Source organism: Delphinapterus leucas, chromosome 9, assembly GCF_059928025.1.
Source record: "Delphinapterus leucas isolate spDelLeu-1000000601 "Yukka" chromosome 9, BTC_Dleu_Yukka2, whole genome shotgun sequence".
Classification (NCBI taxonomy): Eukaryota; Metazoa; Chordata; class Mammalia; order Artiodactyla; family Monodontidae; genus Delphinapterus; species Delphinapterus leucas.
Genome location: NC_143137.1, coordinates 18,781,812 through 19,739,206, shown reverse-complemented (window position 1 = coordinate 19,739,206; position 957,395 = coordinate 18,781,812). Strand labels below are relative to the sequence as shown.

Here is a 957,395-nt window from a genome sequence, read left to right as displayed (position 1 = left end):
TATTTATTCCTACTCCCGAGCAAGAGTATCCAAGGGTGTTCTTCACCCTAAATGACTCTCTAAAATAAATAAATGAATGCCCTTATTTCCTGAGCACATCTATGACTCCGCAGCATCATTTCTGACCCTGTCTAATGTGTCAAGCCACTGAGCTGCTCTAGTTCTGGCCAGGGTGACCGAGGGCGATCTCCTCTGTGTGGGCAGTACCCACACTCATTCTCAGTGCTCCACTGGGGTCACCTCAGCACTTTACTGCATCCTCTGCATCCCCCGAACAGCAAGACAAACAAACAAGCCCATGTAAAAGAGCTCAAACTCTGAAGGCACTGGGCGGTTGCATACATTTTGACAGATTTGTGATAAGACAGAGGGGAGAGCTATATTACAGTTCACTCAGCAACATTTTATCAAGATCCTTCTAATTTCCCCTTAAGACCCAGGGGTTTGCCCTTCCCACTAAGCCGACTCTCAGCTACTTGGAGTTCAGCCTCACTGTCTCCTCACCTCCCTTTTTCCCATGGAAAAATTTAGAGCTTCTCTTATGTCCTTCCATTTTCATCCTCACAAAAGAACTTCCTTGGCATCCATCTTTCTTAGAAGAGGGGGGATTGAAAAATGTCATTTGGGGGGGACAAAAGGCACAAACTTCTAGTTTAAAATAAATAAGTCATGGGGATGTGATGTACAACACGGTGACTATAGTTGATGATACTGTGCCGCGTATTTGCCACTTGCTAAGAATAGATCTTGAAAGTTCTCATCACAAGAAAAAACAAAAGTTTTGTAACTGTGTAGGATGACAGATGTTAACTAGGCTTATGGCGATTATTTTGCAATATATACAAATAGCAAATCATTAGATTGTACACCTTAAACTAATATAATGTTATATACCTATTGTACCTCAGTAAGAAAAAAGGAAAAAGAGCCCAATAATAATTGGATAGTGGCATTAGACTTGTACCTAAGTTTTCTGACCTAAGTCAAATGCTATTTCTATTGAATTGTGCATTTTGTCTAAAACAACATTAAAATCTATTTGGGAAAAAAAAGAAAACGACATTTTTTCCTTTGTAACATTATGTGAAGGGGGTTGTTTAATGGGTGTTAAGTGCTGAGACATGGGTTACTTAGGCACTGAATGACACATGATTCAGCTCTGGTTAGGATCATGTTCTAGTGAGGACTTCCAGGTCCAGGGATAAGATACTGGCTGGGAATTCAGATACGTGAAGGAAGTCTCTTTACCCCTTTCCTCCTAGATAAAGTGGGGTTAATAACACCTTCCCTGCCTCCTCTGCAAGGTGGGATTCTACATGAGAAAGTGTGAGAGAGAATAATTAACAGACCCTGTGAAATTGCATCATCCTGGCTAGTATCTGGGATTCCCTTCCCACTCTCACAGCTTCTAGTGGTTTCTATCTGTAACTGTTGTCTCCTTTCCCCATAGTGGCCTAAGGAAAGCCAGATACAACCTCCAAACATCTGAGCTGCTGGAACTATTAGCACATCCACATCCATCTAGTGCGGTGCTTTCCTTATTACCCCTTTCTCCCTACCATTCTTATTACTAAGAGATACATTGCATTGAAACTAACAATCATTCCTTTTCTATTCCTGGTATTATTTCTCTTCACTGAGAGTGTATTTGCCAAGGTTTCTAAGGAAAACGCAAGGAATTATAGTCATAATTGTAAGACGAATTACATTCTAGTGGAACGGGGATGACTCTCAAGTTAAAAAAAATGGTAATAATGTATGAGATATCTTTTATTATTCTCAGCAAAAGTGTTTCTTAAAGGAGATTTCACCAAATAATTTTTCTATTAACTCGACACCCGGTTTAGCCACACAGGCACAAAAAAATGGCAAAGCAGAGGCGGGATTGAAAGTCTAATTAGATTTGGAGGATTTTGTTTCTCTTCCTCTTTTTCTCTCTCTGTTTTGCTCTGATTTATTGTGGTCATGGTGGGAAGGAGATGATCTTCCATCCGGGCATTTGTTGCCACTAAGAAAGAAAAAAACAAGAGTGGGTGGAACTTATCTTCGATGCCAAATGCTTTTGCAAAGCCTTTCAAAGGACATTGGTCTACTTGGTTTCATGTTCAGAAAATTCATCTCAAAAAAGTTCAAAGCTCTTAGCACTGCCTTGACAATATCCCTAAACCTCCTGGGCTTATGTCTGAGTTCTGACTTTCTGAAACCCCTTTCTTGTCTGTCTCTTTCATACATGACGGACCTGTTGATTCCACAGCATGACAGCACACGATTCCATCTGTCACGATGGCATGGTGCTCTTGCTGCAGGATGACATGCCAATAGCCACCAGTCCAGTGCCAGCCAAAGTGGCATTAGCAACAATGCCCTGCGTGACACAGTAAACTGTATACCATTCAGCAAGAAGGTCTTCCCAGGGAAGGCACAAGCTGCCGAATGAGGAACACATTTCTCACTATGGCAAGTCACGCGTGGCCCATTTCAGTGTAGACCCTGTCCCCTTGGTGATATTGGCTCTGTCTGCAGAGAGCTACTGTGATGGCAGCACCTCCATACTAACAGGGCACACCCTGCCACGGAGAACTAGCAATCACCGGAACGCCCGTAGGGTAACCAACTGTCCTGATGTGCCAGGGACTGAGGGGTTTCCTGGGATGCAGGACTTCAGTGCTAAAAACAAGTCTCAAGCCTACGGGGATGAGTTGGTCACCCTATCTGTGTCGGCATCACTGGCCCCACCAGGTAAATTCTTCCTGGTCCTGTCTGTGTCTCCATCCAACCTTGTCTCCATTTCCATTTTATAGTAGGCATCCTCTGAGATGGCTCCAGCGATCTCCACCTTCTGTTTCTCACGCTTTTGGTAATTCCCTCCCACTGAGCATGAGCTGGATGTATTCTCTCCCTTCTAATGAGAAGAGGGCAGAGGTGAAAGGATGTTACTCTTGAGGTTAATTTCAAAAAAAGACTGTGGCTTCCACCTTGGGTACTCCCTCCTCTCTTTCCTCCTCCTCCCTCGCTCTCAGCCCCCCCCCCCTTCCTCTCTCCCTCTGAAGATAACCAGCTGCCTGGTTTCCAGCAGCCCTACGGAGAAGCCCACTTGGCAAGGAATCCCTGTCTCTACCCCAGCCAGCAAGGGTCTAAGACCTGCCAACAGCCACCTGATTGAGTTTGGACACAGATCCTCCCTCTGCCCAGCCTTGAGCTAACTGCAGCCCCTGGTGACACCTTGCCTGTCACCTTGTGAGAGAGCCTCAGCTAAGCATGCTGGGGTTCCCAGCACACAAACACGGAGACAATGCATGTTTGTTTTTTAAGCCACTAAGTTTTGCGGTATCTTGTTACATGGAAATAGATAACTATTCAACTTTAAACTATGAGGGAGCCAGGTTGTTCAGAAACTCACTGGACTCAGAGTATCACACCATTTAGCATTTACAGGTAGGACCCGAGAGCTCAACCATTTGGACCAATGCATTAGGAAGGTGAAGAGTCTGAGCTCAAAGGAGGCCGGGGGACTTGTTAGGAAGCAAATAGAGACAGCTGGCCCAGGTCTTCTGATTCCCGCTCTGGTGCTGGTTCTGGTCAGTGGGGCCACCCAGCTCCTGCGACCTCTGATTTGGTTCACAAAAGGAGACTGCCCCTCCGAGATTTACAGGGAGAGACTTTATCTCCAGCTTTGTCACAGGGTTGATAGACTTAATAAAATCTTTTATACATGATCTAGAAACACTGCAGATTTTTCCTGGCTCTGACAATCAAGAAGCCTCTTATCCTCTTTAAATCAGATCTCTCCAGAGGGAATAAACTATCACCTCAATTTAATTCAGCAAGTATTCCTAGAGCACCTATACCATCATCTGTTCTAGAAGGGCTGGAACAGAGGAAGGAAGGATTGGAAAAAATATACGACATGATTATTATCCTCAAGGAGCATTTCTGGGTGGAAAGCATAATCATAGTCATAATAATATTTCACACTATGTTTATCTATATCTATGTTTATCTATAATGCATTATTTCTTTTATTTAAAAATATCTGAAAAATGGTGAAATGTTAACAGTTGTTAATTCTGAGTGGTGAGCACATCATTGTTATATTATTTTCTTTTTAAAAATAGACACTATGTTTTTAATAATATATGTTATCATGTATATTAAAACATACATTATATTTTTAAAATATATATATTATAATGTATATAAGTATACATTATATTTTCTGTATGTATTTTTTCAAATTAAAAGTATCTGATATTTAATGAGGATTTACTATCTCCAAGGCACTCTAACAAGCACTTTAACATAGGATTTCTCATTGAATCCTTCCACCAATCCTGGGAGGAAAGTACTGTTCTTACCTTGTCCCAGTTCAGAAAGGTTGAGTAATTTATGCAAAGTCACACAGCTGATTAATGTAATTAAAATTTAGTTCTGTCTTGTTCCAAAACCAGTGATCTCAATCACCAAGCTTAAATTCTTACCAACAAGAAGTATGTCTAGTTGGGGAAATAAGAGATACATGTGTAAAATAAGTTCAGACAACTTTAGTAAGCTGCCACACTAGGTATAACCGAAAGGGCACACACGAGGTATTGAGTTAACAGTCAGGAAAGTGAGAAATCAATACCAGCTAACCAAATAAGAGAAGGCTTCATGAAATAGATTCATTCATTCATTCAACTACTATTTCTTGAGCACCTGTTCTATGCCAAGCACAGGTGCTGGGGGATTAAATGTTGAACAAGACAAGCACTGATCCAGTGGCGTTCACACTTAGTGGGGAGGGGTAGACAATCAATAAATACACGAATAAGGTAATTTCAAATTAAGATAAATGCTATGGAAAAAATAAAATGGAATGAAAGAGTCACAGAAGCGTAGGCTTTTAGATTAATTGGTTTGGAAGACCCTGTTGATTAAAGTTTGAAATCAGTTTCCCTTTCTGCCTCATTCCTCTGAAATGGAGACCTTCATAGGACCAGGGGACCCAAAATTGTAACGGATGAGGCTTCTGGAGAGGGGACCAACATGTGAAGATTGACTATGTCAAGTTAGAGCACAAGATTCTTGTACACATATAATCTCATTTAGTGATATTTGGGTATGTTAGCACTAGGTAGGAATGGAATAGGAAGAACATGAGAGGAAGAGAAGTGAGAGAAAGAAAAGTATCCTGAGTCTGGGCAACAGACCAGATAAGGGAGGGCACAGGATACACATTGGGAGTTAGGGTATTTCAGACAGATAAAGGAGAATTGGGAACTTCTCTGGCGGTCCAGTGGTTAAGTCTCTGTGCTTCCACTGCAGGGAGCAGGGCACAGCATGGCCAAAAAAAAAAAATTGGTCTAATTAAAAATAAAGAAGGATAGAACTTTGAAAGTCAGGGTGTGGCCTTGGATTAAAAAAATGATAGCCAGAGTAGGTACTGCACAAGAGAATAAAATGGTGAAAGTGGGGGCTTCCCTGGCGCAGTGGTTGAGAGTCCGCCTGCTGATGAAGGGGACACGGGTTCGTGGAGCGGCTGGGCCCGTGAGCCATGGCTGCTGAGCCTGCGTGTCCGGAGCCTGTGCTCTGCAATGGGAGAGGCCACAACAGTGAGAGGCCAGCGTACCGCAAAAAAAAAAAAAAAAAAAGGATGAAAGTGGTATCTTAAGTGGCCTATCCTGGGTCACACAGGGTAGATAGCAGTGGGAGGCAAGAAAATCTTCCCGGAGACTGTAGTTCAGATAAGCCATACAGAATCCTCATCTAAGAAGGCAGGCATAGGGAATGGAGGGATGTCTCTGAGAGAACCTGCAGAAAGTTAACTGCCCAACGCCAAGGGGTAGGGCTGGGAGACCTTCGAAAGTAAGTGAGCTCTCAGTTGGAGGTGGCAGCATTACTTTTGCCCAACAATTCTGGAGGATGGGGTTGTTCTGGTCTGCTGATGCCTGAACAGATTGTGAAAATGATCTCTTCAACTTTTTGGTTTTGGACTTGAGATGGAAATTTTCTCTGAACTACTTACATGGGTAAGTGGGAGGATGACACGTAGGACTTGAGCTTCTGGGGGGCAAGAGAGCTGCTGCACAGATGGATGTCTTACAGAATACAGACTACAATCAACTCCAGCCTTTAGAAGATTTCCTTTCTCACAAAAATTTGTTTCACCCTTTGAGAAATAACAAAAGATCTTGGGCCATATGCTTCAAATATCACTAACGCTCCAGTACTTTCCAAAGATATTTAAACTCCTATTCCCTCTCCTATAATTAACACCCTACTCACCAACATATATAGGCTTTAATAAGATTCTGGGTTCCAAAAAGATTTGCCCAAGTTACCTCAAGGGAAGGGTGAAGAATTGTAAGGATTTGTAACAGGGTGTAAATGTGGGACTCTTCCTGTCTCAGAATTTTGGATCAGGCTCCCCAGCTTATGATTATAGGTGCAAAATACCTTTGCATTCTAAACTGCGGTGCTAGATCACTGACATAGGCCATGCAAAAAGGGGTGATAAAAAACATTTTGGCCGGCACTGGCGCGTCACCCATCTTCAGGCGATATAAGAGAAGGCAAATTTATTAAGGGGAATAGAGGTCAAGATTTGGGATATCTTTGGAAAGGGCCTTTGGCATGTTATTTACCCACTCTCCTCAACCCACCCCTTTTCCAACTGTGGTTGGTGCTCTGCCCCACCCCCTTGCCTTTACCGCTTCAGTGGGCACTGATCCCACCTCCTACTGCCTGCCCTGCGTTTCTTTGCCTGAGTGCTTTCTCTGGCTCTCACAACCCAGATAGGAAGTGTTGGAAATCAATACCTCCCCACCCTCAAACCCAGGGAGCAGCCTCCAACCAGTGACTGCTAGGAGTTGGTATTTAAGTACCCCAGCTCCCTTGCCCTTTGGGTAGAGTATGCTTCTGGAGAACCCAACATGCAACACTGTCCTATGTGATTTCAGTACTCAGAAATGCGTGGAGATTTCTTCTTTTTCCTAGCACATGGTCAGTTTTATAAATTTTCCATAGGCTCTTAAAAAGCATAATCATGCTAAATACTGTGTTGCTGGGTGCTATTAGGCAAAGTTTGTAAGTTAAATTGTTAACGGTTCTAGTCTTCCATATTTTTACTGTGATTTTTGTCAGCTTTTTAGTGAATTTTTGAGAGAGGTGGTTAAAATCTCCTGCTAAGATTGTGGATTTATCTATTTGTCTTTTTAGGTTTGTCCATTTTGCGTTATGTAATTTGAGACAATGGTATTAAATGTTTTTTAATTTAAATTGACTATCTTTTCGGCGACTGTAATTATATCATTAAGAAGTGATCATCTTTACCACCAACAAGGCTTTTTTTTTACTAAAAGTCTATTTTACCCATTATTCGTATGACTAAACCAGATTTATTTCAGTTCGTGTTTACCTGCTATAGTTTGGTGCATTAAAATAACATATCTATCACCCCCAAAAGTTTCCTTGTGCCCCTCTCCCTTCCCTTGACTCTCCCTGAATTCTCCTCAACCAGTTGCCAGGCAGCCACTGGTCTTTTTTCTGTCACTATTGTTTGCTTTTTCCAGAATTTTATGTACAGGCACACCTTGCTTTACTGCATTTCACTTTATTGCACTTTGCAGAGAGTACATTTTTTGCAAATGGAATGTTTGTGGCAACCCTGCGTTGAGCAAGTCTATCAGTGCCCTATTTCCAATAACATTTGCTCATTTCAAGTCTCTGTGTCATATTTTGGTAATTCTTACAATATTTCAAACTTTTTCAATGTTGTTATATTTGTTATGGTGATTTGTGATAAGTGATCTTTGATGTTACTATTGCTAAAAGATTATGCCTCCCTGATGGTTGACATTCTTTTAGCAATCAAGTATTTTCTTAATTAAAGTATATGAGTCACTTTTTAGACACAATGCTATTGCACACTTAATAGACTGTAGTATAGTATAAACGTAGCTTTTATATGCGCTGGGGAACCAAAAAGTTCATGACTCACTTTATTGTGATATTTGCTTGTTTGTTTCAGGTAGGAAATTGAATTTGATCCCTGTCATTCCATCTTGGCTGGAAGCAGATGTTTCATCCCTTAACTTTCTATACCTTATATATCTTTCTATATCTTATATCTTTCTATACCTTATCTATATCTTTCTACAGCTTCACATTTTAGATGTGCTTTTGTAAATATTTGGATCTTTTAAATCTAGCTTGAAAATCTTTGTGTTTTAACTAAAGCATTAGTCCATTTTTATTCAGCAATTACTGATTTATTTAGGTTTATATCTACCATCTCAGCTGTATACTGTTCCTCTCTATTCTATACTTATTCTTTTTTTTTTTTTTTTTTTTGCTGTACACGGGCCTCTCACTGTCGTGGCCTCTCCCGTTGTGGAGCACAGGCTCCGGACGCGCAGGCTCAGCGACCATGGCTCACGGGCCCCACCGCTCCGCGGCATGTGGGATCCTCCCGGACCGGGGCACGAACCCGTGTCCCCTGAATTGGCAGGCGGATTCCCAACCACTGTGCCACCAGGGAAGCCCTATACATATTCTTTTTTCCCATTTTGCTTTCTTTTAAATATGATACTTTTTATTTTTCTCACTTTTCCCCCTCTGGACTAGTTTGAAAATTTCTAGGATTTTCCACTTCATGAAAGTAAGTTTTATGAACCTGATAATAGTCAGCAAGATTCAGAATAAGGATAGCTCAGAATCCAGGTGTCATAATGAAATCACAACAGGCCTCTGAAAAGAGAATTTAAGGAATGAGAAGTATCCAGCATGGCTACTGAGTAAAAAATTAATTAATAAAGGGAGGGAAGATAGCTGAAAAAAAATAACTCGTTATTACAACAAAAGATTCTAGTGGAAGCAGTAAAATGGCAATTGCTACTATAGTTTTAATTATGTTTGCCTGCCTTATGGGGCCAAGCCAGCAAATGAATTTTTAAGAAAAGTATCCCAGAGATGATATAGGAGGTAGTGGTATGATAATCTAAGCTTTCTGCACCTTGCTCTTTCCCTAAATAAAAGGTCTATTCCTCAGGGAAATGATAATAATTATAATGACAGTAATGACAGCGTAGCTAACAGTTTTTGAGCACTTAAGTATGTAATGTGCAATGCAGCGTTACATGGCTTTCTCATTTAATCCTCCCAGTAATCCTTTGACACGGATCTGACTGTATAGGACTCTCCCTATATACCACTTCAAATCCTCTGAGCCTCACTTATCGGATAATCTAGCCAATGTTCAGTGACCAGTCCTGCACAGGGTCCAACCAGCTTCATACAGATGTACCTGGTGATATCTGCCCTCAGTCACATGCTTTCTGCCCTGGAGCCTCTCTTCCTACGCTCAGCATGGGTTGCTATGAGAAAGTCCCTGAATGTGTCATTGGGATGGATATTGTCAGAAGTTGGAAGAATCCCGTTGTTAGTTCTCTGACCTCTAGAATAAAAGCCTGCTATGATAGGAATGATAGGAAAGACAGTGTGGAAGCCCTTGTCACTGTCTTCCTCCCTCAGTTTTCTGGCTAAGACAGTAAAACAATCATAGATGTCAGAGGGAATTGTGAGATTAGTGCTACCATCAGAGGTTTAAAAGATGCAGGGGTAGCGGTTCCTGTAATATTCACATTCAGTTCATCTATCTGGATGTTGTAAAACAAAAAGGAAAACAGAAAATCCAAGATAGATCCTGGTGGATGACAGCCATAAACCTTAATCAGGCGGTAGCCTCAAATGGCGGCTGCTGCACCAGCTGTGGTTACCTTACTAAAGCAGATCAACCCAGCCCCTAATTCTTGATATGTGGCTATTGATCTGGCAAATGCCTTCTTCCCCATCCAGGTCAGTATGGCGGGGATCAGAATCCGTTTGGTTTTACGTGAGAGGGACAGAAGCGCATTCACTGCCTTGCCCTGGGGCTGTGCTAACTTTTCTAGTCTCTGCCCTAATAGAGTCTGCAAGGACTTGATTGTTCTGACATTCCCCCAGGACATTAGTACCATCATACTAAGGGGATCTGGTGAGAATGGGATGGCAAATGTCCCAGATGCCCTTGTAAGTGAGCCAGTGCATGGAGATAAATTCTACAAAGACTCAGGTTGAAGCACTACCAATGTAATTACTTACTAATGATTTTTAAAAATTTAAATTAAAAAAAATTTAAACTTTTATCATAGACAATTGCACACATATACAAAATTAATCAGAGTACTATAACAAATCACCAAGTATCCTTAACCTAACTTCAACAACTATCAACTCACTGACAATTTTTTTCATCTGTAACTTCATTCATTTTCCACCTCCCCTATTATTTTGAAACAAATCCCAGACATTATATACTTTCACTCATAAATATTCCAAATATACTTCTAAAAGACAAGACTTCTTTTGAACATAATTACAATATTATGTTCACATCTAAAAATACTTAGTAATTCCTTAATATCATGAAATATTCAGTCATTTTTCAAATTTCCAGTTGTTTCATAAATGTCACAAAAGAGTTTTAAGTTGGTTGTTTGAATAAAGATAAAAATAAAACCTATACATTGCAATTAGTTAATGTGTTTTTAAAGTCTCTTCTAATTTATCAGTTCCCCTTGCATCTGCCTGGTTTTTTCCCTTGTAATGTATTTGCTAAAGAAACTCAGTCATTTTTCCTGCAGGTTGAATTTTGTTAATGGCATCCCTGTGGTGTCTTTTGGCACGTTCCTCCTGGAATGTCCCTGGATATCCGTTCTGAGGTAGAGGACAAGTTTTTGTATCTTATACCTCCTATCATAAAAAAGGAGGCACAATGTTTCATGAACATTTTTGGATATTGGAAGCAGCATGCCCTGCACTTGAAAATACTATTCTGACCAATTTGTCAGGTGTCCAGAAAGGTTTTCACTTTCAAGTGGGATGGGGAGCACAAAAACAATTCAGCAACAAGTCTGGACTGTGGCGCAAATTGCCCTGTTGCTTGGGCCACATGACCAGCAGATTGAACAGTGCTAGGGAGATCCCTGGTGGGTAAGAGTGCTATGTGAAGGACTTCCCTGGTGGCACAGTGGTTAAGAATCTGCCTGTCAATGCAGGGGACACGGGTTTGAGCCCTGGTCCGGGAAGATCCCACAAGCTGCGGAGCAACTAAGCCCGTGCACCACAACTACTGAGCCTGCACTCTAGAGCCCACGAGCCACAACTACTGAGCCCGTGTGCTACAACTACTGAAGCCCGTGTGCCTAGAGCCTGTGCTCCGCAACAAGAGAAGCCACCGCAATGAGAAACCCGCGCACCGCAATGAAGAGTAGCCCGTGCTTGCTGCAACTAGAGATAGCCCGTGCGCAGAAACGAAGACCCAACACGGCCGAAAGTAAATATAAATAAATAAATTTTAAAAAGAAAAAAAAAGTATGCTATGTGAAGAGTGGGGCAAACCCTGACATGAGGATTATAGCAGGTTTCTGGAGCAAGACCATACCATCTGAATCAGAGAATCGCTCCCCTTTTTGGTAATAGTTCCTGGTGTGCTCTTGGGACCTCGTAGAGATCTAACATCCGGGATGCCAAATGGCTATGAAATCCAAACTAACCGTTCTAAGCTCACCACTACCAGAACCATCAAGTCATAAAGTCAGTTTGCATAATGAACAGTAGTACATTTGGGATCCTATCAGCAGGTTCGGAATGCACAAGCAAATTTCGTGATTAGTTAGCCTGGTTCCATTCTCCCCATGTTTCACCAGCATTTGTGCCTCGGCTCACACTGATGACTTCATGGATTGGGAGGAGGGTGTCCCTACATCCAAATAATAGAGGAAGAAAGAATTTGCATCACAGATGGGTTGGCACTATATGTCGGTGCTGGATTTTATCCCAAAGTGGATTTTTTAAGTACAGTGGTAAAGGGAAATTTTCTCTTTCTATGGAAAGAGAAGTAGCCTGAGGTATGGCCAAACACAGATTCCTGGGGAGTGGTGAAAGCTTTGGATGGTTGGTCAGGGACTTGAAAGGAATGAGACTGGAAGATATTAGACAGAGAAGTCTGGGGAAAAGACATGTGGATGGAGCTCTAGGGGTAAATAGAAAGTGTGTAGATCTTTGTGTCTCACACTGATGCCCAACAGAGAACATCCCTTGCAGAGGAGGCTTTCAACAGTCAGGTGGGTAGACAGGATGACTCACCCCATGGATGTCAGCCAGTCCCCTCCTAAGCCATTCCAGGGGTGGACAGTGAATCTAGAAACAGTAACCATGGTGGCAGGGATGGAGATTGTGTATGGGTCCCCTCCAACAAGGCTGAACATTAAATGTCCAATCTGCAAACAATGACCCTGAGCCCTTGATATGGCACCATTCCTCAAGGACTCCACCCAGACATATGGTGGCAGGTTGATTCTATCAGATCCTTCTACCCTAGAGGGAGTAGAAATTTGCCCTTAACAGAACTGACCCTTGCTCCATATAGGTGTTTGCCTTTCCAGCCCACAGTGCCTCCACTAGAGCCACTATTATCGATCTACAGAATGTTGAATCTATTAACATAATATACAGTACAACATTGCCTTAGTAGAAAAGGTGCTTTGTTATGGAAGACAGGTGAAACAATGGATACAGGACCACAGGATCCTCTGGTGTCTGACTATGTATCCCATTATTCAGAAGCAACCAGTCTAAAAGAATACTGTATTGAGGAGTGTCATCCCCAGTTAGGCTCCATCTCAGGGCTAACACCCTGTTGGTTTGTGACATTTTGCTCCAGGCTATAGTATACACATTGAGCCAAAAGAAGATACATGGAACTGTCTCCCCCATATCTAGACCACATGGTGGGGGGGGGGCTTCTGCCAGGGGATTCAGTCATTGAACTTGCACCTGATCGCTTTGGGATCCTCATGCTGAAGGACAAGGAGACTAAGAAAGGAACTATTATACTGGCAAGGGTGATGGACCCTGATTGCCACAAGGAGCTACTGCTATACAGCTCAAGTAGGGAAGACCAAGTCTGCAACCCCAGGGATTCAATGAGGGCATCTTAGTGATGATGAGTGAGGGTTGCAGTGATCACTGCCTGGCAAGGACAAGACAACCAAAGCTTAGACTGTTCAGAGATGAATATCTGAATCACCCCCCAACAAAGGAAGCGAAGGGGGTAGGAACCAATAGATAAATGTTTCCCATCCCTCGCTACTCCCCAGACAAGTGAATCTGAGTTGCACATCATACATTTCTTTTCAGGAAGTCTCGCAGAATCAAGTAGCTAGTTGCTTATCGCTGAGGCCCACTCAAACGTACATCCGCAATGGGCTCTCCCGCCTTTCCGTCTTCACTTACCCATTTGCCCCATCCTTTACTCTTGTTCTCTGCAATGACACTCCCCAGTAAAGTAGTTGCACACAGGCCTCTGTCTCAGGCTTTGTCTTCTGGGAACCCAGGCTGAGGCCGATACTATTGTTATTTCCATTTTACAGATGTCAGTTGATGAGCTGTCCATGGTTACACAACCACTGAGCGTGTACTGGGATTGAGCCCTAGCCTGCCTGACACCAAAGGCTGTGCTCTAAACCACTGCTATCCAGTAGAACTTTCTATAATCATGAAAATGTTCTCTAATTGCCCTATCCAATGTGATAGCCACTAGCCACACGTGACATTGAGACTTGATATGTAGTTAGCACAATTCAGGAACTGAATTTTTAATTTTATTTAATTTGAAGTTATTTAAAATTAGTCACACGCAGCTAGTGACTATCACGTTGGATGGTCCCTGATTATCCAAACCGAACAGCTCAGAAATCATTTTTCTCAACTGCCACCTAGGAAAGATTGAGGGTAAGTTATGAGGCACCACCGATTACATAGTCATAAAGCAATCTGCAAGCATAGTAGCTAAAACCAATAAAGGTGCATTTGATTACTCTTGCTGAGATCTAATTGCCAAAAAAGCCTCATGTCATAGGTTAGAAATTTATCTGACACATTCAGCACAAATTAGGAAGCAGACATTGTGCTAGGCAGCAGAGTGACAGTGGCAAATGAGAGAGATGTGATCCTTGCCCCTCTCGTGGATAAAATCAAGTGCAGGTATTGCAGAAATGTTATCACTTTTTTGCCTTCCCTCATCACCAAACAATCCATCTGTGTAGGATATCATTTTTCTCACCTACTTCCTTGATCTATGATACTTTCATTGTTGTGTTATCCTCCGACCCAACTTCTTCTGAAGCACTACGTGTGAAAGAAGCATGGGCCCTGGAGTCAGATATATCTGGATTTAAATCAAATTCACCTTTGAAAGAGTTGCCCTATCTTATGTAGTTACTTACCACTCTGAGACTTAGTTTTTCTCATCTGTAAAATGGGGTTGTAAGAATTCAACGAAGTCATATAGTCCCATAGAAATGTTACCTCTCTTTTCTAGATTCTGACCTTTAGGAATTTCCTGTCCTAGTTCTCTTTAAACATTTATAAGAACTTTTCACAAAACAGTCAGGAGGCTGTTGGCGGTGACAGGTGAGCTACAAAATAATAGAAACAATTTACAAAGGGAGATAAAGTTATAGTTCTGGTAACCACATAGCTTTTTCAAAAGGAAGAGAAAGTTTCAGACCCATAATCACATAGTCCTGCCACATTCACCATGGAAATGGGTTCAGGTTACTAACCAGAGGCATGTAAACACAAGATAATAAAAAATAAAGACAGGCTGCTGTCCTCCCCAGTACACATGAGGAATCTGCGGTGGGAGAATAGGGGAGGAGGCATGGTACAGAAGACACCAAGGATGAGGCCTTCATTGGTAAAGGTTTAATCTGGAGAATGTCATCACAATTGGACTTTGTCCTAAAGGCATGCTGGGTTCTCAGCTGCAGGACAAGATGAGAGGGAAGAAGCCACAAATAAGTAGGGCTGGGATTGAGGTGTTAACTTTTCTGTCTGAGTGGTCCTCAAGGGAGGGTAGCCAGTGGTCTTAGCCCCAGTGAGGAAGGAAGGAAGGAAGGAAGGAAGAATGGAAGGAAGGAAGGAAGGAAGGGAGGAAGGAAGGAAGAATGGAAGGAAGGAAGGGAATGAGGCAATTCCCAAGCCCAAAGGGCTAGAGCAAGTTCAGACTTAGTCTGGGATGGCATAAATAAGTGGGGGGTCTAGCCCACTGGGTGAGGCATGTCAGCAGAAGTTTCTATGATGCTGAGTTGCTTGAAGTATAAAAATGGCATTACCGAGATTCAGAAGAGTCCATACTCATCAAAGCTCAACACTAGGTAGGAGAGTGTCACAGGTACCAGATAGGATATCAAGGCCCCAGTCAAAAAGCCTAAGGTTCAGAGCATGGCTCTTGCCGCAGCAAAAACACTAGAGATCACAGCAAATAGTCAAGGTCATTTGGGCTTGACCCTGGTCCCTGATTAGCCTTTCTACTCTACCCTAACCCTGCCCATCCAATACTATGGAAATACTACTGTAAAGCCCACCATAATGTCTTCAAGGGAAAGGTCCATTTATTAATTAGCCCTTTTGTATCTGCAGTTTCAAATGCAATGCCTAGTCTAGAGTGGGTCCACAGGGTTCTCTACAGGGATATTATATAGGAACTTACCTACTGAACCCAAGATAGTCCAAGCAGATCAGGCCTATGGCTGGGCTCAGTTGCAACAATGTACTTGACTCTCTATTTACTCACGATTTGAAAGGTCATCATGGAAAACAGTAAGTCAGCCTCCAGACTTGATTTAATTTGGACCTTCTTCAACCATAACCATCCCACCTGGAGCTCTGTGAGACCAGAGCTTCATTCCCATCCCCAGGTCTCCTCATATAGACCAGGCTTCAAATGCTGGATTGAAGAACCGGGAAAAGATAGCCACAACCTAGGGGTGATAAGACTGTCTCTTTGTGCATCTGGTCATCCCATTTCATGAGCACCTGCTACATTGCTTCTGGAATCTGGGCTCCAGTCACTGAGCAGAAGGCTCTCAGAGCAGCTAGCTCAAGAACCTCAAGTGGCCCTGACTGTGATAGTCACAATGGGGGTGGTGCCCCAGCACTGCTCAACTCATAACTGAAATCTTGTTGAAGTTGCCCTTTGCTGCTTACTATACTCCAGGGTAGCTTTGAGTTCTACCAATCTGAATTCTGCAAGCACAGGTTCTTGAGAGACAACAAGGACATCTTACTCTGAATCAAGTCCTTCCCATGTAGAATCAACAGTTGAAGCTGTGTCTGGAATCCCGATGGCTTGTGGGCATCTCTTTGTTTCAGGCTTAGGGGCTGTGTAGCCACCAGCAATAAGATTTGAGCTTCCATCTCTCAGCTTATATTTTGCATCTTCCAGAGCCTGTTGAATGAGTGTAACAAGCTTCCCGCCAAAGCACTGTCTAGAGGGGCTAGAGGAAGTAGGGATTCTGAGACTGCTGGCTTCTCCTTCCTCATGTAATTTCTATTCTTCTCTGGGAATCATCAGTGTTTGTCTGAAGAGCCCTATGACGGATGCTGCGATATACTACCCAGATCCCCCAGTGAATGTGTTTTCCTAGTTTACTATTCTGTTTTGCTTTATTACAGTCTGGGCAGCCCAGGATTGGACTGTGCATGTTAGTTAGTCAGCCTGTCTAGAAGGAGTTCCAGTTATAATTCCAAATGTTGACCTCTTCACTGACTTTCATAAGACCACAAGAAAAGTCATTTACAATTTCTCTGTCTTAGGGCCTTTATCTATTAAGGAGAAAGAAGGATATCAAACTGACTTTTGTGATTGAGGAGAAACATATTTGTTAGGTTGTCAAATTCTCAAACATAGGGAGTATGAAAGAAATGCGAAGCAATTGACATGACACATGTTGCTTACTGCAAATTCCAAATACGGCAATGGTGGGAAAATTTTTTCTATGACAGATGGGTAACTGTGGGCTTAACTCTTGCCTTTGATTTATCTTGTCTTTAAGAACAGTGAGCTTTTCTGCCCTTCAGTGTTTAAAACAAGAGGGAAGTTTAAGAGATTGACTCCGGAGTTTGAGAGTTTCAACCTTAAAAAAGAAAATTCTTTCCCCAAACAGCAGAACCTCAGAGCTACTGCTCATAATTACCTTGGAGAAGGAAATGCCATTAGAGGTAAAGGGATGAACTGGCAAAGGAAGGGCAGCAAGGGACCCCAGGGGACCAGGGTTGTTTCGAGCCAGAGCTGGCCCAGGGAACGGATGTTTCTGGATTCCCTCTCCAGCCCCTCTGTCGTAGAACACGAGGTACTCACTTCCTGTATCTGCAAAATGGGATTGGTTACACTTGGTGCCTCTCTCAGCTGTTGTGAAAATGAATGGATCTAAGCGGAATAGATCTTTTCATAGCAGCTTCACCTAGACTGAACCAAGATGTGATAAGGGGTGAATTCCAGATGTTGACGATCCCCTTCTGCTATCATTTCTCTCTGTGCCTGCCTCTTCTTTGACAGCCCAGGGTATGGATGGCATCCTGAGATGCCTCACTGCTCTCTCCGTCTCTCCCTCTCCTCTCCTCCCCTCCCTGCTTATTTCTCCCTTTGATGAAAACTGCCTTCTACCAAGGTGAGATACTTTGCATATATTTAAGAGTAATAGGATATTTTTTTCTCCCCAGATATTGCACAAGTAGCAAACACAATCAAAGGTCAAGTGCTTGGAAATATGAAAAGTGTCTTTCCAATGGTCCCAGGAAAGCGAGACCCCTATAACGTGACGAGGTTTACCATCTGCCACCTAAACATAGTCTTTTTTTTTTTCCAAGAAACAAAGTGAGCTGGGGCTCAGGAAGGTCCCACAGCTTCTTTCTTTCTTTATTTTTTATTTCAAAGAAAAGTCCTGGTCAAAGGTTTGTCTGTTTGTCAGAGACAGGAACCTTCCTATAGTTTTTCATGGTTGCTTACAATTCCTTAGTGCTTGGAAGCTGGAAGCTTTGATCAACAAAGAGGTAAGAAAATGTCAGTGTATCCAGTGGGTAACAAGACACCTCATGGGGCCAAGAGAACCCATCTTCTCCACAGAGGCAGACTTCCCCCCGCTGGGAAGATAAATAGCTCACCAGGTCAGTCAGAAACTGATGGTTAATTGTATGTGTCAACCTGACTGGATCACAGGGTGCTGAGAAACTTGGCTAAACATCATTTCTGGGTGTGTCTGTGAGGGTATTTCTGGATAAAATTAGCATTTGAATCAATGGACTCAATAAAGCAGTTTGCCCTCCCAAACTCAGGTGGGCATCATTCAACCCACTGAGGGCCTGAAGAAGAGAAAAGAAGAGGAAGGAAGAATTTGACCCTCGCTGCCTGATTGCTTGAGCTGGGACATCGATCTTCTGCCTCCCGGCTCTCCAGGTTCTCAGGCCTTCAGGGCCAGGCTAAAATCTACACCACATGCTCCCTGGTTCTCAGGCCTCAGAGTAAGACTGAATTACACCATTGACCTCTTTGGGCCTCCAGCTCGCAGACAGCAGATCGTGGCGCTTCTCAGCCTCCATAACTGGATGAGCCACTTCCTTATAATAAATCTGTTCCTCTGTGTGTGTGTATCTCTGATTCTATTTCTATGGAGAACCTTGACTAATAGAGGGACCAAGACAGGTAGGCCCAGATGGAACCAAGGCCTTCCGACCCCCAGAGCTGTATAGCTTTCCAGCACATGTGGCACAGGCTCCTCCAGGAGCTGTGAGGCCAGCCAGGGGATCTGAGTAACCAGCAGCAAGAGATGTGAGTCCAGCTGAATGCATCATAGCCGAGGGCCAAAGCTTAATTCTACTCCTCTTCAGCTGCGTGGACATCTCTGCAGGAGATGTTCATGGTACGTGGTGCCCACATCTCCTCGGTCACTTGATTTCAGCACAGCCTTGGTAGACAGAGCCATGCGTGTTGCAGCACCCCACTCCAAGCACGTGGTCTATACCTTGCTGACCCAGGGCTTTCCACAAGATTCAGACACTCAGCAGCCATGAGTAGGTGCAGCCTGTTAGCGCAGAGGCGATGATGCAAGCTTAACCAGTAAAGGATCAGAGAGTAATCACCCCGCACCCCCATCCTATGGTGGGCGGGGCACTTCTGAGGCTTGTTCTGCACGGTTCCTCAGAGTGTTCCCAGAAGCACTGAGCCCCAGTTGCCCCCAGCAGTAACCAAAAATACCTTTTCCTCTTCTTCTCTATTTCACTCCCTCCATCTTCTCCCCCCTGTTTCTTGATATAATCTCCCAAATAAAGTCCTTAGACTCAAGTTCTTATCTCAGGCTCTGCTCTCAAAAAGCCCCCAAACCAAGTCAGTCCCCTTCCTTAATCCACTCACCAGCATCTCTCACTAGGTTGATGTCCTCTCACTTATTGTATTATTAATCACCACCAGCCAGCCCCAACTTCTCTTTATTTTAAACACTCTCTCATTGCTAAGTCAGCTCTTTGTAACAGCAATAACCCCTACTAAAGACCAATTCAATATCTTTGCTGTCCTGGAGTCGTAAAGGCACTACACCCTCTAGCACTTATCACATTGTGAGGTGGCTTCCTCTTACTTATCTGTGTCCCCTAGTCGTGGTTGGCAAACGTTTTCTTTAAAGGGTCAGATAATAAGTATTTCGGACTTCGCAAGCCATGAGGTCTCTGTCCCAAATACTCGACTCTGCTACGGTAGTGAGAAAGTAGCCACAGACAATATATAAATGTATGAGCAGGGCTATATCCAACAAAACTTTACTTGTGGACACTGAAATTTGCATTTCATGTCATTTCACACGTCATGAAACAGTCTTTTTTTTTCAACCGTTAAAAAAATGTAAAGACCAAGTTACCATATGACCCAGCAACCCAACTCCTGGGCATATATCAATAGCCGGAAAAGATGAAAACTCTAGTTCGAAAAGATACATGCACCCCAATGTTCATAGCAGCACTATTTACAATAGCCAAGACATGGAAACAACCTAAATGTCCATCAACAGATGAATGGATAAAGAGGATGTGGCATATCTATACAATGGAATATTACTCAGCCATAAAAAAAGAATGAAACAATGCCATTTTCAGCAACATGGATGGACCTAGAGATTATCATACCAAGTGAAGGAAGACAAAGATAAATATCACATGATATCGCTTGTATGTGAGATCTAAAAAAATGACACAGATGAACTTATTTATAAAACAGAAATATACTCACAAACAGAGAAACAAACTTATGGTTACCAAAGGGGAAGGAGATGTAAGAATAGATTAGGAGTATGGGATTAACAGATACACACTACTATATAAAAATAGATAAACAACAAGGATTTATTATATAGCACAGGGAACTATATTCAATATCTTGTAATAACCTATAAGAGAAAAGAATCTGAAAAAATATATATAACTGAATCACTTTGCTGAAACGAATCCAATATTGTAAATTAGCTATAGTTCAATTTTTTTAAATGTGAAGACCATTCTTAGTCCTTGGGCTGGACAAAAACAAGCAGGGGCAGACTTGGCTGACACTGCCCTAGATCCTAAGCTCCTAGGCTCCTTGAGAGAGGAAATGATTGTCCAAGCAGCCTCTCTGTATTTTACACAGTTCCTGACACATAGAATGTGCTCAGCACTTACCTACTGGGTAAATAAATCAATGGGGCAAATACCAGTCCTTACACTGCTTCCTAAAAGACATTCACTGGCTTAACCTCATGTCCCATCTGCCATGAAGTCTCCCAAAAGGCAAGATGTTCCCCTAACTTAATGCCCCTCAGGCTGTTAGGATGCTTTCCTTAGCACCAAAGGCTGTCTGAGAAGCACTTACATCATATGGGCTTGTATTAATTTCCAGCATCATGAAACCTCCTTCCCCAGTCTTGTTCCCCCCAAATTTCCCAGAACACTTTGGCCCAGTAAGCTGGTGAATTTGGGTGTTGAAAGCAGGAAGGGACATAGGTAACAGGTGTTTCTGCTGCTCTCGCCAGGAGACGTGGAAAATTTCAACCATGTCAAAAGCTTTGATATTGAAATGACACACAGACCAGGGGGAAATCATGATTCCAATCTGATCAAGCAACATTACCAGCCTGCTATCATATAAGCCCATTCCTTAAACGACTTCCCTCATGGATTTTATCCTCAGTCAGGATCACCACCTGTAGGCTCAGCCTAAAGGATTTATCACCTCCTGGCTCTGCACCTACAACAAGTGCCCACCGTCGATAATATCAGGAGGCTGATTTAACAAACTGAACTTTAATATGATTTTCCTAAGAAAGTTTATCATCCTCAGTTCCCCCCTGGCTTGTGGAAACCATCCCCACAGGAGATAATGAGATAAGAAGTCCCCAAACCATCCAGCCTTTGGACTCAGCACTGCCCTGATTCTTGGAGCTTGTGCGGCCACGCGGCCACATCCGAGAGTTCCCGGAGAAACGTGGTGAGGTCGGGAAGAGCCTGTTTTCCTAAAGGTGCCAAAGCCCCTGCAGTCTTCAGCCGGGGACCTGGGCTGACCCCAGGCAAATACGTGTTGTGAACAACAGCCCAGACCTCTGATCACCCCACCTGAATCTTCCTCTAATTGACATGTCCACATATAACACTCTTCCCCAAATCCAGGCCCTCTGCCACCCTCTCATCTATCAAAAGCTGCTCTCAGAAAGACCACGTGATGAGCTTATTCATACTGAAATACTGAGCTCCCTAGAATAATTATTTATAACTAATTATTTGTAGTCTGTCTCTTTCTACTGGAATATAAGCTCTAAGAGGTCAGTATGAGCTATGTCCCTGACTGAACAGGTGTTCAGTAAATCTTTCTTGAAAGAATTAATGAATATGTGGTGTGTAGTTGGCTGCACAAATGCTGTTTCACTGACCCCAAGAGAAGAAGAGGGGGCTGAGAGAGAACAGATATGCCTGCTGCTTTAAAAAGGGTCAGAGACTCCTAAGCCTACGTATAACCAAGTGATTATTTTGTAAACTGGTATGTTTGTAACAAATTTAATAGCTGTAAAGGGCTTAGAACAGTGCCTGGCTCATAGGAAACAATATGTGGGATTCTTCAGCAAACAAACATAAATAAAATGAAGAAAAAGCTGGCAAACCTTCCCCCATCGCTGAGAGAAACTAGAAAAGACAGCCTCTCCTAACATCCCCCATCACCTCTCTTTTTCAATTTTCACCCCCATTTCCCTCCTCTCTCTTACTCACACCAAATTCCCTTTTTTCCCTTCAATGTAAGGTTATTGCTACTGTTTGTTCTTACCAGGTTTCACAGGTCTGAGAATGTAGGGATGGGAAGTGTCCCAGGCCCCATACCCTTAGGGAGCAGTCCTTTTAAAAGCTCAGTAATCCATGATCACCTATATTATCCTTGTTGCATTATCCTTGGACTAAAGAAATACATCTCTGAAAGCGTAAATTTGGGGATAGCGAATGGGCCCAATTTGGCCCCTTCCCCCCTACTCCCAGGTCTCACTTAATATGTAAAAACCCCATTTTTAAAATGTAGTGAAAAACAGACCTGGGGGGGGTGGGCTGTCTCTTCAGTGTTGATTTCCTTTCCTAAAATGATGATTGCTGTTGTTGATGATAAAGTCATACAGGTGATGAAGATGATGAAGACAGCAGCTGTAATGCACTGCGCTGGCCATGGGCTCGTCATGGCAATGAATTCTTTTTTCATGAATTACCCTGTTTAACCCTAGTAAATAGTTATCATTTGTATCTCCCTGTTTCACAGACTTAGATGGTAGCTAACTTTCCCAAGGTCAAATAGCTGGTAACTGGCAAGGCCAGGTATTCCAACCCAGGTCTGTCCTTACTCATAAATACTCTGCATGAGGCACTATGCCACAGGCCATGCGTATATTACACCTAATTCTTGACATAATCCTGCTAGGGAGGTATTAGTGTTCCTCTTTTATAGCTGTGACAAATGAGGCTCAGAGGAGCTTAGTGACTTATGCAAAGTTACAGACAAAATGATGGAGCCAGTATTTGAACTGAGGATTCTCATGTGCTTTCAACATGCCAGCATTGTGGGTCATTTTTATTTTCTTCTTTAAATTTTAAAAATAGTTTTCAAATTTTTGAAAATAAGCATATATTACTTTTATTTTTATCTTTTTATAGTCTTATAATTACCATAGTAATGCATGAAGACATGCTTACTGTAAAAAATTAACACTATAGAAGTTATATTACTTTTTTTTTACATCTTTATTGGAGTATAATTGCTTTACAATGGTGTGTTAGTTTCTGCTTCATAACAAAATGAATCAGTTATACATATACATATGTTCCCATATCTCTTTCGTCTTGCGTCTCCCTCCCTCCCACCCTCCCTATCCCACCCCTCTAGGTGGTCACAAAGCACTGAGCTGATCTCCCTGTGCTATGCGGCTGCTTCCCGCTAGCTATCTATTTTACGTTTGGTAGTGTATATATGTCCATGCCACTCTCTCGCTTTGTCACAGCTTACCCTTCCCCCTCCCCATATCCTCAAGTCCATTCTCTAGTAGGTCTGTGTCTTTATTCCTGTCTTATCCCTAGGTTCTTCATGACATTTTATTTTTTTCTTAAATTCAAATAGAATAGGCGCTCACCAGCCCGAGCAGTTAGGGAGGGCTTCAGAGTGCTAGAGGATAAAGTTTCTCATGTTCTCATGCGGGTTACAGGCTGGTGGGGCTGCAGGGTGTCAGGGAGTGGGTCAAGCACATAAGGGAGTATTGCTGGTAATCAGGACCCTGAGGCCCATCAGTAGGATCAGGGCAGGACACAGGTGGCCCATTCAAGTGGGGAAATTGGGACGAATTTAATGAAGGGGCTACTTACAAAGATATGGGCAGCGTTAAAAGAAACCAGTAAGTGATGGTGAAATATCTGGATATCAATAGAGTCAGTTACCAGCCTAGCCCTGAAAGAGCAAGAGAGGAAATGGTTAGGGAAACATCGAGAGAGCTGTTGAGAGGCACACGCAACAGAGATCTGGCCTTAGATAGCACAGCACAGTCACCGCCAGCCCACAGCCAAACAGTAGGGCCACCGGGGGAATAAATGCCCCAGCACCTCACTCCTTCCACATTTTGATCTCCTGCCCATGACTTCCATTTGCAGAACCCAACAGAAGTCAGAGGGCAGGGGAGCCCAGTTGGTGCAATTCATAGTGGGCAACTTCTGGAGACATAGAGAGAGGGTGATGAGTGGATATGGAGAGGCAAAGAGTAAACCCACCCTCGCCCTGCCATCCTATCCAAAGGTAAAGGAGGGCAAAGCAGAGGGGCTGTAAGCTTCCCAGAGAGTGGAAGCGAAAGAAAAAAGGACCAGGATGGTAGCCCTGATGACCACAGAGCCTGTTCCTCCTAAATAATAGACTGTTTTTTAGCACCTTTTTGGAGTTAGAGAACAATGGAAAAGATAATACAGCGTTTCTGTATATCCTGCACCCAGTTTCCCTGTGATGAACACCTTAAATTACTGTGATTTGTCTGTTATGATTAATGGACCCGTATTGATACATAAATACTATTAACTAAGGTCCATAGTATTTTCAGATTTCCTTAGTTTTTCTCTAATGCCTTTTTCTGACCCGGAGTCCCATTCAGGGTATCACATTACATTCAGTCATCATGTTTCCTTAGGCTCATTATAGCCATGGCAGGTTCTCAGACTTTGTTTTTGATGACCTTGACATTTCTGAGGGCTTCTGGTCAGGTATTTTGTAGGATGTCACTCTACTGGAATTGGATGTTTTTCTCAGGATGAGACTGGGGTTATAGGTTATGGGGAGCAAAACCACAGAAGTAAGTACCATTTTTATCACATCATATCAAGAGTACATACTATCAACATGATTTATGACAATTATGATGAGCTTGATCACCTGGCTGAGGTAGTGTTTTTGTTAGTTTTCTACACTGTAAAGTTATTTTCCCCCCTTTCCGTACTGTTCTCTTTAGAAGGAAGTTACCATGTTTGACACCTAAAAATAGGGGAAGTATGTTCCCTTTCCTAGAAGGTGAAGTATCTACATAAATTATTTGGAACTCTTTTGCATGGGAGATTTCCCCTTTCCCACCCATTTATTTTATACAATCATGTATTATATCAGTATGAATCATGGATACTTATTTTCTACTTTGGGTTATAATCCAATACAGCTTTATCTATCTCGTTGCTCAAACTGTCCCAGCTTTGGCCATTGGGAGCTTTTCAGTTGAGTTTTGTTCCCCTTTGACACAGTTCCATGAATGTGTTCTGTTTTAGTTTGTGTGTGTGTGTGCATTTTCTTACTTTCTGGCACTATAAGATGCTCCAGGCTTATCTTGTGTATTTCCTGCTAAAAGAAAAACTATTTCCTCTACCCACAGAAAATTTCTGATGCCAAATGCTTAGGGTTTTCCATTATATTAAGCAATTCAGACACTCACTACCTGGAGTTAGCAAACACCCCACGGGGTTAATGGCTCAGTCCCACAAGACCGCCCCCCACTTCAGATGCCAGGCGTAAGCAGTGGGTCTCCAGGTCGTTGGTACTCCTGTCTGACTTGACTACAAATAGGAGGTTCCCACAACTCTCTTCTCGGTTCCATAATTTACCTTAATGGCTTTAGAACTCACAGAAACACTGTACTTACTTTACTAGTTTATCATAAAGGTTACAACTCAGGAACATCCAAAGGGGAGAGATGCACAGGGCCAGGTAGGAGGAAGAACTGTGGAACTTCGAGGCCCTCTCTGGGTACCAGCCTCCCAGCACCTCGATGTGTTCACCAACCTGGAAGCCCTCCAAACTCCGTGGTTTAGGGGTTTTATGAAGGTTCCATTACATAGGCATTATTGATTAAATCATTGGCCACTGGTGATTAACTCCATCTTTAGCCCCTCTTCCTTCTCTGGAAGGAGGGCGGAGGGCAGGTAGGGCTGAAAGTTCCAACTCACTAATCACATAGTTGGTTCCTCTGGCAACCTGCCCCCCATCCTCCAAGAATGACCTTGTGAGCATAAACTCAGGCACGGTCGAACGGGGCATATTATAAATAAGAAAAGAGGTCCCTCACTTCCCTGGTGGTCCAGTTGTACAGAACCCACCTTCCAATGCAGGGGACGCAGGTTCGATCCCTGGTCGGGGAACTAAGATCCCACATGCTGTGGGGCAACGAACTACTGAGCCTTCGTGCTCTGGAGCCTGAGTGCCACACCTAGAGAGAAGCCTATGCGCCACAACGAAGAGCCTGTGCGCCGCAACTAGGACTCAAAGCAGCTAAATCAATCAATTAATCAATCAATCTTTTAAAAAAAGAAAAAAAGGGCTTCCCTGGTGGTGCAGTGGTTGAGAGTCCGCCTGCCGATGCAGGGGACGTGGGTTCGTGCCCCGGTCCGGGAATGATCCCACATGCCGCGGAGCAGCTGGGCCCGTGAGCCATGGCCGCTAAGCCTGCGCATCCGGAGCCTGTGCTCCACAACGGGAGAGGCCACAACAGTGAGAGGCCCGTGTACCGCAAAAAAAATAAATAAATAAAAATAAAAATAAAAGAAAAGAGGTCCCTCTCACTCTATCTTTTAGGAAATTCCGAGAGTTTTAGGAGTTCTGTGCCAGGAATTGGGATGGAGACCAAATGTGGAGACCAAAGACTGTATTTCTTATTATGTTGGAGAAAACAGTGCCTATTTGCAGTGCCTTTCTTCTTTAGTTTTACAGACTCCACCAATCCCCAAAGTTACTCAGGTCAGCACCGTTTCTCCTGCCCCCTTCAGTGAGATTGTTTCATACATTTAGGTTCTCTTGCCATAATCTGCATTTCTTCCTGGGACCCTTCAACCCCCTAAATAGTTTTGGTTTTTTTTTAATTTACATACATGAAGCTTCACTCTTTGTACTATACAAAGTTCTATGGGTTTTGACAAATGCATAATGTCATGTATCTATTACAGGAGTTTATAGAATAATTTCACTGCCTTAAAAATCCCCTGTGCTTCATCTGTTGATCCCTCCCACCCCTCTTTCACCTGAGCTCCTGGAAACCACTGATCCTTTTACTGGCTGTATAGTTTAGCCTTTTCCAGAACTGTATAAAAACGAAATCATACGAGGTGTGGCCTTCTAGGCTGGCTCCTTTCACCTAGGAGCTTTAAGATCTTTTGTGCATTTTGGCAGCTCGATAGATTATTTCTTTTCCTCACTGAATACTACTCCAAACTATGGATGTACCACAGTTTATCCATTCACCTATGGAAGGACGTCTTAGTTCCTTCCAGTTTTTGACAATTATGAATAAAGCAGCTCTAAACATTTACGTGCAGGTTTTTTGTGAACGCACCTTTTCAAATCAAGTGGGTAAATACCCACGAGCACGATTCCTAGATTGTATGGAAAGACTATGATTAGCTTTTCAAGAAACTGCCAACTGTCTTCCAAAGTGACTGTATCACTTTGCATTCCCACCAGCAATGAATGAGGGTCCCTGTTGCTCTAAGCCTTCCCTTTTAGTTCAAACCATGTCCCACACAACGTGAAGAAAAACTCCTAGCCAGTCTCCACTGCTCTAGAAGGCAGGGTTTCAGTAAGAAGGGGTGTTGACTGGGGCACAAGTCCTCAGAATCCACCATACCATGGCTCTTGGGGCCACCAGTTCCCAAAGGGCACCTAGACAAGCAATATTTTTGCAGTATGAGGAAGTGATGATTCCCTGGATGAAATAAAAGAACATGTTGAGGACACTGAAGATGCTAGGAATTCCCACTGTACAGCCAAAGAGTAGTTCTATGAGATCCAAAAGGAGCTCCACTCACCAGACCCTCAAGATGCACATGTGTTACCTTGGGTCCAAAGATTTCCTCATGTACACTGCAGTCAGGACAAGTTTACCAGTAGGAGTCTTCGAAGTGAAAAGATGTGACATAGAGAAATTAAGAACTTGCCAGGTTTTTCATTTGCCAACACTTCACCACAACGATGCATGGAGCCTATGCTACAGGCCAGTCGCTGCGCTAGGTGCTACGTCCCAGAACTCCTAGTACAATGGAGGAGACTAACATGTCCACAGATCATCACAACTCAATGCGACACACAGAATAACAGAGGGACACACATTGATTTTGGACCTGACGACACAAGCCTGGTTAGTAAACAGGAACAAATGAAGGGGCAATTTCAACAACAGCTTCCGCATCCAAGGAACCAAGCCGGGCCACCTAAGGGGTCATCATTACTTTTTCAGGCTTATGCTAAATTACTGCAACTAGCTTTCTGTAGATGGATTTGAAAAAGGGGATGAATTCCTTTGTGTTTTTGAGGCTCTTGCCGAGGAAAAGATGGCAGGAGGTAAAGGAAGAAGCCCAGTGGTGGAGCAGCCCTGGGCAGAGAGAGGCAGAGACATTTATTACAGGAGCAGCTGCACCCCACATGCACCAGCTTCCAAAGCTTCCCTGTCATTTGGAGAGAAGACAGAGCACAATATAAGGACACAGTGGAATGCGAGCGATTGATGGGTCAACACGGCTGGCTGGGCTGGTGATTTTGTAACTACGAAGCAGATTTTTTAGACAGAATGGTTACCCCAACTGTGTAATTAAGAGGATCATTAAGGAGTGTTGCTAGGCTGTGCATCACCCTGGGGCTAGAGCTACCACATGGTTACAATAGAAAAATGCATTCAGGCCTCATCATAAGGCCATCGCTAATTAATTGAAACAAATATTTGTAATAATAATTTCTATATATGATATATTTGCAACAGTTGAATGCTAAGAGAATCTTAATAGAGGGGTTTGATCAGAGGTGACAATAAGAGAAAAACAGGTGTTAGGATCCAGGTTAGAGAAAAACCAATGGGCCAGTTGAAATTGGATGGCCTTGAGGTAGTTTTGGTGGAATCCAGCTCTGTAGCTAGGATTGGGACCTTATTTTGTCCAGCATATTTACCCCAGAGTGGGCCTGGGTAAATTAGAGGAGTTCCAGAAACAAATAGGAGTGATTCGAGTGAGAAAATACCACCTGGGGGGAAGGTGAAAAAAAAAAAAAGATGATTTAGCCTGGGTGGTAAATCTGCATAATATATGAATAAAGACTTTTAAAACTCTGAGAAGTTTTTAATTTTTTGCAAGGATGGAAATTCAGCATTTCCATTTCTTCTGAGCACAAAGAAGAAATAAGCCTCAACCACAGAATGGGGAATTTGAACTACACACAAATTTTTTTATGTTTTAGATTCTAAAACAGGAAGCTACACAGATACTTGATCTAATTCCTTCGAAGCCTTTAGAACTGCAGAGAGGCCACGAATCCCAGTAAGACCCCCTCCATGCTCTGCACAAATTTTCACTTTTCTTCATATTATTCTGAACATCTTCTTTGTTGGAAATCATTAAGCAGCCTTTGTTAGATGAAAGCACTACCTTGGAAAAAATATAGACCAAAGCATTAACAAAAGACCTGATCTCATGCATGGAAAGAGGGGTCAGTCTGTAGCTTAAAACTGAAGCCACTTAAGCCTTAGGTGTGCATTATATATCCTTTGGAGGTAGCTTCTAATCTTAGGATTCTAAAAATTAATGACCATTTGCCTTGTGTTTTCATTGCCTGTTACTATGCCCAAAATATAGTAGGTGCTCAGTAAATATTGTTAAGGGACCACATGCAATATAACTACTCAAGGCTCTTTTTATCAGGACATTTACGTGTTTAATAACCTCTCCAAGTGATTTTGAAAACCCCTGGCCTAGGACTAATGAATCTCAGCAACTGGCCTTGAGGTGATCTCTCTGAGAACAGCATCCTAGTACAGAATGCTAGTGATCAGACAGGGAGTCCGTTATCTGGGCAACCAGTTCAATCTGCGTCTACTCAGCTGGCCAGGTTGTCACAGCATAGTTAAAAAATGAGTAAGACCTTCTGAAATAACCCTACTTGTTCCCCGTGAGGCACAGTATCTCACTGGGTCGGGAGGTGTGGAGAAGTTCTGTGAGAGACGGGCACAGGCGTCGCTCTCAGAGCCTAATTACGAATCACTTTGTTGGGCAGCCCCTCCTCTCCTGGGAGGCAGGAAGGCTCACCGCTGGTGACAAGCAAAGGGGAGCCACACCCTTAGTGCCCCCAAAGCTGTGTTCCTCCAGGCATTATGCTGAGTGAAATAAGTCAGACAGAGAAAGACAAATACTGTATGATATCACTTATAAGTGGAATCTAAAAAATACAACAAACTAGTGAATACAACAAAAAAGAAGCAGACTCACAGATATAGAGAACTAACTAGTGGTTCCCAGTGGAGGGACGGGGAGAGGCAATATAAGGGGTGGGGAGTCAGAGGTACAAACTATTGGGTGTAGGATATGCTCAAGGCGGTATCGTACAACACAGGCCAATATTTTGTAATAACTATAAATGGGAAGTAAGCTTTAAAATTTGTATAAAATTTTTTTAAAATTTTTAATAAAATAAAAATATCACCATCAGGAAAAAAAAAGAGCTGAGCTCCTCCAGCTGCAATATGCAAAACCACAGGATAAATCAAATGCCTTTCTGGTTTGTCAATTGTATTCAATGGGTTTAAAATCATTTTTTCACATTAAAGCAAATGTGTGTGTTTATATTATAGAATGAAAAATTCACCTGAGCTTTTAAAAGAAAATGAGAGTCTTTAAAGAAATTTCTCCCTGATAAAGTTCTGGCAGAGGCTCCAGAATCCCAGGGATATGCATTTACCCTCCTCTAAGAATTGTTTATAGCAGCACTGTCCATAAAACTTTCTAGGATCATAGAAATGTTCTATACAGACAAGCGTGCTATTAGGCGCTTGAAATGTGGCTAGAGAGGCTGAGGGACTGATATTTTCTTGTATTCCGTCTTAATTTGTTTAATTGATTTAAATTTAAATAGCCACATGTGGCTAGCGGCTACTGCATTGAACAGGTTTAATGAAAAAGTTTACGTTTTATTCCCAACCTCTCCTGTGAAAAGTCTTTGGGAACTGAGGAAGACTTTAGGAAATGGACAGAGCACGAGGCCTCTGGAACATTTCCCCCTGTTGCTCAGCCCTCACTCCTCTCCTCTTGACCCTCCGCTCCCCAACCTCCTTCCCCAATCTGTACAACAGACTGAATGTATGAAAAGACCTGCTTCTGGGGAAAGCCGAGAATGGCGGAAAGTAAGTGTGAGGAAGTCTGGGAGCCCATCCTGGGTGTCTGGCGATCCGCTCAACGAGATCTTAGGAGCTCTGGGGTTAGTCATTTTTAAGCTCATGTCATCAAAGTAGAAACGGAGCCTTGGGGTGTGGACATATTTATTGTTCCAGTGACTCAGTGGATGAGGTGGAAGCAGCCCTCTCAGTCTATAGACACTGTGGGCTGCTTCCAGTAATGAACCTGGGCCCTTCTCAGAGGAAGGGGGTGGACTGGTCTTCACTGGCCAGCGAGGTCAGCAAGGTTGTTAAGATTTCAAAGCCAGACAATATTCTTGTAATTTGATCCCATGTATTGCATGATTTACAAATGTCCCTCTTATCTAGTAATTCCTGTGCTAGTAATTTATGCAAAGTAAATCATGGGGAAATGTTAATAACATTAAGTTAAGTGGAAAAAAGAAGGGCAAAAATTATATATATATTTATATACAATAATATATATCTGTTATACATTATATAATTATAGTACATAATAACATAATCATTATATAATTATATATAACAATATGTATTTTATATATACCAGCTCAAGAATTTTTTTTAATGCACCTGTATGTCTATAATAAAAATTGGGAGAAAATATACCAAAACATTAATAGTTGTTAGCTCTGAGCAGTAGGATTATGGATGATTTTCATTTTCTACTTTTCTATTTTTCTTTAATAGACATTACTTTCATAATTAAGAAAGCCAATTATTTCTAAACACCAACACCTCATTAATTAATCATGACTTGCTTTCAGCGAGAGCCCGCAAACTTCTCTTCACCGGGGTGAACTATACTGTCATGCTTTGGTCCTGCCCTCAGGAGGCGAGCGTTCTGAACAGCTTGTGATTTTAAACATCTCCTTCACTTGCCATGTAAGTTTTCCCTGAAGTGGGCCCTGCCTGGAACTAGGCATGTTCAAGAGGCAATGCCAACGGGCGAGACACAAGGGTAGCCCGACTGAGGAAGTCTTCCGGGCTGAGACTGGCTAGAGGTCCTCTCCAGTGACCAAGAACTGAGGCTTGCTCTGATAGCAAGGGGCTATTGTTAGAACGTGCGGCCCATTATTTAGGCACCTGGCAGAAAAAGCGGTACCTTTTTCTAATTTACAAAATGGAGACCTCTAGGCTAACAGTAGTCTGGTGTGCACACTTTGATATCAGTGACTTGATCACATTCAGAGTGAAATGTTGACCTGGCCAACACCTCAGAGGCTATCTGGGAAGTTGCCCTCACATGTTGTGGCAAAGGCCAAGATCTCCAGCGCGCCTAGTTTCTAACCACAGATGTGCAATCCCAGGCTCATCCCTTCCCTGAGGTGGCTTTAGGTTGAGGCTGATGGGCTTTGCTTTCTGAAAGCATTTGCTGATCGAACTGGGTAAAATGCAACTTCAAACTGGTTTCTACGGTGTTGAGAGAGTCCATTACCCACAGCGAGCCAGCTCCCTCCCAGCCCACTGACAGATGGAGGATTAGTGGAGAGCAGGGCTTTCTGTTGTGATGTGCTGCTCCCACTGAGAACACACTACTTGGCAGGCGGGACACGTAACATTGCACTATACATCACCCAGCTTGCCACATCCTGTTATGTTGCAACCCATCAGCCTAAGCCATGATGGAGGCAAACACAACCTGGGGTGACATGTAGCACTTTGTAATGCACTGTAGCATTTAAATCTACATCCGTCACGTTGCACACATTGGCTTGGACACTAGATGCTCGTTATTCAAAGGATGCAATCTAATGTGCGCAAAGTGCTGGCTGAGGGTATAAAATGCATCAAGGGAGAGCATCTGTGTCTCACTCCATCTGAGAGCCGAAGTTCATCCACTACACTGAATTATCAGTTCTCCACTGGAAACTCCACACCGCTGGGTCCTTATTAGAGAGGATCAGACAAAAGAAAATACTCCAAGCTTTTGGTAAGAGGATGGTGCCTACAATCTACTGTGGGATGGGTCATGCCCTGTGAGGAGATTTTCAAATATTTATGCTGACGAATAATTGGATGCAATGGATGCTGATATATATATTAATAGCAGGCAATTTAGAAAGCATAAGACTAGATTAACAGCTGTCACCTTGAACCAGAATAATGCTAAGTGCCTTAGTTGCAGTTTAAACTTAAGATCTTGTTCTCATTACTCTTCTAACCAATCGATTAATTACATGTGACTTTTCAGGAAAACTATGATGACGGATATTAACGAATGGACCACCTGGGTCCCTAAAGCCAATTCTTCATTATAAAGATTTGACACCAGAATTCTATCGTCTCTTCTTCCTCCAGTTGCTGCCTGAAAGACTGAGACTGGGTAGTCATGGAAACCCTATGCTCTCCAAACTCAACTCAAGAAACAGTATGGGAGCTTGGGAGGGAACATACAGACCTCAAAGACTGGGAAGCATTGGAGTATGGATCACACAGTCAGTTTCACAGCAGGATGGGAATCCTCACAGGTTCCTTGTAAGAAAGGAGTCATCACTGCCATTTCAGGAGGGCTTCAAGAAGCTGTCTTTTCTTTTTTTCATTCAACAAATATTCGTTGAGCTTTTACTGTGTGCCAGGTGTTGTGGATAGTGAATCGTGAACAAAATAGTCAGAAATTTTGTATTAGAGTGAGGAAGACAAACAGTGAACTAAGTAAATGAGTGAAACGCATAGTATGATTGAAAATAATAGGTGCTAAAGAGAAAATAATAAAGCAGAGAAAGGGCCGGGATTGGGAGGAATGAAAGTAGTTATACTTTAAAAAATTTTTCATTTTCGGGGCTCCCCTGGTGGCGCAGTGGTTGAGAGTCCGCCTGCCGATGCAGGGGACGCGGGTTCGTGCCCCGGTGTGGGAGGATCCCACATGCCGCGGAGCGGCTGGGCCCGTGAGCCATGGCCGCTGAGCCTGCGCGTCCGGAGCCTGTGCTCCACAACGGGAGAGGCCAAAACAGTGAGAGGCCCGCGTACCGCAAAAAAAAAAAAAAAAAATTCATTTTCTATTGGAGTAGAGTTAATTTACAATGCTGTGGCAGTTTCAGGTGCACAGCAAAGTGATTCAGTTATACATATGCATGTATATACATGTGTATCTATTCTTTTTCAAATTCTTTTCCCATTTAGGTTATTACAGAGTATCGAGCAGAGTTCCCTGTGCTCTGCAGTAGGTCCCTGTTGGTTATCCATTTTATATACAGCAGCGCGCACGTGTCAATCCCAAACTCCCAATCCATCCCTCCCCGCTTCACTTCCCCCACCCCGCCCCCTCTGGCAGCCATAAGTTCACTCCCCAAGTCCGTGAGTCCGTTTTTGTCCCGTAAATAAGTTCATTTGTATTATCTTCTTTCTAGATTCTGCACATAATGGACACCACACAATACCTGTCCCTCTCTGTCTGAGTCGCCCCACCCAGCACAGCAATCTCCAGGTCCATCAATGTTGCTGCAAATCGCATCACCTCATTCTTTTCAACGCATAGCTGCCTTTAGATTACAGATGCTTCCTACTATATCCTTTTTAAAAATTCCGTGCTCTGAGGTTTTCTTGGCCCAGTCAGAGAGGAAGGAAAGCACCTGTGAAGAGGGGTCAGAGCTATTTTTCTCAGTAGACATTTTTATTACGTAGCACTGGAACCCTCCAGTGGATAAGCAGCCTATCCAGTGAGTTACTGATAAGTAGCAGGCCCAGGGGCATGGCCATGTCAGGTAATCCTTTAGCTTTCATACCTCCATCAGTCTTCCCTTGACGTGACTAAATTCTTACCTTCCTGCCTTCTTCAAGACTATTTGGTTGGCAGTAAAAGAAACCCACTCAAACTAGCTCAATTAGAAAAAGTGCAGCTAGAACTTTCCAGAACGAGAACTAAAAACCCATCTGACTCAAAGCAGCTCCTCTTCCACCTCACTCAGTCCCTTTCTCTCTCTGGAGCCAGCTGGCCTCTCACCTTCACTTGCCTCACATAATTTCTCTCTCTCTTTACCGCCCTCTCCTCCATCTCTCTCCCCATCTCTGTCTTCTTGGTCTGTCTCTTTTACTCAGCTTTCTTTGCCTCGCCATGTGCACATGGACGAATACGGCTACCTTGGCCCATTTTTAACTCTCCTCAGTTCAAGTGGCTGTCTGAAAAAAGTACTAGCATTTTGTAGCTCCGATAATAATTCCCAGAAGTTTTAGGCTCTTGTTTGCTCTACTCCAGTCCAGTCAGTATTGTGCATTGATTGTCCACCTAATCCGTTCGGTATGACCTGGATGGCAGGACCATGCAGTACATCCATAGCTATCATCATCCATTCCTCGGACTATAGGAAGTTCTCAGGAGTGGGAACTGTGGGCTGGACGTGCACCTCAAAAAGCATCCTTGTCCCTTCTGTTTTCTAATCATATCCTCCATCTTCTCTTCTAACTAAAACTTCAAACCAATCATGGTATACTGAGAGAGAATAGGTTTGGGAGTCAGACAGACTTGGGTTCAAATACTGGCTCTCTAGTGACCAGCAATATGACCTTGGTTAAGAAACAAACTTCAATTTCTCCATAGAGGAAATAGTGTCTATCCCAAGAGGTGATTTCGAGGAACAATGACTTGTTTTGGAAAGAGTCACCTAAACACGGAATCTTCACTTTTTCACTTCTCATTCACTCTAAACACAGTAATTTCCGGCTTCTGCTTCTACTACTCCCTTGAAATTGTTTTCATTAAGGTCAACTATGACTTTCCTGTTGCTAATGTTCGTCTCTTAATATTTTTCATTTTCTTTTTAGAATTGGCACTGTTGACCATTCTCTCCTCTTTAAAAAAGTTCTTTCTATGGCTTCTATAGCAATATATTCTATGTTTTTACAAATCCATATTGGTTTCTTTAAAATTGTTTTAATGTATATAAATGAACAAAGAGAAATCAATCTTCTGTATCATCACCAAAAGTTAACTACTACTAACATGTTTCTCCTTTCTATTATTTTTCTCTTTATGAAAATCATTCCATTTTGTAAAAACTTACTTGTACATGATATAAATGAAATTAATATGGATATTTTAAAAGGATTAGAAATTTACAGATAATTCAAATCCCTTCACTTTGAAATTCTATTCAACCAAACACTTTGTGACCCACAGCACCTTTTAAAAATGCAAATATGAACTAGAAAAATAGAATTTAAAAAAATGAGCTCATACTATATAGATGCTACTTTAAAAAGAATTAAACCTAATTTTACTTTATTTTAGTAGATGTAAAACAGAATGGTTGAACTTCAAATAAATATTTCCTTCAGTACAATAGAAGTAATTGTCTAAAAGTTCCCTCCAAAGCTAAAAAGAGAATATGAAAAATATTAGGAGGTTAAAGTCATTACATTTTTCTATTTTAGACATCAGCACTCACAGTTTCTTCCAATGCTCTTCACCCACTTTTTGGTTTGTGTTAGCTGTGTTCCTATATTATCCACACTTGTAGCTTTCACTCTAATTTCTGTGCATAATTCCCATAGTTGTTTGGAATCCACTTTTGGTTCTAGATTTGACCCTATATTCCAATGTATTTAATACTCACTACACTTTTATCACAGAATGTCTGTTCCTGAGTTCTTTATTTTGATTTACCTCAATGTGAAATTGTTATCTGCAGTTTTTTCAGAAGTGCTCATGGGTCTGTATTCTTTGAATTATTTCATGTGTAGCTTTTTATTGATACTTGAAGGCTTCTTGGATAATGAAATGTTCACAGGTCACTTTCTGTTAGAACTCTGATGATGTTCCTCCTTTACTTTTCTTCTGGCATTGAAACCTCTTGTAGAAAAGTCTGGGGCCAGCCTTTTTTTTTTTTTCTTTTTTTTACTGTTCCTTACTGGATGCATGAGAAAAATCTCTATCTGTGTTCATATAATTTAACTAGGTTTGGTTAGTTAGCATTTAACTAGACTCTATCTTGAAGCAGTAGTCTGAGTGACTGAGATACTGCATATGAAGTGCTCAGCATAGAATCTAGTACAGGGCTAACCAACTATGGCCTACCAACTAAGGCTCATAGACCAAATTGACCTACAACCTATTTTTGTAAACAGGGTTTTATTGGAACACAGCCATGCCCATTCATTTTTGTCTATGGCTGCTTTCCTGCTATGACGGCAGACTTGAGTAGCTGTGATAGAGACCATATAGTCTGCAAACCTAAAATATTTACTACCTATCCCTTTACAGAAAATGTTTACCAATCCCTGACCTAGACATAATCTTTTCCCCCAATATACACACTCAGCCTCTCTCCTACAGAATCAGAAAATGTGGCCATTGAAAGAAACTTTACATGACACGTTCTAGTCTAACACCTTTTTTTTCTGCAAGAAAAGTTTCCATAAAATCTAGACATGTATCTCCAAAGAAGAGAAGTTCACCTCCATTCCATAATTTCCAAATTACTTGGCATTATCTTTCAAAGATGAATTGATATCTATGTCCAGAGACCCATCACTGAAGCAGAATGATGCTTCAATTTAAAACTACCTACATTCAGAAATTTACCATATTACCTTCATAGGATCAGACAGGCCATGCCCATTTGTAAATAACAAATTGATATCAACCACAGCATGAGGTCTAATGAAAGCGGGAAAAGAAGTAAAACGGCTCTGACTTGAGTAAAGCCCTCCCAAATTAAATAAGTCTATTTAAAGTGATTTTAAAATGGTCCAGATTTTAAAAGGGTTTTACTCTGATGACTTGGAAGTGCACTTGGCCAGGACTCATCTGGTCCTTCCTCTTAGAGAAAGGGCAGCTTTCTGCATAAGGAATACCTGTAGAGATCATTTCCGGCTCTGAACTGCCATCTACATTCACTATCTCTTATGTACCAATTTGTGGAGAGTGATAAGGGTGGTGAGATAGGGGAAAGGATTTATAGTCTGCTTTCTAAAGTCTCGGAATGTTGAGAATAGATATTTAGCATAGGGTGAGATAAGGAATCTCCATGCTTTATGTGTGTTTGTACAAGGAAGGTATTATCAAAATATCAGCCTTTTAGATATCTACTTGCCTGAGGTCAGTAAAAATTAGATGCAGAAATTTTATTTAACTCTGTTATCTACTCTTTGCAACTTGAAGTAGAGGTAGGCTGATTAACACAATATCTTTATATATAAAAGGCTGAAATACAGCTTATTTCTGTTTCCTCTCCCATGAGCAATGGGGTAAGCATCTATAAACCTGAGAAAGATTATGAGCTACACCTAAGAATCAACAGACCTAGGAAGTGTGGCCTTGGGCAAGTTTCTTAACCTGCTCTGCCCTGGTTTCTTAATCCTTAAGATGGAGAAATAATAACTAACCTTAATCAAGTACTTTGTGCTAGATATGATTCTAAATGCTTCCCATGAATTATCTCATTCAATTCTCACAACTCTTTAAGGTACATACTATTATCCCCTCTTGCATGAGGAAACTGAAGGAGAGAGAGGTTCAAGCCGTTAGTAAGTGGGATTTGAACTTGGCAGTCTGGCTCCAAAGAGTATTTTGCCTCCTATTAACAGGGAGATTGTTAAAAATATAGAAAGAGAAAACCTTCAAGTAAATTTCTTACTGCGTGCCTTGTATATAGTAAGCGTACAACAAATGGTAGTGATCTAAAATTATGATGGTGATTGTGGTGAAAAGAATAAAAAAACCAAAGTGATTTAGAAAAGGTGTGATTACAATCCCTGAAAAAGCTGCTGGCCCTAAGCAAACTATCCCCCTTACCAGAGAGAGGGCTTTCTTTACCTGAGCTTGGATCCCACTTGGGACAAAGATTGTTTCCTCCTGCCACGGTGCTGTTGGGATCCAAAGCTGCTGAGGTCATTATCGTGGTTCTGGCTTTTGATGACTGGGCTTGTGCTCAGCCTTTATCTTCAGCCAGTCTCAAAATCAGGGATGATCTTCACGTATTCATGATGGCTGCTGGGTAGAAATCAGGGATTATACCTTTTAGCTGTGGAAGGCTTGGGACTGGGACCCGCCTAGGCTATTGGGCATCAGTGAGAAAAATGGAAGTATCCCTCCTCCACAAGTCCAGCCCTGGGCTAATGCCTCTTCCATTGAAGGCTGATGGTGAAAGGGAGGCTTGGGAGAGAAACTGGAATCTGTGAGCTGAAGAAGGGGACGCAGGGAGGGCAGATAAAGAGAAGGGGTGCAATCCAGGTAGTCACAGTGAAAGGCATGGGCAGGAACTGAATCACAGGGAGATGAAAGTTGGGGCAGAGTCACATGGTGAACGAGATGAGCAGTGCATCTAAAGAGTAGGCAAAGACCAAAGGAAATGAAAGCAGGGACTCAAACAGTTATTTGTACACCCACGTTCACAGTAGCATTATTCACAATAGCCAACTTAAAATAGAATGTTATAACTATAAGATGTATTGTGTAAACTTCATGGTAACAAAGAAAAAACCTCTAGTAGATACAGAAAAGATAAAGAGAAAGGAATCAAAGCATACCACTATACAAAATTACAACAGCCAGGGGGCGGGAAACAATTCACATGTCCATTGACAAATGAACGGGTAAACAAAATATGGCCTATTCAAACAATTGTTACCGATCAAAGGGCTTGCTGCCCGACATGCATAGAAGCCAATACTACAGCACCGACTTTTGAGAAAAGAAAGAGCTTTATTACAAGGTCAACTACCAAGGACACAGGACTCAAATCTGTCTCCTTGATCCAGGGTTCGGGGTGAAATTTAAGGGATTAGGGGAATTTCAAACTTGGAAGCTGATTGGCTAGTCCTGAATGAGTCCACATAAGCTACTTGTGTTGCTGGAAGCCAGCTTTTCCGCATTGAACAACTTCTCGCTGCGTAAAGAGCTCTGGTGGCAACATTTCTATTTCTTAAATTCCATAGACTGAAGATTCTTGGTTCCAGGGTCACTCTGGAGACGTGGGTTCTCATCTTGCACGTGCACAGTGCTGTGTCTGTAAAATAACTAAGGTTTGATTAATCAACAACCTATTTAAGGAGACAAAACCAGTTGAAGCTGGTGCTGTTTCAATTTGATGAATCAACAACCTATTTAAGGAGGTAAAACCAGTTTAAGCTGGTCAATGTCTTACATGCTGTTTCACAGTGGAATATTATACAGCCTTTAAAAGGAATGAAAATTTGATATATGCTACAGCATGGGCAAAACTTGAAAATATTGTGCTAAATAAAAGAAACCAGACACAAGATACTGTATGATTCCACTTACACAGGTACCTAGAGTGGTCAAATTCATAGAGAGAAGTAGGCTGGTGTTTGTCAGGGGCTGGGGAAGGGGGAAATGCAGAATTACTGTCGAATGGGTGCAGAGTTTCAGTTTGTGAAGAAAAGTTCTGGAGATGGATGGTGGTGATGGCTGTACAACAATGTGAGCGTACTTCATGTCACTGAACACTTACAAATGATTAAAACGGTAAATTTTATGTTACATATACTTTACCATAGTAAAAATAATTTAATTAAAAAATAAATATCACAAATAGTGTGCAAATATCGATGCTGTGAATTACAGTAGTTGCCTTCTAATGCACATCTATTATATAGATTCATGCTTCTATTTAGTGGCGGTGACAGCTGGGGTGAAGAGGAGACTGGTTAAATGTGTATAATTTCCATTTCTGCCATTCTGAATCCATTGGTCAGAAATGAGGCCTATAATTTTTTTCCAGGTAGCTGTCACAAAATTTGGGCACTCCTGCCCTCCCGTCAATTTCTCTCCTGAAAGGCCCATGGTGCCGAAGGGCGGCCTGATGGAGGGTGTCATCACCAGGATTCCTGATGACTAGAGCTGACAAGAGTAGATCAACGGGAAAGTAGGTCAATGAAGGAGCCACTTGCCAGCTTCTGGAGACTTCATCTGAGGAGCAGAAGAGCAGGCAGTGCTGCCGGCTGTGATTCAGGGCACAAGCGCCTCCTTCTACACAGGGGTAAAGGTTGCTCATATCACGAGGTTGCAAAAAGCCCCCTAGAAGCCAAACAGCAAGACTCTCAGAGACTCTGGCAGGCTCCCCAGTGCTGGCAAATCAGGGTATCACAGGACTCTAGTCTCTCTACAATTAAACAGATAATTAAGAAGTAAGAACATGATTTTCCAACATAAATTGATAGGCGCTGCTTGGTAATGTTAGCATCAGGAATAAATTGAGCAGTAATCTGCAAAGGATGTTATTGCTATTATAAAAATAAAGATCTGTCTCCGCAACCAATCAATTCAGCAGATATATACCAACAATCAAATTGTTAAAAATGACTTCTATAAATTACCCAGTGTTCTGTCTAATGGTGCCAGAAGCAGCTGTGATACAATTTAGGGCTGATATAACCATACATCGAGAGTGCTTTTTCATTCTGATGTTTTTTGGTTCCCTTCTAAGCAGTGGCAGTCGAGCCCACAGCTTTGTTGAATGCCCCCATGTGAAACAAAGTGTATTTCACTCCATGGGTTACCAAAGTCATCTTGGCAGAAATACTCAGGAATATATGCATTTAATATGGGAAGAATAATTCAATTTTCTTTCTATTATTTCAGCTACAAGATTGCAATATCCTTAATTCTGCATTAAGCCTTCTGGCTTGCGAGGAAGTTGCAGTTCTTTATGAGCTGCCATTCCTCTTTCAAATTAGTATAGAAAGGACCCACAAAGGGATAGTTACAATCATATATTTTTCAGTCTTGTCTAACAGCCATTTCAACGAGATCAGAACAATTTAAGAGCTTTTCTTAATACCTGCAGCACTTGAAGACTCGTTACGTCCGGACTTTGATTGTTAATGCCTAATCACCAAACCACCCTGTGATTCGTCAGTGGTCTTTTTTTCCTTTGCATATTCACGTCAGCTGACAAAGCAGTTAAGTACTGGCTGAACTGAAAGCAATTTTCGCGGTTGGGAGCCCTGACACAACAGGCGTCCATCTTTAATATAATACTTCCAAACTTAGTTCTTCCATTGAAGTTTGTCTAGTAAGCTTAGATGGTGCCCAAGCTGAGACATGGTTGACTCCAGACACAATTAACAGTGAGAGCAAAAACAGCAACAGCAGCCACTGGTCTCCTACTGAGTGTTAAGTTCTTTTCTTGGAAAATGGGACACCAGGAGACATATCGACACAAATAAACATGGGCTCTGCCCTCAAATAATATCGTGAGGAAATGGCTAAAAAACGGAATGGTTTGGGAATAACTAAGGTCATACAAACTAGGGTGAGTCCCACGGAATAGGCCTGCTTTAGGAGAGAAAGTTACTAGTTCTCCCCAAGATGGAGGTAGACAAGCTCAACACAGGACATTATGGAGGGTAAAAAGGAGCCACATCCTTGTCCTGAGTTCAATGATCTAATGATCTAGTCGAGGAAGAAACTTAAAGTGATGGCTCATATAATAAGGTGAGAGAAATAGAGGAGTTCAAGGTCAGGGGACAGAGAGAATAGTTGAACAGGATTGCGGTTAGGGACAGGTTTGGAGAGGCATGAATGAGACATATTAAGTTTGACACAGAAATCATAGCCAGCAATCAACCCAAATCTGAGTCTGGAACTCAGGAGAAAAGTCAAGAATAAAGATAAAGATTCAGAAGACCTGTTTTGTGGGATACTAGTCAAGTAGACTGTAGAATGTCCTAGAAGTCCTGTTTTTGACCCTCAAGACTATTTAATTTCTTCCCCAACAAGTACTTATCCTACAACTCCCAGTGTACACTCTCCATCTTTGTATGGTCAGGCCACTCAAGATGGCTGTTCTCTTGCTCTCTGTACATCCCCAGCCGGATCAATACCTGCTTCACCTACACCCTATTCGCATGACTGACCTTCCTACATACGGGCCCCAGGCCCCAGCTGGTGATTGTTTTTATCAAAAGGGTGGTGAGGGGCGTGGCACTTTGCTGATTTCCCTGGTAACTAATGAGCCAACCTGAGGTCAATTACCCCTATTACTGGCAATTTCTCCACCCCCCAACCCTGGAGAGCGTGGACTGCTGTGATGTCCTGCATGCTACAGCAGCACATGGTGGGGTGTTGCTCCAGGACCTTGCTTCAGACAAATAACCCCACCCTCACTATCCACTAAATCATTTGTGTCTCTGTTGCTGACTCTGGGCTGCTTCTTTGGTCTTAAAGCTGGGCAAGGGACTTCCCTGGTGTTCCAATGGTAAAGAATCTGCCTTCCAATGCAGGGGATGTGGGTTCGATCCCTGGTCAGGGAACTAAGATTCCACATGCTGTGGGGCAACTAAGCCCACGCCACAACTACCGAGCTTGCAGGCCTCGACTAGAGAGAAGCCCGAGCGCCGCAATGAAAGATCCCGCATGCTGCAACTAAGACCCAACGCAGCCATAAAAAAAAAAAAAAGCTTGGCAAGTACAGGGCTTGCAGGCCTGCAGGGTGTAGCCCAACAATATTATATTCTAATTTTTTAATACAAAAATTTTGATAAGTCTTAATTGGTCTTTATACTAGAGATTTTCTGAATGTACATTCAGATTCTCTCTCCATCCTGCTCTGTGACCCAGAGGCTGACTTCTGTGGACTGCATCACCTTGCCCTCTGGCTGCTTAATGGTTGGGCCAGTGGAAGACCCAGAGAAACAATGTCAGGAGGAAAGTAAGACCGAGGTGTCTTTATGTCATGGATCTCTCTTTGGCCATGAGGAGTTGGCTGCCTCTCTCTGTGTAGTTACTTGCCTTAGGTTCTGATAACCACTCCCCCTTCTTGCTAGTCTGGCCTAGAGGTGGTGACAGTTTCTTGATGTTAGCCTGTGGGGTATAACACCATTCTTTGTCAGCTTCCCTAAATCATGCCTATGCTTTTGTAAATAGTGCCTCTATTAAGAATCATTAACTTTATCAGACTTTGTTAAACTCTTCCCAATTACCTAGTTTGAATGAACTACTTCCTGACACTACTCTGATAAGAGTCCTCTGCAAATATTGATTGGTTGACTGATTGGTTGATTGAAATTATCCAGTCTTGGTTCTGATATATCTTCCTTTAAAAATTTCTACAACATAGTAATGGCATTTGGGCTGATTTCTTTTCATGAAAGAAAATACTTAAGATACTTTTCCCCAAACTAAATATTCATCAATAAGAAAAATGGTTGAATAAATTATAGTCCATTTCTACATATGATACAGAAATAGAAAAAAATAAGACGGTCTTACAGATATGGACATGGAAGTATCTCCAAGACATATCAAGTGAAAAAAAATCAAGTGACAGAAAAATAGGCTCAGTATAACCCTACTTATGAAAACAATATTAAACAAAATAAAACTAAACATTTTATATGAACTCTTGGTCCTTCAAACTGTAGTCCCAAACTTCTCCTTTGCCTCATCACCTACTACATTTCTGCCTTAACCTCACACTTCAACTGCATTATACAGTAGCTAAGCTAGAGTAGGCATTCAATGCTTGTTGGATGAATGAATGAATTACAATGTTCAAAAGTGTCCTGCACTTTCTTCCCCACTTCTTTATTGATGTATAATTGACAAATAAAAATTGTACCTATTTAAGGTATATAACTTGATGTTTTTATTTTTATTTATTTTTTTGCGTTACGCGGACCTTTCACTGTTGTGGCCTCTCCCACTGCGGAGCACAGGCTCCGGACGCGCAGGCTCAGCGGCCATGGCTCACGGGCCCAGCCGCTTCGCGGCATGTGGGATCTTCCCGGACCGGGGCAAGAACCCGTATCCCCTGCATCGGCAGGCGGACTCTCAACCACTGCACCACCAGGGAAGCCTACAACTTGATGTTTTGATATGCCCATACTTCGTGAAATAATAGCTACAATTAAACTAATTAACATATCAATCACCTCACCATTTTGCTCTCTTCCCTTTCCTTTCCTTTTCTTTTTTTTTTTTGCGGGTGGTAAAAACACTTGAGATCTACCCTCTTAGCAAATTTCAAGTACATAATACGGTGTTGTTAACTATATGTGTCCTCTACTTTCAAAACTCCATCATAGTGTTTGTTCATACTGTTCCATCTGCTCAGAATGCTATTAACCCTTCCTTCACCTATTGTGATTAGATCAGTCCTCCAACACCCACTCCAAATGCTCCCTTATCTGTGAAGTCTTCCCAAACACCTCAAGCTAGAATTTCCTGTCCCTCTTCTGCCATTTGATAGCAATTTGAAACTTCATCTGAGCACTTAGGACATCTTGCTTTGTATTCAGATCCAGCTTGTCCACAAGATTCTAAGATCCTTGGGAGAGCTTTGGCAATTTTGTATTCCTAATAAATAGCCTAGCATCTCACACATAGTAGGCACACCATTGCTAATTGGTATATTGTTTTGAATGAAATCTAATTGATTGTTAGGGTTTAGCAGACCAGGTCTTGCTGCCTGTTGTAGATCATTAATTGAATGTCTCCCAAACAAAATAAATGGATGAATTTAATTATGAAATTGAGTGTCACCATATTTTAAATAATTTACTCTATAACTTCAGATTATTTATTTATTTATTTTTATAAATTTATTTATTGTGGGCTGTGTTGGGTCTTTGTTGCTACATTCAGGCTTTCTCTAGTTGTGGCGAGCAGGGGCTACTCTTCACTATGCTGTGTGGGCTTCTTATTGTGGTGGTTTGCCTTGTTGTGGACATGGGCTGCAGGCCTGCGAGCTCAGTAGTTGTGCCACACAGGTTCAGTAGTTATGGCAGGCAGGCTCTAGAGCACAGGCTCAGTAGTTGTGGCGCACGGGCTTAATTGCTCCACGGCACGTGGGACCTTCCTGGACCAGGAATTGAACCCATGTCCCCTGCATTGTCAGGCAGATTCTCAACCACTGTGCCACCAGGGAAGTCCTTCAGGTAATTTAAGTCTAAGATGAAAAGCAGATGGAGAGAGTGAGAGATTAAGTAGGACAAATTGTTTTTGCTGGATATCAAAGTCAACTCAGAGAAGCTAAGAGCCTCAAGCAAAGACCTGGCCTGGCCAGAATGGGAATAGGCAAGACAGTTGGCACATACTTGAGTAACCTCCTCTCCCTTCTCCCCAGGGGAAGGAGCAGATTTTCCTGTTCCCTTTAGCAGCAGTTACCCCCTGTGGATTTCCCAATGAAGCAGAAGCTGCCTCTGCACAGACCCCTAATCCACAGTTTGTAAGTAATTCTCAAATCTAATTCGTTAAAAACTCATTTATTTTCAACAACACCAGATTTCTGATTAATTCCCAGCACCATGGGTTATTTAATGCAGTGGGTTTCATTGTCATTTCTGATTTCCCAAAGTGCTTGATAGAAGCTATTGTGGCCTTAGTCTGTCAACGTATTGTTTCCTTGTCAAGTGACAACAAAAGAAACCCTTATTGATGAAATTGCTGGGTGTCTCTTAAATAAGGTAGAAATACAGTATGGCACTGGAGACCCACAGGTGTTAGGCATTCACTAGGGAAACTAAAAATCATGCTTAGAAACTTCACTGAAATGTAAGGCAGACGTCCCTGTCTATATCCCACCTAGAAAAGTCTGGCAGAATGTCTGGTTGTGTCTTCTCATCTAATTCTGAAGAAGACAGAGGTTTATTCCCATTTTGCCTTTTTATGAGGGTGATGAAATGCAGTGAAGTGGATTCAGAACCATAACTCACCTTTAAATGAAACCAGCCTTATCGTTTGCTTGTTTTTAAAAAATTTTTCAGAACATTAAAGACCCATTTAAATCTTTGAGGAGAGTAAACCTTAGAAGACAAGTCAGTAAGGCTCATACAAAACAAAACAAAAAATTTAAAAAGTAAGAGATGATGTCATGATGTTTGTGTTGGTAGCCTGCTGCACTCAACAGGAACCCTCTTTATCTACTCCCTTAACCCCTCCCCTGGACTGAGATTACTTCCCCACCATAGCTGCAGATACGAGCTAGGGATTGGGAATTAGGTATAAAAGTTGCCATATTTTCATTACTCCAGGAGGTGGGTCAGAAAATATCTTGCTGTGATTTATATCAAAGAATGTTCTTCCTATGTTTTCCTCTAAGAGCTTTATAGTGTCTGGTCTTACATTTAGGTCTTTAATCCATTTTGAGTTGATTTTTGTGTATGGTGTTAGGGAGTGTTCTAATTTAATTCTTTTGCATGTAGCTGTCCAGTTTTCCCAGCACCACTTATTGAAGAGACTGTCTTTTCTCCATTGTATATCCTTGCCTCCTTTGTCATAGATTAGGTGACCATAGGCACATGGGTTTATCTCTGGGCTTTCTATCCTGTTCCATTGATCTATATTTCTGTTTTTGTGTCAGTACCATAGTGTCTTGATTACTGTAGCTTTGTAGTATAGTCTGAAGTCAGGGAGCCTGACTCCTCCAGCTTGAAAAATGGTACAGATGAACCTATTTTCAGGGCAGGAACAGAGACGCAGATGTAGAGAACAGACGTGTGGACATGCAGGGGAAGGGGGTGGGATGAATTGGGAGATTGGGATTGACATATATATACTACCATGTGTAAACAGATAGCTAGTGGGAACCTGTTGTATAGCACAGGGAACTCAGCTCAGTGCTCTGTGGTGACCTAGATGTGTAGGATTGAGGGGGGGTGGGGGAGGTCCAAGAGGGAGGGGATATGGGGATATATGTATACGTATAGCTGATTCACTTCATTGTACAGCTGAAACTAACACAACACTGTAAAGCAAATATACCCCAATAAAAAAAAAGTTGCCATAAAATGTCAATAAAGGGGAAAGAAGCAGGTCTTCCACATACTGGCAAAGTGCTTTCACAATTTGGTGTACTCATTTTGCTACAATGTGGCAAATCTTTCGATATGCCTTACATTAGTGTCTTTATGATTTTATCTCTACATTTCTAGATAGACAAGGACCCTCACTGGCCATTAAATAGAAAATCCCATCCCCTCTCATTTCTCAGACATGAAGGTAGATAACTTCCTAGTCAGATCTTTCTCTTCTAAGCAGCACCTTCCACCACCCTAGGTGATGGCAGTCCAGAGATTTGGATTAGCTTCTGTGCCAAATTTTTCCCTTTAGCCTAGTGTCTAATAGCTGGGCTATTGCGCCATTTATGAAATGTTCCCTGTCAAAGAGATTCTATGCCACCTTGAACAGCTTAGAGGACACATACTGTGTAAAACTAAGAGCTAAGAAGGCAGAAGCCTGAAAAGAAAGCATAATGCAGGAAAAATCTCCCACCTCTCCATCACCTCTACTTGCCTTCCAAGAAGGCAAACTAGGGAATAATGGCACAGGATCCAGAGTTAAGATTCCACATCCCTGGGCCCTTTATTATATATGAATAAGCCCACTCATGTGCAAATTCTCATATATAAATATAACTCTCCTGACACTGACAGTAGACACCCTACTGGCTTTCTACTGTCAGAAAAGTGAGCTTTGAGATATTTTCTAAAGAGGGGTTTATAGTAATTTATCTACAAACATCTGTATGCAAGGACATGTATTTACTGAATGACTATATTTAGAATGAATGAGGTCTCAGTGCCCTTCACAAAATATATGGTTAAAATTGTGCCACCTCCATTTTTTCACTAAGATTGACTAAGATTAAAAAACTAATATATTAAGATGGTGAAGATATGGGAAAGGGACACTTTTATATAGTTTATATATAAATTGGTACAAACTGTATGGAGGGCAATTTGAGAATATCTATCAAAACGAAAATGTGCTATCAGAGATTTCCAATTTTAAGATGGCAGAACAAAGTTTTTTCTGCCCCCCCTTTTTCCTCAGCTATCACCCACAACCAACAAGGATGATGAGAAACAAAACACAAGCTCCATAGTCCATGAAATCAGGAAGTATTTATAACTTCAAACTATAATATATGAAAATGAATGAAGGAGTTTAAATGATGTAGCAGAGTGGAGGAAGCCTAGATAGTTGGTTAATGATAGGATTTTTAAGACACTTAATACCGGGACTTCCCTGGTGGTCCAGTGGGTAGGGCTCTGCACTCCCAATGCAGGGGACCTCAGTTCGATCCCTGGTGAGTGAACTAAATCCCACACGTATGCCACAGCTAAAGATCCTGCATGCCACAACTAAGACCTGGCACAGCCAAAATAAATAAATAAATAATTTTAAAAAGACACAATACTACAGAAAGTAGGAATGAGGGGAGGTGCTAAAATGGGGCAATTTATTAAAAGTCTATATAAGGAGCAGAGGGAACCCCTCAAAGCTTCATCCCATCCTGAACAGCCAGGTGACTATCTCTCACATACCCTGGATCAAGAAGAAATTGAAACAGAGTACCTTCAAATTCAGGGACACCAGCCCAGTTGAAGGTCTGGAATAGGCACTAGTCTAAAAAAGAAGTTAAACACACAGTGAAACCCTCACCTCCTACCCCACACTCAGCTGCTGGGACACTGGGAACCAGCCTTATTGCCATGGTCTCCTCCTTTCTCCACCACCTTCTACCCAAACAATGTAAATTGTAGAATTCTTCTCTGGAATATCTGAATGTCCCAGAAAATAATACCTAGAGATACAGATAGTGGTGAATTCCACCAATGAAAATCTAGCAGCTTACTATTCCACCAACCTACAACGAGGCTGGCAAGCTCAACTCTACAGATGGAATTTCCAAACATCTCTTTAATAGCTCCTTTTTAAATATAAACTGACAACCAAGGATCTCTTGACATTTGAAGAAATCCTCCAATATGAAAGACACTAAATAAAACACACACACACACACACACACACACACACACACGGGTTAAAAAAGGAAACCAAGGGCTTCCCTGGTGGTGCAATGGTTGAGAGTCCACCTGCCGATGCAGGGGACATGGATTCGTGCCCCGGTCTGGGAAGATCCCACATGCCGTGGAGTGGCTGGTCCCATGAGCCATGGCCACTGAGCCTGCGCGTCCGGAGCCTGTGCTCCACAATGGGAGAGGCCACAACAGTGAGAGGCCCATGTACCACAAAAAAAAAAAAAAAAGGAAACCAAGAAGAAATAGAGAGAAGTTAGGTAGCAAAAAATTATTTTCAAAAAATAAATATAACTGATAATATTAGAAACAGTGGAAATAATACATCCATGGGAGAAGAATAGGAACAATGAAAGAAATAATCAGAGAAAAGGAGGTCTTAAAATTGAAAATATTACAACAAAAATTTTTTAATTTTTTATATAAGAGGGTAGAAGAAAGAGTTTAGGAAATCTCTCAGAGAGTATAACAAAAAGAGAAGGTGATAAATATAGGAGAAACAATTAGAAATTAGAGGCTCAAACTAAGAGATCCAACATCTGGGTGTAACAGAAAGACAGAACAAAGAAAGTCATGGGGAGGGAATTATCAAAGAAATAATACAAGAAAATTGTAGGACATGAGTCTCCAGATTGAAAGAGCCCCAAAATATCACTACAAAAAATAAAAAAAAACCCACACCAAAGTATATCATTGTAAAATTTCAATACATCAGGAATAAAGAGACTAAGACTTTTAGAGATTTGTTTTTAAGTCACATACAAAAGATCAGGAATCAGAATGGCATTGGATTTCTTAACAGCATTGTTGGAAATTAGAAGATAATGGGAAAATGTCTTAAAAATTTGAAGGAAAATTATTTTCCACCTGTATCCAGCCAAACTATCAACTAAAAAATGTACTCCACAAAAAGGATTACAACAAGCATAAGAAAATATGGGAAGCAGGTGTTTGGGGATCCAGCACAAGAGAGAGATAAAGAGAATTCTTAGAATTAAAGCAGCAAGTCCAGGGAGCAACCAACCAGTCAAGACTGGAGCAAAAGAAGAGAAAGTTCCAGGAAAAAGAAGTAATTGATAGATCATCTGATGAGTATGTCAGCGTGGAAAATCGTATTGAGAGGTTGTTGGATGAAAAATTAGATATTTACAAAGAAAACAGGAAATGAAAAATATGAACCATTAACATCAGGGAAAAAAATGTCCAAGAAAGAAATGAATCATAGTACGGTAGGTGGTATAGTCATAATAATGGACTGTAAATACAAAAGTCAATTGAACGTTTAATTGTGATGTAACTATATTACAAGTCTGGATGGAGGGGAAAGAAAGTATGTAAGATACCTAAATCTTCTCCTAACATAATATGAAATCAATAGAAAATGTCAGAAAGGATAATTTAAACATTATTAGTATAAGAAAATGATTTAGAAATACGAAGGTTAAAACCAGAAGAAACAAACAAAAGGATTGAAAGTGGAGGAGTTGGCATGCAGGGCGTCAGGAAATGGTGGGGCAGGGGATTGTGGTTTTTAGTTATGTCGTTTAACACTAATTGATTTTAAAAAATTATCCACCTGTTATAATTTAATAAAAAGTAAATAATTATTTTAAAATAATAACTAGGTTGTATTAGGTGATCTTTAAAATTATACCTTGTTTTAAAAGGCACTTAATAAAAACTTCAAAGTAAAGAAACCACTTGGTGGAGAAAACTATGAAAATGGCATGTTAAAGGGCAAGGCAAAGACTTTTTTCTGCATGGGCTTTTTGTTTCTGCTCTTATGCTAATTCCATTGGCTTTAGAGTAGTAAAGAACAAGTTTGTATGTTTAGAACCTACCTCTGAACTTGGCCTGAGTTAATTTCCTGAAGACTACTATTCAGTAATAAAAGAGAACAAACTTCGGATACGTGCTACAACGTGGATAAATCTTAATGGAATTACGCTAAGGAAAAGAAGCCAGAACCACAAGTTTAGATCATGTATGATTCTATTTTATGCGATGTTCTGGAAAAGGTAAAACTGTGGGGACAGGAAACAGATCAGGGGTTCCCAGGAGCTGGAGGTAGAGTGTGCAGTTGACTAAAGGTGCTCAGGGAGATTTTTTTTTTAAACATCTTTATTGGAGTATAATTGCTTTACAATGGTGTGTTAGTTTCTGCTGTATAACAAAGTGAATCAGCTATATGTATACATATATCCCCATATCTCCTCCCTCTTGCATCTCCCTCCCACCCTCCCTATCCCACCCCACTAGGTGGACACAAAGCACCAAGCTGATCTTCAGGGAGATTTTGTTGAGGTGATGGAATAAGTCTATATCTTAATTGTGCTGGGGCTTGAACAACTGTATCCACTTGTCAAAACTCATAGAGGTGCATACTAACAAGGGTGAAATTTATTACATATACATTGTATCTCAATGTGAGATAGAGAGAGAGAGAAAATAAAGGATATGGACAATGGTTCCAAAATAGTTTTAGCTTCACATACTGTCAAATGAGACTAAAAATAATCCCACACCCTTGGGTCTCTCCTCACTGCACTGGGTAGGTCATTAAGGTCCCATAAGGTGTGAAGTTCAACATAATTCTCTCTCAGATGTACCAGTGGGGATAGAGAAAGCCAAAGTGTCACGCATATGTTAGTTTCATGATCAACGCAGTTTTTCTCAGAACTTTCTAAAAGCAGAATATTAAAAATTAAAAACATCTCTGTGGTAGACTGTTTGCAAAAATGGCCACAGTTACTCCTCTCCCTGAGTCCACATTACTTTGTAATGTGCCTTTTCAAATCCTTCCATCAAGAGGACTTGTCTACTTCTCCACCCCTTGAGTCTGGGCTGACCTTGTGAATTTCATTACCAATAGAATATAGCAGAGGTGACTTGTGCCAGTTCTGAGCGTGGGCCTCAAGAGGCCTTGTGGCCTTTCACTAGTTCTCTTACCCACTTACCATGTGAACAAGCCTGGGCTTGTTCCGGCCCAGTCACCATCATCACCCCAGGCAATAGCTTGCTAACCTCCTAACACGTGAGTGAGGCCATCCTAGACAAGTGAACCTCCAGATAATCTATTGGCTGACCAGACACATAAGCAATCCCAGTCAAGATCAGCCTCACCTGGCCCAGATGAGCTGAATCATCCAGCTGAACTACAGAATGAGGAACTATAACAAATGATTGTTGTTTTAAGTCGCTAAGCTTTGGGGTAGTTTGTTAGGCAGCAAACCTAACTGATACAATATTAAAAATACATATAATTTTCCACAGCAAGATCTTTTTTGACCCACCTCCTAGAGTAATGGAAATAAAAACAAAAATAAACAAATGGAACCTAATGAAACTTAAAAGCTTTTGCACAGCAAAGGAAACTATAAGCTAGACGAAAAGACAACCCTCAGAATGGGAGAAAATATTTGCAAATGAATCAATGGACAAAGGATTAATCTCCAAAATATATAAATAGCTCATGTAGCTCAATATTAAAAAACAAAGAAACAATCCAATCAAAAAATGGGCAGAAGACCTAAATAGACATTTCTCCAAAGAAGACATACAGATGGCCAAGAGGCACGTGACTAGCTGCTCAACATCACTAATTTTTAGAGAAATGCAAACCAAAACTACAATGAGGCATCACCTCACACCGGTTAAAATGGCCATCATCAGAAAATCTACAAACAACAAATGCTGGAGAGGTGTGGAGAAAAGGGGACCCTCTTGCACTGTTGGTGGGAATGTAAATTGATACAGCCACTATGGGGAACAGTATGGAGCTTCCTTAAAAACCTAAAAATAGAACTACCATATTACCCAGCAATCCCACTACTGGGCATATACCCTGAGAAAACCATAAGTCAAAAAGAGTCATGTACCACAATGTTCATCGCAGCTCTATTTACAATAGCCAGATCATGGAAGCAACCTAAGTGTCCATCTACAGATGAATGGATAAAGAAGATGTGGTACATATATACAATGGAATATTACTCAGCAATAAAAAGGAATGAAATTGGTTCATTTGTAGAGACATGGATGGACCTGGAGAGTGTCATACAGAGTGAAGTAAGTCAGAAAGAGAAAAATAAATATCATATACTAACTCATATATGTGGAATCTAGAAAAATGGTACAGATGAACCTGTTTGCAAGGCAGAAATAGAGACACAGATATAGAGAACAAACATATGGACACCAAGTGGGGGAAAGTGGGGTGGGGGTGGGACTGGTGGTGGGATGAATTGGGCAATTGGGATTAACATATATACACTAATATGTATAAAATTGATAAGTAATAAGAACTGCTGTATAAAAAAATAAATAGCATTTTAAAAAAAGAAATTAAAAAAATATATATATATAATTTTGTTTAAAAAAGGGAAAACAACACATTTAGGTGTCCTTGTAATACTGAAATGCTATCTTAGACTAAAAATGAGTCATTAGAAAACTGAAATAAATGACTTCTTAAATTTTTTAAAATAGCACTTTACACTTTAAAAAATCAATTTTACCTATAGGAGTTTATTCTCTAGGTATACTCACACTAGTGTGCATTAACACCATTAACCAAGTGAGCCCTTAGTAGTCTAAATAAAGTTTTATTAGAATATAGCCTCATCCATTCATTTGTATATTCTCTACGGCTGCTTTACAATGGCAGACTTGAATAATCTAGATAGAGATTGTGTGTATTCCAAAGCCTAAAATATTTATTATCTTGTCCTTTAAGGAAAAAATTTGCTAACCCCTGGTCCAGGCCAGTGGCTCTTGAACTTGAGTGTGCATCAGAATTACCTGAAGGACCTATTAAAATAGATTGCTTTGTCTACCCCAGAGTTTCTCATTCTGTAGGTTTGGATAGGACCTAAAAATATGCATTTTCAATTCTTTCTAATGATCCTGAAATTACTGTTTGCAGGCTAGTACGTATTCTTTGTCCTCTCTGAGCTGGTAATAGAAGATTCTCAATCCAAATGGCAGGGCAGCATGTGTAATGCAGCATTGCTCTGCGCACCATGTACTGAGCATTCTGCCCAGCACTGGGGTTGAGGTTGTAGCTTTCACTTTGTCTTATCACAAGCCATTTAATTCTCTCTCCAGGTATTTGGTATTACCTTTAAATGCACAAGCTACTTACTGGGTGAAAGGGAGAGCCATAGAACCTGGAAAAGAATAAGATCTGGGTTCCACTCTCCAGTCCACTGTGTCCTTGGATAAGCCAGTTTACCTTGCTGAAGCCCTGGAGTAATAAAATGCTCTTACCTACCTTACACGGCTATTGTGAGAATTAAATGGGAAATTCTATGCAAACGACTTCGTCAATGTTAACATTTCATAGACTAAAGTTATACTGTTATTGTGTATTATTGTTAGTAACTTATTGTATTATAACATTGCTATTATTGATAACCCTAGCAGTTTGAGGCAGATGTTACTATGAGCAGAGAAAAAGGCTTTGCCCAGAAAGAATTAATAAACATTAAATAAAACATTAATAAAATGCAACTCTGTTTAAAAGAAAGAACTTTCACGCAGCAAGTAGTTTCAGACATTATTCTTCATTCAAAGGTAAATGTTTGTCTTCATTCTTGGCAGAAAATAAAAGTGCACAGGACAGGCAAGCGGTATTGATAGATTCGACATGTCAGCCTGGAAGCCCAAGCAAACACTGCCTGTATCCCTGCCCAGAGCCTTTCCTCAGTCTTTGGGTTCCATTCCCATTGGAAGCCAGCCTCCAATGTCATGCCAGCCTCTGAGCACCTCCAGACGGTCCAGTGCCTTCTGCTGAATTGCTCCAGGAGGACCCAAGGCACTAAGAACACCTGCCCACACAGGAGAACCTCAAGGAACTACTGCCAGTCTGCTCCAAGCTACAAAGAGCCATTAGCTGATAATGACGCTTGGAACAGACACCAGTCGCTTTGGACATCAATGTGCTGCTGCGTGGCAACCCAGCACAGCTTATCAGAGTCCCCTGCAGCCACCCACCTCCCCAGAGGCACCTGAGCTAATGTTTGCTGGCTGGCTGGTCTTATGAATGTCTTTTCTCCAGCCTCACTGCCGTACTTCTTGGGGACCTTAGCCAGAGGTGGAGCCCTGCCTATCTGCTTCATGTTTGCTCTTTAGCTGTTATTTCAAGGGCAACTTAACTCACTGGCAGCCAAGCCCCAGGTTACCCATCAGGCTGGCATATGCTGCTGGAGTCCTGAGTCAAAGCACAGAGTTTGCTTTGCTATCCCTCGCCACACTGCCCAAGGTATAGATCTGCTTATTCCAATGTTTGTGGCCTCCCAGCAATTCCCTATGCCCAGCTCACACAGAAGATAGGCGATCCTCCTTGAGAGCTCTTGCCGAGAAATTCAAATCTCGACAGCACGTACTAAGGAGGCCCAGAGCTCACTGGGGCTATTAACTGCCTTGGGAAAACAGGTGTTATCTAGTCCACATGGAGGTGGAGCCTCCTGATCCAGCCTTTTTAGGAAGTTTTATGCCTCCGGAAGTGGGAATGCAGATGGATCCGCCCTTTGGAAGCGCTAACAAGATTGCTTCTGTGTTTGGGCTCGTCCTGACAAGGCCAGAAAGCTCAGTCGGGCTTCGATTCAACAGTGTGTGTTTCTCCCCTTGGAATGAGCGAGTGAGAGAGGTAAGTCCGGTCCCTGGTCTGCCACCAGCTTACTTTCGGTTCTCACATAAGTCACATAACCTCTCTGGGTCTTGGTTGCCTCTAAATCAAAGAAGGAAGAAGTTGCTTTATGATTTGTAAGGCTCCTTTGAGTGCCAAGGTTTTATGATTCTCTTGAATTCCAGGGATGCCATTCCTACCACCTCTGTATACACACCACACACACACACTCATAGAGAATGCAAACAATTTTTTAATACGAATCCAAGCAAAATGTAATAAGGAAAGTAAATTTGCTGTCAACATTTGCATAATATATTCTCAAGCCAAGCAGAAATGGCTTTTGGACTGTTTGCTGTTTTGAATTATCTGCACCACCGTACCCCTGCATTTGTGCAGATAATTGGGAGGTGGCTGTATGTGGGAAAAATACATGGTTGTCACACATGGGTCACATCACAGTAGTAGTTCTCAGAGTTTGGGTTAACGTGATTAACTCAGTTGGTGGGGCCCAAGGGAGAGCATGAGTCAGATCTCTGTAGTTTTATATAGAGAAAAATCTCTTTTCAGATGTCCCTAATTGAACCCCTAATCTTAAAAGGAACAAAGAGGGTAAAAAGTGCATGCATTCACTAAATTCTGAATCAGTAGACTCTTGCCTTCATGAGTTGTGGTTTGTGATCAGAGTAACTCCACAGGCAGGTAAGGTGATTTGTCATTTCACTGAGACATGAGTTTGGATCACCTGTGCTGGGTGACGATAACAGGAAGAAGGCCTACACCTGGTGGTTGCACCGACCCACCAAGCAAACGTTCAGCATCTCTGTCCTTCTCATAGGCAGCAACTTACTCATATGCTGTAAAAAGTGATTTTACTCTGACACTTCAATAAAGCGAAAAAGGCTATCAGCTTATCTGTGAAGATACGTAAAGAGAACAGGTGATTTGGAATGCAACTCGGAAGAAAGCCCAAGGCCTGTGCAAACGTTCCCATTCACTTGGATACAGAAATGTGAACAAGTCCTTGTGGAGAAGGTCTCGGGGGCCACTGAGGTAGAACCAAGAAGCTGTCTCAGGAGCTCAAAAGGGGAGGTTTTCGGACAAATACAACAAATTACTACTCTACAAAGCACGTAGTAAAGAAATGAAGCATGTTGCCCCTGAAGGTGATATAGGCTGAAAATAGAAATAGGTTCGAAAACTGCTTCGGATAAGTTCACTTATAAATCTACAACAGAGAGTTTCCTTTGTAATAGGAAAGCTGGGTGTACTTGACACTTGACAGAGAACAGCTGTGCACACCCACAAAGCATACTTTGACACTGCTGCTATCCTTCAGCCACTGAGTGGTAGGCAGTTACAAAAAATTTGATATGCATTATCTTATTTAATCCTCACAGGTATAGCATATTAAGTAGTATTATCCCCTTTTCAGAAAAACAAAAACTGAGCATTGTACAAACCTGGGTTGACTGTTCACACAATGTCTCCCCCATATGACCACGTATATATCATATCCCTCCCCCTCCCCCCATTGTCTACCGATACAGGGGTGCCCCTGACCCATCCTAAGCTGGGCCCATTACATCTTCTCTCCCAGAAACGTGAGATGTGAAGTAAGGGTGTACAGATATGGAGTGTGCCCATTAATGGCAGAAATTCAGTTAAAGAATATATCCTTGGAGAAATTGGACTGAGCTTCCATTGCTGACGGGAATGTAAAATGGTGCAGCAGCTGTGGAAAACAGTTTGGCGGTTCTTCCAAAAGTTAATCATAGAATTACCATATGATCTGGCAATTCTACTCCTAGGTCTATACCCAAAAGAAGTGAAAACAGGGACTCAAGACAGATACTTATGCATCAATGTTCTTTGCAGCCTTATTTATAGTACTAAAATAGTGGAAACAACCAAAAAGTCCATTTTACGGATAAGGAAACTGAGGCACAGAGAGGTCAGATATTCAGACCATGATCACATAGGTGAAAAATGGTGGAACCAGGATTTGAACTCAGACTGTCTGGTTCCAGAATCTGTGCTTTAAACCACTACACACCACTGTTAGAAGGGTCGTGCACGTTTCACTTCACCCAATCATCCCCATCACTCTCTACTGTCTGAGATCCAGTTCTGTTCTCATTTATGTCAACCTGTCAGGCTTCTGTAGACTTTTGAATTTGCAACCTTAGCATTACATATTTTGTGAGGGAAAGCCCAGCCTATAAATTCAGCATTTTCCCTATAACCTCCCAGGATACTTATCGCACAACCAAATTACTAAACCCTGGAACTCCAAGCAAAATAATTTCATACATTTATCCACGTGCAATAATTTTGCAATTTTTACCATCACTTTTTATAGTCAATTACCCACCATCCCCCAATTTCCTGTGGATTTTAAAAACACTGTTTCTTTTTGGTCAATAACTCAACAAATAGTTGTGTTGCTACGTGTTAAGGTCAGCACAGTTTGGCACGTTAAAAGCCCTCTAGGTGTAGAAGTTCAAAGACGCTGATAGAATGGGGCAAAGGGAAGCATTATGAGGCATGGGACCAGGCAGCAGAATCATGTGAGATGATATGGAGGAAAGCAGATGTACTCAGAAAAGAAAAAATTACCTGAGCAGAGGCAAGTTATCTAGAGAAACTTGAAAGCAGACAGCAAATGCTGGGCGGGGTGGGGGGTGGATATTTTCACTTGGTTTGAAAGCTCTGGGAGAAGGAAAAGAGGGGAAGCGGATGAGGAGTATACCACTTAGGTTGATAAGTAGCTGAGAAATTCATCTTCCGATTGGAATGGGAGGTAGGAGAAGTGGTTCCTGAAAAGGGCAGGAGAGGACCTTGTTACGTTTCCAGGAATGAACAGAAAAGGAAAAAGAAGAGAAAGGATAGATAGTGGACATTGATTGCTTGTGCATACCCCAAACTCCTTCCCCTTCTTCTGGTCACAACACCACTCCCAGTCTCTACAGTTCTGTGGGACTGACCACCCCGAGCAGGTCCAGAAATTTGTGTGTGACCCAAGCGTGGCCAGTCATTCTCCATTTGCTGATGACACTGATTAATTAGTTCAGTGACCGGTATGCAATGCGATCCTGGGATTTTCAATGGAATTATTGGGAAAGATAAGCTCTTGCAGATATTTCTAGCTATTAGTATAAGGAAGACAGACACTTGAAGCTGCTGGGAGCTCCCATGTGGAGAACATCTTCTTGAAAATGATGTTAATACGGATGAGAAAGAGGGAGAAAACTGAGTTCTAATGATTTGATGTCGTTCAAGCCCCTGGACCCAGCCATACCTGAAGGTCTGCACTTTTCCAGCATGAGAACCAGTAAGATCCTTTTGTGCTAAAGTCAGTTTGAGTTAGATGTCTGTCACTTGCAACAACTATCAAAATACCTTGGTTTCTTTCTTTATACTCAAATTATAATCCACAGCTAATCATCCAAGATGTGATAGAATATAAACCCTTAAAAATTAAGAGAGAGGAAGCAAGAGAAGGAGTCTTGGTTAGTGTAGACTAAAAGGAGGGAGAGATTGCATCTAAGGATATATACTCCAGAACTGGCAAGAGAAAGGTGTTGCTGGGAAAGAAAACCAGAAGCCCCTGTCTGAACCTCATGGGTTTGTGGAAGCAGGTTGGGTTGAATGAGCCCTGGTATTCACTCACTGCCCAGTTTGAATGTTCAGATCCCTACACTCTGGAGGACAGAGTCTGTATTATGTAGAAGATGTGGCTAAGAAAGAGCACTGGAGGGAGTAAAGGCTTTGGACATAAGACTTCGTGCTTCAGATGCAAGAGCTTTGCCTCTCTGGGGTATGGCAATATATGTTTCTGATGGTGTCATGCCAGCCATCTTCTGGGTTGGTGCTCCGGCCATTTAATCAATGATTTTTCTTAGAATTTCTTTTAATCTTCATCACTTCTCAAGGCCTTTCCCATTATTTCCTTCTTCCCACCTTCCCCTTCCTTTGGTCCAATGTCTTTATATTCTATTTTTACAGTTTTTTCACTCTTCTCTTCCTCAGGCGAGTTCAAAAGAGGAACTTGAGATTGTCATCATTCATTATTTTATATGTAATTGGGTTTTGATTAATATTTATGGAATGAGGTCACACCCTTCACTTAGAATTTCTGGCAGAGTGATGAAAGTGCATATAATTCTAACCCCTAAACTAAAATACTATGGACTAGGACCAATTACCTGTCAACATTATTTAACATATACATATATAAATTAGAAAGATAGGTTTCTCAAGTGTTATAGACAGCTTTAATTTAATCACCAAGAAGGGTCTTAAGTGAGCCCTGATTTCCACAGTTGTATCTTTTAATTTAAAACTATATATAGGGCTTCCCTGGGGGCGCAGTGGTTGAGAGTCCGCCTGCCGATGCGGGGGACACGGGTTTGAGCCCCGATCCGGGAGGATCCCACGTGTCGCGGAGCGGCTGGGCCCATGAGCCATGGCTGCTGAGCCTGCGCGTCCGGAGCCTGTGCTCCGCAACGGGAGAGGCCACAACAGTGAGAGGTCCATGTACCGCAAAAAAAACCCCCATATATATATATATATGTATTTTTTTTAAAGGTTGAGAATATGGGGTACTGTTGTTTTCTCATTTTGATCCAAGAGTTTCAGGAGAACACTTTTCTTAGTAGGTTTTATCTTTACCTAAGATAAGCCTTACTTACTCCCATTCCAGATGGCGCTAAGTATCATAACTGAAAGTAATATTGGGAGACTCCTCCCACAGTAATAAAATATTTATAGGATCCCCTTGATTTTTAGGTCTATGTCAGTGTAACTACTGACATGTCAAAAGTTTTTGTGAGCAATTAGATAGTTTTCCAACATACCTATATATATATATATATATATATATAAGTCTCTCTCTTCATTACCTTCCTAAAAATTCAGAGCTACACTTGAGTCATCATTCCTTTTTTCCATGTCCCACATCCATCCCTCATTTCTCAATTTCTTTCTCTCTCTCTCTTTCTCCCTTTATCTTTCAACGTTTATTGAAGGCCAATTGTGTCCCAGCATTGTCAACTCTGAAATGACACTAAAATGTCCCTTGCAGTTAAATTACAGCCATTTTTGTTCCCTATTATTTGACTTAATCCACTGAGGGAATAGTTTTTAATTTCATTGCTGGAATTTTCCTTAGCTTCTGATTTCCCCAGGGGATTGTGTTAAGCAAGCAAAAAAACAATTAGTCTTCTTTTTTCCTCCTAAGATCTCAGTGAGTTTGAAGGCTGATATACATCACTGAAGTTTGCTATTAACATTAAGTTAGTTAATTACGGCAAGTCAACATGCTGTGATGATGGAAGAGAAAAAGAATAGCCAGTCAGTCAAAGGAGCCTCTCAATGATTTTGCCTTAATCTGGGGATATTGAAATTGATGGGTCTGAGCTCATCAACCAACCCAATATAGCACCTAGCTCTTACTGAGAAATAGGATCTAGAGTTTTAAGGAAGTTAAAATTCAGAGGGTCTGGGGTGGGTTGCATCATGTCACACTTGAACAAAGGACTATTTCCATGTCCCACACTTGTCACCAGCACCAGGACAAACTTGGCCGTATTCTCTACACGGCATACTCTTCGTGCCTCATGTCTTTCCTGACTGTTCCATTGCTGACATCTTCAGCTTTGTCCCTGCAACTTGTGACTTGACCACCTGAATTACAAATGGCCCTGATGGGGTAGGCTCAATGTCCCAGCCTCTGTGTCCACCAGCAGGCTATAGCACCAGCCCAGTTATTCTGCTGCAAGCCAGGACCCTCGCCTGCAAGTGGAAAGCACCCACCGAGCTAGGTGACTGGGACCAAGTGGCAGAGCTTAGCCCCACCCTCACTTGATTTTTGCACTCTGGTGCTGCTTTGAATCATTAACGCTGAATATCAGCGAAGAGTTGGAAAACAGCTGTAGACGAAGTAGATGGAAAGCCACTCTCCTGTAGGCCTTGTTTGTCACCAATTCCCTTCTCCTTCCCTCTCCTTCTTCCTCCAGTTACTTAATCTTCTTTCACTTCATTTCATGCAAATGGGTGTATTCAGAGCTTCTTTAATTGCACCAGGAGTCCTGGACTGAAGTCAGGGCTGCTGCAAAGAGAGATTTATAACCCCACCCCGCCTGCAGGTCGGCACTGTGGCAGCTCCATAATGGTCATTCTCATATCAGAAAAGATTTTTTGAGTCTCTTTACCAACCTGCTCTAAGCATTCCCTCAGACTTGAAGCTTGTCTTTGTCTTCATCTGCACACACTTTGTCTCCTTAATAAAGAGTGCCAGCAGCCTGGAGCAGTTAATTTTTCCAACCTGACCTCTTCCAGTGATAGCTCCCTCTTAAAATTACCATGCATCATTTTCTCTGAATAAAACTGAATATTAAGGAAGAACACAGAGAGGCTTTAGACCAAACAGGATGACAGTATTTCATCCACAGAGACAGAGGGTGTTAAAATGCTCTATGGTGGTGCACTGAGAAAATTTCTTTCCGCTCACACCTCTGTGAAGCCCAGAGCTGTGTCTAACAGGCTTTTGGTGCCACGTTTAGCACACATTTACACTCTCACAGCTCCTATAAGGGGATCTAGTTTCAAAACAAAGTCTGCTTGGATTGACCACCTTATCAGTCTGAACCTATGAAATCTGATTTCTTTCCCAGCTGATAGAGATTCAGGTAAGGGTTATTTATGTAGAAATTTGGCAAATGTCTGACGAACACAAGTGATGCTTGTGTGGAGTCCTGTTTGCAAAAGATGGCAGTAAAAGGGTTATGTGAGCATTTCCCAGCCTTTTCTCCTAAGATGACCCTGTTTGAGGTTTTAGACAACAAGACAGTGCAGTGCCTGAGCCAGGAGTGAAATGGTGACACTGACTGTCTCACTGAGGGTTGAATGCTTCGGGAAGTAGAGCATTATTTGTATCAGTTGTATAACTGCTCCACAAACTCATGGTGACGGTGCAAAGATGTTCACAGTTCTTTTGCTTTCTCCATTATTATTTGCCCTACAGCAAAACTTTCCCTTAGGCTTATTGGCAGAAAGTCCAGGGTTTCACTCTTGAAGTTCACCCTGATATTTCGAATTATCGATAGACACTAAAGGCTTAATCCCTGGGGAGAGGGTGTTGGAGATGGTGGTGACAGCCCCCAGTAAGGGGCCAGCTTACCAGCACACGCTACAATCCTTGAGGTCCTCCCTCCCGCCTTTCCCCTGTGTTTCCCTTCTAGAGCTAACTTGCTTCTCTGTCAACTTCTCTGCCCCTTCTCAGAGACAACCCCTATACTAAGAAGGATTGCCCATGAGCAGCCTCGTCACCTTCCTCATGCCACAGGGGGTCCCCTCTTAAATATACAGGTGGTCTGCTCAAGTGAATCTTCCTTGATAAGCAAGAACAGTCTCCCCTGGAAAGGTTGTCATTTTAAGTACCACTGTCGATGAATACCGTATAATCTCTATTTTTTAGGTACACTAATCCCATCAGATCACTTACACATGGTCATTTCTTAGCTCCTGATGCAAATGTAGAACTGAAAACCTCCCCAAACTAACCCAAGTATCACAATCTTATGACAAAAGATAAGATGCTTCCTTTTTTGTTAAAACCCCGGATTGCCACACCACCGAGTCCCACTTGGCGGACCTCAGGAACCCCGCAGTTTCTCCTGGGAGGCCCCCTCAGTGCTCGCCTGCTGATGGCAGCCAGGAGACAGAGAAGTCATTTGCCCTGGAGGCCAGCCAACCAGCCAACAGCAATGGGGCCTGTTGAGTCTCCTGCTGGCCTGGAGTCTCCATCTCTGTTCCCTGCCATCAGGCCCAGTGGACTGCCAGGAGAGGCAGCCAGCCACATGACTGTCTGGGTCTCAGAGGGGCACAGCTCTTTGTGTCTGAAGCCATTTCACCATGGAGGTCTCAGGTGCTGGGAAGGCTGGGCGAGAAGTCCACGGGTTCTGCTCCAAACCAGCACTCTCCTCGGACAGCCAATCCACTCATGCTATGTCCAGCCACCAGCCCAGATTTCCTCTTCTTTTGTGGTATTCTCTCTCAGGGACCTAAATATTCTGCAGTCTAGCCCTAGGCTGGAGGACTATCTACCACACATGGCTTTATGTCTTTCATACTCAGAAGGAAGGGGATAGGGCCTAATATATTTTCCCCAAGTAGCTCTACCGCCTCTTGTTTCTGAATGCAAATAGAGGAGGATGAGGGTGGGGAATCACACCTCCATCTGGCAATGGCTCAACACCCGCACCTAATCCACCCCCCTGCACCACCCACAGTCAAGCTCCAATTCTGGCCAAGCCTAAAATGGTATTTTACATGATGACACATGAACACATGATGGTAACGATACACTTCACTTACACTGCCCGTTGTATTTTTTTCATATTGCTGCTGTAACAAATTACCCCAGACTTGGTGGCTTAAAACACCAACTTATTATCTTACAGTTCTGGAGGTCAGAAGTCCAAAATCAGCCTCTCTGAGCTAAGGTCAAGTTGTTGGCAGGGCTGGTTGCCCAGGAGGCTCTGAGGGGAGGATTATTTCCTTTTTCAGCTTCTAGAGGCTGCCTACACAGCTTAGCTCAAGACGCCTTCCTCAAATCACTCCACCCTCTTGCTTCTGTCAGCACATCTCCCACTGCTCGCTCTGATCTCCTGCCTCCAGAGCTCTTACAGAGGACACTTGAGACTATATCAGGCCCACACATGTAATACAAGACAATCTCCCATTCTCAAGATCCTTGACTTAATCCCATCTTCAAAGGCCCTTTTGCTATATAAGGTTACATATTCACAGCTTCCAGGAATTAAGACAATCTTTCGGGGTGCCCATTATTCAGGCTACCACACTCATTCTGCTTTTTTCAAGAACATTTTTAGATAAATTATCTCATGTAATGCTTAAGACATCCTTGAGAAGCAGGTTATTATTTCTATTTTACAAAAGAGGAAATTATACAGGCTGGGGCTGAACTGTCCAATATGGTAGCTACTGTTTTTCACATGGCTACTGAGCCCTTGAAATGCGGCCAGTTCAAAGTGAAACATGCTAATGGGGTAAAATTCACACTGGATCTTGATGACTTAGTACGGAAAGAAGAATGTAAAATATCTCATGGATAATTTTAAAACACTGATTATATGTTGAGATGATAATATCTTGGCTATACTGATGTAAGTCAATAAAATATCATTATTTAAACGAATTTCACCTGATTTTTTTTCGAACTTTTAAAACGTGACTACTAGAAAATTTTAAATTGCATATGTGACCAGCCTCCTATTTCTAATGGGCAGCACTTGGATAAGATCACATATTTAGTAAGTGGCCACGCTGTCTTCTAACACCTCTCCCGGTATCCTATGTCCTACATACCAGGAAAGAGTAGAAAAACGTAGGTTTTGGAGTCTTAAGAGACCTGGATTCAAATTCTGACCCTCTCACTTACAAGGAGTGATTACTCATGTTGCTGAGCTACAACTTGCAAATTTGAAAAAGAGGATAATAAGGCCCACGTGGCAGGATTGTTGTGAATAGTGAATGGACAACAAATGCAGAGGATTCAACATAGAAGCTGGAATACAGTTGGTGACAAATAGTTCCCATTCCTGTCTTGCTTTTCCTTTATTAATCAGTCTCCATAAGCAAATAATAACAATCTGAAAGATGATTAATTACAGGAAATTGTCACACATAAAACTTTTCTTATCCATATTAAACCAGGAAAATCTGCAATTTTTACAACAGATTTGACTCCAGGCACCTTTGGGATGATATCTTTATACAATGTCTGGATCTCCATAAGCAGATTAGTTTCCTCCATGGATGCAGAAGTAATAGGGCCTGTAGAAACCAATAATTTTTTTTAAGTTTTAATCCGAAAAAAGGATATAATAGATTATTGTTAATTATAGTCACCATGCTGTATATTAGATCCCCAGAGCTTAATCATCTTATAGCTGGAAGGTTGTACCCTTTGACCAACATCTCATTTTTCCCACCCCCTAGCAACCACCACTCTAGTCTCTCTTTCTTTTAATTCAGCTTTTTAAAGGTTCCACATATAAATGAGAACTTATAGTATTTGTCTTTCTCTGACATTTCATTTAGCATAATGCCTTCAAGGTCCATCCATGTTTTCACAAAAGGCAGGATTTCCTTCTATTCTATATATATTCTATTCAATATATTCTATTCTATTCTATATATATATTCTATTCTATATATATTCTATTCTCTATATATTCTATATATATACCACATTTTCTCTATCTATTCGCCCATTGATGAACACCTGAGTTGTTTCCATGGCTTGGCTATCGTGAATAATATTGCAATGAACACTATCTTTGAGATAGTGATTTCATTTCCTGCCCATGTATACCCAGAAGTGAAATTGCTGAATCATATGGCATCTCTATTTTTAATTTTCTGAGGAACATCCATACTGTTTTCCATAGTGGTTGCATCAATTTACATTCCCACCAATAGTACACAGGGTTCCCTTTTCTCCACAGCCTTGCCAACACTTTTTGTCTCTTGTCTTTTTGACAGTAGCCATTCTAACAGGTGTGAGGTGATATCTCCTTGCGGTTTTGATTTTCATTTCTCTGATGATTAGTTATGTTGAGCATCTTTTAATGTACCTGCTGGCCATTTGTTTGTCTTCTTTGGAAAAATGTCTATTCAAGTCCTTTGCCTCTTTTTTAATCATATCCTTTTCTTCTTTTGTATGAGTTTCTTATATATTTGGATACTGACCCCTTGTCAGGTAAATGGTTTGCAAGTATTTGCTCCCATTCCATAGGTTGCCTTTTTATTTTGCTGATTGTTTCTTTTGCTGTGCATAAGCTTTTTAGTTTGACAGGGTCCCATTTGTTTATTTTTGTTTTTGCTGCTTGCGCTTTTGGTGTCATATACATAAAATTGTTGCCAAGACCAGTGTCAAAGAGCTTTTTCCCGATGTTTTCTTCTAGAAGTTTTACAGTTTCAAGTCTTAGATTTAAGTCCATAATCCATTTTGAGTTAATTTTTGTGAGTGATGTAAGATAGGGGTCCAATTTCATTCTTCTGCATGTGGTTACCCAGGTTTCCCTGCACAAGTTACTAAAGAGACTATCCTTTCCCCCATTGAGCCTTCTTGGATCCCTTGTCGAATATTATTTGATTGTACCTGCATGGGTTTGTTTCTGGGATCTGAATTCTGTTCCATTGGTCTGTGTATCTATTTTTATGCCAGTATCATAAGTTTTTCGTTACTGTAGTTTTGTAGAAAAGTTTGAAATCAGGAGTTGTGATACCTCCAGCCTTATTCTTCTTTCTCAGGATTGCTTTGGCCACTGGAGGTCTTTTGTAGTTCCATACAAATTTTAGGACCTTTTTTTTTTTCTTTTTATGTGAACAATGACATTGGAATTTGGATAGGGATTGCATTGAATCTATAGATGGCTTTGGGAAGTATGGGCATTTTAACAGCAGGAATTCTGATCCATGAGCACAGGATATCTTTTCACTTATTTACGTCTTCAATTTCTTTCATGAATGTCTCATAGTTTTCAGTGTACAGATCTTTTACCTCTTTGGTTAAATTTATTCCTACGAATTTATTGTTTTTGATGCTGTTGTAAATGGGATTGTTGTATTTCTCTTTCAGATAGTTCGTTGTTAGTATATAGAAATACAACTGATTTTTGTATTCTGATTTTGTATCCTGCAACTTTACTGAATTTGCTTATTAGTTCTAACAGCTTTTTGGTGGATCTTTAGGGATTTCTGTATATAAGATCATATCATCTACAGAGAAAATTTTACTTCCTCCTTTCTGATTTGGATGCCTTTTACTTCTTTTTCTTGACTAATTGCTCTGCCTAGGACTTCTAGTACTATGTTGAATAGGAGTGGTGAGAGTGGGCACTCTTGTGTTGTTCCCAATCTTAGAAGGAAAGTTTTCAACCTTTCACCACTGAGTGTGATATTAGCTGTGGTTCGTCATATACGGTCTTTATTATGCTGAGGTACGTTCTTTCTATACCCAATTTCTTGAGAGTTTTTATCATAGAAGTATACTGAATTTTGTCAATTTCTTTCCCTATATCTATTCCCTACATAATTGAGATGATCATATGATTTTTTAAATAAATTTATTTTATTTTTGACTGCATTGGGTCTTCGTTGCTGCACACGGGCTTTTCTCTAGTTGCAGCAAGCAGGGGCTACTCTTTGTTGCAGTGCATGGGCTTCTCATTGCGGTGGCTTCTCTTGCTGTGGAGCACAGGCTCTAGGCACATGGGCTTCAGTAGTTGTGGTGCACAGGCTCAGCAGTTGTGGCTCGCAGGCTCAGTAGTTGTGGTGCACAGGCTTAGTTGCTCTGCAGCATGTGGGATCTTCCTAGACTAGGGCTCGAACCCATATCTCCTGAATTGGCAGGCAAATTCTTAACCACTGCGCCACCAGAGAAGCCCCAATTATATGATTTTTATCTTTTAATTTCTGAATGTAGTATACCACAGTTATTAATTTGTGGATGTTGAACCATCCTTTTTTTCTTGGTAAGTCTAAGTAAAAGTTTGTCTATTTTGTTTATCTTTTTAAAATACCAACTCTTAGTTTCATTGATCTTTTATTTGGGCTTAGTTTTTGTTCTTGGTTTTCTAGTTTTTGAGGTATAAAGTTAGGTTGTTTATTTGAGATCTTTTTTTTTAATTAATTTATTTTATTTTTATTTATTTTTGGCTGTGTTGAGTCATCGTTACTGCATGCGGGCTTTCTCTAGTTGTGGCGATTGGGGCTACTCTTCGTTGCGGTGCACAGGCTTCTCATTGAGGTGGCTTCTCTTGTTGCAGAGCACAGGCTCTAGGTGCACAGGCTTCAACAGTTGTGGCATGCAGGCTCAGTCGTTGTGGCTCATGGGCTCTAGACAGCAGGCTCAGTAGTTGTGATGCACGGGCTTTGTTGCTCTGTGGCATGTGGGATCTTCCCGGACCAGGGCTTGAACCTGTGTCCCCTGCATTGGCAGGTAGATTCTTAACCACTGCACCACCAGGGAAGCCCAAGAGATCTTTCTTTTTTTTTTTAATGTAGGTAATTATCTTTATAAACTTCCCTCTTGGAATTGCATTTGATGCAGCCCATAAATTTTTTATGTTGTGTTTTAATTTTTTTTTAAGATGTCATTTGATTTCCATTTTGGTTTCTTCTTTGACCCATTGGCTGTTCAGGAGTGTGTTGTTTAATTTCCACACATTTGTAAATTTTCCATTTTTCCTCTTGTTATTGATTTCTAGTTTTAATCCATTGTGATTGGAAGAGATACTTGATATGATTTCAATCGTCTTACATTTGCTAAGGCTTATTTTGTGACTTAATGTATGATCTATCCTGTAGAATGTTTCTTGAGTTCTTGAGAAAAATGTTTATTCTGCTGCTCTTGAATGTAATGTTCTGTATATGATTGTTAGGTCCATTTGGTCTAAGGTATAGTTCCAGTCCAATGGTTCCTTATTGATTTTCTATCTGGATGATCTATCCATTGTTGAAAATGGGGTATTAAAGTCCCCTTCTATTATTGTGTTGTTGTCTATTTCTCCCTTCAGATCTGTTAGTATTTGCTTAATATGTTTAGGTGCTGCAGTGTTGGGTTGCAGCAATGTAAAATATATTTACAATTGTTATATCCTCTTGATGAATTGACCCCTTTATCATTATATAATGACCTTCTGTGTCTCTTATAACCAATCTTGATTTACAGTCTCTTTTAAGACCTAGACATTTTGTGTTGCTGGGGGGTTTTGTTTGTTTGTTGTTTTGCTTGTTTGTTTATTTGAACCTGAGGTCCAGATGGTTATATTGATTATACTCCTTTGTTCATTGCACGCTGTCAACATTGGTTAGATTTGTTTTTCAAATCCTGGAACTCAAAGAAGTGTCTTTCATTACTATGTTCTTCTTCTTAGAACCTCCGTCCTGCCTGACTATTCATTGACTATAGGATAATCATATTCACAGAGAGCAAATAACTTTGTATAGAACAAAGGAACTCTTTATTCTCAAATGCTAAGTCATAGAATAAGGTACTTGAGTGAACTTTGACTCTAAAGGAAAATTTTTTGTGTGTGTTACAATATGGAAAACTATAATGCAGATTTCTTCTTGTTCTAACAACCATGCTGACATGTTGAATCTTTTGATTCTGATGACTTGTGGACTGAAATGAATAATGTAAATCTGATCCTCCTCTGTCTCACTTCAATAGCACCCTTAAGTGACTCTTGAAGAGCAGAAATGGGCGATCCAGTTCCTTCTTAGTAGCAACTATATAACTCCTTCCCATTCCCTGGAACTTATACCTATATATTATACAAGATGAGCTGGATGCATTCTCTCCTCCCATAGCAAACAGGAATAAAAGCATCCTTTTCTTTGGCAATGGCGTAATCTTGCTCTCTTTAGCAATCATCCTAAAGCAAATAATCCCATTGACTAACCACTATCAAAAAGAAAAGCCTAAAATTAATTGTGCCAATTTCAAAATAGTCACCATGGTTATAGGTACTCCAGTTTCCAGACTAAACAACTTTGTTATTTAATTTAGTTACCAGGAGATATTTTAGTTATCCAAAGCTGTTTCCTGAGAGAATTTTTGGCACTCTTTGCATGTACACCTGAATCATACCCAGGCTACAAATTGAAAGACCTGCTATCTAGGCAAGAATATAAATCAAGTGTCTTAGTTTAAATAAATCTTAGTTTTCATAATAAAACTTCAGCTTTGCCATCAGCACATCAGACACATACAGCACATGAATCTTCTATCCACAACGTGGACAATCTATGCTTTAGGTCTCAAGTTACCTGCCATTCATTGTCTGTTAATTACCCACCGCAGACAACTGATAATTAAAAAGAATTGTCTAAGAAGCATACCTTAAGTGGTATTCCTCTAGCTTAAATTCCCCTCTAGCCTAAGTTTTATCCTCATGCCAAGTCAAAAACTAACAAAGAACACTCCTATGATAAGCTTCTTTAAGCTACTTTTGAGAAAAACCTTAACAAATCCATGACTTAACATCCTCCCCCTGGTACTTATCAAGGATATACTGAGAATTTTCTGTGTAAAAATGTTCCTATATCTCAAATAAAATTGAAGATATTTAAATTCATCATATCAGTTGAATATCTCCATGGCAGATAAATTCATTTTAGAATTTGATTGGAGGAAAATCCTTTTAAGTTGGTATATTTAATTTAATAGGTAGTGAAGACTTCCTGTCATTATATTTCTTACCTCAGCTTCCAGGGAGCTCAGCACTATGTTTTGGGATCTACTGCAGTAGTTTTGCTTAGCCTAAGTTTTTATGACACAGCTGTAATCCACATATTGCTTGTTCTTATTCTTTTGCTATTGTTTAGTGGTTTTCTGGTATTTTAGTCTTTATTATAAATCACTTCAAATCCTTTGGGCAATAGATAAAATCAAAGTAATACGTAGATAAACTGTATAATTTTTATATCACCACTCTAGGAATTTGATAGAGTATAGTTAGAGGTAGAGAGAGAATGAACTGCCATAGAAAAAGAGAAGGCATAGATAGAAACAGAATAAAGGTAATTTTCTGCCCAAGAGGAAGAGCAGGACAAAATAACCTGATCTACAGAGCACACTTATTTTCTGAAATGGATTAGAATTTGCACCTACTCTGGATACCGAGCAGATCTCCTACTGCTGCTTTGGGCAAACGGTCAGTGACCTTTTAACAGAAAGAGAAAGATACCAGCTTGGTGACTGATTTTAATTTAAGAATAACTTAAAAAAATTAAGGCTATCTCTAGACATGATTTTTTATAATGGTCTATGTTTGTAGCTTCCTTGCTTGTTTAGGGGGATTTTTTCTTTTTTCTCTCCTCCTTTCGCTCTGTGGAGTATTCTTAGGCTTGTCATGTCTAAACACTCTTGAGACCACAGGCACAAATGTGTTCAGCAGAGACCCTGTCATCAGCCCATCAGTTCCCTGCCCTGTCTTCTGTGCCAAGCCCCCTACTTTCAGGCTTGTAATTCCCAGTTCAGAATGAATTGGCTGGGTGGTAAGTGTCTCTGGTGTCCCTTCCACCACTTCAGCTGTGGGGTTGAGCTGTTGCCAGTCCACAAACGGATATCAGGCTCAGCTGTTTCAGCCGAAGAGCTTGATCCTTTTTAAATAAAATATGTTGGGGTGAATAACATGACTCTCAGGTGCTCTGACAGGGAAGGGTCACACTAGCAAAGAAATATCAGACTACAGAGAGGAATTTGTATGGTAGCTCTAGACCTCACCAATTACAGAAAGGGATCTGAGACAAGTTTTGGAAAAAGGATTGCAATAAGATTAACACTTTTTTATTTTTTGCTAATGAGCCAAATGATTTTGTAGTATAATTGTAGTCATAATATTGTAGAACTGAAAAGATACACACATTAATCAATTTTAGGTTGTATTAATCGACAGTCTGTGAACGGCCTTTAAATCCAATGCAGAATTGTGTGGATGTGTACAAACGTTCGTTTTCCTGCAAAAAGGAGTCATATTTTCATCAAATTTCCAAAGAGGTCCACAATCAAAAAGAGGTTCAGAACCTCTCGCTGATCTGATCTAATGCCCTAATTTCATAGAATCCATCCAATCATAACTCCTCAAGTTGCTGTGCTAAAGCAGAGCTGCCAGGTGAGGGATTAGGAGAAATCAATCACAGGAAAGGAACTTCTCTAACAAGATTTCTGATAGTCCTATAGCTTGCAAGGCTAAAAACACCATAAAAGGACCAAAAAAAAAAAGGGGGCTGCACCATCTAGAACAGTAAATACACAGTTTTTCTGATCAGAATATTTCAGGCATGATATTTTCCACCATCATTTTATGTGTTTAGGAGTGTAATTCCTCCAGAGGTTCTGCATCACTTACAGTAGCAGAATCTGAACATAGAAGATGCTGATATCAGTTGACAACACATGTCTGGACTCTTGTGAATCTTCCTCTCACCAAGAACACGGGGGATGACTCAACACCCTGGTCAATCAGTTCCTTGATTCACACAATACCAATAAAAATCACCTCCACTTTTTCTCAGCCATCTGCTTCCAAGATCACATCCCTAGATCTTGTCATCACCTAGCATGTCTCTGTTTCTGAAAGCTTTCGTTTTATTTTATTTTAATTTTTAAGAGATTTTATATAATTTTTAAAGGTTACTCTCCATTTACAGTTATCAAAGTTATTACAAAATATTGGCTATATTCTCCATGTTGTACAATACATCCTTGAGTCTATCTTACACCCAATAGTTTGTACCTTCCACTCCCCAACCCCTATGTTGCCCCTTCTCCCCCCTCCCCACTGGTAACCACTAGTTTAATTCTCTATATCTGTGAGTCTGCTGCTTTTTTGTTAGATTCACTAGTTTGTTGTATTTTTTAGATTGCACATGTAAGTGATATGATACAGTATTTGTCTGAAAGCTTTCATTTTAAAGTTCTGCTCCTGGCAACTACTTTATTCACCCATTATTCCCTCTTTATCTGTTAGTTTACACTTTGACCACTCTACTTCACTGACCCTTCTATTTTCCCTCACACCCAGCACCTTTGTTCCCCTGCCTCCATTGCTTTATCTTTCCTCAACTCTCTTGTCTCTTTGTTTTCCAATTCAACCACCTGGCCAGCCAGCACTCCTTGACTGATCCAACTGTCTACCTTCTCTGTTTCTGTATTAGTCTGAGTCCTCCAGAGAATATAGGTCTGTATTCTATGTTCTATATTCTCCCTATATAGAATTATATATATATATATATTTCTATATATAATATATTTTCTATTCTATGTATAAAGAATTATATACAATTATATAGAGAGAGCATTTATATTATATAGAATTATGTATCTCATATTATATATAGAGAGAGACAGACAGACAGACAGAGAGACAGAGAGAGATAGACAGAGAGAGATTGAGATTTACTTAAGGAATTGGCCTCTTGCAATTATGGAAACTGAGAAGTCCAAGATCTATAGTTCCAAGCCAGAGATCAGGAGAGCCAATGGTGCAAGTTCCAGTCTGAGTCCAAGTTTAAAGGCAGGAGAAGACTGATATCCCAGCTTGAAGATAGTCAAGCAGAGAGAGAATTCTTTCTTACTAAGGCTTTTATTCTATTCAGGACTTCAATGAATTGGATGAGGCCCACCCATATAATTTTATTTTTTAAAGTGTTTCGACGGTTTCATTGGGTTATAATTGATATACAAGAAACTACACATATTTAAAGTGTACAGTTTGAAGAGTTTTACATGAAACTGTCACCACAATCAAGATAATAAACAAGGGCTTCCCTGGTGGCGCAGTGGTTGAGAGTCCGCCTACCGATGCAGGGGACACGGGTTCGTGTCCCGGTCCGGGAAGATCCCACATGCCACGGAGCGGCTGGGCCCGTGAGCCATGGCCGCTGAGCCTGCGCGTCTGGAGCCTGTGCTCTGCAACGGGAGAGGCCCCAACAGTGAGAGGCCCACGTACCGCAAAAAACAAAAAAAGATAATAAACAAATCCGTCACCTGCTAAGAGTTTCCTTGTATTCCTTTGTAATCCCTCCCTCCAGCTCCTCCTTCCACTCCCTGTCAATTGCCAGGCAACTACTGATCTGCCTTCTGTCTCTATAGATTCATTTGGATTTTGTAGAATTTTGAAGAAATAAAACCATATAGCATATACCCTTTTTTCTTGGCTTTTTTTCCATCATCATCGTAATTTTGAGATCCATCTCTGTTACTGCATGCATCAACAGTGAATTCCTTTTTGTTGCTGAGTAGTATTCCATTGTGTAGGCACAGTACAGTTTGTTCCATCACTCACCTGTTGAACATTTGGGTTTCCAGTTTGGGGTTATGACAAATAATTCTGCTATATACATTTGTGTACAAGTCTTTGTATAGACACATGTTTTCATTTTTCTTCAGTAAGTACCTAGAAGTCAATGTCTGGGTCATGTGGAAGGTGTATGCTTAATTTTTAAGAAACTGTCAAACTGTTTTCTAGAGTGTTTGTACCATTTTGCCTTCCCATCAGCAGTGTACATAGTGTGTGTAGTACCACTTACTCCACATCCTCTCCTACACTTGGTCTGATCAGTCTTTAATTTTAGACATTCTAGAGGGGTATACATCTCGTTGTAGTTTTGTTTTTTTTTGTTTGTTTGTTTTTTGCGGTACGAGGGCCTCTCACTGCTGTGGCCTCTCCCGTTGCAGAGCACAGGCTCCGGACGCGCAGGCTCAGCGGCCATGGCTCACGGGCCCAGCCGCTCCGCGGCATGTGGGGTACTCCTGGACCGGGGCATGAACCCGTGTCCCCTGGGTCGGCAGGTGGACTCTCAACCACTGCGCCACAAGGGAAGCCCCCTAACTTTGTTTTTGCATATAGTTGTCCAGTTATTACAGAATCATTTGTTGGAAAGACTATCTTAACTCCATTGAATTGCTTTTGTGCCTTTGCTGAAGATCAGTTGGCCACATATGTGTGCATCTATTTCTGGATTGTCTAATTTGTTCCATTGATCTATTGATCTATCTTTATGCAAATACCTCACTGTCTTGATTGCTGTATTTTATAATAAGTCTTGAAATCAGGTAATGTTAGTCCAAAATTGAACACATCCTCTCTTTTAACCTAGTCTTATTCTTTTATTCTTTATCTCAATGAACGGTGGTGCTATTCATTCATGCCAGAAACCAGAGCATCCTCTTGGGCTTCTCCTTCCTCCACTCCTGCATTTCATCAATTACCAGTACTTCTTTCCACTCGTACTGTGGCTAGTCTCAGCCACTATCATCTTTTCATTAAATATTCAATCTCAATCTTTCTCTGTGTGTGGCTCTCTCTCTCTAAGCTTTAAAGTTCATGAGGAGAGAAATCATGTCTGTCTTGTCACCATTGTATCCTAAACCCCCTGCATGGGACTCAATACAAGTAAATCAAATGAACAAATTGATTAGTTAACTTATCACCTGGAATTTTGCAACACAACGAACCAGTCTTTTAATGGGTTTCCTCCAGTCTTGGCCCAGCCAATCCATTCTCCACAATGTAGCTGGAGTAATTCTTATAAGCAAATGTGATAAAGTGCATTTCCTTGTAAACCTCTTCAGTGGCCCCTCATTCTCCTCGAGATAATTACCAAGTTCCTTAAATTGATTCACCTCCCTCTTTGACCTGGCCATACTTAGTTCTCTTGCCCCAGCTCTCCTCATGCCCACCCCTAACATTACGTTGCATGCTCTCTCTCAGCTTTTGATCTTAGTGCATGCTGTTTGCCCACTTGGACCAATGTTTTACCCTCCCTCTTTCCTCTTCCCTTCTATCAGGCTAATTACTAGCCATCCTCCATCCTTCATACTTAAGCTGTGATGTTATCCTTGAATCCAGCACACCAGGGATCAATTTTTTCCTATTTGCTCCCAGAGCACCACGTATTTCCACTTATCACAACATGTTATAGTTATCCATATACATAAGAGGCTCTGTGGGAGCAGATGTGACTATTTGTTGATCATGTATCTCCAGCACCTAGTATAGTACCTGGCACAAGGTGGGTGCTTAATAAATATTTGTTGAATAAATGTTGCATACCCTGACCTACATGATTTAAACTATGAGTGTGGTGTTATAAACAAGATTAATGTAGTTTCAAATGCATTGGTCTCTACTAACAGATTTAACACTCTTTTGAACAGTCCCACTTAACACCTTTAAGCAAGGTTTCAACTTGTTATATACGGAAGACTTGCAAAGAAATCAAAGTCTTAATCAGTGCTTCTCAAACTTTAGTGTGCAGAGAATCACTTGGAGAACTTGTTAGGAATTCCAGATTCCTGAATCCTATTCCAAGAGTTTCTGGTTCAATATATCTTGGAGTGGAACAAGGAATCTGTAATTTTAATAAGCATTGTATTAATCAAGGTAGCCTATCTGCCATAACAAATCACCTCCAAACCTCAGATGGTTAACACAATAACAGATCCATTTCTTGCTCATATCCCAATCCCAATGGATCAGCAGCCTTCCATTGCAGAGTTTCAGGAATCCAGACTTCTTTGTGGTTCTGTCATCTTCTGGAGATGTGGAATCCTCTGTGGAAAACCTTGTCTCCAGCCAAGAAATGAAGGAAGATTTAGAATGTGGTTTATACAGTACATGAGAGTTTTGAGAGTTTTTACAGGCTATCATAGCAGTGTCCATCATAAGTCCAGGGCTGAGGGGCTTCCCTGGTGGCGCAGTGGTTGAGAGTCTGCCTGCCGACGCAGGGGACACGGGTTCGTGTCCCAGTCTGGGAAGATTCCACATGCCGGGGAGCGGCTGGGCCCGTGAGCCATGGCCGCTGAGCCTGCGCGTCCGGAACCTGTGCTCCGCAACGGGAGAGGCCACAACAGTGAGAGGGCCGCGTACCACAAAAAAAAAAAAAAAAAAAAGTCCAGGGCTGAATTCAGTCAAGAGGTCACTCTAACTGTAAATTGGGAATGGGAATGTGGTCTCATAGTATATTTAGGTAGAATAGAAAAGACATGGATATTAGCACTGGCATTCCATCTCTGGTGCCCTTTGCTTCAAATGCACTAATCTCTGGGCAATAGTTGGCAAAAACTTAGGTATGTGGCAAAACTCAGTTCATTTCTTATGAATTCTAAACATGATCATTCATAGCATAGTTTGTATTCCCAAGAGTTGATTTTTTAATATCTTTGTGATTTCTCTTAAACCTTATTTTAAAGTCATATAATATGTCAGAGGGATCATGTCCATGGCTTTTCTGCCTTAGGGTGAAAAGTTATTTTTATAGCTTCTACCAGCTACTGGCTATTCATTAAAGAATCGTTTCAATGACTCCCCTTTCTCACAGCTTCGGTTGAAGCAGTTCCTTATAAGTTTCAGGTCTCTTCATCGATTATTTCCATGGAGCAGGAAAAGGAGGAGATTATGACCAGGTAAGGCATTTCAGCCCTCCAGGAAAAAACTCTTAGTAATCAATTCTATTTCTAGATCTCTCTTCACTTGAGTGCCATTACACTTTGCGTTTTATTTTTCTTTTATGTGAGAGCTCACTCCAGGTTACAACCATTTGATCAATATTTTATTTTGCACATAAATGATTTTCCTTAGTAACTTCTCAGCAACTTACAACTTTCAGAAACTACCTCCTTAAGTAAACTGCTTTCTGAGGAAGGTTACATAAGAAAGTAGTTTATAAAGATTGTATGTCGTGAAAGTCCTAATAAAAATTACTGTGAGCAAATATTTTTGTCTTCAGGATTTACATGTGGAATAGCATGTTAACACCAAAAATGTTAACTGCTAAAAGGAGATTTTAAGTTTTTTCATGACTCAAGGACTCCCAAAATTATTTGCATGATTTGGTGAGGGGCAGGGTAGGAAAGAAAATATTACTTCAGCTCTAAACATGTGGAGTCCATCTTCACCTTCATATTCTTCCTTATAGAAAGACAACTATAGACTAAGTCTAGGAGGTAATTATTCTAAGATGCCGAGGAGTCATTGAGGGGAAGAGAGTGGAGAAAATTGCAAAGCCTCTGGATGAGTTTCTCATCAACTCATTATGCTGTCACAGGTTCTCAAATTCCCCTTTTTAGTTTCTTTTTTCTTAAATTGGAGTATAGTTGATTTACAATGTTTCAGGTGTACAGCAAAGTGATTCAGTTTTATATATATATATATATATATATATATATATATGTATGTTCTTTTTCAGATTCTTTTCCCTTATAGGTTATTACAAGGTATTGAGTGTAGGTCCCTGTGCTATACAGTAGGTCCTTGTTGGTTATCTATTTTATATATAGTAGTATGTATCCCAAATTCCCAATTTATCCCTCCCTCCCTCAAATTCCCCTTTTTGTAATCTTGAGTAACTTGGACTCCATCTCCCCCCGCAACTCCCTGCCTCAGTTTTCCCACCTTATAAGCCAGAAGGTCCTGTACTAATTTACAAACTTGAGAATCATAGGTCAGAGGAATTGTACCAAATTTGAAAATCACTTTGAATTCTATTTTTAAAAATAGTGAAATGAAAGATTGATGAAAATATTGTTGGCAAAATGGGTTTCTGTCTCCATTTATTAAAAGAATCATTCTCCCTCTCAGACCTTTCTCAAACGGCCAGGGAGAAGGGTGGAGAAGAGGCTCAGCCTCCTTCTAGACAAGCAAATGTTAGTCTTCTAATGTAATCTAAAGTTCAGAGGATAAGCAGGTGGAACACATCTGGGACACAATGGCAGAGGCTCTGTACACATTTCCAGGAATGAAATTCCCTTAAGCCCTGGAGAGGGCAAAGAGCCTGGTGAACTGTGACCTTTCTCTCTCACTGCTGGACTATTCTTTCATTATTGTTCTAAACACTGCAGATGAAAGTTTTAATAATGTTTCAGGTTAATATCTCCCAGGCTGTACTCTTTGGGCCTGGGTGCCAGAGGGCTTAGTGTTCTGATCCTAGCTGTGTGGAGTGGCTTCTGGAGAGAGCTCAGTTAGGATGGTGGCAGTAACCCTGACCCAGGAGGTCCTACCCCCTCGTCTACTACTGAGATCCTGAGGGTTGGAGCTTACCTTCCTTCTGCTTCTGTTTTCTCACTGAAAACCTTGGATTGTGCTATCTGCACTATGGTTGTGCAAAAGGATGGCAAGGGGAGAACAGATTATTGAGTATCTTACAGGAAGAATTTCCCTATGACTTATATGCCCAGCCATTTATATCACTATACTTAGATTACTTTTATATCAATAAAGAAGATTAGAATTACTTTTTTTTTTTTCCGTACGCAGGACTCTCAGTGTTGTGGCCTCTCCCGTTGAGGAGCACAGGCTCTGTACACGCAGGCTCAGTGGCCATGGCTCACGGGCCCAGCACGAACCCATGTCCCCTGCATCGGCAGGCAGACTCTCAACCACTGTGCCACCAGGGAAGCCCTAGAATTACTTTTATATCAAATATAGAAAGAGGCTAATACTAATGCAGTATCTCATATTAACTTTAGGGCTTATTTAACTGTTGGTAATAAAAGTTCATTAGAATTAGCATAATTATAGCCTCTCTTAAAATCTGTTCAATTAGATTTTTTAAAAAATACACTTTAGACACTTTGTGGGGAGAGCCAAAAACAATACAAATTTATTGTAATTCAGTTCTGGAAGTCAGAAGTCCAAAATGGGGCTGGGCTAAAAAATCAAGTGTCAGCAAGGCTGCAATTTTTTCTGGAGGCTCTAGGGGAGAATCTATTTCCTGGTCTATTCTAGCTTCTAAAGGCTGCTGTATTTCTCTGCTCACAACCCCTTGCTCCATCTTCAAAGTCAGCAAGGATGGGTCAAGTCCTTCTGACAATGCCATTTCTCTTGTTCTTTTAACTCCCTCTTCCATTTTTAAAGCCCCTTGTGATTACATTGAGCCCACCCAGGAATCTATTTATCTTTTTTTTTTTTGCATTAAAAAATTTTAAATTATGGTAAAATATATACAACATAAGCTATTCCATCTTAACTATTTTTAAGTGTCTAGTTCAGTAGTGTTAAGTATATTCGCATTTTTGTGCATTTTCTTGTGTTAAAAAGGAAATTGAATTACCCCAAAATACAACTTGGATATACAGAAGACACTTCTAATAATTCTTGGCTTAAAAAGGAAATCAATGCCAAAATTACAAATTATTGAGAAATGAATGGCCACAACAGTCCTACGTATTAAAATCTGTGGGGTGTGGCCAAAGAAAGTTTATAGCTTTAAGTATATGTATTAGAAAATAAAAAAGATTAAAAATGAACTAAACACACCATTGTAAAGCAATTATACTCCAATAAAGATGTAAAATAAATAAATAAATGAACTAGTCATTCATCGCTAGGACATTTGAAAGAAACACAAAAGTAAAGGGGAAGTATTATAAAAATGAAAGCAGAAATTGATGAAGCAGAATATAAATATAGTAGACTTTATCAATATAAAAAATGAATTATTTTTTTAAAAAGTAAATAATTTTTTGGCAATTCTTATAAAGACAAATTGAGAAAAAATAAAAATAATAAACCTTAGAAAAAAGGAAGCAAATAAACTAAAGGTCCAGCATTTTTTTAAGTTATAAGAGATTATGTAAATTTTATGCCATTATGTTTGAAAATATAGATGAAATGGATAATTTCCCAGAAAAAAAAATAAATTTATATATTAACTTAAGGAGAAATAAGAGGTAGAAAACTGAACAATTCAGTAACTATAAAAGTAAGTGAATAGGTAATCAAAGACCTATCCTTTAAAAGGCTCAGTAGCAGACAATTTATAGACAAGTTCTACTAAACTTTTAAAGAACAGATAACTCTTTCTTTTTTTTTTTTTTTTTTTTGTGGTACGCGGGCCTCTCAGTGTTGTGGCCTCTCCTGTTGCGGAGCACAGGCTCCAGATGCGCAGGCTCAGCGGCCATGGCTCACGGGCCCAGCCGCTCCGCGGCATGTGGGATCTTCCCAGACCAGGGCACGAACCCGTGTCCCCTGCATCGGCTCAACCACTGCGCCACCAGGGAAGCCCAATAATTCTTATTTTAAAATTTATTTTATTGAAGTATAGTTGATTTACAATATTGCATTAATTTCTGCTGTGCAGTAAAGTGATTCAATTATATATACATTCTTTTTCATATTCTTTTCCATTATGGTTTATCACAGGATATTGAATATCGTTCCCTACGTTATACGGTAAAGCCTAGTTGTTTATCCATTCTGAATAATGGATCTGCTAATCCCAAACTCCCAATCAATCCTTCCCCCACCCCCATCCCCCTTGGCAACCACAAGTCTGTTCTATATGTCTGTGAGTCTGTTTCTGTTTCATAGATAAGTTCATTTGTGTCATATTTTAGATTCCACGTATAAGTGATATCATATGGTATTTGTCTTTCTCTTTCTGACTTACTTTATTTAGTATGATAATCCCTTGCTCCATCCATGTTGCTACAAATGGCATTATTTCATTCTTTTTTTTATGGCTGAGCAGTATTCCATTGTATATATATACCACATCTTCTTTATCCATTCATCTGTTGATGGACATTTAGGCTGCTTCCATGTCTTGGCTGTTGTGAACAGTGCTGCTGTGAACATAGGGATGCATGGATCTTTTTGAATTATAGTTTTGTCCAGATATATGCCCAGGAGTGGGATTGCTGGATCATGTGGCAGCTCTATTTTTAGTGTTTTGAGGAAACTCCATACTATTTTCCATAGTGACTGCACCAATTTACATTCCCACCAGCAATGTAGGAGGGGTCCCTTTTCTCCACATCCTCTCCAGCATTTGTTATATTGTAGATTTTTTAATGACGGCCACTCTGATCAGTGTGGGGTGGTACCTTATTGTAGTTTTGATTTGCATTTCTCTAAGAGTTAGTGATGTTGAGCATCTTTTCATATGCCTGTTGGCCATAAGGAAACATATAATTTTTATATAAATTAATCCAGGAATCCAGGACTAGAAAAAGATGGAAAGCATAGAACCAAAAAAAAAACCAACATATGGCTATAAATATAAGTAAATATCCTAAATAATGTAATAATGTATATACATTTAACCTTCACCATAGCCAACTATCATTTAATCCTATGAATATAAGGAAATTGTAATGTTGGAAAATCTTTTCATATAATTTCCAAATTAACAAATTGGGAAATTAACATTAATACATGCTTTAAAAATCTGCTCAAATTCAGTTCCTATTTCCGATTAACATTAAAAACTTTATGCTAAAATAGGAAAGGAAGAAAACACCCTTAACTTGATAACTGATATCTGCCATAAATTCAGAGCAAGCAATGGAACTTTGTGGGGGCTATTCCCACTGAATTCAGGATGAGAGAAAGGTGTCTACATTCACTCAGAATTCAACATTGTACTGGAACTTTGAGCCAGAAGACAAAGAAATAAGTCACAAATACTGAGGGAAAGTAACCAAACTGTCCTTATTTGTACCTTTATAAATTACTGTTTAACTAGAAATTTCAAGATAATTAATTAAAACTATTAGCGTTGATAAGAAAGTTCAGAAATTTGACAAGATTAGAAATCAGCATATAAAAACCATTTCCTATTTGCTCTTAAAATTCAGTAATAATGTGTAATAGAAATTTTAAAATTCCTCTCATAATAGCAATGAAAATTATAAAGTACTTAGAAGGTAATCTAATAATAAATGTGCACTATCTATAATGAAATAATAAAATAAGTTGAGAGACATGGTATGTTTCTAAATGGGGAGATTTGATATTATAAAGACACCTATTATCTGTCTATAAACTAAATACCATTCTACCTCAGATCAACAAAATACACGGTGAGACAGAGCAGTGAGCACGAATGGCCCATAGCTCCCTGCAATCATGTGAAGGAATCTTACAAGCATTATGTTGAGTTAAATAAGCTAGACACACAAGAGTGTATGTTAGATAATTCCATTTATATAAAGTAGAAAAACAGACAAAATGAATCTATGCTCTTCAAAGTGAAACCTTAAAGTGAGGATAGTGATGGGAGCAAGGTGCTTGATCTGGGCGCTGAGTCACAGGTTTGCATTCAGTTTTCAAAAATTCACTGAATAGAGCTTCCCTGGTGGCGCAGTGGTTGAGAGTCCGCCTGCCGATGCAGGGGACACGGGTTCGTGCCCCGGTCCGGGAAGATGCCACATGCCGCGGAGCAGCTGGGCCCGTGAGCCATGGCCGCTGAGCCTGCGTGTCCGGAGCCTGTGCTCCGCAACGGGAGAGGCCACAGCAGTGAGAGGCCCGCATACCAAAAAAAAAAAAAAAAAATTCACTGAATGGTACACTTCTGTGTAGTTTTCCATATGAATACTATACTAAATTTAGAAATTTTAAAATGAGGTAGTATTATTTGCCCATCAAATTAGTAAAAATTTAAAAGATTGATAATCTCCGACATTGATAAGGGTAAGAGTAATCAGTGTTTCCATACCATGAGGCTGAGAGAAAAATTTGGAAACAAAATTTGGTGGTAGCTTTCAAAAAGTTTAATTCTCATTTCCTTTGATCCAGAAATTCCAACTCTAGGTGAAACCTATAGAAGTAGTTACACATGTGCCTTACATTTGGGGGCCATTTTATGCAGTAAAATCACCAACACAAAGTACAAGAATGAGAAAAACATGGCGCTAGATAGACGGTGAAAAGGATACTTGTTTATAGTTTGAGAACTGAAGACAGAGGGTAGCCTTGTTAGACGTCACCTGGGAACATGTGCATTGGGTGACTCAAATATGCTCTGCATATTCATGAGTGACTGTGGAAGAGCCTTGAGTTTTGATTTGGGGGAATCAACAATACGTACACATACTTTAAAAAATGTCAAACAGTGCCAGAGACATTTATGACAAAATATACCACTTTCTTAGCCCATCCCAATCCATCTCCCTTCCACACCATCCCATGGTCACCTGGTTCCTTTCCCCAGAGGCAACCGATGTTACCTGTGTCTTGCATCTCCTTCTAGAAGTATTCTCTACATATACAATCACAAACACACTTTTACATAAAGTTTTCATAGTACTCTGAATCTTGCTTTTTTCACTTAACAATACATCTTGGAAATGCTTTCAGTATCAGTATGTATAGCGCTGCCTCTTTCTTTCTGATGTTTGAATAGTATTTCATTGTTTGGAATGCTATTGATTTAATTCTGTTGTCCTTTAGGGTGTCATCAACCATTTGCTGTTTCAAACAACATTATCAAAAATATCCTTGAATATGTGCAAATAAACAGTACAAGTTATTTTAAGCCCAATTTCTGGGTCATAAGGTATGTTCATTTTAAGTTATTAGAAACCTCCTTTTCTTCCCAACATAGTTACATGTAAAATCTGTTTTCAGTATAATGAGTATATAAATATTGTTCACTGCTGAGCCAATGGATGTGCCAAAATTACATTTATTTTCTTGTGCAAATTTTTGTTTTACCTGGAGTTAAAAATATACTCATTTTTCTTTTGCTTAATATTCTTTGAAGGTAGAGTTAAGCTTTCCTGTACAGAATCACAGAGAAATGGAAAATGTCACTGCAGAAAATTTTCTTCATAGTCAAACTTGTCAGGAAATGGATCCATTCCAATTTTTATTTCCTGGAAATATTCCTCTTGGTACCAGTTGGGACCCTCTCTGGTTTAATTTCTCCAGAAAATAAATCTCTTATCTCCTGCAGGAGTGGGTGAGAGTAACTATCCTGGATTTGAAGTAGAGGTAAGGACACACGTGTTGCTAAACAGCCTTCTCCACAATCTTCTTTTGTTTATCCCTTTGCCTTACCCCTGTTTCCAAAGAATCTGGTCCTCCCAATTCTTGAGTTTCCTAAGTTTTGCCAAATCATTTCTCATTCCTCATCCAATTTTCCATCTTCCTAGGGTGTGACATGGGGTTATACATGGCAAGAGGGAGTTCATGCTTCTGTTCTCTTCTCTCATTCTTGTTTTGGGGGTGATTTTGAAGAGGAGAAAAGAGGTATATTATTCAAGGTCCCGAGAGGAAACACATGGCATACTAAGCTGTATAATTTGGGGAATGTTCAATATATGGGCTATTTACAAAGGTATGAACTAGATGTGGGAACCCAGGGGGTACAGGAGTGCCAGAGGCTATAGCAAAGCTGTTGCCACCCTTTCTCCCAGCCTGAGAGGGAAAATAGAGGTTGCCGGGATGCAGAAGAGAGAGTTAAACATGCTAGCAAAGGCAAGTTCATGTGGCAGATGCACAGTGAGGCCAAACAAACCTAAATGTTGGAGTTTGGAGCAGAGAAAGGTTTATTATGGGGCAAAACAAGGAGACGGGGTGTTTGTACCCTCACTAACCCCAAACTCCCTGAAGGGTTTCAGCAAAGCATCTTTAAAGGTCAGGTGAGGCAAGTGGGTCACAGGGTATGTGACCAGTTCCTGCAGAATTCTCTGATTGGTTGATGGTGAGGTAACAGGGTGATTTCACAGGGGTTAGCATTATCAATCCTTAGGCTCCAGGAGGTCCGGGGACTATGTGCTCATGGTCATCAAGTAGTTAATATCTTCCATTTGGTGGGGGGTTTTCACATCTGTAAAACAACTCAGGAAATGTGCGTTACTGTTATCTGGGTACTTCAGAGAGCTAAACCAGAGGATATAGGGAAATGGCCTGCCCCCGGAAGGCCCCAGAGGACCCTGCTCAATTACAAAGGAAGCCATCTTGAAAGAGTAGCAGTGACCTTTGGTTGAGGTGACGCCATAAGGAAGCAACCAAAGGACCTCATCATCTTTCCTCCCTCTCATCTCCTGGGGGTGGAGGAAGGGTCCCCCCACCGGTGGAACTCAACCGGGAGCTGGAGGTCCAGGGAACCCACTGATGGCTCCATAGAGACCTATCAATCCCTTTGAGGCAGAAAGCAGGGTAGAAAGAGGAGAGGGGCTGGAGGGGCAAACAGAAGCTATTTGGCACAGGGGTAGGAATGTCTTCTGCAACTATTTTAAAACTGCAAGTTTGATCTCTTGGCTTTAAATGTTATCTTGTTTTTTGGCACCTAAATTGATGTTATTAGGCCTAAATTTATATCTCAAGCCAGATTTCTTTAAAATCTAGCTCCAGCTGCCTACTTAGCAGCTTTGCTTGTATGTCTAACTGACATCTCAAGCATAACATGTTAGAAACAAAATTTCTGATTTTTACCCCCAAACTTGTGCCTCTCCTGCCTTTCCAGAATGAGCACTGTCAGTCTCCTAGTTGTTCAAGCCAAAAAGCTGAGCCACCATTGACTTTTCTCGTTCCTTACAATACTGTTTGATTCAAAATATCTTGAATCACACCGTTTCTCTCATCTGCTGTCATCCCCCTAACCCGGGCCCCCACCATCTACTGCCCAGTTACTAATTTAAAATAGCTGCTAATTGGTTTCTATGTTTTAACTCTTTTTCTCCTGTGATTTATTATTCACACAGCGGCCGGAATAATCTTAACTAAAAGCATAAGCTACGTAACATTCCCACGTTGAAAATACTTTCCAGTGATTCAAGAGGAAATTCTTGGATGAAATTCTAACTGCTCATCATGTTTTATAGCCTTCAATCTGCCTCTTCAACTTATATGAATTCAAATGCAGACTCACATTTCATGCTATTTTTGAATTGACCCCTGAGAACCGCCCTCAAACAGGGACTGTGGGAGTTGGTACATAAATACTGGAGAAGAGCAGAATATCCACGCCAAAATATGACTGTGTGGGTTCAGGACAGGTCACTGCAAAATACGCTGCTTTGGTATATTGATTATTTTGAGCTGTAGGTACTTGAAAAGTGCAAATGCAGGGAGAAGTTTCTCTGAACTTCCCTTCTCTGCCTAAAAACAGATCCTCCAAAAGGAACTCAATTGTCATAAATCCCTAGGATTTTCATCAACCAGGGAAGATTGACTCATCACAGGAGAGGAAACTGGAAGTCAACAGCACATCCATACACATTTTGTCACAAACTATCACACCACATAGCCTTCTAAGGATCCATTCATCTTTCTAAAAATCATTTACCCTCCCCTTGCCCTATTTTGTTTGTTTGTTTGTTTGTTTTTGGCTGCTCCAGCATGTGGGATCTTAGCTCCCCAGCCAGGGATCAAACCTTCATCCCTTGCACTGGAAACACAGAATCTTAACCACTGGACCACCAGGGAAGTCCCCCTGTGCCTGTTAAGATAGTATTTTATTTTATTATTTTATTTTATTTTATTTTATTTATTTTATTTTTTGGCTGCGATGGGTCCTCGCTGCTGTGCGTGGGCTTTCTCTAGTTGCAACAAGCGGGCGCCGCTCTTCACTGCGGTGCATGGGCTCCTCATTGAGGTGGCCTCTCTTGTTGCGGAGCACGGGCTCCAGGCATGCAGGTTTCAGTAGTTGTGGCTCACGGGCTCTAGAGCGCAGGCTCAGCAGTTGTGGTGCACACGGGCTTAGTTGCTCCACGGCATGTGGGATCCTCCCGGACCAGGGCTCAAACCAGTGTCCCCTGCATCGGCAGGTGGATTCTTAACCACTGCGCCACCAGGGAAGCCCCTAAGATGGTATTTAAGCCCAGTTCTAAGCCACCTCGGAGAGTTAATCATTTTCCCCTGGGTGTCTCTCATGTATGTAGGAGGTTAACTTGTTCATTAAACAAGTTAATGAACTTGTTTGTTTTTCTCTTCCTCATCTGTGTTTTTATTACAGAGGTCTCAGCTAAGAACTCAGAATGGTAGAGGGAAAAATATTTTTTCTCCCCTACAATACCCCAGGTCCTTCAGCCCTGGGCTTGGATGATTCAGATGTGTGCTCTATACCATTTACCAGAGCTTCTTACAGGATTACACTTCAGTCACCCAAGTGGAAGTTAGCTTGATAATGCGTCCTTTATGGGCTGCCTTCCCGTTCCTGTCTCACCTCCCTGCTCCCTCAGGGAGTTTCCTGCTTCTCCAGAATAAACTAACTGCACTTGAATAGTTGTCTAAGGGACTGCTTCTGACAAAATTCAAAATTAAGGAAGTACTAAGGACAAATACTGAACTGAGGTTGTATTATATCTCATTCTCCTGCCCACCTGCCCTCCCAACCCTCCTCCCATAGTACTGATACTTTGGTATGATTCCTAAGATTGAAAATAAAATAGGTCTAGCCATCAAGTGTAGACATTGGACGAGTGGGGGTGGTGTAGGCAGACTGCTGGGCTCTCTAGAACATTTCTGTTTATATATATATATATATATATTTGTTTATATGTATATTTCTGTTTATATATATATTTCTGTATATATTTATTTCTGTATATATATATATATATATATATTTATCTCAACCTGGTGACAGATTGCAAGTCAGAGTAGGACATCTGGGTTCCATACACAGATGGATGGCCAAGTTCTGGAAGCTACAGCTCTGACTCTTCTTTCAGCCCACCTGATTTCTGTGCTCAGTGGACATTTGAACTAACTGGCCTTTATTGCTGGGCTGGTTGCATCCAGTTGTCCTCCGATTTTGCAGTTAAATTGATTAACCCATTCTTTCATTGGTCTTGAAATTTTCAGTTCTAATTTATCAGCAGTTATACAATGTAGGTTAATGCCTTGTTTTATTTGGGTTTAAAACATTTTAATCCATGTCAGGCTCAGTTAACACTGGCTAGTGATTTGATGATTCCATATTTAAAGACTAATGTCCAGACTTCGAAGGAATTAAGGAAAAGAAAGATAAAAGCAATCCAAAATATGAAAAGCTTGAATATCTGTCAAACTAAAGTTATTGTCTAACAAGTACAGGTTTCTGTTTCAGATGTTGAAAATTTTCTGAAAATGGATAGTGACGTGAAAATGGTTAAAGTGGTAAATTTTGTGTGGTGTATATTTTACCAAAGGAAAAAAAAACGCACAACTTTTAAGTTCCAATATCCTTATTTGTTATCAGAAAAAAATTGGAGATTCTTTAAAATGTTGTAAACTAGACCCAAAAGTCAGTAATGTAGAGACTGTTTAATATAGTTCTCTTACCTCCCACCCCAGCCTCCGTTCCCAGGAGCCCAGGCCAGTCTGTGGCACACAGCAGACCTTAAATAATCATTTATTAAGTTGAATTTTGAACGATTAAATTGATGATGAAACAAGCCTATATTCATTATCTAGTAGTGAATCAAGATTGAAACAGATCTGAGTTCATAGGGTAGAGTCATTTCTGATCATTATTGTCATTATCCTGACACTCTTCTGTGCAAGAGCCTTTCAGGATCCAGAAGACCATTCCCATTGTTTCTCGTTCCTCTGCTGTGCTTCTCTCCTTATTTCCTTAATCATTGGTTCAAATTCTTGCTCGCCTAATCTTAAATCACTCCTGTCAGTCTCAGTTTAGGGCACTGAAATGAGTTCAAGGTCAAAATTCAGATAGTCTGTCAACCCCCGTACGGAGTAGGAGCCTTGGGTCCTCACCATGTCATACTTGGTAAGTATCTGCTGAGGGACCAGCCCCTCACTTGATCCCACCTCCTACCTCCTCCATCTTGGTTTTTCTGCTTCTGCCTTGGTTTTTTAACCCCCATCTCATCCCAACTAATTTACAGCTAATCCTCCCTACCACATGCTCATGCCGATGGGTGCCCACCCCCATTACCTTGTAAACACAGCATGCATGGACAGTGCAGTGTGGTGGCGTACTCTAATCTGGGAAGTGTTGGGAAGCGTTTAACGGGGTTCTCCAGGCAAAACAAACAAACAAAGTAACATGCAAAGAAAGAACAACAGCCATTTGATTTTGTACCATTTGCTGATTTCTGTGGTATAATACTTCTACCATGGCCAATTTCAAACAGTCAGTGTGATGTCACTGAATGTGAGTGGGGAAGAAATACAGAGTAACATTGTATTTCCACCTGTGCTAGCCAGCCTCCAAGATAGTCCCCCTGGTATTCACTTCTAATGTTTATTCTCCTCCGGCATTGTTCCAGAGATGGTTTGTGTGACCAATAAAATATGGGAGAGGTGATGGTATATTACTCCCAAGATTAGGCTATAAAAGACACTGCAGGGCTTCCCTGGTGGCGCAGTGGTTGAGAGTCCGCCTGCCGATGCAGGGGACACGGGTTCGTGCCCTGTTCTGGGAGGATCCCACATGCCGCGGAGCGGCTGGGCCCGTGAGCCATGGCCGCTGAGCCTGCGTGTCCGGAGCCTGTGCTCCGCAACGGGAGAAGCCACAACAGTGAGAGGCCCGCGTACCGCAAAAAAAAAAAAAAAAAAAAAAAAAAGACACTGCAGCTTCTCTCCCTCCCTCCCTCCCTCTCTTCCTCTCCCTCTCCCTCTCCCTCTCCCTCTCCCTCTCCCTCTCCCTCTCCCTCTCCCTCTCCCTCTCCCTCTCCCTCTCCCTCCCCTCTCCCTCTCCCTCTCCCTCTCCCTCTCCCTCTCCCTCTCCCTCTCCCTCTCCCTCTCCCTCTCCCTCTCCCTCTCCCTCTCCCTCTCCCTCTCCCTCTCCCTCTCCCTCTCCCTCTCCCTCTCCCTCTCCCTCTCCCTCTCCCTCCCTCTCCCCCTCCGTTCCTCTCTCCCTCCGTCCCTCTCTCCCTCTCCCTCCCTCTCTCCCTCTCCCTCCCTCTCTCCCTCTCCCTCCCTCCCTCCCTCTCCCTCCCTCCCTCCCTCTCCCTCCCTCCCTCCCTCCCTCCCTCTCCCTCCCTCCCTCCCTCCCTCTCCCTCCCTCTCTCCCTTCCCCCCTCTCCCTTTCCCTCCCTCTCTCCCTTTCCTCCCTCTCTCCCTCCCTCCCTCTCTCCCTCCCTCCCCCCTCCTCCCTCCCCCTTTCTCCCTCTCCCTCTCTGTCTCTATCTCTATCTCATCACTCACTTTGAGGCTAGCTGCCATACTGTAAGTTGCCTGATTAAGAAGCTCATGTAGCAGGAACTGAGGCCTCCAGCCAATAGGCATGTGAGTTAACATTCTTGGAAGCAAATCCTCCAGCCCCAGTCAGGCCTTGAGATGGCTACAGCCCCAAAGGTTATCTTGGCTGTAGCCTCATGAAAAACCCTGAGCCAGAACTACCCAGCTAAGCTGCTCTCAGATTCCTAACTTAGAACCCTGGTAAGCTAATGTTTGGTATTTTACGCTGCTAAATTTTGGGGTAATTTGTTATTCAGCAATAGATAACTAACACACTGCCATACAGATAAAATAGATATAGACAACTTCAAGAGCATAGATAATGGTAAAATAATAGTACTAAAATAATTAGGAAGTGGTAAGTTTTGATATTTCCTACTTTTGTCTTTAACATAATTTATATCATTATAAATTTATATAATTAAAATTTTAATAATAGTTGTATTTAACAGATAGCATGAAAAAAACTCCTCCAAATTTAACAGTCAGCTCTCATGAGCCTATATGAGCAAACTCCAACATACTGACTTTCACCCAGTGGTTGCTAAAATTTTTGTTCTTGTTGCATATAGCTGTCAGTAACAATTCTTTGAGTTTACAATTGCAAAATATCAATAGTTTTACATTATATATATATACTGTTCTACTAATATGGCTATTAAATTATCAAGGGAAAAATACACAGTACTTAAAAATAGATTTTATTTCATTTATTTATGTTATAAAACTTTTTCAGGGAAACAAAATTTTTAAGCAAATGTGTCAGCTCTATTAGATTATCACTGTTTTCACCTGTAATGTGGCTGAGATAGAGCTCAAGCCAGGAGGAAGAAAAGCGTCAGCTCTGTCAATTTCTTGCTCTTCCTTTGTGCTTGCATTGTCAAAATTCAATTCAATTCATGGTCTCTCTGCAGGAATATTTTAAAGCTACTTCTTCATTTGGTGGACTAAAACTAAACCCCATAATCTGTAATACTATATTAGTGTATACATGCAAATTGCAATATTTCACAGTTCTATGAAACAGAGTGAATAAGAATGGGGGTCATTGTCAATCTCGACTGTGGAATCTCCACTCTTCCCAAGACCCTTGGCCTATGACTGGTGACAAATGGCTGAATGGACCGAGTGAGGGTGGCAGTGTCAATCCATATAATAAGTATTCTATGTCCTCTCTCCACCCCCTTTTAGAGACCTGTGGTCTAATCCTTTGCTGGCAACTAACACTGACGAATAGTGTTAAATGGCTTTGTGGGAACACCAACAAGGGTTCCTGAGAGGCATATCCCCTTTTGTAAGAGGTAGGGAATTGCTGTAACTTGGATTTACAAAACTGGATTGTATCCAAGGGATATAAGAACACAAACAGCTAGAAAACACTTAGCTATCTCTGTGGGGCAGAAAAGAAGAGACCACAGGAAGGATGTTTTGTTTTGTTTTTAATTAATTAATTTTATTTTTGGCTGCGTTGGGTCTTTGCTGCTGCACCGGGCTTTCTCTAGTTGCAGCGAGCGGGGGCTACTCTCTGTTGAGGTGTGCAGGCTTCTCATTGCGGTGGCTTCTCTGCTTGTGGAGAACAGGCTCTAGGCGCACGGGCTTCAGTAGTTGTGGCGCGTAGGCTTCAGTAGTTGTGGTTCATGGTCTCTAGAGTGCAGGCTCAGTAGCTGTGGCGCACGGGCTTAGTTGCTCCGCGGCATGTGAGATCTTCCCAGACTAGGGATCGAACCTGTGTCCCCTGCATTGGCAGGCCGTTTCTTAACCACTGTGCCACCAGGGAAACCCAAGAAGGATGTTTTAAAAACATAACATAACAAAACAAATCAAAACAAAAAAATCACAGTAGAGACCCAACACAGGTGATGGATATAACATCAGAGACCCAACACAGGTGATGCTTATTGAGAGCAAAAGTCCAAAAGAAGCGGGTAAGATAAGGAGAGAAGCTATAAGTGTGATTTCCAAGCATCTTTAGAGTCCCTAAAGTTTCCTTTTCTGGGAAAATTTAATAGAATAAAGCAGTCACCCATCCTCCTGCATAACATCTATAAATGTGTTATTTTCCCAAAAAAAGTCTTTAAAGATGATCATTCAAATGCATATTTTTCTGCATATTATAAAGTAATTTGTCACTTCCTTTGTGTTTTGATAGATGTTTCCTGGTGTTTAGCTCCAGAGCGTTTCCTTTCATACATCTGAAGCTTTAAAAAGAGACTGTTTCTCCTCCAACCATCACCTGCTCCCAATGGAGGGGCTTAACTCAAGAAATTGGAAGGTGCTAGTGTATTATGCCGGAGGTGGCACTTGACTCAGTTAAGTTTTTTATCACTGTTTATAACACCTTTAACTAGTTGTTGGGATCTGGGTGAAGGTGAAGAGAATACAATAACAATGTTTCTTTTGTAGAAATCAAAGCAGGTATTTGATGTGGTATTCCGAGAGGAAAAAATATATAATAAAAAAACCCCTATAATCATAGCCCTTAACATTTTCTAAAGTACTTTCATATCCTTTTCTCAGTGGAGCCTCCTTGCAGTTGTAAGTTGAGATTATTTTTATTTACAGTTGAAAAACCTGAGGTCAAGTGGCTTACTTAATTCACACAAAGCTTGTTTCTAAGGTAAATGTACACAGACACGGCAGGTCCCGTATACTATGGTACGTGGCAGAAAGAGGAAAGTAAAACAGATGATTTTTTCTTCTCTTTTGCTTCATATTTTCACTACTTCTCTACCCCCACTTGGTCCAGGTTGAGGTAAGTTGACAGTCCTCATTTACTTTCTACTTGTTTTGAGAAGACTCGAACAAAATTACACCTCAGGGCAGGGTAAGAAAACAGGGAGAAGACAGTTTTATTGGAGACATAAACCATGAGGTTGATTGCCAATATAAGAAAGAGAAGAGGTTAATTAGAAATATGGCAATAAAGCACAAAAGACATGAGGCAGTAAGGGAGATCAGGAAAGAAAACTCCAAATCTTTCAGACCACTATTTTATCGTTTCAAACCATCTTAGGGTAAAATGAACGGAGACCCTGTTTTACCATGTAAGACTGTGGAAACTGGATGAGCTACACTTCTTCTTTGAGACTGTTTCTCTCTCACACACACACACACACACACACACACACACACACTCCCTAATTCAGGTAGAATACAGGCTACCCAGTTAAATTTGGTTTTCAGATGAAACAATGAATCATTTTTTTAGTCTAAATATATTCCAAGCTACACATGGAATATACTTACACTTAAAAAATGTGCTGTTTATCTGCCATTCAGAGTTAATTGGATGTCCTGTATTTTTATTTGTTAAATCTGGCAATCTTAACCTAATTAAACTTCAGATCCACTTTCTACCACTGAATGTAGTCGGAGCAGAGGACATTGTCACTGTCCCCTGCTGGCCTATGTTGGAACAGTTATTTTCTTGTATTAGGACATGCATATTAGTTGCAAATAATTCTTAGTTTCTGTCTATAGTTTCTCAAAGCTCACACTTTACATGCCATTCTTACTCTGCCAATGCTGGGGAAAGTTTTTCAAGTAGACAGATCTTGGAATTTGTTCTCTCTCTTCCCAAATTCCAGAGATGCTCAATTCCTTCCACTACCACCAAAATAGTTTCCTTTGTCAAACCAGCAAACATCTCCAGTTAAATCACAAAGTGAGCCTCATGTCCACCTCCCTATGGACCATGTAGAATATCCCTACGAAGGCTTAATCATCAATGTCAAATGATTCTCTTTGGTATATCTTTTTTAAATTAATTTTTACTGGAGTATGGTTGCTTTACAATGTTGTGTTAGCCTTCACTGCACAACAAAATGAATCAGCCATACACATACAGATATCCCCTCCCTTTTGGACTTCCCTCCCATTTAGGTTACCACAATGCCTTAGGTAGAGTTCCCTGTGCTGTACATTATGCTCCCATCAGTTGTTTATTTTATACATAGTATCAATAATGTATATGTGTCAATCCCAGTCTCCCAATTCCTCCAACCCCACCCCTTTCTGCATTGGTATCCATACATTTGTTCTCTACATCTGTGTCTCTATTTCTGCTTTGCAAATAAGAACATCTGTACCATTTTTCTGGATTCCACATATATGCCTTATTATACAATATTTGCTTTTCTCTTTCTGACTTACTTCACTCTGTATGACACTCTCTAGGTCCATCCACTCTACAAATGACCCAATTTCATTCCTTTTTTATGGCTGAGTAATATTCCACTGTATGTATGTACCACAACTTCTTTAATCATTCCTTTGTCGATGGACATTTAGGTTGCTTCCATTTCCTGGCTATTGTAAATGGTTCTGCTGTGAACATTGGGGTGCATGTGTTTTTTGAATTGTGGTTTTCTCTGGGTATATGCCAAGTAGTGGGATTGCTGGGTCATATGGTAGTTCTATTTTTAGTTTTTTAAGGAACCTCCATACTGTTCTCCATAGTGGCTGTATCAATTTATATTCCCACCAACAGTGCAAGAGGGTTCCCTTTTCTCCACACCCTCTCCAGCATTTGTTGTTTGTAGATTTTTTGATGATGACCATTCTGACCGGTGTGAGTTGATACCTCATTGTACTTTTGATTTGCATTTCTCTAGTGATTAGTGATGTTGAGCATCTTTTCATGTGTTTGTTGGCCATCTGTATGTCTTTTTTGGAGAAATATCTATTTAGGTCTTCCACCCATTTTTGGATTGGGTTGTTTGTTTTCCTGATATGGAGCTGTATGAGCTGCTTGTATATTTTGGAGATTAATCCTTTGTCAGTTGCTTCCTTTGCAAATATTTTCTCCCATTCTGAGGGTTGTCTTTTCGTCTTGTTTATGGTTTCTTTTGCTGTGCAAAAGCTTTTAAATTTCATTAGGTCTCATTTGTTTATTTTTGTTTTAATTTTCATTACTCCAGGGGATCAGTCAAAAAAGATGTTTCTGTGATTTCTGTCAAAGAGTGTTCTGCCTATGTTTTCTTCTAAGAGTTTTATAGTGTCCAGTCTTAATTTAAATCTTTAATCCATTTTGTTTATTTTTGTGTATGGTATTATGGAGTGTTCTAATTTCATTCTTTTACATGTAGCTGTCAAGTTTTCCTAGCACCACTTATTGAAGAGGCTGTTTTTTCTCCATTGTATATTTTTGCCTCTTTCGTCATAGATTAGGTGACCATAGGTGTGTGGTTTTATCTCTTTCTTTTCTATCCTATTCCATTGATCTATATTTCTGTTTTTGTGCCAGTACCATACTGTCTTAATTACTGTAGCTTTGTCTCTTTGGTATATCTTGAAAATCCTTCTCTTTGGGTATAAGATCTATCACAAAATATTTGTAGAATATCCTTTCCAGGAGTTAATTTAAGACAAGTCATCTCAAATGGGTTGAATTCAAGTTTACCAAATGGCAGGGGCAAAGACTACACAATTCCTCAGATTACATCACTTGCAATTTTATTTGCAGTATCCATTTCTCCCGTTTTTTTTTAGGGAGAACTTATGAAATTGGACTGGCAGGGACAGTAAACCATTGCATACAAAGAATGTAGGAGAATACTCCTGTCTCTGCACCCAGCCATGAACATGACCCCATCTATGGCCCCCATATTCAAAGCAAAAAGAAAGTATGATTGCTCTGTGTGCCCTAGAGGGTTGCTATGATGCACAGGTAAAAAAAAATTTAGAGGTTTTTAATTGAAGTTGAATGTATTAAATTTTAATGAATTAAAATCTAAGACTAATCTGTAATTTTTTTTGAGGTGAAATTCACACAAAATTAACTATTTTAAAGTGAATGGGGGGACCCTCAAGATGGCGGAGGAGTAAGACATGGAAATCACCGTCCTCCCCACAAATACATCAGAAATACATCTACATGTGGAACAACTCCTACAGAGCACCTACTGAACGCTGGCAGAAGACCTCAGACTTCCCAAAAGGCAAGAAACTCCCCATGTACCTGGGTAGGGCAAAAGAAAAAAGGAAAAACAGAGACAAAAGAATAGGGATGGAACATGCCCTCTGGGAGGGAGCTGTGAAGGAGGAAAGTTTTCCACACACTAGGAAGTCCCTTCACTGGCAGAGACGGCGGGGGGTGGGGGATGGCTGGTGGGGAAGCTTCGGAGGCACGGAGGAGAGCGCAGCAACGGGTGCGGAGGGCAAAGCGGAGAGATTCCCACACAGAGGATAGGTGCCGTCCAGCACTCACCAGCCTGAGAGGCTTGTCTGCTCACCTGCTGGGACGGGTGTGGGCTGGGAGCTAAGGTTCAGGCTTCGGAGGTCAGATCCCAGGGAGAGGACTGGGGTTGGCTGGGTGAACACAGCCTGAGGGGGGCGAGTGTGCCACAGCTAGCTGAGAGGGAGTCCGGGAAAACGTCTGGACCTGCCTAAGAGGCAAGAGACCATTGTTTCAGGGTGCACGAGGAAACGGGATTCAGAGCACCGCCTAAACGAACTCCAGAGACCAGTGTGAGCCACAGCTATCAGCGTGGACACCAGAGATGGGCTTGAGATGCTAAGGCTGCTGCTACAGCCACCAAGAAGCCTGTGTGCCAGCACAGGTCACTATCCATACCTCCCCTCCCAGGAGCCTGTGCAGCCCGCCACTGCCAGGGTCCCGTGATCCAGGGACAACTTCCCTGGGAGAACACATGGCGCACCTCAGGCTGTTGCAACGTCACGCCGGCCTCTGCCACTGCAGGCTCGCCCCGCATTCCGTACCCCTCCCTCCCCCTGGCCTGAGTGAGCCAGAGCCCCCGAATCAGCTGCTCTTTTAACCACGTGCTGTCTGGATGGGGACAGACGCCCTCAGGCAACCTACCAGCAGAGGCGGGGCCCGATCCAAAGCTGAACCCCAGGAGTTGTGGGAACAAAGAAGAGAAAGGGAAATCTCTCCCAGCAGCCTCAGGAGCAGCGGATTAAATCTCCACAATCAACTTGATGTACCCTGCATCTCTGGAATACCTGAATAAACAATGAATCATCCCAAATTGAGGTGGCAGACTTAGGAGGCAATGATATATATATATTTTTTTTCATTTTCTCTTTTTATGAGTGTGTATGTGTATGCTTCCTTGTGTGATTTTGTCTGTATAGCTATGCTTTTACCATTTGTCCTAGGGTTCTGTCTGTCCAGTTTCTGTTTTTCTTTTTTGGGATAGTTTTTAGCACTTGTTGTAATTGGTGGATTTGTTATTTGATTTGGTTGCTCTCTTTTTTAAACTATTAATAATTATTTTTTATTTTCTGGGCTTCCCTGGTGGTGCAGTGGTTGTGTGTTATGTTATGTGTCTTGGCATGTTTCTCCTTTGATTTATCCCGTATGGGACTCTCTGTGCTTCCTGGACTTGATTAACTATTTCCTTTCCCATATTAGGGAAGTTTTCAACTATAATCTCTTCATATATTTTCTCAGTCCCTTTCTTTTTCTCTTCTTCTTCTGGGACCCCTATAATTCGAATGTTGGTGCATTTAATGTTGTCCCAGAGGTCTCTGAGACTGTCCTCAGTTCTTTTCATTCTTTTTTCTTTATTCTGCTCTGCAGTAGTTATTTCCACTATCTTATCTTCCAGGTCACTTATCCGTTCTTCTGCCTCAGCTATTCTGCTATTGATCTCTTCTAGAGTATTTTTAATTTCATTTATTGTGTTGTTCATCGTTGATTGTTTCCTCTTTAGTTCTTCTAGGTCCTTGTTAAATGTTTCTTGCATTTTGTCTATTCTATTTCCAAGATTTTAGATCATCTTTACTATCATTATTCTGAATTATTTTTCAGGTAGACTGCCTATTTCCTCTTCATGTGTTAGGTCTGGTGGGTTTTTATCTTGCTCCTTCATCTGCTGTGTGTTTTTCTGTCTTCTCATTTTGTTTATCTTACTGTGTTTGGGGTCTCCTTTTTGCAGGCTGCACGTTCGTAGTTCCCGTTGTTTTTGGTGTCTGTCCTCAGTGGCTAAAGTTGGTTCAGTGGGTTGTGTAGGCTTCCTGGTGGAGGGGACTAGTGCCTGTGTTCTGGTGGATGAGGCTGAATCTTGTCTTTCTGGTGGGCAGGTCCACATCTGGTGGTGTGTTTTGGGGTGTCTGTGGCCTTATTACGATTTTAGGCAGCCTCTCTGCTAATGGGTGGGGTTGTGTTCCTGTCTTGCTAGGTGTTTGGCATAGGGTGTCCAGCACTGTAGCTTGCTGGTCGTTGAGTGAAGCTGGGTGCTGGTGTTGAGATGGAGATCTCTGGGAGATTTTTGCTGTTTGATATTATGTGGAGCTGGGAGGTCTCTTGTGGACCACTGTCCTGAAGTTGGCTCTCCTACCTCAGAGGCACAGCACAGACTCCTGGCTGCAGCAGCAAGAGCCTTTCATCCACACGGCTCAGAATAAAAGGGAGAAAAAGAAGAAAGAAAGAAAGAGAAAGAAAGAAAGAAAGAAAGAAAGAAAATAAAGTTATTAAAATAAAAAATAATTATTAAGAAAACAAAATTTTTTTAAGTAAAAGAAAAAAAGGAAGCAAACTAAAAACGGACAGACAGAACCCTAGGACAAATGGTGAAAGCAAAGCTATACAGACAAAATCTCACACAGAAGCATACACATACACACTCACAAGAGGAAAAGGGGAAAAAATAATATATCATGCTCTCAAAGTCCACCTCTTCAATTTAGGATGATTCGTTGTCTATTCAGGTATTCCACCGATGCAGGGTACATCAAGTTCATTGTGGAGACTGAATCCGCTGCTCCTGAGGCTGCTGGGAGAGATTTCCCTTTCTCTTCTTTGTTTGCGCGGCTCCCGGGGCTCAGCTTTGGATTTGGCCCCGCCTCTGCGTGTAGGTCGCTGGAGGGCGTCTGTTCTTCGCTCAGACAGGACGGGGTTAAGGGAGCAGCTGATTCGGGGGCACTGGCTCACGCATGCTGGGGGGAGGGGGGGTACGGAGTGCGGGGTGAGCCTGCGGCGGCAGAGGCCAGCGTGACGTTGCATCAGCCTGAGGTGCGCCGTGCGTTCTCCCGGGGAAGTTGTCCCTGGATCCCGGGACCCTGGCAGTGGCGGGCTGCACAGGCTCCCAGGAGGGGAGGTGTGGAGAGTGACCTGGGCTTGCACACAGGCTTCTTGGTGGCGGCAGCAGCAGCCTTAGCGTCTCATGCCTGTCTCTGGAGTCCGCGCTGTTAGCCGCGGCTTGCACCCGTCCCTGGAGCTCATTTAAGCAGCGCTCTTAATCCCCTCTCCTCGAGCACCAGGAAACAAAGATGGAAGAAAAAATCTCTTGCCTCTTCGGCAGGTCCAGACTTTTTCCCGGACTCCCTCCCGGCTAGCCGTGGAGCACTAGGCCCCTTAAGGCTGTGTTCACGCCGCCAACCCCAGTACTCTCCCGGCGCTCCAACCGAAGCCCGAGCCTCAGCTCCCAGCCCCCGCCGGCCCCGGCGGTTGAGCAGACAAGCCTCTCGGGCTGGTGAGTGCTGGTCGGCACCGATCCTCTGTGCGGGAATCTCTCTGCTTTGCCCTCCGCACCCCTGTTGCTGCGCTCTCCTCCGCAGCTCCGAAACTTCTCCCTCCGGCACCCACAGTCTCCGCCGGCGAAGGGGCTCCTATTGTGTGGAAACCTTTTCTCCTTCACAGCTCCCTCCCACTGGTGCGGGTTCCATCCCTAGTCTTTTGTCTCTGTTTATTCTTTTTTCTTTTGCCTGACCCAGGTACGTGGGGGAGTTTCTTGCCTTTTGGGAGGTCTGAGGTCTTCTGCCAGCGTTCAGCGGGTGTTCTGTAGGAGTTGTTCCACGTGTAGATGTATTTCTGATGTATCTGTGGGGAGGAAGGTGATCTCTGCGTCTTACTCTTCCGCTATCTTCCCCCTCTCCTCCACAGAAGCAATCTAAATGCCCATCTACAGACGAAGGGATAAAGAAGTTGTGGTACATATATACAATTGAATATTACTCAGCCATAAAAAGGAATGAAATTGGGTCATTTGTACAGACGTGGATGTTCTAGAGACTGTCATACAGAGTGAAGTAAGTCAGAAAGAGAAGAAGAAATATCATATATTGACACATATTTGTGGAACCTAAAAAAATGGTACAGATGAACCAGTTTGCAAGGCAGAAATAGAGACACAGATGTAGAGAACAAACGTATGGACACCAAGGGGGCAAAGTGGCCGGGAAGGGGTGGTGGTGTGATGAACTGTGACATTGGTATTGACATATATACACAAATATGTATAAAATGGATAACTAATAAGGACCTGCTGTATAAAAAGGTAAATAAAATAAAATTAAAAAAAAAAGAAGTAACAACTGTCACTGCAGAAATACAAAGGATCATGAGAGATTACTACAAGCAAATTTATGCCAATACAATGGACAACCTGGGAGAAATGGACAAATTCTTAGTAAAGCACAACCTTCTGAGACTTAACCAGGAAGAAATAGAAAATATAAACAGACCATTCACGAGCACTGAAATTGAGACTGTGATTTAAAATCTTCCAACAAACAAAAGTCCAGGGCCAGATGGCTTCACAGGCGAATTCTATCAAACATTTAGAGAAGAGCTTACACCTATCCTTCTCACACTCTTCCGAAATATAGCAGAGGGAGGAACACTTCCCAACTCATTCTATGAGGCCACCATCACCCTGATACCAAAACCAGACAAAGACGTCACAAAGAAAGAAAACTATAGGCCAGTATCACTGATGAACACAGGTGCAAAACTCCTCAACAAAACACTAGCAAATAGAATCCAACAGCCCATTAAAAGGATCATACACCATGATCAAGTGGAGTTTATTCCAGGAATGCAAGGATTCTTCAATATACGCAAATCAAACAATGTGATACACCATATTAACAAATTGAAGGAGAAAAACCGTATGATCATCTAAAGAGATGCAGAAAACCTTTAGCCAAAATTCAGCATGGATTTATGATAAAAACCCTCCAGAAAGCAGGCATAGAGGGAACTTACCTCAACATAATAAAGGCCGTATGTGACAAACCCACAGCCAACATCATTCTCAATTGTGAAAAACTGAAACCATTTCCTCTAAGATCAGGAACAAGACAAGGTTGTCCACTCTCACCACTATTATTCAACATAGTTCTGGAAGTTTTAGCCACAGCCATCAGAGAAGAAAAAGAAATAAAAGGAATCCAAATTGGAAAAGAAGAAGTAAAGCTGTCACTGTTTGTAGATGACATGATACTATACATAGAGAATCCTAAAAATGCTACCACAAAACTATTAGAGCTAATCAATGAATTTGGTAAAGTAGCAGGATACAAAATTAATGCACAGAAATCTCTTGCATTTCTTTACCCTAATGATGAAAATCTGAAAGAGAAATTAAGGAAACACTCCCATTTACCATTGCAACAAAAAAATAAAATACCTAGGAATAAACCTACCTAAGGAGACAAAAGAGCTGTATGCAGAAAACTATAAAACACTGATGAAAGAAATTAAAGTTAATACAAACAGATGGTGAGATATACCATGTTCTTGGATTGGAAGACTCAACATTGTGAAAATTTCTATACTACCTAAAGCAATCTACAGATTCTATGCAATCCCTATCAAACTACCAAGGGCATTTTTCTCAGAACTAGAGCAAAAAATTGCACAATTTGTATGGAAACGCAAAAGACCCCGAATAGCCAAAGCAATCTTGAGAAAGAAAAATGGAGCTGGAGGAGTCAGGCTCCCTGACTTCAGATTATACTACGAAGCTACAGTAATCAAGACAGTATGGTACTGGCACAAAAACAAAAAGATAGATCAATGGAACAGGACAGAAAGCCCAGAGATAAACCCACACACATATGGTCACCTTATTTTTGATAAAGGAAGAAAGAATATACAATGCAGAAAAGACAGCCTCTTCAATAAGTGGTGCTGTGAAAACTGGACAGCTACATATAAAAGAATCAAATTAGAACACTCCCTAACACCATACACAAAAATAAACTCAAAATGGATTAAAGACCTAAATGTAAGGCCAGACACTATCAAACTCCTAGAGGAAAACATAGGCAGAACACTCTATGACATAAATCACAGCAAGGTTCTTTTTGACCCACCTCCTAGAGAAATGGAAATAAAAACAAAAATAAATGGGTCCTAATGAAACTTCAAATCTTTTGCACAGCAAAGGAAACCAGAAACAAGATGAAAAAACAATCCTCAGAGTGGGGAAAAGATTTGCAAATGAAGAAACTGACAAAGGATTAATCTCCAAAATTTACAAGCAGCTCATGCAGCTCAATATTAAAAAAACAAAGAACCCAATCCAAAAATGGGCAGAAGACCTGAATAGACATTTCTCCAAAGAAGAGATACAGATTGCCAACAAACACATGAAATGATGCTCAACATCACTAATCATTAGAGAAATGCAAATCAAAACTAAAATGAGGTATCACCTCACACCAGTCAGAATGGGCATCATCAAAAAATCTACAAACAATAAATGCTGGAGTGGGTGTGGAGAAAAAGGAACACTCTTGCACTGTTGGTGGGAGTGTAAATTGATACTATGGGGAACAGTATGGAGGTTCCTTAAAAAACTAAAAATAGAACTACCATACGACCCAGCAATCCCTCTACTGGGCATATACCCTGAGAAAACCATAATTCAAAAAGAGTCGTGTACCAAAATGTTCACTGCAGCACTGTTTACAACAGCCAGATCGTGGAAGCAACCTAAGTGTCCATTGACAGATGAATGGATAAAGAAGATGTGGCACATATATACAATGGAATATTACTCAGCCATAAAAAGGAATGAAATTGAGTTATTTGTAGTGAGGTGGATGGACCTAGAGTCTGTCATACAGAGTGAAGTAAATCAGAAAGAGAAAAATCAATACCGTATGCTAACACACATATATGGAATGTACAAAAAACAAAAAAGGTCATGAAGAACCTAGGGGCAGGACAGGAATAAAGACGCAGACATAGAGAATGGACTTGAGGACCCGGGGAAGGGGAAGGGTAAGCTGGGATAAAGTGAGAGAGTTGCATGGACATATATAAACTACCAAATGTAAAATAGATAGCTAGTGGGAAGCAGCCGCATAGCACAGGGAGATCAGCTCAGTGCTTTGTGTCCACCTAGAGGCGTGGGATAGGGCGGGTGGGAGGGAGACACAAGAGGGAGGAGATATGGGGATGTATGTATATGTATAGCTGATTCACTTTGTTATACAGCAGAAACTAACACAACATTGTAAATCAATTATACTCCAATAAAGATGTTAAAAATAAAGTGAGTAATTCAGTGGCATTTAGTACAATACACTCACAGTGTTGTGCAAACACAACTTCTATCTAGTTCCAAAAGATTGCCGTAACTCCAGGGTAAAACTTCTTACCGTTTAAGCCGTTTGTCCCTATTTCCCCCTCCTCCCAGACCCTGGAAACCACCAATTTTCTCTGTCTCTATGAATGTATCTATTCTGGACATTTCATATACATGGAGTCATACAATCTGTGACTTTTTGTTTCTGGCTTCTTTTACTCAGCATAATGTTTTTGAGGTTCATCCACACTGTAACATGTGTCAATAGTTCATTCGTTTTATGGCTGAATAATAATTTCCTTAAGTTTTTAAGTTCAGCTTATAAATTGTATTATTCTATTTCATAGAATTAGCAAATTTTGAACATTAACTTTTAAACTGATTAATATTTAGTCCATTTACCTAGTTAATCAGCATTCCTTTAAAATTTCAAATAGTACATATACTTAACATATTCAATTTTCTTTAATACTTTAATGAGCTTTTTTTTCAAATCTATTAGCCTTATTTAATTTTCTTCACTTCTTCAATACACAGTTAATTGGCAATGTTGTAGTACAAATAAGATTTTGATGCAAATCAGGTATCAAAATTAATTAAAGGAAAATTAAAACAGCAAGGAAAGTTAACCAGAATTGTGTGATATAACAATACCTAGAGTCCAGATGGGAGAACAATCTGGAGGAAAAAAAACTTACAGGTTACTTTTCGTACTCTTGCGTTTTCTACACAAATGAAAACAATCAAATGAATTATCTGTCAGGTTATTTGACATATTTTCTAGATTTCCCCCCTAAGATGACAGAATTAGATACAGAAATACTTATTGTAATGTTACCTAGCATAGAATCTCAATAAAAGTCAGCCTGACTTTCAGGTTATTGTTTCTATCAGGAAATGACAAAATCTGCCTTTACTATCACTTCCAAATGTCTTCCAAAAATGTATCACCAGGGTTATAAACTAAGAGACATATAAACCCATGAGACATCTCACATTATGGCACATCACGAATTTTAACCTGAAATACACGAATACATTTTCCGTGATTGCCCTTTGTATACTGATTTCATTTTGGACACACATACAGTAGGATTTCAGACCCTGAACAGGTATTTAGAAAACTGTGCTTATCACCTCTAAGAAATGCCACTAAAATAAAATGAACTTGCTCTTATTTCTGGCTTCAGTTTACGTTCACGTTTGCTTCTTCTGGTTGTGATTTATTACAAGTTTTTATTGAAAGGAGACAGAAGATTTAGAAGCTTTGGTGGTAGCTGTGAACTGAGCACTTATATGGAAACCGTCATCTGCCCCACGTACTTTAATAGGCACGGGAGATGGCGTCATCTGGTTCCCATGTAGGTCTATCGGGAACCAGATCAGTTGGCACATTGATCCTGGACTCTCCAGCCTTGAGTCTCTGTTGACAGACTGTTTTGCCTGAGGCACGTTAGTTTTACTCTCCAAAATCCTGAACGCCACACTCCAGAGGCCCTCCCTTCCACGTGCTGCCTCTCCCCTTCTGCCTTTAATGAGTTTTTTTAATTGAAGTATAACTCACATAGAGAAGAGTACACAACTCGTAAGTATGTAGCTGCATGAATTTTCACAAAATGAACACCCCCATATAGCTACCACCCAGATCAAGAAATAGAACATGACAAGCATTGCAGAAGCTCCCTCCTGCCCCTGTGCATTTTCCTGTGAAAGAATTACCTTTAAGTCCTGAATCTGTCTGATTTGCTGTGGAAGATGTGCTTAGCCGGCAAATGTTCTACCAATTATTTGCTAGTCACTTGTGTACTTTAATAACAAGGCCTGCATGGTGCAAAGGACAAGATTCAGAAAGAAGCTCCATGTTTATCTTGGGGCTTCTAGTATCCCTGGCGAGCCCTCAGAACCCCATCCCCAAGGGAACAGATTGTTCCCTTAGAACTGAGTGCACAGCACACATTGCCCTTTTGTGTGAAGGGATTAGAAATACAAGAGAATGACATTGTCTATCAATTATAGCTGAGTTTATGAAGATCAACTGCTAGTTACCGCATACAAATTTCTCACTGTTGTGTGGACAATGAATCCTTCTGTTACAAGCACTCATTAGGTATTGCCAGGGATAGACGAGGGACTCAGGGGACCTTAATGGCATTTTCTGTCAAGGGTTCCCATGCCCAGATCGAGTAAGTAGCACCCCGTAGGAAAGATGCTTTGAGAAGAATTACTTCTAGCTGAAATTGATCTTAGTAGCAGCAGGTAGATGAACTGAAAACCCAGAGCTAAGATAATTGGGGAAAGTAGTTAAGAGTCCAGGTGGGAAAATCAGCCTGGGGCCATACAGTAGGGGGCTTTTTTTTTTTTTGCGGTACGTGGGCCTCTCTCACTGTTGTGGCCTCTCCCGTTACGGAGCACAGGCTCCGGACGCGCAGGCTCAGCGGCCATGGCTCACGGGCCCAGCCACTCCGCGGCATGTGGGATCCTCCCAGACCGGGGCACGAACCCGTGTCCCCTGCATCGGCAGGCGGACTGTCAACCACTGCGCCACCAGGGAAGCCCCAGTAGAGGGTTTTGAAAGCCAGGGGAGGAATCTGTTGTTAGGCGATCAGGAATCACAGGGTTTTGAAGGGAGAGCTGTTCAGATGCTCTTCTTCCTCCTCCCCTTGGTCATGATTTTTATTTCTGTTTTCAGAGGGGGTTTCTGATGTGACATGTAGGACAGAGGAGTGATTTGTCACCCCTGTGGCTTATAGGGGGAGATGAATCTGTTCAGCGAGGCCCTTTATCAGCTCTCCAACCTCACCGTGGTGTTGGCTGCCTGTCCAGGCTCCGAAGGAGTTCAGGATGTGCCAGCCTCAAATATGCTGCTTTTGCACATCGATTATTCTGAGCTGAAGGCACTTGAGAAACAGCAAGTGCAGGAGGGGCTCTCTGACCCTTTCCACCTAAAAACAGGCCATGAAATTTCCTATAAGAAAGATGCCTTCCCTGTATCAGGAAGTAGAGATACATCCTCATCACCAGAGACTGGGAATTGCTTTTTTACCCAAAGAGTGGTGCTCCCTTGATACGATTGGCTGCAGAACCCTGGGAGGGTTTGTTAGAGTAAAAGTAGTTTATGATCCAAGGCAAGATAACAAAGCATTATTATCTGAGTACTCAGCACACGTTGCCCTTTCAGAACTACCACCTGTGGACTTCCTGCACAGAACAAAGCCCTCTGGGAATGAGCACTTAGGAGGAAAAATGGTCTATTATCATAATGGAGTATTCAATTACTTGCTCCGATGAGAGGTGGAGGAACTTCTAAATTCATTGTAGTAATTTAGAGTTTTTTGGGGAAAATAATTAAAAATGTAAACTATCTAGGTGCTGGGTAATGTGGATGATAGAGCGTGGTTATAAGGGGACTATGATACATTTTATTTATATAGTCTCTAGCTACAAAGAGTATATTAGGTATTTTGCGGTAGGCTCCGAAGCACAAAACAAACAAGATTAAAATCAGCAATAAACCAGATCAGGAGACGCTAGTGAAATTCAGCAATAAATTTGATGCAAAACCAATGGGATATGCCAAAGGCCTTCTAGGATTTGCTGCCGTCTGATGCTTGGGTTTTCTTATTTTAGTGATACAGAAGGATGTAGAAGGAGGGGTTGATGACTGTGAAGGAGAGGTCATCCAGGGCGCGCTTCCTATTGCAGAAAGAACAATTCTGATTTTGTGGGGAGAATAGAATTTTCATGGCCTACGGATATTTGTGAAAGCTGTGTGTGTGTGTGTGTGTGTGTGTGTGTGTGTGTACTTCCCCCAGTCACTCATTCCTGTGTGACTCACCCTTACACTCAGCAAATCCTTACTTTCTATGCAACTCCACCTTATTTATCTTTCTGGGTTTCCTACTTAAGATTTTTTCCTCTCTCTCACTCTCAATTTTGTTTCTCCCAGTCCCTTTCTCAGCTTCCAATCTTTCAAAACTCTTGGTGTTCCTCATGTTAATGTAACATAGCATCCTGAACAGAAATAAGACTGTTGAAATCGGATTCTGCAAAAGGGGTCGCTTAGCTTTTGTTTGCCTGACCAGGTTAGGGGAATAAAGACCTCGTGATAGGCGGTTCTTTGGGTCCATGTACCTAAATGTAATAATACCTTGAAAAAATTTCTTATCTTAGAATTTTATGGAAATGGCAGCAAAGATTTATTGAGAAAGACTGAATGCACTCTCTGTAAGGAAAATAGCTTATTTTTCTCTAGGCACTTTTATTAAACATATACTAAAGCATATCTTCTAACACCCTGGTAAAAAACCTTAACCAGTGCGTTGAAAGAAGATGGTTCAGGTCTCGTTTGTGCCGTCTTTCATGCATTCCATGTTGTTCTTGCGGCAAATGCAGATTCATTTGCCTGTCAAAGCATCACCGCTAAGGACTGAATCTTTTTTCACCTATTTTCTAGGGAAGATTTGCCGGCCATGTATTCTGCAAATTACTTGCTAGTTGCCTGCTCGACTTGTTAACAAGAACGGGTGCAGAGTGCTGCTGCATCTCTCATCCTGCTCAGAGTGCACTGCACCCTTGGTCTCTTGGCCTCTGTTTTTGCTTTGGTACAATTCATTTTCCCTGGATGGTGGCAATCGCAGAGCTGTTTCATCCCCCTTTGTTGAGAAGTATCATTTCTGCTTGGCAGCTCTGTTAAAAGAACCTGCTTTGGGCTTCCCTGGTGGCACAGTTGTTGAGAGCCTGCCTGCTGATGCACGGGACACGGGTTCGTGCCCCGATCCGGGAAGATCCCATATGCCGCAGAGCGGCTGGGCCCGTGGGCCATGGCCGCTGAGCCTGCGCGTCCGGAGCCTGTGCTCCGTAGCGGGAGAGGCCACAGCAGTGAGAGGCCTGCGTACCGAAAAACAAAAAAACAAAACAAAACAAAACAAAAGAACCTGCTTTGAGCCACACCATGGCCCTTTCTGGGTAACACCATTAAACATTCTCTTCCTCTGTGTACCATTGACTGACGGTGTTATTGTTTGAACACTCCATTTCTAAAATCATGTAGTGACATCAAATTGCAATCATGCGCTGCACCTGCATTATTTCCCAACTTGCTGGTGTGTTTCTACAAGGAGGGGCTACTTTCATATTTGTTTTGTTTTTCTCCATGTCTGGCTCATTGCTGTGTATGTATTAAATACCCAATAAATATGCTTTTTACACATACACCTTTCATATTTTTCCTCTCAATGTATTATTTTTAAAATGTTCAAACCTACAGAGAAGTTGGGAGAAAAGAACGAGAACCTGTATACCTAGACTTACGAGTTGCCTATATTTGGCCACATTTGCTTTATCTGTTTATATATATCTTATTTTCTAAACCATTTGTAAGTAAGCTGCAGAAATCATGATTTTTCACCCATAAATATTACAACACACATTTCCTAAAAATAAGGATATTTTCCTATATAATCCCAGTACTATCATGACACCTAAGAAAAGAGAATAATATACAGTCCATATTGAAAATCCTAGAACTGTCTCCAAAATGTCTTTTACAGTTATTGCTATTGCTTTTTGAAAATCTAGGATCCCACTGAGGTTCATAGATTGCATTTTGTTCTTCTATCCTAAAAGTCAGTTTGAATGGATGTGGAAGTTCAAAGTCATTCATTTACTGTTTCTGTCCCATCATTCTTTGTGGTGGAATCTGGAATAATTATTTCTACCTAGAAAGATCAAAGAGGGACTAGAGATAACCTTAGGATTTGAGCAGGGTTGATATTCTGCTGATAGGCAACAGCCTAATTACATGGGTGTTGATACTGAAATGTTATTTACTGCGGGTAAATAGCTGTTGCCTGAGCACCCCACTCCCACCCCATGTGCTCTCTTTCTCATACCTCTCACAGCCATCACTACAGGACCTGAAGACTTAATTCCTGGCACCACAGATGACCTCCAGGACCAAAGCTGAGTCGTCCATTCTAATGCGTCGGTACCTATGTCATATCATTCTTAACGTTTTAAATATCACCCCTGGATTAAAAGAATGAAAACCTTGAACAGACATATTCCAGATGACTCTGTGTCTATTTCCATTTTTCCCATCTGTTAAATGAGATCATGGCTAAAAAAATGATTTTAGAACTTCTGATATTTCATCAAGTCACTCAGTAGGTTTAGGATTAAACAGTTTTTACTATTTAAGGTGTTTACGTCATCCTCTTATTCATTCCCATAATTCTCTGCGTTTTGCCCTTCTTTGCACTCATACTCATCCCTCATATATAACAATTCTATTTACATTTCCTCAAAGAAGAGCACATTTTCTACATGATCACTGCAGCCAAAGAACCTAGCATTCAGTGCTCAGGTGAAAACCATATTTGTTAATTTCCACATGTTGGCACTGAATAGGTAGCAGGTGGTAATGATGGTTTTTAAAGGATTGTGTGCATATCTGAGCATTTATTTACTTAATATTTTTGAAATTAAGTGTGGAAATTTCACAAGCCTGTGTAGTTAAACAAATGTCACCTATTTTGCCTTGACTTAGTGCATACAAGTGTTTATAAAAGTGGTGCTTCTGAGCACTTATTACATCACCAAAGGATTTGATGAGATTTTGAGCAATCATTTAATTAAAAATTTTTAAGTTTTAGAGTGTGTAAAAGTGAAGGAACTGTGTGTAGGAACTCTGAAATAAATGTATCAGAATTGCCAGTGAAATATTAGGAGAGATTTTTGGAGTCTGAAATGGAACATGGATAGAAAATGCTGAAGAAAGAAGATGTTTGGAAACAAAATACCCTGGAATTTCTCGAATAGAGGCTAATAGTCAACAAGCTGTCAGCAGCATAGCAGAACAACGTGAGTACTGTGCAAGCAGGACGTTAGTGACAGAAGTAAAAAGTAAGTAAAAGCCAGAATATCAAATTATTTGTCTGTTCGAACAATGTATGTTATGTCAGGTAAAGTTCCTTGTAAGGATTTTTTTTAATTACTATTTTTTGAACAGATAATACATTTATATGGTTCAAATTTTTCAAAATACACCCCTACCCTCTAGCCACCCAGTTCCTTCATCAAGAGGCAACCAAGATTATCACATTATCAGCTTCTTGTGTTCTTATAAGGGTATATAATCCATATGTAAGCATAATCTATTCAGAATATATATAAATTCAATATATCTATTCACATTCAGAAAAGAGAACAATATATTTGACAGTACATTGTTGTCACCTTCAGAAAGGTTAGTAGAATAGCTCACAAAAATAAAATATAGATAGAATATAAAACAAAGTTACTATCTATGTAACTATGCCTAATCCAGAAAGAGAACATTACCAGTACCTCTCCCCTCCCCTCTTACCAAGAAGGTAATCACTATTTTGACTTATAACAGTATAGTATGTTTTGCCTGTTTTTGAACTTTATATAGATGATATTAAACCGTGTGCATTCTTGTGTGTCTGTCTTTTCTTATTCCACATCGTGTTTTTGAGATCCATTCACATTGTTGTGTGTAGCTGAAGCTGGCTTCTTTTTCGTTGCTCTAGAGTGTTCTCTTGTATGGCTGTGGCATTGTTTACGCATTCCACTGTTGTTGGGTGTTTTTCTGTAATGCTCACTTTGGGGATATTATGAATAATGCTGTTGTGAATATCTCTTACACATCTCTTGGTGCATATGTACTCATATATCTGTTGGGAAAAATATATGCATAAAACATAAATTAGTCTTAATGTGTTACCCTTCTCTCCATACACAAAATGATTTTTTTCGCAAGGGTTTTTTATGAAACAGGACTAATAGAGGCAAGTTAGTTTGGGAGAGCTAATCAAATTATACCATGTAGGTTGCTGTTTCTCACTTATCAGCTGAATCAATTCGGCTCGATCATCTCTGTTCAATAGATGTTTAATCCATACAGAATAATAATCCCGTCTGTGAATCAGGTTCCCATGTAATGCCTTCCAATCTCTGGGTATTAAAGGGCATTGTCATAACAAATAAAATGATCTCTGTGGATGGTTGAAGATCCTCTTAGAAGAGCTGAAGATGGTCATGCTGTTGTAGCAGCCAGAAGCCATTGCAAAGGGAAGTGTGATTTCAGGATGATTGAATTTCTTGAGACATTAATACAGGTGTCCCCTGTTCTTCGAAAGTTTGCTTTATACCCCTTTGCTTTTATCGAAGACCTACATTGGTACCTGTTTTCGGCATCTGAGAAATTCGAAGATGATTTTCACTTTGACAAAGAAGAAGTGAAAAGCAAAAATAGCGTTCTGCGTTCCTTCTGCAGCAAGCCCGTTACAGAGCCAGCACATACCCAGCGCAGGGAGAATGGTCCTGCCAAGTTCCTTCCCCGGGAATTACACTCAACATCTCAGCATGAAGCTGCCTTAGCTTTGAACTCTGTCTGTGTGCATCTGCTTTATCTAGATTTATTTTGTGCATCCCTTACCAAGATCAGTCTGAAGGTAATTGCTTCTTCCCTTGAGGCCATTTTAGCTTACAAAAGGTTTCGTAGGAACGCTCTAATTTTGGATAGTGGGGGAAACCTGTACTTGAAATCTTGGAATGGACAATGCCACTGTATAACTGATTGGTACAAGTTTGTTTTGTTTTGTTTTCTAAATCACTGATGAGCCAATTAAGGACAAAAATAAGCATCAAATAACTAATTAAATAAAAATTCAAATGCTTTGTTATTTTGGATATTTGTTTCATTCCACAATCAACATCTCTAAGCATTTTTACAGAACAAGCACATGGAGTTTTGTATTATCTACAGTTATATATGTGAAAAATATAAACAACACATTAGAGGTTTTTACTCCAGACAGTATGAAAATTTTCAGATATGAAATCATTTTGTTGATTGCTTTAATGTTCCTTCTGATTTTATATATTAAGATGAGATTATAATCTATAAATCTATCAAAAATGTTTCTGTTTTTGTTATTGTTCCCAAAAGGTAACTTCAGTTTGAATTAATTCAACTAAATGGTGAAGTCTTTTTAAAATTGCTAAAGGAAATACTGTGTGTAAATCACTTGTTATTAGTTTGATGACTGTGGTGACTTTTACCAGCCTCTCTGGTGTAATTTTCCTTAAAAATCAAGTATTTTTGGAAGATTCAGTCTCAGCCTCATTATATATTATGGTAGAGAGGATGCTTCAACAAATACTGAGCCACTGCTCTGTGGAAAAACTGAGTGTGTAAAAATGAATTTAACAGTGTTTTTGCACTCTCTTTTGCAAACAAGACTAAAGGAAACAAACACATTCTGCATAACTATCATCTTCTCTTGTCATAATTGCTACTAACCAAGAATTAAGGGATTTGTGTTGTGCACGTGTGCCATGCATCAGTGCTCAGGTGAGCTACTGACCTTGTAACCGAGAAGGACCCTACGAGGTCCTCCCAGAATAGACACCCACCCACGTCCCCTGCCTGCCTTTTGTCTGTAGAAAAACTTTAGTCAAAGAATAAATTTAATCAGAGAAATGAGAAAATATAGAAAAAAAGGAAAACAGTCAAGCAAGACAAAATAATAATACTTTAGCCATTAACCAAAGTCACGGACCTTTAGTTCTTCTTCAAGGACTATAGATAATATTCTGAGCCATGTCCTTTGAGCTGTTTTGCAGATACTGAAACCCTCACCAGGTGGGAGAAATTAACTGTGTGCTGCCCACGCGCACAGACCTCCAGACTGGTTGGAACCAGAAGGTTGATGATGTTGACGTCCAATTACCTCACCACTGACCAATCAGAAGAATGCCCCCGAGCTGATCACGCCCTGCTCCTTGAACAGTGTAAGAGTCCTCACTACCCGCTCCAGGGTGGGAGGTGCAGTCTTGAGGGCCTTAGCCCGCTGTGGCCCCGCCACTTGCCTGGCAAAGCAATACAGCTATTTCTTTTTTTTTTTTTTTTTTTTTGCGGTACGCGGGCCTCTCACTGCTGTGGCCTCTCCCGCCGCGGAGCACAGGCACCCGGACGGCAGACCCAGCGGCCATGGCTCACGGGCCCAGCCGCTCCGCGGCATGTGGGATCCTCCCGGACCGGGGCACGAACCCGCGTCCCCTGCACCGGCAGGCGGACTCCCAACCACTGCGTCACCAGGGAAGCCCCAGCTATTTCTTTTACTTCACCCAAAACTCTGTCTCGGAGATTTAAACCAGCACCAGTGTACCGAGGCTGAATTTCGACAACAAACTTTGGCCTTAAAAGGTAAGCAGAATTTTAACCAGGTGAATTGAAAAACATTTTTTCTTAAAAACAACCATATGCTGAGTGTCCTACAAACATATCTTATTATCTTTGAGTATCTCAACAAACCTGAAGCTAGGTAACCACATTTTAACAGGTGTGGTATCTAGGCTCAGAGACATTTTAGGTTGAGCAAAAGTAGGTAGGAAAAAGGGAAATATAAGAATACCTGGTGTGGGACTTCCCTGGTGATGCAGTGGTTAAGAATCCACCTGCCAGTGCAGGGGACACGGGTTTGATCCCTGGTCTGGGAAGATCCCACATGCCACAGAGCAGCTAAGCCCGCGAGCCACAACTGCTGAAGCCCGTGCACCTAGAGCCCGTGCTCCGCAAGAGTAGTAGCCCCTAATGGCTGCAACTAGAGAAAGCCCTCACGCAGCAGCGAAGACCCAATGCAGCCAAAAAAAGAATACCTGGAATATTTGGGACATGTCTAGAGAGTAGGGTATAATGGGGAGTGATCGATAAAGGAAGCTGGAAAGATAGCTTGGAGCTGGCTCTCTAGTAAACAATGTGAAAAACCATGCTTTGGGCAATGGCAGTCCTTGGAGATTTTTAAGGCAGGAGTAAAAGGATCAGATTCCTGCCTTTTTTGTTTGTTTATAGGAGAGATTTATTAGAAGAAATACTACAGCATATATAAACTACATAAAGTCTTAATTTCTACTCATACAATGGTATATTTGATATAATGCATAATAAAATTTTCTTTAATCCATAGTGCAAAGTTTGATCACTAAGTCATTAGTTGATAAGCAAACCTCACAGAACCGCTTCACGTCAGCAAAGGCCACAAACGCCATATACATACACGTGTATAGGTAGATATATTTTTGGGGTAAAATTTGTAATATTAAATTAACCATTTAAACGTGTACAGTTTGGTGCCATTTAATACATGCACATGGTATGCAACACTCTCTAGGTCCAGAACGTTCATCACCTCAAAAGGAAATCCTGTACCTGTAGCAGTCACGCCTCACGTTCCCTTCCTCCTGGCTCCCGACATCCACTAATCTATCTTCTCTCTCTTTGGATTTACCTCTTCTGGATACTTCATATAAAAGAAATCAGACATATGTGACCTTTTGTCTGGCTTCCTTCACTTAGCATAATGTTTTTGAGATTCATCCAGGTTGTAGAATCTATCAGTACTTCATTTCTTGTTATGGATGAATAATATTCCATTGTATGTGGATATACCACCTTTGGTTTATCCATCTGTCCACTGATGAACATTAAGGTTGTTTCCACTTTTTGGATATTGTGAATAGTACTGCTGTGAATATTTGTGTACAAGTTTTTATTTGAACACTTGCTTTCAATTCTTTGGCATAGGTACCTATGAGTAGAATTGCTGGATCATGTTGAATTTTATGTTTACATTTTGGAAGAACCACAAAACTGTTTTCCAAGCAGCTGCACTATTTTATATTCTCATAGGTAATGTACTAGGGTTCCATTTCCCCACAGACTTGCCAACACTTATTTTCTTTTTTCAAAAAGTTTTAAATCATGGCCATCCTAGTGGGTGTGAAGTGGTATCTCATGGTGGCTTCGATTTGCATTTCCTTAATGACTAATGGTGTTGAGCATCTTTTCACATGTGTGCTGGCCATTTGTACATCTCCTCTGGAGAAATGTGTATTCAGAAACTTTGTTTGTTAAAAACACTGGATTGTCTTTTTGTTGCTGAGTTGTAAAAGTTTTTTATATTTTCTGGATACTAAATTCTTATCAGATATATAGGATTTGCAAATATTTTTTTTCCCCTTCTGGAGGTTGTCTTTTCAGTCGAGAGATTTTTGAGCCATTTATTGAAACAGGAAACACAGAGGAAGAAGCCAATGAGGATAGAAAGGGGTAGGAGAAGTGGGTTCAGTTGGAGGCGTTGGTTGGAAATCTGGGTGGGGACACCCAGCCAAATGTATTTGGCTACACATGGTGCCTGGAACATCCTATGCATTTGGTGTTTGTTGATTGATGGAATCTGGGAGAGAAGCTGGGGACAGTTGCTGCTTTAGCTACAAGCCGTCAGGCTGTATTCCACAGAAACAAAGGACACTCCCCTTTCAACAAAGTTGTGCTTTATTGTTGAAAACACTATTTTTGGCCAACCTCCTAAAACAGTCAGAAACTCAAATGAACTTGAAGATTTGGCCACAATTCCCAGATCAGACAGCATAGGCTGAACCATGTTACCGAGAATACGGAAAACAAAATCAACCAGTGAGAGATACAGCCTATTGTAATTTACTTATAATATTTCCCTTCAAATAGAATACAATGTGTGTATATCTTAATCTAAGCTTATATTTATGTAAGATTTATTTGAACCAAAGTAATTGAAGAAGCTGATATAAAATTCAAATCCTGTATAAATAAAACAGTTCCTTTTTCCATGATGCATCATTGACTTTTAAAAAAATTAATTAATTGATTTTTGGCTGCATTGGGTCTTCGTTGCTGTGCACAGGCTTTTCTCTAGTTGTGGTGAGCAGGGACTACTTTTTGTTGTGGTGTGTGTGCTTCTCGTGATGCTCAACACAGGCTCTAGGTGCACGGGCTTTAGTAGTTGTGGCACATGGGCTCAGTAGTTGTGACTTTTGGGCTCTAGAGCGCAGGCTCAGTAGTTGTGGCGCACGGGCTTTGTTGCTCCGCAGCATGTGGGATCTTCCCGGACCAGGGCTCGAACCCGTGTCCCCTGCATTGGCAGGCGGATTCTTAACCACTGTGCCACCAGGGAAGTCCAGCATCATTGAATTTTGCCTTCAGTTTATAATCTGTGTGCTGTGCCTTGTTTTACTCAGCCATGCCTAAAGCAAATTTTTATATCTTGGGTGAGCAGGCAATGTTGATGGGGGCATGAATCCTTTTTAGAATTCTGCCCACATGGCTTATATTATGAGACACTCTTTTTAAAATCCCCTGGATCTGTGCTGGGTGTCCTGCAGACACCCAAGCCTGGCATTATTTTTTTTATGAATCTCAGGGAAGCCATCCTGCTGCTGAGCTAGCCTCACTCACACATTTCATTTATCCACAATAATAAGAATATCAATACCTTGGATTTATATAGAGCTTCTCATCCAAAGAGGTCAAAGCATTTTAATTTAATTGGCTGTTCCTGTGGCTTTAAGAGCCTCTGGGTATATTTACAAATGTAATAATAAGAAACAGTCTGCCCTGGTTTACAATATAATAGACAGCATAAAATAAGACCTGAACATACACTGCTTCTCACCCTCACTGCACAAACATATCCAATGCCTGGCTATGGGGTTCAGGGTCCTTTCTGAGCAGATCTCCGTGTGTCTCTTTACCCATAACTCCACTTTTTCTCCATGAGTTCTTTACTTTAGTCAGATTACTCCCTTATCATAGGATGCATGTTTTCACTTTGCTCCTTAACCTGTTATAGAAGGCCCTTCTCCTCCTCAGATGCTTTTTAAGTCTGTACTTTTTTTTTTTTTTTTTGGTCCAGCTGACTTATAACCCATCTATTCCATGAAGACTGACTGCTATAGCATCCTAGCCTTCCTTGCTTATTTCCCATTGAAAAATCTGAAGCATTTATGCTCTTATTCTTTGGTCATTGATGCTGTGGTTTATGGTCATTTCCTTTTCTTTTCTTTCCCTGTATAGCATGTCAGCCCCTCCACACAGAGCAGTCTATCATCAATGCGTTAGATGTTCATAAACCTTAGCTGGTTCCAAGTAGCCTGGTGAGTTTGGGAGTATGCGTTGAAGGCTGAAGGTTACAAACAAGCAGACCCACTATTCCTTCTCCTAATTGTATTTTCCCCATTGTTCACAGTTTAGTACAAGTTTGGAATTCGTTTAGAAGGTCATCTAGAAAAGAAGCAATGTGAAAGGCTATGGTTGTCACTTGAAGATGAAAGGTACAATGGTACAAAGATTTCCTGAGGTGGGATGTGAAGGAAGTGGAACAGAGAAGAGAAAACAATTTATTGAATGAAGGTTTAATTGGGGTGTGTTGATTTAATTATCATGTAATTGCATTTCCAGTGTGTAATTAAAGTAGCCCATCATTTTTGATGCTCATCCAATTCTTGCTTTTTAAAAACAAAGTTCTTTTAAAAATTTTCTGTTTATAAAAGCAACACCTATTCAGAGAAAATTTGGAAAACACAGTGAAGTGTTTAAAAAAAAAAAACACAACGAAAAATTACCTTTTGCTTGCTCCTCAAAACAACTTCATAATACCCAGAGATGTATTTTAAACAAAATTAGTACCATACTTTAGTAACGACAGCTGATACTTACAAAGTGCTGGTCATGTATACCTCACACAGTCTCACTATAACACTCTAAGGGAAGTAGTATCCTCATCTACTTTACAGATAAGAAAGCTGAGGCACGGGAAGATTACGAAACTTGCCTAAGGCAACCTAGCAAGCAAGCGGAGAGCTGGGATTGAATCTGGCCAGTCTACCGCATAACCTACATTCTTTATTTTCTTATTGTGGTAAAATACACAAAACATAGGAACGACCATTTTAACCATTTTAAAGCGTATCATTCAGTGACCTTTAATATTCACAAAATTGTACAACCATCACCATGATTAAGTTCCAGAACATTTTCATCATCTCCAAAGGAACCCTGTGTCTATAAAGCAGCCATTCTCCATCCCCACCTCACACCAAACCCTGGGAATCACTCATCTACGTTCTGTCTGTATGAATTCACCTAGTCCAGATATTTCGTGTACACAGAATCATAAGCTGCGTGGCCCTTTGTGTCTGGCTTCTTTCATTTAGTATAATGTTTTCAAGTTTCATTAATGATGTAGCATGCATCAGTATTTATTCCCGTTTATAGATGAATAATATTCCATTGGATGGATATGTCACATTTTGTTTATACCTTAGTCATATACCACATATTACACCACATTCATCTATTGATGGACATTTGAGTTTTTTCTGCCTTTTTGCTATTATGAACAGTGTTGCTATGAGTGTTTTTGTACGAGTATTTTTTTGAGCACCTGTTTTCAATTCTTTTTGATATATACCTATGAATGGAATTGCTGGGTCATATGGTAATTTTATGTTTAACTTTTTGAGGAACCACCAAACTGTTTTCCACAGCTGATGTATCATTTTACATTCCCACCAGCAAAGTTTGAAGGTTTTTTTAATCAACATTTTTTCCCCCATTTTTAAAAATTAAAGCCAAACTAGTAGGTGTAAAGTGGTATCTCACTGTGATTTTGATTTGCATTTCCCTGTTGTTAAGCATCTTTTCATGTGTTTGTTGGCCATTTGTATTGATATATCTTCTTTGGAGAAATGTCTGTTCACATCCGTTGCCTAGTTTTTAATTGGAGCTTTTGTCTTTTGCTTTTCAGTTGTAAGAATTCTTTCCATATGTTGGATATAAGACCCTTATCACATATATGATTTGCACATATTTTCTCACATTCTATGGGTTGTCTTTTAAAAATTTCTTCATAGTGTTCTTTGATGCACAAAAGTTTTAAATTTTGATGAATTCCAGCTTATCTGTTTTTCCTTTTGTTGCTGATGCTTTTGGTGTCATACATAAGAATCCACTGCCAAATCTAAGGTCATAAGGATTTACCCCCTATGTTTTCTTCTAAGACTTTTATCTCTTACATTTAGGTCTTTGATGCATTTTGAGTTAAATTTTATGTGTGGTTCAAGGTCTGAACGGGTGGTATCCTCCCCGCTCCCAAAATTCATATGTTGACTCCTAAACCTCAACGGTGATGATATTAGAAGGTGGGGGCTTTTGGAGGTGATTAGGGATTAGTGTTCTCATAAACGACACCTCACAGAGATCCCTAGCCTCTTCTACCATGTGAGGGCCCAACGAGAAGGTGCTGTCTAAGAACTAGGAAGAGGGCATTCCCTGTGAAACAACCATGATGACACCTTGATCTCAGACTTCCTAAGATTCAGAACTGTGAGAAATAAATTTCTGTTGTTTATAAGCTACTCAATCTGTGGATGGACTAAGACAGTGTCCAACTTCATTCTTTTGCAAGTGGATATCCAGCTTTTCTAGCATCATTTGTTGGAGAGACTATTCTTCTCCCATTGAATAATATTGGCACCCTTGTAGAAAGTCAGTTGATTATAGATGTATGGGTTTATTTCTGGACTTACAATTGTATTCCATTTATCTATGTGCTTATCTTTTTGCAAGTACCACACTTTTGATTAGCTTTTTGGTAAGTTCTGAAGTCAAGAAGTCTGTGTCCTCCAAACTTGCTATTTTTTTCAAGATGGTTTTGGCTCTGTGGGATTCCTTACAATACCATATAAATTTTAGGATCAGTTTTTCTAATTCTGCAAAAAGACCGTTGAAATTTTCATAAGGATTGCATTGCATCTGTAGATAGCTTTAGGGAGTATTGACATCTTAATGATATTAAGTCTTCCAGTCCATGAACACAGGATGACTTTCCATTTATTTAGGGCTTCTTTAATTTCTTTCAGCAAAGTTTTGTAGTTTTCAGTGTATAAGTCTTTCACCTCCTTGGTTAAACTTATTCCTAAATATTTTATCCTTTTTGATGCTATTGTAAATGGAATTGTTTTGTTAATTTCCTGTTTGGATGGTTTATTGCTAGTGTCTAAAAGCACTATTGATATTTTTGCCTTGCTATTGTGTCCTGCAACCTTGCTGAATTCATTTATTAGCTCTAATAGTTTTTAAAAATTTCTTTAGGATTTCCATATGTACAACCATGTTGTCTACAAATAGAGATGGTTTTACTTCTTCCTTTCTAATTTGAATGCCTTTCATTCTTTTTTTTTTTTTTTTTTGCCTAATTGTTCTGGCTAGAATTTCCAGATCTTTGTTGAGTACAAGTGGCAAAATGGACATCATTGTCTTGTACCTGATCATAGCTGGAAAGCTTTCAGTTTTTCACCATTGAGTATTAGCTGTGGGTTTTTAATAAACATCCTTTATCACATTGAATAAATTCCCTTCTATTTCTAGTTTTCTGAGTGTTTCATCATGAAAAGGTTGTTGGATTCTGTCAAAAGCTTTTTCTGTATCAACTGAGGTGATCATGTGTTTTTTTCCCTACTGCCTGCATCCTTAGCCACTAGGCCCAATTACCTCTCTCTCTCTCTCTCTCTCTCTCTCTATATATATATATATATATATATATAAGTTCTTTAATTTTATAGCCTGCTTTTTGCACTTACATCATTAACATCTTCTCTTCATTAAAACTCACTGAAACTGTGATTTCCAATGGCTATATGTTATATCTATCCTCTTGTGGACATTCCATAATTTATTTAATACTTCTGTTTTAAAATTTTCAGTATTTTTTCTGTATCCCTGTTTCTTTAGGATCAAAGTCCCTAGAACTGGAATTATTGGGTCAAAGGCAAGGAACACTAAAAGAAAAAAAAAATATTTCCAAGTTATTTAAAAAAAATCACTGTGAACCTCTACCAGCTTATATCTGCCTAATCAAAGCAGTGGACATTCTCTGTGCTTGCTATTTCGTAACTCCAGGACCTCTGAGTTTGCTTTCTATCCGTCTCTGAAGTTCTTTAATCTCTACCTCTACTAAGGAGATCACTCACTGCCTTCCCTCCTTTTCAATATTTAGTTTTCTTCTTGTTCCTCGATTTATGCATTTTCTATTCTTACTCTGATCGTTTTTTTTAGTTCATCTGCTGAATTAGTGACTAAGCCAGTAGAGTTGAATGCAGGACATATGAAAACTTAACAGTAAAAATATTAATAAAGCACAACTGTGCATCATTACCAACTATATTTTATTTAGCTTGGGAAGAAAAGGAATCTGCAATCTGGTCAGTGTTGCTTTTCGGTTTTTCTGTCTTTTCTTTATCAATATCCATTTGTGTGTTCCTGCTTGCATGTTTTTTAGGATTACCTGGAAATGTCAAAATAATCGAACTCACGCATTAAACGAATGTATAAACATTTAGTTTTAGAGAATACTAAAGAAAAGCATTTCTGTGTCTATTCATTTTCGCATTTTATTGGATTTTTCTTAACCACCTGTGTTTAAAGTAAAAACTTTGTATATAGACATCAAGCACCGACCCTACTTAAATACACACCCCACATACGCACTTTGGCAATGTCAGATAAATTTGATTTAAAAAGTAATAAAATTCTAAAAACAAGGTAACTGGGAAAAAACCCACGATCAGAATAAATATAAATGAAGACATTAGGAGATTTCACCAAGTCGCAACTAGATCAGTTTTTCTGCGCGCCCAGGAAACGCGGAAGAAAACTACAGTACCCAGAATGCTTAGAGCGCGCGTCGGCCCTCGAAACATGCTGCTTCAGTCCCGCCTCCTTCCTTTACCGATTGGATTATCCAGTTCCGTGACTCTGGACTTCTCTTCTCCCATTGGTGCACTCTCCAGAGGTCAATTACAGAGTTTACCCTCCGTTCCTTCTGGCTCAGCCGCTCTCCACCTTGTATCAAGATGGCGGCGGAAGGAGCTGGTGGGAAATACAGAAGCACAGTCAGCAAAAGCAAAGACCCCTCGGGGCTGCTCATCTCTGTGATCAGGTGAGGGAGGCAGGGTCAGGGGACGGGGGCAGCGGTTCGACCTCCGCTTTGGAAGGGAGAAGGGTTAGCTGGGTTCTACCCTGCTGACCCCTCCCTTCCCTCCTTGCCTCCCCTCAGCCCCTCCCAAGGGCCCCCACAGTTCTGCCTTTTTCTCTGGGGTTGGGCTAGAGGGAGGAGCCCGGCCTCGCAGTCTTTTCCTAAATTAGGGCCAGAGCTTCGCGTTAGGGTCCCAGGGCCCTAAAAGCACACTGTTTGGGACTTGGTAGAGAAAGCCAGGTGTGTTCACTTATTCATACATTTACTGATTGATTGCTTTCAGCACCGCTCATTGTGGAAGGCATCTTGTTCCCTGGGCTTCTGGGTGTCAGGCCCTGAAGTCCGGAGACTCCTGTCACGAGTTGCAGACTGTGTTCTCACACGTTGGACACCTCCAACCACCTGTGAATGGCCACAGCCTCAAATACAAGAGCCTGTAGTGAGCTGGTAGAAGGGCTGTGGGTTTGAAAGCACACATCCGTGTTTGATTTTTGTTCTGCCTTCCTATCCCGATTTAGTCTTTAAAAAACAAAACAAAACAAATTTCACGTTATCCTCTATGCATATCATTTTCCCAGACTATATATGGTGGGAGTAGGAGTGGTCGACCTTTTAGAGGCTCTTTTTTCTTTAAGTGAAATAAATTATAAGGGTGGAGAACCGTTTCAAACCTATTTCAATAAAATGAAAATAAAAAGAACGGAGGATGCGTATCTCTTGTTAGTAAATTGTTCTGACTCTGAAGTTGCTGCTTTGTCTGTCTGTTCAGTTTGTATTCTTTGTGTTACCCGTCTTACAACATTGTATTCATGATTACCTCCTCTTATCCTTAACCTCTACTTCAAATTCTCTCTCAAAGACTGTAGCTTTCCTGGTTGCTTTGGCAACAAGCCTCAAAAAGGAAAACCATTTTAGGCTCATGTTTATAAAATCTGAGCATCCCTGAAGATGTATCTGGTACGTGCCAGTTCTCTTCCGTGTTTCCTTGGACCTGTCATTTTGTCACAAAATAAATTACTTGTTAGTGATAGAGTCCACTGTCCTTTGAAAAGTTTGAATAGTTTAGCTTTATCTTTTTCTATCAACGAGCAGTTGTTTTTCCTTTTTGCATAGTGAATGTTAAAAATTCTCCTTCAATTCCGTTCTGATACGTAACAGGTGTCATTTCTATACTAAATTATGTATTAGCATAACACTATATTTTCATATTCATCCTATTAGCAATAAACAGCATTTATTGTTACAAGCATCTTTTAAATGGAAAAAAGACAATAGGTGGATAAGGGTTTGACCTGAGGACAGGGTAGGAGTATATATGGGGAATAACCAAATCTCATCACTATTTGCAGCCATGGTACCAAATAGTTAAATGATTAATTTGTTAGAGGGATAGTCCACTTTAAAACATTTAAAAGTCAAAATGATTTAAAGAAGTATAGTGTAATTGTAATGGAAGTGTTACATTTGGTGGATGGGTTATTTAAGTTCCTTGAGACTCATAAATGAAATTCTTAACCATTTATAAAATACTGAATAAAAATATTTCAGGAGGGTCAGCTGTTTCAAAGGGTGGACTATGGGGTTTTGCAGAAGAGGTTCTGTTGTGACGCCATGCTTTGATGAGGGGACACATGGTGTTTGGGACTGCGTCTTTTGGAGGCTGCTGCTAACCACAGCTTTTGGTTTTAAGTTTTGCCCCTGGCCCTTTAAAATGGAACTAATTGGGTGGACAGAGTCCTAATTACCTGCTGATGTACTATTTGGACACACAAGGTACCCACACAGCATTTTCCTACTTTTCTGTTGATTCACCCCCCGCCCCAACCTTTTGTTTGGTGTGAAGTTGGGGCAGGCAGCCCTTCTAAATAGGAAACAAGCAAGATGGCATTTTGGAGATGTTATTTTATTTTTGTGAGGTCTTGTCAGGTTTTTAATTGGGAAATGTGTCTACCACTTACTGTTAGGTGATTTACTTCCCAGTTACATGTGACTCTCTTCTCTTTATAAATTGGCCTTTAATAGCTGGTTTAATTTGGAAGACAAACTTGGGCTGTGACTTGAGGAGACCTCATTGAAACCTCGGAGCGGAGCTTTTGTCGACAGACTCTGCTCACAGATGTCAAGGAGGTTTGAAGGCAGTTAAAGGCTCACATTGTCATCAACTTTTATGTCGTCACAGAAGTTGGAGTTTCAAAAACTTGGTAAATCCTTTATGGTAGACACCTGTTAAATCTCCTTCCTCCTCAGAGTATTTTGGTCAGCCCTGTATTTAATTCAAAGTAAACTTTGATGAAGGAGTCCACGTTTTGATCAGAACTTTGAACAAACAGCTTTGAGGTCCATGCCACAGACTGTGGCAGGAAGGGAGTGTGGTCACTGTTCAGAGCAGAGTCCTCGGAGTCCTCGGAGTCGTTAGGGGATTAGTGTTGATGGAGAGGAGCACTAACTCCTCTCCATCTGAGCCTGTCTCATAATGGTTTTTAGGATTTCCAGCTTTGTACCCTGGGGAGTCTTGACTCTAGTGATGCAGTACTGTTTGAAAATTACTGTTGGTATATCTGGAAACTAAACACTTTCTGGAAGCCCTGGGGCATCTGGAAGCATATATGGATGTGAGGGGCAAAAGAATTCCCATTTTTCTGGCTAAACGCACAGAATTGATACCTTGGGAACCCATGTCTAAGTTTCTAACCTCGTGTAATTTTTAGCATTGAAATTTCTTAAAGGCTTTGAGGTATATAGTTTTAATTTGGGGTGATAACGATCAGGTTTTTTCCAAGCCATTTCTTATAGATAAATGTTGTCAGAATCTTCAGTGGGAGGTTCGGTATAGGTAGTAGAGCCTTACTGTATTATCCATGTAAAGTGACCTTGGACTCATTACTTAAAAACTCCTGTGTCTTAGTTTGTCATTTGTAAAATGGGATAATCATACAATGTGCTCTGGGTTTTCAAAAAATTAAATAAGAGTATGTAAAAGTGCCTCACAGTTCGGCACAGAGAAGGCACCCAAATGTTCATTTCCTCCTTTCCAGGAGCCCCAGCTTCTCTGGTTAGAAAGTTGATTTGAGTAAGTTTGCCAGATAGCAACCAGGATATAATTTTCCGTCAGAAATATCCTTGCTATGTTGACTAGAATGTTTGATGCCAGTTGACAGAATGTTCTCTTTGTAACTAAGAAACCTTGTATAGCTGACTTAAGATGGTAATTCTTTGATAATTTGAGACTCAGCTAAAGAAGCTAGATTTAAATATATCTATGCTTATGTGTGTATATGAAACATGTAAAATATGAACAGACATAAAATGTAAAACATTTATTAAAGATAAAAAGACTATAAACAAGCAAACCGAAGGGACCATGGTCTCTTTGCCTAGATAACCCCCGTTGCCATTAAAAAATTATATATGTGATTTTCTAAAATTATATGCATAATTTTTAAAAATTAGTTACATATTTAGAAAATTCAGATATTTCAAGAGGTACAAGATAAAAAGTAGACTTTCCCCCCGTTCGTCTCCCTCCTGAAACATACCCCTTTTAAGTGTCCTGAGGGAAATATATAAGACTGTATTTAAGTATGTGTGAATGTATAATCTTTAAACAAAATGATATATATTCTTTAATGTATTAATATCTAATATTGTTTATGAGTTTATATGCACTTAAGGAATATTCATAAAAATTATATATTCTATGTGCTTTAAACAAATGGGATCATACTATGTGCACTTTTGAACCTTTGTTCATTTGTTTTTCTTTATCTTGGAGATCTTTTCTAGCAGCACACGTTGATCTTATTCATTGTTTTTAGTGTCTAGGTAGTATTCTGTCACATGGATACACCATAGTCTATTTAATTGGTGGCCCGTACCCCCCCACTTTTTAACACATACTTTTGGTTTTATTTTTTGTTCTGTTAAAAATATGTTGCAATGAGCATTCTTTTACATTGGGCAGTATATCCATGGTGTAAGTCCATGGCAGTGGCAAGAGAATAGCTGATTTAGAGTATATGTGCATTTTGTGTTTTGACAGAGCCAAAATGTCCTCCAGAAAGACGGTAATTGACATCCCCACAAGTGGTGTATTAGAGTACCTGTTTTCCCGTGCTCTTGCCAGAAACCGAGTATTTTTGATGATTGTCTCTGTTAACTCTCCTCTACTGCATGATTAAGAGGGAAGTGTTTGCCCCACTGTCATTTAGACAGTGCTGTTGCATGTATGTGGATATATGTGATTTGAAAATATTTTTTCCTGGTCTGTGGCTTTTCTTCTTATTCTCTAGGCAGAGAATTCGTCTTGTCCAGAGCAGAAGTTTTTAATCTTAGTAAAATCCAGCTTATCACTTGTTTCTTTCACGGATGGTGTGTAGCTAAAAAGTCATTGCTGTACCCAAGGTCATCTCAATTTTCTCCTATGCTAACTTCTAGGTGTTTGATATTTAGGTCTCATACTCATTTTGAATTAATTTTTGTGAAGGCTGTAGGATCTCTGTCTAGATTGATTTCTATTTTGGTGACTGTCCAGTTCTCACACCATTTGTTGAAAAGATTATCTTTTCTCCATTGTTGGATATATGTGAGATCTTCACCAACATTCTATGCTTTTTGTTCTCTTTCTATGCACACTTGTCATTGTAACTTTTCCCATTTTCCTTTATAAAAATCGTATCACATAGACTTGTTAAAAAAAAGTCATCAAAGAGAAACATTGTCCAAAAATCCTGTTTCCCAAAATACTGTTTTTGTTTTTAAGGTTTTTGTGTGGATCCTGTCCCGGTACCTACAGGGCTTAACGGTTGTAATTATAACAAAGTTAACACTTTTTTTAGCATAACAAAAGAATATAAATATCTTTGTATGAATATTTTTAAAGTGGTAGAAAATTACAGAGAAGGAAATATAAATTACTCATATTCACCCAGAATTAACCATCGTTAATATAACTTTGCTTTCAGCTTTTAAAAATCATTGCATTATTATAAAAATAGTACATACTCATTATAAAGTATTCAAACAATGGAAATGCAGAAGAATGTGAAGATGAAAGTAAAAAATATTTTTCCAAACTTTATCCTCCATAAGTTACCATCATTGATATTATGTGAGCCTAATTTTAGATCTCTCTCTGTGTGTGTCTCTCTCTCTGTATGAGATGTTGGATGGATAGATAGAAATATTTTAAAAGATAAATATGGGATCTTACTCTGTGTGCTAAACTTAACACGATAACTTAATGTCGCCGTTTTTAAGGTATACATACATATAGTAAAGTGCACACATATTAAGTATATGGCTTAATGAATTTTTGCCTGTGTAACCATTACTCGTGTCAAGATAGAGAACACTTCCAGCATCGCTGTCAATTTTTTTCCAGTTCAGTTTTTTTGTAAGGATATCCTGTGGTTCCAACACCATTTGTTTAAATTTCACTGAATTTCTTTGGCACCTCTGTCAAAAATCAGGTGGCCAGTGTGGAGCTATCAATATTTCTTGACTCTCTAGTGTGTTCAATTCATCTGTTTATCTTAATGACAATTCTACACAGTCTTGATTACTGCTTTTATAAATCTTGGAGACAGTGTAAGTCTTCCAACTCTGTTCTACTTTTTCAAAGTTTTTTTGGCCATTCTAGGTCCTTTGCATTTCCATATCAACTTTAGAATTAGCTAATCAATTTCTAGAATAAAACCCGCTGGGATGTTGGTTGGGATTGCATTGAATGTCCTGATTAATATGGGATAATTGACGTCTTAACAATATGAGTTTTCCGATCCATGAACAGGGTATCTCTCTCCACTTAACTCCTCTCAGCAATTTTTTTGTAGATTTCAATGTGTAAGTCCACATATTGTTTGTCAGATTTACCTTTAAGTAGTTTAAGACACTTCAAGTTGTCCCACAGCTCACTGAACGCTGATGTTCTCCCCCTGCCCCCTTTTATTTTTTTGATTTTTTTTCTTGGTGGGTTTTTATTTTTTGGTATGGTTTCTGTTGCTGTGTGTTAAAGTTCACTAATTTTTTCTGCAGTTCCTAATCTGCTGTTAATTCCATGTAATGTAATTTTTATTAGATTGTGGTTTTGCTCTCTAAGAAGTTTGATTTGGGTATTTAAAAAATATCTTCAGTCTTTCCTAAAGCTTCTTGAACATATGGAATACAGGTGTTATAACTGTTTAAATGTTCTTTGCTAATTTTATCATCTGTTGTCATTTTGGGGTTAGTTTTGGTTGATTAATTCCCCCTCCCCCGCCCCCCACCCCTGTGTGCCTTGCCACTTTTTGGATGCTAGATTTTGTGAATTTTACCTTGTTGGGTACTGATATTGGATATCTTTGTTTTCCTATAAATATTCTTGAGCATTGTTCTGGGATGTGGTTGTTACTTGGAAACAGTGTGGCCCTTTAAGGTCCTGTTTTAAATTTTGCTAATTGGGAGCAGAGCAACATTAGTTTAGGGCCATTTTGTCTCAGTACTATGGCAAAATCCTTCTGAGTACTCCACCCAGTGCTCTGTGAGTGATGAGATTTTTCACTTTGGCTGTGTGTGATTTCAGATAATTGGTCTCGCAGTGCTTTCAGGTGCTTCTTTTTGTGGCCTTGAGTAGTTTTCTACCACGCGTGCTCAGGGGAAGACTCCAGGGAGCTCCTCCACAGATCGCCAGGGTGCTTTGGGTAGCTCTCTCCTCTCCGGGACTCTGCTCTGCAAATTCGAACAGCTTTCATGTCCAAGGTTTTGAAACCCGTTCTGTTTGTTGTTTCAGATGGGAGGGTAAATCTATTTCCTGTTATTTAATCCATTCCAGCAGTAGAAGTCTATCAGTGCTTCATATTTTAAAAAATATCTCAGGATATTAATCGTCATGGGTCAAATTTTGGGTTGCCTATGCTCAGAGAGGAAGAATAAGGTAACCAGATGTGCTACATGAAGTTGTGGCGCGAAGGTGAGCTAGGTATCTCAGCGCTGATGGTCTTTCTGATTTTGCAGTATTTTAGAGTATTTAATGAAACAGTTCATTTCGTATAGTACTTTTTCAGGAACTTTTCCTCCAGAACTCTTAGAAATGCCTAGGAACTAGTTTGCATCTGTTTTTATGTACTTATTTTAAAAAATGTAGTTCTTATTTATGCCTGTGATGGTATTGTTTATTGAGGTCTAGTGTGGCTGGTAAATGGGTTTTCTTTGGGTGACATAGTACTTAGACTCTTTCTGTTGGTTGTTGTTTTGTTTTTGTTTGCGTTGGGACGCTTGCAACCTGTGCTGGCCTTTTGCAGTTTGCAGTGGTGAGCTCTGCTTCTCTATTGTCTTTTTTTGTTTGTTTGTTTGTTTTTTGCGGTACGCGGGCCTCTCACTGCCGTGGCTTCTCCCGTTGCAGAGCACAGGCTCCGGACGCGCAGGACCAGCGGCCACGGCTCACGGGCCCAGCCGCTACACGGCATGTGGGATCCTCCCGGACCGGGACACGAACCCGTGTCCCCTGCATCGGCAGGCTGACTCTCAACCACTGCGCCACCAGGGAAGCCACCTATTGTCTTTATTTATTTATTTATGGCTGCGTTGGGTCTTCGTTGCTGTGCACGGGCTTCTCATTGCGGCGGCTTCTGTTGTTGCGGAGCACGGGCTCTAGGCGTGCGGGCTTCAGTAGCTGTGGCTCCAAGGCTCTAGGGCACAGACTCAGTAGTTGTGGTGCACGGGCTTAGTTGCTCTGCGGCATGTGGGATCTTCCCGGACCAGGGCTCAAACCCGTGTCTCCTGCATTGGCAGGCGGATTCTTTTTTTTTTTTTTTTTTTTTCGGACAGGCGGATTCTTAACCACTGCGCAACCGGGGAAGCCCTACCCTATTGTCTTATACTCTGCTGCTCCATACGTTTTTGTTAACTGCTTTCAAGCTATGAAATGAGTTATGACCTTGGTCTTCATGGTAGCCAGTCCTTTGTGGTTTTCACCTTGAAAAACACTGAGACTCACCATTTAACAGGAAGTTATAAGGGAGAATTCTCGTGTATCATTTGACATTGTAAGAAAAATAAGTATTTCAAGATCCTTAGAAACTTTTCTGACTTTCATTTATTCTTTTAAAAGTTTTTATAAAGCCTTTGCAAAAAATACCGTGGCACATAATTCAGGTGTTTTTCTGTTGGAAACTTGGTGCCTTATTGTGCTGAATATTACTGGAGACATTATTTTGTACTCAAAATGTCAGTTGAGAGCTTGTTAGAAATGCAGACTCTTAGGCGCCACCTGAACCACCTAACCTGAATCTGCTGTTTAACAAGAGTCTCAGGTGAGTCTAATAAATGTTAGTTTGAGTAGCCCTTAGGACATAATTTGGGAAAATACAAGAAACCAAGTAGCATTGTTAGCTTGTTTTTAGCTGAGATAATGGTATGGCCATTTTTCTTTTTAAAAAGTACTCTTCTTGCGCTTCCCTGGTGGCGCAGTGGTTGAGTCCGCCTGCCGATGCAGCGGGCACGGGTTCGTGCCCTGGTCTGGGAAGATTCTACATGCCGCCGAGTGGCTGGGCCTGTTAGCCATGGCTGCTGAGCCTGCATGTCCGGAGCCTGTGCTCTGCAACGGGAGAGGCCACAGCTGTGAGAGGCCCGTGTACCGCATTAAAAAAAAAAAAAAAAAAAGTACTCTTCTTAACAGATAAATACTGAAATACATACCAGTAAAAATTATATCACTTCTGGGATTTGCTGCAAAATAAGAAGAAGATTGGAGTCAGTGAGAGTATAGATGAAACAAGATGGGAATGTGTTGATAATTGTTGAAGCTGGGTTTATTCAATGAGTCTCTTAATTTTTGTGTTTGAAAATTACCATAAAAATTTCACATGTGTATGTATGTTTATAATATATGTATATGCTGGGGAGAGGGAAGGTGGTGGGAATGACAAGGTTCTGTAGGTTAATAAATTGCAGAAATGCTGCATAATATATTCCTCTTCTATCCACCCCGCTCCTACCCAGACAACCTCCCGCCCAGAGGTACCTTGTACATTAACATATTAAAGTCTCCTGAAAATGACTGTTGTTAGGAAACCTTCAATTTGTGTAACCCAGAATTTCCAAAATAGCCTATTACCACATAATGTCTATTAATATCTTATAAGACACTGTTTCTGAGGAACTCTCTAGAAACTCCTCATTAGGAAATAGCATACACGTTTAAAATGATCGAATGCTGTAATGCGTTGTAGTAACTAACATTCCCCAGGAGGTGAAAAATGAGATGACTGAAAACGGTGCTTTAAGGACATGGGGCTTAAAATGGGAGTGAAAGAGAGGTAGAGTTTGGTTCGGTAAGGGTGGGGGAGATTTTAAGTTGACTTTGTCAACCCTAGACTGTTGTATGCTTTTGGTAGAGGTGATTTTACTTAATTTTGGCAATGGCCTTCTCTGTTGGCTACAAGATTTATACTTTTGGTCGCCACAAGTGTTTTATATAACCGAGTTAATTGAAATATAGAAAAACTGCATGTGTCAGGTGTAGTAATTGGCCCTAAGCACTGTCTGAAGGAAGATGCCAGTGAAATTTTCAATTGACTTTAAAGCAAAAATTGTTTACTGTCACTTGATATTAAGTGAATCTCTTTGTAGTGAATTAGGGGATGTTATTTTTATGCATCAGAAAACTTTTTCAGAGGGACTTGTCATTATGAATCACTATCAATTGGGATGGGATTCGCTATCAATTGGGATGGGATTATCTTGTATTTTGTGGGATCTAATAAGACATAATTCAGAAACAAGCAATTGCAATGTCTAATTGAATGTAATAAAATCTGATTTAAAAGTGTAATGTAGATTTGGTTATGCTTTGAGTGAAGCCATATCTTATGTGATTATATAGTGATACACATCTATTTAATGTGTAATTTTTTTTTTTTTACAAAACTCAGAGTTATGAGTTTTTATAGTTCATTGGAAGCCTTTGTAGACTATTCTTCTTATACAAAGGGGTCTGCTTCATTTAATAGGCTTTGAAGACCACTTCTCAACTTGTTTGGTTAGGGTTCATAGTGTAGTAAACTCTTTTCCTCTTTTTCAGTTTGTACTTTCACACTACTCGGAACTGTATTTAGTGTCCCTCCTGACATAATAGGTATATTGTTACTGTCAGGCATTTCTTAGGATGGCTGTTACATATTTTCGAAGAAAAGAAAATCTGACTCACACTGAAATAATGGTTAAGTGGATCTAATAGTGTAACCTAATATCTTCTAGTTGAAAGCAGTTTGGAAAAGAAAATAGAATTCACGTTTTCAAGAATCATGTCAGCTCTAGACTCTTTTTTTCTTGTGTTGGGATCAATAACAAAAAGGAATACTATGTTCTAGAAAGATCAGTAAGTTAATTGTTCATTTTCGTCCTACTTGGAGTGAGGTTCAGAAACTAGTTAACCCTTGAATATTTGTTGAGAGTTTAAAAATACCCAGTTTGGGCCTTATGATAATATGTTAGAATATGTTGTAAAGATGACTCCTTCTGCTTTTTCCATTATGCAATTTAAAAAATTCATAAGAATTGTCCTAAAAAGAGAGAAGGTGGTACTGATTGAGGGATTCAGGTGCTTGATGAGTAAAAAGTGCAGGGGCTCAGTGACATCTAGTTTATCTGCTAAGGGGCCCACTTTGAGTACTTCCCAGAATGGGGATCACTGAGGAGGTTTGATTCTTACTGTAGATTTTGATCTATAGAGCTGTAGCTTCCTGGTAAGTGATTTCTGGATATGTGGAGCCTTGTAATTAGTGTCTCTAAGTTGCTTGAAGTGGTTTCCATTAATTGTTTAATCTTTATCATTCCTGGAGGAGAGGTCACTGGATGCTAACAAGGAATGCCCTTAGAAGACAATTAAGTGTATTAACTGTTTTCAGAAAGCCTGACTTAAGGCTGATTATTCTGCAGGTGTTATCAAAATTCAGGTGTATTATGTTAAATATTTCTTATAGCAGGTTAATTCGTTATCTGAGACTCTATCAGGCAGGTAACTCTTCTTGGGGAAGAATCTGTGTTGCTGTGGTTAAGGGGGGGATTACTGATAACATCTGCCTTGAGATTTTACCCAACCAGAATAACGCCTCCTGTGTTTTATAGGGTGGTGTATTAGTCTGCTCAGGCTGCCATAACAAAATGCCATAGACTGGGTGACTTAAACAACAGATTTTCTCACAGCTTTGGAGGCTAGAAGTCTAAGATCACGGTCTTGTACCGTCAGGGTTGGTGTCTGGTGAGGCCTCACTTCTTGGCTGGTAGATGGCCACCTTCTCGTGTTTCCTCAGATGGCCCTTCCTCTGAGTGTGTGGGGAGGGACAGGGCTCTCGTGTCTCTTCCTCTTTTTAGAAGGACACCAATTCCATCGCATTAACGCCCTGCCTGTATGACCTCACTTAATCTTTTTTTTTTTTTGCGGTACACGGGCCTCTCACTGTTGTGGCCTCTCCTGTTGCAGAGCACAGGCTCCGGACGCGCAGGCTCAGCGGCCATGGCTCACGGGCCCAGCCGCTCCACGGCATGTAGGATCTTCCCGGGCCAGGGCACGAACCTGTGTCCCCTGCATCGGCAGGCGGACTCTCAACCACTGCGCCACCAGGGAAGCCCCTCACTTAATCTTTATTACCTCTCTTCTAGGCCCTGCCTCCAAATACAGTCACGTTGGGGATTAGGGATTCAACATATGAATTTTGTGGTGGTAGGTGGTGTGTGTGTCACAATTCAGCCCATAACATATGGTACTCTGGGCACTCTTATTTGTTAAAATACCCTAAAATGCTTCCAGAGTGACAGTCTGGCAGTCTTGAGGCTCAGGCAAGAGCCCTGGTCAGGCTAATTTTTCACAACTGATTGTCAGTCTTACTACATGCTTTTCTGTCTTACAATGTTTAACAGTCCTCTATTAGCCCTCCAATACTGAATACTTGGACTGTGGACTCTCTTCAGAGAATTTCTGTCTGGTCAGCTTGAACTATCAAAAGGCTTGCTCAGAGGAGGTAGTTAATGAAACATGATTTGTTCCATTTAGTCCTTTAAATTCCCTAAATTCTATTCTTAGATTAAAATCATTGGAAAGCTTAATACTTTGGACTATATTCAGAGTCTTTGAAAATCTCTTAGGTCCGAGTTGTGTTTTAATGTTACGTTCTTGAAGGGACTTATAAGAAATGGCCATGTAAAATTTATTACTTTGTTTTTAGAAGGTTGTTGAGGACATTGGTCACTATATTGTGTAATGTCTTCTTGTTTTATTTTTATTTAAAAAAATTTTTATTTATTTTGGGCTGTGTTGGGTCTTCGTTGCTGCACGCAGGCTTTCTCCAGTTGCTGCACGTGGGGGCTACTCTTCGTTGTGGTGTGTGGGCTTCTCACTGCGGTGGCTTCTTGTTGTGGGGTGCAGGCTCTAGGCACACAGGCCTCAGTAGTTGTGGCTCTCAGGCTCTAGAGCTTAGGCTCAGTAGTTGTGGTGCACGGGCTTAGTTGCTCCGTGGCATGTGGGATCTTCCCGGACCAGGGCTCGAACCTGTGTCCCCTGCATTGGCAGGTGGATTCTTAACTGCTGTGCCACCAGGGAAGTCCATGTCTTCCTGTTTTAAGTGAAAGTTTTTTTTTGTTTTTAGAATTTAGTACTAGTTTAGAGTTTGCTTGCTTAGAGCAATTGGAATCTGTCTTTTTGAGAATGGGAATTATATATAATTGGCTAGGGTTTTCTTTTTGCATCGGCTACTAGGAACCCCAAAGTTAAATTGGCTCATTTCATACATGCTACGTTTGTCCGTATGACCTGTGTACCTGTGTTTTACATTTATATGGCATTGTTGTCCTGCTTATCTTCAACTAGTTCCTCTTTCTCATTTGTATTGTCCACATTCTTGTATATACAAACCATCTCAGATCTTTTTTGGAAAGAACTGAGATAGAATTGAAATGAAACTTGCAAGTAAATATTGTTACTCATTATTCACCATTAACTGTTGGTTGAAAGCTGCCATTCTTTTCTTTGGTGCTAACTCCCAGGTGACTTCAGAGAACACTTTGAGAGTAGAAGCCCGCAAAGCTGTCCTGATGTGGCTCCCGGCTTCCTCTCTGACCTCGTCTCCTATCATTGTCATCCTTCCTCCCTTCTCTAAAGCCACATTGACTTCTTGACCATTCCTTGTTCCTTGAACAGGCCAAACATGTCCTACTTCAGGGCCTGTGTGTCTTCTGTTGTCTCTGGGATCAGTTTACCCAGGTAGTGCCAGATGCAACCCCCCCCCCCACCCCGGCTTTCTAAAAAGCTCTGTTCAAATGGCATCTTGATCTGAGAAACCATTCCTGGCCTTCTTGTGTAAAAGAGTCTCCCTTCCCCCTACCCTGCCTTCGTTTTTCCATAGCTGCTCCGTCACTCTCCCGGCCTCCACGTGTTGTATGCCTGCTTTCCCCCACTAGACCAGGGTGTGAGCTTCATGAGGGAGGGATTGGTTTATATTCACAGCTGTGTCCCTAGCCACTTACAGCTATGCCTGCTAAGTTGTAGGTGTGTCATAACTATTTGTTCAATGACTAAATGGACTAAATAGGGTCAATGTAGCTATTGCTTGTCCTCTCCTATAGATTTTTGAACTGACATTTATTTGTGTGAGATAGTCTAGTTGCAGTTGTTCCTTAAGGCAGGTGACTACCCTCCATGACCTCTTCAGGTCCTGCATCTTGCTGCTGCTCATTATTTAGCTTTATCTAAGCTCTTAATATACCAGGCACCATAAGAATATAGAGAAAAGGTCTGATCTCAGTTTATAAATATCCTCAGGAATTTTCCACTGGGGGAGGCTTTAGGGGATTTGGGCTAACAATGTTGTGATTCACAAATGATTGATTTTGTTCCTCATAACGTGTCAGCCCACGCATTGAGGGCACCTTATATTTTACAGAGCACATTCACACACTTCTCCAATCCTCACGATAACCTGGTGAGGCAGGTTCTCTTACCTTGTCTGTTTGACAAGGAAAGAAACAGGCCCAGACATGTTAAGTGACTTGCCCAAGGTCAAAGAGCTTGAAAGTTGCAGACGCCTCATGTTTGACACTGGTCAGAAGCAAGACACTTCTGCTGTATTCCTAATGGTAGTATTCTAGATTTGTTTTTTTCATCGTATTCTGCCTTTGACTGGAGGTTATTGTTTCTCTTGAGTGATAGGTTACCTTTGGGTGACTAACCCTGTTTTCATAGGTGTGCTTTTTCTTTTATTTGATCTTGCTTTTGTCTTTTTTAAAGAGTAATATCGACCTGTGTGTACTTTCTCCTGTCTGGACTCCATTACTCTATTAAGTCCAAAGTGAAAGCAAAATTGTTCCATAGAAGGAGCCAGTTAACAGTGACTAGTTATTTTCCTTTCAAAACACTTGACCGGCTACACTGAAATACAGAAGCTGGTATCAAAAAGGAAACTGACAAATTTCATTTTAGACCTGCAGGTATTTCCCCTGGGTTTTTATGCTTGTTTATAGGGCTTTCTTGGAGCTGGTGGTTGTAAATTCACTAGAACCATTTAACGGTATGTGTTCCTACGAGGTGTTGTTAACAATAGCTTAGCATGGGTACCGTGGTCCTTTTAGTCCACTGGGTAAATAAATTCCTTCCTGGGATTAATTAGTCATGGTTAGTGATGTAATTCATCATGCAAATGCCAGAGCTGTCTTAGTGAAAAATTCTTAGTGATCCAGAGACGTCTGTGTCCAGCGTAACTGGAATCTACGCTTTTATGTTCATCCATGAACTTGACAATAGTTTGTAAAGCATAATGATTTTGAGATAGGAATGGAAAAAGCTCTAAAGAATGATTCAGTAACTTGAAGGCATCTTGGGATGGCAACTTCAAATAGTTTCTCCTCTGCTCCATGTCTTCTTTTAGCTCATGCTTTTTAAACCTTCTTGTCCAGATTCAAGACTGTTACTACTGAAAAAGCGGCCAAGTGCTCTGTTGACATCTCTAGCTGTTCACTCCTCTCTTGACATGTGGGCTGTAGTTTGATTAGGCTGCAGTCCTGCAGCTCAGGAGCTGAAGGCAGGAAAGGAGGTTTCACAGCATGTATGAGTGGAAAGGGCATGGGTTTTGGCGTCAAGTATACTTAGCTTTAATTTCATTTTTGATGTTAGCTGTGTGCAACTTTACCTCTCTGTTCCTTTGATTCTTGATCTGTAAAAAGGTGGTGATACTACCTCACCAGACCATTTTGAGAGTCACCTTAAACTATGTGTACAAAATAACTACTGCATTGTTTGGTGTATAATAGACACTCCGTAATTTATATCCTGTGCCTCACTTTTGATTTTCTTTTCCCAAAATGTGGGACACAGGAATGCATGTAAACTTGTGCATTTAGTTTTAAAATCTCCCAAGTAGAGGATGAGAGCTAGATTGTCTGTATTTACAGTCAAAGGGATCTTGGATCATTTTTGGACTCAACATTTACAAAAAAAATGCTGTGTAGTTTTAGGTTACATGATTAGAAATAGAATGCCTATATTATGGGATATAAAACCTCTTTCTGTTTGGATGGTCACACCACATTAGACGTATGTTGTGTCAGTTCTGAGTACCACATCTTGAGGCAGGATAGGGGAACCTTTTAAGAACCAGACTCTCCAGGCTTGAGGCCTGGCTCTGCTACTTAAAAGTTCAGTGCTTCAAACGCACAACTCAGTCTGCATTTGTAAGAAGAGGGGGGACAATGGCACCTACTCCACAGGTGTTGTCTGGAATAAATTATTATATATAAACCACTTAGATTAATGTAGTAAGTCCTATGTGAGTGTTACCCATTTTCAAGGGAACTTCAGAAGAAAGTTACAAGGCTGGTGGGCTGCCATGTTGTGGAAGAAACAGATGAGGAAATTGGAGGTGCTGAAGGTGAGAAAAAAACTATTGAGAGTCCTTTACCATTTAAAGAGAGACCTTATGAAAGAGGGAATAGACTTATTTTATGTTGCTGAAAAAGGTGGAACTAGGATCAATGGGTAGAAATTACAAAGAGGCTGATTTTGCTTTATGTTAATGAAAGACCTTGTAACAAGTAGAGCAGTTCAAAATTGCAGTGAATGGCTTATTGGGCCAGTGAGGTTTCCCTTGCACAGAGGCTAGAAGGCCTAGGAGAAGTTCCTGACTTGGCTGGCGGGGTGAGCTAGACGACAAACGTTCTCTTCTACCCTGCTCTCAGTTCAGGTCAAGTGACTTGCTTAAAGTAGGATAATCCTACACTGAATTTTGCTGCGTTTTGGTAGCGTGTGTGGGAACTTTCTCCCTAGAGTTAGTCTGCTTTTATGGTCTATCATTCATTCATTGTACAGATATTTATTGCGGGAGGCATTGTATTTCTGGTCTCACTTTGCAGAAAAGAAAACAGGTTGGAAATGAATCTTTGTTTATGGTCTACTATTGCTTGACACCATGCAGTCCCCGGAGGAACCCAGTGAATTAGGTTTCATTTTTGTAGGGAGACGATTCTCCTTGGGAAGGTTGTGTTTCTGAAGTTCTTGTGAGCAAAGTACGGGTGCCCTTTGTTTTAGACTGTCAAGGATGTTTGTTTGACATGTTTGGAAGATACAGATAACCTTTCCAGAGCAAAGGGCAGGCATGTTTACTGCCTTTAAGTAGGCATGTTTAAGCTCAGGGTTCCTCTCCAGCAACTCAGCATGTGTAGGCATCCATTTGGGCCCATCCTTCCAACGCCCATGGGACTTGGGGGCAGGGGGCCTGCTACAAATATGCTGATGCTCGTGTTACTTGCTGTGCTCTGACTAATAAAGTCCTGAGCTTCTGACCCACCCGGGAGTTTTGTGACTTCCCCCAACATCTGTGAAACTGCGGCAGGCTAACTTGTTAGCTTCTCAGTAGGATAAAATCTCAGACTTTGCATTTCTTGACAGTGTGGAGGAGTGAAGTGGGAGGTCAAATCTCATGCCTCTCCTATAAAAAGGGAGAGGGAGGGGACTTTCCTGGTGGTGCAGTGGTTAAGAATCCGCCTGCCAGTACAGGGGACACGGGTTCGAGCCCTGATCTGGGAAGATCCCACATGCTGCGGAGCAACTGAGCCCGTGCGCCACAACTACTGAGCCTGAGCTCTAGAGTCCTCGAGCCACAACTACTGAGCCCAAGTGCCACAACTACTGAGCCCGCGCCCGAGTGCCTAGAGCCCATGCTCTGCAGCAAGAGAAGCCACAGCAATGAGAAGCTGCACACTGCAACGAAGAGTAGCTCCTTCTTGCCACAACTAGAGAAAGCCGCGTGCAGCGACGAGAACCCAACACAGCCAAAAATAAATAATAAATAAATTTATAAAAAAAAAAAGGGAGAGGGAGGATAACCACAGGACCCACTCCAGTGGGCTGTTCTGAGGATTAAACATACTTTCTATAAAATGTGCAGCCTCTAGATATTAGTGGCTATTTTTGTGGCCTTCCTTTTCTCTAATTAAAAAAAAAACTTTAATGGTTTTGTCCTCTCAGAGTTCTCCTATGTAAGTATATTTGACTAAAGGCAAAATGTCATTCAGCCCAGTTTACATCAAGAGGATGAATTTCAAATGTGGGGCAAACATGGCACAGGCTGTTTCCTTACATAAATATTTTCTCTGAAAGTGAAAATAGGAGCTAAAACCCCCTATAGGCCCATCTTTCTCATCTTCATTTTAGTAACCCTTTCTGTTTTCTAAGTAATTTCTTATGCCATGGTAATGTGTTACAGTGACCACTGATGCCCGAGAAGGTGTCCTCTCTCTCAGCCTGACATCTTCCTTGATGGTAATTCTACTAGTTAATGTAAAGAATGTGAAATGCTTGGCATGTTTCCTTCCACAAACGGTGGTGGGGAGGAAATCATGCAAAGCGTCATAAAGATGGCAAAGTGATCCAGTGTAGCTTTGAAAAGTCTGTGGCCATTTGCTGTGAAAGGGGGGAAATAATAGTTCAATATCTGGGAACTCTTCCCTTTGGGACACTTGATAAATTGAAGGCATTTTTGGACTGTGCTTTACTTTAGATTAACAGCCTGGAAGGTTTCAGATTTAAAGAGCAAAGTTATATATCACAGAAACAACAGGATGATATACATAGCCACCCTGTAGCCAAATACTGCAAGTAGTATATTGGTAGCTCTCTCTTTGAAACCAAATTCCCCCTAAGTTCTCTACTCTGACTTACTTTATTAGTCGAATGCTTGTGTGGTATTTTCTACCTGAAAGTAAGCTTGGAGGTAGTCTGGTGTAGGCTTACCAGTTGACAGAGGAGGACACAGGATCTAGCATGGTAAAGCCTTCCTTCAAGTCTTGGGGTTTCCAGTGTGTTGCCTGGAGTGTTTCCTGTAGCCCTCACAGACTTCGCCTTTTCCTTCCTTCCATTTCTATCCCTCCTGCTCCCCATTTCATGCTGGGCCCCATCTCTTGACATCCCTAACACACTTGCAAACTTCTTTTTTGAGGTTAGATTGAAGTCAGAGACTGGCCTGCTGAATCGCTCTCTAAATTGGAAGATAAGTTTTATATATTATGTGACTCATGAATTAAGATCTTTCACTCTAAATGACATTTTGGAGAAGACTGTTGTACAGTGTTTTGCTTGCAAAAATCTGGAAGGGGATATGTGACTGATTCGCTGACAGACCATCTCTGAAAGCAGTTCTAATGATGGACTTATAATTGATTGCATCCATCATTGAGAGCCTAAACTACCCCCTCCCTAAATTAAAAAAGATAAATGAAATAAAGCATGCTGAATGTATAGCTGACAAATCTGAGGGAATTTAATGAAACTAAATTACCGCAGCCAACAGATAAGAGAAAAAGGTTTCTTTGTTACTGATTATAACACTAAATTAAAAAAAAATTATCCAAGAAGGATAAAAGAGGAAACAAGATCTGTGGTTCATGTATCAAACTAAGTTATTGAAAGATTTTTAATAAGTGTATCTATCTCATTCCCTGCTTATTGTTTATTCGTATCAATCTTGTTAGTGCTGTTGGAAGAATAGTAAATGCAGGAACTGCCTTGTAGTATAGCTGATATTGCTGTCTGTTGTAGTGGGTTTTAGAATGACTGTGACCTTATTTCCAGGCCGCTGGGGGGCTCTGTACTAAATTCATGTCATTTGAATGAGCTATTTGGAAGGCGGTTCCTCAGTGTAGAAGCAATTTTATAGTAAGTATGCTTTGGGTTATATATAAAAGAAGACCAAGCGAAAGCGACTTAAACAATGGATATTTATTATCTCCCCTAACAGGGAGTCCCTCGGTAAGGCAGCTGTGGGTTGGCTGCTTTAGTGGCCCAATGATGTAATGGCAGTAGCTTGGCATTTCTCTTGGCTTCCCCTTCCAGGATTATAGTATGGCTAATGTATGATTATCTTAGTTTTGTACGACAGTACCCGGTGTTGGGAAAAGGGACCTGCTTCCTGTTAACCTTCTTGCAAGAAAACTACTCCTAGGGGCTTCCCTGGTGGCACAGTGGTTAAGAATCGCCTGCCAATGCAGGGAACACAGGTTCGAGCCCTGCTCCGGGAAGATCCCACATGCCGTGGAGCACCTGGGCCTGTGTGCCACAACTACTGAGCCTGCGCTGTAGATAGAGCCCACGAGCCACAACTACTGAGCCCGCGAGCCACAACTACTGAGCCCGTGAGCCACAACTACTGAGCCTGCACGCCTAGAGCCCATGCTCTGCAACGAAGAGTAGCCCCCGCTTGCCGCAACTAGAGAAAGCTTGTTTGCTGCAACAAAGACCCAAAGTAGCCAAAAATAATAAATAAATAAATAAATAAAATATCATTTTATAAAAAGAAAAAGAAAACTACTCCTAGAAGTCCTTAGGTCTCATTGGCCAGACTTGTCACTGGTAAGGGGAATGCAAGTACTTGAATTCACTCCAACAAATCAAGACCTACCCAGGTTCTTGCAGAGCTCATGCTGCCTGTTACCTGATTATGCCAAGGGGAAAAGTGAAGAGAAAGACTCCTTGGATTGGCAACCAATAAATCCATTTAGATAGGCTGCTGGATTTTACTGTGCAGGCGGTTTCATATTTTCTCTTAGTAACTTGTTTCATTTCCTAGTTAGTGAGGTGAATGTGCTCTCATTGACTAACTCATCCTTCGTCTACTTTTGGGTTTTAAGTTTGCCTCAGCTTGATATATTCTGTCTTTACCAGGACCCTGTCTACCAGTGATGATGTTGAAGACAGAGAAAATGAGAAGGGGCGTCTTGAAGAAGCCTATGAGAAGTGTGATCGTGACCTGGATGAATTGATCGTGCAGCACTACACAGAATTGACGACAGCCATTCGCACATACCAGAGCATCACAGAGCGCATCACCAACTCCCGAAACAAAATAAAGCAGGTAAGCCTCCATCCTTCTAATATCTGGTGATTGTTGCATCTACCATTAGTCTAGGTGTTATAGCTTGGAGGTGCCCTGGTAGTGGTAACAGCCTTAACGAGTGATTCATACTGATGCTTTGCAGGAGTTTTGCAGGTTTCTGGAAAGCCAGAATGCAGAGCATCACAGAGGGCATCTGGACTTGCTTCTTTTCTCCCTTAAGTCTGATCCTTGGCTTCTGCCATTACTTTTCTTTTTTTAAAAATAAATTTATTTATTTATTTATTTTGGCTGCGTTGGGTCTTCCTTGCTGTGTGCAGGCTTTCTCTAGTTGCAGTCAGTGGGGCCTACTCTTTGTGGTGGTGCGCGGGCTTCTCATTGCGGTGGCTTTTCTTGTTGCAGAGCATGGACTAGGTGTGTGGGCTCAGTAGTTGTGGCACACGGGCTCAGTAGTTGTGGCTCGTGGGGTCTAGAGTGCCGGTTCAGTAGTTTTGGCACAGAGGCTTAGTTGCTCTGTGGCATGTGGGATCTTCCCGGACCAGGGATAGAACCCACGTCCCCTGTGTTGGCAGGTGGATTCTTAACCGCTGCTCTACCAGGGAAGTCCCTCTGCCATTACTTTTCATTGCAGTGTGAAATGGCACAGAGGAGATGGCCTCAACTTGGGGAAGCCTAAAAGGGGAGCTGTTTTAAGACTCTAGGGCCTTTTATTGTTAGAGGCTCTCGTTATAATGTATTAAATGTATTTATTGTGCTCATGTCACACATTGTGTGTGTGTATTGCTGTAGCAGTTGAAAATAAAAAAAATTTTTGGTTTTGAGTATGTCACCCCATTTGAAGTTGGTTGTGATTTCTCTGCAGTCATTGTACATTCTTGGTGGTTTTTGAGAAGAAAATCTAACTCACAAATTATTTAAATGTAAATACTTATGAATACTGAAGTTCTTGAATGTTATTCTTTAGTAGTGACAAGCATGCACTAATTTTTATTTTGTAATTGTCTTTCATATTTTGGAGCTGTTTTTCTTTCACTCTTTTTCTTTCTCCCTTCTCTCTTCCTCTCCTTCTTCCCTCTTCTTGGTTCCTTTCTTCTTCTTTTTTTTTTTATTGGGGTATAGTTGTATTACAATGTTGTTTTAGTTTCTACTGTACAGCGAAGTGGAGTTCCTTGTGCTATACAGCAGGTTCTTATTAGTTATCTATTTTATACTTATGGGTGTATATATGTCAATCCCAATCTCCCAGTTCATCCCACCACTACCTACCCATACCGCTTTCCCACCTTGGTGTCCATACATTTGTTCTCTACATCTGTGTCTCTATTTCTGGTTTGCAAGGCAGAAATTGGTTCCTTTCTTCTTTCCTTCCTTCCCTCCCTCCCTCCCCACTTCCTTCTGTGGTTGGTCTTTGAAAAACTTTTGGTTCCTGGGTGCCACATCTTTAGTTCTTAAAGGATAAAGTGGGTTCATAAGGGGTATTTTTAATATTTGGCCAAGGGATGAACTGATCAAATAAAGGTTATATACTGTCACATCATAGTTATGTGGTTCTTGGCTATGTATTTTGAGGGTCACTCCTTTAATACCTTGTATTACTGCTCTCTGATAAATAACAATTGGTCCCACTTACTGAGCACTGATTCCTTGCCAGGCAGATTATGTCTGTTCCCCACTCAACAAATTTAGGATTTGAACTCTGGTCTCCCTGCTCTGAGGTCCTTGATGCTGGTTTTCAGACATCTTTTAATGGAGTAGCCCCCCGTTTCTTTGTACATGAGATATTTTGCAGAACCCCAACATACCAGTTGCCTCTTGTTTGCTATTGGGCTGAGAGATGCAGAGCCTCATGCTGGCTCCCCTCCTTAGCGCTCAGCAGCTGACCTTCAAGCACCTCTGTGGCCAGAGGGCTGCATAGACCATTTGAAGTGCGCTGCCCTGTGCTATTTGATTGGTTCGGGAATTCTCTGGATGTACCTGCCCAGTGGTGGCTGTGCCTGTGGTCTCCTCACATGTTTTCTTCCCTGCCTTCTAGACCTTATGATTTGGTAATAGGTACCTAAATGATTCTTCTAAGAATGCTGTTATATGTGAGTTTCAGCCTTGAAGAGTACAGTTCCACAATCAGGTTCTTAACCTTTTTTGAAGCAATGTGGTGACCGCTTTACATTTTAAAATTAACTGGGCATTTTCAAAAGGAATTCTATAATTCTTAGCCTTTACAAGTGGTGAGTTCATCCTGTGGATTTATCGGTGAAACTAGGTAAAGCTATAGATCAGTAGCTCTAGATTTAAAGTGAACCGTAGTCCATTTTGACCCAATATACTAAGGTCAAGAGGGGTCAGAAAGTGAATCTGTAAAGCTGCTGACCTTCTGGCTTTGCCTCGGGTAATCACACAGTAAGCGTGAAGGACCTCTTGGTGTTGGTGTTTTCTAATGAGTGTGCTTGACTGGAAGGACTTTGTCCTAATCTCAAGGGAGGCACTGCTGTGGTCTCTGCCTTGACTCCCTATCACTCTGAGTCAATAGTATCTTTGCCCAAACAAAGAGTGTTTGCTGGTACTGAAAAGGAGAGTCTCATCTTGATTATTTCACGTTTGTTTTAGTAGCCAGTCTTTTCACTGTCCTCCTCATTTTCAAGTATGCTGGAGTTCTGAGCAAAAGGAAACAACAGAAAAATTTTTTTTATTGTATCAGACAGTTGTCAAGAAAGTAAATGTCACATAACTCAGTATTATGAACTAGCCTCAATATTGGCAAGAGAAAAATAAAGGGCTAAATGTCTTTTCAAGAAAGCCTTTGATAGTTGATACGTGGGAGAAGACAATTTTGGGGAAAAATGAAAGGGAATTTGTTTTTATTGTATAATTTGACAGTTTTGTACTGTGAAAGTCTGTTTCTTATCACCAAGGAAACACTGATGTTTCCTCACTAATCTTTGCCTGTCAGTTTTGGTTTTTAATTGCACTTTAGATTGTATACAGCATAAAGGTATGTATATTTTTAAAGTAAAAATGGGGATGATTCAGTAATCATTGGTTTACATTATTTCAGAGCCAAGCAAGATGTTGAGAATGTGTGAATCTGAGTTGACATTTTCTTTCTGCTCTCTGCCAAAAGAATGGAACGAGGATTCACTCAATAAATATTTGTTGAGTGCCAGCTATGTGCTGGTGGTGGTTTCGATACTGAAATATGTTTTAGATTTCCATGTAGTGGAAAATACCAGTCCCTGTCCTCATGGGGCTTACATGCTAGTGGGAAGACACAGGAAAACAAATAGATGATATTTAGCAACATTGATTTAGTCTCTATATTAAGTGTTTGTTTTGTGCTGAGCAGCGGTCTAGGTCCTGGGGTATAGAAGTGAGTAAAACAGACAAAAATTCCTGTCCTCGTGGAGTTTACATTCTAGTCAAGAAAGGCAGGCTATCAATTAGTAAGAGGGTATAACAGATGGTAAGAAACGCTGTGCTTAAAATAAAATTTAAAAAAGCTAGGAAGGAGAATAGGGAGTTGCTGTTTTGAACAGAGTGGTCAGGGAAGGCTTCACTGAGGTTATATTCAAGCCAACACTAGAAGAAGGTGAGGGAGAGTCCGGAAAAGCACCCCAGGAAGAAGGAATAGCAGGTACAGAAAGCTCCTCAAGCAAGAACATGATTGGAATTTGGGGGAGCAGCAAGGTTGGAGCTGGAGCACAGTGAGAAGTGGGGAGAGTGGCAGAGGGAGACGAGAGTGCTGGTGGGTGAGGTGTGGCAGAGTGGGTCAGGTCACGTGGGGTCTTGATCGCTGTAAGGACTTTGATTTTAACTCTGGGTGTGTGGAAATCACTGTAAGTTTTGAGCACAAGAGCGGCACGATGTGTCTAACATGTTAAAAGGGCCACTCTAGCTGCTATACTGAGAAGAGATTTTAGCGGGGGCCAAGGCAGATGAAGATGTTCACATTCATGCTTTGTTACCTTTTAAAGCTTGAGAACACGGAACTGTTTACATTTCCCATCTTGGCATTTCTTTCATTTATGGATTCTTGTTGGTAGAATCTCTGTCCTTGAGGATAATATGAGCTGACAGATAGATCTGACTCTTCTTTGATGCTCCAAACTTCTTTATATCAGGCAAGTCCACATGGAATTTTTTTGAGATTAAATGTGCAAATAAAATACCATGTATGATTGATCAGGTCACTTATGTGGATAAGTAAAATAGTTGGGCTGTCTTATTACTGTTGAGTACAAGTGAGATGTTACTGCATTAGAAAACCTCAGAATTTATAGGTTCTACCAGTGTCTGTCATAATGACTGTTATAGCAGCACCAGAATGGATGAATGTGAATGGATATGAGTTGGGAACTTGGGCCGTATGCTTGTTGGTAGTATTTGAATTTGAGTGTTTCTTCCATCCTGTATTAAGTAGATGAGATGATGCCAGATTTCTTTAAAGATACTAAGTATCCATCTAATGGTTATCATAGAAGCAGGTAAACTGAAGGGGAAACACAGATACTTGTCTCTGTTGTGATGTGCGCACAAACACTTTACATTTCGCCCCAGTTTCGGCTGTTCTGTTGGTGCTTGATCGAGCTCCTAACTCATTTTTCTTGCCTGTAATTGGAAATAACCATATGTGATTGTTCAAGTGAAGTTGTTAGGGCTTGATCATTGAGTAATGTAACATTCATTACTTAACATTTAACTAAAATAATTTTGTGACCTTTTTATATGAAAGTATATGTTGTGAGGTAGAATTAGAATGAAGAATAACCTTAATTGATATAAAAAAGTAAGTCACAGTAGGACAACATGGTTTTGGTAGGAAGTTATTTAAGCCCAGACATAAAATCCCAGCTGCTTGTATGAGAAAGGGAAAAAAGCCTAGAAATGGACATGCTAAACTGTGGGCAAGAATGAGATATCATCATTTAAAATCTAGGCAGTGGTGCGGATCATTAATGCGGTCACAAGAACTACAAGGCAGTCTTTTCATTAAGTTTAACTGTGTCTGTATTTGTGTTCTGTATCCAGACTCTGCAACTCAAAAGGATAGTATTGCCTTTGGAAAAGGTTGAGTGAAGCTTCTCAGAATTTAAGACCTTAAAATGGAAGCTGAAAACCTAAGGAGCAAAAAGCATGAGAAATAGAAGTTTGAGGGTAATTAAAAAATGATCTTTAGTTCTAAAGGGCTTTTAAACAGAGCACTGAGTGGTGTTTCTAAAGTTCATTTGTTCTAAGCACTTTCTATTAAGACTATGGGAAAAAATGGCTTGGACATGTGTTAGGAGGATACCCATGAAAATGCTTATATGTGGATTTGTTTTTACTACAAATAAGAGAAAATATGATACTCTATACTTTTAGAAGTAAGAATAACGTTGATTGTTTCATTAATTTTCATCCCTTGCTTCTGAGGAACTTTACAGGATATTTCTAGTCTACAGTATCAATGAGGTGCTTGCACATTTGTTGTATTTTATTACAGATAACATGCACACTCAAAGGCATTCCCCTCCTCCCCTAATACTTCATCCAAGTTCAATGCTTTTCTGATTTTATGACTTAAAAGTTAGGGCCTCCACCACCTCCCCTGTGCCTCCATCAGCATCCTCCTCTGTCACATGTCCCAACGTGTTGTTCAGAGGCCCCAGTTCATTTCCTCCTCTCTTGATCTTTCTCAAGGCAGGGTTGCAAAAATCTCTATCTCTGCTTTCTGTGTCATCTCACATATCCATTCACAATGACCTCTTGGGCCCTGTGTTCCTTATTTTCTCTTTTTCTAATAGTCTCTAATTAAAGTGATTTAGTTCTTGTTTATTGAAACTGAAATTCTTGTTTTAGGTAATTTGGAGCAAATGAAGTTACTAGAGTTCTAAGGAAGCAAAGGAAACTTGTGTTTGAGGAAGGATTTCTTTACTTGGGTTTTGATGTCATGATTTGAAAAGCTTGACTCTTCATGGATTTATTTAAGGAAGAAACAGAGTAACAGAATTTTTGAATCTTAACTATCCTGATTAAATTAGAATGGAATTAAAATGCTGTCACCACGTTTCTAAAAGAACAGGCCTTTGAGAAATAAACATTTAGGTGGAATATGGTACCTTTCTTACATTTACCTGCATTTATTCATTGATGGACATAGCCGTGTTTCTCCCCTCCCTGTTTCAAAAATCATATTTATTGAGCTAGCGTTTACATACAATAAAATGCATTAATTTTAGTTCAGTGAGTTTTGTCAGACGTATGTATCCTTGAATATGTTTCCATTGCCCCAGAGACTTCTCTCCTGCTTCTTTATAGGCCATACCCCCCACCCCATCTTGCCCCAAACAAATACTGATTTGAAATCTATCACCATACATTATTTTTACCTGTTACAGAGCTTCATAGCATGTATACTCCTGCGTCTGGCTTCTTTTGCTCAGCATAATCTTGAGGTTCTTCACATTTCTTCCCTTTTATTGCTGACTGGTATTCCCCGTGCCACCCCAAGTTTTAAAAGGACATTTCTTCGTAACTGACTTTCTGATCAAAAAGCTGAAGCCTCAGGGCAATTTAGTATTAAAAGTTCTTTTAGCTTCTTATGTCTGCAGCTCTGGCTAAACCGTTTAGGAAATGGTTTTGGTAATGTTCATTTTCCACACAGCCTGATGCCATTTCCCCCACCCCCAAACACACACACATTCTACCTTCCTTTTCATTTTTCCTCCATGTAGTATGTAAAAATGAGGAGTGAGCTGATTATACTGTATATATCCTAGTGTGAAATGCCATAATGGTCTTTTATTTCAATCAGAAGGGAGTTTGCCAAGCTTTGCTGACACCCTGTAAGTCTATCTCCCACTGTCTGCATCAAGAGCCTAGTTGGGTGTTGTATGACATAAAATTTATTTTTAACAGTTTCCATAGTAACCATTACACACATAGGGAAAAGCTGAGAAGTATAGAACCAAGGTGATATAAGTAGAATATCAGAAATTAGATTCTGAGAGATTTTAACTAAGATTTAACATAGAATGGATTTAATAGCTAGAGTTCTTAACCCAGGCACCAAGAACTCCTAGAGGATCTAGGAATGGCCTTGAGAACTGTGTTGAAAAAATCAAATAAAACCACAAATGCTGATAAAAACCAGCATTCCCCTACCTCATCCTACCACAGTACTAATTCCAACACTTTGGAGGTATGGACTTTTACTCTTTTAGTTTTTTTTTTCCAGATATTTGTATTTCTGTATTTCTAAGTAATATGCTTATACTACTTTTCTGGATTTTTCTATTTTAGACATTGTATATGAGCTTCCAGTTATGGCTCCTCCTTCACTCTTTCCCCCACCCCACCTCATCTTCTTCCCTCATCCTCTCTGTATAGTTGTGTCCTAGTTTTTGGTTAAATAGCTGGTGCGTATTTTATTATAACGACGTAAATATTTACATCTAAACCATCCAGCATACTACTTTTTTTTTTTAAACCCCACATTTGTTTGTTTATTTATTTTTGGCTGTGTTGGGTCTTCGTTTCTGTGTGAGGGCTTTCTCTAGTTGTGGCAAGCGGGGGCCACTCTTCATCACAGTGCGCGGGCCTCTCACTATCGCGGCCTCTTTTGTTGCGGAGCACAGGCTCCAGACGTGCAGGCTCAGTAGTTGTGGCTCATGGGCCTAGTTGCTCCGCGGCATGTGGGATCCTCCCAGATCAGGGCTCGAACCTGTGTCCCCTGCATTAGCAGGCAGATTCTCAACCACTGCGTCACCAGGGAAGCCCAGCAGCATACTATTTTTGCTTGTGCAATTTTGTTCTCGTTTTCCTTGTAGTTAATGATTGTAAAATCCCATTGCCTTTGTTCTGCATTGGTTTCCCCCTTTCCTGGATCCTCTGTTTCTCCTCTTGTTTTTCTCTTATATTGATGGAGTACATTCTTCGGTAGCTTGCTGAGATAATGGTGCATATGAGGTTTATTTTTTAAGAGCTTGCATGCCTGAAAATGTCTTTATTTTTTCCTCACGCTTGATTGATAGTTTTTCTGGGAAATAATTCTCTCTTAGGATTTTGAAGATACATTATTCCTTTGTCTTGTAGCTTTCAGTGTTGCTGTTGAGACGCATTCTGATTCACAGTCCTTTGTATGGCATTTTTTCCTCCTTTGAAAGCTTTTAAGATTGTCTCTATATCCTTATGTTCTTACGAGTCAGGATAATGTGCCCTGGGTCTTTTTTCACTTCATTGTCTCAAACACTCTGTGTGCTTTTTCAATCTGAAAGTTCGTGTCTTTTACTCTGGAACATTTTCTTCCATTTTATTATTATTTTTTCTCCACTTTGTCTCACTTTTCCTCCCCTGCAATTCTTATTTGGACCTCTCGGATCAACCACCCCATTTTCTTTTATCTCCTATTTTCCTTTCTTTGTTTTTTGTGTCTTACTCTTTGGAGATTTCAAGAGTCTCTTCTAACCTTTGTGTTGGATTTTTTTTCCTATCATATTTTTAATTTCCAAGAGCTGTTTTTCATTCTCTGAATTTTTTATAGCATCCTATTCTTGTTTCATTGATGTAATATCTTTTCCCCCAAGGGATATTAATTATAGCTTTTTAAAATTTCTTTTTCCTGCCTAGTTTCTGTTCCCCTACTCCCCTCAGCACTTTTTTCTTTGTTTTCATGCCTGTCTTTCCATATTACAGGCTTTACTTGACTGTGTGGTGATCCTTGGCTAACTGTTTGGATGGAGGAGGGAGGTATACTACAAAGCTGAGATGGAGCTCACAGCATGTCGTGGGGCTTGTCTAGTGATGATTGGGTAGGGACCCAGCAGTTTCCTTGGTTGTTTTTCCCAGGGGAAAGCCATAAGTTTCCTGTGTTGGGGATCAAAGTCAAGCTGAGTGTTATTGGAGCCAACCCAGGAAGGAGGCTGTGGGTCCAGGGAGGGCTGAGGACCTTACTTGTCGGTGGGTCCACTTTGACTTCATCCTCCTGTTTTCTGTCAAGTGCCTCACACCCTCCTCTCAGCTGTCTGGCATTTCCTGGTCCAGATTCTTTCTAGTTCAGTTTCTTCAGATTGTAAACCTCCTATTTGGCCGGTGCCGTGGCAGAGGGAATTACATGTCTGTGTGCTTTGATGAGGATGTTGGATGAGGGCTCAAAATACTTAGTTTCAACCCTGTACTCTTGCCTTCAGTATTCTGGGTGCCTCCTTTTCAGTGTTAGCAAACCCCACTTGATGCCAGCCATCTTCTTACCAGCTTCCAAGGGTTTCTAGCCATCCTTGCTGTTCCCTCCTCTCTGTTCTCTCTTTTCTTGGTATTTTATGCTAAAAAATAAATAGAATTATTTTGCTATCTCTTTGGGATTGATGGAAGGAGTAGAGGTGATTAGAACCTTCAACAGATTGTCAAAGGGGTCTATAATTCCCCAAAAAGCTAACAGTCATTCTTCTGTGCTAATCAAGACAGATTACAAAACCTGTTTATTCAGGGTTCTTTTTACATTGGACAGTTTGATAAAAAGTATGATTTAGATATTGTGCTAAAGTTGTAGGATTGGATTAGATGCTGTCTCAATATACCTTCTAATTTTAGCGTTCAATTCATATTTTCCATGTTTGCTGGAAAAATGTCAAAATTTAGTTTTACAGTCACCAAAAAGTAGCATCATGAGTCTGTGTACCACCACACCAAATGTTGTAAAAGAAGACAGATTTTTAATTGTTAAAAACATGGTAGACTTTCTAGGGTGATGGAAATGTCCTATATATTGACGAAGGTTTGGATTATTGCAGGTGTGTATGCATTTGCTAAAACTCATAAAGTGATACACTTTCATGCATAAATTTTACCTCAAACAGAAAACAAAACCAAAACTGTAAACAAACATGAAATTCTAATTTAAATAAAAATACATGTAAAGGAATGTCAAAAGTATATGAAAGTAGTTCTATGAATTGTGAAAGGTCATGATTCTTTTTATTTTTTCATGCTATAAAAATCAAATTTTTGGGCTTCCCTGGTGGCGCAGTGGTTGAGAGTCTGCCTGCAGGGGACACGGGTTCGTGCCCAGGTCCGGGAAGATCCCACATGCCGCGGAGCGGCTGGGCCCGTGCGCCATGGCCACTGAGCCTGCGCGTCCGGAGCCTGTGCTCTGCAACGGGAGAGGCCACAACAGTGAGAGGCCTGCATACTGCAAAAAAAAAAAAAAAAAAAAATCAAATTTTTAATTAGGGTAGAACATGAAAATACATTTATCATGTACATGGCGACTACCCTTCCCTGCTCCTCTTCTCCTCCTCCTGTGTTATCAAGCTGTGCCTAGGCTGGTCAGCAAACTGTGCAGATCTATGAGAATGCCTGCAACTGTCGTATTTAATACCTAAAATCAGACTACATGGAAACAATTCTTGGTATGTTTTAATTCCCTTTATTTCACGACTGTCTCTGGAAGCGTCTACTCTTTTCTGGAAACTGGGCTTACCTTCATTTTAGTCAGTTGAGACGAACGTCCATGTCCTTTGTTATCAACTTCAGCTAAAGTTCTAGACCTAGAAGGATGAACCAAGTGACCTATCATCTGAATAGGAAATATGCCAGGAAGAATGGGGAAGGAATAATAGCACGGACTCTCAAATCAGTCATTCCCTTCTAGATATATTAACTTTGGTGTGGAACTTCATATTTTCAGAGTATATGCTCTATATCCTGAGTAATTTTCTCATTTCTCAGGAGAGAAAATACAGAGAAGTGGAGACCTGAGCAAGTGAATCTGTGTCATAACCAGGATTAGAATTTCACAAGCAGATTAACCACAGCAGAATGAGTGGCAGTGATAACTAGGAACTGTTACTTATAGCAGTACTGGTGAAGAATACTAACCAAATTGTGGGTTTAGGCTGGAAAGACTTTGGACTGACCCAAGATTGAAACTGTTCTATTGTAGGTAAAAGAGAACCTGCTTTCGTGCAAGATGCTGTTGCACTGCAAACGAGATGAGCTTCGGAAATTGTGGATTGAAGGAATTGAACACAAGCATGTCCTGAACCTGCTGGATGAAATCGAGAATATCAAGCAAGTGCCTCAAAAGCTGGAACAGTGCATGGCCAGCAAGCACTATCTCAGTGCCACCGACATGCTGGTAAGAGCACAGCCTGCGCTCCTGGGCATTTCTGCTAAGATAGAGTGCTTCCTTCTGTTCTCTGAATTCTGTCCTTCATGAAGCACATGACAAACTGCCCTCTTGGGATCCACGAGCCCTTGCAGGTGAAGCCTGCCGGTTCTCTTCCTAATGTCAGTGTTTGCAATAGTAGGCGATTCTCTTCCTAATGTCAGTGTTTGCGTTGTCTGCCTTTGGAACAGCGGCAAGAAGTATAATGGTAAGAAACCAGTACTTAAGTCGTGTTGGAATGGTCATGAGAGGTGTTTGTTTTAGTTTCAGAGGAAGATAGTTAATGAATCCCATTTTGAAGAATGAAATCTGCATGAGAGAGAAGTTTAGGAGATTTATAAACTATGTTCCAAAAATTCTGTGAAGGACTATTTATATTAGGGCTTTGTTTTTTTCCTTTAAGTTGATAAGAAAGAAAATAATTTTGGGGGGAATAATTCTGGAATAACTTTGTCCAGCAGGAGTATTCCACAGCCTAGCCTTTAGCCTGTATCTTCATCCATTCTGCTACTTTGTAAAAAAAAAAAAAAAAAATTATTTATTTAATTAATTTATTTTTGGCTGTGTTGGGTCTTCGTTGCTGTGAGCAGGCTTTCTCTAGATATTCTCTGTTGCGGTGTGTGGGCTTCTCATTGCGGTGGTTTCTTTTGTTGCGGAGCATGGGCTCTAGGCATGCAGGCTTCAATAGTTGTAGCACGTGAGCTCAGTAGTTGTGGCTCGCGGGCTCTAGAGCGCAGGCTTAGTAGTTGTGGTGCACGGGCTTAGTTGCTCTGTGGCATGTGGGATCTTCCTGGACCAGGATTTGAACCCGTGTCCCCTGCGTTGGCAGGTGGATTCTTAACCCCTGTGCCATCAGGGAAGCCCATTTTGCTACTTTTTGAATTAGGAATGAAAATTCAGAGAAGGTTGCAGCTTGTGGTACATGTGGCTGAGCGTCAAGACAATGAATAAAAAAATAGGGCTTCCCTGGTGGTGCAGTGGTTGCGAGTCCGCCTGCCGATGCAGGAGATGCGGGTTCGTGCCCCGGTCCGGGAAGATCCCACATGCTGCAGAGCAGCTGGGCCCGTGAGCCATGGCTGCGGAGCCTGCGCGTCCGGGGCCTGTGCTCCGCAACGGGAGAGGCCACAACAGTGAGAGGCCCGCGTACCGCAAAAAAAAAAAAAAAAAAGAATACACATCTTGCTCCCTAAAAGCACTAACTTTCCTAGGCCCTGTGGCTATTAGCAAGGGCTGCTCATTCTACCTCCTCTTTCCACACAAACTTCCCTACTTCCTTCTCAAAGTTGTCTGGCGACTACGGAAACACTCAGGAGTAGATGGACTGTATTTGGATTTTCTTTTCACAGTAGGTGAAAGTCCCTTATCTTTGTTTCAACAAATTAGATTGGCTGTAGCACTGGGGGGGGGGAAAAAAAACACCGAGAGGAATTAGTGGGAGAAAAACAGGTTAAATCCTCTAAGTGGTTCTAATTCATTCAGACTTTCAAGAGGAATTTTGCTCTAAGTCCGTCATAAGAAGCTTTAAAGGAAATTTGGTAACCAGGAAATGAGATGTGCCGTGATATTCTCTCATATATTAAAACCAGGTAGTGTGATAGTGAATAGTCAGTTTCCACAGTGGAGGGAGATTAATAATGGTCTTTTCTTTGGAGTGGTAAAATAATTGGGTATTTTCAGTATCTTTATAATGTTATCTTCCTTAATGATGACTATACGGTGTCCAACAAAAAAATTAGGCACCTCTTTAGCTTTGCTGTTGGTTTATGTGTTAGGAAGGCATATATGTGCTAAATATTCAAGATTCAGCAATCAGAACAGATAAGCTTATATATATTTGTGTAGCATTTACACATCTATTTGAATCATGATTTTTTGTAGTGGGCCTGCTTTTAAGTAAGTGCCACATATTAAAAATAGGTTGTTAGGGCTTCCCTGGTGGCGCAGTGGTTGAGAGTCTGCCAGGGGACGCGGGTTCGTGCCCTGGTCCGGGAAGATGCCACATGCTGCAGAGCAGCTGGGCCCGTGAGCCATGGCTGCTGAGCATGCGCGTCCGGAGCCTGTGCTCCGCAATGGGATAGGCCACAGCTGTGAGAGGCCCGCATACTGCAAAAAAAAAAAAGGTTGTTAGAACTTATTTTGGTGTTAATTATGCTCATTTTAGGATTTCAGATTTTAGGATTAGCCTTTATTCCTTAAGGGCAAATTTATTTAAGAGCTAATTAATAATGAACACTGTCTTTTCTTTGTTTGTTTTGACTTAAGGACCTCATTAAATACTTCTTTAAATTCTTGGCTGTAAGTTATAGAAATTCAGCTCTAGCTAGCTTAGGTAAAAGAATTGCTGTACTCATGTAACCAGTCTGCTAAAAGAACAGGAGTATATGTGCAATGCCATCTGTATGTTTTTGCATGTTTTTTCATTGTTTTACTATAGACTTTCTTCCACATGTGGGCGGGGTTTGGGTGTGTGGGGAAAAGAAGGGTTGTGAGCTGTATTTTACATTTTTCCAGCTTTGCAGAGGAAAATAATCTTCTAATTCAAAAATGGGGGTCAGATCTAGTTTAGGCAGCTTGGGTACTGTGATTGTCAGTTCCAACTAAAACTATTTTGTTGGGGGAAGGGTGGTCCTGGGGAGTTGTGTGGGAAGGAAGGGTAGTCACCTCTAGAAAAGAGTAAGTGTGAGAGAGATATTTCCCAGAAGTTCCTCTTTTTCTGTTGTAGTTCTTTATGTACTCTGGATACTTATCCTTTGTCTTTTAGATGGATTGTGAATATCTTTTCCCAGTTGGTAGATATCTCTTTGTTTAGGGTGTCTTTTATTAAAAAGTTTTAAAATTTAATTCAATAATGTTTTTCATTCTTTATTTCCTTTTTTATGTGACTTATTTTGAGAAATTTTTTTATCCTACTGTCATAAAGAGAATCTTTTATATCATTGTCTTTAATCTATTTAAAATGTATTATCACATATGGTGTGAACTAGGGATCTAATTTTACCTTCTATATAGCCACTTGGCTCAGACCATTTATTGAATTCATTTCCTACCGATTTATAATTCCACCTTGGTCACATACCAAGTTTTCACATGTGCATGGGTCTGTTTCTGAGCTCTTTATGTTGTTCAGTTGGTCTTGTCTGTATCTGCACCAAAACCATGTTGTTTTAATTACTATAATTTTATAATATATCTTGATAGCAGGTGAAGACATTCCCTCACTTTGCTATTCAGAACTGTCTGTGCTATTCTTGGCCCTTTTCTCTTCCATATGAATTTTGGTATCAACTTGTCAAGTTCCATGCAAAGCGTGATGGTATTTTGATTAAATTTAGGAGAATTTCATCTTTGTAATATCAGGTCTTTCAGAAAAGGGTATCTCTCATTTATTGACGTCTTAATTTATGTGCTTTATAATAATGCTTAGTAATGTATTCCTTAGAGACAGTACATGTATTTTGTTAGTTTTACTTCTGGCTCTCAGCTCCTGGTTGCTTTTTAAAATAGTGGCTCTTTATTAATTATAATTTCTAGTTATTTGTTGCTGATGTATAGGGATGTGATAGATTTATTGTTTATGAATCGTAAATTTCCTTGAACCTAATCCTTATCCTGCTTGCTTGGAAAATGATGATTTATTCTTTAAGACTTGGCTCAAATTTCATCAAGTTTCTGAATGTCCCTGGTAATTAGATGCTTCTCTTTTTTTAAAAAAGAATTATTATATATTTTTATTGTGGCAAGAATACTTGACATGAGTAGATGCTTTTCTTTGTCTCCATAAGTTGTGTGTATTTCACTGAAATATAATTGCTTTTGTTCGTGTGGTAGGTCATTGAGGGCAGGGACTACATCTTACCTATTTTTGTCTACCCTGTACTTAGCATAATGTACTTCACATGGTCAGAGTTCACAGATGATTAGCCGAACGGGTAACTCTGTGGAAGACTTTGATATACCACTAAACAGAGAAAAGGAAAATTCCTCTCTAGGAGCTCTGGTCTAATTTTTTTCTCCTCTGGTTTGGGGTTTTTGTTAGGTTTTGTTTTTGTTTTTTTAATGGCAAGGTTCTCTAGTTTCTAACCGTTCCTTTCTGCAATATTTAAATGGACAACAAAAACAATAATTATAATAATAGCTAATATGTGTTGAGCCCTCACTGTGTGCTGGTACCATTTTAAGTATGTTACCTTTGTTAACACTTTGAATTCTCACAACAACCCTATGAGAGATAGGTTTCTGATGTCCTTCCCATTTTCCAGAGGAGGTAGTTGGTTTGGATGACCAGGGGGTTTAGCATATTCTAATATACAGTGAAGATTTCACGGAGGTAGGATTTAAGATGTGCTCAAAAGGTTGGAAATTTTCTTCAATTTGGTCTTTTGTATATGAGTAAATAGTAAGGTCTATAATTGCTCTTTGATTGGACTTCATATGAGAAAATAATCACATTTCCTTTCCCCATGGTTATGTGCTATTAGAAGTAAAATCTACTTAAGGCATCTCAAGGGTCCAAATGGAAATCTTTGCTAAAAGACATCAGAGGAGGACTTATCTGGTGGCGCAGTGGTTAAGAATCCGCCTGCCAATACAGGGGACACAGGTTCGATCCCTTGTCCAGGAAGATCCCACGTGCTGCGGAGTAACTAAGCCCATGTGCCACAACTACTGAGCCTGTGCTGTGGAGTCCGTGAGCCACAACTGTTGAAGCCCATGTGCCTGGAGCCTGTGCTCCGCAACAGGGGAAGCCACTGCATGAGAAGCCCACACACCTCAACGAAGGGTAGCCCCTACTCGCCCGCAAGTAGAGAAAGCCCATGCCCAGCAACAAAGACCCAAGGCAGCCAAAAATAAATAAATAAAGATAAATAAAAAAAAAAAAGAAAAAGTAATTTCCTTTAAAAGACATCAGAGGAAAGTGAAGACAGAACAATCTAGTCTTTCAAACCCCTCTGATTTGCTTAGATCTTTTTATCAAGAGATTTTGTCTTTCCTTTTTTTTTCTTGCCGTACGCGGGCCTCTCACTGCTGTGGCCTCTCCCGCTGCGGAGCACAGGCTCCGGACGTGCAGGCTCAGCGGCCATGGCCCACTGGCCCAGCCGCTCCGTGGTACGTGGGATCCTCCCGGACCGGGGCACAAACCCATGTCCCCTGCATCGGCAGGCGGACTCTCAACCACTGCGCCACCAGGGAAGCCCTGTCTTTCCATTTTTAAGGCAGGTGCAGGTGCCCAGTAATTTAATCCCTACTCAGGTTAATAAATTCAGAGTAAATAAATCAGTGGTGACCCATGGCTCTTGTCAGCTCCTGCAATTCCTATTTCACCATCAGCCTGGGCTGACAGCTATAGACTTGGCTTCTAGATGGGATAGTTATGTCTTTTGATAACTTGAGTATTGCATAAAATAAATTGTCATGACAGGGGATGTCTGCAAATAGGCATGGCCTTTTGTTTCCTCCTTCAAGGTAAACAGCTGCTGTTAGCCTATGAAAAGCTAAAAGTGATCCAACAAGAAGCCTGTATCCGTCATATTGAAATCAGAGGCTTGATTAATACTGTAGCCTGTAGCTTTGTGATATGTACGGTTTAAATTAGACCTCTGCAGTCATTGTGCTGGGTTGATGCAAGCGCATTAATGACATAATTTCTGGTTGCTGCATCACATTTCTGCAGTTTGTCCTTTGTATTCCACTCACATTAATTGAAGTAATTTTGCCAGTGAAGCGTGTTTCAAACCTCTGCATTTAAATTGAAATTTTAATTCCCTTATTGTCTTGAAAAGACTGCTGAAGATGCCTTGTTACAGGTTTCATTATCACTCAAAACACTCCAGCTGCTGGTTCTAATGTACAATGACTGATTAATTCTGGGAAGAATTATTAATGTAAGAACAGCTTCTTCCCAGTGGCATGAGCTAACCAGGAAGGTATTTCATGATAGTTGATATTTTTATGAACTATTTTTTTAAGGAGAATTTTGTGTGGAAGTCTGCATCAAACTGAAATTGCACAGATGAGCTTTGAAAACCACTTACACAAGTTCTGATTTATCAACCCATAGAAGTCAATTCATAATTGCATTCAATCAGTGGAAACCAAGCCAGTGTGAGTAGTTTTGAAGCACTTTAGCTGACAGTCACAAGGCTTGTGACTAAAATAAATTTTTCATTTCTAAGGCTTCCTGAGATTGTAGAGATTTTGAATGTCTCTTGATCATTTTGTCTTTAAAAAAAATTTATATGCCTTTTTTAAAAGAATCCATAGCTGTATAGTCAGATAAGGATTATTATGATAATTATAATAACAACATATATATGTTGGCTGCCTTCTTCCCAGAGGATCCCAGAGTGCTTTGCTGAAAGAATGGTATGGTGGAATTATTTCACTTACCCTATGAAGATGTGGCCACCTCTGGGGTGAGGAGAGTGAAACAGCTATTTAATTGCATAGTTTTTTAAGATCCTATAATAAAAATAGGTATATGTGTAATACTTTTAGTTCACAAGAGGCTTTGCAATTGTTGTACAACGTTCAAGGCTGCGAATGTCAGCGTGGGTCTTAGTGTGGGTCAGGTGGACCTGTGCTTGAATCCCAGCTTTGATCTTTACTAGCTGGATGACTTGGGGCTCCTTATTTAATTTGACTTTGCTGAAAGTTGGAGTTGAGGATAATTGTATGCCCCCAGAGTTGTTGAAGGGATTAAATGAAATATTGAGCTATGTATGTAAAGTACGCACAGTATACATAGTAAGACCTTAGAAATGTTATTTATAATTGATTATGTTTATTGATACTGTAAGAAAGGATGTAGTGATTGCTATCATGTTATACCGTCAAAAACCCGTCTGAGGTGGACTTGTTTTGAGCTGATAAGAGTTGAAGTAGGGCTGGCTAAGTTAGGCATTTTTGATTCCTTTTCTTCTTGCCCTGAATGAAAGACCACTCCACATTTTATATGGTCAAAGAATTCCTGCAGGCAGAGATAGGATTTTTCTCGGAAAACAAGTCTAGTCTGCTCTAACACAGGCACAGATGGATGATCAAGACCCCAGAGCTCTAGGCCATATTTTCGGGATTTGGCATGAACAAATTTCAGTTTCTGTGTCATCACCTCTTCAGCTTACATCAAGTATATGTTCGATGGGTACCCACTGACTGTCCAATTATGAGTGATGTAATTTGTTGGTAAACTATCCAAGACCAGTTTGTTGCAAAATCTAGTCTTAGGTGACTCTTGGGTATTGTAATCAGATATAAGCCAGTTCACTATAAGAGAGTGCTTATCAACAAATGTTGATTTTAGTATCAGAGTAGTTGATGTTCAGTCATTCTTTCTGTCATTGCTTAGATGGCAGGACCAGTGGACCAATGAGGTTGCTCCTGTTGGTGCCAGTAAAACTGTGTCATCAGCAAATAAACTAATGCCTCTTTTCTCAAATTATGGGCAGGCAAGGGGTGACCATGCATCCACTGATTCATGTATAAGAAAAAAGGGGCCAAAGTGCATATTCCTTTCATCTGGCTTGAAAGATTCTGAGATCTCACAGGGCTGATTTTTCCTACCCTGACTCTGGGAATGGTATTGAGGTGAAAGCACTGGGAATATCAGAGCCGAAACTCTAGTGAGCCTATTGGACCGAACTTGACAGTGGTTCAGTGACTGCAAAATGTTTCAGTATTCCATATAGATTTCCCTACATGATAAAAAAAAAATGTATCCGTGATCAATAATGAAACAGCCACCGTTAAAGCCCATCTGTTCCTAGTGTAGAGTACTGATCTGAAAGACTGATGCCAGTATTCTATACGAATAATTTGTCAGCAAAGAATTTGGCACATATTTTGATAGACGGACAAATGAATGTGACGATGCCATTGTTGATTACTTGTGTTGTTTCTATGTGGATCTGTGAAGGTGGCCTTAAACTTGAAGGAGCTTACGTGCTAGGAGGAAGGGACAGATGATGAAGAAATAAACAGCATCTCATATCATGATCAGTGCAACAGGAGTTCCAGGAATACGGGGGCTGGGAGTGGGGTAGTCTGGTGTGCTATTTTATTTTGTTTAATTTATTTATTTATTTTTTGCGGTACGCGGGCCTCTCACTGCTGTGGCCTCTCCCGTTGCGGAGCACAGGCTCCGGACGCGCAGGCTCAGCGGCCATGGCTCACGGGCCCAGCGGCTCCGCGGCATGTGGGATCTTCCTGGACCGGGGCACGAACCCGTGTCCCCTGCATCGGCAGGCGGGCTCTCAACCACTGCGCCACCAGGGAAGCCCATGGTGTGCTATTTTCTGGTCAGCCGTAGCTGCTTTCAGCTGCATTTGGGAACCCTGAATTCCCTCAAACACCTACATCTGATTTTCTTGGCAAAAAGATGAAGGAAAAGCTGAAGATAAAGTTAGTAAATGAGTAACCTTGGTTTTTGGATCCCAAATTAAGTAAGTAGCTTCAGTGTGGCAGCGTTATGTTTCTCCTAGAGAGTAAAAGTACAGGGCTTTGTAGTAACTATTTTTCTTGCCGCTCATTGCCCTTTTAATTTATGTTTGTTTTTGAAGGCTGGGGTTTTTAAAAGCCACACTGTTTGATAGGCACTGGCTTATTGTAATAGCTTTCCTTCTTTAGTTTTAGTTTGCTCTTTCTGTCTGCTCTTCATTTGCCTCTTATTTTAAAGCAAATAGAAATTGTTTTATTTCACTAAACCTCATAAGGTTCAGCAGTTTTCAGCTGGCTCACTTGGCTGTAGGGCAGTGGTTCCCAAACTCTGCACATTAGGGAATCCTTCAAGCATCCTAAAGCCCAGGTTGCAGCCTAGACGGATGACGTTGAAATCTCTGGGGGTGGGACGCTAGCTTCAGTAATTGTTGGCATTCTCCAAGGGATTCCAATGTTCAAACAGATTTGGAACCAGTGATGTGTAGGGTATAGCCTATGCTATGCAATAGACCAAAACTAATTGTCCTTGACTTCATTTAACACTTACATTTGAAACCAAATATTTGTGTAAGACAGACATCACATGGCAATATTGACCTTTATGTAGTAATGTTGTAGGTTGACTGAAGTTACTTTGTTGCTGTCCTCTAGTGCAGTTTTTGGATAGAGCTGATGAGTATTTGGCTCTTAGTCTGATTTTATAGCCTGATTATTTGGTCAATATGAGTTTTGTTGAATGGCTAAGTTAGATGCTCTCCAGGTTTGAGCTGACTTGGAACTCTTGAGAGCTGTCATCTTGGTGCTCTGATTTCTGTATCTTTACTGTGTGTTCTTATCTGACTTGCTGCTGGGATTGAATGGATTGAAATTGGGGCAATAAATTTATTTATTGACAAGCGGTGTCTAGGTACAGCATGGTATAGTAAAAACAAAATGGGTTGAAAAGCCAGACGTTCTTAATTCTAGCCCTGACCCAACAACCCACTAGTTCTGTGAGGTTAGACAGATGCATCACTTTCTCTGTTTTCCAGTATCCTCTTCTGTAGAGTGGATATACAGATAGTTACTCCGTGTACATTATAGAATGGTTGTGAGAATAAAAATGAAACTTCATACAGGTAAAGTGCTTTGGGAAACAGAAGGCAGTATAGAAATTTACAGTGGTGTAGGTAGCATGATAGTCATCACTGTCACACGGGGCCAGGTGAAAAGAAAGTGGTAGTCTGGGGCTTCTGATGTTGAGCAGCATTTCTCTCCTGGCTCTACCATCAATAATGCTTACATGTTGGAATCAGGTTAACCATAGGCACACATGCTTGCATTTACACACTTCAAGTCTGTAGGAGGAATGATCTCAGTCAAGAATAACACACAAGTCCTTTGCTGACATCGCCCTTCTTATGTCTGGTTTCAGCCTCACGTATGGATTTGCTCGAACAGGATTTTGACTGGTCAGTCTGTGGCCAGGTGGGGACCCTAATGTATGTGTAAGAATGGCAGCAGATGGCAGCGCCTGTTGTTGCTGGGAGCCCTCTCTCAACCTGGTGGTGGTCTGAGAATGCCCATCAGTAGTTTTTGCTTGGCTTTGACAAGACAGGGGGAGCTTGCTAAGGAAGTCTATTTTCTTTGAGATCCATCCCAATACTAATTACTTGTGGTTGCCTGGCTCTTAAAATGAAAAAAAGCTGTATTCCTCTCACATTCTTTTGTGGGATTTTAATAGTTCATGTTAGTAAAGAGCTGTAGAAGTGCTGAGAAGTGCTGAGCCCGCCCCCCGCCCCAACCACTGCTATAAAACCCTCAGCAAATCCTGCTGGGTTGGGACACATTGAAGGCAGGAGCCCATTGTGGCCCCCTTTGCCTGCCAAAGTCATAAAGCTATTCTTTTCTACTTCACCCCAAACTCTGTCTCTGAGATTCTGAGATTTGATTTGGCACCAGTGTACAGAGAGGCCTAGAGCTTTTGGTAACAATGGGAACTGAGAATTGAAGGCATCATAAAATTAGGAACAAAGAAGGATTTTTTCATGAGCTTCTCCATAAGCAATTACAGTTCTTATAAGGTATTAGGTATAGTCTAATTTCATCAGGAAAGTGATTGTGAACAGAGTTGTTAAGTCCATTTAGAACAAAATAATGCTCTTAAGTTGGCATTATGCATCAGAAACCCTAAATAACTTTGGACTTGGAATTCTACCTCTTGAATATTATGTTAAGGAAAGAATTAAGAATTTTACTTGTGAAGTGTTCAAAAATATGTATACAAGGATAATTATCACAGTAAGGTTTATGGAAGTAAAAAAATTAGCAGTTACCTAAGTATAGTGAGTTGGTTTAAGTCATTTATGGAATATTCATATTATGGACTAGCAAGAAAATACTAAAAATCATGTTTAGTGATGGGCAGATGGTCCCAAAATATTTCCATATGAAAAAAGCATATTGAAAAGTAACAGTATTTTTGTAAAAACTCTGTGTGGAAAATGATTGGAAGGAGTCAGTTTAAAATGTATTTTATCTGATCAGTAAAAATATGGATCTTTTTTTCCTTGTGATTTGTTTTTCAAGTTTTCTTGATTGCACATCTGTTACTTTTCTAATTTGAAAGAAAAAGGTTAAGAAAAACATTTTTGGGCCACACTTTTTAAAAAAAATATGTAAAATTGGCATGGGGCCTCAGTCTTAACAACTTTTAAAGACCCCTGAAAATAGAAAATTCTTACCTTTCACTTCTCGGATACTGTCATTCTGTGAGGCTTGTGCTAATGGGATGGCTATTTTAGAAGACCTGGTTGCCCATACTTTACAAGAGAAAAAAAAAAAGACTTGCTTTAATAAAATATGGGAATTAGATGTGGTAGAATGCCCTGATGTTTAAGCCAAAAATAAGGGAGAACCCTCAAAAAAGCTTAAGAATAGTTTAGTAGACTGGTATGCTTTTAGAACAAGTCAGTGGTTCATGGCAGTCATAGGATGAGATCTTTGATGAAGTTGGAAGGCACATTTGATCTCTTGAGTTTTGTTTTCTAAGATAGATTTGAAGATCCTTTACAGGAGAAATTCACAAGTAAAAGGCCTTTTCTTTGACAGCACTTGATTTTACAGTCACCCCTCCCTTCCTTCACTTATCAATAACTTCATCTCATTTGCTTTATCCTGTAATTCCATTATCTCCCAGGCAGTCTATTGCATTAAGCCTTTAGTACCTACTATCGCCTCATTTACATTGACACGTGCTTGACCTCAGCCCTTGTCCTCTCTTTGTTAATGCACCAACAAGCACTGATACCTCTCTGGAGCATTATCATTTGGCTGTTACCTCAACTACTAACAACCCTCCATTTGAGCTGATGAAGGTTTATTAAATAAGAACATGCAATAAGCCTGGCAGTAATGAAGGGAGAATGGAGGTGGCTAGCATCCTGTTCGTAGTGGTGAGAGCCTGCTGAGTCCGCATAATAGGTATTGGGCTTCCTGAGGGAGAATAAGGGGCACCTGAATGCGGCTGATCAATATTATGTTAGCAAACTGACTTATTCTAAGAATGGGCTTTTTTGATGGCCTGATTTGATCGTTGTTGATGGGCTACAAGCTGAGGAGTTAGGGGAAAAAAAGTGTTCTTGCTCCAGGCGCTCGGCCTTGCCCCATGCAGCTTTCTTGGGAAGTCTGTCTTAAGTACCAAACTGTCAATAGCCCTGAGGCCTTCAGTCAGAGGCCAAGCTGAACCCTAGGGAGCCAAAAACCTCTATCTTCTCCAGTGAAGCTGGGATCAGGGATTCTGTTTTTCCTCTAGACCCCTAGGACTCCCTGAAACCTCCACAGTAGCCTGAGCCCTTTATTCTCCCTTGTAAGTCCCATACTCTTTTCCTCCCTCCACCAACCACTTGTGCGTGCAGAGCAGTCTAAGCCGTCCTCTACTTAGGCCACATGTGGTGGCTCGTGTCATGCTATAAACACAAGTGAGCGGATGACATTTATCCTTAAGAAAGTTTTTAAGTGCTATTACCAAGTTTATATCTAACAGGTAGGAGTTTTGTGCACAAAATCCTTTGGGGTCACATGCTTGTGTTTTATATCCCATATAATATGATACTATATTCTGCAAGTAAAATTGTTGCTAGTTTCTCTATGCAGTTAAATACTTAGGACTCTATACGGGCCACAACATTCTATAAAGTACAGTGATTTCCTAGATGCATCAAAGCTTTCAGACTGGCTCCTTAAACTGTTAGATTGAAACAGCCGATATTTGATCATTTTTGACTCATGAAAACAGTAATTTTCGTATTTCAAACTAATACATGAAATCACGTTTTTTTTTTTGTTTTTTTAAACTTGCATTTGGTTTCTTTTACCAGTTTCTGTCTGATAAAGAATAAAATCTCTGCATTGGGAAATACGGTATAGCTAAACGGGAATGTTTGGTAAGTGAATGATTTGGGATTCTTGTGAGAAACATCCTCCCTGCTTGTTTTGAGATGGGTATGAATCATACTTGATTCAGAGCGAGGCTTCTTGGGCCCATCTGGGACCCCCTGAGCTTGAATGTGGAGAATTCTAGATGGAGTACTGTCTTGAGGACTAGAGCCTGAAGACACCAGAGTTTGCCTTCCCACAGTTCAGGGGCCCATGGCAGCAGGCTGGTGACCTGGGTGCTAAGTAAATCTCAGGTTCCAAGGCATGTTTCTTTTGTTGTTCATAGCCAAAGATTTTTGGTGTTCTTATTTCGTTGAGGGTGTTCAGACTTGTGTCTTTTTATATACTTATGGGAAGGGATGGTATCGATTCTCTAGAATAGCCTAATTTCATATCTTTCTATTATATCTGTAAGTTGGGCCAAGGCAACATTTTCAGGATGGTTATGTTGTCTTACTAGAAAAATGCTCCCTTAAGGGAGGTGTACTGACCTATTGAAAAGTGATAGAACATTTTGGAACCATGTAATTATCAGAGCCCTGAAGGAAATATTTGTTTTGGACTCAACAGTGGCAACACATTTGCTTTTTGTAGGGAACACTGTTGCCAAAATATTAGCCAGCAGATGGTTTAGTTATCAGGTTGGGTTTTTTTGCTTAAATTTGAAAGATTTTTTTGTTTGTTTTTTGGCTTGGACCTTAGTTCTATTTAGAAACAGTTACAGTTGTCATTCACCTTTGTGTATCTCACCTCCCCCAACCAAAAAAATAAAATAAAGATCAGTGGTTTCTTTTCTAGCGTTTTTTCAATGAAGCAGCTGTTGAGAATGGCTGACTTTGATGTTACTTAAAGACATTTCCATTGGTTCGTGTTAAAGCACAAAACTAGATCTTTTTACCTAATCAGCTTGAGTAAGACTGGTAGAAGACACTTAACTATGAAATGATTATTCCTAGTTTAAACTAAAATGAAAATGAGAAATAGACATTTGGGAAAGAAAATTTAAGGGCACTTGTAGTTTCTAATTACAAAGATTTCCTTTGTTGTAGGTTGATCTCTCAACTCAAGGCAAATTTCTTTCTTGAAAGCACCAGACGATTCTTGATTATGTACATTTTAACTGTACCTCTGACCTATTTTATTGAGTTAAGGAAATATTTTTCAGAACTTGTTTCCTAAATGGATAGGTTTTTAATAGTGAAGCATACTGTCCTGTTCGATATCATGTGTTAAAACATTTTGTAGATGTTTGCTTATCTTTGTAATCCTAAAAGAAATATTTGTTTTCAACTCAAACGGATTTCTATTGTCTGTATGAGCAGTTTCTAACTGTGGTGAGTTAGAACATTAACGTTCTGTCAGATAATAGTAGGTGTTCTGTGAAAAAATCCTTGTTGGTAGTATCTATCGCCCCTCCCTCCCCCTCTCCCCACGTGGATTTATGTTTGAAAATATGTGTAAGAAAACTTCCAAATACATCTGGTTGGCTCATTATGTAGTACTCTACCTTTAAGAAATGGTGTGGGGACTCCACTCTTGGAGGGCACACACAAAGTAGTGTGTGCATCGGGACCCAGGGGAAGGAGCAGTGACCCCATAGGAGACTGAACCAGACCTAACTGCTAGTGTTGGAGGGTCTCCTTCAGAGGCAGGGGGTGGCTGTGGCTCACTGTGGGGACAAGGACACTGGCAGCAGAAGTTCTGGGAAGTACACCTCGGTGTGAGCCCTGCCAGAGTCCGCCATTAGCCCCACCAAAGAGCCTGTAGCCTCCAGTGCTGGATTGCCTCAGTCCAAACAACCAACAGGGAGGGAACTCAGCCCTCCCCATCAGCAGACAAGCAGATTAAAGTTTTACTGAGCTTTGCCCACCAGAGCAACACCCAGCTCTACCCACCACCAGTCCCTCCCATCAGGAAGCTTGCATAAGCCTCTTAGATAGCCTCATCCACCAGAGGGCAGACAGCAGAAGGAAGTACTACAGTCCTGCAGCCTGTGGAAGGAAAACCACATTCACAGAAAGACAGACAAAATGAAAAGGCAGAGGGTTATGTACCAGGTGAAGGAACAAGATAAAACCCCAGAAAAACAACTAAATGAAGTGGAGATAGGCAACCTTCCAGAAAAAGAATTCAGCATAATGATAGTAAAGAAGATCTAGGACCTCAGAAAAAGAATGGAGGTAAAGATGGAGAAGATGAAAGAAATGTTTCACAAAGATCTAGAATTAAAGAACAAACAGAGACGAACAATACAATAACTAAAATGAAAATACACTAGAAGGAATCAATAGCAGAATAACTGAGGCAGAAGAACGGGTAAGTGACCTGGAAGACAGAATGGTGGCATTCACTGCCACAGAACAGAATAAAGAATGAAAAGAAATGAAGACGGCCTAAGAGGCCTCTGGGACAACATTGAACACAACAACCTTTGCATTATAGGGGTCCCAGAAGGAGAAGAGAGAGAGAAAGGACCTGAGAAAATATTTGAAGAGATTGTAGTCAAAAACTTCCCTAACATGGGAAAGGAAATAGCCACCCAAGTACAGGAAGCACAGCGAGTCCAATATAGGATAAACCCAAGGAGAAACATGCCAAGACACATAGTAATCAAATTGACAAAAATTATTGAAAGCAACAAGGGAAAAATGACAAATAACATACAAGGGAACTCCCATAAGGTTAACAGCTGATTTCTCAGCAGAAACTCTACAAGCCAGAAGGGAGTGGCACAATATACTTAAAGTGATGAAAGGGAAGAACCTACAACCAAGATTACCCAGCAAGGATCTCATTCAGATTCAATGGAGAAATCAAAAGCTTTAAGGAGGGCTTCCCTGGTGGCCCAGTGGTTGAGAGTCCGCCTGCCGATGCAGGGGACACAGGTTGGTGCCCTGGTCTGGGAGGATCCCACGTGCCGTGGAGCAGCTGGGCCCGTGGGCCATGGCTGCTGAGCCTGCGCGTCCGGAGCCTGTGCTCTGCAACGGGAGAGGCCACAAAAGTGAAAGGCCCACGTACTGCAAAAAAAAAAAAAAAAAAAAAAAGGCTTTAAGGACAAGCAAAAGGTAAGAGAATTCAGCACCACCAAACCAGCTCTACAACAAATGCTAAAGGAAATTCTCTAAGTGGGAAACACAAGAGAAGAAAAGGACCTACAAAAACAAACCCATAACAATTGAGAAAATGGTAATAGGAACATACATATTGATAATTACCTTGAACATGAATGGATTAAATGCTCCAACCAAAAGACACAGGCTTGCTGAATGGGTACAAACAAGACCCATGTATATATGCTGTCTACAAGAGACCCACTTCAGACCTAGGGATATGTACAGACTGAACGTGAGGGGATGGAAAAACATATTCCATGCAAATGGAAATCAAAAGAAAGCTGAAGTAGCAATACTTGTATCAGATAAAATAGAGAATGTTACAAGAGACGAGGAAGGACACTACATAATGAGCAAGGGATCAATCCAAGAAGAAGATATAACAATTATATATGCACCCAACATAGGAGCTCCTTAATACATAAGGCAACTGCTAACAGCTATAAAAGAGAAAATTGACAGCAACACAATACCAGTGGAGGACTTTAACACCTCACTTACACCAATGGACAGATCATCCAGACAGAAGATTAATAAGGACACACAAGCTTTAAATGACACAATAGACCAGATAGATTTAATTGATATTTATAAGACATTCCATCCCAAAACAGCAGATTACACTTTCCTCTCAAGTGTACATGAAACGTTTTCCAGGATAGATCATATCCTGGGTCACAAATTAAGCCTTGGTAAATTTAAGAAAATTGAAATCATATCAAGCATCTTTTCTGACCACAGTGCTATGAGATTAGAAATCAGTTACAGGGAAAACAAAACGTAAAACACACAAACACATGGAGCCTAAATAATACATTACTAAATAACCAAGAGATGACTGAAGAAATCAAAGAGGAAATAAAAAAATAACTAGAGACAAAGGACCATGAAAACACGACGATCCAAAACCTATGGGATGCAGCTAAAGCAGTTATAAGAGGGAAGTTTATAGCAATATAAGCCTACCTCAAGAAACAAGAAAAATCTCAAAAAAACTAACCTTACACCTAAAGGAGCTAGAGAAAGAGCAAACAAAACCCAAAGTTAGTAGAAGGAAAGAAATCCTAAAGGTAAGAGCAGAAATAAATGAAATAGAAACAGAGAAAACAATAGCAAAGATCAATAAAACTAAAAGCTGGTTCTTTGAGAATATAAACAAAATTGATAAACTATTAGCCAGACTCACCAAGAAAAGGAGGGTTAGGACTCAAATCAATAAAATCAGAAATGAAAAAGGAGAAGTTACAACAGACACTGAAGAAATACAAAGCATCCTAAGAGACTACTACAAGCAACTCTATGCCAATAAAATGGACAACCTGGAAGAAATGGACAAATTCTTAGAAAGGTAGAACCTTCCAAGACTGAACCAGGAAGAAATAGAAAATTTGAACAGACCAATCACAAGTAATGAAATTGAAACTGTGATTAAAAATCTTCCAACAAACGAAAGTCCAGGACCAGATGGCTTCACAGGTGAATTCTTTCAAACATTTACAGAAGACCTAACACCCATTCTTCTCAAACTCTTCAAAAATTGCAGAGGAAGGAACACTCCCAAACTCATTCTATGAGGCCACCATCACCCTGATACCAAAACCAGACAAAGATACTACAAAGAAAGAAAGAAAATTACAGACCAATATCACTGATGAATATAGATGTAAAAATTCTCAACAAAATACAGGCAAACAGAATCCAACAACACATTAAAAGGATCATACACCATTATCAAGGGGGATTTATCCCAGCGATGCACAGATTCTTCAACATATGCAAATCAATCAATGTGATACACCATATTAACAAATGGAAGAATAAAAACCATATGATCATCTTGATAGATGCAGAAAAAGCTTTTGACAAAATTCAATACCCATTTATGATAAAAACTCTCCAGAAAGTGGGCATAGAGGGAACCTACTTCAACATAGTAAAGGCCATATATGACAAACCCACAGCAAATATCATTCTTAATGGTGAAAAGCTGAAAGCATTTCTTCCAAGATCAGGAACAAAACAAGGATGTCCACTCTCACCACTCTTATTCAACATAGTTTTGGAAGTCCTGGCCACAGCAGTCAGAAGAAAAAGAAACAAAAGGAAAAGAAATAGGAAAAGAAGAAGTAAAACTGTCACTGTTTGCAGATGACATGATACTATACATAGAGAATCCTGAAGATGCCACCAGAAAAGTATTAAAGGTAATCAATGAATTTGGTAAAGTTGCAGGATACAAAATTAATGCACAGAAATGTCTTGCATTCCTATACACTAACAATGAAAGATAAGAAGAGAAATTAAGGAAAAAATCCCATTCACCATTGCAACAAAAAGAATAAAATATCTAGGAATAAACCTACGTAAGGAGGTAAAAGACCTGTACTCAGAAAACTCTAAGACACTGATGAAAGAAATCAAAGATGACACAAACAGATGGAGAGATGTAGCATGTTCTTGGATTGGAAGAATCAATATTGTGAAATGACTGTACCACTCAAAGCAATCTACAGATTCAGTGCAATCCCTATCAAATTACCAGTGGCATTTTTCACAGAACTAGAACAAAAAATTATAAAATTTCTGTGGAGACACAAATGACCCCGAATAGCCAAAGAAGTCTTGAGGGGGAAAAAAACAGAGCTGGAGGAATCAGACTCCCTGACTTCAGACTATACTGCAAAGCTACAGTAATCAAGACAGTATGGTACTGGCACAGAAACAGAAATATAGATCAATGGAACAGGATAGAAAGCCCAGAGATAAACCCATGCACTTATGGTCAGCTAGTCTATGACAAAGGAGGCAAGGATATACAATGGAGAAAGCACAGTCTCTTCAATAAGTGGTGGTGGGAAAACTTGACAGCTACATGTAAAAGAATGAAATTAGAACACTTCCTAACACCATACAGAAAAGTAAACTCAAAATGGATCAGAGACCTAAATGTAAGACTGGACACTATAAAACTCTTAGAGGAAAACAGGAAGAACACTCTTTGGCATAAGTCACAGCAAGATCTTGTTTGGTCCACCTCCTAGAGTAATGGGAATAAAACCAAAAATAAAGAAATGGGACCTAATGAAACTTAAAAGCTTTTGCAAAACAAAGGAAACTACAAACAAGACGAAAAGCAGACCCTCAAAATGGGAGAAAATATTTGCAAATGAATCAACAGAGAAAGGATTAATCTCCAAAATATATAAACAGCTCATACAGCTCAATATTAAAAAAAATCCCAATCAAAAAATGGGCAGAAGACCTAAATAGATGTTTCTCCAAGGAAGACAGATAGTTGGCCAAGAAGCACATGAAAAGCTGCTCAACATGACTAATTATTAGAGAAATGCAAATCAAAACAACAATGAGGTGTCACCTCACACCAGTTAGAATGGGCATCATCAGAAAATGTACAAACAACAAATGCTGGAGAGGGTATGGAGAAGAGGGAGCCCTATTGCACTGTTGGTGGGAATGTAAATTGATACAGCCACTATGGAGAAAATAGTATGGAGGTTCCTTAAAAAACTAAAAACAGAATTACCATATGACCTAGCAATCCCACTCCTGGGCATATACCCAGAGAAAACCATAATTCAAAAAGACACATGCATTCAGTGTTCAGTGCAGCGCTAACACAATGGAATATTACTCAGCCATAAAAAGGAACAAAATTGGGTTATTTGTGGAGACGTGGTTGGATTTAGAGGCTGTCATACAGGGTGAAGTAAGTCAGAACAAGAAAAACAAATATCATATTTTAACGTATATATGTGGAACCTAGAAAAATGGTACAGATGAACTGATTTGCAGGGCAGAAATAGAGACACAGATGTAGAGAACAAACGTATGGACACCAAGGGGGGAAGGTGGCAGGGGGTGTGGTGGTGGTGGATGAATTGGGAGTTTGGGAATGACATGTATACACTAATATGTATAAAATAGATAACTAGTTAGAATCTGCTGTATAAAAAAATAAAATAAAATTCAAAAATTCAAAAAAAAAGAAATGGTGTGGCATACCTGAGAATTCTAGAAGGTCACAGTAGAGATCATTTGACACATTAATTCATCATATTTCGATCTGTGAGTAGATGTATAGACAGCATTTTCCAGTGAACAGTTCCACTGTATGTTGTCTGATCTTTCATCTGCCTCATGTGCCGTGTCTTGTCCTGTAATTTTAATATTTATTTGTGATAGTATTCATTGTTGTATCTCACATTTCTGAAACCGATTTTGATTATTTCTCAAAGAATTAATCTGTTGCCGTCCACTTTAATCCAGCTGCATCTCTTGAATTCCTGTTGATGTTTCATCGGTGTGTTATTTAAAAAGTGCTCTGCAGTCATTAAATTTAGAAAACAGTGAAATAATTTACAAAATGACCACTTCCCATACATTAAAGAAAAAAATGGTGGTATTTTTATCAGTAATTATGCACATTTCTAACTGTAGCTGGATATTTAAGGATTTGTCCTCTATTAAAGGCTAAATGTTAGGAAATGCCTAGAAACCAGACCCCCCAGTACAACAGAATTAATCATCAGTCATGGTGGGATTGACCGCTGCCCCACCGAGTTTTCCTTATGTGTAAGCTTTATGGTACAAGCTACTTAAAACCACAGAAGATAAAGTTCAGGGTTTTAAACTGATGTTCCAGGGATGAAATATATGCATTGACATCTATTTTCTGCAAATTGTTTTGAGTACCACTAAGCAAGGTTAGAGTCAGGGAAGACAGTGGCCTTGCTTAGCTTTCATAATTACAGCTTTATAAATAGACTTTTAATTTGTGAAGGCCAGAAAATAAGGCACTGTATCTTCCTACAGAAATAGAGGCTATTTTCCTATTTGTGGTAAGGTTTTTAAATCTTTGAAGTTCTGAGACTACTCTTGATTGTATATATGGTAACTGTACTTGTATTTTCGGTCAAGAAAACATATTCAGAAAGTTTGTTTTCTACGTGATTAATAATAGTTCCATGATGGAAACAGCACTTTACTGAAAATGCTGCCTTAAAACATATTGGAAACACCCTCCGAGGTTTCTTTATCCACATGGTAAATAGGTTCTGTTAAAAATAATGTGAGGAGCCCTCAGTATGTGCCAGGCACGGGGTTGCTAAGTGCTTTACCTACATTTAAGAAAAATTAAGTGGCTTTGAAAGTTGACATCGTCATATAGTTTTGTAATTGGAACATGAGCTGTTTGGGTTAAAAATCTTCATGCAAATTCTTACAAACAAATTGAGTGTGGACGTGCAGTGGGTGGTTTTTAAGCTTAAATATCTCAGCTGGATTTAATTACCTTGAGGGATAAGGCTACATGATGGGCCAGTGGTTTACCAAATTATTTTTCATTTTCTGAATCTTGATGTCACTAAAGGTTAATGCATCCTCTTTTCTCTGCTAGAGACCTGAGTTAAAATCCATTTTAGAGCATACGTGTAAATGAATTTGTTGTTGTTTTTCCTCCTTGGGGACACTTTGGTCATTTTGTGAGGCAGCCTTTCCATTTGGAATTGCCCGCAGCTTGCACCAGGCAGGGGGGCTCTCATAGCAGGGGCGGTTGCGATTCAGCGTGAAAATGAACTGGCAGGCTTCAGAGGGCAGAGCTGGCCCAGGGCTTGTCACTCTTTCATTCCTCGATTCTGTCTTGGTTAACTTAAGGAAACTTATTTGTTGCTGACATTTCATTATAGCACATCACAAAACAAGTGATGTGTTTGTGGCTAAGCCATTGCATTTTCCTCCCCATCTCAGGCCGGTTTGTATTTGGCAGCTACAAAGCTTTCTGTGTTCACTGTCCACAGTCTCCTAAGTGACTGCATATACTGGGATAGATCTGTGATCAACATTTTTGATCACTGATCTTTCATGAGTTCTATTATCTATTGATTGTTTTTGTATAAATGCTTGATTTTTTTAAGTAGTATTATTAGTTATTGCCTTTATCTGTCCAGATGAGGAATATTTAGATGTATAATCAAAGCAGGGAATAGTCATTGCACATTAATTCCTTCAGGGAGCTTGGTAGGGCTCTTTTCCCTGAGTTCAGCTTGTAGTCAACTCTCCTCCATTACTATTGTTATGATTATTACTACTACTGCTACTATCATTATTATTATTAGTCTTTGTGTTTCTTTCTTCTTTTTTTCTCCCAAGGAATAGTACCTCTTCACTTTTTTTTTCTTTAAGAAAAATATGTAAGGTCTTTATACATAGAAAGACATAAATAAAATTTTATGTACATGGATAAATGGGATTATATAATACATACTGTCTTTTTTCCCCTTTGCAGTTCTCACTTTGGTTTCAAAGTGAACTATTCCAAATTCCCTGAGTCCCTCGTCTTGTCCATTTGTTGTAGGTATTCCTACACCATTTTTATTCATTCAATCCTTTTTGTCTTAAAATCTCCCAAATTGCGCCTTATGCCAAGAGAATCTCCCTTCTCATAGTTTATCTTCTGTTCACCTTTCAAATCCCGTTTCTGCTATCAGACTGAGTCAGTCCAAGGAGAGGTGATGACTGCTGTTGTCTGCTTGTAACATTCATGTAAAAATGCATTTTCCTCTGTGTGTATGTGAATATGAGAAAGAGCTAGAGATGACTGTAAATACACTTGTAGACTTAGACTTACCAAGCTCTGATTCATGATGGCCATGAGAATTATTAAAAAAATTGATAAAGTGTGCTTTTATTGAGTCTTAGTCATAAGAGGCTAAGTTTGACTAAAAGTTGATCTAAATCATTAGTATGTGGACGTCTTGTGAGGATATAAACATTATAATTATTTCAGTAGGAGGTCATTTTACTTGTGTCCATGGATAGGCAATGTGTGTAGGAATAAATAGTATGTACAGCTTTGCTGAGGTGCTTTAGATGCCTTCATGTTTACCATGATTGTTTTCTTCAGCATTCTCTGTCTCCAATGTTAAACCCTTCAAGAGCAGAACTAGGCCTATCCACATTACACTGAAAGTCTGAAGTATGCTGATAAAGTTCTCAAACTCTTCTGACAGTATCTTTTATTTTTATTTTTTAAAAATTGATTTATTTTTGGCTGCGTTGGGTCTTCGCTGCTGTGTGCGGGCTTTCTCTAGTTGCGGCGAGCTGGAGCTACTCTTCGTTACGGTGCGCGGGCTTCTCATTGCGGTGGCTTCTCTTGTTGCAGAGCACGGGCTCTAGGGCGCGTGCGGTTTAGTAGCTGTGGTGCGTGGGCTCAGTAGTTGTGGCTTGCGGCTCTAGAGCCCAGGCTTGGTAGTTGTGGCGCATGGGCTTAGTTGCTCCATGGCATGTGGGATCTTCCGGGACCAGGGATCAAACCCATGTCCGGTGCATTGGCAGGCGGATTCTTAACCACTGGACCACTGGGGAAGTCCCGACAGTATCTTTTAAAAGATAGTCTTTCTTATTTATAATATTACTAGACTATTTCATTGTCTTTATCTTTTTTTTTTTTTGCCGTTTTCAGGTGTCTGCCGTCGAGTCTTTGGAGGGTCCCCTGCTCCAGGTGGAAGGACTGAGTGACCTTAGGCTGGAGCTTCACAGCAAGAAGATGAACCTCCACTTAGTTCTCATAGACGAGCTGCATCGGCACCTGTACATCAAATCCACTAGCCGAGTTGTGCAGCAGAACAAGGAAAAAGGCAGGATGAGGTTGGTTAAAGAGGCTCTTTGCCACAGTGTCTTGTGGCCATGTAGGATTTTAAGGAATATTATTTGTTTCCCAGAATATTGTTATAGTTTATTTTACTTCTCTTTTTAACATACTGTCTCTGAAAATGTAAGATAGTTTTATGATACCAAATACTCCACGTTCTGGAGGCTGACATTCAAAGTTTGTTCATTCCCTCACTGCACATTTCTTGTGGTCCTTTTATGTAAAGATACATAAGAAACATTTACTGTGGGTCTGTAAGTGGATCAGAGAGACCTCTGGTATATCTCAGAAGGAAGAGAAAAGAAATCCTTAAATTGGATAGTGAAGTCCACCTAATTGAGAAATATAGGTGTATGAATATGAAGTTAAAAGACTCTTTGTTACTTAGGGCTGTGTTCAGCTTTGGACAGTCCTCTTTCTGGAGTAGTTTAGGGAAGGTTTAGAGAGAGCATTTTCTTTTTTTTTTTTTTATGCCTGGGCTCATTGTAGCACAGTCCTATGTTGAAGGGCCTGGGTGGACTCAGGACATTTATTAGGTTAGGAGAGACCTGGTAGGGAATAAGACCAGATGGTAAGACAGTAGAACGTTGGCGTTATTAACATGTATCAGATAGCTGTGCACATCATATGTCCTTCCAACATTCCTTTAAAATAGCCATAAGATTCTTCAGAGGGCAGTTGAGCACTATTTACTGTTGATACTTCTTCATCAGACTATAGATGAGAGGAGCACTGGAAGCAGTGCATGCTGGGAGTGAAGTCTATAAAATCCTATTCTGTTCAAACCAGAATTTCCAACTTTGTGTGTGATGCTTCAGTCTAGTCAGAGACCCTGACAGAGAAAGAAGTTTGCATCTCTTCTCTGCAGATGGGCACGAGAAAAACTTAGGCACACAAATTGAGCTAAGGGTTATGTACCTTAGACTTAACTTCAGCACTGCATCTGAATACAATCTTGTTGGAGAGTAAAGTGGTAGATGGGAGCTGTGGTAAGGAAATACCTTCCAGAGTGTCTGGTGGTAAATAGTAGATCTAAATAGATTTCTACCCGTGCAAGGATTAAAAACAAACAGAATAACTCCACTCCCTTATAAGCCCAAAGGAAAAATACTTATTTTCCCTTATGCTGTAGAATAAGCATTAGGGAAAAAGCATTAAGTTGAGGTCTCAAAGAAGAGCATTTATTTGAAGAAAAAGATTTATAAAGCAAAATAGCAAAAGTTTAGGAGACTTAAGCTCAAGTTTCTCAAAAGATGCAAGATGATGTAGTAGTTTAGAATTTTGCTAAAAATTATCACCCTTTCCCCTCCAGTTGAGTGGGAGGAGTGTATTTCCTTCTCTTTGATTTTTGGGCTCTTGCTTTTGCTGATTGTTAGCATGTAGCATGAGGGGCTTGAAATTCCCTTGTGCCAGGGAGCATGCCCTGTCATGCCTCTGCCATTGCCATGATGGTGCTGGTCCCAGGAGGAGGAGGAGAGACATGTGGAATCGAGCCATGTTCAGCTGAGCTGCCTAGCCTGAATCAGCCAGTCACAAAAATATGTGCTTATTGTTGAACATGACTGAGATTCTGTGGTTGTATGCAGCAAGCATATAGCTTCTATGAAATGATAATGGGGAGCTATATGAATGGGATTGGGAGAAATGCAAAAAGAACTAACTACAACAGGAACAAAATGTAAGGAAAAACCAAAATGATAATAGGGAAATTAAGTCTTTTTTAAAACATTAGAAGAATTAAATCAGTGATATGAGGGAAAACTTTTCTTATCGTGAAGAAGAAAAACGCAAGATGATAAAAGAAAGATAATGTGAAAGGTGGAGAATAGTGATCAAATGATTTTAGGCATTCCACAGAATGACACTAAAATGATAGTGTTATAGGTTGAATTGTGTCCCCTTAAAATTCATGCATTGAGGTCCTAACTCCCAGTACCTAACTGTGACTAAATTTGGAGATAGGGTCTTTCAATAGGTAAATAAGTTAAAATGAGGTCATTAGCATGGGCCCTAATTCAATATGACTGGTGTCCATATAAGAAGAGGAAATTTGGACACACACTTCCAAAGAGGGAAGACCATGTGAAGACACAGTGATAAGACGGCCGTCTGCAAACGTAGGAGAGAGGCCTCAGGAGAAACCAACTCTGCCAACAGCTTGAGCCTCCAGAACTGTGAAAAAAAAATTTCTGTTGTTTAAGCTACCCAGTCTGTGGTACTTTGTCATGGCAGCCCTAGCAAACTAATACAGACAGAAATAGTAGCAATAATTATAGTGTAAAGAAAGAAACTTAAACAGAAAAAAAGACCTTGGTCTGCAAATCAAAAGGATTCAAGGTAAACTTAGTGAAAAACTTACTCTTAGATATGATCATGAAGTTTTTTATGAATTTCAAAAACAAATACTGTAAGCACCAAGGAGAAAAAGTATGTTACCTGCCCTGACAGATATAGTTATTTGCCCACCAATATCCATTCTCTCCTTTTTTTTTTTTTTTTTTTGCTGTGTCGGGTCTTAGTTGTGGCAAGCGTGATCTTTGTTGAGGCAAGTGGGATCTTTCCTTGCAGTGTGGGTTCTTTGTTGCGGCACGCAGGCTTCTCTCTAGTTGTGGCATGTGGGTTTTCTGTTTCTAGTTTGCGGCACGCGGGCTCTCTTGTTGAGGTGCGTGAGCTCAGTAGCTGTGGTGCACGGGCTTAGTTGCCCTGCGGCATGTGGAATCTTAGTTCCCCAACCAGGGATGGGACCTGTGTCCCCTGCATTGGAAGGCGGATTCTTTACCACTGGACCACCAGGGAAGTCTCTCTCTTCCTTTTTTTTTTTTTTTTTTTTTTTGCGGTATGCAGGCTTCTCACTGCTGTGGCCTCCCCCATTGCAGAGCACAGGCTCCAGACACGCAGGCCCAGCAGCCATGGCCCACAGGCCCAGCCGCTCCGCGGCATGTGGGATCCTCCCGGACTGGGGCACGAACCCGCATCCCCTGCATCGGCAGGCGGACTCTCAACCACTGTGCCACCATGGAAGCCCTCTCTCCTCCATTTTTAATGACAACTGTTGTTTTGTTCGTGGTGGCCATATGTCCAGCTAAAAGGCTACATTTTCCATCCTCCTGTGTAGCTAAAGGTGATTCGTGAGACTTCTGCTTGCAAGCTCTTGAATCAGGACTCACAGGAAAATTATTTAAAGGTGCCATCTAAACTGGTATGGTCACTCTTTTACTCTTCGCTTGCCTTCCTTTACTTTCTGTCGAGGGCATGGATTGATGCCATCGTCTTGGACACTAGTGACCTTGAGGATGAAAGCCAAATCGTAAACTTTTTAATGACATGGGGGCCTCCATTATGGCTCTGAATGGGTTTGTATCTTTTATACGGGAAAAAGGAAGTCCTTTTGTTTTACTCAGGCCACGGCTATTTGGGTCTTCTGTTTTATACAGTTAAACTTAGTCCTGATAAACAGAAAGGAGTAAAAATCAGGTTCACTGGGATTTGCTGAACATGCAATGCAAGAAGACAGCAGAGCAAAGTCTACAAAGCGTTGAATGGGAAAGAATTGGGACCAAAGATTTCTATACCCAGCCAAATGGACATAGGCAACACAGAGACAAAACAGATATAAATTAACACAAAATGAAAAGCTAGTGTTCTTTTTCTGAGAAAAATACTCAAAAATGAACTATAAGATGCAAACCAAAATCAGCAACTTGAGAACAATAAAGTTGTAGGTGGTTTGAAACTGCTGCCAGGACTGACTGCACAGCATTAAATATGTAAATTTGTGTATAAACAACTGAAAAATAGTTTTGTAAGATCAAAAATATAAGCTGAAAACTATTTTTGAAAAAGAAGGTCTGTGTGGTTGAAGAATATAATAGTAAACAGGATTAGATAGCTAGTGGGAAGCAACTGCATAGCACAGGGAGATCAGCTCAGTGCTTTGTGACCACCTAGAGGGGTGGGATAGGGAGGGTGGGAGGGAGATGCAAGAGGGAAGAGATATTGGGATATATGTATATGTATAGCTGATTCACTTTGTTATAAAGCAGAAACTAACACACCATTGTAAAGCAATTATACTCCAATAAAGATGTTAAAAAAATAGTAAACAGGATTTATATCACCATATTAAGTTAGTAGAGACTGGGAAATTTGGATAAGCAGGAGATGCAAAGGAGTGCTGAATTCTTAAGATGTCAGAAGTTTTGGATTTTAATAATTAGAGAAAATGTTTAATTCATTTAATTTTGTGTTTATTAATCTAGATATGTATATTTAAAGGTTTTTATATTGAAAAGTCACTAGAGAAGACAGAATCAAATAGAACATATTTTTTATTACAAAGGATGATGTTTTAGCCAACATTCTTGATAGCAAATAGCAGAAATCAGTCCTGGTAATAAAACAAGGAAAGAAATTTAGTGGAAAGTTATCAAGTAGGTCACAGAATCTAAGGAAAGGAAGTCTGTATAATCAGGCTCTAAAACCCTGGAGGGACCAAGGGAGGTGCAGCAGCTGAGCTTACATCATAGACAAGCCATAGGAAGGGTCTGGTTGGGTTGCTGCATTATGCCTACAATTGCTGGATTTTTAACTCAAGTGAATGATCTCTAAATGTTGCTGCATCTTGCCTTTATTTCTTCAAGATTCAAAGTCTTGGCTGGAAGCATCCAATTCTTTGAGCTTGAGACATGTCAACTTGTATAGTAGGAAGAAGGGCCAGGCCCTCTTCCCTTTTTGCTTTGACCCAGACCATGGAGAGTGTCTCCAAATACAAAGACTGTTCCAATTGTTGGTATCCAAAAACAAACACAAAAACACAGATTTCTACTGAAGGAGAAAACAAAAGAAGTCACATGAAGGCACTTAAACATATAAAGTAGAACAGATATTTTTGAAGTAGAAGTGGGAAACTAGTAGAATTGATAAAAGAAGGATACATGCCTGCATGGAAAAAATAAAAACGGTTTTTGGAGGCTATGAAACAAAACCCGAATAAATGGGGAGACTTTCCATGTTCTTAGCTCATAAAGATGTTAAGTCCCAGTTAAATCTCAGTTGAGGTTTTTGGAACTGTCAAATCTGTAGTTCACATGGAAGAATAAATGTGTAAGGATTGTTTAAAAAAAAATTGAGAAGGGAGATTATAAGGGATTTCCTTATCTAATATTAAAGTATATTATAAAGCTACTTTAATCAAAACAGTACAGACATGCAAACACAAAATCAGATTGTTGGAAGGAAATAGAATTTAGAAACAGACCCCAGGATATATGAAACTTCAATATTTTTAAACAGTAGTTCAGTTCAGTGAAGCGAATGAAGGCTATTTAGTAATTCGTGTTGATACAATCAGCTGTGTGAAGAAAAGAAATTTAGCTGCCTACCTGTTATTATGTACAAAAAATTCTAACTTGGTTTAAAAAAAATCACATGATGCAACTTTATTAGCATTAGGAAAAAATAGGAGAATATGTATGTGGGAGGCTTTCTAGGTACATATCCTACAAAAATAGTACCATTTCATAAAAATACATGTAACAGGATGTTGACTGGAACATTTTGGGCAGAACGACAAAAATACACAAGCTCAATATTCAAGAGGACTATGGTTAAATGAATTATGGTGTATCCATGCTGTGTAATACTAGACATTAAAACAAATGAGAAAGATTTCTTAGTGCTGATAGGAAAAGATTTCCAAGGTGTATTCTTGGGTTCAAAAAAGCCAGGTGAAAAACAGCATGTATGTTATGAATCTATTTGTGTAAGAATTGAAAGAATATATACTTAAATATATATCCTTTATATATAGATGTAAAAATTTGTGTGTGTGTAAATGATTTCTTAGAAGGATAATGCTGAAAAACAATGACAAAAGGAATTACCTATGGGAAATGGAAATGGGGTGGCAGGGAATAGAAAAGAAGGACTTATTTCATACCCTCTGCACTGGGAATGTATTCACCAGGAGCATGTATTATTACTTTAATAATAATACTATTGATAATACATTTAAAAAAAATTATTTATTTTTGGCTGTGTTGCGTCTTCGTTTCTGTGCGAGAGCTTTCTCTAGTTGTGGCAAGCGGGGGCCACTCCTCATCGCGGTGCGCGGGCCTCACTGTCGTGGCCTCTCTTGTTGCGGAGCACAGGCTCCAGACGTGCAGGCTCAGTAATTGTGGCTCACGGGCCTAGTTGCTCCGCGGCATGTGGGATCCTCCCAGACCAGGGCTCGAACCTGCGTCCCCTGCATTAGCAGGCAGACTCCCAACCACTGCGCCACTAGGGAAGCCCTGATAATACTTTTGAAGATTACTTTTAATGAAATGGCAACATGTTTACTGTTAAAAGGAAAACCTAGGGTTTAATATTCTATACAGGGTGATCCAAAGAATGTTGAAAAGCATGTGTACATTTTTGTGTGTATGCATGAGTAGGTGTGTGTGTGTGTGTGTGTGTGTAGGGATGCACAGACTCCTGTCTGTTAAATGTTTTGAAAGACATTATACTATAATTATATTAGATTATTTTCATTTTCTTTATATTTTCAAAAAAACATTTAATACCTTTATAAGCAGATAAAATCAATAAAAAATTATTTTAAAAATGGTTAATCCTTTTACTTGTTGCATGCATCCTGGTTTAATACTTGATCACCCCATTGTATTTCTTGCTCCCTAACTAATTTTTTCTTTTTATGTATGTCTGTTTTCTTTTTGTTATCTTTCAGTGCTTCCCCCCACCCTCCTGCTTTGCTTAGGTTTTAGCTTCACCTTATTTTGTATTGCATGTCTTCACTCTTGGTTTATCATTTGAGACCATGACTGTTTTTGACTTTTCTACCCTCTGAATCATTATTCTTTCTGTACGTTGAGGCAGATCTTAGAACTATAGAGAATTACTGTGCCAGACATTCCTGATTCATTATTCTGTTACATTTTCTTAGGAAGGGCATATTATCTTTGACAGACACTTCTCAGCTGAGTTTGATTTGACAAACTATGAGCACTTGCTCTTTGACAGGTCCTGTGCCAGCTGTTGGGGTTATAGGGTGAATATATTAGTTATTAGATTTACAACTTAAAGTTCAACTCACCTCTGTTAAGTTTCAGTTTGACTAAAGTCAACCAAATGACCTGCTGCTGTGAATTTTGGGCAGAGTTGGACATATTTATTATTAAGTGAAGGAACAGAAATAAGTTATAATTAAAATGCAAATATTTAATAAGCTGTTAGCACTTCTAAACCTTCTTTAAAAAAAAAAAGACTTCATGGCTTGAAATACTGAAATCAGACACATTTTGAAGTAGATCCTTACTAGTTGGATGAGTGCTGAATGGTCAGAAAGTCCTAGGAGTTACGGTGGTAGGGGGTTGTTTTTGGTATGGTTAAATTTGCTTCATAGTTTTCCTGTCTGCCACTATGTGGTTATTAAATAGCAAACCACTCAATTACAAGATACAATTACTGATTTTGGGGGTCCTGTCTTATACTGGGAAGGATTTTATGTGCATCACCTGTCTTTTTCAACTCGGCTATGAATGATTCTGAAAGAATTTAAAATAAAAATTTGTAATCATAGATCTTTAAGAAGAAAAATAATTTCTATCAGTATTTCTTTGAAATAAAGCTGTTCAGAGGATTCATACTAATTAGAAACTCAAAGAACAATCTAATTTTTTTGTAGTAACATTGGTTTATACATTGTATCGAATATAAGTTTCACATGTGCAACATTATCTTTTGAATTCTGTATACACTACAGCCTACAGCGTGCTCACCACCAAAAATTTATTATCCATCACTCTTCAGTTGACCCACTTTACCTCTTCCACCCTCCTCCCGTTCCTCTTCCCCCTGGTAACCACTACTCTGTTCTCTGTATTAGTGCTATTTGTTTTGTTCTGGTTTGCTCATTTATTTTGTTTGTGTTTGGTTTTTATATTCCATACATGAGGGAAATGCTAGAGTTGTCTTTTTTTGTTTTATTTATTTCACTTATCCTAATGCCCTCAATGTCCATTCATGCTGTTGCAAATGAGGAAGATTTCATATTTTTTATGGCTGAGTAGTATTCCAGTGTGTGTGTATCACATCTTCTTTATCCATTTATCTGTTGTTGGGCACTGAGGTTGTTTCCGTATCTTGACCACTGTAAATAGTGCTGCTATGAACATAGGATGCACGTATCTTTTCGAATTAGTGTTTTTGTATTCTTCGGATAAATACTCAGAAGTGGAGTAGCTGGGTCATATGGTAATTCTAGTTTTAATTTTTCCAGGAATCTCCATACTTCTTTCTGTAGTGGTGCACCAATTTACATTCCCACTAACAGTGTATGAGGGTTCCCTTTTTTCCACATTTTCTCCAAATTTGTTATTTCTTTCCTTTTAAGAACAATCTAGTTTTGATTTTATTTTTTTGTTCTCAAAAATACTTCCTCTGAGAGATTCAAAACCCTTTGAAGGTATTAATTAATACTTCTCAACTTTATTTCTGATGTATGTATTTCTTTATTTCAACTTTTCTCTCTTCTGAAATGGAAACTAAGGTATGTGATATTCTATAGTAGCAGGTACCTTTCTGTTGAGTTTCACGTCTGAGGTAACTACATGAGTGGGTGTGCCCCCTGTCTCTTGAACTCTTAAGACTAAGTCCTTCCATAAAAGAACAAGAGAAAAACCAGAAGTCATTTCCAGAGTTACTTGCCTTTGGGTTAGTGTTCACAAAGGAGAAAACTGAAGCCCAAGGGAAAATTTTAGAAAGAGAAAAGAGTCTATGCAAATAGTTTTACAGTAAATTGACTTTCTAAGAGTTTATTGATGGAGTTTGAGGGCCCTTCTGGCTCTGATAATAAAGTCAGCAGGTTATGTTTTTTCAGAGTTAAAATGGCAAGCCATTTATCACCCTATATTTAACTGAAATACATGTTTAGGTTGAAACTGAGAAAATGATTGTAGGTTTTAATCTAAAGTGACTCATGTGCACATCTGTATTTATAGAAGTGTGTATTATACTTACAGATACACATAGCACTGTGCACACACATCTGTACTAACTGCTGCCTCATTTACAGCCTTGGCGGGCAGTATTCCAGCTATGTACCTGAATTTCCTGCTAATGGATACCTTCATTTATTAATGCTTTCAAAATAACTCCTCCACTTCTGTTATGGATATATTTATTAAATTTATCAAACCTTTTTTCTATCATGTAAAATTGAAATTAGCTTCTTCTTAATTATTCAGTAACAGCACTGTAAACATAGGTGGTTATCCTCTGTCTCTTTGGGCATGTGTATCCAGAGGCTGGGGAGATGTGTAGAGCTAGTTTTCCACCTGTGAGTAAAATGCAGGTAGAAGAAGGAGAGGTGGCTGAGGAGAAAAATGAGAATACAACAGTAGTCAGTATAGAAAAGATGAATGGGTAAATCTGAGCAAATTGATTTTATGATTAGACTACTGTAGCCAGTCAGTGGATTTGAAGGCTCTTTTGGGTTTTCTTAAGATAGTGTAGGCAAATAGGAACTTACAGCTTTATATTGGAGGAAGAGAGTCACTGGAGCTATGTCAGTTCAGATCCTGGGAAATGCTATTGCTGTTACTTTTATGTCTCATTCCTCACTTGAGGTTTCGCGTTAGTCTGCAAATGATTCCAACACTTGGAAATGCATGAAGTTGGGTATAGCTCATATCTTACTCATACTTGGATGCTCGGCGCTGAGCGAAGTGCCAAGCACATAACAGAGGCTGAGACTTGTTTGAGTTATGCTTCCCCCTTCCCTGTAATAAGTGAAAAGGGAGAAGCTAATGACTGCCATAGTTAACCTCCGGGCCTAGGACAGTGGCTGTAAACATTGTTAACGCTAGATAAAAATAACACCTTGAAAGATAATTTTGCCTTTTAACCTATTTTTCAAAGTTTTCTGAAACATGTTTTTTTTTAAATTAGCTTAGAAATATACATGTACCTTGCATGTGGAAGCTTCAAAGGAGTGGTGGGAGGGAGATGGGGATATATCACTGTAGGGGGTCAATGTTCAAACTTCCACACATTTTTTTCTCCCATTTGGGGGAAGGTTTCTTGAAGGTGTAGTCTTGTTCCTGCTTCCCTCTGTCTGCCCTCCCTTTACAGCCCACTTTGAGAATCACTTCCGTGGTAGCCACTCTTACTGGTGATGTTATTGGGACTGGAGGAGGTGAGAACTATGGCTTTGACCTGTCTATCCTTGGAACATGAGTTAGAGAAGCCTTTCTGTTAGAGATGCATTGTGATTAGATGATTCAGTTTCTTCAGGGTAGGGCACAGGTGTTATTTGCCTTGGCACTGCCTACATTCTTGGACTTAACAGATGCCTGTAAATGGGAATTATCTTGAAAATTTGTTTTTTATAGTCTTTGTGTCATTTAAAATTAATGTGTTTATTTTGGAGGCTCCAAAGTTAATTATTAAGATGAGTTGCTAGGCCTTTTTGGAAAAGGTGAAATGGGTAGTCAAATACTGAATTAACCTGTTTGTGAGTCCTTATATCATCTTTTATAAACCTGATTCTCAACTTGATGAAATTTATGAATCTTTTTTTAAAGGAAACTAAGTACAGTGAACTCCCAGTATATGTCAAAAAAAATAAAAGGTCCAGCTTGAAAGACACAAGCTAATCTAGGCTTAACTACTTAAACTTACATTCAGTTTTCATGATAAGGTGTTATTTGATCTTCCTTTGCTGATAAAATAATTTTAATATAGAAACAAAGGGGGTACTGAAGTGTGTGGCAGAATTTGGTTATAAGGTGGTCATCAGATGATCAGAATATACTTAAACTATTTTTTTAACCTAGTATTGTAATAAAAAGATAAAAATGTAAATATTGATATTTGGAATCCTTCAAATACATTTTTATTCCCCTGTCTGTGACCACCACTTTACTTGAAGTAGACTTGAGATATTTGAAGTCAGTATAAAGAGGGTTCATGACAAAAGGAAAGCAATAAAGGATGGGCATGTTTTTGGACTTAAGTTGATTTTGGAGAAATCGCTCAGTAACTACTGCTACTTTCCCCCTTCAGCTCCCTCGTGAAAGATGCTTCTCCTGTTCCTCTGCTTGATGTTACAAACGTTCCTACTCCTCGAAAATTCCTCGATACCTCTCAGTATTCTACTCCTGGAAGCTCAAGTGGTAAGTATTTAATTCTTCAGCCACTCAACTTCTTTTTGGTGGGCTGCGGTTCCTGGGCCCAGGCCTGGGGAAGCCTGCGCAGCCAGGGTTGGGAGGGCCTGAGGTTACTGCCTTGGAGCCTGTGATCAGCCCTTTGCTGCCCTCAGAGGGAAGAAGATAGAAGATGATTGGTTGGGCCTATTGCATTATCAGTTTTTAAAAAGTGGCAGCTGAAGCTGGCCTGTCTGCTGACTCCAGCTGTGTTTTGTTTGACCAGCACTGCTTGTTTTTAAGTTGAATTTGAATGCTTTATTATTATTATTTTTTATTTTATTTTTTTTTGCGGTACGCGGGCCTCTCACTGTTGTGGTCTCTCACGTTGTGGAGCACAGGCTCCGGACGCGCAGGCTCAGCGGCCATGGCTCACGGGCCTAGCCGCTCCGCGGTATGTGGGATCCTCTCGGACCTGGGCACGAACCCACGTCCCCTGCATTGGCAGGCGGACCCTCAACCACTGCGCCACCAGGGAAGCCCCCTGAATGCTTTTTGTTGGAGCGTATGCTTTTTGTTTTGATGTTTTGCTGTAACTTCTGTTGATCCTGTTAGCTTTTACCCAGCTGCTGCACATAGTATGTTCCTGGTCTGGTCCGTGAGAGCTTTTGAGTGTGTGACCCCTGCCCTATATCTTGATTCCTTATATCTTCCAGTGGCTTCTCCACGTCTACATGCGCCTGCATGCGTGTGTGTGCATGCGCGGACACACACAATGCGCTTTGGGGACATATCCACAAACTAATCTTGTTTATTCCTGCGCAACCTAATATTGTGTTGAATAAGACAAAGGAGAGCCATTTTTGCCTATATTTAAAGTTGGGGGAGGGAAGGTGTACTTTGAATATGGATGCAAAGATTTAAGGGAATTCTTCTGGAGTGGCTCAGACCTGCCAGCCCCATCAGAAGGTTCAGCTCAGCTGGATTCAGACCTTCTGGGGTCTGCAAACACCTGCCCTGTTTGTCGCAGCTTTGGGCTAGGGAGAAGGTGACTGGATGTTTTTTTGTGGGCTGTCCCACAGTTGCCTTTGTGTGACGGCTAAAGTTCTCAATGCCTTTTAAAGAAAATAGTAATATTGATTATCATTGGCTTTTCAGATAAAACTTAGCTCCTACTAGTTCTGTAGTCCTATAGACCTTGAAATGATGAAGAGGTAGAAAAATAATTTGGATTCAGTCAATGTGTTCTGTGCAACTAACTGAAAGTGTTTCTTTCGAGAGCCTAACAATATATTGTTGCTGGGGCATATTTAATTACTTTATAAAATATAAGTTAATTAAAATTTATGGTTATTTAGGCCCGGAATCTTGAAGAGTATTGCTTTTACTGTAGGAAAAGTATAGGAATTGCTTTATAATAAATTTTTCTACTAGTCTTAGTTAATGATTTTATTTTTCTAAAACCCAAACACTTACTTTTATTATGGCACTTTACAAAGGTTTGTGCTCAAGCTTCTTCCTGGAATTAACAGGTTTTGTTTTCTCCCCCTTTCTGTTGTAATATCGCTGTTCTTTGAATTTTGACACTGCTTTGAGCTGTTAGAGAGTGTGGAATTATGAAATAGAAAATGCATTAATACTTTTGATCTGTAGTTTACCTCTTTGTGGAAATTACCTCCCTTTTGTGGAAATTACCAATTGTTAGATCTTTGTGTTTTTATAATGTGAATTATTGCTTAGCCTGGTTATATCAATTTACATAAATGTTGCTGAGTCAATGGCCAAGTGAAATAAAAATTTTAATTGTTCATGAAGAGATGATGGGTCAGGCATTTTGCAAATGAAAAATATAAATACCAAAAAAGCTGAAGAAAATGCCAGTGATGGCAAATTTCAGTAGAAACTAATTTTGCAACATCTGTTATTTTTAATAAGACAGCTCTTCCTCTTTGCGCGCTTTTCCTGTCAGGCCCTGTAGATAGCCTTTATCACTGAGTGGAGTTCATAGTGACACTTTGACTTCAGCAGTCTGTGGGGATGACTCTGGAAGAACTGTGTGATAGATGAGTGGAGCTTGGGACCATTATGGAGATGGCTTGTAGATATGTGCACAAACCTTTCGTTTTAGAAAAGCTCATTTCCTTGACTTGTTTGGAAGACTGTCGATCTCTTGATTTTTCTGGGGGGTGATTGAAAAAGAAGGTAATTAAATTATTATTGATTAAAGTCAATAGTAGCAGTAGTTAAGATGTGTTTAGTACCTTCTAACAGTAGAAATAAGTGCTTTGCGTGAATTAACTCATTCAGTCCTTCAGCGATCTTATGAGAGAGGCACTATTAGCCCCATTTTACAGATAAGAAAACCAAGACTGAGGGTGGTTAATAATGGGTTTAAGTTGACACAGCTGACAAATAGTAGCTGGGTTCCAGAGTATGCTCAGTTTGTTTTCCTGAAAATAAGGTATTATGGGACTTCCCTGGTGTTACAGTGGTTAATACTCTGCCTTCTAGTGCAGGGAGAGCGGGTTCGATCCCTGGTCGGGGAGCTAAGATCCCACATGCCTCTTGGCCAAAAAACCAAAACATAAAACAGAAGCAATATTGTAACAAATTCAATGAAGACTTTAAAAATGGTCCACATCAAAAAAAAATCTTAAAAAAAAAAACACCAACCAAAAACTAGGTATTAGTTTTCTATTGCTGCCGCAACAAATGACACCATACATTGATCATCTTACGGTTGAAGTACGTAAGAAGTCCGACATGGGTCTCATTGGGCTAAAATGAAGGCTGTGGGCAGGGTTATGTTCCTACCAGAGGTTCTACAGGAGAATCCATTTCCTTGCCTTTTCCTGCTCCTAGAGGCTCTTGCTTTCCTTGACTTGTGGCTCCCTTCCTCCATCTTCAAAACCAGGGATGGTGGGTCACATCTTTCTCGGGTCACATCCTTCCCACCTCACATCTCTCTGACCCACTCTTCTGCTTCCTTCTTCCTCTCTTATGGGCCCATGTGATTAAATTGATTCCCACCTGGATAATTCAAGATCCTTTCCCCATCTCAAGGTCCTTAACCTTAATTTCATGTGCAATGTCTCCTTTGCCATGTAAAGCAGCATATTCACAGACTCTGGGTATTAGGACATGGCTATCTTTCAGGGACCATTAGTCTGCTTATCACACTCTGCACTACCTATCTTCTTGACTTAAGTTATTTTTAGGAGCCAGTGTATAAAAATTTGACTTTGTTGAAATTATGTGTGAAATCTTTGCAGTTCTAGTTTTTAGGACTGTATTAATCCGGGTCACATTATTAAAGGGGATTGTATAAATGAGGAAGATGTAAATTATCTAGAGAACTGCATAAACTGTATATTTACTAAGTAAATATAAAAGTGTGGGGTTGAAGAAATATACTGTAACAAAGGACAGAAATTTTGTCTTATTCTTAATAATGAACAGTAAGTCCCGGGAGTCTATTTGTGAAGTGCTCTGCAAGTCAGCCTAGAAAGTAATAGTCATTTTCAGCAGGGAATTTAACATAGGCTCTTAAAGCTCCTCTCTCATCTTGTGAAATAGTAGGATTGAGGGTGTAATCCATTAGAACTGACATTTTTATAGAGGAAGTTGCAACAGGGAATCCCTGGGTAGAATAGATCTCCCATCGGGGTGCCATAAATTAAAGTTACAGGTGATTCCTGAAAACTTTCAGATTATTATTAATTAAATGAGAATTTTGATGGCTTGTGAATGAGTCGTTTTTCAGATGTCTTATTTAGAGGTAGAGTTGTGAGTGACTTTTCTATGAGAGGTATTCTTTTTTTTAAAATTAATTTTATTTTATTTTTGGCTGCGTTGGGTCTTGATTGCTGCGCGGGGGCTTTCTCTAGTTGCAGCGAGTGGGGGCTACTCTTCATTGTGGTGCGTGGGCTTCTCATTGCGGTGGCTTCTCTTGTTGCGGAGCACGGGCTCTAGGCGCGCGGGCTTCAGTAGTTGTGGCTCGTGGGCCCTAGAGCGCAGGCTCAGTAGTTGTGGCACATGGGCTTAGTTGCTCCACGGCATGTGGGATCTTCCCGGACCAGGGCTCGAACCCATGTCCCCTGCATTGGCAGGTGGATTCTTAACCACTGGGCCACCAGGGAAGTCCCTGAGAGATGATCTTATCATAGTTTACATGTTATAGTTCGCAAGATACGTTACATCATTCAACTGATGCAGCAGTCCTACAAGGTAGTTGGGGCAGGTACTGTTGTCATTATCAGTGACAACACTGATATTGTCACTGTTAAGATTATTATATTTATATGACATATTTAAGTGTATTATCAGGTGTTTAAGTTATCCTAAAAGTTGTATGGAATTATATATGTCTATGCATCATTTAATTAAAAAATAAAACATTTACTTACAAAATGCAAAATCAAGGCACAGATTGGCAGAAGCAAGCAACGCATTAAGAGGAAAATGATTAGCATCCACTTAATTTTCTTACATAATAATGAAAAAAGCAATGGCATAATAAAGAACTGGGCAAATAATGTGCAATTCACAGAAGAGTCTATATACATGGAAAGATTGGCATTTATCTGACGGACGTTAAGTGTTCAGAATATATAAAGAATCCCTATAAATCAATGAAGCAAGCAAGTAGAAAAATAGGCAAAAATATGAACAGGCAGTTTGCATAAGAGGACACCTATGCTAGTAAATATATGAAAAACTGCTTATACTCCAGTTAATCAAGTCTTATTTTTAAAACTCATTTTACAAATGTGGAAACTGAATCCAGGGAGGTTGAGTGATTGGTCCAGGTTCAACCAAGATGGTAATTGTTGGAGGCTGGCCTCATGCTGTCCTCACTCTGAATATGTAAAAGATGTATTTTGCAAGCCTTTTTTTCTATTATTCTCATCAGTCACAGTATTTTGTAATATACAGGGAAACTAAAGTCTAATTTAGAAACAGTAATTCAACTATAACTTAGGTAGAAGGATGGGCGAAGTGTGGAGAAAAGCCAATAATTATAGTAAAATGTTGGTTTAAGCTTTTGGATTCCCATTATGTCTTTTTATTTGGCAAATTGCCTTTGGAACGTTTTGACTGAGCAATTACTCCCAAGATACACAGGCATTTCATTGTGGCTTCTTTATTCATTTTATTCACAGTCCTGCTGGGATTGCTGTGAATATAACTATAATGAAATTGGACTTCCTACTCCCTTCCTTTTTGGAACCAGCATAGGTTAAGCAATAAAATTTAAAGAGATCACAAATGAAATGGTTTTTTTCTTTTGCTGCTGTTTTCTTGATGTGTGTTTTATTTCATCAAACCTTGTTCTGAGACTTGATATTTATCTTAAGAATTTTGGGTCTGATATTTTAAAAATTCCCTTTACATGTGTTGGGAGCTATGAATCCTAACATAAAAGGAGATGAAGTTTCTCTTTTTGGAACTCAAATGTCTAGAATAGTGAAGATCTGATTCTCCAGAATCTTGACACCTTTTGAGTTACTTCTGTCCTCAGGACAGGACCTCCCTTGGTATTTTTTTCTTTAATTAATTAATTAATTTATTTATTTTTGGCTGCATTGGGTCTTTGTTACTGCGTGTGGGCTTTCTCTAGTTGCGGTGAGCGGGGGCTACTCTTTATTGTGGTGAGCGGGCTTCTCACTGCGGTGGCTTCTCTTGTTGTGGAGCATGGGCTCTAGGCATGCGGGCTTCAGTAGTTGTGGCAGGTGGGCTCAGTAGTTATGGCTCGTGGGCTCTAGAGCTCAGGCTCAGTAGATGTGGCGTATGGGCTTAGTTGCTCCGCGGCATGTGGGATCTTCCTGGACCAGGGCTCAAACCCGTGTCCCCTGCATTGGCAGGCAGATTCTTAACCACTGCACCACCAGGGAAGTCCCCTCCCTTACTATTTTAAATCAACTGTTTCTGAAGTATCCTTGCATTTGCTCTTATTAAATATCTTTGACTTCTATGATTGGTCAAAAGTAGAGTTGAGGAATATATACAAGGGAGACAAAATAGAACTAATAGTTCATATGTATCTAAGTATAAAAATGAAGCAAGACCAGAGTTTATTTTAAGAAAAATATTAATTTTTAATGTATAAAATGTATTTAATAATATAGTTTATAAATATGAATAAATATTGTATAACATATACACATATATAAATATATAGACCCAGAATTGCCAAAGTAAATCTGAGGAAAAAGAACAAAGCAGGAGGCATAACCCTCCCAGACTTCAGACAATACTACAAAGCTACAGTAATCAAAGCAGTGTGGTATTGGGACAAAAACAGACATATGGATCAATATATAGAAACAATATATATAGTCTGCATTTACACATGTACAGCCTATATACACATATACACACATATACACAGTAAAAGTATGAAAACAAACAGGAAAAAGATACAGAATATAAATACAAGTATACCTCAGAGGTAGTGTGGGTTTGGTTCCAGACCACCACAATGAAGTGAGTCACAGGAAGTTTTTGGTTCCCTGTGCATGCAAAAGTTATGTTTACACTATACTGTAGTCTATTAAGTATGCAGTAGCACTATGTCTAAAAAAACAATGTATATACATATCTTAATTTAAAAACATTTTATTGCTAAAAGATGCTAACCATCATCTTAGCCTTCAGTGAGTTGTAATCTTTTTACTGAAGTAAAATGGTGGAGGGTCTTGCCTTGGAGTTGATGGCTGCTGACTGATCATCAGGTGGTAGTTGCTGAAGGCTGGGAAGGCTGTGACAATTTCTTAAAATAAGACAGCAATGAAGTTTGCCCTATTGACTGACTCTTCCTTTCACTTGAACACTTAGAGGCCATTGTAGGGTTATTAATTGGCCTAATTTCAGTATTGTTGTGTCCCTGGATATAGGGAGGCCTGAGGAGAGGGGAACAGCCAGTCAGTGGAGCAGTCAGAACACACACAATATTTATCCATTAAGTTTTCCATCTTACTTGGCTGTGGTTTGTGGCATCCCAAAACAGTTACAGTAGTTACATCAGAGATCACTGATCACCATAACAAATATAATAATAATAATGACAAAGTTTAGACAAATCGTGAGAATTACCAAAATGTGACAGAATGAGCAAATGCTGTTGGAAAAATGATGCTGATAGACTTGCTTGACTCAAGCTTGCTGCAAACCTTCAATTTGTAAAAAATGCAGTATCTGCAAAGCACAATAAAATGAAGCACGATAAAACAAGGTGTGCCTGTATTCTGTATTTATTAAAATATTTATAATCAATATGTATTATAAAATACGAATATTACATTATTCATGCATCAGAGATCAATATAACCATCACCTATGTACTTCCCACTAGATTAATAAATCTTACTATTTTTCTATATTTGCTCCGGATTCTTTTTTAAAAAAATAGAACATTACACGTGTAATTGAAGCTCCCATGAATTCATGACTTCTTTCCCAATTCTTTCCTCTCCCTTCTACCCCAGAGGTTAGCTGCTATTTTGAAATTGTTCTGTATCTTTTTCCTGTATGTTTTCATACTTTTACTATGTGTATGTATGTATATGTGTACATATTTTGGGCATTTGTCAAATAGAAACAATGCATGTAGCTTATATATATTTATATTTATATATAAATTTTATGTTTACACATCCAAACTGTATTGTCCTTTGAATATTTTAAGGCTTATGTAAATTAATTTATTTACTTAATTTTAATTATATAATTGCTTAATTAACTTATAATTAATACAATATGTATCATTCTACTACTGGAGTGTTTCATTCAACATTGTATTTTTGGATTTTCTCATGTGCTATAACTTTAGCTTATTAATTTTACTACTGTCATAGTATTTTATTATATAACTAGATCATACTTTATTCATTCTGTTATAGATAGACAAGGTATAAGTTGTTTCTTGTTGCTCATTATTGGGAACCTTACAGCAATGAAGATTCTTGTACATATTTCTCTAGGACAGTTTCCCAACCCCTGGAATGGTTTATAGTATATCTAAGATAAACATTTCAGCCTTTGGAATAGCTAGTTGGGGCAGTCAGAATCTCTCGGCAAGTCCTTTCTAGCCACATGCAGCCACCTTCATATACCCTAGCTGTGCTATAAAAGTACTATTATTTTCTGTATGTGCCATGATGCCCAGGAGGTAGGGAAGCCTTGCTCTTAGGGTGCATATGTGTTTATGGATAGGAATGTTGTGCCTTTTAAAGTTTACTTGCAATTGATTTTTAAAGTAGTTATACCAATGTAGAATTCTCCGAGCAGTGCATGTTTCTCTGCCTCTTGCTGTTAAATTGGCTTTGTTAGACTTTAATTTTTACAAATTGATTTCTGTAAATGTGACAGGTTTTTTTTTTTAACATCTTTATCGGAGTATAATTGCTTTACAAAGTGAATCAGTTATACTATACATATCTTCCCATATCTCTTCCCTCTTGCGTCTCCCTCCCTCCCACCCTCCCTATGCCTCCCCTCTAGGTGGTCACAAACCACCGAGCTGATCTCCCTGTGCTATGAGGCTGCTTCCCACTAGCTATCTATTTTACGTTTGGTAGTGTATATATGTCCATGGCCCTCACTCACTTTGTCACAGCTTACCCTTCCCCCTCCCTGTATCCTCAAGTCCATTCTCTAGTAGGTCTGTGTCTTTATTCCTGTCTTACCCCTAGATCCTTCATGACATTTTTTTCTTAGATTCCATATATATGTGTTAGCATACGGTATTTGTCTTTCTCTTTCTGACTTACTTCACTCTGTATGACAGACTCTAGGTCCATACACCTCATTACAAATAGCTCAATTTCGTTTCTTTTTATGGCTGAGCAATATTCCATTATATATATGTGCCACATCTTCTTTATCCATTCATCCGATGATGGACACTTAGGTTGTTTCCATCTCCTGGCTATTGTAAATAGAGCTGCAGTGAACATTTTGGTACATGACTCCTTTTGAATTATGGTTTTCACGGGGTATATGCCCAGTAGTGGGATTGCTGTGTCATATGGTAGTTCTATTTGTAGTTTTTTAAGGAACCTCTGTACTGTTCTTCATAGTGGCTGTATCAATTCACATTCCCACCAGCAGTGCAAGAGTGTTCCCTTTCTCCACAACCTCTCCAGCATTTATTGTTTCTAGATTTTTTGATGATGGCCATTCTGACTGATGTGAGATGATATCTCATTGTCGTTTTGATTTGCATTTCTCTAATGATTAATGAAGTTGAGCATTCTTTCATGTGTTTGTTGGCAGTCTGTATATCTTCTTTGGAGAAATGTCTATTAAGGTCTTCTGCCCATTTTTGGATTCGGTAGTTTTTTTGTTATTGAGCTGCATGAGCTGCTTGTAAATTTTGGAGATTAATCCTTTGTCAGTTACTTCATTTGCAAATATTTTCTCCCATTCTGAGGGTTGTCTTTTGGTCTTGTTTATGGTTTCCTTTGCTGTGCAAAAGCTTTGAAGTTTCAGTAGGTCCCATTTGTTTATTTTTGTTTTTATTTCCATTTCTCTAGGAGGAGGGTCAAAAAGGATCTTGCTGTGATTTATGTCATAGAGTGTCCTGCCTATATTTTCCTCTAAGAGTTTGATACTTTCTGGCCTTACATTTAGGTCTTTAATCCATTTTGAGCTTATTTTTGTGTATGGTGTTAGGGAGTGTTCTAATCTCATTCTTTTACATGTACCTGTCCAGTTTTCCCAGCACCATTTATTGAAGAGGCTGTCCTTTCTCCACTGTACATTCCTGCCTTCTTTATCAAAGATAAGGTGACCATATGTGCATGGGTTTATCTCTGGGCTTTCTATCCTGTTCCATTGATCTGTTTTTCTGTTTTTCGGCCACTGCCATACTGTCTTGATTACTGTAGCTTTGTAGTATAGTCTGAAGTCAGGAAGCCTGATTCCTCCAGCTCCATTTTTCGTTCTCAAGATTGCTTTGGCTATTCGGGGTCTTTTGTGTTTCCATACAAATTGTGAAATTTTTTGTTGTAGTTCTGTGAAAAATGCCAGTGGTAGTTTCATAGGGATTGCATTAAATCTGTACATTGCTTTGGGTAGTAGAGTCATTTTCTCAATGTTGATTCTTCCAATCCAAGAACATTGTATATCTCTCCATCTATTTGTATCATCTTTAATTTCTTTCATCAGTGTCTTACAATTTTCTGCATACAGGTCTTTTGTCTCCTTAGGTAGGTTTATTCCTAGATATTTTATTCTTTTTGTTGCAATGTAAATGGGAGTGTTTTTTTGATTTCACTTTCAGATTTTTGATCATTAGTGTATAGGAATGCCAGAGATTTCTGTGCATTAATTTTGTATCCTGCTACTTTACCAAATTCATTGATTAGCTCTAGTAGTTTTCTGGTAGCATCTTTAGGATTCTCTATGTATAGTATCATGTCATGCAAACAGTGACAGCTTTACTTCTTCTTTTCCGATTTGGATTCCTTTTATTTCCTTTTCTTCTCTGATTGCTGTGGCTAAAACTTCCAAAACTATGTTGAATAAGAGTGGTGAGAGTGGGCAACCTTGTCTTGTTCCTGATCTTAGTGGAAATGCTTTCAGTTTTTCACCACTGAGGACGATGTTGGCTGTGGGTTTGTCATATATGGCCTTTATTATGTTGAGGAAAGTACCCTCTATGCCTACTTTCTGCAGGGTTTTTATCATAGATGGGTGTTGAATTTTGTTGAAAGCTTTCTCTGCATCTATTGAGATGATCATATGGTTTTTCTCCTTCAATTCGTTAATATGGTGTATCACGTTGATTGATTTTCGTATATTGAAGAATCCTTGCATTCCTGGAATAAACCCCACTTGATCATGGTGTATGATCCTTTTAACGTGCTGTTGGATTCTGTTTGCTAGTATTTTGTTGAGGATTTTTGCATCTATGTTCATCAGTGATATTGGAATGTAGTTTTCTTTCTTTGTGACATCCTTGTCTGGTTCTGGTATCAGGGTGATGGTGGCCTCGCAGAATGAGTTTGGGAGTGTTCCTTCCTCTACTATGTTTTGGAAGAGTTTGAGAAGGATAGGTGATAGCTCTTCTCTAAATGTTTGATAGAATTTGCCTGTGAAGCCATCTGGTCCTGGGCTTTTGTTTGTTGGAAGATTTTTAATCACAGTTTCAATTTCATTACTTGTGATTGGTCTGTTCATATTTTCTTTTTCATCCTGGTTCAGTCTCGGCAGGCTGTGCATTTCTAAGAATTTGTCCATTTCTTCCAGGTTGTCCATTTTATTGGCATGGAGTTGCTTGTAGTAATCTCTCATGATCTTTTGTATTTCTGCAGTGTCAGTTGTTACTTCTTTTTCATTTCTAATTCTATTGATTTGAGTCTTCTCCCTTTTTTTCTTGATGAGTCTGTCTAATGGTTTATCACTTTTGTTTATCTTCTCAAAGAACCAGCTTTTAGTGTTATTGATCTTTGCTATCGTTTCCTTCATTCCTTTTTCATTTATTTCTGATCTGATTTTTATGATTTCTTTCCTTCTGCTAACTTTGGGTTTTTTTGGTTCTTCTTTCTCTAATTGCTTGAGGTGCAAGGTTAGGTTGTTTATTCGAGATGTTTCCTGTTTCTTAAGGTAGAATTGTATTGCTATAAACTTCCCTCTTAGAACTGCTCTTGCTGTATCCCACAGGTTTTGGCTCGTCGTGCCTCCATTGTCATTTGTTTCTAGGTATTTTTTGATTTCTTCTTTGATTTCTTCAGTGATCACTTCGTTATTAAGTAGTGTATTGTTTAGCCTCCATGTGTTTGTATTTTTTACACATCTTTTCCTGTAATTGATATCTAGTCACATATCGTTGTGGCTGGAAAAGGTACTTGATGCAATTTCAATTTTCTTAAACTTACAAAGGCTTGATTTGTGACTCAAGATATGATCTATCCTGGAGAATGTTCCATGAGTACTTGAGAAAAATGTGTATTCTTTTGTTTTGGGGTGGAATGTTCTATAAATATCAATTAAGTCCATCTTGTTTAATGTATCATTTAAAGCTTGTGTTTCCTTATTTATTTTCATTTTGGATGATCTGTCCATTGGTGAAAGTGGGGTGTTAAAGTCCCCTATTATGAATGTGTTACTGTTGATTTCCCCTTTTATGGCTGTTAGTATTTGCCTTATGTATTGAGGTGCTCCTGTGTTGGGTGCATAAATATTTACAATTGTTATATCTTCTTCTTGGATTGATGCCTTGATCATCATGTAGTGTCCTTCTTTGTTTCTTGTAGTAGTCTTTATTTTAAAGTCTATTTTGTCTGATATGAGAATTGGTACTCCAGCTTTCTTTTGATTTCCATTTTCATGGAATATATTTTTCCATCCCCTTACTTTCAGTCTGTATGTGTCTCTAGGTTTGAAGTGGATCTCTTGTAGACAGCATATATATGGACTTGTTTTTGTCTCCATTCAGCCAATCTGTGTCTTTTGGTGGGAGCATTTAGTCCGTTTACATTTAAGGTAATTATTGATATGTATGTTCCTATTCCCATTTTCTTAATTGTTTTGGGTTCATTACTGTAGGTCTTTTCCTTCTCTTGTGTTTCTTGCCTAGAGAAGTTCCTTTAGCATTTGTTGTAAAGCTGGTTTGGTGGTGCTGAACTCTCTCAGCTTTTGCTTGTCTGTAAAGGTTTTAATTTCTCCATCAGATCTGAATGAGATCCTTGTTGGGTAGAGTAATCTTGGTTGCAGATTTTTCTCCTTCATCACTTTAAATATGTCCTGGCAGTCCCTTGTGGCTTGCAGAGTTTCTGCTGAAGGATCAGCTGTTAACCTTATGGGGATTCCCTTGTGTGTTATTTGTTGTTTTTCCCTTGCTGCTTTTAATATGTTTTCTTTGTATTTAATTTTTGACAGTTTGATTAATATGTGTCTTGGCATATTTCTCCTTGGATTTTTCCTGTATGGGACTGTCTGTGCTTCCTGGACTTGATTAACTATTTCCTTTCCCATATTAGGGAAGTTTTCAACTATAATCTCTTCAAATATTTTCTCAGTCCCTTTCTTTTTCTCTTCTTCTTCTGGAACCCCTATAATTCGAACGTTGGTGCGTTTAATGTTGTCCCAGAGGTCTCTGAGACTGTCCTCAGTTCTTTTCATTCTTTTTTCTTTATTCTGCTCTGCAGTAGTTATTTCCTCTTTTTTATCTTCCAGGTCACTTATCCGTTCTTCAGCCTCAGTTATTCTGCTATTGATCCCATCTACAGTATTTTTATTTTCATTTATTGTGTTGTTCATCGTTGCTTGTTTCATCTTTAGTTCTTCTAGGTCCTTGTTAAATGTTTCTTGCATTTTGTCTATTCTATTTCCACGATTTTGCATCATCTTTACTGTCATTACTCTGAATTCCTTTTCAGGTAGACTGCCTATTTCCTCTTCATTTGTTAGGTCTGGTGGGTTTTTATCTTGCTCCTTCGTCTGCTATGTGCTTTTCTATCTTCTCATTTTGCTTATCTTAATGTGTTTGGGATCTCCTTTTTGCTGGCTGCAGGTTCGTAGTTCCTGTTGTTTTTGGTGTCTGTCCCCAGTGGCTAAAGTTGGTTCAGTGCGTTGTGTAGGCCTCCTGGTGGAGGGGACTAGTGCCTGTGTTCTGGTGGATGAGGCTGGATCTTGTCTTTCTGGTGGGCAGGTCCACGTCTGATGGTTTGTTTTGGGGTGTCTGTTGACTAATTATGATTTTAGGCAGCCTCTCTGCTAATGGGTGGGGTTGTGTTCCTGTCTTGCTAGTTGTTTGGCATAGGGTGTCCAGCACTGTAGCTTGCTGATCCTTGAGTGAAGCTGGGTACTGGTGTTGAGATGGAGATCCTTGGGAGATTTTCGCCATTTGATATTATGTGGAGCTGGGAGGTCTCTTGTGGAACAGTGTCCTGAAGTTGTCTCTCCCATGTCAGAGGCACAGCACTGACTCCTGGCTGTAGCACTGAGAGCCTTTCATCCACATGGCTCAGAAGAAAAGGGAGAAAAAGTAGAAATAAAGGAAGAAAGAAAGAAAGAGGATAAAATAAAATTAAGTAAGATAAAATAAAGTTATTAAAATAAAAAATAATTATTAAGAAAAAAATTTTTTTAAAGAAAAAAACCAAATGAACGGATAGAACCCTAGGACAAATGGTGAAAGCAGAGCTGTACAGACAAAATCTCACACAGAAGCATACCACATACACACTCACAAAAAGAGGAAAAGGGGAAAAAATAATAAATCTTGCTCTCAAAGTCCACCTCCTCAATTTGGGACGATTCGTTGTCTATTCAGGTATTCCACAGGTGCAGGGTACATCAAGTTGATTGTGGAGCTTTAATCCGCTGCTTCTGAGGCTGCTGGGAGGGATTTCCCTTTCTCTTCTTTGTTCTCACAGCTCCCAGGGGCTCAGCTTTGGATTTGGCCCCGCCTGTGCGTGTAGGTCACCTGAGGGCGTCTGTTCTTTCCTCAGACAGGACGGGTGAAACGAGCAGCTGATTGGGGGACTCTGGCTCACTCAGGCCGGGGGGAGGGAGGGGTACGGAGTGCGGGGAGAGCCTGCTGCAGCAGAGGCCGACGTGACGTTGCACCAGCGTGAGGCGTGCCGTGCGTTCTCCCGGGGAAGTTGTCCCTGGATCACGGGACCCTGGCAGTGGCGGGCTGCACAGGCTCCCCAGAAGGGAGGTGTGGATAGTGACGTGTGCTTGCACAGAGGCTTCTTGGAGGCGGCAGCAGTAGCCTTTGCGTCTCATGCCCATCTCTGGGGTTCGCGCTCATAGCCGTGGCTCGCGCCTGTCTCTGGAGCTCCTTTAAGCAGAGCTCTTAATCCCCTCTCCTCTTGCGCAGCAGGGAAGAAAAAGCCTCTTGCCTCTTCGGCAGGTCCAGAATTGTTCCCAGACTCCCTCCTGGCTATCCGTGGTGCAGTAACCCCTTCAGGCTGTGTTCACGCTGCCATTCCTCTCGCTGCACTGAAGCCGGAGCCTCACCTCCCAGCCCCGCCCGCCCTGGTGGGTGAGCAGACAAGCCTTTCGGGCTGTTGAGTGCCGGTCGGCACCGATCCTCTGTGCAGGAATCTTTCCGCTTTGACCTGTGCACCCCTCTTTTCTGTGCTCTCCTCCATGGCCCTGAAACTTTCCCCCTCCGCCATCCACAGTCTCCACCGGCAAAGGGGCTTCCTTGTTTGTGAAAACCTTTCCTCCTTCGCAGCTCCCTCCCACTGGTGCAGGTCCCGTCACTATTCTTTTGTCTCTGTTTATTCTTTTTTCTTTTGCCCTACCCAGGTACGTGGGGGGAGTTTCTTGCCTTTTGGGAGGTCCGAGGTCTTCTGCCAGCGTTCAGTAGGTGTTCTGTAGGAGTTGTTCCACGTGTAGATGTATTTCTGGTGTATCTGTGGGGAGGAAGGTGATCTACCCGTCTTACTCTTCTGCCATCTTCCCCCTCTCACTCCCTAGTCATCTCTTGATTGGATGAAGTTTATTACCTAAAAAATTCCTCAAGAAGTGGTCATGGGTGCAGAGTTCCTTTATTTGAAAAGTTTTTTTTTTTTTCCCCTTTCCCTGTAGCCTTGTTACTGAAAGGACAACTTGGGGATATGAATTCTTTGGTTTACACTTTCAATTATTGAATTGTTTTTTAAAAAATGCTATTTTATTGTTTTTTTCCTTTGAGTGCTTTAGGAAAATTCTGATGCCTAATTTTTTTTTCCCCTGTAAGTTCCTTATTCTGTAGGCCTTAAGGATTTTTTAATCTTAGGAACTTAATAGTTTTAGTAGGATATGTCTTGGAGTTTTGATATTTTTTTTGCTGTTACTTTTCCAAGATACCCAATGAACTATTGTTTCATTTTGTACATTCCTTATTTTTCCTAAGTTTTCTTTGTTTACAATTTTAAGTGTTCTGTTGTTTGCTTTCCCTCTTTATCACTTATTTTTTCTTCACCTGTCTTCCATTTCTACTACCTTCTTTTTCATCTTTTCATTTCTTTTCTTTATCTCTGTTTTATCCTCTACTTTGGTTCCCTGCATTTCATTAGTATCCTTTATAAATTATTCATTTCAGTTTATTCTGCCATAGGTATTTTGTATTTTTTCTTCATATCTGAGGTAATTTTGTCTTTTTCTTCCATCTCTTTCCTGAGTTTGGTAAGTTTTCTTTTCACAGATTGCTTTTGATTGTCCACGTCTGTCATAATTTTTGACTCAAGGTGGCTTTTCATATCCCCAAATTCTTGTTTGAGTATATTAATTCCACCTGGAGTGTCATCTTCTAGTTTTCTTGTCCTTCATGTTTCTTCTATTGGATGAAATTCTCCTCTGTTGATGTGTGTTGGGTTTTTTTTTTTTGGTAGTACTCTCATGAGAATGTGTTCATTGTTTTTTCTGTTTATTTTTATGATATTGGGGTGTTTTGTAGGATTCCTAGCTCATTGGCTCCCTCCTCTGTCATTATAGCAAATTCCAGATACTTTAGCTGACTTTGTTTTGGCAGAGGGGGAAGCTTGTTTGTTCTCTGAATTTTGACTCTCCTGTTTCTCTTTTTGTTTCTTTCTCTCTTCATCATCCAATAGCCAAAGGGCATTTATCTCTTTCTTTTTGTCTTATTTCTGTCTCAGGGGCTGTGTATTTTCAAACACTGCTCTTTCGAATTGTGTCTGCTTTTAAGTCCCTATAGTCCATGCTGTGATCTGCTTGGATACTTCTTTAGTATTTTGAAACTTAGGGTGGAATTTGTCTTTCTAAAACTTTGGTGGTTTTAGATCAATCTTAGGCTCATCACTAACTCCCTTTTAATCTCTTCGTCATAGTTTTTCATAGTCTACTTTTGCTTATAACAAAGCCTTGTGGCAAAGCAGGGGTGGGGCAGGAGCATGAGATATTACTTCCTGGGATTAGGTGGGTTCTTTTTTCTTATTTTTATTTACAGTTATTTTGAATTTGGGGCAATTTCTGTCTTTAGGTTATCCTGAAGGCATAGTTTTTATGAGTTTTGTTTATTCTTCTTGTTGTTCTATGTTGGTTTTGGAGGAAATGTTGAGAAATGGGGATCTAAGCCACCACCCTTGTCTTCAGCAACCCTGGAGTTCCTAAAGCTAGAATTTTTAAAAATACATTTTTTTACTTTTGGGAATTTCTCTTGATGTCATATTATCTCATTAATAGGCACAATTCTATTGATAATGTTATCTACACTTTACAGATGAAGAAATTGAGGTCCAGCAAGATTTAATAACTTGAGAGACATCACACAACTAGAAAGTGGTAGACATGATAATTAAATCTAAAGTGATGCCAAGTTCTTGTTCTTTCTACATACTATCTCCCTGGGCAATTGAACTTACAAACTCATACATTAACAACTACCACAGTCTAATACATTTTAGGGAATATTAATATAAACTGTCAATTTATTTATCTGTTCCTTGTCTGTTATCCTGTGTCCCTGTTATATTTCTAGTAGCCTCTTCTCCATTGGCTGCTACTCCTTGACTTACAAAGGTGCATCCTCCTTGCTCTAGGTGATACAATGCACATTAAGTACTGTCCCAAGGAAAATTGACTCAATAGATGTTAGTTTTGTTTGTTTTTATCCTAATAGAGTATTCCACTCTACATTCTCCCCAATCAAACATGCGGTCATTTCCCCCTTAACCCAGTTTCACTACGGAAGGATCAGTGTACATTCATTGTGTTTTCAAAACTCACTGCAGTGTGAGGTTCCGTCCTGCTGAATTGAAACTATCCCTGTGCCGAGGCTGTAAAATCTCCTAGCTCAGTGTAAATGATCGTCCCACTGTAGCAGCTGGCAACAGCTTTTGGCGGTCTCCTTTCAGGAGTGGGGTGTAATTTAATCTGCACCTTAGGGGTGCTTAGTTGACATTTGAAGTACCCTAATCAGGAATGCATACTCTAGGGGTAGTTAGTTAACATTTGAAAGCCCCTAATCAAGATTCTATACTCCAGAGGCAACCAGTGCATCCAATACTGCTCTCTCAGTCTGCACCAGTGGGTGTGTTAATTAGAATAAAAGATGTTAGAGGTAATTTTTCATTGGTGAACTGAATGGTATTTAAGATAAGTAGTTGACCAAGTCCCTCCACTGGGATGTAAATGGAGGATAAGGATTTGATGAGGCCAGTAGCCTACCACGGTAGGTCTAGAGCTTGTTTGGCCCTGTGCTTGCAGCCTTTGGTGGAGGATTTTGTCAGCTCACCTGGCCAGTGGAGCATGTTAAGTCTCTATAACCCTACGTGGGCCAAATCCTGGTTGACTGCCTGCTTCTCCACCCAGAGCTCATTGCACACACACTCTGGCTCGACTTGTTTGCATTTCTTGTCCACAGACATGTTATTCTCAATTTTGAGCCCACTATTTCTTTTTAATTTAATTTATATTTTGTGTATAATTGTGTTTAGAGCAGATTGGATATCTCAAGTATGAATTTACAGTGCCATTTTGATCAGAAGCATAAGAATTATTTTTAAGTGGTAACTTTCTTATTTTCTACTTGAGAACACTGACAGTGTTCTGAGGCCAGGCTCCCATCTTTGGGGGCAGCATTTGTAGTTCTCTGGATATTTTGTGGTCTAATTAAGCTTGGTAATTTTTTGAAGGTTCTTTCTTATATTGAATTCTGTTCAATAGTGGCACATAGTTCTCCTCTTAAATAGGGGTAATGTTTTTGAACACAACATGCAAATTAAGTTCTATAGATTGAAATCATTTATATGAACTTTACATAATTTTTGTCCTGTGCATAGTGTAAGGAGTGACGTCTATAGGAGTTTATAGTAAACACTACTATTATCTCTTGTACTTTAATTGACATGTATAAATATAAATGATAAATGAAATAAAATAGCATATTTAATAAAACTTTAAGTGTATTACCAGGGCCCTTGTCTTCTGCAGTTGGATGAAATATGTGTATAGGCATGGCATGGGTTACTGGTCTTCTTACCAAACATACTGAGAAAAGAAAGCAGCCAGGGACTAGTCTAGATTGCTTTCCATATTCACTGGGAAACAAAAAAGTAGTTTTCTTTTATAAGATACTTAGCTGCATAAATGGATTATTCACCTTGCTTATCTGTTATTAAATGGGCTTTTATAATATTGGTATACATAATTAACTATAAGCCTTGGAACTAGAGATATCCAGAGTTAAACCCTAGTTAATGGAATCAGGGAATTACAGAGTTTGAAAAGACCTTAGATAGCATCTACTTAATCCTTGCATGACTACCAAAGTGTCCTCGTTAAACCCTCCTTCCATGATACCACATGGACATGATTTATATCCACTTAGGCTTATATGTCTGTACAGATATATACCGATCTGTCTGCCTTACCTGTCTGATCTTTCTGTTTATCTGTCTAGGACTATGTGTGTGTGTGTATAAAAGAAACAGTTGGGACCAATAGCATTTTAGTAGAAATAATTGGTTAAAGAACATCAGAGTCGTAACAGTGCTAAATGTTTACATTTAGCACTGTCCTGTCAGTGAAAATCTTCAAAACCAAGCTGAAGAAATCGTCACTTGATAAGGTCCTCAGCAAAAATAAAAAAGAGAATTGGGCGGGACTTCCCTGGTTGCGCAGTGGTTAAGAATCCGCCTGCCAATGCAGGGGACACAGGTTAGAGCCCTGGTATGAGAAGATCCTTCATGCCATAGAGCAACTAAGCCCATGTGCCACAACTAGTGAGCCTGCGCTCTAAAGCCTGCGTGCCACAGCTACTGAAGCCTGCGTGCCTAGGGCCTGTGCTCCGCAACAAGAGAAGCCACTACAATGAGAAGCCCATGCACTGCATCGAAGAGTAGTCCCCGCTCGCTGCAACTAGAGAAAGCCTGGGCGCAGCAAAGAAAACCCAACGCAGCAAAAATAAATAAACTTATTTAAAAAAATAAGAGAATTGGGAAAGGAAGTAAAGTATTTATAATTTTAAAGTGTTCTAAAACCAACACGTTGAGTACATAGTATAACAATAGAGATACATACAAGAGAATGATTTAGGGTTTATTAGTTTGGAAAGATGTATATTTTGTGCTAATGGTCGTGTGAGGCCTTACTGAACTTCCGCTAAATTATTTTTATACAAGGTTTTTTCCTTAAAGCACCAATAATTCTATCTGACCTCACAGGCTTTTTGTGGTTATCAGACTAGTCTTCATGTTTGATTATATTCTTCTTCTTTTTTTTTTTTGCGGTACACGGGCCTCTCACTGTTGTGGCCTCTCCTGTTGCGGAGCACAGGCTCCGGACGCGCAGGCTTAGTGGCCATGGCTCACGGGCCCAGCCGCTCCGTGGCATGTGGGATCTTCCTGGACCAGGGCACGAACCTGTGTCCCCTGCATCAGCAGGTGGACTCTCAACCACTGTGCCACCAGGGAAGCCCTCTTCTTTTTTTTTTTAACATCTTTATTGGAGTATAATTGCTTTACAGTGTTGTGTTAGTTTCTGCTGTATAACAGTAAATCACCTATACATATATCCCAATATCCCCTCCCACGCTCCCTATCCCACCCCTCTAGGTGGTGGTAAAGCACCTAGCTGATCGCCCTGTGCTATGTGGCTGCTTTCCACTAGCTATTGCTTTTACATTTGGTAGTGTATATATGTCAGTGCCACTCTCTCAGGTCGTCCCAGCTTACCTTTCCCCTTCCCCATGTCCTCAAGTCCATTCTCTGTGTCTGTGTCTTTATTCCTTTCCTGCCCCTAGGTTCTTCAGAAGCATTTTTTTTTAATTTTTTTTTTTTAGATTCAATGTATGTGTTAGCATACGGTATTTGTTTTTCCCTTTTTAACTTACTTCACTTTGTATGACAGACTCTAGGGCCATCCACCTCACTACAAATAACTCAATTTCATTTCTTTTTATGGCTGAGTAATATTCCATTGTATATATGTGACACATCTTCCTTATCCATTCATTTGTTGATGGATACTTAGGTTGTTTCCATGTCCTGGCTATTGTAAATAGAGCTGCAATGAACATTGTGATACATGACACTTTTTGAATTATGGTTTTCTAAGGGTATATGCCCAGTAGTAGGATTGCTGGGTCATATGGTAGTTCTATTTTTAGTTTTTAAGGAACCTCCATACTGTTCTCCATAGGGGCTGTATCAATTTTTATTCCCACCCACAGTGTATGAGAGTTCCCTTTTCTCCACACCCTCTCCAGCATTTATAGTTTGTAGATTTTTTTGATGATGGCCATTCAGTCTGGTGTGAGGTGATACCTCACTGTAGTTTTGATTTGCATTTCTCCAGGGATTAGTGATGTTGAGCATCCTTTTGTGTGTGTTGGCAATCTGTATATCTTCTTTGGAGAAATGTCTGTTTAGGTCCTCTGCCCATTTTTGGATTGGGTTCTTTGTTTTTTTGATATTGAGCTGCATGAGCTGCTTGTATGTTTTGGAGATTAATCCTTTGTCAGTTGCTTCATTTGCAGATATTTTCTCCCATTCTGACGGTTGTCTTTTCATCTTGTTTATAGTTTCCTTTGCTGTGCAAAAGCTTTTAAGTTTCATTAGGTCCCATTTGTTTATTTTTGTTTTTATTTCCATTTCTCTAGGAGGTGGGTCAAAAAGGATCTTGCGTTGATTTATGTCATAGAGTGTTCTGCCTATATTTTCCTCTAAGAGTTTGATAGTTTCTGGCCTTACATTTAGGTCTTTAATCCATTTTGAGTTTATTTTTGTGTATGGTGTTAGGTAGTGTTCTAATTTCATTCTTTTACATGTAGCTGTCCAGTTTTCCCAGCACCACTTATTAAAGGGGCTGTCTTTTCTCCATTGTATATTCTTGCCTCCTTTATCAAAGATAAGGTGACCATATGTGCGTGTGTTTATCTCTGGGTTTTCCATCCTGTTCTATTGATCGGTATTTCTTTTTTTTGTGCCAGTACCCCAGTGTCTTGATTACTGTAGCTTTGTAGTATAGTCTGAAGTCAGGGAGCCTCATTTCTTCAGGTCTGTTTTTCTTCCTCAAGATTGCTTTAGCTATTTGGTGTCTTTTGTGTTTCCATACAAATTGTGCAATTTTCTGTTCTAGTTTTGTGAAAAATGCCATTGGTAGTTTGATAGGGATTGCATTGAATCTGTAGATTGCTTTGGGTAGTATAGTCTTTTTCACAATGTTGATTCTTCCAATCCAGGAACATGGTATGTCTCTCTTTCTGTTTGTATCATCTTTAATTTCTTTCATCAGCGTCTTATAGTTTTCTGCATATAGGTCTGTTGTCTCCTTAGGTAGGTTTAGTCCTAGATATTTTATTCTTTTTGTTGCAGTGGTAAATGGGCATTTTCCCTTAATTTCTCTTTCAGATTTTTCATCATTAGTATATAGGAATGCAAGAGATTTCTGTGCATTAATTTTGTATCCTGCTATTTTACCACATCCATTGATTAGCTCTAGTAGTTTTCTGGTAGCATCTTTAGGATTCTCTGTGTATAGTATTATGTCATCTGTAAGCAGTGACAGTTTTACTTTTCTGATTTTGATTCCTTTTCTTTTTCTTCTCTGATTGCTGTGGCTGAAAGTTCCAAAACTATGTTGAATAACAGTGTTGAGAGTGGGAAACCTTGTCTTGTTCCTGATCTTAGTGGAAATGATTTCAGTTTTTCACCATTGAGGACGATGTTGGCTGTGGGTTTGTCATATATGGCCTTTAGTATGTTGAGGTAAGTTCTCTTTGTGCCTACTTCTGGAGGGTTTTTATCATAAATAGGTGTTGAATTTTGTCGAAAGGTTTTTCTGCATCTATTGAGATTATCATATGGTTTTTATCCTTCAGTTTGTTAATATTTTGTGTCACATTAATTGATTTGCATATATTGAAGAATCCTTGCATTCCTGGGATAAACACCACTTTATTATGGTGTATGATCCTTTTAATCTGCTCTTGGATTCTGTTTGCTAGTGTTTTGTGGAGGATTTTTGCATTTATGTTCATCAGTGATATTGGCCTGTAGTTTTCTTTCTTTGTGATATCTTCATCTGTTTTTGGTATCAGGGTGATGGTGGCCTTGCAGAATGAGTTTGGGAGTGTTCCTCCCTCTACTATGTTTTGGAAGAGTTTGAGAAGGATAGGTGTTAGCTCTTCTCTTAATGTTTGATAGAATTTGCCTGTGAAGCCATGTGGTACTGGGCTTTTGTTTGTTGGGAGATGTTTAATCACAGTTTCAATTTCAGTGCTTGTGACTTGTCTGTTTATATTTTCTAATTCCTCCTGGTTCAGTCTCAGAAGGTTGTGCTTTTCTAAGAATTTGTCCATTTCTTCCAGGTTGTCCATTTTACTGGCATAAATTTGCTTGCAGTAATCTCTCATGATCCTTTGTATTTCTGCAGTGTCAGTTGTTACTTCTCCTTTTTTATTTCAAATTCTGTTGATTTCAGTCTTCTCCCTTATTTTCTTGATGAGTCTGGCTAGTGGTTTATCAATTTTGTTTATCTTCTTAAATAACCCAGATTTTAGTTTTACTGATCTTTGCTGTCATTTCCTTCATTTCTTTTTCATTTATTTCTGATCTGATCCTTATGATTTTTTTTCCACCTGCTAACTTTGGGTTTCTTTTGTTCTTCTTTCTCTGATTGCTTTAGGTGTAAAGTTAGGTTGTTTATTTGAGGTGTTTCTTGTTTCTTGAGGTAGAACTGTATTGCTGTAAACTTCCCTCTTAGCACTCCTTTGCTGCATCCCATAGATATTGGGTCGTCGTGTTTTCATTGTCATTTGTTTCTAGTTATTTTCGATTTCCTCTTTGATTTCTTCAGTGATCTCTTGGTTATTTAGCAGTGTATTGCTTATCATCCATGTGTTTGTATTTTTTACAGTCTTTTTTTGAATTGAAAGAATTTATGTCTATTTTGCAATGAACAAAACTAGGTATTATACATACTTGAATAGACAGAAAAATATGACTTTCACAATATAAATAAATGCAGTGTTCCAGTAGGAAGTAAATACAATTCAGTAAAATGGCACTGTTTTAGAAATCAATCATAAGGAATAAACAGAGAGAAATGCAGACAAGTATGTGTATAAAGTAATGTTTGCTCTAACAAATATTAAACTAAATGTTCAACAGTGAGGAAATTGTTAAATATACTCTGAGATACTATGCACATCTTTAAAGTTACATTTGTTTTTTATCACATTTAAAAAAAATTCAAACAGAAAGTCACAAAAATTATAATCATCCTCATCAGTTCACTCAGTCCCATGTAATTAATTTTTTTCATCTTGATCTTTTGTTAGCACTTTTATGAATTCATCAGTTTTCCATTAGAGCTCTGAAAATGCTTATTCATTCAGTTCAGCCGTATAGTCAGTTATCAGAAACCTGTACTTGTCAGAGTCTTTTCCATGAATTCCTTGAAGATGAAACCCTTTTATAGGAACATTTTTGCAAAAGCATCAGAGTGCACCCAGAACTGTCTGTAAATGACAAAAGACTTAAAAATGACCACGGTTAAAGATTTGATGAAAGTTCATAATAATGCAATTGACAAGGAAATTTAGTTATTTCTGAGATATATGTTTAAAAGTAATAACTAGAATTATGACTTATAACATTATACCAGAACATATAAGATTTTTAGGAATTTCATGTAATGTCTGAAACATTTATATTAACATATTTCCATGCAAATAACCCAAAGAAATATAGTATTTGTTGTTTTTTAATTTTTACATTTTATTTATTTTCTTATACAGCATGTTCTTATTAGTCATCAATTTTATACACATCAGTGTGTACATGTCAATCCCAGTCGCCCAATTCAGCACACCACCATCCCCCCCCTCCCGTGGCTTTCCCTCCTTGGTGTCCATACATTTGTTCGCTACATCTGTGTCTCAACTTCTGCCCTGCAAACCGGTTCATCTGTACCATTTTTCTATGTTCCACATACATGCGTTAATATACGATATTTGTTTTTCTCTTTCTGACTTACTTCACTCTGTATGACAGTCTCTAGATCCATCCACGTCTCAACAAATGACTCAATTTCATTCCTTTTTATGGCTAATATTCCATTGTATATATATACCACAACTTCTTTATCCATTTGTCTGTCGATGGGCATTTAGGTTGCTTCCATGACCTGGCTGTTGTAAATAGTGCTGCAAAGAACATTGGGGTGCATGTGTCCTTTGAGTTATGATTTTCTCTGGGTATATGCCCCGTAGTGGGATTGCTGGATCATATGGTAATTATGTTTTTATTTTTTTAAGGAACCTCCATGCTGTTCTCCAGAGTGGCTGTATCAATTTTCATGCCCACCAACAGTGCAAGAGGTTTCCCTTTTCTCCACACCCTCTCCAGCATTTGTTGTTTGTAAATTTTCTGATGATGCCCATTCTAACTGGTGTGAGGTGGTCCTGTAATTGATATGTAGTCTCATAGTGTTGTGGTCGGAAAAGATAGTTGATACGATTTCAGTTTTCTTAAATTTACCAAGGCTTGATTTGTGACCCAAGGTATGATCTATCCTGGAGAATGTTCCATGAGTACTAGAGAAGAAAGTGTGTTCTGTTGTTTTTGGATGGAATGTCTTATAAATATCAATTAAGTCCATCTTGTTTAATGTGTCATTTAAAGCTTCTGTTTCCTTATTTATTTACGTTTTGGATGATCTGTGCATCGGTGAAACTGGGGTGTTAAAGTCCCCTGATATTATTGTGTTACTGTCGATTTCCCTTTTTATGGCTGTTAGCATTTGCCTCTTGTATTGAGGTGCTCCTATGTTGGGTGCATAAATATCTTGCAGTTGTTATATCTTCTTCTTGGATTGATGCCTTGATCATTATGTAGTGTCCTTCTTTGTTTCTTGTAGTAGTCTTTATTTTAAAGTCTGTTTTGTTTGATGTGAGAATTGCTACTCCAGCTTTCTTTTGATTTCCATTTGCGTGGAATATCTTTTTCCATCCCCTCACTTTCAGTCTCTCTGTGTCCCTAGGTCTGAAGTGGGTTTCTTATCGACAGCATATATACGGGTCTTGTTTCTGTATCCATTCAGCCAGTCTGTGTGTTTTGGTTGGAGCATTTAATCTACTGACACTTAAGGTAATTATAGATATGTATGTTCCTGTTACCGTTTTCTTAATTGTTTTGTGCTTGTTTTGTAGGTCTTTTCCTTCTCTTGTTTTTCCTGCCTAGAGCAGTTCCTTTAGCATTTGTTGTAAAGCTGGTTTGGTGGTGCTGAATTCTCTTAGCTTTTGCTTGTCTGTAAGGGTTTTAATTTCTCCATTGAATCTGAATGAGATCCTTGCTGGGTAGAGTAATCTTGGTTGTAGGTTTTTCTCTTTCATCACTTTAAATATATCTTGCCACTCCCTTCTGGCTTGCAGAGTTTCTGCTGAAAGAGCAGCTGTTAGCCTTATGGGGATTCCCTTGTATGTTATTTGTTGTTTTCCCTTGCCGCTTTTAATATTTTTTGTTTGTATTTAATTTTTGATAGTTTGATTAATATGTGTCTTGGTGTGTTTCTCCTTGGATTTATCCTGTATGGGGCTGTGTGCTTCCTGGACTTGATTGACTATTTCCTTTCACGTATTAGGGGAGTTTTCAACCATAATCCCTTCAAATATTTTCTCAGTCCTTTTCTTTTTCTTTTCTTCTTCTGGGACCCCTGTAATTCAAATATTGGTGTGTTTAAAATCCCAGAGGTCTCTGAGACTGTCCTCAATTCTTTTCATTCTTTTTTCTTTATTCTGCTCTGCGTTAGTTATTTCCACTATTTTATCTTCCAGGTCACTTACCCTTACTTCTACCTCAGTTATTCTCCTATTGATTCCTTCTAGAGAATTTTAAATTTAAGTTATTCTGTTGTTCATCATTGTTTGCTCTTTAGATCTTCTAAGTCCTTGTTAAACGGTTCTTGTATTTTCTCCATTCTAGTTACAAGATTTTGGATCGTTTTTACTGTCATTACTCTGAATTCTTATTAAGGTAGACTTCCTATTTCCTCTTTGTTTGGTCTGGTTGGCTTTTACCTTACTCCATCATCTGCTGTGTTTCTCTGTCTTCTCGTTTTGCTTAACTTACTGTGTTTGGGGTCTCCTTTTCGCAGGCTGCATGTTTGTATTTCCCACTTTTTGGTGTCTGCCCCCGTGGGTAACGTTGGTTTAGTGGGCTGTGTAGGATTCTTGGTGGAGGGGACTGGTGCCTGTGTTCTGGTGGATGAGGCTGGATCTTGTCTTTCTGGTGGGCAGGACTGCGTCAGGTGGTGTGTTTTGGGGTGTCTGTTAGTATGGTTTTAAGCAGCCTCTCTGCTAATGGGTGGGTTTGTGTTCCTGTCTTGCCAGTTGTTTGGCATGGGGTGTCCAGCACTGTAGCTTGCTGGTCGTTGAGTGGAGATGGATCTTATCATTGAGATAGAGATCTCTGGAAGAGCTCTCCCCTATTGATATTACATGGGGCCAGGAGGTCTCTGGTGGTCAAATGTCCTGAACTCGGCTCTCCCACCTCAGAGGCTGAGGCCTGACACCCCGCTGGAGCACAAGACCCTGTCAGCCACAGAGCTCTGAGGAAAAGGGAGAAAGAAAAGGAAAGATAGGAAAAAAATAAAATAAGTTATTAAAATAAAAGTAAAAAAATACTATTAAAATAAAAAAATTATAAAAATAGAGCAACGAAACCAATAAACAAACCCACCAATGATAACGAGTCCTAAATACTATACTAAGATAAACATAAAAATCAGAAACCAGTCAGTCACATACAGCAAACCCCAAGTCTACAGTTGCTCCTGAAGTCCACCGCCTCAGTTTTGCGATGATTCGTTGTCTATTCAGGTATTCCACAGATGCAGGACACATCAAGTTGATTGTGGAGATTTAATCCGCTGCTTCTGAGGCTGCTGGGAGAAATTTTCCTTTCTCTTCTTTGTTTGCACAGCTCCTGGGGCTCAGCTTTGGATTTGGCCCCGCCTATGTGTGTAGGTCGCCTGAGGGTGTCTCTTCCCCACCCAGTTAGGATGGGGTTAAAGGAGCGGCTGATTGGGGGGCTCTGGCTCACTCAGTCTGGGGGAGGGAGGGGTACGGAATGCGGGGTGAGCCTGTGGCGGCAGAGGCCAGTGTGACATTGCAGAGGCCTGAGGTGCGCCGTGTGTTCTCCTGGGTAGGTTGTCCCTGGATCCCGGGACCCTTGCAGTGGCGGGCTGCACAGGCTCCCAGGAGAGGAGGTGTGGAGAGTGATCTGTGTTTGCACGCAAGCTTTTTGGTGGCTGCGCAGCCTTAGCCTTTCATGCCCGTCTCTGGTGTGCACTCTGATATCTGTGGCTTGAGCCTGTCTCTGAAGTTCGTTTAGGTGGTACTCTGAATCCCCTCTCCTTGCCCATCCTGCAACAATGGTGTTTTGACTTGTAGGCACTTCCAGACTTTTTCCCAGGCTCCCTCCCGGTTAGCTGTGGTGCACTAGCCCCCATCAGGCTGTGTTCACGCAGCCGACCCCAGTCTTCTCCCTGGGATCTGAACTCTGAAGCCCGAGCCTCAGCTCTATATTATTTTTTAAATTGCCTTTTAATTTTCAGCTGGTGTAAGTGAAATAGATAATATAAATTAATTAATACTGGCTCTGTTCAGTGTTTATGCTCTAGGAGATTTTGGGAGACAAACAGATAAGGTTGTAAACAAATGTGCCATTTGGGGCTGTGACATTTTATTATTCATACCTTGCTTATTTGTTATTTTTAATAGGCTATCATGTTAGTGTGCATATAAGTAGCCATACGCCACTTAGTCTAGGGGCTTATTGATTTCAACTACATGTACCTCATTACCCAAGCACTCTTGCAGCAGGTGCCTGAGATGTTTAGGTGGCCCTCTGCATGTGTCCTGTCTGTGATTCATATGTGCTCTTGTGAAGATCACTTTTGTCCCAGCTAAATTTCTATTACCTTCTTGCCTGCTTAAAGCTCTGCTTATAGTTTTGTTTCATTTTCCCCCTCTGCCATGCTGAATTTAGATGGCTCCCTGGTTGCTAAGTACTTTGCTGCTGTTGAGGTTGGTTTTGCAGCATGGAGTGTTTCTGTGGCCTGAGGTGTCTACCTCTTCATGTGTGAAAGAAAACCAGTAACTAAAATGGCTGTTATTGGAATGTCACGTCTGGAAATATCGATGACTTTTTTCGACTTGCCTTCAGAATTGTCATGTCAGTTTAGAGGCTTTAAGCCTTCTTGGTTCTACACCCAGTTTGCTACTATTAAGATATTTAAAATTAAATATGGTATCATCAAATGCCCTCTACACTGTGAAGGAAACCATATGGATTTGGTCATTCTCTGTGTGCTTCTCTCTTGTGGGTTTCAGGGGTCTAGTGAGTTGAAGTAAGGCAGCAGAATTATGCATAAATCTGTAGAGGACTTATTCACTTAAGAACAAATTTGTGTAAGTAATTATATCATGGGTGTCATTAAATGAACATTAAATGTTCGTACTTAAGTGCATTTTATGAGTTGCGAGCAAAAAAAGAGATTGAGAATAGCCTACATGTCATCTGAAGTAGAGGTTTCAGAGATGTTATACAGTGGTTAGAAGGACTTATTCCATATACTGGGATATTTTCATTCTTCCTTAAATAAGTAGATTTCAAAACACTCCAGTGGTGTTAAACAACTTGGAGTGGTTTGTGTTGTATAGTTGAGCTTGAATCTAGTAAAGAATGTATATGTTCTTTCAGGATATCACATTTTAAAAACCTTTCAGTTGTTCAGAGGAGTGGAGGAGAGGGGAGGATGGGGACAACTTTGTTAGGGTCCATCTTTAGGCTGGTATTCACTTTTGCTTTTGTCTATCTTAATCCAGCCATTTGTAAAATGAGAGAATTATTTTTGGGCCAGAGGTTTTCAACCTGTAGTTCTTTTGGTAGTTGTGGAAACCCCTGAAGTCATATGAGAAGTTTTGTGTATATACATGTTAGCTCGAGGGAAAGGCCTGTGGTTTTCAGTAGGTGACAGAAGTCTCAGATCCCAGCCCTGCCCTCTCCCCAGCTCCTGCAGGGGTTAAGAACCACTGTTAGAAGCCAGATGGTTTGGACGAAAGCTGTAGTCTAAACGTCTGCAGAGACTTTCGACATATAAGACTACTCAGAAAACTTCCATGGTTTAGCAAGACCTGTCTTCAATAGATAATGATGCTTTGGTGGACATGTTTTTAAATAAAAACAGAATGTTGTTCTTTTGTATTTACGAGATACTCTTCATTACTCTTTTCCTCAGTCTTGTCTCACTTGTACCTATTATTTTTCCTTTCTTTTTCTTCATCTCTCTTATTGGTTGTAATTGTAACTTATTTACCTTTTCTTTTCCACATGTATGTATAATGTCTTTTTATCAAGCTACTTATCTCTAACTAATAAGTAGGAATTTTAGACTATGGTCTGGCTCTTTGGAATTCTCCTGCAGCACCAAGTATGGCATTTTATAAACAGTGAAGGTTAATAAATGTCACCAATGTTAATAAATGACTCACTGTAGAAATGGTAGTCTGTGGAAAAATTTCTGTGGAGATTTGCTTACTTTTAATTTCTTCTCTCTCTTATTAATTGATGGGTATTAATATGAGGAACGTAACTGTTTTTGTGTGTGTGTGTGTGATTCTTAGATAGTTACTGTGTAAGTATAATTTAATTTCAAATTTAATTGAAAAAGCTCTCTGATTCCTTTAAGGGAATAATTGCATTTTTTTAGACCCGTTCTGTTTTTTGATTTGCTGATAGAATCTGTGGCTATTTATTAATTTTTTTACAGTGAAGGAGATAAACCTTCAGGACATCAAGGAAGATTTGGAGTTGGATCCAGAGGAGAACAGCACCCTTTTTATGGGTATCCTCATCAAGGGGCTGGCCAAACTGAAGAAGATCCCAGAGACAGTTAAGGCGATCAAAGAACGCTTGGAGCGGGAGCTGAAGCAAATTGTGAAGAGGTCTACAACCCAGGTGGCTGACAGTGGTTACCAGAGGGGAGAGAACCTCACGGCTGAGAACCAACCAAGGTAGGTGGGGGTGTGGTTTGTGTGGGTTTTTTTTTTTTTTCTTGGTTGCGTTGGGTCTTCACTGCTGTGTGCAGGCATTCTCTAGTTTAGGCGAGCAGATGCTACTCTTTGTTGCAGTGCACGGGCTTCTCATTGCAGTGGCTTCTGTTGTTGCGGAGTGTGAGGTCTAGGCACGTGGGTTCAGTAGTTGCATCCCATGGGCCCTAGAGTGCACAGGCTTCAGTAGTTGTGGCGTGTGGGCTCAGTAGTTGTGGCACGTGGGCTCAGTAGTTGAGCCATGCTGGGCTCTAGGGCACATGGGCTTCAGTAGTTGTGGTGTGCAGGCTCAGTAGTTGTGGCGCACGGGTTTAGCTGCTCCACAGCATGTGGGATCTTCCCGGACCAGGGATGCAACCTATGTCCCCTGCATTGGCAGGCGGATTCTTAACCACTGTGCCACCAGGGAAGTCCCATGGTTTGTGGTTTTTTTTTTTTTTTTTTTTTTTTTTTTGAGGTACGCAGGCTTCTCACTGCTGTGGCCTCTCCCGTTGCGGAGCACAGGCTCCAGACGCGCAGGCTCAACGGCCATGGCTCACGGGGCCCAGCCGCTCCGCGGCATGTGGGATCTTCCCGGACCGGGGCACGAACCTGTGTCCCCTGCATCGGCAGGCGGACTCTCAACCACTGCGCCACCAGGGAAGCCCCGGTTTGTGGTTTTGATCATTGTATTTACTGTACCTTTTCTAGGGTGGGTGGGGTAAGTAAATATCTTAGGTTTATGTTGTTTCTTGAACTCTGTATACTATGGCCCATACAAACTCAGATTGGTGAAAACAGCTTGAAGAGGCATAGTTCAGCTGGTTTTTGAGGTAGTTGAGAAGTTTTAAAGCATGTTGTCCATACTCAAATGAAAGAATGTAGCAATTATTGAATATTTCTTAAGCACTTAACTATATTCAAGGCAACTTATGTATATTATTTAATTCTCACTATAACTTTTTGAGCTGATTACTTAGTATCCACATTTTATAGTTAAGGAAACTGGGGTTCAGAGATGAAGTAATTAGCTCAAGGTCACAGAACAAGTGGCTGGCCTTCCAGCTGAATGCAAGTCCATGGTATTTCCTCTGTCCCATGCTTTCTTCTTGAATGTGTAGTGATGTTTGCCAATAGGCAAATCAGTCTCAGGGATTCCTTTATGTACTTAAAACAACTAATAAGGTTTGGATTTCATAATTCTTCTTTCGTAAGGGGCAAACTGAAATTGTCCTCTGATCCTAACTCGGTCTTGACTGTGATACACTGGGAGCTCATGTCTGCCAAACCAGAGCTTAGGGCACTAGTGTAATGTCATCTGATGGTGGGAGAAGATATTTCAAATTGAGGCTTTCCTAGAAAATCCAAGATTCACTCTACGTGGATCTTCGTTCCCTCCTTCCCTTTCTCTGTTCTATTCCCCAGCCCTCCACGTACACCAGATATGGGCAAGGCAGGAATTTGTCGTTTGAAGGGAAAAGGCCAATGGAAACTACAATTTTATCTGAGAACAGAGGGCAAAGTAGGGCATTTCTTCTGAGTTGCTCAAATAATGTGTGTTCCTGGGAGGCGTGAGATAGTGTGTGTTCAACAGAGTTCATAATCTTGTTGATACGTCGTGAAGGAAATTCTGTTTGTACTTAGGACTTAAATTTTTTTTTTTTAAAGAAGATAAACAAATTTAAGGAGAAATAATAATAGCTTAGTATGGAGTTCCCCACTTTAAAATTTTGAAGAAAATAATGTATTCTGTTTACGTTTTCTATATTCTTTTGTTTTTCTAAATAATAGTGATCTTAATTATACTTTAGAAGTCTTCAAAAATTAATTCCCTTGTACACTTCATTTAGAAGTGCGATTGGTGAAGAAAACATTCTCCACCCCTCTTATGCCACAGAGTATTTCAAAGCACATGTTTTGAGGAGCATGGGTTTTGGAGCTGAGCAGACCTGACTTTGAATTTCAGCTCTGTAACTGAGGAAAACAGAACCTGTCTTACAGGGTTACTCGTGTTAGATGAGGTTATATGGTTAGAGCTTGGTAGAGCAGTGCCAGTAGGTACCATTACATGCATTTGTGCGTGTGTGTGAATACATAAGTTTATTTATTCTTGGTTCCTTTCTCAACTTTCATGTTCGTTGATCACTCATTGTGATCCAGAGAAGCTGGGAATGGTTCTGAATGGAACTGTGCTTTTCTTCTTTCTTTGCCTGGTGCCTGGATTTTTGTGTAGACCTTTTGCCTCCTTACTAATGAACACTCCAGAATTCTGATTTGCTGTTTGCCCAGTTGCTGCAAGCCCCAAGATGAGCACAGTGAACTTTCATAGGGAAATAGCATGATTATAGTGTATATTGGAAATAAAACGAAAAGGGCACGGGTCAGTAACTGTTCTGTAGTTCTCATTACAGTCCCCTTAGCAGCAGTGTGTCTTTCCTAGGATTTCGACCTCTTCCTCTTCCGTTCCTTCGGCACCTTCCAAAATTCACAAGTGGAAATTACAGCAACAGAAGTGGAAATTCGGCATACTGCCCCAGGAAATAATAAATGTTTCTCTGTGAAGAATGAGTCAGCAGGAGGGTATTTTTCCCTCTTTAAGTTTCGTTTTTTTGTCAGTATTTTAAAGGCCTTTGTAGGTAGGATATATTGGACACCTGCAAGTGAGCAAGCTATTTGTCTTGATTTCATGCCTATAACATGATCCCATTTTATAAAATGTACAAATATGAAATATTGGGCCAAAACTCCTTATTATTAGATAAAATAGTACAGAGTAAGCAAATATTTGGAACCACTCTTTTCAAAAATCAAAGATTAAATTCTTGGGTTGGTGTTCCAAATGGCTGATAATTTGGAGCTAGTCTATGGTAGCTGCGTGCCAACAAATGCTTTAAAACTCCTCAAGAATTAATTACCTGGGAAACTTCATTCAAAAGTGATTGCATTGTCGCTTCTAGAGGTTTAGAAGTTTAGAAAGGATATTGTCAGATTTTCCTTGAAGCTTGCATGATACCTTGTGTTAAACTGTACTGGGAGGTGTGAGTGACATTATTTTAGAGAGAAGTAAAGTCAGAATACTTTACATTATTATTAATATTATCTTTTACCATTCAAGAAATCTTACGTTAAAGGTGTAAGAGACTGTTTTCCTTAAAGGAAGTTGGAGCATAGGCAAAAACAACCATGAATCCTTCTTCCACAAAATGATTCTCTCCCTCACTACCCACCCCCCAATGAAATAACCTATTCCAAATCGTTAGCATATAAATGCTACTCTGAGGCTAGGCACCAGAATTGTAACTTTCCCTAAAAGTCTCATTGTTCAGCATCATCTTCTTAAATATATTCTGGTTGTGATGCATTGCAGGCCTGTTTTTTTTTTTTTTTTTTTTTTTTTTTTTTTGTGGTACGCGGGCCTCTCACTGTTGTGGCCTCTCCCATTGCGGAGCACAGGCTCCGGACGCGCAGCCCCAGCGGCCATGGCTCACGGTCCCAGCCGCTCCGCGGCATGCGGGATCCTCCCGGACCGGGGCACAAACCCGCGTCCTCTGCACTAGCAGGCGGACTCTCAACCACTGCGCCACCAGGGAAGCCCTGCAGGCCTGTTTTCATTTGTCTTTATGTAAAGAGAATTAATGTTGTGTGCTATTTTGCTAGAAAAGTAGTAGGAACCAGACTAGTGAACTCTGTTTTGCTTTCACTTCCTGCAGAGCCAGAATACTTTCACAGACAGTTTTCAAAAATCACTTTGGTCACCCACTTACTATTTTATTTTATTCTTGATCCCCCAACCTATCTATTGTCTATTTATATGAGAAATATTTTGTCTTCCTGTTCATTCATTATCTAGTGTCTATAAACCTCTGTTTACTATGAAAGGAAAATATTCAACTACTGTTGTTGCCAAGTTGATAAACATTAGGGTAACAAGGGCTTTTTAAATCTCCCAGAACCACCTGCTACCCATAATTTCCTCAGAAAGGCAGGCAATGTCTTCAATATCAGATGGCTTGTGTGGTCTGCAGCCTGTGCAGCTCATAACCAGTTTCTTCAACTCCTGCTGCCTAGCTATTGGTTCTTTCCCCAAATCTAGCTCATGAGCATTTTCATTTTTGTTCAGAAAAGCTGTAGGAAGTCCTTTACTATTTAGCAAATAAGAAAAGCGTGAAAAATACATGGAACAAAATCTTCTCAAAGGTGTGATACCTTGTTAAGAATATGTGAGAGAGAAGAATGTGGGAAAAGAGAGGGATTGGCATGTAACAGCTACTTGACTTACTTGAAAGTGGTCCTGGTTAAAAGTGAAAGCAGACTGGGGAGGTGCTGGAGGCCTGCTCCACTTTGGTAAGACTATTGATCTGAAGAGGGCAGAAAGGATTGAATGAATGGACAATGGCTGCCAGGGAGACCTTTTCCCTTTTTGGAAGGAGACCATTTTGTGATGTTCCTTGATCTCTATTATGAATGAGGGAAGATTAAGCGTCTGATATAAAAAGCAGAGAACATTGCATATTCTGTCCTCACTGTTATACTGAGGAAAAATTCATGGAAGAAACGGGAGAGAAATATGCTTTAATGCTAAAAGTAGTTGTGTTTGGATAGTAAGGTTATAGGCTCCCCCCCCTTTATTTTGCAACTGTTATAGTGAAAAATAAATTCATTATTTAAGAATTAATTTAAAGTATTACTCAAGTTATTTTAATCAGAAGAAATCATTACAAATGGAAATGCTGATTGGGGGTATTAGTGTGGAAAAACATAGTATGTGTTTGCAGATCAACTGGATCATGTTCATTAAGTTACTTTTTATGGTGTGTATGTGTGTGTGAATGTGTGTGTGTGTGTGCGTGCATGTTTGGTTATTTTCTGACTACTCCTAGAATGGAAGCATCAAGAGAAGAGAGAACTAGTTTGCCTTGTTCAGCACCATATATCCAGAATGTAGGCAGAGAGCCCACCAGACCCATAATAAATATATTTTGAATGAAAGAATGAATTCCACTTATATTGAATATCAGTCATGGACCAGGAACTGGGCTCAAATGCCACACAAATACGACATGATCCCTGTCCTTATGGAGTTTAAAGTCTAGAGGGGAAGAAAGGCATTAATAAGAGAACCTTTAGATAAGTGTATTATTACAAACTGTGATAAGTGCTGCAGAGGAAAAGCAAAATGTGCCATGAGAGCATATAACCATGGGGACCTAATCTGGTCTGGGTAGGTGGGCATTAGGGTGTGTCTTGTGTCTGGGGGGGGATGGTGTGTGTGTGGATTTTAAATAATAAAGTAAGGCAGCTTTTACTGTTGTTTTATACAAGTTGTAGTTATCAAGCTCCATTCATTTGATAGCACCTGTTAGTTATTCTTCTGGTTGTGCAGTTACCTTGATGATGACATATAAGATGTGAGAAGGAGAGCATCCGATTCTTGTTGTGCCATTTTCAGAGTTCTTTGCTGGTTGATTAGATTTTTGTGGTTTATTCGATTTTGATAATTATTGCCAAGTGTGTTTTTCTTAGAGATAATACCAAGTTTTAATGTCATCAGTAATGTTTGAGAGTTCCTGTAGTCTCTAGTAAACAGATTGTATTATCAGAATGTTTTTATCTTTGTCAGTCTGATCGGTGAAAAATGGTATTTCCAAGGTGGTTTTGATTTGTATTTTTTAGAGAAAATTTGAGGTTAAACTTCTTATTTGTGTAAAAAGTAATTCATTGTTATGATATCTATGTTATATATGGATGTATTACTTCAAAATAATCTGGGTTGAGGGTGAGTGTAGATATAGCTAAAACAAGATTAGTGATAAATGATACTTACTGAATCAGGGTGATAAGTACAGGATGGTTCATTATCCTATCCTAAAAGCCGACTTGTTTAAAAGTTGAAATTTTCAATAGTACAGTGGTCAAATAATGTTTTATTTCCTTACTGAAAAGTAGTGAACATCTATTTTTCCAGTATGTTTGTCTTTCTATTGATTTACAGGAACTTTTTATATATCAAGAAAATTAGTTCTTTGGGATTTATATTCTAATTTCGCTCCAGCTTCTTTCTCTTTTGACTTTATGATGTCTGATCATGTATACATTGTTTTTATTTTTATGAGGTTGTATTTATCAATGTTTTCTTTTAAAGTGTCTGGGTTTTGTGTCAGAACTTAGGTCTTCTTCACTCTTAGATTATAAATAAAATTTCCCAAACTTTCTTCTAGTCTTCATATTTTTGATCTGGAATCTGAAGGAGTGGCTATGCTACTTTTAAATAGTCATAACACTTATTACATTGTATTGTAATGGACTGTATACCCTTTTCGTTTCTGCCTCCTAAGTGTCTGTCATGTAATTGATTGTCAGTGTTAGATGAATACTTGCTGAATAATTCTAACATTGAATCATCCACTTTATAGTCATGTTTTTCTTCATAGTTGGTATTTGCCTCATTTCCTAAAACTCCCCACTCCCCCAGCCCCCGAATTCTCAGTCTCTGCAGGCTTTAGATTTGTAGAGATACATTGAATTACTGCTCTAAAAGTTAGGGCAATGTACTTTAAAAATTCAGAGTCCAGAACTTGAAATGAGGGCATACTGTTGTAATAGGCCAGTCATACAAAGTGGTTTTATCTATGAGACAGTCAAAAGGCTCGAGCCCCAAGTTTAGTTTTGTGGTACAAGTACAGTGTTTATGGAAAGAGAAATAAATATTTCTCGTGATTTTTTTATATCTGTGGCTAGAGTCAGGCATGTATTTCTTTTTCAAATAAGTAGCATTTCCTTTCATCTCTTCTTTCTCTATTAGTTACTCTTCACCTAAGTATCTGAAATGTAGGATTTGGTGGAATTGGTCATTTTATTTTACAGAAAAATCATTTAAGAGCAGCTTTGAAGCAAGGTCAAGCATTTGTCCTTGCGGCTTCTTGTAGCCATTCCCAAGCACTGCGTGTAGCACCTGGACATGCTTGGAATCAGGAAGGGCCTCGATGTAATTTAGATGAGTCGTTAATTTGAATCAAAGCAAGCGGGAAGCAAGTAAATTTAACTTCAGTGATTATGATTCCATTTGATTAAATCTCTACTTTTGATTACATGTATCAGTGAGAACATGCTCTAAATACACCCAACTATTAAATACTGAAGAGTATGAATAGGATGAACCAGGGACATATGGAAGAAATTCCACTATTCCTCAACTAGAATATAATCCCCTGCAGCTTTACTAAAGTATTTTTAGAACAAATGAAAGGAATTACTTCTTTACATATGGGGCTTATTACACCATTTGTTAACTAAAATATAGAGTTCATTACCATGGAAGGTAGTACTGGTCCCAAATCTACATACTTTCTTGTAAGACTTAAATTAATTGATGATAGCTTCTTTTTATTTTTTTTTTTAACATTTTATTTTATATTGGAGTATAGTTGATTAACAATGTTGTGTTAGTTTCAGGTGTACAACAAGGTGATTCAATTATACATGTACACCTATCTATTCTTTTTCAAATTCTTTTCCTAATTAGTTGTTACAGAATACTGAGCAGAGTTCCCTGTGCTATACAGTAGGTCCCTGTTGGTTATCCATTTTAAATATAGCAGTGTGTACATGTCAATCCCACACTCCCTAACTGCCCCCCCCCCCCACCTTCCCCCTGGTAATCTTAAGTTCCTTCTCTAAGTCTGGGACTCTGTTTCTGTTCTGTAAATAAGTTCATTTGTATCTTTTTTTTTTTTTTTTTTTTTTAGATTTCCCAGGTAAGCAATAGATGATAGCCTCTTAGCATATCAGGTGAATTAATAATGTGGGTAATGTTCGTAGCTCTTTGGTAAACGTGCAGTTGGACAGCTGTCTTTCTGATCCTTATGTTGTCCTTTGGTTATAGTCCCTGGAGAAAGGGAGCTTGGCTGAATGCGCTAGAGGTCTTACTCAGTGTTACATTTCTTAAATATTTATTTTATATTTGTCAGGGTAAAAAAAAAAATGCTTCTTATTTCTCTTGTTTTGCACGCTGTAGGAGGTTCATATTAGAGATGGGGCCAGTTAAGGAGATGACGGATAAAATCTACATTTTAGGTTATTGATAACGTTATTTAGGTGTCTGCCTTCGTGTTGCATCAAGGCCACTTCTTTATTTGGCAGATAGTAGGAGCTGCCTTAGATCTTTTCATTTTCTGTGTGCTTGTTGGTGTCATAATCCAAAGATACTCCACACTCAAACCGGCACTGAATCTTTCTCATAGCAAAAACACACAAACAAAAACTTGTGTCAGCTTTCCTCAGCTACCGCTGAGCCGCTCCGTCCTTCCGAGGAAGCTAAGGCTGCATTGGGGTGAGGCCCTCACTTCATCAGGCGACTAGCACCGTGCCCGGCAGCCCCTCCCTAGCGCTCGCCCGCACCATGGCCTCTGCCTTGGAGCTCGCTCGCATCTACTTGGCCCTCATCCTGCATGATGATGAGGTGACGGTCACGGAGGAAAAGATCAATGCCCTCATTAAAGCAGCCGGTGTAAATGTTGAGTCTTTTTGGCCAGGCTTGTTTGCAAAGGCTTTCGCCGGTGTCAGCATCCGGAGCCTCATCCTCGGTGCGAGGCAGGTGACCTGCCCCCTCCACCACTGCTGCCCCAGCTGAGGAGAAGAAGGTGGAAGCGAAGAAAGAAGAATCTGAAGAGTCTGACGATGACCTGGGCTTTGCTCTTTTTGACTAAACCTCTTTAGTAACACATTCAATAAAAAGCTGAGCTGTTTGCTGCTAAAAAAAAAAAAAGTGTGTCAAATGAAATTCTTCCCTTGGTGATGTTTAGCAGTGAGGTCAGATATGATTAGAGCACCTTTGTGTGTATCTTAGGCTGTACTTTATTTTTCTGGGCTCCTGTAGTTCCTGGCCCATATCATCATTATGTTCTCTAATCAGATTGGGCTGTAAGTTTCTAAGAGGGGGGTTAACTTTGTGTTTGCAGCCTGATTTAGGGCTGGGCACGTACTAACTGCCCAGGAAGTTTAATGAATGAATAACTAAGAAAAATGCAAAGAAGACAATTTTAAAATAAGAGGAAACGATTTTTATTTTTTAAAAAATCTCAGCACTACACAGAGTGGGGTCTAAGGACCAGCAATACCAATGTCACTTGAAAGTTAGAAATGCAAATTATCCCTGTGGGGAGGGGTAATTAAATTGGAATCCCTGAGTGCAGGGCCCACAGGAGTCTCTAGATGATTCTACACATGCTAAAATTTGAGAACACTCTTTGTAACATCACAGACATCACGGAGTTCTGTAGTTTTGTAGCATTTATGCTTCGCAAAGCAGTCTGCCATCTGGCATCTCACCTGAGTGAGCCTTACTGTTGGCCTCATCACAGGTAGGGGCGTTATTATTAATCCCAGATTTACCCAGGGAAGTGGGAAAGCTGCAATAATTTGACAGTTTCACAAAGCTGGTTGGTGGTGGAATTAAGAGGATAAGTTGTCTGTATCCTCCATGGAATTTTGCTTTCTGGCTTATGTAAAGATCACAGTCCTAACTCATTTCCTGGGCCTGATTTTGTTCTTCCTCAGGAGAAGGGCGGTATTTACGCTGACACATCCATTCCCGCACCCGTACGGTCTCCACCCCACACCCGGCTGTGATCAATGGCAGGCCTCTCAGCGATAGCTGGACATGTTAAGAAGTGTGATCAGCCGCCACAGAGTAAATGAGTCTTAATTGACTCACTTGAGAATCAGACTGATGACTTAGAGACACGTAAACAGTTCCCCTAGAAACCTTGTACGTTCTTGTACTAAGACCAGTATACAACTAAGTACTAAGAATATACACCTAAAATCATAACTTTTCTTCTTTGGGAAGTGGATTTGCGGATACATTTTCCAATGTTCCATTATGATGAAATATGATTTTTCAAATGGGTGAAAGGCTTTTCTTCCCCCTAGCTTTATTGAGATAATAACTGACATAACATTGTGTAGGTTTAAGGTGTACAGTGTGTTGATTTGATATACTTAAATATTGCAGAATGATGACTACCCTAGCATTGGCTAACACCTGCATCACATCACATAATTACCATTTCTTTTTTGTGGTGATAACTTTTAAGATGTACTGTCTTAGTAACTTTCAAGTATTATATAATACAGTATTAACTATAATCACTATGCTTTACCTTAGTTCCTCAGATCTTATTCATCTTATAACTTGAAGGTTGTACTCCTTGACCACCATCTCCCGTTTTCCATAGCCCCTGGCAGCCACCACTCTAGTCTCTGTTCCTTTGACTTTGGCTCTTTTAGGTTCCACATATGAGTGAGAACATATAGTATTTGTCTTTCTCTGTCTGACTTATTTCACTTAACCTAATGCCCTCAAGGTCCATTCATGTTGTCGCAAATGGCAGGATGTCCTTCTTTCTCATGGCTGAATAATAGTCCACAGTGTGTGTGTGTGTGTGTGTGTGTGTGTGTGTGTGTGTGTGTGTGTGTGTTTTGTGGCCATGCCACGCAGCATGCGGGATCCTAGTTCTGCGACCAGAGATCGAACCCCTGTTCCCTGCAGTGGAAACGTGGGGTTGTGCGTGTGTGTGCGTATGTTATCTATTCATTCATTGATGGACACTTAGGTTGTTTCTTTGTCTTCGCTCTTGTGAATAATGCTGCAGTAAACATGGGAGTGCAGATGTTTTTTGAGAGTCTGTTTTCACTTCTATTGGATATATGCCCGGAAGTGGGATTGCAGGATCATATGGTAGTTCTTTTAATTTTTTGAGGAACCTCCATACTGTTTTTCATAGTGGCTGCATCAATTTACATTCCCACCCAACAGTGTACAAGGGTTCCCTTCTCTCCATATCCTCCCCGACACTTGTTATCTCTTGTCTTTTTGATGATAGCCCTTCTATCAGGTGTGTGGTGATAGCTCCTTATGGTCTGATTTGCATTTCCCTGATGATTAGTGATGTTGAGCACCATTTTGTGTACCTTTTGGTCATTTGTTTGTCTTTGGGAAAATGTCTATTCAGTTTCTCTGCCCATTAATCGGATTGTGTTTTGTGTTGTTGTTTTTGAGTTGTGTGAGTTCTTTATACATTTGGGATATTAACTTTTTATCATATATATGGTTTGCAAATATTTCCTCCCATTCATAGGTTGCTTTTCATTCTGTTGATGGTGTCCTTTGCTGTGCAGAAGCTTTTAATTTGATGTGGTTCTCTACTTGTTTATCTTTGCTTTTGGTGTCAAATCCAAAGAGTCATTGCCAAGACTAATGTCAAGGCTCTTATTCCTGTGTTTTCATGTAAGAGTTATATGGTTTCAGTTCTAAGTTCAAGTCTTTAATTCATTTTGAGTTGATTTTTGTGTATGGTGTAAGAGAGTGTTCCAGTTTCATTCTTTTGCATATGACCATTCAGATCATCTTTTGTTGAGGAGACTGTCCTGGGAAAGGCTTTTGAAAGAATGATACTAATACTTTAATTCAAAGAAAAAGGGCCTGGGTTTATTTTCTAATTTCACTCCCTAATTTGCCACATGTTAGAACTAGAAGTTCATTCGAGGTCATCTACCAAGAATTCAGAAACTGAGCATGAGAGGCTGACTTGACAAGTGGGGAAGTGACACAGGAAGGCAATTACTAGAGCCAGGACTGGTTCTTTTTATTTTTACTGTGTTTCATTCTATATTGCTAATAGTTTTTTCCTATTCTTTTCATAGTGCAGATGGAGCATTAGTCAGCACTCCTCAAATAGTAACTGCTCTTTACATGAAGATTGTTATTAATAAAAGTGGTGAAACTAATCTCTATCCCTTAGAAGTAGGTATTAGATAACCTTGAAGATTAAATGGCATCTATGTCCTGTTTGAAATGAAAAATACTAGCTCAGCCAAGCTTATTATGAAAATGTGTATGTGAGATACAGGAGTGTAAAACAAAGACCATTTTGATATGAAATAATTGATGATCAGTTTCTTTTGATTTTTCATATAAAACCTTATAAGACCTAAGCTCAGAGTTCAGTATTTTCTTATCTTTTAGAACATAGAAGTAGGGAAATAAATATTCTGTGGTTAATGCCTTTGTCTGTCCCTGGGAAAACGCAGAAACCTGATATTAAGGTCTCAGCAGATAAGTAGTAGAACAGGACTGATTTTCTACCTTGTGTGTGTATCTTTACTTCGTGACCAAGCAAGGCAGCTTCTTGGCTGCTAACATGGATTTTCCAGCCAAATGACTAATTCAAGTTTCCCTGGATGTTAAATTTAGATACAGATAGTTGAATCTCACCTTAAATATTGAACATTTTTCACAGCTTGATGATATAGCTTTATACCACAGACATTTCTTGAGTTGTGCAACTGTGACTATTCCTTAACATTTTCTTCTCCGTAATTCTCTGCCTTTTTTCATGGTGGCACTCCAAGATGAGATACATAGGAGTAGTTGTGGGTAGGAAGTTAGTAGGCTATCTGGAAGAACAGGTAACATTTTGCTTGTATTTATAAGAAGCCTGTTTTTAAAACCTGCCAGGTAATTGGAAGTATGTTTAAAGAACAAATATTTGCTTCTTCTTGACTCTTTCATGTTTTTTTAATACAAAGTAGATTTTAACACAGTATTATTAAAGTTAGCTCTGAATGCATATATATCTTTCAGCTTGTAACTATATTTCTTTTCATTCTCATGTTTATGTTGATGAGGTTATCTTTCTGAGAGGAGAATTTTGTGTGAAATATTTTTGTTGTGGTCTTCTAATTTCCCTCCAGGAGATCACAGTCAGTAATACATATTTCCTTGCCACTTGTTATCTGTAATCCGGTCTCTATCTCCCCCATCTGCTGGAGCTCATTGTTTCATTCTTTTTTTGAACAAATACTCATTTATTGCCTGTCATATGCTTACTATTATGACAAATACTAGAATACTGTGATAAATCAGGCATAGTTCTTACTCTCATTGAATTTACAGTCTAGAGAAGGAGAGGCAAGGACTGGTGGAAAGGAGTCTCCTCTAAGGGTTGTTTTAAAAATCCAGGGAAGAGATGATAAGGCCTGCATTAGCAGAGTAACAGTGGCAATGGGCTAAAGTAGGCCCATGGTAGAGGTAGTAAAGGGGTAGAAATAAAAGAGGTTGGTAATAGATTGGATTTGAGGAAGAGGGGAGGGGAGGATGATTTTCTGGGGTAAGCGATACCGTTCACTGAGTTAGGTAAATGGATAAGTAGGTTTGGGTAGGAGAATGATGAGTTTTATTTAAGACGTGTTAGGTTTGATGTCTACAGCTCAGGAGAGCCGTCTGGACAGAAGATACGTTTGGGAGTCATTAGCGGGTGGATGATTGAAGACATAAGTGGTGGATGAGCTCACCCAGAGAGAGTATGAGGATTGAGAAGAGTTGACAGCATTTAAGGAACAGGCTGAGGAAGAGATTCTTGAGAAGGCGCAACCAGGGAGGTGGAAGGAGAGTGGGAGAGTATAGGGTTGGAGCCCGTGGAAGGCAGTGTTTCAAGGAGGAGTGAGTGGTCAGTAGAAACAAGCACTGCACCTCCTTGAATAAGGACTGAAGAGGTCTTATTTATTTATTTATTTAGAGGTATAGTTGATTTATAATGTTGTGTTAGTTTCAGGTGTACAGCAGAGTGATTCAGTTATACATGTGTATGTATCTATTCTTTTTCAGATTCTTCTCCCTTATAGGTTATTGTAAAATATTAAGTATAGTTCCCTGTGCTGTAGACTAGGTCCTTGTTGGTTATCTATTTTATATAGAGTAGTGTGTATATCTTAGATTGAGCAAAATGGTGATTTGAGACTTTTGCAGGAATTGTTTTAGTAGAGTACCAGGGGTAAACTGGTTGGCAGTGAGAAAATAGAGGCAGGATAGACTTCTGTTGATGCTCTTTCCAGCCTTGGTTTCTGTAGCATTTGATAGTACTGATAACTCTGGCCTCTTCTCTTAAATTACTTTTTTTCCTAACATCCTTTAAAAGAAACATTCTCCAAAATCGAGTCCTTTGGTCTCTCTTTATCTCTGAGCTTTTGTTCTCTTGTCTATAATGTGGGGATAAAAGTAGTACCTTCCTCATTGGGTTCTCCCGAGGATAAAGTGTGCACTTCACACAGCGCCTGGCCTGTTGTCATCATTGTGGCTGTGAAGACTTAGCTGTCTTTGTTGTGGTCATCGTCATCATCATTATCTCACTCTAGCCTCACCGTTTAAGGGCTCTCGTCCATCATGACAGCTTTAGCTGCTGGCCCCATGCAGAGGACCCCAGGCTGGTGGCTCTAGTCCTGGACTTCTCCGAATACTGCCACCCTAAATTGCTCATTCTTTTACTCATATGTACTCAGACACCCACAGCTTAACTGTTTCCTCCACTCTAGGCATTGGGCCATGTGTTGGGGGAGAGGTGTGGGTACATAACCACACATAAACAGGGACTGTGTTCTTATTCTCTGGCCCAGGAGGCCATGCATGTTGCTCTGTTGTCACTTCTCTCAGTCCATTGTGACCATCTGCTTATTTTTGAGGGATTATAGAATGAAAGGGGAATGAAGGAATTGGCTGTTATTCTGTGAATTAGACCTCTTTTAGTTAGCAGTGACAGAACCCACCTCCAACTAACAGAATTAAAGAGGGGTTCTATTGGGATGATACTAGTGTATCTTATGGAATACAAGCAGGACTTCACTAAGCTGGGGGAAGGACAGAGATGCAGCTGGGCCATGGGGACATCTGGAGTATCTCTTGTCCCCCCCCCCCCCGCCTTTTCCCCCTCTAGATGGTAACCGTTAAAGGAAGCAATTTACTGTTGTTTTGAGCTTGCTTTTTAGTATACTTTCACTTATATTATTGCATTTAATTCTCACAGTTTGTGATTAGGAAATTGTAATTGAGGAAATTTGTGTTTGAGGAGCCTGAGACTTGGAACAGTCCCATGATGTACTGAAAATCCCATGGCTATTCAGTAGACAGCTGGTACCAAGTCCAGCTTTCTAATGCCAGTCCTTGATACCGGCATTTATACCACATTGCCATCCCAGGATTGAAGTTTTCTTTCACTGACTGTGGTGTTGTATTGCATATTATTGCATACTGTTTTGTGACTCTGGAAATAACCTCTGTGTGTGTGTGTGCGCGCGCATTCGCACGCACAATTTTCTTTTGACTGGTAGAAATTGCAATTAACTGAAATTCTAATCTCTATGGTTCTTAGGCTTATTCCTGTCTGAGGCCTTTTTTTATTCAATTCAATTTAAGGAATCTCTAGTAATTTAATGATTCTGCCTGCTCTTTTGTCTTTTGGATCAGTGGTGAAAACCTTGATCCTAACAGGATTTAAGCAACTGAGCTAGTTGCAGTGTCATGTTTTACATCATCTTTTATTTAGTCGATATTTTGGTGGTGGAGTAGGGTCGGGAATGACTTTTTTCTTTTTTTAACATCTTTATTGGAGTATAATTGCTTTACAGTGGTGTGTTAGTTTCTGCTGTATAACAAAGTGAATCACCTATACATATACATACATCCCCATATCTCCTCCCTCTTGCGTCTCCCTCCCACCCGCCCTATCCTGCGCCTCTAGGTGGACACAAAGCACTGAGCTGATCTCCCTGTGCTATGCGGCTGCTTCCCACTAGCTTTCTGTTTGACATTTGGTAGTGTATATAAGTCCATGGCACTCTCTCACTTCGTCCCAGCTTACCCTCCCCCCTCCCCGTGTCCTCAATTTCAGGGGATGACTTTTGTGGGGCTCTGTGTGTGCAGGTCATCCTGAGTGTGTCTGCAGTGAAAGGCAAACACTTGTTTTCTCAATCTAGTGTCAGGTGGGCAGCCAGCGAGTGCATGTGAATATTAACAGCATATTTCAGTTTATTTCTGGTAGCTTTAAATTGGGCCAGACTACTGCATTTTATGTCTCGTTCATGTGAGTGATTCCTGGTCTCTCTTATTCTTGCTGCATTGGGAGAGAGTCACTTGCTTTTTCGTTTTCTTTTTTTAGGAGGGCATGTGTTGGTGAGGAATGGTCAGCCTTTGCAAAGTGTGTGATTGACTTGGATTCTTTCCCTTCTTAGCCATTCACTCCTTATCCTGCTGCTGACTTCAGCATCCAGTGCTCCCCTGAAATCCTTCTTGCCAAGGTCACTGGGACCTGTGAGTTGTACATTTCTGTCTTTACTTCAGCTGGCTGCCGTGTAGCCTTGGCTCTGTTGCTATTCTCTTCTCCACTGTGTTCTACAATTTTCCTTCCTGTCGTCGTTTTCCTGCCTTGCTACTTCCTGAACATCTCTTCACTGCTGCTATTTCGGGGAATGTTGGCTTGCTTGTCTTACTCTGCATATGATCCCTGAGTAATCTCATCCTCTCAAATATTTATCACTTTGTAAATTTCCAAAAATCAGTCTCTCTCCTGGGCTCCAGACTTACATATCCGAGGACCGGTATGTAACACCTTAAACTTAACATCTTCAGATCTAAACCCAACAGCTCTCCTTTTCAACAGTTTCTGTCTTCACTTCATTCTCATTCTCTCTCCCTCTCCCCACCCTCTCTTTCTCTTTCTCTCAGGAAGGGTAACCATTGTCTTCAGAGTTGCTCAAGCCAGAAATCCATACAAAAGGATCCTGAAACCTCCTCTCTCTTTAATACAGTACAATTACCTCAACTAATTCTGTCCATTTTCTAATGTGATCCATCCATCAGTTGTGTGAGGCTCCTGGAACAGGTATTAATTAATACTTTGGTTTTACAGATAGGAACACTTGAAGAAGTTGAGAGATTTTCTCATAATTACAGGGTTAGGAATTATCAATGTTGGGAAAGAATGTGCATCTTTTGTTTCTTTACCGGTTACTTATGTAAGAAGGAAAAACAAACAAAAAACAAGTGAACCAATAGAGAAAAACTAATGTCCTCCTGGTAGTAAGATTCTGAAGGAGTCAGTGTTCATAATACTTCACTTTTTGAGACATCAGTTTCCTTTTTTCGCTGTTCCATATGTTTTCACTTCACCACAGGGGAGGTGTTGGGCCCTCACTGGCCTGACTCAGAGCCACAGCTGATGATTTAAAAAACAAAAACAAAAACAAAAAACAGCTAAATTGAGATATAATTCACATACTACACAAATCACCCCTTGAAACACTGGTTTTTGGTGTATTCACAGGGTGTGCAACCATCACCGCTCTGTAGTTCCAGAACATTTTTGTCCCCCCTACAAAACAAACCCCATATGCTTTAGTGGGTAATTCCCACCTACCTAAGAACCACTAACATATTTTCCATCTGTGTAATTTGCCTATTCTGGATATTTCATATAAATAGAATCACACAAAGTCACAACGTAGTCTTCTGTGACTTTTTTCACTTTGCATAATGTTTTCAAGGTTCATGTTGTAATATGTATCAGTACTTCATCTCCTTTTATAGCCAAATAATATTCTATTGTATGAATATACCTCGGGTTTTTTGGGTCCATTTGTTAGTTGATGGACATTTGGATTATTTCCACTTTATGATTTTACTATTACTATTTTACTACTATTTTAATATTTTACTATTATGAATAATGCTGCTGTGAGCACTTGTGTACACATTTTTGTGCACATGTGTGTTTTTGTTTTTCTTGGGTATATACCTAGGAGTGGAATTGCTGGGTACGTATGGTAACTCTATGTTTAATGTTTTGAGGAACTGCCAAAGTGTTTTCCAAAGCAGTTGTACCATTTTTACATTCTCATTCTCACCAGTGCTGTATGAGAGTTCAAATTTCTCTACATCCTTACCAGTACTTTGTATTGTCTGTCTTTTTGATTATAACCATCCAAAAACTGGTATCTCCTGGTTTTGATTTGTATTTCTCTGATGGCTAAGATGTTGAGCATCTTCTGTTTGCCTACTGGTCATTCATATATCTTCTTTGGAGAAATGCATATTCAAATCCTTTGTCCATTTTAAAATTTGGTTGTCTTGTTACTAGTTGTAAGAAATCTTGAGGTATTCTAGATACAAATCAGGTAAATTATTTGCAAATGTTTTCTCCCATTTCTTGGGTTGCCTTTTCACTTTCTTGATGGCATCATTTGCAGCACAAAAATTTTAAGTTTTAATGTCAGAGCTGTGGGTTTTATTAGTATTGTCGAGACTGTGCTGTGGTGAGGCAGAGGAGAGCTTCCCTCTCTTTGAAATTGGTGGATGTTTCAAGGTAGGCAGAGCGGCAAATAGAGTGTCTTGATTTCCGGCCTGGCTCTTCTTGTTTTCTTCCCTCTGTAGCCTGTCTTATGGCTCTGATAGTCATACTACAACACATCTGTCTTGGTCTTGATCCTCCAGGTGTGGCCGAAGGTGGTCGTGTGTCGCATTTTATCCAGGGATTGCTATTTCCATACTGTTAAGATACCATGGATCTCATTTTACACCTCAGTTCCCTCTTAGGTCTCTTTTCTAAACAGAGCACTGCCCCTGGTTGCTGAGTTGCTCTTGTCCTTGAGTGGCAGCCAAGGTGTGTGTAGTCATGGAGTCTAGTGGCCCTGGAGATAACCAGACAGCAGCCCCTCCATTCAGAGGAGCCACTCCTCTTCCAGTGTTTTCTGCTTTATTGCTGGTTTGTAGGCCTGTACCCAGAACTTCATGCCATTGGGAAGTTGGATACCAGCATGCCTTACGCTTCTGAATGTCATGAATCGACATCATTTCAACAGAAACAGACGCACAAAGAAAACAAACTAGTGGTTACCAAAGGGGAAAGGGGAGGGGGAGGGATAAATTAGGAGGTTGGATTAACATGTACATACTGCTATACATAAAATAGGTAATCAACAGGGACCTACAGTATAGCACAGAGAACTCTCCTCAGTACTCTGTAATAACCTATCTGGGAAAAGAATCTGAAAAAGAATAGATATATGTATAACTAAATCACTTTACTGTACACTTGAGACTAACACAACATTGTAAATCAACTATACACCAATATAAAATAAAAATTAAAAAAAAATCATTCCAGAAATGTTTGGGTATAGCATAAGGTTACTACGTTTTAATTTTGTCAAGTAAGGACATTTGGCAATATAACTGCAGTCATGGGAGAAAATAACAGATTTTTCTTACCAAGAGAATACCAAAAATATCAAACAAATTTACCTTTGTGAAACGTGAATACATGGTCTTATTTTTCTGTCTACCACTGAAAAATACACTGTGGTCTGTGGATTGACATTTGGGAACCACAGGCTTTTACATACTCAGCATAAATCTTTATTTGAAAAGTAGAACCTTACTTTATCAGGTATTTTCTCTGTATGATGCCAGATACCAGTCTTACACAGATTATTTACCAACACTGAATTAACTATTTTAGTTAAGTTAGATACAACTTCCTGTACTTTGTACCTCTTTCTGCTGATTTTGAGTAGTTCTTATATAACACAGATGAAAGTGAAGAATTGTTTTAGGTAAATGTGAGTATAAATATGAATTTACCTTTAAAAGATTTTAAAAAATCATCATTCAAAGGTAGAATGGCTCCTATTTACAAATACGATGTGTAATTTCTGGATTATATATATATATTCTAGACTGGGAGGAATATGTATATTTTTATTGATTCTGTCTTGTCTAAATCAAAATGTCAGAGATATTAGGGTTTTATCATAAGATAATTATTGGCTGTCACATTGGCACATTAATTACAGTAATTGGGCAATAAAGAAGCCATAGGAATAGATATTATGCTATACGTTTTGATGAGATTGTAGTTACAGCCTCTTATTTATGGTAATAAAATCTTGTTAATCGACATTGCTGACAAGATGTTTTGCTTTCTTTTTCTACTTTCCAGGTTGGTTTATAAGTCTACTTAGGAACTATGAACTGAGAGCCACAGATTATACAATAAAGGTCACATTCCAAAATTGTACTCATTCGTGGTATACACATTAAATTCATTCAGCCAATATTTGCTGCTCACTGTTGTGAGTGCTCCTGCGTATACAGAGATGTATAAAGCAGTGCCTGCTCTAAAGGACTCATAATGGGGAAGGGAGGTAAAATGTCTATATATAAATAAATGTGACCCACATTGATTGAGTCACGTATGTGAGCCATATGTGTGATAAGTTCCTTAAAAGTGGAATAAAATACAACTTCAGAGGAGGAAAGGATGATTCCAAGTGTGAGTGATCAGTGATGCTGTTAGGCTCAGTGATGGGGGAATTACTTTGCATCCATGACATGAAGCTCTGAGCCATCTCTGAATATACATGTACACTGTAAAACTATAGAGAGAGGTAGGTGGCTCAGTGCTCTGACATGAAAATCAACTTTTGTTCTGGGGTCAGCTGCCTTGCAACCTCATTTTGTGTCCTTGAGTATATAAAATTCATGTAATAATATGTGTCCCATCTCTCAAGATGCAAAATGAGATAATGCGGAGGTCCAAGCTGCTCCCTGTGGTGAAAGTCAGATTTCTCGGCAGGTGTGTAGTTTTTTCAGGCAAGTTAGGCCATACATTTGAATGGGAGTAAGCGCAGCTTTCCATGACTAAAAGGATTAGTGTCCTTACCAAAGTGCCCAATTTATTGCTAGAGAATAGCACATTCTCTGTAACATTCGAACTGTTGTCTGAAAAATTGCCTGAATTCCTTAGAAAAACTGCCTATATAAAAGAGTATAGTGATCACTGAATTATGTTAAAAAGGAAACAAATGTTTACTGAGCTGCTACTGCTGGTTTAGGGACTTTAAAATTGTCTTTAAAATTTTTACACCATGTCCATTTTTTTAAATTGAAGTTTATTGATTTACAATATTATGTTAGTTTCAGGTGTGCAGCAAAGTGATTCAGTTATACATATATATTTTTCAGATTATTTTCCATTATAGGTTATTATAAGATATGGAATATAGTTCCCTGCACTGTATAGTAAATTCTATTGCTTACCTATTTTATGTATAGTAGTTTGCATTTGTTAGTCTCATACTCCGAATTTATCCTTCCCCCTTCCCTTCCGCCTTTGGTAACTATAAGTTTGTCTTCTACATCTGTGAGTCTGTTTCTGTTTTGTATATAGATTCATTTGTATTACTTTTTAGATCACACATATAAGTGATCATATAATACATTGTCTGTCTGACTTCACCATGTCCATTTTATAGCAGAGGAAACAGACACTTAGATAAATTTTCAAAAGTTACTTAGATCAGACAACTGTTTGAAATGAAATCTGTTGAAATTTAATGAGCTGTTTACATGGTAGTGTGCTACTTCACTTTAGTTTGATGTTTTTCTTGCAGGCCAGTGTCAATCATTTTGTGTTTGTTTGTATGTAAATGTTTATTTTTTTCACTAGGTTACTTCTAGAACTGCTGGAGTTGCTGTTTGACAAGTTTAATGCTGTAGCTGCTGCACACTCTGTGGTCCTGGGGTACCTGCAAGACACTGTTGTGACTCCACTGACTCAGCAGGAAGATGTCAAATTGTATGACATGGCAGACGTGTGGGTGAAGATCCAAGATGTTCTGCAGGTAAGATCCTTTTACAGAGGGTGCCATCTTGATTCAGAATAACAGGTAGGAACATAAAAAAATCAGCCACCTAAAATATTCTCTTAATCATAAACAGTGAGAATGTTGTGTTCCTATTTAAAGGTGATGCTTGCTGATGTTATGAACTTCTATAATTTTCAAAAGACCTTTTAAACAAACTTCTTTTGGCCAGGCTTTAAAATTAGGAGATTCTCAATACGTAGCAATCAAGGATCTAAACATATGTAGCTTAAGTTTATGACCATTTTCTTACAGTCAGCTCTTGCATATGTTGGGGTAAAAGACAGGTCAAGAGCTTATTTTAAGAGATGAAGATAAACCTGTAAGGTATAAATGTACCACTTTGATTGATCTGTTGAAGATCGGAGGAATGATATTACTGTTTGGTATGATGCTGCAGAGGGGGTATTTAGAAATTTTATTATGTTTTCTCTCCATGCGCCAGGAAAATATATTTGATACGGCCAGATGAAAATGAGAAATACGATTAAGAGTTAGCTGAAGCAAATTTGACATAGCTATATAGAAGTGACTTGGTTAGACAGTATCTACTAATAGGAAAAAAATTAAGTATATATAGGGAATTGAAAAATATAACTGTAGAAATGAAATTATTTGCATGGCAAATAGGATTCTTTGCAGGAAAAAAATAAATCATGTATGTAGATTGTAGTTATTTTTGAGAGTATAGGCATGCTCTTGGTGGATTGATTGATTCCTGATTATTCATTCATTAGACAGTTTTTGGGATACAGTCTGTGTGCTTTATTGATGGTTCAGTAGAAAGAATATAGGTTGCAACTATATTCCATGAGTTTGTTTTGCTGCTATGTCAATTACCACGTGCCCATAGTAGGTGCTTGATGAATATTTGTGTGTTGAATAAAATATCTTTATTGCTTGGAAACTGGTTATTTAAGATTTTATATCTTGGTTTGCTAATCTGTCATGGAAATATATGCTTTTCAGGTTACACGTTTATTTTAATGATGAAATAAGATAATAGATTTTAAAGCTATTTCAAAAATAGTTAGAATTAAGGACTTCTGGTTCTGTCCATGATGTGGTTACCTCCTACCATAAGTAACTTGAAAACTGGGTGGACTCAGGCGATCAGCATCATCAGTTGAGAGAAGAGAATACATGAGGTCACTTTCACATACATCCCAGCTTCTTCTCTGGGGACACTTTCAAACTATGACATAGGAAAGTGAACAAACATCATCAGGCTCTAAGTAGTAGATGAAGCAGAGTTCAGGGTTCAGGGGTGCGGAGGCAGCTGCAGTTTGTGGGTTAGGATACTGAAGGAGAGGAAATTGCAGAGAGAAGGAACCCCAGAAATATGAAAAGAGTAGTGTTGAGCCTTTGGTCAGATGTGAAGTTTCACCCACTCCAAGGCAGAATATAGCTACTGTGGGACTGTGAGCTGAATGGAAATTGCAGAAGTTGCCAAATGCTCAGAAACGTTGGAATTCAGACCAGCCAGTGTGGGGAGAACTTAGTGAACATCCTGTGCTTTCATATGTGGCCTCAGATGTTTTAGGAATTGGGCTGTTCTAGCCATAGTGTACGTGGTACTGTAATTTCATGTAACAAAGCCCCAAACCAAGTCTCTACAGTATTAGTCTGATCCACCTGTAAATAAAGTAATATAATCTAGTATCTCAATAATGAAGCATCTACGTTGTGCAGCATACGATTATCATACTTGCAAAAAAGCAGAAAAATGTGACTAATAACCAGAATTTTAAAAATTTGATGAAAATATCTGAAATGAAAAATTTACCAGATGGATTTAGCAACAGATTGCATGCTGTATAAGAAAGGATCAGAAAACTTGAAGAAAAATCAATCAAAACCAATCTAAACTAAAGTACAGGGAGAAAATAGACTGAAAAGAAAAATGAGCACAGCCATAATGTCCTGTGGGACAGTATCATGCTGTCTAACATTTGTGTGGTTGGAACTACAGAGGGAGAGCAGGGAGAGAGATTGGGGCAGTTAATTATTGGAAGAAACAGTGACCCAAAATTTCTAAATTTGTTGAAAAACATAAACCCACAGATCAAGAAGTTCAACAAATCCAAGGAAGTTTAACACAAAGAAAACTATATCTAGACACATTATCATAAGGTAGCTGAAAAGCAAAGAAAAAAATCTTAAATATTGCCAGAGGAAAAAGAGTGCATTGCCTACAGGGAACCAGTGATAAAGATGTTCACTAATGTCTCATCAGAAACAATACAAGCCAGAAATTGATGTATGTCATCTTGAAAGTGCTATAAAATACGAAAATTGTCAATCTAGAATTTTATATTCACTGAAAAAATCATTTGAAATGAAGGTGAAATAGTGACGTTTTCACATTAACTAAAGCTGAAAGAATTTGTTTTCACTGGCCCTGCACTTAAAGAAATGTTAAAGAAAGTTTTTCAGGCTAAAGGAAAACAATACCAGATAGTAACTCATCTACAGGAAAATATAAAGAAGTCCAGAAGTGGTAAATATGTGGGTAAAAATAAAATATATTTTTCTCATTTCTTAATTTTTGTTTAAAGCAAAACCAATAGTAATGTATGTGGGTTTTATAATATATTTTGAAGTAAAATGTATGACAATAATTGCACAAAAGATGGGAATAGGGTAAATGAAACTCTACTGCTGTAAGTTTCTTACATTATACATGAAGAGATACAATGTTTAAGGTAAACTGTGGTAAGTTAAGGATGCATATTATAATCCCTAGAGCAAACATTAAATTGTAAAATAGATGTATAGCTGAAAAGCCAGTAAAGGGCATAAAACTGAATAGTGAACAAATATTTGATTAATCCAAAAGAAAAAAGCAGGAAAGGAAGAAAAGAACAATGAAGAAAGAAAAGATAAAGTACAAAACAAAGATAGGATGAATAGAAAACAAATAGCAACATGTTAGACTTATACCGCCCATGTAAGTAATTACATTAAATGTAAATGGACTAGATACTTCAATTTAAAGGCAGAGTTTGTCAGATTGGTTTAAAAAAAGAAAAACCCAACCGTACTGTTTACAAGAGATATGTTTTATGTTGTTTTTTTGAAATTTTAAAATACCTTCAAACTTTTAGAAAGGTAAGAATAGTACAAAGGGTGCCCATATAACTCTTAATTCAAATTCAACTGCTGTTAGCATTTTGTCACTTTATCAATTGTTTTCTCTCTATATATATGTACTTGTGTGTGTTTTCTCTGTTATCTATTTTCTAGTTTTGTTGATTGACCCAGTAATGTTCTTTAGGGCAGTTTTTTTTTTTTTTTTTTTTTGCTCCTCCAGTAGAAAATCCAGTCTAGCATTAGATACTGTATCTGCTTTTCATGCCTCTTTAGTTTCCTTTAAGCTTGAACATTTCCATAGCTTTTCTTCAAGTTCCTCATTTTGGGCTTAAGAGATTTTAAACATAAAGATATAGACAGATTAAAAGTATATGAATGGAAAGAGATGTACCATGAAATACTAATAAAAATATTTGTGTTATGCAAATGTATTGGACAGTATTAGAATATAATATTATCAAATGGAATTATTTGTATCAGTACTTATGGCATTTAAAACCTGAATACGTTAAGCCCTAGGAAGTATGTTATAGACTATGTAATCCTGTTGTCACAAGGTTATAAAATGCTTTATGAATAAGTTTTTGATATCTGATATTTGAATAAGACTAATGTTTTAAGTTTAAAACAACTTTTGAATCTACTAGGATCCTATTTATAGGATTTATGAAGAATTAATTATGGTTATGAACAAAGTAAGATATGCCTTACTTAGCCCTACTTACTTTGGATTTGTCAAATGTATACAATTCCTACACTTCTGAAAACAAAACTCATTATCTCATATTAAAAATGTTTATAATAAACTAAGGAACTTTAAGTTCCATCAGACATTAACTTGAAATGAAAAAATGAAAGTATGTTTCTGGCTTATTAAATGAGATATACCTTTCACACATGTCATTTCAAAAGATGATTGGGGAGCCTATCTTCCATATTATGGAATGAGTTATTCATTTGTTTATTTAAAGAGCTTTATTGAGATTTAATGTACCTGCCACAAGGTTTACCTGTTTAAGGTATAGATTTCAGTGCTTTTTAGTATATTTATGGAGTTGTGCAACCATCACCATGATATGGTTTTATAAAATTTTCATCACCCTAAAAAGAAACCTTGTTCGTATCCATTAAATATTTATTTATTTGGTTGTGCCGGGTCCTAGTTGTGGCTCTCTGGCTCCTTAGTTGCGGCATGTGGGCCCCCTAGTTATGGCATGCTAACTCTTAGTTGTGGCATGCATGTGGGATCTAGTTCCCTGACCAGGGATCAAACCCGGTCCTCCTGCATTAGGAGCATGGAGTCTTATCCACCATGCCACCAGGGAAGTCCCTGTTTGTATCCATTAGAAATCACTTCCCATTCCCCACTCCCTTCACCCTTAAGATGTATTTAAGACACTAAAGAGGCATAAACTGTGTGTTAAATCTCTGAGTAACTTGTAGTCCCCAAATCATACACTTGGCAATACTGTTGCCATTTCATGTTAATGTGTACATATACTGTTGGTATAAGCTATTTGACAGATAAAGAACATAAAACTAAAACTGATCTAATAGTAACGTAGAAATAACATTTCATTTCATGTATTATGTTTACTTGTTTTGAGGTCAAGGTATGACAGTGTTCTTTGCTTTTTTCCTTTCTTTCTTTTCCTCTATTTTTCTCCTCCTCTTACTTTTCTACTTTTCTACTTTTCTGCCCCCAGTTTGTGTTTTCTTAGACATGTAGTGGAAGAGTGATATTAGTCATGACTTGAATTAATCTCTGGTTGATTGTTTCTTAGCTCTCTATTGTACTCATCTTTATTAATCCACAGATTCAAGAATAAAGCATTTTAAAGTAAGAGGTCATCTACATATTTTAAATGATTACTATTATGTAATAAAAATTGGGCTTCCCTGGTGGTGCAGTGGTTGAGAATCTGCCTGCTAATGCAGGGGACACGGGTTCGAGCCCTGGTCTGGGAAGATCCCACATGCCACGGAGCAACTAGGCCCGTGAGCCAGAACTACTGAGCCTGCGAGTCTGGAGCCTGTGCTCCACAACAAGAGAGGCTGCGACAGTGAGAGGCCTGCGCACCGTGATGAAGAGTAGTCCCCGCTTGCCACAACTAGAGAAAGCCCTTGCACAGAAACGAAGACCCAACACAGCCAAAAATAAAAATAAATAAATTTAAAAGAAGGCTCAACATTAAAAAAAAAAATTGTTATACAATTTTTAAATCGGTTTTAGTTTTCTGTATTTTCTAGTTCCTTAAAAAATTCTTTCAGGTTACAGATTACTTACAGATTTCTTACAGTGTAATATTAGGTTATATAGCCATTAATAAACTGGATATGCAGTGACACAGACACACAAATGGTCTAATGTTGCTAAATGTAAGAATGGTAGTTGGTACAGTGCGTCATACAGTCATCCTGAAACATGTTAAATGGACCAAAAAAGGTGTTCAGGATTGTTGAACAGCTGATCCTTGGAGGTTTTGCAGAGGTAGAGAAGATGCAAATGGCATTCTAGACAGCTGGAATGGCAAGTGAGATACTGGGAAGTGGCACAGAAGGAATGAATGGACAAGGATATTCACGGATAAGTAAGAAAAGAATGGTTTAGCTGTAACTGAGGGTTTATTTTGTGCACTAGAAGATAAGGTCAGATAGGTAGGTTTGGGTTCAGGTTGTGGAAGCCCTTAAGTGTCATCTAAGGGGATTGTGATTTGTCTTTAGGCTAATGGTTCCTGAAGCTGAGTATGCATTAGATTTACCTCTGGATTGATTCCTAGTCCCATCCTTGACCTTCTGATTAAGGATCACTGTGGATAAGGACTGGATTTTGTGGGTTTTTTTGTTGCTGTTGTTGTTTTTTGTTTTTTTTAGCTCCTAAGATGATTCTGATCATTTGTTTGGGATCCTGTAATTGGGAACTGTTGCTTTGGGTCAGTGGTTCTCAAAGTATGTTTCCTGGACCAGCAGCATTAGTGTTACCAAGGAGCATGTTAAAAAAATTTGTGTTCCTACTTCATAGTTACTGATTCAAAAACTCAAGGAGTGAGGCCATACAATCTGTATTTTAATAAGCCCTTCACGTGATTCGTATGCACGCTCAAGTTTGAGGACCCTTTTTTTAGGTGATACTGGGCCATTTTGGATTTGGATTGGCATGTGGTGAGATGAAGTAGGATTAATATGGTAGCACTGAAAAGGATTGGGGGTAGAGGCTGGAGACTAAGGCAAGGAAGCTAGTGTGTAGGCTAGTGGAGAGTCTGGGTTATATTACTTGAGATATTGTCTAACAGTAGAACAAATCACAGGCTTTCATGGAGCATGTTAGAGGAATACAAAGAAGAGGGAAGGATTTGTAAACCTTTAGGGAGTCTTTTGGAAAATCTATAAAACCACGTAGTCAACGTGTCATGCTGGTTTCCAGTATGACTGATATTTTAGTGATGTTTTAGTGTTAAGTTATTGGAGCCAACTATGTGCTAAGTATTTGGGAATAAAGCTGAACACAAGATAGAGAGCTCACTCTGGTGAAGTGAGAGGAGTGGGCAAGAGTGTGTGTTTTTACTTCAGTGTTAGCCAGCTGGCATGGGAAGTAGCACAGGAGAATATTTGCCAATGTGGAGGGCTTAGAAAAGAAGACTTTTGGTTTAAGTTTTCATGCAGAGGTTTATGCTTAGGGCCAATTTAGTTTTCTGATACTTGCTGGTGGAATGCTCTTTAGGTTAAAATCTTTTCTGGAGAACAGACATAGTTGAGAACAATAGACGCCTGCAGTTAGCATGTACCAGCATGTATGAAGGTGATGGGATCATATGCTGAATGGAGTTACAGGTGTTTAGACTTCGAATTTCAGTGTTTCTTTGAATCGAAAAAGTTTCTTGCTGAAAAATGGAAATGCTCTTTTGTTTACTAAATCTTGGAAAAGAAAATAATTTTTGATCATGTAGAGACTTCGGCAGCTTTTCTCCACTGGAACCTGGGCTGTCCCTGGCAGGCAGAATCCATCCTGTAGCTGGAAGGCTCATTTGTCTCGGCGTGTTTGTGTCTGGAGACAGCCATGTGTGGAGACACGGCTGTCGCTATCATAGTAACAGGGTGTCAGAGTTTTCTCCTGGTGTCATCCCTGTGACCACACACCATTGAACTCCCTTTTCAGTTTTACACACTCTTTAGAACTGTGATAATAGAAATACATGTTTTTGCCCTTCTGAGTAGCAACAGCACCTTCCGAAATGTCACCTACTTGGTGACATGCCTGTCATACCGTTGGCTGCACATTTTCAAGTGTGTTAAGACCGAGGTACACTAGAAACACAAAATACTCCATTTCTTGTGGGATTTAACATAACAGAGGAAATAAGAGGATCACTTTGAACACACCTATCTTTCAGGTGTTACGATTCTGAAAAAAAATCTCATTTTTTTATTCACATCTCTTTTCAAAGCCAAACTGCCCGTTTAGCCATTGTCGGCGTAAGTGTGTAACCCCGAGTGTGCTAAGTAGTATTCTACAGATGGAGGCTGTGGGTTGTAATTACACTGTTGAACCACTAACAGTGACACCACAAGTCACTTCACTTTTTAGTGCCCTGATCTCTCTTTCTGGAGCTTAACAGAGACAGAATGGAAAATCACTTTACTTGTGTTAACTGCCACTAAAATGTCTAAATAGTGATAAAATTAACCTCATGCAGAGAGAACTTGAAGTTTGCTGTCAGGTAAGAAAATCCACAAATCTTATTGGTACTGATCCATGACCTAGAGGAGTTTTTCAAGGAGACAGATGCAATTTCTATTTTGAATTCAGGTCTGAAACTAGGTTATTCTTAGCTTTTGTTTCATGTGATATTTTGGTTAGCTGAGGATTCCATTCCTCAAAGTAAAACTAGCTTTTTTTTTTTTGCTGTATTCTAGGCCAGATAACTTGTGCGATTATTCTTGCAGAAATAGTTTTTCTTCATTTCTCAACCTTTAACACTTTTTGATAGCCTCTGTTTGGGGTGGCATATTAAAGTCATGTTGTTGGCCAGGCCACTGAGTCTCCAGGAAGGTGCTTGCTCCTCGATTTTTTGTTCTGTCTGGTCAATGGATAGTATGCTGCCCAATGCATAGAATTAAGTGAACATGTGAAAGTTAAAGTAGAAATCTTCCTCTAAATTGAAGTCAGCTTCTGTAGCATCAGGACTCTCTGTAGGTTGTTTTATGTTCACTACTTAAAGCAGGAAATGATGGGCAGCCAAGGAGGTTCCTCTGGCTCCCCGTGCACATGTGGCAGTTGCGCAAGTCAGAGTGCTAGGGTGTCTGAGGCCCAGTGAAAGTTGTGGTGAATGTCATGGATATCTTAATACACTGGGCCAAACTTTAAAAAATAGTAGCTCGGTGGCTGATGCCCCAGAATTAGGTGGATTTGGTGGAAAGTCTGCTCTCCTTAAATTTCTAATTGCCCAGGAAGTATCTGCTTGGGTCTGATTGGGTCTTGGTCTAGAGGACCCAAGAGTAGAAATGACAGGGCTTCCTTACAGTCCACCACCTCCAAAGCTTTTCTCTTTGTCTGTTTTTTTAAAAATTATTTTATTTTATTTATTTTTGGCTGCATTGGGTCTTCGTTGCTGCGCGCAGGCTTTCTCTAGTTGTGGCGAGCAGGGGCTACTCTTTGTTGCGGTGCGCGGGCTTCTCATTGCGGTGGCTTCTCTTGTTGCGGAGCGCGGGCTCAGTAGTTGTGGCTCACGGGCTCTAGAGCACAGGCTCAGTAGTTGTGGTGCACGGGCTTAGTTGCTCCGCGGCATGTGGGATCTTCCCGGACCAGGGCTCCAACCCGTGTCCCTTGCATTGGCAGGAGGATTTTTAACCACTGTACCACCAGGGAAGTCCCTCTCTTAGTCTGATTTTTTCTGAGATCCTGGAGGGTGGACCACTGAAAGCCAAGGCAGATTTGTACTGCCCCTGGTGATTTAAACGGCCTTAGTCCTTAAGGAGGCTGTGTGCTTATCAAGGTTTGGTGCACCTGGGCCCAAGCAAGGGGGTTGCTAGTAACCAAGAGGCCATAATTAAGTGGTGATGATTAATGATAATAGGTGCGATAGTGTGAGGTACAGTATCAGTATATGATTTGAGTGAAATTAAAGCAACTGGCATTGCTTCACTGATACTGCTCTTGCCTACCTGAGAAGATTTTAGAGCAACAATGATGATATCTTCCTGAATTGATAATACTTTAAAAAAAAAAAATGTTCTTTCTCTTAAACCTATTCTGATTGTGGAAGTAATTTGAGAGTATGCCTAAATTCTTGAGTATAGTTATAGTTCTTTTGGTTTGATTGTCTGTTGCTGCATACCACATTACTCAAACTTCATGGCTTCTATTTGCTCTCAGTTTTATGAGTCAGAAATTCACTCAGGGCTCAGCAGGGTGGTGCTTCTACTTTACATGGCGTCAACTGAGAACATTCACTTGGCTACTTCAGCTAAAGGCTGGGCTGCGTTAGAAGCTTTCTCTCTCTCTCCGTAGGACCTCATAGCATGACAGTCTCAGGGTAGTTGGACGTCTTACATGAATGCTGGCTTCCAGTCCGGAGCAGTCAAAAAGGTAAAGGTGGAGGCTGATGATCCCTTAAGGCCCTGCCTTGTATATTACATGGTGTCACATCTGCCACGTTCTGTTGGTCAAAGTGGAGGGAAAATAGAGTCCATTCAGTGGGAAGAGTAGCAAGGAATTCTTGGCAATCTTTACTCCACCACAACATTGTAAGGTTTGTAAGTTTGCTTTTAGAATAATCCATCAGACACTGGCATTAGATTATTGTTGCTGGGTCTTTGTCACAAGATAAAGATCAAGATTTTATTCTTGCCTACTGATCTTTTTTTTTCTTATTTTAATTTATTTAAAAAAAATTTTTTGGCTGCGTTGGGTCTTCGTTGCCACGCGCGGGCTTTTTCTAGTTGTGGCTAGCAGGGGCTACTCTTTGTTGCAGTGTGCAGGCTTCTCATTGCGGTGGCTTCTCTTGTTGTGGAGCATGGGCTCTAGGTATGTGGGCTTCAGTAGTTGTGGCACATGGGCTCAGTCACTGTGGCTCACGGGCTCTAGAGTGCAGGCTCAGTAGTTGTGGCACACGGGCTTAGTTGCTCTGCAGCATGTGGGATCTTCCTGGACCAGGGCTCGAACCCGTGTCCCCTGCATTGGCAGGCGGATTCTCAGCCACTGCGCCACCAGGGAAGCCCCTTGCCTATTGATCTTAATTGGTTAGAGAATATTTAAATGATTATCAGGCTCAGCAAATCTTACCATTTCAATCATATTAAAACAAAGACCATTTACAATACATTTAGGAAAATACAGCTCTTTCATGGAGTTACTTGGTTCAAGTGAGTTTATGAAATTCTTAAGTAATTTCACTTATCTGTCACTTTAGACTCAAGCACTAAAATGATTTCTTGTATCTTATGAATCCCTTTGTCCTTTCTGTTTTTACCATTCATCATATTGTTCCCATTTTAGAGCTGGAGAAACTGAGATAAGAGTTTTAAATCATGGTTATAGCACCAAAGAGTCAAATATAGAACTCAGCTTGCCCTAGATTTCTTTCTTTTTTTTTAATTTATAAATTTATTTTATTTTATTATCATTATTTATTTATTTATTTATTTTAGGCTGCACTGGGTCTTTGTTGCTGCACGCGGGCTTTCTCTAGTTGTGGCAAGCAGGGGCTACTCTTCCTTGCAGTGCACAGGCTTCTTACTGCGGTGGCTTCTCTTGTTGCGGAGCATGGGCTCTAGGCACGCGGGCTTCAGTAATTGTGGCACGCAGGCTCAGTAGTTGTGGCTTGTGGACTCTAGAGCACAGACTCAGTAGTTGTGGCGCACGGGTTTAGTTGCTTCACAGCATGTGGGAATCTTCCTGGACCAGGGCTTGAACCCGTGTCCCCTGCATTGGCAGGCAGATTCTTAGCCACTGTGCCACCAGGGAAGTCCCCCTAGCTTTCTTTTTAAATGTTTAAGTCAGTGATTTACACGCCTACTTTGGCTTGGACTTTGACATCTTGACATTTCACTTGAGAATCTGTGATACTTTTAGGTGATTCATTTAGTTGAAATGATCTTAGTTCTCATAATTTTAAAATGAGGACTCTGTGTTGAGGAATATGTCTCACTAGGCATTTTACTAAGTGTATGTATATAAAGTAGTGTATTTACACCTATATATGTATACATATTTTCAAATTGTGAAAATTGAGGATTTCATTTTTCAAAGAATAGCAGTCACTGAATAGAGATTTGGGTTTTCCAGTTCTAAGATGCCAGATATTTTGTTAAATGCACTAAAATTGGTTTAAGCCTTTGCTTTACCCTATAGGGACAAGAAAATTATTTCATTTATGTTTTCGCAGTGGCTTCAGATTAGATCATCTGAATGCTCTGAATATTTTGGTAGTCACAGCTATTAGCTGTCACTGAGCCTTCCTTTCTTCCTCCCTTCCTCCCAGTCAGAATTACCTGTGGATCCCACATCTGAAAAGCCTCTTTCAGTAGGATTCCGACTGATTCTAATGCACAATCTGGTTAAGAGCTACAATGAGCAAGTATTACAGACTTGGTCATATTAAAACCAAGACTATTAGAAGACAGTCTTAAGGGTTGGGAGAAATTTACAAAAAGTGAGTTTAGTTTTATTTAGAAAGATGCATCGCTGTGGCATGTTTAGGAGGGAGTGTGTGTTCTATGACATATAGCAACCGATGATAGCATGTTGAAGTGCCATAAAGATGGGAAATGCTTTAATATATGCATACGTTAAAGGGAAAAGAAAAACCAAATGACTGTGCTGTAATTAGTCTCCATTTAGAGATTTTGATTCAACTTTATTTAGAGTTAGCAGCCCAAAGACAGCAAACATCGGTAATTCCTGTTTCTGACTTGAGTAGTTGAGAACATTGAAAAATACATTTTTTCATTCAAGAAGTTTTTGGACTGGAAACAGTTATATCAGAATCTTAATGATTGTCTTTTTATTAAGAAAAGAGTTGTTTTCTTTGTTCCTTGTCTCCCCACCCCTATTTATTACCTGTATGAGTTTTTCAGATTTATATTAGTGGAAATTCGTTGTTGTTTTTAACTAAGGAGAAAAGGTATTTCTTTTTTAAGCTGTATATGTAAAAGGAATTTATGAAATTATTTTAACCTTTTAGGGAGTTAAGACAAAAACATAACCAACAATAATACAGGGCTGTTTATGGTCCCAGGGATAAATTTCAGAGGAGATCATAGAAGAACAAGGTCAGAATGCGTTAAAGCATTTGAGTTCATGGACAAGAAGAGACTTGGCACACCCTAACATGGTTAGGGTTGAATATGTAATACACATAGTATTATAGAGAGCTGGGAAGAATGGAGGTTTTTTTGGTTAGCTTTTTTTTGGGGGGGAAGTGTTACCAAAATAAGATTGAATAATTTTGGGTGCCAGGGAGATCTTTGAATTAGAGATTGGGCTTGCCTCTTTTGGCTTTGGGCTGCCGTAACGGTTTTTTGTTTTTGCTTTTTATTTTATTACAGAAAATTTCAAACATGTTCAGAAATACATAGAAATGTATAATGAACCCCCATGCACCCATTGTCCAAATTCACTTTCTGATGTTACCAATTTATAGTACTATTGTCTCGTTTCTACCCCTGCCCATTTCCCTTTCCCTTATTTAAAAAAAAATCCTAGAGAGCCTATTGTTTCACCTATATTCCAATGTGAATCTCTGAAAGATAAGGTCTCCTTTTAAAAACCATGATCATACCTAAAAGCATAGTTTTCTTACTATGAAATATCCAGTCAGGGTTCACATTTCCAGTTGTCTCAAATGTCATAATTGTGTATTTTTTACAGTTTGTCTGAATCAGGATTCAAATAAGGTTTAAATACCTCAGTGTGTTTGGTAAGTTTCTTAAAACTATTTTAATGTGTAAGTTCCCCTGCATCTCATTTTTACCTCTTGAAATTTATTTACTGAAGAAGCCAGATCATTTGTCCTATAGTAATTTCCCACATTCTGGCTTTTGTTGATTGCTTCCCCATTGTGTCATTTGCTATTTATCGATGTCCCTAACTTAGGTCAAGAGGCTTAATCAGGTTTAAATTGTTTTGGGGAGGGCATGATTACTTCATAGATGATAGTAGCTGTTATGCTTTTTCAGTAGAAGAGTGAAATGATGAAAGTAATATGTTTAGGGTGTTTAATCTGGCAACCGCGTGCAGAATGAATTGGTGGAGAAGGAAGTGGATGGAGAGATACTGATTAGAAGTCAAGTTCAGTCAATACAGGAAGGAAGGGCTAGACTAGGGCAGGGGCAGTGAAAAGAAAGAGGACTGAGATTAGAGAGAGTTTGAAAGAAGAATGAATTTTCAGAACCTTTTACCGTTTACTAATAAATGGAGAGCCGTAAGTCAGGGTGAAGTTTTGAGCCTGCGTAGTTATTAGGATCAGGAAGATGGTGCTTTGTGCCTGTTAAATTTGAGGTATTGGCAGAATATCCCCGTAGAATTGTGTTACAGGCAACTAGAGATGGAGCACTGGAGGCTAGGGGAGAGGTTAGGGCAGGAGATAGAAATTTAGGGATCATCTATCTGCCTGAGGGTAATAGCTGAAGCTATACAAATGGACCAGCTCAGAAACTCATGAGTGTACAAGTGAAGCGAGGGCTACTTTCCTTCGGTAGTTCATCAATCTAATCAGCTCTCCATTGTTGCCACAAGCAACATATTTTATAGTCTCTAGAGACTGGAGCTTCTTACAGTGATGCCATGCTTTGCCTTTCTTTGCTTCTGCATCTTTCCATTATATGTGGGTGATATGGCAGCAAATTTGTGAGCAGGACCCAAGTGCTGTTCAGGTTAGGGATGGTGGCTTTCTGGAGTTGACCATTCCTTAGGGGATGTGGACAGACACCTTGGAGAGGGAATAAAAGCCTGTTTTAACAGATACGGAAGTGAGCCTCAAAGGAAGGGAAGAAGCAGAGCAAGCAGGGCAAGAATACACTGGGCCAGCCATTAGCAAAAGACCTTGGAGTTGAGGTGATTTGAGGTTTATTTCCCTCACAATCCCTGTATTAGCGTACCCCATGGCCAAATCATGACGGAGAACTTGTCCGTGATGGTGACACCAAGAGTTTCCTGATACGCTCTCCTGTTTCTTCTCTCATAGTCACTAGAACTCCAGGGAATGTGGTTAATGGGAAGCCACAGAAATTATATATAGCCATAAAAAAGTCTTTCCTAACTTAAAGGATCTTAAGAAACTGTTACTGAGAGATCTCTCTCAAACTGTTTAACAGCATCTCATTCACCACCTATGTTTTATGTACATTTTTAGATTACAGTTTTGCTGCCAAATCTATACCTGTAATACAATCAGGTGTTGATAAAACCTGGGCCCTTCGCAGGGGAATTTTCTTCAAAATTATTTTAAATTTTTTATCCTTAAGATTATATAGCAAATTTTCTAGCATTCAAAGGTGCAGATTTATTTATTCTTTTTAGTAGTTCTGGTCTTCCCAGAAGTATTTGTTGGTGTTGCCAAAGTGACACAGTAGTGAGTGGCATGAACCTTTTTTGATTAGCTACCTAAAAGCTTTGAAGGATTTAAAAAATACAAAGTGAGCAATGACAACAAAATTCACTGCTTCGATATGATTCCATCTAAGGAAAATGAGGGCTGCCGCCCAGTGAACTACAGCAGATGACGGATGCTCAGCACGCAGTAGCCAGTCTCACGGGGGTGATAAATGACAGCACATTAGGTATGTGTTAGCAGCATGATATGGCAATGAAAAAGGCCAGCACTATTTTTGGCTGTGCTGCATGAAACAGCATCTCCTCATGGAGCTGGGGCTGATCATCCCTGTCTCCCCTGTTCTGGTGAGGCAGCATCTGGGTTGCTGCCTTGAGTGTCAGGCACGTGTACACCAGAAAGAAAGACAAATGGGTGGGAATCCGAAGCCGAGCATCTGCAGTGATGAAGGACTCACGATGAGGCAAGTTTCAGTGCATTTTGGAGAACTGGCCTGTTGAGGAACAAGCACGGAAGCAAAGAGATGTTAACCTTTTCAGAGATAGGATGACACTGAAGAAATAGCGTCATTGTAAAGTGAGTCACTCAGAGTTATGACTCCTCAATAGTTGTCATTGGTTTAATACAGAGCACTTTTGGGGGGTTACTCAAGCATTTTCACAGAGGGCAGATCATCAAAAAGGGCTCCAAAGTAAAATTAACTACTTGTTTGTTGTCAACCGTGCTTTTATCAGGTGAACAATGAGTATGGCAGTGTCTGCTCTAGTGGGAAAAGGAATCCAAAAATCAAAATGGATGATGTAGGTCAGGTGCTTTTACGTGAGAATTCAAATGCAGGTGATAAACTTGGGGGGTGAGACTTTACGGTAGTTTAAAAAATTCAAATATGAAATAAAGGGATGGTTTACTTTCCACAATAGTAAGATGAGCACAGCAGAAAGAAATCAAGAAATACAGAATGTAAACTGAAATGTCAGGGAATATTTCTACAGTGAAGACCGTTGGGTCATAGAATAGTCCCTTAGGAAAGTGGGGTTGAATTTCATTGGCCATTTGATCCTGACAGAATTGAATGTGTATCAGTCGGGAAATAGAGTGAATATCCCCACAGGCATTTTTCTTTCTTTCTTCTCTGATTCTGGGCCCTGGTTGATGATCTATTCACCTGCTGTGATCAGAAAGAAATACCACCTCTTGTTTTTCTCCACCCAGGCACATTTTAGATGCTCTGCTGATTGACATAAGCTAAACTGGAGATTCATTGCCCTGAGGTTGACCCAGCAACAACCCAGCCTCATCTTACAGAATTACTCCCCTCTGTTTGGGATACAGCACCAGTAGGGTCAGTAGGGTCCCTTACCGAAGGCGGATACTTTTGATAGAGTGGGCTGCTGTGTGTGTGGATTAATATGGTGGTGGTCTTCAAAGACACCTAATAACCCGGTAGGGTTGCAAGGTGGCCTCCCTGGGGTGCTCTGGGAGTAGAAGAGCCGCAGGAGTGAATACCAGTCCTATCCTTCCTGTTCCTCCTAGGATTTTCATATAAGGAAAAAGGATATTCAGCAGGCTAGGTGACTGTGGACTCTTCCTTTGTCCTGTAAAAATGTGATAATTTCAAGATTTTGGATGACTAAGGGCTCCTGAAGAAAAGCTTGACTCCTTAAGGTAAGGTGGTGATGTATGTGCCAGTCTTCGTAGTAGCATCATTATATAATCAAAGAAGTAAATTGGAAATGCAAATTGAAATTTAGGTTTATTACAAATGGTCTGTGTTTCCCTGTATTAATTAGGTTGTTGGATGAGGTTTTTTTTTTTCCGTTGTCATTCAAATGCTTCCACAATTTGGACAAAGCCTATTTTTCTGTTTAGTTTACTCTCTTCCTTTAGAAATGCTGTGTCCTAATTAAATTAGTTTTTCTCTTTGTCCTCCAAATATGACACTGTCCTTTCTCACACTAGTACTTGTTGATACTGCACATCTTTCCCACTGTCTTTGCTGCCATCCCTGAATACCTTCTCTAATATACTCCAGTCTGCTCTATCTTATCTCCTCTGGAAGCATTCACTGAGCGTTTCTTTTCAAAAATTCACTGCTCTTCTTGTTTACTACTCATTCCACATGTCTCATAGTTATATTGGGTTGGCCAAAAAGTTCATTTGTGTTTTCCTGTACAGTCTCACAAAAAACCTGAATGAACTTTTTGGCCAACCCAATATATCTTTTCTCTTCTGAATCTGCATCTTTCCTTCTCAGTCAGATAAAAGTCCTCTGGAAGACCATTCCTACACGTCATTCAGTTTCTCACAGTGCTTTCCCACCTTCAGTTTTTAATTCCTTTTTCTCAGCTAGTCTCTAAGCCTTTTGAGAGAAGGGATGGGACTATTATTTATTAATTGGGGCCCCACCCCAGCCCCACCTCAGAATTTGACACTGCTTCTTATGTGCATTATGCAGCTAATTAGTATTTCTTGAATGAATGAGTAGTAGATACACCCAGTTACATATCCGTTGATGGGTTGATTTAGGATTCCATTTTAAATGCTTTGTAAATGTGATGAACTTTGTAGATTTAAAAGCCATGTAGCAAAGGGCTCATAAAACTTTGTTACGGTGACGATTTGAAAGACTGCTGCATTCCCAGGAGACCAGTCCATCCTCTCTTACACTGGATGGCAGTTAAATCATCCCCAGGGTTTCTGTTGGCTAGACAGATTAGCTTGGGGTTCCAAGTAAGGGGCATGAAATAATGTTGGCAAGAGAAACCGGTAATAATTGAGACTATCATGATTTTGTTACTAGATAACGATGCTCGCTCATGGGCATCATATTTATTGTGGGTGTGACAGCATTTTTGGAAGAATGGTGACAAATTTGATAGTAGGTTAAGCCAAAACTATCCAAAAACTGCCCTTAGTTCTTTGGAAGAAAAGATTTTACAGTTTGATTTTTCATTTTGGTTTTCTTATCCTTATTAAGAAGGTTTTCTTTCATATCTTGCTATAAGTGAACCACATTTGCTGTAAATTAACTCCACTTCTTTCAGTAATATCTTTTGTGTGTAATTACCTTCTTTGACTGTTAAGTCCTTCTTTAGAATCATTAAAGCTGCTATTATGGTATTCTTTCGAGTAAATGCTAGTTAATCAGAGCATGCATTTCACCTACGGACAGCTGCCAATGAGCAGCGTGGAGGTGTGTCCTCTGAGTGTAGTTTGTGAAGTGTTCTGTGGTCCTCTGGGAGAGGAGGTGCTATAGAAATGTAAGGTAAGGCTTTTATGATAACTCTGGGCTACTATACAGAAAGAACCATGCTAACTTCATTGATGATTCTTTTGCATAATCAAAGAATTAAGCAAAAAAGTCATATTAATTTTCAGCTCCATTAGAGATGCAAGCATCAAAAAAGATGTTTGCCAAGTGGGAAGGGACTAAATTGGTAGGAAAAGAAATTTTAATTTCAAGCTTCAAGAGAATGTTACAAATCTAGCATTAAAAAAGATCTGACCAAAGGTGACAGTGCCCTTTTTAAAGACCAGCAAAGTTACAAGAGGAAAAAAATGGAAAAAAGGAACTACAAGAATATGAAATTAAAATTGCCATAATTGAGTCAGTTTATGGTAGTAAAGTGCTTCTGAGAGACTCAATTTGAAGATGCCCAGCTAGTCTGTAGTAATTAGTATAATTTTGCCATGGTCACCAAGTCTTTATATTATTGTTGCTGGTCAAAGAGCAGTACTTTCACCTGTTTTTTTTTGTTTTTTTTTTTTTAAACCTGGTAGCAGTTGGAGATGATGAAAAATCCATTTACTTGTGGAAGGGTAAAGGTGAAATTGCTGAAGTGAAATAGGGATATTTAAAATGCTCACTTGAAAGAAAGCTTGCATTTTTAATATAAAATACTCGTATAATTTTCTTCTACCTACATATAAACACCCTTCCAGTATATGTGAAGAGGTGTTGTTCATCTCCTGGGGTCATTAATCAGAAGACTAGACAGATGGGAAAGCATATGCCATGAAGAGCCATGCCCTTTTCTTTAAAATAAAAACCTGAAAAATGCCATTGGTTGTTTGATAGGGATTGTATTGAGTCTGTGGATTGCTTCGGGTAGTATAGTCATTTTCACAATATTGATTCTTCCAATTGAAGAACATGGCATACCTCTCCGACTGTTTATGTCATCTTTGATTTCTTTGATCAGTGTTTTATAGTTTTCTGAGTACAAGTCTTTTGCCTCCTTAGGCAGGTTTATTCCTAGGTATTTTATTCTTTTTGTTGCAATGGTAAATGGGAGTGTTTCCTTAATTTCTCTTTCTGATTTTTCATTGTTGGTGTATAGGAATGCCAGAGATTTCTGTGCATTAATTTTGTATCCTGCAACCTTACCAAGTTCATTGATTAGTTCTGGTAGTTTTCTGGTGGCATCTTTAGGATTTTCTATGTATAGTATCATGTCAGCTGCAAACAGTGACAGTTTTACTTCTTCCTTTCCAGTTTGTATTCCTTTTATTTCTTTTTCTTCTCTGATTGCCGTGGCTAGGACTTCCAAAACTATGTTGAATAAGAGTGGTGAGAGTGGACTTTCTTGTCTTGTTCCTGATCTTAGTGGAAATGCTTTCAGTTTTTCACCATTGAGTATGATGCTTGCTGTGGGTTTGTCATATATGGCCTTTATTTTGTTGAGGTAGATTCCCTTTATGCCCACTTTCTGGAGAGTTTTTATCATAAATGGGTGTTGAATTTTGTCAAAAGCTTATTCTGCATCTGTTGCGATGATCATATGGTTTTTATTCCTTAATTTATTAATGTGGTCTATCACATTGATTGATTTGCGTATATTGAAGAATCCTTGCATCCCTGGGATAAATCCCACTTGATCATGATGTATGATCCTTTTAATGTGTTGTTGGATTCTGTTTGCTAGTATTTTCTTCAGGATTTATCCATCTATGTTCATCAGTGATATTGGTCTGTAATTTTCTTTTTTATGTGGTATCTTTTTCTGGTTTTGGTACCAGGGTGATGGTGACTTCATAGAATGAATTTGGGAGTTTCTCCCTCTGCAAGTTTTTGGAACAGTTTGAGAAGGATTTGTGTTAGCGCTTCTCTAAACGTTTGATAGAATTCGCCTGTGAAGCCATCTGGTCCTGGAATTTTGTTTGTTGGAAGATTTTTTTTTAAAACATCTTTATTGGGGTATAATTGCTTTACAATGGTGTGTTAGTTTCTGCTTTATAACAAAGTGAATCGGTTATACATATACATATGTTCCCATATCTCTTCCCTCTTGCGTCTCCCTCCCTCCCACTCTCCCTATCCCACCCCTCCAGGCTGTCACAAAGCACCGAGCTAATATCCCTGTGCCTTGCGGCTGCTTCCCCCTAGCTATCTACCTTACTACGTTTGTTAGTGTGTATATGTCCATGACTCTCTCTCGCCCTGTCACAGCTCACCCTTCCCCCTCCCCATATCCTCAAGTCCGTTCTCCAGTAGGTCTGCATCTTTATTCCTGTCTTACCCCTAGGTTCTTCATGACATTTTTTTCCCCCTTAAATTCCATATATATGTGTTAGCATACAGTATTTGTCTTTTTCTTTCTGACTTACTTCACTCTGTATGACAGACTCTAGGTCTATCCATCTCATAGCTCAATTTCGTTTCTTTTTAAGGCTGAGTAATATTCCATTGTATATATGTGCCACATCTTCTTTATCCATTCATCCGATGATGGGCGCTTAGGTTGTTTCCATCTCCGGGCTATTGTAAATAGAGCTGCAATGAACATTTTGGTACATGACTCTTTTTGAATTTTGGTTTTCTCAGGGTATATGCCCAGTAGTGGGATTGCTGGGTCATATGGTAATTCTATTTGTAGTTTTTTAAGGAACCTCCATACTGTTCTCCATAGTGGCTGAACCAATTCACATTCCCACCAGCAGTGCAAGAGTGTTCCCTTTTCTCCACACCCTCTCCAGCATTTATTGTTTCTAGATTTTTTGATGATGGCCATTCTGACTGGTGTGAGATGATATCTCATTGTCGTTTTGATTTGCATTTCTCTAATGATTAATGATGTTGAGCATTCTTTCATGTGTTTGTTGGCATTCTGTATATCTTCTTTGGAGAAATGTCTGTTTAGGTCTTCTGCCCAGTTTTGGATTGGGTTGTTTGTTTTTTTGTTATTGAGCTGCATGAGCTGCTTGTAAATTTTGGAGATTAATCCTTTGTCAGTTGCTTCATTTGCAAATATTTTCTCCCATTCTGAGGGTTGTCTTTTGGTCTTGTTTATGGTTTCCTTTGCTGTGCAAAAGCTTTGAAGTTTCATTAGGTCCCATTTGTTTATTGTTGTTTTTATTTCCATTACTCTAGGAGGTGGGTCAGAAAGGATCTTGCTGTGATTTATGTCATAGAGTGTTCTGCCTACGTTTTCCTCTAAGAGTTTGATAGTTTCTGGCCTTACATTTAGGTCTTTAATCCATTTTGAGCTTATTTTTGTGTATGGTGTTAGGGAGTGATCTAATCTCATACTTTTACATGTACCTGTCCAGTTTTCCCAGCACCATTTATTGAAGAGGCTGTCCTTTCTCCACTGTACATTCCTGCCACCTTTATCAGAGATAAGGTGTCCATATGTGCGTGGGTTTATCTCTGGGCTTTCTATCCTGTTCCATTGATCTATCTTTCTGTTTTTGTGCCAGTACCATACTGTCTTGATGACTGTAGCTTTGTAGTATAGTCTGAAGTCAGGGAGCCTGATTCCTCCAGCTCCTTTTTTCGTTCTCAAGATTGCTTTGGCTCTTCGGGGTCTTTTGTGTTTCCATACAAATTGCGAAATTTTTTGTTGTAGTTCTGTGAAAAATGCCAGTGGTAGTTTGATAGGGATTGCATTGAATCTATAGATTGCTTTGGGTAGTAGAGTCATTTTCACAATGTTGATTTTTCCAGTCCAAGAACATGGTATATCTCTCCATCTATTTGTATCATCTTTAATTTCTTTCATCAGTGTCTTATAATTTTCTGCATACAGGTCTTTTGTCTCCTTAGGTAGGTTTATTCCTAGATATTTTATTCTTTTTGTTGCAATGGTAAATGGGAGTGTTTTCTTGATTTCACTTTCAGATTTTTCATCATTAGTATATAGGAATGCCAGAGATTTCTGTGCATTAATTTTGTATCCTGCTACTTTACCAAATTCATTGATTAGCTCTAGTAGTTTTCTGGTAGCATCTTTAGGATTCTCTATGTATAGTATCATGTCATCTGCAAACAGTGACAGCTTTACTTCTTCTTTTCCGATTTGGATTCCTTTTATTTCCTTTTCTTCTCTGATTGCTGTGGCTAAAACTTCCAAAACTATGTTGAATAAGAGTGGTGAGAGTGGGCAACCTTGTCTTGTTCCTGATCTTAGTGGAAATGCTTTCAGTTTTTCACCATTGAGGTGTTGGAAGATTTTTAATTACAGTTTCAATTTCATTACTTGTGTTAGGTCTGTTTATATTTTCTAATTCTTTCTGGTTCAGTCTTGGAAAATTGTACCTTGCCAAGAATTTGTCCATTTCTTCATGGTTGTCCATTTTATTGGCATAGAGTTGTTTGTAGTAGTCTCTTATAATCCTTTGTATTTCTGTGGTGTCAGTTGTGATTTCTTCTTTTTCATTCCTAATTTTATTGATTTGCATCCTCCCTTTTTTTCTTGATGAGTCTGGCTAAAGTTTTATCAATTTTGTTTATCTTCTTAAAGAACCAGCTTTTAGTTTTATTGATCTTTGCTATTGTTTTCTTCTTTTCTATTTCATTTATTTCTGCTCTGATCTTTATGATTTCTTTCCTTCTACTGACTTCGGGTTTTCTTTGTTCTTCTTTCTCTAGTTTTTTTAAGTGTAGGGTTAGATTGTTTATTTGAGATTTTTCTTGTTTCTTGAGGTGAGATTGAATTGCTTTAAACTTCCCTCTTAGAACTCCTTTTGCTGCGTCCCATAGGTTTTGCATTGTCGTGTTTTCATTGTCATTTGTTTCTATGTTTTTAAAAATTTCTTCTTTGATTTCTTCAGTGATCTCTTGGTTATTTGGTATTGCACTGTTTAGCCTCCATGTATTTGTGTTTTTTACAGTTTTTTTCCTGTAGTTGATTTCCAGTCTCATAGTGTTGTGGTCAGAAAAGATGCTTTATACGATTTCGATATTCTTAAATTTTCCGAGACTTGATTTGTGACCCAAGATGTGATCTGTTCTAGAGAATGTTCCATGTGCACTTGAGAAGAAGGTGTATTCTGCCACTTTTGGGTGGAATGTTCTATAAATATCAGTTAAATATATCTGGTCTGTTGTGTCATTTAAAGCTTGTGTTTCCTTATTTATTTTCTATTTGGATGATCTGTCCATTGGTGTAAGTGAGGTGTTAAAGTCCCCTACTGTTACTGTGTTACTGTCGATTTCTCTTTTCATGGTTGTTAGCATTTGCCTTATGTATTGAGGTCCTCCTATGTTGGGTGCATAGACATGTATAATTGTTATATCTTCTTTTTGGATTGATCCTTTGATCATTATGTAGTGTCCCTTCTTATCTCTTGTAACAGTCTTTATTTTAAACGTCTATTTTATCTGATATGAGTATTGCTACTCCAGCTCTCTTTTGATTTCCATCCCCTTACTTTCAGTCTGTATGTTTCCCTAGGTCTGAAGTGGGTCTCTTGCAGACAGCATATACATGGGTCTTGTTTTTGATCCATTCATCCAGTCTTTGTCTTTTGGTTGGGGCATTTAATCCATTTACGTTCAAGGTTATTATCGATATGTATGTTCCTATTACCATTTTCTTAATTGTTTTGGGTTTGTTTTTGTGGGTCTTTTTCTTCTCTTGTGTTTCCTGCCTGGAGAAGTTTCTTTAGCATTTGTCGTAAAGCTGGTTTGGTGGTGCTGAATTCTCTTAGCTATTGCTTGTTTGAAAAGCTTTTGATTTCTCCATTGAATCTGAAAGAGATCCTTTCTGGTTAGAGTAATCTTGGTTGTAGGTTTTTCTCGTTCATCACTTTAAGTATATCTATCCTGCCACTCCCTTCTGGCCTGCGTAGTTTCTGCTGAAAAATCAGATGATAACCTTATGGGGATTCCTTTATAAGTTATTTTTTGTTTTTCCCTTGCTGCTTTTAATATTTTTTCTTTGAATTTAATTTTTGTTAGTTTGATTAATATGTGTCTTGGTGTGTTTTTCCAGGGGTTTATCCTGTATGGTACTCGCTATGTTTCCTGGACTTGAGTGACTGTTTCCTTTCACATGTTAGGGAAGTTTTTGACTACAGTCTCTTAAAATATTTTTTCAGACCCTCTCTTTTTCTCTTCTTCTTTTTTTTTTTTTCCCCAACCTTTCTCTATTCTTTTTTTTTTTTTAACAGCTTTATTGGAGTATAATTGCTTTACAATGGTGTGTTAGTTTCTGCTTTATAACAAAGTGGATCAGTTATACATATACATACTATCCCTTTCCTCTTGTGTCTCCCTCCCTCCCACCCTCCCTATCCCACCCCTCTAGGTGGTCACAAACCACCGAGCTATCTCCCTGTGCTATGTGGCTGCTTCCCACTAGCTATTTTACGTTTGGTACTGTATATATGTCCATGCCACTCTCTCACTTTGTCACAGCTTACCCTTTCCCCTCCCCATATCCTAAAGTCCGTTCTCTAGTAGGTCTGTGTCTTTATTCCCATCTTATGCCTAGGTTCTTCATGACCTTTTTTTTTTCTTAGATTCCATATATATGTGTTAGCATATGGTATTTGTTTTTCTCTTTCTGACTTACTTCACTCTGTATGACAGACTCTAGGTCCATCCACCTCACTACAAATAACTCAATTTCGTTTCTTTTTATAGCTGAGTAATATTCCATTGTATATATGTGCCACATCTTCTTTATCCATGCATCTGTTGATGGACAATTAGATTGCTTCCATGTCCTGGCTATTGTAAATAGAGCTGCAATGAACATTTTGGTACCTGACTCTTTCTGAATTACGGTTTTCTTAGGGTATATGCCCAGTGTGGGATTGGTGGGTCGTATGGTAATTCTATTTTTAGTTTTTTAATGAACCTCCGTACTGTTCTCCATCGTGGCTGTATCAATTTGCATTCCCACCAACAGTGTATGAAGGTTCCCTTTTCTCCACACCCTCTCCAGCATTTATTGTTTATAGATTTATTGAGATGGCCATTCAGACCGGTGTTAGATGATATCTCATTGTAGTTTTGATTTGCATTTCTGTAATAATTAATGATGTTGAGCATTCTTTCATGTGTTTTTTGGCAGTCTGTATATCTGTTAAGCTTATGGGGCTTCCCTTGTGTGTTATTTGTTGTTTTTCCCTTGCTGCTTTTAATATGTTTTCTTTGTATTTAATTTTTGATAGTTTGATTAATATGTCTTGGCGTGTTTCTTTTTAGATTTATCCTGTATGGGACTCTCTGTGCTTCCTGGACTTGATTAGCTATTTCCTTTCCCATATTAGGGAAGTTTTCAACTATAGTCTCTTCAAATATTTTCTCCCTTTCTTTTTCTCTTCTTCTGGGACCCCTATAATTTGAATGTTGGTGCGTTTAATGTCCCAGAGGTCTCTGAGACTGTCCTTAGTTCTTTTCATTCTTTTTTCTTTATTCTGCTCTGTAATAGTTATCTCTACTATTTTATCTTCCAGGTCACTTATCTGTTCTTCTGCCTTAATTATTCTGCTATTGATCCCATCTAGAGTATTTTTAATTTCATTTATTGTGTTGTTCATCATTGCTTGTTTCCTCTTTAGTTCTTCTAGGTCCTTGTTTAATGTTTCTAGCATTTTCTTTATTCTATTTCCATGATTTTGGATCATCTTTACTGTCATTATTCTGAATACTTTTTCAGGTAGACTGCCTATTTCCTCTTCATTTGTTAGGTGTGGTGGGTTTTTACCTTGGTCCTTCATCTGCTGTGTGTTTCTCTGTCTTCTCATTTTGCTTATCTTACTGTGTTTGTGGTCTCCTTTTTGCAGGCTGCAGGTTTGTAGTTCCCATTGTTTTTGGTGTCTGTCCCTAGTGGCTAAGGTTGGTTCAGTGGGTTGTGTAGGCTTCTTTGTGGAGGGGACTAGTGCCTGTGTTGTGGTGGATGAGGCTGGATCTTGTCTTTCTGGTGGGCACATCCACGTCTGGTGGTGTGTTTTGGGGTGTCTGTGGACTTATTATGATTTTAGGCAGCCTCTCTGCTAATAGATGGGGCTGTGTTCCTGTCTTGCTAGTTGTTTGGCATAGGGTGTCCAGCTCTGTAGCTTGCTGGTCGTTGAATGAAGCTGGGTGTTGGTGTTGAGATGGAGATCTCTGGGAGATTTTCACTGTTTGATATTACATGGAGCTCGGAGGTCTCCTGTGGACCAGTGTCCTGAAGTTGGCTCTCTCACCTGAGAGGCACAGCACTGACTCGTGGCTGGAGCACCAAGAGACTTTCATCCACACGGCTCAGAATAAAAGGAAGAAAAAATACAGAGACAGAAAGAAAGAGAATAAAATAAAATAAAGTTATTAAAATAAAAAATATTATGAGTAAAATTTTAAAAGGTAAATAAAAAAAAGATAAAAAGAATGGACGGACAGAATCCTAGGACAAATGGTGAAAGCAAAGCTATACAGACAAAATCTCACACAGACGTATACACACACAGACTCAGAAAAAGATGAAAAGGGGAAAAAATAATATATCTTACTCCCAAAGTCTGCCTCCTCAATTTGGGATGATTCGTTGTCTATTCAGGTATTCCACAGATGCAGGGTACAGCAAGTTGACTGTGGAGCTTTAATCCGCTGCTTCTGAGGCTGCTGGGAGAGATTTCCCTTTCTTTGTTCGCCTAGCTCCCGGGGTTCAGGTTTGGATTTGGCCATGCCTCTGTGTGTAGGTCGCCTGAGCGTGTCCGTTTTTCGCTCAGACAGGATGGGGTTAAAGGAGCTGCTGATTCGCGGGCTCTGGCTCACTCAGGCCGGGGGGAGGGAGGGGTACGGATGTGGGGTGAGCCTGTGGCGGCAGAGGCCGGCGTGAGGTTGCAGCAGCCTGATGTGCCCTGTGAATTCTCCTGGGGAAGTTGTCCCTGGATCACGAGACCCTGGCAGTGGCTGGCTGCACAGGCTCCTGGGAGGGGCGGTGTGGATAGTTACCTGTGTTTGCTCACAGGCTTCTTGGTGGCTGTAGCAGCAGCCTTAGCGTCTCATGCCCGTCTCTGGGGTCCGTGCTGATAACCGCGGCTCGCGCCCGTCTCTGAAGCTCCTTTAAGCAGCGCTCTTAAACCCCTCTCCTCACGCAGCAGGAAACAAAGAGGGAAGAATAAGTTTCTTGCCTCTTCCGCAGCTCCAGACCTTTTCCCGTACTCCCTCCCGGCTAACTGCGGTGCAGTAGCCCCCTTCAGGCTGTGTTCACGCCAACAGCCTCAGTCCTCTCCCTGCGATCCCACTGAAGCCTGAGCCTCAGCTCCCAGCCCCGCCTGCCCCGGCGGGTGAGCAGAGAATCCTCTCAGGCTGGTGAGTGCCGGTCGGCTCTGATTCTCCGTTCGGGAATCTGTCTGCTTTGCCCTCCGCACCCCTGTAGTCGGCTCCGAAGCTTTCCCCTCCACCACTCACAGTCTCCGCCCGTGAAGGGGCTTCCTAGTGTGTGGCAACCTTTCCTCCTTCACAGCTCCCTCCCACTGGTGCAGGTCCTGTCCCTATTCTTTTGTCTCTGTTTATTCTTTTTTCTTTTGCCCTACCCAGGTACGTGGGGAGTTTCTTGCCTTTTGGGAGGTCTGAGGTCTTCTGCCAGCATTCAGTAGGTGTTCTGTAGGAGCAGTTCCACGTGTAGATGTATTTCTGATGTATCTGGGGAGGAAGGTGATCTCCGCCTCTTACTCTTCCACCATCTTCCCGTGTGTCCTCTTTTTCTCTTCTTCTTCTGGGACCCCTGTAATTCTAATGTTGGTGCATTTAGTGTTGTACCAGAGATCTCTGAGATTGTCTTCAATTCTTTTCATTCTTTTGTGTTTTTTCTGCTTCTCGGCAGTTATTTCCACCATTTTGTCTTCCAGCTCACTTATTCGTTTTTCTGCCTCGTTTATTATGTTATTGATTCCTTGTAGTGTATTTTTCATTTCAGTTATTGTGTTGTTCATATCTGTTTGTTTGTTCTTTAGTTCTTCTAGGTCTTGTTAAACATTTCTTGTGTTTTCTCAATCAGTTCCTCTATTTTTGAGATTCTGGAGCATCTTTACTATCATTACTCTGAATTCTTTTTCAGGTAGGTTATGTATTTCCTCTTCATTTATTTGGTCTGTTAGGTTTTTACCTTGCTCCTACATCTGTGACATTTTTTGCTGTCTTTTTTTTTTTTAATTAGTGGGATTGTGTTCCTGTCTTACTGGTTGTCTGGCCTGAGGTTTCGAACATTGGAGTTTCTAAGTTGTTGGATATAGCTGGGTCTTGGTGCTGAGATGAGGACCTCCCTGAGACCTCACTCTGATGAATATTCCCTGGGGTCTGAGGTTCTTTTGTTAGTCCAGTGGTTTGGACTCAGTGTTCCCACTGCCGGAGCTTCAGCCCAACCCCCGGCTCATGAACCAAGATCCTGAAAGCTGTGTGGGGTGGCAAAAAAAACAAAGAAAAAGAGGAAAAAAAGAGAACAATAACAAAGTAAAAAACAAAATTAGAGTGGGAAACAAACAGATATGTTACAAAGAATAGAAAAATAAAACTATAGATGAATCAACAACCGGAAGGTACATCAGTACCACAGTAGTAAAAAACAGGAGGAGGGAAAAGAAAAAAAAAAAAAAAGAAAGAAGGAAAGAAAGGAAAAGTTGTGGGGAAGATCTTGGCTGTGGAGGGTCGGGCCTAAGCAAGGGTGAGGTTTGGGTGGTGTGAGCGGCCTATGTTTAGGATCCACAGGGATGGAAAAGGCCCTGGGCGCTGCGAGGGGTGGGGCTTAGGCTCAAGGAACAGAAGGGACCCAGGCGTGTCCCCTACCCCTGGTGTCAGTGGGCAGGGGACCTCAGGTGGGAGCCCAGCAGGCTTCAGGGCTCGAGTGGGCCTGCGAAACCCCTTCCTCTCCTCTCCTGGTCTTCCGGTCCTGGAGGCCCCCTCCTGCCTGCCTCTTCTGATCTCCCCGGCCTCCCTCCTATGCCCCCAGGACCAATGTGGTTCGGGAGAGGGGGGTCCTTGGAGGGCAGGGGACTGTCCTTCTAGCTCAGCAGGCTCCCCCCAACCACAGACTCTCTGGCCCAAGTGGGCCAGGCAGTCGCCCTCCGCTCCTCTCCCCCTCTTCCCTGAGGGTCTCTCCCGCTTGCCTCTCTTTGATATCCCCTGCCCCTGGGTCCGAGTGGGTGGGGCAGTTGCCCTCTGCTCCTCTCCTCCTCCGGACGGGCCCCTCCCCCCTGCCTCTCCTGGTTTCCCTGGCCTCCCTCCTATGCCCTCAAGGACCCACGCAGTCTGGAGGAGGTGGGGGCCTTCGAGGGCAGGGGATCGGCCTGGGAGCTCAGCAGGCTCCCCGTGCCTAGGTGGGTGGGGCAATTGCCCTCCGTTCCTCTCCTGCTCCCTCCGGATGGCTCCTCTTGTCTGCCTCTCCTGATCTCCCTGGCCTCCCTCTTATGTTCCCAGAACCCACGCGTACTGGATGGGGCTTTGGTGGGGGGGTACTGGCCTGGGAGTTCAGCAGGCTCCCTGGTCCATGTGGGCCAGGCAGTCTCCCCCCGCTCCTCTCCCCCTCTTCCCTGAGGGTCTCCCCCGCTTGCCTCTCTTGATATCCCCGGCCTCCGAGGCACCAATCCTGTCTGGCGTCCACTTCTCCTCCCACCCTGTACCCCTACGTCCTACCAGTTCCCTTGGGGGTTCCTCCCGTCACCTTGGGCATTAGGGTTCCCCAGCAGCGGCCGACAGGTGCCCTAGTTGTGGGGAGATGCTAACTTGGCATTTTCCCACACTGCCATCTTCACTTATCTTTCAATATTCATAATTCATCCTCTTTTACCTCTGAGCATTTGTACTTGCCGTTCCTCTAGTGTAGATACACCATTCTCTTCCCTCTAAACTATTTTCTCCATTAATAATGAAAAAGTGTATAAATTACAGTTGACATTTATTGAGCATTTACCACATGTTTATAGTTTATACACATTATCCCATTTAATCCCCACATTGATAATGCCATTATTATTCTTTCTCTCGAGGTGACAAAAGTGAGATTTAAAGAGGCTAAGTGACTTGCCCAGCCATTAAGTGGTGATGCAGAGATTTAAACTCAGCTTTGTCTAATCCCAGTTAAACACTTAACCACCATGATATATTGTCTCCATTGTTTTCAAAAATTATATAAACCTTTATGGCTTTGTCTCCTTCCCTTTATTATGGTATCTTGCCACGTATTAGGCTTAACATGCCTGTCGTAATCTGAAAAAAATATTTGTAGAGGCAGTTAGGCAGACCTTCCAGGCCAGAACTCCCACACATAAAGTCTTGGGAATCTTCTACAAGATGGATGGACCAGAATATCATAAGTACATATGGGCTATAACCTCCCAGGTTAAGTTTTATTTCACATAGGTCAAGCTATCTCCTCGCTTTAGTTCATAGTTAAGCTTGGGTGCCATTTTCAATCGACTCCAGTATAAGTGAAAGGATACGTGTGTGTACATGGTCCTATTAGGAAATAGGGTTATATCAGCATTTCCCTAGTATGGTTACAGACAGTTGCTTTTGATCCCGCATCTCAGTGACCTTGCACACTTGCATGTGAACCCTTTTCTTTATTTTACACTCACTCCGCATTTGCTTTATTTACATGTGTGCTTTAGTCACTATGTGGACTAAAACATAGTGGGGCCAGATCGTCATTTAATAACATTTCCTTTCCACGTATTCCGCAATAATGCTTTCTTTCTTGAAGCCAGTATTAAAAAGGGAGCTAAAAGCAAAACAAAGCTGAGTTTTTGTTGTCCTCTTCTGTTTATTTCCTCATGTTCCACCTTCTCAACTGAAGTCCTAGGGACCAAAGAGAACTGGATTCCCTTTAGTTCCTTTCAGTGTGAGCCTAACTTAGTGACTTTGCTTACATTTTCTCTGTATGGAATTATTTGCATGTATTTCAGAGGATGACCTGTGGCTTGATTAGTATCTCTAAGCTGATTAGAGAATGTAAAGCGGTATGTAAGTGCTTATTATTTTTAAATTACATTTGTAAGGGTAAAAATACAGATAACTCAACTGTCATTATCATCATCATTTAGAATTTGTAGACCATTTACATTTCCAAAGTGCTTTATTCATGTAATTAGCTGGTCCTCCTGGTATTTCTATAAATTATGAGGGTATTATCCTTTGAAATGTTGACATTTTTAGTTTATAGTTTTTATTTCAGCTGAGCTACGCCTTGTTAAAAGGGTAAAAGTGATTAATAGCTTTTAAACCACTAAAGGTAAGCATTCTTAAATACCCTTGGAGATAACTAGGTGCCTGGGACTACTGACATGGCTGCCAGACCAATATTTGAGAATGAATTTATTTCCTTTGTACAGATTATATATCTTAGGTTTTTCTCTTTTAACCTTCTTTCACCTTCTCCACCTGCTTATTTTGTATTTTTATAAATACAAGAATATACATGTCATAAGTGTATATTTTTCAGATGTTTTTACAAACTAGGCATACCCATGTAATCAACACTGAGGTCAAGAAATAAGACACTGTCAGGGACTCTGAAGCTCTCTCATTACTTGTTCATTTGGGGGCAAGATTCTGTCTTACAAGCTAGAGACATAAAGATCAGTATAGTTGGAATTTTGGGCACAGTGAGTTTTCATGCTGAGATGTTGCTTCAGTTATGAAACTCATCTTTATACGTTCCAGAAATTTCATCTCACCAGTTGAAAGTAGCGCTTAATATTCACAGAAAGATGCACAGCACGCGTGTGGTGCAGAGAAAATAAGCTCTTGGACATCCCAGGAGTGAAGTTGGGCCCTTTTAGAGGTGGGCTTAGAGCCGGACTGCTCCTGAGGATAGAGAGCTTGTACAGTAGAGTAGGAGTGAGTGAAGAGACGGAAAAAGCAGGAGGGTAGAGTGGCATATATTCCAAGCAGGGAAAATAGAGATATCTTGCGTGTGGCATTGCTGGTTACAGTGAGTCAGTATCCCCCTTTGTTTGCAGTAGATGATTCCTATAAGGGCGTAGTCATCGTTCAGAGAGGTGAGTAGGGGCCAGATTTTTGAGGATCTTGAATGTCAGCTAAGGATTCGTAGTAACGGACACTTACTGAATATCATTTATGTGTTAGGCATAATAGTGCTTTTATATGCATTTTGAGCATACATTCAAGACAGTTGTGGCTGCAGGGGCAGTGGTTAGTGGCACTAAAGACATGCGAGCAGCCTGGAGAAAAATGGGGAGACTGGAGGCAGGAGAAGCAGTTAGATGGCTGTTAGGGTTGATCAGACATGACATGATGAGACCTTGGAGTAGGCTTAGTCCTGCAATTTGTAAATCCAGCTACTTGAAGACCTTGGACCTAAAGAATAGAGACTTTAGATTTTCTTAGATACTTACCAATCACCTACTATAGCTACATCTCTTTACTAGGTTTGATGGGTTGCTCACTCTGCCCCTCTGCTCACTTGGCATTAGTTAAACTGGGGCAGCCCTTTAATAAATTTCTAATATTTGTATGTAATCTATTGTTGAGGAGTCACAGTACTGACTGGAGATTGAAGTTTAACAATGTTCTCTCCATTTTTTTCTTAGGAATTTTTGCTTTCCTTGTTTACAGCAGCATGTCAATGTCAGAGCACTGAGTCTAGTTCATGGTTTTTCACTTCATCATTTTAGCAACCAAAGCCAGATCTCTCTGAGGAAGTTCTCTTGACCTCTTTCTCCTAGTTTTAGTGCTTGTTGGCCATAACAACTATCTAAGGTTTGTCTCGGGCCCTCCTTTCTTTCCATCACCCGTCTTGTTCCTGTTTTGTGTTAACATGATGGGTTAATAAAACTAGATAATGAGAGGATGAGCATAGAGATAGATGGGGTATACAGATTGGTAGATTAGTGGGTATTCTGGAACATGAATTGTGTGCTAGGGGAATAAGAAAGAAGGAAGGAAGAACAGATGCAGGAATTGAAACATACATGAAAACAGGACAGAGAAAATGAAAAGTGTGAGACCTCGGCCTGGTGACTTGAGCTGTTTGTAGCCAGAGGTTCATGGCTGAAGTCAGGTTCTGAAACTCTTCACCAGGTTGTGCAGGGAGCAGTACAAGTTATAAAAATGTCTTTCAAGTTCTTTTAACCAACTGGAATTGTTGCCATGACTTTTCACACCACTCTAGGATGTGCCTAAGAATCCCAGTTAACACTGCTGTTTGTTTACGATATTGTTCCTTGATGCCAAGTGCACGTTTGATTATTGGGCAGTCTGAAGAGATGGAGCCTCTTCGTAGTGGCTTTTGTATTAATATTGATCCAAATATAGGGAAGTATCTGTTTTCTTCTCTGTCCATTCAGTCAGTTTTTTAACCTCTCAGTGATTTTAGCTACCGTAAAATTTGGTCTGTCATAGATGGACAGTGTTTTGTGTTCTTTAGTAATTAGAGGATAAATCATTGGTGCGAATCTTTTTAATTGAAGATTTTTTTTAATAACAAGGTATTAAATAGTGTATACAGTGATTTTTGCATGAATTTTTTTTTTTGGTCTAAATTTTGATGTAAGTTTAGCTTCTTCAACCTTTTAATCTATTCCTGAATACGTTATTGTTAATAGATGTGGTGTTTATTTTGGAACAGGAATATTAATTACCCCTTTTAAGGCAAATCACTATCCAAAACACAGTAACTGTGCCTCCACTGAGAGCTGTGGTTAACAGTTTCACCTGACAAAAGGGGGTGGGCAGAAAATTAGCTAATGAAATAGTTGTTCCAGACTAGCATATAATTAAGGACTTTGCATAGCCCTTTGGGAAACTAGAAAACTGGGGTTGAGTTATAAGAATGTAAATTATCTATTGTTCTTCCTAATACATGTGTAGTGGAAATGAATTTTTTCTCTGGAAAGTATTTAAAACAAGAAGAAATCATAATTATATTAGTTTTGCCTAAGTATTCTGGCCTACTGAATGCGGGAAATCCTGTAGTTACTTTTTTTTAACATCTTTTTTAAAAATAAATTTTATTTATTTATTTATATTTTGGCTGCATCGGGTCTTCGTTGCTGTGCACGGGCTTTCTCTAGTTGCAGCGAGCGGGGGCTACTCTTAATTGCGGTGCGCGGGCTTCTCATTGCGGTGGCTTCTCTTGTTGCAGAGCACAGGTTCTAGGTGCGTGGGCCTCAGTAGTTGTGGCTCGTGGGCTCTAGAGCATAAGCTCAGTAGTTGTGACACATGGGCTTAGTTGCTCCATCGCATGTGGGATCTTCCCGGACCAGGGCTCGAACCTGTGTGTCTTGCATTGGCAGGCAGATTCTTAACCACTGTGCCACCAGGGAAGTCCTTTTTTTAACATCTTTATTGGAGTATAATTGCTTTACAGTGGTGTGTTAGTTTCTGCTGTATAACAGAGTGAATCAGCTATATGGGTAGAAGACCTAAATAGACATTTCTCCAAAGAAGATATACAGATTGCCAACAAACACATGAAAGGATGTTCAACATCACTAATCATTAGAGAAATGCAAACCAAAACTACAATGAGGTATCACCTCATACCGGTCAGAATGGCCAGCATCAAAAAGTCTACAAGCAATAAATGCTGGAGAGGGTGTGGAGAAAAGGGAACTCTCTTGCACTGTTGGTGGGAATGTAAATTGATACAGCCACTATGGAGAACAGTATGGAGGTTCCTTATAAAACTAAAAATAGAACTACCATACAACCCAGCAATCCCGCATATACCCTGTAGTTACTTTCTGACTCGTGCTAATTGCCATTAAGTACCAGTGTGTACTGCTTTGTAAGCTGCAAAATGTGAAGGCTGTTCTTGAGTTACTCCTTCAGTTATGGGGGCAGCAAGGCTGATGTGTTTATTTTAGCTTTAGGGGGGTGAGTTGTGGACAGATCCCTAATTCAGTGCTTCTCAAGCTTTCATGCGTATAAATCACCTGCTGATCTTCTTTAAATGTAGACTTTTATTCAGTAGTTCTGTGGTGGGGCTAGATAATTTACATTTCTAACATGCTCTCGGGTGATGGCAGTGCTGTGTGGACCACACTTTTTGAGTGGCAAGACACTAATATTTCTTGAAAGAAAGGGAGAAATCTTTTTATTCATGGGAACCACATACATGTCATCCTTTAGCATTTCATATTGAGAGACTGGGAGCTGTTTAAAGTCTATAAAGAACTGTGGTCACTACTCCTGCCTCTTCAGTATCCTTTTCCTCTAATTCCTGTGATCCCACTGCATTTATGGAAGGACTGCTGGCTGGACATCACATTTGACCGAGAACTCAAGCTCTGAACTTCTCTGTGGGTTGTCCACATTAGTAGAAATGAATTTGGCCTATGGTAGTGACTGGCCATTATGGTGATGCCAACATTATTTATTGAGTCCTGTGTCTTTGCTTAACTCAGTGCTAGGTGCTAAGCCAGCTATGTTCTCCACCTTAGTGACTTCTGAATATTACCATTCCAGATGCTCCACATCTTTTAAAAACATCCTACATTGATCACTAAAGTTTAATAATTCCACCCGATTCACATCTCTGAAACCCTCTAATTTCTCTCTCACTGCAAGTCTACAGCTTTAGGTCAGAGTGGCATTTACTAGCCCCAGCACTGTACCATTCTGTAAACTGATCTTCTAGTCTGATTTACTCTCATTTTATGTTCCTTAATGTCCCAACTCTGAAGATTAAGTCCAGACTCCTTGGCATGGCTTATAAGGCCTTCCTTGCGTTTGGCCTTGGCAGCTTTTACATCTCGCTTGAGTTCTTTGATGGGGTCCTATTCTTTCCTGCCCCAAAACTTTTGCCCTTAACTTACCCTCTTGCCTAAGATACTTTTCCTCAGCTTTCCTTCCCTGGGTAACTATCGTTTATCTTTCATTTCTCAATTTTGATGTCAACCTTTCTGGGACCTCCAAAGAAGGATTACGTACCTCTGTTGTGGACTTCTCTAAAGCCCTGTGTACTTTCCTGTTCAGCTATATATTTTTGTTTCAATTTTTAAAAATTGTGGCAAAATACATATAATGTAAAATATATCATCTTAACCATTTTTAAGTGTACAATTCAGTGGTATTAAATACATTCAAAATATTGTGAAACCATTACCACCATCTATCTCAATAACCCTTGTAAAACTGAAACTCTGTACTCATTAAACAATAACTCCGTATTCCCCCCTCCCCACAGCCCTTGAAAACCATCATTCTGCTTTCTTTCTCTAATTCTGAATGCTCTAAGTACCTCATATAAGTGAAATCATATAGTATTTGTGATTGGTTTATTTCACTTAGCATAATGTATTCAAGGTTCATCCATGATGTAACATATATCAAAATTCCCTTCCTTTTTATGGCTTAATATTATTCCATTGTATGCATGTACTGCATTTTGCTTATCCATTCATCTGTCAGTGGACACTTGGATTGCTTCCATGTTTTCACTGTTGTGAATAATGCTGCTCTGAACATGAGTGTATAAATACCTCTTTGAGACCCTGCTTTTAATTCTTTTGAGTATATACCTAGAAGTGGAATTGCTGGCTCATACAGTAATTTCTATTTTTAAATTTTTGGCACAGTGGCTGTACCATTTTACATTCCCCTGGACAGTGTGTAAGAGTTCCAATGTCTCCACATCCTTGCCAACATTTGTTTTGTCCTCTGTGTGTGTTTGTGTGTGTGTGTGTGTGTTTGTGTATTAATAGTAGCCATCCTAACAAGTGTGAGGTGGTATATCATTTCCATTTCCCTAATGATCAGTGATGTTGAGCATCTCTTCATGTGCAATATTATTGACTATTTGTGTACCTTTTTTGGAGAAATAGCTATTCAAGTCCTTTGCCCATTTTTTAATCAGGTGGTTTGTTGTTTTGTCGTTGAGCTTTAGGAGTTCTCCATATATTCTGAATATTAATCCCTTACCAGATAGATGATTTGCAGATATTTTCTCCCTTTCCTTAGTTGCCTGTTTACTCCATTGATAATTGTTTTTTGACACACGTACTTTTCAAATTTTCATGAAGTCCAGTTTGCCTATTGCTGCCTGTGCTTTTGGTGTCATGTGCAAGAATGCTAAATTGCTAAATCCAATGTGGTAAAACTTTTGCCCTGTGTTTTCTTCTAAAAGGTTTATAGTTTTAGGTTTATACGTTTAGGTCTTTAATCTAGTTTTAATTAATTTTTGTATATGGTGTTAGGTAAGGGTTTAACTTCATTCTTTTGCTTGTGGATATCCAGTATTCCCAGTGTCATTAGTTGAAAAGATGCACAGCTGTATTCTTAGTGCCTGGAGCATAGAAATATTTATTGAATAAAAGACTGAGTGAAAAAGTCAGAAGTTAGCTATTGTATCTTTATTTTGTCTAAGGCAGAATTTACAATGTTTTTGAGTCTATGGAAACTTTGTTTATAAACATCATACAATGCTGATTTGGTAGTAAAGTTCTAATGAGGTATGTAGAACAAATGTCAAGAAAATTTATAATTTTATGTTAGTATATAGCCCGTGACCTGTATTAAACATGAAGGAAGAGGGAAAAGATCTGGAATAATAATCATAAGACCAATAACACATATTTGAGAAGGTATAGAGAGGTTGTGGAAAATGCAAAAAATAAAATTCTTTCTCCTTTTTGTGGTTTCTTTATTCAGAGCATGGTAAAATAATATAAGTATTACTAATAAATGTTAATATTACAATCTCCTGTTTTCTGAATGTGATTTTTGTTTGCCTTTTGGGACAAATGCACCACCCTAAGATGGTAATAGGATTATAAATTTTGAGCAAGCAAAAGAGAAATTGCATCCATCCATCTACCCACCAATCCATCCACCTCACCTTAGCAAATATTTGTGTGCCTGCTGTGGGCAAGACGCTGTGTTAGATGCTGAGGTTGTAGACAAGATACATATTAAAGAGAAAGATGCTGAGGTTGTAAGCGAGATACATATTATCTTAAAGACAAAACATGTCAGGACTTAGAAAAACATCTTGAAAGTGAGTCTGCTTTGGTGTTCTCAGTATAGGTAATACCTGAATAGTGATTTACTGCTTGCAAAGCGCTTTGCTGTGCGTTATCTCCTTTTATTCCCACATCACAGATGAAGAAACTGAAGCTGAGAGTCATGTACACAAAGTCCCATGGCTACCCAGGGGAAAAAGTGAACTTGACCCCAGGAGAGATTCTGATTCCAAATCCCATGCTGTTTTCTTGCATGATCTGTAATGCCTCCATGAGCTATGGTGCAAGTACCTCCACAGAACCCTAACAAGATCATGGTTTGAAAAATACTTTTTTTTTGTATTTATGGCACATGTTCCAATGCTTAGTAATTTTTGAGCATTGTGGACTAATATAACTAAATTTGTATCCATTATATTACCTGTTGGGTCTCTCTCTCTCTTTTTTTTGGCCACATTGTGCAGTATGTAGGATCCCGACCAGGGATTGAACCTGGGCCCCCTGCAGTGGAAGCATGGAGTCTTAACCATTGAACCGCCAGGGAAGTCCTGGGTCTCTCTTGCTTTAAAACATTAAAAGCATGGTTTTACCCTTAATATTTTCTAGGATTGTATTTTTAATTTAGTGGTAAAAAGAGGGTATGTATTTCTTGAAATTTCTTTTGATTCTTTTCGCCTCCTGTAGTTTCTTTGCTATATTGATAAAGTACAAAGGGTGAAGTTCTTATAGCTAGAAGGAGCTTCAGAGAAGGAAACCTATTATTAGAATTCTAGCATATAAATAAAATACAGTTTTCATAGTTCACTTTAAATTAGTTTTGTATCTGCTTGTAAAGAAAGTCTTCATTTAGGCAACAGCCATGGATCAATTGAGTTACCAGTTGATAAAAATGAATGTATCCATGGTTCCTTAACTGTCATATGCCATAGGAATGTAAAGTGGTATTATAATCTTGAACGTGGACACAGAGAGAGAGGGAACGGTCCACTGCTGCCAATATGCATGTCCCAGAGTGTGTGCAGTAACCCTCAAGTTCTTCATTAGGACAACTACTCTTGCCCTCACTCTGGGATTGTTTACCCTTGGATTTGACAAAGACTCTCTCCTAGACCAAACTTTAGTTCGGCTCTTCTGCCTCTCTTCTTGACTAGGCTTTGACCTCGGGCTTCTGTGTTTCTCTTTACTAAGTCCAGTTTTAGCAATAATCCTACCAAGTGAGTTGAGTAGGATGTTTGATTACTCTTAATAATTGATTTCTAAATGTATATTTGGTTTCATTTAATTTGTTTTCGTCTTCTCAGTAATTATGTAGTTATGATGTAGGTATTGGTAGTGATGATGGAGTTGGTGTGGTAATGGTAGAGGTGTTGATGGCGATGATGTAGGTGGTGGTGGTGTAGTGGTGGCATTCCTTACTTAAGGTTTCGTTTGTTCTAAGCTCTGTGATGATCTCATTTTACCTACATTTCAATGTTCTGTCCATGTTTTACTGCCTGGCTGACAAGTGGCAAGAATTGGGTTTGAACCTAAATCAGTCTGACACCAAAGTCTAAATAGTCTGCTGGAATGTTAGATTGCTTCCTATATTCTTTTCAGTCTACCATTTGTGAATTCTATATGTTTTCATAGAATGGTAACACTAGCCATGGGTTCTGGGACTGTGGGGCTAGGAGGAGGTGGTCAAACAGGTATCAAAGATCCTTCTTATTTTCCTTTGCATATTTTAATATTTAACACTTTATTTATAAGACCAAAAGCCCTTTCTGAAGCACCATACGTAGCCTGTGTTGGGACCGTCTTATGTAGACAGTTTTCTGTTGCTGGAGCTATTTTGAGTGACTGCATAAAAAGAAGTGTAATCAAAATCAGATAAACCTCCCGGTAGGTTAGTATATCGATAAATCATTGTCCTTCTTACTCACAGGCTGTGCCTCTGCATTGCTCATCAGGGATTGTACAATCAACCAGCAAATTTATAAGTGTTTAGCTAAAATACAATAACAGGACGATCAAGCTTTATTGCCACTTTATTGAGGTTTTGTTTTCCTGCTACAGAGCTACCATTTTGATGGCCTAAAAATACCAGCATTTTAGGAGTATGTGGTTTACTCTCACTTAGTTCATTCCCTGTGCAGAACCTGCCTGCTGCACACACGAGGGAGAGATGCATGTAACGCCTGTGCTCCGTGCTGCAGCTCAGCACAGTGCTTGCCCCGTCTTCTCAAAGCACTCATGTGGAGTGTCACCAGCTCTGAGAGGCAGAAGGTGCTGGAGGCTACATTTCTTTGTTTATGTTCAAAATGTTTCCAGAAATGTTTCCAGAGGAGTTGATTTGCTTTGGCTTTTCTGAGCGTTTCCACTATTACCTTTCGAGATCACTAGCTCAGAGTAGTGGGCGTGCTTTCTTCTATCCTCATCCTGACCCCTGGGCAACTTTTCTTACCGTGGAACATATCTATCACCAACTAGCCTTTTTCAGCCTTATTCATTTAGCAGGCTGCGGTCATTCATTTAATCCCTCCTTTCTTTTCTCTATGTTTTAATTACCCCAGGGATCTGGTATTCTGAAGAATGTTACTTTTGGCCAGCTTGATAAGTGTTGGAAATATGACTTGGCTCTTCATAGCTCTGGCTTAGTTAGCCTTACAGGGCTAGAGTGGGGAATTGAAGGAAAGAACTAGAAATTATTGGACCCCACTTGCTGCTAAACGTGATGTCAGTTAACATTTTAAAAGAATTTTGCCTTTTCCTGGTTCTGTATCGTTGTTAATTAATCTGTATGATTTTCTAAAGAGAACATTCAGAGTTATTTGCCTTGTTTTACAAATACAGACATAGAGACTAAGCATATAGATTTGCAGGGAGGTTCTTTTCGGGGCTAAGAAATGAAATGATATTTTACCTGGGCCTGCCTGCTTATCACCTTCTCATTTCTTCCTTACCTCCAGACAGCCTGTCCTGCCGACCCAGTACACAGTGAGTGTACTTTTTAAATGGCTTTATATCCATGAGCACCATACAGCTAGCCTGCAGGAATCATCATAATGTGTTGGGCATGTGTTTCAAGGTAGCTCATGCTCTTCTTATCAGGACTTATATCTTATCGGATATCAGAGGAGGCAGAGAAGAAAGCACTGTATTAAAGAAAAAAGCATTATATTAGGGAAATTACAGTTTTGCTTAGGGTTGTCAAAAACGCCTTAAGAGTGATGAATGTATGTCTGTACTTGTGTGAATTTCTTCTCTGCATGTGGCTCTATACGTGTTTCGCATTGTGCATATGTGGGGATCTGTGAACTGTCTTATTTTGTATTTTGTTTGGATAGGTACATCAAAAGTCCCCAAAAGGGAGGTTAGGTTTGACATAAATACACTACCATGTGTAAAATAGCTAGTGGGAACCTGCTGTATAGCACAGGGAGCTCAGCTCGGTGCTCTGTGATGACTTAGATGGGTGGGTTGGGCGGGGGGAGGTCCAAGAGGGAGGGGATATGTGTATACATATAGCTGATTCACTCCATTGTACAGCAGAAACTAACACAACATTGTAAAGCAATTATACTCCAATAAAAAAAAAAGTCCCCTAAAGATGGTACTAAAATTTATTGTTTGAAACCTACATTAGCGTCTGTAGCTCTAGATCATTTAAATTGTGCTGGGTCAACATCTCTCATCCTGTTTTACTAAAGTTTGGGACTGGTATTACATTGAATGGGGCTATGATCTTAAGAGGCTGAAGTTACAAATACTAGCTATCTTTGGGTCAGTTAACTTTGTTTTTTATTTTGGCTATAGATCATAAATTACTTATCTGTGTGAATAAGTTATGGTCAGCCATCTTAAAGATATCCATCTTTTATATCAAAAGGAACTTGGCAAATGAATGTGTGTATATTAGTGTAAACTTGTATCCTCTTTTATAAAAAACAGTTAAACTTCATGTCTTACATCTATAAAGTCATTTCTGGACACAAAGAAAAGGGCCTTAAATAGTTTATTAAGTATTAACCGAACATAAGGAAGTCAAAGCATCTTTCAGCCATCTATAGATTGTAGATCCTCATTGAATCACTTTACCTATTAAAGCACTGTCTTTAATAGTTTGTGATGTCATTAGAAATAAACTTGAGAATTCCTTAAAGATGATGCAAACAGATGGAGAGGTATACCATGTTCTTGGATTGGAAGAATCAGCATTGTGAAAATGACTCTACTACCCAAAGCAATCTACAGATTCAGTGCAGTCACTATCAAACTACCAATGCATTTTTCACAGAACTAGAACAAAAAATTTCACAATTTATATGGAAACACAAAAGACCCCGAATAGCCAAAGCATCTTGAGAACGAAAAATGGAGCTGGAGGAATCAGGCTCCCTGAATCAGACTATACTACAAAGCTACAGTAAGCAAGACAGTATGGTACTGGCACAAAAACAGAAAGATAGATCAATGGAACAGGATAGAAAACCCAGAGATAAACCCACGCATATATGGACACCTTACCTTTGATAAAGGAGGCAAGAATATACAGTGGAGAAAAGACAGCCTCTTCAATAAGTGGTGCTGGGAAAACTGGACAGGTACATGTAGAAGTATGAGATTAGAACACTCCCTAACACCATACACAAAAATAAACTCAAAATGGATTAAAGACCTAAATGTAAGACCAGACACTATAAAACTCTTAGAGGAAAATATAGGCAGAACACTCTATGACATAAATCACAGCAAGATCCTTTTTGACCCACCTCCTAGAGAAATGGAAATAAAAACAAAAACAAATGGGACCTACTGAAACTTCAAAGCTTTTGAACAGCAAAGGAAACCATAAACAAGACAAAAAGACAACCCTCAGAGTGGGAGAAAATATTTGCAAATGAAGCAGCTGACAAAGGGTTAATCTCCAAAATTTACAAGCAGCTCATGCAGCTTAATATCAAAAAAAACAAACAACCCAATCCAAAAATGGACAGAAGACCTAAATAGACATTTCTCTAAAGAAGATATACTGATTGCCAACAAACACATGAAAGGATGCTCAACATCACTAATCATTAGAGAAATGCAAACCAAAACTGTAATGAGGTATTATCTCACACCAGTCAGAATGGCCATCATCAGAAAATCTACAAAGAATAAATGCTGGAGAGGGTGTGGAGAAACAGGAACCCTCTTGCACTGTTGGTGGGAATGTAAACTGATACAGCCACTATGGAGAACAGTATGGAGGTTCCTTAAAAAACTAAAAATAGGACTACCATATGACCCAGCAATCCCACTACTGGGCATATACCCTAAGAAAACCATAATTCAAAAAGAGACATGTACCACAATGTTCACTGCAGCACTATTTACAATAGCCAGGACATGGAGGCAACCTAAGTGTCCATCGACAGATGAATGGATAAAGAAGATGTGGCACATATATACAATGGAATATTACTCAACCATAAAAAGAAACGAAATTGAGTTATTTGTAGTGAGGTGGATGGACCTAGAGCCTGTCATACAGAGTGAAATAAGTCAGAGAAAAACAAATACCCTATGTTAACACACATATATGGAATATAAAAAAAAATGGTTCTGATGAACCTAGTGGCAAGACACAAATAAAGACGCAGATGTAGAGAATGGACTTGAGGGCACAGGGAGGGGGAAGGGTAAGCTGGGCCGACATGAGAGAGTGGCACTGACATATATACACTACTAAATGTAAAATAGCTAGTGAGAAGCAGCCGCATAGCACAGGGAGATCACCTAGAGGGGTGGAATAGGGAGGGTAGGAGGGAGACTCAAGAGAGAGGGGTTATGGGGACATATGTATACGTATACGTATAGCTGATTCACGTTGTTGTACAGCAGAAACTAACACAACATTGTATAGCAATTATACTCCAATAAAGGTGTTATTAAAAAAAGAAATAAACTTGAGAATTTTTATTGTTACACAGAAATATTCTTATTTATGCATTTTAAAGACATTTTCCTTTTCCTGTGCTTTTCCTGACCTCTGCCAGTACATTTAGCACATCCTTACACGTGCAGAATTCTAAGTAGATGGTATCACAGATTGTGTATCTGTTGATTTAATGTTTTCAGGACTCAGCATCAGCAAGAGTGGAACAATTTCTTGGTCTTTACATTTCATTTAAACATGAATTGACATTCTCAAAGTCGTTTGAACAAAAATCCCAACATCAAATACTCCAGTGAAGGCACCTCTAGGTGAAAATTATTATCAGATTATGAGAGACTTATCTTCAAGGTCACAAAAGCATGCTGGCTTAGGAAAAGCTGTGTCCCAATGTGAAGTGGACCATGATAGTTTATTTGGAACTCATGCAGTGTTGTTTATACTGAAATACTTGATTGTGTGTTTTTACCTGCTGTCTTCGGCCTTCTAAAAGTCAAAGTAAATCATAATAACAAAACAGTTTTTTTCCTTCATGTTGAGTTGCAAGTTTTTTGTTCCTCTCTAATAGTGCAGTTTACTTCTAAGTATGGCCTTTGAAAGGAACAGGTAAGACCCCAAATCTTAAAGTGAATCATTAAATAATAATCACCTGTCTTTTACTGAGCTTGTTTGTAGGGTGTATTGTTTTTGAGGTTGTTACTTGGCTGCTGGTCAAAGTTAGTCCTGCTCTGCAGCAGGCAGTCTAATCATAAGCCTTGTAAGAGTTTCTGGGCTGTGCAGTATTTGTGATTTGTACTTGCTGAGTACTTCAGAATTCAGCTTTTTTTTGGCCAGCAGTCGGTGGGCCGGCATTAGTTAGCCGATAAAAACGTGGTGTGCTGCAGTGGGGCGTTTGGAGGATTAGACATATATTTTTTGGAATTTTTCTGGATATTTTAATATTTCCATCTTTGTTTGGGGGTAGTGTCTAATTCTTTTTCCATATTCAGGTACAAGGCTTTTTAGCATCTAAGGATAGCCCAATTCTGCAACCTCACAATTATATGTTAATCCCAAATCAACATGTAGAATCAAATACCCTCTTTTTTTTTTTTTAACATCTTTATTGGGGTATAATTGCTTTACAATGGTGTGTTAGTTTCTGCCCCATAACAAAGTGAATCAGTTATACATATACATATGTTCCCATATGTCTTCCCTCTTGCATCTCCCTCCCTCCCACCCTCCCTATCCCACCCCTCCGGGCTGCCACAAAGCACCGATCCAATATCCCTGTGCCATGCGGCTGCTGCCCACTAGCTATCTACTTTACTACGTTTGTTAGTGTGTATATGTCCATGACTCTCTCTCACCCTGTCACAGCTCACCCTTCCCCCTCCCCATATCCTCAAGTCCGTTCTCCAGTAGGTCTGCGTCTTTATTCCTGTCTTACCCCTAGGTTCTTCATGACATTTTTTTTTCTTAAATTCCATATATATGTGTTAGCATACGGTATTTGTCTTTTTCTTTCTGACTTACTTCACTCTGTATGACGGAATCTAGGTCTATCCATCTCATTACAAATAGCTCAATTTCGTTTCTTTTTAAGGCTGAGTAATATTCCATTGTATATATGTGCCACATCTTCTTTATCCATTCATCCGATGATGGGCGCTTAGGTTGTTTCCATCTCCGGGCTATTATAAATAGAGCTGCAATGAACATTTTGGTACATGACTCTTTTTGAATTTTGGTTTTCTCAGGGTATATGCCCAGTAGTGGGATTGCTGGGTCTTATGGTAATTCTATTTGTAGTTTTTTAAGGAACCTCCATACTGTTCTCCATAGTGGCTGAACCAATTCACATTCCCACCAGCAGTGCAAGAGTGTTCCCTTTTCTCCACACCCTCTCCAGCATTTATTGTTTCTAGATTTTTTGATGATGGCCATTCTGACTGGTGTGAGATGATATCTCATTGTCGTTTTGATTTGCATTTCTCTAATGATTAATGATGTTGAGCATTCTTTCATGTGTTTGTTGGCATTCTGTATATCTTCTTTGGAGAAATGTCTATTTAGGTCTTCTGCCCATTTTTGGATTGGGTTGTTTGTTTTTTTGTTATTGAGCTGCATGAGCTGCTTGTAAATTTTGGAGATTAATCCTTTGTCAGTTGCTTCATTTGCAAATATTTTCTCCCATTCTGAGGGTTGTCTTTTGGTCTTGTTTATGGTTTCCTTTGCTGTGCAAAAGCTTTGAAGTTTCATTAGGTCCCATTTGTTTATTGTTGTTTTTATTTCCATTACTCTAGGAGGTGGGTCAGAAAGGATCTTGCTGTGATTTATGTCATAGAGTGTTCTGCCTATATTTTCCTCTAAGAGTTTGATAGTGTCTGGCCTTACATTTAGGTCTTTAATCCATTTTGAGCTTATTTTTGTGTATGGTGTTAGGGAGTGATCTAATCTCATACTTTTACATGCACCTGTCCAGTTTTCCCAGCACCATTTATTGAAGAGGCTGTCCTTTCTCCACTGTACATTCCTGCCACCTTTATCAGAGATAAGGTGTCCATATGTGCGTGGGTTTATCTCTGGGCTTTCTATCCTGTTCCATTGATCTATCTTTCTGTTTTTGTGCCAGTACCATACTGTCTTGATTACTGTAGCTTTGTAGTATAGTCTGAAGTCAGGGAGCCTGATTCCTCCAGCTCCTTTTTTCGTTCTCAAGATTGCTTTGGCTATTCGGGGTCTTTTGTGTTTCCATACAAATTGCGAAATTTTTTGTTGTAGTTCTGTGAAAAATGCCAGTGGTAGTTTGATAGGGATTGCATTGAATCTATAGATTGCTTTGGGTAGTAGAGTCATTTTCACAATGTTGATTTTTCCAATCCAAGAACATGGTATATCTCTCCATCTGTTTGTATCATCTTTAATTTCTTTCATCAGTGTCTTATAATTTTCTGCATACAGGTCTTTTGTCTCCTTAGGTAGGTTTATTCCTAGATATTTTATTCTTTTTGTTGCAGTGGTAAATGGGAGTGTTTTCTTGATTTCACTTTCAGATTTTTCATCATTAGTATGTAGGAATGCCAGAGATTTCTGTGCATTAATTTTGTATCCTGCTACTTCACCAAATTCATTGATTAGCTCTAGTAGTTTTCTGGTAGCATCTTTAGGATTCTCTATGTATAGTATCATGTCATCTGCAAACAGTGACAGCTTTACTTCTTCTTTTCCGATTTGGATTCCTTTTATTTCCTTTTCTTCTCTGATTGCTGTGGCTAAAACTTCCAAAACTATGTTGAATAAGAGTGGTGAGAGTGGGCAACCTTGTCTTGTTCCTGATCTTAGTGGAAACGCTTTCAGTTTTTCACCATTGAGGATGATGTTTGCTGTGGGCTTGTCATATATGGCCTTTATTAGGTTGAGGAAAGTTCCCTCTATGCCTACTTTCTGCAGGGTTTTTATCATAAATGGGTGTTGAATTTTGTCGAAAGCTTTCTCTGCATCTATTGAGATGATCATATGGTTTTTCTCCTTCAATTTATTAATATGGTTTATCACATTGATAGATTTGCGTATATTGAAGAATCCTTGCATTCCTGGAATAAACCCCACTTGCTCATGGTGTATGATCCTTTTAATGTGCTGTTGGATTCTGTTTGCTAGTATTTTGTTGAGGATTTTTGCATCTATGTTCATCAGTGATATTGGCCTGTAGTTTTCTTTCTTTGTCACATCCTTGTCTGGTTTTGGTATCAAGGTGATGGTGGCCTTGTAGAAGGAATTTGGGAGTGTTCCTCCCTCTGCTATATTTGGGAAGAGTTTGAGAAGGATAGGTGATAGCTCTTCTCTAAATGTTTGATAGAATTCGCCTGTGAAGCCATCTTGTCCTGGGCTTTTGTTTGTTGGAAGATTTTTAATCACAGTTTCAATTTCAGTGCTTGTGATTGGTCTGTTCATATTTTCTATTTCTTCCTGATTCAGTCTTGGCAGGTTGTGCATTTCTAAGAATTTGTCCATTTCTTCCAGATTGTCCATTTTATTGGCATAGAGTTGCTTGTAGTAATCTCTCATGATCTTTTGTATTTCTGCAGTGTCACTTGTTACTTCTCCTTTTTCATTTCTAACTCTATTGATTTGAGTCTTCTCCCTTTTTTTCTTGATGAGTCTGGCTAGTGGTTTATCTATTTTGTTTATCTTCTCAAAGAACCAGCTTTTAGTTTTATTGATCTTTGTTATCATTTCCTTCATTTCTTTTTTATTTATTTCTGACCTGATTTTTATGATTTCTTTCCTTCTGCTAGCTTTGGGGTTTTTTTGGTTCTTCTTTCTCTAATTGCTTGAGGTGCAAGGTTAGGTTGTTTATTTGAGATGTTTCCTGCTTCTTAAGGTGGGCTTGTATTGCTATAAACTCCCCCCTTAGAACTGCTTTTGCTGCATCACATAGGTTTTGGGTCGTTGTGTCTCCATTGTCATTTGTTTCTAGGTATTTTTTTATTTCCTCTGTGATTTCTTCAGTGATCACTTCGTTATTAAGTAGTGTATTGTTTAGCCTCCATGTGTTTGTATTTTTTACAGATCTTTTCCTGTAATTGATATCTAGTCTCATGGCGTTGTGGTGAGAAAAGATACTTGATACAATTTCAGTTTTCGTAAATTTACCAAGGCTTGATTTGTGACCCAAGATATGATCTATCCTGGAGAATGTTCCATGGGCACTTGAGAAAAATGTGTATTCTGTTGTTTTTGGATGGAGTGTCCTATAAATATCAATTAAGTCCATCTTGTTTAATGTATCATTTAAAGCTTGTGTTTCCTTATTTATTTTCATTTTGGATGATCTGTCCATGGGTTAAAGTGGGGTGTTAAAGTCCTCTACTATGAATGTGTTACTGTCGATTTCCCCTTTTATGGCTGTTAGCATTTGCCTTATGTATTGAGGTGGTCCTATGTTGGGTGCATAAATATTTGCAATTGCTATACCTTCTTCTTGGATCGATCCCTTGATCATTATGTAGTGTCCTTCTTTGTCTCTTTTAATAGTCCTTATTTTAAAGTCTATTTTGTCCGATATGAGAATTGCTACTCCAGCTTTCTTTTGGTTTCCATTTGCATGGAATATCTTTTTCCATCCCCTTACTTTCAGTCTGTATGTGTCTCTAGGTCTGAAGTGGGTCTCTTGTAGACAGCATATATAAGGGTCTTGTTTTTGTATCCATTCAGCCAATCTGTGTCTTTTGGTGGGAGCATTTAGTCCATTTACATTTAAGGTAATTATCGATTTGTATGTTCCTATTCCCATTTTCTAAATTGTTTTGGGTTCGTTATTATAGGTCTTTTCCTTCACTTGTGTTTCTTGCCTAGAGAAGTTCCTTTAGCATTTGTTGTAAAGCTGGTTTGGTGGTGGTGAACTCTCTAAGCTTTTGCTTGTCTGTAACGGTTTTAATTTCTCCATCAAATCTGAATGAGATCCTTGCTGGGTAGAGTAGTCTTGGTTGCAGGTTTTTCTCCTTCATCACTTTCAGTATGCCCTGCCACTCCCTTCTGGCTTGTAGGGTTTCTCCTGAGAGATCAGCTGTTAACCTTATGGGGATTCCCTTGTGTGTTATTTGTTGTTTTTCCCTTGCTGCTTTTAATATGCTTTCTTTGTATTTAATTTTTGACAGTTTGATTAATATGTGTCTTGGCATATTTCTCCTTGTATTTATCCTGTATGGGACTCTCTGTGTTTCCTGGACTTGATTAACTATTTCCTTTCCCATATTAGGGAAGTGTTCAACTATAATCTCTTCAAATATTTTCTCAGTCCCTTTCTTTTTCTCTTCTTCTTCTGGAACCCCTATAATTTGAATGTTGGTGCATTTAATGTTGTCCCAGAGGTCTCTGAGACTGTCCTCAGTTGTTTTCATTCTTTTTTCTTTATTCTGCTCTGCAGTAGTTATTTCCACTATTTTATCTTCCAGGTCACTTATCCGTTCTTCTGCCTCAGTTATTCTGCTATTGATCCCATCTAGAGTACTTTTAATTTCATTTATTGTGTTGTTCATCGTTGCTTGTTTCATCTTTATTTCTTCTAGGTCTTTGTTAACTGTTTCTTGCATTTTGTCCATTCTGTTTCCAAGATTTCGGATCATCTTTACTATCATTATTCTGAATTCTTTTTCAGGTAAACTGCCTATTTCCTCTTCATTTGTTAGGTCTGGTGGGTTTTTATCTTGCTCCTTCATCTGCTGTGTGTTTTTCTGTCTTCTCATTTTGCTTATCTTACTGTGTTTGGGGTCTCCTTTTTGCCGGCTGCAGGTTCGTAGTACCCGCTGTTTTTGATGTCTGTCTCCAGTGACTAAGGTTGGTTCAGTGGGTCGTGTAGGCTTCCTGGTGGAGGGGACTAGTGCTTGTGTTGTGGTGGATGAGGCTGGATCTTGTGTCTCTAGTGGGCAGATTCACGTCTGGTGGTGTGTTTTGGGGTGTCTGTGGCCTTATTATGATTTTAGGCAGCCTCTCTGCTAATGGGTGGGGTTGTGTTCCTGTTTTGCTAGTTGTTTGGCATAGGTTGTCTAGCACTGTGGCTTGCTGGTCGTTGAGTGAAGCTGGGTGCTGGTGTTAAGATGGAGATCTCTGGGAGATTTTCGCCATTTAATATTATGTGGAGCTGGGAGGTCTCTTGTTGACCAGTGTCCTGAAGTTGGCTCTCCTACCTCAGAGGCAGAGCCCTGACTCCTGGCTGGAGCACCAAGAGCCTTTTATCCACACGGCTCAGAATAAAAGGGAGAAAAAGTAGAGAGAATTTGTAGAAGTATGAGGAAAGAAAGAAGGAAAGGAGGGAAGGAAGGAAGGAAGAGAGAAGCAAAGAAGGAGAGAAAGCAGAGAGGGAGGGATGGAGGGGGGAAGGAGGGAAAGAAGGAAAAAAGACAGAAAGAAAGAAGATACAGTCAAAATAAAATAAAGTATAATAAAGTTATTGAATTAAAAAATACTTATTTAGAAAAAATACGGGACGGATAGAACCTTAGGACAAATGTTGGAAGCAAAGCTATACAGAGAAAATCTTACACAGAAGCGTATACATACACCCTCACAAAAAGAGGTAAAGGGGGAAAAATCATAAATCTTGCTCTCAGAGACCACCTCCGTTATCTTTATGTTCTTTCAGAAACCCATTAACAGCACACTGGAATTTAAAATTAGTGTCGTCATCTGACACCTGATGCCCAATTGTACAAATTTTTAAATAAGGAATAGTTTCTGGTAAGTCCTCTGGCTTGTAATAGCGGCGAGTATTTGGTAAGTCAATAATCAGCCCAAGTTCTTCATTCTGTCCTTGGATTTTGTTAAGAGATCCAAGGGGGAGAAGCGTTCTTTTGGAGCAAGATTCTTTTCAAAACTCTTTTTTAAAGGAACTTTGAAAGCAATGAAACGAGTCCCAGGCATCCGCTGTTCAACTGGGAGATAGTGTTTCCACGTAGACCGGTGGCGGGCTCGGTCCCCAAGAGTGACTCCCCAAATACCCTTTTAATTAAAGCAGAGCCTGGTCATAAGCCTAATTTATATGTCAACAGCAACCATAAGATAAAAGAAGCAATTAAAGGGCATTTTTCTATAAACAGACTCGCAAATTGTGTTAAAATTAAAGGGGAGAGATAAATTTTGAGGGTTTCTTTTTTTACCCCATGACAATAAAATCCAGAAGTGGTTTACAGTCATTCTGCTGTCTTTCTCAAAACACTTGGTTGATGGGGAAGTACTAGGCAGGGACTCTGTCTCTTTCTTAGAGGTGCTGAAGGCATTATTGGTGCTCAGTTCATGTTTAATAACAACATTATTCAGGTTTGAAATGTGGCTGGCACACCAGGGTTAATGCCAGTGCTCTTAGGAGAAGGGTGATTGGCATTTTAATCAGTGCAAATGTTCAGAACCTTTGTCTGAATGACTATATTTCCAGCTCTTCAGATTTCCCTGCTCTGTGGTTCAGCATCAGTTCAGAGGGGAGAGCTCCATCTACTGAAGGCCTATTTCAGAATTATTCCTTCTGTTGAGTTCAGCTGTTTTCCTTTGGCACAGCTCATTGAATTTTCTTTGGACTTACAAGCTTCAATGGAGGTTATGCCGAAACTGGTAATTTGGCCTTTTCAAAACCAAATTCCTTGTCATTTTGCTTAGTGCTTACATCCAAAGGAGTTATCAGGGAGCATTCTTAATTCACTCTCTTTAATAGTTATGTTTTGTTGGGACCTAGATACGTGGTAAAACTGCCCTTAGGAAAATGTTGCCGTAGATAGTCTTTCTTTAGACATCCCGAGCTTGAATCTCCTTCCATACCCTCACATTGGCATGTTATGGATACTTTAGAAGTGACTTTGATGTCAGATTGAAGCTTGACTTTGTTTAGCCACTTTGGCTGGCTCTGGGATTTTGTACAAGTGACTTAATTTTTATAAACCCTGGTTTCCCCATTGGGACTTGTGGCCCATGCTTAATGAGCTTGGACTTTGTTGGAAGGGCAATGGAGCCTTTGAAAAGTTTTAAATAGGGGACTGTTCATAATTGTATTGTAGATCAGATCAGATATGTTGGTGCCCAGGTCTGTAGCTATCAGCCCCTTCAGAAGTCTGGGCCACATCACCCAAGATGCCTCATCTTGGGTTGGCTTACATCGACTGAGCAGTGAAAGAGTAGAAAGGCCAGGCCATCTCAGCCCAATTCTGGATGACGCTGAAGGGCCATCCTACCTCCATAGCTCCCCCCAGTGTCAGCTGATGCTCTTATTTGGCCTTTATTGTGGCTTGACATCTCCCTCTGCTCCATCTGGCTTCCATTACTTATCTGAAAGGAAGCTGTGGGTGTTGATCCCAAGAGTACTCCTTAATGAACGTTCCATACTCTAAACTGTGTCCCAGAGGATCTGTTTTCTGGGGATCCCAGTTTGGGAATTTGGAGGATAGAGATTAAATTTTAGAATTCGGATGTTTTCCTCTAGTTAGTAAGGGATCATTCAGATGATTTGAGCACAGAAGTAATAAGGTGAAAGCGTATTAGGATGTTTGATCTGGCTTCCACATGGGTCACACAGGGGAGAGTCTGGAGTAATAATTCTGAGAGATTGAATGAAGCCATAGTTAATAGGTACTAATGAAATCGGGGGAGAGAAATGGAGCTTTGCTGCTTACCAGCTGTGTGGCTTTGAGAAATTACTTAGTCTCTTTAAGCCTTAGATTTCTGCTTTGTAAAGTGAGGGAATTAATATAGATATCATGAAACTATTGATAGGATTAAATGAGTTAAAGACAGACACATATTTTGGTGCTTAGTAAGTGCTACTTCCTTTGAATAGATGTACTAATCACAGTCACTTCACTACTGTCATGTACACAGACACACTTACACACCCCTTCTTCTGCACACATAGTTGACTCTTGGCTAGAAACCTTTCAGCTTTGCCTTTCATGATCATCTTTGTGTGGTGGTCACGAGCTTCTCTTCTGTCGTGCTGCTTCCCTCTCACCTTCTACCCTTTATCCTCCTACAGTGCGTGCAACAGGCCAGAATATTTCATGTTTTTTATTCTTCTTTGCCTGTGTACGTGCTTTTTACTCTTGCTGATGTGCCCTGGTGGTGCTCTGGTCCACCTGTGAAACCTTCAGAGTCCCTGTGTGGATAACCTATTACTTAAAAACAATGATCGACTTCCTGGTCTGTATATTGTATACATTTCTGTTTCTCTGACTTATACTCTGTGGTAATTTTTTATTTTCTTAACCATTTTCATTGTGACCTTCTTGGACCCAGGGCCCATGTTGTATTTATGTTTTACCTCTCATCATGCATAATGGTGTGTATGGCACATCACGGGCACTCAATAAATGTTCATTGAAAGCAAGTTGAGGAAAGATTCTGTGTTGTGCCAACTGTTGTCAGATTCTCCTGAAGTTAAGGCAGCTTGGTTGTAGCCCTGAGAGGTTCCCAGAATCTGGGGATACTGCACAGTGCCGGGGTGCATGCGCAGATGCTCTGTGTTACATCACCACTTTCTTGGCAGGTTTAGAGATCTGCTTTGCAGGTCGATGACTTGCAGCCAAGGATGTTGGGTCAGTAGAATCCCTGATACCTTATCACCTATACTCTGTGGCTCCAAGATGTCTTGCCAGTGATGGTTTTCTTGTTCTAAGCAGCTGGAAATTGGAACAAGTCAGTTCACTCTCTGATGAGGAATGACTTTGGATTAGCTTTCTTTAAAAGTTCTCCTGTGACTTATCTTATCGTTCACAGATTTATAAGCTTATTCCCTGACAAACTTATACATTCTTTCTCACTGGTTTATTTGGGAGGAATAATTTTTCTACTATAATTGTAAAAATGAGTAAAATTGGTTTCAGTAATTATCGTAGTATTTATTAATTATCAACCTAATAGTATCCTGCAAGTTGACTACAGTATTTTGAGTCTAAATAATAGAGAAAGTAGATGCTAAAAGAACTCACTAGAAGTAGGAAAGTCAGAAAGAGAGGCTATATGGAAAATGTATTTATCTTAGGTTATTATTAAAACAACAATCAGCATCTAAGATGAAATGTCCAAAAGGCAGCAGTAGTTCAAGATGTAAGTCAGGAGAGGCAATATAAGTTTTACCCCCAGCTTTTTCTGGGGAAAATTTTCAAACATTGAAAACTACTGAAAAGAATAGTAAAATAAAAACTAATATACGAAAAAAAGAAACAAACTAATATACGCTTCACCTAGATTTGCCACTTCTAAACATTTCCCAGTATTTAATCTCTCTCTCTCTGTGATCGTATATATATTATATATCATATGTATACACACATCTGTTCAAAATTACAGAAATATTTGTGTGTATTTATAACACACATGACATAGCACACATTACACTTTACTCATAAATATATTAGCCTATATCTTCATACAATAAGAGCATTCTTTTACATAGCTTTAGTACCATTATCACAATTTAATATTGATACAATCATATTTAATATACAGTCCATATTCAAATTTCTCTAATTATCCAAAAATAGCGTTTGCTTTGCGCTCTAAAGAATAATTAGGGAGAAGCAAGAAGAACTACAATCCTGCAGCCTGTGGAACAAACACCACATTCACAGAAAGGTAGACAAGATGAAAAGGCAGGGGGTTATGTACCAGATGAAGGAACAAGATAAAACTCCCAGAAAAACAACTAAATGAAGTGGAGATAGGCAACCTTCCAGAAAAAGAATTCAGAATAATGATAGTGAAGATGATCCAGGACCTCAGAAAAAGAATGGAGGGAAAGATCAAGAGGATGCAAGAAATGTTTAGCAAAGACCTAGAAGAATTAAAGAACAAACAGAGATGAACAATACAATAACTGAAATGAAAACTACACTAGAAGGAATCAATAGCAGAATAACTGAGGCAGAAGAACAGTTAAGTGACCTGGAAGACAGAATGGTGGAATTCACTGCTGCTGAACAGAATAAAGAAAAAAGAATGAAAAGACATGAAGACAGCCTAAGAGACCTCTGGGACAACATTAAACACAACAACACTAGCATTATAAGAGTCCCAGAAGGAGAAGAGAGAGAGAAAAGACCTGAAAAAATATTTGAAGAGATTATAGTCGAAAACTTCCCTAACATGGGAAAAAAATTGCCACCCAAGTCCAGGAAGCGCAGTGAGTCCCATACATGATAAACCCAAGGAGAAACACGCCGAGACACATAGCAATCAAATTGGCAAAAATTAAAGACAAAGAAAGATTATTGAAAGCAGCAAGGGAAAAATGACAAATAACATACAAGGGAGCTCCCATAAGGTTAACAGCTGATTTCTCAGCAGAAACTCTACAAGCCAGAAGGGAGTGGCATGATATACTTAAAGTGATGAAAGGGAAGAACCTACAACCAAGATTACTCTACCAGGCAAGGATCTCATTCAGATTTGATGGAGACATCAAAAGCTTTACAGACAAGCAAAAGCTAAGAGAATTCAGCACCACCAAACCAGCTCTACAACAACTGCTAAAGGAACTTCTCTAAGTGGGAAACACAAGAGAAGAAAAGGACCTACAAAAACAAACCCAAAACAATTAACAATATGGTAATAGGAACATACATATCGATAATTACCTTAAACGTGAATGGATTAAATGCTCCAACCAAAAGACACAGGCTTGCTGAGTGGATACAAAAACAGGACCCATATATATGCTGTCTACAAGAGACCCACTTCAGACCTAGGGACACATACAGACTGAAAGTGAGGGGATGGAAAAAGATATTCCATGCAAATGGAAATCAAAAGAAAGCTGGAGTAGCAATACTCATATCAGATAAAATAGACTTTAAAATAAAGAATGTTACAAGAGACCAGGAAGGGCACTACATAATGATCAAGGGATCAATCCAAGAAGAAGATATAACAATTCTAAATATATATGCACCCAACATAGGAGCACCTCAATACATAAGGTAATTGCTAACAGCTCTAGAAGAGGAAATTGACAGTAACACAATAATAGTGGGGGACTTTAACACCTCACCTACACCAATGGACAGATCATCCAAAATGAAAATAAATAAGGAAAGAGAAGTTTTAAATGACACAGTAGACCAGATAGATTTAATTGATATTTATAGGACATTCCATCCAAAAACAGCAGATTACACTTTCTTCTCAAGTACACATGGAACATTCTCCAGGACAGATTACATCTTGGGTCACAAATCAAGCCTTAGTAAATTTAATAAAATTGAAATCATATCAAGCATCTTTTCTGACCACAGTGCTATGAGATTAGAAATGAATTACAGGGAAAAAACATAAAAAAGCACAAACACATGGAGGCTAAACCATACGTTACTCAATAACCAAGAGATCACTGAAGAAATCAAAGAGGAAATCAAAAAATACCTAGAGGCAAATGACAATGAAAACACAACAATCCAACACCTATGGGATGCAGCAACAGCAGTTCTAAGAGGCAAGTGTATAGCTATACAAGCCTACCTCAAGAAACAAGAAATATCTCAAATACAGAATCTAACCTTACACCTAAAGGAACTAGAGAAAGAAGAACAAACAAAACCCATAGTTAGCAGAAGGAAAGAAATCATAAAGATCAGAGCAGAAATAAATGAAAAAGAAACAAACCAATAGCAAAGATCAATAAAACTAAAAGCTGGTTCTTTGAGAAGATAAACAAAATTGATAAACCATTAGCCAGACTCATCAAGAAAAAGAGGGAGAGGACTCAAATCAATAAAATTAGAAATGAAAAAGGAGAAGTTACAGCAGACTCCGCAAGAATACAAAGCATACTAATAGACTACTACAAGCAACTGTATGCCAATAAATTGGACAACCTGAAAGAAATGGACAAGTTCTTAGAAAGGTATAACCTTCCAAGACTGAACCACGAAGAAATAGAAAATATGAACAGACCAATCACAAGTAATGAAATTGAAACTGTGATTAAAAATCTTCCAACAAACAAAAGGCCAGGACTAGATGGCTTCACAAGTGAATTCTATCAAACATTTAGAGAAGAGCTACAACCATCCTTCTGAAACTCTTCCAAAAAATTGCAGAGGAAGGGACACTCCCAAACTCATTCTGTAAGGCCACCATCACCCTGATACCAAAACCAGACAAAGATACTACAAAAAAAGAAAATTACAGACCAATATCACTGATGAATATAGAAGCAAAAATCCTCAACAAAATACTAGCAAACAGAATCCAACAACACATTAAAAGGATCATACACCATGATCAAGTGGGATTTATCCCAGGGATGCAAGGACTCTTCAATATATGCCAATCAATCAATGTTATACACCATATTAACAAACTGAAGAAGAACAACCATATGATCATGTCAGTAGATGCAAAAAAAGCTTTCCACAAAATTCAACACCCATTTATGATAAAAACTCTCCAGATAGTGGGCATAGAAGGAACTTACCTCAACATAATGAAGGCCATATGTGACAAACCAACAGCAAACATCATTCTCAATGGTGAAAAACTGAAAGCATTTCCTCTAAGGTCAGGAAGAAGACAAGGATATCCACTCTCACCACTATTATTCAACATAGTTTTGGAAGTCCTAGCCACGGCAATCAGAGAAGAAAAAGAAATAAAAGGAATACAAATTGGAAAAGAAGAAGTAAAACTGTCACTGTTTGCAGCTGACATGATACTATACATAGAGAATCCTAAAGATGCCACCGGAAAACTACTAGAGCTAATCAGTGAATTTGGTGAAGTTGCAGGATACAAAATTAATGTACAGAAATGTCTTGCATCCTGTATACTAATGATGAAAAATCTGAAAGAGAAACTAAGGAAACAGTCCCATTTACCATTGTCACAAAAAGAATAAAACATCTAGGAATAAACCTACCTAGGGAGCCGAAAGACCTGTATGCAGAAAACTATAAGACACTGATGAAAGAAATTAAAGATGATATAAATAGATGGAGAGATACATCATGTTCTTGGATTGGAAGGATCAAAATTGTGAAAATGACTATACTCCCCAAAGCAATCTACAGATTCAATGCAATCCCTATCAAATTACCAATGGCATTTTTTATGGAAGTAGAAAAAAAAAATCTTACAATTTGTATGGAGACACAAAAGACCCCAGATAGCCAAAGCAGTCTTGAGCGAAAAAAGAGCTGGAGGAATCAGACTCCCTGACTTCAGACTATACTACAGAGCTACAGTAATCAAGACAATATGGTACTGGCACAAAAACAAATATAGATCAGTGGAACAGGATAGAAAGCTCAGAGATAAACCCACGAACCTACGGTCAGCTAATCTATGACAAAGGAGGCAAGGATATACAATGGAGAAAAGACAGTCTCTTCAATAAGTGGTGCTGGGAAAACTGGACTGCTACATGTAAAAGAGTGAAATTAGAACACTCCCTAACTCCATACACAAAAATAAACTCAAAATGGATAAGAGACCTAAATGTAAGACCAGACACTGCAAAACTCTTAGAGGAAAACATAGGATGAACAGTGTTTGACATAAATCACAGCAAGGTATTTTTTGATCCACCTCCTAGAGTAATGGAAATAAAAATAAACAAATGGGACCTAATGAAGCTTCAAAGCTTTTGCACAACAAAGGAAACCATAAACAAGACTAAAAGACAACCTTCAGAATGGGAGGATATATTTGCAAACAAATCAACAGACAAAGGATTAATCTCCAAAATATATAAACAGCTCATGCAGCTCAATATTAAATAAACAAACAACCCAATCCAAAAATGGGCAGAAGACCTAAATAGACCTTTCTCCAAAGAAGACATACAGATGGCCAAGAAGCACATGAAAAGCTGCGCATCACTAATTATTAGAGAAATGCAAATCAAAACCACAATGAAGCATCACTTCACACCAGTTAGAACACGCATCATCAGAAAATCTACAAACAAAAAATGCTGGAGAGGGTGTGGAGAAAGGGGAATCCTCTTGCACTGGTGCTGAGAATGTTAATTGATACAGCCAGTATGGAGAACAGTACGGAGGTTCCTTAAAAAACTAAAAATAGAATTACCATATGATCCAGCAATCCCACTACTGGGTACATACCCGAGAAAACCATAATTCAAAAAGACACATGCACCCCAATGTTCATTGCAGCACTATTTACAATAGCCAGGTCATGGAAGCAGTCTAAATGCCCATCGACAGACGAATGGATAAAGAAGATGTGGTACATATATACAATGGAATATTACTCAGCCATAAAAAAGAACAAAATTGAGTCATTTGTTGAGACGTGGATGGATCTAGAGACTGTCATACAGAGTGAAGTAAGTCAGAAAGAGCAAAACAAATATCATATATTAACGCATATATGTGGAACTTAGAAAAATGGTACAGATGAACTGGTTTGCAGGGCAGAAATTGAGACACAGTTGTAGAGAACAAACGTATGGACACCAAGGGGGGAAGCGCCGGGGGTTGGGGGGGTGGTGTGATGAATTGGGTGATTGGGACTGACATATATACACTGATGTGTATAAAATTGATAACTAATAAGAACCTACTGTATAAAAAAATTCTAAAAATAAAATAATAATTTGTGACCCACCCAAGGGTTTTGTATTAAATTTTGTTTGTCATGCTAATCTAGAGTAGTCCTTTTACCTTTTTTGTTTTTACTGATATTTTGAGGAGTCCAATCCAGTTGTTTTGTTAGAATGCCCTGCATCCGGATTTGTCCAATTAATTCCTCCTGATGTGATTCAGTTTGGCAAATTTTGGTAAGAGTGCTCCATAGGAGGTGTTGTGTACTTTCCATTTTGTCACTGTAGGAAGTATATATTTCTTTATTCTGTTGTTGGTGATGCTGCATTTAATCACTTGATTAAAGTATTTCTTCCAACTCTATTTTTGGGCAGATCTCCTTTATAATTAATAAGCACTCTATAAAGTGGTACTTAGAGACTATTTGCTTATCTTCTTAACAGTCTGTTACCGAAACATTGTTGATTTTTGCCTGAATCAGTTATTACGTGAACTGTAAAATAGTGTCTATAAAATAGCTAGGTAATGTAGATTTGGAAGTAATGTATCAGTTACTGGTTAGCAGGGGTAAGGATGGATTTGATAGATGATAAAGGACTCTAGAGCAATTGGCTATCTATATGAAAAAACTAAAATTAAACACCCACCTCATGCTGTACAGAAAAATAAATGCCAAATGAGATATAAGTCTAAATGTGAAAAGCAAAACTCTAAAATTTTCATAGGGGAAACATACAATGCATATTTCCATGATATTGCGGTAGGGAAGAATTCCTTAAACAAGACGTAAAAATCACAAGCCCGGAAAGAAAAGACTGCCGTTTTGGAATACGTTAACATAAAAATCTTCACTAACAAAAGGCATTAAAAAGAAGATGAAAGGACAGACCATAGAATGGGAGTATATGTTTGCAACTCTTCTATGTGATGAAAGATAAGTATCCAGAGTTCAGCAGCAGTCATAGAAATCAAGAAAACGACGAACTGCTCAACAGAAAATGGGCAAAGGATGTGACTAGGCAATTCGCAGAGGAAGAAGACTGAATGGCCAATTAGGAAAGATGCTCAACCTTACTGATAATCAGGGAAATGAAAAGTAAAACCCTGGTGAGATTCCATTTTACACCTATTGATTGGCAAAACCTAATAAGCTTGTTAACACCAAATGCTGGCAAGGATGGGTAGAAACAGGAACTCTTGTATATGACTGCTGGGAACAAATTGCTGTTTTATTTTTAGTGATCAATCTGGAAATACCTGGTACAGCTGAAGATGTGCGTATTTCGCAACTCAGCCATTCTACTTTTAGGGTTCAGAAAGTTGTCATGTGTAAAACAAGGAGACGTACAAGGATATTCATTGTAGCAATACTTCAAATAGAAAAAAAAGTACAGGAGGTGATAAATGTAGTGTAATTTATCTCCCCATGCACCGGAGCAGTTAAGATAAACTAGTTGTACTAAATAAATATAGTACTAAGCGAATAAGTTTTAAGAGATTATAATATATATGTGTAATATAACTATTATAAGTGGATGTAATGTATGTAATATAATTGTAACCTAATATGTGTAAGCTATGTTTATATATATATTGATAAACCAGCCATATTAAGATACTAATGCACATATCATCCAATTCACCTATTTAAAGTTTACAGTTCAGTGGCTTTTAGTATATTCAGAGTTGTGCATCTATCACTACAATCAATTTTAGAACATTTTCATTACCCTTAAAAGAAATCCTTAGCTGCCAGCCCCCCCCCCCAACCAAATCTCCCATCTTCTCCAGTCCTAGGCAACATTAATCTACTTTCTGTCTTTATAGATTTGTCTGTTCTGGACATTTCATGTAAATGGAGTTGTATGGTGTGTGGCCCTTTGTGACTGGCTTCCTTCAGATAGAACATGTTTTCAAGGTTCATCCATGGTGTATGTATCAGTCCTTCGTTTCTTTTAATTGCCAAATACTATTCCATTGTATGGATATGTCGCATTTTATTCATTCATCTCTTGATGGGCGTTTGGATTATTTCCACTTTCTGGCTATTTTGAATGCTGCTATGAACATTGTGTACAAGTTTTTAAAGCATACAGAACGTTAGTATGTATTGTTTCTCAATACATATATGTATAATCAAAGTATAAAAAATGGGAAGAGATGGTAGAGTGGGCTTTAGCTGTATTTTTATCATTTTACCTCTTAAATAATGAAAAAAAAGAAAGACATGATACAAATAAGGCAAATATTAGCATTTGTTAAAGCATGGTAGATACATAGTTTTCTGTTACATTATCTTTATTTTTGTGTATGTGTGTATATATATATATATATATATATATATATATGTATAAAACCTGTATCTCTATATGTTTATATATACAGGCAACTATAGCAAAAGGATAGTTGATGTGGTGAGAGCAGAAAAGTCTTCTGAGGAAGAATAAGAAAATGGAAATCCCAGGAATGCTTTGGTTCATGCTTCCCTTTTGGTGAGATAGGAGAAACAGGAAATAAAGATTCGTCGAAACGGTATAAGTTGAAGAGTCATATATTAGTATAGATACCAAGTAAGGGTTGTCATCAATGTCAGATGTTGCCGAAAGGGAGGGAATGTGGTCTTGTTGTATAAAAACAACAAAACCTTTTATTTGGTAATCAGCTCACTAATATTCTTAGAGGATGGAGTTTTGACTTTAGAAGTGAGGTTCAAATTTAAATTGTAGGAGGGAAGCCAATATGTGGTATGTGAGATAGAGTAAAACACATTAAGAAGGTTGCCAGTGAATTGAAGGAGAGCAGTAAGGCAATAGCTTAAAAGGAAAGATGGATCAGAGAACTTTATTTAGCCTGTGCATCAAACTTGATACAGAACTTGACCATGATTCATGTGAACAGCTTGGAATTTCGAAGTGCCACTGCAGCAACACTGTTCTGATTTAGAAACTCGAGAGTGACTGCTACTTTATTCATATCTTCTCTCCTTTCTCCTTTGTTAAAAACATTATATTATTTGCATATATGGCTCTTTCTCTTTCTAGCTCTTAAGATCCTTTGGGTGAGGGAATAATGGGTTATTCATCTTTGTACCACTGCCAACCACAGTATTTTGCATATGGTAGATGCATGAATAATATACCTTAATTTTAAAAGGGACAACTTTATTCAGCATGGAGACACCTTATGGGAAAACCTTCAAAAAGATGGAATGGTTGAGGAAAGCGTGTACAAAGTGCATGCAAAGCACCTAACTCATGGTCCATGAATGTTAGTATTTCCTCATGGCCCCTCCTCTCCCGGATATTTGAGAGGAAAAAATTGAGGAAAATCAATCTGGAAGATTCTGAAAGGTTGGCAGCGTTCAGTTTTTAAAGAGGGAGGGATGGAGAGAGGGAGCAGAAGCCAGTGTTGGAGGGGAGGAGGAATGATGATAGCGCACGGTCAGTGCCCTCCGTGTGGTGAGCAGGGTCCTGCACTGATGGAGGCAGTGCTGTGGGCTATTAGAGAGGAAGAGCCTTGGGAACATCTTTGTATGAGTGAGGAAATAAAAGGCAGGTGACTAAATGCATCGTCTGGTCACACTGAGAGCTCACTTGAATTTAGACAGTATGAATGATGAGGTCTTTGCGGATGTGTGATTTTTATGCTTTGGAAGCTGAGACTGAAGAAAAGCATACACAGTGTGTAATATAAGGGAGGGGATTCACAGGGCTGCAAATGAAAGATTTGGTGGAGACAGAGTCATTTCCTTTTAAACGTTTGAACAGTTCCCATATAGATAAGTAATTCTTTTAATTCTATTTTATTAGAGGACTAAACTGAGGCTAAAGAGTTGATGTAAGATTCCTGCCCAGTAAAAGTGCTTACCGATAATAAGCCATCCAATATTGTAATACACTATTTTGGGAGAGAGGGAGTTTCCTGTCAGGGGAAGGATTCAGAGAGAGAGAGGGGGCAGGATGTGAAGATGGAAGGTCTGACTGCATGTCCGCTAAAAACCTTTTTAACACTGAAGGTGTTGAAAAGATTTTATGATCAAAAGGTTGGTGGGGTAAGAAGATCTGGTTTGTAGTTAAGAGCAGAAAAACATGTAGTGACCAGGAGGCCAAGCTAGACTGGATGTCCGTTGCAGCCAGAAAAGAGCCAAAGATCTAAGACAGTTGGGAAACATCCATGCCATAGTTGCAACATGTTTTCTGCCTCTTTATTTTTAACATTAACATCATGGTTTCAACAATTGTATCTCCCATTACTTGCAGTCATGCTCAACCAGCCTGTCTTACCAGTAGCAGTACCTTTGGGCTCCATGTGTTTTTACTGTCACTTAAAATTTCATTTTAGAGTGAATTAACTTCTTTGAAATAAAAACCAAGGAGTTTTAAATTTATTTGTGGATTGCACATGTGATACATGAATGTTTTAAATACATTTCCAGTTTTTGCCTGATTTTCTTTTTACTGGCATCAATCTAGAGGTGAATGTTTGATTTTGAGTGAAGCCTATACTATTACTAACTAAATTTTTCCCATTTTTATTACGAATTCTTGTTTCCTAACTTTCCTCACCCCCCTTTCATCTCCTCTTAGTAGTTTTATCAGTTTTACTCATCTCATGGACAGAATGTCATGAAACGTACCATGAAGTCCAGGACAAGGGACAACTAATTCACACAGAATTCATGTATTGGTTTCTTTCTTGGCTCAGTGTTTAACATTATATAAGCTGTAGGCTGTAATGTTGTAGGATCCCAAACTCAACACTGTTTTTTGATGTGGTACATTAGTGTCTAGAATGTTAGTATTGATTACTGTAGTTTCTCCTGCTTGATCTGAATGTGAAAGGAATGGAAAAGTATCTTGGAGCATAAGGTTGGCCAGTTAGCTCTTTTTGCTTGCTTTGTTTGTGTGTTGGTTTCTAGAGAACACTGAATAATCTGTCTCTTACTTTCATGTCATACTGCAAAGATACTATTGAATTAAAGTCAGTATTCTTGAAAAACGTGTTAGAAATTACGGAGAAGAATATCTAAAATGTACACAAGTTGGCGAAGCCCTGGTGAGAAAAAATGGGTCCATACATTGATTCTTTTGGGGTAAGGATGGAGGCTACAATCTTCAAGGAGCCACAGCAGAATCTTTGGTTAAAACTTTGCTAAATCCACTTCCTGAACTTCTGTTATAGCCATCACTCCTGGGATTCTATATTTTCTTTTATCCTTTGAATCACGATATGTACTCACTACCTAAAACTACTGTTAGGTTTACTATGATTATGGTTAGATATAAGGTAAATATACTCTGGGGCTGGGAGACTATTGTAATTGATTGCCTAGCTATTTTATAGCAAACTCTTAAGTAGGATATGGGATTAGATAAAGCCCTCATATGTGAGAAGCTTTTAGAATTTTAATTAAAAATGAAACAAGAATGAACACTTATGGGGAAGTACTGTAAGGATGATAGATATTTTCAGTGTTGAGAAAAGGTCATCCTTGACTATGTTTAGAAGTGATATTCAATATGGAAAGTGTTTCAATATAATCTTCCTGGTATGAGTGAATTCAAGGAGTGTTGGGCAGAAGAAGAGACAGAAGAGAATGCTGAATAACTCATTTCAAGTAGCAGGATGTCTAGGCAGAATTAAAGAAGGTAGAGTAGTGACTTCGAGAAAATTACAATGAGGTTTTAATTTGAGGGACATCAGAGGAATCATCTAGTGAACATTTTGGTGATTATGGAATAACAGTACAGGGACAGATGAGCTGATGTATGGTCAGTAGGACTGGGAAAATGCCAAGAGACAACAGGAAAGGAGGCTCATAGCATAGAACAGATAAAAGGCTTACTTACAGAGGCAAGTTTGAAATTCTCCAGTTCTTCAAGTTGGTATTCATCATTGAAAGAATTAGGTTTTATAGGTGAGATGGTCAAAAAGTACAATCTTCCGATTATAAAGTAAATAAGTCTTGGGATATAACGTACAGCATGGGGGTATATAGCTAATAATACTGTATTGTATATTTTAAAGTTGTTAAGAGAGTAGATCTTGAAAGTTCTCATCACAGACACAAAAATTGTAACTGTGTGGTGGTGGATGTTAACTACACATACTGTGGTGATCTTTTATATATACATATACATATATATATATATAGAGGGAGAGAGAGTCAGTCGTATTGTACACCTCAAACTAATATCAGTTATATATCAGTTAATTTTTTTTTTTAAAGTGAGTTCTAAGAACCAACAGTAAAGAAATTTACCACATTGTCTAAGGTGTTTTGATGTGAAGCAGATTTAAAAAGGAAACTGAACTCTGAATGACTGATACCAAGAAGGAAACAGTGGCATGATCAGACACAGCCAGTACTCAGGTGTTTATTGAGTACTGTCCTGGGAGCCTTGGTGAGCATGGTTGGTGTTTTAAGAATCTTGTAGTCCGATGGGGGCAAGAGCAACTTGAAAGGTCAACCCAAATGGAGGGCAGCATATGTTGGTGTCAGATGCGTACTACTGCTATTCAGAGTGGGGGATCTCAGGTCTCAGGCCCCAACCCAGACCGACTGTATTGGTTTTCTATGGCTGCCTTACAAATTACCACAGACTTAGTGATGTGAAGCAGCACACACATTTATTATCTGCCGGTTTCTGTGCGTCAGCAGTCCTGGCAGCTTAGCTGGCTACTCTGTCAGAGTGTCTTACCAGGCTGCAGCCAAGGGGTCGGCCAGAGCTGGGTTTACCTCAGAGGATCCATGGGAAAGAGGTTGCTTCCAGTCTTTTTTTTTTTTTAATTTTAGTGTCATCAAGTACTTTTCCTTTCCTCCCTCCCCTCCCCTCCCCTCCCCTCCCCCACCTCTCCCCCTCCCCTCCCCCTCCCCTCCCCTCCCCCTCCCCTCCCCTCCCCTCCCCTCCCCTCCCCCTCCCCTCCCCTCCCCTCCCCTCCCCTCCCCTCCCCTCCCCTCCCCTCCCCCTCCCCTCCCCTCCCCTCCCCTCCCCTCCCCCTCCCCTCCCCTCCCCTCCCCCTCCCCTCCCCCTCCCCTCCCCCTCCCCTCCCCTCCCCTCCCCTCCCCTCCCCTCCCCTCCCCTCCCCTCCCCTCCCCTCCCCTCCCCCTCCCCTCCCCTCCCCTCCCCCTCCCCTCCCCCTCCCCTCCCCTCCCCTCCCCCTCCCCTCCCCCTCCCCTCCCCTCCCCTCCCCCTCCCCTCCCCTCCCCTCCCCTCCCCTCCCCCTCCCCTCCCCTCCCCTCCCCTCCTCCCCTCCCCTCCCCTCCTCCCCTCCCCTCCTCCCCCTCCCCTCCCCTCCTCCCCCTCCCCTCCCCTCCTCCCCCTCCCCCTCCCCTCCTCCCCCTCCCCCTCCCCTCCTCCCCTCCCCCTCCCCTCCCCCTCCCCTCCCCCTCCCCCTCCTCCCCTCCCCTCCCCCTCCTCCCCCTCCTCCCCCTCCCCTCCCCCTCCCCCCTCCCCTCCCCCCCCTTAGAAGTGCAGGAGACACCTCTAAATTTATATGATAAATTCCTCTCTGTTTAAGATATTTTGAGTTGTTTTCTGTTACTTTCAGCTAGAGAGCTGAAATGAGAGCCCAATAAGTATGGTACTTAAACATTTTAAAAAAAATTCCTTAACTACTCCTTTTTCTCCCCTCATGTCTATATAGTTCATTTTCAAAGGCCAATTATATTCCTTAATTTATTGAATAGTCATTGAATATTTTTTTCAGGATACCTTAGATATGTGAGATGAAGAAATATGATCGTTGCCTTCAGTCAGTTTTTAATTTACTGATGGAGATGGACATGACCACCTATAATATTAGGCAGAAGTAAGAAATAAGTACTATGTGCAGCTTACATGAGGTGATCTTTACCTTTTGCTTGATAGCCTTACTTAAGGCCATTTTAAAAATTCATGTTTTTGGAAATAGCTGACTGAAGCTAAGGTCCTGACTCATGCTTCTGGACTTATCGTTTTTTGCCTGTGCCTCTGAGCCCTGTAAGCAGGCCAGGCAGTCGGGCCACGTATGCCTTTCTTTATTAAATAAAGTAGGTGGCAGGAATTACAATGATGTATGCAAAACTGAAAGCAAGTCAAAACAGAAGCTCAGCTCTGAGGTCAAAAACAAAAACAACTTGGTGAAGTTATTTGCTCTCCTGAGATAACTAAGTCACCCTTACCTGGGGTGATCTGAATATTTCCATATTTAAGGTTGGTCTTAGAGGTTCTGTGTTCTCTATAGTTTGCATTGTGTATAAAAGGGTGCTTATATAGTTTGTGTTATATACTAAAAAAAGATACTTAAGAACTCTGTGTTCCCTATAGCTTACATTATGTAATAAAAAGGGTACTTATACAGCTTGCATTGCATAATAAAGAGGTTACCCAATATAAGAGTTCTGTGTTGCCTATAGCTAGTATTGCATAATAAAATGGTGCTTAAATTAGATGGAAGCCAATGAAAGTATAGTTAAACTGCATTGGGCTGATTTTAGAACCGCATTTTCTTAACATGGAGGTTATATAGGTTGTATGTTTTACTGGCTTATGCAGCTCTTCAAAATGACATTCAACTTAGAGAAAGATGATTAAAGTGTTCATTGGTGGAAAGTCCCTTGGGGACTTAGGAGCAATTAAAAAAAACTAGGAATTTCATTCCTTATAATGATAGAAAAAAAATCTGTAGTTAGAAACAATTTTATAGAAATATGTGAAGCTTTATCTTACTAAAGAAATTGTGGGAAATGCTTACATTTTTCAAAGAAAAGGAACTAATTAGTCTTATTTTGAAAATATCATTAGGGAAAGTAATAGAACAAATGGAATAACCCAAGGAGGAGCTAAATAATTTTCTTTAAAGTGAGAATTCTTCTAGAGATTAATTCTAAAGTTGTTCTGGAGACTTCATAATACAGAGGAGTGGAACCACAGGTAAAAACTAATACTGGCTTAGATATTCTATCTTATCTTTTTTTCTTGTTTTAGGTAAGCCATCCGTAGTTTTCTTATAGCACTCTTTATCCTACCTTTACATCATTTTGCTCATTTTGAAATTGTGTATGTGCACACGTGCATGTGTGCACTCATACATGTGTGTACATGTGTACACATTTGCATACATTTGTCAGTTTCTTCTCTGCTCGATATTAAGTTCATTGAAAATGAGAACCATGTGGTTACCTTATTTTCACTATGTACCTTGTACCTAGCACCGTCCTTGGACATAGTAGGCACTTAGTCATTATTGAATGAATGGATATTTAATATTTATTTGCATAACCCTGCACTCTGCAAGTATTACTCATACAGAGATATGCCAGAAATATTATAAGTAACATCATTTTTTGGCTCTTAGAATATTGTATATTTGACGTAAGGTTTAGCACTATGAATATAGTCAGTCAATACTCCATAAAAAATGTGATCAACTTGACTCTTATTTCTTATCTTCTGTCAGAGAGAAGCTAACCTTAAAACAAGAAAAGAGAAGAATAAGGGAGGGATCAATAGGTGGGACATTTATCATCTTGAATCCATGACGTGGCAAATGACTACCAAAATTCTTGGGGAACGAAGCTTCTAGTAACTAGGTTGGCCAATGCACAGACAAGGTTAGGGGAGTTCTCACAGCTGCAAACTAAGTCAGTGGTGGCAGCAGTTCCGGTGTAGGAAGCCATGCTGTTTTTCCAAGGCCAGAGCTCAGGAGTGGGGCAACACACTGTCATGGTACCCTTTGCGGGAGGGGAACGTGCTCCACAGAGTCTAGTTATGGGTCTCTAGGGAGAAAGGCTTTGAAGATAGTGAGCTGAGCAGCCATGAAAGCTGCAGAGGATTGGGGGACATTGCTAGGGAGTTGCCCTTTCCCTGGAGGACAGGATTTAGTAGTTGGATTTAGTGTTGATTGTGCCCCTCCCCTGCCCCTTTCCCATACATGTATTTTCTGTTTCTCGTAACGCTTTTCACACAGAATATATCACTGGTCAACATGCCTGCCCGGATAGTAGAGTTGTTAACTGAATTCAACCTTGGTTAAATCCACGTATACTTTAAAGTTGGTGACATCATGCCCCAGTTGGGGGTTATGTCTGTAACCGCCACAGAAGCAGTTCTGTGCGTTACGCCTGCAGACGGCTCTGAATCTGTCAAGGAAAGAGCAAGATAAATATTTCCTTATAAATATAAAAGGAAGAGTTAAACTCTTATTGTTTAGAAACGAAGCTAATAAGCATATTACATTGTCTGAGGCACCAGAAGTAAGCAAATTAATTACATGCAAATAACTGTTGCTTATGAAGTGTGGGATAATAATAGTATCTGTTTGGATGTTTATGGTAAATTTATTTACATGGCTCAATTTTCTGCTACTTTTCCTGTGGAAAACGAAAAATACTTGGTTCCCTTTGCCTTTCTTTCAGAAATACTTTACAGAAATTGTGGAAACCGTTACTTTGACTTGCTATTATTGCCTTGCCAAAGGCAATTCTAAAGACAGCATTTGTGTACACATGGTGAAGAAAGAACTGTTAATTATTTCTGTTTCTTTCCTGTCTTAAACAAGTGGCTGCCATCGTCAGCTTCCTTATGTAGTATAGAGGTTCTCATTATTGAATTGAATTATTGCACTCATGTCATTCAGTCCAGATTGACTTTCATGAACATTTTTGATGTCAGCTTCTTGGTAAACTTCAGAAGTTTCCTCTCTTAAAGCAACACAGGGAACTGAGCAGTTCACATTGGCAGTGTGATCCATGGTGTGGGTCTCTGCCGTTTCTGCTAACGAGTGGTTGGGTTCGTTTTGAAAAGATGGCTCTAGACTCTGCCTAGTGTTCCACACACTCCAGAGAACTCCCTGCATCCCCCTGTGCCTCCCCGTGCTCCTGTCTGTGTGTGTTCCTTGAGGTACATCAGAGGTGATGAGGGGAGTTCTTTCATTCTTTCAAGATAATCAGTTCTTGTGGGTCATGAACTTGGATTGTGTATTGGATGCCTCATAAGCCAAGGAACATTTTGGTTGGGAAAAGGAGTAATTGTTTTTCTAGCCAACTTTCCAGGCTAGGCTTATCCGTGGAATGCCTCCCTCAATAGGATGAGTCTCCCCCCTACTATGTTACTATTTTGTTTACTCTCTGTATGCTAAGTCTCAGGCATTTTGCTCACCTCTATGCATTTTCATCAACAACCCTGACATTTTGACATAATTGGAAACTATTATCTTACAGCATGCAAAACATTGTGGTTAATGACCTGCTGTTCACAAAACAGGAAGTAGAGTGGCAATGGACTTTTGCTTTAATTTTTGCGGGAGAAGGAATTTTAACATCTAATCAAAAGTGAAAACAGCATTTTGTATCTGGGATTAGTTTGTGTCAGTTACTCTTCAACCTCATTTTGCCATCTAGTGGTTACATGTGGGTTAGGGTGCAGGAGAACATGGGGGTGGCGTAGGAAGGTTGAACCACTGAACTCTGGAAATTAGAATCTTGCCTTAGGGGACTCCCTTGGCCAGTCCTTTCCATCGATTGCCATGGTAGAGCTTAGGGTTCAAAAGGCTGGTGGCCAAATATTTTCTTACTGTGTTTCTGGTGTGTGAGGGGTGAGGGCAGTACACACATACACACCGTGGGGATCCACTGTTCGGCTTTTCTTCCTTTCAGATTGAGATTCCCGGGTAGAGAAATTATACTACCTTTAATAATCCTGATTAAAAGAAAGAGAAAAATCAGTTGGTAGATTTTGAGGAGAGAATCGATTTCCTTATTACAGAAAAGGATGAGAGACTTAACCACCTTGTGTTTGCAAATTATTTGCTTTCAGTCTGTGATGCTTTCAAGAGTTTGAGAAATAGGGTATTTAACTTCTCAACTTATGACTGATAGGATCTTGGTGAAAGTGCTTCAGCCTAATGGAAGTTTAAAATGCAGTACTCAGAATTGCTGGATCATACTTGACAGTGATTTGTATGTCTACGGATTATTAAACCTCAGCATAGAGAATGTCCTAATTTAAAAATTTCCAATTTTAATTCCTTGGTCTGATGTGAGGAGCAGCTATCCCTTCTGTAGTCTTGTGTAGTAGAATGTAAATTTCTCAACCGCAGGTGAGTTTCTGGTCAGGGCCAACCAAACTGAGCTTTAGGGAGTTTCTCCCTCTGGGACTTCTCAGAGAATTACTAGCGTGTCCTTCACCCTTGACTTTGTTCTTCATCGACATCTAAATGCCATTTGTTATTCCAAGCAGCCATAGCCTGTGCCACGAACTGGAGTACATACCTTGGGAAGAAGGAACTCAGAACAAATGGTGCTCACTGTGTGCTAATATTTTATATTTATTATGTAGGCACTCATACGGTTCTTCTAAAAATCCCTGAAGCTTCTGTATGTTTGCCTAAGTATGCATAAACTTAATGTTCAGAAATTTGCTGCTGTGGAAATTATAAATCAGGAAACTGATTTAATAGTTGTGGCTTTAAGACTTGTTTAACATAACTTCCAGGTTCCTTCAGCTACATTCTACATAAGTGTGTTTTCTTGTTACTCCACAGCCATCTTATTGGTGCTTGTTGTGTATATTTAGTTCTGAGTTGGGTTATACCAGGATTTAAAGTTAGTTTTGATAAACTTGCTTACAGTGAATATCTTCTTAATTTTTGTGTTTTCCTCCTCTTCACTAACCAAAAGTTACCTTATGAATGTTACAGAGATGTGTGTATCTGAGAACCCTGACTTGATATGAGTCAAAAGCTGATTAAGGGGGATGGTAGAACTAGTGATGCCTTGGAAAGTCTGAAGAGGCAGGGAAAGTATGAACCAAGACAGAGACGACTTGGGAATGGGGATTGCGGTAATTAATAATATGGATTAAGAAAAACAGTGATGAAGGAGAAAGAAAGAGTATATTGATTTAGTTGGTGCAAGGGTACTGGAACAATGGAGTCTTAGAATATTAGAGAAAGAATTGATAGAAACATGACTTTTCATGTCTTTTAATCTACTTTAACAGTGTTTTGGCCTTGGACCTAAAATAATGACCAAGTGTAAAATTTACTTTGAAATCATAATCTGAATATTTAAAATATTTCACTAAGTATTTTTAAAGCAAATCTTCTAATTTCTATTTCAATAAGCCATTTTCCAAGTTTTGCTAAGGTAAATGATTTTATTAGATATTAAGCCCAATGTTTTCCATAATTAAAAAAATTTTCCAGATTACAAAATTGAGATATATTTCACATCCCATACAATTCATCATTTTGAAGTGTAAATTCAGTAATTTTTAGTATACTCATAAGGTTGTGTATCTGTTATCGATACCTAATTTCAGAACATTGCTCATCATCCCCAAAGGGAACTTGGTCATTGGCAGTAACCCACCATTAGTAGTCATTCCCATTCTTCCTTCTCCTCAGCTTTTGTCTACTTTCCGTCTCTATGGATTCATCAGTTTTGGACATTTCATATAAATGGAGTGGTATAATATGTGATCTTTTGTGGCTGACTTCTCTCACTTAGTGTCGTGTTTACAAGGTTCATGCCTGTTATATCATGTATCAACACTTCATACCCTTTGATTGCCTAATAGTATCCCGTTGTATGGTCGTTTGGTTTTTCCGTTCATTGGTTGATGGACATCTAGGTTGTTTCCACTTTTTAGCTGTTATGAATAATGCTACTGTGAACATTCATGTACATGGTTTTGCATGAAGATATATTTACAATTTCAGTATACCTAGGACTGGAAGTTTTGGGTCATATGGCAAGTCTATTTTTAACTTTTTGAGGAACTGCCGAACTGTTTTCCAGTTGGCTGCACAATTTTATATTCCCAGTATATTGGTTATGTTATTTGAAATTAATTGACATACTGTTAAAAATAAGTTTATCGGGACTTCCCTGGGGGCATAGTGGTTAAGAATCCACCTGCCAATGCAGAGGACACGGGTTTGAGCCCTGGTCCGGGGAGATCCCACATGCCGTGGAGTAACTAAAGCCTGTGTGCCACAGCTACTGAGCCTGCTCTCTAGAGCCTGTGAGCCACAACTACTGAGCCCGCACACCTAGAGACCATGCACCGCAACAAGAGAAGCCACCACAATGAGAACTCACGCACCAAAACGAAGAGTAGCCCCCGCTCGCTGCAACTAGAGAAAGCCTGCGCACAGCAACGAAGACCCAACGCAGCCAAAAATAAATAAATAAATTTATTAAATAAAAAAAAAAAAGCTTATCTGTGCTTTGTTTCCTGCCCTTCTGCACATCATGTTTACTGGAATGAGTTATTACCTGAAGTTTTGAAAGGTAATAGAATTTTAGGGCTCGAGGGATTCTAATGGATTCATCTTCCCACTGAAATAGAAGGTCGCTGAGGTCAGGCATTTTGCTCACTGCTGTATCCACTCCTCTGAGGTCAGTGCTATAAAATACTAGGTGCTCAGTATATGTTTCTGAATGAATGAATCTTTTCAAATACCTCTGTGTTTTAATGAGAAAAATGGTGCTGAGAGAAGTCAGGTGACTTCCAAAAGGTCAGTCTTGACGGCAGAGCAATGGCTAGAATACTTTCCTAGCCAGTATCTTACCATCACAATTGTCTTGAATTCACAATTCTTCCTGAGTTTGCTGGTCCACTGCTGACCTGGTACAGCATTTTCTGACAGTTTTACAGCTTTGCTTTGGGGGTTTATTGACGTTTAGTGAGTGTTTTTTGTTCTTGTGAAGTCATTTACATAGGCCAGCATTCATAAAAGGAGAGAAACATTTAAATAACTGCATTTTACCTAGGGAAGATAAATTACAGTTGCCCATCAATAAATAGATAACTTTCTTAGCTGCCAGGATTATTAGATTGTGGAAGACAATAAATTTGTCCCCTCCCTTGTGAGTCACTTGCCTTAAAACTTCACAACTAATTATCTGGAAGTGAGACAAGTTACTGCAGATTTGCAATCTATTTACTAGTATTCCTTTCTTTCTTAATCACCCTTGTGGATGGAAGAATCCATTTTATCAGCCTTTCCTCCATACTCTGCTCTTCCAGAGTAATATACGTATAAATTAAGTGTAGCTTAGCGTACGTAAGCATAGATTAGCCTGTACTGGAGGCAATGCTCTTGGAGCCACATTTGCATGTTAAGTGGGATTGTGTGCCCTAATGGATAGGTTTATAGACTGGACCCATAATGAAGTCGAGAAACACTGTGCAAGGGCTGTAGGCTGTAGGTAGAAATCTAGGGCCTTTGAAGGCAAAAAATATATATTACACCTCCTTTGACAAAGCCTTTATTTTATAAGGCCTTATGGGAAACAGTTGGTTCAATTACTTTAGTTACAACTCATTCCAGGAAACAGAATATCAAGACATTATTTGAAGGTATTGAGATTAACCCCTTTTTGAAACTTTTCATCAGCTGATTGATACCTGGCATCAGGTTGAGTAGGTTATTATGAATTTTGGTCATATTTGTCTAAACCTGTGGGACATATCATAGGGAGGGTCGTAAGGCTATTAAGGGCCTGATTGTATTTCTGATCTACTACATCCCTGTACTATTCCGAGTTAAGGGTAAGAAAATATAAAAGAATTTTCCTTCTTGCTAAGGTAAGAAATAAAGGATTTTTTTTTTTTTGTATTAGCATGGGGTGGTAGGCAAAAAGACCCAGGCTTTTGTTTAGAAGATTTATATTCAAATTTTGGTTCTATGGCTAACTAGTTGTGCAATCTTTAAATCACAGAACTTCACCAAGGCTAACTTTACTCATTTGTAAAATGTGGATAATAATAATTCCTTACAACGTAGATTTGTATTTGTTGAGATACTCTGTGGAACACATAGTAGGCATTCAGTAGTTGTCCGTGGAATCTGAACCTGGGGTTCGTTGGATCACTTTAATAAAGTTTTGCTATATGCATACATAGGTGTACATATATACATACAGCACATGCATGCGCACCCTCCTACCCCAGCTGTCTCCACCCCACATCTTGTTTCCAGTAGGATTTAACTGGTTAGGTGGTTGACAAGTTAACTCTTAAATGTATGTGGATAATTGGAGCCTTTAAAAATTATCTTCTCGTGTTGTTTCCTGTAAAGACTTGTTCATAGCTGCTGTAAATCCATCAAGTGCTTTCCATTCTCTGCCAGTTTCTGTCAATACCACCACCACTACTTACGTTATCAAAATTGGAAATCTTTTTTGCCTTCTCTTTGCTTTGTGATTTTGCTGCCTAGCAGGCTATTTCCATGCAAAGTTAATACTGCATAAAAGGTAGTTGATGCTGATGTAAGGTGGACAGTTTATTAGTCAGCAGATTACTGAGGTGCTAATAAAGCTTTTAATCATGTCCATTTATACTCAGAAATACAATATAATCCCAATTTTAAAGTTTTTTTTTCATGTTTAATTTTTACTTTCTAATAGTCCTCTAAATGCTAAGCTTATAAAATAAGGTCTCTTTTACCTAGATGGTGTAAGTGACAACACCTTTGTATTCCATTAACAGCAGGATACCAGGTGTGGGTAAACAAAAAAAATGTCTAACGGCTTGAATCTGAGGATATGGTAGATTGGATTATTGTTCAGCAAATATTCATTCCCAGCCCGCTCCACCACCAAGCAGCCCTGCCTAGATCTATGAGAGCAATATGCTTCCTGCTATCGTTGATATTGGGGTTAGACATGTGGCTTACCATGGGCAGTGCAACGTTCACAGATATACCACTAGCAAAGGCTTGAACTGTGCTTGTGCATTTGGACTAGGTCTTTTGCTGAATCCCAGATAACCAGCATATATGTGAGCAAGCTTACTAAGTTTTGAGGTGGTTTGTTACTCAGTATTATTGTGGCAGTAGCTAACAGATACAAAGAGATGCTGATTTCTTTTAAAGATTTTCTTTGGGCACTGATTTGGGAGCCTTAACTTTCCCTGTAGAATCAGAACGCTTTATTGTTTGATTGTACCTATTTTAATGCCAGTTTTGTCTCTTCAGGATTAAAAGCTCAGTTAAAAGGAATGCTGACAATTCAGATCTGGAAGAAGGGCGCTGGTTGACCCTGGTTGTCTATGCAAACCTATCTATACTTGGAAGCTGTTTCTAGGAAAAGATAATGGCCAGTGGCTCCTTTCTTGTTGGTATTTCCTTAGTGGTTAAAAGGGCAGTGAATACACAAAGATAGTCTCTTTAATTATGGAAAGAACCTATTAAAATTCCATTTTGTCTTTAGAAGTAAACATATAAAGGAACCTGGAGGAGGCCTAACACCTCTTTAAAATAATGGTATTGGGCTAATTCTTTCACTGTGCCTCCAGGATCATTAGATGCCAATCCTACTGTGTAGGTTCATTTGCAAACAAAACTGATTTGAGAGGGCAGGCTATGTGCAGAAGACTTCCCTAAAGCAGAGTTTCAGACACCTGCCCATTGTTTAAACCCATTACCCTCAGCAGTACTTTTATTTATTTTCCCTCTACCTAGAAAAAAAATGGGGGGAAAAAGATTGTTTATTTCAAAGGGTATTGGAACTCATCCTTCAAAAGAGAACACTGAAAAAAAGAGAAAAAAAGGATATTGTGTAAAAAGCTCAGAAGGTTTTCAGAATTTCCCTTTCTTGCCTATTATAAACATGATCTTTCCCTTTGCTCTGAGCTCCCCCCTCTGGCATTCATGGTATATTTCTCTTTCTATTATTACAAACTTCAAAGCTCCCCCACCATGTCATTTTGCAAACCCTCTAGACTGTAAGTGATGGTTCCGGCTGCTTTTATTTCCTAGAGTTTGGCTGGGGTTGTGGATTAAGGAAGGCAGAGGAACTGCCTGGAACATTTATTAACTTTTAATTCAGTGAAGAAAAAACCGGAAACCCAATGCACCATTGATGTTGCTTCAAAGATGCTTTGAGCTTGTTTAACCATTTTTTAAGGCTTGTGTGCCAGGACTGAAATGAGGTGCCTTTTCACAGACCTCAGGATTCTGCTGTCATAATAGACAGATCCATATGGCTCTTTGTTTCTGCAATTAAAGCTTTATCCTTATTCTTTTTCTGCTTAAATGGCTATCTTTGTTCTGATGAAGACTGATTCCTTTATATTGTAAATAAACTCCTAACTACTGAATCGTATTTTCTTTAAAAAGAACATTGGTAATGCCCAAGTTATTTAGCACTGTTTAGGAATCTGATTTTCAGTGTAGCTTAATTTTTCAGAGAACAAAATCTCATCCCTTTAAAGCACCAAAGGTTGTATTTTAACTTTTTTTTTTTTTTTTTTTTGCGGTGCGCGGGCCTCTCACTGTTGTGGCCTCTCCCGTTGCGGAGCACAGGCTCCGGACGCGCAGGCTCAGCGGCCATGGCGCACGGGCCCAGCCGCTCCGCGGCATGTGGGATCTTCCCGGACCGGGGCACGATCCCGCGTCCCCTGCATCGGCAGGCGGACTCTCAACCACTGCGCCACCAGGGAAGCCCAACATTTTTAAGCAGAAAATTTTGTATAATACATTTCTCAGATTGGGTCTGTAGGGGAGGAAAAAGTTTTCCTTTCCTTTAGGGTCCCTGGCTGGGTCTGAACATTAAACTGATGGAGACAGATTAATAGGAGAAAAACATCCAAATTTGTTTAAAGTTGTTTTTATGCAATAAGGGAACCCTCATAAGGAAATGAAGACTCATAGACATGGCAAAACCTATTTGCTTTCTAATATTAGGTTGAACAAAGAGAGGCCATTATGGAAAAATGACTTAACTATGTGAGGAGGCCAAAGGAAGATAAGAATTTTTTTTTCCCTCGGCCGCGCTCCATGGCTTATGGGATCTTATAGCCCTGACCAGGGATCAAACCTAGGCCCCAGCAGTGAAAGTGCTGAGTCCTAACCACTGGACAGCCAGGGAATTCCCGATGTATTTTAACACGGTCTGTTTGTATAGAATCCCTTGCGTCTCAGCTTCTCGTCCTTCATGATAAGAATGCTACTTTGCTTCTGGTATAGAGAGGACATCTTTCATATAGGAATTTCATCTCTTTTAAGAAAAAGGAAGATCCAAGTGTTTTTCTTATATTTGCTGTTTTTTAAATGCCTTTGACTCAAAAGAAGTTAATATGCCAGAGTGGCATATTTTGCTGTGACGTGCTCTGAACTCCTTCAGTCCCTTTTGTTACAAAATCCTGAACACATTGGGACTTTTCTTGATGATTGAAGGCCATGATTTTGAACCTGGTTAAGTGATGCTTCGTTTGAACTCTGCAGACCTGCCCCTTGTTGACTCTGTTGTGGTGTGTCAGTGGTCACCTCATCGCCTTTGGAGTCAGGTGCGGTGTTGCCCCCACTTTGAATCAGACCCAGACTTCCATGTCTTTCTATCTCCTTGTCTGCTTTTCATGCCATGTGTCATTTTTTCCCTTGCTGTGTGGCTGTAGGTTATCATATCTAGCTGTTTATCGTGTCTCAGACAGGCTTCTCCTGCCTTCTGAGTTGCGCAACTACTGTGGTATAAACTGTAAAGGCAGGAAGCAAGGTGGTTAGAATTGTGTGTAGAATAAGTAAACAGCACTCTCTGGCATCAAGTGGCATCAAGTGGTTGAGTTCGTAACTTTGATTTTTGTAACATAGGTACATTTTGGCTGTGGATACGTCCCTTTTTCTTTCCTATTAAGTTCTCAGTGGTCTAGGTTGCCAGATAAATTAGGTATTATTAGGCTAACAATGGCATCACTTCACACTGGTCAGAATGGCCATCATCAAAAAATCTGCAAACAATAAATGCTGGAAAGGATGTGGTGAAAAAGGAACCCTCCTGTACTGTTGGTGGGAATGTAAATTGATACAACCACTATGGAGAACAGTATGGAGGCTCCTTAAAAAACTAAAAATAGAACTACCATATGACCCAATAATCCCACTACTGGATATATACCCTGAGAAAAGCATTCAAAAAGAGACGTGTACCCCTATGTTCATTGCAGCTCTATTTACAGTAGCCGACGTGGAAGCAACCTAAATGTCCATCGACAGATGAATGGATAAAGATGTGGCACATATATACAATGGAATATTACTCAGCCATAAAAAGAAACAAAATTGAATTATTTGTAGTGAGGTAGATGGACCTAGAGTCTGTCATACAGAGTGAGGTAAGTCAGAAAGAGAAAAATAAATACCGTATGCTGACACATATATATGGCATCTAAAAAAAAAAAAATGGTACTGATGAACCTAGTGGCAGGGCAGGAATAAAGACAAAGACGTAGAGAATGCACTTGGGGATCTGGGGTGGGGGGAGGGGAAGCTGGGGCGAAGTGAGAGTAGCATCGACATATACACACTACCAAATGTAAAATAGTTAGCTACTGGGAAGCAGCCGCATAGCACAGGGAGATCAGCTCAGTGCTTTGCAATGACCTAGAGGCATGGGATAGGGAGGCTCAAGAGGGAGGGGATATGGGAACATGTGTATGCATATGGCTGATTCACTTTGTTGTACAACAGAAACTAACACAGTATTGTGAAGCAATTGTACTCCAATAAAGATCTGTTAAAAAAAATGATACTTAAAACAGGTGATATATACACATACATGCCACATCTTCCTTATCCATTCATCCATTGATGGACAGTTAGGTTGCCACGTTATTCACAATAGCCAAGGTACGGAAACTATGTCTTAATTTGTTCTTGTTGATCTTTTATTCCTAAGGGTAGCATAAGTGTTTGAATTATCTTAAGCAGCGTGTTTTCATGTGTTGTTAAAAGGAGACAGTTTATTCTTGACACTTGTTTTAAGAGGATGGTGCTCTCATATCAGCTTGATTGTTTTTGAAATTTTTTTTTTTTTTTTTGCATCCAGACAAACTGGATATGAACTGGTCAAACCTAGAGTGGTCTGCGCCTTCCTTGTCCTTTTAACTCTCTCAACTGGCATGTCTGTACTTGCCCATCTATCCATCCTGAGTTTGGCCTTCTGATGAGAAGATCCCGAATTTGACTCTAACTGTCTTCTTTAGGCCAGCGCTACTGTTACGCATATAAATGATATTATTACCTTTGAGTCATTCTCCTTTACTCCTCATGTGGCATTAAGACTCATAAATGATGAAACACACTTTCCCCATAATCAAGACCAGTACCCTTTTCCTTTATCTCTTCTTTGTCTTTTTCTTCCCTGAGAGAAGGCAGTGTGGCCAATTAAAAAAATAAAAAGCCTAATATCATTCCAACCTTACGAGATAGTCTACTGGCCTAATCCTTCTTTACTAAGGCTGTAGAGGTCAGTTTTAGCAACCTGATAAGAAGACTAGGACTGACCTGTGAAGTAAACAGCCTTTGTATGTGAGTTCAGTGGCTTTCAGTTCTGTTTAATGTGTGTAGTTATTAACATGTACGACATGGAATGCACTATGCTGTACACAGAAAGCGACCCCACAATGAAGTCTCCCTCCCCTTTTAATTTAGCTTGTAGGAAATGCAGCAGGTAGTTCTTTTGGCTTATGTTTATAATTGAGATCTCTTCTTTTTAATTTAGTGTCAACCTCCTGAAAGCATATGCCTCTATGTAAATTTGCCTGTCTGCCCTGTCTGTAAATTGAAGATAAATTAATAAGTGGCTGGGGGTTGTGTTGGAATGTGTGTGTGAGGAGCTCCCATGAATCATTAAATTATATAATGATCATAATAAAGGTAGTTTTTAGGATTTCTGTTTATATTTGATTTCTCTTTAAACTTAGCATGTCCTCCAAATACATTAGAGGATTTCTTTTTAAAGAAAGTACTGAGAATGTTCGCTCAAATTTATGGTATCCGTTGTCCTTTTCTGGCTTTCATTTTGTGTTTCTCAAATCTACTATATTTATGTTACTAGAGTTTTTACGTTTTTATTCTGATTATGGTTGATGATTTAATTACCCACCAGATGTTCAAGTGTTTTACCTTTTGCTATTATATTATTTCATACGTGAGAGAAAAATGAGCTATAACCTTTCTCTGTGGTACAATTTTCTGCTCAGAAGAAATGGAAAAGTTTGGTAGCACTCACTTTCTAGCTCTTTGAATGTACGCATGTTCAACTATCTGGTGGTCACTTGCTGTTTGCTGCAAACTTGGTGCTAATGTTGGATAGTGATGAAGAGTGTCTCTGGCTTCAAGGAGCTGACAATCTGTATGCGAGAAAAGGTCACTGATTTTTTTTTTTTTTTTTAATGCAGCAGGTTCTTATTAGTCATCAGTTTTATACACATCAGTGTATACGTGTCAATCCCAATCACCCAATTCATCACACCAACACCCCTACCCCCCAGCGACTTTCCCCCCTCGGTGTCCATACGTTTGTTCTCTACATCAGTGTCTCTATTTCTGCCCTGCAAACTGGTGCCTCTGTACCATTTTTCTATATTCCACATATATGCGTTAATATACGATATTTGTTTTTCTCTTTCTGACTTCCTTCACTCTGCATGACAGTCTCTAGATCCATCCACGTCTCAACAAATGACTCAATTTCGTTCCTTTTTATGGCTGAGTAATATTCCATTGTATATATGTACCACATCTTCTTTATCCATTCATCTGTCGATGGGCATTTAGGTTGCTTCCATGACCTGGCTATTGTAAATAGTGCTGCAATGAACATTGGGGTGCGTGTGTCTTTATGAATTATGGTTTTCTCTAGGTATATGCCCAGTAGTGGAATTGCTGGATCATATGGTAATTCTATTTTTAGTTTTTTAAGGAACCTCCATAATGTTCTCCATAGTGACTGTATCAATTTACATTCCCACCAACAGTGCAAGAGGGTTTCCTTTTCTCCACACCCTCTCCAGCATTTGTTGTTTGTAGATTTTCTGATGATGCCCATTCTAACTGTTGTAAGGTGATACCTCATTGTAGTTTTGATTTGCATTTCTCTAATAATTAGTGATGTTGAACAGCTTTTCATGTGCCTCTTGGCCACCTGTATGTTTACTTTGGAGAAATGTCTATTTAGGTCTTCTGCCCGTTTTGGATTGGGTTGTTTGTTTCTTTAATATTTAGCTGCATGAGCTGTGTATATATTTTGGAGATTAATCCTTTGTCTGTTGATTCGTTTGCAAATATTTTCTCCCATTCTGAGGGCTGTCTTTTTGTCTTATTTATGGTTTCCTTTGCTTTGCAAAAGCTTTGATCAAAAAAATCTTGCTGTGATTTATGTTAAAGAGTGTTCTTCCTATGTATCCCTCGAAGAGTTTTATAGTGTCCAGTCTTACATTTAGGTCTCTAATCCATTTTGAGTTTTTTTGTGTGTGTATGGTGTTAGGGAGTGTTCTAATTTCATTGTTTTACCTGTTGCTGTCCAGTTTTCCCAGCACCACTTATTGAAGAGACTGTCTTTTCTCCATTGTATATCCTTGCCTCCTTTGTCATAGATTAGTTGACCATAGGTGCGTGGGTCTATCTCTGGGCTTTCTACCTTGTTCCATTGATCTGTGTTTCTCTTTTTCTGCCAGTACCATATTGTCTTGATTACTGCAGCTTTGTAGTACAGTCTGAAGTCAGGGAGTCTGATTCCTCCAGCTCTGTTTTTTTCCCTCAAGACTGCTATGGCTATTCGGGGTTTTTGTGTCTCCATACAAATTTTAAGATTTTTTGTTCTAGTTCCATAAAAAATGCCATTGGTAATTTGATAGGAATTGTATTGAATCTGTAGATTGCTTTGGGTAGTATAGTCATTTTCACAATATTGATTCTTCCGTTCCAAGAACATGGTATATTTCTCCATCTGTTGGTATCATCTTTAATTTCTTTCATCAGTGTCTTATAGTTTTCTGCATACAGGTGTTTTGTCTCCCTAGGTAGGTTTATTTCTAGGTATTTTATTCTTTTTGTTGCAGTGGTAAATGGGAGTGTTTCCTTAATTTCTGTTTCAGATTTTTCATCATTAATGTATAGGAATGCAAGAGATCTCTGTGCATTAATTTTGTATCCTGCAACTTTACTAAATTCATTAATTAGCTCTAGTAGTTTTCTGGTGGTATCTTTAGGATTCTCTGTGTATAGTATCGTCATCTGCAAAGAGTGACAGTTTTACTTCTTTTCCAGTTTGTATTCCTTTTATGTCTTTTTCTTCTCTGATTGCCATGGTTAGGACTTCCAAAACTATGTTGAATAATAGTGGCAAGAGTGCACATCCTTGTCTTGTTCCTGATCTTAGAGGAAATGCTTTCAGTTTTTCAACACTGAGAATGATGTTTGCTGTGGGTTTGTCATATATGGCCTTTATTACGTTGAGGTAGGTTCCTTCTCTGTCCACGTTCTGGAGAGTTTTTGTCATAAATGGGTTTTGTCGAAAGCTTTTTCTGTATCTATTGAGATGATCATATGGTTTTTATTCCTCAGTTTGTTAATACAGTGTATCACATTGATTGATTTGCGTATATTGAAGAATCCTTGCATCCCTGGGATAAATCCCACTTGATCATGGTGTTTGATCCTTTTAACGTGACGTTGGATTCTGTTTGCTAGTATTTTGTCGAGGATTTTTGCATCTATATTCATCAGTGATATTGGTCTGTAATTTTCTTTTTTTGTAGTGTCCTTGTCTAGTTTTGGTATCAAGGTGGTGGTGGCCTCATAGAATGAGTTGGGAGTGTTCCTTCCTCTGAAATTTTTTGGAAGAGTTTGAGAAGGATGGGTGTTAGCTCTTCTCTAAATGTTTGATAGAATTCACCTGTGAAGCCATCTGGTCCTGGACTTTCGCTTGTTGGAAGGTTTTTAATCACAGTTTGAATTTTATTACTTGTGATTGGTGTGTTCATATTTTCTGTTTCTTCCCTGTTCAGTCTTGGAAGGTTCTACCTTCCTAAGAATTTGTCCATTTCTTCCAGGTTGTCCATTTTATTGGCATAGAGTTGCTTTGTATTTCTGCAGTGTTTGTTATAACTTCTCCTTTTTCATTTCTAATTTTATTGATTTGAGTCCTCTCCCTCTTTTTCTTGATGAGTCTGGCTAATGGTTTATCAATTTTGTTTATCTGCTCAAAGAACCAGCTTTTAGTTTTATTGATCTTTGCTGTTGTTTTCTTTGTTTATATTTCATTTATTTCTGCTCTGATCTTGATGATTTCTTTCCTTCTGCTAACTTTGGGTTTTGTTTGTTCTTCTTTCTCTAGTTCCTTTAGGTGTAAGGTTAGGTTGTTTATTTGAGATGTTTCTTGTTTCTTGAGGTAGGCTTGTATAGCTGTAAACTTCCCTCTTAGAACTGCTTTTCCTGCATCCCATAGGTTTTGGATCATCGTGTTTTCATTGTCATTTGTCTCTAGGTATTTTTTGATTTCCTCTTTGATTTCTTCAGTGATCTCTTGGTTATTTAGTAATGTATTGTTTAGCCTCCATGTGTTTGTGTTTTTTACGTTTTTTCCCCTGTAATTCATTTTTAGTCTCATAGCATTGTGGTCTGAAAAGATACTTGATATGATTTCAATTTTCTTAAATTTACTGAGGCTTGATTTGTGACCCAAGATGTGGTCTATCCTGGAGAATGTTCTGTGCACGCTTGAGAAGAAAGTGTAATCTGCTGTTTTTGGATGGAATGTCTTATAAATATCAATTAAATCTATCTGGTCTATTGTGTCATTGAAAGCTTCTGTTTCCTTATTTATTTTCTGTTTGGATGATCTGTCTAAGTGAGGTGTTAAAGTCCCCCACTATTTGTTACTGTCAATTTCCTCTTTTAGAGCTGTTAGCAGTTTCATTATGTATTGAAGTGCTCCTATGTTGAGTGCATATATAATTGTTATGTCTTCTTCTTGGAATGATCCCTTGATCATTATATAGTGTCCTTCCTTGTCTCTTGTAACATTCTTTATTTTAAAGTCTATTTTATCTTATATAAGTATTGCTATTCCAGCTTTCTTTTGATTTCCATTTGCATGGAATATCTTTTTCTATCCTCTCACTTTCAGTCTGTATCTAGGTCTGCAGTGGGTCTCTTGTAGACAACATATAGATGGGTCTTGTTTTTGTATCCATTCAGCAAGCCTGTGTCTTTTGGTTGGAGTGTTTAATCCATTCGCGTTTAAGGTAATTATCAATATGTATGTTCCTATGACCATTTTGTTAATTGTTTTGGGTTTGTTTTTGTAGGTCCTTTTGTTCTCTTGTGTTTCCCACTTAGAGAAGTTCCTTTAGCAGTTGTTGTAGAGCTGGTTTGGTGGTGGTGAATTCTCTCAGCTTTTGCTTGTCTGTAAAGCTGTTGATTTCTCCATCGAATCTGAATGAGATCCTGGCCCGGTAGAGTAATCTTGGTTGTCCGTTCTTCCCTTTCATCACTTTAAGTATATCGTGCCACTCCCTTCTGGCTTGTAGTGTTTCTGCTGAGAAATCAGCTGTTAACCTTATGGGAGCTCCCTTGTATGTTATTTGTCATTTTTCCCTTGTTGCTTTCAATAATTTTTCTTTGTCTTTAATTTTTGCCAAATTGATTACTGTGTGTCTTGGCGTGTTTCTCCTTGGGTTTATCCTGTATCGGGCTCACTGCACTTCCTGGACTTGGGTGGCTATTTCCTTTCCCATGTTAGGGAAGTTTTCAACTATAATTTCTTCACATATTTTCTTGGGTCTTTTCTCTCTCTCTTCTCCTTCTGGGACCCCTATAACGCAAACGTTGTTGCATTTAATGTTGTCCCATTGGTCTCTTAGCCTGTCTTCATGTCTTTTCATTCTTTTTTCTTTATTCTGTTCAGCAGCAGTGAATTCCACCATTCTGTCTTCCAGGTCACTTATCCTTTCTTTTGTGTCAGTTATTCTGCTATTGATTCATTCTAGTGTAGTTTTCATTTCAGTTATTGTATTGTTCATCTCTGTTTGTTTGTTCTGTAATTCTTGTAGGCCTTTGTTAAAGATTTCTTGCATCTTCTCTATCTTTGCCTCCATACTTTTTCCAAGGTCCTGGATCATCTTTGCTATCATTATTCTGAATTCTTTTTCTGGAAGGTTTTGTATCTCCATTTAGTTGTTTTTCTGGGGTTTTATCATGTTCTTTTATCTGGTACATAGCCCTCTGCCTTTTCATCTTGTCTACCTTTCTGTGAATGTGGTTTTTGTTCCACAGGCTGCAGGATTGTATTTCTTCTTGCTTCTGCTGTCTGCCCTCTGCTGACGAGGCTATCTCAGTGGCTTGTGCAAGTTTCCTGATGGGAGGGACTGGTGGTGGGTAGAGCTGACTGTTTCTCTGGTGGACAGAGCTCGGTAAAACTTTAATCTGCTTGACTGCTGATGAGTGGGGCTGGGTTCCCTCCCTGTTGGTTGTTTGGCCTGAGCCAACCCAACACTGGAGTCTACCTTGGCTCTTTGATGGGGCTAATGACAGACTCTGGGAGGGCTCTCGCCAAGGTGTACTTCCCAGAACTTCTGCTGCCCGTGTTCTTGTCCCCATGGTGAGCCACAGCCACCCCCTGCCTCTGCAGGAGACCCTCCAACACTAGCAGGTAGGTCTGGTTCAGTTTTCCCTGGGGTCACTGCTCCTTCCCCTGGACCTCGATGCACACACTACTTTGTGTGTGCCTTCCAAGTGTGGAGTCTTTGTTTTCCCTAGTCCTGTCGAAGTCCTGTAATCAAATCCCACTAGCCTTCAAAGTCTGATTCTCTTGGAATTCCTCCTCCTGTTGCCAGACCCCCAGGTTGGGAAGCCTGATGTGGGGCTCAGAAACTTCACTCCAGTGGGTTGACTTCTGTGGTATAAGTGTCCTCCAGTCTGTGAGTTACCCATCCAGCAGTTATGGGATTTGATTTTAGTGTGATTGTGCCCCTCCTGCAGTCTCATTATGGCTTCTCCTTTGTCTTTGGATGTGGGGTATCATTTTTGGTGAGTTCCAGGGTCTTCCTTTCGATGATTGTCCAGAAACTAGCTGTGATTCTGGTGTTCTCACAAGAGGGAGTGAGAGCACGTCCTTCTACTCTGCCATCTTGGTTCAGGCCCTAAGGTCACTGATTTTACCACTCACTTTTTCTTTCTCTCTCTCTCTTTGTCTCTCTTTTCCTTTCCTTCCTTTCCTTCCTTCCTTCCTTCCTTTCCTTTCCTTCCTTCCTTCCTTCCTTCTTTCTTTTTTCTTCCTTCCTTCCTTTCTTTCTTTCTTTCTTTCTCTCTCTCTCTTTCTCTCTTTCTTTCTATTTATTTTCAGTTTTTTTTTTTTTTCATTCAGTAGTCAGGACTTCCTCTGGCCACAGCTGGGAAATGTTCTCTCTGATTTTTTTAAATTAATTTATTTATTTACTTATTTATCTTGTACTGTGTTGGGTCTTCATTTCTGTGGGAGGCCTTTCTCTAGTTGTGGCAAGCGGGGGCCACTCTTCATCGCAGTGCACAGGCCTCTCACTATCGCAGCCTCTCTTGTTGCGGAGCACAGGCTCCAGATGCGCAGGCTCAGTAGTTGTGGCTCATAGGCTTAGTTGCTCCGCGGCATGTGGATCCTTCCAGACCAGGGTTTGAACCCATGTCCCCTGCATTAGCAGGCAGACTCTCAACCACTGTGCCACCAGGGAAGCCCCCTATTTTCAGTTTTATTGACGTATAATTGAAAGACAGCACCGTGTAAGTGTAAGGTGTGCAGCTTAATGATTTCACTTACATACATTATGAAATTCTCACAGTAAATTGAGTGAACATCCATCATCTCATATAGATACAAAATTAAAGAAATAGAAAAAAATATTTTTCCTTGTGTTGATAACTCTTACGAGTTATACTCTCCTAACAACTTTCACGTATAACATAGAGCAGTGTTAATTATATTTATCATGTTGTACATTACATCCCTAGTACTTCTTTATCTTATATCGGGCAGTTTGTGCCTTTTGACCACCTTCATGCAATTCCCCCTCCCCCCAACCCCCTGCCTCTGGTAACCACAAATCTGATCCCTTTTTCTATGAGTTTGTTTTTGAAGTATAATTGACCTCCAAAACTATGTTAGTTCCTGTTACACAACATACTGATTTGATACTCCTATACATTTCAAAATGCTCACCAGGACAAGTCTAGTTCCAGTATGTCACCATACAAGATTTTACATGGTGACTGACTGTATTCCCCACAACTTTACATTTCATACCTGTGACTCATTTACCACTAACATTTTCCATAATGTCTCTTTGTAACCATTTTAAGATTGATAGATATTTCATTATCTAATTTTTCCCCCCTTCACATCTTCTGTTTCACCATTTTTCTGTGATATTTCCATAATGATTGTAAATGACTTCTCAAGTGTGTAAGTGAATTCCCTTAAGAGGCTTAGTTTCCCATCATCCGGGCCTACTGATTGGTATGAGTTCAGTTTTGTCAAGTGTTCCCCATCTGCTTTTTGTCAGTCGCTATTTCTGCAAAGTCTTCGTTCTCTTTAATTATACAAATATGTCTTCTTCATTTTTCTTGTCAAAGACAAATTAAAAAGAATCAGTTCAGTTTCTGAGCTAGTTTAGTCTTCAATAATTCCATACCCCTCTCGGTTTTTAGCAGCATTTTTCTTTTCCTCCTCTTTCCCCGCTTGATAATTTTAAAAGTTCGTCTTCTCATGTCTGGCTTATTTGAGTAGCATGAATGAATTTGCTACCTCCAACTCTCTTCCATAAGTTTTAGCTGACTGTAACAAGATACTTTTCACTTTTCCCCATAGTTAGTTCAGATCTGTCTTTGTCTGTAGATATTTGAAGAGTCATTTGTGAAACTACATAAGGTGTTTCTTGTTCATTATTGGTTTCCCCAATAGGAATTTTAATCCTATGTGTGTTAATTATTTAATTATCCGAATGATGCCTCATACGGTACTCCTGGCCTCATGCACACTGATGGAATTAATCCTTCATCCCAGGGCTCCTCAGAGTTCCTGATTCTTTAATGTTTGTACATTTATATTTAAATGGTTCTTACATAACTATCTTTCCCTTGTTTTTCCTCCCATCGCCCAAGTTCTGTCTCTTCTTTCTCTAAAGACCGATTTTCTTTAGATTTAAATTATTTTCTGTGATGTTTTCTCCTTTCTTTCCATTGCCTCCAGTGCAGGTCATTATTTTCTCTTACACTCTGGTTCTCAAACTTTAATGGACCTGAGGATCACCATGGATTGCTCCTTAAATGTCCAGATTCCTGGGGCCCCAACCCAGGAATTCTAATTCATCTAACCTGTGAAGAGCCTAGATATCTTCATTTTTAACAGGCATCCAGGAGGTTCTGATGGCATGGTCCTCTGACTACACTGCTGTGTACTACAGCTACCGCCTGCTAATTACCTTAAGTTCAACAGCCAGATTTTTCATCTCAGAACATTCTTCCAGAAATTAACTTATAAAATATCTACTACCTGCAAGGCACTGTGCTGGGCACTCAGAAGATCATAATAAGCAAAATGGACTTTGTCCTTGATCTTGCAATGCTTATAGTATATTGAATTGTTTTCTTCCTGTCTTCCTCATCTCAGAAACTTTCTTGATTTCCTCTTGTTTACATGTAACATTGAGTCAGTTTATCAATATTTTTTGCTAAGGGGCTTATAGAACACAAGAGCAATAACTGGGAATCAGGAGATTTGGATTCTAGGTTTATTTTTGCTTCTGACTGCGTGTGTGTGTCTTATGAAAGGAGGTGGGTTGGCTTAGCTCACTAATGTTCATTTCAGTCAATGTTTGAATCTGTTGTGCCCCTGTGCCTTTAAGTTCTTATAGTCAAGTTTAGAGGAAATGTACCCTGTTTCATCAGTTCTAATATGTCATCATGTATAAGACCCTTCTCAATTTGAGCAATGTTAAACTGTGAAATAATATGTATCATGCAACCAATGAGATACTGCTTATGCGTTTGTGTGTGTGTTTGTATTTATGAGGACAGTGATACTACATGAAACTACCTTCAAACTCCTGACACATGATTACCTGGGACCAAAAAAAAAAAAAAAGTATCACTGGCCTGACACTCATGGATGTGTCAGGACTTATTAAAAGACAAAGTCTGTAACACAAAAGAAGCAAAGATGCAGTGGGAGTCTATCAGTCTCTCAGCCCAGTTGACTTCTCTTGTGTTTCCCCTGGATTTGCCTCCCTATTGAGTTGTGGAGTGTGTTTAGAGATTTCTAACTATAAAGTAATCAGGGTGACTGTAACTCAGTGGTCAAGTCTTGCATCTATCACTCAGTTCAGACAGCACAGAGAAACCAAACTCAGGTTAACACAACGCTTCTAGCGAGTTACACTCTCTTTATGTTTTCCTTTTAATTAAATGTGTTCAGTTAAAAGCATTTTTAAAAGCACGTGTAGTGATCCAATAGAACAATCACTTACTGGCCACCCTGTCCCAGCCCCACAAACTTTAACTATTGCCGGGCTAGGGTCTTGTATAGGTCACATCAACTACCTTTTCGACTTTTCAAAAAATTATTGTAGTTCCTGGAAACTGCAAGGGCCATCTTATTTCTCTTCATGTTTTCACTGAGTCTTACTGTTCCTGGATGACATATTAACGGATACAGAGGAAAGTACTAGAATCAACTCTGTACTCTTATGAAGGCTCTCACTCTGTTGTTATTCTCACCTTTAACTCTACCCCTGGCTGCCCATTCAATTCCCTCTTCCTTTCAAGCACATTTAGCCTTAGCATTAACTCCTCATGCTACATTTGGTCATCAGTATGCATCACTTGACTGTGGAGATATTTTAGTACTACTGGGAGATTCTGGTTAAAATCTTCCATTTCAAAAGTTGTAACTGTAGCAGCTAGTGGTAACTGCCAAATAAATGAGATGGACTCCAGGTACCAGGGGAGTTAAAGGGAAGGAGAGATCACTGAGTCATTGGAAGATGCTTCAACCTAGAAGTGGTATTATGGATGAGTAAGCAAGTAAGATCTGGGAAGCGGTACCAGAGAAAGGTAGAGGCAGGAAAGTATGGGGAGTGTGTTGGGGAGGGACTGTACTGAATGGACTAGCACAGAGGCTGTGCATGTGTGAGACATGCATGTGAGGAAATCCTGTCCAGGTAGGTTGGGGCTGAATCATGGAGGGTCTAGAAATCCCAGCTAAAAATGTTCAGTTTTACATTTTATGGTGCAAGAGTTTTTAACATCTTAATGAGGCATTTATCACTCCCTGTAAGACCCCAGTCATTCTCTAAGGGATAGGGCTGGTGAATGGCACAGTGGGGCTCATTCTGACTAAAATCGTTAAGGCTTTGTGTGTGTGGTATGTGTGTCTGTGTAGGTATGTGCACGTATGCAAGCACAATACACATACTAATAGATATTCTTGAGATGGGAGGCCCTGAACAGCCTGGAGGAGAGTACAGCACTGCTGGCAGAGTTCTCCTTTTGTTAGTAATCTTGGAAAGCTGTGAAGTGAAATCCCAACTACCTGGTCTTCCAGATCTCTTAATTTCTAGTGATCACCCTGCTGACAAGTCTTGCCATAAGCAGTGGGAAGCATTGGAGATCTTTATTTTGGTTTTCTTTTTGTGTGTGTGTGTTTCAAATGTTGGAATTGATATTATGAAATTATTGTGTTAGAAAGGATGTGTGCTGGATGTAGTTTTCTGATGAGTTGGAGGGGATAGCTCAAGGCCAATTGAAAAGACCCTTTTGAAAGTCTAGTATGAGATGAGGAGGGACAGAATAAGGACAGTGAGAATAGAAAGAATGGAATACAGGGAGAATTTATCCACTTAGTAAACGTGTATTGAAATTTATTATACTTCAGAGTTTTAAAGTGGAAAAAGCTGGAATCTCTGCTTCCAACAGCCCTCACTAGTGGGCAGTCAGACATGTAAATTGTGATAACATGATGCGCTTAATGATAGAACGGTGCTGAAGTGCTGTGGAAACAGGGGGATTGCTCAGTCTAGTGGGGATGGGGAAGAGACTCAAGGGGAGCTTAAAAGGAGTGGTATTTGAGCTTATTTATAAGCTGAAGGAGAGAAGCTAGTAGAGAAGGAGGGGTTGGCTTATGATCGAGGAGACAGAAGAGCAAACTAAATCGAGTGAAATATGGAGGAGGTCGGGGTAAATGGATTTTGACTACAAGGAGAAGGCATCTGGGGGACTCGAAGATTGACCATAGAGGGAGGAAAGGAGTAAATTAAAGTTGACCGAGGAATCAGTTTTGTGTAACTGAAAGAATGGTGGTACTGTTTGTAATAAAGAGAAGATGGATTTGTTCTAAGCCCATTTGAGTCTGAGGTGCTGACAGTCCAATAGGAAGCTTGTAGTGAAGCTTGATAAGGCAGTGGAAGATAAGGGTGAGCACCATTGATCAGAGGAGGTGGATAATGGTAATTAATCTGTCATATCAAGTGCAATGTCTGTGGGAATGGGGGGCTTGTGAGAGGGCAGGTTGCTGTGAAAGGCATGGAGTGAGTTTTAAGTTCTTCCAGAGGTGATGCATTGTCCAGGATCCCAGGCATGGAATGATTGTGGAGGCTAGACCTGGTGCGGGAAATGTAAGTAGTGCTAGAAGCAGAAGGATGGCTTTCCAGGAAGTCCTAGCAGGAGAGGCCCAGTGCAAGGGGAAAGATGAACAGCAGACACACCGACCTCTTGGCAGACTCTCTCCTGTGTAGTGTAGAATGCGAGCTCATCGCTGGTTTCTTTACCAGAGAGCAGCGGGGTAGCCTTGGATGGAATCAGAACTCAGACCTGTAGGGATTCCCTGGTGGCGCAGTGGTTAAGAATCCACCTGCCAGTGCAGGAGCTGCCAATGCAGTGGACACGGGTTCAAGCCCTGGTCTGGGAAGATCCCACACGCCGCAGAGCAGCTAATAAGCCCGTGCACCACAACTACTGAGCCTGCGCTCTAGAGCCCGAGTGCCACAACTGCTGAGCCCGTGAGCCACAACTACTGAAGCTCCCGTGCCTAGAGCCCGTGCTCTGCAACAAGAGAAGCCACCGCAATGAGAAGCCTGTGCACTGCAACAAAGAGTAGCCCCCGCTCTCTGCAGCTAGAGAAAGTCTGCGCACAGCAATGAAGACCCAATGCAGCCAAAAATAAATAAGTTAAATAAATAAATTTATTTAAAAAAAAAAAGAAATGAGGCCTATAGGTAAGGACTTGGTCTGTGAAGTGCAGTTGCCCTAGAGTTTGTTGTCACTTCATTCCAGGGATGGAAACTCAAGTACTAAAAACTTGTCTGTGTCCCTTCCCATGGTCAAGCACCAGCGTGCAGAATTCAGCAGATACTCGGATGAGTGCTTCTCTTTGCTGCTCTTCAGATGCAGCTGCCTGCCTGTGGGCTTGCCCTCTGTTGGGGGATGTCCGTGGGTGGTAACAGTGACCTTTATGAAAAGTTTCCCTGTCTTGTTGGCTGTGATGACGGGCCAGAACCAAGCATAGTACCTAAGGGCCCTGGGGCTTCATCCCTGTCTCTCAAAATTGTATTCCCAGAAAGGTCAGCTGGAAAATGCCCCCTCAGAGTGGAAGGTGGTTAAGTGAGATGTTGTCTTCCGTGCACAGAAAGCAAACAAGAAACCCCTGCAATAAGGATGGTGCCCAGACAACAAAAGCTTGGGGTGGAGTGTTTCCCTTATGTTGGCCCTTGTGCCAGGACTGGTGACAAATGATAGACCACAGGAGCCGTGTGGTTCAGGGAATTTTGATCACGTTCTGTTCTCTTGATCCCAGGAGATTTGGGTGTACTGATATCCTGGCCAAAAAGGTATGCTGAGAACCAGGTCCACATCAGAGTGGGGTGTATTTCACTCACTAACTGTGGTTGGCCAAGTGTTCAAGCTGAACACTGTCTTCAGGGAGAGCTAAATTACAGAGTCAAACTGGCTGACCAAGGGACTTTTTACTCCGAAGGTGCAAGGATGATTCTGGATGAGAGCCAGTGTGATAGGCTCCAGGAGACCAGAAAAGGAAGGATCAGAGTAGAGAGTAGCAATTAGTCTGAATAAGTTTTTTGCACCAAAGTGAGTATCTTTATATAGGGGTACATGGGGGTCTCAGGTGTGAAAAAAAGAACTCTTTAAAAGAGCCTGACCATCTGTGAGTAGTTTATTCCTTTTTACTTACCTTCTTGAATCTTTCTCCTTCTATTTGCCTCTATTTAGGCATAGTTCGTTGGAGAGTCATATTTATTGAGGACTGACTTTACTCAGAAAATGTTTTAGTGTTGGGACCATGGCAGTGAACAACATAGCTGTTGGGACAGAGAAGAGTTCCTTCTTCCATGGAGCTTACATCCTAGAGGGGGGTTGGAGGCAGTAAACTCATATATACATAGGTACATACGAACGATGATTTCCTTCCTGATGTGTTCCTATGAAAAAGAAGCATTAAGGAAGGGACCAATGCTGTAGGGTGTGATTTGTTCTGGAGGTGTCTTCTTCAAGCTAGGGTGGTCAGCAAGCTCTCTTTGAAGAGATGGCATCTGAGTTCAGTCCTGAATGATGAGAAGGAGCCAGCCACATTGAGACTGGGGAAAGGGAGAGGAGAGTTAGGGCTTTATTGGGCCATATTGTTTGTGGTGCCTGTGAGACATGAGATACAGAGCTAGCAGGTGGGCATATGCTTCTGGGTGTTCAGGGAAGAGATCTGGGCTGAGAGATTGTATTTTAAAGTTATAGGACTGGGTGAGATCTGTTCACACTTTTGTGGGGCTCTTTTTAATCATGTATATTTGCCTAGAGATAAACTATGTGCATATAGAATTCTTATCTTAAATAGGACACTTTTTAAAAAAAAATTAGGCAGAACTTTGGGGGCATGAATATGATTTTGTATGTGCATATTTTTTTTCCATATTTCTGGATTATATGTATAGTGATTGCTAAGTTCCTTCTACCATGTACTTGATTCTAGGAGACAGCGTTTCTCAAAGTTTTCAACTTCTGACAAATTGAAATTTTTCTAAACTCATTACAGAATCTACTCAACTGTGCATATGCAGTCATAGGTTTCTGGTCTTCAGATTTATTAAGAGTTCCTGAAATCACTCTCTTAGTAAATATTATATTTGTAAAAGGATTGCTGAAACACGTGGAAAGTGCTTTACAGCTAACACACATCCGGCGTTCTGAAACTCCTTACAGTTGTGTAGAGTAAGGCTTTGGAATACAAGGTGACTTGTACAGGGCAACACAACTGAAAAATTTTAAGGGCAGCCATAGAATCCACGGCTTTAATGTCTGTGCCTGTGCTCCTTCTGCTACCTCAGTGGTTCTCAGCCTTGCCTGCACATTAGAATCATCTTAAGGAGTTAAAACAAAACAAAACCCACTATGCCCAGGCTCTGTACCGGAGGCCTGGACAGTGATTGTTTTTTAACACTACCCAGGTGATTCTACTATGAGGCTATCGTTGTGAGCCGCTGGCCTGTACCAACTGCCTTCCCAGGAGCTGTGTTGACATCAGATGTATTGTCTCTTTAACTCTAAGAGATTACTGAGTCAACCGGGACACTTTGTAGCGATATTGGTAAGGAAGGCCTCTCTTTTCTTTCCATTAAAGTCTCAGATAGAGCCCTTACTCTTACTCTAACTGTTTTCCGTCTCTGTGAGTTTGAAGGCATCACACATTCTGTTTCTTTGGCATCGGCATTCTCTCTGCAGGTACGTGAGACCAGTGAAGCTGGACCAACTCTTCTCTTCTCTCAGCCCAGTATAATCACAATCCAAGACTGTCAGTACAACTGTCTTCTCATTTAAAAGGGGACTTTGTCCAGATTTTAGGATTGAGAGATAGGCTTTTGTAATTTTTGCTCCATTCTTCGTGTTGTAAAATTCTCTCTGGTGATTTGTTTGTGTTTTGAATGGTTACTCCCAGCTTTTAAAGCAAGTTTGTCTGTGAAATGAAGATGGCTTCCTCTCTCATGTGCTCACTGTTAACTAGTGACTAGATGCCAGTTTCTTGCTTGACCAGATTAGTGCTACTAACCTGGTATTAACCTGGTCGCACCAGCCAGTATACTCACTGGGCCCTATACTCGCCGTCATAAATACAGAGATTGAGATTAAACATTTAGAAATTCTTCGTGATTGGGCAAAGTAATTTTATGTCTGTTGAATAATAAAAATAAAATTGGAGCTTAGGTTTTGTTCATATTTGTCTTTCTAAAATTTTACTCTTTCTGTGTTCTGAGAAAGTATCAAAACGGATCCATCCTCACAGATAATGTCAGAAGCCATGGACTAGATCTCTGAACCCAGCAGGAACTGAGAAGACTAAGGACCACCCCTACTTTTTTCACATGAATAGTGATAATATACTTGATTTGGGACTAATTTTGAGGATGTAGAGTGACAAACCGTCAAGTGGTAAACTTCAAGCTTTGGCAGTGGGAATCAGCCTGCAACTCAGCCTCAACTTATAAATTTCTAAACCTGTTTCTGACACTTTATTTGCCATCTGCCCTCCTTAGGCTGCAGTTACATTTCCATATGTTTATTTATCCCTTTGAAAACACAGAGACATTCTGGTAGGTTTAATGTTGGATTTTTAACCACGAGTCAAGTACTAAAGGGGAAAAATCATTTTCATTTTGCTTTGGTAGCTTATGTTTCCATTTTTAAGTGAGTCTGGCCAGGTCCACCCAGCATTTCATCATTTCTTGGGTTCAGATGTATTTTGACTCTGCACTATTATGTTCTAGAAGATATATCATTTTCTAAAGCATATTGAGGCTTGAAAACATCAGTGTTGATCCTTTTTCACTACACATTGTTTTAGGCAATCAAGGACTTTTGCTTGCTTTTCTCCCTACTAGGATATATAGATCTTACAGACGAGAAAGGAAGGTTGGTTCGCTCTCTGTGATTTCCGCAGAGTCCACCAGGACTCCCCTCTTTTCTCTTATACTATTATTTCCTTTTGTAAGAATAAGGCATGACCATTATAGAAAATTTGGGAAATTCATAAAAATAGAAGAAGGAAAGTTAACTTTTCCATGTTCCCAGCACCTAGAAATAACTGTTCTTACATTTTAGTGGACCTTCTTCTCCAAGTGTTTGCTTCATTAAAAATCACAAAATTGGCTTCCCTGGTGGTGCAGTGGTTAAGAATCCGCCTGCCAATGCAGGGGACGTGAGTTCAAGCCCTGGTCCAGGAAGATTGCACATGCCATGGATTGAGGTGATTCATCTACAAGCAACCACCAGCAACTAGGAAGTGGCAAGGAAGGATCCTCCTCCAGAACTTTCAGAAAGAGCATGGCCTACCAACACCTTGATTTCAAACTTCTGGCCTCCAGAACTGTGAGAGAATAATTACTGTTGTTTTAAGCCACCGTATTTGGGTAATTTGTTACTGCTACCCTAAGAAACTAATACACTCCCGAGAACAGTGGGGCCTTATTTTCTGAACTCTCACAGGTTATGTCTTCTGAGCTTTCTTAAATGTGAGAAAAAATTATTTTTGGCATGCACTTTTCCCTTAAAAATCTGTAGACATTGTTCCATAGTCTTCTCTGTCATGTAGTGTTGCAGAAGGTATAAAGCTATCCTGATTTTTGTTCTTTTTGTAAGTTCTTAGTTCTACCTATTTTTTATTTTTTATTTGCCTCACAAATTAGGTCTATCTAGAAAAAGGTCATTTCATTGCTCACCCTCCCCCAAATGTGGTAAACTCTTGTTTTACTCATGGTATTTTTTTCCCCCAAAACAAGAAAATATACTTCAGGGTGTGTGTGTGTGCATGTGTGTGTGAGTGTGCGTGTACACATATATCTTTTTAAAAAAATGTTTCTAAATTCATGGATTAAAACCTTGTTCTCAAATCTCCATATCATCTGTTCTCAACCTTTTCCACCTTTGTTGTTGTTTTCCCCTCTACATTTGGAAGTACTTCTCAAGTTTGTTTTTTATACCTCTGATTGTACTTGATGGAATATCACTGATTACCTTTGTCCTTTTATTATAGCTCTCTCTTCTGCTATGATGTTTTATTTTCTTTGTAGTTTTTCTCATCTTTCCTTTGTTTTTATTTTATCCTGGTGTCTTTTCAGCCTTTTTTCTCTTTAATGATTTCTTTTACTATTGCAAGAGGCCATGTGTTCTTCTTACATGCTACTTGAAGATGCCAGAATTTATTGAAACTTTCTTGTATCTAGTTTCTTGAACTGTATCTCTTCCTCACTTTTTCTTTTCCCTGTTTACTCATTCTCAAATGAGAGGAAGTTCCTCTAGACCCAATTTTTGCTGACTGTTCCAATATGAAGACTCTGCTTCTTAACCTATTACTAAAACATGTGGGTACTAATGAAATCATTTTCTGAGTTTTATTGCTAGAAGTCAATTTCATGTATATGTCTGCCAACTCAGTTCCTAGTTTTCATATAATGCAAATCTATTTCCTTGAGATGGAATCTTCATCCTCCATTACTACCTGACTCCCTGGTACATAGAAAATAGACACATCATAATAAACATAAATGCATCTTCCATGATTATTTGTGTCTTTATCTACAGCCTTTTACATAAGAAGATTCTATTTGTCAGAGCTCCATTGCCAGTCTTGTCCTACTTTGTAGCATATTGATGAATTTGAAGTGCTGTTTCCAGTGGATATCAGATAAGAAGGTGTCAGGTGGTAAGCAGGAGGGCTAGCTGCCTCTCAAGCCAGCATCTATGTAATAGTGAATGGTTGCCCAGTTTTGTTTGGTTTGGAGAGTACAGACAGTGGGAGAGTGGGAAAGGTTTTCTGTACCTGTTTCCACGTGAGCAGACTCAATTTCCTTCCATTGGTGCAGCAGTTACTATTAAGTTTAAACCAAAAAGGTGTAGGTTTTAATCCCTATTCCATCAACCTGTATTTAGTGGAAATTCTTTAAAGATTCTGGTAGTAGTTGTGTGTGTGTTCAGAGTTTTGGCATTGTGAGTTGTTTTTTGTCTTCTTTTGCACTCATAGGTATTTTAATGAGTATGTGGGAGAGATTGTGTGGGGTACTACTGGCCAAATACCATCTTTACATTTTAACTTGAAAGTCTGATGTTGGTTTGTCATTTCTACTTATAGATTTCCTGTTGAATTGTAACTTAGGGCAAGATCGTCTTTTAATCTTACTTTCTTCGGCTTTAAATGGGATTTTAAATGTCTATTTTAAACACAGATTAATATAACTATTAATTTAGGTAATTTACTAATATTTTATTTATTAATATAAGATATTTTTCTTGCATTCTTGACTAAATGAATTTTTCTTTCATTCATTTGATACACTAATAGTATTAAAAAATTTCACTTTTTCCCCCTATTTGTATATTTGTATATCTCCAAGCATATATTATTTAAAAACTTTGAGTCAGGCGAAGAGTTAAAGGGGTTTATTTATGGATTTGAGATGGTGGCTGCCCATCAGTGAACTGCCATGCTAAGGAGAGAATGTGAAATGGAGCACCAATTCCGACCTTTTTTGAGTAAGGTCTCCAGCATGCTGCTAGCTTACAGTGTGTTGATCAGTTAGACCTGCTCAGCCCATACCTGACTGCTATGGTGAAAAGAGGTCAATGATTTTGTGTCAAGAAGACAGCTGTATACTGGGATGACTCCAGAATGACCTGTTATCTTACTCTAACTTCTTAAGAATTTTTTTCAAATGTGATAAAAACACGTAACATAAAATTTACCACCTTAACCATTTTTAAGTGTACAACTCAGTAGTGTTAAGTATATTCACATTATTGTGTTGCTTTTAAACGTTTTTCTCCTACTACTGAGAAGACGTGAAGCCCTAATATTCAGTCCAGTGCACTGTGATTTGTTGAACAGCCCAGCTTTTCACATGAAAGAAACAGCTGAAGACAGAATAAAATGAAATAAAGAAGAAAAGCAGTGAGGAGGGAAGAGGGATAAAGCTTAGGTTAGAAATAGTCCCTATATGGGCTTCCCTGGTGGCACAGTGGTTGGGAGTCCGCCTACCAAGGCAGGGGACATGGGTTTGAGCCCTGGTCCAGGAAGATCCCACATGCTGCGGAGCAACTAAGCCTGTGCGCCACAACTACAGAGCCTGTGCTCTAGAGCCCGAGAGCTGCAACTACTGAGCCTGAGAGCCACAACTACTGAAGCCCACGCTCCTAGAGCTCGTGCTCCACAACGAGAGAAACCACCATAATGAGAGGCCCACACACCGCAAAGAAGAGTAGCCCCCGCTCGCAGCAACTAGAGAAAGCCTGCGCGCAGCAACAAAGACCCAACGCAGTCAAAAATAAATAAATTTAAAATTAAAAAAAAAAATAGTCCCTATAGCAGCAGTATTAGTGAATATTTCATTTCCTTTATCTAAAACATTAAGAAGTTTAAGATTAGGGAAAAAAGGAAAAGTACCTTAAATGTGTACATCTATTGTAAAACAACTTGTTGATAACTATTTTTAAAGACATAATTATTTTAGATATGTTAAAATGTGAGAAAATCTGTATTATAGAATCTAAGAAGTACAGGGAAGTGTTACGTATGGTGATGAGAAGCAGTACATGTTGTGTCTGAACGGAAAGCTGGTGACCAAAGAGGCAGAACAGTGGCACAGCCCAGGCGTAGAGAGGGGCCAAGAGTCATCTTGCCAACCTCAACCACCGCCTTCTTCATACTCCACCCAACCTTCAGCTTTCTGCCCATCACATATGTCCAGAGGAGCTAATGCTCATTGATTCTAGATAAGAGGGGGTTTTCCCCTATAAAATTTATTTTCAAGTGGGTTGCTTTGATTCCCCACCATTAAGGGCTGTTGACAGCAGCTGACAGTCTAACAAATGCAGACTGTGGAAACATGTTCTTAGCAATAATGACAGAATAGCCAACAAAACGTTACATATGTGAGGTGCTAACCTTTGTGTTTACTCTGAGCAAATGAGTGATATATGGACACTTTGAAATATATGTCAGTTTAAAATTCTGTCACGTGAGCTTAGTTCAATTCTCTAGTCCATTTTCTGTTTCTTTCTATGTGAAAAGTACCTTATAATGGCATCACTGATTGTTTATCAATTTCCTTTCCATTATGTAAACTCCATGTGTGTCTACCCTCTGTCAGCCTGTAAGTTTTATCATGACACATATACATGGAATGGATCTTTTCTGGGAGGAGAATAAACCATAAATATGAACGAGGCTTTAAAAGAGCCTAACATAAATCACTAAGAAAAATCTGTGGTAGGCTGTGAGAGTATAAAAATCACTGTGAATTATAAATAAGACAGGGTTATAGAAATCATTTTATATGAAAGCAGATATATTTCTTCTTACAATAGTACTCAATGATTTTAATAACATTGGTTGACCAGATTCGTTGTGGAATATAGTAGAAAGTTCCACAGTAAAAATTCTGGGTGATAATTGATAGCATGGAACACTGATGCTACTTATGCTATTGGAATTGCATTTACTTTATGTTGTTTTCAAGGTATTGTCAAAAGAAATCTTTCCCTTTTCTCTTTACATTTGCTCTTAGAAAATAACATATAGATTTGTAATCCTTTAAAAATCTGTATTGAAAATTTCAAGCTTGATATTTTCACTTAATTAAAAAGTTATTTATCTGAAATTAGTGATTAACTTTTGAGTTACTTATTAATGAAGCATTCAGAGAACCTCCTTAATTTTTTTCCTATTTAACAAAATTTTCTAAGGAAAATTTATCATAAACATATAAGTAATTTTTAAAACATGCTTTAAAGAGAATATTCTATATACTAAAAGCATCATCTCTTGGTAATTAGCTGTTTTAGCAAAGAGGGTATATTTTGCTTTAAGAAGTTTTCTTTACAGTATGTAATTCTTATACAGTTAAGCGTTGTATGTTAAATGCACAACTTTATTTTGAAAGCAGGATGATTTCCTTTCTACGTAAAAAGTGCTTTATTTGTGTCATTTGAATTGAGCAACCTCTGTAGATAATGCAGGAGATAAAGATAAAGTATAACACAATGTTTGTTCTTAGATTGCATCCTAGTTGAGATCAAACTAATGTTGTTATTATTTTTTTTTAAAGGAAACACACTCTCCTTATGACTTTTGAGTGGTTTGTTCTCCTATTTATTTATTTATTTATGGCTGTGTTGGGTCTTCGTTTCTGTGCGAGGGCTTTCTCTAGTTGCGGCAAGTGGGGGCCACTCTTCATCGCAGTGCGCGGGCCTCTCACTATCACAGCCTCTCTTGTTGCAGATCACAGGCTCCAGATGCGCAGGCTCAGCAGTTGTGTTGCTCTGCGGCATGTGGGATCTTCCCAGACCAGGGCTCTAACCCGTGTCCCCTGCATTGGCAGGCAGATTCTCAACCACTGCACCACCAGGGAAGCCCCTAATGTTACTTTTAACAGCACTGACATTTCAAGACAATATATGATTAAGTTCTAAATTGTGTGGTTCAGGCTGATTTTAAATGTCAATCTTAAAGAAAACTAGAGACAGGCTACTATTACTTTTTTAGCCTTGTTCACACATAACTGGACTGAAAACATTCTAAATATTCAGTTTCTAATAGATAAGGAGGTGTTTCCCTTAATTCATTTCTAAAAGGAAATTTCTTCTGTACTAAAACAACCCCTTGTTTTTATGTTTTGTATTACGTTTTTAATTATTTCTCCAAAACTACCTTTATTCCTTAAGAAGGTTTGCTTTGGTTTGTTTAGGCTGAAGGTTATGAAACACCAAACTCCTTCCCTGCTAAGAATAGAGCATATTTCTAAGGCGGCAATATGTGATTATTATTCAATAGAATTTTTATCTTGGCAACTTTCAGCTCATCTATGACAAAGCTTAGGAATACCACCATCTAGATTCATATCATTGATTTTTAGTTCAAGTATTGTTGACACATGAGACAAAATAATAAACTTTATTTCCTAAACTTGTTACCTGTAGAACCTTTTTATTATGGAGAGTTTTAGGTTTTTTTGAAAGCTCTTTCACAATTGATGATTCTGAAAATTCAAGTGGTAGATATATCTGTGAACCAGTACTGATAGATAAGGCTGAGCTGGTGACTGTCTGGACAGGAAAGTGCTGACTGCACCTTTAAAAATGCATGTATGGCAGGGAGAGCTTCAAGATGGTGGAAGAGTAAGACGTGGAGATCACCTTCCTCCCCACAAATACATCAGAAATACATCTACATGTGGAACAAGTCCTACAGAACACCTATTGAACGCTGGCAGAAGACCTCAGACCTCCCAAAAGGCAAGAAACTCCAGATGTACCTGGGTAGGGCAAAAGAAAAAAAAAACAGATACAAAAGAACAAGGACAGGACCTGCACCAGTGGGAGGGAGCTGTGAAGGAGGAAAGGTTTCCACACATGAGGAAGGCCCTTCACTGGTGGAGACTGGGGGTGGGTGGGTGGGAAGCATTGGAGCCATGGAGGAGAGCACAGAAACAGGGATGCGGAGGGCAAAGGAGAGAGATTACCACACAGAGGATCGGTGCTGACCAGCACTCACCAGCCCGAGAGGCTTGTCTGCTCACCGCCGGGGAGGGTGGGGCCAGGAGCTGAGGCTCAGGCTTCGGTCGGATCGCAGGGAGAGGACTGGCAGCGTGAACACAGCCTGAAAGGTTTAGTGCACCACGGCTAGCTGGGAGGGAGTCTGGGAAAAGGTCTGGAGCTCCTGAAGAGGCAAGAGACTTTTTCTTGCCTCTTTGTTTCCTGGTGCGCGAGGAGAGGGGATTCAGAGCGCTGCTTAAAGGAGCTCCAGAGATGGTTGCGTAAATCTTGGAAATATAATGGAGAAAATACAAAAAATGTTTAACAAGGACCTAGAAGAACTAAAGAGCAAACAAACAATGATGAACAACACAATAAATGCAATTAAAAATTCTCTGGAAGGAATCAATAGCAGAATAACTGAGGCGGAAGAACAGATAAGTGACTTGGAAGATAAAATAGTGGAAATAACTTTATTCTGCTACAGAGCAGAATAAAGAAAAAAGAATGAAAAGAATTGAGGACAGTCTCAGAGACCTCTGGGACAACATTAAATGCGCCAACATTCGAATTATAGGGGTCCCAGAAGAAGAAGAGAAAAAGAAAGGGACTGAGAAAATATATGAAGAGATTATAGTTGAAAACTTCCCTAATATGGGAAAGGAAATAGTTAATCAAGTCCAGGAAGCACAGAGAGTCCCATACAGGATAAATCCAAGGAGAAACACGCCAAGACACATATCAATCAAACTATCAAAAATTAAACACAAAAGAAACATATTAAAAGCAGCAAGGGAAAAACAACAAATAACATACAAGGGAACCCCCGTAAGGTTAACAGCTGATCTTTCAGCAGAAACTGCAAGCCAGAAGGGAGTGGTAGGACATATTTAAAGTGATGAAGGAGAAAAACCTGCAACAAAGATTACTCTACCCAGCAAGGATCTCATTCAGATTTGACAGAGAAATTAAAACCTTTACAGACAAGCAAAAGCTAAGAGAATTCAGCACCACCAAACCAGCTGTACAACAAATGCTAAAGGAAATTTCCTACGCAGGAAACTCAAGAGAAGGAAAAGACCTACAAAAACAAATACAAAACAATTAAGAAAATGGTAATAGGAATGTACATATCGATAATTACCTTAAATGTAAATGGATTAAATGCTCCAACCAGAAGACATTGATTGGCTGAATGGGTACAAAAACAAGACCCATATATATGCTGTCTACAAGAGACCCACTTCAGACCTAGGGACACATACAGACTGAAAGTGAGGGGATGGAAAAAGATATTCCATGCAAATGGAAATCAAAAGAAAACTGGAGTAGTAATTCTCATATCAGACAAAATGGACTTTAAAACAAAGACTATTACAAGAGACAAAGAAGGACCCTACATAATGATCAAGGGATCAATCCAAGAAGAAGCTATAACAATTGTAAATATTTATGCACCCAACATAGGAGCACCTCAATACATAAGGCAAAAACTAACAGCCATAAAAGGGGAAATTGACAGCACAATCATAGTAGGGGACTTTAACACCCCACTTTCATCAATGGAAAGATCATCCAAAATGAAAATAAATAAGGAAACACAAGCTTTAAAAGTTACATTAACAAGATGGACTTAATTGATATTTATAGGACATTCCATACAAAAACAACAGAATGCACATTTTTCTCAAGTGCTCATGGAACATCCTCCAGGATAGATCATATCTTGGGTCACAAATCAAGCCTTGGTAAATTTAAGAAAATTTACATTGTATCAAGTATCTATTCTGACCACAATGCTATAAGACTAGATATCAATTACAGGAAAAATTCTGTCAGAAATACAAACACATGGAGGCTAAACAACACACTACTTAATAACCAAGAGATCACTGAAGAAATCAAAGAGGAAATCAAAAAATACGTAGAAACAAATGGCAATGAAAACACAATTATCAAAAACCTATGGGATGCAGCAAAAGCAGTTCTAAAGGGAAGTTTATAGCAATACAATCCTACCTTAAGAAACAAGAAACATCTCAAATAAGCAACTTAACCTTACACCTAAAGCAATTAGAGAAAGAAGAACAAAAAAATCCCAAAGTTAGCAGAAGGAAAGAAATCATAAAGATCAGATCAGAAATAAATGAAAAAGAAATGAAGGAAATGATAGCAAAGATCAATAAAACTAAAAGCTGGTTCCTTGAGAAGGTAAACAAAATTGATAAACCATTAGCCAGACTTATTAAGAAAAAAAGGAAGAAGACTCAAATCAATAGAATTAGAAATGAAAAAGGAGAAATAACAACTGACACTGCAGAAATAAAAAAGATCATGAGAGATTACTACAAGCAACTGTATGGCAATAAAATGGACAACCTGGAAGAAATGCAAATTCTTAGAAATGCACAACCTTCTGAGACTGAACCACCAAGAAATAGAACATATGAACAGACCAATCACAAGCACTGAAATTGAAACTGTGATTAAAAATCTTCCAACAAACAAAAGCCCAGGACCAGATGGCTTCACAGGCAAATTCTATCAACCATTTAGAGCAACGCTAAGAGCTATCCTTCTCAAAGTCTTCCAAAATATAGCAGAGGGAGGAACACACCCAAACTCATTCTACGAGGCCACCATCACCCTGATACCAAAACCAGACAAAGATGTCACGAAGAAAGAAAACTACAGGCCAGTATCACTGATGAACATAGATGCAAAAATCCTCAACAAAATACTAGCAAACAGAATCCAGCAGCACATTAAGAGGATCATACACCATGATCAAGTGGGGTTTATCCCAGGGATGCAAGGATTATTCAATATACGCAAATCCATCAACGTGATGCACCATATTAACAAACTGAAGGAGAAAAACCATATGATCATCTCAGTAGATGCAGAGAAAGCTTTCGACAAAATTCAACACCCATTTATGATAAAAACCCTGCAGAAAGTAGGCATAGAGGGAACTTTCCTCAACCTAATAAAGGCCATATATGACAAGCCCACAGCAAACATCATCCTCAATGGTGAAAAACTGAAAGCGTTTCCACTAAGATCAGAAACAAGACAAGGTTGCCCACTCTCACCACTCTTATTCAACATAGTTTTGGAAGTTTTATCCACAGCAATCAGAGAAGAAAAGGAAATAAAAGGAATCCAAATCGGAAAAGAAGAAGTAAAGCTGTCACTGTTTGCAGATGACATGATACTATACATAGAGAATCCTAAAGATGCTACCAGAAAACTACTAGAGCTAATCAATGAATTTGGTAAAGTAGCAGGATACAAAATTAATGCACAGAAATCTCTGGCATTCCTATACACTAATGATGAAAAATCTTAAAGTGAAATTAACAAAACACTCCCATTTACCACTGCAACAAAAAGAGTAAAATATGTAGGAATAAACCTACCTAAGGAGACGAGAGACCTGTATGCAGAAAAGTATAAGACACTGATGAAAGAAATTAAAGATAATACAAATAGATGGAGAGGGATACCATGTTCTTGGATTGGAAGAATCAACATTTTGAAAGTGCCTCTACTCCCCAAAGCAATCTACAGATTCAGTGCAATCCCTATCAAACTACCACTGGCATTTTTCACAGAACTAGAACAAAAAATTTCACAATGTGTATGGAAACACAAAAGACCCCGAATAGCCAAAGCAATCTTGAGAAAGAAAAACGGAGCTGGAGGAATCAGGCTCCCTGACTTCAGACTATACTAAAAAGCTACAGTAATCAAGACAGTATGGTACTGGCACAGAAACAGAAATATAGATGAATGGAACCGGATAGAAAGCCCATAGATAAACCCACACACATATGGTCACCTTATCCTTGATAAAGGAGACAAGAATATACAGTGGAGGAAAGACAGTTTCTTCAGTAAGTGGTGCTGGGAAAACTGGACAGCTACATATAAAAGAATGAAATTAGAACACTCCTTAACACCATACACAAAAATAAACTCAAAATGGATTAAACACCTAAATTTAAGGCCAGACACCATCAAACTCTTAGGGGAAAACATAGGTAGAACCCTCTATAACATAAATTACAGCAAGACCCCTTTTGACCCACCTCCTAGAGAAATGGAAATAAAAACAAAAGTAAACAAATGAGACCTAATAAAATTTCAAAGCTTCTGCATAGCAAAGGAAACCATAAACAAGACGAAAAGACAGCCCTCAGAATGGGAGACAATGTTTGCAAATGAAGCAACTGACAAAGGATTTATCTCCAAAATTTACAAGCAGCTCATGCAGCACAGCATTAAAAAAACAAACAACCCAATCCAAAAATGGGCAGAAGACCTAAATAGACATTTCTCCAAAGAAGATATACAGATTGCCAAGAGACACATGAAAGAATGCTCAACATCATTAATCATTAGAGAAATGCAAATCAAACCTACAGTGTGATATCATCTCACACCGGTCAGAATGGTCATCATCAAAAAATCTACAAACAATAAATGCTGGAGAGGGTGTGGAGAAAAGGGAACCCTCTTGCACTGTTGGTGGGAATGTAAATTGATAAAGCCACTATGGAGAACATTATGGAGGTTCCTTAAAAATCTAAAAATAGAACTACCATATGACCCAGCAATCCCACTGCTGGGCATATACCCTGAGAAAACCATAGTTCAGAAAGAGTCATGTACCAAAATGTTCATTGCAGCTCTGTTTACAGTAGTCAGGACATGGAAGCAACCAAAGTGTCCATCAACAGATGAATGGATAAAGAAGGTGTGGCATATATATACAATGGAATATTACTCAGCCATAAAAAGGAACGAAACTGAGTTTTTTGTAGTGAGGTGGATGGACCTACAGACTGTCATACAGGGTGAAGTAAGTCAGAAAGAGAAAAACAAATAGCGTGTGCTAACTCATATATATGGAATCCTAAAAAAAAAAAAATGGTCATGAAGAACCTAGGGGAAAGATGGGAATAAAGTTGCAGACTTACTAGAGAATGGACTTGAAGTTATGGGGTGTTGGAAGGGTAAGCTGGGACAGAGAGCATGGCATGGACATATATACACTACGAAGCGGAAAATAGATAGGTAGTGGGAAGCAGCCGCAGAGCACAGGCAGATCAGCTTGGTGCTTTGTGCCCACTTAGAGGGGTGGGATAGGAAGGGTTGGAGGTAGGGAGATGCAAGAGGGAAGAGATATGGGGACATATGTATATGTATAACTGATTCACTTTGTTATAAAGCAGAAAGTAACACACCATTGTAAAGCAATTATACTCCAATAAAGATGTTAAATACTGCATGTATATATAATATGCATAATTGACACTCCATAGATTTATGAGTTTTACCTTACTGCTATTTTGACTTAAAAGTTGAATGATCGGGCTTCCCTGGTGGCGCAGTGATTGAGAGTCCACCTGCCGATGCAGGGGACACGGGTTCGTGCCCCGCTCCAGGTAGATCCCACATGCCGCGGAGCGGCTGGGCCCGTGAGCCATAGCCGCTGAGCCTGCGCATCCGGAGCCTGTGCTCTGCAAGGGGAGAGGCCACAACAGTGAGAAGCCCGCAGACTGCAAAAAAAAAAGTTGAATGATTTATTTATGGTCCTTGCGACATTTCAAGCAGCAAAAGTAACAGAATTTCAGGAAACATACGTGGTGCAGTTCTTGCCCTACCTGTCGTGTCCCAAATCATAACCTATATTATTTATTAATCTGAGAATTATTGATTATAATAGCTTCATTCTCTGAGAATGTAAATTATAAGAAATTAATTTTGTGAGCAGTCTGTTTCCTTCCATGTTGGGCTAAATCAGAATGTGTTTGGTTGCTGTGCTACAGGCTGTATTCAGTCTAGGTGTATTCTGCCTTTTTCCATGGAAGCTATTATTTAATGGGAAATATGTGTTTTTCAGTTGAAGGTAAATGCAAAGGAAATGAAAGCTACTGTATTTCAGCCTATAGGTGGTTATTAACAAGCTATTGTAACTGAATCCTAGAATCACCGTATTCATATGGGTCACCAGATTCCAGAGGGGTCAACATGCGGCTAGAACATGTTTAGATAATGGCTTCAAGGGTCCAGAAGAAGGAATAGCTGTACCAAGGGCAACAAAATAGTCACTAATTATTATATCTTCCCCACCTGGAAGTACATCACTCTCAGGAATGATAAGTTCTGTTGCCTTTATGGAGCACACCATCATCATTTACATTCATGTGATCATGTAATTGAACACCCTCAGGAGGGAGAGGAACTTCCGGTGGCGTTACTCTGGTAAATTGGGTAATAATAGCACACTAGTTTCTATTCAGTCTAATCAGTGTCTCTGATAAGAGAAAACTTAGGAGATATCATCAGTTGAGCTCCACGAGCTGCTCTGGATGGTGCAGATAATCTTGTACTTGAAGGTAGATAGATGTGCCTTCTCCAGTTCTCAGAGCTTACTGTTGGGCTGCAGCTGCTACCAGTATAGAATCAGGTATCAGAGCCCATGGTTGAAGAACATGATAGGTTGCTAGGTGATGTGGAGAAATGGGTCACTCCACATAGCCAGTGAGGTGACAAATGAAGGTACTTACATTAGTGCCTAGCACATAGAAGGCACTCATCAATACTATCTAATAAAGCAAATTATAGCAACAAGCCAGAGAATATGGAGAACAAAGATGAGTTGAGTCAGCAGCTGGAAGCTCTTCTGCTTTAGTGGTACGTTTTTTGAATATATACTTTGGTGTCATGTTTATAATATTTTAAAGGTTAATTTTATTTACAGAATTATTTGTGTAAGCCAACAGAGAAACTAAATGCTGTAGTTCAAAGGAATGGAAGACCATTGAGCAATGCTACGAACTCCTTTGGGGCATAAACTGTCTTGTGCATCTGTGTATGTACAGTGCCTTGCACTCAGAAATGTTTGTTGAATGAATAGAAATATCAGTGAAAAGTTGATGTTTGTGCTGGGCCTTGAGAGGTGGTTGAATTTGATGTAGCAGAGGGAAATGAGACGGGTTTTCAAATTAGTAGAATTCTATGAATAAAGGCATAGCTATTGGAATGAGCTTAACTGATTTTGTGAGACACTGGAGACGTCATTCTCATGAGTGGCCTGTGGTGGATATTGTGGTGGTAATGGTTGTATGGGGTTGTTTTAAAGACCAGTTCCTAGGAATTCTGTCTTTATTGATGCCCTGTTCTGATTATCTTGGGTAAAACTACTTTAGGAGAACAGGGTACTAATGAGGCCAGGCTTACGGTTTTCATCTTCATAAAAACATTAATTCAGTTGCTATTCATCGTGTGCGCATGTACACACGCACACGCACTCACATATGCACAGACCCAGTAAGACTCGGTGTATGCTTCCTTGGGGGAAATGAGACTTCTACTGAAATTCTCACAGACTAATGTCGTAACTCTTAATCAGGTGCCTTACTGTGGTCTGTTGGTGACAAAGGGGCACTAGCAAGAAGCAAGTGTGATAGCACACCTACCTTCCTGCAGCTTAGAGCTCCCCATATTGAGTGGTGTTATTTTTTCAATCAGATTGCTTTTTAAAAGTCTTACCCTAGGTGGATTGAGTCAAATGTAAAATTCTGAAAGTATCCCCTGGAAGAGGGAGCCTCTTCTAGTTCAAAGTTGGTGTATCCCATTGTTGTTCCAGCCCTCGAGAGGCAACTACAGATGCTGCTAAAAGGACCTCATAATTTAGCAGAAGTATTTTCCAAAATAGCCATTTAAAAATTCTTCTCTGCTTCCTCTTTTTTTTCACCTTAAATTGGCTAACCAGTATATTGTGTTACATTTTCACTTACGGATTTTTTTTAAAATGTATGAGTTTTGGTTTGTTCTTTAGAGAAAAGTAATCCTGGTACTACAATTATTAGAAATACTTCTGACAGCACTGGTAGCTGTAGCTCTGGTAGTAACACTAAGGACCCATGCTTTTTAAGTGTGTTGTAGGTACTTTGTATTGAGCAAACACTGAACTATTCTCAGATGCTTAGAAGGAATAAAAGAAGGGAAAGTTAGAAGTATAATCAGAGAGAAAAGCAGAAAAAGAGTTGGATTGCAGAAGGGATATTTTTCCTTGCCTAGATGTGAACCTAGATTAAAGAATAATTATTTTTACTGGCTAGGTCGTACACCACAAATGATTTACAGTTTTGAGTTCTGCAGAGGTTTTGTCTAGAGCACTGTGTAGCTTTATCTTAGTCATTATCGTCCTCAGCGGTGGTTGTACCCAGCTCCTCTTAAGCTGGAGAATCTGAGATTGAGTATTAAAGCTGGAATGAGGACCTGATCTGGGGTTTGGGATCTGCCATTTATCCTATCGCAGAATACAAACACTCACAAATTCAGTGAAGTGCACTCCAAAGACGTGGTTTTGCTTTCAACTGTGATGACACTATAATTGATCAAATATATTCTTTCAAAGAATCATAAATTCTTATTGGATTGTGAGGAGATGTCATGTTCATTTGTCAACCTGTCACTCCAGGGACACAGGTGCAGCAAATTTATGGAGGAAGCACCTCGTGTTTCTCCTGAGCCACATAAATATGAAGCCGTCTTGATTGAAAATGTGTGGCTTTCGATTACTCCTTATATGGAGAGCAATTAAGATCTCTCTGTAGAAGGCATTTCACTGTGATTCTCAGGTTTTCACACAACACAGGCAGAGATAAGGTCTGAGGGAACACCAGAGGAATTTTTGGAGACCTGCAGATGTTGTCTCAGAAAAGAATACTAAGACAGTTCTTCTCTGGCGGAGTGAATATTGCACGTTTTTAGTCAAGTGCATGATTAACTTTGACATTTGAAAATAGAACTTCATGTAAAAATAAGCATGGTACTTCTGCACGTTTAATTAAGATGTTTAGTTCCTGTCAAGACTGATCGTTTTGTTTTTTTTTTATTTCCCCTGTGAAGGACAATATATTCTAACTTCTGAAATTTCAGAAATCTGTACTTAACCTTTAATCGTCATTCCATTTACATGGAAATCTGATTAACAACTTTTAAAGTTCATGAGCTCTTGGTAAATGCGATTAAGACCTTTTTGGAGTTTGTTATTAAGAGCTGGCATTTACAGAAGACTAGGGCCTGGCTACTGTTGCTGTCTTCTCCATAGCTGGATGTCTTAAGCAATTAGCAGAGAACATGAGGTACATGAATTGTATTGTATTGCTTCTGAGTTAACGTGGTTGGTATTTAAATAGCACGCTGTCTTTTTCTTTCCTATGACTTGCTAAATGGTATGAGCTAGTTACCCAGTGGTAGAATAGGGCTAAGGATAAATTAGGTGGAGCTGTAGCAATTTGCATAACTAGGAGAGCTAGGCTCCTCCCTCCCTCTGATGTTCTGAAGTCATGTTTACAAACATTCATTCTCAGGTTGTAAGGAATCAGGTTAATTATCCTACCACATTGCATTTTTGTTTTGGAGTATATAGTTGTCTTACAATATTATGTTAGATTCAGGTGTACAACCTAGTAATTTGATATTTTTATGGATTATACTCTATGTAAAGTTATTATAAAATACTGGCTATATACCCTGTGCTGTACATTACATCCTTGTAAGTTACCTATTTTATACCTAGTAGTTTGTACCTCTTAATTCCGCTTACCCATTTTGCTCCTGCCCCTCATCCCCTCCCTTCTGGCAACCACCAGTCTGTTCTCTGTATCTGTGATTCTGTTTCTGTTTGTTATATTTACTCATTTGTTTTATATTTTAGATTCCACATATAAGTGAAAGCATAGAGTATATGCGTTTTTTTAAATTGCATTCTTCTCTGGGGGGTGGTAGTCTTTTTGAGAGTTAAAATTAAAAGATGTACACTTTGGAGAGAGAAATTTTTCAGGTATGCAACTTCTTTCTAAACTTTCAGGCGTTTCAGCTATTGAGATATTGCCCTTGGGTTGTGAGGACAGAAGGGAAGAGTAAATGTGTTGGAGCAGGTCAGTGTAGCATAATCACCAAATTGAGATGTGCTATGATGTATGGAAAATGGGAAGTAAATAGTTAAAACCCCAAAGGATCCTATTGAACCATATGCCGCCAATCCGGCAGGTTTTATTCACTTGCCTGTAGAATTGGGCTCTCTGATGGACGCATATAATGCATTTCATAGGTACTTTGTGCAGAACACTGCTTATTAGCATTTAGAGGAATGACAGGAGAAAATAATGAAAGTATCAGCAAAGGCAAATCTTTAAAATATATAGTATATAACAGTATTATTAAAGAATACTTGAATCTTTACATGTTTCCATACCAGGTAAAAATTTTATGAGCATATATTGCTTTTAAATAAAAGAGAAAAATAAAACAAAGTAGTATATGGGAAAAATAAATTTGAATAGAAAAATTGATCTGAAATAATTAAATTCGATGCCAGAAATATTGATGAAGTAGTTCTCCATTTTTGGACCCTAGAGTTTCTATGTTTACTATAAACTTACTTAAAACAGCAGTGCAGTTAATTGGTTACTCTTTTAAATTATAGGCTAACCTCAAATGTAGTAGGTAAATGAAATGGCTTAGTCCCATGTTTTGAATTAACATAAAATATTTCAGTAGAAATAGCATATAATAATCACAGGCCTCTTATGGATTTGGAAATTTGTTTTCTGGCCACAAAACTGATAAAACAGGATTACTTTTGTTTAACCAAACTGTCAACAGTTTGGTTTTTTTTAAATCAGTTTAGTATCTTACTTAAGGGAAATATATATATATATATAAAATTTCATCATTTTCAGATAGAAGAATTTTTCTTATTTTATAGATGGAATCTTTATTGTAGATACAAGAGTTAAGTATAGAAATGAGTGATATTAAGTTGCTCCTTCAGTTTTAAAGGATTTTAGTTAAGGTATTCCAGCGTGGCATGAATCTGTGGTAATACAGGGAAGTATTAGACAAAGTGCCTTCTCATTAAGTCATGTTGGGAGTTTGAGATAAGTAGAGGTAAAGTTAAATATCCAGCAGTATATGATTAATTGCCAAATCTGGGTAGTCAACTGTGAGTCCTGTAGGAATTTAGAGAGATGAGTTAAGATAGATTGGTCAGGGAAGGTTTTGTGTATTTGGTAGGAGCTGGCTCTTTAAGGAAGGCTAGACTTCAGGTTGAGTGGACAGATCATTCTAGGTAGGTATAACAGGCATGTATGCCAACAGTGAGTACCTTACTGAATTAACCATATACACAATTTGTACAGAGGGGTGTAAAATGTGATCAGATAGACAGAAGCCAGATTCTGAAGAGCCTTAGATGAATTCAGTTGAAATCTTTGTGGACTCCTTGAAGAAAGGAACTGCTTTGTCCTTGTGCTTTGTATTCTCAGTGCCTCTAAATCTCATTATCTCCCAGTCTTAACAATATTCCGTGCAAATCCTAAGGGAAATGTACTTAACATAGTTCCTGACACTCAGTAGGTACAAAATAAATGTTAATCCAGTCTGAATCTGCACTTGTTATTCCTAAATAATCCATTTTGAATGAACTATAAGCAAACATTGTTTTTTTGTAGGTGTGTCATTGCTCACAGATAAGAGATAACCAGTATGAAGGAGTCTCTAGTAACTGAACTACTAATTGAAAATTCTGGGTTGTAGCCACTTAATTGAATAAACTGTCTCCAGAGAGCAATTTGGGTCTTTTCCAAGATGCATTAACTCTTTCAGGTCATTAGGGTAGCACTTATCTCATTGGAGCAGAAATTTAATAAATGGTATTCCTGTGATGTGAGTAAATTAATGTACCTCAAAAAGCCTGAAGTTTCACCATGGGTGTTATAGTTCTACTCCAAGGAGCTTGTCTGTGAATGTAAAACATCAATAAGTAGCTGCCCTTTCAAACATCTTACTTTCAATTTAGGTAACCTACTAGGGAGCATCGACTTTGTTCAAGGCACTGTGCTAGATGTTAACAGAGGCACAAAGAAAAGGCATGGCTTGCACTGAGAGGCAGGAGAGAAGGCAAATAACCACAAGATAAAATCCTTGAGAGATACACACTACAGTGTGGGTTTTAATGAGAGAGAGAGATACCATAGTTAACAGTTAAGATAGATGGTAACCTACCAGAAGGTAGGGACCGTGGCTTGTTCACACAGTGTGCTTATTCATATTTATTCTCTCTGTTGGGAGTTTAGGAGATAAACAGAGGAGAAGTTAAATATATATACATACACACATATAATGGTAATGAGCTGGATCAATCAGAAGCTTTTTTTTTGTTTTTCCCCCACAATTTTCACACATGTGCCTTTTTTCCCCCCTGTGAGATACGAATTATTAATGTCTGGTGTTAATCTAAAATGAGTATGGTAAAGATGTGAAAACCAGGAAAAAAAACAGCATCTTTTGGAGATATGCTCCCTGATTGTCTGATAGTCTCAATTTGTCTGTCAGCCTACTGATGGAATATTGACCTTCAGGTAGTAAAGAGGATAAGAAAAGTCTGTTCTACCTGCCAGCACATGTTACACATTTATATCTGTTGTGAAAGTAGAGGCACCTAGCTGTTATCATAAGACTAAGGGTAAGTAGCATAGAAGACCACTGCGGGAGAAAAGAAGGTAGAGATAACACCATAAGAAGATAAAGCTTCCAAGGTGTAACACCACTGCTTCCTCGTGCATGGGGTTGGCATCTCCATTGGGGATGTGGGTTGTGATTAGTAACATCTGGATGGTGAACGTGTAATTTGTTAAAAATCAATCAAGTTAATACTTAAATTCACTTTTTTGAACTCATTCTCCCATGCTCGATTAATGATAGAGGTAGTTACAAGCAGGGGGAAAAAAGGATAAACTCAGACATGACAGAAACCCTTGGGACTTATTTATAGAACAGGAAATTATCTAGGTTAACTAAATGGTAATTATGTAAAAACAACTAAGAGGAAATAAGGCTGCAGAAGTCAGTTGGGTTGTGGAAGGTGCTGAATGACAGGAGGATATACAGGTTTATTTTGCTTGCAAGGACACGACTGAAGGATTTGGGCAGAATGATGACATCGAGCTCTGTGTTAGTGAGCGTAGTGGGTTGTGGGATAGATTGTCATGAGAGGTGTAAGGCGGGCTGAGCAGTCGGGAGACTGTTGTACTAACCTGTGTGAAGGATGAGGATCAGATTTAAAGACATGAGGGTAGGAATCAAAACATTTAAAAGAGGAAACGGGACATAAGATGTGTGGTATAATATAGGACTTGGCAGTTGATTTGGAGAACAAGCCTGAGAAGAAGAGTCAGCTAACTACAGATTGTGATCCTGGGAGATCAGAGAAATGACAGTGGTGTTAACAAAGAGGGAAACTAAGAGGACCTTTCTTTCTTCCTTCTTTCCGCCTCTTCGTCCTTTTGAAGAGAGGTGATAATAAAGAGTTCGCTTGGTCAGGATGTTTGTTGACCCCGTGCCCCGATCCTCTCAATATCTGTTGTGCTGTTTTCACTTTCTTGCTGTGATAAGACACTCTTGCAGGCAATGACAGTGCATCTCTGGCGCTTGGGAGAAAGTATGATGATAGAGGGAGATTTGGGAATCATCTGAAATGAAGATATAACTAAAATGGAAGAGAGCAAGAGTAACGAGTAAGGATATCGAACTTCAGATAGTTAAGAAGAAAAATGTGGTAGTCAATCTCAGGGAACTGAAAGAAAAAATTTCAAAAGTTTAGAGATGAATATTAACAGGAGCCTGAATTTGGTGATTGAGATCTTTACTGTAGAGAGAAGGGGAGGAGGAAAGAAGAAGGAGAAGAATGATATCAGTGAGAAGATGATGAGGATATAGAGATAATTTTATTTATTTATTTAATAACATTTATAAAGTGTTTGCTATGCCCCAGGTTATGTTCAAAGTGATTTACAGCATTAACTCATTTAATCCTGATGATAGTTCTGTGGGAGTAGGTAATATTATTCCTGTTTTAAAGATGAGGAACCAAGGTTCTCAGGCACAGAGAGGTAATATCTTAGTTACCTGGTTCCTGGGATGCATTTAAAAAAAAACAACAAATTTCTGAGCCTTATCCTCAGAGATAATAATAGCCTGTTATGAGCCAAGCATTTTATGTATGTTGTTTATTTTAGTTTTAATATTAATTCTGTGAAGTAGATTCTATTACCCATATTTCACAGTTGAGAGAGGTACAGTTTAGCAAGATTAAGTAACTTGCCAAGGTCACATTGCTAGTAAGTAGTAGAACTGGTTTTAAGCACAGACTTCTTGTGTTTCTGAATTGTCCTCTCAATTTGAAGTTCTAAGGTGGTGTGCATGAATCTTTATTTTAAAATAGTTCTCCAAGTGATTCCTATGTATAGACCAGTCTTTCTAGAATTTTAGCACAAACTAAGAAGGAAGAGGTGTATGTATTTTTTGGGAGGAGATAAAACACTGTGGTCAGAGAGGAGAATTCAGAATTAGAGACGTTGGAGATGGAGTATTTCCAACAGAGAAAGAATGTCAGAGAGTAATAGAGGTCATTGGGATTGAGGAGACTGAGAAAGACTGTGTAATGGTAAAAAGGAGTCATTAATATATTCTGATGAAACTTGTGAGTCATAGTACAGAGTAAAACTGTAACAGCAGCTAACATTTTTGTAATGGTGTAAGAAAACCATGGAGGTTGTGTCAACTTTGATGAGAAAAGGGGAGAAAGAGGCGTAAATATGTAGAATGAACTTTAAAATATGTTTTAGTGAAATGGGCAGAGAATGAAGCTGCAGTTAGGAATGTGCCTTTGGGCATTGAGACCACTTCTGTGTCTTCCCTTGGCGTGGTCTTGTTGTCTTCTATTTTCTATGGGTAAGCTATAAATAAAAAATCAGGAAAATACTGTGGGGTCCAAAATGCATGGAGGGAACCCAGAGAATTGAAATAAGTGGAAAATTCTACACTTAGAGTTGGAGATTTCAATACTCCTTTAAAATAATTAATGGAACAGCTGGACAGAAAACATACAAAACATGAGCTACACTATCAAGCACCATGACTTAAAGTGACATAGATGGTACACCCTACTTAACACCATCAGAATACAGATTCTTTCATGTCCGTCAAACATACTCCATGATAGATCATACACAAGACTATGAAGTTAAGTCTCAATACATTTAAAAGGATTGAAACCGCACAAAGTATGTTCTCCATACATAACAGAATTAGATAAACAACAGGAAGAAATGTTGGCACTTCTCAAATATTTAGAAGTAAAACAACAAACTTGTGAATACACCATGGGTGTAAGAAGAAAGACCTAAGATCAACAATCAAAGTTTCCACCCTAAGAGCTAGAAAAAGGAAGGGGAAAAAAAAATCAAACCCAAAGCAAGCAGAAGGAAAAAATGATAAAGATTAGAGAGAAACATCAAATAAAAATCAGAGGAACAATACAAAAAAGTAATGAAACTAAAAGTTGGTTCTTTGAAAAGATAAAAAATTGATAAATCTTTAGCTACACTTATAAATTAAAAAGGAGAGAAATCTCAAAAAATGCCGAAATCAGGAATGAAAGAGGAGACATCACTGTAGACCATATAGATGTTAAAAAGATTATAATGACTAACTTTATGCCAATGAGAGCACAGTTATGCCAGTTAGACCGCTTAGATGAAGTGGCCAAATTCCTAGAACGAAACAAAATACCAAAACTGGTTCAAGAAGGAATAGAAAATCTAAATTTTCCTGTAACAAATACAGGCATACCTCATTTTATTGCAGTTTGCTTGGTTGAGCTTTGCAGATACTGCATTTTTTAAAAATTGGAGGTTTGTGGCAACCCTGTGTTGAGTTAAGTCTATCAGTGCTGTATGTTCAACAGCATTATTTTTAAATTAGGGTCTGTACATTTTTCCAGACATAATGCTCTGGCACATGTCTAGTGTAAACATAGATTTTACATCACTGTGAAACCAAAAAAATTCATGTGACACGCTTTATTACGATACTCACTTTATTAGAATGGTCTGGAACCGAACCCACAATATCTTCAAATTATGCCTATAAATTAAATAATTTAAAAATGTCCTACACATACATAAGTACACAAATGTTTTATCAAACATTTGAAGAAGTAATAATATCAATCCTTTGCAAACTCTTTCAGAAAACAGAGATGAGAAACACTTTTCAACACATCTATGAGTCCATTATTACGCTGATAAAAATTCGAGATAACAGAGGAAACTATAGAGCAATGTCCTTCGTGAACATAGATGCAAAAATCTCAAACGAAATACTAGTAAATTGAATCCATCAACATGTGGATTCATATCACACATATGAATGTATGTGGTATGTGTTACATACCACAATTAAGTGGGATTTATTTTAAAAAATCAATGAATGTAATATACCACATTCATAGAATAAAGGAAAAACCTTCATAATTATCTCAATAGACACAGGAAAGCACTTGACCCCATTGATGGCTAAAAGAACAAAACAAGAGCAAAAACCTTCAGCAAACTAGAACTAGAAAGGAACTTTCTCCGTCTGATAAAAGTCTCTGTGAAAAACCTGCAGGTAACATCATAAGGGAACTTTCTGAAGTGTTAGAGGTGTTTCATAATGATTGTAGTGATGGTTGCACAGCTGTGTACATTTACTTAAAAGCTGTTCATCGGTATACGACATTAGGTGAATTTTATGGTATATAAATTGTACCTCAACAAAGCTGTTTTAAAAATATTATGGGATAAAATCAGATTACAAATATTCGAAGATATATGTCCTTCACAGTATCCTTCAGAGAACTTGTAGAAAAACAGTTAACAGTCCTAATGGAAGTTAATTACTGTATAAATCATGGAAATCTCATCAACATTGTTTCCCCTTTCACAATTATGTATTTGAGGGTATGCATGAATATTCATATGCTTCACAAGGGATTATATTCCAAACTAAATTTATTGTCCCTATCAAACTCATTTTTCCTGCATTCCTGATCATTGTTCTTGAACCACAGTGTTTTAGTCCCTCACATGTGCAATCTTTTAGCATTTTAAAATTTCTCTTCTTTTCTTCGTAGAATACCTGCTTAAGTTTTTTCATTTTTTCCTCTGCATCAACTCACAAATGTATCCCTAATTGTAAAATCTCATCACCACTACTTCAGTTTAAAATCCTTTTTTTTAAAATTTCAATTATCATGGTAGTTTTTTTTCTTGTCCCCCTCCCTTTATCTTATTACCTTAATCATTCATTTTCCCCCAAATCCCATTGCCTTCTAATCTATTATTGTATATGCCAGCAGATTAATTTACTTAGAGTGTGTTTATCAACATTTTATTTACCTATTGAAAGCTTTTTACTGCCCTCCTCATTCTGTACTTGACTTCAGTACCTGAGCCTGGTGTTAGAGGCCCTGAGAAGTTTGTGCATTTACCACCTTTCCAGGCTTACCTCTCAGACTTCATTTTTATGTTACCTGAACTATTTGCAGTTCACTGAAGACACCCGGAATTTCCCCAGCACTGTTTATTTATTCTGTTCTTTCTGCCATTTTTTTGGCCTTTTACACATTATAAGATTTTATTTATGTCCTATGATTTTTTTTTTTTTTTTCCTGTACTCGGGCCTCTCACTGCTGTGGCCTCTCCCGTTGCGGAGCACAGGCTCCAGACGCACAGGCTCAGCGGCCATGGCTCATGGGCCCAGCTGCTCCGCGGCATGTGGGATCTTCCCGGACCGGGGCACGAACCCGCGTCCCCTGCATCGGCAGGCGGACTCTCAACCACTGCTCCACCAGGGAAGCCCTGTCCTATGATCTTGAAACTCTTTTTTATTGTCCTACTTGGGATCAATCTTGTCCTTCTATAAATGCTCACAACAGTATCTTTGACCTGATGCTTCCCACTTTCTCCCATGTATTGTAGTCATTCATGTTTGTCTCTATAAGCACATTGAGGGAAGGATTGATGGATTGATTGATTTGGCTTTTAATTCACTTAAATTTTTAATTTATATATAGTAAAATTCACTTGTTTTAATATTAGGGAAGGATTTTTTTTTTTGGTCTTGTTTTTATATCCAGGATAATATCTTGCATATTTTACGTATTAAGTAAATATGTTTAATTTAAAATAAATGAAAACTTTCTTTTGAAAGCTATCTAAAACTGCGGTTTCTTTGTTAAAAGCTCTTCTGTTGGGGGGGTGGGGGGAGGTAAATGTGAGCTCTTTGAGACTCTGCTTGTCAGGGCTTTGACAGGGGACCAGGAATTACTTGTGTAGTCTTGAAATTTTTTCATCTGTTTTACTTTGAACACTAAGGAACTATTCACAAGACCAAACATAGTAGTTTTAATGATACAATTGCCATTGATAATGAGTATAATGAAGCAGGCAGCCATTCCATTTGCAGAATGACTGTTTATTTTTCTTTTGTTTTTCTTACTGCAGAATACTTTAGTCTTTATACAATGGGAAAATGAGACTGCTACTTTCAAAAGATAACGTCTTTTGTTTTTTCTTTGTCACTAATATTTCATCCATTAGCAACCTTACGGGGCAAATCTGATAGTTTGTAGTAATTTTAAATGGTGGTCCTAGTTTTAGAAAATATTGTTGCTTTGTTTCAGTGTTACTCCTTAATATTTTCTGGAGTCAAGGTGATAGTTTGAGGGGTATATTACCCTGATTTTGCCCCTCCTCCACCTCTGGATTTCTCTTTTCAAATTCTGGGGCTTCTGGTCTCCCTTTGCTAGGCCTTGCCTCCTGCATCCAGTGAGACTAGATTCTGCTCGGTTCTACTCTTGCTCCACGGGTGCTGGGAGGGGCTCTCTGGGAAGAATCCAGAGGAACTGTGTGCTTCCTCTCTTCTCTCAGGGGTCATAGCCACCAGTTTCTGCCGAATTTGGATCCTCTCCAGGGCCTTCAAATTCTTATTTTTTTAATATGTTTTTTCAGCTGTTCTAATTATCATCAGAATGAGGGATAGTCCAAGGAAGCTACTTTGCTGTTCCTTGGAGAAAAACTCCTGGGCATCTGTATTTTAAAAGAGCAAATTATTAAAAATTACAATATTTAGTGTAGGCACAGTCAAGATATTGCACAAGAAAGTTGAGCCTTACTTCATATTGGGAGCGCAAGGGGATTTTTTTTAACCTTAGAATTGCTCCCGTCATGAAGCAGTCTAGTTGTCAGATTCACCGTGGGGAGTGGGTGCGGGTATGGGGACACATACATAGTATGGCTTTGCTGTAAATCATCAAACATTTGAAGGTAGTTGTCGGGAGAATTGGTTTCCTAGTTGCAAAGATTGAAATCTGTGCAAACCACTACTCCCATTTTTACAAGATACAAGTGTTTTACAAAAATAGTATTTGTGATATAAATGTCACTGGATGCATATTAGTATATAATTGTTTATCCATAGATAGCTTAGTGAAGAAACAAAAACTCATGCAAGTTATCATAAGGAAAAAATAAGGAAAACATACTAAAGGCTATAAGGATATATTGTAGAACCCAAGGGTAGAAAATCTAAGACCTTATCAGCGACTGGATTTTGAGACCTTTGCACTATGGATAACTTAAGGTTGCAACCTTTGAATCTCTCTCCTGTGGGTCTCCTCTTTCTCTCTGGTCATCTGGTTCATTCTTTATTCTCTCTCTGCAGATTGGCTGTCTTTGATTTTTCATTCACATAGTAAAAGGTGGTTGCCCCAAAGTATTTACGTCTCCTCACTTACATTGATGAGCACAGACCATTTCCCACTAACACATTTCTGGGAAAGAGAATCTGATTGGCTAATTGAGGGTTGGCTGTTTCCCTGGTGAAGTAGGCTCTGACCTAGAGGGTGGGATCCCAGGCCTGGCTACCGAGGTCCATTGTGTGGTTGGGGAACCGCCCTTAGATGAGGCGAAGGTTTTGTAAGCTGGGAAGATACTAAAAAGGATCTACCACATTAAGTATCTAGAAGGATCTGGGTGTTTCAGTGAGTAGCTACTTGGATAAATGCAGAGGCTGAAGACAGGAGATGTGTTAATTCTAAGTCTGTAAATCCCACATTTATTTTTAGAAAATTCTATGTGTATAACCACAAGCAGCCATAGGCAATATGTTAAATAAAGAGGATTAAATGGTAAATGAGGGGTCCATTCAGAATGATATTACCAATGTTAGAGCATGTTATAAATCTCAAAATCTTGGCCCTGCTTTATGTATCATGGGATTACTGACTAACATCTCAGCAACGGCTAATCAGTCTTCTAGCAGAAGAGATGCCCAACCACCCCAATTTGTATGCTCTATTAAAGCATCATATTTCTTTGCTTCTACCACAGAACCATCTAACATACCAGATACTCAAAAAATACAGTGAATCATGATATCACTGGTGTATGTAGAGTTTTCAGGTGCTTTTCAACTGTGTTTTCATGTTTCTTGTCTTCAGTTTTATACATACCTTTTAAGTTAAACTTAAAACACAAACTATGACTTTTAATTTTTTGAACTCTTGATCAACAAGAAATAGCAATTCCTGGTACTTAAAAAGAGAAAGGAATGAATGAGATATGTAGGAATTTAGAGGCAGCAAGAACACACATGGGATTATCTTCTACAGATTTTCTGTGGGCATAATGTATTTGGTATTATATGTAATGCCCTTTGCCCCAGAATTCCAATCTTGGGTGATTTCCCCCAGGCAAAAGACAAGCTATATAGCTTATTTCTTTTCATAAAAATGGAAATTTGAACTCATCCGTGAGTGCTTAGGATATTTATGTACCATTTGGAAGATGCAGTACGTTATCCACAATGATGTAGAATCACCAAGAAATGATAATGGTTATATTTTAATACCAGGCATCTGGTGTTTGTGTCAAGACTTTGTAGTAGAAGATTTAGCGTAATTCAAACACATTTCAGGCATCTTAGAAGTAGGGGCTTATTCTTTGCGATATTAAAAAATGCACTTTTACCAACTTGAGTGTCAACATAAAACTTTACCTGTCTTAAAGCAGTATTTTTCAACTGGTGGTGAATGTTATTAGGAAAAAGAGGCAAACACAATGAAGGAAACAAACATCGCAAAGCCTGTGGTTAAAATTGCAGCTATCCCTTTTTTACTTTACTCACAGGGTAGATTTTTGTACTCTGGACTCTTTCTACTTTGGAGACTGTCTCTAACTTGCATATAATGATACATCAAGGCTTCTTATCACATGCTTTTTAAAATTCAGTGGTTCCCTATATTTTTTGATTCACTGATATGTTGCATGGCTCTGTGGTGGAAATGAAGAAATACAATGCTTTAAGGAATATAAAAAAATCCTCATGTTTATCAATGGTGAGGTGGCTTTTCATTAAATAATAGCTAAGAGTCTTAGGCAGTTTGGGATGAATAATTGTTTTTAATGATGTGTAAAGTGGATACTTGAGGAGCTCAGCTGACTTAGGGGACAGCTGACTTAGAGTGGCCTGGGAAAGGAGTGGTTGAAGAGGGAACACTGGAACTGTTTTTTGGAAGGGGCTGTTAGGAGTTAGGAGAGAGGGTAATCCAGGGGAGGCCTTCCAGCAGTGAGGGGGCCCCGGCATATTCAGGGGAGGGTTAACTGGGTGATCTTGATGGAGTGTTGGGTGCATGTTAGGGAGAATAAGGTGTGATTGGAGTATTGAGGTCAGATAGTTGTAGATGCTGAGGAGCCTTTTGATGGTAGCAGCAACTGTGTTTTTTATTTTGTTTGTTTCTTGTTTTTAATTTTTATTGGAGTGTAGTTGATTTACAGTGTTGTGTAACTTTTAGGTGTACAGTGAAGTGAAGCTGCTATACATTTACATATCAAGATATCCACTGTTTTTTAGATTCTTTTCCCATATAGGCCATTACACAGTGTAGAGTAGAGTTCCCTTATACAGTAGGTCCTTATTAGTTATCTATCATATCTATCCTTATTAGCTATCTATTTTATATATAGCAGTGTGTATATGCCAATCCCAATCTCCCAAGTTATCCTCCCCCGCTTACCCCCTAGTAACCATAAGTTTGTTTTCTACATCTGTAACTATTTTGTAGATAAATTCATTTGTACCCTTTTTTTGGAGCAGCTTTGTTTTAGGAAGATCATTCTGTTGAGGATGTAGGAGGGTCAGAAGAGTCAGAGATGGGAGGCAGATAACTAAATGAGGAAAACCGCGTGAGGTGAACTAAGGTGGTGGCTGTCAGAGTGGACCAGAATGGGCAAACTCATACAGTTGAGGTAGAGTGATTAATGAACTTGGACACTGACTCCTTTGTGGATACAAAGAATAAGGAAATGTATTAAAGACAGTTCTGAAGTTTTAAGCCTGGAGATCAGTGAGAATAAGAAAATACTAAAAAACAAAGTTGGTAGAAGGAATTACTGATTTTATGGGAAGATGATTTAGGTTTCAGAATTTAGGGTTGATTTTATCAGTGAAATAGGTGAATAGGTCAGGCATGCAGTCACAGATGTGGGACTGGAGCTTGGGAGACAAATGAGGGATAAAAACCACATCATGGTAAGAGATATGTGGAGGCTGCTTTTTAAAGTTTAGAACCTAAAGATAAAAAGGAAATAAGATTATAGATCGTGAGGACCAAAGCAAGATTTTTGTGGAGAGGGTAGAAATAGTACATTTGTGTAGATAGAAAGGGAGAAGCTGGTGAATAGAAATAGACTAAGAATCCTGAGAGCTGATAATTAAGGGGACTTCATTGATGTGGAGAAAAAGGAACAGTGACCGTAAAATACCTGGATTTAAGGATGCTGCTTAGTTAGGTCCTGGTCAGTCAATATTTTATTGTAAAAGGACAGTCATTGAATTTTAGGACAATAATTACCTCGACAGAATTACTTGGTGTAGTGTGTCTTCAAGCTTTGGTAGAAACATAATTCTGTCATATTGGTGTAATAACCACCATCTGAGTGAAACCAGGGCATTTGTAGACATCTTTCTGTGTTGAAATTTGAAAGATATCAACAATTTGAAATTCTTTTCTGATGCACTAGCCTTCTTTTGATCACAGATTCCTGCAAACTTTATTAGCGTCAGTGCCAAATCTACGAAATAATTGAGTCCATCACTGGAATTGTTACTAAAGTAGAGACCCAATTCAGTATTCTCCCTGACTATTGTGCAGTTTCGGTGATATAGTAACAGAGGTAGTACTTGTCATTATATTACTTCATCAGCTTGCTGAGTAATACTCCAGTGGCCTTGTAAATAAATTAAAAAACATTGACCAATCTCTTAACATGTTTTATGCTTTCCCCGTGAACTCTTTATTGTACAGAAAATGAAATAAAGTCCATTTACTGCCACCCATAGTCATTCTCATTGATAGTTTTTATGCTCTTAGTGAGAATGGAGTGTCATGGGGAAGAGAACAGACTGTGGAGTCAACTAAACCTGAGTTGAAATCCTGGCCTGCTATTGTGTAATTATAAGGCCTTAGGCTAGTCCCTCCCTCCCCCCTCCCCTTCCCCCTCCCTCCCCCCCCCCCCTTTGTCTTTGGAGTTTTTTTAAAGAGCATTTTAAGGTTCAAAGCAAAATTGAGGGGGAGAGTACAGGGATTTGCCATTAGCTCCTGCCTCCCCACATGCATATAGGCTAGTTTCTTCATACCACTAATTCTCAGTTTCTTCATCTCTAACTTACAATTAGTAATATCACTTCATAGATTTGAGGATTGAGTAAGGTCATGTTTTTAAAATGTCTGATATTTGATAAGTACCCAGTAATGTGTATGTGCTTATAATATAGACATAATGGGCTTTAAAACTTACTTGGAGCAATATATTCGCAGGTGTGCTTCATAGATGTTTTGATGATAATGCTTGATGTGGCCCTCACGTCTCTATTGAATGAATGAATGATTATATGCATATATGCAAGAATAATAGTTATATGGGACGCTGATTCTGAAAAGCTTTCACTTCAGTCATGGGTAGAATTGTTTGTCTACGTGTACTGTATACCACTTGGTTATCTTAAAATTTTAAATGTGGCAAGTGATTATAGAAATGAGTTGAGTTGATACACTTTAGTCCCGGGTTAGATAATCTTAGGAATCATGGTGATTTCTGTTCCAGATCTGCTATTTTCTTTCACAACAGTGGGAACTTTTTACACTTGTCTTAGAAATAGTACAACTGATTCTAGCCCAGGCCCCCAAACCGCTGAGGCTCTAAAGTGGATTGATTTTTATAAGCAGGACCTGCTGGCAGTAGTGATCAAAAAAGCTGTTGCCTTTGTTGCTTTGAAACTCTGAAGATGAGTAGTGGGCCCTAGAAATTCTTTGCAGGTCAGGACCACTTAGTCTGCTGTGGGCTACGTTAACCTGGTTGGCCGGTTTGTTAGCGTGCTGGTGCAGTTCCTTGTCTATAATCTGAGAACTGATTTTCCTGATAAGGTTTTGTGCTTTCAATGAGGTAAAATATCTAAATGGATTAGCCCCTTGCCTGCAATATAATAAGCCCCCAGTAAATGATGCGGCATCGCTGCTGCTGCTGTTGCAATTTGGAATAATGAGGATTAAGTTATGACTAAAGGAGTATATTGATGAACTCACCCAGCCCAGTGCCTGACACGTAGTAGACCCTCAATAAAAACGTTCCCTTTACCCCCATGTACAAATGCTCACTATACATTTTAGGAGATTTTCAGTTTTAGGAGTAGGTAGCAAATTTGCTGACTTTCTGGCTATAATGAATCTTCCCTTAGGTCTACAACTAGGAATATGAATAGCTAGGTTAGTATCCTGAAGGTCAGGGAGGTTTTAGAATTAGGTCTTCATGGTTTTAAAATTGCTTTTTCTTAATAGCACATCATAAATGTGTGTGTTAAGCTGTTTGTCTGCTTGTACAGATGCTGTTGACTGAGTACTTGGATATGAAAAATACTCGTGCAGCCTCTGAACCCTCAGCTCAACTAAGTTATGCCAGCACTGGGCGCGAGTGTGCAGCCTTTTTTGCCAAGAAGAAACCTCAAAGGCCCAAAAATTCTCTTTTCAAGTAAGTATCTCCCTGCTGGTAAGATAGGTGTCAAGATGTGTTAGATCCCAGAAGAACAGTTTTCTACTTTATTGGCAGCCATTACTTCACCCATTTAAAGTTGATTTGAAATAGCTGATAGGAAGTGACTACATATTCAACTTTGTGTACTTCCATTTTCTGTAAGGCAGGTGACTATTTTGGAATATGGTTACTGGACTATCTAGAACTTTTAATAAAAAAATTCTGGAATTTGTTTCTGGCGAGTCACATAAAATGAAGAGAAATGAAATTCTCCCCTTGTTTCTGGGGAATTTTATATGAAATGAAAGGAAATGAAATATTTCAGCCTTTGGAAAGCCCCAAGTGCCAAGAAACAACCTTTGTTAATAAAGTCACGCAAATCTCTCTAGCTAAGTAGTATTGGGTTTTACTTGATTTAGTAAAAGAACAATGTGGAAATTCTTTTTTTCAAATTACGATTAGCTACACTCACCTGGCCACATATCCTAAGTATATGTCACTTGGTAACAGCTAACAGTTAATATTATTATTAACATTGATAATAATAACGATAACAGCTACCATTGCTTGAGTGCTTACTATGTACCAGGCACTGTGGTAAATGAGTTTCTCAGAAGAATCTCAATCAAACATAATTTGATTCAGATTATACCAAATTTGGGCAGCAGGGTAGTGGTTAATGCCTGCTGAGTCCTTACTAAGTGCTAGCCAAGGCATAAAGCCATTTTCATGGATTGTCTCATGTATTTATTCATTCTAACAATCTGATGGGTGTGGGTTCTATTTTTCATCCTCTATTACACGTTAAAAAAAATTTGAGGCGCATGCGCAGAAACATATAATTCAGAAAAGAAGACAGACAAGTAAATAATTGGTGATAGTTCCATGTAGTAAAATGTATGAGATGAGCACATGGTATTAGTGGAGGTTAGGAAGGGACTTTCAATCAGGATCAGCTCTTAAGCTTCTCAGGAAACTTCACACTACCCTCCTTGGAGCAAAGCCAACTCTTCTACTGAGTTAACAGTGCCTCGGGAATCAAAGGCTACCAAACACTACCTATGCGGTATTGGGTATTGTTTATTCTCGTGGTCAATGACTTTCTCTCCTCAGCACTCGTCAGAGGGGATTATTGGATCACATACATGGCACAGAAAAAGCTCATTGGAAACCCCAATCTATTTGTCAGAATTACGCGTGATCTAAATGCAATGTGGTATCCTGGAACAGAAAAAGGGTATTAGTGGAAAATTTTGTGAAATCCAAATAAAGTCTGTAGTTTTGTGTCATACCAATGTTAATTACTTAGATGCGACAAAATGTACCACGATTATGTAAGACATTAACGTTAGGGAGAGATTTGGGTGAAAGGTACACAGGAACTCCCTGTACTATTTTGCATCTTTTCTATTAATGATTCCAAAATAAAATTTGTTTTTAAAATTTTTTTTTAAAAATCAGGGCACAAGAGGTTAAGGAAATTATGCAAATTCACACGGCTAGCAAGTGGTAGAAATAGGATTTAAATCTTGGCAGACCTATGTTCTTCTAAGGAATTAATAGATATTTAAGAACTTGTATCTGTACATCTAAGCATGTAAAGTGACTACAGAAGTATCATCCCAGTATTCTGAATTCCTTCTTTTTAAATAGTTGAAAGTCCTGTATCTTCTGTTGATGCACTTTTGAGATTTGTTTTCTGTCAAGGATTCATAGAGTTCTTCATCATTAAGGAAAGTTTCAACAGTTCATTTATCTTGTGGTCTAGAGGAGAGGAGATTTACTGTGCCCACACTGGAATGAAATCCATTGTTTATTGAATTCGTTCTCTTTTTTTTTTTTTAAACAGTTTTATTCAGAGGTTGGATGCAGTATCAGTTAAAAGGCTTTAGTCTGCAAGTAGCATGGAACCCCAAATGAATAGGTTAACCTATAGAAAGTCATTATCTCACACATAAGAATAAATATAGAGGATTATTTAATTCACCGGTACAGTATCATCAAGGACTCAGCCCTTTCCATTTCTCTGCATTCAGTCCCACTCCAATAAAAATGGTGGTGCCCAGGAAATAGTGTGTGATTCATCCTGAAAATCCCTTTTTTTTTTAATTAATAGGCTTTATTTTTATCCATTTTAGGTTTACAGAAAAATTAAGCTGACAGTACAGAGATTTCCCTTATGTCCCTTTACACCATAGTTTCTCCTCTTATTAACACCATAGTTTCTCCTCTTATTATTAATGTGTGGCATATTAGTTACAATTGATGAACCAATGTTGATACACCATTATTAAAGTCCATTGTTTACGTTAGGGTTCACTCTTTGTATAGTTCTGTGGGTTTGGAGAAGTGCACAATGTCATATATCCACCATCATAGTATCTTACAGGATAGTTTCACTGCCCTAAACATCCGGTTTTCCACTTATTCATTCCTCCTCCTTTTCCTCACCCGCTTTAAGTGACTGATCTTTTTTACTATCTCTATAGTTTGCCGTTTCCGGAATGTCTTAAAGTTAGAATCATACAGTACGTAGCTTTTTCAGACTGGCTTCTTTCACTTAGCAGTATGCACTTAAGGTTCATCCATGTCTTTCTGTGGCTTTTTGTGGCATCCTTTGTATCGCTAAGTAATACTAGTTTGTGGATGTACCACACTTGTTTTTCCATTCAGCTATTGAAAGACATCTTGATTGCTTCCAGCTTCTGGCAGTTATGAATAAAGCAGCGATAAACATTCACGTGCAGGTTTTTGTGTCAGTGTCAGTATTCGACTCATTTGGGTAAATACCCAGGAGCATGACTACTAGATCATATGGTAGGACTATGTTTAACTGTGTAAGACACTGCCATACTGTGTTCCAAAATGGCTATATCATTACAAATCCATTTTTATTAATGATTAATCATCCATCTATTAATATTTTTTGCCAGTCACAAAGCCGCTCTGCAAGTTTTTCTCAAGAAAACTAATAGGACCTGGGTCTAAGGCCCATTCCTAAACCAGTCACTGGCAAGGGGAAGTAGACCATGGTGATAGTCTTAAACCAGTCAGAGTTCATCTCCAGTGATAGGTCTGCAGCTGGAGAGGGAGCCCCCTCCCCTGAGCACCCTGCCTAGTGAGAGGGAGCAAGGACCCAGACGCCCAGATAGAATCGGGCCTGTGCCAGCGAACAAGACAGACAGTGGGAGGAAAGGTGTTTGATGGAGGCAACTAAGACTGCCTCAGATACTGCCTAAGTCCTACGGTTAGGCCTTTTCTTTCCCCTCTCCCCTCCCTTCCTCCCTCCGCCCCTTCCAGTCCTACCCACCCCTCTTCAAGCTCAGCTGACCGTTCTCAGTCTACGCCTATTGCAGAAAGCAGGTTTCGGGGTGTTTAGATTTCATGCTGTCAGCCCTCACCCCTAACTTGCAACCTCAGACCACGTAAACATTTTCAGACATTTAGCCAGTCCTGAAATTGCGGTGTTGGAAAACATAAGTTACTGGAAATGAATAAGCGAACTTAAGTAATCGTTACACGTTTGTTATTATTACATAGTAATAAAAGCTCGTCACCTGCACAGAATTAGGCCCCTCTTAGAAATGTGCCCACTTCTAGCCTCGGTTCCACCATTAATGAGCCGTGTGAGTCAGGGCAGTTCTCTTGTCTCAGTGGCCTCGGTGCCTTTGGCTGTAAAGTGGGGAGGTGAGACTAGTTAATCCCTCATGCCTCTTTTGCTGTAAAATTATATCCATCTGTGACTTGTTGCAAACGCAGAAAGGATTCCTGAGTAGTGAAAATGCCTCAGGTCATAAAGGATTCAGGTTTTGGCAAGCTGTCATCTGTTTCTGTCACACCTGTGAAGAACCTTATTACTCTCTTTAATTGTCCCTAGCCAAGGTTAATTAAGTGTGTTTAAGTTCTTTCTTATTGTATGTGGTGTGCCTCTCTGTTCTTTGCTCGAGTTTAGTTTTTCTCTTGCTGTTTCTGATCAGTAGCTGTCAGCGTGCTTTTTGGAGGTCAGTGGCTTCTCGTCAGCACTCGACTGGCAGGTGACACTTTTGAAGTACTGCACACTTTGCCTTTCTTCTGGCTGTTTGTGCCCTCTTAGTTCTTGGCAGGGTGCAGAGAAAAGATCAAGTAACTCAACTGTTTCCCTCAGACTGACATTCATCTTGGTATTCATCTTCCTTGTCAAAGAACCGATAAAGAAGGCACAATTAAGAAAATGTTGGTGCTCCTTCCTTGTGGCCAGAAACCTATCCCGTTATCACTGTTGCTCTTTCACTGTGTTGCTGTTTACCCCTTAGTGGCTGTAATTCTTAGAAGGATTTCTCCTGTCAGCCTGTTATCCCGACTTTGAAAATCTCAGGCTTGAAATGGAATTTCTTAGCACGTCAAAGGATTTACAGTTTGATGATACAGTCATAATTTTGCCTGGTTTTTTGTTGTTGTTGTTGTTGTTCTTCCTTGCCTGCAAGTTACTTTTAAGACTGTGATTTGTTGTTGTTGTTTTTTCTATTTTGTAGTCATTGTTTTAGCTTTTAAAGCCATGTTCTGTATCACGAACCCATCCCCCATGTTTCCAGCCTCTGAAGCAGTCCCTGGGGAGGTGTGAACAACAGTTTGTAGCTTGGTATTTTTGAAAGTATTTTATGTGGTAAAATACAACAACAACCAAAAAAACCAGGTAAAATTATGACTGTATCAAACCGTAAATCCTTTGATGTGGTAAGAAATTACATTTCAAACCTGAGATTTTCTGTCAGGATAACAGGCTGACAGGAGAAATCCTTCTAAGAATTACAGGTGGCCGCTAAGAATCCTGGCAGCCGTTTAGAAAGTATATTGTTTCTGAGGACTTTTAAGGAGAGACCATAGATGCCTTGTTTCTCTGGTGTAGTTATTTAACATCATTTCTCACAGCCCATTGGGCTAGTCCTCTCACTGGGGGAGTTAGAAAGGCCAGGGGTCAGCTCTGAGGAGCCCGTATTTCTGTGGTGGCAGCTGGCAGACACTGATGTCTTTTGAACTGCCTAGGAGCAAAATCAGAATGCCATTAGAGGATACGGCTGTTGCTGTGTGTGTAGGGATCCTGGCAAGGGATCTGGAGGCAAAAGAAAGTTGCAAGATCGAGTGTATCAGTTGAAATAGAGAAGGAGCAGAAGATCCAAATACTGTCATGGAGGAGCGTTTAGGCAGGAATATCATTCACAAATCAAGGTCTATGGCAGCCTGCCCTGGCCTGGAACAGCCAGAAGGTCTTGGTCGTGGAACACTAGGGGGCGTCACACGGGCTGGAGTAGAATACTGTCAACAGTTCAACAGTTCAACAGAATGTACAGAGCTGGACACCGCCTGTTTGGTTACTACCTAATCGTTTGTTTACGCTGCATTTCGTTGCAGGTTCGAATCATCCTCCCATGCCATCAGTATGAGTGCCTATTTGCGAGAACAGAGAAGGGAGCTGTACAGTCGGAGTGGAGAGCTTCAAGGTGGGTAATCGACCTTCTCCAGAAAAATTAGTTTTCTGGAGGAAGATCTGAAGTGTTTATAGCATGTGAATTTGAGGTCTGCATTCACAGGATTCTTTCAAGATAGCAAAGGTTGAAAGACCTGGAAATCTGTTTCTTCTTTCATTTCCCAGCATCAGCTGCCAAGCAGCTAAAACTATTACTGTGGCCACAGGATTTATAGACCTGTTAGTTCAAGTGGGAACTCAGTGTAAAAAGAAATGAGGGCAGTCCCTTTTTGCTTAAAGATGGCAGACATGATTCCAGTCACAGTCTAGGGGAAGGCCAGTCTTCTGTGGCTGCCGCTGTTATTTTAATTATTGTTTTCAGTACCTTCTGGAATATGGCAGGGGTACTTGAGATTTGGAAAAGTACAGGTGCAGCCTCTGTCGTTATTTAAAGGGAAGAAGGATGCCTTTAAACAGTACGTTCTGATCAACATCACTTTGATACACAGGATATTTGATGTCCATGTGTGGTTACTAAAATGTTGGAATCTGAAGAAGAAAATAATTAAAATAAATTATAAGTAAATTTATTTAAATTAAAAAATCACACTAATAACATTTTTTCCTGTGACCAAAAGGATGCTGATCATGGTAAATGCGATCAGTTAAGAAAGATTTGTGAAGATCTGCTAAGTGCGAGACATCCAAGCACTGGAAGGGATGGAAGTTGTTGAGTACATGGAAATAAAAGATAAAAACCTTAAGATCCAGTTATGAAAGTAAAGAATGAATATCAATAACAATATAAGGCAGTCAGTGGTAACAACTAAGTGGATGGTTTGGATAAAATTGCTAGAGGAGTTGAGAGGGGAGAGATTCTTTAAATTATTTTAGAACTATGGGCTTTCTCCGTGGGGGATGGAGAAGAACACTTTCACTGTCTTTGATGCATTGCAGGCACTTGGAATATTTTGTAGTGACTAGCCTACACAATTAAATATTTAGTTTTTAAGACTCATCATAATTCTACAACAGAATATCAGGAAGCAACTAGCCAGCCTTTCTAGAGTTAAAAGACTATTGCCTAGTCATTCCTACCTTCACCTTCATTATTAATCTATCAGTAAATACCTGTAAATTCTTCCAAAGACTCTGCTATGCTGTCTCATAGTTATATCACAGTAATAATTCCACAACGCAGACATAAAGTTACCAGAATTAAAAGCCTAGAAATACATTTGAGGATATAAGGAAAAGGAAATTAGATTACAAGCATTTTATTTAATAGTAAAGTATTGCTGTATGTTCTAGAAAACATGAAGTGTGTGTCTTGGAGTCTTGAAGTGGAGAAGTACAGAGAGCAGTTAGGTTTGGAACAAATGAAGGAGTGAGCCACTGTATGGTCCGCCAGATAAGGAGGGAAGGAGGAGGGTGACCTGGGCTTCTGCAGGTAACTACCTCCCAGCAGTATAGGGTGGACTGCAAGGCTTGGAAGGAAATGATAGTTTTGGAACACACATTCTTGTAGGACTGATCATACTTGAACTGACACTTAGGGGGTGTAGAAAATTACCTAGGTTTGGAGAGCTCTTCCATATCTCCGCCTTCCATCACAGTGTCCTACTTATTTTTTTTATTTATTTATTTTTGGTTTCCCAAAACCCCACAGGTTTTTTTGTTTTGTTTTTCACACACACACACACACACACACACACACACACACACACACACTGTATTTTATTTTTACAAGCGATAAATAGACTGCACAGTGTCCTACTTATAAATTCAGAATTGACCTAAGAAGTAGTTTAAGTTTACCTCCAAAATTTCTCTCCACCTGGCTTCTAGTATATGAAATTCCTTTAGTGAGGACACACAGAGCCTTTCTTCTTTTTTAGCTTGAATCCTGATCACTTCCTTTTTTATTAATTAAAAATTTTAATTTTTTAGAGCAGTTTTAGGTTCACAGAAGAACTGAGTGGAAAGTACAGAGAACAGCCCCGTCCCTACATACGCATACACAGCCTCCCCGACTTGCAGCAGACAGCCTGCACCGCAGTAAAGCTTTTCACTTGACACTTAGAGATGAAAAGGTAGATCACGTAACTAATGGGACAGCAGTGCAACTTGTCATTCACTCGTATTCAAGCATCGTTACTGAACGAGAATAAATGACAGATACCAGATTCTTCTTTTTTAGTAGACAGTGAGCACGGTGAGTGAGCACTTCGCACTTTGCTCTAGCTGTGCCCCATCCCCAACCCCACCCGTGGTCCATGACCTCTTGAGAGACAGACAGTACAGCCAATCAGTGAACAGTAGAGGGTTCTGGGCCCGTACTGCCTACGTTTAAAATCTAGCTCCCCGTTTCCTAGCTTCAGAAGCTCTGTGCCTCCTTATCTCTAAATGGGCGTATCTCTAAACAGTGCCTACCCCATGAGGTTGTTGTGAACGTTAGGTGAGTAAGCTATGAAAAGTGCTGAGAAAAGTACCTGACATGTAGTAAATGTTATGCCTTCCTCCTTCTCTCCAAATGTTGTTATCTCTAGTTTTGTCACTTCAGAGTTTTCGTATACATTCAGTTTGTCTCCTCGTTGGGCTAAACCCTGCTCAGCTTTCCAACTTCAGTTTGTCACTGTGATGAGCCCTCCCTGCTGGTGTCTCCTCTCGCTAACATACCCCCTCTAAAACAAAAAGCACAAAGCATACACTCTCTGTCTCTCTTTCCTTCTCTCTCTCTCTGGGCTGGTGGCCCCTGCTGTGTGCTCACATCTTTACTGTTCCCTTTCTCATATCCTTCTCCACACCGCATTGTGGATTTGCACAGAGCTGTAAGCTCCATGAGGGACATACCGTCTTATTCCCTGCGCTTAGTACAGTGCCTGGTATAGTAAATGTTCAGTAAATACTGATTGACTCACTGACAGAAGGAATGAGGACGGCAGAGGTCTAAAGTAGGACGGACAACTTATTAGTGAGAGGTTAGGAAAGGGACCCCAAAGGAGATGGGGCCACTGACAGCCATTATCAGCTTCATAGGTTTGCATTAGCTTTTAAGTTTAAGCCGAAGTAGAGCCTATATGTAGATACATTTTTGTTCTTTGCAGTTATACATGGCTTTATTAAATAGAAATGTTGCCCTTGAGCTGTCTGGCCTGGGACAACATTGCTGTACATAATTGAAAAACATTGAAAAATCCAACTGAGTTACAGAGGACTTTCATTCTGTGAGAATGGTTAATCGAAGAATCATCATAATCTGGGAACTTTACCATCCTTCAAAAAGCTAGTTGAAATATGGAACTTTCAAGCAACAGTCTATTGTACTTACCAGTGTTGAGCAAAATAGGAGCATTTATCTCTGGTTAGAGGGGAGAAAGTAGCTAGCAAACATATCATGTTCAGAATAATCATTAAAAATAATTGAGCTGAGCCGACACATCATGTGCTTGGTGAGAGGCTGTATCAGCTGACCAGTTTTTGTGCAATTTTGATGGAGTTTCATTCAGGAACCAAAGTTTCTCTGATGAATGCTTTTAATATTGCAGCAGGAAAAAAGGAGCTGGGGGGGAATCACATCTTTTTGCCATAAAAAACGGTCATTCTTTTTCAGTTATTCTATTAATCTGACTGGTCTGAGGACCACAGTGAGATCTGCATTTCACCTTATCCTGAAAAGGCATAGTTAAATAGTTCAGTCACATCATAAGAGACTGGCAGGAGATTTTTGTCTCTTCCCTTAGAGCCATGAAGCTGCAGGCTTCGCTTCCCAGTGGTTTGGTTCGTGAGGTCACCTCTTCCTTCTGTGGTAGGAGAGCAGTAAAGATAGACCATCAAAGTAACATTAAAAGGCTCACATCTGACAAAAGTTAAGCTCCTGTCAACATTTCTAATTCATCATGCAATTAAAAAATGTTCTACCTAACAACACACAAGGGGGAAAAAAGAATGAAAAAATGAGATTTCTTTGGTATCATCAACCCATCTCAGTTGGCTCTGACTGTCAGGGTACTACAGGTGGTTCATTACATTGTGTGCTGTGGGCAGCTGGGCTGAGGACGTTGGGGTGCTGTTCCCAAGAGTGCAGCGCAACAGCTGGAAGTCAGACTTGTTCATGTGTCTGCGTTAATCATGGATGACCTGTTATTCTGAGCCCCTCCACTGCTTCATTGTACTGCTCACACAGTCATGTGGTAGCTTAGAAAGGTACTCATTTTAAAGAACATTTAGCTTCAATATAGTGTCTGAGTTTTTTTTTTAATTTTGTTTATTTTTTTATACAGCAGGTTCTTATTACTTATCTGTTTTATACGTATTAGTGTATATATGTGAATCCCAATCCCCCAGTTCATCCCACCCCCGCTTTCCCCCCTTGGTGTCCATACATTTGTTCTCTACATCTGTGTCTCAGTTTCTACCCTGCAAACTGGTTCATCTGTACCATTTTTCTAGCTTCCACATATATGCATTAATATACGATATTTGTTTTTCTCTTTGTGACTCGCTTCACTCTGTATGACAGTCTCTAGATCCATCCATGGCTCTACAAATGACCCAATTTGTTCCTTTTTATGGCTGGGTAATATTCCATGGTATATATGTGCCAACATCTTCTTTATCCATTTGTCTGTCGATGGGCATTTAGGTTGCTTCCATGTCCTGGCTATTGTAAACAGTGCTTCAATGAACATTGGGGTGCATGTGTCTTTTTGAATTGTGGTTCTTTCTGGGTATATGCCCAGCAGTGGGATTGCTGGGTTATATGGTAATTCTGTTTTTAGTTTGCTAAGGAACCTCCATACTCTTCTCCATAGTGGCTGTATCAATTTACATTCCCACCAACAGCGCAAGAGGGTTCCCTTTTCTCCACACCCTCTCCAGCATTTGTTGTTTGTAGATTTTCTGTTGATGCCCATTCTAAGTGGTGTGAGATGAGACCTCATTGTAGTTTTGATTTGCATTTCTCTAATAATTAGTGATGTTGAGTAGCTTTTAATGTGCTTCTTGGCCTTCTGTATGTCTTCTATGGAGAAATGTCTATTTAGGTCTTCTGCCCATTTTTGGATTGGGTTGTTTGTTTTTTTAATATTGAGCTGCATGTAAATTTTGGAAATTAATCCTTCATCAGTTGCCTCATTTGCAGATATTTTCTCCCATTCTGAGGGTTGTCTTTTCGTCTTGTTTGTGCTTTCCTTTGCTTTGCAAAAGCTTTGAAGTTTCATTAGGTCCCATTTGTTTATTTTTGTTTTTATTTCCATTACTCTAGTAGAGGAAGTGGATCAACAAAGATCTTGCTGTGATTTATGTCAAAGAGTGTTCTTCCTATGTTTTCCTCGAAGAGTTTTATTTTGAGTTTATTTTTGTGTATAGTGTTAGAGAGCGTTCTAATTTCATTCTTTTACATGTAGCTGTCCAGTTTTCCCAGCACCACTTATTGAAGAGACTGTCTTTTCTCCATCGTATATCCTTGCCTCCTTTGTCATAGATTAGTTGACCATAGGTGCGTGGGTTTATCTCTGGGCTTTCTATCCTGTTCCATTGATCTATATTTCTGTTTTTGGGTCAGTACCATATTGTCTTGATTACTGTAGCTTTGTAGTATAGTCTGAAGTCAGGGAGTCTGATTCCTCCAGCTCCGTTTCTTTCCCTCAAGACTGCTGTGGCTATTCGGGGTCTTTTGTGTCTCCGTACAAATTTTAAGATTTTTGTTCTAGTTCTGTAAAAAATGCCACTGATACTTTGATAGGGATTGCATTGAATCTGTAGATTGCTTTGGGTAGTATAGTCATTTTCACAATATTGATTCTTCCAATCCGAGAACATGGTATATCTCTCCATCTGTTGGTATCATCTTTAATTTCTTTCATCAGTGTCTTAGTTTTCTGCATACAGGGCTTTTGTCTCCCTAGGTAGGTTTATTCCTAGGTATTTTATTCTTTTTGTTGCAGTGGTAAATAGGAATGTTTCCTTAATTTCTCTTTCAGATTTTTAATCATTAGTGTATGGGAATGCAAGATATTTCTGTGCATTAATTTTGTATCCTGCAACTTTACCAAATTTATTGATTAGCTCTACTGGTTTTCTGGTGGCATCTTTAGGATTCTCTATGTGTAGTATCATGTTATCTGCAAACAGTGACAGTTTTACTTTTTCTTTTCCTATTTGTATTCCTTTTATTTCTTTTTCTTCTCTGATTGCTGTGGCTAGGACTTCCAAAACTATGTTGAATAATAGTGACAAGAGTGGACATCCTTGTCTTGTTCCTGATCTTAGTGGAAATGTTTTCAGTTTTTTACCACTGAGAATGATGTTTGCTGTGGATTTGTCATATACGGTGTTCATTATGTTGAGGTAGGTTCCCTCTGTGCTGACTTTCTGGAGAGTTTTTGTCGTTAATGGGTGTTGAATTTTGTCAAAAGCTTTTTCTGCATCTTTTGAGATGATGATATGGATTTTCTTCTTCAATTTGTTAATATGGTGTATCACATTGATTGATTTGCGTATATTGAAGAATCCTTTCATCCCTGGGATAAATCCCACTTGATCATGGTGTATGATCCTGTTAATGTGCTGTTGGATTCTGTTTGCCTGTATTTTGTTGAGAATTTTTGCATCTATATTCATCAGTGACATTGGTCTGTAATTTTCTTTTTTTGTAGTATCTTTTTCTGGTTTTGGTAACAAGGTGATGGTGCCCTCATGGAATCAGTTTGGGAGTGTTCCTTCCTTTGAAATTTTTTGGGAGAGTTTGAGAAGGATGGGTGTTAGCTCTTCTCTAAATGTTTGATAGAATTCACCTGTGAAGCCATCTGGTCCTGGACTTTTGTTTGTTGGAAGATTTTTAATCACAGTGTCAATTTCATAACTTGTGATTGGTGTGTTCATATTTTCTATTTCTTCTTGGTTCAGTCTTGGATGGTTCTACCTTTCTAAGAATTTGTCCATTTCTTCCAGGTTGTCCATTTTATTGGCATAGAGTTGCTTGTAGTAGTCTCTTAGGATGCTTTGTATTTCTGTGTTGTCTGTTGTAACTTCTCTTTTTTCATTTCTAATTTTATTGATTTGAGTCCTCTCAGCTTTGTCTTGATGAGCCTGGCTAATGGTTTATCAATCTTATTTATCTTCTCAAAGAACCAGCTTTTAGTTTTATTGATCTTTGCTATTATTTACTTTGTTTCTATTTCATTTATTTCTGCTCTGATCTTCATGATTTCTTTCCTTCTAACTTCTAACTAGTTCCTTTAGGTGTAAGGTTAGATTGTTTATTTGAGATTTTTTTTGATTCTTGAGGTAGGCTTGTATAGCTGTAAACTTCCCTCTTAGAACTGCTTTTGCTGCATCCCATAGTTTTTGGATCAGCGTGCTTTCATTGTCATTTGACTCTAGGTATTTTTGATTGCCTCTTTGATTTCTTCAGTTATCTCTTGGTTATTTAATGTATTGTTTAGCCTCCAAGTTTTTGTGTTTTTTACATTGTTTTCCCTGTAATTGATTTCTAATCTCATAGTATTGTGGTCAGAAAAGATGCTTGATATTACTTCAGTTTTCTTAAATTTAGTGAGGCTTGATGTGACCCAAGATGTGATCTTTCTGCTGTTTTTGGATGGAATGTCCTATCAATATCAGTTAAATCTGTCTGGTGTATTGTGTCATTTAAAGCTTCTGTTTCCTTATTAATTTTCTGTTTGGATGATCTGTCCATTGGTGTAAGTGAGGTGTTAAAGTCCCCCACTATTACTGTGTTACTGTCGATTTCCTCTTTTAAGCTGTTAGCAGTTTCCTTATGTATTGAGGTGCTCCTGTGTTGGGTGCATATATATTTATAATTGTTATACCTTCTTTTGGATTTATCCCTTGATCATTACGTAGTGTCCTTCCTTGTCTCTTGTAACATTCTTTATTTTAAAGTCTATTTTATGTGATATGAGTATTGCTACTCCAGCTTTCTTTTGATTTCCATTTGCGTGGAATATCTTTTTCCATCCCCTCACTTTCAGTCTGTATGTGTCCCTAGGTCTGAAGTGGGTCTCTTGTAGACAGCATACATGTGGGTCCTGTTTTTGTATCCACTCAGCGAGCCTGTGTCTTTTGGTTGGAGCATTTAATCCATTCATGTTTAAGGTAATGATCGTTATGTATGTTCCTATTACCATATTGTTAATTGTTTTGGGTTTGTCTTTGTAGGTTCTTTTCTTCTCTTTTGTTTCCCACTTAGAGAAGTTCCTTTAGCAGTTGTTGTAGAGCTGGTTTGGTGGTGCTGAATTCTGTTAGCTTTTGCTTGTCTGTAAAGCTGTTGATGTCTCCATCAAATCTGAATGAGATCCTTGCTTGGTAGAGTAATCTTGGTTGTAGGTTCTTCCCTTTCATCACTTTAAGTATATCATGCCACTCCCTTCTGGCTTGTAGAGTTTCTGCTGAGAAATCAGCTGTTAACCTTATGGGAGTTCCCCTGTATGCTATTTGTCATTTTACCTTGTTGCTTTTAATAATTTTTCTTTGTCTTTAATTTTTGTCAAATTGGTTACTATGTGTCTTGGCGTGTTTCTGCTTGGGTTTATCCTCCCGGGGACTCTCTGCACCTCCTGGACTTGGGTGGCTATTTCCTTTCCTATGTTAGGGAAGTTTTCGACTATAATCTCTTCAAATGTTTTCTTGGGTCCTTTCTCTCTCTCTTCTCCTTCTGGGACCCTTATAATGTGAATGTTGGTGCGTTTAATGTTGTCCCAGAGGTCTCTTAGGCTGTCTTCATTTCTTTTTATTCTTTTTTCTTTATTCTGTTCCACGGCAATGAATTCCTTCTGTCTTCCAGGTCACTTATCCGTTCTTCTGCCTCAGTTATTCTGCTATTGATTCCTTCTAGTGTAGTTTTCATTTCAGTTATTATATGTTCATCTCTGTGTGTTTGTTCTTTAATTCTTCTAGGTCTTTGTTCAACATTTCTTGCATCTTCTCGATCTTTGCCTCCATTCTTTTTCTGAGGTCATATTCCGAGGATCATATTCACTATCAGTATTCTGAATTCTTTTTCTGGAAGGTTGCCTATCTCCACTTCATTTAGTTGTTTTTCTGGGGTTTTATCTTGTTCCTTCATTTGGTACATAGTCCTCTGCCTTTTCATTTTATGTATCTTTCTGCGAATGTCGTTTTCATTCCACAGGCTGCAGGATTGTAGTTCTTCTTGCTTCTCCTGTCTGCCCTCTGGTGGATGAGGTTATCTAAGAGGCTTGTGTAAGTGTCCTGGTGGGAGGGACTGGTGGTGGGTAGAGCTGACTGTTGCCCTTTTGGGCAGAGCTCAGTAAAATTTTAATCTGCTTGTCTGCTGATGGATGTGGCTTGGTTCCCTCCATGTTGGTTGTTTGGCCTGAAGCGGCCCAACACTTGAGCCCACCCAGGCTCTTTGGTGGGGCTAATGGCGGACTCTGGGAGGGCTCACGGCAAGGAGTACTTCCCAGAACTTCTGCTGCCAGTGACCTTGTCCTCATGGTGAGACAGAGCCACCCCCTGCCTCTGCAGGAGACCCTCCAACACTGGCAGGTAGGTCTGGTTCAGTTGCCTATGGAGTCACTGCTCCTTCCCCTAGGTCCTGATGTGCACAGTACGTTGCGTGTGCCCTCCAAGAGTGGAGTCTCTGTTTCCCCCAGTCCTGTCAAAGTCCTGCAGTCATATCCCGCTAGCCTCAGAATCTGGTTCTCTAGAAATTCCTCCTCCCATTGCCGGACCCCCAGGTCGGGAAGCCTGACGTGGGGCTCAGAACCTTCACTCCAGTGGGTGGACTTCTGTGGTACGTGTTCCCCTGTTTGTGAGTCCCCCACCCAGCAGTTATGGGATTTGATTTTATTGTGATTGTGCCCCTCCTAGAGTCTCATTGTGGCTTCTCCTTTGTCTTTGGGTGTGGGGTATCTTTTTTGGTCATTAGTTCCAGTGTCTTCCTGTCAATGATTGTTCAGCAGTTAGTTGTGATTCTGGTGCTGTCGCAAGAGGTAGTGGCAGTCTAGTGTCTGAGTTTTAATGTGTGGGTCTTCAGGAGAATAAGGTAACTGATGAACACATTGTCTCATGAGGGTTGAAAAAAAAAGTCAAAATAGTTACTGCTGCCCATGACCAAAACAGGGTCTCTGGTTAATCCCCTTTGCCTCGGTTTTCTCATTTGAAAAATAGAGCTGTTTCCAGTTCTGACTCTTTTAGGAGGGGATATCGTGACTGTAAAATTAGATATCAAAACTGTGGAAAAATTAGAATAGCTGTAATTGATTGAAATTAAAATGGTGCTTTAAAAAAAGTTTATCATTGTGGAATGAGGAGAGCTGCATCCCTCTCTTTATCTCTCATTTTCTCTTCCCATTCACTCTTAGTGTTTCTCTGGGTCACCTCACCTCAAGGTCACCGGTGACCTCCATCTTGGCAGATTCAGTGTTTGCTTTTCTGTGTTCATCTCACTTGCTCGTTCAGCAACTGTTTTCCTTTTCTCTTTCTCATGTTCTTTCTGAGTCTTCTCAAGGGCTCCTTGGAGTGTCTCATGGTTTGGTCCTGAAAGCTTTCCCGTGTTCCCTCTGTACACTCTCCCCTGATGATCTCAGCCAAAACCAAGCTTTGCTTGGGGCCAGGTGCAGATGACTTGCAGATCTAGGTCTCCTGCCCACATCTCATTATTGTTTCCCGATCTCTTCCAGCATCCTATCTCCCCTCCCCACATCTTATCATTCGTAACCTCAGCATGTTTTTGATTTTCCTCATAATACTTAAAAAAATATGTACATCTTGTCAACTTGTTAATATTCTACACAGAGTGCAAGCCTTACTAATGCGTTCCAGTGCCTAGGACGATACTTGGCTTGAATTAGGCATTTCGAAAATATATGATGAAGGAGGCCTCTTTCCTCCATATCTCCTTATTTGCATGTACAAGCCTACTTATTTGAGAAACGCTAGTGGGAGCTTTAATAAACAGACTAGGAGTTCTGTACTTTGTCTTTGCTCGGTTTTTAAAATATATTTATTTATTTTTTTTGTGGTACGCAGGCCTCCCACTGTTGTGGCCTCTCCCATTGTGGAGCACAGGCTCCGGACACGCAGGCTCAGCGGCCATGGCTCACGGGCCCAGCCGCTCCGCGGCATGTGGGATCTTCCCAGACCGGGGCACGAACCCGTGTCCCCTGCATCGGCAGGCAGACTCCCAACCAGTGCGCCACCAGGGAAGCCCTTTGCTCATTTTTAAAGGTGATCAAACTCACTAATAGGTAGAGTACATTAATTGTCACCAATCCAAGTAGAAATGTATACTCAGTTTTGATTACAGTTTCTTCTCTGTCTTGGGGCTACTTAGTACTTCTTTTTGTACTCAATCATATTACCTTTAAGAGTGTCATTTTTATTACCATTAGTTAAATGAGTGACATTTCCATGGCCCTGACATTGAAATAGCCTGTAAAGCTCCAACCACTTGAAATAGTCTGTAAAGCTACAACCACTTGAGAATTGACTTCTCTAAGAGGATTTGCTTTACAGAGTAAATATGGAAGTACTGACATCAGGGAAAACTGGGCTCTTATACTGACCTGACCTGAATTTTCTGAGTTTTTCTTTCTAATGGGTTGTTGGTAACTGGGGTTGTGAATACTTAATAGTATCGTATGTAATTAATCTGCTTGGAGGTGCCTTGCCTTAAGGTAAGGCAATATTTGAAATAGATTAAGCATGAGTTGATTATCCTTTTTACAGAAGGATTTATTATAGGAGGATTTAGTATAGGAGTCTCCTAAGTAGCAAGCTGTTCTATAATGGAGCATTTAAAGCAAGATTTCACTTATGCACACATTTTCAGGGACGTTTTGGCTGAAGTGAGGTACAGCAGTTTTACACACATACCACCCTTTTGTTCCACAGCATTATATATAAGAAGCACTTGTAAAGCTTTATATTCGTGAAATTTGATTAGAAAATTCTTTGTAGTCTTTAAAGTCTTGCTTAATGACTTTGTTAATAACTGAGTAACAATATGCAAGCGACATGGGGAAAAAAGTACTTTTTTTTTTGGTTAAAATTGCACATAATTATTTCAAAATAACCTCAATCTCTTACAGTTATCTCTTCTGTTTTAGGTTGTAAAATAGTGTATGAAAATTGATTCCCCCTCCTTTTGTATATTTATATTCTTGCTTTTTAAAAGACAGATCATAACTTATATGTAAGATATGTCTTAATACAAAATTATAATAAAATTTTTATAAGTGCTAATCTCTTTATCTTTTCCTAAGAAGTAGTAAGTAATAACTATACTTTCCTCAGGTCATGAGCAGACAAATGCGTTATTTCAAATCATGTAGGAAATAAAAGTGTTCCTATGCCACAATTGTTATTGAGCATACCAGCCCTTAGTCTTAATCTATGCCAGCTAGATGTTTATTTTATTTTAAAATGTTCTTTTGTGGATTTAGTTTATATAAAATGGATTTATTTTCTGAATAAGTCTCGTTCATAAAACATCCTTTCTACCCAGTGGACAAACCACTGGTAGCTGAACCATGTGGAAGGTCATGAGAAAATGGATCATTAGAGTGCAAAGGGGCCATCACAAAGCCTTATTTAGTAAAGTCTAAGAGCCTCACTCTTGAGGAATGACCCTTGGTCATTGTGCAGAACTAGTTGATGATATATCATCTTTTAAAAAACTTTTGTTCTATCCATTTATTCATTCATCCATACAGAGATAGGGGAGAAGAGGCCATGCTGCTAAATGAGATATATATTTGAGTTTTAAAAGTGGTACGTATGCATGTCTATCTATATTATACTTCAGTTAAAAGGTTTTCTTTAAACCAAAAGTATGAAAAAACACCAGAAACTTCTAACATGATGTAACAGAGAATTTTGAATGTTAGCTTCTCTTTATATTTTTCATCATGTGGTTCACATTAATTTTTTAACAATGTGAAGATGATAGCTTTGCTATTATTCCTTATTTTCTTAGACTTTCTCTAGGACCGTAAGAAGTTATATTTTGGCAACCCTAGTAGTTTATATGATGCAACTAATAATTCTGACTTGAGCTCTTTTAGAAGGTAGAGAAGACCACAAACATTTGTAGTATGTAGTGAGGAAAGTAATTATTAGAAGCTAGTGAGAATGCTACATAACAAATTTATCATTGTCCCAGTAAGACACAATTCACAAGGTAATTTTACATTTTCAAAATGAAGGTTGAGTCCTTCAGGAAGGCTAATAGTTAGAGATTACCTTATCTAAAGTGATCTATTACCAAAATTCAGAAGAAATTGATGTAAACAAGCACATAGTATGATGTCTAGAAAATGAAGAAATAGATTTTAATGGTAGAATGTGCCTTAGAACTCATAATCTAGTGCTTTTAAACTCATTTTTCAGTCATAGAACCCGTCTTCTGTTTAAGTCTTATTTCATAGCTCAAATGGTTTGACTAAGTGGGGTTGAGGGCTCAGAGCCCCACCTGCTTAGATGCCCACCCCACTTCCATTTGCTCCTTTCCCCTTCCTCTGTGTGGCACCAAGGCACCATTATAAAACTACAGACTCCCAGAAGCAGACTCCTACGCAACGGAAAACTTGATATCGGGAGAGAGATGACATTACAGATTTGTGGGGATAGGACAGACTAATCCATAATGGGTGTTAAGACAATTGATTATCTGTAAGGAAAAAAAGACATTAGATTTGAACCTCATATCATTTAGGAAAATAAATTTTTGATGGGTTAGAACTCAGATGTGAAAGGCAAAAACCTCTGGACAAGTATGCTCATAGCAGCATTGTTTGAATAACAGAAAACTGGAAACAACTCAAAGGCCATAGACAGGAAAAAGGAATTATAAATCAGTATAGCCATAATTCCACATGGCGGAATACTTTATAACAGCGAAAGTGAATGAACTCTGCTATACATTAGCTTGGTTGAGTCTCCGAAGCAATCATATAGGAATATATATAGTCTAGTTCCATCTACATGAAGATCAAAAGCAGTCAGAACTGAATAGTGTCTTCCTGAGGCGTATTTCCTCATATGATGAAAATATGAGAAAGGTAAGATGGGGGCATAAATACAAAACTCAGGAAAGGGATCTGCTCCGGAGAGGATGGAGGAGGATATGATCAAAGAGAGAAGCACATGGGGCTTGAAGGGGATAATGGTGGTGTTGTGTTTCTTCAGCTAAGTGATGGAAATGATATTGCTTGTTGTATTATTTTTAAAACCATACGAATGTCATAGATACTCATATATGTAATACATTTCATAAAAAGTAGAAATATAATCATTTTTAAAAGGGCCTCTAAGTGTCCAGAGACAAAACCATATATGTAGTGTAATGCCCCTGTTTAGAAGTCTAAACCAAATTTGGAGTTTTTTGTGACCGCTGGATCGGTTCTGGGGCCTGCAGCGTTCCACTGACACTCTGTGTCCCTGCCGAAGCTGTGCATGATTACTGAACTAGTCCTGTACCTTAAGGAGTTCATGAGAAGATAACCTCAGGGTCAGGAGGGCTCCCTCCCCACTGACCCACACCCTCCTCTCCCTCATCCTCCATCTGGGTGTCAGCACCTAGCATTAAGCGAGGTCAACAGCTATTCTACTTTTCTTTCCTGTATTTTCTAGGAATTCTGGTTGTTTATTGAATCGGTACAGATTTATCACATGTGTTCGTACTGGGCACTTCACTTGGCCTTTAGGATACAGTGATGAACAGAACCAAGTTTTGATTTTTGCCTTTGAAAGTCAAAAGAATAGAAAGGGACCATGAATGTGTCACATGAGCCTGGCACTTGTCTCCCAGCATTTGTTCTATATTAACAGAGCCCCTGATTTTTAGCCGGACACATGGCCACTCCAAAATATAAACATATATAAGCTTTCCTTGCAGCCAGCCATGGACACATAATTCTAACCAGTAGAATGTGAGTGAAAGTGATATGCATAACTTCAGGTCTTACATTTAAAGGGAAGGCTCTCCTTCTCTCCCAGCCCAGTACCTGTGTGCTGTGTGAAGATGTTCATACACACAGTGTGAATGAAGCATGGTGGGGAGTCATCTTAGAACGCGCAGGTGAGGCCGAACTGTAGGGATGGTAGAGCAATGGGATACAGGGAGCTTGGGTTTCTGGGACCGTGGAGTGTCACACTGTGATGACCAGAGCCACCATCCCATCCCAGACTTCTCTGTGAGAGAGGAAGAAACTGTCTTGTTCAAGTCACTTGTAGTTTGATTCTCTTATTACTTGCAGCCCTACTTATGTTCTAATTAATTCAGCATACAAGTAAGTGATCACAGCCCTGTGATATGTGCTATGATGGAGTTGTATATGTATGTAACTGAGATGTGTGTACAAGTTCTGGGAAAGGCAGGGAGGCTTTCATAAGTATTTAAGGTTTGAGCTGCTTATAAGGGATGAAAGGAAGCTTTCCAGATAAAGAAAGGAGGGATGGGCATTTCAGGCAGTGGGCATGGAGGGATAAATGCATGCAAGTGAGAGAGTATAGGCTTTTCTTGTTTCATAACATGAATTGGATGTAACTTTTTCTGTTAATTAAGGAAATCAGTTCATGTACACTGACCTCTACTGATTATAATTTGTTACTTTTGGGAACCAGAGATGACAGAAAGGACACCAAAGCTGTTGTGAATGGCTTTGGTCATTGTGCATCGTAACAGTTGAGAGATGAAGAATTGATAGGAACCAGTGGTGTATTGACAATGATAGGAATATAAAAGATGATTATACTAGAGCAAAAGCTACATATAATCATACACTGGATTTTCTGAGTGGTGTCCAAGCAGTATAGCCTTGCCACTTTATTATTAAAAATCCTATAGGAAAAATAACTGTTTTAAATGCAACTATGGTAGCAGTATCAAAATCAGGCCGTGCATGGTAGCTACAACGTGAGATATTGGCAGCGTCTGGACCAGCCCACCCTAATTCCAAAGTCCCTTGTTCAGCTTAGGCTGCAAATGGCAGCTTGCTTCTGTATGGAGATGGCAGAGTTCTGTGTGCTCACACTGGATTTCCAGCTTGTAATTGTGGTGTGGATGAAAATATGCATCAGGTTACTTTTGGCTTCACCACAGTTTTAAACTTGAAAATCCCGTATTACAGTAATTTATGATAGTCTGTATGAATGCTGCATGAATACTGTAATAGTCATAATATAGGATGTTCATTCCTAGAATTGTGATGACATCTACTGAACTGCAGCCAGTTCATTTGCATATTCATGCCCACTGAGCTCAAATTAAGTCCCTGTTTGTTTGCACATTAATGCCTGATTTCAGCACCAGTTAACTCGTTTACATATCCCTGTTTAGTTGGTTAGTGAGGTTCATATGTGGAGTATTGGTGCAGCTGTTCGTGCTTTGAGTAGCCAGGGGAGCTTTGTGGTTTAGTGGGAGGAGTACCTATTACTCATCTTGCTTTTACTAGGCAAGTCACTTTACCTTTCTGAGCCCCAGGTTACTCAGCTGGTGTAGTGAAAGTAGCGATACTTACCCTGCCTCTTTCTTAAGGTTCTTGTAATTGATGTATTGGAGTTGACAACATACAATCAACATTTCTAGGCCAACCATATTCTAGGCACTGCTCCTGGAACATTTACATATGGGAGAGTTCTAGGTCCCATGGAAGGCAAGACATGCAAACAGAGGCAGTTTTAATAAATGTTAGAAGTACCTTGGGGAGCATGGAGGAGAAAACACAACATTCCCGAGGGAGTCATAGAAGCTGTTACAAAGGAGGAATCATTATATTGAAATTGGAAAGATGAGTTAACCATACTGACCAGGGGAAGGGCACTCACTGCAAGTAGGGAGAGGATGTAAAACACACAGCTGTGTGAAAGCTTCAGGGAACTAACTGTAGGTATTGCCTTGTGGGAATATTGGACCCAGTCAAGGGAGATGGGTGGGCACATCTCAAAGGACCTGGTATAACAGCAAGAAGGCATGGTTTCTGTCCTGTGAATGTTAAGGAATCCTCTAAGGATTTAAAGCAGGAGAGTAACATAATCAAATCTGTATTTTAGTAATAGTATTCTGGTGCCTTGCGGAGGAGAATCAATGCAGTGAGGTTGGAGACAAGAAGGCAAATTGTATTGTTGTTTCAGGTGAAAGCTTATAGAAGAGTATGCCAGCTTCTTTTTTTTTTTTTTTTTGCGCGGTACGCGGGCCTCTCACTGTTGTGGCCTCTCCCGTTGTGGAGCACAGGCTCCGGACGCGCAGGCTCAGCGGCCATGGCTCATGGGCCCAGCCGCTCCGGTGCATGTGGGATCCTCCCCGACCAGGGCACGAACTCGTGTCCCCTGCATCGGCAGGCGGACTCTCAACCACTGCACCACCAGGGAAGCCCATATGCCAGCTTTTTAGGAGGGTAATAGCAGTGAAGATGGAGAGGTGGGAATAGATCCAAAAGCTAATTTCGAGGTAGAGTCAGTTGGACACGATGACTCATTCTGTGTGGAGATTGAGCAAGAGATAGGCTTGGTTCCCAGTTTTCCAGTCTGGTGACTTGGGTAGATCATGATGTTATTTGTTTTAAGATAGGAAATACAAGAAGAGAAGTAGTTTTTATGGAGTGTTAGCGCTGAAGATAGCTTTTTAAAGTATATATTTTCATGTTTCTCTTCTAGTTTTGTTTAGATCTATATAATCTAACATTAGCTAAACTAACTAATTGAATTAATCTATTATCAACTCCCTCATGATTAAGGCATTCCGCAATGTTCGATTACGCATTACCATTCCCCTTCCTAAGTGCAGAGTATTGGAGTTAGTTTTTTCCCCTCCCTCCTCCTCTTTCTATTTTTAAATTGCAAATACTGCTTTCTCCTTTCTAGGATTTGACTGATCTGTTAACTTTAGTGCCCTAATAAGTCTCTGAAGAATATGAATTCTTTAATTTTTATTTCTAGGTATCTCCTGTATTTTTATTATTATTAAAATCAAGCTACCATCCGTCTTTCGTAATAACTTGCCTTTTGATTTTGTACAAGTCACTTTACCAGTTTTCTCAATTGTAAAGAGAAGCTCAGTGTTCTCTCTGACTCTCATTCTGCCCAAAGCTCTAGATTCTTGAGTCTCAGCCAATCAGTCACTCTCTGTTCTGGGTCTGAGGACTACTTAGTACTTCAGAGTGTGATCTCTGCAGCCAGGTTTCCTATCTGGGTGACTGGGCAAATTAACCCCTTTGTGTGTCAGTTTCATTTTCTATAAACTGTGAACATAATATACCTATCTCTTAGGGCCATAGTGAGGATGAAATGAGTTAATATGTGTAAAGTGTTTAGAACATACTAAGTACTGAATAAATGTTAATTTATTTGTGACTCTCCCCCCCATCCCCCCCCCACCCAGCACTTAGCACCATTCTTCACACATAGGAGACACTCAGTAAATTCTTTTAAAATTAATGAATAAGCATGGTAATGGACAAATAAATTTAAGTAGAATCTCCTATAATGGTCCTTAGAAACTCTTTTGCTTCTTTTCTGTTTTCTTTGACAAAAGTCCTTCTAGTTAGAGGGTTGAGAAACCATGTTTACTTCAGGATCCTCTGAATCTTACAGTGTTAAGTGGCATCCACTGCAGTAGTCTGGGTGGAATTTACATACATCTCTAACCACAGCGCAGCACTTAGTGACTCTGTAGTGATCTGCTCTTCCCATTTATATCCTCCCCAGAGATAAATATTCATGGCAATAATGAAAGTAGATATTTCTCTTCAAAGTTATCTTGATCTTGTCACACTAACTCTGAACTTTACTACACAAATAATTTAGAATGATTAGTATATGGCAAAAAAAAAAAAAAGGAGGAGGCTAAAGTGGAATGGACATGACTTCTGTTTATGAATTAACTACATCTGAGCATTTGGCAATGTTTTATATACCTTGTTGTTTTGCCTTCCTCTTTCCTCCAGTTTTAAATCATTTCCTTGCTACTTGTGAAAATGAAAAATAAAAGAAGTTATACTCTAACTTTTAACCTAAAAATTCCTAGAGGTAGCAGAGAGCTCAAATTAGTACCATAAAGGGAAATAAATCGAAATGATCTATTGAAAACAACATAAATTCTTAAAAACAACAAACGATGTATGACTGAAATGAAGTAAGAAAACAAAAACAATGACAACTAATCTGAAAGGGGAACTTTTGACTTAGCCTGGAAGGTGAGCAATGAGCTGTGTGTGGACGTTATTCTCCACAGAGTGGCTACAGAAAGAGGACTGGTCAAAGCGAGGCTGTGGACGGGACAAACCATTCACTCGTTTATGATTATCTACCCTTTGTAGATTCTGTGACTCTTTTCTGGAATCTGTTGGAGTCAATAATTCTAACTCCTCTTAAATATTTGATGAATCATTTAAAAAAAATTTTCAAGAGAAGATCTTTTGCTACAGAAATTCTTTTAGCACCTAACTTGAGCTGTTGATTCCGATCATTTCAAAACTATTTACTCCGATTAACTTAGTAGATGTAGTTTCCTCAGAATAGATACAGAATTTGGTTTTATTTCCTAAGGAATTGAAATCCTTTGTTATCCCCAAATCAGTCAGTATGGTTCTTTCTTTAAACCTTCACTTCTAGGACAATTTTAGGCAAATGTAATGCCCCAAGGGGAATAATTAGCTCAATTTTAGATGCTGTTTGCTTCATCTTTAGCCATAATTGTTTTATTTACACTTTGAAATTTGTCACTGCCTTAAATGTTTTTAGAAGTAATGATATAAATTATATAAATAGAAATTTTCTCTAACATATGAGCCTAGGAACTGAATCCTTTCTGTTCTTCCTTTTTTTCTACCTTATTTTCTTTATTATTGCCATTTTATTTTACTTTTTATTGAGGTAGAATATACCTACAATGAAGTGTGAAGTGTGCTTATCTTGAATATACATCTAAAATTTTGCATATGTATATAAATCATGTAACCAGCACCGAAAAGATTTTCTCATGTCATTTCCCAGTCCGCCTCACCCCCCTCAAGGTAACGATAATTCTCATACTAATGCTGTCACTTAGTCTTGCCTATTTAACTCTGTACAAATAGAATCATACTATGTCTTATGTATCTGGCTTCTTTTGCTCAACATAATGTTTGGAGATTCATACATATTATTGAAGGTATAGTTTGTTTTTATTGCTATATATTCCATTGTATGATTGTAGAGCAAATTATTCATTCCCCCTGTTAATAGACATTGTCATTTCCACTTTGGGGCTATGATACATAACTATGCTATGAAGAATTTTGTACATACGCCCTCACTTCTCTTGGGAATTAATATAGGAGTGGAATTGCTGGGTCATGAGCTAAGCATGTGTTTACCTTTAGAAGATACTAACAGGCGTTTTACAGTTACAGAAATTAATGAGAAATTCTATGAGAATTTCATTATTCTACATTCTCACTAACGTGATTTTATCAGCCTGTTAAGTTTTCTCTTTTCTGGTGGATGTGTAGCCTACTTTATTAAAAAAAACAAAAAAAAATCTCTCAGGTCTCCCTACTTCTGGATATGAGTATTCAGTTTACAGGCTATTTCCCGATTCACTGATTTATAGTACTACAGCTTTTCATAGTAATGTGACCCTGTGTTCTTCATAGGAAGTCCTGACTGTGTATATATGGTCTTACCCAGAATTCTTGGGTGGCCTTTCTTGTTAGAAATCACCCATTAACCTGTCATCACTTGATGGAATATAAAGATATCTCCTCTCTTCTCTCTTTGCCTTTTTTTTTTTGGTCAGTGGCTTTCTATTTTGAATTACACCTTTATTACATGTTTATTGATATTCTCACTGGTGGTAGGCAGAACTCTAAGTTGACCCCAATGACCTGTGACCTTTAGAATTCCTCCTCTTGTGTGTGGGCCAGATCTGTGAATATGATAGAGTCTCATTCCCATGATTAGGTTACATCATACTGCACCTGTAATGGGATTTTGCAGATAGGATTAAAGTTCCTAACGATTTATCTTTGAGTTAATCAAAAGGGAGATTACCCTTGGTGGGCCTGACTTAATCAAGTGAGTCTTTAAAAGAGACAAGAAGCAGTACAGACACTAGCCTTGAAGAAATAATTCTTGTGAGAAGAGTGAGCCATGTGAAGGACCTGAGGTGGTTTCTAGGAGCTGAGAGTGACTCCTGTCCAACAGACAGCAGGAAGACGAGGACTTTGGTCCTACAACCACAAGGAACTGGATTCTGCCAACAACCTGAATGAGCTCGGAAGAAGACCCCAAGCCTCAGATAAGCTTGCAACCCTGCCTAGCACCTAGTATTCAGCCTAGTGAGACCCTGAGCACAGGACCCAGCTAGCCCATGCCTGGACTCCTAAGTCACAGAAATTGTGAGCTAATCAATGGTTGTTGTTTTAAACTGCTAAATTTGTGGTAAGTTGTTACACATCAATAGAAAATTAATATACTACCCAGTCTTGATACTTCAGGATTCTTCCTTTTAGACTTCCAAACATTCCCTTAGACAAATGGATGGAAGTTGCTAAACTAGTTCCCTTACTGTAAGCTAGGAAGAGAACCACCTTTTTTCTTCTGACCCCAAATTTACTTGAGCTGTCAGTCTTGCAGTTATTCCCTGCCCCTCCAGGTCTCTGTGACTTTAACTTAGAAGCTGAGAGGGACTTTGAGAAAGGATGGAGGTCTAATATGTTTCTGTAGACTTTACGGTATGAGATGAGGTTAAAAAATTTTTATAATACTTTATATGTACAATAAAAAACATGATCATGATAACCCTCTAAGGCAAGCTGTACAGAACCTGTTACCTCTCTGGGCTGTCTCATGTGCACCAGACACTGAACGTGTCCAAATCAAACTCATGATCTCCCCTTCTCCCCATCACCCCCAAGCCTGCTCTTCTTTCATTAAATGGCGCTGTTGACTTAACCAGTTGCTAAACTCAGGAGTCATTCTTGTCTTCCACCTTTGTACTACACAGTTTGTTACCAGACCCTACTGATACTGCCTCCTAAACCCATCTACTGTTTTTATAAATGGCTCTTGCCTTACCCAGGTTCTAACTGCTATCACCTCTTGGTTGTTAACTGCCTCTGCCTTAAATTCTTCCAAACCACTGGCTATACTGGAACCAGAGTGATTTAAAAGTATTCAGTGATTTCTTATGTCCCTTGTGCTAAACTCCATGTCCTTAATATGTATGATTTGACCACCAGTTACACACAGCCTCTTCTTGTCCCCTTTTCCTCACCATGGCCTTCTCGTTGGACTTCTCATGACCTTCTATTGGACTTCTCAGAACTTGCCAAGCTCATTCAGGCCTTGAGGCCTCCCTACTTGGAATTGGTTTGCCCCTATCTTCTCCTTCTCCTTGATAAATAGTTGTCATCTTTAAGGTACTTCTTTGCTTTATAAAAATATTTTTATGTAATACTTATTAAGTATTTACCATGTGTAAATCAGTATTCTAAAAAATTTTCTATGGAGTATCTTCTTTCATCTTCTTAACTATTATGTCCTTCAGGAAGCTTTTTTTGTTTTGTTTGTTTAAATTTTCCCGGGCAAGGTTAGGTTCCTTATTTGTAGGACATGGCACGCTTATAATTATTCAGCTAATTACTCGTTGTTGTTTGTTTGAAATGTGTACTTATTCATTTTAAAGTTCCACACAGGCAGGAACCTTGTCAGTTGTGTTTACCTTACATACCAAGTTCCTAGTCCAGTGTCCAGCATACAGTAAGTTCCCAATAATTATTCAGGCTTTTTAAAAATGAAAAGAAGTTCAGTGTTACACATTAACCAAATGGTGAACTAGACAGAAGCTTCGAGAAAAGACAGAAGTCTTTTCTCTCCAAGTTTAGAGCTTTGTCCAGTATGTTAATAATACTTGAGAGATGAGCAAATATATCATAGATTATATTAAGAAGGGAGATAAGGGAAACTAATGTTATTTGAGAGAAGAGAGTGAAATTATTGAGATGGCATTTTGAGTATATACATAATTATCACTTGATTCTCATAATCATTTTGTCAAGTAGGCCTTGTTTTCTAATTTTTTATGGCTAAGAAACCACAGCTTATAGAAGTTAAGTAACCTGAACAAAGTCGCAAAACCAATAAATGATAGAGATGAACAGTTAATAGAGTTTCATTAAATAAGGTTTGCAAAATAACTTGCATTTGAAACGGCTTGTGCCTTCCTCTACTTTATTGAGATAATTTACATACAGTAAGCTACATTCATTTAAACTGAACAACTTGATGAGTTTTGATGGGTGTGTACATGGATACGGGACATTTTCATCACTCAAAAGTTTCTTTGTGCCCTTTTGTAGTCTGTTTTTCCCTCAATTCCCAGCCTCAGGCAGCTACTGAAATGATTTATGTCAAGAGATTAGCTTGCAATTTCTGTATTTTATATGAATGGAATCATACAGTGTACCATTTTGTGCCTGGCTTCTTTCATTCAATATAATAACTTTGTCATTCATATTGTTGCATATATCAGTAGTTTGTGCCTTTTTATTGCTGAGTAGTACCCTATGGTATGGATATACACAGTAGGTATGGGTATATCACGTTGTTTATCCTTCCAGCTGTTGATGTATGTTTCAGTTGTTTCCAGTTTTGGGTTGTTGTAAATAATGCTGCTCTAAACTTTCATGGATAAGTCTTTGTGTGAGATGTATATTTTCAATTCTCTTGGGAATACTTGAGCGTGGGCTTGCTAGATCATATGGTAGGTGTGTGTTTAACTTTTTAAGAAAATGCCAGTTTTCTAAAGCGAGTATGGCATTTAATATTCCTACCAGCAGTGTATGCCAACCTTGGATTTGTCAGTCTTTTTAATTTCAGACTTTCAAATGAGTGTATAATGGTGTTTTATTGTGGTGGCTTGTAGATTTTTAATGTAATAGCTTATTGATGTATTGTGTAGCTGTGGATTTGAACATTCTAAATTCAAATTAGAATCCATCTCAAATCTTTTTTTGCTTGTTGTTAATAACTAGTCCAGACCTGTTGTTCTGTTATTTCTTTTTTTTTTTTAATATGTTGGGGGTAGGAGTTTATTAATTAATTAATTAAATTTTTTGCTGTGTAGCATCTTCGTTTCTGTGCGTGGGCTTTCTCTAGTTGTGGCAAGCGGGGGCCGCTCTTCATTGCGGTGCGCGGGCCTCTCACTATTGTGGCCTCTCCTGTTGCGGAGCACAGGCTCCAGACGCACAGGCTCAGTAGTTGTGGCTCACAGGCCTAGTTGCTCCGCGGCATGTGGGATTCTTCCAGACCAGGGCTCGAACCCGTGTCCCCTGCATTAGCAGGCAGATTCTTAACCGCTGCGCCACCAGGGAAGCCCAGTTTCTTTTGAAATAACTTTTAAAATATTTACCTCTATGGCATTTTTAAGTATAGAGAAAATAGACATAACTATTTTACAAGTCAACTGTAGAGCCATGTATATTTATATTCATTCATATGTTAAAAACAGTGCCTACTAAAAGTACTGATTATTGTGTATCTATATAGTTACAGCATCTTCTGAACATTTGTGTAATATTATTAAACAGTAGCGAGTGAGTTCTAAATAAGTCATGGTCTGAAGCTAAAAATTCCCAGTTGTTGCCTTATTAGTAATCGTAGGACTAATGCAAAGTGCTGCTAATTAAGACTTTCTGTTTTTCTTTGCGTGCCACCGTGGCAGCAAATGGTATCTTAAACTGACAAGCTATAAATTAAAACTTGCAGAATGCAAGACCTAGTCTAGGGAAAATGAAGTTATGTATAGGTGACTTGTTCCATTTGAATTACTCAAAGGGCTGCTGGTGTAGACCAGCTGTGTTCTCTGATGACAAAAACGAATCTTGACATTTGGGATAATGAAAATTCAGCTCAGCACCTCTTTGAGATATATGATAATATATTGTCAGTCAGAAGCAGAGGGAAAGGTGGGAGCAAAAATGCTGGCTTATTAAAATAGGCAACGTGACAAGTGGACATTGCTGGATCTGCAGTTTCCAGGAAAAAAATGTCAAGGGAAACCTGTTTTACAAAAATGATAGGAATAGCTGTTTTATGGAACGAAGGTGAAAAGATTTGACTTTTGGTGTCCGACCTCTTTGCAGTTGCCTTTGTTCATGATTCCTAGTTTCATGGTTTATCGTACTTGGGGTGCAGGGTGAGGCATGAAAGGCCTGGAAAGGAGACTCACTTTTTTGGTTTGACAGTATTAATGCAATCATCTAGTTCATACCTTGTAAGCCCACTTATCATTTCCTCTGCGTGTGGTTTTTCTAGTTTAGCGGATTAGCTGCACTGTCTCTTCAAAGGCTATCCAATCAAGGAGGGGTTATTAAAACCAGGGCTATTTATGACTGAGAATTAATTAGAGAAGCATTTTCATGCAAAACATCCAATTTTTTGATTAGCAATGGAGCAGGGCTGCAATTAACACTCTAGGAAGCTTAAATTTCCAGCTTTTTGATTCTCAGGAAATGAGATTATCAAACCAGGGTCAGATACTTGACAGCAAAGCAGGGGTGGGAAAGTGTGAAATTATATGTAAAAAAAATTGTCTTTTGATTTTAATTCTGAGATTGCTATTAAGGCAATGGAAAATTCAGAGAAGTGGAAGAACAAAAAATCTGAAAATGCAAGAACCTGAAATGCCTGATTCTTTAGTGGCCTATTTACTATGCAGAGTATCTATTATAAATGTTTGCTTGGAATGTTTTAGAAACACAGCAATATATTTTGTTCCTCTATTATTACTTATTATTCAATCTTTGTCCAATAAATTTCTTTTAGGTATTCAGTGGCTGAACAAATATTTAAAGTGTTTGTATGCTTAGGAGACAAACCAAAATTTCTTTCATTAGAAAAGGAAGTTTCTTTTCTAAATGGTGGCTTGCTGTTTTTGGAGTCTATTTATTTTCATTGGTGTTTTTAATTATTTTAAATCACTTGAGACATAGTCGAGGTAGTGAGTTATCTCAAGACATAGATTACCATTTAATGGTAAGTGACCTTTGTCAAGCTTAGGTGTCTGCGGTAAGAAGTAAGGCAACCCTAGACCTCTGTAAAACAAAGTGGATGCTGTCATCAGCATAATTGGTGCTCCCTAAGGAGATAGAACATAATGAAAATTCATTCATTCTGGAAAATATTTTTCACCTTCTCTTCTCTTAATTTAGACATCCAATTTCAGTTGAGAAATAGAGGAGCAATGCATCTTTTGTGTTAGCTCACTCTGCCAGGGTAGCTTTCCGTCTTTCCCTTCTTCATCCATTAGTTTCTAAGATTCCTAAGTAAAGGGACCTTGTCAGTATTTTAAAATCACCAGTCCTTCTCTTCACTGTTTTTTGTTTTTTGGTTTTTTTTCACGGTACGCAGGCCTCTCACTGTTGTGGCCTCTCCCGTTGCGGAGCACAGGCTCCGGACGCACAGGCTCAGCGGCCATGGCTCACGGGCCCAGCCGCTCCGCGGCATGTGGGATCTTACCGGACCGGGGCACGAACCCTTGTCCCCTGCATCGGCAGGCGGACTCTCAACCACTGCGCCACCAGGGAAGCCCTCTTCACTGTTTTTTTGTGCTTATGATGGTACCCTGTGTATCTGAAGCTGTTGATGTGTACTATTTATGGACTGCCTGCTTATTGACTTCAGGGCAACCATTGCCTTCCAGTGCTAAGATGAACACAGGTGAAGGGGTCCCTTCCTAGGCCAGGGATGGAGGTTGGGGGTTAAGATTTGTGGACAAGCCTGTGTCAATCTGGTTTATCTCATGTTCTCCCAGATTTGATTTTTCTATTTCCATAAAGGGTAGGAGCTTCTGTTAGACTCCTGAGGGTTGTTTTTAAAAACAGCTTCATAAGCAGTTTCTGGACTATGCTGACCATGAATGGAGGAGACCATGTGACATCTGTATAATCAGTGATTTCTGTCATTACATTTTTCTCTCTAAAGCATCTCTGATTTGGGAACATGATTTGTTGATCTAGTCTATCACTCTTGCAATCCCACTATGGACCCTCAGCTTTATTTGTAGTTTTGCTTAATCCTCCTTCCTTTTTTGGTGAAGAGCATCCATCACTGGCTGGATGACAATTGGCTGCAGTTTAATCTTGGGGAGAGGTGGAGGAAAAACTGCCAGTCAGAGGCTGAAGAGTTGGTCTTTTCAGATTTGTAGCCGTCAGCCTCAATGCTGATCTCCACGTGCTTGGATGTTGATGATTACATGCTTTTTTGGTGTCTAATAAATATTTGCTGAAGAATTTATAGTGTAAGTTTATAGACCTTTTGTTGTTGTTGTTGTTGTAAAATGTTTCTACATTTCCAAATCCATAACATAGGGATTCAAGCAGATGAATTAGCAGATGCATGGGTTTGGGGGAAGGGTGCATGGGTGGCTTACAGGGAATCAGTGACCCCATCAGTGTGTGCAGATTTGTGGGAAAGGTGGGGAGAAGTTGCCTAGTTTTCATTAGGTTTGTAAAATACTACTACCACGTGTATGTGTGTACGCACATTCACAAGTACATATAAAAATACAGTTCCCAGCTAAGCCTTATTATCTATAGAAGAAAACAATCAAATAACTTCAGTAAAAGCACATAAAATGATATCCTTTTGTAACAAGAGTGAATTAAATACATACATACCTATATTCAAATGTTTAAATATCAAAGGTAGGCAGAAATAAATGAATTTATAAAAATTGGGAAAATGAATCAAGAAAAGCATAGTAATTTAATATGAATCATTTTAAAGAAAGCAAGGATTATTGTTTAGTGGAGTGGAAAAACCAAGAGGATTCTAGGGTTTTTCCTTTAATGTTAGGTTTTTAAAAACTATAGTCTGATACAGCTCAATCAGTTATTTAAGGAACTTGATTTGCTTTAAGAGGCTTACAATTGGTAATAGCCTTATTACATTCTGGAATTCCCAGGGGTGGGGTGAGGTGTCAGCTGTTCTACTGGCAACATTTCTCCTTTGTTTGGCTTGCTATGTGTTCGGTGTATATAGTGGTGAACGATGGACTTGGAAGAATACTTAAAAATCTTTGCTGGCGATGATTAGAAAAGAAGGCTTTCACTTTAAGTATGATACAATCTTTAATAGTGATTGACTCATGTATGTTTATATGATTATACATGTACACATAATATTTAACTTAAACGTGTAAATACCTAATTATTGAAATTTGTACTGGGAAAATTACATTGTTATTGAGTTTCTGATCTTCTTTAATCCCATTTCCCATTGAAATACTTGATTTGATAAGGATATCCTATTCTAGCAGAAATAGTAGGGAAAAGAAATCCATTTTTGTAGGATCCTGATCAATCTAATTTATGAAATTAGATTTTTATGAACATGAGGGTTGGTGTTGGCCAGTGAAATGAAAGGCTGAACCCTCAGGGTTCAAAGCGATGGATTGGGAGAGATTAGATCAGGAATTGAAGTATCTGAGTCATTTGTGTGGTAGACGGAAAATACGGCATTGCTGAGCTTTTTAGAAAAGTAGGGATAAATGCAAAGGAGAGCTCAGGACTAAGTCTTGGTTGAAGAAGCACCGCTCATGAGACATGAGGAGTGTCTTGAATAAGTTAGGGAGAGGGTGGGCAAACAGATAACTAAGGTTTATAAGTATAAAAATCTTCCTCCATCAGCTTTTTAAAAAACTCACATAGATGAGGTCTTAATGATTCCCAATAACCATAATCAAATGTTTGCTTTTGCTTCTACAAAAAGGTTTTCTGACAAAACCTTTTTGTCAGTTTCGATAATTATACCTTTGTCTGTGAGCCCGATATATCCAAAGCTGTGGGTTTATTTTAATGATTTAATAGTCTGCTCTTGAATGCAAGTTTCTAAGTTAGAATTGTATGACTTTTGCAACCACTGTGATAATGGTCAGTGAAATACAATCTTTGGATAAATAATGCCATCACGTCTTTAAATGTTTTGTTCTGATGACATGAAATGAACCAGAGCCATGAAAATTTTTCTAACAGGTAACACCAAGAATTTCTCTCCATCTCCTTTATGAAACTTCTTTAAGGCCCAGGTAATTGCAAAATCTCCCACATTCTTGAGAGGACTCCAGACTCACTCTGATTCTTTTAAGAATTTAGTGCTATTGCAAATCACATTAATGGTTTCAGATTTCTGTCTAATTGCTTGATGGTATGATAACAAAAGCTTGATAGTATAATAACAAAAGCTTGAGGTTCTGTAGCTGGATTCCCTTAAATAATGTAAAAACTGTTATAAATGATTAGTAGCTTGGATGACTTCCCACGTCCCTCTCTGGGGGTCCTAAATGCTATGTTTTTATGGTTGTGTTCAACTTAATTGCCATTAACCACTGCTGAAGTCTCCTGCTTACTCACCATGCAGTCGTTGCCCATCAGTGGCATTTAGTACGGGATGAATGAACAAGTCCCTTCTTTGTGTGTTCAGTGAATGTCTACATACTTGCAGATGGCCTTCCTCAAATAGAGTTTCTTTGAAATGGGAGATAATGCTGAAGAAATATTTTCAAAAATACTTATTCCATAGAAGTTGACTTACTTGATAGTTGCATTATATTTGGCAATTGGATGACAGGTTACATCTTAGAATATCTAAATGGATTAGGAAGACACATTTCTTGATATTTATGTATGATTGATTTAAGTTGAAGGTAAAACTCCATGGTAGTGATTGAGTAATCTAAATATAGTCATGTGTGTAAATGAAATTTGGATGGTTTTAGTGACATTAAATCCCTCAAAACGTTATATTCTGCTGTGGGAATAGGAAGTATCTTCTGAGCTAATAGAGTTTAGTGGTTTTAAAACTGTGTTTGTTCTAGCACACTTAGATGCCCGGAAAGGTTTGGGAAATTGACCAGTCAGGATTCCCAGTCCTCCCTTGAAACCTCCAATCAGGGAGGCTTAAGGTCTTTGCTTTTTTATTTTATATGTTTGGATTCAGTGTAAGATTTTTTTTCTTTCAAGTGTTCCTCTGTAAAATTCTGTGTGTTTTGAATTCTGTACATGAAATTGTTGTTCATGTTGACTGAATTTTATACATGAAATTGTTGTAAACATTAGTAAAACCGTTTAACCTCTCCTCTTCACCTGCCCAGACGATCCACTGTAAGGAATTTAGTGTGCATCCTTCTACTTCCTGTTCTGTGTGTTCATAATATGTATCAGGTGATCTCACATATACACATTTTCCAAATTGCTATTTCAAAAATGTTGTAGTGAACACTTCTATGAACACTTTTGAATACTTTAAAATAGGTATTTAGAAGGGGAACTCTTGGGTAAGAGGATAAGTCTCTTCAGAATTTGAATATGAAAATATGAATTTGTGTAGACTACTAAACTACATTTGGTGGAGGTGGGATGAATTGGGAGATTGGGATTGACACATATACACTATAAAATAAATAAAATAAATAAATAATGAGAACCTATTGTATAGCTCAGGGAACTCTGTTCACTTCTCTGTGGTGACCTAAATTGGTAGGAAATCCAAAAAAGAGGGTGTGTGTGTGTGTGTGTGTGTGTGTGTGTGTACGACTGATTCACTTTGCTCTACAGTAGAAACTAACAACATTGTAAAGCAACTATACTCCAAAAAAATTAATTAAAAAAATAAACTACTTTCCAAAAAATTTACCAGTTCACACTCCCTTCAGAAGTCCATTTCTTTACATCTTTGACATGACTTGATATTATCAAGTTTTACAAAACTTGACTGGAGTGTATACCTGCTTTCTAGCCAGGTTTAATATCTTTTTCTACGTTTATTTGACAATGTAGTTTTTTCACTGAATTACTTTTATTATTATAGAGTTGAAAACTCTTTGATCTTAATCTCTTTCCTACTTTTTATTGGGTTGTCTGTTTTTACTTCTCTTTAATGATTTTTAGATACTTTTTGTATGTTCTAGATTATAAATACTTTTTTTCTTCCATAGTCTGACACTTAGGTAAGGTTTAATTTGGGGGGAAAGGATTATTTTTCTAAAAATAATTTTAAACTCACTAAACTAGCAATATTTTTGATGCTATGACTTCTTTCAGATGGGTGGATAGATATTTTTAAAAGATTCTTAAGTAAGTAGCTATTACAGTTTTCACTGGGTAATCTATTCTAATGTCTCAAGTCCTTATAAACTTTGTTTCTCAACTTACAAGAACATTAAATAAGGAATAATGAACATCCTCAATTAGTCTGAGTATTGAGCTTACTTAGCAGTCTAAAAAAATTTTAACATGAAGTATCAAGATTCTATTGTCTTCTAATTCATGTTTCAAGTTTTTCATTACTACGTAGCAACTTGGCTCCAGTTTTTCTTCCTAAAATTAGTTTGCTTTGTAGACTGTGATCATCACAGTATCCCTTCTGGATAGATTGTGCGTGGGCATCTGCACTTTTTAGAAGGGAAGAACAGATGTCCAATAACTTGCTGTGGGTTGTACCACAGCAGAACCAGAAATCAGAATCTCGCTCTGTTTAGATGTGCTCTCAAGAAAAGATACGTTTGGCATGACCATAGGGCATAGCTATTTTGTCTAGCAATATGTGGCCTAACCTGTGGTCTTTCCTGTAAAAGGCACCAGAATCACTCCTGTGTTCTATTCCTCAAGACCTCTATGAATGGTTACCACCATGGTGGCTTATCTCCATAGCTGAGCATGGCTGGAAGAATTCTAGCATGACTAGGTGGCTTTTCCCCATCACCAGCAGCTAGTAGTAAGGTATAAACTAAGGGATAAAGTAGGCCATTATAATTCCTCTCCTCTTAAAATCCGAAATCAACAAATACAGTTATTTTATCCATGGCCACAGAGGTACCTAATTGAATATGTAATGACATTTCTTATTTGTCCTTGAAAACTTACGTATTTTCAGTGAAAGAAGTGCCATATGGGGTGTATCCTGAGACAGCGTTTTCCAACTTTAGGGTGCATCCGAAAGCCTGGAGGATTTATTGAAACAGAGACTGCTGTCCCCCATTTCCTGAGTTTCTGATTCTGTAGGTGTGGGGTGAAGTCTGAGAGTTTGCATTTCTAATATGTTCTTGTGTGATGGTGATGGCCCAGGGAACTCATTTTGAGAACCTGTCCTCCAAACCTGGTAATAAACCAAGAAAAGATGGTGCTAATCAGGATAGCACTATTGTCTATGACCAGCTACTTTTGTTGCCTCTTTAATACCATAGCACTTAGGCATTCTCTTATTTTCCCTGGAGAAGATCAAACCTAATAGAATTATGCACGTGCATTAAGAGATCATCAACCTTATACTTTTTCCCCTGGGCCTAGAGCAATTTGAAAAGAGACATTCCCATCAAATGACATAAAACCTGTAGCTATAGTAACAAATTAACAATTACCAGGCTCTATAATTGGGTGTTTGTGCAAGTCTCATTCATTTGGGTTTATGCATGAATTGCAGAGCTGGAGATGGGAGAATGTTTCGGGAAAGGCTGAAGGACTAGCTTTCAAACTGTTATTCCGATAGAGATTGCAGACTCTAATTTTGTATTAAAAAAGAATAGTCAGTTTAGATGCTATTAATAGGAACACCACATTCTTGAGAAGACTAAAATACTATACAAAGATACTGTCTTTGTGCTAGGTGTTTAGTTGTGTATTAGTGTTGAGTTTTTATTCCATACTTTTCTTTCGATTATTTTTGGTCTTAAGCAATTTTAAAGGGAATCTAACAGAACCTGCTGGTTACTTAGTCAGAATACATTTACCTGCCTGCTTCTCCTCCTTTTTCTTTTTTTTTTGCGGTACGCGGGCTTCTCACTGTTGTGGCCTCTCCCGCTGCGGAGCACAGGCCCATCGGCCATGGCTCACCGGCCCAGCCGCTCCGCGGCATGTGGGATCCTCCCGGACCAGGGCATGAACCCCTATCTCCCACATCGGCAGGCGGACTCTCAACCACTGCGCCACCAGGGAAGCCCTCTCCTCCTTTTTCTAAAAAAAAAAAAAAAATCCCCTTTCTGGTTGTATTCTAGATGGTAATGTTCGTAGCTTAAAAAACATATCTCCAACTGTCCTTTGCAAGTGGGTGTGACCCATGAAATATAAGCAGAGGTAGTTGGATAGGGCTTTTGCGACAACTAACTCCTTAAGAGGAGCTGACTCAGCTGGGAGTTTCCCATTTTAAACCCTTCTTCTTTCTCTCTGCTTGAAGTTTGGGTATGGTAGCTGAAGTTTCAACAGCCATCCAGGATTGAGGCCACCTTGATATTGGGAGCCAAGCACTAATGCTGGTTGAGCAGGAAGGAGCCTCCGTCTCTGATGACCCTGAGTCAGCGTTCCAGCCCTGGACTGTGTACCTTTAGTTTGGAGAGAGAAATAACCCTCTGTTTTGCTTAAGCAATTTACTTGGACCTTTTGTTATTTGCAAGTAAACCTTGCAGTTAATGTCGGAGGTGGCATTTCCTCTCTTTTTAAAGAAGGGCTTATCTTTAAAACCTATGAGGTATTTTCAGTGTTGACCCTGTAAATTCATTATAAATTATCTCACATGAATGACTAGATCCCTGTCATCTTACACCTCTTCTTTCCTCCTGGTGAAATAGCATGCTTTCAGAGTCAGACACACCTGTTTTGTTTGTAACAGCTTTATTGAGGCATAATTAAAATAACATAAAATTCACCCATTTTAAGTGTACAATTCAGTATTTTTGATGAATTTACTGAGCTGTACAAACATTATCACAGTTCAATTTTAGAACATTATTTATCACCCCAGTAAGATCCCTTGTGTCTGTTCACGGTAAATACTTACCCAACCTCAATCACTGATCTGCTTTCTGCCTCTATAGGTTTGCCTTTTGGGACCTGTCATATAAATAGAATCCTACAATTATGTGGTCTTTTGTATCTGGCCTCTTTTAGTTAGCCTACGTTTTTGAGGTTCACCTGTGTCATATCACACATCAATAGTTCATTGCTTTGTATTGATGAATAGCATTCTGTTACATGGTTATACTGCATTTTGTTCATCAATGATGGACATTTGGATTGTTTCCACTATTTGGCTATTTTGAATACTGCTGCTCTGAACATTGATCTGCAAGGCCTTGGTGCACCTGGCTTTGAACCTTAGCTCCTCCACTTAATAGCTTGGTGGCCTCGGGTAAGTCGCCTAACTGCTCATCTCTAAGAGATGTGATTTCCTCATCTCTAAAAGGTGATGATACAGTCTTGTGGAATTGCTATGAGGATTAAATGAAGTACTATAGGAGATTATTTATTGAGAAATCTAAACACTGGAGGCATACAAGCAATAGCATTGTTTTAAAAGCATACGTTAAAATGAATCACACAGTTATAGTGATTTTCAGTAATGCACTGTGGGTGGTGATAATGCAACCTGTACAGGGCTGCAAATGACTAATTAGTGTTGTCATCAAAGTTTGTTAAGTGCGTTATGGTACTAATCACAGCAGAAGCTGTAGTGACTATATTATGATACTCCTGGTGATGGAGCAGTTGTGATGTTTGGTTGTTCACATGGATTGGCAGGTCAGAACCATCTTATAGTTCTAAACTGCAGTGTGCAAATACATATTTTAATTAGGGAGGCAGTTAGAATTGAAGAGAAAGTATTGGCAGCTTTTAGCCCTGTGTTTGGTATTATTTCTATATTTAAAATTTTTACCCTTTCCCCCCCCCAAAAAAAAAGCTTTTTACAATATTTCATGTCTTTCTTGTCTTTTTGAAGAGAATATTTTAAATATAAGATAACTTTTATTGATAAATTCGAATCATCATTATGAAGTTCAAACAGAATACTATACAAAGGTTTAGGTCCATTTGTCCTTGATCCAAATCATCCAGCATCCTGGCTCTTTGTGTTCTTGGTATTTAATTTAATTTAGTTTAGTTTAATTTAATTTTCACCCCTTCCTTTTCCTCTCCCCTTCCCCTTCCCTTTCCTTTTCTCTCCTTATTGTCGATATTTCCTTCTGCTCTTAGCTTACTTCCTTCTAGTCATCTTTGTTCTCATTCTTTTCTTTAGACATAGAAATTGGATAGAAGACTGTGTTGCTCTCTGTAAAGTAGAAATAAATAGACCTGAGGTGAGGAGTAAGGCTTATGAAATTTGTAACATCTACCTTGTCCCTTGAGCAGCCTTTTTGGTTTACTTCCAATTCTTGATTAGTATCTGGATTCATGAAATTGCTGGGTATATGTGAGCTCTTTTTGTTCTCCAAATTGCTGGACAGTAATTGGGCAGGGGACACAATTGGTTGTTGCATTGAATGGTGTTCTTCTGGCACATTTGTGGCTCACCCAGGGTCCCATATCATGCTTGTTAATTTATATGTGTAGTGTGATACATAACCTTTATATCCAGACATTGCTCTAGGTGATTTACATGTATTAATGATATTGATAATAATTTCTTACTAATGTGGAATTCAATTTGATTGATTTAGTTCTAACATTCAACCCAGAGGAGCATCCCTATATTTAAAACAAGTAGTTATTTTTTCCTTCATATAAATTCACTTTTACAATGAATGTTCTAGAAAATTTGACAACGAGGTACTTCTGTGCAGCACCAGATAACTCCTTCAGTATCTAAATTATTAATGAGAGGCTACCTAGTCTAGATTTATAAACTGTCCATGGAGGCAACAAGATGCATCAGAGTTCTTAAAAGAAGGGTAATGAAAAATACAGAACTATGTAACAAGGTATAGGTTAACATTTTTTAGTTGATTAGATAGCAGTGAAAGTGAGGACTTAGGCTTCAGGGAGCTAAGAATCTGGCACTATAATGAGAAAAATTTGGGTGCCCTAGGAGGTTGTGGATTATTTTTGACTCAGTATTTTATGTTAATTATACTATGGTAAATTACTCAATATATTCTCTGTGTATAGGAAAATTTTCTCTGATGTTGTAGACTAAGAATATTTCAAACTTATTTGTTGCCATCACTACTTTATTCTTTTTTTTTTTTTTTTTTTTTTTTTTTGCGGTACGCGGGCCTCTCACTGTTGGCGGCTTCTCCCATTGCGGAGCACAGGTTCCGGACGCGCAGGCCCAGTGGCCGTGGCTCTCGGACCCAGCCGCTCCGCGGCATGTGGGATCCTCCCGCACCGGGGCACGAACCCGTATCCCCTGCATCGGCAGGCGGACTCTCAACCACTGCGCCACCAGGGAAGCCGGAGGCAGATTTTTATAGTAGCAAAAATAGGTGCTCTACTACAGCCAGTTGCTAAAGAATTTGACAACAGCCTGTCTTCTCACAGTTTAAAATCATGATCAAAATAATGAAAATATGCCATTGAAGAGCCTTATTGTCAGTAACTGTGGTTTCATCAGTCTGTATAGAAAATTTGTCTTGATGTTAAGTGACATCTCATCAATACATCTTCGAATTGAATCATTGCTCAATGGCAGTGTTTTAAAAATACTGGAAATTTAAAAAAATAAAATACTTTTTGGATTTTGGTTGCATCACTACTGCAATTACTGTCTCTAACATGGGTCATATGACAGTCTCAGCAGCTATATGAACACTAGAAGGTTTTAGGGAGCTTTTTTTGTTTTTGTTTTGATATTTTGCATCTTTTTTACTGTTACTTTTTAAAACACAGCTTTATTGAGGTATAATTCACATGACCATACAAATCACCCATTTGAAATGTACAATTCAGTGGTTTTTAGGATATGCACAGTTGTACAGCCATCACCATAATAAATAAAATAAATTAAAACTATGTCAGAAAGGCTAAAGCGTTTTTTCCCAACAGCTTAACACTGTATTTTAATTTTAAATGAACATATGTGAAAGATTTATTTAATTAATTGGAAACCAGCAGAATGGTAAAGCTAGTTCAGAATATTTGAGAAACTGAGTATATATCTATTTTACTTGTTTATGTTTATTGAAGTTAAGTTGACTTACGGTATTATATTAGTTTCAGGTATATAACATAGTAATTTCATATTTTAATAGATTATATTCCATACAAAGTTATTATAATTAATTGACTACCCTACACTGCACATTACTTCCTTGTAACTTATTTATACCTAGTAGTCTGTACCTCTTAATCCCCTTCACCTATTTTGCTCCTCCCCTCAGCCTCTGGTAACCACTAGTTTGTTCTTTGTATCTGTGAGTCTGTCTCTGTTTTATTACATACGTTCATTTGTTTTATTTTTCAGATTCCACATACAAGTGAAAATATACAGTATTTTTCTTTCTCTCTGACTTATTTCACTAAGCATAGTACCCTCCAGGCCCATCCATGTTGTCACAAATGGCAAAATTTCATTCTTAACCAGATACAAGCTTGTTTAGGATGCACCAGAAGACCTGTGGATGTCTCTTAATATACTTACCAAGTTCTTTTCTATTAACGTTTTTGTGTCTGTCTCATTCAGTGTGGGTAACTTACTCATTTTGATGTTTTCAGGGACAAGCACAGAATCTAGCCCATAGAAGGAATTCAGTAGCATCTGAGTGTGAAGGAATTGGATTTCAGGGCCCTTGTTTTACTGAGATGTGAAATGTTGACAGATGAAACTGTCAATTGATGAAGCTGCTTTGAGAAAAGGGGAAAACAGTGCTCAGTTAAAATACTGTATGGGGCTTCCCTGGTGGCGCAGTGGTTGAGAGTCCGCTTGCCAATATAGGGGACGCGGGTTCGTGCCCCGGTCTGGGAAGATCCCACATGCCGCGTAGCGGCTAGGCCCGTGAGCCATGGCCTCTGAGCCTGCGCGTCCGGAGCCTGTGCTCTGCAAAGGGAGAGGACACAACAGTGAGAGGCCCGCGTACCGCAAAAAGAAAAAGAAAATACTGTACTAATTTTATTCGCGCCAAATACAATATTTGGTGCAGAATGTTTAAAAAAGATAAAATATGTAGTCCAATGAAGAAGAATGGTTATTGAAGTTACATTTTAAATGCAAATAGCACAAGTTATTAGTTTACAGGGATTATGGGCAATGTTTCTGTTGCTCTTGCTAATTCTTCTCCCTTTTAGTTCCGAAAGTCCTACCTTCATTCCTCCTGTCTTACTTCACCTCTCTCCTTTTTTTCCTTTATCTTTTTCTCTGTCTGTTCCTGCTTCTTGTCTTCCCCCCTTTCTCACTCTCTTTCCCTCCCCACCACAAGCTCAGCAAGAGAGGGAAGTTTTTGAGTTTCATTTGTGCCTTTCTCCACTTAGCCATAAAAATTAACCAAGTATGTGTTGAAGATAGTCCTAGTATGATGGGAAATAAGCTTCAGATGCAGGATGATTACTGTTGGTGATGGTGTATAAAATAAAGGATTTTATGTGGAATGTTGACCCTTCAGGGCTAGTATGTGCTCATTACATGATTTGGATGGTAAACTGAGCCACCTTAATAATATTGGCTACTGGAAATAACAATGTTTATAAGTCTGCACAGTGACATTTTTATGAATCAGGCTTTAACTTTTATTGCATTGAATACACTTACTATTGTTATTTTAATCATTCTTCCGGAGCTGTTTATGTTATGGGAAACACTAGATGAAAATTTGAAATCCTTAGAAATTAAATGATTTTTATTTTACCTCATCTTTCATGATGATTGTAGTTTTTATTTGTAAATCACTCTGCACATGAGAAAAAAGCTTTTTCTTTCATGATTTTCTCAATGAAAATAGCTTTTGTCATTTCTATGTAAAAATACTTTCTCTTAAACAATCAGCGTTCCTTATTTATTTCTATAGTTTTAGAAATTTGTATTGCCCCCAAGGTATTTCAACAGTAATGGGAAAAATGAAGGATAACCTAGAATTACACCCCAGAGCAAAATATACTGTGTTTATTATTTGCTATTCATTCTAGTTCTGTTTCATATAGTATTTGTAACTTTAACAATGCAATAATAATGGTGTGGATTCAGCTTTCCTTAAAAATGGATTTGAATAGTTTATCTAATGATCCTATTTATTAAATCAAAATCAGCAAAGACATTTCATCAGGACTAATATTCATTCTCTTCAGCCATTTTAGTAAATTTTAAGAAGTGAAAATGGAGTTTAGTATCAACCTTTACTGATGTGTTACAGCTTAATTTTTAAAATAGTCAAGCTAGCAAAAGCTTTCCCAAAACAAACATACAAACAATCCCCTAATCTACAGGTGTGGGCCACCATTATCTTTTCTGAGTTTCATGTCTTTAATGTGTTTTGAGTCTCTCTGAGGTGCCTAATATGTGTGATTTGTTTGAGTTTCAGCCATTATGGACTCTACATATAATGAATTTCAGGAAATACATAACAACAACTTCTGCTTGTAGATAAAGACAGTAAGATGATGGAGTGATCAAATAGAAATGCTCCTTCAATTTATTTTACCAAGACATCTATCAGTGTTTTATTTATAAGGCAATTGAAGTCATTCATTTTATATGGAACTCTTCCCCTCTGAATAACAAATAATACATTATCATATATACCGTATTGGAGGAGGGAGTAATGAAAGCTATACTTGAAAATAGAAGTTTAATATTTTGGGCTCATTGGGCACAATTATAGTGGCACTGTCTTTGTTTTCAACTGAATCATAATTGCATGTGCAGATTAAAAAAAAAATTTAGGTGGTACAGTACTGTAGAAAATAGAAAGTTCACTGTTCAAAGAGGGAAAAGGTGTTTCTTTTCAGCTGCCGAGCATTTTAGATGCACAGAATCTGTCTCGGATATATCCCTTTGTAAGGGCCTTGCACATTTTATGAGTGACTAGAGTCAAACAGGAGCCTGTCTGCCCAAGATCTATGACACGGCCATATGAAAGCCATGGTCAAATGTTTTGTTCTCAACTCTTTTCATAAACTGTACCATTCATAAACTGGAGTCTGCAGCATTCCGTTTCTGAGCCAAGTCAGGTTGCCTACTGGGGTTTCACTCTCCACTTTGTGTTTTGCTTTTGCCTGATGCCACACAGGAATACTTCTAAAGCTTGATAATTGTTATTTACCCTTAGCTAAAATTCCAGCTAGTAACTGTAACTGTAACGTGCCACAACTTCTTACGCACTGATTGCCTGAGACTACCCACTTTGGGGATAGTTTAGAGGAAAACATCATGCCAGAAAGAGAAGTTGAAAGTTTAGAATCTCGTAACGTAAGTGGGAGGCGATAGTTAAGCTCTTGCATCTTGCATACCTCTGTTAAAGCAGATGCTACATCTTGAATTCAGTAAGGATTTAAATATATTAATGGTTAACAGCTCTCTATAAGTTAGTTTGGGTAGATCCATGCAATGTTGAGATAGTTTAGTGTCATGTTTTTCCTAAGCATGGTCCCAGGCCACTCAAATCTTACTGTAAGATTCCTTTCGATAACGACCTCTTTCTTAGTATATTGAAAGTATCTGACTTATAAACCACTATTTCAGGAATATCCCTTATGCACGGTGATTGAACTATCAAAACATATTTGATAATTATAAAGATGTTGGTTTGTGATTGCTTTAATCTCCTGTTGAGGATTTCAGAAAATTATTCTGTTGTCAGGCATTTGAAATCCTTTTTATACAGAGAGCTTTGACCTGTTCCATCTTTTGAGTGTGACATTTAGCCAGTTTAATTGTCCTCCACAGGTTATATGCTAGTTTCGACTTGCATACCATAAGGGCCATATTTGGAGTGCCTGATAGTGTCACTTCAGTGGTACCGTAGATAGTATTTTGGCCAGAGGAAAATGTGGCTCCTGACGACGAGTTAGCTGAGTTCTCCCTGAGCTGCCTTTTCCTTTCCCAGAGCAACCACTGTTGCTAGGTTAATAAAGGTCAAACTGATTGGTGAAACTTATTTCTCTTTAGAGTAAATAAAACATCTCAACCTTTTAAAGGTTTTATTGTAGTTTCCAAGTGAGATTAATAAGCTGGTATTGTTTCCTAACGGGTTTGTGGATTTCAGAAGAGAACGACATGCATCTGTTTTTTCTTGGAAAGTTCTTCCTCCTGATGGGGTTTATGCTGGAATTTCTGGGACTACTTGGGAGTATTCTCTCTTCTCCATCCTACTTCCTTCTTTTTAAAGTAGAATTCTTTGCCTTTTTTGAATCATGAACCCCTTCTTAGAATGAGATAAATGCCTTAAAATTGCATAGAAGCACAAAAGGAACCAACTATATTGAAATAGTTGTAATAAATAACAATATGTAATGGCAAAGTCCAATAACACTGTAATTTCAAAGCCGTTACGAGCATTAGTGTAATTTTTAACTACTTGCAACAACTGTAATATGATATGGAAATATTATTGATTTCTATTGGTGACAGTGTTACATATATGTTCATATTATTGTAGTTATTGCCTAAAATCATTCTTGAAGAAAATGCTAAATTTCAATTAGCAGTTAGTAAGTTACAGATATGTTTTCCCCATCCAAGGTCATTATACTCCTTGAATTCTATCCGTGGACCTCAGATGAAGGCCTCTCCTTTTCTAGAGGGATTCCTGTGTGTCTGATCAGTACTCTTCCTGAGCCAGTATTCCAGAGAGAGACTGTTATCTGCCTCTTATTCCTGAAGGGCTGACTTCTTACACATTAGCAGATGAGGCCCATAATGCTGCTAAGACTTCAGTCTCTTTAGCTTCTTCTGCCAGAAGAGACGTATGTTTGGTGCATTATTTTCCTTTCCCCGATAATTGGCTCTTTCTTCACTTGAGAGACCAATACCATTTTATTACCCAAACTGTTGAGAAATTTCTTATTTTTTTGGGATGGTGTAGACCAAAGCACAAATCAGTCTGACAGAGTCCCTACTCTTTTCTCTTTCCAGTTCGCTCAAATAAGTTAATCTCATTTATAAATGTTGAACACTTCTCCTGTATTTAAGTTGATGCCAGGTTAGGAATTTGTTTGTGGTAGAAGTTCAGTCACCTGAAATAAACCAATGATTCACTGGACTAAGAGGAAAGACCAAACTGATTTGCAGAGAATGTTTTTAAACACAAGATCTAAGATTCTATAAAACTTTTCTCATTGGTCCTACAATCTATTTCTCAAGAGAGGAGTTTACTGGGATATAGCTTGGTGCAGCAAACAAATGTATAGTGACTACCTACTTGAGCACATCAGTTCACAAAGGCCTTCACTTCTCTGGACACATTAGGTAGAATCAGCAGTAAGAATATAACTAATTTTACTGGAGAGACTTAATGGGAAATAGATTGAGAAGACAATAAACAAGGGAGCAAAGTTATTACAGGGACACTAGCCATAATAACCATCCCTATCGACTGGATTTTTCTTGCATAGAACTAGTTGATTTGAAGTAAATAGCACGTATTTAAGTCATGTGATAGTGGGGCCTTTTATGTTGTTAACTAAGGGCTCCAAGCATACAAATAGAGACCATTATCTCAGATTGTCCTTAGAAATGTCTGCTGTATTATATCCAGAGCTATAGGTAAAGGAATGAGAAGATTTACGCAGTATAGTGGAAGGTATTTTGGAAAGGTTGGAAAGCCTCTGGAAACCTAAAGAAAAAAGATAAGTTAAAAACTCTAGTTAGTATAAATTTCAGATTGTATACAAGGGAAAAACTGTATGTAGGTAAAGCAAAGGGTTTCATTTCATTTTGCAATGCCTGAAAAATGTGAATTGCATCCAATTGAGAAAAAAGTGCAGTAGTTGAAAGTGTCCTGTTGTGTAGGCCACTGTAGGAAGCCCTACAAGTCGGTCATCAAATTCCTGAATGAAATATGACATTGTTCTGAAAATAATCAAAATTCTTTCCTGTTTTCAGAAAGAAAAAAAAGGGAAAAAAAGTGGTGGGGACACATATTTACTGTTCATTTCTCATTTCCTTTTCTTTTTTTCCCCCATGGTCAAGCATCCTTGAATATATCATTCTTAAACTTTATTTGCATCAAAATCACCTGGAGGGCTTGTTAAAAACACAGGCCACTGGGTATGTACCTCCCACCCCCCAAGGTTTCTGATTCATTTTCCAGTCAGGAGTGGGACCCCAAAATTTGCATTTTTAACAAGTTAGGTACCACACTTGGAGAACCTCTGCACTTTATTATCCTTGTAATTGTTTCCTAGCGGTAGTGATGACTTTCCAAATAACCTTTTGCTTAATCTATCTGCGTGACCCAATAGAGCACCTCATCTTGTTAAAAACAAGAGGAATCAGTTCCATAGTTAAAAGAAGCTGTCTAATAAACATATAAGACGCTCCGAGCCTTGATCTCAGGAACATTCAGAGTCCTTTAGACTGGGGAAAGGTCCATTATGAAATGTTAGCTTATAGTCTTAGCAAATATGGAGGTTAAGGAGATGTTAATGTTGTTAACTGGCTGTGAAAATTCTGATTGTTACAAATACATTTTTTTCTTGGCTGCACTGGGTCTTCGTTGCTGTGTGCGGGCTTTCTCTAGTTGCAGTGAGTGGGGACTACTCTTCACTGTGTTGTGTGGGCTTCTCATTGCAGTGGCTTCTCTTGTTGTGGAGCATAGGCTCTAGGCGTGCAGGCTTCAGTAGTTGCAGTGCGTGGGCTCAGTAGTTGTAGCTTGCAGGCTCTAGAGTACGGGCTCAGTAGTTGTGGCGCATGGGCTTAGTTGCTCCACGGTAAGTGGGATCTTCATGGACCAGGGCTCAAACCCATGTCCCCTGCATTGGCAGGCGGATTCTAAACCACTGCGCCACCAGGGAAGTCCACAAATACACTTTAAATGTTTTATTCATTACTGCGATTGTGAGTTTGGCTTTAGTGATGCCCTGTTTAGGTTTGGTTAAATCTGCAGGTGTACTTTTTTTTTTTTTTTCTGGTGACTGATCATTATATTGATTTTAGGTTGTTTGTCACCATCACTTGGTTTATGCAGATCTAAATAGGGTCTCAAATTCTCTACTTTGGTCATTTTATTTACTGGTTCATTCAAATTCTGGGTGACTATTTTAAATGAGCCGGGACCCTTAAAATTGCTCAGCTTGAGAAGATATATGGGTACTCTTCCTACTATTTAGTTTTCTGTAAGCCTAAAACTGCCCTAAAAAATAAAGTTGATTAATGTTTTAAAAAGTGCTCAGAGCCAACAACAAAAAAATAGATTAGAAAATATACATAAGTTTGACAGTTATTGGAGAAGAAAGATCCTGGATGTGCAAGGTGTTGTTTTGTTTTTTTTTTAAATCCCTCTTCATTTATGCATCCAAGCACCAACAGATGTATGATTTAGCATTTGCCCTGCACCTCTGGCTCTAGGAACTATGGAGTTTTTGTGTATGGATTCTCTGCCGCAGTGAACTCTGTCATTGTTATGAACAGCTGGGAATGGAGTATAGCTTATTAAGACAGGAGATGTTATCCAAGCCTCCCCTGGCATCCTGAAGAGTAGTGAATATGTTTTGCTTCCCCACATCTAAAGTATCCATTTCCTTACCACCTAGTGTTCTCTTTGCTTTTATTGAAAAACTCTACGGGCCCCATTACCTCTTTGAATGATGTGCACAGTTTATACCAGCTGTTCCCTTATTATCTCTTCTTCCTCTTCTTTGGATTTTTATTGTGTTTATGGTGTGTGTTGTACCTTTTTTTTCAAAAAATAAAGCCCCAGTGTAATTAGTACATAATTGTTTATGTAACTAGAAGAATAGTAAGAACAGATTTCCACAAATAAATCCCTACCACTCAAACATCCTTGCTCCCTTGGGGATGAAAGGCAACTTTGCTGGGGAAGGGGTTGCAATTTAAATTCATCATGCTTATCAGGAGAGGGAGCTTACATTTTGTAAGCTTATTTTGTGCCAGGTGCTTCAGCCATATCACTTCACTTGACTGTGGTAATAAATCCATGAGTTTTAAGTATTATCATCCCATTTTGTAGATGGAGCACTAAACGTCAAAAATGAAATAACTCAGTAAATTGTGGAGCAAGGATTCAAACCTGTGACTTTCTGACTCTGTAATTTTTCTCTCTACTACTTCTGCAAACTTTTGGTGAGTTATACATAAATTCAAATGCCCATGTTCATTTTCCATGTGGCATCGTTGTTTACTTATGAGACATTATTCAGAACAAAAATAAAGACAACTAGAGAAAGTATGTTAAAAATACCACTTTTATCTGGAGATTCAGATTCATATGTAGATCATCATTTTTCTATTTGGAGGATTATTTGGTCTTTGCCAATGAAATTGGCAGGGATGATCAGGAATAATCTGGAGCTTCCTTTGTGATTGGAGAGAAACATTTCAACTTCTCTGCTAACCTGTATTGGAGTTTACAATGTGCCAGCCTTGTACATGCATTATTTCACTTAATCCTCTAGAAGTATAGGAATAGATGTGGAAAATGAGGGCCAAAGCACTTAAACAGTGTGGCCAACATAACCTGCAAGTATACAGTCTGGGGAGAGCTGCCATCAGATTCCAGAACTCACTATGTCAGTTTATGCTACCTTGCCAAGAAGTGGCAGTTTCAAACACGAGAGTGGGGTGATATCATAGCCTAGAAAAAGAGGTAAATTATTTGAATGCCTGAATATTTTCTTTTGCCATCGACGAAATAGAAATATTAAGAAAATGGAGGTATGTTTGTTCCTCCTTGAATACTAATCTCATAAAGAGAAATTAAAGTACATGTATGTTTACTTTGTATACTTTTGATTAATCCAAGAAAGTTAGTTGTATGATTTCTAAGTCCCAGTAGTTGGGTATAAATGGAGGGAACTGGGGGTTTAGAAAACAAAAAAGTTAAAAGCAGTGACAGAGAAAGGCTACGGGTTTGACACATATACAGCATTGTCAAAGGTAAAAGGAGAGGAAGGATGTGAATCAGATTCACTTTCTCATGGCACAGCATCTGTGAGTAAGCCAGGAATGATATCAAGTGCTTTGGCATATTAACTGCATAACCTTGAGTGTAGTGGAGGGGCTTACCCTGATATTTTTTCCTAAAGCACAGTAAGATATGTGACTTTTCTGACATCCATCATGGCAAGGAGGATCAAGGAGGCAGGATCTAGTAGAGACTGTAATCACTGAACATTTGGATGGAGTAATAGACAGTTCTTAGTATCCATATACATGCAAATACCTCTTAATATACATATTTTCTGTAGCAAAGCAAAACTGTAGGAAAAGGGAAATTTCTAGTTAGGAAAAGATTTTAATTAAAATTAGTAGTATGCTATCCATTGTTATTCATGTCCTTTAAATATATAGCTGATGTTATCTTTATATGAGAAGATATCTTTATTTTATTTTATTGACTGTAAATGCACTTATATAGTCTTTCCCAAGTTCATTCCTGAACCACAGATTCTGCCATTGGTGTTTCATGGAATATTTAAAAAAAATTTTTTTTTAATTGAGGATAGTTGATTTACACTGTTGTGTTAGTTTCTGATGTACAGCACAGTGAATCAGCCATGCATAGACATATATCCACTCTCTTCTAGACTCCATTCCCGTATAGGTCATTACAGAGCACTAAATAGAGTTCCCTGGGCTATACCGTAGGTTCTTATTAGTTATCTTTTATATATAGTAGTGTGTATGCATCAATCCCAATCTACCAGTTTATCCCTTCCCCCTTTCCCCCTTGGTAACCATGAGTTTGTTTTCTGCATCTGTGACTCAATTTCTGTTTTGTAAATAGGTTCATTTATACCAGTTTTTTAGATTCCACATATAAGTGATATCATATGATATTTGTCTTTCTCTGTCTGACTTCACTCAGTATGACGATATCTAGGTCCATCCATGTTGCTGCAATTGGCATTCTTTCTTTCTTTCTTTTATGGTTGAGTAATATTCCATGGTATATATGTACCACGTCATCTTTATCCATTTCTCCATTGATGGACATTTAGGTTGCTTCTGTGTCCTGGCTATTGTAAATAGTGCTGCAGTGAACATGGGGGTGCATGTATCCTTTCGAATTATGGTTTTCTCCGGATATATGCCCAGGAGTGGGATTGCTGGGTCATATGGTAGCTCTAACTTTAGTTTTTTAAGGAATCTCCATACTGTTCTCCATAATGGCTGTACCAATTTACATTTCCATCAACAGTGTAGGAGGGTTCCCTTTTCCTCATACCCTCTCCAGCATTTATTGTTTGCAGATTTTTAAAAAATAAATCTATTTATTTATTTATTTGGCTGTTTTGGGTCTTCCTTGCTGTGCACGGGCTTTCTCTAGTTGCGGCAAGTGTGGGCTACTCTTCATTGTCGGGGGCGGGCTTCTCATTGCAGTGGCTTCTCTTGTTGCGGAACACAAGCTCTAGATGCGTGGGCTTCAGTAGTTGTGGCACACGGGCTCAGTAGTTGTGGCTCACGGGTGTAGTTGCTCTGCAGCATGTGGGATCTTCCTGGGCTAGGGCTCGAACCCGTGTCCCCTGCTTTGGCAGGCAGATTCTTAACCTCTGTGCCACCAGGGAAGTCCCTATTGTTTGTAGATTTTTTGATGATGGCCATTCTCACCGGTTTGAGGTGATACCTCATTGTAGTTTTGATTTACATTTCTCTAATAACTGGTGATGTTGAACATTTTTTCATGTGCCTCTTGGCCATCCGTATGTCTTCTTTGGAGAAATGTCTAGATCTTCGGCTCATTTTTTGATTGGGTTGTTTGTTTTTTTGATATTGAGCTGCATGAGTTGTTTGTTTATTTTGGAGATTAATCCCTGTCGGTTGCTTTGTTTGCAAATATTTTCTCCCATTCTGTGGGTTTCCTTTTTGTTTTGTTGATGGTTTCCTTTGTTGTGCAAAAGCTTTTACATTTAGAACATTCTCTAACACCATACACAAAAATAAACTCAAATGGATTAAAGACCTAAATGTAAAACTCTTGGAGGAAAACATAGGCAGAACACTGTCTGACATAAATCATAGCAGGACCTTTTTTGATCCACCTCCAAGAGTAATGAAAATAAAAACAAAAGTAAACAAATGGGACCTAGTTTTATGGAATCTTAACCATCCATGTTGGAGAGTATCCATGCTTCTTTAGTCAGGTTTTTAAAAAAATTTTTTTGTTTTATCTTTAATCAGTTTTAATGTGATAAACCATTTCATGTTTAGCATTTTTGATTTATAGTATAGTCTACTTGGCTTCTACCTACAGATTCATGGACTAAATTTGTATTCTTTTGTTAAATTTGAAAAGTAGGTGAAAGTTGGAGGGGAGACAAAGGAACATTGTAATAAAACCGAGAAAGACTGTTGTCAGGGCATGTGGCGCTACCACTTCTTTTGAGACCAAGGCAAGGCTTGAGAGCAGGTCTATCAACCTCAATAAGAAAAAAGACATGAAAAAATTGTTTTTCATGTGAAAAATGTACTAGTCCTCAGGATATGGATCCTTCTTGGAGTTGCAGTTGAGAATTCACTGGTACTGCTTCTTTTCAGTGAACCTGACTTTTAATAATGTGATAGTTTTTTTTATCCAAAACAACAGCAACAAAGAAAACCCCTTAGACTCAGTTTTTAGAAATTAGTTTTGAGCGATAGAGGCCTGGCAGGCAGGCCTACAAGTACCCAGTATTTATTATTTCTCATTTTGGGGAGCCCTAAGTTATCTGAACTTTTCCTCTCTCTTAGACTAAACTTGACTCTTTAACTATATTCATTAGCATATGCCCCATCATAATTCAGTATTTTAGAAAAATAAAAGGAGGAATGGGTTCAAAATGACAAGATTTAGGATAAATTGCTTCAGGGAAAGCCCTCTTAGGAAGTGAGTATCAGTTACCTTCTCCCACTGTAAACGGAGAAGAGCCGGAGAAACCAAGCACACTGACCAGGAGGTGGAACTTAGTTTAGTAGGTAATTAGTTTTCCTGAGTGCTGAGTGCTTTTCATACATGATGCTATGGTCATAAGTTAATGCCAGAAAACAAAGCCCAAAACTAGAAGAAAACATTGACCTAGGAGAAAGGCTGTATTTGATATCCTTTTCTTTTAGAAGTAAATGGGACTTTGGTGTGGCTAAGATATAAATTGGCATCGTCTGTTCTTAGGTTTGGAAACCGTGTTTGATTTTGAACCTTAGCAGAAGGGAGAAAAATGAATTATTTACTCCAATATAAATTTGTTTGCAGGCATATGTAATTGACTTATTTAGAAGCAATAAAGTAATTCAGATAATTTCAGAAAATTTGTTTTTGAGAAGGAATTCTAATAAAGGATAATTTGGACAATTATATTATGCGTGAGAAAAGACCGTTTACTAAAAAAGGAGTAATGTTATTATAGTTAGAGTTTAAAATGAGAGATTCTCTCTGAAAATAGTCTCTTCTCAGAGATTTCAGGGTGAAATTACATGGATGAAGTATGACCCAGAAACAGCCCTGTCAATGATTGCCACTGGGAATACAGTAATTGAAGATTTGCCTGTGTTGATTGACTTTCAGTATCTGATTACAGAAGCTCTAAGCAGTGTATCTTATTCTTTGATCTCCTTTGTTACCTCTTTTCAGAAATGCTTGTAAGATGTGTCTGGTTTATCTATAGATTTTTGGACTCTTAGAAGGTCACTTAACCATTTCTGTTTAGTGTTTATCAGTAGACTATTTCAATTGATAGCGATATTAACATTGTACAAAACCTGAGCTAAATGTTACTAGAATTCTGAGACTCATGTTTTTGGCAGATAATATACTTATTTTTTCTTTGTAGAACCTCATATATATGAATGGTTGTGTTGAAATACTTCTTGATCCTGAGGGCTAGAATGAGGGCCTATGCCAGGGCATTGTAGCTTGTGAATGCCAACCCTTTTAGAATGTCTCATTGGTGCAGGTTATGTTTTGAGTAAATCTGTCTTTAGGAATTAAATTCGATGCTGTCAACATGAGAATCTGGTTACTTTATTTAGAATTTTACAGTGGCAGAATGTATTAATGGACTTTTACTTTAAAAAAAAAAAAAAAGACATCTGTATCCTATTCTACTCTAGCTCTTGGGGTAGCCTGTACAGAGTGGATTACTTATGGTCAGCTTCTTGCCATAAAAAGCTGTAGTAGTGCCACAGCTGACTCTCCATCTCTGTGTAGATCTGGTTTAGTTTTGCTTTTTCTGAAGCTATACTGTGCTGCTAGAAACATTGGTGGATGGATTAAGAAGACTATTGGAAAATAGACATACCTTACTAGTTCCTTTAGTTTTGCCAGGAGTACATTTTGACTCTTAAAAATCCAGTTCAGTTTTCCCATATATACTGATTTGGCCTAGTGGTAGGGGAGTACATGGTGAGAAAAGGGAAGGTAAGGAAGGTGAGGTCATTGTCCTGAAGGCTGTGGATGAGATACCTAACTCCAAGCCTTTGAGAATGATAAGTGCATGAAGTCCACATTACATTTGAGAATGCTTTTTCCAAATTAGCATAGATCAGAGAATTTTATTTCAGCTCCAGTAAGCACTTGGTTTGTGTTTCTAGTATGCCCTGTATTTTCATAATCAAACCATACCCTCTACCTTTTGACATTTTTGTTTTGCTCAGCACTTTTGTTCTGTATGTTCATGTTTTTATTGTCATTTTTGATTTAGTGTAGGACTTGAATAACGACTGCCTACATTTTAAGCGATGTCACGTTGCAGTGTTTATTTGCCCAGATTTCTGTGTAATCAGTAATCATAGGTTTTTGGTGTTTCCTTTCTGTTTCAGAGATGCACGTTTGGCTGCAGTTGTTTCCAAAGCCCCTTCATTTTGTCCTGGGTCGAAGAGCCTTAGCTAATTTTCATCATCCCTGAGCTGTCATTTCCGTTCATCACTGTCACATTAGCATCATTCCTGTTCATCAGTGTCACATTAACAGCACATCTGAACTTGGTGATTAGTAAAGTGGATGGAAATCACAGCTCTGTGTGTGTCCAAATAGCAAGGCTTGTGACGGGGTCTGATGGTTTAATGCAGGCCTTAATCAAGGGCTGAGAAATGTTTTCTCTGCAGTTTAACCTTGTAGTATTGAATTACTTTAACATGTATATACACTAGCATACACACACACACAGAAGTAGTGTTAACATTAGCGTTCAAAGTCAATCAGGCTGAATCAAACAAAGGAAGGAAATAGACCTTGAGGATGGCTTCCCTTGCAATTTCAAATCAGCCAACAGAAACAGCATATTTACCTTTGGTCTCATTGAGTCATTCGTATCCAGCTGAAGAACTGCTTGACTGAAAATATACTATCCTTGGGGATGGAAACTGGAAAACTATGAGGTAGTTGGGATAGCTTTTCATGTTTATCCCAAATAGTGTTCTAAGGATTGCATTTAAGAAAAATTCATCATACCTTGATGCTTACAATCCTATCTGAGTGACCACAGCCATTGTGAATCCTCACTTCACTTAGCATGAGCACTAACATTGGAAACATGGTAGAAAGCAAGGATGACACCAGCGTTTACACCAACATTCTCTCAGAGGATTGTAGGGTTTGCATTCAAACCAAGGACAGCACTGGGATCAGGGCTCTGGTACTATTTTATGGAAGCCAGTGTAACGCACACTTGTAACGTAATATCAATTCTTTCATCTGATTAAAACATTATTTTTACTTTTTAGTAGATTTTTATTTTCTTTTATAGACTCTAGCCCTGGAATCGTATATATCTATCTTCTAAACATGCTGTTATCTTTTTCTAAGATTAGTGACTGCATGTTTAAGTATTTCCAGCATATATTTTGTTGCTGTTATAAACTGAACATACTCAGTTTTTCCAAAATTTCTGTTACTATCACACTGTCTCTCTTTCCCAATGCCTCAGATTAATAGAGTGCTATCACATTTATTTCTCTTGTCTGTTATGCCAAATTGGGTGTTTTACTTCTGTTTTGAGTCTACTTAGTTTTGTTCAGAAATAGAACTTTGAGGCAGCAGCATCATGCAGTGGAAACTTGTGGGCTTTTGAGACAAAGACCTCTGAATTAGGATTCTTGCTTCTCCACTTACTAGCTTTTTGAGTTACTGACTTTTTCCAGCCACACTATCCTGATCTATAACAATAGGGATTAGTTGGGGTGTTGTGAGGATTATATAGGGCAACTGAAGAGAAATGGCTACCGGTCCCTTACTCGGAGTGAGTGTTCAATAAGTTATAATTTTCTTTTATATGCAATACTGTTTCCCATACTTTTTAGTAGATATTTCCCTCCCTTCCTCCCCCTCTCCCTCTGTTACCTTCTCTCTTCAACCCCCTCTCTTTGTCTTTCTCTCTCTATTTACAACCCCAAAGTGTTAGTGATTCTTAGGAGATCACACTTACCGACTTGGGTGATTGCTTTGACTATGCTGTCTGGTCATTAGCTTAGACAAGTAGGGTCGTCAGTATTGTTTCTAACGAGCTTTTTTATTTCAGTGAAGTATTACTTCACCATACTACTTTTCCCAATCACCTGTTGTCTCCCATGTTACTTAACTATTTTATGTGAGCTTACTTCTTTATTTTACTGTCAGTCCATTTTAAAACTCTTCTTATCAAGTTGACAGACTTCCTGCCAAACATCTTTCTCTTGGCTGTAGGAGGAGGTTTGGCTATAGATAACAGAGACTCAACATAACTGGTGTAAACAAGATAGAATTTTATTTCTCTTTCACATAAAAGTCTGGCAGTGAAGTCCTGGCATGGTGGCCTTGATCCATGATGTCCTCAGGGGCCCAGGCTCTTTCTTATTAAAGTTTCGTCACGTGTACTCCGTTCCTAATGTCTCCTCTCTGTCCAAGATGAGTACCTGAACTCTTGCCATCACATCTACGTATTAGTAGTCAGGAATTAGGCAGGGGCAAACTAGGACATGTCCCTGTTCGTGTACTGTACTTGATCTTTTTAAGTCTACATTAACTGTGGAAATAGAATGCCACCTGTGCTCTATTTTGTTCATTTTCTTACCAAGAGAAAAGTGTCCCTACTAGTCAGATTCTTTGTTCCCTAATGAATCAGCTACCAGGATCTTTGCATGCTTAGCAGGCAGATCTAGTAGAATGTCATGTTGGATTTTTTCCTCCATGTTCCTCTGAAAGTAATTCAACATGTGGATATTAATACTGTTTTCAAGCCGAATAATGGTGCTGTACAACTCTTCAGTTTACTTTTCTCAAAACATCTGTGGAGACTTAGAGAACAAACTTATGGTTACCAGTGGGGAAGGATAGGGAGAGGGGATAGTTTGGGAGTTTGGGATTGATATGTACACACTGCTATATTTAAAATGGATAACCAACAAGGACCTACTCTATAGCACAGGGAACTCTGCTCTATGTTTTGTGGCAGCCTGGATGGGAGGGAAGTTTGGGGGAGAATGGTTACATGTATATGTATGGCTGAGTCGCTTTGCTGTGCACCTGAAACTATCACAACATTGTTACTAGGCTATACTCCAATATAGAATAAAAAATTTTTAAAAAATCTGTGGAAATAGAGTCCATACTTAAGATATATCAGTACTCAAGTATAATTATGAACTGTTTTGAAGGTATAATTATAAAAAGTTTTACATATTGATCACAATAGGCCATTCTTTTGGTTCATTTTGTTTTCTTTTATAAATAAATATTTCGTTTCTTTAGTACCAACAACGACAAGAACTTTCCCTGCTTTTTTCACATGATTTGTTGTGATGGACAGGCCATAAGAGTACTTTTAATAGATGAGGCTACTGGGTTCAGAGGTTGGGTAACTTGTCCAACGTCATATAACTAGTAAGCAGCAGACCTAAAATTCAGACCTAGATCTGAGTCCGAATCCAAATCCTTTTGCACTGTGGTACAAGAGCTGGGAAATAAGTGCAATCTTTCACTTAGCACAGATTGTGAATTCTCAGAATTCCCTGTTGCTGTATTTTTTGTTGTTGTTGTTCTTCCATAAAGGATGATAATGGATGGATCAGCCTTCATGGAAGAGCCCTACCAAAATGTTTAGCTGGAATAAAGTTGTTTCCCCCTATTTCCTGTTAAACGGTTTTCTCCTCATCCATAGCTTAGTAAAGATCTCCTTCCCTCTCCCTTAAAATCTTTTACACTTGGTCCTTTTTTCCTTTTTTTCCCTATGATCGAATTTATAATATATGTTAAAAAGTTGTGTCCATGCTCTCAAGGAACTTAAATTTTCTTTAGGGGTATATAATATATGTATCAGGAAAGGGTCACATTGCCACACTTGTCTCAGTGAAATTGCTGCATGTGTATGTTTTTCTCTTCTTTTAGTATTCTTTATCCAGTACATTTTTAATATAAACCGATACTGCTGTGTTATCCTCTATTCCGGAAATGTTTACTTAATTGTGTTTATCTTTTACCCATGTACCTTGTACTCATGGTTTGCTTTACTCCATTACTTCTGGAAAGAACAATCTTATATTTATACACACACACTCACTTCATCATCTTATAATTACGAAGAGTGGGAAAGAAGGCATTGGCAGAGTGCCCTACTCTGCGTGGAAATGGGGATCACCCCATTCTTCATTCTGACCTACTTCAAGCACTTGTGATGCTTTGATTAGGTAAGAGACTTTTTTCTCCTATTGTTGTCAGCTGGTATCTGATACAAATAGCTATCTCTCCTGTATCTCATTTTGTCCTTAACCTTACCTCCTGGGCTGTATTTTTCCATTTTGCATAGCTGCCAGTGTCTGAACTTTAAAATGAACTTAACTCATTCTTAACAGAGTTCCGGGTCTCAGTTGCATTCTATTCTTTGCTGACTTAAGGGAAGACAGGCTCTCATAGTACCCGTTAATCAATAATAGAAAAAGCCATTTGTCTCAGACATAGGTTCTCTCTAAAAGCTAACCATAATATCTGTGTAAGTTGTGACAGTTTAATAATTGGGAGTTTTTCCTTTTTTGTGTGTGACATAGTTTTCCGTATAGGAAAGGAAATGATAATATGGTTTCATAAGCAGAAAAACTTTCCCTAGATCCCATCATGGATATGGGAATTTTCAGTTGTCTGTCTGGAAGAAGTTCATCGCTCAATGAAGTTTATGAATCCCTAGACCTGAGAATTTATAGCCTCTTTCCCAGAAAGTTCTAAGGAGGCATGCCGAGGGGCACATCGGCTTTAGAGGCTATGGATTTGCTGTAGATAATCTCTCAGAATCCCTTCTTGCTTTATGATTCTTCGATAAACCTTTCTATAATTCAGCTATTTAAAAGATCAGCAGCCTCCAGACCCTGGGAGGAGTCGTTAGCCATTTCCTGTCAGTAGTTTTCAGTATTTTAGAAGGAAGGCATTAGATAAACCTAAGGCATTTTTTGTTATTACTATTACCATTACTTGTTATCATTTATGTAGCACCTGCCTCACTAATGCAATTGCTTACAGGAGCTGCAATTTTATCCTGATGCCCACTTTTTGTTATTATGTAATCTGTGGTAAACCACACATCATCTAAATGTTGCCATTGGATTTCTTTTTTCCTTCAAACTCCAGCCTTAGAATACTGTTTCTATCCCACCTGTCAGTGAGCCACTAATGGAAATATTTTAGGAGCATATGGTACTGGGTGCCCAGGAGAAGAAAACATATTAAAAACCAGGGTAACTCCATCTGATTACCCCATCATAGTTCTTGTTACCTCAGAAAACTATTAAAAGAACATTAATAAGTTTTCCATGCCTGGCTTCATTTTTATAACCAATTGCTAAGTTGCTAAGTTGCCTTTTATTTACTTTCAACTTTACAAACATAATTTCCAAACCTATGCTTTCATTTACTAATGCATAGCTCATTGTATATCTGTATGTGTGTGTTTTTCTGGTAAATTACTGTTTCTTCCTTATTCAGAACCTTTGGGTCTCTTATTCTGCAAGGTTCCTGCCAGCAGTTATCAATTTGCATGTCATGGGACAATATATTGACCTGATGGACTTGGGCAGTTTCGCTTGCAAAGCTGATAGCTTCCCGTGATAAAGTAGAGAAAGACTTTGTTGCAGGAATCAGTTTATTTATTTTCCATTTACTTCTCATCAAAAAACTTAAAAAAAAATATTGTTTTGAAATTTGGAATCCCTTGATGTATGGGCCGTTTTTACATAATGAATCAAAGCACTTCTCTCTAGCTGTTTCCCTTTCTCTGACATTACTAACATTTATATTTTAAATTCTAGGAACATGAAAGTTTTCACATTAAGATAGATAACAATAAGGAAAATCATGGCTCATCTTTTGAATGTTTATGTCTACATCAAATAATTTGGCTTGATTAAGCTGATTATAGTCTTTATTTGCTTTTTGGAAATGATTCTCCCCACTTTTTAAACAATTGAGAATTTGTGTACTACACAGGAAACCTAAGTTAGGTATACCATCTCTAAGAATCTGTGCCCAAACGACACCTGCATTAATTTTCCATGTCTGAATGTCCATCACTGTTATCTACTCCAATTTTTGGCACTACTGGCTAGCAGCTCTCTAATAAATTTGAAAGCTATTGGCCATAAACACTTAGGAATAATGATGCATCATGCCCCATAAATAGGTTTTTTTAGGTATGAATCATCCACCCAGGTATATTTGTATTTGAAAGAATAATTATCTTTGTTCTTGGGCCTTTACTTGGTGGGTGTTTCAGCAGTATGATACAGTAAAAAATTCTAGGTAGCATTGGAAGTAATTTGGGGGAAAGAAATTTTGTCCAGGCATTATTTTTGCATCATGTGAGTGAAGGGCTACCAGTGAGGAAAGCAGAGGCTCAAGGCTCTCTTGTGGTGCTCATGGCACTTCTGATTCCTAGGAGAATCCAAGGTCCTGAACTCTCATATAAGTTTGTCTCTTAATACACAGTGTAAGTGCATTTTATAATTTTTTTTGGGGGGGGGAGCTTAAAACAACAAACATTTATTACCTCGCTGTGAGTCAGGAATTCAGGAGTGGCTTAGCTAGGTGGTTCTGGCTCCTGATTCCTCATGACATTACAATTAAGATGCTGTCAGGACTGTTGTCATCTAAGACTTGACTGGGGCTGGAGCGTATGGCTGCTAGCTGGAGGCCTCAGTTATAAACTTATTTTTAAAATTACTTTGAGATAATATGTTGCTTAGAGAATACCCATTTATTTTTTCCTTTTTATTATTGAGATATAATTGGCATACAACATTCTGTAAGTTTAAGGTGTACAACCTGTTGGTTTGATGTGTTAATGTATTGCAATACGATTACCACCACAGTTTTGTTGACTAAATCACTACGGTGTGCATTAGATCTAGGACTTAACTTACCTACTAGATCGTTACACGGCATCTCCCCAAATTCTCCACTCCCAGCCTGTGGTAATCACCATTCTACTCAAGGTTTTTACAAGTTTGGCCTTGTTAGATTCCACATTCTGTTTGACTTATCTCACTTAGCATAGGTCTATTCATGTTGTTGCAAATGGCAGGATTTCCTTCTTTCTCATGACTGAATTATATTCCATTGTGTATGTGTGTGTTTATGTATATACATATACACACACATGTATATACATACACAGCCCTCAGATCTTCTTTATCCATTCATCTTTTTTTATCCATTAATCTGTTGAGGGATACTTAGGTTGTTTCCCTGTCTTGGACATTGTGAATAATGCTGCAATGAATTGGGAGTACATTTATCTCTTTGCTCTCCTGTTTTTATTTTCTTTTTATATATACCCAGAAGAGGAATTGCTGGATCATATAGTATTTCTATTTTTAATTTTTTGAGGAGTCTCCATATGGTTTTCTATACAGTGGCTGCAGCAATTGACATTCCTACCAACAGTGCACAAGTGTTCGCATTTCTTCATATCCTCGACAACACTTGTTATCTCTTGTTTTTTTTGAGGATAGCCAGAGAATGCCTATTTAAAAGTGTCCACAAAATGTTTTGAAATGGTTTGAAACTGATTTAATGAATGACATTAAATTCTGTCTGATTATCAGTACCAGTTTTATTTTTCTTATATGTATTCAGAAAAATTTGAATTGTTTTTCTCAAACTTGTTGATGGATTCAGAAATAAAATTTAGAGATTAAAAATATTAATAATATTATGTGTGTTTAAAATAGAAATATGCCAGTCGAGAGCCATAAAATGACCAAAGTTATAAAAATAAATTTTTCCTTCTTTTTAGTTAGACCACAGACATAACAGCTTGAGTGTTTTGGGAAACTTGGGCTTTTTAGATTTGTCCTTGAACTCTTGGTTGGCTTTGCAGTCTGTTTTTTCGATATTTAGTTCTCTTTGGTAATGACTTAAGCAGGCAATCAGATTTTTTGTAACTCGTCCAAAATTCACTTTGTATGTAAATTGCGTATCCTGACATAATCTAAATAGTTTAAGATTTTTCCCTAAAGCAGCTTTTTATGTTTCTATTTAATTTATTGTTTCTATTTAATTCAGTATTTTTTCTTTGAACCTCAGTAGATTATCTTGACTATCCAGATATAATTTAATTAATTCTGTTGATTCCTCCCAAGGTGTTATTTACTTGCTGTTCCCTAGTGTTAATTTTCAGAGGATTATTTTTATAACTTTCAGTAGCTAATGATTATACTGTGGGCGAGTTCCTTTCTTTACTTGGTTCCTTCATTCCCATTTTTGCTTGAGTTGCTTGCCTGAGCAGCTTCACCTATCCTTTATACAATAAGCTTTCCTATATTTAATAACTATTATTAGATTACCCTTATGCTGTTTTTTCTTCAGCTACAATAATCTCACTTCCTTTAAGCTTTATTTCTGTACTGCTTTTATCCAGGCTTTAATAATTTTAGTGGCTTCTAGATCTTCTTTAGGAAAGAGTAGGATGAGATTATAAAATGAACCTCCTGCTAGAAGTGTGCTTGTCGTTTATCCTCTATATCAGTCAAATTCTTCGAGATCCTCAAACTGAAGCCTCTATGGGAACATTTATTATTTGTTCAAATATGGCCATAAAAATTGACTTTGCAATCATATTGAGTCATCTTGACAGTGCTGTGAGTGACAGAAACTAATCTTACCTGCTAGCCAGCAACATTTTAAAAATGATAAATGGACCCTCAGTCTTTAGTTAGCCTGTAAATGAAATTAGGTTTATCTTATTTCTCCAAGAAATAACATTACTTAGAAAATTTTGAATTATACCTTTCTGAACAAAGTTAAGTAGTAAAGGCTAGGGGCTACATTTTGATTATTATTATATACATATATTTTTTGCCTGGCTTTTAGCATCCAAATAATTGTGCTCTGGGAAAATGAAAGTGTTCAGAACTCAGTACATATTTCCTGAAGAGAACAAAGGAGTCTTCATCATCTATGCCTGCAACCAAACTTAAAAATTATACCCGCATAGACTGAAAAATACGTGCTTAAGGTTCATATTCACAGCTTGTCTAGGACTAATGTTTTCATTGTTTTATCTGTCTTCCTTCTAGTCCCCTAATCATTTAAAGATCAAGTTAACTTGAAATCTAGTACAGTTCCTGTTGGAAAAGTGACTTTTACAGTAACTTCCGCCATTCATTTGTTTTCCCAGTAGGACACTGATTTACCTTATGTGATTCAGGTATCTTTGATTTGAAATTGTCTTTTCTTCGTCAGTCAGGATCAAAGACTTTAGAACCCATTTTTATCAGGTCCTATAGCAAATTAAATTAGGTCACCCCACAGTGTCTAATTCCTTTTTCTTCTACATTTTAACTGAAATTTTAGAACCTCTACACTGTCATTTTTCTCCCTTTCCTCTATTCTTGATCTCCAGGACCATGCTAATAAGTTTGTTAGATGGTATTTTGTCAAATGTGAGGTTTAACCAAATCAAGGGAATTAAAGCAGTGACCTTTTATGTTGTTTCTAAAGCAACAGGATATTGATGTGCTGGGTTGATTGGCTGCCTGAGGTGTGTGTGGGGGGGACCTTGTTATCTTCCATTTGTAGATTTCCTTCCTTCTTTTTCCTGGTCAGCATGCTTCAGAGCTTTGTATCTCATACATCAAATTAAGAGGGAGATAAGGTTTGAATGACTAGGAGGATACCTCTCTACCTTTTGTTCTGATTATTATTATTGTTTTTAATTCTATTCCAATTTGGGCTTTTAAAAGTCAAGGGATCTGTACATATGCTTGATGTTTGAAAAGTTGCTGCAAAAAAGGCTACTTAAACTGTTTTTTGTGTGACAGTTATGTCTCTGCCAGATACACAGAAATGAGAGAGATATTTCCCCTCTTCTACACTTTAGGTCAGGACTCCTGCTTTATGGAGAAAAAAGTATCATAATGCCTCATTTGTTAGCATCATTAAGAAAAAAAGTATCTCTCAAAAGTTAATTTTCCAGATAACTAAGTTCTACCTCTGGGACTTACATTGGTGTTCAGTGGACATGGTGTAGGCGTTTGAGTCAAGTGCAAGTAAGAATCCTAGCTCGTCCAGTTTCTAGATGTCGAGCAAGTTGTTGAACTTCTCTGAGCCTCAATTCCTCTTTTCTAAAGATGGACTTGTAATAATACCTATTTCGGTGGCTTATCCTGAGGATTAAATATGTGTAAAATACCTAGGACAGCACTTGATACCAAATAGCCATTTAATACCTATTAGGTTCTTTTGTTTTTCCTATTAAATATCATAACTTGATTTACCTTCCCTTTCTCTTGTTTTTTCACATTCTCATAGTCATAGAATCATTTAGATTTTACATTCAAGCAGTTTTTTTAATCTTCCTTTCCATATTTGCTACAGGTTCCCCAGTTCAGATTTTTTTCATCACTCACTTGAACTATTTTCAATAAATATTGAAGAGTCTTAAAAGCCATCGTTTGACCACTCTTCTGATACTTGAATTCTCTCTGCATTACTTCTTCAAGGAGTTTTCCAGTCTCTATTGCTTAAATTTAGTGGTCCTGCTTTGACCTCATCTAGCCTCAGAGAATGTCTGATCCCAGTCTCTCATGGCAGCCGTTGTGATACATGAGGGTTACCAGCATGGTCCCAATGAGCCTCAGCTTCCAGTTTATATTTCTCGGTTTCCAGTGCCCTTGACGTTCTGTTTGATATTCTTGACTATTTCTGTTGGTTCAAGTAGCTCTTCAAAACAAAACAAAACAAAAAAAAAAACAACTCTTTGCCAGGTAACATTTGCCCCTGTCCAGAAGAGAGTTGGACGATTTACTTTTTTTGTTCTTGATACTGTATATCTGCTAATGTAATCTAACATTACTCTAGATATATTTTAGAGCTAGTCACTCTGTTGATTCATATTAACTGTTAAGGGTTTGTTGCCAAATCTGGCTCCCTGTGCACCGATGCTGAATAAAAATATGGAGACAGAGAATTGGAAGATGAGAAATAGAGAGAGGCTTTTTTTTTTTTGCGCTACGCGGACCTCTCACTGTTGTGGCCTCTCCCGCTGCGGAGCACAGGCTCCGGACGCGCAGGCTCAGCGGCCATGGCTCACGGGCGCAGCCGCTCCGCGGCATATGGGATCTTCCCAGACCGGGGCACGAACCCGTGTCCCCTGCGTCGGCAGGCGGACTCTCAACCACTGCGCCACCAGGGAAGCCCTAGGGAGAGGCTTTTAATTTTCTTTGCCAGGCAAAGGGAAGGCACAGTAGGCTAATGCCACAAGAACCGTTCCCCCCTCTTTGGGGACTCGGAGAACATTTTATATGTGGGGCTTGCAGTCTGGGGTATATGATAAGGATCAAAAGTGATGCAGGTCTTGCATTTCTTTTCTTCTGCAAATTCTTAGCCTAAGCTGGCATCAGGTGGCTCAGCAACCGGGTCTGGTGTCCCTGAAGTTATCAGCTGTGACCTTCTTTCTGAAATAAAGAGTGCTACAAGGGAGTGTAGGGGGAGAAGAAATGCCAGGTTCGAAGGGTAATTCATATGGCGTCAGAGAGTAGTCAGCTTTGTGAAGGACAAGTCTAGCTACAAGTGTTTGTTAGTAGTAACAGCTAAAGAATAACTAAGATTGCTTAACTCTTTCAGGCCTGTTGATGTTGTTTCCCCAGCCTGTTCATTGTTTCCTTATTTTCCTTGTTTATCAGAAAAGTCTCATTTCTATTTTTCCTGTAACAGGTTCTTCACTGGTGCTCTTTTAAAGCTATATTTGTCTGCTTTATGATTTTTAAGATCAAATGTATTGAGATATATACAGTAAAATTCACTCTTTTTAGGTGGACAATTGGATGAGTTTTGGCAAATGCATACAATCATGTAATCATCACCACAATCCATACGTAGAACATTTCCGTCATTCCCAGAAGTTCCCTAGTGCCCCTTAATAGTCAGTCTCCTTCTTTACTCTCAGCTTCTGGAAGCCTTTCTGTCCTTGTAAGTTTGCCTTTTCTCAATACCACTCGATATTCACATGGCTGATTTTTCTGCTCTCTTTTACAACTTGGTCTTTATTCTTTAAATTTTCTTCATCTTAGCTTGGGTGCATAGCTCTGGACTGTAATGATCTTTGGGAATCCTAATTCTGTCCTCCCAAGCTCATGACCTGCGTGAATAGGATATGCATTTTGGCTGTATTTTTCTTGCATATTATTGGGGGAAAAAAAAAGTTGACCAAAAACAAGAGCAAAGGCAGAACGCTTGTTTGACACTAAAGAACCTTAGGTTGACATTTATTCACTTATGTCTCTTTTGGTGTTGTACTTTAATTAAACTACCTAAGTTCATTACTGTTCTGCTTATATTTATATGTATATTTTAACCAAGGCCCGAACAGGAAATCTTGGCAGATGTTTTGCTGAAGTCTGGAGCACAGTTTTCATCCTGGATTTCCGTCACATAGTAGTCTAGTAACCTTTTCTGCCCACTAACATGACTTTGTCATCTGGTGTACTGTTTGTTAGAATTCATGTTTCTTCTGTCATATCTGTCCCTTGACGGTTTTAATTTTGAATTATTTGTGTATTGTATTTTCCATTAGCCATACGTGGTAAGAAACCAATGAATTTTGTATCTCAACTGAGCTTTTCTTGTGAATCAAAACTTTTATGAAGGGCTTCCCTGGTGGCGCAGCGGTTGAGAGTCCGCCTGCAGATGCAGGGGACACGGGTTCGTGCCCCGGTCCGGGAAGATCCCACATGCTGCAGAGCGGCTGGGCCCGTGAGCCATGGCCTTTGGGCCTAAGCGTCCGGAGCCTGTGCTCCACAACGGGAGAGGCCACAATAGTGAGAGGCCCGCATACCGCAAAAAGAAAAAAAAAAAAAAAAAAAACTTTTATGAAGTATGTTGTACGACATTTTCTAATTAAAGCCATTTTTTTTTTAGGAAATTCTTGTCACTTTTATTAGGTATTAAACAGCCCTACCCTGGTAAGGAAGAGAGGTTAAGTAGTAAACTATTCATATTTACCAAATAAGCTTCCTGAGGGCAGGTACCATGTCTCCCTGGTATACCTCTGTGACCCCAGCATCATGCAGAATGCCAGACCCATAGTAGGTGCTCCCTAAACAAGAATCTTTAACTTCAGACCCAACCCCTTTCGTAGCAGAATGTACGGTGTTCAGTTGCATTAAGTACCAGGCCCTTTTTAGGCTTGTTTTATTATATATTTGTGGTCATCATTTATGATAATAGTAATTTTTCCTGCATGAATTTAAATGATAATGGTTTTTTTAAAAATAGAGTTCTAGGACTTCCCTGGTGGCACAATGGTTAAGAATCCACCTGCCAGTGCAGGGGACACGGGTTCAATCCCTGGTCCGAGAAGATTCCATGTGCCGAGGAACAACTAAGCCCATGTGCCACAACTACTGAACCCCACGTGCCTAGAGCCCATGCTCTGCAACAAAGAGAAGCCACCGTAATGAGAAGCCCGCACACCACAACGAAGAGTAGCCCCTGCTCACTGCAACTAGAGGAAGCCTGCGTGCAGCAACGAAGATCCAGTGCAGCCAAGAAATAAGTTAATTAATTAATTTAAAAAAATAGAGTTCTAAGTTTGAGATTATTAAACTAATATCACTGAGCAAATCTTGTGTTTAATGACATCTAGTTTTGGGGCAACAGTAATGACCTTCCTATTTTTTTTCTTATTAGTCTTCAATTTCATACACATCAGTGTATACATGTCAATACCAATCACCCAATTCATCACACCACGACCACCACCCCCTAGCGGCTTTCCCCCCTTGGTGTCCACATGTTTGTTCTCTACATCTATGTCTCAATTTCTGCCTTGAAAAACGGTTCATCTGTACCATTTTTCTAGGTTCCACATATATGCGTTAATATATGATATTTGTTTGTTTTTCTTTTTCTGACTTACTTCACTCTGTATGACAGTCTCTAGATCGATCCATGTCTCAACAAATGAACTAATTTCATTCGTTTTTATGGCTCAGTAATATTCCATTGGATATACGTACCATATCTTCTTTATCCATTCGTCATGTTGGCGGGCATTTAGGTTGCTTCTGTGACCTGGCTATTGTAAATAGTGCTGCAGTGAACATTGGGGTGCATGTGTCTTTTTGAATTGTGGTTTTCTCTGGGTATATGCCTAGTAGTGGGATTGCTGAATCATATGGTAATTCTATTTTTAGTTTTTTAAGGAACCTCTATACTGTTCTCCATAGTGGCTGTATCAGTTTACATTCCCACCACCAGTGCAAGAGGGTTCTCTTTTCTCCACACCCTCTCCAGCATTTCTTGCTTGTAGATTTTCTGATGAAGCCCATTCTAACCAGTGTGAGGTGATACCTCATTGTAGTTTTGATTTTCATTTATCTAATAATTAGTGAGTTGAGCAGCTTTTCATGTGCTTCTTGGCCATCTGTATGTCTTCTTTGGAGAAACGTCTATTAAGGTTTTCTGCCCATTTTTGGATTGGCTTCATTGTTTCTTTAATATTGAGGTGCATGAGCTGTTTATATATTTTGGAGATTAATCCGTGGTCCATTGATTCGTTTGCAGATATTTTCTCCCATTCTGAGGATTGTCTTTTCGTCTTGTTTATGGTTTCCTTTGCTGTGCAAAAGCTTTGAAGTTTCATTAGGTCCCATTTGTTTATTTTTGTTTTTATTTCCATTACTCTAGGAGGTGGATCAAAAAAGATCTTGCTGTGATTTATGTCAAAGAGTGTTCTTCCTATGTTTTCCTCAACGAGTTTTATAGTGTCCGGTCTTACATTTAGGTCTCGAATCCATTTTGAGTTTATTTTTGTGTATGGTGTTAGGGAGTGTTCTAATTTCATTCTTTTACATGTAGCTGTCCAGTTTTCCCAGCACCACTTATTGAAGAGACTGTCTTTTCTCCATTGTATATCCTTGCCTCCTTTGTCATAGATTAGTTGACCATAGGTGCGTGGGTTTACCTCTTGGCTTTCTATATTGTTCCATTGATCTGTGTTTCTGTTTTTGTGCCAGTACCATATTGTCTTGATTACTGTACCTTTGTAGTATAGTCTGAAGTCAGTGAGTCTGATTCCTCCAGCTCCGTTTTTTTTCCCTCAAGACTGCTTTGGCTATTCGGGGTCTTTTGTGTCTCCATACAAATTTTAAGATTTTTTGTTCTGGTTCCGTAAAAAATGCCATTGGTACTTTGATAGGGATTGCATTGAATCTGTAGATTGCTTTGGGTAGTATAGTCATTTTCACAATATTGATTCTTCCAATCCAAGAGCATGGTATATCTCTCCATCTGTTGGTATCATCTTTAGTTTCTTTCATCAGTGTCTTATAGTCTTCTACATACAGGTCTTTTGTCTCCCTAGGTAAGTTTATTCCTAGGTATTTTATTCTTTTAGTTGCAATGTTAAATGGGAGTGTTTCCTTAATTTCTCCTTCAGATATTTCATCATTAGTGTATAGGAATGCAAGAGATTTCTGTGCATTAATTTTGTATCCTGCAACTTTACCAAATTCATTGATTAGCTCTAGTAGTTTTCTGGTGGCATCTTTAGGATTCTCTATGTATAGTATCATGTCATTTGCAAAGAGTGACAGTTTTACTTCTTATTTTCCATTTTGTATTCCTTTTCTTTCTTTTTCTTCTCTGATTGCCGAGGCTGGGACTTCCAAAATTATGATGAATAATAGTGGTGAGAGTGGACATCCTTGTCTTGTTCCTGATCTTGGAGGAAATGCTTTCAGTTTTTCACCACTGAGATGATGTTTACTGTGGGTTTGTCACATATGGACTTTATTTTGTTGAGGTAGGTTCCCTCTATGCCCACTTTCTGGAGAGTTTTTATCATAAATGGGTGTTGAATTTTGTCAGAATCTTTCTCTACGTCTATTGAGATGATCATATGGTTTTTCTTCTTCAATTTGTTAATATGGTATATCACATTGATTGATTGGCATATATTGAAGAATCCTTTCATCCCTGGGATAAATCCCACTTGATCATGGTGCATGATCATTGTAATGTGTTGTTGGATTCTGTTTGCTAGTATTTTGTTGAGATTTTTGCATCTGTATTCATCAGTGTTATTGCTCTGTAATTTTCTTTTTTTTGTAGTATCTTTGTCTGGTTTTGGTATCAGGGTGGTGGTGGCCTGGTAGAATGAGTTTGGGAGTGTTCCTTCCTCTGCAATTTTTTGGAAGAGTTTGAGAAGAATGGGTGTTAGCTCTTCTCTAAATGTTTGATAGAATTCACCTGTGAAGCCATCTGGTCCTGGACTTTTGTTTTTTAGAAGATTTTTAATTACAGTTTGAATTTCATTACTTGTGATTTGTCTGTTCATATTTTCTATTTCTTCCCTGTTCAGTCTTGGAGGATTATACCTTTCTAACAATTTGGCCATTTCTTCCAAGTTGTCCATTTTATTGGCATAGAGTTTCTTGTAGTAGTCACTAAGGGCTTTGTATTTCTGTGGTGTCTGTTGTAACTTCTCCTTATTCATTTCTAATTTTATTGATTTGAGTCCTCTCCCTCTTTTTCTTGATGAGTCTGGCTAATGTCTTATCAATTTTGTTTATCTTCTCAAAGAACCAGCTTTTAGTTTTATTGATCTTTGCTATTGTTTTCTTTGTTTCTGTTTCATTTATTTCTGCTTTGATCTTTACGATTTCTTTCCTTCTGCTAACTTTGGGTTTTGTTTGTTCTTCTTTCTCTAGTTCCTTTAGGTGTAAGGTTAGATTGTTTATTTGAGATTTTTCTTGTTTCTTGAGGTCAGCTTGTATAACTATAAATTTCCCTCTTAGAACTGCTTTTGCTGCATCCCATAGGTGTTGGATTGTTGTGTTTTCATTGTCATTTGTCTCTCGGTGTTTTTTGATTTCCTCTTTGAGTTCTTCAGTGATCTCTTGGTTATTGAGTAACGTATGGTTTAGCCTCCATGTGTTTGTGTTTTTTTATGTTTTTTCCCTGTAATTCATTTCTAATCTCATAGCACTGTGGTCAGAAAAGATGCTTGATATGATTTCAATTTTCTTAAATTTACTAAGGCTTGATTTGTGACCCAAGATGTAATCTGTCCTGGAGAATGTTCCATGTGCACTTGAGAAGAAAGTGTAATCTGCTGTTTTTGGATGGAATGTCCTATAAATATCAATTAAATCTATCTGGTCTATTGTGTCATTTAAAGCTTCTCTTTCCTTATTTATTTTCATTTTGGATGATCTGTCCATTGGTGTAGGTGAGGTGTTAAAGTCCCCCACTATTATTGTGTTACTGTCAATTTCCTCTTCTAGAGCTGTTAGCAATTACCTTATGTATTGAGGTGCTCCTATGTTGGGTGCATATATATTTAGAATTGTTATATCTTCTTCTTGGATTGATCCCTTGATCATTATGTAGTGTCCTTCCTTGTCTCTTGTAACATTTTTTATTTTAAAGTCTATTTTATCTGATATGAGTATTGCTACTCCAGCTTTCTTTTGATTTTCATTTGCATGGAATATCTTTTTCCATCCCCTCACTTTCGGTCTGTATGTGTCCCTAGGTCTGAAGTGTGTCTCTTGTAGACAGGATATATATGGGTCTTGTTTTTGTATCCATTCAGCAAGCCTGTGTCTTTTGGTTGGAGCATTTAATCCATTCACGTTTAAGGTAATTATCGATAAGTATGTTCCGATGACCATATTGTTAATTGTTTTGGGCTTGTTTTTGTAGGTCCTTTTCTTCTCTTGTGTTTCCCACTTAGAGAAGTTCCTTTAGCATTTGTTGTAGAGCTGGTTTGGTGGTGCTGAATTCTCTTAGTTTTTGCTTGTCTGTAAAGCTTTTGATTTCTCCATCGAATCTGAATGAGTCCTTGCCGAGTAGAGTAATCTTGGTTGTACGTTCTTCCCTTTCATCACTTTAAGTATATTATGCCACTCCCTTCTGGCTTGTAGAGTTTCTGCTAAGAAATCAGCTGTTAACCTTATTGCTTTCAATAAGTTTCCTTGGTCTTTAATTTTTGCCAATTTGATTACTATGTGTCTCAGCGTGTTTCTCCTTGGGTTTATCCTGTATGGGACTCACTGCACTTCCTGGACTTGGGTGGCTGTTTCCTTTCCCATGTTAGGGAAGTTTTTGAGTATAATCTCTTCAGATATTTTCTCTGGTCCTTTCTCTCTCTCTTCTCCTTCTGGGACCCTTATAATGCGAATGTTGTTGAGTTTAATGTTGTCCCAGAGGTCTCTTAGGCTGTCTTCATTTCTTTTCATTCTTTTTTCTTTATTCTGTTGTGCAACACTGAATTCCACCATTCTGTCTTCCAGGTCACTTATCCGTTGTTTTGCCTCAGTTATTCTGCTATTGATTCCTTCTAGTGTAGCTTTCATTTCAGTTATTGTATTGTTCATCTTTGTTGTTCGTTCTGTAATTCTTCTAGGAGTTTGTTAAACATTTCTTGTATCTTCTCCATCTTTGCCTCCATTCTTTTTCTGAGGTCCTGGATCATCTTCACTATCATTATTCTGAATTCTTTTTCTGGAAGGTTGCCTATCTCCACTGCATTTAGTTGTTTTTCTGGGGTTTTATCTTGTTCCTTCACCTGGTACATAGCCTTCTGCCTTTTCATCTTGTCTATCTTTCTGTGAATGTGGTTTTTGTTTCACAGGCTGCAGGATTGTAGTTCTTCTTGCTTCTGCTGTCTGTCCTCTGGTCGACCTTCCTATTTTTTATTACCGCTAGCAGCATCATTAGTTTAGGAGTTTTTGTACTTTATCACACATTTTTATGAATTATATTTATATAAAAAAGAAAGCATTTGCACCTAAACTTAGCTGAGATACAGCTTCAGGAGTGCTGTCTACTGTTGTCTAACCCCACAAATGAGGGCATGGTGCCAGATTCCATATAATTACCTGGGATGCTCTTTTTGATGTGTCAGTTTAGGTAGGCTACAGTCCTTAGTTAATTCAATAATACAGTAATCCAGGTGTTGCTTAAAGGTCTTTTGTAGATATGAGTAAAGCCTGTAATCAGGTGACTTTGGGTGGGAGATTATCCTAGATATCTGGATGGGCCGGATTCTACCAGCAAAAGGTCTTAAAGGCAGAGTTGCAGCTTCCTTGAAGGAGCAAGTCTATCTGTGGCAACAGCTTCAGCCCCTGCCTGAGGGTTAGTGCCTGCCCTTTGGATCTTGGACTTCCCTAGCTGGTTCCCAATTCCTTGTAATCTCTTAATCCGTATCTCCTACTAGTTCTGTTTCTCTGGTTAAGCCATGACTGATACATTACCGTATCCCAGAAGTGTTTCCTGATAATTTTATAATGAATAGTGTGCTGCAAACCATGGTTCCAAATTCATCAGTCTGTTCCTGAGTTATAGGTTATAAAAGACTCTTGCTATGTGAGAAATGCCTCTACTTTGAAGACTTTTCAGTTGTGCAGCTGCCATCAACTGTACTGCTGAAGCTACTCACTGCTTTGCCGTTTGATTTTTTTTTTCCAGGTTTTTCTTCAGAATGGAAGTTTCATCTTGTAATTTTCTGCTCTAGAGTATAGGGAGATAATGTTTTTGTAATTTTAGTTGTTTTGAAATTGCTCTGTTTGCTTTTTTTGGAAGGAGAAAAGTAACTGCTGTGCATTTTGATTTACTGTATTCAGTAGTTTGACATAGAATATGTTAGCACAAGGTTTAAATGTGAATGTACTAGAGCACCAGTACAGAGAGTTGATACAAGGGAATGTCAGTTATTCTTAAGTTACATTCCAGGATTCTGTCACATGCTGATACAGTGCCAAAGCATATGGAATCTCCATATGGTGTTTCTTTTGGGCTTTTTACCACCTGTAATCTAGCTAATTTTCATTCATTTCAATTTGTCCAAGAGGTAAGCAAACTAAATATGGAAATGGAAATAATATGCCAGTGTTAAAATGCTGAAGTTTGGGATGAGTTACTGTTATTATAGTAATTACCAAGGGGAAAAAAATCATTAAATGAGTGCATTAGTACTATAGTAGTAGTCTTTCTGTCACCTCATTAACAGCGGGGAGCAGTGTATCCATTTCTGACTTGTGGAGTGGAGAGGGAAATTAATTTTATTATTTTATTGAGTCTTCATTTGAAGATAGAATTTGATCATTTGGGGCATCTTTAAAAGTAATAATGAATTTAAATATATTTTCATGGTTCGGGAATAATGGTATTGTGAATGGCATTTGGCATTTTGATTGCATATAAAAAGTAATAAATCTGGTTGCATTCTGACTGCATGGTATTGCAGTTGTTTTATATCATTAAGAACCTTTGATTTCAGCAATGTAAAAAACAAACAAACAAACAACAAAACATGGGTCCATTGAACCATGGTTTTCAGACCTCAAAAAAGCTTCTCTAAGCTCCAGACAGAATTACTGGTTTAAGTGTCAGCTAGCATTGTTTTACATTGCATTTTAAATGTTTTAGCTTCTCTTCAAAGCAGCTGTTTTATTAGGGCAGAAATCGTTGAAGATGTCTTTGTGCTACTGTTGTCATGTAAGAACAAAAAGGTACTTCTTGTTTACAGGGTAGTGAACATTGGAAACTTTTAACCGGACGTATTTTATTGATACCCACATGTTAAGGAAGTTGAGGCATAATTTTTTTTTCTTTTAATTCTTTTGGCTCCTTTTGGTCTTTGTTGCTGTGTGCAGGCTTTCTCTGGTTGTGGCGAGTGGGGGCTACTCTTGATTGTGGTGTGTGGGCTTCTCATTGTGGTGGCTTCTCTTGGTGTGGAGCAGGGCTCTAGGCATGCAGGCTTCAGTAGTTGTGGCTCACAGGCTCTATACTGCAGGCTCAGTAGTTGTGGCAGACGGGCTTAGTTGCTTCACAGCATGTGGGATCTTCCTGGACCATGGATTGAACCAGTGTCCCCTGCATTGGCAGGTGGATTCTTATCCACTGTGCCACCAGGGGAGCCCCGAGGCATAATTATTTTATTTTTTATTTTGTTAAATGTATTTATTTTTGGCTGCGTTGGGTCTTCGTTGTTGTGCACGGGCTTTCTCTAGTTGCGGCGAGTGGGGCTACTCTGCATCGTCGTGCTTGGGCTTCTCATTGCTGTGGCTTCTCTTGTGGACCATGGGCTCTAGGCGTGTGGGTTTTAGTAGTTGTGTCACTGGGCTCAGTAGTTGTGGCTCGCGGGCTCTACAGCGTAGGCTCAGTAGTTGTGGCGCATGGGCTTAGTTGCTCCACAGCATGTGGGATCTTCCCAGACCAGGGATCAACCCATGTCCCCTGCGCTGGCAGGCGGATCGTTAACCACTGCACCACCAGGGAAGTCCCCCGAGACATAATTATTGATAATTGAAATTATTTCCGAAGCCAGATACATTAGGCATTGCCTCCTTTCCACCATAGCCACCTCCTGGGAACATGTGGCAGATTGGACAGTTACGTTAGGTTCCTTTTGCTGAATCTCAGTGGTGGCTTGGATTGGGGGTGGGGAGGAGGGAGAGTTCCCCTAACTTGTGATTCTACACAACTAATCAACACAGCCAGCCCAGTCAGCCTGCGTGAATGTATCACAGCGTCTGGTGCAAAGTACTAAACACCACCTTTTCTTTATAAGAAAAAATCATGTTTTTCATATTTAAATGTTTCTGAGATCAAGGCACATCTTACATTAATGTGCTATGTTTATTCATCTCTTTAAAATTTTTTATTAAATATTTGAACAAAATATGTTTGAACTATGAGAGGAAGGAGCAGAATTTACCCTTCCTCATGTCTGATCTATTAGCTTTTTGCGTAGTTGAAGGATATTGGATTAACATGCTCTGAGCTCTAATACTACTGTTGCGATTGACCAGCCGGTAGGTAACATTGGGCAAGTTACAGTATCTCAGGCACTGCTTCTTGACTGATAAAGTAGGGGCAGCATTTTATATCCTACTTACTTTACAGGATTATTATAAGAATCAAATAAGATACTGGATATCAAGTATTTTATGAAGTGTGACATGCATGTAAAAGATACTGTTATATTACCATGTGCCTGTCATTTATTTTTTTTCATTCCCAGTGCCTCAATTAATTCAGGCTTTTTCCTACCTCACATTGGGATTAGGTTTAATTATCCTCTAAATAAATTTGCTGTCTCTGGCTTTTATAGAATGTGTTGAGTTGTCCTGAAATATTATTCCAAATATGTTACTTTCCTTTTCGAGACTTCTTTACTGTGCTACCTGTCTACTCTGCCAGCTGTTGTTTTCTTCGTATCCTTTTTCCTCCCATTCCATTCCCTGAACTACTTGCTGTGCTTCATATTCCCTACTTGCCACCTGTGTGCCTTTGAATGTGCTATTACTTCTACCTAGAATCCTTTTCTCCCTTCCAAACCCAATTTGTATGTACTCAGTAAAATCTGGTCTGTCTTTCAAGGTCCATCTCTAATATGATTTTCTACCTTTAATTATTTCCCCCACTTTACCAGACCCAAATTTTCTTTTCTAGAAATGACATAGATAATGGGAACCAGGAATAAGGGATGGGAGGCAGTATGGCCCAGTCTGATTTTCTGTTGTTTCCAACAGAGTGAGAGGTGATCTCAGGTTTTATCTTGCTGTTGGAAAATTAGAAGTTCTGGTAGGTTTTTATCTGTCGTGTAGCATGTCACCCCCCAGTGCCTCCTGCCCCTACCCATGTCTCTTCTATGGTGCTTAAATTTTCCTTTACCTAATAAGTGGACTGAATGTAGATCTATAAATATTCCCATTTTATATTATATATCTAATACAAATTTTAAATAAATCTTATGTAAGTTCTTTAGGAAACATGCTGTTTAGAAGAATACAGAGGTGAGCTGTCTGAAAGTAAAAATTCATTTTGTATATTGAAAAATTTCACAGGTTATCTGTTTTTAAATTTAATTTTTATTTTACATTGGAGTATAGTTGATTTACAACGTTGTGTTAATTTCAGGTGTACAGCAAAGTAATTCAGTTATACATGAATTCTTTTTCAGATATTTTTTCCCATATAGGTTATTAGAGAATATTGAGTGGAATTCCCTGTGCTATACAGTAGGTCCTTGTTAATTATCTATTTTATATATAGTAGTATGTGTATGTTAATCCGAAACTCCTAATTTATCCCTCCCCCCACCTTTTCCCTTTGGTAACCAGAAGTTTGTTTTCTATGTCTGTGAGTTTGTTTCTGTTTTGTAAATAAGTTCATGTGTATCATCGTTTTACATTATACATATAAGTGATATCATATGGTATTTGTCTTTCTTTGTCTGACTTCACTTAGTATGATAATCTCTAGCCTTTCTTAAGTAATACTTTATCCCATGCTAAGTGGTAATGTCTATAGGAATGCAGCCCAGGCCTTTTGCTGAAAGCTGTAAAATGCTCAGACTGTATTATTGCAGCTTGATCAAATTTTAAGTTTTAGTTCTCAGTCATTTAATACTGTTCTCTAGAAGTCTTTATTGTTAATAAGGTTTGAGTAATAAGATTCATGAAAAATATGTTTAAATGCTAGGTTCCTAAGCGCTTTACACCAAAAATTGTTATCATCTATGTCAATTTCAAAATAAATTGATCTCCAGTAGAGAATTTCATTGCTTCTGTCCTCCAGCCTTCGTCCAGTGCTAGGCCAGTATCTACACTGACCTGCATGATCTATGCTTCAAACCATGCAACCAAATTGACTGTTTTTCCTCTAACAAAATTACCATGAACCAGAATTTCAATCACAGGACTCATTTCAGGTTTTGGGTTTTGTGTCCATTGTCATTTCCTCTTCATTACTGTACCTGAATGCACTCTTTTCCTAGGCCTGCCTGTCATGCTACAGGTGAGCATCCTGCATGTTACTTTTTATCAATAGAGTTCCACCTGATCTCTCAGACACAGTTTAATGTCTTCTCTTCCCTATTCCATTAGCTCCTTATACATTAGCAGTCATCACATTATATTACAATTTTTTATTTATCTATTTCTTTCCACAAGTCAACTGTGAGAGACCCTAATGGGGAGGAATCATGTCTTACTAAGTTTTTTTTTTTTTTTTACATCTTTATTCGAGTATAATTGCTTTACAATGGTGTGTTAGTTTCTGCTTTATAACGAAGTGAATCAGTTATACATATACATATGTTCCCATATCTCTTCCCTCTAGCGTCTCCCTCCCTGCCACCCTCCCTATCCCACCCCTCTAGGTGGTCACAAAGCACCTAGCTGATCTCCCTGTGCTATGCGGCTGCTTCCCACTAGCTACCTATTTTACGTTTGGTAGTGCATATGTGTCCAAGCCACTCTCTCACTTTGTCACAGCTTCCCCTTCCCCTTCACCACGTCCATTCTCTAATAAGTCTGTGTCTTTATTCCTGTCTTACCCCTGGGTTCTTCGTGACATTTTTTTTTCTTAAATTCCATATATATGTGTTAGCATACGGTATTTGTCTTTCTCTTTCTGATTTACTTCACTCTGTATGACAGACTCTAGGTCCATCCACCTCATTACAGATAGCTCAATTTCGTTTCTTTTTAAGGCTGAGTAATATTCCATTGTATATATGTGCCACATCTTCTTTATCCATTCATCTGATGATGGGCACTTAGGTTGTTTCCATCTCCTGGCTATTGTAAATAGAGCTGCAATGAACATTTTGGTACATGACTCTTTTTGAATTATGGTTTTCTCAGGTTATATGCCCAGTAGTGGCATTGCTGGGTCATATGGTAGTTCTATTTGTAGTTTTTTAAGGAATCTCCACACTGTTCTCCATAGTGGCTGTGCCAATTCACATTCCCACCAGTAGTGCAAGAGTGTTCCCTTTTCTCCACACCCTCTCCAACATTTATTGTTTCTACATTTTTTGATGATGGCCATTCTGACTGGTGTGAGATGATACCTCACTGTAGTTTAGATTTGCATTTCTCTAATGATTAATGATGTTGAGCATTCTTTCATGTGTTTGTTGGCATTCTGTATATCTTCTTTGGAGAAATGTCTTTTTAGGTCTTCTGCCCATTTTTGGATTGGGTTATTTGTTTTTTTGTTATTGAGCTGCATGAGCTGCTTGTAAATTTTGGAGATAAATCCTTTGTCAGTTGCTTCATTTGCAAATATTTTCTCCCATTCTGAGGGTTGTCTTTTGGTCTTGTTTATGGTTTCCATTGCTGTGCAAAAGCTTTACAGTTTCATTAGGTCCCATTTGTTTATTTTTGTTTTTATTTCCATTCCTCTTGGAGGTGGGTCAAAAAGGATCTTGCTGTGATTTATGTCGTAGAGTGTTCTGCCTATATTTTCCTCTAAGAGTTTGATAGTTTCTGGCCTTACATTTAGGTCTTCAATCCTTTTTGAGCTTATTTTTGTGTATGGTGTTAGGGAGTGATCTAATCTCATACTTTTACATGTAGCTGTCCAATTTTCCCAGCACCACTTATTGAAGAGGCTGTCCTTTCTCCACTGTACATTCCTGCCTCCTTTATCAAAGATAAGGTGACCATATGTGCGTGGGTTTATCTCTGGACTTTCTATCCTGTTCCATCGATCTACCTTTCTGTTTTTGTGCCAGTACCATACTGTCTTGATTACTGTAGCTTTGTAGTATAGTCTGAAGTCAGGGAGTCTGATTCCTCCAGCTCCGTTTTTCGTTCTCAAGATTGCTTTGGCTTTTCGGGGTCTTTTGTGTTTCCATACAAATTGTGAAATTTTTTGTTCTAGTTCTGTGAAAAATGCCAGTTGTAGTTTGATAGGGATTGCATTGAATCTGTAGATCGCTTTGGGGAGTAGAGTCACTTTCAAAATGTTGATTTTTCCAATCCAAGAACATGGTATACCTCTCCATCTATTTGTATCATCTTTAATTTCTTTCATCAGTGTCTTATAATTTTCTGCATACAGGTCTTTTGTCTCCTTAGGTAGGTTTATTCCTAGATATTTTATTCTTTATGTTGCAGTGGTAAATGGGAGTGTTTTCTTGATTTCACTTTCAGATTTTTCATCATTAGTGTATAGGAATGCCAGAGATTTCTGTGCATTAATTTTGTATCCTGCTACTTTACCGAATTCATTGATTAGCTCTAGTAGTTTTCTGGTAGCATCTTTAGGATTCTTTATGTATAGTATCGTGTCATCTGCAAACAGTGACAGCTTTACTTCTTCTTTTCCGATTTGGATTCCTTTTATTTCCTTTTCTTTTCTGATTGCTGTGGATAAAACTTCCAAAACTATGTTGATAAGAGTGGTGAGAGTGGGCAACCTTGTCTTGTTCCTGATCTTAGTGGAAATGCTTTCAGTTTTTCACCATTGAGGACAGTGTTGGCTATGGGTTTGTCATATATGGCCTTTATTATGTTGAGGAAAGTTCCCTCTATGCCTACTTTCTGCAGGGTTTTTATCATAAATGGGTGTTGAATTTTGTTGAAAACTTTCTCTGCATCTCTTGAGATGATCATATGGCTTTTCTCCTTCAGTTTATTAATATGGTGTATCACATTGATTGATTTGCGTATATTGAAGAATCCTTGCATTCCTGGAATAAACCCCACTTGATCATGGTGTATGATCCTCTTAATGTGCTGTTGGATTCTGGTTGCTAGTATTTTGTTGAGGATTTTTGCATCTACGTTCATCAGTGATATTGGAATGTAGTTTTCTTTCTTTGTGACATGTTTGTCTGGTTTTGGTATCAGGGTGTTGGTGGCCTCCTAGAATGAGTTTGGGAGTGTTCCTCCCTCCGCTATATTTGGGAAGAGTTTGAGAAGGATAGGTGTTAGCTCTTCTCTAAATGTTTGGTAAAATTCACCTGTGAAGCCATCTGGTCCTGGGCTTTTGTTTGTTGGAAGATTTTTAATCACAGTTTCAATTTCGGTGCTTGCGATTGGTCTGTTCGTATTTTCTGTTTCTTCCTGATTCAGTCTTGGCAGGTTGTATATTTCTAAGAATTTGTCCATTTCTTCCAGGTTGTCCATTTTATTGGCATAGAGTTGCTTGTAGTAATCTCTCATGATCTTTTGTATTTCTGCAGTGTCAGTTGTTACTTCTCCTTTTTCATTTCTAATTCTATTGATTTGAATCTTCTCCCTTTTTTTCTTGATGAGTCTCGCTAATGGTTTATCAATTTTGTTTATCTTCTCAAAGAACCAGCTTTTAGTTTTGTTGATCTTTGCTATCGTTTCCTCCATTTCTTTTTCATTTATTTCTGATCTGATCTTTATGATTTCTTTCCTTCTGCTAACTTTGGGTTTTTTTTTGTTCTTTCTGTAATTGCTTTAGGTGCAAGGTTAGGTTATTTATTCGAGATGTTTCTTGTTTCTTAAGGTAGGATTGTATAACTATAAACTTCCCTCTTAGAACTGCTTTTGCTGCATCCCATAGGTTTTGGGTTGTCTTGTCTCCATTGTCATTTGTTTCCAGGTAGTTTTTGATTTCCTCTTTGATTTCTTCAGTGAATACTTCGTTATTAAGTCGTGTATTGTTTAGCTTCCACGTGTTTGTATTTTTTACAGTTCTTTTCCTGTAATTGATATCTAGTCTCATAGCATTGTGTTCGGAAAAGATACTTGATACAATTTCAATTTTCTTAAATTTACCAAGGCTTGATTTGTGACGCAAGATATCATCTATCCTGGAGAATGTTCCATGAGCACTTGAGAAAAGTGTGTATTCTGTTGATTTTGGATGGAATGTCCTATAAATATCAATTAAGTCCATCTTGTTTAATGTATCATTTAAAGCTTGTGTTTCCTTACTTATTTTCATTTTGGATGATCTGTCCATTGGTGAAAGTGGGGTGTTAAAGTCTCCTACTATGAATGTGTTACTGTCGATTTCCCCTTTCATGGCTGTTAGTATTTGCCTTATGTTTTGAGGTGTTCCTATGTCGGGTGCCTAAATATTTACAATTGTTATATCTTCTTCTTGGATCGATCCCTTGATCATTATGTAGTGTCCTTCTTTGTCTCTTCTAATAGTCTTTGTTTTAAAGTCTGTCTTGTCTGATATGAGAATTGCTACTCCAGCTTTCTTTTGGTTTCCATTTGCATGGAATATCTTTTTCCATCCCCTCACTTTTAGTCTGTATGTGTCTCTAGGTCTGAAGTGGGTCTCTTGTAGACAGTATATATATGGGTTTTGTTTTTGTATCCTTTCAGCCAGTCTGTGTCTTTTGGTGGGAGCATTTTATCCTTTTACATTTAAGGTAATTATCGATATGTATGTTCCTTTTCCCATTTTCTTAATTGTTTTGGGTTTGTTATCGTAGGTCTTTTCCTCCTCTTGTGTTTCTTGCCTAGAGAAGATCCTTTAGCATTTGTTGTAAAGCTCGTTTGGTGGTGCTGAAGTCTCTCAGCTTTTGCTTGTCTGTAAAGGTTTTAATTTCTCCATCAAATCTGAATGAGATCCTTGCTGGGTAGAGTAGTCTTGGTTGCAGGTTTTTCTCCTTCATCACTTTAAATATGTCCTGCCAGTCCCTTCTGGCTTGCAGAGTTTCTGCTGAAAGATCAGTTGTTAAGCTTATGGGGATTCCCTTGTGTGTTATTTGTTGTTTTTCCCTTGCTGCTTTTAATATGTTTTCTTTGTATTTAATTTTTGACAGTTTGATTAATATGTGTCTTGACGTGTTTCTCCTTGGATTTATCCTGTATGGGACTCTCTGTGCTTCTTGGACTTGATTAACTATTTCCTTTCCCATATTAGGGAAGTTTTCAACTATAATCTCTTCAAATATTTTCTCACTCCGTTTCTTTTTTTCTTCTTCTTCTGGAACCTCTGTAATTTGAATGTTTCTGTGTTTAATGTCCCAGAGGTCTCTGAGACTGTCCTCAGTTGTTTTCATTCTTTTTTCTTTATTCTGCTCTGCAGTAGTTATTTCCACTATTTTATCTTCCAGGTCACTTATCCGTTCTTCTGCCCCAGTTATTCAGCTATTGATCCCTTCTGGATTATTTTTAATTTCATTTATTGTGTTGTTCATCGTTGCTTGTTTCCCCTTTAGTTCTTCTAGGTCCTTGTTAAATGTTTCTTGCATTTTTTTCTATTCTGTTTCCAAGATTTCGGATCATCCTTACTATCATTATTCTGAATTCTTTTTCAGGTAGACTGCCTATTTCCTCTTCATTTGTTAGGTGTGGTGGGTTTTTACCTTGGTCCTTCATCTGCTGTGTGTTTTTCAGTCTTCTCATTTTGCTAATTTTACTGTGTTTGGGGTCTCCTTTTTGCAGGCTGCAGGTTCGTAGTTCCCATTGTTTTTGGTGTCTGTCCCCAGTGGCTAAGGTTGGTTCAGTGGCTTGTGTAGGCTTCCTGGTGGAGGGGACTAGTGCCTGTGTTCTGGTTGATGAGGTTGGATCTTGTCCTTTTGGTGGGCAGGTCCACGTCTGCTGGTGTGTTTTGGGGTGTCTGTGGCCTTATTATGATTTTAGGCAGCCTCTCTGCTAATGGTTGCGGTTGTGTTCCTGTCTTGCTAGTTGTTTGGCATAGGATGTCCAGCACTGTAGCTTGCTGGTCGTTGAGTGAAGCTGGGTGCTGGTGTTGAGATGGAGATCTCTGGGAGATTTTCGCCGTTTGATATTATGTGGAGCTGGGAGGTCTCTTGTGGACCAGTGTCCTGAAGTTGGCTCTCCCACATCAGAGGCACAGCACTGACTCCTGGCTGCGGCACCAAGAGCCTTTCATCCACACGGCTCGGAATAAAAGGGAGAAAAAGTAGAAAGAAAGAAAGAAAGGAAGAAAGGGAGGAAGGGAGGAAGGGAGGAAGGAAGGAAGAGGATAAAATTAAAGTAAAATAAAATAAAGTTATTAAAAGAAAAAAATAAGAAAAAAAATTTTTTAATAAGTGAAAAAAAATTTTTTAAAAAGTAAAAAAAAAAAAAGGACGGATAGAACCCTAGGACAAATGATGAAAGCAAAACTATACAGAGAAAATCTCACACAGAAGCATACACATACACACTCACAAAAAGAGGAAAAGGGGAAAAAAGAATAAATCTTGCTCTCAAAGTCCACTTCCTCAATTTGGGATGATTCGTTGTCTATTCAGGTATTCCACAGATGCAGGGTACATCAAGTTGATTGTGGAGATTAAATCCGCTGCTCCTGAGGCTGCTGGGCGAGATTTCCCTGTCTCTTCTTTGTTCTCACAGCTCCTGGGGCTCACCTTTGCATTTGACCCCGCCTCTGCATGTAGGTCGCCGGAGGGCGTCTGTTCTTCGCTCAGACAGGACGGGGTTAAAGGAGCCGCTGATTCACGGACTCTGGCTCACGCAGGCGGCGGGGGGTGGGTGGTGGGGGGGGAGGGAGGGGCATGGAGTGCGGGGCGAGTCTGCGGCGGCAGAGGCCAGCCTCACGTTGCACCAGCCTGAGGCGCGCCGTGCATTCTCTCGGGGAAGTTGTCCCCGGATTCCGGGACCCTGGCAGTGGCGGGCTGCACAGGCTCCCAGGAGGGGAGGTGTGGATAGTGACCTGTGCTCGCACACAGGCTTCTTGGTGGCGGCAGCAGCAGCCTTAGCGTCTCCTGCCCGTCTCTGGGGTCCGAGTTGTTAGTAGCAGCTCAGTGCCCGTCTCTGGGGCTTCTTTAAAAAGCGGTCTTAATCCGCTGTCCTCGCTCACCAGGAAACAGAGAAGGAAGAAAAGGACTCTTGCCTCTTCGGCAGGTCCAGACTTTTCCCCGACTCCCTCCAGGCTAGCCTTGGTGCACTAACCCTTTCAGGCTGTGTTCACGCCACCAATCCTCGTCCTCTGCCTGTGCTCCAACCGAAGCCCGAGCCTCAGCTCCCAGCCCCGCCCACCCTAGCGGGTGAGCAGACAAGCCTCTGGGGCTGGTGAGTGCAGGTTGGCACCGATCCTCTGTGCGGGAATCTCGCCGCTTTGCTCTCCGCACCCCTGTTGCTGCGCTCTCCTCCGCGGCCCTGAAGCTCCCCGCCTCCTACACCCGCAGTCTCCTCCCATGAAGGGGCTTTTAGTGTGTGGAAACCTTTCCTCCTTCACAGCTCAGTCCCACTGGTACAGGTCCCGTCCCTATTCTTTTGTCTCTGTTTATTCTTTTTTCTTTTGCCCTACCCAGGTACATGGGGAGTTTCTTGCCTTTTGGGAGGTCTGAGGTCTTCTGCCAGCGTTCAGTAGGTGTTCTGCAACAGTTGTTCCACGTGTAGATGTATTTCTGATGTATCTGTGGGGAGGAAGTTGATCTCCGCGTCTTACTCTTCCGCCATCTTCCCCCTCTGCTTTGTCTTGCCCATGTCTTAACTAATTTTTTAAAACCCTTTGCCTTGCAACTTACTTGCAGGAAGTGTGTGTAGAATCAAAAGATGGATTAAGAATCATAAGATTCCTCGTCTTCTGATTCCCCTTAGGCACAGCAGTATGTCATGAAATATATAGAAACCTCCAAGACTGCTATGGATGAAAAAATATTTGGGAAAGCAGCGGACTGGATAGGGATTTCCCTGGTGGCACAGTGGTTAAGAATCCACCTGCCAGTGCAGGGGACATGGGTTTGAGGCCTGGTCTGGGAAGATCGCACATGCCGCGGAGCAACTAAGCCCACGAGCCACAGCTGCTCAGCCCACATGCCACAGCTATTGAAGCCCTCATGCCTAGAGCCCATGTTCCGCAACAAGAGAAGCCACCGCAATGAGAAGCCTGCCTACAGCAATGAAGCTTAGCCCCCACTCGCTGCAAGTAAGAGAAAGCCCGTGTGCAGCAATAAAGACCCAATGCAGCCAAAAATAAATAAATTTTTTTTAAGAAGTAAAATTATTGGAAAAATTGAATCTAGCCTGTAATGTCCCTTGGGTATGGATTAATTCCTGTAACACAGAATGGTCTGGGCAAGTTATTTATCTAAATAACAATGAACAAGTATTTATTGAATCCCCATCAGCCTAAGGGACTGTGTTAGATGTGGCTCTTCTGTGTATAGACTGAGGCATATAAATAGATTGTAAAACTAGCAATCATTAAAATGCCATTTTTCATTGCTGATCACTGAGTGTAGTACATTAGCCATGTGTTAACTGTTTTCCGAAGTAAGACATTTCAAGTCTCATCTTCAAAGATAACCTCTACTTTATTCTCTTTAAGCTACATTTCTTTATAATAGTTATATTTTTGAATAATACCTATGTGCCCCTGTTTTTAATTTTTTTTTTTTTTTTTTAGTAAAATTCAAAGTCATTAACCTTGCCCCTCTAAGAATCTAGGCTTATATTTAGAAGCCTTGGGGTCACTTGAGGTACATACAGAGAGAAAGAGCACAGACTTTGGAATCAGAGTGCCTGGGTTTAAACTTTGGCTGTGCTCCTTCAGCTACATGATTTTAAACAAGTTTCCTTCAGCATCTCTTTGCTATTTTATCATCTACAAAATACAGACAGTAGCGGTACCTACGTCATGGATAATTCTGAGGATTAAATGAGATAATGCAAATAAGACTCTTAACAATGATGGTTAGCTATTCTAACATACAATCCACATGCAACTTTTTGAAGTAAAAATTCCAGTTTGGCATACTCCTGTATAGCATGAAAATTGTGTTTTTGAACTTTCAGAATTTTGAATATTCACCTTTTATATGTAACTATATAAGGTAGTAATGCTCTTATGACGGAATTGGCCAGATTAGGTTGTTTCTGATAGAAGTGGGGTGTGTGCGTCACTGAGAAAATGCTAACCCCATGATTTTTCATGGACTTCATTTTTCCTGTTAGGTCTTGCCCATAGTTAAGTTGTTGCAGTGTAGCTTGGTACCTGTGCTCTTCAACTTGTCGTCAGGTATGTTCTTAATGGATTGTTGTAACTTTAATGAAACGCAGTCTTGCTGAATCACTAAACCTGCTTTCTCTTGGAGGGCTTTTTACTGGGACCTGGCAGATCGCCTCTCCAGAGCCTTCAGACGTCCTGGCTCTCTAATTCTTCTCCATAACGAGTTTTGTGCCGCATGATAAAATATTCATGTTCCAATAGGTTCTAAACTAATTATCTGCAGCCAGCAGTTGCCGCTGCAGTCATTTGCTGTTAGCTTGGCTCTAGTTAATGGCTTGTGTGTCAGTACAAATAGTCCCTTCTGGCTGTTTCCTGTCGCTGATTCTTATCCTAAATGGAATTTCCCTACATATCTAGAGTTAATTCTTCTTATTTTTGAAAGGAGATTTCTTGCCCTACTTTTTCCGTCCCTTTTTCTCCCCATTTTAAGATGACTAGCTCCCCACAGCTCACCTCCATCTTCAATCCCATGTCGCCGCCAAATTCATGACTCCCATGCTGCTGAGGAAGAAAAAGTCAAGTCCCAACTTTACATTTAATGCGACATATGGTGTCAGCGTTTTAAAGAAACAACGTAAAGTACCACGGTAGGGATGAGTTTGTAAGAGAAGTATTTCTGCTTGGATGGTGGAGACCTACAAAGGGAGTATTATGATAGGAATTAACCACTTTGGGAACAGTTATGGGGCTGTACACGAAGGAGATAAGGCACTAATGGAGTATTTGTTGTGAGTATTGATGGAAATGATGAGTGAAATGCTGAAAGAGTGGGGGGATTCAAGAGCAGAGGACTGAGGCCTTGGTCTTGGTCTTGGGGGAATCTGCAGTGATGCGGAAGTGAGAAGGAAAGGGGCCAAGCCAGCAAGGAAACCTTCTTGATACCCAAGGACGGGATCAGCTTCCCTGCCCAGGGCTTTCTTAGACACGTCCAGCTTCCTTCTGTTTCAGCAGCAAGGGAGTGAATGAATGTGAATGAAGTTAAGTCAGAGAAAGGGAGTATGTTGTTAGATTGATAGAGGGTGGGCCTCCTTTGGAGTTTCTAAGTGCCTCTACCTCAGTGTTGGTCATCTATCTCTTCAGAAGAGAGTAGCTAACCTAAAACAGTTAACTGGGGTGTTTGACCATAGAGACAGATACCCATGTTCAACATAAATAATATGGCTTTTATTCAGCCTGAGTTTCTTAGAATGCTGTAGTCATCACACTCCTTTAAATACCACCTAGCCTCTCTCTTCCTTCCCAAGTAAAACAAACACAGATATCTTAGGTTGCATATTGGTTCTTTGCCCGTTATCTGATACGTGCCATATGCATTTTGTAAATGGCCTAGGGATTTCATGAGCCCAGTGCTAATGAATTGATTTTAAAATCAAAGCTTTTCATGAACTTTTAAAAAAATTGGATTTTATTTTGAATAAAAAGAGTTGTTAGATTCATACTCTTAGAACCTGTCAGGATGTTGAGATACAGGTGTGTGGTGCATAAAACTTGCATGATTTTTACGGAGCTCTGAATAGTAAAGAAAATTCTCCTGATACTAACTGTCTGAATCCAACAGTTCATTCTTCATTGTACTTAAAAGAGCACATGCGTGGGGAATTAGAATAAGTGTTTTCCCCTCACGCATTGTTTCTGACCTCTGTCGTATGTTTGTTAATTCATCTGCTTTTTATTCCTTGATCAAAGCCAAAATATATCTGTTAAAACACCCACAGTGAAATGCTTCCTGAAAGGAAATGTTAGCTGGCATTTAGGTTCTCTTTTTTCTTTTTTTAGTAAAAACATTTTTGCCCTGGAATCTGTTATAAATGTAATTCCCAGGAAATGTATAAAAGGAAAATCTAATAACAGCAGTAGAATTTTGGCTCCTTAGAGTTCAGATATAACTTGAAATTAAAGGAGTTACTGCATATTTTAATTTGCATTCATTTTCTAGGTACAACTTCATAATAATCAATTTCTTCAATTAAATGTATGAATAATGCTCTCTTTTAAGTTCATGAAATACCTGAGGCACTTTCGGGGAGTAAAACATTGGCTAATTTAATGGGAAAAATGTGTTTAAGCTAACCCCTCTTCCCTTTAATGGTAGAACAATAATCTTGGCAATTACAAATGTTATACATATTCTTTAAATTTCTATTCCTTTTTTTCTTTTTTCAATTTTAAAGGCATTAATAAATATATATTATGTTTTTCTGATAGTCCCCTTAGGCTGTGGTTATGCTCATTGAAGAGATATGAGATATAAATTTTGTTTAATGGAATCCTGATTGTTTAAGATATTTGACAGCTAACACTGTTGATACTTCTTCAAATCATCTCATAAACTTTCAAATCATCTCATAAACTTTCAGTTGCTTAGCAGGGGAATGCTGCTGATGACTGTCTCCAAGAGAATCGTGAGGGACAGAAGAAGGAAAGTCTGCACTCAGCTATGGTACCTCCAAGGGTATCATATGACCAGCTTCATTGGTCCTCTGTACTGTTTTAAGACTAAAGGGCTTAGGAGGAGAAATATAATATACAGTAATTATGTAAAATGCTTATCAGATCTATGATTTTAAGCAGTTAAACCAATTACCCCAAACTTTGGTTTGCGTTTGCTGTATGTTTCTATTTCTCTTTTTTCTTTCCAAAGTGCCTGTTCTTATCCCTTGACCATTTTTCCGTACTTCTTGTTAATTTGTATATATTACATATACACTTTATTAAGTGTGGCAAAATCATTTTCTTCCAGTGTGCTGCTCACTTTTTAATCCTTTATAGTATCTGTCATTATGCAAAAGTTTAAATTTTTTGTCAGTTACTGTCTCTTTCTTTACAGCTTCTTAATTTTTAATTTTGTTTAAATAAACCTTCCCTACCTCAATATTAAAAATTAACAAACACTTCTTTTTTTCTATACTCCATAGTTAAATTTTTCCTTATTATATCTAGGTCATTAATACATATGAAATTTATTTTTGTGTAAATGTGACATAGAACTTAATTTTTTCAGATGTGAAATCAGTGACCCAACCCACCTTTTATTGGTCAATCCTGGCCTTTCTCCAGTGATTTGAAATGTATACTAGTCCCCACATGCATAATTAGGGTTTCTTGATTTCAGATGAAAAGGAGCCAGCTTAGTGAGCTTAAGAGAAAAGGGGTAATTATTTAGGAGAGTGGGCTTTCTCTCAGAACCCCAGAACAGGAAATGTGGCTGAGCCTTGGGAACAACTATGACCAGTGTCTCAAATGCCATCAGGTTTTCATTCTCTTTCTGTTCATTTCTCATCTCTTCTTGTCTCTACATATCAGCTTTATTCTTCTTTCTCTCTGTAGACTGTCTTTTTATAACTGGTTCCTGAGCTTCTCAGCTGCCTGGAAAGAGATTGACTCTTTTGGTCTCTAGTCCAAAAATCTCAGTTTGGGTCAGCTGCCCTTCATTGTGTCTTGGAAATGAAGTCATATAAAAACACAGCCAGTCCCACCAGAACCATATGGAAAAAGGTGTAGTGACTAGTAAAAGGTTAATACTTCCTTAGATGCCTACTCTTAGGTGTATGGGTCTGGTTCTGGGCTCTGTAGAAATGATAATTTAGCTGTTTACCCATGCCTGTTCCGATTCAGTGCTGTGTGCTATAGTCCTTAGAAAACTGTAGGACAAGTACTTCTCATACATATATTTTTTTCTTTAAAAAATACTACTGGCTGGTACTTATTCTTCCAGATGAAATTTAGAATCAGCATGTCAAGTTCCATTACATAGCCCATCGTCTTTTGATGGGAATATATTGAATTTATAGATTTATAAGCTGAGAATTGGCTTCTTATTGTGAGACTGGAATCTTTTTTTTTTCAATCTTTATTTTATGTTAAACTATGTTACATGGCTGTATTAGTGTCAACTGAATATTCATTCCTAATTTGTGCTTAACCAAATAATGCTTAATAGAATAATAATAGTTTAGACAACACATGTGAGTGAAGGAAGTAAATAAAGATTTCCTACAATCCTGTCAGTCAAGGATAACTATTTACATTGAGGGACATGATGGGACTGCATCTTCCACAGGGGTTAAAATTTTAGGATACAGCAAATGTCAGTTACTTGTAAGTAACAGGAAACCTGTTTACAGGAGTTTATTATTATTTACATAAAAAGTCTGAAGATTGGCAGTTGGTTCAATGATTCAATGAAATCAGAGCTGATTCTGTACAATTCTTTTGCCTTTTGTCTGGTGGTAACAAGATGGCTGCTGCAGTGACAGTCATTATATTCATGCTTGAGGCAGGAGGGTAAGGGATGGGGTGTGTGATTTTGTCCTCTTGTCAGAAACATAAAAGGTTTTTCAGGTCACCTCGGCTTATGTCTGGTGACATGACCATTCCTCTATGCAGATAAGGTTGACAAAAGGAAGCATTTGGCACTTTGGTCTCTATTTTGGGAAGTGGGGTTGGATTGGCCTTGGGTAGCTGTTCACCATCTGTCTCTGCAAATAAGGTGAAAAATCACCCTTGAAAATATTTTAAGTTGTATAAACCCAGTTTTGTACCATAGATGATTGTTCCTCTGTATCTTCTTTAACCGGTATTTCCCTATACCCCTTAATTAATTCATTTTCTTCCCTCAAGGTTTTCTTTTTTTTTTTTTTTTTTTTAGGAGAAATATGGACTTTAATGAAGATTCTTTCCCTTTGGTATCAGTGAGACACGTGAAAACATCCAAACAAAAAGAAAAGAAAAAAGAGGGAGGTGAGGGTTTAGATAGTCCATGCTCCCTTATCCACAAAGCCTAATGACAGAGCAGGGCCAGCTCCCCTGTGGTTGAGGCAGGACCCGGCCTGGAGAAGGGATTCAGTAACTGCAGGTTTTAAGTGTCCCCAACCCCGGCCCCCACCCTCCCCTTGTGAAACTAACACTCTTCAGCCAAACTTCTGCCTCCCAGCCTCGCAGTGGGAGGTCCAACTTTCTCTAGTCCTAGCTCACACTCGAATTCTCTCGGCATCTAGTCTCTCAGAAAAGATAACGCTACCAGCAAAGGCCGGGGTGAGGAAAATGCCAATAGTTGTAAAAGGGCTTTGAAAAGTCAAAAAGGTGACATGTAAATCAATTATTATCATTTTGTGCTCAGGAATAAGCTATGGAAAACAAATTAGGAAAGTAAATCTACAGCCCTAAAAGATACGCATATAAAATAATAAACAAATGCAGTTCCAAATCTACCGATGGTATCTGGGGATTGTCTACTGCTTTAGAGTCTCAATGCCCCTGTTCCCACCTCCACAAAATCCACCTAGGATGACGCTTCAGTCATCCCCCCACCACTCCAGCAGGGGGAGGCAGGGCAGAGGCTACAGGGGGAAGGGCTATACTTTGCCTCTAGAGTATAGCCTGCATGCAACATGGGAGGGGTGGGCTTACCAAATGTATATATAGACCCCCTGGGGTGAGGGCCCCGCCCAGGAGGCACTGAGCAAGGGAGGGGTCCATCTCCCCACTGGCTGGGAGGGGGCTCTGAGGCAATCGCTAAGGGTTGCATGTCCCCGGGGAGAGGGGACAGCTGCCACTCCTGCCTCTGTTCGCCGACCTAAACTGGAGGGGTTGCTGAGCAAGGAGAGGACGGGGTCCCAGAAGCCAAGGTGTCAGCACCCCCATCCTTGACTTCAGGGGTCCAAGAACTCTTTGCATAAAATATCTCCAGGCCTAGGAGATGGTCAAAGGCACAAAGTTTAAACGCTGGGAGGGAGGGTTGTTGAGAGGGGTCTGGGGTACCCTGAGCCCAGGGGTAGACTCAAGGTGTGATTCATTCCCCCTTCCCTGGAAGGGTGATTGCTACACTGGGCCTATCACCACAGGACATTTTCCATTACAAGGAGGCATACTGCCCAGGCCTCCAGCACCACCTTGGAGAGGGGGGTATCCAGTTGACACAGGAAAGTCAAGGTTTTCTAAGAAGCCATTTTTCCTACTTGCCTGTCACCCGTACAATGCAGGACAGAGTCTCGGAAACCCTAGAAATTATTTACGTTTCATTTCCATCAGTTTTAAATTTATTCTTTGACTCTTTAATATTGGATTGCCTCGGCCATTCCTCATTAGTTGGAGTGGTGACTCTATTTGCGTTTGTCCATTTCCTTTTTACCGTGAAGAAATAGTGGAACTTGTGTGAAGGGTGCCTTTGCTCTTTCCGTCAGCTTTGCCATCCTGTTCTGGACTGCCCAGGCCCAGGGCTGGGTTTCTGCCCCAATGATAAGAAGGCCACACTGACCTCTAGACTAGACACTCATGGTGCTTCTCTGTTGCCTGAGTTCTACATTATCAGGTTCCTTTGCCTCCTGAAACTGCTGCTTTGTGAACTGCTGGTTCACGTGGTCCTCTAAATCGCATTCATCTGGCGCTTCCAGACTTGTCCTTGTTATTAGGTCTCATTGCGTCAGCAGTTATGACAGACCCCTGACGAACAGAGAGTTCTTTCTTACCTACGAAAAATATTAGCTTTATTTTAGCCATAGCTGTTTTCGTAAGTGTGTGAAGAGCTGGAAAATTGCAATTAGTTTCAGATAAGCACAGCTGAAATAGTCTTGTTTTGTACTAAGGCAATAAATTGAAAGAAGGTTTGAGGGCATTGGGTCATTGTAGTTTCTAATGATACAACTAATGCATTATAGGTTCATGTATCATACTGGGACCTTGTTACTTATGAAATCTAACATAAAAGGATCTTAATGTGTCCTTAATAATCCTCGTGCCTTTTAATAAAAGCTTTTAATTTTTAGTCCGAGTCATCACATTTTTGTATCGCTAGCCCCCCTGTGGCCAAACTGAATACTTGACTAATTAACTTTAATAATAGAAAGACTCCTTAGGAATGTGCTGGCCTGCTGGGATAGACTGGCGACTCATGAAGTCATGGAAAGAGGATGAAATCATTTTGGTCATTCAGTGTCACTTTAAAAAAGAAAATTTAAATTGGCCGTTGCAGGCCAAGGAGGACAGTCTGCGGTTGGCGTTCAGGAGGCTACGTGCTGTATTTCAGCTGCTTGATCCGTCCTGGCGGGTCGTCACACTCTGGCACTAGTGGTCATTTTTAACGGCATATGAAATTGAAAGAGACCGAACAAAGTGTTGGAAGGAAAACTGTGTTTTTTAATTATTAACATGTCCAGAATGAAATGGGGCTTTTTTTTTTTTTTTGGTAAGCCAAAGAAGTGTATGTTTTTAAAAAGCAAGTCAAACTTGGCCACCTTCTCTCTCATGAACATCTGTAAGCATTGAGTTTAATGGCCTTGTAGCTGCTCTTGGCTGGGAGGTTTCTAGTTTTATTCCTCCGCTGATGCTCCATTTCACATGTCACTCTGCTTCCTCTTTTCTCCCGTTGCCTGGGTCACATGGGTTTGCTTGTGTAGAAAAATTAAGAGGCTTTAGTTCTTTTTACAAACCTAAAGACCAGTGCACTGATCTGTTAAAAGCCTTTTTCTCCAAACCCCCATGAACAGTTGAATTGGATCTGCACCAGCTGGAGCCTAGTTGTGTGTGGTTTGAATGGGAGGTGTCTGGTACTTGGTTTGTCTTGTCTGTATTTTCATGGAAATGGATTTGGTCAAAGTAGGTGGCCTAAGTTAGTTGGAAAAAAAAATGAGGCAACTCCTATAGTAGATGAAGACCTTGCAAAATAGGGCCTTAAGACACAGTGGTTCAAATATACTTGCTTATACTTTCAACGTGAATGCAAAATTGGGTGATGACAGAAGTTTGTTTCTGCAGAATTGCCAGGTATTGAATTAATTGCACATTGAAATCACTGTCTTTTGACATCAGCCACTTTGTCCGTCTGAATTTTCCTTCTGAGTTGCTTTTGGGGGGCATAATCCTATAGAATGGAGATATTTCAGTTGTTTGATTTGTACTGGTGGGTTGTCACACTCTGGCATTAGTGGTCATTTTTAATGGCATATGAAATTGAAAGAGACTGTGAGAAAAAAAAAGGTTCTGAAAATTTGTTTTATTTTTGTTGACTTGGGTATGATTCAAATTGAGTTTTATTGAAAGATCATTTGCCCACTTTTTGCCCTCTTTCTCCATTTATTTTAAATAAGAAATTAAATCAGATGTAATAAAGATGTTTTAGTCACTTTATGTTATACTTTGAACTGTACCTTACTAAACCAACTTTTCATGGCCCATGTTGAAGGTCAGGACCAGTCAAAATGCTGAGTTTTGGTGAGTGACTAGTAGCAGACAGGATGACTTTCCCTATTCATTTAATAATGTTTCGAGGTTTGTACTGTGTTAGGCTTTTGACATGTAATGTGAGGACAAAGAGGAAAGAGATATTATAGCAAGTCACCGAGAGTAGAATTACATCCTAACCTAGGGCTGAGCCACAGGTTGTTATGGGACTGCAAGTTGAGGCCTGCGAGCTGAGGTTGCTAAGGTCAGTTCTAGCTGTCTGAATTGCAGTATTCAAGGAGTTCCATGAACTCAAGTTTCACCCAGCCAACTACAGATAACCCAGGGTTCTGATCTGGTGAGTGGGGACTTGCAATAGAAATCTCTAATCTGAGTAGTAGTATTGGGGTTCCCAGTTGTACCATTTTTAGTTTGAATTAGAATCCCAGTTAGTGACCCTGGGAAAGACTTTTCCCATTCAGAACCATAGCAAAGTGGAGCTAATTAGGAGCCAAGGGAGAAGCTAATCTCAAGGATTGGGCATACGTGGTAGAGTCGATAGGGAAGACCATAAACAGGGTGGGCTCTCCCAAGCCTGCTGGATCCTGGGCTTAACCTCTTTTATTCTTACTTTTCTCATCTGTGAAATGATAATAGTTAATAATAGTAGTTACCTCATGGGGTTGTTTATGAACCTTAAGAAAGTACTTAAAATGGTGCCTGGGCCATATTGTTCAATGAATATGTTGGCTGTTCATAGATGCTGCCCACTCAAAGGAGTTAACTTAGACACAGACTTGGTTAGAAATGGCTCATGGAGGGAGTTAAGTCTGAGCCAGTGGTTCTCAAACTTTAAGCATGCATCAGAATTAACCTTGAGGGCATTTCAAAACTGATTGCTGGGGTCCACCTTCAAAGTTTTTGAATAGGTTTTAAATCTGGTGTAGAGTTGCCAGATAAAATATAGTATACCCAGTTCAATTTGAATTTCAGGTGCACAGCACCTAGTATTTAAAGTATGTCACCTGTGGTATTTGGAACATGCTTACACTGAAAAAGAAATACGTTGTTTATCTGAAATTTGAATTTAACTGAGCATCTCATTTGTTTTGATATTGCTAAATCTGGCAACTCTAGTCTCTTTGGGCCTGGGAATTTGCATGTTAAATGAGTTCCCTCCCAGGTGATACAGCTGCTGCTGGTTCGGGACCACACTTTGAGAACCTCTCAGTACTGCCTTGGGTGAAACCGAGGACTGTGCTGACAATTGCTTTTAAATAACGGTAGCACAAGATATAGATAAAGTTCCCTGCGAGCGCAAAGGGTAGATATCAAAGATAGAATGCAGTAATGTTAGTATCTAAATAGTGACAATTCAGTGGGGGCTATAGATATACTGTGTAATTTTTTTAAATAAGGAATATGAAGTCATCATTTATGAAGGTATGTAAATGCATTGGCCTAAATGAAGTGAAGATAATAGATTCCATTTTTTTTTAGCATGATTTAAATTTAGCCATATCTTCATGAATTTCAGATTTATAGCCTTTTAATGCCAGGAATTATATTTTGGATTTGGAGTGAGAGGGCCGAGGGCCAAACTTTAAACTCATCTGTACGTTATATTTTCTCTTTAAGTCAGAGACCAGAAATTAATCACACAAGAGGCAGTACGTGAGAGTAGTTATTTCATGAGCTTTAGAATTACATTTATTTAACCCTCCAAGATTCAGTTCCTCATCTGTATAGTGGAAATACTATCTCATAGGGTGCTTGTGAGCATGATGTATGAGAGTACACATACAGCATGGCTTAGCATGTAGTCAACACTTAAAGGTCGGCTAAAATGGGGTTAGGATTAACAAAACTCAGATCTTCAATTTGGTGGATAAATTCTTAAGCTATTGCTAATAAAGCCTCAGAATCAAGTTTTGTTTAGTTTTCTTGACCAAGAAGCATCATTGGGTCATGATGCATAATCAATATGCATTGATTAAAGATGCATATTTAACCTTAGTTACTTGGTTTATTACCCACCAGATTAGCTCCACAAGTGCAGGAACCATGCTTATTTTCTTCTGTTTTATCCTTGCTATCTAGAACAGTGTCTTCCATATAGTAGGTACTCAATAAATACTTGTGGAAAGAATGAAGAATGACTGCCATTGGCAAACATTTTCAATAAACTATGTTTTAAAGATTTTATGGCTAGCTGTAGGTAATCTTGTTATATTGGAAGATTATGTTTTTATGGGTTTATGTTAAAGGTTTAAAATATTTTAAACAACAAACCTGGGCTTATATACAGAATGTCAAGGAAAAATGGAAAAGGGTTTACATATTTGTGCATTTTTTTTAAAGTGCTGATGTGAGAATAAAGTCACTTGACGTTTTTTCCTCTTTCTTTTGAACCTTTTGATATACTCTGCTACCTTAAAAAAAAATTTCTATTTTTAAAAAGTCAATGTAAATAGGTAGTAAATTCACATGCCTCAGAATTCCAAAGTTTAAAAATGTGTATGGTAAACAACTCCCTGCAACCTTTAACACCAGCCATCCTGTTAGCTTTCTGACAGGCAACTGGTATCATAAGCTTCTTCTGTTTCGTTTCAAAAATACTTTTTGCATAAATAAACAAATATATTTATATTCTTTTCTCTCTTACTTTACGTAAATGGTAGCACATTGTAAATACTGTTCTGAACATTGTTTTTTTTTTAATTTAGTATATCATGGAGCTTTCTTTCTTACTCCTTTTTATGGTGAGAGAGTATTTCACTGTATTGATGTATCATAATTTATGTAACTAATCCCCTATTAATGGGCATTCCGCTTGTTTCTAATCCTTTGCTATCACAAGCAGAGCTGCAATATGAATGTCCTTTCGCACATGTGTGAATATATCTGAAAGATAAATTCCTGGAAGTGGAGTTTGTGGGTCAGTTGGTATATACATTTGTGATTTTGACGGACACTGCCATAATGCCCACTGTAGTGGCAGTATGCCCATCTATGGTGGCAGCGGCCAATTTAAACTTTAGCTAAGCTCTGTTTGATGCTGTTTCTTCACATTCTTATCAGCACATTATATTACCAAACCATTGACTCATTCCCATTCTGATATGTAAAAAAGTATTTTGTTTTAGTTTGAAATTGACTCCTCCTTTCTTTCCTTCTTTCTTTCTTTCCTTCCGTCTTTCCTTCCTTCCTTTCTCCCTTCCTTCCTTTCTTATTTATTTATTGCTGCATTGGGTCTTTGTGGAGCACGGGCTCTAGGTGCACGGGCTTCAGTAGTTGTGGCTTGCGGGCTCTAGAGCACAGGCTAAGTAGTTGTAGTGAACGGGCGTAGTTGCTCCGCGGCATGTGGGATCTTCCCGAACCAGGGCTCAAGCCCGTGTCCCCTGCATTGGCAGATGGATTCTTAACCGCTACGCCACCAGGGAAGCCCTGAATTTGACTTTCTCTTGTGAAGTTCAACACTTTTTTCATACATTTAAGAACTTTCTGTATTTATTTTTTTGTGAACTGTTCATTGAATAATTTTTAATTGTATCATTTTCCCCTTTTTATTGATTTGTAGGAATTCTTTATCAGGTAATTTAGGACTTTGAGATATGAGTTTCCAATTTTTTTTTCCATTTATCTTTTGACTTTCCTTACCATAGTTTTTGTCATCAGAAATATTTGATTTTTATTTTGTTTAATATATTAAGCTTTTCTCTTATGGGTTCTTTGTGACACATCTATAAAAGACTTCTACTGGCTTATAAGGTTACAATATGAGGAATTTATATTATAAATTATATATATGCACTATATGGTTATAATATAAGGAATTTTCTCATGATTTCTTTCATTAATTTTATAATTTTTTACATTAAAATTTTTAATGCATTTGGAAATTAAATATAAATTATGAGAACATCTTGACTTCTTTGACTTTGTGACCTCACTAATTCAACTAATTTATTTTGAGTTCCATTTATGTGCAAGGAACTTTGCTAGATACCCTCTTATAGGGCATCTTATCGCTTAGTAGGGTAGATAGGATTGCCAAAACAAATTACACATAAAAAAGCATGACAGATATAATATAATGGTAGAGATGTTTGGGAATGCAAAAAAGAAGAGTGATTAAGTGTGTATAAGAAAGGACAGGATTCATAAGGAAATGTGTAGGCCATACTAATTTTTAAGTGATTAGTGTCTTAAAACAATTTATATTTATAAGATGCTTATTGAAAATTTGATTTAGAAGAACAGGCACAGTCTGAGTTATAAGAGTGTTCAGTGTATGGCATGAATAGATTGATGATATGATTCATATTTATAATAAGTGTGGCATCCCCAGTGATTTTTTTGTGTAGGAAAAAAAATTAATCAAGAGGACTAGGGAAACTAACTTGAGAGAGCCAGTTTTCAAGATGGAGAGGATGGCAATGTAAGAACAGTAACATACCAACTTTATGATTTTGGAACTCCCTTTGAGAACCAGGAATAATTAATAAAGAGTTTTTAAAAGTCCAAAGTATAATAAGATAGAGCCTTGGATAAGTAGAAAGGTGATAGAATGACCTGTGAGGTGATAAAGAAAAAGAAGCTTAATCATGTGAGGAAATATTTAACACTTGGTACAATTGATGAAAGCAAGTAGTGGGTTTTCAGTCTCTCTACAGGACTTGAATGAAGGGAACAACAAAAGTATGAGATGTCTAAAGGGCATAAGAGGTAAGAGAACAGCTTAAGTTTTGAAAGTAGGAAGAAATGACATAAGCTTCAGAAAAGTGAATGAAATTTGATATCAGGCACCAGTAGGTAGTTATTTTCAACTAAGATACCAAATTGTTTTCAAAGTAGAGTAGAGATAACTTTGTAGTTAAACATGCATTAACTCAGTGTTAATAAGAGAATAAAGAATGAGAAAGATTCAGTATTAGGGGGAAAACCCCAAAATATATGTGGATTATATTTCAAATATATATGTGTGTGTGTGTATATGTGTGCCACACACACACAGAAATTATGGTGGGCATCAAGTTTTGTTCCCAGAGAGCCAAAAGAAGTATAAAATATCCAATAACTCTTCAGTTTTTTGACAGTCTTCTACATTTCACGCATGAAGATTAATACTGTTTTTTTCCTTTGTAAATGAATCCTCAAGTTTCCAGGCTTCTCCCTGCGTACGTGTGGCAGCTGTTAGAGATTTGCACAACTAATGTTTTACATCTCTATCTCAACTCAAATTTGTTCGTGAGACCTATGCTGATCACCAGTGTACACACTTTTTTCTTTTCACCACTCATTTTTATGAGATAATGACAAAATCCAATAAAATATCAAATAGTTGTATCACTCCTCTGTACCAAGATGGCAGTGCTGCTGAATCTGAATTGTGAGCTGGCAGGAAAGGCCTCTGTGGATTAAGTGGAAATATTTGACAGTTCAAATTTGGTCTATAGAAGTCAAGTTACTAGTCCCAGTATGAAATGTATAGTAGATGGCACTGTGTGAGTACTGATGACCTCATGTATTTAGAACCTCTGCAGACTTTTCATACTAGGTTGCCAGGTCTCTTTAGACTGGGGATTGGGAGTCTGAGGTCTTCCAGCCTCAGCAGTTAATGATCATCCACTTCAGCCACATTTTAGAGTTTATGAGAGTAAAACCTAAAGCAGGTTTTTTTTCTGAGTGTATCAGCCGATTTGGTGGCAGAGATGTGATTAACAGTCAAGTTCTCTGAGTTGCTTTATTGATGTTTTTCAGCACGTGTTGCTCCTTTGCCATAGTGGTTCTTGATTTTCAGTGCACCCCAAGTGATACTTGGTAAAAAAAAAAAAAAGGTTCTTTATCTCCACCCTCAGATTCTGCTTCAGCAGGTCTGGTATCTGGGCTGAAGAATCTACATTTTAAATAAGTATCCACTCAGATGAAGATGGTGCTTCTGCCACCCCATGAGATGGGTGGTCTGCATCCTGCTTGAATCTGGAGCACATAGATGTTACACAGCCATGTCTCCCTTCTAGGAAGTGATGAAACCAGGACTTTTACTTACTCCTCAGCATCTTTTTGATGTATAGTTTTCATGTTGTGGAAAGTGAAATGGCTGATTCCACCTAGTGGTTGGGAACAAGATTTAGGAAGCAGCTAAAATTGGCTTGATTCTCTGCTTCATGGGACATAGGCTTGTTAATCACCAAAGTAAAATTGCCCAGTATAAGCCACCTTTAAATAGGGACTTAAAAGAAATAAGATTATGATAACTAATGTTTAAAAATGATTTAATTTGAAACTATTTAGACGTGCTAATTTAAAAACTGTTTTCTTTGCACTTTCCAATCGTTATCCTATTGAGTATCCCAGGTGGCCTTTCCCGCGTAGACAGTAGAATTTAGAATCGTTTCAGAACTCTGCCTTTAAGTAACTTATGGAAGATCCAACTTAAATATATCAACAATTAAGGTACAATATTAAAGGGATTATTAAGTGATTACTTTTGTGGCTCTGCATCATGTAACGGTTCACAAGAGACAAGCATGACTCAGAATAGTGACCAGATAAGCCCTTTGATGTTCCATACAGACCAGTGTCAACAGACAGAAGGGAGCCAGTGAGTGTAGACATTACTCATAAAAGTTAATAACTTTAGAAGGAAATTCAGTGAAAAACTAGGATTCACTGAAAAAAGTAGATGTGGAGATTTTCTGCATTAATGAGCCATTGGTTGAAAATGAACTAGAAGATGATGGAGAGAATCTAATGGAAAAGGCAGTAGTATTTACGAATGAAGACTTTTCCAGGAGATATTAAAGCAACCAGGCAGTTATTCGAATGGTCATACTTGTTTGTGCTTAAAGGTATTTTAACACAACATTCCAGTCTATTTTCTTTTGTTTCCCCGTCATTAAAGCCTAAATTCTTGTCTAGAATGCTGTCTAAATTTCTGTTCCAAATTTGCAGCGATGCAAACAGTAAATCTGAATCATAGCAGTGAATAATTGAATAGGCTCAAACATGAACCTGCCTGGAAAAGACAACTGGAACTAAAAAATCAATAAGCGTAGGGAAAAAAGCTTGTACAAGCTTACTCAATATAAAAATAGCAGTAAATCAAGAATAATAAACAGCCAAGTTGCTTAGATAATCGTTTTACTTTGAACAACATAAACAAGAAGCATTGATAGTTTCTGTGTATGTATATGAGAGATTTCTAGCCATTGAGAAGTTATGGCAGAATGAAGTACAAGCAAAAAATAAAAGGAATTCCTTCTGGCATACAAAAAGCACTTTTAGTATAAAATAGTAAACTTTAGGGAAGATATATTACTGATTTGAAGAGCCGTTGGGAGTCTGGGGAAACTTTGGGGACATCTGTAAATGCCATCCCGCTGAAACAGCATGCTTTTGATTGCTGATGGATAATCCAAGAATAGTGATATCTGAATATGATCTTCAGTGACTGAAAATGGCTTGCGACCCCACCTCCTATTCATAACTACAAGAAATTTTCCAATTTAATAAACTCACTTCTTCACTATGAAGCTGGGGCATGTTTTGGGGAAACAATCTATTATTTTTGAGTTTTTCAGTTAGATATCTTCCATTTACCATGAAGCCCTAGCCAGATTGTAAGATAATATTTAAGGATATGACCATATGATAAAGCACTTACTATATGTAGGGTAACTTGAAACTCTACTAATTGTGAAAACAGGAGTGTGGTCATATATGGCTGTCATAATACATGAACATTAGATCTTGAATATAGTTAATATGTTGATTTTAGAGCTTCTGATTAATAAAAGAAAGCCAGTACTAGTCTTTGATGCATATAATACTCAAAAGTTTACAGAGAATGTTAGAGCTGGAATGAACCTCATTTTTAAAGTGTCTCTAAACTGAGATCTGGAGAGGGGAATTGACTAGTTATGGACAGAGAAAAATAGGAATCCAGTTTTTTTTGGTTTTTTTGGCACCAGTCCATATAAGCCATGGAGCTACTTAGAAAAGTGGAGGAAGGACCAGTTTCAGTGACAGAGACTGGAGATAGGGTGGTGCTTGCCTTATCCTCTGGCAAGTCTTCACCTCTGGTCCTCTACTTGGGCCCATCCAGTTGAGGAATCATCAGAGGCAACTCTAATAAGTGGGGAATTAGGGACCCAGGAAAGTGTGGTAATGCACCCCAGAGCACACAGTCCTGTAGCACTTCATGGACTTAGAGCTGGGCCTTTAACTGCCAACCTGGGTTTTGATTTGTAGCCTTCAGGGTTGTATTTTCCTGTGTTAATTATGAATTAAAGATGCTGGGGACTTGACTTCTGCTGTGAGAAGCTATTCTTCAGCCTTGGAAAATTTTAAAATACCTTTGGTTACATGTTATAATTATTGGAGTTATTATGTAGCACATGTAAGACATTTTGTGCTTTCAAAGTACTTCTTAATATCATTGGCTATTAGGTAAGACTTCTCATAAGCTACTGCTCTCATTAATAGTGTGGGTAATTCTACATTATTATTTATGATCAGCGTCTGATGTGAATAAGTAGAAAGTGTGTAGCATGTGAAGAGATAGCTCTGGCTCCTGAATGCACCACAGTGTGTGTGTGTCTGCATGTGTGTGTATACATATGTATATAATTATATAGTCATATATATGATTATATAAACAATTTTTACATAGATAAAAACTGTACACAAATATAGTATTTAAATATTTATATACACATATACCAATGCGTGCACACACATATGCTTTTAAAGATATATTTAGGGAGAGAATTACACTCAATTTAGATTATAATCGTTTGAACTAGATTGTAAGCTCCTTGAAAGCAGGCATTTTAAAATAACCTTGTCGTTACTCTCACTTATAGACACCGAATAAAAATATTTGCTGATTGCCCTGGTTTTAGTACTAAGTAAGGTGGCGATTGTTTCTGAAGGATAATTAAGGTCAGGTCTCTTTCTTTCCGTTGTCAGTTTGTCTAAAAGGGTTGCTGACCTGCCACTGCTGCTCACTGCCTTTCTCCTGAGATGTCTGCTCTTCACGTGCATGAAAGATGAAGCTGGTGATCAGCGTAACCATGGCTTCTCTGAAATGTCCGAGTCCTAACTCTTGTTAATATTGTACTTTTGTCTCACGCTGGCTGCTCTTCTTTTCTTCTTATTAGAACTTATTAGTTGCCTCTGGCCTTTGCACCCAAATGCATCTGAAAAGATGTCATCTGCGGAGACGCTATTTGTTGAAGGTTTGGAGCCTCTTGAAATTGAAATATTATCTTTTGTCTTCAGTGGTGATAACAAATCTGTTGGAAGCAAGTTTTTTGAAGGAATATTATAAGAATATTATATTCAAATGTATTGTAGGTCAGTGAAGTGCTCACCAAAAATCAAATAATTGTATTTATGATCATACACATTTGTTGAAAAGAAAGAGATGTGCAAAATTCTCAGCCTAAGAAGTTTTAAAGTGATTTTTTTTTCCCCCAAAAGGAAGTTAGTATGTATTCATTATATGTACTTTCAGAGGTACTACATTGCTTTTATCTCCTAGATCTAACCTGTCACCAAATCTTGTCATTTCCTGTTTGCTTTTACCTCTTGTGGCTTCCCAATCTCATTTTTCCCACCCTGTCCAAGTCTTCATCACCTCACACCCACACTACTGTACGCCTACTGTTCTCTCTAATTCTGATCCATTCTGTGTACTGTGTTTTCAGGGCACGTTACTTACATCTCGACTGGAAAGCTTGATCACAAAGTGGACAGGAGAGGTGTTGACTGGCAGTAGAGCGTTAACTTTAAAAAGAGGTCCCCTTCACCTTCAGAGATAGTTACGGAGCCATAGCACATACAATACTGCTTTAGATGTTGAAAACATTTAATACATGTTTATGTGAATTAATAGTTTCCTTGATTTTAAAATTTTACTGCTTTGGCGGTAGGGTATAGGAATGGGACGGCTGTAGACAGAGGTCAATCTTGTATGTTCAGTGTCAGAAAAAATAAGTTCTGGGAATGAGTAGACAATTTCTTGAATTTGAAGTTGTAATAAGCACAGTAGAGCAAAGTGGGTTTACATCATAGCGGTGCCTCTCTCCTTCCACACTGCTTTGATGCCCAGTGGTGTACAGTTCAAACATATTCTGGGGAGTGGTTATAATAGTCCTCTAATTTCCCCCTCCCTTTCTTCACCTCCAGGTTCATCTTAAATGAACTTCTCCTCAGTCCCATAAAGCCAGTCTGTTTCTGCATTCCTCAGTTCTGATTCCTTTTGGCAGGAAGACTAGATGTGGTTGACAGATTATAACTGAAAAGGGCTTTGGTAATTGCCCGTTCTGTTCGGTGACTGTGTTGCTGACAGATGGGCACAGTGAATATTGAAAGTGTTCTGGACCTCCGTACACTCCTTCAGCTTGTGAGTGGTGAGCACTGCCAGCATTTTTCTTACTATCTATTAGCAAATTTAAAAAGAATCACTTGGATCTTTACCTCTTTTTTCAACCTAACACTAAGTCACATTTATGGCGAGGTTCTCTCCCACCTCTTCTACTCCCCCCTCATTATATATTTTTTTGGAATAGAGAAAATTCTCAAGATGTTAGTGCAGGCTGGCATGAATGGGTGCCAACAGTTCTTACAGACTTGTTAAAAGATTTATTTTTTGCCTGAGAATTACACATATGGCCTAGAATGATAATATTAGGATCTGTGTTGGTTGAGATAATTGGCAGATCACACCTTAAGAAAAGTGATTGGTTGGCTTGTCTCTTTAATTTTAATCCGTTGTCTCCGTCACAGTCAAATTACCATTATGTAGTATATTCCTGTGCCTTTTTACAAAACTCGTTTAACCCATTTATAGGGGGCACCTGTTCGTTGAGCTTGAATTATTGAAAACATTCTCTTACTTTGGCCAGTTTAGTTACAGCCAGCAAAATCAAAATGAGCAAAGGAATGGATCCCAATAACCCCAGCTCTATAAAGATGGTTTCTTAAGGGGAAGGAATAGTCACCACCCTGATAACATTAGAGGTGATCTTACGCAGTCTCAGTAGAAGAATAAACATTCACAAGTGAGAAATGAGACTGTGAAACCGTCTCAGTGAAGACTGGTTGCCAACATGGAGACAGAATGTTGGACTGCAGTGTCCTGTTGGAGAGGTAACTGAGGCCTTAGCACCCATAGAGCCCTTTCATCACACAGCAAGTGTTTATTGAGGTCCTTGAGGTTTAGGGCAAATTAATCCATGTGTTTAACTTCAGCGATGACAAATAAGAGGATGACCTTTAAAATATCCATAGTCATGTTAATTATTAATTCAGCCTTTGTGTAATTATTGGCATTGTACAACAATCTTCTTGTAACACACCTAATTCTTGTGATGCTGATAATAGACATTTATTTCTGCTTCTAAAAAGATGCTAAGGTAAATTACCTTCATTTGTTTTTTTTACTTTCTAGTTCTGTTATTCACTATTTGTGTGCATGTGAGTGAATGAATGAGAGAGAAAAAGATAATATGCTCCAGGTTGGATATATATTTTCACTTGTTAATAAATGGAAGATGCTCACATACTTGTAGGCACAGAAGCTTGGACTTGGCAGTCTCTTTCACAATGTAATTTAAAGATAAATATAATCAAAAAGAATAAATTATACAGATGATAGAGCTGGAACACATCTTTGTTAAAGTTTGGATAATGTTTTAGATTAGAAAAGTAAAATATGTTACTTCCACTCACCCTTAAATATTCAGTCTACTTAATGCATTCAGGAAGAGTTTAAGGAAGCTAGGAGTTCAGGAAGCTAGGAAACAGTTGATGAAGTAAGAAACTTGTCTTTTATTCCCCTTTAATAATATTTTTCTTTACAAAAAATTTTTGAACTACAAAAATGCCACTTTGTAATTTCCTGGATCACCTTGTAACTGTTCCTAAGCCAACTGTTCCTACAAATTATTCCAATGATTATTATAAAGTTAGAAGGTCTCTTGGACAAAGTCTAGTCTACATTATAGAGGACATAACTGAGACACACACACCCCCGCCCACCCCAAAGTTAAGTGACTGGTTTAAGATTGCACAACAACTTAAGTCATGGAATCTGTAGAAGAACCCAGATCTCCTTGTTTTTACTCAGTACTCTTGCTTCTAATCATGCTGCTTCTTACCGCGCTTGCAGTCTGGATGAGTTGCCTGTAAACGTCAAGAAGTTTCTGACTTCCCCCCAGAAAATGTGTGTGCGAAATCCAAAGGAATTCCCTGGTGGTCCAATGGTTAGGACTCCGTGCTTCCACTGCTGGGGGCCCAGGTTCAATCCCTAGTCGGGGAACTAAGATCCCACAAGCCACGCAGCCAAAAAAAAGGAAAAAAAAACCCAACAGACTATACGAAGAAAAAACTAAGATGGATCCATCTGGTTTATTTGGAAGGACATTATTGCATAGTGAAATACTAGCACAATCAAATCATAAAAGTATGTGTTCATAATTGGAGACAAATCAGCATGGTAGAGATTATAGATTTTCAGAATAGTACAGATGTTCCTTTCATAATCCCCCTAATAGGTACAGATTTTCCCAACACTGTATATATATTTGATACTGTTATTCTTATATTGTCTTAATTTGTTGAAATTGTAGTATTTATCTTTTGTAATGGGATTGTAACATGGGATTCAAAGAAAAGGAAGGCTGTGGTTCTGTATCATCCCTTTTGGCCATATTTCTCTCTTTGAACTCAGCTTCACCTCTCATCAAATACTTAGTGGGATTTTCATGATTTACCTGGCCATTCTTAGCCATAGAAAGGACTCTTTTTACATTACTTGATGCTCCAGATCCTTGAATCCTGTTCCCACATTGCTAATTATTTACTGGTGACTAAACATCTGACTTCTTATTCTCCAGTCACATGGTTTTTTAACTTGGGATATATTTTTATATCTCAAAATTAGAACTAGAATTTCTCATAGCCATTATATTTCTTATCATCTTGGCTCACTTGAAATACAAACATGATTTAAAATACATATAATCCTGATATGGTGAGATACTTTGGGTAGCTCCTTGGATTGATAGGTTATGTGTACCTTTGCATAAAAATGAGCTGCTTCACTTTGGGGGATTATCAGTCAGCTTGCATAAGTTTTTTTAATAATTGAAAAGTGAAGTGATGAACTGTCAGTTTTATAAGACTGTTGGCGTAGCTGTCAAAGTTCTAAGCATTCTTTGCAATGTTAAGCTGGAGTTTCACAGGTCATTGAAAGAAACCAGAGAAACAGATCTTTAATAACATTGCCTTCTCCTTGTTCCCTTGGGTTTGTAGTGAAGAACAGGTGTTGGGGGTGGTGCTGAAATTAGTTTGGAGTCATGAAAAAAGCAAATACAACTCTTCCAGGCGGCTTAGGGGAAAATGACTTTGGAACACCACAAGTACTCTGCCCTCATCTGAGAAAATGCTGCGTATGTTCAATAGCTCATAATAACCCGGAAAACTCTAGGATTACATAAATAATGAATGGGCTCAAAATGCAGTGGTTTTTGTAATGTAGATGAAGGTAAGATATTTTGTCAGGACTGAAATTTGCATATTAGAATAATTTAGTTATCTTGTTCTTTAAAGAAATAAATGGCTATGAATATTCATGGTTCAATTAAAATATTAATGGTATACTGATACTTCACTTTTAGGTCTCCAGCCATCCATAAAGAGTTTTATTTAAACTTGATTAACAGTAAAGGGATGCTTTAGCATAGAGTATAATAAGTTGGCTTTTTGTTTCTGAAATGGAAATGTAGTACCTGACAGTAAATAATTTGTTTATTCTTGTAATGCATCATTTCTTTGCATAAGAAAAGATCATTCTTGAGTATAGAGTAAGGCACAGACATAGTATGAATATCTTTTGGTGCTTAAGAACTCTTTTTTATTTTTTTTTAAGCACTACTATTTATCATTACTAGATAGTTGGGGTCTCTTGAGTTGCTTCATTGACTTAATTTAAAATTTTTTAATTGTGGTAAAATACACATAAAATTTATCATCTTAACCAGTGTGTAGTACAATGTTATTAAGTACATTCACCACCATCCATCTCTTGAAATTTTTCATCTTCCCCAACTGAAACTCTGTACCTATTAAACAGTAACACCCTATTACCCCCTCTCCCTGCCACTGGCAACCACCATTCTACCTTCTGTCTCTGTGAATTTGACTAGTCTCTGTAAGTGGGATAATATAATACTTGTCTTTTTGCGACTGGCTTATTTCACTTAGGATAGTGTCCTCAAGTTTCTTTCATGTAGCATGTGTCAGAATTTTCTCCCTTTTTAAACCTGCATTATGTTCCATTGTATGTATATGCCACATTTTGTTTACCCGTTCATTCATCTGGTGGATATTTGAGTTGCTTCCTGCTTTTAGCTATGTAAGTAATAATATATGGATATTGTGAATAATGCTGCTGTAAACATCGTTGTACGTATATCTCTTTGAGACCTTGCTTTCAATTCTTTTGGATATATACCAGAAGAGGAATTACTGGGTCATATGGTTATTCTATTTTTAATTTGTTGAGGAATCACTAAATTGCTTTTCATTTTACATTCTCATCAGTAGCACACACAGGTTCCAATTTCTCTACATCTTCATCAACATGTTATTTTCTGTTAAATGTATGGATTTTAAGCTATGTGAGTTACATATACTTACTGTATAGACTCAAATAATGCAGAAAAGTGTACAGTAAAATTGAAAATACTTCTTCACTCCCTCTTGACTGATTGGGTGGGGGAAGGAGAAGGTATAAAGGACAGCGAGAAGTGTGAGATGACCATTGGCATGGGGAATTGGGTAGTAGAAGGTTTAGCTTTGACAGAAGAAGGCCAGATGTAGAGATGAGTTCAGATTGTTGAATTTGAAATGTATGAGGTACTCAGGTGAAATCTGGAGCTTGGGAGAGATCAGGGCCATACATGTGTTTGGGTGTTATTCGTATTCAGGTGGTAGTTGATACCGTGATTGTGTATTTGATCGTTCAGGGAGAGGCGAACAACAGAGAATTGGGGAACAGAACCTTGGGGGCCTCGACATGTAGGGATATATGGAGACCACACTCACCTAAAGCCATAGTCCTCAAAACCCCCTTCTTCCTAAATTTCCTTTTTCTCTCAAGATAACAGCATTCTCAGTGTAGCTGGAATCCAAAATTGCTGGTCCTCTCTGTCAATTATCTTTGCCTAATCTGTCACCAAGTTCTTTTTTTTTCCTTTTACAATACTTTTCAAATCTGGCATTTGTTATTTTTTTCCACTTGCATCATTGTTTTTCGGGCCTTTGTTGGTAGTCTATTGCAGTTTTCTCTTAACCTACCTTCTTGTCTCTAGAATTTTCTCTCAGACTTTTATCTACTTTTAATATATCAGATTTCTACATAAGCTTTCAAATGACAAAGAAAAGCTCTACTGTTTAAGAAAAATAAAGTTTGAACGTGTTCATTTGTAAAAAGACAGGTCCTGACATTTAAGGCCCTGCAGAGTCCATCTCTAATTTTTCTTTTTGAATATAAATCTCAGCATAAATTCTAGGTTTTTGCCTTTCTGCAATATTTGATGCTCCTGAATTTTCATTCCTGCCTTTTCTTATGCTGGTTCCATTACCACCTTCACTCCTCACTCACACAAAGGCCCAACTCAGCAATTCAAGTCTCATTTCTTCTTTGAAGAGGAGGCAGTGTAGTGCTGCATAAAGAACTTTGTGTAAATCCTTGTGCAGCTACCTACTATCTGAGTAACTTTGAACAACTTATTTTTCTGAATTTCAGATTCCTGATTTGTACAATAGGCTGTTGTGTGGGTTTAATTAATAAAGTGAAATGTGAAGCACAGTAGTTAATATTTCTTATCTTTGCCCCTCTGGGTCATTTCATTTCATTCATTTATTTATTCATTCAACAAATAGTTTCTTTGGCACTTCTCTGGGCAGCGAGTATGCTGCAGTGAACAAAATGGACAAAAATCCCTTCCGTGGTGGAACATATGTTCTAGAAGAGGAGATGAATGATAAACAACATAAGAAATGTATAATGTTTTAATAATGATAAATGTGAAGGAGGAAAATTAAAGAAAAGGGAGACATGAAATATCAACGGGGAAGGTGGAAATTTTAGATAGGGTAGCTGGGGAAGTCCTCTCTGAGAAGTTTTCTCTTTAGAAATCCTGAAACATTTGTCAAAATCCTAGTACTTAGTCTATGACACATTGTTGTTTGCCTAGAAGTGTATGTTTAGAGCCCAGCTTTGACCTCAGCTCCATTACCAGCCTCCTTGCACTGAGGAATACATTTGTATTAGCTCTCTTTTTTCCTCACCCCTCTTTTATTGCAGTGAAAATATATCATCCTGACAAGGAATTGATGCAATATCAAAATATAACTGGAAGTGGTGCAAAAGGCAAGGCCTTCATTTCCAAGAGGAGGTTGATGGGATCCCATGAAAGTTAAATATTTAATACTTGTTTCATCTAACTTTTATTAGGCCAGACACTTATGATTGCAAAATCAACCAGAAGAATAAAGACTAGTTGCCTCCATCAGGCGTTATTTATGGTGCTTTGGAGAATTTGAATGAGGATGGCAGTGCCTTTGAGTTTCATAATGAAAACTGGACCTCTTAGGGGACATTGCCTGCACTGAGAACTAAGTGAAACTCCAGTGCTCACGCTGAAACTGAACTAGACTGGCCTTGGAAAGGTGGGGAGTCTGCAGACAATTTTATTCAAATCATTCGTCTTTTACAAGGTGTTTACATGTCAGACGGAACAAAAATCGTCAAGTAAAATGTCCAAGTTTTAGCATCGTTGTTTGAACCCATCAGCAAAATCAGATGATGGCTTGAATATGTAATTAACAGTTAAATTTTCCTCCATATTTCTTTAGCTTCCAGCCTACCAGGCAGGAAATTGGAATCAGAAAGAGGGACTCAGAAATGTGCAACTCTCATTTCTGGTTCAGTTTTTTCCAAAGAAAAGTTATCCTGAGAAGAGTTAAATTTCCTGCCAACAATGACATGAAAGCTATGTTGTTGCTTTTGCTTTTGTTTTGAACTTTGAAAAAAGAGAATTCACCAAACACTACACTTTGATTAGTTCGAGCCGTTGTTCTCCCCTCTGGGGGACTGTAGAGTATAATTTCATCGCACAGAAAAGTGGTACCTGAACTGGAACCAGAGTTTGAGCTTGTTTTTCCCTTGGGGATTTGACATTTTCTGTTTCCTGACAGTTTTACCATTGTTAGGCACACTTCTTTGTGTTTTGCCCTATATTCATCCCCTAAGGGAATTAGTGTATTTTATCTACTGGAAGGCAGGTATGCCTTTTGTTTTGGACAAGCCATTTAATTGTTCAAATAAATCCAACTATAGTGTAATAGACCAATCATTAGGAACTGGGCCATGTGGCAGCATTTAGATTCATGAGACCCAGATCCTCAGTTCAATCCAGAAAGGAAATTAAATACCACATACACAAAATGAATGATTTTCTTTTCTCTCTCTTTCCTTACCTGACCCTTCCCACTCCATTCTTTTAAAATATTAAATTGCATCCTAAAACACAAACAAAATGCCATTTGTCTCAGTATTTCTGGCTTGCTTATTTATGGTTTTCTGTGTGGGAGAATAATCATTTATTAGCCATTAAGTAAAACAGTAACAAAGATTGCCCTTTTTTTGCCATTCTATTTGTTTTATATAAAATAAGAGGTCCAAATAAAAAGAAAATGAAGGCCTAGCAGTTTTCTGCTCCCATTTCAGCTACTTTGATGTAATTCCATTTTAATTACTCATTTAAAAAATATGTAGTCATTATTTCCGAGCAACATTGCCTCTTTTCCTTCATTTTTAACACTATATATTTGTTTGAAAAATATGCCTTCTAGAACTAAGTTGCTGATATGAATTTGTTAAGGGGCTTATTTAACTGTTTGCAGACATGAGTTCTTTTAGATCTGTACACTGCTGGCCAGAACTGGCAGCTGACTGGATTATGAAAGATGACACTTGGTTTTGGAGGATTTAATGAATATAGGTTTGAGAATTGGCTCATTTGCTTTCATTTGCCCTGCGCTGTGGCAACAAGGTGGATTCAGATACAAAGATGTGTGGCAGTGACGTTGTATCCTGAGAATATAATATGAGTCTCTTGGGTCTGTTGAGTGTGCTAACCAGTTTTTGCATTTTTCCCATTCCAAACTCTAAAATTCACCTGCTGGGATTATTCTTTGGCCAAACAAAAGTATATCAAGATCTGGACTTGAGTTCTTTGCAGCCCAAGAAGCCTTTGGAAAGCATTCCCTTTCGGCCACTATACTGCATGCAGGAATGTACACACTTGGGATTTCCTAGAGAGTCCTTCAAAAATCACAGATATTAATCAAAGGGATTACAACTTCAAAAAAATAGGAAAAAATGAGGCCGTGAAAGATCCATCCAACTACTACATAGATATTAATCAAAGGGATTACATCTTCAAAAAAATTAGGAAAGTCTCTCATTTTGGTCCCAGTAATTCTTCTCAGCCTTCGTTTGTTGTGAAACACAGGAGAGAAAAAGTACCACTTTTTCTAAACAATCACCACTTCTGTGCTATAGGTAAGTATTGTACAAGTGAAGCAGGAGAATGAATACCATCTAGGCAAGGAGAGATTTGTCAAGGCAAGCTCGGAGATGCTGCTTTATTGTTCTGGTTGTAGACGCTGGCATTTCTTCCTTAGCCTGGGTTTCTCCAGTTCACTATCGGAAATTAACTCTGGTAATCCTTACCCAGGAGGCATAACCTTCAGAGCCTGAGATAATCCAGCTCGAAATCTTTCAGCCATAGGCCATCTTGCTCCTTGAATTACTAATGTGTATGTAATTATATAATGGGAATCAGCTCATCTGTGGGAGTCAGGATTGAGAAGAATAGCTGATGAACTTCAGTGGTCAGATCTATATAATCAGAGAAGATCTTTACAGATGGAAGCTCTTGAATTATAGGCAGACCTCCTGGCTTTAGATTCTTCAGTTCTGCGTTTCCCACACATCGAAGGATTGGCTTTAAAAGACAATTCTTTTCTTTCTACATCCACTTGTCACAACTCCTATACCTCACTTTTCCAAAATTCTTGTAACAGTGTGTTTCTATAATAGATGAGCAAGCATATTAGAGCAAACACAGTAAAATATACATCTTAAAAACAATATACAAAATAGATTATTAAGCAAACAAAAATAAACCGGTTTTGTTTTATTCTGATTAAATATTAAAACAAGAATAAGTGCATTTTAATTTCCTATCAGAATCCACATTTTATGTGGTTACATAAAGATGTAGTAGAATATAGTAATTTCTTAAAATGCATTTATCAAAAGAATTCCTGTGATACCTAGCTGTACATGACATAAAAAATAAGTAATATTTTTCCAACAAGTAGAGTTGGGGGACAGTGATTAAGAGACTATCCTCAAACCAAAGACAGTCATATTGAACCATTCTGGGTGTCACTGAGGCAAAACTATCACAGCCTGAACTGAGAGAGGAATTTTAGAATCTAAGAGTTTCCAGAAACCTTAAAGGGGAACCAGCTTGATGTTAAATGCTGAAATTATGTGGACTCTCTTGTGTCCAAAAGCCTACCTCTTATTTATTATTTCATTTGTCTTGGTATCTATTATGAGATATTTGGAGAAAACGTGGTATGATTCTTCCTCTACAGAGTACAAATTCATGTCCAAATTGACATTTTTTTAAATTTAATTTTATTTATTTATTTTTAATATATCAGGTTCTTGTTAGTTATCCATTTCCAACTTGACATTATTTCCCCTAAATATCACATTACTAGTTAATTATAGGACAGATATTGGAAACTAGACAGCTCCCTTGACTTTTGAGAACGTTCCTCGCATTGCCTAGCATTTTTGTTTGTTTTAAACCACTAACCATCTGTAGGGATCTTGGGCAAGATGCTACACCCTTTGGTATCTTGATTTTCTCATCAATTGCTTTAGTAACACACTACTGTGAGGCTCAGATGAGAGTGTGATTACAAAAGCAATTTGGACATTTAGCAACTATGTTATTTTAAAGTACTGTTATTTGTATAGACTTGTTTTCTTCAGTGAAACGAAGGTGCTGTAGTTTCCCACTTGTCCAGTCATCTAGGTGCTGTGTACCCTCTATTATCTGCACTAATGGAGAGAATCAATGTTGTAAATTTTCCAAAAAAGGCAGATAATTAGAAAATCATTTAGAAAATATTTCAGTATTTACATGTGGGTCCCTCCAATGTTCCAAGAATTCATAATTCAGGAGACAAAAGCAAAAAAACAAAAAAAAAATTCAGTCTGATTCAGAAGAAAATAAGCATCTTTACAACTTTGCCATCTTATCCCTTTGTTCCTCCACAGCCCGTTGTGGGCCAGAAGTGCATCTGTGTCTCCAACCAGTGAAGGGTCTTAGCTTAATCATCGGGTTGACTTATTAATATTTCGAACCTTCGTCTGGTCAGATAGGAATAGACATTTGCAAAATAGCCTTTTTCTTAGCTTCTATAGAAGCATCAGCTACATACAGATTATGCCAAGAAAGTACATAATTAAATATTGTCAATATACTTTTGAAAGCAGGTTTGCTGTGAATCACGGATCCTGGGACTAATCCCCTAAAGATTGTCCTGGTAACAGTGAATAGAAATGTGACAGATGTAGACTCCCTTGTCCAGCCTCTCCCTTGTTGATATGCTGCTTTTGTTTTTGAATTAAGAAATAATTTATTTGGCATGTTCTTTTCTTTTTTATCATAGACCTCTTTGTGATTGGGGTGTTTTTTCAGGGGTAAAAAATCTCAGATTGGTTTTTTAGTTCATCGAAATGCTTAATTTTGATGTCTATTGGTGTCACTGGCCTGCAATATTCACTCATAGTTACATTATTTCTATTCAGAGGAATCTCTCCCCTTTTATTAGTAGAAAGATCTGGTGGAAATATCTCGAGATAGAAGGCAGTCTGTGGAAGTGTTGGAGCTGTCTGTATGTGTATATGTGTGCATATATATATGCATATATGTATGTGTGTATGTACATACACACATATGGGCCGATGTTTTTTAAGAATTAAGAGTGAACACATTCCCTTCGATTCTAATGGATTATAAACCACTCTGAATTGCTGTACGTATATCCCACCATTTTGTGTATGTGTGTGTGTGTGTATGTATGTATGTATGTATAATCATTCCCTGGTGGAGCTCCTCTATAAATATACAAAACATTTCAGTGCAACCTCTCTCTTCCTCTCCATGCCCCCTTACTCCCTGCTACTTTTCCCAGGTTTCTCCTAGTTGGGGAGAAGAGAAAAGCCCTAGAGTATAGCAGACAGGATGGGCTAGCAGTGCGCCGCTTCTCTTTTCTTTCCTTCTCTGATGACAGAGAACAGCTCTGCTGTGCTCTCTACAGGAGCAATCGTGGCAGCTGCTGTATCTTAAAGTACGATCATGACCTTTGCCGTTTCACCAGGACGTAGCCTAAAAATAGAGCTGGTGGCAGAGTTAAGTCAAGCTTCGTAGCCTTGTGAACATCTGGGGCTTGTGTCTCTTGCCAACAGAGCCTTGGCACCAAAAATGCTCTGTCCCAAATTTCCGGTTTGAAGAAAGCCTCTAGATCATCTCTGGGACACGAGGGCAATTCAATCCAGATCCTGCACCTGCCCACCCAGCTGGTCACCAATTACCCAGGTTCACATTTTGCATTGCTCTTGTTGACTGTGTAACCTTAATTGTGACTACGTGCCTAAATGGCAGTGTATATGTGGATGTGCGTGTATTTGTATAAATACACAGTTTTAAGTATAGAAGTGCACTATGGTATCATAAACAAATCTTATCTATAGAATGTGTATAGATGTAAACTTTTTAGAATTTCGCTGAATTGGGTCCAGCATGATGCCGACACACTGACTTTTATGAAATTGGTTTTTATTAAAGTCTGCAGGTTATTCTTGTCCTGACAGTGGCTTTGATTAAGCACTGTATTAGGGTCATATCCTAGAATAACAGCATTTTGAAATCCCTGGCTGTTTCTGAAAGAATTGTGATTAAAGTTCTGGCTCTTTTCCCATGATTACTAATGTCTGCTGAGGGTTGAGTTTCCCTGGTTGCTATTGGCGATTGAGTTGTGTGGCAGCCCCTTGTGCTCTCTTGCCAATATCAGTAGCATTGTCCAGGGGAAAGTGATTTTGCATTGAAATGCCAGAACTAAAAGCTGTAACAAAATAAACATAGGGTCTAGGGTTTCTGGTGTGACTGTAGAGCTAGAATGGGAATGTTTCCTGAAGTCTAATTCATCTGTGATTGAATTTCAGATGAAACAATGCTGCTGTGATGAGAAGGGAGAGAAACCCATCTAAAAGAGATTATGGGTGAACAGGCCGAGGAATAGGATATGGCAGGGTGAAATCTAGACCATCAGATACTTCAGCTTCAACCGGGCCTTTCTTCTTGAGAGGAGTGTTCTGTACCTTGGCATGAGCGCCGCAGGCAGTGGCACACTCGGGAACCCCATGCTATTAGGAATGATCTCTTTGCCTGCTAATGGGAAGTGGAAAATGAGCTCCTTTCTTATGTGTGCAGAAAAAATATATAATAAGTGTGTGTGACTGTCAAGAAATGTGTTTTCCTAGGTTTTAAGATGTACTGCGGAGTTATAGTCATCTAAACAAAAATAATTATTGACTATCTGTTGCTATCCCAGTTGATGATAAGTTGTTTTCCACATTGGAAAAAAATGCCAGATTTAAAAAATTAAGAATATTGGATATGAGATTCTTTTTCGATTGCTACCAAATTTTATTCTTTTATTTGCCGTTCTTTTGTCTTTGGAATTTTTAGGACTTGGATATTTATTTTCTACCCATGTAGCTTATACATTCCTTGATGATACCGTATCTTAGACTTGTTGTTTCCTCTCACTGTCTTGTACACAAAACTGTTTTGTAATAGCTACCTGTGGATTGATTTAGAATTTACCCTTTGTGCTCTACAGAAAATTATTTTAAACCTTTAATGCAGTGTTGTACAAATACCTGAATAATCAAAGTTGCCTTAACTTGAGAGAGTTCTGAACTTAAAGAATTGGCACACTTGGTACTTCTTATTTAGCTCTTTTTTCATATTTCCATTAACTTTTAGGGCTGATTTCAAGGTAGATCAATGGACTTTTGGTCTTACATCTGCTCCTCTTTCACACATCATTGATATGAAGAAGAGAGAACAGCAAGATAGTAGTCGGTGTATATATATGTGCATGAACTTTAGAGACTCATTCATCAGTTGCTCAACAGATGTTTTCTCAATACCCACTGTTGTCCGATGTTCTTATAGGTGCTTGAGATAAGAGCAAGCAGAGCAAAGTTCCTGTCATCTTTTATTATTTTATTTTATTTTAAATGTGTTTATTGAGATAAAATTCACATACCGTAATATGCAGTTTTACAGTGTACAGTCCAGTGCACAGTCCAGTGATTTTTAGTGTGTTCACAGAGTTCTGCAACCATCACCACTGTCTAGTTCCAGAACATTGTTATCACCCGGAAAAAGAAACCCCTGTCTATCAGCAGTCAACTCTCCATCCCTCCTTCCCTCAGCCCCTTGCTAACCACTAATCTGTTTTCTGTCTCTGTGGATTTGCCTGGTCTCGACATTCAGTATCAAGGAAACTATACAATATGTGGCCTTTCGTGTTTGTTTCTGTCACTTAGCATCACGTTTTTCCGGTTCATCCATGTTTTAGCCTGAGTCAGTACTTTATTCTTTTTTACTGAGATAAGACTGTTGGAGGAGCAAGTAGGGAATGGGAGGTTGGTCCGAGTTTGGTTTTGGATGTATTAAATTTGAGTCATTCCTATTAGCATTCCAGTGGAGGTACCGAGGAGTCACTTGGACATACCAGTCTAGAGTTCAGGAGAGAGATCTGGACTGGAGATAGGAATTGAGGCGTCATTGGCATATAGATGTTATTTAAAGCCACCAGGTTAAATGAAATCTTCTATGGCATGTATCTAGAGCAGAGAAAGGGTTCAAGGGTTGAGCCCTGGGGTAGTCAAGTGATAATAAGGTCAGGAAGATGAAGAGGAATCAGCAAGAAAATGGAGGACTGGCTACAAGGTAAGAAGGAGAATCAAGGTCCTGGAAGCTAAGTGAAGAAATTCTTTCAAGAAAGGAATGGTTAATTGAGCCAATTGCTGCTGCTAGATCCAATAAGAAAGATGAGGATTGAGAATTGTTCATTGACTGAGACCATTTCACAAGGGTAGCTTCCATACTACCATCGAAAGAGTGTAAGTGAGAGCCTCACAACTGTGTAAATTCCTGTTCGTTCCCATGGCCCTTAATCCCCCACAGCTCTTACCCCCTCATCTCTGCAGTCTGTCCATCTCGTCATGCCCAGTGTCTCATTCATGTCAGTTACCACAGCGAGCCCAGGGTCCCCAGTTGTCTGACATTCTCAGGCCCCTTATCTCCAATACCACTCTATACATCTCTGTTTCCCTCCTCCGTCCAATGAATTTACCCGTCTCATCATTGCAAATCCTTCATATCTCAGATGTCTTTATTGAATGTTCTTTTAACCTTCTTCCTAGAACAATTAGAACTAAAACCCTTCTCATCCTTGAAAGCCCACTTCCCCTACTTGCTGTTTTAAATGGTGACTCTTTTCTGTCACATAGATATGATAGGTGTCTTCCTTGCCTCTTCCAGACCATTTTCTTTCTCTTCTCCTTAAAAATTCCCACACCCTCAGATTATTCCATCTGTTATTTCTTGTTGTAGTTATTTACAGACCCTAGCATTGGTCCCTTTTCTTTCCTAGCTGTGGATCAAGCAATCTGTATTCGCTAATAATAATTTGTTTTCCCAGTTTGGGCAAGCATCGGTTTTTCAGCCTGGCTTCAGTTTTTTACAATAGCAAGGACAGTTTCTTGAGACCAGTTTTTTGAAACATTAGTAAATATGGAAGATGACAAATGCATTAGTCAAGCTCCTGCTGTACTGGCGTGATCTTGAGAAAAAAAAAAGTGTGAATTTTAAGTGATTTGTATAGTTGAAAGGAGAGCTTAACACATGTGTCAGATATGCTGATCAGATGATAAAGTGGAGGAAAACTGAGCCTCAACCTTTTGTGCAGCCAGCGAAAGTAAAGGCACGTTGCAGTTTTTGGAGGCAGATGGAATGCGAACAACTAATAAATCAGATTTTGAAACATTGAAGAACAACTTATTTCAAAGCACGTGGTGTTGAATCTTAGACAAGATAGTACTGGGAGTAAAAATAGATGAAGCAGCATCAAAAGGACGTTGTACCTAAGCGTCATCTGCATAACAATATTTAAATCCATTTCATGGCAACAAGCTCAGAAATTTAGTAAATAAATAATTACAGTGCGCCAAGAGGAGCCTTCAAGATCTCCGAGGAGTTATACATGAAAGAGATAAGAGTGAAATTGTATTACCACAAGCATTTTCTCTGATCATTCTAATATTTCCTTCTCTGTTGTGCTTTAAGAAGATCAGAAACTGGGCTTCCCTGGTGGCACAGTGGTTGAGAGTCCGCCTGCCGATACGGGGGACGCGGGTTCGTGCCCGGGTCCGGGGAGGATCCCACGTGCCGCGGAGCGGCTGGGCCCGTGGGCCGCGGCCGCTGGGCCCGCGCGTCCGGAGCCTGTGCTCCGCAATGGGAGAGGCCGCGGCGGTGAGAGGCCCGCGTACCGCAAAGAAAAAAAAAAAAAAAGAAAAAGATCAGAAACTATAATCACTTTATAGGCTTCTCATAAAAAGCATTAACAGTAGAAATGCAAATGTTCATAATGGACAGATTTGCATCAGTGTTTGTGAACTCGCTCTATGCCTGGAATGTAGCTGTATGGCCATCTCTTTTGTTCACAGAGTGATAGAAGATGGGCCATTTCATAAAACTGCATACAACTTAAGTATAGAGATAGATTTTAGGGAAGCAAACAATCATGGCTCTGAAGTTTGAATTTATTATTTGCCAGGTAGGGATGTGGGGCAGGGGGAGCAAGCACAAATGAATGATTTTAAGAAATTTTAAGTCATCTTTTACTGACTTTTTAAGTTGAGTGGAGTCAGGAAATTTTCTTTTGATTTATTTTGGTAAGATGTTTTTAGTAGAATATGCTCCAACTTGAAGATGTTCAGAGTTTCATAGCAGAATTTTCCTGGGAGTTTGTTTTAAGCTAGATTCTAGATCTTTAATATAGAACAGTTTATCTGAGACTAGGATTGGTTTTTGGTTGGGTAAATGGAGGCAAAAGACAGGAATTCTCTTACGTTCCTCAAAGATGTCTAGGTTAACAGTATGTTTGATAACGCCGTTTGAGTTTGTGGTCATTGCTTTCTGCATTCTCAGAATGGTGTTCTATTTATTGTGTTCATCAATTACTGAACACTTAACTAGGAGATAAAAAGACCTTGCCTTCAAGGTGGTCACAGTTCCTGGGGAGAGAGGGAGAGCAATATATTTAACTGTCTGAAAACACAATGAGAATAAAGATGAAATAAAGTCATAAAATATGGGATACATAAGATTAGCTTGGCAGAACCATCATTTGTTCTGGGCCCAGAATTGTAAGACTTTTCTCCAGTTATGCTAAACTTGCAAGAAATCTGTACCCAATTGTGAATATTTTGCTTTCGGCCTGCCTTATGATTTGGAGGGGTACTGGAAGCATATGTTAAGTCAGGTTGTTTCTTTCCTTTAGTTAGGTATTTTTGAGACCATTGAATGCCACCCCTGAAGCAACTCTTGTTAAACTTAATGCTTCTGATGTTACACATTGTGTCATGCTATCAAGCCTCTACTTTGCCTAAACCCTGGCTTCCTGAGTGCGTACTATTTGCCAGGCCGGCACTCAACAAAAGAGATCTAAAATGACTAAAGGCAGGTGTTTACCTCAAGGGAGTCTCCTGTAATAGAACAATTAATATTGTGAATACAGTGAAGATATCTGTGCAGGGTTAAAAAAGAACCCTGGGAAGGTCATGTGGCTTTAAGTAAGTAATTTTGAATTGGAGGGTACTGTCCACAGTTTTGGCTTGAGTAGTTAAATTGTGTTATTATCCTTCAATTGTTAATAAATATGTATGTAGTATTCAGACATGCTGAAACTGGATTTAGGAGTGAGTTTACTAACTCTAGTGGATCCAGGGAAAATTAATAAACATTTTCTGTGTTAAATATACCTATAAATCTTCCTGACTTATGATGGGGTTACATCTCTATAAATCCATCTTAAGTTGAAAATACTGTACGTGGAAAATGAATTTAATACACCTAACGTACAGAACATCACGGCTTGGGCTAGCCTACCTTAAGCATGCTCAGAGCACTTAACCTGAGCTGACAGACAAAATCGTCTAACAGAAAGGCTGTATTATAATAAAGTGTTGAATATCTCATGTAATTTATCGAATACCGAACTGAAAGTGAGAAACAGAATGGTTGTCTGGGTACAGGATGGTTGTGTGTTGGCTGTTTACCTTGTGATGGTGTGGCCGACTGGGAGCTGCGGCTTACTGCCTCTGCTGGGCATCACAAGGGAGCGTCGTACTGCATGTAGCTAGTCCGGGAAAAGGTCAAAATTAAAGTTGAAGTACGGCTGCTATTGAACACCTGTTGCTTTCGCACCATCATAGTCAAAAAATCACGTAAGTCAAACCATTTTACGTCAGGGACCCTCTGTAGTGTACTTCTGGCAGCTTTATTTATTTTTGGGGGGGGGGAGGAGAATTTCAAACAAACTCAAAAGTTGGGAAAGTGTGTGTGTGTGTGTGTGTGTATACACATTATACATATATGTATGTATATATGACTTCTATGTATATTCATCATCCACATTCAACAGTTACCACGGTTTACTTTATTTTCTTCAACTCCTGTTATATTTTTCTTTTTAATTCTTTGCTGAAGTATTTACAAGCAATTCCCAGACATCATGTCATTTTACTCCTGTGTGCCTGAATATGCATCCTTAAACACTAAGTGTACTTACTTGCTTAAATATCTACAATTCTGACAAGTGTTTAATATTGTCCTGAGCTCCATGGAAATTCTGAGAACTCTAACTCAAAATTATATATTTTGCCTCATTTAGGGTTTACCAATTAAAAGGATGTGGTAGAAAAGAAATCATTTTTATTCTATGAAATCCAATATAAAAATACAGAACTCCTTCATATTATTTTAGGTACGAAATATTCCCATACTTAAGTTGAACTTATAGTTGTTCAAGATTTTGGTTCAGAAATTTATACCAAATGGGTTTTTCACCTTTGTGAATTTAGCATATTCCACTTATATGTGTATATTGTGCCTGCTGTGAGTTGGAAACTCTTAATAATTTTCTGATAGCAATTGCTGTAGCAATTGCTCTACTCTCTCTCTGTTGTGTGGTAAGCATAGGGAGTGTGTAGAAGTCAGCGGAGGAGAGATATTGGGTGGACCAAAAGGTTCTTTTTTTCCTGTAGGATGGCTCTAGTAGCACTTAGTTGTCTTTAACTTCATTTGAAACAATTTTGTTAGATTGTATGTGACAGCTGTCATATCAATGTGCATTTTAAAAAAGACTTATCAAAATTGTTGAATTTTTGTGTAACCTTTTTAATATTGAAGGTGGAAGAAAAACAACATTTTCGACATATTATGCATTATTATTTCAAGAAAGTTTAAAAACGCAACTGAAATGCACAAAAAGATTTGTGCAGTGTATGGAGAAGGTGCTTTGACTGATCGAACGTGTCAAAAGTGGTTTGTGAAGTTTTGTGCTGGAGATTTCTCACTGGACGAAGCTCCAGGATTGGGTAGACCAGTTAACGTTGATAGTGATCAAATCAAAACAATAATTGAGAACAATCAATGTTATACCACTCGGGAGATAGCTGACAGACTCAAAATATCCAAATCAAGCGTTGAAAATCATTTGCACCAGCTTGGTTATGTGAATCACTTTGATGTTTGGGTTCCACATAAGTTAAGCGAAAAAAACCTTGACCATGTTTCCGCATGCTCTTTTCTACTGAAACGTAATGAAAACGTTTTGTTTTGTTTTGTTTGTTTTTGTTTTTTGCGGTACGCGGGCCTTTCACTGTTGTGGCCTCTCCCGTTGCGGAGCACGGGCTCCGGACGTGCAGGCTCAGCGGCCATGGCTCACGGGCCCAGCCGCTCCGCGGCATGTGGGATCTTCCCGGACCAGGGCACGAACCCGTGTCCCCTGCATCGGCAGGTGGACTCTCAACCACTGCGCCACCAGGGAAGCCCAACGTTTCGTTTTTAAAACAAATGGTGACGGGCGATGAAAAGTGGATACTGTACAGCAATGTGGAACGGAAGAGGTGGTGGGGTAAGCGAAATGAACCACCACCAACCACACCAACGGCCAGTCGGTCTTCATCCAAAGAAGGTGATGTTGTGTATGTGGTGGGATTGGAAGGGAGTCCTTTATTATAAGCCCCTTCTGGAAAACCAAAGGATTAATTCCAACAAGTACTGCTCCCAATTAGACCAACTGAAAGCAGCACTAGACGAAAAGTATCCCGAATTAGTCAACAGAAAACGCATAATCTTCCATCAGGATAACGCAAGACGTCATGTTTCTATTTGTCCTAGTACTGTCTTTGGACCACTGAATACAATTTTACATCCTTTTTCATCATGTAGCACTTCACGTATCTGAAGACAACAGGCATGTTCCTCCCCACACTCGCATTCCTCTAACCTAAACGTTTCCCGTTTCTTCTACACCCCACCTTGTTTTTTTAAATACCTGAGAAGAAAACTATGACTTGAACCTGCTTTCCTCTGAGTATTTGACTCTTGGAGCTTCTTCGTCGTGGGGCTTAGCAAAACACGTAACTGATTCCATGCTACAATAACTGTCATTTACACTGTGCTTTACAAAAATTTTACAAAGAGCTTCACACACATAATTTTATTCTTTATCTTAAGTCCTTGAGGGCAAGGAATGTATTATTATGCTGTTTATAGATAAGTAAATTGAAGTTGGAAAAGTTGAAATGCCTTGACCAAGGACAGACACAGAGAGAGGAAGTAGTGGAATTGGAATTGGAATCCAGATCTTTCTCATGCTAGAAACTCTTCTAATTCTGTTACACCTGGGGTCTCTGGTCTTGAGGCTGTCTGTGTACCCCCTGGAATTATTTGTAAAATTTTGTCTCCGTGTGTGTGCATTTTTTTCTGAGAAGATCCATAGTTCAGTCCAGATTCTGAAAGGCTTTTGTGACCTCATCAAGGTAAAGAGTCATCACTGTGTCCCTGCTTCTCTGAAAGGTGTTTCATCAGCAGATTATTTAGAGGTAGAATCTTCAAGAAAGAAAAGGTTTGGCGTTAATACTTTCCTTCTTGTAGAGAGACAGCTTTCGTTGAGATTCATGTCATAGGGCAAAGACGCCTTCCCCTAGGTGGAATCAACTGGCTGTATTATTTAAATATGTATATAATAAACATTTTACAGTCTTTAGATCGCAGCGGATCGTCCCCCAACCCCTCTCCCTCTCTCTCTCTCACACACACACGTGCATACACACACACATATTTTGTATTCTCTTATTATGCTTTCCATTCTTTTCACATTTTAAAATTTAGAAATAATTTATTGTTAGTTTTATAAACAATAAGAAAATAAAGTTTGACCAAAAAATCTGATTTATGGAAGTTGTCTTATTACTTTATTGTCACCCCTGGTTCAATAGTATTGAATTTCTGTTAGAATTTAATGTGTGCTATCAATTCACTTTGGTTATTTTGAGTAGGCCTGCATTTTCACTTATGTAATAAACTTAAAAGTGTTCTAGGACTCTTAGGTGTTAGCTTTAGGTTGGGAGAACGCTCAAATGCTTAGAAGCAGAGTGGCTTATAGATGTAGGAACATTTGCTTTTCTGGAAAAGAGAAGATGAAGGATGTCCAAGTTGTTTATCTACTTTCTCGATAAAATAAAAAGCAAGGTTATCTGGTAAGAGTGAGGGAGAAAGTAGTGGTTTGAAGGGTTTGAGAGTGGGGAAGGGTTGATATGATTGTTGTGGACAGGGGGAGATGAATTATCCAGAAAAAAAATGTAGTTGACTTGCTAAGCAGTGTTGAAGGGCCCATTTTTGTTAGCCAATATACCTCATTTCGTGTCTCTCCATGGCAGTGGTTGGTGAGAACCCAGAGATGGTAGATAATCAGGCTTCTCCATGGTTGGCTTTTTTCAGGCTGGTTTTATGAAAAGACAGAAGATTGAGTGATGGCATCATTAACAAGAGTGGTCCTTGTATTATGCATCATGAGATCTTGGTTGAATAAGGAGGAAAGTGAAAGATTAAAAAAGGTGATGAAATGGGAGAAAGATAAAGGGTCTCTAGATTGGAAGTCGTGATACAGTTGAAGAATGTGTGAGCAGAGTGAGAAATTTATAGTTAGAGCTGTAGTAGATGGTGACGAGTCTGGGTGGGGACTGAGGGAGTGGGCAGCTGTTGCAGGTGGGCTTCTCCAGAAGCAGATGCTGCGACAGAGTCAAAGGTGCAAGATACCTTATGGGAGTCATCGCCTGTGAAAGCGCCTGGGGTGGAATTAGGATTTAGCGGAGAGAGGAGTGAACCTGGAGGCTCTTCAGAGCTGCAGCCAACACAGCAGGGATCAACAGGGTGAATTTTGCCCCTGAGAATTGTCTTGCCTTGAGCTGAAATAGCTGGGATTTTATGTTCTTGCTTAGCTCGGTCACTGGATGTGGGCCTCTAGAGGAGAGGCTCCGAAATGGCAGACCTGAGGTAGCTGACAGCTGGAGCCTGTCTGCTCGATAGTGCACATCTGTGTCTACCACAGTGGCTAAGCTGGAATGAAGGAGGTCATTGGGGATGAGAATGTCACAGTTCTCAGTGGCCCCTGTTTTTGATGGGCTGTGAAGGTGAATGTTGAGATCATCATCCTATATATTGGAGGAACTTCAGGTAAGAAGTAGATCATGAATCATGAGCGAAAATTCTTAAATGGTAGCGAAAGAAGATAGGGTAGAGTGACCCAGCACAGTGGGATGGGCCCCGAAGTGTCAGAATTTTTTTCTTAATTTTTTTTTTTTTTGGCTGTGCTGGGTCTTCATTGCTGCACGCGAGCTTCCTCTGGTTGTGGCAAGCGGGGGCCACTCTTCGTTGCGGTGCGCGGGCTTCTCATTGCGGTGGCTTCTCTTGTTGCGGAGCACGGGCTCTAGAGCGCAGCCTTCAGTAGTGGTGGCTCATGGGCTCCCTAGTTGTGGCTCGCGGGCTCTAGAGCACAGGCTCAGCAGCTGTGGCTTACGAGCTTAGCTGCTCCGCAGCATGTGGGATCTTCCTGGATGAGGGATCGAACCCATGTCCCCTGCATTGGCAGGCGGATTTCCAACCACAGTGCCACCAGGGAAGTCCCAGAAGTGTCAGAAGTTTTAAGAAGTTATTATTCAAGTGCTGGAGGTGCAGTGGTCTGGAAGCTGATTTGGGGGACCACACAGTCTAGAGCACCAATTCTCCTGCCTGTGAGAGAGGAAATAACCAACACTTCAGAGACCCGTGAAGAAATGGTGTTCGTGGGAGAAGACCAGGGGTAATAGTGAGGAGTTTTGGAGATTGGAGAAAAGTAGGATCTGAATCAGGAGCAAGGGAATTCAGAATATTAGGAGGAGAGTAGGCGGGTAATAGTTACTGTCCAAGGAGATTGGTGAATGACGTAGGAATGAGAGGTGCAGTAGGCTGTGGGCGAGTGGCCAGAGGTTTTGTTGCCCTTAGCTTGGTTGATGGTGGTCCCAGGAGCTGCAGACTCTGTGTGCTGCTTGGCAGAGAGAATTGAAGGAGACTTCAATTTGCTTTGGAAGAGGTATAAGAGGCAATTTGAAGCAAGACTATGTCAGGATAAAAATTAAGGAGAGGAGGCTTCCCTGGTGGCGCAGTGGTTGAGAGTCCGCCTGCCGATGCAGGGGACGCGGGTTTGTGCCCCGGTCCGGGAAGATCCCACATGCCGCGGAGCGGCTGGGCCCGTGAGCCATGGCCGCTGAGCCTGTGCGTCCGGAGCCTGTGCTCCGCAATGGGAGGGGCCACAACAGTGAGAGGCCCGCGTACCGCAAAGAAAAAAAAAAAAAAATTAAGGAGAGGGTTGTGTTAGAGATTAATCTGGGTTTTACAAACCCTGATCTTCTTAGATTTGCATTAAATCACATCGCTCTCCTGCTCCAAATCTTTAACAGCTTCACATTATGCTTAGAATTTAAAAACTCTCTTTTCCTTAGCATGACCTACCAGGCCCTGTGTGATCTGACTCTGCCTCCTTCTCCCTCCGTGTTACTCTTCTTCCTCACTAGCCTTCTGACCCTGGGCTCAGTGCTCTCAGTGCCTTGAATGTGCTGAGCTCTTGCCTCAGGGCCTTTGCGCACACGTGCTCTTCCTTCCTCTGCTGGTAATTTACACTGGTAAAACTCCTTCCTCTGCTGGTAATTTACAGACCAGCTCCTATTCATCTTTCAGGCTTTATGTAAATGTCACTCCATCTGACCTTGAAGTAAATTAGCCCCTAATAGATATTACAGAGATTATTGACATATTATACAGGTATCATGGTCTCTCCTGCCACTCTGTTCTGATCTCCCCTAACATAGAAGACAGTTGGTAATTACATATTTTTTTGTGTGGTAGCTTAATGTCTATCTGATAACCCCATGGTTAAATCCATAAGGGCATGGGCTATATCTTTTTTGATCACTCTTTTTTCGCAGCACCTACCACAGTGCCTGGCATGCAGCAGGCTTTCTACTAATTGTTGAAGGGTGAATGTTTGGTACATCCCTACAATGTTATGCAGCCTTTAATACTCATGTTCTTGAAGAATATTTAATGACATGGGAAAATACTGAGGCTAGAAAGTTAGGAGAAAGCTGGCTCAGACATTTATATATACGTGGCTTCAATTTTTTATATGTATGCTTCAGTTGTGTGCTTGTGTGAGTGTGTCATTTTAGTAGACATTCCTTGCGTAGTGTCGTCCTCAGGTTTATATCACCATGGCCAGATTTCAGCAACTTGGGTTTTTATAGGCTTGTAGTTGCCGGTATATAGAAATATGTGCCTTCTACTGACTAAATTTATTACTTAAATTAATTCATATTTTATTTTACTTTCGTTTTGCATAAGTAGTTGAGTAAAGGCCTGACGGAGCTAAGAGAGTGAGCTATATAGATCTGGGAAGAGTGTTGCCCGGTGGAAGGAACAGGATGGACAGAGGCCCTGAGGAAGATGCATTCGTGGTGTGTTCACAAACAGTAAGACGGGCCGTGTGACTGGAGCAGACTGGGACATGGAAGGAATAGTAGGAGACGAACCCAGAAAAGTGCTGGGGCAAATAGTAGAGAGTGTTCTGCGTCATTGTAAGGAATTGGGCTTTTACTTCAAATGAGATAGGAAGCATTCTAAAGAGAGGAGTAACTGGATTGACCTTGTATTTTAACAGGATCATCCTGGCTTGAATGTTGAGAATCTCCTGAAAGGGGGCAAGGATGGAGGCAAGGAGACCTGTTAGGAGACCAGTAATCAGGAGAGAGATGGTGGTGGCTTAGTCTAAAGTAGTAGCAGTGAGGGAGGTGAGAAGTGCTGGGACTCACTGTTTTGAAGGACGAACGGCCAGGATTGGCTGATGGATTGGATGAGAGGCATGAACAAAATAGAAGAGAGAGGATGACTTCAGGGTTTTCGACGTGAGCAGCCAAAGGTTGATGATACTCTTACTATTGCCAGGACCTCATCTGGTACCTGTACATGGTTGGTACTTAATAAATACTTGTTGAATGGATTTGAATTTAATCCACCTCCCATTTGTTTTGTTCTAGTCTCTCTTTAGTTCTCTATTACTGGACTGGTGCTTGACTGTTGAGATAAAAAAATGTTTACACTGAAGCTGTGTCCGTGGACCATCCATTTCTAGACCGAAGTCGCTTTGTCTCATATCTTCAGAGCTTTTTTGTTAGTAACCTCTGCCTCTCTGCTCCCTCCTGAGGGACAAGTCATTCTTGTGTGCATTGACAAGTCATTCTTTTGTGCATTTTATTTTAATAAAAGCCTTGTCTATATTGTAGACTTTTGAAAAACATTTAAAAAGCAGATTCACCTGTCTTTAAAGAAATACAAAAGAAAAGTACTTTTCCAAGAAGAGGCTGTAGCAATAATTTTATATGATGTATTTAGAAAATGTTGATAAGTAGGTCCTTTGTTATGTGATTGAGTCACTATTTTTGATCAGCCAAATGGAGTATTTATTGAATACCAATATTAGGAGTTCTATATTACATGTTATCTTTGCCAATCTGTTTTCTCGTACTATTAATATCATGCTGCTTTGCAGAGGAACAATGTCATATTTTCTGTGCCAAACAACTGCAACTTCACATACCTTCCCTGGGTTTTATTATGTTTCTGTAAATTGGTTTACAAACTCAACAGTAATAGTTGTTTCTTTTTGGAATGCTAGTTTTTCATTCTTTTGGTGTATTTTATATCTTTGTCTCTAACTTTTGGTGTATTCTTTTTTATAGCCCAGTCATAACATGAGCTTCTTGGTGTCATGAACTATGTCTTTTAGTTAGGTTTAGATCACCATGAGCTCACTCCTAGGCACAAACATGCTGTAATTCCTGTTATAGCTTGAATTCAATTAAAAGTGTTTTCCTATTAAATATATTTCCCTCAGAATTGCTTTTTTGAAAACCATTGATTATAGTGATTAAAGTTCTGATACCTGCTTTGGGGTGAAAAATTGAGAAAGGTTTTAGGTTAAAATTGCACAGACATGCCATGAATTTTGCCCATTTTATTTCTCATTGGGGAATTTCGCATTGGGGAATTCTTGTGGTAATCAAGGTAGAATCTAAGATGCTTCCTATAAAAGAAAAAGAGCATAAGATAGTCATAATTAGATGGTATAAAAATGTCAGCCCCAAATGATACTAATTATTTTTTCCTGAAGCGTAACTAATATCCCAAAGCAAAAATACAGTTCATTTTCACTTAGAATTATTGCATATGATACCTCAGTGATTATAACAATTGGCATAAATTTCTACTTGATAAAGGTATGTATGTTATACAGTATCATCAAATGTAAATAAAACCAATGCGTAGAATATGTTGTAAAGGAAATTTTATAATCTAGAAAATAAAAATCCATAGATGGAAGGGTTTTTTCAAGAAGAAACTGTGGTTCATTCTCATTTTATTGATGAGAAATAGAAGGCTCAGAGAGGTTAAGCAGCTTACTTACTGCCATATAATTACTTGATATACAAGTTGGAAAGAGAACTTCATTCTCCTTATCTGGTCTTATAATTTACTATATCAAATTGCATTTTATTATATGTTGTTATATTTCACTATATAAAGTTAATTGATAACATTTAAGGCCGGAGCTATATTTATTGTTTTTATTCTGTTTTTGTTTTTCTTGTATTACTTGTAATTTTTATCTTAGGATAACTATGAAAATTGATTAAAAACAAACAGCCAGGAGCTAGGGATATCTGAATAGACTCCAAAGGTACTTTCCCTGGAGTAACTGAATTCAGAGGGGAAGTTATTTGTAGATTGTTCTTTAAAGAGTAGATTGTGTGGAGACTTCTCTTTCTAGCAGTATGACTGGTACCTTCCCTGAACTTCCCATGAAAAAATTTTAAATGTTGGATAAAACACTTAGAAGGTGTTAAGTTGCTTTGATGAGCTGGCAAGAAAGTTAGGATAATTGAAGCAAAAAAAATAAAAGGACTGCAGAGAGATAATAGAGAAAGTACTATCAAGGTTAGTTTTCACTCTGAGGGTACTTGCCAAACACAAGTGAACTTGCAAGGCACAGAAGAGAAACAAAACCCAGAACCTACCCAACTCAGGGAATCTAGTAGAACATACCCCCAAACTCCACCTAGAGTATATGGATCATCTAGAAATACCATCTCTTTTCCATAATTTCTCCACCTCCTATAAAGGACCGAAAGAAAGTTGGTTACATTGGCATAGGCTGAAGGGAGGAAAAATTGCTAGAGAAACCAGTTTTGTTGCTAAAATATACATCCTCTGGGTGACGTGAGAAAACTTCAAATTGAGACGTTAGTTTAAAATGGGTTCCACACACCATTGTAGGGCACTTATACTCCAATAAAGATGTTAAATAAAATAAAATGGGTTCCAGGTTGGTAGTTCCCTTAGGTAAACGAGTAGAAGCTATCACTAATGTTTTCTAGTGGAACATACCTTCTTACCAGGCCTCAAAGAATTGCTCAGGGTAAATTTCTAAGGGAATGATCTTATGAAACATACAGAAACACAATACACAACATATACAGGAAAAAAAGATCCAGGAACAAGATTCAGCAGAGATGAGAGCCAAAAAGAATCAGATCAGCAAAGACTTCCAGTATTGCAATTATGAGACACATAATACAGGCTTATCTCACAATATTATTTTAATTAATAACTTTTTGCCATAATGGGCTCCTGCTTTTTAGATCTTTTTCTTGCCTTATTGCAGTATCTGTATATTTTTAATAGCTGCATCATACATATTCCAGTAATAGAGATCTATATCTGTAAATGTTTGTATCAATTATATATATGCATATTTGTGTGTATCTGTGTAATCAATTATTGTTTTGCATTTTAAGTGATTTTTAAAAAAAGTTTAATATAGTGCTCTGTGATAAACATCCTTGTTTGTCAGATCTTAAGTTTACCCATGATATTATTTTCTATTGAGCCTAGGAGGAAATTCCTAGAAATTTTGGGATCAAGTAGTGTGTAAAATATTAACACTTAGGGTATGTGCTTTTCAACAAACACAGCTGATCAAATGGAAAATTTAAAATTTGAGAATAAGTCCAAGATGTGTTTGCCAGAAAAATGTGGAGCAAATATGATTGTAAAAATTCACTACAAATTCACGACTTTTTGGTGGGTAGCTGACATTGAACTTACTGCATTTAATGAAGGACAGAGGTCAAGATTTCAAACATAACAGGCTCATTTTTTAAAATAATTGTCATTATTTCAGTTGTAGATGAACGAGAGGACTGTATTTCATTTTTTAATCAATCTCGTATTCCATTATGGTAAAAAAGTATATTGGACATTGAGACCTGCAAGGAATGGAGAGTCTAAATAGGTTGTAGAACACTGATTGTTTTTTATCAATTATTGGCTGAACATTGGGTGTACACAGTCCTATATTGTGCTCTGTTTATGCAGCAACAGACAAAAAAAAAGACTGTGCCAGCTCTAATTCTGAGTGTTGATCATGTCACTGCTCACGGTTAGCTGACTTGGAAGACCAGTTTTGATTCAGTGAGAATATTGCAAGAATTGTTGCCTAGAGTGCCTGGAAGGTTGACTGTTGCTGGTTAAACCTAAACGGTGATTGGTAAAGTTATTTGAAGCCACCTGTGCTTCAGTAATCCAGATGCTTCCAATGAGCCATGAAATAATGTTTCTGTTTGGATGCCAGCACTGATTATCCTTGTCAGTGAGCTAAATGCTACCATGTTTTGCCACTTGTATTTTGACTCTTAATTTGTATTTGAAGTGACCTTTATCTCTCAGACTTCTCAAAGTCATTTGGGGTTATTATTCTTTGTACCTGTCACATCAAGCCCTTCAAAATAATTCCCTTCAAACTTTGGGAGTACTTAGATTTAAGCATATCTCTGAGTGTAAAGATCAATGACAGCATTTAACGATAGCATTTCTTCCAAATGAACTGTTTCTGTGCTAAGCATTTCCAGTGGCCTGGGCTCCACCGTAGGCCATTTCACAGGCGAAATAAGATTGATGGTCTCAGCGTGTTTTCAGCTTGATGCTTATTCGCGCCATAAATCTACCACTCAGCTGACAAGACAGCATCAGAAGGCTCCTGACTGGTCAAACATACGTGTTAGGTCAGCACTGAAATGGGCTCATCTGATTAGAGAACTTCACTGCGTTCTGTCGTCCTTCATATCACTTGCTTTATTTTAACAAGAATGACTGAGCAAACAGTAGAATCTTCTGCAACCTGAAACCTGAGTGAGGAGAGAAACCTTATTGTCTGTTTTAATCGTGGGTGATGAACCAGCACACTTAGTTGAAACAGTACGGATAGTTACCCAGCTGTACCAATGCCCAGATGCTTCTGCCCTAGCCACCACCTGTGACACCTGGTCATGCTTCCTTAATGATGGAAACAGACAGGGCCACCCCTACAGGAGTCAGGGGGTGGGGTCTAGGGCTGGTGGGAGAGGGTTCTTCTGGAGAACAAGATACTTACACTTCCTCTGTGTGCTGACCATTGCAGCACCCCATCCCCCCCACGTTCAGATTTTATTTTAAATAATTAGTTATTTAAAAATAAAACAGTAATGAGCATTAGGGCATAGACTTTTTGGAAAACAGTCTGCTAGTTCCTCAAAATGTTAAACATAGATGTAGCATGTGACCCAGCAGTGCAAATTCTAGGTATATACGGAAGAGGAAACATATGTCCACACAAAACTTATACATGGGTGTTCATAGTAGCATTGTTCATAATAGCCAAAAAGTGGAACTACCCAAATGTTTTATCACCTGGTGAATAGGTAAGTGTGGTGTATACATACATTGGAATTTTATTCAGCCATAAAAAGAAATGAAGTACTATACTGATAAATGCTACAACGTGGGTGAACTTTGAGAACATTATGCCAGGAAACCAGGCACATGATAAGTAAGGTTGCAGACTCCAGCTTACATATATGGGAATCTCTGAGCTAGATATACCCAACTAGCCACTAAAATAAATTTAATTGATTGAAGATAATTAAAACTAGGGCATCTGTTAAAGAGTGGAAAGAGAAAAAAAGGATCAATGCAGTCTCCTGATGTAGCCTTAAAATAAAGTGAGTTGGAGGATAATGTCACTAAGGTAGGAATGCTCCTCAACAGTGGTCAAAGTTCCCTTGTCCTTTATTGATCAACGATTTAAAAATCTGCTTGCAGTGACTTTGGGTCCTTTGGTAATTGGTCATACTTCACGCTATGCTCTTCACAGAACATGCCATCTCAGACTCCATTACAGAAACTGTTAGTACTGTTACTAATGGAACTTTTTTTGACTTATGCTCATGAAGAGCTCCAGGTGAACATTTTACAGATGGCTCAGGATGAGCTATTATTAACCTTAAAAATTGTTGCTTAATTTCTCTTTGTTTCTTGTCATCCCATCCTCCAAAACCTCTTCTCATTTGTTAGGCAGATAACTGAACTGTTGGTTTTTTTTTTTCCTTCTCTTTTTTAAATCAAGAGATCACCCCCAAAATAATAGATTGTTATAAATTTCACTTGTTACTTAGGAGCTAGAATGTATTCAGTTCTTGAACTACAAGATACGATTTTTATTTCTTTATAAGAATTATTCATGGTCTTTAACCGAAAATGTAGGAGAGATTGTCTTACTTGAAACAAAACTCAGATGAGTTATTTGCTTCCTAGCAGCCTGCTCACATTGAAATTTCCAAAAAATAAGATACTGCACTTGCACATACTCTACTGTTCTTTATGCTTCAAGACACATGTGGTTTGTCCTTCTCACAGTGATCCATCGCTGGGCAGTCCCTAATTTAGATGGTCTTCCCCTACGTTATACCTTATACCTATGAGTGACTCTAGGGAGAACGAAAAGGAACTTCCCTTTTCCCTCTGGGCTCAGATCCGTGGGATTTCCTTTCTTTCTTTCATTACTCAGTCTTACCCCCACTCCCACACTTTGCTGCTGCCTAATTCTTTAACTACCAAACATCAAACTTAACTGCCCCCCACATTCACCACCCCATTTCTAATTCAGGGGAGGGCTTCCTGTGTTTGTGACCGCAGGGGAAGTGAGGACAGAAACAATTCTCAGTATGTCCCTCTCTATGGCCTCCTGTTCCTTTCAAATCTCTCCCTCTCACTCCAGCCTCGAATGTTTTTTGACCTTATAGAGACCCTCAAGTGTCAGCTTCTACCATATACTTTATTCAAGTTTCTTTCAAACTTCCCTTTTCTTATCAAGCCTTGACCCATCTGTGGTTAATCACATGAATTGTTTTTCTTACCAGAACCTTCAACTCTTTTTTTTCCCCGTTGCCTTCTCACACATCCAGCTGGTAAATCCTTAACTCTGGCTCTCCAAGTCTCTCATCTCCACACTTATTTCTGCTCTAGAATGTTCCATATTATATGCTGTTGCTGTAAATTCCAGTTGTTTCGTCTCACCTGGGCCCTCAGCAGTATAGGATTATCAAGGACTCCTTCATCAATGTTTTTTTTCTCCCATTCCTTTCAAAGATTAGCTTATTTCAGCCCCACTCACCTTAAGCCTCCACCCCACTAAAGAAATTGAGCATGAATTTACTCATCAGGAACTCCTAATTCTTTGCTTTTTCATGCCCCCCCAAGAGACTCATTTTGTATAATAAAAGTACTGTGACAATGCCCAGGAGAGCGTTTTGTTTATTTGATTGTTTTGGTTTAGTTTTGGATTTGATGAGCGTAGAATGTTGAGCAGGAGATGTGGTTTTTCTTGTTCAAAGGGTTGGTAAGTTTCAACTCCTAACAACTGTTGTGGCTGCTTGGAACCCCCATGGATTCTGGTTCAGTTGGCAGTGACTGACAATGCTTATGACAGGGAATAATGGTATCTTGAGTGATGCATGTCGTCCCTATTTTATTATAATTTTTGAGTACCAGAAGAACCCACTGCCATCATTTGCTTTTCTCACAGGGTTTGCCATGTTCATATTAAAAGTTATGGGTTCATATTAAGTTATTAGCCCAAAATTCATGCTTCAGTATTTTCAAGAATTACAGAGGACAACATTATTAGAGACAAGAGTATGGTATAATTGCAATTTGCTAAGAGAATGAAACTTAAATGTTCTTACAAAATATATGAAGCTATGGCTGTGTTACTTTGGATGGGGAGGAATCCTTTCACAGTGGGTATGTGTATCAAACTATCACAATGTAAACTTAAAATATCTTCCAGTTTTGTTAATTATACCTCAATAAAGCTGAAAAGAAAAACACAAACAAGGTTTTATGTTAAAAGAAAAAAATTAACTAAATTTACACACTAGAACTGCTTATTTTATTGTGAGACCTTTGAGACTTTTCAAAACATTTTTTGTGATGATAGTATCACTGTATTTTGTCTATTTTTTTAAATTTTTATTTTATAGTGGAGTATAGTTGGTTGACAATGTTGTGTTAGTTTCCAGTGTACAGGAAAGTGATTCAGTTATACATATCTATTCTTTTTCAAATTCCATTCCCATTTAGGTTATTACAGACTGCTGAGCAGAGCTTCCTGTGCTCTCCTTGTTGGTTATCTATTTTAAATATAGCAGTGTGTACATGTCAATGCCAAACTTCCAATCATTTTTCCTCATCTTTCCTTTTTCCTTTGTTACTAAAGTAAAAAACCATAAAATACTGTATGGGTCTCAAAAGAATAGGCATGTAGAACCGACCTGTAATAACAGTAGAAGCAGAAGCAAAGAAGGGCTATTCGAATTTTTTACTTAAAAGGAGAAACAGAAAAAAAATCAGCTTATATCAGTGTTTTAGGTATTAATACAGGCAGATTATCCGAGTCCCCTCCCTGAAGGTCCCAGCCCTTGTTCTTCTACCTTCATGTTCCTGGACCTCCAAGGAGTCCTCACCAGTAGAGTGGGTTTAGAGGGCCCCTTATATCCTCTACTGGCAAGTCTGGAGAAAGGGGGGAAAGTGGAGTTCTGCTTCTTGCTGCTGGGACTGTATTAGAAAGTGTTACTTTTGGCCTCAGTTGGACCATTAAATGTGTTTCCTCCAGAAACATTGTCTACATGAGCGTTTTATCCGTAGAATGTTGTTTTTCTTAAGCTTCACCTATATTTTTGGTCAAAGAGGCTTTGTGTTCCTTGACTTGGATAACCAACCATGGTATTTAGTGTTGATTACATGGAAAGTGCATAGTACATGTCAAACCACTGTAAAATCAGGGCTTAACTGCTCCCTATTTTAGAAATTTCCTCTGTCACCCATCATCTACGTCATTTGATTCAACCTATGAATTTCTTGGGAGCATAAAATGATATTAAGCACATTGTAGTATATACAGTTGGGAACAAATTGTTTGAATACTGAACCTACCATGTGTGGGACCTTGAGCAAAACACATCCCCCTAAGCCCCTCATGAGTCTCCATTTCCTCATCTGTGTTAGGTAATAATATTACAGGGGTATTATTAGGATTAAGTGAATACAAACACCAGTTTCCTAGTCAATGTTTAATAAATATCAGTCCCCTTCCCCCCTCTTAACCTTCTTTTTACTCCCTGTGTAATACATTACACCTGTCTTAATTATACAACGTTAGGCTATTCAGGAATAAAATATAATTGAGCATTGAAATATAGGCAAGCCATTTACTTATAGTGGGAATAACTAATTTGTTTCTATTTGGAAGATTGTCTGCTACAAATAACATCTTAATCAATATACTTTTTCAGCACTTTATTGAAACATGGATTCCTCAGTGAGCAAACTCTATGTAAAATACAACTGCTTGGTCCTGTGTGGTTTGTACTTAGAATTCAATTGGTCTAAAAGAGATATTCTTTATCATTTGCTGTTTGTTCATTTGCTTATTCATGTATTTTTAAATTTTTTAATTATTTTTTTAAACATCTTTATTGGAGTACAGTTGCTTTACAATGGTGTGTTAGTTTCTGCTTTATAACAAAGTGAATCAGCTGTACATATACATATGTCCCCGTATCTCCTCCCTCTTGCGTCTCCCTCCCACCCTCCCTATCCCACCCCTCTAGGTGGTCACAAAGCACCGAGCTGATCTCCCTGTGCTATGCAGCTGCTTCCCACTAGCTATCTATTTTACATTTGGTAGTATATGTAAGTCCATGCCACTCTCTCACTTTGTCCCAGCTTCATGTATTTTTTTAAGAAGTATAGTTGATTTACAATATTGTGTTAGTTGCAGGCATATAGCAAAGTGATTCAGTTACATACATATGTATTGAGATTATTTTCCATTATAGGTTATTATAATATATTGAATATAGTTCCCTGTGATATCCATGCTTATTCATGTATTTATTTAATAAACATTTGCCAAGTGCTTATGATGTGCCAGAAATTATTCTAGGCACAAGAGTTACATCTATGAACAACATTATGTGAAAAGTATTGTTGATAATAATTATACACTCGGTAAGAGTTGAGTCCAAAAGATGATCCTTTCCTCAAAGGGGCTTGTTGCCTGGATTTTCTTCCCAGATCCAATAGCTGTAGAATATCATCACCAATCCTGATTTGCTTGACTTGTCTGTAATAGTAAGTCATTTGAGGGTAAGAATAAGTATTTTGTCTTCTTCGTCTTCTTTTTTAAAAATTTATTTATTTTTATTTATTTACTTTTAGTTGCATTGGGTCTTTGTTGCTGTGCGCGGGCTGGTGTGTTGTTGTGGTGAGTGGGGGCTACTCTTCATTGCAGTGTGCAGGCTTCTCATTGCGGTGGCTTCTCTTGTTGCGGAGCAGAGGCTCTAGGTGCGAGGGCTTCAGTAGTTGTGGCTCGTGGGCTTTAGAGCTCAGGCTCAGTAGTTGTGGTGCATGGGCCTAGTTGCTCAGTGGCATGTGGGATCCTCCCGGACCAGGACTTGGACCCGCATCCCCTGCATTGGCAGGCAGATTCTTAACCACTGTGCCACCAAGGAAGTCCTGTATGTATTTTCATAATCCTTAGAAAGTATTTGTGACGCAGAATATTTGCTATAGAAAAGTTCACCTTCCAGCCATAAAAATGAATGAAATAATGCCATTTGCAGCAACGTGGATGGACCTAGAGATTATCATACTAAGTGAAGTAAGTCAGACAAAGACAAATATCATATGATATCACTTATATGTAGAATCTAAAAAAATTATGCAAATGAACTTATTTACAAATCAGAAATAGACTCACCAACAGAGAAAACAAACTTATGGTTACCAAAGGGGATAGTGGGGGTGAGGGGCAAGGGGATAAATTAGGAGTTTGGGATTAACAGATACACATTACTATGTATAAAATAGGTAAACAGCAAGGACGTACTGTATAGCACAAGGGACTATACTCAGCTTGTAGTAACCTATAATAGAAAAGAATCTGAAAAAGAATATATATATATAACTGAATCACTTTGTACACTTCAAACTAACACAACATTGTAAATTATTTATACTTTAATCAAAAAAAAGTTCACCTTCACTGTGGTTCTTTTTTATGTGGAAAACCATAATTCAAAGGGTCACGTACCGCAGTGTTCATTGCAGCACTATTTACAATAGCCAGGACATGGAAGCCACCTAAGTGTCCATCGACAGGTGAATGGATAAAGAAGATGTGGCACATATATTCAATGGAGTATTACTCGGCCATAAAAGGAAACGAAATTGGACTTCCCTGGTGGCACAGTGGTTAAGAATCTGCCTGCCAATGCAGGAGACACGGGTTCAAGCCCTGGTCCTGGAAGACCCCACATGCCGTGGAACAACTAAGCCCATGTGCCACAATTACTGAGCCTGTGCTCTAGAGCCCGCGAGCCACAACTGCTGAAGCCTGTGCACCTAGAGCCCATGCTCCACAACAAGAGAAGCCACTGCAATGAGAAGCCCGCGCACCGCAACAAAGAGTAGTCCCCGCTCTCTGCAACTAGAGAAAGCCCGCGCACAGCAACAAAGGCCCAACGCAACCAAAAATAAATAAAATTGATTTAAAAAAAAAAAAAGAAATGAAATTGAGTTATTTGTAGTGAGGTGGATGGACCTAGAGACTGTCATACAGAGTGAAGTAAGAGAAAAACAAATACCGTATGCTAACAAATATACATGGAATCTAAAAAAAAAAAAGGTTCTGAGGAACCTAGGGGCAGGACAGGAATAAAGACACAGATCTAGAGAATGGACTTGAGGACACAGGGAGGGGGATAGGTAAGCTGGGACGAAGTGAGAGAGTGGCATGAACATATATACACTACCAAATGTAAAATAGCTAGCTAGTGGGAAGCAGCCACATAGCACAGGGAGATCAGCTCCGTGCTTTGTGACCACCTAGAGGGGTGAGATAGGGAGGGTGGGAGGGAAACGCAAGAGGGAGGGGATATGGGGATATATGTATATGTATAGCTGATTCATTTGTTATACAGCAGAAACTAACATACCATTGTAAAGCAATTATACTCCAATAAAGATGTTAAAAAAAAAGTTCACCTTCACTGTGATTCTTTTTTATGTGGAAAGGCGAACTTTACATCCAGAACACATTAAAAATGTCAGATGAGGCATACTGCTTTCTGTGGTTCAACAAAAGTGGCCATCAAATTCTATACTATTTTCATCTAAGCTCTTGGCACAGAGCATGCGTAATTTTAACATTTATACATTTAATATTGATTATTTTTAACTGAAAAATTAAGAGAAAGACTAATTTCCTGTTGTCAGGCTCTAAGTATTCTCAGCAATTTTTTAAAATTTCACTGCAATTCTATTGACCCTAAAATAAGACAAAAGTGTTTTAATTGGTCTCACTAATGATATTGACTAGTATGATGTTGCCTAAAGTAGCAAGTATAACATTTTTTGAATTTGAACCTTTTGTTTTTTCAGTTTATGTTCCAATGATATGTGTGTGTGTGTGAGAGAGAGAGAGAGAGAGAGAGAGAGTGTGATCATTTAGATCCTTAACTGCTTGGTAATTCTAAAGGGAAAAAGTAGACAGTCATTTATTTGAGATGTACCATGTGTCACTATCTGTACTGAATGCCCTGGAGTACGTTATCTTACCTAAACATCACCACAAGTCTCTGAAAGAGTTTATTGCAATCTGTGTTTTATAAATGTGAAAGTTGAGACTCAGAGAATTTAAATATTTTTATCATACTTATACTACTAATAAGTAGAGATCCGGGGTCTGACCCAAATCTTTTTCATTCTTCCCACTGTACGGTACGTAGTCCTCTCAGGGAGAACATTTCTTTCCATTTCTTTCTGATACTTTGGGGTTTTTTGTGTGTTATATGAACATGACTATGTTAATTATAAACTACATCAAATTCTAGCTGGGAAAAATCAAGGAATATATAAGTTTAGGAGCTAATGACTTATAAGTAAATAAATTCTAAAAGAAGGGTCTAGCCTGCGCGCACTAAGATGCTGTCATCCCCGCAGTCACTGGGTGGCCCTGGTGCCTTTTGCCAGTCACCTGAGGGAGCCCGTCAGCCATTGTGCTCCTTGTTAGGACCAGGAAATATGACTGGAGCATTTTGTCCCCTCCTTCCTGAACAATATATATTCTACTTGTAATATGGCTGTCAGTTCCCCTTTCTTTCCAGCCATCCATCATCCTTCAGCATTTTCTCTGGTGCCTGTCACCTGGCCTGGGACAGCAGGGATTACAGTGAGCATAATGAATGAAGGGGAGGGAGCCGCACCGGCCCATTCCCTGCTCTTCTCAGGATTGAGCAACATGTTCCCTAAGAACATTCATGACGGCAGCTCCCAGATTACTTGATTAACAGAAGGCGTGTGAGGAGGGGCAAGTTTTGTTTCTCATGCAGAATATTGAAAAGCTAGAATAAACCTCAGAGGATGGAGACTCGCAGACCATACAGTCTTTGGCCATGACCTTTACTTGTGGTCCTGACAGCTTTATTTTCAAGAACTATTTTCACTGGGTTGGTGCTGTTTATTAGTAATTTAGTTAGCTAGATTTGGACTTGTAGTCTGTGAAGAAGAAATCGCATCAAATGCAGTGTTGATGGCACTTGGTAATGGGCTTGGAAAAGCATACAAGGTTCCTGTAGATGGAATTTTGGTTGTAGGTTGAGGTAGGAAGGGGAATTTTTCTTTTCTTTTTAATAAGTATGCCCAATCTTTACTTTTTTTTTTTTTTTTGCGGTACATGGGCCTCTTACTGTTGTGGCCTCTCCTGTTGGGGAGCACAGGCTCCGGATACGCAGGCTCAGCGGCCATGGCTCATGGGCCCAGCCACTCCGCGGCATGTGGGATCTTCCCGGACCGGGGCACGAACCCGTGTCCCCTGCATCGGCAGGCGGACTCTCAACCACTGCGCCACCAGGGAAGCCCCAATCTTTACTTTTAATTAGTTTAACCGTACTGTGTGAATCGGTAATAGCCTTTATGTAGCTAACACAGATTTAGAACAAATGAAGCTATTAGTTTCTAGCTTGATGCGTTGTCATCGTGCCTTTATTTTCACAGCCAAATCTTCCTCCCACTGACATTTCTAGTGGCTGTTGTGCCTTCTTTTTGGTATTTTGCATCTTTAGTTTTTGTTATCTGTGTTCCCCATGTGATTGTCATCAACAAAAGTTGACGAAGCACATCTACTAGCTGTAAGCCTTTAGGGATGCAGAGAGCATTGCTGACATTTGTTAGGTTCTTGGCAGTTCACCAAGGACTTGCACATATAGTTTCTCATCTAATTCTAATAACATTCTACTGAGTTAGGTCATCGTTTCTTCCTTCATTCATTCACCAAATATATATTTTTTTATAAGTACTTTCTGGGATGTTACATTCCAAGTGGGGAGAAGGTTACATAAGAACTAGAAAACAAGTGACAGTAACAGAAAAGACCTGTGTTAAGGTTATGTGGTTTATTTTATAAAGTCACTGTTAATGGAGTTTTGGACATTGGGAGAGGGGCACTTGACAGTTGAGGTGTAGACCTGGGCCCTAAAGGAATGGTAGGAGGGGAGAGGTCTCCTCAGATAGAGCCCAGTGTGGACCAAGGCATTGAGGTGGTCATGCATACAGTGTGTTCAGTGTGCATGAAGATGCGAGTTTGGAGCTGGGGTAGTCAGGCCTGTATTTAATTATTGAGTATCTAAAATCAGAAAACTTCAGAACTTTTAGAAACCATTAGAGATCATGCAGTCCAACTCATATCTGTCCTTTAAAGATGTGCTCATATCGAGTAGATAAAGTACATTATTTTTTGTGTGTAGATTTATGTATTTTGTAGGAAATCATTTATGTTGTTCCTGGAGTGCAGAATATAACCTGATTTCTTCGACACGTGCACGTTTCCTTGGTGATTCAATTCTGACTCGATTTTACGATCTTAGGAAGAGAAGTGTTAGTAAAGAAGTTATTTTTATTCTTTATTTTTTGTTTGTAACCATACCATCTGACCTTTTGAGGAAGATTTTTATTAAAGGAGTAGCGCCTGTTGTAGTGTTGATGCTCTCCTCTCGCTTTCCTTTTAACTGAGCAAAAATCACTGACTTAGCAGAGCACATATCTCCAGTGCAAATACAATAATACAAGAGGATTTTTTTCCAAATGAGAACAAACAGCTCATGATTTTGAATCTAGAGCTGTACATGCCATTACAGTTTCTGTTTTTCTTAAGAAAAAACATCCTTTGATTAGTTGGTGGAAACGACTGAGCCAAGTGGGATTTGTCTAGACTCTGATGCCTCTGGGAAGTCTTGATGATCCAGGCTATGGATTTCTAAAGCTTCACATGTTTTTATCAGTCAATTTCCAAGATACCTCAGAGACCATTAAGGCAGATAATATATCAGGTGAGATTTATGTTTGGTATCATGCAGAGAACTATAATTAAAAAGAAACTTTAATTTAGCAAAAATAAGTGCAGTATTGTAAGTGTAGATTGTTAGGGTTTTGAGAAAGTCTATTAAATAGCATCTACCTTTCCTGTCGGAGTTCTGACACTATTATGAAATAATGTAAGTAAGTAAATGGAAGATAAAATACCACTTTTATGTTGATATAAGCTAGACTGAAAGATGTAGCCTAGTTAAGAGAGCCAGATGAGTTTGCTGACTGAAAATCAAAATTAGACAAATTTACTTACTTATAGAAGGTACTGGACTACTTTATCCTTCTCTGACAAGGTAGGACCTTCATTGCTAAACTTGGTGAGACAATGCTGACTTTGTATAGGCATTCTGGTTTCTAAAGTGGAATAAGGGGGTTACTGAGCTCTGCATGCCCAGCTATTTCTTCTCAATTTTACCAAAGGAGTTAGTTCACTTCCCTTGAGTGGGTAAAAGATGGACAGAGGCCAGGGATTACTTTAATTGAGCTTCATCCTAATGCATAGAAACATGAAGGGGGGGGGCGGGGGAACATTTCTCCCAACACCCCAGGATGTACATTTGTCACATTCTAAACTCTGAAATTAGGATATATCTTAAATCAGTGACATCTTAATGGCTATCGACCGGAAGATAGTCATAATGAGTTGTTTTTGCCTCAGTACGTGTGAGCTGAGTGGTTATTCTTCACATCATGACCCTTCAGTATTTCAATTAGTGAACCTCTTAAGGACCATTTGACGAAAGAGTATTAATCTTGGTTTTGTAAGAACACCTTCTCTTTAAACCTTCTAATAGTATCAAGAACATGTCAACATTAAACCTTGCAGAATTGGTATCAGCAGCTTGGAGTAAAATACTGGATGTACTCCTTCAAGAAATCCACTTAGTGAAATTGTTTGGAAAACAAAGATAGTGACAACTCTGAGCCATTCAGAAGAGCTGGACTCTGAATATTAAATAGTTTTAAGAATACCTTAACCAACTCACTTTTCTTAGGTTTCCTTATTATATGTGTATGAGAGATTTTGGCTAAATACCTCTTTATCTTAAAAACCTTAATAAATCCTTAAATTTACTTATTTATGAATTATTTAACCTAGTTCTGTATATTTAAACTGTAAAGAACTTTTCAATAAGAGAAAAAAGAAGATTCCAAATAATAAGGAAGCATTGTATACTTTAGTTAGCAGGATTTTTTTTCCTTAGTGTTACTTAAAACAATAGTGTATCTTACAATTAGTGAGGTCTTAGATTTGATGAAATATGCTTGGTTAGGTTCATGTGGGCCTCTGCTGCAACCTTTCGAGCCCTAGACAAGCCTGAATGTCACTTCTTCCTTACCCTGAAGTTTTTTTTGTTTTTTTTGTGTTACGCGGGCCTCTCACTGCTGTGACCTCTCCCGTTGCGGAGCACAGGCTCCGGACGCGCAGGCTCAGCGGCCATGGCTCACGGGTCCAGCCGCTCCGCGGCATGTGGGATCTTCCTGGACCGGGGCACAAACCCGTGTCCCCTGCATCGGCAGGCAGACTCTCAACCACTGCGCCACCAGGGAAGCCCTCCCCTGAAGTTTTCATGCTGTACAAGGTTGACAGTGGTGATTAGAGATCAAAATTTTAACCGTAACTGGGTTGTACCCTTGCATTGTTTCTTTAAATATACAGTTATTCTTACTGTGCTTCCATGTTCTCACTCCAGAGTGAAAATGCGAATCCATTGCTTATTTAATGAGGAAGACTGAATCAAGTCATTCAAAATAAAATAATTTTGTAAATATTAAAGGCAGCTGTTTTCAGAGATGATCTTCCTTGTGATAGTGTAATATACATCTGATAGGCTTATTTCTTTGCAAAAGTTCTGATAAGCTAATCTCTCTTTTATTTTTTTTCTGAAAGGGGGTCCTGATGACAACTTAATTGAAGGTGGAGGAACAAAATTTGTCTGCAAACCTGGAGCCAGAAATATTACTGTCATATTCCATCCATTATTAAGGTAAGTCAAATCCTATGTACTTACTGAAGATCAATATTTTCATTATTTATGCTAATGTACTGAATGCCAGTAGGTCAGTCAGCATTGAAACAAGTCATAAAAAGAACTTTTTCCATTTTATAGGACTTCACAATCAAAGTTCGTCAATAGAAAATTAATGTCAACCCTACTAAGTAGCTAGTTGGTCTCAGGAGTAATTCTTCATAGATACATTTTTTTGATTTCCTTTCTTAACTACTCCCTGTCCCTGTCCTGTTCCTTGTCACTATCCCTTAACTATTTCAGGGGTTGGCAAACTATGGCCCACAGGAGAAATCTAGCCTGTCCCTTGTTTTTCTAAATAAATTTTTATTGCCAGAGTCAGGCTCATCCATTTATGTATTGCCCATAACAGTTTGGGGGCTCTATTTGCAGAGTTGAATATTTGCAGCAGAATCCATATGCCTCACACAGCCTAAAATATTTACTTACTGGCCCTTTACAGGAAAAAAGAGCAGCACCATGATCTGTCTGTTTTAAACTAATGACTCAGATATCCTTTGAGAACTGGCAGGTCTCTGAACAAATATGATTTACAAAAACTGAAAGGCATTATATCAATCAAATATGTGGTTTTATATATTGAAGGATAAAACTTGTTAGTGATGAGAATGAAATCTATTAAAATGCTCAGTTTGTTGTGATACTGTGATTTAAGAAAATAAGAATCTGTGATACTTCCATTTAAAAACCTTCTAAGCCCTAAATACCTTTAAAAAGGTACTTTTGCGGGGGGCGCAGGGAAGGAGTGTGGTTATTCAGTGGATCTCAAGTTTCAGTTTTATAAGATGAGAAAGTCCTACAGATGTTACACAATAATGTGCATATAGTTCACACTTCTGTACTGTACACCTGAAAAAGGTTAAGAAATGGTAAATTACATGTGTGTGTTTCTTTTAATTTATTCATTATGGCTGCGTTGGGTCTTTGTTGCTGCACACGGGCTTTCTCTAGTTGCGGCGAGCGGGGGCTACTCTTAGTTGCGGTGCGCAGGCTTCTCATTGTGGTGGCTTCTCTTGTTGTGGAGCACGGACTCTAGGCTCATGAGCTCAGTAGTTGTGGCTCGTGGGCTCTAGAGCGCAGGCTCAGTAGTTGTGGTGCACAGGCTCAGTTGCTCCATAGCATGTGGGATCTTCCCCGACCAGGGCTCGAACCCATGTCCCCTGCATTGGCAGGCGGATTCTTAATCACTGCACCACCAGGGAAGCCCAAATTACATGTTATGTGTTTTTGAGTACAACAAAAAAGGGTACTTTGGGGACACAGATATACAATATAATATTAATTAATTTATAATTAATTTATAATTAATCACCTAGGTAGATAGATTAATATTAATATTAATCTATCTACCTAGGTAGATAGATTGCTAGGTAGATAGCTTGCGTGTGTGTTTTTGATTATTGGAGTTAGCGTGAATGTCATAGAGTGAAGTAATTCTGTATTTCTTTTCCGAATATTTTTTATCCTTGAGAAATGCACAAAAGTTGGCCCACCCATGTCAGTTTGATGTGTGCATTGGCATTTGGCAGAATATTATTCTGAGTGTTCACAGGTATGTGATTTTTTTATACCGATACATGTTTGTTCTTAATGAGCTAAAGCTTATATAGACATTTTGAAAGATGCTGGTGATTAGACAGTCTAGCAAATAACATTGTAGGTCATACATTATTCACGCATGGGAGGAAATTTTGCTGTCTTATTGCATTTTTATGAAACACAATGGTTTTTTCCTTGTCCTCAGAATTATGAAAAATATTGCTATCTTTTCAGACTGTTTGACCTGTGAAGGCCTGTGAAGCACTTGAGTGGCGGTATATTTAGATTTCAAACCCCACGTTTGAGTCACTGCTTTGGAATTTATATGATAAATGTTAAATGCTTTTAGTCTTCAAACTAAGTAACGTTTGGAGATTATAAATTTTTTTCCTAAGCTTTCTCTTACTTTTGTATTTTCAAAATATGTTGTGTGATATATGCCCGAACACTGATTGCAACTAACTGGCAATTTTATATTAATGGAGTAAATTGGAGGGTCAGTCACGGTTCCAGCCAACATGTCAATGCACATTTCAGCAACAATGTGAAGAGAGGTAAGAGAAGCCAGTCTAGTTAGCAGAAAAGGGTAGGCCGGTCCTTATGAGAAACAGTAGGAAGAACTGAAAATCTTAGTGAAAAACAGAGGATTTGATATCTAATTTCAAATATATGTGCCACTTAAAAGAAATAAAGTGGTTTTGTTTTTTGTTGTTTTCTAAATCTGGATTAGAGCTAGTTAGTTGGTTGGATGGTAGAGAGATTTGACTCTACATAATGAGAATTTTCTAATGAGTCAGGCAATTCAAAAATAGGAAAGTTTTCCTTGGAAGACAGTATCGTTCCTAGAGATGCTTAATCAAAAGATGCAGTTAACAAGATGCTGAATTGTGAGGCCAACATTCTTTAAATATATGATTGGAATTCTTTATAATACACTCTGCAGCTTCAGAACTCTGGATGGAAGTGTTTCTTCCAATCCTGCTCATTTGGGTTCCTTTTTTATGTTTCAGTTTAGTGCTCATGATTATCACTGACCAGGTCAAGGCCTAGTTGACCAAGGCTGTGTCATTACAGCTTTGACTTTCTTCTTTCCGACACAGAGTAAGAGAGACACTCAGACCATGACTGTACGTAGAGCAATTATTAGAATCTCTACAATGGAGTTCCTTCTACTGTCTGTCTTTTTTTCTTCTCTGCTCCTGTTTTTGTATTTTCCTTTTTTTTTTTGCCTTGTGCCAGTAACTGGTACATGTGATTATAAGTTAACCCTTACAGTGACTCTTAAGGCAAAAAGAAGGCATGCTTGCTTCTTTCTGCTGTAAAGCTAATATGGGACTACAACTATATTTTCAAGTAAACCTAAAATCATCATGACTGCTGCCATGATTTTGACCTAGATTTAAGCTGATATTCTAGTTGCAGATTTTCTTCTCATTATCAATTAAATTTTCTAATGATCAATTAAAATTATTGGAAGCATACATATGAAAGACTGTAGAGGAGATTCTTTTCAGAACAAAATGTTTACATAATTGGTGTGTTGCTTTTTATGTATTCTGAACATGTATTTGTCTTGGACTGCAGTAGCCAATATATGCTGATTCAGCGTTCAATGAAATATATTTCCATCCAGCTGGAGGCCCATTTACATCTGATTTTGAAACCTAAATTGATAATGTGATTTGGTATCAAAAATAACATAGGAATACCTAGAGGAAAAACGTGGTCTCTCCCTTTAATAACTTATATTCCTTCTGGGTGTTGGCTATACACTGTTTCTCTGTATTTTATTTTACCCTTCCCTTCTCAGAAAACACCCCCTCCCCGCATCCATTTTGTTCTCTTATTTCTGCTTTGCATACTTCGTTTTAGGGCTCTTGCTTGGTCATTATCAACTTTCTTACATTCAGTAATTGTCATTTGAACATTTAATTATTAATACTGCCTACTATTTTTTTTTTAAACACGTCATACAGCAAGTGAAATATTTTCCATTTCATGGTCAAGAAACCCTTTTAATTTTCCTTTTGTAGTTAAAAACAAACAAACAAAAAGAAGCCTCAAACTAAGCACAGTAATTTTTTGAGACTTTGTTATTTAATAAGTGAGAGAGGAGTGTTCTTTGATTCAAGCAAGAGAAGCAAGAACAACCAGATTTAAAGAATCAAGGTGGAAGTACCATAAGAGAAGGTTTAATTTTTAATTACCTTAATTTAATGTTTTGGTAAGAGCATTGGTTTTGAACTTGGAAATGCTGGGTTTGCCCTTTCTTTTCTTTTGCAATTGAAATAGATACTGGAGTTTTTGATGTCCTTGAGTGAATAGTTTTCAGTACTTCTGGGAGAATTTTAATTACTTAGTGATTATTATATTAAACTCATTGAGTATTCTTTAAAGCCTATTCCTGTAAGCTACCACCTTGTAAATAGGTAAGAAAGTATTTGACACATAGCAAGAAGAAAAAAGTGTAATGCCAGAAAGTTTCTAGGATATTGCTCCTTAGTGAAAGAATATTGAAGTATTTTACTTAATTGGGTTCTATGAATTCAAAATCTGTAAATATTTTGAAAGCTAATCTTTTTTTTTTCTTTTTCATTCTTATTGGGATATGACATATTGAGTTGGCCGAAAAGGTCATTCAGGTTTTTCTGAACATCTTATAGAAAAAACAGAACTAACTTTTTGGCCGACCTAATACATTAATGTGTCTAAATCCTTACATGTATATTTTCATATATTTGTATGCATTTTTACATATGTGTCCCAAAAGGTAACCATGACCCAGGTCAATATATGAAACACTGATATAGATCATTTGCGGTGCCCCAGAAGATTTCCTCCTATTGACAGTTGATAGCCATCCCTCATAGGTAGTCATTGTTCTTATTTCTTTGGTTGATAGATGGGTTTTGCTTGAACTTCATCTGAATGGAATACTACAATACGTCCTCTTTGGTGTCTGGCTTCTTTGGTGTAACATTATGTCTGTGTCAGTTACCATGTTTTTGGAAGTAGGAGCAGTAGTTGATTTCTTTATGTCAGTCACTGTACCAGTATACCACTGAAATTTGCAGTTATAAAAACACAATATTTAATTACTGTTTTGGAGTAAATGAGAACTTTTTAGGATTTTATGGTCCGAAGACCTGCTTACAATTTAAACTCCTTCAAAACAACTTTTCAAGAAATCTTTTGCTTTCCTATCTTGTGGGACCAAGGAGCCACCCACGCAAGTAAGAGATTGTGGGGACAGCTGGGGCGTGGTCTAGCTAGGTGGGCTAGGTGGTGAGCCAGGGTGCCCAGAAGCCAGACTACTTAGATAATGAATATATACTGTGTCCTTGGAAGTAAAAGCCTGGGAAGATAAAATTAATTGACTCTGTATTTCCCAGACTTTGGGATTTATGAATCAGTCAGTGAAAAAATAATTAGAACCAACATAATTTGCCAGTTTTAATAAAGAACAAGAATTTCAACACTAAGAAAAGTAAAAAGTCATATAACCCAGAATTAAGAATTATCTTTCTCACAGAAAGATAGTTGGCAACTTAAGTCAACATTCTTAGGCAAATATTAATACGTAGGAATATCACAGCAAGCAATGAGCAGGCTGAGGCCCAGCTGAGAGGCTCTACCATAATTGTAGAGAGGAGGTAAATCATGTGGTTCTGGTCCATAACGGACAGTCAGTAAAAATGTTTTGAGCAAATGAGTCATTGGCAAGTGGGTAGGCAGGTTTTAAAAGCACAAAATAAACTTGATCGATATTAAGTATTCTTTTAGTAGGTCTTGGAGTCTTGCATTTTAATTCTTGCTTATTAAAAGATACGTGTTTTTAACCTCTTTATACTATCTTGAGCTTATTGTTAATTACCGTCATTCATTGCCTTCACTTTAGCTACTCGGTTATTAGAATATAGTATATTCTGTCCAGTCACGTTTGTCGTAGCCACTCTGTTTTCTGAGTTTTAATCCATCTGCATCCTCTCCTGTGGCCACGAGAACTCCCTGTCAGCAGAGATGCCTGCCGCCCCCGGGCAGCTCTCTTGCTGTGCCCAGTGTGCTCGGGGTGCTGGCATCAGCAAAGCCATCAATATCTCGTTTGCGTATGTTATTTATTTTTTAAATGTCAGAGTGGAAATAAGGATAGCAAAGAAAATTGTATGAAAAGAGGCTACTAAATCGATTCTTCAAAGTGAAATTAGAAATGCTGAGCGGGTTTGATAGAGGTGCATCAGTGCTCAAAAATGCATCTGAGTGAATCTACACTTCTTTCTTATTTTGAAGCTTTCAAGAAAATTGAAATGAGGATTTCACTGAAGAATAAAAAGGACCCAACATCCTTCTCTGAAAGTTGGAAGCCCTATTCTTTATAAGCCTTCATTCATTACATTTTCTCTTTTACATATTTTTGATTGATGTGTTGATTTTTCAAGATGCAACTCCCGACATTCACTAGGAGTTGAATGTACTTAAAATAAACTGAAATTTCATGGAAAATTCTTCAATTTAATCATATTTTTCTGTTAATTACTTTTTATTCATTTACTCCTTTTTTTCAACAAATATTTATTGAGCGATTCATGTGTGCCAGACATTGTCCTTGCCTTTGTTCCTTATTAAAGCATTGTAGTAATTTGAGAATAGAAGAAGATCCGTGACAAAGAAGTCCATTATCCCACCAGTGCTAAATTTCCTTAATTTTTCCTATTTACTCTTAGGCATTTATTTGTTGTAGAGGTACATCTCTTTGTGTGGCCTTCCTTTTTCAGAGGCAGTTTCTCCTCTAGCCTTAGTCCCATTTCCCTCCATGCCCTCTGGGATCTTGTTCTTTTTGTTAGCTCCTATCACTTCTCTGTCTTCAGTCATTTCCTCCCTACTGGCTCCTTCCCTGGGACCCATAAATATGCTCAACCTCTCCCATTTTATAAAATCTCTTTTCTTAATCCTGCATATCACACACACCCCCGCCCCCATCCCCAACCTATCACTTAAGTTTCCTGTTTCCTTACTACTGAGCTGTTCAGGTATATGCTGTGCTCTTCATTTCCTTCTCACCCTGCCCATTCATTTGCACACTCTTGACCCAGACCCGTCACCGTCTCAATGCCAAATCTCAAGGGTATTTTTCAGCCTTGTCTTACGTGGTTTCATTACTCTTTTACACAACTGATCCTGCTTTTGTATTTCAACCTTTTCCTTCTTTGCTTCTCTGTCACCACTGTCTCTGGCCTCTTGTTCCTCTTCAGATCATCGTTCTCAGGCTTGTTAAGTTTCCCTTCTCTCTGCCTGCTCACTCAACACATGTTCTCCACAGAGCCTTCCTAGACTCTTCTTTGCTTACTCTGCCATTATCTCACCTATTCAGTATTTTTAGCTATAACTTTCAAAACGGTATCTCCAAACTGAACTGTCTCCAAAGGTCCTGGAAGCAGGTTCGGGTCTAAAACTGAACTACTAATAATTATCTGTCTAAACTTTCCATCCCCAACCTCTACTCCCCTATGCATACCTATATCCTATGCCAAATCTTCTTCTGCTTCTAATCTTCCTTTATTGCCTGTCCTGAGAGATGGATGCCTCCAGCTCTTCGGTGATCCAGACCAAAAATATCTTGGCATCCACTTAGAAAGCTCTCATCCTCCTTACCTGACTCATGCACTGTCATTGATTTTTTGTCACTTCTGCTTCATAATTATGTCTCATATCCATTCTCTCCTTCCCATACCTGTTGCCATTGCTTTACTCTCTCAGCTTTCTAATTGGTTCCCATTACTCCAAACTTAAACTTCTCTAATCTGTCTTCCATACCTCTACCAGAATGATTGTGCTGCTTCCCTCTTCTTTGTGATTTCCTGTTGTCTGCTACTGCAGTCGGAATGACTTTTTGTAGAGTATAAGTCCTTCTTGACCTTATCCGTACAGCTCTTACACTCACCTTTTATACTTTAGACCCTCACTAGACCTTTCCTTTCCCTAGGTCTGTCATGCTATTACCCACATTTATTTATTTCTATCCAAAATCTACCCACCCATGCCAACCTTCTACTCATTTTCATTATCTGGCATACACTTTATTGTTTCAGATTCAGTCATGTCTGGTCTTCTCTATCAACTTTTACTGGTCTTACACTCACCCGCCCTTGCAAGATGTGAGTTGAGTTTCCTTTTGAATTTTTTGAGATTTCCTTTTGAATTTTTTAAGTTATCTTGCTTCAGACATATTTTCATTATAGCACTTAACACATCATCTTGGGATGGCTCAGGGCAGGACACAGTCTTATTTTGAAATTAATATACCCACACCCAGTGAAAATGTTAGAATAGAAAAATAACTGCCTTATCGTGGGAAAATGGTAACATCTACAATTACTAGTGATGTTTGGGAAGAAGGAGCAGAATAAGGATGAGAAAGGGAGTTGCATTGTATTCAAATTTAAGATTTTTTTTTTTTTTTTTGCGGTACGCGGGCCTCTCATTGTTGTGGCCTCGCCCGTTGCGGAGCACAGTCTCCGGACGCGCAGGCTCAACGGCCATGGCTCACGGGCCCAGCTGCTCTGCGGCACGTGGGATCCTCCCGTACCGGGGCACGAACCCGTGTCTCCTGCATCGGCAGGCGGACTCCCAACCACTGCGCCACCAGGGAAGCCCAAATTTAAGATCTTTGCTTGGATATCTATTTGATATCCAAAGAGATAAATTATAAAATTTCCAAATGTGTTTTGTGGTAAAGTTATTTAAGGAGAACCTATTCTTATTTAGGTCATTGTAGAGATGAGGATGAAGCAGAGAGGAAGTCACCTCTTTTGCTATCTTTAGTGCTTTTGTTAGCTGAGAGGCTGCCTGTGTTTGATTTAAAATGATCATCTGTAAAACTCTTAAGGTAGACCGATAATTTCCCATGACAGCACATAAAGCGCTTTCTCTCCTCCCCTCCCCAAACCCAAGCACACACACCACAGGTACTTCCTGTGTGAGACATTTGTTTAAAGTCGCCTGTCAGAAAAGGTGCGACAACAAGTCTCTCAGGTTTGAAGTTTGCAAACATCCTTCCAACTTACTGAACATCACAAAGGCTGTCAAAATTTTTATTTCCCCATATTTTCTCTTTTCTCGAGGAGAAAAACCATTACAGATGTAAATGTTAGGAGCATTTTGTTATAGGCTTTGGAGAGTCTGCAGGAAGTTTTATTCATAGTTTGGACTGGGGAGAGGAAGGGAGCCTCTGCTGCCATTTTGAAACCTTTCTAGCAATTTAAGTGAACTGCACTGCCGGGAACTAGATATTTTTTCTTCCAAATATTAGTTATATCTCATTTCCTTTTTTCTACTTTCTCTGAAAAATAGGCCTTGATATTTCTAAATTTTCAATTTATTTTTCCTTTTAGTTTCTTCTCAGTCTTTTAGACTCTCTACCAAACCCATTCTTGTATTAAACATCCACATAGGGATTTACCTGGGGGTTGGATGAAACATGTTTATATGTGCTACACTTGTTTCAGATATTATTTGGTGGATAGTGAATAACTACTGAGAAAGAAACCAGTTGTTCTTCTAAATATAATTAGCAACCCCAGCCTAGAAGAAGTTTGCATTGGGTTGTGATGAAGGCTGTGGCATGCCCTCTGCGCAGACAAGAAGGGGAAGACAGATGCATTTCTAATGCAATCAGGAAGCCCCTCTGTAATTTAAATATATTAGCATATCCTGAGAAAGGTGGTGTTTGACTGTCCCTAAGGTAACTCAAAGTCTCTCCCAAACAAACATGATTGAATTACTTGAGGGAAGGCATTAAGGCAGCAGGCGTGGTCCTTAATGGATCAATGCTGTCTATGCTCGTTATCACAGCAAACTCCAAGAAAACTTACTGAAGTCCTAAGGAGTCAGTTTATTGATGCAGTCCTAGTGATTTTGCTAGCATTGCTCACATCCAGCTTGCCACCGAAAGTTTGATGCCGTGCAAACATTGCATTTCTGGAACACTAATATTGTTTCCTACTTGTACCCAGAAAGAATAATGAGTATACATCTTTGATCCTTGTATTTCAGGTTATATATAAAAGAGTAAATAATCGTTTTGAAACATTCTGAATTCTAGGAATGTTAGGGTAATGTGGGATGAAATTGATCATCTAAGCATACGTTCTGGGTATCACTTTTGCAATCTGCTTGTGTATCGTAAAGGTCTCAAGTAAATAAAAATAACTAAAATTATTGAGCCCTAGTGATATCCCCAGCTATGTTTTAAATGCTTTAACCTGTATATCTAATTCATTCTTCACTGCAACTCTATGTGGTAGGGATTATTATTATCCTTATTTTATAGGTAAGGAACCTGAGGCCTAGAGAGTTGATGTGTTTTGACCAAGATCACCCTATTGCAAATAGAAGGGCCAGGATTAGAGCCCAGGCAAAAGTACCCCAGAGCCCTTACCTCCTACTCTGTATTTCAAGGGTGTGCCTCTATTCAAAACCCTTAAAATAGGAGGTTTCTCAGGCTCTAGGGCTCTTCCACGGAAGTAGTTCATAACCATAATTCTCCTGCTGGCTTAGAAAAAAGGATTTTTCTGTTAAAAAAAAAATGAAGAGTAAAAGACACAATATGACTAGCCCTGGGTCCCAGAGACATTGCAGGCCAGGTCAAGAGCAGAACCTCAGAGTGCTTTGTCATGGTGGCCTAGCCTCATCACTATACCCCCCTCTTAGTTTTGCTTCTAAAAGATAAGCATCTGAAAATAGTTGGGCTGACTTAGAAGAAAACTTTATGAATTTAACTGGTTAATTAGGTGTAATTATTTGCATAAATTAAGAATTTTTATTATATAAATTTACCCAAGGTAAATTTTCAAGCGTATTTAAAATAAAATTTAATTTATGTGAAAGAAAATTTCTGTACACAGATTAGGGACGTCTCTGTTGCAAGAAAGAATTAGCACTTGGGTGTTTTTAGAATAGAACATTGTGGTCTCCCTATTAGCTTTGAATCTTGATATGAAGTGAAATGAAAACTTTCAAGAACCCTTGTGCTACTTACAGGAATAGCTTCTTTATGAACATTCTCTGTTGGCAGTATCTTCTGGAAAGCATGCATTTCCATGTATTTTGTGGCATTACATTATTCCTCCAGTGACCCCTGCCATTGTGAGCTCTTGTTTTTTTCAATGAGATATGACAAGTATCATATTCTCAAATATTCTAGTCTTCATATTGCTATTACAAATTGACTTTAAACGCATATATCTCTTAATGTATATGATACATTCCTTGTTCCTTATTTTAAAGCAGCATGATAGAGTAGGAGCCATAAGAGGAGAGGAAAACAATTCTAACATACCCAGACCATTTGTTTGTATCATCTTGCTAACCCTAACTGTTATATGAGGAAGAGTCGACACACCTATATGTTTATTTGGAAAAGTTTGAGTAAATGATTAGCAGTTTGATTCAGAAACTTTATTAATTTTTAAAAATTTAATTTTATTTTATATTGGAGTATGGTTGATTTACAATATTGTGTTAGTTTCAGGTATACAGCAAAATGATTCAGTTATACATATATCCATTCTTCTTCAGATTTTTAAAATTCACTTGTTCATTTAGTGTTTATACTTTTCTGAAAAGAATGTGAACAGCTGGTTGAACACAGCTGACCCTTCAACAATGTGGAGTTTAATCCGCCTGTAACTTACGGTCAGCCCTCTGTATCCAGGTTCCTCTGCCTTCTGGGATCCAGCCATCCTCAGGCCATTTAGTACTGTAGTATTTGCTGTTGAAAAACATCCATGTGTAAGTGGACCCACACCGTTCAAACCCGGGTTGTTCAAAAGTCAACTGTATTTTGCTTGAGGAGCAGTTACAAACTTGGAGTTGTGGGGAAACAATGCCAGAAGCAATTTATGAAAGGAAAGCAATAGAAGTATTTAATTTTTCTTAATTCATTTCTCTTAATATACCTGTGCTTTCCATCGCCTGCCTTAAATATCAGGAAGAGAAAGAAATGAGTGATTTTTCTCTGTGGTGGATTGCAGTGAATATTGAGTGGACTTTTTTTGTCGTGGTGCCTCAGTATACCACTCATAAAGGAAAATAATTTTAAGGTTTAAAATTTAGCTTAGCATTTTCTTGAGCTTATTATTTTAAAATAGTACCCTCTCTCCTTTTTAAAAATACTGATATTTTCAAACCCTTTGTATAATTTCTTCCTAAGGTTTGCAAAAATCCCCCTGAGGTTTCTTCTGGTTCCGTGGAATTCCTCCTCTCCAGATATTGACAAAATCATTAAACAAGCCTGAAGCTTCATGATTACTTTTCCAGTGCCACTTTCATTGCTCTTTATCATTATGTTTAGTTATGTTTCATCTAGTTTTCAATATATGTGACAGGGTTCATATCCAGCCAACTGGAATTAATTTCATAGCTAAGCCTTTCCCGAGCTGGCTCCATAGCATGCTCTGCCAGATCCTGCCATGTGTGAAGCATTACTTTTTTACCACTAAAGATTATTTATCACTTGACTTCTTCCATGCTCATTTGTGTTTCTGAAGAAGGCAGGGAGAGGTGTGCCTGCTCTGAGTGTTTCTCTGGCTTTCCTCTGTGTGAACCTCACTAATAACTGTGAATCACCACCTTCTGTGCCTTTCCTTTTGAGCAAGAGGTGGGAAGTGGAGGTGCTTTGAGTGTAATGCCTTGCTTCTCAGCAAGAGGATGCCCTCAGAAGCTCTGGTGTTGCTCTAACCTACCTCCCTCGCTGCCCATTAGTGGCATGAGAGGGTATTAAGAGCGAGAATGTGGTTTGGTGGGGAAACTATTGGAACTGACCTCATGAAATAATTTGTTAAGACCTTAGTCCTTAGAGGTTTGATGGTACGTGACTGGGGAATTATTGAATATTGTATCACTACTTTGGGGAAAAATAATTTTAGCTAAACATTTCAGGGATAAGAGAAAGGAAGTGTTTATATTTCTAAGATTTGGTAATGTTCCAGATTGCTACCCTTTTGTAAGTATCTAAAACAGACTTTTTTAATACTCTGAACCAGCTTAGAATGAGTCTTTTATTGGACCGTTTTTCCTTTATTTATCAGTTTGATAATTTAATTTTATGGCCAATATATATTCCCTGGCTTAGAGATTTCCCTCACGTGGCGTGATTAGCAATCGTGTGTGAAATAATTATGTGGAAACATTACTAGCGAATTACTGCTTGTCTAAATACTGTATGTTTTCACTTGAGAACATTGGCTCTGGAATGTATTCCTGGCACCGTGAAGGAAAAAAAAGTCTTGAAGTTAAAATGCAGCCAGAATTTAATTTGTGAAATGGAGCTTTAAGCTCAGTTGTTCCTCATACTGGCAGCAACTTGAGGTTGCTTATGTCCTTTCTAGAATGAAAAATGTGCCCTTTAAGACTACTTAGTCATATTTTTAATCTTCAAATTGGTAATTTCTTAGAGAAAGAGCCAAAACTTTACCCGGTCAGTGTTTGTGTCTGTGTGTTACACAGGATCCAAATTATAAATCCTAATTAATACCACTTAAAACTAATGGAGTGGCCATTTCAAGGTCCCTTACTACAGTAATTATGCCTTGGAACAGGGAAGTGAGTCTTATATTAAGATCTTATACTAATAATTCTGGCCGACCTCTGATACTGTGTTGGACCCCAAGTCGGGAATAGTTTTCTTATCATAAATATAATCAATAACCTACCCTGCTGGATATTTACTGTTTGGGGGAATTGACTCTAATATGTAAAATAACTGTAGTACAAGAAATTCAAAGAGGGAGAAAAGCCAGGAGTCATATTCTTATTTTCTATGTTATTTTATCCTACGGTAGGAAGAAGTTTCTCATTTTAGCTTATGAATAAAGCTTTCTTAGTATTGAGATTGGTCCATTTGATTTCTGGAGTGGACGTTTCTTATGTGTCCCCAAAGCAAGAAAAAAAGGAGAGAGGGTGTTTCTTTGCTGATTTAATTATTATGACCATAAAAATTTCTTTGAATATGTTCTAAGTACTCCCCATGTGAGAAAGAAGGAAAAGTGAAGGAAGTCATTCACCACATTTCCCCCTTTTTCTCCCCAAAGAGGGCCTCAGAGTTCTGTAATAAAAAGTCACTTTCCCCTCACTCCCAGCATTTGATGTCGATGATTGACAGCGTGCGTGGAGACTTAGTCTCATTAGGGTTTCGGCCCAGGAACACATCACGGCCAAGAAGATCAAAACTCTGAACTGAAGCAGGAACTTTTCATTCAAACTTGAATAAATGTTGAGGAGAAAAGGATGATATATCTTCCAAAAATTAAAAATCAAAACAAAATGATTAAAAAATCAACACCTATAGTCTCTTAGCACTACAGATTCTGTGTTTGTTTTGAATTGAACATTTTCAGAAAAACATCATGATTCATTAGTCTGAAAAATTATTGCATTATCATAAGAAAGGGATTGTTGACTCTAATAGAAATAGGCTTTGGATCACTTATAGTATGATTGAGCCTCATAGCGTTAAACCGTAATATGAAGATACAGATTGCTTGTTCACAGAATAGGATGCTTTTAAATATTACTCTGAGGACTTCTGTCTGATACCAGAATTGCCCACAAGGACCTTACTTTGTAACTCCAGAACTCTAGTAGGCAGATGCTATTTGGTAAGTCAGTTCTCTTTATTAGCTTAGAGATAAACAGAAAAACTGGTTGCTTTCCTTTTCTGGGTAATTTGGCTATAACGTTGATGGTTTATAACTGCCATTCTCCCTACGACATCCACAGTTAATAGTCTTAGTGTAGATGAAAAGCTACCAGCATAAGTACTCAGAATATAAGGGTGTATTTTGTGAAATGTATATGTATGGGGAGGGAGTGAATTGCGATTACATTCACAGACAGCCTAAAGGTACAGTGTATCTTTAGTGAAGATAAGTGGGACCTGGTGGAGAGTTTCTTCTTCTGATTACTCCCAAAGAAATTGAAGGCTACATATGGGTAAAAATGCAGGTTTTCCTTTTTTGTTCGTAGAGAAATATAAGCTATTAAATTTGTCTTTAACATAATATAGAGATTGTAGCACTTTTTTAATAAACACAACAATTGTTTAAAAAAACCCAAAACATCGCAGTTGCATTCAAGCCACTTAGACGGAATGGAGCAATGGGAGGAGTGGAAAGTAACAAAGGGAAATTAAAGAGAAAGAAAAGAGTGAAGTGGATGCAGAGAGAAGGGGGAACAGTGGGGGAAGAGTGAGAGAGGGTTCAGGAAGGAGACGTAGCAAGAGAGAAGTGGAGACAGGGTGGCGGCCGACAAGGGAAAAGCAGCCCCAGGACCAATGGCCTTCAGTGCCTTATCGTCTGTTGGCCTCAGAGCAATTGCCTATTTTTACTTTTTTTTGTTTTTGTTTTTGTTTTTTATTGCGGTACACGGGCCTCTCACTGCTGTGGCCTCTCCCGTTGCGGAGCACAGGCTCCGGACACGCAGGCTCAGTGGCCATGGCTCACGGGCCTAGCCGCTCCGCGGCATGTGGGATCTTCCCGGACCAGGGCACGAACCCGTGTCCCCTACATCGGCAGGAGGACTCTCAACCACTGCGCCACCAGGGAAGCCCTATTTTTACTTTTTTTAATTAGAATTTTGACTGTCCCTCCGTTCTCCAAACTCTCATTCATAATCCTGATTTTCACTTACAGATATAAAGATAAAAATAGCTTTTGTGACATTATCTTAAAAACTCACAGGCCAGGCACTATATGAAAGTGGACCCTTTTTGGACTTAAAACAGTAACTCTGCTTTTCCTGGTTGAAAAGAAGAAAAACAAGGAGTAAAAGTCTCCAGGGCAAAGAAACTTGACAAATTTAAAACTATAAATAACAATGCTTACTATTTTCTAATTAGAGTAAATTTTAGGAAGAGACAAAAATGAGTGAGATTGTGTCCTTTAAGAGTAGTGAAACCTGAAGTGATATATTTGCATCTATCATGGACCAGTTGTACGTAGTGTTTCCTGTAGATTTGGATGGGCCCGAGGGTGTCTCCTATGGAAACTTCAGAGAGGAAGGAAAACGTTAATATTAACAATAGTAATGTTTTATATTTGTAGGTAGATACTATACTTTCAGATTCTCTATTACATGGAATTGGTTTGGAATCCAAAACCATAACCCAGCTTTAAGAAGCTTTTTTTTTCTAAAGGCCAAGGCAAGACTCTGCACTTTACCGCGATCAAATGTTTCTCAGTGTATTTGCCTGTCACAGTTGAAAATGCCCACTAATACCAGCATGCCCTTTCATTTATAAAATTGTGTCTCAGAGTCATTTTTTGAAGTGTATACAAGGCTGCTCTGTACTGTTTTGGCACTGTTTTTCATTTGCACACAAACGTAGCAATTCATTTACCTTTTAGAACTTTCATTCTCCTCTGGCAGGTTAACAGGGCAAATACCTTCTCTAATCTTTCCCACCCCCACCCCCCAGGGTCTTCAGCTCTGCAAACATCCTGTCATTGCTTGTAAACTCTCCAAATCTCAGCAAATACCTTTCCCTGTGTAGCTGAATTTTCTTCCCTCTATAGCTCCATTTTCCTCTCTTCTGACAGATAAGAATAAGGAAGCCCAACTTTCTGAGCATTTTTCTGTTGTCACTCTCAAAACAACTGCCCTGTTTCTGAACTGCACAGAACTTGAACAAACTAGAAATGCGTGAGAGTTGGGGTGTTCTCAGTTCTGAGCTCTTGTCTTTATACTGGCATGGTGTGAGAGTAAAGGCATCATAGTGCCCGGGGCAGAAGAGAATTCAGGGCTGGAGGAATTCAATTTTGTTAGGTCAGGGTGAATAGGAGGTAATTAACAATCTAGTCAGGAAAGATATAGGCAGTCATGGGAAGAAATGAATTTCCTCGTAGATAACATGTGTTTTTTTCCCCTTTGGGACTCGTAAAATAGGGTTTCTAGTCCATGGAGTTTTTTCTTAATAAGAAATCTAGTAGTGCACTGGGCGATCTCTGTCATTCCAGCACTGGCTCTATGCATGCGTGAATAAGGGTTTATAAAAAATCAAGCCTGCATGAAAGAATATGCCTCAGTAGGAATTTAAAGGAGGGCCTTCAGTTCACTAGAATTCTGAGAGCTGAGTGAGTTTAGCCCTGAAGGCAGAAATACTGTTGAGATTCAGGTGTTGGAGTCAAGCCATCTAAGTTCCATTCCCATTTTAGTAACTGAGCATCAGTAAGTGTCAGTTTCTTCATTTGTAAAGTGGGAATAATGCCATTAGCTTAGTGGGATTGTTAGAAAACAAGCCAATGTACCTAAATTAATTACTTAGAATTGTACTTGAAACACAGTAAGGTCTGGATAAATGATATTTGTAGAGGCTGTTGTCATAGAAACTGAAAATTGATAGTTTAAACAGATTACCATTTTTAATGGTCTGAGACGCCTTAACATTTGGAGGCTGTTGGTTATCTAAAGCAAACTGAGGTGGGGTGGGGGGAATGTGTGGAATCTCTGCCCCTTTATTCTTATCTCTGTACTGGGACCAGCAACTCTTTTTCCTGTTGCTTGGGGCTTATTCATGGTAAAGTAATAGGATATATGGCTCCCATATTGAAGTATGGAAGGAGTTGGAGAAAGATTGCCTACACTTAAATTATTAAGGGCTGAATTTTAAGCTTTAGTGACAAAGATAACATTCTGGGGGTTTTCATATTAGTACGTAGAATATGCTACTTTCTTTTCTCCCTATGCAGAGACAATAGTGAAATTAGGGATTGGAAACAGTAGAAAAGTATCCAAAGTATGTAACTGGAATAATGAGAATTATTTTTAAATCCCAAATACATACACTAAGAAGGTAACAGTAGGCCCCTGAAATACAAAAAAGATATAGTAAAATGATGAATGACCCATTAATTAAAATAATGGTGCAAATGAAATGATAGCAGAATATAGATGGAATTACTCTCTCTACAGACACATTTACATTAAACAAATTCATTGTGAGGGCTATAGTGAACCTTATGGAAGAAAAAGATAGGCAGCCTCTAGATAGCTACCTGTTTAAAAATGTTTCCACCTTTAGTAGAAAATATTTCCAAAAATAACAAGAATGACAGTTACTTGAACTAATTGAATCAGGCATGACTCTCTCTGTAAGATGTCCCAATTAATTAACACCAACTAGAATATTGTAAAATTATGTAGTACAGTTTTTTTAGTGATTTCTTTCAAAGTTTTATATAATATTTACCTGTGTTTTACTTTTGATTTCCAGGTTTAGGAATTAAATCGAGGGTGGTGGTGGTGGAGAATTTCTGATTTGGGGACTTGAAAAGAATTCAGAAGAGTATTTCAAATAACAAATGACATTTAGGGGGAAAAAAAAGCTCATTCATATAACTTAACATGTGCCATGAAGATACAAAGACAGCCAAGGAGATCATCAGAAGTGGCAGATATTAAAATGACATTTCTTTGAGTCATTTGTAGTGAGGTGGTAGATGGACCTAGAGTCTGTCATACAGAGTGAAGTAAGTCGGAAAGAGAAAAACAAATACTGTATGCTAATGCATATATATGGAATCTAAAAAAAAAAAAAAAAAAAAAAAGGTACTGATGAACCTAGTTGCAGGGCAGGAAAAAAGATGTAGACATAGAGAATGGACTTGAGGACACAGGGTGGGAGGGGGAAGCTGGGGCGAAGTGAGAGTGGCATGGACATATATACACTACCGAATGTAATATAGTTGGCTGGTGGGAAGCAGCCGCATAGCACAGGGAGATCGGCTCGGTGCTTTGCGATGACCTAGAGGGAGGATGGGAGGGAGGCTCAAGAGAGAGGGGATATGGGGACATGTGTATGCATATGGCTGATTCACTTTGGTGTACAACAGAAACTAACACAGTATTGTGAAGCAATTATACTCCAATAAAGATCTATTAAAAAAATGACATTTCTTCTAGGAACTGAGACATGCTTAAAAGAAACAAAAACATGTCATGCCAACTGCATAGATCACAACTGCATATCTGCTGATCACTTCTGTCTTCTTATTAACTTAATGATAATGAATGAAGTCCAGCAAAAGAGTCACTGACATCAATTTCTTTCTGCTCATAATTAACATTCACCCCTAAGAAGACACTGCCGTTCATAGCTATTAAGAAGTTCTTAGAATTTTGTTACTAAGAGCATTTTTTCTTTAGCATGGATCTTGAACATCACTGTAAGTCCTATATTAATCTATCCCAACCTGCTTGACAAACACAACTGAATTTCAGTGATGTTCCAAATTTGAAAATATATTTTCACTATAGAGGGTCATTATACTTTTAATATAAATTACAGTTATAAGCAGAAATGATCTTCAATTTCCTGAGCATATTATTGTGGGGGAGTGTGTTTTGTTAGTTTCCTCTCATCTAACAAGAGTTGGCACTATTATTTGAGACATCAGTGTGGACCCTGCCTTGGTTGAGTGTGGAATCAACGTTTGGGGATAACTGAATGGTACTGAGCCTCCATGGAAAAACTTGAAACCAAGAGATGTGTGGGGTTTTTAATGCATCTTTTAATGGTCTGCACTGGTCTGAGCTTTCAGAAGAAATCAAGTCGTGGTCTTTGCCTTTAGGCACTTTGAACTGCTTCAGGGAGACCAGTACATGTGCTTGGGCCTGTGCAAGCCAATATGAATAAATCAGATGTGCCTAACACTCCCGCCCCTCTTTGAGAGTCAGGGAAGTCCTCCTAAAAGAAGAAATGTCCTAACTAAGACCTGGAGGATGAATTGTACTTAGTCAGGAGTTGGGGTGGGGGGACTTTCCTATTAGAGAGCAGGGCACGTGCAAAAGGCAGTGAGAGAGAGGGAGAGATCCACACACGTCTGTGAAGACTCTGTGAGTCTACAACCTTGACTGTCAAGTTCAGGGATTCCGTATTACCGTCACCAGATTGTGCTGGTATGAACTTGTTTGGTCATTGGCCCTTGCTCTTCCATGACTGTGGCTTGAACGTGCAACCAGTTGTTCACAGGCCATATGACCCCTCCCAGTATATTTCTAGGGCTTTACAGAATCCCAGTGGGTCAAAGATTACCTTCATCTGTCCTGTGTCTAGAATTTTGGGAAGTTTTTTTTCTGATTAAGATACATGGGGCAAAAGGCCATTATCGGGGCTGATTTCTCCAGGACAGAAGCAACTCTGCTCTCCCCTCTTAGGAAACCTGCCCTCAAACCATTAGCCATTGACTCTTCAAAGCGCATAGGAACTGAGACTGTGGTGTAGGGTAGACTTCGCTCCACAATTTTTTTGATTGTGTGACATCGGGCAGGTTGTTTAATCTTGGTTTCTTTATCTTTCTATTTAACAAAGTTGAGGGTTACATAAGTACTCAATAAATGGTAACTATTACCTAACTATGAGGATATTTGCTCATTCATTCGCTAAGTGAATAAATATTAAGGATGCTCAAAGAGCCTTGTCATCTAGCCTTGTTCCAAGAGGAAGTGATGCTTTTGTATCGTTATTTGAATTTCTGTCTCTTTTTTTTCCAATGCAAAATTATTGCTTATTTTGGTTGTATTTCATACTTTTACAGTGTTGGTCAAAGTGACTTCCGAGAGTCACCCGCATCCAAATCAGCAGAGGAGCTTATTATAAGTGTGGATTCTTGGTCCTTACTCTGGACCTGCTAACTCGCAACTCTGGGCATGGCATGGGGGATCCGCGTGTTAAATAGGCTCTCTAGGTGGTTCCCACACACACCCTGAAGATTGTAACCTAATAGGATCACGTGGTCTCACTGACTTACCATTTGGTGCTACATTAAGGAAAGCTAGCAGTCACTTTCCTGTTCTTTTTATTGTATGAGCATTCTACAACTTTGGTTCCTGAGAACTTTGCTTTACTTTAAATGGGGAAATGGCCATTTACCTGTTTTGCAGCTTTCATTTACATGGATTTTTCCAGAAATAAGTAATAAAGTATGACTGAACTGTCTTCCTCTCTGGATAAGTCTTCTTTTCCCAGCATCCATTTCTCAACAACTCAAGAAGCTAACACCTATCAGCTACCCACCTTCAGTATCATGTAGTTAATAACATGTTTTCCCTTCTCCAGTTGTAGGGTTTGTTATTGCCCTTGGGCAATATGTTCAGGACTCACAGCGTGAATGTTCAAAACGAGGTAAAAAAGGACTGAAACTTCTGCACATGTTTTCATTAATTTTTTTCGCAGCCTTGAATTGATTGCTTCCCTTCCCCAAAGCACACCCGGTGTGACCCTGATTTAGTGTGGCTTAATCAATAAACTGCAGAATGACTAATTTGTTTCCAGTCATTTCTTTACAGAGTATTTTCCAAGCAAAGTTTAATATGGGAAAACTACTGCCTGTGAGCTAGGGTGGAGGGGAACAGGGAGACAGACACAGACATCTGTGTGCCTATGTTTACTACAATAATTTTTTAAAAAGAATAAACGGAAGGGGAGCAGGAATGATCGTAAAGATGCCTATCCCTCTAACATAATGTTTCTGCCATATTATGTGAAAGACCTCTTGATAACAGGTATGTAGCACTTTAATGCCTGTTGTTTTTGTTTTGTGTTGATCTCTATAAGCCATGGAAAAGATAAATTCCCTACTGAATGGGCCTGGTGGAACTCTGCAAATTCTAAAAGCATCCAATCAGAAGAATATTAAACCTTTGAGGGCAATTTAGCGTTTTCCTGTTTCTTTTTTCTTCTTCTTCTCTTAACTTTGTTCCTTCTGATTACCTTACGTGGAGTCGCAGTTCCAGTTTTATTCTGTGGGGATACACAGTAAGCACCTCACTGAAGCTGAGTGCAGAATTTAATGGGAAGAGTAGATGAGCAGGGCTGAGCTGCCACCTGCAGAAGCTCGCCACACAGCCTGCAGGGAGGGGACTGCCATGATTCATCTTTTTGAGCTCCTGGTGTGTACCAACTACTTTTCACGCCTTGTCTTAAATCTCGTAACAGTCATTTGATTTGAAAAATCGGGAACCTGAGAAAGAGGCAGAGTGATTGGCTCAAGGTCATGGAACACAGTACCACATGGTAAATTATAGATTTGAGCTCACGTTTGCCTGGCATGAATTTTCCTTTGCTTCCCAGTGCACCATTCCATCCAGCCAGGCTATTTGCCGCGGGGCGGGGCGGGGGGGGGCTGGTTAGGAGGGGCACCTGAGATTGCTGTAGGGGAGAGGGCTTTAGGAGCATCCCAGCGAGGGAGAACGGAGGTCAGCCCAGTTCACACGTGTGTTCTCAAGTCTCTGTTGCTCCATGTTTGCAGAGCAGCTGTGGCCTCACACAGTGAGGCACTGAGAATTACTACTTTAAGAGCTGCTGTTGGTGGGGAAGAAGCACAAAATCACAGTGAACCATAGACCCATCTTACTGCGTTTGGTCATTGAGCAATGCAGGAGGAATTCTATACAGTTTAGTAACTACTTCCAAAACCTGAGCTGTGGTGGCATTCTGCCCCCTTATTCTGGACAAAAGTAGAAAGATTATAGCTACAAAGAATGTGGAAAGCTCATACAGAAGTTGTAAAATACACATTTTACCGGTCCCATGGATATATTTTATTAGCTGTTTATGGTTAGGAGCTATATATTTGTGAAATAAAAGAGAATTTTGATGGCAGTGAGAAGTTATATTTAAAAGTAGATTATTGGGTGGTTTATGTTTTGACAAGAAATACAGAGGATCCATTAAAAAATACACAGTGAGCTACGAGTCCAGCAGGAATTTGGTGTGACAACATACTTTAGAATGTTCTTATAGATGAGAAGGGACAGGTATGGGTACTAAGTGTTCTGTTAGTATTACCTCCCAAACAATTCTTAGAATAATAAGGTAAAATATTTGAAATGGAAATGATTTGTTACTTAAAAGATATTACTATATACAAGTTTTTTAGAAAAGGAAAATGTCTTGGAAACATGGGGTTCTGAAGTTCCATATGACATTTTCTAGACCAGTGATCCTTGACATTGATGGAGATGATTGAGTACATGTACCGTTAATAAAAGCTGTAAGAATGAAACTTGACCAGAGGCAAAGAAGATGGAGTAATATAGTTGTATGAGGAAGAGGCTAAAGAGATTGTGAAACCCCTTGTAGATCTTCTTACTATTTCAAGTTCCATTTCCATTACTGAAAGACCATTTTAGTCATCACTCTCCAAGGCTAACGTTTATTGAATGGTTTGCTATAATTGAATCACTAATGATGCAACAGTAGATCTTCTCTAACCTCTGATGTCCCTTAATTATTTTGTCTTTGGTTCACAAAGAGTTTGAGGGAGTCAAATGACTACTTCCAGTCGGCAACAGAAATTAAACTTGAAATCAAAAGAGGCTGGAGCTGGGAATTTGTATTTGGGAGTCACAGTGATAGCCAACAATCTTTGCATGCTCAGTTTGTGCCAATCTCAGTGATGAACCTTTCATGGATTAGCTCATCTAACCTCCACGAGAACTTCACAAAAACTTTCTGAAGCAGGTCATACTAATACCCACATTTTACAGATGCGGAAACTGGCACAGAAAGATTTTTGTAGTTTGCTGTAGGTCACACAGCTAGTAATTTTTACAGTGAGATTCAAACAGAAATCTTGGTGATGTTTAAATCCAAGCTCTTTAATCCCTGTGGTACTCTGCATAGAGGTGATTTTTAAGCCTTGAAGGTAGTTGAAAGCTGAGGTCAGTTTAATCTTAGAACATTCTAAGAGGATGAGAGAAGTGATCAGACAGCAAAGGACAAAGCCAGTTACGGAAACCATGCAAGAATGTTTAGAGGAGAAGAGAATTATTTTAAAAAGCTGCAGAGAAATCAAAAAGAAGAAGGAGAAATTACTAGATATAGAGATTATGTGTCTTTGGGAACTTTGCCTCGAGCAGTTCTGAGTAGGGCATTTAATCCTTTCTCAATATGCCATTCATTTTTGAAGGGTTGGATTAGTTTACTCAGTGATTGTTCTCAGATATTTAGTCTAGGATAATAGTTTCTAACATTTTTTAGCAAATGAGAGCCTGTTTGACACTTCCTTCATTTCTTTGTCCCATTCCTTCTCTCCTTCAAAATAAATTAATAAGTACATATATAAAACAAAGGGGGGAAAAGTAACATGATGTCTGCCTTACTGAGAAAGCAGAATAATACCACAGTTTTTTTCTTTCTTCCTTTCTTTTTTTAAAATCTTGCTCAGGAAGACTTACTAAGGAGTAGATACAAGATGGCAACAGGTGATGTGCTAAATGTATTAGTGGACTCTATTTAGAGTGAGACTTCCTATGCCTTTTACTAAGTCCTCAAAACATTTCACAGACATGCTCAATTCTCAAAAATAAAATATGACATGTGTAAGGCTATAAATTTCCTCTATTTTTTTTGTAATAGAGAAATTGAAATAGAAAAAGGGATAGCATGGGACAAATATAACCCTCAGTTTTCCATTTCTGTGCGTTCTCTCCTGATCTACACTTTTCCTGCTGGTTAGGACAAAGTGCCTCCACTGTTGTGGCCAGTTGCTTTGACATATTACTAACCCTGTCCATATATCTGATGCGGCTATTGCTGCTTCCTCCTCAGAACACTTTCCTGGCTTCTCTCCCAGGACAATGCACCCTTCCGGTGTTCCTCTCACCCCACTGGCTCCTCGTGAGTTTCTTCCTCACCCACCTGACCTCTTAGCCTATGGTACCCACGCTTTAGTCCTTGGCCACCTTCTCTTTTTGATCTACACTCATTTCCCTTGTGGATCGCATCTCCTCCTAGAGCTTAAAATACCATATAAAGCTGTTTGCTCCCAAATTTATATCTCCAGCCTGGGCTGCTCCAGTGAACTCCAGCCTTATTATGTTTTTAGCTTACTTGACATTTCTGTTTCTGTGTCATATGGGAATCGCAGCTTTAACATGTCCCAAACTGAGATCCCAACATTTCACACCATCTGTTCACCAACTGCTGCCCCTTAGTCTTCCCCACTTAGATAAATGGCAACACCATTCTTTCAGTTGTTCAGACCAAAAATCTAGGAGTCGTGTCTTTCTCTCACACCCAGAAGCCGTCCATCAGCATATCCTATTGGTTTTCCTTAAAATTACCCAGAATCTAACCAGTGCTCGCCACCATCGTGAGTTGCCCTGGTCTATGCCACCATCATCTCTTCCCGAGATTAGTGAAGTAGGCTCCTAACTGGTCTCGTGCTTGATCTCTTGCTCTCCTCCCTTTTAGCCATAGTGATCCTGTTAAAATGTAAGTCACTTTTGCCTCAAAACTCTGCAATAGAAATTCATGCAGAATAAAAACCAGGATTCTTTACAGTGGCTGACAAGACCCTACATAATCTGCCCCTACCAGTTGATGCTGAGCACGTTTTCTACAGCCCTCTCTGTAGATCACTCCCTCTAGCCGCATTGGTCTCCTTGAACTTTTCCTGGAACTTTTGAACAGTAGCACATTTGCACTACTGTTCCTCCACCAGACATTCATGTGAGTCACCACCTTCATACCTTTGGAGCTCTTCTCAGATGTTACCATCCCAGGGAAGCCCTCCCTGGCTATCCTGTTTAAAATTGTACTGTGCTCTACTTTTTGCTCTTCATTTCCCTTATCACTATCTATGTACTGTATCTTTTATCTGGTTTATTGCCTGTCTCCTCCCACTAAGAATGTAAATTGTGCAGGGGCAAGGATTTTTGTCTCTTTTGTTCACTGTTATTGCCCTGTCACCTAGAATGGTGCCTGACACATACTAGGTCTCAGTTAATGTTTGTTGGAATGAATGAATGAAGTTTCAGAGCCTAAGATAGGGTTGTGGAATCAGAGTATGTAAGAAAATGTGTGTCTGTGAATAAGGTTTTTCTCCTGATTTCTGAGCTCCAGTCCCAAAAGGACAATTTTCTGCCACTGAACAAAGGTGCCTCTGAGTACCCAGATCTTTATCCCTGTGAACAGCCATTACCTATTAGAGCCAGTGTGATGGGAGAAAGACATATTACCACCTCCAGTTCTGTAGAGTCCCTTTGGCCCAGAATGTTTTCAAAATGCTATCCCATAAAGGCAAACAAATCCGGAGACCTTTGTAGTTTCCCTTAGCCTCTGCTGCATTAGTCAAAGATAAATCTATGCAGAGTTCACTAAAGGGAACAGACAACTGCATTAAGCTGTGTAATGATGAACATTAATGGCCTGTGACAAAATGCGTCTCTGTAGGCTCAGCTGCGATGCAAGTTGGGGACTTTTCCTTCTATGTGATAATGGTAATGAAAAAAACAAAACAAAACCACATCCAAAGATGCAGAGAAACAACCTGCAGGCCAAGTTCAAAGTGATTTTCATGGTGTCTCTGTTTTTCCTTTTTGTAAGCACACGCATCTTGACCATAAAAGGTACATAGGCCGTTGTACAGTGATGGGGACTCTCTGCTGCATTAAATAGAAATGTACTGCCCTTTATTCCCAACAGCAACCTGATATGATTCGTTTGCTTCCTTTTCTGAGGCATGTGCATTATCACGCGAATTGTTAAATTGAGTTTTTTCGCTGCTTGTTGTTTTTATTCGTAAACACTTATACCTTTATCCTAGTGATCCACGTGGGTTGATTTCATTTTCTGTGCATTTCTTTCCCATTTCTAATTTAAGCGAGGAGCTTGTTTACTTATGTGTCCTTCTCCTCCCCGTTGGACTTGCACATGGTTAGCTGAGTGATCTAGTGTAAATTAGTGGACTTTTTCTATTGCACATGATTCTTACGAGGATCAAATACATATATGGATAAATATGCATTATAAACTACTGTTAAGCATCTAAGTTAATAATGCCAATGTGGACACTAGACGAGTTGATCTCCAGGACTCCTTCTAATTGTAGAACTACACTATTCTAAGACTTCCCAAAGCAATGTTCCGAGTATATTCTATACGTTTAGGTAATTGGGATATATAAATATAAATATTTTATGTGCAACACTTAGAAACCATAGGTTTTACATATATACATATATGTAATTTATTTATATATATCTCATGGAGATATATATATATATATATATATATATTGAATAGTGAGGCCTGGTCTAGGACTTTTTAAAAAAAAAATCTATTCAGAATGTCAGTATGATGTACACATACTGTATTTTCAGCATTTGCTTCTCAAATATTCAGAGCACATTTTGCTCTACTGCAGAATTATTTGATAACACATTTCATTCCTCACTTCTGAATCTCATGGATGATCTACCAAAATATAACATCTCCATTTGCTACTAAATAAAACCCTGCTATGACTCTTTTCTATAAATCCAGTTTTATTACCCATTCTAAAGTAACTTCTGATAATTCAGCCAGAACCCTTACTTTTGTTTGTCATTTTCAAGCTAGATTCTTGAACAAGAGGACTAGTTCTAATTTTAGCCTAAGAAGAAAAGATTACATGGCAAATTTCAAGACGCTGGTTTTGCTACCCGATCTACTAAGTTTGTAAATTCTAGGAATCCATTTACTTTTGAAAAACATTTCTGTTCTTATTTTCAGTGCCAATTTGTTTCCTTCAGCTTTCCCATACCCATGACTTTTATAGCCCCATATAAAGTAGAGCGCTTTGCCATATTGATTTAATGGTATCTTTCAATAAATTTCCTGTTACAATTCTTGCTCCATACCAGGCAGCCAAGGGGGGGAACAGACGGATGTGCCGGTTAACTAATTTTAAAAGGGAACAAATTTCATTTTCTCCATTCTTTAATGTCATAGTTGTCCTGCCAATGACCTGATACTGGGATGTATTAGGTTCCCCCTGACATATGTTACAGGAAGTAGTGACCTGACCTTTTAAAAATTTTATTAACATTTATAAATTTGTTCTAGTGTATTATGGTGGAAGCAATGGTTTTTCTTCAGAATGGATTGGGGTGACTGGTGTACAGATTGATAGCCATGTCATATATTAAGCTGGTGGACATTTTGTAGAATATATAGATGCTGTCTTTTTTCCCCTCTCTTCCCCTACCTTTCAGGCTTATGCTAATGGGGATAATAAAATTTAAAAATTTTTCTTTAAAGCATTTTACAAACAACTGAATCATTATTGAGAGCCTTTACGTAGCTGGTGAGATTTTGGTTATTGCTAAATAAAACATTGAGGCATGGGCATTCATCCATTCTTTCATTCAACCTTTCCTCAGTACCTGATGTATTCCAGACACTCTGCGGGTCACTAGGGTTGTAAGAGTGATTGCCACAATCTCTGTTCTTAAGTAATTTACAAACTGATGGATTAGGAACCCGTGGTATACAGTCAAGATCCTAATCAGCGATTTTTTTTTTCCTCTCTCAACTCTGTGTTCAAAGCCTCAACCTATACCTTGAATTTTTTTTAAGCTATTATATCTTGGTTCTTCTAGGAAATAATTTAATTTATATGTAGTGTTTGGGTAAAAATATTTGTCATAGATTAATAAAGGAAATCTTGATTAATGTAAAACATTGGAATTTAGCTATATCTGGTTTTACTGATTTAGCAATTCTTATCTTTCTCTCTGTGCCCTAAGAACCTGAGCAGTGTGTGGTTTTATAAAAAGGACACATCTCCCACAACTGGAAGCACAGGAGCCAGGCGAGCTGGCACGCTGCCTTTCTAACCTGTTTACCGCAATAGCAGTTGTGATGGCGATGGTGATTGACACTCCCATCCATCATCTACCTTTTCCCAAATGCTTCTGGAGCATAAATTAAGCCTCCTAAGTCCTCAGTGAGTATAGATTGCTGTTTTTATGTTACAGTAAATATTTATTTATTTTATAGACAGGGAAATCGAGGCATTGAGAACCTAAGTGGCTAGATAAATAAGTTACGGATGCTGCTGGGAAACATCAGCTAATGTTTATTGAGCCCCTGTGGAACATAATACTTTCATAAGCCCTGTGCAGTGTATTTTGTTTCTGGCTTTCCCCCTTATTGCTTGAGGAAAGTATTCCATGGAACCTATTGGCTCCGTTTTACTTTTTTGTCCTCAGGAAAAACTATTGTTGCTGTATATTTTACTTTAACATTTGCATTTTCTTAATGCATTTTACTTTTTACTTAGCTAGACAAGACCTAATAAAAAACATTAGCCATATTTCCAGGCTCCAGGTTTTTCCAGTTTTTCAAAAAATGTGAACATTGTCATATGTCAGCTATTGTGCTAAGGGCCGTGGCTAGAAAGGCGTTAGACACAGTTCTTTTTCCTAAGAAGCTCTATTCTAGTTGATCCTTTTTACTGCCATACAACTGTAATGTACTTTTTGTTCGCTTGATTTTAAAACGAGGAACTCTTTATTGCAGAACTTTTCAGAGCCTTTACCTATACAGGGTTCACTGTGGATTTCCAGAGGCAAAGAGCATATGCGACATTTTCTAAGCTTATGGGAATGATAAGCTCGTTACTCGAGAAATCTATTTTGAACTTAGTAGTCTCTAGGACACATCTTAAAGAACGAATGACACGGCCATTTTTCACTATCCACTTGCCAGACAACACTATAGAAGTGAGCACGGGCAGGCAATCCCGCTTTCCCAGAACAGCTGTTGAGGTTGTAATCTGGTTACTCTTTAAAGCTGTTTTTTCCCCCCAAATTGAACAGCAGCCTATGAAAGAGGAGCACACTGCCTCCCCACTGCTCACACTTATGCATGATCTGTAGAAGGTATTCTTATGCAGGAAATTGACTCTTAAAAGATTAGCAGTCACCTAGCCTAGCCCCTATATTCAACTTGAGAGGAGACTGAAGCTAGTATAGAAAGGCTTTGTGACTGACCTGGGATAATAGAACTAGGGAAAAGCAGAGCCTGGAAGAAAAAAAAACCCAAGTCTCCTGGCTCTTCCATTACGCCACACTGTGCCTCCGATGATACCTGATCAGAAGTTTTCTACTTCAAATACTTGGAACTCCAACAACCAGTGCATTTGGTACAAACTCCTGCCTAACTAGACTTTGCCATCAAATATGCTAAAAATAGCCTTTACAGTCAACTGTCTTTTTTAATGTTTTCCCACAAAATACCTGAATCAGTCAGCTTTTCCCCTTTTACTTTATAGTTTTGTCATCTCATGTGCTGCCTATTCCATCATCATGTTTAGGGTGTTTTACCTAAATAACCATGTTGTGTTTTAGGCACTGGTGAGGCGCCTCCTCCCTCCTCCACAAATACATACTATAGTGACTCTCTATTGAATCTGATATACTACAGAAGCCCTGTGTGTGGTTTTTTATGTCGGAGGAAGTGCAGTAAATACAGGAAGGTCAGTAAAACCCATTAAATGTATGAATGGAAAATAAGTTGTAAGAAGGCCTTGCTTTTTATCATAAATGCATTTCAGAAATGCCTTTATGGCTTGGGAGGGAATACGTGGGCCCCTTCTTGACAGGCACAAAGGAATCGTTCATTCTCCATTTTGCCTCTCTCTTTGTACCCTGCTCTCTCTTCTTGCCCTTCTTAGTTATTAAGGCATGTTGGGTGAACCCCCTTTCTTTGGGTAAGAAGGCATTTATCTTTCTCTTTCACATTGGCACTACCATGGGTCAAAACAGATTCCCCCCTTACTCAAGGAGGCCGTGACTGGAGGGAAGAGGTGAGGATCAAACTCGACTTGCCTCTGGGGTTACAGAGTCTGCAGTGGTGCAAGGAGGTACAACAGGATGTTTCCAGCAGTGGGTGTGGAACAGGTGCTTCTGTGGCACCCCAGCTGGGGTGTGTCAGTAACAAAGCTTCCTGAATACGCGGCTGGATTCCCACATCACGGTGCCGGGGGAGGCTGGTGTTGAGGTGGGGAGAGAGGATAATGTGGGGTGTAGAGAGACAAACAGTTTGGGCACCTGTGTGCATGTGGGGGCGGAGGGTTGAAGGGAAGCCCTCAGTGCTATTCTGACGAATCAGAATTTGTGATAGAGGGCTTCCCTGGTGGTGCAGTGGTTAAGAACCTGCCTGCCAGTGCAGGGGACAAGGGTTCAAGCCCTGGTCCGGGAAGATCCCACATGCCGCGGAGCAACTAAGCCCCTGCGCCACAACTACTGAGCCTGCGCTCTAGAGCCCGTGCGCCACAACTACTGAAGCCCGTGCGCCTAGAGCCCGTGCTCCGCAACAAGAGAAGCCACTGCAATGAGAAGCCCACGCACCACAACGAAGAGTACCCGCCGCTCACCGCAACTAGAGAAAGCTCCCGCGCAGCAATGAAGACCCAATGCAGGGCTTCCCTGGTGGCGCAGTGGTTGAGAATCCGCCTGCCGATGCAGGGGACACGGGTTCGTGCCCCGGTCTGGGAAGATCCCACATGCCGCGGAGCGGCTGGGCCCGTGAGCCATGGCCGCTGAGCCTGCGCGTCCGGAGCCTGTGCTCCGCAACGGGAGAGGCCACAGCAGTGAGAGGCCCGCGTACCGCAAAAAAACCCCCAAAAAACCAAAAATAACAAAACCCAATGCAGCCAAAAATAAGTAGTAAATAAATAAGTTTTTAAAAAATCATAAAAAAAGAATTTGTTATATAGACACAAATCCTGGACAATTTAATGTGGAAAACTGGATTTTAGGAAACATTCAAACAGCACACCAGATGAAGAACCATGTTCACTGATTGGCCTGTGTTTAACACACAAGCAAGTATGTTCCTTTACCCTGAATCTTCTAAATATTTTTATTTTTAAAAGAGAGAAATTTCCAGTAAAATGTAATTGTGTATGTTTGAGGTAAAAGAGGATGGTTGAAAAGAGAGGGAGGATGGTTGAAAAGAGAGGGAGGATAGCGGGACTGACACAAGATAAAATTCTTCAGAGGAGTCTGAGAAGAATGCCATGAGAGTGCCTTGATTCACTGAAGCTTTTTGAAGGTCTAGAGAGAAGATTCTCATTTCTGAGGAACACCCAAAAGGACTCTGAAGAATTTTCTTTTTCTTATTATGTTTGTTTATGGAAACATTTTATTTTCATATAGGTTTTGGGTTTTACCTAATTTGGCTTTGTAGCTATGAGATTGGGGGAGGGGAGTAGTTAGAAAGCTCATTTTATTTTTAAGACTGAGGTTTCTGATGGAATTTTGGTAACTTCCTGGAGATTAGTTATCTCAGCTTGTGGTAGTACAGTTCAGATCGGTTTTAGTGATGAGCATTGAAATTGCAAATAACCGATTTGAGTGGATGCTTGTTTGTGTTTAGCGCCTGGTTCAAAGGTGGGTTCCTCGCTTGTTACTTGGAACTGCCCTCAGTAGATGTATTACTTTACCACAGTTTTCAGAGTCTTTGGAGTCACATTTAGGTTAAAATTCTCACCTGGCGAGCTTTGTGACTTCGGGCAAATTCTTTAATCACCTCCGCTTGTTTCCTCACCTGTAAAATGGAGCAAATAACAACGAGCTGGCACTGTTATTCTAAGTGTCAACTTAAAATGATATATGGGAAAGGTCCTGGCATTTACTAGCTGCCCAGCAAATGTTTGGATTGTTTCAGTTTGATTCCATTTCTGACTCTGTGCTCTTGGCCTGTTGCTAACAAGCAGACAGGGAAACCACAGCACAGTCTGGCTGGAGGGTATTTGTTGAGCCACCCAGCTTGCAAGACCGCTTTGCCTCTGTCAGGAACAGGAGCCCCTGGAATTTTCTTCTTTCATTTCTTTTTTTTTTTTTTGCGGTACGCGGGCCTCTCACTGTTGTGGCCTCTTCCGTTGCGGAGCACAGGCTCCGGACGCGCAGGCTCAGCGGCCATGGCTCACGGGCCCAGCCGCTCCGCGGCATGTGGGATCTTCCCGGACCGGGGCATGAACCCACGTCCCCTGCATCGGCAGGCAGACTCTCAACCACTGCGCCACCAGGGAAGCCCTCTTCTTTCATTTCTTGATTCCCTAAGTGTCTCTTCTTCCTCACATGTAACTTGTTATTAGTGGGACACTCTCTTGAATGTTTGTACCTGAGTCTTTCTATTTGTGAATAGTATTTGCCTGATTTAGGTCATCCCAACCGGTAGACTGAGTTGATGGATCTGGAGAACATTCTTTTTCTACATTCCTCTGTTAGGGCATTTATCACAATGATAGAATTTTTTGTTTTTATTTTGCAAATATTTGTTTAGCTCCTATTATTTGCCAAGCAACGGAAAAAAGAAAGTCCCTGCTCTCATGGAGCTTATATTCTAATGCGAGAAGTCAGACAATAAACCAGTACAAAATACCCCAGATGTGGTAAGTATTGTGAAACAAAGTAGGGTAAGAAAGAGTAAAATAGCTTGCTGTTTTCCATTGGGTGCTCAGAGAACATGTCCAAGCAGACTAGAATGAAATTCAGCAACAAACCATGAGATATCTGGGAGAAAAGCATTCTAGGCAAAGGAAAGAGTGTAAGCACAAAAACCCTGAGACCAGAGTAGCTGAGGACAAGTGAGCGAGGAAGGGACTTTGTCAAAGATGAGGGAAGAGAGATGCTGGGGAGAAAATTACTTCAGGCCTTGTAGATGACGGACAGGACTTCGGATTTTATCCTGAGTGAGGTGGAAAGCTGTTGCAGAGTTTTGAATAGATGAATGTCATAATCTCCTTTAACTTTTCTGTAAGCACTGCTTTGTCTGCCATATGAAGAGTATCTGTAGGGGGCAAAAGTAGTAGCAGAGAGTAGAAAGCCATTGCAATCATTCAGCTGAGAGGTGATGATCTGAATGAACTAGGCTGACAGCTGTGGAGTTGAGAGGTGGTTATATTCTGGATATCTTACGAAGATTTGCCAATGGGTTGAATATGGGTATGAAAGAAAAGAGGAGTCGAGCATATCTCAAAGATTTTGGGCCTAAGCAACAAGAAGGAAGAAGATGTGCTTTCCAAAGAGCGTGAAGACTGTTGGAAGAGCTAGTTGGACGGTAAGATCGCGTTCAGTTTTGGAAATGCTAAATTTGAGATGTCCGCTAGCCAAGTGAATGTGTTGAGTAATTAGTTGAATACATGACTGGAAAGTCTGAAAGTGAGACCTAGACCAGCATTGTCCAATAGGACTTTCTGTTATGATAGAAATGTTTTATAACTTCACTCTCCAATATGGTAGCCACTAGCCATGGGTGCCTACTGAGCACTTAAAGTGTGGCTAGTGCAACTGAGGAGCTGATTTATTATTTTACTTAATTTTAATGGATTTAAATTAAAATTTGAACTGCTACAGGTGGTTCAGGCTACTGTATTGGTCAGCATGCAAGACAGTAAATAGAAATTTGAGTCATCAACATTTCAGTGCTGCGTAAGGCCATGAGACTGGATAAGATCTGCTTGGAGGGAGCATAGGTAAAGAAGAAAAGATGTCGGAGGATCAAGACCTACAGTGCAGAGAGGTTAGGTAGATACAGAGCTACCAACAAAGGAAGTTCAAAACGGAACAGATGGTAAGGAAGCAAAAGGCGAAGAGAAAGTGGTTTCCAGGAAACCAAGTGAAGAAAGTGTTTTGAGGAGAGTGAGCCACCGGGTCAAGTGCTGCTGAGCTGTCCATCACCCTCAATCATAGTGAATCACTTAAGCAGTCTTTGGAGAGACAAGTCCTTATCTCCAAGCCTAGCATGTTGTTATTGCCTTATAATTCCAAAATGAAGAAGGTTGAACAAATGAATGGATCACTCAGTCAGCTTTTACAAACTTATTTGCAGGAGATATGCTCCCTAATTTAATGTCAGTGCACTGAAATCTTAGAACTATTACCTTTTGGAAATCCCAAACTGTGCTCATTACTTCTTTCTCACTAGTATTTTCCACCATCTCACCCTCCTTAGTTTTAACAGGACATGATTTTGGAGAAGCTGGGACAGAGACGGCGTCAGCACCTCTTACCTTAGCAGTTGACATGGAAGAACCAAATATCTGGCCCTAGACTTTCTCTCTAGCTTTGTGTACACTTGGTTTGTACCAACTTTTAGGGTCAAATGAAGAAGTCACTGGGTATGGCTGGAAAGAAGCAGGTGATTTTACCCCAAATCCCGGAAACATTGATACGGCTTTTATTAAATTGACTCTTGTGATACTTACGTATCATTTGTTTTTCTTTTCTCAGTTTCCCTTTTAGTTCTTGTAGACTCTGACTATTGACAATTGACTTTGTCTCTCCTGCCTTTTCTCTTGTGTATGTTTTCTCCTTGGTCTTTTCTCCATTTATTCCTTTATTTTGAAAAGTTCCATTCATTGTTCCTGTGCCCTGACTCAGATTGTTACTTGGTCTGGCTAGCCACACACATCATTGCTTTGTCTTGCTGTACCCTAATATGCCTCCATTTGGAAGTTCTCCCCTGTGTTCCGACCTCTGACTCTATTCTGTACACCTGGCTCTGCCTTCTCTTCCATTCTGTGTGTGTTATACTGCTTCCCATCATCTCTGATTGGCTTAGAAATCTCAAAAAACAAAGAGACAACAGGCATGCCTTTCTCCTTGCCACCTTTTATATGTTGGTTATAGTTTCTATGGTAATCCTCTTCAGTATGATTTTAAATACTTATTATGATACTTTGTTGTTAATACTCATTTTATTTTTTCTTTATATCTATATTTTACCACCTTATAATACTGAATGAATGTTATATTTGGCACAGAAAATTCATTATCATTCCTATTGTTAAAATACAGCCACGCGGGTAGTAAGGGGCCGGAATCTTGAGACCCACAGCGACCCTCTATAGCGAAGTCCAATGGGGGCAAGGAATTTGTGTCACTCTCAAGCTCTGAGTTTAAATCTGCCAAGGGAAAAATGCAGAGTCGTAGCTTGCCTTAAATGATTAAGTCACATGAGGGATGGGGAAAGAAAATCCCAAAGGATCGGTGGCTAGAAAATCTTTTACAGCAATTGCATGAGACTAGAAATGAGGCTAGAAATCAGAGATGGAAATGAGAGTGGATTATATATACTACAAAAGACAAATACACACACATTCCCTGCCGAATGGGCTTTTAATAGAAGACAAGCCGAATAAGACAAAATGTACGGTAATTAAGGGACATCTTAGGAGGGGTCAGGGTTGCTGAATTCTTCACACATTCATACATTTAGTTTATTTTGAATTCTTCTATTATGATAATTACACGACGGTATGAATTTTTACAATCCAGTTACATGAAAATGACAGATTATTAAGTGAGGTTTGTGTATTTAACCTCATGATTCGGTTATATGCCATTTATGTGCCTCGCCTAAAATGTTTGCCTTCTAATATTTGTTTGTTAACCCAGCTGCCTCCGTTTATTGCTGCCATATTACAATGAATGTTTTCTGCATTTTTATGAAGAGCCTATTAGCAGCCGAGGCTTGATTTAAAGAATTTCTCCAGTTAATGAATACAGTTCATCTCTGTGAATGAATTTAGTGCTTTAATGCTATTTATTTACTCCACACCATAAAAAGTAAAATAATAAATAATGGGTCCCTTGGGCTTGTGGTAAAACTCAGTGATCATTCTTTCAGCGGGAAGATGAACAAAACTTGAGTGGAGAAATAATGATCAAAATTCACCATGCTCACTGGCATGCCATTTATATACGTGAATCTAATAAAGGCGGAATTACAGTGCCGAACATTATGCTCAGTACTGGCATCTGAGTGTCATGAGACTGGGAGAGGGAAAAGACTCAGTCACATTAGCAACGTTTTAGAAGACATCAACTCCAAATTAGCAATTCAAGTAAGAAACTGTTCTTAGAAGTGTATAACACCTGATTTCTTGGGCTAAATAAATGTTAGGTTAGTGTTTTCCTCCAGCTTCATCCATGGAAAACTCTTGGACTTTGAGGGGAGGGTGGGGACGGGGGACATTGTTTCGCAATTCCTTCATTATCAATTTATGATCAATTTGGAGGTTTTTAAGATGACCCTGTCAGTTATTCATAAGTGAAATATCTGCAAGGCAGACCCTCAACGTGGTCATTGGTCAGTAGAGCTATTCTATTTCATGGTTGAAGTCCAGAAAGTTAACTCATGAATACTCAAAACTGTGTTAAATACACATTCAAATACACATTCATTCATACATATATTCCAAGATTATTCAGGTTATTTTTGTATTTTATTTCCTTCTTTAGACATTCGTTCCTTGAAGTAAAGGGTTGCAAATTAACACGCCAGTGGGAGCTTGATTGATAAATGAATGAGTTAGGCACACTGCAGGACCCTTGTTCCATCTTAAGGGGCCAGCCTGTACCCAGGTCCAGCTAATGTTTGATTTTCATGTGAAATCCTCATATATTCAATTGTCATCTAATTTTTTAAAGTTAAATACTGTAGTCTCATACCAAATAGGTCAGCACTCTGGTTTCGGTTCATAGGTTGCCAGCTTGATAATTCTGCTTTAAACTATAAGTTCCCCAAAATGTTTACACAATCAAGGCTCCTGTTGAACTGTTAGCTCCAGTCACTCACTACTGGTTTGAGTGTGCCTCCATTTTGATTCCCCGTGGTCATGCCAGTTTACCTCATGATACATTGCTAGGGCTTTTTCTTGAAAGTAAATTACTTAAAACTTTTAACGTCTTTAAAAGAACAGTGCTGAATAAAGTGAGGTATTGCAAAGTAGAGTACATACAACTCAGTAAACACGAAATACTTAGTGTTGTTTATATTGCATTTTTATTTTTCAACCTTTAAAAATCAATATAATTAAATTTTATTTTATTGAGTATTTATTAAGAAATAAATGGATGGTAGAGGGATATGCTTAGGTGTATCTTTATGGTAATAGAGTCATAGACAAGTGATTTGGTGATTGTGTTTTGCTACTAGCAAATGATAAGCAGAGTCAACACCAAACGGAGGAATCAACTGCAAGCTTACCTCTTTTACAAAAATAAATATTAAAGGATTTTCTCATTTCATCCCAAGTCATTTGCTAAAGTCGTAATTTTATTGCTTATCATATGATATTCAAGAGAGTTCATACTGATCTATCTCTGTGATCCAATGTTGCTTCTTTAGATAAAAATTTATTTAGCATCAACTAGAATGGTATATTTGTACATGTATGTAATAGCATATCAATCTATGAAGGCTTTTTGTCTTCATAGTTCTACTTAAGGATAGGTTAAACCACCTTAGAAAACCCCAGGTAACCCATAACAAACAGGCAGTGTATTATGGAAATACACTATAGGCTGTGCGTAAGCCTGTGGTTCTCGATCAGGGGAGAGTTGACTTTATTCTGAAAGATTCTGAGGGCTAATTTACTAGTTGTCTACTTCCAGTGTGAATAAATCATCCTACTTTGTAGACTATTTGATTTAGAGCAGACTGTATTCCTGATGGCCCTGCTAAGATAAATAGCCCTGGACTGTGTTTTCAGATAACAGGGTAGGAGTGGGGAACAGGGTAAAATAACCCTCTGATGAGAGCCTTCAGAAGGCACAATTTTGATTTGGGAAGCCCAGAGTTCAATACTTGTTCCTTTTTTGGACAGTTTCAATTATTAGATGGAGATGAACTCTGCCTCCTTGTAATTTTTACTTTTAATTTCAAACTCTAAATTCACATAGCACTATTTGGTTCTCTTCTCTGGCAGTTGAGAGTTTCTGCCTTGTGCATTATCTATACTGGCTCCCATGAATAAAGAATAGTGACATTAGGAAGGTTGCCTACTCCATGAGCCTGCAGCTTTGTCGAAGCACATGAGTCAGATCCGCTAATGCAACTCAAGTCAAGCAGAGGGTCACAAGATCAGTGGGATGAGAGTTGCAATTCATTCATTCAAAAAAATTTTATTGAGTGCCCATTATACACCAGGCACTGTTTCAGATACAAGATGATACTCATACTCTAACTTCGTATCTTAATTTACTTTCTAGACTGTATGTTCTTTAAGAGCAGGGTTCTTGTCTGATCACCTTTGTATCTTCTGCCTCACCTAGCACAGCATAGTACATTACATTTAGAATGTGCTCAGAAGTTTATTTTTTAAAGAAGTGGAAGATCTAGTTATACATATTTTGGAGAGCACCATAGAATAGATCTAATCCTTCTGTGACAGCCATTAAAAATATGTCACATTAGCATAATGTCCAGGCTAAATAGTCCTAATTTTAACATTTCTTTCTTTTGCATAGTTGGATTGCCCTTCTTTGGTTCTTTTTCAGTAAAGTATTGTCCCTCTTCATGTGTAGGAACAGGACTGAATACAGCATTCATGATGGGATGTGATCTAGACAAAGTGAAGGGGAGGGTACTGTGCTTTCTGTGGTTCATTAATTTCCCATAAGGCATTTATTAACTTATCACCTTCTCCTTTTTCCCCCAAGGTTGCCTTACTTTTATTCTATTAAGTAAATATAGTAATTTACAGGGTGTTAAATATCTATCTGCTACCCAAGCATGTATGCCCTTGAACTATTTACTTTCCTGTTTTCCTGATAATTTTCACTAGTGAAAAGATTGTCTATGATTAAGACCTTTTATTTGCAGTCAGAAGTTCTTATGCATAATTATAGAAAGCTTTTTGAAAATTCATATACAGTTGTCATTTGGGGGTACAGAAATATAGTAAACATGTGTGTCTGTGTGTGTGAGAGAGAGAGAAACAGAGACAGAGGGAGTGAGATTGAAGTGATCAATCTCCAAGGTTTGGCGTTCTTGCCTCCTTTTGTTTGATGATAATTCTTCATATTGATAATACTTGTCTTATTCTTATAGAATATTATTCTGTTTTATTTGAACTCCTTATTTCCTATGCATGACACAAAACTAATTAGTTTGGTAATTCTTAGTGTTTCCCTTATTCCTCATTTTTAAGTTCTAGAGAAAAGAATTACAAGATTCTTATTGACATCTTTGTTACGGTTAAGATGTGTTGCTGTTTATGGGAACAGATGACAAATCCCCATGTCTTTGTCTTTGCACAAACCTGCTACCAAATCCATGGATCAGAGTACCCTATCCAGATGATTTACTGGGCTAGATTTGTTCCATGATTTCATCAGTAGATACTTCTCGTCTTTGTCAGCTCCATCCTGATCTCCCCACAAGGGATATGTAGTAGAAATTTTCGGATGTCAAATGTATTGCATGCAATTAAAAAAAAAAAAAAGACTGTCATACAGGTTATCAACCATAAGAATGAAATTCCGAAGCTTCAATTTGGGATTACAGGCTTGTGTGTGAAAGTTTGCTTTTTTCTGGCTTTTTACTTCGGCTTTTGCTTTCTTCCTATATTCCAGCTTCCTTCATTCTTCAGTTTAATTTAGCAAATATTTAAGTCATCACTGTGTGCAAAAAACTGTACTAAGCACCTTGATGGTTACAAAGATAAATGAAAGCTCTGTTCCATTTTTCCCACTCCAAAGCCACCCAAGGAGACAGTCACTCTTAAATCCTTCCCTTTCTGCTGAATAGCATCAAAATAGAATGCTTTGGGGTTTGTTTTTTTTTTCTTGTTAGTTTTAACTTAAAGATTTTGTGTATTTTGTTTGTTTCTTTCACTGGTAGTTACTTCTTAGAGAGCCTTCATCACTCAGTGAATTAGAATGTTTATTTAATGTCCTGTTATGTGTTCAACAGTATACTGGGCTTAAAAATGCATCACTATAATTGTACTCTTAAACTTTCACTGACTGTTTTAATAAGGCTCTGTTTTCTCCTGTTTTCTTCAAGTTAAGAATAACCTTAAAATAAGGGTGAACTTAATGGTGTGGAAATTATATCTCAGAAAAGCCGTTATGTATACGTGGAGGAACCTAACAGATCTTACCTAAATAATATTGCTGTATAAATACAAATAGGCTTCTTTGGTTAGATTTAATCCCATGTATAACAGATTTGCTGGGCCATTTTGTAGCACCAGAGATGGGCAGCTTTATTCCACATACTAACTCCGGTTCTAAAACTAGATGGAATCTTAGTTAACTAAGTGAAACACTCATTTGGATAAGAACTTAAGCAAGGTTCAGTAATTCTCAGTTTCCCACTTTGCTTGCGAAACACAATGTAAGTACAGAATTACTCTCTTCACAGCTTATTACTCTGTGTGTTCATTCACAGGGAAATAATTTAATGCAGTTTACTCCCAACTGTTTCCCTCATGCTGACCCCTTTATTAAAGCGACTGATTTCTCAAGGTTATGTTTATTTTGAAAAAAAATTTTGGTGGGGGGGAGGTCATAAATTTCATCCCACACCTGATCTCGTCCTCCTTTTGTTTTTTTCCCCTTTAAAGTTTTCACATTGTGTCACCAAACCAGCTCTTGATAACTTCTACCCTCTCTTCCTGCTTGGTTGATCTGAAGTTACTTCTTTCACTTGGATATCTATTTTTATATTGTTCTGGTTATTCTTTATATGTTCAAACTAATCTCAGGACTTTTGTTTAAAATACCTCTTATCTATTACATGTTAATAACATAGGCCCTTGCCTTGGAGTATTTTTTTTTTCAATGCTCTTAACCTTGGACAAGCAGGACATGTTTTCACCTACTGTCCCTGGAAGTCTGTTGCTTCTCTCCCATAAATTGTTCTTTTGGAGATGGACCATCATACTGCATGTGAATACACCACTTAGAACCTTTTGTTTTTAGAATTTTACCATGCCTTTTTCTTCCTTTTGCCACCGTTGTTCCAAATCATGCTTTTAGACAGTCTCAAAGCATTTTCACAAACAGTGTTGTCTTTAAGTTCTGCTTCTCATAGCTGATTGTGATCTAATATATCCCTCTCCCCATCTCTGAAGGCCTCTGAGCTTTTTTCTCACTGCAGACGGCCACCACACAGCCACTCAGAGCAGAGCCTTCGGCCTGATGTTCCCAGCGCTCCTACTGAGGCTGCTGTATCATGCATGCCCCAGAGCTGGCCCTGAGGAGTGTTTTTAGCTTCACCTGAGTTGCACTAATCCTCACAGGATATAGACATTATATTAACTATAATGCTTTATAAGCAGTTGACATTGCCAGTCGTTCTTTGTGGCAGGCCTTTATTTTCTCCTACATGTTTCATTGTCTCAGTGCAGAACATCCTGTAGAATGTTGATGCTAAAAGACTACTCAAAATGGCTGTAGATGATAATATATGCCTTACAACATTAGTTTGCTAATTTGTCTATGATCTAAGTGTGGGAGTGAAAAGAAAGTTTAGAATGGTTAACAAATCATATCTCATTGTTAAGTAGTGGGGTTTTTAAAAAATTAGGTAAAAGTCCTTCATATTGATTTAATGAATGAATGAATGAATTTTCTCCCTTCCAAGGAGTGACCTTTATTTCTAAGTGTAATCCCTGTGAATTAGAGGCGAAAAATCTTTGTTTTACATCTGGAGAGCAAATGGATGTTCCCACTTCATTCTCAGACAAGAGGGTGATTGATAGCTTTGATATCAAATTCTTAACTGAAAGAAATTTTGTCTCAGTTTGAGAGAAAACAGTGATAACACAGGGTCCTTTCAGCCAGCCAACCCAGGCATATGAGATTTTTCTTTCATCTTTATTTGCTTGTATCCTGGACTGAAAACCTCACATTTTCTCCTAAAATTGATTTAACAATATGGCAAATGTTTAAAAATATCTAAAGTAAAGAGTATAGCACATTCTACTGAAATAGGAGGCCAATAGTTTATACATGCTTGGTCTAATGCATTCCTTACCTTACATAAATCTCCAGAAAAGCTATAGGAAGGAAACACATTCCTCTGACATGACTGGGTGTAAAATGGATATAAACCAATTACTTTTTGCAGTTCTTAGTCTCAGGAATACTGACCCTTCTGACTTCATTTTGAGGCAAGAACTCTCTACCTCCACCTTGCAAGGAAAAATAATTGAGCAGAATTCCTAGCAAGAAGCAAATCAGGGTTTTCAAAGAATAATTTTGCTAGGACCTATGGAGCAAATCACCTCTAAAACATGCAAAAGATAGTTATTTAAATACATTTAAGCTTCTAATCAAAGAGGTCTTTGATGAACTTTCCCCACTCTAAATACATCAACATAAGTAAAGAGAGTAGAGAAAACCATTAGAAAATCATTATAATAAACACCAACATTGATCCACTTCTCTCTCCTTTGGAACCTCCCCTCCACTCGTTTTAAGCTATTCAGGTAGGTTCTGTATAGTGAAGTAATCAAACTCTCACAGGCCATCATAAAAGAAATATGTGACTTAAAAAAATTCTTTTAAGATTTCAAGGAAACTGGGCAGTCCTGCAAGTGCCTGGTTTTTAGCTGTGACTTTCAAGTTGAACCTTTTTGATGGTAAATAGCGTCCTGCTTATGCCTGTGTGTTTTGGCTTTAAAAAATCAATCTCTGAGAAAATGGGCTTCCATCTTCCTTTCAGCCCCGTCTCCTTTGATGATTGATGTTCATTCAGTAAGCTGCTGACCCAAGAAAAAAGAATTGTTTGTGCTGTTGTTTTGAATAAATAAACTTACAAAGAATCAATGGCTGTAGCTTAGAGAAATTAGATGGTGGAGAGCAAGACTCTTTCTGACATGTTTCTAATGTAAATAAAGCAGGTAAAGGGCATTTCAGCACCAGATATCTTTTTGAATGACGGAAACTTGCTTTGAAGGGAAACTTTTCTTTTCAGTTAAAAAGAAATGTTCTCCCTGTATCTGTAGTGAGAAAACAATCTGTGTTTATGACAAAATAGGACAACTGCCTTATCCCTATAAACAATTCCAGACTGGCAGTAGCAAGGCAAGCGTGCCCATTCACTGGGCCTTAGCTTACATTCAGTATTGTTAGTATATGGACTTAGGTCCTCCCACTGTAGTTTAGAGAAACATTTCTGAAGGACTTTAGAATGTTTTATTTAGTTTTAAGATAGACAGGTGATTTTTCTGATCCAGCTGGCTTTTTTTTTTAACTGATGATACATGAGTAATTTTGCTTTGCCATGTCACAATTTCCTTTACCTAAACCATACCACCAGATGTTTTGATCATGGAGGGAAGGTGATATCACCAATAATGACTGTTTTTCAGGCAAAAATGTGATTCAGTGGGTTTCTGGCCATGAGACTTACAATCAGTGTTTTAGGCAAGCCAAGGTATTTGAAAATATAAAGGCTGCCTTGCTTTTTATTACCTTTTATTTTGGTACCAGTCACTCAGAAGTATCCAATAAAAAGAGTATGTTTCACTTCTTAGTTTACTTAATCCACAGTTTCAGCCAAAGCAGCATACATTTATGTTAATAGTACATGCAGGGTCAGAACTTAACATTAACCATGTTTTATAAATTGTGAACAACCTGAACAACAACAACCTGAACATCAGAGAATGGTGGGAAAGCTAACTCAATTATGGTATTTCCAGATCGTGTTCTATTATAGAGCCATGAAGTCAGTTTTCTGTTCTTTAAAATGGAGATAATAATACCTAGCTCACAGGGCTGAGATAAAGACTACATACGTTCATATATGGGAAGCCCTTAGAACAGTGACTGGCACATAAGCATCATATAGCTGTTTGCTATTCTTATTAGTGGTAAACACTAACAAATGTCCATGAAGAGCCTTTATTAGGAAAAAGTATATACGTTTCAAGTGAATTTGTGATTATAGACACGGTATGATCTTAACTATGTAAATATTACTAGGAGGTAATATAACAAATAACAAGCATAGTTATCCCTGGGTATTCTTTTTCCTTTCTTCTTTTTAATTTTTTCTGTATTTTCTGTTTTAATCAGATGAACGTATGTTCTATGATTTGAAAAAAATGTGATTTAAAAGAGTTTCACTAGCTCTGACTTAGAATCCAAGAATGCATTTTTTCTAAGAGAAATGATCTGATGCATCCAGGTATGCTCAGGCAAGTTCAGATATAAATAAAGAGTGAATACCCATCCGTGTAGAGCAAATGTAGAATTACAGCGTAATATAGTTCTATCTAGTTTCAAGTCCTTGTGCTACCAGAAACTGACTTAAAACCTTAGAAGTATCATCTGGAAAATGGAAATAAGGTCATTTTTTTCTGTTGATCTCAAGATGGTTGGAAGGATGCAATGAGGAAATATATGTAAAAGTGCTTTATAAATATTACCTAAAAGTTGTAAAGTATTCTGTCTAGGCTTTCTTTTTTGTTTAGAATTTCAACGTTACAAACTTTCAGGTATGAACGGTATTAACTAAAGATATTTTCTAAAATTGTTATGGAAGAATGAATGAAGTTTGATTCAATAGTTAGAAAACAGGTTTGTCTAAAACTCTATCTTAGGATTCAGTCTAAACTATATCCCCCATTGGGATTCAGATATCTATGAAGAACTGATTAGGTTGTTCAGAGCCTCGTTTATTGCAAAAGAGAATCCAGTAGACATCCTTAGGTCAGTAAGCAATGCTTTCAATTTAGAAGGCGAATGGCGATTTGGTGTACACATAGCTCTGGTATCAAACATTTAATTGTCTCCAGCCCAGCCCTCTTCTTTACTTTCTTTTTTTTTTTTGAATATTTGAATTTTATTTATTTTTTTATACAGCAGGTTCTTATTAGTTATCCACTTTATACATATTAGTGTATACGTGTCAATCCCAATCTCCCAATTCATGCCACCACCACCACCACCCCCGCCAGTTTCCCCCCCTTGGTGTCCGTATGTTTGTTCTCTACATTTGTGTCTCTATTTCTGCCCTGCTTTACTTTCTATTATTCAAATTTATTTAGTATGCAGTAAAGGGAGTTAATCCCAGTGAGGGATGCCTACTTTCGCCCCCATTTGCTGTTTGGACAGTGAAATCTTCCAGTGCTGATACTGAGCAACAGAATTAGCACTACCATGTAGATTTACAGTCTTATCAAGTACTTGGGAATTTATTTTACCCTCTCCTTATAGTGAACCGAGTCCATCTTTTTCAGGCTCAGCTTATCTCTTCATAAGGTAAGGAATTCTTGTGAAGGTCAAAGAAAATGATAGATGTAAAAATGGCTTTTGAAAAACACCTAAATTACAGACACAGATTATTTGTAAAGCCTTGAAATATCTCTCCCGAAGTATTTATTAATTACTGTGGTGGTTTTGAGTCAGGAGGGAACAAGGCAGGGCACAACCATTAAAGCATGACATAGCTGTTGAGAAAAACAGGATAGGATGAAAACTAGTTAGAAACCATTAGGCCCAAGATGGCAGAAGATTCAACTTTCAGTAGACATTGAGCCTCATTATACATTTATTGTGATACATTAGCATATGCTAAATGACACGCCCAAAGGTGCCATGACAGTTGGAATAGCCTTGGAGGCTGACCAGAAAAGGTCAAAAAGTGGAGGGTGGCCCAATTCCTGGAAATCCCTGACACTTCCCCAAAATATTTGGAATAATTCTCCCACTTGTTAGCCTATGAAATTACCCAGCCCATAAAAACTAACCACCCCTTATTTGGGGGCTGCCCTCACTTTCTGAGACAACCCCATTTCTGCCTATGGAATGCGTATCTCTAAATAAACCTGCTTTCAATGGCACACTCTTGAATTCATTCCTGCACAAAGGCAAGGACCATCACTTGGCGGCCTGTCCCAGGGACTCACCGGAGACCTGGGACATGACCATCCTCTTGTGCCCCATTCTCCTGCAACAGTTTTAACATAGATACACAAATTCTTTGATACTCTTCCCTCCAGTAGGAGGCAAAGCCAATTCCCTTGCCCTAGAGTATGCCCTGGACATAGTGACTCACTTCTAACAACCAGAGTATCTGGAAAGGTAAAAAATAATTTTATGGTGAGGAAACTTGATAGACACTGCCTTGCAGGTGATCAGTGTTTACAGCACTCGTAATAAGGTGTACTGATATCATGTATCCCCTGATGTGGTAAGATGAAAAGGGAACTTCACCTCTGTGGTATCCTCTCCAAAAATCCATAACCACGGACCAATCCTGGGAAAACATCAAAGAAACAAAATAACCAGCACGTACACTGCAAAAGTTTTGAAATCATGAAAGACAAAGACCAAGGAACTATCATAGATTGGAGGAGACTAAGACATGACAACTAAATTCAATGAAACATCGAGGACTAGACCCTGGAACAGAAAGAGGATATTCGTGGAAAAACTGGGGAAATCAGAATAAAGTCTATAGATTATAGTATTGTATTATACAAAGATGGACTTTTTAGTTTTGGTAATTACACAATGGTTAAATAAGGGTATACAGGAACTCTCTATATTGTCTTTGCAACTCTTCTGTAAGTGTACAGTTATTTCAAAATAAAATGTTAAAGAAAAGTCTAGTACATGAGAATTATCATACAGGTGTATAACAACTTTATTCAAAAGAAGTGATATGCTGGGTACTATATTCAGTTGTATATAATAGAGAAAATCTATGTCACCTGTATAATTAAAAATTAATGTTTATTTTTAAATATGCACATGTATTGTAACATACTTTTCCATTTCCTATTTGGTAGGGAGGTTATATCCAGATGGTTGAGATGGAAACTCATAAAAAATATGAAAATTGACAAGTTGGATAAATGATATAGAAATAAGTCTGTTAAGCATGGTAAAGATAATAATGCCATTGGAATAGCTAACAACTACGGAATGGTATAAATCTAGCACTGTTTTAATCCCTTTACATATATTCATTTGTTTAATCCTTACACCTAAAACTTATGACCCATGAGGCAGGCACTGTTAACTACCCTCATTTTGTAGATGAAGAAGTTGAGTCACAGAGGTAAAGCTCAAAGTCTTACAATACACAAACCAACCATTTTGCCCTACTAAGAATTCGTATGCTACTAGGTTCATACCATAACGTTTACTACAGAAACACCCTGGTAGCCACGGGCGGCATTATGGAAGAGGTGTATACACTGAACAATTTCATAAGCCACCTTTCTCATGCACATGTTATCATTTCATTGCATACTAGTCCTGTACCAGATATAAAGTAGTGTTTATGATCAAACCCTTTTACCACCACATAGGGTCTGTGGCTGTCAGTCAAAATGATTCAAAAGCTATACCTGTGGGGTCCTGGAGCACACTGTTATTTTCTCAAGCGCCATTACGTGCTTTTGAAGGAAAGGGGTTGGTCCCCAGATGGCAAAAGGCTGTATGGATTTCCCCTCTGCATTGAACACCATGAAATGCTTTTCTTTAAACGAGTTGGTGTTCTGATCTTGCAGAGACTTTGTCATTATATGAAAGGGGGAGAAAGTATGAGAGCCCCTTTGAAAGACCGCCCTTCCCACCTTGATTTTCTGAGCACTGTGACTCTTTTGATTGTCATCTCTCCTTTTCTGTCTGTCTTTGTGGGGCCTCACTTCTCATTCCCTGTGTTTATATTACATGGCTCATTCCAGCTGACACATTTTGTTAGTGTTATCAGACAGATTGGAAGGAGTAAAATCACCTGGAGTGTTGTTTCTCATTCTTTCAGGTCAACAGGCTTACTTTCAAAGATAGCACTCCTTGATTGCTCTGCTTGGGGCATAATTGATCAGTATCAAGTTTGCAGCTTATTCTACATCTGACTTGTTAATTTCACTCACAGTGTGCTGATTTCATATCCAGCATTTGTTCATACGTTAGGGCTCATGATCTTATGTACGTATATATTAAACTGTTCAGAGACTGGCAATAGAAGAATGAGTGGTTTATCATTTGGTCATCTGAGCCATTAGAACTAATATCTGTAGCTTTTGAATCAAAGAAAACATGGTGATTATTATTCTTTCACTGATCATTAAGTATTGTTTAAGGTTAGAATTTGTAAAAATCATTTCCAGCAAAATCCTAATTTAAAAGCCCTACTCCTAGTATAGTTTTGTGGTCTACACAACATACTGTCTCTCTTACCCAACTTTGGGGAATTCACATGAGATTTTTAGGCATTTTTGAACCAAGGAAAGCAGTTTTGCCAGTTTTGTTAAAATAGTTGTCACTTGTATGACACTAGTTTTTCATGTGGAAATAAAAATCAGGTAATAAATATTAACATCAAGATATGAAAAACTGGTGAATATTTTACCCATACATCCAAGGATGTAAAATAAAGTACCTAGAATATAGAAATTTCCCCCTTTTTATTGAAACATAGCATATTAAGCAAATGATCACACTGCACAGTCAAGTTTGTTTATACATGTATAGCTAGCTGTACTAGATCATTTAGAAAGTCAACAAATCGCACTTGCTATTTTAAAGATGTATTATTCTGCCAGTATTAACATGTATGATTTATCCAATTAGCTGCTTTAACAAACCTTAACTAGTGCAAACTACTTAGCACACATAAGAGGAAATTGTAGCTCAGAAAAGATGTCTCTAAGTGTCATATCATCCTTCTGCCTTTTGGCACGACTACATGTAAACTCTGAAATAGTGTTTTACAAATGAAAGATATTCATCTTTCGTGATGATGTATTAAAAACTATGAAATAGTGTTTTACAAATGAAAGATATTCATCTTTCATGATGATGTATTAAATTTACATTCATTAATTTAAAATTTATTTTAAACGCCAGAAAGCTTTATTCTTTGAGTTTTAATGCACTCTTGTAACTTTGTAAATAATGCAAAATTATGGTTTAACTACACTAAATGTAAACTTGATAGCCTTTTTTTAAATTGAAGTACAGTTGATTTACAATGTATTAATTTCTGCTGTACAGCAGAGTGATTCAGTTATACATATATATACATTTTTAAAATATTCTTTTCCATTATGGTTTATCACAGGATATTGAATATCGTTCCCTGTGCTATATAGTAGGGCCTTGTTGTTAATCCATTCTATATGATATGCTTTTAAAGACAAATAATTTTAATACAAAATTACCATATTTTTATTTGATTTTCAATTTAAGGATTGGTAATTTTAAAAATGCCAAATTACATCACCTTTGTAATAATTGGGTTTGATGAAGTAAAAAGATTTCACACAATATGTGACAAACGTGTGGGTTCTAGGTCAAAGGAAATGGGGGAGAAAAAATGTTAGCAATGACCACATAAAAATAAAATAAAGGGACTTTGATTTCTGGCAAGGCTGAAGGCTAAAAACTCTGGAAAATTTGCCAGTACAAAGCAGTTAGAAAAGCTGGATATAGTGTAATAAACTTTCTTTTAAATGTGTTGCTGACCTCGTTAGAGAGTAAGAGGTCCCTTGGGGGTGAAAATAAAGAGAAAACTGAGAAACCAGAACAGTAAGCTGATACTGTATTGCAGCTGCCTTGGGGGCATTTGTCAGTCTCACTAACCAAGAGGCTTGAGTTTTAACAGCTGCATCACTACTGGAGACAGGACCTTGGCCTATACAAGAGGGGATTTAGAATTAAAACCACCATATAAAGCCTAGAATTTTTGATGGGTTACACCTTCAGTAAAAGGGTAAAATAGAAAAAAATCCACTCATCAGCAAAGGAAGATGACAAAAAAATTTGTCCTGGCAGAGCAAACAATCCTTCTCTACAGGGATATGCCTAATTTAGGCCTTGGTTCTTCCCATGGATAAAATTTCCTAGTGCATGAGTTCACAACCCCAAATAATAGGTGACCATGAGCTGGAGTCAAGCAGAGATAATAAGCAGTTCAGTTAGTTCCCAATAACTTTAGAAGTGGGATTACTAATTGTAGAATATAAAAAGGGTATGTTTCAAACGTTGAAAAAATAAAATTCGCATCAAAAACATGATAACAGAGTAAGATGCTCTCAAAAAACGGCTAGGCATTCTTAACAAAGAACCAAATTTCTAAGGATGAAATTTTAATCTTTGCATTAAGAATTTAATTTATGGTTTAAATATTAGATTAGACACACTCGAGATAATTAGCAAACTATTTAAAACATCTGAAGAAATTACTTAAAATGCAATGTATAAAGACAAAAGACTTAGAAAATAGGAAAGAAAGTTAAAGTATGTAGGATGCTGTGGCCCTTTTACAAAGGACCACAGATTCTTCGATGCTACTATCATTTTTTTAAAATAGATCTTTATTGGAGTATAACTGCTTCATAATACTGTGTTAGTTTCTGTTGTACAACAAAGCGAATCAGCCATATGCATACACATGTCCCCATATCCCCTCCCTCTTGAGCCTCCCTCCCATCCTCCCTCTAGGTCATCGCAAAGCACCGAGCCGATCTCCCTGTGCTATGCTGCTGCTTCCCACCAGCCAACTCTTTTACATTCGGTAGTGTATATAAGTCGATGCTACTCTCACTTCACCCCAGCTTCGCCCTCCCACCCCGTGTCCTCAAGTCCATTCTCTACGCCTGTGTCTTTATTCTTGTCCTGCCCCTAGGTTCTTCAGAAACGTTTTTTTTTTTAGATTCCATATATACGTGTTAGCATACGATATTTGTTTTTCTCTTTCTGACTTATTTCACTCTGTATGACAGACTCAAGGTCCATCCACCTCACTACAAATAACTCAATTTCGTTTCTTTTTATGGCTGAGTAATATTCCATTGTATATATGTGCCACATCTTCTTTATCCATTCATCTGTCGATGGACATTTAGGTTGGTACCATGTCCTGACTATTGTAAATAGTGCTGCAATGAACACTGTGGTACATATCTCTTTTTGAATTATGGTTTTCTCAGGGTATATGCCCATTAATGGGATTGCTGGGTCATATGGTAGTTCTATTTTTAGTTTGTTAAGGAACCTCCATACTGTTTTCCATAGTGGTTGTATCAATTTACATTCTCACCAACAGTGCAGGGAGGGTTCCCCTTTCACCACACCCTTTCCAGCATTTATTGTTTCTAGATTTTTTGATAATGCCCATTCTGACTGGTGTGAGGTGATACCTCATTGTAATTTTGATTTGCATTTCTCTAATAATTAGTGATGTTGAGCATCTTTTCATGTACCTCTTGGTAATCTGTATGTCTTCCTTAGTGAAATGTCTATTTAGGTCTTCAGCCCATTTTTTAACTGGATTGTTTGTTTTTTTGATATTGAGCTCCATGAGCTGTTCGTATATTTTAGGCTACTCCTATCTTGAGATGAAGTCCACGCCCTTGAAACAGGGCAGGATTATGACCGATTGAACTGAGTGTGTGGCATAAATCGTGTTATGTAATTTCAGAGGCTTAAGTCCTAAAAGGCTATATAGCTTCTACCTTGTTTGCTGAAATAATTGTTCTTGGGACCCTGACAGGAAACAAATCCAGATCCCCTGTGGCTGCAATGTTTTGAGGAATCCCAAACCATATAGAGAGTTCAGTCCCAACTCTTTGGGTCACTACTAGTTGTTTGAGTATTCCCAGCTAAGATGCCAGACATCCTGGAACAAACACGGTGCATCTCTGCTCTGCCCTGTGCATGGTTGAACCACAGAATGGTGGTGGTTACTAAGTTTTGGTGTGGTTTCTTACTTAGCAATAGGTGAATGGAACGGACAAGATAAGAAGTTCTAACATATATCTGAAAGAAATTTCAAATGAAGATAATAGAAAGAATGGGAAAGAGGCAATATCTAAGGAAATAGAAGTTGAGAAATTTCCAGATTTGATAAATGACGTACATCCTTGGATCCCCAAAATATAATGAATTTCAAGCAGGAAAGATAGAAGAAACCCATGCCTTCATGCAGCAAAATAAAACTGTAGAACACCAAAGCCAAAGATAAGATATTAAAAGCAGACAGATAGATTACTTACCAGTGGAGTACAACCTACGTTAGTTGGTATAGCAAAAAACTGGAGACATCGTAATCATTCATTGGCAGAAGGATTGATAAATACATTGATATGTTACAACAATAAAAAGCTACCCATTTTATCCAGCGGTAAGAAGGAATTAATGGGAACTTTATATATAGAGGTGAATCAATCTCCCAAACGTAAAGAAGAATATGGTGCAATGGCATTTATATGAAGTTGAAAAACATAAGAAACTGTACAAGTGGATATGTCTTTGTGCTCTTTAGCAATACATACATATATAAAATATAAAGACATTTTGAATGGTAAACATTAAAGTCCATATAATGGTTACTTCTGGGTGTGGGAGTGGAGAAGGAAAAGGAGTGTAATTACACTCAATGCTTTAACTCTGTACTGTTTTATTATTTCAACTGAGTAGCAACTACATGGGTATTCATTATTCTTTACACTTTTTTGTAAGTATTATATTCGAATATTATATAATAAAAATTTGACCAAGAATATGAAGATTTAATGAATGGTAGTAATAGAAAGCTGTGTGACATCTCCTTGAAGTACATATTTAGTACATATTTAGTCTGCAAGGATTTGGAGGATAGAGATTAAGCAAATCCTATTTACCTTTTGGTTTAAGTGAATGGTTTATCACATGGGAAAAAGGTAAAAGCAGGGGAGGGGATGGAGGGGAAGAGTGGAGGAAGTGAAATAGGAGATATGGAACATTATGGCTGAAGTCTCAGAATTGTTAGAAATGGGATATGTTGGTTGACAATGAGCACGGTGGAATTTGAGCTTTTATATTATTAGTGATACCATTGAAAAATCTTTATATTCTTAAAATCTTCTGATCTTCTGAATATCTGTAGTGACAAATAGTCTGCAACATCTTGTTGAAGATGACTATATTTTATTTCTCAAACACCTGGCAATCACTGTGATTTGTCAACAGTACGTGAAGTCTTCTAAGTGAGTCTGAATGGGAAAGAGAAGGGAAGTGTGTGGGGCTGGGGAGAAGAGACTGTGGAGAGATAGGTGGGAAGTGAAGAAGTTACTGATTATAAAATTGTTAAGAATGCTGGTTTTGAGGCTGTTACCAGCCTGTTACCATCTTCATTCTTCTCTCTAAGGGTAATCTGGTCAAATGGATAAGAACAAGTGAGGGAGAGGACAGCTTACTTAGAGATTTAACTCAGTTTTAAAATCCATTGGCAAAACTTTTGCTCAGTCTTTTAGTTGGATCTTTTCTTTGCAAAGAATGGAGACTCATTCAGGTTATTGCAGGTGTTATGGCATGTATGTGGTGTACTTGGAAGTTATTAAAAAATGCAGAGGGTGCTTCCCTGGTGGCGCAGTGGTTGAGAATCCGCCTGCTGATGCAGGGGACACGGGTTCGTGCCCCGGTCCAGGAGGATCCCACATGCCGCGGAGCGGCTGGGCCCATGAGCCATGGCCGCTGAGCCTGCGCGTCCAGAGCCTGTGTTCCGCAACGGGAGAGGCCACAACGGTGAGAGGCCCGCATACCGCAAAAAAAAAAAATAAAAATAAAAAACTGCAGGGGAAATGAGAATGACAGTAAACGTTGTAAAGGTGAGCAAAAAGAGACAGCAGAATCTGAATGCTAGCTGGCTGACAAATATTGTCTTCCAGTAAATTACTCAACTAACTTTCATGCTTGCTTTTTCCCTCATTGTAGTTTTAAAAATTCAACTTACTCATCATGACATTTCCAGTATATCCCTACATTGTAATCCTTTAGTTGCCCTTTTTTTCCCCTCCCCCTAACGTCCTCATTTCAATTTCAGCTTACTGAGAGTAGGAATTTGAGCTTGGCCTGTAGCCAGCCTTTGGGTTGGCTGCCATTGGATAAGATGTTTACCCTTGGTACAATTAGCTGTAGCTTGATAGGATGGAGTCTCGCAGTAGAACAAGGTTTCTAGGCTGACTCCATCAACAGGTACTGTATGTGGAGCAGATGTCCTCAACGACTGTGGCAGTTACTTGAGCTAATTAATACATGCAGCTATGTACAGTCAGCAGAATATGATTTCCATCTAATCAGCTAGCACAAACTGAGATTTGACTGGGCTCCTGCATTTTTGATTAATCTCTAGGCAAAGAGTAGTTATGCTTTGGAATCAAATTAAGTTTAACAATTGAGTTTCTCTGGTGTCCTTATTGTTCCATATATTTTGAGTTCTAAATTTTTATATTGGTACTTGCCCCTCTCTCTCTGTTGCCTCTTAGCACCTTTGTTCCCCACACCTCAGGATCTGACTGTTATTACAAGTACTAACGTTTCTCTAAACTAGTTAAATTTTTCAATCTGGCCTTAATATACATTCAAGCAGTTGTGCATTATTTTATCTTAACTATTTATTAATTAGTTGCCATGAAATACGACTTTAAAAAAAAACTTGTTGGATAAGAGTATTTATTTAATATAAGTATTTTAATTACATCTTAAGATACTAGTGTATGAATCCAGCAAACTGTGTGTACAGGCATATGTAAATTTTTTTAATAAATTTATTTTTAAATTTATTTTTGGCTGTGTTGGGTCTTCGTTGCTGTGTACAGGCTTTCTCTAGTCGCAGCGAGCGGGGGCTACTCTTTGTTGTGGTGCGCGGGCTTCTCATCGCGGTGGCTTTTCTTGTGGAGCACAGGCTCTGTGAGTGCGGGCTTCAGTAGTTGTGGCACATGGGCTCAGTAGTTGTGGCACATGGGTTCAGTAGTTGTGGCTCATGGGCTCAGTAGTTGTGGCTCAAGGGCTCTAGAGCACAGGCTCAGTAGTTGTAGCATAGTGGCTTAGTTGCTCCGTGGCATGTGGGATCTTCCCGGACCAGGGCTCGAACCTGTGTCCCCTGTAGTGGCAGGCAGATTCTTAACCACTGTGCCACCAGGGAAGTCTCATATGTAAAATTTTTAAGAGTAGGCTTAAAGGATATCTATATTTGCCTTAAAGCACTCTTAAAATAGCTTGTCCAGAGTAGAACTATTTAGCATCACTTTACGTGCCATTGAACTCAGAGTTGGAAGCATGATTTAGACACCCTGTAATGCACATAGAAATGTCCTGAGGCCTTTGCATAATTTTATAGGGATCTTCACCAAAATCAGGAAGAAGGTAGTATGTTTTACAGCGAGATTAACTCTGAAAAAGCTGGCCTTTTTGTGAAGCCAGCTAAAAATGAAATTCAGTGTGTAGGCACATAATGTATAGAACGGGCGTTATATTATGTACATATCTGTATGCATTTTTCCTTTGATCAATGTATATGTTTAATTAAGTAGAAGTCTTCCACAAAATGAAAGTATATATTGAAAAAAGTGGCAACAATAAAACAGTATCTTGCAGCTTTTTACTTTGAGTTCCAGTGGATTAGTGATTTTACTTTACATTGGAAACGGCAGTACAGTGGTGATTATTGCTCCTTTGGGACTGATAAGAAAAGAAATGGTGCCCAGTTTTATTAGTGATTAGTATTCTCTGTTATAAATGGTATGGGAAGCTCTGGAACGAGAAAAGCAAGGCCTGAATTTTTTTTTTTTTTTTTTGCGGTACAAGGGCCCCTCACTGTTGTGGCCTCTCCCGTTGCGGAGCACAGGCTCCGGACGCGCAGGCTCAGCGGCCATGGCTCACGGGCCCAGCCGCTCTGCAACATGTGGGATCCTCCCGGAGCGGGGCACGAACTCGTGTCCCCTGCATCGGCAGGCGGACTCTCAACCACTGCGCCACCAGGGAAGGCCTGAATATATTTTTTTAAACAAGTTAATGATCTTTCAGTATCAGTAAACATGTAGTTTGTCTGCCTTAGAAAAATAAAACCTTTAAATGTAATTTAGCTTGTCTGTCATTTTAAACATTTCAGAAGGCATAGCCCCCTGGTCCAGTCCAGGCCCATTTTTCTTTGTCAGGCGATGCTTCATTGGTTCCTGTGTGAACGTTTTGACATTTTTATTATACTCTGAATACTTGAGAAACCAAAAGATGTCAGTGGTATCTCCTCTACCAGTTAAGCATTCACAGCTTTCTGTGTATACGTTGAAATTGTTCAAATGCCCTCTTTCCTTATGTATATCTTGTTCTATTACTGTTTATCTAAATGGTTTATTCATATGCAGCCCAGTCCTTCTCATCTCCAGATTTATTGACATAAGTCAAATAGTTTGGAAAACAAATCCAGTCTTGAAACTATGTTTCAGTCTCTAAGTAAACTAGCCAACACGTCAGCAACCTCTTGGTAAGTAATTCTTATAGTAGTGTGATTGTGACCCTGCTGAAATACTTTCCCTGATCAGTTTAAGCTTCCTTCTTTAGTGTTCAACCAGTTTCTCCTGCATCTCTCTATTCTACCACATATAAAATACAGAAACCTGAGCAGTCTCATGGCCCAGTCTTACTGTACCAGTTTAACCGTGAGACCTGTGCATTAATGAAGATCTTTACCACCAGTTTTCTTGAAGAGGAGAGAAATCACTGTTGAAAATTCATCTTGCAGCAAAACTTTGTAAAGACCTCCTGCAAGAGGGAAGAGATATGGGGCTATATGTATAAGTATAGCTGATTCACTTTGTTATAAAGCAGAAACTAACACACCATTGTAAAGCAATTATACTCCAATAAAGATGTTAAAAAATAATAATAAAATAAATAAAAAGGTCTTGTGTTACCAAAAAAAAGACCTCCTGCATGTAGCTTTTCCAAACTCCAAGGTTAAGTAAGAGTCTCAAGAGCTGCTAAACACGTGTCCGCAGGCCCCATCTCACCGTGCTGTTTTCTCATTGCCTTCTCCTTCCTCCTCTCACTGCCCAGGCAGACTCTGCCTCCTTGGACGCCTGGCCTTCTCAGTTGTAGGCCTTGTCTTGAAGGAATTCTGGTGAATAAAATGCTTCATCTCACCAAACAGATTCATATGTTTATAGTCTGTCCTTTTACACAAAGGATTTAAGCTGGCTTATAAAGATACAAGTACGTAAGCTCAACTTAATAATGTATGAGAAATAGGAAAATGAAGGAAACTGTGGCTCAAAAATTCAGGTAGAACCAGTCTTGGTGTTAGTCCCCTGGTCACAGGCAGACCATTATGTGTGTCTGAGCTTTCCAGGGGTCGGTGCAGAGATGCCCATATATATATCACTCATGTGAATCCTTGTATCACATGTTATATACATGGTTTACCATAGCTTTGCTCTAACCACACTGGCCTCCTTTCAGTTTCTCATACATGCCAAGCCCTTCCCCACCTCAGCACTTTAAATTCTTAATTTCAGCGTTTCCTCCCCAGGGACACTTTACCTTTCTTGTTTGTTAATCTGTCTCTCCCCATGACATTTATAAGCTACTTCAAGACAGGGACCCTGTTACCCTCAAGAGTTGAGCCTCCTCCCAACTAACCTATCAACTTTGAGAAGACTTACTGCCATAATCATTATTTGATGGGTGGGACAAAAACCAAGCATTAACAGCTTAAATAAGCCTGTGTTGATAATTGTTACACTGTTAGTGACAGCAGCATTTCTATTTCTAGTCTTCATTATTAGTGATGTCCATTAAGTTGTCTCAGCATTTTAAAAGTTTGACATGCAATTCTAGAGGTATCTGAATTATGCTTATCTGAACAATTATGTTGCATGCATCAAATCCTATTATGGTAAAAGCCAAAGGACTGGACTTCCCTCGTGGCGCAGTGGTTAAGAATCCACCTGCCAATGCAGGGGACACGGGTTTGAGCCCTGGTCCAGGAAGATCCCACATGCCGTGGAGCAACTAAGCCTGTGCGCCACAACTACTGAGCCTGTGCTCTAGAGCCCGCGCGCCACAACTACTGAGCCCATGAACCCCAAGTACTGAAGCCTGCACGCCACAACTACTGAAGCCCATGTGCGTAGAGCCCGTGCTTTGCAACAAGAGAAGGCACCGCGATGAGAAGCCCGCGCACTTCAACGAAGAGTAGCCCCCGCTCGCCACAACTAGAGAAAGCCCAGGCATAGCAACGAAGACCCAACACAGCCAAAAAAAAAAAAAAAAAAAGCCAAAGCACTGTCCAGATTCATTTATTTTTTTATAAATTTATTTATTTTTGTCTGCACTGGGTCTTCATTGCTGTGCACAGGCTTGCTCTAGTTGTGGTGAGCAGGGGCTACTCGTCGTTGCGGTGCACAGGCTTGTCATTGCAGTGGCTTCTCTTGTTGCGGACCACGGGCTCTAGGTGCGCAGGCTTCAGTAGCTGTGGCACATGGGCTCAGTAGTTGTGGCTTGTGGGCTCTAGAGCACAGGCTCAGTAGTTGTGGCTCACGGGCTTAGTTGTTCCACAGCATGTGGGATCTTCCTGGACCAGGGCTTGAACCCGTGTCCCCTGCACTTGCAGGCAGATTCTTAACCACTGTGTCACCAGGGAGGCCCCCCAGATTCATTTATTATACTGAAATGCAGCTGTGTTAGGGATTGCTTGAAATAATACTGTCTTATATGAAGATTAACACATAAACATGGGTCGGGTATTTTCCACATTTGTACTGTTTCTTAGTTAAAGACTAAAACGTACTATTGATCAAGCAGCATTTCAAAGCATACATTATAAATGCAGAACCAATTGATAGTCCCCCTTAAATTTGGTCTCTTTTCTATATAATCTTTGTTGTTGTTGTTGTTGTTTATGTTTTGCGGTACGCGGGCCTTTCACTGTTGTGGCCTCTCCCGTTGCGGAGCACAGGCTCCGGACACAGAGGCTCAGCGGCCATGGCTCACGGGCCTAGCCGCTCCGCGGCATGTGGGATCTTCCCAGACCGGGGCACGAACCCGTGTCCCCTGCATCAGCAGGCGGACTCTCAACCACTGCGCCACCAGGGAAGCCCTATATAATCTTTTAGGTTTTGTTGTTGTTGTTGACATTGAACTAACATAATCTATTGGTTTCTTGAAAGTAGCTACTTTAGAGCAGCACATTAATCCCAGTCTCCTTTTTGCTGTGTTTCTGTTGTTGCATTTATCACAATTTTATTTCATTTGTTTACATGTCAGCCTCCCTTATTAAACTCTGAAGGCAAAAATTGTTACTTGTCAGCGTCCTGTGCCTGGGACATTACTAGTGTAGTGTTCAGAAATTCTTTTTAAATGATGTCACAAATGGTTCAATCAGTCAATCACATGTAATGTATTTATTTAATAAACATTTATTGAGTACCAGCTTTGTGCTAGGACTGTTAACCTACTTTAGGAAATTTTTTCTAAGCACAGGTCTGGAGTTGGCTGTATCAGAATTACCGAGGAACTTTAAAACCAGTGCACATTCCTGGGCTCCATTCCTGGCGAGCCTGATACTATAAGTTAAGGCCTGGGACCTGGGAAGCTCCCGGGGTAATTTTAATGTACCCTCAGAGTTTGAGAGATGAAAAGATGGTCCTTTCCCTAGACTGGTTAGGCTTCCTTATATTTTGTCATTATCTTTGTTTCTACTGTTCTTATCTTTGTTCTCATTCATGGAAACAAAAGAAATCAAATGGGGAGGTGAAATGGCTTCTTTTTAAGCTTAAGGAATGGGAAGGCACTTTAACAAAGATATGTCGTTTAACTCTTAAAATAACTCTGTGAAGTAAGTATTATTATTCCCTTTCTTCGCCCATAGATCACTAAAGGTCATGAAAACTTAAGGTCACACATCTAGTTAATGGTAAAGTATGGCTCAGAAACCAGAGCTCAGCAACTCAGGAGCCTGCCTGCTTTTCCCTCACTGTAACAAGCTATACCATGAAACTGAAATTAGCTCTTTTAAAAATGTATTGTGCTGGGACTTCCCTGGCGGTCCAGTGGTTAAGACTCCATGCTTCCACTGCAGGGGGCTCAGGTTCCCTCCTTGGTCTGGGAACTAAGATCCCACATGCCCCACCGTGTGGCCAAAAAAAAAAAAGTGTTGTGCTAACTGCCTATGTGTTCTAAGAACAAAGGAAAAATGCAAATAAGTTTAATGCATCATAAAACAGCTCAAATGCTCTATGAAAAAAAAGATTAAGTTTATATTTGTAACCTATGCTTTCATTTTTTTTCCTCTTGCTCTGTGTATCAGTGCCTCTCCATGGGGAAAAACAAAGCCTTAGGCTATTTTTTAAAATCATTGTGTCTAGTTTCAAGGAGTGGCTTCACATTTGAGTTGAGACTTAAGATGCATAGAGATACTGTACAACTTTATTTTTAGCACTACAGACTATCTCTTAAGCTTATGAAGAGAGCTACCAATATTCAGTGGACAGTTACTCTGCACCAGGATCTAATGTCTTGTTTTGTCTTATATCACATATATTGGCCATTGTTTTTCTCTCTTGATGGTTTTTGAGGCCGTGTATTGAGATTTTATAAAGAATGTTAAAGTTTAGAGGTTGATGGTTAATTTACTTGTGTGTGTTTGTAATATGGAAATTAAAAATCGGGCCATTATTAATAAATTAATAAAGTAGGCATGTGCTGTATCAGTTCTTATGCCATGCATGTATTATTTCTATAAAACTGTGCACTAACCCAAGGTTGCTTTTTAAAAGTGCTGTTATTGTTTAGTAGCAACAGTGATAGATAGGATATAAATATTTGCAAGGGTGAAATTAGAACATACATGGAAGAGGCTAGCGTGAAATGTATTTATAGAGGAATATATTTACGTTTAGGCTGTTTAAAGATTCATATTCTTAAACTCCTCTCTGTTTGGGATGCCCTTCACCTTTAGCCCTTGGAACAAATTGATATTCATCCCTCAGGTCCTCTCCTCAGTAGAGCTTTCTGTGCCTGACCCTTTTTAGGCTGAATCAGTATTTGTTCCTCTATAGCTCCCTGTAATGATTTACCTAAGTGTATGCCTTCTCAACTAAATGGGAGCTTTTTCATTTAAGGACCGTCTCTAGAAGCTCCAGCAGAGTCTGAAACATTACACATTCACTAAATGTTGGATTTTGGTTTAAGGACTAAAGTTTATGATTTGCCTTTGCAATGGAAAATATATTAGAGCAATTAATTTTGCATTGTATAGTTGTTAGATACATTATGACTCTTATTTTTAGGAAAACTGAGGTCCAGCATAGCTAAGTAGCTGCTAAAGTCATATAGAACGTTCCTTAAATTTAATCTGGCACTATGTTCATTTCTCTTTCAATCCTATATACTTTTCAACACCGGCATTTACCAAACTGTGCTCCCCAGGACACTAGTGCCCTAGGAAATATAACTGGAGTCATGGCCAGTAAGGGAGAAAATGGAATTTTAGGAGGAAAAAAATCCTTGGTTAAATAAAATTTAAGAGTTTTTTGTTTGTTTTTAAACTTCAGGGCTCTTCTGAACTATAATGTGCTGAAGTGTATATTGCCAAAGAGATTTGCTATAACATGGAGTATTTTCCAAAGTCATATGTTAACAGAACCCCCTCTTTTAAAGTTACTCTTCTTTTAAGAGACTTTTTTTGAAAGATACGATTTAGAGAAGCTCCAGTAAATGAATTCTGTATGATGTTGATTCAAGTTCTTTATGTCAAAGTCATCTTGACTTTGTATGTGAACAAAAGAAATTGAAAGATATTGGTTGTGGACTCTTTTCCTGGATTTGTCTCTGATTTACTCCATGAGCTTTGACATATTCCAAAATTGCAGGAAATTGTTTCCATTTATTTATTGGTAAAGGGGAATCTCTGGGGAGACACATGGTCAAATACTCAACCTTTGGATTCGTGATGTTGAGCCTGTAGTCATTATTTTCCTAGTAAGTCCTGGCCAAGATGCATGTGTCAAATCATATTATAACAATAATAATAGTCCACATGTGTTTATTTTACTGAATTTATGTTTTATTGCCTGAAAGAGGTTGGCTTGGTAATTGGTTTTTATATGGAGACTTAGGTATCCATTGTGGTCCAGGGAACATTGCAGGGACCACTCTCTGTTTTAGTTTATTCGTTAGTTGATAGAGGAAAAAAAAACCCTTCTCCAATGTTAAATATTAACTTAATAGTATCTGTTCTTAGAAAATTTAACTTGAATTCAAATCCTAGACTCAATATGAATTAAAGTTTAATTGCAAGAGGGCAGTTAGAGGTAGTTATATTGTAATTTGAGAAGGAAACCTCAGAAAGCTAATAGAGATTGTAGATTTGGGGAGAGAATCCACAGCCCTGGTTGTAGAGAAAAAGAACCCGTTAGGGTAATCAGTGCAAGGGAGTATTAATGCTAGCACTATGTGGAATTCATAATAGTAGAGGGACAATTGTGTTCTTATAGTTTCCCCAAGGGAAAAAGTAGCTTAATTGGGTTAAATGTGGCCTGGAATAAAACATCCACACAAAAGAAATACTGTGAATTTCAGAATGGGAATGTTGGGTCTGTCTGAATTGAAAGGGAAGGGAGAGCTCTAGACGTGAATTAGTGTGGAAGGAGTGTGACTCAGGACACCAGACTCCACCATCTTCTGTCTTTGTGACCTTGGTCAACTCCGTCTCTCTGTTTACTTAAGAGGAAATGAAGGCCATACCTAATATGACTAATTCTATGATGCTGAGCTACGAATGTAAAAGGAAGTAGGGTAGACTTGTCATTGCAATTTATTTTTGAGTCAACATGTTAGAAACATGATAATAGACTGATTTTTAAAATATTCCAGATTTGATAATCTAATTGAATTTTATCCATAAAAATAATTACTTTAGGAGTTTTTTTTTTAATATAAAAATGCTGCCATTGTTACAAACATTAAAAGAAAACAATCTTCCTTTGGAATTACCTTAGAGCAAATTTAAGGACCCCCAAATTAAGTACAATTGCTTTATATATATATATATTTTTATATATACTTATATATATTTTATGTGTGTATATATATTTTTTAAATTATCTATCTATCTATTTATTTATTTATTTATGGCTGTGTTGGGTCTTTGTTGCTGCACGCAGGCTTTCTCTAGTTGTGGTGAGCGGGGGCTACTCTTCGTTGCAGTGCGTGGGCTTCTCATTGCGGTGGCTTCTCTTGTTGCAGAGCACGGGCTCTAGGCACCGGACTTCGGTAGTTGTGGCACACAGTTTCAGTAGTTGTGGCTTGCAGGCTCTAGAGCGCAGGCTCAGTAGTTGTGATGCATGGGCTTAGTTGCTCCGTGGCATGTGGGATCTTCCCGGACCAGGGCTCGAACCCATGTGCCCTGCATTGGCAGGCCGATTCTTAACCAGTGTGCCACCAGGGAAGTCCCTATATTTTTAATAAGTATATTTTTTAAACAGCAAATGATAGTCCCTAACTTGTTTACTGCTTCACTCATTAGGCTGAGGTTTGAATGATTTTAAATGGTCAAAAATTCTATACCAGACAAAGAAAAGTTACCATTTAATTTATTTAAGGCAGTTCCTAAAATAGAATTCTATAATATTTTTAACAGTGGCAGCATCTCTGAAGTAAATATCTAACATCCGTAGGCAAGTACTTTGGAAAGACTAACACTTACTTGGATGTTTAAATTCTCCTATGATAATTAAAAATAGCAATTATCTTACAGCATATTCTTACCTGGTGAAATAAACAGAAAGGGCCAGGTAAGCAGTAGATTGGAGAATCAGAATGCAGAGATATATGTCAATGAAAATAAATAGTATCTTGAATTTGCATGTCGTATTACACCAAAGGGTTAAAAATACCTAGAAAGTCTTAATTTTCCAAGTTGAATTTTTCCCTGAGTAATTAAAATTAAAATGTAGTCCTAGACTTTAGAAATTTTCCATTATCTGAATAGCTGTTACACGTCCTTAAAAAGTTCTGTGCAGAGTGTAATAGAATTGCATAATTCACAGTCTGAGATGGGATAATTTGAATTGGAGCTGAGTTGAAGCATAATGTCACCTTAAAGGTTTTAATGAAGGAGAATATTAACACAAACAAGATCAAAAGCTAATAATCAAAGCATTTTGTAGGCACTGGTAAAGAGTTTGCTGCCACTGAGGCTTTGCTGTGCTGATTGTGTGTGGTTTTTATTTGTGTATTAAATTATATTTTCTACTAGACAGCATTTAGCTAGAAGTTCCAGTGCATTTATAACTTTAGAAATGATCAAGCTTAATTTTAAATAAAATTGTAGTAGTCACTTGTCCTTTCTATTGGTGTATGAATGGATTTTCCTACCAACTATTTAGAATTAATGCCACTTTTATGACCACCATGTGCATGTATGTACGCAGATCTGTGTGTATGAAAAAATATATATGTGTGTATACCTTTTAATTTGATTAGTTCCATTAGCTTTAATATGATAAAATTATGATGGTGAAAACATCCGGTTCAACATTTTCCAGCATGTTACCTTCCTTCTACTTTATAGGAATTTACAAACTTGGTTTATCAGTTACAAAAGCATACTACAAAGGTGATTAACACATGTATATTTGTATTTCTAGTTACATTTATACACATATACAATTTAGACATGGCTTTGGTTGACTAATGAATGTGAAGTTTAGACGTGGCTTTGGTTGACTAATGAATGTACAGATCACCACTCTCCAAAAGAAATATGAGCCACAAATGTAACTTATTTTCAGTAGAAATATAATATGTATCATATTTTTAAAAAGTCTAGAGAAACAGATAAGCTTTAGTAATATATTTTATTTCACCCAAGACCTCCAAAATATCATTTCAACCCATAAGCCACAGAAAAATTGTTAATATATTTTACATTCTTTTTTTCATACTAAATCTTAGAACCGTGTACTTCACACTTAAAGCACATCTCCGTTTGGACTCGCCACATTTGAAGCGCTTACTAGCTACGTGTGGCTTGTGGCTCCTGTGCAGGATGGCACAGAGCTTGATGCTTATCACTGTGGACACCAGGGTGAGCTGGGAGGAGGATGGGGTTGGAGAGGATAATGAAGTTAGGATGAAATCATAGATCGTTTAACAGCCTCTCCAGTAATCACTGCTTCTTTACTACTGAAGGTCAAAAGAAACGCAGTGTAGAAAAAAAGACAGCTTCCTAAGTATTTGTGGATACAGGGAAAAGAGATGCCTATATTGTTTTTCTTTCTTTGCTGACAGAAGCAACATTTTTCAAATTCAGATTGGGGATAAGAATTGCAGACATGTCCAGACCTTGCTGATTCCTTCTCAGATTGGAGAGGAAAAGCCTCCCTGCAGGGATGGGAAGCTTCATTAACATTCCTTGTGTGGAGGTCTGGGACCAACCGGATTTCTGTGAGGGCAGGTGCAGAGTTGTTTGTTTCTCCAAAGAGATTGCACCTGCAGACTCTCAGGCCCAATTAATCTGAATGTAGAGACAGAGTATGAAGGGGTTGTCTTAGCGAGGACCTCCATAATAAAATACCATAAACTGGGTGGCTTAATCAACAGAAATTTATTTCTGGAGGCTGAAGTCCAAGATCAGGGTGGCAGCTTGGTTGGGTTCTGGTGAGTTCCCTCTTCCTGGCTTATACATTTGGTTCTCTTTTTTGCTGTGTCCTCTTTTTGCGGTCCCTATCTACTGTGTCCTCAGTAGAGAGAAGCTCTGATGGCTCTTCCTTTTCTTATAAGGACACTAATCCCAAAGACCCCACTTCCAAATACCATCACATTGGGGGTTAAGGCTTCACATATGAATTTGGGGAGGTACATTCATTCAGTCCATGACACGGGAATTGCTTTCATATCTCAGGCTTTCACTCTCTCCATTCCTGGTAAACCAGAGTTCTTACAATATTTTGTGTGTGTGTGTACACATTCAGTGGCCATTCTTTGCCTCTTCTTCTGTTTCAAAAACCAGTGTAGGGCTTCCCCAGTGGTGCAGTAGTTAAGAATCCGCCTGCCAATGCAGGGGACACGGGTTCGACCCCTGGTCTGGGAAGATCCCACATGCCGCGGAGCAACTAAGCCCGTGCACCAGAACTACTGAGACTGTGCTCCAGAGCCTGTGAGTCACAACTACCGAGTCCGCGAGCCACAACTACTGAAGCCCGTGTGCCTAGACCCCGTGATCTGAAACAAGAGAAGCCACCGCAATGAGAAGCCTCTACACAGTAACGAACACTAAGCCCCAGTCGCCGCAATGAGAAAAAACCCGTACGCAGCAGTGAAGACCCAACACAGCCAAAAATAATAAATAAATAAACCCAGTGTAAAATTGAAGCCAAGAGATTTATTTTAGCACATAATTAATTGTGAGGTGCTTTGAAGGGTTTGCATTGAAGCTTTTACTGGTAAAATTATGGAATTCAACTTACACCAGTGTAATTAAGAAAATGACAAAAGAAAAACTATTGTAAATAGAAACAAAAAAATAAAGCTGAAAACAAAATACCAATTAATTTAATACTTTCTTCTTTTAAAGTAGATTATAGAAACCTCTTATTTTTTTCACAACTCCCAAATTCTTATTTCTGAAAAATATTTGCTATCATTTTTGTTTCTGACAGATTTGACAACCTGAAATTCAGATTCTCCTTTTTTTTCTTTAAACATCTTTATTGGAGTATAATTGCTTTACAATGTTGTGTTAGTTTCTGCTGTATAACAAGGTGAATCACCTATATGTATACATATATCCCCATATCCCCTCCCTCTTGCATCTCCCTCCCACCCTCCCTGTCCCACCCCTCTAGGTGGTCACAGAGCACCGAGCTGATCTCCCCATGCGATGCAGCTGCTTCCCACTAGCTATCTGTTTTACATTTGGTAGTGTATATATGTCAATTCTACTGTCTCACTTCATCCCACCTTACCCTTCACCCTCCCAGTGTCCTCAGGTCCATCTTCTACATCTGCATATTTATTACTGTCCTGCCCCTAGGTTCATGAGAACCTTTTTTTAAAAAAAATATATTCCATATATATGTGTTAGCATATGGTATCTATTTTTCTCTTTCTGACTTACTTCACTCTGTATGACAGACTCTAGGTCCATCCACCTCACTACAAATAACTCAATTTTGTTTCCTTTTATGGCTGAGTAATATTCCATTGTATATATGTGCCACATCTTCTTTATCCATTCATCTGTTGGTGGACACTTAGGTTGCTTCCATGTCCTGGCTATTGTAAATAGAGCTGCAGTGAACATTGTGCTACATGACTCTTTTTGAATTATGGTTTTCTCAGGGTATATGCCCAGTAGTGGGATTGCTGGGTCATATGATAGTTCTACTTTTAGTTTTTAAGGAACCTCCATACTGTTCTCCATAGTGGCTGTATCAATTTACATTCCCACCAACAGTGCAAGAGGGTTCCCTTTTCTCCACACCCTCTCCAACATTTATTGTTTGTAAATTTTTTGATGATGGCCATTCTCACCCGTATGAGGTGATACCTAATTGTAGTTTTGATTTGCATTTCTCTAATGATTAGTGATGTTGAGTATCCTTTCATGTGTTTGTTGGCAATTTGTATATCTTCTTTGGAGAAATTTCTATTTAGATCTTCTGCCCATTTTGGGATTGGGTGGTTTGTTTTTGTGATATTGACCTGCATGAGCACCTTGTATATTTTGCAGATGAATCCTTTGTCAGTTGTTTCGTTTGCAAATATTTTCTCTCATTCTGAGGGCTGTCTTTTCGTCTTATGTATAGTTTCCTTTACTGTGCAAAAGGATTTAAGTTTCATTAGGTCCCATTTATATTTGTTTTTATTTCCATTTCTCTAGGAGGGGGGTCAAAAAAGATCTTGCTGTGATTTATGACAAAGGGTGTTATTCCCATGTTTTCCTCTAAGAGTTTTATAGTGCCTGGTCTTATATTTAGGTCTCAAATCCATTTTGAGTTTATTTTTGTATATGGTGTTAGGAAGTGTTCTAATTCCATTCTTTTACATGAGCTGCCCAGTTTTCCCAGCACCACTTATTGAAGAGACTGTGCTTTCTCCATTGTATATCCTTGCCCCCTTTCTCATAGATTCGTTGACCATAGGTTCGTGGGTTTATCTCTGGGCTTTCTATCCTGTTCTTTTGATCTATATTTCTGTTTTTGTGCCAGTACCATATTGTCTGCATTACTGTTGCTTTGTAGTATAGTCTGAAGTCAGAGAGTCTGATTCCTCCAGCTCCGTTTTTTTCCCTCAAGACTACTTTGGCTATTCGGGTATTTTGTATCTTCATACAAATTTTAAGATTTTTTGTTCTAGTTCTGTAAAGTAATTTGATAGGGATTGCATTGAATCTGTAGATTGCTTTGGGTAGTATAGTCATTTTCATAGTATAGATTCTTCCAATCCAAGAACATGGTATGTCTCTCCATCTGTTTGTATCATCTTTAATTTCTTTCATCCGTGTCTTATAGTTTTCTGCATACAGGCCTTTTGTCACCTTAGGTAGGTTTATTCCTAGGTATTTTATTCTTTTTGTTGCAGTGGTAAGTGGGAGTGTTTCCTAAATTTCTCTTTCAGATTTTTCATCATTAGTGTATAGGAATGCAAGAGATTTCTGTGCATTAATTTTGTATCCTGCAACTTTACGAAATTAATTGTTTAGCTCTAGTAGTTTTCTGGTGGCATCTTTAGGACTCTCTATGTATAGTGTCATATCATCTGCAAACAGTGACAGTTTTACTTCTTCTTTTCCGATGTGTATTCCTTTTATTTCTTTCTCTTCCCTGATTGCTGTGGCTAGGACTTCCAAAACGATGTTGAATAATAGTGGCGAGAGTGGACATCCTTCTCTTGTTCCTGATCTTAGAGGAAATGCTTTCAGTTTTTCACCATTGAGAATGATGTTTGCTGTGGGTTTGTTGTATATGGCATTTATTATGTTGAAGTAGGTTCCCTCTGTGCCCACTTTCTGGAGAGTTTTTATCATAAATGGGTTTTGAATTTTGTCAGAAGCTTTCTCTGCATCTATTGAGATAATCATATCGCTTTTATTCTTCAGTTTGTTAATATGGTGTATCACATTGATTGATTTGCGTATATTGAAGAATGCTTGCATCCCTGGGATAAATCCCAGTTGATCATGGTGTATGATCCTTTTAATGTGTTGCTGGATTCTGTTTGCTAGTATTATGTTGAGGATTTTTGCATCTGTATTCATCAGTGATAATGGTCTGTAATTTTCTATTTTTGTAGTATCTTTGTCTGGTTTTGGTATCAGGGTGATGGTGGCCTCATAGAATGGGTTTGGGAGTTTTCCTTCCTCTGCAATATTTTGGAAGAGTTCGATAAGGATGGGTGTTAGCGCTTCTCTAAATGTTTGATAGAATTCACCTTTGAAGCCATCTGGTCCTGCACTTCTGTTTGTTGGAGGATTTTTAATCACAGTTTCAATTTCATTACTTGTGATTGGTCTGTTCATATTTTCTATTTCTTCGTGGTTCAGTCTTGGAAGGTTCTACCTTTCTAAGAATTTGTCCATTTCTTCCAGGTTGTCCATTTTATTGGCATAGAGTTGCTTGTAGTAGTCTCTTAGGATGCTTTGTATTTCTGCGGTCTGTTGTAACTCCTCCCTTTTCATTTCTAATTTTAGTGATTTGAGTCCTCTCCCTCTTTTTCTTGATGAGTCTAGCTAATGGTTTATCAATTTTGTTTATCTTCTCAAAGAACCAGCTTTTAGTTTTATTGATCTTTGCTATTGTTTTCTTTGCTTTTATTTCATTTATTTCTGCTCTGATCTTTATGATTTCTTTCCTTCTGCTAACTTTGGGTTTTGTTTGTTCTTCTTTCTCTAGTTCCTTTCAGTGTAAGGTTAGATTGTTTATTTGAAATTTTTCTTGTTTCTTGAGGTAGGCTTGTATAGGTATAAACTTCGCTGTTAGAACTGCTTTTGTTGCATCCCATAGGTTTTGGATTGTCATGTTTTCATTGTCATTTGTCTCTACGTATTTTTTTATTTCTTCAGTGATCTCTTGGTTATTGAGTAACGTATTGTTTAGCCTCCACGTGTTTGTTTTTTTATGGTTTTTTCTCTAATTGATTTCCAGTCTCATAGCATTGTGTTCAGAAAAGATGCTTGATATGATTTCAGTTTTCTTAAATTTACTGAGGCTTGATTTGTGACCCAAGATGTGATCTATCCTGGAGGATGTTCCGTGCGCACTTGAGAAGAAAGTGTAATCTGCTGTTTTTGGATAGAACATCCTATAAATATCATTTAAATCTATCTGGTGTATTGTGTCATTTAAAGCTTGTGTTTCCTTATTAATTTTCTGTTTGGATGATCTGTCCATTTGTGTATGTGAGGTGTTAAAGTCCCCAACTATTATTGTGTTACTGTCAATTTCCTCTTTTATAGCTGTTAGCAGTTGCCTTATATATTGAGGTGCTCCTATGTTGGGTGCGTATATATTTGTAATTGTTATCTCTTTTTCTTGGATAGATCCCTTGATCATTACGTAGTGCCCTTCCTTGTATTGCTACTCCAGCTTTCTTTGGATTTCCATTTGCATGGAATATCTTCCTCCATCCCCTCACTTTCAGTCTGATTGTGTCCCTATGTGTGAAGTGGGTCTCTTGTAGACAACGTATATATGGGTCTTGTTTTTGTATCTATTCAGCGAGCCTATGTCTTTTGGTTGGAGCATTTATTCCATTCACGCTTAAGGTAATTATTGATATGTATGTTCCTGTGACCATTTTCTTAATTTTTCAGGGTTTGTTTTTGTAGGTCCTTTTCTTCTCTTGTGTTTCCCACTTAGAGAAGTTCCTTGAGCATTTTTTGTAGAGCTGGTTTGGTGGTGCTGAATTCCCTTAACTTTTTCTTGTCTGTAAAGGTTTTTATTTCTCCATGAAATCTGAATGAGATCCTTGCTGGGTAGAGTAATCTTGGTTATATGTTTTTCCCTTTTGTCACTATAAATGTGTCCTGCCATTGCCTTCTGGCTTGCAAAGTTTCTGCTGAAAGGTCAGCTGTTAACCTTATGGGGATTTACTTGTATGTTATTTGTTGTTTTTCCCTTGCTGCTTTTAATATTTTTTCTTGGTATTTAATTTTTGATAGTTTGAATAATATGTGTCCTGGTGTGTTTCTCCTTGGATTTATCCTGTATGGGACTCTCTGTGCTTCCTGGACTTGATTGACTGTTTCCTTTCCCATGTTAAGGAAGTTTTCAACTATAATGTCTTCAAATATTTTCTCAGAAGCTTTCTTTTTCTCTTCTTCTTCTGGGATCCCTGTGATTCAAATGTTGGTGCGTTTAATGTTGTCCCAGAGGTCCCTGGGACTGTCCTCAATTCTTTTCATTCTTTTTTCTTTATTCTGCTCTGCAGTAGTTATTTGCACTATTTTATCTTCCAGGTCAGTTATGCGTTCTTCTGCCTCAGTTATTCTGCTATTGATTCCTTGTAGAGAATTTCTAATTCATTTATTGTGACGTTCATCATTTTTTATTTGCTCTTTAGTTCTTCTAGATCCTTGTTAAACTTTTTTTGTATTTTCTCCATTCTATTTCCAAGATTTTGGATCATCTTTACTGTCATTACTCTGGATTCCTTTTTAGGTAGACTGCCTATTTCCTCTTCATTTGCTTTGTCCGCTGGGTTTTTACCTTTCTCCTTCATCTGCATATTTTTCTGTCTTCCCATTTTGCTTAACTTACTGTGTTTGGGGTCTCCTTTTCGCAGGCTGCAGGTTCATAGTTCCTGTTGCTTTTGGTGTCTGCCCCCAGTGGGTAAGGTTGGTTCAGTGGCTTGTGGCGGGGCCTGGTGCCTGTGTTCTGGTGGGTGGGACTGGATCTTGTCTTTCTGGTTGGCAGGGCTGCATCTGGTGGTGTGTTTTGGGCTGTTTGTGGACTTAGTATGTTTTTAGGCAGCCTCTCTGCTAATGGGTGGGGTTGTGTTCTTGTCTTGCTAGTTGTTTGGCATGGGGTGTCCAACACTGGAGCTTGCTGGCTCTTGCGTGGAGCTGGGGCTTATCGTAGAAACAGATCTCTGGGAGGGCTCTCTCCGACTGATATTACATGGGGCCAGGAGGTCTCTAGTGGTCCAGTGTCCTGAACTCAGCTCTCCCACCCCAGAGGCTCAGGCCTGACACAAGGCCAGAGCAGCAATACCCTCTCAGCCACACAGCTCAGAAGAAAAGGGAGAACATAAATAAATAAATAAAATAATTTAAATTAAAAAATTTTAAAGTAGTAAAAAAAAAAAAAAAAAAGAGAGCAACCAAACCAATAAACAAATCACCAGTGATAACAGACACTAGAAACTATACTGAGATAAACGTAAACATCAGAAACAAGTCAGTCGCAGACAGCAAACCCCAAGTCTACATTTCTCCCAAAGTCCACCGCCTCAATTTTGGGTTGATTTTTTTTCTATTCAGGTTTTTCCCAGATTCAGCATACCTCAAGTTGATTGTGGAGATTTAATCTGCTGCTCCTGAGGCTGCTGGGAGAGGTTTCCCTTTCTCTTCTTTGTTCGCACAGCTTCTGGAGTTCAGCTTTGGATTTGGCCCTGCCTCTGCGTGTAGGTCGCCCTCAGGCGTCTGTTCCCTCCCAGACAAGAGGGGGTTAAAGCAGTGACTGATTAGGGGGCTCTGTCTCACTCATGCTGGGGGGAGGGAGGGGTATGGTAGTTATAATTGGAATGCTGGGCGAGCCTGTGGCGGCAGAGGCCGGCGTGATGTTGCACCAGCCTGAGGCATGCTGTGTGTTCTCCTGGGGAAGTTGTCCCTGGATCACTGGACCCTGGCAATGGTGGGCTGCACAGGCTCCCAGTGGCGGGGGTGTGAATAATGACCTGTGCTTGCACACAGGCTTCTTGGCGACTGCAACAGCTGTGTTAGCGTTTCATGCTTGTCTGTGGTGTCCACACTGATAGCCGTGGCTCTCGCCCGTCTCTGGAGCTCGTTTAGGTGGTGCTCTGCCTTCTTTGGGCAGACAGGGAAGGAATCTCCTCTCCCTGCACCCTGAAACAATGGTCTCTTGCCTCTTAAAGTTCCATACTTTTTCCTGGACTCCCTCCTGGCTAGCTGTGGCACACTAGCCCCTTCAGGCTGTGTTCACGCAGCCAACCATATTGCTTTCCCTGGGATCCGACCTCCGAAGCCCAAGCCTCAGCTCCCAGCCCCCGCTCGCCCCGGCGGGTGAGCAGAGAAGCCTCTCGGGCTGGTGAGTGCCAGTCGGCACTGATCCTCCGTGCGGGAATCTCTCCGCTTTGCCCTCCGCACTGCTGTTGCTGCGCTCTCCTCCGCGGCTCTGAAGCTTCCCCCCCGCCACCCCCGTCTCCACCAGTGAAGGGTCTTCCTAGTGTGTGGAAACCTTTCCTCCTTCACAGCTTCCTCCCAGAGGTGCAGGTCCGTCCCTATTTTTTTGTCTCTGTTTTTTCTTTTTTCTTTTGACCTACGTAGGTAGGGGAGTTTCTTGCCTTTGGGGAAGTCTGAGGTCTTCTGCCACGTTCAGTAGATGTTCTGTAGGAGTTGTTCCACATGTAGATGTATTTCTGGTGTATTTGTGGGGAGGAAGGTGATCTCCACGTCTTATTCCTCCACCATCTTTTGGACTAGTCCCCATTATCTTAAGTGACAATGGGCAGTTACTTAGGTAATGGAATAATAGAAATAATAGCTGAAATTTGTGTGGTGCTTTATAGTTCATGTTATTTACAAAATGATTTTTTGAAATCCTTAAGATGGAACCTAATGAAAACCTTCAGTCTCACAGAAGTTTTAGGGCAAGGCCGCACAGCTGTCCGTTAAGACAATCCTACTTCTCACTGGAGATCTGTTAGTTCTTCTGTTACAATGCAGGTGAATCTCCCAATGTACAAGAATTATCATAAGAAGAAGAAGACAAAAAAAGTAGACTGGTGGTCAATACAGGAAAAAGGAATTCTTTGTGACATAGGAAACTAAAATTAATGAAGAGTTTAAGGCATTTTTTATCACAAACTCTTCTTTAGTTTTCAATGCTAAATTTGGGAAAGAACAAACATTTTGGATGGCTTCATGGGGACATACTGATTGGATTCAGTAACTTACCTAGTCCTAGTAAGAACATTTCTTTGTACATCACTGAAAAAAAGGAATTGACATTAATCAACATGGCTAAAAGGAAAGAAGCAGTCAATATGTTTATTCTTTTATTATTCATTAAATATTTATTGAGCACTTATTTTGTTCTGGAGAGAAACAGACAAGAATCTCTGCCATCCTGGAGCTTAAATTCTGGTGGGGGAGAAGGTTTTATATTATTACAGGCACTGTACTAGGTGCTTTATATATTCTCTCAAAAGTCCCATAGCAACCTATGTTATTACCATTATTTCCAATTTGAAGTTGAAGAAACTGAGTCCCAGTAAGTTGTTCAAGATACACAACCAGTAAGCAATAGGACTTGGTAACAGTAGTTAAACCTTGCTCTGTCTGACCCCTTCACCCCATAGCTCCACTACTATACCATCACCCATGGTCACACTCTTTATGAGAATACGTTACCAAATGTCAGCATTTAGTAATGTTAGAACCTGTAAGTTTGCTCATCATTCAGTTGCTTTTTTTTCAGAGAAGTCATTTTGTAGTATTAGGCTTGATTACCTCTTCAAAAGAAATTACATCTGTTATGTTTAGTCTGATCTGGTAGCACAAGTGGCTGCTTTCCCCTCAGTAACAACAGGAAGATTCTTAACGGGCATTATCTTCAGAGTGGTGATTCTGATAAGCAATTTCCTCTTGAATCGTGTAGTCGGTGTAATAGCAAGGGACAGCCAGTTATAATTAGGCAGTGTCTGCCAAGGCTGACATTGGTGGGGGGTGCTCTAGAGGTATATGGATTTTGGACAGGAACAGTATTCAGGAGATGACATCAAGAGGAAAAACAGTAAAAATTAAAAGGAGGGAAGACAGTTTCACACGTTACTGATTAAGCCACAGGGAAGAGTTCTCCTGATTATCAGCAGTGGCCTGTCACCAGGCTCTGCCCCAGCAGGTTAGAGTTGTTATTTTCCAAGTTGTAAAGACACCTTGTTTCTTGTGTGATTAAGGTTTTGATTACATCTGGCTTAATAGAAGGAGGCATAATCGTATTTAATGTGTGTTTGGCCAAGCCTCAGACTGGTAGCTCGGGTATTATATCTAATCATTGCCTATATGAGTTTAGTATTGTTTTGAAGATTTTCTATGAGGGAATCATCACTATCATAATTTGTTTTCTATTTCATTCTTAGGGAAGTATGAGATTTTAGTGTAGTAGTGAAGAACCTCCGGCTCTGTAAACAGATAGCCTTGGTGCCGATCTCTTCCTAGCTACAAAACCTTGGACGGATGACTTAATCTCTCATTGACTCAGTTTCCTCATCAGTTAAATGGGGATTTCGATAGAACCTACTTCATAGGAATTTTGTGAGTAAAGCACTTAGACGAGTACCTGGACCGTGGGAAACACTGTGCGTTAAGTGGACTGTTATTATGATTGTTGATGTTATTGTTATTATTACAGACTTATTATCATGGCATATTCAATTTGGTCACCATTACCCTCTTAGCATCAAATGGCAGATGAACAAGAGCATTTACTTTTAGATTCTTAGTACTTTGCCTGTGAGTGTTGAGAAATTTATATTAGCCATAAAAGAACTTGTGAATTAAATAAAACATTGCATGTGGTTATAGTCAGGCATTTAGGACAGAATATTTGATGTCTTAGTCCTGGCTGGTGTAACAAAAATACAATTGACTGTGTGGCTTAAACAAGAGAAATTTATTTCTCACAGTTCTGGAAGCTGGAAATCCAAGATCAGGGTATCAGCAGATCAGTGTCTGATGAGGCCATGTTTGATGATTTGCAGGGGGCCACCTTCTTGTTATATCTTCACAAGATACAGCACCATCGTATAAGGGCACTAATCCCATTCATGAAGTTTCCACCTTTGTGACCTAATTACCTCCTAAATTTCCCACCTCCAAATACCATCACATTGGGGGTTATCAGGACTTCAACATACAAACTTTGGGGGGACACAAGCCGTTAGTCCATAGCACTTGGGGAGAAGCTTAGCAGAAACAACACAGGTAGCGGTGGGGCTCACCTCAAAGGTTGGGGCAGACCTTGGGGATATGCTTATCGTCTGATCTTTTAGGCACCTTCCTGTGGCTTCTCTCTTGCTTACAGTCCTGGGTCAGTGCAGCTGCCGTGGCTCCTGTTTGTATGGGTGCGATGATTTAGACATGGAAACTAGTTGGGATATAAATTGGTAGGTGCAGATGCAAAATGCTACTATGTGAGACCTATCCTGCAACCTCAACTATTTTTTATTGTGCAGTCAGAGCGACAAGAAAGTGTATTGCAGTGCAGCTGCTACTAATTTCTTTTTCCTTTGTTTTACTTTGACATGACTGCCCCATTCTTTTTATTTTCTTTTTTATAAGCAATCCTCAGTCAGACAACCATGTCATGTTAGGCTTAAAATTCATCTCTATCAGGCTGAATTTTAACAGCCAAGAAAAATAAAAAGGAAAAGCCATCACCACCAGTATATCGAACATGTTACAAAATGAAGGAAGGAGAGGGGTAAATTAAGCACACTGTTGGTAAAGCAGAGTTCAGGGGGTGGGGGTACAATATGCCACGTGTCCACATAGAACAACAGTGATAGAAAAAACACTGTATCATTTTTAACTGACTTGTTCTGTTGGTGATGGAGGCATTTCAGTGCACAGCCAGGAAAATAATAGGTTATTTTCACGATGGTAGAAGTTTAACAAATGCTCAGTCATTCACCTACATCATCACTGTCGTTGGCGAGAGCTTTACTGTATGATATTGATGCCTTGCTTCTTTCTTATTGCCGTATTCTTTTCAGATTCAATCTGTCTGCATTGGGCCACTAAACATGTCAATTTGCTACCTATAGAGTTAGATTGCAATGCTCAGGCTGAAATGAGAGAGAAACGGATTTAGTGAAACTCAGAGTTGTGGGTTTCATGGATTTTTGTAGCAGGATGCACAGACTGAAACCCACTGATAAGATACACACGATCACTTTTGAGTATCTCATAAAAATACATGGTATTAAGCAATTCATGGATGTTTATAGGGAAAATAGACTCAGCTAGATACTGATAGACCCCCTACATTTTCAGGAACTCAGACTGTCAGCCTGGGGTGTACATGCTTATAATTAGGGCCATCATAATGGCCCTTGAATACTTCTAACACTGCTTGTTTAGGTGCTCTTAAGAGCTCAGCTAGTGAAGAAGAGGATAAATTTCAAATTATTTTCTGGCCCAATCCAACTGAAAGGAAGGATTTTTATTCTACAGTTGGGAGAGAGGTTTTTCTCTCTTTTGCAGTTTTTAGGGAAGGTAACCTAAGGACAAGTTGACAGTGAAGGAGGGAAGAGCCAAGAGAATCACAGACAACAGGGGCAGGAGCCTTGATTTTCCCATTCCTGATGCACTCCTGCCTTTGGACTTCTTGCCGTATGAGAAGATAGATTGTCTGTTATACTGTTGTGTTCGCTTGCTGCTGAAAGCATACTGTTAGCTAGATCGCCTTGGATGGTCTGTATTGTACACTCAAATATATAGTGTTACTGTAGGAAATAACTCTTGTCAGTTAGCTAGCATCTGACAGAGTGGAAATGATCTAGGGGGGAAGTGACTTACCTAAGGCTTAGCCAGGATTAGAGTCCTCATCTTCAGAACCCAACTCTAGTTCTCTTTCCCATTCATATCATAATCACTGTCATAATATAATAAAAAATTAATTCTGGACTAGAAAGGAATAAATGACTCTGGACTTAAGCCTCTGCTGTGTCGCTACATGATCTTGAGCAAGGCATCCCATCTCTGGGCCTCATTTTCTCTTCCATAGAACGGGGTAGGTTGTATCTGTTCATCTCCAAATTTTCGGGTATAACCCTTCTGATTCCATTCATTTTTTTCTCCATTTTGGACTTTTTTTCCGAAAATTATCTTGATCTTCACAAAAGAGCAAGAGTTTCTTGCTGGGTTTTAGAGCTAGAGGACAACTAGAAGGCAGAGAATAACAATTATGGGAAACATTGTGCTGGGTCTTCGAGGCTCTGGAGCTGCCAAAACAGTTATTTGAGGACTTCAGAGGTCTCATGGTCCTCTGGTTTCTTGCTGCCACCCCTGAACACTCCCAGATGGAAATGGTCTTTCTTCACCTGAGACTGCAAGGATGGATCTGGTCTCTAACCATTTCCCTCCAACCCTGGAGCAGTCATTGAAATCATTAGTGTTTTCTAATGACTTTTGGGGGGATTGAGGGGTGGGAGGTAGTAATATTGGAGTTCAACAAACAGGAGATATCCAAGGTTAAAAATTCTAAGTTAAAAGTTGGAGTAATTTAGAGTCTTAAACATGAAGACCCCTATATTTTGACTGAGCATTCTAGGGACTTTAAAAGATGTTTGATCTGTCCCTGGTCTTCTTTTGTAATCAGTATTTTTCTCTTACTTCTTAAGCTGCTCCTTTGGGACTTTCAGTCCTAATTAATTTTGTTGAATTCGAAGATGACCCCCTCTTACTTCTGCATTTTGCGTGTTGTTTCACGAGACATTGCTTGCTTGTTTGTTTTCTCTTCACTGTTAGGGGCATTCACAGAGAGAGAGAGAGCATGGGGAGGGGAAGAAAAAGGAGGGTGCTAGGGTGCCAGTGCCTTTAATTATTGAACTTGGGGAGGAAAGGGTATTTTCAGTGTAGACACATGAAACTAGGAAGTTTACTTCTCACGGTAACTCTTATTCTCTCTCTAGAAAGCATATTTCTTCATAGGAAAGTTACTATCCAATATGCGTACTACTCCTGTTCAGATGGGGAGAACCATTTATAGGTGATGCAGAATCATTAAAGCAATTAGCATTGCCTTGAGTCATATTTGTATAGTAGAAAGCATGCCATATGCCAAACAAGAAATTTTTTTCTGCTTGAAAATATTATAGACAAGTTCTCAAAGACTGTTACTCTACTACCCGCAGAGAAATTTGTCCTAGCATGATAATTGTTAAATACTCTTTTTCTAGATGTATTCTATTCATTTAGTGATTCATTCAGCAAATATTTATTGAACACTTACTGTGTGCAGAGCACTGCAGAGTGCTGGGGACTTAGCCGTGTAAAAGTTGACACGGGACTCTTACCATCAAAGGGTTTTCAACATGGTGGGAAAAACAAATTGAACAGTTGCAAGGGCTTGTTATAGAGCTTGAAATACTTCTGTATGGCAGAGACTTACATGTGAACACAACCTGTTTACAAACATGGATTTAGAAAATTTTGAGAGAGGAGAGCACGGGTTGAGAAGGATCTGTGTGAGAAATTCTCCCTGTTCTCAGAAAAAGTACAGTCAGCCCTCCACATCCATGGATTCAACTAACCATGGATTGAAAATTTTTGAAAAAAATAATATTTCCAGAAAGTTCCAAAAAACAAAACTTGAATTTGCCATACTCGGCAAGTATTTGCATAGCATTTACACCTCATCAAGACCCTACTAAAATGTGAATGTTCTGCATGTGTGCTTCTCCCTCACCCTGTCAGTGAAGCTCTGCATGTTCTGCTCCCCACTCCACCCCATGGTTTTGTATTTTTTTTTTGCACGGTTTTGTGTAATTTTATTATTACACATCGTTCATATAGCCATCTTTCTGCTAGATTATGAGCTCCCTGTGCCAGAACAGTATCTTTGTAAATCCAGTGCCCAACACAGTGCTTGGCATAGAGTAGGTGCTCATATCTATCTAATGAGTGAATGAAATGTTGCCTTCTGAAGAACAAAACATAGTTACACACACACACACACAATCAGCAAATAGGCATTAAATCTCTGTTTTATATAGGGTTGCCACTGGGCCCGTTGAAGGTACTAAATATATAGGGCCCCTCCCCGACCTTTGGGAAAAGGTTACAGTTTCATTGGAATCTAAATGCACACAAGCATACCTTGTTTTATTATGCTTTGCAGATACTGTGTTTTTTACAAATTGAAGGTTTGTGCCAACCCTGCATCTAACAAGTCTATTGGCACCATTTTTCCAACAACATTTGCTCACTCACTTCACGTCTCTGTGTCTTATTTCAGTAGTTCTTGCTGTATTTCAAACTTTTTCTTTATTATTGATTCATTTTGGTGCTCTCTGGTCAGTGATCTTTGATGCTACTAGAGCAAAAAAGACTACAAGTAGCTGAAGGCTCAGATGGTGCTTAGTATTTTTTTTCTTTTGGCAATCAAGTGTTTTTTAATTAAGGTATGTACATTGTTTTTTAAGACATAATGCTATTGCACGCTTACTAGATTACAGTATAGTGTAAACATAAATTTTGTATGCCCTGGGAAACCAAAAACTCCATGAGACTCACTTTATAGTGACACTTGCTTTTTTGTGGTGGTCTGGAACTGAACCTCTAATATCTCTGAGGTCTGCCTGAGTTTGTGAAAAAGATGTCATAACTAATAACATATATATCAGAGGTGTGCTTTGTACAGAGACCAAAGGATAACCTCTGCCATAGGATTCTTGGAGGCCCAAGGATCCCCCCTTCATTAAGGAGAATCAGGCACTTCTTCACAGAATAAATGGAACTTCAGCTCAGCTTTGAAGGAGTGGGTAAGATTTATGCCAGAAGGCATCATAGGTGGTGGTTGTGTCTGGTGGCTTCCATCTAGGTCTTCATTAATTATGTGCCAGACAGGGTTCAAGACCGATTGTGCAACCTCACCCAGCATGGGTTAAGGAGTAGGTTTTACTAGGGAAATGGAAAACTTACACGGCTAAGTCAAGATGAGAAAAAAGGACGGCACAGTTCCCCCAGTTCTCCCATCATGCCACAGAGATGTCTACTGGGTTTGGGCTTTGCAAGCCTGCAGTGTGGATTTGAGTTCTCTTGTCATTCTGCCTTACCACAGGGCGAGAATGAGAAAGCAGCCTTGGCATTGGAGGAATACTTAGGTTGCTTGGTTCCAGACAGTTCAGTTTGATGTCCCAGCTGTCTACAGAAGTTGTCTAAGTCCATCTGCTGGACTAGATGCTTTCAAACCCATGGCAAGTTTCAGTTTCCTCTTCTGAGGGAGGAAGCCACCAGGGCTGTTGGATAACTGATCTGAAGTACAGTCCCTTCTGCTGGGAAAAAGGTGTTCACTTGCCCCAGCTAGTTTGTCTTCCAGGTGACGCTGCGTGAGTGCTGGGACCGCCATCAGATAATCCCGCTTACTGCACCACAGTGGTTGATAGTTTGGGCCCCGAAAGTAAACACCTCAATTCAAATCCCTGCTTGCCCACTTACTGACTATATGACCGTAGGTTCTTAACCTCTCTAAGCCTCAATATGCTGAAATGTGAAATTAGGATAATAATAATTCATTCTTCATAGTATTGTAATGAGACAAATAGAATAGACATTTAATACCTAGTAAGTGTTCAGTGAACATTAGCTGAAAAGGAAGGATAACTATCCTCCAAGGAAGGAAATAGTGGGAATGTTTGTGTGGGAGCAGGCATGTTCTGGGGACAGTGGGCGGACCAGCTTTGTCCGGGAAAGGGCTCATTTTGGGGAGAATAGGACTGGATTTGTGGAGGGCCCTTAATGCAGATTAAAGAACCATCTTCCAGTCAGTTTGGAGCCACTGGAGATTTTCTTGTCAAACCATGATATGTCGAGGAATTTTTCAGAAAAATAATGTGGTGGTAGGCATTCCAGGTATTCTAAAAGGTAAAGAACCTGAAAGCAGGAAGACCTTATAGGTGAGAAGTAATTTATTTTCCAGGAAGCTGCAGATTTGAGTTGCGTGAACTTTGACTTCCATTTGGTTTACCATCAGCCTTCTTCCGGTTAGTTGTAATCTTAGTTGCAATATGCCTTCAAACCTGTGTCCATCTGCTGCTGTTCTTTGCGTGCAGAGTTTGAAGCTTAGCATTTTAAAAACAAAGGGTTTAAAAAGTCATCTAAGTTATTTTTAATAGGATATAGTAACAGATAAAAAAACACTATAAGACAATAAATATAAAAAGCATTTCTTTGGGCTTCCCTGGTGGCACAGTGGTTGAGAGTCCACCTGCCGATGCAGGGGATGTGGGTTTGTGCCCCGGTCCGGGAAGACCCCCACATGCTGTGGAGTGGCTGGGCCCGTGAGCCATGGCCGCTGAGCCTGTGTGTCCGGAGCCTGTGCTCCGCAACTGGAGAGGCCACAACGGTGAGAGGCCCGCGTACCGCAAAAAAAAAAAAATAAAAGGCATTTCTTTGAAGTGGATTTTGGTGATTTCTCACTAAATTAAATTGACAACCTGAGAAATGATGCTCCCCTTTTCAAGAAATAATTATTTGTAATGTAATAAGCCAGAGTTTTATAAAAGTTTGCAGTTTAGCATTCTGTTTTCCAGCCCTGCCCAGTGTACTGCTTGATAGAAAGTGAACAAGAAATGATGGATAAATGAATGAATAAAATGATGGGTTGCAATGGAGTTCAGAATTATTGGCCTTTACTGTATGGGACTGTGACTGATGGAGCATGATTGCCTAATGTGTCTTCCCCCATCACCACCAGTGGACCATGGGCCTCTTGACACAAGGACTGTGCCTCTCTTGTTCTCCCTGTATCTCCATTTCCTAACTCATATGCCTAGGATGGTCTTTCATTGTTTCTTGAATAAGTGAATCTGCCCCTGAAATAGGATTAATTATGGGATTTTGAGAGTACGTCACCAGTAAGGGATTATTTCTGGGCCTTGGGCCACTCACTTAAGATCTCTGAGTCTTAGTTTCCTTAGCTGTAAAAATGTGTATAACACCTATCTTGCTAATAAATGATAGGTTGAAATATAATACAAATACTTCAGAATTTTAATAATTAAGTCTGCTAAATATGCAACTAATGCAGGGACTTGACTCCTGAGTGTTGCCCGTGAGCCATCCCAACAATGAGATTTCAAGGCACAACCGTCAGTAAGGAAGTGACCACTTTCACAAGGAAACTGTGATGCACAAGCCAGCCCACCTTAGGGTCTGAATTTGGAGGTATTTTATTTTCTTATTCATGTAAAATGAAGAGAAATAGTTACTTGGGGATATTTCGAGTTGTAAAACTAGTAGTCTCTGACAATGTAGTAAATTTTGCACTCCTGCCTCAGTGGTTTTCTGTTAAAATATCAGAGAAAAAGAACTTTTAAGAGAATCAGAACAGTATTTTTCTTATCTTGCATCCTTATGACAGCCCAGCTGTGGTGTTTACCAAACAATATTTCTGTGGTAGATAAACAGAACGTAGACCGCTTGGAGATGTGAAAAATGAACTTTCCAGCAAGGGGATGGGTAACTTGAGATTGACTTGACTGCCATGCAAAACATGCAGTGTTGGTCAGGGCTTAAATTTATCTGATAATTTTAAGAAGGAATAATTTGGGGCTAAAATAGAACTTAGCATTATATAGGACCCTTCAATTTTCCTAAGTAAACATGCAGCTGAGTGGTGGTTGATGTTAGGATTGGTGTTTTGTTCTGTTCCTTTTGCTTCTGGTAGACATGCCCTTGCATTTACCATCTACATCCAATTAAGGGAGAATGGAGAACTTGAAATTCAGAGACCTCATTCTTCTTGTCACTAAATTAATGGACTGGCCTTGGTTTGGGGTAGACATGGGAAAATGTGGAGCTTCATTTCCATTTTTTCATTAAGATTAAGAAAAACAACCATATTTTGCACATTTATCAGCAGTGGCATCACCTTGCAGTTTACTATTTTCCATACTCTGAGGAGCTTATTATAGAGAAAAATACTTTGAAACATCATCAAGCATACTTTCTGAGTGTTACCTATTTGGGGCTCATATAATATCCTTAGGGAAAGAGCTAGGAATCAAAACTGATAATTGGAACCATTAATAAAATAGAGAATCTCTTTTAATACAGAGGGAGTGTGGTGTAGCACAAACATTGATACGTTTGAAAGTCAAGAGGTCTCATTCCTATTCCTAATTTTGTTGCTATGTCAGAGACCAAATTTTTATCACATTGGGTATAGGCCGTTGTAAGATTCAGAAACAGAAAGAAGCAGACATAATATGATGCTGAATGTAAGATGGAAGAAATTTTTGAACCTTTGTAGTCAGCCAGGTCTTTTTTTGACTTCCTACTGAGTCGAGTGTCTCTTTTACTTGTAACCAATGGGAAGGTATACATGGTAAGATGTTTGTTGGGAGACAGTTTTCCATGGGTTTCTTTTGTTTCTTCACATCTCGTGGACAGAATAGCATGGCACCCTTTTTTGGGGGATTATCTTCTCAAGGACAGTTGTACGGTGAACAGCCTTGGAAGAAGAAGTAGTCTCTCCTCTGGAGCAAAAGGCAAGGTTGTTTACTGTCCAGTATCAAAAATAATGGCTCCCTCCAGGGCGCAAAGATTGGGCAGGTTTGCTTGCAGCCCATTATAAAGAACCTCAGGATTCCCCTCTTGTCCTGTAACCCGCTATGTGTCATGTACTTTGTTGACCCTCATCACATGGCTTCATGGCAGTTGGGCCTCAAGGAACCTGAACAAAGACGTGATGATGCTCTGGCTCCTATTATTGCTGAAAGTAATGAAATGTACTTTGTCTCTGACCCACGGAGCTTTTTTCTTGTGCCAGCATCCTTGAAACTGTGACATGCTAACTTCTTAGCTTGTGAGTAGGGTAAAAACTCAGATCCTTCTCGTTCTTGACAGAGTAGAGTTTGAACATATTGATTTGGAAGTAAGATACATAGATGAAGTTATGCATCTGGTGAAATTGGCAACTTCATGTGAGCTCTGGCCCAAAAGAAGAGGGCAGAACTCAAGATAGAAAATGTAACTTCAAGATTTCTTGCTAAACAGGCTTTACCTATTATCCCATTTGAGACTTGCGTTAAAATCATTGTTGCATTGCCATGAAATGTTAGACATCTACGGATAATGCACTTTGATTTTGAGAGGTTAAGACAAAAAACTAGAGAAAAACAGTTTCTTTGGCCGCACATGATCAGCTGCTTTACCTGAGTTCATTAACTTCCTGTTGCTTCTACCTTTATCTAGGTTTCAGGGGGGAGATCAGAGGCTCTTTCAGTGAAGGAAAATAGTTAATTTCTTTCTCCTTTAGGAAAAAATCAAGATTCTGCAGAATGAGGAATGTTAAAAAAGAAATAAATGTATCCTTTTCACAAGGAAAAGGAAGCTGGCTATCGTTAGATTCTGCTTTGAGCAATTACATGTCTCTATCAGTAGCCAATTTGGAAACATTATTGAAACTTTAGGTCTTTGGTATAATATAACTGATGCAGTAAGCAGAAGTGATAACTGTTAGGTACATCACCTTGAATTCTAAGCATTTTAAAGGTCACTGGGAAAGGGAAAATAATCCATTAATTTTTACTAGAGTGTTCATTTAAGTTTCTCCTGTGAAAATCAATGTAAAATTTCCCTGCCATTCAAAATGCAGAGTGGTGTATAATATCATTACTCCCAACTACCCTAAATTGTTGAATTTTTAAACAAGCAGGCTTTTGAGTTATGCCCTGACCACATAAATTCAGCTTCTCAGATTGGATTATTGCCATATGGAAGCAGTAGCAGGAAAAATAAATTTATGTCAGTCTGAATTCTACTTCTGCATTTATTATTTAAGCTGTTCTTAACCTTTTCCTAGGTCAGTGATCATCTCATAGATTTGCTTTTATGCGTATGCCTCAGAGAATAAAGATTCCTTTCCTTATGAGTATTATTTATGAGTGAAATGTTACTTCTCTGTTTACATTAGTAATCTTAAATTATTTACCTGCTTTGGAATTCATTCGTTGCAGATTAGCAAAATGAAAGCTGTCAGATGAGCGAATATATTTGTGCTACTTATCTGTTGCCCATTAAAGTAGCTGAATTGGGGTATCTGGCAAAAATAAAAAGTCTGTTTTAGGAAAGGTGGGGGGGATAAATCAGGAGTTTGAGATTAACATATACACACGACTATATATTAAATAGATAATCAACAAGGACCTACTGTATACCACAGGAAACTCTACTTAATATTCTGTAATAACCTCTTTGGGAAAAGAATCTGAAAGAGAATGGATATATGTATGTATATAACTGAATCACTTTGCTGTACGCCTGAAACTAGCACAACATCGTAAATGAACCATACTCTAATATAAAATAAAGATTTAAGTTTTAAAAAAAGTCTGTCTTATAGGACAGAAAAGAAGGGAGAAGAGGCCAGGTGGTCCGTAACAAAGTCAGCCCTGCTGCAGCTGGTACCAACTGGCCCTGTAGCAGCTTTTACTAAACCTTGAGCAGTTGCATTCACCTTTCCATTCCTTATGTGTTGCCTTCATTAAATCCTAGGAGGAGTTGTTTAGGGTGGAGAAACAGAACACAGTTTAAAACAAGAGAAATAGTATCTCCCTCTGAGCAGCCGTATGACTTGATGGCTAATAATATAATAATAATATCTTGAACTACTAAAGAAGTTTACTTTCTTTCCATAATGACTTATTCAAAATTAACAAAACCCTGACTTATAAAAACCAAAAAATCTTACATGTAATCACTAGTCGTGCCAATCTAACTTATGTGAGAATTGAAAACCCCATTATCATGATTAATAATGAACCTCAGGCTGGCAGATTTAGCAATGCTAAATTTTGCCCTTGGGCTGGTAAATTTACTCTGAGGCCTTGGGCTACTAAGTCAGATCTGGTTTTCCCAAGCTGATATTTCCAGTCTTACAGCCTTTCTTGTTGAACAGCTTGGGGCAGAGAGGACTCAATTGGACCTGTTGAGAAAATTTCACTTTAACAGTGATTCCAAAGTCAGCTGAAAAGAGATCTCAGCAAAACTAAGGTTTGCTGGAAGTAAAAGACAAAATTTTAAAAAATTTTTTTAAATGAAATATAATTGATTTACAATGTGTTAGTTTCTGGTATACAGCAAAGTGATTCAGTTATATGAGTTTGTATATATATATATATATATTTTTTTTCATATTCTTTTCCATTATGGCTAATTACAGGATATTGAATATAGTTCTCTTTGCTATACAGTAGGACTTGTTGTTTATGTATATAGTAGTTTGTAAATGCTGATCCTAAACTCCTAATTTATCCCTCCCCCACCCCCTTTCCCCTTAGGTAATCATAAGTTTGTTTTCTATGTCTGTGAGTTTGTTTCTATTTTGTAAGTTCACTTGTATTATATTTCAGATCCCACATATAAGTGGTATCATATTAAAGACAAAATTTTAAACCCACATCTGGAAGATAGGTCAGTGAGGCAGATTTCAAAGCAGAACCTCTTACATCTGAATTCTTCTGGAGCCTCTTCTGAAGGGTGTTCCCATTTATTCATTCACTCATTCATTCATTCAATAAATATTTATTGAGTTCCTACTGTGTACCTGGCATTGTTCTAGTCTCTGGGGATACGTCAGAGATCAAAACAGATAAAATTCCTGCTTTTTGGAGCTCATACTCCAGTGGGGAAACACAGATATTAATAATAATTATTAATAGGTCTCATTTTATTGGTGAATCATAAAATATAGGTATAATAGGCCAGCCGTGACACGTGTCATAAGGACAGATAAAGTGGACTGATGGGCAAGTTAGGAAAGGGATCTCTGTGAAGTGCTGTCAGAGCAGAGGCCGAGGGAAGCGAGGGTATGATTCCCGCAGATGTTTGGAGACAGGTGTTTAGACAGAGGGAACACTGGGTGCAGAGTGCCTGAGACGAGTGCATGCGTGGCATTTGGATAGCACTGTGAAGACCCATATTAGAGCACAGTGAGGCAGAGAGTGAGAGGAGATGGGGACGGAGAAGTGGTGGGGCACTGGGGGTAGGAGATGATCTTAGTAGGCCTCAGCCAAGACTTTGACACTGAATAAAAAAAGAGGGGCTTCCCTGGTGGCGCAGTGGTTGAGAGTCCGCCTGCCGATGCAGGGGACATGGGTTTCTGCCCCGGTCCGGGAGGATCCCACATGCCGAGGAGCGGTGGGGCCCGTGAGCCATGGCCGCTGAGCCTGTGCATCCGGAGCCTGTGCTCCACAACGGGACAGGCCCGCGTACTGCAAAAAAAAAAAAAAAAAAAAAAAAAAAAGAAGAAGTTACTGGAGGGTTTAGAGAAGTAGAGGGAAATTACCTTAGATTTTAAGGCAATGCTGAGCAACAGAATTTTATGTGATGATGGGAATGTTCAAAAATCTGCAGTGTTGGGCTTTCCTGGTAGTGCAGTGGTTAAGAATCCGCCTGCCAATGCAGGGTACACAGATTCGAGTCCTGGTCCGGGAAGATACCACATGCCATGGAGCAACTAAGCCCGCGAGCCACAACTATTGAGCCTGCGTGCCACAACTACTGAAGCCCACACGCCTAGAGCCTGTGTTCCACAACAAGAGAAGCCACTGCAATGAGAAGCCCGCGCACCGCAACAAAGAGTAGCCCCCGCTTGCCACAACTAGAGAAAGCCTGCATGCAGCAATGAAGACCCAACGCAGTCAAAAATAAATAAATTAATTAATTTTAAAAAAATCTGCAGTGTTCAGTAAGGTAGCCACTAACCACTTGTGGCTATTGAGCACTTGAACTAGGGCTCATGTACCTAAGGAACGGAATTTTTTGTTTAATAACAAATTTAATTTGAGTAGCAACATGTGCTTACTGGCTAGCATATTGGAAAGCAGGATTTTAAATTTTCACTGGTTGCTTTGTGGAGAATGGAATATGGGGAGGCAGAAGGACAGAAGCAGGGAGAAGACCTTAGAAGCTATTGTAATAATCCAGACTTGGAATTAGCAAATACTTTAGGTTTTGCATGTCGTTCAGTCTCTGTTGCAACTACTCAAGTGCATCATTGGAGCATGAAAGCAGCATAGACAATATATAAATGAGGGCTCTCCTGGTGGTGCAGTGGTTGAGAATCCACCTGCCAATGCAGGGGACACGGTTTCGAGCCCAGGTCCGGGAAGTTCCCACATGCTGCAGAGCAGCTGAGCATGTGCGCCATAACTGCTGAGCCCGCGTGCCACAATTACTGAAGCCCGCGTGCCTGGAGCCCATGCTGTGCAACAAGAGAAGCCATCATGGTGAGAAGCCCGTGCAACACAATGAGAGTAGCCCCCTCTCGATGCAACTGGGGAGAGCCCATGTGCAGCAATGAAGACCCAATGAAGCTAAAAATAAATAAGTTTATTTAAAATATTATTTTAAAAAATATATAAACTAGAGGGCTTCCCTGGTGGTGCAGTGGTTGAGAGTCCGCCTGCCGATGCAGGGGAAACGGGTTTGTGCCCCAGTCCGGGAAGATCCCACATGCCGCGGAGCGGCAGGGCCCGTGAGCCATGGCCGCTGAGCCTGCGTGTCCGGAGCCTGTGCTCCGCAACGGGAGAGGCCACAACAGTGAGGGGCCTGCGTACCACAAAAAAAAAACAAGAAAACTGGAGTAGTAATTCTCGTATCAGACAAAATGGACTTTAAAACAAAGACTATTACAAGAGACAAAGAAGGACCCTACATAATGATCAAGGGATCAATCCAAGAAGAAGCCATAACAATTGTAAATATTTATGCACCCAACATAGGAGCACCTTAATACATAATGCAAATGCTAACAGCCATAAAAGGGGAAATCGGCAGTAACACAATCATAGTAGGGGACTTTAACACCACACTTTCACTTTCACCAATGGACAGATCATCCAAAATGAAAGTAAATAAGGAAACACAACCTTTAAATGACACATTAAACAAGATGGACTTAATTGATATTTATAGGACATTTCATCCAAAAACAACAGAATACACTTCTCAAGTGCTCATGGAACATTCTCCAGGATAGATCATATCTTGGGTCACAAATCAAGCCTTGGTAAATTTAAGAAAACGGAAATTGTATCAAGTATCTTTTCCGACCACAATGCTATGAGACTAGATATCAATTAGAGGAAAAAATCTGTGAAAAATACAAACACATGGAGACTAAGCAATACACTACTAAGTAATCAAGAGATCAGTGAAGATATCAAAGAGGAAATTAAAAACTACCTAGAAACAAATGACAATGAAAACACGACAACCCAAAACCTATGGGATGCAGCAAAAGCAGTTCTAAGAGGGAAGCTTATAGCAATACAGTCCTACCTCAAGAAACAAGAAACATCGCAAATAAACAACCTAACCTTACAACTTAAAGCAATTACAGAAAGAAAAGCAAAAAAACCCCAAAGTTAGCAGAAGGAAAGAAATCATAAAGATCAAATCAGAAATAAATGAAAAGGAAATGAAGAATACAAAGCAAAGATCAGTAAAACTAAAAGCTGGTTCTTTGAGAAGATAAACAAAATTGATAAACCATTAGCCAGACTCACAAAGAAAAAAAGGCAGAAGACTCAAATCAATAGTATTAGAAATGGAAAAGGAGAAATAATAACTGACACTGCAGAAATACAAAGGATCATAAGACATGACTACAAACATGTATATGCCAATAAAATGGACAACCTGGAAGAAACGGCCACATTCTTAGGAAAGCACAACCTTCTGACACTGAACCAGGAAGAAATAGAAAATAAAAATAGACCAATCAGAAGCACTGAAATTGAGACTGTGATTAAAAATCTTCCAACAAACTAAAGCCCAGGGCCAGATGGCTTCATAGGCGAAATCTATCAAACATTTAGAAAGGAGCTAAAACTTATCCTTCTCAAACTCTTCCAAAATATAGCAGAGGGAGGAATACTCCCAAGCTCATTCTGCAAGGCCACCATCACACTGATACCAAAACCAGACAAAGATATCACAAAGAAAGAAAACTACAGGCCAATATCACTGATGAACACAGATGCAAAAATCCTCAACAAAATACTAGCAAACAGAATCCAACAGCACATTAAAAGGATCATACACCATGATCGAGTGGGTTTTATCCCAGGAATGCAAGGGTTCTTCAATATATGCAAATCAATCAGTGTCATAAACCATATTAACAAACTGAAGGAGAAAAACCATATGATCATCTAAAGAGATGCAGGAAAAGCTTTTGACAAAATTCAGCACCCACTTATGATAAAAATTCTCCAAAAGTAGGCATAGAGGGAACTTACCTCAACATAATAAAGGCCATATATGACAAACCCACAGTCAACATCATTCTCAATGGTGAAAAACTGAAACCATTTCCTCTAACATCAGGAACAAGACAAGGTTGTCCACTCTCACCGCTGTTATTCAACATGGTTTTGGAAGTTTTAGCTATAGCAGTCAGAGAAGAAAAAAAAGTAAAAGAATCCAAATTGGAAAAGAAGAAGTAAAGCTGTCACTGTTTGCAGATGACATGATACTATACATAGAGAATCCTAAAGATGTTACCGGAAAACTGTTAGAGCTAATCAATGAATTTGGTAAAGTAGCAGGATCCAAAATTAATGCACAGAAATCTCTTGCATTCCTTCACACTAATGATGAAAAATCTGAAAGAGAAATTAAGGAAACATTCCCATTTACCATTGCAACAAAAGAATGAAATATCTAGGAATAAACCTACCTAAGGAGACAAAAGACCTATATGCAGCAAAGTATAAGACACTGCTGAAGGAAATTAAAGATGATACAGATAGATGGAGAGATATACCATGTTCTTGGATTGGCAAAATCAACATTGTGAAAATGACTCTACTACCCAAAGCAATCTACAGATTCAATGCAATCCCTATCAAACTACCACTGGCATTTTTCACAGAACTAGAACAAAAAATTTCACAATTTGTATGGAAACACAAAAGACCCCTAATAGCCAAAGCAATCTTGGGAAAGAAAAAAGTAGCGGGAGGAATCAGGCTCCCGGGCTTCAGACTATACTACAAAGCTACAGTAATCAAGACAGTATGGTACTGGCCCAGAAACACAAATACAGATCAATGGAACAGGATAGAAAACCCAGAGATAAACCCATGCACATATGGTCATCTTATGTGACCATAAGGGAGGCAAGAATATACAATGGAGAAAAGACAGCCTCTTCAATAAGTGGTGCTGGGAAAACTGGACAGCTACACATAAAAGAATGAATTTAGAACACTCCCTAACACGGTACACAAAAATAAACTCAAAATGGATTAAAGACCTAAATGTAAGGCCAGAAACTATAAAACTCTTAAGAGCAAAGCATAGCAGAACACTCTATGATATAAATCACAGCAAGATTCTTTTTGACCCACCTCCTAGAGAAATGGAAATAAAAACAAAAATAAACAAATGGGACCTAATGAAACTTCAAAGCTTTTGCACAGCAAAGGAAACCATAAACAAGACGAATAGACAACCCTCAGAATGGGAGAAAATATTTGCAAATGAAGCACCTGACAAAGGATTAATCTCCAAAATTTACAAGCAGCTCATGCAGCTCAATATCAAGAAAACAAACAACCCAATCCAAAAATGGGCAGAAGACCTAAATAGACATTTCTCCAAGGAAGATATACAGATTGCCAACAAACACGTGAAAGAATGCTCAACACCATTAATCATCAGAGAAATGCAAATCAAAACTGCAATGAGGTATCACCTCACACCAGTCAGAATGGCCATCATCAAAAAATCTACAAACAATAAATGCTGGAGGGGGTGTGGAGAAAAGGGAACCCTCTTGCACTGTTGGTGGGAAAGTAAATTGATACAGCCATTATGGAGAACAGTATGGAGGTTCCTTAAAAAACTAAAAATAGAACTACCATATGACCTAGCAATGCCACTACTGGGCATATACCCTGAGAAAACCATAATTCAAAAAGAGTCTTGTGGAGATATGGAGATATATGTATATGTATAGCTGATTCACTTTGTTATAAAGCAGAAACCAACACACCATTGTAAAGCAATTATACTCCAATAAAGATGTTAAAAAAATCATAACAAAGTATTGGGATAGGGTCGGGGGGAGGGATAGTTAGGAAGTTTTGGATTGACATGTACACACCGCTATATTTAAATTGGATAACCAACAAGGACCTACTGTATAGCATCCCGGAACTCTGCTCAGTATTCTGTAACAACCTAATTGGGAAAAGAATTTGAAAATGAATAGATACATGTATATGTATAACTGAATCACTTTTTTGTACACCTGAAACTAACACAATATTGTTAATCGACTATACTCCAATATAAAAGTTAAAAAAAATAAAGTATTGGGATAAACTCAAAAAAATAATAAGCTTGCTTTATCTACCTCTTAGCGTATTTGTAAGGGACCAAGGAGTTAATTATATCAAAGTATTCTGCAAATCAGAGCTCACATTTTGCATGTTAATTTGTATGTTGTTATTCCATGTACCTGAGTGTTTTCCTCTTATTGGCTTTCCTTGCCAAGTCTAAGTATCCTACATTGAGGTTTTGTCATTACGTTTGACAAATGTGAATGTCATTTTTTAATTATTATTGTCTCTAAGCTTTAAATTTTTTTTTTAATTTTTTTTTTTTTTTTTGGCTGTGCCATGCAGTTTTGTGGGGTCTTAGTTCCCTGACCAGGGATTAGACCCATGCCCCCTGCAGTGGAAGCGTGGAGCCCTAACCCTGGACTGCCGGGGAACTCCCCCTAAGCTTTAATTTTTGTAAGTCTATGGTGACTTCCTTTTCAGTGTTTGGAAACCACCATATATCTGTAGATATATTGTAGTGATCTATTGGGACTCTTCTAATTCTCCAAGATACTGTGCAAATGACAGAGACAAGTAACCTGTTATTTGATAAGAGGGGGCGGGTATTGTTGCTTTATTTGCCCTCTATTGTAAACATGTCACGTAGATAGAATTTAAAATGCAAATTTTAACTCATTTTAGGTGAAGTCCCAAAAAATAATTGCCTAGGAGAATTATTTTTCTCCTCTTCACCAAATAGTTTTTGCTATTTTTCAAGACGTGGCTTGTGACAGAGCAATATGATATTTAAATAAAATTTGTAGAGTCAAAAAAGTGCCGAAGTTAACAACTTTTTAAAAGGGCTATTTTACCAACTCCATAATTGACATTCTGCCACTTCTCAGACTTTATTTCATTTCTGCTCAACTCAATATATGGATTTTTATACAAACCATTTGCCAAGCACTAGACAATAGCGCCCATGACAGATCAAATTTGTACAGGTAGGTTGTTTGTTATCCCCAGGAGAGCTTCATTGTATCATGGGGACAGCTTCCGTTAGCAGCCCAGGGTGAGAGTTGGTGACACTTAAAAACTCAAATTATTGATGGGAACATCCCTAGTACTAGAAAGAATGTAAAATTAAACGTTTTAAGCCTGTGCAGTCATTATCACATTAAGGAGGGAGATGGTGATGGGTCATAAATTGGTTTTCCGTTTTATTTAAACAGGACCTGGCAGAATGTAAGTGGAATCTTTGAAGTTCACTTATCTCATGATAATTCTTTTTTTTTTTCAACATAGGTATCAGGTTGAAACTTTAGATAATCTCTTATTGTTTTTGTTAGACTCCATTTATTGGAAAAATTGTATTTAGAGTTCTGTCTTCTAGTTTCTTTTAGTTTCTGTATGCCTTCTAGAAATCCAGAGATTCATTGACATTCTAATTTTTCTGTATTGATTTCATGCAACTTTTTGAAATTTTAAGGGATTTAACGAATTGTGGTTCTCAATTCATTGTCAGTATTTCTTGAAGGTAAAAGTGTAGGTTAGTGTTAGCCAACTGCTTTAAAGCCACTCATCACGCCAAACTTTGATCAGACCTTTAACTTTCCTGAGACTTAATGTAGATGTCAGTTGAAACTTTGGTTCATTCAGTCTTTTTCCTTTTTTTTGCAGAGCAGTTGGTGTCTGACTTCTAATTCGAGCCCGGTTGACGATTCACAAGTTTATCTGAGTCCTCTCCATGTAATCCAGTCATCTTCCTGGCTTTTCTCATAAGAAATCTGATTACTTACATTCAAAGATTGTTTACCTGCCTCAGTCAAATGGGATCTTAAGTGCTTTACCTTTTGGGATGTTGTGGTCCTTCTCTACTTCTTGAAACCCCAAGTTCTCCCCTGTTAATCTTCCTGTTGAGACCATCTGAAGAGGATTCTCTTAGCATGGCCCTGCTCCATTCTACCTCAAAAATTTCTCTTTATCTTCATCTTACTTCTCTTCCTTTATTCCTTTCTATGAGAAATAAATCTTCTTTCGCCACTGAGTTTAGCTCTCCATTTGTGCTTTTATTTGTTTCCTCTCTCTCATATTTTCCAGAATCTTGCTTTATTGTTCCCTTTGCACCCCAGCCCAACCCTCTCTCCATGCCCATAGGATGTTTATTTTCTCTGTATCTACTGGTCTCATTCCCTTTACCTACAAACGTGCTCAGTCTCTCCTTATCCTCAGGAAACCTCCCGACTTGAGATCTTCTCAAAACACTGCCCTCGGGCTTCCCTGGTGGCGCAGTGGTCAAGAGTCCGCCTGCCGATGCAGGGGACACGGGTTCGTGCCCCGGTCCGGGAAGATCCCACATGCCGCGGAGCGGCTGGGCCCGTGAGCCATGGCCGCTGGGCCTGTGCGTCCGGAGCCTGTGCTCCGCAACGCGAGAGGCCACAACAGTGAGAGGCCCGCGTACCGCAAAAAAAAAACCACTGCCCTCCTTTGTACACCAGGTTTATCCATAGAGTAGACTGTGCTCCTTTTCTCTACCACCCACCAACTCTGTTCTTTTCTCTTTCTGCCTCATCTTCCTCTTTTCCTTCCCCATCCTTTTCCTCTTCCCCTTTCTCTTCCTCTTCCTCCTCTTTCTTTCCATGTATTCTTACTTCATCATTTTGTCTAGAACAGGGGTTTTCAAACCTGGCTGCATTTGAATCATCTTGGATGGCTTTTAAAAACTACAGATGTCTGGGAACCACCCTGACTATTTCTGATTTAATTGGTCAGTGATATGCTTCCCTATTGATATTTTTAAAAATCTTCCTGGAAGATTCTGATTCTGCCAGGGTTGAGAACCACTGGTCTTAATGATCACTCTAATAACCCCCTAATTGTTAAATCCAACAGATTCTCTCCCCAGTGTTTTCTCCTTGTCTTATTAGTTCAAGATAGGTAAAACCCTTTTCCTTAAGCTCATGAATATTCACAGTTGGAACTGTGCCCTGTATTTATCTCCTACCTTTGTGACTGCTCATTTTCTCTGTCCTCTTTTGCCTGCTTTCTCTTTCCTATTCCTGAAGTATTAACCTAAATAGGTCTTCTAGTCTATATAATCTAGACCAGAGATCTTATATCCCTGCTTTACCATTATATTTATGTAATATTACTCTGCTTTCTCTCCCTAAATCCAGAATCCTCATTATAAACTGCCTTCTAGACATCTTTAGCTACATATGCCATTGTCACTCATGTCCAAAAAAGAGCTTTTCATCTTGCTGGAATTGTTCTTTTTCTTTCTAGCTTCTGTTTTTTCAGCCATGTATGCCACAAGCATAATATTTATCTTTCCTTTTGCCACTATCAGTTATCATCTAAATCTTACAGATTTTATTCTAGGACCTGCTCTTTGGTTTGCTATTCTTTTAATACTTCCACAGTCATTAATCTTGTTCTGGCTGCATATGGACAATTGCAATAGTCCATTAGCTGGTCTTTCCTGTGTCCTACTCAGTGCTGTTATTTTCATTTTCAGGCTCAGTTCCAATCCTTTCACTATCTTTTAAACCTTCTACGGATCTTTATTGACTATAATTGAATACAATTATCAAGAAATTCTAGGCATTTGATAATAGGTCCCTGCCAGCATTTTCAGTCTATCCCCATTTCTCTTCTACAAGATTATATGCTTCAGCTAAACTGGGCTGTTTTGCTGTTCCCTCACCGCTAAGCTTTTTTTCTGACATTCCTTTTCTTGTATAAATGTTCTACCTTACGAAGCTTACTAAGTTTTTCTGAAGCTCTTTGGAAGGAGGATTTTTGCCATAAAAGTTCTAGGCTGTGTTGATTCTTCTCATGTTATTTGACTTCCAAAGTCAACATGGATCGAAGTAGCTTAAGGTTTCTGGTTGCTTGGATATAATTTAACCAGAGTGTGTTTGTACCTTCGAAGATGCCTTTCTGGCCAGTTGCGATGCATGGCACATCCTGGGCCTTTGTCTAGCAAATTGTTCTGTATTTTGAATCATGCCAGGGAAAGATGAGGTTTTTCAAATCTGTTGTTGTTGTTAGGGACAATTGCCATGCTTTCTGTAGGCTGGAGCCTATCTTCCCAGCCTGGACCTTTTGATGAAATATGCCATTCAGCCTTTGAGTTCAGTGACAAAATAAATAACCTAGAAGATTGGACTAGTATAGTTTTAGATTCTTTTAACTCTGCGTGCTTTCTGTGCGTCTCCATTATCAAACCCAAACTGTCCTCCTGCTGTCTTGAAAGAAATGAGATTTCTCAGCAGTAGCAAACAATGTCAGTCTATTTGAGACTGTTAATGACTCATCTGTAATGCTGGCAGACACATGAAGGCTGGAAAAATTAAATGTACAGCATCGTTACCTTTGTGGTTAGCATTACTGGGAAACAGTATAATGCTTAGTGCAACATTTTAAAAGACAAGAATTCTTAGCAGAATGAGCTTTATACTTGAAGGTGTGGATAATGGAATGACAAACTGATAGCTTCTTGCTATTTGAGCTTCCTGCTACAAGGCATTCGGCAGAGATTAACTACAGGCTCTGAATTTCTGTGAAAGCTGTGCTGTTCCAATCCCTATGACCTGTTTCGCATAGATAATTTTGGATATGCATTTTTGGTGTTTTGAGAACATCATTGTAGTAGAACATAACTTAAAATCTTTTTCTAAAGTAGTAATTATTAGAAATTGTTTTAACTATTAGCTTCTTCTGATTTGAAGATAATGTTACTTGTGTCTCCAGGGATACTGCAGAAAGGAGCTTAGGCACCATCTGAGCCAACCTGCCTGGAAGTTGCCTTCCATCTCGACATTGTTACTTCCATTCCGTCTGAATTCTTCCCCCGTAACTGAGATGAAAATGCTCTGGACTAGTTTTCCTTTTTATATGTGGAACACATTTATGAAATATATGGCTTGTTTTGACAGTTTGTAGGTGGGGAAGAGAACAAAGCTACCTGGTCCAGATGAAGACTGAAACCAAACCTGAGCTCTAAAAGTGCCATCTAGACTATACAGAAAAATATAAATGCAAACTACATGTGGTCCTCTGAGACCTGACACTCCTCCTCTCCTGTCTTGTAACAATACCCATTGTAGTACAGGACTATGCTTTTTCTAACAGGGCAACAAAAGACAGTTTGTGAAAGATCAACATTGAACTTTGAGACGTCAGCCCACCTTGTCTTTTTTTCTCAATGATGAATGTGTACTTTTAATTTATCAAAACCCTTTTGCAGTCTTTATTATTTTGAATCTGTATTGCTTCCTTGAGTAACAAAAACAAGTTCTATACATCTTCTAGCTATTGTTTATGATACTTTCTTGGATTTGTTCTGAAATGACCTTTAAGCTTCAACATAGGACGCCTTTGTTGTAGAGTTAAGCAATTTGGTGAATGAGTCTGTATATCACTTTTATAGATTTTTTTCAGTGAAAAAATATGTTTTTGTCTTCGTTTTCAGCCTTACATTGCCGGATTAAAAAGCAGTTGACTATTAAAATTAACACGGCTTCATTGAATATCGGCTCTTTGAAGAGTAAAGCACTGTGTGTAGTTGAGAGGTTGTAAGGAAGTAGAAGATACAGTATATGCCATCAAGAGGCTTATAACAGTTGGCACTTAAATACCACAAACCATTGATTCATAAAAGGCATGTCTATATGCATGTGACTCTGAAATATCTTGAAGTGTCTTGAAGATAGGGACTCGGCCTCAGGAAGCTTACATTCTGATCAGAGAAAACTAAACTAGATGGTTCAGTTAGGGAATCTGAGTAAGGCATTGAGATAAGAGGCATTACATGTTGAGTAATTGATTATTATAAGCAGTATTTCTATTTCTAAACATTTTGTTTAAATTTTAAAAATTGTAGCATGGCATTTTGGCTGAGAGTATGAGTTCAGGAGTTGGCAAAAAGCCTTGTCCTGCTACTTTCCTATTAGGGGATCCTAGGAAAGTTCTTGCTCTTGTCGTCGTTTCCTCATCAGTACAAAGGAGGTGATCATAGAGTTTTCCTATAGAATCGTTATTGAGGTAAAATATTACATCTAAAACTCATAAAATAGGCTTGTGCTTTTAGTGAAATTTCATTGTAGAACCATATTTATGAGTGTTGGCTAATTTTTCTTTGGAAGACTTTTGTTACTTGATCCCTTTGCACAATAGATGCGGCTCTTAACCCCCCTCATAGAGATCTACATATTTAACATATTGTTAATGCTATTTTCATTTTATCATTTTCTCTAATGTGTGTGTTTTGAAAAAATCAACATTTCAAATATAGCAATGCCAAAGCTTTCTAGAATGATGGGAGAATAAGAAGTTTTGAAAGCAAAATTTAGCAGATAATGAGGTTTAGCTTTTAATGCTAAAACTTAGTTTTGAACTTTTTCAAATGGAAATGTCTCTTAAATGTGTAGTAATCTTTCTTGCCTCTTTAAGCCTTAGGTCTTCATTTCTTAATGGTTCCACACATCTGTCAACTACTGGATTGTAGGAACTTAAGAAAAAAAAGCTTACCTTTAGTCATTTCTCTTCAAAATAAAGATCTTTATGCACACTATGCCATGAAATGATATTCCAACAAATTAATTATGGCATTAAATTACTGGTGTTCAATCAGAAAAGCAGAAGCATGTGTAGGTATGTGTGTGTATTATATAAAAACACACATGTAATAAAAAATTTGTTACAGGGACTCGATCTTATGCAGTTGTGGGCTCTGCTTAGACAGTTTCTTTACACCTCTTACTGTAATTTGAAGTCTGCAGGGCAGATAGGAAGGAGGAGAGAGGGTTATAAAGTAAGGGATAATGCGGACAAGCTGGAACTTACGAGAATAGGCTGGAATTTGTGTGAGTTCTCACTGTCTCCAACTCTGATGATATGAGTGTTCTGCAGGAGAAGGTGCCCCCTTCATCACTGAGCTAAAGACACACCTGGCACAGGAGTCAAAGAAGCTGTACGAGGGTCCAAGGGGAAGGTGGAGGAGTTGTGGGCCCAACAGTGTCCCAGGCCAAGGGGTTGAACCAGCATCAGCATTAAGAGCCCAACCTCTTGAATCTATAAGACACAGTGAATACTGCTTCACTTCCACCCCTCAAATCTCAAGCAAGGATGTCTCTTGTAGCCCGTTTTAACCAGAAACACATAGGGAAGGGAATTCAGAGAAATGCAGGTTAGCCTAGCCAAGTTGGCTCATCACACGGCTACCATATAACAAATTAGCCTTCCTGTACTACTTCTCTGTCATTTCAGGAGGGTAATATTCTACAGGTCAAACTTCTTCTCACCTCGTAACATCTGTATGACAAAATTCTAGGCACAGCCAGTGTATATAATTGCATCTTTAATGTTACTGTGGGGCTGAGAAACCTATATAATGGCTCATTGTATTTGAGGGTGTAGGACTCTAATGCAGTAAAATTAAGAGTAAATAAATGAGAATATTAAGGGAAATTCCTTTGAAAAGTTCCATCAATTTATGAGATCAATTCTATAATAATATTTCATATTATAGTATAATTCGATTCAGTGAATTAATTTTCGCAAACAGAAGGATACTATGAGCATATTAATAGGCAGTAGTCCTTGCTACCCTCATCCAACCATAGGAAATGAAATTCCACTGAGTGTACAAAAAAGAGCTTGAACTTGGTAGGAAGAATTGATATGCATTAGCTTGTACCCTTTAAGCAACAGGTATGACCCTTTGAAAACCCTAGGACTTTGAAATTTGCAATTATCCACAAATTTTATATATCAAACCTGCATGGATATTAGCATGTGCATTAATAATAAGCCCTGTCCTCTCAACTTCAGGCTCTGGATCCATTATTGCCTGCTGGGATAACGCTTAACATGCTTCATAAACATGGTTGCTTCATCAACCGAGCGACAAAAGTTCTGTCTCTGGAAGCACTCCGATAATGTTGGGCAGTTTCATGGTTTATTGATTGTCTTCCTTCAGATAGAATCCAGCCCTCTTTTCCATAATGACAGTATAAAATGCTTGGAAAACACTCATCTCAGCAAACTGCTTTTCCTCAAGACAATTATTTGCCCTTTCAATGAACGCTATCCAGACAGGGTGGTACTTTCTGAGAACAGAAGTCTCCTTTTTCACTCCCCCATGTGCTAATGATGATAACCTATCACGTTGTCTGTAGAGGTTTTACATATGTCACTTCATGTGATCTTCCAGGAACGATGGCCCTCTTGGATCATAGGCGTAGGGTACATAAGGAATGATGGCCCTATTAAATCATAGGCATAGGTTACCATAGAAATGATGGCCCTGTTAAATCATAGGCATAGGTACCATAGTAATGATGGCCCTATTAGATGAGGAGGGAGATGTTAACATACTTGTGTTAGAATTGAGGAAAGTACGACAATGAGAGTTGGAGATAAACAGCTTGCTGCACCTCAGGATTGCCCACCCGCCTTCTTGCTGGCTGTCAAATGCTAATTTTTCTTCTCTTGCAAGGCCACGTTCTCAGGGAAGGGTCTTTTTTCCTGCCTCTCAGAGTACATCATGATTTATCTATAGGCCAGTCATGTTAATGCTGTTTCTTTCACCAGTGATGGTCTGGGCCATGGGATAAATAATACAGTTCTGTTCAGAAAGTCTGAGAGAAAGTCTGCGGAGGCATCTGGGGAAAGGTTCTGTTTGATTGAAAGATAATAGAAAGAAATAAGCTCATTTGTTTCCGTCAACAGTGTCCAAAGTGCCTGTGTTACCTGCGGCAGCCGGTTTGCCATCGAAAAGGGACAAGCCTCTGATGCTAAAGAATAGAAAAATGGAAAGACCCTGAGTCCTTAATGATATTGTAAAGACACTGACTTAACACTGAATTAATTCTGAAAATGCCCTGCCTTTGGAATTCTTGTCCTGAATTCCAGTCGTTATTTTTATTGTTTAATCTACTTGTGAACCTGGTGGTTTGGCACTCAGAAAACATTCCCACCTTCCCTTGGTGTGCCCTCAGGAGTGCATTTCTGATCTCCCTGCCTCAGAATTCAGGGGATGAATTAGGTTCTTCATATTAGGTGCATTCATGTGACATTTGGAAGGGGAAACTGAGGTGAAGGTTATTTTTTGAGGCTTGGCTGTTTTCTGGGAGCAAGAATGGAGATGTTGGTATTTTTGCAACAATGTTAAAAATCACTGACTAATTTCATGGCTATCAAGAGGCGATTGTAGCCTGGGCAGCCTCTTAATTCCTCACTTTCCTAATAGGGACAGGTTTAGTAGTTCCTGGTGGGGTCAGTTGTTTAGTGTTACTTTCAAATAATTCCTGGAAACACAACTTCAATCCAGCTCTGCCATCCCTTCCTGTGATACCACAAGTACCAAATTTCTCCCTTTCTGCTTGAAATAACTATACTGGTTTCTGTTTCTTACAGCAAAACCCTGTTTACCACTTTTAGCCAGTTTTCTCTTACTTGTAGCTGAAAGAATCCTGGTTGAAACAGTCACATACATAGTAAATAGTGGAGCTGGGACTTTGTCCAAGTTATGTGACAACAAATCCATAGCTCTTTCCATTGTACCTTGACTAGGTTGTCAATAAGACAGTTTCTGGAAGATGACTCTGCTTTTTTCTTTCGTTTTGTCTGCCTTTCCCTTTGTCTTCAATAGTATCTTCCCAGCAGTGTCGGTGTCTCTTCCCACCATTGTCTTTCTAAATACAGGTTTTCCCTTGTCAACACTGGTTTGTCCCTCTCCACCTGAGGCCTGAGCTGATGTAAGGATGCTAAAGCCTCTCTTTACACACTGCTCTCTTTACAGTCCTGCTGTTCTTCTGATGGTCATTTCAAATACATTTAAAGATATGCCTTAAATATAACATTTTAAAAAAATGAAGCCTCGGGGCTTCCCTGGTGGCGCAGTGGTTGAGAGTCCGCCTGCCGATGCAGGGGACACGGGTTCGTGCCCCGGTCCGGGAAGATCCCACATGCCGCGGAGCGGCTGGGCCCGTGAGCCATGGCCACTGAGCCTGCGCGTCAGGAGCCTGCGCTCTGCAAGGGGAGAGGCCACAACAGTGAGAGACCCGCGTACCGCAAAAAGAAAAAAGAATGCTTCTTTCCTTTTGAAATATGTAATAGAATTTGTGACCAAGGTTTATTTTTTGAGAACTGCCCCTTTTAGATATTTCTGATTACTTTTAGCATCGCTAACTGCTCCTGCTTTATTGATTTTCTCATAGAGTTGATTTAAAAGATGAAATAAAGCAGAATGCAACATGACACCCTGATATATCAGGGTTTTCTTGTCTCCTAAGAAAACTGGTTTCCACCCAATGTTACTAAATTGTGTTTGCTTATATTGAGGTAGACCTCAATAGCAATTTAAGACTTTCAACCTGCAACACATTATTAATGCTCTTGAAAACTTAGATATATGAGAAATTGAAAAGTGTAAAGTGCTTGAGAAATAATTATTTTTTAAGCGAGTTTCATATTCTACAGCAAGAAAAGTTCACATTCCTCCCTGACAAAGGAATCAGGAACTGATAAAAGCATTTGTCAATGATACATTAATATTCAGGGCAGCTCACCCAATATTACGTAGGTGTTTTCAAGTCAAAACTTTCAATACAACAGCATTTAAAAGACAACACACGCATCTCCAAAGGATGTCACCTTCATTCCTGGGTTGCTTGTCCCCCTGGAATTGTTGACCTGGGAGTTCTAGTAGATTATGTGCTGAAAATAAGGGAAATATATTATTTTAACATTAGAAGAGGAACAAAGAAAAAGGGGTTGTTTTTCTTTTTCCCAGCTGCCCCCTGGTGGCAAAGGCACAACAGACAGCAAAGGCATCAAACAAAGATTCTGGCTGTGTAGATGCTGCTGGTGATTCTTAAGAGGGCCTCCAACCAAAGTCTGTGCTGTACGTGTGTGCTTCTGAAAAAGAAGAGCAGAAATATTGGGTCTCCTAATTACATTTTGCTTCCCAACGGCATCTGTTCTTATCACAGTAGCACCAGGCTCTATCCGCTTGGTCAATACTTGTATATTAACAAGAGACAATCGATAGAAAAAATTTAAAAAGAAAGTCAAGGTAATTAGGCTGAAGCTGCTGCTTATGAGTTTTCAATAATTACTTTAGCTTTCTCTAGTTTTCCCATCTCCAGAAAAATAGGGCCTGATTGAGGGACTGGGTCGTGTTTGACTGAGGACATGTCAAGATTATACAAAGCCAGGCAGGAAATAAAATTAAGCTGTATTTGTTTTAGAGCAGTAAAAGGGGCTTTGCCTGATGGCATGGGAAGAATAGACGTTGATTTAAATGCACCCATTAGCAGCTGTGCCATTGTTGGTACCTGTTTCATGTCATCAGTTTTTGCACCACTGGCAGAAGCCCACTCAGAAGCTCTGTGACATGTCATGCATCAAAGCTCCAGAGGAAGGTAGTGGATGAACTTCTCTCAGAAATGGGATCGTTTTGGGAATTAGATCCCATCCTTTACAGAACCACGAAACAGCTCAAAACCGTATGGCTGCCGTAATTCGGCCATTGTTCCTTGTGGCCACTGTTGACAGGTATCACTGTCCATTTACCGGGCCTTGATGAACAAGCTATCCACATTAGGTGAATGAGCCTAATCTTTGGTTTTGAGCTACTTTGACATTTTTGTGCCTTGATGCTGGAAGTCCTAAATAAATCAGAGCCACCCTGTTTCTGACTGCTGCGTATAAGGTTGGTATGTCTGCCTTTTAGGGGAAGGACAAAAACAGAGGAATTCCTAGTTTGAGAGAGAGAAATCTAAGGAGAGAAGATAGGTTAGTGAGACAGATATTTCATGTTTTATGTCCATTTACAGTCTTCATTTGCACTATTTCTGTCAGCTCAAAGCACTTTATAAACTTTAGAACCAAATTATGTACCAACATCATTTCATTCACTGCCGATACGTAGCTGTCAAACATCTGCCAGGTATATATTTCCTAGAGGCAAAAAGAAAAAAATAAATGTAGAAGAGAATTAGATCTGGTTAAATACATAGAGGAAATTTAGATACGGAGGAATATAATATGCAGATATTCATTGAGCACCTGCTGTGTACAGAGCACTGCAGAAGACTCCCTGGGCACAGGAAATAATATAATAAACTTTCTGCACATACCCCACCCCACCACCTAGGTTTGAAATCAGAAGTGAGTGATGGAGCCAAGATTTGAATCCAGGACAGTCTGATTTCAAAGCACAAGCGCTTAACTCTATTAATAGAGGATCACTTTTACTTGAAGCTTAAAAAAAAAAAAGACTGTCTAGGGGAAAATGAAATGTGTGAAGTGTGATCTTTACTCAATAAATGTAAATCTAATTAATGATAGTGATGCTAGGGTGTGGGGATGGAAGAGTATTGAATAAAACATATACACCCGAGAGCATTGGACAGTAAGATGAGGAGTCACAGGTGGAACTAGAGCTTTGGTGTGAATTATTATTAATAGTTGTTAATATTACAAATGGTTGTATATTATTCCACCACTGTTGCCTTTGCATATGTGAATCTCTGCTGCATGTATAATAGAACTTACAGCAAGTAAAACCAGTGCTGATTGTTGATTAGGGTCTGTCACTCTTATAAGATTGTGTGAAGGCCCTCAGAAGATTCTGTGTACCCTTTGGATTAGCTGAGGCCAAGGAATTGCAAATGTAGCTAAACCTGGACACATTTGATGGCTGAATTCTTTGCGGCATATTGCCCACCATCTCAAATGTTGGGAAGGTTCTAGTTGATGCTTTCACCGTGAAAGTAATACATAATAAGCACTTGTTCCTTTAGTTTAAATATTTATTTATTTGTTTAGGCTGTGCTGGGTCTTAGTTGCGGCACGCGGGATCTTTTAGCTGTAGCACTCGGACTTCTTAGTTGTGGTATGCGGGATCTAGTTCCCTGACCAGGGATCAAACCCAGGTCCTCTGCATTGGGAGCGTGGAGTCTTACCCACTGGACCACCAGGGAAGTCCTTGTTCCTTTACTTTAAAAAAAGTGATTCTGAATACACAACCACTTCTGGATTAAATATTTTTAGAAATTTGCCTAGGGGATAATTTTCAAAAGCTTATTTTCCTCTTCCCTCCTGACCCATTTTATTTAGACATCCCAACAAAAACCTTTTTCTACCTCTCTGCTTTTCTTTTTCTCTACTTGTTGCTTCCATTGTCACTCCATATTTTTTTTACCTTGTTTTCATTTTTACCCTACAAAAAGTTTGAGCACCAAGTACCAAATAAGAGTGATGGAATATTATGCAGCCATTGAGACAATGTAGTTTAATTCTCTGGTAGGAGCTTAGATGTGAGTCCAACTGCCTGGCTTGAATCTTAGATAGTGCTTTAAATTAACTATGTAATCTTTAATAAGTTAGTTAAACTTACTGTCTTATTTTGTGTCTATAAAATGAGGATAGTAGAAGAACCTATCTTATAGGCTTGTTAATGAAGATTAAATGACCTAGCATATAGAAAGTACCTTGTATACAGTACCCTGTAAATGTTAGCATATTCTTTAGCATATTTAATAATAAAAACTATTACTACATTTATATTCATATGGCATGTTTAATGATATAGAAAATGTTCATGAGACAACTTTAGATGAAAGAAATAGGATATAAAGTGGTATATGATTACAACTGTTAACAAACACTTAGACATTTTTAAGTAGGCCAGAATAAAATAGACCAAAATTGTGGTTTGTTTTAGAGCTGTTGCCTCCTGTTAATCTTTATCTATTTATTTTTGTAAATTTGAGATACTTATCACAGTACAGAATTATTTTATTGATCTCTTTACTTGGTTTTGATTGTCTCCCTCTCAAATGGAAGTTTTATGAGAAAGGATTCAAGCTGGTCTTTTCCACCATTGTCTAGCCCATGTCCAGAGCCACATATCTGGCAGAGAATATATCCCTTCAACACATATTTGTTGAATGAATATGTTTACTTCTTTCTTTTCTGTTTTCTAATTATTTAATAGAAATTTTCTGTCTAAAAATGCAACAAACTAGTGAATAAAACAGAAAAGAAACAGACTTATAGATCTGCTAGAGAACAAACTAGTGGCTACCAGAGGGGAGAGGAGAGGGGGAGGGACAATATAGGGTCAGGGGAAAAAGGGTTATGATGGGATTCTATGAAATCATGTGTGTGACACTTTTGAAAATTGTAAAGCACTGTGGAATTTAAAGAATCTTTCATTCAATTAAAAAGAAAAGAAAATTTCTAACTGCTATAATAGGAAAAAATTTCTATTTTAAAAACATTATGTCAGCTCCCCTAAAGGCATATTATTGCTCTGTAGTTCATGGTAAGGTAGCAAATAGTAAGGAAATGTTTCTCACATTACATGTTTACTTTTTTTTTTTTTGATGTCATTCCAACTCACAGCCTTTATTTATTTTAGTTTTTTTTTAAACATCTTTATTGGAGCATAATTGCTTTACAATGGTGTGTTAGTTTCTGCTTTATAACAAAGTGAATCAGCTATACATATACATATATCCCCATATCTCCTCCCTCTTGCCTCTCCCTCCCAGCCTCCCTATCCCACCCCTCTAGGTGGTCACAAAGCACCCAGCTCATCTCCCTATGCTATGCAGCTGCTTCCCACTAGCTATCTGTTTTACATTTGGTAGTATATGTAAGTCCATGCCACTCTCTCACTTCGTCCCAGCTTACCCTTCCCCCTCCCCATCTCCTCAAGTCCATTCTCTACATCTGCATCTTTATTCCTGTCCGGCCCCTAGATTGTTCAGAACCTTTTTTTTCTTTTTTTTTTTTTTAGATTCCATATATATGTGTTAGCATACGGTATTTGTTTTTCTCTTTCTGACTTACTTCACTCTGTATGACAGACTTTAGGTCCATCCACCTCATTACAAATAACACAATTTTGTTTCCTTTTATGGCTGAGTAATATTCCATTGTATATATGTGCCACATCTTCTTTATCCATTCATCTGTCTTTGGACACTTAGGTTGCTTCCATGTCCTGGCTATTGTAAATAGAGCTGCAGTGAACATTGTGGTACACGACTCTCTTGGAATTATGGTTTTCTCAGGTTATATGCCCAGTAGTGGGATTGTTGGATCGTATGGTAGTTCTATTTGTAGTTTTTTAAGGAACCTCCATATTGTTCTCCACAGTGGCTGTATCAATTTACTTTCCCACCAACAGTGCAAGAGGGTTCCCTTTTCTCCACACCCTCTCCAGCATTTATTGTTTCTAGATTTTTTGATGATGGCCATTCTGACTGGTGTGAGGTGATACCTCATTGTAGTTTTGATTTGCATTTCTCTAATGATTAATGATGTTGAGCATTCTTTCATGTGTTTGTTGGCAATCTGTATATCTTCTTTGGAGAAATGTCTATTTAGGTCTTCTGCCCATTTTTGGATTGGGTTGTTTGTTTTCTTGATATTGAGCTGCATGAGCTGCTTGTAAATTTTGGAGATTAATCCTTTGTCAGGTACTTCATTTGCAAATATTTTCTCCCATTCTGAGGGTTGTCTTTTCGTCTTGTTTAAGGTTTTCTTTGTGGTGCAAAAGCTTTTAAGTTTCATTAGGTCCCATTTGTTTATTTTTGTTTTTATTTCCATTTCTCTAGGAGGTGGGTCAAAAGGGATCTTGCTGTGATTTATGTCATAGAGTGTTCTGCCTATGTTTCCTCTAAGAGTTTTATAGTGTCTGCCTTACATTTAGGTCTTTAATCCATTTTGAGTTTATTTTTGTGTATGGTGTTAGGTAGTGTTCTAATTTCATTCTTTTACATGTAGTTGTCCAGTTTTCCCAGCACCACTTATTGAAGAGGCTGTCTTTTCTCCACTGTATATTCTTGCCTCCTTTATTAAAAATAAGCTGACAGTATGTGCGTGGGTTTCTCTCTGGGCTTTCTCTCCTGTTGCTTTGACCTATATTTCTCTTTTTGTGCCAGTACCAAACTGTCTCGATTACTGTAGCTTTGTAGTATAGTCTGAAGTCTGGGAGCCTGATTCCTCCAGCTCCTTTTTTCTTTCTCAAGATTGGTTTGGCTATTTGGGGTCTTCTGTGCTTCCATAGAAATTGTGCAATTTTTTGTTCTAGTTCTGTGAAAAATGCCATTGGTAGTTTGATAGGGATTGCATTGAATCTGTAGATTGCTTTGGATAGTATAGTCATTTTCACAACGTTGATTCTTCCAATCCAAGAACATGGTATAACTCTCCAACTGTTTGTATCATCTTTAATTTCTGTCATCCATGTCTAATAGTTTTCTGCATCCAGGTCTTTTGTCTCTTTAGGTAGGTATTCCTAGGTATTTTATTCTTTTGGTTGCAGTGGTAAATGGGAGTGTTTCCTTAATTTCTTTTTCAGATTTTTCATCATTAGTGTATACGAATGCAAGAGATTTCTGTGCATTAATTTTGTGTCCTGCTACTTTACCAAATTCATTAATTAGCTCTAGTAGTGTTCTGGTAGCATCTTTAGGATTCTCTATGTATAGCATTATGTCATCTGCAAACAGTGACAGCTTTACTTCTTCTTTCCTGATTTGGACTCCTTTTATTTCTTTTTCTTCTCTGGTTGCTGTGGCTAAAACTTCCAAAAGTATGTTGAATAAGAGTGGTGAGAGTGGACAACCTTGTCTTGTTCCTGATCTTAGTGGAAATGGTTTGAGTTTTTCACCATTGAGAATGATGTTGGCTGTGGGTTTGTCATATATGGCCTTAATTATGTTGAGGTAAGTTCCCTCTATGCCTACTTTCTAGAGAGTTTTTATCATAAATGTGTGTTGAATTTTGTCGAAAGCTTTTTCTGCATCTATTGAGATGATCGTATGATTTTTCTCCTTCAGTTTGTTAATATGGTTTATGACATTGATTGGTTTGCATATATTGAAGAATCCTTGCATTCCTGGGATAAACCCCACTTGATCATGGTGTCTGATCCTTTTAATGTGCTGTTGGATTCTGTTTGCTAGTATTTTCTTGAGGATTTTTGCATCTGTGTTCATCAGTGATGTTGGCCTGTAGTCTTCTTTCTTTGTGACATCTTTGTCTGTTTTTGGTGTCAGTGTGATGGTGGCCTTATAGAATGAGTTTGGGAGTGTTCCTCTGCTGTATTTTGGAAGAGTTTGAGAAGGATAGGTTTTAGCTCTTTTGTAGAGTTCACCTGTGAAGCCATCTGATCCTGGGCTTTTGTTTGTTGGAAGATTTTTTTTTTTTTACAAGGAAAACCCCAAGAACTGGGACAGGTTGGAGGGAGGGAGGTAAATATGAAGAATTTCTTTTTGTTTTTATAAATTTATTTATTTTATTTTTGGCTGCACTGGGTCTTCGTTGTTGCTCTTGGGCTTTCTCTAGTTGCTGCGAGTGGGGGCTACTCTTCATTGTGGAGCGCAGGCTCTAGGTGAGCAGGCTCAGTTTTTGTGGCTCCCGGGCCTAGTTGCTGCGTGGCATGTGGGATCCTCCTGGACCAGGGATCAAACCCGTGTTCCCTGCATTGGCAGGTGGCCTCCCAACCCCTGCGCCACCAGGGAAGCCCTGTTCGAAGGTTTTTAATCACAGTCTCAATTTCAGTGCTTGTGACTGGTCTGTTTATATTTTCTATTTCTTCCTGGTTCAGTCTCGGAAGGTTGTGCTTTTCTAAGAATTTGTCCATTTCTTCCAGGTTGTCCATTTTATTGGCATATTGTTGTTTGTAGTAATCGCTCATGATCCTTTGTATTTCTGCAGTGTCAGTTGTTACTTCTCCTTTTTCATTGCTAATTCTATTGATTTGAGTCTTCTCTCTTTTTTTCTTTATGAGTCTGGCTAATAGTTTATCAATTTTGTTTATCTTCTCAAAGACCCAGCTTTTAGTTTTGTTGATCGTTGATATTGTTTCCTTCGTTTCTTTTTCATTTATTTCTGATCTGATCTTTATGATTTCTCTCCTTCTGCTAACTTTGAGGGGTTTTTGTTCTTCTTTAGTTGCTTTAGGTGTAAGGTTAGGTTGTTTATTTGAGATGTTTCTTGTTTCTTGAGGTAGTACTGTATTGCTGTAAACTTTCCTCTTAGAACTGCTTTTGCTGCATCCCATAGGTTTGGGTCCTCGTGTTTTCATTGTCATTTGTTTCTAGGTAGTTTTTGATTTCCTCTTTTTTATTTCCTCAGTGATCTCTTGGTTATTAATTAGTGTATTGTTTAGCCTCCATGTGTTTGTATTTTTTACAGATCTTTTCCTGTAATTGATATCTAGTCTCATAGCGTTGTGCTCGGAAAAGATACTTGATATGATTTCAGTTTTCTTAAATTTACCAAGGCTTGATTTGTGACCCAAGATATGATCTATCCTGGAGAATGTTCCATGAGCACTTGAGAAGAAAGTGTATTCTGTTGTTTTGGGATGGAATGTCCTATTGATATTAATTAAGTCCATCTCATTTAATGTGTCATTTAAAGGTTGTGTTTCCTTATTTATTTTCATTTTGGATGATCTGTCCATTAGTGAAAGTGTGGTGTTAAAGTCCCCTACTGTGATAGTGTTACTGTCAAATTCCCCTTTTATGGCTGTTAGCATTTGCCTTATGTATTGAGGTGCTCCTATGTTGGGTGCATAAATATTTACAATTGTTATATCTTCTTCTTGGATTGCTCCCTTTATCGTTATGTAATGTCCTTCTTTGTCTCTTGTAATAGTCTTTATTTTAAAGTCTATTTTCTCTTATATGAGAATTGCTACTCCACCTTTCTTTTGATTTCCATTTTCATGGAATATCTTTTTCCATCCCCTCACTTTCAGTCTGTATGTGTCCCTAGGTCTGAATTGGGTCTCTTGTAGACAACATATATACGGGTCTTGTTTTTGTACCCATTCAGCCAGTCTTTGTCTTTTGTTTGGAGCATTTAATCCATTTACATTTAAGGTAGTTATTGATATGTATGTTCCTATTACCATTTTCTTAATTGTTTTAGATTTGTTATTGTAGGTCTTTTCCTTCCCTTGTGTTTCCTGCCTAGAGAAGTTCCTTTAGCATTTGTTGTAAAGCTGGTTTGGTGGTGCTGAATTCTCTTAGCTTTTGCTTGTCTGTAGAGGTTTTAATTTCTCTATCAAATCTGAATGAGATCCTTGCTGGGTAGAGTAATCTTGGTTGTAGGTTTTTTCCTTTCATCACTTTAAATATGTCCTGCCGCTCCGTTCTGGCTTGCAGAGTTTCTGCTGAAAGATAAGCTGATAACGTTATGGGGAGTCCCTTGTATGTTATTTGTTGTTTTTCCCTTGGTGCTTTTAATATTTTTTCTTTGTATTTAATTATTGATAGTTTGATTAATATGTGTCCTGGCATGTTTCTCCTTGGATTTCTCCTGTATGGGGCTCTCTGCAGTTCCTCGACTTCATTAACTATTCCCTTTCCCATATTAAGGAAGTTTTCAATTATAATCTCTTCAAATATTTTCTTAGTCCCTTTCTTTTTCTATTCTTCTTCTGGGACCCCTATAATTTGAATGTTGGTGCATTTAATATTGTCCCAGAGGTCTCTGGGACTGTCCTCAATTCTTTTCATTCTTTTTTCCTTATTCTGCTCTGTGGTAGTTATTTCCACTATTTTACCTTCCAGGTCACTTATCCATTCTTCTGCCTCAGTTATTCTGCTATTGATTCCTTCTAGAGAATTTTTAATTTCATTTATTGTGTTATTCATCATTGTTTGTTTGCTCTTTAGTTTGGCTAGGTCCTTGTTAAACGTTTCTTGTATTTTCTCCATTCTGTTTCCAAGATTTTGGATCATCTTTACTATCATTACTCTGAATTCTGTTTCAGGTAGACTGCCTATTTCCTCTTCATTTGTTTGGTCTGGTGAGTTTTTACCTTGCTCCTTCATCTGCTGTGTGTTTCTCTGTCTTCTCATTTTGCTTAAATTACTGTGTTTGGGGTCTTCTTTTCACAGGCTGCAGGTTCGTAATTCCTGTTGTTTTTGGTTCCCCCCAGTGGCTAGGGGTTCAGTGGGCTGTGTAGGCTTCCTGGTGGAGGGGACTGGTGCCTGTGTTCTGGAGGATGAGACTGAATCTTGTTTTTCTGGTGGGCAGGTCTGCGTCCAGTGGTGTGTTTTAGTCTGTCTGTGACCTTATTATGATTTTCGGCAGCCTCTCTGTTGATGGGTGGGGTTGTGTTCCTGTCTTGCTAGTTGTTTGGCATGGGGTGTCCAGCACTGTAGCTTGCTGTTCATTGAGTGCAGCTGGGTCTTAGCGTTGAGATGGAGATCTCTGGGAGAGCTTTCGCCGTTTGATATTACATGGAGCCAGGAGGTCTCTGGTGGACCAATGTCCTGAACTCACCTCTCCCATCTCAGAGCCCCAGGCCTGATACTCGGTCAGAGCACTGAGACCTTCTCAGCCACACGGGTCCAACCTCTGGAACTCCATACCCCAGAGGCCCTCCTTTGGATCTATTTTAGCTTTTTGAATTTTTTAAAATTTTTTTTTAGGTTTTTTATCAATCTAGAAAAATCCTAGGTAGTTAATTTTCCACTGTTTTTTTTTTTAATCTTTGCAAGACCTATTTTTTATTTAGCCATGATATCTGGTGTGCATTAGGATTCTGAGATCACTTGCCCTAACCCGCCAGCTGCCCAGGAGTCTGCAACCATATTTGGGAGTCTGGATTAAAGGCTCACCCTGGCTGGCCTCCTTTTGCAGAGATAAGCAAAGGCCGAGGCAGTGAGCACCAATGCAGGATTTTGTTTTAAACATACTACAGCTCTTTTTAAATTAGGATTACTGCCAGTTCCAAGTTATATAGAGAGCTTCAGTTATTTTGTTAGTTAAGTATTACCTTAAAACCTTATTGTAGATGAAGAAATATTATTCCAGTTTTTTACGCAAAAAATGGTAGCCTGACTAAGTAAGTCACAGATTCCTTCATTCGTTTACTCATCATAAATTTTCCCAAGGCTAGAGTTGCTACCTAGTATCTTTTTTACCCACTAAGCCACAGCACATCTCTGCCAGAGGCTCAATTACATGCGCATGTGCCAGTGAGAGGAAGTACTTTTTTCTGTGCCAGATATTTTGCTTTCCAGTAAAACTTGGCCTTGGCATTCAGTGTTGAGGTCCGGAAGGTTCTCTGGTTGCTCTAAAATTCCGTGTTCATTTTTGAAGAGGAAACTTCAGCGAAATCGGATTGTAACAGTAGACAAAGGCTCATACAGAGAGAATTCAAACAGAATGGTGAAATCTTTTCATCTGTTGCTTAAAAATTTCAGTCACAGAGATGCATCTCATCTTTCCCATAATTCCTCATTCAACTGCCAGGCTGATGGCAATAAATTCTACCACGGTTCTTATAAGTCAGGACACAATTTTCTGTTTTCTAAAGAGGGTCTCACTGAAGCATTTTGGAGAAAGACAAAACAAAGGAGAATAAGGGAAGGAGAGGAGAAAGTAGGTTGAGGAGAGAGAGTCAGAGGTTCAGAAGACGGACATTATCCCAGTACAACTACATCTGGGAAGGGTTAGGACTCATATATCAAGACAAAAGATATGTTGTTTCAAGAAGCACTTAGAATAGCACCTGCATCTCCAAATCTGTGGTAAAAGTAATATAAATTGAATGCGTGTAGTGAATTCTCCAGTAGCATTTTGTTGCTCTGAAGATCTGAGACTTCTCTCCTCTGAGCCCTTAAGTTAGATTGACTCCAAATTGCTACTGATGCTGTTTTCTAAACTACTAGTATTGCTGTACATTAAGACCTGTTCTTTTTTTTTTTTTTTTTTTTTGCGGTACGTGGGCCTCTCACTGTTGTGGCCTCTCCTATTGCGGAGCACAAACTCCGGACGTGCAGGCTCAGCAGCCATGGCTCACGGGCCTAGCCGCTCCGTGGCATGTGGGGTCTTCCCAGACCAGGGCACGAACCCGTGTCCCCTGCATTGGCAGGCGGACTCTCAACCACTGAGCCACCAGGGCAGCCCAAGACCTATTCTTTTAAAATTATTGTATAATATTGGAATTCATTGCGGTGAACACACCTAGAAGCAGTTACTACTGAAAGTAACTTAGGCCAGAATATCAAGACAGCTGTATACTTAGTAGAAAGAATAAATGCTAAGTGCTATATTGCTCTTGTTTCTTAAATTAATTTATTTACTTTTGGCTGTGTTGGGTCTTCTTTGCTGTGCATGGGCTTTCTCTAGTTGTGGCGAGTGGGGGCTACTCTTCGTTGCGGTGTGCGGGCTTCTCATTGCCGTGGCTTCTCTTGTTGCGGAGCACTGGCTCTAGGTGCGCGGACTTCAGTAGTTGTGGCACACAGGCTCAGTAGTTGTGGCACACGGGCTCAGTAGTTGTGGCTCGCGGACTCTAGAGCTCAGGCTCAGTAGTTTTGGCGCACAGGCTTAGTTGCTCTGCAGCATGTGAGATCTACTCAGACCAGGGCTCAAACCCATGTACCCTGCATTGACATGCGGATTCTTAACCACTGACCCACCAGGGAAATCCCTATGTTGTTCTTAATGGCATTGGTGGTGGTGATTTATATTGCTGTTATTATTTCGTTTTTCTTATATGAAATAAATTTGGCATGTTTAACTTGTAATAATAACTCTAAGAGGATCAGTAGTAACATGATTTATTTAAAATCACACAGGAAATTGGTATGCTCTGAGGGTCAGATGAAATAATTTGTGAATTGGTTTTGAAATTCACATACATTGAAATGTATGTTGGCAAAATGATGATGTATCTTTCTAGACCCTTATGTATTGAGTTACTCTGTTCAAAAGTAAAGATGATTTGAGCTGTCTTACCCTTCACAGGATCAGACAGAGCAAGCAGCCTAACTTAGCCTCTTCATTACTCCCCTTCCCCCCAGCTCAACATAATTGTTCCTATTCTGAGGCAGTGTCTAAAATCTGTATAATTCAGCAAGAAAAACCGGCAACGAGGGAGAATATTAATTATTTTCTTGCCTATCAGCCATCACCACATAATTGCAACAGCTACATCCTGATTGAAAATTTAGTCTTTCAGACTTAGAATGGCTCATTAACTTTTTGCTTCCTGTTCTCATACTGAAAAAGAAGAATCTAAACAAAGAGGCTAGGAGACCAGTAGATTTTTCTCTTCCTATGGATATGTCCTTTAAACCTTCCCTTTGTGCTAGGCCAGCCCTATTTACAGATCTAGGAACTGCTGGTGTAGTATGAGCTGAAGTACTACAAAACCTGTATTTCCCCCAAATCCCTTTTTTTTTTTTTGGCCACGCCACGCAGCTTGCAGGATCTTATTTCCCCTACCAGGGATTGAACCTGTGCCCTAGGAAGTGAAAGAGCAGAGCCCTAACCACCAGACCGCCAGGCAATTCCCCCACAAATGCTTCTCGCACTGATCAGTTATTAAGGTAACATCTTTCTACCTGGCCTTAGATTTCTACCCCAGAATCAATACTCTGGATTAGATAATGAGCCTGAGGATATTTTCTTCAGAAGGGTACTTGTTAAAAATGATATACTTTTGAAGGAAGACCTCAGATCCGAGAAACTTACAATGATTCTTTTCATTAGTATACTTTACTCTATGACAAGCTTCAGGAGAGGCAATGTGAAACCTACCAATGAATGAATCCCTGTCTCAAGAGGAATCACATGAAATCCTGGATTGGGAAGTCGTTTCATCGTTCCATTGGGGGTCCCCAAGGTCACTCCTGTGTTTGAAGATTCAGTAGGACTCATGGAAGTTGGCATAGAGTCGTACCTATGGCTAAGATTTATTACAGTGATGTAGTCAGGATACACAATTGGCTGATAAGGGAAAAAGGCACAAATGGTCTTCAGGAATTCATGGACTGGCTTCCTTATGCTGTCTCTCCCCCATGAGATCACTCAGGGCACCTTCTTCTCACAGCAACAGAAATGCAGCAACATGTATGAGAGATTCAGTGCCCAAGGTCAGGGACTAGCCACCCGGTCATGTAGGCACCCTTTGTCTAGCGCCCCAAATCCCAGACTACGAGAAAGAAAGCAGGTGTTCAGCGTGAACCACATTGTTTGCACCAACAGTCTAAGTGCAGTAAACCACCTTTATCAGGGAAAGGTGAGAACGCTTCCAAAATTTAAATTTGTTTTTTGTTCTTTTTCCGGACTCCTTGCCCTAGCTTATAGACTTCAGTGCAGGCCAAAGAGGTGATGGAAAGGGGAGAGATTTCCCCAGATGGCCTACTTTACAATTTTACTCATGTCTCTGGGTCCTGATGATGGTGGCCTATATTAAAAAGCTTTATGTATAATCAGACTGAAGTACTCTAAAACTATGACTTGTTTTGAGTGTTCAGTCATACGTAATTCTAAGCTGGTCAGACTTCACAGGGTTAATATTATGTCTAAAATTCCCTAGTTCTAGCACCGAGCAGGATCCAGTGTGAACTAGTATTTTAACATCAAATCAGTGACCAATTTGTTTTCATACTAAATTGAGTCTCCTTTGATAGTACCTTGAGATTCAGTAAAAGATGAATTCTAGCCACTTGTTTAATATACTCTCTCCCTTCCCCCATTGGCCTTCATAGAGGTTGGTTGGCTTTTTCTTTGCCAGTGGATTTTAGTGCCATGAATACTAAACAGGCACGCCTCTGGAACTGAAATGAGATTGCTGGAAATTTATCTGCACTGAAGGAAAGCTACTTCCTTAAGTGAAGGCCTAATGTTGTGATTTTCTAGTCATCAGCAAAGAAGGTAGATTTTATATTACAGTTATCTGGAGATTCGAATTACATGGGCTTTTATTTCCATCCTACATCCGCCTCCATTGTCTCCTTTCCCCCAAGATTGTGGATTCTCTATGTCCTTAATTTTGAGCCATTGTTATTAGTGGTTGATGGAAATGTGTTTTATGTTTCAAGGATATTTAGACCCCAATATGTTTAAGAATCATTGGCCTAAAACACTTTTTCTAATGTGTCCATTGGACTCCAGTTTCTCAGGAAGTCTTTGGCTATTTTGATTTTGTATGCACTTCCCGGGATGGAGACCCAGAGCATCATTGGTAGACCACTGGTTTCTTCTGGAATGAATCTCATATGTAAAGCAGAAGTGCCTCTGGTACTTCATTTTGTAGAGAGTCCAGTTTTTAAATAAGACAGTGTAGGACCTGAGAGGTGGGTAGTGGATGTGTGAGGGGATTATAAACTTGTTTTGAACTTTGTCAATGAGAAGACTTCAGAAAATCAATTATTGGAGAATGTAAAATTTCCTAAAATGCAGGAGGCAGATCTCTTGGAGAGAAGTCATTTGTATTTCATACCCAGACGTCTATTAACCTTGAGAAGGAGCCTCTCACAGAAAGTGCTTTTTCCCCTCAACTGGTTTACCAAATCCTTTGAATCTCTTGTTTCGTTGAAGACCATAAAAATATTTGGAAGGCCAGTGTATTTCACAGTCACAAAGGCACTTTTAATTGCTTCCATGAAGTTGTATCCTGTCTTTCTTCTTTCCCAACAAAGTGACATGTATTAGCATTTCCCTGGTAGTTATTTGTAATTGCACTAGTGTTCACCATTCCCAAATGTTACAATTGAATCCTTGGAGAGTCTAGTCACATTTCTAAGCAGGTGTACCACATTACAGCTCAAGACTTCTGCTTGAAATCTAGAGTTCCAATTAGTCAGATATCCGGCCTGAGAAGGGCTAGCGAGGGAAAGACCTGAGAAAACACACAGCCCAAAATAGTTTGAAATTTCCCTGCTGCTTTGCCTCCAACCAAATTTGATTTGTCAGCATGTGAGAGGGCGTTAGATCTTCTAAGAAACTGCTTGGTTTCCATTCCATTCAAGTATAATTGGTTTTCAGGGACTGAATTAAATCAGGAAAGCAAAAGTTAGGTGGATGATGTAAGTGAGCAAATAACTCCATATGTAACAGAATCTTGGTCTGAGTGTTTGTTAGTTCTTTGTTCTTCGTTTCCATCAAAACCACAGTTTCATATACGGCTTTTTGTCGTGCTGGATTTTACGTATTGTCTTAAAACACAACTGCAAAATACTTACATCTGATTTTCTATTTTAACTTGTTTCAAGAGGGCTGACACTGCTCTCTTATATACTATTCCTTTTACTCGGAATGGCTACTCTGTTATATCTCCTGAATTTTCTAATTTCTTTTCTTTAAGACCAGGATCTAAAATCTTTTCTTCCAGTTAGTGTTCCTTTTCCAGGGGACTCATTTATGTCTCTACAATGCTTAGGAATTTAGCTAATTCATTTGCTTTCTCTTATTGCACTGCTACCTAAGGGAAGTTGTGTGATCAAGAGGAAGGAGCATGGGTGGTAGAAACTGAATCGTTCTGGGTCTACAGCTGGCTTTGCTGCTCACCATCTCTGAGTTTGGTCAGGTCATCTAACTTTTCAGAGCGATGGTATTCTCATAATAGAATGGGACCAATGGCACCTGTCTTTCTAGGGTGTTGTTTGTTATTTCATTTGTACATTCTTTAGTTTGTGCATTCTTTCATTCATTCATTCAGAATAGGTATTGAGCAATCACTCTGTGGTGAGCACCATGCAAATGCTAGGGATATCAACATGGACACGGTCTGTGCTCTTAGGATGCCTACAATCTAGTGAGAAAAGTGGATATGAAACAAGTAGTTACAAGCATGGCCACTGTTTAAAAACAACAAAAAAAGAGAGAGTACAGAATGCCATAGGAGTATGACAGGGTAGAAACAGTGAGAAGCTATTTTAGTTCGTTTGGGCTGCTACACAAAATACCATAGACTGAGTGGCTGAAACAACAGAAATTTATTTCTCACAGTTTTGGAGGCTGGGAGCTCCAAGATCAAGGCACTGGCAGATTCAGTGTCTGGTGAGAGCCTGCTTCCTAGTTCATAGATGACCATCTATCCTCACATGGCAGAAGGAGTAAGGGAGCTTTCTGGGGGGTCTTCTGTAAGGGCACTAATCCCACTCATGAGGGTTCTACCCTTATGACCTAATCACCTCCCAAAAGCCCCACCTCCAAATACCATCGCATTGGGGATTAGGTTTTAGCATATGAATTTTAGGAGGACACAAATATTCAGTCTATAGCAGAAGTCATCCAAGTATTTTTAATGTTTTTCACGGGGGAGAGAGACTGAGAAAAGTCATGAACAGCTTTGCTCAGCAAATAAATGTTAACTTAATGGATGTTTCCATGGAAGGTGAGCTATAAACAGGCCATGCTTTGCTGGCCTTAGGAGATTTTGCATATCTTTCGCCAGCCTCAGTTTTCCAATTTGTCTCAACCTTTGAACTCTCAAGTTGCTCTATCAGACATTACTGCACATAACTGCCTGCATCTGGCCCCATGTTTTACTAATGCTGCCCCGAACAGGTGAAGCCTGCTTCTTTGCCCTGGGATTTGGTCCCTTCTGCTTCTCTGACACCAGTCCTCTTATCCCTGTCCTGCAGAATACTTGATGTTTTTCTCTACCGTGTTGACCATCTCTTTCAAAGATCAAAGAACTTAATCTCTTTAGAATGTGCTTTGTGTGTTCTGAATCTGCTTTGTGTGTTCTGTATCTTTTCAGCTTAAACGTATGAATATAGGAAACTTTCACCTAGTGGTAATATGAACACCAAGAAGCTGAAATAACCACCAGTTCTGTAGTCTTCAGGTTACAACGGCAGTGGCAATCTCGCTGAGGCAGTCCCGGGACTTACTGCTGTATCACGAGCATACCCAAGCATATGATACTTGGTAGATACTTAACAAGATGTTTTTAAGTAAAGGATTATATTAACAAACATTCAGGGGTGAGCTTAGATTACATCTAAACAGCAAACAAAAACTCTAGAAATGAGATATGTAATAGGCACAGCAAGATGTCATTCATGCTGCAGCGATGCAATGGAAGGATTAAATGACTTCTGTCTGAGAAGGCCCAGAAAGGCTCTATGGCCATTACACCACTGTCTTGGTTCATTTAGGTTGCTGTAACAAAATACCACACTGGACAGTTTACAAACAACAGAAATTTATTTCTTATAGCTCTCAAGGCTGGAAGTCTGAGACCAGGGTGCCAGCATGTTTGGGTGAGACCTTTTCTTCCAGGTTGCAGACTTCTTGTTGTGTCCTCACATGAGGGAAGGAACTGGGAACTCTGTGGGATTTCTTTTATAAGAGCACTAGTACTGTTTTTGACCTAATCACCTCCCAAAGCCCCTACCTGCTAATACCATCACCTTTGGAGCTGGGATTTCAACATACGAATGTTGGGGGAACACAAGCATTCAGACCATAGCAACTATTTATGTTGCATCTTAAAGGATGACAAAGATTTTTCCAGGTGAGCAAGGAGAGAAGCACATTCTAGCCTGAGAATTTAACATGTGGATTGTGTAAAGTTGGATAGATGCTCACACATTGGCTGAACTACAAGTTACTCACTGAACCTGGAGAGCCGGGAGTATGCGGAGGCACGGTGAATGCGCAGCTGAAGAGGTGGGCCCAGGCTGGAACCCGACGGTTTCTTGTGTTTAGGGCTAATAATTTTAGACTTTGTGAGTTGGGGAGTATTGAAGGAGTTCAGATCAGAAGAATAATTGGATCAGATTTGAACTTAAAAAGGTGGAGGAAAGTGAAGAGGAGATGAGTTATTACAGTGTACCAGCTTGACGCTACACTTTCCACATGCACTAACTCATTTAGACCTCACATCTTCAATGCCCACAGTAATGTGTCAGTGGCGTCAAGGATATTTTGAACCAGGCGAAGCTGAAGACAGTGAGGACAGCTTATTATAATAGTTGGTAGAGAGATGATGGGGTCTTAAAATAAGATTGTTTCAGTAAGACTAGAGTGAGGAAGTCTTGGCAGCAGAATTGACAGATTTTGAACAGGCTGTTGGAGGTGAAAGAGAGGGGGGAGGCCAGGGTGCCAGTTCTGCCTTGGGCAGCTGGGGATATGCCTTTCTCTGAAACAGAGACCTTGAGAGCCGGAGCAGGTTTCTGGGGAAAGATGTTAAGTTTAGGTTTGAACTTGTGGCATTTGGTCCTGAAGAAATATCTGGAAGGATGCATTAGTTCGTTACCTTGCAGTAACTTAAATGTAAAGGAGTTAGTGGTATTTGTGTGGTGATTAAAGCCATGACAGTAGTTGAATGGACTAGGGAGTTTGTTAATTAAGAAAATTACTGGGTGACACCTTAGGGAATATCCCACTTAAAGAATGGTCAGAGGAAAGGGAGACTAAAATGAAGATACTACTACTACAAACTACTGTAATTCTTTTTTTTTTTTTTTTTAATTATTTATTTTTGGTTGCGTTGGGTCTTTGTTGCTGCGCGCGGGCTTTCTCTAGTTGCGGCGAGCGGGGGCTACTCTTCGTTGCGGTGCTCGGGCTTGTCATTGCGGTGGCTTCTCTTGTTGCGGAGCAGGGGCTCTAGGTGCAGTGGGCTCAGTAGTTGTGGCTCGTGGGCTGTAGAGCGCAGGCTTTCTTTTCTTTTTTTTTTTTGATAATGTAAGTTTTTTTAAAAAACTTATTTGAAATTTACTTAACCGCTCTGAACTTCCATTATCCCACCTGTAGAATGAAGGTATTGATCTTGATTGTCTCTGAGATTATCTCTAAGTCCTTTTACATGATAACCAGTCTGTGACTCTATGACTCTTTTAATGTAATAAACCTCTATAGCACTGGTAATTCTTTAGTTTTTTTGTGTCTTACACTCCATTAAGAATATGGTGAAAGCTTTGGATCCTCTCCATTAAAAAATGCCACTATGCGCAAACACAAAATGTTTCACGATCTAGGAACCAAGAACCTTTTGCTCTAAGCAAAGGAAAGAAAAAAAATATGGAAATGACATAGAATTCAGAAAGTATTTCATATCCAAGAAGTAGGAGAAATGATGTGGTTGATTTTTCTCTAGTATCGTGTAACCCAGAAAGCAGAAAATGGAAAGAAATCCTGAAAAGCATGTATAAAACACATTGTAAAGTTACATAAAAACATTGACCAAAATGAGTTGAAAGTATTTGGGTGTGATCTAATTATTTAATTTAGGAGAATCGCTGTTACTGTAGTAAAAAATGGTGACTCTTAGAGCTATATGTGGAAATACTGAATTCAGGCTTCTAGAATGAGAGGGAACAATGGGCAAGATCACCACTGTCTGGCTGCTTTTTTAAAATGTGTGCTGATGGACTAAATATATCCCCTAGCTTCACTGTACAGTATTAGAAAATCTATCTGTGAAGTTGGTTGTTCTAGGTTTTGTTTTCTGTATAGAGCGAGAGCATAAGCAGATACTAACATCCAGCCTTAACACAGATGAGACCACTCCTTCCTCCAGCATCATCTCCTTCTGTGTGAAGCTAGTGGATCTTCACTTTAAAATGTGATTATAGTGGGGAAGTGATGTCATGTTGAAGGTAAGCCATTGAACATAAGTTGCATTTTGTGGCTCTAGTTAAATTGCTTGGGATTTTTCTGCTGAGCTAAAGAAGATAGGGGAAGAAAGCAATTTTAGAAAGCAATATGAAGCATCTCATTTTTTAAAGATGTAGACTCTGTTCACTTTGTGATTCAGATGTTTAAAGGAGTGTCATGAGGATGCTTCAGCTTTGGGAATGCCCAGGTTGAGATGGGAAAGAAGACTGTCAACAGACAGCTTTTTTCCTGAGAGATTTTGGAGTCAAAACTACTTGATGGATTCTTCTAAGGGAGGCTTTTTTTTTGCCATGTAATTCCATTGTGTGATTTTAAAAAAGAACAATAATCCTGTAATGAGATGTCTTGTGTAATGTGTGGAAAAGTCTTTTATATGAACATTCTTGGAATACTGCAGATCTGGTAAAGACCAGGTACTCATGGATCTGGATTCTAGCTAAATATTTGTTCAGTGACCTCAGAGCAATTTGCTTTTGAATGCCTCTTCCTAAGTCCTCAGTACCACCTATAGCACATCCTATTGGTTCTGTCTCTCTGGAGAACTCCGGTTACTACAGTACTATTTTTATTCTCATTTTGAGGAGACTGAGTCTTAAGTATTTCAAATAACTTGCCTGGCACAGCAAGGTACGTGATGAAGCAGGGATCAGAGGTCGGGCTGTCTGGCTCCAGAGCCTGCTCTGCTACCCAGAGAGGTTAAGGAACGATTACTTTTCAGGTTGCTTTTATTTTCTGTTCAGTCAGGCGAATTCTGAATTACTGAGCTATTTAGGAAATATCTTTAATGGTACCACTTATGACTGTGACCCAGGCAGAACGTCATGACGTTAGTATAAAATGATTAAATCAATGCATAATTTATCCATTAAGTGGAGTGGATATTTATTGAAGGCCCCGTGTCGGGCGCTAGGGGTACAAAGATGAAGAGGCCAGGATTCTGTACCTGTGGGTGTGTCCCACTCTGCAGGAGAGGCAGACGTGTAAACCAACAGGCACACTTAGGCTGAGGGAGCTTCTGTAGTGAAACATGTTACAAAGGCAGTGGGAGCATTGGGGACGAACACATGTTCTTTCCTTTTTGCCCCATGTTATGTATGTATATACATTTTTAATAAATAAAGCAGAACATGGTATAAAGTTCTAATGGTATACAATGTTATATAGTTATACACTGAAAAGTGTGGTGTGTGTTTGTGTGTGTGTGTGTATAATGTAGCATTAATTTTTCTTCCCAGATACCCAAAGGATTCTTCATTAATCTTTGAAATTTGGTAATTTAACTACTATATATAGTATTTTTTTTCTGGGATACATTGTGCCTTTTCAACCTTCAGATTATAGAGCAGAAAGATCATGTTGTTCATTAGGGAAAATCAAGACTTAAAGTGCATTGGCAGTTTCAGGTACTTAAGGAATAAATGTTAAAGTTTGGAGGTATTTCTGGAGGGTGAGGAAAAATAAGGAAAAGAGCCAGAAGCATACTCATAGCGTGGGCAGTTTTAAATATGATGAAATAACGTGCCTGAAATTATGCCATTAAAATCTTCTAGGTGAGGGCACTTTTCCCCAAGTTGTGTTCTGGAGAATTATCTTGTTTTGCAAGATGTTGAAAGATGTTCTGGGCAAGTAAAGAGTTCCATAAGCCAATAAGAATAAGATTGGAAAATACTGTTATTAATCCCATTCTAGGTAGTTCATTACTTCTTAGAACAATAAAGATTCTAAAAAGTCCCATAGTAAGAAAAAAAATCCATTTAGTTTTGTTACACCGGCACTTCCCAAATGTGTATGACCACAGAACTTTTTTTTCATAGAATATTGGATTAAGATATTATTTCTCTAAGCAATCTTCTAATGGCTCTCTGGGAGAGGCTAATAAATGATGAGATGATGATGATAACATTAAGGATGTAATAACATAGTATCTAAGCTTCCCTGGGTATTTACTGTGTCCCACATATAGATCCAAAGTGGTTCTACATGCATTATCTCATTTACATACAGCAATTCTGTGAGCTTCCTCATTTTACAGATGAAGAAATATAGGCTTAACAGGATTACATAATATTTTATGGTCACACACACAACTAGTCAGGTAGTATGACTCCAGAGCCACTTACCTCTGTCTTTACCAGCACTGTTTAATCCTACACATAAAGCTGTCATCAGATGCTTACAGCCTAGAATCACTGAGTCATTGACCCCTTTTCACCATGACAGCCAGCAAAAGAAGGGCCTTGCTGAGTTGGAATTCTGATGAAGGTGAGACAGAGGAGCGAAGAGAAAGGGCATCAGCCCTTGAACTTTGGGGGTGGGGTGGGGGCAGGGGAAGGGAGGAAGGAGCACAGTAGAAGGAAGGTAAAGTGGGAAGGTCATGGTAGCCGCCTTCTGCTTTCCAGTTCAGGCTCGAAGTATCCTCTTTCTTTTCATGAGGAATATGACACAGAAATCAAAATGAGAAGAAGCAGGGTACAGGTTAGCATGAATCGTTGCCTGTCCAAGTCAGCACCAGTCGGAGCAAAGATAAAAATGTCAGGACAAGTCAAATCCCTTCCAGGAAAGATCACTGGGAAGTAACCTCTGTTTCTACACATCCGACTGTAATGCCCAGTTCTGTGCAGTGAAGCTCTTCCGCGAGCCTGTGGACACAGCACACGGTATTGAGTCAAAGCAGATTTGTACAATGGAGGCACTGAGAAGGCCCTGTTCTTGCTAGTTTTGTAGTATCTTTGTACAGTAACTACATTTGAATATGTGTAGTACTCTAACACAGAAGCTCTTTCAAAATATTGTTTTAGTGATGGGATATGGAAGGATATATACCATCTCAATATTTTCTTTTAATAGAATGTCAGCTCTTAGGGTAGGGGGAGAAGAGGGGAGAGAGGGCTGTACAATCACTGGCAACCTGTCCTCTTTGAATCTTAGAATCCAGTGTCTCCCAGGACAAGTCTCTGCTGCTGGTACCTCTCTTGCCGATATCACCCCACACCTACGGTTCTTCTTTCCGGCTCCAGGGACTTCCATTCTGCCCAGCTGGTTTGACCTTGCACTATTCTAGGCCTCATTTAGGAAAGACATTGGTAGCAAAGGCAGGACCTGGATCTCCTGGTTTTCGTTCCTCTCTCATCTCCAGTTGACACAAAACTGTCTTTCCTTAAAAAGTTTGAATGTCACACGATGTGTCTAATGTTTTATAAGGCTGATTTAAAGGAAGTCTTTTTTCCTAGATGACAGAAAGTTGTGTGTGACAAAAATATTTCCAAGGTCTAGGAAATGGTCTCTTTACTCTGAGAAATATTTGATACAACAAAATGCTAACAGAATAAACAGTGCCGTATCATCTTTTGGATCTTCCGTTATCATTATTTGACCTGGAACACCCAGCTTTACAACTTGATGGCAAAAACAAGACAGCAAATTCACAACCCTGCACCAAAGTTTGCATGCATCAGCCTATCTGCAGTCAGGGAGAGAGTAAACAAACTGATAATTTAAGAATTTAGTATTAACGATAAATCAACTAGGGCTTCAACCTCCCCTAATTAAGAAGTCTTAAAGGAAGATAAACTTTTTTTTTTTTTACAGATTTATTTTTATTTACTTATTTATTTCTGGCTGCGTTGGGTCTTTGTTGCTGCACGCTGGCTTTCTCTAATTGCGTTGAGCGGGGGCTACCCTTCGCTGCGGTGCGTGGGCTTCTCATTGCGGTGGCTTCTCTTGTTGCAGAGCATGGGCCCTAGGTGCGCGGGCTTCAGTAGTTGTGGCTCACGGGTTCTCTAGAGTTCAGGCTCAGTAGTTGTGGCACACGGGCTTAGTTGCTCCACGGCATGTGGGATTTTCCCAGACCAGGGCTCTAACCTGTGTCCCCTGAATTGGCAGGCAGATTTTTAACCACTGCGCCACCAGGGAAGCCCCAGATTAGCATTTTCTGTTGATATTTACCTCTGAAATTTTGAAAAAAATGTAAGCAGAAGATACCCTAAGGAGCATTTTTGGAAAAATCCCAACAATTGCTTAGATCCACATGATGAAATGATTTAATTAGCTTGGATAACGCTCTTTCTTCTAAAGTATCTGAAACAGACTCATGAAACTCATAAAAAGCCTTGTATTTTCCAGCGTATGTGAGAGTTTAAGGGTGCTTAAGAGCCTACTTTGAAAGATTTGCTCTGAGTCTCCCTTGATAAAATGTACTATTGCCAGAGTTATCAGGAAAGAGGTTGACTCTAGTATTAGCCAATTGCCAGTGTCTTCCTAGAATGTAGAACTGGAAACAGACTTCAGAGCTCTTCCCTTTTTACAGAAGAGTGAACTGATGGATAGATCGGCTGTTAACTCTGCGAACGTCCCATGGCTAGTAGGGGTGACAGAGCTAGGGCAGACCCCAGATTGCCTGAAAGATAGAAATTCCCTGCTCTTCCCACGCAGCCGGGAGTAGCTTGATATTGATCAAGCTTTTGCTAATCTGGATTGTTGAGGTTTATTATACATGTATACAGGCCTTTCTTCTTTGTGTGACATCTGCAAAGTGGTGGGAAAGGCAATAAATTCAAAACCCAAAAATCTGGTTTTGAATCCCGGGTATGCCGTTTGTTAGGTAGGTGATCTTGAGCAGAACATTTAACCTCTCCAGTCTCAGATGCTGCATTATTAAAAGCAGATACTAATCACTAGGTAATTGCAGTTGTTACAATCGTCAGATAAGGTAAAATGTGTGAAAACTTTATAACCTATGAAGTCTTACATCAAGGTAGGTGGGACTTGTTAGGCTATCGGCTGCTGTCTTTATGTTACACTGTGAACATAGGTTTTGGGGGTTTTTTGTCTGGGGTTTTATTTCCCGTAAAATGAGCATATCCTGTTGTTTTGGGAGAGTTAACACTTTAACTAGATGTTATATGTAATTAGGATCACTATTTTTTCTCCTTGATTTCAGGACTTAGTATTTAGATGGAAGGAGATCTCTAACAGATATAGTCATGAGGCACCTGCCTCTTGATTGAATTTATCACTGGTTTACATGTAACCTGTGCTAGGTAAAATTTTAGAAGCTGAATAGGTGACTCTTTTTGTATGCAGAGGAGATAGGATTTTAAAATGGCTTATTCTCATTTTGAAAACCCAAGATTAATGGAATACTTTTAACAAGGATAGACTACGGAATTAGAAGTTGCGTGTGTCTCTCTAGATGTGCTCTTTTACCATGGGCAAGTCATTTGTTTCTTAATCACTGAAAGCATCATGTTTCTGTAAGTATAAGATAAGAAAGGGAATGTATTTTAAGATCTTTGTATAGCATTTTCTCTTTTCTGCATTAGTCATCTTCCTCTGTATTATAATCTTTTCTGTAAGGAAAATGTCAGATCAACCTATCATTTTTCTTTCTTCAGTGTTAACTAAGCATGTATGCTTTATAGACTTTACCTGTGAGTCATAGTTTCTCTCCCTTTTGTAATTTATTTCCCCTTCTCTCTTTTGAGACTGTTTTGGGCCTCACGTTGGCATGTGATTTCTGGGTGACTTGCTTTCTTTTCGAAGGACAGAGAACTTACTCTAGGAGATTATGTAAAATCAGGCTTTTAAAAATAGATAATAATTCTGTCTCTGCCCGGGTTAGGGATACTACCCCATAAGGCTGAAGTAAGGATGAAGTCTGGTGAAGTTCGGACAGAGCTAAAGAATTAAAATCAATTGAACTTTTTGTTTGTTTTTGTTTTTGGTTTTTTTTTGCGGTACGCGGGCCTCTCACTGTCGTGGCCTCTCCCGTTGCGGAGCACAGGCTCTGGACGCGCAGGCCCAGCGGCCATGGCTCACGGGCCAAGCCGCTCTGCGGCATGTGGGATCCTCCCGGCCCGGGACACGAACCCGTGTCCCCCACATCGCAGGCGGACTCTCAACCACTGCGCCACCAGGGAAGCCCAATCAATTGAACGTTTATCAGGAGTTCTGAGTGAAATAATCATTTGCATTCTCCAGTGCTCCCCCTTCAGTAGGATTTCTTTTCTTTGTATTCTTTTACTTGAATATGGCTTCTAGGAGGCTCATATTTAGAATTTCTGTGCTTATAAAAAAAGAGATAGCTTTATAATTACTATGTAAGAACTATGAAATGGGGAAGAATACATTGGCAAGGCTTATTACAATTACTTTGTCATGCATCTGGTTATGTTGCCATATTTGTTTAATTAAATTCCCTGCTAATTATAACTGTATGTACTTGTGTCAATTATTATTTGCTTAACACAGGGAACAGTGTAATTCTTTAAAGGAAAGCAGCTCGCTCTCTATTTAAATTAAATTTCAACTTAATATGCTTTCTAAAATAATAGTAGTGATGTTTCATTAGAATGGTAGTTGGAAAGTATCTACCTCAGTGGAATTTGGACCGGCTAAAATTTAACAGAGCTATTTTAATATCAAATTGTAATTGGAAATCATACAGTTTTAGAGTATAATGGTCAACATTCCCAAACCACCATCCGATGCTACGTATGGTTCATCTACTGAAGGATACATTTTCACCCTTTAAGGGCACCCTTCCCTGCCCTTCAGAACCTTCTTATCACCTACTCTAGAAGAAAGAGGGGGAGAATTAATACTTGGCTGCGATTCACAAAGATCCAACAAGTGCACTTCTCCCTCTAATACACAAATTCTCTAAGCATTTGTTTAATAACAGATTGCCCAGATCGCTTGGTTATGATCACCCATGATACTTAGTATATTATAGACTTTCTCAAGCCTGCAAGTCTTTCATTAGAGTTAAAATAAGATTCCCAGTGGAGTTTTTTCCATTTCATTTTTTTCATCCTCTCATTTTCACAATTCTTCTATAGGCTTCCTCTTCCTCCCACTCTTTGTCAGACACTTGATGTTTTAAAAAAAAATTTCCACCACTTATCTCATGATGAGCTGAGAACTCTTATTTATGTAATTGTCCCCTTTAATTTGCATGTACACTCCCACCTATTCAGAGGGCTCAATTCTTATCTGTTCCTTTCCTTCATTTTGTTTAAAACTAGTTTTCCTCTCTAAAATACCAACTCGAAAGTCTTGCAATATACTCTTAATGTTATTCTAATTCACATCAAAAACTTTCTTTTCTATTTCAAGGGCTTTAGCTTTGGCTCCACACAGAAATCGGTTTAAAACATGCCTCTTCAGGTAAATTGCCAATTTTCTGAGCCTGAGGCTTCTTATTTATGAGACAGGGCTGTAAGTGGTGTCTCTGCCTTATAGGGCTAGAGAGAAAGGCAAATGATACGACATATGTAAAGCATCTAGTTGAAACCATCACCAAGGCTAGATGATGAACCTTAATTGGCAAAAGTGGAAGTACTGCAGTGTTTTTTTGAGAGGGAGTCTTAGTTATCATGTGAAATTTGTATTTGGCTCACAGGAAGGTAGTGTGTATTAGCTACATGGTAACACTCTGAGGAATTCCCTAAAATGCGATGCTGAATTTATGATAGCTGTTCAATTCAACAAATACTTTTTGATTGACTACCATATACCAAACACTTCACTGTGTACAAGAGGAAAAAGGTAAGGCCTCTCTTCTCAGAGAACCCAGGTCTCATGAAGAAGTCAGATCAGTAAATGGATAATTTTGGAATATTGTGTTAAGTACTATAGAAGAAATATAGAGAGCAGGTTTGGGAACATAGAAAAGAGGATGTCATATCAGAGGCTGAGACATTTAAACTGAGTCTTTCAGAATCAGTGAGGAATTAGGCCGATGAAGACATGGGGGAGGAGACCCTATATGCTTTCTCTTCGAGCGGAGAACATGAGGGCTTTGCTGCCTGATACACCAGAGACCGGCCAGCCATGGTCAAGGCTGTGTGATCCACAAACAGGCCAGTTACTTAATTAAGCTACCTGAACATCACTTTCCACGTCACTTTTAGTGTTTACCACAAAACATCATGAGGATTAAGTGTGAGAATGCATATTAAGGGGCGAACTGAGACCTGGTGCGTAGTTGTTTAAAAATAAGTTGGTTTGATTGTAAACACTGAGAATTTGACTTTCATTGCCAAGAAAGCCAAATTTTGGTATTTAACAGTGGCTGAATTTGCCAACCACCTACCCAGTGGTTAGGCTAGTCAAATGGAAAGTTTCATTCCCAATTAATGTACCGCTTTTCTCAGAGACTTTGAACAGGCACGTTTTTGATCCATCAGATCTTCCTGTGCTGTGGCCTGTCCCGTGGTGGAGCACAGGCTCCGGACACGCAGGCTCAGTGGCCATGGCTCACCGGCCCAGCCGCTCCGCGGCATGTGGGATCCTCCCGGACCAGGGCACGAACCCGCGTCCCCTGCATCGGCAGGCGGACCCTCAACCACTGCGCCACCAGGGAAGCTCCTGTGTCTGGTTTTTATTCCAATTTTAAAATCTGTCTGCACACATGGTGCCTTGAGCCACGTAGCAGATAGAAAGACCACTGATTTCTTTTTATTATTCTTTTTAACAGCTAAGGGAAATAGTTAACATTTAAGAAAAAAGAAGACTTACTTGAGAGAAACTTCTGGTTATTTTCTAATGAGGAAAGAAATCTCTAAATGCAATCTATCAATCCTCTTTCCAGGATAACAAAGCAAATCTGAGACAGTTTTGAACTTTTCCCTTATTCCCTTTATCATGAATGTTTAATATCCAAAGGAACCAATTTTTGTTCAGAGTTAGCTTCCAGGATTGAAGGACTATTAGCAGTCACCACAGGGAACCTTACACTCCGATTTTATCCGCCACCCTTTTTTCCAGAACAGAATCATTTTCTGTATAGTTATAGCAAGTGCCTTTGTTTTGCTGGCCTCATCATCTATATTTTAAATATGTCCACCTGTGCCAAGATGATGAGCCATCAAGAAAGTAACCAAATTATATGTTTACAAAGAGTAGATCACTGTTTTAATAAGCTTGGTAAAATCAACATGTACAGCCTTCTATACATGATACCTCATGTAGCTATTTCAATTAAAAATCTTATAAATGTTATTATAATCATGAGTTAACTATTTTTTTAATCACATAACTTATACGAAGCACCTAGCATGTGTTAGCTCATTCATCTTTACAGTGGTCCTATCACGTAGACGCTTGTGTGATATCGTTTATCTAGGAAACTAAGACTTCAGGAAGTCAAGCAACTTGCCTATTATTCTACAGCTGACAGGGCCGGGATACACACCCAGGCTTGTTTGATTCCAGAGCCCAGGCTCTGAAACAGTAGGCTCTGCTACATCTTTTTGATCCTTCTAAGATCTTCTAAAGTAGACTTTACACATGACAGTCCTTAATGTAAAGCATAATTTGATCTTTTATGATACTGCTTACTAGCTTATTAATATTTTTGTTTGTAAACACTAAAAGCAAGCTGAAGCCAATGCAGGCTTAATAAGATACTTATTTAGCAAGGATGTTTTTGCTAATAATAAGCCAAACATTATACCAGGCATTGGAGTTTGAAAAATAAAAAAGATATCTCTTGACTTTGAGAAGGTCACATCTATTTGGCAGAATGTACAAGAGTTCCCAATTCCAAATTCCAAAAAGCTCTGAAAAATGAAAGGTGTTTTGCATGAGGCTCATTTAACACTAATACCTGACCTGAATTGATACGAGGCTCTACGTGGCCTTTTGGAGTTGTTACGTAATTGATAGTAAATGCCCTGCATAACTTTTCTAAATTTTGAACTTCTCATTTCTGAAATACATCTGGTCATAAGGGTTTAGCAGAAGGGACTGTGCACCCATACAGTGAATGGAGATGTGGAGGCCCCGAGAACGGAGTGGTCACTTGACTTGACTGAGTTAGATTCACGGAAGAGAGGCTTCAGGCACTGAAAATAGAATTTCCCAAAAAGTAGAAGGCAATCCTGGCAGAGCAGAAGTCAAGGGCCAAGATATTACAATCCTTAAAGAATCTAACAAGGGTATATATGGGAGACAACTTGGCACCAGATTACGGAGGGCCTTGCATGCCACAGGGAGTGTGCAGTGCGTCTCGCTGTGTCGGAGCCCTGGGAAAGCCTTAAGCAGAGGAGTCATCTTATCGGATTTCTGTGTTGGAGAATTCCCTCTTGTTGCAGCTTGGATGCTTTAGTAGTAAACAGGGTCCAGAATGATGAAGACTTGAACCAAGGCAGTGGCAGTAATTAAGCAAAGGACAGAGAGGGGAGATGGATTTGAGAAATGAAGAAAACACCTCAAAGCTGACTTCCAGGTTTTCTAATTTGAGCATCTGGGTAAACGGGAATGCCATCACCCAGGATGTGGAATACAGTAGGAAGAGCAAGGGTTTGGATTGGGAGAGAGGGGCTAGTGGACCTAGTGATCATGTCCATTTTGAATCTGATTTTCCTCTCTGGCATGCTTGTGGAGATGCAGCAGGCCATTGAGATTTGGGGTCTGAAGTACTGGTCATAAACTTTGTATTCAGTCGTTGGTGTTAATGATGACTTGTAGCTACTACAGTAAATGATATTATTGAGGGTGGGCATACAAAGTGAAAAAAATGCAGGTGACCTAAATTTAAGGTTAGATGGAAGAAATGAAGCTAAAGAGATTAAAGAGGAGCATTTAGTGGAGAAGAAAAAGGGAGGAGTAGCAAAGAATAGAAGAGTGGAGTGTGTCTCCTCCCTGCATGACGGGGGCATCAGGTGATACTGTCAGCTGCTGTGGAGACATCATCAGAGAGCGTGCGCACTGTCAAGAGATCACTTGGCACTTTCAGGCCAGCATGTTCTGTGACAGCCGTTAAGGTGGCTGAGGAAGTGCCCACCACTAGTGCAGACTGCTCTAAAAAACTTGTGTGGACAAGACAGAGGGTTCTCTCATCCTTCAAGATACTTTGGAAGGCAACAATTGATTGAAGTAACATGTTAGAGGCAATTAACTTATTCTCAGCATAGCTATAACCTATGGCTCACTGCCCGTTTCCTGTGTAAATAAAGGAGAGAATCCTACCAGCTAAGTCTCTTAGACATTGCCTCCAACAGCATGAATTAAAGAATAGCCATTAAATGTGTTTCCAATGCAATTTGAGAATAACTGAGTAGATTTTTATTTTAAGCTGCAATGAAATAAGTTTTGGTGCCACTGACAAGCCTTCACATGGATTTGATGTGAAGAAATGAATTCCAGATGCATTACCAGTGGGGATTCTAATCTAGGACTAAGGTTGAAACCAAGAATAATCTGTAAGTGCAGTACCAATTAGAACTTACCTTTTAATTTATTTTTAAGCAGTTTCGTTATAGATTTATGTATGTTTAAGAATTGTATGCAATTATGACCCAAACAACTTTCACCACTTGGTGATAAAACAGTATATCAATTGCAATGTCCATATTTTTAGGTGAGGCGTGAAGTGTGGTGGTGGGAGGAGGATCTTGAAGAATAAATCCCCAAACTGAAAAGAACAAAGGGGTCCAGTAGCTTCACATCTCAAAAATAATGTTGCTTGTCTTTCATCAGGAGCTTTGAATTGCCTTTTATGGAACAGTTTATCATTATGTATAGAAGGTACTATGGAAGCAATTCTCCTTAAAAATTTCTTTGTTTTCTCCTAATAGAAAATTCTGTCTTGTAGTATGTCTGTATTGCTAAAGAAGGTGGCCTAAATACATCTTCTCCAGCAATGTGTAAACAAGACGTCTTACATTGATTAATTACTCATGAAAATCCTGAGAGATTAGCATCTTTTACATATAAAAGCATCATGCCTGGCCCCTGTGGGAAACTGACTCTAAAGAACCAAGTCTCAGCCAGAAGTAGAGAAGCTGCTGTTTGCAACCTCTAGAACCACAGCGGTGTGGTCGGTGGGGAAAGGGTGGGTAATGACTGAAACTCATAAATCCCCTTCAGTAGGCAGTTGTACGTGATATTTCACAGTGACTCTCCATCTAATCAGCAACATGTTTCATCACTTCCAAGAAATCCACAAAGTTACATCACATGATTGACTCTTCCCATGCCATAACCCTAAATGTCCTTCCATAAAGACATGAGGCTGTCATCTCCATGATTTGATATGAGGGGGTCCAGGGACATGTCCATGTCCGAAAGTCTTTCTCCCTTGAGTCTATTAATGCAATTGAACTCTGCTACTGGAAATTTATTGTTAATGTATTGTTTTCATTTGTTTATCATTCATTCATTTATCCACTCAGCCATGCATATATTTAATGTATTGCTTCTTCCTAGGCACTCTAAGAAATAAAGATATGGTCCCAGCCCTTTGTCAAGGGAGGAGGCAAGGAGGCAGCAGTTCCGCAGCTCAAACTATATACCTAGCCTATACCAGGCATTTTTTTTTTTTTTTTGCGGTACGCGGGCCTCTCACTGTTGCGGCCTCTCCCATTGCGGAGCACAGGCTCCGGACGCGCAGGCTCAGCGGCCATGGCTCACGGGCCCAGCCGCTCCGCGGCATGTGGGATCTTCCCGGACCGGGTCACGAACCACTGCGCCACCAGGGAAGCCCTGTACTAGACGTTTTAATTAATCTTCCAGACAACCCTAAAAGCTTACCAAGAGATTAGGGTGCACTCCCTGGTGGAGAAGACATTTAGGCTGGGTGTTGAGGATGAGAAATATCACCCATGCACCAAAGCTAAATTTTCTTTTATCTAGAAAGTAGGTGTCTTATTTCTGGATATCTTATACAGTGCTTTGGTTATATAGAAGTATAATGAGTGTATGAAATAAATGTTCTCAGATCAAATTTCTTTTACCCCAACATAAAAGTGAGGGGAAATCTTGAGGAATACCTTTTTTTTCCTTTTTAAAAGGTGGTCTTAGGTAAGGTACTTTGGTGATCAATTCTAGCCAGGAAATAACCTCAGAGTATTAGGAGGGAGATAGATTGCATAATTTTGAGGAGATAAACCCTGAATGGAGAGGTTCATAGTCAATGGCTTTTTAAAATTATTATTATTGGAGTGTAACTGCTTTACAATGCTGTGTTAGTTTCTGCTGTGATAGTGAAGTGAATCAGCTGTATGCGTACCTATATCCCATCCCTCTTGGACCTCCCTCCCACCTCCCTCCCCCAATCCCATCCGTCTAGGTCGTGGCTCTAGTCTTTCTCCCCAGAGCAATATTTCTAAAACACCCAGCCAGTTACTTTGTTGCCTTACCTACCCTTCCCCACTTTCTGGGTAGAGTCCAGACTCTTTAATGAAGCTTGCAAGATCTGACCCTAGGTCTGCAGGGTCTCATTTTGCTTTGCTCTGCTTTACTTCTGTGTCTCACTCATAACCAAATGTTTTATGTCCGCTCCTTCTCCAACCATCCTACCTAAAGTCAGCTCTCTTCTGATTAGCCCTTCCTGAGAACTAATTGCTCCTTCCTTTCCTCTCCACCATACACGGTATACATTTGCATCACAGAATCTCTAATATTTCATGTACTCATTTGTTTACAGGTTGATATCCTCCTATTAGATAGTAAGTCGTTGGAGAACAAAAACATAGTTTTATCTACATATCCTCAGTACCTAGCATTATGCCTGATCCGTAGTTATCACTCAGTAAATACTAGTTGGATAGATGGATAGACGTATGGACAAATGAAGTATTTTGTCCTGAGGGGACTCTATATACAGCAATCCAGTTCACAAAGTCCATTAGCCTTATTTTACCTCTGGGCCAGTTTCCCCCTCTAAGGCCTGAGCCACATAAGACTGGACAAGGTATTGCAGCAGAGCTAATGTAGGAAAAGTCAGATTTGAGTTTCAGTACGATAATTACTTATCAGTACTCTGATGGGCAGATGTAAATAATTGCTGTATAGGTAGATTAGTGGATTTTATTGGCTCTCTGTCACAATTAAGTGACTGCTTCTGACTGTGTAGTGAAGAGCATAGCATTTTAAAAATAGAACATAATTATCTGCTATGATCACCTAGATAAAATATTATGGCTTATTTTACATTTCAGTAATTCACATAATGGAGCTTTCCAACACCTACCAGTGTCCTAGATCTCGGCTAATTCTTCAATAGAAGTTGGAACTGATTTTAAGAAGTTATGGGTCTATCCTTAGACCTTTGACACTAGGATCATTCCCACACTGAAGAAAGATGGGAGCAGATATGTCTAATAAGTAGAGTTTGAAGTTAAATTAAGTAGCTGACAAGCATTAGGCCACTTGAATTTACTTTGAGGTCATCTGTGTATTTAATAAATATTTGTTGACCAATTTCTTAGCCTTGGTCCAAGGATTTTCAGAAATTTTGGCCGTAACAGTATACAGTCATACATACATACATTCTTACATACGTACATATATATATATATATAATGATAATATGACCACATATAATACACTCTGATACTTTCTGTTTTATTCTGTCCTATTCCCTCAGGTATCAATCCATTCCATGCTGGTTATGATGCAGTTTGAAAAACCCTGCTTTGATCATTATCAGTAACATTAAGATCTGGTACAGATCTTAATTAAGCAGGTACAGAATGTGGCCTCCACTCCCAGCACATTCTCCATGGTTGTGGATGTGCATTGTACCAGTTTTATAGGGGGTGAGTGGGAGTTACCATGGATGTGTTACATGCAGGATCTCACACAGCTTCTGTCAAATGACAGTCTCTTTGCTTGTTTCATTCGACCGCATCTGTTAATGTTCCTTGCTTAGTTGCAGAATGTCATGGATCCACTTGGGGAAGCAGATGAGTTCTCTTGTGAATGGAATATTGAACTGAGGGAAATTATTTACTTTCTGTGTTGATTCAGGCCGCATTTCGTCTTAACCCCTCTAGTTAGAGGACATCAGTAATGATTCCGTCTCTGCAACTCATTCCTAAATAAAATTAATCGGTAACTAGATAGCTCCCTAATAACCATGCTTGTTTTTGCATAATAGAAGGAGAAAAGGATTAAGTTCTTTGTTCTAATTAATAAGAATGAAAATAGAATCACAATCTGTGGTATGGCAAAATGAGAGAAAATAAGGCTTGTAAGTAATTTTCATGGTTGTTCAGGAATAATTGTTTCATTATTGAGTTAACAGTTTTTACAAACAGCTTCCATTTCCATATCATATTTCTGCAGTGGATCTTTATTGAGATTGCTTAGGCAGAAGGTGACAGAAGTTGTTTTAAATCCATCACTTGTCTAAAATATGAGTTCCAAAGTAGTTAGGGGAGGGGGATGCAGCAGGAAAGAATAAGGTATGGGAGGGAAATAGGGGGCAAGATTGAAATCGGTTGATTAATAAGACAACAAAATTCATTCACCAGCTTGTTTCAAAGGAGACTCTTATTATTCTAGAGAGAAATTAGACATCAGATCCCTCATAGGCCCCAGGCTCTGACATGTGTTTTATAATGACAGTTAATTAGATACTGTCTGCAGCAATCATAGGCTGTCATTTCTAATACATTTCTGGGAAGTTGAAGGACAGGAGAAGTCACCCCCTCCCCATCTTCCCCCTTCCCATAACTGAAATCGGTTGCCAAAATTAACTATGAATATATGAGGCACGAGTTCAACAATTATACAGCCGTTCTGCACATTTACGTTTCCTACTTAGTATGTGCTCTGCATCCCAGGCTGTGCCGGGCATGCATTTTGCAGACAGAGTTGTTACTGCAGCCCTGGTTATATTTAGGAACATCTCACATAGCAGCCTCTAACACACCTGGTCTCATGGAACATACTACTTATCATTGTAGCTTATGTGTTAGAACACAAAGAATTTTTCTCACTTTTGAGTTCAAACCTCTAGCTCCCCCCCACCCCCTGTCTTCCATCTTTACTAAAGAACTTGCTGTGCATTAATTAAAATGATTTATTCTCATATGTAAACCTTAAATTTGGATAACTCCTGCAGGAGAACCTAACCTAGATTTTCAATGCCCCCTTTTGCTGAATATCATTATAAGCATGGCAGTCAAATATAATGTAAAAGAAACTAAGCCATGGGGCAGAAACCCTGCTTGGGACAGCTTAAAATCATAGATGGTTAAAATTTTAAAGGACCTTAGAAATGATCTAATCTAACCCCTTTACTTTACAAATAAGGACACTTGAGGCCCAGAGTGCTAAAGCAATTTCATGGCAAGCCTGCGTGGAAACTTCATTCTCCTGACTTCTAGAGCCTTGCTCCTTTCCCTGTATAGCACTGCCTCCTGCCTGATTATCTGGGTGACTGTGAAAATCAGTGGACTTCTCTGGCCTTGAGTTTCCTCATCCGTAGAATGAGCATAGGGATGATAGCTACCTCAGGGTTACACTGAGCCTGAATGGGGAGGCTACTCTATGGTCCTTTATGGGACTCCAAGGAATCTTGTATTGCCCTCTGATCGCTTTTATCACACGTCATCTTTCCCCAGTGCATGCCTGGGCTTCATCAACACCTGCCAAGAAGTGTAAGAAGGCTCTCAGCCCCTTTCTGGTTGAAAACAACACTCTTTTACAAGCTACGCACTCAGTTTCTGTTACTGATTTTAGAGACATGGCCACTCAAGTCATGTGCGGAAGTTCAATCTTTTTCAACCCGAGGTATCATCCCTGATGTGGCTAGGGGTGTTTTCCAAACACGACAAAGTAAGACTCCCTACAGAGTTTCTTAAAAGTACAGATTCCTGTTCCCTGTGCTACTTCTGCCCTCCTGTCAGTCCGCCTTGAGAAGAGATCTAATGTAGTAGGTTTGGAGCAGAGCCTGAATATCTGTAGATCTGCCAGGTTTTGTTTTATTTGTTTTTGCTTTTCAAGCTCCCTGGATGACTGCCGGGGAAATGCTGCTTACCCAAGCAGATCAGATCCCCAAATGTGCTACCTTCCACAGCTGCTAAAATCTCTGGATACTTTTTTGTGGGTTCTAATTAACTTTTACATTTTGGAGGTTAAAATGTCAGCAGTAAGCTGATAATACAATTCTTGGAGGTGCTGGCTCTCCTTTCCTTGCCCTTATAGTCACACATAAAAAAGCTGCCACCCGCGCTGTCCCTTCACAACTCCACCACCACCCTGTCCACAGCCCTGCCGACCTAAATGGACAATACTGCAGGTAGCGGTGTCGATGAAGATAGGTCTGCCGTCCATTACCAGTTGGAAATTTGTTTTGTTTTGTGGCAGTGGTGGTTTTAATCTCCCCACACCCACAATCCCAATAATAGACCTGAGTTTATATTAAGCCATTCTCTCTTACATCAGGTCCTCTCATGATCAAAGACACATTATTTTCAAAACACGTAGCTGGGATTAAGGATAATGGTGTGTGATATTGAGTGGTATCAGAAAGCGGATTGAGCCACACAGTCTTGACCTCATCGTATGATTCTCTACCCATGAGCTAACCAGCCAGGGCAGAGCTGGGAAGGCTGCAGGGGTGCAGACCATCAACATCCCTGAAGATCCAGACTAATATCTTGAATTATTCTTAGGCATGAGCAGAAAGTGTATGCTTAGCCAATTCCGTATGTGTTACTATAATGGTTCACTTGCTTTCTAAATGAATGCAGCCCCCTTACCAGCTGTGGACTCTTAGTGTTTGTAAAGGTTTAAAGATGTTCCAGTAGGAAGTAGAATGACATTGAATAAAGATGTTGGGAAAAGAAGGCAATCAAAGATAGTGAGATTTTATATATATATATATATATTTATATTTATAAAATATTATATATTTTTTATAAAAATTATATATATAATAGATACATGTAAAGTTAGTTTAGACAGAGCCCTGTACATAGTAAGCATGTCATAAATGTTAGCTCCTGTTGAAGTTATTACTGTTATTCTTATGCCAGTGCTGTTTTAACTCAAGCTATTGTTGATAGTCAGTGGCATATTGACCATGGATATTAAGCATAGAAACTTGAGGACATTTAACTTGATTTTTTAGAAAGAAGCAATTTTAAAAATCCACTTAGTTCAAGCCTAACTTCTTACTCTATTTGTGCATATTATAGTATATGGTCCTTAACTTATGGACAATAGTTCTGAGTTCATATTTCCAGTGGGCTTTAGTGAATTAGATGTTTTTAGGTGAATTAAATGGGCTGTTTGAATCTCATCCCTGGGCCAATTTCAGGAATCACTGAGGTTTATGGGTAACTCATGATGTCATTTCAAAGTTTATGATTATTTTTCCCTGAAGATTCTAATCCTTCACTCAGCTTACCCCTACCCCGTTATTAGTTGATTAAATAATGATGAAAATGTGGATAACCTGACTAAAGTCTATTACCTACAGCAGTGACTCAGATATATGGCAATAAGATGGAGCGGTGCCTTTACCCCAGCACCCCAGGTCTATGGATTTTAAGATTTAACTCTTTATGGAGTCATAATTGTGGCAGTTTTAAAAAATTGTAGACAATATTGACATGGTTTTTTTTCTTAGTTTGTCTTGTAGGAAGTGAGGAATTTCATTTCCCTCCTAAACTCTTTACTATGTAATGTCACATGCCAAGGTTTCTTAATCTCTTTAATCTGCAATATGCCTATCCATTGGGGAAAAGGAATAGAAATCAGCATAGATGAAATGCACAGCCTCCATGCGTTAAGCATATATATAAATTAGAAGAGTGTACATTGATCATTCTTAGCCTGCATCATGGAGAAATGACTTCCAGCCATTTGTTAAGCTATTCAGTAAAATAGTCAATTTGGTAATACCACAGGGTGACCTGCAAACACAGAACTTCCTTAATCTGGGTACACAATGTAGCATTGTCCTTGTACTCTTGTCTTTTAGTTTGTCATCCTTAATGAAGTTAGACAAGAAGACAAATTTATTTTACCTGCCAAATATGTAGCAGGTGCGTCTGGAAGAATATATGTATAGCTACACTAATGTTATCTGCAATATATTCTCCCTTATAGCTTTCTGTGGATTTAGTACAATAGAAAGGACTGTGACACAGTTAAGGCATCAAAATATCCAAGAAAATATACAAGATCTTTTCCTTGTCCATGTTTTTTGTGAGGCATCCATAATCCCACAAGCTTATTCATTCAGTCTTCTGGTGAATGTCCTAAGTCCATAAATACATACGATGTAGTAGGACTGGTATGGAACCCTCACTCAATGTAGGTAAGTCATGGCTGTAGACCATTTGGTATGCTGTAGTGTCCACAAAAGAAAAACTGAAATTTGGCATTCTTGAAACTTCAGAAAAGGATTTCTAGGGAGTATAGAATTAGACTCAGTGCTAGAAGAGAACTATATCATCAGTTCTCTTGAAGGAAATACATCTGTCTTCTTTTTGCTTATGGTCTTAGTGGACTTAAGGTACTTTGGACATTTATGGATATTCTATGGATGAAAAGCGCTCTTAAATAGGGCAAAATAGGGACATAACTCTAGCTAGGTTAGAAAGCTAAAGGCAGAGGGGACTTCAAGTTGCAAGTATGTATGATTTTTAGATTAGCTGCCTGAAGAAATGGAGTTCTTTGATTTTTTTTTTTTTTTTTTTTTACTGTCTCCTTATGTATTGTCACATTCTGTTTTCTTATTCCACCCTTTGGTGGCTAGGAATAAAAATGGTGGTATCTTCACGTTGTTGCTCAATAAAGCAACAGTGCAGCATCCTCCTTGCAGACTACTCTTCTTCCTCTCCCTTTCCAATACTAACTGCACTGACAGGAAATGTACATTAGTTTCAGTTCTATATTAATTTATTCAGTCATCTTTCAGGAGATAATTGAACATCTTGTCCCTTGTTCCAGACATTTGGCATCTGTTGCCCCAAGTTCAATTCCTTTATGTGGAAAAAGGGACCATCAAAGAAGGCTAATTGACCTCTTTGTGAATGAAGGACTACAGCATGTGAATGATGGATTGGGTTCCTTTGTGAATATGGACAAGATTCATTCACTGTCCTCTCTAATTTTTAAAATCATGTGTAATTTATGAAAAACTCAATTCATATTTGATTTGTTTCCTCTTAAGTCATCAACATATTATTTCTTAAGAGTTATCAAATGTTCAAGAGCTAACATTTGGTTCAGAATAAACCTATTCATATGCCAAATAATTTGGATTAAGTCCAGAAGCCTATTGCTTTGGGTCTTCAAATGGGTGTTCTTAACATAGTATGATTTTCTTTGTTTCTTTATTCCAAGTTATGGGCCATGAATTTGTTCCCTGCTTTATTGATGTCCTCCTAATTGCTTTGTATCTAAGAATACTTATGTGTAGTTCATTACCACATTAAAAATATGAAGTAAAACTGTCCTGTAACAGGAAGGCATCTTTAGCCTTCTGGAAAGGAACTAAAGTGAAAACAAAAAAGCACAAGCTTTAATTTTGTTCTAAATAAAGGACCACTTGAGGGCCAAGAAAATTACTTAATTTATATTTTCAGACTTTTTTTATAATTTTCTTTTATGTTTGATTTTTTTATATTTAGTCTGCTAAGATGATAGGCTTAAAATGATTTTACTAGGATCTTTAATGATTCTTGTTCCCTATCAAGGAGTTCTTTGAACATAGTGCTGATCAGAATTTCTACTGAGATTTGTTTTTTTGTCAGTTGACTTTGCTTTTATAGATATATCTTTGGAAGAAATTATCAGAAAGCCTTATTACTGAGTTGTATATCCAGGTTTGATTCAGACAATCTGAAGGTCTCCTTTTGGACCACAATGTATAGTAAAAATACTTCCTGCAGAGGGTCATGTGAGAAGTTGCTACTCTAGAGCTGAAAAGTGCTTTCACATTCCTAGTCAATGCCATTCTGAAGAATAAGGCAGTATTATGATTATTGGTGGAATCAGGGATGGCCTGATTTGGAATTGCAATAGGAAGCCAATGAGTAGTATAGATGAGAGATGTGGCATATGGTTGAGAATGCAGACTTAAAAATATCCTGTCTAGATTCAAATCCTGGCCTAGTCATTTATTAGCTGTGTGACCTTGAGCAAGTCACTAAACCTCTCTTTTCTTCAGTCCTCATCTGGTATATGGGGATGATAATGATGAACTTTTCTTAAACGACTTTTGTAAGGATTAAGCTTGTTAAATACACGTGAAGTTCTGAAAACTGTCTCTGGCATATAGCTAGACATATATAGCACCTTTATTATGAGTCATTATGAAGATTGTCTTGGTCCCATACCTTAACCAGGTGATACTCTGTTCTCCCTGGAACTAAATCTCCCCCGCATCTCTTTGCTATTTGCAGCCTAGATATTTAGTAACATTCATTCTTTATTTTATCACTTATTTATAAAAAGGAAAGTATCCCTGAAAGGCTCATAAAAGTATACTTGATTGATGAGAATCCCAGGCACTCTTCCTAGGACATGCTGTGATTAAGACAAAGGAAAGGTCCAAAATATATAGAGTAAGAGTTTTAACGCAAGTTGCCATTAATCCTACCTGCCTCTTGATTCAGATCTTAGGGGATAATTAATGAGAAAAAATGTAAACCAAGTTCCTCATGATTCCCTTATTAACTTTAAACAGGACTTAATTTGAGATATTATCTCATTTAAGACTTTTCCACTATTTCTCGGGTGGGGATAGAGTCAGAAAGTTGCGGTTCACTTACTGTCGTCCCACCATTACTAATTCTGAAAGTTGTAGTCAAGCCAAGGTTTCAGAGCTGTTTTCCCTTCATTCTATCACATAGCAGAAACAATACCCAAGCAATAATTGCTTTAGTCTATAATGTGGCCTCTGCCGTGTCGCTTTTTTTTCTTTTGATTCTTCTAAAATGCCAACAGCAGTTCCCTTCTGACTTAGCCTCGCATGGGCTGCATCAGAGACTTTTAAGTAATTGTTACGGTGTTAATTAAGATTTCATGTTCAGGCTCTTTTCCATAATAGGTGTGATAGGATTTGGTCTCCCCTGTATCTTCAAATGAACAATCCTCAAACATCCTTATGATCTTTTCTGCTGCCTTAGAAGATCTGATATAATGGAGGAATGATAAAGCAGTCAAACAAATTGTATTGAGTCATTTCTTTGAGTGTAATTCATACATCCATAAGTACCCTGGATGCAAAATTACCTTTGGAGTTTAAATTTCCATTGCAAAGTTGCATTAGAAAGGTAATTTTGTTTTGGTAGGCCCCAGGGTTTTGCTTTTAGATACTGTAAAATTTATGTCTACTTGCCATCTTCATTGTATAAGTGAGAGGTTTAAATACTGTGCATTTAATGGCCTTGTCTATAAAAATGAGGGTTTTTTTTTTTTCCTTAAATGGCTTTCTCAATACAGCTAACTCTTATTTTTGCTGTAGTGCTTGGTGAGAAGGTGTGGATTTATGATACAATAAAAAGCAAAGTGAGGCTTCCCTGGTGGCGCAGTGGTTGAGAGTCCACCAGCCGATGCAGGGGACACGGGTGCGTGCACTGATCCGGGAAGATCCCACGTGCCGCAGAGCGGCTGGGCCTGTGAGCCATGGCCGCTGAGCCTGCACGTCCAGAGCCTGTGCTCCGCAACGGGAGAGGCTGCAACAGTGAGAGGCCCGCGTACCGCAAAAAAAAGCGAAGTGAAGGGAAAAAAAGAGAAGGTACAAATATCTTAGAAACTCTCTTCCTTGAAACTTTTCAGAACTCACTAGGCCTTTGGATCATTTGGGAAATTTCAGTTAGATTTCTTGGTGTCTAGGTTGGAGAACTTATCCTGATGATTTACTGGGGAAGCAGAGCAGTGTGTTCTGGTAGGTTGGAAGAGCAGGGGTTGGATGCCGGAAGGATGGGTTTCGTTTGACAAGTGACATTATCATAAATGTAATGGGGCACTACAGTTGTTTTTACAACTTGTTATGTTCCTATTTCTAGTCATCAAGCAGTACCCTAAATGCCTTAACATTCATAGTTACAATGCTTTCCCCAAAAAATCCTTCATTTTCTTTATATGTGAAATAATATCTTCTTCCTATGATTCCTCTTTACGAACTAAAAAAGCCACACTTTTAGCATTTTATTTGACAGTGTTACCAAGTCAGTGAGAGGTTTTTTGATTTGTTCTGTTTTTGTAACTATGGAAAAGGGAAGCGTTAATGGTATCAGCAGCCTCCGAGATACGTTGGATTTGGGAGCTCATAAGTTGGTTTAGGAGCTTGTCACCAAACAAGTTTCTTCCTTTATATATATATATTTTTTTTTTTTTTCAAACTGCCCTTTTATGTTAATAGAGTCAACTTCTTGATTGGACTTAGCAACTCCCCCAGGCTTACTGGGAGTCTACCAGAATTATTGTTAATAATCCCCAAGAGCAGTGTTTTTTTTTTTTCTTTTTGGAGCGAAGTAGTTTCGTGAAGAATCCCGCCCTGGGTCGCAACGGCCCAGTTCAGCTATGCCTGCCATGCTCACTCACTGGCTGGGAGCAACTCTGGAGAACATGGCCGTCATGAACACCCAGAGGGTCTGAAGGCTGACAGTCAGCTCTGCTCCCCACAGCACATTCCCTTAGAGGGAGAGCTAAGTGGAGCGCTTCCATGGCTGCCACAGCCCCTGATAGCATGTTGGTATTTTTAAAACTAGGAATTATTAACTTTTGCCCCCTGCAGTGTGAAGCACTGAAGCCTTGAGCCTCTGAAGGTTGCTCTGACTAGAATATGCCTTGCTTCATGGTGACTCCACATGTGACATCGCTAAAATGAGCAAATGATCATCTATTAGTTTTTGGAAGCGTGCGACACTGGCCGTGCCTTAGCCACACTGACAAGAGTAGAACATGCTGTGTATGTTCCCCCTAACGCTTTGGTTCTAAAAGAAAATGATGACTCTTAGCTAGTATTTCTTTTTTTTTTTTTTTGCGGTACGCGGGCCTCTCACTGTTGTGGCCTCTCCCATTGCAGAGCACAGGCTCCGGACACGCAGGCTCAGCGGCCATGGCTCACAAGCCCAGCCGCTCCGCGGCATATGGGATCTTCCTGGACTGGGGCACGAACCTGCATCCCCTGCATCGGCAGGTGGACTCTCAACCACTGCGCCACCAGGGAAGCCCTAGTATTTCTTTTTATATAAGGGAAATATAAAGTGTCAAGAAGCAAAAAGACCCTCTCTGAATGTAGAATTCAAAGCAGCCTGGGCAAAAGGCTGTTGGAAGCTGAAAACTTTTGAAGGCTGTGTTAGGTTATTTGGTTCATTTGTTGGTAGCCTGGGGGGGTCATTAAACTCTAGATTAGACCAGAATTCTTGGGATTCACTATAAAAATAAATCGGCTTTCTGTAGGTTTTGAAATCTAAGATGGTTTTTCACTCTGTGGTGATGTTCTCTGAAAATGGGCTAGGAGTTGGTAGACCCGAGTTTGGGTTCTAGCTCTGCCACTTACTAGCTGTGTTTCCTCCAACGTATAGCTCAGTCTTTCTGGGTTGCTTTCTTTATCTGCAAAATAAAAGAACTGAAATACCAGTGAATGCAGAGACCCTTTTCAATTCTAAAATCTGTTGATTCTATCTGGTGTTTTTCCATATGATGGAAGCCAAACCACCCCCATAGCTGAAGCTTGTGGTAAAAATTGATACATCTCCAGAGAATTTGTCTTATAGTGGGCCTCCTTTACCTACATGAGTCTCCCATATGGGGCTGAGCATTACCTGACTGTGATCAATGGAGAGGTAGGGACGTAGAACCTCAACTCCCAGTTGTATTCTTAACTTACAGCTCTTATATCAGCTCTTATATTCCTTTGGGCAACTTGTCTAACTTATCTTTAGTTTCACCAGCTATAAAACACAAATAATACCTCCTTCCAGACATGCCACTTAATGGGTGACAACACAAAAAAAGCTTTTGTTGTGTCAGAATCAACCTAATTTTATTCATTCCCCTGTAGCTTCTAATATATATATTTTTTATTGTTCCTTTGTAATCCTAGCCTGTATGAGTTTTTCCACGTAATTTATCTTTGGGGAGAATACAACCAAGTTGGGTCAATATGAAAAGGCTGCCAAGGGTTGCAATATTGTCTGTGTTCGTAACATCTTTCAAGCTTTTGCTGAGAACATGTGAGCTTCCTTAGCTCAGAGGAAGTCATCAATCCAGACATGGGCAGTTATTTGTCAAAATGCTACATAAGGAAATGTTATATTTATATGTACCTAGGTTTACTAAAATAAATGTAGCCTCTAAGGGGATGCAATCATTCTGGGATCTAAACTAGTTAGATACCTGGACCTCTAGGCTTACCAATAAGCAAATATCCCTTCTTGGTTTTATACAAAATTGTTGGATTATTTCAAATCACACAAACGCACCCATCCTTGGGGCCTTGAGGGCATTAACATTAATAAAAGTGTTGCAAAATTCAGTTAGAAATTATCTGATGCTCCCTGCATGTTGATCTCACTAGGCAAGGAGTCTCATTTGCAGTAATCTACTTGAACAGATGAGACTCACATCAGGCAGGCTGAAAGCTGTCAAAGGATAAGTTTCAAATCAGGGCAGAAAAATGATCCCAACATGGGAGACTTCTTCAAAGCATCATCCATAGTAGAAGTGGAGCCTGGGGCAAACCACACTTTAATGGGTCCCCTGAAACACTTTCTTTTGTCACTGAAATCCACTTAAATGAATGCCAGGGATTATTGTGTTTAGATTAAATGTTCCCCGGCCCCAGGTACATATGTAACTACAATTATACTGTGCGTGTGGGGAGAAGGACGTTGTATCAGGCACTTGATGGTATTGTGTGGAGTATACAGACAGACAAGATAACTTTCCACAGACCCGCCCTCTGGCTACAAAGCCACACACCAGTGGATTCTGCTCTGGTCCCTGGCTCAAGCCATTGGAGAGTAGGGGGTGACAGAGTGGAAAGGCCCAGGTGTTAAGACAGACCGGGGTTTGAATCCCAACTGTGCCATTTTTATTTGCCTAGTGACTTTGGACAAGTTGCTTCACTGGGCTTCCCCTTTAAAATGAGGATGTTTATCTCATGGGAATATTATGAAGGTTAGTAATAAATAAATAAAATATAGAATGTATGTGGCAATTTTTATAGTTCATAGTATTCAATAAATGATGTTGTTTTAAAGAACGTTCTGTAACCCTCATCTTCTATCATGGATATGAGCCACTGTATCCCTTGAAAACTTTACCTTTTTAGCCCCTGCCCAGTCATAGAGTACTTAGAGCCTCCACATCGTCACAGCATCCTTAAGTCTCAGAGCTGCTAAACTCTTTGCCAAGACCAGCTCTGATTGAAGAGATCCAGAGACCAGGGATTGTCTGTGGTTGACTGATGGAAGAAAGGATCATATCTAATACCCATGCAGGCTTTGCTTACATATGAAGCACTGCTGTGTGTGACATCATGATATCAAGCCATGGCCCTGGCCATTATCCTACCTGCAGTTCCCCTAGGACATAACTGCTTTTATGAACGGTGAATTTTATATGACGCCTAGTGGCGGAAGGCCAGTGTTCATCTCATTCACCTTGCCAAGTTACTCATCCATGTTTGGGCTCTTGCACTCGTGCATTTAAGTAGCATAATAAAGTGTGCATTCAGTGTGAATGCAGTAAAGTGTGCATAAAGTGCGAACTGTGTGGAGAGCTAGTGTATAGGGTCATTGCTTGTAGGTGGTTTTAAAAATGGTAAATTATTTGGAAGGGAGGAAGGTTCGGATTTTCACAAACTAACAAAGCTTAATTTTCTTCCTTTGCTTATGACATACCAGTGATATATGTTCTCAGTAACAGGAGGTAATACAGATTTGGGGTTATGATGTTTTCAAATTTTGCTAAACTCTCCTATACAATTTAATTGTTCAGATCATTAGTTTATGGTGGTGAGTACCAAGAGAAAGTTTCATGCAGTAGGTGAAACGTGTATTTATTTTTGACTTGTTTTGATTTGCTTTCTTTGGACAACTTAGGAATGTGATAAATTCTTCACATCCCCATCCTTATGTTCTTAAAGAATAGTAATCATTAGTTTAAAACATCCATTTTATCTACCCTTCCATTTTCAATGAAAATATTATTAAGTTATTATGTTAATGCAAATCAATAAAGTTTTTAATTATGCCATTTAATTTTTTTCTTAAAGCACTTTCTCACCGCTTCATCTCTCTCTTAACTAGGCAAAAGGTCAAGTGCAAGTGCATAGTAGTTATTGAACTCTAGTGGTTAAGACTTCGAGAGACCATTAAGAGGACAGAAAAATGTACCTTTGATATCTTAATTTGATCACTCTAATTGAGAAAAATACACCTTAATAATAATTCAGTAGGTATATTGACCTGATCATTAATTTGCCTTGTAATTTGGACCCTCGGTCTTTGCCTTTCTGATTTTTATCTCCATTTAACTTGATGGATATATGGAGACCTTTAGACATCGGTATTCAGGTGATGGAGCACAGGCCTTGACCTGTACCTTTTTCTCTTCTTTTTTTCTCCCTGGAGTCTGTTCTTCTTGTACATGGCGTTGCTGGTGGGCTCCATCAGGGAGCTGCCAGCACAGGCTAGTTATAATGATGCTTTCAGATTTCTTCAGAGTCTGTAATTAAATGACATCACTAGGTCTTAAATGCATCTGCTGTGGAAGTCAGAAGGCTAAATTATCCCATTAAAGAGAGAAAAGTGTTACTTGCTGTTAAAGAATCCCACGTTTAGTATGCTGAAGAGTTGCTTCGGGAAAGCTGTGGAACGTAGTGGGAAGAATAGGAGGCTGGAAGGCCATGTGGTTCGGAACAAGCTGTTCAAGAATCGCAGCTGCACTCAGGCTAACTTTTAAAAAAAGAAGACATTTTTTAAAAAATGCTTTTTTCTTTCCCCCATGCAGTTAACTACGTGGCTGCTGGTTTTCATTCTGGACAGTTGTGCAATTCTCAGCTGTTATCAGCAGTTACATGACCCCAGAATAGTATATCGTAGTTAACTGGAGCACAGTTTGAGTGAGGCCAGGGCTGTGAGTTTAGTTCCCATAGGACCAACTAACTTGAGTAAATTAAATCACCAGTTACTGTCTCTCTAACCCTAGCTAGCCATCCCCCATATTACTGCATCAGAGCAAAAGGGGATCTGGAGAAAGAACCTCTGTTGATCAGCCCCAAAATGCCACCACTGTTGTAATGAAACTATGTCTTCTATGCCTATTTGGCTAAGCAGTTTTTAGAATTAACTTTTAGAATTCTAGTATTATTCCTTGTGCTACTATATGAAATAGTTATTTGGTCTTTGTCCCAGCTTCCTGGCACGAAGCTCTTAAAACCCTTGGACTCTCTGGAATGACAGAGTGTCTTTTCTTTTTTTTTAATAAATTTATTTATTTTTTTGCTGCATTGGGTCTTTGTTGCTGCAGGTGGGCTCTCTCTAGTTGCAGTGAGCGAGGGCTACTCTTCGTTGCAGTGGGTGGGCTTCTCACTCCAGTGGCTTCTCTTGTCTCAGAGCACAGGCTCTAGGTGCGTGGGCTTCAGCAGTTGTGGCACACAGGCTCAATAGTTGTGGCATGCGGGCTCAGTAGTTGTGGCTCGTGGGCTCTAGAGCACAAGCTCAGTAGTTGTGGCGCACGGACTTAATTGCTCCGCGGCATGTGGGATCTTCCCCGACCAGGGCTCGAACCCATGTCCCCTGCATTGGCAGGCGGATTCTTAACCACTGCGCCACCAGGGAAGTTCCCAGAGTGTCTTTTCTTTGCTAATGAGATGACTGGTGGCCGGGTTCCCCTGCGTAGCTTCGGGATGGGGGCTGGAGCCCAGAAAGACCAAGGCATGATTAGTGGAACTTTCAGCCCCCCACCCCTTCCCCCGGCCTCCTCAAAGGGAAGGGAGGCTGGAGATTGAGTTAATCACCCACAGCCAGTGATTTTATCAACCATGCCCACCTCCTTAAAAACTACTAAACAGGATTCATGGAGCCTCCAGGTTAGTGAACACACCCACGTGTGAGGAGGATGTTGTACCCCGGCTCCACTGGGAGAGAAGGTCCTGTGCTTGGGACCCTTCTGGACCTCACTCTATGTACCTTTTCATTTGTTCCTCTATAATATGCTTTGTAATAAACTAGTCAGTTAATTGTTTTCCCCGATTCTGTGACCTGTTCTAGTGAATTACCAAACCCAAAGAGGAGATCTTTGTTCCCACAGCCTAGCTCCTGATTTAGCTAGTCAGTGAAAAGCATTAAAGGCCTGGGGCTTGTGACGGGCGTGTGAAGTGGGGGCAGTCTTGTAGGACTGAGCCTTTAACTTGTGGCGTCTGTGCTAACTCTAGGTAGTGTCAGAATTGAATCATTTGACATCCAGTTGGTGTCTGGAGAGCTGGAAAAAATCTGACACATTGGGTGTCAGAAGTGTTGTGACTAAAACCAGCTTATACTTGTACATTAATCTTTTTCAGTTATCAGTTGTGATGTTCCCTTTTAAATATAAAAACAATAATATAGGTACTTGACTAAGTCTTAGGTTTTCAGTCACTGTTTTCTGTGGCACCGCTATAGAATTGAAAATTTTTCTCACTGGATTTTTTCCTTCCCATATGTCTGGTTTATTACACTGTGTCATAATTTAGGCGTTTTATCCTTTGTTTACTGAGTAATATAGGGAGAGTGGTAAGAGAGGAAGGAACTGGGATGACTTGGACAAAAACCACCCCATATTTCTTCCTTCTTCCCTAAGCACATACTTACTTTCTCAAAACTGCCTGGCCTCTTCCATCCTCAGCCCCAGAGAAAGCCACTACCTCCATCACCAATGAAGAGGTCAAAGGAAGAGATAGAGGAAGGAAACGAGCAAATGTTCTATATTCTTGGTTTTACTTTAGAAACCCTAAAAAGTCTTCTTCCTTCAAATCTCATACTCTTTCCAATCTACACATATATTAAGATGGTTTTTTAAAAATTGTAAGTAAAAGAAACCAACACACACACCAAAAAAAAAACTTTTTGGAAGGAAAGTAGAGTATCTAATAGAATCCAAGGTCTCTATTGGAAGGACAGAAACCAGGGCAGCTCTGGGGGCCTGAACAAGAGGAGTCTATGTGTCTTCCCTCTGCACTGTGTGTGTTACTTGACCCAGCTCTCCCACTTTTGCCAGCTATCTTTGGACACCATGCAAATCAATTTGTGTAAAGACAGGGCCGTGCAACAGAAAAACTAGTTTCAAAGAGTCTATCTTTCTGGGGATTATGGATTCTTCCCTGAGAAAGGGACTGGGTGGGCCATCCTCAAAGCATCCATGTTCTTATTGAAGTTTCCAGAGGCTTCATTTTAGTTAATCAAAAAGTAGGTGTCGGGGCTTCCCTGGTGGCGCAGTGGTTGAGAGTCCGCCTGCCGATGCAGGGGACACGGGTTCATCATGCCCCGGTCCGGGAAGATCCCACATGCAGCGGAGCGGCTGGGCCCGTGAGCCATGGCCGCTGAGCCTGCGTGTCCGGAGCCTGTGCTCTGCAGTGGGAGAGGCCACAACAGTGAGAGGCCCGCGTACAGAAAAAGACAAAAAAAAAAAAAAAAAGTAGGTGTCAGAGTCTTTTAGATCAGTACTCGTTGCAGAAATGTAATGAAAGCTCTCAGAGCATCTTTACTACCTGAGAAGTTTGGAACACTAGATCTGGAAAAGCATTTTTCCTCAGGCTTAAGGCTGCATAGAAGGTCTACATTCGGTGTCATGCTACATTTTGCTGATCTTTATTCAGTTGTTTGCCGCTTCTTCCCCCATCCAACAAAAGGCCGGGTAAGATTTAACAGTGATGACGTCATCATCCTGGCTATGGTTTATGGATCTCTAAGGAACATATTAGTTGCTGCATATTAAATTTTCCCTTCCGAGTATCCAGGCAAATGGAGAAGAAAACCCCAAAGACCTATTTTCTTTTTTGCCCTGTCAAAAATGTAAAATAATGAAATCAGTCCACTAGTGTATATATATATATATATATATATTCAAGCTTCTGCAATGCTCAGAATATTGTGCTCTGAATTGTGGAGAATATAAAGAAGTTGAACCAGTTTCTGAATTCAAATAGCTTACACTTTAGTTGACAATGTAAGACATAAACACAGAAGTAGTTACCATTATACTTCAAGGTTGTAAATAAATCGCAAATGATCAGTATAGATGGGAAGTGCTTTAGACATAAAAGAGGAAGGATTCATGGATAACAATAATGAAAAGTAATATTTATTGAGCGTTTTCTGTCAGGTCCTATACTGAGTACTTTTTATGGGCTCAGTCATTTAATCCCTCAACATATATGTGATATTGTTTTGTAGATGAAACAACAGGCTCATAGAGGTTAAATAAATGATTCAAGGTCACAGAGATAGTAGTGGCATGACCTTGATACTTCTTCTCAATGCTTTTATTCTTAACCATTTTAGGGAATATCCTAGTGGAAAGGGAATAAAGTTCATACATATTCAAAACAGTATAATTATTAGGTTCTTGGTGGGTTCTTCCTCTCCCTCTCTGCTGTGGCCCTTCCGTGTCTTTTCCATTTCTAAATTAGGGTATCTCAGGGCTCAGTCTTTGGACCTCTCCTCTTTTTTCTCAGATGCACTTCCTAATCTCATGCCATTAAAAACCAACTATGCACTAATATTTCCTAAATTTTTATCTGCTCTGCCAGTCTCTCCGCTCAACTCTAGACTCATATATCCAACTCCCTACTTGATCTCTCCACTTAGATGTCTAATTGGCATCTTCAACTAAATTTGTCCAAAACAAAACTCTTAATTTCTCCCCAAACTTGTTCCTCTCATTGTCTTACTCATCTCAGTAAACACCAGCCCCATCCTTCCATGGGCTCAGACCACCGCTCTTTATGCCATGCTTGACACCTCTCTCTGTCTTTTATGCCCCATACACGACAGGTCGTTGGCAAAGCTTGTGTGCTCTGCCTTCAGACTATATAGGGAATCTAGCTACTTTACACCACCTCTGCTGCTCGCCCCCTGATCCAGGCCACCGTAATCCCTCATCTGCGTTGTTTCAGTAGATTACTGTCTGAAGCTTTTACTACTTTTCTTGCTTGCTAAACTTCGTGGTCCACATGGCAGCCACTCGAGTGATCCTGGTAGAACACAAGTTAGATCATGGCACTCAATCGAATTTTTTTCTCCAATGGCCTTGTTATAAAGCAGAAACTAGCACACCATTGTAAAGCAATTATACTCCAATGGCCTTTAAAGCTCTCTTAACTTGCTCCCCACCCCAGCTTCTCAGGTGTCATCTTTCGCTACTCTCTCCCTCTTCCTGCTTCACCCACAGTGGCCCCGTTAATGTTTTTCAAATGCAAAAAATATGTTCTTCCTCTTCACACTTGCTATTCTCCCATCCTGGAATGCTGTAGCACCAGAAAATGCATCACTTTTGACTTTCTTGTCTCTGTTTGAAATGTCACCTTCTCCAGAGGCTTTCCCTGATTATTTTATGTACACGAGCAACCGCTCATCACTTCCCATTTCCGAGTCTCCTTTATTTTACTTCATAGCATCAGTCACTACTTGATACGTGTCTGTGTCATGTCTGTCTCCCCTAACCAGAATGTAAGCTTCATTAGCATCTCTGTCTGTTGGGCCCTTAGTGTCTAGAACAACACCTGCCACATAGTAGATACGCAGCAAATACCTGTGAACTGATTTAGCCATTGGGTTCACATGTTTATTTAACACAAAACAAATCAGTCATTTTACATACAAGTCCACAGATCAAATGTCTTCATACTCTGCAGTGACCTGAAAGAGATGTCTCTTAGGAAGTTTGCTGTGAGATCCCGGCGCAGGGGCAGGTTCTGGCATTTTCATAGGAAACCCTGAAGCTGGAATATGTGATCATTTAATAAATATTTGTTAACTCCAGTTGGACCAGATGCTATTCTAGGCTTTTGGGGAGGTTCAAAGATGTGTAAGACACAGGAGCTGGCAAGTGAGTAGCTCCAGCAGTGACACTGCCTTGTGCTAATGACCTACTGAGAAATCATCATGAAAGCACCGCGAAACCCGCTGTCTCTGTTTAGTCGCTGTTCTGTGGTGTGATGCCACTGAATCTACACACCAGCGCATTCCTAGATAATGTATGGCCTAGTTCCTGAGACCCACATTGCTTTCTTTTGGTATTCCACTTTTGGTTTACAGTTGATTGGATTATTATTCACACCAATCCATGACCTTTCAGTTATCTTTAATCTGGCTTTCAGTTCATTTTTGGATTGCCTTGGTTTCCTCGGTCAGTATTCCATTAGTGATTATGAATGAAAAATAAAAATAGTGTTAGCTGTGGACTGTAAGTTAATGAAGAGCCCAGAGGAGGGATTTTTAACACGTTGAAAAGCAAGGTCATCCACCAGCTGATGAATGGCTAAATAAAACAAGGTATATCCATATAATGGAATATTATTCTGAATAAAAAAGGATGAAGTACAGATCCATGCTATAACATGGATGAACTTTGAAAACATTATGCTAAGTGAAAGAAGCCAGTCACAAAGACACCTATTGTATGATTCCATTTATATGAAGAGCCTGGAACTGACAAATGTATAGAAACAGGAAGTGGATTGGTGGTGGCCTAGGGCTGGAGGTGGGGTGGAGTTGTGGGGAAATGGAGAATCACTGCTAATGGGTGTGGGGTTCTTTTGGAGGTGATGAAAATGTTCTAAAGTTGATTATGGTGATGGCTGCACAGCTCTGTGAATATACTAAAACCCATTGGATTATAAACTTGAAATGGGTGAATTGTACGGTATGTGAATTATATCTTGATTAAAGGTACTTTGGAGGAAGGAAAGAAAGGAAGGGAGGGAGGAAGGAAGGGAGGAAATTATTTGAAAAGTTCTGGGGCTTCCCTGGTGGTGCAGTGGTTGGGAATCCGCCTGCCAATGCAGGGGACACGGGTTGTGCCCTGGTCCAGGAAGATCCCACATGCCGCGGAGCGGCTGGGCCCGTGAGCCATGGCCGCTGAGCCTGCGCGTCTGGAGCCTGTGCTCCGAAATGGGAGAGGCCACAACAGTGAGAGGCCCCCGTACCGCAAAAAAAAAAAAAAAAAAAAAAGTTCTGGAACGCTGGGTTGAGACCTCATTTTCGTCACGCTTAAGGCTATATAGAAACCCTCTACCTTGTGCCACTTTGTATTTTGCTGACCTTGATTCAGTTCTATGCCACGTCTCCCTACCTCACCCCACCCAGACACAAAATGGCACATTTTTCTTTTGCATCTCTTAACTTGTTCAATTATTAATTTCCAGCAAACTTTCTAATGTAATTTTATAGTCAGCCACACTAACAATATGGGATTACCATTTAATAATAAAGCAAAACAAAGCAGTGTATTGGAAAGAAGACCAGAAGAGGATTTGCAAGTCCTAGGTTCTAGGTTGACCTAGATCTAGCCGTGGTCAAATTACAGAAACTCCATACCTCAGTTATTTACTTTGGTTATAGGATTGTGTTACCATTATAATAATTGCAGGTCTACTAGTCAGTCTAAGTCTATCTGTTTCAAAGGGAAAATGTTATTTTGATGTCAGTTGTGGAGAATAATGAGAAAAGACTTTCTTTCTATTGATATTTCAGTTTCTAAGAATACACTGTTGTTGAAAGTAGTGAAAGCTTTTATGTGTAAGCTTGTGCATTTGAACCATCACAACCGTATTACTGTATTTCGTTTCTAACTCTTCATCTTAGATGTAGCCAGCATATTGATCATCTAGTTTAAAGGGTCCAGGGACTTGCTACGTTTTCTGGACAGCAAGATCTTCAGCCCACTGACAACATAATTAGGAGGAGTACATATTCTCATGTAACCCACCTGATGCCATTAGAGCGGGGTGCCTCCTGAGGAAGGCCAGAGCTGCCTCCAGCCTGCTAAGTGACGAGCACATGTCTCACACAATGCGATCTTCCCAGCAGAAGAGTCAGCCTACTTTACGGTCCGCCATATGGGCAATGAATCAGAGCCTGCTGAGCGAACTGCAGTTATTTAACCCAGGTGGAGGAGGATCAAGCTTCTTTAGCAGCAGTAGAGCATGCAGTGGAGTGTAGACAGGAAAGGAGTTTGATGAATTGATTTTCACTGGAAAAGTCTGAGAGATGTCTTTACCCTTAGGAAACCTAAGGTTGCCTAGTAGTCCTAAAGCTTGAAGCTGCTAAAGCCTCTGCCCTTCCCACTGGGGACACTCATACAAGTTGCTCAGCACTGAGTAGGCTGAAACAAATGATGCAAAAAACCATGCTTCGATTTCCTGGGGCTGGGGAGGTGATGGCCATAACATCTCAAATTGCACCAAAGTGATAGAACTTGCACAACTGGTAGAAAATATTTAGAAGCTCTTTGCCTTTATCACATGTTAGCCTTGTTTTACATAATTTTTATTTTCTGAGTGGCCCCATGCATACCATTTGAAATAATTGATGAGGCAAATTCTTCATATAATTTATCCCATATTACCAGAGCTGGGTTATTCTTTTACAAGATTTACAACTAGCCAGTAACTGAAGGGAAGAGATCATGACTGGAACGTTCTTCAGCTTCACAAAAGGAGCCTTTCCAGCTGGAGATTTGTGGGTAGAGGTTCACGGTGCACGCTGTGGGGGGCTCTGGAGCCTGCTTGTCAGATAAACAGAACATTCATCCTCCAGCACGTGGTCCCAATAGATTTCACAAGCATTGACTCACTTAGAAAATAATTAGTAATCAAAAAGGGCATTTAAACTCAACTCTCTGAAGCATGGAGGAAGATGTACATTACATAAATTGAATTATCATTATAAATATCTACTTTAGTTATAGACGTAATTAGGTTTTAGTGAAAGAAGACATTTATGTAGATCGGGGAGATGTGGGAATGTTTTAATTATTGAAGAATCTTTTTTTTTTTTTTTTGCGGTACGCAGGCCTCTCACTGTTGTGGCCTCTCCCGTTGCGGAGCACAGGTTCCGGACGCACAGGCTCAGCGGCCATGGCGCACGGGCCCAGCCGCTCCGCGGCATGTGGGATCTTCCCGGACCGGGGCACGAACCCGTGTCCCCTGCATTGGCAGGCGGACTCTCAACCACTGCGCCACCAGGGAAGCCCTGAAGAATCATTTTTATTAGGGCTGGATAGTCAGGGACTGGTATGGAACTGTGCGTCCTGTCTTCTCCACTTAGTATGGTAAGATCTTAACGTTTTAGAACTAGCAGGAAGCTGGCAGCTGATCTCGTTCAGCAGCTGACTGTCCTGGATTCTCAGCTCCTAGAAGTCTGTGAAGTCGGTGATAAGCTTCACAAGTTATTTTCAGTATATTCGTGAGTATGGATGCACGCATGATATGGCTGCAAAATTACAAATAGGTTTATTTATATTCTGGCTGGTGTTATATCAGCTCAAGATGTAGCACTTACTGTAGGCTCCATAGAAGGGGAGGCTGGGTCTACCCTAGTTCAGTTATGTGTACTTAGCTTCCCAAATAGGGCTTCACACATGCTAGGAACTTAATAAATATTCGTTGGTTGCATGGTTAGACAAAGGGGTCGAAGCACTGATCAGAAGCTCTGTTGGCAGTTATATAAATTTGAATTAATCCTTAAAAGGAGAAACAAATTATTGTTTAATAAATGCAGCTTGGTTAGTAAAAATATTTCAAAACAACCTCAGTGAGAGTGAGTTAGTAAATTAAGTTTTGGGTGGGTTAACTGCTTCCAGCAGTTCTGAACCAGGGCCCAGAAAAGCTCATTGGCTTTGCTCCAAGCTGAGCAGCAGGGTGGCTGCAGAAACAGGGTTAGAATCCAGAGCTGCAGTCCACACAGTGTTCCCACCACCAACTATATTTTCTACAACTGATCATGTTTCTTTATATGTTTCATCTTTATGAAATAAAAATGTTGTCCAAGATACAGAAAGCAAACATCTGTGGCTCTAAATAAAACTTACCTCTGGTTACTTCCTTACTCTTATGTATGATGCGTGGAAACTAAATTGAACATTGTTTTTTTCCATGCAGATGAGACTCTATTTAGGGGAATTTTGTGGTTTAGGGAATTTGGGAAGGGGTGGTTACAGCTACCTTAGAGAATCTGGTGACAGCTGTGGACCCTGGAAAAATACTTGTATGCCCACACCTGTGCAGTTTTATACAGCATTGGGAGATTCACAAACCCCAGGTTAAGGACCCTGGTTGAGGGAATCTGCTGCCATTCCTTTTGTCCCTCCTGTAGTTTTGGATGTTCTCTTTGGGGCTTTCACATTTGCTTCTACTCAGATCAGAATTAAACAGCCTATAACAGTTCATCATTTAAAATACCCCAAAGGGGACCTTTCATGTTGTCCATAGAAAGTGTGATTCTTTTATTTACAGCTAAGGCATTTTCATTTTTTTGAAAATATGGAAAATGAAAAATACACTGCTATAGAAGAAAATTGTTCACAGGAACAGAACTGTAAGTTACTATGCTATGATGAAGCCGTAAGTGGAGCTGCTGTAGAAGGTGCGTTTTTGTCCCCAAATGGAAATGGAGCTGTAAAAACTGAGACAATTTTGCTGCTCTGAAAAAAAGTGTATAAAAATAATATGTGTTTATAGCTCTCCAGGAGGAGGTATCAGAAGGAATAGTCACCTTCAGGTTCTCTGAGTAGGTCTGGAGGGGGCCTCCTTAGTATAGAGAGCTCCAGATGTGGGGAGCTGTCTTTCCAGAGGGTTCTCAGCTTTGGAACAGCCACAGGACTGGTGCCAGAAAGGTGAAAGTGGACATGGCTTTCTTGAGGCATTCTCTCCCATCCCACCCCCACCCTTTTTCTTCTTTACCTGTAAAAATATGTCAGCACCCCTTAGAGAAACCATCTCATATACATTCAGGTGACTTCAGTACTTAGGGTGGTATTTTCACCTTTGCTGTCCAGATGAGTCATAGACTAAGTGTTTCTCTCCCATTTTAAGTGGTGAATTAGTTCAGAAAACCCTTGGCAGCCTAGCCCCTTGTCACCCTTACTAAAGACCTTGACATTCCCTGGCCTCCCTAGGGAGCCTGACAGCAGAGCCTCTCTCTTCTGCTTTGGAATTCTTACTTAGTTTTTAGTGTTTGTAAAGTCTCAAAATTAAATCACCTTTTTCTTGATACTGAACTTTAGTCACTACGTTATTCCATCTCTTAGCACCTGAGTGGCACTACCTTGAATTTAACTCATTCAGGTTTCAATGCTTCCAGCCCAGGTGTTCCTTCCATCATTGTATTAGTGTCCTTGGGCACTGTCCAGGCTGTTGATAACAGCCTGAATGTGTCACAAGCAACTGCCACTGATCACCTTCACTTCTTCAATATCAGAGCTCTTTGGCTCCATTGACGGAGCATCTCCCAGTCTAATCACTCTTAATCCCTCTGTTTTTCCACAGTAGCTACTCATTGTGAGTGTTCAATCGAAGAGACTGTGTATTCAAAGAACTTAAAAACAAAATCAGTATTACACAAGCAAGTTCATATATAACTATTGTTGAATATAACTATTACCCTCAGTAAATAAGGAATGAAGACACTTAGAAAGGGGAGAACAATGGTTAATGGGCCTGCCTTTCCCTTTAGCCACAATCATGGTTGTTTCCACAACCAGGAAAAAATATAATCCTCATTAAAGGGCTATAAAGTTGTCTGCTTTAGCGATTCAACACATTAATGTCTCCTTGCTTTTAGTGCTTTTTTAGTATGTTGACCCACTGTTCCCTGCAGCTGGGAGTTTATTAGTCTTTGTAGCCTTTGGAAATGAATATTCATAATGAGATAGCAGTGATATTCCAGGTCCCTTTTAGGGCCCTGAGGGAATTACTCTTAGGTTCTAGGAAAGCTGAGGAAAGGGCCAAATCACTCCGTCATTCCATATTGACTCTTGTAAGGTGGGGGCCATATGCGAAGAATCTGTGAAGTTCATCTCATCGGTAAACTGAGGCCCAGGGTTCCACACTCATAAATTGGGCATCCAGGTTGGAATCCAGGTCTTTGGATTCCCAGGCCGTGTTCTTTCCATGACATCGTGCTGTCTCCGTATTAATTTCCCTTTTTCATTCCTGGGGTTCTAACCCACTGGAGGTGTGAAATGCCAAATATCTAGTTAGAATTTGACTGTGATAGTAAGAGTTTTGTGTCGTAGCTGCTCCAAGAGGGAAAAGGATTGGAAAAGGGTCTCTTTTTGTCAACCCTGTGGGTTCTTAGTAGTAAACTCTCATGATATTTCGGGGCATTAATTTCACCAACTACATCAGATTTTTCCTTTTGAAAATTATCATGAGTATTAACAACTTCTTTATAACATCCTTAAGTTGATACACAGAGAGTTTATGGGCCACCTGTTAAATGCTGATCATTATGGCAGGTAGAGTGCAGAATATGGAAGATACGCGATGGTTCTTCCTTTAAAATTTCTTTTTCTTAATAGCACTGTGAGCATGCTGTGAAGAGTTATAATTATAAGGTAACGTCATTAAAATTCTTATAATTGTATTTTAATTTACTGCAGCTACCCAGTCCTCAGCCTTAAAAGTTTTAGGTTAAATTCTACTTAACTTTCTCCGTAGCCAGCTTATTTTAATGAGTGTCATACTCCTTTAATTTCTTAATGAAATCAGGTCAGATGAAAGAACAGTTTAGCTTTCCCAAAGGTGACGAAATGGTGGGGTCCCTGGGATCTAATTTGGATTCCAGACTAAAGTGGTATTTTTCCTGGAGTGGATACCAGTTGGATTTCTGGGGGGGAAAGGCTCTAGTGGAAATATGACCAAAGCCCCCTCTCCTGATCAAGGCTGCCCAGATAGGCTCCTAAGTTGGCTGAAGGGCAAACTAGATGGCTTTGCCTATTTTAGGCATGGCGTTGACATAACATTAGGCTAACAAGATTATTTTCAGTGATCTGTGTCTTTGGTTTTATTTGGAAGACACCTGACTTTATATAGATGGGCTCCTTCCCTAGTTATGTACCGAGGAAGCTAATTATTCAGTCGGAGGGTAATGAAAGACACTGCTGTCTGTCTGCCGATTTAATGGAGTGTCAGCACATCCCAAATAGGAAGTAATTGGATTGACAGACACAAAGCCAGTTATGAGACTGTTATTATCTGATTGGAAAAAGCAGGCGGAGAAGCATACAACTGTAGCAAAACTAATCTGATGATGTCTGTTGTTCCCGGAATGCATGGTCCGCCACACAGAATTCATGGGCTTTGAAACCCGTGACTGGCTTAGGAGCATTTGGAGTTCCTGCTCTCAGAATTCATCTCTATATTCTTATTACAAATCATTATAATGCAATCTAATAAAACAGAGTTTACATAAAGATGGGGCCCATTTATAAAACTCACTGCAGCCACTCTATTAATAGAGCCATTTTAAAGATTTATTATGAGCATATGTTACTTTTTACAGGGGGCCAGATTGAGAGCTGCAGGACTGGAACATGCAAGAATGTGCTACTGGTGATAATTTTCAAAAAAAAAATTTAAGGTATTCTGCCCAGGGAATGTCATTAGACCCGTGCTCTTTCCTTATGTTTCGGGTATGATAATCAAACAGTAGTCTTAAAGAGTCATGAAAGAAAGGTGACAAGGTCTAGAGCACCATGTTGCGTAAGCACTTTTTTTCTTTCACAGGTTCCAGTTTTACTGCCTGGCACCACTGAAGGTCAGGGGACACGTAGGATGGGCTAAGTGTGAGAGTAGGGCAGCAGATAAGCTCTGCAGCTTTATTCTTCTCGGAACAACTGGGTGGTATGGCTCTGATGGGGGCGGGGAGAAGTGGTCGAGATGGCGCTTCCATTCATTCGCTGATCGGTTCAGGGGGAACCATCACCTCCTAGAATTTCTAGTCCTTGGAGTCCACAGCTAGAACTAGACAAGAACCCAGCAAGTTTCCATTTATTCAACAAGTATGTGTCGAGCACCTGCGGTGTCTTATGCAGTTTTCTGGTTGTCAAAAATAATGCATGACCGAAAAGTTGAGAATTACGTTTTATTTAGCAGACTTGCTGAGGACTTAGGCCCGGGACATTGCCTCTCAGATAGCTCTGAGGGACTGTTCTGAAGAGGTAAGAGAGGAGCCAGGATAGTCAAAACATCAAAAGGTTATTGTTAATTAAAGAAAACCAGACATCTCAAGTCAAGGAATTTAGCGCTTTTCTACGTACAGGAAGATGCAAGAGTCTGGGCTCATTGAAATCAGCTCTCTGGGGCCAGCGTCCCATGCTTCCTCATCCTGAGTCTGCTCAGGGTACAGTCGTTGGGGGTGGCTGCAGTGGCTGACTGCTAGTTGTGGGGCATCCTGTTTCCATCCTGAGTCTCCTCAGGGCTCACCGTCAAGGCTGCTGTAATGTAGTGGCTTGATGGCTGCAAATCCTTTGTTTACTGATACAGCAGGCAACATTCTTCCACTCACATAGTTCTATGTATCTACCTGTAAACCAACCTAACTTCATGCCCTCCTGGGGCTTACATTGCAGTGAGACAAATGGAGAATAAGCAAATAAGGAAGTAGATATATATGGTATCCAATTACGATAAGTTCTAAAAGAAAAAAAAGAGGCAATTGGAGGAGATAGTGGTTGGGAAACTGTTGTAGATGTCAGGCCTTCCTTGAACCTCTTCAGAAGAGAACATGTGTGCAGAGACCTGGCTGAAGTGAGGGAGAGTTGTGTGACTGGAGGAAGGGCAGCCCAGGCAGAGGGGCCAGCGCTGTCAGAGACCCGGAGTACATTTGAAGGATTATTGTCCATAGACACGAGGTGCTGCCGGTTTGCTTTGCGTGAAAAAGGTCTCCGGCGTTTCTTTTTTGCAAGTTAGGAAAGACTGATAATGTGTATGAAAGGGTGTTGTCAACTCTAAACAGTATACAGACATGGATGTGGTTAGTAAGCTCCGAGTGAACTCTAGAAAGCTCCATTATTGTAAACTGAGTTCTTAAAAGTTTCAAAGGGAGTCCTACTTAAAGAGACTCAGTGATGGCCGAATTTTCATGATACAAATACTCTATCATTTATTTGATAGGCACATTTGCAAACAAATGAATTAATTGTTAGAAGCGTTACCTACCGTATAATGAGCGCTACTATATTTCAGGTACTTTGCTTATATGCATTATAAGGTGAATATTAGGCATTAGTTCAATACATACATCCCTGGCAACATTACAATAAGGAGGCATTGTTTCCCCATTTTGTAGATTAGGGGTCTGGGGGCGTGGGGGCGGTTAAATACCTGAAGAGCTGAGATTCCAACCTGGGCGTGTCTGACACCAACCCTGTGTATGATGTTGTCCAAAAGATCATACCATGGAGTTCTTAACATGGGTGGCACATTGTGTGAGAAATAGAGAAAAAAATAAAAGCACTGTCTCTGTACTCAGAGAAATGAAAATATAGTTGGGAAGAGATGATTTCATGAGAAATAACAGCAGACAGTGAAAGATGAGGTATAAACACATAATTGTGTTCCTTAGTCTGAAAGCTAGGGAAGAGAGGGAGATTAATGCAGCCTGGAGACAATAGGCCCGAAGCTAAGCTTTTAGAAGACAGGTGGAATTTAGGTAGGCTATATCATGGAGTTTCAGTTATATATGGGTGTTAGCATCTACTCCTGCACCTAAGGGGAAAATCGGATATCATCATGATTACCTATGAAAACCACTTAGCAAGTTAGAAATTAACTCCCGTCTCTCAACATGGTAAAGACAATGCAGCTAGGTTTTTCTCCAGGTCTTTTTTTCCTCTTTGGTTAAGCTCCAAAAGAAGTATTCACCTTATGAATAATAGGCATCATAGTGTATTAAAAATACATATTTTAAAATACCAGATTACAGAGTCACACTCGGAGTGGCTAGATGCTGACACCAAAAGAACCAGGAGCTGAGTCGGATTGAGAGACCTGGATTCGTGTCTCCCTGTCCTGCTTACCCTGGGACCTAGTCTCATCAAGTAGAATGGCAGGCTGAATGCCTCACAGTATTTACATTGCCCTCTCTCTCAACCCGTGTATTGTTGATTTCATATATATTGAATATGGGTATTCTGAAACTTCACTGAAATGAGGTGTGCTCTGAATGAGTGGAAAAACATAAGTGAAAAGTCCCGGGCAGGAATAATTTGGGGTTCTTATGAAATAATGAGCAAATGAATATACTACAGAGATGTGGGAACGTCATGGGGCCAGATGGTAGGACAACCCCGAACACCAGAGAGAGAATTTTAGATTCATGTGATGGAAGTCAAAGCCATTGAAGGTTTTTGAGAAATGGGATATCACTGTGAAAGGGATCTTTAACGTAGAGTGATCTGGTGGTGGAGAGTAGGGTGGATAGTGAAGTGGGGCTGGGAAAGACTGGTTCAGAGACAGTTGTAAGAGTCTAGAAGAGGGTATAGACCAGAACTATAGACCAGTCATAGAGATGGGACCTGTTCGGAGATGATTTTTTTGCCTTTTCTCCTTACTTGATCTCATTAAAGGGAATGATGTACATTCCATAGAGTAGGTTAAATACAAAAGAAATTATTGAATCAGCTAGCTATAGCTTTCTTGAATATACTTCATCCATCCATCCATCCATCCATCTTACATTCTTCCCTCCCTCTCTACACTTATACTCACAGTCAAACACATTACTTCCCCAGGTAACAGTTCCAATGTTACACTATGTTGGTGGCATAACATTAGGTAATGAATATGAAAGTGACTCAAATTCTGAAAACAGATTGGAAACATTATGGTTATTATTTAGTTTTCATCCCTTTTGGCTTCTCTTAAAATCATATTTAGATTAGACAGGTAGATATATGTATTACTTTGTACATTTGAAAATAAATACATCCTTCAGTGATCCAGTTTCTAATTATTCTGATTCTTTTTGCATTTTTATGACAGTACCTTCTACTAGAAAATTAGCTGATCAAAGTGGAAAGGAGTCTTCTTTCTCTTCTTCAAGACCTAAAATAATCACTTTCGTTCTCTTTATAATGCTCTGAATGAAAGAGGCACAACTTTAAAATAAAAGTTTTGCTGTTTTAATAACATCTCTTTTATTTTCCTCATAAGACAGTATTAAAAAATAGTCATATTAAGTAATATTCCTGCACTGAATTTTCAGTCCTCTGATGATACGATTTTCTTCCTTTTGTTTCAGAATTTCAAACAGTCTTAGGGGAACAGTAGTTATAAAAAGTTCACTCATTTCAAGTTCAACATTTCATGGGCATCTCCTGGTCATCGCTTTCAAGGTTTAGGTGACCCAAGCAACTGACAGTGTTGATATCTAATGAAAACTTTTTCCCATTTTGGAGACCTAACAGGCAGGTATCTTCTATCCTCTGGTAAAAATACTACAAAGTGTCAATCATGCACAACTTCTCAAGTCAGAGAGAAAGATATAAAATTTTAAAGATCGCTCATGCTTTTGTTCCTTTCCAGTGTTATAACTTGCAAAAATTACCTTGGGGAATAGAATGGCTCAGAATTACTTACGGTCAAAGTTGATCAAGCTTATCTTTTTTTCAAATGCAGAAAAGAATTGTTACATGACAACTGGCCAAGAGCCACGACCTGCATGGCACACGCACATGGGATCCTGTAACGTAGTGAGGGCAGGTGATGAAGGCATGGCACGTGGGGCCAGGGTGACTCGAGAGCATGAAGGCGGCTCTCTTTCTACTTGTTATTGCTTTCTTAACAATGCTATTTATTCCTGTACATATTTCCAAGGGTAGCAATGAGATGAGAGGCATGGACTGTATTTGGCAATGCTTTTCTTCTTGTTGGCTATAAGATAGACATTATTTACTACCATCCCCTTGTGCTTATGTTCTCTACTTGGTTGAGTATATCATATTTGCTCTTTATGAATAATCAATAGGCCTACTTCCCTCCCCCTACACCACTGCCTACCCAGCTAATAAGAGGCACAATTTGTCTTAGCAGCAATATTGTTTGTAATTTCTTTTTTTTTTTTTTTTTTGCTGTACGCGGGCCTGTCACTGTTGTGGCCTCTCCCTGTTGCGGAGCACAGGCTCCGGACCCGCAGGCTCAGCGGCCATGGCTCACGAGCCCAGCCGCTCCGCGGCATGTGGGATCTTCCCGGACCGGGGCACAAACCCGTGTCCCCTGCATCGGCAGGCGGACTCTCAACCACTGCGCCACCAGGGAAGCCCTGTTTGTAGTTTCTGAATGCTTCCTAAAGGAAGAACTATGAATTAATTAGAGCTTGCACAAATGATGTTAGATCTAATTGTCATGGGTAGAGAAGATACAAGCATAGAATGATCATAAACACTGGCCAATAGCAAATGAATATACATTTTCTTCACATATGCTCAGTTAATCACAGACCTAAGTTGGCTGGCTTGTATTGTGGCCATTTTCAGAGCTGGGAAAGTTTACACTGAGCTTCTGCCAATATGCTATGCTAGTCACTGAGGGGAATGCAGTGATAGAGACCAATATCCTACCTCAAAGAACCTAGAGTCATGTAGGGGGATGAGGTATGTAAGCAAATTACGAAGTGGTTGGTACTGTGAGTGATGTTAGCCTGTCTAGAGTATAATTCTTAAGTTCTTTATTCTCTGGATCAGTGGCTTACATACTTCTTTTCACAGTAAAAATTGTATTTTATACATCAAGATCTGGTACATTCCTACATGTGGGTGTTAAAAAAAACTAAATAAATAAATACACACATATACATATATGTAAAATAAAGATTACACAAATCAGTATTTACCATTAATATATGTAATACATTCTGATATTTTCTATCCTATGCAGTCCACCTCCTCTCCCCTCTACTCTGTCTCTCCGAATGCTGATTGCAATCCTTTAATTTTATTTCATGTTCCCACATCAGTGTTAATTATGGTTTGGATTCAGCATTGCCTCAGCCTGAGCTCTTTTAAGAGCAGGTGCTATGTTTTGTCCGTTTTTCGTTCTTGTCATCTGGGGCCTGTTGTACAGTAAGCACACTAAATGTTTGGTGAGTGAAGAAATGGATACCCACATCTGCTCAGAACTGATTCTTGATCCAGCCTGACAGCACAGATATATTCCCTGTAATCCTGTTTCTCACTGGGTCCCCTCTATTGAGGTACATATAACAGGATTATGATTTATATATTATCGAGAAGCAATCCATGTAGACCAAGGGTAGGCAAAACATGTACCACCCTCAACTTCTAATCCATTTTACTTCACTAATGGTCTCTTTCTGTTTAGCATGCTATTGAGGATTTTTTTTTCTGAAACCATGACTTAAGGAATGAAATCTACCTTCAATTATTTATGGCTTAAATTAATGCAAGTAAGACTTTCTGGCTCGCTACGCTGATACTCATTAATAAATATTTGACTGGGTATTAGGAAGATTCAGATTGACTAAATGAGGCTCTTTTTCAGTGTAAACAAAAGCCCTTGTGTTTTTTTCGCAACTGTGCCTGCGCGATTCTTCCATCTGGCTTTCATTAAGGCCAATGAATGTTAGATGGGTGCAACCTCAAAACGATAGGTCCTTTGGGAACTGGAGTCAGCAGGGGTGTGGGGGTGGGGGGGCTCTGCTGTGGAATAATCCCCTAGTTAAACCAAATTTAATCTCATTAGCAGGGTAATTGTGCTGTGAGGAGAAATGGCCAACCAGGTTAAAGAGAAACCCACATAGTCTAATTACTCTTTCACTTTTGTCATTGAAAAATAGAACACTGAACCAAGAGGCAAAAGATGCCTCACATGGTGCTTGAGTCTCAGAAAATTCCAGATCTCTCGCAGCTCCTCAGGCCTGTGTGTGGCATTGGTGCCATGTCACAACACATTCTGGAATCCTTTCCTATAGAAGCACACCAATGGTAAGAGGTTCCTGTCATGTCCTTCCTTTTTAATACATGTATTTTGCCCATTCATTTTTCCACCCAAGTTGTATGTATTTGACTTCACCAATGTTTTTAAAACTACCAAAATATCTAAAACTAACTTGTGAAAAATATGCCTTTCCATCTTTGGAAATGAACACATTGGGAAATTTTCTAAAATCATTGAATCTGTGACCAGTTATTTTACTTTCTTCTGAATTTCCATGCATATGGGTTTTGCCGTTTTTAGGATATGATATAGAAGAAAGAATGGTGAACTCATTAGGAGCCAGATCTAGGTACAAGACACAATCTTAAAACTTGATAGCAGTGTGACCTTCAGCAAATTACACACACACACACACACACACACACACAGAGCCGAGGGAATTTGCAGCCAATCTGATGGACTAGATATTTTTTCAAAAGTTTAATATGAAACAAAGTAGTTTTCTGAAATTAATTTTTCCATAAGACGTACTGCATATTTTTACGTTGATAAATCATATTTTCATTACATTTTTTCCATTGCTTTGAAAACAGGAAGCATTTCTCAGATGAAACCAGGGCAGACGTTGGCTTTTTTTTTTCCTTAATGTTCAAACTACCTCCATAGGCTTTTTCTGTCTCTGGTATATTCAGCGACAATTAGTAGCAATAATCAGCCCAAGAGTATAACTCAGTGAACAGAGTAATCTGATTGCAGACACTGACTATTGGACAGGTCTTTTATCTTCTATGTGTTTTAGATATTTGTCATCAGCATAATCCAGAGAAATACCAGTTCTGCAGGAACTGATAATATTGTAATCAGAATCCTTCTGTAGGGTCTAGTTTTTCTTCAGAAATGTCGTGTATTCCATTATTTTAATGCCTCTACAATTGATAGATATTAACCTACAAATAATCTGCAGACAAGAGGCTCTATTTTTTTCTGTATTGTTTTACATATAAATGTAATAATCTATGCTTTTCTGCATCTCAGATTTGTGAGCAGAATTTTAAATTTTGATTTAGCCTTACAGAGGATATGAAAACTTGAATAAAATAGGACAGTAGGAATGATAAAGTCTTTATTTCCTCCAGTAAGTGGACCTATTTATGAAACTATAAAGAAGGAAGTGACTCTGAGGCCTCTGGCAGGAAAGTAGGACAATAATAGTAGAACGCCAGCTGAGATGGCTTAAAAATGTTTAGCTTAGTTCACTTTCAATATTAAGTTGATATTACTACAGCCCATTTTATCATGTTGAAACCCTAACAGTGTGATATGACTATAAATGGCCAAAAGTGAGACTCTAGAAGGCACATAATTTCTTCCAAATAGGAAAGAGCTCTGTAGGAGGTAGATTTGAGGAGAACTTTGAACCGTTACAGAAAATAACTTCGTGAATATTTGCAAGATAATTATAGTTATTGGTCTGGAAAAGTGTGGACGTGGGAGCAGAGGACGGAACCAACAGTGTTATGAGAAGAAGAGCGTGACTTAATTGAAACAATCAAGTATGTGAAGAAAGGAGATAAAAGTAGAAAAGTTTAGGCAGGCAATGTCTGTGACTCACATATATCATAATTGTTGGCTGGGGGATCACTCACTACTTCCCAGGTACTTTTTCTTAGAGCACTTTGCATTCAGCTTGGCAGTCAATCAAGTGATGATAAACCTAAGAGTGGGATATGAAATGATCATAAGCTGGGACTTCCCTGGTGGCGCAGTGGTTAAGAATCCACCTGCCAATGCAGGGGACACGGGTTCCATCCCTGGTCCAGGAAGACTGCACATGCCCCGGAGCAACTAAGCCCATGCACCACAACTACTGAACTCGCGAACCACAGCTACTGAGCCCGCGTGCCACAGCTACTGAAGCCTGTGCGCCTAGAGCCAGTGCTCCTCAACGAAGAGTAGCCCCCGCTTGCCGTAACTAGATAAAGCCCACGTGCAGCAATGAAGACCCAGTGCAGCCAAAACTTAATTAATTAATTATTTAAAAAATCACAAGCTGGGCTTCCCTGGTGGCACAGTGGTTGGGAGTCCGCCTGCCGATGCAGGGGACGCGGGTTCGTGCCCCTGTCCGGGAAGATCCCACATGCCGCGGAGCGGCTGGGCCCGTGAGCCATGGCCGCTGAGCCTGCGCGTCCGGAGCCTGTGCTCTGCAACGGGAGAGGCCACAATAGTGAGAGCCCCGCGTACCGCAAAAAAAAAAAAAAAAAAAATCACAAGCTAAGTTCAGGAACAAGGTTAGTTGCCAAATAGGCTCATTAGAGGTAATTCAAACTGAGTTTTCCAAAGCACTCATTTATTAAATATAATAAAATCCATCCTTGTTGAGGAACAGTGAAGGAGAGAACCAAGTGGCCAGCCTGTCTCTTCCAGCAAATATATACTGTAATTTTATCCCAGCAGGCTCACAGTTCATGTTTTTGACACATGATATACATCCAAGCTTTGACTTCTGTCATTGATGCAGAAGTAGTATTCAGTTTAGGCCAGATTTGGTAGATTTCACATTACCAGGAATGTGATCAGGATTTGATTTGTTAGTAGTTTGCCTTAAAAGGCCTCATACTAATAGATTTCACATAATGTATGCATCATTTAACGTCACAGTCTTTTCTTTTTTCTTTCACTTTCTCTATTCTTTTTTTCACCTTGTTTAGCCATCCATATTTATACCCTAAAACATAGCCTTACAATAACCTGTGCATTGTAACCCTTCAGAAAAGCACTGGCCTTTCAGACGAGCCTAAGTTGTGACAAAAACATAATATTATCATTTCTTAAAGCATTTATTGACTGTGTCCACTGTACTTGACATAGTGTTAAGTGCTTCGAGTATGATTCAGAAATGTACAAAGCACAGTTGCTGCTCTGAAGGAGCTTAATTCTGATAGGGAGGAGAATGGCTAATGCTATGTGACGAAGTAAAGGAGTTCAAATTAATAAAGTGGCCTAAAGAGATCAGGGAATGGCTTTCCTGGTGGCGCAGTGGTTAAGAATCTGCCTGCCAATGCAGGGGGCATTTGAGCCCTGGCCTGGGAAGATCCCACATGCCGTGGAGTAACTAAGCCCGTGCGCCACAACTACTGAGCCTGCGTTCTAGAGCCCGCGAGCCACAACTACTGAGCCCACGCACCACAACTACTGAAGCCCACGTGCCTAGACCCTGTGCTCCAGAACAAGAGAAGCCACCGCAATGAGAAGCCCACGCACCTCAACGAAGAGTAGTCCCCGCTTGCCACAACTAGAGAAAGCCCGCGCACGGCAACGAAGACCCAACGCAGCCAAAAATAAATAAATTTATACTAAAAAAAAAAGAGAGAGATCAGGGAAAACTTCGAGTTGAGTGAGCTTTGAATGAGTCCCTGAAGGGAGATTATAGTGAAAATGACAGTATTTTAAACATCCACTCTAGCTTATTTGTCACAATATAGAAAACGCCTGGATGAACTAGAAGTAGAGCACATGGACATCATGAAAAAAGCCGTGGAATTTTTTTTTAATGTGGAGAAGACACAGAAAACAAAGTTTGCTAATGACTGGAAGTGGAAATACGTTACTTATTTCTTGATTACCTACTAGGTACTAAACACTATCTACAGGAACAAGACACATCCCCTCTCCTCAGGATGTTTACAAACTAGGAGGGAATACAGACACCTCAACAGGAATATTCTGTGGACCTAGGGTGCTGTGGGGGGCAAAGTGAAAGGCATTCAGCCTAGACTCGAGGGACAGGTCCTCCTGGAGAAAGTAATATCTGAGCTAGTGGCTGTAGAGCAAATGACATTTGGAAAAGAGGTATGGGCAGAGTGTTTAGGCAAATGGACCACCACGGGCAGAGACCTGGAGGTAAGAAAGCAGGGCATGTTCGTGAAATTGCAAGTAGTTATATAATCTGTGCTTTAGTGAAATTAATATAGTAGCTGTATGTTGGATATATTGAAGGAAGAAGGGATGAAAGATGGAAAAACCAGTTAGGAGATTGTTTTAGGAAGGCCTGGGAAATAAATTACCTTATATCAAATTCCATCCATTCATCTACATCATCTAATTTAATGAAAGGCTAAAGTATGGTACCAGGTGTTACAAAAGGAGACACAGGGATGTTTTCTCAGGCTCTGGCATGGAACTCTTTGAGGTGGTACCATTCATATCATGTGCTATGGGCACAACAGCCCCTGGGCAGTATGCTTTCACTGTGGACGCTTTATCCCCTATAACAGTACATGGCATAAGGTCGACACTCCATAGATATTGCTTAAATAAGTGAAGGAATAAAGAAGTGAATCAAGAGATAATATAAAGAAAATATCTCTAAGCCTGGAAGCGTCTTGCATGAGTAGCAAGAAGACTGGATAACTGAATGGGGATGGTGCAAAAATAGAGAACACAGAAAGAGAGGATTGAAATAACGGGAGGGCGGCTCTGAGGTTCCATTTTGGACATTGTTTGAGTTAACAAGAGGATACCCAGAGAAAGTATCTAACAGGTAATTACAAACACAGGTTAGGAGCTTGGGGAAAGAAGTTAGGACTGGAGATCAGATTTATTATATTTCAAGACAAGTAATTTGGTATATTCAAATATTTGTATTTAGCAATATTATGGTCCTCTCAATCCACACAAGTTTCCACTACATCAACACACACGCTAGTAGGGTTTTCCGCATGGATTCTATTGATTGTGTTCTGTTCACCAGCCCTCCTCAACAGTTCGAACCCCAGGAGACAATAATGTTAGAAAAGTACGATGGACAGAGTGAAGTCCTGCATGGATCATATGTAAGATACAGATATTATTATAATAGGGCAGACTTCAGGGAATTATTGCAAGAACTACCTAAAATAATACATATAAAGCTCTTCAGTTAGAACATGGTGAGAACTCAATAGATATAATCAGTTATTAATACTCTGCTTCTACTCACGTAGCAACAGGGAGGAAATTTGCCAGACTGATATGAACCACCTAAAATAACGTATATTTAATATGTTACACATAAGTTTCCAGGTGATATGATAGACATTTTATAATAAGTTGAGATTTTTTTCTTGAAAATTTTCCTGACAGCCTTATCTTCCATTAAAAAATACAAAGGAAAGGTTATTTTACTGTAAATAAGATAAATGAAAAGCATAAAAACAGAATTCCAGGCCTATTGGAAAAGCAGGATTATCATTTTATCTGAGTTTTATATCAGTAGTCCTTATTTACGTGATTTTTTTGTTTATAAAAAGATTGCTTAATATTAAGAGTTAGCATTTGGGTTCTTTCAATTTCTCAATTATATGCTTTAAAAATATAAATAGCTGTCATTATAAAGAGGCTTACTTCATTCTACCTAAAGTGCTTTTCAGTCTGGAGGGAACACTTAAATGTATAGTCACAAATCACTTGCAATATACTCATGGTAAGATTTTTTAAAGTTAAATTTGTTTACAAGCCTGCAGAGCTCAAATTTTGTAGATAATATTCTTTTCTCCCTCTACTTAATGATTTTTCCCTCTTTTCTCCTCTAGTCCTAAGCATGAATTTCACTCGTTACAAATAGAGCACCCAAATCCCTTTTTATTTCATTAGTTCAGCAAATTGTCTCCTAGGGGTATGGACTGAGGCCATGATTGGGCTCTGCGATGATGAGCATATTTTGCACTTTTACCCAGAAAACCTTCAGATACAAAAGCCACAGAAAGTAGTTTACACTCAGCATGAACAATTACAGACTGTCGGGGGAGACTCTTCCTGATGTGCCGGTGACTTACTCCCATGAATTAAGAGGCAAATGTGCTCCAAAGTGCATTAACCTTTATGGATTTTTCTTCGGTTTTCATGTTCCACTGACTTATGGTCTTAAATATGCCTGTTGCTGCTGTTTCTGAATGAGCCCCTTGTAAATCATTCCTAAATGATCTTTTTCGAGTCAGATAATCTGAGTCAGTTGAATATATCTCCAATCAATTCCTCTGAGGCTTCTTTCCTTCTTGGCCCAAGTTATTTTCAGTTTGCTCTGTGCCTTAAATGTCATATCTGAGAGTAATTGACTAAGTAAGAAATATGTTGTAAAGGAGCCATATTTGCTGGGCAGCTGCTTTTTTTTTTTTTTTTTTTTTGCGGTACTCAGGCCTCTCACTGTTGTGGCCTCTCCCGTTGCGGAGCACAAGCTCCGGACGCGCAGGCTCAGCGGCCATGGCTTACGGGCCCAGCCGCTCCGCGGCATGTGGGATCCTCCCAGACCGGGGCACAAACCTGTGTCCCCTGCATCGGCAGGCGGACCCACACCCACTGCGCCACCAGGGAAGCACTGGGCAGCTGCTTTTTGCACTGAGTTGTGTCCAGCCTTTGCCTGGCCTCACACTTGAGTTTGATTCCAAAGGCCCATTTACCTGAGTACAGCTAACTGGACATAGTTCTTTGTGCAAGGATGGGCTTGTGTCCAAGAATGGATTTTACTCTGGGCTGTAGATTGATTTTTTTCATAACCAGTTAAGGATGGTAGGGATTTTGAGAGTTCTGTGTTCTCATAAAAGCCCACTATTTCCCTTAGAGTGATGTGAAGGAAGAGCACACAGGACTCTTATGAGTACTGCTTGACATCTTTTCACATGGGCCCATATTTCTCCACAAAAGTTCTGCATTTGGCAGTCAGTGTTTCATTCTCCTTCTGGCTCTGAAGATTATTTGTTTATTGCATTTGAGGGAAAATGTGCATTTTTTTTTTGTCTCCTCATAACTAATGTGTCATTCAGGCTATAGGGTGGTGGTTAGTGCTGTTGTTTGCTATCTTCCCATAAAACCAAAACACAAAATCAGTTTCAGAAAATTCAAATTCAGAATTCTGGCTTTTAAAGCACAAAATTATTTATTCGTGTCTCTGTCATAAATAGTGCATCACTGTTTATTGCTAATTAAGTTTTTCATGTAGATATTTGTAAATATCTGTGTCCTGGGACATTATTAAATGTACATATATTAAACTTGACCATGAGAATGGTGACATGGGGACTTACTTTTGAATATGCTTGACAACTTAAGCAGAGCTTCTATAGGCCTGTAAATGTCTCATAAATTTTCACATAGAAACCTTGAACTAAATGAAAGGGAGGAGATGGTTCAGATTTTTTTTAATGTCTTTAAAGCCATTATACAGTAGAAGAGATTCAGAGCTTCTCGGTGGAGGTAAGCATGGTACATCTCTGCAGAGAGGCAAGACTGGATTAGAAGTTACTTTAGTGGAAATGATATATTGGAAGATTCTGCAGAATGTAGGAGTTCAGAGGGATAAATCACACATATTTACTGGTTCTAATACATGGGATCAGGAGAAAAATCCCAGGCCTATCAGGTAAATATTTTGTGTATATGATTCACCCCAAACTACCAAAACATGTGTGTGGTAATATGACAAAATCAGGAAAAATCAAAGTGAAAAGAATTAAAATATTTTATGTTTAAAATATTTTAGATAATGATATACATTATATACAAAAGTATACATCAAAAACAGAATTCAGAAAGAGAAATTAAGGAAACACTCCCATTTACCACTGCAACAAAAAGAATAAAATACCTAGGAATAAACCTGCCTAAGGAGGCAAAAGACTTGTACTCAGAAAACTATAAAACACTGATGAAAGAAATCAAAGATGACATAAACAGATGGAGAAATATACCATGTTCTTGGATTGGAAGAATCAATATTGTGAAAATGACTGTACTACCCAAAGCAATCTACAGATTCAGTGCAATCCCTATCAAACTACAAATGGCACTCTTCACAGAATTAGAACAAAAAATTTTACAATTCGTATGGAAACACAAAAGCCCCCGAATAGCCAAAGCAATCTTGAGAAAGAAAAACAGAGCTGGAGGAATCAGGCTCCCCAACTTCAAACTATACCACAAAGCTGTAGTAATCAAGACAGTGTGGTACTGGCACATAAACAAAAATATAGATCAATGGAACAGGATAGAAAGCCCAGAGACAAACCCATGAACACTTGGTCACCTAATTTACGACAGAGGAGACAAGAACATACAATGGAGAAAAGACAGCCTCTTCAATAATTGGTGCTGGGAAAACTGGACAGCTACATGTAAAAGAATGAAATTAAAATACTACCTAACACCATACACAAAAATAAATTCAAAATGGATTAAAGAGCAATTATACTCCAATAAAGATGTTAAAAAAATGGATTAAAGACTTAAATGTAAGACCAGACACTATAAAACTCTTAGAGGAAAACATAGGAAAAACACTCTTTGGCATAATCCACAGAAAGATCTTTTTTGACCCACCTCCTAGAGTAACGGAAATAAAAACAAAAATAAACAAATGGGACTTAATTAAACTTAAAAGCTTTGGCCCAGCAAAGGAAACCATAAACAAGACAAAAAGAGGACCCTCAGAATGGGAGAAAATATTTGCAAATGAAACAACAGACAAAGGATTAATCTCCAAAATATATAAACAGTTCATGCAACTCAATATGAAAAAAACAAACAATCCAGTTAAAAAATGGGCTGAAGACCTAAATAGACATTTCACCAAGGAAGACACACAGATGGCCAAGAGGCACATGAAAAGATGCTCAACATCACTAATTATTAGAGAAATGCAAATGAAAACTACAATGAGGTATCACCTCATGCTGGTCAGAATGGCCATTATCAAAAAATCTAGAAACAATAAATGCTGGAAAGGGTGTGGTGAAAAGGGAACCCTCCTGCACTGTTGGTGGGAATGTAAGTTAATACAACCACTATGGAAAACAGTATGGAGGTTCCTTAAAAAAACTAAAACTAGAACTACCATATGACCCAGCAATCCCACTACTGCATATATACCCTGAGAAAACCATAATTCAGAAAGAGACATGGCACAGTGTTCATTGCAGCACTATTTACAATAGCCAGGACATGAAACCAACCTAAATGTCCATCAACAGATGAATGGATAAAGCAGATATGGCACATATATACAATGGAATATTACTCAGCCATGAAAAGAAATGAAATTGAGTTATTTATAGTGAGGTGGATGGACCTAGATTCTGTCATACAGAGTGAAGTAAGTCAGAAAGAGAAAAACAAATACCGTATGCTAACGCATATATATGGAATCTAAAAAAAAATAAATGGTACTGATGAACCTAGTTACAGGGGAGGAATAAAGAGGTAGACATAGAGAATGAACTTTAGGGCATGGGGTGGGAGGGCAAAGCTGAGGCGAAGTGAGAGTAGCATCGACATATATACACTACCAAATGTAAAAGAGTTGGCTGGTAGGAAGCAGCCGCATAGCACAGGGAGATCGGCTTGGTGCTTTGCGATGACCTAGAGGGGTGGGATAGGGAGGATGGAAGGGAGGCTCAAGAGGGAGGGGATATGGGGACATGTGTATGCGTATGGCTGATTCGCTTTGTTGTACAACAGAAACTAACACAGTATAGTGAAGCAATTATGCTCCAATAAAGATCTATTAAAATAAATAAATAAATAAAGCCTTAGTATAATAGATATCACTGAAGAAAAAAAACAAACAGAATTACCAATAAACAGTGACATTGTTTGTGGGAGAGCCATGAATGAATTCCTTGTACTCCAAAAGCCAGAATTCTGAATTTGAGTTTTCTGAAATTTGTACCCTTAATTTTGCATTTTGGTTCTATGGAAAGACTTTATTTCCCCCTGATTGGATTCAGGGTATGCATTTTTGGCAAGAATATCAAAGAAGTGTTGCTGTATTCTTCTCTGCATCATGTCATATGGCACATGACGTCAGTTTGTCCCATTACTGATAATGTTGGCCGTAGAATTTTTTAAACTACTAGGCTGTGAATATAAGGAATACTTATACACTGTGAGCAAGTATTTTCATTCAACTGAATATTGCTGTCATTGCAACTTCTAAAATACAGTACAGATCCTCTGTGTTCAAGAATACTTCCAGCTGGTGGCAGCCATTATTGTTGGCTGAGATGAAATGGAAGAAATGGAGCTTTACGATAAGATGGAATTTGTGTTGAGGAGTCTGGGTTAAGGAATGGGCTTGGGAAGCTTGAATGAAATTTTAATTAGTATAATTTTCCTGGATAGAAATCAAATCAGTATAAAAATTTTGAAAATACTGGGTCAGGTGTGGGTACTGTGTGTTCATGTATGCATTCCAAAGGACATATACTTGCTATAAGAAAGAGTAAATTTAAAATATAGGTACTGCATATGTACAGATTTTTGGAGGCCCACTGGTTGATGATAATCTGACAATAAAACCTTTGGTGAAATATTTACAAATGGCAACATTAGAATTTAGGAAATAAGATCCATGCTGTAGACTTTCAAAGGCAGTAAAAATAGGTTGCCTACATTCTTTATGTGGTTTTTGGTCTATCCTACCCTACAGGTTGAGGTTTGGGAGCCTGATCTGAATAAGTTTCTTCAAAATCCTATAATTAGATACTCCTCCTATAGCATTATGTAGATCCTCCTCTTTGATTCTCATTCTCTCTCTTTCCATATACACAGATATACCTGCGCTTTGTGTCTGCCTTCTCATCATTTACAAGGATAGGAAATCCCTAGTGTGAAAGCACTTCATAAGATTAGATAATACCCTTTTGACAGGGTTCCATCTGTGTTCCATCTTAACTTTGCAGTGTTTTCTTTCCTAATGAGATTCTCTCCACTGTTCAAAATTCAGTGTTTTCTTACTTCCATAAAGCTGATTAGGAGCATTGTTGGAAAAACAGGGCTTTTTGACGAATCTCCTCTGTACCCGTGACTGACTCTCCTATCTCCCATTCAACAGATTACTTTTACGGTTCTTAATAGGTGAACGGATACCTGCAGCATACTTTGGGAATCCGGGGGAAATAAAATATAGAGTAGCCCATGGAAAACGATGAGGAGCTACTCCCAGTATTTTTTTTTTTTTTGCGGTACGCGGGGCTCTCACTGCTGCGGCCTCTCCCATTGCAGAGCACAGGCTCCGGACGCGCAGGCTCAGCGGCCATGGCTCACGGGCCCAGCCGCTCCGCGGCACGTGGGATCTTCCCGGACCGGGGCACGAACCTGCGTCCCCTGCATCGGCAGGCGGACTCTCAACAACTGCGCCACCAGGGAAGCCCTACTCCTAGTATTTTAACATGTAGAAATAATTCAACAGAAGCAAAATGAAGATGTTCACTGTAGGATTATCTGTAATAAAACCAGGAAGCAGCATTAATGTTTCTTAATAGATGTTTGGGTTAATAATGTATTGATGGAACGAATCTTACAATTATGAGTATTATCCTCTGTGAAAGGGCAAATATGAAGTACTGTGAACAACCATATTGCATAAAGCAAAAAACAATGTGAGAAGGTGGGCAAGGACTAGAGAATACTCTTTCAGTCCAAGGCATCTGTGGTGGAGATATGGATTAATTTTCTTTCTTTCTTTTTCTATGAATCTTTTATTTGGACCTCCAGTCCAAATCCTTGGGAGAAGGGCATTATTTATCGGAGAGGTCACGCCCTAGTTTTAGGAACTATGGGGTGAAATTAAAGGAGCTATTAATTTTATTCAACACTGCATTCACCAGTTATTTCCTGAGAACCTACTGTGTAGCAGCCGTAGACTAGTATTAGGCACTGAGGATACATCAGTGAGAAATTTACACTTGTCCCCTGGCCACGTGGGGCTTTGGTCATTCCTACATCTGTGTGTTGCTGAAATAGTCAAAGTAATAATCTAATGGCCCATATTGCCAATTACAGATAATTGCACGGGAAAGTAAAGTAGCAAGTGAAAAAAATCACAGAATACGTCACACTCTGCTCTAGTCTCCAACCTCATCAGGGTTTATGTACTGATAGTAATTATACAAATAGCAGCAGCCACCGCTTAATTAGCAGTTAACTTTATGTCAGCCTCTGTGCTGAAGAGAAGCTAAGTAATCTGCCCAAGACTATACACTCAAGATCCAGACCCAGGAGTACCTACTTTACGTGTCTTGCCCTTGGCCACTCCACTTCCCTAAACCTTTCCTCTCTGCGGTGACTGTGAGTGTGATTCGCCTCCTGGATGCCTAGGAAAGTTCTTATTCTGTGTCCTTCCTGCCCAAGAAAGGGCATTTTGCCATTTAATGTGATCGCTTCTCATTTTTTCCAGAGAAAAGAAGAGGCTGGTGAGACAGCCCTAATTTTTCTGTTTCATTCTCTTCTGCATGTTTTATGCCTTCTGAACAGTGAGGCAGCTCACAGCTCCCAAAGCAGATTTGGAAACATGTTGAATGGGTCCCCTCAAGTTAGAGATGACACCATCAACCTGAATGTGTCATTTTAGACTGATGTGTGTGCTTTAGGGAATAAATGATTTGTATTCGAAAGAGATCATTCAGCTGAAAGTAATGGGAGCGCCTCCATCCGTGCTGCTCAGAGCAGTTTCATGTTTTAGGGGCACCAAAGCCAAATAAGGGACTAGAAAAAAAGAAAAAGTGGATAATTTAGAGCCTCTGTCACTTTGTTTAGGAGCAGGTTAACTACTAAAAATCTCCTCCTAATAACTGGTAAAGATTTTGGAAATGCAAGAAGTACTTCTGCTTGGAAAACTCTTCTTCTAAGTCCCATTGAAAAGAATAAATAGCATTTCTGATGATTGGTATATTTACTTGTTATTAAATTAATAACAGTGGTTGTCTTTCAGAGTCAGACCAAGGGGACCAAGATGCCCCTGGGTGGATGGTTTCTCTGAGGGTTAGATGAGATCAGAAGGAGGCAACATAGTACGATGTGGTATTTGGAGATCTTAAAATTATAGCCATGGTTAACCATGTACTCTTTATTTCTTCATTTTTTTCCTGGCTTCTTCTACTCATTCTCTTCTTAAAGATTTATTATATCTTGTTTTGGGTCAGGCTTTTATTTCCCTTTCCATGTTGATTACATCAATTAAGAAACCTCATTGCTGTTTGTCATGACTTCTCAATTTCCACTTTCCTGGGTGATTGTGATAATCCCCTGTGTTCTCCTTCCTTCCCCCCACCCACCGCCTCCACATGCCACAGAGGTTAATGGAATGTTTCACTGGTGATACGGAAGAACAACCATGATGTATTTATTTATTAAGTAAAGGAAGCTCTTAATTAGGTTAAACGGCTAAACTTAAGGAACATTTATACACCAAACTTTAAATGTGGTCTAATTGGAAAGCAATTTATAAAATATAGTCTTTGATAAATGTCGATAATTTTTACACTAATTTAATTTTATTTGAGTAGTTAATATATTCACAGTTTTTAAAACAATCAAATGATTATAAAAAGTTAAAATTGAAAAGTATATTCCCAGTCCTCTGCCAGGCCCCACCACCATCCCTTCTTCCTGCAGGTATTCACTTTTACTAGTTTTTTGTGAATCCCTCCAGGATGTCTTTATAGTAAATTAAATAAATGAGGTTATATAATTCTTATATGCAGGTCACTATAGTAAATATGAACACTGCTAAATACCTTGCTTTTCTCACTTAACAATATATATCCTAGAGATCTTTTCACGTTGGTGCATCAAAAGCTTCCACGTTTGAGAGTTGGGGCTGCTGCCCAGTACTGCAAAATGTGTAGATTCACCATAGTTTATTTAACTGATCTCTCATTGATGGATTTTTTGCATTGTTTCCAGTCTTTTGCCATAAAAACAGTGCTACACTGATCTCTGTACGCTGTACGTAGATCATCTCATCCATATTTAGATAACAGCTGTCGGAAGAATTTCCCAGAAGTGGGATTTCTGGGTCAAAGGAAATGCATTTGTAGTTTTGGATGATAGTGCCAATTTGCCCTTCATGAGGGTTGTAACGTTTTTCACTCCCATCAGCAATATGTGAGAATGGCTCTTTGTCCACACTTAAACCGACAGTGTGTTTTCAAACTTTTGGCATCTGGCTGATGCATGGGTATAAAAAATGGTATCTCACAATGGAATATTACTCAGCCATAAAAAGAAATGAAATTGAGTTATTTGTAGTGAGGTGGATGGACCTAGAGTCAGTCATACAGAGTTCGGAAGTAAGTCAGAAAGAGAAAAACAAATACCGTATGCTAACACGTATATATGGAATCTAAAAAAAGAAAAAATGGGACTTCCCTGGTGGCACAGTGGTTGAGAGTCCGCCTGCCAATGCAGGGGACGCGGGTTCGTGCCCCGGTCCGGGAAGATCCCACATGCCGCGGAGCGGCTGGGCCCGTGAGCCATGGCCGCTGAGCCTGCGCGTCCGGAGCCTGTGCTCCGCAACAGGAGAGGCCACAACGGTGAGAGGCCCGCGTACCGCAAAAAAAATTTTAAAAATTTAAAAAAAGGAAATAGAAAAAGAAAAAATGGTTCTGAAGAAACTAGGGGCGGGGCAGGGCAGGACAGGAATAAAGATGCAGACGTAGAGGATGGACTTGAGGACACGGGGAGGGGGAAGGGTAAGCTGGGACGAAGTGAGAGAGTGGCATGGACATATATACACTACCAAATGTAAAATAGATAGCTAGTGGGAAGCAGCCGCATAGCACAGGGAGATCAGCTCCGTGCTTTGTGACCACCTAGAGGGGTGGAATAGGGAGGGTGGGAGGGAGGGAGACACAAGAGGGAAGAGATATGGGGATATATGTATATGTATAGCTGATTTACTTTGTTATAAAGCAGAAACTAACACACCATTGTAAAGCAATTATACTCCAATAAAGATGTTAAAAATAAATAATAAAAATACATTAATTACCAAAAAAATGGTATCTCAGTATAGTTTACTTTTCCTTTTTCTCATTATGAATGAAGTTAAAACTTTTGGTGTGTTTAATGGTCACTTACTGTAAATCGTCGTTTCATGTCTTTTGATCATTTTTCTACTATGTTCTTTGGTTTTTTTCTTACTAACTGTCATCTGTGACATAAGTTGCACATATATATTCCCAGTTAGTCATTCATTTTTTTGTCTTTATTGCATGTGATTCTGTTTCATTTTATTTCGCTTCTACACTTTTGAGGAAAATTTAAAGTACAAGGCCACTCTTACTTTGCAAAGCATTGTGGAACTGTAAAACTCACCATGCAAAGCAATATTAATCAATGGGAAAAATCACAATTGTTTCATGACTTTAAAATTTTTTGTGAAAACATTAAAAATTCTCTACTGTCAGTTACAAATATATACAGAAATGAAAAATAGAACTAATATGTATTCATACACTGTAACATTAGAAACACTGAGAATTAAAGTGTTTTCTTTGTAAATCTTACCAAGAGTAATTTGAACAGTGCTTGCCACCTTCTTTTTGGGTACTTTATGATACACAGTGAGCATCTTTTCTGTGCGTTGGTGAAATGTCATACTTCCTTCTCAGTTTAGATCAGCTGCCAGCATTTTATTCTTTGCTTTTCAATGTCGTGAAACATCTCCAAGGGTTCCTTTAAGGTAACATTTTTGCCTACATCCCTTCCTCTGGGATGTCTTCATCTCTTTTATCACAATCATTTTCTCTTTTAAGGTCAGTGAGTTCACCTTTACTCTGGCTGCAGATACCTCTCAAATGGGGCCAGTGTTGATGTTCCCAGGGTCAGTTATTTCTTCTGTAAATCCATTTACATTCAGTTCAAATTTCGCTCCCAGTGTTACTTTCAGGGGTTTTTTTCCCCTGTACTTTTAGGTGTTTGGGCCAATTCATTTTTTCAGTTATCCATTTTTGTAAACTGTCACATGGGTCTATCACTGAGAGACAAGGAGACAACACAGCTACACACTTTGCTGTCTGTCCATGAACGGCGTAACGGATGTGCAGTGACCAATCACTGCTTGACTTTGAAAGCAGTGACATGTTTGATCATTGATTATGGTAAACATTAATTATTTACATAGAGGTTTCTAGATTGAAGCCCTAGAGTTTGTACTTCATGCCATTACTCACAGTACTGTGGTAACTGGAATTCAAATCTTGTTGTACTGGTGTTATTCACTAAACTTTAGTAACTTCCATTTGAGTATATCAGAACCATGAAAGCAGGAGCTGCCAGTGTAGAAAAGTACAAAGAATAACATAACAAATATCTTCATACTCACCTCTGAGTTTTGACAGTTAACTTTCTGCTACATGTGCTTTAAGTGTTTTTAATAAAGGAAATTGATCATTACAAATAAGGTTAAAGTTCTCCTTTGCCCCCACCTCCCATCCTGTTTCCTTTCATAACCTCCCAACAGCATCATAAATTTAAATACTATCCTTTCTTTTTCTCTCTTTTTAGAAGTTCTATCTACACGTATAAAGATCCTAATAAGAAATATGCAGTATTTGGGATGTACTTTGCATCATAATTTGGTTTTTTGTGTATCATGCTTTCTTTTGCTTCTTATATTCTTATTTCCTTCTTGAATTAATAAAAAATATTTTTGTCTCTCCTCTTTTCCCCCTAGTGTGGAATTTTTGTTTCTGTTTCATCCTATTTCTATTGAATAAGTGAAATAACTTGTGTTAGAAAAAACTCATATGTAGATGGAAAATAGAGTGACCTGCTCTTGTTGAGAATTCTGGTAATTTCCCCACATCTCTCCATGGAAGCAGCAAAAGCCAGAGATACCCATGTATGTTTGGTCATATTTCTGTAGCTGTCTTTCTGATACACTTAACAGTGGTTGTGCTCTGTTTGTCTTTCAGATTCATTCAGGAGATAGAGCACGCCCTGGGACTTGGCCCAGACAAACAGTGTCCTCTTCGAGAGTTTCTCACCATGTACATCAAAAACATCTTCCTCAGTCAGGTCTTGGCTGAGATCAACAAGGAGATTGAAGGAGTCACGAAAACATCTGACCCCCTGAAGATCCTAGCTAATGCAGACACCATGAAAGTGCTGGGGGTGCAGCGGCCTCTCCTACAGGTAATCACATCCTTTGAACTTACTATTTTTATCTGCAGTTTTCATTGACTTGGCAAGAGTCACAAATTGAAAAAAGAAGGAGAAGAGTTACCATCTGTTTCCATATTCATCAGGGACAAAACAAGAGGAAATAAATTAAACAGGCACCAGGGAAATTAAGGACTAGTGTAGAGATAATGGAAATTCCTGAAGATCTTTAAGAAAAAAGTGGTTAGCTTTGAATATGGGAGATGGTGAGTCTCATTAACATGCAGGCAACTCCTCATTTTTGGCCTGGAATTTGTCCTTGAAAAGAACTGTCTTTCCAATGGTGAATGCATCCTGGAGTAGAAGGACTTATAGGAAGGAAGTTATTCTGCCTAACCTCAGTTACCAACAGTAAACCCTCTGTACCATTTGAGGGCTGACTTACCGTATATAACTTGGCTAGCTCACAGTGAATTTGAACCCACCCAAAAAACTGGCTTTTAAAAGTCAGATCATTTATTAATTTAAGTGATGATCATCTTAATACGAAAATTTTACTTTCATTGTATAAAGAAATGGTTTCTGGACAACAGAAATAAGATAATTTGTCAGATGTATGGATTAATAGACTTGAGGTGTTTGTTTTATATGCTTTAAGCCAGTGACTTAGAGGTAAATATAAGACTAAAAGAAAATTACTATGAATTTCAATTCTGGCTATACGTTAATTATTATTACACGGTAATTGAATCATTATAGTGTTTCTTCATTTAAGGGAATGATGGGTACAATAGCATAGTTTTATGTAAGTTGCATGGTATGAGGATATCTCAAAATGTAGAAGACTTGAGATCTTCAAAGAGAAATTCTATGAGTGATATATATATATATATATATATATATATATATATTTGCTTCAGTCGCCTGCCTTTACCTGCTTTTATATATGTCTTCCTTGGTTCTTCCTTTGTACATTAGAATTAATAGAAATGCTGGCCCTTTCATAGGGAAGTGTCCTAGTGGTGAGCTTTTTTTATAAGCAAATTCTTCTATGGTATTGAGAAAATAGAATAGAGGCATTCACTTCTACCAGAACTTGAACAGTAGCATCACGCCCAGGAAAGTGTTCATTTGCATTGCCTGAGTTTATGTTAGATGTGTTCCTAGTGAGGATCTGTACTGAGTATGGGATGCAGAGAAGGGAGAATAGCAACGGCATGTGCTCACTCATCCCATCCCTCTGCTGGATTACTCTTCCACTGGCTCTTTGCATGGCCGGCATCTTCTCTTGGTGCCTGTTCAAACGTCCCCTCCACAGGGAAGCTTTTCCTAACTATCCTGCCTAAGTAGGTCCCCTTCCTTGGTTATTCTCCATCCCCCCCCCGCCCCCACCTCCTGCTCCGAATCTGTCTGTTCTCAACACTGAAGCCAAACTATGAACCGTGTCACCAAAACTCCCTTGCCAATGACTTGTGATCAGGTTCTGCCAATAGGAAGCACTAGCAGGAGATTGGAGGGTAAAAGGAGAAAGAGGTTGGGTTCTTATCTCCTTCCTTTCCACTTTGGATCATAGTTTTGGCTTTGGGTGCCTCCCTCTGTAACCAGAGGCCCTGCCAGGCGACACTTCCTGTATGGCTTCAGCTCTCACTGGACGCTGGTAATACCATCTCTCCTCCTTGGCCCTTGATGATAGCTTTCTGCTGTTACTGGTCTCTGGGTGCCTCAGCATCCCTTGTTGCTTCTTTCAGTGCTGCCTGTACCTCTGTCAGTCATCTTTTCATTAATATTTCTTCAGTTAGTCATCTGAATGGAATTCTGTTTTTTGTTAGGATCATGAATAGATCTCCCCAGTTAGTCACTATTTTAACATTTTAATTTTTTTCCTTCTTAGCACAACTATAATCATTTATTTTCTAGCTTGTTGATTTCCTATCTTTTCCCACTAGAAATTAAGTTCCAAAAGTGTAGTACAGTATCAGGCAGTAGGAAGACACTCGATAGTTTGTTGAATGAATGTTTATGTGTGTCGGTGGGTGGGTGGGTGGATGGATGGATGGGTGGATGGATGGGTGGACGGATGGATGGGTGGATGGACACAGTGAATAAATTTTGAGAGTCTTAACTGCAGAGTCAGAGTGGGAAGATGAGAAAGAGAGTGACAAAAACTTGTTTACATTTATCTTATGTCTGACAATATCATTAACATCCTCTCCATCAGAAAACCTCTCAGTATGTATATCCCTCAAGTGTCATGCTGTATGCTGTACAGAGCAACATTAATATGCTTAGTGTACTAAATGTAAAAGAAATAATGCACTACAGAGTGAATCTGGGAAAGATGCTGGCTCATTAAACATGATGATTTTCAACTTGAGTAACAAAGACAGATTAAAACTCCACTAGTTGACTACAGTCTGGGCCATGTCAGGGCCACACACTGCTGGCTAAATGGCATCTCTGGGCAGCCTACCGATGTGCTTGTCAAGTCACTCATAACCTCATCACCAGCCATTTGTACGTGTTACTACACCTCTTGTTCTTTAAGTCAGTTACTCCGTTCTGAGGCTATGTAAGAACTCCAACTTTACCTCTTCTCTCTTTGACCTTGTCAAGATATGATAGTTATATGTAAGTGAGTAAGTCTTAAAACTAAGGCCATGCAAGTTATCAACCTCCAAATATGTTTACAGAGCCCAAACACCTGCTTTCTTATTTGGTTATTTTGTTGTCCTCTCTTTCTTCATAAAAATTTTATGAGAATGCAAATTAGTTAGACCATATCAGTAAATTTGTTTAATATTGTCAGTTATGAGGTTACAAAAGCAAGTGAAGAGGTGGTTATTTTCCTTTCCCATCTTGAGAAAGTCTCTTGCTTTGTAATGATTGTAAATTGTTTTCAAACATAATTTCCCATGCTCAAATTTCAATGTTTCTTAAATGCGTTTCAGTGTCACCTTGATATTTTTATTCTCAGCTAATTATACGTAACTAAAGAAAAATAATGGAGAAATTGTTCTCAACCATTTTAGCTGAGAATACAAAACAATTGTTAAGAAGGGAGCTTGAAGAAATATATGTATGTGTGAAAAATGCAGGCGGGTTAAGTATTCAATTACATGTCCTTCAAAGTCATTCCCTCTGCTAGACTGTTGTTTGGTCACAGAGTGGAAAGGATCGTGCCTTTCCCCGGAGGCAGCACCCAGTGTCATGAAGCATCAGCCCAACTGGATTCTCCACAGAGAGTGGACAGACAGCTGTCTCAGTGCTGCTTCCATCTACTTATCTGATGATGTGCAGACGCAGAAAACCCCAGGACATTTTGTCCTTTCCTCTTTGAAATGACATTGGTCAGGATAGACAGTCGGTTATAAGGGTGCATTTACTTGGGCAATAATGTAGTTTTGCATTGGTAGTTTTACTTTCTAGGCACAGAATTCATAGGAGGGAAGGAAGGAAGGAAATAGGAAGGAAGAAATTACAAGCACCATTTTATAGGTGAAACAACTGTGCAGATGCCCAAAGTGATAGAGCAGCATGGTACTAGTAGTAACAGTGGAAGTCTAATGGTGGTAATGATAGCATTCATAATAGTAAATAGTAGTAATGGTGACAACTAACACTTTAAAACATCTACTGTGAGCCGGACACTACTGAGTGCTTTATATGTATTGACTTGTAAATGTTTTATATGCATTGACAACAGCTTTGTGAAGGTGGCATTCTTATTATAAGGAGGAAACTGAGAAACAATGAAATTAAATAACTTGCCCATCCATAGTCACCTAGCTAGCAAAGCTAGAACTGTAATTCAAACCCAGGCGACCCAACCCTGGATCCCATGCGCTAACCTATTTGTTACTAGTCTGCTATGAGATGGGCAGAGTTTGAGAGTAAGCATTTAGACACTTTTTTGTTTTTTTTTTTAGCAATTTGACATTGTCTGTTGAACCTAACAGTAAAAAATTGGGAGTTGTGTTTTTATCACCGGGTTTTTAAAAATTTCTTTTTTCTAGTAATTCATTTTTATTTATTTTATAAAAGTATACATCTGTGACAGACTGGGGGGATGGGGGGAGAGTTTGGAACCAGACTCTCACGATAGCCAGAGATGTACTGCTCTAAATCCGTATATTGCCTCACAGGAGTAGAAGTGTAAAGCCAACCGTCTTTCTTGCCTCGGCATCTAAACCACTTTCCAGCAGATGGAATAGCTCGGATATTTGTTACAGATGGTTCCCTCCTAAATCCCCAGCTCCTGCAACCATGCCTGCTGTAGAGAAAGCAATGTTGAATAAATGGCTGAGTGAATGAAAATGAATGAATGAATGATGAATTCCTTAGTACAAGGGCATGGGTGTGCGTGTTTTGCCCCCATGGTGTAAGATTCACGGTCTTGGGTTTAAGATTCATGACAATGTTTAAATTAAAATGTCACAGCTCTTATGCCTCTGATGCTCTCAGATAGAAGCAGGATGGACTATACTTCATGCTCTTACCATCTGCGAGGCCTCTATTACCATCACTTTTTCTGCAAAATGGCTCCATCCATTGCAAGACAAAGTATACTGATTCAAATTAAAGAAATCCATTAAGAGAAATTCCTCATTTCTCTTGAGTCAGATCTTCTGGCATTCCGGACATGGAGCTATGGAAACAATTGATTGTTTGAAGTGGATACTCCCTCATGCCTTATATGTAACAGGCATCTACCAACTGTTCATTTATCAGACATGAGGAAAAATTCCCTCAGTTCCCTAGTTTATCACTGTTTGGGGGATGTAATTTATTCTTCTTTAGTATCTCCACCCAAAAAAGGGGAGGGGGGACTAATGCTTAAGTTTTTTAATCCCTTACCTATCACATAGCTGAATGGACATCTGTATGAACAAAAAATACAAGTAAAGTTTTTTCCCCTACCTCCCAATGGAATACCCGGTATCCTTGTTACTTAGTGGTCTGTGGACGGGAACATCAGACCTCTGAGTCAGAATCTGCATATGTACGGCATCCCCAGGTGATTTGTATGTACATAAGATTTTGAGAAGCACGGCCTTGTACCAGTGCAACACCAGGTGTGATCCATGGATGGGCAGCATCCACATCACCTGAGCTTGTGGGAAATGCAGATTCCTGAACCTCACCCCACTCCGGGATGGGGTGCAGGAATCTCTGGTCTAACTAGCCCTCTAGTTGATTTTAATAGAGACAGCGCTTTTAGAAGCATTGTCTTAATACCAGCGTTTCCAGCTGGAGGTTAGGAAATGGGGCTCTAACACTCTGGACTCTTAGCCTTGAGACAAACAACAGTAGTTAACTTCAAAAAGCTATTCAGCTTTGTTTCATACAGGCACAGAAATTGTAAAAACAATATTTGCAGCAGCAGCAGCGGAAGCTGCTTCCTAGCCTAGCGCGTTGCTGAATTTTGCAAAGTTCTTTCTAGACACAGGGTGAGACTACGTTTTCCGGCTCATGTAGGGCAATGTGAGACAGAGACAGCTTTCCTAATGCTTTGGCTTCTGTTCCCCCATCATTGGAGGAAAATAAAAAAAACCATAAGCTGTGCAAGTCAAAAATTTTCGGCAATCTTGAAACATTTAAAGCATATTTTCATTTTCCTCATTGCCCCAGTATGTGTCAGAGCACATCTGAGAAGTCAGATGGTTAGAGGTGGCCTGCAAACCCCACACTCTCATCTCTTCCTCATCCTCCTGTGCTTTTGCCGGCTACCTGGAGGGGTGTGGTTCTCAACAATACCCATTAGAATCACCCAGGAGCTTTCTGAACACACCTAGATCCCATCCCAGAGCTTTGGTTCAGTTGGTCAGGGGTGGGGCCTGGGCGTCCAGGTGTTATAAGCTGCACAGATGATCCCAACATATGCAGCCCGAATTAGTGCCGCTGGCCTGGGTCTTTCTACTCCATAGAATCAGTTATTGCCCTGAGAGGAAGTACAAAAAAATTATAATTGAGGCATTCTTTAATTCACTTAGGTTTGTAACAGAGGGCTCTGTTTGATACTTTTAATCAAGCTTGATCCATAAGTCTTAGAATCAGATACAAATAGATTGAAATCCCAGACATTTCAATGGATAATTTTGTGGTCAGGACCAAATTGCTAACCTCTCCGTACCTATTTCCTCCTCTATAAAACAAGAATAATAAAATCTGTGTCCTAGGAACACAGGCATCATTTCTAAGGTGTAGGCGGAGTAATGGTGGTAGAACACATCACCTTTGTTGCCCGTGTCACAGACATCTGGACTTCAGCATTGCCTGCTGTTACCGGCTACCCGCCTGCTCCCTGACTCTCACCTTCATAGACTTCTGATTTGTACTGACGGTGCCTCTGCACCCCTGCCATCTCTTTGTAGATTTCAGCCTGCATCTCCTCTTATCGCTAACTTGCTGCTTACTCACTCCTGTTCTTTGTGCTCTAAGACCCACCTATAACTTCTGTTTCCACTACCCTAGAGTGACAGCAGGAGATGGTATTGTTTCACTTCCTTTCTCTTTTTCCTGGACTTGCCTGCTGATCATTTGTTAGCAGCAGAGGCAACATGCAGTATTTATGACCATTAAAGCTACTATAGGCTTCCCTGGTGGCGCAGTGGTTGAGAGTCCGCCTGCCGATGCAGGGGACACGGGTTCGTGCCCCGGTCCGGGAAGATCCCACATGCCATGGAGTAGCTGGGCCCGTGAGCCATGGCCGCTGAGCCTGCGCGTCCGGAGCCTGTGCTCCGCAACAGGAGAGGCCCGCGTACCGCCAAAAAAAAAAAAAAAAGCTACTATGTTCGTTTCCTAGGGCAAACATAACAAATTACCAGAAACTAGGTGGCTTAAAAAGCAGAAATTGATGTTCTCATAGTTATGGAGGCCAGGAGCCACATTCCCTCCAAAGGCTCTAGAGTAAGACCCTTCCCTGCTTCTTCCATCTTCTGGTGGTCCTGGAACTTCTTGACTTCTGGAAGCATAACTCCGATCTCTGCCTCCATCCTAACGTGGGCTTCTCCCATGTTCTCCATTTTTCCATTTCTGGCTCTTATAAGGACACTCTCATTGGATTTAGGGCTCACCTTAATCCAGCATGATCTCACCTCAACCCTAACCTTAATTCTATCTACAAAGACCCTATTTCCAAGTTAAGATCACATTCTGAGATTGTGTGTGGAATGTTGGGAGGACACTATTCATCCCACTACAGCTAATAATTGCAAGCAAATTATATAGAATGCAACATATTCAACTTGCTGTCTTTTCCTTGAAAACCCTCTGGCAGGAAGCAGCGTAGAAGTATTGCTGTTAAGACAATAGGGCCAAGGTGGTCTAAACTCTAGGTGTCGGGAAGGTTCCAAAGGAAAGTTTTTGGTAGGTCGAGCGATCGCTGGCGCTCTGGTTAAGCCTTACTGGAAGTTGGTAGACACAACTGCTTACACTGTAGTGATTTGCCATTACGCTGATGCCCAAGCCTGTTATTTCCCCAGCTAAGCCAAGGTACTGCCGGTAACCTCTTGTTGGTTTCCCAGGGAAGTGTGGCCAGCAGCAATAGCATATGGTGTCATCATATCAAATTACGTTAATATGAAGGATGTTGGATTTGAGTGGTATTTGCATTGCGGCCAGTTGTTTCCACTGCACTCCATGGTGCAGAATAGATTTAGCTTTTATTAGCCTAAATAGATCAGTCCCGTTTAAGGTCTGTAGGAAGTCATCATGAAAATCATTAAATGGAAAAAAGAGCTGATCAATTAATTTTTTTTTTTTTTCTCCCCTGTAAGCTCTGAGAGTTGGTGCTAATGGTCTCACCGTGCTAAAATAAGTCTTAGAACCAAGATGCCTTGGGGTCTAATCTGATTCTTCAGTGTTTATCTAAACCGAAAGAAATACACAGTGTGGGGGTTTGATTTTCTTTAAATTTTACTTAATAAAGGTAAAATAAAAGTAAAATAAAATATTCACCAGCAATATTATTTGGGTTCTTCATGACACATGAAGGCCTCAAGTAACCAACCAACTAGTGGTTGCTTCAGGTTTTATCCAGGAAGATGCAGTAGAAGATGCCTTTGTTCTTTTCTTTGGTTGTTCAGATTGTCACTGTGGCTTTCAACACTCACCTGTCCACTTCTGAGACAGCTGAGCAAATTAAGTCTTTCAGTACTAATGGGGACTTTGGGAATCTCATAACATTCATCTGTGTCTTCAGATTCTTATCAAGTTGTGTTATTTTTGTACGATTAACTCTATTACTAGTTTAATACTTTTTATTTTTTGTAGAATTTTTGTTGTGATTCTTCACAGTCATTCAGGAAATGTAAATTTCATCATGGCATGGTGGGAAAAGCATATAAAATGGGGATCTGGTCTTGTCAATCCAGTGACCTTAGACAAGCCCAAGCCACTTATCTTCCCTGAACTTCGCGTCCCTCATATAGAATGAGAATGATGCTAGCTCAAACAGCCTCATAAGATTAAGGTGAAGAGTACAATGAGATCATGTATTCAGCAGGGCCTTCTGAACTGCTCTACATACTGAGTTGTCGTCTCATAATTGTTATTATTATTTGTCCACACGCCCACATAATCATTCAGAAAATCCATTAGCTTCAAAGGGAATAATGCTTACACCTACAGAAAGTAAAAATATTTCCTATTAAATGAAAGGCTTCACTAGTTTTTACCAATAGTCTGTTTCATACATGATTAGACAACCAACATAAGAATCCGGCAATTTTTTTTCCACAGTTTATCGTGAGAACATTTGAAACATCTAAAAAGACTGAAAAAAAAAACACCCGCACACTCACCATCAGGATTCTACAGTTAACACTTTACTGAATTGGTTTCATAGCATAACCACACCTGGTCATTTGAATTCTTTTTCAGCCATCCCAGAAATGAATTCCCAATCATTCCCTAAGCACTTTACCATGGTTTTTAATATCTTACTTAGGAAATCTGAACATAAAGGGAAATAAATTAAGTGGGAAAGTAGTTGCTTTGTTAAGAGTGTTCAATTTCTAAAAGTACCCATTCTGACGTTTCCTTTAAATGGTGTCATGGAACAGGCAATTGACCAACTCATGCTTGTGATTAATCTATAAGTACTGCCTTTACTGACATGATGCTACCAGGGAACTTGCCCTCATAACTGTTGATGAAAAAGGTTGTGAAGTGAGCAAATGAGAGATGATTTTTATTTACAGGCAGAATAAGCACGTAATGTGATCAACTTGAATTTTACAAATATCTTTATAGTCTTATCTCCAGATGGAGAAGAAATAGGACCTTGTCTCGTTGGCTGGTTTTCTTAGAAAGTCCCTGGTTAACTAGACTTCTATCAGTAGCCTTTTGCAAATCAAGAAGACGAGGGGAGAAAAAGTGTGTGTGTGTGTGTGTGTTTGTAAACATATATATATTTCAACTAACTTCTTTTTATTTTAACATGTTTATTGGAGTATAATTGCTTTACAATGGTGTGTTACTTTCTGCTTTATAACAAAGTGAATCAGTTATACATATACATATGTTCCCATATCTCTTCCCTCTTGCGTCTCCCTCCCTCCCACCCTCCCTATCCCACCCCTCTAGGTGGTGGTAAAGCACCTAGTTGATCTCCCTGTGCTATGCGGCTGCTTCTCCCTAGCTATCTGTTTTACGTTTGGTAGTGTATATATGTCCATGCCACTCTCTCACTTTGTCACAGTTTACCCTTCCCCCTCCCCATATCCTCAAGTCCATTCTCTAGTAGGTCTGTGTCTTTATTCCCGTCTTACCCCTAGGTTCTTCATAACCTTTTTTTTTCCTTAGATTCCATATATATGTGTTAGCATATGGTATTTGTTTTTCTCTTTCTGACTTACTTCACTCTGTATGACAGACTCTAGGTCCATCCACCTCAATACAGATATCTCAATTTCGTTTCTTTTTATGGTTGAGTAATATTCCATTGTACATATGTGCCATATCTTTATCCATTCATCTGTCGATGGACACTTAGATTGCTTCCATGATCTGGCTGTTGTAAGCACTGCTGCAGTGAACATTTTGGTACATGACTCTTTTTGAATTATGGTTTTCTCAGGGTATATGCCCAGTAGTGGGATTGCTGGGTCGTATGGTAGTTCTATTTTTGTTTTTTAAGGACCCTCCATACTGTTCCCCATAGTGGCTGTATCAATTTACATTCCCACCAGTAGTACAAGAGGGTTCCCTTTTCTCCACACCCTCTCCAGAATTTATTGTTTGTAGATTTTTTGATGATGGCCATTCTGACTGGTATGAGATGATATCTTGTTGTAGTTTTGATTTGCATTTCTCTAATGATTAATGATGTTGAGCATTCTTTCATGTGTTTGTTGGCAATCTGTATATCTTCTTTGGAGAAATGTCTATTTAGGTCTTCTGCCCATTTTTGGATTGGGTTGTTTGTTTTTTTGTTATTGAGCTGCATGAGCTGCTTGTAAATCTTGGAGATTAATCCTTTGTCAGTTGCTTCATTTGCAAATATTTTCTCCCATTGTGAGGGTTGTCTTTTTTTTTTTTTTTTCTCTCAACATTTTATTTTTTTAGTTTCTGAAATACAAATCAAAACACATTTTTGTTACACATCATGATAACAAGCTTGACATTCTTTTCAATACAGGGTGACTTAATATAGGTACTTTAAAACTTCCTTTATAAAAACAATAAACTTGGGCTTCCCTGGTGGCGCAGTGGTCGAGTCTGCCTGCCGATGCAGGGGACACGGGCTCGTGCCCCGGTCCGGGAAGATCCCACATGCTGCGGAGCAGGTGGGCCCGTGCGCCATGGCCGCTGAGTCTGCGCGTCCGGAGCCTGTGCTCCGCAACGGGAGAGGCCACAACAGTGAGAGGCCCGTGTAAAACAATACACTTTATTTTGGAGGGAAATAGCTCATCATTAAAAACATACATTGGTACACAGGCTATTATTTTTCATTATTTTAGTGTTTATGAATGCCAAACTTGGATAGCATGCCTGCCCTCTGAACTGAAAATTTCATCCTCACAATATATAAGTATTCCTCCTATAACAAAAACAAATTAAACCATACTGTTGGAAAAAACAGAAATATTTGGCATAGGCCTCTGAGTGGGCTTGAAAAACGAGTTACGATGTGTTTCAACTGTATGAAAGAACATTCTAGAATTTACGTAGAAACATTTGGCAAAACAATTGGCCTGCTGCTGTTGGGGTTGTTCTGCCTCAGAGGGGGATAGAGGGTGCATGGCAGGGTGCTGAAGACTCACAACAGCCACAGAATCACTGACTCAAAGTTAACCAAGATTCAGTACAGAATAATATACAACAATAGAACAATCTCAATTATTATTATTGTTAGTCAATGCCTGGAAAGCAAGTTGTAAGCTAAGAAAAAAATACCTCAGCAGGAACAATAGTCAACATGTTTATAATACTTGGAAGATGAAACAACTTCATAATTCATAGATGACATCTTGTGCACAAGTACATTAGTTTCTAGGACAGTAGGGGACAACCACAAAACATACAAAGTAAGAGTAAATCCAAGCTGCTTAACTTTCCACCATTCTCTTGAGTATTAAACCCAGACCACCTTTGGCCGCTTGCAGGGGTGTCTTTTCTTCTTTATTCTCAATGTAAATACTTGCTCCTTGGGACACCAGCAGTTTTGCTACTTCCACTCTCTCCTCATCACAGGCTAAGTGTCCTTGGCTGCTGCCCGGTGCATTGCTGTAGCCTCATAATGGTCCTTAGCATCTGGCTTAGCCCCGCCTTCCAGTAACATGACAGCAATCTCATGCCTGTTTTTGGAAGCTGCATAGTGTAGGGGAGTACAGCCATTTTGATTGACAGCATTCACTTGAGCACCTTTTCCCAGAAGAGCTTTTACAATCTCATCCCGGCCAGCGGAAGCAGCAATATGAAGAGGAGACCAACCTGCATCATCTTTATCATTCACTGGCACTCCAAGTTGCAGCAAGAATTCAACAATTTCTGTATGTCCGGCTGAGCATGCCCAATGCAAGGCAGTTCTGCTGTCCTGGTCAGTCCTAGTGGCCAGGGATTTATCGGCCAGGATCCTCTCCTTCAACTCCTCCAGCTTCCCGCTGTAGGCCAGGTTGCAGACCATTAGGTTAGACACACACCCCTCCATTTCGCTTTCCCAGGATCTCGGTGAAGCCTGACCCGTGAGGGTTGTCTTTTGATCTTGTTTATGGTTTCCTTTGCTGTGCAGAAGCTTTTAAGTTTCATTAGGTCCCATTTCTTTATTTTTGTTTTTATTTCCATTTCTCTAGGACGTGGGTCAAAAAGGATCTTGCTGTGATTTATGTCACAGAGTGTTCTGCCTATGTTTTCCTCTAAGAATTTGATACTGTCTGGCCTTATATTTAGGTCTTTAATCCATTTTGAGTTTATTTTTGTGTATGGTGTTAGGGAGTGTTCTAATTTCATACATTTACATGTACCTGTCCATTTTTCCTAGCACCACTTACTGAAGAGGCTGTCTTTTCTCCACTGTATATTCTTGCCTCCTATATCAAAGATAAGGTGACCATATGTGCGTGGGTTTATCTCTGGGCTTTCTCTCCTGTTCCATTGATCTATATTTCTGTTTTTGTGCCAGTATCATACTTTCTTGATTACTGTAGCTTAGTAGTATAGACTGAAGTCAGGGAGCCTGATTCCTCCGGCTCCATTTTTCGTTCTCAAGATTGCTTTGGCTATTCGGGGTCTTTTGTGTTTCCATACAGATTATGAAAGTTTTTGTTCTAGTTCTGTGAAAAATGCCAGTGGTAGTTTGATAGGGATTGCATTGAATCTGTACATTGCTTTGGGTAGTAGAGTCATTTTCACAATGTTGATTCTTCCAATCCAAGAACATGGTATATTTCTCCATCTATTTGTATCATCTTTAATTTCTTTCATCAGTGTCTTATAATTTTCTGAATACAGGTCTTTTGTCTCCTTAGGTAGGTTTATTTCTAGATATTTTATTCTTTTTGTTGCAATGGTAAATGGGAGTGTTTTCTTATTTCACTTTCAGATTTTTCATCATTAGTGTATAGGAATGCCAGAGATTTCTGTGAATTAATTTTGTGTCCTGCTACTTTACCAAATTCATTGATTAGCTCTAGTATTTTTCTGGTAGTGTCTTTAGGATTCTCTATGTAGAGTATCATGTCATCTGCAAACAGTGACAGCTTTACTTCTTCTTTTCTGATTTGGATTCCTTTTATTTCCTTTTCTCCTCTGATTGCTGTGGCTAAAACTTCCAAAACTATGTTGAATAATAGTGGTGAAAGTGGGCAGCCTTGTCTTGTTCCTGATCCTAGTGGAAATGGTTTCAGTTTTTCACCATTGAGGATGATGTTGGCTGTGGGTTTGTCGTACATGGCCTTTATTATGTGGAGGAAAGTTCCCTCTGTGCCTACTTTCTGCAGGGTTTTTTATCATAAATGGGTGTTGAATTTTGTCGAAAGCTTTCTCTGCATCTATTGAGATGATCATATGGTTTTTCTCCTTCAATGGTGTATCACGTTGATTGTTTTTCGTATGTTGAAGAATCCTTGCATTGGTGGAATAAACCCCACTTGATCATGATGTATGATCCTTTTAATGTGCTGTTGGATTCTGTTTGCTAGTATTTTGTTGAGGGTTTTTGCATCTATGTTCATCAGTGATATTGGCCTTTAGTTTTCTTTCTTTGTGACATCTTTGTCTGGTTTTGGTATCAGGGTGATATTGGCCTCGTAGAATGAGTTTGGGAGTGTTCCTCCCTTGCTATATTTTGGAAGAGTTTGAGAAGGTTAGGTGATAGCTCTTCTCTAAATGTTTGATAGAATTCGTCTGTGAAGCCATCTGGTCCTGGGCTTTTGTTTGTTGGAAGATTTTTAATCAAAGTTTCAATTTCAGTGCTTGTGATTGGTCTGTTCATATTTTCTATTTCTTCCTGTTTCAGTCTCGGCATGTTGTGCATTTCTAAGAATTTGTCCATTTCTTCCAGGTTGACCATTTTATTGGCATAGAGTTGCTTGTAGTAATCTCTCATGATCCTTTATATTTCTGCAGTGTCAATTGTTACTTCTCCTTTTTCATTTCTAATTCTGTTGATTTGAGTCTTCTCCCTTTTTGTCTTGATGAGTCTGGCTAATCGTTTATCAATTTTGTTTATCTTCTCAAAGAACCAGCTTTTAGTTTTATTGATCTTTGCTATTGTTTCCTTCATTTGTTTTTCATTTATTTCTGCTCTGATCTTTATGATTTCTTTCCTTCTGCTAACTTTGGGGTTTTTGTGTTCTTCTTTATCTAATTGATTTAGATGTAAGGTTAGGTTGTTTATTTTAGATTTTACTTGTTTCTTGAGGTAGGATTGTATTGCTATAAACTTCCCTCTTAGACCTGCTTTTGCTGCATCCCTTAGGTTTTGGGTTGTGTTGTCATTGTCATTTGTTTCTAGGCAATTTTTTGATTTCCACTTTGATTTCTTCAGTGGTAACTTGGTTATTTAGTAGTGTATTGTTTAGCTTCCATGTGTTTGTATTTTTTACAGATCTTTTCCTGTAATTGATATCTAGTCACATAGCGTTGTGGTCAGAAAAGATACTTGATACGATTTCAATTTTCTTAAATTTACCAAGGCTTGATTTGTGACCCAAGATATGATTTATCCTGGAGAATGTTCCGTGAGCACTTGAGAAAAATGTGTATTCTGTTCTTTTTGGATGGAACGTCCTAGAAATATCAATTAAGTCCATTCAGTTTAATGTATCATTTAAAGCTTGTGTTTCCTTATTTACTTGCATTTTGGATGATGTGTCCATTGGTGAAAGTGGGGTGTTAAAGTCCCCTGCTATGATTGTGTTACTGTCGATTTCCCCTTTTATGGCTGTTAATATTTGCCTTATGTGTTGAGGTGCTCCTATGTTGGGTGCATAAATATTTACAATTGTTATAGCTTCTTCTTGGATCGATCCCTTGATCATTATGTGGTGTCCTTCTTTGTCTCTTGTAGTAGTCTTTATTTTAAAGTCTATTTTATCTGATAGGAGAATTGCTACTCCAGCTTTCCTTTGATTTCCATTTGCATGGAATATCTTTTTCCATCCCCTCACTTTCAGTCTGTATGTGTCCCTAGGTCTGAAGTGGGTCTCTTGTAGACAGCATATATATTGGTCTTGTTTTTGTATCCATTCAGCCAGTCTGTGTCTTTTGGTGGGAGCATTTAATCCATTTATATTTAAGGTAATTCTCTATATGTATGTTCCTTTTCCCATTTCCTTAATTGTTTTGGGTTCGTTATTGTAGGTCTTTTCCTTCTCTTGTGTTTCTTGCCTAGAGAAGTTCCTTTAGCATTTGTTGTAAAGCGGGTTTGGTGGTGCTGAACTCTCTCAGCTTTTGCTTGTCTGTAAAGGTTTTAATTTCTCCATCAAATCTGAGTGAGATCCTTGCTGGGTAGAGTAATCTTGGTTGCAGGATTTTCTCCTTCATCACTTTAAAGATGTCCTGCCAGTCCCTTCTGGCTTGCAGAGTTTCTGCTGAAAGATCAGCTGTTAACCTTATGGGGATTCCCTTGTGTGTTATTTGTTGTTTTTCCCTTGCTGCTTTTAATATGTTTTCTTTGTATTTAATTTTTGGTAGTTTGATGAATATGTGTCCTGGCATGTTTCTCCTTGGATTTCTCCTGGATGGGACTCTCTGTGCTTCCTGGACTTGATTAACTATTTCCTTTCCCATATTAGGGAAGTTTTCAACTATAATGTCTTCAAATATTTTCTCAGTCCCTTTCTTTTTCTCTTCTTCTTCTGGGACCCCTATAATTTGAATGTTGGTGCGTTTAATGTTGTCCCAGAGTTCTCTGAGACTGTCCTCAGTTCTTTTCATTCTTTTTTCTTTATTCTGCTCTGCAGTAGTTATTTCCATTATTTTATCTTCCAGGTCACCTATCCGTTCTTCTGCCTCAGCTATTCTGCTATTAATCCCTTCTAGAGTATTTTTAATTTCATTTATTGTGTTGTTCATCATTGCTTGTTTCCTCTTTAGTTCTTCTAGGTCCTTGTTAAATGTTTCTTGCATTTTCTGTATTCTATTTCCAAGATTTTGGATCATCTTTACTATCATTATTCTGAATTCTTTTTCAGGTAGACTGCCTATTTCCTCCTCATTTGTTAGGTCTGGTGGGTTTTTACCTTGCTCCTTCATCTGCTGTGTGTTTTTCTGTCTTCTCATTGTGCTTATCTTACTGTGTTTGGGGTCTCCTTTTTGCAGGCTGCAGGTTCGTGGTGTCTGTCCCCAGTGGCTAAGGTTGGTTCAGTGGGTTGTGTAGGCTTCCTGGTGGAGGGGACTACTGCCTGTGTTGTGGTGGATGAGGCTGGATCTTGTCTTTCTGGTGGGCAGGTCCACGTCTGCTGGTGTGTTTTGGGTTGTCTGTGGCGTTATTATGATTTTAGGCAGCCTCCCTGCTAATGGGTGGGGTTGTGTTCCTGTATTGCTAGTTGTTTGGCATAGGGTGTCCAGCACTGTAGCTTGCTGGTCGTTGAGTGAAGCTGGGTCTTTGTGTTGAGATGGAGATCTCTGGGAGATTTTTGCTGTTTGATATTACATGGAGCTGGGAGGTCTCTTGTGGACCAGTGTCCTGAAGTTGGGTCTCCCACCTCAGAGGCACAGCACTGACTACTGGGTGCAGCACCAAGAGCCCTTCATCCACACGGCTCAGAAAGGGAAAGAAAGAAAGGGAAAGAAAGAAAGAAGGAGGAAAGAAAGAAACAAAGAAAGAAACAAAGAAAGAAAGGAAGGAAGGAAGGAGAAAAAATAAAATAAAGTAAGAAAAATGAAGTTATTAAAATAAAAAATAATTAAGGAAAAAAAATTTTTTAAAGTAAAAAAAAAAACAATAACAACAACGGAAAAAAAACATGGACGGACAGAACCCTAGGACAAATGGTGAAAGCAAAGCTACAGAGACAAAATCTCACACAGAAGAATACACATACACACTCACAAAAAGAGGAAAAGGGGAAAAAATAATATATCTTGCTCCCAAAGTCCACCTCCTCAATTTGGGATGATTCGTTGTCTACTCATGTATTCCACAGATGCAGGGTACATCAAGTTGATTGTGGAGATTGAATCCGCTGCTTCTGAGGCTGCTGGGAGAGATTTCCCTTTCTCTTCTTTGTTTGCGCGGCTCCCGGGCTCAGCTTTGGATTTGGCCCCGCCTCTGCGTGTAGGTCGCCGGAGGGCGTCTGTTCTTCGCTCAGACGGGACGGGGTTAAAGGAGCCGCTGATTCGGGGACTCTGGCTCACTCAGGCGGCGGGGCGGGGTGTGGAGTTCGGGGCGAGCCTGCGGTGTCAGAGGCCAGCGTGACGTTGCACCAGCCTGAGGCGCGCCGTGCGTTCTCCCGGGGAAGTTGTCCCTGGATCCCGGGACCCTGGCAGTGGCGGGCTGCACAGGCTCCTGGAAGGGGGGTGTGGATAGTGACCAGTGCTCACACACAGGCTTCTTGGTGGCGGCAGCAGCAGCCTTAGCGTCTCATGTCTGTCTCTGGGGTCCGCGCTGTTAGCCGCGGCTCACGCCCGTTTCTGGAGCTCCTTTGAGCAGCGTTCTTAATCCCCTCTCCTCGCGCACCAGGAAACAAAGAGGGAAGAAAAAGTCTCTTGCCTCTTCGGCAGGTCCAGACTTTTTCCCGGACTCCCTCCCGGCTAGACGTGGTGCACTAACCCCTTCAGGCTGTGTTCACGCCGCCAACCCCAGTCCTCTCCCTGCCTCCTACCGACCGAAGCCCGAGCCTCAGCTCCCAGCCCCGCCCGCCCCGGCCGGTGAGCAGACAAGCCTCTCGGGCTGGTGAGTGCCGGTCGGCACCGGTCCTCTGTGCGGGAATCTCTCCGCTTTGCCCTCCTCACCCCTGTCGCTGCGCTCCCCTCCGTGGCTCCGAAGCTTTCCCCCTCCGCCACCCGCAGTCTCCGCCAGTGAAGGGGCTTCTAGTGTGTGGAAACTTTTCCTCCTTCACAGCTCCCTCCCACTGGTGCAGGTCCCGTCCCTATCCTTTTGTCTCTGTTTATTCTTTTTTCTTTTGCCCTACCTTGCCTTTTGGGAGGTCTGAGGTCTTCTGCCAGCGTTAAGTGGATGTTCTATAGGAGCAGTTCCACGTGTAGATGTATTTCTGATGCATCTGTGGGGAGGAAGGTGATCTCCGCATCTTACTCTTCCGCCGTCTTCCTCTCAACTAACTTCTATATAGTATAGCCAGCTAGGCTTTTGGAGAAAGCCCAGAGGGGCTCAAAACGAAGAAATTATTTTTCTTTTGTCTGCAGAAAATCACCTGCAGCCAACCCCGTATATTGTGTAAGAATCATTAATTATCTTAAGTCTTTATTTTTTGAAGTCCATTAAAATTCCAGATGTTTTCTTCAGCAATCCATCAATTCTCATAAGGTGTTTGGGACAGATTTTAATTTAGATGCAACTTTTTAAGAATTCATTTATTATATCTGGGTTATGAGGTCAGTTTAAAACCAACAGGCTGGAAGGGCTTATCCACATGGATAGAGGAGTCGTGAGGGACTGCTGAATGAGAGCAATTACAGTTAGTGACACTTGTTCACCAGCTTTGCTTGGTACTAAGAAAGTTGTCTGAGCACCAGGCTGTTTCAGAATGACATCAATATAGGGATAAGCCGTGGGTTTTAAAGGAGGATTCTGAATTTACTTTCTAAGTAAAGGCAGGCACCGATGGCCATCTTGGTTGTCACCTAGACTGTTCTATGTAATAGGGCTTATTTGGGGTAAGTATTTTGAGACGTTTGATGGGCTGCTGTCTATTTTGATCTTGCCTCGGTCCACTCCTTGGTGGATAAGCAGGAGAGAAGGTAATGACTTACGACAGATCTGCTGACGGGGGCTGAACTACATTAACTACTCTGTCGCTCAGATCTTTAGAGAGCTGCCTTTGCCTGAAATAGATTTGACTTTACTTGCTAACAAAGGTATTCTCAGATTTATTTCTTTTCATTAAATACAAGAGAAGAGGAAAAACATCCCATCAAAAGATACCAAGAGGGCTTCCCTGGTGGCGCAGTGGTTGAGAGTCCGCCTGCCGATGCAGGGGACATGGGTCCGTGCCCCGGTCTGGGAAGATCCCGCATGCCGCGGAGCAGCTGGGCCCGTGAGCCATGGCCGCTGAGCCTGCGCGTCCAGAGCCTGTGCTCTGCAACGGGAGAGGCCACAACAGTGAGAGGCCTGCGTACCGCAAAAAAAAAAAAAAAAAAGATACCAAGAAGGGAGAAAAGGCTGGCTTGACAGCCCAAGCAAACGATAGTTATCATTCTTGAGAGCAGCAGAATTGCTCATCTGGCAAGATTAGTGGTGGGAGCTGGATGAGTGTAGACAGAGAACTGCTGTTCTTCGGGAATTTTTGAGGTTCTTATCCTAAGTCATTTTTGCCCTGTCTGGATAGTGCAGCTCTTGCTTAGAGATGTTCTAGTGAGAAAAGGAAGAGGGAGAAAGAAGACTCTCTAAGCTTGCAAGTTAAATGGCCCTTTAAAATGAACTGTTCAAATAAAGCAGATGTTTTTCTTCGTGCTTTGCAAGGATCCTGTCCTACTCACAGCGTTGGGTGTACTTTATCTTAGGTTAAACACTCTAAGATGGGCTGGTGAAAATCTGACACATCAACTATAACAAGAGTGACACAACACAGTTGAATAGTTTCCACTGTTGAAATTCTAATGCAACTAAATGATAAATGTTTGCTCATTACACAGCTGCTTTGTGCTATCACTGGACAAGGAGATGTGGAGAGGCAGAAGAAATTTAAAGCATGGCTCCCACTTCTCCAGAGATTCTGGTTTAGTTGGGGAATCAGAATTCCTCACCTCTATGTATGTGAGAACAGTAGAGGACCTTTGGTACCTGAACACTGACTGTGATGGTTCAGAAGATTTGCAGTTTAAGAGGTGAGGATTCAGCTGAGGGCTGGAGGATTCAAGAAACTTTAGCCAAGAGGTGGGTCCTGAAATGGGACGTTGTAGGATATGTAGAAATGGAGAAGGTGGGGTAGAAAGTGACCCAAACAAGGAACATAACGTAAGTGAAGACACCAAAGGATTGTTCATGAGATGATGGGATTAGTCTAGGTAAGTGAAGGAATGGAGAGTGAGAAGTAAGGTTCACAGGGCACAGGATGCCCACGGAGGTCTTAAACTTTGGCGGAACTGTTTCTTTTCTAACAGAGCCGCGAAAGGGTACACTCTAAACAGTGCTCTTTTTTTTTTTTTTTTTTAAAGTTCCAAAACACAGGGAGAGTGGGCTTTGGTAGTTCACAGTCAGGATTAGAGGGCAGAGAGCCTGGGGTTAGAGAGGCCAGCCAAGGCAGGGGTCCAGTAATCCAGCTCTGAAAGGAAGAGTTTCCGGTGAGGATTTCTCTCCAGACAGAAGCTTCAGGTAGTAACCTCATGGCTGCCTGAGGTTTGGTGACCTCAACCTTTTGTTCCGATTTGAAGTCATTCTTCTGATTGATTGTCATGATTGGCCGAACACAACACATGGGCTTACTTTCTGGGATAAGTGTCGTGCTCATAAATCGTCATCAGGTTTTCGTCTCTGAGCCCTCACCAGCAGCCACTGGATGGGGGCTTTCATCACCTCTGTCCGCAAGAGCAGCCATTTGGCTGTAGCATGTTCCTATTTGTTTAAAGATTGGACAGTACTTTTCTCACTTATGACCTTTTTAGACACACAGGAGCTCTGTCAGTTAAAGTCCTGCTTCGGGGAGAAGGCAACACACAGCTAACTCATTACGGGTTATCTATGTCATTATGTCTTTTTTGGATTGTACATATTGGAAATACAGCCTTTTGAGGAGGAAAAAGAAAAATCCATCTAGGCTTCTAGTTTCCCTTTCTTTTTCTTCCTCATTTTTATCTGCTTTTTTACCCTCCATAGTTACAGCTATTCCCATGATGGATGGTAATATCTTTGGAGTCCAGAATACCCTGGGTATTCACTTGCAAATAGCCACAAAGTCAAATTCAGATAACTGCACTTCAACGAGAGCCATTCTGTACTCTCCTCATGGAACACACACTCCTTCTCTTTGCCCCATTTCAACCACAGGAGCTTAATTGCTTCTTCCTTTTTATTCCACAAAGCATTTTTTAATTTGTTCTCCCCTTGGTTGTTGCAAGGTCAAGGCTGCCTATCAGGTGCTTGCAGAAGTGCTCTGGTGACCTTGCTTGCTGTGTTTGCCCCTGGCTTCCAAGGCTTTGTCCAGAATGAGCAGCTTGCCTGAGCGAGAGAGGGCTGGACAGTATGCAGATTTCTTACCTCTTGAACAAGAAGTATCCCTTTTTCTCCCATCCTTTCCAAGTTTTGCTTTAGAGCCAAAAGAAATCTCTGACACATAGTAGGCACTCATTGCCTGGATGAGTTAAATGGAAATTGCTAGCAGTTATGTTAAAGTATGGCCTCTGGTGTACAGTTAGTACAGGGTATACAGAAGTCAACCTATGTTGTTTGCCAAGGAAAGTAGCTTTAAATTTTAGGGCTCTTTAAGTAAACATTTTATTTTAGAAAGGTTTGAGATTTACAGAAAAGTGGCAAAGATGGTACAGTTCCCATACACCCCATACCCAGTTTTCCTTCTTATTAGTATCTTATATTAGTATGGTGAATTTGTTACAATCCATGAACCCATATTGACACATTCCTATTAATTACAGTCCATACTTTATTCAGATTGCCTTGTTTTTCACCTAACTGTCTTCTGTTCCCGGACTCCATCCAGGACACCACATTATGTTTCATTGCCTCTTCCGGCTCCTCTTGGCTGTAACAGTTTCTCAGACTTTCTTTTTTTTTAAATGACATTGACAGCAGGTTAGATATGTTGTAGAATGTCCTGCAATATGGATTAGCCTGACGTTTTTCTCGTAATTTGACTAGGGGTGTGTGTTTTGGGGAGGAAGACCACAGAGGTAAAGCGCCTTTCTCATCATGTCACATCAGGTGTGTATGCTATCAGCTTGACTTATCACCGTCACCGTTAACCCTGATTGCCTGGCCGAGGCTGTGTTTTGTCAGATTTCTCCACTAGAAAGTCACTCTTTTCCTCTTCTTTCCATAGTCTACTCTTTGGAAGCAATTCATTATGCACAGCACACGCACTCAGGGGTGGGGGGAGAAAAAAAAGAAGTGGGGAGTTACGCTACACCACCTTGAGGATGGAGTACCTGCATAAATGATTTGGAATGCTTCTGCCTGAAAGATTTGTCTCTTTCCTCCCATTTTTTGTATTTATTCAATCATTTATTTATGTCAGTATGAACTCATGGATTTTTACTGTATACAGTAGATTATAATCCAATACTATCTTTATTTTCTTGCTCAAGTTGTTCCAGCTTTGGCCATTGGGAGCTCCTGTGTCACCATCTTTATGATTTCTTTTTTTTTTTTAGCACTTATTTTCTGACACTCCCAGATGCTCCAACCTCCATCTTTATACTTCCTGCCCCAGTTCTAGAATCAGACATTTTTCCAAGAAGCTCCAGTTCCTGTTATTAGAGAGAATAGTATTGGCAACCAAGATCTGGGGATTTGATATGCTTGTTGCTGCTTGGGCATCATTACTTCTAGGCCCTCTCAGCTGACAGAGAAAGGAAATCTGTGTGTGTACTAACCCTTGTATATATCCATATCTATATATATATTTCTGTATGTGGCCACTTACTAAGCTAAAACTGAGGTAATACTGATGTCTCTGACTCAAATGCGTTGCCATATGGATCATTCTAGCCTCTTCCTCTTGCTTATCTGTAGCCTTCCTCTCCAACAGTGGAAGAACCTGGCTCCTACGACTCATAATCCATTTCCCTAACTGTTCGATCCCAGCTTACGTGCATAGCAATATCAGAATCGATAATTCACGCCCTGTGGGAAACAACTTTATCAACCAGTCACAGTCCTTATGTGCGGTTCCTTTTGCCTGTAGTTTTACAAACTCTACTAATTTCCAAAATTACTTGGGTCAGCACTTTTTTCTCCCACCTTCCTTTCAAGAGGGCTATTTTTTACATTTGTGATAAAGTTACATGGTTTTGTCACATTCCGCACTTCATCCTGGGATCCCTTAACCTCCTAAATGAATTTTTTCAAATTTGCATGTATTAAGGTTCATTCTTTGTGCTTTAAAGTTCTGTGGGTTTTGACAAACACATAATGTCATGTATTTACCATCAGAGTATCACCAAAATGATTTTTACCACCCCCCAAATTCCCTATATTTCATCTACTCAGCATTTGTCCCCTCTCCCGATGCCTCTGACAATCACTATTCGTTTTACTGTCTCCACAGTTTTGCAGCTTCCAGAAATCATATAATTGGCATCATGCAGTATTTAGCTTTTTCAGACTGGCTTCTTTAAATTAGCACTGAGTCACGTTCATGGCTTTTCATGGCTTGACAGCTCATTCCTTTTGATCACTGAGTAATACTCCATGGTATGGATTATGGATGTGGTATATGATACAGAAATACCTCAGTTTGTTTATCCCTTCACCTATTGAAGGATATCTTGGTTGCTTCCACCACAAGTAAAGCTGCTGTAAACATCCACAAACAGGTTTTTGTGTGGTGATAAGTTTGCAAATCAGTTGGATATTGTTTATAACTGTGTAGAGGAGTTGTGCGGATGAGGGGGGTTGTGGATGGTGGTGAGGACAGACTCACAAATTAACTCACAAATTAAGTACATGATGTGGTAAGTGCTTTAATAAACGTATGAATATAAGTAAACTGTTGAATCTAAGAAAAAGGCAAAAGTAAAAATACTTAAATTTACTCTTAGGTTCTATTTTAAAACTTACTCAAGTTCCATTAAAAAAAAAAAAACAACTTAGCGTTCTTTTCCAGGAAAACACCCTCCCTCCAGCTCCACCCATCTCTCCCCCAACCACCAAAAAAAATAATAAAACCAACTTGCTGAAGACATTCTGCTACAGCTACAGCATGAGTCAGGTGGCCCAAAATATTCTGTCTGAAAAAAGAGAGTCATAGGGCTTCCCTGGGGGCGCAGTGGTTAAGAATCCGCCTGCCAGTGCAAGGGACACGGGTTCGATCCCTGGTCCGGGGAGATCCCACGTGCCGCGAAGCAACTAAGCCTGTGTGCTGCAACTACTGAGCCTGCGCTGTAGAATCTGCGAGCCACAACTACTGAAGCCCGCACGCCTAGAGCCCGTGCTCCGCAACAAGAGAAGCCACTGCAATGAGAAGCCTGCGCACCGCAACAAAGAGTAGCCCCTGCTCGCTGCAACTAGAGAAAGCCTGCGCAGCAACGAAGGAAGACCCAACACAGCCAAAAATAAATAAATAAATAAACAAAAAAAACCCAAAAAAACTATTAAAAAGAAAAAAGAGAGAGTCATAGGAATTCACTGGTGGCAGACTCCTTCACAACTTAAAAGTAGGGGAGAAAATCCACTTAAGGGTGAAAAAACAGATCTTACCCAGGAGAAGAAAAAGAAAAAAGGCATAGGGATTTTTAATTGTCTGGAAATCTGGGATTAATAGGACGAAGGAACAGATATAAATCTTTCACCAAGTCCTTCAGAGTTAAAGACAAGTAAATTTATTCTGGGATTTGAGGTTCCTCCCCCAGAGATTTCTTATAGAAAGAGCTAAACCCAAAGGAACTAGCCACATGTCAAATGAAATCCTGCTTTGTCAAGAGCTAAACCTGTGTCTTTCAAGAAGAGCTTTTGTGTTCATCTTCCAGGAAGAGATGCCATGGGGCCACGAGGAGGACTCGTGTTTCCTGCTCGTGCACGTTTGAATGTTAGCTGGCTGGCTCTACTGAGCCATTTGGAACCTGACTTATTCACCAGTCAGTGGTGAAGAAGGTGGAGAAAGAGTGTTTACTGCCTGGGAGATGGAATGCACAAGAATTGGTCTGTGCACACCCTTCTTGAATGTGTAGTGACCTGCATTTAGTAAAATATAGCACAAGCTCAGAGGCTTGATTCGATGAGCAAGTTCTCTTCATTTCTAGAGGAATTACTAGGAAGGAGTATAGGTAGAGGGGCCAAATTGTAAATACAGAAAGAACTTTCTCCAGCACCCTGGATAACAAGAAGTTTGCGAGCTGCAAGTGATCAGAAACTTTTCGACTCATAGAACATAAATAAGAGAAAATTAAAGATTTCTCCTTAAGTGAAAAACAAAACAACAATCAGAGATAAGTTATAATTTATAATGTTACAATTTAGTTGGTGAATGTTTTTACTTAGTCCCTGGGTAACTGTATTTTTAAAAATCTTGCTGTAGTACTTATATTTGTCTAAAATGCAGTCATTATTTATGTGATTAGTAGTATATTTATAATGTCTACTTCCTTATGGAGTAGTTGTATAGAAATAATCATAAGTGACTGGATGAAAAGCTGTTGTTACTCTTTCTCAACTAGGTATATCGAGGGAAAACCAAGGTAATAAGCTTATGAAACTACTGACCAGGTTGACCTCATGAATACTAACCCTATTGCAGACCTTGTACCTGGCTAGAAATAATCAACTGCTTTAGAGCTAGCTTAGCAAATACAAACAGTTCAAGTACTGGCCAAAATTTTAGGTTTATTTGAATTCTACTTCTTTATTTCTTTCAGGTCCTGGACATAATAGGCATAGGCTGGTTTACTTAGATGACAGAAATATAACAAAGCAAACAAGGAATGTTGTAACCGAACTCACGTACAGGGGACAAATATTCTTTGTAAGTCGTAACTCTGTTTGGTAAATGACTGATTGTGTATGGTTAACCTTCAGTATGAATATTCCCCAGCTAATGTTGGTATTCTCTGTCATGTAAAGACTAGACTACAGTAGAATTTTAGAGCTAGAATTTTAATCCAACTCTGAGTGAAGTCAAGCTCAACAGGTTTAGTATCTTATCTTAGGAAACACATCTAATAAATGGCAACTCTAGCAGTAGAATCCAGTTATCTCTCCTGCTGACCCACTTCTCTTTCTTTTCTACCTGCAGTATTATTTAAAGCTTGCTACCCTTTCATGTACTGAATAATTTATTTACACTGGATTTTTAACAGCACCAACATTTGTACTATAAGAAAAATACTTTGTTCTGCTGAACTTCCAGAAAAGTATCATCTTGAACCACCTCCGATTTGGGATGCCTTTACTTTTCCTTTTGCTCCTTCCTCTAAAGGCAGAGCACGTTTCACTCCAAAACAAAATAACAAGCATCTCTCTTCTAATTTATGGTTTTCAGAATTTCAGAGTGTTTCTTTTTCTCTTGCTGTCCAGAATGCTGTCTGAAAAGTCACAATGATTTAAATAATTGATGGCTACTTTATGAAATTGTCAGCCTGGATCCATCTTCCTGCTTCCCCCAACTCCAAGTCCTTGAGCAGCTAATCCTTTTATGATGTATGCTTTTTTTTTTTTTTTTAACCTTCCTGGTTTCATTTAGATAATTCTGTTATTCACCCTGGAATATAATTGCCATTATACAGTGGGGGAAGAGGGTGGATTCTGGTGGGCCCCCTGCTGTTGGCATCTGAAGGTTGTAAAATGTCTGTCATGCTCTAGCCTCTGATTTCTTTGCCACCCCACCTTTTAAAGATTTCATTATATCTGTGTAAAAGCATAATTTGAAATGTGACTTCAGATTATTTTGGAAGATAAAAGATTAATCCATTGTTAAACATGAACAAGCATGGTACAGTGGAAAAAACTTTGGACTGGAATTCAGGGATCTTTATTCAGCTGAACAAGCAATTTCTGAATGCCTGCTGTATACCAGGCACTGGACTGGTATAAGCATGAAGAAGTACAAAGACTTAAATGAAAAGTGCTGGGGGAGTGGATATCGTGGTGATGTGCCACCCAACTTGTGACTTTGGGCAGTGACCCCTCTGGGCCTCAATTTCTCATCTAAATAAAGGATATTGTGCCTCTTCAGAATGTCCTTCTAGCTATAACGTCCCATGATGCTCTGAAAAAAGACCATAAGGTAGCAGCCACGTTCCTTCTTTGTAAGATTTGAAGATTGGGAGGTAGTAAAAGGGATCAATTTTCTGTGACAGAAGTCAGTTTGTCGCCTCTGAAATCAAAGATGGTCCAGCCTCAAAGCTCTTAAACAAAGGATTCCTTTTTTTAAAAAAAGTATATTTTCTACCTGCTAAGTCCAGTATGTCCAAAGCAGGGTGTGTTTGGGGGCAGAAGGTAACAGTTTCTAAGCAACTGAAAGTTGTTATCAAAGGAGCAGTAACTTTCCCTCTCAAATTACTGCCTGACATCTTTTTTTTCTTTTTTTTGCCTGACATCTTTTTGCTAGCTCATGGAGCTGCTTTTCCAGTGAGGATTCTGATTCTAACACGTGTTTTTCACAAGGCTGAATTTTGCTGTCCATTGGCTAGAAGGAAAGGTCACAAAATGGTTCTCGTGCTTCTTTATATATTGTTCTTTCTCTTTGGAAGGGCATAGTTTGGATACGGTGAAACTTGCCAATTCAGGAATATAGGAATAAACACAATGATGGATCAGGCTTTGTAACTTTTAAGAGGAAATGGTATTCATCTCTTGTCAGATCCTCATAGTGTTGGATAAAGTAAACCCAAAATGACAGCATATAGCCTGTTACAAATGAAACACAAATAACACATGATAAAATAGAAATTTAGAGTGGATTTTATAGCATATTTATTTTCAGGGAGCAAATCATAATCCATTTGCCCTATTGGAAAAACAGTTTTCCTGTTACACGGGAAAGTGGAGTATTTAAAAAGGAAATGTATATGACAACAAAATGGACTTGGTCAAAATCGGCAAATTTGTTTCTTATTTACTTGCTTTTGCACTAGGGAGAGTAACATGGCGCCTAGACCTGCTTTCAGCAGTGATGGTTCTTTTATTAAAAAAACCTAACCATCTGGGGTAAAGTAGTTTGCTCTTGTCCCATCTTCTATAGGGGTATAAACTGATGCTAGAAATCTCTCCCCTTCATATGCAATATTAATGCTTTCCTAATTTACAACCTACCTCCTTTTTCCTTCTCTTTATCTTTATAAAAATCTTTGCAAGCTGCCCTCCCCTCTATTGTCTAGTAATAAAATGCTGTGACTCTAGTAGTAAGCCTGCCTCTTTTTAGTAATTTTATTTGTCTTTAGGACTGTGTTCTTTAGACCAGTGCTTCTAAAATTTTAATATTCATGTTAATCACCAGGGATCTTTTTTAAATGCATATTCTGATTTAGGTAGTCTGGTTGAGACCTGAGATTCTGCATTTTGAATAAGCATTCAGGGAATGTTGATGCTGCTGCTTCATTAACCATGCTTTGAGCAGCAAGGCTATGAACCAGGGATCAGTAAGCTTTTTTCTGTAAAGGGCCAGATAGTAAATATTTCCATGGGGGTATGTGAGCCATATGGTCTCTGTTTGAACAATTGTACCATTGTAGTATAAAAGCAACCCTAGACAATATGTAAATAAATGAGTATGGCTGTATTCCAACAAAACCTTACTTACCAAAAAATGCAACAACTGGATTTGGCTTGCGGACTGTAGTTTGCCAACCCCTGCTTTAGACCGTGTGTTTGAAATGATGTATATATATTTCTAAAACTTGAAGACTTTCATCCACATGTTTAAATAGGATTGTTTTACAGTGTTAGGAACATATATAAAATGGTTAGAAGTTAATTTGTGCTCTACCAAGATATTATGCAAAAAAAAAAATTAAGCCAAATAAAGATATCTTTTCCCTCTAGAGGACTTAGAATAATGTGAGAGGCATAATGTCTTAGCACTGTTGTGGCATAATGGTAACAATTTTAAAAAAACACTTCTAATTTGGCAAGCAGTGGTTTGCAGTTATATATTGTTATATGTGTACCTTTTTCAGAGCTATGACTCTTTCCTGTATGTGTTTCTTTTGTCACATCCTTTGCCATATCATTTGGCAGTGATCCATATTTGGGTAATGAGATAGTTTGTTGTGCCTGCAATGAAGAAAATGATTTAAAATGTTTTTTAATAAGTTAATAGGAGCAAGTGTTGAAATTACTGTAATGAGATAATGACAGTGCAGCATATTGCTTTGAAAATTGTGCTCTGGTGAAAAATGTATGCTCTTAATAAATTCATTTTCACTGGATTTTCCTTGGCAAGGTTGGTTAGCACTTGCCTGTTTGTCTGCTGGTAGTGGAGAAATGGATGCTAGAGTTGGAAATCAACAAAGAATGAAGAGCAAAGCTGGTAATCATTTAAGAGTACCGTTGAGTTTTAGGATATCAGCCATGGAGGACTTGTGCCAGTACCCCAATTTTATAGTGACTGGTGCTTTATGGGAAGATTAGAATCCAAACTTATGAACCTCAGGCCGGTGTATTTGATTCACCTTTTTAATCTGTTTGTTGATGTAGAGCACATGAAGTGTTATACTTGAAAGTTATCCAACTATTCTTTCACATATTTAGCCAACATGCTACATGTGGATATTCAGCATTCAGCTTGGTGTAAGACACAGAGCTACACCTGCCTTCAAGTTTACTGTTTAATAGAAGCGGCAGACGTATTACCAAATCAGTGTTACATCTGCCATGATCTACAGATGTACCTGGAACATCGGGAGTTCGGTAGAAAGAGTGGTCGTTCAACAAAGATTTCATAAAGGATATGATGCTTAAGCTGAGTATAGAAAGGTGGGAGAACTTTTGAAATAGAGGGAAAAGCGTTAGCAAAGATATGGAGGCATGAAATAGACCAGCACAGTAAGGGAAATAGATATCGATACATTGTCGTGTATGCCTGTAATGGAATTCTGTACAGCAATGAAAATGAATGGACTGCATGGTATACATAGCCTGGATGAATCTAACAAAATAATGTTCAAAAAAATTAAGATCCAAAAGACTAAATTATAATTTTATTCATAACAGGCAAAATGGTACTATACAGTTTAGGGATGCATATTTAAGAAGCACAGTCATAAAGAATAGCAAAAAAAAAAAGGATACCTCAGATGGGAAGGGAGAAGGTTTTGATTGGGGTGGGGAGTGCTTGGTGTTCTGGAAGGTTTTGTTTCTTTACCAGGTTTGTGATTCCATTGGGTGTTTGCATTATGATTATTGGTTAAGGTGTACATACATATTATAAAAATTCTTATGTATATGTTATTGTGAAATATATATATATTTTTTACAATAAAAGAGATTTTTAAAGAGAAGATCAATCCCTGACATTAGGCTGTAGGAAATGGAAGACCAGGAAGGAGATTAAGCAATAGAATCACACGGCCTCTGATTCAGTTGAGGATGGAAAGTCAGGGTCTACCGTGATCCCACATTTTTTAATTTGTTGACTAGAAAGATGGCCTTTGTTGAGATAGGGACTATACTATCCACGTTTGGCGAGGCCTTTCCTGCTATAGCTTTCTCTCCTCTTAGGCCCATTCTTACTCTACACAAAGGTTGTTATTCATAACTACTTCTTCAGGTAAGGATATCACAACATTCCTACCAAGAAACTGCTCAGTCGCCTGTCTTCAGTTGCCTATACCTCCATTAATTCCAACAGTCACCTCAAACTATATATATATATGCACACACACATATACACACAATACACACAGTCCTTAACGCTCACTTGTCTTCTCCGTGTTCTTGGCCGTACCTCTCTGCCATGCTTCTATAGGTGTAATAGCATTGCTTTATCCTTTTCCTCAGATTCCGTTCAGTTTTTACAACCAAACTTAAAATCCCCTTCAGAAGCCCATTTTTTACTAAAAAAGTTCATTATCGGGCCTCTCGAAACTAACTCCTGAAAATATCTGTGTTTACCTTAAAACCACACTAGATTTTCTACTTTGATTGTGATAGATTTGGTTCTTTCTCATATGGGTTTCTTTCTTTTTTTTCTAACTTAGGGGGACTTTCATTAACTCAAGACTGTAAATTCAAACGTATATCTTGAAATTGAAATTTGTATAAGTAGACTGTGCGTCATGGGAACTTAGCTTTTTATTGCTTGTGCATTTTCTGTATATGAAATACAGTGAATAAACTGTTACCTATTTAGAAAGATGATATGGAGATGATATGATACCTACTCTGACTAGGTAGGCATATGCTTTATGTTGTTTTTCTGGTGCGAGTGCTGCATTTGCATCATCCATGCACATCCTGTGGCCTGGCTCATCGTATGGCAGATGGCCCACTGGGACCATTCCATTCAGTCAAAATGTATTGAGGCCGCAATGTGGGCAACCAGCAGAGACAGATAGCTGGGTTGGTAATATAGCCTCTTCCCATTGTACGGACTCAAGAGATCTGTGGCTTAGACTCATCCCAGACCGTCTGGTGTCTGATTCCCTTGGAAAGTCAAAACCCTTGGTAGGGCTTGGTGGGCTTTCTCCCTGACACAGACACTTAACACACATCCTACCCACGTCATTCCCCTGTCACCCAACAGATCGAATCTTTCTTAGTACCAGTTTGGAGCTTGGATGAAACAAAACTCCACACTTTGTGTTGCCATGCAGTGAGGTGTAAAGGAAGCTTTGCTTCCTTTAACAGATTAAAGGTCCATTTTTATAATCACGTCATGAACACAGGTCTCCATAATCTGGTCTTTGCTGCAGTGGTGTCAGAGTGCTGGTGCTGCACTCTTCTGTTTTTCGGGGGGTGGAATGGTGGTGATGGTGGAGGAATGGAGTGTCTCTGGTTGACTGACTGAACTTGTCAGCCTTATAGGATTTAAAAGAACATAAAAGGCAGGCATTTGTTCACCATAGTAAAACAACAGACTTTGCAATGAATTCTGTGATAATTGCCCCTCACTCCCCCCCATAGAATACCTGTAAACACACAGAGAAAAATGTAATTTATAGCAAAAAATAGTAAGACAACACACTTATTCAATATCTGTGTAGTTGGTCTTCAATGAAGCGAAGAAATAGGGGATAAAGTGAAAGGAAATTTGAAAAAAGACAACGCAAGAAGAAAGCTGAGACTGGAATTTCATAAAATCCATTTCTAGTCCTGTCACCTGCTCGCTTCATTACCTTAGGCTTTCATTTAATCTTTTAAGCCTTCAGTTCTGTCTTTTTATTCAGTTCTTTTCTTCAGTTTCGTGTAAACCTCAAAATGCTGATAATAGAAATCAAAGGCCAACCTAAAGTTAGTCAAGTACCTTGTAAGCCCAGTCTTCCTGCCACCCTTAGCTGAGTTGCGGTTGATGTGTAGGTGACATGCATCCCCTGCTGGCACCCTGGGCCTGGAGAGCCCCTGTCCGGTACCCAATACCTCTGGATCACTCCACTATAGGTTGGATTGAAAGTGTCCGCGCTCTTCTGCCTTTGTAGTAGGAAAGTAGCCATGGACAGATAGTACATAAATGGACGCATGTGGCTCTGTTCCAATAAAATTTTGTTTAAAGAATAGGTGGCAGGCTAAATGTGTGCTCAGACCATAGTTTAGACCACTGACCCGTGACAGAGCGGCAAGATTGCTGGATTTTGAGCTGGGTTTTCACATGAGGCTTAAAACCTGTATCATCACGATGTGGTCTTAAGTGGGTCTCATCACTTGTATATTTATTTGTAAAATTTGTAGAACTAGCACTTGTCATGCCTCCCTTAGGTAAATGGGGTAATATGGATGCATAAGATTTATTCACTATGAATTACGGTAAACATAGCCTTTTTTCCTGATGACTGTTATTAACATTAGCAAGAGTAGTTTTCCTGGAGGAGCAGAGAATTAGAATTCACTTATTATTTCTCACAACTGTATCACAGTACCTTGGAACTTACGGGTTTGGGAGCAAAACCCCTGCAAGTTGTCCGAGAGCCCACACTGGGACGTAGACTGCACCCGGAGATGTTCATAGGCTTATGGTCCTAGTTTGAAACCCTAGCAACGTATCACCGTAGCAAAGGGAAGAAATCAGAAATGGCCCTTTTTGCCTGAGTACCCAGCTTCAGGAAGATCATATAGGAGAGGGGAGATGATGCCCTCGTGGTCTCTGATGTCTTTTACATCAACCCTGGCAGTCAATGGGGTGATCAGTATTATGGATGGTCTCCCATCTAAGTGTTCTCACATGAAAAAAAAAATCTTTTTTATTGAAGTATAGTTGATTTACAATGTTGTGTTAGTTTCTGGTGTACAGCAAAGTGATTCAGTTATACTTATATATATATTCTTTTTCAGATAGATTACTACAAAGTATTGAATGTAGTGCCATGTGCTATACAGTAGGTCCTTGTTTTTCTGTTTTTATATATAGTAGTTTGTATCTGCTAATCCCAAACTCCTAGTTTATCCTTCCCCACCCCTTTCGCCTTTGGTAACCTTGAATTTGTTTTCTGTATCTGTGAGCCTGTTTCTGTTTTGTAAATAAGTTCATTTGTATCATTTTTTTAGATTCCACATATAAGTGATATCATATATTTGTCTTTATCCGTCTGACTTACTTCACTTAGTATGGTAATCTCTAGATCCATCCATGTTGCTGCAAATGGCATTATTTCATTTTTTATGGCTGAGTAATATTCCATCGTGTATATATACCACATCTTTTCCCATTCATCTGTCAATGGACAGTTAGGTTGTTTCCATGTCTTGGCTTTTGTAAATAGTGCTGCTGTGAACATTGGGGTGCATGTGCCTTTTCAAATTAGAGTTTTCTCCAGATAAATCTCATGTGAAAAATTTAAACTTTCCAGGTAGGATTTGCTAGACTCAAGGAACATTATGTTGAAACTTTCCCAGTTTCCATATTTTTTACACTAATACAGCTAGCTTGTAAACATGTCTCATAAGGGACAACAGTGGAAGATAATTGTATCTTAGATAGAATGGTATATTCTGTATAACATAAAGTTTCTAATTAGACTGGTGACTGTCCTCAAAAGTATACGTGGCATTTTCTTAACCCCTTAATGTCTTACATGTGATGTTTAATACATGTTCATTGAGTGGAAATATGTTCAGGGAAAAGTCAGTTTTTTTTGGTATAGGACAGCCTTTCAGAAGCTAAGAATGCCAGGATTCAAAAACCTTGTTTGGTAGCTTTTTCCTTTTAATGGAGGTCTCATCTATTTTAACCTGAACCTTGGGGACTTGAAAGTAGTTTTTATACAGTAGTGTCCTGGTAACTATTTAACAAGCAGCCCTCTGGGGGAAAAAGTGGGGAGTGGGAGGGAGATCCATAAATCAAGCCCTGATTTGTAGTTTTGTTAATTTCCATGGTGTAGCTATCCCTACACTGGCCATTTTTTAAAAACTGAAGTATAGTTGATTTACAATGTTATGTTAATTTCTGCTGTATAGCAAAGTGATTCAGATACACACACACACACACACACACACACACACACACATACACATATATACCTTCTTTTTCATATTCTCTTCCATTATGGTTTACCACAGGATACTGAATATAGTTCCCCATGCTATACAGTAGGACCTTGTTGTTTATCCATTCTACATATAGTAGTTTGCATCTGCTAATGCCAAACTCCCAGTCCATCCCTCCCCCACACCCGCTCCCCATTGGCAACCACAAGTCTGTTCCCTATGTCCGAGTCTGTGTCTGTTTCATAGGTAGGTTCATTTGTGTCATATTTTAGATTCCACACACAAGTGATATCACATGGTATTTGTCTTCCTCTTTCTGGCTTACTTCACTTAGTATGATAATCTCTGTGTCCATCCACGTTGCTGCAAATGGCGTTATTTCATTCTTTTTTTATGGCTGAGTAGTATTCCATTGTATATATATACCACATCTTCTTTATTCATTCGTCTGTTGATGGACATTTAGGTTGTTTCCATGTCTTGGCTATTGTGAATAGTGCTGCTGTGAACATAGGGGTACATGTATCGTTTTGAATTATAATTTTATCCAGGTATTTGCCCAAGAGTGAGATTGCTGAATCATATGGCAACTCTAATTTTAGTTTTTTGAGGATCCTTCATACTGTTTTCCATATTGGCTGCATCAATTTACATTCCCACCAACATTGGGGTGCAAGTATCTTTTCAAATTATAGTTTCGTCTTGATATATGCCCAGGAGTTAACCCTGGCCAATTTTAATCTACCAACATGGTACTGAATGCAGTGCTGAAAAGAAATGAACACCATTTTATAGAATTTTTACTGTACGGATACAATGGACACAAATGACCTCAAGAGTATGGATAATAGCAATAATATGTGTGTTTAGTAAGGCCTGGGTTTAACATCTCCTTTGCCAAAGTAGTAAAACTTTAACAGTTCACTCTTATGAGCCAAAAGGAGACAGCTCCAGCCCATCACTATTCTTAGCACAATGTATCATAGTGATTTATTTGTCTTCCTTCTTTCCTAAATAATGAGTTCCTGAAAGCACATACAGTGTCTTGATTTGCTCACCATTGCATTGCTAATGCCTAGTACATAGTAGGTTCTCAGGTATTTGTTGACTGAATGAATTATTCCAATCTTTTGCATTCTCACCAAATTAATACACCATGAAACAAAAAATAAGGGTTTCTTTTTCTAAAAACCATGTTTTATTTTCTTGGTTTTGACCAGCTTTGACAATATACTTACTATGAATGTTCACTCTAGGCACCTCAGCATATGAAATATTAATGTTTTCAATATCTTGTAACTAAGGGTATGTGAGTTATTCATGGGCATAGTGTTCAAAGAAATAACTCATCATATAAATATGTTCAGGAACTATTTTTCAGTAGAATGTCAATTTCTTTGATCTGTTTGTGTTCTTTTAAATCAACAGAACACTACCAGTTCCTGTGATATGTACATTACTTCTCTTTATAAACTTGCAGAAAATTATAATATTTTCTCTTGATGCTACATAACTTCTATATTTTCAGTCTAAAGCTTGGCATTGACCAGACACAGAAATTCTAATATCCGTGCACTTTAAGGTATTCTAAGGTGAAAATAATACACTCTTATAGTGTAGGCTAACATTTCCCAAAATGTGTTCCAAAGGATCCAGTTCTATGGGATATTAATAAGTATTGTGTGAGAACTGGTTCCAAGGTAAAATGGGCTTGGGAAAAAATTAGTTTAACATTAAATCAAATTTTTATAACAGCACATTGCAGAGGGGGATACAGTATATACTATTTCCCAATGAATTTTTTTCACAAGAGTTTTATCACAAGGACCTGATGTTCGAAGGAGTACTCTTTGGGAAATTTCACACTCACAAATGAACAGACTTACAGAATCATGTAATGTTGAGAAATGAGACCCCTTAAAAGATACCTAAGCTGCCTCTCCCGACTTCCACCTCCATGTCAGAATCCATTTTGCATCACCCCTGCTAGGTGGCCATGCAGCCTCTGCTGAATGCCAACCTTAGCAGGAAACTCACCACTCCATTTCTGGCCTCCTTTCCTTTCTTTGTTTTTAAAACAAAGTTCCTCCTTATAATTGAACCAAAAATATGTTTAAAATTGTCCGTTATTTCTAGTTTTGCCATCTGAAATATTGGCAAAACAAGTTTGCTTCCTTTCTACAATATAACTATCATGTCTCCTGTTAGCCTCCTCTTCTTTTTTTTTTTTTTTTTTTTTTTGCGGTGCGCGGGCCTCTCACTGTTGTGGCCTCTCCCATTGCGGAGCACAGTCTCCGGACCCAGCGGCCATGGCTCATGGGCCCAGCCACTCCACGGCGTGTGGGATCTTCCCAGACCGGGGCACGAATCCGTGTCCCCTGCATCGGCAGGCAGATTCTCAACCACTGCGCCACCAGGAAAGCCCGCCTCCTCTTCTTTAAATTGAACAGTTCTAGTTTATTCAACTCTTCCTCATATAAAGAATTTTCTAGGATTCTCACCATCCTGATTACTCTCCTCTGGATAACGTCCAATGTCTCTCAAAATGTGATACCTAGAAATAAATACAGTGCTATGGTCTGCCAAGTACAAATGTTTAACTTTTTAGTCAACAAATACTTCTTTTTTTTTTTTAAATAAATTTATTTATTTATTTATTTTTGGCTGTGTTGGGTCTTCGTTGCTGTGCACGGGCTTTCTCTAGTTGCAGCGAGTGGGGGCTGCTCTTCATTGCGTTGTGAGGGCTTCTCATTGTGGTGACTTCTCTTGTTGTGGAGCGCAGGCTCTAGGTGCGCAGAGTCAGTAGTTGTGGCGCGCAGGCTCAGTAGTTGTGGCACACAGGCTTAGTTGCTCTGCGGCATGTGGGATCTTCCCGGACCGGGTATCGAACCCGTGTCCCCTGCATTGGCAGGCAGATTCTTAACCACTACGCCACCAGAGAAGTCCCAACAAATAATTTTTTGATAGGACATTTTACTGCTGCTAATCCAGCCCACAATTTTTGGTTGTTGCTGTTATTTTTCTAAGAATCTGATCAAATTTCTAATTCCCATTGATTTTTGATAAAATCCTCACATCTTTATTTTTTTCTTATGCTAATAACAAAGCCAGTAATTTGGAATCTAAATGAAAAATATTTGTTGCTCTTAAATTTCATAGATTTGGTTTCCTGCCTATCAGGAAGATGTTGAATTCTGTGTTTGTCATCAGTAGTAATAACAGTAGTCTCAGTTTTCTGTTTTTCTTAAATTTAGTAAGCAAATCTTATGTGCCTTTACTCAAAGTTATCAATAAAATTATTGTACAGGTTATTTCCAAGGACCATAATCTGTTATGGATGTCCTTTTAGAATCCACTAAGCAACCATTTCTCAGTATAGCTTTTCAACTGCCTGCTAATAATTGACTTCACAAACTGTCTTCCTCCCCATATTTTTACCAAAAGGATAGACCTCAAGATAACTGAAGACATATAGATCACTCAGTCTAGTAATCCTATAAGAAAAGAAAATTTACATAACACTTTAGTGAATGCCTGATATCTCTTAGATAACATTTCCTTTTCTAAATGCTCGTAACCCAAAAGATGACTGAAATTTTTTAATTTTATTTTTTATTTATTTATTTTTTTACTGGGGTATAGTTGTTTTACAGTGTTGTGTTAGTTTCTACTGTACAGCGAAGTGATGAAATTTAACCAATTCTTTCTAAAGTATATTCTCTCTCATTAAAACAAAAAACAAAAAAAACCCTCAGCATTTTCTGACTCCAGTCTTTGGAATGGAGATTAGGGAACAAGCAAAACTCTTAGAGTCTTCTTTGAGAAAAGCATTCTTTCTAAGAGACAGGAATAGCAACATCTGTTGTTGCCCAAAGTCCATGCCCAACATGACTTCGCACAAAATAAGTTTATATTTATTGAGTACTCTCATATTGACCTAGGGGCCAATGATTTGTTAAGAACACAAAATGTAACAGTAAACAAATAAATTAAAAGACAATCTGGTATCTTTGCTCTTAAGTCCTCCTGAAAGGCGTGGGGTATCCGAGAGGTGGTTAAGTTACCGTAAGCTAGATTTAGTCAATTACCTGTCTTTTTCTCCTGATGTTCAGAATCCAGTAAATGATTCTAGCCTAAGGTAGATGAGTGCCTGTTAAAGTGCAATGTGGCTATGTGTTAGGCAATCAAGGTATTGGGAACAGTGCCATCCTTTAGCGTGACACCAAAGATAACTGCGTGCTTAGTCACCAGCCAGAACACCTGCTCCATATAGCTAGCTGGGTTCTGTTGCCGGCTGCTTCTTTCTCCTTACTATTGTTTTTGTCAAGGTCTCATTGTTTTGATAATCATCCCGTCTCTTTTGTGGGGAAAGAAAATCTTTCTTTGCATGAACATCTAAGATGCTTAGCATCAGGCTTAGGCATACCTGAGGCCCAGCAAAGCATTCACACCTGTTGCTACTCCCCGGACATCCTGATTCCATTTGGTCCAGTTCAACAAGTATTTATTGAACTCTTACCATGTGCTTATGTTTGTATTCATCTCTGGAGGGCACAGAGATCCTTTTCTAATATTCCCCACCCCTTCTAACCAGGTTTAACCTCAGAAGAACCTGTCGGTTCATATTAGCCAAGCAGAATGTGTGAATTACACGCTCTTCCTAACCCCAGGCTTTCCTCCTCCTCGGAGAGAGCTCAGCCTCCAGCTGCAGTCTTTTCCTGACTTGTCTGTGAGCACAGAGGTTCTCATTCGCAGGTCCTGACAGTCCCCAGTCCCTGGTGGGTACACTGTGTACATTTGCCTAGTGGAGGCGGAGTGTTGAACCTCGAGAAGATGTGGTACACACGGAAGAAGTAGCCCTCACCAGGAGTGTTCCTAGGAGAGCGTGTGTGTGAAATGGTCCATCCCATTTGACTGTGGGGAGAGTCCTCCTAAAGGCAGACCAGCCATGTCAGTTCACACCTGCCTCTCTTAGACACTGGTGGTCCTGCTTCCTGTTTCTCAGGGTGAGTGCGGGTAGAGCTGAGTGTGGACATAGGGCACGTGGGGACCTGGGACTCATGGAGGGAAGTGCCTTTGGAGACTCTGAGGACAGCAGCCCTTACACACACATGCCCCCTCTTATTGGTTTTCTGGTTACGAGGTATTTTTCCAGCACGTTCTCCTCCTGGGCTCAACTGTTCAAAAGAAAAAAAAGTTAATCCTGTACTTCATATGCTCTAAAGCTAAAAAGAGTGCAAGAGGGAAAAAGTTTACATCAGATCTGACAGTCTTACTGATCGTTGCTGATAACAACTGGCGGAGGGAAAGGTAGTCAGAGCCTCGGGAATTCAATTCACTCCTTTAATCCACTCAGCAGATATTTTATTTTTAAAACACAAGCACAGCCATCAGCAAAACGGAGAGACTGTGTGGGACCCTGAGGCATATGAAACTTCGGAGCCCTCTTAACTCCCACCTCACCCTTACCTTCCAATAGTCCCTCTTAGCCATTTCTTTTTGGATGTATCCTCCTCACTCACTATCCCTTTCCTTTACTCCCTAGAAACAAATTAAATAATAATAACAAACTTGCCTGATGGCACTAATTAAAAAAGGAAGAAGACTTATGATCTAGACCATCAGCTAGAGACTCATGCAGTATGTTTTCCCTACTTCTTGTGACTCTCGTAATGTCCCCACGTATTTCTCCTTTGAAGGAAGGAGATAACACGGCCCTGCCCTCTAGCTGATGATGGACTTATAAATGCCCCAACTCCCCACTCCTATCACCAAGGCACTAGCAAATCAGCTCCTTCTACCAGCAAAGAGAAGTGGACAGTTGCTTCTCATGTTCAACTTTTCCCAGGCATTTAGTGGAGAGTCATTCTGCCACTTTGTACTCCTCTCTCAACCCTTCTGAAGCCTTTCTGGAATAATCTAGTAATCTAAGCCAGAAAACCAACTTGGTTTCGCCTGTGAATTTTAACTGCTCCTCTACAGCAGGTACGCTAAAAGATTTCTTCTGCCTAGTAAGATATGAAAAGAAGATTAAACAACACCCACACCCATGTCTTTGACTTATCGGGCAAGCAGGACTGACTCTTGGTCTCGATTCTCAAGATACCAGCACAAGGAGATAGGAGCGTTGTGTCTAGGGCCCTGGGATCCATGTTTTAGCCTGTCACCTTCAAATCTCCAAGTTCATTTTCTCTGCACCAAGTGCCCAAGTGGTGATGTAATAGTACTCAACCTAATGTAGAATGATGAACGATTCTGAAAAGCAGAGTTTATACCTTTTGCTTTGGGGAGAGGGTGGAAGCAATTAGTGACGGGAAAGTAGGCATTAAATCAGCTCCCTGTTTTCTGTCTGGCAGTCAAAACATTTCCCTTCACACTCAACAGTGTTGGTGAACGGTTATCACGTGTGTAGACTCTAGTGGGAGAAGCATCGACTCAGAGTCTGGCACCTTCTTGTAAGCCTTTAGCTTTACCACTTATTAGCTGTGTAAATGGATCCTATCCCTTAACATCTCTGAGCTTCAATTTCCTTGCCTGTAATCTGAGATATTTACCTTACAGTGCTGTCTGGAAGATTAAATGATCTGGAACATGGCAAAAGCACTTCGTAGAGGGAAACCGTACATGAATATTGATTTTTAAGAATCTGGCCCACGTAGTTAAAAAACATGATCTTTGGAATTAGACATGGGGTCAGATCCCAGACCTGCCACTCACTAGCTGTATGGCCTTTGACAGGAAGCCTAACTTCCTTAAGCCTTTGTTTCCTGATCTACAAAATGAAAATAATACTAACTTGACCCTTATAGCGTCAGCATGGGATTAACTGAGCAATGCATGTAAAAGCACATTGTGTATGTAAGCTCTATGCAGATTTAAGCTATTGGTGCGGTTGTAAACGAGAAAATACGCGTGTGGTGATGTAGGGCCTTAGAGTTGTCAGAGCGTCATATTGGTTGAGCGCCTGGGGCACGCTGCCCAGGCGTACTCCTGGCACTGCCATTTACCAGCAGTGTGACATCACCTGTTTGTAATGGCTTGTCTACTTCTCTGTCACCCACAAGTCTGTGAATTCCTTGAACATAGAGATTGTCTTCTCACTGCGTGTGCATCTCCTAGTGGGGTATCTAACATGTAGTAGCTCGGAAAAAGTCTGTTGAATGAATAAATGCATGATTTTTATCATCGGCTATACCTTTATGCTGTTGTACCCTGTAAGTATCACTCGTATTTACAAAAATAACCAAACATTTGAATTGGTAGGGCAGTGGCCAATGCTGCTTCCCTTCTGCATCTCTGGGCTTCTTAACACCTCTTGATTCAAGTTCCTTGCTTGATCGGTTCTTATCTAAAGCCAGAAATGCAGTGAGGAAATAGAACCTTTTAAAAATAATATCTCCACTTGATCTACCTGGATGATTGTCCTCTAATACCTTGAGACTAAACAGACCTCATTTTATTTGCCAGATGGCTCTGGTAAAGACGTGCTGAGTGCCTTTTGGAATCACGCATCTTGGAAACTCCCTGAGGGTAGGGACTTGGCATTGTGCAGGTGCTCAAGAAACGTGGATTCGGAAATGGGATGGTGCTCTGCTCAGTTCACAAACGTCAGAGAGTTTCCCTATATTTTTACTCCGTGGCACTTTCCAAACCCTGTTAATATTAAATTATTTTCAAGTTAGTCAAAAGCGTGTCACCATCTTAGGCATCTCTGTGCTTCACCTGTTCTGAACAGCAAGTGACATCTTGTTGCAGCTTGCTGTCCAATCCCAGGGTGCGTTTCAAATTCCACTTGCTGATTTTGGAACAGCCATCCACTCCAGCAGTTTGCTTTGCTGCCATCTTTGGCATTCTCTGGGTCCTTGACTCTTGTTCCCCCGAAACCTTGCAAGACCCCACCCAGTGGGACCAGTTTGTTTCTCAAAGACCTTATTCCACTTGTCTCATTGATCCTTTTCAGTTGAGTTAAATCTATACCCATTGTTTGCGCTGTCCTCTCCCCGACCCCAGCTGCTCTCAGAGGTAAATGGCACCCCAGCCACTGCTGCATTTCAAGCGTGCATCCCAAAGGTAACAAGACTTCCTACATCAACCTTCAGTGCCACCTGGCTCCCTGATAAGCGTTTTTTAGATGTGGCTATGTTGCCAGGAGCTTCCCTTCCACTCCTCCCACCACCTCTCTCGAAGAGCTTTTCTGAATATGACAACCATCTAAAGACGAATTATCTGCTTGCAAATTTAATTTCTGTTTCTCAGCAGGGAGCCACAGGTTCCCACTGGGTTTGAAAGTGCTGCTGTTTGGTCAATGAATGAGTATCTCTTGGATCCGGTACCCACACTGGAACTGCAGCAGCGCCTGGCTTTCTATTCACTTTAATCTCCTACTTGCAGCTGGCGTTGGAGACCTAAATGGGCTTATTCACAGGGTAGTGACTTCCAGTCGTCAGCGCCGGAAGGAAGTCATACTGAAGACAAGGACTAGTGAGCTGCCTTCCTGCCATCTTCCATCACTTAGGAGAGTTTGGTTGGCTTTTTTTTCTTTTTAGAGGGTGAAGCCACAGAATCCTTCCAGAGATAGAACAAATGGCTGAACCTAAGAGATTCATGAAGGAGTTTTGAGAGTTGAAAAAGAATGGGATTTTTTTTATGTGCCTTTGGTGTACAGGATCGTGAAGATAAAATAAGATGCTAGATGAAAATTGCTCTGAACACTTACAGATGTAATAGTCAGTGTTGCCATTGTTTTGTATGCTGAAGCTTTTTAAAATGCAAGAAATTTTGTAACAAATAGTTGTATTATCGTCTAGAAAGCAGAGCCAGAAGCCGACTAGAAAACGCATTCCTTAGAACACATCTGGAATGCTTCTGTCAGGTTATGAAATCACCTCTTTTGTAGGTGACACACGGTCAAATATTGGCAATTTCATATGGTTCGCCCTATGCAATGCTGGCTTTTTAGACAGAATTCTGAAAGCCAACGGCATCATAGATAAGTTTTTCCCTTTGACAAAAATCCAAAGCTTGTAGACCAGTGCCCATATGTCCTTGAGAGGAGCCCAACTCCAAGCTGTTAGCTGTGTGAGTCAGAAATATGCCTCAGGACTGCTGCACGAGGGGAACATCTGGTTACACAGACGGTCTCATGTTGGACAGCTCGCTGTCCCTTTCTAAGCCTCATTTTCCTCAGCCTTTCAACATATGATATAGTCAAGCTAACGGAGCATGAGAGATCATCAGACTACAAGTTCCGAGGAAGAAAGTAGAAGAGCCAGCAATTCCTCATTCCAAAAACCTGCCACTTACAATGAAAAACTTTAATTGTGGCAATTTGTGAGAGAGAAGAAGGAACCATACAAAACAAATTAAAAGCAAGTCTCCCCCGCTCCCCCATACCTCCCCCACTCCTGCCCTTATAGCGGCTATGCTGGGACAAATACCTTAATGTCTACTAGTTTTGGTTTCATACGAAGGAAAATATATTTCAGAGAAATGGTGAATTGAAGATCAAATGGTAAAGTGTCTGGTATAGAGCCACAATACTTAGGTGCTTATGGATGTTATTTCTCTTCTTCCTCTTTATTTCCAAGTTTCAGAGCTGGAATTTAAATTTTTTAGGTCTATGCAATAATAATACCCTATACAAAACACTACAAACTTTTTAAAAAGTCTCCACATACATATATTCTCACGATCTACCTAAATGTATTATATGCATAGTACACACGATGTCAACATGTATGTTTCTTTCTCTATACTGTATAACTAGAAATAATTCAATTCAGTTGCTCCCTGTCACCCATGCATGGTTGAGAGCATTCTTGCTTTTACATTCTTATTCCTTCAGTTCTCTCTCCTGGGAATGTCCTTCCATCCATCTCCAACTATCCAAATATTACTAGCTTAACTGCCATCTCCTTCACCACGCAACCCCTCATTCTCTTTAGCTGAAAGGAATTCTCTCCATCTATTCTCAAGTCAAAAAAGGAATTGAGGTATGAGAAGGGAAGATTCCTTTAAAGCAGACCTATGCTCCGGCAAGGTAGGCACTAAGCTGTAGAAGAGATCCTCAGTGGTTTTCAGGAACTGAGAAGAAGCTACGATAGGACCAGAAACAGTGGTTCTCAAATTTGGGTGCACAAAATCGCCTGCGGACCTTGTTTTAAAATGGAAATTCTTGGGCCCCGCCGCACAGATTCTGATTCTCTAGATCCAGAGTGGGGCTCAAGAATCCACAACTTTAACAAGCACTCCAGGGTGATGCTGATGAAGTTTCCGGACCACACTTTGAGAAACACTGGTTTGGAGGGAGGTGGTTCACATATGAAGATAATGAAGGGTAGAGGAGGCAAGGTCATGAAACAGGGTACTTGGTCAGCTGTTGTTTGCATAACTTTAGAATCATTCCGATACAGCCATAAGGCACACACGAACACTGGCCCACATGGTTCATATCTTTAGTTTTCTTTGTCCTTTTTTTTTTCCTCTGTCCTGCTTCGTTAAAAAGAGCTTTATTCCTGGAGACTTCATTAACTGACCCATTTTATTTCTTGGGTTGCTCAACTGATTGACGGAGTAAGTAACCGAAATCCTAGTTCCGGCACAAAAGATTACCCTTAGGTAAGCTAAATCATTGCTTTCAGCTGAGAAACTGGTGGCTGCTCCTAAGATTTTCAAGGATCTCCACAAGAAGTCCAGGTTGCTTCTTAAACTACAGATAGATAGATGTATACACACATACGTGTTTCTTTTTACATTTGGTGGTGGTGATAGATTTATGTTAATGGTGAGAAGTTATATTAGGGCAAAGATTTGTGAGTAAAAGCTTTTAAAAATTAACTTCTAAAGCAGCATTTACCAGGCTGAGGGTTTCTGAGTTTTTATTCATGAATCTGAATAATTACATCTCAGACAAAAATGGACTATTTGTCAATACAGATAAAAGCTATAATAACAATATAATGTGATCTATAAGCGTTACTGAATTCATAGTATCTTTGGCTCATTAGATACTTTCTTTATCAATGAATATTGAAAGTATTTACAAATAACACCAGGAGGAGATCAGCACAATTTTTTTACATTAAAGAGAAACCAGTGAAGCAGAATAGAGGGTCCAAAACAGACCAACACCTGATTTATGACAAAAATGCCATTGCAGGGCTATGGGGAAAGGGTGATCCTCTCAGTAGTTGGTGCTGGATCAACTAGATAACCAACTGGAATTTAAAAATAAGCCTTGGGGCTTCCCTGGTGGTGCAGTGGTTGAGAATCTGCCTGCCAATTCAGGGGACACGGGTCCGAGCCCTGGTCTGGGAAGATCCCACATGCCACGCGGAGCAACTAGGCCCGTGAGCCACAACCACTGAGCCTGCACGTCTGGAGCCTGTGCCCCGCAACAAGAGAGGCCGCGATAGTGAAAGGCCAGCGCACCGCGATGAAGAGTGGCCCCCACTTGCCGCAACTAGAGAAAGCCCTTGCACGAAACGAAGACCCAACACAGCCAAAAATAAATAAATTTTAAAAAAATAAAAATAAGGCTTTTGTAGGTGAATATCTTCACGACTTAGACAAAGATTTCTTAAACAAGACATAAAAAGCACAGTGATGAAAGAAAAGATGGATAATTTTGAGCTTCATTAAGACCTTCTGTTCATCAAAAGACAACTTTAAGGGAGTAAAAAAATCAAGCCGTAGAGTGAGAGAAGCTATTTGTACTACACACTTCCAGCAAAAGATACATGTCCAGAATATATACAGAACTTCTACAAACTAGTAAGAAAAAGAGGGATAAACCCAATAAAAAATGGGCAAAAGACTTGAATAGGCACTTATGAAAATAAGATTTTCCAATAAACATACGAAAAGATGTTCAGTATCATTATTCTTAAGGGAAGTATAAAATACCATATTGAGATACCACTGCCCATATAACAAAATGGCTTGAAAAACACTGTCATACTGAGTGCAGTAAGGATGGAGTAACTAGAATTCTCACACACTGCTAGTAGGAGTACAAATTGACACAACTACTTTGGAAACTCTTTGACAGTATCCGTTAAAGATGATCATATAAATAAATATCCTGTTGCCCAGCAGTTCCACTTCTAGGTATAAACCCAATAAAACTATGTACATATGCTCATCAAAAGGCATGAACTAGAATGTTTATAGCCAAACTCAAAACAACCCAATATCTATAAACAATAGAATAGATAAATAATTTATAGTATGTCTATTTAATGGAATAATATAATGCAATGAAAAAGAACAGACTCTTGATAAATACCACAACATGGATGAATCTCATAGATACAGTATTGAGCCAAATCACTATACACAAAAGTTTATATCCTATATTATTTCCTCAAAGTTCAGAAACAGGTCAAAGGAATCAAAGGGGGGGTACAAGTCAGGACAGTGGTTATCTTTGGGCAAGGACAGTGGCTGGCAGAGTGAGTAATGGAGGCTTCTGGAATGCTGGCAATGCTCTCCTGTTCATTAGGTGGTGGTTGTATGGATGGATTAACTTTGTAAAAATATATCAAGCTCTATGCTTTTTACTAATGGACTTTTCTGTTTGTGTATTATATTTCCTTTAAACACTTTGCCAAGAAAATAAAGGCCGTGTTAGAAGATGCCGTCTAGTTTGGGATGGCTTTCCTTTTTGGAAAAATGCCCAACTATGAAGCTCTGACATACTAGTGACCGACAGTTGTGACAATTAACAATTCTACTGGAATCTACTGGCCAAACAGAGCTTTATGAGTAAACAGATTTCACAAAAGGCATTAGGTGGCCATTGAGTTGTTTTCTACTTGCACATGTTTAGGATGGTATTAGTAGCAGTAGTAATTACATCTCCCTATGTTGTTTCTGGAATTTCTCCTCTTCATGCCTCCGACTTACTCCTGTCACCATGATCAGTTCTTCTTTTGATGATGGCTGACCGACTCTACCGTAATCTCTGATGGCAACTTCACATAAATAGCTGTGATGAAATGCGACAGAACATTGTGGGGCTATTTATTTGTTCATGGGTTCCTGAAACTTGATTTGACTAGGTCCATTGATTTATATATGGAAGTTGATGAGATCGGTGAATATTTGAATGGCATTTTACCTAGAGCCTTGGTGTCACGTGCACGACAACCTTGTGAGGTAGGTTATTTCTTCCATTTGACAGACAAGGAAATGTATGACTTTGTTCATGTAGCACAGCTAGTAAGTGGTAGATCAGGATCTAATATCCAGATCTCCTCTTCTCACCCTGATTCCGTGTTCTTCTCACTTGACTGCACTGCCTCTTCTGGATTAGGAAGGTTTTAGGAGGTCTTGTTAATTTACAAATGTTGTAATTTTTAGGTAATTCTACCAGCTCCCAAACTTTTCCTACAAATATTAGTATTTAGTAACTTGCATATCAATCCATAGCATATTGGTAAGCAATAAATTGTCAAATCCTTTCCTTCTGGCCTTTGAGACGTTTGTACTCAGGTTAGGAAAGGCAGAGGGGTTTGGTTAGTATAGGTAATTCCAGAACAATAGATAGAATTCCTGTCACTAGAATTTTGGATTTTGTAAGTAAGTTAGGTTACCAGATGTGGAAACCTAAACGTGGTCCTGCCATGGTGTATTTGGATCTAGTAGTTTTACATGATAAGAAGTAAAAATGCAGGAGTGAGGCTCGATGATCAGATCCCTCAGAGCAGGAACCCTGAGAGCAGACACCCAAGGAATGGACAGCTAGTCCTCATATGCCGTGATAATACTTGATGGCCTGGGGACAGTGGAGGGAGAGGTCCTCTCTGAGCACTTATCTTCTCCAGCCCTGGGTGCCTCCTCTGGTTTCTCCATCCAGTTACCTTGTCGTTATGCCCACTCCCCCATTCTGTGCTCTGATGGGGAGGTGTGCCCACATGCATTGGCCTCATCCTCACTGGAGGCAGTTGGTGCACTTGATGAAATATCAAATGCTCTTCTACTCCTATGGTTATTTCAAGAAGTAAATAATAATTGATTGCTAGCTATATACATACAGGGCACAGCACTAGGTACTGTGTGATATACAAAAGTGGATGGAGACTTCCCTGGTGGCACAGTGGTTAAGAATCCGCCTGCCAATGCAGGAGACACAGGTTCGAGGCCTGGTCTGGGAAGATCCCACATGCCGTGGAGCAACTAAGCCCGTGTGCCACAACTACTGAAGCCCATGAGCCTAGATCCCGTCCTCCACAACAAGAGAGGCCACCGCAGTGAGAAGCCCGTGCGCTGCAACCAAGAGTAGCCCCTGCTTGCCGCAACTAGAGAAAGCCCACGCACAGCAGCGAAGACCCAATGCAGCCAAAAATAAATAAATTAACTAATTAATTTTACAAAAAACAGAGTCTTTAAAATAAGAAAATTGGATAGGACCAGGCTTTGCTTTCAAGAAACTTAAATTTTAACACAAGTATATGAAAAATATATCTGTCATAAATCCTATCTTATTTATCGAAGTTCTCATGTAATTTTTTCACACCTGAATTATTGTTGTTGACAAGGATAGTGATGCTCTTGCATTTTGTTTCCTCTAAGTACTTGACTGATTAAGAAAATTAAGTACCAAAAGTTGGTTAGTATAAGCAAAATCGAAAGCTTCCGAGTTACATAAACAGCAGTCATAACAAAGCTAGGTACCAAAGCCCATGTGCTTTACCCATACACCCTTAGTCAAAGCCTATTCTAGAAAAATTTGTCTGTCTGATTTTCTGGTTCACATTATTTTAAGAAGCAGCAAATTAGCAGTTGCAGAAACTGAGAACAATAAGAATCTACTGCTATTTTTTACTCAAAGTTTGAAATTTAATAGCTGCTAGTCTCCATAAGAAAAACTTTATAAGATCATAAAGTGACATGCTGGTTTGGAAACATTTAAATGGGGTGAAAACTGCTTTGCCTGCCTTGATAGCCTGTAAAGACATGGCTTTATTGCTAAACTGAAAGGTCGATATTAATAGTGATGAAACATTAATTTGTAATGAGTCATTAATTTGTAATGAGTCATTATGGAGTTACATTAAGACCTGTGGAGTCTTCTCCAGTGGACAGAAATGTATGAATATATTTTTTTTAAAGCATCAGAGATGGGAGTGTAAGAAATTATATAAAGTATATGGTTGTATGGAAATTTTGTTTTATTAAATATTATTTTGAAATAAGTAAACCACCTGTTAGGAATTAGGATTTTGAGAAACTTTTCCTGAAAAATGAAAGTGAATAGTGAAGGATTATTATGGATGCAATTTGAAAGATGTTTACCATTATATAATACTTCAACATTTTTCCTTGATAAATTTCACAGGACAAAGTTATTATCTTGACTAATTTCATTTGCCCAAACAGATTTGAGATGATTTCTAAGATTTCTATTTTCAGTAAATTTCTTGTTTTCATTCCCTTAAAAAATGGAAACCTTATATTTGTAGAAATGAAAATTAAGAAATTCTTTGGCAGTGCATTGAAACAGGTGAAAACATAAATGTAGTTTGTTTATGATGAAAACCTTGAGAGTCCACTGATGTAGTTTACTTAGAAATGTATATAAATTCAGTATATGAACAGTTCTTTTATGTTAATATTCCCAACATATAATTGGACCAGATTACCTTCCCATGTTTTGCATTTTCATGTTTATTTTTATTCATTCCTCTATAGAAATACTCGTATCCTAGTTAGTTGCTCCATTACAGTACCTCTATTATTGGCCCCTCATTGTGAACTTTGGAGACATCTATTTGGCTGTGTGTATTTTCTTAATAAAGAATATATTTATTTCTCAATATTTTCTCAGCAAAATTACATTCATTATACTATCATTTATGAAGAGGGGACTCTTGAGCAATATGCTCTTCATAGATCAGATTTAATCTTTGCAACGGTGATGAGCTTCAGAGAAATTAAGTGACTTCTTGAGGTCACAGGGCAAGTCACTGGCAGAGTCGGGGCTGAATCCTGGTCTTTCTAACTCTTGCCTCTGGCTCTAGGACCTCTACTGCCTCCCTCAGGCATTGGGCTTAGTGGTGGCCGGAAGCTGACCAGCCACTGAGTATATTGCAGGTCCTCATGTGTCTCAAGGTCTAGTTTTGTTGAAATGGTTGGGAGATAGGCAAACAAGCAATTCTGCAGTCATGGTTTGTCCAAAGCACTGTGGGAGCACAAAGGAATGAAGGACCAACTCAGAAAAAGTCAGGAAAGGCTTCGCCAGAGGGCTGACATTTGAACTTGCAGATTGAGTAGGGGAGAGCCAAGCAGAGAAATGAGGGGTGGCCATTTCAGGTATTGGGAAGAGGAGGCCCTAAGGCCCTGAAGCGGCAGGGGGTGTATAGTTCAGTGCCGCCGTGGATCATGGGGGAAGAAGGCAAGAGGTAACGCCGGCTAGAAAGGCCATGATGAGACCGCTGCACCGTCCTTGGTGAGGAGGTCTTGGGTGGGCAGTGGGGTCGGTTCATCTGGGACGTTGCTACTTCCTTCTTCCACTAAGTCTCAGCTCTGACAAGCACCTTCCAATTTAATTATTTATCTTCTTTCCTCCAGGGTAGAACTCATTTTGATTCACCTCTGGATCGGAGAGCCCATGTGTGCTCTGAAACTTTGAGTTTTAGAGCTCTGCAAGGACTGTGCAGCTTTCTCTAATGAAGAGAGAGATGTACATGTTATGTCTACAGAGATGGATTTTCTCCATCCTAGTCTTTGCTGAGAGGCTCATTTGCAAGTTCCTATAGCTGATTTGAAAACGTTTGGCTCTTCCGTGCCCTGCAATCTCTCTACCTGTGCCAAGCATATTCAGCCATTGGGCCTTGTCCTGGGACTCTCAAGTCTATAGCACAATCTTGGGCTCCGTGTCATCAGTGGTCCTGCTGCCTATCAGGGCACTGTATAGCAGCAGCTTCACCATTTATGGAAGCTACGCCCCCCCAGTCCAGGCGTTCCCAGACTCCAGGGCTCCACTGTGAGGGACGCAGCCAGTGGGCTCTGAGCCAGACTGCTTGGGTTCAAGTCCTGGTTCTGCCACTTACTAGCTGTGTGGCCTTGGGCACGGTTCCTACCCTCTCTGTGCCTCAGTTTTCTCCTTCATAAAATGGCAGTTACAGTACCTTCTTCACAGGGTTGTTGCAAGGATGAAGTAAATTACTATGTAAATTTCTCACTTACGTGTTAACTTACGAACACTTTCTAAGGCACCGGTCAGAACTCAGTGAAAGTTCCCAATCCCAGTCCTTCCAAAGCATGCAAAACTTCCTTCCCTTTCCCACCGAGGCAGTCTAGCTCCGTTTCCCAGAGACCCGAATGGCAGATTTTCTTTTCGGGAATTCCTTGAAGCAAAAGGCAGCTGTTAATCCTTTCCCGGGGAACCAAAGATCCGGTTTTTCTTTTACAAGTGGGAGCAGAAAAGGAGAAAAATATTCTTAGAGTGCCCCCCCGCCCCAAGTTTCCTGTGACAGCACAGAAATTAGTCTCTCAGAAGATTATTGCCACATGCACTTAAGCGTGATACATGGTCTGACCTGTATGATAGCAGTGGAAAATTATTCACTTACCTAAACCTGACAAAGACTAATTTTTAGAAGCCTCAGAGATGGGTGTCCATATTAAAAGAAAGCAGGTCCTTTCAGTAGAACTATAGCAAAAGTGTATTGATTAACTCAATTAAAGGAAGATTATAACTTTGTGCACTGCACTCAGTGTGTTATCTGACTGTATAGTTCCCAGGGATCTTGAAAGCATGTGTGCTAATGGCTTCTCATTCAAAGCAGCATGAATTGGAACTTATTTCATCAATTAGGTAATCAGATAATTGCCAAGAACACAGAAGGTAAAAAACAAGAATTTCCTTTTATAAGTAAATTAAAGTACTTTAAACTCTATTTAGTAAAAGAGTTTGGTTCAAAGGGATCCTTTCTATTTCTTAAATATTAAGGGTTAGAGCGTTTTTAGCTTTTATTTATTCTTCTAATCTCACTTCCTGGCTTGGGCTGGGGTCATAGAACCCTGAAGATTTGACTGGGCCATTTGTTTGGGACACTTCCAATGACAGTATCTTTAGGTCATTTCTCTTGGACCAGACTCCACAGAGAAAGATTCTCTGATCTGCTGTCTGAAGGCCTCACTGCCAGCATCCAGAGAACCAAATGGGAAGAGGATGGAAGAGGGCTGGGGGTTCTTGGCATCTGATATGCATAAATTCACTTACTTTCCCTGTTTTTTCCATCTTTAATTGTCATCCTGTCTCTGAGTCCAGAGACCTTCTGTTTTACTCTTTTCAAGGAGTAAACCTTCAGATTTTTATCAGAGTGGAGGATAGACAATTACCCATTGGGGGGCGAGGGGAAATCTGTGGATCTGACTACTTTCTTAAATAGACTTTCAACTAACCCTTATATTAGTCACTCCTTCTATTTTGCCCTCATGACCAGATGAACCTGGGGGGCTGTCGGGAAGTTGCAGTAGAGAGTGGATTGCTTCTCACCTTTTCCTATTACTGACATAAGATTCCACTTTCCTGAGCCTGTTAGAAGCATTTACCACTCTGATCTGCTTTCCAGCTTCTAATATTGCATTGCTTTTGTCTTCTCCTTCCTATTTTCTTTATCCTTATAGGCTGTGTCTTGGACAAAAATAATCTCCTTACTGTCATTTCACTGAGATTTGGGGAGGGAGAGAGAATAGATGTGTATGTTCAATCTGCTTTCTTTACCCAGAAGTGAATTCTCCCCTAAGTACATCTTTCTCATCCCTGTTCCTATGCCTCTACTCATAAGGCTCTGCCCTGCTTCTCCTCTCAGGCAACTGGAGGAAGATGGAACACCCAGACCCCTTCTTTCCTACCTCCCCGTACTGTTAAGATCTGCCTTTTCTACCTGCCTTCCCTGGAGGCCCAGCTCAGATGCTAACTTGTCTGTAAAACCTTTGCAGAGCATCTCAGGCTGTGATGAACAGCACTCATATATCCCTCTTATGAGTCGCTCAATCTGTGTATATATCTTTTACATCCTCCTCAAGAAGCTGAAAACTAAATTGTAGTCTGTTTCCTGCCAGGGCCTTGCTTGAGAATTTATGATTAAGCTGCCACGTGGTATAATGGAAAGGGCCTGGGCTTGGGAGTAGGACCAGTCTGAGGGCAGCTCTGGGCCCCACCCTTTGCTGTCTTGGGCAAAGGAACTTCACCTTTCTGAAGCTCCCTGTCTTTTCTGTGATATGAGGTCTGTGAAGACTCAATGAGATGAAGCATGTGGCCCTGCTTAGCACAATCCCTGGCATACAGGATGCATTTATTAAAGGTTAGTCTCCCCCGCTCCCTTTCTATGTGCGTATCTCCTTAGCATAGTGTCTTCCTTATGGTAGATGCTCAACAATGTTCACTAAATGATTGTTTTGGAAAAAGAAGTTGATAAAGTTTCTTCATTAAACACAGTTATTCTATTTTTCTGTATCCAAGCTGTACCACATCAACTATAGCAGGAAGGTAGGATCTCTTCTCTAAACTAGAATTTTATAGCAGGGAATCCTTATTGCTTGAGTAAGGGGACGCTGGGGGAGGAAAAACACAGTATCAATAAAACCGAAAGGGCCTTAATCTCAATATTGGCTTTACCAAAGCCAACCTGGGGCTTACAGCTGTGCTTCCTCTTAGCAATTATAAAAGTGAGAACTGTGTTAACTAACTTCCAATTCAATCCGCAGTTTGCCACTCGGGATCTGGAAGCTAGCTGATTTTTTGACCTAAGCTGCTCTGCTATGTAGGGTTGCCAGTTATAATTATATGTTCAGGTGTCAGTTAGCAAAACAGCCCATTATTTGGCAGTTTGGAGTAAAGAGATGGATCTTACCCTAATCTTCCAATTTGACAAGCATTTGATAAGTACTTTATACATAAAATTCTATGTCGTACTACACCCATTAAGGTTATATGAAGAGCTGGAGGTCAACATTTTAAATGTGCATTCTTTTGTAAGCTCATGAGTTTTCAAAGATTACTAGAATCTTGAGTAACAGAGAAAAAAGCAGATGGTTTTCACACACACACAAGCATCGCTTTGTATTCAAGTGACAAGAATTTCAAAGACAGTCACCTCATGGAACAGATAGGATGGAAATTCATTTAGAGAAAAAAAATTACTGAATACGACTGTACTACACTGTGCTGGACTATGGGGAAACCTTGGTCAGTGAAACAGACTGACTTTCTCCAAAGATTGCTAGTTCCCTGTGATATTTGACTTTTTCTTCTCTCTGTATCAGAGCTTTACAGCTTTCTCAGTGCCATATCTAGATTCTAATACTAAAATAGGGTTCATGATGTTCCTGAATCTTCTTTTTATACAGTGCAGCATTATTGCTTACCTAAGGCCTATCATTTCATGAATGTCCTAGTCTACTCCTCCTTTACGTCTTGTTTCCCGCAAATAACGCGTCTACGTAGAACAGAGAATGAAGATGCAGGACCTTACTTAGAGAGTGTGAGGCTGGGTGGCAGGTTTCCACCATGGTCTTTTGTTTGCTACTCATGACCTATGACGTGTTAGAGAACGTAGGCTCAGGCCTTCTCTGAACTTACCTTCTCAAACTCCCTTGTTCGCACTGGCCTCTGTCTCCTTGCATCAGATTAGAATGGCTCTTTGGTTTCTCAAAAGCTCTTTCATTTTGTTTGTTTCCCTCTTCCTGCATTTATTTCCTGGTGTGGCAAATTTGGAACATCGTGAAGGTCAAGTCTCCAGATGACGATCCACCCACTTATTTGAGAATGGATGTGTTTGGGTGGTCACGCTCAGTGGTGTGCAGGACCTAGCTCCCATAGGCTCCAGAGGGTTGGCTGTTAAATTTTCAGAAATCTTGTAAGCCAGTTATTAAACACAGCCATTATTAAAAAGTAAATTCTGTAATATTAAAAACACAGGTAATAACTACTCAAACTCAACACTTCTTGATTATTTTACCAGTATCTCTGTTATTAGTTTTTTGCGCCTATCATAGCTGACGGCAGCAACACTATATTACCAGGGGTGTTACTGTGCATCTCTCTTCCCACCTCTGAGTTCAGTGACGTCCGTCACACTGGCAATTCACTAGTTGTGAAATCGGCCGTGGTGGGAGTGTTTACAAATGGAAACTAGCAAATATTACAAATTGGGACTCCCTCAGCTCCCTGAAGAGCAGGTTGCTAACCATTTACCAGCACGTGACCAGTCAGGCAGTTCTAGTCTACTGCTGCCAGCATTCCAGTCACTGATGACCTTGAGCCACTTCAGTTACCATTTATCTTCAAGACGGCAACACTCTTCCACTAGCATGGTCATGCCTGCCATATGTGTCTCTGCTCCTGTGAACATCAAGCCCAGATTTTTACAATGTCTCCATAGCTACGTTTAAGCTGCCCTTCCCTGTATCCTTCTCATTCCCAGTGAATCAGTTGTTCATTTCTCTCGTTCTCCCTCTGTTTTCCAGCTCCCTTCGCCTTCTACTTCTCCTTATTCTTCTTAAGAACAAGGGCTCCGATGCCAGACTGGCTGGCCTCGAGTCTGGCTCCACCATTCACTAGTTGTGTTACCCTGGGCTTTATGCCTCAGTTTCATCATGTCAAGTGGAGATCATAGTACTATCTGCCTCATAGAGTTACTGCGGTGATTAAATGAGTTAATAATTTTAAAAGCACCTAGAATAATGCCTGGCATATCATAAGAAGTATATGCGCATTTATTTAAGAGAATAAACAGTTCCAGTTGCTATCCAGCCCTTACCCACAGGCTTATTGTGTGGTAGAAGGTTTAAGACAGAAAGGAGAATAGCAAAAGGAACACAGGAGAATAAAAGAAGAGGAAGAATAGCCTGGGGTTATAACACAGGGTTAGTAGCTCCAGGGAACTAGGAAAAGTGTTAATGAAATAACCTGGAGAAAAGGTGGCGATCAGGAAGGGAGACAAATAAATAGGAAGAAAAACAGTTACATTTCACAATAATCTGCAAAGATTAAAGTGTATAAATATAAACGTTTTCTATTTTATTTTAGGTATACAAACCAAGAAAATTAAGGGATACTTTATAATGCATAGAAATTTCCCATTTTAATTTAAGCAATGAAACCAATTTTGCCCCTCTTTCTAGGTAGAAATTTGGTTGTCACATACTGAAGGTACTTAGGCTAAATCAAATTTGTATTGAACAAGAGCCATGGAGACCGAGTGAGAGATATATGTCCATATATATGAAAAACGCAAGCCTAGGAGCCCCATACTCATTTGTCTGACCATCTAGAAATCTCTAGTGATCTAAGCATTTAATTTTACCCTCATTTTTAGAACAAAAGGGAAACAATAAAAGAAGAAAATGGGCAGCAGGGACATTCCACTTTTCATTAAAAAAAAAATCTTAGTGATAAAAGGAGCAGAGAGTTTAAAAGAAAAAAATGAGAAACCATTAAAATGATTTGAATGCTCTGTCTGTATTTTGCGGTAGGCTCTATTGTTTTCAGTTACATGGGAACAGTGGTAATTTTATGAACCGTTAGAGTTTTCTTTCCAAATTATATCTGTATGTTCTTAAAGTGCCTCCTAAGTTACCCACAGTAAGAGGCTGTTGAACGATTTTATTATTCCATTTAGTACTTTTGAATTTTGTATTCATTTCATATTGTAAGAAATTTTATACCTATAACCCAAAGATAAAATCATGACAGCTGAATCTTTGTGTGCTTAATTCCTCCTACTTTTTAAAACACATGAGTCTGTCTCTGTTCTCCTCCTTCGTCTCATAAGAGACTCCAGAATGAATACAAAACCCTGGTTTGGTGGATTGATGACTGCCCACCCCCGCAGCCCAAAGCCGAAAACAATCACAACAGTTGAACATTGTCCCTTAGCATCTATGGCTCATCAGACATAGTGACCTGTAAAACATGTACTCTGTTAATGATACCTAACACCTCCCTCCTAGAGCTGTGGTCCCCAGAGCCCAATCCACTAACCTGGGTCAGCCAGTCCAAAGTGGCATCCACAGATAATGGGTAAAGCCAGGTCAATGTAGTGGGCGTGGTAATGGGGGGATGGGGTGTAGGTGAGTATGTGAGCGAGAGAGAGAGAGAGAGAGAAGATTTTTAAGTTTACTTTTGGGAGAAGAACCGTCCTTTTTTTCTGATATTATTTTCCTCCCATTTTTTGGTGTTAAAATAGTCATACTTTTATCATACTTCTGTAAAAACAGTGATAGTGTAGGTGATCTGTTTTGGTTTTGTTTTAAGCATCGTAACTTAGCACCATAAAAAGTTGGATCTGTGTTGATCCATTTATGTTTCCTGGCTGCTGAAATCCTAAAATCTAGAAATTATTGTACATGTAAGTGTTGGCTGTATCTTTCCCAGTGGCGTGGGCGTTTCCTGTGTGAAGAAATTCTCTTAGAAGGAAATACATCAAAGCTTCGATATTCTGATTTTTAACCACTAACTGTTTTTTGGACTCAGGAGAAAAGCTGCTTCCCTGGGCAGTGTGGGTGGCTCTATTACTCTTCCTTTCATGCAAACTTTGGCGGGATGCCATTGAGTTGAGTTCAACAGATGCATTTTGGTAATTTCTAATCTTGTATAGGCACAAATAATGTGCTTTGATAACTAAAATCTAGGATAAGTGTGAATGACTCACCTCCTAAACTTGGGAAAATGAGATAAAGCTCAAATTGACTTTACGGTGGGCCAGCTGGAGATGCCACCATAGGTCACGAAGGCTATCACACACCCCTTGCAAGTGAAGAAAAGAGAGTAACTTGTTCAGCATCCCCAAAGGCAGTCAGTGTTACAACTATGTTTGCAGCCCAGGTCTCCTGATGCACGGTGATGGGATTTTTGCCCAGTGGTGCGTACTGTTTTGCTCAGCGTGCAAAGGTCACGTAGAACGGTTAACTTTATCGAGTGAGCTGGAATGCTGGTTTTACAACAGCCAGTTTTGTTAAAAACAAGATCTTTTTGAAATTCATGAGCTCTTCTCAAATAGTCCCTCCCAGTATAAGTCATAACCGAGTTGGATCTCTACCCTTGAACGAATTTCCGCTTGCATGCTTGCATGCTTCCTCACATACTCTCTCCCCCAAATAATTCCATATGTTCTCGTTTCCTGGAAGCCAAGCTCCCTCCTCATTCTCCTCCTCAGAGGGCTCCGGCTCTCACTTCTGAGATGCCTGAGTAACTGAGGCTGAAACGATTTGGAGGCAAACTTGTCAGCATAATTGATGATTATATGGTGTGAGCCACCAAAGACAGGTGAGCCTGCACAGAGTGGAACAAATGTGTGTGCAGTGGAACAAATGCCTGTATCTCCCACTGGGTTCAGCGGGACTTCCTCCTCTGCCTTGTTGATTTATATATTTGTAGCTCTTCCCTAATGAATTGTGCCCCATTGTGGGTCATTGGAACCTCCTGCTGGGGAGACCTTGCCTTTGCTAGGAGAAAAAATTGTAAAGGTTCTGCTCTGTGAATTTCCAGGTTGGTTTGTCTGTTGGTACTAAGTAGAGTGACTGGGGACAGGTAATCTTTAAAAGGGCAAAATAATCACGTAATAGGCTTGGATAATGCCGCTACGTCAAGAAAGGGTTTCTGTGAATGCAGGTGCTTTGCAACTTGACAGAAAGTAGTCCGAGTTGAATGAGAACTTGAGAAATATCAACAAATACAGGCATTTAAGACCACCTTTGTTGGCAGCTTGGTGTTCTCTAGTTCTTTAAAAACCTCTTTCGAACTGTTATACTTGTTGCTTGAAACTGCTTTAAATGTTAGACTTGCTAAAAAATAGGGATAATGACTGCTCTACTTTCTCACAATCTGTTGGGATATTGATTGAGATATTTATGAAGTACTCTGAGTTCTCAGGAAGAAGGGTGTTAGAAAATGCAATGGTGATGATGTTGGCAGGGCATGGAAAATTATGCGAAAATTTCAGAAAGATAAGTTTGAGACAGTTTGAATTATTAGCCTGAGCCTGTCTGGCAGTCTTATGTCCTTAGGTCCAAACCTTTTGTCTTAGGTATCAGTTCTGGGTGGTTTAAGAGGACAGGATATCAGGAAAGTGTGAAGAGATTAGAGCCCTTGCTGGCTTAAAACTGTCACTGAAGAGTCTCTTGGCTGCTGGCATTGGAGTGACCTGTGCCTCCAGATGGCTGGTCATCCCGGAGAGCCTAGGACCAGGAGGGTCCAGTCTTTACTTCCTGCCCTAACTCCATCCCATCCACTTGCTGAGCTCCTTCACAGCTTCCTGTAAACCTGGTTCTGGTCTCACCAGTCGCAATGCTGAAACTGTCATCTGAAGGTCACAGTAACCTTCCAGAATCAGTCCTCATTCACCTCGACTGTGCTGCACCGGGCATTGTGGAATGCCTGGAAAAATTAACTGATCACTTAGCACTTCTGTGTTTTTTCTGGAAGCAACTAAAAATTCAGGCTGCCTGAGTTCAAATCCCGGCTGGAACTACAGCTTTCTAGTTGTGTGACCTTGAACAACTCTTTGATTTCTTAGTATTTGGGTTTCCCCAACTATTAAATAGGAATAATAGTAGCCATCTTATAGATAGTAAATACATATTATATAAATAAAATGTATTAGGGAGTTAAATGAGATAATGCATAGTAGGTGTTCAGTAAATGTTGGATAGATTGACAGATGGATGATGGGTAGGTAGCTCATTCTAATGTTCACATTTATATTATAATATACATGCTATTTATATTTGCTGGTATATCCAAAATAAGACAGGAAACCAGGGTACAGTATTTGAGTATTTTACCTTTGTTAATCAAGTCAAGGAGGGGCTAGAATTTGATTATCTTTAAATGTATGTTTTCTATAAGTTTATATTTGTTCTTCTTCATGCCTTTTTACTTTTATGTGGCTTCCTGTTATTAATTTTTTCTTTGAGTAAATCACCTTAAAAAAGAAATCAACTTGTATTGGTTGGGTTAAGGAAAAGAAAGCTTGGGTTTTTTTTTTTTCTTTTTTTAATGTGTATCGACTGTAGAGCATGGAATAATATTGGGTCCTTTGAACAGAAAGAGAATGTTTCAAAATATACAACTGGGAAATAAAAGTCCTGGGGAGACTATGACCTGGAGTAAGTCTTCCATTGGAGGTTCTTATTTCTCCATCGGAGGATTTGTGAGTGGTTGGTTTATTTCTTAAAAGTCGGAAGCCCTTACACTACCTCTCTTACTTGAAGCTCTTCTCCCTTAGCTTTTCTAGTACTTGTTTCTAGTACCTCTGTCAACCCCCATGTGCCAGCCAGATCCATCTTCACCTGACACCATTTTTGCCAGGAGAAGGCACAGTATGGGGTGGTAAAGAGAACATTGAAATGGGAATCAGAAGACCTGAATTCTTCTTTTTTCCTTTCAAATCTCATTTCTTTTTTTTTTCTTACTGTTTTTAAGATTTTTCTATTTATCCTTGGTTTTCAGCAATTTGATTATAATGTGTCTCACTGTAGTTTTTGTCATCTTCTGTTTGAGATCTGTTGAGCTCCTTGGATCTGTGGGCTTATTGTTGTCATCAAATTTGGGACTTTTTCTGCCATCATTTTTTTCTGCCCCTCCCCACCTGCTTTGGGAGCATCAGTTGCACGTATACTAGGTTGCTTGATGTTGTCCCACAGTTCACTGACTGTCTATTCCATCATTTCCATCTCTCTTTCCTCTGTGTTTTATGTTGGATAGTTTCTATTGCCATGTCTTCCGTTTCTCTTCTTGTCATGTTCATGTTTTCCTCTGTGTTCTTGAACATAGGAGCATATTTATAACGGTTATTTTAGCCTCCTTGTCTACTAGTTCTATTCTCTGTGTTCTTTCTGGGTCTGTTTCTCTTATTTGGTGCTGGACGTGTAATTTGGGTGCAGCATTGCATGCCGGATTCTGTTGTATTCTTTTAAATATTACTGAGCTTTGTTTCGGACACATTTTAGTGACTTAGAATTATGCCATTTACTTCAAGCTTTCCTTCTAGGATTTGTTAGACATGTCGACATGTCCAGGGCAATCTTTAGTCCAAGGTTAACTTGGCCTCACTATGGTGCCAGTACCTTTCTGAGGACTCCAGCAGATCTGTTGGGTGTCCCACTCTAGCTGGTGGGAACATGAACCATTCCTGCCCCTGTGTGAACTCTGGGAATTCCACCTGCTCTTTCCAGGTAGTACTTTCACCAGCCTTGCGTGTTTCAGCTACACAGGCACAGATCAGAACTCAGCCAAAGATTTGAGGGGACTCTTGATGATCTACAGAGATCTCTCTCCCTCTCTGGATCTCTCTCCTTCTCTCCTCCCTCCTTCCTCCTTCTCCCCTTTCTTTGTGCAGCTCCCCCCTCTCCACTATTTTGCCTCATAAAACTCTAGCTACCTTAATGTTCCAAAACTCCAAATTCTGTCTTAGCTCAGCAAGGCTTCCAGGCACTGTTTAAGTATCACCTTCCTGCATTATGGCCTGGAAACACCAGCTGGGGCATCCATAGGGCCCACTTCATTTATTTTCCTTCTCCAGTATCTGAAAACTATTGCTTCATATATCTCCTCTTGTGTAAACCAAGACCTCAAGCTATTTTATACCAAAATACTTTAGTATTACTTCTCTGCAGAGCAAGAGCATTTTCTTATCAAAATAACATTATCACTGTTACCAGTGTTAGCAGTAAGTTCTTAATATCATGTAATATCTAGTCCATTTTGAAATTTCCCAAATGTTGCAGAAATGTTCTTCACAACTGGTTTGTCCAAACTAGGGCTCCAGCTAGGACCATAATTGTTATGTGGCTTAAGAGAATTTGACTGTGGATAGCAAGTTGCTTTCAGCTCTAGAAGTAGAATTCTGAGCTCCACTACCTAATACACTGCACTGCTTCTCTCCATCTGCAGGAAAAAGCCCTCAGCTTGTCACTCAGGCCTTCCACTAGCTGGTTCCCCACTGTCCAGTCAACCCTTTCTCATCCTCCAACCACCCTTGACTTCTCTTTGCTATTTGTGACCAGCTCACTCCTCATCCCCAGGCTTTGCCTACCTCTTTTCTCTAGCCTGAAATACCTTGTTCCTTCCTTTCCATGAATCCAAACCTGACCCATCCTCCAGATCCCAGTTCAGGCTCCCCAGCTCCTATTCTCCTCCATTGTCTTTTGCACTTTCATCTCTTGGAAAACCACTTGTTTCTTGTTCTGAATGATGTTATCCCAACTAGATTATCATTATCCCCTAGGAAAAGAGACCATGCTTTATACCAAGAACATTGCTTGGCAAGAAAAGAAGTACTATAGCTGCTAATTTTGTTGCTAATATACTTCTGTCTCCCTCCTAACATGTAGCACTATGTAGTTTGCAGGATAGTAACTTTAAAGTGCTTTTGAATTATGTGTGTGGTATGTGTGTGTATGGGGGGGGAAGGGTGGAGTTGGAGATATTTCTTACAAGTGCTAATGCTCAGCTATTCGTTGATTTATTTCTTCTCTCTGGGTTCCATTACATATCAAAGGGAATTGATAACCTGTCCATAGAGTTATATTGATTTGATGTATATAAGTCAACAAGCATTCCTTTATTATTTAGTGTTAGCTTGGTAAACAAAGATGCCCTCGGGATTTCATAGTCTAATTAAGCACAACTGTTGTATACTTCTTTCCCCTTCCCTGCTATTTTGTTTTGCTGTGAATATGAAGTCACAACCTCCTAAATAAACCTCATAAAAAGCCAGCTGTACTTATAAGATATATTAGGCACAGATTTTATTCAACCATAAATGATCCTCTACTCAAAATGTTAAAAATAAATACTATTTGTAATTTACATCATATGTATTTTCCAAGTTTTCACTTGGCAAATAAATTTTATGACCACTTTTGTGAATTCTAAAGGGATATAGTTTTTCTGATTGCCCAAAATTTGACCTCATATTTTCTTTGTTTAAGCCTACTTATAAATTTTACCTAGCGCTTGAGGCTGCCAGAGCTCCGAATGTATTTCCCAGTTGGTTATATTAAGTGTATTTGTCTTTTTCTGAATGGTAGAATGGAACCTTTTGAAATTATCTTCCTACACTTGGAGTGGATCATCTAGTGATTAGTGACATCAGATTGGATTAATTTGTTGTATTTTCTTGGTGGGGAGGGGATATTCGAAATATTTAGGTGTCATGTGTGTATGTGTTGTAAAAGGACCCTGAGGATCTAGCTTCGTACTGCTTCTCTGAGCCTACCCACCCTGTCTACACACACACATGCACACCCTTCATCCCCAGCCGTGAAGAGCCACGTGCAATTCCCCGAATCCCACACCACTTCATGTTCATGCTGCTCCATCTGCCAGAAGTGCTTCCCTCCCCAATCTTTGTCAATCGACAAGTTGCTATTTATCTTTCTGGACTCAGTTCAGTTGTAACTTCCTCTTTCTCAGGACTCCCTCCACCTCTTCGACCCCAGTTCAATTAACTCTTTCCTCCTCTGTGCTTCTATTGCCCAATATACAGATGCCCAAGGTAGCAGCACCTATGAGCCTTTATTGTCCTTGTTTGTGAACTTGTGTGTCTTCTGCTACTAATAACTAAGATGGCAGGAGGGCAGGAAACTTGTCTCATGTGGCTTTTGATCTCCTAAGTTAGCCTAGTATTTGGCATAGAGGAAATATTTGCTTAATAAATCTGTATCTATTTAATCAATTCGTTAAATTCCCAGCTCTTTCCCCACAAAACGTCTAAGCCTTCTCAACAGTTCTCATCTATAGCAGTGGTCTATGGTAATATTGCCAACAGTACTGCTACATCTTCACATTTTAAAAATATACCCTAAGTGAAAACCATTATAATAGGAGACTTACACACTCACAGATGGTATTCTCAGACAAATTTTTGAAGGGGTGCCTATTCATTTGTGTGATGGTTGGACATAAATTGTTTAAAATTGAGATTTAACATGTGTGCATGTAACCACCGACCAGATGTCCCTCCCAGTCCCCCCTCCTCCCTTGCAGTGGGTATTAATATGGGTTCTCAAGTGAAACAGAACCATCTCTGGGGGAGATGGCTAGATAGATAGATATGTTCTAGGTGTTTCTAACAGGAGGACCTAATGAAGGTTAGGGAGAGTCTTCCCACACAAAGGAGTTTTTAGCTGAGACCTGAAAGATAAGAAAAAGTACTCTAGGAAAGGAAGACAAGGGACAGTACTTTGCAGGCAAGCGCAAAGCCCTGAGAATGAAGAACTGAGGCAACGCCACGTAGCCAGATGTTAGACAAGCAAGAGGAAAATGGCAAATAGTGAGGCTAGAGGGGTAGCTAGAAGCCATGCCATGAAGGGCCCTATGGGTTATATGAAGAATATGGGGCCTAGTGCATTAAAGAGCTTTAAGTTGGTAGAGACATAATCAGATAGAACTTTAAATTTTTTCTTTTGATGTTAAATTTACAAACTGTGAAGTGCACCAATCTCAAGTGCAAAAAATTTTGTACACATGTTTTTACTCGTGCAATAGCTACCCACTCAAGGTATTTCCAGCACCTGGAAGGTTCTCTCCTTCCCATTCAGGACCCACCGCCTCCAAGGGTGGCCACTGTTATGACTCCTATCACCAGAGATTACTTTTGCCTGTTTTTGAACTACAGTAATGACAAAAGCATAGTTGTGCTGCTTTGTGTCTGAATGCTTTCACTCAGCATGCACGTCCATGTCACGTGTAGTAATAGTTCATCATTTTTCCTTGCTCTGCAGTGTTCCGTTGTATGAGTATACCACAGTTCATTTGCCCATAAACTATTGATGGACATAAGGACTACTTTTATCACTTTTTTAAACTATTATAATTAGAACTGCTATGAGGACTTGTGTTCATGTCCTTTTGATGGACATAAGCACTCATTTCTGTGGGAGACGTAACTCTTTTTGTTTTTTAAAGATTCATAAGTTTTGTTTTTTTTTTTTTTTTTTGGCTGCACTCGGTCTTCGTTGCCGCACACGGTCTTTCTCTAGTTGCGTTGAGCGGGGGCTACTCTGTTGTGGTGTGCAGGCTTCTCGTTGCGGTGGCTTCTCTTGTTGCAGAGCATGAGCTCTAGGCGTGCGGGCTTCAGTAGTTGTGGCTCGTTGGCTCTAGAGCGCAGGCTCAGTAGTTGTGGCGCACGGGCTTAGTTGCTCTGCGGCATGTGGGATCTTCCTGGACCAGGGCTCGAACCTGTGTCCCCTGCATTGGCAGGCGAATTCTTAACCACTGGGTCGCCAGGGAAGCCCAGACATAACTTTTTAAAAGATTACTCAGCTTTTGAGGTGGAGGATGATTAGGAAGAGCATAGGAAGAGTGGCAGTTTCCTCGGTCACCAACTCCCTGGATGCGTAGTCTTTTACCAGTTAGCTTATTAAAGGGGCAAACCCATTCAGAATATTTTAAACATCACGCAAATCAAAATATAGATTAAAAAACAGAAAGCAAAATTTCCTTTTGATTTCTGTCATTACTGTCATTGTTGTAGTTGTTGTCGTTTATGGCCAACCACAACTTAGAGCTGATGGTAATTGGAAGGACAATATGGAATGACAATGCAGAAACATTGTTGTCATCGTCAGACAAAGCAGAAACATTGTTGTCATCGTCAGACATTCATGAAGCCCTCTCCCTCCACAGTTGCTGGTGTATATGTATGGTGTAGTGGGGTGTGTCTCAAGTGACGAATGGATTTACTCTATGTTTTCTTTCAAATTCTTCCTAAAGTAGTTTTCCAGGACCCTAGGTTCTCTGCAGCGTCTCTGAACCATCCCTGATTCAAGGGCTAAAACAGCACACATACAGAGACTGCATTTTCCAAACTAAAGTTTTATGAGTTTATACTTCCTGAATTGTGTGTGTATATATATTTATGGATTTCCATTATAGAAAATAATACAGTCAAGTGAATTTAGGAATGTTTTGGTAGCAAAGTCTAAGACTTTTAGTCATAATAAATGTTCAGTCTTTAGAACCATGGGAATTAAGGTACAGTAATTAAGGTACAGTAATGTAACAAAGAGGCCATGGTCTGATTCCACTTTACCAAATCAGGCTTTTGACCCACTATTTTACATTAAAATTATACTCTAAATCTGTCTTTTCACTCTGTTCTGAATGTGCATTAATTCGTCCAATAAACGTCTTTTGAGCACCTTCAGTGTGCCAGATACCTTGCTCCTAGGCAGTAGAGATATGAAGGTATAGTCACTGATCAAAAGGATTTTGTAGTGTGACAGAAGAGACTGTAAATAAAGAAGTGAACCAGTGGTTGCCATACCCCATTAGGGCTTGGGCTAAATGGACAAGGTCTTCAGTGTCCAATCATCTTCATTCATTCATTCATTAAAATTTTTAAGTTCAGAACCAAAGAGCTGGTCCTTATATACTGTCCTCTTATTTTAGATTGCTGATATATCCCTGTAAGAAACTTTAGTTGTTTATTTTTCATAGCAGTGTTGTTGTTTTTTTTTTTACTGCCTCAGCTATCCTGGGATTTTTTTTTTCCTTTTCTCATTTTTCATGTCATGCTCAGACTTATTACCTGGTAATAGGTTGCAAGAAATGAGAATTGAGTTATTTTTAAACAAATATCAATCATTTGTGATATGTTTAATGGAAATTATAATGAATAAAATCAGGGTTTTACTTATTATGAAGTCATTATAGTCAACATTGGCAATTCCCCAAATTAATAATAAGACAATAAATCATTTGTGATACCAAAGGGATCAAATAAATAAAAACAGGATTGACCTTGTTAGAAATTTGGTATTTTCAGTATTTATCTGTCAAAGCCACTGATTTGGAAATTGTTGTAAATTCTTGGAAAATTGAATCTTTTTGACCCTGTAAAAATATGCATCATTTGGCAAACTACAGTGTCATTTCCCTTGAAGAGAATGTAGTGATTGATTATCCAGAGTGCTACCATGACAAGGTAAACCAACCAAATAGCTAGAAAATTGTATATAATCATATAGCATCACATAAGCTAATCATTCCCCGCAGGTACTTCCTGTTTATCTCCAGGGGATATTCCTCTGTGCCTACAATCTCCCCTTCCTCTCCGACCGTCATCAGCACAGTTCTCATCACCCAAAAACACGGGCATAAATACAGACCAAACTGAACCACCCAAAGAGACTTCCAAATGCAAAGATGCCTGTATCTAGTATCCCTCACATATATGACATCCCTCACATTATTTATATGGGTTGACATTACTAGTCCTGTTTCTTTGATTAGTAGTATTGTCCTGAAGATCCTAAGAAATTATAAAACAAGCAAAGGAAGGGAAGGATGGGAAGGTTTTAGAAAATAAGAACACTTGTCTCACTTTTGAGAAGTTGATAATCTAATCAGGAAGAACAAACACACCTAAGATGACCTGGAACAGTTACACAGTATTCCCCAAGTCTGCAAGCACCAAGACACCGACTGAGCGATGAGGGCCAGTAGAGTAGAGGAGCCATCAAATTATCCTTGGTTACCGGAAGGCTAGATGGAGCCATCAGAAAGGAACGGGCTACCCAAAACTGCCCCAGAGTTGATTATCAGTAGCGTAATTGGGAATAGAACCAGGCCCTTTCTCTCAATAATCTGAGCAATTTCTTTGTGCTCATCTTCCCTGCAGTGTGTGTCAGATTTCAAACGGCTTTTGTTAGGATGGCTGCACTCTACTCTCCTTTATTAATTGCTGTCCACGTGTTGTAGGATATCCTGTGCTCTTAATCAGGATGAGGATTTTTGATTCTTCTTAGCAGCATGGGGACATGTAGCTAAGCAGAATCAATTCCTGTCACTCACACACAAACACAGAGAAACAGGATTATGGATCAGGGTGAAGCTGCAGTGCTTTAATCTTAAAATCAATACAGAAAAGGAAGTTGAACTTGTGGGGATTCTATAGAGACTGTAATTTGGTTTCCTGTGCAGTTGCCTTACACGGTATAACTGCTCCTTCCTTTTCACCTTCTGATTATTTTACTTGGAGTGTGGGGAGAGGAGAAGAAAAGAAGAAACCTCTAGAACCCAATAGTCCTGAATAAGCATGCATATGTAAGCTCGTAGCTCAAACTGATCCTCCGTTGTGTTGAGAAAAGCTGTACACGTTTATCCATTCTTTTTATGTTTAGAAGAAAAAAAAAAGCTAACCCAAACGCCGTACCCCGTAGTCTGTATTTAAGCATAATAAAATGCCTTTGATTATTTCAAAGGTTAGCGTCAGGCTGGAAAAAATATTTTTAATGTTTACTTTTATGGCTAAGTCTACATTGCTTATGGAATTCTATATAAATAAATACATATTCATCAAACCAGTTATTGACCAAAGGATTCCAAGCTTCTAAGCCTGTGATTAATATTTACTCCAGTGTAATTGTGCTTCTTTCAAAAGAGGCATGAACTAATGGTTTAAACAACTCTGTCTTTTCTTAACCAAAGATTTAGAATTTATTGAATATGCCTCTTTTCAGATATAACACCAATTTACTGCACAGTACTATCAGTGTCTAAGATGGGCTTATTTTTTCCCTTGGATATTCCTTTAGTTCAGTTTAAAAACATGTCTGAGTGTCTTTGGACACTGCTTCTACAGTGACAAAAACAACAGGAAATACTATGATCTCATGAGAAAAAGTCTGAGGCAGAAAGGTATAGCTAAAAGAGCAAAGTCTGGAGCCCTTGCTTTGTTTCTTTCTTTTTCTAAGCCTGTTTCCTCCTCTTTACACTGGGGATGATTAAAGGATTCGGCCGATAGGTAGGTGCGTTGAGAGGATTAAATGACATAAAGCATGTAGAGTGCCTAGCTCAGCTTCGCACTTGTAAGAATCTAATAAGTGTTCATGATTATCATGATTATTCTGTGAGTTTCAAGTGAGGTGACATATGCTGTATATGTGAAAACATTCTACAAGCTGTAAGGCACAATACAAATGTTAGTTGTTATTCTTAATAGATTGATGGTTTTGAAACTTTAAAAAACAAATCCTAGAAGGCTTTTTCTTTATGCTGCCTGTCATGAGTCCCTAATCTCAAAGTATAACCCTGGGGGTGATAAATCAGGCTCCAACTGAATATGCATTTTCTTTCTTAAAAGCCGCAGAGATATCTTGTAGATGCCAAGAATTCCATGAAATCAATAGGAAATTCCCTGTCCTGTGTCCTTCCATAAAAAACACTTTCTCAGGTCTTTGGAAGATTAGCACTATGTAAGATACTTATTTTGTTGTTGTTTTTCAGGAGTATTTTTAAATGTCACATCCTTCTAGGAAAGCTCAAGTGTCTTAAGTGATCACATCCTTTCAGTAGCCCTTCCTTGTCGTAAACATTACTCGAGTCAAAAGACTCATGAGTTTCTTTGTCCTCTCTGTGTTCTTTTCCAGAGCACAATCATTGTAGAGAAGACAGTGCAAGACCTCATGAACCTGATGCATGACTTGAGTGCCTATTCGGATCAGTTCCTCAACATGGTGTGCGTGAAGCTACAGGAGTACAAGGACACCTGCACTGCAGCCTACAGGTAGAGCTTCTGTTGGAAGCTAAGCAACATCAATTTAGAACTTGACCTTTGGGGTGGTGGCTGATACTGCCTTTATAGCCTAACCTTCCGTCATTGTAGAAAAGGACCATCCTTGAGTTTGTCAAGAGGCCTGATGAGAACATGTGCCAAAGAAATAGTCTCCTAGACACACGTATAGTCATACCAGCAGAGGGAATGGAAGGTACAAAGGGACAGAGCCACTTAGGGCTGCCTTTGGGTGGCTTAGATGAAGTGTCAGCCTTGATTTTTATGAAAGTCTAGAATCATACGATGTGTCTTCCTCAAGGAAATTCTGGATCTTGATTAGCCCCTCTTGTGATTCTAAAAGATCTTTAAAGTAAAGCAATTTTGAACTCTTAGTAACCCTTAATAGTCTATAATATGATTTCTTTTTAGTCTGTCCAAACGTATTCCTCCTGATGTTTGACCTATAGCCTTCCTACTGTCATGAAAGGATGGTTACCCTGTTTAGCATCAATGGAAATGAAAAATCATTGTTAGGAACTTGAAAACCTTTAGTTTTCCCTCTGATTTCTTTTCTCTGAGTTCACAAATCTCTTTGAGCTTGTGGAAAAGATCATAGCACCTCTTGTAAAAAGGTAATAATAGGAACAAATTATGGTCTGGTTGACAAGACATGAAACAATTAGAGAAGAAAAGAATGTATAATAAAATACTAAATTTTATGTGACGTATAATTAAGGATAGATGGGTACAGTATAGTATATCATCAGGTACTACTTGTACAATACAGACTATAAGAGCAGAAGGAATAAAACACAAAAAAGAGTGACAGGCTGATTGGAGTCAGGAAAGATCTCACAGAATGTGAGTTAGGTTCTGGACCTTAGAAAGATGGGTGAGATTTAGGGAGGTGGAAAGAATAAACAGGGGCATTGCAGGGTTGAAGAGGAAGCACAAACATAGTTGCCTGGTATTCAGAGGGAGATTAAAGGAGGAGGAGGTTTGAATGGAACAGAGTTCCTAGGAGAAGGTAGTAGGAAGTAATGTTGAATAGGAAAACTAAGACCATATAACAAAGGATCTTAAAAAATAAGACTTGGGGGGCTTCCCTGGTGGCGCAGTGGTTGAGAGTCCGCCTGCCGATGCAGGGGACACGGGTTCGTGCCCCAGTCCAGGAAGATCCCATATGCTGCGGAGCGGCTGGGCCCGTGAGCCATGGCCACTGAGCCTGCACGTCCGAAAGCCTGTGCTCCGCAACTGGAGAGGCCACAACAGTGAGAAGCCCACGTACCGCCAAAAAAAAAATAATAAGACTTGGAAATTTAGATGTTGACTAGTAGATGATAAGGAGCCATTATAAGTAAACCAGGGAGCAGTGTTCAGGGAAGATTAATCTGGCCAAGGAATATAACATAGATTAATGCTTAACCTCCTTCACTCCTGCAATAAGTAATATTTATCCACAGTTACAAGAACCAAATAAAGAAAAGAAACTCAGAGAGATGCATTCCCAATAATATTTTACTTTTTTTGTTCAATAATTATTCATCAGGAATGATAATACTTTTAGGTTAAAATCATACACATAATCAACAAGTGTGCTATACGCAGTTGTGTACCAAATGATAATTCTAATGGCACTTCAAACAAAAGATATGTTAACATTTAGTCTTTTGGTAAAGAAAATTTTAATTTAAATTTTTTAGATTTTAATTTGTACAAATAATTTATTTTTTGCAGAAAACTACAAATAGAGTAATGGTAAAGTACTTTAAAGCATAAAGATATATTCCAATAGGATAAAACTTGGTGAGGAAATGAAATAGAAATAATAACTGAAAGAGAAAAATGAAAAATACCTAACCATTAAAAAGGAGCTTATTTTTGTGTATTTTAAATATATTATGGTAGATTTCAAATCCCTATGGTATTGAGATTCTATTGGTTATGCTTAAAATAGTGATTTAAAGAGTCAATATTTATAATGTGCCAAAATTTAATATTCTGTAACCATTAAACTCATGCTAAAAAAAAAAAAACAACTAAATTTCAATTTTAAAATGTGGGAAAGAGAATATAGTTTTTCAAAATTCCTTTAAGAGATACCCAAACGAAAATTTTAAAAGCCACTGCCCTTGTGCTAGTTGTCTAAGAGTGGAATTTCTGGGCCACAGAGTTAACTCCAAAATGGTTGTACGAATGTCACATCTACCAAATGACAGTCAAATAACATACTTTAAAAATTTACTTTTACTTTAACCTGCATTGAATTTTAAGCTTTTTTTTTTAAAGCAAGGCATGTCTTCTTTTTCTTATATTTCATTAAGGGCAACCCATAATTTCTAACAAATAATAATGCCAGTGAGTGTTAATTATAATGGAGATGTTACCTAACCTGCCCAAGATATAGCAAAATTGACAATAGACTCTAAGTCCCACTGATGGTCATTTATATATTATTGTTGTTCTTGTTATTTTGAAAGAAATCTTTTTAAAAGTTTGTATAGCTTGGCACCTTATTGATTGTAGGTGACCTTTTCCTCATTTATGACCCTGCCTCACAACAAGTCAAGTGATAGGAAGCTTACTAAATCCACAAAGCGGAGTGGTCACCGTTGAAGTTTCTTGTTTTGAAACAATATTCAGATTGGACATAGTTCTTATTTCTGTAGTGATTCCAAATCAGTTTCATCCTTACACATGAAAACCCTTCAAATATGTGAAGATGGCTATCATGCGCCATTTAGTAGTTTTGTTTTGTTTTTCTTTTCCCCTAGACAGAACATCCTTGGTTTCTGATACGTCCTGGGTCTGCAAACCATCCCACTCTTCCTTCTCTGTTGCCATTAGTCTGGTAGTATCTATCTTAAAAAAGGAGTACTCCACTCTGAGCCCAATGTTCCAAGTGTGCTCTTGTTCTTCAGCAAAACCACTGCCTTCTTTGTGCAGGACCCACTGCCAGACACACATCATTGCATGTGAGTGTGTAGGAATAAAGAAGTCCATCAGTTACAGATTATACCTTTAATGAGCTTACGTCCTTGGTTGAGGATAGAAAGGAAAATAGGGGACAAAGAAATCAGACATGTATCCACAGCATCAATTTATGACAGAAAATATGGTAAGATAGGTAATGATGACATGCTCTAGGAGGAAGAAATTACTTAAAGAGGACAAGAGAGGTTTGGTGAAGGTTACAAACCTAGAGTTTGTGAAGAATGAGGAGGATTTAGACAGGATTAAAACTGAAGGAGCTAAAGGAGTGAAGGAACCCGAACAATGTCAAGGTGGTGGGGAAGAGCAGGAAAAGGATGAGCAAGTGATGAATGTTTGGGTTTTGGAAAAGATGGCTAAGCCAAAATGGAGGCTTTTGAATGCCAGGCTTAAGGAACGTGACCTTTCAAAGTTCGGTAGTGGGAACCACTGAAGGTCAGTAAACAGGGAATTCCAGGGAAGACCTGTGCTTTAGGGAGATTTTTCTGAGCTTTGTGTAAAATGGATTGGAAAGGCAAGAGTGCGGGGGTGGAGGGGAGAGAGGCAGAGAGTGCCTGAATTAGAGGAGAGGCGGGGGAAGCGGAGGGGAAGGGGCAGACCAAGAAACGTAAATTAAGGGGGTAAATTTGTAGGGCATGGCCACTGGTTGGCTGTAGGGAATAAGGAAATATAAGAAGAAACAGTAGCTGAAATTAACCTTATCTTTTCTAAGCTATATTTGCAGGGATTTTTTTTTTAACTTAAATTCAAGATCTCGCATGTAGCCATTAAATTTAATGTTATTTTTAGCTCATCATTTCAGTCAATTGAGATATTTTTGAATCCTCATTCTGTCATCAAAAAATCATAGCTGTTCCTCCAAATTCCATGTCATTCTTCATTTTATTAGCAATCTTTTAGTTTCTTTGTGTGTGTCATTTTTTAAAATGTTCAACAGGACAGGGCTAAGTTGAGAGTTTTGGGGGGCATATGTCTTGAAACTTCCTTTGAGATTCATGACCATATATTACTCAGTACTTCAGGGGTTCATATGTTTTCTTTTTTTTTTTTTTCCACTCCATAACTTTTAGTATATTTTTTAACATCTTTACTGGAGTATAATCACTTTACATTGTTGTGTTAGTTGCTGCCTTATAGCAAAGTGAATCAGCTATACGTATACATATATTACCATATCTCCTCCCTCTTGCATCTCCCTACCACCCTCCCTATCCCACCCCTCTAGGTGGTCACAAATGACCGAGCTGACCTCCCTGTGCTATGCAACTGCTTCCCACTAGCTATCTGTTTTACATTTGGTAGTGTATATATATCAATGCCACTCTCTCACTTCATCCCAGCTTACCCTTCCCCCTCCCCGTGTCCTCAAGTCCACTCTACATCTGCATCTTTATTCCTGTCTTGTCCCTAGGTTCTTCAGAACCATTTTTATTTTTAGATTCCATATATATATGTTACAGTATTTGTTTTTCTCTTTCTGACTTCATTCTGTATGACAGACTCTAGGTCCATCCACCTCACTTCATTCTGTATGACAGACTCTAGGTCCATCCACCTCACTACAAATAACTCAATTTCGTTTCTTTCTATGGCTGAGTAATATTCCATTGTATATTGGAATATACATCTACTTTATCATCTTCTTTATCTTCTTTATCCGTTCATCTGTCTGTGGACACTTAGGTTGCTTCCATGTCCTGGCTATTGTAAATAGTACTGCAATGAACATTGTGATACATGTCTCTTTTTTTTTTTTACACACACACACACACACACACACAAACACACACACACACTGTATTTTATTTTTATAAGAGATAAACTGACACCAAGCATTGTAAATGGATGACCACAACAAAAGCAACAGTGATTGCAATTACCAAACACGAAACACACTCATACTGTGTCATAATATTGACGTTCAGTCCAGGAATCCTCCACGGTAACAGCTCCTTTACTTTGCAGTGAAAATTGATTTGTATATTTTTTGCCTCTGAGTCCTTGTGGGATTTTTTTTTTTGATTCAAACAGAAAGTCACAAAAATTATAATCATCCTCATCAGTTCACTCAGCCCCATGTAATTAATTTTTTTCATCTTGATCTTTTGTTAGCACTTTTATGAGTTCATCAGTTTTCCATTAGAGCTCTGAAAATGCTTATTCATTCAGTTCAGCAGTATAGTCAGTTACCAGAAACCTGTACTTGTCAGAGTCTTTTCCATGAATTCCTTGAAGATGAAACCCTTTTATAGGAACATTTTTGCAAAACCATCAGTACACCCAGAACTGTCTGTAAATGACAAAAAGACTTGAAAGTGACCACAGTTAAAGATTTGATGAAAGCTCATAGTAATGCAATAGACAAGGAAATTTAGTTATTTCTGAGATATACATTTTAAAGTAATAACTAGAATTATGACTTATAACATTATACCAGAACATATAAGACTTTTAGAAATTTCACATAATGTCTGAAACATTTATATTAACATATTTACATACAAATAACCCAAAGAAAGTTTAGTATTAGTTTTTTGTTTGTTTTTTTATACTGCAGGTTCTTATTAGTCATCAATTTTATACACATCACTGTATACATGTCAATCCCAATCACCCAATTAAGCACACCAACATCCCCACCCCACCACGGTTTTCCTCCCTTGATGTCCATACGTTTTTTCTACATCTGTGTCTCAACTTCTGCCCTGCAAACCGGTTCATCTGTACCATTGTTCTAGGTTCCACATACATGCGTTAATATACGATATTTGTTTTTCTCTTTCTGACTTACTTCACTCTGTATGACAGTCTCTAGGTCCATCCACATCTCAACAAATGACTCAATTTCATTCCTTTTTATGGCTGAGTAATATTCCATTGTATATATGTGCCACATTTTCTTTATCCATTCATCTATCTATGGACACTTAGGTTGCTTCCATGTCCTGGCTATTGTAAATAGTACTGCACTGAACATTGTGATACATGTCTCTTTTTGAGTTATGGTGTTCTCAGGGTATATGCCCAGTAGTGGGATTGGTGGGTCATATGGTAGTTCTATTTTTCGTTTTTTAAGGAACCTCCATACTGTTCTCCATAGTGGCCGTGTCGATTTACATTCCCACCAACAGTGTAGGAGAGTTCCTTTTCTCCACACCCTCTCTAGCATTTATTGTTTGTAGATTTTTTCTTGATGGCTATTCAGACTGATGTGAGGTGATACCTCATTGTGGTTTTGATTTTCATTTCTCTAATGATTAGTGATGTTGAGCATTCTTTCATGTGTTTGTTGGCAACCTATATATCTTCTTTGGAGAAATGTCTACTTAGGTCTTCTGCCCATTTTTGAATTGGGTTGTTTGTTTTTTTGATATTGAGCTGCATGAGCTGCTTGTATATTTTGGAGATTAATGCTTTGTCAGTTGCTTCGTTTGCAAATATTTTCTCCCATTCTGAGGGTTGTCTTTTCATCTTGTTTATGGTTTCCTTTGCTGTGCAAAAGCTTTTAAGTTTCATTAGGTCTCATTTGTTTATTTATGTTTTTATTTCCGTTTCTCTAGGAGGTGGGTCAAAAAGGATCTTGCTGTGATTTATATCATAGAGTGTTCTGCTATGTTTTCCTCTAAGAGTTTTATAGGGTCTGGCCTTACACTTAGGTCTTTAATCCATTTTGAGTTTATTTTTGTGTAAGCTGTTAGGGAGTGTTCTAATTTCATTCTCTTACATGTAGATGTCCAGTTTTCCCAGCACCACTTATTGAAGAGGCTGTCTTTTCTCCATTGTATATTCTTGCCAGCTTTATCAAAGATGAGGTTACCATACGTGTGTGGGTTTATCTCTGGGCTTTCTCTCCTGTTCCATTGATCTATATTTCTGTTTTTGTGCCAGTACCATACTGTCTTGATTACTGTAGCTTTGTACTATAGTCTGAAGTCCAGGAGCCTGATTCCTCCAGCTCCATTTTTCTTTCTCCAGATTGCTTTAGCTATCCGGGATCTTTTGTGTTTCCATACAAATTGTGAAATTTTTTGTTCTAGTTCTGTGAAAAATGCCATTGGTAGTTTGATAGGGATTGCACTGAATGTGTAGATTGCTTTGGGTATTATAGTCATTTTCACAATGTTGATTCTTCCAATCCAAGAACATGGTATATCTCTCCATCTGTTTGTATCATCTTTAATTTCTCTCATCAGTGTCTTATAGTTTTCTGCATACAGGTCTTTTGTCTCCTTAGGTAGGTTTATTCCTAGGTATTTTATTCTTTTTGTTGCAGTGGTAAGTGGGAGTGTTTCCTTAATTTCTCTTTCAGATTTTTCATCATTAGTGTATAGGAATGCCAGAGATTTCTGTGCATTAATTTTGTGTCCTGCTACTTTACCAAATTCATTGATTAGCTCTAGTAGTTTTCTGGTAGCATCTTAGGATTCTCTATGTATAGTGTCATGTCATCTGCAAACAGTGACAGTTTTATTTCTTCTTTTCTGATTTGGATTCCTTTTGTTTCTTTTTCTTCTCTGATGGCTGTGGCTAAAACTTCCAAAATTATGTTGAATAATATGTGGTGAGAGTGGGCAACCTTGTCTTGTTCTTGATCGTAGTGGAAATGGTTTCAGTTTTTCACCATTGAGAATTATGTTGGCTGTGGGTTTGTAATATATGGCCTTTATTATGTTGAGGTAAGTTCCCTCTATGCCTGCTTCTGGAGAGTTTTTATCATAAATGGGTGTTGAATTTTGTCATCTTTTTCTGCATCTGTTGAGATGATCATATGGTTTCTCTCCTTCAGTTTGTTAATACGGTGTATCACATTGATGTATTTGCGTATACTGAAGAATCCTTGCATTCCTTGGATAAACCCTACATAATCATGGTGTATGATGCTTTTAATGTGCTGTTGGATTCTGTTTGCTAGTATTTTGTTGAGTATGTTCGCACCTGTGTTCATCAGTGATGTTGGCCTGTAGTTTTCTTTCTTTGTGACATCTTTGTCTGGTTTTCGTATCAGGGTGATGGTGGCCTCGTAGAATGAGTTTGGGAGTGTTCCTCCCTCTGCTATATTTTGGAAGAGTTTGAGAAGGATAGGTGTTAGCTCTTCTCTAAATGTTTGATAGAATTCTCCTATGAAGCCATCTGGTCCTTGGCTTTTGTTTGTTGGAAGATTTTTAATCACAGTCTCAATTTCAGTGCTTGTGATTGGTCTGTTTATATTTTCTATTTCTTCCTGGTTCAGTCTCAGAAGTTTGTGCTTTTCTAAGAATTTGTTCATTTCTTCCAGGTTGTCCATTTTATTGGCATAGATTTGCTTGTAGTAACCTCTCATGATCCTTTGTATTTCTGCAGTGTCAATTGTTACTTCTCCTTTTTCATTTCTAATTCTGTTGATTTGAGTCTTCTCCCTTTTTTCTTGATGAGTCTGGCTAATGGTTTACCAATTTTGTTTATCTTCTCAAAGAACCAGGTTTTAGTTTTATTGATCTTTGCTATTGTTTCCTTCATTTGTTTTTCATTTATTTCTGATCTAATCTTTATGATTTCTTTCCTTCTGCTAACTTTGGGGTTTTTTTGTTCTTCTTTATCTAATTGCTTTAGATGTAAGGTTAGGTTGTTTATTTTAGATTTTACTTGTTTCTTGAGGTAGGATTGTATTGCTATACACTTCCCTCTTAGACCTGCTTTTGCTGCATCCCATAGTTTTTGGGTTGTTGTGTTTTCACTGTCATTTGTTTCTAGGCAATTTTTTGATTTCCACTTTGATTTCTTCAGTGGTAACTTGGTTATTTAGTAGTGTATTGTTTAGCTTCCATGTGTTTGTATTTTTTACAGTTTTTTCCTGTAATTGATATCTAGTCTCATAGCATTGTGGTTGGAAAAGATACTTGATATGATATCAATTTTCTTAAATTTATCAAGGCTTGATTTGTGACCCAAGATAAGATCTATCCTGGAAAATGTTCCATGAGCACCTGAGAAGAAAGTTATTCTGTTGTTTTCAGATGGAATGTCCTATAAATATCAATTAAATCCACCTTGTTTACTGTGTCATTTAAAGCTTGTGTTTGCTTATTTATTTTCATTTTGGATGCATTGGTAAAAGTGGGGTGTTAAAGTCCCCTACTATGATTGTCTTACTATTGATTTCCTCCTTTATGGCTGTTAGTACTTGCCTTATGTTTTGAGGTGCTCCTATGTTGGGTGCATAAATATTTACAATCGTTATATCTTCTTGGATTGATCCCTTGATCATTATGTAGTGTCCTTCTTGGTCTCTTGTAATAGTCTTTATTTTAAAGTCTATTTTGTCATATATGAGAATTGCTACTCCAGGTTTCTTTTTTTTTTTCGGTACACGGGCCTCTCACTGTTGTGGCCTCTCCCGTTGCGGAGCACAGGCTACAGACGCGCAGGCTCAGCGGCCATAGCTCACAGGCCCAGCTGCTCCGCGGCATGTGGGATCTTCCCGGACCGGGGCATGAACCTGTGTCCCCTGCATCGGCAGGCGGAGTCTCAACCACTGCGCCACCAGGGAAGCCCTCCAGGTTTCTTTTGATTTCCATTTGCATGGAATATCTTTTTCCATCCCCTCACTTTCAGTCTGTATGTGTCCCTAGGTCTGAAGTGGGTATCTTGTAGACCACATATATACGGGTCTTATTTTTGTATCCATTCAGCCAGTCTATGTCTTTTGGTTGGAGCATTTAATCCATTTACATTTAAGGTAATTATCGATATCTATGTTTCTATTACCGCTTTCTGAATCATTTTAGGTTTGTTATTGTAGGTCTTCTCCTTCTCTTGTGCTTCCTGCCTGGAGAAGTTTGGTGGAGCTGAATTCTCTTAGCTTTTGCTTGTTTGTAAAGGTTTTAATTTCTCTGTCGAATCTGAATGAGATCCTTGCTGGGTAGAGATCTTGGTTGTAGGTTTTTCCCTTTCATCACTTTAAGTATGTCCTACCACACCCTTCTGGCTTGCAGGGTTTCTGCTGAAAGATCAGCTGTTACCCTTATGGGGATTCCCTTTTATGTTGTTTGTTGCTTTTCCCTTGCTGCTTTTAATATTTTTTCTTTGTACTTAATTTTTGATTGTTTGATTAATATGTGTCTTGGTGTTTACTCTTTGGATTTATCCTGTGTGGGACTCTCTGCGCTTCCTGGACTTGATTGCTTATTTCCTTTCCCGTATTAGGGAAGTTTTCAACTATAATCTCTTCAAATATTTTCTCAGTCTCTTTCTTTTTCTCTTCTTCTTCTGGGATCCCATAATTCAAATGTTGGTGCATTAATGTTGTCCCAGAGGTCTCTGAGACTGTCCTCAATTCTTTTCATTCTTTTTTCTTTATTCTGCTTTGTGGTAGTTATTTCCACTGTTTTATCTTCCAGGTCACTTATCCATTCTTCTGCCTCAGTTATTCTGCTATTGATTCCTTCTAGAGAATTTTTCATTTCATTTATTGTGTTGTTCATCATTGTTTGCTCTTTAGTTCTTCTGTGTCCTTATGAAACGTTGCTTGTATTTTCTCCATTCTATTTCCAAGATTTTGGATCATCTTTACTGTCATTTCTCTGAATTCGTTTTCAGGTAGACTGCCTATTTCCTCTTCATTTTTTGGTCTGGTGGGTTTTTACCTTGTTCCTTGATCTGCTGCGTATTTCTCTGTCTTCTCATTCTGCTTAACTTACTGTGTTTAGGGTCTCCTTTTCGCAGGCTGCAGGTTCATAGTTCCCGTTGTTTTTGGTGTCTGCCCCCAGTGGCTAAGGTTCGTTCAGTGGGTTATGTAGGCTTCCTGGTGGAAGGGACTGGTGCCTGTTTTCTGATAGATGAGGCTGGATCTTGTCTTTCTGGTGGGCAGGACCACGTCCAGTGGTGTGTTTTGGGTTGTCTGTGAACTTATTATGATTTTAGGTAGCCTCTCTGCTAATGTGTTGGGTTGTGTTCCTGTCCTGCTAGTTGTTTGGCCTGGGGTGTCTAGCACCGGAGCTGGCCGGTCATTGAGTGGAGCTGGGTCTTAGCGTTCAGGCGGAGTTCTCTGGGAGAGCTCTCGCCGATTGATATTACATGGCCCTGGGAAGTCTCTGGTGGTCCAGTGTCCTGAACTCAGCTCTCCCACCTCAGAGGCTCAGGCCTGACAGCCAGCCAGAGCACCAAGACCCTGTCAGCCACACAGCTTCTGGGAAGTCTGAGGTCTTCTGTCAGCATTCAGTAGTTGCTCTGTAGGACTTGTTCCACATGTAGCTGTATTTTTGATGTATTTGTGGGGAAGAAGGTGATCTCCACGTCTTACTCCTCTGCCATCTTGAAGGTCCTCTCTCATCACACAGATCAATCAAGGAAAAGCTTGAAGGCAGATTTAGGGAAATCTTCCATTACTCCTGTTGCTAGAGGATCCACATTTCGTCTGGAAAGGACATAAATCTGGCAATCTCACTTCTGACCTAGCCCATCCACCTTTTTTCTCTTTGTGCTTAGTCTGTTTCACTTGCTCATAGCAGGCCCCGTGCAGAGGCCTTGCCCCAGCCCTTCAGACCAGAGTTCCTCGTGAAATGGCTCAGCTTCGGACGTGCACTGAAGCTGCTCCTCACAGGACGCTCAACTCAAGATCTCATGTGTTTTTCTAACAATAAATCCAGACTCTAGTTCGAGAGAAGTCTCTGGGGCCTAAATTTGAATACCTGCTTTTTCACCTATTAGCTATATGACCTTGAACAGTCACTCAGCCTCTCTGTGCCTTAATTTTCCCATCTGTGAAAAAAGATAATAGTAGTTTTTCCCTCATAGGATTGTTTTGAAAATGTTAACCTTTTAGAACTGTTTTAACAAAATATTAAGCCCCACCTCCCAAATGATTAGCTGCTATTTTGATAATGACAGTGACAATGATGACAGAGATTACCTTTACTACCATCTATGACCACACCCTGTATTGCATCATCCACTCTATAAGAGACTTAAATTTCTTACTGGTGTTCTCCCAGTTCTTGGAAAATACCCATTGCTTTTGGTTCTTGGTATATTGTGGTCATCAAGCATCATGATCCTTCCCCGAAGAGACTATACTGCTTTGGTGTCCCTCATGGCCAAATTCTCTGGAATGATGTCCACTTATTGGTGCCCACTATCACATCATTCCTTATACAGGGTATTATCTGTAGTAGTCTCCTACAGTTGCTGAATTACAGGCCCTGGATGAATTTATCTCAGGGTTGGGAAAAGTAATTCTGTGAAGCTTTGAAGGAAATTAAATAGAAAATCATTTACGTAGTTGTTACACAACAGCGTGCGCACGCACACAACATATAACCCCATGGTGCCTTTTACCTGTTACTTAATCAGGTTTTCCAGGCTCGGAAGAAAGTGTTTCCTCATTGTATGAGTCTGAAGATGCAAAGTGTCCTTACTTCCTCTCTTCCCATTTGTTGCCCTCCCCCAGATTGGCACCTGCTGAGGAGTAATTAGGGCAGTCCTAATTTGGACAGCCAAATCCTGATTACAGTGACAGGAAAAACAGGAAATGTTCTAGTTTTGCTGCCAGCAAATGACTGACTTAAATAGAAATCCATATACAATTCAAATGATCCAAAATGCTGTAACACTGGGGAAGGAGGAAGGCTGCAGGGAAACATTTCCATCCGATTCTTTCTCAGCAGATATCTTTTACTGAAAGGATCCAGTCCATAAGCTCACAATGCCCTCTGCTGAGAGCTGGCATGTTTTCCAAGTTTACCATGAGAACCTGAGTGTCCACTGGGAGTTTGAAGATCTGAGGAAAGGTCAAAAACATCTCACCTTTCTCTGAGCCCCTCACTCTGGAGAGAAAGCCTGTTTTATATAATGATGTCATGTTACATGCTTTGGATAAAGAGAGGCTTCCTAAAAGTGAGGTGAGGACTAGAAGTCTTTTTCTTAATTAGTCACACCCCTTGGGGCTTAAAGGAGAACTCAGCTGTGAATTCTCTGGAGCTCTGCATTAGTGATCAGGCAGTTGGTCTGTTGCTCTGCTACTTCCAAGCTGAGTGCTTCTCTCCCTTTGTCGTCCTCTTTGTCCTCAGGTACGAGCAGCAGCTTATGTGTCCCAGAATAGTCATTTGACAATGGAAAATCACAGTTTTTTAAAGTTTCTGTCTGTTCCAATTTAGCATCAGTTCATCAATCAATTTTTTTTTTTTTTTTTTTTTGCCTTCCTGCATTGTGTTGGGCCTGGTAGAAAATACAAATAAAACATCTTCTAATCTTAGAGGCTCAGTTGATATAAGACACAAACATGTTTTTATTAGGGGAAGGTGTAACCATCCCCAGGGTCCACGTTTTACTACTTCTCCAAAGAGGCCTGAGAACTCATGCCAGGGCATGAAGGAAGAGCGACGTGGAGATAAACTTGTGATCAGCCATGGCAGAAACCAGATATGGCACAGGGCTGGACACCTTGTTGGCCCTCAATACGTTTATTGAGTGAAGGAGGAGATTCTTGACAGACCAAAGAGGATGAGCAAGCAGTAGGAACATGATGCGTGGAGAGGTTGAGAAATGAAAATGACTGGGGTGGACAATGTAGTTGGGTAAGAATGAGCAGAAAAGAGTTTTGTTTTGTTTTTTTTTAAACTTCCCATATTAAGTACAGGAGCACCATCATAGGTCTTGGGAAGGAAGGTGACCTACTTCGTCTGTCATCAGAGTGGTATCTTTAAAAGGTCTCAGTGGCCCCCTTGTGCCAAAGAGCAGAGACTAGACACTGTAGGCTGTGACGGCTTGTGAAGCCCTTTGGGTTTCCTGTGTAGACAGAGACCAGGATCCTGAATGAATGAGAGTCTAGTTGAGCTGGCCTTGCTGTCTTTGCCAACTAAATAACTTTGAACCTCAGAAGAGCCAAGGGCGTATGCCAGAGAAACCCTCTGCAAGCTCCATGCCAGCCTGTCTTCTGGTTTGCCTCTTGAAACTGTGCTATATGAACCAACTGTGCTATATGAACCAAACCGAACCAACCCACTCTCTTGGTTCACCTACCACTGATACATTCATTTTTATTAAATAGTGAAGAGATACAAAAGAACATTTATAAAATATGTACAGTATCTGGTTCATAGCAAATGAGAGCTTTTATTATGTGCTCCTGTAACTTATTACCCGTAACTATTTTGATATTTATCCCAGTGTATTGCAATTTAAAATTTCTTTATTATGTGTTATTTGATCAGTTGTTGGTTTACATGTCTTTCTCAAATACCGTTTTTCAACTGTGGACTCGCATCAGAGTTATTTGGGGAGATCTTAAAACACACAACCTGGATTTCCCACACTAGGCCCACAGGGCCCTGGGCCTGGGCAAGAGTAGTGCAAAAATGTCCCCAAAGTGATTCACGTATGTGTTACTGATCTCAACTCTGGGGCTCTAGAAGGAAGTTACTATGTCTTTTTCCACATAATTGTCCCAACATTTAGCATGATATCTGCATTCAGGCCTTTCCCTCATGTTTATTGATCAAGTGAATAGCTTTACTTTTGTAGTGCCCGTCAACTGCCTTCCTGCCAAATACAGATGCTACCCACCCAACCAGGCATCCCACGAATTCCCTAGCAACAGCCAGTCTTAATTTCCCCACACCTAACTCAGCCTACCATGATCAGCGAGGAGCCAGTTGCAGTCAGTTTGAAGCAAAGCAAACTGGACTAGAATGGAAATACACACTCTGGAAAGTACATGGTCACTGCTCAGGGGACTTTATAGTCATCAGTTCATCTCGTCAGTCACAACACTTCTGAAGGTTAGATTCTCCCAACCTTACAAATGAGAAAACAGAGGTTCAGAAAGGTTCATACCATTTATGTATGAACACAGAGTATGCAGGTCACAGAGTATGCAGATGGCTGTACGTGCGTGAGGAGCTAAGTCTGGCTCTGAAGCCCAAAGAAGAGGCAGTGGAATTAAAGAGGAAATGGGAAACTCAAGCAAAGTTTCAAATAGTTCAGAGAGACATTATAATTGGAGCACAGACTCCAGAACAGTCACTGCAGGCTCAGTTCAGGCTGTACCCTCATCAGCCACTAAAGTTACTTAATCTCTGTAACTTGGTATATCATCTGTCAAATGGGAATAATAACAGTGCCTACCACACAGGGTTGTTATCAGGGTTGAAAGAGTTAGTATATGTAAAGTGCTTAGAAGAATGCCTAGTTCGTGGTAAATACTAAATAAGTCTCAGCCAATGTTATTTATTGTTGCTGTAAGTCGTGTTCTTGTTATTATTTACTTTTAAATTAATTCATTGATAATATTGTTGAATTTCCTAAGAAGATGGCAAAAAAGTATTTTTATGCCATCTGTTACATCCCTGATGTTTTGTGCTTCAGTAATATCAGTCATTCATTCATTCAGTCTGTTACTTTATTCAGTAATTATTTATTAGGCATTTCCGGAGTCCATCGTTACTCTAGAGCTAAGAGTCTAGAAGTGAATAAACTAAGCAACGTCCTGCCTTATTGGATTTTTACACTCATTAATAGAAAATAATCAAGTATCAAACAAAATAAATTTCTCAGAAATTTTACATTCTTGGTCCACTCTATGATTATTTTCTTCTTGGTTTTTTAAATATCAAACAATTATGACCCTTCATATGAGAGCTTCTCTATTTAAAGGTTGTATTAAATTATCCCCAAAGGTTACCTGCTGTAAGCTCTGAAATTCCAAGTCCTTTTCCCTGGGTCCTCTTGAATTGTTTCTGTTTCCCATCAACCATCTCCAGAGTTATCAGATGTTTCTTAAGTTGTGATTCCAAGGTAGAAATACATAGCATAAAGCTCTCTTTATGATGAGTGTGATGTGAAAGACAACCTGATGTTTCTTTGCTCTTCCTATTTATTCTGCTCCATCTTATCTTAAGAGATTTTTTAGTTTTGTTTTTGTGTTTGTGTTTGTTTTGTTTTAATCAGCAGCATAGTACCAGCTTTGATTTCTGCATCCGTCATTGTCATGATCACGGTGTTGCTGGACGGTGCACTGCGGTTTGGCCAGCTACAGGTCCAGTCGTTCACAGTTGAAAATTGACTACAGTAGCTTAATTTGGACCAGCCTTGTCCGGGGTTTATTTATCTAGCTTGGCTCCTAGTTTTTGAAGTGTCTGAAAGATTCAGTCTGGGAAAGTAAACATCATGCCCAGGCTGCCACCAAACAGTTGAATCCAATTAGCCCCACCTGCCCCCGGTTGTTTACCTAATGAAAGACTCAGCACCCCAGCTGTATCCAGGGACCAGGCACACTTGGATTTCCCAACTGTTCCAGAGAGGAAGCAGTGCACATCAGAGCCAGTAGACACCAGCAGATGTTTTCTGAATGAAATTCACTCAGCTGTGTCTAGAGGATGGACTCTTCCCATAGCAGCCTTATCACCTGTTCCAAGAGGTATACCTATTTTCCTCTTCCTCCTGGGAACAGGTACAAATAGTTTCACAGATGGCTCTGTCTGTGGCCCGTTGAGCTGTGAATTAATTAGTAGATTATGGTCCTGGTAGTGATGATTGACCCTACTCCTCTTGTGGAATAATTATTGTAGATTTAGTTCTCCTTTTTTGAGGCTATTTAGATATATCCTGGAATTTTGTAACCCACATAATCCCACTTATCTCAAAATTATAAACTAATAAATGCAATTAGTTAGGATGGGAACTTTGCCATTTGAATGAAAAATTCCCTTTAGGGTAATCGTATGTTGCTAATCAGTGCTAATATTTCAAATCAGAATATTTGGAATTGCTTTTGGGATTGATGTTCATTACAATATGAATTAATAATTTATTGTTGAGGGCAATATATAGGTAGGCAGCGTGCTAGTTAATTTGGATTACTGTTTTTTAATAAGACAGGATCTATGAATATTAGTGAAGGCAGTAATATAATACCATATTATTGAATTAAACCAGTCTTAAAAAAATACATAAGTAAATGATGTGAGTACCTTTAACATAGTATCCCACTAAGCTAATTTTTTCATTCCAGCGAGTGCTAAAATGAAAAATTCTAGATCCTGAAAACGTACAGTACCATCTCACACGTACAGACCCAAACTGTCTCCTGAACCCTGGGGCAGATGGGGGCCAGGATGGATGGGCTCAAAGAAAACTGAGTTGGGTTTGGACTTCTAGCTCTGTGGGGCAGAATTTGACCTGTAGTGTGGGTATAAGAGGAATTGAACCGGTCAGCCACAGTTCTTTATAGTTATGGACACTGAAATTTAACTTTTATGTAAGTTTTACATGTCACAAAATATTCTTCTTCTTTAGATTAAGAAAAAAACATTTAAAAATGTCAACCATATTCATAGCTTACAACACATACAAAGTAAGCTAATGGGGCAGATTTGACAGACAGACCATAGTTTGTCCAACCCATTGTGTTGGACAGAGTCCTAATTATGAGGTTATAAACAGTAAGTATAAAAGGAAGGCTTTTATTCATTTGCTTTCCAAAGGGGAAGATTACTGTAGGCTGACATAGTCCACAGAGTCCTCCCAGAGAAAGTGAGGTGTTGAGGAGACTGTCCAGTAATAGGCCACCTATGAATAAGTGAAGGGGAAGGTTTGACAATAATCACTCCTTGGTTCATTTGTCTTGAGTCAGGACTTTTTTATGTTGGACTTTTTTTTTTCCAGAAGGAGACACACCTGTATTCATTATTCTGACCCGTACTGAATTCAGACAGGTATAGAGAGACCATGGCAAAGTGATCTGTAATTTGGTCAAAATGCCAGATGGCTTGATGGCTCACCTAAGTCGTTCAGTGCAGAGAAATAGTAAAGGAAAACCACTAAAATGGTTTTAGCTTAATCAGTTACCCAGTCTCCTAAAACTGAAGAGGGCTTATTTTTATGTCCAGTTCAGTTCTTATACACTTTCCAAATACCAGGTATTGTGCTAGGTGCTAGCCAAAAGCTAATGAGAAATCAACTCTGTCCTCAGAGAACTCATCATCTAGTAGGGGATGCCAACTTGTAAAGAAGTGTGGTAGGACCACTGAGAGCAGAGGTGTGTGTAAGGCAGTGGTTCTCACCTTTGAGTGTACATTGGAATCACCTGGGAAACTTTTAAAAATTCTGATGCCTGGGTCCCATCCCCAGAGATTCTGATTTACTAGGTCTTAGAAGTGGCCTGGGCGTCCAGTACTTTTTTGTTTTCTTTAAAGCTCCCCAGGTGCAGTCAAGATTGAAAACCTCAGGTAAAAGGTGATATGGTACAAAAGAAAGGACTCAGCTGTCCCAAGGGAGGAGCCGAGGTAATGTTTGATCAGTAGAGGCAAACAAGGAAGATGGAAAAAGGCTCTCTGGGCAGAGATAATACATACAAGCAGGAAACAGTATATCCCCTTCAAAAACCATTAGAATACTCACTGCAGGTAGGGTGTTGAGCCAACACAGGCAGGGATTTGACTGGGAGTAGTGAACAGAGACAAAAGAGGAAAGCAGTAGCAGGAGATGAAGTTGAAAAGGTAGATGTTCATGCCTTGCTAGGTTTGGACTTGGTCTTAGAATTAGGAATCAGTGAAGAATTCTAAGAAGGAAAAAACATGACTGCATTTGTACAATTTTAGAAAAATGATTCTTCTGACTAATTTGGTGAGTTGGACTGATGGTCTTGAAGCTCCAGGCAAGACACCCAGTTATAAGGTTACTGCCAAGTCCAAGTGAAAAATGATGAGGGTCTAAATATAGGCTAAGGGCAGTGAACCTGGACAGGAAACAACAGATTTATAAGTTACTAAGCAGATGGAATTGGGAGGTTACGGTATCTATGGGTAATGAGGATGACCCCGAGTTCCTGACTTAAACAACAGGATGGATGGCTGGACTGTTGACCAAAATAGGGAATACTAGATGTTCAGTGGGAGATGGAAAGGTGGATAATAAATGAGCTCCTTTGACTCTAATTTAAATAGCTGGTAGGACTTCCAAGTTCAGTTCTCCTGTTAACCTTTGTATATGCAGATCCGAGACTTAGAAGAGAGGGCAGCCCTGAAGATATTAATTTGGGAGTCTTTGGAATACAGGTGGGTCACGTCTGGCAAGAAGATGAGATTGCCCAGGTGAGACATGCAGAATGCTGTGGAATACCAACATGTGAAGTATGGACAGAGGAAAAGAACCCTCAGTTCGGCTAAGAAAGAGCTTGGGAGAAGATGATGATGTGGTTGCCAAAGGAGTAATATTTTAAGAAGGGAATAGTCAAAAGGATCAGATGCTTCTGAATAATCAGAGTATAAAGTAAAAAAAGATACCCACGGATTGGTACAGCAGTGTCAGGGAACCGGTGGTTCTAGAACCCTAAATGCAATTGATTTAATACTGAATTTTGACTTCAGTTAGAAGTGTGGAGTGGATAGATTTAGGAAACCCTTTTCCTACTCCTAATACATAGAAAGTCCAGATAAAAATATGTATCTTTAAGAATATATTTTAAATATGTAACCAAATTCAAAAGAAAGAAAATTTTCCACATGCCTCAAATGAAGGAGGAACCAAAAGCCATAGCAACAAGCAAATGTTGAAGTTGAGAGGCCCACAAAGGTATCAGGACCACATATAGAGGTTGTCTTTGTCTGTCTGGGCTGCTATAACTAAATACCAAAGATTGGGTGGCTAATAAACAACAGAATTTTATTTCTCACAGTTCTGGAGGCTGGAGTCCAAGATCATAGTGCTGGAAGAGTCAGGTCGCAGACTGCTCGTTGCATTATCACCTGGCGGAAGGGGCTAGGGAACTCTGTGGGATCTCTTTTATAAGTCATTAATCCCATTCATGAGGGCTCCACCCTCATGACCTAATCACTTCCTAGAGGCCCTACCTCCAAATACTGTCAAATTGATGGTAGGATTCTAACATGTGAATTCTGGGGGGACACAAACATTCAGACCATAGCAGAGGTGAAGACCCAATAGGGGCCTAGCATATTAACACCTGCGTGGCCTGAAATTTTATCAGTGCAGAAGTTGTGCATGGGGTTTTTCCACCTATAAATGGAACCAGGAAAACTCTGTGCTTGAGAATGAGCCACTCTACTTGGAGTAGAAAAGTGGCCCCTAAAAGAAATCAGAATCCTACATATGTGACATGTGCAAGTAAGGACCTCAATTTGTACCACCCATGTAGGGAGAGAAAATTTTAAGCCAAGACAAGGAAGGAAAAAAGAATCTTAAAATCTTATTTGGGACTGGTGAAACCTTTAGGATCCAGGAGAGGCAAATGCAACCCACCTAAGAGTGACATCTCCAAAATGCAGGGCAAATGTGGGATTCCTACAGAGGACATGTCCCACTGAGTAGAGCTTGCAGACCAGCAGAGCAGACCATGAGAAAACTCACCATCATGAGAAAAGAAGGAAAATGCAGCTGATAGGACATTTGACATCCAAAGAATTACCAAAAAATACAGGGACACATAAAAAGAACTTTACAATTACTGTTTTTAAAATATTCAAAGAGATAAAAGAAGGAACAGAATTCATAATACAAGCACAGGAGAGTTTGGAGGGGGGAAGCCAGTGCATTTGTCTAGAAGTAAAACATATGATCATTGAAAAATTTGCAAGAAGGAATAGATGGGTTAAATCATAGAGTAGATCCTGGAGGGAGACTTCACGAGTTGAAAAAGTGAACAGCAGGTGAGAAAGTAACGTCAGTGAGTGGAGGCTGCACTCATTTGATGACAGTGTGTGTGAAGGAGAGAGAGGAGCTTTACTAGAGACAAATGCTAGATCAAGAAAGACATTCAGGGGCTTCCCTGGTGGCGCAGTGGTTGAGAGTCCGCCTGCCGATGCAGGGGACACGGGTTCGTGCCCCGGTCCGGGAAGATCCCACATGCCGCGGAGCGGCTAGGCGCGTGAGCCATGGCCGCTGAGCCTGCGCGTCCGGAGCCTGTGCTCCGCAACGGGAGAGGCCACAACAGTGAGAGGCCCGCGTACCGCAAAAAAAAAAAAAAAAAAAAGAGAGATTCAGTCATTCATTCATTTAAAGAATTAACACGGGATTGAGGAATATATTGAGAGAGACCCTAAATATGCAGAAAAAAAGGGGGAGGATCGTTGCGGGGTGGGGAAAGGATCCTCCAGAGCCTAGGTAGAGGGATTACTGGGAGTGGAGAATGAAACAGATTTGAAAGTATTTCTGTGGGGGATCGGAGGTGGGATGTTTGAAAGTATATAATTAGGTCTCCTCCTTTCTTTGGCGGATGGGAAGAATGCGGGGGGATAAGCAATGAGATAAAGAAAGGGCAAAGGTTTAAAAAATAGCCATAGACACTTAGGTTGCTTCTATGACCTGGCTATTGTAAATAGTGCTGCAGTGAACAGTGCAAGTGTCTTTTTTTAAAAAATAAATTTATTTATTTACTTATTTTTGGCTGCGTTGGGTCTTTGTTGCTGCGCACAGGCTTTTCTTTCTAGTTGCGGCGAGCGGGACTACTCTTCATTGCCGTGCGCGGGCTTCTCATTGTGGCGGCCTCTCTTGTTGCGGAGCACAGGCTCTAGGCGCGCGGGCTTCAGTAGTTGCGGCACTCAGGCTCTAGAGTGCATGGGCTTCAGTAGTTGTGGCGCACGGGCTTAGTTGCTCCGCGGCATGTGGGATCTTCCCGGAGCAGGGCTCGAACCTGTGTCCCCTGCGTTGGCAGGCAGATTCTTAACCACTGCGCCACCAGGGAAGTCCTACAAGTGTCTTTTTGAATTATGGTTTTCTCTGGGTATATGCCCAGTAGTGGGATTGCTAGGTCGTATGGTAGTTCTATTTTTAGTTTTTAAGGAACCTCCGTACTGTTCTCCATAGTGGCTGTATCACTTTACATTCCCACCAACAGTGAAGAGGTTTCCCTTTTCTAGACAGCAAGGCGGAAAAGCTGGTGGGGTGTGTGTGTGATGAATTGGGAGATTGGGATTGACATATATACACTAATATGTATAAAATAGATAATAACCTGCTGTATAAAAAAATAAATAAAATTCAAAAAGTATGTATATATTTTTTAAAAATAGCCATAGGGCAAACGAGAGAGGAGGTCGATCAGAGGCAGGTAAAAAGAATGCCAAAGAATGTTGAGGATTCTTCTGCTGTGGAATAGCATAAATTTGAGATGGTGCCATTCTGTAAGACTGAATCCGGCACCCCACATATAAGAGTGTAAAAATTATATTGTGGGATTAATCCATAAATATTGAGAAGAGATGCAAGAAAATAACAAAGAAAAAACAGAAATGGAAGATATCAGTCAGGGTAATTTGAGAGATCCCAGGGAAGAAGGTTCTGTAGTCTAATTTTTGTATTGCTGACCATAGTTACTATTAGAAAACTTTTGCTTGTAGTGAGTTAGAAGAATTCAACTATGGTTCTCTTATTTATTCTAGCTTATTTTCAGATTACCAGGGCAATATTGCTCCCTACATCATGAAATCTTGTTACCTCAAGTTAGGTTGTCATGAGTCAAAGTTTTTAGGCATCAACAACTTCTGTCTACAAACATTAATTGTCTGTTGGGTAAAGGAGATTTTACCGTACATCCAAGCATATACACCGTGTATATATTGTATATTCAGAAGCACATGATGTTCTTCAGTATAACCCTTATACCGACATAAATTCCTGCCTGTGATGGAGGGGAAAACCTCCTATAGTCTTGGTCAACTTCAGAGGACTAGCCAGCTAATTAGCAGTCCCTTCATAAATAAATGTCATTCTGTCACCTAGAATTGCTGAGGGGGATTTTTAGACCATTGAAATTAGTTATAGTGACAGAAATGTTGAACAGAAAGGGAAGCTTCTTAGTTAAGTTGAAATTGAACGTTTACAGTGAATTTACAAGTACATTTTGGAAAGAGCCATGTTAATAGCTCACCCATGGGCCCTATTAAAGGAGTTGAAGCCTGTCACTCTAGGTCATTTGTCAAAGCCCACTGGAGAGAGCAATAATCAAAGACTTTTCTGCCTTACATCAGGGGCAGAAGATTTCTCTGTGATGGTAGATTTACTTTGAATAGAGGGGTATCCATGGTTCAGAAAACACCTTCAAGTAGAGCTAATTGGTAGTTTAAACCAAGAGGTCAGAGACCAACTTTTTGTAACACTTCCATCACCTTTCAGGTATCATTTATGTTATTGTGCAATTATTTAATTGCACTCTTTTGTATGGTTAACCCACTTTTTATTTGTTCAACATCTTTCTCGAAAGAATCCCTACCTACCCCCACCCCCCAAACCTCCCATACACTTTCATTTATTCTAAGGGATTAACTATGATAAGGGGAACTAATTAATATTATTAGTTTCATAATTACTCAACAATGAAGAAACTAAAAATGGAATCTAGGAATGATGTTTCCCACAAAAGTGACCTATTCACGGATGTCATGCTTCCAACTAGATAATGGATTATGTTAATAGGAGAGGTGGACATGGTATCTTTTTTTCTGCAGCAAAGGTGGATGGAAAATGCTAACTGGAAGCCAGGCAGTGTCCTGAAGTGTGTCTTTTCTGTTGGTCGTGTTTAGGGGCATTGTCCAGTCAGAAGAAAAACTTGTCATCAGTGCATCTTGGGCAAAAGATGATGATATCAGCAGGCTCTTGAAATCTCTACCAAACTGGATTAACATGGCTCAACCCAAACAGCTGAGGCCAAAGAGAGAAGAAGAAGAAGATTTCATAAGGTAAAATGGTCTATTTTCTAAGTTGTACTGAACATGGGAAGAAAAATATCCATTTAGCTAATTCTTTCCTACATGAAATTTTGACCATTTCTAAATATCAAACAGCAATGAACTGAACTTAGTAAAGTCCATTTCTATTGTACACCTCATTTCCTGTGCAAGTATGGCTTGTGCTCAAAACTTTAGAAGGAAGGGATTGATGTGAATCAAATTTGGAGCATTGCTAAATCAAGTTAAAATATTTTTTACTTTGTAGGTCATTCTCCCTTCTTAGGGAAGCTCATAGTTTATTCATTAATTCATTTATTTATTCAACAAAGCTGTATGGCCCTTGTTTTGTGCCATACCTTGGAAACATGACAATTACCTGCCCATAAGTGTGTTACAATTGTTCTTAGCATGTTCTTTAGTTCACAGAACTGTCAGTTGAACTTTCCGGAAATATATATGTGCTTCCCACGTTTGTTCATGTATAGTGTATCCAATTGTTTTCTACTTATTTTGACAAAAGTAAGGTCTCGCTTTCAACTTTATCACTCAACTTTTACCTTTGCACAATTTAAATTTCTTACTTAGCCATGAAAATGTAGCCTAATTTGATGAAGCTACTCATTTTCACATGGCTCGCTTGCCACAGTGAAATATTTTCACCTCTGTCATTTTAGAGCTGTGTAAAGTAGGGGAAAAAGTGGAGGTAGTATTTTGTCACATTAAAAGTAAGTTTATTCTTATTGTCTTTTGCTATCCACGTGAATGAATAAATAGTAAAAAAAACAACAAAAAAAAAGAGAAATAAAGTAAAAGCACTTTAAGGAAGCAAAGACCAGAAAAAGAATAAAAGAAGTAGTGACCAATATTTTACTCTTAAGTCATCATAGGACTGTGAGCTCATCTCTCTCAGAATGTGAGTTGCAACTATAGATAAATAGATCTTTACCGTTCACAAAGTTAACCGTATCCGTACACTATGGTGCCATATTTTTACCGACATTTTATTATGAAAAATTGCTATAGTGCCATTTAAAACTTTCTCAAAATCGTGAGACTCAAAAGTTCACCTGTAATTTAACCTAAAGTCTTCCTGTTTATGGTTTCTTCCTCATCATTCACATTATCTCAGAAAAACTTGTCAGCTAGTTATATTGTTATAAGAAAACTATATTATTTGTGCATAATTTATTTTTTAGTTAATAGACTTTATTTGAATGAGGTAGCAGTTTTAGGTTTACAGAAAATATTGAGTGAAAAACACAGAGTTCCCATATATCCCATCACTCACCCTCACCCCCCCCAATTTCCTCTATTTTTAATATCTTACAGTAATGTGGTATGTTAGTTAAAATTGGTAAGCTAATATGGATACATTATTATTAACTAAGTCTGTAGTTTACATTAGGGTTCACTGTTTGTGTTGTACATTCTGTGAGTTTTGAGAAATGTATAATGAGTGTACCCATTCATTGGTTACAGTGAAGGTAACCATTTCAGTATCGCGCAGAATAATAGTTTCACTGCCCTAAAAATCCTCTGTGCTCCTCCTATTCACCCCAGCCTTCCTCTCCTCCAACCCCTGGCAACCTTTTTTTTTTTTTTTTTTTTTTAAACTGTCTCCGTAATTTTTCCTTTTCCTAAATGTCATATAGTTGGCATCATACAATACATAGCCTTTTCGGATTCGCTTCTTTTGCCTTGCCGTACACACTTAAGTTTCCTCCATGTCTTTTGGTGGCTTGGTAGCTCTTTTTTAATCTCTGAATAATATTCCATTGTATGGACATACCATAATTTGTTTATTCGTTCACCTACTGTAGGATTTGTTGGTTGCATCCAAGTTTTGGCAATTATAAATAAAGCTGCTATAAACATTCGTGTTCAGGGTTTTTTGTGGATGTAAGTTTTCAGCTCACTTGGGTAAATACCAAGGAATGTGATTGCTAGATCACATTGATGTATGTCAAGAGTATGTTTAGTTTTTGTAGAAATTGCCAAACTGTATTCCAAAGTGGTCGTACCATTTTGCATTCCTACCAACAATGAATGAGAGTTCCTGCAGCTCCACATCCTCGATAGCATGTGGTGTTGTCAGTGTTTTGGATTTGGTACATTCTAATAGGTGTGTAGTGATCTCATTGTTTTAATTTGTATTTCCCTAATGACATATGATGTTAAGCATCTTTTCATATGCTTATTTAATAACTATATATATATTTTTGGTGAGATATCTGTTCAGATCTTTTACCATTTTTAAATTGGGTGATGTGTTTTCTTATTGTTGAACTTTAAAAGTCCTTTGTATATTTTGGATACCAGTCCTTTAATTGATAGGTGTTTTACAAAAATTTTCTCCCAGTGTATGCCTTGTCTTTTGATTCTCTTCACAGAGTCTTTCGTAGAGCAGAAGTTTTTAATTTTAGTGGAGGCAATCTTAATGATTTTTAAAACAATGGATTGTGCTTTTCTGCCGTCTGGTTTTAACTGAGTGTCTTGTATAGTTCCACTTTTTCTCCTCTCTTAGTATATATATTATATTTCTTTTTTTCTTAACTTCTTTTTTTAGTGGTTGCCCTAGAATTTGCAACATACATTTATAACTAATGCAAGTACCTTATAACAAAGTAGTCCCAATTATTTCCTCCCATCCCTTATAACATTGCTGCCATTCACTGCATTTATCCATAAGCTATAATCACTGTACATAATGTTGCTGTTATTATTTTGAACAAACTGTTACCTGTTAGATCAATTAAGAGTAAGAGAAATAAAAGATTTTATTTACCTTCTATTATTCTTTCTTTAATTCTCTTCCTTTTTTAATGTAGGTCCAAGTCTCCCTAAAGAACTTCTTTAACATTTCTCGTAAGGCACGTCTATTGAAGACAAATTCCTTCAATTTTTGTTGGAGAAAGTGTTCATTTTTCCCTTACTTTTGAAGAGTAATTTCGTAGGGTTCAAAATTCTAGGTTGATGATTGTTCTAACACTTTAATTATCTCACTTTGCTATTCTTGCTTCCATGGTTTTTGAAGAAAAGTCCAATGTAATTTTTATTCTTGTTTTTCTGTAGGTAAGGTAATTTTTTCCTATGGCTTCTTGCAGAGTTCCTTTGTTTTTGATTTTGTGCCATTTGAGTATTGTATGCCTGGGTATAGGGGTGTGTGTGTGTCTGTGTGTGTGTCTGTGTGTTTCATGCTTGGTGATCGCTGAGCTCCCTGGATCTGTGATTTGGTGTCTGTCATTAGTTTTGGGAAATTCTCAGTCATTATTGCGTCAAATATTTCTGTTTCTTTTTCTCTTTCTTCTCCTTCTGGTATGCCCATTATACATACATTATAACTTTTTGAATTTGTTCCTCAGTTCTTGGATATTCTGTTCTCTTTTCATTCTTTTTTCTCTTTGGATTTCGATTTTGGAAATTTTTATTGATGTTTCTTCAAGCTTACTCATTCTTTCCTTGGTTATGCCCAGTCTATTAAATAAGTCCGTCAAAGACATTCTTCATTTCCGTTATGGCATGTTTGATTTCTAGCATTTCCTTTTGATTCTTTCTTAGAGTTTCCATCTCTCTGCTTATGTTACCTATAGTTTACATGTGCACATGTCAAAGGCACAGCTTGGCAAATTTTCATACTTTTCATTGTGTAACAGTATCCAGATCAAGAAACAGAATAATAGCAATAAGAAACAGAACAAAGCAATAGTGAGCCTTCTCGTGCTTCCTTATGGTCACCGTTTTCCTCTCTGAAAATTACCCGTATCTGACCTTTTTATATGGAATCATGCACTTATATATTCTTTTATGACTGGCTTTATTTGTTCCACATTATATTGACAAGATTCATCTATATTCTTGTGTATAGGTCCTTATTACTCTGTACTCTATATTGTATTCCATTATATGGGTACACCCTAGATTTTTTTTAATATTGTATTATTGAATGTTCATGTGTGTATATATGCATTCATTTATTTTTCTCCTGTTGGGTACCTGGATACTTTCTAATTTAAAACTGTTTCAAATAGTGCTGCTTTGTATATTCTACTATATGTCTCTTGGTAATCATATGTATATATTTCTATTGCTTACATTTTAGGAGTCAAATTGCCGGGTCATAGCATATGCATATGTTGAGTTGTAGTGCACACTGCCAAATAGTTTCCCAAACTGGTAGTAAGAGTTTGCACTCTCATAGCAGTGTATGAAAGTTCCAGTTGCTCTGTATCTCATCTATATTTGATATTTTCCATCTTTTTAATTTTGGCCTTCTAGTAGATTTGTAGAGGTATCTCAGTGTGGTTTAATATGCATTTCTCTCATGACTAATAAAGTTGAACATATTTTAATGTACTTTTATGGTATTTATTGGCCATTTGAATATCCACTTTCACAACATATTTGTTCAGATCTACTGCCCATTTTTTAATTAGGTTGTCTGTCTTTTCCCTACTGATTTGTAGGAATTCTTTATATATCTGGATGTAACTCCTTTGTGATGGATAGGTAGTAGGTAGGTAGGTAGATAGTAGGTAAGAGTTAGATAGATAGATAATGTCATCTTCCCCTACTTTACAAATTGCCTTTTCACTCTCTTAATGGTGTCTTTTAATAAACAGACTTTTAAAATTTTAATAAGTCAAATTTATTTCTTTAATAGATAGGACATTTTGTTTCCTATTTAGAAATCCTTTCTTATGCCAAAGTCACAGAGGTGTTTTTCTCTAAAACTTTTACTGTGATGAATATGTTTTTCCCTAGCATGTGAAATAAGTTATACACTCTTAAAATTATATTTCCTATCCCTGCTCTCTACACGTCCTAATTTAGATCGTGTTGTCATAACAATAGTAGAAGAGAGTAGCCTCATGATTTTTTCTATCAAAAGAGGTAAAGAATTATTGAGACATGATGAATTAGAGTGCCAACTAGGAATAATCAGACTGACCTTAGGGGAGAGTCAGGCCATGTTACCATCATGTTTTCCTGCTGCTAGATTTCTAAGAGGTCTGGGTAAGCATAGTCCCACTATTGATCTTTAAGTGTACTTATTTAATACATCTGTAACCTGAGTAGTTGTATTAGAAGTAACTTCTGGAGGATAATTATTTTTCCCCAACTTTTCAGGTTACTTTAACTGAAAGTAAGCCTTCTTCCTGTTGTTCCTAGGCTTATTGTCTTTTATGCCTGCAAAGAGATTGTCAATCAGTTTTATTAGTTATCTTCAATAGCTTAGAGTTAAGGGGAAGGGTTTCTAGCCCTATTTCAGGAAAGAGAAGGCTAATGCAGAGATGAACGTCTGTAAACCACCTCATGCTTCTGATTTAGAAGAGCTAGAATTAAGTTCTTGGCTTTCTTTATTTCCTTTTTTCTCACTGCATTGTCACCTTCCATCTTAAATTTGAAGGCAAAGCAAATTAAACATATTTTTAAAAAATTTTTGGTGAATTATTATATCCATGAAGTAAGATGCAATCTTAGGTATATAACTCAAAGACATGTTATGTGTGATTTTACTCATGTAACCACCTCCCTGATCAAAATACAGAACTTTTCGTGCACCCCAGAAGGTTACCTCAAGGTAACCACTATTCTGACTTTTATCACCATAGTTTAGTTTTTTGTTTTTTTTTTTAATCTATTTTATTTATTTATTTATTTGACTGCGTTGGGTCTTCGTTTCTGTGCGAGGGCTTTCTCTAGTTGTGGCGAGCGGGGGCCACTCTTCATCGCGGCGTGTGGGCCTCTCACTGTCGCGGCCTCTCCTGTTGCGGAGCGCAGGCTCCAGATGCGCAAGCTCAGTAGTTGTGGCTCACGGGCCCAGTTGCTCCGCGGCATGTGGGATCTTCCCAGACCAGGGCTCGAACCCGTGTCCCCTGCATTGGCAGGCAGATTCTCAACCACTGCGCCACCAGGGAAGCCCCATAGTTTAGTTTTGACTGTCCTTGAATTTTATATAAATTTCACCATAGTATCTGGTTTATTTTACTGAACATTATGACTGAGATATTTGTCCACGTTTTTGCATGCAAACAGACATGGTTTGAAAACAAATTCTATTTACTTTAAGAGAAGAAAAATAATTTTTTAGATCTATTTTGTTTTGTATGTGATTGATTGTTTTCTCTTAATCTGTCATATTCTCTATCCTGAAAGCAAAGGTACGTAGAGGGGAAGACTCTTCATTGATATTCTAATGTGGTAGAGTTACAGAGCCTTGATTTTCACACATTAGAGTACCACAGAGCGTGGCATGAGCTAAAAAGACTGAAAAATCACACTCTCTTCCTGTAATTAGTTTTTAAAGCTTAGAGAGCTATTTGGCGCCCAGATGAATATAGAATCCAGTGTCCTTTGCATTGAATAAAGGTTATGCTCCCTTCATTACTAAACGAGGCCCTTTTCTATTCTTGTTTTTTAACTAAAAAATAAAATGTATCATTTCCTGGCTTAACTTTGAATAAAGGAAAAAAATAGGTCAGGCCAGGACTTTAATAGAAAAATGAAAAATAGCAAATATCCTTTTGTTCCCAAAGAAGCTGAAAGCAGGCTTTCTAGCCCATTATCTTTGCACCTGTCATATATATGTGTGTAGTTGTCCTTTTGAGATCAATGAATATCCACTGATAAAAGCAGTCCTGTTTTCTGGTCATGTAATTAACAGAAGAGTTAAGGTGTTGGAAGAAGTAAAGGGGGTGGGGAGGCCCTGTGCATTAGAGACTATTCCCCCAAATCTGTTACCCCCATTTCACTCAGGGCCCCAGAATTTCGAAGACTAAGAGTCATTTCCCTAGAGCCAGGTTTGAAAATCCTGAAGTGGATAGATGTGATTGGCAGGACCAGGACAAGAGTATTCAGGTGATAAAAGCCAAAGAATATATAAAACTTACAAATTAGTCTTGAGCTCCAGCATGAAGAAAGATGAATGATAAAGACGTTTTCTGGAAAGATTGTGTAATCTATTACAATCAAAGTTGACAGTGCCTGTATTTGATGGCAACATTGTGTGGTTTCAGGCACTATTATTCCCATTCAACAGATAAGGAAACAGGTACAGAGAACTTTAATAACTGCCCCAAATTCACAGAGCCTCTAAGTTGACAGAGCTAGAATTTGAGCCCAAGTAGTCTGGCTCCTAGAGCTAGCACAGAGTGACCATCCCGTCTTAAATTGGGTGAGGAATTTGTACTTTTGGACATTTGATTTATGCCTTCATTTTCATTGATCATCATCCTCTTGACTGATATTTTAATCGTAACTTGCTAATGTTGCAGAAAGTTACCATACAGGTGCTTTTACCCTGGGTTTAGTTTGTTATTATTAGAATTAATTGTACTATATTTCATGTATTATATTGTTGCCCATTCTTTCCCTTCCAGTAACAGGTTGGTAACAGAATATCCAGATATTTGAGGGAAAGACTGTATTGAAACCAGAAATGTACAGTGCTTTAAAACTGATTGTCTTGGATGAATTGGGAGATTGGGATTGACATATATACATTAATATATATATAAAATAGATAACTAATAAGAACCTGCTGTATAAAAAATAATTAAATTAAATTTTTTAAAACTGATTGTCTTATCTTTCCTCTGAGCTTTATGTTTGCCTAGTCAAAGAAAAGAAAAAACAATTATTGTTGAAAAAAGAAAGAAGGATACAAAAGGGATGAAAATATAAAAATGATATAAAACAAATTATGTAGGTTTTAGATAGTGTGATACAGACCTGAATAAGGGAGAAAAACTAAACAACATTTTTAGCTATTTTTAGTTATTTAGAAGATAACTATTTATTTCATCTGGAGGATCAAATGAGTGATATGTTAAGACTGATTTTTGTCACTTTACAAAATTATGAACTCAGAGTGCTTAAAGAACTTTCAAAGAGCAAGGCAATTCCTAAGACTTTGTTTGGCATGAGTTCTATATTAGATGTTTAATAAAAAGAGTCAGAATAGAAGCAGAAAGCAGGTTTGTACTTTAACCTTCTGTGGACCCTAATAGTACATTAAAGACCTTCAATAAATATTGACTGAATGAAACTGAATTTAAAAATAGGAAGGATCATTCACTCTTCAAATGAAAAAAACCAAAGTATAAAGAATGGTGAGCCAAATGCCTTAATTGGAAGAAAATACTTTCAGTGGCCTCCCTGAAAGTTACATGGATAGTAGCATGTTCCTTTTGAAAGCTCACAGGCCTGAGTTCTAGCCCTCAGCACTGCCATTAATTAATCTCTTTTGTTCTGTTTTGTTTTTGCCTTTGGTTGGTCTTTACACTTCTTTAATTTCTTCATCCAGCTGAGATTAAACAAGAGAAGTAGAAATCTAGTAAGCCTGGGAATGTATTTAAATGTAAACATAGTACTAATAAAGTAGAGCACAGGGGGTTCCCTGGTGGTGCAGTGGTTAAGAATCCACCTGCCAGTGCAGGACACAGGTTCGAGCCCTGATGCAGGAAGATCCCACATGCCACGGAGCAACTAAGCCCATGTGCCAAAACTACTGAGCCTGCGCTCTAGAGCCCTCGAGCCACAACTACTGAACACATGTACTACAACTACTGAAGCCCACACGCCTAGAGCCTGTGCTCCTCAACAAGAGAAGCCACCGCAGTGAGAAGCCCGTGCACCGCAACAAAGAGTAGCTCCCACTCGCTGCAACTAGAGAAAGCCTGTGCACAGCAACGAAGACCCAACGCAGCCAAAAATAAATTTATTTATTTATTCATTTTTTAAAATCACCTCAATAAAAAACAATAAACATTAAAAAAATAAAAATCGGGCTTCCCTGGTGGCGCAGTGGTTGAGAATCCGCCTGCCAATGCCGGGAACACGGGTTCGAGCCCTGGTTTGGGAAGATCCCACATGCCGCAGAGAAACTGGGCCTGTGAGCCACAACTACTGAGCCTGCATGTCTGGAGCCTGTGCTCTGCAACAAGAGAGGCCGCGGTAGTGAGAGGCCTGCGTACCGCGATGAAGAGTGGCCACCGCTTGCTGCAACTAGAGAAAGCCCTTGCACAGAAACAAAGACCCAAAGACCCAACGCAGCCAGAAAGAGAGGGAGGGAAGGAGGGAGGGAGGGATGGAGAGAGAGAGAGAGAGAGAGAGAGAGAGGGAGGGAGGGAGGGATGGAGAGAGAGAGAGAGAGAGAGAGGGAGGGAGGGAGGGAGGGATGGAGAGAGAGAGAGAGAGAGGGAGGGAGGGAGAGAGGGAGAGAGAGAGAGAGAGAGAGAGAGAGAGAGAAGGAAGGAAGGGAGGAAGGGAGGAAGGGAGGAAAGAAAAGAAAGAAAGTAGAGCACAGATAATTTTCAGAAAAATTCCACTTGGAAATTTAAAGCATCTCAAAACAATGTAAGCAATGACTGTTAAAAGGTTCTAGATAACTACAGCCATTGAAGAATCTTTAGAAAAATTTGAAGAAACAAGTAAAAGATCTGATGCAGGGAAAAAAAAAGACTTTAGCTCACTCGAACAAATGTTTATTAGAATAGAGACATTTATTCCACTACCTCTGCAGGCTTAATGTGACTTTAACAATATAATTATAAAAGGAAAGATGAATCAGAAAATATGAATATATTAAGTAAGTACAAGAGTAGAAAATGCTTTGCTAAGATGTTTTTTTTCCTTCAATTACACGAGATGAAGGTCATAGACGTATATAGGACACTGACAGGCAAGACTGGATGAGAAGTAGATTTAAATCTCAAAATTAAACAAAAAAGACAGGTAATTAACTGGAGTCTCAGCTACAGACATATCAATTAGTGTTCAAGATGATTGAATTAGGCACTTTGTTATTATATGAAAATGATATGACTCTTGTTAGCGTACAATTGGCAGTAAATGAAGAAAACGTAAATTTCCTCTATACAGTGCATAAATGCTAGCCTACTGAGACGGTTATTTGAGGATTGTAGTTATCTATTAGTATCAGTAAAAAGTCACTAATGTAGTATTTTCTACATTTTATTTTTTGTTTAATTTTAGATCATGGAATTATTTATTTATTTTTCTTTAACTTAGATGTACATTCAATACCATTCCTCTTTCTCTCATTTGGAGTCTTAATAAAAGAAAAAATTAATCCCTCTAATTTAGTCCTACTCAGCCCTTCAGAAAGTGCGGTTGAGAATGATGTTCTGTGCCATCGTGATGGTGGCAAGGATGCCTGCCATCTCTCTGGGGTAGGAGCAAGAAGAGGTGTTGCTAAGCCAGGGGCAGACACGAGACAGTGCACACCCACCACTGAAAAGTCCCATGCCTGCTATTCTCTCCCTCACGCCATCTCTACTGGTAGCTGCTTTCTGCTGCAGGCTTACTTCCCTGCCAGATGATGAAGGGCCCCTTGCCTTCTCGCCCCTATCTTACTGAACCTTCTCCTGTTCCCAGTCTACCATACTCTTTCCTCCCTCTATGTGTTTGCCTATATCCTTTCCTCTTCCTGAGATGCCCTCTGCTTATCCCACCCCTGCCTCCTGTACCTGTCCAGTTCGGCTCTCAGGATACAGCTCAGGTGTCAACTCCTCCAGCATCTCCTCCCCATAACCCTCTCCATTTCTGCATCTCACCCTGCTTCGCTCCTGGGTTAGGAGCTCACAGTCTTTGGGGCAGTTAAGCAAATAAGCACCTTAGAGCCGGGTGAGTACTACTGCTAGAGGTAAAGATAATATGTAAATATGTTAAAAAGAGACCAGTAGAAAAATGAAAAATAATAATGTAACTACACTGAGAAGGGGAAATTGATATGATTGGGGGGTGGGAAGAGGGGACATAAGTAAGCTAATTCCTCACCCATCCATGGAGCAGGAGGTCAGTATAAAAATTGTAAAATGAATGTAGCAATGCATAGCAGTTTCCACAGATTATAAACAGTGGTGGATATAACCACTGGAAGAATTAGAAACAGAAATTGTTTTTTTTTTTAAAGTTGTAGGTGCTTCTTTCTGGGGCATAAGACTGAGGGCGGGGGTGGGACAGGGGATCACTGTTCATCATTATCGGTTATTTAACCATGAGTAATTAGTACTTAGCTTTTAAATTTTTATTTGCTTAAAAAATCTTCCACATGTCCTCAAACCCTGTTAGTATTCACTGCCAGTTCACCAATTGTTCACAAATGCACTCGTTCTAACATTTTTTTTATCCCTGAAAAAATAATCTTAAGCCATCTTCAGTTTTCTGCCAATTTTATGTGAAGCATTTACTCCTCTCTGTAGTATACTTTGCCCCAGAGATTCCCATATCTTTCTTTGTCTTCCTCCTAAGACCCCCCACCAATTGCTCAATCCCTTCCCCAGAGAGCTACTTTGAAGACATGACACTTAGTTGCTCAGTTTCAGAATTATTGCCATTGCTTGAGATCAGTTGTTTAGTGTCTGCTCTGAATAGATTTAAAATTCTCAAAAGGAAATTGTATGGCAATTTGAGAAATAACCAGAATCATCGATAAACTGGAATACTCTGTGAGGAAGTTCAGTGCTGTATAAATTTTGACTTTGAAATCTATAATAATTCTTGGTAGTTGAAAGACCAAAGTATATGTTTAGCTTAGAGTAAGTAATTATTGGTTATTTTAATCCTATATGTTGATAATCTGTTTTGAAGCTTAAGAAATGTTCTTTATAGAAAACTATTGCTATTTCTAGGAATGCAAAACTTAACAGTGGCTCCTGGCAGAAAAACTGCGCACCTCTGAAAGTCCCAGCACCTACAGGAAAAAAGCCTGGTACCTTATTGTTTATATCCTGTGTTGCTGGACAACATCCTACAAAGTAGCCAGGCTTATTTGAGTGGCTTGGCTAAAGAAAGATGCATTCATGTTCCAAGCTAACCGAGCATTTCAAGTGCAACTTTATTCCAAGTTGAATCTGAATCAGAACTCTGAGCAGTGCCATCAGCCTGAAAATAATGTGCTGCTTCCCAATTCGCTCTTTGCTTGTTGTTACCTAGTATCGATTTTCATGGAACTTTTCACTGTACTTACATACATATATATCAGTGTACTCATATACTTGGTACCAAAAAGGGAGGCACAGAATGTGGAGAAAACCCTGAGACTGAGCCCTGAGCTCCTACCCACCCTACCCCTAATTCTCCATGTGTCTTTAGCCAGGTTCCCTCACTCTTCTGCATCTCCATCCCTCATCTGTAAACAACAACCTTTTTTAAAAATTTTATTTTATTCAAGTATAGTCTATTTACAAGGTTGTGTTAATTTTTTCTGTACAGCAAAGTGATGCAGTTATGCATGTATATACAGTGGCTCCTGGCAGAAAAACTGCACAGCTCTGAAAGTCCCAGCAGAGGTGGGACTTCCTTTTTCATATTCTTTTCCATTATGGTTTATCACAGGTTATTGAATATAGTTCCCTGTGCTATACAGTAGGACCTTGTTGTTTATCCATTCTATATATAATAGTTTGCATCTGCTAATCCCAAACTCCCAATCCACCCCTCCTCCACTCCACCCTTTGGCAACCACAAGTCTGTTCTCTGTGTCTGTGAGTCTGTTTCACAGATAAGTTCACTTGTGTGATATTTTAGATTCCACACATAAGTGATATCATATGGCATGTGTCTTTCTCTTTCTGACTTAATTCACTGAGTATGATAATCTCTAGGTCCATCCATGTTGCTGCAAGTGGCATTATTTCATTCCTTTTTATGGCTGAGTAGTATTCCATTGTATATATGGACCACATCTTTATCCATTCATCTGTCGATGGACATTTAGGTTGCTTCCATGTCCTGGCTATTGTGAATAGTGCTGCTGTGAACATAGGGGTACATGTATCTTTTTAAATTATAGTTTTGTCTGGGTATATGCCCAGGAGTGGGATTGCTGGATCATATGGTAATTCATTTTTAGTTTTCTGAGGAACCTCCATACTGTTCTCCATAGTGGCTGTACCAACTTACATTCCTACCAACAGTGTAAGAGGCTTCCCTTCTCTCCACACCCTCTCCAGCATTGGTTATTTGTAGCCTTTTAATGATGCCCATTCTGACTGGTGTGAGGTGATACCTCATTGTAGTTTTGATTTGCATTTCTCTAATAATCAGTGATGTTGAGCAGCTTTTCATGTGCCTATTGGCCATCTGGATGTCTTCTTTGGTGAAATGTCTGTTTAGGTCTTCTGCCCATTTTTCAATTGGGTTGTTTGTTTTTTTGTTACTGAGTTGTATTAGCTGTTTGTATATTTTGGAGATTAAGCCCTTGTGTAAATGACAACCTTTGATTCTCAAACTTATAGGCTGGTTTTGTGAGTGTGCGTGGGTGTGCTTTAACTAGCATATTAGGTCATATTTTATGTCCAGTAAAGCTGTGGGGGTTTTTTGTTTTGTTTTTTTTTTACATTTTATCTATTTCATTTTTTTATTTATTATTTTTTATTTATTTATTTATTTTTGTGGTACGCGGGCCTCTCAATGTTGTGGCCTCTCCCGTTGTGGAGCACAGGCTCCGGATGCACAGGCTCAGCGGCCATGGCTCACGGGCCCAGCCGCTCCGCGGCATGTGGGATCTTCCTGGACCGGGGCACGAACCCGTGTTCCCTGCACCGGCAGGCGGACTCTCAACCACTGCGCCACCAGGGAAGCCCAAAGTTGTGTTTTTATGTTGTGTATTTACACTTTAGAATAGGTTGGAGCCCTTTATATAATCAGTACACTTAGAACATTCTGTCCATTTTATAGAATTTTGAATATAATTTTTCTATTTTTTTAGCTACTAAGGGTTCTGGTTTTAGTATGTTTACATTTTTGGCATATTTTTGGTAAACATTCATTATTTATTTGATATCTCAGAATCACAACTTTCAATTATAAAGCTGTTTTGATAAGAAAACTTGGTCAAGTCATTGATGATTATTGTTTTCCAGAAAAACATCGTCATAAAAGCAGAAAGTGCCTGTAAAGGCTTTTGAAACCAGGGTCCTTGATCAGATCAGGATTCAGCACCATCAGAGGAGTAGGGTTAATGACAAGCATGCTTCTAGCATCATTGCTTTAGGATTTTGTTGTTGAATGTCAGGCCTAGAGTGAGACACACAACAGTTGCTCAATAAATGCTTGGTGACTGTATGTCTGTGCTCATGTACTACTTGATATACAAGTAAAGGAGTTAAATAAGAGTAAGGATAGCATAGAAGGAGTCTTAGAGTATAGGGTGTATATTAGTCTGCTCGGGCTGCCTTATCAAAATACCCTGGACTGGGTGGTTTACACAACAGAAATTTATTTCTCACTGTCCTAGAGGCTGGGAGGTCCAAGATCAAGGTGCTGGCCAATTCAGTTCCCGATAAAGGCTCTCTTCCGGGCTTGCAGAGGCCTGTTTTCTTGCTGTGAACTCACAGGTCAAGGAGAGAACAAGAGATTTCTCTCAGGTTTCTTCTTATAAGCGTACTGATCCCATCATGAGGGCTCCACCTTCATCATGACTTAACTACCTCCGAAAGATCCCATCTCTAAATACCATCATTTTGGGGTTGGGAGCCTCAACATATGAATTTGGGGGACTGCATCTCAGTTCATAGCAAGGTGAAGATACTTAACTGTTTACCTTTACCTGTTACAGTCTGAGCTGTAATTTTACATTAATGATTGGAAATTAGTCAAATAAAAAGGCTAACTGTTTAATGTATAGAATATGTTGCTACTATACAGGCAAAGGGACAAAAGTTATGCTTCCCAGGAAGAAAAATGGCAACTTAAATTAAAACTATGATTGTAGAGAAAATTTAAAGCATTTCTTGTCAAATGACTTATGTAGTTCTGAGTCAAATAGGAACAGGGTTGTTTTTTCTACATAATGAATCTCCTGTAATGTAGTATTTGAACTCATCACCTAGTCGTCTTCTGTTGACCTGTGATTAAAATCTTGGCCTTTAATTGGAGGCTCACTGTTTGAACCCTGATGTTTTGCCACCAGCCCAGCCTATTCAGGCTTTTGATAAAAAGGGTGATGTTTTTGTGTCTGTCTGTCAGGCAGGGAACCAAGGTAGAGGTAAAACTGCCTGTAGCAGAATGGTGCCTGAGCTTCAGTCTCTAGACCTTTGCCCTGCCATCACCTTGGTAAACCTCTAGCCTTTCTTTTCTAGAAGAGACTTATTTGAGCATGATAGTTTTTCTGTGCTCACTCATGAGAACATAGCACATAAACTACTCCAGAATTCCTATACAAGGACAGAAAGATGAAATGACAGAAGAAAATCTGCGTTTATGCCTACGTGGATTGAACATGTCAGAACATAACTGGCTGTCATGCTGAATTTTCTCTCTCCAGATCTGAAAGGAGAACAGCGTGAACAGTTTGCAAGAGCTCTGATGGTTTCAGCAATATTGTTTACGTTTTTAATTTAGCGCATTAAATTCTCACCATACAAGTCATGTTGTACTTCATACAAAACCTTTGTTTCCCGAAACTCAGCACACTGGGAAGAAACTTAAAGAGTACTGTCAAGAGATCCAGTTAGGAAGCAATTCCTAGGAGATTGCTGTTCTAGGAACTGTTCTGGGCAGGGGAGATACTGATTTTGAAACGTACATCAATTTTCCATCTATTTCTCATTTCTGATTTTTTCCCCTAAACTTAAACTTGTTTTAATTTGGAAAGTTTTAAACCCATAGAAAAGTTGAAATAACATTCCAATGACTGCATATATACCCTGACTTAGATTTACTGACTGTTAACATCTTGCCATCCCCTCTCAGTTTCCTCTCCAAATATATATACACACTTCCCTCTTGCCAAATCATCTAAAAGTAGGCTAAAGATATCATGACTTTTTACTCTTAAACTCTTAGCATGACTCTCCCAAGAACAAGGGCATTCTCCTACTCACCCGCATTATTACCATGTGCTTTATGTTGCTGCCGTAACAGGTTACCAGTGGCTTAAGACAATACGGATTCATTTTCTTACAGTTCTGTAGGCGAGAAGTCCAATACAAGCCTCATTGGGCTAAGATCAAGGTGTCTGCAGGGCTTCGTTCCTTCCTGGAGGTTCTAGGGGAAAATCCATTTCCTTGCCTTTCCAGCTTCTGGAGGCCAACCTCACGCTCTGGTCTGTGGCCTCCTCCTCCATCTTCAAAGCCAGCAACCTAGCCTGTCTCTGAGCCTTCTTCCATCATCACCTCTCTCTCCCTGACCACAGCTAGGAAAGCTTCTTCACTTTGTGATTAGATTTGGTCCACCCAGATAATCCCCCCATCTCTATGTCCTTAACCTTAATCACATCTGCAAAATCATTTTTGCCTTATAAAGTAACATAATCATAGGTTCCCAAGATGAGGGTATAGACGTTTTTGAAGGGCCATTGTTCTGACTACTACACCGCACCTAACAAAACCAGTCTTCATTCAAAGTTCATCCAACATACAGTCTATAGTCAAATTTCCCCAGTTACCAAAAAAGTGTCATGGATCCAATCAAGGTTTACATGTTATAATATGTCTCTTTGGTTTCCAGTCATCTATAACAGTCTCATCAGCTCCCTCTCTTTTTCATGACATGGAATCCTTTGATAAAGAGTCTAGGCCAGTTACCAAGTAGAGATCTGAATTTAGCTAAAAGTTTCTTTGTGATTATATCCAGACTGAACATATCTGTCAAGGATACCCATGTAGGTGGTATTTTGTGCTTCCCACTATGTCACTTCATATAAAGCCTGGCTGTGCTGCTACTGGCAATGCCAAGCTTGACTTTTTGTTTAAGGTAGTGACTGCCAGATTGCCCCATTGGAAAGGTGGGGGGTTTCTCTATAAAATGCTTGATAGAAGTTCGCCATCTTTGGGAGACACAATCAAGGAACACATTCACAGAGCCAGACTTTAACACAGCATTTTTCAAACTGTGGGTCATGGCATATTAGCAAATTACAAAATCATTCTAGTGGACTTTGAACCCCCCCAGAGGAACTAGGACAGGGCCTGGGTAATGGTGGATTCCTAGTAAATATCTGCTAAAGAATGTATGGCTCAGTAATAGGCAGATAACCAACTAAAGAATGATCAAAGGGACTTCCCTGGTGGTCCAACGGTTAAGAATCCGCCTTCCAATGCAAGGGACGCGGGTTCGATCCCTGGCCGGGAAACTAAGATCCCACATGCCACGGGGCAACTAAGACTGTGCGCCGCAACTACTGAGCTCACGCGCTCTAGAGCCGGTGCACCACAACAAAGAGCCTGTGTGCCGCAACTAAGACCCGGCGCAGGCAAATAGATAAATAAATAAATAAATATTTTTTTTAAAAAAAGATCAAAGGGTCAGAATTGCCACTCCTCTAAAGAAGGTATACAAATCGTCAGTAAGCACATGAATAGATGCTCGGTATCACTAGCCATCAAGGAAATGAAGATCAAAACCACGAGACACTACTTCACATCCACTAAGATGACTATAGTTTTAAAAGATGGGTAATCATTGGGCTTCCCTGGTGGCACAGTGGTTGAGAGTCCGCCTGCCGATGCAGGGGACGCGGGTTCGTGCCCCGGTCCGGGAGGATCCCACGTGCCGCGGAGCGGCTGGGCCCGTGAGCCATGGCCACTGGGCCTGCGCACCCGGAGCCTGTGCTCCACAGTGGGAGAGGCCGCAACAGTGAGAGGCCCGCGTACCGCAAAAAAAAAAAAAAAAAAAAGATGGGTAATCACAAGTGTTGGCAAGGATGTGAAGAAATTGGAACCCTCGTGTACTACTGGTGGAAATGTAAAATGATGCACCCACTTTAGAAAACAGTCTGACATATTCTCAAAGGGTTAGAGTTACCATATATGACCCAGCAATTCCATTCCTTGGTATATATACCCAAGAGAAATGAAAACATACATCCACACAAAAATTTAGATGTGAATGTTCATAGCAGCATTATTTATAATAGCCAACAAATGGAAACAACCCAACTATCCACCAAGTGATGAACAGATAAACAAAATGGGATAGATCTATGATATATCCAATGAGATACTATTTGGTAATAGAAGAAGTACTATTGTATGCATGAACACGGATGAACCTTGAAACCATGTTAAGTAAAAGAAGCCAGTCACTAAAGATGACATATTGTGTGATTCCATTTATATTAATAGGAATTATATATGAATGTCCAGAATAGGGAAATCTATAGAGACAGAAAGTAGATTAGTGGTGACCTAGGGCTGGGGTTGAGGATAAATGGGAAGTCTAACAGGTGCAGGGTTTCTTTTTGGTGGAGATAAAAATGTTCTAAGTTAATTGTGTGATTGTGTGACTCTGTAACTATACTAAAAACCAACCATTGAACTGCACATACTAAGTGGGTAAATTTTATGGTATATGAATTCGATCTCAGTAAAGCTATTATTTTTAAAAATGCCCATGACCGAGCCCCACCCATGCCAATTAAAGTTGAATTTTGGCAGGTCGAGTTTGGCATCAGGTATTTTGTTAAAACTTCTCTAGCTCAGTTTTTAATGTTTAGGCAGGGTTATAGCTACTGGTTTAGGCTAACTACCAAGACCCTTCTCAGTGCCAGAACACTGTAAATCCAAAAGTCTAGTGTTTTATGCCTGTCCCAGTGAACAAGGTGATTTAAAAGCACAAGGGGACAAGCTGGCGGTCACCCCCCAACACACCTTAATAATAGTCATGATTAATTTCTTCGGCTGACATCTCTGAGTGAGTAGAAACCTCAGTTCCCCTGCAACATATATATATATATATATTATATATATATATATATATATACACACACACACACACATATATGTATATATATATAGCAAGTATATTAAGAGTATTGCAAGATTCTAAATCGTGGACAGACAGTAGGCAAAGAAAGCAAATGAAAAATCTTTGATTGTGATTATTGAAGGAGGAGACAAATTTCTGAAGAGGAGGAGAAATTACTTATTAAATATGAAAAATAGCTACTCACATGATTGTGTGTGATGAAAACTATTGAAGGATAGACTTAGTGATGAGGTTTAGCAGTTTCTAGGAAGAAAAAAATAATATTGTAATCAAGGTAACTGGACTATTTTATTTCTTCTTATTTATGAGGGTTTAGCCAAGATCATTTTAGAAAACGTTTTTGAAAACCTGATTAAAGAACCCATCAGAATGGTACCACCTCCATTATTTTTGACACAGACAAATAAGGTTTTAGAAGTGTTGAAGACTGAGCAGTTGTAAAAAGCAGGAGTGATAGATGGAAGTGTCATTGTCACATCTCGTAAGAATCACTCGGTATTATTAGGAATCTAGGTAGGTGACCTGACCTTTTTATAACCTTCATCAGTTTAAGCTCTGACAGATAATGGCTAAGTGGTCTTTACAGGTTACCTTAACATGTCTCAGTTTCTCTGTCTATACAACAGAACTAATTAATCCCATGCCAAAGAATTTAATCAAGTTCCAGCTGCAGTGAATATGGTCAGACATCTTATTAGGTCTAGTATAAGTCAAGGTCTGATCCAGAAAACAGAAACCACTTCAAGTATTCCCATAAATTCCTTCAAGTGGGAATTAAATGTGGGGAATTTGTTATTACAGGTGAATGAGGATCTGAGTGTCAAAGAGAGGACATTAGGAGAACCTGTAGATTAGCAGCAGCAAGGAGCCACTGCCTCCCTTTAGCTCTTTCCAAAGGGAAGAGCCATTTACTGGAGCACAGAGGTACCCAAAGGAATTTGGGGCATGGTAGGAGCTAGAGCCAAAAAGGAGGTGTGTCTGCAGTTGGAGACTTGACCCAAGGCAGAGGGGGAGGGAGAGGAATAGCAATGCCCTGACTTCTCCTTTCCCTTTAGCCTTCAGTTTCCCATCAGGGCCTCCCATTGTCAGTACCCAGCTGAGAACGTGGAAAACAGCTGGCAGGAGTCAACCCCTGCCTCCCTCTGATACAGATCACAGCAAAGGTGAGGAAATGGATCTTAGGGCGAACAAGCTTGGACTCTCAGGGTTCACCCCCTTTTTATTCTGTATCCATTAAAACTTGGCGCTTCTGCCCAATTCATGGTAACTACTCATCATTTAAAGGAATTCTTCCTCTCTCCCCAACAAGGGTGAGTCAGCCTCATCCATCATTGAATTCATCTCAAGTCTAGGATCTCTGCAGTCCTACGTCAAGGCAGATGTGATTCCTCATATACAGTGACCTCTGAACTAGAATGGAAAGTTAATACTACCAGCTCCTCATGTAAAATAGTAGAATAAATAGCACCTCACACCCATTAGGGTGACTATTATTTTTAAAAATAAAATTAAAAATAAAACGGAAAATAATAGATTTCGATGAGATGCGGAGGAATTGGAACCCTTGTGCATTGTTGGTGGAAATGTAAAATGAGGCGGCCGCTCTGGAAAACAGTTTGGTGGCTCCTCAAAATGTTAAACATAGAATTACCATATAAGCCAGCAATTCCATTTTCTGTATATACCCAAAAGAATTGAAAGCAGAGATTCAAACTAATACTTGTGCACCAATGTTCATAGAAGCATTATTCACAATAGTCAAAAGGTGGAAACAATTCAGATGTCCATCCACAGAAGAAAGGATAAACAATATGTGGTATGTACACACAATGAAATACACAGCCTTAAAGAGGAATGAAATTCTGATACATACTATAACACAGGTGAACTTTGAAAATATTATAAGTGAAAAAAGCCAGACGCAAAGGGACATATATGATTCCACTTATATGAGGTACCTGGAATAGGCAAATTCATAGAGGCAAACTATAGAATAGTGGTTCCCAGGGACTGGAAGGAGGAGGGAATGGGAAGTTACTCTTTAATGAGTACAGAGTTTCTATTTGGAAGATGGAAAAGTTCTAGAAATAGTGATGTTGGTTGTACAACATTGTGAATGTACTTAATGCCGTTAAACTGTACACTTAGAAATGATTCAAATGATAAGTTTTATGTATATTTTGCTACAAAAATTAGGAGTTTGGGATTAACAGATACACACTACTATATATAAAATAAACAATAAGGATGGGGAACTATATTCAATATCTTGTAATAACTTATAATGGAAAATAATCTGAAAAAGAATATATATATATATATATATATATACACACAACAGGATCACTTTGCTGTACACCTGAAACTAACACATATTGGTAATCAACTATACTTCAATTAAAAAAAAAATAAGGAAGTGGAAAACAAAAAGAAACCCTTGATTAATATATGCATAAAAATGCAGGGCATGGGGCTTCCCTGGTGGTGCAGTGGTTGAGAGTCCGCCTGCCGATGCAGAGGACACGGGTTCGTGCCCCGGTCCGGAAAGATCCCACGTGCCGCGGAGCGGCTGGGCCCGTGAGCCATGGCCGCTGAGCCTGCGCGTCTGGAGCCTATGCTCCACACCAGCAGAGGCCACAGCAGTGAGAGGCCTGCGTACTGCAAAAAAAAAAAAAAAAAAAAAAAATGCAAGGCTGCTGCAGCCTCCATTTCTATAACTGGTCACATTTCTCTAATTGGTGACATTTATTACTTCCTTCTTCTACCATCCATCCCATGTTGCCCTTGCCCTGTGCCAGCACTCAGCCGCTTAGAGTGTTTTACCTATTTGTGTTGAACTGAACCTTTGTTCCTGAAAAAGGCTGAGTTCTTGGCAGTTCTGCCTTTAGTCGGCTGCTATGGGTTTTTTTCCATGACTGTTACTATGGACCTGGAAATACTAAAAGGGGTTCCAGTGAATCCGACGTAGTCCTCTCTGCCTTTACTCCATAGAAGCAACTCACTTTGCCCTTGGTAATTGAGGTCGGTCCTTCCAGGCATCAAATTGACCCCTTTCTCTGCGTGTTGGTTCAGTAGTGTGAGAAGCCCAAAAGAGCTGGTTGACAATCTCTCTTACCCATATAATTTAGTCATTGTTGTATTTTCTGGTGGAAGCATTCCTTCCTGAGTGCCTCTAGACCAAAGTTGTGGGAACAGGAGCAGAAACGTCCATGAGTAGTTTAAATAATGAAAAGAGGGACCATTCCTACTTCTAGTCCTTGGATTCCCAGACCTATACTTTCTTGTTATTGGAAAAATAAATAAATAAATAACAGCACTATATATTGGTCTCCTGAGTCAAAGCACCCCAGCACTCCAGCCTTGTACATGTTGTCTCCCACCTGCACCATAGCTGAATCCTGCATCAGCCATTTCTCCCGGTCAGTTTCTTGGCCAGCAGCACTGTTGAATAGCATACCATGATTGTGAATAAGAGCTTGAATACATCTGGGAGTGGTGCTCCTCGAAACATTTCAGACAAGGAGAGCAATTCCGTACTCAGGGTGGGTACAGCACTGCCCCCTCCAGTATGCAAGGCGTCTGGTCGTCTGCTTCTCCACCTGAGCCAGCCGGTGTCTCTCCCCTGCTCTGTTCTGGATCATAGGGGACTGCCCTTTGTACAGTGTTTCCTGGCTCTTGGGGCAGTTATCTTACAGCGGGACAGCAATGGGAAGTAGTAGTAGAAGATTTGGGGAGTGGGACAGGGTCTGAACATGTATGTTATGTGGTCAAATGTAGCCCAGATCTGCAAATCAGTCACTTTGAAACTATTTGCGATGTTTCTTTCATAAGTGCATTTAGTCTGCTGAAAGTGCACTTTTTTTTTTCCTTCCTAAGATTTCAGGGAATAACAGAATTATTTAAAGACTAAATGGAGACAATTTTCACATCTTTGGCAAACTTCTCTTAAATGAATTGTCAGATCGACCTCTTTAAAGATTATAATTGTGTGGTAAAATTAAATTAAACAGGTTTTACACTCTTGGCAAAGTTCTCTTAAATGATTTCTTGTCAGATTCAAGCTCTTTAAAGATTATAATTGTGTGGTAAAATTAAACTGAACAGGTTTAACACACTCCTTCAGTGTTTTAGGCTTCTACGTGAGCATGTTGGCCTACCGATAATAAAGGTAACTTCTCACATAGGTTCAGTGCCTGAAACATACGAGTTTTGGGTTCTGATGTCTGTTCCTGGGTATATCAGAGAATCTTTAGGCCATGACTGAATGCCTCTTATTTCACCTTCTCCAGATAATGATTATTCTGCTGCCCATTTCACATAAACATATTGGATATCTTCAGTAAATAACGTGCTTTCATAATAAGCAAAAGATGACGGCTGAGTAAAAATTCGGATCTCGAAAGAAGAAACAGTACTAACCCAGATGCTGGGGGTAGTCCTCTAGCCATGAGACCTCCACAGTGGACACTGACTGCCATCTGTGTTTTTGGTTTTTTTGAGAACTTTTTTTTTTTTTTTTTCTTTCTGCGGTTCGCGGGCCTTTCACTGTTGTGGCCTCTCCCGTTGCGGAGCACAGGCTCCGGACGTGCAGGCTCAGCGGCCGTGGCTCACGGGCCCAGCCGCTCCGTGGCATGTGGGATCCTGCGGGACCGGGGCACGAAGCCGTGTCCCCCTGCATCGGCAGGCGGACTCTCAACCACTGCGCCACCAGGGAAGCCCCGAGAATGTTTTTTTAAAATTGAAGTATAGTTGATTTACAGTGTTTCAGGTGTACAGCAAAGTGGTTCGACTATACAAATACATATGTACCTATTCTTTTTCAGATTCTTTTCCATTATAGGTTATTACAAGATACTGAATATAGTTCCATGTGCTGTAGAGTAGGTCCTTGTTTATCTATTTTATGTATAGTAGTATGTGTCTGTTAATCCCAAATTCCTAGTTTATCCCTACCCCCCTTCCCCCTTTGGTAACCATAAGTTTGTCTTCTATGTCTGTGAGTCTATTTCTGTTTTGTAAATAAGTTCATTTGTATCATTTTTTTAGATTCCACATATAAATAATATCATAAGATATTTGTCTTTCTCTGTCTGCCTTACTTCACTTAGTATGATAATCTATAGGTCCATCCATGTTGCTGCTAATGGCATTATTTCATTCTTTTTTATGTCTAGGTAGTATTCCACTGTGTGTATACACACACACACACACCCCCCCATATCTTCTTCATCCATTCATCTGTCAGTGGACATTTAGGTTGCTTCCATGTCTTGGCTATTGTAAATAGCGCTGCTATGAGCATTGGAGTACACGTACCTTTTCAAATTATAGTTTTGTCTGGATGTATGCCCAAGAGTGAGATTGCTGGATCATATGGTAACTCTATTTTTAGTTTCTTAAGGAACCTTCAAACTGTTCTCCATAGTGGCTGCACCAATTTACATTCCCACCAGCAGTGCAGGAGGGTTCCCTTCTGACTGCATCTTGAGCAAGCCTGAAGCCACAGTCTTAACCAGCTTTTAGACCAACCAACCATTGCCTCCAGTTTGGCTCAAGTAACTGTAATACCCGTGTCCTCCAATTTTCCAGGTTAAAATGCTTGATGCATCCATCTGGAAGGTTTTCTCATTTGTGGTAGGGCTTTCAGGTTTTTGGTAAACATGTTCATTGGAGAAAGTATAGAAAATACAGAGAAACACAAAGCATGATCCAGTCACACAATTAAACATTTTGGTATATAGATATCCAATCTTTTTTCAGTTCATATAGATATATAATTATGTCCTTTTTAAATATAGAGTGACTACAGTTTTTTTTTACTCAACTTCATATTATGGCTAAAAATAAACTATATCAAACATTTTTTCTATGGTATCAAATATTTTCTACTATGTAATTTCTAATGACTGCATAGTTCTCCAGTGTGGATATGCCATAATTTATTTAATAAATTAGAGGGTTTAGGAAAAAATCTGTAGTTGAGCAGCTAGAGCCATCCCCTTAAGGTTATTGTAACACATAAAACCCGTCCACCAAACTCTTTGACATACACAAATCCTCGAAGGAATGGTTTTTCGTGTGAAATGGTTATAGCTGTCAATCATTTATTCTCCATGTCATGGTTCTGGTGCTCTCTCCAGGTTTTTAGGGGGTGATTATGGATTCCTGTCAAATGAGATGTCTACTATGTATTCAACACGAGGCAGTTTGTATTTTTCTCCATCTATTGCTTTCCCATCGGAGGAAGTTAAGCAAATCTCTGTGAGCCAAAGGGGAATGGGATAGACGTCTAGTGCTGGCAGCACACGGCAGACATGCCCGGGTCCCAGAGATCCCGCATAAGTAGATTAGACTGCTACATAAATACATTTGTCTTGATTGTCACATTCCACCCAGGGTTACGCCTACATGCGTAAAAATGGCTCCAAGCCAGTTTTTCAAAGGCAGTTTGCCTCCCTTGTTGCTTTTTAACCACCCAGCTCACAGGCATTTTTTGTGTTATAGCTATCAAAGATGATTAAGGAGCTGGGAGAGCTGATATATAAGGACAGATTAAGAAAACTAAATATTTACAACTTGACTGAGTGATAGCCAAGGGGAAGATACTGTAACTGTCTGCTGGGCTCAAATCATGGAAGAGATACTGTTTTGCTTTCCCCAGTAACTCAATTTTAGGGATATCTAAATTCAGAGAAAGTTTTCTGAAGATGACATCACTTATGCTAATTAGATAATTGTGTCAGTTGAAATTCCATTTCGCTGCTTACTAGCAGAGACTTGGAATAGCAGTGGCTTAAACAAATAAGGTTTCATTTTCTCTCCTATAACATGAAGCCCAGAAATGTATCGTCTGGGGCTGTGTGGCAGTTCCATGATGTCATTGGTGCCCCCATGCCCTCCTGTCTTTGGCGCCATTATTCTCAGCATGATATTCGTACTCAAGGCCACCTGGTATTTGAAGAAGAGCTACCACAGCTTCACTTACCTTGGCTGAATTCCAGAAAGGGGAAGGCAAAAGAGGTCCCTGCCAACTAAGACTGCTTGGAAGAACTTTCTCGGAAGCCCATTTCCTGATTCCAGTTTATATCTTATTGACCACCACATCAACAGGAGGGGCTGGGAAACTGAGCAGGGTTTTTGGTTTGGATGATTTTGTTTTTACGTTGGGTACCTTGCTTACCACAGCGATATCAAGGTCCTTTGACTGAGAAGGCATGGGAACATGGCTGCCGGGTAGGCAATTGGTGGTTTCTGTCACAATGACTTACCTCTTAAAGATTCTGAGAAGTCTGGACTCTGAGACACAGTGACATTTGCTATGATGTTCCATTTGTAAAACTGGCCCTTGCGATCTAATTTATTTACTTCTCGTCACTCATCTATTTCAATTTATTTGTCACAGCATACCCTGGGTTGATGCTAAATAAACCAGCCATCTCAGCAGAACTAAGAATAATAACTACAACTTACTAGCTTTTACCCAGTTCCATGCACTGTGTTACGCGCTTCACATCACCTGAATGGTTTGCTTCAAAATACTCCAAGGGGGATGCGGAGTAGATATGCATAAATGAAATAATACTCACCATGAGTTGCTAATAATTGAAGCTGAGCAATGGCTATATGGAAGTTTGTTATTATTTATATACTCTTCTCTCTCCTTTTGTAATAACGGAAATTTTCCCGGTAAAGATCTTTAAATCACCTCATCTACATCTTACATTATTTCATATGAGGTCGGTACTATTACCCCTAGCTAACAGTGCTCAGGGCAGTTAAGCAGTATCACACGGTGAGTGAGTGGCAGATTTAGGATTCAGACCCAGGTCTGCCTGACTTAGAAGCCTGTGCTCTAACCCTTGTTATTCAAAGAAAGCATGCTTCCCCCATAAGGAGACTAAACCTCATCAGAAATGTAGATTTTCAGGCCCCACCCAAGCCCTATTACAGGACCCCCGAATAAGGTTTGTTTGCACACCCGGGGTTCCCATGCTCTGTCCACTGCACTGTTATTGCCTTCGTAGCCACAACTTAACCAACTCAATCGTGAGTTTCCCATAAAAAATGTTACCCTCTGTTGAAGCAAGAAGCCTTTTCATGAGTCACTGCTTGGTAGCATTTAATAATAATTGAATAGGCATTTAATTCAGAGCAGTTAACCTCTTTCAACCTTGAGTGTCTGCTGTAGTGCTGAGCACCAAATGCCTGTGTGTCAATTAAGCACCATTCTGACTATGTGTCAGCTGCTAATAATCACTGCTTGCTTGAAACTTGGTTTGGTTTGTTCTATTGAAATAACGCCCTTGCTTCTATTAACTTAAGGTGTTGTGAGTTTTAAAAGTTTTGGGACTTAACAGAAAACTGTTCAGCTACCTGTTCTACCTTCCGGCAGCATCATCTCTGCTTACCCACCCCTGTATAACTTTCCTGAAAAGACATGATTTTTCTCCCTAACATCTTCAGTCATCTTGTATCATTTCAGCCCTGTTTTTGAAAGAAAGAGAACTATGGGTTAGTTCTTGTGTGTCCTGTAGGCAGAACATCAGCCTCCATTTCTCCATCTGTGCCTTGGCTGTGCCATATGGTCTTTAGGATCCCTTCCAATGTCATTATTCTCTAACCCCACATAGCGTGATTTTAAAATCTCGCCAACACAAAAACATTATGAAGACACTGGACTGTATGTGAAATCTACTCGATTATGTTTTTTCAGCCAGTAAAAGGATCCCTCATTGATTCGTACTCGTTTCTCTGTCCGAATAATGAATGCCTTGACACTGTGTAGCTTCCTTGCCTCAGATCCGTGTTAGAACAAGTAAATGAATGAATGAATAAGTGAATGAATGAGGCCTGTCGTCCATCTCAACTATAATCTGCTTTCTCAAAGAGGCTGTGCCCTCCGCTTTGGAACGGGTTAAAAGATTTTCAAGCTGCCAGGTGAATGTGTTTGTTTTATATATTATAATCACCTTCAAACCGTGTATATACTTAACGCCCTAAGCTGTTCTTCAACTTCCATAGCAGAAGAGGTAAGGGAAAAACCTACAAAAGAGCAGGCATCAAAGCCATCCCCAGGGACCATCACTGTATAGGTCAGGCCCATGCTGGTTGAGGGTACAAGCATCAGAGTCGCTTCATTCTTCTTCCACGAACTCTTTCTCCTACAAGAGTAATTTGAAGCCAGTTTATGTATAAGATAATGTTCTCACAAAATTAAACCTAGGAAAAATAGCATGCTGTAATATAGTGACAATAACAACCATTTTGCTAGACATGCCTTAGAATGTCTTGTCCACCCCTATCTTTTCCATGCTATAAGTAAAGTGTGTTTCTGATTTGTTTTGCAGAGCAGCCTTTGGCAAGGAGTCAGAAGTTCTTATTGGGAACCTGGGTGATAAATTAATCCCTCCACAGGACATCCTCCGTGATGTCAGCGACCTCAAAGCCTTGGCCAACATGCATGAGAGCTTGGAATGGTTAGCAGGTCGAACAAAGTCGGCTTTCTCCAATCTTTCTACATCCCAGAGTAAGTACCAGCAGGGTGGTTCCTGTGGGGACAGCTGAGGAACTAGACTGAATACTTTCATTTGAAATGCCATAAGGGGACATGTCCGAGTTGTTGGAAGATCTGTGCAAGAGTTCTGCTTGTGTTGAGCCTCTGGTACTTAGTCATTCTGTGAAAGGAAGTAATCTCAGCTTCCCCATGTGGGGCGTGGGAAGCCGAAAAGGTCCATGTTAACATAGCTTGATGTTAAACCTTAGAAACACCGGATTGTGTAAGATTGAACCACCATGTCTTAGAACAGAAAGCAATACATTTTGTCCTTCTTACAACTTCTCAAGGGTAGAAACTGTGTCTCAGAGCTCAAAGCTGAGCACGCAGTTGATGTTTTCATTTTAACTGATAGAAAACGAATGAAAAAGTATTTAAAAAGAGAATAATAGAAGTGATCAAGTTGCTAGAAAACAGAGACAATGAGAAAAACATTTATTCTGGAAAAGAGATGGCTGAAAGATAACCTCATTATACATTTCAAGGAAATTAAGGAATAGGGTCTGAAGTAAAAATGGGAAACCTTTTTCTAGCAAGGACCAATGACCAATTATTTCAAAAATAATTTGAAAACTTTGGGACACATAAACTTTATTCAATAAGTATAGCACAAATGTTTTTTAAAAGCATTAGTTCAGAAGTGTTAAACAGTTAAAGGCAAAGAAAAATGATATGAAGAGGGAATAAAGGAGATGGGAGATTTGAATGCATGAATGGAGGGACAGAAAACAGGATAGAAAAAAGCAAAATCACAGCAAGAACATGAAAGAAACTGAATCAGCTCTGAAGTTAGTATTAGAACGAACTGTTAGAAGATTGTTAGAAGGAAAAAGCTTGTATTATTTGGACTGTGGACTTCAAAGAAAGTTATTTTTTATCATTGTCTCTTGAAAAGTTATTATTGCTTGATTAACCATGATTTCCAGCCCAGAGAGGGAGAAGAGGTGGATGAAATAAACCAGAGTAAATTATGGCCTGAAATGCAGGCCCCACGGGCAGAGTCTAGGAGACCTTTGAATGCTCGCTTACTTATGATCTCATGCCGATTGTGTAGCTGTCCTGGGAGTCAACAGCGGGTGAGGAAAGCAGATGGAAGGAGGGGGCTTCTGAGATTACGTATTCTGCTTTAGAAATCTTCTTCAAATATTACTTTTTATTTATACTCTTATTTTTGCACTTTTTAGTATTTAAAATAGTACTTTTAGCTGATGATAAAATTGTACGTGTTTATTCTTAGAAATGTATTCACCTACTAAGAATAGTCTGGACTCAGTATCGAGTCTGAGCAGACTCTGCCTAAGTAGGTATCCTTGAGAGGTTTTCAACTTTATAACGACCTCATAGCAGGGAACCTGTCACAAGTGGTAGTCAGAATGAGCCATTTTATCTCCCAGACTCACCCGACTCCACCAAAAAAAAAAAAAAAAAAAAAAGTCAGCAAGAGCTGACTCCCTTTTGCTAGTTGCAAAATAAACAGCTCTGAAAAGGGACCAGATGCCTCTTTTCCTAGTTTCCTTTGACTCTTGCAAATGTAGGGCTGCTTGGGTTGGTTTGTTAGTGATGACCGGAAGGAGCCCTCTCGTTCGGTGGGCCATCGAAGTCCAGTATTTCATAATGCAGTCTCTTATTTTGGCAGCACAGCCTCCCAGGTTTCTGTTCTGTCCATCCTAAAAGAGAAGGATGCTCTGTGAGTTACAGTCAACTTTGTAACTGCACCATTTACCTGTTCTGTTCACGTCACCGAGAGTCCCTAGTACAGCTGATGTCTAATTCACGTCTTCCAGCACCTCTGTTATTCTGACAAAGACCTCTTGTCCCATGCCCATTAATACCTCTCATGTGCTCAGTTCCATTTTATAGGCTGTACCCTCTCAGTTCCTTTCAGGGTGATTATTCCAGCCAGTGAGTGATTTAAGTGACTGTTAGCATTTTGACGATCAGTGCAAAGCCCAAGTGAACTGTAATCACTACTTATGTTGTCTCTGTAAAAACAGAGCATCCAGCAAACCTGGTTTATTCTGCTAACAATATGCCTTGCCCACCCACACGGGGCTATTCTTTGAATTCCCAGGAGGGATGCCCACTGATGTTTATAATTTGAACAAAGCAGGGAATGGGTTACTTTGATTGCGCCATGTCAGTGTGACTTTAGAAAGGGAATAAAGGACAGCTCTTTATTATTCTTTTGAAAAGTGAACCAAATGATTACCTCAACAAAAGTGTTGCCAAGTCTGGAGACTCGATAGCATGAAGAAAATGCCAGACTGTTGTCTAGCACTCATAGAGACTCAGGATGGGGAAAAGGCAAGAAAAGAAGTGTAGAAGTTTCTTTTCTTGTCCACATCCTTTAACTATTTGGTATGGTAAATGCCATGCTTTCTTATAATTAAGAAGCTACTAGTAGAATGGAATGGAGGAAGTTTGCAGAAAATTATCTTCATAGTAGAAAATCTCTTTAGATATTAATAGCAGTGTCCTCCTCCACCTGAAATATCTCATGTCGTAGTGAACAGAGTATTGCATTGTAGTGGCGGAGCATGGCTGGCCACTTGCCCAGGAGATAAGAGTTGACCATTTTTTCAAAGACAGTTTTTCCATCTCTTTTAGTATTTGCCTAAGCATCACTCTGTGTTCTTTACATTTAAAAGAGTCTCCTCACCTCCTGTAGATCCTGACTACTCCAAAGGCACTGCTCTTACTTTCACAGTCCATGGTTCCTGCTCCATTTCTCCTGGTATTCCCCTGCTCAGCCTTCCTTAAACCTGTTCTACTTAAGATTCTTTCTGTTGAAAGTCACAGCCCAATTAAAAGAAAAAGAATGCATCGATTTATAAAACTGGTAAATCAAAAGACTTCAGGTGTGGCTGGATCCAGAGGTTCACAAGATAACACCATGTAACAGACATGTTTACACACCTGCTCTCTCTCCCCCACTTTCTCTATTTTTGGTGTATTCCCTTTATTGCTTTCCGTCTCAGGTAAGACCTTTTCGTATGGCAACATCCTTGGTTACCAGCAGCCCCAAGATTATTTGATCCCTGACAAAAAGAGCTTTTTTGCCAACAGCTCCTGAAACAGTCCTAGAGAAGACTTGGATTGACCTAACTTGACCTCCTCTCATGGGTCTCTCAGGTTCTCTCTGTATATGCCTAGTTTTCTGACTCTTTACCCACGACTCAGTCTCCCACTCCCACTTCTAGAATGTCTTTATGTTCAGGGTCTGTTTTAACAAATATGCTTTCAGTGCAAGGAAGTTGAGCAGAATCATATGTAGCGTTGGGCATTCAGGATCTAGGTTTATCCATATTTTCTCTCATTGATCACAATTTCAACCTTGTAGTAAACACAGGATAGTATCTGTAATATCTGCTGTTTGTAACAATCCTAAATAAGAAGTCTGAGATTAACTGTTATGGTTAAGAAAATTCTCAGAAAATTGTGACCTAGATAAAAATTAAGAGTGTATTCAATTGGAACACTAATGATTTTCTTTTCTATTTTATCCCTTTGTTTTAAGGATGTGTTGCCTTTAAAAATAGGGTACAGAGAACTTGAAGGGGGCTCCAGAGCTTGTTTTGACTGCATTTGCTTCCTCAAGGGGACGCCTCCTCTCTTTCTCGGATTCTGTAAAAAAAAAAAAAAAAAAATCTCCAGGGTTAGAGAATCTAAAACTTCCTTGATTATATATTCTGCTCTTTAAGTAACCTTACCACCGAGGAGGTCATCTGTTTTTTATTAAAGTCCCTTTGCTTCAGTCTAAACCTCTTTCTTCTGTCCTATTCTTCAGAAATTAAACGTTGAATATTTTTTCTATGAAATACTTTAATGTGTCTGAAAACATTTCCCTGGTCTCTACCTGCCCATCTCTGGATATTAAACACTTTTGGCCTGAGGGTCCCACCCAGTCTCTGAGTCCAGGGCAACCAAATCTAGCAGAAGTAGGAGCCCAGATCAGGCCCAAGTTCGCTTACACTCTCTCGGATGGTGGTTTGACTGTTAGCCTTTGTGAATGTGGCCCATGTTGCAGGTTCCTTCAACACCAGTTGTATCCCCTTCTGGCTCCCTCAGCTCCTGTTACCGCAGTTCTTGCTGTGCCCACGTGCATTGATAATAAAAAGTCATACTGTAATCTTTTTTTTTTTTTGCAAAACCACAGGGTCAAATAAATCTCATAATTTTGGTTCCTGGAATTGGTTCATGAATTGCAGTATTAGTTATGCAGTTATTTATATACTTCTTTTTTCTTGTATTGTGGTAAGATATACATAACATCAAACATACCATTTTAACTGTTTTTAAGTGTGCAGTACAGTGGAGTCACGTGAACTCTGTATTTATTACTATGCAACAGATCTCTGGAACTTTTTCATCTCACATAACTGAAACTCTGTACCCACTGAACAATAAATACCGTATTTCCCCCTCTCCACCAATCCCTGGTAACCACTTTCCATTTCTATGAGTTTGACTACTTTTAGATGCGCCCTTATAAGTGGAATCGTGCAGTATTTGTCTTTTTGTGACTGGCTTATTTCATGTAGCCTAGTGTCCTCAAAGTGTTATAGCATATGACCGGATTTCCTTCTTTTTTAAGGCGGGATAACATTCTGTTGTATGGATCTACGACATTTTCTTTATCCAGGCATCTGTCAGTGGACATTCAGAGTTCACCCACCTCTTGGCTATTGTGAATAATGCTGCAGTGACACATAAGTGTGCAAATTATACTTCTTTCTTAAAGCAGAACTATTATTATTAGGGATCTTAGAAATCATCTGGTCTAACTCAGATGTTTTGCACATGGAGGAATCAAGGCTTCCGAATGGTCACTCTGCACAGTCAACTTGTGATCATTTCTGATCATCGTCTTGTGTGTAACCAGACTTTCTGTGCTTTAAATATACGGAACTATTGCACATATCCCTTTTTGAATATCATCTTACTTGTAATAAAATATCTTATTAATTTTTCTCCCTCTTTTTTTGTTCTACAAATATTATCGAAGTTAGAAACTCAACCTGTCTTGTTATCATGTTAACAGAATATCTTCTAGCTACTGCACTCTCCTATGGCAGCAGCCACTAACCTTGTGTGGCTGTTTACATTTAAATTAATTAAAACTAACTGAAATATAAAATTCATTTGCTTAGTCACACTAGCCACATTTCAGATGTTCAGTGGCCACTGTATTAGCGAGGTTGTAGAACATTTCCATCATCACAGAAAGTTCTGTTGGATTGTGCTATAGATCAACACTTAGTTCGCTACTGATAAAGTTCTAAAATAATGCCAGTTCATACAGTTAGCTTTTTGAAACATACTTGAAATGTCCACCTAGTTATATCAAGACATGGATAAATACTTTACTTGTTCAGTCTCCAAATCCCCTGAAAGAGAAGTATGTGTTAGGCCTGGCTTTGTCCAAAATTTTTTCTGTTGATGCTAAAGGGAAAAGAGTTTAGCGGTCAAATACACTTGAGACCCATTAGGTTAAAGAACCTTAAATGTAGTTCCTGCATACAGTAAAACTTTTAAAGTCTTTTTATGTCAACGGAGTAATTACAGCAATGCAGTGTTTCCCAAACTTCTTTATCAGTGGAATTCTCTCCCCCCAGAGCATCTTACGGGACTTTTCTTTTGTGGAACAACTTCTGGTAAACACTGTCCTATGCTATATTTATATAATTTGTTCAGAATCGTTTATTTCTCACAGCATAGGCACAAGATAGGGCATATGCTTCACGACTGCAGGAATGTAATTTCATATTATTGGCAGATTTGCACACCATCAGATGACTTCTGTTGCAATTTGGTTACTTTATTACTTGATTGAATCATTTTTAGAAATGTTCAAGTCAACCAATACGAAATGACTATGGTTTCTTTTTTGCTTGTTTCAAACCTGGCTGCTGCCCAGTCTTTACACTTCACTCACAATTCTCAAAAGATTCCAGCTACTAATGTAATTCCACACCTCAGTTCACTGATGAATGTTAATATGTCCAGAGATTGATTTTTTAAGAAAAATTTTAATTTAGAATACTTCCAGATTTTGAATAAAGTTGCAAAGGTAGTACAGAATTCCTGTGTATCTCATACCCAGTTTTCCCAGTTGTTAACATCTTACATTTGTCGCAACAGATGAGCCAATATTGATACATTATTATTAACTAAGGTCTATATTCACATTTCCTTAGTTTTTATCTGATGTCCTTTTTCTGTTCCAAGATCCCATCTCTAGGATATCATAATACATTTAGTCATTGTCTCTTTAGCCTCATTTAGACTGTGAAAGTTTCCTAGACTTTCCTTGTTTATGATGACCTTAACAGTTTTTTTGTTTGTTTGTTTTGGGGGTTTTTTTTGTTTGTTTGTTTTTGCAGTACGCGGGCCTCTCACTGTTGTGGGCTCTCCCGTTGCGGAGCACAGGCTCCGGACGCGCAGGCTCAGCGGCCATGGCTCATGGGTCCAGCCGCTCCGCGGCATGTGCGATCCTCCCAGACCGGGGCACGAACCCGTGTCCCCTGCATCGGCAGGCGGATTCTCAACCACTGCGCCACCAGGGAAGCCCTCAGCCTTAACAGTTTAAAGGAATACTGGTCAGATATTTTGCAGAATGTCCTTCAATATGGGTTTGTCTAATCTCTTTTCATGATTAGACAGGGCTGGTGGGTTTGGGGAAGGAAAACCACAAAGATAAAAACATTCTCATCGCATCTATCAAGGATAACTGCTATCAATGTGACTTATCACTAGTGATGTTCTGGGATTGATTTTTATGCCTCCAATTCATATAGTCCCCTCTAGACAGTTCCTTCTGAACTCTAGATCGACTTTCCACTTTCCCACCGCAAACTGCTTTTGTCTCTCTTTCTAGTGACCATTTTTTAACATGATGAATGCATCTATTATAAGCCCAATGTTTGGACAAGTTGAATAGCTGCTTAAAAAAATAGTCGTCACAATTATGCAGTTGATAAAGATTATAATCTTGTGGGTCTGAAAGGCCTACGGAAGGAGATGTTTTTTTCTGCCCTGAGCCACTCGATTCGGGCCTGCAGCTACTTCTTAGTTGCCACATGTGCTAAACAATCCTTAGTAAATGTATACAAACCTATTAATTTCAGACAAAGCCATGCTGAGATTAAAAGAGCTATCTGAACTTTTCTTCACCAAAAATAAAGTTTTATTTTAACCCATTTACATTAGGTCCTTCTAATGTGCAGTGTTGACTGAAAACCCACTTACAAGTGAAACTTATTTCCTGACAAATGTCCTTTTAGAGCGGTGATTCTCAAAGTTAGCTGCATGTCAATTGTAATCAGTTGGGGAGTTTTAAAAAATACTGTTGCTGGGCCCCACTCCCAAAGATTTTCATTTAATCGTTCCAAGATGTGGCCTGGGCATCCCCAAACCATTCACATCAGGGGTTGAGAACCACTGTCCTAAAGGATTGGTTCTCATCCTTGGCTTATATTAGGATGACCTATTGAGCTTCCGGTCAGACTTTCTGCGGGAGATGCCCAGAGTACCATGCTTTCAAAAGTCTCCTCAGGCAATTTCAACAAAAAGCCAAGGTGGAGACCCACTGAGTTTTGAGCCCTCCAGAATTTCTTCTTTAATTTCTAGAGCTCTTATATTTGGGAAATGCTTTATAGTTATTTTGTCAGTTCTAGTCTCAAAAGTTTATCTTTTGAGTTAACAAGATATCTTTTGGGTTAACATGACTTCCCATTTTACAGACAAGAACACCAGGCTCAGAGTGTTGTAATTCGTGTCTATACTAGAGTCAGGACAGCTGCCCACTTCTGCTTAGCAGTTCCTAGTTAGCCAAACTGTCCCCCAGGTCTGATTAAAAATAAAAACCTTCCTCTTACCTTTTTCAAATCAGTGAAATGAGAAGGGCACAGGAATCAGTGTCTCTCTTAACACAAAAGCCTGTGATTGCCAAACCAATTGAATGAATGTAGAAGTATTTACAAGTCAATTATATCACTGAAAATAAAGATGGACAAGGTCCAGGTGTCTGTACACCCCCCATCCCTCGAGTATATGGTTTTTTCGCCAACCAGGAGGCCTTTATACATTGCCAACTATGATTTAACATTTTCTAGAAGGTGGAATAGGAATTGAATATGAATAGAGCTCTCTATCATGGGCTTTTTCTGCCCTAATGGCAAATGGAAGATAAAATGCAGACCCCCACCCCCTCCCCTTGCTGTTTGTTTTTCTGCCTTGACACAAATGAGAATAAAAATGTCCCTAGACAAGCTCTCCTGGGACATTGTCCCATTTCAGCTTTGCTTTTGTGAAACCATTAAGCCAGAATTTTTCTGTCATGATTTCACCTGATTATTTTTAATTAAAACTCCGTGTATGGTAATTTCTCTCCTGCTCCAGTATTTACAAGTTTCAAGTATTTGTAGACTGTTATCAGACAGCACCTCCCCAGCAGTTGCTTAGCCTAACTCTACATATTTAGTGTCTCGGATCCTCTTTTTGAGGTTGGGCTTTCTCTGCCATAATCATTTTTTGTCTTATTCGTTGTCATTTTCTTCAGCTGACTCTCATTCTGTGGTTACACTCTTATCATTCCTCTTCCTCAATTGGTGACAACTTCCAAATTCATTGTCATTGGTTAGTTTCATGAGCATACTGTTTACTAAGAAAATTACATTACCACTGGAATAATACCTTGTTCAGGGCTTTCCCACCTACTGTCCAATCTGGAATTTGTTTTGATCTTATCTAATTGACACAACTTCTACTTTTGTGTGAGCCTTTATCGCTTTTTTGAAAAGTGTCCAAATACACTTCCATGTTGTACCAGTTTCCGAATTAATCATATGTTTTGTAGGAATGAAAACACTAAACGACAATTTTATGATGATTCAGTTTTGTTCATTTTCAGTCTTAATTGTACTCTGTTGTTACTTATGAGCTGATTGAAATTTATCTTCATGAAGAAAGACTTGTGTGGAGAAAGTCCCTGCGCTCAGGGTGTTCACCTGGTTGTTCTTAGGAACTTTCTGAGGCCCATGTTGTTACAAACAGTGGAGATGCTGGTTATTCTCTCACTTTATAAGGAAAAACATCTGGACCCCTCCAGCTCCTTCTCCACATTGATGTACTCTGCACTGTTACTACTGATTATCATCCAAACTTCAGGCTGACCCATGCGGTTCCCATGTTCCTTTCTTCTCAGTACATCTTAAGTACTGATAACACAGGTTAGTCCCCTTTTTAAACATTTCTTATTTTTTTCCCTTTCCTCTCATTGAATACCCTCACATGGCTCCTAGATCGTGGTCATTTTGCCTCCCTCTAAACCTCTATGTTTTTCTTTTATTTCATAGACTCTTTCCCATGCTTCTCCTTTAGTCTTGGAGGCTTATAGTACATATTTGACTTTGAAGTCAAGTACACTTGGGGACAAATGAGGCAAGTTATTGTATCACCAGAGGAAAATTATTTCACCTTTCTGGACTAGTAAGGTCTTCTTACTTGTTAAATAGATACGATGATGCATCCTCACTGGGTTGGTGTAACCATTACATGAGATGATGAACTTGGAGTTCTAAGCATGAGACACAGAGTGGGAACTTAATATGGGGTTCCTGGGGTTGCTACTGTGAATCCTATCACTGGGGCTCTCACTCATTGCTCTGCTCCCCGAATACTGGGTCTTCACCTTCTCCCACCCCTTCAGGGTTCTCTTTTATCTCAAGTCTTGTGGTTGCTTTTAAAACCCTGTTAACATCTGTCCTTTTTGTTTTTCAAAACTATGAAAAGAGGGTTCCGATGTTGTTGAAAAACATGCCAGAAGCAAATACAGTTCCTTCTTGTCCATCAGCTGGTCATCTGTCGAGTCCATTGTCCTGTGCCGAGTACTGATTAGAAAACAGCACCCTACCTCCCTCAGCAAGGAGGTGATTATCAGTTGTGAAGCTATGGAGGGCTAGTGCTGTGGACATTATGATGTAATTTTGGAGTTTTAAGTATCTACTCATAAAGAATTATGTGGCTGTTTCTTTGAAAATGCCAACATTTGTATCCAGAAGGGAAATATTTTATGAAAATACGGTAATATCATGGATGGCTTAAGTGTGGTGACTGGGAGCTTCCAGATGAATGATTGTATCTTCAAACAAAACTCTAAAATGGAAACAGGAAGAAGAAATAGGAATGAAAATCTCTGGGGAAAGGGGGAGGCAGAAGAAGGTGGAAAGCAAGAGAGGGCTTTAAAATAGCATGCTGAAATAGCAGAGCCAGACGGAGGAGAGGGTGGAAATGCAGAATTACCCGGGTTGACACCCTGAGTGGAGGTGAGGAGAAGTGGCTACTAGGGCAGCAGGTTTTGAACGAGAAATCGGAGGGGACCGACTTGGCCCACACAGAAAAAAAAAAGCCTCCTATAATGAATGAGAAGTAAGTGAAAGATTGTACCTGAAGGCACTGATTGTGCTATTAAATGTAAGCTCTTATCTGGAAAAGCCCTCAGATAGTTGGGTGCTTTAAAATGTGAGATAAGCCCCCTTACCAACATGAAGCCATGACTTCATGAACTTCTCACTAGAAAAAGAGTGTGTCTTTTAATTTCTTCACCCTCGAAACTAAGCGTGGGTATACTACAAATGCAGGGGACCAGGAAAGATGAATCCTGATGGGGGAAACAAAAAGAGGATAGAGGGCTGGCCTGGACTGAATGGAAGAAATCTCTATCGCTTTATGGGATTGGATTTAGAAAAATGTTCCAAAACATTTTTGGATGTAAACTGAATCTGCTTTTTCAGATAGCTTACTTATTAATCACTAGTACACAAAGACCCTTTGCAGTCTGCCAGCCCCCCGGGAAAGTGTAGCAAAGGGACGGTATACGTGAATGTGTGTGCATGTGACAGTCCCAGAGGATGCCAAGACGATGACAATGGCACTCAACATTTAGACTGCATTTCATACTTTTTCAAGGACCTTTATAATCATTCATTCTTAATCCTTTATCCCTGCCTCAAGCTGCAGTTAATAGCCTTTATTCTCTCAGTTTTACAAAGCATGATCATGAAACAGAAGTTTGGCCATTGGCCCAAGGTCAAAGTGAGACGGTGACAAAATCTAGATTGAACCCTACTGTTCTCAGAGTGCAGACCACAGTGTCTAGAAAAACAACATAATCGCCTGTTGCTAGTGTGCCCCAGAACACCAAACTAGCGCACCTCTGTTTCCCTCCCCGGGATAATGCTATTCTTTAGCTGTCTGCCAAAATCACAGCAGCAAGATAAATGGCACGCTGCATCCCAGAATGCGTCTATGAATGACACTGGGTGCACTTTAAAGGGGGTGGTCTTGACCTTCACCTGCTGTAAGAAACCGAAGCTGGAAAACCTCCACCCCCCTGCCAAGGATCTATTTTGAAACCAAATTTTATAGTCGTGTATTTAGGGAAAGGTTCTCAGTTACTTTATTATCCTAAATTCAATATTGTAATTTATATCCACTCTTATAAACTATACAATAAAAATGTAAAAGAGCTCCCTTCTTCTTCATATGAGGTACAGGAATATATCAGGTGTAGGTCTCCAAGGTACAGTGTTGTTTATGAATAGCAGTTAATTCTGTGTACTAACATCTTTGAGGTCTGGTCGTTGAATCCTAGGTGAATTTGACTGGAGTTCTTAACTAACAACGTAATCCAATTTTTATGAAAGGAAGAATAATGAGGACTTTTCTCTAAGACTAATGAAAAACCTAAATGTTTTTCTAGAAACCAAGAATATCTGATCAGATTCTTCAAGGAAGCAAAAATCCTGTAAATGTCAGAAAGATGTTACATTCTGGAAAACCCCTTTGGTCAAATTCATCTAAAGAAGGTGCTACTTGCAGGTGACTTTTCAGCAAGTCTGTCAAAAGCTTCTTGCTACAGACAAAAATTCAGTAACCTTTCACTGTGGATGTGCCACAATTATCACTCATTTAAAAACAGTCCCTCTAATAGAGTATTTTATCATGCTGGACAGTCTCTGCATTGTTCATTATTTGGTGTTTGCTGAGCTGACGGCACTTCCACAGCACTTTTCTTATCTCTACTTCTTCAGAATTGGATTTTATATTTCTGAACCAGCCAGATATGACAAGTCATTTTCTTCTCTCTTGTCTTTTAAGAAACGCAAACTTGATTTCTTTTTTTTCGACAATCACCACTTAAAGTTATTGGAAATGTCTGTATTAACTAGCATTGGGATATGCAGTGGAAGACTATTGCATTTTAATTGCAGTTGGGGTTTCCTCTCTTCTTTTTCTTTCTTTTTATTTTCCAATATTTGTGTATTCTGTATCTCTTTGGAACCTCATTCTTCGAAAACAGACAGTGTACAGCAAAGATGAGGTATTATGAAGCCTGATGTTGCTAGAAGACAACGTATTATTTGAATTATTGTATTCCTGAACCTCAGGAAAGGTGGTGATAAGCTATGTAAGTGGGTCTCTGTATATAAAGATTGTCTTTATATGAGAAACTTACTGAAAGGAAAATGATAAAGTCATTAGCCTAACACCTGGGGTGGGGGGGGATTGCCAGTTCAAACAATATCTCTTTCTATATATAGCTCATTATTGAGAATCTTAACATTTTAAGTCTGAAAAAATTCAGCTACCTGTAGTTCCAACTGAATGATTTTTAAAAGATCCATGACACATACTTTTAGCTGTTTACATTTTATCCCAGGTTTTATCTTGGCCACTTTCATGGAATAGTTCTATTTTCAAATTAAGATCAAGTCTCTTCTCTTTATAATGAGGAATCTCTGGGAGATTTGGGTGAGGCAGCCTGAACAAAGGATCAGAATAAAGCAGCCACATACGCTCTGACTTTATTGGATACTCTCTCCTTGGGCCTACTGAGGACCTGTCCATTTTCTCCAAGAGAGTCTGTTGTACAATTTTTAGGGAAATAGAGAACTTCACTCAAGAAATGATGACAAGATTTTTGACCTTTTATGCTACAGCCTTTAAATAGTGATGCCAGAATACTGAGAAAGACCGTGTAGAGAGAAATTCTCACTGAAATATTCATTTTAAGATTTATGGATTATTATTGTAAGTATCAAAACAGAAATAACATCAGAGTCTTTTTTCGTACGCTAATTATAAAGGCCATCCTGTAGGATCAGCTTTATGAAGAAAAATATTTGCTCAAACTTTACCCAGAGAGAGATGTTCAGAACTTCTGTCATGTCTACTTCTGAAAGAGGGAATGTGATGAAAAATCCACCATCGTATTATTTGTTTAAAGGTACCACAAGCCCAATTAACGCGTTTGCTCAAGCCAACAGCCTTTGGGCTTCTCACAGAAATCTTGGAAGTGTGCTAGAGAAATGCCCCCGCAAAAGAGTTTTGCATGTGCTGCTGGATCTGCCTCGATCTGCGAAGCACAACAGGGGTCACTGACAGACAGATGGCTGCCACAAGCGACACCAGTGGCCAGAAGCTCTTCCCACCACCTCCTGTTCCCACAAACAAGCGGGGAGAGATGCTTTTCTTCAACACCATGCCTAGACTTTCTCTCCCCTGACCCAGCCCTACCCATGGAATATCGAGGCAAGACCGACATCTAACGTTACAATCCTGCCTTATTTCTGTTACTCAGCATCAGCATAACAGAGGAGCATGGCCTTGGCCTGGCACAAGGCACTTTTGATATCATCGATGGTATTGTCTGGTCCTAAATCCCTCACAGGATTGCTTTGAGGATCAAGCCAATTACTGTACGCATGACCCCTGATCCGGTGCCTACTATACAGTGATCTCTCAATAAATGGTAGTTTTTTCCTTCTGTTTCTTCTCTCTTTAAACTCGTTGCCTCAATCTTAGCCATCCTAAGAATATTTCATTTCCAGCTCTTTCATTTTACTCTCCCTATTTGCCCATGATGGTGCTCAGTGTGAAATACCCAAGTCTGCCTCCAGTTTCCCCCCTTCTCCCATCCTTCCTGTTGATGACTGGCCCATTCTGCTTGATCATTGAATTTCACCGCCAAGAGATCACTGGTACATTGCGTTTGAAATTCAACTTTGAGCACTTATGTTTAACAGCCTTCCAAGATCCATGTGGCCTTTGAACTCAGGCACAGGGTGTGTTTATTCGGGGCCACAGTGAGTGAAACTTAAGGTTAAACCTCAGCTCTCATTAAATGACTTTCTCTGTAAACTTGTACTTCCGTATCAGGAGATATGGAAATGAAGAAATTGCTGCACTGTGGTTTTAGTAAAAACTATTAAGAAAAATGACAGACCATCCAACTCCAGAGCCAGTAGGAGCTCTGAAGCTCTTGGGCCTTTTAGAGGCATCAAAGGATTCTGTCTGCGTTCAGCTGCATTCTTTTGTTCATTAGGGACTAACTTGTAACATGTCTCATTGAGTTGATCGTTCCTATGGACTTTTTTCAGTTAGATGTCTTATAAATTGTTTTATTTTTTAAAAAGCAGAATAACTATAGACTATTAAATGCCTCAGTAGCCCTGAATATCCCTAAGAAGGTGAACAGGATACTGACACTTCATTAATGCCATAAATGGTAGAATTTTTAAAATAAGAAGTAAATATGCATTAATTTAAAACATCTGCCATAACTTTAACATACTAAAATTTTATTAGCTATAGTCTGTAATGTTCAGTAAAATTCTGATGGCAAAGTATGACTTAGTCCAAAGTAGGATTTTTCTTATAAGGATCTGAGGAGTTCAGGCCATTCTGGTCTTTAGATTAAGAATTTAAGATTTTCTTTTTTAATTGAAGTATAGTTGATTTACAGTGTTGTGTTAATTTCTGCTGTATAGCAAAGTGATTCAGTTATAAATACATATATATGTATATGCACACACACACATTCTTTTTTATATTCTTTTCCATTATGGTTTATCACAGGATATTGAATATAGATATCTGTGCTATACAGTAGGACCCTGTTGTTTATCCATTCTATATATAATAGTTTACATCCGCTAACTTCAGATTCCCAATCCATCCCTTTCCCACCCCCCTCCACCTTGGCAACCACAAGTCTGTTCTATATGTCTGTGAGTCTGTTTCTGTTTTGTAGATAGGCTCCTTGGTGTCACATTTTAGATTCCACGTATAGGTGGTATCATATGGTATTATTTGTCTTTCTCTTTCTGACTTACCTCACTTAGTATGATCATCTCTAGGGCCATCCATGTTGCTGCAAGTGGCATTATTTTATTCTTTTGTATGGCTGAGTAGTATTCCATTATATATATGTACCTCATAGAAGTTAAGATCCTTAAGTGCTAATATGGTAATTTCTGTGTCCACTGTTGCGGTAATGGATTATTCCATGATTTCCCTTGTATACCAACCCTTTACTAAGGATCGCTTCTTAAGATTTCACTTTCATCGTGAAACAACAAAAAGACTTCATTATCACAGAGCTTCTATTACTTCAGCAGAATCACTTGAAACATCTAAACAGTTGAGGAGTGCATCCCAATAATATACTTAGAAAGGATGAGAAGCAAGAATAGTGAAACTAGCTATTTAGCTTAAATTCTATAGGGATCATTTACCCATGTTGCAGTTCACTTAATTTTCTACTTTCCACACTGAATTAGTCATGTGAATTAGTTAACAACCCTGCCACCACTGCCAGATCAGCTAGTACTGAGACTTCTTTCCCTCATCAGTACTCCATATTGGCTTAGATTGTACACCAAAGCGCCAGGTAGAAATCACACCTAACCCAGGCGTGCTGAACAGGGCCTAGTGAGTAGTACTTCATGTTGATACAGATGTTGACAAGGGCAGTGTTAATTATCAGTATCAGTAATAAAGCCAATTCAAGGCTTATCTCCTTGAACATAGCAGGTACTCAGTAAATGTTTCATCAAATTGAATTAAATTAACAAAATGCTTCCAGTGAGGGCCTGAAATCTGCTACCCTTCTTCCATTTGCTGAATTGGCTGGTAAATCTATGTCTGCAAATGAGCCAGCTCTTTTTCTCTCCATTCCCTTTCTTTCCCCTCTCAATTCAAGCACTGAGAGCAACAGTTTTATAGCCCAAGAAAGTTCCTCCCAAGGCACCCATTTATCTCCGTTAAGAATTTCCCCTAGGATTAAACAGTATGATTACCTTTGGATTGCCACAATATTTTTGGCCGTTAACTTCCTTATTTAAAGCAGTATATTTAAGTCTGTATCAATTTTCTCTTGCCAAATGTGGATGTTACTTACTGAAAATGTTCTTTCTGACCTTCCGCTCTGACTTGCCGTCTTTCCTTTCCTTAATAACCTTTCCTGCAGTACTTGTTTTGGCACCAGTACTCACTCATTGACTAATGAATGTGTTATATTCCAGAAGTTCTTTTGTAAATTGACTGCTAGAAGCTCTGAGTGTGGTTCTCCCATAGAAACACTGTTATTTCTGGTTATGGGCTACAGGACATGATTTTTAATCTCTGAGTCTCAGTTTTCTCATCTACAAATTAGGTATAATAATAAAGCCTATTTTGTAAAATTTATTTTATTGAAGTATAGTCGATTTACAATGTTGTGCTAGTTTCTGGTGTACAGCAAAGTGATTCAGTTATACATATATACATTCTTTTCCATTATGGTTTATCACAGGACATTGAATATAGTTTCCTGTGCTGTACAGTAGGACCTTGTTGTTTATCCATTCTATATGTAGTAGTTTGCATCTGCTAATCCCAAACTCCTAATCCATCCCTCCCTGACCCCACCTCCCCCTTGGCAACCACAGGCCTGTTCTCTATGTCTGTGAGTCTGTTTCTGTTTCGCTGATAAGTTCATTTGCGTCATACTTTAGATTCCATATATAAGTGATATCATATGGTTATTTGTCTTTCTCTTTCTGACTTATTTCACTTAGTATGATAATCTCTAGGTCCATCCATGTTGCTGCAAATAGCATTATTTCATTCCTTTTTATGGCTGAGTAGTATTCCATGGTATATATGTACCACATCTTCTTTATCCATTCCTCTGTCCATGGACATTTAGGTTGTTTCCATGTCTTGGCTATTGTGAATAGTGCTGCTGTGAACATAGGAGTGCATGTATCCTTTTGAATTATAGTTTTGTCTAGGTATTTGCCCAGGAGTGGGATTGCTTGATCATATGGCAACTCTAATTTTAGTTTTTTGAGGAACCTCCATGCTGTTTTCCATAGTGGCTACACCAATTTACATTCTCACCAACAGTGTAGGAGTGTTCCCTTTTCTCCACACCATCTCCAGCATTTGTTATTTGCATATTTTAATAATGCCTATTTTTGATAGTTGCTGTGAAGATCTGCTAATTTTAATTTCTAAATATGTATGTATACATTTGTCATTTCTTCTTCATCCTTGCTGTCACCGACGTAATTTATACATTTACACCTTCACTGTTTCTCACGTGAATTATCTCAGTAGCCTGCTACTGATTGGCCTGTTTCCATTCTCCTTATCCTCCTATGATACAACTGCCATACCAAAGTGATCTATCTAAATGCAAATATGACCAGCTAACTTGCTGCAGTGGCTTCTCATCATCCCCTGGGAGATTCTTAACATGACACACAAAGTTCTTCACAATCTAGACGGTTTTATGGGCGTTGATCTGCCCTTAGTTCTCCTGCAGTGCCATGCCATTTCTCACCTTCTTGCCTTTATTCAAGCTGTCCCCTCTGAGTACCCTTTCTCCTTAATCTGGTTAAGTCCTGTTCCTCTTTTAAAATTCAGCTTAAGCATCACCACTTCAAGAAACTTTGGGGAGCCTTCTCAGGCTGTATTAAATAACGTTTATCTGAGCTCTAAAAATACCCAAGAGCTATCTCTAGCATTTTACATACTGTATTATGCATTTATTTACTACTCTATCTGCCTTTCCAACCAAACTGTAAGTGCCTTGAAAGTATGCACTTTGTCTCTTTCCTCTTTACACCACCAACTAGTACATAGAAGGGACTCAAAAAATGTGATTGTATCAAACAGCAAATGAATGGATAAACTAATTGACCTTAACCTCTGTTAATAATATTATTCCAGGGAGGAAATATATATTTCTATCTGAATAATTCCAAGAACACAGTCCCCTGTTCTGAAGCCTCAGAGAGGACTTTCCTCCCCACCACTGCCCCTACAGGTTCCAATAGCTCCCCTAGTTTTGATTTCTAACATTTACTTACTATGAGACTACACCTTAAATAATGTGATGTGGACCAAATCCAATGCTATAATATGAACAAGAACAACCTCTCTCACAAGGGCAGTATTGTGGCAGAGATCCAGTAAACATTTTTGAGAGCCAATTAAGAAAACCTATCTGGAGTTGGACTAAAGGAGGCACTATGGGCAGGGTCAAAATCCTTCCCAGAAAAGAATACTAGGTTCATTCCGGTAGACTAATGAATTGTTGACTTAGACCCCCAGTTTTTTTTGCCACAGAGCAGTGGTTTTTCAGACAGATTAGAGGGGTCCTGAGCAGGCATAGTTTGAGGCTTTCCACCTTCTCCTTTAACCAGAGCCCCTTCTTAAATTTTGGGCCAGTAACTGAGATTAGTATTGAACTCAACTCATAGACTTAGCTATGACTCATTCATGTCCACAGAGTCAGAGGCTTTGAAAAACCACTGAAGGCTGCCAACTCCATCTTTTATGTTGTTTCTGGTATATTTCTTCCCAAGACATTGAAGAAATTATCTAACTATAATTAGCTAATTATAATTTGCCAGGGAGGAGACTGGCATAGAATTTAGGAAGGATATTCATCAAATTGACGAACCTATAGATTGGGAAAGTGGAAGAATACCGCTTTGAGTAAAATACAACCCAGGTCCAACCACGTGGTAATATAACCATATAGTTAATAAAGATAAGCAATTTGTCACTTAGTATGAGCCTTAAGTAATTGTAAAAAAAAATATGATGGATGAACACATGCATTTATCAATGCTTCCACCACTTGCCGCACTGAAACAAAACAAAAAGCCCACAGAAACTAAAAAGCAGAAGAGGAGACCCAAGAAAGCCAATTTCTGTACCAGTAGTGAGGACACCAAGAGGTTACTCAACCTACATTTAAAAAAAAATTGGCATAGCTAACAAAGAGGGAGTGAAGATGGGGCTAAATATAGGAAGACTTGTTGAAAGTCTGTTTATGAGACATTTACCATCAGATTTTCTCCCCTACTTCATGTAGCTGTGGCGTTGCTCCTATCAAAATCACAAAAGAGCACTCGAGATTTATTCTCTAAAAATGGTTAAATAGAAATTCCTTGGACTGTAAGACATAAGACATAGTTGAGTGTGGGGCTACCATCCTGACATTAGGGCAATTAATTCAAAGTTCACATTAATGACTATTGAGACCTGCCTTCCCTCACTGATTGGCTGGCAGCCAGGCATATAACTTCAAATAAGAGACTGGAAAGTCTTCTCTGAGGAAGCTGAACAGCCCAAAAACCAAAGACACTGACGTCTGTGGTTCCCCAATGAAACAGACCAGCCAGATCACCTACAATGATGACCTCAGTCCACAGGCTCCACCTCCACAGACACAAAACTTCAGTCAGCCCCACTTAAATATGAGCAGACAGCCAAGGATAGTAGACATTTAAGGAGACCATATAATTGAAATAAACAAAAAAAGTAACTTAGAGGATTCTCCAGAAAGGAAGAACCACTTAAAAAACAAAAAAAGAACTATACTCTCCCTAGAAGAAGAAATAAGAGAAGATATTGCATCCGTGACATAAGAATAATACACTGTATGAAAGGAGCATTCAGAAAACAAAAAGGAATGCTTGGTAATAAAAAATAAGTTGTGAAAATAAAAATCTCAGAAGAAAGGTTACAAGACAGAGTTGAAGAAATAGCCAAAAAGAAAAAAAAAAAAAAGTAGAACATAAAGACAAATAGAAAATTGGAAAAAAATAAAAAGGACCCTCTGGAGCAGACCAGTATGTCCGAGAACTGAATAATAGGGTCACAGAGAGAAGAAGAAATAAAGAGCGTCATCAAAGAAAAATTAAGAAAACTTCCCAAAACAAAAAACATGAATTTTCTTTGTTGTTGTTTTTGTAAATGAAATTTTACTGGAACACAGTCACACCCACTTGTTCCATACTATCTATGGCTGCTTTTGCACTACAACGCCAGAACTGAACAGTTGCAACAGTCATAGATCAGCAAAGCCTAAAATGTTTACTAGCTGACCCTTTACAACAAAGAGTTTGCCTACTTCTGGGCTAAATTATGGTCATACCCTTCTTCTTCTTTTTTTTTTTTAATCTTTATAATAGAAATTTATTCTGAATCATCTGGATGTTCACTTTTTTTATTGATGTATAGTTGATTTACAGTGTTGTTAGTTTCTGCTGTACAGCAAAATGATTCAGTTATACGTATATGTATACATTCTTTTTCATTATGGTTTATCACAGGCTGTTGAATATAGATATCTGTGCTATACAGAAGGACCTTGTTATTTATCTATTCTATATATAATAGTTTGCATCTGATAATCCCAAATTCTGAATCCATCCCTCCCCTACCCCCTCTTCCCCTTGGCAACCACTTTTGTGTTCTCTAAGTCTGTGAGTCTGTTTCTGTTTAGTAGGTAAGTTCATTTGTGTCATATTTAAGATTCCACATATAAGTGATATCATATGGTATTTGTCTTTCTCTTTCTGACTTACTTCACTTAGTATGATAATCTCTATGTCCATTCCTGTTGCTATAAATGGCATTATTTCATTCTTTTTTATGGCTGAGTAGTATTCCATTGTATATATGTACCACATCTTCTTTATCCATTCATCTGTCAATGGACATTTAGGTTGTTTCCATGTCTTGGCTACTGTGAATAGTGCTGCTATGAACATAGGGGTGCATGTATCTTTTTGAATTATAGTTTTGTCTGGATAGATGTTCAGGAGTGGGATTGCTGGATCAACATGAATTTTCAAGTTGAAAGGGCCCAGAGTGCCCAGCAGAGTGGATGAAAATAGACCTAGATTCCCACCAGGTCAATCACTGCAAAGTTGCAGAGCCCTCAGAATAAAAAGAAAATCCTACAGCTGGCAGGGTGCGGGGGCGTGCGGGGGCATGCGGGGGCAGGGGGGAAGGTTTTATAGAAAGAATCAAGAAGCAGAAAAGCAATAACTCCGCAAAGGTAACACTGGAAGCTAGAAGACAATAGAAAAATACCTTTTAGATTTTTAAGAAAAAGTATTTCCAACCTAGAATTATATACCTAACCACACTATCAATTCAGTGTGAGGGAAAAAGAAAACCTTTTCAGGCACACAAAGTCTCAAAAAACTTACTTTCCATGCAATCTTCCTCAGAATCTACGAAACTGAAAGAGTTTACGTAAAATTAGGAAGGCATAGCATACAAGAAATGGAGATTCCAACACAGAGAGGGAACCCCAAAACATGATCATGGCAGGAGGTGCCAATATGGCAACAGGCATAGGGAGTAACTGGCCCCCAGAGGAATGATTCAGAAGGTCACAGGAGAGGTTTGTTCAGGAAGGTGATGTTGCTAGAAAACCCAATGTGTTTGGATTTATTGAGAAGTGTTTGAGGTTGAACTATCTCTCAAGTACAAAAAAACTAAGCAAACAAATAACAAGGCTGTTATTAGCACCAGAGAAAACAAACCTATTGGGCAGGGGGAAATGTGGCATCTTGCATGGCCCTAGATGTCAGCAGCATTTATCTAGTCATAATAACATGAAATACTGATCTAACCACAGTTATGAGACAACTGAGTGAGAAAGTAATGGGAAGAGAGTGCATATGTGGAGGGAGTTAAATCCTAATCTTTCTTAGTGGGAGGGCAACAAATAAACACCTAAACCTGAAAAATTAAGAAAGTAGCAAAGTAGACAAGTTCTTTAACCATACAGGGATAAGCACCAAGGAAATTGACTAAGAGTTGAAAGTTGTCACCTAATGAAAAAGCTTATAAAAACTACTTGGCTCTTTAATCTATGTGCATATCTAGCTTTGATTAAAATAAAAAGGGAGCTAAAAAATGATTACAGTAGTAAAGGTCCTCACTGGGCCCTCATTTTTTATTTATTTATTTATTTTTGGCTGCGTTGGGTCTTCGTTGCTGTGTGTGGGCTTTCTCTAGTTGCGACGAGCGGGGGCCACTCTTCGTTGTGGTGCATGGACCTCTCATTGCAGTGACCTCTCTTGTTGCAGAGCACGGGCTCCAGGCACGCGGGCCTCAGTAGTTGTGGCACTTGGGCTCAGTAGTTTTGGCACGTGGGCTCCAGAGCGCAGGCTCAGTAGTTGTGGCGCGCGGGCTTAGCTGCTCCACAGCATGCGGGATCTTCCCGGACCAGGGATAGAACCCATGTCCCCTGCATTGGCAGGCGGATCCTTAACCACTGCGCCACCAGGGAAGTCCCTGGGCCCTCATTTTTAAGTTTTAATCAATTCTAATGAATAATTTACTATAGGAACATGTTAGGTAGACCCAATCTAAGAAGAGCCTATTGTCCACAAAGTTTCAGTCAGTCTTCCTGAGATCCAAAAACTAGAGAAAAACAGACCTGCCAAATGTCATTTGGAATCTGGGCTTTCACGATTTCTCCTGTGAAGTTTATGGTAACTATGTAATCTGCCCTCGTGCCTAGTACTCTCCACCAAACCCAAATCTTACCAGAAGTATTTGCTTGGGTTTGGGTGAGATAATAAATGCTCTACTATCCAGTATGTAATAAGATCCCAGGAGGCTGCTTCTACATTCTGCCTTGCTTGTGGATACACTATGTTGACCAAGATGTTTTCTGGTTTCATAAGGACTATTAGATAGCTAAAATTAATAGGATGCCTGACATAGACTAGATCAAGCTAGATTCTGTTTATCAGCAGTAATTCCATGAGAAATAGTAGAACCTTGATAATTTTGATTTAGGTTTTTTTGTTTTAGATACAATGAAAAAATTTAAGCCCTTATGTTATATGTGCATGCATGCATGCATAAATAAATGCACAAGAGAAAAAATTGGTAAAGTAATTCAAGTATGTTTAATATTTAGAGATATAACATTATACTCCATAAGTAATATTGTAAATAATTCACTATTGTTAAGATATTTCCACAAACTATATGACAGAGTTTTTGAGGCAAATCCCTGTGTAGTATAATAATCATGCAAGAAGATTTTACTTACCTCAAATTGCTACCAACAGATTAACCCAGAGAGCCAGATACTGTGCTGTAATAGTATCCTGGCTATTAACAGACAAGTGTTTATAGGTATATGATCAGAACTTGAAGCCTACTTCTTTATGTTCAAAACGTAAAACTTAGCAAAACATTTACCTGTACTGGGAGTTTTAGAATATTATTTCTAACTTTCTTAATGCTGTGGTGGTAAGTGTGGTAGGCAGAATATCACCCCCCCCAAAGGTGTCAACATCTTAATCCCCAGAACCTGTGAAGATGTTCAGCAAAGGGGAATTAAGTTTGCAGATGGGCTTAGGGTTGCTTGTCAGCTCACCTTAAATAACGTAGGGAAATTATCCTGGATAATCCAGGTGGGCCCAGTGTAATTACAAGGGTCGTTAAAAGTGGAAGAAGGAGACAGATGAGTAGGCCAGAGTGATGCAGTGAGAGAAAGACAACCCTGCATTGCTGGCTTTAAAGATGGAGGAAGGGGGCCACAAGCCAAGGAGTGTGGACAGCCTCTAGAAGCTAGCTAAGGCAAGGAACCAAATTCACCCCTAGAGCCTCTGACACCTCAATTTTAGCCCAGTGAGACCCGTGTCAGATTTCTAATGTCTAGTATTGGAAGATAATAAATCTGTGTTGTTTTAAACTACTACATTTGTAGTAATTTGTCACAGTAGCAATAGGAAACTAATATAGTAAGCATTGTTGTCTCTATTTTGAAGATGATAAAAATAAGGTTCAAAAGATTGAGTAACTTCTCTACAAGCATGCAGGGGTAGTAAGTGGCAAAGCCAGGACTGGAACCTAGGATAGTGTGATTCCCAGGTTTCCCAAGAGTGAATCCTGACATTTCGCTTGCAGTTGTAGCTGACATTTATTGAACACCAACCAAGAATGAGGCAGGCCCTGTCCTAAGGTCTCCACTGTGCTATCTCATCTAGTCCTTACAGCAGCCTGTGAGGGAGGGCGTAGTTATCCTCACTTCTTACAGGACAAAGTTGAGGCTGAGAGAGGTAACAGAGATTGATGGAGGCACGATTTAAATCTGTACCGTCAGACCCGAGTACCCCCACTCTTCATCTCAACACCACTTCGCCATCCGCTTGCAGTTGATGGACAAGGGAACTGAGTGCCAGCTGGCTGACTCTTGCGTGGTCACCAATCAACGTGGAGCCACAGCCAGATGTAGAACCCAGGTTACCTCCTGCCTCCTCTAGGGCTTCATCTTCTTGAAGAATGTACTTAATGTGGAAATACAGGTAGGAAAAAAAAAAAAAATCTGAAACAAACATACTCTAGAGATAAAAGGGTGCATTTGCTCTCTACTTCTTGTTCGTGCAGTTCAGTTTCCTGAGAAACTTTACACCTACCCCAAATCATTTCTGTCACAAATAATTGTGTGGCTCCCAGGTAGCTGTCCTGTCTGTAATTTAGTAGTTAGGCTCATTAACATATCTTTTATCTAGGTGAAGCTTCTCATTAGGCTAAATGAGTTAAAAGATTATCACCCTGACTGCATAGCTCTAGCTGGGGCTGAGATGCACCGCCCTTGACCCTGTGTTTCCTTTGACAGACTCTCCAGAGAAATGGTCCAAGACGTTGAAAGGGCTGTGCTCTTATTTTCTGTCACTTTTGTACATAATCTAAATCTTATCACACAAACAACACATAACGCAAGTTAAACAGATTTAAATTTAAGCAAAATTGAGTGTCACCACATGTGCTTATGCCAGATCTATATAATTCTTTGGAGGTTTCTGGAAACATGAACCAAGCCATTTACGCTTCATAGGAACAGATTATATCATTTGAAATCCTCAATAAAAATGCAGTCTCATATTCTACAGATGGGTGTCATTTAATTAAAATATGTATTTAAAATGCAAAGGGCTACATTAATTCCATACTGTGGCTGAGATTTTAATTGCACTCGAGTTAGGAAATTCTGAGTTAGTGTTCCCCTGGCATCACTCATTCAGCCTCTTAGAACAGATGTATTGTGATCCAAAGAGGCTTTCAATATGTTTTCACATGCGGTACATATAGGAATGGCTTTGCGATGCTAGGGTGGCAGGCATCATACAAACAAAGAGATGCTTCCGTGAGGAGCCAGCACCACAGCCTGCGGCCACTTCCCCTGGTTCCTCCACTTTGCCAGGTGGCCCCAGCTAATCACTCCCTGCCCTTGTGCCTCATCTGACCCCCCTACATCAGATATCCCCAAAAGGTTGTCATGGGGCTCCCGTTTTGTGGGGGAGTGGGTCCTTCAGTATTTAAAGGGCTCAGACTTTTTTTAAAAAAAAAGACCAGCTCTGGGAATGCCTTTCAGGTTTAGAGCACATTTTAGAGTGTACTCTAAGTGTTTAATAAATGCCAATTGACCAACAAGAAAACCATCAGCCTCCCTTATATAGTGTTGTGATACAATAAACTACGAAATATGGTCCATAGTGGAACACAGGAATTTTGAACTCTTACGAACTTCTCTTTAGACTACAGACAGTCGAGGGGCAAAAGAAGTGCCACCGCCCAGAAGCATTTCTTACAAGTAAGGCAAGGAGTTGAAAGAAAGTGACAAATAGTGGAGGCCGTGGGCACCAAACGGGGATAATTAGTGTCAAGGATTTGGGGAAAAGACCGATTTTATACTTAAATTTTTAGAGAGGAATCCATGATATTAAACTATCAAAAAAGAGAGAGATGAGAATTCCCATGAAGGGAAAGAGGAGGATGAAATTGACACCAAACCGTCTGTCCCTTCAGTCTGTGCCCAGGCCTGGGGAAGGGTATTCAATGGTGAACAGAAGATCCGGGATCCGTGCCATTTAGGGCCTTAGAGCCTCGTGGGGCCATTATCTACATAAGACATGAATGCAGATACATGGTTAAATTACACAGAGGTTTTGTTTTATTTTTAACACAGTCACCTAGGAAATATCAAATATTATGGAGAAAAGAAGAAAGGTGTAGCTCGACTTGAAGAGATGAATGTTAAGAGTAAGTTTAGAAATAGCAGCCTGTCTTATATATTTTATGAGGTTGTTTTTATTATGTATGTATGCCCCTGTGAAATCTTTTCAACTAAAATCTGCAACTCTAATATGAGAGAATCTATAAGAAAGAACAAGTTCTTAGGAAAATCGGCAGTATATAAATCTTTGGGGAAGAAAATAAATCCAACACTCCCTTAGAAAAATCGGTAAAAGAACCAGTCATAGAACTCGGGTCTTCTGGCTCCTCATCTAGTTCTTTACGACAGGATACAATACAGTCTCCCTGATACTAACTTTTTTTTTTTTTTTTTTTTTTTGCGGTACACGGGCCTCTCACTGTTGCGGCCTCTCCCATTGCGGAGCACAGACTCCGGACGCGCAGGCTCAGCTGCCATGGCTCACGGGCCCAGCCGCTCCACGGCACGGGGGATCCTCCCGGACCGGGGCACAAACCCGTGTCCCCTGCCTCGGCAGGCGGACTCTCAACCACTGCGCCACCAGGGAAGCCCGATACTAACTTTTTATATTAAAACAGAAAGCCAGCTAAGTTGAAGAAACAGCCATATTTGTCTCTCAGGCTTTTAAACTTAGTTTTATCAGTCTACACTTCACTGGTTCAAGATTGTCAGCCATAGAGCAAACAACCCCCACCAGAAGGAAGATTCTAGTTTCTAAACGGCCTTCCCCAGACCCGTCTTTCTTAAGAACCACCTGTGGAGAGGCTGGTTAAAGGCTGAAAAGAGAACCTAGGCCCTAACTGTGTAGTCCTTTGTGAACTACAGTGGTTACTAACCCCAGAGAAATGAAATACGATGATGTGCCTCAGAGGCCCAGGCCTATCTTTGGAATTCTGCAGGGGAGATAAGGTTTCGAGGACCTTGGCAAATGGAGAAACCTGATCATCAGGGTTAATGTGCAAGGCTTGACTAGTAAAAGATTGATTTCTCTTTATTGTTGTAGAGGACCAATAGGGCTTCAGGGTTGTTGGTTTTTAAAAAATATTCCCGGCTCATATCTGGGCTCTTATATAAATCAGATATATCTATCTATAAAATCTTACGGAGAATTGTTTTGCCTCTTTTTTCTTTAATTTTTGTAAGATGGAGAAAGAGAGAAAAGAAGGAAGGGAAGGGAAGAAGGAAAGAAGGAGGAAGGGAGTACGTTTTCTTAAGGCACGATGTTTGCACAAACTAATTGAAAACAAACCTTTTTGGGAAGAATTATCGCCTCCTTAAAAGTGCTATAATTTCCATGTGAAACGTATGCCTTCTTGCAGAGGCAGAGAGGAGTACCCCAGGCAGTTCTAAGGAGACAATTTCTTACTGGTTGGAGTACACACACCATGAAGGCTGTTAATTCACAAAATGAAAAACTAGTTAAATGTTCAGCTGGCTCCTCCTCACCAGTGGCAGCTGCGCCCTCTCCCACGTTAGTGTCTGTCTGCTGAGCTGGGGGTAGCCTCTCCCGCGTTAGTGTCTGCTGAGCTGGGGGGAGCATGGTCATGGTCAGACCTGCTGATCACAGCTCATCTCAGTGAGTTTACGCCACTCTCTGAGTTTCGTTGGGCATCTCTCCTGTCTTCGTTGAAGTGAGCAGGCCAGGGGTACCAAAGAAGATCTGAGTTACTCTGTGTATTTAAAACTTTTCTTCCTTTCTCTTTGACTTCCTTGTGTGTCCCCAGCAGAACCTCTCTAGCACTACACATTTGTAACTTACACTGCAGTCATCCATTGGTTAATCCCCACAGCCATGTTCTGAGCTAATTAGAAAGCAACATCTTTATTCCCATTTTACAGATGGAAAACCGAGAAACAGAGAAGCAAAACAGAGAAGCAAAACAGTGTGAACTATGCTTAGCCAGTGACAGAGCTAGGGTATTGATCTCGGAGCCTCATTACTTTTCATTAAACTAAAAAGACATTTTACTCTGCTTCTCTAACTTTTTTCTTCTCAAATTCTGTACTTCTCATTTTTCAGCACCCCTCATTGTACATGATGAGTCTGTCCATCTGTGATTTCCACTTCCTCATATGACAGATTTTTTTTACCAATCATTCATCTGTAGTGCTTTATTTCCTTCTAAAATATCTGTTTTGGTGGGTCTTGGACATGTGTTCTAATTTCTGGATTAGAAAGTCCTTTATTTCTCTTTCTTATCATTTAAGTTGCTTCCTTACCTAATAAAAGAAGTATAATGACATTTTAACAAACTTGAAATATCAGAATTGCTTAAGTTCAAAGCATGTTTTTTCTTTTATTTATTTACATCTTTATTGGCGTATAATTGCTTTACAATGTTGTGTTAGTTTCTACTGTATAACAAAGTGAATCAGCTGTATGTATACATATATCCCCATATCCCCTCCCTCTTGTGTCTCCCTCCAACCCTCCCTATCCCACCCCGCTAGGTGGTCACAAAGCACTGAGCTGATCTCCCTGTGCAGCTGCTTCCCACTAGCTATCTGTTTTATATTTGGTAGTGCATATATGTCAGTGTTACTCTCTCACTTCGTCCCAGCTTACACTTCCCCCTCCCCATGTCCTCAGGTCCATTCTCTACATGTGTATCTTTATTCCTGCCCTTCCCTTAGGTTCTTCAGAACCTTCATTATTTTTTTTAGATTCCATATATATGTGTTAACATACAGTATTTGTTTTTCTGACTTACTTCACTCTGTATGACAGACTCTAGGTCCATCCACCTCACTACAAATAACTCAATTTCGTTTCTTTTTATAGCTGAGTAATATTCCATTGTATATATGTGCCACATCTTCTTTATCCGTTCATCTGTCGATGGACACTTAGGTTGTTTCCATGTCCTGGCCATTGTAAATAGTGCTGCAATGAACATTGTGGTACATGACTTTTCTTGAATTATAGTTTTCTCAGGGTATATGCCCAGTAGTGGGATTGCTGGGTCATATGATAGTTCTATTTTTAGTTTTTGAGGGAACCTGCATACTGTTCTCCATAGTGGCTGTGTCAATTTACATTCCCACCAACAGTGCAAGAGGGTTCCCTTTTCTCCACACCCTCTCCAGCATTTATTGTTTATAGATTTTTTGACGATGACCATTCTGTCTGGTGTGAGGTGATATACCTAATTATAGTTTTGATTTTCATTTCTCTAATGATTAGTGATGTTGAGCATCCTTTCATGTGTTTCTTGGCAACCTGTATATCTCTTTGGAGAAATTTCTATTTAGGTCTTCTACCCATCACAGCATGTTTGAAAGCATACTGTGGTAGGATGTGCAGAGGGAGTATTATTCATGTGTCTTTATGTTTAAATAAAGCAAGTCTTGGATGAACAGTGCAAATGCAAAAATTTACCGATTTTCACTCTCTGTATTAGGGGACTTCTTGTGATTCTGTGTGTTACGGGTTTTTTGAATTGCAGAGAATAAGAAAGGGCTGGAAGTGTATTCCTTACAAAAGTGACTTTGGCTTTCCTCTGTTTTTGCCTTTGACCTCTGACTGTTCTGTCGTGTTCCGTGGTCTTGCCAGCTGCTGCACCCTACATCCATCTTCTCCAGTAGGCGTCCCCTACTGAGGAGACAAAAAGGCACATGGTCAATTAGCTCAAGAGTCATAATGGTTACAGCTATAGACAAGGATTCATAAATCATGTGTTCTATTGAATTTATCCAATAGTTAATTTCTGTTGGATAAATTTATCTAGTTTAATTTACTAGATCAGTGAAGTCCTATCTCATGGAGCCATCAGGGAAGATGTTCATTCATTCGGTAAATATTTATGGATCAACTTGTTTTAACAAATAACACAGCTATGTGCTGGGTCCTGGGGCCATGAATAAACAAGACCCAACCTCTGCCTGCAGGGGATTTATAAGGCATGGGAAAGACAGGCATGAACGTTATTACACCATATTGTGATTCGGGAATATATAAAGTACACATTTTAAAGGAGAATATAAATATCAGAGAAGGCTTTCTGGAGAAGGTGGCAGCTCATCTGGATCTTAAATGATTAAATAGTAATTCACCAGACAGAAGGGCATTTTATGGAGGAGAAACCAAGAAGGGAGGGGGAGGGGAGGAGAAAAGGCTATGATGTGAAAAAAATATGGTGAGTTCAGGGTAATCCAAATATTCCATAGGGCTGGAACATGAGGTTCACAGTAGGGGAGCAACAACCATGAAACTAGAGATGGGGCAAAGGTCAGCTGGGATTTTATTTGGAAGACAATGTCAAGATATTGAAAGATTTTATTTTATTTATTTATTTATTAATATTTATTTATTTATTTGGCTGCACAGGGTCTTAGCTGCTGCGTGCGGGATCTTCGTTGTAGCATGCGGGATCTTTTAGTTGCGGCATGTGAACTCTTAGTTACGGCACGTGGGATCTAGTTTCCTGACCAGGTATCGAACCCGGGCCCCCTGTACTGGGAGTGCAGAGTCTTAGCCCCTGGACCACCAGGGAAATCCCAAGATATTGAAAGATTTTTAGATGTAGAGAGATGGTCAGATGGGGTTTTGGAGTGATTTCTTCAGCAAGACTACAGAGGAATAATTCTTGAGGCAAAGAGATTAGTTAGAAACCTGCTACATCAGTATGGGTGATAGGACTTCCCCGGTGGTGCAATGGTTAGGAATCTGCCTGCTAGTGCAGGGGACATGGGTTCGAGCCCTGGTCTGGGAAGATCCCACATGCCGTGGAGCAACTAAGCCCGTGCGCCACGACTACCCAGCCTGTGCTCTAGAGCCCGTGAACCATATCCACGGAGCCCACCTGCCACAACTGCTGAAGCCCGCGTGCCTAGAGCCCGTGCTCTGCAGCGGGAGAGGCGGCCACAATGAGAGGCCCGCACACCACAGCGAAGAGTGGCCCCCGCTTGCCGCAGCTAGAGAAAGCCCGCGCACAGCAGCGAAGGCCCAAAGCAGCCAAAAATAAATAAATAAATTTAAAGAAAAAATACTAGATTAAAAAGAAAAAAACGGGTGATGGTGAAAACCTGAACCACGATGGAGACAGGGAGGTTGGATTTAGAGATTACAGAAGAATGATCAGCAGGCCTTCCTAGTTAGATATAGGAAGTGCAGGAGAAAGAGGCATCCAAGGCCTTTCCAGGTTCCTTGGCTATACAACTGGGTGGACTATGGCTGTGCTAAGCTTTGTGCCAGGATATGGAATTAGCTCTGCCAAACAGGGCCAGAAGTTAAAATGACGCTCGTTAAAATGAAACTCTCCCTGCACATCATGGATGTGTAGTACAGCTTACATCTACATACAAGCAACTGAAGAAGAATATCCAGATGATTTAGTTGAACTAGAACTTTATTGTGTAAAATTCTCCTTAGGATATATACTCAGTTGATTCACAGAAATTTCTCTCATCGTAGAGATAATTGTATTAGTAGTAATTGATCTGTAATACACAAATTTAGTCTTAGATGGTGATGATTATTATTATTATTATTTTCCTAGCAGACCTGCTAGATGTTGCAAAATGGACTCATTCAAATGTCTTTTTTTTTTCATGCCCTGTGTTTGCCCCATGTTGGGAGATAAGAGTGAAATAGGGTTAACATGTAGAATTATAAGCATGTTAAGATAATTGTAAGATAAATAACCTAGAGGGGTTCAGAGGTAATTCCCACACTGGGCAATGAACTTCTGAATACCCCTAAAGTGACTCAACTTAGTATTGTTGGTATCACAGCAAAAGTCCTTGTGAATGGCTTAATGAAGGAAGAGGTTAACGCTACCAACTAAAATTAGGATGTGGGATCCTGTATGAGTTTCATTGGGAATTGACTCTACTACTGATTTTGCAATTACTTATAAACATGTTTGCTGTATGTACAGCGCTTTCCTGTAAAATAATGGCACAATACAAAATGGACCATTTGTGGTACCCAAGGAAATTAAAACCCTGTAGAAATTCTTCTACATCTATTTTGAGTTCTGTATCTCATATGGAAGAAATCACAATTGTTTAGCAACCATCCTTGCTAATAGGTAACATGAGAGAGATATTTTATGAAAATTCACCTCTCTGAGGAGAGGTTAGAAATAACATTCAGTTCAAGAGTGAAAGAAACATAAAAAGAAGCAGCAAGTAATATTGTTATAGAAGTATACTACAGACCACTCAGTGAGATACAGACTATGGATGATGCTTTCTTGATATAATTATGACATCGATATGCCGATAGTCGTGATGGGAGGTTTCAATTAGCTTGATGTTTTCAGAAGTCTAATTCAACTAAAATAGGCTGAGATGTAAGTTCTTCACTTGTCTTTTAGATGATTTTCCTTCTCAAGAGGGAAAAATATGGAGACTAAATATTCTGTACTTAATTCTGACCAAAAAGAAGAAAATTTAAAAAGTAAAAATTATAATAGTCTTCGGAGAATTTTACCAAATCAGAGTTCACACAGCGAAGAAAGTGAAATACATTTTCAGAGATTTGGAAAAACAATATAGATGTGACCCAATGGTTAGAATCTATCAAAGGGAATATAAATATAGTTCATGATTGAAGGGTGAGAGATTATACAATGTAAAATTTGAACCATATAATGCTAAGTAATTTCAACAAAAAATATCAAGCACACTCTGTGCCAAGGTGTATTTTTGAAATACACACACACACACACACACACACACACACTCATACACACACACTTAATCCTCACAATAACCCATGAAGTAGATACCGTAGTTATTCCCATTTTTTACATACCGGGAAACTGAGGCACAGAGGTGAAATTACTTTCCCAAGGACACATAGCTATTAAGTTATCAAGTGGTGGACCAGAATTTGAACTTCCTCAGTATGCCTCCACAGTCTGTACTTTTAACCACCACACTGTTGTGCAGCATCCAGAGAGCTCTCTGATTAGCTCACATAGAAGAGTCATAGATGAGTGCATAGCTGGCACACGAAATGTAAGGTGAGCCTTTAGGTAAACAGTCAGGGAGGCAAAACCCAGAATGCCTTGCTGGTCATTAGAGATGCTGAGGATGTTTGGGCACAGAAAACAGGAAATGTATAGGCCCACAATTAGTAAAGTAGTGAAGGTCATTAATAGAGAGCACAACTATTCTATTTCTCTTTTGTTTCTTACTTAGAAAGGGGACTGTTCTTCCAACGAAAGGGTAGGACAACTCGTGGTAAGAAACAGTTGTGAGGAAAGCATCAGGTGGCATCTGTCTTCCAAAGTGGAGTTCAAATATATTATGTCAGGGTGTTTAAGGAAACTTGCTGAATTTGAGGAAATGTGGAGCATGTAAGATATGACAGAACACCAGATTACAGCAGATATGCCTATTCTTTTTCTTTCTTTTCTTTTAATTTTTTGGCCACGTGACACGTGGAATCTTAGTTCCCTGACCAGGGATCGAACCCATGCCCCCTGCAGTGGAAATGCCTATTCTTAAAACAGTGAAAGCTGAAGAAATTCTGGAAACTATAGACAAAAGTTTGACAGTGATCCCTAGAACTGATATGATTGTTGGCACCTAGAACAATGTGATGACGGACAGGAGGCAAAGGAAAGAGCATCATAGCTGCCCAAGAGCCACCAAAAGAGACTGGACAGCATTTATAATGGAGAGAATGGTCACTGTGCATATATTTGTCTAGTTAGTGGGCAGAGACAAGTCTAGCCACAATTTCAAATGTGTATGTTTAATTTCCAAATAGATGTGAACGTGTTTTTCAACTTAGCTCTTATGTTTTATCAAACCAAGATTTACCAAAATCACTTGTTGTTTCTCTGAAAATGAAGTTCTATTAGTCAATCCAACAGAGGAAGATGTAAAAATTTAAGAATGTTACTCACTTTTTAAAAGTGAATGTTCTGATGAAGAGCCTAAGAACAAAGAGATCTAAGCCCTTCTGGGTCAATACCTAGATGGTTCCTTCTAAACTTCAGGCCTTTAACCTGGTTGCCAAAGGGCTGGTGATCCAAACCATGGAGCCCAGAAGTTGCTACATACTTAGGGTTCTCACGGACATGGAGTATTTTAGAAGATACCTCAGTATGAAGCCGAAGCTTTTATATAGTCATTGAAGGCAGCTCCAAACCGAGTGACTTCGCTAAGATAAAAATTCTAGGGACTTCCCTGGTGGCGCAGTGATTAAGAATCTGCCTACCAATGCAGGGGACATGGGTTCGATCCCTGGTCTGGGAAGACCCCACATGCCGTGGAGCAGCTAAGCCTGTGTGCCACAACTACTGAAGCCCGGGCGCCTAGGGCCCGTGCTCTGCAACAAGAGAAGCCATCGCAATGAGAAGCCTGTGCACCACATCGAGGAGTAGCCTCCCTGCTCGCTGCAACTAGAGAAAGCCCGCGTGCAGCAATGAAGACCCAACGCAGCCAAAAATAAATAAATAAAAGAAAATAAAGAAGTCTACTTTGTTGAGCCTATACCTTTAATCTGTAATTTCTTTAGGAAACTGCAGAAAACCCCATGGCACAGTTTTCTGAAAAATTAGACAGCAAAATGGTTCTGTGAAACATTTCCTGAAGGGAAGATTGAATCTACTTTGCAAGGGAATCTTGGCATGCATTAGTCAGAATGAGAGCAATTTATAATTTGTTCAGTACTCAGTAAGTACCAAAAAAATTATCCTACAGTTCGTGTAACTAAAATGATAAAGAGAAAGCAAGTCGTTCGTTTCCAGGTAAATATTATTTTTATTACTTATATAGCTCTTCCTGCCACTCATCCCTATTCTATAGGAGTTGTGCCATAATTTAAATGTTTGGCCTTTATCCCTTTGTCCCATAATTTAAATGTTTGGCTGGCACTCGGAGGTTGCAGTACAGTGGGACGTTGTTTGCTTGTGACCAGATCCTTCCTCTTCAAGGGCAGTGGCTTGCAAACAGCTCTTTTAGCAGCAGACTTGTCCTGCCAAATCTTAATGGGTAACGAATGAAAGAGGAGCTTCTGCGATGGCGGAGGAGGGCAAAACCGAGAGAATGGAGATTGGGAGATTAGGAACGCTATGGAGCACATCCTGAAAATCCTTGCCTCAGGGGTTACGACATGCCGTCGAAGGGTGGCCCAGGGATTCTTGGTGACCCTTCATCCCACTCCTTCCTGCTCCAGATGTGCCCTGAGATCTGAGTTGCCTTAGCTCAGAAATATCTCATGGGCAGAAGGTTATATTTATTCATCAAGGCTCAGTCAGGGAAACAGAAGCCATTTTAGGGATTTCAAGCAAGAGGGAATTGAATACAAGGAATTAGATGTTTTAAAAATTGCTAAAAGGGCTTAGAAAATAGCTGGAAGGAAGCAAAGAGCAAGGAGAACTAGCGGCTGGCTTGCGGGGAAATGAAGAAATACAGGAGCTGCGCCAGTGGTTTCACCTGCCTGCAGTCAGGAAGCAGCTGTTGCAGGAGCTCTCCTGGAAGCTGCCGCAAGCCTCTTATTTGCCATCTGCTTGAGCATCTTTCTCCCGCTGCAAGAGGAGGATGATGCCCTCCCTTTCTTTTCGCCTTCCGCATCTTTCGGGAGGGCCTCTCACTGGCAGAATCTAAACTCCAAACCCTACTGGCAAGAAGTTGGAAAATGTGCTTCCAGGAAAGGGGCTGGGGATGATGCCAAGATGACAGCAGACAAGGGCACAGACTATTTGCCCATCTCACTTTCTGTAGTAAATTTAATCTAGGGTGATATCAAAGGGAACATAGTCCCGAGAAAGCAAATAAAATAACAAGTCTCCTATGGTGGTAAATACAGAAACCATCTTTCCAAAATAAGCCTGATTCAGCTGTTTTAGCCTTAATAGAAGACCTGACTTGTCAGTGTCTTTATGTGCATATTGAAATAATTTATAACGCAATTTCAGTCTCTTCAAGTGAAATCGCAATTTCTATCATTTCAGGTCAAAATTTCAGAGTCTATATGGATTCATCATCATTACTCCCTTACCTCTACCACATGGACACATACTCGTGTGTATTTCTTCTCTCTCCTCCTAGTGCCTTTGGCAGGAGGGAAAATAAACTGTGACCATGAAATAAATGCTAATTCAAAATATAAAAATATTACCTTTCCAGCCCTATGTGAGTAAGGAAGACCTGATCTCTCAAAAACACAATTTCAAAGCTTTTTTGAATATCCTTTTGAACTCCTAAGATAACACCCCAGTTCACTTTGCTAAAGAATCAAGTACTGGGGACATCCTTTTCTGGAAAAGAGAGATCCTTGTCATTCCTCCCTCAAAATAAGGTGAGGAAGACTACTTGATCTCCTCCCAAGCTGCTTTTGAGTGTCATTCCTTGCTTTCCCACCAAACGGCCACCTCTTCATGCCTGTCTGAAATGTCCTCTTTTACTGGATTTGCAGCCCTGAAGAAAATCATTCTCCCCTTTTTGTGGATGAAAAGAGCAAATTTAAGCCTGCCACCCTGAATCCTTTTTTTCCTCCTGCATGTCTCCACTGATTTGAACATTGAGAGAATTCTGTAGCGTTCTCAGACCTTTGCAGTTCCTTATTTAAAGGTCAAAATGTCATGAGTTTATACAGTTTGAATGTCTTAATATCTCAACATGTGATTTCCTTTCTGTGCGTTAGCCACAGGAACAACTAAGCCCACAGCTGTCTGGTTTTTTGCAAGGTGTTTTGATGAGTAAGGAGATGAGTCTAGGAGTTTCGCTCTTCCAGAGTTCCCACTAGGAGATCCAACAACAATAGCGTAGATTTACTGAGCCCTTACTATGTACTAAACATTGTTCTGAAAGCTTTATGTGTTCTATATCGTTGAATCCTTACACAGACCTTTGGAGGCTGAAACAATACACAATTTGCCCAAGGTTATTCAGTTGAGTCAAGTCAAGTGGTTGAGTCAGAATTTAACCACTACTTTCTAAGCCTAAACATAGGTAGTTAACCCCAAAGAAATGTTGTGGTAGGTAGAAAAATCAGGTTCATAATTAATATGAGAACCATACTCTTTTACTTCAGGAAATAAAATTATTTAGATTTTCAGGCAATATCCTGAAATTATATAATCACCTGATAGATAAATGATTGCTTCTCTATGTAGCTTACCCTTAACTGGCATAAAAAACAGATTATTAATCTTTTGGTTTTTAGAAAGTTGATTCTGGAAGCATCTCTGTGAACTGTTAATTATCCTAGGGATTATATGGCAAGACCAGAATGGATGTGTGAACAGCATTCATGTGTTACTAATGTATAAAGACAGAAATATGGCTGTATATTATGAACCTTCACAAGGCATTAGTCAGTAGGTGTGTGGCACCCATTCATCAGTTTAGCCCGCACAGGGAATATCTGACCCAGGAGAAATGAAAGGGGAGCTACTTAACTGTTATCTTTACTGCATCCTGGAGAAGTGGCTACGCTTGTCCTCACTGAGTAGAAATTCTCTTAGCAAGATTTACATCTGCAAACCCTGCCCTGTGTGTTAGCAAGTTAATTCTCTCCATATTTCTTACTTCCAGCCTGCTTCAAAGGGAGGTGTCACCAACTACACAGCTAGTCTCGGTGATGGTCTGTGTGCTTGGTGGCCGGGTCAACTCTGTCTTGCAGTTAAGTCAGTTTTCTGTGTGTCGTCCACATAGCAATAGGATCAGAGTGACCAGTGCTTCTAGAATTCTACCTATTTTTCTCTGCAGTAATAGTAGCTCATCAGGTTTTGCCATTAAATGCCTAAAGCTAGTATAATCGTTCCTTTACTTGAAGCTATATAGATAAAGGAGAAGAATACTGGGTTTTTGTCATTTTGTCATTTTTTTCATTCAACACATCGTTACTGAATATGTAATAGTAGTAGTAATAGTAATTGCCATATTTTAAGCCCTTGTGTGCCGAATGCTATTCTGTTTATACATTTTCTCATTTAATATTCAGAATCCCATGAGGTAGGTATGAGGATTCTCCTTTCACAAGTGGAGAATCTGTGATGGAGAAACTCACCCAAATGGTATATGAGAAAGTCAGAATTTGAACTCAGGTCTGTCTCCAAAGGGTACCATCTTGTTCATTGAACTTGATACTTGACTCCTGGTTGCAGAAACTGCTTTCTATGCTGGGGCTACAAAGATGAAAGTGAGGTTGTACTTGCTGTCAGTCAAAAAGGTGATGTTTATTTCTCAACTTGGCCCAAACTTATGAATGATGCAGCTGCCTGAGCAGGAAACTCGTGAAAAAAGGCAAAGAAAAAATTAAAATGAAGAGAGATGACATATAGGATTTTCATTTTAACTCCTTTAGTTCTATCTTTATTTGTGGCACTTTTTTGCTGTCATATTGGGTTACATGCTTTCTTTCCGTTTGGTTCAGTGTTACCAATTGTAAGTGGACCTAATGTTTCTAATTTACCCAGTGAATAAGCCATCCCCTTAGGCTCTTTGGAAGTTTTACAAATGCAAAGCTGGAAGGATCCTGTTTGAACACATGCATAAATGTTATCGCTTTGTTATATAATATTTTTGCCTCTAAAATTCTGTTAAAACTTAAATCTGTGTCGTTTTTTTCACCAAAATATCTGGTTAAGTATTTATTAACATTTTAAGATGCTCTTAGATGCAGGGGGTTTTTTTTGTTTGTTTTTTTTGCGGTGCACGGGCCTCTCACTTTTGTGGCCTCTCCCATTGCAGAGCACAGGCTCCGGACACGCAGACTCAGCGGCCATGGCTCATGGGCCCAGCCGCTCCGCGGCATGTGGGATCTTCCCGGACCGGGGCACGAACCCGCGTCCCCTGCATCGGCAGGCGAACTCTCAACCACTGCGCCACCAGGAAAGCCCCTAGATGCAGGGTTTTACAGGAATACAAAAGGCTTACAAAGTCCATGGAAATCTAAGATAGCTCTACAATAGTGTCTTTCAACAGAAGGACAGGAGCTGTTCATTAACATTTCCCCCCATTTCTCTTTCAAATCTGGCAGGACCTGAATTGGCCATACCACACACCTTTTTAGTAGACGATTAGGTTTTTACCAAGCCTCAGGGAGGATTATTTGGAATAAAAGAAAAATCAATCTTAATGTTTCCCCCCAGGACTGAAAGAGACTGAGGTCTGTTCTGTCATTCCCAAGGTGTAAAAACCATGTGTGTGTGCCGTTTGCACTGCATGGAGATAGGAGTCTAATGCTAAATGTAATGGAGGTCCAGGGCCTGCTCAAGCTTGTGACCATCAAGCACTGTTTTGTGAGGAACTGGATGTGATTTTCCCACTATGGAACTCTGCGGTGTGTAGGATAAACTGTTGGCTCAGAATTGGCCTCTCTCCTTGGTAGCCTAAGGAAACAGCTATCCTTTTTTACCTTGGTTCTTATTTTTGATTTGTTCTTCACAATGGGCCTTACACAAATCTCCCTTGCTTTCCCTGTATAGGTCAGCATTTGGCATAATTCTGCAGTTTCAAACACTCATAGGCTTTCTGGAGCTTCAGTTTCTTACCCTGAAATAGAATAATGTCACAGACTACTAAACTATTTGGAAAACATAGGTTAACAGCATTGTGAAGATATAATGGGGAAAAAAATTATGAAATTCTTTGTTCTTAACTTGAAGATTTAATTCAATAGGCATTACTGCTGAGTGTAAAGAAGAGCTATAGACTATGAGAGATGCCAGGAAGAATAAGTTATTGCCTTTGTTGTCCTGGATCTCACAATCTATCAGGGAAATACAGTGCAAGGTGAAAGTGGTGAGGCCAGAAGAGGGGGGCAGAGAGTTACTAGAGTTCAGGGGACGGTCCCTAGCTTTGTGGCAGGTGCTGTGTTAGGGACCACATTCCCCATTTGGTCCTCACAACAACGCTCCGAGTTGTAGAGATGAGGAAAACGAGGCTTGGGGTTGTTAAGAAATGTGTTCTAGAGGTGATTAAAAAGTGGAAGAATAAATTTTACTCCTTTGGGAAACAATAGAAAAGAGTATGGTTTCACAGAGATGAAAATTACTCTTAAGCATCATCCACAAAATTAAGTGCAAGTTATTTTTTTTTAATTGAAGTATAGTTGATTTACAATGTTGTGTTAGTTTCTGGTGTACAGCAAAGTGATTCATATATATATATATATATATATATATATATATATATATATATATATATTCTTTTTCAGATTCTTTTCCATTATAGGTTATTACAAGATATTGACTATAGTTCCCTGGGCTATACAGTAGGACCTTGTTGTTTACCTATTTTATATATAATAGTGTGTATCTGTTAATCCCAAACTCCTAATTTATCCCTCCCCCCTTTCCCCTTTGGTAACCATAAGTTTGTTTTAAGTGTCTGTGAGTCTATTTCTGTTTTGTAAATAACTTCATTTGTATAATTTTTTTAGATCCCACATATAAGTCATATCATATGATATTTGTCTTTGTCTGTGTGACTTACTTCACTTAGTATGATAATTTCTAGGTCCATCCATGTTGCTGCAAATGGCAAAAGTGCAATTTCTTTGTCAAAGCTGGTCTTCGGGTTCTTTTGGTGTAGGTTTTGTTTTGGTTTTGCCTTAGCCTCATAATAATACATTCCCAAATAAATGTCATTGAACATCTGGGACATTGGGCTGGGCAGTGAGTGGGACAGGCATATTTTTTCAGCCCCAAATAGTTACTATCTATAGTTAGGAGACTATAGGACATTTCAGAGGAGAGAGAGCGGAGTGATAGGGAGAGGTTCCAAAGAACACTAAGAATTTATATTGCCCATCATCTTATGATTAATAGTGGGAAAAGATGTAACATGTTTACATGTTACAGTTTTTAAAAATCTCTTTTATTTGTCCTTCCTCCTCTATAAGGGTGGACAAAAAAGAGCTCCCTTCCAGAAGCAGCCGTGAAAAGGCTTAGCATTCTTTTTTTTTTTTTTTTTTTTTTTTTGCGGTACGCAGGCTTCTCACTGTTGTGGCCCCTCCCGTTGCGGAGCACAGGCTCCGGAGGCGCAGGCTCAGCGGCCATGGCTCACGGGCCCAGCCGCTCCGCGGCATGCGGGATGCGGGATCTTCCCAGACTGGGGCACGAACCTGTGTCCCCTGCATCGGCAGGCGGACTCTCAACCACCGCGCCACCAGGGAGGCCCAAGGCTTAGCATTCTTGTTGCATGGCTATGAGATACAAAAGGATTCGTTGTTTGGGTGTGATGTTTCATAGAGCAGGCTGTATTTCCAGAGCTGGTTATACACATGTGTATGCATGTACATACAGGTTCTAATCTGAATAATGCATAATATGTCCCCATACTTTACAATCATAATTTTATAGGTCAAGGAGCAATTTGAGTCAGCATTTTGGTTTTCAAAATCAATTGACTTTGCTAGTTTAAACCCAAAATTTCTAAAGTAATCGGGACTGAAAAGAGGTAGTTACTGTTTGGGGACAGAAGAACCATTGCTTCTGAAATAGGAAGCAAAATGGAGAGAACCTACCAAACATGTTTCTTAGATAAGGCCCATACTTATGTAGAAAAGAACTTAAAACTAGGTTCTAAATTGTTAGGAGAGTGGGAAAGAGTGACTATATGACTTGATAATAGGGGCTAACGCTAGGGCTGTTGGCAAAGAGTAGCTAGGTGTTAAAAATGTGTTTCAGGAAAGAGAAAGAGTGATCGGAAGAGTCACCATGAAATTTTTGCTTGGAGTAATTGGCTTAGTTAAGGAGGAAGAACGTCTCTATCATAAGAAAATTCAAATTAGATGCTAATAAGACAGTAGATACTTTAGCATGTGAAAATCACCTATCCATACCGGAAGCCAGTAGGTTTCATAGATAAATAATTTAAGAATACTTATAGTAAAAAAAAAAAAAAAAAAGAGTACTTATAGTGCTCGCTTCGACAGCACATATACTAAAATTGGAACGATACAGAGAAGACTAGCATGGCCCCTGCGCAAAGATGATGCCCAAATTCATGAAGCGTTCCATATTTTTAAGCAAAAGAAAAAACAATACTTATAAGTGCCTAATGTGTACAAAGCACTGGGGTGGAGGAAGGTTAGCATACATATGCTGCAAATAATTTAAGGGAATGAATAAAAAGTAGGGATAGTGGGCTTCCCTGGTGGCGCAGTGGTTGAGAGTCCACCTGCCGATGCAGGGGACACGGGTTCGTGCCCCAGTCTGGGAAGATCCCACATGCCGCGGAGCGGCTGGGCCCGTGAGCCAGGGCCGCTGAGCCTGCGCGTCCAGAACCTGTGCTCTGCAACGGGAGAGGCCACAGCAGTGAGAGGCCCGCGTACCGCAAAAAAAAAAAAAGTAGGGATAGTGGTGCAGAGAAGTTAAGAAGGCTGAGGATAGAGCTAGCTGGCATTAGAGTTCCAACTTGGATCTGTGGTATTATAGTGTAGGACACTTTTAAATCCTATCCTAGTGTTGGGCTTGATAGTAGCATATCCCATAGGTATTTAAGGAGAAAAAAGAAGTTAGATGGGGGTCTCCTGTCACAGCCCCCATTGACTCTGTAAGCCCCAGGAGTTCTTAATGTCACAGGCTAATTGGCATCCTTAATTTTATTTTTTTATAATGTGTGCCAGATTACAGCGTCAAAGGATCTCAAAATTATTTCCAAAATCTAATAATACATTGTTTTAGGAGTTAGGACGGTCCTATTGCCACCATTTTCTAAATAGGAAAACTGAAGATTGAAAACTAAATAATTTTATCCCAGGTTCAAGCAGAGATCTTATGTGGTATCTGTACAAACAGGAAGAGCAGTCAGAAATAACGATTATACCAAAATTTGATCTTCTGAACTGTTTTCCAGTGAGAAAATCTCATGAGATCATTCTTCATTGTCTTTTCCCATCTTCTAAAAAGTTTGAATTCACAGAGTTAACCTTACTTTTCCTGCTATGACCATCTTCCCCTTTTCAATTTATCACTTTCGTGACAGCTGATACTAGTGTAAGCTAATATTGCAACAATTTTAGATAATATTGCAGATGCACAAGGACATCCTCCTATGAATCAATTAAAGAAGTCACAGTAAGTTGCCATTGAAAGTGTAGCAGCTGCATCCTTGAAAACAGATGCTCTTCTGGGTCTGAATGTGTTCAATTTTGACTAATTTTAAGACCTAAACAGATTTCAGTCTGGTTAATATTAGGATGTGGAACCACTTGAGACATCCTAATGTCCCAGGCTGATTGCTTCTCCGTGACAGTTAGTATATGGCTTTCCTGGAGAGATGCTGAGTATTCGATATGCCAGGAATTTTATTTCAATAGAAGAGAGAGACCCCCAAGTCTTGGCTTCAGGAAGGTGGACTCATGAAATCAAGGTGACTTCTAAAGGCAATACAATTTATAGAAAAAGTACTTAGGCTGTAGGGATTGACAAGAATTGTCTTAAATTGTACTTTTGCAAGATTCCTAGACAGCCCAGGAAACCAGCTGTAATAAATTACTTCCCTATCCTACTCTGTCCCTAAGATATACTCAAGGAACTAAAGTGAAAGTTATAGTTGTAAATGGCAAGTCACTCCTTCTCCTGCCTGATCTTTATTGATCTGTTATTATATGAATTATTTGTCATGTTATATTGGTCAATTAAATCATTTGTTCTGTTTAAAAAGGCCTTGTTCAAGCTCCTGTAATGCCTCCTGTTATTCTGCTGGCCCTGAAAATGTGGGTGCATGTGTGTGTGTGTATTTGTGTGTGTGTGTCTGTGTGTGTGTATAAAATCCCTTACTTGAAGGAGTTAATGATCTGGTAGGGATACATACTGATAAACAGATAATATCAATGGAATATGATAACTAATAGAACTGTGTGAAAAACACAACCAGAGGAACAAATGACCCTGCCTGGAGAATCGGGAAAGACTTTCTGAGCCAGAAAGCATGAATAGTTCAGAAAGAGGAATAAGAGCCATCAAAGGTATAGAATCCTAAAACACCATAATATGTTTAGGGAATTTGCTTTAAAAGGATGGCAGGTCAAAGGGCCCAGAGTTGCAGAAGAGAGAAGTTGGAGAGGAAGGAGAAAGTGATGAAAGATGGAGAAAAACTGAAGTGTTGGGCAGAAACCCAAAATCATGGAAAGCCTTGCTAAGGAGGTTCATGATATAAGGAATGGGAAACATTGATACTGTTTTTACAAGTAATTGACATAGTCAAATTTTGTGTCTTAGATAAATAACTGTTTAACATATTTAATTAGCTAAGTATGGAAGATTGAAGTAAGGTAGGGGCCAGGCACTGAGGCAAAGACATCAGTTAGGAGACTATTGCGGTAGTCCACGGAAGAGATGAGGGCTCCACCAAGAAAGTGAGCAGATATAGAAACGACAAAATATATTAAGAAAACGTTTAGGGAATAAAGCTGGCAGAAATTATTCCTTGCTGAGGGGAGTGAGAGAGGAGAGAGAGGAGATTACTCTCAGTATTTGCAGCTGAGATTTCCTAGATTTATATACCACCAATAGAAAGAGAATTCAGGATAAAGAGCAGATGCTAAAGATAGACTTTAGTTTTGAACACATTGCATTTGAGAGGCCTGCAGGATGTACAGTAAAGATAGCTTACAGACAGTTGATCGAATGTAGTTTAGGAGTCAACAATTCCAAGATAATAGCAAAAACCATGAAAATTGATGAGCTCACTCAGAGAGAGCATATAGAATGACAAGCAAGGGAGACCAATAGAGAAAAAAAATCCCTGGGAACCCCAGAATTTATGGGTGCGCTAAAGGAAGAGTATCCAGTGAAGGAAATTATTAAAACAACGGCAGAGGGGTGAAAGGACACCCAGAGAATTTTGGTGCCATACAAGCCAAAAGAAAGCAGAATTTCAAGAAGGAAATGGGCAGTCCTGTAGAATGTAGCAGAGAGCCTTTCTTAGGGTAGGATTGAAAAGTGCCCAATGGATTTGGCAATTAGGATACCATTGGTGACTATTATCAGAATAATTATTTAATAAACAGGTGAAAGCAGAAATCAGATTATGGCACATGGAAGAATTAATGGAAGGCAAGACTATGGAGAAAGCAAATGCTGACAGTCCTTTTGAAGTCTTAGTAAGAATCTGAGGGACTTCCTTGGTGGCGCAGTGGTTAAGAATCTGCCTGCCGATGCACTGGACATGGATTCAAGCCCTGGTCCGGGAAGATCCCACATGCCATGGAGCAATTAAGCCCGTGTGCCACAACTACTGAAGCGCACGCTCTAGAGCCCGTGAGTCACAACTACTGAGCCCACGAGCCACAACTACTGAAGCCCGCCTGCCTAGAGCCCGTGCTCCACAACAAGAGAAGCCACCACAGTGAGACGCCTGCGCACCGCAACCAAGAGTAGCCCCCGCTCGCCGCAACTAGAGAAAGCCCGTGCACAGCAACAAAGACCCAATGCAGCCAAAAATAAATAAATAAATACAATATTTAAAAAAAAAGAATCTGAAGTGCTCAAGAGAGGAGTTAAGAGAGTGGGAAGGACAAAGTGCCTGGGGAGCACAGCATGAATTTGGGAAAGTTGCTGAGAAAGAGAAAGGAACTAGCCAAGTACTAGTGAAGGATTGACAGGTGGTAGTGAAGACTTTTGGGGGATTAAAATCCAGAAAATGTTAGTGGCAACAGTCTGTACTTTGTTCTGTTTTCCTGTCAAAAGATGAGTCACAGAATTAGCCCAGGATTAGATCAGGTTGCCACAGAAGAATCTACCTAGAGGGTCATTGGCCAGACCGTGGCATATGGCCACCTCCAGCCACAAGCAAGGCTGGGAATGCAGACATTTAGCTTCTCATAGTCTACCGTGGAGTGAACAAGAGAGAATTGGCAATATCTGTTGGTTCACCTAACAAGCAGTGTCTGCCCCAGAGATCAAGGTTCAGCATCCTCATATAAACCAACCAATTTAGCACAGAAAGCCACAGTCACGTTGCCACAAATAGTTAGGCGTCTCAAAGATGCATGCTTTTATGCAGTGGTTGTAAGAGGAACAAGGATACTTTGAATGATCTGATGTGCCCCATCCCCAGTATTAGAAAAACAGCTCAAAGTGCATATCTTAATAAAATAATCAAGTACTAATATTGTTAAAGCCTAATATATGTGGGCTCCGCCAATGTGAAGAGCAATCCCTGATATAAATATACAGCCACGAACCTCTGAAAGAGTGTGTGTGTATGTGTGTGGGTGTCCAGTAACCTCCTATCTTGACTATAATCTCCCAAGCAGATTCTCTCAGCATTGCTTTTTTGTAGATTTCCATTTGACATTTGAGAGCTAGGTAATTGTTTTGTGTTGGCTTTGCAATGCTCAGCACTTCTTTTCACAGTATATTCCTTCTTGTTAAGAAAACTTCATAAATTTCAGTGAGCCCTGAGGAATTCTCAGACCAGCTTTTCAGTGGAGCCCCGGGCATCAGTTTTCATGTGCTTTACTAAAATGTTATTTTTGCTGTAGATTACAGTCTAGCTAAAGGTACAGCATGCTGCTATTCTAAACTATTGCAAGTTTTATGTAGACTGCTTTCCTGGCTATTAACTTACTCTACTTGGATTCTTTTTTTTTTTTTTTTTTTTTAATTTGCAGAGTTTGGCCAGTCAGCTGCTACACATGATGAAATTACGTATTTCTATAAGAAGAAAGGGAATGTTTTTTAACTTGGTGAAATTTGTCCAAAATGCCTTTGGTAGGTTGGGAGATTAGTATATCCTTAGACCTTGGACCATGAGCCCAGTTTCCTTAGGGTCTGATTTCTTCCTTTTTATTTATTTATTTAAATTTATTTCTTTTTGGCTGCACTGGGTCTTCGTTGCTGTGTGTGGGCTTTCTCTAGTTGCGGAGAGCGGGGGCTACTCTTCATTGCGGTGCGTGGGCCTCTCATTGCGGTGGCTTCTCTTGTTGCAGAGCATGGGCTCTAACGCGCAGGCTCAGTAGTTGTGGCACGTGGGCTCTAGAGCGCAGGCTCAGTAGTTGTGGCGCACAGGCTTAGTTGCTCCGCGGCATGTGGGATCTTCCCAGACCAGGGCTTGAACCCATGTCCCCTGCATTGGCAGGCAGATTCTTAACCACTGCGCCACGAGTGAAGCCCCTTTCCCTTTTTTTTATTGATATATACATTGCTCTTCATGGCACAGGTAGTGTCACACAACAGAGGAATCAAAAGCACTAAAATGCCTTGAAATATTAGACTAGTGTTACTTATAGTTGCTTTCATCCAGTCTGCCAAAAGAAAACATTATGAAGGCAGTAATCTCACGTTGCAGTCAAACAACTTGAATAATGATAGCATTAGAAGGAAAGCAGTGTCTACATCCAGTCCTGCAGACCGAGTTAGTGAACATCTCAGACGATGCCAAGACTGGTAATAAGTTGAAATCTCCATCGCTATATTTCCTTCCTCCTTGCACGTCAGTTCCCTTGAACAAAATTCTTTTTTGTGTGTGTTTGCCATGATATTTTAATTTATTGAAGTCTGTTTCCACTGAGGAGAACTTAACCTTTTAATTCTTGACGGTCTCTCCAGGCTCGTCTCTGTGCTTGGCTGAGTCTAGGAATAGATGCAGCTCTGAAAGCCCACAACTGCAGATATGCCTTCCACTACGTCTGTTGACTCCCTGCTCTGTAAGGTGGACACCTCCCAAGTTAGCCAGTAGTGCCTCGCCAAATCCCATGTCCCCTGAGTCCAGGGAGCCCTTCTTCCAAATGACACTGCATCCTCTGAGAAGGAGAAGAATTTTCACATGGAAAAGCAAAAGATACTAATAAATGGAAATTGAACCTCAAGGTGGATGAAATTATATCTTTTAAGTACCTTGTTGCTATAATTAAGCTTAGGACTCTTAACCTGGACAAATCGCTTGCTAAAGAATAATTATTACTTGTGTTTATTATTTATATTAATATTCAGTGAGTTTTACGTGCTATTGTCCAAAACAGTTTATCTACATTAACCCACTCAATACTCCCAACAGCTGTAACTTATTCAGTGTTCCCAAGAACATTCTGAAGGTATGTTATCTCCATTTTACAGAAGAAACTGAGGCGGAAAGAATTTGTCATTAGCTCTTGGTCACAATAATAAGTAAATAGTGGAGACAGGACTCAAGGCCAGCCTTTGAGGCTCTAGAGAACTCAAAGAACTTTTGAATTAAATTGCCAAATTATTGTTGATGATCTTTGAGAAATAATGGGGAACTGGATACACAACAGAAGTCTAGACATAAGGAAATGTAGTTCACATTTTTGCTACTTAGTATTTTCCTGTAGAAAATGGCCAAATGCTATTAAATATTTTATCAATTACCTGCAAGAGATAGAGAAGGTAGGTTTATCAAATTTTCCCAAAAGACCTTTTTAGGGCTTTTAACCGATTGTAAGTAAGCTCTGTTTGAGTTAAGGAGAATGCAGCACATCCTGTTCCCTCGCCCCACACCACCCCAGGAGATTCTAGGCTTACACGCAAGGAGCACGGCTTCTAGAACAAGGGAATTGATCACTCTTTCTAGACAGGTCAGACCACTCTGTGGTATTTATTATGTTTGGTCCTAAGTCCCACATTTCAAGGGAAATATAGAACAATTCAATTTTTCTTTTGGTGAATTGTGAGAATTGTAAAATGACTCAGTTAGATTATTTGGAGAATAGTTGAAAGGCTGGGGACATTTAGCCCAAAAAGGAGAAAACTTCAGGGAAGCCAAAAGAGATATCTTTAGTACTTGAAGCACTGACACAATTAAGAGTGATTGTTAAGTTGGCAGAACCCGGGCCAATGATTAGAAGTCAATGACAACAGACATGGCTTGATGTAAGATGGTCATATCTTTCTTAGATGGAATAGGCTGCCGCAAGAGGAATGGAGTTTCCTTACACAAACATTTGTGTGGGTGTGCAAGCAGAAGCTGAACAGCCACTTGAAGATGTACAGATAATACAAGCATAGATCACATGGTTGGGCTAGATTACTACGTTCACTTCCAACTCTGAGCTCCTGTTTCTGTCATTCTGTGAATTGCTGCAAGACAATCAGCTGGGCTTTTATGTTTAATCAAGTACCGAAATAGTCTGTCATGTCTCAGGTGTCTGAGGCTGCCAACACTAGTATTAGCCAAATTGATAAAAACAACATGGTGAACAACAAAATCATATGTCATTTCAAAAACTATCTGTAGGCATCTAATGAAATGATTGGTGTTTTGTCCTCACCCCTTCTTTCAGATCTGTCTCCTGCTCAAGATAACCACGTGAATGTGGATCTCCCACCAGTGTCAGAGCAGATCATGCAGACTCTGAGCGAACTTGCAAAATCTTTCCAGGACATGGCTGACCGCTGCTTGCTGGTCCTACACCTGGAAGTCAGGTATGACACAGCCAAGCACAAGACTGTGATTTAATTGTACTGTGGGTCATAAATCACTCGCTTATGTCTAGAGAGTATCACTATCATTTTTGGTTCGTATTATAGATGTCCTTTTTTTACACTGAAAGTGATTTTTAGTGTTAAAGTTTTTAAGCACATGCTGTATTGTGAATATGGTGGTTTGGAGTTTGCATGGCCTATGACATCAGAATGATCTAGATTGGAATGTCTATACTAGTTGGCTAGGCCATCTTAAGTCAGTTAATTAACTTTACTAACTCAGTTTCCTCCTCTTAAAAATAGGAACAGTAGTTTCTAACTTAGAGATTTTATAAATGAAATGATAAGTTATAAGTACAATGCCTACCACAGAGTAAGTGCTCAAAATATGGTAGCTTTTCGACTATGATGACTTTATTGCCATTGATATTTTTAGTAAGGTACTATGCTAATCTATACTAAGAAGGGAGTATACAGATGCAAGAACCAGGATCCCTTTCTTTAAGAACCTAAAACCAGGACTCCTCCAGTGGCGCAGTAGATAAGACTCCGCGCTCCCAATGCAGGGGGCCCAAGTTTGATCCCTGGTCAGGGAACTAGATCCCACATTCATGCTGCTACTAAGAGTTCACACATCACAACTAAGAAGCTGGCAAGCTGCAACTAAGGAGCCCTGGAGCTGCAACTAAGGAGCCCACCTGCTGCAACTAAGACCCTGTGCCACCAAATAAAGAAATAAATATTAAAAAAAAAAAGAACCTAAAACCCAATTGAAGACATTAAGTTCAATCATAATTCAAGAAGTTTCCAAGATATGATATTCTTGGACTCTTGCTTCTTCCCCTGAAGTGTAGAATATTCTGATTAACTTTGGTAGACTCTATTATCACACCTCTGGAAACGGTAGGAAGAAAAGACTAGAAAGTCTCCAATCATTTATTTATTCATTCAATAAATATTTATTGAGTGCTGTCTTTGTTCCAGACAGTGGTCTAAGAAGTGGGATACAATAATGACAAAAACACTCAAGGTCCCTACTTTCATAGAGCTACATTCTAATTGGGGTGAACAGCCAGTGAGTAAATAAAAAGGGAAATTTCAGCTTAGTGTAACTAAAAAAATAAAATAGCAGAATGGAATTAAACCATGCTATCAAATAGAAATATAAAGTGAGCTACACATGTGAACCACATAAATAATTTAAATATTCTAATGGTTCCATTTGAAAATATAGAAACACGTAAATCATAATATATTTTATCCAACCCGGTATATCCAAAATATTATCATTTCAACGTGGAATTAACATAAAAATTATTGATCTATTTTGCATTTTTTTGTCCTAAGCTTTTGAAATCTACTTCATCTTTTACGCTACGGCCCGTCAAAATTTGGATTAGTCACGTTACAAGTGTTCAATGGCCACACGTAGCTATTGTTATACTGGACAGTGTAGAGAATGGCTAGGGTTGATGAGAAAGGGAGATCTGGTATTTTGTTTCATAGATAAAATGGCCAGGGAAATTGTGATAAGGTACCAAGAAAGAGCCATCTGTACAAAGACCTAGTGGAAAAGAGTTTCAGGCAGGGAGGGGCACTCACGAGGTCCTGAGACAAAACCAAACTGGCAGATTTGAGGAACAGAGAGGAATCCAGTATGATTGTAGCCCGGTGAATAAGGAGGTGGGGAGGAATGGAAGGAAAGGTAAAGAGGCAGGCTGGAGCCTGATCACGTGGGGTCATGGAGCCCGACTCATTATAGGGTCTTACAGACCACGTGAAGAGTTCGGATTGTTTTTTTTTTTTTATTGAAGTGTAGTTGATTTACAGTGTTTTGCCATTCTCTGCTGTACAGCATGAGTTCATATTTTATTCTGAGTGCATCAAGAAGCTATTAGAAGGTTTTAAGCAAGGGGGAGATATTCATTCATTCATTCACTCATTCACATTTTTAAAAGATCACTCTGGCTGTCGTATGGGAAAAAAATTGCAGGGAGAAATATGAATGGAAGCAGAGGGATCCGTTAAGACCAGATATGAGCACCAGAATGACAGAGGTGAAGGCATGAGAAGTGTTGGATTTGCGACATGTTCTCAAGGTAGAGCTGATATATTGATAGATTGGATTGGGTCAGGACTGGTGGCAGTGAGAGAAAGAAAGGACTCCAGGAAAACCACAGCTTTGGGGCCAGGACTCCAGGGAAACCACAGAGCAAAACTATGTGGATGCCAAGACCATTGAGTGAAGTGAGAGAGACTGAGGGACTGAGAAAGGTTGGGGGAGGGGTGGAAATCATGAATTCCGTTCTGGTGATGTTTGGTTTGAGATGCTTATTAGACATCTGGGTACCAATGTCAAATAGACAGCTGGATATATAGTTTTGAAGCATCAGGATCAAAAACCTCAGGATCAGAAAGTGTATAGTAATACATTTTCTTTTGTATTACTGTGAGACATTATTAAAGTTGATAGAGTATTGCCTTTTTGTTTCGAGTCTTTTAGTAGATTTAGGTTTTAAAAATGTAAATAGGATTTTGGTTCGTATGTTTGGACTCCTGTTAGAACTTGGCTATCTTGCAGGTGTGCTCAGGCAAAGCTTACTTGATAATGTATTGTTGATGTCACTTCTTTTGTATGCTGCTTGCTTTTTTCATTCTTCATTATCTTGTCCAGTGAGTTACTTCTGTATTGCTTGTGAAGACCTTTGAGTAAGGCAACTGAAGTTGCATGGTAGATTTCGAGTCTATTTTACTCAGCATTATTTCTGATCTTATTTCTTACATTCAGTTGTTGAGAAATAAAGGCTTTTCCTCTATGATTTCTGATTTGTTTTATGATAAGTGTTAGATTTGCTTTCTATTTATTTACAAGCTGACGGTGAAATAAATCGGGTATTTTCTGTGAATACCATAAACGCAATCGAAGGGGGAAAAAAACACCCAGTAACACTCTGATGGCTCTGTTACCTGGGCTGCGCAGAAAAACAAGGGAACGTCAAGTTAATTACTGTCACGGCTCCTGGAATTTATGCCATTGGTTGTGTGGGTTCACGGTGTGCTCTTCATTTGGAATGATCAGCCTGTAGTGCGTAGTCAATTCCAAGTGGGATACTTTCAAGGCCTCTTTGCCTTACCCAAAGGTCTTTGAGTAAGATCTTTTCAATCCTTGACCTCTATCCTGCCCTTTTTATTTTTGTACATATTGGCAGTACTGTTCTTAATAATGCCGAACATATTTTAGTCATTGTTTATTAACTTTACAAGAAACCATTCAATGCTGTAACACCTATTGCTATATCTCCTTCATCATTAGTTTAAGAACAGAAAAAGATCATGTTAAGAATAGATAACAAAAAAAGACTGAGTTTTAGAGTCCTGGATGCAGAATTATCTTTCCCTGACTTTAAATGAAAACACTAAACATGTTTATTTTTTCCAAATTAAATTTCCTTATGTCTTCATTTAACATGGTTTCAACATTCAGGTTGCTTTCCTATGAATGTGCTCCAAATTGTCTTTGTTCCTGTTCAAGTATGGTACAAAAAACTAGACAGAAAACTCCATGTACTGCTCAGATAGTGAATGTTGACACATTTTATTCATTCCTTGTCACAGTAAGAAGCTTTTGTTTGTTTGTACAGTTGATGATAGAAAATGAATAAGGAAAATCTCAAATAAATCATTACTGTAGTTGTCCAAAGCTAGAATAGAGGAGATGGCTAGGTGCTCTGGGCACCCACGGTGGGTGACTGTGGAAGAAACCATTAGCACATAGAAGGCAGGAATCAGGTGTGCCTCCTTCACTGCTCTGGCTCCAGAACCTGGAACAGTCCTGCTGCATAATAAGTGCTCAGTGACTCTCGAGAATTAGCTGGTTTGAAATCAAACCCAGATAAAGTAAGTGTGGGTTCCCCAAACAAAACCTGTTGCTCATTAAAGAAAATGAACTGGTTTGGAGATCATTTTCACTTGGCAGTCCATGACATGTATTTAAGAGGTACAAAGACTGCATGGCCAGCATCATCCTTGTCACCATCAGCAGCTAAGGTTTGTTTTGTTCCCATCCCGCTGTAAAGGAGAATTAGAACTTAGGCCCTGTGGTCCAGGAGCTGGTACAATGAAGAAGTGGCTGGTTAGGCACTGTCTCTGGCACTTTTACCCAAGAAGCCACTATAATAAGAGAGCACAGATAGAATAGACAAAAAAAACTCAATGGGAAAAAATTAATGGGGAAAGCTAGCAAGTCCAGAACAACTTCAAATGCCAAAAATTTGTCTTATTCCCTCAAATATTTTATATCCATAGCCCATCTTTTTCTTTAACATTGTTAAAGTTAAAACCAAAAAGGGTTCTCCCCACCTGTGTGTCTATCCACACGTACTCTTTTTCCTCCTAATAAACACTTTATTTGTTTCACTAAAAAAAAAAAACCGAAAAGGGTTCTCAAATCCAGTAGGTTCTGTGTTGAAGGACCCATCCAAAGAGCATGTGACATTTTACCTGTGTCACTGTAGGTCACATTTAACCACTAAGCAGTGCTTTTTTTAGTTTGAATCATAAGGCATGTGACACCCCCAAGAGATGAAAGACATGGTGAGACCATTAAAAATTGTTGAGGTTTTTTTTTTTTCTATTTGAACTTTAGAAGAAGAAAATTAAGTTGCCATTTGAGTCTAAGATGCTAAGAATGTCACCTTTATCAGCTGATTTCTCTCACCATCGGGAGGGTTCTAAGCGGGTTGAACAGTAACTGCCTGTCGCTCTTGGTATCCTAAGTGTGCACTTTCTGAAACTCAACCATCCCGCTGTGTAATCGGCAATATTTGCAGAAACGCTTAAGGCCGAAGCTGCGTTAAGGTCAGCAACAACATGCCAGAATTCAAAAGGAAAAGAAAAAAATCCTTTTTCTGGATTTGACGTTTGCCAATGACTATTTTAATTTCTTTTCATCTCTAATCCTTTTGGGAGAGGAAGATAATACCTTAAAACAGTTTTTATCTCTCCTCTCTGCCACTCACTTCAGGATCGCATAAGCACTCACCTCCAATTCATAGTAATTTCCTAAGTAGTCTCTACTTCTAATTTCTACCATTCTCCACCATTAATTCACCCTTTATACTGTGCATAGTCATCTTGCCAAAGCTCATATCTGATTATATAATTTCACCTCTTAAAATCCTCTTAAGACTCCCTGTGACTTCTCACATAAAGTCCAGAGTCCTTAGATGGCTCAAAGCTTATGATGACCTGGCCCCTGCGCATCTCCCCAAGCTCACCTCATGCGTCTGTCATGTGATCTGTATGTTCTAAAAGGAACTTCTGGTCATTCCTTAAAACTGTCCTCCATTCACACCCTCATGCCTCTGTATTGATATGTGGTCTTCCCGTCGTCTGAGGTTGTAATGTCTATAATTTACTGTAAAAATAATTTAGCATTAATGGCTTGATCCTATTTTCAACTAAGAGTTACTTAGTTTAAATTTCAACCACAGTAGCAATCAATTTCCCTAGGCGTGAATCCCACTCCAGGGTTGATCAACTTTCATTATATCAAAAATGTCACATTCTGGAGGGACTACAACTGGTGCCGTTACTGGTATCCTGATCAAAACCATATACTTTAATAATTAGCACATGAATATCAGAATGAGTTTTTATTGGCAAAATTAATCATTAGTTGATTAGCAACCGTTAAGGTGATCACCTATCATGAAAATGAACTAGTCGTCAAGGTACTTGGATTCCCTTCCATGAGCAGGTTACAAAAATATAGCACATCCTTTGTAAAACTTCGCTTAAAATGGATCATAGCTCTAAATGTAAAACCTCAAACTATAAAACTCCTAGAAGCAAATATAGGAAGAAATCTTTGTAACTTTGTTTGGGCAGAGATTTCTTAAAGCTGACTTCCAGAGTACCCCCCATAAAAGAAAAAACTGGTAAATTAAACTTCATCAAAATTTAAAACAATTCTTTGAAAGACATTGTTAAGATGAAAAGACGAGCCAAAGATTGGGAGAAAATGTTTACGAAATGCGTGTCAACTTGTATCCAGCATGTATAAAGAACTCTCAAAAGTTAATAATAAGAAAACAAGTCAATAAAACAATTAGGCAAATGATGTGAACACAGACATATATAGATGGCGGGACTTCCCTGGCAGTCTGGTGGGCTGGGACTTTGCCTTCCAATGCAGGGAGTGCGGGTTCGATCCCTGGTCAGGGGGCTGGGATCCCACATGCCCCTTGGCCAAAAAAGCAAAGCATAAAACAGAAGCAATATTGTAACAAGTTCAGTAACGACTTTTAAAATGGTCCAAATAAAAAGAAAAATCTTAAAAAAAAAAGATGTATGGATGGCAAATAAACACATGAAAATATGTCCAGCATTATTAGTCACTAGGAAAATGCAAATTAAAACCACAATGAGACACCACTATACATCTATTAGAATGACTTAAAAATTTTTTTTTAATTGATAAGCACTCGAGGACATTATCCTAAGAGAAATAAGCTAGACAAAGAAAGACAACTACTGCATGGTATCACTTATATGTGGAATCTTTTTTTAAAAAAATCACAGAAACAGAGTAGAAAAGTGGTGGCTGGAGGATGAGGGAAATAGGAAGTGGCTGGTAAAAGGGTACAGATTTCAGCTCTAAGATACATAAGGTCTGAGGATCTAATGTAAACCAGAATGACTATAGTTGATAACACTGTATTGTATAATTGAAATTTGCTGAGAGAGTAGTACTTCATGTTCTCGTTGTTATAAAACAGAAACTAACACACCATTGTAAAGCAATTATACTCCAATAAAGATGTTTAAAAAAAAAGGCTAAATATGTGAGGTGATGGGTGTGTTAATTAACTAGATGAAGGGAATCCTTTCACAGGGTGTACAGATATCAAATTATCATGGCAGGGCTTCCCTGGTGGCGCAGTGGTTGAGAGTCTGCCTGCCGATGCAGGGGACATGGGTTCGTGCCCCGGTCCAGGAAGATCCCACATGCCGTGGAGCAGCTAGGCCCGTGAGCCATGGCCGCTGAGCCTGCGCGTCCGGAGCCTGTGCTCTGCAACAGGAGAGGCCACAACAGTGAGAGGCCCGTGTACCGCAAAAAAAAAAAAAAAAAAAAAAAATTACCATGGCATACACTAAATATCTTATAATTTAATGCCAATTATACCTCCATAAAGCTTAAATTTTAAAAAAAACCTGACAGCAGTAAGTGCTTTTGAGGATGTGGAGCAACCGGAACTCTTGTACATTGGTAGTAGGAAAGCAAAATAGCACACAGCTGCTTTGGAAAACAGTTTAGCAGTTTCTTATAAAATTAAACGTATATGTACCATATGATGCAGCAATCCCACTTGTAGATATTTACCCAAGAAAAAGGAAATTTTATATTTACACAAAAACCTATACACGAAGCAGCTTTATTCATAATCACCCCAAACTAGAAACAACCCAGATGTTAGCTGGTGAAGGGTTAAATTGTAGCACATCCATATGCAGGAGGCCACTCAGCAATCACAAGGAATGAACAGCAACATGGATAAATCTCAGATTGAAAGAAGCCAAACCCCAAAGGCCACATGCTGTATGATTGCATTTATATGGCATTCTGGAAGAGACAAAACTGTGCGGACTGAAAATAGAGCTGTGGCTGCAGGAGCCTTGGGGTATAAGAAGGGGCTGACTTCAAGGGTGGCACAAGGGAATTCTGGAGGTGATGGTATTGTTCTATAATTTGATTATGCTGATGCTTATACAACTGGCTGCATTTGTCAAAACTCATAAAACTGTACACTAAAACGGGTGAATTTACTGTTTGTAAATTATCTGTCAATAAACCTGACTCAAAAAAAAGAAAAATTATGGTTAAGCCTATAGTTGCATCGTTAGGGATGATGCCCAAGGCTGTGGCCATTTGTTTAGGAATATTTCTTGTTACCTGATGCCAACTCTAAGCATAACAGAATCCTAACTCTGAATTGTCATTATGTCTACTCCCAGTCAACCTTCCATGTCAAGATCAGACAGAGAACCTAAAACAATCCCTAAGCTTACAGAACAACCTGTTTCAACTATGCCTGCCAATGGATGGTGCAGGAGTTTGTATGTTTGTTTTCAATAAATACCTGTATGAGTGGTAGAATTATTTGGCCTGCAACGTCTTTCATTACAGCTTAATACAGAGGTTATGGAGTAGCCAATCCTTACGCATCTCAGAGTTCCTTGGCAGTTAGTGATACCTACCAAAAAGAACCTAAGAGTTTTACATTATCAGACTGACTCGGGGCATTTCAACGTAGGAATGTACTCCTTCCTCAAGCTCACTCAGATATGTCCTCTATGACAGGTATCACCTCCTGTTCTGAACCTTTCCTCTGCAAACTTCCATGGCACCCTGGGTACACATGCTTCTGAGTGAGAAACTGTCATCTTTTGGTCATTTTTTTCTTGGTCATCCCCATTAGGCTGTGAAATCTTTAATGGCACAAACTGTGTCTTACATTCCCAGGGCCTAGCACAATTTCTAACACATTCATACATGTTCAGTAAGTGTTTTGGTTAAGTAATAGGTTAACAATAATAAATATAATATTGCCAGCCCCTGTGCTCTATACTCTTTCTATGTAGTAGCTCCTCGGAGCACCTTATGAGGCATGTGTTGTTATCATCCCCATTTTACAGATAAGGAAACTGAGGCCTAGAGAGAGAAAGTAACTTGCCTGAAGTCACATAGCTAGTAAATGGCAATTGAAACCAAAGTTTCAAAGACCTGTGACCTCTGCCTCTCATTTTCAGTACAACAGTATCTGCTTGAAAGAGATAATGCTTTTCACTCTGTGCAAGCAGTCTTGTCGTGGAAAGGATTTTAGAGCTCATCTACTCCTCATCCCCAGTGTATGGATTAAACAAGCGAGGATCACAGAAGCTGACTTGTTTGAGATCACACAGTTTTTCTATAGAATAACTGAGAAGGCTTTCTGGTGAAAAGGGGGAGGGATACATAAAAATTTACAGGGCCACTGCTGTCTTAAATTTCGGGTGCTCTGTCACAAGAAGATGGTTATTCTCATCAGAAAGAGTTATTACTGACTGCTCTCCCCATCTCTCTCCCTTTCAGGGTTCACTCTTTCCACTATCTCATCCCTCTAGCGAAGGAGGGGAACTACGCCATTGTCGCTAATGTGGAAAGTATGGATTATGACCCTCTGGTGGTCAAGCTCAACAAAGATGTCAGCGCCATTGAGGAGGCCATGAGTGCCAGCCTCCAGCAGCACAAGTTCCAGTATATATTTGAAGGTCAGACCCTGCCTCTGTCCCTGGGAGTTTGGGAGGAAGGAAAGGTGAAGGTTCTCCTGATTTTCTCTATTACTGAAGTTCAAAACTTGTAGGAAAAGGTTACTGATTTTTTGTTTGTTTTTCCTTTTGGTTTAAAGCTGCAGTGCCTAGCCTCTGTGTGTGTGTCTAGGTAGGCAACAGTATGGCTTCCATCTGCTCCTTCTTCATAAGGAGATTTAATCCGAGGTAAGGCAGATGGCAGCCAGGCTGCCTCCTTGACATGCTGCTCATGAGAGCTGGGTAAATGTGTGGAGTGGACCACAGATGAACTCAAGAGGAGCTCATAAAGGAAAAAGAAACACACACACACCATACAGAGACAACCCTGAAAGATCCCCTCGTTGGCTAAAATTATCACTGGAAGGGGAAGTTTTCTCTCAGAGAATGAATTGTTGTCTGAAAAACACAGAAACCTCTGATGAGCAGCAGTTTTAAGAAGGCTGCACCCATAAATGCCTTCAGGGTCAAGCAAGTCAGGAAGGGTGTGAAAGACAGTACTTTCCAAAGGCATTCGCCTTCAACATTTAAAAAAATGCACCGCCAGCCAAATCATTTTCGTGATGAATTCCTCCAAAGGACCCCTTTTAGGATTTCAAATTATATCCCCTTTATTTCTTGTTCTGCTTGGTTTATATGTAGACTTGGGGGCCAAAAGTATCTGTGGCGTCTCACAGAATTGAGCCAGTGTCATTTAAAACAATTAAGAAGGTATTTAGTGCAAAGGATTGTGGCAGCCTAAAGATGGAAAGAGAGTGTCAATGCATGACCATGCCTTGCTTTATGAAATTGTTCTGTTCTAGCAAATGTGGACCCCTTGTCCCCTAAAAAAATCCTGTTTTCCCATTAAATTATAGTGATGGAGATCTGTTCTGAAGGGGAGTATCCCTAAAAGACTTTAGCCAGAAAGTATGGAAAAAGGTTAGCTATTAGTCAGCCCCGTGGCTCTGTGAATTGGAGACTGCAGCAATACTCTGTAGCTTGACGGTACAGGGCACGTCTAAGAAATCACTTTCCTGACTACACAGAATTCCCTTCGGGCTCTTGACAGTGGCTCTTCCAAGCCCCAGATATTAACATTCACATCCCAGAGGTTTCCTCATTTTGACCAGACATTTCTTAACATCTAATCCTGCTGGGCAGCAACATCTTCTTGAGATACAGGTATAATCCTCTGACATAGAAGAGATTTTAACTATAAAAAAAATCATAAATTTGAGGATTCCTATTTAAAAAGCTAGCCATCCCTCTGTGATATCACTTTCTAAATTCAAAAGGCATAACATTGAGTTTCCCAAGTTGGGGAGGTGGCAGTGGTCTCAGTCTTCTTGGTGTGTCAAGAAGGAGCATTTAATTTTTTTTTTAAGGAGTATTTGAATCACAGATATTGTTTAGGATTCCTGATGTATAGTGATAATACAAAGCAGACCAACTTTTAATTGGTTTATTATTATAATTGCTTATACTTAATTGGTATATACATTTATTTCTTTATTTGTTATTCTCTACAAGCATTGCATTGCCTCATAGCCTCCAAGTAGGGCAGACCACACTAAAGCACTGCAGAACAAAATTCTGCATGAAGTTACGGGCTCAGAAGAATCACAGCAAAATAACCTACAGAGGTTTTTCACATAAACTGTCTTGCTTTAAATGTAAAATCCATGTGTGTGTTTCTTTCCCTTCGAGTGAAAAGCTTTTTACTTTGCTTTCAAATAGTAGCACGTACACACGAATTTGTGGTCTTGAAGCCACACTGGGTGAGTGTAGCTGAAGCAAGAGACAGTGCCTTCCCCTGTCCTTTTTCTATATTTATCCGAATCAAGGGAAAACTCATTCTGAAGACAGAAGGAGCCATTGACCCTGAAATTATGCCCTGAGACAAAAATAGTAGACCGCTTGTGACTAGTCAGACTAACTTTAGAATTCTGGGGAGAACATCTTGCCAGAGTCCAACTTTGTAAGAAGAAGAGAAAAAGAAGGAAGAGAGGTTTACTTATTTCCAAGTATTTAGAATTAAAGTCTAACTTCTAAGAATGGTAACCCACATGTGCCTCGGGTTGTTCTGAACCAGCATTCCTCAACCTCATTACCTAGGGTAACCTGACTGGGACCTCTTAGTTTGTTGATGTACTACCCAGCTCTTTGCTGAATTTCATAGACCTTGAGAACAAATCACTTACGATACCCCAGAGAAGTGCACAGGTGTCTTGTAGGAACTCCACAGTTGATGCACGATCTGCTTTTCCTTTGCACTTTGTTTCTGATTACATTCTCTCCAGTTACTACTTTAGAAGTATACCCCATTGTCAGTGTTGAGGTGTAGTAACATTAATGCCAGTAGCCCATTTTCTTATTTTTACTTATGTAGGTTGCCAATCAACTTTTGAATCAAAAGTACACCCCTACCTGTTTTGTAGGAGGAAAAGGAGACCAAACAGATCATCATATTTACATGTGATCTTCTCCACTTTAAAATAACTGTACAGAAAAACAAGAGTTCTTTGCACTTCAGTAGTTTAAAGCAACCTGGCATGTACTCTAAGCCCTGGAATGGTGGCTTTAACTGTATATGGCAGTGCCGGAGCTGCAGATATACCAGTTTCTGTGCCAGCAGAAAGTCTCCCCATTTGTAACTACTTGGGCACTGTCTAAATACTCTGAAATCATTGTAAGATCAGCTGGTCCAACCATCAGAAATAAGTTTTCCTTGGTCATTTAAATTTTCTGAGCAGTAGAAGAGAGAAATCCTGTGTCGGTTTATGCAAGATGGCACTAATCTGTCTTCTCTTTCCTCCCCACTGCCCTGTGCTGATCCCTCAGGCCTAGGACACCTGATCTCCTGCATCCTTATTAACGGCGCCCAGTACTTCAGGCGCATCAGTGAGTCTGGCATCAAGAAGATGTGTAGGAACATTTTTGTCCTTCAGCAGAATTTGACCAACATCACCATGTCTCGGGAGGCAGACCTGGACTTTGCAAGGTAGGAGGAAAGATTGAGCTCAGTTCCTGTACCAAAGCCAAGGCCTCATTGTCTATCAAGTCATTTTTTAAAATGGGTTCTTAGTACTTAAAAACTTAGTTTAAAAAAAAATGAGGTCTTCCCTGGTGGCGCAGTGGTTGAGAGTCCGCCTGCCGATGCAGGGGGCACGGGTTCGTGCCCCGGTCCGGGAAGATCCCACATGCCGCGGAGCGGCTGGGCCCGTGAGCCATGGCCGCTGAGCCTGCGCGTCCGGAGCCTGTGCTCCGCAACGGGAGAGGCCACAGTGGTGAGAGGCCCGCGTACCGCAAAAAAAAAGAGAAACAGAAGTGATGGATGTTAATTAAACTTACTGTGATTATCATTTCACAGTATATGCATATATTGAATTATTATGTTTACATCTAAAACTAATATGTCAATTATACCTCAACTTCAAAAAAAGGAAAAAAATGGAACAAATAGATGTACTTTGGTTATAGAGAAGGTAATTCTCTAAAATTCTATTGGATGTTTAACAACTCTTAAACAGGTAATTTTTCCTATTGTCGAACCTAAGTTCTTTTACTACAGAACTTTAGTAACTTTATTTTCTAATTGTAAAAGTAATATATACTCATTGCATAAAATATGTAATATAAAATATAAAGAAGAATATATAAACATTAGTCATAAACTTTTAATCTAGAGACTATGATATGTGATATACTTTCTCCTGGTTTTTGTACATGTGCTGTGTGTCTAGGTGAGTTCTCATGGACGTGCATATCATTTCTCTTTACAAAATTGTTAATGGGTTTTTTACTCGTTTAATTGCATTTTCCTATATCAATAATAATCTGTGAAAGCATGGTTTTTCCCATATCCATTAATATCCCTTGAAAGTATTATTTTTAACACCTGAACAAATGTTCCATGGAGTAAGTAAACCATAATTTAGTTATCTACGTATGTGCAGACTTGTAGACATTTGAATCTTTTACATTTTCTCTCATCCTAAATAACGTGTTGAATATATTTTTACATGAATCTTTTTCCTCATCTCTTCTGTCTTTCCCAGTTGAAACCCATCCCCCCTTCTTTTTTTCATTGGGGGGAAAATGGTTACTCGTCACTACTCGCGCTGTTCCTTTATGTAATTGAAGGTTCTTTTTTAAATAGCATTTTCACTTTCTCTTTTCTAGGGTTGCTGATCTCAGTTTTTAGTGTTTCCTTATAATACACTTTTTCAAATACAAGAGTTAATTTTATTCTCTCTTCATATGGTATCAACACTAGCCGTACCTTTTTAAAATCAGTGGACCTTTGGAGCTTTAATGAAAACTTAAGTTTTGAACAGGATGGATAATGATTATGGTGTTGGTGCTTTATTGACGATTATACCTGGATGAATTATTCCATGAACTCCTTTATGGCGAGGAAGTCTTTTGTTTTTAATAGTCCAGAATGCTCCTACCTAATATTTAGTATCTCTGTGTTTTTTCACTTGATTTTTTGATTCTTGTAGAAGTTCAAGAAAATTTGAAATAATTCTTGAGACACTTAAGGGGATGATGAAATGTTATATTACTTTGACAGCTATTAAGACATCTATGCTAGGATCTTTGTTTTGAAATCGTATAAGCAAGTATCTTCACTTTTAACCTGTCTTCTCCAATCTATCACTCCATTTGTTCCACTGCTACCCTGTTGTTCTGCTTTTCTGTCCTCCTTCCCTGTCTTTCTTTCTATTTGTGTTCATTAAATTCCCTATTTTAGGCTAAATTTGTTGGAAAGCGTTCCTTGCTCAGATCAGGGAAACCAGGTGTGACTGAATGCTGCATTTATTTGGTCTCTCTGATGGGGAATGATCTCATTATTGAATTAGTCTATTCATAATAACATTGACAAGGGGAAGATAAGAACATGGAGGCCTGAGAGATACAGAGAAGCATTACTAATTCTCTGAGGAATATAATTCCTAAATTCAATCAACCTTTTTTAAAATGATTTTTTTTTATTTAGCTGAAATAAGTAAATTAACACAGCTTTTGGCAGACAGTATGGGGCCCGAACACATAGTAAAAACACTAGCATCTGGATAATGAAATGTTGACTGGGCGGTATTGAGGTTGGCATCGATGGGCCATGTACCGGCAAAGCAGTTCTTCAGCAAAGCCATGCCTTTCACAGTTGGATTTGGGAGTGGTATCCAAGGAAGTGGGTATAAGCTGAAATGTGACCTCTTGGGAGAGGTACTGCTATTACTACTCTTAATGGATTATGAGAGGAGATAGGCTAGCTTAAGTGTATAGCATTGGATGATTCTGTCCTGATCTCAGCTCAAAAGACGCATCTTTACCAGACTTGTAAGCTCCAGGAAGCCCAGATTTTTTCTGTTTCCTCGGTGCATGGACCAGAGTAAGTGCTCATTTTGTGTATTGGATGAATGACTAGGTATCAAATCAAGGCTTCTTTTTGTGGTAAAGAATTTGGATAATGACAAAGTTTAGTTTATCTTTAATGCCCTGAACGTTTTAACCAGCTGACATGGGTCAGTTTTCTTATTGGCTTATGAGAAACAGAGCATCTCCCTTGCAATTCTTTCTTTGTAGAGAGAAAGTGTTACAAAAAGGAGTACTACATCCGTACTATTCATAGTCTCTTTCTCCTTCATTTTCTCTCGCTCTCATACATACACAGACACATAAACACACTTCATAGCCTTATTTTTCTGTTCTTGTTTTCGGTAGGGACAGGTTTTATGAAATGGGCTCTATCAATTCTACTGAATGTGAAGCTATGTAAAGTAAATATAACAGCAATACCAAAATAGCCAGAAATAATAGACTGTAGCAGCAGTGTGTCTCAGCATTCCTTAAGCAATGTCTAATCAAGCACAGACAGCATCTGTATTTCCAGCAAATCTCTATAGGAATGTAATCTTCTAACACAGTAATGAATCACTAGTTGCCATGTGTCAGAAAACTTATTTAACAAGAAGTTGCAAGGCTCTTGTAGTTTTTTACTTTCATAGCCTTCCCGGCCAGTGGAAAATAGAACACTCCTTCCATAATAAAGAAATGAGAGATCTGCACTGATTCCATTTATGCTGACTCTTTTACTCAGCGGTATTGTTGAGTAGTGGTAAACCACTACTCAGTGGTATTGTTGAGTTGTCTCTTTTTTCATACACACCTTTGCTCCAGCTAATCTCTAATAGGGATAAATCTTGGGTAAGCAAAGGATCAAGATAACCTATAACATGACCAGAATTGCAGAGAGACCCTGTCCCCTATGGTAATTTTCTCTGCTATGGTTTTGACCCAACCGCTGATTTTTCAGACTCAAAAAGAGGCTTTGTCCTGGAAAATCACTACAGACTAACTAGAAAGTAGAAGGCCTTTTTTTTTTTTCCTGGTTGTTAATTAGATTTATTGTGGTGATCATTTCACAATATATACAAATATTGACTCGTGTTGTACACCAGAAACTAATATAATGTTATATGTCAATTATAACCCCAATAAAAAATCACTCTCTCTATATATATAGATATAGATATATGTGTATATACGTAATATAGTTTTATGTACACATATCCATTTAGTTCTGTTTCTCTGGAGAATGCTGAAGAATACAGGCAGTCACATTTTGTATTTTTAGATTCCTCATGAGAGAAGGTTGGCCATTCCTCAATATTCCATTGTTTTCCATGTTCCAGTGTTTCCTGCACTGGTTTTCCATGTAAATTTCAGAATATCTTGGTTGGAAAAAAAGATATTACTGTGTGTGTGTGTGTGTGTGTGTGTGTATAAACATAGGCAGTTCATATACAGAGAATTTTTCCAATGTAAAGGATCTTCATTATATTTAAACTCACACTCTTTTATGTACATCTAGAATACTCCTACCTGTTAGCTGTTTTCCTTCACTTTTGCTCAGTAATCCTTTTCTTGGCTAGTTTGCTGACGTTTTCCATCTAAGATATGCAACAAGATTGATGGCCTCAAACCTTCAACTTCAGCTTTCCTCCTTTTGCAAGTTAGGATTGGGTTTGTGTCAACTCTGGGTCAAAAATATATTAGGTTAGTCTTTTCAGATTGTGTTTAGATCCATATATCAAGAACACACTAAAATTGAGATGGCTTCCTTGGCTGCCCTCTTAAACCATTCGACCTTTTAAGGTTCTGTTAGCAAGAACACTGTGGTGGAAGTCAAACCACTCTTAAGGTGCTAGAGTCCTAGCTTGGAGCTGTGTTACTTTAGGTAAATCACTGAACTTCTCTGATGAAAATTGCACTGCCTTCCTTAATGGAACTCAGGAACAGATGATATTGGATTTGGAAAATTAATTTGTAAGCTGTCAATGAATATCAAAGTGTATTAAATTTTTCTTCATTTCCTAAATAAATGGTACTTGATTTGTAGCACTACACCCTATCTACCACTTCCCAGTTTCACATTAAATCAAAATTATAATCTCTTATATCCTTGTTGTTGGATAGTGAATAGACATACTGAAACCTCTAAGCATATTTGGAGACCTGCATTCCTTTATCTGCCCTATACAACTTACCTAGTGTAGGAACAAGCTTCAAATTTGGGAAAAGCTGCTCACTCCTCAGTTCCATGGTAGGGTCTGAAGCATTCAGAGCAAACAAAAATGCAATTAGAGTGATTCTAGTGTGAGGTATAAAAGACCAAATTGGCAGCCTCTCTTTTCTCGTTGAATGGTTACTAAGAAAGCCCTGCTCTTCCCAGCATAGGTACTCATCATCTATTTCCCATGATGTAGCAGAGTTATGATCACTCTTAGAGGGATACTAACCAAGTGATTTTGTTTTTAATGATGGGCTCTCTCTGCTTCTAGATGCCCCACCCCTCTCTAGCCCCGGTCCCTCTTCCAGCAGCTCCAGGTTAGCTTTGAAGCTGTTCTATATATGCTGACTTAACCAGTGAAGCTCTATATCTCCCATGTATAGTGCCCATACTGTGAAGCAGGAGCATCTCCACAGAAGATACCAGAAAAATCTCACTAGTAGAGAAGGAACCATTTGGTACCCGGGGACCAAAAGAGAAAAAAAATCTTACCTGAACTGCCGCCTCTGAACATAAGTTTATATGGAGAAGTACAATACACCAATATTTGTTTAACTCAATAAGAGATTGAATCAAGAAAGTGAAAGACAGCCAATAGAGTGGGAGGAAATATTTGGATATCATGTATCTGATAAGGGACTCATATCCAGAATATATAAAGAATTCTTACAACTCAATAATACAAAAGCAAATAATCTAATTAAAGACTAGATAAAGATATCTCAGTAGCAATGAGCATACCTAGTAACCCGAATCTAGTTTCTAAGTACTATTCTTCAAAAAAAGAAAGCAGGGGTCTTGGGGGAAATGGCTGATTGTAGGACTGGAGCAGGAAATATACAAGATGAGCCTGGAGCATCTTGTAGTACCAGAAAGTAAGGAAGTACTAAAAACATGCACACACATAACACATTGTGTCAAAGAGGCACAGGAACCAACAGAAAGAGCTCCCAATGGCAAAGTTGGGATAATCCGAGTAAGAAAATAAATAAAGTAGTACTGAATTATAACCCAAAGTATAAAATAAATATCCATAAGTCCATACTGATATAAATGATTGAATACATTGGTAAACGAGGAAGAGACAAATCTGTGCAGAGGCATTGCAAATAGATTATGTAGCTACCGTACTCTAAAGGTAGGGGAGGGACTTCCCTGGTGGCACAGTGGTTAAGAATCCGCCTGCCAGTGCAGGGGACACGGGTTCGAGCCCTGGTCTGGGAAGATCCCACATGCCGCGGAGCAACTAAGCCCGTGCGCCACAACTACTGAGCCTGCGCTCTACAGCCTGCAAGCCACAACTACTGAGCCACGTGCCACAACTACTGAGCCCGTGTGCCACAACTACTGAAGCCCATGTGCCTAGAGCCAGTGCTCTGCAAGAAGAGAAGCCACTGCAGTGAGAAGCCCATGAGCCTCAACAAAGAGTAGCCCCCACTCGCTGCAACTAGAGAAACCCCACTCACAGCAACGAAGACCCAATGCAGCCTAAATAAATAAATAAACTTATAAAAAATAAAGGTAGTGGAGCCAAACATTCCACTTCTTAAGGTAGGTTTCACATAGTGACTTCCTTCCAGAGAGTACATATGGAATGGGGGAGAGTAACTTTATAGTGGAGAAATCTGACACATAGTATTTCAGCCAGGCAGTCAAGGTCAGCATCAACATGCATAAATCATGCATATAATAGAGAGAAAAAATATCAAATAAATTCGAATACATGCACATCCTACAAAATACCTGTCCAGTATTCCTCCAAACTGTCAAGGTTATCAAAAACAAGGAAAATCTGACCAACTATTGTAGCCAAGAGGAACCTAAGAAGACATGACAACTACATGTAATGTAGTATCCGGGATAGGATTCTGAAACAGAGAAAGGATGTTAGGTAAAAACTAAGAAAATGTGAATAAACTATGGACTTTAGTTAATAATAATGTATCAATATTGGTTCATCAGTTGTGATAAATGTATCATACTAATGTAAGATGTTAATAATAGGGAATCTCGGGGTAAGTTATATGGGAAGTCTCTGTTCTATCTTCTCAATTTTTCTCTAAATCTAAAACTATTGGGGAAAAATAAAATTATTAATAAAAAGAATAGGCAAAGGATTTGAATAGACATTTCTCCAAAGAAGATATATAGATGGCTAATATACACCTGAAAAGATGCTCAACATTATTTGTTACTAGGGAAATGCAAATCAAAATCAAAATAAGTTACCTCATTACACCCACTAGGATTGCTATAATCAAAAAGAGACAATAGCAAGTGTTAGAGAGGATGTGGAGAAACTGGAACACTCATACATTGCTGACGGGGATATAAAATGATGCAGCCGCTTTGGAAAACAATTCATCAGCTCCTCAAAAAATTAAACATAGAGTTACCACCTGACCCGGCAATTCGACTCCTAGACATATACCCAAGAGAAATGAAAACTTATATCTCCACAAAAACTTGTACACAGATTTTCATGGCAGCATTATTCATAAAAGCCAAAAGTGGAAACAAGCTAGGTAACCATCAACTGATAAATAAAATTTGATAAATCCATACATACAATTGGTATCATTCAACTAAAAGCTCAAGTACTGACGTATAATACAACATGGATGAACCCTGAAAACTTTATGTTAAGTGAAAGAAGCCAGTTACAAAAGACCATATATTGTTTAACTCCATTCATATGAAATGCCCAAAATAGCCAAAGTTATAGAGGTAGAAAGGAGAGTGAGTAGTGGTTACTTAGAGTAGGTGGGTTGGAAGGAAATGGGGACATGGGTACAAGGTTTCCTTTTGGGGTGATGAAAATGTCCCAAGATAGATTGTGCTGACAATTGCACGACCTTGTAAATATACTAAAAGACATTTAATTGTACCCTTTAAATGAGTGAATTGTATGGTATGTGAATTACATCTCAATAAAGCTGGGTTTTTTTTTCTAGAAAAGAAAAACTAATATAATGTTATATGTCAGTTATACCTGAATTTTTTTAAAGGTTGAGCTTTAAAGCTTTGAAAGTCCTAAATGTTAAGTCATAGGAAATAAGTAGCCCAAGTTTTTTACTCACATTAATGGGGACCTTTATAAAGGAAATATCTAACGCTTTTTTGAGTTCCCCTAACCCATCTGGAGAGAGAGGAGATGGAGGCAGAATTAATTTTTGGAGGAGGTGATACTTAATACTAATCTTAAATGAAATTATCCAGGGTAGGGAGAGAGCCATTTGGAACAGAAAGGGCAGTTAGAGTGACTGGAGCAGATGCTCAAGGAAGGGAGTGATAAAATAGGAGACCTGAGGAGAAATCAGAACTAGCTCAGGATAAGCACCACCCTATCAGAGGCTTTCTCTCTACAGTTTCAAATCACGCCTTCTTCTCCCACCAGCACTCCCTATGTTCCTTACCCTGATTTATGTTTCAGCATGTATCACCATCTAACATATTTTATATTTCCTTGTTTATTTGTTCCTCGTCTGTCTGTGAGCTCCAGAAGGCAAGGACTCTTGTTCACTTCTGTAGCCCCGGGGCTAAGAACAATACCTGGCATGTAGTAGGCATTCAATAAATATTTGTGGAGTGACAACTTTATTCTGTTGGTGACCTAAAGGGCTTTAAGCAGAAGAGTGAGATGGTCAGATTTGTATTCTAAGAAAATTATTTCAGTAGCTGTATAGGAAATGGACTTGAGGGCAATAAAGCTGGAGGCCTTGCTGACCAATTGGAAGGTGATTGTAAAGAGAGAGGTGTGTAGGGCCTGAACCAGATCAGTCCTGGTGGGGATGGAGGAGACAGATTTGAGACGTATGAACGAACTAAAATGTGCAGGATTTAAAGAGCGATTGAATGGTGAAGATAAAGAAAAATAAGTCAGGGATGACCCTCCACTCTCTGACATGGCTATCCAGCTGGGTCCCAGTACCATCAAATAAGATACGCCTACAGGAAGAGGGAGGAATAGGCTTTGTGGAAGGAAGATCATCGTGGACGTGACAAGTGTAAGATGCCTGTGAGATTTCCGAGTGGAGGTGGCTCATGTGCAACAGGATGTGTAAGCTAGAAGCTTGGAGGAGAGTGAAGGACGGGAGGCGCCTGGATTGAACAGTTTGGGGAATCCTCAGCATGGGGTTGTTGTTTAAAACTATTAGAGGAGGGCTTCCCTGGTGGCGCAGTGGTCGAGAGTCCGCCTGCCGATGCAGGGGACACGGGTTCGTGCCCCGGTCCCGGAGGATCCCACATGCCGTGGAGCGGCTGGGCCTGTGAGCCATGGCCGCTGAGCCTGCGCGTCTGGAGCCTGTGCTCCGCAACGGGAGAGGCCACAACAGTGAGAGGCCCGCGTACCGCAAAAAACAAAACAAACAAACAAACAAAACACAACTATTAGAGGAGATGGCGAACCATCTCCTGCGGAACACCAGCCTGTAAAGGGCATGAGAAGGAAGAGGAACCCCAGAAGAGGATAGGGAAGGAATGGTCCCACGGTACAAGAGCCAGAAAAGGAGCGTTTGAACGTGCTGCCTGCACTGCAGTAGTTCTTTACCCACAAATTGATACAGCATCTTTCTTCTCAGTAAATGAAAGCATCTTCTCATTTTAATTTCTCCAACTCCTCTTTGAGGTAAACTGTTCAGGTGCTTTCCTCAAGGTGACAGAGCAAGTGACAAAGCCAGCTTAAATATATCAGTTTTGGACCCCTGCTTTATCCTTGACCTTGTACTTTCTCTAAGGCCAGGAAGGACCTCTGGCGTAGCTGAGAATATTGAATTCCTTCCAAGGGAGCTGCTTAGGTACACTTACTTCCTACAAACCTGTTGTACCAGGAACATTATTTTGGTTTTGGGCAGGAAAAGTTATGGGTTTTCCTATTTGGAGTGACCAGGGCATTTTTTGATGGATAGGGATTAGCGATGACATGCTGCCATCTGCTGGAAGCACCCACAGACATCTAGACAGACCTGTGGTCCCCTAACTCGCTGTCACTCTGATGAGTCAGGAGGGGGGTAAGCTTCAGAGGTGACTCCGCTGAAAATATGAAACACCCCCGCATTTCGTAAAAGTTTCTTTGCTTGCCTTGCTTGAAGAGCAACTTTGTTTCTAAAAAAAATTCTTTTTTCACATCATTTGCACATTTTCCCCCAACTTTATTGTGCCATTAGTCTTAACTGCCTTTCTGATTCGGGGTAACCTATACCTTTTCCACCCTTTACCTGCAGTACTCCAGATTTTTGACTCAAGATCGTTAACCATGTGGATTCGTGATTGATCTTGTAGGAGAGATTAGTATGCTACCAAAATTCTTTTAATGATGATGCCACTAAAAATTCTGTTATCCCTCTTGAATTTAATGGTGATGCAAAACTAGCCCTGACTTTCCCAAGTACCCAAGTAAATTGGGAAATAAAATGGGCGAAATAGCTTTAAGGAAGTATGCCGGTTAATAAAATTTAGCAACAAAACAAATTTGTATGGCGTGATCTCTGAGGAAATTTTCATAAATATCTTTATAAGTAGATTTAAATAGCATTACATCCCCCTAATTAAACTTTTATTTGACTTTGTTTCTGACCATACCTATTTCTAACCATACCACTTTCTACTGATCTCCTTTTTCTATGTTTATTGCACTTACAGTAGGTTCCATACATTCTAACAATTAATTGATAATCAGTTGCTTAATTAGGGCTCTCTGAAGGCAAGTGAATATGCCTCGTGGTCTTCATATCCCCCGAGAGCGCCATAAAACAATGAGCACTCAGAAGGCTCTCAACAAGTAATACCTGTCAGTACTGGTGTTTGATTTCTCATAAACTATCTGATGTGTGAGGCCTTGATTAAGTAAGATTTCTTTTGATTACGCTCAATTAATGTCACCCTACCTTGTACATACGTAATGTCGATGTATAATTTAGGGTTCCTCGAGATTATTGGCAGGCAGTGGTCGTGAATTGGAATGATTCAGAGATTAGCATAGATGACAGGTGTTACTATTTCCAATGAAGATCCCAAGGAACAGAAATCAGGAGTGACTTGTCCAGAATCTGTCATCAAATTGTGCTATTTATATCCCCTGCACTACCTCTGTAGTCGTCATAGTGCAGAAATTAAATGAATTCACCCAGTGAGGCCATTTTCTGCCAGGAAAAGATTGCATTGTTCTAGAAAGGCATCAAGCTTATTCTGTGACTAAAGCCCATGAATGACCATTTATTGACTCTATTAGAATTCTTACTGAAAAACTTGAGGCTGAAAGCTGACCTGTCTTGTTTTATAAATTAAGATAGAATGTTTAATTTTGATGCTTAAAAGTAGGAAACAGGCACAATTGCTACAGTGGTAAAAGCAGAGCTACAACCCCTTACAAACCATATCAAGACCAGACTTCCTTCTGCACTCCCTTTCCTGTTCCATCTTTTACAAAAAGCCTTTCTCTCCATTCCCCGCCCCCTGCTTTGCCTAACACCACTTGCCAGTCTAAGAGAATAAGACCACAGTGCTGAAAGGAGGCCAGGTGGCCACAGTGAGCTCAGTGGTCAGCACCCAGCCAGGCCCTTTTGCTCTCTCAGCCCCCCTAACAGCCAGGTCCATATCGATTTCTCGCTTTATAATCTCTTTCCTCCCCCACCTCGATTTTCTGTACTCTGTAATTAATACCTCATTATATCAATATGGTTCTTCATTTGTACCCATCATTTAATATTTTATTGCTCTAATTTTTATTAATGTGTTCTTCCTCCCCACTTCATTATAAAGTTCCTGTGACTAGTTGCCATGATTTATTTTGCTTGCTTTTGGTTTCTGAATTTTGTTTTCATTTTCCTTTACTTCTTCGTAATAGTAAGCAATCTAAAGTGTTCAAAAATGTAATTTGAGTTTTCAAGTATGTTTGATGAATATGAATTTCCGTGCAGGTATCAGAGAGCATCCATAGCTAATTACAGATAGGTTACCAAGAAATAAACATGTACCTAGCCTTGTGAACCTTTGACTCCGGACTAACTTTCACTAAAGCAAAGACAGCTTCTAGAAATCAAGTACCTTTAGTGTAAATCACCTAGAGGCCTAAATTAGTTAGTTTCTCCCAGTGACGATGATGATATATTACCATTTTAATGAAAGGGTAATTATTGTTACTGTTATATAATCGAACTCAGTAAATGACACCAACCATAGGAAATGCTCTACCTACATTGGTTCACTGAATCCTCCCTGAAACTATATATGTAGCTATTATTACCCCATTTTCTAGTTGAAAAAAACTAAAGCCTGAAGAGGCTAAGTAAATTCCCAGTTTACAGAATAATAAGATTCAGGGTTCAAACTTAGGTCAGTCCAACCCCAAAGTCTCTGAATGTTCTTAACCATGTGAAATCAGGGCTGTCATCTGGTAAATACTGGGTTTCTGTTTTGCTTCGTTTAATTAAAGTACGATTTTATTTTTCAATTAGGCTCTCATCTTTCAAACATTTTCTTTTCCTTTATTTTTTCCGGTTGTGTGTCTCCATTGAGCTCTGGTCTTGGCAGTTGTAATTAATGCTTTAATTAGCAGTGTCACTGGAGGACTCTGCAGATCCCTCTTATGCTGGAATGTGTTGGGCCTGGTTTTGCTCAGCCATTAGGTCCTTGGTGCTGCTTGTTGGTCCTCTGCCCACTTTCCAAACAACCGTCCTGGAGCAATAGCACTGGACACCCAAGACCATGCTCTTGGAACCATACCGCAAATTAGAACCAGTACATGATTCATATCACTGGTAAACCCTATCATAAATCCCAAGTACATACGCCTATACTCTTAAAACACCAAGCCGATTAACCAGGTGGTTCTCAAAAGCTAGAGGGTAGAAGAATTTCCTAGGGAACTTGCTTTAGGTGGACTTCTTTGATTCCATTCCTAAAAATTCCAACTTAGAAGGTTGAAGGTGGGGCCCGGGCAACTGCAGTTTGTTTAACAAGTGCCCAGGGGATCCTGATGCAGGTAGTTTGGGGCACTCTTGGAGGAATACCGGCCTAACCTCATGTTCTTTGAGACTCTACAATATCCAGGCCATTTTTCTTTCAGCCTCTTATTCCCCTTCAGTCCCCATTACTCTTTTTTCTTCTCCTGCTGCAGGCAGTGAAAGTAAAAATTACCTGAAAGCACGTTTATGGATTAGGTTAAATCATCATTTAAAACCCCTACAGAGTCACCATTATTATTTTGGGGCAGAGTCACGTTGTGTTCTTGGGAGTTTCGGGGTGAACAAAATAGTATTTTTTTATCTAATGGGTGGCTGGTAAACAAATTCAGCCCATGATTTTTGCGTAAACTTGTGCACTTGTCACTTGAGCTCTCTTGGCTGAAGTTTCCTCATCTATAAAATAAGGGTTTGACTAGAAGATCAACTCTAGGGTACCTTGCAGATAAGACTTGCCCCGAGTTGCACTATGTGTAGCCAGAGATGGGGTTCAGGGGTCTAGAGCTCCACCTCGACCCCTGTCAAAAGAGACCATCAGAGGAAAGGCTTTTAAAAGGAGGGGAGTTAACTCCCATCTAATTCCATAAAGATACTGTAAAGATTCTAATTCCATAAAGATACTGTAAAGATTCAGATACACTGTAAAGATTTACAGTGTAAAGCAGGCGCTTTAATGTTTGTTGACAGGATGGACAAACTAATGCATGTGTGTGTGAATGAATAAATGAATGAATGAAGAAAGAAGCATTGTAGGCCTGTTTCTTTTCACAGTCAAGATCAGGGTTGTAGCATTTGCTCACCACACGTACTGGGGAGTTAGACAGATAGAGAAGCTGGCTACTGTTTTTTGCATGACCTATAAAGGTCATATAAGACTCTGAGCGGTAACTCAAAAAATAAACATGTAGGTACTCAAAAATATAAATGTCACATCTGCTGTAGCTCTTCATCTCCTTTGCTGTGCTGTGGTTTTCCGATTGATGGAAAGGTTTTATTCAGATCAGCCATTTCACTTTTTCCTGGAGGCACTCTTAATCTTTGTGTTCTAACCTTTAAGGATATAGCCTTCAGTTGCTGCTGTAATGATTTCCATTGCCTGGTATCCACATGTTTAAATTTCTCCAAAGAATTGCACACCTTCTGTTTTTCTCAGTTGGAGATGGGAGTCAAATGAAAAAAACAAGGGGGGGGTGTGAGAGGCCAGCTCTTGATTGACGTCTCTGTCTTGATACCTGGGTCAAGAGAAGGAGCGGATCAATGGCCTCAACTTTGCAGCGAGCATTAATACCGCATCTCATGCTCCTTTTGGCAATCTTTCACAAAGACGCTGATTAAACATTTTGGGGTACAGGGACAGAGGAGGGAGGGAGAGGTTAGGGATTTTTAGTGGCTAGAGCATTTTATTGACAACATTAAAGGCTTCATGATATATTCGACCAGAAATTAATTACAGCCCAGTTCACCATTTCTCCCTTAGGTGACAGTCTTCTGTTGATGTGTGCCACTGTGAAAGTAATAATAGGTTTCAAATGTTTGTGAAAAACATAAAGTAATTACTTGCTGTGATAAATCAGTTGTTTGAAGTTTCAGCTTCTCTCCGCTGCATGTATGTGGCGGTGGGTCTGTTTCTGTTGTTAACTTTAATTATATAGCATCGAAGAATTTTTATTTTTCAGTTTTCAGAAATTTTGCATTTTTTTCCTTTCTTGGTTTCCTAGTTCTCCAGGGATGAAAGTACTGAAGTGATAATGACACGTAACTAACATTTGAACAAGGGAAGTATATGTCTGCCAGGGAGCTGATTGCCTTCCTTAAATTTTGTAGCTATTGGCTATCAGCTATTTGCCAGTTCCTCTAATGAGCCTTAAATATTTACTTTTTGTTGTGTGCAGAGGAAAAGAATGTCCTCTCAGGCATTTTGAGGCTCCTCACCAATGGCATATGTTTAAATTTGGGCCCTGAAGCCAAAGAGTCTCTAATAGCTCTTCTTCCTTTTTTTAAGTTAGAAAAAAAATGCAGTTTTCCAGTAAAACCTGCAGCTCCTTTCATGAGATCCCTTTCTTCTCACAGGACCTGTGCAGATCTGTTTGGATAACATCCACCCCTGCGTTAGCTCACCTGTAGAATGAAAGACAAATTTCCTTTTGGCAACTATCTTAAAAGGGATCCTCACCCAGGCAGATACTGGCCAGCGTGACTTAACGATAACACACAGGTATCCTGCTGTTGGCGCTGAGGCTGGCTCACCCCTAAAAATATGAACTATACATTAGACATGTTCACAGTTCTTTTTAACTCAAATAATTAATATTAAGTTTTTCTATTCTGTCTAATCTGTCTTGTCCATTTCTGCCGGATCAGTGAGCCATTATAAACCCTAACTTCAGAGGTTTGCTTAGTCTCCTATATCAGACTGTCCTTTTCTTAGAACAATAAGTTTGTTTTCCCCTTTCCCATATTAATCTCTTTCTTCGAAATATTATTTATATTTAGAACCAGATAGAAGAGCAGTTAAAAATTGGTTATTGATAATTCTTCTGTATGAAAAATCATACCACCTGGGACCTCTGTGTTTTTTCAGTGCAATGATATTTACCCCTGAGAATGGAAAATCCTGTCCCTCATCAAAGAGGACTACTGCATTTAGTATAGTTTTAGCATTACGTATATTTTACTGTATTCTGCCTTTTAAAAATTGATGATTCAATATGACGTCTCAGTAAGGCCAGAATATCTGATTAACTGTAACGCCTCATTTTCTTTTCACGCCGCGTCATAAAGTTTTTATAGCTCTGTAATTCGGTCACAGCATCTCATTTTTCCACACATAAGTAAAACTAGGTAGTAACAACAAATTGCTTAAAATAAATATTGTTTATTATTTTATTCTTGTTATTATTACTAATAACAACTATTGTATTGAGTACATACTTTGTGTAAGGCACTCTGCTTATGTGATTTATACACATTATCTTATTTAATCCTTATAATAACTTAGTGTGCTTAGCTCTTAGTTTTCGTTTTACAGATGGGAAAATTGAGTCTCTGAAAGATTACATAACCCAAGGTGTACACAGCTAGTAAATGACAGAACCATGATTCAAAGCCAGGTCTCTCTGCATTTTAGCTGTTGTGCTATACAGCTCATGACAATGTAATGCATTAGTATTTCAAGAAGATATACCACAGCCTCAATGATCTTGTAGACTCTATTAGAACAATGATGACGGGGTATTCCTAGTTGGAAGGGCTTTTGAAGGAAGGGTAACAATTTTTTATCTTCCCTGAGGGAAAATGAAAGGAGAGATTGTTATGTAGGCCTGTAGGGATAAACAAAAGAAAACCAGAAAGATTATGAGAATGGATTTTAGCACAGCACCTAAGACCTGTCTAGGAATGATCATAGTCATTGTTGGGTCCAACAAGGCCAGGATGGGGGATGGGACCTCCAAGAGACCTGGCCCAGCAGCAGCATTAGAGGGTGTCCAGGTCAGGGAGGAAGGCTAGACCAGACAGCACAGGAAGAGAGGGGTTACTGCCAAGTGCAAACCTCAATTCCCAACGTATCAGTAAAACATCTACATGTGATGGTAATACAATGACTGATGAAATTGTCTTAAAATAGCTTTTAAGAAGCTATTGTTTTTTTCAAATGAATTTAATGTATTCAGAAAGGAGGGGGAAGAAAGAAGTTATATCTTTTGTTCTATCAATAGAAAACCGAGTCATTTTTAAAGGAAAGTAAAATAGTGATATATGATTGATATTTGTCATTTTTGGACCACCTAGCTTCTACATCTCTTTCTGTGTTTAGGGAATTCCCCACAACGTGGCCTTGGAGGGAGGCAGAGCCCATCTTCCATTATAAAAACCCAGAGTCCAGGCTTGATCACTCGATGGGGACCCAGCCTTGGCTGGGCCGATCAGATGCACCTACTTGAAACTCTAGATCAGGGAGCTCAGGACTCTGAGTGCAGGGGTGATATAGAGTCTTGTGACATGGTATCAGCAGCAGTGGCAACTTTCAGTCACCTGGGGTAGCAGCAGCAGCAGTGGCCGTGGCACGGTCAGCATCCACTTCTGCTGGCAGCGGAGTTAAGACGTGGCGTTCTATGCTTAGCAGCAGCAATGGTGGGATCTTCAAGAAACTGTCCTTGAAGAGTGACCCTGGAGTGATTTTGGCCTCGAACCCAACTGTGCCAGCATTGTTTACCCTGCTCACTTTCCAAGTCTGATTCTTCAGTCTTCCTGAATCATCTATGACTTACCCAGAATCCTTTCGATAATTCCGTCTCTGTAACTTAGAATCTTGATTGTTCCGTACATACACAGTAAAAAAATTTAGCTTTTAATCCTGTCAATCCTCAGTAAACCTTGGAGTCTTACATTATTACTCATCACTGTTGAAGTTTTGATATAAAAATTACATCATATCTCTTTATCTTGATCAATTATAGAGAATACTTAAATTCTAATCAAGAATTTTACTTTTTTAAAAAGAAAACAAAATTGGCTGGATTGCATGCCCTATAGCTTGGCTCCCTGTAGCTGAGAAAACTTAATTACTGGATCTATACATTTGTTTCCATTATCCTTTGCTATATAATAAATTATCCCAGGACTTAGTACCAAGAACCATCACCATTATATTGGTCCTGATTTAGAAGATTGACTAGGGCTCAGCTGTACAGTTCTTCTGCTGGCCCATCCTGGGGTGTTTTGCATGGCTGTAATCTGGTGGCACATGGGGCTGGGACATCCAAGATAGTTTGCCTCATATGTCCGGTGGGGATAGCTGGAAGGCTGGGCTCGGCTGGGATGCTCAGGTGGCTGGATCCCTCCCCCCACCCCATGTAGTCTCAGAGATTCCTCCCTTTCATATAGCTTTTCCATGTGGTTTCTCCATCAGGGTAGTCATACTTCTTACACAGTAAGAAGACTCCCAAAAGCATGAAAGTAGAAGCTTCCAGGCCTTTGTAAGACCTAGACCCAGGACTCGTGCAGTATCTCGTCTACCACATTCTATTAGTTAAAGCGAGTCACTGGCCTAGCCCAGACTTAGTATAGGAGGAGACTACACAAAGACATGGATAAGGTAAGGCATGGTTCATTAGGGGTTACCTTTGAAATTTAGCTAGCACTGTATCGAAACTTCAGGCCCTAGGTTAGATGTTCAGTGCTTGGTATAGTAAATATCTCATGTATTTGTCAGGACTCTTTCAGTGGCAAAGAGCAGAAACCAAATCCAAACTAGCTTAAGCCAAAAAAGAGAATGTTTTGAATCATGAAACTGGGATATTCAAGGGGTGATTGGTTTGAGACTTGATTTTGTCCAAGGATTCAAACCGTATCAGCAGGACTCAATCTTTCTTTTTTCTGTCAAACTCTTGCTGCTGTTTGCATCTGCTAGGCTTTCATTGTATGGCCTCACTCCCCATGTGGCAAAATAGTAGCCCCAAAGTTACATCATACTCATAGCTGGACATCTTAGGGAAAGGGATACCCTCTCTCCTCTGACATCCATATGGCAAATCTCCTGGAGGGACTCTGATGGGCCCTATCCATCTCTGAGCCGATTGCCGTGGCCCAGGAGAATGGAGCATTCTGATTGGGCAATCCAATCACGCATCCACACCTATTGTGAAGGGTTGATCAGCCCAACCTGGACCTCATAGAATGGGTTCCAGAGAAGAGGAAAGGTTCTGTTAACACAAGAAGTGGGACGGGTGCTGGATAAACAAAAAGAGATAACTACTACATCTAATAGCAGTTTGCTGAATGAATGAAATTTAATAAGTGAGTGGCATGGCCAGTAAAGTTATGGAGTTTATCATATGCCAAAGAAGATAGACAATTAAAAATTATTTTATGGAAGGAGTTAGACAGAGGTGCTGCTGGGACATTATTCAGAGTGGATTGGAATAATTAGAGAAAAATGTAAAAGAAGCAGTTTTTGAGCTGTACTTTGAAAGAGGTGAGATATAGAAGGAATGGGAGGATATTATAGACAGCTGAAGGGTTACTTTGTCAAGAACCAAAAGCTACTAAAAAGAAGCTTACAAAGTATAGTTCTGGAATGCTACTGCTCTCCTTAAACTATACCTTTAAGAAAACTGAGAGTTTGGTTACTATAGTGTGTTGTACTATATAGTTTCAGATTTAGGTGGTTCTAAGGAAGAATTTTTTTTTTAACCCTGAATGTGGCATGTGGGTGTTTTAAGTGTTTAAGGGGTTCATACAAAAATAAAACTTCCGAGGTGATTGCTATCAAAAGAAAAGAAAATCTCTTAAAATATATATTCATTTGTTGTCCTCTGTCACTTGGATCAATAATAAATGCTGAAATTACCAGAAATAACAGTAATCTGTATTTCTGCATTTATAGTCCTCCTGTGAAGTTGAAAGTTTCTATGAATGTGAATTAATTTAGCTCCTGTTTCATGTGCGAAGGAAGGAAAGAAAGTGAGCCCAGCTCCCTCTCTCCCTGTCTAGGTCTCAAAGACAGTGAAAGATAACCAAGAGTATGAGGAGACAGTAGCAAAACCTGAACTGTCTAAACTGACTACAGTTTCGATAAGATTGGTGAAAAGAAAAAGCAGTAGAGGGTTAGGGGGAAGTTTAGAATTTGGTAAGTTAGCGGAGAGGGGTAAATTAGGAGTTTGGGATTAACATATACATACTACTATATATAAAAGAGGTAAACAACAAGGACCTACTGTATAGCACAGGGAACTCTACTCAATATCTTGTAGTAACCTATAATGGAAAAGAATCTGAAAAAGAATACATATGTATGTGTGTGTGTATACATATAGATGTATAACTGAATCACTTCGCTGTACACTTGAAAGTAGTACAGCATTGTAAATTAACTATATTTCAATAAAAAAACAGAAATAGAATTTTGTAAGAAGAGTTCTGATGAGCTCTCAGACTTCTCAGATCATACCGTCTTCCCAGAAACCTTTCTACAAAGGCTTCGCTAGGTAGGACTTCAAAATGGTATCACCTGGCCACTTCCTTTAACATGTAGGAAACTGGCTCAGAGAGATGCAGTAACCGGCCAGTAAATGATCCTGATAGGACTAGAGCCCAGATTTCCTGACTTCTCACTCAGGGCTCCCTCCTGGAGACCTTGATGCTTCCTGCAGGCTACTGTCAAAAGCACTCAGAAGTTCTCATTCACATCGGAGCCCGTGATGCCCTAGGGCAGTTGACAGGCAACCGGAGGAGAAGGGACATCATCCTGTGGTTTGAACCCTCCCTCCCTCCCAGTTCTTGATAAAATTCTAAGGGTGTCATGCTAACCCCACTCCCCTTAATGTTTGCCTTCTCTAAGACTAACCAGAATAACATTGCTGCTGGACACTTCTTTGTAAACAGAAATTACTATGTGATAATAATTACGGCTTCTGTTCATCATCTACACATACTCGTGTCCTTGCTATTAAGTTAGCACAGAAACATTATTAGTTTTCTTAGCTTTTAGTATTGATCTTGCCATGTTCTCTGTAAGCTGTAAATACCTGCTCTGCCCACATCAGTTTGAATCTCTTTTCTCAAGTAACTTAAAGTAGAAATGATAACACAGTTAGTTACCATCTAAATTCCACTAAACTCTTAAGTCAAAACAAAATATAAGAACTGTGATTATATGAGAGGGAGATATTGTAGGGGGAGACTTCTCCTGTTACTAAGGAGTGGAAGGTCAAGTCCTCAACAGGAGAACATGGGGTTCTGAGGTCACCCCAATGTGGAGGGTGGCTGGACTCCTGAACCGGTAGGCACAGTGCAGATGCCTAGGCTTAAATTTGAATGTCAATACTACCTTGTTAAGTGCTAACTCTGGCACTAGTCTTCCATCTCCAATGAGGATTTCTCCATGGGTTCTCCTCCTGAGCCCAGAGTTCATTATAATAATGTAGAGAAGTAGCCTTAAAATGCCAGGTGGACAGGGAGGATCTGTATATCTCTGACCAGTGTACACTTTAAATGGGTGAATTATGTGGTATGTGAATTATATCTCAATAAATCTGTTTTCCAAAAAACCCCAATAAGAACAAAAATTGAGAGTAGTGGTATAGAATGTCAGGGAGCCTCCCCCCACCCTTTATTTTTCCATCTCTCTCTCTCTCTCTCTCTCTCTCTCTCTCTCTCTCTCTCTCTCGTTAAGGAAAGACAGACACAAAATTTGTAACACTGCCTCTGGTAGCAAGAGGGTGCTTTTATTAGTCCTGGAGATGGAGCTAATTAGGACTAAAGAACTTCCAGGTAGAGAAAGAGTAGATCACACTGGGAGGGAAGAGACAGGTATTACTGGTTCAAAATCTGATACATACTGCCATCCCAGCTGGAAGAAGACTTTCTTATTATAGCAAAGGAGCTGGGCTACAAGAAGCTACAGAAGAAATAACAACTCGGAAGTTAAAATAGACGCATCTAATGAAGAGAAAGAAACTTCTGTGCAAATGAAGCTAAGACTTCATTACAGATCCATTAAGTGAAGCAAAGCTAAAGAAATGTAAGGGCATTCTTTTGTTTTGTATTTGCAATGAAGCTTTGTCTTTTTAAGTTTTTGTTTCTCACTGCATCTCTCAGTTCAGGTTGTTTTAACAGGCAGACAGTAAGTTTAGTTACAAAGTCGTGATTTAAAATACCAAACGTCTGATCTCCCGAGTAACCCAAACCACCTGGGATTATAAATTATGACTCTTTATTGCCACCCGATGACAACAAAGAGTACAGCCCATCTAGAAACACAAGCCTCTTTAGAAACAAATTAACCCCTTGTAAGCCGAAAATCAGAATCTTTGTTACAGAGATGGTGACAAAGGCCCTTTATAAGGTCCTCTGATGTTGGTGTTAGAAAGAGGCATCTTTCTAACAGAGGCACCTTTTGTCAGAGACATCTTTAAGCATACTGAAGTCTTTTCTCATAACCACATTACCTAGAAAGCAATTTTTTATATATTGGAAGTGATTTTCAATCTATTACATCCAAGTGTTAGGTATGTGTTGCCCTATGTCTGTCACCACTTTCTCCTGCAGTTGGAGCTGCTGTCACTGTCCAGTGGCTGCTACTGGGGTGTCTGTGGCAGCTGCCAGCCTGTTCCCACTGTGGCTGCTGTCATCACCATCACATACAAGCTGTTGCCCTTGCGACTGTCATCCTGCTGCTAATGGGACTGATGGGCACCTCTCTGTGCCACATCAAGGGGCAGAAGCTGTTCACCAACCCCAGGCGCAGAGCCATCTGACATCCTTTACTGTCACTGCTCATTACCACCCTCCCAGCAATGATGCCAGCTGAGACCATCGCTTCACTGGTGAACGGGGTGTGATAGTCACCTTGCTACCTGTGGAAGCAGCTGGGCCTCTCAGTGAGGCTGGCCCTGGGCTGGCCCTGGGCACTCAAAGCATCCTGCACTTTTAAGAGTCAGCATGTTAGAACCCAGCATCTCTCTTCTTTGTTTCTGGAGATGAAAGCAAGTTGAAAACCAAGCAATACTGTGCTCCCTGACCGTACACTGAATTTCAATGCCATACGTTAAAAGTTACTTTAAAATGTTCTGCATCATCTCCAATATATATATTTATTTATTAGCCAACAGGTTGTATTTTTATTATTCCTCTGTCAACAGGCGTTATAACACATCTGCCTGGACAGGGCAGGATTCAGGGTGATGATGGGGTGCCCACAAGGTCTGGGTGAGGGAGGATGGGTACTCTCTGGTAGACTTGACTTCCCAGATGCTGACTGTCACAACCAACAAGTCACATCTTGACCTCCGGCTGTGTTCTCTTTGACGCTTCCACATCTGATTTCCCCTCAAATACAGGCCAATTTGGCACGCAATCAAGTATTAGTGCGAAGACACTATGCTCAAAGTTATGCATTCCAATACACCCTTCTAGGAAAATGGAAAAAAATCATAAATGTCACAATTATCATAATGACAATTTGACCAGAAAAGGACATAAACAAACAATCACAAACGAGAAAAAACAAATGACTCTTCTATTTAGGAAAAACATTCAATTTCATTAGTAATAAGAACAGTAAAATTTAAAATGAGATGCCATTCTCACGTCCCAAACTGGCAAAGATTAAAGATCTGATTATCTTTAGGGTGTGACAAAACAAGTACTCTCTTATACTGCCAATGTATTTTTAACAAAGCTCATAAAGTTTAAATAATATGTAGGGCTCAAGATGGCAGACCAACGCCTGTACATTCACAGAGAAGCAAAAAGGAATAAATCCACAATTGAGAAAGAATAGGAAGGTATTTACCAATGAACAAGTGATGTCAACGGATTTCTGGAAAATGGGAAGAAGATGGGACACTGGATAAACCAGTGGGGGTAAACCTCAGTCTGGGAAGTGCAGTGAGTGCTTTGGAGAAGTTCCAGGTTCGTAATCAACAGTCTGCCACACACACACACACACACACACACACACCCAAAAAAAGTGAAAGTGCCACGAAAAACTGAAAACGGAGGGATTAGTAACAATTTTATAAATGATAAAATATATAGCACTATTTTATTCACCCTTTCAACATGGTGGCATCCAGAATTTATTCCTGAAAGAGCCATCTTAGGAAATAGCTAAGGAAAGTCAAGGCTCTGGCGTGGATGTTGGAACCCCAGGATAGACCCTCCTCACCGTGGCATCGGAGAAGGAGGTTCCCAGACTGACGGTTGGCACCCTACCTGCTTACCAACACTACTTTCTACGCCACTCACATGATAACTCGAAGGCAGAACTCCCTCCCACTCAGAGAAGAGGCTGTTTAGGAACCTATACTTAGAGGCCTAGTATCCAATTAATTGGAGTCCCAGGGAAAGATCAGAAAATGAAGGGGAAGGGAAAGTACTGCAGAATTAGTAGAAATGCTTTTCTAAAACTGAGGAAGGACACAAGTCTTCATAGTAAAAGAGCGTATTGGGCGCCCAGTGCAGTGAATGAAAAAACAGCCTCACCTAAACACAGCCTCATGAATGATCAGAAGGCCAAATAAAGTCACTGAAAGCTACAGAGGGAGAGAAGGAGGGAAAAAAAGTCAGCTGGCGTCAGACTTGCGATCAACAACACTATGTGCTACGAAATAATGAACTGGCATCTTCTCAGTTCTGAAAAAGAACCATCTCGACCTAGAAGTATACATCCAAAGAGTGTATCAGCCAATTCTGAGGGCAAGATGAAGACATTTTCAGATTTATAAGGATTCAGAAAGTTTGCTTCTCATGTTCTTCTTCCTGAGGGACTAATTAAGTGTATGTTTGAGCAAAGAGAGTAAATAAACCAAAAAATTAGAAAAATGTAGTATTTAAAAAACACTTGCTCCCACTCAGAAAAACAGTGAAAGGGCAGCCATACATAAAGCAGGCGCACAGAACCAGTCCAAGTTGCAGTAATAAGATACAACTCCTCAGAAAGGTCTCTGGGGAGGGGAAAGACTCAAGAAAACAGATAGTAGGATTGAGAAGTTAGGGGGGAAAAAAATCTAAGTATGATAAATACAAGTAATGCAAGAAAAAGGAAAGTCAACTGGAAATTTTCCGGGGGAAAAAAAACTATACAAGAAATTTATGGTCCAAGTACAAAGTAAACTTCTAGAGCTCTCCTCTTTGAGAGGCCCAAGGGCTGTGACCGACTGGTGGAGCAGGAAATATCCCTAACTGCACCAAGCCGAGCACAGAAGAGTACTTAGAACACACGATAATGTAAATGCTTTTATAGTTTTTCATGAATAATGTAGACAAAGCATGAAAGACTTGATTGTGTTTGCAGGACAGCACAGGCAACAGTAAAAATGTAGCTGCGAGGAAATGGAAGACGGGGGTAGAGTGAAGGGTGCTAGGGGGATAATAGCGGGAGGACAGTTTTAAAAAGGGTCATTAATAGCTTCATCTCAAAAAGTGGGGACAGGCAGGAAACTAGCAGAAGTAAAAATAATGGTTTAGGTAGTTTATTTAAATTACTAACAACAGCATTTTCAGGGACTTCCCTGGTGGTCCAGTGGTAAAGAATCTGCCTTCCAATGCAGGGAACGCAGGTTAGGTACCTGGTCGGCGAACTAAGATCCCACATGCCGCGGGGCAACTAAGCCCATGCACCACAACTACTGAGCCCATGCGCCTCAACTATAGAGAGAAAACCCACAGGCCACCACTAGAGAGAACCCCTGTGCCTCAACGAAAGATCCTGCATGCCACAAGGAAGATCCCGCATGCCGCAACTAAGACCTGATGCAGCCAAGAATTAATGAATGAATAAATAAATAAATAGAACCGCATTTTCACACTAAAATGATAAAATATAGGAAGAGGAGAGAAGTATTAGAGGTGAGCTATATCTTTATCTTTCACATCAAGAGGTTTATTAGGATACTTTTGACTGCATGTAGCAGGAAACCCTGACTTAAATGACTTAAAATATTTATTTAAAAAAATGTTTTATCTCCCATCATGTGAAGTCCCAAGGTAGGGTTTCTTGAGGGTTGGCTAATTCAGTGGCCCACTGACGTCATTAAGAACCCAGGTTCTTCCATTTCTTTGCTTTTCCTTCTTCAAGGTGTGTTGGCTTCATCTTCCACAGCCCCCTCAGCGGTCCTATGCTGGTTCCTGCATTTCCAAGCATCATAGAAATATCCAGTGGAAGAGAGTGTTTCCCTTCCTATGCTTTAGGTTTGTCAACAAGGAAACATTTCTAGTAGTCCCTCAGCGGACTTCCTCTCATGTCTTACTGGCCCCAACTGCATCACATACCCTCCCCTAAACCAGTCATTGGCAACAAAAATGGAAAGCTGCCTTCCTGCAGCCACTCGTCAGCCGACTTGACGTGGCAGAAGTTCCCTCAAAATGGCAACTTGTATCTCAGCATGAACCTAAGATTTGAGCATGACAACTGTTAATCTCATCTTTCTCTTAATTGATAAGTGTTTATACCAACGGACTAAGAAAAGTTGTCTGTGTTATCTCTGTACTCAGTTCAATTACAGACATAGTTCAGAATAAAAGACTATAGAGACAATCTAATTTCCTTCTTTGGCAATCCTCCCTTGAGATATAGATATATAGGTTCCCTCTTTCTGGCTTATCAAATCTGAATCCTCGGAACGGCTAAGTGAGTTTTTTTTTCCTTTGATTAAACAGCTTTATATAATTCATAGATCCTAAAATATTCTTCCTCTCTTTAGATAATCCATAGCTTTTACATAATATGTAGATTCTACAGAGAGAGAAGAATTCTGTATCTCTTCTCAAAACTTCCATGTTTTGTACCTTGGTAAAGTGGAAACAAAATGCAAACCCAGGTTTGAATCCCAACTCTACCACTTACTAGTAGGTGTATAACCTCCAGTAGTTTCTTAACCTTGGAACACTTTAGTTATCTCTAAAATGGAAATGATTTGTTTACATTTTAGGGTGATTTTAAGGATTAAATGAAACTGCAAATAGAAGTACCTAGTATAAATATAAGGAGGATATGGGCAACTGTTAATTCTTTTTCTTCCTAGTGCAACATGCAAAAGGGTAGCCAGTGCCTGGTTTCCCAGTTTTTATGTTTGAGAGTTGGTAGACATTACTGAAAAGTGAATCAAATTAGGGGGCAAGGTAGAGGAATTTAATTCTCATTTGAAATGTGAATATAGTAACAAGGGGAGAGATGAAAGGTAGCAAGGATAAAGACCAAAGAAAGAAGATATCCGTGGTTTTGACCAAGTTTCCCCAATCAAAGACAGCAAGCTGCTGTCACATTGACCTGAGCTGGATCCTAGGGAGCGCCATTGAAGGGGATTTCAGTGGAATGGTTTCCTCACAGAAGGAGACTGGGGTAAGTTTATTTCTCCACTTTGAATTATAAAAAGAAATCAGGTTCAGATAATCAAAAAGCATGAGATGATGGTTAAAATACATTATAGGATTACAGTTCAATAATAATTGAATTTCTGGAGTGTTTTTCCCTGGTGGAGAAACTCAAACTTTAAGTTCAAACGTATCATCTCAATGAGTTACAGCATGTGTCAGTCGTCAGTCAATGGCGATGAGGGCCTGGTGTTTAACTTTCTGCTCTTCACATTGTAGAATGAGGCAATGAGGCAGAACGGTATTCCTGTAGTTTTAGCATCGTGGCTTTATATACTTTGCCATGAACATTTTAGGCACAATGTGGAAGTAGATTATCCCCATCCCTCCTCGGGGGCTTTGTTGGTCCTGAGTGGAGGCATCATCTTTCTTGTTTCATCTCTGGATGCCCTTAGAGCAGTTGCTCTAGTTGAATGAAATGTCACAACAAAGTAAACTGAAGACTTCCTGTGACTTTCTACACATTGTTATTCCCTGCCTGTAGCCCAGGTGTTCTTGAAAAAGCACATGTTTTTGTTTCCAATGTTCCAATTATAAAAGAGTAATCCTCAGCATCTTACTACTGACCAACTGATTCTGAACCTAGGGAGTTCTTTTCAAAATTCCTAGCACCATGAATAACAAGGAAATAAAATATGTTAACTTGTCTTTCCACTACCTACTTTTAAAAGGTCAAGATGAGAACAAAATCCGCTGCAATATCAGCCTCCTTCCCCCACTGTGGGCTGCACAGTGGAACAGACATCACATTTTCTGAGACCTGTCTGAGAAGTATGAGGCTAAGGAGTTGCAGTATTGATTGTGTAAGAATTAGCATATCTGGCAGATGGGGACTGTCTGAACTCATTCATCTGCACCAGGTGGACTGGCATTGCCGAACTTTCACACGTCAGATTTAGGATTTTAACGTGCAGCCCAAGATGTAGCAACCTGAGACTTCTCCGGTGGATATCCAGTGAACACATAAAAAGATTTAAGCCTTTATTAATTCCAGCTCTGTGGCATAAAAATATTTTTTCCAAGTGCTCTATTGATACTGTAGGCATCTGAATTTGAACTTCTGCTCTTTGAGAACCACTGCATGTAGTCAGTTCTTCAGAAGTTGTTGGCCTCTCTAATTTGTCTTCCATATCTTTTAACTTGTCTTAGAGTGCTGAGCTAAATTATGTGGGTAAATTAATCTTTTCTGAGAAATCAGTTGCAAAACATTCTGATTCTGCACCTCTCCCTATCTCTGCCTTCTCATCTCTGTTTTACTTCTTTCACTGTTTCTTGCCTTATGTTCCTTTGCTGTTCTCCAGGGCCCCTAAGCCCTCATCTTCCCAGATAGTAAGCAGCGAGAGGCCTGTACCAAGCAGAGCAGGCACAACACAGGACACTACCAACCTGTCTATGTCACCAGCAGCAATAATGAGGGGCTTTTGTAAGATCCCTGGGCTATATGTTTGAACCAGGACCTCTCTAGAGCTTGACTGGCTCTAGGTCAGGACCCTAAGAATCAAGATAAATGAACATTTGCTTACCCAGCAGCCTCAAAGCACTCCAGGTGCACGTGGAAAGATATCCATATATGTGTCCATAAAATAAATCGCATAACCTGTGTTGCTGCTTCTGGTGATACTGAGGTTTCTTCCTTCATTTTCTTTGCTACAACATGGAAAGATCCACCCACCTTTCCATTGCCCAACTCTTCTGCTTCCATCTGGTCTGGATAGAGACCCTGATTAATCAGAAGTAGAAGTGGGTGAAAGAGAGCTACATGCAGCCATATTAATAGACACATAGATAGATACGCATGCACATGCGTATGGTGCGTGTTCGTGTAGAAAAGATGAGTGTCTCTCTAGATATAGATATTTGTGTGTATGTGTGGTATCCAGAGTATAAACGATATAATCCTAACTTGAAGTACATGATGGAGCTTCAGGAGGTCCATAAACACCCCTAAATTATGTGCAAAATCTGTGTTTATGTGGATGTTAATTTTCTCTGGCAAGATAGTCCATGGTTTTACCAAATTTTCGAAAGGCGCTATGAAATTCTAAATCCTTTCTCTTCGGCCCTCTGTCATCCTTGGAACATTCTGAACAGAAAGTTAGGGATCGGAACAGACAATCATGCTAATGATGAAATGATATAAACTTGCCCAGGCCTGAGAATGTTGTCTCCCTCTTCACTGCCCACTATCATGGTCCTCCATTCAGAACTGACAACCCCTCCCCAGATATTCATATTGCTTTGCTTAGCTGTCCCAATAGAATGAATGACCATGGGCATAGAGTCTCAGAATACACAGGCTTTCACTTAATCGAAGCGTTTACGTTCGAAAAGAGCTCATCTTCTTTCATAAAGCAAGCTCCCATTCCTAAACCTGACAGCATTCTCCATTCAGGAGGGAGATCTGGTTAGTCATTGGCTCCTAATTCTCTTTCATCACTCTTTGCTGGTCCTAGCAATTCTTCCTCCAAGTTTTCAGATATTAATAATTGGTTCATTCACTTTGGATTTGGTTCTAAGAGCCGGCTCACAGTGTGCCAAATCTGAACCTTAATTCTGTTCCCCATCCCTGAACCTTAGAGTTTACATTACAAAAATGTCTGACCCCTCACCATGGCTCATCCGTCTATCATGGCAAGCTCTCATGTCCTTGTTGACTCTTTCTTCCTCTAAATGGTGCTCAGTTTGATTCCTGTTTTTGCTGTTCCCACCATCACTACCATATCACGTCTGGAGTAAAGCAACAATCCTGCAGCTGATGTTTATGTCTTTGAGTCTCTTCCCTTCGGTCATCCTTTGTGATACTGCTCCCTGAAATTAATTTTTTGCTCAATCCTTAGAGTGACTTTTTTGTAAATACTCTATCCAGCACAAACTTTTCAGGTGTGAGTAAACATTCTGCTAATCACTGTCCTTTCTTAGCTGGCCAGCTTCTTCTCCCATTATTTCTTCCAGAATCTTCTGTTCCCACTGATCCCACAGTCCTCCTTACATGTGATTTATGGTCCAGTCTCCATGCCTTTGTTCTGGCTGTTGTTGCTTATTCTTAAACTTCCTCCTCTTCAAAATGCATCACCCTCCCACACCTTTTTTGAAATGATTGACTGCTCCAGTTGACACTCATTTTTCTGTTCTCTACAGTCATTGGCATATTATTTGTATCTCCCATAATGTAAGCACATGACATATAATAGATATTTAGTAAATATTTGATTATTTCAAGGATAGCTTTCTAACCAATGGAAGCTAATAATAATAAAAAGGTATATTTGGGGAAAGGCAGATAATGGCTGGTCCAGAGTAATCACTGCACACATTTTTACAAATATACAGCTAATTCTGAGGTCACTGAGGCTCAAGTAACATTATCTGTCATATCTTCAATATACCTGTATGTCTTATGCATGTTTAATTCTGATGCTTCTAAGGGGTAGGCAGTCACCCATGGTAACCAAGAATGGTACTATCATCAATCAACGCATATGGTATAGGTAACGGGGCCTTCTCTTTGACCAGTCACGTGAATATTTAATACCGCTTCCGAAGCATATTCCTTGGCTGAACTGTGAAATGAGATCAGCTGGTATATACCTTTACCCTCTGATAAACATAAGGCATTTCCCTTCCCCAAACTGATGGAAAACACCACTAAATTTGTATACATCCACCTCTACCTGTGATTATGGCATCAGATGTTTGTGTACAGTTCCATTCCAGTTGATCCTATATAAGGAAGAATTTTACCATTGTAATGGCTATTCCCAAAGGTTAACGTAAACTGCTTTAGTCAGCAAAATATATATATCATCTTTGCCTTGCTGTATTATAAATTGCTGACTCTCTCTTCTTTAGAGCCAATAGTCATTTCTTTGCCTCCTTAATTTATGCATGAAGCCAGAAGAAAAACCGCTTAGTATTCTTAATGAAATGGCATAAGGTTTAGATAATTTTTTTACTATATGCAGTAAAAATGCAAATGTGTGTGGCTTATTTGCAAATGCAGACATTAATAACTGATATTTAAACAGGCTGGATTAGCAATTTTACTGATATATTCAAGAGATTTTTCCAATAATTTGCACACTCAAAATCAATTTGAATACAACATGTAAATTGAATTTAATTTTTTGATATAAAATTGTAGTTATCAGCTTGAACCATTAAATTTACTATTTAATATATGCTTTCCAGCTCACTTGGTTAGAATTTCATTGCGCCTTATCTATATAAATTTAATTAGGCTCGATATCATCAGTATATTATAGAACTAATTAAAGATTTAGATAAGTGCTGAGGGGACTTATTGAAAACTCCATAAAGTTCCATTTAGAAAATGAGATATTCTTCCTTCAGTTCATTGTGAGAGAACGAAACAGCAAGAAGTGTTTCTTGCAGTGTTTCTGAAAAATTATTTAACTGGATTTAATGGACTTATTCCATTCTTTGAAGAGCTTTTTAATTACTCTGTATCTTTGTGCAGTCCAACAACAGTTATAGCCTTTGTTTAAAGACTTTAAAATCTTCTCCTCCCGCTGAGCTAACTGTCTTGTATTCTGGTGTGCACATGTGAGTGTGTGTGTGTGTGTGTGTGTGTGTGTACACAGGTAGGTGGTACAGGATTTTTAAACCCTGATTGAGATCATATAATATGTAATGGTTTGTATGGGGAAATCTACCAGTTCTCACAAGTAGGATAAACATGGAGAAAGATCAGAGAATGCCCACCATAAACACAGTAGGAAAAGGGAGAAGATAAGAAACCCTGACCCAGGAGAAAGTCCCTGGGCAAAACTGAGGTTCCCGAGTATGGCTTATTTGAATAAATTGTTTTGTAGAAATCACTTTGAATTCCCTTGTATCTGCGACTCCGCTATAGAATATAAAGCAGATTATTTAAAAGACTGATTTCAACTAAGTGCTTTGTGTCTTCATTACAAAGCACAATAAAGCCTTTTACTACAATGAAGCCACTATTACTTTCCATTGAGTATGCCCTGAAATAAAGCCGCATCTACTGCACTCCCAGGGTGCTCAGTGCTCTTGTCAAAAAGCACATTTTTTTTCCAGTGCAGATTGAGTGACACGATGCATGGTTTAAAAAAAAAAGGAAAAAAGAAAGTGAGAGGACAAATAACAAATGTAGGCCATCTATGACTGGGCACACTGTTGTTCAGTATAGAGACACCCAGGAAGCCAGCGAGCCAGAAAAACTGTTGAGGGCCTGTGTGGTGTGATAGAAAAGTTCCAGGCTTTGGGCTTAGGAGAAACAGATTTAAAGCTCTGCTGTTGATTAGCTGTGTGACCTGAGGCCTAATCTTGCCACGCCTAAATTTCTTTCCCTGGAAAATGGAAATAATATTAATAATGCTGCCCCTCCTGCCTACTTCAGTCTCCCTCATGGATTGGGATGGTTTTTATTTTGTTTTTTGTTTTTTTTTTTTTTGCGGTACGCGGGCCTCTCACTGTTGTGGCCTCTCCCGTTGCGGAGCACAGGCTCCGGACGCGCAGGCTCAGCAGCCATAGCTCACAGGACCAGCCGCTCCGCGGCATGTGGGATCTTCCCGGACCGGGGCACGAACCCACGTCCCCTGCATCGGCAGGTGGACTCTCAACCACTGTGCCACCAGGGAAGCCCTGGGATGGTTTTTAAATGTCATCTCTTCTAGTTTTAATCCATTTACTTTTCCAGATACAGAAACTGAGGTACAGTGGGATTAAGTGGTATGATCATGATCACTGGTGAGCTAGTGGCAGGGCCAGGATTAGAATAGATGCCTCTGAGATCAGGTCTGCACTGTCACATGGACTACAAAAGAACACATGGGCATTTTCTTTCTTTCTTTTTTTTAAATTTATTTGGCTGTGGGTCTTAGTTGCGGCATATGAGCTCTTAGTTGCGGCATGCAGGAACTAGTTCCCTGACCAGGGATCGAACCCGGGCCCCCTGTATTGGGAGTGTGGAGTCTTAACCACTGGACCACCAGGGAAGTCCCCCACATGGGCATTTTCTTAGGGACATCCTGGCTGTACTTGGTAGCACTCAGTTTTTTTTCCCCAAGCAACTATTTCTGAAACATGTCACTGCAGTTTCCCTGCCCAAATGGTTTGTAAACATTTGCACCTCCCAGTCTGAGAAAACATTTGCAGGAACATTTGGGTCACAAACCAATGTTTGTTTCACCCCCCCACACTTGAAATGTTTCCCTTTGAAAACATTAGAAATGGTGCCAGTAAAGCAGATTCTTGACAGAAGCGTAAGCCTGGAGTGGGAGGGACACTCCCAGCTACCTGGTTTGGGGCATTCAGGGACCTCCAGACACAGCAGTCCCTTCCAGGCCCAGAAGGAACGTGCAGCATCTCCCAGCACAACCTTAGACTGTGGCATTCTTTGGTTTTGAAGTATAATAGGTACATGAAGAAGTGCTACAGGTTAGGTGAGGGTTTTTTGGTGGGGGGGGGGTGTGGGTAAGCAGGTTAGTTCCCTCCTGTGCCTGTGAATTTAGACAAGGTGTTGAAGGGGAAATGAGGAGAGAAGAGGCAGAAAACTGGCCAGAAAGTCTCACTGTAGAAAGGACAGACTGCCTGCTTACTTGTCTCTTCCTTATTTTTTGCCACCCTACCCTGCTGAGCGTGCCGCTTCAACACTGTAGTGCTGGCTTCAAGCAGGGTATCTAGGTTAACCTTGGTTAGTAGCACTGGCCTGATCAATGATGGAGCCTGGACTAGTGACTAGATCAGTAACTTGGGGGTCCAGGCAGAGGGGGCTTAATCATAACTCTACTTCTGACTTGTGGATTACCTCAAATAATCCTGTTACCGAACCAAACTTGGGTCCGCTCACCTGTGACGCAGCAAAGCCAGCCTTCTGCCACCGGATTGTGATGAAGGAAACGACAGCATTTATCATAGGGCCCCAAGCAAGGAGAATGGGCAGCTTGTGCTCAGAAGACCCAAACTCCTCGATGGCTTTCAGGAAAGGGATTTTAAAGGCAGCATTTGGAGTGACAGTTGCAGTTCATAGACTTTCTTCTGATTGGTTGGTGGCGGGGTAACAGGGTGATGTTTTGTGAATCTTAATCAGCAACCTCTGGTTCTGTCCAGTCTGGAGTCTGCGTGCTAGTGGTCAGCATGTAGTCACCTTCCTCTATCTACCAGGGTGGGGGTCCTTGTTTCTACAGAGCAACTCAAAGATATGTGTCAGATTGTTATGTATATCCCTTGAGGAGGAGCTAGGACTCTGTTTGATCGCTGAACTATTGTTTAAACTATCATTACTCTTGCTTGACTGCTTCTGTGTTCCCTCACTTCCCTAATTGATAACTGCTTTAGTCTGCTCTTTGGACCTCAGGAAAGGTCTAGGAAACCAAACCCTTTTTCTACAAACAGGAAACAGAGTACACGGAGGGGCTTTTGTACCCAGGAGGACCCCATAGAGCCCTGCTTGGTTTCAGTCCCCCCTTTTCTTTGATACTTCTCAATCCTGAGGGGAACAGGGACGGAACAAGAAAGGGAATAAAGTTTTAGATGAAGAGGTTCATCATAGGGACCTCCCTGGCGGTCCAGTGGGTAAGACTCCTGCTTCCACTGCAGGAGGCGCAGGTTGGATCCCTGGTCGAGGAACTAGGATCCTGCGTGCCACACAGTGCGGCCAGAAACAAACAAACAAAAAAGAGGTTCATCATAAACTCACTAGGGGAACTCAGTTTTAGGGGGACTTGATTTCATTCCCCTCTGCCACCTTCCTCTCATTTCGTTTCCTATACTGATCCCAGGTCTCGAAAGCAGCATTTCCCTGGGGCCACGGGAGAATAATCATAGGCCCCATCCTGCTTGCTGACAGAGCCCCACTAGACTGTATGTGAAGCACTGTGGAAGTTCATTAGATTTTTGAAAGCCCTGGAAATTATGAGACACTAATTCTGAAGGTAGCAGATGGGAGGAAATGGAATAAGCCCTCTCACTCTTTCCTACCGCTTTATTCTACAGTATTTGTGGAAAACTGGGTTCAGGAGTCCAGGCTATTCTTGCTGCTTTTTAAAATAACTTTCGACTTTTCTCATTATAGATCAACATACTTTTTCTGTAAAATCGGTCCCCATCCCACCGTACACCTTCCTTTCTAGTACAGCCTCAGCTCAACCCTGAGGAGTCACTCATTACCATGAATAAAGATCTGAAGGTCAGCTGTGTGAACAAGCAGATGAGTGCAAGAAGTCTCAAATTTCACTTTAATTTAGCATAAGGTAGCACAACGTCACACTTTGGGCTGTCGACAGAAAATTAATCAGTTGATCAAAGAAAGAAATGGAAAATTTTATTTGAGCCAAATTTGAGGATTATAACCCGAGAAGAGCATCTCAGAAAGCTCTGTGAACTGTTACACCCATTAGAAGTCAAGGCACAGTCACATAAGTTTTTTGAGACAGAGGGCTGTACATAAAATGATGTATTATTGACAGTTTACATAATCCAGATCTAAGTGTCATCATGGTGCGACATGTGACCCCTCACAAGCCCAAGACGGAATGGTATCTTTTAAGGAGTTGTCTTTTTGATGCTGGGAGAACGTTGCTCTTTATGGTTGAGCAGGTATTCCTGCTTGATGGGGGAGGCCTGGACAATGCATAATGCAGATACACAATGCACAGTGGAGCGGGGGAGGGGGGAGGCCAAAGGGCAGAGAATTTTTATGTTTACATTTTTCTTGTCTTGCCATAAAATATGAATTTTATTTCCCAGAGCAGTCATCTGCACCTCTGCTTCTAATTTTTTCCCCCATCTGATGCCCAGGCTAAAATAGTATTCATATATTCTTGCCAGATATGTGTATTTGCATTAGCCCTTTACAGTTTATATAGGGCTGTCACAAATATGATCATAATGAGTCTCTTGATTATGAGTAAACATTTTTGTCTCCCCAAGCTTGATTCTGGGTGCAAATTGTTTTCTCATGGCCCAACTCAAGAGTTTTCTGGAATGATCTGGGGGAGGTAGGATAGGGATCCGGCTGTTGTTAACCAGCCTGCTGACCTTAGGTATTTAGCCCTTGTGATGCTCGATTGTGAGGATGAAATCAGGTAAACCTTCAAGCATTTGGCATATAGCAAGGGTTAAATAAGTAGTCATTGTTCCCCTTAATAAAAACATTAGTATAATCATTAGTGGATCTTTGACTCAATTATATTTCTGTTACTCTGTAATCATACACATAGAATTGTTCCCAATCCTAACCTGTTTTTCTAGTGGAGGTTATTTATTATGAGTTGTCATAAAGTTTTCTTGAGAATGGGGATGGAGAGAGTTCAAAGGCATTTAGTGCCAAGATGCTGGGGAGTCACAGAACCTACAAAAGTGTGGAACCCTGAGAAATGGCTTTAGTTCATTTCGGGACACTTAATGAAAATGTGAGCTGGCGAAAACGTTTCTGTATCTGGCAGCTTACAGAATCTTTTCTGCAAATGTCACAGAAGACCATGGAACTGCAGCAAATGTCTTGATTAATGGATCAATCTTCACAACAGTATTGGCTGTGGATGTACGTCTTCTGTAGAGTTAAGACAGGGTTCTAGGACTTCCCTGGAGGCGCAGTGGTTACAAATCCGCCTGCCAGTGCAGGCGACACGGGTTCGAGCCCTGGTCCACGAAGATCCCACATGCCGCGGAGCAACTAAGCCCAGTGCACCACAACTACTGAGCCTGTGCTCTAGAGCCCGCGAGCCACAACTACTGAAGCCCGCGCGCCTAGAGCCCGTATTCTGCAACAAGAGAAGCCACCGCAGTGAGAAGCCCACGCAACGCAACGAAGAGTAGCCCCAGCTCGCCACAACTAGAGAAAACCCACGTGCAGCAACAAAGACACAATGCAGCCAAAAATAGATATATTAATTTTTTAAAAATATTTTTTAAAAAAGTCAAGATTCTAGTTCATAAAATTAGCATTTTTATAACAGCTTTATTGAGAGAATTTACATACCATAAACATTGACCCTTTTAAAGTGTGAAATTCACTTTTTTTAATATAGTCATAAATGTATAGCCATCATCACTAGCTAATTTTAGAACATTTTCGTTACCCCAAAAAGAAACCCCGTACCCACAAGCAGTCACTCCCATCCCCCCACCCCACCCCTGGCAACCACTAATCTACTTCCTGCCCCTGTGGATTTGCCTAATCTGGATGTACCATATAAATACAGCATGTGATCTTCTGTGATGAGCTTCTTTAGTTAGGATGTTTTCAAGGTTCATAAAGTTAGCAGTTGTCTTAATGTTAGGATATGAGACTGAATTAAAAATCCAGGTACCCACTCCAACACTTGGCCTATTGCCTGCTCTCTTTGTCTTTTCTTTTTTGTTTGGAGTAGGGAGGGAAGAGAGAAAAGGAAGGTAATATGTTGTTATTGAAGTATAATATACATACAGTAAACTTTACAAATCTTAACTATACAGCTTGATTACTTTTTTTTTTTTTTTTTTTGTGGTACGCAGGCCTCTCACTGCTGTGGCCTCTCCCGTTGCGGAGCACAGGTTCCGGACGCGCAGGCCCAGCGGCCATGGCTCACGGGCCCAGCCACTCCACGGCGTGTGGGATCTTCCCAGACCGGGGCACAAACCCATGACCCCTGCATCGGCAGGCGGACTCTCAACCACTGCGCACCAGGGAAGCCCTTGATTACTTTTTACAAAGTGAATACACTCAGATAACCATCACCAAGATAAAAGCAGAGAATATTAGGATCACCCCAGAAGCCCCCTTGTACCCCTTTCTTAGTCACTACCCCCAGGACAGGTATTTCCTGATTTTGGTTGATTTTATTTTTCTGAGTTCGGTTCCCTGCACAGCCGCCATGCAGCCATGTGGGGGTCCCAGCCTCTGCGAACTCTGATTTCAGAACAGACATTTCCTCAGCGCTCAGGGCCTCAGTCACTGCATTCACTGCTGTTAGTTCCCATGGGAAGTAAAGCAATACTGAACCTCTCAGGAGCCCCTCGCTGTGCACTCTGTGTCCTCCCCGCTATTCTGGGCCACCTGACCCCAGGCCTCGTGCTTCTCCTGTCTTGGTCTCCAGCTTCCCTTCCAAACACCAGCACTCCCTTTAGCACAGGCCATTACAAGGGAGGGGGAAAAAGCGCCACCTCTGGGCAGGCACAGTTTGTGACAGACGTTGACCTGCAAAGGCAAACCTTTTGAGGGGAGACTCCCATTTACAATGGAGGCAGCCCTCACTCGGCCACTAAACTCACCTGCTGTGTCATCGGCTGGTTTCCATTCTGATCAGAGGGGTATTCCTGTCACGAGACTCTGTGTGTTAGCTTCTCTGCAGAAATTTTAAGAAAATCTTTTATTCCAGAAATTAAGTTTTCATTTTAAATTCACTTTCTGCTCTTTGAAAACTTTAGTTTCTGTGTGGTCCAGAGCTATAGGTTAGCATTAGCATTTAAATAGAAGTATTAAGCACACTCAAAGACCTTTCAGAACTTGTCCTTTCTGGGAGGTTTTTCAAATGAGATACTTTTTTCTTCCTAAAAAAGGAATGCAAATGCTATATGTATTTTCCCCATCAAAGGCCCTTTTCTTTATATATACAGACTTAGGAGAAAGGCATTGTTGATCAGTCTTACTATTAGTCTTTTTAATGGAAAGGGTCAGTTTAAAAAAATTGCTATATTCCATCCCTCAAGGCCTGATTTTCTCTGCTGACTCTAAGAATGAATTTTCCTATGGTTAATTTTATCCTATTATGTCTCATTTTTCTCCAGACACCCTCTAGGAACTCAAATCCCGATTATAAACTAAGAATCTAGTGCCAGCCAATTCTTGCTACGTAATATGAGGCTCCCAGTACCAGTGTTCCCAGAAGCTCCCCATAACTGCAGTAGAGAATCCAAAGGGCCAGGGTCTGAATCTAGGGTCAGTCTCATGGAGAACTTGACCTTCTTCTCAGACCCTCTATTTATCTGTCAACTAAGGTTATCAAGCCTAACGTGTGTGGTTGTCAAGAGATTAAACAACATAGTGACCTTCCTCCTAATTTATGATTTTATATGTAATTGTAAGTGTAAGGCCAACTGGCCCGAGGCAGGGGAACGCAATCAGATTCACAGGTTGCATCAGACCAAAACTCTCCGGACCACCCAGTTCCAGGAACTGACCTGGGGACTTTCCACCCGGCCCAGCCTTCCCGCCTTTCGAGGGGCGGGAACAACTGTCCCAAGACTGATGCCACGATACCCGAAGAGACCACCAAATAAGGAATACCCTGCGCCCTCCCAGATTCACCACACCCCTTTCCCTTCTTCCCCTATAAAATCTTGCCCAACCCTCGCCCGGGTGCGACTTCTCTGGCCCCTTTCTCACGGACCAGTGAACCTCGCCCGGGAGCGCTCCCTTGAAGCTCACTTGAAGCTTTCCTCTGTTTCGCGGTGCCGTTTGTTAAGATCCGACCTTACAGTAAGTGTCTTAAATCCTCTCTCCCTCACATTTAGCTCCCTCAACCAGACCAGTGGAGGAGTAGGGATAGAAGGTAGCTTCTGGTACAAGGTATCCCTCCTGCTTTCTCCTGTTGTTACTGCCTGTCTTCCCTTTCCTCTCTGCCTCATCTCAGCCCGGCAGTGGGTATTGTAATAGTTCATGCCAGTCGTGACCTGAACAAAAGCTACTAGAGGTGAGGGCCTGGATTTTCCTATCAAGGTATTGGCGCCCTTCTCTCTCTTTGAGGTTTATTTTGTTCAGCTACAAGCTTGGGAACAGGAGTTGTGAGGAAACCTAGAAGATGGATATGGCCTGATAGAGGAGAATCTGAGCAAACCAAGAGAAGCTGGGTAGTCCGACAGCCTGAAGGCTCTCTAGCTTCTCCAACTGTCCGTCCTCCACCTACAGAAAGACCTGGAGAGGTCTTTCTAAAACCCAGTTGTCATCATGTCTGACTTCTTCCAAAACTCCTCTCTTCAGATTCCTCCCCATCAGCTACAGCTTTGGTTCCCAAATGTCAGCGTGGAAACTGAAGCTAGACCGCTGTTGTCTTCCTTAGGAAAATGAGAAAAATAATGACAGTCTAGTGAGTTTGTGAGTCTCTCATAAAGGAAAACATGTCCCTTTTGTTCTGAGATTATTTCTTTCCTGCTTGAGGAGTATTAAAATACCTTCTTTTATTGAATCCTGGTAATAATAGATGATAATAGTTTTGTCTTAATAACCTGAGCAAAACAAAAGGCTAACAGCTCTAAAACAGTCACACCCTGCATCCCTTTCTTTGATCCACCCACGGAGTCCAGTCTTTACTGTGACGCACAAGGTCCGCTATCATCTGGTCTAGCTTACCTTGCTAACCTCTCATCCCTCCTTCCCCCTCCACACACCCGTTGCACTCTGGGGAGGGATAAACCATTTGTAGTTCCCCCCAAATACCATATTCTTCCTACCTTCCCACCCACTTCACACATTCTGCCTCCCTTACTTCTAAGAGTTCTTTCCTTCCCTCATGTTTGCCTCCTCATAACACCTCCTCAAAAAAGCCTTCCCTGACTGATCTAAAAAGTGCACAGCCCTTCCTCTTGGTGATCTTAGATCGTCTCGTTTGTACCTTTATTAGAGCTGCTGTCACATTACTGTAAATACGTGGCCAGTCTCACACCAGACTTTGCATCTCCAGAGAGCAAGGACTGTGTTTTACTCTTTTCTGCATCCACAGTACCTACAATATACTACCTGGTGCATAATTGATGCTTAAATATTTGTTGAGCAAATAAACAAAAAAAGAATTTTGAAAGGTACTGTATAAGCACTGAGGACGCTACAGGGAGTCATAAGACATAGTCTTTGTCATCAAGAAGGCTGCATTCTGGGAGAAGATAATAAATATATATTATGGTACATCCATATAATTGAATCCTCTGCAGCTATTAAGAAGAATGAGGCAGGTTGATATGTACTGAAATGGAACCACATCTAAGATATATTAAGTGGAAAAAGCAAGTTGTAGAAGAGCATGTAAACACTTCTCTTTAAATATGTGTGCTGTGTGTGGGTACATACACACACACACACGTGCTCACACAGCTCACACACACATACGTACACGTGCGTGTGCACTCACACACAACTATGCTTGTATATGTATTGAATATAAAATGTATTTGAAAGGATACCCTGGAAACTTTGTAACAGCGATTGTCTCCAGGAAAGGAAACAGGGTGGATGGCTAAGGGACAGGAGTAGGAGAGAGACTTTGCACTGTATGCTTTTTGTCCCTTTTGTTTATTTAACAAACGCTTATGTATTATGTGCACTTTACAGATATTAACTAGTTTAATCCTCCTGACAGCACTGTGAGGTGGATATTGTCAGTATCCTCATTTCATGGTTGAGGAAACTGAAGCCCAGAGAGGTAACTTTTGCAAGTTCACACAGGTAGTAACTCAATACCCCGATACCTTTTTTAAAAATTACATTTCTAGTTCCAGAAGAATCTTAGTTGCTCTTTTTTCTTTTGTACTTTAAATAAACAGATCCTACTGTGGATGATACATGTTAAATGGGTGACGCATCCGGAAGTAACAGAGAAGGAAGAAATTGCTCAGGATAGCTTCATAGAGGATAGGGGTTTCAGCAATCTTGAAGGTTAGGCTTTGAATACACAAACCCGAGCCAAAAAGAACTAAATATGTTCAAGGGGCATTGATAGCTCAGTTTGGCTTCAATAGAAGGTTGATAGAGGAGAAAAGTGGGGAAAAAAGGTGGGATTGGCACCAAATCCAAGGCTTTGGATGTCAGTGTTAGGAGTTCGGACTTTATCCTATTGGCACTAGTGAATACACAAGTTGTTGTTGTTTTAACACAGAATAGTGATCTGATGCAGGTAGAACTGGAGAAGATTAACCTAGGAGGAGTTACTGATTGTGAGAGACGCAGGTAGGAGCTTAAATAGTTAAGATCTATGACAATGAGATTGGTAAGAAGAAATGAATATATAAGATGTTGCACTGATAGACCTAGTGATCATCAGGCAAAGAAATAAAGAGCAAAGACTCAAAAGTGACACTGACATCCAGAGGTTTTGCAAACTATAGTGCTGTGAAGCAAAACTTGCAAGTTAGGGAGGCCACCTGATAAGGGCATCTGATAGAAATGTCTGCAAATCAGTGAAAATGAAGCTTTGATCTATTCAGAGGCCAGATCATGAGAGAGAAACCATCTCATATAGAGACTTTTGGAAGCAGAGAGAGAAGAACAAAGAGCAGGGCGAGCCCCTGACTGGGAGGAAGGCCTGCAGTGGGCAGACAGAATAGGAGCCATTAAAGGGAAGGAAGGAACTCAGGGAGCTGGGGGAGGAGCCTTGAACCACCTGGCTCCAGGAATGGTGAGTCCAGGATGGAAACTGTCAAGGGGAAAGACCACTGTGTTTGTCTGCTAGGATGTCATCAGTGACCTTTTTGAATATAGTTTTCAGACAAAGTGGAGGCTTTTGAAGGATAGCGAATACAAATGATTTTTTTGAGAAATTTGACAATGAAAGGGAGAATAGAGACGAGATGAGACATAGAGTGGACACAGGATTGCGTGAAGGGCTTAGAGTTTCTTGTTTGGTTTTGTTTTTGTCCAGATATGAGAAACAAGGATATTTGAAGGCAGACATGAAAGAACCTGTGAAGGGGGTAGATACTAGATACAGGAGTTGAAAACAAAACCCCAGCAAGATCCTAAAGGCAATGGGAGGGATTGGGATTAAAAGCATAAGGCCAATCTTAGAAAGAAAGGGAAAAAAAGGCTAGAAAAGAAACCCCTCTTTTGAGCCAAGAGTCGACAGGAAAAGATTAATAAAAAAATCATTTCAATGTGGAGGATAGGATGCCTCACACAATTATGGTAAAGTAGGCTCCAAAGAGAGAATATATATGTGGCTGGTACAATAAAAGTTACCTGTGGTTTTTTTGTTGTTGTTTTTGCTTTTTTTTTTTTTTTTTTTTTACCATTTTTACAGAGCAGGTATTCTACCATGTTGTTTGATTTAATCCTCAAACCTGCCCTGTGATGTTATGTTATCTACCCTATTGCATAAATGAAGAAATTGAAGTTCAGACAGGCTAAGAAATTTCTTAGGTCAAACAGGTTAAGTAAATGATACGGGATTCATGTCTAATTCTGCCAGCGAATGAAAGAATAGTTGGGGAGGATTACAGATGACTAGCCAGATGTCTTCCCTCTGTGCCCTCCCCTTTTTCACCTGCAGCCAGTTATCCCAGACATCCACATCGCCCCCTCAGAATTACATCAGAATAATACCCCTTAGCCTGTTACACAGAGCACCTGTGTTATTCATAGTTCCTCCCTTCCCAAGGTCAAAGAATCATTGACTGCTTTTTTATCTTGGGGTCTATCACTTAATGAAATTTACTGACTGTTGGCTCTCTCATTCATTCTTTCCTTTTCATTTATTCACCACTCACTAGATGCCCAGGGGGTAACAACGAACGGTACAGAATCCAACCCTGCCCTCAGAGAGCCTGCATTCTAGGATGGGAGGCAGACATTAATTTATGTAATAAATACTTACATAACATTTACTCTGTTCCAGCCACTGTTCTTCATTATTTGATCCTTGTAACAACCTCATGTACTTCTTCCTTTCTCAGATGAAGAAAATAAGGCACAGAGAGGTTAATAAATTGCCCAAGAACATACAAATAGTAAGAGGCGGAACTGAGATTCAAACCCAGGCCCCTGACTCCTGAGTCCATGATCTTAACCACTATTATGCTGTGTCTCTAATTGTGTGTGTGTATATGCACATATTTTTTTAAATATACCACATATATGTTAAAAATGTATTTTGGAAATATATATATCTTTTGATGGGGATGAAGGCTGAAAAGCAAAGAAGCTAAGCAAAAGGACAAAGCTTGATGAGGATGGGCCAGGTATCATTTTACCTAAGGTGGTCAGGGAAAACCTCACTTACTGATAAGCTGACATTTGAGCAAAAATTGGACTGAATCTCTTCTAATCTTCTATTTTCCTCCAGTCTTCTGTCCCTTTAATCCCATTTGATACTCTTTTCTGATTTTATTTCAAGTGGATTATAGTATAAAGCAACACAGAACTAGGAAGTACAACAAAGGTAGGGATGATCATCACCTTCTTGCCCTATAACGGGTACTTTTTTAATAGCAAGTAAAAAAAATGCCCTGGTTCAAGGCCCTTACCCCCCCGCACACCCTCATGGACCATTTTTACCAGTCCTGTTCTAAAGTTTCTCCCAACTATTGAATATAGGAGATCATAATTTCTTCCAGACATATTCACTTGGGTTTTTCTAAGATAAATCTCCTTTCGTTATTAGCTGCCCATAATTCTAAATTCTCTGGTGTCCTTTACATTATTTCTATTACTTTGTTGCTGTTCCCGGCCTTTCCCCACTTAGTAACATTTGACCTTTTCAACACTCTTTGTAGTTCTTGCACATTAATTAAAGTATTAGGTGAGATCACTGTTATAAGGCAGTGTCCTTAGCATTCAGTAGATGCTTTCTCTTCTGAATTTGATTTGCCTTCATTGTTATCCTTTGTTTGTTTTTCAGTCTGTGTCCTATCAGGAGTAGCCATTCAGAATAAATTCATTTTGCTAGTTATAGTCTTTTAGAGGCACTGTATAAAATGGTTCACTGACATCCAAATATATATCAGCCACAGTGGTCTTTACATCCACCAAATTCATATTGCTATCCAAAGCTATCCATCATGTTTGTCAGAGTATTTGGGTCTTTAATTAAACCCTGCTGGTTATGGTACATATTTCCATTAGCTCCTCCTGATTTAGTCTATTATTTTTCTAATTGACATCCGTTCTGAGTCACATGTCCATGAATCTCAGGTGGCGCATTTTGTAGCATTGGTTTGTTTAGCTTTTCTCCCTTTCATAAATAACCTAAGGGTTTAGTAAATACCCCCTCGAGTGTTTGCCGTTGGGACCTACTGATTGGCATATGCTCATATTTTCAAATAATCCCCTGATTTTTTGGTCCCTCTGCCAAAACCGTTTTCCCTTCTGGCCCTTCAGTCCTAAAAGATACAGTCTTTTGTCTTGGCAAAGTAGAGAAATTTCCTGTAACAAAAGTGAGCGGCATAGTAGGGTCTCTGCCTAGGACCAAAGGGTAAGGAGTCAGGGTTTGAGTGACTCAGCGGACTGCTGGCTGAATAGCAATCTTTGCATCTTAAGCCCCCAGCAGGGATAATGGCTTGCCGTGAACTGTCCATTCAGCTTCACCGAGTTTTTGTCTTTAACACACTGGTGAGGTAGCTGGCTAGGGTCAGAGTCAGTAGCTAAAGAATACAGCTAACTGGCACTTACCAGAATCAATCCATCATCCTGGCCTCATCGCCTTAATAGTCTAATGGGCATGTTCTCCCATCAGACCAGACAGTCCACGCCTATCCTCACTGACCTTTCTCCCCAAGCACTACAGGTAGAGAAGAATCTCCATCTTATAAATACAGTAACCCAGCACCTGTTACCGCTTCACTTCTCCATCACTTGAAGCAGAAACCTTGGTTTCTGTACCTTGTCTAGGGCCCTTCAGCTCTTCTTTCTCATGTACCGAAAGAGAGTAGCACAATTAGCAGGCAGGCTGGCTAGCAAGCCCAGGACTTATTTTACTTTAAATTAAAACATTTGCCTGGTGTCTTAGAGACCTTTGATCTGGGCCTGGATTGGATTTTTTTTTTTTTTCAAGTATAGATTAAAAAAAAAAAAAAAGCTTCTTGAAATCAAGGACTATACCTTTGTATATTATATTAGCATTTAAAATGTTATTATAGCTTCCTAAGCATTAGTAATAATAATACTGGGTTTTCCTTTGAAGAGATCCTTTGCATTATTTATTGAAAAGTTGATCATTCCATTTCATTACTTAAAACTAAGAAAGTCGTAGGGCCTTTGCATTATTTTTATTCAGCATATCTCAGCAGTTATTTCCCGGATTGCTAATCTGAGAAATATAGATAACGTCCAATACAAGGGCCTTGTGCTAATTGGTAAAGAGTTTGTAGTGTTGAGGCCGCCAAAGTGCATAATACTATGTCCTTTTATCCACCTATGATATTAGATAAATTATTATTTTAATTGACAAGACTCTAAAGTGATATTCCATAAATTATATTTTTTAACGGAAAAGACTCTCTTAAGTGATATTCAGCACAGCATAGCTCTCCTTAACCTGGACTCACCTTTTGATAATCAAAAGAGCATTTACAGGAGCATGAGACAAACACAATTAGGAAAGTAAAATGAAGGACGTAAATAAAGAAAATCACAGAACAGGAGGATAATTCTGTTCACTCTTTCATATTTCATTATTTGATAACATCAGAAGATGACTCCATCAGAATTGCTTTGGCAAGTGCAAACAAAAACGTACCTGATCACTATTTGTTAAACCCTTCACAATGGGAGAAGGAGTTGAGCAGACTTCTTAACGGACTGAATAATTATTCATACAAATGGGGTTTGACCAAAGGCAGTGCCAGACCAAAGAGACACAGTTTTAATTGTACTGAATTTAAAATGCAGCTCTTCCTCTAGCCCTGTTTTAGAAAACTTAATTTAAAAAATTATCTGATGTAGCAGAGAGTGACATGTGAATCCTTAAGTTGTTGAGGAGAAAATTCTAACCGCAGATATTTTTAATTCAGAATGTGTTCCAAAGTTGGGGAGCAGAATTTCCAGCGAAGGGAACAAAAAGACATTTTCTTCCCGTATCAGCAAGTGTAACTGAGCTGGGGAGAGGGTCATCATCACAAAAGGGCTGGTTCTCAGAGGAATTCCTTTGAGTGGTTTTATTTTCTGAAGAGAAATAAAGCAAGGCTCTGGCCACTGCTATCAAAAATATCAGGGTCCGGGGCTTCCCTGGTGGCGCAGTGGTTGAGAGTCCACCTGCCGATGCAGGGGACACGGGTTCGTGTCCCGGTCTGGGAAGATCCCACATGCCGCGGAGCGGCTGGGCCCGTGAGCCATGGCCGCTGGGCCTGCGCGTCCGGAGCCTGTACTCCGCAACAGGAGAGGCCACAACAGTGAGAGGCCTGCGTACCGCAAAAAAAAAAAAAAAAAATCAGGGTCCGTTACTGAGAGGAATGAAGGCAGCTGACTTTAAATTTTAACATCTCCCCTGGAGAGCCACTGCCACCCCGCCCCTAGTCCTGCTGAAGCATGGGTGCCATTGATGGAGGCAGTGGTGTGTGTGCCTCATTATACAGAGAAAATGTAGGTAGACGACCCATCAAAGAAGCCTCTGCAAGCCTTACAGCAGCAGACTCCCGGGCTCTCTTTACCTCTTGAATGGGTTTCTGCTGCCACCAGCTGAGGGAATTTATGCACTGTTTTTTTCTAAAGACCATTCTTTACCTCTCTTCACCCCTCTTTACCTTGGCCTTCTTTACCTCTCTTCAGACTGTCCTGGTGAGAACAAAAAACCTGCACAACTTCTTGTAAGGAGTGTTAATAACTATCCCCATATAGAATACAACTCTAATTCTGCCACTGATGCTCTGAAAATTATTTAGCTTTTCTCTACCTTAGTTTTCTCATTCCTGAGAAATAACTTCAACTCTTTCAAATTAGAATTTTCAATCATGTCTGTAATAAACTCTAAGCTCTTTTAAGGGGAAGACAAATGAGAGCAATTATGTTATATTTTTTAATAAACTAATTTATTCTTCTGACACACAGAATTACCATCCATTTATTACTGGTCTGGAAAGTACATCTGAGCTAAGTTTACACTTGTTCAGAATGTTTTCGAATCAATCACTACTGCATCTTGCTTCCCATAGCTTAGGGAAAATCAGCATCAACTAATTCTGCTAGAAGCCCGTGATTTTAAAGGACTAAGCAGAGAATGCTGTAAAGGTTTTAATGCCAGTGCTAAAATGACATCTGCTGTAACCTCTTTGTTTTTCGCGTGGGGGGAGGCAGAGATTCGAAAAGCTGACAGCAATTGTCCAAGGTCACACAGCTAGTTAGGGAGGAATGAAAGACTTAACCAGAATCTGAGCTTAGTTGATCTCTTGAGTATTTACTTCTCTAAGTCTTTCTGCTGTAACTACCTCTCAGTTATTCATGGGATGATTATCTGGTTTATGGATTATTCAGCTCCTTTCTTTTCTCTTTCCATCTCCCTGCTTATTACCATGCATACCACTGAGTGAGTAGAGAAAACAGAAGTTGAATGTTTTACCTGACAATTTAGTGACCCATCAACTCCTGGGTTTTTATTAAATTGCTCATAATGTTGCAACTATTGGCTAAAAAGAATTTGGGGGGCTACAGTCGATGCTAAGTTATATTCACGTAAATTTTTCTTCCTTTGACACTTACATTTTAAGTCAGCTTCAGAGCCTAATTCTCTTATTGACATTAATACTATCGTTATCTCGGGAAGGACTAGATGAGAAAGTCTTCACAATGAAATGACTTAATTACCCCCCTTCTTCGAGGAAGTAATGAATCAGAAAGGCAGCCAACTTTTGGAAAGAAAGGGCACCTTGTCCATTACCAGATTGGAGGGGCAAAAAGGGAGAAGTAGAGAGAGGTGACAGAATGAAAAACCCAAAAGTCTTTCCTGTAACTCTTTTTTTTTTTGCGGTAAGCGGGCCTCTCACTGTTGTGGCCTCTCCTGTTGCGGAGCACAGGCTCCGGACGCGCAGGCTCAGTGGCCATGGCTTACGGGCCCAGCCGCTCTGTGGCATGTGGGATCCTCCCGACACGGGGCACAAACCCGTGTCCCCTGCATTGGCAGGCGGACCCTCAACCACTGCACCACCAGGGGAGCCCTCCTGTAACTCTTGAATGCTGAATATACAACATGACTTCATTATTTGGTTTAGAGCAGTGAATTCTCAGATCAAATCCAGTGTTATTCAAATATTACTGTGAATAGTATAAATGAATTTTGAATTGCCACAATACTAGTTCGTTCCATTACAATGGAAGGCAGAGTTGAATGTGAATTTTATTTAATTTATACTTCCTAAATCCTGACTAAAAATGAATTAGCTAGACAAGTATCCTTTGTAATTAGTACTTCCGCTTTTCACAGGTTCAAATATTTCTGTATTACAGTGACTTTAGAGCAAGTATAGGGTTCAGAGTCCTTCATTTTGAAGCCTTGAACAAATTACTCACACTCTCTAAAACTCAGTTTGCTTATCTGTAAAATGCAGGTGATCTCAGAAGCTACTTCAAAGGGTTGAGTACGTTAATGCATCTAAAAGTTCAACATTACTGTTACCTATTACTACGATCAAGACGAATTCTAAAACCCAGCCTGTGACATAGCTGTATATCTGTGGAAAATGTAGTTTCCATTTGGGGATCTAGGAATCTGAACACCATCCAGTAGAGGGGGGCAGATGGTGGAGCTGTGAACAGTCCCCCAGTCAGTGAACAGTCCCCCAGTCAGTGCCCTCCTTTCATCCCCACACGCAGACTTTATGCGCCTCCTACAGGTATAGGAATGAGGCGTGCCTGGCTTGGGAATAACTGGTCTTATTAGGGCTTTCTTCCCTCACTTGACAAAGAAGAGAACTGAATCTGTTTCCAGTAGCTTTTAGAGATACAGTGATAACTTTGAGTATGGCAAAGTGGGAGGGAGAACCAGGGATGAGAGACTAGAGCACTCCTTGCTTCGTACCTGTAAAAATTTATGAAGCGCTCTGAAGTAGAAGTAAGAAAAACACTAATATGCAAAAGATACAAAGATATCGACAATTTGCTTATACATGTGTGCATACCCATGTACGTTAAAAAGTGATACGTAGATAAAAAATTGTTCAACCTCATATAAATTAAAAGAATGTGAGGGGGGCCTTCCCTGGTGGTGCAGTGGTTAAGAATCTTCCTGTCAATGCAGGGGACATGGGTTCAATCCCTGGTCTGGGAAGATCCCACATGCCGTGGAACAACTAAGCCCATGCGCCACAACTGCTGAGCCGGCGTGCCACAACTACTGAAGCCCATATACCTAGAGCCCGTGCTCCGCAACAAGAGAAGCCATTGCAATGAGAAGCCCACGCACCACAGCAAAGAGTAGCCCCCGCTCACCGCAACTAGAGAAAGCCCGCACGCAGCAACGAAGACCCGATACAGCCAAAAATTAATTAATTAAAAAAAAAAGAATATGAAGGGCTAGGTGCTGTCATATGCTGTTGGTATGAAGATAAATTGATACAAGTTTTTTAGAAAGCAATTTGGTGGCATTGCCGAAGTCCTAAAAAAATATACTTATCTTTTGACTAATTCTGCTTTGGAAATCTGTCCTCAGGAAAGCAAGTTTTTTAAATTGGAAACAACTGAAGTGTCCAATAGTGTGTCAGCCGAAATATTTCAACTATAAGAAAGAAATTGGTAGGCTACTACATGTGGGGGAAAAAATCTAGAAGGAAATGCCAAAATGTTGTATGTCTTTATGATGGAATGATATGAGTAATTTTTTTTCCACTTAATCTTTCTGTATAGTCTGTATATCTTATATGACACGTGTATTAATTTTCCAATCACAGAAAAACAAAATAAACTTTATTTTTACGCTTTAAAAAGAAGATCTGCCCAACTTATCAAAATGTCCTTCATATCCTTACTGGTATGAATGTTTTCAGATAGAATCACTGGGGAGAAAAAGTTGCAGTGCAATACCATTGAAGTAAAATAAGAAGATAAAAACACAAGGAAGAACAGTCTGTGGATAAAGGAAACATGAGGAAGATATGAGAAAATTACCTGTTTGGACCCGAACAAAATTTAAACGTTGTCATGTTATAGACTGTGAGACCAGTCTATGTGACATCAATTTTCTATCTCTGCACTCCCCTCCCTCTCCACTTTGGGAACTCTGCCCAAAGGCCCACAGCAAAGGGAGAGAGAAACCACAGGGAAGAACCATCTCCTCACAGAAATTTCCATCCCTAAGGGGGACATGGATCTCTGGTTTCTGGAATGGGATATTTGGTCCACGTCTAGCAACTGGACCCTGAATATCACAGGCTATGAAGAAACTTGCTCTACAAGTCATGAGCCAAAAAAGGCTTAAATCAAATATGTGTTCACTGGTCCCATCCAGGCAGCTAAGTCAAGTGCTATCTCATATAAAATGTGGTGCCCTGGAAGCCATGGCTGCTATTTTAATTTGTGATGATAAAGATCAAGCTTTCATTTCCCTGGGACCTGATAAATTATTTATTCCAGTTGGGTTACATGTTCATTTCAGTGTGTCAGTGTTTAAATTATTTATTCCAGTTGGGTTACATGTTCATTTCAGTGTGTCAGTGTTTACCATGGAAGCTCATTCTAATTGTGTAGTTTGAGGCATTTTCCTAAATATTTTCTCCTTAGAGCACGTTGTAGCACCCTTTCTCCACCTCCAAGTACAACTGTTGCTTTGCTGATTTAGTATAGTCTTTGCTCCTAGGTACTCTTCTGAAAGATGAATGAATTGCATTCTGTCTTAAATATCTATGTTTCTTTATGATCTGATATATCATCATGGTTATGGGGATTTTTTCCCCTAACTATAGAAAATACACCATCAGCTACCTGTCAATTTTGTTTAATAACTCAGCTTTGCAATTCTGGGGCACTGTTCATCTGAGGCTCTTGAGGACTCTTTTAGTCTCTCAGTCCACTTCAGAGTGTCATCCTGGGATTTATAAAGGTCTTCATTGCACAGAGGATATTGAAACATTAAGGACTTAAGTGGCATGCCCTTTATCACTTATCACGCTGGAGGCTCCAGGACTAGAAATCCAGGCATCTTTGTTTTGTTGTCTGCTCCCAGCATGGAACAGCGGTCTCTGTAGAAAACCAGCCAGTATCCCTGGAAACAATTCATCAGATTTTTCAAAAGAAACCCAATTTCGTTTGGTCTAATGGGTTCAGTGTTACTTCTTAAAATGAATGATGAAAATATCAACATCATAATACAAAGAAACCCAATTCTTTTGGTTTAATCTCAGCGAAAAGCATCACAACCCCACTTACTGCTTCTGTCTTCTTCCCTAATGCTTTTAGATCCTTGGCTCAAGCAGATGGGAATGGGTCTGTAACTATTCTCCCATCAAACAAACTCTGGCTCAGAGTCCTGGCTGGTTCCAAACCTTTGCGAATCACAGTATCTGGGGATGGGGCCTCAGGAATCTGTACTTTTCATAAGTTCCCAGTAACTCTATAGTTCGAGAATCACCATTCTGGAACTGCAGCTATCAAGTCCCTTCTAGCTTTGAAAGAACCATGAGTCCCCAATTCTCTCTCATTCCATGTGGCAATTCTAGATTCAAACATGTATTTTTCTTGAACAGTGTTTTGAACATTTGCTTAGGTAGTTTCCTAAATGGACAGCTCTCTCCCTCTACTGTGCATCTAAGGTAAGAAGAACTAGAGGATGTAGGGCCTCGTTTCTGAAAACTGGGGCTGGTATGGGGGAGGAAGCCAAGGTGTGCCAGGGGACATGTGAAGCCATGGGATAAATGTGATGCACTCTCCTACAGCAGCAAGTTTTTCCTAAAAATAGTATTTTTTTAATTCCAGCAGAGGTATTGTGGAGGAGGAATAGTTCACATGAGCTTTATGCTAATGTGAAGCTTCAAAACAATTCTTGACTGTAGCTAATGTTGGGCTTCAAGACCTCTGGAAGTTAGAGTTCATTCACTTATTCTTTCAGAAGTACCTCTGTCTATGTTCAAAGTTACCGTTGACCAGTGATTCCTAAATATGTGGTCCCATGAGGTTAGAGTGAACACTCGTTTGAAACCACTACAGAAGACTAGCCCCAAGAAGACCCTTTACACAAGGATGTTGAGCTATTTGCTGCCAGGAGTAACTCAAAAACCCTCCAATTTAAGACGAGCACCTGCTATTCCTGCCACCATTTAGGAAGTAGTCATAAAAGAGCATTATTTCCCCCATTTAAAAAGAGTGTTAGGGCTTCCCTGAGTGGCGCAGTGGTTGGGGGTCCGCCTGCCGATGCGGGGGGCGTGGGTTCGTGCCCCGGTCTGGGAGGATCCCACATGCCGCGGAGCGGCTGGGCCCGTGAGCCATGGCCGCTGAGCCTGCGCGTCCGGAGCCTGTGCTCCGCAATGGGAGAGGCCACAGCGGTGAGAGGCCCGCGTACTGCAAAAAAAAAAAAAAAAAGAGTGTTTATTGGAAAAGGCGGCTTAGCAAAGCAGGAAAATGAACTAGCCACGTGAAAAGATGCCAGCGCTCTTGCCACTTTCCCATTTGTAGCAGCAGTTTATAAAGTATTCTTGAAATTACCAAGCTCCCAGAATGTATTCCTTACCATAAAGATGGCTTAGTTCTCCCATAGGATAGTCTTTTTTTCAGGATGTTCCTGATGAAGAAGAAATCCAAGATCCCAAGGCTCCAAGTCCAATAGTACAAGATTTTGGGGCAAGTGATCCTGAAAGGTCCCTTCACCCGCCCCCCCCCCCAAGTTGCCTTGGGCAAACTGCCTTGTTCTGTCCCCTCAGTCCTGGAAGAGCCACCTTTTCTGTGAGGATGAGAAGAGGAAGTGAACTGTCCTGGGGAGGCTCCTCTGTCCTTTGGCTATGATAGCATCACTGGCTCAGAGCCTGCACTGAACTCTACCTCCCGGGGCATTTGTAGTAGCTGGGCAAGTCATAGCCTCAGAGCCCAGTAGACTCGGTGAGGACTGTAGTGGCATCATGTTTGTGTTAAGATTGGCAAGTGGCAGCCCTCTCCGTCCTTGGCTCCCAGCTTCATGTTTTCTCTGCACTGCACATTCACTCTAATGGCTGCTTCCCTTACATTAGAAGGCACTACTCTTCTCTCCATCACCTGGGCCAATGGCTTTGAGCCAAATGGCTCTCAAGGCCCTTCCTTTTTGCTAGAATTATACCTGGTCCCCTCCCAGACCATCCTACATACTACTGTCACATTAACCTTCCGGAAGCACAACTTGGAATGGTGCCTCTGTTCTCAGCAGAACTTGGGGCCCCAGATGGGGGGTGCTTTCTTGACTTATCTAGACCTAAAGTGCTTTCTTGACTTAACTATCCTGATGTTAGACTCTCTACCTCTGTCCTTCACTGCCTTTTCCCCTGACTCTCCGCTATTCAGCTGCACTCCCCAGGCTAACCAGATTACTCTTCCCTGTCTTTGCTCATCTCTTTTCTTTTCCTTTAATCTAGAATTTCCTTCCTGGAAGCCCTGCCTGACAGTATCCTACCCCATTTGAAGTCTTCCTTGATCCTTCACCTCCCTTCAACATGGTGTGATTCCTCCTTCCTCTGCTGGAAATTCATACCATTGATACCTCACTCCGGGCACTTGGAACATTCTTGTCTTTGTCCGTGAGGAAGAGTTTGTTGGACTTAAGAGTCAGAAGCCTGGGTTCATCCTGTCACAGCCACAAATGTCTTTGTGACACTGGGCAAGTCCTATAACTTCCCTGGGCTTCAGTTTTCCTATCTGAGAAAAAAGAGTAATAGCTCCCTAGGTGTAGTGAGGGTTACATGACACAGTACATGGAAATTAACTTTGCTAGCAGTTTTCTGTGTTTTCATTACCTTTTTCTACTTGTCTCTGAACTATCTGAGGAAAGGGGCTGTGTCTTGCTCATCATTATATGCTACTATTATTATTATTACATTATTATTAATACATTATTATAAATATATTTCCAGTAATAATAGTTAACGTTTATGGAGCAGGTAGAATTGTGTCAGGCACCATTCTAAGTACTTTATATGGATTAACTAATTCTCCCATCAACCTAAGAGGTACTGTAACTTCAGAGATACTATTATTATCCCACTTTATGGAGAAAACCATATATTTCACAGAGCCTCCAATGAATGAGTCAATGAATGAGGGATTGAATGGGACAGAAACTTCTAGCAATGCCTGCCAGATGGTTATTTCTCTCTCTTGCTTCTGTACGCCAACTTCTCTTTCTTTTGATCTCCTGAGGCAAATGCAAAATTAGGAGAAAGTCTTGAGTGAACTGAGACCTTGATGACAGGTCTCTCTGGGTCTTCAATTAGACTTCTCATGAAATGAGCTCCAAGAGGATGGAGATCATGTCTGTCTTGTTCTCCGTTACATTCATAGGGCTTAGAACAATGTCTAGTGATCAATAAATGTTTATTGAATAGATAAACTAAGTAGTTTATAAATAGCACATTCATTACCACTGAAACCACATAGATTGCTGACCACGGAGCCAGTGAGCAGTGTTGTGTCTTGCTTTCTCAGGCAGTACTACGAGATGCTGTACAACACGGCCGATGAACTCCTGAACCTGGTAGTGGACCAGGGCGTGAAGTACACAGAGCTGGAGTACATCCATGCCCTGACATTGCTGCACCGCAGCCAGACGGGGGTGGGAGACCAGACCACCCAGAACATGCGGCTGCAGCGGCTCAAGGAGATCATCTGCGAGCAGGCAGCCATCAAGCAAGCCACCAAGGATAAGAAAATAACTACGGTGTAATGGGGTGCACCACGGGAGGGGACGGGGGACTGGTCATTTTGTTTCCTTGGTCATACTCCTTTCTTTGGTATGTTATTTTGTATATTCTGAGCTGACTTAGTTTCCTCTACACTGATGCTTGAGTGGAGAGAAGTTGTAAGGGTTCTTTTCTCTTTAGTTTTGGTTTTTCATATAAACTGTAAAGGGACTTCGCAGTACAGAATGTTTGGATTGAACATTTACTTTGATGCAGTCAATTCCAAAGGGCCTAGGGTGGGATGGGGTGGAAGGTTGTGTCGAATTGAACTCTGCAAAAAATGCATGCATGAATGACTAATACCCAGCAATCTTTGGTAAGTAGATTGTTCCTAAGTTCTAGTCCCTCCCTAAAATCACTTAATAGGGTTCTGTTACATAAACAGTAGGATTTTTACTGTCTTGGCCTTGTCAGTTTACAGTTCGATAAGTGTATGTGCATTGCTTTCTGTCTCTATTGCCAATGGCTTCTCAGCTGCCTGCAGTTTTCAACAAATTTCCCTGACCGAAATGGGACCTCTTCAGGGATTGGGAGAAAAAATCGTTTTATCTCAATCCTTGGGAGAGTTTTGTATGCAGTAGCCTGGACCCAGGTGATAGGTTGGTTTGATGCCTTTTTTTTTTTTCCTGCTGTATCAAAACCAAGCACCATCAAATTAATGACGAAAATGAAAGAAGGAAAGGCAATTCAACCCTCTTCTTGATTTTTCTCCTCTGTTCTCCAAGAGAAAATGATGGTTAGAGAATTTTTTTATCTCACTTGAAACATTGTCTGGGTGTGAATGATTCTTCAATGCTTACTCTCCTTGGGAGCCCCTAGGTCTTTCTCATCTTAGAAAGCAGCCCAGGCCTGCCAGGTGAGTGAAAGGAAGCCGGAACAGCCGTGACATTCCTCCTCTGTGCACCCACCAGCTGAGGCTGCCCTCGGCTGGTGTGGGAGCTCGCTGCTCCTGGCACACTCGCCTTCCCCACTGTCCCCATATCTCCAAACTCTCTTCCTGCCTATGGCTCATATATCACAGAAGAAAGCAATGTCCTGACCGGGACACAACTTGAAAACACGTGGAAAGGAGAGTGGAAAGAACTTGGACCACATGAGGTCATGCCTTATGCCCTGATGGTTCAGAATTTTACACCTGTTTGTACAACTTAGGTCTTGTTGGGAAAAGCAGAAAATTAAAAAATGGTTTGAGAAGCTTAAATGTTGAGTATTGTTTTTCTTGTATTTATTCAGCAAACATTCCCTGAGAGCCTAACATGTACCAAATGCTGCTGGGCAGGGGGGCAGATCCTCAGTAATGAGGACACCCTTATTACCTACCTCTAAGACGGGATGGGAACCGGACTCTAACCAAAATCGTAAGAGATGTGCGCTCGGGGCTGGGTTAGAAATCAGGCCAGTGGGGCGTCTGTGAAGGGAACTCAACAGGCAGCTGGAAGATGGTCTTCCAGGAGATTCTGGAAGGAATGTTGTAAATCTGTGTAGCTTCAGATGCCCAACTGGGGAGAAGTTGAATCTATATGGGAGATGACCATGGAAAAATGTACTGCCCCTAAACAGCATCACTGGAAGTAGTCTCCCCGAGAAGTGCAGGTGGGAAGAGGGAGACAAGGGGAGATCAGAGCTGATCACTGTGGTTTGCAAGCCTCCCCTTAGTGGCCGTGGCCTGCCCACAGAGCTCCTGTGCCTTTTCTTCCCCTTCCTGTCCACTCTAGACAAAGAACCTTGGAGTGGTGATAGGGAGGCCAGAAGAGCCAGGGTGGGATGAGGGAGTGCTTAGGGTCATTTGATTGGATGTGGGAAGGGACATGGGTTTGGACAGAGTAGAATGCCAAACACACTGGGAACCGGCAGACAAGTGACCACATGAGCTGCTTCGGGGGAGCGCTTAGAAAAGTGAAATCCCTGCTTTGCTTACAACGATGATAAGATTGAAAAAGGTCAGTTCTGCACAGAAAAAGCGATCTAGGGTTCTTTGTCCCGAATTTCTATGCAAGATGGTGCATCAGTCATTATTCTTCAACAGGTCAAGGATAGCCAGTGACACACTCGGTGGATGGTCACATGGATGCACGTGGAGATGGCACAGCTACCTCAAGACCTACCCCGTTCTGGGACACAGTGAAGATTTCTACTTGTTGTGGTCCTACTTCGGGGATGTTTTGTGAGACTGCTTTTGTGCCGTTCACAGCCATGACCGGACATCACTAAAGAGAGCCAGGGTCTGCCAAGGGCGGGGTCCAGCATCAACTGCCACTGATATGTAGCCACAAGAGTTCGTTTCCAGCCATGAAGACCACTCCATAAATGTGCTTTTGCAGCTAAAAAGGCCAATAAAATAGGCCTCCCCAGAAAGGGCACTAAGCCAAAGCAAACCGTTATCTCGCTCTTCTACAAAGCGACAAATGGGATGGACATGCGTGGGTGACTGTCTATACCACTGTCAGCACCATGGAGAGGGCTCATGAGGAAGGGTCTGGAGGTGGAGAACAGACAAGAGCACGAGGAAGGAGGACCCTGAGGTGAGATCCAGCCCAGTCATCAGAGAACCAGCTCCACAAGCAAGAACAGCCCCAGAGAGAGCTTCCTTCTCTTACCGTCACTGTCATCTACTCTCTGGTACTTAGCATGCTGTCCCACAACCATGTCACCAGTACTACTTTCTTTCAAGGGATTGGAAAATATGAAAGGAGTCTCTCCCAACTCAGCCTCCTTTAGAATAAATTCCTTGAAGAAGAGGTGCTCGTTCAAAGGATAGGATCCAACTCTTGATAGATTTTGGTAAATCGTGCTCCCAGAACTGCCTGCTGACAGTGGTTTCTTCTTCTGCCGTGTTTTCTTACTTTCGACTATCTTATTATCACTTATCAGTACACCTCTTAATCTGTAAACGATACTCTGGATAATATTGTACCGTTCACCCCATGAGCCCTCATTTACACCTGTGCTATGGTTACAGTTTCTCTCAGGGACTTTCGTCCTTGTACAGTGTTTTTATTCCTACTTCACAATGAGGTGTTTTTAGTCGTATTGCCCAAGTAGAACTTTTTCCCTCTCACACGTGATTACATCTCTGCTGATTAGATGAGGAACAAGGATATACGTTCCTCGTGCAGCCCTTGGCCGAAGAGGACCCCTGCTTCCAGGCTCTGAAAGACAAGTTCATTTCTGAGTAGGCAAATCAGCTCAACTTCAGTGGTAGGACCAGGCCTAAGCTCCCACAGCCCAGACCCTTGAGACAGCCTGTCATGCAGGATCTGGCCGGGACTCTCCACCTGGAATTACAGCCCTGGGCAGAGCGACCTCACTCACAGAAGCCCCAGCCTCTCTCCAGGACATCGTTCTTGCCTGAATGTTTTCTCGGCCTGACAGTCATTAATTTATGTTTCAAATAGCTTGAGAAGAAAACCTCAAATACAGCCAAGTTGAACTGGCAACCAAAGCCCGATCATTCTTACTGTCAAGTCATATCCATGAATGTCTTAGCACTAAGGCATTCATTGTCAAGAGGATATGATTGCCGGTTACAGCAATAACAAATCCTGATACGGATTCATGCAATGGCAAGCAAAAGAGACAGTCCCTTGTGACATGGCGCTGGTACTTCCACTCTGATCTTGCCCTCGTCAGAGTCCATATATCCCAAGGCTCCCCTTTCATTTAGGAAGACATCTGGTAGGACTGAGGACTGAAATCTTCAGCCCAACCCTCTTCTACTCTCTCTGAGCTTTGCCTTTCCGGAAGCCCTGGGCTGTATCTCACTATTCATTCTTCCCTCCTTAACCAGCAAAGAGCGTGGAAGTTGATGGAACAAATGGATTCCCGCTTCACAGCTTCCATGAATGTACCAATGCCATTGCGTTCAGGATTCTTGCTCTGAGACGTAGCTGTGGCTGCTTCCCCAGGACCAGGGCACAGAAAATTCACAGTAAACAACAGAGGGTAACCAGGGTCCCACAAGCGCAAGCTAGACTCACTCCATTGGAGACAAACGCAATGAGAAAACCAGCGAAGTGGCCGTCCTTCTAGCAGGATGTGAAAACAAGGAGCTTTGAAAAGCAGAGCGTGTGCTGTAATACACATACCTGAGAGCAATTGTCTTAATGTGGCAGGGATGGAAAACAAACTGGGCATAATTTGGAGGGAGTGAAATGAGATACCGAGAACAAGAAAACAAAGAATGACTGGGCTCAGCAAAGGTCTCCACTCTGTCCTAATTAGGCACAGTTGTTCTAAGAAGTACATAATTAATAAGCGGATGACCAGATTTGAAATACAGCCAAGATTCTTCCTGAGATGGAAGTTGTAGTGAGATGTACACAGCTGGAGGTGGTTGTCCTAATTTGGCTGAGGCTCAAGACCTGCCTGGAATTTTGAGGAGGTGTAGAGGGAAACCGACCACAGCTTCACATCTGAAAACAGCTTGGCCTATTCCAACTGGGCCGGGGTGTAATGAGACAGAGTTAATTATCAAGAGATGCAGAAGCCCCTGGAATTGAGCTGGAAGTTTCTTTCAAAGGGAAATGTGCCTGATTTGAGGACTTGCTTTCACATACCTGGGCCACAGACTTATGTCTGTAATTAAAAATATCACCAGAACGTTCACACACCTGGAGCAGGGGTCCCTAGGAACCCGAGAGAGAACGCAATGAGCTGTAAAAGCAGCACATGTATTTTATTCATGTATATACAATTTATTTATGTACATACAAGTGAAAAGAAATAAAGTCAGGTGCTGTCGGGTGAGTGGAGTTCCCATTATACTCAATCTCATTTAGAAATGTGGCCTCAGATTCCTGCTGACTTTGCAAATAGATACTCTAGGAGGAGAAAAATGGGCAATCTCCTCATCCCAAACTTATTTAATTACTACCAAGCTGAGTTTTCTTTCACGAGGATTTATTTACTGTGAGAGAGCAGGAAACCCTTAGTACCTGTTTTTTGTTACCATTTTTATTTTATGGTTGCTATTATGTTATTTTAGATACAACTTATTGAAGACTGAATATGTGTCAGGTGCTGTGCTGAATGCTTTAACGCGTACTTCCATTTAATCCTCAAAATAATCCTATGAGGTAGGTAGTATGATCATCCCTACTTTACAGAGGTAAGGAAACACAGACTTAGATTAAGGACTTGACCCCAGAGAGATGCTGATGCCAGAGTCCATGTTTGGAACCCCTCTATTCTCTATCCTGAGCCAAAACCCCTCATCCGTTGTAGCAAAGGGAGGGTACTTCACGTGCTGTATTTGAGTTCCAAGTGACATTTTCTGGTAGTTTGACACCTCCATTTGCTCTGTCCTCTCCTGTGGCCCCTAGAGGGAGCCACATTCCTGGACTGAATTTGGGGCTACCTGTCTCTCTCCCCTGCTTCTCCTCAGCCCCCCCACTGCCTGAGGCCACCCCTGTGGCCAGTACATCAACATAACTCTTGGAAACAAAAACATTTGGCACAGGGGCTGAGCCCAGCCAGCTGGAGATGGGAGAGGACCCACACCTCGGCCAAGTGATGGAGTGACCAGGAGGGTGAGAGCTAAACGCTCAGATTTTAGAATCTGCTCTACCTTGGCTCAGAAGGTCACCTCGGCCTTTTACAAGTGGTTTGCTATTGTACAAGTTATTAAATGCCCCAAGCCTCAGTTTCCTCATCTGTGAAATGGGATAATAATAATAATAACAGCTCCTATCCAACACTGTTGCTCTGTAAAGTAAAAGAGGGTGTTCAATACCTGGCACATAATAAGTATTACATGATAAATAATATTCTAATAATAATATTATCTTGTCTGTTTCTTTGAGGTGCTATTGACTCAGTATCTAGAAAACCTGCCCTGTTGATGTGGCATACGAGTACAGCCACCCTGACAGGCCCTGTTTTTAGAAAGGCCTTGGTTTTGCCAGGAGGAGCCCAGGATTTGGAAGCCTGAAGAGCCACCCTCCCACCCGCCAACAGTCATTCCTGATTTTGTTACTCCACTGTTTCAGCCCCCTCTCCCACACAGGACAACTGCCCTTGGTGTCTGGTTCTCAAGCCTGCTTCCTTTTTATCAACAGCTATTAGTGAGTTTGCATCTGTTTGCCCACCAAAGTATTATGCGCATCTCATTAAACTCTGAAGGCTCCAGTACCGTTTAGGGACCAGGACCTTAATGGAGGAAATGGTCTGCCTGGGCTTTGACTTTGCTGTGTGTCGCTCTGCCCACCTATGCTGAGGGATGTCGGATCCTGGATCTCTAAGTTCACAAATTGGTCTGTGAAATCGAGGTGAGAAAAGGGTCACTTTTAAAAGTCAAATCCGGTTCTGAGCTCTCACTTACTATTCTTAGCAGAAGTCCAACTTCAGTAATTTTTTGTGGTTTCTTCCTGGGGGCGGGGAAGGGGAGGCTTCCATGAAGACAATATGGTCATCACTGTGTGCTGATCTCTTCGTCACTGCTGGTCTGGATGCCAGCTGCCCTCAGGTGCCGCAGCTCCGAATGTGGAGGTCCCCTCCAGTGTTCTGAGGCTGCAGTGACCAGCCTCCACGCGTGATCCCCCCACCGTCAGCCCCACCCACGTCCTGCCCACTGGGAGGCACTGAGCTGGGCGCAGGTTGGAGCCACCATGGAATCTACGGCCCCCGTCTCTCTACTCAGCTTTGGGGGATTCAACATTCCAGGTTGGACAATTCTCCCCTCTCTCTTCCCAATGCCAAAAATCTCTTCTCCTTTCTGCCACTGGGAGATCCAAGGTCCTTTCCCAAGGCTTAGACCTTTCAAAACAATAGCCTGCTTGAGGGAGTTCCACCCCTTTCCCTCTTCTTTTCTGCCCTGCTGAGCTCCAGGAACAGGCTCCAGATAACCTTCCCATAGGGCAGCAGAGGGAGGGAATATTCATTCTAGTTGGGGATGAGGAGATGATGTCAACTGATTTCTCAGTAACTTGCCCAGTAGTGGATTCATAAGACCTGGATAGAACTTTGGAGAGCTTTCATCCCAACCGTCTCAGTTTTCTGAGGGGTCAGGGGAGGAGTGCTAAGGAACAGAGTAGAGACGCTTAGTGACTGAGGCAGGACCAGCACCCAGGTCTTTTGACTGCCAGTTCCAGAGAGCCTGCATTTAGAGCCCAAATGTGCCCCCACCCTATTAGGCTGCCACGTGAAGGAGTAGAAGGCAAGGCCCTGCCTTCAAACACATGACCGTCACATGGAAAGAACAGGGCAACAGACAGGACTCAACTACGGAATATTGCAAGCCAGCGTGGTGCTGAAAGTTCATTATGTGGTTTAGGCTAAGTACTTGAGGAATTCAGAAAAAAATAATATTATAGACTACTGTTAGCCGGATACAACTTCATGGAGGGGTAGGAACTGGACTACGGTCTTGAAGAAAGTGTAGAGTTAGGGTAGTGATGGGGGGACTTGAGGTGAAGGGGTACATTTTGACAAATGCTACAGTTTGGAAGGAAGCAAAGAAAATTATGCAAAAAAGAAAACTCTCAGAAATATAAGAAGGATCAGCAGAGTATATTTATGAAAACTAGTCAAGAGGGAAAACGAGTCAGCGAGGAGGCCCGGCACATTGGATGTTCTTTAATTTGTTCCAGACCTTGCTGGGAGTCAGTGGATATGTGGGATCTTTGAATCTCTTGGGATTACGTGGATGCAGCATTTGGAGGGATGGTTTGTTACTGCATCATATGAAATAAAAGTCTGATATTTTTAATTAGATTCTCAGTGTTTCCTGTTCTCCACCTTCTAGGAATATGGTAGGACTGCATTTCCTGGCTCCTTTGTGTTTGGCTGGAACCATAAGATTAGGTGGCCAATGAATTGTGAGTAGAGGTGTGTCACTTCCCAGCCCAAGCATTTAACTACCTGTGTGCAAGCCTCCACAGCACTGCCCCCTCTGCCACAGCATCTAGCAACGTTCCAGATGGTGACCACTCAGTGTGCTAGGGTCCCAGAGGGAGGAAGATGAAGAGCTCCATTTGACCTGCAGTGGACATGTGATGTAAGCCTGAAATGAATCTTTCTTGTTTTAAGCCATTGAAATTTGGGGAGTGTTTGTTACTGCATCATAACCTTGCCTATCCTGAATAATGCACATAACAAAGATGAGGAGAACGGGAAGATCAAGGGAGTTTTAATGAAGGATTACATCAAAGATGTAGTGAAATTATTACATCAAAGAGGACTGTTTGAGTGGAGTGATGGGCACAGGAGCCAAGTTTGGAGGCTCAAGGGAGAAGAGGTGGTGCTTTGCCAATGTCAGGTGCTCAGTCAGCACGTTTGTCCTAGAGAAGAAGGCAACAGGGATGTGTTTTTCGCTCAAGGAGTGACCCTGGAGCCCCCAGTTTATTTATGTCTTTTGCTTTTTCTGCCTCCTTTATTTTCACTCCTGTAATATTAGTACACCATGTACATACGTCTTAGTTCAGTGTTTCTAACTATTCTTAGGAAAGCTTCTATATTCAATACATAAAGAGGAAAAATTAGTATCTGTTATAATTAACAGTTATTAAAGCTTAAAACCTCTACATTTTCACTGAGGTCTAATCAGCTCAATGGACCAGACCCTTTTTTCTTTGGAAGCTTTCCATAGCAGTGCCATTCAGTGCCAGTCCCCAGAATTGAGTTTTTATCCTCTGACAACAACAGGTCCATTCACCAAAACATGAAAAAGACTGGGAGAAAAATTTATTTTCTGTTTTTCTACACTCTTCTCCAATAGCACAGAGTTCCTTATATTTCTCTGGTGTTCCAGTGGAAGTAAATGTTAATGGCTTTGAAGGAGGTACGAAGTTGCAATTTGAAAAGAGAAAACATAACACTGAGGTGCTGTTAACTCAGCCAGTTTTAAGAGACTAATAAAGCACAAGGTACTAGGCCTTTTGGCACTTAAAGAGCTGCAATTCACTCATCTACAATATAGCAAATGTTAAAGTATTTTCACTGAGGTTATAGAAATCCGTAAGTTTTGCAGTTTTATTAACTGTTATAATTTTCTTGCATTTACCTTTCCTTATTTCTTAGATACAGTTAGTTGTGGTGCAGGTCATGCCCCAGCAGACCCCTGTGATGGTTACATACTGTCCCAAACCCTACTCAGAGTTTAGAAGGCAAGAAAGGGTATCTAAGTAATTTGCCCCATGTTCCACCCGTCGATTGAGGACTGATTGTCTTAGTCTCTTCCGGCTGAGACTTGCTAAAATACCAGAGTCTTGGTAGGTTATAACAGAAATTTAGTTTTCACAGTTCTGGAGGCTGCTAACGTCCAAGATCAAGGCACCAGCAGATTTGGTGTTTAGTGATGGCCCACTTTCTGGCTCATGGATGGCACCTTCTTACCGAGTCCTCACATGGTGAAAGGGGCTAGGGAGCTCTGTGAGGTCTCTTTTATAAGGGCACTGATCCTATTTATGAGGGCTCCACCCTCATGACCTAAGCACCTTCTAAGACCATCACTTAGAGATTGGGATTTTAATATATAAATTTGGGGAGAACACAAGCATTCAGGCCATGGCATGGATCTAAACCAATTTGATATTCCTATTTGTCGGCTTCCTTTGGTACACATTAGTAGCCTTCAACCATAAGAAGTAAGTAGGAGCAGCATACCTCCTCCCCATGGCTTTGCTAGCAGGTGGTATGCTACAAAGTAAGCAGGCCACAGACAGCATTTAGCAAGCGAGGACAAAAGTTGTCTTTCGACATGCTCTGTAAGTTCAGCAAAGTCCCCACCCTCTGTCCCTCCCCTCTGACCACCACCATTATTGGAATGTTCACTTCAAGGCAAACGCAACGTTTTGACAGCAGGATCAGAATCACCTTCTAGTCAGATCTGGAGGCATAGTTCTCCATAATTAAGGGGGATCGAGGACCCAAAGTACTGGGTCCAAAGTCCATAGCTGTCAAGTACTGGGTTTACTCATTTTTAAATTCATTCATGAGAAGGCGGTAAAGCCTATGAAGTCTCAGCAGCCAAGCTCATGTCTTGAACACATCTCACCCCTCACTTCTAGCCCCTCTCTTGGTAATTAACCAACCTTCTGGTACTGGTCAGATTTAGATGGCAGGACTTAAAAAGTTTGCCACAGCCATCTCTGGAGAACAGGTTCTGGAAGGATGCCCCGGGGTCTGGCCTTGAGGAACAGCATTCCTCAGGGAGCCACCTGCTCGGGCTATCCTGCCCCTCATTAATATCCCGCCCTGCAGATCCTGCGTTAGTGTCAGTTTCTAATTCCCCACAATAGGACATCTACTGATTGTCATTTTCCTAATTGTGGACGTGGCTTTGCTCTGAGTGGTCCATATGACCTTGGGACCTAAAACTCGAATTTGCAAGGCAGGACCCAGGCTTTAGTCCCAACCTGCCTCAGAGCACAAAGACGCTAACTAGGTCCACAGAAAACACGGCTGGGCTCAACCCCAGTGATATGGTGCTTTTCTGACCCACTAAGGGCTCCACTGTAGCCGCCTACAATTAGGAACCATGAACTAGTAGAGAGAGCCCCCCAAACCTAACCCCTACTGTTGGTGCAAACTGGCTCCCTGTCCAGGGGTGTAGAGCTTTGTACCCTTATCATGCCCAAATTAAAGTCCATCTAACTTATCCTGTTACTATCTAGGGCCATGCCACTAGCCCATAGCTTATTAATAATGTATAGCTACAGCCTCTGACTTAGTAAAGCTACAAAGGTCCCTCATTTGCATGATTAGCTCTTACCTTACTGATTAGAAAGTTTCATCCTGTCCCCAAACCTACCCTTTCTTAATGAATGGCTCTTTTAAAGGGAGCCAGGTTCTCTAAAGTGCATCTCAAACCCACATAAAAAAGAACCACCAACAAAAATAAAACCCCATTATTTTCTTTGTGGAATGAGAAGAGAGGAGCTTAAGAAGGTTTTAAAAAGTTCAGCACCATGCTTACTGAAGGAACGAGAAGTAGCTATGGCTGTTAGCGGGGACTTGGGGGACATGCGGTTGGAGAAGGACTTGGGGGCTCGTAGGAGATATGAATGTGTTTTTAGTGTTTACATTGAGGAATGCGGGGTAACCACTAAGTCATTTTAAGCAATAGAGTGGGATCAGGTTTTGACTTGAGAAATATTACCCTGGGAAGAAGATGAACAATGAATTGGAAGGTGGACGATAGGGAGACTAATATAATCCAGGAGGAAGATGATGCTTCGCTTTACTGCTCTTCACAGATACAGCATTTTTTACAAATTGAAGGTTTGTGGCGCCCCTGCATCAAGCAAGTCTATTGGAGCCATTTTTTTCCAACAGCATTTGCTCACTTCAGGTCTCTATGTCACATTTTGGTAATTCTCAAATATTTCAAACTTTTTCATTATTATTTTATTATAGTGATCTGTGATCAGTTATCTTTGATGCTGCTACTACGACTGGCTGAAGGCTCAGACGATGGTTAGCATTTTTTAGCAGTATTTTTTAATTAAGATATGTACATTT

General features: G+C 39.6%; 1 protein-coding gene, 1 non-coding gene and 2 pseudogenes across 3 annotated transcripts; 3 read left to right on the top strand and 1 right to left on the bottom strand.

The window, feature by feature from the left end:
* The first annotated feature begins 123,913 nt into the window (after positions 1-123,913).
* EXOC4 (exocyst complex component 4) lies at positions 123,914-947,502 on the top strand. Of its 2 annotated transcripts, none has more exons than XM_022580733.3 (18): positions 123,914-124,026; positions 144,242-144,431; positions 155,323-155,517; positions 178,990-179,174; positions 190,243-190,352; positions 221,061-221,304; positions 242,655-242,829; positions 371,742-371,887; positions 377,279-377,367; positions 520,153-520,249; positions 707,216-707,435; positions 777,163-777,299; positions 800,789-800,944; positions 829,018-829,196; positions 878,543-878,684; positions 887,818-887,996; positions 890,856-891,015; positions 945,685-947,502. In XM_022580733.3, exons 1-18 carry the CDS (start codon positions 123,941-123,943, stop codon positions 945,920-945,922), a joined length of 2,928 nt encoding a protein of 975 aa, XP_022436441.1. In that variant the 5' UTR covers positions 123,914-123,940; the 3' UTR covers positions 945,923-947,502. The 2 variants fall into 2 exon arrangements, with proteins under 2 accessions (XP_022436441.1, XP_089773131.1); XM_089917005.1 differs by lacking the exon at positions 945,685-947,502 and adding an exon at positions 927,915-936,783.
* LOC149748356 (large ribosomal subunit protein P1 pseudogene) lies at positions 221,315-242,648 on the top strand (annotated as a pseudogene).
* Positions 717,925-719,600, bottom strand: LOC111178235 (uncharacterized; annotated as a pseudogene).
* Positions 871,213-871,319, top strand: LOC115801752 (U6 spliceosomal RNA). The gene has a single exon (XR_004022091.1). It is a non-coding gene; the product is annotated as a U6 spliceosomal RNA (small nuclear RNA).
* Positions 947,503-957,395: the final 9,893 nt, after the last annotated feature.

What these genes read in the sequence shown, in the direction of transcription:
- EXOC4 (XM_022580733.3), top strand. Translation starts at nt 123,941, where the DNA reads ATGGCGGCGGAAGGAGCTGGTGGGAAATACAGAAGCACAGTCAGCAAA. An exon ending in ATATTCCATCCATTATTAAG is followed by an intron (nt 520,250 to 707,215) that starts GTAAGTCAAATC and finishes TTTGTCTTTCAG; the next exon opens with ATTCATTCAGGAGATAGAGC. An exon ending in ACCTGCACTGCAGCCTACAG is followed by an intron (nt 777,300 to 800,788) that starts GTAGAGCTTCTG and finishes GGTCGTGTTTAG; the next exon opens with GGGCATTGTCCAGTCAGAAG.